At 38.2% G+C, this 1153433-nt stretch overlaps 1 protein-coding gene and 1 non-coding gene across 7 annotated transcripts; one reads left to right on the top strand and one right to left on the bottom strand.

The window, feature by feature from the left end:
- Positions 1–317201: 317201 nt before the first annotated feature.
- PDE4D (phosphodiesterase 4D) lies at positions 317202–1032054 on the top strand. 6 transcript variants are annotated; one of them, XM_068535365.1, is made up of 15 exons: positions 317202–317548; positions 813864–814055; positions 833423–833459; positions 841247–841320; positions 845646–845695; positions 977130–977242; positions 1015314–1015407; positions 1016781–1016953; positions 1017510–1017608; positions 1018458–1018622; positions 1019645–1019744; positions 1024292–1024446; positions 1025653–1025775; positions 1026268–1026450; positions 1027170–1032054. In XM_068535365.1, exons 1-15 carry the CDS (start codon positions 317283–317285, stop codon positions 1027587–1027589), a joined length of 2244 nt encoding a protein of 747 aa, XP_068391466.1. In that variant the 5' UTR covers positions 317202–317282; the 3' UTR covers positions 1027590–1032054. The 6 variants fall into 6 exon arrangements, with proteins under 6 accessions (XP_068391466.1, XP_068391469.1, XP_068391467.1 ...); XM_068535368.1 differs by lacking the exon at positions 317202–317548 and adding an exon at positions 477572–478828; XM_068535366.1 differs by lacking the exon at positions 317202–317548 and adding an exon at positions 622878–623005.
- TRNAG-CCC (transfer RNA glycine (anticodon CCC)) lies at positions 423282–423354 on the bottom strand. Its single transcript has one exon. It is a non-coding gene; the product is annotated as a tRNA-Gly (tRNA).
- Positions 1032055–1153433: the final 121379 nt, after the last annotated feature.

Genomic DNA, 1153433 nt, shown 5'->3' with positions numbered 1-1153433 from the left:
TAGTTCCATATTTTCAGTTTATAGTTGAATAAAGACCGATTTATAAAATGTTGACATGCCGTAGATGAGGTGGTTTAAAAACAGAAATTTCTTTTTCACAGTTCCTGAGACCTAAAGTCCGAGATTAGGGTGCTACCATGGTCAGGTTCTGGTGAGAGCTCTCTTCTTGGGTTCTGCCTTCTCACTGTGTCCTTACATGGCAGAGAGAGAGGGAGCTTGGATTCTTCTTCTTATAAGGACACTAATCCCATCATGAGAGCACCGTCTCCTGACCTCCTCTAAACCTAATTATCTCCCAAAGGCTCCACCTCCAAATAACATCACATTGGGTGTTACAGCTTCAACATGAATTTTGGAAGGACACAAATACTCCGTCTGTAACAGTTACTCTTTTTTAAATTTAATTCTGTTTTAATGTAGTGACATGTACAAAGGTTTTTGGTTTTTTCTTTTTTTATTGAAGTACAGTCAATTTATAATATTATATTGGTTTCAGTTGTACAGCATATTTGTATCATATTCTATAAAAATATAATTCTATTTTTATAGATTTTGCTCCATTAAAGGTTATCACAAAATAATGGCTATAATTCCCTGTGCTGGACCATATATCCTTGTTGCTTATCTGTTTTTTATACATAGTAGTTTGTATTTTTAACTCCATACCCCTATCTTGCCCCTCTCCCTTTCCCTTTCGCCACTGGTAACCACTGCTTTGTTTTCCGTATCTGTAAATCTGTTTTGCTATATACATTTGTTTGTTTTATTTATAGATTCCACATATAAGTATTATCATATAGTATTTGTCTTTCTGTGTCTGACATTTCACTAAGCATAATATTCTCTACCTACATCCACATTGCTGCAAATGGCAGAATTTCATTCTTTTTATGGCTGAGTAGTATTCCATTGTGTGTGTATGTGTGTGTGTGCGTGTGTGTTACATCTTCTTTATATGTTTGTCTGTTGATGAACACTTTGGTTGTTTCCATATCTTGGTTATTGTAAATAATGCTATTAGGAACATTGGGGTGCAGAATTAGTCTTTTCATTTTTTCCAGATATATACCCAGGATTGGAATCAATGGATCATATGGTAATTCTATTTTTAGTTTTTTGAGGAACATCCACAGTGACTGCATCAATTTATATTCCCACCAACAGTATACAAGGGCTCCCTTTTCTCCACATCCTCACCAACATTTGTTACTTGCAGACTTTTTGATGATAGCCATTCTGACAGGTGTGAAATGATTCTCATTGTTGTTTTGATTTGAATATTTCCAGTAATTAGCATCATTGAGCACCTTTTCATATGCCTGTTAGCCACCTATATGTCTTCTTTGGAAAAATATCTATACAGGTCTTCTGCCTGTTTTTTGACTGTGAGTTTTTTGTTATTGAATTGTATGAGCTGTTTCTATATTTTGGATATTAACCCCTTGTCTGTTATATCATTTGCAAGTATTTTCTCCCATTCAATAATTTGCCTTTTCACATTGTTGATTTTTTTTTTTTTCTGTGCAAAAGCTTTTAAGTTTAATTAGGTCCCATTTGTTTATTTTTGCTTTTATTTCTTTTGCCTTAGGAGACAGATCCAAAAACAATGTTGTTACAATTTATGTCAAAGAGTGTTCTGCCTGTGTTCTCTTCTAGAAGTTTTATGGTTTCTAGTCTTACATTTAGGTCTTTAATCCATTTTGGGTTTATTTTTGTATATGATGTGAGAGAATGTTCTATTCTTGTTTTACATGTAGCTGTCCAATTTTCCCAACACCAATTATTGAAGAGACTGTCTTTTTTCCATTGTATATTCTTGCCTCCTGTGTCATGGGTAAATTGATCATAGGTGCATGCGATTATTTCTGGGCTCTCTGTTCTGTTCCATTGGTCTATGTGTCTGTATTTGTGGATACTGTTTTGAGTACTGTGGCTTTGCAGTATAGTTGGAAATCAGGGAGGGTGATATTTCCAGCATGGTTGTTTTTTCTCAAGATTGCTTTGGCAATTTGGAGTCTTTTGTGGTTCCATATAAATTTTAGGATTATTTGATCCACTTCTGTGAAAAAATGTCACAGGTATTTTGATAGCTATCATATCAAATCTGTAGATTGCTGTGGGTAGTATGGACATTTTAACAATTTTACTTTTCCTAATCTGTGAACACAGGATAATCTTTCACCTTCTTGGTTAAGTTTATTCCTAGATATTTTATTCATTTTGATGCAATTTAAATCAGGATTTTTTTTTTACTTTCTTTGTCTGATAGTTCATTATTAGTGTATAGAAATGCAACAGATTTCTGTATGTTAATCTTGTATCCTGCAACTTTACTGAATTCATTATCAGTTGTAATAGTTTTTAGGTTAAGACTTTAGAGTTTTCTACATAAATTATCATGTCACCTGCAAATAGTCTGTTTTACTTTTTCCTTTCAATTTAGATGCTTTTTATTTCTTTTTCTTGTCTGATTACTGTGACTAGGACTTCCAATACTATGTTAAATAGAAATGGCTAGAGTGGGCATCTTTGTCTTGTTCCTGGATTTAGAGGAAAGGCTTTCAGCTTTTCACTGTTGTGCATGATATTATACACAAAATCATACACAAATATGGGTTTGTCAAAAATGGCCTTTGTTATGTTGAGATATAGTTCTCTCTGTACAAACTTTGATGAGAATTTTTATCATGAATGGATGTTGGGATTTTGTCAAATACTTTTTCTGTATCTGTTGAGTTGATCATGTGACTTTTCATCTTTCCTTTGTTAATGCGGCATATTACACTGATTGATTTGCAAATATTGGGCCATCCTTGCATCCTGGGAATAAATCCCACTAGATCATAGTACATGATTCTTTTTATATATTGTTGGATTCAGTTTGCTAATATTTTGTTAAGGATTTTTTATATCTATATTCATCAAAGATATTGGCCTGTAATTTTCTTTTTTTATAGTGTCTTTGTCTGGTTTTGGTATCAGGGTAATGGTCGTCTCATAGAATGAATTTGAGAGTGTTTCATCTGCTTCAATTTTTTAAAAAATAGTTTGAGAAGGATGTATATTAGCTTTTCTTTATATGTTTGGTAGAATTCACCTTTGAAGCTCTCCAGTCCTGGAAGCTTTTTTAATTACAAATTCAACTTCACTACCTGTGATTAGTTTGTTCAAATTGTCTGTTTCTTCTTGATTCACTCTTGGCAGGTTGTATCTTTCTAGAAATTTGTCCATTTCTTCTAGGTTGTCCAATTTGTGGGCATAAAACTGTTCATAGTATTCTCTTATGATTTTTTTTGGATCTCTGTGGTATCAGTTATTATTTTTCCTCTTTCATTTCTTATTGTGTTTACTTGGGTCCTCTCTCACATCTCCTGTGGTGAACCTGGCTAAGGTTTAGTAATTTTGTTTAATTTTTTTTTAAAATACGTCTTGGTTTCATTGATCTTTTGTTTTTTTGTTTGTTTTGTTTTTTTACTCTATATATTTCCTCTCTGATCTTTATTATTTTCTTCCTTCTGCTGAATTTGGGCTTTGTTTGTTCTTTTCCTAATTCCTTTAGGTGGTAGGTTAGGTTGTATATTTGAGATTTTTCTTGTTTCTTGAGGGAGACCTGTATCACTGTAAACTTCCCTCTGAGAGCTGCTTTTGCTGCATCACACAGATTTTGGAGAGTTTTGTTTCCATTTTCATTTGTCTTGAGGTATTTGCTGATTTTCTCTTTGATTTTTTCATTGACCCACTGGTTTTTTAGTAATATGTTGTTTAGTCTCCATGTGTTTGTTCTTTTCCCATTTTTCTTTCTGTAATTGATTTCTAGTTTCATATGGTTGTGGTCAGAAAAAAATGCCCTATTTAATTTCTATCCTCTTGAACTTGTTAAGACTTGTTTTATGGCCCAGCATGTGATCTATTCTGGAGAATGTTCCATGTGCACTTGAAAAGAATGTGTATTCTGCTGTTTTGGGATGTAATGTCCTGTATATCTCTATTAAGTCTAACTCGCCCATCATCATTTAAGGCCACTGTTGCCTTATTGATTTTATGTCTGGATGATCTGTTAATGATGTAAGTTGGTGTTAAAGTCTCCTGCTTTTATTGTATTATTCTCAGTTTTTCCCTTTATGTCTGTTAGTATCTGCTTTATATATTTAGGTGCTCCCGTATTGGGTGCACATATTCTTTTTTTTTAATGTATTTTTTTAAAGTCTTTATTGAATTTGTTACAATATTGCTTCTGTTTTGTTTTGGCTTTTTGGCCACAAGGCATGTGGGATCTTAGTTCCCTGACCAGGGATTGAACCCTTACTCCCTGCATTGGAAGGCAAGGTCTTAACCACTGGACCACCAGGGATGTCCCTAGGTGCATATATGTTAATGAATGTAATATTCTCTTCTTCTACTGATCCCATTATCATTATATAATGCCCTTCTTTTGCTTTTGTTATACAGTTTGTTTTAAAGTCTATTTTGTCTGATATGAGTATTGCTATCCCTACTTTCTTGTAATTTCTGTTTACATGAAATATCTATTTCTATCCCCTCATTTTCAGTCTGTGTGTGTCTTTTGCCCTGAAATGAGTCTCTTATAGGCAGCATATAGAAGGGTCTTGTTACCTCTATCCAGTCAGATACCCTATGTCTTTTGATTGGAGAGTTTAGTCCATTGACATCTTTAGTAATTATTGATAGGTATGTACTTATTTCCATTTTATTATTTGTTTTCCTATTGTTTTTCTAGTTCTTCTCTGTTTATTTTTTCTTTTTGTTTATTTCATTATGGTTTGATAATTTTCTTTAGTAGTATGCTTGTGTTCCTTTCTTCTTAGCTTTTGTATATGTATTGTAAGTTTTTGATTTGTTGTTACCAAGCGGTTCATGTATACTGACCTGGAATTGTATCTACTTATTTTAAACTGGTAGTCATTTAAGTTCAAACACATTCTAAAAGATGTACATTTTTACTCCCCTCCCCCATATTTTGTTTTTGATGTCATATTTTACATCTTTTTTATCTGTTAACTGTTTATTGTAGTTATATCTGCTTTTACAATTTTTTGTTTTTTAATCTTCATATTGGGTTATTTAAGTGGTTGATCCTCAATCATTAGTCATTATATTTGTATTTTTTAGTGGGCTCTTCCCTTTCCTATAGATTCTTCTTTTCCACTTAGATAAAACACTTTAACATTTCTTTTAGGGCAGGTTTAGTATTGATGAATTCTTTGAGTTTTTGTTTGACTGACAAGGTCTTTCTCTCTTCTTCAATATTAAATGATAATCTTGCTGGGAAGAGTGTCCTAGGTTGCAGGTTTTTCCCTTTCAGCACGTTGAATATATCATGCCACTCTTTTCTGGCCTGCAAAGTTTCTACAGAAAAATTAGCCGAGAGCCTTATGGGGATTCCTTTATATATGATTCTTTGTTTTTCTCTTGCTACCTTTAGAATTCTCTGTTTAACTTTTGCCACTTTATTTTTGGTATGTCTTGGTGTGTGTGAGCTCATCTTGTTTAGAACCCTCTCTGCTTACTATACCTGGATATCTGTTTCCTTTTTTAGGTTTCAGAAGTTTTCAGCCATAATTTCCTCAAATACATTTTCAATACCCTTCTCTCTCTCTTCTCCTTCTGGGACCCCTATAATGTGAATATTGGTATGCTTATGGTTATCCCATAGATCTCTTAAATAGCTTTCAGTTTAAAAAATTTTTCTTTTTGCTGTTCTGATTGGGTGATTTACTTTATTCTATCTTCCAGAGCACTTATGTGTTCTTCTGTATCACTTAGTTTGCTGTTCATTCCTTCTAGTATGTCTTTAATTTCAGATAATGAATTGTTCATTTCTGATTGGGTCCTTTTTATATTTTCTACTTCCTTGTTAAAATTTTCACTTTTTTTCATCTATTATTTTCCCCAATTCAGTTATTGTTTTTATTACCAATGCTTTGAATTTTTATCTGGTAAATTGTCTATTTCTCTTTCATTATTTATTTTTTCAGGGTTTTTCTTTTGTTCTTTCAGTTGAGAGCAGTTCCTCTGCCTTTTCAGTTTGCTTAACTTTTTCTGCCTCTAGGAAATTAGGTGAAACAGTTACCTGTTGCAGTCTTAAGAGTGTGTTCTTATGTGGGAGCATACCTGTAGAGACTGCATGTGCCCAGTGCCTTTTATGGGAGAGTTGGATTTGACATGGATGCAATTCACATCTTTCCTCAGGGTGTGCTGGCTGCTATCACCTTGGTTGGGGGTGGAGCTGGAGATGGAGGGGCTAGAGCTGGGCCAGGTGTGAAGTGGGACTTTCCCTCTACTCAGTGGCTGTCACCGCCTTATTGGTGACAGGGGTCTGATCCCAGGTTGCTGGAGCAGAAGCCCTGTGGGTCAGGCCTAAGCTGGTTCTGTTCCCTTTAAGTGTGTATTTTCCCCTCTCCCAGCACCGGGACCCTTGTGGGGAGTTTTGAAGCAGGTGGAGAGGGGGCTATGCAGGCTCTCCACTTGTATTGATTATAGGCAGAGGTCTGAGCTGCCTGTGTAGGTACCCACAGTTTTTTACCTCGCTCTGCTCAGACACAACCTTGGGTGCAAGTACCCTTTGTCCCTCTGAGCTGATCACTGCCCCCAGACTTCACCTCCCTCACCCTTTTGTGGAGCCACAGCACAGGACAGGCAGCGTTCACATTGACTCTTGGTGTATAATGGGCATGAGCTATTTTGGAGCATTTGCCATCAGAGTCATGGGCTGCTTTTGACATGTTGCTTGTGATGTGCTGTCTGAGTTAGCACCAACAATAGCAGCAGCTGCCCCACTCAGACTTCACCCCAGAATGTGGTCACCTCTGCTTCCCATGGCCAAATTTTCCCTCTGGTTGTGGCCACCCTCGATCCAGCGCTATGCTGTGACATGGAGTTAGCAGGGCTGGAGCACCTGTTTGGCTCAGGCCAAGGTACATGATGAGGCACAGGAAACCTGGCAGCTGCTAGAGAAATCCTCTCTTGACCCTCTCTGCCCTGCCTTGGGGGCAAACCAGCACACGTGCACTCCTCATGAGCAGAGTCCAAGCTTCCACAGCCCTCATGCTAGTCCCAGCAGAACTCCAGCCAGCCAAGGGGGTTCATCGCTCCTGTGTAGAACCCCAAGACTGGGGCACCCAATCTGTGGCTCTCACTGCTTACTCCCCAGGGTGGGTCTCCAACCATGTATTCTCCCTTTTCCTCTGAGTCCCCATTCAGGGGCACAGGTCCCAACCTGATTGCTTTTCTTTCCTTCCTACTCAGTTACATGTGAATCTTTCTTACAGCCTTGATTTTATAGGAGTCTTTCTGTCAGATTCCAGTTAGTTTTCATTGACACTTGTTCCACATGTAGATGTATTTTTAACATGTGACAGGTGAGCTCCACGTCCTGTTACTCTGCTATCTCTACTGATTTCCCCCATAACAGTTACTCTTAAATAATTCAATACTAAAACAAAACATAATATTAAGGTTAATTTAAAATTATATCACTGCTAAATTATAATTATTCAAAATTATTTATGAGTACGGTTAAGGGTTGGAAGGCAATATGATTGTTTTGTTAGGACTATGCAATTTTGAGTAATGTTAAATTATTTTTTTACTGAAACTACAACAATTTTGTGGAAAAACTCTTAAAAATATAGACAACATTTGTTCACACTTGTAGAAAGTTAGATGTTTTATTCAGGGCTCTCAGTTTCACATATTTTGATTGGGTTGCAAAGGGATTAACAAAAATACTGCTTGCTTTAACCATTCTGTGTAGGTTGCTATGCTCATTGACATGATAGATACAAACTGCTGTTCATTCACTTATAATATAGGAAGATATTTTTGCATTCCAGATGTCATTTCCTGTTGGCACTGAGTTTGCAATTTCTGAAGTATAAGAATTTAATTTTTTCCTGTTCTAATTTTTTATATCTTTAAGGTTCTTGATTTCTTTTATTTAGCAACAGCAAACAACTTTTCTCATAAAGAAATATCTCATTAACCCAATTATAGATAATCTACTAGTTTCTGCACTATTAGATATTTATAAAACTGACAGAATTTAAATACGTTTTCCTTGCTTCTCTCTACTGAGGACAATACGTTGGTCAAATTCCTTTATGGGTGACTTCAGAAAAAGTTGGGAGACTTCCAAAGGATTATATTGTGCTGATGGCATTGTGTGGTATTTGGGAGTGACACTAGGAATGAGGAGATTTCCCTCATTAACATCTTTTAGAAGCTCACAATTAACTGTGTAGAATTTTTATATGCTACTGCTGTGCCTGTAGAACTCTGTCTCAACCTTTTTGTCTGTGGGCAAAAGTTTACGTGTACAACACCAAGTGGGTTGGACACTGATGCTTATGGCTGCTGCAGCCTTAAGAGAGACTGTAGGTTATGTGTAATTCTTCAAGCTCCACCTATAATCCATCACTTGTCCTTTTAGAGGCCTGCATTGACACGTAGACCAGGGACTGTGAAGTAAAGAAGACCTATTCTTGAGATGTGTTAAAGATATATAGACCAAGAATTATGACAGGTGTTATCCTATATTAGTTTTGTCTTTTATTCATAAATATGTTATTCACTACAAAAAATAACCTCCAAGTTTAAATCTTCTATACTAAATTGTGATTATAGAGATAGGCACAGAGATATTTGGGCTATTCCCCTTTCTGCCATTAACATCACTTTGCCAGTAAACTGATCAATAATTCACTTATTTCATATCAGAAGAAACATTTCCCTTTATAAAAGTACTGAATACCATAGAGATGTTGATACTATAATATAATGGAATTATGTGAATCTGTTGTCCATGTTTCCAGATCTTAAGTGATTAAAGACCCTAAGATCTGGAAATATGAAGACAAAATACACAAGGAGTATTTTGCCAGGAATTTGAATTCCATTGATCTGGTTCTTTGATTTGGGTAGATTTTAGTTAAGTTGTATAAGCTCAGGCTCCTCACTGAGAAACAGAGGTAATATTTAATAATCATAGGGTTTTATTGTGAATTACATAAGATGTAAATGTGAAGTTCTTTGTTCTGTATCAGGTACATAGTAAGTGCTCAAAAATATTAACTTTTAATCATTATCATTATTTTGTATCTCCAATCACATTTTTACAGTCAATTATAATTAAATGTAATTCTTCATTCATAAGTGACACCACTGAGGTTGCTTCTACGTCCGATTTACTCAGAGACTGCCTCTTGGTGAGGAGGGAACGTGGTGGCAACTCTTACACCGGTGGTGATTCTGAATATGGCAGTGATTCCTAACCATTCCCATGTTGCCTACCAAGTTCCCTCCCTCCCTCCCTCCCTCCCTCCCTCCCTCCCTCCTTCCCTTCCTTCCTTCCTTCCTTCCTCTAATTATATATCCATATATACAAATATATATGTATACACACACACACACATATATATTAATACCTTTATCGGTCTCAAATATGGATTAAGAAAGTGATAGCTATATTGTATTTCTTACTGTTTCTAATCCACTGTGACATTCTATGTTATTTCAGTAGGATTTTAACGAGCAAACTGATGACAGATGTGAGTTTCTTTGCAGCCTAGTGAGATTTTTATCTCTATCAAAGCAAAGTGTTTTGGGGCAACATCAGGGATAAGTTTATGGAATTAATCATTTTTTTTCTTCAGTGCACTCCATGTACTAGATTCAGTAATTGTGTTCTCTGGTTCATCATACTCAGCATAATGTCTTGACCTCCAGATCTGAAACAACATATTTTCTGAGAGATGCTGATTGTGTTTCATGAAATTCTACAGGGCCAAGTAAATTGAGGATGTCTTTGTTCTGCATATGGCTAATCTAAATTATATAGTCTTAGCCATTAAAACATTAAAATGTACTTGATGGCCAGTTATAGATCACAGAATTTTTACAAATGTGCTTTATATTTTCTAAGCACCAGCACAGATATTTTTACATTTAAAACAACTGCTATACCACATCACTTATATTTTAAAAAACTAAGTTTCCATCTTATAAAAATAAATACATGGATGTAATCTACAAAAATCATAAATTAATAACTACTGTGAACTTCTATTATATACTGAGTCTGTGACATACTACTAGTTACTATGAGGATGTGGGATTTACTGAGTCAAGTAGAGCATCAAGTCCATTATTCTCGTGGACTACCCATTCCTTGCATCTTAGCTTCAGTTGTGTGAATTCATTTCAACAGACTTTTATCAAACATCTTCCACGTGTGAGGCACTGTTGTTGGTACTGGGGAAGGAGAACAGATGGTCTAAATGCTTCTACATACCAGTACAGACAGTCTTTGGACAGTCAGAGGTATCCTTGGAGTTTAACTACATGAGGGGGTTATTGGAGTTCTAAGCCTTCACCAGTAGACAGGGGAGTTTTAGATGGCCACTAGAGGTTATATAGTCAAGGGAGAATTTTCTTTTTGGTTAATACTGTGTATATGCTTAAATGCTTGTGCAAAAATGTCAGCTTAGAAGGAGAGGTTGAAGACATAAGAGAGAGTGAAGAACTGATAGTTTTGGCAAAGTCTCTGGGTAAGCAGAAGTGAATGGAACCTAGAGAAAAGGTTTAGGGACTGGCCTTGTATCAGTGGAGTGATGTCTCTTCCATTGTCTTGGAGGGAAGGTAGAGACTCAGGGAGGCTATTGCCGTGTATGCCCCAAGGGAACTGGAATACACAGTGAGCAAAAATGGTATTATGAAAGGAGGCATGTCTGGAAATGTCCAGCACCTATGCCTCTGCCTGACCCCTAGGCGAGGTGCTGCCATGATTCCTTCACAGGGAACAGCATTAAGACTAAGATAATGGCAATGTAATGTGTGGGACTAGCTGGGAGAAGGTATATCTGAAAGTTTCTTGAGGGGAGAGTCTATCTTATGTTCATCTTTGTTATCTTTGTTGCATCCATCCCAGTCTTGAGTATTGTTGGTACTAAATAAGTTTATGGGATTTGTTGTGTTCAAAAAGGATGGGCACATAGTTTGTTAAGAAGAGAGATGATGGCATGAAGGAGTGATAATGCAAACTTGACTCTTCCGCTTAGGACAGGATTTTAATTTGGTTGATACACATTTATAGTATTTAATGTGTAATTTGGAAGCGGCAGAAGCCCTGATGGTTGGAGCATATAATTAATATTTTTGTAGACGTTCACAAATACATGATTGGACCTTTTCATATACTAATTCAAAGCAAGTGCATAGGAAATCTCTCTTCAAATGTAGTTGACCTATGTCTCATCTTTTTGGATCGGATGGTCCAATCTCTATCACCATAAAGAAGTTTGCAGATGACGCAGGGAAAATAGAAGCAGGAACCTTATGAATCTACCCTCCTCTGGAGATTTGTGATGGAGGTATAAAATAAAGGGAAAAAAAGTTACCCTCCTCCATCTCCTAGCGTGAAGAATCCCAGAGTCATTCTTCTCTGTGGTTTCTACCTTTATCTTGTACAATGTAGACCATAGCCAGGTATTAAGAATTGTCAGTTGACTTGTACTCTGAAGTGGGTGTAAACACCCTTCCTGAGAGTATGGTTTTGAGAAAATAACCTAATCAGATGGTCTTATGACAAGACCAAAGTAATCTTTTTGACTTACTTCTTAGCTGTAAGCTTACTGTGAAGTTTTCCCTGAAATATAGTTTTCAAAATAATTAGATCAGGGATATGCTATTTTGACTAAGTAGAAAACACAGTAAAGGGACTCACTCAAGTTGTGACTGAAGGTTCGCATTGTCCTTATGGGATCAAGATGAGCAGGCAACATAAGAACAAATCAGAAGTCATACTGTTCACTATATTGTTTCATAAATTTGGGTGAACATAATTCCACAGAGTTCAGAACAGTACTGATTATTCACTCCATGGAGGAGATGTCAAATGTAAAAAGAACAATGCATATTATTGGTTATAATGTCTGAAACTGAGCACATAAGCATTCATTTTTATTAGTTAATAATGTTTCAGAATGGAAATAGACACAGTCTTTGGACAAGATCTTTATTTCAATAACATCAATCAGTATTAATAAAAAATCTAGAGAAATTTAATGACTGCCCTCCTCTTCTATTAGCCAAGTCTCCTTGAGGCAGCTGAATTGATCAGAGGTTTAACCAGGTTCATTTGGATACCGCATGCAAAATGTGAAGAAATTGACTGTGGGAGCAGTGATTTCCCAGAAGTTAGATTTTCTTTGAAGCCACACAATCAATATAGATGTCATAAAACTAAAATAAGGTAAAAAAGTTTTGTAATCAATTATTAAATTATCATTTAAAAAATTTAATTTAAATTTAATTTTTAGATTGAAGTATAACTAATTTACAATATTATATTAGTTTCGGGAGTACAACGTAGTGATTTAATATTTTTTATAGTTTATGCACCGTACAGAGTTATTAAACTTTTATTGACTATACTCCCTGTACCATACATTATATAACTGTGACCTATTTATTTTATAACTGGTAGTTTGTACCTCTTAGTCTGCTTCACCTATTTTGCCCAACCCCCACCCTCCCTCTTCACTTGTTTTTCTCTGCATCTATGAGTCTATTTCTGTTTTGCCATGTTTGTTATTTTGTTTTGTTTTTTAGTTTCTGTATATAAGTGAAATCATACAGTATTTGTCTTTTTTCCATCTGATTTACTTCACTTACCATAATACCCTCTAGGTCAATCTATGTTTTCACAAATAGCAAGATTTCATTCCTTTTTATGATTAACATTCCATTGTGTATATATACCACATCTTCTTTACCCTTTCATCTGTTAATGGACACTTAGGTTGCTTCCATATCTTGGCTATTGTAAAGAATGCTGCATATACCTTTTCAAGTTATTGTTTTCAATTTTTTTGAATTATACCCAGGAATGGAGTGCTGGATCATATGGTAGTTCTATTTTAGTTTTTTTGAGGAACATCCATAGTGTTTTCCATAGTAGCTGCACTACACATGTCTCTGATAAATAGTGATGTCAAGCATTTTTTCATGTGCCTGTTGGCCATCTGTGTACCTTTTGGGAAAATGTCTATTCAAGCCTTATACCCATTTTTTAAGCAGGTCGTTTGTTTTTTTGATATTGAGTTTTATGATATTGAGCTGTTTATGTATTTTGGATATTAACCCCTTATTGGTCATATCATTTGCAAATATTTTCTCCCATTCAGTAGGTTTCTTTTTATTTTGTTTTTCCTTTGCTGTACAAAAGCTTTTAAGTTTAACTATGTCCCATTTAAAAACTTTTGCTTTTGTTTCATTTATCTTAAGAAACAGATCCAAAAAATAATTGCTTCAATTTATTTTAAAGAGTGTTCTGCCTATGTCCTCTTCTAGGAGTTTTACGATTTCCAGTCATACATTTATGTCTTTAATCATTTTGAGTTTATTTTTGTATATGGTGTGAGAAAATGTTCTAATTTTATTCCTTTATATATAGCTCTCTGGTTTCCCAGCACCACTTATTGAAGAGACTGTCTTTTCTCCAATGTATATTCTTGTCTCCTTTGTCGTAGATTAATTAACCATAAGTGTGTGGTTTATTTCTGGGCTTTCTATTCTGTTCCATTGATCTTCACATCTGCTTTTGTTTCAATACCATACTGTTTTGATTACTGTAGCTTTGTAATATAGCCTGAGGTCAGGGACCATGAGAAATCTAGTTTTGTTCTTTTTTTAAAGATTGCTTTGGAATTCATGGTCTTTTGTGGTTCTACATAAATTTTAGGATTATTTATTCCACTTCTGTGAAAAAAGCCACAGGTATTTTGATAGGAATCACATTAAATCTGTAGATTGCTTTGGGTGGTATGGACATTTTAACAATATTACTTTTCCTAATCAGTTCACATGGGATATCTTTCCTTTTATTTGTATAATTTTTCAATTTCCTTCAATGTTTTATAGTTTTCAGGGTATAAGTCTTTCACCTTCTTGGTTAAGTTTACTTCTAGGCATTTTATTCTTTTTGATGTGATTTAAACAGGATTGTTTTCTTGTTTTCTCTTTTTGATAGTTCATTATTAGTGTTTAGAAAAGCAACAGATTTCTGTATACTAATCTTGTTTCCTGCAAATTTACTGAATTCATTTGTTAGTTATTAGTTTTTGGTGGAGACCTTAGGTTTTTCAACATAAAGTATCAGGTCATCTGCAAATAGTGACAGTTTTACTTCTTCTCTTCTAATCTGGATGCCTTTTATATCTTTTCCTTTTCTGATTGCTGTGGCTAGGACTTCCAATACTATGTTGAATAAAAGTGGTGAGAGTGGGCATCCTTGTCTTGCTCCTGATCTTTGAAGAAAAACTTTCAGCTTTTCACTGTTGTGTATGTTATCTGTGAGTTTGTCATTAATGGCCTTTATTATGTTGAGATATGTTCCCTCTATATCCACTTCGCTGAAAATTGTTATCATGAATGCTAAGGAGTTTTGTTAAAAGCCTTTTCTGTATCTAGTGAGATGATCATGTAATTTTTATCCTTTGTTTTGTTAATGTGGTGTATCACATTGGTTGATTTATGGGTATTGAACCATCCTTGCTTTCCTAGAGTAAATTTCATCTGATCATAATATATGATCCTTTTCATGTATTGTTGAATTTGGCTTGCTAATATTTTGTTGAGGATTTTTGCATATCTGTTCACCAGGGATATTAGTCTGTAATTTTCTTCTTTTGTAGTGTCTTTGTCTGGTTTTGGTATTAGGGTAATGCTGGCCTCATAGAATGAGTTTGAAAGCATTCCTTTCTCTTCAGTGTTTTTGGAATGGTTTAAGAAGGTTAATTACTAACTTTTTAAAAAATCCTTGGCAGAATTCCCCTGTGATCCTGTCTTGTCTTGGAAATTAGCATGCTGGCAGTTTTTTGATTACTGTTTCAATTTCATTACTAGTAATTGGTCTGTTCATATTGTCTATTTCTTCCTGATTCAGTCTTTAAAAATTGTATATTTCTAGGAATTTATCCATTTCTACTAGTTGTTTAATTTGTTGGCATATAATTGTTTGCAGTAATCTCTTATGATCCTTTGTATTTCTATGATGTCATTTGTAACTTCTCCTCTTTTACTTATGATTTTATTTATTTGGGCCCTCTCTTTTTTGCTTGACAAGTTGGCTAAAGGGTTATCAGTTTTGTTTATCTTTTCAAAAACCAGCTCTTAGTTTCATTGATCTTTACTATTCTTTTTTTAGTCTCTATTTCATTTGTTCCCACTCTGATTGTTATTATTTCTTTCCTTCTACTAACTTTAAGCTTTGTTCTTTTTTTCCAGTTCCTTTAGGTGTAATGTTAGGTTGTTTATATGAGATTTTTCTTGTTTCTTGAGGTGAGCCTGTATCATTATGAACATCCCTCTTAAAACAGCTTTTGCTGTGTCCTATAGATTTTAGAAAGTTATGTTTCCATTTCCATAGGTCTCAAATATTTTTTGATTTCCTCTTTGATTTCTTCATTGACCTATTTTTTTAGTATCATGTAGTTTAGTCTTCATGTGTTTGTGTTTTTTCCAGTTTTCTTCCTGTAGTTGATTTCTAGGTTCATACCATTGTGGTTGGAAAAGATGCTTGTTATGACTTCAGTCTTCTTAAATTTATTGAGACTTTTTTGTGGCCTAGCACATGAGAACATTCCATGTGCACCTATCTTGGAGAATGTTCCTTGAGTACTTAAAAAATTATGTATTCTGCTACTTTTGGATGGCAAGTTCTTAGGTATCTATTAAGTCCATCTTGTTTAATATGTCATTTAAGGACAATGTTTCCTTATTAAGTTTCTCTCTGCATGATCTGTCCATTGATGTAAGTGGGTTATTAAAGTCCCCTAATATTATTATATTAATGTCAATTTCTCTCTTTATTCCTATTAATATTTACTTTATATATTTATGTGCTCTTATGTAAAGTACATATATGTTTATGAATATTATATCCCCTTCCTGGATTTCCCTATTTCTAATTATGTAATGTCCTTCTTTGTCTTTTGTTATACTCTTTGCCTCAAAGTCTATTTTGTCTGATATAAGTATTGCTGCTCAGCTTTCTTTCCATTTTTATTTGCATCGGGTATTTTTATCCATCCCCTCACTTTCAGTCTATGTGTGTCTTTAGCTGTGAACTGAGTCTTTTGAAGGCAGTGCATAGATGGGTCTTTTTAAAAATCCATTCAGCCACCTTATATCTTTCAATTGGGGCATTAACTCATTTGCGTTTTAAGTGACTACTGATAAGCAAGGACTTACTGCCATTTTTTCACTGTTTTCTGGTCGTTTTTGTGGTTCTACTTGGTTCTTCTTTTAGTCTCTTCCCTTGTGGCTTGATGATTTTCTTTAGTGTTATGTTTGGATTCCTTTTCCTTTGTGTTTTGTGTATCTATTGTAGGTTTCTGGGTTTTGTTAACCATATAGTTTGTATACATTGACCTATATGTATTTGTTTTAAGCTGATGGTCATTTAAGTTCAATCACATTCTAAAAGCTCTACATTTTTTTACTCCTATCCACATTTTATGTTTTTAACATCATAGTTCACATCTTTTTCTATATCTCTTGACTACTTATTGTAGTTATAGTTGACTGTATAACTTTTGCCCTTTTAGCCTTGATACTTATTAAGTTGTTGATCCTCTGCCTTTACTATTTATTTGCCTTTTACTAGTGAGATTTTTTTCTTCATATATTTTCTTATATCTTGTTATGGCTTTTTCTTTTTCCCTTAAAGGTGGCTTTTTAACATTTCTTGTAAGGCTGGTTTAGTGGTGATGGACTCTTTTAGTTTTTGCTTGTCTTGGAACCTGTATCTTCCTTCAGTTCTGAATGGTAACCTTGCCAGGTACAGTATCCTTGGTTGTAGGTTTTTTCTTTTTAGCATTTTGAATATATCATGCTACTCTCTTTGGCCTGCAAAGTTTCTGCCAAAAAATCAGCTGATAGCCTTATGGGGGTTCCCTGCTTTTCTGACTTTAAAATTCTCTCTTTATCTTTTGTCATTTTAATTATGATATATCTTGGTGTGGATCAGTTTGGGTTCATCTTCTTTGGAACTCTCTGTGCTTCCTTGACCTGGATATCTGTTTCCATCCCCAGGTTGGGAAAGTTTTCAGCCATTATTTTATCAAATATATTTCTACCCTTTTCTCTTTCTCTCTCTTCTCCTTCTGGAACCCCTCTAATGCGAATGTTAGTATGCTTGGTGCTATCTCAGAGGTCCCTTAAACTATTCTTTTTATTAAAGACTTTTTTCTTTTTGCTCTTCTGATTAGGTGATTTTTTTTTCTATTCTGTCTTTCAGGTCACTTATGCATTCTTCTATATTACCTAATCTGCTGTTGATTCCCTCTAGTGTATATTTTATTTCAGTTTTTGTATTATTCAGCTGTAATTGGTTTTTTTTTTTTAATATTTTTAAATTATTTATTGAAGTTCTCATTGAGTTCCTCTATTCTTTTTCTCGGTTTGTTGAGTATTTTTGTGACCACTTCTTCAAACTCTTTATCAGGTAAATTACATATCTCCATTTCATTAGGGTTCCCTCCCCCCTCCCCCGGGGTTAACCTGCTCTTTATTTAGAACATATTCCTCTGTCTTCCTATTTTGTTTCATTTTCTATGTTTGTCTCTATGAATTGGGCAGAATAGTTACCTCTCCTGGTCTTGAAGGTGTGTCCTTGTGTGAAAGTGTCCCTATGCAGACTGCATGTGCCCAGTGACTTTAGCAAGAAGGCTGGAGCTGAAGTAGATGCAGACAGAGGCTTCTCTTGGGGCACAGCAAGGGCTGCCGCCTTGGCTGGAAGCTGCTGGAGCCTGAGCCTGGCATAGGCCAGGGCTTCTCCCAGGGCCCATCAAGGGCCACTGCCTTGGTGAGTGAGGCTGTAGCTGGAGCACAGCCCAAGCTGGGGGTTTCCTGGGACGTGCTGAGGGACAGAATCTTGCTTGGTCTGCAGGCTGGTGTTGGCAGGCTGGTTAGAGTGCCAGGTGCTTTTCAGTCTTCTGCCTCTGTGCTGGGACCCAGAGTGAGTAAGTTTTTGTGTACACCCTTTAAGATTGGAGTTTTGATTTCCTACAGCCCTCCAGCTCTCCCAGTCATAAGCCCTGCTGGTTTTTAAAACCCATTATGGGGGCTCATCTTCCTAGTACTGGTCCTCAGGTCTGGGGTGCCCAATGTGGGGATTGAACACTTCATTCATTAGGGAGGTCCTTTGAGTTTATGATATCCCCTTCAGCTTCTGGGTTGCCTATGGGTCCTGACTAGATAGCATCTCTGTCCCTCTTACCCATCTCAATGTGTTTTTTCCTTTGTATCCTTAATTGTAGAAGAGCTACTCTGCTAATCTTTAGGTTGTTCTCAGAGAGAGTTTTTCTTTATGTAGTTGTAGTTTTGGTGTGTCTGTGGGAGGAGATGAGCTCAAGGTCTAACTACTTTACCATCTTGATCCCCTCCACAAATTATCATTTAAATCATGAATTAAATCTAGATTTTTGGTAAAGAAAATCTTTATATATTATAAATCTTTATAATAGGATAGTCTAGGCATATCCTGGATTCATGCTGCAAACTTACCTCCTGTCATGAAGATATGAAAAATTTACTTTTCCTTTGGATAAAGGCAACTAGCAAACAGAGATGGTTATCCCAATTACAAGGTGAATTTAGGATGAACTATGTGTGGCAAATAGTGCTGTCAAGTCCTCTTACTTGAGGACTAGATATCATTTATCTTGAGAATATGTATGGAATGGGTTGTATCTGCTTGGCTACATAAAATGGTGAGATTTACTTTTGTCTTTGTAATCTCTTAATGGATTTCCTGGGATATGCATCATATTCTGGTTTAAAGCTCATTCAGTAATAAAACTGTTTCTTTCTCTATACAAAATAGTCTAAGCATAAAGCAATTATTTATTATTTCTATATCAGGTGGAAAAAAAAAAAAACTAACACTTTTCTTAATTTTAGCTTTTTTATTATATTAAATCGTATTACCATTTGTATTTACTTTATCACAAGATATATTTTTCTTTATCATATATCTTTATAGAAAACCTAGTAATATTCCTGTGTGACTGGTGGATTAATTTTAGATATATCAGTCTAGAAAAGTGAATGCCAGTGTAAGATATGAGTGAAATTTATAAAATACATATTGCAGTTCTTAGGCTAATTAATTAAATGCTAGGCAGGGCAGGGGTGTATTTTCTAGAACATTTTCTCTAACTAGAATCATTGAGTAAAACACATTACTATAGTGATGACTAATAAATACTTACCATCTTTAAAATTGTTTAAGCTCCCCAGTAATATTTCCAAATACAAGAATTACTAGGTAAGATGTTTAACAGATGCAGGCTACTTTTGTTTTCCAGCTGAATGCTCCAACTAATTTCCTGGCAATCATCACGTTCAGTGCTTACAATATCGTCAACATTATTGTTGATATTTAAAATATAACCAAAAATACCCTGGTCAGATAATTTTTATTTTCTTCAAATAATAGCCTTGTTGTTTGTTTTCCTCTCTTTCCCTTCCCAGAAAATCATCTAACCCTAATGAATAGATTTTTTAAAATTTACATTTGGATATTTATCTTGATTTTTTCCTATTCATATTTTGTAAGCCATGTTTTCTTTTAATTCAATGAGAAGGATAGATGGTATGCTTTACTCCAAATCACACTTCCCCTCTGATGATTAAGACTTGCTTTTAAGTAAAGTTCATTATACTTGTCTGTGTTTTGTCTTAGGTTTATTTCTTTCTGTGGAGCTTCTTATTCCCCTCCTACAAAATACACTTCTGGAGGGCCACCAAGTCACTGTATGTGTCCAGACCTGTATGAATTACAGAAATGGACAGGTTGGTTCAAGTTGGGGCCTAGCTACATATTCTTTTTTTTTTTTTTTTCTTTAACACCTTTATTGGAGTATAATTGCTGTACAATGGTGTGTTAGTTTCTGCTTTATAACAAAGTGAATCAGTTATACATATACACATGTCCCCATGTCTCTTCCCTCTTGCATCTCTCTCCCTCACACCCTCCCTATCCCACCCCTCTAGGTGGTCACAAAGCACAGAGCTGATCTCCCTGTGCTATGCGGTTGCTTCCCACTAGCTATCTATTTTACGTTTGGTAGTGTATATATGTCAACTCACCAGGAGGAAACAGCGAGTTCCAGGAACTCTGATTTAGGCGGGTGTCTGTTCTGTCATGCAGTGAGACAGCAATACTGACTGAATTATTTTTCTGGAAAGTGTTCTTCTAGGACCTGCAGTAGTCACAGTACCGCCCCGCAGGAGCTTATAAATTAATGAGAATCATGGTACAAGGACACTCTAAGAAATTCCTTCACTACAAACCCCTTTACTTCCTGGTGAATGATGTTTCTGTTCTATTATTTCTTCTTTACTAAACTGAAGATTACAAGTAGAAATGGAATCAAAGATGGAATTAGCAGGAGGACATTTTCCTTTTCCTGGTAGGACTGTAGAGCCGGGTATTCAGTTGGCTGTTTACAATGAATGTCCCTTCTAGTTGGTCATGGCCTTAATCCTCACTGGTCTGAGCACAAGCATATTGATTGTAAAATATATTGAATATGACCCCATGATTACAGACATTCCTGTTCTTAGTAATCCTTAGAGCTGAAGAAAGCCTTCTGTCTGTATTCTGTTCTGACATTCTGGGTCATCATCTCTCTCTTTTCTTTTTTGTTAGGTCTCTATCTGCCCTCCATCAGTGTGTCTGATAATGCTAACTACTGATAAACCAGTTCCATGGCTACTTCAGTCGTGGAGTCTTAAGATTCCTAGGAAGGGCGCCAGCCACATTAAAATGTAATCCTATCAATTCAGTTAAAGCACTGTTTGTGAAAGTGTAAGTGTCATTATGCAGCATTTTTCATCTCCCCACCCCAGTCTCCCTTCCACACTTCTTCTATCCCTTCCCACCCACTTTCATTACCAGCACTGGATAGCTAGTGGGATATTTGAAGGGTTTCTTCTCTACGGATTGAATTCAAAAGCCTTGATTTATAACCAGACTTCCACTGATTTACTTTGCTAGCAAATTAAAAACCATCTGGACTAGAAAGTCTGGTTAGATAATTTATAGTTTATTGTAATTCTAAAATTAATTATATTTTAGTTCTCTGATACCCTATCTAGATCAGATTTCTAAGATGAATGCCAGACACATCAGGATTCAGTAGCTCCAAACTCCGTTGAAATCTTCTCCTAATTTTCTTGGGCTGACTTGAGTATATTTTTTAAAAATTATTTACTTTCATGGTTTGGCAAGACCCAGACAGTAAGCAGCTTCAAGTGTCAGTGGCAGCCGGAAAGAATACTAATAAGTGTTAGTCATCCACAGTAAATTAAAAATATAGTAATAAAGAAAAATTAAACTGCAGTGTGTTTGGGTGTTTGCTCTATTACCATAAATTCACACTCTCATCTTCTATTCCCTGAAAAAGAGTGGGTGTGGCAGGAAGCATTTGTGAAATTCCATTAGCATTTTTAGAGAAAATTACTCTACTAAATGATTCAGGATTCAGCTCCCAGCTTCCAATGTTCAACTCAGCTGTGTGAAACATTTTATTTTGTATACAAATGATACCATAGAATTCTTACGACTTGGAAAGATTTGTTAGCAGCTAGCCCAAATCCTCTTAATTTTTAGGTGATGTAATGCTAACCATTAGCCCAGGTTCTCATACCTAGCTACTGATGGCGAAGAGGTAGAAATTCACCATTCCACCTTCAGGCTGGATGTTGATCAAAATACTTCAGAAACAATATTTTAGACTAGAATACAATGCCTTGCTCTTGGTATGTAAATGAACAAATATAAGATGTACCCTGAGATTCAGAATTGACCCTAAGAGGGTCTACATTATTAAAATTTGTTTTTCTCCTCACTTTATTAATAAATAAGTTCATTTGGAAATGAATAAATGCAGTGATACAACCAGATATTAAGTCAGATTTCCCAGGCTTTGAATTTTAGATATACATTCATTCCGTTTCTCTAGGAAATTTTCCTTTCTCTTTCTCTGCTTAGTTTTGATGCATAACAGATTCTGTTGCACTGGAGATTGTTAAGACTTCATCAAGTGAGGATTCCCTGACTTCTGCCTCCCTGCTGGACCACACAAGGAGCCAAACTAATTCATGTCACATCATTCTCAACCCCACAATGCAAGACTCTATGTAGATCTAACACTGCTATCGCCAGTGAGCCTAATTTCCTAGGAACATGGTCACTTGACAATTTGTACATTTGGTGTCTCTGCCAAACTCCAAATCACAGAAAGCTGTTAATTCCAAATCACCTTTTGCAAAATACATTTCAAAGTCTTCTCACAGATTGCTCAGAGTATATTCACTAGAAGGTTAATGTGCTTTTCTTTCTTTCTTTTTTGTTTTTTTTTTTTTTTTTTTTTTTTAGTACTCAAAAAAGCTTCCATTTTTAATTTAGCTTTCTGACTCTGCTTGTGCCCCCAACACTTTCACAATGATTTTCTGTTCCTCAATAAGGAAAGCATGCTTGATCCTGTCATGGACGCATTTAGCACACATGAAACCACCACATAATTTTAATTTTAGACCACCTCATAGGAACTTTACGTCTCACAGCACAAATGCCTCAGAGTTGGCCTGGGCACACACCACAAGCCCCAGCTTTGACTTAGAAAAACAACTCATGCTCCAGTGTGTATACGTGACCACATTTCCTAAGAGATAATATTTGCCCATGTTGTCCCGCTGTAGGGCAATAGGTAAATGATAAAAACCGTTTAGTGCATAAGCTCATATCACAGAATTTCAGTAGAATCAATAATTTAGTTAAAATTTAGGTATTGTCTTGTCTGAAAAAATGCAAGGTTGAAGAACCCTGAGAAGAGTAACAGTTCCTGAAGGCAGGAATAGGAGTTTCAGATATCTTCACTGTTGTTTCCAGTGTGGTGTCAAATGTGTTTCTGATTCATTGGTGCTATTTCTTATTGTGAAAGAAGAGTGGATGAGGGAAGTAAATGCCAGTGTAAATATTCTAGGTCCACTTACGGATTTGTGGCAAATTTATTCCTTCATTTATGTCTATTTAGTTTGTTCTTATTTCTACTAGAAATTTTTGATTCATTTTTATTGTTCTTTTTATCAACATTAGTACTAAAGGCTATGTATTTTCCTCTGAATGCTGTGTTAGCTACATAACATAGCCTATGATATATAGTATTTTTCATTATAGTTGTTTTCTGAAAAGTCTGCAATTACAACTTGTTTTTCTGCTTTGATCTAAAGATTATTTAATAGAGATCTTTAGAATTTCCAGGTGTAAAGGATTTTTGTTGTTATTGATCTCTGATTTTATTGTTTCTAGTTTTGGGATTGTGAATAAAGATTATTATCTTTATTAGATGTACTATTTTGGAATTATGGGGTTTCTTTGGGACCTAATATGTTATCAATTTTCATGAATATTCAAAGCACTTGAACAGCGGGAGTATTCTTTATTGTTCAAGTACATAATTTAATGTGCCAGTGTACGTCTATAATATCTACCTTATTGTTTATTTGGGGGTCTTCTATCACCTTATTTACTTTTTGATAATTGAGAGACATAAAGTTTCATATTAGTGTGTTTCTGACTATTCCTCCTTTAATCATTTGTCATTATGCTTTATGGGAATTGCTGCTGTTATTTTTCATATAGATGTTTATAAGTGTTAGTTCTTCATTGTGAATTATAGAATTCAGCATTATTTATTGTCCCATTTAATTTTTTCTCTAATATTCTACGTTGTCTGATGGTAAGATCACAACTTCTGGTTTCTTTTTTCATTTGTATGGTATATCTTTTGTCCGTTCTTTCATTTTTAATTTCTCTGAAGCACTTTAGTGTATCTCTTACATGTGGCATAGAGTTTGTAATCTGTAAAATTTTGTAGTCTAATCTGAAAATTTTTTATTGTAATAGGTGATTTAAGTCCTTTACATTTATTGATATGACAAATGTATTTGATCTTAGTTCTCTCACATTATTTTATGTTTTACACATTTACATCTTATTTATTTTTAAAAGTCTTCCATTTGTGGTGTATTTTCTTTGGTATTTTGTTGTTCTTTTAGAATATGCAAGTTTATTTCTAGTGATTCTTTTATATTTTGTGTTTATATGTCTCTCTTTAGATATAATCTATTTTATCTAAAAGAGCATTTGTAAAATTAATTTGTGACCTCTTCCTCATTCCTTTCCTTCTTCTCCTCTACCAACCAATATTAATTAATAGTGTATTTTGCCTAGTATTTACCTTTATACTCCTAAACTTTAAATGATATCTTTTAACTTCCAGTCATTATATGTGAAGCATATAATGAAGCATATATATATATGTGAAGCAGTCAGTAGTTAGTCTTCCTTCTCTCCTAGTTTTCCTTCTATTTTTCTTAGTTGAATTACTACCATGCTATCAGGGTATATTATATTTGTATGCTATTCTCTCAATCTTATCCTCACTTTTATTTTACAAATACATTAGATAAAATAGATTCAGTCAGTGCCCATCATTTACTTTTTTCTCCCCAAAGTTTCCCAGTTATCCTCTACTAGTTTTCTCAGCAATGGCTCATAGGAACAATATTCCTTAAGTTTGTGGGCATTCATAATTCTGTGTTCACAATTTTTATATTTGAAGAACATCTTTGCTTAAAATCTTGTTCCTTGAATGTCTTCTAGGTTTTGCTCCACTGTTTTCCGCTGTTAAAATTTTCTATTACAAAGTCTGGGGCAAAGCTCATTCTAGTTTTGTTTTTTGTTTTTTTTGTGTTTTTTTTGGTAATGACTAGATAGTTTTGCTTTTAAGCCCCAAAGATTCTTCCTTTATTTTTAATATTTAACATTTAGCAGGATATCTTAGTGTTTACCCTCTGGATCAATTTTCCTAGGTATGTAATGTGCCCTTAAAAATTTTGGGGGGGGGGATTTACATTATAGATAAGTATTTTTTTAATCATCTTTTTTTTCTTCTTCATTGACTCTATGTATATATCTCCTTTGTTGTCTATATATCACTTTCCTTTAAATACTCAAAAAATTCTTTCTTTATCCTATTGATTTTCTTTACTTTTTTCATTTTTTTCCCTCTTTGTCTAATGTGGTTTTCAGTATGTCTATCTTAACTTATAGTCATTGTAATGGAAACTTTTTTAAAGATGTCTTTTCATTCTTTCTCAATTTCTCCCCTGAATTCTGTTAGTTTTTTCTTCCTGTTGTTTGGGCATCTTTTAATCTCCTTTTGGCTGTCAAAATTTTCACTGAATTCTACGTTTTCAATTCTTTTAGATTTACAATTGCTTTGATAATTTTAAAACAGTTCACGGTAGAGTATCAGTTCGTACTTTCTCTCTACACTTCTGGAACATTTTCCTGATTTGTCTTTTTAATCTGCAGGGGACTTTTGCTGCTCTTTTTCTTTTTAATAGTATCTTGGGATGGATGTAATGATCTTATATTTTAAAATAAACCTTAGATTAGAATGAGTTGGATATTCCTGCACCACCAATTTGAGGAGGATAATGTGAAGAAGGGATGGGAGGCACCAGAGTAGCTTTTCTGACTTCTCAGATTAAGGGTCCCCTCCTGCTGCTCTCTGGTGCTTTGTGCAGCCAGGTTCACTTTGATCCTCAGCACCAGGACCCCTAGACATCCTCATTCTTTTCCACCACACCTAGAATGCTCATGGCTGCACTTTCTCCCCAACACGCCTGCAGTTTGGTTGGTTTGGGGTGTTTGGGCCCAGCCCATCCTTATAGGTAATTTAGTATTTGTGGGGGTTTTTTTCCCCTCTTTTTATTTTGCTAAAAAGGTATTGTGTGTGTGTGTTTGTGGGTGTGTGTTTATATGTATGTTCAAGTGTTGAGGGGGAAAGGGTGGTTTCTCACTCTATTGCTCTATTCAGTTTTAAAGAAAATAATAGGAGCTTAGCAACACTTCCTTAATGAAAAAGTGCTGAGAGATAAAGAAGGGAAAGAGCAAGACTCTCAATTCTCATTCCACTTCTGCCATCTCTTTTGTCAAGATAGACCATGTCTCTCCTCTCCTATACTAGAAAGACGTTCTCACATTTAAGGTCTGTAGCAACGTATGGATTCTATGATTCAATGAAGTTCCATATTATATTGGTTGTTAGTCCAGTTTCCTTCTTCTCGTGGAAGTTACTTTTGCTGAAGGCAAAGAAGAATTGGCCTGCTAATAGAGAAAAGTGGCACGCCACTACAATGAGAAAAAAACAGGAGCCCTGAATAGAAAAATCGGGCCTGGCTCTACCTAGGAGGGCTATTAGCATTCTACTCAGCTTTCCATTAATTATTCAAAGAACGATTATGCTCCCTTATGTTTGTTTGGTTTAGGCTCTGTGCTGATAATTTTACTAAGAGTTTGCCCAAAGCAAGAAGTAAATGGAAGTCAGTCTTAAATCAACATGTCTCGCTGTGACCTGTGATAAAAAATTTAATGGGACAGTTCAGTTTAGGTGAGGGCAACAGACATTCATTGGGTACAAGGTGCTAGAGATATATTTAGAGCTAAGTTAGAAATAGTTCCTGCTCTTTGAGTAAGTCAGTCATCTTCCTCAAGTAAGTAATCTCACTTCACATCCAGTGAAGTTGCAACTGACTAAGAGAGAGTTTTCTAGTCTCTTTTTATCCCCATTAGCCTACATAAGCAGGTGTATATTTGGTTTCCTTCTGGGTCTCAGGGTTCTGTAAACTTCAGAACAGAGATCCTTTCTGCCTTGTATATTACTGGATTCCTAAGGCCCATCACAGCACCTGATATAGCACACACACAGACACACACACACGTATGTGATATATTGAATGAATAAAGATATATATTAACAGACAAAGGAGTTGTTACTAACTGATCTCTAACATCATTTTATTGTTCTGATAATTGTGGATTTTTTGTGTCTTTGGAAGAAAGTAAGGTAACAATCATAAACTATACACAAATTTGCTATGTCATCTCAGACACTCAAATATAAAATATCCTATACCAAAATGGTAAGACTGAATTAACTTTAGTAATCAAAGTATACTCTGAACCCTATATAACCTAATTACCTTTTACTGAGAATAAGTTCAGAAAAACAGCTCATAGTTCTTTTTGCTTAAACTGTATATGTTGTATGTATAGTTTTCAGATATGAGTGGGATTTGGAATCAGAAAGACAAAGCTTCAAACTCCAGTTCCTCCACTTGGTCTCTCTTTATGCTTCAGCAAATAACTTGATCTTTACAAGCCTTCGTTTTCTCATTTGTAAATAAATATAAAACTACCTCATAGCATTCAATGACACAGTATGTAGTACATGGCCCTTATGAAGCACTGGTTTTCTTATCTCTCCTTCACTCTTCTCTCATTCTCATTTTCACTCTTTGCCATGCTCAGTACTTCATTCTCTGGCTATGGTTTTCCGGAGAAGAGTATTACTGGATCACTTTCATTCTTAACCTAACACATCACTTCCCATTTAGTTGAAATAAATATCAATTAGAGTTCACACTTCTGAAGCCCTGAAAATATATTATCTGTTCAAGTTCCAGTTGACTGGCACAGTAATCGTCTCGATAAATTTAGAAATGCCCATTTTAATGGTGTTTTCTGAGGCGTTAGCTGTTATTCTCAAAGAAGGAAGAGATTTTGTAAGGAGACTTGGGTATGAGGTAAAAGAACTAGCTGTTTCCTTATAAACTAATGTCCCAGAAGTCATGTAATTAAACACCATAGAGGCTCAGAATTTCATTATTCCCCGACGGAAACATCACAGTTGCCTCAGTCATTAGCTTTTAGGATTTCAGCCTTGACCAGCATATTTCTGGTCTCATTAAAATTATGCATTAGCATTCAGTGACTTGTAAAAATAAACTTCCTTTTAGATAGTTTCATGTGCCTGTACTATAAAGCACATCCAAATGAATATATAGCATGAGAAAGACCACAATTTAAAGGTGGCTTCTTTCATCCTCTATATTCTTGTTCATTCCAAAGCACAGTAAACTTGAGCCAGAGAACAAACAATTTGTCTTTACAAAATTTGAGGGTGTGTTTTCTCTTTTTGAAAGAAAATGAGCAGCTTATACAGAGATTCCCTCTGTGAAGAACTGGCCTAAATTATAATTTTAAAAAATTCTATTATATAGCGTTGTGTTTTCTTGTTTCCCCTGGTGAATTTTGCTTTCCATGAAGGTGAAGATAAGTGACTAGTGCTCATACAAAAATATAAGTATTTAGCAAAATTAAGTAACTGTATTAGTTTCCTGTGGCTGCTGTAACAAAGTACCACAGACTGAGTGGATTAAACAATAGAAATTGATTGTCTCACAGTTCTGGAGGCTAGTCTGAAATCAAAGTACTTGCTTCCAAGAGTTGGTTCCTTCTGAGGGCTATGAGAGAAGGATTTATTCAAGGTGTTTCTCCTTGTAGATGGCTGTAGATGGGTGGCTTCTGTCTACGTTCCTTGACAACATCTTCCCTCTACATGTCTCTGTATTCAAATTTCCCCTTGTTTTATAAGGACACCAGTCACTGGATTAAGTCCCATCCTAATGACCTTATTTTAACTGAGCTATCTCTGTAAAGACCTCATCTCCAAATAAGGTCACATTTTATGGTACTAGGGGTTAGGACTTCAACATATGAATGGGGGTTGTGGCACAGATTCAATCCATAACAATAGTCATTTAAATATGGGTGGGGTGTTCTTTTCCTTTAAGCTTGAAGTCCCACCTCAATGCTAACCAATGCCATCTTAGTGTGTACTCTTTAGAACCACATAAGAAGGATTTCCACATTTTTATTAACATTCAGGTTACCTTCAACTTTGTTTTCAGTGTTTTATAAACTGCCCCATCAGGAACTCCCTTTAATCACTCACTCTTCACCACCCATAGGTTACTCCCTGACATCCAGTGATGAGCACTTTGAGATGCATGAAGAGTGGAAACTCAGCTTTGCTAAAGTCATACAGTTAGCATGTGGCAGAGGCGAGATTCAAATATCTATCTGGTTGACTCTAAAGTTAGCGATACTTGTGTGGTCAACAATATTATATTTTAAAATGCTCATTTGCTATTTACCTTTTTAATAAAAATACTGATTTCTTTTCTGAATATAAATATAGCAGGTGGTTACTGAACAAAATTTAGGGGAGCCCCCCCAAATTACAGAAATGAACATTAAAATTACCCATGATTTCACCATCCAGAGATAATTATTATATATTAGCTTTCAGAACCTATGTGTACACATTTTAAAAATTCCATTTATATCTTTATGTCTGTAGAACTACATATATAATTTCACGTATCACCAAAAATTCTTTGCAGTAAAAGTTTTCAAATCTCAAATCATTTGCCCAATTAAAAATCACCCTAACATTACATGGTGAATTATTTTTTAAGTATGTGAAATAAGAGTTCTTTTTCATCTTACATTCTTCTGGAAAGACTAATGCACAAGCCTATAAAGGTGCACATGGAATTAACTTTCTCTTCATACTTTCTATGCTAGAGTCCTAAGGGAGGAGCTAAGACAGAGTGAGGGCAGGGCAACAGCCAACACTTTGTCTTTTTTTCACTCTTGGTTCATCTCTAAAGCCAGGACTTCTACCCAGGCATGAAGGTATTTGCATAAGTGGCCCTTTCTAGTCCCTTGTGCTGATATAAAACGGGGATTTTTGTCAGAGGAAAGGCCCCCGAAAAATCTGAGGTAGGAGCAAGGATAAACCTTTTGGTCATCCTCTTGAATATAAACGGAAGAGCCCAGAAGAGCATGGCATCCATGGCAACCATATCTAGATGTTACAGAATTTAGAGAACCCATTGAATCCTTTCAGAGGATGACCAGAGAACCTATGTCACGTCAGATATAGCACCTAGCACAGAACTAAGGGCAGGATCTGTGCTGAATATGTCCTTCATGTTTGATACAGTATCATTCCAAGGCCTCTCCAGGGAAATCCCACATCTGCCTCACCATTTCACTTATTTATATTATGTGACTTACACACTTACCCCTACAATGTCATCTCCTAAGCATATTAGATCTATCTGACACTTAACCACTTGTAATCTGTTGGTTTTACGTTTGACTCTGAAAGTTTTTGTGTGGAAAGGCTGGGATCAGTCCTGATGAAATGCTTGACTCCGGCAGGCTGTCTTTCATAGTGAGGCGGTCTGGCTCGCCTGGGCAGCTCCATGGTTGGTCACAACACTTTCCTTGCACACTTGGTTGTTTACAATAGCCCCAGCATGACCCAGACCCGTAGATCTTGCTCCAGGGCTTGTAAGTAAGCCTGGACCCTGTTCACATTAATAAGTCTGACCTTAGTTCCAGTTGGTGGTAAGATGAGCTTAATGATGCACTGTTAGCCCTCACTGGAGTAGAGTTAAAGGAACTTCACTGCCAGAAAGAGTGACATTTGTATGGTGGCTCTTCTGAGGTTTTCTAAGGTTGTTTGGAAGCGCAAAGGTCCTGACTGTTCCTAGTGCCCTCCCTGCACTCTTGAGTCAACAGTTGTGTGTACATTAGGCAGCAGATGGAATCACTACGACTCATTCACTTTATAACCATTTATCCTTATGCTACCTTATGATCTATTTTTTCAGATCATTGTGACAAGTTTTCTACTCTTATGGAAAATTCCTTTCATGGTTAAAGCTTTTGGTAAATGCTATGAAGCTTAATAATTCTCTCTACTGAATGGGAATAATTATGCAGTGGTTCATAAAATGCACTCATGGTCTCATTTAGTCATTAGAAAAACTAGAATATGATGCTTAAATGTGAAAAAATTCACAGGCTAAAGAGCCATAATATTGGACAATTGTTTTCTTTCTGAAGCTCCTTGGAGATGGAGTAACAAATCAGTTAATGTTCAAAGCAATTATTTGTTTTAGTTTTATCAGAAAGCCTACAGCTTCTTTTAAAAATAAAGCTTCCACATATTCTAACTTATTGCAAAAGCTATTTGAAAAATTCTACCTCAGCCTCCCTATTGAAATATTCAAGGTTTTCTTAATATACATTGTCCAAAATATGTGTTTATTCTCATAATCATTTAACTATTCAGTTTGTGTGTGTGTGTGTGTGTGTGTGTGTGTGTGTGTGTGTGTGTGTGTGTGTGTCTTTGCTATCAGAATAAAAGTCTGGCATTCCTAAACTGCAGGGTATTTTCAATGAGTGCAATAGGTAGCTTTCATGCCTTTTTATTGCTAAGTAATTAAAAATTATCAGAGCACATGCTTTTAAAAATAATCACAGATAGCTGTAAAATCTATTGTGTTCATATTGGCACGCTCTCTCTTCTATTTAGAATTTTGTGTCTTGTCATATGAATAATTGCATTATTTTCAGGTCCACTTTTTACATAGACATGATCTCTAACCTAATCTTCTAAACTAAGCAGAACTCTTCTGGTTGCAAGTGACAGAAATCCAACTCAAGTTAGCTTAGCTATTTAAATAATAAAAATAATAATGATGACAATGTATTAGTTATCTTAGCTGGAAGGATCTCTGAAGACTTATAAATAAGAGGAATAACTGTAGAGCCAGAGCCTCAGAGACTCACCTCACCATTAATGGAACTTTTTTTCTCCATCAATCTCCTACCACTTCTTGGCTTCATCTACACACAGGCTCTTTCCACCCGGAAAGAAAGATAATATGACTGGCTGTTCCTGGAAGCTGGGAAGTGAAAAGCAGGAGTAGGAGTCCTTCCAGACTCCTATGAAATGAGGGTGTGATTGTTTCCCAAAGCATGGGAGGCTAAGAAATAAAAAATACCTGGCTATACAACCTAAGGCTATTGTCCCTTTTCCTCACCCTTTGCCCTGATCTACCCGGAATCTGCTCTTCCCAAACTCCCTTTCCCTCTCAGTGTGCATTCCCACTGGAAAATTAACCTGTGAGTAACCTCTTCAGACTTCCATCCTTAAAAAGACAGGACAAAGGCAACAGCTCTGTTATATTTCCAATTTCAGTAAATTAAAGAAAGCCCCTAGTGTTTTTGTCCTTCCTTATTACTCTCAGGAAAAATTAAATGGATAAACTCAGGGGTTATATTAAGAACATTTTGTAACAACTACATAAGGCATGGGTACTAAACAGTCAGAACTGGTATCCATCTACATGTTGGCAATGCATCCTGGAGGCCCTGCTATAACTCAGGCTTTAGTTTCCAGTTGCTGGGTAGTGGCATGGTCCCAGGTATCCTGTGGGTTGTGGCAGGCTAATAGTTGGGTATTCAGGGCAGCTCAAAGCAGCAACTACTTACCAACTGCATAGAGACTATCATAATATTTTTGCAGTAATACGTAGCCACTGACTTAACAACCTGGGTTACAGTGTAAGTGTATAGGATTAAGAGCTACTTAAGAGAATTAATTCTGCACAACTGACTTTAAGAGAATTAAATGTTTGGGGTATCAACCAAAGGTGATATGCTTTTTAAGTAGTTGCTCTGTAGTGTGTTTCTTGTTTATTTTGTTTTGTTTTTCTTTTCCTGCATGTATTTATTTCAAATGGGTCACTGAAACTCTGGAAATTATATTCAAATTTTGGTGGATAAGCGGTATATGCATGATTTTTTTTTCCCCCTGAGGAGAAGACCAGGCACTTTTACCAGGTTCTCCAATGAGCCCATTCCACACACACACATACACGCAAAATGTTAAAAAATTCCGGTCATAAAATGTCATATATATAATTTCCGTAAGTGGGGAAGAATATATCAAGCTCATGTAAGAGTCATGTCAAATAATTAAGTTACAATTTTGAAAGGAGTAGGACCATAGCACATGCCTACAGTTTCTCACTGGAAATTTTTCTTCGATGTTTATCACACCTTTTTGTATGCTCACTCTTGTAGTCGAATTAATCATTAAATGAGGGATTTATTTTGTGTCCATTCAGCTTAGCCCATTGCCAGTTCTGGTTCACATGAACTCATGGGTTAAAAACTACCAATATTATATTAGTCCTCATGAATTTCTCCACAAAGTGATAAGGTATAAAACAAGGCTCAATATCAAAGATAATTGGGCCTAGAGCTTGTCTACTTTTATAGAACATTAGCTGAAAAAGTCTCAGTTTGCAATTTTAATGAAGAAAACTGCTCTAAACTTTAGTGCAAATGTCTAATAAGCCAAAAGGTTAAAAGCCAAATGGGGTCAGAGCTGTCTCTTTGATAAATGATAAATTCTGACCTTTGGCTCCAGCCAGGCCAGACCATGTCCTTAGAGTTACTACAGATAAACAATTGGCAAAGAACACACTCATTATTCAGACTGAAACTTAAACAGTTCTAGGAGTACTTCCTTAAACAGTTCTTTTTTATTTTGTTTTTTACTAATTTATTTATTTATCTTGGTTGCATTGGATCTTTGTTGCTGCACCCAGGCTTTCTCTAGTGGCGGCAAGCAGGTGCTACTCTTCATTGCGGTGCGCAGGCTTCTCACTGTGGTGGCTTCTCTTGTTGCGGAGCACGGGCTCTAGGTGCATGGGCTTCAGTAGTTGTGGCACATGAGCTCAGTAGTTGTGACTCATGGGCTCTAGAGCGCAGGCTCAGTAGTTGTGGTGCACAGACTTAGTTGTTCCGTGGCATGTGGCATCTTCCCGGACCAGGGATCGAACCCATGTCCCCTGCATTGGCAGGCAGATTCTTAACCACTGCACCACCAGGAAATTCCCCCTTAAACAGTTCTACGTGTGCTTTATTTATTAACTTTTTAGGAAAAGCTATATAATATGAAAAGATCCCTGAGGCCCAGGCAATAAGTGAGTGAGGACTATACAAATTGTGGCCAGTGATTCTATTTTGAAAAGTTAAGAAAAGGAAACTTCTCAGGTGGTACATTTGGTTATGAATGTCCAGGACTCCATTTTCCATAGTGTTTACATTCTTCCTTGCTTATTGCAGCTGATGACCAGGCTCAGATTTTCCCATAAAAATATATTGTATTGAGTTTGTTTTGAAAGAATATGAAATTCTGTAGTTTTACGTTATTAAACTTATAAACGGCTTCTTCCACTTTTCCTTTTTGCATGTTTCTGCTCTAGCCTAACCATTTTTTCCTTGTTGTTTGTTTTGTTTTGTTTTTGCCATTCAACATATTTTGTCAAATGTAGCACTATTTCCATATTTGGTGTCTAAAATTATAAAATGTATTTGGTGTGAGGCGAGGGAGAAATTTCTTTCTAACGGAACTTAAGCTGAAGTCCTAAAAAGTTCTGGGTTTATTCACTTTGTTAACAAATATTTATTGTACAATTGCAAGTTAGTCATCAGCTGTATTCACAGCAGTGAACAAAATGAACCTGGTCTCTTAGGGCATTTACAGTTAAATGTAGGAAACTGACATGAATTAATCAGGGGAACAAATAACTGTATAATTATAAGTGAACATGAGAGCTACAAAACAAATAAAAGATCACCAGAGAACTTTGAAAAAGTGATAGAAGGGGTTACCTCAGATGGAGAGAAGCAAGATGTTGTATTCTTTGGGAAGGAAATATTTTAGCTATGAGCTGAAGAAAGAGAAAGGGTCAGCAATTGTGGGAGAAGAAAAATCTAAGAGGAGGGAGCAGCATGTACAAAGATCAACTGAGAATCTGATGATGGAAGGTCAGTATGGCTACTGAGTTGGGGTGGGGTGGGGAATGGCATGAAATGAAGAAAGGGAGAGCTTCGTGGCAGCCCTAGTGCAGTTCATGTAACATTCTCCCTCTGTGCAGACGCAGGGTAGGATCCCACTTCCTGCTCCCTCGTGTTTGGGTGGGGGGAAGGGGTGGTGCATGCCGATAAATCTGGCCAGTGAGTTGTGAGTACAAGAGATGCCTATCACTTTCTGGCCAAGTCCTGAAATAAGGCTAGTTGTGGATAAGATCACCTCTGCAATGGAGTGGAACTTCCTAGCCATCAGCAAAATGGGGAGGAAAAATGGTGTTGGGCACCATATGAGGGGTACCACAGGTCAGGAAGAAGAGAGGAAGGGCTCTTTCAGAGGCAGAACTGAGGGGTAAAACCATTTTGTGCAATATTGTAGTAGGTTCTGCTATAGTGTGGGGTGGAGGGAGAGTGGGGAAAACCCTCCTTTAATCTGCAAAGAAGGAAGAAAATGGTGGGAAGTAGTGTCTAAGACCTTGATGATGTTACCTTTCTCATTCTCTAATTGCTTCATAGAAATAAAGAAATAAGCAAATAAACTCTACAGAAGTAAAGTATCAGTCACTTTTGTATGCTCTGAGAAAATCTCCAGAGGAGTGCAAGGCCAGTGAGGCCAGTGAGGTAGGCTGTTTATCAGGCCTGCCCGCCCAAAACTCAAGAACCGGTGACCCCGTCAAAATAGCAGGTGACACCATCTTTCAATACTTGTTAGACTCCACCTGGTGTGGAGCTGTGTCTGAGGCCTGCCTGCTGACTCGATACGGTACCTTCTCTCATTAATGTCTTCAGGAAGATTTAACACTTGGCAGTCCCTTACTAAGTCAAATCAGGGGCATTACGTGGAGCTGTGGTCTTTAAACTGGGCATGTGTAACTTGGGTTATGTGAAGGCCTTACAGAGATTACCTGATTGGGGGCCATTTTAAGAACATCATTTTTAAACCCTCAATTAACATGAGTTTTCTTTCCTAAAACAGATCTACCTGAGAATTAATTTGGATGGAGCCACAAGTTCTCCTTTTCCAGTCCCCTTTTTCATAATTGCCCCTCTCCCATTTTACAAAAAAAGAAGAAAATAAAAATTTGACTCTTCTCCACCCCTACTATCACTATGGTGCATTGCTATGAAAAATATCTAATTTTTTTCAGTAGAAATCAAAGGGACAATTTGACATACTGTCTTGGTAGCGGTATTAAAAAAGTGAATCACTCTAATGATTAACAATATTTTTTGTGCAGGAAAAGTGGTCATTAATTTTTTCCCTTTTAACAAAATTGAAGGAGGAGCTTTCAGGTCTAAAGCTGATAGAGAGTTGAGAATAATTTTTGATATTACATCATTTTGTTTTGGGGTGTATTTTCTTTTTTGGCATGTATCAGGATTTCAAGGGATTTAATGATATTTCCATAATAAAACTCCTCCCATTCCCACATACTTATTTATATGTAGCACTTACTATAGAATTAAAATATAGGAGTAGATTTCGTTCTGAACTTTGTCTCATTCTAACAGTGAGATATATTCACCCACAAATAAGTGAGCAAATTGAGAAATTCAAGACCATCTGTTTCATTGAGATGAATTTCCAATGAAATTTTAGTTTTTATATTAAACAGTTACTAAAACTTATAAGATGTTTTGAATAAGTATATACTATATGATTATAATGATAGCTCTACTCAGAAGAAAAATTTGGATGGTACCAAATTACTATGGCATTTAGATTTCTGTGAATACATTTTAAGAAAATTATTTAACAATTTTAGTGTAACATGTCAATTTTACTATTGGATAACCCATTCCTTGCAAATATTTACACTTATGATGAAAAAAATAGATTTGACTTGAAAATATATGGGGAAGTAAATAATTTATCAAAATTATTTTAGATAATAAATATAAAACTAAAAAATGTGAAGATCACTGGCATCGAATGTTTATTCCCAGATATGACCACCTATTCTAAAAATCCTTTTAGATTATTACCAACTATTGCATAGTGTACCCAGTTGGATCATTATGTATGACTGAAGATATATAGAAATTTGAGACATGGACTTGATGGCATGAAATGTTAGCAGGCAACAATAAGCCATAGAGAATTATAGTCCTGCTGAGAATTATCAACCTGTGGCCTTTTGAATTTCCTGGAAGTAGAATTTTGAAGAGATGTTCTTAAAAAGGTGAATGTGGGTGTCTGGAGGGGTACTAGCCACAAAAGTTTGGGGAGAAAGGGCTTCCTACCTTCCTGGTCGGAGTGAAGGCTCACTATTCTGAGGATAAGCCTGTGGAAAAATAGAAGGAAAGAAGAGGAGGACATAAAAAGTTAGATGCAAATGAAGCCAAAGGTTAGAAATAAAATTAAAGCAGATAAAATATTAAAAGAGTAGACTTATGTAGTGAAAATGAACATGTAAAGAAAGTTAAATTAAGAATTAAGAAAAGAAGCTTAGAACTAAAGGAAGTAAAAAATATCAAAGTAAGAAAATCTTTAAAAAATAATTAGTAAACTGTTGAAGGTGAAAGGGTGATAGAAAAAAATGGGTGGAGAGTTAAATTTCATGGTGCATGGTGACTTAGTGCCGGGTAAGCAGAGAGCAGTGGGTCCCCTTCTCTCTCTTCCTTCCAGTAAGACCTGGTAGCTTGCACCCCAAGGAACGGAGGTGTCCTTGTAAGGTTAGCCATGTTTCCTTAATGCAAATAGCTCAGGCAGGTGAGTGGCTGAGTTTGGCCCCCAAGAAAGCAATTACCCTATATTTTAACATTGTGTTGGAAAGACTAGAAGGGGAGATATCCCTGCCTAGATAAAGCAAATGATGGCTTACAGGATGGCGCAGAGAGACTGGGATGAGAGGAATTTGCATGCCCTCCACTCTGTACCTCTTTCACAGAGTCACATTTCCCTCTGGTAGGGCTGGTTGTCTCTGAAAGCTGATAGAGGGAAGTTTTGAGACAATAAAAGAAGAGGCTACACACAGAATAGAGCCTTGCTTCCTTCCTTCCAACCCTCACATAGAAGCAAATCTGTGCCTTCCAGCTTCTGATGCCCTTGACTGAAGAAGGGACCTCTAACAGCACTCTGTCCATTCAGTGCAGCACTGCAGTGAATGAGAGTCTGAATTCTAGACTAGTTCGGGGCCCAGAGTGTCCCCAAAATGTATGATGCCCAGCAAGGGAAAGGAAGCGCTGAGGACATCTTGCCAAGTATTTGGGGAAAGAAAGGGGCAATTGGATGAATGGGACTAACGTCATGTTTATGAGTCTCAACTCTTTTTTTTTTTTTTTTTTGATAAAACCAACTTCTTTTCTAGCCACCCTTAGCCATTTTCCATCTCCCAGTAGCCTGAGCCACACAGCTTCTCAAAGCACAGAGTTTCCCCCATTTTCCCGTACCTATATCCGCTCTGGGAACAGGAATCCTCTTCTCCCTTGCAGATGCTGCTATTATCAAAGGCCAGTGAGACCACTGTCTCTTCCTATTATGGTCTCTTGTCTAAGATGTTCAGTAGGGATGAAAAAAATTTAGTAAAAGCATGGATTGCATATGAAATAACCTGAAATCTTGACTCATTTACTTTAAAAAGTGACTCCAGGTGTGTCAAGGAATTTGGTGACACTGTTTTTAGTGAGTGTTTCTTAAGTGGGATACCTGGCAGGAATATGTTCAGATTCCTCCTATGCCTTTTCTCAGAAGTACCAGCCTTATGAGCACCACGTCACTTAGTATGTTCTTCTGGTAATTTTTCGTTCCTGGGAAGATCATTTTACCTTACGACATGTATTTCTAGAAGCAGAGAAATGTCTGATGAAACTAAACATTTTTGGAAGTTAAAATAGGATGTGTGCTTTTTGAGTAGCATGTCAGAGCTTTTCCTGAAAATATCAGGCAAAATTATCTGACATGGATAATGAAACAGTTTCTTCTGTAAAAATAGAATGAAGAAAAAGAAAGAAAAAGTCTTATTACTTTAGTATTACTATACTATCTCTATATTTCAGGCAGAACTTCAAAAAGTCCGTGTTACGATAAGCATGCTATAAAGAGCAGGCATTAATTTCTGTTGTAAAATGTCACTGCCTGAGTATGGATGTAACTAGCTCTCACAAAGACCCTCTACTCAACTCCATGCTGTATTTTGTCACCTATAGCATGAAGCAGAACTGTTTGTGCTCAGAGACTTTTTTTCAATGAATATAGTTACTTCATCATCTGACTATAACTCCTCTCTTCATTTGGGCTAAAAAACCAAACCATCGGGCTTCCCTGGTGGCGCAGTGGTTGAGAATCCGCCTGCCAATGCAGGGGACACAGGTTCGAGCCCTGGTCTGGGAAGATCCCACCTGCCGCGGAGCAGCTGGGCCCGTGAGCCACAACTACTGAGCCTGCGCGTCTGGAGCCTGTGCTCCGCAACAAGAGAGGCCGTGATAGTGAGAGGCCCGTGCACCACGATGAAGGGCGGCCCCCACTTGCCACAACTAGAGAAAGCCCTCGCACAGAAACGAAGACCCAACACAGCCATAAATAAATAAATAAATAAATAAATAAATAAATAAATAAATAAATAAATAAAAATTAAAATGGAGATTTCTTAAAAAAAAAAAAAAAAAAAAAAAACCAAACCATCAATTGTGAATAGGTATACAGGGGTGAATATTTTTTAAAAAGAAAGGTGGCAGATACCATTTCCCAAACCCCTGCTGTAGTCAGCTCAGGCTTTATTATACGATAATATACAATGGGTGGCTTTAAGGACAGAAACTTATTTTCTCCCAGTTTTGAAAGCTGGAAGTCTGAGATCATGGGGCCAGCATGGTCAGGTTTCTGCTGAGATCTCTCTGGCTTTCAGACACCTGCTTTCTTGCTGTGTTCTCCCATGGCAGAGAGAGAGGGCTCTGATGTCTCTTCCTCTTCTTATAAAGGCATTGACCCTTATGACACCAGTTAACCTTAATGTCTTCCTAAAGGCCCCATTTCCAAATATAGTAACATTGGGGGCTAGGGCTTCAATGTATGAGTTTTTTAAGGGGACACAATTCAGTCCACAGCACCTACTATTCTCTTGCCTCTTATTTCCCTCCCCTTAACACCACCAACTGCAAGTCCAAGGTATAAAACTCCTTCCTAGCTCACCTTCCAATGTAAAAGGGGCTGTGCAGATCAACTCAGGTAAAGAGGTGCTGCTATAGCAAACAGCCAAATTCCAAATTCCCTTTTGGGCACAGTTAGGACAACTAGGTATATAATCAGTATCACAGAAGTCACGCCTTCTCTGTGACATAGAGCAGTTAACCCTCATTCTGGAATATTTCCTCACCTGCCTCAGGAATTCCGCCTCTAACCAGTGCTGTGATACAGCTCTCTACTGTCTGGGGGAAGCCTCTATGGTTAGACTTAAGCCCAGTGATACACCCTGGAGTTGCAGAATGAATGAGCACAAGTTTGGGGGCCAGTCAGACCTGATTCTGAATATGAGCCATGTTATTTACTACCTGCCAGAACTCAGCAAGCTATTTAACCTCTCTAACACAGAGTTTCATTCTTTAGCAAAAGAGAATGAATGATACTTAGCTTGCAGAACTTTTGCAAATAGAGATAGTAATGTGAAGTGCATCCAGGATTATGCCGGGAACATGGATTAGTGCCTTGATATGTGATACTGAGAAGAAGGAAAGGAAAAAGGAGAAATCTACTTAAGGAGTACTTTGAAGTAATCAAGATGATCTTTTCATTCACTAAAAGAAACTACAGCGTTTATAGAAGGAGGACGTTGGGAAATCCATGCTGCTTAGTTAAATAGGCAGTAAGGCGCTGAAATTTTCAAAATGTCGCAAACGTGTGGTCCATCAAGACACAGTCGTATTCTAATGGACTTTCTCCTCTTGAACTCCATTAGATTGTCTAAATTTGGGGTATGTTCTTCATTTTTACAAATAATAACAATTCATTTATTATTTTAATTTCCTTATAACCAATTTATAAGGAAATTAAAGGAGAACCTTCACGTGTCTTCCTTCCATGATGTTCAAGAAAATAGACTGAGCTTTCTTCCCTGTCTCTTTCACTCCTAGTTTATATTTTCAAAGCCAAGTGCAGATACCCCTCTGGGCCCAACCAATCTTCTTTCCTACTGTCCTAGTCTATCATACAGAATCCCCTTAAAGAATGCATGATGCCCCTTAGTGGAGAGGCAAGCAGCTGGGCTTAACATCGAAGCATACAGGACAGCTCAGCGCTTTTTCCAGAGTTAAGAGGCTTCAGGAACATAAATCAGTGAAAGGTGGGCATATGTGAGTGAATACATCAGATGTCAGAGGACAGAATTTAGTTGTGTCAAAAGAGGGCAGAGAATGCTATGCTTTTATTGCTCTTGTTTTTGAAGTTTCTTTTTCCTTTTTCATTATTTTATTGTCTGTGATCATTGCAGAAACATCAGTAATTACAGAGAAGCAAAGTAGTTTCTCTGGAAAAATTATAGGTGGTGATGGATGACGATGTAATCGTGTGACAATAAAATGCTGTATTAAGTACTGAGCTCCCTGCCAGATTATGGAAAGAACACATGAGTAGATAAAAGCACGACAATTTTCTCTTTTTACTGTGTCTCAGGAGAAAACAATGCATGTCAGCATAGATGGAAGCAAATGAGATTAGTTAAAAGAAGGAACTTAAATAATGTAGACAAAGCCAGAGTAGTGATTATGAATGAGATGACTCATCTAATGAAAGCATAAATGAGGAAAATTGTGGTTTCATCTTAGATTTTCCTGGTCATTTTCCTGAGGTGATTTTATGCTTTAGGAAGGAGACACACAATAGAAAATGAGACAAAGACTTGATAATTATGTGGTTAGTTGAATTAAATGAGTCTAGACCCCAATGGAATATTTCACTTCTGTTTTCTAGGTCAACTGCCTACATTGTTCCAATGAAATGAGTTGGCTGTAAAAGCTCACTGTACTATCAAGAGATCATTCAGAAACATCTCCAGGTGTTAAATAGAACTATCATGGAAAAGTATGTTGTGTGCAGGGACATACAATATATTGCAAGGTATCAATAAAAAGTTTCAGATCATGTAAACTACTCACACACTTAATCACCATAAGATGTAATATAGAACATGCATGTAAAACATAAATTTCACACATGAAAAAAGAATAAGTCCTACACCCTCCCTTTTATCCCCACCTCGTACCCACTTACACTGTATCTGCAATAGCCTACCTGTTAAGGATTCAGGATCAAGCATAGATTCTATCTGACTTATCCAATTTCTTAGTAGCAGAATAAAGAGCTTCTTGGGAGAAAGAGGCTTATACTCAAAACCTGCTTTCTGAGTCCCTTTGAGTTGAGCAACAAAGGACACTAAAAAGGCCCAGAAGTCGCAATGGAAGGTGTGTATCCAAGGTTTATTAGGAATGATTTGCTACTTTATTTGGTTTTCTGTCCTACATGAGGGCATAGGCTTTGCCTAGAGGGTAAGAATTACCTGTAGTTCCTGCTCTTTTAGTAGTGCAGGCAGTGCAGAATGATGAATAAGGTGTATAGGACAGCAGTCTATTTGCCTGAGTTTTCGCCTTTGAAAACTCAGCCAAATAGATGGCGTCACATTTCATTATCTGACCCTGATGAGGCATGACATTTAGATTGGGCGCAGAAATGCCAATATAATTGAAGGGTTTGGAAATGGCCCTCTGAAGAAAGGTGATGAATTATCGTTGATTTAATCTAAGAAAAGAAGATGGAGAAACGATACAGGAGGGGGTAAATTTCATATGCAGCTTGTTCAGGAGACTGCATCTTAACCGATTTTGAATGACATGCACTCAGCTGTGCATGTGGCCTGGTGTTGGTAGAGAGAGTCAAATGAACAAGCTCGAAGGTCTTCATTGGATGTTATTAAAATTTTTAAGTGGACGGGTGGAAAATGAGAAGATTGCTAAGTGCCACAGAAGATTGCTGTGCCTGCCCTTAGTGCTGCCTGGATTTCCTCTAATTGAGAGCAGTATGAAGAGAACTCTGTTTGTCAAAGTCTTGCTCTTCTGTGAGAGGTAGTTATGGACAGAGGAATAAATGCTGGAAAGCTTGGTTTCAAATGATAATTCCTCTCCTTATTAGCTGTGTGACCTGGAATAAAGTATTTAACCTCTCTCTGTTCTCATTTTCCTCATTTGTAAAATAGGCACAACAATAAAGCTTACCTCACAGTTTTGTTTCAAATATGAAATGAATCAATATTTTGGGTATTTGGAACATTTTCTGGCACAAAGTAAGCCCTCCGTAGATGTTGTTTTCAATGGGCATTTTTTCCAAGATGAAAATAGCTTTATTATTTTTCACCTGATTATGAAAGTGATATGTGCTTATTATTTAAAAGATAGATTTTTAGAGAAAGATACCAAGATGAGAAAAAAAATCATTTGGAATCAATTTACTCTCAGATAACTACAGTTAACATCTAGATATTATCCTTCCAGACAGTTTCCTCTGTGTAAAACATACAAAAGGTATAAAATTATATCATGCACACGTCATGGAACCAATTCCCTATTGACTCCTGTTCCATCCCACCCCTAAAATAAGAACACATATTGAGCTGTGACACTGTCATCTGTCAGAATCCATTGCTCTACAAGACAATATCTTCTACAAACTTTTTCTTGACCAACTCACTCTGTTTTGAATCCCATTATTATTATTCTATGTGTGTATTCCATGGAGCCCTTAACATACTGCTTCTTCATCCAACCAATAATATTGAATACATTTTCTGTGTCAGGCACTGTGTGAGGTGTGGTTTTCCAGTGATGAGCAAAGAGGGGCAGGGTCCCCGCCTTGCTGGGACTTAAGTCGCAGGGAAGAAAAAATGCACGAATCAAATAATTGTACATATACATGTATAATTTACAAACAGTTGTAAACTTTTAGAAGGACTGTCCCAGAGTAATTGCTCTGTAATAAATTCATCCACAGGGTGAATTATAAACAATTATAGAAACTGTGTTTGTAGGGAGACAATACATGTTATAAACCTGGTCATTGTAAGAATAACAATTAGGAGAAGAGGGGGAGGATGGGAGGAAGGAATGAGAGGATAGAAGGAGAGAATGTGAAAATATTAAGACGCTCTTTTTTCTAAGAGGGGAGAGTGAGTTGTCTAAAATTAAATTGTTTGAAGAATAATCCTAATGCCTTCAAAGTTTTCATAATCTCTTTTCTTAATCCTAAAATCCAGTGTAATATCCTGTGGTTATATAAAGCTTAGCAATTGTATCTTCAAGTTATTTTCCTTCTGTTAACATTAGTTACAATCAAATTTAATAATTTTAAATAAAAATAATAAGTATATAATTCAAAGTTTTAGAAAAATATTTCTCTTATTTCTCTTTCTCTCTCTCCCCATCAATCTATTGATCATAATACATTCTTAGAAAGATGTCTGGAATCACGTTTGCCTAATGTTAATGTTTAATTTCTTGTGGTGAGATTATAAAACTGTTTGTTTTACTTTCATCATTTTTCTTTCCTTTATTTGTAACTTATTTGAGGTAAGTATATAACAGTTTTTTAAAAGGTGGTTTTCTTAAGAAAGAGAGATTGAGATGGAGGCAATTATGCCAAAATGATTGTAACAAAAGCTCCCTTGAAAGTTGTCTTCACAGTTAAAAATGATGTATGTAAGATGCTTGGCACAAAGCCTGAAATACAGTGATTGATAAATAAGGTAACTATAATTCAACTGTGGGTTATTATTTTTGATAGATAAAGAGGTAGGTGAGCCTTACATGAAAGTGGTAGCTGATACATTTTGGAACATTTAAGCCTGAACTGGGTAAGGGGAGGAAAGAAAAATAACATGTTGGGAAAAGCATGCTTTAAAGAATTTCCATAATCGTTGTTTGCACCACAGAGGGAAGGTAGGAGCCTACACTGCTTTGTCTTCAGTGATTTGCATACCATATTTTACTAATCTCCTCTATTAAAGAGGTCTTTAATCCAAGGTCGTGTAATATAATCTCTTATTTTTTTCTTTTAGTACTTTTATAGTTTTGGTTTTTTACATTTAAGTGTTAAATCCATCTGTACTTGTGATTATGATTTTGTCAAAAAGGATTATAACATTTTTGTTCGAAATGGATAACCAATTGTTCCATCACCGTATATTGGAATGACCATGGTTTTCTCATTTACTTGAAATTCCACCATTATTACGGTAAGATTTTTGTGTTATTGTTGTAAGTTTCCACATGTACATGGTCTGGTTTTGACCTCTTTCTGTTCCGTAATCAATTTTTCTAGTGCCTTGCCAATACTACCTTTGATTACTACAAATTTATATGAATCTACATAAAGCTAGTAAGAATGGAAAAGAGAAGAGAGATTGGAGTTTTTTAAAAAAGAAAGTAAAATTGGTGCAACTCAGTGGCTGTTTGCATGCGGACGTGAGTAAGAGAGAAGAGTGAAGGATGACTCCCAAATATCTAGGTTGTTTCTAGTTGGAAGGAAGAAGGAAACAGGAGGAAGCAAGGGAAAAAAAGACACAGGAGAAGTAAACAGGAGGAAGAGCAAGTCTGTGGGGGAGGATGATATGTCAGATTTGAACATGGTACATTTGAGGTTTCTGCAAGATATGTAGGTAGAGCAGACTTACAGGCCTTGAGGTAAGAGAGTTGCAAATGGAGATGCAAGTTCAGGAGTCATCAGATGTAGAATGAATGGAATGATTCCAGCAGTGTGGCCTGGAGGCAGTGGCTGCAGTGATCTTCAGTATGACCCTGGTGGGGCTTCCTCTTATAGTGAATGCAGTTTTCTTGCAGCAGCTGTGGATACTCCTGAGGTAGCCTCAGCTTATTGGTGTAACCTCTGCACATCGTCATAGATCTTTTCATTCTCCAGACTTGGCTCTGTAAGCCCTGGGAAATGTTCTTGTCTGGTATTTCTCTGACAGTAGTAGCTGGAAGTAGTAGTTGGATGTATGATCTCTTAGATGATCTTCCCTATTTCTTATGTTTCCTATTTTTTGTTTCTCTTTCAAAAAAAATTCTACTTTCTATGAACTTTTCTCACATTTGTATTCTAACCCTTCCACTGAATCTCTTATTTTAGCAATCCTGTTATTAACTTTTATTAGCTCTGTCTTGTTTTATGATTGCTACATTATCATGATACCTTGTTATATTGAAGCAATATTTTAAATCTCTCTTAGCATATAATTAGAATTATTAATTAAATTTCTCCAAACTATCTGTTTCATCCGAGGTCATTTTATTTTCTTTGCTTGTGTATATTGGGCTGTCTCCTTCAAGACACATTGCCTTCAGATGCTTGATGAGCCAGGATCATCTTGTTTTCTTTTATAAATTTATTTATTTATTTATATTTATTTATTTTTGGCTGTGTTGGGTCTTCGTTTCTGTGCGAGGGCAAGAGTTGTGGCAAGCGGGGGCCACTCTTCATCGCGGTGCGCGGGCCTCTCACTATCGCGGCCTCCCTTGTTGCGGAGTGCAGGCTCCAGACGCGCAGGCTCAGTAGTTGTGGCTCACGGGCTTAGTTGCTCCGCAGCATGTGGGATCTTCCCAGACCAGGGCTCGAACCCACGTACCCTGCATTGGCAGGCAGATTCTCAACCACTGCGCCACCAGGGAAGCCCCAGGATCATCTTTTTATTCAAGTTCAAGAGATGAAAAACTGAACGGACTCTGACTAGTAATTTGCTTTAGGGTGATGGAGCTGTGAATGGACAGTTTTATTGAGGGATCAGAACATGCCAGATTGTGGAGATCCTTTGTCTGGAGCTATTACTGTTTTCAGTTACTTACTTATTTTAGTGAACTTTTCGTTTCTAGTAAAGAGTCCTTAAATATTTCCCTATGGCAGAGTGGCCTGACTAGTGGGTATCTGCTTTCCTACAAGGATGGGTAGTGGCTACTTCTACACAGGGAGGCTTACAATTATTACTCCTATTGCCAGTTCCCCATTTCACTTCTGTTCTCTTTCCTGACTGCATTGTACTTGGTGGCTTGGAATTCTGAGCCATCTTGTTTGTGTAAATCAATCCCTCTCTCTTACTTATATCCCCTCAAGACACTCCAAGCTATGGTTTACTCTGTTTCATTAGTTATCACTTCTTTATCTGCTTTGACTTTTATAAGTTTGTCGAAATTTTCTGTTTTCAGATGACTCTCTTCCAATTCCTTACTACCATTATGGTTTTGTTTTGTACTTTTCTCTCCTTTATGACATCTGAGCTGGGGGAGGTAATAAATACATATGGCCATATTAGTCAGGGAAACAGAAGTAATTCTAGGAATTTCATACAAGACAGTATATAATACAAATAATTAAAAGCGTACACAGTCATTCCAAGAGCTTGAAGTTAGGGAATCAGGAAGCTGCTACTAGAGTTCAAGAAACCAGGTGGTGCAGAGGTCACAAACACATGCCACCAGTGCTCTCAGATGTCCACAGTGCAAAAGTAGGTATTCTTAGCAAAATTCCTAGTGTTTTACGGGTTTTTCCAAATGCCTGTCATGTGTGTACCATTACAGTATCATGCAGAGTACAGGAAGCACATTTTTGTTGCAATATATATATATTAGACAATGCCAAAATAGAATTTCTCATTTCATTGATGTTTCTAGTTTCCCAAAGAGGCTAGAAACAATGTATCAGTATAGGTGACACCACCTTATAAATGTATATATTTATACATAAAGGTTTGAGATAAGTAACTGTTCAGGGTTCAAGAACAATAAATAAATATGATTTGGGATTTATTTTCTTTCATAAAAATAAACAAGCAGGACTTTTATACTATGGCGTTACAATGTGGCATCTATCATATGGATGACAATATGCCTTATGCTTTTTTCTCTAAAATATTATTGGGAATGAGGTTAGCAATATAAACTCTTTTATTTTATTAACAGTAAACTTGCAGATGTTATTATGGGGGTTTCTAACTTTCATGATCTTTCTTTTATCAGTTCTCACTTAGCTTCAATCCATAAAAAAGCTTCTTGTAGAAATGCTTTTTAGCAGCCCTTAAGTTCATTCCATCTTCTCTTTCCTCAAGAGACAAGTTAAGAGTATAGACATTTTCTCTGGATATTACTTTCATTTATATGTTTTCTTTCTTTCACTTTTCATTGTTTTGGTTTTAGAGACCACTTGTAGAATATTTCTCTCAATATAAAATCAGCAGATCAAATACAAAAAAACAAGAAAGCCCAGAGTTTAGTACACTGCTCACTTTTATTATGTTCAGGTAGAGTTTTAATAATTTTATGAAGAGGCACGAGTGAGAATAATCAACATAGTTCAAAATGCTCAAAACTTTAGCTATACATTCAGGAGCCTTTAAAATCTCACCTTTTTTTTCAAGTTTCCTTTAGACATCAATTTTTGATGCCTTGCTTTTCCATGGGTTTGGTTAACCTGAGGGTCAATCACAGTGTATTTTCTTGTCTATTTTCTACACTTTAAGTAGAGGATTTAAAACCAACAAACTATAAAGAAACAGATTTGGAGAATCTTATTAAGTTTCTCTCTGGAACAGTCATACTTACACAAACATGTTATATACAGTTTTAGGGGCCTATCAACCCTTCTATATATAGCCAAAGTTAAGCTCTTCTTTCTATTAACACAATTGCAGTCAGTTGTAATATTGTGTTCCAGATCTAGAGACAGGAATTATATAACTTCTCTCTAAATATGACATCTATTTCCTTCAAGTGAAAAATGACTTCAGTCATAAGTACCTATATCCATATCCATTTAAATACACTTGACATTAATGAAACACTAGAGATTGCAATCCAGTATCATATTTATATTAATTAGTCAATATTTATGGAGTTTTTGACACTGTGCAATTCAAATAATACATATTCTCTGCCCTCAGTGATGTCACAGGTAGCTAATGAGGGAAGCCAGCATAGAAAAAAAAAAGAACAATACAATGTCCTAAGTATAACACAGAGATAGTACCACAGGGTTGGAAAGAACTAAAGGTGGTATGGAAGAGGAAGTGAATGAGGAACGGCTTCTGAGAGGAGGTGTTGCCAGAGCTGAATATTAAAAGATATGAAAGACTTTTTCACGTTGATATGGAAAAGATTAAAGAAGGGAGGCATGGGTTTTTCTGAGCAAAGAATGCATTTTGAAATCACAGACATATCAGCTAAGGTCAGGTACGTGGAGGAATCCAAGTACTTACTTTAGTGTTGTTAAAACAAAAGAAATATGAGTCATGGAGTAATGACAGATGAGACCGGAGGGATCGGCTGAGGGGCATCAGATCACACAGGAATAATCCCATATGTGATGCTAACAGTGGGATAGGAGAAAAGGCCTTGGAAGCTACTGACGTATTTTAAGCATGGGGGGGACATATTAATAGATTGATTTGTGTTCTTCAAAGATCGCTCTGTTGGCTGCATGAAGAATAGAGTTAAGAGGTAAAAGATTGACTAAAATGTTGTTTTCATAGCTAAGGGAAGAGATAAGACCCTCTATCGAGGTAGTAAGAATGGAGAGAAGATAAATTAGATTAAAAAAAATTAGAAAGTAAAAATCAGCACAACTGGGTGACTGTCGGATGCTGAGTGACAAAGAGAGAAGAGTCAGGAATGACTTCTATATTTCTAGCTTGTTTTCCTGGGTGTACCTAGGAAGACTAAATTTTGATAGACGGGTGAAAGAAGAGGGACCCTGCAGAATGTTCTGGTTGGAAAGAGCAAGAAAATACCCTGCTGGTATCTCAGGATCTATAGTCTCAGTTTCATTTTGTTGCCAAGTTCTATTGATTCCATATCATTCTTTTTTTTTAATTTTTTCATGGTTAAATGCCACTGGCATAAATTTAGGCCTCTAAGACATATACACCTTCAGATGCCTCATTGCAGAGGACCTATATGACTTTATGTGAAGGTGAGGATATCCTAACCCTTGTATTTTGTTACTTCTCAAGTTACAAATCTATGGATATTTGCTGGATTGATTACTGGTCTTTTTTCCATTTTACATAACATCTTCACTGATAATCCTGGCTTGCTATGAAAGCTTTTACCTTCATCATCTAAATGTCTCTTAGTTTCCAATTTCTTCTGTGTAAAGAGTTTGGTTTCATCAAATATAAGCTGACATTCAATTACCTATCTAAATCATAGGAGAACTTAACATTTTTATTCATCTTAAGATATGGCTGAAATCCCAGTTCTAAATCAATTGTTTATACATGTGAGAAAATTCTTTTCAGTTGGCATTATTAGACATTGAAATGAGTTTCCTAGTAAGATGTTAAATGTGCTATCCAAAGACGTTTTTAGGCTAGATAAGTACTGACTGTGAGTGAAATAGGTATAGTTCTATCTGGAGAGAGAAAGCCCTAATAATATCAAGCTGTGTATGTGTGTGTGTACATACACACACACAAACACATGCACACATGCTAGCTTGTATGTGCAAAGTGGTTTTCACCAAAGGTGGTTGTAAACGAAATGTCATAGATTATAAAAACTGAAAAGGATACTTTATTTTAAAGATATGGGAACTCAGGCCCAGAAAGATAAGGTAGGTTGCCCAAGATTGAGAGCAGAGCCCAGAACCTGAGCCTCTTAACTTCTCTTATAAAATATATCATTGTGCTTTCAAATTATAGATGTATAGACAAGAAGAAACTCTGTGATTATGCAGAGCTCATTTACAGCTCCCCAACCCTACCCCAAACAGTCTGCAGTCTCTCTTCCAGGGGAAATCCACTGAGCACAAAAAATGATCACTGTGTTTGGCCACAGTTTTTTGACAGATTATACTGCTACTGTTGTTTCCCTTCTTTCCCTGTCATTTACATTATGACAGACCTCTGAGCAGAGAGTCTCAGTATAAACTTCTGATTCTCAGCACACAAACCTCATTTGGAAAAGATGTTTAATACAGGCCAGTGGCCTTTCGTATTTTCAACTGAGATAGAAAATGCTGTGATGGGTTCATTCAAGGGAGACCCGATATCTTAAATACAATGAAGAAGTCAGGCAGTTTTCAGGAGTAGAAGTGAGAGGATGATTCATACGTAAATTTGTATTTTCTTTTATGAGTTTTTTTTGATGCGGCAGTTACCCAAGTTTTATGGTGAGATGAGATGAAAGGCAATGAGCAGCGACTGAAAGATTTCTCATCTCCCTACGATTTTATTAGGAAAAACTGTACAGCAAGGACACAGGTCATGCACTGCTTTCGTTTATTAGTATTTGTATATAAAAGTGAAGTCTTTCATCACTTTTCTTCCCTTCCTCACTTCTCCTTTCTTCTCCCCACCAATACCACCCGACCCCAGCCTTGGCTTCTCTGTTAAACTTTTCTTTCTTTCTTTTTATCCTTCCTTGTAAGTGATTTTGCTTCTTCGTGTTACCACCCTTTGTCCGTGGTCCCTCCACCCTATGGTGTGACATGAAGACTGTATTATAGAGGTTAACAGCTCCAGCTCTGTAGTCAGGCTGCCTGGCTTTGAATCCTGGTTCTGCCACTTACTAACTGGGTCACCTTGGGGAAGGCACTTAACTTCAAGCTGTTTCCATTTTCTTATCTCCTATTGAATAATAGTTTCTATCGCTAAGAGTTATTTTGTGGATGAGATGAGGTAATACATGAAGGTGCTTAGAAGAAGGCATGGCACCTGGCTATTTTTATAATACACAGTCATAGCTTCATATATATATATATATATATATATATATATATATATATATATATATGTATATATGTATATATGTATGTATGTATATATATGTCTGGCTGTGTATTATAAAATGTGTAATATATGTATAATTATTATATATAGTTATATAATAATTTATGTTATGTAACACATATAATAAATATTACATATTTATAATATATATAAACTATGCATAATAATTATATATAATATTTATTATATGTGTAATTTAGTCATTTAATATTAATGAGAAGAAGAATGAGTTGGGTTGTCCTAAACCAATTTTTATAATTTATTTATCTTTGGTTTGAAGAAAGATATGAGGTAATCAATCACAATCTGACATGTGCACACCTCAGAGACAGTAGCCACCCTGACTTGACCTTGTTCCTCCTCTGCCCAGACTCCTATGCAAATTTGTCATCACTGCTGCAAGTTTGGAGCTTATATGAGGCAGCAAAGGGAAGAACGTATGTGTCAACAGAGACGTCATTCATAAACTAATGAGGTGGTTTTCTCGGTGATTTTATACTATCCCTTTTCTCAGCTATTTAACTAAATTGAACAGATATTTGCCACCTGTAATACACACTGTAATATAATCCTGCTAAATGAAAAGGTGTGTAGTTTGGTCCCTGCCCTACAGGAGCTGCCAATCTGGGAAAGCTGGGTAATATGCAATGTAGAATATACGGCTGTATTTGTTGATGCCGTTGATCTTTGTGATGTCCTAAATGATTGAACTTTTTTTTGCTTTCTTAATCTTTGATAATGACTTCACATCTGTAATTACCTCTTTATACATATATTGAGTTGCTTCTTGTTATCTGTGAATATTGCAGCATTCTGGATGTTTTATGATCAGAGTTAAACTTTGGAGTTTCCCATGAACATGTTAGGTGTTCAACCTTATTCCTTCTCCCCACAGTTTTTGTTTTAATTTGTTTCGTTTGTTTCCTACAGGTAGACTTTTCCAGGCAAGAGAACAGCATTTGATATAGAGTAAAATGTGCTTCTTTAGGATAGAATAACTTAAACTGAAAAAGCTTATGGGGTCTTGATGAGTACCCTTTAGTTTAGAAGTCAGTTATTTTCAAATGTTACCATTAAAATTGACTAACATGTAATATGTCTTTAATATTTCCCTGCAGGGCATGAAAGGGTTTCTGGTTGCCTAAAGGAATTAATTATGCTTTCTCTATGTACGCTTGCTCTTAGAGGGTGACTGAGACATGACAAGGAGTGACCCATATTTTTCCCCTAGAGAAATGGAGGCTCTGGACAACAGTACCACAGGAATACAGTGCAGAACAATGATTATAGCTACAAAATTCTACGAAGAAATAAGCCAAACACAAGACCATGAACCAACATTTTCATTTTTCAACCAGTGGGATATAGATACCGTCTATAGATCTCATAATCCTACAGTTTTATTCATGGAGTGATTACTTCTCAGAATAAGAATTCAGAGCAGTTTGTGACTTCATCGTTGGTGTTTTTAAAAGAGCTGGTAATGATAGTTGATTCATAAAACTCAAGTGACTAATCAAAGTCAGTGAAACTTTCATAAGCTTTTATTTTAATCAGCTAAAATGATTGAAGTGTCCTACTTCAAAGTAGGAAGGGAATTTTTTTTTTCTTAACACAGTATGAGAGAATTCTAGGTTCACTTAATTGTAAGTAAGAATCTTAAAGAAGGAAAGAAAAACTCATTGTTTAAAATATTTCCTCAAAAGTCTTGAAGTAATTGGAACAAGAATACACAATTAGGGTGATGTGAGAGAGTTAAGGCCAGTGTTTATTATCTGACATACTACTTAGGGACTGACTGCGGCATTGTAGAGAAGTAGTTCATTATATTATAATGTAACATTAGTCTTGAATGCATACACCTATTATCACCTATACCAATAATGTATAAATGGATAGTTTGTTCTTTAAATAGTACCTCATTCCAAAAATGCCAATTTAAGTGGTTAAGCACATGGAAAAATTTTCCACAAAGTGTGAAACTTTGAGTAATGGTTGAGTTTAACCAAAATAGAAGTTGATTAACTTATTTGGCCAAAGTTACAGTGAAATAAATGACATGACTGTAGCCATACACAAATTTAACTAGGACCATGTCATTCTGTGTCCACAGGTGGGATCTCCACCCAACCAGCAGGTTCATCAGCATTTACCTTTTATTAACAGAGGAAATTGGTGAAAGAGTTGAGAGATGGGATAATAAAATCCCACTTCACTGGGGGAAAATCAAGCCTCAGTCACATCCTGCTCATGACGTGTTAGCACTATTGTCCTTCTGTACAATACGCTTGTACCCAAAAAGAGGCATGGCTTTTTTTGTGTGTGTGGTGAGCTATAAGTGTTTACATTAGAAAAATTCAAAAGAGAATTTTGCTTAGATCTTGATAAAATATGAACCTTGTGGCTGAGGGAAGCTATAGATAGATAAATGAGTCCAGTAGTCTTGGACTTGTGAAACTTAAAGAATTCACCTCAAGAAACAAAGACAACTAGACAACTTGAGAGAGGAAGTGTTTCCAGTTTGGTGGGTAGAGTCGATTTGGCATTCAAAATCTATGTGTTTAGAAACGAATGATAAAAGTATAGAACTTACAATATTTTCAGAGTTTATTTTCTACAGCAAGTATTATGTTCAAGAACGTCAAGTGGGGTGTCCTGAGCAGCCATTGTACTTCACCTGGCTCTGTTTATTTGTCATCATCCAAAAGAGAATGAAAGGAACCTCAATACAATAGCAGAAGTTCCTCCTTGTGGCTATTATAATTTTACTGCTGAGGAAAGGACATCTATGGGTTTTTGATTAGCCTAGAAAGCATCTTAAAATTCAGAAATTATAAATAAGTATTTTGGTGTGGGTTAAATTAAAAACACAGGATTACATGGTTTCAGGGCCACAGACATCTTAGACATAGGTAGTAAGAACTTTGTTTTATATGGGTTTTTTCAAAACAGAATATGACCTGCAAGAAAAAAAAAAAAAAGTAAGCAACTAATTTTTCCCAAATCTTAAGAATAATGGTGATATAAGCATATCATTTATATTTCATTTTGATTATATGATGTCTAATTTTTGATGTAAAATTTTATTTCAGATCAATTTGATAATAACCATAACACTAAAACAAAGTAGTTGTCTTAAGATCTTTTAGTGTTGTTCAAGAAATCACTTGAAGAATAAAAGCCATCAGAATAAAAGCTGGACAGCTATGTTCCATATTTCAATACTAGCTTTGGTTTCTTCAGCTGAAAAAAACTGTATATAAATGGGTTGGGAGTTATATGCTTTCATAATGTGTTGTACGTCTCCTTTGTAACACTCATTTTATTTAATTAATCTATTAGTTATTTTAGGGATCATTGTCCAATATATGTCTTCTCTGTTTTACTAGAAACTTCACGAGGGCAGAGAGAATTCTCCCTCTTGTTCAGCCTTGAAGTTTTGAGACATGGCATAGCCACTGGCACAGCATAGGTACTAATAAATATTAATAGGACCAATGAATGAGTAAATTAATGAATAAATGGGCCTGAAGTAGAAAAGATATGTTACAAGTGTTAGTAAGAGCCAATTATAAATTAATGCATTAATCTCTCATTTGAAACGGAAACAAATTAGGGACAACTCACGAACCTTAAAACTTTATGTGAACATCTACTGCCTATAAAATGAAAATAACAATGCTTGTCTTTTATTTCCCCATTGAAATGTTATAAAAATGGTTTGAGGAAATGTTCAAATGAGCTTTTTAGTTCTGTACTTTATACATCTATTAAAATTAGTTTTTAGGTGCTAAACATTTCAACTCATAATGCTTATAGTATACTCTGGTTCCCTCACCTTCAGAATTTTGTAATGGCTTCTTCTCTCTCCAGCCCTACCCAAAAGATAGTATTATTACGTATATATTCTTGCTTTGGTTTTGTGCTGTGATGGAGAACCATAAAATCCTATCTGAATTAACCTCGCATCTAGCTAATTGAAGTGCGTGGGATTCTTCTGGTCTCTGATAACATCTCATAATGAGTTCTCACCCTTGCAGCCAGAGATAATGTTAAGATTTATCATAAGATCAAATATTTAGAAATAGTATGCATTTGGGATTTTGCATGTATTTCATGTTTTCTCTCTCCTTCCCTTGCTCCCACCCTGCTGGGCATGAATGAAATTTTAAGACCATTTATAAACAAAGTACTGTTTGGTTTGAGTAAACCAAAGGACCCTGAAATGTCCAAGTCAGGGTTCATCGACCGGATTTACTTCATCCCCCCAGAGGTGGGCACCTAGGCCTGTAAGGACACAAGGGTAACTGGGGAACAGAAGCCCTTGTTAGGTCCTCTTGGTGGGGAGACGGCACTGACTCAGTGTCAGGTCATAAAGGAGACTCAGGATTTGTTCATTTCTTTTCCAAAATTCTGTGAATTTTATGACTTCTCCAACGTTCTTTTAAAAAAGATTTTGAAGGTATGAATATATATATGGCTTTTCGGATGTATTCACGGGCATTTGCAGAGAAAGTGGAATAAATCATTAGGTTAATGTTGTGTGTAAATTTACCAACACCTTTTTACTGTCTCATCAGCCACCTTGTTTGTTATTGTGATTCACTCTGCTGATGAGCTCATATCCTTTTTTTTTTTTTTAATGTAGGAATTACCATATGTCAGGGGACCAGATGTTACTGAAAATAAACAAAATTTCCTCCTTATTTTAACTTGAAGGCACTGATTGGTGGGTCCTCACACTGTTATGTTCTATACGAGGGTGTGTGCACACGTCATAGGACATTTGTGCCTGGATCCATTGATAACACGTTATTTGAAATATTTAGAGCCATGTTTATCTTATGAATTTGCAGTTGATTTCTCTTTTTTTAATAATTATTTTTTCAGAAAACTAACAAAAAATCCAACAGTTTCACATGAATAAATTCATTTGTTGCATATCAAACAAAAATGAATATGATATTTCCAAGCAATGATGAAAGATGATGACTGTAATATTTCCAGCTAAACTTTATTTTGAAACTCATCAGTTGGTGTCATATATTTGATGTCTGTTAAATTCTGTAGGCCCAAGCAAACTGAGAAGAGTATAATTAATTTTATTTGTTGTGTAATATTAAAAAAATCCACAGTTTGAATGTGCTGGGAATGTTACACTGGCACCAGTAGAATGGCCAATGGTAGAGATTTAAAGCACCAAAGACTTCCTTGTGTTAAGCCTCATACTTGGGAGGCACACATGATATCACTGAGATTCCTTTGGCAATGCAAACACTGGAATGAGCCTTACTGGCCCCCTCCCAAGAACTAGCTTGGTTATTTGATTTAATGATTGGACCCTCTCTGTTGGGGAGCAGAGGTGACCATGCTAACTTCTGTCATTAAAGAAGAACCCGCTATGTTATTTTCACAAATCTAATATGTAATTTATTATACGGACCATCGTTTTGGTTTGATGATCCTTAAGTATCTCTAGATAGTATTATTATTTTGGATTTTGGAATAAGACACAGTGTAACCTGATGGAAGGAAGAGGGGGTTTACAATCCCACAGAGTTTGGGTCCTGTTGTCATAGTGAGTCTCAGTATGAACAGGGGCAAGTTATTTAACTTCTCTGAGCCTTATTTTCTTCATCTGTAAAATGGAGATAACAGTCTCTCCCCAGGAAGGTTTAAGTAAGGATTAAATATGATAAAGTATGTAAAATACTTAGCAGTGGGCCTGCCTCCAATATGTGTGCAGTAAGCTACTATCAATTCGATCAGTAAGCTCACATAGCACAGCATGGAGTTCCTGACTGCTTTCCTAGGACCATGTGGAACTCTCTGGATCCAGCAGAGGAAGAGCTATGCAGAAGTGAGAGCTCCAGGACTATGTCTGGAATCCAATCTCATTGCTCAATGCCTTGATATATGTTTCTAAACATTTTAAATATTATCCTTAATCATTCCCATCTTTCAGAGAAAGAGAAATGGCTACATAATGCAGGTAAAGTACCTAGTGTAGTGACTACCACATCATAATGTTAGATATTATCATAATTTTTATTACCAGCTGTGGTAGGCTGCATAAGGGCCCCCAAAAACATTCACATCATAATCTCTGGAACCTGTGAGTATATGGCCTCACATGGCAAAAGAAACTTTGCAGATGTGATTAATTTAAGGATGTTGAGGTGGAGATATGCTCCTTAGTTATCCAGGTGGATCCTAAATATAATCATAAGAGGCCTTATAAGAGAGAGGCAAGAAGGTGAGAGATGTAAGAATGTAATGTGACAATAGAAGTAGAAATTGGTATGATGTGGCCACAAGCTGAGGAACGTTGGTAGCTTCTAGAAGCTGGGAGAGGAAAAGAATGGATTCCCGCCTGGTATCTCTAGAAGGAACCAAGCCTGCTAACACTAATTTTGGACTTCTGACCTCCAGAACTGTAAGAGAATAAATCTGTGCTGCTTTACACTTTTAAGTTTGTGGTAATTTCTTATAGAGACAGTGGGAAATTAATACACTCCCCACCCATAACCATATTTCTAAAAACCTTGAACTCTACCATCCCCTGAAACTATCCTTAATTTGCATGATTCTTACTTTTGTGTATATGCTCTTCCTATTCACTTCTCCCCACATTATTGCCCTTCTCACATCTTTTTTACCCAGGAAGTTCCTACTTATCTTCTGAGATAGTATGATATAGTCTACCAGCGAAGAAAGGAGTCTCAAGACTTCTTTGAAACTTTGTAGTCCTTTATCTATAGCTCATGAAAAGGACTCTGAGCCAACAATATATATTCTTTTTTATTTCATCCAAGAACCTACCCTAGAAATATTTTTACTGGAGAAAAAAAACTGGAAACAAACTCTGTGTCTTTTTCTCACATGCCTATTGCCAAATTCCTCTCTCTGCTCTGCTTTCATCACTGATTCTAGACATTGTATTGATGACTGTGATCTTACATGACCCTTTGACTTATCCAGATGGTGTGAAACTGCCCCTCTCCAAAAAGCCCACACCAGTTTTCAGCTTGCTAATGGGCAGAATCTCTAAGTGCTTAGGGTGTCATCAAGAATGATGGACACATCTGCCTGTCAGGTGGGCGAAATTAATACTGAGATTAATGGTTAGGCTAATGGCAATTACTTGACTTTATCAGATTTTATAGCTACCTAGTATCATTCACTCTATTTTTATTATAGTAAAAAAAAATGTACAACATAAAATGTACCATCTTATTCTTTTTGAGACTATATTTTTGAGTCCTGGAGTATAAAAGTGGTAGGATAACCAAGGCATCTACTTTCTTGTAGAACCATCAACACTGACTTTTGAAGAGAGGTTTGAATGTCTTGTCTTTGAAATTCCTATTGCAAAGCTCTTCAAAACCCAAAGCGATCATTTATGAGGTGGTTATCAGACATTCAAGATAAATTGCTGGGGATTTTTATGTTCTGGTTCTCAGTATACAACCAAAGGTAGAATATGGCAGTGAAAGGAAATTCTGCCAGTCTCTCAGGGAAAATTAGTGCTTTACCAAAAAACAGCACAGATGAAAGGTGAGGCACTTTGCCAGTGATACGTAGATCTCAGCGGGTAGAGACTCAATTGAAAGTATATTGGGAAAGAGACACTGTGTGCAGACGTGGATACAGACATTTGTTTTGCCAAATCTGGAGATGATCTCTTATCACAATGGCACTTTCAGGAGAGTCAGATGCTTGATACAGAGATGTTTTATTTGGTGATGATGACCATGGGTTATCCACAAAATGATGCCATATTAAGTTTTCTGCTGACCTGCCTGCAAAGACATAAAGATTTTTCAAGAAGGAGACCTGCAGTTCTTTGAAATATGCAATACAGATTTCAAAGATGGATGTAGTTTTTCTTTTTTGAGGAGCTCTGAACAGCAACAAAGTTTCACAAGCTTCTGCAATATCTCCTGCTTTACACTGTCACCTAAAAGGACCCATGAAAAAGTAGCAAAGAGGGAAAAATCATATATTTGAATGACAACTCTGTGGAAAGCTGTATGACAGGTGCTTTCATTTACTTTTCACAACTATCTTACCCAGTAAGTTATCCCAAACTGTACAGGAAGCAACTCCGAGAGGGTTAGTGATTTGCCTAGAAAGGGTAGGATTTGAACATGGGATTGTACTATTCCAAAGCCCACAATGTGTTTTATATGACACCAAGGTAACATATCGTGCGAATGAGCATCTTTCCTACTGAGAACAAATGACTCTCTGTAGACTGTCTTACCCTTTGAGATTATAGAATGGCTCAGAAAATACTGTTTTGAGGTCATGAAAGGGAAGTTTAAAATAATATTGTAATTCTACAGATAAATACATGAGAGAGAAATAGAAATGATGTAGTAAGTTTTGCCAAAGTAAAAAGCCTGATTTATTCAGTGTGACTATACACATTGATCAAATGAAATGGATAAATGTCAACTTAACCACGGTTTAAAGAGGAATAGACTTATGTTCTTCCCAATAAGTCACTAATTCTGTTGGTTACTATCTTCAAAAGAGTCATCATTTTTCTTAAATATAGCTCAATCTATAATAAGATTTTACTGTATTTCCCTGAATTACCAAATTCTTCTATTTCCAAGGCCCTATTAAAAAGACAATTTATCGTGTCTCTCACTAACCGATAGTAAAATATTGATGCTTCGTTATAGCCTCTAAAGGTAATAGCTAGTAAATAAAGCTGATTTTATTTTTCTTATAATTTGCTTCAACTTCACTGATAGTCTATTGTATATTTCCTATATATATATAATTACATCAGGTTTTGACCGTTTTGTCCCTGAGCTAAATAATTCCTTATTTTAACCTTTAGTGAATGATCAGTAGTTTCTCTCTGTCTCTCTTACTGTAAGACATACTATTTGCTTTTATCCATCCTCATTATAGATCCAGATTTGTCATAATTTGGATAGGTATTTTAGTACAGTAGTCCCCCTTTATTCACAGGGGATACATCCCAAGACCCCCAGTGGATGCTTGAAACTGTGGATAGTACTGAACCTATATATACTATGTTTTTTCCTATACATACGTACCTACGATCAAGATTAATTTATAAATTAGGCACAGTAAAAGGTTAATGACAATAACTAATAGTGAAATAGAACAATTACAGTAATATACTGTAATCAAAGTTATGTGAGTGTGGTCTCTCTCTCTCAAGCTATCTTATTTTACTTTACTCACCCTTCTTGTGATGATGCAAGATGACAAAATGCCTACGTGAAGAGATGAAGTGAAATGAATGAGGTAGGGATTGTTGTGTAGCTTTAGGCGACTATTGACCTTCTGGTAATATGTCAGAAGGAGGATCATCTGCTTTGGATGATCCTGAATCATTGAGCTATTATGCTATGGATGGTTGGAAATCCTGGGCAGGACAGAGTGGGACAGCACCAGATTTCATCACACTACTCTGAATGGCATGCAATTTAAAACTTATGAATTGTTTAATATTCCATTTAATATTTTTGGACCTCAGTTGACCACAGGCAACTGAAACTGCAGAAAGTGAAACCACAGATAAGAGAGATACTGCTGTTAAGTATTCTTACCTTAAATATCTTACAATTTTTTAATGTGGAATTTCAGTAAAAAGTGCTGGTTTAGCAGCAGGTAAAGAGTTAGATTGAAATTGTGTACATGAATTTTTTCTTTTTCCATTAGGCAGGATTAACTGATTGAAATCTACTTTGGTTTTGATTCAAACACAGATTTAAAGGGAGAATGTACATGTAAGTTATCTGTGGGTTTCTCACTGCTGCTGTTCTGAATGTTTGCAGCAGCCTGCAGACTTGCACCAATTTTTGGCCACTGTGATTTCCTGGCTTTTGTTTTGATTTGCTCCACAATGGCAGGATGTGATGGGAACTGATGTGGTAGTGAAATAAAGGAAAGCAAATAGCCCCTGCAATGTTTGATTTCCTGAAGATCTATTTGCCACATGAAAGACTTAAGTTTTTTGTTCATAATTAATGTTTGTTCAATCAAAAGACTTCTTCTGTATCAATGGAATAAAGCAGAGTTTCTTTAATTACGAGTAGTGATCTCCCATACCCCTTTTCTCATATACATTTCAAAAGATGCTAAAGACGTCAAAGAAGATACATATCTCTGAATATAAGGAAATATTCTCTTTTTAGAAAGAAAATGTGAACGGTTTGAATTGTCCACTACATTTTTATGTTCTACACCCATTTTCAACAAAGCATTGAATTTTAAGGTGCCACATTATCTATAAATAAAATATGATTGTGGAGTGTGTTTATTTTTTAAATTGTGTAGCTATTTAAGGTTTGGCTTATACTGGTTTCAAAACTTGACTATAGGTTTTTATTCTGAATATAGGAATGATTGTTTCATTGGAAGTATCTGGTTTACCGTTTTCAGCTCCACTGATCCTGGTTATTAAACAAATTTTTCAGCACAATTTGGGTCTTGGTTATTGAGGAGAAGTCTGTGTGATTGGGGCTTAAGGATAGGGGAATTAATTAGATCAATTGCTCTTGACTCCTACCCAATGCTTCAACCAAGCACTTTAGACATTAATGGGTGAAGATTGGAATGATTATATAACCTCCAGTTATGGTCTAAGAGCTCCTTGGTGCATTTACCTGGGTTGATTAAGGATTTTAGGTAGCCAAAATTGAGAATATAATTCACAGTATGACAGGTTTCCACATCACTGAGGATAGTGCTGGGGCTTCCATCCCACCACTATCACATGCACCACTCACCTTGTCTACCACATCCTTGCTGTTACCACCACCACAAACACTGTACTCTCATCCCAACTTCAACAGTTGCCTTCAGTTTAACTAGCTGGTGCTACAGAAGGATTCTTAATGGATTAGCCATAGTCCTAGCCATAAAGGAAATTTCAGTTTAGCGGGAAGGACTGATATGTACCCAATTAGTTATACTGGAAAGCAGAGTGTGCTTACTATACTGAAATAGAATTATCAAGTACAATAGATACCTAGAGAAGGGAGAGGGTACTCTGACTAAAGGGATTGGGGAAGATTTTATGGAGAAGTTGCCAAAGGCTTGACCTTGAAACAAAGACAGAGGTTTATTTACTCAACAAATCAACAGGTATTAGGTGTCCAGAATGCAGGGATCATGGGAAAGGGCACACTGGGCAGAGATAATATAGAGAGCAAAGATCAGAGGTTAAAAAAAAATAAAGTCTGTAGAATGTTGAGTCACGGAGAGTTATGAGTGCAAAGAATTGGAGGAGGACAGGGGGTGGTTGAGGGTTATCAATCAGGGGCATTTTATGGAGTGTGCTCATTTTTAAGAGATTGGGATTATTTTCTGCAGTCAGTGGCAACCATGGAAGATTTTGAGCTGGGGAGTAAAATGAATAGAGCTATGACTTGGGATGGATGGGTTGGAAGGAGGGAACAATTATACTAAGGAAAACCAATTATAAAAGTTTAACAATAGTTTAGGCAGGCAAGGAAGGACATCTGACCCAGGGTAGTGGCTGCAGAAACAAAGGACTGATTTGAAGAATTTTGCCAAGGTGCATGTTGAGGGGAGGGGAAGAAACACAGAAGATAGAGGAAAGAGGCAAAGAGAATTCCTCGAAGGCTACCAGCCTGACAGAGATAAGGAGCAGAGGAAGAGGGTCTGGCTCTGAGGAATAATGTTGTGTTTGGGCAGATAGAGCATGAGAGATGAGAGGAGTATTTAAGCGTCCTCTGCTTAGAAATGAATGACAGTTGAGGCCGTGAAAGAGCATGATATTATCAGGGATAGAATACAGAGCATAGATCCTCAGAATTTTCCAACTCATTCATGAACCCAGAATCACAGAGGAGATCAAAGTTTTAACCCAGGTTCTTTGGCGGCATACTTCAAAGTGCAACATTTCTTTAGTATCAGGTGTTTTATTTTTTTAAAAATATGTGTAGATTCTTCCTTCTACTCCATGATCTAGTCACACTTAAATTTCTTCCTGATTCATTCATTAATGGGCAAGATTATGCTGTACTGAGATTCATTTATTTAATCAACAATTCTTTACTGAATGCACTAGACACCATTTCAGGCACTAGGGGTATGCCTGTGACTGAAACAGGCAAAGCCCATCTTGGAGCTTACAGTCCGGTAAGAGGGAAAGCAACAATAGGCAAGAATTCAAAAAATGGACAGGATTGTTCAGAAAGTAAGTACTAGGATGGAAGCAAAACATAATGATGAACTCAGGAGTGGTGGGGGAGTGAGAGGGCATGGTCTAAGAAGCTTTTGAGTAACTAGGAGGTTACAGTTGAGCTAAGAGCTGGGGAACAAGTCATCTGGGCAAAAAAATCACACCTGTGAAGGCCTCCGGATGTGAGGAAGCTACTATGGAGAACAAAAGGAGGGTAGGGAATCATGGCACAGAATGAAGTTCGAAGAGTGAACAGGGGCTTGGCAGACCATGCCAAGAAGTGAATTTTATTTTCAATGCCCCAGCAAATACTGAGGACTTTAAGCAAGGGGATTAATGATCTGATTTAGATTTTTAAATGATTCCTCAGCCTGCTGTGTGGCAAATGAGTTGCATGGGGCCAGAAGTAAAAACTGAAGTAACAGCTGAAAGGAATGGCTGACGGATTCTTGTAGGTGTTGAGGGAAAGTAATGACTAAAAGATGAGTCCCTACGTTTTTATTCATTGAGTTGATCACTTTCATGTATAATAGGGCTAAATTAAAGGCAGCTAATCATGTATTTTGGGTTCAGCATATCTATACTTTTTCTTGTCTGTCTTGGAGTCACCTTATTCGAAGGAGGCAAATTCACAGATACGTATGGGTACTCAGAAAATCACTCTTAAAGACACGAGCTGTATATGAGGAGCAAGTCAGAATCACAAAAGGAAAGATGATGCCATGCTGTCAGGCTGCTCCTGACAAAAGTTTGAATGAGATCATCTACTTGTTGAGTCGATGGCTCACTTGTCTACTTGTCTAGTAGGAGACAAAGAGTCTCTGATCCACTGGTTAGTTTTTTTTACACTCCCATGAAAATATTCATAAAGGACATTTTCAACAAGGCAATATGAATAATGATCTTTGTTTTGTGACTAATGCTGTCTTTTTGTCACATGTAAATGACTGAGCCACAAATTATTCACCTTCTGATATCTCTTTTTAACTCTCAAACTTCTATTCCATGTTACAATTTGTCACACTCTGTAAAAACCATCACCATAATTTTACCTTGGAGTAGTTGAATCATGGGGTTCAAACGTTAGGGGGGAAATCTGCTAAAATAAACAATCCCATGTGACCTGCAATTTGTTAGAAGTGTGAACAATAAATTAACTCATAACATTTAGGGTTTTTGTTTGTTTTATCATAATGTCTTTGTTATTTGCATGAAAATAAACTAATGTATGACTGGATTAAAAAACTCTAACCATGAGTACTATTTTTTTCTTGAGTAAGAATGCACTTAGGTAGTATTGTAAGCTTTCTAAGTCTCTTCTCATTGTATTACAATTTTATCTAAAATGAAGAATATTAAAAATACTGTATTTTGCAAAATTATCCAGTTTTACTAAGTTGTTCAACAGCCTGAGAAAAATCAAGGAAAAAAAAAAGAAAACCTTTGAAGCTGTCTCTTGGTAAATGCAAATATTATAAGGATGAGCGTATGTCTGTTTTATTCAGCGTTGAATCCTAGCATAGTGGTTGGCATGGTAGGAGCTTAAAAATATTTTGGATGAAAGATTAAATCATTGGTTGCTGGCACAGTGAGGGGCATAATGTCTTTTGTGCATATTAGTGCTTCCAAAGGCTTCCTTAACATGGATTTGAGTCCAACATTTTTTTTCTAGTCAATATCACACTAACTAAATTGCTTATATTTTGTTGAAGATTTCTTCGCCAGTTCTACCTTCAAGTACTTTAGCAAATAACATGCCTCGACAGACTCCATTATAAGTGTAGATGACTAATAAAGTAGTTAGATCATTCGTATGTGAGTTTTCATCCTAATATTAGGTAAAAATCCAGTTTATCTTCAGGCTCTTGATTGTTCAACAATGGCTTGCCTTGTAAAAATACACATTGTCATCTTGGTTGCCTGTTTTTGAATCAAAACAGATTCAAGCACACCGTGCTCCACCAAACTGCCCTTGTCTCTGTAGTTCTGCCTCCTGCGGTGATTCTGAAACAAACCTTGATGATGCTTCATGCAATTTTTTTCTCTGCCTGTTTGATTGTGTTTTTGAAGCATTGCTCGCAGCCAAGATTTCTCTCTCTGAGCTTTTTAACTTTCAAACTGTTTTCAAAATTGGTTTAAATATTATATATTCAATGAGATGTTTTCAGGGAGTTATTTGTCAGGATTTTTCCATTCAGTGGACATCAAGACAGGCTTATTTGTATCTCCACAGTGACTGAAAACCTATGTTTTTAAAGGAGCATCAATACATACCTTCTAAATGTGTGGCCAACTGTGCTCACTTCAATTTATCTAGTTGTGGTTGGGGGCTGTGCTCTGTTATTTCGAGCCATCAAATTCCCTGTGACACACCCTCTGCTTTGAGATTGTTCTGCATTTCCTTTATCTTTTGCATTTTTGCCACTTACAACCTTTTGCTCCAACCATTACTGTTTTTGACCACCTCTCAATATTTCCAACTGAAACTATAATTTAGAATAAATATATTTTTGAAGCAATAAATAGAGAGTGACACTGAGTTTTCTAAAGTCTGAATCTCTAAACTTGTTGCTGTTTTCAGACTAACTTCAATGGGAAATGTAACTAAACAGAGTTTCATGTTTGTAAATAGGACATTTGTCCAAGTACAATTGTGGTAGCAAGTTTAATCAACTTGCGGGAGCCAAAGGCTTTGTGTGTGTTTGTGTGTGAGAGAGAGTGTGTGTGTATGTGTTCAATGTAAAATGAAATTAGGAAAACACACTGGTTTATTAAAAAAAAAAAAAGACAACAACAACTTGTTTTTTTTCAAAAACTGACCTGCTCTTCTAGAAAGGCACTTGTCATCCTATGTTCAGGGGCTTTGAGTGCCATCTGTGATCCTAACAGTGCGTTAGTTCACTGATCCGGTTACAGAGATAGTGACTCTTGGTTCTCCAACAGCTCTAGAGCACTGCACTTTCCAATCGCTCACTGCATGTATTTTCTATTGAGGGGGCTAAAAAATAAAATTTGCTGACCTGAAATAGAATTCTGCTTGCATCCAAGGGTGCTGTAGTCAAATATACTAATACAATGACTAATATTCGAGCATACCGTGTTCTTCTTGAGGCTGTAGATGTGCTTTTGCATACCACACAGCCTTGTAATGCATCCCAGCATGAGAGACAGAGATGCAGAGAGAGTAGATGTCAGGAAACACCTTGTCTTAGGAATGGAGGGAAGGAAAGGACCCCGAGAATCAGAGAAAAAAGTCTGGAAGGTGAGAGGAAAATCAGGAGCATCTGGAGTGATGCAAGTGAGGCAGGAAGACATGTTTAAAATGAAAGTGGTGGTCGATGGAGAAATGAGGGAAGATAAGAACTGGAATAGGCCCTTCTGAACTGCAGTCTAGGGAATTATTGGTGTGTGGGCTGCAGCTGAAGTTGCATAAATACAATATAAACCGCTCTTTTGAAAGAAGATTGGCATTGAAGTAATGAAGACAAAAAGCACTGATGCTTAAGAATGTGGAAGAGGGGCTTCCCTGGTGGCGCAGTGGTTGAGAATCTGCCTGCCAATGCAAGGGACACGGGTTCGCACCCTGGTCTGGGAAGATCCTACATGCCGCGGAGCAACTGGGCCCGTGAGCCACAACTACTGAGCCTGCGCGTCTGGAGCCTGTGCTCCACAACAAGAGAGGCCACGATAGTGAGAGGCCACGATAGTGAGAGGCCCGCGCACCACGATGAAGAGTGGCCCCCGCTTGTCGCAACTAGAGAAAGCCCTAGCACAGAAACGAAGACCCAACATAGCAATCAATCAATCAATAAATCTTTTAAAAAAAAAAAAAAAGAATGTGGAAGAATGAAGAAAACAGTTGAGGCAGAGAAAGGGTTTAAGGAAGATTGAAGGTAGTAATAGCTAACAATGTTTGGCTGCTTACTGTGTACCAGAGTTCTGAATGCTTTAAGTAATTCAATCTTCATAATACATCTATGAGATAAGTACTTCCTTTTTTTTTTTTATTCAAACAGAAAGTCACAAAAATTATAATCATCCTCATCAGTTCACTCAGTCCCATGTAATTAATTTTTTTTTTCATCTTGATCTTTTGTTAGCACTTTTATGAATTCATCAGTTTTCCATTAGAGTTCTGAAAATGCTTATTCATTCAGTTCAGCAGTACAGTTACCAGAAACCTGTACTTGTCAGAGTCTTTTCCATGAATTCCTTGAAGATGAAACCCTTTTATAGGAACATATTTGCAAAAGCATCAGAGTATACCCAGAACTGTCTGTAAATGACAAAAGACTTAAAAATGACCACGGTTAAAGATTTGATGAAAGTTCAAGGAAATTTAGTTATTTCTGAGATATACATTTTAAAGTAATAACTAGAATTATGACTTATAACATTATACCAGAACATATAAGATTTTTAGAAATTTCAAGTAATGTCTGAAACATTTATATTAACATATTTCCATACAAATAACCCAAAGAAAGTTTAGTATTACTTGTTTTTTGTTTGTTTGTTTGTCTGTTTGTTTATACTGCTGGTTCTTAATAGTCATCAATTTTATACACATCAGTGTATACATGTCAATCCCAATCGCCCAATTCAGCACACCACCATCTCCACCCCACCACGGTTTTCCCCCCTTGGTGTCCATACGTTTGTTCTCTACATCTGTGTCTCAACTTCTGCCCTGCAAACTGGTTCATCTGTACCATTTTTCTAGGTTCCACATACATGCGTTAATATACGATATTTGTTTTTCTCTTTCTGACTTACTTCACTCTGTATGACAGTCTCTAGATCCATCCACATCTCAACAAATGACTCAATTTCGTTCCTTTTTATGGCTGAGTAATATTCCATTGTATATATGTACCACAAATTCTTTTTCCATTCATCTGTCGATGGGCATTTAGGTTGCTTCCATGACCTGGCTATTGTAAGTAGTGCTGCAATGAACATTGGGGTGCATGTGTCTTTTTGAATTACGGTTTTCTCTGGGTATATGCCCAGTAGTGGGATTGCTAGATCATATGGTAATTCTATGTCTAGTTTTTTAAGGAACCTCCATACTGTTCTCCATAATGGCTGTATCAATTTACATTCCCACCAACAGTGCAAGAGGGTTCCCTTTTCTCTGCACCCTCTCCAGCATTTGTTGTTTGTAGATTTTCTGATGATGCCCATTCTAACTGGTGTGAGGTGATACCTCATTGTAGTTTTGATTTGCATGTCTCTAATAATTAGTGATGTTGAACAGCTTTTCATGTGCTTCTTGGCCATCTGTACGTCTTCTTTGGAGAAATGTCTATTTAGGTCTTCTGCCCACTTTTGGATTGGGTTGTTTGTTTCTTTAATATTGAGCTGCATGAGCTGTGAGATAAGTACTTCTAAGGCATGGGGAGGTTATGTTACTCGCCCAAACTCATACGAACAGGTGATGATGTCAGGATAGCAACTCAGAAGGTTTAACTCCGGAGGCTTGCTCTTAACCACTCCATCATATTACCTCTCTGTGCTAGAGAGAGAGAGATTCGATGGAGCATTAATGTCTCTTAGCTGGTCACAGTTAGGGATGAGAATACATGTGTGCTGAGGAATCGGCATCAGAAGGAGGAGGAGGAGGAATGAGATGAAGATGCAAGAGGACTTAGTGTTTTTGAAATAGAGAAGGGGGAGGATATGACAATTTAAGGGTTTCCACTTGGTACAAGAAAGAAATACCTTACGAGTTAGGGAACCAGGGAAATAAAAGAGGAGCTTAAGGAAAACAGTTGAATTGGAATCATCACTGTGGGGTATGTGATAGGGAGTCAACTGAGGCGGAAACAAGTGATTACTAAATAGCAGTTAGGGACCCACACAGGCACAGGGACATGTTTGTAGTGGGCGCTGTTAGCTTTGCAGCCATAGCAGAGGAGAAGGAAGATGGTGAGGTGTAACAGGGACCTGTGAGTTCTTAGAGCTGGGATACTTTCAAGAACTTCAGTTGTTATCTCTGTCTTTACTAGAAGGAGGTAAGTATGGCAAAAACTTGCAGCCATAATTGGTTTGCACATTTTTTTAGTGTATTATGATTAAAGGAAGACATTTTAAGACCTTACCAAAAATATTGTAAAATTCTTGAGTCTAGGCACGCTCCATATGGTCAATTAATTTCCCATTTCTCCTACTGCAATATTTCTCATGCTACAGAAATTCAGGAAATACAGTGACTTTATTGTTATTCAAAGGATTGGAGGGAACCTAGGGGAGGGGAGAGATGGCAGAGGAGTCCCTCTGAAGAATTTTTAAATTCCATCTTCTAAGTTAAGTCCATTTTGGAAAAGGAGCTCTTTTTAGGGAGAATGAAGCTGTCAGAACCACTCCCATGATGATTTTTCAAGCTGTTCTATCCAGGCTTCTAAACTGGAATCTTTGACAAAACCACAGTGGGAAGACAGCAGCCATTAATACAGTGCCAGGGGTAAAGAGAAGAAATGTTTGGTCCTATTAATTATACAAAAATATTCAATATTTACTGTCGAAATGTGCTTCTTGACAATGAACTTGAAGCAGTCCACCAGCAGAACACATTAAAGACAGAGTCTGTTCCTGTTTTTTTGGTGGGGTAAGGAGAGTCGAGGGGTAAGGAGGAAAAGCAATGTCTAGACTTACAGAAGGGTTAATAAAAAGTATGCTTGGTGTATTTAGTACTCTTACACCTAACACAGAGCCCCAGAAAATTGACTTGGAATTTGACTTCAGCCTTTCATTCAGTATGCTAATGAGAATATAAAATTTGCAGTCTTCACATAAATAAACATATCCTCAAATGTGTTATTTTTCTGCATTGGCAGATGGATCACATGCTCAAAATCACAGTGAATTATTATTCTGAGCAGCTTTGCACAGCACTCTGCATCCACTCTTGTTGTTTGCCACATGCTACAGCACTGCCTGTACCCTGAGCCTGGGTCTCAAGGTAGCTACAGTGTGATATTTTCCTAGAACAGAGATAGGCAGGCTTTAATTGACCTCATTATTCTTGGATCCTCAAAGGCTTCCGTGGCTGTGCCCATTCACTAATACTATTCTCTTGGGCTGTAAAGCTGTGTCCAATTATTCTTGTTGCATGTCATCGAGTGACTCGGTGACAACTGCAGCAGCCCTTCTCGCATTCCAATGACTCCATCCCTAATTTATTGTGACTTAAAGACTCTAGGGGCCAATAGAGTTTTGTGTAAGAGGGCTGAGCTTTTCCCCTTGCAGTATCTTTGTTTGGGCTTATACCCCTTTCTTATTTTTATAAATAGTCCTTTAAGTGAAGGCTGAAGCCATAAGGTGACCAAATAGTTGTGCTATCTATTAAAAATCCCCAAATGGTCATTATATAGAGGGAAACGTGATCCCAAATAATTGGTTTGAATGAAATTGGGTTTCACTGATTGGAGTTTAGCAAATTTCCAGTTATAGGCTGACCCTGGACTGTTCTCAGAGCTAAAACTCTGAGAGAGAGTAAGCTTATTTCTAAGATGGGTGGTTAGAAAAGAAGATGTTTTACTTACCTAACGCTATGTATTGAACCCCCAACTTAGTGGCTTAAAGTGATCTTTTTTTTTTTTCCTCAAGATTTGTTGGGTCAGACATTTGGGCAGGGATTGGGTGGGTGATTCTTCTACTTCACGTGGCATCAACTTGGCTGCATCTGATGAGTGGCTGGGCTGGGCTGGGAAGTCCCAGAAGCCTTTACTCACATATGTGCTGCTCATGGTTTCTCTGTATGGTGTCTCTTTGTCTGTAGTAGTCAGGGTTCTCCCAAGAAACAGAACTAACAGGATGTGTATACACACACATTTATTTTAAGTAATTGGCTCAAGTGATCATGGAAGATGGCAATCCAAAATCTGCAGGGTGGGCTGGCAGGCTGGAGAGCCAGGGAGAAGTTGATATTGCAACTCAGGTCTGAAGGCAGCCTACTGGAAGAGTTCCTTCTTTCCTGGGGACATTGTTCTTTTTCTTGAGGTTGTCAGCTGATTGGATGGGTCCCACACAATGGTAGAGAGTAATCGGCTTTACTCAGTGTCTGCTGATTAAATGTTAATCTCATCTGAAAACTGCCTTCAAATCAATATCCAGATGTGTTTGACCAAATATCTGGGTACGGTGGCCTAACCAAGTTGACACATAAGTTTCATCATCAAACTCTTCATGTGGTTTGTCATCATTCGGTAGTCTAGCCCAAGCTTCTTTACAGCATGACAGCTGGCTTCCCAGGGAGTGAAAGTAAAATCTGTCAGTCCTGGGCTCAAAAGCCCCAGGGCATCATTTCTGTTGCATTCTGTTGGTCAAAGTAAGTCACAGATCTAGCTCCTAGTCGAGGGGAGAAAAATAGAATCACTTTGTGGTGTGAAGAGCAGCACATGTGGACGGGGAGGAGCGGAATGGTTGGTGACCAGCATCACAGCAATTTCCTTTTTCTTCCCTGAAAGTTTCATCCCGTGACAGAATTAGTTCTCAGGCTCTAGGTCCAGGATCTTTTCATCTAAATCAGGTACATCTGAAGTTGAGCCTTTTCAGGTATAGCTTCTCTTGATCCAGAGACTTGATTTCTCAATAGATTAATATAATCTCTGTACATCCCTATCCACCAACACACAATGATGAGACAAGGATTATTGTATTTCTGGCAGTAGACCTGACCATTCAAAAGAAGGGAAATGGGAGGTACGTAGCAACCACTCTTTCTCAGCAATTCTGAAATCCAACTGGGAACATGTTATCCATTCCCTCAAATCTAGGGACAAAGAATGCTTCTTAAGAAGGGCCCAGTTCTCTGGGTGTGATTTTTCTATTCCATCGTTTTCAATGGCTCTTGGCTCTGTCCTCTAAATCATCCTCCTTTTCCATTAAAAAAAAAAAAAAAAAAAGGCCCATGTTTGTAGCTGAGTGGCTTTCTCAGCCTTGTTTCATGCCAGTAAAAGTCTAGAGGCCTCTTTTCATTTTGTCCAAGAAGGCACAGTTCCTTTTAAAACTTTGTGGTTTTCCCATGTATCCAATTATAGTCCTTTTCACTAAGTAAAAGCTGTTCCCACAAATTTCTTTAAGACAGACATTTCCTGACTTTAGGCTAGGAGTCAAGATGTTATGCAGCAATATCCTTAAGATTTTTAGAAGCCCTTATCTTCCAGCTGAGTGTACCTTACAAGGGTTTTAAGAGAGATCTTACTGCCCCATCCTTGATTTGCCATTTACTCTGAGACCACATTTTATCAGCAGCTCTCCGGATTTGATCAGAGACCGCTTCTTACTCTGAGAACCTTTCGCCATCTGGAGGGGCTGAGAATGAGAAATAATTCTATTTTCTAACCCAGCAAGTCCTGGGTTGGACTTTGTGGCTTAAAACAACGATTTATTATTTCTTGTGGGCAAGGCTTGCCTGACAAAGTCTTCTGCTCTAGGTGGTATTGATTAGGTCCCCCAGTTGGCTGCATTTTATAGGTAAGTGGTCTAGGCTGGAAGGTCCAAGAAAGCTTAAGTCACATACCTGGCACCTCTAAGCTCATCTACATGGCTTCTACATGTTAATAATTTGGGGCTTCCTTACAGCATGGAAGACCCAGACTGGTCAGACTTTTTATATGGTGGCTGGCTCCAAGAGCAGGTGTTTTAAATGAACAAGGCCTGTCCAGTATGTAAGTGCTTATCACGCTTTTGCTTGTGTCACGTTTGTCAGTGTCCTTTCACTAAAGCATGTCATGTAGCTAAGCCAGAATCAACATGGGAGAGACCACATAAGGTTAAAAATAACAAGAGGTAGCATTTATCGAAGGACATTCATGTAACAGTCTCCCACAGAGAATGATTTTACTGTCAGACAGAAATAGATCTGTCACTTTCTTCTACCTTTTATTAGTGGTGTGGCTTAGGGCAAATTGCTGTACTTTTGGGCTTCTCGTTTTCTGCTTGTAAAATGGAAAACATGATATAAACATTACTAGATTTTTGTGAGAATTGTACACACACACACACACACACACACACACAGAATACCCATAGTAGTACTCAACAAGTAGTTTTCACATTTTAGTAGTGTATTTGTCAGACCAGCAGTCAGATATTGAATGCACCAACTGTGGTTTGGTTTTGCCATATCAGGGCCAGTTTATAATCAGAAGCCAGGGCTTGCGTAAATCAATGTGATTGATTAATGGGAAAAACTTGGAAAAGCAGGTGGACTTAAGAGAAGATTAGGTCTTGGCCAAAGCTGTTGGTGTTGGTAGAGATGGGAATTTGAGCTCAGGGCTCAAAGTGGCATGAGAATGCACAGTGATGATGAGGATTGGAACGAAACGTTAAGTCAGTATTTTATGTGGTCCAAAAATGCAGGGTCAAGAAATTCTTATGGATCCAAACCAGATATAGAAGCTTAGGAAGTCAGATGGAAATCAGGGACCTAGGTCAGAAATAGGAAATCAAGAGCCAGAATACAAGCAATATGCTTAGGCAAATAGTTATGGGTCCCAGAAGCAAGAGAAAAAATTGATGATTTGCAAAGCTGTTGAGGTCAGACTCCAAACATTATTGTAGCCCAAAGTAGAAATGGGTCTTAGTTTGTGGGCAGATCTTGACCCATGGGTGGAAAATGACATCTGGTTAGAATGGGCTTGGAGCAGTTAGGTAGCTCCTAATGCTAGAACTCTTTTTCTAGTTATCCCTTCAATTATTTCAATGAGCTAGTCTTTATCTGCTTGAGAACATGATGTTTTCCTAAGGAGGGGCTTCCCATGAAGATGCTATCAGACTCTAAAGTTGTCTGAGGCATTTGTGGTACCCATATGCTCAAAAAATTGATGCTGTCTCTACCATCTTTTGTTCCAACTGAAGAATAGTCCATTCTTTGGTTACAGCAATTTTATTACTTGAATGTGTTCTCACCCACAGGGAAATTGGAATTACCAGTGCTACTGACTGAGGCTGAGTTGCAGAAGACAAGATTTTTCTGACTTCTTCTGAATATCTTACCTTTCCTCATGCTGATTATTATTTCAGTCTGAAAGCTTATGCTATCTTATAAAGTCACTGTGTACTTTCATTTTTCATTGAAATATTCAGAATAGAATAAAATAGAATCATTTAAAGTTATGTTTAGGCAAAGTAGGTTTTCTTGATTAAAAAGGGGAAATTTAGAGTGGCATTTTAAAGAAATAGATTAAAAAAAAAAGACAGAAGTGTGCATTTATGCAATTCTTTCTGGGGAGGGGAGTTTCTTTTCTTACCATTAGACCCATTGCAAAAATTCAGTTAGTTTTCTTTAAAGATTTTGATTATGTATGCATCTAAGGTATTGATGGGGGATTTTTTTAGATGTTATTTATTGTATATAATATCTATCATTACAGGCTTTCTGAGAATTCTTAGCAGTGCATCAGCACACCAGTATTTCTACCCAATAGTCAATTTTATATTAGTCCAGCATTCATGCACCATTGTCACAGTGATGACTCTTAGTGGTTCTAAGTATCAGTAGTCTGGATATCTATAGCATTCAAATGTGTAGGTTGAATTTTTAATGTCTATTAAAGCCTTTATTTTTCTACTACACATTTTTTTTGAACCCGGGGTCTGAGAAGACTCTGTTAACTAGAGTGACCCCTTGAAAAAATGCTGTAATTAATGTTTTGGATGATCAAGTCATCAGTTTGGAAGCAAGATGTCTACACTCTGTTCTGATGCTGCCTTATGTCCTAGACCAGGAGTCAGCACACTTTTTCTGTAACAAGCCTGAGAGTGAATATTTTCATCTTTGTGGGCCAGTCTCTGTTCCAAATAAATAACTCTGCCATGTGGTACAAAAGCAGAAAGAGTGCGTTCTACTGTTGTGTGGATCAGTGACCTATTCATAGACTCCCATTTTGAACGTCTGTATCTTATGAGGGGGAAAGACAGGACCAAATAAAAACTTTGTGTCATATGGTCTCTTAGGCATAAAATTTGAAAATGTATAAGAGTAAACATTATTGCAAAAACTTTTGGAAGGTTGCATCCCTTTTCCTGGCCCTCATGAATAACACCCCATTTGTAAAAGTGCTGTTTTCTTCAAGCATGACTTGTTCTCATACAGAAACAGTCTAGGACAGATGTCAGCAAGCTACAGCCCACAGGCCTTGTCTTTTCCTCTCAGGCCATGTGGATATTCAAAAGTGGAGCCTATGGAGATAGGTCGTTGACCCATGAGTCAGAGGAACATAAGTTTTCTGGAGTCTCACCCCCAGTGGTGCTGGCAGGTTGGGGGAGCTTCCACCCTCTTTTGTTTGGCATTCCCCATAAAAGATGGAATCTTTTGTGAAATGATTGCTGGAACTAATTGGACCTTTTGTATTTGCAGACCTGTTTCCCTCAGTGAAGCTAACAGGGGTGGTCAGGAATCAGAATTCGAATTTTATTCTCATTAGCACTGTGCTTACACTGTTGCACTCCTGAAACTCAAGTGCAGATTGAGATAAATTTCTCCTGTGAAATGATACACTTCACCTGGAAGCATCTGCCTTTTTTGTCATACAGAGCTCACTTTTTGCTGTTGTTGATGTAACTGAGATGGTATTAAGGGGTTTTAGGTTGAATTTATTTTAGGCAATACTAATAATTAGATGTTTTACTAGTGTTTACTATGAAGGTTTGAGAAACCATTACTACCTATAAAATTGAAGAAAGTAAAATAATTTAATACTAAAAGTTAACCTTAAAATTGCACATTAGCTAGCTGTACTATGCCGTAGAAAAACATTGTCTATGTCCTATTATTTAAGAAGAATATGACATCTCACCATATCTTTATAAATGCTTGATGCCAAATAAGAAAATTATATAGCTCTCACCAAATGGCCACTTTTTATCATGTCAAATCTACCTTTGCACAAATAAGGTTTTAGAAGTAAAAAAAAAAAAAAAAAATAGTGAGAATAAGTATGAGTTTAGGGCTTTAAAGCCTCCCAATATTTGATATTTCTGGTTCAAATCATTTATTAATATTTAGTCATGGCTGTTAAAGGTGTCTTTCAGTTTAAGACCTGGTGATTTTAAGCTGTTTGTGGATGCATTTATATTTAGGTAGAAAACAGTGGGATTTACCAAACGTTGAACACATTTAGAAGCATGAATTTAAGACTTTAAACCTAACACTGCCCTCAATTCTCCAGGCTCTAGACTGTAACATTTCACAGGACTCAAGACTGTAACTATCGTTCATCTTTCCTTCTTAATTACTTGTTGCAATGAAGTATACACATATAATTGTTCATTCATTTAAAATTTTGAAATAGGATGTTAAACAAGAAGAGTGTTGGGATCATCTGCAACTTACCAATAATGTCTAGAGGAAACCCCTTAACTTATTCATGGTATTATATTAAAATCGGATACAGGGAAACAAAATGGACTTTTTCCAAGGGTAATATATTCAGGTTAGAAAGGGTAGAATAAACATGGGAAATAAGTGAAGTTAAACTAGGTGAAGAAATCCATTCCCCCCCCCCCACCAAACCCTACCTGATGTGAATGAAATGGCATAGAAAGAACTTTTAGACGTGATCACTAGACCTCTGTAATTAATGCTATAGAGACAAGAACAAAATGCACAAAGAACCTAGTGATCCATGCAATAAGCTTTTCCAAGATGAAGCATGTGCTCAAAATGAGGCAAGAAGAAGTATATAAAATAAGTAGACCTCATGAACAGTACTATATGCCTCCGCAGTGAGCGGGTTCAGCTTTCTTGGTATATTTGCATTTGATTGCTCTTACTTTGTGAGAAAATAATGTGCTGAACCACCAAAATGCCCCTAGTATATTGGCATTAATCCCTCATTTATCAATTCTCTATGAATTTATTTGCATATAGAAACATGTAGCAGAATACATTGTGCTTATCATGTGCCAGACACTAGTATAAACCCCTTACAAATAAACCCGACTTGTCTCATGGAATCTTCACAAAAACTGCACAATGTGGGCTCTATTATCATGCCCATTTCAGTAACGAGGAGACAAAGACATAAGTAACTTATCAAAGTCTTTGAGGAAATACCTAACAGTATGTTAGAGGTAGGATTGAATAATCCTAATTTTCAGGAAGAAGAGGAAAGTGAATTCCCTCCAGTTATATCCTTAGGGAGTAGCACATTAATCTTATTTCCTTTAGTTCTTTTTGAAAATTTTCCTTTGGTACTTTCTCAGTGGACTTCCATGGATTCCTATCTAAAATTACCCCTCATTCCCACCCTCCAGATTTTCTATTTACCTTCCCTGCTTTATTTTCTCCTGAACACTTGACACTGTCTAATGTTGTATATAGTTCACTTATTTATATTGTTTACTTTGTCTTTCACCACACAAATGAAATTCTACAAAGGCAGGAATTTTTGTCTGTCACTACTGTATTTCTGGTGCCTAACACAGACACTCAGTGAATTGTTGAATGGATGAATGAATCAATTGATTGATCTTAGATAACGTTCTAAAGTGGATCTTTAAAAAAAAATTCTTGTGAGCCTTTAAAAGGAAAGTGGTAATCATGTGGAATTTGTATTAGGTTACTAATAGTGAAGTATATCAGATTAAGCTAATTTTCTTTTCCTACAGGACGAGTATATCAAAGGAGTGATATACGCATTACCTACCAGGATTTCAGCAAGCATTTGATCAAATCTTCCATAGTGATTACGATCTTCTTGTGATTAAGATGTAGAAAGGCAGTTGATGGTACCATTAGACAATGTCATAACTAAGTGGCTGTTTTCATGTGTCATTGTCTGTTTAGAGAGAAGCGTCTAGTAATTGACTAGAGGATTTGGTCTCTTTTTTAATATATATATATTTTTTAATTAATTTATTTATTTTTGGCTATGTTGGGTCTTCGTTTCTGTGCGAGGGCTTTCTCTAGTTGCGGCAAGCGGGGGCCACTCTTCATCGCGGTATGCAGGCCTCTCACTATCGCGGCCTCTCTTGTTGCAGAGCATAGGCTCCAGACGCGCAGGCTCAGTAGTTGTGGCTCATGGGCCCAGTTGCTCCGCGGCATGTGGGATCTTCCCAGACCAGGGCTCGAACCTGTGTCCCCTGCAGTGGCAGGCGGATTCTCAACCACTGCACCACCAGGGAAGCCCTCTTTTTTAATATTTTATTGGAGTGTAGTTGATTTACAAGGTTGTGTTAGTTTCAGGTGTACAGCAAAGTGATTCAGTTATACATATACATATATTCATTCTTTCTTAGATTATTTTCTCATATAGGTTATCACAGAATATTGGGTAGAGTTCTCTGTGCTATACAGCAGGTCCTATGTGGAATCTAATTTAAAAAAAAAAAAAAGATACACATGAGGATTTGGTCTTTAGATCTCTTCTGTTCACCATTTTTATTGTTAATTTTGGTAGTGGCATTAGTGGCATAAGGAGCTAATTCACAGATGAGGCAAAACTAGGGAGAACAGCTAGTATGGTTATTAACAAAATCAGCATACAAAAAGTACTTGACAGACTGAAGGGGAGAGGTAAATATAATAAGACAAAACATAAGAAATGAAAATATTAAAGGAGAGAAGTACTGATTGATGTTGTTTGAGAAGCAATAGGGGAAGAAAGAGGTGAGGACAGTTTAACAGCAATTGGAGATTTAGGTGATTGAAAATAGTTTGAATCAATAACATGATGTGATTCCCCTGCATCCCAAAGTATTCACTCATTCTTAGGTTTTATAAATAGAAATGAGTCTAAAACAGGAAAGGTAATAATTTGGCTCTGTATTTGTGTTGGTTTTCTGCATACCCAGAACTCTGATGTCAATCCTGATGATTCACTTTAAGCAGGACATTGAGAAGTTGGAGTAGATTAAAAACTTGCAAACGTGGAGAGAGAGGTTAAAACTATATCACATGAGTATCTAAAGTGGTAGCTCCAAACGTGTAGGCTTTAGATGTGTTTTATATGGCACACGCAGAGGTTTTAGAAATTTGAATTAGTAGTAGATGTTTCGAATTGAGTATATGTTTCAGTAAAATATAGGTTTCTGGGTTTTGCTCTTACATTCTTATATGGAAACGAACCATGGAGATGTAGCGATTCTACTTTTGTGCTCTTCTCAGCCCACTTTAAATTTGCTTTAAATTCCTGGTTCCTATAGTAATCTGAGTGCTTGACACCTGAAAGAAAAAGCCTGGGGAATGCATGGCCTGTAATACAAAGTTGGAAGTGCAAGAGATACAAATATATCTGGAGAGCTTTCATAGGGCAGAACAATTAGACCTAATCTGTGTGACCCCAGAGAGCTGAATGCTGGTGGTAATTATAGAGAAGAAAATTCTCATTAAATATATCATTTTCTCACAGTGACCTGAGACTTGCTATGTTTTTTTTTTTTTTTTTTTTTTTTTTTTTTTTTTTTTTTTAAAATTTATTTATTATTTATTTTTGGCTGTGTTGGGTCTTCGTTTCTGTGCGAGGGCTTTCTCTAGTTGCGGCAAGCGGGCGCCACTCTTCATCGCGGTGCGCGGGCCTCTCACTATCGCGGCCTCTCGTTGCGGAGCCCAGGCTTCAGACGCGCAGGCTCAGTAGTTGTGGCGCACGGGCCTAGTTGCTCCGCGGCATGTGGGATTTTCCCAGACCAGGGCTCGAACCCGTGTCCCCTGCATTGGCAGGCAGATTCTCAACCACTGCGCCACCAGGGAAGCCCGAGACTTGCTATGTTTTATTCATCTTTGGTTCATCAGTACTGAGAAGAATTTCTGACACATATTGGCACTCAGTGACTACTTATTAAATGAATGAAATACAACAGGTTGTGAGTGGTGAGTCCCATTCTAGGAGCTGCTGGAGTGTAAGCTTTTGGAGAAAAGAGATCATTGTTCATTTTATTTACAGCTCTGTACCTAAATCAGTGCAGCCACTTGGTAGGTGCTCGTTAAATATTTGCAGATTCCACGATCAGAGATAAAGGCAGGATCATGGTCTACTTGTCAGTTGTGTAGGAAAAATCAATTAGGTATACATGTGAGGGGTCATGGAATAAGGGGACTATTGAACTAGATGATATTTAAAGTCACTTCCAACCCTGAGAGTCTATCAGGCAAGTGACATGAAATGAGATTGTATTTTACATCAAATATTAAACACGGTAAAAGTAAAGTAGAATGTATACGATAGAAAATCTGGGAGGCAGAGCACCGAGCCAATTATTTATTTATGGTAAGGACAAGAAAATGATTTACTGAATATTTTAATTAAAATAACGAATTATTTAAGATTTTTCTAATAATGGACTATATTTTATACCCATATTGATGTCTGTGTTTACTCCACTATTCAGCTATTATTCCTATGTGATGAAAATACATTTTTGTCCCCTTATATTTGTAATCTAATTTATAAAAGCCACATTATCTTGAGGTTTGGAGTGATTTGTTATTTTATCCTTCAAGAAAGCCAATAATAAATCAAACCACTGGGAACTGGTTTCCATTTTCATTGTTTGGGGCGGTTACTGAAGGTGATGTTCTGAAAAATCATCTTATAACTAACCTAGAAAATAATATCTGGAGTCCAAAATGTGGCAAAGGAACAAAATTAAGTAACTGATTTTTAAATGCTTGTTGTAAAAATTCCATGCATCTTTTATTGTGAAGCTCTAGCCATTTTAATATTCTCAAAATCAAGAAAAAGGAGAAATATTGCTTTATAACCTCAAAGGACAGAAAAGTCTTAAAGCCCTGATTTTGAGTGCCAGGGATGAATGTATCTAGAATGCAGTCCTGAGAGGGGTGTAGGCTAACCATGAAAAGCAATGGCTTAGTAAATTCTGGAAAACTTTTAGTATATCTGAAAGGGATATGGGAATTGATTTTTGCTAAATGTTATTGATAAGGGATAATATTTTCCTCTGAGTGCTTAGCCCAGGACAAAGAAAAGAGCACATAATCGTATAAAGGTTAGTGGATACGTAATGGTGGGATTAGATCCATGAATCGTCATTTTTACAGTGCAGATAACGAACAATGCAGAAATTCCTGTCACAGAGTGGTATGCAAAACCTTAGAATCCTATATCATCGTCGTCATCACTATCATCATAATGTGTAGAATGGACACATCTGTCTCTGAGGAATACTTAGCAATTTATGAATTTGTTTTAGTTTTTACAGCTTCCTCATAGGGCTTGGAGCACATATAGCTTTAACCCTAGTCTCAGAGCCAGCTTTAGGTAAAATGATGATCTAAGCACTATTTTATTTCAGCGACTCTTCTGCTTGCTGGTATCCCCTCCTCCTTGCACAGCACAGCATCTTATTTTTCTTTCCTAGATTTAAAGGAGAAAATCCTTGAGTTTTTATATTTTAAAAAAGTATAATGGAAAATTTCAAACACATGCAAAAGTAGAGAGAATAGTATAATACATGCTAAAGACTCATCACCAAGCTTCAACAATTCTCAATACACAGACATTTCTTGTTTCACCTGTATCCCCACCCACATTTCCCTCTACTAGGATTGTTTTCAAGCAAATCTAATATATAACATTACTTCATTTGTAAGTATTTTAGTATGTGTCTAAAATTAGGCTTCTAAAAGATTACCTCAGAAACATTAAAACACCTGCAAATTTCTGAATATCTAATTCCTCTGATTTTTAAAATATTTTCTAATTTTTTGTTTGAAATTAGTTCCAAACAAGGTTAACAGATTCTAATTATTCTGTGTCTTAATTCTCTTTTAGACTATCAATTTCTCTTTTCTCTCTCTCTGCAATTTTTTGTTGACAAAACTGGGTCATATATGCCATAGAATTTCTCATGGGTTTGATTTTGCTGATTGCATCCCTATGGTATCATGCAATGTAGTCACCTGTCCCTTGAACTTTCTAAAATTAGTATTTAAATCTAAAGGCTTGATAAATGACTTACATTTCATTATTTGGGGAGAATAAATATATTATGAAATGTAGTTTTTACCTCAAACTTTCATTTACTAAAGATCTGAAATACTAACTATAAAAATTGTCAGTGCTTTTGTTTTCGTCGTTTTACCACATCTAATTCTTTCTTCATAGTCTCAATCTCTTCCCCTTAGACAACTTGAATTTGTACCCTTTCCTATGTCTCCTATTTCTACTTCCTCCCTCTCCTTGCACCTTTTCCTTCCTATTCGCCTCCACATTTCTTGCTAGTATTGCAAGTGGAGGGAGGTGAGGAGCAGAGTATCAATAACGGGACATGAAGGGTTGAGTGGGGATGGATGGTAAGTCAGGGAAGTGGTCAAATCTTTTGTCTCAGAATGCAGTGGTGTTCACTGGTCAGTTCTTTGGTTTCAAATTGTACATTACGTATAATTAGATTTGAATGTGGGTGATTTAAATAACCATAAGATAAAATCCTAAAGACAATTATTATGATGTATTTCCTTCTAGTCTGTTAGCAGTGTGTGTGCGTGTTACAGATTTTGAGAACATTCTGTATATGTCCTATTGGCTCCTGCTTTTTCCATTTGACAAAATGCTGTCTAAATTTCTTTAATAACTTCTTTTTAGTAGCTACTTTGTATTTATGATATAGATATATTTCTAAGGTCATTTGTTTTAGCTGGATGATTTTTGGTTGTCTCAAAGTTTTCACCCTTAATTTTGTTACAAATAACACCCTTATTCAAAATGTGGAGCTGCATTGCTGACAACCTTGTTAGGTTAATTTCCAGAGAAGTGGTATTACTAGGTTAAAGGACATGACTGTTTTAAGGTTCTTAGTGCACACTGTAAAGTGACTTTCCAGAAAGTTTCTTTCATATTTTATTACTCTAGTTGGTCATCTACGCTCTTGATTAATCATAGTACTATTATCATTAAAAAAGTTGTCAACATAATGAGTCAAAAATGGGGACATAATGATCTCATGGAATTTATTATTACTAGAAGGAGGACCCAGTTTTTTTCTGTGAATTATTATTTATGTTCTAAGCTAATTTTTCCATTGAGAGAAGAGTGTTTTCCTTACTAATTTGTAAAAGAATTTACATATTAAGGATATTTACCACTTGACATACCAGGTGCTAATATTTTTTCAGTTTATAATTTATCTGAAGTTTTATATATTTTTATAAATGAAAGTTTCCAATATTTAAAAAATTCATTTCATTTGTGATTTCTTACATTGTCATTATACTTATAAACACTTCCCCACCCCAAAGTCAATTAAATGTTTACTTATGTTTGATTTTTATGGCTTAATTCTTTGTGTTAAAAAAACACATAACATAATATTTACCACCTTAATGGCAATTTTTAAGTGTACAGTACAGTAGTGTTAACTATATGTACCGTGTTGTACAGCAGGTCTCTAGAATGTTTTATATTACAAAGCTGAAACTCCATACCCACAGAACGACAAATCTCTTCACCCTTTCCCCAATCCCTGGCAATCACCACTCTACTCTCTGTTTAAGAGTTTGACTACTTAAGATACTTCCTAAAAGTGAAATTATTCAGTATTTGACATTTTGTGACTGACTTATTTCACTTAGCATAATGTCGAGGTTCATCCATGTAATATTTGACAAGATAGTCTTTTTTAAAAGGCTGAATAGAATTCCATTGTATGTATAAATCACATTGTCTTTATCCATTAATCTGTTGATGGACATTTGGTTTGCTTTCACCTCTTGGCTATTTTGAATAGTGCTGCTCTGAACATCAGTGTACAAATATCTCCCTGCGATCTTGTTTTCAGTTCTTTTGGATATATACCAAGAAGCGGGGTTGCTAGTTATATTTATAGTTATATATATATAGTTATAATATATATAGTTATAATATATATAGTTATATATATATAGTTATAATATATATAGTTATATATATATAGTTATAATATATATAGTTATATATGTATAGTTATAATATATATAGTTATAATATATATAGTTATATATATATAGTTATAATATATATAGTTATATATATATAGTTATAATATATATAGTTATATATATATAGTTATAATATATATAGTTATATATATATAGTTATATATATATAGTTATAATATATATAGTTATGTATATATAGTTATAATATATATAGTTATATATATATAGTTATAATATATATAGTTATATATATATAGTTATAATATATATAGTTATATATATATAGTTATAATATATATAGTTATATATATATAGTTATAATATATATAGTTATATATATATAGTTATAATATATATAGTTATATATGTATAGTTATAATATATATAGTTATAATATATATAGTTATATATATATAGTTATAATATATATAGTTATATATATATAGTTATAATATATATAGTTATATATATATAGTTATAATATATATAGTTATATATATATAGTTATAATATATATAGTTATAATATATATAGTTATGTATATATAGTTATAATATATATAGTTATATATATATAGTTATAATATATATAGTTATATATATATAGTTATAATATATATAGTTATATATATATAGTTATAATATATATAGTTATATATATATAGTTATAATATATATAGTTATATATATATAGTTATAATATATATAGTTATATATATAGTTATAATATATATAGTTATATATATATAGTTATAATATATATAGTTATATATATATAGTTATAATATATATAGTTATATATATATAGTTATAATATATATAGTTATATATATATAGTTATAATATATATAGTTATATATATATAGTTATAATATATATAGTTATATATATATAGTTATAATATATATAGTTATATATATATAGTTATAATATATATAGTTATAATATATATAGTTATATATATATAGTTATAATATATATAGTTATATATATATAGTTATAATATATATAGTTATATATATATAGTTATATATATATAGTTATAATATATATAGTTATAATATATATAGTTATATATATATACTTATAATATATATAGTTATAATATATATAGTTATGTATATATAGTTATAATATATATAGTTATATATATATAGTTATAATATATATAGTTATATATATATACTTATAATATATATAGTTATATATACATAGTTATAATTAATATATATAGTTATATATACACAGTTATACTATATATAGTTATATATACACAGTTATACTATATATAGCTATATATATATAGTTATACTATATATAGCTATATATATATAGTTATACTATATATAGTTATATATATATAGTTATAATATATATAGTTATATATATATAGTTATAATATATATAGTTATATATATATAGTTATAATATATATAGTTATAATATATATAGTTATATATATAGTTATAATATATATAGTTATATATATATAGTTATAATATATATAGTTATATATATATAGTTATAATATATATAGTTATAATATATATAGTTATATATATATAGTTATAATATATATAGTTATATATATATAGTTATAATATATATAGTTATAATATATATAGTTATAATATATATAGTTATATATATATAGTTATAATATATATAGTTATAATATATATAGTTATATATATATAGTTATAATATATATAGTTATATATATATAGTTATAATATATATAGTTATAATATATATAGTTATATATATATAGTTATAATATATATAGTTATATATATATAGTTATAATATATATAGTTATATATATATAGTTATAATATATATAGTTATATATATATAGTTATAATATATATAGTTATATATATATAGTTATAATATATATAGTTATATATATATAGTTATAATATATATAGTTATATATATATAGTTATAATATATATAGTTATATATATATAGTTATAATATATAGTTATATTTATAATTTTTTGAAGAAGCTCCATACTATTTTCCAAAGCAGTTACACCATTTTACAGTCTCACCAACACTTCACAAGGGTTCCAATTTCTCCACATCCTTGCCAACACTTGTTATTTTGTCTCTTTGATAGTTAGCCATCCTAGTGTATGTGAGGTGATAGCTCATTGTGTGTGTTGTTATTTGTCTGTTTGTTTTTTACTCATTGTGGTTTTGATTTGCATTTTTCCCAATGACTGGTGATGTTGAGCATCTTTTCAGATGCTTATTAGCTGTTTGTTTATCATCTTTGGAAAAATGTCTATTCACGTCCTATGGCCATTTTTTAACTGAGTTATTTGATATTTTGTTGTTGAGTCTTAGGTGTTTTTCATATATTCTGGATATTTACCCTTTATCAGATATACTATTTGCACATATTTTCTCATTTTCCTTTGGGTACCTTCTATTGATATTTTCTTTGTGGTTACCATAGGGATTACACAAGATATTTTATAGTTATAACAATCTATTTTAAACTGACAATTTCAATCAGATACAAAAATGCTACTTCTTTACATCCCCCCACACATACTTTATGTTATCAATTTTATTTATTATATATTTTTATATTTTGTATGCAGTAACATAGTTTTATAGTTGTTTTCTTATGCTTTTATCTTTTAAATTGAATACCAGGATTTAAATTGATTTGTGTGCCACAGGATTCTGTATTTGTGTAAATATTTACCTTTACCAGAGAGCTTTATATTTCCATATGATTTTATGTTGCTGTCTAATGTCCTTTTGTTTCAACTTGAAGGACTCCCTTTAGCAATTCTTATGAGGCAGATCTAGTGGTGATGAACTCCCTCAAGCTTTTGTTTATCTGAGAAGATACTTATAGCTTCTTCATTTTGAAGGACAATTTTGGCAAATATAAAATTCTTGGTTGGCAGTTTTTTCTCTTTCAACATTTTGAATATATAATCCCACTCTCTTCTAGCCTGTAATGTTTTTGCTGAGAAAACCTTATGCGAGCTCCCTTTTCTCTTGCTGCTTTCAAGATATTCTCTTTGTGTTTGACTTTTGACAGTTTGATTATAGTGTGTTCAGTGTAGCCTTTTTTGAGTTTGACTTAGTTCAAGCCCTTTTTTTCTGGAATTTGGATGTCCAGTTCCTTCCTCAGGGTTGGGAAATTTTCAGCCATTATTTCCTCAAATAACTCTCTGTCCTTTTCTCTTTCTTCTCTTTCTGGGACTCCCATAATGTGTATATTAGTCTATTTTATCATATCCCATAGTCCCTTAGGATTTCTTCAATTTTCTTATGCTTTTTTATTTTTATTCCTTTGATGGTATAATTTCAAATGACCTGTCTTTGAGTTTGCTGATTCTTTCTTCTGCTTGATTAGGTCTGTTGTTGAATCCCTCTAGTGAAATTTTTCAACTAAGTTATCACATTCTTAATTCCAGAATTTCTGTTTGGTTCTTTTTTATAGTTTCTATCTCTTTGTTGATATTTTCATTTTGTTCATACACCATTTTCCTAATTTCATTTATTTGTCCATCTGTGCTCTCTTGTAGTACCTTGAGCTTCTTTAGGACAATTATTTTGAATCTTTTAGGTAATTCATAGATCCCCATTTCTTTAGGGTCAACTTCGGGAAATTTATTTTGTTCTTTTGAATGGGCCATGTTTCCCTGTGTCTTTGTGTATCTTACTTTTTGCTGTTGTTTGTGCATTTGAAAAAACAATACTTAGGTTTACAGAGAGTGTTTGTAGACAAGAGGAGGTCCTTCACCAGCTAGCATGTCTAGAAATTCTAGGGGCCTCTCGAAACTTTTCTGGGGATGCATCTTCCCTGGACTTGTGCATGTAATTTCTCAATTAGTGAGGTTTCCCTGTTTCTTTTTCAGGAGTTTATAATCTCTTGCTCCCTCTGGTGTCTGTCTGCAGTACTGAAGATTCTCTAGCACTGCAGAGCTCTCTTTTGTTCTCAGTGGCCCCCACACATCCCAAGTATTCTGACTCCCCATCAGTGCTCTGAATCAGGTGAGACAGAAACCAGTTCCTTGGACTGTTTCCCCCCACACACACAAAAGTTGTAACACTGAATGTATATTACACTCTTCTCTTCCTCCCCACCCCAAAAGCCATGAGTTGGGCTTTTTCTCCCATTTGCACCAAACTGTGCTGTCTTGGGAGATGGGCTATCACAGTTGAAATGAAATGGCTTTTCTTATCCATCAATGTGACTGGTCTTGGCTTTGAGTTTGCTTGGGTACTAAAATTTCTTAGCTGGTTTCTGGAAGATCTCATAAAGGCTCTTAGGACTATATGTTGTTGTTAAGTCAGTGTCTCTGTCAAGGAACAAGGTCTGGAGCTTCCTGTTCCACTATCTTGCTGATGTCACTCTATGGCTTACTATTTTGTTTTTAGTATTTTTAATATTTAACATTTTTATTCCTTCTTACATGGTCTACATAGCGATTTTCCCCAACACTGACATAATTGTTCCTCCCACATTTGTTGATAGTGTTTCCTTTAACACATATTAATTTCTTCTATAAGAAATATTTAGGAAAATTTAAGAAAATCCATCCATTAAACCAGGTTTTAATCAAATAATGATAACAATTTCTTCATCTTTCCTTTAGTTCTGTGCCTACTATTTCTGTTTCCCACATTAATGGATTGGCCAGAAGTTCTTGAAAAGTGTGGGCAATCATGCACTTGAGTTAACAATGGTGAGCTTTAGTGTCAGGTAAGCCTGGTCTTAAAACCTGGCTTGACCATTTACTAATAGTGTTACTCTAACCTCCCCAGTGTGGGAGGTAAGTGGCAAACTAACCCCTCTAAGCCTCATTTTCCGAATCTGTAAAATGGAAATAATAACTGTCCTTCCTGCAGTTTTTAACGAGGATCAAATAGCTACCTATGTACAACATGCAATGTAATAAATATTTGTTAATGATCCTAAATAAAAGAGGTATTGGGGCACATCCTTGTAGTATTCCTTATTTTAATAAGAATAAAAAATATGTTTCACCATTGACTATAACATTGAATGTAGACTTATATAATATTAGCATTCTTCTGATCCTTAGTTTATCAATGAAATCTTTAATAGTTAATTGAACATCAAAGCCAAGAGTGAAAGCTCTGCAGGCTCCTTCCATGTGAAGAGGGAATTTGGCATTACTTTGTCTCCCCTTTCCTCTTACACCTCAGTCTTGATTAGTTTATTCTACAGACTTACTTTATTATTATAAATATACCTTATCAAAAATGATTTTAGTTTTTGTTTTCATGTTTGTAAACATTTTTTAATTAATGTTGGTATTTAAGTATAACTTGAAAATGAAGACAATAGATCTTTGTGCTCCCTTTAATGTTGTGGTTTGGCACCTGATTACTCAAGTGATAGATTTTTCAAAACAGTCAGAGAATAAGCCAGCTAAATTTTATCGTGTTTTTCTAGGGAGACATAATTTTCAGGGGCCAGAAAAACAATGTTAGCTTCTTTTATGCTGATGTGCTTCTATTACTGTGTATATCGTTGTGAAGTAAATAATTGATAGAAATCATGTTTTTCTTTAAATTTTCTTTCTTTTCTCTGCCAACCAAATAGAATCCACTTCATTTTTCAAGGTCACTCAGGAAAGATACAATGCTATTTACATAAGGTTAAGTGAATCCTAGAGTTTCAGGCAGACTTTCTTCTTGATGAGAATATACAGTAGAATATTACTGAATGAGAAATTTTTCTATTCCTTTTTAGGAACTTTTTAGAAGTTCTGATGAGCGAATTATAGGAAATGGATTTAGAAGGACTTCAGTGATTTCTGTCTGTTCTAAGCAGTTTGAAATCACACCCTATATTTGGATTATGCTCTGTAGATGTATGAGAGCTATCTGCTATCTTTGTGTTAACCTGGGGTGGAAATTTTCATTTTCATACAGAATTCATTTTTTTTTAAACATCTTTATTGGAGTATAATTGCTTTTACAATGGTGTGTTAGTTTCTGCTTTATAACAAAGTGAATCAGTTATACATATACATATATCCCCATATCTCTTCCCTCTTATGTATCCCTCCCTCCCCCCCTCCCTATCCCACCCCTCTAGGTGGTCGCAAAGCACCGAGCTGATCTCCCTGTGCTATGCGGATGCTTCCCACTAGCTATCTATTTTATATTTGGTAGTGTATATATGTCCATGCCACTCTCTCACTTTGTCCCAGCTTACCCTTACCCCTCCCCATATCCTCAAGTCCATTTTCTAATAGGTCTGCGTATTTTATTTTTAACGTTTTTATTGGAGTATAATTGCTTTACAACGGTGTCTTAGCTTCCCCATATCTCTTCCCTCTTGCCTCTCCCTCCCTCCCACCCTCCCTATCCCACCCTTCTAGCTGGTCACCAAGCACCAAGCTGATCTCCCTGTGCTATGTGACTGCTTCCCAGTAGCTATCCATTTTACATTTGGTAGTGTAAATATGTCCATATATACACTACCACTCTCTCACTTTGTCCCAGATTACCCTTCCCCCTCCCCGTGTCCTCAAGTTCATTCTCTAGTAGTCTGCGTCTTTATTCCCGTTTTGCCCCTAGGTTCTTCATGACCTTTTTTTTTTTTTTTTTAGATTCCATATATATGTGTTAGCATACAGTATTTGTTTTTCTCTTTCTAACTTACTTCACTCTGTATGACAGACTCTAGGTCCATCCACCTCACCACAAATAACTCAATTTCCTTTCCTTTTATGGCTGAGTAATATTCCATTGCATATATGTGGCACATCTTCTTTATCCATTGATCTGTCGATGGACACTTAGGTTGCTTCCATGTCCTGGCTATTGTAAATAGAGCTGCAATGAACATTTTGGTACATGACTCTTTTTGAATTATGGTTTTCTCAGGGTATATACCCAGTAGTGGGATTGCTGGGTCATATGGTAGTTCTATTTTTAGTTTTTTAAGGAACCTCCATACTGTTCTCCATAGTGGCTGTATCAATTTACATTCCCACCAACAGTGCAGGAGGGTTCCCTTTTCTCCACAGCCTCTCCAGCATTTGTTGTTTGTACATTTTTTGATGATGGCCATTCTGACTGATGTGAGGTGATACCTCATTGTAGTTTTGATTTGCATTTCTCTAATGATTAATGATGTTGAGCATTCTTTCATGTGTTTGTTGGCAATCTGTATATCTTCTTGGGAGAAATGTCTCTTTAGGTCTTCTGCCCACTTTTGGATTGGGTTGTTTGTTTTTTTGATATTGAGCTGCACGAGCTGCTTATAAATTTTGGAGATTAATCCTTTGTCAGTTGCTTCATTTGCAAATAATTTCTCCCATTCTGAGGGTTTTCTTTTCATCTTATTTATGGTTTCCTTTGCTGTGCAAAAGCTTTTAAGTTTCATCAGGTCCCATTTGTTTATTTTTCTTTTTATTTCTATTTCTCTAGGAGGTGGGTCAAAAAGGATCTTGCTGTGATTTATGTCATGGAGTGTTCTGCCTATGTTTTCCTCTAAGAGTTTAATAGGGTCTGGCCTTACATTTAGGTCTTTAATCCATTTTGAGTTTATTTTTGTGTACGGTGTTAGGAAGTGTTCTAATTTCATTCCCTTACATGTAGCTGTCCAGGTTTCCCAGCACCATTTATTGAAGAGGCTGTCTTTTCTCCATTGTATATTCTTGCCTCCTTTATCAAAGATAAGATGACCATACATGTGTGGGTATATCTCTGGGCTTTCTATACTGTTCCATTGATCTATATTTCTGTTTTTGTGCAAGTAACATACTATCTTGATTACTGTAGCTTTGTAGTCTAGTCTGAAGTCAGGGAGCCTGATTCCTCCAGCTCTGATTTTCTTTCTCAAGATGGCTTTGGCTATTCGGGGTCTTTTGTGTTTCCATACAAATTGTGAGTTTTTTTGGTTCTAGTTCTGTGAAAAATGCCAGTGGTAGTTTGACAGGGATTGCATTGAATCTGTAGATTGCTTTGGGTAGTATAGTCTTTTTCACAGTGTTGATTCTTCCAATCCAAGAACATGGTATATCTCTCCATCTACTTGTATCATCTTTAATTTCTTTCATCAGTGTCTTATAATTTTCTGCATACAGGTCTTTTGTCTCCTTAGGGAGGTTTATTCCTAGATATTTTATTCTTTTTGTTGCAGTGGTAAATGGGAGTGTTTTCTTAATTTCACTTTCAAATTTTTCATCATTAGTGTATAGGAATGAAAGAGATTTCTGTGCATTAATTTTATATCCTGCTACTTTACCAAATTCATTGATTACCTCTTGTAGTTTTCTGGTAGCATCTTTAGGATTCTCTATGTATAGTATCATGTCATCTGCAAACGGTGACAGCTTTACTTCTTCTTTTCCGATTTGGATTCCTTTTATTTCTGTTTCTTCTCTGATTGCTGTGGCTAAAACTTCCAAAAGTATGTTGAATAATAGTTTTGAGAGTGGGCAACCTTGTCTTGTTCCTGATCTTAGTGGAAATGGTTTCAGGTTTTCACCATTGAGGACGATGTTGGCTGTGGGTTTGTCATATATGGCCTTTATTATGTTGAGGTAAGTTCCCTCTATGCCTACTTTCTGGAGCGTTTTTTATCCTAAATGGGTGTTGAATTTTGTCGAAAGCTTTCTCTGCATCTATTGAGATGATCATATGGTTTTTCTCCTTCAATTTGTTAATATCGAGTATCACATTGATTGATTTGCGTATATTGAAGAATCCTTGCATTCCTGGGATAAACCCCACTTGATCATGGTGTATGATCCTTTTAATGTGCTGTTGGATTCTGTTTGCTAGTATTTTGTTGAGGATTTTTGCATCTATGTTCATCAGTGATACTGGCCTGTAGTTTTCTTTCTTTGTGACATCTTTGTCTGGTTCTGGTATCAGGGTGATGGTGGCCTCGTAGAATGAGTTTGGGAGTGTTCCTCCCTCTGCTCTATTTTGGAAGAGTTTGAGAAGGATAGGTATTAGGTCTTCTCTAAATGTTTGATAGTATTCGCCTGTGAAGCCATGTGGTCCTGGGCTTTTGTTTGATGGAAGATTTTTAATCACAGTTTCAATTTTAGTGCTTGTGATTGGTCTGTTCATATTTTCTATTTCTTCCTGGTTCAGTCTTGCCAGGTTGTGCATTTCTAAAAATTTGTCCATTTCTTCCAGGTTGTCCTTTTTATTGGCATAGAGTTGCTTGTAGTAATCTCTCATGATCCTTTGTATTTCTGCAGTGTCAATTGTTACTTCTCCTTTTTCATTTCTAATTCTATTGATTTGAGTCTTCTCCCTTTTTTTCCTGATGAGTCTGGCTAATGGTTTATCAATTTTGTTTATCTTCTCAAAGAACCAGCTTTTAGTTCTATTGATCTTTGCTATCATTTCCTTCATTTCTTTTTCATTTATTTCTGATCTGATCTTTATAATTTCTTTCCTTCTGCTAACTTTGGGGGTTTCTTTGTTCTTCTTTCTCTAATTGCTTTAGGTGTAAGGTTAGGTTGTTTATTTGAGATGTTTCTTGTTTCTTAAAGTAGGATTGTACTGCTATAAACTTCCCTCTTAGAACTGCTTTTGCTGCATCCCACAGGTTCTGGGTCATCGTGTTTTCATTGTCATTTGTTTCTAGGTATTTTGTGATTTTCTCTTTGATTTCTTCAGTTATCTCTTGGTTATTAAGTAGTGTATTGTTCAGCCTCCATGTGTTTGTATTTTTTACAGATTTTTTCCTGTAATTGGTATCTAGTCTCATAGCGCTGTGGTTAGAAAACATACTTCATACGATTTCAATTTTCTTAAATTTACCAAGGCTGGATTTGTGACCCAAGATGTGATATATCCTGGAGAATGTTCCATGAGTACTTGAGAAGAACGTGGATTCTGGGTTTTTTTGCGTGGAATGTCCTATAAATATCAATGAAGTCCATCTTGTTTAATGTATCATTTAAAGCTTGTGTTTCCTTATTTATTTTCATTTTGAATGATCTGTCCATTGGTGAAAGTGGGGTGTTAAACTCCCCTACTATGAATGTGTTTCTGTCGATTTCCCCTTTTATGGCTGTTAGTATTCGCCTTATGTATTGAGGTGCTCTTATGTTGGGTGCATAAATATTTACAATTGTTATATCTTCTTCTTGGATTGATCCCTTGATCATTATGTAGTGTCCTTCTTTGTCTCTTTTAATAGTCTTTGTTTTAAAGTCTATTTTGTCTGATATGAGAATTGCTACTCCAGCTTTCTTTTGATTTCCATTTGCATGGAATATCTTTTTCCATCCCCTCACTTTCAGTCTGTATGTGTCCCTAGGTCTGAAGTGGGTCTCTTGTAGACAGCATATATACGGGTCTTGTTTTTGTATCCATTCAGCCGGTCTATGTCTTTTGGTGGGAGTATTTAATCCATTTACATTTAAGGTTATTATCGATATGTATGTTCCTATTACCATTTTCTTAATTGTTTTGGGTTTGTTATTGTAGATCTTTTCCTTCTGTTGTGTTTCCTGCCTAGAGAAGTTCCTTTAGCATTTGTTGTAAAGCTGGTTTGGTGGTGGTGAATTCTCTTAGCTTTTGCTTGTCTGTAAAGTTTTTAATTTCTCTGTCAAATATGAATGAGATCCTTGCTGAGTAGAGTAATCTTGGTTGTAGTTTTCTCCCCTTCATCACTTTAAATATGTTCTGCCACTCCCTTCTGGCTTGCAGAGTTTCTGCTGAAAGATCAGCTGTTAACCTTATGGGGATTCCCTTGTATGTTATTTGTTGTTTTTCCCTTGCTGCTTTTAATATTTTTTCTTTGTATTTAATTTTTGATAGTTTGATTAATATGTGTCTTGGCATGTTTCTCCTTGCATTTATCCTGTATGGGACTCTCTGTGCTTCCTGGACTTGATTAACTATTTCCTTTCCCATATTAGGGAAGTTTTTAACTATAATCTCTTCAAATATTTTCTCAGTCCCTTTCTTTTTCTCTTCTTCTTCTGTGACCCCTATAATTCGAATGTTGGTGTGTTTAATGTTGTCCCAGAGGTGTCTGAGACTGTCCGGAATTATTGTCTTCTTTTTTCTTTATTCTGTTCTGCAGTAGTTATTTCCCCTATTTTATCTTCCAGGTCACTTATCCGTTCTTCTGCCTCAGTTATTCTGCTATTGATCCCTTCTAGATAATTTTTAATTTCATTTATTGTGTTGTTCATCATTGTTTGTGTGCTCTTTAGTTCTTCTAGATCCTTGTTAAACATTTCTTGTATTTTCTCCATTCTATTTCCAAGATTTTGGATCATCTTTACTATCATTATTCTGAATTCTTTTTCAGGTAGACTGCCTATTTCCTCTTCATTTGTTAGGTCTGGTGAATTTTTACCTTGCTCCTTCATCTGCTGTGTGTTTCTCTGTCTTCTCATTTTGCTTAACTTACTGTGTTTGGGGTCTCCTTTTTGCAGGCTGCAAGTTTGTAGTTCATGTTGTTTTTGGTGTCTGCCCCCAGTGGCTAAGGTTGGTTCAGTGGGTTGTGTAGGCTTCCGGGTGGAGGGGACTAGTGCCTGTGTTCTGGTGGATGAGGCTGGATCTTGCCTTTCTGGTGGGCAGGTCCACGTCTGGTGGTGTGTTTTGGGGTGTTTGTGGCCTTATTATGATTTTAGGCAGCTTCTCTCTTAATGGGTGGGTTTGTATTCCTGTCTTGTAGTTGTTTGGCATAGGGTGTCCATCACTGGAGCTTGCTGGTCATTGAGTGGAAGTGGGTCTTGGCGTTGGGATGGAGATCTCTGGCAGATTTTCGCCATTTCGTATTATGTGGAGCTGGGATGTCTCTTGTGGACCAGTGTCCTGAACTTGGCTCTCCCACCTCAGAGGAACAGCCCTGACGCCTGGCTGGAGCACCGAGAGCCTGTCATCCACATGGCTCAGAATAAAGGGGAGAAAAAAAAGAAAGAAAGAAAGAAGAAAATAAAATAAAATTAAATTAAATTAAAAAGTTATTAAAATAAAAAATAATTATTAAAAACATTTTTTAAGTAATAAAAAAAAGAAAGAAAGAAATAAGAGAGCAACCAAACCAAAAAACAAATCCACAGATGATAACAAGTGCTAAAAACTATACTAAAAAAAACAAATAAACAAAAAAAAAATGAACAGACTGAACCCTAGGACAAATTGTAAAAGCAAAGCTATACAGAGAAAGTCACACACAGAAGCATACACATACACACTCAGAAAAAGAGAAAAAGGGAAAAATATATATATATATTGTTGCTACCAAAGTCTACCTCCTCAGTTTGGGATGATTCGTTGTCAGTTCAGGTATTCCAGAGATGCAGGCACATCAAGTTGATTGTGGAGATTTAATCTACTGCTCCTGAGGCTGCTGGGGGAGATTTCCCTTTCTCTTCTTTGTTCGTACAGCTCCCGGGGTTCAGCTTTGGATTTGCACCCGCCTCTGCGTGTAGGTCACCTGAGGGCGTCTGTTCCCTGCCCTGACAGGACGGGGTTAAAGGAGCAGCTGCTTCGGGGGCTCTGGCTCACTCAGGCCGGGGGGAGGGAGGGGTACGGATGTGGGGCGAGCCTGCGGCGGCAGAGGCCGGCGTGACGTTGCAGCAGCCTGTGGCGCGCCGTGCGTTCTCGCGGGGAAGTTGTCCCTGGATCACGGGACCCTGGCAGTGGCGGGCTGCACAGGCTCCCGGGAGGGGCGGTGTGGATAGTGACCTGTGCTCGCACACAGGCTTCTTGGTGGCGGCAGCAGCAGCCCTAGCATCTCATGCCCGTCTCTGGGCTCTGCGCTGATCACCGCGGCTCGCGCCCGTCTCTGGAGCTCCTTTAAGCCGCGCTCTGAATCCCCTCTCCTTGCGCACCAGGAAACAAAGAGGCAAGAAAAAGTCTCTTGCCTCTTCGGCAACTCCAGACCTTTTCCCAGACTGCCTCCCGGCTAGCTGTGGTGCACTAGCCCCCTTCAGGCTGTGTTCACGCCGCCAACCCCAGTCCTCTCCCTGCGATCCGACCTCCGAAGCCTGAGCCTCGGCTCCCAGCCCCCGCCCATCCCGGTGGGTGAGCAGACAAGCTTCTCGGGCTGGTGAGTGTTGCTCGGCACCGATCCTCTGTGCGGGAATCTCTCCGCTTTGCCCTCCGCACCCCTGTGGCTGTGCTCTCTTCCGCGGCTCTGAAGCTCCCCCCTCCGCCACCCGCTGTCTCCGCCCGTGAAGGGCCTTCCTAGTGTGTGGAAACCTTTCCTGCTTCACAGCTCCCTCCCCCTGGTGCAGGTCCTGTCCCTATTCTTTTGTCTCTGTTTTTCCTTTTTTCTTTTGCCCTACCCAGGTAGTGGGGAGTTTCTTGCCTTTTGGGAGGTCTGAGGTCTTCTGCCAGCGCTCAGTAGGTGTTCTGTAGGAGTTGTTCCACATGTAGATGTATTTCTGATGTGTTTGTGGAGAGGAAGGTGATCTCCATGTCTTACTCTCTGCCATCTTGAAGGTCCTCCCACTTAATCACTCTTATTCAATATAATACTGGCAGTGTTATTCATGTGGCTGTAGGTAGGAGGCCTCAGTTCCTTACCACATGGATCCCTCCTTAGGGCTGCTTGAGTGTCCTCATGACATGGCAACTGGCTTACTCCAGGATGAGTGATCCGGCACAAGGTGGCCATCCCTGATTTCACATCAACATGATCTCAGGCACAAAACTCCTTGTTTTTCCATTCTGTCTTTAAGTTACTTGTTGAAACAACTGGCCCGCGGTCCTCAGGACTTTCGCGGCTTCGGCTGGTGGGGCCCCTCCACAGCCGGCAGCCTCAGTGAGGCCGCCCTCCCCTCGGGCTCCGGGGCAGTTCAGTGACGGGGGAGGGAAGAGACCCCGAGCCAGGAGTTCCAGCTCTGTGGAAAGGCGGGCTCCATTCTGCCAGAATTCATTTTTATAAGAGTGCCTTTTCTATGTTGGTATACAAATATCCATTTGAGAATGGGTTGTGTTAGTTTAGTACAATGCTCTTTTCTGAATTAAAAGAACTTAGGTATTTATATTTATTGCCTTGACTTGTGAGTTCCCTATAAGATTATTTGAGCAACCTTAGCATTGGATTTTAAGTTAAAAAAAAATATATATATATATATATATAAAATGAGTAATGAGATAAGGGGATAATATTTGGCATAAGGCTGAGGAATCTTAAGGCAGATTTTCAATTATTGCTTTAGTATATTGTGAACAATTCATCAAGACATAACAGAATTTATGTATATATATATATATACACATGTACAATGTCTATGATATATATATACACACACATAATGTCTACCATTGTATATAGTTTTTTTAGATTATGAATATAACCTTCAATTCATTTCAGTATAACCTATTAAATTGTACCCTAGTTCTTAAAGAGTTGGTTCAATTTTCAAAAATTGTCTTGTTTATACTACAAATTCAGGCCCAGGGAAACTACTTTTTCAGAGTAAATTAGGAAACTAATTAGACAGCAGCAAGGATTGTAACATTGGAAGTTATAAAAACTAATCTTCAGCTTACTCTGTCTTCTTCCTGAAAATTCATGCAATATTTAACATGCTAACTTCTACAATGCTCTGCACAGAATAGGTACTCTGGAGCACTGAGTGCCTGAAATCTTTTATTATTTTTTTTAAAAATTAGGTGAAAATGCTTATCATAATGAATCTATATTTGAAAGAAGTTTCAAACATGGGAATAGACCAAAGCAATCTGAGTGGCTCAAATCCTGAAATTTTAAAAGAAATTCCTTGTTATGAGCTGCAACCTCTACCTAACTTACGTTAGTAGTTACAAACAGAACATTACTAGTAATACCAATATCTAATACTATTTCTCCATTTCCTGATTTCTTACAGTTGAGAAAATGGAGTCAAGTTTGTCTATTTTCTTCATTCATGCCTTCAGCAAGGTTTATTTTGCATGTGTTTTGTGTTTTTTGTGGTTTTTTTTTAACATCTTTATTGGAGTATAATTGCTTTACAATGGTGTGTCAGTTTCTGCTTTATAACAAAGTGAATCAGCTATACATATACATTGTCCCAGGCACTGGCTGAGTACTGGAGGTACAATAGTTGTTATGGCATGCTCCTCTCCTTCTAGATGTGTCCAAGCTAACAAACGGAATGACACAGGAATTAATCATTTCACTACAACTGGAAGGCTGAAAGCTGACTTGGGGTCATAAATAAAAAGGCAGAATTTATTTGTATTCATTGTCTTGGATAATATTTTCAACATGAGTGTATTAAAGGAGGTCATTGAGAGAATTTGACCACCAGTTGACCTGTGAGCTGGACCCAGGCAATCAGAAGCTGCTCACCCCCTCCCTGGTCCGTGGAATGTTCTGCCCACCATTCCCTTAGTAGGAGCAGTTTTCAAAGATGCAGGCTTGAGAGAACAATGTGTTGTTGAGATGATCTGGACAGTATACATAACTGAACCCAGTTAAGGCCTCTATATAACCTTTTCAGATTCTGGCAGCATATGCCGAGATCTAGTTGCCTTGCGGCCACCCAAGACAAACCTGTATGTAAGTTCCCTTCCTTATTAATTCTGTCACCTACTGATCTGGAGAGGCCTGCCTCTTTCTTTGGCCTCTCCTTGTCCTCGTGTACAGGGGCCACGTTCAGATTTCACCTGGGAAGCTCCTGAGGTTTCAAACCAATAGTGTGTAGGGTGAGAAGAGAAATGGTTGAGGATAGCTCCTTGGAGAGTGTCTAGATTCAAGAGACAGTTAACAGGGGATCCATCAATGAGACTAAACAGAACTGATTGGAGAAGTAGACAGGACCCAAAAAGAAATGCCTGATTTACAAGGTAGTCATACCACTTAGTTTGCCTGAGACAGTCCTAGTTTTCTCCTTTGGTTGATGTCACTTCTGGCTAGCACCCTCTTTCACTCACAAAAGCGTTCATCCTACTGATGCACTCCTAAAGAGCCCGAAGTCCTCTGTTACAGCTCTTATCACACATTGGTGAAGACCTATTATATTTATCTTTCTCCCCACATGAATAGTGAGTACTTAAGGAAAAAGGAAGTGTCTAATTCATCTGTATTTCTAGCACCCCACACACATTTGCAAGGTAGTAGATGCTCAATGAATATCTAATTAAGGAATTACCCAGAAAAGAATGATGTTATAATTAAGATAATTTGAACTCAAAGAGTAGAGATATGATTATATATGTAATACAGCACTAGCTGTAACAAGGAGACTCCAAATTTTAGTGGCTTTCCACAATGGAAAATTATTTGTGGCTCACGTAGCCCAAATTAAGCGTTCAAGTGGCTCTCCTCTGAACAGTGACTTAGAAACCATGATATCTCCCATCTTTTGTCTTCACCATTTTCAGTATTCAGTAAGGAGTTCCAGAGGGGGAGAGAAATGAGGGATTGTACTCACAGTTTTTATGGGACAGCTGTGAAAATGGCACATTTCCTTAGCCTGTAATCCTTTGCATATAAGGTAATGCCATTGATGTACCTATAACTACCTGCAAGGGAATCTGGAAATGTGGTCTAGCTGGTGCTCAGAAAGAAACATTTTCTGCTACAATGCCAATGTATATTCACATATATTTTAAAATAATTTCTCTATAGAAAATTTCATATATATGTATAAATATATAAAGTATTTATACATATATATGAAATAAATATCAAAACCCCCGAGATTATCAACAAGCACAGCAATTTATTTATAACCAGTTATATGTATGTGCCTGCACTAAAGGCCTTAAGTGGCTTGCAATCTATTTTGGGAGGGGTAAAAAAAGAGAACAAAGAAATTAATTAACTCTCCTTCATAGAAACTGAAGAAAACAGCAATAATAATGATTCCAACAACAACAACAACAACATATTTAACACTCATGCATTTGTTGTAACTCTTAATCATTGAGGGATTGCTTTCTTTAGGTATGTATTTCAGAGAGGCACTTGTCCCAACAGTGAAAAGAATTACTTTCAAGTTATTTTTCTGTCAACTATTCCAAGTAAGTTTGTTAGTTACCAAAGAGAATTTCATTTTATTACAAATTAACAGGTTTGCATTAAACTCATTCAAATAATTTAGTGTCGTTTTTTCTTTGGATATTGCATATCTTGAAGCTGAATGTGAGATATTTTTGAGTCCCATCAATAGCAAGTTCGATGTAGTTTCATTTTTTTATTATGACTTTTATTGTACTTTTAAACTCAAAATAGTACGAATTTATAGGGAATATAGAAACTAGTAATAAACAACAATATGAAAATCACCACGAACACCATCACCCAGAGAAAGCCATTTTAAAGAACTGGGATATAGCTTTCTAAAATTTTTCCATAAATATAATATGTTTTGGTGTTTGTTTTTGTTTTAGTGTTGTTTTACAAAAATTAGATCACATTGTAATCTGTTTTTCCCACTCGGCATTATGTCATGAACATAATCACATATTCTTCTGCATTATTTTAACAGCCTCATAGTATTTCATAATATGATATATCAAAATTTATTAAGCCAATCCCTCAGTACAATAATTAGATTATATCCGTTTATTCTTTATCATAAATAAGCTTCAGTGAACGTCTTTTTGTTATTGAGTCTTTGCCAAACCATCTTATTGGACCATGTCTAAAATGTCAAAACCATTAGTTCCCAAATTTAAGCATACATAGAACCATAGTGGAGACTTACTCAGACTCCCAGGCCCTAATAATAGAGATTCTGATTAGGCAGATCTGGAATAGGGCCTGGGAGTCTGAATTTTAGCAAGTACTTTCTGCGATTCTCATGCAGGAAGTTTGAGCATCACTTTTTGAGAAATAACGGCTTAGAGATGCTATAAATACTGTCTTTTCCCTCGACCCTTGTAAAAATGTCATTTTCCTACAATAACATGAAATACATATTGTCCTTGTGATCATTTTTACACTTCTTTCCAAAATAAGGGCATTTAACCTATCACCTTCTACCGGGTAAAGTTCTGTTTCTTTTTGAAATATCATTGATACACATTGATCTGGAATTTTTTAAAAGCCACTTGTTATGCTGTTTTTGAATGGAATGTTAGGATATAGACATCTATAGCTTTATCGTTTTTATTATCAAGATAAAAATGCTACACTTTATTTTTAATAGAGGTTGTTCTCTCAGAAGAAGTTACCTCTTGAGGTGGTTTTATCTAAAAGAGAATGTCACAAACCTTAAGTCTTTTATCACATGACCTGGGTTATAGAAAGCATTCCTTCAGTTACAATGCTATCTTTATAAAAAGATACTAACTTTGGCCAGCTATCTTTATAAAAAGATATTAACTTTGGCCAGCTACATTCAGTGTTTAGCTCTGCTAGACTCATCTTTTGTTCTTCTTTTCCACGTTTGTCCCAAAGAAGGATGTCTACACACTTAAGTCATTCATTAACTTCTCTTGAGAAATACGTGAGGCAAATTATGACCTGTTAGCAGTCCCAGAGTGTGGCTGTAGTTTGCAATTCTGTCCTTAAACGAACACACAGAACTTTGTAAGCACATAGAGGCTCACTTTCTCAAACTAAAAGCTAAGAATGGTACATGTGCACACGTTTTCCCTTTATTTTATATATTTGCCATCTCACTAAGCACTGATTTTACCACTGGCTATTATAAAATCAGAGTATTTCAGAACTGAAAGTAGCCTTAAGGTTCATTTTGTACAAGCTCTTGATTGTCTGTCTAAGGAAACTAAAGCCCAGAAAGGTTAAATGACTCAACACCACATAAGTAATTAGTGGCAGAGTCAGGCCGAGATCTCTGTCTCCTGACTTAATCAACAAGGATTCTCACTAATTTCCACTGTTTATGTAGGGCTCAATTCTGTTCATTTTTTTTTTAAATGTGAGGCATATTAAATTATGGTCAATTACTGTGTGTTCAATTCTTTTCTGGAAGTATGCACCTTGCCAGGGACCATACTTGTTAGAGGTAGTACAGAGTAGTTGTTATTAGTTTCAGGTTTAACTAAAATAGATTTGGGTTTGGATTTTGACTTGTAGGGTGATCAATCATCCTAGTTTGCTTGGGATTGGTGGGTTTCCCCAAACATGGGACTTGCCGTCCTAAAAGCAGAAAGGCCCAGGAAAACAGGAATGTTGGTTACCCTACTAACCACATGGCTGTGTGACCAGGGCATGTGATGATAAAGGTCTCTGTTTCTTTATGTGTGAAATGGGAAAAGTAATAGAACCTAACCCAGAGGACTTCAGTGAAAATTAAATGAAGTGGTATATGAAAAACACAGCACTCACTAAGTAAACCCAGCACTTGATAAGGACTCAATAAATATTAGTCATTATTATTAAAACTATTTTCTAGTTTTATTGAGATATAATTGACATACAGCAGTGTATAAGTTTACTGTATACAGCATAATGGTTTGACTTAATAATATTATAAAATGATGACCACAGGTTTAGTTAACATTCATCATCTTGTGTAGATACAAAAAAAAAGAAAAGAAAAGGAAAAAATACTTTTTTCCTTGTGATGAGAACTCTTAGGGTTTACTCTCTTAATAACTCTCATATATGCCATCCAGCCATGTCAACTGTAGTCATCACGCTATACATTACATCCCTAGTACTTATTTATTTTATAACTGGAAGTTTGTACCTTTTGACCACTTTCATTCAATTCCCCCTCTCCCACCCCCATTTCTGGTAACCACAAAGCTGATCTGATGAGTTTGGGTTTTTTTTTTAAGATTCCATGTATCAGTGTGCTCATACAGGGTTTATTTTTCTCTGTCTGACTTACTTCACTTAGCATAATTCCCTCAAGATCCATGCATGTTGTCTCAAGTGGCAGGATGTCCTGCTTTTTAAAGCCATTATTATGAATGTTGTTTTACAAAGCAAGTAGATTCCTCAAAGCACAGATTCCCAGAATCTAGATCTTCATATCTAGGACTTGAAATAAATGAACTTTGTGTTTAGCTTTGACGTCTTCTTTACCTTCCGGGTGCCTTCTTTTTTGTTTCTATTTATCCATGAAATCAGACAATAAAACCCAAAGCTGAATAGAAGCCATCATTGCATGTCCTTTCACATTTTTCAAGCTATAAATCAGAAAAAAGACAAATTTTCTGTTTTCGGGAAAAAATATGGATGAATGAAGTATCAAAGGCAGTATAGTGCTATGAAAAGATAAAGGGAATTAGCCTGGATTATAATAATAATAGCTGCCATTTTGTTGAGTGCAAACTGTGGGCCATCTATTAGTGCTTCATACACTTTGTATCTGTGATCCAGACAATGACCCTGAGAAGTAAATATTATTATTACCCTCAGTGTTCAAATGGAGAACCAATCTCAGTGAGCCTAAGTTATTTGCCCAAAGATGGTAGTATAGTAAGAAGTACAACAAAGGTTCTAAACTAGGTCTAGACTCTGCAAAGTCAATGCACTTTTAACTTATAACCAACAGGCTAATTTTGGAGAAAGTACTTTGCCCCTCTGGGTTAGTTTCTTCACTGGTACAACTCAGAAGGAAAGGAAATTGCCATGATTGCTTATCACATTGCAGGTAATGAGCTATGCACGTTACATTCATGATCTCATTTAATTCTTGTGGGTAGATATTATTTCCATTTTTGTGGTGGGGGGGGGATGGGTGGGTCATCCTCCATCCTGACAGGGAGTCACCCTTACCAATGGAAAGTTTTTTTAGGAAAGGGCAACTCCTAATTAGTTTCCAGAGCCCTTCCTTTCCACGTCTCAGGAAATAACCACTTCAAACAATATGCCAAAGAGACACAGCCGAGGGTGGCCAATTCTGCTCCCCTACACACTGGTCCATGGGAGAGACCTTGCCTGGCCACCCACCCAAAGAACAGAGTCACTCACCAAAGCCCTCCCTGAAACACCACCTTTGGCTCCTAAAGACCAAACAGGGTGTGGAGGATAGTGGTTTGGGACTTCAGAGGGGATAAAGGCCACTCACACGGAGATAGAAAAGCAAAGGTTTGGCCAACAAATGTGTGCTGCAGAGACAATGGATCTATTTCCATTTTTATGGTAAAGAAACAGAAGACTTAGAGAGATCAAACAACACTCTACAAACACAACTGGCAAAGTGGCAATGCAAGCATTCTAAAACTCAGTGTGTTATCTGATAACATTTGGTGGCTCTATCATTCTGTGTATATGGATATAATAAACGTTGCCAGACTAGACTTTCCAACCACTTGGAAATAATTATTACTTATGTAGCAGTATATTTTTTCAACTAGAATAAAAATATTAAATTTTCTATTCGCAAAATTCAGCTGTGATTTAAATATATTTCTACTTGGTACTCAGATGTTCATGTCTTTTTTTTCATTCCCCTCACAAAGTCTTATCATAAAACTTTGTAGAGAATATCTGAGTAACATGTGACATATGAAAATATGTTACAAATATGGTCCTAATTATGAAGAAAAAAAATAGGACTCATTTTCTTCCTCTTTCTTCATGTATTTATGGGTATGTAATATGTCAAGATTATATATATATATATATATATATATATATATACACACACACATACATATATATATACACACACACATATATATATGAAATTTCCGTAATTCATTTCATATTTGGTAGAAAAATGTTTTGATTTACCCTTGATTTCATAGAATTCATGCACAAAACTCATAAATTCTAAGATTATTGGAAATGTCAGTTAATTGTTAACAGCCAAGCCATATCTAAATATACTGGTGAACAACTGTACTATTTTTAAAATAACTCTAGATTTCAGTTATTAGTTGTAGTCTTTTCACCAAATATTGTTCTGTTAATATCATTGCTTTCTAGTTAACATTTTTCACGTATAATTTTCCTTCAATTTCTTTCTCCAAAAGTGTAAAGCCATCATGTAATGATAAATCATGGGACTTTTGTTGATTACTGTACTTTCTTGAACTTTTGTCTTAGGCCTCTGAGGAAACACTGCATTCCACTAATGAAGAGGAAGACCCTTTGCGAGGAATGGAACCCTATCTTGTACGGAGACTTTCTTGCCGCAGTGTCCAGCTTCCCCCTCTTGCCTTCAGACAGTTGGAACAAGCTGACTTGAAAAGTGAATTGGAGACCACTCAAAGACCAACCAGCCTCCCCCTGAAGATTCTACCCCTGATTGCTATCACTTCCGCAGACTCCAGTGGGTGAGTGACCTTGGCGACATTTCCCCATTTTATATTTTAGATGGTGATGGTTATCTGTGATCTTTTGAGTTTTGTGGCTCATTGCTTGATTTGAGCGGAAGGAAAATGGGGTTTCTAGAGCCAAAAGAAAGAAGGGTGATTTTTTTCTTAGGTAATGTTGCAGTCTCTGCAGGAGAAGACATTTTAGTCAAATTATTTTACAAGGAGGACTTGAAAAGGTATTGATGAATGATAATGAGTATCTGAAGAAGGGGACTTGGACTTGGAAATTGATATTGGTCATAGGTAATTTAATAGAAAATTTCTTAACAAATGAGAACTAATGGACAAATTACCATGTAGGCATACATATCTGGAAATGGTAGGCAATGTTCATTGACGCAAAGCAAATTTGGAATCAAGAATAGATTGTACTATAATTAGAATCAAAGGAAATATGCAATTATAGTCATGAGCCTAATAATTTGGCCTTTGACATTTTCAGGTGTTGCTTACCAGAATACTGTTTCAGTTCCCAGCACAAGGCAGTTTTATTCTGAGTTAGTATGTATAGAAGAATCAGATGCAATGAGGCCTCCAATTACAAATGTAATATTTCTAGTTCCTACTTTGCAGAGTATTTATGTTTTTATTCTTCTTCTGCTGTTTACAATGGAGTTTTTACTCTTTAGTAGCAATTCACCAGATAAAATATTGTCAAAGAAAGTGAGGATAGTGGGCACATCCGTTATTTGTTTCTTTGGCCAGCTCAGCTGCATTTTAAGAAGAGAGGAGGAAACCAGTGGAACATAGACAGACTCTTGAGCACTCACTAGGATTACAAGAACAGAGCAATTTGTTATGCTGAAAATGCGAATCTCCCTCATTCTCTGCCAAGTTCAAGGCATGTATGTCTAGAGAGGTACCTTTTGGATTTTCCTAAAAGTTGTTAGAAGAGTTGTGGTCAGAAAAAATTTCAGCAATAACTGTCATCTAAGATATTGAATTCAGCTGTTTGAATTGTTACAGACCAGTTCAAAGCACCTATCTTATTAAAAGTTATGAGGAAACCACTACTAGGTAAATAAGAAGACAACGAATTCTTACTTTGAAGTGATGGAAAGAGGAATTACATATGTGATGTGTTTGGGTTGGTTGTTTTTTTTTTTTTCCTTCGGATGAACCATGTATATAAAGAAGACTGTACACCTGTTAATCAGACACACTAAATCAGGTGGGAATTTTATATGGCAGCTTGATCTGAGCTTTGAAAAATACTGTCTCAGAAATCCAATTTCCCCTCGTCGGCATCAACACCACTTCATCTGTGTAGAGAACAGGATTCACTGCCAGGTGTGTCAGAGGTCACCAAGTCCACCCCTATGTTCATTAATTTGCTAGGAGAGCCCAGAATTCAGTAAATAGTTGTATTCATGACTGGGATGTATTACAGAAAAAGAATGCAAAGTAAAATCAGCAAAGAGGAAGGCACATGGGGTAAAATCTGGAGGAAACCAGATACAAGCATCCAAGAGTTCCTTCTCCCAGTAGAGTCAGACAGGATGCACTTAATTCCTCCAGTAATGAGTTGTGACAACACATGTGAAATGTGTTCACCAGGGAAGCTTATTAAAGACTCCGTGTGTGTATGAGGTATTTAAGAGTCAAACTCACAGAAACAGAGTAGAGTGGAGGTTGCCAGGGTTTGGGGGCAGGGGAAATGGGGAATTGCTATTCAACGGGCATATAGTTTCAATTACAAAATGAATAAGCTCCTGAGATCTGCTGTACAGCATTGTGGCTATAGTTGAAAACACTGTATTATGCACTTAAAATTTGGTCAGGAGAGTAGATCTCATGTTAAATGTTCTTACCACAATAAAAAAAATTTTAAACAAAAAATAAAAGATAGATTCAGTGCCCAGAATTTTTACTGGTGGGTGGTCACTGAGGCACCCTCTTCGTAGCATGTGCCTAAATTCCAGATTCCCAGAAGGAAAGCAGTTGTTCAGCATAAACCACATTTTTTGCACAACCAGTTTAGGCAGCTGGCCGCTCTTACCAGTTAGGGAATGGTGGGAACCCTCCTGAAATCCAAGTTCACAGATGCCAGCCAAGGGCTTACCTTTCCAACAGGCTTTTCTAATGATAACAGTTGCAGGCCTCATATAAACGCTTTTCTGCACAGCAGGTTTATCTTACAATCATTATCTTGCTTTCTCTACCTTTGAGGAAGAAGGGATTATAGTTATAATTAAAATTAAAATGAACTAATTTAAGCCTGTGTTGTATTCAATTAACTTTGGTAGCTCAAAAAATTTGGTGGCTAAACATGATTTCTCTTTCAAAGCTGGTGTTATATGATGTGCCCTTAAAAGAAACTGATGCAGTATATTTAATATGCCTCTGTGTAGTTAGGCAAGGCATATAATTAAAAATCTCAGGTAAAAGCTAAGCTTATTTAATTAAATTTGAATGTGTTGCTAAAAGCAAATAGCCTCCAAGTGCCAAAGAACTTAGAGGTTCGGAACTGTCTGTATGATAGTACTTCTGTTGGTTCAGAGTTTGTTTCCTTTTTAATCAAGGATCTAAGACTCAAGTATAAGCAAAACAGTGCTTACCATTTACAAATTTATTCAATATTTTGGAGGAAAGAATTTGTCTTTTAGAGAGAAGAAACAAGAGTGACTTGTCTGTATCGGAAGGCAGCCAGGAGAAACCATGGATGAGAGTGGCAGAAACAAAGACTAAGGATGTCCTAAAGGGATTCCTATTATCTTTTGAAGCAAAAATAACCTAGTGGCAGAGCAGGAATAGAGACACAGACATAGAGAACAGACTTGAGGACACGGCGGGGAAAGAGAGGCTGGGAAGAAGTTAGAGAGTAGCATTGACATATATACACTACCAACTGTAAAATAGCTAGCGGGAAGCTGATGCATAGAACAGGGAGATCAGCTCAGTGCTTTGTGATGACCTAGAGGGGTGGGATGGGGAGGGTGGGAGGGGGGCTTAAGAGGGAGGGGATATACGTATACATATAGCTGATTCACCTTGTTGTACAGCAGAAACTAACACAACACTGTAAAGCAATTATACTCCAATAAGGATGTAAAAAAAAAAAAAAGAAAGAACGAATGAATCAAGTGAATAAATAATTGATCATTTGGTCCAAAAAATATATATATTTGTCAACTGAGTATCTGAGAAATGTAAAAATCAGGAGTATAATTTTCTGGACTATCTAAGCTTTGGAAGGTAAGCAAATGGTAAAGTTAGGGAAGACATTCTGTAGCCATTCCAGTTAACCAAGAATACAAGGTTCCTTCACAACTATCAGAAAGGGCTCATGGGTAATTTAGACTATTTTAGCTAGGTTTTCTACAGCCCCATTTCCCATCATTAAAGGTTAGTAGGCCCCCAGGTTCCACTGTCAACTTACACTGAGACATTGGCAATTGTGAATCTCTGAGGGGAAAGGAGACTTTTCATGCCCTTTGGATTTGTTTATTTATTTTTGCTCTTTCTTCTGGGATATCAGCACATCAGACACTTGCTCTGTCGAGTATTACACAGTGGGTCTAGAGACTTGTGCTACCCCTTTAGAAAGCCATGATGTGGTTTCTTAAGGGAATGTTGGTGGGCAAAAATGAATGCTATGTATGGCAGCTATTAACTTCCTTATGAAGTGCCTGGGTCAAGAGCCTGAGTTCAGGAGGACTTTTTAAAATTAATACTTTCACAATTCTACTTGGATTTGTTTTAACCAGGCAATATGAATGTGTTCAAATGTCCACTATTTAACAGTTCTCTTTGAGTATGCCTAAGGTGTTAGCTTGTGTGTGTTGTGATTTAGCAACGTTTTGAAACTTTCAGTGATCACAAAACAGAATTGTAAGGCCCGGGATGCCCAGAACCTTGAATTCACCCACCAGTTAGTTTTCCATATAGAATAGGATAGGATGTTGCAGGCTTCGTGGCTGTTTATTGACTCTTACTGAAGTATGAGAGACATCTATTAATGTCTTGAAATGTTATGAACTTGGCAAGAACTTGGAATGTCATAGGTTTCTATATTTCTATCCTAAACAGTTTTCTATCCATTTACTTTCTTAAAAACTTTTTATATATGTATAATTTACATGCAGTAAAATACATAAATCTTAAGTATGCATCTGGATAAATTTTATATATTTGTATACTCATGTAATCACCATGTAATTTCCTATCTTCTGTCACTAAAGATTAGTTTTCCCTCTTCTTGGACATCATATAAATGGAATCAGATAGTAAATACTCTTTGTGTATGGCTTCTATCACTCAGAATGTTTTTTGATATTTATCGTGTTGGTGTATGTATCAATAGTTTGTTCTTTTTTATTGTGGTGTAGTATTCCATTGTATGAATATAACATAATTTATCTATGCGCTTTCATTGGTGGACATTTGGGGTATTTCTAGTTTAGAACTATTATGAATAAAGTTGCTACGCACATTTTTATACAAGTCTTTTTGTGCGCATATGCAATTATTTCTCTTGGTTATATTCCTAGGGGTACAATTTCTGAGTTGTAGGTAAGCATATATTTATTTTTACTACTGCCCAACAATTTTACAAAGTGATGTACTATTTTATCCTCCCACTAGCAATGTGTGGAAGTTCCAGTTGTTCTGCATCCTTACCAACACTTAGTATTCTCAGTCCTTTCATTTTAGCCATTCTAGTGAATGTGTAGCAGTATCTTACTGTGGTTTTAATTTACATTACCCTGATGAGTAGAAATAGTGTTTACCTTCTAATATGCTTATTGGCTATCTGGATATCTTCTTTTGTGCTATGCCTATTTAAATATTTATCCAGTTTTTTTTACCTTATTGATTTCTGGGGGGTGTTTCTATATTCTAAACATGAGTCTTTCGTTAGATATATGTATTATAAATGAATATTTTCTCTCACATCATGGCTTGCATTTTATTTTCTGTTTACTTTTAATATGGTGGTAATATTAATAACCTCTGAAATGTGTGTGTGTGTAGGGGAAAGTGTCACAGTGAACAGTCAGGGAAACAAGGATAAGTGAGATGGCAGTGGAATTAGGCTGGAGAAAAGAGAAACGAGGATGGGCAGATAACAGGGAAAAACAGTGAAAAGGAAAAGAGTGAAGTTTGCAGGGTGGAGAAGAAAATGGAAAGGGGGAAATGGAGGCAGCTTGATAAGGGCAAAGGAGGTAACAAGGATGACACTTAACCTGCAGGGCAATTGTACTGAGAGAAAAGGACAATTGATCCCTTGAATATTGAATGGTGGCAAATAGGACATCCAAGCATTAAGGGGGCAGACAGAAAAGTTGAGAATGAAAAGACAATATGTTCATGGTAGACAATGGCAGAGTAGTAAGTGGTTTAGAGTGGGGACTCCGGATAAGGTGGTCTGAATTTGAGTCTTGCATCACCACTTACGAGCTATCTGACCTTGGGAAAGTTCCTTACCACTCCAAGTTTGTAATTTCTAAAGGGCAAAAATAAAAATAATGAGAGTACCTACCTCATGGTTTTATTGTGAAGATAAAATACTTGTTACTCTTTTGGCATGTTATAGCTACTTACTGTATAACCACCACTGCTACTGCTACACTTATTTGCAAAAATATCAGAGCAAATCCTGTTTGTTTTTATCAGTTTCCTTGTTAGAATTGGCCTCAAAGATCCTCTATTAATAACTCTTGGGGTAGAGATGGGTGTTCTAGCAGATTTAGGAGGCAACCAGAAATTTGTTCCTGGTTCAGAAAGTTAAGATTGTTATGGACCTGTCACAATTGTGTTAAGAAGTCTAGGTCTTGCTTTTGGCATCAGTCCACAGACATGCCCTGCTTTCAAAGGTTATTCAATTATGTTTGGAATGAGATCAGAGGTCCTCTTCATTCCTTACTTCCTCCTTCTTTCACTTCTATAGCAACCCTTGCTGACTTCAACATAGTTCGCTGGTCAGAATCCTCTGGAAGAATTAGGAGCTCCCCTTGGCCCCAACTCTGGCACTGGCTTACTTTCCCTGGGTGATCCATGGACCCCCCAGATACTCTGAGGAGGGTTTAGCTTGCCACACATGGAACGCTTCTTGCACACAAGTAGGAGATTGTGGCAGCAGAGGGAGGGTAATGGGAGATAGTGCTAAATCTCTCTACCTGTGTTTTACTGCTGCATCAGCTGTAATAAAATAAAAGCCAAGGAGTAAGTTGTCCCCTTGTGACAGGATGACACACCTCTGGATGGATGTATATTCAGGGATACATGTGGGTGGAGAATATTACAAACACTTTCTCATCACTAGTGCCCCATTACCTGTCTGGAGAAGTACACTATGTGCATTTGTATTACTATGTCCTATTAAAAAAAAAGAAAATGAAAAGAAGTTAAAGGAAGAAATGGTCACTCTTGGGGAAAAAAATCAACTCCCCAACATAGGAGGAAGGATTACTTTAGTCAAATAAGGCTTCATATTATAAGGATCTTCCAGAAATATTTCCTTGAGTTATGTGCCATTCACAGAGGAGCTGGTCCCAGATGCCAGTTAGACTTTGGATTCTTTGATCAGCTGCCCATCATCTAATGTTCCTGAGTACACACAGTGCCTTAGTGTGAACATAAAAAAGCTAATTTTCAACATTTTGTTACCGAATCAAAATCCACACAAAATAAAATGAAGAGAAACAGAAGCTTGGTTAAAGCAAACATCTGATTTTTCAAATTTCATCCTTTTAACTTAAGAAGGTATTGACAGTGGGCATTTCAGATTTGAAGTATTGTGGATATAAGGATTTATGAAGCTAAAGAGTTATATTTCATGGTGAACCCGTGAGACTTGCACCTTCATATTGGATATGTGCTCAAGTTTCAAGATATTTATCTGATAAGTTCTTGCTTAAAGCGATGTGGAAGATCTATAACCCAGTAGCAACGATTTCTAAAATTGAAAATGGGCACACATGACGGTGATTATAAAATATCCCTTCAGAAATACGGCGTTCTTGAGCTGGATTTGGTTTTAAAAATAATCATTGCAAAGTAATAAGGAGGCAATGTTTGCAATAATCGTAAAGACACATGCTATATAAAAAAACAATAAAACAACTGGATTCCTTTGTCTTTGATTTTTTTTAATGCAATTTATTTGTATAGTGTTTGTCAAAACTTCTCAGAATATCCACAAAACATCACAAGACTCATTTCTATAGCATTTACTCTTATTTAATTGAATCAAGTTTTACTTTGCTTTGAAATTTTTGAGTTTCAAGAGTAACATAGACTCTAAGAGTGATGGAACACTTTGCTATATAATATCTTAGTAAATGACATCTTGAATCTAATCTAAGCTAAGATAAACAACTAAATAATGCTGACAGTTTTCCCTCACACATCACAGAAACTCTGAGTGTTTTATGGTACCTGTCACGCCCTAAATTTCCAGAAAGTAAAAAGATTTCCAATGAATGAAAAAGATTTCCAATAAATGACAATTTGGTTAAAATAAAGAATACGTTAATTATCAAACTCTCATTTCCTTTTTCAGACTACTGTAGTGCTTTTCATTCTCGTAGTACTCTCTGGCATCCTAATTAAGGTTACTCAAGTGGACTGATACCATACCACAGTATTTTGATCTCTATTTGTGTGTCAGTAAAGTAACATGTACTGGGGAGGGTTTACTTTTGTAATCAAAGGTTTCTATCTCACCAGGCTCCCATGTTCATAAAACCACTAAACAGAGTGGTGACTTGTGCGTTTAGCACACCAGAGCACCTGGTCCCTGTTTTCAAACCTTCCTATGTCAACTTTACTTGTTTGATAGTATAGATTGGTTAGAGATCCCATATTTTCTAAAAATGAACCTGGTGAAGCATTTAATTTACCATGAAAAGTGATCGAAGAACATGGTACTGTGGCAGGCAGAGTGCAGAGCTGAATAAAAACACTTTAATTATTTCCACCTGAGAATCATCATTTTTCAGCTCCTCCGATAGCTGCCTTTCCACAAACACTACCCTGTTTGACCATCCTTATATAATCACTGAAGTGTTTGGGGAGAGTTTCCAGTTCTTTCAAAGTCATGTTCTTCTGTCTTGCAATATCATGTTTGTGGGGAAAAAAAGTAGGTGAAAGCACTCTGATTGAATGGCCTTTGTTTAATTGTTATGTGCTCCATAAATGTATACATTAATTTACACTTAATATTGGCCAAAGGATATCAGTTCAAGAAGAATAAAACAAGAAAAATGCATTCAGTTGAAATTCAGGAAAAGATGAAGTTAGCAAACTCTTTCTCCCTACAAATGAGCACCACAAAATGGAAAAACGATTTCTTTAAAATAAAATTGTATACAGAAAAAGAACTATGAGAAAACTATATGACCTCTTGTGTTAAACACGCTTTTTTGTTATTGTTGGTTTTGCTGAAAATCCTGGCTAGTTGGTTAGAATTCTTTCTAGCAGCTTAGGATTTAGGTGTTATTTACTATACCAATTTATCTCATTCATTTAGAATCTTTTATCCACTTAAAAGGAATTTAAGTGGAGCTAAGCATTGTTAGACCTATTCCAAATCTGTGGAATTCAATCAAAATAGTGTGCCATTTAGTTGTTTGATGTCGTTTATTTAACATATCTGGATTGACTTGATTTGATGGGTTAACATCATTTACCCTAAAGTTGGTGGCTCTGAGCCTGGGAAAGGTGAGACCTTTGCCCGCGTTTCCAAATGGAATTTACCTCAGGGTGTTCTGATTTTTATTCCAACGTGATTCCTAAAAAAAATGTGACTAATGCTTAATGCCATAATAAATACACACACACAAACACACACACACACACCTCGTTGTATGGAAGCTATACATAGAAACTCAAAACTTTAGTATACATAAATAATAAACTTAAAATATATAATTTAAAATATACAAATAAGATTTAGAATACACATTTTAGAATGCAAAAATATACTTTACAATTGACTCTCTGGACCTTTTCCATTTTTTAGTCATATATTTTAGGAGTGTTCTCCTTCTTTCCTCCTCCACTAACTGTTCTGTGCCCCTGTTAACATGTGACTCTGGCCTTCTTATTTCTCCAATATTATTTAATTGAGATTAACTTTATTTCTTAAAGTTGTATGTTTCCACACATATTAGAAAATCAAGTGAAATTTTATAAATAAAAAAGAATAACTGCATGTTATATTGGTGAAAATGTTCATCTATTCCACCATGTATCAGTTATGTATTTATGTATTCATGTACACATGCATTCAACCATTAACTAGTGTCTATTTTTTCTACACACCGAGCTATGAACTGGAGATGGGAGGCTCAGCAAGACCAACACAGTCTCTTCTTTCATAGAGTTTAGAATTCAGTTGGGCACACAAACAAGAAAACAGACAACTACAATCCCATTTGTTAGGTATAATGCACATATATGACTGAAGACATGCAGAGTAATGCAGGATAACAGGGGAGCAAATTAGCATAGGCTTATGAGGAACTGACACCTAAGCTGAGACCTAAAGGAGATGGTATCAGGCAGAGAGAACAGCAAAGTCCAATGACCAAAGAAAGCGGGATATATGCATTCAGGTAACTAAAACTGTTTAGCGTGGCTAGAACAATAGGCCATGTTGTAGGTATGGTTGATAATCATTATCATTAATTTTTCAGGTAACCGATGTGTGAGGGTTTGGAATATTCTCCAGGAGTGCTGAGCACCCAAGGTATAGGCACTGAGAAAGCAAATAGTTCAATTGATTCAAAATTGGAAAGTGGGGTTGCAAGGTAAGAAAAACTGGGAAAGGGATTTGAGAGTTTGGCAAGATAGTGAAAGAAGTGATGAATCGTGGCACCTAAGCTGTGTATGGAACTGAGTGAATGTAAGAAGGTACAGATATAGAGAGGGTTGAGATCTCTAGCGGGCTCTATGATGTCGAAGAGGTGAGATTAGAATAACTGAACAAGCTGAAAAGTTAGGAGGTTGTATTTAAGGATAGGATGTTTGGGCCTTCTGATTTAAGTTAGGTCATTTAAGATGGTTTTCAAGATGTTAGCGGTTTTCCAGCGAAGAGAGTGACTGCAGTGGGAAAGAAGTAGTTGAAGAACTGAGAGTTTTGGGCATGAGGTAACCCTTCCACAACAACAGTGAAGCCACACAGGATAGCAGCAGGGATCAAGGTGTCAAAGTGCTAAAAAGGTGGACAGCTTTCAATAAATGAGACATAGAGAACAGGGAGACTGGCAGAAGTCAGTGATGAAGTAGAGTTGATTGGCATCAATGCCAAAAGAGAGGTTTTGCAAGAGGACAGAGGAGTAATGCCCAGTAAGTTAATGTGAGTAACTAGGAGAGCACCAACCCCATCTCAGGAAGAGGGTCAGGGCACTGAGAACAAGAGCAGCCTCCCCTCCAGTTCACTGCAGGGCCGTGATGTCCTCAGCAAAGGGCCATGTTTGAAGGAAGGTAGGATGTGGGTGACTCTTCAGAGGGGAAGTGAGGATGAAGGACAGTCTGTTTACCACAGGAAAACAAGGGTTCCAGAAGACCTAACTACGAAATTTGGAAGAACAAGAGAGGGGCTTTGGACAGAAAAGAGAAATCACAGAGCAATAGAGGGATAAGGAACAGAGGAGGAATTATCTATCTCAGGTAGTTCTCTGAATTAGAGCTGAATTTCAAAACATTTTCAAGAATTGGTCCAGCTGTCCTCTGACAGATTCAGGGAGGCAGAAGTGTAGCCTAATAAGTAAGTCTTTTACAAAGCCCACAGGGGTTCTTCTAGCCCAGATAAGTAGGTCCACAATGGTAGCCTTTGGTTCCTAGTACTTTCATCATCTGTAGGAAACAGCAGCAACTTCTGGTGTTTGGGAAGTTTTGCATCTTTCAAGCTACTCAGCTGTGTCCTAGATTTATTACAGTCTGTGGAATATGGGGAAGGATCTGATTTTTTAATGTCTGGAGGCTGAGAAGTCCAAGATCAAGGCACCAGTGTAGCTGTCTTCTGGTAAAGGCCCTCTTCCTGGTTCATAGCCAGTGCCTTCTCACTGTGTCCTCACATGGTAGAAGGGGCTAGGGAGCTCTGTGGGTCTCTTTTATAAGAGCACTAATCCCATTCATGAGGGCTTCACCCTCATGACCTAAGCACCTCCCAAAGACCCCACCTCCTAATACCGTCCCTTTGGTGATTAGAATTTCAACATATGAATTTGGGGGAGACATAAACATTCAGACCATAGCAAGAATGATATAGTAGAGAGGGAAAAATTGATGATGCAGGAAGTTGCTGGGTCCATGTCTTTGAGTAGCTAAGAGGGTATGGATCTAGAATACAAGAGGATGGCTGGCCTTGGCATCAGAGCAAAGACACTTTATCCATAGTAATATAAGAGAAAGACTATATGATGGATGCAGGTAAGTGGGTAGATGTGGTGGTTGAAAATTACAGAAGTTCTTTCCTAAGTGCTTTATTTTTTCTTAGCATGTGCAAAGGCCCTGAGGCAAAACAGAGCATGGTATAATTAAAGAATTAAAATAAGGGAAGTATAATTGAACTATAAAGTAGTTCTGTTATAAAGTATATAATTGAACTATAAAGTAGTTCTGGGTACTATTAGATTAGATTAGAAATTGGAACAAGAGTATCCATGGCGAGACTAGTGAGAAAGCTATTGCAGTAATTCAGTGGGGAACAATGGCCCAGTCTAGAGTAGAGGTAACGAGTAAAAAAAATGATCAGCTTTTGAGAAATATTTGCAGGCAGAATAGATAGACTTATCTCTCCTCTATTTGGGTGTAGAAAAGATTGCCTACATAAAGAAAAGAACGAATAGAGAATAGAGCATTGGAGTGGACATAAATGCTCTGGAAGGAGGATTGAGACCCTGGTTTAGGACATTGAGTGAGGAAGCTGGGCATTGTTGAAGAGGAGAGCCAGGCGTCACAACTGGCTAGTAGTCAAGACCTGGATCCACAAAATTATATGGTGTGGAAGGAGGGTACATTCTCCGTTAGGTTAGTCTGGCTGGGCCTAAATGCAAGTTACTTCTGATTTTTTTAAAAAATCATGAAATTATATTGACTAATTTTACTTTTAAGAAAAAATGTTAAATTTTTCATTTTCATAGTGAGACCAAAGTAAAGCTCAAAATCTTAAGGGGAAAAGAGTCAGAACTTAACAGGCAGATTGTTGGTTGACATGGTGTCAGGCTCTAGGCCCATCACATAGACTTTTCTTTGCTCTTTTGAAGTTTTTCTCACAGAAGCACTTGCATTTTAATTTCTGCATCCCTCCTAAGCAGGTGTAGAACACAGACTCTGTGATTAACCTTCTCTGTACATCTTGCAAATGCAAGTGGCCTGCAATATGCCTCCATCCTGAACCTTGCTAGATATTTCTGCGCATACGAAATTATAGCCCTGCAGACCCTGTTAAAGAGATTACTATTAGATGGAGTTATGAAATGATTATAGAAATAAAAGAAGAAGAATTGGTTTCAGGAACCAAGTCCTATTAGACCAGGAGAGTTGAAATCTTCAAGAGGTTTTTAAGCTAAAACCCCAACGCTTGGAACAAGTCATCCCCTCTGAATAAGACTGTGTTTCTCACCTGAGCAATAGGAAGAAGATATTATTTTTTAATAAAAGCCCACATTAAATTAGAGGAAAAGTCCATCTAACTATGAAGTATAACAGTGGAAAGATTAGAATAAAAATCCAAATAGGAAAATTTAAGGAATCTGATTTCACAATAGAGGTTTCTAAATTTGGGAGAGACTTATCTTTCTGATTCTAAAGTTAAATTATGATAAAGAATCTGCATGTTGGAAATCAGCCTGTTTTTATGTACCATTATTTTCCTGCTTTTGGTATGGCTTGACACCAGTATTTTCTAGTGAAAATTCCCTTCTCTAGGCTGCTAGGAGAGCAGAGCGGGGCATGTAAGTGCTGTGGGTGTGGGTGAGTACATAAAGGTGTGAGTGGACAGGTGTGAGGGGAGAGTGGTTACTCAGTCTTATTTCAAGCCTTGAAAACAGTCTTGGTTAAAATCTTCAAGTCTGTGAAATGAAGCTTTGGGGGACTTAGAATATTACTGAGATAAAGGAAATTAAATCTTGTTCCCACCTGTCTGAGATTTTTGGCCAAGATGGAGAATGAGAGCGTAATCTTTGGGTCTGGAGTGGAACATAGAAAGAGCTTCAATTGCCCATATGTTAATAAAAAAAGAAGGTAGAGAGGAAATATTGTATGACCTTTTGAGCCAATCATCTCTCTGCTATTCTTCAGTGCTTTTTCCCTCTTAAGAGAAGTGACTCTAATTCTGTCTCTTTCTTTAAGGCCTTGGCTTCTCTGGGTTCCAGAGGCCCTTATGTGCATGTTCCAGTCTCCTCCTTTCCAGTCTTTAGTCTCCTCTACCGAGCAGATGCAGGTTTGAGGGGAGAGGGCAGCTGAGGCCTGGCCCTGAAGCTACTTCAGTAATGGTGTCCTCCTTAAGAGCAAAAATAAGTATTTCTAGTATACTATAAATCAGGTCCAAAGTAGGTGCTGAAAATGAGAAAAGAAATCATGAGAAATTACAAACTCGAGTTGGCATATATCACAAATATCACAAAGTATTAAAAGTCATAATGTATTATTAACTGCCCAACATAATTCTATAATACCTTTTCCTTACACTTTTGGCTACATATTATTTGATTGTCTACTTTTTAAAATTTTATTGGAGTATAGTTGATTTACAATGTTGTGTTGGTTTCAGGTGTACAGCAAAGTGATTCAGGTATACCTATACATATAATTCTTTTTCAGATTCTTTTCTCACCTACCTCTGCTTCTCCTCTTTTCCCCCACATGTCCCACAAACACACACAGGTACACACACATATTGTTTCTTGTGTATTTCACTCTGTGTGTGTACTATAAGGTTACTGAAAACTTTTAAAACATCAATCTAAAATGAGGTCTCTGGTATGGTTAAGGTATAGCCCAGGCCACAACAAGACTAAGGCACTGGACCGACGGGCTCTAGGAGCTGGAGTCTTTGTGAGAAAAGGCAAGGGGGCAAGGGCTTTCTCCAAGTGGTCAGGGGCCCCAGAACTGTCCTGTGGACTGAAAGCTGTTGATTAATTGAACATAATGCTTGCTTGGGCCCACCCAGCACTCATTTACTCCTGTTGTATGTCTATGTCCTACTGATGTGGTGGCCTTCTGCTTTATTATTCAGGGTTTCCTGTCACCTAAGACCTGGTCCACTCACCAAAATTTAGGGCTCTTGCCTTTGTATCATTGTCCAATTCAAACTTGCGTCACTTGCCTTTCTACCTGTGTTTGTAGGGCCTAGAAGTGCAAGAGGTCTTAGAGGTGAGCTCTTATTTTTCTTTCCGGAAGAGTATCAGATAACTTTATCAGTGAGGAAGTGAAGCACAGCCTCCTCTGATTGCAACACAAAAGGTCTTAGGGAACAGAATACAAAGACATTCAATTACTCCTTTTAATAAGTAGCAGCAGTCCCACAAAGAGAACATGTAGACCTTATTTGGTGGTACATCTTCCCATGGAGAAGGGAGATCTGAATGAAAGGACCTTCAGGTAGTTGGGAGGGATGGTTGTAAAGGAAGGAGAGGTTCTGTGTACTAGAGGACTTTCCACTATGGGAGGATAAAAAGGATGGCTGCAGGAAGAAGAAAATAGGTATGAGAAATAGCCCAGCACCTGCCTGCTACAGAGAGGAGGTCCTCATAGCTGGCTCGTGTTATGATTAAAATGAGTGGGACAACATATTAAGCAGGACAACTCCCATATTGGGTGGAATTCTCAGGCTTGGCCGAAGAGGAGCTGAGTAATCCCTGCAGTGTACTGAAAGCTGGAAGACTGAGCAGAGCCAGGCCAATTGCTGTGATATCCCTAAGGGATTTCCTTCCTATTTTGAGCAGAATGGACTTGGATTGGGCAGCTTGTTCCTGCAAGTTGGCAGGCACCCACTGAACAGAATAACTGATTTGCTGCTCGGGTTGCATATGCCAGTTGCATTGCCAAGCAAACATTGCCTGGGAGAAATACCTGTTAAAATTGAAATGATCACTAGCTAGATGGATTGGACACTTAACCTTGTCAACTATTATTATACATAACATTTTTTTAAACAACTTTATTGGAGTATAATTGCTTTACAATGTTGTGTTAGTTTCTGCTATATAACAAAGTGAATCAGCTATACATATACGTATATCCCCATATCCCCTCCCTCTTGCGTCTCCCTCCCACCCTCCCTATCCCACCCCTCTAGGTGGTCACAAAGCATGGAGCTGATCTCCCTGTGCTATGCGGCTGCTTCCCACTAGCTATCTATTTTACGTTTGGTAGTGTATATATGTCCATGCCACTCTCTCACTTCATCCCAGATTACCCTTCCCCCTCCCCGTATCCTCAAGTCCATTCTCTAGGTCTGCATCTTTATTCCTGTCCTGCCCCTAGGTTCTTCAGAACCTTTTTTTTTTTTTTTTAGATTCCCATTTTTTTTTTTTTTAGATTCCATATATATATGTGTTAACATATGGTATTTGTTTTTCTCTTTCTAACTTACTTCACGCTGTATGACAGACTCTAGGTCCATCCACCTCACTACAAATAACTCAATTTCATTTCTTTTTATGGCTGAGTAATATTCCATTGTGTATATGTGCCACATCTTCTTTTTCCATTCATCTGTCGATGGACACTTAGGTTGCTTCAATGTCCTGGCTATTGTAAATTGTGCTGCAATGAACATTGTGGTACATGACTCTTTTGAATTATGGTTTTCTCAGGGTATATGCCCAGTAGTGGGATTGCTGGGTCGTATGGTAGTTCTATTTTCAGTTTTTTAAGGAACTCCATACTGTTCTCCATAGTGGCTGTATCAATTTACATTCCCACCAACAGTGCAAGAGGGTTACCTTTTCTCCACACCCTCTCCAGCATTTATTGTTTGTAGATTTTTTGATGATGGTCATTCTGACTGGTGTGAGGTGATACCTCATTGTAGTTTTGATTTGCATTTCTCTAATGATTAGTGATGTTGAGCATCCTTTCATGTGTTTGTTGGCAATCTGTCTATCTTCTTTGGAGAAATGTCAATTTAGGTCTTCTGCCCATTTTTGGATTGCGCTGTTTGTTTTTATCATATTTTGGAGATTATTTTGGAGATTAATCCTTTGTCAGTTGCTTTCTTTGCAAATATTTTATCCCATTCTGAGGGTTGTCTTTTCGTCTTGCTTATGGTTTCCTTTGCAGTGCAAAAGTTTTAAGTTTCATTAGGTCCATTTGTTTATTTTTGTTTTTATTTCGATTTCTCTAGGAGGTGGGTCAAAAAGGATCTTGCTGTGATTTATGTCATAGACTGTTCTGCCTATGTTTTCCTCTAAGAGATTTATAGTGACTGGCCTTACATTTAGATCTTTAATCCATTTTGAGTTTATTTTTGTGTATGGTGTTAGAGAGTGTTCTAATTTCATTCCTTTACATGTAGCTGTCAAGGTTTCCCAGCACCACTTATTGAAGAGGTTGTCTTTTCTCCATTGTATATTCTTGCCTCCTTTATCAAAGATAAGGTGACCATATGTGTGTGGGTTTATCTCTGGGCTTTCTATATCGTTCTATTGATCTATATTTCTGTTTTTGTGCCAGTACCGTACTGTCTTCATTACAGTAGCTTTGTAGTATAGTCTGAAATCCGGGAGCTTGATTCCTCCAGCTCCGTTTTTCTTTCTCAAGATTGCTTTGGCTATTCGGGGTCTTTTGTGTTTCCATACAAATTGTGAAATGTTTTGTTCTAGTTCTGTGAAAAAAGCCATTTGTAGTTTGATAGGGATTGCAATGAAACTGTAAATTGCTTTCAGTAGTATAGTCATTTTCACAGTGTTGATTCTTCCAATCCAAGAACATGGTATATCTCTCCATCTGTTTATATCATCTTTAATTTCTTTCATCAGTGTCTTATAGTTTTCTGCATACAGTTCTTTTGTCTCCTTAGGTAGGTTTATTCCTAGATATTTTATTCTTTTTGTTGCAATGGTAAATGGGAGTGTTTCCTTAATTTCTCTTTCTGATTTTTCGTTGTTAGTATATAGGAATGCAAGAGGTTTCTGTGCATTAATTTTGTATCCTGCTACTTTACCAAATTCATTGATTAGCTCCAGTGGTTTACTGGTGGCATCTTTAGGATTTTCTATGTATAGTATCTTGTCATCTGCGAACAGTGACAGTTTTACTTCTTCTTTTCCAATTTGTATTCCTTTTATTTCTCTTTCTTCTCTGATTGCCATGGCTAGGACTTCCAAAACTATGTTGAATAATATTGGCGAGAGTGGGCACCCTTGTATTGTTCCTGATCTTAGAGGAAATGCTTTCAGTTTTTCATCATTGCCAATGATGTTGGCTGTTGGTTTGTCCTATATGGCTTTTATTTTGTTGAGGTAGGTTCCCTCTATGCCCACTTTCTGGAGAGTTTTTATCATAAAGTGGTGTTGAATTTTGTCAGAAGGTTGTTCTGCATCTATTGAGATTATCATATGGTTTTTATCCTTCGCTTGTTAATATGGTGTATCACATTGATGATTTGCGTATATTGAAGAATCCTTGCATTCCTGGGATAAACCCCACTTGATCATGGTGTATGATCCTCTTAATGTGCTGTTGGATTCTGTTTGCTAGTATTTTGTTGAGGATTTTTGCATCTATGTTCATCAGTGATACTGGCCTGTAGTTTTCTTTTTTTGTGATATCTTTGTCTGGTTTTGGTATCAGGGTGATGGTGGCCTCGTAGAATGAGTTTGGGAGTGTTCCTCTGCTCTATTTTGGAAGAGTTTGAGAAGGATAGGTGTTAGCTCTTTTCTAAATGTTTGATAGTATTCGCCTGTGAAGCCATCTGGTCCTGGCCTTTTGTTTGTTGGAAGATTTTTAGTCACAGTCTCAATTTCAGTGCTTGTGATTGGTCTGTTCATATTTTCTATTTCTTCCTGGTTCAGTCTCGGAAGGTTGTGCTTTTCTAAGAATTTGTCCATTTCTTCCAGTTTGTCCATTTTACTGGCATATAGTTGCTTGTAGTAATCTCTCATGATCCTTTGTATTTCTGCAGTGTCAGATGTTACTTCTCCTTTTTCATTTCTAATTCTATTGATTTGAGTCTTCTCCCTTTTTTTCTTGATGAGTCTGGCTAATGGTTTATCAATTTAGTTTATCTCTTCAAAGAACAAGCCTTTAGTTTTATTGATCTTTACTATCATTTCCTTCATTTCTTTTTCACTTATTTCTGATCTGATCTTTATAATTTCTTTCCTTCTGCTAACGTTGGGGGTTTTTTTTGTTCTTCTTTCTCTAATTGCTTTAGGTGTAAGGTTAGATTGTTTATTTGAGATTTTTCTTGTTTCTTGAGGTAGGATTGTATTGCTACAAACTCCCCTCTTAACACTGCTTTTGCTGCATCCCATAGGTTTTGGGTCATCGTGCTTTCATTAACATTTGTTTCTAGGTATTTTGTGATTTCCTCTTTGATTTCTTCAGTGATCTCTTGGTTACTTAGTAGCATATTGTTTAGCCTCCATGTTTTTGTATTTTTTACAGTTTTTTTCCTGTAATTGATATCTAGTCTCATAGCATTGTGGTTGAAAAGATACTTGATACGATTTCAATTTTCTCAAATTTATCAAGGCTTGATTTGTGACCCAAGATATGATCTATCCTGGAGAATGTTCCATGAGCAGTTGAGAAGAATGTGTATTCTGTTGTTTTTGGATGGAATGTCCTATAAATATCAATTAAGTCCATCCTGTTTAATGTGTCATTTAAAGCTTGTGTTTCCATATTTATTTTCATTTTGGTTGATCTGTCCATTGGTGAAAGTGGGGTGTTAAAGTCCCCTATTCTGATTGTGTTACCTTTGATTTCCCCTTTTTTGGCTGTTAGCATTTGCCTTATGTATTGAGGTGCTCCTATGTTGGGTGCATAAATATTTACAATTGTTACATCTTCTTCTTGGATTGATCCCTTGATCATTATGTAGTGTCCTTCTTTGTCTCTTGTAATAGTCTTTGTTTTAAAGTCTATTTTGTCTGATATGAGAATTGCTACTCCAGCTTTCTTTTGATTTCCATTTGCATGGAATATCTTTTTCCATCCCCTCACTTTCAGTCTGTATGTGTCCCTAGGTCTGAAGTGGGTCTCTTGTAGACAGCATATATATGGGTCTTGTTTTTGTGTCCATTCAACCAGTCTATGGCTTTTGGTTGGAGTATTTAATCCATTTACATTTAAGGTAATTATTGATATGTTTATTCCTATTACCATTTTCTTAATTGCTTTGGATTTGTTATTGTAGGTCTTTTCCTTCTCTTGTGTTTCCTGCCTAGAGAAGTTCCTTTACCATTTGTTGTAGAGCTGGTCTGGTGGTGCTGAATTCTCATAGCTTCTGCTTGTCTGTAAAGGTTTTAATTTCTCTGTCAAATCTGAATGAGATCCTTGCTGGGGAGAGTAATCTTGGTTTTAGGTTTTTCCCTTTCATCACTTTAAATATGTTCTGCCACTCCCTTCTGGCTTGCAGAGTTTCTGCTGAAAGATCAGCTGTTAACCTTATGGGGATTCTCTTGTATTTTATTTGTTTCTTTTTGCTTGCTGCTTTTAATATTTTTTCTTTGTATTTAATTTTTGATAGTTTGATTAATATGTGTCTTGGCATGTTTCTCCTTGCATTTATCCTGTATGGGACTCTCTGTGCTTCCTGGACTTGATTGACCACTTCCTTTCCCATATTAGGGAAGTTTTCAACTATAATCTCTTCAAATATTTTCTCAAAACTTTTATTTTTCTCTTCTTCTTCTGGTACCCCTAAAATTCAAATGTTGGTGCGTTTAATGTTGTCCCAGAGGTCTCTGAGACTGCCCTCAATTCTTTTCATTCTTTTTTCTTTATTCTGCTCTGCAATAGTTATTTGCACTATTTTATCTTCCAGGTCACTTCTCCGTTCTTCTGCCTCAGTTATTCTGGTATTGATTCCTTCTAGAGAATTTTTAATTTCATTTATTTTGTTGTTCATCATTGTTTGTTTGCTCTTTAGTTCTTCTAGGTCCTTGTGAAAGGTTTCTTGTATTTTCTCCATTCTATTTCCAAGATTTTGGATCATCCTTACTATCATTACTCTGAATTCTTTTTCAGTATACTACCTGTTTCCTCTTCATTTGTTTGGTCTGGTGAGTTTTTACCTTGCTCCTTCATCTACTGTGTTTTTCTCTGTCTTCTCATTTTGCTTCACTGACTGTGTTTGGGGTCTCCTTTTTGCAGGCTGTAGGTCTGTAGTTCCCATTGTTTTTGGTGTCTTCCCCCAGTGGGTAAGTTTGTTTCAGTGGCTTGTGTAGGCTTCCTCATTGAGGGGACTGGTGCCTGTGTTCTGGTGGATGAGGCTAGAATTTTTCTTTCTGGTGGGCAAGACCATGTCTGGTGGTGTGTTTTGGGGTTTCTGTGAGCTTAGTATGATTTCAGGCAGCCTCTCTGCTAATGGGTGTGGTTGTGTTCCTGTCTTGCTAGTTGTTTGGCATGGGGTGTCCAGCACTGGAGCTTGCTGGTCGTTGAGTGGAGTTGGGTCTTAGCGTTGAGACAGAGATCTCTGGGAGAGCCATGGCCAATTGATATCATATGGGGCCAGGAGGTCTCTAGTGGTCCAGTGTCCAGAACTCAGCTCTCCCACCTCAGAGGCTCAGGCCTGACACCCAGCCAGAGCACCAAGACCCTGTCAGCCACATGGCCAGGTACATGGGGAGTTTCTTGCCATTTGGGAAGTCTGAGGTCTTCTGCCAGCATTCAGTAAGTGTTCTGTAGGAGTTGTTCCACATGTAGATTTATTTTTGATGTATTTGTGGGGAGGAAGGTGATCTCCACGTCTTACTCTTCTGCCATCTTGAAGGTCCTCTATACATAATGTTTTAATTTTGAAAAAATGTCATGTGCATGTGATAAAAATTCAAACAAGAAGATATATTAGAGTATCTTTTTCTTACCCCATGTTCTCCATTTTCCAGTCCCTCCCCTGAGGCACAACTACCCTAGTGTTTATGCATATACAAGCATATATAACTAACTTTCATATATTAAATACTGCCATGGATGATTTTAGAGTAGGCATATAAAAGACAATTTGATTGTACTCATTGCAATCACTTTAATGTATGTTTTTATTCCAGTATACTTGCTTTGTTTTAAATTTCAGCAATTGTAAACTTTATGCCAGTCTAGGGGAAAAAGTCTATAAATATTTATGTTATAATCTTAGAAATCAGTTATTTTTTAAAACAATTTATATAAGGTATGTTCACTGAAGAAAATTTGGAAAATATAGAAGAGTGTAAAAAAGAAAATTTAAAATAATTTTACTGTACTACTCAGGGAACACTACTACTAATATTTTGTATTCCTTTGTATATTATATGTATTTACATAATTTAATTATATGCAATAATATTTTAATATAAATTTATAATTTAAAAATTGAGATAATATTGTAACTTTTTTATATGTCACTGTTTTTCACTTAGTATTTTTTAACTTTATTGAGGTATAATTAACAAATAAAATTGTAATATATTTAAAGTGTACAGTGTGATAGTTTGATATATGTATACACTGTGAAATGAGTCTCACAGTCAAGTTAATTAATTTTCATTACCTCACTTAGTTACCTTTTTCTTTTATGAGAATGCTTAAGATCTACTTTCTTAGAAAATTGCAAGTATACAATACAGTATTAACTGTAGTCGCCTTACTGTACTGTAAATCCTCAGAACTTACTCATCTTGTAACTGAAAATTTGTACCCTTTTGCCAACCTCTCCCTATTTCCCCCAACCCCTGGTAAGAACCATTCTACTCTCTATTTTTATGACTTCAGCTTTTTTTTTTTAAAGGTTTCACATATAAATAATACCAAGTCATATTTGTCTTTCCCTATCTGGCTTATTTCACTTAGCATAATGCCTTTCGGGTTCATCAAATGATAGGATTTCCTTTTTTTAAAGGTTGAATAATATTCCACTGTATATATACCACATTTTCTTCATCCATTTGCCCATCAACGGACATTTAGGTTGTTTCCATAAGATGGCTATTGTAGATAATGCTGCTATAAACATGGAAGTACTCATATCTCTTTGGGATAATGATTTCATTTCTTTTGGATATACATCCACAGGTGGGATTGCTGGATCATATGGTAGTTTTAATTTTAATTTTTTGAGGAACCTCCATACTGTTTCCCACAGTGGCTGTACCAGTTTACATTTTCACCAGCATATAAGGCTTCCCTTATCTTCACATCCTCACCAGCATTTACCTCTTGTCTTTTTGATAATAGACATGTTAATAGGTGTGAGGTGATATCTCACACTTATTTTTGCATTTGCATATTTTGCATTTTCCTAATTAGTGATGCTGAGCACCTTTTCATGTACCTGTTGGCCATTTGTATGTCTTCTTTGGAAAAATGTCTGTTTATGTTCTTCACCCATTTTTTAATTAGGTTATTTAGTTTTGTCCTATTGAGTTGTATGAGTTCCTTATATATATTGGGTATTAACCCCTTATCAGATATCTGGTTTGCAAATATTTTCTCCCATTCCCTAGATTGCCTTTTCATTTTGTTTATGGTTTCCTTTGCTGTGTAGAAGCTTTTTAGTTTGATGTAGTCCCAACATGTTTATCTTTAGTTTTGTTGCCTTTCTTTTTGCTGTCAAATCCAAAGGACCATTGCCAAGACCAATGTCAAGGAGATTTTCCCTATGTTTCCTTTTAAGAGTTTTATGGCTTCAGTTCTTATGTTTAAGTCTTTAATCCCTTTTGAGTTGATTTTTGTTTATTGTGTAAGATAGGGGTCCAATTTAATTATTTTGCATGTGAATATACAGTTTTTCCAGGCCATTTTTTGAAAAGATGATCTTCTCCCTTTTGTGTATTTTTGGCAACTTTGTCAAAAATTGATTGACCATATATGCATGGGTTTATTTCTGGGCTCTCTATTCTATTCCATTGATCTATATGTCTGTTTTTAATGCCAATACCATACTATTTTGATTACTATAGCTATATTACAAAGCTAAAGCAATTCACTTAGTATTTTTATTTAACATTCTTAATGTGTTGTTTGGGATCATAAAAATTCTTCTAGATAATTAGTTTGCAGATTAATATTTTATTGCTTTAATTTCATTGCATTTGTAACATTATTTAAAAATTTTCACCATTACAAATACCTATGTACACAAAGTGTTCTGAACATTTCTGATTTCCAACTTGGGAAAAATGTCCAAATTCAGAGAATATATTCTTCTAGGTTTAATACAACTGTACATTATGAATCAGATACCTGTTACATAATTTCTGATAGAAGATTTAAACAAATATTTTTGTGCATCCCTTATATTCCAGGCATTGCCCTGTGTATCATTCACATGCATGAATTTACTTAATGCAGGTAATCACTAATCTTCACTATGGGAACCAAAAAGAAAAGGGCTTACAGCACATATATGTCATTCTTCTGAATCTGTCTGAAAAGTGATCTCTTACTAAGTACTGTAGTAAAATCTTGAAAGATAAGGAGGGTATCTTCAGGTCAGTAACTTCTTGCAACTGGGTCTTTGGGAATAAGAATGAATTCTTATTCAATATGTTAGTGCCACAGTCTGGGCTAAAATATCTTTAGATCTGCCATCTCTATTAATAACATCCATTTTTGACTTTTTAGTCTTTCCTGCTTTTTCACCACTACCTTTGAGTCTGAATCGCCCACCTGAACACATTGCTTCATGCTGAATGCTGCTCAGAAAACTGCCAAAATATTAGTTCAGTAATCCTTAACCAGGATGTTGGCTTAATATGCTAAAATAATTTGGAAGATACTTTCCTTTTTACAATGTCCAGTTCTTCTCAAAGATATGGCAGTAGTAATCCTTACTATATCATTTCTTGCTTTCCCCCTCCCTCTTTAAATAAGGATATTAAAACTTTCCAAGGAATTGAGCACTTAGTGAGGTCCACGTTTAGCATGACTGTTGAATAACTCTTCCTTTCCCTAAGGCTTGTCACATTTCTTCCCTTATTCTGAAATATGTACAGTTTAAATTGTATAGGTAAGGCAGATGGGAAAGTATTGCTACCTTTTTAGTTATCATTTATACAGATGTGTTATAGACTATTACAAATGTCCACAATATTCCTTGTAATTTATAGTACTGTGAGCAATATAAATAATTTGATAAGCACTGGGCCTGCTCAGTCTTGTAATATCTTGTCAAAAATAGATTGAGAACTGTGAAATGACGTTAGTAAATGCAAATTTCTAAGCTTACTGAAAAATATATTCTGCAACATTAAGGGTTGCTTTTATGATCGAATAACGTTCAGTTCTATTTCCAGTTTTATCAAGTGAATGTTAATGAGGACTTTAGTTGGCTCCAGCAAAGTTATTAGTTTATTTCTTGTGAAAAATATGAATTAAACTTAAGGCGATAGTCTAAATGCTTCACTGTTATGGTTTCAAAATTTTACAGAATATGAATATTTAACAAATAAATATTTTTGATGCATTTCATTAGCAAAATACAATTTGCAGTTGGAGTTTTTCTCCTCTGCATAACTAAAACATGATTCCAAATCTCATGTTTGTGATATAAACATTAAACCATTTCTTGAAGACTTGGAAATATTTCTATATAAATGGCTAGAACAAATATTGCCTTATAAAGGTATGAGACCAGGGACTTCCCTGGTGGCACAGTGGTTAAGAATCTGCCTGCCAGTGCAGGGGACATGGGTTCGAGCCCTGGTCTGGGAAGATCCCACATGTCACGGAGCAACTAAGCCCATGCACCACAATTACTGAGCCTGCACTCTAGAGCCCTCGAGCCACAACTACTGAGCCTGAGTGCCAAAACTACTGAGCCTGTGTGCCACAGCTACTGAAGCCCGAGTGCCTAGAGCCCATGCTCCGCAACAAGAGAAGCCACCGCAATGAGAAGCCCGCACACTGCAATGAAGAGTAGCCCCCGCTTGCCGCAACTAGAGAAAGCCCGCGTGCAGCAGGGAAGACCCAACACAGCCAAAAATAAATAATAAATAAATACATTAAAGAAATAAAAATAAAAATAAATGTATGAGACCAGAACTTATTTGGTGAATATTTTAGAAGCAGTTTAGCAAAGAAGGTGGTAAAACATTAATATGCCCCCTTTCTCCAAGGTGAAGATACAAGGAATGATAGATGGTCATGAGTTCCTTTCTAAAGGGATGTATTAGTTATCTACTTCTCCATACCAAAATACCTCAAAATTTAGTGATTTAAAACAATAATAATATTTTATTATTTATTTTATTATTATCTCATGGTTTCTGTAAGTTAGGAAATTGAACAAGGTAGAGTGGAGATGGCTGATTTCTGCCCTACCACATCTAAGGCCTCAGCTAACAACTCTAAAGGTTGGCAATTGTAATCATTTGAAAGGCCATTCACTCACATGTCTGTTGGTTGGTGCAGGTTGTAGACAAGAGGTTTCAGTTCTTCTCCACGTGTTCTCCCTCTCAGGGCTAGTCTGAGCTTCTTCACAGCATAGCGGCTGGGATCCTGGAGCAAGCATCCCCAGAGAGAAAGAGATAGGCTGTTAGAAGCGGAGTCCTCTTTATGACCCAGACTTGGAAACTACAGAGTGTCACTTAAATCATACTTTATTGGTTGGATCAGCCACAAGTTTTGTCTAGGATTTAAAGACAGAGAACATAGATCCCGCCTTTCTGGAAGGGGAATATCAGTCACAACATAAGAGAACATAAGATCTATAAATTTATCTTTGTATAATGCAATCTGCTATGGGTGGGTGCAGGTAGGTTAGCTAATGCAGCTTAGGGTTTCATTGAGTGGGACATAAAAGTTTAGGGCCAGAAGTGATGGGGCAGGGTTGGGGGCAGAGTAAGGATTTTATGGGCTGTGGATTTAAAGGGGCAGAGTGAGAGGAAAGGTGAGAATCTGGCATTCAGAGATGGACTTTGAGGGAAGAACAGAGATGTTTAAAAAGGGTATTCCTAATACACTTAGCCACTACTCTAAACTGTGATGTGTTTGGTAGAAAGCATTTCAATCTTTTTGCATTTGACATATTTTATTGATATTGGAAGTAAAAGGATAGTGTAAATTTATCGAAATACATGGAAAAATACATTATTTACTTCTTATATCCCAAAGGATCATTCTTTAGTCATTCTCTTCTTCTGTCTACTAACAATAGCTATTACTAAAGCTGAGACTACACAAAAATATAAAGAGCACAATATTATCTTTATTATCGTTTTCATATAGGTTTGTTGTAAGAATTGAGTAAATTAATACTTACAAAGAACTTAGAGTCATGCCTGGCACATAGTATGAACTCAATAAACGTTGCTGTTGATGATTTGAGAATGATTCTTTTGAAATTTCTCTTCCGCCTTACCACTCAACTGACATCATTGCTTAAGTGTTTTGGGCCAGACATGATGTTACTTTATTCAGACCCATGCTGGGTTAAATGTTGTTTCTTAAAAAATAACTGGTACAATTTTTTTCTTACCTATTTAATTTTAAATTACTCAGAAATGAAGCAAAAGAAAAAAAGAAGAAATAAAAACTATATCAATAATAAAATAAAACTAATTTCTTGGTAAGTCAAAAGGTAATGACAAAATAAACTTTAACTAAATACAGAACTTGATAGAGGAGGGATTTATCCACCAAAGGTCTAGGCTCAAACCGTCAAGAGAGAAGGCAGTCCAGGTTGTACTAACTGATATCCCAAGCTTTGCTTCTTCATTCCAATAGCATACCCTTAATCATGGTTAGATATTTATCTATTCATTCGTTCATTCATTCATTCAACAAAAATTGAGAATCTGTGTTCCAGAGACACAAAGACAAATAAGATATCTGCATCCAGTCTAGGAAAATCTAGCGTCTATTTCATAACAATCATAAATAAGGACCGAATTATAAAATAATTCAAATCATTTATAAAATATGTTTTCTTTGTATGAGTTTATATAACCACCTATATATAATAGCTGGAAGTTCCCTCTTATATTTTTATCTGCCCTCCCCTGAAAAAAGATGGAGTTAACTACCTATCTATGGGGCTGAAGATATTGAACCATACACCTTGGTGCATAGTCTGTTGGTAGCCTTAGATCAGAGATATGTGGCCTTTATCCAAAGATACTGTGAGATATACAGAGCAAAAAACAGAAAAGTATGACCTTTAAAATGAGTCATGAAGAAAGAACCAAAAATCTCAAGATTTCTTAATGAAAATAACATTTAGGGTAGATACAGTTAGAACAATGCAGTACTCTGCTTATACTATTTTGAAAATCTTACTCAAAGAAGCTTTAATTCTAATATTTGAAGTGACCCCCATATATTTAAATTAAAAACATATTTAAATGTTTATTAATCACATATAAATTAAACTATAATGTTTGTGCTATCATCATAAAGTAGGTTTAAATTAAATAGCGCCATGTTGCCCTTTAAAGTAATATAAAGCAATCAAAACACAAGCAGCCAATGTCTTATATATGAGGAATAATTGTAAGGTAACATGAACATTTCTCTAACTCAGGTCTATACAAAAACAGGTTTGTTGGATTAGTGAGTGGGTAATTTATGTCATCTCAAATATAAATCAGAGCAGGTGACTTTCTATGGGAAAGCTGTTTCTTAGTGTTAAGAGTAACGTATGTGTGCTTGACATAATCATGATGTATAGAATTGAACCAGAGAGTCAGGCCCACGTGGTCATGGCGGTATCAGGAATGGACTTTCTACTGGCACATGACTAAAAATACAACTATGTTATTCATCCCATAGTTCTCATTCCTTCTTCAGTAGTTCAGCCTGTAAGAACAGCCAGCCATTACAATCTTTGCACAAAATTAGAATTGCAGTGGCACGTGACATGAACAGAATCTCACTGTGTCTTATAGCTTGTCCAGATAGTTGGTAATTCATGATAAAATTCTTTTATCATGAATGAGAGCATATATCATGTAAAACAACCAGAAAAACCTATCAGATATTCTGACTTCTCTCTCCCTATCTCCCTCTCTCTCTTTCTCACTCTTTTTTATTCTCTGTCTCTCTCTGTCTCTCTCTCTCTCTCACACACACACACACACACACACACACACACACACACACACACACACAGAGCATTCTAATGAATACTGAGAATACGAGTTTGAATCCTCTGCCACATACTGGCAGTATAATCCTGGATGTTTTACTTAATCTTGTTTTGCTTTGGTTTCCTTATCAGTAAAAATGGGGACCAATAATTGAATATTACCTACTGCCTCGGGTGGTTTTGAGGATGAAGTGAGGAAATATGTGTAAGATGCCTGGCACCCCTAGTGAGCCTTCAATAAAAGTTGCCTTTAACTAGGTGGGAAGATTGAGGCCCAGGGAAATCATAACATGATCAAGGTCACTAAGGTTCAAGGCTAATCAGGATTAGGATCTATATAATGATTCCCAGCTCAGTGTTCTTTCTTTTATGCTAAGTTGTCTCATGAACTGGCAGTTAATGATATACTTTTTTTTTTAACTTTTTGTATTTGTGTGTCTTTTCTCCCCAACTAAATTATTAGTGTCCTAAAAGCCAAATGCATGGATTAATGACTTCTTTATCAACCACAGCCTCTAGTGGAGAGTTCTTGCTATTGGGAGCTCAGAGTGCATTTGTTAATTATGAGCTTTTGACACAATCTTCAACCTAAAACTATTTTATTCATCCCATAGTTCTCATTCCTTCTTCAGTAGTTCAACCGGTAAGAACAGCCAGCCATAACAATCTTCGCACAAAATTAGAATTGCACAGTGCACAACCACTGACTACTTCCTCTGTAACTCCCTAGATAAGAGCATGCAATTTCCTACTAGATTTCTGCAGTGTGAAGAAAATAATATAATTCATCTCTGCTTTTGCTTCTGCATATATAGAATTGTATACAGCATTACTCAATCACAAAAGAATTCCATTATAATTTAGCTTATTGTTATGTAAATTCAGGCATAACCCAGGCCACAGTATCATCCCAAGATTATAATAAGTACCAATAAGGAAAACCTGGTAGAATATCTCAAGAGTGGTGATTATTTTTAGCTTTGGATAACAACTTTTATACAAAGGAGCTCCGCTCACAATGCATTTATGGCACTATTAAGTACACTCACTAGTAAGGTAATATTTAAGGTATATTTTATACATCTCTATTAGAATGTACTAGTGTATGAAACATTGCAAATTACCACCGTGATTGCCTTTGGAGTTACTCTTAAGAGTCAACCATATCCTTGAAAATCAGTTTCCTAAACAAACTTCCTCTTAAATATGCCTTTGAAAGGTTTAAGCTCCTCTCGGTAATGGCATTTCACATTTCAAGAACTTATAAGCATTTGGCAGCAAGTATGTGTATCCTACAAGTTTCAGTCTTCTCTTGATCCTCAGGATGTAGTTAATATCCATGTGAGGGAGGAGCTCTCTGTAGGAAAGTGCTGGAAAGTTATATTCTCTTGTGAATAGGAACCCTTCAGACTACTTGAAAATAGCCAAATGTAGCAATATAACGACCAATTTCAAAGTTTGCTGGCATATGACACTCCTCTAGGAATTCTTGGTTTCCAGCTGATCTCATTAGCTACAAATAGAATCTACTAAGCTTTATCAGGATTCTGGCATTTTGTTTGAGAATCCAAACTTTTCTGTTTGAAAACTAGGGCAAAACTCATTTATATATCAACAGGGATGTGAGAGAAAGAGCATACAAGGAAAGTTATTGTATTATAAGTGTGTAGAACATAATAGTTTGAAGAGGAGAGACTTCCGATGAGCCCGAATAAATACCAGGATATAACACACAGCTGAAAAGAGCTTCAATTTACACAATGTAGCAATGGGCCCATTAGGATAGAAATCATAACTCATTAATTTAAATAAGAGCCCCTGATATGTGTGTAGTATTTCACCAATTAGAGGGTGCTTTCCATGAGTCACTTTTCACATTAGATGACTCAGGGCAAGTGAGGGCCTGGGTTTGATAACCTATTGGGCAAAATCAGCCCATCACTGTTGTATCCTGGTAAATGCTAATGAGTCTACAACTGGATGAAAATGGCTTCCATGTTTGAATAATTTTCTTTAAATAAAATTAGGGAAGATGGGTGTCCTTCTTCAGTGCCTACCATGTTAGAGATTCAAGATAGTTCAGAAAGTCTTTTGGTCCAACACTGACTTGTGAAAGTTTAATCTTGACAGACGATTAATCTTTTTCTTTGTTCACTAAGGCATAGTGGTATCAAACTCCTTTAGTTACATGGAGGCAAGAAGCTAATTCCCATCTTAGCTGTAATAATTGCTCAACATGAGAAGTTGTGGGGATGACCTCTAATTCCAACTACTTTATTAGATTCTACCATGGTCCCTGGTAGGTTGCTCACCCATCACTGTGCCAATATTATTACCTGTGACTTGAGGCTAGTAGAAGGGCCAGCTTATCTGAGTCTCAGCAGTGGGAAGACAGGGACAACAGAGATAGATGATTTGAGCAGAATGAGCAATATTAGCTAGACTGCTGCTCCCATGCCCACTTTGGGACCATCTACAGTGGGGAGGGCGGCTCAGACATGGGTCAGTTTGTGCAGGAGACCACACGTTAAAATCTGCTGCATTGTTCCTCATCATTTTCACTTGAAAAAAAAATAAAAGAGATGACTCTTTTGTGAGGCCATTAACTCCTTAACATCACTTTGTCACCTCTCCTCCTCATCACTTTATTGGCATCAGGCTTTGGATACAGTTCCCACACGGAAGATGCTTCTCTTTTATGTTTTTATCCAGGTCTCTATCATAGCCTATGGTGTGCAAATGTTAGAAAGGAGAATGAAAGCCATAACTGTGTAAAGAGATACTAAGAGTGGGAAGAAAAACAGGAAAGTGATCCTTCCACGCTCAATTTTAGCTGAATACAAGTCGTCCATATCTTTGTCTCAGTCACTGTTCAGAAGTGAAATATCCTAAGATTAAAGGATCCCAGATCTTCATTTAATCCTGCCTCTTAAGCTTGGTCTATGTGGAAAACAGCACAGACTCTAATTCAAGCTCTGTAATAAAAGGCTCCGCTGTGATCCAAAGTGTTTTCAATATTTTTCTGATAGACTTTTAGTGATTTTTCACAAAAAGCACTTGATTTAAATGTTATTATTTCATCTTTTAATGTTTTATCAACAGTAAATGATATTCTCTTCTGATACACTCCTTTCAAAGTGCTAGGAGAGCTTATGGCAAACTGCCATTTCAACCATTTATTCTGCTCCGGTAATGTGGTATTGAATACATAGAAACTGGGAAAAACTAACTAAACTACTTCTATACACTTTCAAAAGAAGCCACAGAAAAACCTGGCAAAGTAATAATGATGAAATTATATTGCTTTTCAATAGACTGATGTATTTGATAACATTCCAGAAAACTTTGCACTTTAACATTTTCATAGATCAGAGTGCGTATCTTAAAAGATAACCTTAAGGTCCAGGGTGGTTAGTCATACTTCATGTCATCTATATTTTGTGGGATTTGGAGTCAAACACATCTGGTTCATATTCTACGAACGCTTCAGAGAAAAGAAGGTTAAGGTGGTAGGAAGGAAGAAGATAAGGAGGAAGGGAATAAGAAGGGATGGAGGGAGAGGAAGAGAGAAGACAGTAGGAAGGAGAAAGGTAGGTGGGAGGGAGGAAGAAGAAATACCTGAAGTCCATGTAGGGTCATCTGACACATGGTGCTGAAGAGTATCTTCATCTCCAGTGAGTAAGGAGGGAATTGCAAGGTGATAAAATAAGAAGTACTCCTGGATAAAATCCCAATGCAAGACTTTCTTGAGACTAAACAATATTCAAAACTGGAAAAAGTAAGAGAGAGTTTTTGAAATCTATCCAAAGAGATTTAAAAATAGCTCAGGTAAGGATCTGTTAAAACAAGAAAGGGGACTCATGGCTCTTTCTCATCTTCCATACTTTACTCCCTTGCATTAAGTTAACACTTCTCTGGTCTCCCTCGAGATCAGCCAGATTCATTGGGAGGAAGGTACATGTTCCCTGGACTCTTTTACGGTGAGTCTGGGGACTGCTCCATGGATACTGTTTTCAAGATTTCTTCTACAGATATGACAGCATATTAGTGTGTTATTTGGCCCCAAGTGTCCTTCCCTCTTGCATTTCTTTATTTGCTTTTCATTCTCTTACTTCCCTCAGCCGCCATCATTGTCCCAGTGGTACAGCGTAAGTGCTTCTAGCAACTGTAACTGCACATTCGTTGTTACTGTATGATTAAGGTATCTGGCTATTATAAAATGCTAATACTTAGTATTTTGCAACATCATTCCTTTGGAGTGGAGGGCAATGAGAACACCTGAGAAAGGGTCAGAGTTCAGAACCAGATCCAGCGGTGTTCGGCTTTCATTTGGAGTGGTCCATTTTTCGGTGCTGCACACTTGAGCCAGCTGTACCCCTCAGATAGGAGAACAGGGCTCACCAAGTGATGACTGGGACTGCAGAGCATTTTGAGGACAGGCAGGGTTGGACTCCTTAGATGGGTCCCAAAGAGGAAATGATGCTTGCCAGATGGCGGTGGAAGTGGTTACAAATGGGACTAAGAGGATTGGAGCCTGAACTGTAGATGAAGGTTCTTCCCCAAATGATGTACTCAGCCTTAATAATAAGTTAATAACATGGTCCAGTAAAGAAAATGGGTTGGGGTAAAAGTAGGGCTTTCAGAAAGCAGGTAGGAGAAACATGCAATATTAGCTTAGTTGAAATTTCCATTGTTGATACAATTATTGTTGTCACCACAGCAAAAATATTAAGAGCTCCTTTAGCTACCTGGTCTAGAGTCAAATAGGCAAAGTGAGAATTGGGGTTCCACCATTCACTGACTTCCTCACCTGGGACAAAGCACAGAGGAGAATCTCAGTATCCTCCTCTGTATGAAAGGATAATAATAATTCTTACCCACAGAAAATTACACCTTTGTCTTCTGTACCTTCAGCCTCTTCCTCTCAACTAGATATTTTCCATGAGAATCAAAACCTATTCAACATCTTCTATGTTTAAAACAAGCAAACAAAAACACATAAAACAAAACAAAACACTTGTCTTCGCTCAATTTTTCCTCTTTGTTAAGGATTCTCTCGACCTTTGGGGCTGGATAATCCATTATTGTCAGGCTGTTCTGTGCGTGGTAGGATGTTTCACAGCATCTTAGGATGAGCACCCATGAGAGCACTCCCCCAAGTTGTGACAATCAAAGATGTCTGCAGACACTGCCAAATGTCCCATGGGGGGCACAACCTCCCCAAATTGAGAACCACGGCTCAATGTCTGCCCCACTCCTCTTCTCCCCTGCAAATCCACACTTTCCCACAGTTTTGCCTGTCTCACTGTCTTTATTCCCTTCCTTTCCTGTCACTCCTGAATCAATTCTACTCTGTCTCTTATCTCCATTTCACTAATAAAATGGTCCTTATTCAGATGAACAATAAACTTAGTACCTCCAAATATAATGAATCTTCCACTCCTTCTCTTATTTGATGTCTCAGCCGAATTCACTGCTTTTAGCATCCCTGCCTTGAAATGTTCTGTCCTTCTGGGTTTCCTAACACCACCCTCTCTTGGCCTAATCTGTGAGGTCTGGCATAGCTGGAGCCTCTCTCTCTGTGGACTCACCATCCCCCAGGACACTAGCTCAGCCTCATTCAAATAGTGGTAAAAGGATTCCCAGCATCAGGAGAGGGCAAGCTGCACAGAGCAAGCACTTAGCAAGCTTCTGCTTATATCACGTTTGCTAGCAACCTCCTCTTAGCCAATGCCCAGAATCAGTGGGGAGGGGCAACTCAAGATGGAGCCATAGGGAAAGGACCACCTTCTGGCGGACAGCTGGAGGGGCTCTGGTGACTAGTTTCATTCCCTGGGGAAACTGGTGAAACTTAAAAAACATTGTTTAAAGCCCTGGAAATGGTCCTAAGGACAAACTGCAAATGAAGAAACTTCTATCCAAGAACAGCTACAAAAATTCAGTAACAAAGGTGCAAGGCTGTGCTATTTGAACCAAGACTGCTCCCTCTCACGCCCTTCCCAGTTCAGTGAGGTGGAGGCTCCACCCCAGACTGGTACAGCCAAGAATGCGGGACTCCCTCTCCTCAACACCTCCCGGCCAGAGGGCTTTCTTCCCAGGAGGAGCAGGACTTCTGTATTTCTCATCCTGCCGCAGTGCCTGTTGCTAGGGTTAAGCCCTGGATGAGTGCAGTCAAGAGAGGGAGGGGCTCCCTCTTCCATCCTGTCCCAATTGTGGAATGGAGACACCACCTTGTGCACAGCATGTGAGGATGCTGAGGTCCTCATCCCCCTCCCCTGGGCTCCTGAGATGGTGGTTCTACACCAGGAGAGACAAGCCTAGAGGACATCAGGCTGCTGTCCCCAGGTCCCCACTAAGCTCAGCTTCCAGAGTGGGAACATCCCTCAGTCACACTGAGAGAAGCTTGTCACGGTCCCCACCCCCGTCTCCAGAACCCTGGTTTAGAGATTTTGCCTGGGAGGAGAAGCAGTCCATAAAATAACTAGTTCATAATCTCTTCCCAAAGGAACTGACTTAATTTGCAACAAAGCATGGAGAAATTCAAGCTTAAGAGCGCTCTCAAGAGCAATGGAGGCCATGGTGAAATTGGGAGAGTCAAGATACAGGCTAACTTGCAGGCTCATTTTTAGGAGAGAATTGGGCATTGGACAACTGGGAGGAGCCCTGCTGGGGTCATAACAAATACTGAACACTAACCTCAGAAACTATTCCTTCAAAGGGGCCATGATTTGGTTGTATTTGTTTGTAGAGCAATTTATGCTCCAGGCCCTCTCTCTACCACCACCACCAGTACTTTAGCCTAATCTGTCATCTCTTACCTGGACTACTACAAAATCCTCCTCACTGGCGCCCAAATAAAGAACACCCTCATAACTGATGTGCAACCCAATATCTACAGCATAGCCAGAAAAATCCTTTGCAATTCAAAATTAATCATGTTGTGTTCTCCCCCCTCTACAGAGACTGGAAAGAGACTTGGACCTTCAGTGATGTTTGATTTAGTACTGACAATCTCAAAGTCTCATTTCTTGCCATGCCTGTCACTCCCTTCAGCGCCATGATAAAGCTTCAGCCCCTCCTCTGTTTCCACCCACCCCCAAGCCCACACTCTTCCTGAACACCTCTTTTAAATTTTGTGCCAGACAGGTGATGCTGGAGGGAATTCTCCTCTATAAAATGCCTGTTCACTCTCTGCTCTCTCTCTCTCTGGTCTGGACCTCCTCCCAGAGAGCTGTCCTCTACCCCTTCACTTGGTGGAACTCCCCACCTGTGTGAGGAATACGTTTTTCTTTGATCCTATCAAAGGAAGAGTATCACAAGTTTTGACATCAGAATTTAACCTAGAGAGGGAGCTTCCCGTGTCACAGCAAGGTGCAGTGATCCCCCCTCCTTACCATCTTTAAATTCTTTCATGGCTTTCGTTTCATTTACTTTTATGATAAAGTCTAAAATCCTTGGCTTGGCCTACAAGGTATGGTCAGTCCCCATCTTGCTGATTTCTTTGCTTCTTTCACATTGGTCATGCTCCCCACTGCCCAGCTGTCCCCCACAGGACATGTATACCTGTTATACTCTCTGCCTGAAATGCTCTTCCCCCTCCTCACTCCTTCTGGTCTTTACCTGGTTTGCCCTTAATTAGTTTGCGTAACTCAGCTCAAAAATCACTTTTTCCATATATATGTGTTAGCATACGGTATTTGTTTTTCTCTTTCTGACTTACTTCACTCAGTATGACAGACTCTGGGTCCATCCACCTCACTACAAATAACTCAATTTCGTTTCTTTTTATGGCTGAGTAATATTCCATATATATATGGAATCTAAAAAAAAAAATGGTTCTGAAGAACCTAGGGGCAGGACAGGAATAAAGATGCAGACGTAGAGAATGGACTTGAGGACACGGGGAGGGGGAAGGGTAAGCTGGGACAAAGTGAGAGAGTGGCATGGACATATATACACTACCAAATGTAAAATAGATAGCTAGTGGGAAGCAGCTGCATAGCACAGGGAGATCAGCTCCGTGCTTTGTGACCACCTAGAGGGGTGGGATAGGGAGGGTGGGAGGGACATGCAAGAGGGAGGGGATATGGGGATATATGTATACTATAGCTGATTCACTTTGTTATACAGCAGCAACTAACGTAACAATGTAAAGCAATTATACTCCAATAAAGATGTTAAGAAAAAAAAAAAAAAATCACTTTCTCAGAAAGGCTTTCCTCCCAACTGCGGTCCTCCCAACTAAGTCAGATGTACTTTTTCTTCATAGCACTGATTTAACCTTAAACTTTGTGTTTATTTATGTAATTATTTGATGAACATTTACCTCCTTCATTAGATCATGACCACCATGAGGTCGGTGATATTATGTTTTTCTCACCATTGTACCCTTGGTGCCTAGGCCATTGTCTGGCCCACAGTAGATACTCTGATAAATATTTGTTGAGTATGGAATAAATGAAGACTCTTTGCAGCATAATATATGTATAATCTCAAAGCAGAAATACTATATTGGTTAGAATAAGCTAGGTTGTGCTGTAATAACACCCCTACCCACAAAGTCACATACATTCACAAATTTCAGAGGCTTAAAACAATGAAGGTTGACTTCTCACTCATGCTACATTCCCCTTGTGCTTTAGCAGGGTACTCTGTTCCATTTCATCTTTATTCTGGGACTCAGGTTGATGGAAGCTACCACTTGAAACACTGTCTATTTCAGTGACAATGGGAAGAGAGACAGGAATGTTTCCATACTGGTAATTAAATACCCCAGCAAGGCAGTGACATACTTCATCTCCATATGCAATCAGTTAACCAGAACTAGTCCTGTGGCCCTGCCCATCTGTAAGGGGACAGGGAAATGTAATCCTCTCATGTACTGAGAAGAAAGAACCAGATATGTGTGACCATTAGAAGTCTTCCCACTGGCGTATTAGTATAAAGCTGTGTGTGATGAAAGGTCAAATTGAATTTGAAGGATGAGAGAAAAACTCAAGAGGACATGATAATTGAACTGGGCTGAAGAATGAGATTTGGAGAGTCTGGGTGAGGAAGCATTGCCAGTAGAGGAAACACCGTGAACATAATCAAAATGTATATATGAGTATGTATCTAGGTCACGATAAAGAGTGATCAAGCTTGCTGAAGCAGAGAGCGTGTTTTGGGGGACCATGGGAAATGAGACTGGAGTGACAGATTTGACCGTAAGCATACCCATGCTCCTCTCTTAACATTTTTGTTTGTAACGTAAAAATATCCTCAGAGTAAGGAATTCAGTATATAGCATTGGACATATCTGTCACCTCGACTTGATTGTAATTTCTTCATTTCTAAAATTCCAGATTGTCAGCTACTCTCCCAGGCTCTTTCTGTTTGGCTCAGCAGTCCAGAAAGAGCTTCACCTGACTTAACCCCTCTTTTCAGCTCACTGTCAATTCATGAGCAGGTAAACACCAGTGCCACTGCTAGGTTATGAGTGGAGTGGCTTTAATCTCACCTTTAATTGGCACTTCTAGGGGCTTAACTGAGTGGAGAGACCCTTAAACAATGATACAAAGTGAAGGATAGTGTCGAATAATAGGTTTTATGAAAACCTGGATGCAATTGAAGGACATCATTCAATAAATCTGCCCCTAGAAGCCAGTAATATTCAGTCAATACAGTCTGACCTATTTTCTCCCACCTTACATTTGTTAGTTGTCCTGGCACTGGAAAAGAAAAAGAAAAGTCACACTGTCCCAGTTACACTAATAGGAAACAAATATTTGGGGGAAATTACATTTGAATAAAAGTATTTGTTAAGCAAAACATTTTCAACCATTAATGGAGAGAGCTATGTTTTGCTTAATATGCCCTCTGTTTGTTGACCCTCAGAGGGAGCATAGTCTAGTAGCTAAGTGTGGTCTCCAGAGCCAGCCTGCCATGAGTTAAATTGAAACTCCACCATTCATCACTGGGTGAATGTTATTTAATCATGACGTTGTTATTAAAAATCATGAACGTTACTTAATCGTGGTTATATGGTGATTCCGTACTGCTATGGACTGAGTTCTGTCCCCTTAATAATTCATATGTTGAAGTCCTAACCTGAATGTGACTGTATTTGGAGATAGGGCTTTTAGGAGATAATTAAGGTTAAATGAGATCATAAGGGTAAGGTCCTAATATGATAGGATTAGTGGTATTCATTATAAGAAGAGGAGAGGCCTCTTTTTCCTGATGTGCACACACCCAGGAAAGGCCTTGTGAGCACACAACAGAAGACAGCAGTCTATAAGCCAGGAAGAGTATTCTCACCTGAACCCAACCATGCTGGCACCCTGATCTCAGACTTCCAGACTCCAATACTGGGAGAAAATACATTTTTGCTGTTTAAATCACCTAGTCTACTGTATTTTCTTATGGCAGTCTGAGATGACTAATACACTCACCTATAAAATAAGAATAACAATCATGCCTATTTGATAGCATGTTTGTGGAGGATTGAATGTGTTAATATATGCTGAGCTCTTAAAATGATACTTGGCGTACAGTAAGTACTTAATAGACATTAACTAATATTATTGATATTTCCCTCCCTAATCCCTCATTTGATAGTATCATATTTAAGAATGCTACTTCTTTAGTCAGATCTGGGTTGGACTTGAGCTCTGCCTCTTATAAGCTGTATGACCTTGTTCAAGCTATTAACTTCTCTAAGTCTCAGTTTTATATCTGTACATGGGAATAATAGTAGTGCTGCCTGCCTTTTAGGGTTGTAGTAAGATTTAAAGGAGATATGCATGTAATTGCATCTGGCATTGAGTGGTAGATTTGAAAATGAAAATCCTGTCTTACAGCCTGGTTATTATCTCCTAATGTGAAGTAAGGAATCCATATATATATTGTGGAAGACAGGGGTCATGTATATCCTTATGCTGAGGTGTAGACAAAGGAGTATTATGCACAACACTGCTTCTTAGAATTTAATGAGTGAGTTGCCTGAGGAGCATGGTAAAATGCAGGTTTTGACTCAGGAAGTCTAGGATGGGACCTGGAATTCTGAGGCTGCTGGTCCCCAGGCTACTCTGAGTAGCAAAGATGTAGATGCTTTTAGCAGTAGTGACTTTGAAGATTTTTTGCTACTTTTTGTTTTGTTTGGGTGTCCATTTTTGTATTCATTCAAATGTACTCTGGATGCAAGAATTTTTTTTAATACAAATGGGAAAAAAATTAAAAGTCCACATGACAAAGACTCGAATTGGGTACATCTTAAATTTAAATGCTTCAATTTCTTTCTCCATATGTTATGTGTACCTAAGTCATTCACAATGGCTTTATTATCTACACTTTTTCCATCAAATGGGGAAGTAGTGCTCCTTGGAATTTATTCTAGTCTTTATCTTCCATGACCCACTTCATCACCCACCTCACCCTTCCTAAAAAGCTCATCTTGTTGTCTGACCTCTACTGTCTCGAGTTCTCAGTTCTCACCCCCTAAGTAAGGCTGGCATGAATTCTGTCCTCTGTCATCTCCTCATCTCTCTTGCTCTCTTCTTGGGAAGTCCCATCCATCCACTGCCACAGATTCAGTTGTTACTTCAGGCTTTTGGAATCACTCCCTGATCAACATCTTTTGTCTTGAAGGTTTTCCTAAGTTTTAGTCTTACACACTCAATGGATTTGATATTTATGACCTGCCAACCCTTTAAACTCAACATGGTGAAAACCAAAGTCTTCATACTTCTTACCTCTAGACCCCAAGCCAACAACAACCAGGTTATTTTACTCCCTTTATCAAAACTTTCAGTGGCCCTCTATTTACCATGGAATAAATCTCTAACTCCTTAGTCTGACATTGAAAACCCTCCTCTCTCTAACCTCAACTTTTTTTCTACCCATATCTTCCATTGCTCATCAATATGTGGCTGACTGAAGTTAGTCAACATCCTCCTGTTTCCAGAACATGCACTGACATTCTAGCCTTTATGCCATTTTTGTGCTGAGTTGAACACCCTTACACTAATCTTTGCTTATCCAAATGCTACGTATCTCTCAAAGCCTACATGAGATGCTACATCCTTTGTGGTATATTCTCAATTCCCTCCCCCCCCCGATAGGAATTCCTGCTCATCCTCTGTGCTGCTGTAACACATGTTCCATGCTGTTCAGATGGCACTTCCCACTATGCTCTGTATTATAGATCGAATCAAATGTCTGCCATCTGAAGTCCCAAGTCCTCCAGCTTTCTGGCCTCGTTACTTTCTTTAGCAGCTAAAGAATATGGCTCAAGCCCCATGCCTTGGAATGACAGACTCTGACTTCCTTCCTTCCCTTTTAGGTTCACATTCCTCTGCTACGTTTAGGGGAGGGGAGAGTTGTCATCTATCTGTTCCAAGCCAGTTCACTCTAGAACTCAATTCTCTTCACTTACCCAGGTCGTAGAGCTACTTCTAGCTCTGCCTTCAGACTCTGCTTTCTTCCTGGTGGCCACCGTCTAGAACGTCAGAACTCCACGTCTCCTCCGTTATTACCCCAACACCACCAACAGCAGGGTAAAACTTTTACTGAAAGCTTTGGGGTAATACAAGCTAATTATAGCACAAAGGAGTCAACTGGAATGTGAATGATGGAATAGAGCTCCTAGACTTCTATTAGACACTCCCTGAGCAAGTCTAGCTACAAACATGGGGCTCCCCGTCTTCCAGACTTTTCCTCTCTCATCTCCTCTCCCAGGGTCATAACTCTCCCATTATGCCAGAGTTCAACTCCTTTTACTTCTTCATTCAGAATGTTTCATCATTTCTGTTATTTAAAATTTGCCTGTTTAGATTATACTTAAGAGAGTCTCACCTTCCATAATCAAATAGGTTCTTAAGTGTTTTCCTAAACTTGATAGCAGTCTGTCCCTCAGAAGAATTCTACCGTCCTGAAATTGTCTTGGGTCAGCCACAACAAAGTCAATTAATTTTTATAACTACAGTACAATGAGACATGCAAAATTCTTATCCACTTACTTTTAGATGTGTCTCATTTTTTTCCATTTTGGTTGAAAACTTATTTAGGGAAGGAGCATATAACTCCAAACATTTGATTCATCGCAATATGAAAAAAAAGAGTTCAAATCCTTAATTCACCAGGTGTGAGGTTTATGACTTTGGACAACTAATTTTCCTTGGGGATGCTCAGTTTCCCAAGCTATAAAGTAAGTGTAATAATATCTGCCTCATATAAATGTAAGGATTTAGGTAATTTCTATAAAATCATTTAGAGTCCTGGCACACAGAAGGAGCCCTGTTCTTAGTACAAGTTTAAAATATTTGTTGAAAGTAAAAAGGTTACTCCAGTGAGCTCTAATAAACTTTGTGTTGGGTAGAATGTTTATTGCAGGATCCCAAAAGCTATTTGATACTCTTGATTTTCCTGTTTCAATCTCATCATGTTTACTGGGGAGTCAATTCCATAGAGTTCTATGCTTAATTGAAGAGACAGGAAATCACGACTTCAAAAGTTTCAGTGTTAAGAGTAAATGACACATTAGTTTAGAGACATATCAGTAATTATGGGAGTATCTTCTCAAATTATAATGCTTTCCTCTGCCTTACTGCTAGCAGTCAAAGCCACTGAATTAATCTGAGCAGGGTCAGGACTTTGGATCTGAGGAAAATCACTTAAATTTGAGGCATTATGTGTGCAGTACAGGATGTTCCAGCTGCAAATGCTCTGAATCCTGTTTAAAAGCAATGGTGCAGGGGACCAGAGACCCACCTCCAGACCTCTGAGTCCCATAAAGTTTGGGCAGGCCTCCAGAAATCTGATGCTGCTCCCAGAAGGAGGGGATTCTCGTAGCTTCTAGAAGGGTTAGCGGCTCTCTGGGGGTGAGAGATGGGGAGTGGAAATTCGGATGTGGAAATTTCCATTATGCCCTGAAATTGCACAAAACCCTCCTGCAGGAAGTGTTCACTAAAGGTTTCCCAATTTTGTCAACTAATCTCTCTAGCTGAAATGCTTTTTCCTCCATGTTGGAAATTTCTCCCTGTCTTTTAAAGTACAACAGAGAAGCAACTTGGTGCCCGTAGCCTTTCCAAATTCCCCCAAGTTGGAGTAAATCACCATTTCCTCCTTTATATTCTTAGAGCATAAAATAAAAGTACTTATCAGAATCTTTGATTACTGACGATGGTGGAAGGTCAGGATAGTGCCTTCAGGCTCCAACTGGAAAGTCAGATTTCCGCTTACCAGCTCTTAGGCCCTGGGCAGGTTATTTAACCCCATTCTTCATCAGTTTTCTCACTGTTATTTCAGATAAACTCCTGGAACATTAGGTAGAAAGCTCTTTGATAGCAGTGACCATATTTATATGGTCATGAAAGTCATAATGGTTATGCTTTTAATATGTGATTTACCTGAATGTGAATGGTTTCTAAAAATAAAGTAGCTTTTAATGGCACAACTTAGGATGTGTGACGAGATCAGAAAAGCATGTAAACCAAATTACTCAACCTATTTTTGAAATTCTTTTCGCTTTTTTATATAACAAAATTAGGCTAAATCAACTTTTTAAAAAACATGGAAATGATCATAAACATAATTTAAACTTTGTAATTGTCATATGTAAAGTTTTCCTTGCACAAACATGTCAGGAGGCAAAATGGGACAGATAAGTAAATAGTTTGCAGAATTCTCTCTTCTTGAAAAGTATTACAGAGATTAAAATGCATATTTCCCCAGGGATGTTTACTTTGTGAATGGCAAAATAAATATGGATCATTTCACCTCAGTGCAGTTTTTTGTTCTCCTCTGAAAACTTTAAAAAAAAAAGAAAGGACAAGAGTAAGAATTTCTGAAATATTAGAAATCTGTCAACATTTGTTATGGCAATCACTGTGATCCTGAATAAAGCTTTTTTCTTTTGTTTCTCTTGCTTGGAACCTAAAACTGCCAGTACTTTAACTTACAAATGAAAGTTCATTTAGCCCTATTTTTGCATATTGTTGTTCAAAACGGTCATTACTGTCAATGACTCTAAGTAAAATTTCTGCTTTTGCTTCTGAATACAGCATCGCTAGCACCCTCTCCTTGAGCAAACGTCCATCCACCCCACCTGGTTTTCTGCACCTTTCTCGGCATAGGTAACATTGGAAGAGTTCAGACCCCAGGATAAGATTGATTCCATATTAGTTTTCCAAGGCTGCCATAGCAACTTATCACAATATGGATGGCTTTAAACAACAGAAATTTATTCTCTGACAGTTCTGGAAATCAGAAGTCTGAAATCAAGTTGTCGGCAAGACTCGTTCATCCTGAAGGTTTTAGGGGAAATTCCATTTCTGGCCTCTCTCCTAGCTTCTGGCGGCTCCAGGTGTTCTTTGGCTTGTGGACGCATAACCAACATCTCTGTCATCATATGGCCTTTTTCTCTGAGTGTTTCTCCCCTTCTCTTCTCTTCTAAGGACATATAATTGGATTTAGGGTCCACCCTAATCCAGGATAATATCTCAGTATCTTTAACTTATTTGCATCTGCAAAGATCCTTTTTCCAAATAAGTTCACATTCACAGGCTCCAGGTGGATGTACCTTTCATGGGGTCAATTTTCAATCCACTACAGTTTCGTTTGGACTAAGGCTGTATTCTTGTCAAAGACGTACCATGCGCAAAGGCTGTATTTGCACCAAGCCAACATTCCTTCAGCACTATTTGACTGCACTGTTCAAGCTTACGTTATGACTTCCAAACAGAGATAGCTAGAGCTTCCTTATTCATTGACTTTGAAGAGAAGCATTTTCCAAGGGAAGGGGTATCCAATTCTTTTCTGGCCTTTTCTGTAAGATGGGCTTGGCTTGTGTAATAACTATGCTTAGAGTCAGGTCCACTGATAGTCCATCAGGATGGAGAAATTGTCTCCAAATATGATGGGAATAAATACGGATATCAAGATTTCATAGACAAATGCATTTGCATGTTATTAACCAAGTGCCCATGTGCTTGCCTAAATCTTTTCACATTTTTAGATACAACATATTGGGGAAAATAATGTTAAAGAGGATGTAATGTCTAATTTTTAGGATTCTGTGGGGCAGGGACCAATTTTGAATCAAGAAAATATTGTAAATAAAATATACTTAAACTGTTGAAAAGTTTTGTACCAAAGGCGATTTTTTTAAAGTTAATCAAAATGGAATGGGTACGAAGATGGTGTGTTTTGAGATGCAAAAGAATTGACCTAAAAAAGAAAAAAAAGTATGACTAAATGGGTATGGATGGGGTTCCTTTTCTCTAGATAGAAAAGGGTGTACATGAGATTCTTCAGGGATAGCTAAGACCAATATTATAATTTTTCTGAGGACTGGGGAGGTGCAGTAAAAATGTCTAAACTTTTTCAAGATTATACTTTTCTGGCCTGTAGTAAGCTAAGCTGATATGAGTAACATATAGTACGGGTATTAAAAGAAGATTAATTTTCATATGAATACATAAAAAATTAGTGCATTTTCAGATTGTAAAAAGTAAATACACACACACCTACAGAGAGGGAGAGAGAGAGTCTTTAAATACATCGATCTTTTCATGACCCAGGAAAGAATCTTTATTGAAACTCTTAACTGTAGCCAGAAATGTTAATGTCCACTAAATTTTTTGACTACTCTGCTTCAATTTGGGGATGGCAGTTGTAAAAATGAGCAAGGATATTTGATCTAATGAAAGACGTAGCATTTTAATGTCTAGACCTTTGGGGGTGTCAAATTTTATACTAAAAGATAAAAAGAGAGACGGAGGTAGTTCCAGGAATAGGATGGGAGATTTGTGGCCTGGTATCAAGCCCATATTTGTTCTGTTTCAACCTTTTACAGGACAAAATAAAGTCCCAAGGGGGTAGGAAAAGTGATCAACAAGCTTCTTCCATTATTTCCATCCTTTATCCCTCCCCACTATTTAAAAACTCAAAAGTCGTGAAATTCCCTCTCCATCAGATTCTGTATATCCAAAGAACTGTCTTGAAGGAGAATTTCATATTAGTCTTTTCATTTTTAATATCTGGTCTTGGTGCTTATTTACTAAGTCCCCTGGGTAGCCTCCTGGGTCAACTCAGGGTGTAGATCAGGTCAGGAAACCTGGTGCTGAGCCCTCCAAATCTTTGGTCAAACTCCATATTCACACAGTCATATTCACTAACACACTGCTCACATCATACAGCTCTGCAGCTTGTCACCCAATTCAAATCCACTGAGCATGATTCAGTCTGAAAATTTACTTTTATACCAAGCACATAAACAAAATGAAATACAATTTAAGAAATCAGCTCATAACATTTACAATTAAATTCATTAATCAAGGTGGTTTATGGAAATGCCACATGCAAACTGTAAACTTCATAAATATTCAAGCACCGAACAACTAGACAATCACATTTCTTAGTAATAAATGCTTCGTCTTGGCGGCTTTATTTCAGTATGAGACATGTGGGACATTCCCATCCACCAGCTCGCATTCTTATTTTGAAACTTTTTAAACCATGCATATCATCAAAAAGAACCTTTGTTTTGGTGACGTTTCTATTCCATATGTTCTCCATTTAACTTCCTCTCTAGATTTACATTCTTTGAGACTAATTAGCACCTGCACCTGATTTCAGGAAGCAGCACTTGAATCAAACCAAGTGTCTTTGAAGGAAAAAAAAATACCGAGTTCCAAGATTTCTAGTTAATAAATATGGACAATATACTTTGTTGATGTTCTCATTCACGTGTGTCTTCCTAAAGTATGAGAACTTATGTGTACTTTCTTTTGGTATATACAAATCTAACCGCACTGGTAGCTTCATACTATATACTGCAATGTACTTTGTCTGGCTGCCGGTTTACATTCTGTTACAAGAATTTCATTGACCAAATGCAGGATGGTATTTACCACATTCACATTGTAAGTTGATGAATTAGTTTCACTTACCAGGTTTGGGAGTAAAGAGAAGAGTAGCTCAAGGAGGCCCAGGCAGTCATGAGAGACTTTGCATTTGAGGAAACATTTAAACTGGATCTTGAAGCATGCTATAAGAGATCAAAGAAAGAAAGAAGATAGAGAAAAAGGTAGGAGCGAAAGAAAAAAATGTGTTGTGGAGTAGGGACAGAATATGGTGGGGAGGATAATTTTAGGCAGGGGGAACTACAGCTCAAATGCTCTCAAATGCAAAAGTGTCATCAAACTAACGAAATTCACTCATCCTTCAATTTCAAGTGTTAACCAGCTCTACATAAACTGAAGCCTCCTTCTTCTGTGCTGCCATATCTCAATTATGGCAGTCGCCTATGTATTTTCTAATTGTTGCAAATCTGTCTTCCACCCAGACAGTTGAAGGCAGAGTCTGTGGTTTTTCATGTTCCTCTCTGGAGTATGACCCACTCTCTAGTATCCCTCTACTGAAGGCCAGCCCACCTGGCTTTGAATACTTCCAATGACTCATTACTTCACAAGGCAGCCTTATCCCACAGTTAGAGGACATTGATTGTTATGCAGTCTTTCTTTATGTCTCATTCTTCTGCCTCTTGGTAGTGTTGACAATTGGTTGCTAGTACTTCTCTGGAGTAACAGTAGGCCTCTCTATTCCATCTGCTCTGCTCGTTAAGTCCCGTGAATACATAGAGGAGAAGCCATGATTCCTATTCCTGATAATTTCCTTCTTCAATATATCCATCCTTAATTTCTTCATCCTTTCCCTATTTTCTGCTCCTTTCCAAACTTCCTCTTTATTCATCCATCAAGTATTCATACAACAAACAAGCATTTTAGAGCCAGTAAACAGCAGACACAAGCACACATAGTTTTTATTATTCTTCCAAATATTGGTTTTGATATCTGGGCTGTCCGTAGTTTTCTGATATTAAAGAATAAATTAGAAATAAGCATGATAGTCCAGATACAATCTGACCAACACAGAGTACAGTGAAGTGCCTTTTCCCCACTGTGAGGATTCTTTTCCTTGAATGCCATCATGGCTTAACTATTAGTTTCAGCATGCTGCATCTTATATAAGTTAGTTCTCATAAAAGCTGCTTAAAGCCAGATCTCTCTCTTATTATAATTTTTTATTTTTCTTTGAAGTAAATGTAGAACTTTACAAGTATACATGTTGAATTTCAATTTTCTTGATTCCTTCAAAATTTCAAAATAGCTTTTAGTCTATAATATATTCTGTTCTGTTACCCACAGAATTGATAAACCAGCCTTCCTTATCTCCACCCAGGTCATTGATAAAAATATAGAATTGAAATCCTAGACTTTATTTGAATCGTGTTTCCAAGTTGCTCCCAAGCTATTTAGCAATACTCTGAATACAGTGTTCAGCCAGGAACCAGCGATTAATTCACCCAACGGCACCGGCATCCATACCACATTTCACCATTTATCCATAAGGATGTCGTGGAAGGCTGTCAGGATCATGCTGAAATCAATACCTCTTAAAGCTTCCTCGGAGCTAAAACTATATCAAAAAAGGAATTGAGGTTAGTTGAACACGACTTACTCTGAGTGTTATCTCAAGTGTTCACTGCATACTCTTTGAAATACTATCAGTGAGATGCTTAATACCTATGGTTTTTTTTCCCCTAGGAATCAATATCATATATTTAAGAGTATAGTTTCCAAATCTACCCTGTTTCGTTTTGTTGAAATTCACAAATTCATAACTTCAACTTTTAATTTTAAAAGTTGGGCCTTCTGTTTAATACGACTAAATACCACTATTAATATTATGAATACATAGTCATTATTATCTTTTTCCTTTTAGAGAAACTTCATATGTTTAAAAAATGCATTTTGTACCCAGATTATTTTGAACATGGGACAATATTTTGAGGTTTTTTTAAACATGAGATAATGTCTGTAATTTATAAAGATGATAAAATGTTTGGACTGTGGCTTTGGGAAAGTTTTCTGTAAGAGAAAATATATGTCAAATGTTTGAAGTTGTTTTCCTTAGTACAAAAAAAAATCACTAAAAATTACAAACTAATCTCAACTTAAACCTTGTTATCAATGTTATTAATCATTTCTCAACAGTGTATATTTCAGTGATTTCACCTCAAAACAGTCTAAAACAGATGCTACTGAGAGTTCACAGTGATGGTACATTGTATGCATTTTATGATTATAATGGAAAAAAAGTGCTCATAAATTCAGAAAGTGCAATTCTGTGGAACTTAGTATAACTTAATGTCCTTGAGGGCTTGAAGTTTTATTAATACTGATAGCTTGTCCATGAAATAGAATATACCTTTTTGGGAAGATAAAAGTAAGCTCTTATTGAAATCTTGGTTTTGATATTTCTCTCAAACATCTGGCAAAATGCTTTAAGGAGGATTATTTGAAAGTGTGGCTAGACAAAATTTAAATGCCCTTTTTGATTTTCTATGTGTTTTTTCTAGGTTCTCACACTTTCTTGTTTATCCATAGTTTCCTTCAGGAAATCAGTCTTCTCCCTGTCCATTGCCATTTTCTTTTCATCTTTAGTCTTGTTTTAGCTCATTTTCGTTTTTACTGTTTTGAGTTTTCCAGTATAGCTTCAATGCCATTCTCTAAAGATTAATGTTGAAATCACTTCTTAGGTTATCAAAAGAATTTTTTTTTTAAATTTTAGCAATTTCATGTATCTTTATTTATTTATTTTATTTATCTATGGCTGTGTTGGGTCTTCGTTTCTGTGCGAGGGCTTTCTCTAGTTGCGTCAAGTGGGGGCCACTCTTCATCGCGGTGCGCGGGCCTCTCATTATCGCGGCCTCTCTTGTTGCGGAGCACAGGCTCCCGGCGCGCAGGCTCAGGAATTGTGGCTCACGAACCTAGTTGCTCTGCGGCATGTGGGATCTTCCCAGACCAGGGCTCGAACCCGTGTCCCCTGCATTGGCAGGCAGATTCTCAACCACTGCACCACCAGGGAAGCCCTATCGAAAGAATGTTATTAGTCATCTTAAACCTTTATATCTTTAGTAACCATGATAATGGTAATGTTTCAATTGTTACATTTGATATGCTGCCCAGTTTGAAGTGTTGACGTCAGAGGGGAGTATGCATGAGATGGGCTATTAATAGCTAACATTTAGTGAAGGCTCTTTATGTGCCACACACTCTTCTTAACATTATATACCCATTACCACATTTCATGTTCGCACCAATTCTATGCCTTAGGCGCTCTAGTTATCCCTTTACAGATGAATAAACGGAAGCTTAGAGAAGTTAAATAACTCACCAAAAGGCACACAGCTAATAAGCGGCAGAGCCAGGATTCAAACCTTGGTAATCTGACTCCAGAGTCTGTGCCCTAAACCACCATTCCATAATGAAGTCGATTTCTAACTTACTCTAGATGTTACATATTACTAGTTCAAAGCCAGGGAGACAAAAACATCTTTATAGTTCAGCTGAATACAGTGTTCATATATATGTATTTAATTTTTATTGGAGTACAGTTGATTTACAATGTTGTGTTAGTTTCAGATGTACAGCAAAGTGGATCAGTTATACATATACATATATCCACTCATTTTTTTTAGATTCTTTTCCAATATAGGCCATTACAGAGTATTGAGTAGAGTTCCCTGTGCTATACAGCAGGTTCTTATTAGTTATCTATTTTATACATAGTACTGTGTATATGTCAATCCCAGTCTCCCAGTTTATCCCTCCCCACCTTATCCCCTGGTAAGCATAAGTTTGTTTTCTACATCTGTAACTCTACTTCTATTTTGTAATAGGTTCCTTTGTACCCCTTTTTTTTAGATTCCACATATAAGCAATATCATATGATATTTGTCTTTTTCTGTCTGACTTACTTCACTCAGTATAACAGTCTCTAGGCCCATTCATGTTGCTGCAAATGGCATTATTTTGTTCTTTTTTATGGCTGAGTAATTTGGGTAAAGAAGATGTGGTACATATATGCAACAGAATATTACTCAGCCAATATATATTTTACCTGCAAACATCAAATACCTCAACACAGCCCATTTACATTGAAGGAGAATTATATATCCAGCACTTCAGCATTTCCCTAGGATGGTAGAGTGGTATATAGGAACAAAAATAGTGATTGTGATAGATAGTTGTTCTTTCCTTTGAAGTATGGGCTTGGGAAATGGCAGAAATAAGAATTGCAAATTGATAATTATTAGCTTATCCATTTTGGTATTAGTTATTATCTAGGGCCATATAGGGTTATATAGGTTTTGAACCAGGGTAGGATATTGAAGCTGATGACAGGGTTTTATTTAGAAGAGAACCAATATACAAGAGGTATGTCTCTTCATGAGGCTCATCAATGCCCCAGCATAGGTTGTTTTCACTAGCTCAGTATTAAGGTTTTGTCTGAATTTTATTTATAGATTCAGTGCATGTGTTTAACATTTAAACAATAAAAGTTCATTTTATATAATCTTAGTTAAGTTGTTCTTCCCTGCATCTCTGGTTGTTAGAGAAAGTTAATTAAAATTTACTGTGTGCATTAAAGAAATATATATATAATATGCCTCATTTAATAAAGGGGAAATGTTATCAGAAATCATCTGCTCTATCACCAAAGAGACCAACACATTTACAAATTAATCTTTGCCAGGTTACCAACTGGATATTTGTGAGGTTAAAATGTGTGTGCATTTATGAGTAAAATCATTTTGAAAAATAAAAGTTCTTAAATATTCATTAAATGTCTACTATGTGCCAAGCCCTGAGATGAAAACAGAAGAAAAGTATGCAAGGTCTCTCCCTCAAGAAGGAAGAAGTAGAGCAGTAAATGCATGATTACCAGGTCCAGTGATTTGTATGGAGTATTCTTCAAGTACAGATGAAAAGTACCTAAATCAGACCAGATAGAAGAATTCCAGATATGGCTTTCAAAGGATGTACATCTGATCTGAAAGGCATTTATTAGTAAAGCACAGCTATAGTTAATGCAATTTGCTTGATAATCAGGAATTGGCACATTTGATGAAAGAAAGACTTTCTTGTAGAAAGTCCATGCAGATTGCATGGTGTGGATTTAATTGGTCCCTAGGAAAGACTTGGGTTAGAGGAGGGTAGGTGAGAATTGAGTAATATAGCTCTGCTCCAGGCTCAAGAATATTTCTATAGCCTTACTCCAAACACATATCCTAAAGCCAAGATGAAACTCTTAGATTGGAATTGGCAATTGGCTGTTTCATGGACATAAACTTAGCAGATTGTTGATGTTATCAACAAGCTTACGAAGTAGTTTGTGGAATCTATCCAGCTGTAAATTATTAGACAGCAAAATTTTTAAATTTGAATTCAACCAGTTTTCAAAAAAAGATGTTGTTGTTACTAAATTCTGCTGTTTTCTCCCCAAAAGACAGTTTGCTTATGTTTATGTGACTTGATGCATATATGTATGTGATTTTTGAGTCTGTCTGTGATATTTGTCAGAACGATTTCTCTTCCTCAAATATTCCATGTATTAGTTTTTTATTGCTGTGTAACAAATTACCGTAAATTTAGTGGCTTAAAGCACGTTTATTATCTTACAGTTTCTAAGAGTCGGGAGTCCAGGAATTGCTTAGGTGGATCCTTTGCAAGGTTGCAATCAAGGTGTCAGCCAGGGCTCAGTTCTCATCTGGAGACTTGACTGGAGCTGGATCCACTTCCTAATTCACTTATGTTTTGGCAGAATTAATTTCCTTGCAGCTATAAGACTGAGGGTCCTAGCTTCTTGGTGGCTGTCGCTTACAAGTCACTATCAGCTCCTAGAAGCTGTGCTCAGTTCATTTCTAGGTTGCCCTCTCTGTAGACCCTTTACAACACAGTAGCGCATTTCTTCAAAGAAAAATAGAAATAAAGCAAGTTTGCTAGCATGACTTAATTTCATATAACATAAAGTAAGGAGAGACAACCCATCACCTTTGCCATATTTTGTTTGTTAGAAGCAAGTCACAGTTTATACTCAGGATGAGGGAATTACACACAGCTGTGAATATCAAGGGGGCTACTTTAATGCCACATTCTAGAAAATAAAATCTATTCCAGTTCTAGGCATGTTTGAAAGTTTTCCAAGTAATCAGATAATCAACTTTAGATAATCAATTGTTTGAATGGCATTTAACTGTTGCATAAACAGGTGCCTCTTTATAAAATAATACGTGCACACGTGCACGCGCACACACACACACACACACACGTGTTTTAAAGTAGAGACAAAGTATACCAAGAACTGACTTGACTGTATGGTTTTTTTTCTAATATTATTTATATTCCAGACCATGTTGGAAACACATTTTCTTTCAAATGATGGTTATATTTCTGTCCATATTGTATGTAATGCTACTTTTCCCCCCAAATGTATCCCACCATTTTCCTCCTTTTTGTAGGACTGATGTATATCTATTATAAAATCATAGGTCATTAGATTATCATTTTAGAAAGTGATTAAATTTAGAAGACTGATTATACATTTTGATTTTCTACATAAGCATATTTTAATTACATTTACTGTTTATGGCAGTTTGTAAGAGGAGATGTGATTATGTAACATTTTGTCCTATATGATTTTAATAAATGTTATATTTTTATTTTTATATAACAAAACCTATATTGGCAAGTATATTAAGTTACATTAAATGTCTAAAAATGGTCATTTAGGTAAAATAACTTTCATTGGAATAGCGTGCTCCAGTCTTCCAAATTCATTCTAAATTTAGTCAGCAATACTTATTAAGCAAGCATTAACTATATTCTAGAATATAGAAACACAAGGGTGATCAAGTCACATTTTACTTGATGCTCTTAATTTTCAGGTTGAGGCTGGAAGAGTATTAATATAGAATAATTAGTGAATGAGGACATTAAAAGTCTGAGAGTTTAATTAACATATTTTAGGTCATAAATTTAGGGAACCTGGAATTGGAACTGGAACCTAGGTCTTCTATATCAAAGTTCAATGCCCTTTCACTGCCTCTTATGACTCCTAAGTAATGAATTGACTTCCATTTCTTAGAGAAGGTGATTAATGTACTCCTATGAGAAGGCTGAACCCTTTAAAATTGTTTCTTCAGAAGTAGTTAAAACTTTGTGTTGATCCATACAAATTATTTGACCTAGTCCCCACTGAGACCAGCTGAGCTGTGAGTCAGCTGGTGATGGTTAGAATTCAGATTAGAAACATGAAACAGAATGAGGTTAATTGACACATATCAAAATCAAACCTGTGACTGGCCTCTTGAGTACCATGCTAGCCAGTCATGCATGTCAACATAGAATTCAGTCTATATGCTGCTTTTTCCCTGTCTCCTTTGACCTTCACTCATTCTGTTTAACAGTATGTAATGAAAGACATCTTTAAGAAGTAATCTGTTTAGTTTCATAGGTTTGCAAAACATACTATATTGCCAGTCTGTTTGCACTGATTCTTAAAACTGTTTACTAAAAGTTGGTAATATCGAGAACCATCAAAAAAAATTTCAAACATAATATCAGTGTTAACAATCAGTGAAGCAACTATTTGATTAATGGTCCTTTAAGCAGGTTTTAAAGCTAAATTATATGTACCTTCAATTGACTTGCCAGATTCTAGTTATTAAATGCATTGATTTCATGCTGGGAAAACTCTTATTTCCCTACAGTTCTTTTGACAAGTGCAATTGGCACATATTATTTTGACCGGAGTTACTATATTTCTTATTGTTCATTGTATCTGTGCATCTGTCTCTTTTTAAGAAAATTTTTGCATAAACTTGGTTGCATGAGGTAAATTTTTCTCATATTAAGAAGACTTCAGGTAAAAATGTAATTAAAGGCAGAATAGCTCATTCTTTTACTTCAGTTGTTTATATGCATACTTTTGTTTTCTTGTTGTAGACATTGCCAAGCAGTATTTTTTGGTTGATATGTGAGCTTATTGCCTAGATTATTTTCCATTTAGCTCAAGTCTTGGTGTATCAGGTAGGATTTCTAGGAGAGGGCCCACTATTTTCCTTTTCTCCTCCAAATGTAAGAGTTTGGAATAAAGGTCTTTCATAGATTATACTTCGTGGTTGACTACCCATATTTAGGAAAGGAGCGTGTGAGGTGATGAGCAGAGGTAGAGAACAGAAAAAAACCTGGTTACTGAGAATTCTGGAGAGTAGATTAAAGAAAGAAGAAAAGGTCTGGGGAGAAATTATTTATATAGGTATATGTCAAAGAAATAAATATTATATGTTTCAGATTTAGATCAATGTGATCTTAAGGGATTATGTACAAGCAAACACCCCACTTTGTTTTTCTGGAGTGATAATATTCTTGATAATTCATGTCACCAAAAAAAGATAAGCATTTTTAAGAAGTGAAAATTACCTTCAGAGAAATATATGATTTACTCATATTTCCTATTAAGAATAAATTACACAAATATGAGGAGGAAATTGATACATTCCTAACATAATGCAATGCTATAGTCCCTAGTGAGGAAAAATGTATGAGAGGATGTTTAGTCTCACATAATTGGGAAAACAACAAGAACAATGCCAATTATTTGTATTACAATCCAGAAATAATATAAAATTGTGGTCTTCATGCCCAAACAAACTGTCCTAACACTAAGGCAAACCATACTCCTTTCCAAGGTCTACTGAAGCCTGCAGCTGCTAAAAAGCTTATTCCCAGTGTTCTCCAAGATGTAGGCTTATCAAGTTATTGAGTCCTCTTAAGCAACTACCTAATGTCAGTTACTGCCAATAAATTTCAAAATGATCTTATGTGTGATTGAACCATCCCTTCCCTTGGTTTCTAGGATAATTTCTATTTCTTATTCCTCTTTCTGTGCACTGTCCTTTCCCCAGGTTCCTCCTAATTTACCAAACTCAATTTGGTTCCTTGTAATTTACCAAACTCAGTCTTCAAACTTTCCCTTCACTCTCTGTAGTCCTGCCTTAGCTGGTTGCCCACTGACAACAACTCCTAAACCTATTTCTCTAGCCCCAACCACAAATGAGAGTCAATATGTCAATCCTAATACAGAATTTCTATAAGGAAATGTAAATATTATACCCATAGACAAACACAAGTACACTATTTTTTCTGCACTCTTCTTGAAGAACTAATAGATGTCTTAAGCCTAATCTGCCCTAAAACATACTCCGAATTTACAGTCTCCTAACCTGGGGCTCCCTCAGCACCCTAACCTCACTGAACAGCAGCATCATAATTCTAGTTGCTAACACCAAATGGTTTTGATTTCTTCTCTTTTTGACACACGACATCCATTCTGCAAACAAAATATAGCTAAACCTTGACTATTCTCACCATCTTCCCAACTACTTCTTCAAACCTGGTCAGTTAATTCTCAGATCAATTATTGAAATAGCTTCCTGTGTGTATCTCTACCTCCATACTTGCCACTCCATGATCTGTTCTTAACATGGCAGCCAGAGTGTGAGCCTCTTAATATGTAACTCAGACTGTGACATTTCTGTTCTCAAAACCTGCGAAGGGCTTCCATCTCATTCTGAGTCAAAGACAAAACCTCTCCCCACAAATACACACATACACAGCACCCGAGCTCAACTTTATCTCCCCTCGTCCCTCACTTGCTCAGCCCACTCCAGTCACACAGGCCTGCCTTTGCTGTCCTGCCCTGCCTCAGGGACTTTGCATTGACCATCCTCCCTACCTCTAATGCTTTTCCTTAGTGCCCCCCAGGTCTCAGCTCAAATACCACCTTATCGTAGAGGATTTTTCTGACCACATAAGACTGTACAGTTTCCTCTCCCGCATTCTTTATTCCCCATGTCTTTATTTTTCTCTACAGAACTTATCATCACCTGATAGAATTTGCTTATTGTCTCTTGTCTATTTCAAGGATGATAGGAACTTGGTTATTTTTATGCCATACTCCAGTATCCAGAATATGTAGTAATTATTCATATTACGTAAATGTCATTTAATTAAATCATTTTTACAACTGATTTGCACAAGTGGGATCATGTCAATTCTAATTCAGAATTTCTGTAGAGAAATGTATGTATGATACCCAAGGTAACCCACCCTATCCTTAAAATATATTTAAGAAATATAAATATAGTTTATTCTATTAGACATACATAGAGAAATAGAATAGAAATATAGAAATAGTATATAGATGTTATCTGATGGCTTGTTATCATATGGTTTTTAATATTGGATATAGCAAAGGATAAATGATGTCTCTCAAAAACTACAACTACATGCCAAAAAATTCTGACATTACTCTGATCGCACTTTAAGGCTATTACTATCCTTGATCCCAGTATTGGCATTTCATGTTTGTTCCACCAAGTTTTATTTTCTTTTTAAAATATTAAATACTTAAAGTATACAGAAGCTATTTTTACAACTGATTTGCACAAGTGGGAGTCAACATATCAATTGTAACTCCGAATTTCTATAGAGAAATATACATATTATACTCTAGGTAGACAAACACAAGTATGCTATATTTTCTATACTCTGAAAATTTATTATCTTTATTGTCACAGAAATTAATTACCTGAGTTGTTTCCGCAAAAGCCCTAATATTTATTATTAAGGTTCTGGACCACAGCCTTATTTTACTTTTTATATATTAAATTTTGTATATCTTTCTTTTTTCTGTCTTCAGTAGAAGTTTTATTAATGCAAATTTTAAACGTATTTGCCTGGCTCTCTCACACACATGAAAAGGAGTTGCATTTCCCTTTTCTACTCACAGAACATTATAACAACTGCCACATCTACAGACTCATGAGGCCAGAAATGGCAGGCTCTGGGAATTGTCTACCAAAGTACTTGAAAGATCCAGTGTTTCATAAAGAGTTCAATTGGGATTAATCAAACCATCTTGACCATAGAAATTTTGCAGTTTTTTTAAGTAGAAAATGCTCCTTGGCAGTTGTCTCATCTAACACCTTCCATATAACAATGGGAAAACTGAAATATTCCCCACGTGCTTGAATAGTTGCTGGCTTGATTTAATCTCATCTACAGTAACTTGGTATTTGTTCATTTGAACTGGCCAAGCCATTCTTTAAGGCTGCCATACTAGCCTACTTGTTCCCTCTGTAATGATTTCCTCCTGATGTTTGTATTTCTGGTTCCTCCTCCATGTCATTTGGATCTCAGCCTAAAAGTCACTTACTCAGAGAGGTCTTCCTTGGCAACCCAATCTAAAGCAGCCTTCAGTCACCTGCTAGTACATCCCTTATTTTAATTCTCAGAATAGCATGCCTCACCATTTTCTTTCTGGAGTGTTTGATTTTTATATATAATGTGTTTATTGTTCACCTCACTACATTAAATACAGACGGTAGCCAACCTGATTGTGTTGTTCACTGCTATATCCCCAGTGACTAGAACATTTCCTGACAGTTAGCTGGTGCTCAAAAATCATTTGTTTAATAAATGAATGATGTGATCTCTGTTACTTCTTATATTTGTATAAATGATTAAAAACCATTAGGGATCCAAAAGTGTAGAACTCACAAATGTGGACTCCCTTCCAGCCTCATCATGGGTCATTAACAAAGCACCAGATTAACTGACCTGATCTTCATAGGTCATCAGGGTAATGTGCCCAGGAGTTTTGATATTGTTAGGCTACTCTGTGATGAGCATATTGATCACAATATGTTTATTAGTTTGATGATGATATGCATCTCCCATTACCAAGAGCAGTCTTGCTTTCCTGCATCTAAAAGAAGAAAGGACTAATTTATTAACGTTTTTCCTTCCAAGAAATATTTTACTCAAGTATTTTAGATGAGTTAGATTAAAATATAGAAAAATCAGATTTAATACTTTTTTCTGATCAATAAAATGGGTTAATTATATTAATTCAGCAAATGATTTTTTAATACGCTACCATGTACCAGCTCTTCTCTCATTGAATTTTAGGGGGAAGAAGACAATAAATAAGTATATGGCAAGTGCAGTTTTCAACCCATTCATGTATTACTATATCCTTACTACAGTTCTTTCATGTAGAAATTATTATTCCTTTATTTTTAAACATCTTAGGGAAATTAACCTCAGAGGAGTAGACAACATATCCAGATTCATACTGATAGTGGCAGAGCTGGGTTTTGAACTAAATTTTTATTACTCCAAAGACTCCCCTTATACTTTGTCAATTGAAAAAAGGAAAATTCTGTGAAAATTTAAATAGCAATAATAATGAAATTATTGTGAGCCTTATAAAACATTAAAATAATTATAATTCATACAAAAAATAAAGTAGAGAATTTGACTGTATGTTTTGGTCATAGAAACTAAGGACATAGACATTGCTATAATGCATTACTTTAAATGTCTAAAAAAATGGATCATTGTATAAATTAGACCTCATCAAAAGACCATTTAGATGCAAAGTTTATCAGTTATTGTCCAAATATTCTCATTAGAATAGCTCAAATTGCTTTACAGTGTTTAATAGGGTGGACATTAGATTCTGGTAGACAGATAAGCCAGTCTTTCAGTCAACCAATGCTCCTTTGCTAATCCTTCAGCTAGCTTATTGTCTAGTCCCTGACAGACTGTAGTGTGGACCCTAGCCCTACATCATGTACTCAACTGCATTGTGAATGCTGACTTTGTGTTTTAGACATGGAATCCTTTGGAGGCAAGGAGATATTTGCGATTATAAGCATTATGGTTAAATGATACCAATAGGGAACGTGGGCTCTGTGATGATATGAGAGCCATACAACTAAATTACCAGCGTCTATTTGGGGTGTTGAGAGCAGTAACTGAGAAATGAGGCATTTTGTGATTATGTGACCGGCCACAATGATGCTTATAACTTCAAGCTCTACTTCACAGTTGAACCAGCCACCAAGATCTTCATATGATATTTGGACTAGAGTGTTAATGCTTCTATTGTTGGCATTTTGTCTGATTTGGGATTAATTCCATTGCCATGAATAGCTCTTTGGCAAATGAAAATGAGAGAAGTGTAAGCTAGTAAAATTAGGGAATCTCAATGCAGGATATGTGCAATTCCAAAAGAATCATCTCTATCAGCCAAATAATTGGTTAAGTCAATGGAGACTTAATCAATTTTTAATTTATTTGGTCATTTCAAAAATATTTATTCATTGTTTATAGGTATGCTTGCAGCACAGTTGGATACACAATATTCTCATCCTCAGAAATTTCACGATCAAAGTGTGAAAATGAGACACACATACTCATTAAAAATTACGACAATTCAAGAAGAGGCACAGGCAGTCTGTGATTAAGTGCCGTGTGAATAGTATGAACAATAAATGATATGAGCTCACAGAAAGGAAAGATCAAGGAAGGCACCATGGAAAAACTTGGACTTGCCTTGCTTTTGGATTGCATTGCAATTGGGTTGGAGTTGAAGTAAGTAGAAAGTGTTCCAAGCTGGAGGTGTGGGAGATTAAAAAAGAGGTGAATGCATGAAACTAGGAATTAGCTTGTCATCTTCGGGAGACAGTGGAGGACTACAAAAGTAGTTCCTGACTGTCTTGTGGGGGCCCTTGATTGCCAAGATGAGCCATTTGGACTTCATCCTGAGAATAATGGTAAATCATGGTAGAACCTCTACAGAGGAGTGGAAGGGCAAGGAGAGTGCATTAGAATGACGAATCTGATAGAAGTGCTCACACTTTCCTGAAACTAGGGAGAGATTAGAAAGGAAGAAAGCAGTTTGAACAGTGGTTCTTAAACTTGAATGTGCTTAAGAATCCACCTAGGTAGCTTATTAAAATTGCAGATTCCTGAGCCTTACTCCAGAGATTCTGATTAAGTCTGGAGAGGGCCTTTAATCTCCATCTAAACAAGGATCAATGTGATTCTGATTTAAGTGGTCTTCAAACCACAATTTTGAATAATACTAAATTAAAATGCTGTCACAATAATCCAAGAATGAAGGTTTATACTATAATTTTGGAAGTAGCGATGAAAAGGAAATGATGACTGTAAAATATACAGTTAAGGAAGAATTGATGACACTTAGAAATGTTTGGATATACAAAATCAAAGGGAAGACATAGTCTAAGATGATATTAATGTATTTAATTCAACATATTGGATAATTTTTGTTTTTACAACTAGATTTGCTAGTCAATTAATTCATCTAAAAGAGTCATGCATATAAAGATAATGCCCAAATGTGAACTAAGGAGAAAATATAATATGAAATAATGAATATGGTAATACACATAGATAAAAAAGAAATCCAGAAAAATTAATCTACCATTTTGTATTATATTCAAATATGTTCTAATGCTTATTTTTCCCATTATGGATTAACTCTAGTCAAGGTTCCTGAATTCCTTTCATCATTAGTTTTTGAAAATAGATGTAGAATTCTCAATTATCCACATCTTCCCCATTTAGCTAAGAGGGCAACTCTAGGGAATGTACTGGAACATCTCTGTAGTTATGGTTATCCTACATCCTCGGGTTGGGGAAATAATTATAATTAAAAGTCCTGGGAATGTAATGTACAGCATGGTGTCTCTAGTTAATAATACTGTACTGTATGTTTGAAAGTTGCTAAGAGAGTAGATCTTAAACGTTCTCATCACAAAGAAAAAAGATTACCTGTGTGGTGACGGATGGTAACTAGACTTATTTTAGTGATCATTTCATAAGGTACTCATATCGAATCATTATGTTGTACCACTGAAACTAATACAATGTTATATGTCAATTATATCTCAATATTTAAAAGTAATAATAGTTTCCTTTTCCTAGAGAATTATCTGACTATGAACCCCAGTTTTTTGGTTTGGACAATATAGTTACTGGAATTATAGTCCATAGTGGGTAAAATACACAATCTTAGACCTTATTCTCAGTTGTTTCCAAGACAAAGTCATAAGAAAATCTTGAGGAGATTATCACCGTTAGGTTCTAGCTTATGCCATTAAGCCATCAGGAATGGTAGTGATGAAAGGTACAAGAAAAATTGAATTTTAAGTAGAAATTATAATAATTATCAAAAATTTTTCAGTCTCAGGTTGATGCAAATTTTGGGGTCATGGTGCTTCCACTGAAACAGTAATCAATACTCAACACAAGTTTTCCAAAACCAGTTCCACCTTTTCTTTTCTAAAATTTTTGAGTTTCTTTATTTCATACCTTCCTTTACACACATAAACAAATTTCTTGGCCTTTCAGTTAATAACATCTGAGTATTTTTATAGATTACCTTTAGAGTTAGTGTGAGCTATAACGTGGTATTAGGGACTGGAAATGTTTCTTTCACACGCATATTGCCTAAAATTACTGAAATTTCAAAGTGCTTGGTTCCACCATCAGAAGGAAAATAAATAAATCCAAGTGCCTTGAGGAGGTAAAACGTTGTATATAAGTCAGTTTCAGTTAAGGGTAAATAATCATATTCCTTCATGCTTTAAAAGACCGTTTGATTGAAAGAGGTAAGGCTTTGACTTCTCAAAAGGGACGAAGGAAGACAGGTAAAGAGAGGACTTGAGAGAAGTTTCAGTTGAGGGGAAAAGGGAGTAGCAAGGAAAGGCTGCAGACAGAAGGTGAGCAGTCTTTATTTGTGCTGGGCAGCTGGGAATTGTGAAGAGGAGCTCTTCCTGTGGGGTGAACTACCTGAGTCAGAACTATTCATTGAGTTCACACCGCCTCATGCCCTGGGTCCCCTCTGGGGCTGACTTGAAGGCTGCCGAATATATCTTCTGTCTGGGACCTTGACACTCACTTTTGTCCCAACACGACAGGGATTATTTCCTCATAGAGAGAACATTGGTGGTTTGTTAGTGACAGAACTTATCAAATATTTTCTTATTCATTAGACGTTAGCAAACTGTTTCTCAATATAAAGACCTATAGAGTAAATATTTTAGACTTTGTGAGCTATACATATAGTCTCTGTTACGACTTCTGAACTCTGCCATTATAGTGTGAAAGCAGTTAAATGCTTAATCAGTAAATGAACAGATGTTGTTGTTTTCCAATAATACTTAATTTACAAAAACAGGTGGTAAGCTAGATTTGTCCCATGGCCATAGTTTGCCAACCCCTCTTTTACTGTAATATATGGTATTTCTATTGTGGACTAATAGACTGGCTTAGAAAGCTAACTACTTTTCCTAGCATAGTTTCCCTAAAGAAATGGTTCCAGGTTAAAAATAGATAGGAACCTGACCCAGTACTAGATTTGGTAAATTCCATAAATAAAGAAATGTAAAAGGCTTTGGAAGTACAAAAATAGTGTCTAGAAATTGGGTTGCAGTATTTTCTAGTTGTGTAAATTTTACACCTCTTTCTTATCTGTAAAGTAGGAATAATAATACCTACCTTATGAAAAGGTCATGGCCATCAATTGCCGTAACATAAGTAAATGCCCATTACAGCAACATCTGACATATAGTAGACCTTCAGTAAACGGTAGTTTTCTTCCTTCTTTTCCATATGCCAGAAAACACACATGGAGTAGAAATAAAAGTAGAAAAAAAAAGCAGAGTAGAAGGCATAACTAGCTTCACTTTTAAGGTACAACAGCTCTTTATTTCACTAAAGTAGTCATTGCTGGCTTAAAGGCATAGTCCTACTACTACTTAGACACAGCTCATAATTTTCAAGAGCTCTGCACCTAACATGATACTGTAGGGGTTATTGGTTCTCCGTTTCCCTCATTTCCTAAATTATATGTAATAAATGTATATATAGGCACATATATATAAAATAATATATATGGGTACCTTTGTATACATATACTACTTATGTGCCAGATACTGTACTAAGCTTTTTACATTTATCATCTCATTTAATCCTTACAGTATTTTACAAAGTTGTTCTCTTATCACCCCCATCTTATAGATGTGAAATTGATAAAGAGGTTAATGTAAACTACCTGCAGTCATACATGTAGAAACTCTCAGAGCTGGTACTGAAACTCAGGGCTTCAGGCTGTAGTGTCCATTTTCTTAATAATGATGAATGGTATACTTTTTAAAATAAAAATAATATTTAAATATAGTGAGACTACTGTTTTGACCATTTTGACTGAATACCTTCGTCCATTTATGGGTTATTTGCCCAGTGCTAATGAAGAACTGTGTTGAAAACCCAATGTGTGGTTTATAATTGGTCAATTCGTCCCTATCTTTGAACCTGCACAGAAGCCACTTGCAAATAAATCCAGATCTCCATTTGGCACACTCCACAAAGCCTTCTAAACAATTCAGTGTGTTCACATGATGAGATTTCCATTATTTATGCATGAAGAAAATCTGCCGTTTTCCATGCACTGAGCCGGGGGCAGGGAGGGGGGCGGAATTATTCAGCCTTAGTAATATTAGACCACGGCTCTTCCATTTATTTGAAAATGGTCGTGTCATACTGAGGAGAATAATAGTTCAGATCCTTCTCCTTCCTCCAAACATTATGTCAAAACTACATTGATCAAAATAAATAAAATCTTGTATCATTGTGTTAAGGCTGTAAGAAGATAGAGTAAGCCAGCACAAACGTTAAAAATGAGCATGTTGGAGAGTCTGCCTTGGACTGTGAATTCTATACATTTTTACCTCTCCCAAGGTTCTTGTTTTCTTCTATTCTACTTACCAAGCTACATGGAAATTTTACACTTCTATTGAAATAAACAGCACCTTTTCCCCATTTTTTTCAAAAGGTACTATTTCATTAAAAATTTTGCATTTACAAAGAAAGGGAATAACTGGGCTTCAATTCAAGTTAGTTTGTGATCTGAACTCTCAGATCAGGTACTGATCTGAATTCTCTTGTTTGGAGGGAGCATGTATTCCTTGAAGACAGATTAAGAATCTAGTCTTTCCTCAATGCCAGGACCCCCTGTGAAGTCATACTTACCTCAGTTCTTAACGACAAACTGTAGTACTGCTGAAAAGTAACATATTTGTTATCACTTGAGGAAAAGCCATTTGATATAATGAGCTAAGCTTATTCACCTTTCAATTAATATCAGCAATAGCTACAGTGAGATTTGAGTTTGGTGATCTTGGATACTTTTCTAACAATATTCAGAGACCACTACCCCACCTTGGAGGCTAATGATTTAAACTTGAACACTCAGTCCTAGAATGACATTATTCCTGTGAAATGGGAGAGAATTTCCCTATCTATCACAGGTTTCTAGTTTGGGCACCTGAAAGTTAGGTTCCTGTTGACGCGCTATTCAGTGTGTTTCCATACTTAATTGCTGTCTGATTCAGGGAGATACGAGAGGAAGAAAGCAACAAAAAGAAAATATTTGTCTTTTTATGTATATTATATGTACATGGTATGGCACAAGATCTGGAGTAGACCTGGGTTTAAATTTATAATCTCAGTTAATAATCATCATCATAGTTACAACAACAATAACAGCAAATTCTTACTGCGTGCATAAAATGGCAGGCGTCAAGTTAAATGCTTTCCATGAATTACTATATTTAATTCTCACAAAATCCTGTCATGTGTATTTTGTCACTATCCTCTTACAAATGAGAAAACTAAGGCTCAGCAAAGTTACAAAACTTGCCCCCAAATCACACAACTTCTGGGGATTCAAATTAGTTCTGTTTGGTCCCTATACCCATTATCTTAACTAGAACATTCCATTCCGTTCATGAGGAAATTAGGAACATCCATGCACACAAGATGTGCTAATAGAGGGGCAGGTACTGGAACTGCAGGGGCATCAGGGAACTAGAGGGAGAGCTCTGTGTGCCCTTTGACAAGTTATTACCTTCTCTGTGCCTCAGTTTTGTTATCTGTACAATGGGGATACTAATAAATTCTTGAAAAGCAGTTAGAACAATGCCTGCTTCAGAGTAAACTCCATAAATATTAGTTATCGTTGGAATTGAGACATCCTGACCTCTGTTGTCCTATACTGTTTACTCCTTAGAACAGATAGATATTAGATGAGTGTATGATTCAGAGATGTATCACAACTTTTTATACATCAGAACAGTTTGGAGAACCTGAGGTTATATTAAGATAACAATTTTTTTCTCTGTCACTATCCATATTCTATTTTAAATTATCTTAATTCTCCTCTCTTTTCTGCTAACCCCACTTCTTGATCCTTAGGCACGTATCTTGAGTTCTTGTTAGTTGCTTCAAATCCCTTCTGTGATGTTTGCTGATGGCTAAAATGTTAGATGATAAGGAACATTATATTTTAATGGCAGATATTTGAGAAATTAAAATGCTTCCTGATCCTAGGAAGGAAACTTTCTGCTGATCAAGGGGATGTAGGAGGTAAATATTTAGGGATATAGGAAGGGACAATCACAGCCAAAGAATGAAGCACACTTACCTTGCATTTGAAAGCTACAGATATCTTTTCACAAATTTTTTTATTGTTTCAGCATCAATTTAAAAGTTAAACTTTGAAAGAAAGATGAATTCTATTTTAAAGAAGTTTGCGATTATTTTTAGCTCAGAATGCTATTTGGATTTCCCACATTTTTTATGCTGCCACAGTTTTGAAAGTTTGTCCAGTGATTTACTTTGGGGAGTTTACAAATACAGCATGCTTACAACATAGCCTATAGCTATCTCTTCTAAATATGGAATATTTGGTTCCACACTGCCCACTGCTTATTCCTACCCTCCTCATTTTATCTGTTCTCTTGGTGATAATGTGGGTTCCCTGCCCTGTCGATGTTTGTGGGTTTTTATTATGCAGTATTCAATATGTATAAAATAATCTTTGTAACATGTATAGGTTATAGAGCATATCATTTTTGAGCTACAATATTGTCAATACCTCACATCTTCTTTCTCCCATTGACCATCTCTTTCTTCCCCACCAGGTAACAACCATCCTACATTTTATGAATTTCATAACCTTTCTACCTTTAAATTCTTCATAAAATATCACATATGTATGTATTCTTTAAAATCTTGCTGGGACTTCCCTGGAGATCCAGTGGTTAAGACTTTGCCTTCCAATGCAGAAGGTGCGGGTTTGATCCCTGGTCGGGGAGCTAAGATCCCACACGCCTCTCGGCCAAAAAACCACAACATAAAACAGAAGCAATATTGTAACAAATTCAATAAAGACTTTAAAAATGGTCCACATCAAAAAAATCTTTTAAAAAATCAAATCAAATCACATCAAATCTTGCTGCTTAAGTATGGTCCACAGATGGTGGGCCATACTTAAGCATTGGTGTCACCTGGGAGCTTATTAGAAATACAGAACCTCAGCCCCAGATCTATTGAATCAGAATCTGCATTTAATAAATAATCAATTCATATGCACATTAGTTTGAAGAGCACTGTGCCGAATATGTTATTTTGTTTTCCATGGAGTTTTTGCTTATTTTCTCATTTGTTTCTTGTGTTTGAACTTAAGAAGAAGGGTATAGTGTTCGTAGTCTTCTGCCACTAGCTTTGTTAACTTAACAAGGCATTTCTAAGATTCATCCAAGTTGTCTTGAGTAGTCATTTATGGCTGTGTGATGTACCATTTGTGTGAATACCCCAGAATTTATTTTTTCTTTTACTGATAGAAATTGAGGTTGTGTCCAGCATTTTGTTATAAAACATAATCCTACTCAGGTACATGTCTCCTGGTGTGTGTGTGTGTGTGTGTGTGTGTGTGTGTAAGAGACTCTCTATGCTAAGTACCCAGGAGTGGAATTGTAAGTAGTAGTCCATGTAAATGGTTACCTTTACCAGATAATGGTAAGTTTTTTCCCACCAGCACTGTATAAGAATAGCCATTGAATTCCCATCTTTACCAACACATAGTGTCATCAGCCTTCTTACTTCTTTGCCAACTGAGTGGACATTGCATGCCTTCTCACTGTGATCTGTACTTGCATTTCCCTTGATTACTAATAAGATTGATCACTTTTTCTTATGTTTAATGACCATACAGCTTTCCCCTTCTGTGAAATGCCTTGTCATGTATTTTGAATATTTTTCCATTTTTTTCTTGATTTCTAGGAGTACTTATTTGAAAATAATCCTTCGAGAATTACACGTATTGCAATATCTTCTCCCAGTTCATGATTTGTTCTCTCACTTTCTTAATGGAAGTTCTACATGTTAATGTAGTTTGCCTTTTCTTTCACTGTTAGTACTTTTTGTAACACAAAAAGGAGATCCTTCCTTGTATAAATATCATAATACTATTCTGCAATACTTCCTTCTAAATATTTAAAATTCTAAATATCTAAACACATGCTTCAAAAAATCTTTAATACAATTGGAATTGAATTCTGTTTATTATATGAGGTAGGAGTCAAGATTCATTTTCTATGCTATGGGTAACCAATAGTTCCAGCACTGTTTATTGAACAACTGCTCTTTTCCCAATAGGTGGACATGCCATCTCTCTCAAATAACAAGTTCTTACATATTATAAAGGTCTACATCTGGGATCTTTATTTTGCTTCATTAGACATTTTATTTATCCTGTGCTAATACTTTACTGTCTTTTTTAATACATATTTAAAATAAGCATTAATAGTTGGTTGGGAAAGTACTCTCACCTATTTCTTCCTCTTTGTTTTTCATATAAAATTTTTATAAGCGTGTAGATTCCTTGAAATATCCTGTTGGAATTTGGGAGAGAATATTATTGAATCTAATAGATCATTTTGTGAAAAATTTTCTTCTTTATCTGATTTCTTCTATTCATGAAAATGGTATATCTCTCTACTTACTCGGGTCCTTTAAAAAGTTTTTTAAAGTTTAAAAATTTTCTCCATAATGGTCTTACATATTGTTTATTATATTTATTCCTAGGAACTGTATATATGTACATATGTATGTATGTATATGTGTGTGTGTGTATATACAGCATTTATCTCTTGCTGGTAAATGGAAGAACAATTGATTCTTGTAAATTAGTCACCCTTCTAAACTCTCTTAACATTCTAATAATTTGTCTACAGATTCCTTTGTGTTTTATATGTGGATAATGATATTATCAGAGAATAATAAGTTTTGTTTCTTCCTTCCTTTTCAATCCATATATCTTCAATTTCTGTGTGTGTGTGTGTGTTTTGTCTTATTAAGCTATCTAGGATCTATAGTTTAATTTTTATTAGAAGTATTGATAATGAGCATTTGTATCTTGTCCCTCAGAAAAGATATTTCTAATATTTCAGCTAATATCTTTCCAGCTCTCCACTACAATATTAAACTACCCATCCACTGATATTATTAAACAACTCATCCGTTGACATTTTAATTTCAAAAGTTCTATGTTGAGTTTCTCCCTTTGTCATCCAGGCAAGATCACGCTTTTTCAACTCAGTTTGGCCAGGGCTCAAGTCCAGGCTTTGATGCTAAACAACTATCTGAACTTAGGCCAATGGTTGCCTTCCTGAGCTTCAGCTTCCTCATATGGAAGACGAAGTTAATACTAGAAATCCTCCATTTTAAGGAACCCATTCATTACAATATTCAACTCAATTTAATAGGAACTTTGTAAAATGCAAAATATCATCTTAAATTTAATTTTCTGAAACAAATGGAAAATGTGTACATTTTGCCATACCAGTGTCTACCGTGTTACTTTTCAACACCCCAAAGTGTAGGATTAAGTCTTCTTAACATATAAAGACTCTTAACTATTTTTGGTCTTTGCTAGTTAGGTCTAATTTCATAGTAACAGGCTACTTCTTGTAGTCTCTTTTTCATCTTTGAGATTGAGAATGACATTTCAAGGCATGGTGATTCATTTTTTAAATTTAACTATCAAACACTAGAAGTTTAGCATCCTCTCTTAAAAGTCAGCTGGATGCTTTGACAGATGGACATTTAGCACCTGAGTAATTATCCTTCGGGTCTCACAAATCAGTCACTTTGAAAGTTTTATGATATCTTCTGAGGGATAATATCTACTCATTTTAAGTGTATTGCTGCTGTATGATTGGCCATGATTTTGGAGTTATTTTAATGATAAAACAGTATATAACTTCAAGCACTTTGAATATATATATATATGTAGTCTCTCTCCCTGAAAGAAATATTTTCTTCACTAAGAGTAAAAGTTTGTCTCCCAGGCATATTTTCACATTTTTCTACATATAGAGTAACATCTCTTCAATTAGGCATAGTCTTTCAAAGACATTTTAAATGATTATTAGGTGTCTGAATATAATTTAAGTCTAAAATTCAACTATATGTTGCTCTATGAAACAAGTAACAAATCCAAAGTTCTTACCATGACCAGCATGGTCCTTCTTGATCTGTCCTCATTTCCAGATAGCCTCCAACTCACTTCACCCCAGGCCACTGGTCAGCTTAGTATTTCTCAAATATAACAGACTTGCTGCTATGTCAATGTCTTTCCACTTGCTTTTTCCATAACCTGGAGCACTGTCTCACTCCCTTACTTCCTTCAGGTTTTTACTTAAATTCTACCCTATCAGAGAAGGTTAGGATCTTCCTTGACCACCATCTCCAAAATACCACTCTCAAATACCATATTCTAAGTTTTTAATTTGCTTCAATTTGTTTTATAGCACTTAGCGATATCTGACCTATTTATATCTTTGTCTGGGTGTTTATTCTGTCTCTTCCAATTAGAACAGGAGAACAAGAACTTTTCTGTTTTCAATTCTTTTACTCCAGAACTTAGTGTTTGGCACATATTAAATTTTCAATAAATATTGGTTGAATGAAGTAATTAATGTTGAGACAATCAGGTGCACATGTGTTTTCTATGTAGAGTTAAGGTCAGCCAGGCTATACTCAACATCTGCAGGAGACTAGCACTGTCCTTTTAGTCTCCGTTGAAAGACTCATTATGATTTTCAAAATGTTAATGTGAAGAAAGAAGTGCCTTGTTAAAAAGATTAAATAAAATAATGCATGAGAAGTGTTTGGCAGAATGCCAAAAGTTAAATATTCAATAAATGCAATAAACTTATTTCCATCTGAATTCATCCTTTCCCATTTCTCTCCTGTCACAATGGAAGTGTTGGCTTTTGTCTAGTTTAAGGCAAAGGCTTCCATCTCTATCTTAGAGTTTAATCCACCCTTGCCTTCTCAGGGACAGCTCTCTTACCCTCCTTCTTCCTCTCATATCTTTGATTTATTCTCTTTTTGCATCCTACCCATCAACCGTAAAACCTGATCCACCCAGAAAGGGCCCCTTTTGATAATTGACACAAAGTCACCATATTGGCTTGAGGGGGCACTTCATAAGAGGTGATTCATCATCAGATGTTTGCATATGCCTACCTGCCCTCACAGATTTACAGAATCACTTGCCATTTTCTGAATGTCCAATGCCCCATAATTTCTCTCATCTCTAAGTTTTTGCCTATGTCAGTTTCTGCCCAGAATGCCTTTACCCTTTGACATTCCCCAAGGCACACACATACACAGTCACACAAATATATTCATACAAAATGAGATTAGCTAATTCCAATTTGTACATAAGATCTTGGTCTCAGCTTAGATACCACTCTCTCATCGTGAAGACTCATTGAGCCTTAAGAATTGAATATCCCTCTTGTGTTTCCACAGGAGACACTACATATCCCCATCAAAACTTCTCTCTCTCTCTCCCTCCCACTCCCTTCCCCCTGGCTTACAGCTACTTATGTATTTATTTCCCCTACAAAACACTAAGCTCCTTGAGGACAAGTATTTTTTCATGTTCATCCATGAAATACCAAAGTCTGCATGGCAATTAGCAGATAGTATATAAACTATATTTTCTAATTTGAATTGACAAATGGAGTGGTGTCACTAGAAAGTTACAAAATTGCTTTGTGGTAGTACTGAAACCTGTGGACCAACCAACAAGTTGCTACTGAATTAGCATCAATGTGCTAGTCAAAGGCAAATATGCTCAAGAGTAGCATATCTTACTTTGACATTTATTGCATATTGCTGTTTGTTTCATATCAGAGAAAAAATACTGAAAATGACTTAATATATTGGAAATAATGGGATAGAGACTTTAGTACTAGTATTTATAGTGGTAATATTGACAATATATACTATTTAATATGTGTATAGATTTTTACAATTTTCAGAGTCCTTTTATGGCTCAAGGAAATACTAAAAAACGTTGAAAACCTAGGGGAAATCTAAGACTGAATGCACCCTTTGGGTATTTCTAACCAGTCAGCAGATTAGCCTTATATAAGACAATATGGATGATTAAAATTTCCAACTTTATGCTGTTTGGCATTGAATTAATGCACCCTATCAAAATAACACATGTGTGTTCAAGTATACATAGGATATATGCCAAAAAAATGTTTCTTATAGAGAACAGTATGGAGGTTCCTTAAAAAACTAAAAATAGAGCTACCGTATGATCCAGCAATCCCACTCTGGGCATGTATCTGGAGAAAACCATAATTTGAAAAGATACATCCACTCCAATGTTCACAGCAGCACTATTTACAGTAGCCAGGACATGGAAGCAACCTAAATGTTCATCAACAGAGGAATGTATAAAGACAATGTGGTACATATATACAGTGGAATAGTACTCAGCCATAAAAAAGACTGAAATAATGCCATTTGCAGCAACGTGGATGGACCTAGGGATTATCATACTGACTGAAGTCAGACAGAGAAAGACAAATATCATATGATATCATTTATATGTGGTATCTAAAAAAAGGGTACAAATGAACTTATCTACAAAACAGAAATAGAGTTACAGACATAGAAAACAAACTTATGGTTAGCAGGGTTAAGAGATAGGGAGGAATAAACTGGGAGATTGAGATTGACATATACATACTACATATGTAAAATAGATAACTAACAAGGACCTACTGTATAGCACAGGGAACTCTACTCAGTAGTCTGTAATGGCTTATATGGGAAAATAATCTAAAAAATAGTGGATATATGTATATGTATTACTGATTCACTTTGCTGTACACCTGAAACTAACACAACATTGTAAATCAACTATACTTCAATAAAAATTAATTTTAAAAGCTTCATTGAAATCCTCCTCCCATCACCAAGTTAGAAATGGACTCTTAGTTATTGTAGTTTACCACTTGATTCTGTGTTCTGGATAGAAATGATGCCTAACTTTCGATTGACAACATTTCTGCCAGAACTCTCCATCATTATTGACAATAATGTTCTCCCTTGTTAAGTGCCCAGCAGCATGTTGAGTGATTGACTGGCTCTCTAGGGCAGATTGGAAAGGCGTTGGCAGAAAAGAGTGGTGGTAGTGTTGTATAATACTCTGTCTCATGGTAATGGCACCAACTAACTGCTTATTTAGGTTTATTCAGAAAAAGAAATACACTGATCATTTACCTGGACTTTATAATTATTGTGTTCATATGGGGAATCTTTGAAAGCTTTCACTACTCACCATCAGCATATCTGTATAAAAAGTGAAAAGTCCAGGTTGTAAACACACTTTTGGACTGTCCCATAAAACTCCAACATCTATGATCATTCAGTGGGGAAAATGGATAATTTATATGACATATAAGCACGGAAAACCAATGAGTCAACTGAATATTTCCATGTTTTGGTTGTTTCAAAGATGAGTAGGCACCCCCTAGATTAATGAGAAGAGTTTGTAAGTAGAAGATTTGGAGTGCTCATTTTTAACAGTATAAGACTTTCTTTTAACATAGAGACAACTAGAGTAATAGATAAAATATATATTTTCATGGGATCTGGGCTCTTAAACTGGTTTTTCCAGAAAGTGAGTCCCAAGGGGAAGTCAACAAAGAGCACCTGCAGTGTCTTTGCAACCACGTAATAAGGGAGTAGGTCTGGATCAGTAGTTATTGATATAGTGAAATCACCTAAGGAGTTTTTTTAAGTGCTCTTGTCTGGTTCCTCTTCTGAGAAATACTAATTTCACTTGTTGGGGCACAGGAATGATTTCAAAACTTTAGTCTGAACCAGAATCACCTGGCAAACTTGGTAACCATACAAAGCCCCAAGCGCTATCCTAATTCAAGGAACCTGGGCCTTTGGGTGCTTGATTTGCTCTCCAGGTGATTCTGATAACATCCCAGTTTGAAATCACTGGTCTAGCATTCAGCATCAGGCATTTTTCAAGTCCTCTCGGTGATACTCCCTAGGTGCAGCCAAGGCTGGGAACCAATGATGAAAATAATATTTAGCATTCTTCCAAGTCTGGCAGGAATAATGAAAATTGCTAGCTTTTATTAAACATTTATTTTATGTAATGTATTGTGCTAAGTATTATTTCACTAAATAATCAGCAGACTCTGGGAAGTAGGTAATAGTAGTACTACTTGCATTTAAGAGAAATGGAGGGTTCGTAATTTAGCTAAGGGCACATGGATAGGAAGTGGTAGACTGGAATCCAAGATGTCTTCGCTCAAAGGTCACACAGTAAACTACTACTATCAATAATTATAAGAGAAAATTATTATAAGAGAAATTATAAGGGAAATTGAAAACTCTCAAAGTTGGGAACATGTTAGAAGGTAGTATTTAAATGATTTTTTTACACGTAAAATATACTCGGCTTGTAATTATATAATAAAACAAAGAAATCATTTTTTTTAAATAAATGGAGAATATAAGAAAAGTTCACAAATTAAAAGGAAGTTGAAAACTGACAGTTTTAGAGAAGCAGGTTAGATTTGAATTATTCTATTTATTCCGGAAAGAAGATCATAAACTGCTTGTACTAGTAGTATTTGAGGAGTGAAAATAAGAATTATGGATAGAGATATTTTGTCATAGTTATACTGAGGAGCAAGGTGGCAAGCATTTCAGGGGAAAGAAGAAATTTGTACACTTCTCTGAAATGGTTCCAAACATTAACAACGCAATGAATTAAAAGAAAATAAGCAGTTTATACTCCATAACACTTCCTTTTCTCTCCTTTCGTGTTTGGAAAGATATCAGCTCAATGCCTTCCTAGGCATGGAAAATGCTTTGTCCACTGCCATTAGTCACACTTGTGTCTGTAAAGGGGAGAGAGAGTGCCTCAGTCAAGTATGTTTTCAGTCATATACGGAGGGAAGTGGTACTTGGGAGACTGCCCTGTTCCTCTCAAGACATAGCCTTTCTCAGATTTTGTGCACGGGCCACGTATGGCAGAGTGCCAATACTGAAATGTTGGAGGAAGGGGCATTTCCTACCATAAAAAGCAAGAAAAAAAGCCCATAAAGAGATGCCAAGGGTCTTTTTGCAAAGGATTAAATTTAATCCTCCCACTTAGAGAAGGGGACACTTGCACATTTTATAGACTGTTCTTACTAACAAGCCAAGTGAGCATTTATTTTCATTGATGTGATTTCCCAAATGGTGTTTACACTGATCATTCACTGTATGGAGAACACTGGATTTTCAGCACTCTGGAGAATCTGTGAGTTGGTTCTCGATTCTGGTACTTTAGTATTCACTATATGATATGCATAAAATGTACGTATTCAATTATGTGAAGATTGAGTGTGTGCAGAGAATGGAATAATTATGCTGCCAACAAGCTATTGTGAGCCCTAAATATATTTATATTTCAAATAATGGATGGTTCTGTGGTAACGCCCACAAAATCTAATTCTAGGATTATTTTAACAGTGAGTAAATGACATATGATCTTTAAGGAATGTGGTAATATAAAAAAGGTACAGGAAAAAGTATATATTGCTCTGAAATTCTCTTGGCTTCTCCAAAATATTCAACATGGCAGGAAAATACAAATTAAAGGAAGACAAATAAAAATTGCATTTGGATTTTAGTGTCAAATATGACTCTAATTTCTGTGGAATAATAATGATACGATATGTTTTTAAATGCTTTGGTACTAGAGCTGTGTTCTGTTGGAAGTGGCAGAAAGGCAAAATTGCAGGCAGGCGCTGATGGTGGAAACCACTGACGATAACCAGAGGTTTGTAATAGAAAAGGTACCCCATCCTTAACTGTGTTCAGCTAGCTCAGCCATGGCAACAGGCTCGCCTTGATTTCCAACTAGGACCACTGCTGGAGATCTTAATCACAGAAGCAGCAGCAATACAAGCTACCAGTTGGAGGAAGGTCTTCAAGAGGAAACATTGGGAATTCTCCCTGCTATGACCCACACAATACTTAATCCTATGTCAGGAACAGAGACTGAACTAATCCTAATATTGGATCTTCACCTAGATCCAATTTTTCGGCGACGTGCACACACACCATTCTGGGCAACTTTGCCAGGTCACATCCCTCTTCTCTGGAAGCTCCAGCATGGGGCTCTTCGTCAACAAGCTCTGAGAATCAGCCCGGAACCACCAGACTCCATTTCTCCAAGAGGATTGAGGCAAGCGGAGGTGAAGAGGAAACCTCAGGGGCAGTAGGGGCTGTCGGGGGAGGGAGGCGTGGGCACGGGGAGGGGAAGGATCAGGACGACAGGTCTGACTCCTGACTGGCTGGGGTGGTTTTGGAGAAAGTCACAGCTCGGGCTCACCACTCAGGAGCTGTCCAACTTTTCAGCAGCTCCGGGATCGGGGTTCGGGGGCCCTGGACCGAGGAGGCGGCTACTCGTGCCGCTAATGCGGCTGCTGCAGCTCCAGCTGCTAACAATTCCTGCTCTCGCCGCCGGCGCCCAAAGGAAGGAAGGCAAGAGGAAAGCGAGCAAGGAGGCACAGACCGCTGGGGAAGCCGCGCACCGCGCTCCTTAGTCTGGGTGACTCGGGGAGCCCAGGAGCGTGTCTCTGCCCAAACCACTGTGGAGGGAGCCCTGTCGCGTTTCGTGACCCCTCCCGCTGGCAGAGCCCCCTTTCGGTCGTCTGAAGCCTCTGGTGGCTTCAAGTGGGAAGCTGAGCCCAGCCTCTGCTCGGCTCCAGAAGCGGCGGCGGCGGCGGCGGCGGCAGCATCGGGGAGGCGCTCGGGGCAGCGCCGTGAACCGGGCTGGGCAGCAGGGCGCGGAGCCGCGAGCCGGGATGGAGGCAGAGGGCAGCAGCCCGCCGGCCAGGGCGGGCGGCGGCGAGGGCAGCGACGGCGCCGGCGGGGCCGCGCTCAAAGCCCCCAAGCACCTCTGGAGGCAAGAGCAGCACCACCAGTACCCGCTCCGGCAGCCCCAGTTCCGCCTCCTGCACCCCCATCACCACCTGCCCCCGCCGCCGCCGCCCTCGCCCCAGCCCCCGTGCCCCCTGCAGCCGCCGCCGCCCCCCCTGCCCCCGCCCCCGCCCCCGCCGCCCGGGGCCGCTCGCGGCCGTTACGCCTCGAGCGGGGCCACGGGCCGCGTCCGGCACCGCGGCTACTCGGACACCGAGCGCTACCTGTACTGCCGCGCCATGGACCGCACCTCCTACGCCGTGGAGACCGGCCACCGGCCCGGCCTGAAGAAATCCAGGATGTCCTGGCCCTCGTCGTTCCAGGGACTCAGGCGGTGAGTGGAGAGCGCCCCCTCCCCTGCTCAGGCAAGGGACCACCTCCCCGGGGTTCAGAATCTCCTCTGTGGTCTATTTATCACCGGCTTTCCCGGACCCAGGGCCACATTCTATTCTGGGGATCGCGGGAGGGCGAGCAGGGGCGTGTCTGTCCTTGCTGGAAAGGTTACGATTCAGGTGTGTGTAAGAGACCCCAGAAGTACGGCGTAAATGTTGAGTGTGCGTGTGAGTGTATGAGAGAGAGAGGGAGAGGGAGAGGGAGAGGGAGAGGTTCCCAGTCGTATATACCACCCACCGCTCCCTCCCCCCCCCCTTCCATCCCACCCTGGCGAGTGAGACTAAACAGGCGAATTCCCTTTTCTCCGGGTGGAAGAGGAGGAAGGGTGAAGGAAGGGAGGCGGGGGGTTTGAGCCAGGGAAACACCCAGTAATCTGTCTACAACCCCCAGAGTAAGAGGGGTTGGCGGGGCAGTTCTGATTGGGGCAGGGGGTGGGGGAATGGGTGAGAAAGCTTGGTCCCAGAATTGTGGCTAAAAGCCCGAGAACAACTCTAGTTTCTCTTTGTCAAGTCGCGAAGTAAATTGAACAGCGAAAGGGGGGAACAAACACGTGGGTGACCTGGAGAGTTTGGAGCAAAATGTTCAGCAATCCTTACGAGAGGGAGGGAGGGAGGGAGGGATGGAAGGAGGGAGGGAGAGAGGACGCTGTGGGAGTTACACTGTGGCGGTGTGTGGTGTGTGCAAGCATTTGTGTATCGAGCCGTCCCTGCAAAATCCCAGGAAGAAAGCACCTCGTTTTAGCAGAAGGCAAGGCGTCGAGATTTGATTACAGTGATTTTCCCCTTAACGTAAATTGCTCCGGGAGACAGGGCAGGGAAGTGGCATTTCACCCGGAGTTTTAATACCAATAGATGCCAACCGCTCCAACTCCAAGGAAATGACTAGTGTAAGAACAAATTACAGCTGCTCTGAGTAGTCAGCTCGATTCTCGACTCAGGCATGGTGGTGGAAGTCGGGCCGGCAATCGGTTCCTTTCCTGGCAACCCAGAAACAGCTCGTTTTTTACCCTGTCCCAGGCCCTCCAAGCCACGAAGCCCCTCCCCCGCGCGGACGCGAGCACACACAAATGTTTCAGGAGCTGCAGATCCTTGGCACGCCTAATGGCAAAGTAGGGCTGTCATCACTAATCTTAGACTTGGGCAGACATTGATGGACCACAAGTCCAAGTCACCTATCTGGATCATGGGTAATTGTAAATTGTAAATGGAGGCTGGGTGTGGAAACAGGAAAACCCGGGGCTGGGATTGTTTGTCCATGTCTAACTGACAGTAGGTTGGATTTATCAGAAAATCTTAATAGTGTTCAAATGTGTTTTTCTGAGTTTCTCTCTCACTCTCTCTCTCTCTCTCCTTCCTTCCTTCCATCCCTCCCTCCCTCCCTCCCTCCCTCCTTGCCTTCCCTTTCCTTCTCTTCTCTCTTTATGTTGTATATACTAAGCTCAAAGGGAATCCAGTCCAATAGAACATACCAACCCTGATGTGCACAGATGCTTCTCACACCCTTTCCCTTCCTCACACCCCCAGGTACATTGTTCCTGGTGATGTCACTGTACCTGTTAGGTATGAAGAGTGAGAATTGTAGTTAATATCAATTCAGATCAATTTAAACTCTGAAGATTGCTGTGATTTGCAGACATTCATAAAATTAATATGCAAGTTTCATTTTTATAGCCCACACCGCTAAAACCCACACGCAGTTTTACCCTTTGTTTGCACAGGTGGGTGTCCTCCACTTGGGCTGAACAGTATGTATGTGGGTCCCCAAAAGTGGAATAAAGGCAAGCATGGCACTTTGTATATTTGACCTATGAACAGAAAATTTTTGTGAGGCTGAGCCCTTAGTAAACATTAAATAAGAATAAGAGTTCTAGCTTACTCTGTGGGTTGATTGACTTTGTAGAGTCTCTTACTTAACTTCCTTTTTAAAAATAAAATAGAATATGTCTGAGAGGGTGGAGGGGGGGAAAATGAGCTAATTGGAATAGAGGTATTGCAACGCTGATTTGAATTTATTTTTTGCTGTGCTCTCTACACTGATTAATTGTTCTATTTGAAATTTGTTAGTTGAATGGTTTACAGAAAACTAAGATGTATAATATTTACACATAGCTTCCACTGTGGCTCATCTGATAAATCATTGTCATTCTATTTAAGGATCTTTACATCACTTATGTATTTTCTAAGCACTCGAACATTGCATGTCAAGATTTCCTTAATAGAGTTGCTTTTACAAATAAATGTGTTTTTCAAGGGGGCATGGATATTACTTGCATACTTTAAAGAGAATAGTAGCAATGCTTTAAAATTATCCCCCAAATCACATTAATTATTTGAACCTATTAGCAACACTGAGATGAAATGGCACTCTGTCCACTTTATAGATAGGAACACTGAGACCTAGAGGATGTGAGTGACTTGTTCAGCAACACATGGACTATGAGTGTCAGAGCCAAGACTGAACCCCAAGTCTCCTGACGCAACAAAGGCAATGGGTGCTGCTAAAATAAATGTGTGCAGAACCTGGGTGTGTTGACAGAATCAAGAAATACATAAAATGGAACATGAAGTTTATATTGATTGATACTACAGTTCATAAAGTCCAAATGGACCAAAAATGAGATATGGTTTACATCCACTTTTTAAAAAATTGACAGCATAGGCTACGGAAGTAGTGAGAGATTTTAACCCTTATTTTTAACTTTTGCAATCCTGGCCACGACACTGGTGTTGTTAATGATTACAGGAGAGGCAAACTAGTGTATTTGTTCACTTCGTATAATGCATATAATATCATAATAAATATGAAACAGTGAATTATCAAAGAATCAGATAATTAAATATAATCAGAACATTTCAGGTTGTTTTCAGTGATCTTCGAAAACGAAACAAACATGTGAGACATGCAAAGAGTCTGTGTGTGTGCACATGCCTGCGTGTGCCATCATTCAAGTGGAAGGCTAAAATTGTCTGTCAAGTTAATGTCTCTGAAAAGCCTCATGGATGGATGGATGAATGATTCCCTATGGGTTATCAAGAAAAATATGTCTTTTAAAAGGCTATTTTTAGCATGTATAGCAGCATTTCCAGATATTACCATCTTGACTGAAATTGTGAGAATTAGTTACAGTGCGAAAAGCACTGGGAAAGAGGTATATACTTGGTTTAATGAAGAAATTTGTATAAACAGGAAGGAGGCAATCCTCAGGCATTTCATGATCTGTTCTTTTGATTCCATGGAAAAATGTAGGTATGTTAAATAAATTTTTTATTAAATTGTATCTAACAAGGTAGATTCATTTTTTTAATCCCAATGTAGAAGTAATCTGAAATAATAAAATTACCGGAGGAATGAGTCTTTATGTTACCAAGAGAACCAAATGAAATATTAAAAAAATTTACACTCTTTAAAATATATATATATCAAGTTAATCATTTTAAGCTATAGTTCCTCAAAATGTAACAGCTGTTTAAACTGATAAATGACTTAATTATTTATTTGATTTCTTTTTACACAACAAAATATTTTCCTTGTCGGTAACATGCTTTTCTAAATCTACAGGAGCTGTACATTCTCAATAACAAATTAATGCTCTACATCATTAATCATCAGAAGAACGCAAATCAAAGCCACAATGAGTTACCACCTCACACCTGTTAGAAAGGCCATTATCAAAAAGACAAGAAAATAACAAGTGTTGGTGAGGGTGTGGAGAAAAGGGAACCCTCGTGCACTGTTGGTGGGAATGTAAATTGGTGCAGCCACTGTGGAAAACAGTATGGAGGTCCTCAAAAAATTAAAATAGAACTACCATATGATCCAGCAGTTCCACTCCTGGGTATTTATCCAACGAAAGGAAAACTCTAATTTGAAAATGTATACACACTCCTATGTTCGTTGCAGTATAATTTATAATAACCAAGATATGGAAACAGTCTAAGTGTACATCGATGGATGAATGCATAAAGAAATTGTGGTATATATAGATAAAGGAATATTATTCAGCCATACAAAAAGAATGAAATCTTGCCATTTGATAACCCGGATGGACCTTGAGGGCATTATGCTAAGTGAAATAAGTCAGAGAGAGAAAGACAAATACCAAATGATCTCTCTTATATGTGGAATCTAGAAAAATAAAAACTAAAACTAAAACAAAAAACAAGCTCACAGATACAAAGAACAGATCTGTGGTTGTTTGACGTGGGGGGTTGGGGTGGGAGAAATGGGTGAATTTTTTTTTTAATAAATTGAAAAAAAAATTAAGGTTAGAAATTCAAATACCATAGGTGACCCTTGGACATTATAAAAATATTCTAGGTGACAGAGATGTAAATATCAAAAAAGTAATATTTGATTTAGGTATTTTAGAGGGAAAGTAGCTAAGAACAATAATTGTGCTCATAAATCTCATGCATATTATAAAAGACTTGTTTGACATTAGGTTTTAAAATGTATTAACACAATATATTAAATGAAAGGAAAAATTAATTCTATTGTAATATTTAAATACTAAAAAAATTCAGGTTTTTACTTTTCTACTCTGGGTTATAAAGGATATTTCTCAATCAATCAATATGTTTGATTGATTTTTGTCAAAGTTTTGCAGTGTATTTTTTTCTCCATTAAGGGATGTCATGGTAATCTGAGTTCGTGATGCAAAATTTGGATTTCACATTATCAAAATAACTGATTGAAAACTTGATCATTTAAACTCTTTACATCAGTGTATCTAAGACTTTGGATTTTAGGAAACAGTAACTTTTAAAAAAATATTGGATAACTGACACAAAGTTTCATATTTAAATTTTAATATGTAAAGGCATTAAGGATATTATTTAAATATTTTGTTATTTAAACAACAAAGTAAGGCAAAATTCACGTTTTTCACATTTCCTACATATTGCCAAAACAGTGTTAGACTTTTTTTTTTTTTTAATTTATTTTTTTAAAAAAGCACTAATTTCAACATTTCTGTGTGTTCTGAGACTTTGGTGCATCAGAAGAAAAATATCATGAATCCATTACATTTTTTATTCTGAAATTGCATACCTTCCAAGTGGAGCGGGGAGTGGTGAGAGAGAGCAGGTAGAAGGGAAAGAGAGGTAAGAACCTGTCTGCCAAGCATGGAGTATACGTAAGCCCTTCTCTCGTTCTGATTGGACCATCTTGGTTCAGTTGCCCACTTATGGAGCAGTGATAGGGAAATATATAACCTGCAATATCCACAAGATACATTTCTCTAAAACTATGCTAACTCTATGGAATGTCAAGATGGGGAGGGACTTAAATGTAAACTAACCTGGCCTACCACTGCCCAGCTTTTACACTTGAAGAAACATGTGTCCTGTGGGGTTAAATTACTTTACAGAATAGTTTGCTGGCAGAATGAGAACTACAATTTATATCTCCCATATCTCCTGACAATTACTTTACATTTCTCATTGTGGCTATATTTTAACGGTGACTGTCCCCATCTCCCGGGCTATATAGCCTGAGATCAAAAGTTTGAAAATTACTCTTAAAAAGCATTTGTGAGTAAATGGAATCTTCAAATATTGGCATGAAAGATCACTTCAGAAAACAAAATATTCTTTCACTTTCCAACTTGGATACATTCATACACACACACACACACACATACACACACACACACACAAACACGTACATACAGTGATGAATTGGTCACTAATTTCTATCTCCAAACTTGAATGTGGTTTTGGAAAAGTATCTTGGGAAGAGTTCTTAAACATCATATAGAATAATAATGGAAAAAGACTAAACCCTGTTAGCAACTTTTGGTAGTTAATTCAAAGGCCTCAAATCTAACATTGGTATAATTATGTCCCTCTTACAGCTTACTATCCATCTACAAGTTTAAAAATACACAATATGTGAGTCTATAACTTGATTTCTGTTAGTCCTGGCTCATAGCAGGGATGTTGCTAAGGGATTATACCAAATAACACTCTATTATATTTCAAAAGATGTTGTGGTTAATTTTACCCTGAGGAACATTTTTCTACATTTAAAAATAGGAAATCTAAATTCTCCCAGAGAAGAGGGCATTTCACGTTATTTTTTTAAATTCATCAGCTAAATTGATTTGACCCCATATACTCACATACCACCATCACCACCTTAGCAAACCACTTTGGAAATTAAATAAGAAATAAGGTATGTTTTATCATCTATATAAGCATTTACATTTATTGATCTGTTTCAGTGTGTGTTATCACCGTTCATCCAGTGGTCTGAAGCCAGTGGTATCCTTAGGCTCTTCCTCTCCCTTAACTCCTGGATTTCAGAGACAACCAAGATCTTTTGATTCTACCTCAGAAATATCTCTTGTATTTTCCATTGTCATTTCCCTGGTTCAAGCCTTCATCATCTGTCCCCTAAACAGTTGCAATAGCCCCCTAAGTGGTCTCCAGGTCTAATCTCTCCTGACTGCAGTCTATTTTACACTCCAAGCCACCCAATATCATCCCCTTGTCTGAAATCCTTGTATGATTTCTTTTTGCCTGCAAGACTAAAATCTCAATATCTTAGTCTGACTTTTCAAAGTGTTAGCCCAGTCTCTTTCTCCCAAAAGTCTTGCTATTCATCCTCTTTTGTAAACCCTGTAAAATCACCACACTCAGCTTCTTGCCATGTGCTGAGCTCTCTATGCCTTTTTACATTTCTTTCTTTCTGAAGCTGTTTCTTGCTTCTCAACTGCTTTCCCTATGCCCTACACCACCTCCTCCTTATTACAAATTAAGTTTGAAAAGTTTGTAAAAACTCATGAAACTTTTCAAACTTAATTTGTATATTACCACTTCTGTGGATATTCCTACAAACAAGAATCTTTTTCTCTCCTGGGCTTTCACATTGCATTTTTGCGTATATCTATACTCTAGCAGCTACCAATTGCAGTTTTATTTCTGCCTCACCCATTAAGTACATCAGGATCTTTCACAGAGTATGGTTTATATAGGTCCTCGGCAAATGCTGAGGTTTTAAATGGGGAACTAATAATAATGAAACCTTGCCTTTTCAGTCTGTGCTCTCTCAGAGAGGATACATTTGATTTCCTTAATAATCTCTATGAAGTAAACAGAGCTGGTGGTATTTTGCTCATTTTATAGGTGATCAAAGGGAATGTCGATTCTCACAGAAATAGACACATGTACTTATTTAAAGACAGAAATCAGACTTGAGCCTTAAAACTCTTAGTCCAGTGATCTTTTCATCATACTGTGAGATATATATGGGTTGGTATTGGATGAGAAGCAGCCCATCATTTGACTAAGACTATGAAGGCAGAAATTATAATAATCATGAAGGGAGAGAATGCAACTTGTAAGAAAACAACATCAGAATGAAAATAACTCTGGTGGAATAATGTCTCCGTTTTTATTTAGAGAGATTCCTTTACAGAGTGAATTGTTAACTTTGGGTTCTTTGGCTCTAGAGGATCTATTACATTTGGGGGTAGGTACACATTTTGGGGAGAACATTCATCAAATTCTCAAGTCCGTGATCGACAAAATTTAAGGCACTGTGCTCTAAAGTGAACTAAGTCATTAGCTAATTCACTAAGGGAACAATTATAAGAACATCACATACCAATGGAGTAATAGTCTCACTGTAATGACTGAAAGGAATCCATTTGAAATGGGATTTTTAAAGAATGCAACACTTCAAACAGATAAAATCACAGGCTTATTTCAAATGACATATCCCCAGTGGGATTTTAGAGAAGTAATTGACTTAAAGTATGTGTAAAAATAGTAAAAAAACATTTTGAAAAAAATTAAAAGATGTTTTTCCTATAAGATATCGGAACATATCATATTGTCTTTTAATTCAAACAGTGTGATATTAATTTAGGAATAAAGCAACGGAACTGAATAAAGGGTCAAACATGAGACCTATGTATATGTGAAAATTTAAGATTTAGTAAGGGCAGCATTCCAATTCAGTGAAAACAGGATAAATTATATAGAATATGGTGTTTATTAGTTTGTTGAAATAAAAAAGATCCTTACCTCACACCACTAAAAACACTTAAAATCAATAATAAAAATATTAAAACTTAAAATTAAAAATAGACAAAGGACATGAGGCAATTCAAAAAGGAAGAAAGATTAATGACAGTATACATTTGAAAAGATTCTCTATCTTTTTTTTTTTTAAAGGAATTCCTTTATTTTTTTTATTGATTGATTGATTGATTGATTGATTTTTGGCTGTGTTGGGTCTTCGTTTTTGTGCAAGGGCTTTCTCTAGTTGCGGCAAGCGGGGGCCGCTCTTCATCGCGGTGCGCGGGCCTCTCACTATCGCGGCCTCTCTTGTTGCGGAGCACAGGCTCCAGACGCGCAGGCTCAGTAGTTGTGGCTCACGGGCCTAGTTGCTCCACAGCATGTGGGATCTTCCCAGACCAGGGCTCGAACCCGTGTCCCCTGCATTGGCAGGCAGATTCTCAACCACTGCGCCACCAGGGAAGCCCAAGATTCTCTATCTTGTGAACAGACAAAAATTAAAATATCAATGCTATTGAATTTTTCATCTATTTCGGAAAAAGATAAAAAGATTAATAATTCCAAAGAATTGGAGAAGGCGTGGAGAGGTAGGCACTTTCTAATATACATTAGTGGAGAGTATAAATTAAGAAAACCTTGGTGGGTAATCAAATAACATGTAGCAAAATTTTAAATGTGCATACCTTTGACCTAGTAATTTCATGCTTGGGAACTTGGCCTATACATATACATATACATATGTTCTCTCCAGGAGGAAAAAGCACTAATTGTTATAGATATGAGAAGAAAGGATGGTTAAGAGAGGTCTTTGATATTTTGTTTTATGTTCTTTTCTCTGATTTCCTTTAAAATGAGTATATGTTGCTTTTATAATAAGCAGAAGATATATTTTCTCCTTTTATAAAAAAAAACTAATATTTTCCATTTATTTAGGTTAACATATTTTATTTATATCTGACTTTTCTCTCTTCCCTCAAAAGCAAATGATTGTGTCACAAAACAACTTACTACTACAAGGTAAACTGAGGATGTCAAACAGAAGAAAGTATAAGTGCGTGAAAATAGTATGAAATAGGGAAGCGAAAATGCATGCCATTGATTCCTGAGTAACTGGTAGAAGTGAATCACAGATTTGGCTCTGAGCTTCCTATCAGCAAATCCAAGGAAGGAAACACTATCTGTTCAAGATTCACAGTACCAATAAGTTAAAAAATAATTAGTTGTATGGGAGAATGCCTTGGTGTTAACTCTGAGAATTAAAAGGACCATTTCCCTATGAATCTTGTAAAAAGGATACTTGTGAAATGGTGTGTAAGTTTTCAACAACTTTCCTACACTATATAAAGTATTAAGTATGAATGTGTTTGTAACTATGGCTATTATAAAACTACGTACTGATGGCCTGATGTCAAAAGGCATTTCATTGAAACTCCATCAGCTTTGGAGCCCCAATTAGCCTTCATACCAGTGCTTTCCCTTTAGTGCTGAATGCTGTGTGTGCTCTGCTAAACGTAGCTGCGTTCTCCAGTTTGGAGAATTCCTCTAGACTCCATCTCCTCTGTTCAATGTTCAGCCCCTTGTTCTCATTTGGTTACCCTATTTTGATTTGTATGCCTTAAGTGCTTGTTCCCTAGTCTTTAGGGAAACTACATTTTGGGTTTTTTTCCCCAATTTCTCCCTCAAATACTTCTTTCTGACTTGGTTGGTCCCTACAAATGCAGCCCTCAAGCAAGTCCAAGTTGATTAACCCCCAAGGTTGGCTCAGAATTCTGGGATACCTCAGCCCAAACTGGGTCCCACTTATTCGTGACATGAGAATAGAACCAAAGGAATAAGAAAATTCAGTCTTGGTATCCAGCTCTCTGATTTTCTGGCATGATCATCTACTTTAGTTGAATGCTCCAAGATAAGCTAGTTACCAGATGTAGCCTGATAAATACATGGATTGTCCCCTTAACAACTATGGACCAGTTAAATGGTAGAAGTTACCCAAAATGAGGTTGGTGTTTTACAGTAATTTACTTGCAACCCTTCTCTCTGAAAGTAATTAGAGAGGCACATTACTTGTCTATTGAGATTCCTCCAAATTCACAGCAGTACTGTGTTTGTTTTCGTATTGTTATTGTAGTTGTTGTTATTTACCTAGCAGGCAGGTATGCATCCAGCTCATCTGGAAGCAATTTAAAACCATTAGAATATAAAGTGAAAGTTTGGAGCCCTCTATATACATTTTTGTTTTACTACCACTCAGAATCATTCCCACCACCTGGGATCTTTCAGTTGCATTGAGGGTTAGGTTATTGTCTAATGACCAGTAGCCAGGGGTCTCTACTAAAATCATATAGCTACTCATCATGGAGGTTTACTACAGAGACTGAATAAAGATCATCAAATACTGAGAAATACCCATGTTGTTCTTAGCAGATTTTTTGAGAAGTAATAAATAGTATGAAGATGACCCTCATATAGAATGTGAGTATAAGAAATTCATGCTTATATTAACAACTAAGAAGCTATCATATGCATTAACTGAAATAGCCAATAAGTCAATAGATCCACAGCTTGTGGGAAATAGAAAGTTCTCTATGGTTTCAACAGACTAGACCAATCTTTGTGTCTATGTACCTTCCCACACAAGGGCCTCTGTACGTATTGTTTCCTTTGCCAGAGATGCCCTTTCTTCCCCATCCAGTAGCTTTGATAACACCTATTCATACTTCAGATCATAGCTCTAACATCGCTTTTCCAGTAAAGACTTCTCAAGTCTCCTAAACATACTGTAATACCTTATAGTTCTTTTTTACTGCATTCATCATATTTTAAAAATGCATGTTTCATTGTGTAATTTGATTAACTCCAATCTCTTCCACCGAACTATCACGCCCTGTGAAAGCAAGGAGCCTGTTAATTTTGTTCACATCCAAACACAGTACTTGCACACTGCTTGCACTTAAAGATTTGTTAAATAAATAACTGAGCCTCAGAGTTGGTAAGGTTATCAAATTTATAAAGCTAGGAATTTGTTATTAAAAGAGAGCAGAAAGCAGTTCCAATTTAGAGAATCTTCAACACATGCTTTTTCAGTTAAAGAGTTAAGAAATTACTATTTTCTTTATTCGATGAAAAGACACTTGAGTGTTAGCAGGTGTAAGTATCACTTCTGGAAAGAAGCCTACAGGACAGGAAGTCAGTAAAGAAATAGCATCACAGACTGCCAAGATTGTGATGTTGTAGAAGAATTATATTTAAGGGGCTAGCAAATAAAAATGAGAATAAAGTCATTAGATACTAATTTTAGTGCTACTTTATGATTTGTTTTCATAGTTACTTAATTCAGTGTTGGTGGTTTATACATTATTTAACCTTTATTAATAAGTTAAAAGTACCCTGCCTAAAACTCATTGTTTCTGTGAATCTGGTTCAAACAAATAAAAGTGTACATAACTTTTCAGCATCTAGTAGCTCTTTGACTATAAAATCCAAGAGTAAAAATAAATAGATTCCTTGCTCGAGAATGTAATTGCTAATCCAAAATGATCTAAGAACTTTAACAATCATAGGAAAAAGTAAGAGTATACACCATTATACTGACAAAATGACACTTTAATTTCATAAATGTTGTCCTTGTACTTTGTGTATTAATTTTACTTTTGGTGTAGGAAGGCATGGAAGCTGTTGGCTGAGTCATTATTTCTATTGACATGAAATATTTTGTAAACCAAAATCACAAAAAAGTTTACGGAAAAATCATTAATAACAGGTCACATAAACCCTTAATAATCACACTATTGCAATATTTCAGAAAAAATATATACTTAGGAAAAACAGTTTTGTGTTTGTTTGTTTTTAATGGCAGCTGTGACATGGGAACCCTAGACCAAACTGAATTATTATTTACTCTCTGGTGGATGCTATTCAATTTTCATTGAGTTCAAATATAATGATTATATATCTCATTAATTAGACACAAGATGGAGAAAATAATAGTATGCTTTCTGGTATATCATATATCAACAGTACTTTTTTTTAAAAAAACCCTACTTTCTTAGTAAGCTTTAAGACCTGACTATATGAGCAGTTGAAGTAACTAGACCGCTGAACTGGTTAATCAACTTGGCCAGCAAGTTCAATGTAATGTTTCCCCTGAGATTTTTTTTTTAACTGAATTGACCAAATTAGAGTACTGACTTGACAATACTAGATCATATACTCCTTTGAATGTCACAACATCTGTTGGAACTCATGAAACATTTCAGAAATGTTTGAACCCATCAAGAAGCTATTGAGGACATAGTGAGGGTCGGTGGAAAGGAATAACATAGACAGGCATTGGCCCTCAACCAGGCTGGCAGCCTGTTTATTGCTTTGGATGCTGCTTGTGTCTAAGCATTTGCTTTAAATATTTGATGTCGTTAATTAATGGGTATTTTGGATTGTCTATTATAAAAATCTGCTTATAAAAAATAAATGCAACAAATTACAAATGATAAAGGACCAAACTGAAATACAGTAATTTTCTCCTCAAATGTCCACTACCAGTTTGATTACCAGAATATTGCTGTCATCTGATTTTTATTAAATAATAGGAATTGTTAGGTAGATAGCTAAAGATTGTAGTATCTAATGGTTAGTATTTTCTAAGGCACCAACCTGAGAATAGTTCAATACACATGGAGTCAGGCTGACTAGGGTAGAGCTGGCAGGGAGAATGGGAAAAGGAGGAAATAAGGCTTTGCTAAAGGTTTCTCAACTTTCCTCTAAAGGTGTTAGAGAGGCCCTGATAGATTTTCAGCAGCAATATTGTGTGTTTAGCTTTGAATTTTTTAAAACTTTTTCTGGCAGATATGTGGAGCATGGAGTGGGAAGAAATTGGAGGTGCGATTTAAGAGTTTATTGCAGCAAAACAGATAAGGGATAAAACCATGATAGTCTGAAACTAAGGCTCTGGCAGTAAGAATGAAAAGGAAGAGATGAATTTAAGACAGATTTTATAAATGTGTATTATGTGACTTGTTGACTGACAATGCTCTTAGATAAAAGGATTTTTTAAGTTAAATGTGTTTCTGAAAAATATAATTAACCCATAATTTCTTAACTAGGAATCTGGTACAACAAACTTCCCCAATCTGATTTTCTAATCTCAGTTATTTCCATACCCATCCATTCCTTCAGCCACTGGTGTGTGTGTGTGTGTGTGTGTGTGTGTGTGTGTGTGTGTGTGCACGTGTGTTGTACAAAATTACCACTCTTTTTCTTCATGTTTTAAATCTTTTGAAAACTTGCTTAAGCTTTTCCTTGCTTTTCATCAATTGTATTTATTTTTTCATATTTACCATGAGCTTTTACCTCTAATAGTTAAGACTATTTGTATATAATTTGCTAACTTATACTGCCAAGCCTTTGCATTTGATATACCTCTCACAAACAAACAAACCAAACAGCAACAATAAACACCCCTTACTCTTTTTTTTGTTTTTATCTCTTTCTGAAAGCTCATTTTCTCTAGGAAATGGTCTATTTCCATATTCTTATAAATCATACCCAACATGGATAATTCCTTAACTTTTCATTTTCTTAGAATTTGGGTACTTTGTTACCACATTGAGTTGTTAGTGTAAGCAATGATATTTGCTTTCAAACCTTTTTTATTGTTATATTTTCATATATTTTGGTTCTATGTGCATATCTTTTGGCTCTATGTATATTTTCATACTACTATTAATGTATAAAACAGTATGTATTTATTTTCTTCTTTGTCATCTTTCTTATTTCCCTTCATCCTATCACTGAGTATTAAGGTATGTAAGTACGCAGCAACAATTATTTTCCCTTTCCAAGATACAAAAGCTTTTACATCTTTCTAAGATAATATTAAGAGCAGCCATGTATAAAGTTTTAAAGACTTTTTCATAATGGTTTAACATATACTGTCCCAATTGACCCTCGTATAGAAGGTTTTTAAGCTGAAGTGAAACATAATGTATTCTAGAAAGATTCCTCTGATAGTATCATAGAGGAAGATGAGGAACAGAGCAAAACTGGAGGTGAGGAGTCTAATTGAGATGTTATGACAAAAATCCAGGAGGAAAGGTGAGAAAGGCGTCAATTAGAGCAGCAGAAGAAGTAAGAATGATATTAACAGGCCAGGTTTGTCCATCCCTAGCATTCAGTTGGAAAAAGGTGGGCGGATGAGGAATAAAGAAGAAATGGAAATCTTCGGCTACATACTTGGTCATCTGGGTGGATGATGGTATCACTGACCAGGTCAGGTGAAGCAAGTTGATGAATTCAGTTTGAGTTTGCCTGTGAACATACACATAGAAATGTCTCGTCGATAAGTATCATCATCATCATCATCTCCTCGGCACAACCATTTATTGATTAATTCTCTAGGCCTGTTATTCCTAGGAGCTTTACAAAGACCATATTTTGTTTATTCCTTCCAACAGTCCCTGAGGTAAATACTATTGTTTCTATATACAGACTTGGAAAATGATATGTATCAAGGTTACTCAACTTGTAGATTCACCTAGCTCAAAGACAGAGTCCTCTGACTCCAAGTTCTGGTTCTTTCAATACTTCAGATTTCAGAGGTCAGAAGACTAGGAGAATGATGTAGATTGGTTCGGGAGTTATTAGCAAAATATAAATGGCATCAATAAGAGCACCCAAAGAAGGGATGTCAGTATAGAAGTGGCATAAGGATAGAGGCCAAGGCAACACCAACGTTTAAAGTACAAGTGGGAGAAGGGGAGCAAGGGTGGAACCTAAGGAGGAATCCTTGCCTTGTGCTTTTTCAAGCAAAACACAGATTCTTCACTGTGTTCATTCAAAGCATGAACCCTGGACAAAGGACAATTTGTTATCGTGGATGTATAAGAAAACAAGTCTACTGTCATGATTGGCATATCAGGAGAAGAGCTTAGGATCTGTGAACATTTCCTGGAGTTATGTATGTGGAATTCTTAATCATTAATATATGGAAAGAGAAGGTTACCAGGTACCAGGAGCCTTCTGTATTACCTGGTAAGGGAGGACATTTGTGGATTTTTATGCCCCAGGCACTTATCAGATTGGAACCCAAATGCTCTCCATAGAGTTACTCTTTAAAGAATCTGATTGTTTACTGGTCTAAGAAAATGAATCAAAGCTTCAGGTTAAAAACTTATAGTTGAAGTTGAGTCACATCACAGACAGGTGAATGTGCCATTTGCTTTACATGAGTTCTATCTACATGAGCAAGGGGGAGAGGGCCGCCAAGTCAGGTTAGAAAGTCTTGGGAGCAATTGAAGGTAGGGGAGGTCTACTGTGGATCTCGACAGAGTCAGAAGAAGAACCCAGTCTTGGCATCATATGTTTTCTTTGTGTGAGAAAAGAGTGTACTATTGCTGGTTACTTTTTACATAAAATATTACTTTGGATTCTCCAAATACTTTTAAAAATAGGTGAGAAATAGCCAGTAGAAACAAAAAAAAACACAGTTATTTTTCTTCCAAAAATATTATCACTCTTGGGTTATAACTCTATTATCTACAGTCTTTCCAATCACGTTAAGTGATTGTCTCTGCAATAAGAAGGCTTTTTTGGCAGCCGAGGTTTCCTTCTGGTGCATGTTAGAATTCTCCAGCCTTCATATTTCAATTTTCCTTCAAGGTGTGGGAAAGGAACTGATGTGATAAAATTTCCTGTAGTCTCATGGGAATAGACATGTTTGCGCAAAGAACCTGGAGATGCTGAGAGGTAGAGTGAAGGGACATTTTCTGAACACTAACATTTCACTGGAATCACCAACTCTGAATCTTACTTCTCATAAATGCAATTGTGAATAAAGGATCAAGGCTGTTTTGTATTAAATTACTTGATTTTTTAATTTCAACACCTCTTTTTGACTTAAGAACATTTTGTTAGAAGTCCTGGCATGTCACTGGTTTTCAAAAATACACAAAGCAGCCTTTAAAAGGAATGCAAAAGTCATGGGTCCTGATTATATTAGCAGGTGTTTTTCTACTTGAGTACGTTTATTAGTTTAGATATTTGTGGGTCATCAAACTGGTACTTTAAAGCCGATTCTCTCCTCTTTCCTTCTGCAATGTATTGGATGAACCATCTTTGTCGGTAAAAGTTGTCAAATATTGCCAGTTTCACATGGTTCAGCCTAATAGAACTTCAGGTCCTTTTAGGCCTTGGATGAGAGAACCCTTGTTGTATTTTCTTCTTCCTGATTTTTGGCTCAATCCAGGCTTCAGAATATTTGGCGTGGCAAATCCCACTCCTGCATCCGATGGGCTGTGCAGTTAGCAGCTCTGACACTTTCTTCACGGCTCAAACAACCACAGCCCAAAATGTGAGCATGGCCTTAAAAAAAGGCTGTTCCAGTGCGACCACCAGATTGCTTCACAATCTGCCCAGTCATCCCCTTGATTGTGCCATCCTTAAAAAATCTGTGTCATCTGGATATAGCGAATGAAAAGAATGTTCTCTTGCTGTCTGCTTACATTCTCAGAATTTTCCCTTCTAAACCACAAACTAGGGAATTGGGATTAGACTTCTTTAAGACTTGGGTCCAAGTAGTATGTTTTTTTTCCCCTGAGAATGTATATTCTGTAGACCTGGGAAGGGATAAGAAATGAAGGACAGGAACAAGTATTTCAGCCCCAGGTACCTTCGGCAAATCATATGTAGTGTAGCTGGTTAGACGTGACCACTTTGTTCTCAAGAATATTTGGGGATGGACAGATATAGTCTCCAAGTATTTCTTCACATCTGAGAATTGTAGAAATAGAGGTGGCATTTAAAAATCCTTCCATTTGCATTGAGGGGACCCAGATTCTATGTCATTTCATATCAGTCAGCAGGAGCTATTTCTATGATCTCTACTAACTCAATTGTCTGCATATAAAAATATTTCCTATTGACAGCATGGCCTTCTATTTCTCCTAACTTTGTTCATTAGCTGCTAGTAGATGTTAACTTTATTGCTCTCAGATGTACCCATTCCCTGAGATCAAGCTCACTCAGCAAGCTTTCATTCATTATTAAAGGACAGAATGAGTACTGTCTTCATGTCTTACCATTGGGCAAATGGGCGGAGAAGGAGCCAGAACTCAGTTTTATTGAACCATTATTATGCCAGGCCCTTACGGTAATTATTATTTCAGCTTCCAAATTCTGTTTGCCAAAAATTATGATTTTAACTAATCTATCCAAGGTCACAGAGTTAGTAAACAGCTTCCCCTCTCAAGAAAGTTGCTGATTCATGATAGACACTTCATTTTCAAATTAAAAATGATTTCCTGCAAGGGAAGACTATGCTGAGTTATGTTTTGTTTTTTGCCACTCTTCTGTTGGAAATCCTTCAATGGTTTGCCATTGCTTTTAGAATAACATTCAGTCTGTAAATGTATCCACGATCCACGAAACAAGGTCTGTAGATGTATCCACGATCTCCTATGCACATCTGGTGTCTCATCTCTTGCATTTTTCCCCATAACCTCACAGGCCAGTTCTATTCTTTGTACTTCCTGTCGTTCCTTGCCGTTGAGGATTCTGGAGAGCACATCCGCGATTGCAAGGGAGCGTGGGCTTGGGGGGTTGTGAGGAAGTTATGGACAGAGAGATCAGTTAGAAACCTTGTTTTTTCCAAAGAAGAGCTAGCAAGTGGCAGCGAGATAGAACTAAAGAATGTGATGAAAAAGGGTTAAAAAGAAGTAGTAGGACTTGGTGATAATCTGTTAGAAGTGATGTGGCGCAATGAATCATCAATGATGAGTCTTAAGTTTCTAGCTGGACCCCTAAATGAATGTATTTGTCTTTAAGATGAGTAGGAGAAAAGATGGGGCAAGTCTGGGGGTGATGGTAAAGAAAGCAAGTTTGCTTTTTCTCCCTTGATGACAGATTTAAGTGTTCGTGGGTGTGTACACATATTTATGTGTTCATTTGTGAACATTCATGGATTTTTCTTCCAATTCTACTGAAATTGTACTAGTTAAGCTACATATATGCTTTCAGCATGGTACCTTTTAAATCATTTTATCAATTTTTATAGCAGTATAGCAATTTACCACAAATGTAGCAACTTAAAACAGCACACATTTAGTATGTCATGGGATTTCATGGTCTGGAGGCTGGGCTTGGCTTAGCTGGATCCTCGGTTCAGTGTCTTGAAAGGCTTAAGTCAAGGTGTCAGCCAGGGCTGGAGTCCCATTAGAGGCTTCGGTTCACCTTTTAGGCTCATGTTGGGAACTTATTTCCTCACAGCTGTAAAATTCATGAAACTTGCTTATTCTAGGCCAGCAGGAGAAAGAATCTCTGACTTCTAGGCCCCTGTTTGAAGGGCTCACTTCTTAGGGCAGTTCCCTGTCCCACCACCCCCCAACCCCAGGATAATCTCCTCTTGGATTAATTTAAAGTTAACTGATTAAAGACCTTAATTCATCTGAAAAATCCTCCATGTTTGCCATGCATATTCCACTGGTTAAAAGCAAGTTACAGATTTTGACCATTCTCAAGGGAGAGAATAGTGCAAGGGCTAGGGTCATTGGGGACCATCTTAGAATTCTGTTTATGACAGTCATGTTCTATGTTTATGCTGGTATGTGTGGGTGTGTGTTTGCATGTGGAGATCATTTTACAAGTATCCAAAAACAGGTGGCAACTACGTACTTCTTTGTCTTCTTATTTGGGACTTTCTTCCCTGAAGTTTCTCCAGGGTCTTCTACTCCCATTGTTAGATGTCTCTTCTGCTATACTATCCTGACTTCACCTTTCTTAGACAAGAAAGCATTAAATTTGGCTCTGAAGTGTACATTTCAATACACGCTCCCTGTATTGGCAGCAATGGTGAGTAAATCATTAATGATCCAGAATGAGTTTCAGCAGTTTGGAGTGAGGCCATGGCCCATATGTTTGACGCCACCAGCCTGATTTTTATATGGAAACTATAGCAATAAGATAAATAGATAGTCTCTCTTTAAGCATGCATTATTACTTTTTATTGTATGTAATGTTCAGTCATTCTTGCGGTGGTGTAGATAGATGTTAACCCCTTCTTTGTCCCACCTACCCCAGCAAGGTTAAAAGAAAAGGTGATGGTAAGGAAATGGTCACAGTGGACTTATTTTTGAGCTCCTGTCAATATATTGGGTGAACTTTTGGGAATTAAAGGCATAGTTTTGTTTATATACACGTTCCATATGTCACTCCATAGAAAGATTAGAGATGGCGTGCAAGATAGATTTCATGTTGGTGTAATATAAGCAAAATATAATTGGAATGATGTAAAGAAGAGAAAGCACAAGCGTCATCATAGTTAATGCCACTGAATTTATTTTAACTGTGACAGTCACAGTGGGTCAGTGTGGCAATTTAATTTGTTCTCATTAATGCAAAAAAAGAAATGTATCAATTCCTTGGGGAAAACAATGTGTTTTGGGGTACTAAAGTCTAACATTGTTTTTTTCCACGTGAGACTTTATGGGAAACTCTAGATAACATAATAAACCTTGTCCTAATAGCATGTTGGCAACAAATCCAGATGCAACTATCATAGAATATTTTCCTGTAACAGCCTTTGTTAGAAGGTGAGGCTGAGATGTTGAAGCTGAACTCAGGACAGATGACTCAAGTGCTAAACTACTGTGGTCTCAGTGGACTATTCTGGTTATTAACTGATTCTTGGATAAAACTCTTAGAATCAGAGCATTGGAGAGACATTAGTACATTTCTTACATAATCATCCTGAAAATTTACTTCTCCCTGAAGCTTTTGCTAGCAACTTGGAAGAAAATTTCAAAGTAAAACTCTCTGTGTGGACCTAGAATGTTATATCACATGTTGCTGATTGAGATCAGGGAATATTCTTTGAACCTTATACAAGCAGATGGTAAGGTCCACTTTCAAATGAAAATCACAAGGATCCATTAGTCTGGATGCAAGGCCGCCTTCCCTTGCATCCAGTAAAACATACCAGTAAAACTCTAACAAGTGTCTGTAATAACTTTCAACAGCTTCCTGTTGCTCTCTGTATAAACACCGAAATCCTTCCCAGGGCATTCAAGACTCTCTGTGACCTGACCCCTGCCTCTGTTGATAGCTACATCTTGCATCACTCTTGGCACTGCTCTCTGTGCTTCAGCCACACTGACTTAACTTCAGCACCTGGGGCCTATTACATCCCTCCTGCCTCAGGGACTCTGCACATGCTGTTTCCACTCCAGGAAAGAACTCTTCCACCCCCACCCTCCCTGTCTATTAACTCCTACACTGCCTGCAGGGCTTAGCTGAAATCTCACTTCTTCTGAGACCATATTCCTGATTTCCCAAACCTTGGCAGGTGGCAGGCCCTGGAATATGCTCTCAGAGCTTACTTTAGTTTTATTTCATCAATGTTAGTCATTTATGACTTTTTGATTAATGCCTATCAGCCAGCTCCAGGAAGACAGGTTACAGGCTTGTTTTGCTCACCACTCTATTGCCTGCCCAGAGCACAGTAAATTAGCGTAATGCACATTCAATCAAAAGTTTGCTGAAAGGATAAATTACTGTTATTTATTGCCATGTTAATTACAACTTTTGTTAACCCCTTACAGGTTTCCTCTCTTAGATGCTACAATTCCCATCCTACAGAAATGGAGTGGTGTGAATACAATAGTGGTTTTAGGAAGAGTAGGGAAATAGTTTCCTATGTCTTAAATTAAAATATTAATATGTTGGAGCTAGATTCTTATTTTCCAAAAAGATAATCTTGTTTGGCCAGTGTTGGAAACTAGCTGGGCATAGAAGAGTATTTTGCTAAAATTACTCCATTGGAAAACTGAACTTGGTAGGCTGTTTCTCCTGGAATATTGCTTTTATCAGGCACTGTTGCCTTCTTTGAGCTTCATGAACCTGTGTTAGGACAGGCACACAATATTGCTAATGGAGTTAGACAGTTCTGGAAAGTGAACTCAGCTAAAGAAGGTGATTTATTTTTTCTACCATGGCAAGTCAGTTGTAATGTTCTGTTTTCAGTCTGACCAGGGAATCCCAATGCCTGATCCCCAAGATGCTTTTAGGGATTTCATGAGACCATAAATATTCTTATAATACCAACATGTCATTTGGCCTTTTCACTGTACATGTTCTTAGTGGAGTTCTCTAGAAGCTACATAATGTGACCCATGTCATGTTGCAACAGACTGAATACGGAAGCAGATATGGGAATCCAGCTGTCTTCTATTACACTGGACATTGCAAAAAAGGAAACACATCACTGTTCTTAGTAATTTTTTTGGAAAAACAATTATTTTTAGTAAAATGTGTTTTTGTTTTTTTAAAACAAACTGGTAAATAAATATTTTAAATAGTCTCAGTTTTAAGTTTTAACATAATAAATATTTCACATAAACAAAATTCTTTGGGTCTTCAGTAATTTCAGGACTTAAAAAGATCCTGAGACCAAGATGTTTGAGAACCACTTCTCTGAGCCATGTTATTAACACAATGTACCCACACTGACCTGACTTCGCAACCTGACTATTTTTAGGTAGCTTCTCCTTTCAAAGCCTCTTCTAAAAGATTGATTGATTAATCGGTTTGAATAGGTCCTACAAGCACATGAATAAAATCCTCTTCCGTACCAAAAGATTTTCGTGAAAAGTAAATCCCCTTGTCCCCTCAGTCTCTTGGTTTTCCAGTACCCTCTCCAGGTGACTTCCATTTGTGCATTTCCTGACAAAGACCTTTGATGTGTTTACCTAAATGCTAGGATATAATAGACCCCTATTCTGCCTCTTGCTTGTGTCCCTTAATGGTATAGCAAGGAGATTTATTCCTAACTGTGTGTGTAGATCTACCACATTACTTTTAACAGTTGCAGTGAAGCCCACTACATGGATGAGATATAATTAATTTCATCAATCTACTGGTGGATATTTAGATTGTTTCCATCTTTTGCCTTTACCCACAGTGTTCCAATGACTATCCTTTTACTTATTTGTGCATATAAAGTAAACATATCTGTATCATTAATATTTGGTGACAGAATTTCTAAGGCAGAAGAAATATGTATTTTTAAATTTGATAGGTATCACCGAATTGTCCTTCAAAAAAGTAACACCAAATTTACCGTCCCATGACTATTTGTACTTATTCTCAGTATATTTTATAATAGCACTATAAATGTTTAGTATTTGACACTTAGATAACTGAAAAATAATATCTAATTGTAGTTTTAATTTTAATTTTTCTTTTTTATGAATGAGGTTGATTTTTTTTAGCTGAAGGGAAATGGAACAATATGTTCTTCTCTTCTTTTTCAATGAAGCCCGTTAGCTTCCAAAACTAGGTCCTCATCTCATGTCCTCATCTCACACACTGTCTTTGCACTACACCAGGTCACAGCAATGCACTCTTTTTTTTTTTTTTTTTGTAGGCATTCTTTATTTATTCTTGACTTTAAGTCAAATAAGTATTTCAAAGGTATCACCAATTATAGTTGTTATACATTTTCTAGTAGTTAACTTTTATCAAGTTCAGCAAATTAACTTTTTAAAAGACTTTATTTTTTTAGAGCAGTTTTAAATTTACAGCAAAATTGAGAGGGAGACACAGAGATATACCCCACACATGCATAGCCTCCCCCGTTATCAACATCATTCACCAGAATGGTACATTTTTTTGTTTTTACCAACGATGGACTTACCTTGACACATCATAATCACCCAAAGTCCATAGTTTACCTTAGAATGCACTCTTGGTGTTGTACATTTTATGTGTTTGGACAAATGCATAGTGGCATATATTCATCATTATAATATTATACAGAGCATTTTCACTGCCTTAAAAATCCTCTGTGCTCTGGCTTTTCATCCCCATCCCCGACTGACAATCACTGATCTTTTCATCGCCATAGTTTTGACTCTGAGGAAATTAATTTTTATTTTCTGTTTTCTGAGGGTTTTTATGCTGAAAGGGTGTTGATTTTTACCAAAAGCTTTTCCTGCATTTCATCAAATTATTTTTCTGTTTGCTCTTATAGCATTAACAGACATTAAATACCTTTTTCTTTCTTGGATGCTAAACCATTCTTTCAGTTTTCAGATATACCACACTTGGTCATGAGGTAATACACAGATGGATTCATTTTGTAATATTTTATTTAGTGTTTATGTGTCATTTTCATAACTCAGTTTGGCTTATAATTGTTCATTTTCATTCTCTCCTTTTCTGCTTTTGATGTCAAAACTAAACTAGGCTCATTAGAGAATTGAATACTTTTTCTGGAACATTTATCTAAATTAGAGATTATATGTTCTTTGAAAGTTTGTTTTTTGAAATTTGGTTGAAGGAGTAGATTTTTAATTGTTTATTCAAGTTTTAAACAATAATTGTAGGGCTTGTCAGGTTTTCTGTTTCTCTGTGGGTGGTTTGAAGAGAATTTTCCCTAAATTTAATTTGATTAGCATAAAGCTCTCCTCTTTTGATGGTTAAAAATATTCTCACTAAAAAATGCATTTAATTACAATGGTGGGTACGTGTCATTATACATCTGTATAATGCAAAGGCATTCTGTATGATGAAAAAAGCCAAGCTTTGGAGAGAAGCAATGCACTCTTGAAGACCTTCTTCCCCAGCTCTGGGGCCCCATCTCCTGCTCCTTGCCTCAGACCTTTCTCTCTCTACACACCTCTGTTAAGTCAGCTTCCTGTCTTATTCTCTGAAATCAGAGAGTCCTTAGGATTCCAGACATAGGTGACCCAGCCATCTAGTTTGATATTTACTTGCAAATTACTTTCAAGGACTGAAGTCAGCCTTTACTCTCTACCTTATGAATTCATATGTACTTAGGAGGAAATTTTATTTTAAGAAAGGGAAACACTGCTTAGTTAGTCTCTAGGGGGGAATCATAATTAATGAAAGAACTGTCTGATGGAAACCTTAGTCTAACAAATCATCCTAAAACCTCATTAGATATCGTGTACTCTCTATGGACACTGTTGAAGAGACACTTGATTAAGCCAATCGTGACAACTTCAGTTTTGCCTGTCACGTGTGCCCCAGAGGCTCCTCAAAAATCAAGAAAGACTTTCAAAAGGAAAGAGTGGCTATTTATGTTTTACAGATACTATTGATACTAGAGCTTTGCTGTATTTTTGTGTACTTTCCTATGTAAATTTACATAAATGTTTGACACCTCCTTTATTCTGTTTTTGGGTTGTTTTTTTTTTTTCTGTGATGAAATAAGCAGTTTCTCCCTTGGTTCTGTTTATCCCAAGACGTTTCCGGAATTTGGAATCAAGAAGAAAAAGTGTTTCTTATCTGTGATGAAAATGCCAATGTGCCTTTTATTAGAGTGTGATATTTTGGATTCAACAATTATGCCTTAGCACCAAGGTGAAAATATTGCCTTAGATAAAGTAGGTGTGGGTGAAACCTTCAAGTATAATCAGAGAGAATTCAGATAATAAGATTTTCAGTGAACAAGCAAACAAATAGGAGGCAATAAATATGTGTCCTGCCTGCTGCAAATTTTTTAAATGGTTTACTGGCAAAATAGAGTTCAGTGTTATTGCTTAACTTTTTCAACTGCTTTAAACAAATGGCACAGATGATCAAGAAGACAGTGGAGACTGAAAGTAGGATTGTTGTTTTAATATTCTTTCTTACTCATAAACTTGCTGCGCAGTAAATTATTAGTAAATTACATTTTCATAGGATCTCAGAGTTAAAAAGCATATAATTGACCTCAGAGGAATCCAGGTGATCTCATAGCACCAGACACCATGTGCTCTAGTAGCAATCACGTGTCCCGATGACTGAGGTTAGTCTTTCTGTACCACACACTTACTAATTATGAAACTTCAGTGTTCCTTTGTTTCTCTGATTCTCAGTTTCCTCCTCTGGGATAATAGCAAAGCTTACCTTGCATTGGGAAGAGGAAGGCAGATAACGCACATGAAATCACATGCGTAAGTCAGCACTCAATAAATAAGAGTTTATCATTATTACTATAGTAAGTGGCTACCATCTAAAATTGGATATGAAAACAAAGTCAAATTACTAAATTCATGTAAGCATATTTGAATTTAGGTATAATTTAGACCTGACAATTTAGATATAATTTATTCACCGTGGTTCAAAATAAAGAGCCATTTATAAAGTTTTCGATAGAATACTGTGGATTGACATATATACAATAATTTGTATAAAATAGATACCTAATAAGAACCTGCTGTATAAAATAAAATAAAATTCAAAAAAAAAAACCAACAACACCACCACTGTGGTAACATTTCTTTTGGATTTGGCATTTAGCCACTGGGTGTGGAGGGAGAACCCAGTTCCTCCCCGCTTCACAAAAGCCTGCAACAACTGCCCTGAATAAACTGCAGGAAGAAACCCCAGTGGCACCTCTGCCTTTCAGTTAATAGGTTTTAGGTTAACTGGGATTTAATCCCCGGAGTCTTAATTGCATTTAGAGCCTTTAAATCATTGTGATTATTTACACTACATAGAAGAATCATAAAAAAATATCATTTATAAATAATTTAAAGATAGTTTTTTAGACAATAAAACCAACATCTAGGTAAATTCAGCTTGCTTTTATGCAAGTTTTCTCTACTGAAGAATTCTAAGAAAATGTTTTGCACATAAATTGCCCCCCTTCAGTTTTAAAGTCTACCTAGTTTGCGCACTGAGTGCTCACCACCTTCATTTTAAATATATCTTACAAATCACCCCCAGAAAGACATGCGGAGAATACGAGGCTATCTCACGGAAAGCCATAGCTCCCTGCCCTTTCCTGGTAACAAGGTAGTTATTATTCCTTGCAGAGCCTATCTCAGGAAGAGAGTGTGAGGTGACCTGGAGTGGGGCTTGCTAACTCCCAGGCCACTCAATGGCATTGTTTGCTGCTGCACTGGGCACTGCGGCAGCCTGCCAGCATCCTGCTCAGCATTGAATAGGGTCCACGGGAGAACCTAGTGGGAGTGAGGTCATGCATCAGCCTGTACCAGCCGGTCCTCTCTGCAGCCCCACATGTTGCCGGCCACACAAAGGAACAAGCCCTGCAGGGCGTGGCTGTAATCACTATCCTAAGGGCACACTCCACAGGCATCTAAGGGGGAAAGGTACCACCAGTCTGTTGCGTTTGTTATTCCCATTGAGCTACACAGGAAATAACACCACCAGAAATAACATGTTCAAACCCAGAGGGCAGTCTGCTGTCGGCATTCATAAGCACACATCACACAGTTCTATACGTCTGCATAGATGTTTACGAAGCACGTTGAAATACCCCCTTGCATTCCAATTAATTATTAGCCAACACTGAATAATCATTGTGAGAGGATAGAAGGGCAAGGGAAATATGAAGTGGCGCTAGTTTATTTTTAGAAAGGTATTTCTTTAAAGTGTTGATTGATGGGACAGGTGTTTAAAAGCGTTTGTCAGAGTCAATTCATAGGAAATCTCTTTCACGTGCAGGTTACAGCCAAAGAAGAAAAAAGCCTACACATTTTACAATTTCAATTGCAAAAAGTCATATTTTCGGACTCGTGTGGGTATTTGAAAGTATTAAAGGTTCTACCAGGTCCGGTTAAAGCTTTTAATGCTGTGAGATTTCAGACTCCCAGCAGACCGTCGCTCAGCATCCTGCACTCCACGGGCGTCATCTGAGACATCTGAGAACGTTCAGGTGCACGTCCCACCAAAGCCCGAGGCTGCCCTGCTTGAACCACGAGGTCACTGAACAGAAAACAAATCCTTTTCTGAAGAGCCTCCAAGAGGAGGATATTTCGGTTAATTTCAGCTCCCTGCCAGCTCAAAAGAATTCTCCGGTGCCCTGTGCTCTTCCCATGAATGCTTCACGCGGAGCACCGCTCAGTGACTCACCCTTCTAGGGAGCCAGTCATCCCTTCCATCTTTGAAGTTCTTTTGGATTTCATCAATGGCATGGAGGGATATTTTTAAAACAATGTAGATTTTTCAGGACTGGCAAAAGGCCTTCTCTAGTTGCAATGCTGACACGATCACAAACATAAATTATGATGGGGAAAAGAAAAGGATCCTAAGCTAAAAATTTTGGAACTAAAAGATACCTAACATGTGTTATCATTTCCAGAGCTCAGGTCAATGGACAGAGATCAGTACCAAAATAACATGCAAACTTCCGGGATAAATTCAGGGAAATGATGGAGGATGAACAACTATGCAAAAGTAACATAATACCTACAACAAAAAACTGGTCCAGTGGTTGTTTCAGTGAACTGATGGCCTTGATAGCAGCAAGTGTTTGTTCTTATCAAACTGAAGCCAAAGATATTAGACTCCTCAGCTAAAAGTTGCTTTTTAGTGGTATTTGGAGGAGTGATTTACAAGCCTTTAAGCCTATGGGAATATTTTCTATACTGAACACATAAAAAAATTCTTCTAAAATATTGTTTTAGGCCTAAATTAGAAAAAAAGCAAGATATTAATAAAACAAATGATATAGTATTGTTCAGACATATAAATGACAGGCCAGCATTATATCTGGCTTCGATAAGAGAAAATATACTTCTGGGATTCTCTTTTCAAAGTCTGGCAGATCATTTATGAGAACCTGACCAAACACTAGAATCTCACGTAATTGAGTATTAGAAATGCCAGTTTGGAGTATGTTCGATATCATTCTAGCAGGAAAATTAAAACAAGAGAGTAGACTTTTTAAATAGCTGATATAAAATTTAAAAATTACTGAATTTGGGTGCAAGAAGATCATCTACTGCCACAGTAATTCTAAACATTGCTCAGGTCACAGATCCCTTTGAGAATTTGATAAGAATGAGGGCTCTCTCCCCCCTAAGAAAAAAAATAGACTTAAAATTTTTCTTACGTAATTAAATCAGTGATTTGGAAGTTGATCTTAGTGTAGAAAATCATGGTAGCCCAAGAAAAGAAATGCCGAATTTATCTAAAATAACTAGTTCATAATTTTCCTTTGCGCTCTTTGGTCTAACAACACAGAAGCTCTAAAATAGCGTTTATCATTTGACTTTGTTTTGACCCCATGGGTTCCTCATATTACAGATAAGGAAATTGAGGCACAGAGAAGCTAAGAAACTTTGGCATGGTATTAAATCTGCTAAGGTAGAGCTGGGATACAAATCCAGGCAGCTGCCTCTAACACACTTCCCTTCCCACAGCACGTACTGTGGCTAAGAGTGCCCACATCTGTGCTCATAGCTACTCCATGACTTAGGTCTTATTAGCATCCCTCTTTTACAGATGTGGAGACTGAGGTACAGAGAGGTCAAGAAATTTGTCCAAGGTGACAGAGCCAGGATCCAAACTCAGCCAATCTGTCTGCAGAGGTGGGAGCTAAACCAAAAGACTGTATTACAGACACAGATGCACACACAGAGAGACTCACAGACACACAGACACACACACACACACACACACTGAACACATGAATACACATTATACGTGTTAGAGCAGTCAGGTAAATGGGGATGCTCAAGACCAGTCAGATTATGAATGACTTTTTCCTTCATTTTTCTGAGTTTCAAAATTATTCTGTTTTAAGCAAGAATTACTTTTGCATAGACATGTTCAATGTTATTAAAACTTAACAAACCTGTTGATAGCTTAAGATAGGTTTTCCAGTCAAAGCTGCTAGCCTTATGAGACATGATTTTGGTGGCCTAAGGATGTAAAGTCTTGGGCGCATCCCGGGGGACAGCTCATGATCACGTGTGGACATTAAGGGGTCGTCAGATGTTAGTAGGGTTGAGTGGTCCTCTGACGAGTGAGAAGAGAGGCCCCAGACCCCGGGCTGCACAAATCACAAGAGGGCAAGCCTGCTGCTCTAAGTAAACTCTTAAGATGAGCTGGGAGAGAAACTCTAAGTTTGGACTACTTCACAATTTTGCCTAAGGTTGGCTCTAGACAGGCCGTCACTCGCTATTCTCTCACTTCTTTTAAGCCCACAGTCGTCAGGAAAGCAGCCCTGATTTCATCAAGCTTTAAAAGAATTTTTTAAAATGCGGATTCAGAGCCCCGTACCCACTGTTTTCCTCCCCTAAGTTTGAGAATGTGCATCTTTGACAAGGATCCTCCCCAGGGAACCACAATGCAGAGGTACAAGAACAATGCTTTGCAAGGTGTCTTCACAGGGTGAGGTTAGTGACCAACACAAGGGAGATTTAAGATGAGGAAGAACATTAGCCATAGAACAAGAAAGCAGATGGTCTGAAAAATGGGACATTTAGCTACTCCTCCCTCGCTTTTTCGCTAAGCCATTGAAGAGCCACTCAAATTGATTACTTTGCCATTGGTTTGAATGGTTGCTTAATTTAATTTAGTGAACTGAACTTGAACTTTGGGGGGTGGGGGAGATTCTGTAACCTAATTGGGAAATAGATGTCTACTTACCATTTCAGCATTTTTATCTATTAACTGGTTAACAAACTGGTTTGGAAACTCTTCCAGCTAAGGCTACTTTAGGCTTTGTTTAAAAAAATTGGATAACTCTGTAAAATGTTGCTGGTCTTTAAAAATGAACTGGACTCCTTGTTTCTCAGATTTCCACTAAAAATACTGCTAAGTTAAATATAGGCTATTGTCTGAATTTAAAATAAATTTAGAGTGAAAAATAATACTCCAGTTTGGATTCCTAAGAGGACCCTGAGTTTGTTTCACTAGCAATAGTATTTATATTTGTTGTTTATGGTTACTTTGTTAGTAAAAGCTAGTTAAATGTGAATCTCAGATTTCATTTTTAGTTTTTGATTAGCATGTGGTCTTTTAGGGTTTAAACCTCTTTTCATTATGCAACTATATACTTTAAAAGTGATTCATTTGATGCTCTGTTCAGCAGTTAGCACAAATGTTGTAACTACATTAATTATTAATATGACTACAATAGTAACTATTAACTTCAATAAGTAAAATAATTGGTCCTTATTATATAGCATATTTAGTAAAAAATATGCCTCAGTGGGGTGTGTGTATATGGAACAAGATGAAGATTTCCTACCTTGTCACAGTATTTCTCAGTTAAGATGAAAGTGCTCTTAATGAAATCTCATTGCATTGTTTGCTTGAAGACAAATCAGTAACCAGTAAGTTATTTCAGTGTCTCGAGTTTTCAGGATTATGCATCCATCTACTTCATAATATCCCTTTCCATGGATCCCAAGCTCATCCCCATCAGTGCATCCTTTGCACAAGCTATCTGTTCTCACAGTAAAAAACCACCAGCCTTCATTTTTTTTTTCTTTTCTCAGATGGTTTTATTTTTTCATTACGAATTAATAATAAACTTTAATTAATTTAATGGGTTTTTTAAACATCTTTATTGGAGTATAATTGCTTCACAATGATGTGTTAGTTTCTGCTTTATATTCTTTTGGAAATGTGATGCGTTATCTCCAAATCACTGGGACCAACACAGTCCCCTCTTACTCTGGTCCCTGTGTCTAATGTCTCATTGGTTTCTCCTGTACCCTTCTTACTTGCATTATGCCTATCAAGTTGGAGTAACCCATGACTTCACAGGCTCCGGTTCAACCTATCAAACATCCCATCCTTGCAGAATGCTGTCGGGCTCAGGATTCTGGGGGCTTCTTCCAACTACAAGCCCTGCATGCCCATCTTTAGCAGTAGTCATCATACTTTCAGAATACCAACTTGTAAACTTGATTAGGCCTGAAGCTTAATCCATGTTGAAGTCTTCTGGGGACACAGACCCAACCCGATAAGCTCTTACGTACACACTCAGGACCTCATCCTCCTTGATCATCTTGGGCTTGAAGTACCATCTCCACTAGTGCCTTACTTGTGTGGAATCTCACCACAGTACTGCTAATCACACCATTTTTTTATCCAACAGTGGAAACACAAATAAATATTCTCTTAGCATGCACCAAAGTAGTTGGTTTCAGTTCATGTTTAGGAAATTTAGTTAAAACTTAACTTGGTTATTTATCATCCTGTTCTTTAAAAAAAATCATTAGACATACTTCTAAAAAATCAGAGAATAGTCTTGCCTTATAAAGACAAATGACATATTCTTGGTACTTTTTTTGAGAGTTGCTAAAGCAAGAATACCTGCTACTTTTTGAACAGCTTGGAATTACTTTTGAACCCCTCTCAACAGGGATTTTTGTCTGAAGTCTTGTCAGACAGAAAGGGATGGAGATGATAGAAATCATATGAGTTGATGCAGTGCATCCACTAGAAATTGCCTCCTCTTTATTCCTGCACTGCCTATGTTGACATCACACATAAAACTGCCCTTTAGGAAGCAGAAAAAGCAAAGCTGAGAAAATGAGACAGCTCTCATGTCTTTATAAAATGTATCTAGGTGGCAGTTACTGACAAATAGTTTCTTGTTTGTCATGTATTAGGTTGAAAGTTTGCTTGAATTTGTTCTCCCAGGAAATGAAAGATGTGTACTTCTTACCTGTTTGGGAAAAACAAGTTCTTACCAAAGATTATAATGACTATCAGTGCTTTCAGTTGTCTTCACAGGTAATGAGTGAATCTATAACAATTATTGCTTACCATCAAAACATAAATTCCAATATTGCTTTAGTACTGGTATAACATCTGTTCTATAGCTTCCATTCAATATTGACTAGCCTATAGTAGTCCCTCGGTGAGACCTTTGTAAAAAGAAAAATCATCCTTCTCATTGTTTCACCTGAGTATTTGGCAAAAAGATATAAGGTCCCACCGAGACTGATATCCATAGAGAAGTTGACTATTTTTGTTAGATTCCCTCACAAAGGCACCAAGAAAATATATCAATTAGCTGTTACTGTGGCTTAAACAACATTTTTTCTAACAAGTCTGAGGGCCAACTGGTGTTCAGTTGATCTATGATCAGTTGAACATGTGGATAGTTCTGTGAGTGTCAGCTAGACCTGACATTGATACAAGCTGGGAGTGGCTCTATTCCACCAACCTCTCACCTTCCTCCTAGGACCATGGGCTTGCCTGAGAGAGTTCTTCTTAAGGAGATGGAAAAGATAGAAGGATACAAGCCCAGTACACAAGCACTCTTTCAAACCTCTTTCCTTATATTTGCTAACATTCCAATGGCTGAGGGCAAAGTCAAGGGCGGGGGCAGGTTTTCCCACTCCTGCTGAGAGGGCTCAGCAAATTTACAGGGCAAAGAATGTGGATACAAGGAGTGGGGAATTGGGGCCAAATGATGCATCCTTCCACAGAGAGGTGGGACAGAGGGAAGTTCTAGGATTTCCAGTCCCTTTGTTTCAAATAACTAACAAAATTCAGAGTTCAACTATGAGGGCACCAAGAAGGGAGGCCAAGGTCAGCCTTAGCAGCTTCACAAATGTATAAGGAGAACATTCACCTCTCAGATACCCATCTATCTATGAAATGGACCTATTTCCTATCATGGGCCAAAGTAAAACTCAAAACTATTGAGATATTTGTCTTTGTATAGAAAAAAAGTTCCAAATAGAAATCAACTCCCCTTCCCTTCCTTCCTTCCTTCCTTCCTTCCTTCCTTCCTTCCTTCCTTCCTTCCTTCCTTCCTTCCTTCCTCTCTCCCTGCCTCCCTCCCTTCATTCCTTCATCTTTTTTAAATTCTGATCTTTTGCGTATCTAGTTAATGAGGTCTCATGTGATGCTTATAGGTCTTTCCCACCCGTGTCCCTTAGCATAAGTTTTAGGCATCTTAGAAGCAGAGTCTGGCTGATAGATTTATTGGTGCATCAAACCCATTGAGAAATGGCCTCAAGAGTTCCATCTTTTGCAATATTACTGATTCTAAAGTTAGTAGTTAATAGTTCACAAAAATCAATACTGATTCAGAAATGGGCTTGCTCATCAGGGAAATAAACCTGGTAGCTTTTAGTCATAATTTATTTAGAAACCCTCCCATGTTATATTCAGAGATGAACTTTGAATTGAAGAAAAATTCAAGTATTCTTTTTCATATATTTTGAAAATATAATAGCCTTTGATGTATTTTGTGAGCTAGAATCTTTAAAAGCAAAATAAAGAATGACTTCTGTGGAGTTAGGAAGGCCCCAGTAAATCACCCAAAAAAAACAAAAACTGATTAGACACAAATGTGATTTCCCAGAAAGCATAACAACAACAAACAAATTATTGTTCTTTGTACCAGACAGGATAGGAATGTTCCTTGCTCTAGGCAAATGCCTGATGTGTAAATCCACATTGGCCAAGGGCATAAGGCCAGATGTAGGTCTGCATCCTCAGCAATCATTCCAAAGGCAGTCATTTCTATTGGCTCTCAGCTCTTCGCTGACTTTGCACCTTTACTGGGCATTTCTTCGTTCTGAATTCTGGAATGAGATTTAGAATCTGATAGGTGACAAGGAGATTGTCTGGACAAACAGGGCTCTTGTATGTGATGGGAAGAATGCTGAAGTTCATTGCCTTGTTTCATTCCTCCTATTTCTGAATCCGTGATGCTAAGGAGCTCTTATGTAAAATGCAGCATTCCTGCCTTCTACCAAGTGGGTAGGTTGTAGAAAAATAGAAACCTTATTAAGACTCGTTTTCTTTGAAATCGACTTTTCTGGAAGAATATTTTTGAAAGAGGACTAAGCATTCAAGCTTTCTAACAGAAGTTTGAAAATAATGCAATTCTAGTACTCAGAAATGAACATTTTGAGACTTCATGTCAACTTTCCCTGTATTGGAATATATTTCTGGGGAGGCACTTGCTTCTGCATTTTTTTCCCCGTGATTTACTTCAGTTGAAATTTCAGCCAGATACATTCTTTTTCTTCTTTGGCACATGATGCAAATTAACAGCAAAATTCAGTGACAAGAGGTAAAGGTCTCTGTATTCAGCAGGTGCCACATCAGTAATAGAGTAAGGTAATTACAGAATTACTTGCAGCTACTATGACTGTGAATTCTCTACTATTCAGAGGAAAATCTTTTATGTGCTCATCACTACAAGGTTTATTCTTCCACTGATGTGTGGGAGATTGATGCATTTAACTGTCCTACTCATTGATGGGAGAAGCGCTCTCCTACAGAAATACATTTTTTTTTTACATTCATGTGACATTTAATCCTGACTTTATTTTTTTCTCCACTAAAATAATCTCTTGTAGACAGTCTTCTCTTCATCTGTATTATGACTATGAACATCAGAATGGCTCATTAGGCTGGAAGAGCAGACATATCTGTGCATAGAATTCCAATGCCAAAAGAAAAATATCATTTATTATTTTCTACTTTGGATAAATAAAAGCAATAACAAAGTCATTGTCAAGAAGAGGGGATGAATTAAATGATCTCTAAGTATTCTTTCAGCTAAAAAAAAATGTTACAATTCTCATTTATTACAGGGAAATAGTAGTACTGAACTGGAATTATGAGCTCTGTGTTCAGTCAAGTTCCCTCACTGGATTGCAGTCTCATTTTGGAGGGATAATTCCCATTTGATCCTTTAGTCTTAAGCTATAATATGTCCTACAGTTGTCATGTTTCAGTGAACAAACCAGAAAAAGAATGACTGAATCATATGTAACTCTTGTTCAATCCAAGGGCAATAGCTTAGAATACTTAACTCATAGTTTAAAATAATTATTTTTGTCAAGGTCAAATTAAGTCTTTTGTAGATATCATAATTATGGGAATCAAAAAAAATGTATTTGTGTGAAACAAATGCCCTTCCTTACCAGACTTGCTATTAAAAGATGTTAGTCTCCTCCTGAATGGTGATAATTTCTTCTTCTAGTCTCCTAAGAATACATTGAGAATGAAAGATTATAGGAATAGAATGTTCTCATTTCAAAGACATCCACAATAGGCATTGATCGTAGTAATAACTGTGAATGTTCCATATTTAAATAATGGGTGGATTATAAAATATAATCGAAATATTTCATCATCCCAGGTTTTTCTTTGGAACATAATTCTCTGTGAAAATCAATTTCTTCTGTAAAAATTAATTTGGGTGTTGGGACTTTCACAAGTTCCCTCAGAAAATGTGCTTGTAACTTTTCCTGTGGTATACACGCTTGGATTTTTTTCATCTGATTTTCTTTTTATCGCTCATTTTGACTTTCAGATTTTTAAAGTATTGTTACTATGTTTATCCTTGGGTGTAAAGGGGGGGCTTGAGAAAATTGATGTTTCAAGTTGGAACCTTGTTAGAAGGACAAGCACACATGTACTGATAGCAGCAAAATAAGGTTCAGATATAAAGTTTTAGAGAACTAACTATAAAAATGAAATCCACGGAAATCCAGAAGAAAATATCTTGAATACCTATATAATCTTGGATGTTTGAGGTAACCGCCTCCAAGCACAACTCAAAGGCAGAAATTATAAAGGAAAATATTGATATATTTAACTACATAAATGTTTTAACACTTAATTTACTTGAAAGAGGATAAAGATAACCGAAAAGGAAATCACAAATTGAAAAAAATTTGCATAGACAAAGGGTTAATACCTTTAATATATAAACAGCTCTTACAAGAGGACAAAAGGATGAACACAGCAATTTTAAATGTGTAGAAGACATTAATAGGTTGACATTCACTAATATAAATATGTCAAATAAACATGAAAAATTAACTTCACTACTCACGAAAGAAATGTAAATGAAAACAACCAAGGTACCATTTTCACCTATCAGAGTACTGTTAAAATGATAAAGTTCTCATACCCTGTGTTGTCACAGTGGAGGAGAAAATGGTCCCCTTTTCACTCTTTGGTCAACATATAAATATCTACAACATTTATTGAAAAGTTTTTTACTTTATCTATCAAATACTTACATTTATTTTTATATTTTTCAACCAATAATTATACTTTGGGGAATCTGTCCTAAAGAAACAATCTAAATTTGAAATGATACATGTTCAAAATTTTTATCAAAGACAATAACTTAAATCCACCACAATAACTCATCATAATTATATAAATTTATAAATATATAAATTGTGTCCAAATGACAAAATACTATGTACCCACTAAATATAAGACAATATTTTTATTGGAACCTAGTCTCAATATTTTGCTAACCAAAGAAGAGCAAGATAAACACAGTATGTATAATGTATTATCTTTGCAAAAACATACACATATGTTTATGTATTTTTAACATGTATATGTTAAAAATATATGTATATTTTTAAAGATTGAAAGGTAGTACACTAAAATCAAATGTTAATTCCTGAATAGTAGGGTTATTTTTCCTCAGGTTTTTTCCTGTTTCTGTCTCACTGCAGCATACTCTTATAGTTTAAAAATTATTAAGAGAAGCACTTAAACATAGCTTAAACACAATTTTAGTAGCACAGGGAAATTACTTTATTAATGCTAGTTAAGTGTAGATGAAAAATACAACATTTTAGTGGCAGGAATATTTCAGTTTTATAACATGTACAGAAAGCTGTTAAGAGTGTTTAGCTCTAAATATGGGGGTTATGAATTAACTTTATATCCTTTACTCTTTATTTCAAAACATTTACAGTAAGCATTTTAGATTTTTATAATCAAAAACAAATTACTTTTAAGACTTCCCTTCTAAACTTGTTTGCTTATTTTCATTCTCAAACTGTATGTCCGATATGGCTTCAACATTTCCAATCTATTTTCCAAACATTAAATTTGTCTTGAAATTCAGTTAAAAATTAGCAATGAGTTGAAGTTGTGGCATTTAAATTCCTCATGCCAAAATATAGTCCCTGTTCCCCAGTTCAAAGGAGTCCTTCATATTATAATTTCCACTGTGTGTAAGAGACGTGTGTTTCCACTTTGTCATCATCTGGTCCAAAAGGAACTTTATTCTATTTTGCTGCTCTTTTCTGTACAAGGCATAAAGAAAGGTGTTAAGGGAGTGTTAAAGGTAATGCAAGGTGTTAAGGAGAAGAGCCAGGGGAGAGAAGAACTCTTAATCTTTTCATCTGGTCCAGTTGTCAAAGTCTTTTGTCTTTAGCTATCATTTTTTTCATCAGTGACATGTAATCCACTTAACCATGGGAACAAGAATCACAGGTTTAGCCTGTGATTGTCTGCAAACCTCCCCTTAAATACTACTGAACATCTCTTTTTTCTTTCTTTCTCTTTTTCTTCTGTTGCAAACTGAACAGAGGCTCAGTCTTTAGAAACCATCCTTTACACCTCTTAATTAGCTATTTATTTCTGCATATGCCCCAAACTTAGCAACTTAAAACAACATAACGTTTTATTATGCCCACAGTTTTTTGGGGTCAGTAATTTGAGAGATGCTGAGCTGGGTGCTTCTAGCTCAGAATTTCTCATGATATTACAATCAAGATATCCATCAAGACTGCATTCATGTGAAGACTTGACTGGAGCTGGAAGATCCACTTCCAAGATGGCTCACCCACATGGCTGGCACATTGGTGCTGGCTCTTGGCAGGAAGCTTCAGTTCCTTGTCACGTGGTATTCTCTATAGGATTGCTTAAGTATTCTCATGGCATGGGAGCTGTTTCACAAAGTGTGAATGATCCACAAGAGATTAAGATGAAAGCTATAATACCTTTTAGGATGGAGCCTCAAAAGTCGTACAGTGTTAATTCTCAAATATCCTTTTGTTCACACAGACCAGCCCTGTTAAGTATGGGAGGGGACTACATGGGGGAGTGAACCGCAAGAGGTGAGGATCATTGGGTGACATTTTGGAGGCTGGCTCCTAGCAGAGGAGTCTGCCCTCTGACCCTCAATGATTCACATCCCTCTCACATGCTAAATACACTAACCCCCTTTGGTGGTCCCCCAAATTCTTATTCTATTATAACATCAGCTCAAAGTCCAAGATCTCATCATCTAAACCACGTGTATTAGCTTTCTCTTGCTGTGTAACAAATTAGACAAATATAACAGCTTAAAACACACCCATTTATTATCTTACAGTTCTGTAGGTGAGAAGCCTGAGCACGGAGTGGCTGGGTTCTTAGCTCAGGAGCTCACAAGGCTGAAATCAAAGTGTTATCCAGGGCTGCAGTCCTTATTTTGAGCTTGGGGTTTTCTTTCAAGCTCATTTACGTTGTTGGCAGAGTTCAGTTACTTGCCATTGATAGGCTGGGGTTCCTAGAGGCCACTGCCTTTCTCGGTCATGTAGCTCTCTCCACAATATAGCAGCTTGCTCCTTCAAGGCGAGCAGAAGAAGTCCCCTGCTGCTTATTCTGACTTCTTTGAGTCTGACCTTTAGATCCAGACTTAAAATTTGGGGTGCTCAGATCAGGCCTACCAGCAAAATCGCTATTTTCGTTAACTCAAAGTCAACTGATTAGCAATCTTAATTGTATCTGGAAAAATTCTTTTTGCCTTATAAAGTAACAGAATCAATGGAGTGGTATTCCGTCATACTCACAGATTCCATCAACACTCAAAGAGTGAAAAGTGCACAAAGAGATGGGAATCTTAGAATTTGCCTTCCATACCAGGTCTAGGTATAGGCAAGATAAATCTTTATTAGTTTTCTGTTATTCTGTAGTAAGTTACCCCCAAACTTAGCAGCATAAACAATAAGCATGACAAACAACGATGTAGCAATAAACATGATTAACTTCTCTCAGTTTGTATGGATCAGGAATTCAGAAAGACCTTAGTTGGGTGATTCTGGATTGAGGTCTTTCATGAAGTTGCAGTCAAGAAGTCAGCCAGGGTTACAAACATCTGAAAGCTTGACCGGAGCTGGAGGATGTTCTTCTAAGGTGACTGACTCACATGATTGTCAACTTGGTATTGGCTCTTGGTGGGGGTGGGATCTCATTTCCTCTGCAGACAGGCTGCTTCACCAGCTTCATGAATGTCTTCATGACATGGTGGCTGACTTCCAGTGGAGTGAGTGATCAAAGAGAACAAGGTGAAAGCAGTAATATCTTTTATGAACAAGCTTCAACGAGTTATAGACCATCACTTCTGTCAATTCTATTGGTCACATAGACCAATATGATATAATGTAGGAGGGGCCGTGAATACCAGTAGGCAAGTATCTTTGGGGCCATCTTTGAGGCTGACTACTCCAACCTCAGTTAACAACAACAACGAACTAAACAAACACACTTATATTGAGGAAAGAGATTTCTGAAATCTGTTCCTGTCTATTCAGGTTCTCATATCTCTCTCTCTCTCTCTCTCTCTCTCAGACCTCTGCAGTACCCTTATAACTTCTGTCCTTGTTTTCCAATGACAACCCTTTTAAAACTCTTCAAAATGGTCCTGCTATAAAGCATGGCACCTTCTACTTTCATAACCCTGTAGGCAAAGTTCTTAACAAGGCACTCTAGGCAGTAATCTGTGCCTACATCTCTTGCTTTCCTTTTTGCTCCTCTCACTCTCCAATTTTATTTTATGTTTCAGTCATGCTAAACCTCTTATTGTTTCCCCCAAAATACTAGGCTCTGTCATGTCTCTATTTGCCTTTGCTTATCCTGTTCTCCCTGCCAGAAATAAGAGTGACAAGTAGTAGTGACCATGCATTTCCTAAAAGCTAGGCAGCTACTGTGCTAAATCACATATTGAATAGTCCAGTTTCATTCTCACCACAATGTTATGCGGTTACTATTATTATCCTCATTCTACAAATGAGCACTACTAACCCTGTATGCATAGTGGTTAAAAACACAGACTCTAGCGAGGAATTTGGAAGTTCTACCATAAACTTCTTTGTTATTTCCATGCAAATAGATTGAAAATACCAAGTTTTATTATTCTAATTTACTAACCAATTTTAGGTGTACCCAACCAAATCAAGTTGAATTTTATTTTTTTTATATATGTGTATGAGTGTGTGTGTGTGTTGCAAGTGGAGAGTAGAGGGAGAAAGTGGCTGATCTGAATTTTGATTTTCCTTTCCTGTGACAAAGGAGGTCTGGGTATGTCAAATTGTTAAGTGATCAACACATTAATCTACTTAGATCTTCAGTATGGGTAGAGGTATATTTTGTCCACTTCTCTCTTTCCAAACTTTTTTCCCCAATGTCACAAGCAGCTTGCTTGCTTCACATTGCCAAGTAAATGTGTCAATTCCACATGTTTATAACCCAGACCATTAGAACACTGCCTAAATATTGTACTTTCAATATTGCTTGCTTTTAGCAATGAATCATAACACCCAGCCTAACTTAAAGAATTCAATGTTATTCAGCTTCAAATCATAACAAATTTGAGATTTACCAAAGAATTTTTAAACATTTTTTAAGCCCTGGACATTTCAGAAATGCTATGTTAAAAACAAAACAAAGTAAAAAAATTGACAAAAACACTATGAAACTTCAGGAACTACAGTGAGAACTCTCTTTTGTCTGGTTTAGAGCTCGCACAGAAACTTGAAAACTACATTCATTTCTGTTTCCTTTAGTACTGGTAAAACCTCACTGATTCTAATTCAGGAAATTTGACATTTAGGAAATCAGGCTGAAGCTCATCTTTTTACTATCTAAACCAAGTAAATTAATAATGTAAATAAGACAGATGAGTGCAGCTTGCAGGGACACTCATGCCTTTGAGCAGCACATGTATATATGTGTGTATATATATATATATATATATATATATATATATATATATATATATATATATGTATAAAACAATGAGTTTAATGAGCACAGTACATTCCTACATGAACTCTTTGACTTTACAAGTTATTCGTATTTTACTGGAGATATTAAACTTCATGTCTTTTTGTTGCTCTGGTACTTTTTAAATTTTATATTTTTATTATCAAAGTTATGCCTTAATAGCTTAAAATAGTATGAAACAAAACAGTTAAACCCCTGGTCCATACCACCCAATACTCTAGAGGTAATTTCTTTTTTTTTTTTTTTTTTATTTAATAAACATCTTTATTGAAGTATAATTGCCTTACAATGGTGTGTTAGCTTCTGCTTTATAACAAAGTGAATCAGTTATACATATACAGTATGTTCCCATTTCTCTTCCCTCTTGCATCTCCCTCCCTCCCACCCTCCCCATCCCACCCCTCTAGGTGGTCACAAAGCACCGAGCTGATCTCCCTGTGCTATGCGGCTGCTTCCCACTAGCTATCTATTTTACATTTGGTAGTGTATATATGTCCATGACACTCTCTTACCCTGTCACATCTCACCCCACCCCCTCCCCATATCCTCAAGTCCATTCTCTAGTAGGTCTGTGTCTTTATTCCCGTCTTGCCACTAGGTTCTTCGTGGCCTTTTTTTTTTTTTTCCCCTTAGATTCCGTATATATGTGTTAGCATACTGTATTTGTTTTTCTCTTTCTGACTTACTTCACTCTGTATGACAGACTCTAACTCCATCCACCTCATTACAAATACCTCCATTTCATTTCTTTTTATGGCTGAGTAATATTCCATTGTATATATGTGCCACATCTTCTTTATCCATTCATCTGTCGATGGACATTTAGGTTGCTTCCGTGTCCTGGCTATTGTAAATAGAGCTGCAATGAACATTTTGGTACGTGACTCTTTTTGACCTATGGTTTTCTCAGGGTATATGCCCAGTAGTGGGATTGCTGGGTCATATGGTAGTTCTATTTTTAGTTTTTTAGGGAAACTGCATAGTGGCTGCATAGTAGTTCTCCATAGTGGCTGTATCAATTTACATTCCCACCAACAGTGCAAGAGTGTTCCCTTTCCTCCACACCCTCTCCAGCATTTATTGTTTGCAGATTTTTTGATGATGGCCATTCTGACTGGTGTGAGATGATATCTCATTGTAGTTTTGATTTGCATTTCTCTAATGATTAATGATGTTGAGCATTCTTTCATGTGTCTGTAGGCCTTCTGTATATCTTCTTTGAAGAAATGTCTATTTAGGTCTTCTGCCCATTTTTGGATTGGGTTGTTCGTTTTTTTGTTATTGAGCTGTATGAGCTGCTTGTAAATCTTGGAGATTAATCCTTTGTCAGTTGCTTCATTTGCAAATATTTTCTCCCATTCTGAGGGTTGTCTTTTGGTCTTGTTTATGGTTTCCTTTGCTGTGCAAAAGCTTTGAAGTTTCATTAGGTCCCATTTGTTTATTTGTGTTCTTATTGCCATTTCTCTGGGAGCTGGGTCAAAAAGAATCTTGCTGTGATGTATCTCATAGAGTGTTCTGCCTATGTTTTCCTCTAAGAGTTTGATAGTGTCTGCCCTTACACTTAGGTCTTTAATCCATTTTGAGTTTATTTTTGTGCATGGTGTCAGGGAGTGTTCTAATTTCATACTTTTACATGTATCTGTCCAATTTTCCCAGCACCACTTATTGAAGAGGCTGTCTTTTCTCCACTGTATATGCTTGCCTCCTTTATCAAAGATAAGGTGACCATATGTGTGTGGGTTTATCTCTAGAGGTAATTTCTATTAAATAAAGAAAGATTGCTTTCTTGAGAAAGCAATCTATACTCTAATTTTTTTAATATTCTTGGAAGATCATTTACTATAATAGGCTTACGTTGATGAGTCTTTTACTTTTATCTTACTTTCCTCACCTGTCTTCTGTCAAAGGCATGAATTTAACACATTTTAGATTTTTAAATAGTTATGTAGCTTCTTCTTTAGAGATGATATTTGTATCATTGTCTTCTTTTAAAAACATTTTTGATAATAGCCATCCTAATGGATGTGAAGTAGTATCTCATTGTGGTTTTAATTTGCTTTATTCACTCTTAATCCCATCATTAACAGTTACTTATTTTTAACACTGGGATATATTTTCCATTTTTTATGCATAATTTTTTTTAATTGGGGTCATTGGATATATGTAGTTGTAGTTTGGCAATCTGCATTTAACAGCATTAGAAGAGTACTCTCCTATGCCATTAAAAATTCTTTGTGAACATTATTTTTAGTGGGTGTAAAATCTTACAATAGAGAAAGACATATTCAAATGTATGTGTGGGCCCATTTTAATTGAATATTGGCATACTGAAAAGAACAGACCTTAATGGAACTAGCAATCTTAATACAAAGCAGATTCTAGCCTCAGACAACAGGAGTGCTGTGGCTACAATGAAACAGGTGAGTTTTCCTAACACCTTCTGTCATTACATTAACTTCTTTAAACAGTACATTCACTTGATACTACAATAAACAAAGTTAAGAACAAGCATTAGGTAATTTAACCTATCAGATATCCCAAAGCAGTCATCTTTCACTGGAGGTTTATTCTTTGTGGAATTAGATGTCTTTTATTTTTTAAACAAAGGTTTTAAAATAAAACTCTTTAGGGATTAAACCAACCAGATTTTATCATTGAAAACATGTTCACAGTTCAGTTAAGCCTGGCTTTCCTCTGGATAATCACTCTTTAAAATGCTCACCAGTGGATCTTTAAAACTTCCTGTTGATGGTCTTCCCTGGTGACGCAGTGGTTAAGAATCCAGACACGGGTTCGATCCCTGATCCGGGAAGATCCCACATGCCGCGGAGCAGCTAAGCCCGTGTGCCACAACTACTGAGCCTGTGCTCTACAGCCCATGAGCCACAACTAATGAGCCCTCATTCCACAACTACTGAAGCCTGTGCGCCTAGAGCCCGTGCTCCACAAGAGAAGCCACTGCAATAAGAAGCACGCGCACTGCAAGGCAGAGTAGCCCCCGCTCACTGCAACTAGAGAAAGCCTGCGCACAGCAACGAAGACCCAACATGGCCAAAAATAATTAATAAAATAAATAAATTTTTTTTTTAAAAAATGATTGAGATCTTTATCAAGAGCCCAATGATATATTATGAAATAAAATGCACTTATAATGGAATAATTGAACCTTCCTGCCCCATACAAGAGATACATTTTTATATTTATGGTATTCACACTAAGAAGTGGTGCTGAATAGCCCAAAATATTATTTGATTTTACTGGTTTTGAGGCAGAGGAACTGGCACTGCCTTGATTTTGGTATAACTTGACACAAGCAAATGCTTTCAGGAGGGACTTTCAGAGCAGACTTCTATCAAATTTGCCATATGGAGTTACTGGGCTCAGGTTATAGAGGTTTTCCTGGTTGTTAGCCTGATTTAGGAATTATCAGTGCTCTCCAGGATTTTCTCCTAACACAGAGAGTTTGTAAGGGAAGAAATTCACACCTCAGGGAACCAGTAAAGTTTGATATTTGGGAGGTTTCAATGGTTCCCAACATTTCTGAGATACCATCTCATGAAGAGCTTCATTGGCAACAGCAAAGATGGTTCCTGTTAGCCCTTGAGCACAGCTAATAGTCTGACACTTAACCTTGTTTAATGATCCCAACTGCCCCTTTCCCCATGCTCATTGCCCCAGCACTCCCCAAAGCCCAAGACCATATCAGCTACAAGGCCAGCCTGAGGAATGAGGTTGAGTCCAGGGCAGACACAGAAATCTACTTTACTCAATAACATCTTAGTATATTGTAGATACAACCTTGAGTTTGCCTACTTCAGAGGACTGTGGGTGATGAAGTGTGGGATATTGTGGGAATGAAGATCTGAAAACCTTTTTCACTAGAAGAAGAGGAGGAAGAGGAGGGGGAGGGTACTTGTGCGGAGGAGGAAAGCGAAATCCCATTTTGAGAGTTTTCATGTTCTGAACACTAGAAAACACCTCCTTCTCATAACACTGAGTTCTGTGTGAAAGGCAGCCCCGTTCTCAACTGGCTTTCCTTGAGGAACGTCGTGTAGATGGATTTTCCTTCCTGTCTCTCACCTATGAAGTTCACGTTCATGTTCTCAGGTCACCATCACTGTCAATGATTTTTTAATGTTATGATGAATCATCCTAATGGATTAAGGCAGAGGTTGAAAATTGGCTCCCTTTGCATAATTATGGATTTTATTTTAAAAATCCATTGTTTTCAAAAAAATCAGAGGAACTTACATAAAAATCAGATTTTCTGTTTCTCTTGAAAACAAAGCCAGTCTGGCAAGACTCAGCTCATGTTCCCATCTCCCAAGTGTGGTGCACGTTGAAAAGTGGCTCTTGCTTGGAGCTCCCTCTCTGGAGCCCCAGTGGAGTCCCCACCTGCTTGCTTTATGCATTTGCATCCCTGCTTAATGCCTGAAGACATCTGAGTTTTCTACCCCTCATTTGGATTAGGGAATTTACCAGAAAGGGGACGCCACCCACCCCCCCCATACACTTTGAAGGGTCTTTTCTCATGCAGAGCAGAGGACACCAAGCAAACATATTCTGGTCGTAGGGGCAAGTCCTCTGAGAAGCAGTGAGGACAAATATCTTAGTGATTTACTCAATAATTCTGAAAAGTGGGAATTAAACCACCTATATCATAATCATCTCTGGAGTTTGTTTACAACACATATGCAGGGCCTCACCTCAAACCTAAGGGAATCAGAATTTCTGGGGGAAGAACCTGGCATCTGAACATTAAAGAAGTATCCCAGGTGATTCTCATGAAACATAAAGCTTGAGAATTATTGAATTCTTCCTGGAGCTGACAGCTCTTCTGCTTGGCAGATCCAATTAGAAGGAACCGATGGGCCTTAGGAAGTAATCTTAACTTGCCAGTCCAGCAATGCTGAAGATGCAGAATTTTTTCCTTATCAAAAGCCAATCGATCCTGACCGTTTTCAGTGAGTGTCGAGCATTAGATCAGGTACGAAAGTGAATAAGGTAGATAAATATGCAGTTTTGTATGTAACAGAAAGAGGGTTATTTTTTTTCCTCATCATAAACAACAGGGAATCATTGAGCCATGATGTTTATTTTAGCTGCATTATTATTTTAACCCCTATCTTTATTGTGGAGTTAAAATATCACACATCTGCTTGCTTTCATTTCTAATATGTGGAAAGTTTTCGGCTTGATGTAATTAGCAGGTAGACCGCTCTCCCTCCTGTAATCTCCCAGATGAGTCGCTCCACCACGCCAGCACAGAACTGATTCTAGGATCCTGTCTGCTAACCAGGCTTTGAAACCCAGAGGAAAAAACTTGTGTGTTTTCTTCAGAGGTAATAAATAAATGTGAAATTACCATAAATATGCAGTTTTATTCACTCTAACTAATTTTTACATAAAAACTGACAAAGCTGCACGCAAATTGGATCTAGATTCAGGTTCTGTATCTACACAGCTAATGCACACATGAATTATTCAGTGAAATTTGCTTCAGTGGGTTTTTCTGAGTCATCTCGATACGTGGCCAGTTTCAGATAATACATTAAACATTATGCATTATGGTCAAGTCACTATATATTGGTTCAAACTACATCCTGTGTTGGTAAATCTGTTCAAATTCAAGTTTGCATTGTGGTTCACGTACGTCATCTTTCCCTGGATGTCCCTATGTATTTTAGTCATCAAGCAAAGATTATCTTCACCTCCTTGAGCTTCAGTATTCACAGTCGTTCACTGTGTTGGGGACGTGCAGGTGAGAAAAGAGATCACTGCTATCCCCCCTGTGATTGCTGTGGATGGAGGAAGTACAAAGGACCCAGGACAATAAACAGGAAGGCCAGGGGAGGCTCCTTGAAGGAAGGGACCTCAGAGCTCAGAGCTGAAAGGTGAGCGGAAGTTACCGAAGGAAGAGAGAAAGGGAAGGCATCCATTTTCTGTTGTTGGAGGATCACTCCACTGCAGATTCCGTGACTTAAAACACCACTTACGATCTCACAGTTTTCCTGGGTCAGGAGTCTGGCTCAGTCTTAACTGGGTTTTATGTGCAGGGGCTCATTAAGCTGCAGTCAGGTGGTGACCAGGCACATTCATTTCTGGGGCTGAGGTCTTCTTCTCAAGCTCCTTCAGGTTGTTGGCAGAATTGAGTTCCCTGCAGTTTTAGGACTTAGGCCCCCCCGCTTTCTTGCTGGCTGTCGGCCAAGGCTGTTTTCAGGTGCTGTAGGCCGTTGGCACTTCCTCACCCTCTCACAGCCCTTCCTACAACACGGCAGCTCACCTCTTCAAGACCAGCAGGCCGACGTCTCGCTTCAGAAAGGGCCCACTTCCTCTTTTAAGAACTTGCTCCTGATTAAGTCAAGTCCACCTAAGATAATCAACAGATTTGGGACCCTGAATTCCGTTTGCAAAATCTTTTCACCTTCTCCAAATACCGTAACCTAACCATGGGAGTGACATCTCATGTTCATAGGTCTGGCCCACATTTGAGCGAAGGAGACTATATAGGACATGGATATAAAGAGATGGGACTCTTGGGGGCCATCTGATAATCGTGCCTACCACAGGGGAAGATATTCCTGGCAGAAAGAACCAAGTATATGAAAGGAACCTAAATGAAAGCATGGCATTTAACGGTGTCTGAGGGTAAGCCTGGAGTGCTGATCCCGGGAGCCCAAGCAGGTCAAGCTAAGAAATGTGGACTTTATCCTCAGAGTATAGAGAAACCACTGCTGGGTTTAACTTCCCATGCATGCATACGATAGTATGCAACCAGTGAATTACCTGTTTTCGAAGAGTATCTGAAATATTGTAATATGGAAAACTTTATACAATAAAAATTGAAAAATCAGGATATGTGTTTATATTACATAGTATCCATTTTGGAAATGTCTATGCATATTTTAAAAGACTAGAAGTAAATACAGCCATCTGTTAGCCATGGATCTGGGTGGGGAATTATGGATGTTAGCTATTTCTGGGTGGGGAATTATGAATGATTTAGAGATTCCTTGTCCTTTTTCTTATTTCTAAAATTCTCCACAATAAACACATATTTCTTTTATAATAATAATTAATTTAAAATCTACTTGCGGTACTTGCAAAAACAAATGAATCCGAACACAGTTCTCTTTGAAGTTGGTTGAGAATTTGGTGCTCCAGATGTTTTGATAGGTGGCAAAGCAAGGTCAGGAATTAGCGGCACATGAGCTGTGCAAAGCTGAGGACCAGCCAGTGGAAATGAAGTCCAGGCTCAGCCAAGGGTGACAAGTATACCAGACCTACCCAGGTTTGTCTCATGACTAAACAATGGGCAGGAAACTCCGTCTCTAAGTTGTGGGGGTATTGAAGCAAGCAACCTCCCTCTACCTCAGTTTCCTTACGTCTAAAAATGCAGGCGAGTGAGAGTCTATTCTTGTCCCAGGACTCCATTGCAAGTAATACACAAGTGGCCTGAACTTCACCTATCAATCAAGTCCCCTTCTTCCTGGAGGAGTTATTTAAACAGTTCTGCTTACCAAGCACCCACTGAACATGGATGAGCTCAGAGTCAGGGTGAGATGCTGGAGGTGTCAAGTGCTATTTTATAAATGGCATCACCTGTGTCATATTGCCAAGTCCATTCCAACTTTCAGAGGTGCTCATTTGGGAAGAGGAGGGAAGAGTCCTTTGAGAGCCAGATGGGAATTTGGAAATAAGTAACATTGACAACAAAATCCTTCAGACACATCTTCAAGTTTCAAGAGAGCAGTTAACAGAAAAGAAACATATATTTTTAGAAGTTGTTTGGGAGGTGAAAGGATTTTTCGTGGGTGGGGGAAGGAGAGCAGAGATTGGGTAGAAGAGATTGTTTTCCTTGGCACTGCAATATCTCAGGGATCTTTGAGTCAAAATATAATGAAATGAGACTTTGCACCGCTCTTGCTTCAAAAAAATGAAAAGCAAATACACTAGAAAATGAGTTGGTCACCGAATAGACCACATTTCTAATAGATGGCAAGATGGCTAAAATAAAAACTCTTAAAATACATATTTTAAAATTAGATTTCTGACCTTCGATAGGGCTTATCATGCTATTTATACTGTAGCAGAAGGAGCTGATTTTTCAGTAGTTGCCTCATCAAAGACATGACTCACATTTCCTTAAGCATTTACACCATATGTTTCCTGAGGTATTGAAAAAAAAAAAAAAACCTAAGATTTTTCTTTTTTCTATGCAATTAGTGAGATGTGAACAAAAAGTTAGAAGAAATCATTTAAAAAGTATACTTCCGGGGGCATGCAGTTTACAAATGTTGATTTCTAGAAATTGAAAGTATATTAACTCTTTGGTCAATGTAGCCATTTGGTAGATTTATGAATATAAATTAGAAGTAATCATTGTGATTCTAGTTTTACCACTAAGAAAAAAGACAGAATTCAGAGTTTAGCAATGAAACACAGATACTACTGAACCTCACTTAATATTCAGAAATGTGAATTGGAGGTAAGAAAGCCTTTGTTAAACAAACTGAAAAGAATCATTTTAACACTTAAAAAGAAAAATATTACTTTAATTCACATTTAGTGACATTTTTGCATGTGTACAAGCTGTGACTGTAAGATAATGGTTCATACTATTTTGTGGCCAGTGGAAATTAAAACGATTTTATTTTTGTAATTATTGACAACAGGGACCATTTTAATCAAATATCTTTGCACAATACAAAATAGTTGTTGTAAAACTCCTAGGAAATGTATATTTTATTTAAGAGATGCGGAAGTACGTATAGAGAAAATCATTAATATATGAAAATCAGGGTCCCAACTAAGGAATCCCTAGTTTCCCACTTGGTGCCCAAATCACTTGACATTTTATTCCATTACTTTTTTTTTTTTTTTTAAACGCTCTTTTTTTTATTAAATATATTTATTTTATTTTATTTATTTATTGTTTTTGGCTGCATTGGGTCTTCGCCGCTGTGCGCGGGCCCTCTCTAGTTGCGGCGAGCGGGGGCCACTCTTCACTGCGGCACGCGGGCCTCTCACTGCGGTGGCCTCTCCCGCTGCGGAGCACGGGCTCCAGGCGCATAGGTTCAGCAGTTGCAGCACACGGGCTCAGCAGCCGTGGCTCACGGGCTCCACAGCACAGGCTCAGCAGTTGTGGCACACGGGCCTAGGTGCTCCGCGGCACGTGGGATCTTCCCGGACCAGGGCCCGAACCCGTGTCCCCTGCATTGGCAGGCGGACTCCCAACCACTGCGCCACCAGGGAAGCCCTCCATTACTATTTTTTTAGGGCAGTAGATTTAGGAATAGAAAACAGTTTCTACACATGTAATAAATTTATGTCTTAAGGAGGTGCGATGTTTCCTGTAACCCTTACTTGCCCCTGGATTGCCCTGTCCTAGGCTGTTCCTACCTCTCACGTTACCTGGCTTTGGAAAGGTATTGCCATCCTTCCAGCCACCCAGGTCAGAAACCTGCCCATCACCCTTAACTCCTCCTTCTACTCTCTACCTAATCATCCCCCAAGTCCTTCGACTTCTACCTTCTCAGTATCTCACAGATATATTCTCTCTCTCTCTCTCAACTTTATTTTTTTTGAGCGGTTTTAGGTTGATAGCAAAATTGAGTGGGAGATACTGAGATTTCCCACATATCCCCTGCCCACCGACAGCATAGCTTCCACTATTATCAACCTCCCCTACCACAGTGGCCCATTTGTTATAACTGATGAACCTACATTAACACATCATCACCCAGAGTCTATAGTTTACATTAGGGTTCACTAATTACACCCTACGGGTTTGAACAAATGTATAATGACATGTGTCCACTATTACAGCGTCATATACAGAATAGTTTCACTGCCCTAAAAATTCTCTGTGCTCTTTTCATCCCTCTCTTCCCCCAAGCCACTGATCTTTTTACTGTCTCCATAGTTTTACCTTTCATAAAATGTCATATATTTGGAATAATACAGTGTGTAGCCTTTTCAGATTGGTTTCTTTCTCTTAGTAATGTGCACGTAAGGCTCCTTCATGTCCTTTCCTGGTTTGATAGTTCATTTCTTTTTAGCACTGAATAATTTTCCATTGCCTGGACATATCACAGTTAATTTATCCATTCACTTCCTGAAAGACATTTTGGTCGCTTCCAAGTTTGGGCAATTATGAATAAAGCTAGTGTAAACATCTGTGTGCAGGTTTTCGTGTGGACATAAGTCTTCAACTCCTTTGGGTAATCACAGATATTCCCTTAAATTCGACCCCATTATCTCTGCCTCCTCATTCACCTCCCTGGCTCCCGGTCTTGAACTGCCCTTACACCTCTCCCCACCAGTTGATGCCCCACCTTGCCACCAGGGGAATCTCTCTTAAATGCAAATCTGATTGGTCACTTTCTACTTTTGAAACTTCAGGAACTTTCTAGAACCTGTTCCTGGATACATTCTCAACACCTCACCTTGGCAAATAAGATCCTTTTCTTATTTGGCTTCTGCTCATCCCTCCAGACTCACCTTTTGGCACCTCCCCTAAGTCTTTCTGCAGCCCCCTTCTCACCACGCACGCACTGAGTTTTAGTCTTGCCAAACTATCTGCAGCTCCTTGAGTGGGCCTCCCTCTCTGCACAGCAGTCTCCTTCTGCCCAGAGATCCTTTCCCTTCCACCCCCGCCCCATCTGGGCAACCTCTACTCTTCACTTAAGACTCAGCTCTGAGTATACGTCTTCTCCTTTAGGATGTACTCTTTGTCCCTTTAGCATCTTAGAACTAGGGCTTCTCTGTTATCCTGGCATCCTGTGCATCCCTCTGTCGTAGCTTTTATTTCATTGAATTATAATCATGTATTCACCAGTATAGTCTTTGTTTTCTAGCAGAGTAGATTTTGTATGGCCAGGGACCCCAACGCACTGACCAGATCCTAGCGCTGTGTCCGGAACACGATAGTCATTTCACAATAGCTGACGGTTGAGTGAGTATATACAATGAAAACAACCACCTGCCTGAACATTAGGGAATATAAAATTAATATATTATTATGTAATATATTATATAAATAAATATATAATAATTATATATAGATAATTGAATATTAACATAAAATTAAGCTTAACTCTGACACTTTCTGTAATATCTCTGTGTCAGAAATGCTTTTGCCTGCAAGAAAACCCTACTAACAGTCTTTTAAACAAATAAGGAAGTCTGAAAAGAGCTGCTGGCCTTGGGTCAGTACAATGGTAGGGCCAGAATCTCTGTGCTTCTCTTGGCTTTTCGCTAATGATCACAAAATGGCTGCAGCTCCAGCCATCACATCCTCTTTCAATTCAAGAAGGAGAAAGGCAGCAATAACCACTTCTGTCTCCTTTATCAGGAAAGCAAAGTTATTCTGGAAATATCCACCATTCTTTCATTTATTTCTCTTTGGCTAGAACTATTTCAAGAGGTCAGCCCAACTATAAGAGAAGCTACGGAAATTAGTGTTTAGCATTTCCAACCTCAATATTGGAAATGAGTAAGAGATGATAGTTTGGGAATAGGTGTGGGATTAGGCAGCCAACAGTGTCCACTACACCTTGGGACAAACCATGATCCTTCTTTTACCCTTTGGTTCCTCTTTTCAGAGTGAAGAATTAAAATGAATGATCTTTCTTCCAAAATCAATTTTCTCTCATGCTACAATTCCTGTATATTGTCTTGTCCATCGTGGAATTACCTTCTACATCTGAGAGTTAATCCAAGTCTTTCCCTGATACTTTACATTTAGAGAAAGCCCTGTCTAAGGAAGAAGCCCATCCTTTTTCAAGAGCTCCTTTGTTATAATCTTTCCCTGAAAAAGGCTGGACGATACACACCAGATTTCCTGCCTCTGACCTCACCAGTCCCTTTGCTGTGTGGCAGCCCCTGAGACCGTTTATGACCGTTACCATGGATTCTCTGAATCTGCTCTTTCCCAGGTTAAAATTCTACTTGCTCCAATAGTTCTACAGATAATCCCATTTTGTACTCTCCCCACCCTGGTCAGCTGACACCAGACATACTCTCTTCATTTACTTATGATTCATTGAACAAATATTAATGAGTTTAAGCCATGTGCCAGCACTGTTCTGGAGACTGGTGATATAGCAGACAACAAAGCAAAGAAGGCCTCTCCTTTCATGGCGCTTACAGAGGAGTAGTAGAGGGAGGTAGAAGATAAACCGCGTGCGCGCACACACACACACACACACGCGCACGCACACGCAGCGCACACACATGCACACACACACATATGCACACACATGTGCACACACACTTATACACACATACACACGATCATTCAGATAATCAGTGCCAAGATAAAAATGACACAGGGATGAATGGGAAAGGGAGAAGGGGTGTGTGTGTGTGTGTGTGTGTGTGTGTGTGCATGTGCTTTATATTTGGTCACCAGGGAAGGCATCTCCAAGATCTGATTGAGGAGAAATAATCTGCAAGGAAAAGGAAGAGCTTTTGAAGCAGGGGAAACTGTAAGAGAAAAGTCCTGAGTGGAATGAACTAGACCTGATATAGGAACAAAGATACTCAGAGGAGGAGAGTTTGGGGAAAAAGCCAGATAAAGTATTATAGAGATCCCATCATACAAGATACTGAAGGCCAGGACATGAATTTAGAGCATATTCAATTGTATTTCAGTATCATCTTAAAATGTGTCTGGACAAAACTGAATACACAACAGCACGTACAGTCTGAAGGGAGCAGTCAAATGTACAACGTCTCCTTACGTGGGCACTGCATTTCTATTAGTGCAGGCCAGGATTCGGTGACTTTTTTGGAAGCCATTCTCATCCCCACTGTGATTTCCTGTGCACTCTTTGACGTCCACCGCTCACATGTCTGAATATTACTTGAACAAGAGAAGCTGTAGGTGTATGTGATGCAAGGAGTTATTAAAATGATTCATATCACACTTCCACCATATGAAAAATAATATAGAGTCAAAAGCAACCCAGCTTGGGGAAGCCTAAATCACATACTTGAAATTCAGTCAGTCATTGAAATGAGGTAATCTAGTCCTGAAAATGCATTTCTTGAGAGCTTTCCTCCTAAAGCAAAATTGAATGATAAGAACGAAATGAAGTCTAACCAAACAGAAGAGATTAAAAAATTGATAACTCCAACCAGCCAGGAACTGGGGGGAGGAAAAGAGTTATTGGTATTTAAGTTGACAGGAGCCAACTAAATGTTGGGTTTCCACCTTCAATGGAGGAGGGACCCCAATTGCCTCTCCTCCAGCAGCCTTGGGTTTCTCTCCGGACTATGCAAGTCAGGCCTCAGAGCTGACAGCTCTGGTGACTACGTGCTCCATTTTCCTGCCAAGCTGCAAGCATAGGTGCTCTCCAAGGCAGCCTGTGAGCCCCTTCCCTCCTCTGGCTCCACTCCTGCCCTGCACGCTGCATCTGCCATTCGGTAAATCGGGCAGCGGGGATGCTGAGGACTCTCCCCTCCCATATGGCACTGAGTTTCGTTTCATCCTTTTCCTCTTCCCTATCAGTAGGTATTCTGGAAGACAGTTTTATGATGACACTCACAGCCAGCATTAAAACCAGATAAAAATAAAACAGGATGTCAATAAAGAACTAATGATGTGTGTCTGTGTAAATGTATAATAATAATAATAAAAAGAAGAGATATCTGTTTGCAAAGGTACCATTTTAAAGTCATGGGGCTTTAAGTGATGCTGCTTTATAAATGGACCAACATATGTGAATGTTTGCCTACGTCTCTCAGCCATGAAAATCTCCCTGTAGACAGTGGGCTCTGAGGTGAAAGGCACGCTATGGATACTAATAGTTCACCAGAACACCTTCGCTAAGTGCTAACCTAACTACTTTCATGACAGAAGTTTCAGGAGGACAGCTGACAGCAATTTAGGGGGCATGGAAAGAAATTGTTAAACAGGCTGGTAATCTGGCATTTCCTAAAGTCTGGATTCAAAAACCAAGGGCAAACAACAAAGTCCTACTCTATAGCACAGGGAACTATATTCAGCATCCTGTGATAAACCATAATGGGAAAAAATATGAAAACTATACATATACTTTATATATATAAATAGATGTATATAACTCACTTTGCTGTACAGCACGAATTAACACAACATTGTAAATCAACTACAATAAAATTTTAAATTAAAAAAAAAATTTTTAATTAAAAAAAAAAGCAGGACTTCCCCTGTGGCGCAGTGGTTAAGAATCCGCCTGCCAATGCAGGGGACACGGGTTCGATCCCTGGTCCAGGAAGATCCCACATGCCAAGGAGCGACTAAGCTCGTGCGCCACAACTACTGAGCCTGCGCTCTAGAGCCCATGAACCACAACTACTGACCCCATGAGTCGCAACTACTGAGCCCACGAGCCTAGAGCCCGTGTTCCGCAACAAGAGAAGCCACCGCAATGAGAAGCCCGCGCGCCGCAATGAAGAGTAGCCCCCGCTCGCCAGAACTAGAGAAAGCCCGCGCACAGCAACTAAGACCCAACGGGGTCAAAAATAAAATTAAAAAAAAAAAAAGCAAGGGCAACTAGAAAGAGGAATCAATGCTAGCCTTGTAGGAAAGAAGTAGATGCCCAGCATGGAGATAGAGAAATGCCTGGAGGATTTAGGTGAGAATGGTGTTGTCAGTAATGACCTTGGTTTAGGGTCTGTACAGTGTGGTGGAAAGACCCTTGCACTGGAGGGCAGGAATCCCTCATGGCTCCTCTCCTGAGCAGCTGAATGATATTTCTTACCCTCTTTGAATCTCCTCTCTTCTGTGTTAGTAAGGGGCTAGTCCTGGTCAGGTGTAGTTCAAACTGTATGCTACATAATTTATGGGTTCTGCGGTGAAGGGTGGTGGGCTTTGGGATGGGGGGTGGTGAAGGGGAGGATGAGAAGGTGGGGCTTTGGACTCTCTCCCACTCTCCCCACCCCCCTTTTCAACCAGAACAACTCTACTTTTACCTCATTATACACTTTCTTTGTAAGATCCTAGTTTAAAAAAACAACTTTCAATACTTAAAAAAAATAAAATAAAGCTTGTAGATGTCTAGATATTGAGTAAGATTCCTTCCAACTCTAAAATATGATGCTTCTAACACTCTAATTAAAGTATGTAAATGATATACAACTATCTATGGATGTTAGCAAATTGTCAGTATTACTGAGCAGTGATAGTAACACTGAAGTAAGAGAATGGATCCTTGCAAGCAGAGCATCTCAATGAGCAATGCATATTGATAAGCTGTGGGTAATGTATAGCGCAGATAATGAGCACATTTATTATCTTTATTTTTCAACAAAAGATTGGTGGACATTCATCTGTCAGGAGCTATGGGGTTCTATCTGTGCTTGCCACAACTACATGGGAATTCTAGAATCTGCTGGTGTGTCCCTGAGTGCAAAAGCAATTTTTTTGAACTTTTCAAAGGCTGTTTTTTTTTTTTTTTTCCTGATGGTCTGGAAAAAAATCTCATAATTAATGTTAAACACTCAAATACTTAGGTATTGATTTTTATTTTATTTTATTTTATTTTACTGGAGTTTAATTGCTTCACAATGTTGTGTTCGTTTCTGCTGTACAATGAAGTGAATCAGCCATATGTATACCTATATCCCCTCCCTCTTGGACCTCCCTCCCACCCCTCCCCCCATCCCACCCATCTAGGTCGTCACAGAGCACTGAGCTGAGCTTCCTGTGCTTTATAACATGTTCCTACTAGCTAGTTATTTTACACATGGTAGTGTACATATGCCAATCCTAATCTTCCAGTTCGTCCCACCCTCCCTTCCCCGTCCCGTGTCCACAAGTCCGTTCTCTATATCTACATCTCTATTCCTGCCCTGCAAATAGGTTCATCTGTACCATTTTTCTAGATTCCACATATATGCATTAATATGCGATAGTTGTTTTTCTCTTTCTGGCTTACTTCACTCTGTATGACAGACTCTAGGTCCATCCACATCTCTACAAATGACCCCATTTCTTTCCTTTTTATGTCTGAGTAATATTCCACTGTATATATGTACCACATCTTCTTTATCCATTAATCTGTCATTGGATATTTAGGTTGTTTCCATGTCCTGGCTATTGTAAATAGTGCTGCAGTGAACATTGGGGTGCATGTGTCTTTTTGAATTATTGTTTTCTCAGGGTAGATGCCCAGCAGTGGGATTGCTGGGTCGTATGGTAGTTCTATGTTTAGTTTTTTAAGGAGCCTGCGTACTGTTCTCCATAGTGGCTGTATCAATTTACATTCCCACCAATAGTGCAAGAGGGTTCCCTTTTCTCCACACCCTCTCCAGCATTCATTGTTTGTAGACTTTTTCAACATGGCCATTCTGGCCGGTGTGAGGTGATACCTAGTTGTAGTTTTGATTTGCATTTCTCTAATGATTAGTGATGTGATTTCTCTAATAATTAGGTATTGATTTAAAGCCCATAATATGTGCTCAGATGTGGAAAGAGACTCATTCATCATTTAGCAAATGTTTCCTGAGTCCCTAGCATGGAATAGGCCTGTTCTCAGCACTTGGATTCATGATGAAACAAAACAGACAACACACCTCCCAGCCCAAGGGGAGCACCCATTCCAGATGGTAGGTTGAAGACATAGACACACGGGATATGTCTCTTTCTTGCAAGAAGCTTAGAGTCCAGTTGGGAAAATGAAATGTCAAGGCATACAACAATTAGAGACTGAAATAGGTGGTGTGGACCCCAAGTGCTACAGTAGTTTCAGAGGAGGCAGATAGTTGGACTTGGGTAGACCTTGGACAGGGAGTAGAATTAGATAGCCCTGGACTTAGTGCCTGGTACACAGTAGTACTTGCTCAAGTATTGTTAAGTAAATAAAAAACCAGAACTGACTGGCTAGGCGGTTCCCACATTGAGGTAGTAGGAAAGTAATCTGGGGGAGTTAGAATGAGCCTAGGTGAGGGAAGCCTTGAATCCCAGGTAAAGGTTTTGGAGTCATGTGTGGGGACAAAGGTTGAACATAACACATAGAAGCAAGAGTTTGAATCTGTCCCCAGAAAGCCTGTTGCAGGCAGGGGTTCTGGAAGCAGGGACACCTGTCAAGAGCTTTTCCTATAGGGCATCTGTGAGGACATGATGGCCTTGGCTTAGCGGAGGCAGATGGCAGAACAAGGGACAGAAGTGTGAAACAATCGTCTTGGGACATAGGGTATACTGAGAGGGAGAGGGAATGAAGAAGTGAGGTGGGAGTCTCAGGTTTTGGGGGTGAAGAAGCTACTTTCTGTTTGAGAGGAAATGATGCTCACAGGTCCCAGGTGTGAATCCTGGGGCTACCACTAGAAGTGTGTGACCTTCAGCAAACTACTTAACTTCTCAGTGCCTCAGTCTCCCCATCTGTAAGATGGGAATGATGACATAGCATCTATTTTAAAGCATAGGAGTTTGTAAGAAGTAAACGGGGCACTGAGGAGAATGTCCAGCAGAGGCCCAGAGGGGAAGAGAGGCAAAGATGGATTGAGAGGGCAGGGTCTCTTTCTGGGCCACCCCATTCCCCGCTCTGCACTGAGAGCGCATGTGAGGCCACTGAGTCACATCTGCCGCCCTGCAGTCAGGGCCAGTGTTCCTCTGGAGACTCCTGACTTTACGTGGAGGGCAAGGGTCTGCTGTTCCCACATCCAACTTGGTGCAGTGCCTTCCACACAGTAGATGCTAAGAAGGATGGCAGAGCCAGGATTCAAATATTTATCTAGTGAATAGTGCCAATGACAGGCATGGGGACAATGAGATAGTGTCCTGAGGACACTCCAGAGTTAGTAGAGAGTGGGAGTTTGAGTCTGGATTGAAACTCTGGTCTTCTGGATTCTGACACACTGCTGGGTTTCAAGTAGCTGCAACTTCGTGTTCTGTGACCGACAGATTTGCAAACTGCTGAGATGGTCGCTTGACTTGGGAGAAGGGTGGGAGCAGCGAAGGCAGTTCCCTTTGGAGGAGAGACTGTGATTCTGGGAGTGCGGTGCCCAGGAGCGTCTCCTCCTCATGTCCCCCATCCACTCTGACCTGGCGGGCCTGGGGCCTCCTTCCAAGCACAGGCCAAGGAGGCATGGCGGTTCTTGCAGCGGTCTCCACCTCAGGAAGGGAACAAAGCTTCCGGTGGGTTCTCCTGGGACACGGCTAGGGCTTCCCTTCACGGTCCAGGAAATCTGTCACTGCTTCTGGGCTCTGCTCCAGTCTCATTTTTTATGTGCTGTGCAAGAAATTGGATGTGTGCATTCCTGTGTCTACCTTCTATCCTTGCTGCTTTTTATCTAAAATACCTGTAACAGCCTGCCACCCCTGACCCCCACTCCCAGCCATCTCTCCCTTTGTGATTAAGGAAACCCCTGGGTGCTAATTCAGCACTTACACACTAATACATCTTAAAGCAGTCAGCAAGGTGCTTTTGTGAAGAGCATTTCATTTGGTTCTCACTGCAACCCTTCTAATTACTGAGGATTATTGTTCAATACTCATTGTGCATATTAAGAAAGTAAGCCCCACCCAAGGGGATTTCTAGAGTGATGTAAATGTTCTATGTCCTGCTAGGGGTATAGGTTACACTTATATGCGTATTTGTCAAATTTGATCAAACGGTACATTTAAGACCTATGCATTTCACTATGTGTAAATTACATCTCAATTTCTTCAAAAAAGTAAAGAAGTTATACCTGGAAAGATTCACTGAATTGCCAAATATCACGAAGCTAGAAATCAAGTTGAAAGAGTCTTTATTTGCAGCATCTGTGCGGACTTCTAAGGAGTGTGAACCTGACAAACAGGACACTTCTCTTTGCTTCCTGGAATGCCTCCTTAGTGGAAGAGTAAAATAGAAATTACAGATGATGGATGGTCCTTGAGGGTGTGTGTAGGGGGAAGATAGATGAGAGAGCCAAGGTGCCTCTGAGTGGGAGAGAAACTAAGGAGGAACCAGGGTGTACAATGGGAATTTTATCATGGATCTGTCCAATGTCACTCCTTTTCCCCATGTCAACAGAAAACACTTAGCACCATCTGGTTCAATCCTGTCTCTTCTCTCTCTCTCCCTCTCGCTCTCTCCCTCCCTCCCTGCCCCGCTTTCTGCCTATCTGTCTGTCTTTCCCTCCTTCTCCATAGATTCAGGGCAAGGTAAGAGTCAGACTTGAGACTTCAAACCAATTCTCCTGTTTACACTCTGCCTTTTAATCTGTTTATAATATGCTCTGACTCCCCATCCACATGTTCACATCCTTGGTAGAAGAGATTATTTCCTATACCTCTTTGTATTTACTTCTCAGCACCAAAATGATCTAAACCATTGTTTTCTAATTATACCTTCTATTTTTTTCTCACTTCAAAGAAATACATATTCCTTGCAGAAAACTGAGGAGATACTGATAAGCTAGGAAAACAATAATATCAGAAATGAGGGCTATCATTTAGAACACAGTCACATAAATCATAAATAATGTGCTCCGTGTTACAGCAGGGCCGCTGATGATTGTTGTAATGATGGTGATAATGATGATGATGGTGATGGTGATGACTAACACTTAGACCTGACTGTGTGCAAGGCCCTGTTCTAAGCATTTATGTATCTTAAATTGTAATCTTCACAACAGCCCCAAGAGGTATTATTATTTCCCCCTTCCTTTTTATTTTCTTTTATATTATTATATAGATGAGGAATCCAAGCAGAGATGTTAATTGTCCTGGTCATGGTCACATGACAGAAAGTGGCGAAGGTGGGATACGAGAGTTGGGCTCTAGCTTTAAGTGTACAACTAAATTTCAACTTTGTAGTAGCCCTAGGTGATAGAGACTGTCTTCCTTTATGTTTTTCTATTCTAGATTTCTTTCTAGAATAACTCAGATGGTTAGTGGCAGAATAGATTGCAAACTCAGTAGTATCTACTGTGAGCAGGAGCTCCTAACCACAAAGCTTGTAAACAGACCCCAGCAGATAATCACTGTTGACCTTTATATAAGCGATAAGCAACCTGCTTCTGCACCACCGCCCTGAGAAAGGTGGTCACCAGCTCCATCCCCACGGCATTGCTGCAGAGTATACTTGCTTCCAGGACCGTGACTTCTGTGGAGATACAGCCCCTCAGCAGAGGGTGATGGAGAAGGACAGCCCAGAACAGGAGGGGGAGAAGGATTTATTTTAGTAACATTTAAACTCCTGCTGTGCCTGCTGCCTGAAAGTGGCTATGGACTGTGTGTATTTCAAGGCAAGTGAATTAAGGAGTGTTTTGTGTTAACGAGCTTACTGTCTGTCTCCTTTGCCATGAAAAAGCATCTCTTTTAATTTGCAGGATTACAGGGGACAATGAAAATTCATAACTAGGTGACTTGTACTGTCAGTTAAGGAAGGACTAAATAACTCCTTTCTACGTCTTGAATATTATCAAATGTTCTTCAAAGACCTAACAGTATTACCAGACCCTATGCTGAGTGTTAGTTTGTAGTTCCTGAGATTTTAGTTAAAAACAAACCCCTTGTTCATTGTTTAAAAAAGGCAATAGAATGCTTCAGTGCAGCACCAGATGGAACATTTTGTGGTAAACAGGTTAGCCATTGTCTGCTGAGCTAATAGACCCTTCTAGAGAGCTAGCCGGCCCAGAAGCAGATCTGCAGGCCAGGTACCCTCCTTCTCTCCATCCACACAATGCTTTGTCCTCTGATCCCATGGCCAGTTGGAACTGGGATGGACATAAAGTCAAAATCTGCAAAGTCCTAGGTGAGATGCTAAAGATTCAAAATAGCTCTGATTAATGAATGGAGGCCCATTTCAGATCCATGACTGGAAAAAACAGAGGCATTATCCTGCTTGGAAAAGTGGAACAGAGTTTGCAATTGAAATGTTACTCATGCATTTGCTAAAGCTTTCAACAGAGGGTCATTCATTGTGATTCCAGCATTTGAATTCAGAAAAGCCAATTATCCAAACAAATGACTAGAGGAAACAATAGTACAAATGTATTTTAGAGGAAATTTCCTCTCCCCTAATCCTTCTTATTTGACATATAATTTTAGTTTTACGTGTTGAACTGAGGAGAGGGTATGGTGACGTCATTCCCCTCTGCAAGGTTAGTTTTACTGAGGCTCTCTCCAGACTCTGGCGTTCAACTGGTCGTTTGGGTGACAGAAAACCGACAGAGCCAAATGAGACAATAATTTCCCCTTTACCACATGTAAATGGAATCTGAATTCAAATGCTATTACGTGAGTGCCATCATTTCTCAACCTAATATTTTTCTTGTCATTAAAAACATTTTATTTTTACATCTGATTTATATGCCGTTGGGTGTTACATTTTTAAAAATATATAAACAGTAGTGACGAGGACCTTGCTGGAAGAAAAATAACATACAAGCCTTGATTTTCATCCTGTGACACCTGAGAGGATTTCTCCATATTATTTTCTCAGAGTTCGGTAGTGTACAAATTAGAGAAAGGGATGTGACTTGAAATGAGTCTGAGAATTGTTTTCAGCTGGTTCAAACTTGCTGGAGTTGTAGCAATCTTGAGTTTCCTAAAATTGGTAAATTTTACCTTGAAATCCTTGAAGTCTTAATTCCAATGAACTAATCATTGTTGGGGCAGGGGTTCCTGTGTGTGTGTGTGTGTGTGTGTGTGTGTGTGTGTGTGTGTGTGTGTGTGTGTGTGTGTGTGTATTTGTGTGTATATTCTTAGCAGGTAGCTAAAATTCTTTTATTTTCTCCTTTGCAGTATAATGTAAAGTAAGGGTATTCATATTCTCCCAGGAAGCAACACTTACCTGTGCAAAAGAGTTCATAGTACAAAGAATGTCAGTGGGTTTGCTCTTCAGAATTCTGTCTTTCTAAGTCAGCACTATTCACTCCCAAATCTGTACCACACCCAGGGAAACTGAATCAAGGCAAGTACTGGTCTCCACCTGGAAGAGCTTCAGCCCCTGGAGCATTCTGCCCACAGGCAGGACTACAAATGTTCCACTTTTCTCCATGAAGAAAAATGTTTTGTTACATTGTGGCCTCAGACTGAACAAACTGTATTCTTAATGGAGGGACTAATATACCAACTCACTCTGGCAAGATTTATTACTTTGTAAGGACAGACAGAGAATTCCTGGGTTAGGGATCGGGCCTGTTAAATTCATCATCTTAATTTATTGCTTTTCCTTCTACTCGTAAACACAGAGTGATAGCTAGGCCACTGCACTATTTGTTCCTCATGGAATCTTCTAGGCACACTAGGCAAGACTATGTCTGTGTTCCCTGGTTTATACACATCATCCATGTGCAGAATTATTCTGATAATTCAAGCTGGAAATAGCATGCCCCATAGAGTCTCAATAGTTCAAGCAAATTTATTATTATTTACTAATTATTACTATAATTTTATTATTATTGATTAATCCAACTTATTCCCTGAGTGTACATGCATGCATGCATGCACATGTGTGCAGTGACAACATACAAGCTGGAAAGAAGGTGCAAAAAATAGCTTTGAAAAAGTTAGTAATGATTGAACCATAGGCCCTGTGATAAGTAGCGTTCACACACACCATTTCCTTTAATCATTGTAAGCCCAGCTAGGTATCATTCTCATGCACCATAGTGCTGTTTGTACCCTGAATAAATGTGTCTGGCTGAGGGGGAGAGTGGGGCTCAAATCCAGGCTACACTCTTCTTGCTAATCCAGGTATCCAAGGGGATGCATCTACCCAGAGGGGAAGCCTTTTCTAATATGCACAAAGTCCCCAACTAAGTTAATGTTGTCCTGGAAATGATTATCCTCATTTTACAGAGGAGGAAATTAAAGATCCGAAAGATTGAGTTGTTTCTCAAGAACATGTATCCAGGAAATAGCAAAGCAAGGACTCAACCTAAACCAATAGAGCTCCAAAGACCTCACCCCGACCCCATCCCGCAAACCACTGCCACTTCCTTCAACTAAATTGCATTGATTCAATTACTGGAATAAGGCTTGGTGCTCCATTTAAAATGCAAGGACCATCTGGTTGTGTATTAGTATTTTTAGATCGTTTTCTGAAAGTGAGTTTTAATGGGGAGGTGGAAAGAGACAACCAGAAGATAGGTTTGAGGTGGTAGATGGGAAAACACTCAATAAATCCCCCCAAAAACTCTACCTCCCTTAGAGAATTTGAGAGGAGAACCCCAGCACATCTGCTGAAATTTCAAAGTGAACTATTTACCTAATAGGGTGTTCATTGATTACAAGCTATTAGTGACTATTAACCTATGAAATTGCGTTTACAGTTCACAAATATATTTGACTTTCACAAGCTTTCCTGAGGAACAATGATAAGTCAACACTCTTTGCCTAAAGGGTGTGATCACACAGCACGAAGCATGACAAATGAATATGCAGCCTCTGAATTTGGAGTTGACAAAGGACCATGTTTCACAGGTTGGCACACTGATCTTCGCCCTACTCCACACAGCCTCTGAATTCCATTTACAACTTTGCAGGATTGAATGTCAAATTAAAATACAATCATTCCATTTCAAATAGTTCCCTGTACAATGATCTCATTTTTAAACTTTCACTAATGTGGTTATTCTGGTGCGGTTATTATCATCAATATATGTATGTAAAAATGTCAATGCTGAACAGCAGATAATATCTTCTAATAACATGTAACAAGGCTGAGCTGCTTTCCCATAGAACCTCACACTTTTGGTGGATGACATGGAAAGTGGAGGTGGAGGAACATAGCATTAGCTGTTGAATATAAAGCAAGGACAATAGGCGTTCAGTCAGGTTGCCATTTTTTGGTATTTCTGCTGTAGTTTTGCTGTTCTTTTGGTTCTTTTTATAGTGGGTGGATTTGTTTATATGGAGAAAAGCGTATTTGTTTATAGAGAGAGGGAGGTTGAATGTGTATTTGGTTATTTCAGAGAAATGCAACTTGATATTATGAGCATTTAATTCTACAGGACAGTCTCCAGATCCCTTTGATGTAGAACTTTGTCGTGCAGATACTATTGATTCCCTCCCCCCACCAGTTATAAACACCTGCTGATTTCCTGTCAGTTAAGATCTTGACATAAAGGTATTTCAGACTTGCTGCCTTAGAGCTCTGTTGCCCATCTCTCTTGACTGTAATTATTGACTTGGCATATCAGTTGACATATAAAAGGGAAAATCAGATTGCCTATATTTATCATACATAATATTCATAACCTATATGTAAGGGCTGGGCACAGTAATTTTTGTAACCTTTCAAGTGATTTTCCAGAAGATTGCTTCTGCCCTTCTCTTCTACAGCTCTGCCAATCACACACACACATACACACACACACACACAGACACACACACCACACCACCACCACCACCACCCTGACTATTTGGAACAAAACTTCAGAACAGTAAAGTCTGAAATGACCCGTAAATCTCAAACTTGCTCCTGGACACAATGCCTGCAGTGGAAACACTGTAACTGCTCAATAATTCCAGAGGAAATTTCTCTTTACTCTAAAATCAGTAAACTTCTCTCTATGTCCCTAATGCCTTCTCAGAAAGTTCTCCCTGATCTTTCTTATTTGGAATTTGAAACTTACTTGAAACTTACCTTGACTCAACCTACCCGTCTCGCTCTAGGTGTCTATGGCCATTGCCGCTTCCTCTTTCAAATCCCAAGCACTTCAGGGGTGGGAGACAGAGTTGGGGGGGTGGTTCTTCTTTTTCCTCCTTTGTCATTTCCACATTATTCTTCCCTCTCTTCCTTGGAGGCTGACGCTAAGCTGACTGCCCTTTCTCACTCTGTGTGCTCTTTTTCACTGCCTTTCCAGAACCCTCCACGCTAGTCGGTCTCCCTTTCCACCTTAATTCATTCCACAGGCCAACCCATTGATGACTGGAGCCACGTGGCTTCCTGAGCCCTTCACAGGAAGAACCTTCTGTCCACCACAATGGCCAGCACACCCTCACCCTTCCATCACTGTCAAAATGCAAAACTGCTCCACTTCCACAATCACTAGCCCAGAAAGCCTGCTCTCCAGGTGCCACCCTTGCTTTCCAGTTGAACTATGCTGTTTCTCACTGAGAATTCTGGGAATTCCCCAGCGGTCCAGTGGTTAAGACTCTGCACTTCCACTGCAGGGGGTGCAGGTTCGATCCCTGGGCAGGCAAATAAGATCCAGCAAGCTGATCGGCATGGCAGAAAAAAGAAACTCACTGAGACTTCTGCTTCACAAGACCCTCACTGAGCCCTCCAGTGGGTCAGCCTCATCCTTACTTTCCTTCAGGCCCCCGCCTCTGCTTCAATAACAATGGATCCATTTTTATCTGTTCTGTATATTGGTATTCTATCCTGGTTTACTTGGAATTAACACTTCTTCTAACGAAAATACTCAGGCATCGCTCTCATTTTAGCAAGGAAAAAACAGAGGCACAGAGAAGTGAGGTGATCTCTTTCCAATATTATTTAGTGACAAAAGTTCCCTGATAGCCAATCCATATTCCTTTCACAGTAATACAAACGACCAAACTTTAAAAATAAGATAAGAAGCCATCTTTACATGAATGTTTAGGCTTTTGATATTTCAGGTCTGTTTTTGTAATATGCTAATTTTAAGAATTATTGTTAGCTTATTAAAAATCTCATTAATTACATATATATGCAATTATATGTTAATATATATGTAATTGTATAACACATATATGTATACAAAATCTCCTACACATATAGTTACACATATTCTATAGAAGCAATGGGGATTCATGCCTTTGAAAGGAATGACCACTGCTGATTTCGGCAGTATATGAACCTAGACACAGCGGGCGAAGCTGCTGACATCTTTAGATGCTTTTGATTCTTGCATCCTGATGTCATAAAAGAGCTTTTTTTTAAAGGGCATTTTAATCATGACTCATTTTCCAATTTCCTTCGTCCCTGATCCCAGCATCTTTTCCTGAAGCACACACTGTGCCTGGGTTTCCATGAGGAACCCAGGGCAGTGAGGCCAGGGAGTTGGAAGTGTGTCAGAATCAAGCAGAGGGGATCCTCGCCAAGGCGTCAGAACATCTTCTGTTGGGTCTGTGAGGGTTCAGGAGTTTCTCTTTCACTGAGAGCCACGGATGGCCAGAGCTGACCTCAGGCTTCTTCCTGGAACTTCTTCATGTTGTTTAATCTTTGGATGCCATACTTATCCCTTCCAGACCAGTGGTCTTTTCTAGCAGGAAACTCTCTGGGATAGGTTGGCTACCATTACTCTTTGAGCTGCTCCAGTGTTTACTTAAGTTGAAAGCCAGGTACATACATCTTTCTCTGTGAATTGTTGCTGTTGTTGCCATTTTGCTGTATCCATGTTTCTGTTTTTCATCAGTCTCTGGTTTTGTCTCACTTGTATCCTTTCCTGCACTTAGTTGCAGAGTCAGAAGCCTTCATAATCAATGTCCTCCTATTCATCTGATCTACTTCGCAGTTTGCTGCACTGTGTCAAACTCTACTAGGATGACTGTTCCCTTGAGACTAACTACGAGGCAACCTGCGCTTTCTTCTTGCTCTGCTTCTTAAGATTTCACTTTCATTTTAAGATGGTATATAGCTCACAGAATGCAGAGCCTTGAGAAGCCAATATGTAAAATAGATCCAAGAGCTTTAGAGTCAAAGCTGAGTTCACATTCAGGCTCTGACTCCAGGGTGTGACCAAGGTGGAGCTGTATAACCTCTCGAAGCCTCAGTTTTCTGTGACTTAAAAAGGGGATTGTAACACTTAACATTCTACCACTCCTCAGATCAATGCCTTGATTCATGAGATAATGCATGTAAAACCGTTGGTGCAGCGCCCGGTGCATTGAAACATTTAACATGTACAACCAACACAAATAACATGTGCTGTGTTATCATTATTAAAAATAACCAATTCTTTCAGATAATCTTGCCCTTGGCTTCCAAGCCTGGAAGGCAGTGGTTTTGTTCATCTCATTTTCCTAGTTTTACGATCACTGGAACAACCAGTCTGGCCTCAACTTGACCATTCTATCTGTACATACTACCTTTTAAACTCTATTGATACTGTGAGGGTTTTTTCCCCCAAAGCTGAAAAGTGGTTTTTCTGTTCTAGTGTTTTCTTGGCAGGAAACAATAATTTCTAAATAAAATGCCACTTCTAAACCAATCTCTTAGAAAAATAGATTATTTTTGTTTCTGACCTTTTCTTAATCCATTTCAGAAGCTAATTCTTTCTCCTTCTTTAAACAAGTTATAAAACCTTCTATATTTAATACGCTGAGGCTTCTAGTCAAACCATTGCTGTCCCAAAAGAAAAGTCCTTTTAGCACTTTTACAGCTTCTTGACGTGTGCCCTAGCAAATGGTGTTGCAGGGATGGTTTCTTAATCATTAAAATGACACTCGAAAATGCTTTTACTTTGAAGGATTACTAAGAGGTTTTAAACATTTCTAGTTAGAAAAAAAACTGTTTAGCTGCGATCTGAACCCACCGGAATAAGCAATTCTGGTGACTCTGTTTTGTAATTATTTATACATAAAAGGCTAATATGCTCTTTACCTTCTTGGTCATATGTTTGATGTTTTTCAATTTTCTATATGCTCTTTATTTCCTTGTCAGTGTGGAATATTCTAACTTGTTAATGCTCAAAGGGCAGCAGAGGGCTACTAATAAAATGTACAGAAGATGTTTGGTAAATGCTTTCTGAAGGTGATGATGATGGTGATAATGATGATGACCACAATGATATCTAATTTAAAGTAATCTTTACTCCCTAATCTTCCCCCAAAATGTCTCATACTGTTACCAACCTGGGTTCTTGGCCTCCTTAATTAATCAAAATTGATTAGAGGCCAGACCAGAAATTCAGGCAAGGCTTTACCGGGGCCCCTGCTATAGCAGGAGGGAACGAGAACTAGTAACAGGTTCCCTTGCTCGCTCACTCCCCGAGCTGGTTCCTTATATGCGGTGAGGGTAGGGGTGTGTCCAGGGGTCGGGCCAGAGGGTTGGCTTAGGTGGTCTGCCCACCCCTTTGGTGGTGCTGTGTGCAAGGGGCATGCTCAGTACCCTGCTTTTGCTGCTAGCTCTTCAGAAGTGGCGGTTGGGTTTTTGGTCATTTTGTATCTTGTTGTCCATAATTTGCCCCAGCTGTGCATGCGAGCAGTTATTTTTAGTTCCTTATAGTTTCTTTGTATTTTGTTGCTTGAGGAGACGTTTGTCCAGGTGCAAGCACTGCAGCAAAGAATTCCAAGTCCCAGGTCCCAGGCTGTCTCAATAGCAGATGAGTGTGTGTGTGTGTACTTTAAGCTGTAGACTTGACTTTATTGGATGATGATGGAAAGATCACTTTGAAATAAATAGATTAATTTTCCACGTTATTTTTCATGCTTGGTTCCTGGACTTTTTAGAAATTACTCATTTTAAAAATCTATGTTCACTCTTCGACCTTTTATTTTCTGAGTTTTATGTTTCTTTGTTTTAGGCTTACAAATAACACAGAAGTTGCAGAAAACCCAAAAGGTATGAGTCTTGTCACATCCTTTATGGATACTGCTTTAAGCGAGGGGCAGGAGGCTAACAAAGGAAGAGCTGGAACACCAGCAGGGGAGCGTCCCTCTCCTCTGGTCCTTTTCAGTCCAGTTACAGGTGAAAAGATGTTATCCTTCAGCCTGTCATTTGAATTGAAATATAGAAAAGATCTGTCAGTTCCCATTTATGTACTCCTTGCCAATATGAACGAGCCTCATGCTAGGTCTTGTACTGATGTTTCAGCTGAAGCTGGCTGTACTTATAAACAGAGCACTGGTCAGGGAACTAAATAAGGATGAGCACTCGTTAACAGTGTGAAACTGAGCATTTCAGATATATGTCCTCTTACCTTAGGATTTTCAAAAGAAACAAACACTAGAGGAGTTTTCTAAATTAAAAACAAAACCCACCTTTCCGGGGTGTTTCAAAGAGAGAGGATGGCAATGGAATATTACTCAGCCATAAAAAGAAATGAAATTGAGTTATTTGTAGTGAGGTGGATGGACCTAGAGTCTGTCATACAGAGTGAAGTAAGTCAGAAAGAGAAAAACAAATACCGTATGCTAACACATATATATGGAATCTAAGAAAAAAAAAAAAAAGTCATGAAGAACCTAAGGGTAAGACGGGAATAAAGACACAGACCTACTAGAGAATGGACTTGAGGATATGGGGAGGAGGAAAGGTAAGCTGTGACAAAGTGAGAGAGTGGCATGGACATATATACACTACCAAATGTAGAATAGATAGCTAGTGGGAAGCAGCCGCATAGCACAGGGAGATCAGCTCTGTGCTTTGTGACCACCTAGAGGGGTGGGATAGGGAGGGTGGGAGGGAGGGAGACGCAAGAGGGAAGAGATATGGGAACATATGTATATGTATAACTGATTCACTTTGTTATAAAGCAGAAACTAACACACCATTGTAAAGCAATTATACTCCAATAAAGATGTTAAAAAAAAAAAAAAGAGAGAGAGGATGAATTCTAATTGCACTTGTGTCCATATGTGACCTGCATGTGACCCAGGCTTACTAGTGGCCTCTTTTGCCCTCTTACCTTTTAATTAACAAGGAAAATACAAATAAGAAATTTAAAAAACTACTGAAATAGAATATTCAAAAGTTGAGCAGTTAAGAGATAATTGCATAATTAGGTTATTAAAGATAACCTGGAAGAAACAAGGGATGTAAAAGAAAAAATTTTTAAACACTTTTTATATGTTTCAATGACCTAGAGAAGGTGGACTTTTATTTTAATGAAGTATCCATGCCTTAAAAAAGATTATTATAGCAAATATGCGAAGGGCTTTGATATGTCTTAACATAAGCATTGACAAAATATTTGTGTCTATAACCAATCATTTTGAATTCTCTTTTTAATGAAATGTACATAAGACCATTCGTTTTTGTGGATAACCAGAAACTCAAGATCACTTGCAAATAGAGTTACTTTTCTTTCTTTGTGGCATCCTTGACAAACTGGAAGATTGTGCTCCTGGAATGTGGGGAAAACAGCTACGATGGATGATGTAACAGGAGCTCCCCCCACCCCCTACCCGGCAGCTGGCTTCAAAGATAATTCATTGTGACAAGAGTGAGGAAGTAACCCGCAAAATTGTGTCCATGGGAAGTAATTTACATAATTGGGCATAGATATAAATGGATCTTTTCCTACGTTATTCTTCTAATATAGAAAAATCTAATCTACCAACAGCTGACTATTCAATAAAGAACCTGATTTTTTTAACAAACCAAAAATTATATATTCTAATGTGTGCTGTTCTTCTAAATAATATGTTTCTGTGACTGTATCCTTCAACCCCTGTTACAATTGCTTGATGTATGTGTGTGTGTGTATAACATGTAGTGTATGTGTGTGTGTATTTATGTGTGACTAATGCTTAATCCCTAGCTACTGTCACTTTAGGCTCACTCCATGAACAACCTAAGAAAGTCTCTCTAATAGTCTTTGCATCAGAAGTGCCAAATATATCTTTTTATCAGGGGTAACAAATGTGTGTCAAATCCATATGACTTCTACTACTCTCACATTATAAATTTATTTATTCCAATATTTTTGGCCTCTGATCCGAGATAGCCTAGCAATCTTTCTGAAAGAAGTGTTCCAGACAGCCGCCATGGATGAATCAGAGCTGGCACTTGAAATGGAGCCTCTTTGCCAACCCTTTTATACACATAAGTTGCTTTTTACCCCACATGTGATACTCCGTGCTGTGCCTACTTGGTTCATGGGATCCTACCTTCATATAGTTCTGTTCCTTGGAATCTTTATTAGTGCTATATACTAGGATATAGGATAGGGTTAAGCCAACATTATTTGCCTCTTAAAAGGATTCTTGCTGAGGTTTGGCAATACCTGCCAATTGAAAGCTCCTCCAGCTTGATGACCAGGCTAGAAGTTTTGAAGCAGCAGCAAAAGAAAGAACTAAGCATATAAGAAAAATAACATAGCAGACTCTGAAGACAAATCTTTAAGAGGATCCACAAACTTTTTTAAGGCATGGATACTTCATTAAAATAAAAGTCCACCTTCTCTAAGTCATTGAAACATATAAAAAGTGTTTTAAAAATTTTTCTTTTGCATCCCTGTTTCTTCCAGGTTATCTTTAACAACTGATTATTTCCTGGATCCTTAGCTCTTTACAAAAATGAAAGAATGAAGTATTTTCTATAACATGTATCTGGAAGTTTTAACTGTAGATTTATAGTTTTACATTTTAATGCCGTTATTTTTCAAGTTTTATTTTGCTCTATTTCTGGATTCTTCCTTTTTTTCCTATCTATCTCTCTTTTCTTTTTGATTTTGAAATTATTTTAGATCTTTAAAAAGCCACTCCTCTTTTTATTAGGTCTCAAATTATTTCCTTTGCTCCATTTGTTTTTTCCTCTGCTATCAAGCAAGCATTCATATTTTCCATTAAGTACATAATTTCCCCTAATCTCTATAAACATTATGTGAAAGTAATATGTTAACAGATACATTAAGACCTCAATTAGCTGTCCTAATACAAGTGGAAATACAGAGATAATTCCAAGAGCCTAATTTTTATTTTAATGTGTTTTTCACATGTACATTTTAATGTGAGCTTTTATGATATTATTTTTCAGCCCCACTGTTTCAAGGAAAACAATGGAGGCCTTTTGTGAAGACCAAATTCAGGTTGAGGTATTTGGACATCCAGCTGCCCCAGTCTTTTCTGCAATGTCCCTACGGGAGCACCTAGCATCACCTGTCAGAATGAGACCGAGCCCTGTCCTGCCGCCCCTGTCTGTCCCTGGTCTTCTCTTTCTAAATCATCTTTTCCTGATGAACATTTTCTGTTTCTGATTTAACATCCTCTAGCTGGGCAGTAAAATTGAGTGAGGGTCATACAAAACTGTGAAATGTATAAACAGACACTGGATGGCTTAATGTATCAGCAATATGTTGCATAGTTGAACTTGAAAGTAAAACTAATAAAGATGACCGAAGTTGAATTTTAGTATTATGTGATCAGATAAAGACATGCTTTAGTGATGTTACGATGCTTAACCCTTTCAGGCTGCTGCAATAGAATACTTCTTCAGAGATCCTGAACTCATTCTTGTGAAATCAATTTTAAGAAAACCTGAGTGGTTGAATGCATCAGGAAATTTTGGCTCATAAACTACCTTTATCTGTTGATTCATACTTGTCCTTTTTACAGAATAAGTGTCTAGTTTTAAGTCAGGTGAATATGCAACTGGTCTTAACTACTACTGCTGACCTGGCCTTATCTTTTTACCAAGTATGCCTTAAGCCTTTCTCAGCAGAAACCGAACCATTTTTTTTAGAAGGCTAAAAATCATTTCAACCGCAGAGGCTCTCAAAACCTTTCATTTGACCATAAGCTCAAAGTTCAAATCAGGTAATTTACCTTAAACCTGGAAGGGGAACTAACTATATGCCCCAAAATTCAGATTCAACAACTTTCTAGATGTTTTTTGTCTGATCGTTCAGACTCATCCCCATTAATGTCCTTTGATATCCATTTCCAGAAGCTATTTCTGTTAAATCGTAATTGTTCTAAGTGTCATGTCAGGAAAAGCTCTTAAATGTCATAATAATCAGTCAGATTATTCAAATAATTTCTCCATTGTCTATTCCTATTTGGCACTAATTTGATAATAGGTCTTCCTTATATGGGTGTTTTCCCTTTACTGTCAAAAAGAAAAAAAAGCAGTATGTTCTACCTATTTTCCATTTTCCCAGCTTTTACTCCCTTGCTTGGAATTGACTTCCATGGAAAGTGCTATACAAACCTTAAGAAACTGGTCTTTATGATCCCTGAAATTTGGCTCTTGTGTGAAATTGTAAGAATTGAAATAGGCTCTTTGGTACTTGGTACTTTTCCAAAAAGTTCTCAATTTTCCAAACTTGACTATATTTCTGACTTCAGAGATCAGTAAGACCATGAATGAGATTAATTTTGCATGAATGTTTTTCATGTATACAACTTGGAGGTCTTCAGAGGAAAGAAGCAATATAAATCTCATATTCTATACATAATTTTTGCATTGCTCCCTACTGTAAACCTTGGTAAAGTCTAAAACGTAAAAAAAATTTGTATACAGTAAAAATTGAGGGTCAAAGATTGATTAGTCATTCATTTTTAATTCATTTATTCATCGAAATTTTTATTCCTTAAGTCTCGGCCCTCAGTTAATCGATAGGGACATGAAGATGAACAAATGCCTAGACTTTATGCAGTGAGGCATCTCCTGGAGAGAGAGACATGCTTACAAAATCTTAGTAGGCCCATGTTTTTAGCTCTCTTTCTTTGAAATTTGTAATAGAAATTGCCTCCACTCCTGAGTCACTCCTATCCATGGGGAAAAGATTGATTTATCAGACCGGTGAAGGAAAAATTCATTGGTTCAAGGATTCCTCTTGGTTTAAGTTGTGCTTGTGCATTAGAAGCCATGGGTCGTGAGAGTGATCTTGTTTGCTTTGTTCTCATTTCTCACGCTCATCACCACCCCTCCTAATGGACCAAGCCCTCCGCACAGGTGGCCTTGTTTTCTTTGTCCTCACTCTCCTAGCTCTCAGACGGGTGAGAGGAGAGCATCAATTTATTATATAAGAAATGAGTCCATGTCCTCTGCAAGCATCCTCCTTCAGCTGCTGTGTCTCAGGACTGAGACTTGAGAGGGAGTATTAGAAAGCCTGATTCTGCCCTGATACAGGGGTTGGTATAGATTCACATTGTCAAACTCACAAGACAAAACAGACTTCAACCGAATACTGTATTTGCTTAGCATAATAGAAGGATGCAAGACAAGAGATACATCAGGTAAAGCAGCTTCATGTCATCAGGTGGCCCAGCACCGACCCAGTACACAGCTTCTTTTGCTCTCATGGAGTGTGGATGGCTGCCACGGACAAGAGCTAGGTGCATGGGGTCACTTTAACACAGAGAAGCTGTGTCCTCTGTTTCCATCTAACCTTGAAGAACTGTTCTAGTTCCAGAAGCCCAGGTCTCCATGCCACTCCATAGCTCCCCTGCCCAGGTGACAAGGGGGACACAGTCTTCCACGTTTATCTACACTCTGTCGTTTCTGACAAAGAGCACCATGAGAAGGCAGACTCTGAGATGATTCTCCCAGGCAGTCCTGGATCAACCCAGACCTGATCTTAATCCTTTACTCATAATGTCCAACCCACGTTTACCAACAGTAAAGATGATACTTTGATCCTTACCTGATGCCTTTGTATATTTACCATTTTCTGACCAACGCATCACTGGGAGGTCTCTGAGGAGCCAGTTACACCCCTTTCCCTCTGAGTTCAGGACAGCTGAGACCATCAACTGCAACCATTGACGCACATGACCAGTGTATGTCAGACTTTTTCCATCTTGTCAGTCAGGTAAATTAATTGTCTTCCTGTGGCGAGGTCTAAAGTGTTACTCTAATACTGTTACCAACCCAGGAGTGGGATCAAGAGTCTCCTCACAGAAACTGAGATGAAGAAATAGGTCACCTCTACCTTAAGAGTAGGTTTAATGCTATGATAGAGGACCATCCAAAGTGTAAGTTGTGTCCAAGGATGCCTGGAGGAGACCCACTTCCCATAGAAGTGAGAATTTGAGTTAGGATGTGAGGAATGAGTAGAATTTTCTAGTGAGATGAACAGAGAGAAGGTATTTCATGTAAGGATTTAGTAGGTGCCGAGGGGGAGCTGAACAATATCATGGAGATCGTGGGGAACACAAAAAGACCAGGGGTCTTTCCCCCAAATCCATACTTATATTATGAAATCAATAGTTTTTCTCACTCAAGATAACTAATTGGTTTACTTCAATCATTTTAAGCCCTTGAAATTGTATGTAAAGATAGGTATTCAACCACGGTATGTATATACAATGGAATATTACTCAGCCATAAAAAAGAATGAAATAATGTCATTTGCAGCAACATGGATAGACCTAGAGGTTATAAACAGTAAGTGAAGTAAGTCAGACAGAGAAAGAAAAATATCCGATATAAATGAACTTATTTACAAAACAGAAACAGACTCACAGGTTTTGAAAACAAACTTATGGTTATCAAAGGGGAAATGTAGAGGGGGAATAAATTAAGAGCTTGGGATTAACATACACACACTACTATATATATAAAATAGATACCCAACAGGACCTACTATAAAGCACAGGGAACGCTACTCAATATTCTGTAATAACTGATATGGGAAAAGAATCTGAAAAAGAATGAAGATATGTATATGTATAACTGAATCACTTTGCTGTACACCTGAAGTTAACACAACATTGTAAACCAACCATACTCCAATACAATTTTTTTATAAAGATAGGCATTCAACGTTTACTCAGGAATTCCACAGAAATCTCAGAATTCTTTGAACTATTCACTCACTCACAAAATATTTCTTGAGTACCTACTATGTGTCGGGCACAGTTCTTTCTATAAACACAAGGAAGGCAGCAGTGAACAAGACAGGCAAGGTCCCTATTCACATGCAGCTTATGCTCTAGAGCTGAACTCTCCCATACAGCCACCATCAACCGCATGTGACTATTGAGCACTTGACATGTGGTTTGTCCCAGTGGAGATGGGCCAGAAGAGTAATGTTCACACTGAATTTCAAAGATTTTTGTATAAAAGGAAAGAAAGTAAAATATCTCATTAATATGTTTAATATTGATTACGTATTGAAATAATATCTTAGTTGTATTGAGTTAAAGTATACCATCAAAATGAATTCTGTTTATTTTGCTTTTATATTGTGGTTACTAAGAAATTTACAGGCACGTAGGTGGCTTGCCTTCCTGTTGGACAGTGATGCCCTTGAGAGAGAGGAGTCAAAATATAAACTCGTTCACAAATAAATGAACAAGACGATTTCTCATAGCGCTACGTGCTATAAAGAAAATAAAACTGGGCAGTGTGACGGAGAGCGGCAGAGACCATGTTAAATAAATCTGCCAAGGAAGGCTTTTCTGAAAAACAATTTTTGCTGACATATGGATAATATGCTGGAGCCACCCAGATGAATTTCTATGGGAAGAACAGCATTCTAGATAGAGAAATGGCAAAGATCCCAAGGAATGGCTTGTCATCCTCAACGAAAACAGAAGTCCAGTGGGGTTAAACAGTTTTGAGCCAGAGGGAGAGAGGTATAAGATGAGGTCAGAAAAATAGGCAGAAGCCACTTCCTTAAGGACTTGCAGACCTGGAAATGAGATGGGATTTATTCGAAGTGCAGTGGAAAAGCACAGAAGGGTTCCTAGCAGAATGGCAGGAACTGATGTACATTTTTAGAAAGACCTCTGTATCTGCTTTACAGAGAATCAAATGCAGACAGACAAGAAGGGAGGCACAGACACCAGAGACCATTTCAGTAGTGCTGGCAAAAGATACTGGTGGCTTGGATTGGGAATAGCAGGGGGTGACATAGAAGTGAACTGATACTCAAAACAGTTTCACCTTCCAACTTTCAGAATCTTGCCGATGGTTTGGATATGGAAGGGAAAGGATGGAGATAGATGAGCGGTTACTCCTCTTTATGATGTGAGCTGTAGGTGGTGGTGCCATTTACCGAGATGAGGAAATGAAGACAAGAACAGATTGGGGGATAGGTATTTTGTTTTGCCCATGTTAAGACTGAGATTCCTATTACAAAGTTAAGTTAGGAGTTGTCGATGTAAGTTTGGAGTTTGGTGGAGAAATCAAGGTAAAAGATGTAAATTTAGGAGGCAGCTTATGCTTCTTTAAGCCATCACCTTAATTTATGTTTCAGCATCTTGTGACTAAGGGACTAGATACTGATATTTTTCTGTATTATCAGCTTCTTACCAAAACATCGTTTCATCCAAGTCCAATTTGATTCCATAAACTTCTACCCAAAAGTTGCTAATGTTAATCTTTCCTGGAGTAAAAATAAATAACAGGATTATGATGTACAGTCAGAAAAGTGTGTTCAGAAAGTTCTAGTGTTGAATAGTGGACAGGAGTTCAAGAGTCTGCTTAAGGCTTTCAAAAGGGGCCTCTGGGGAAAATGAGGAACCTTCAAACCGGCCAGCTCCTCTCTAGGCTAAAGCTTTGCTGGACAAGCTTCTGTCCTTCCCTCCATTCTTGCTTTTTGCAAGCATCGGAGATACTCTAAAAGCATCATTGTTAATGTTTTTCAAAGAATGGGAAAAAAGGAAGCATTATAAGCAGAAAATCATAAAAGTGGGTGAAACTGCTTTATCACCTGGAGTCTCCAAATAAGAGAATTATACAGGAAGGCTTTAAACTAGGGGCGAGAGAGACATGAGTTTGATTTCATTAGTCTTTGCTAAGAGATGGAACTCTTTTTGAAAGCTCCAAGACCCTCTGGGGTCTGAGTCCATAAATGATGCCGCATAGAGCAGTACAACTCTGATGAAGCTTTAGCTAGTCTTGAAAAGAGTGGAGGACACAGCAGCTTTGGTGCTAAAGAAAAGCAAGCATGCTTTGTTAAAAACACTGATTTGTAAGGATGGTTGCCCATTCTGCAAACCCCAGGCACACCTCTTTTAGGTGACGAGGCCATTAGGAAAAATGATAATTAGATGAGCCAGGATTTTAGTAGTCATTCGCCAGGTGAGGAAAGCATTTTCCATCCCCACTGCTGAACAGCCACTTTGGGATCATGATGCCACCAGGAGAAGACCGTAGTCTGAGACAATTGTTAGTCCTTGACTGTGATACTTGCAACTGCCAAGTGGCCAACTGGCAAACATTCATCCAGGGCCTGCATAGTCTCAGCCCTGTAGTAGAAGCTGAAAGCACATGTGTGCACAAATTGGATTCTACTCACAGCCAGGTCAGCTATAGCTTTAGTGGTCCTTGTAAAATACCTTATTTGGGGGAAGTGTCTTCGAATAGGTGTGGCAACAGGTCAATCTGTTTAACAGCAACATTTTAAATATAACATTGGTTCAGTTGTTAAATATGGTAAAACTAAGCATTTTGTTCGCAGTCTACTCCTTTCCCCTCTAGTCTACTCTCAGTTTTTTAAAAAACATCTAAGATACCACATTAGTTTAAAAAGGGTGGGGGGAGGAGAGGTGGTATAAAATACAAACGAAATGAAATCTAACAAATTCTAATACAAGATTATAACCCTCAATACAAAGTGAGCCTATCTATCTATTTATCTATGTCTCTGTCATTTGTATAATGAATATACAAAAGAAAATTAGAAAATAAAATGCAATAGTTCTGCTCATCAAGATCATAAAAATGTTTGTTTCAATAGAGAGAGTTGTCTGCATTTACTTGAACCTTCACAAAACTGTGTTTCCCTATCTCTAATTTTTTAATATAAAGTTTAGTAATATATGCCCTTTCTAATAACATATAAATAATAAAAATAAGAGAATATTATGCTGTATATGAATGGACCAATTTCTCCCACTCAATATCAGATTGGATTAACAAACAAGCAAGCAAGTGCGTAAACCTCTCACTACAAAACACATACACACATCAATCGTTATAAATAATTTATGGGAAACATAGTTAAAATGTATTTATGTAGATTGAAAATAAATAGGCAAAGACATATAAAGCAAATGTGAACCAAAACAATGCAGGAGTAACAATATTAATATTAGATAAGGTGGAATGTAAAGTTTAAACATCAACAGGATAAAGAGAGAACTTATATGATAAGAAGATAAAATCCTTGGCACTGAGGAGTTGGCTGGTACCAGCTCATGAGAGCTGATTGTTAACATTTATTCCCAAGTCCATGTTTTATAACATCACATTGAAATTGGCCTTGGTGCGATTATTTACACCATGGAAATTGGCAAATGACACACATCAAGGCCTTCATCACCCCTCCTCCAGTTGTTAAATATTTACCTGCACATCCATGGATACAACTGATGAACTTAAAATTACCTGAAATGTGTATGTACTAAACAATATAGCAATTAAAACTATTTTTAAAAACTTATCAGAAATGTAAGAAAACTTTATTTAAAATACATAATCATATTGGCATATTTCAGTTTACTTCTTCAAAATTGTACAGATCCCCAAAAATTAAGTAATAACATAAAGGAATTTAATGACATAATCCATAAATTTGATAAATGAAATATATAATACTTATTATATGCAAGTGTGTAAATAGATGTCAGTTTAAAAGTGAGAAAATTTTAACAGTTAAATAAGGAAGCTATGTTTGGTTTGAAATACTATTGTCTTTTTAAGCATCACTATCTGATTTAGTAGGATATGAGAGTTAATCATGTCATTTTCCTGTTTAATTTTGTATTTTAGCCAAAGACTAATTTACATTTGCTAAAAAATTATATTTAGTACTGGTGAATGGTGGCTTAGATGTTCTTGACATATTTTATATATTACCATAAGCCCTAACCAAATTATAAGAGTATTTATCTCTCATTGAGACATTAAACACAAACTTTAACTTAATATTTCAATGTTAATTTAATACCTTAAATAAGATATAGATATATATTGGAGGTGAGTACTGCTGGGCCAGGAGGAAGAAACCCGTAAGAATGATTTTTCTTTCTTTCTTTCTCTTTTTTACAAAAGAACTACAGTGTCCTATTAAGACTTTTTCTGCATGTTCTTGTCAAAGGAAGGAAAGAATTTTTCACTGACACCCTTGATTGCTAGTTGGTCACATGATTACTCTTCAGGAAACACAAGAGACCCATCTGAAAGTGGGGTGGGAGGATTTAATGTAACGTCCTACTTAGAAACCGAGATTGCCTGTAACAAGCTCCATCTGATTCCTTCAACACTGCACCCAGACAGTTTCCTTTCTCTAAACGTCAGTAGGACAGAAATGAAAAGAAAATGTGAGAAGAGGTGTCTGAAGTTCAGAAAACATTATCCTTGTCTGAGATGACTTGTCATCGTTTGGGGATACACTGTGGAGAGTATCCATGTACCTAGCAGAGCGGCCCTTAATAACCACTTGAATAAATGAACAGATAGATAATAAATGACAGAAGTAGGCAGAGGGCCAAGGATACATGACCTAAGAAACAGTACCATTGTATTGGAGATTTCAGAAAGTGGGAAAAGGCAAGAGCATGAAATAGAAACACTGGAAAAGATATTTAAATATCGGATGATTTTTCACAGAGCAACTGTCCATAGCATCCTTACCATCCCTTATGGTATGCAGACATTCTTGTTGTCATTCTCCATACAGGGACATTGCCATTCTGACATGTCAACGGACTGTTCAAGGTCAAATAATTATTGAAGGGAAAACCACCAGCATGTGGCAGTAGCAGAAAATAAACACATCTCTTCGATTATAAATCCAATGCGCATTTCAAAACACCACTGTTGCCTCTAGGAAAATGACCTCAAACAGAAATCAACACATTCTATTGCAATTTTAATTTGAAAGCATTTGCCTTGAAACTGTCTAATTCCTGTTTCTTTTTTACCACCTCCATTCCCACCCTGATTTCATAGCTATTGAGGGGAAAGCAAACTACTGTCCAGATATTCTTGCTAAAGCACCTCACTTGAAAAAATCTTTTCCCCCCTCAGGTTTACATTTGACTCACAGTGTAATCATATTAGTAAGAAAGATTTTGTTTAGTCATACCTGGTGCCAGATTTTCCCCAAAAAAGCAAAATAAAATGATGTGTAGACTATCTGGTTTCCACAGAATAGCATAGTTGGTCCTCCATATCCTAGGGTTCCATATTCACAGGTTCAACCAACCTTGGATTGAAAATATTCGAAAAAAAAATCCAGAAATTTCCAAAAAGCAAAACTTGAATTTGCTGCACACAGGCAACTATTTATATAGCATTTACATTGTATTTACACCTATATACATAGCATTTGCATTGTATTAGGTATCATAAGTAATCTAGAGATGAGTTAAAATATACAGGAGGATTTGTTGTAGGTTATAAACAAGTACTGTGATATTTTATATAAGGGATTTGAGCATCCACAGATTTTGGTATCCTCGAGGACCCTGGAACCAATTCCCTACAGATACCAAGGGATGACTATATAAAAATCAAGGAGAACAACTCTGATAATGTAAGAATAAAGTCAGTATTTATGAGTAGCAGGCCTGTTTGACAAGCAGCGTTGCAGTATATAAAATTCCAATGACAACATATTAAAAATACAGTATTTGTCTAGAAGAATGAGAGAAATAAAGCAGAAGCCGATGGAAACTAGCGGATTTGGAGTCCTTTGGAAGAGAACGAGGAAATAGCTGCCTGAACACTGTCAGAGAGATACCTACTGACCACACTTGCACCCAGTTTTACCAGACATTGAGAAGGAAAAAATGCTCAAGAGGAAACAACATGCACAGCCGCTGTCCTTAGGAAACTTACGGTCTGACAGTTTCAAAACAATTTCACTTCACTTTATGTAATTATAAAAAATGTCCCCATCAAAGAAAAACCTAGGTGAAAACATTTTTCAATATTATTTACTCATTTTAATGCATTCTACCTTTGCACAGAAGTAATTTCTTTAAATATCTACCTATATGAGACAAGTATGGCTCCAAGCGGATGATGCCTGCCCACCGAATCCCTCTCTCCTGTTCCATTTGATTGCTTGTGTTAACAACAGAGTTCGTCTCCCCATATTCACCTCTGTCTTTTCAGTTCTCCTTCACTTCTGCTCCTCTCTTTCTTGTTTTCTCTTTTCTTGTTTTCCATCTGTTTTTCTCACTCTTCCTCAGGGGCACTTGAAGAAGCGTCTTCATCTTGCTAACAGTTTTTGGTTCTAGAAAGGATGTTTCGTCTGCACCCTGACCCATAAGGAATGAGACAGCCAACAGGCTCCCAGGTGTGTTCTGGTATCTGTAAGCAGAAATAATTTGTTCCATCAGGAGAAAGCCTTTGTCACTGATGGTTTTAAAATCTTGCAAAGGACTTTCCAGTTTATAACACATGGGCTTCATCACTGGTTTTTTCCCCTCTCGTGGAGCTGGTGGGTGGGAGGGACAGGCAAGCATAAGTAATTTCCCAGAGATGGTCAGGGCTGGGGTGCTCAGAGAAGATTTAATTGAAAGGTACCAATTCTGAAATTTCTTTTCTAATATTCGGTCTATGGCTTTCCAATAATAATAGTAGTAGTTGTTGTTGTTTTAATAGTAGAGATAGTAGTAGCAATCGTAGTTATATAATAGCTAGTGTTTATTGAGCACTGAATATGTGTCAGGCTTTGGGCCATATGCCTTAGATTTATTAACTCATTTAAACCTCCCAATAACCCAGTGAGGTAAAGATTATTATTATCCGCATTTCACAGTCCAGGGAACTGGGCTTGTCCAAGCTTACACAGCAAGGCAATTATCAGTTACACACCTCTCCTCCCTGCAAGAGAACAGTATATTTCCCCAAAACATTCTGACAGAGCAGGCTCATTTGCTTCTAAGGACGGGTCCTGTCATATCCTGATTGTTACCATTCTTAAACCTGAGGCGAGGGGCTGCCTTTGAATGAATCTTAGCTTCATTCAGCTCTCTGCTCAAAGTCCCCTCCTCAGAGGGCCTCCCTGACTGCCTCTTCATCATCTCTCTCTGTCCCTTTCCTCTGCTTGGTTTTAATTCTGAGCACTTATCACTACCTGAACTGTCTTAGTCTGCTCGGGCTGCCATAATAAAACACCACTGATGGATAACAAATGACAGACTTTTATTCTCTCACAGTTCTGGAGGCTGGAAGGCTAAGAGCAGGGTGCCGGCGTGGTCAGCTTCTGGTGAGGAACCTCTTCCTGGCTCTCAGACACCCGCCTTCTCGCTATGTGCTCACGTGGCCTTCCTCCGTGAGTGCACAGGGAGAGAGAGAAGGAACGCTCTCGTCCACTTCTTAAAAGGCCACCAATCCTATCAGACTAGGGCACCACCCTTATGACCTGAGAGGAGAGAACAGGTTCACAGTTGAGGGATGACTCATCCTTGAACATTTACCCCCCTTTAAGAGGAAATTTCCTCTGCCAATTAATGCTGGCTTCCCCTCCAGGGATGAAGCTTCCGTGTGCTCCTTGCTTGGCATGCTGTGGATCTAGGAACATCCGTGTGGAAATTCATTTCAAAATGTGCATGCTCAGGTTCTAATGACATGGAGGTTGCCTTCTCCCACCCACGGCACCTCTTGACACAGGCCTCCATGTGTGAAGAGAGTGTCTGGCAGAAAAACTGGGTATTCCTTAGGGAGGAACTCCGTCTAGGTTTCATGGAAATCCTAGGCTTCTTCCCTACCTCTTGAGTGTGAAGCAGGGCATCTACGCACATACTAGTGGTATTGCTGCCTATGATGTTGCCGTATGGCTTAGGTCACAGGGAAAACCTACATTGAATGTCCCCTGGAAGCCTGCAAAAGACTCATGGCCCATGTTTATGCTATTGGATATACTTTTCATAGCTTACATTTATATCTAAATATTAATATTAGTGTTAACTTAATATTAATAATTTTATCTTCCTGATCATAAAAGTTAGAAGTTCCATAAGGACAGGGATCTAATCTCATTTGTTTTCTCCCAAGAGCCTAGCACAAAGTAATAAATATTTATTGATTGGATGAATGGTCCTAAATCATGTTATGAAGTGATGGTATTTTACTGCGATTTTACAGATGAGAAAAAAACTAGTGAGTTTATTGAGTTTGTACGTAGTTTGTAGCCAGCCTTAAAATAGAACCAAGTTCTCCTGATCCATAGGAACTTCTGGTAAGCAAGAATCCCAGGATCCTGTCTGAATTTAAGTTCCACACATATATTAAATACTTAATAAATATTTGAATGAGTTGAAAGAATGAATAAGAAGTTTTAGTTTTCTTAACATGTACCTCATGTGACACGCTGCAATCCCTTCACTATGAGATCTCTCAGGCTTTATCTGAATATGTTCAGTAAGAGAGAAATCACTAGTGCCTTAGGCATGACATTTCTATATTTTGTCAGTTCTAAGTGTTGGAAGTTGTTTTTGTATGCTTGGAATATTTCCCAATATTTTACAATTTTCACAGTAAAATAATTTCAGGTCTTACGGATAAAAAATATTGAACAAGACAAGGCTAAGGACAATCATAAGACTTGAAATTAGAGAGGCTTCATCGAGCTAAAGTGAAATTATAGTTATGCAATCAGATATGGATCTGTTTTTCAGAGCTACCATTCAGACTACCTTTTCAGTTGGTCCTGAAACTCACCAACCTTTCAGTTCACAACCTTTTCAGCTGGTCCTTAGTTACAGCATGTGAGACTTTGTGAAATGTTCTGTCGGAATTCGATTTCATCCAGGTCTGTAGCATTCTCCTGGCCACTTGTCTGATTTGTATCAATAATAATAGCTGGTGGTTAACATAGCACCAATCTGAGCCCTGCTCTGTTCTTGGCCCTTTATGTATTTTAACTCATTTAGTCCTTACAACAACCCCATTTCCAGGGTGCTTTTATTATACCCATTTGACAACCCAAAAAATGAAGGAAGAGAGTAGTTAAGTAACTTGCCCAGGGTCACACAGCCAGGAAGTGGCAGAACCAACTCAGATCCCAGCAGTCTAGCCCCAGAGCCTATGTTCTTAACCACTGTGCTGCATAGCACACTGCATACTCATGAATCCTTGTGAATCATGCTGGCTCACCCTCTAGCGTTCAAAAACCATCTGCTAATTAGTCGGTTCTAAAATATCTTCAGGGACCAACACCAAAATCACCGGTGATATAGTTGGAGAGATGGATCCTTCCCTCGTCTGGAAAGATTAGGATTTTCCTGATTGGGGTCCCCTGTCAGGGCTCCTGGTCCCCACAGCCTGAGTCACCTGCTCAGCTTTTCTCAGTTCCCTGGAAGGCAACTTTCACCTATGATTTCTGTCCTTTTTTGCACACTCTAGCACACTCTCCCTGATGTTGAGAATTCTCCCTGGATGTCTCTTTTCTTGATGTGTACAGTGTTATTGGGCTAAATTCCCTCATTTGAGTTATTACTCAGAATCTGTGCAAAACTATGTAGACACACAAGACTATGTGTTGCTTTTAGTAATCTCCCTGCCCTTCTTCTTACTAGTGCATATCTCTTCAACACTTTTTGTTATTGTTGTTTTCTCTCTGCCTCAGAGCCCTTCATTTTTCCCATTTATCTTTTTATCCTCCTGACCACATATTCAGCTTTGCTGTGATCGGATTGGGAATTACATCTCTGAACAAATGCAGGCTTTCTGGCCTTGTAAAGGCAGCCTGTCCCCAGTGGAGAGCCTGAACCACCATGATTGTAGGCAAACTCCCATGGATGGGAAGAGATCTGGGTTTTTCTTTCACTGGTGCAACTTTCAACCGGAAGCAGAGATGAAAGCCCCCAAAGGTCCAGGTCCGATACTATATAGTCTCTGGATATATGTCTAAGGGTTCTTTGATTGACATCCTTTGTCTGCCTGTGACTCACTGGAACTGGCTGGCAGATGGTAATTTAATCATATTCTATGCATGGGTTTTCAGAAAGCGGCACCCCAGTGGTTGACCAGACACTTCGATACCACTATCACTTCTCTATCCCTGGTTGAAAAATGCTGTAGATCTAGGGAAGAAGTCAGTAAACTTACCCTGTAAAGAGCTGATGGTAAATATTTTAGGCTTCAAGGAACATAAGGGTCTCTGTAGCAACTACTCCATTCTAGGGCAGGATGAAAACAGCCATCGACAATGAGTAAACAAATGCGGTTGGCTGTGTTCCAATGCAACTTATTTACAAAGACAGACTGTAGGCGGGATTTGGCCCCGGGGTCCAAAATTTGCCCCTCCCCAGCATCAGGAAGGAAGGAGAAGGGAATAGGACAGACCTAGAGGAGGAGAAAATTGTCACTAACCACTTCTCCCAGTCTGGCATTAATTTTTTTCTGAGTCCAATAACTAAATAACCTGTTCCTGGGGGTGTGAATCTCTTACATAAATTTGGGGCCAGAATATCTAGTTTTATGTTATCTTGAGTTATTTTTCCATTTTGTTCTATTTCAGATTTTTAGAGGTAATTGTTAAATATTTCAGCTGTGATACATGAAGGGGCTGACAGTGCCCCTCTGAGGCCAAGATGATGGCTGCAGTCATAACTAGAGGAAAATATCTAGGAGTTAAGACTGGGAAGGACACATCACCTGGCCCAGACAGTGATATGCCAAGCATTGGCAACCTTGAAAGAGATACAATTTGATTTTATTGAAGAGTTTTCTTGCACAGGCCTGTGGTTTTTCTACATTGCTTTTGTAAGTACAGCATTTTCCCCCCTGCTAGATTCTTATCTAATGTTCTTACCATTGTACGGAAAAAAAGAAAGCTGAAAGTCTCAGAAATAATTTCTTACTGGCTTAGGAATTCTTTTCCTATTTGTCTGTTAACAGCAAACATATCTACCTTATTGAATTACTATTAAAGTAGAGTTTCATTCTTTGGGCAAAAAGTAACCAATGACAGGCACCTTTATTTATGTTTGTGTGTGTGTGTGTGTGTACACACATACGCGTGTGCAAGTTGGACAGCAAAAGGAAATTAGTTGGGGAGGAAAACAAAGTTAAGAGTGGTAGGTAGTCATTATCATCTAAAGTCTGTACACACAGACATAGGCCTTGACAGCCATATGGGAGGAGTTGGTGCCTCGATGATACTAACAGAGACGTCAACAGTTGTTGGTGCGTTAGTGCAGGAGAGGCCTGAACCAATACAAAGCTGACCCGCTTAGCAATCTTTGCCAAAACTCTATGATGGTTCAGAGCAAGACAAGAAGAATACGTTTGCTTAGCAATAGGAGCAAGAGCCCTTGGGCCAGAAGCAAATGTCCAGAAAATCGTCACTTATATATGGAGGTTAGGTGCTTGGAAACAAATCAGGGAAAATCTTAGCAGCAAACCTCATGAGTGTAGAGGAGATAAACTGTCCTGTCAGCATCAGAATTTAGGACTATTACTTCGTGTCCCATTTAAAGGGAACATAGAAGACTGACCTGGCAGAAACCAGGAAAATGGTTTAGCTTCTGTCCAGCCAGATTCAGCCTGGCCCTTTGCAGTCCCTTCTACTGTGTATATTATGGCCAGAGAGAGCGAGCCACTTGGGGCTGCTAACGAGAAGTCTGCAAAATAATATTGGCTTGTGATTCAGGCCAAAGATAACAGAAGGAAAGCTTAAAACATTCCCTTGTCTGTAGGAATACCTTTCTTGATAAACTAGATTCTTTAAAAATTTTTCTTTCACTTGTTAAATTTGAGGGTCTCCTAATGTCTTGAAATTGAGTCTGTGAATTTATAAACAGGCTGATGACCATCCTTCAGACATGCCTTCACATCACTCAGGAACAAGGGAAAACGTGTCTTGGGGTTGGAGACGTGGACTTGACATTCATCTCCAGGGTTGGGATGGTTACAGTGCAGAGGATCATCCGAGAATGTGCCTGTAGATGGAGAAGAGACTGCCCAGGAGAGGACCCTGGGGGCACTCAGGACCAAAGAGAAGAGGAAAGAGCCTGAAAACAAGAAAGGATGGATACAGAGAAGCTGTGGTGGGTGAGACACGGTAAGGGGTGAGGTCACAGATCCGCAGAGCCTGGACTAGGTCACTCCCATCACCCTGGCCCCAGCACTTGTGACGTGGAAAAGTTTTCTACTTTCTGGGCTTAAAGTTCTTCAGTTTTAAAGTTAACAGGTAGGGATCTGAGGGAATTTATTGCTAAATAGTGTGGAAAGTGCCTTCACAAATAACACATCAGCAAACCCCAAAACATCGCAGAGAGCAATTTCTACACATGGGAAAACAGAATCTTGGAAAATTTGAGTCTCATGCTCATAATTAATAGTGGAAACACTGGCATTCAAACCCAAACCTTCTGAGTCTAAAGCTGACACAGTTTTCATTCTGTTCTGTTACCTTTTGCAGCCAGACGGGAGGTTGGCCTGAGACAAAAGGAGGGTGTGCTATGAGGAAGAAGGGGTGTGGGTGATTGCTCCTGGGAGGTTTGAGCTCACGGAGAGTAGCTGTGGGCAGGAAAGCAGGTTGCAGAATCATCTGGTGGCCAGGGTGCAGGCCCAGCAGGTCAGGGGGCTTGAAAAGAGTGACAAGAGTTTTGAAACATTCACTGAGGTAACATGAGAGAGCATTCTCCAAGGGTGATTAAAATGACCACCTAGGACACAGCTGAAGTAAGACAGGATGTAGGAGGCTTGGGTATTTTGGGTGTGTGAGTCTCCAGCAGAAATCAACTGAACAGTAGTGGGAAAAGCGAGTTGGTCCCTAACTGGATAGAAGAGGAAAATGAGGAGACCAGAGCTTAGGAGGCTTTCTGATGAGTCTACAGTTCTCCAGGGGAAATCCTGCTTCTTTCCCTGGACGTCGTCCATATCCCATGTTCTGTGCGACAGCACCAATTTTCCAGGACATTCTAGAACACATTCAGACTTCCCTCTGCTCTGTCACTCCCATCCTTTCTCCTCTCTCCTCGGTTTCCTGCCCTGGCTCTTCAGTTTCACTCCACATCCTGCCCCTGCTCCTTTAACTTCTTTCTACTTTCCTCCGCATTCTTCCTAACTGATTATGCTACTTGCTCATGTCAACCTCTGCCCTATTATGTATTCAGGAAACCAGGCCCACAGGAACAGTGAGTCCATTTTCATTTTGAGCCAGGGATATCTGTCTCACAGCATTTGCTTAAGGTCAGTAAACATAGAAACCATTCTTGATTTTTCCACTGTTGCCCAAAACCACAAATATATACAAATGAAAAATGCACTGATTTTTTTTTTTAAGATATTTAGAATTACTTTTTTTTTTAAATTTATTTATTTATTTATTTATTTTTGTCTGTGTTGGGTCTTCGTTTCTGTGCGAGGGCTTTCTCTAGTTGCGGCGAGCGGGGGCCACTGTTCATCGCGGTGCGCGGGCCTCTCACTGTCGCGGCCTCTCTTGTTGCGGAGCACAGGCTCCACACGCGCGGGCTCAGTAGTTGTGGCTCACGGGCCTAGCCGCTCCGCGGCATGTGGGATCTTCCCAGACCAGGGCTCGAACCCGTGTCCCCTGCCTTGGCAAGCGGACTCTCAACCACTGCGCCACCACGGAAGCCCCCACTGATGTTTTTAAACGATGCAAATAACTATACTGAATTTCTCATTGTTTTATTCTTTAAATAAGACAGAAAGCCTGAGGATAATATGGAGGAAGGAGGGAAACGGTTAAAAGGCTGGAGGCTCTGCAGACCAGATGGTCTGAGACTGCAGTAGTCCTGAGGCTGGCAGGCGTGGATGGGGACAGGAGTGAGAAGTGGTGGGCTCCAGCTGGTGGGGACACAGCATGGATTGTGTGTCTAAAGGGCTGAGCTAGACCTTGGAGATGCCCCTAGAGGTGGCCCGTCTCTGTCAGGCCACCTTCTCATTGTAAGTTCCAGGTAGAAAGGTATCATCATTTTAAATTTGGTGCAGCACTGAACACACTAAGGAGGAATCAATATATGTTAATTTACTTATTGTACCTAAAAAAGAAATAAATTTAAATAAGTAATGAGCAGGAACCATTCTGTTCCACATCCTGCTTTATAATTCCCAGCAACCGTATACATTTGTGAGCATAACTGGCTCATGTACTTGATGGATAATTGTCTGTAACGCTGTAAAAGCCAAGTGACCTTTCTGTTGAAAGACATTTTTAAGCGAGACTGTTTTGGTTCCCTGTGGAATTGGTTTTTTACGCTCATGTTTGCTATTTCTAAGAAGTAAGCGCCACCTGCTGGCTAGTAAGAGGATTGTCGAGCAGCCAAACGGAGTAGCATGTATTTTTTGACCATTCTTAACCAGAAGGTAGAGTTTAAATTATCTTTCAGTTTCTAAAGCCTAATAATCCCTTAAGGATCCACGTGACTTTTGGGAAGTCCCCTTTTCTCCTTTCAAGCAGTATTTAATTTTTATTCCATGTTAATCACCTTCTCTAATGTGAACTATCTTGGTAATAATCAACCATACCCTAGCACAATTAGGGAGTTCCCATTCGTTCTCCAGGCAGAGGTGGGTCCCTGGCCCCAGGATACAGGCTGATAGTTTAAAGGATGTACTAACCCTGGTGCTCTAACTTGGAAACTAAGTCTGAGGTGGGACAGAGTTGTACACAGAGGCCTTCTTGATAGAAGTGGATTTTGTCCCTTCCTCCATAAGGGAAAAAAGTACAGTTCTCGTCAGTAGATTAATCACTAAAATTGGCCTTGATACAAAATCCAACATAGGCATCACCTGCACTTCTGGAAATGTACCTGTGAGATGCATGTTCAGCCTCTCAGCACATGCTTATAATCCAGGCAGGTAATACTGTATCCCCAAAGTGCTCCTCTTTGGTGACATGGAGAAAATAGGAATTACCTAGGGTAACTTTGACAAATGGTATCTGTAGTATTATCTTCATTCTCTCAGTTTTATTTTCTTCTTTCTTATGAAATCTGTACTTGAAAACTGCTCCAACAATTAAAAATTAGAGGGTCAGATTTTAGAAGTTCTTATACAACTAGCAAAATCATTTTCTAAATTGCCTAGAAACAATAAAGACTTTAAAATCCCAACTTACATGGGTCCATATCAGTTTCTTTGGCTTAATTTAGATGCGTTTTTTTTTCTTAATTTTGAAAATGATGGTGCTATCTACAAAATCGCTAGACTAGGAGCCACCTTGACAGTATTTAACTGATACAAGCATCTCGGTACCCCCTCCTTCTTAAGGGGGAGAATGGTGTCATTAGCAACGTCCAACTCGCTACTAAGTCACTGCACTTGAATTTCAGGTACAACTTTTCATCTCCCATGAACTACGTGTACGCGTTAAATTTCTAAATTACAGGGTGTGGACTACATATGTCACTAGAATGTTTTGTAATAATGCCAAGGGGAAAAATAAAACCACTTCTTGCAAACCAAGAAGGACCTCGGGGTTTAACAAAATTCTTCCCCCATCTAAAGCTCTAAAAAGCCATGTTGGTGCTGCCTGTCCTTAGCCATGAGACTTCTCTATGGAAGTTCTTGGGGTGCATTTTGGTGGGACGCCCCTCTGTGGGCAGCACTTACAGGTGTTCATGGAATGGGCAGAGTTGAAAAAGCTGGAATTATATTCACAACCAGTGTTTGCTTAATGCTGTAAAAATGCTACAGAAATGGCCAGAAAGTCTTTGGGTATCTGGGGAAAACCAGTCCTTTGAAATTTTTGATGTGTAAGCAGAATAATGAAAGCTCGTCTGTTTCCTGTACTTTTATCACACACATACATCATAGTCAGATTGGGATTTAATTGGTTGGAATGTGGCCCAGGCCTGGGAATTTTTTAAGGCTCCCCAGGTGATCATAATGCACTGCCAAAGTATTAACAGGCTCTATGCAAACAAGAACTGTTCCTCACATGGCAGGAGAGATCAAGCATCTCTGAGCTAGACCATTGTACGGTAAATGAAAATTCTAGGCTTCGAGGAGTAGAGACTGTTAGGGAGAGAAAATAGATATTGGGTCAAAGAATTAGACTCAGGAATCGGTAGGGAAGAACAGCCAACCTAAAAAGTGAGAGAATTCTATCGATGAGGAGGAAATGATCTGAACTTGGAGTGACCGCCGAGAGGACCATCACAGCTCCCACAAGATGTCTGTAGACTAAGAAAAATCAGAACGGAAGCCACAGGCCATGGGGCTCAGTAAACCTGTTTCCTGAACAGAGTGGAGTTGAACTTGGTATGTGCCTCCTATTCCAAAGTAATCTGTTCTCCTTCACCTGCTTTCACTGCTTGCAGATGGATTACTCAACACGACTTTGCTGACACGAGGACTTGGTATGAAAAATGAGAGCGGAGATAAGGGTCTAGGGCAGTGTTTGGCGAATAAATCATGGGTACGAGTCATCTGAGAGCTTGTTGAAATTCAAATGTACCAGCCCAGCCTGAGACAGTTTGTTTCAGCGGGTCTAGGGTGGGGCTTGGAGCAGGGCTACTTCTGTAATTTGTGAGGTTGTGAGATAAGAATGCAGATGGAGGGCTACACACCACGTGTCTAAATATTTAAAAGTTATAAATCACACTAACAAACTGTTAAATCAAGGAAGCTGGAGCCTCCTTCCTTGATAAATAAGCCTACATACCATGACCTGGAAGGTCAAGTTCAAATAGGGAGGCCTAATGTTTAGATTCTATCATCTCCCTTAGTGTCAAAAGTCTATCCTCCCACCTTGACAAATATGCCTTCATTATAGTCTGGAAGGCCAGGTTCAAATTTAGCATTTTTAAGTCTCTCAGTGTTGGGGGAAGCAGCCCATGGCCCACTCACTCTGCTCTATCCATCCGGCTCCACCTGGAACCATGAGGCACCTCTATGCACGTGTGGGGACGTGCCACGCCACACGCCCAAGTTCTGACACCAAACTTTGTATCCTTACCCCCCAAGCAGCAGCCTCTCAGGCCCAGGGGTGTGCACACTGGTGACATTTCTGCCCCCTAGAGGCCAGATGGGGGAATGGGACTGCATGGGCCCAGTGGGCGGGCTGGGCCATTTGGGTAGGCAATTCCAAGACCCATTTCCCAGGTCATGGTGTAAAAGGGGCACGCGGCCTCTGTGTGGGCTTGTTCCCAGGTCCCACCAATGCCCCCCAGGAGGCAGGGTTGGAGAAGGGGCAGTGCAGGCCCTCCCACGCCCCCAGGGCAAGGCTGCCCTTTGCCTGACCTGAGCAGGGCATTGAACCCAGGTGACTCAGATGCTTGAACCCTGGTCTTAGATGCAGTGATCTTAGGAGCACTGATCTTACAGAACCGGCAGCAAATGGTCTTGTTGGCTGCCATTAGGTCATTATCACTCCAGAGTCACTTGAGACAGTCAAGGCACCTGAGCTGGGAAATCCCTCTCTTTACTATTTCCCCTCCCATCTCCATAACTACTCCCACCAAAGAAAGTCAAGGACAAATCCTTTCCACCCCTACTCCAAATGGTATTTAAAACAGAAAGTAGCCATTTTAATAGATGTCCTTCTCACACTTAAGATACTTGAGTTTTCAGAAAACAGAAATAATAAACTTGAATCAAAGAGAGGATATAATTTCACCCTAATGCAATCTATCTGTTAAACTTTACACCTTATTGACTATCAGCTGAGAACTTTACACTTCATTGAAAATCCATTAGGACAATGACCACACCATTAGCTCTTCAGTAGATGCCTTCAAACCTTATATTTTTTCAAAGAAACAAGGCTTTCAGCAGGCAATCCTGAGTGTAAGTGGCAGTGTTACTCCAGTGTTGAGTCCCCAGGAGAAGGCCCAGGTGCATCTAGGGAAGCCTGTGACCACAGCCAGGTCAAGTTGGTCAACACTGCAGCTTTGGGGCAGCCCAGGGAACCAGAGCTCCATGGGGCCAGAAGACAAGAAGCTGAGTTCATCACTCCTTTCATTAAGTCCCTCAGGCTGCAGTAAGATCCAGATATGGCTTCAGGGAGAAAAGCTACATAAATGATGTTCTGTCAACTTTGTAATTTATTAAAGCACCCATGGTGGGGGGCATCTCCCGAGATTCCTGTGTAATTGTTCTGTGATGAGCCCAGATATCAGTGTTTTTATAAAACTTCCAAGGGATACTCGTATGTATGCAACCAGCGTTGGGGACCACTGGGTTAATGAACTGGCTAACATCAAAGATTCTGAGATAATGAGATGGAGAACAGGTAGGTCTTGATGAGAAGGGAGGAGAGAAGAAGGAGGAAAAGGGGCGTGGGGAGCAGTGGGAGGAGGGCACCAAGGAAGCCTTAACTCAAGACTGAGGGCGGGACTGGAGGTGGTGGCAGTGACTTCGTACAAGTGTGACCCTGACAGGCTGGGGGACAAACGTGCAGGCACAGACCACCAGGTGGTTATTTAGGGCACCGTCCATGACCTCATCTACTTCCCAGGATGCCTTGTCCTAACTTAGTCCACACTGAGGCCAGAATGAACTGCCCAGCACGACTGGAAACTGACCATTCCCATGGTCCTCTTTCAAATGTTTCGAGTCCAAGGACCACATGGTACTCTCCACTGGGCTTCGTCCACCGCAGTGGATGACGTGCCCCCACTTTCCCAACACTTACTGAGATCAGCACCCCAACATCCAACATCTTTAAAGGCCAAAGGGAAGGAGGACATCCTGACTTCAAATTCAAATGCAGCATGAATCCTATTCTTACATTTTTGTAAACTTTGTACGGAAGAACACATGAATACAAATGCATCAAATACAAGTGTAAAGGTCAGTAAATGAACACAAAAAGTGAACACACTGGTGTCACAAGCACCCAGGCCAAGAAACAGCCTCCCTGGAGCCTGCTTCCAGTTACTAATCCCCCAGATACTAATATTGGACTTATACTAACAATTTTTTTATTCGTTTCCTGTTTTGAAGCTTTGTGTAGATGAAGTCAGAATCTATATACTCTCGTGGCTGGCCATTATGTTTGTGAAATCTTTCCATGTTGTTGCATGAAATTATAGTTGGTTCACTCTTGCAGTTGTATAATATTTCTATTTTTTAATAAGGTGGAATATAGAGTTAGGGATTAAAGAGAAAGGGCGATATGGTCACGTCAGATGTCTAAAATATTATAAGCCTTATGCAAAATATGAGTTTGTAAATGTTTCTTAGTACCTGGAGTCAGCAAATTTGCATCGGCATCACTGTTTACTTAGTCCTGATGTTTTTTCAATAACTAGTTCTCTATTGTAAGACCTGAACTAAGACTGCTGTCCTCTTGAGTGGTTCTCAGCAAAAATGATCTTGTCAGTGTTGAAGCATCAATGAATATATGACCCTGTACGGGTATAATGTCTCTACTTCAGCAAACGTGATTGATGTAATGGTCAATTTCATATAATATCATTCCAAGGACATCCTAGCCCACAGAGAGAATTTTATTCTCAAGAAAAAAACCTTAAAACAGTGGTTCTCAAACTTCAACATGCACCAAAATCCCCTGGAGGCCCCAAATCACCTGGAGTGCTGGTAAAAACTCACTGCTGAGTCCCATCCCCAGGCTTCTGTTTTGCTGGTCTGTGGTGAAGCCCAGTGATGTGCCTTCCTAACAGGCTTCCAGGTGATACTGACACTGCAGGGCTGAGGGCCACATTCTGAGAACTAGTGCTTTAGAGCCTGCAAATAAAGTTATGTCTACATTCCTTTCCCATATCCCATATGTTCCCTCCTGCCATGCATTTGTTTTTTTCAATATCCTTGGAATCAGCCAGGTGGCAGTATTAATGTTGTTATCCTATTAACCCCCCTACATCATTAACATCCATTATTGCTCTGCCCTGCAATACAACTCTGCTTATAACTCATTTGGAGCCCGTGTTTCACTTGGAGCTTGTACTTCATTTTTTCTTGATTTGCTTGCATATCAGTGACCCTATTTGTCAGTTCCTTAAAGGCATCTGGCCATGTACTTGTCTGTACCCTGGCAGTCCCTAGCAGGGAATCCTGCGGGCACTACTGAACTCATTTTCTATATTCTCTGCTGGCCCATTGATTTAATCCACATCGCCCCTGCTTCTCACCTGCACGTGCTTTGTTCTTCTGCATACATACCTATAAAATGAAGCTTTGCTACTTGCTGTTATAAGAACAGGGAGGTTATAACAATAGTCTGTGGTCATATCATGACTGGTGCCAGAAAAAGGCATTACTTTCATGCTTTAAGATATGTATTTCTCAACTAAAGTGTTTCTCAAACCTGGTGCATATTGGCACCACCTAGATAACTTTAAAAAATGCAGATGTCTGGATCCCATCCCAGTGGTTCTCTTTTAATTGATGTGGACTGCAGTCTGGGCATAGAGATTGTGCAAAACTCCCAGGTGATTCTAATACATAGAGAAGTTGTAGAATTTCTCAAGTACCTTGTTTTTCTGATGAGTTTCAAGAGAGCCACATTTTTTTTCCAGAAGGTTATTTTCAGAAACACCTATCCTCCCTTTATTTCTGTGCCTCCTGTGGACGTTTTCCTTTTGAATCTTGCTTCCGTAAACAAGAAAATGTAATGAACTGCTATTTACATGTTGCACAAAGCATTAAATTCATTCCGAGTCTAGGATAAACTTGCTCTAAGCTAGAGATAAAAAATAACAAACTCTGTTGAGTTCTGTATTTCCTGTCGCAATTTAGCTAGTCCATAAGGCCTTGGCAGGAAAGATTTGTTGTTCCTGTAATTAATGACTAGAACAGGATTGTTTGGAGTAAATGATTCGTTTTGAAACAGTCCTCTAATTTCCAGGGACATTTTCTCATTGTAAAACAATTATACATAAAAACAAAAGTACCACTTAAATACCAAGATTTATAACATTGCCATGTCATTCCAAATGTCATGACCTTGTGTCTACTACCCCACTGGTTTGGAAAATAAGACAGATGGATTGCAGCCTAATGAAGCTCCTTGAAAACAGCTTAAATTTGATCAATCAGAAACTAGTTGTTTCCAACCTAAGTGATGCTGTAAAAAGAGTCAGCTGATTTCCAACCCATTCCCAAAGTTGATAGATAGATAGCTCTCACCAGATAGAAGACAGTCAGTTCCTAGAATAAACCTAGGAAATAGATCTTTCTCAAATAATGATGGTGTCAGTAGGTCTAATCTATTAAACCCCTTCTATTTGGTCCTTTTTAAAAGCTGGGCTCTTGTATCTCAGAATAATTAAACATGGGGCGAAATTTAATTATGGTTATTTATAGCTATTTCATAACTTAGAGCCATCAGTCTATATTACTTACTGAAACTGCTAAGAAAAATATTAATAACACAATAGGATTTCTAGAGTGATAAAATTTAGGACACAAGGTATGATAGTTGTTCTCAGTTCAGTCATTGATTCGATGTATAAACTTGACAAATAATGTCTTACCAACCTCCTCCTCACCTAGAGATTTTAAGACTCATAGTGGCTAATATTTATGTAGCATATTAGAATTTATAAAGTACACATATTTCATTATACTTTCTCCCAAACCCAGGGAGACTGAAGAGCAACAATTTACACATTGCATATTTTTAAAACATGAGTCTCAGAAAGGTTAAGTGAATTACCTAACGTCCAACCGACTGAAGTGTGTGGAACTAGGGAACCACCCAGATTTTCTGACTCAATTGAGTAATTCTATTGTACTGGCTATACCAGCTACCTACGGAACAGCTAATTGAGAAAGATGTGACTGATAGTGAAGAAAAAACACAATTCTCAGGATCATTGTATTTTGATCACTTTTATAAAGGATGTTTTATATTGTACAGTCAACTTGACATCAGTAGAAATGTCCCAGGGACTTCCCTGGTGGCACAGTGGTTAAGAATCCGCCTGCCAGTGCAGGGGACACGGGTTCGAGCCCTGGTCTGGGAAGACCCCACATGCCACGGAGCAACTAAGCCCGTGCGCCACAACTACTGAAGCCTGCGTGCTTAGAGCCCGTGCTCCGCAACAAGAGAGGCCACCGCAATGAGAGGCCCATGCACAGCAACAAAGAGTAGCCCCTGCTCGCCGCAACCAGAGAAAGCCGGCTCACAGCAACGAAAACCCAACGCAGCCAAAAAAAAAAAAAAAAAAAAAAAATCTCTTTGGGCTTCCCTGGTGGTGCAGTGGATGGGAGTCTGCCTGCCAGTGCAGGGGACACGGGTTCGATCCCTGGTCCGGGAGGATCCCACATGCCGCGGAGCAACGAAGCCCGTGTGCCACAACTGCTGAGCCTGCGCTCTGGAGCCCGTGAGCCGCAACTACTGAAGCCCGCGCGCCTAGAGCCCGTGCTCCGCAACAAGAGAAGCCACTGCAATGAGAGGCCCGCGCACCGCAGGGAAGGGTGGCCCCCGCTCTCCGCAACTGGAGAGGGCCCGCGTGCAGCAATGAAGACCCAGTGCAGCCAAAAATAAAAAAGTAAATAAATAAATAAAAATTAAAAAAAAAAAAGAAATGTCCCTGTTCTGGTGCTTTGTTTAGATTGTAAACAGCAAAACTATAGACATACATTTGGAACTACCGGCAACGTCATGTAGGTTAGATAATTAAGAACAGGCATGCTTGCCACTGTATCAGCATTTCCTATATGGAGTGATCAATTATTTTCCCTGGTACTAAAGGGAAATTAAACAGATCTTCTTTTCATTTTTTATCGCGTTTTCTTCGTTTTTCCTTATCACATTTCTTTCACAGTTATTTTTTCCACTTTCCCAGGTTTTGTAGTTCTTCCATAAGGCCACTAGAGGGTAGTCTTTAGTCAGTAATGTCACATACCCTCGGGTGGGACTGTTGATTCTGATTGGAAACATTGCATGAAGCTGTCCTCCCCTGGTGGGCACAGAGTTAAGGACTCGTTGATTTAAGGGTCTTCTTTTTGATTTTTAGTGACTAAACCTCTCTTGGTTCTATACAGACCCTTGCTTCCAGATACTATTTATCGAATAGTTCTTTCTTTCCCCATCCTGGCCTTATTTAAAGGATGAAATATTATATGTCCTGCCTTTGATGGTGGTTTGGTCTAAAGTCCTTCAAGGCAAAGCTGATTGCTCTGGACAGTGTGTTCTGGGGAAGCACAACAATAGGCTTAGAGACTTGTGCTGCCAGCTTGGGGAGCAACTGGGAATTTGTACCTAGAACTAAATTGCAGAATACCCCTGTACCACCTTTAGTATTCAAATGGTTTTCTGCTAATGATACCACATTGCCAAACCTTTACAGAGCTACTCTGGACAATCCAATCCAAGTCTTCCGTTTTATCTAGGCGGTCTGATTTCCCCAGCAAAACCAGAACAAACAAAAATTTAGTCACACATTCATTGTGTGATATGGCCCAAAGGTTTACTGTATTACATTTGTCATCAGTCACCCAAGCATAGAATCTAAAAGTCAGCTGTTTCCTGTGTTCTTCCCCAGTGACGGTTGATTCTTCCAATACCATGAGTTTCCTTTACAGACTCACTTTCATGACCAAACCTGTGTTTCAGGGTCTCATTCTTTACATACCCAATCAAAAATGAGATGTCATTCCTTCTTTTATTCGGTTAATCAAGTCCTTCTAATTCTCACGTTCTCCAGGAATTTTCTGTACAATCTTACTTCATGTTCCTACTTCCTTAAAGTTCTCTCACTGTTGAACATAAGCATTTATATGACACACCCTCATATAATCCTTCTTTGTAATCATTCTCTGCAATTAACAGAGCTCCAGGATGGAATCAGACCCCAAGGTTACCAACTGAACTGTTCATCTGCCCACTGCAGGGGTGGTGGTAGTTACTTGGGTGTATGAATATGAACTTTCAGTTGCTCAAGAACAACCGGAAGCTTGGTTTCTAGTTGCCCAAGTTAAACTTTAGTTGAGATTTTTATTGTTTGTGGTATATGGAAATTCTTCCTCATAGGAGTCAGCTGAGTTCACCCTGTTTCCTAAGATCTATTAGTTAAAACTGGCTCAAAACCCCATTGTGCAGCTTGTGAAAAGTCCCATATTCTCTCCAAAGCTTTTAAGAATTTCCAGGGGACTTAGAGCCTACCTCCCGATCATAGCAGGTCCCAAGTCTCTGCAACAGCAGAATAGTTCAGTTGAGGGAATAGCTCACAGGAGCCATCACTGAGCTCCCTTTTCACCACAGAGGCCAGTGGTAGAATTGCGTCTCTCTCTTCATTTTCCCAGACACCAGCCTTTTCTTTCCCCTGGACACAGGCCTCTTCTTTCTCCCATGAAAGGAAACTCATCCACACATATTTATCTATCAGACCTTATTGATGATTTGAGGAAATAAAAGCAATTTACATTCACAAATAATGTGAAGTGAATAGTATTTAGATATTCATAGTCTTGGACCTAGAGATTATCATACTAAGTGAAATAAGCCAGACAGAGAAAGACAAATATCATATCAGTTATATGTAGAATCTATAAATGAACTTATTTACAAAACGGAAACAGACTCACAGACATAGAAAACAAACTTATAGTTACCAAAGGGAAACGGGAGGAGGGACAAATTAGGAGCTTGGGATTAACACATACACACTCCTATATATAAAATAGGTAAGCAAGAAGAACCTACAGTATAGCACAGAGAACTATATTCAGTATCTTTTAATAACTTATAATGGAAAAGAATCTGAAAAAGAATATATATATATATATATATATATATATATATATATATAACTGAATCACTTTGCTGTACACTAGAAACTAACACAACATTGTAAATCAACTGTATTTCAATAAAAAAATAAAATAGATGTTCATAGTCTTATAAAGTAAGTTACCCAGTCATGTCTACCACTAAGGTGCTAGTTTTCTGCGATTTTGCTTGGCCCTTCTCTCCCTTCCTCGCCTTCTGTATCTCTCCTCATCCAAAAGCTACTCATAGGAGCTTCACGTTTTTCTCACTTAATGGGATTTAGCACTTTACCTCTCTCCTTGTGCTCCTCCATCTCTTAACTTCCAGACTTACCAAGGTGCTCAACAGAACAAAATGACCTTTCATTTATTAGTGCCTCCCTCATAGAAGATACCATTGGTTACAAATAGCTGGGGGGAGGGAGGGGTGTGCACATGCTTACATAGGGTAAGATGATCAAGTTGAATTGAGCCTTCAACTCATCTTTGATCTGGAAATTCCATACAGCCCATCTTAGCATTTATTCACTCAACAAATAATTGTTGAACACTTACTTGCAAAAAGAAATACAGTTCCAAATGTAAAATAGATAGTTAGTGGGAAGCAGCCGCATAGCACAGGGAGATCAGCTCGGTGCTTTGTGACCACCTAGAGGCGTGGGACAGGGAGGGTGGGAGGGAGGGAGACGCAAGAGGGAAGGGATATGGGGATATATGTATATGTATAACTGATTCACTTTGTTATAAAGCAGAAACTAACACACCATTGTAAAGCAATTATATTCCAATAAAGATGTTAAAAAAAAAAAAAAGAAATACAGTTCCTTCTCTGTTGAAGCTGACAGTAGAATGAGTAATCAAAAGTTACAAGTGTCCGTGACTAGTTCTAAACTCTAATAATCCCTGTATAGGAAGGTTATACAGTGCTTTGAGAAACTATAACAGGAAATGTCTTAGTCTTCTTGCACTGCCATAACAAAATACCACAGACAGATGGCTTAAACAAAAGACATTTATTTTGTCACATTTCTGGAGCCTGGAAATCTGAGATCAAGGTGCCAGCACGGTCAGTTTCTGGTAAGGGCTCAATTCCTGACTTTCAGACAGCTGCCTTCTTGCCATGGTGGAGAGAGAGGGAGCAAGCTCTGTGTTGTCTCTTCTTAGAAGGGCACTAATCCCATCATGAGGGCCTCATCCTCATGACCTCATCCAACCCTAATCACCTCACAAATAGAATCACGTTGGGGGTTAGGGCTTCAACATGTGAATTTGGCGGGGTGGGGGGTTGGGGGGTGGGTAACATTTAGTCCTTAACAGGAAAAATCAGGAAAAAGAGAAAATGGGGCTGTGGCTTCATGAGATTTACTTTAAAAGATCATTCTGGCTGTGGTGTGGGGAAGAAATGGCAGAGCTGGTGTGTAGATGTTGGGAGCCAGTTAAGCCACAGTTGCTGGAGCCCAAATGATGGTTGTTTAGACCTGAGTGGGGAGGTGGTGGCAGAGATGGTCCAGTCTATTAGCTCTGGCCTAATCAGTATCTCTTTGTCTTCTTCTCCCGTCCTTCTACCCATGCACATAGACTTAGTCTGTACACCTTATTTCCTTTTCACGTTCTAATACTTCCCCCCAACTTTCCTATGTGTAGGAATGGACCAGATATTCCTTTCCTTTCTCCTTTAAAGTCCTAGGATTCCATTTCTGGTAGGTTGGATAACTATCTACCACTCACAAATATTAGTCATATACTTTACAAAGGAAGTGGTAAATACTTAAAACATTAACAGAGAAAATAAATTAGTGAGTTTTTTTTTTTTTTTCTGGATGATAAAATACTTGTAATATGCTATATAAATTCTCTGTGGACACTTTAATGCTCTAAACAAGTAGCATTATGCTTTGGTGTCCACGCTATTATCCTTCAGTTAAAACTTCAGCTTTTGGCAAATTAAGGTGGCACTAAGATACCAGTTTCCGCTTAGTTGACTGACAGAAAGCTAAAAGTTTGGTAAGATATTCTGTTAGTGGGGCTGTGAGGAGTTTGCTGGTGGGCTTGTGAGGTGGGCAATTGACAACATCTATTGATGCCTGTCAATTACAAATGCATATACCTCTTGACTCCGCAATTCCACCTCTGCAAATTTATACCACATGTTACTTTCACATATTTGAAATGACTTATGTTCAAGGCTCTTCTTTGTAAAACAATTTGTAATAGTGAAAGCTTGCAACCAACACAGAGGCCCTTCAATAGGTGAGTGGTTCAATAAATTATATTCCATAAAATTGAATAATATGCTCTCTAAATAGACATGGAATTATCTCCACAAATGATAGGTGAAAAAAAAGGACGTTATAAAATGGTATGTATAGGAGGTTACATTTTTGTGTAAAAATTAGGGGAAGGCATAATAATTCATGCTTATATATGTGTGAAGATATTTCAAAAAAAATACAATAAGATAATAAGTATTTACCTGTAGAAAAAAGGGAAAACTCAAATGCAAAGCAGACATGATACATATAGAGCTTTCTCCGTGTGTATGATTATATATGTATATATGCATATATGTATATGTGTATCCACACATATATATGTATGTATTTATATGCATATATGTCATTTTTATTTTCAATCATGTTTAAGTATATTGCCCATAGAGTAGAATGCATTTTTAAGTGCCAGTGTTTGTTTTTCTATTTCAAATGATGTTCTCTCATAGCTAAATAGTTAAGACTCCAGGTGTTGGAGACAAAATTCATGCTTCTGAATTATGCCTCTGATACTTGCTAGCTGTGTGACCTTGGGCAAGTTACTTAACCTCTCTGTACCTCAGTTTTCTCTTACATAAAATGAGAATAACCACAGTTGTTGTTTAGTGGATTTAGAGTTCCAATTTGGCAAGATGAAAAAGTTCTGGAGCTCTGTTGCACAGCAATTGTGAATATACTTAACACTACAAAACTATACCCTTAAAAATGGTAAATTTTATGTTTTTTTTAACCACAATTAAAAACAATATATTTTTTTCATGAGGGTAATCATAGTACCTACCTGTAAATTTGTTAGGAGGATACATCAATCAATATGTGTGAGGCCCTTAGGGCAGAGCCTGACATTCTAGAAGCCTGGGGGGTTTTGAGATAATCCATGTTGGAATGCACAGACAGCAGGCTATGTATCTCCTCACCCTTGGAGCTTCCACAAGTGAATCTGTGTCAGTAGTGGTCCCTCTGTTTCTAGATGCAGCCTGTTTGTTTTCTCTGGGTGTATTATCAGACATTTATTCCAAGGTTCAAGTGTGATCCTCAGGAACATGGAGGGTTGATATATTTATATTGCTAAAATCCCCCATTTAAAAAAGCAATATAAAATTTTATGCTGAAAGGAAGGCGTAATAGCTCGAGCACAACACAATAGCCTCTCCAGAATATTTTCATTTGCCTGGAGAATCTAAATAGCTGGTCTCATGAACTGGCTCCTGAGATTTCATAGAGCAGAGCTACGCCATTCAGCAGATTGCCTTCTCTCTCCTTTGGCATGTCCATGACATGACCATGATACCAGCTGATCTAAATTCTAGATTTTCTCATAACAAATATTCTATTTCCCATAAGCAACAGGATCCCCCATTTCCCTGGGTAGAGAGGGTTTATCTCTTTTTACTTTTTTAGTAGCTTCTCAACTTCTGACTTGGTTGAGTTTTCAGACATTTTCTCTCCTGAATCTACTAAGCACTGTAATTTAGGTTTGGCCTAACAAATCAATACAACAAGTCAGATGTGTGTGACAAGGAACTTGAATTTCCATCCCTGCAACCAGCTCTGAACAATAACTGTTGAGAAGATAAGCTTGGTTTATTCACCCGTAGCTCGTTGTTATGACAGGAATGGTCCAAATCAGAGCCCAGCCACCTTGTTTTGAAATATTCCCAAGTCTATGAAAATAATGACTTTGTACATAAAATATTTTGTACTTTTCTGGGTAAGTAGATGGTTTAGTGGGCTATCCATATTCTTGAATAGGATCTTCACATTTGGTATCTAAGTCTTACATTTCTTTCTAAGGAATGAAATGCTCCAGAATAAGAGATCTGGAACAAATTACATACAAATAAAACATAAAGTAAGTGTCATCCAAATTGTTGAAAAGCAAACAAATAAAACTTTTTTGTTTTTAACTTTTGTTTTAACTTTTAGGTGTTTGCCTTTAAATACTTTAAAAATTGAAAGCAATGATCTGCCGTTAGTAATCATAACAATAGATAAAATTCAGTCAGTGTTCACCATAGGTGAAATGCCATCCTGAGTGCTTCAAATGCACCATCTCTAAGAGTCTGCACAACCCTCTTCTTGAGGAAATTGAAAATCAGTGAATGTCAGCAGCTTACTGAAGGTTACACACTGGGCAGATGGCAGAGATGAGACCCAAACCCAGGCAGTCTGACACCTGAGGCGGGGTTCTTAGTCGCAGTGCTCCACAGTCACTATAGCCATTTTTATTTTTCCAGTCATAAACACTGCTTAAATTTCTATGAATTGTAATTTGATTTTTTTTTCCCCTTCTCTGGACTATAAATTTGTGTGATTGGAATTTCTACGGACCCTTGCACTGAAGACAATATCTGAAGTGGATTTATTTTTCAGAGTTATGATGTTAAGTGACTCTCCTGTCATCTAAAAATTCCTCCCAAGAAACCAAACCCTCCCTCCTAGTCTGTTATTTGACTAAAATTCATCTAGCCAGCTGTATTAGTTTCCTAGGGCTGCCATAACAAAGTATCATAAAATGGATAGCATAAAACAACAGAAATGTATTGTCTCACATTTCTGCAAGACAGAAGTCTGAATTCAAGGGGTCAGCAGGGCCATGTTCCCTCTGAAAGTATTAGGGAAGGGATCTGTTCCAGGCCCCTCTCCTTGGTTGTAGGTGGCTGTCTTTTCCCTGTGTCTTAATCTCTTCTTATAGGGACACCAATCGTATTGGATTAGGACCCACCCTAATGACTTTACTTTAACTTGATTACCTCTAAAGACCCTTTTTCTAAAGACAGTCACGTTCTGAGGCTCTGGGGTGTTAGGGCTTCAGCATATCTTTTTTGGAGGATACAATCCAAGCTGTGACACCAGCTTCTGAATCAGAATAGTGTGTGGAGTAGAGGCCAGAATAGTGTGTGGATTTGAGGCCTTGTACTGACAGGGTCCTTACCCTGTGGCATGGCCTGAGGCAAGTTTCCCTTCTGTGGAATAGGAGATTGGATTGTCTGATCTCTACTCTAATTTTTTTTTTAACTGAAGTATAGTTGATTAACAATGTTGTGTTAGTTTCCGGTGTACAGCAAAGTGATTCAGTTTTATATATATATATGTTCTTTTTCATATTCTTTTCCATTATGGTTTATTATAGGTTATTGAACATAGTTCCCTGTGCTGTACAGTAGGACCTTGTTGTTTATCCATTCTATATATAATTGTTTATATCTGCTAATCCCAAACTCCCAATCCATCCCTCTCCCGCCCCACCTCCCCTTGGCAACAAGTCTGTTCTCTATGTCCGTGAGTCTGTTTCTGTTTTGTAGATAGGTTCATTTGTATCATATTTTTGTTTCCACATATAAGTGGTATCATTTGTCTTTCTCTGTCTGACTTACTTCACTTAGTATAATAATCTCTAGGTCCATCTATGTTGCTGCAAATGGCATTATTTCATTCTATTTTATGGCTATCTACTCTAATATTTTATGTCACAGTTGAGTTCTATTGTAACAGAACAGATGCAAATATTAAATCTATATTTAATAAGTTTCCTCACTGCAGTAATTTCATAAAAGTTTTTGGAAAGGGGGCTTCATCTTTCCTCTTCTACCCTTTAGCCGCAGAGATAAGTGCCTACCCTCACCCACCGAGGTCTTCTCTCAGTAGGACCAGCTTGGGGGCCACAGAGGAGAGGACGTACCCAGCATCTTGCTACTTTTCCCTCTCAGACCTTCTTATTTTCCCCATTGCTCTTCGCCCACAGAGAGAGACCAACAACCTCTTATTATCTTCACATGTGCAGGCTCTTCTAGGACAGATTTCCAGAGAAACCAAAAACTCTGTTAGATTTTGAAGGAGCTGCCTGTTGAACTGGGAGTGCCTCATCAGTGTTTATTGAGAAAGAAGGTTGACCTTTGACTTTAGCCTCTGTGACATCACCAGATAATTCCAATAGCAGACATTCTTGGAGAACAACCGGTAGCAGAGGCTTCCGTCGTTCTCACCCAATCTTCCCAACCCGCCCTAGGACATGAGACCTAGTGCTGCAGGTGAGGCAACTGAGTCTCCAAGACATACAGGAGCGCCTCTCAGTGGACGCAGTGGGTGTTAGGAGACGGGTCAGGTCAGCTCCGGTAGCCTCTCTCCAGGAAACCTCGGTCACTCAGGGATTCTGCTCCAGGCTGGGGAAGAGCCAGGCTGCCCACTGGACCAGCCTCTGTCTGATCTTTCGCCTCTACCCACCCAGTACTTTAATTCATTCTTAGATTTGTTGTTAGCACAATAAATCAGTAATTCAGTAATTTTTAAGATGTTATTACTGAGAGTTGTTTTAAATGCCTTAATTAACTATGTTTTGTTGGTTTTACTATGTACCTTACCAGAGGCTTTTGCTGTAAAGCATGGTGTTTGAAGACAAAATTAAAAAAAAAATAGAGACGGTCAAGAAGAGTGGTGAGCCATGTGTGAGGGGAAAATTGGTATAATTACAGTGAACATCTATGGGTCAGTGGAACATAAGCCCCGAGGGAAAGACTCCGAAAATGGGGCTCCGTGAACCAGGAGGGCAGGGGAAGCCCCGGGGGACTAGGTTGGCTGTGCCAGCAGCACAGATGGCATCTTGGTAAATGGTTGTTCTTTTGTCCCTTCTTTACAAACATCTTGAAGAGGCACATATACACCCCTTTTCTGCTGAAGAATTTTTCTCTCAGTGTGACTCGTTCCACTTCGTCCCCAGATACGATTATTCTTCAAGCATTCTGAAAAGGAAGATGAGGCCAGCTGCAGGGCTTGCTGAATTATCAGAGAGATGGCTAGTGGGGTGTGTGTGTGTGTGTGTGTGTGTGTGTGTGTGTGTGTGCAAGCACACAGGCAAAGTCCCACATTGGATACTACATGGAAACCTCCTGCACAACACTGGAGCTATTTACATTCCTATATTTTCATGAGGGTCCCCTGGAATAGAGATTAAATCAGATTTCACTGTGTATACCTAAGTAGTAGCATTTTAAAGATGTATTTGCTATCATGGCATGAATAAACCACTAAGGGGGAAAATCATACCAAAAAAGCCCCTTTGTTCATACTTCATTGCTGAACAGGCAGATGTTCTTCAGAAGGCATGGGTCCTCATTCCTCATGCAGTGAACAGGTCAAGTGGTTAATCATTTGACTAGAACTTTCCTTTGCCATTAAAGGTACTTAGACTACATTTCAAAACCCATTCCTTCCTTTTAGGTAATGAGCCATTAGGAATGAATCTTCATACCTTAAAAGGCTAGATGCTCAGGCTCAACTGTGTTGGCAGCTGACCTAAAACAATATGATTATGAACATATTTGGGTTCTTTTTTTTTGGACACATGTAACTGCCAGTGAAGTTCGAGATGGTAGGAGTTAGCTACTTCCTTATCATTTCCTTAGTTGGTTAGAAGGAAAGCAAACCTCAGATGAAATTCTGATTTATGTGAGGATATTTATTAACTAAACACTTATAATCAAGCAAGAATGAAATAAACATGTCAGAAGACCAATTCTGTCTGTCCCTCTAGGTGCTTGCCCACCATTTTCAAGCTTCACTGAAGGCAAAAAAACGAAATTCCAGTCAATATTTTGTCATTATCGTAGAAAAAAATTTTCAGTATTCACAGCTGGACACTGGGCATTTCCCAAGGGGTGGTTCTCCATCATTCTGTCTCTGAGTTTCTCTCTTCCATGGAAATCCTGCACACCCACAGCATGAACTGGGACTCCTACAGAGACTGTCTGTAATCAGACCCCTTGTCCTACTACAACTACCTTTTGGACATTGCATCTGACTGTCTTGTCATTTGAACTCTGTGTTTATCAGCAGGCTTCTCTTTCCTGCAAAATCAGCACCCTTCTGATGTCTCCATTCCTGCTAATGTAGCCATCACCCCTTCTGGGGCACCTGAGCTTGAAGCCTACATTCGTTTTTGAACAGATCCACCTCCTTCAACTCCCAATTCCAGTCACTCACTGAGCTGTCCCAACTCTTCCTTCCTAACTGTTCCTTTCCTTTGATCTCTACCCTCAGCCAGAGGCACATCACCATAGGTCAATAGCTTTTCTTTTCTCCATGTCTTCCCCATTAGTTTATTTTATGTGATGCCAAACCAGCCTTCTCCAAACCATCTCGATTAGATCATGCTCCTGTTTAAAGACTTTCCATGAGACTTTATTTCATAGTGGAAAATGTTCGAACTGCTTGACATCATACCCAGGTCCCAGTAGACCTTTACTGCTTTGTTTCTTCCTCCTTCACTATGTAAACCTCTATCCAGCTGGACTTTTGAGTCACAGCCCCTCAAATATGTCACAAGCAGTGGGCATTTCTTGTTAGGTTTTTTTTTCATGATGATCTTGCTTTCCTCATTTAATTCATGCCCATTCTCCCAAAACACACACACACACACACACACACACACACACACACAGAACCTCTTTTAGCTTCAAAGCTTTTTGCTAAGTATTTCAAGTGCCTGGACCTTGTAATTAAAAAATAAATGAGTTAACTGGTTTTAAAGGTAGATGTTGCCACTTACTGGTTCTGGTGTGGCCTTGGGCATGTTGTATAACATTTCTGAGCCTTGGTTTCCACACCCGTTACAATGGGACTAAGGCCTACCTGCACGTTGCTTGTCCTTAATTCATTTTAGTTCCCTTTCTCTACCACATTTTCTTCCCAGGAAACCACTTATGACCTCACTAGTCACAGGTTTCTCTCTCCTCTGAGCCCATAGCACACCCCTTTGGAAAATCATCATTTGCATCTTTGAGGAACCCCTTGATTCTTCTTCAGTGTCTCCTGGGACCACACACTGTGTCCTACACGAGGGTGTGTGAATTCCTTGGCTACAGTGCTCTGGTTTTGTGTGGTCATAGCACCCAGGGCACTTTGTCTCACGTTCTCTCATTTGTTCTCACAACATCTTAGGAGGAGGATGTCATCACTGTTTGGTAGAAGGGAAAGTGAGAGTTTAGAAGGCTGAAGTAAGTTGCCCAAGGTCACTCCGAGAGCAAGTGGCAGAAGTACTTGAATTCTAAGCCCGGAGCTATCTCCTCCCTCCCAAAGCTGTAGCCTTGGGGCAGGAACTTATTTTTTATTTCTTGTATTTCAGTATTTAATTTTGTAACCATTATAGGTCCCAGTCCTGACTAGAATTGAAATGGAATTCTATGAATATTTTTGAAGGAATAAATAAATGAATACTACAGACCACATATTAATAATTCAAGATAATCCCAGGAGTCTGAGGGCCAGTTCCCTGTATATAGGGTGGTGGGTGCCTTGTGCTTGGTCTCCCCGTCATTTACCCTGTTTCTCTGAGGGTTAACAGCACAATGTTCCCATTCTAAAACATCAAGTCATGAGGTGAAAGGAAGCATTCAATGCCATCAGCTGAGAAGACCCAGAATTCACATGCAGGTTCTCTAAAGTGGCTTTGTGTAGCTCAGAGCACTGTGAACTCCACCATTGTGTTCACAGTTTTTAATCCCTTGGCTAAGATCAAGTAGAGTGTTTGTTCCTGAGGCTTTTAACAGCTGACTTCTCCATCCAAGGATAACATTTTTAGACTGTATGTGCATTACAAAATATTAAGCTCCTTGAGACAGCAAATTTTAAACAAGAGATTGATTCGAATCCTCTTGGATGCCATTCTTCTATCGACATTGCTCCTGTGAAATGCCATAAGAGATCATTCTGTGATGCTGGTTCTACTCTGCGCCTGCATACCAGGAAGTATTCCTAAGACAGGGAGGGATAAGGAGCGTTTTCTTTCCCACAGAGTATTGACATTGCACTTTTGCCTCCCTGTCAGCAACACACACACACACACACACACACACGCACACACGCACACACACACACACATTCCAGGATAGGTGGAAGGTGGCTCCGAAGAACCAATGTAGCACACAAAGTAAAACGACCACCAAAGAAACAGATTGCACCTACCTGGGCGGAACATGAAGAACAGAAGTAGACAGACTTTTTCATGATACATAACAAATTTTCAATTACTTGAGTTTCATGTTAAGGTCAATTAAAGAAAAGATAAAAGAGGCAGATAAGAGGACAGAGAGTTTGGAAGGGGAGGAAACAGAACTGAGGCAGAGGGTGGAATGAAAAATGAGGACAAAGGGAGGAAGAGGAAAGAGAAAGAAAACGAAACATCACGTCAGCGGCTCCTGGGTTCTGAGGTGAGCTCGCCGGTCGTAGTTCAGCAGCTTTAGTCACACATCCTGTTATTCACTTTGGGCATCAGAGTACATTTTCACTACCCTTTGAAATTTCCATACTCTCTACAATGATCTTGTAGCAATCTTTCTTTACTGGGAAACTGCTTATCTGCTCTTATTTTCAATCTCTGACTTTTTTTTTTTTTTTTTTAAGGTTTTATTTCTGCACAAAGCCCAGACTGTTTTGAAGTGGATAAAATGATGCCTTTGGTCTTGACTCTTTCCCTTTTAATCTCAATTTTGGGCCACTAGAACAATTCCCAAATATAGTGGAACGGCTTTTTGATACAAGAATTGAAATACAACATTTAAAAATATTATCACTATTATCATTGTTTGGTTGTGTTTAGTCATTTGAAAGAGGACAAATTTTGGTTCAGCAGAGCTGTGTTTTAATCTGGGCTGTTCATTTGACTAAACTATGGTCACCTGTAAACCCCAGCTTTCTTGTCTACAGAATAGAGAGACCTCGTGCCTCTCCAGTTGGCATGAGGATGCCATGAGGCCCGGAGTGCCCCATCACAGATCTGGCATAAAGGAGACAGAAATGAGTCAGTTCCTCCCTCCCAACCCCCCCTCCAATGGCGCTCCCACCGACTGAAAAAAAAAGTACATAAAGAATTCTTCCTGCCTTTTAATTTCCACTGATCACACTGAATGGAATAATTACGTTAGCTCATAAAGCACAAAGTCATTTTCAGGGCTGCAGCTCTGTATACTCTAAGCTCAGAGCAATATAACTTTGGTTGTCCATGAAATTTTACCTGGATCTGATTCTGCTCCTAGAAGGATACTGACCACAAACTCCTGCTTTACAGAATCCTATATGACCAGGTAAGGATGCAGCCACTGGCTATAAAGTCCTCCTGGAATCCAGAACACTTATGGAACTAAATCAACGATTTCACCTTTACCTTTGATTAAAATATCACTTCTACCCACTCAGGGCATATTTTTCACCCCCATCAGGAATAGATTTTATACCTGTATAAAGGTTAAAATACAGTGACTAATTAAGTACACTGTGTGACTTCAGGGAAGCCAAGAAAATTACAATAATTCCAAGTAATACGGTTTTCAGCAGACAAAGCCCAGAGAATCTTGAATCTTAGCGCTGGAAGGAACATAGATGTCTTTTACATCTAATCACTTACCCAGGACAGAGACTGCCTTGATCACAGATCTGATAGCTCTTCCTGGGAACGTAGAATGACCTAACATGTATTGCCTTTCAAGGCAGCCTGATGTGTCATGAGATGGCTCTGGTCATTTAGAAACCCATCTTTATAAGGAGCTGTTTGTCTGCCTCTCTGCACTGCCCACCTCTTGCTCTTAATTCTGAGGAAGAGATTTCTGCTAATTTTTCTTCCTTGAAATGGCCTTCATTATTTGGAACAACTGGCATGTCCTCTCTCAGCGTCTTCTTTAGGTTTGACTTTCTGGTTTTGGAACGCTTCTCTCATGAAATATTTCAAGACTCATTGACACCCCCACTCCTACTAAAACTGTGGTTATCTACTTCAGGCAAACCCTAACCAAGCTGGGAGAACAGTGAAGTGATTGTCTCCTGTGAGAGTATTTTAACTGTGGAGGTCAAAGTTTATTTTGGATTTTTTTTGTTGCTTTTTTAATTTCACTTTTTTTTCTTTTTATAAAACCCACACCACTACGTATAATAAGCTCATGACAAGTGAACCTTCTAAATCTTTTTCTCCTGTACCTATATAATACATTTAAAAAAAAAGAATCTTCATCCTAAATGTTGCCAGACCTTACCAGCCTATGGCAACGAATGAGGTTATGTTAGCTTTAAAATTTTTAATTTCATTAGCTTTCCCCACGTTTGCTGAAGTAGCTCTCTATGCAACACATCTAATTATTTCAGGGAGTCCCCAAGGGTGTCTCAAAAGAACAAAGTCCCCATTTGTTGGAATTACCTCTCGTCCACCAGGCCGAGCATCTCTCTGCATCCCCAAGGCTCAGGGGGTCCTGCTGCTACCCAGCAAATCAGATGGACACCACAAGGCCATGCCTCTACTTTACAGCTGCTCCACTGACATTAAACCTTCTCCCTTTGTTCCTGATATTGCACAGAATTACATGCAACATCTCTTGACTTCCAGCTCTCTGCTCTCCCCAAGGTACAAAGATTTGTCCCTGGGAATGCATTCAAGTAGCAGGCGCCATGTTCCCTTCCAAATGGCTCTCCCATCTGAGAGCTAAGGCTTGTTATTGGGCTAAGCTCCCGGTACCCAACACCTCCCATTGTACAAGGAGCTCTCACCAAAGAAACCACTAACCCCCCTGCAAATAGTCTTTGATTAGATCTTTCAAACCATGTCCTTTATTCCTCTTGAAAGGAGTATTGTACCATGAACAGTTTTACTGGGCCATTAAACATTCTTCAAAGTAATCATTTTTAATTCCTCCATAATCTCCATCTAATGGACATACCATGCTAGAATATATTTACCCATTTTTCTATTGCTTAGAATATGGGGTCTTATACATGCATAGCTTATTGTTTTAAGCAAATATTGTGCTTTATTTTATTCTTATTATACTCTTTTTTTTTGTATTTTTATTTATTTATTTATTTATTATTTGGCTGTGTTGGGTCTTCGTTTCTGTGTGAGGGCTTTCTCTAGTTGCGGCGAGCGGGGGCCACTCTTCATCGCGGTGCGCGGGCCTCTCACTGTCGCGGCCTCTCTTGTTGCGGAGCACAGGCTCCAGACGCGCAGGCTCAGTAGCTGTGTGGCTCACGGGCCCAGTTGCTCCGCGGCATGTGGGATCTTCCCAGACCAGGGCTCGAACCGGTGTCCCCTGCGTTGGCAGGCAGATTCTCAAGCACTGCGCCACCAGGGAACTCCCCTTGTTATACTCTTAATTCAGCTTATTGTTTAGCAATTTGTAGATATGCATTTTTTTTTTTAGATATGCATTTTTAAGATGAGTCTATAATTTTTTTACCATCACACCAAATTTTAGTTGCTTATAGATCCAGATTTTATGTGTCAGCCTACGGAGCTTCCATAGCTTTTGAAGTGAGATCTCTGTATAAAAGAGAGACATGAATATGCCTTTTGAGTAAATCAAAATCTCACTTGTAATTTCAAATGTCACTGAATGTTAATGTCAGCTGCTAACTGTTATATTTCCTAGTAATCACTTCAAGCCCTTCTCATTAAAAATACATCATATAAAATGAATAATAAAAGAACCTGCAGATATGGTCTAGTTCAAGGACCTAATTTCAACAAGTCATTTATCACCCTCCTTTTATATCCTAGGGACAATACAAATATTTGGGATAAAATAGTAAACCCCAAACCCTATCTTTGTGATATGGGTGATTGATAGAGGAGTGAATAGAAGTGATAAAGGTGTGACTCGACTCTTTGGTAGGAGAAGGATGGATTCCCAAAGCAAGTAATACTTAAGCCACACCTTTAAAAAGAACAAAGATTTCAGCAAGTGATTATGTGGGTTGGGTAACAGACTTGAAAGGACATGGCATATCGGGTACTGAATTTCTGTAGCTACAGCAATGGAGTACACAATACCCTCCCTGGTACCCTGAAATGAAGTTGCAAAGATGTGAGTCCGGTAGTAAGAGCCTTGGTATAAGGAACATAAGAAATGTATATATTATCTACCATAAAACAGGAAAAAATGTCAAGGTTATTCCAGTAGGGGAATGACATGTTTTAGAAAGACATTTTTGATAAAATTATGGATAAAATTATATTTTTGATAAAATTATAGGCTGGGGGCAAGAGATAAGGCTTTTCTTTGTCAGTATGACAGACTATTTTATTAGTAAAGCACATAACTTATGATAGATTTGTGTGAGAGGAAACAGGTTCATCTCGACTTGTCCAAGGTTTTTGGGAAAATGGTAAGCTTTTTGATATTGCTTTGTTCATTTACATGTGAGCTGTATTAGACTGGCCCTCTGTGTCTCTTGATGAAATCTTTAAATAGAAAATAGAAAAAGGTGAAAAAGGGTATTGGAACCTCTGTTACCTGAGTTTTGGAAGATAATTGATCCAAACCTGTGAAACTCAACATCTCACCAATCCTGTATTTCATTTGGTTGAACGATGTGTCAAGAGAATGTGTCAGGCCTCCTTTGTCCATTAACAGGCCAGTTGTGAGTCACAGTCTAAACATGAGGACATGTTCATTTACTTTTTCATAGTCACGGCAATGAGACTTTTTTATGCCCAGAGTACCATCCTGGCCTAAAGTCTCTATGGGGAAGGTGATTTTCTGCCACAGGCAGGGAGCAGAATGTCAAAATACAATCTAAGAGCTCCGTCATCATTCTGCTAGCCGGAGGAAGCTGAGGTTTTACAGCTGCCTGGAACCCACATGCTTCATGTGATGTGAATAAGCACTGTTAATTAGCTGCTTTAGGATTCTCAATGCCCTGTGGCTTTAGAAACACTTGTTAACCAACAGTGGGAGGAGAAGAGCTGGAAGCAACTGGGCTACAGCCTGAATTTATTATAATTCAATTCAATAACCACCTTATCTTTATGAATCCCAGTTCAGAATCTGTTGAAAATTATGGTTGATTTCAAACATTCTCAGTGACGCATCCTGAGAGAAGAGGGAGAGTGCAGTTCAAGGTTTCTTGAAGCTACAGAAATGTGGAGAGCTGCAGAACTGATTGATGGTGCTCTCTGGACCCACGCAGGCACTTTTCCATAGGGTAGAAAAGGGATGCCAGGATGGGGAAGAGGGAATCCAGTTGACGTGGAAAGGCTCATGTAGAGCACCCAGGAGTCTGCATTTCTGATCTCCTGCCAAAAGAAACACTGCCAATGCCCACCCCTACCCCCTGCCATTCTCACTGCACAGAGCTGGCACTCAACAAACCTGTAATTCTTCTCCTTAATACAATTCCCCTGACATAACCTGACTAACTACTTGAAACCTAATCAAGAAAACAACTGTTGTCATTGGCAACAAATGCAGGAGTTGCATCACAAGTAAACCACATTCTTTACTCCACAGAGCAGAACGTTAGAGTAGAAACTGCAAAAACATGTTGCTACTCTGTGTCAAGTACATGATATCATCTAATTAAAAAAAGCCTCATAGGAAAGCCCATATCATATTTTTAAAAAGAAAACACATGCAAAGGTTAGCTGTGTTGACATCTTTCCCTTAAAGGCTACTACAAACTATTTCATCTAAAGATGGCTCTTAAAACAGTCACCTGTCTGTCTACTGAACTTGAATAACAGCAGCCCTTTCCCATCCTCATCCTCTTAAATAACACCAAGAAACTGAAAGGCACTTCAGTATCTCACCATCCTTGGCTGAAGCTTAAGGGGTCAGGTTCCCTTCTGGGTACCAGGAGAAGTCAGTGATCCAGTACTAATTATCTTTGCACCATTTTACATAGTATAAGCCTGGAAAATAGTAGGTGCTCAATAAATGTCTGCTGAATGAATGAATGGGTGAATCAATGAATAAAGGGCTAATTTTTAGGAATAATCTTCTGGTGAGCCTTTTACTAGGAGAAATCTGCTTGTAGTCACAAATAAAAACAAAATATACTCAAATTGGGGGATTATAAGCAGTCTTTCCATTCCCTGAACTATAGGCACTCTTATATGCTTCCTGTTGAGCTTTTGTAATGAGAGATTAAGAATTAAGTTGGAAACTAATATGCTAGTACATGATATTGCAAACTGTAAATATCATACTAATGTTTGAGACCAGAATGTCTTTGTAGGTCATAAAATTTCCCAAAATGTTGTGTCCATTTTAAAGTAGGCTAAGTTTAAGACAGTAATTTTGTACTAGAAAAATAATGTTTTTAAACATTGAGATTAATTAGCTTAACAAATAAAAAAGGTGATCCCCGGTTTACTACTATACAGATTTTTTAAGTGTATGTTTCAACCTGTTCCATGCTATGCCCTTCATTATAGCTCTCTGTTGGGGCCTGAAAAATTTTACTCTTTACTGTTTACTCTTTTCTTTCAGTCAAAAAGAACTGAGAGGATTTTGAGTCTCCTTTTGCACATTTAGAATATCATCTGGCTCTGACTTTGATCTTTGGTTCTTAATCCAAGAATACCTGAGGACTTTGATTTACAAGTATGTTAAAAAAACAATCCTTTTTTTTTTTTGGAAGTTGCTTCTCGGAATCACAGAAATGTACTTCCTTGTTCTCCTGGAGAGTTGTGGGTTGAGGGAGGGAAATCCTATTCCCTTCCCTGATTTGCTGTCACTTATCTCTCTTGTAGAAAAGTCCTGTTTAAATCCTGGGTTAGCTCTTGGTGAACTCAGGCAAGTTGTCTGGCACCTCTTGACTTACAGAATGTCACTTTTAAAATGGTTCTAGGGTCAATTAAATGCAACCACCTAACAAATTATGATTTGTAAGTAAATATATATGAATTGCATCCTGCTTCAATATAGTCAGAAACTGATATCTTCCGTTTCATAAAAAATGAATCTTTAGATCACAAATGAATTGAAGATTGGTATAGGAGCCTGACCAAGGAAGACTTAAGAGAGGGAAGACATGGGAGGAAAGCTAAGATTATATAGCTACGGAAGACAAGGATGTCCTAACATATCTTTGATTAATAGACAGTGCTTCTTCACAGAGGTAGAAAGCAGATGTTTAACTCAGGACGGAGTAGAATAAATGGCCTTAATTTATAGATGCAGGTGCTGTTTTGTACCAATATTTCTCAACCTGGGGTTACTCTCAAACTTGGCTGCACACTGGAATCACCTGAGGAACTTTAACAAATTGCTGATGCTTGGTCCCACCCCCAGAGATACTTACTTATTTGGTTTGGGGCCTGGCCTAGACGTTGAAATTAATAAAACTCTCTAGGTGATCCTCATACGCAACTAAGGCTGAGAACCACCATTCTATAGACTGAGAGATAGTAAAATTAGACCTCCTGGTGCCTGAGATTCTCCTTATTATAGTTTCTTCTATAGGTTTGGACATTGTTTCCAAAAGCTCCTGGCTAACATGACTTATATTGCTTTGGGTGGCATAATGCATTAACACATTTGTACTATCAATAGGTGTTACATAGTTTGGAAGGGGCCATGAATCAAAGGAAAGTTGGTGGAAGGAAGAAAAAAAGGAATAGGAAAAGTCCCAAAGTATTAGAAACCTTGCAGGAGGTGAAGGGGACAAATATAAACCCACGGAACAAAAAGGAGATGTTGGTCATCACATTCTGTTACACAAATTGAATTTAAAGTCCACTGTCTTTTATCCCTGGTTTTAATTACCACATGTCTCTAAATACATTGTCACAAAATTCTCAAGGATCGTTAGAATAAAATAGCTTATAATTCACTATTTCTTGAGTGAATGCATAAATTGTAGCCCTTGAGTGGAGAGGGTGCTGCAGATGTCCGAAATGTCAATGAGCATATTTGGTCCATGCCAAATGGTTTTGGACAGGACCAAATATCAAGGACCTTTTGGCATGGACCAAATGTCTTATGGACATTTGAGACAGGACAAATGTTTCTGCAAGTATCAAGGACCTCTTGGTGTGGACCAAAGGTCTTATGGACCAGATGTCTTATGGACCAGATGTCTTATGGACCAAATATCATATGAATGTTTTGGACAGAACCAAATATCCAAGACCTTTTGGTGTGAAACAAATGTCTTGTGAATGTTTTGGACAGGACCAAATGTCCTGCAAGGACATACTCAAAACTCATCATTTTCAAATTATTTTACTACATGTTGTTACTATCTATGCTCTTGAGGCTATTTGTCTATTGTATCTGTATGGTGGGAACACTACAGAGTCAGGAGCTACTGTTGGAAAGCTTCTCTTCCCAACTCCATGTTCAGTGATGACATGTTGGTAGCTTGAAATTGGCTGTGGTGGGGGTATTTATGTCATAGAAATAAGCAAATGCTACAAATTCGGGATTGTTTGTTTTGTTGCTTGTCTAGACTTAAGAGTAATGGAAAAAATGTTAACAATGGCAGTCAAAGTTGTGCGTCTGTAGACATTACATTGTAAAGAGCACAAAAAAATTGAGAAAACATTCTTCTAGAATTTTATAAATGTTATCTGATGCAGCAAAGAAATTGCCCAAGTCATTAGCAAATGAGTGGAATTCCAACATACATCTTTGTTGCTTCACTTTTGTCTTGTTAATGTAAACCAAAATATCGACCAATAGTCATATAGGAACTACACTCCTTTTTCAATTGCAACCTTAGTTTGGCTACATATACAAGAGTTCAGCAAAAATCAACGAATGCATTCTGTGAGAGTCAACTGGCTTTATGGAATTTACAATTAAAGACTATTACGCACTTTTTATTATTTGTAAATTGTGTACTTTATAAAGTTTACAATAATGTTAAATGTATAATTTTCCCCAGAAAGCTGGTTGTTAAACATTTACAACACCACTGCCAAAACTCCCATGAAAAATAGTTGTCACCACTACTCACTTGCAACATGTAATTAAAGTCAAAATACAATACAGTACTACTACTACACCTTTACCAGAATGGCTAAAATTGAAATGACTGAAAATATCAAGCGTGGACAAGAATATAGAGTATTTACGCTTGCACAGTGCTGGTAGGAGTTTAAGTTGGAAAGATCACTTTGGAGAACTGTTTGGCACTATCTACCAAAGGTAAACCTACACGTACCTATGATACATCCATCCACTCCTGGGCATCTATCCAACAAAATGAGTGCCAATGTCTGATAAAATAGATGAGCAAGAATGTTTATACCAGCTTTATTTATACTAGCCCAAACTGGATACGGTCTAAATGTCCATCATGGTAAAATGGATAGATAATATGCAATATATTCAAACAGTGGAATACTTCAGAACAATGACAGAGAAAAATATACTGTTATATACAATAGCAAGAATAATCTCACACTCATTATTTTGAATGAAAGAATGCAGACGCAAAATGGTACTTACTGTCAGTTTCTGGTTATATGAAGACAAGAATAGGCAAAACAAATTCATGGTGTGAGAGGTCAAAGTAGTGGTTTACCTCTGGGGGGAGTATTGACTGAGAACAGCATTTTCCATAATTTGATCTGGGTATTGGTGACATATGTAAGTACACATTAAAAAAAATCAAACTAGACACTTATGATTTTTGTACTTTATGTAAATTTAGGATATATGTCATTTAAAAAGTAAACATTTGCTTAAAAATGGCCCCCAAGGGCTTCCCTGGTGGCGCAGTGGTTGAGAATCTGCCCGCCAATGCAGGGGACACGGGTTCGAGCCCTGGTCTGGGAAGATCCCACATGCCGCGGAGCAACTGGGCCCGTGAGCCACAACTACTGAGCCTGCGCGTCTGGAGCCTGTGCTCCGCAACAAGAGAGGCCGCGACAGTGAGAGGCCCGCGCACCGCGATGAAGAGTGGCCCCCGCTTGCCGCAACTGGAGAAAGCCCTCGCACAGAAACGAAGACCCAACACAGCCATAAGTAAATAAATAAATAAATAAATAAATTTATAAAAAAAAAAAAAAAAAAAGTGGCCCCCAAGACTGACAGCAATTTCTCAGTGTAGTCATAGCATAGTAGGTTTTTACCACTTAGACATGAACTTGTGACTGTCCGCCTCTGGGGCTGTGCAAGGCACAGCTTGCAAACACACATGCTGCAGCCCTGACCACTGTAGTCGACATAATCTTCTGCACCTTTTATAACATTAGTGATTTCTCTTGATTCTGTGAGACGTTTGCAGTCAACTAATAGCCATGAATCTGAATTGCTGTTGATAATTTTACTTGAGCTACAAGATTTTACATTTATCCAAATTGATTTTAATGTTGTTAAAGTTTGATCTGCTCATCCACCCTGTGAAGATTTTCTTTTTCCTTTTCTTTTTAAAAAATATTTATTTGAAAATATTTATTCTTGGGGTTTGATTGTATCATCTAGGAAGGTGGTTTTCAAACTTGACTGATCATCAGAATTACTAGAGAAAGTTTCCTGGACCTCAGCTCTCTTGGTTCTGATTCAGTAGTTGTGGGTTTGAGTTCTGACTTCTGTTTTAACATCTCTCTTAGAAAATTGTAATGATCAATCTGGTTTGGGAAACTACTAACCTACCACTTTAGCCATCCTTCCAGCTTTGTGTAAGAGGCAGATCTGATAAACATGAGGTATGTATCTTAGAGTTTGTATCTTAACATACTTATAACCCTGTATATGATGGCAGTGACTGCTCTGCAGGATGATCTGGACTCTATTAGTCCACACCTTTTGGGAACAGTTGTCCAACTCTTATGACTCCACCTACCCATCCATGTAGCCCACTTTGCTCCATTGTACCTACAAGTATATTCTGAAAGATCCTGTCAAATGTCTTCATGAAAAGCAGATGCAACATGAGACAGATATTCATTCTCTGACCTTTAGCATAGTCACCTTCTCTGGAAGGGAAATGATATGAATTCTAAATAATAATTTGACTCCTGTATGCTACCTGCATCACAGAAGGTTCACGACTAATTGCTTAAATAATTTATTCAAGAGTTTGCCAGAGATTAGCATGAAAGTTACCAGTCTCTAATTTTTGGAGACCTTTGTCTGTTCCACCTTTTAACTATAAGGCTCTAAAACACTTCTGCAAGTTTCCAATACCTCTGCCTCTCTCTGCAATTCCTAAATCTTCCCCAAGCAGGTGGCCCTTACCATTGAAGAATGCGTAGAATGGCGTTGGGTCGAACAGTCCAGCAGGTAGAAATGCATAAACAGTATGTGCTCTTGCAGAGCATATGTACTTGACTTCACATATTAACGAGTGTTAACTGATTTTACATAAAACCATTCCTGATTACTTCTTTCTCTTAGTTCAAATACCCAATCTTTACAACTAATATTTACAGTATTGGGTGATCTATTCTAAGCAATAGTGAACTTTACCAGTGAAAGGGACCTCTGTGGTCATCTATTCCATCACCATCATTTTCAGATGAGAACACTGAGACCTAGAGAGTGGAGAGTTTGCCTCAGGCCCTAGGACCAGTAGTTGAAGAGTCAGGATTAGACTCCTGGTCACGTGCTCTTTCAATCACACAGAAGTATTTATCTAAGAACGCTGCAGCAACACTACTGCCAGACTAGGATCCAGGGAGTTTACAAATTCAGTCCTTATCTGGACCATTAATTTTGTTCAAGGAAACAGTTCCACAAAATAGTAATAGAGTCCCAGCCAGGCACTGAAAAATTCTATACTGATGTATAAAAGAAGAACTAGGCAAGAAGGATAAATGCTCAACACAATCTATCTTTATTATAGGAAAAGCAATTTAAAACATATTTTACTGAGTAGTGCTAGAACATTACTGAAAAAGAAAGTTAATTCTTTTTCCTTTGAAAAAGCCTTCTATAATGTGTAGATATTGTCATATTAGAGACACTCCTGGGAAATGCTTGGTCAACTAAGATTGTTAAAAAGCTAAAATTGAACATTGACTTGGAAGCAAAATGAAATATATCTTCCCACTTCTGTGCATTTTAATGGTAGCCATGGATGCCCTTCTTAATTTCTTCCACAATAAAAAATAGAAGGTATTATTGAGTGGGAAAAAAAAGCTTTGCCAGCTAGTGTAGGGAAATTGATGGCAACATCAGGCTGTTTGAAGAAAAAATGTTGGGAACTCAAACCCTGCTGGTGGGAGTGTAAATTGAATCAGCCACTTTGAAGAACAATTCGGCAGTTTCTATAAAAATGAAAAATGCTTTCTCTTGTCATTTAACAATCCTACTTCCAAGTATCTATTATTCTTAAAAAAGTGTCTTGGAATATGTGCCCAATGAGGAGTTTGCAAGGCTGTTCATTATGTGTCACAGTGAGTAACTGGACACCTGAATGTCCAGCAGTAGGCAAATGGCTACTTGAACTGAGAAAATAACCATACTATGGAATATTGTGCATTAGCTAAAAGTCACGAGGGACATCTTTGTTGAATGAAAAAAGCAAGTTGCTGAATAATCAGAATGGTTATTAGTATGAGACTATGCTTTAAAAAAGCCTCAGAAAACAGTAATATATGTTTCTATAAGCACATAATTATTCATGAAATCACATGGAGGTCTAGAATTTTGCTGCCCAGTATAACAGCCACTAGCCACAGAAAGCTATTGAAATTTAAATTAACACATATAAGTAAAAATAAAAATTCAGTTCCTCAGTTGCATTAGCAAGAATTGAATAGCCACATTTGGCTAGTGGCTACTATAATGAGGAGTAGAGGTCTAGAAAGATAAACACAACTGGTAATAGGGCTACCTGTGAGGGCCCTGAGTTTGGAGACGGTGGTCTATAGGTACTTTTGATTTCTGGGTGACTTTTAAAAATTTTACACATAGATTATATATGATCTGGATAATTTAAAAGTAATATGTTTGTAAAATTGAAAGTATGCCCAGCAATAAGATTTCTAAAACATTTCAAACTTTTACTCTGTAGATCAGTGCAAATTCATTAGGGCACACTGTCCTTTTAGCCAGTTAACTGTCTAAAAGCACACAAAAAATACTCAAACAAACTACACACACCATTTTTCCTTCCTTTAACAAGTGTCTGCTGAGTACTTCCTATATTCTAGGCATTTAAAGTATGTAGATGAAGAGTATTGCCTGCCATTATCAGTAAACAAAGGATGTTGCAGCCATCAAGCCATCAGTCACTGCAGCCATCCCATGGTGCACCCTGAGGGGATTCAGGATGGAGAAAATAGGATACTGGCCCTAGATAGTTAAGGTGTATAATCAAAGGAATGGTTTGAATGAGCCCAGACTCTTGCATCTTCTCATACTTAGAAAATTGCTAAATTCATTAACTCGAGGTGTCTGGTTTTTCTTTAATTAACAATAATCTTTTGATATTCCAACTACCTGGGTTTGTTGTTGTTGTTGTTGTTGTTTGCAAAAACCCTTATATATCCTGGCTCCTCCCTCACCTCTTTGCAAGAGTCACTCAGAGCCATCTGAGAGGCTGTCTTCCAGGCTTAAGTCCTCACTATGTCTGCCAAATAAAACAATTCTCAATTTTTAGGTTGTGCTTTTTTTTTTTTTCAGTCAACAAGTACAAGGATCTCGAGGCAGATGCTTCTTAAAAAAAGTGTATTCACCATGGGTTCAACAAGAGGATTTCTTTGTTATTCATTATTGTTCCTTTGTAACTGATTAAATAATTACTGGTTGGCTTTATGCAATGTTTATATAATTACAGAACATAAATGGTGGTTATTAGATTAGCTAGAATATAGGCTTTTATATTAGTGTAATACTTATTTTATTAGGGCTGAAAAGTAATTATTTTGGAAAAAAATCAGATGTGGTGGACATAATTTAGCAATCATTTGAGCACTTCAAGGTCAGGATAACTTCACTGAAAGCACCAGAAAGAATGCATATACCTGCTTACACAGTTATTATATGTAGATTTACTATGGGACTAGTTGTATTGAGCTGATGGAAGCTCAAACACTTTTTCGATTAATTTTTTAGATAGTAGGTCAATAGCATGGTAGTGAATCTTGATGAAGAGTGTTCTTGACAATGCTTCATATACAGTAAACAACACTGAAAGTCCCAGCTCACTCTGAACACAGTGAAGAATGAATCTTGTGTCCCCAGATACACAAAGATCAGCATCCTCATTATATTCATAGAACCTAATCATAGTATTTGTCCAATGAAATGCTTTCAGATTAATTAAATTATATCCTGGAAAGAGTCTATTAGTCTTAAATAAGGTTTTCCTTTTAATTTTAATGAATAATATAGAAACAGGCAAAGAATGCCACCACACTTGCAAAAGAATCTTTTTTTCAACTTCTGTCAAGTCTTTTTTCCTTCATCTTAAAACGTGGATCTAATATAGCAAAATTTGCTTTTAGAATTGAATCTTTTTGAATGTATGTGCTCATTTGAAACAAACAGTTTATAAAAGTTATTTAAAAAAATTCATTATTTATTAAAATATCAGCAACAAATTTAAGCACTACACGAATGGCTGAATATAAATTTAAAATACCACCACCTGGGTACAAGTTATTTGCTAGGAATCTCTACTTATTCTAGTAGCTGGATACTTATGGAGGGATCCATGAACCAGCATTTCTATCACCTGGGAGCTTTGGACATCCAAAATCTCAAGCCCCACACCCCAGACCTACTGAATCAGAATCTGTGTTTGGCATGGTCTCCAGGTGATTCTTAGGTACACTAAAGCTTGAAAAGTAATCATGTAGCTTTCAGTTGCCTTTGTGCATCTTCTCACCAACAGTGCCATCTAGATCAACCCTTCTCTGGCCCCTTAGCCTGTTCACAGCTTTTCAACTAGCATGCTCTCTATAGGGTTGTTATTTAGACTCACAACCCCAGCTATGTCATAGCCTCTTACAGCCTCTGTCTATCTCATAAAGACATCTCATAGCTATGTCATAGCCTCTGCTAAAGGTATGCCTTTTACAAGGGGACATAGATATGCAAATTCAAGAGGAGGACAGAATTAGCCTCAGAGCAGAAGCATAACAATTACCTTGAATCTAATAGAGGGTGGAACCAGGGCAGCACCTCGACTACTCATAGTTCTGTTGAAAGCATTCTGTTTGACTGCAGTTCAGTAGAAAAAAAAAAAGCAGCATAACAAAAGCCAAGGAAGGTTCATATTATCTATCAGCTACGTTCAAGAAGATGTTTGTAGTAAGTCCAGGTAAGGGTTCCTGGGAATACCCATCTCTGGACATGCCGGAAGATGCAGTGGATTCAGAGCCAAGCAAGTGTGCTTTCATAAATCATATTAGCGTATTAAAAGACTTAGAGATCTTATTGCGAGGAAATGGGAAACCTATTTAATTACATTCAACTCAGCCCCATGTATATATATATATATATATATATTTTAATCACAAAATGCTTTTTTTCCCCATGCAACACATTAAAATTGGCCCAAACTAGTCTTTGTGAAATGTGAGTGCACAAGTTTCTCTTATTGCCTAAAACGTGAGTTCAGCCCTGAAGTTTTAGAAAATCTAACATTATGTAACAGTGAATATACCTATCTTTGTAGTTTCACTATTTTAGAAGTAAAACAATGCTTTGATTCCAAATATTAAGTTAACTTAGGCATTGCTCTCCCACTCTGTCTCCCAAGCTGTGACTCAGATGTCAGAACAATTTTTTTTACCTAGTTAGGGAAGGAATTTTCTCAAGTTTCAGGGCCATAAAAGCATTAGTAAGGCACCTGGTTTGTGCAGCACACTCTTATCTTCCATCTTCAATTTCGTAAATATTAAATTTATCTTTTCCATTTCTCCTTTAAAAGCACCATCTATGGCACATACCATCACTACATGCAAATGGAAGAGGACATAGTGCCTCAGGATACACTTGATAACAGTTTTTCTTCAACGGCAAGTGAAACTTGCCACTGAAGACAGCATCTAATTTTCTTTTTGTGCATTATAAAACCCTAGTCAAGTTATAGGACTCTTAAGAAGACAACTAAGTTCCGGTGAAAGTGAATGAACTTGTTCAGGGTGACTTAGCTAGTTAATTACAGAACTGGGACCAAAACTCTGGTTTCTGTGATGCCTTTTGTACAGCATCCCAATGAATGACTAGGTCTCAGAAGGTTCCTTACAGTTAGACATGAAAAGTGTCATCCCTGAAAACACGATTTGCTTATGAAGGATCATTGTCTAAATATGTTAAACTTTAAAAAAACAAATTGCCAGCTACAATTATAAACCTCTGAATTATGGACTTTCAGTGAAATACACTACTTTGTCTCCTAAACACCATATCCAAAAAACAGAAGGACTGAAACAGATGTTATGTGTCAGGGTCAGAGGGAGGCTTTCTAGTTATATTATGCTAACTAGAGAAAGACTTTAAAAATCCTTTCCTGGGGCCATTGGGGGATGGGTACAGAGACTGAAAAACAGAGACGAGGAAATGTGTTCCCAGGTGTCGAGCTTTGAATAGATCACCGTTGTGTTACATTCCTCTGAGCTTAGGATACATGTTGGATTTTGTTCACTAACATGTCTATTATGTGCACAAAAACAGCAAAAGACTCTGAAAGTCTACCCACGTTCTTTTGTCCATTCAATGTCCATTGTTTGCAATACAATGGACAATTTTGGGGAGTTTGGAGATCTTTCGGTTATGAAGAAATATCTGTTAGAGCCTCAAAATACCATTACTAATGGGCATTGATTGGGGCTTGGAAATATTTTTACTTCAAAAACTGTTGTGATGTATATTTTGTAGAGATTAGGTTTGCACATATCAAGTTACTTGAATTCATTTTGCTAAGAGTTTCTTTATTAATTGGCTTGACTTTTATTTTTTAAAAACACAAAGGCAGTCTAGTGCAGTGGTTACATGCATGGGCTCTGGACTTGGACTATCTGCTTTAAAATCCCAACTCTATTACCTACTGAGTGTATGACCTTAAGGAAGTCATTAAATTTTGGCGCCTCAGTTTTCTCAACTTTAAAATGAAGGTAGTAGTACCTGCCTCATTAGAATGATTATGATGACCAAATTAAGTAACGATGCAAAGTGCTTGTGCTTAGGGTAGTTGGTTTTCCACTTAAATCTAGTGAATTGCTCACTCATTCAGTATGCTAGGGAATAATCCACTATAGATATAGTGGAATAGGGGATTTTTTTGTCTGCAAGTTGAAGGCAAAATGCCTGGCTATTCTTCTCACTGAAAGAAGACCCAGAAATATCACATATTTTGTTAAAATTTTAGTGGCCATCAAAGCCTATTGTCTTTATTGAAGTTTGACTAATGCTTAGAGAGAGCATTCTAGTGTTTCATTTTAGCAGAGTAATCAAGAGGAATTTCATTTTAGCAGAGTAATCAAGAGGAATTCTAGTATTGGAAGCTTTTTTAAGTGACCATATCAGGAGAAAAGGAGTCTTGAGTCTTGTGTCGCAGTTTTTTTCTCAGAAATAAAACAAACATGCTGTGTTTATGTTGCTGGTATAAATTGTGCCCTATAAAATGGTAACTTTTCTTTCAAATTAAATGTTAGCTTACTATTTCAATAGATAGATCCCTAACATTTAGCTTTAATCTAGGGGGGGAAAAAGCCCACTTAACTAGATTTAATCTAGTAACAAAACCCATTTAATCTTTTTATTAAAATGAATGGAGCTTGGAAGAAGACATTGTCTGCTCAAAATATAGCTCTAATATAAATCAAGCAGTTATATTTCTTTTGTTCAACAAACCCCAGGTCCTTTCTTTTCTGTTAACGGCCTTTTGATGATTAATTAGGTGAACCACACTTAATTAGATGGAATGTATAATTGATTAAGTTAAGAAAAATCTAATCTATTTTTGACTTCCATATTGACCTGAATGCTCATGTATAGCCAAGGAACAAATCCTTCGAATTCGTATGTGATTAGCTCCTATCTTTCCATTTCTACACAAATTTATATTGAAACAGAACTCTGACAATATGCAGTCTTCAGAATCATCCGTCCCCAAATTATAATACATATTGCCACCAAATTATTCTTATTTGAATCTCTCTGTATATTATTTAGCTACCTCCAAAATACATAAATTTTACTGATTTTCCATAGAAGTCTACAAATCCAACACCTCTCACCCCCGCTAGACTATTTACCCCCCCCCAAAATATCTTATTATTCTTTTTCCACATGTACTTTCTTTTTTTTTTTTAATTATTTTGCTTTTTTGGGCCTCTCACTATCGCGGCCCCTCTCGTTGCCGAGCACAGGCTCCAGATGCACAGGCTCAGTAATTGTGGCTCACGGGCCGAGTTGCTCCGCGGCATGTGGGATCTTCCCAGACCAGGGCTCGAACCTGCGTCCCCTGCATTGGCAGGCAGATTCTCAACCACTGCGCCACCAGGGAAGCCCCACATGTACTTTCTTTTAAGGCCTAATTTAAGTCCTGCTTCTTCTTTGAGTTATTTTCCACTGGTCTAGATATATATATGTTACTCGTTTAAATCTTTGAGGCACTGATTGTTTCTATTATTAGTTTGATATTTATCATTTACTTTCTCTGTTGGAGGGGTTGTATATATCTTTTATTTTCAAATAGATACTTTACTGTTTTTAATCTCTGCCAACCAGCTCAGTACCTAATAGATGTTCAATGATAATGATGATTTGAAAGCCCTACTCTACAATGTTCAGATGTGCTTTTAGATATGGGGATAATATAATTTTATCATCAGAATTTATAAGGCTATAAATTCAAAATAAAAAATAATCACATTGAAAATATAAAATAAAATAATTTTCAAGTATATAATTTTGTAAAGTGGAAAACTACCACGGAGTTTAATGAAAGCACCTTCATATCAAAGAAGTACAGGCATATAGATGAAGAAACACTCAGGAATTCCACATGAAGCTGCCCTCACTTGAATACCATGTCTTTGTAAGAATTTCATGACTTGGCAGGCTTCACAGGCTGTCACCATATATGTCCCAAGAGAAGCCAGAATTTAGTGTTAACTAAACCAAGAGCTTGGGCACTCAGATTTCTACTATTTTCCATAGAAATAGTCATCATTGATTTTAAATATTAAATCAGCTTTCCTTTCGGGGTGGTTTGATACAGAGTTGAAATAAGAGGCCCTGGGACTTCATAGACAAACCTCTGTTGTGCACTGTTGAACTAATGACTTTGGGTAAGTTACTTAACCTCCTTATGACCTCTTCAGTAAAACAGTGTTAATGAAATAACACCCTAAGTGTTATTGCAAGAATTAAATGAAAGAAAATGCAAAATACCTGGTACATAGTTGGTATCTACTACGTGTAAATAAATTTCTGTAAGTTCCTTGTATCAGTTAGTGGCAGGTTTCATTTACTGGGTGTTTATCCTGTACCATGCACTCTTCATATACTTGGTATCGTGGGTATTAACACATTAAATCTTTGCAGCATTCTTATGCAATAGCTATTATTCTCATTCTGTTTCACACATGAGGAACTAAGCCATAGACAAGTACACAGCTAGTAAGTATCATAGCTGGGGTTCAAAACATGCTTTTGGGTTCCATACATGCCCTCTTAACTGCTAGACAACATAATCTCTCCCACTATCAGATCATTTCCATGGACCACATCCTGTGGACAATTTAAAAAGCAGTGTCATTTTAACTCACTATTTACCTAACTAAAACATGGTTGGGAGAAACATACAATGCATTCCATAGTCAAGTATAACTCATTTTAATTTATCCATTCTTTTGAATTAGCTGCACCATTGCTCCCTTTCAGTTGTGAGAAATCCAGCCTTGCTTGATCTTACCTAAGCAAAGGCACACTTTTAAGTCATTGTCCCAGAACCTGTGCAAATCTTATTTCTTATTTGTTTTGCTGCTTATGAATAATTAATTAAATAAATGCTTTCAAGATTCCAAAGAAGCTAAAAAAACAGATTTTGAAAATCCACAAAAAGGTATCTAGGAAAACTTTTGTTAAATTAAGAGATGTTATCTGCTGTTCTAGGCCTGGGTGCTTTTATCAAAACATTTCTCCCACTTTCAATTTTCCACTCGTTAAAATCTAAGGCCTTATTTGGCTGTCACTTACAGTACTGTGTTTTTCGGAAAAGTTTCTGGCAGCTAGTTTTTAAAAGATTTTGTTAAAAAAAAAGAAAGAAAAAGCAAGCTGTGTAGTCCTCCTGTTGGAAGAATTCCTCTGACCTTCTGCATTATTATAAAGAGAATTGCCAATTTATCCAGGCCTCTCCCACCTGGTTATCTTCAGAACTTTACAATGTGTGCTTTTCCTAAGGCAGTTATTTTCAAGCATGATTTTGTAACACTGCAGGGTTTTTCAAGCTATTTCAAGGAGGTGGCAAAGAATTCTCAAAACCAAATTAATTTTATTTTCAAAAAGGAGCATGCATGCCATAAATCATTGGGGGGCCTTCAGGAGGGTAATTGTAGATGTCAGGAAATTGAACAAATAATGATAGAATATGGGCACCTGTACAGAGGTAGACAATTCTGCTTCTACAGTGGAACCCTTTAACATGCACCAAGCAACGGGAGATTTGCAGAACGCCTTTTTCAGTCTTAGTCCGCGTTTAACCACAACTCTCAATGATTTGTTAATAGAATAGTGTTGTATCTTCTATTTCAGCTTAGTTGCGATCATCCACAAAGTGCCCAATCTCTTTGAGCATCCACATGGCGTGCCAATTATGAGACGCTTAGCGTGTAAATATTTTACTCCTCTTAAGGGAAGGTCACTGTAAGCAAGAACTAGAACCTAGAATTCTCTGAACTCAGTGAATTTCCCAACATAGATCCTATATCATTCTCAGTCATATCAATCCCTTTATTTGGTCACTGAGAATCACTTTTCTCTACTTAGAGCCAGGCATTTAAATATCTTCAGCTTCCAGGCTCTCCTCTGGGTACCTGGGCTACACTTTGTCATGCCAATTGTTTTGCACTTTATCTGCACTACTGGATTATAAACTCCTAGAGGGCAGGGACAGCATGGGACTAACCTTTAAATATCCTAGAGCACTCCATATAGTGCCTAGCACAAAACAAATGCCCACAAGTGTTTGTTGAATGAAACTAAGTCTTTAGAAAGTGGGAAGTTTTTCTTTCTTTTTTTTGCCATGTCAGTTTACTGCCTACTGTTTTTTTCTCACTTTATCCTGTTATCTGAATTTTTTATTTCTACAAACCTGAACAGGGTTTATACCTACTGATTTCAATTTTTTTTTTCTTTTTGAACAAAACTTGCTCACTTCTTCTTTATTGGAACTGCACATTCTAATTCCTCATCTGGAGTACACTTCTTTCTTAATTTCCTTTCCATTAATTTTTTATCTTTCCCTTCTTCAAGCTTTACTGCAACTCAGCATTCCCTCTTTACTTATGTACACCATTCTCATTGTATTTTTCTGCCCCTGATAATTTCATTTTTTAGGTCTTCTGGTGTCTTTTTCTGAGCATAGTGTAGTCCTTTCCATTAAATTATAAACTCTTTGAGGGTAAGCAAGCTTACGCATACCTGTTTTGCACAACTCCTAATGTAATTGTCAGGCCCTCAGCCCATTTTACAGAAATTGGCTATTCATTTTAATTATTACTTAAGTGTGTGGGTGTATAAAACAAATTTTCTGATTAAGTCATGGTACATGTGTCTCATTAAATTATTATAGGTACACCAAGTGGTGACCCTGTGCTTCTGTGAACAGAACATCAGAGTATCCTTTTCTGTAACATTTTAAAGGCAAGAAATTAAAACTTAAGGTGGAACAACCAGGGAAGAAGGTAGGAGGAACTCTTAGAATTGACCTAATAGTAATTGTAGTAACAAAAAAAAAAATTCAGTCAGACTATTCTATTCTGCATTTCCTAACTCCTTCTTAAGTTACTGTGTTTCAAATTTTTAAAAAATATTTTCTTAGATCCTGAGATATGTGATTTGATTTCTATCCTGAGCTGTCTGTAGCATCACTAGGCTGCTGGGGGCATCTATAATCAAAGGTTTGGAGTCCCTTCCAAATTCAGTTCTAATGTTTACACTTCTGGTGTCCATATAATGAGATTTAACAGGCCTTATCATCTACTTACTTGAATTATTGTAATATTTACATTTTTTCTCCAGTAGCAAACTAAATAGGTAAGAAATAATATCTTCTCTTTTATTTTAAACCTCCTTTGGGTAAGTTTGTTGAAGCTATTCTGACCACGAATACAAATCTTACATTAAAAACATTTAAGGAAATAACTATGAAAAGCTAGATTTATTTCTTCTATAATTGAATAAAAATGTATATACCATAAGCAATAATTGAAACTCTAAAATCATTTTTAGTCCCCTATGAAAACAATCTGTTCCTCTGGAGGGTCATCAGTTTAAATGCAAAGAGATAACAAACACCATTCGTGTAGGTAAGTGTGTTGTTCCACGCTTTGAAAGGGCCTTCATTAGCAAGGCTAAACAACACAACACCACCCGTAATGTGTTCCATATGCGGTATTTTGAAACCTTTTGTTTGGTTTCTAACTAGAGAGAAAGAGGGAGGAAAAGAAAGAGTTCATTTTATTCTCTTGGGATTTGTTTTATAAGGTGCATCAGATCGAGTTTCGCCAACAGGGATGTATTTCTCCTTGTCTAGCTCATGTTTGTTTATTCTCTCCTTATAAAAACCAGGGACTAGCAATTTCTTTTATGAACGCGGACCGAAGGGAGATAAATAGACCTTGCGGGAGAGGAAGGTCAAGTTCTAAGTTTTTCTTTCCTTTGGATTCAGGAATAAGCAAATGGAAAGACTAGCCAAACAACCAGCAGCAGGCATCTGATGGTTAAGCCCTCCCCCCAGGACTTTTTATGTACATAAGCAGAAGTCACAGGAGCAGCTGCGGCGCATTAGTTCCAATAGTTTAACAGGCTGCCTTGTAGCGCTGACAAAAGCCTCGCTCGCCGTGGCTTCCCTCCATGTTCCTCTGCCCTGCGAGCTCGGCGGTGATCTTTGGCAGGGGATCGGCAGAGGAGGGGTGACGTTCAAGAGGCTTCCGCCGTGGCGTGCGCTCGCCTCCTCTACTCCCAGCCCAGTCTCCGCCGAGAGACTGAGGCAGGCGACCGAATGAACTAGCAGCGGCTCGATCCGACCTGCTTCCCCGGACGTCTCCCCGAGAGTCCGAGGAAGGCAATCACTGGAAAGAGGCCAGGGAACCACGTTGCCCTGGATCGTTGCCAACTGTACAAAGTTGACCGGGAAAATGGCTCAGCAGACGGCAAGCCAGGACACCTTAACAGTCCCTGAAATGGATAATCCGCATTGTCCAAACCCCTGGCTGAACGAGGATCTTGTGAAATCCTTGCGGGAAAACCTGTTGCAGTACGAGAAGTCCAAGACAGCAAAGAAATCGGTTTCTCCCAAGCTCTCACCGGTGATTTCGCCGAGAAACTCCCCCAGGCTCCTGCGCAGGATGCTTCTCAGTAGCAACATCCCCAAACAGCGGCGGTTCACAGTGGCACATACGTGGTAAGGTTTGCACGGATTATCAGACATGGTGGCCAGGTGCCCCTGGGTGATTTTTGCGCCTCCCGCCTTTCGCTTTAGGGGTAGGGAGGGGAGCGTCTTCGTCTTCACTCCTGACCCGTGATTTATCGGAAGTAATCTGCTTTAATAAATCCCACAGATGTCCAAGTCGGGGCAGGAATCCTTGAGATTGGTGATAGGAGCCTTTGAGGTGGGTGGTTCTCAAAGTTCAATTCCTATTGCAAGTTCCTACAAGAAAACTGAATTCCAGATGTCAAATAAGAATGCAGGGTTGTTTTTTTTTTTTTCCCCTCTACCGATGTGGTGGCGTTTCTTTGAATTCTTAAGCTAGTAATCCTGCCAGGTCCTGCAACAGCCTAGGAAAGAAAGGACCAGAAAGGACCAGAAAGGAGAGGAGGAAAATCATAGTTTGTTCTCTTTTCGGCATGATCCCCAATTAAACAGAGATGTGTATGGAGTGTGTGTGTGTGTGTGGGTGTGTGTATGTGTGTAATGCTGTGTCCAGGTAAAACCCCTCCTAACTACTGACTTTAATATATCTGTCATCTCAACGTGCCTTTTCAGTGGGTTTAGGAATGCCGTGCAGAAAGTTGCAGGCTGGTGCTAGGTAATACTGCCGTGTTCTTTGAATTTGAATTCTTTGACTATTTTGTCAATATTTTTATTTTCTTTATGAATGTTTTTATCTTCTATATAATAGGTGAATTTGTTTTATGTATGTGGTACCACGTAGGTTTCTAGACGATTCTTGATATTTTCATGCTCTTGTAAAAACAAATATTAAAATAAATCATTGTGTGAGCTTATTATGGTGTTTCTGCCTGAAAAGAGGCAATTTTAGGCTGTGATCAGAGAAAGAGGGGTCTGTGATACACAGTTGGCTAATTTTAGGCAGTAGTAGGTTCTATGCACTACTTCCACATTTTGGCAAAATGAATATTAATTATGATGAAGAAAACAGACATAACAGAAAAAAATAACGAGTATGTTAGTTGAGAAACTGACTGAATGATTTTTATACAGCTTTTCCATAGAACACGAAAGAGTATGCCAGGAATGGAAAAAACAAAAGAAAACAGAACCAAAACAAGCAAACAAACAAACAAAAATCCCCAAAAAACCAGAATCAAGACTTCTAGGAAAGAAGAAGCAAGAAATAGAATCAAAATCTAAACTTAAGCCACATGGCCCTACCCAGGAATGCATTCATGTCATAGATGAAAGTAGGCAACAAAGGAAATAAAAGGCATGACCCACCCAAAGAAATGTCTGACCTCAGAATTGTCATTTTAAATAGCTAGATCTCTGATAGAGGAAGTGTTCTTATTTTCCCCAAGATTTTAACTAAGTGGCATTTCTAAGTTTAGTTCTTATTTTCCCCAAGATTTTAACTAAGTGGCATTTCTAAGTTTAGTTAGATGCAATGCTTGTAAGAGGGGTAAGACAAACACTGATTTTTTTCAGTCTTAAAGAAATGATGGAAAAAGATGACTTCTCTCTGAGGAAGATACTGTTGAAAGAATTTGTCAGAGATAAGCAGTGAATGAAAGGCATAGATGAACACTAGGAGATGCCCTGAGGAGAGGGACGGCTTGAGACCGAGCATCAGGTGCCAGAGCAGGAAAGCTGGCTGGAGTTCAGACAGGGTCAGGGCCAGAATTTTGGTATGCAATGTCCCTTTTGGTTGAGATGCCTTTTTAATTATAGTTCCTAAATTGTACCTGTTGCTAAATGAGTAAGCCTCCACTCAGACGCCTGATTTCTATCTGAGCGAAGCAACCTCGAGTTCAACTGAAGGTTATCGGAACTATTTGGACATGTTGAGATGTAAGGAAGGCAGGAAATCTCATGAAAACAGGCTTTCTTCTGAAATTTCTGGCACTTCCTTTTCTGATGCTGTTTGGAGAAACTCCAAGGTCACAATTTCTGCCGATCTTTCATTGTGGTGTATCAGGTCTCCAGCAGATGAGGGAGGCATCAAAAGAGCAATGGACATGAAAAAGAAAAATCATGATACCAATTCTCAGTAACGAAGGGGAGACAATATCCCTCATGGATAAAAAAGCATCCAGCAAGGGAGTTGGAAAGAGTACCTCACATTTTCCTTACTGGTTCAACAAACCGCAAGACGTTCATAATATCCACAGGCGTCTTTCGACAAATAACGTTCCATCTGTGCTTTCATTACTTGGACTAAGCATGATCCAGAATTTTAAAAATTTATTCCAAATTGCGCTGCTTATATATATATATATTTTCCTATCTAAACTGCTGCTACTACCACAACTATAGTCAAATCCTCCCCTCCTCCTAAATTAAATGATCAGCCATTTAAATACACACCACGTGTGTTCCTGCCTCAGAATGTTGGTTCCTATACTTGATATTCCTTTCCATTCGATATGCATGTATTTAATACCTATTGAGTCCAAAGTGTTTAGCTTGTACCTACTGATCACAAAGTTGCACAAGAGCTGTTCCTTGGTTTCAAATTATTTACACTACAGTAGAAAAAATCATATTGGAAGGCATCTGATTAAGTTCAGGTAAACATTTTGCTCTACAACATACTCTCCAAATCTTAGTGGATTGACACAGTAAATGTTTATTTCTTGCTTCTGCTTCTCGTGGCAAGCTAGCCTGCCCTGGGGTAATTCAGGGACCCCGGGTTCTACCATCTTGCGGTTCTTCTATTGGTAACACATGGTTTCCAAGTTTGCCAGGCTCAGCTGAATCCAGGGAAAGAGCACAGAAGATGGCATTCATGAGTTTTTATGAGGCAGGTCTAGGAGTGCACACATTACTTATCCCAGTATTCCCCAGATAGAACTCAGTCCTGTGGCCACATATAACTGCAAAGGAGGCTGGGAAACCTATCTCAGCCATGTTGCCAGGAATAAGGTAAAACATCTGGTGAACAGCCCACCCATGTCAGTCACAATGCAGTAACAGCTACTGGTTCACCCTCTATACCATAGTTAAATTCATAGAGTAACATCTATGATGACTGGTCCTTTAACATCTCTGCATACCTCCTGGATGAGGATTTTACAGAGCAATTCTATTTTTTGACAAGTTTAGTGACTGGGAAGTCCTTGCTTACATACAGTTGAAATCTCCTTCCTTGTAATTGTCATCCTTGGTTCCTGGATCTGCTTTTTTTTTAAAATTTGTCTGCGTTGGGTCTTTGTTGCTGCACGTGTGCTTCCTCTAGTTGTGGCGAGCGGGGGCTACTCTTCGTTGCGATGCAAGGGCTTCTCCTTGCGGTGGCTTCTCTTGTTGCGGAGCACGGGCTCTAGGCGCACGGGCTTCAGTAGTTGTGGCGTGTGGGCTTCAGTAGTTGTGGCGCACGGGCTTAGTTGCTCTGTGACATGTGGGATCTTCCTGAACCAGGGCTCGAACCCTAAGTCCCCTGCATTGGCAGGTGGTTTCTTAACCACTGCACCACCAGGGAAGTCCCCCTGGATCTGTTTTGAAAACCCCACAGCTTGAATCTCTCTTGTCTTCCATAACTTAGCCCTTAACGCAAGAGGCTTGGAATAACCCATCAGAGAGCCAGAACCCTGCTCTATTCATCTTGGCACACCCGTTAATCAGTAATGTCAGTGTTATCATGTTTTTTAAAAATTATTCTCTTTTCTTAACTAAACATCCTAGGTTATTTCACGTTTATATGCTGTAGTTTCCAGGTTGATCCTGGTTGTTCTTAACCAGACTTCACTTGGATTTTCCCAACCCATTTAAAGAGTATTTTACTGAATTGATACAATACTCCAGGTGCTGTGTGACTCTTGGACAGAGAGCATCTGAGAAGAAGCCAGATTACTTTCGTTTAAATTTTGACTTCCCGTTTACTAGTGTGATTTTTGAACAAGTTGCTTAACATAGGCTTGTTTCTCTGTTACCCAATTTCCTGGGAATAGTAATCGTATCCACTTGGTGTTGTGGTTTTATTAAGTACAATTATGTGTAAATTAAAGTGTTTTGCACAGGGACAGACACTTAATGAGGATCATTATATAAGCTAATATTTTCTTTATTATGTGTCCATTAATCCAGTCTTGCTCAGCCTGAATCTTTAGGCTCATGTCTACATTTTTAAATGGTTACCCTGTCAGTTGTTTGTGGATGGGACAATGTTTTTAGGAATAATTATATCCCTAGCTAATGTTCATTGAACACTGGTGTTCCATCTGGTGCTGTGTGTTAGATTAGGACCCTCTTGTATTCATGCTTCTCACCACTTTGTTTTACCATTTTTACTTAATGTCTAGTACTTTGTAGTCTAGTGATTATAGACCAGACTCTGTTTTCATCAGAGTAGGGAATTCCCTCTGATGTCAACATGAACGTCAGCGGAATTTCTGGTTAAGAAAACTTTCAGTGTTAAGTTTATTTCCGGAAAATCAGTCAGGCAAATCTTTATATTTTTCAGTTTTTTTTCCTCACTTTACACTGGGTTCTGTGCACCAAATGAAGGAACGTGTTCTAGAGTGCATAAGTGATACTAGGCAATAGGATTTCTTCGGGCAAGATACTATCCAGGTAATACCACGTGTCTTATCTTTAAAATTTCTGTGTATGTGTGTATGTGTGTGTGTTTTTAATTACAACATATCCAAAAGTAGAAGAAGCGGTTAGTAACGTCCTTAAACAACAAAATAATTTCTTTAGGTGGATTTTTGAAAGGCATTTTTCAGGAGACGTTTAGAAAATCTTAAAGATTTTCAGGGAGCTAGCTAAGTGTTTTGGGCTATAATTTTTGTTTATTATAAATTTCTCTTTACTGGGCATTGGATATAAAATTGCTCATGTTTAAAAGTAAACATTTGCTTTCTTGAGCCATAATTTCTTCAGCAACTACAGTTGCTCTCATGGTTGTTGTTTAAGAGAGAAATACACTATAAATTTTCTTCAAGTTACAGAAGGATCCAGAAACCCTTTATCACCTATAAAGAAGAAATCCAGCCATTTAGAGAGTTTATAGGTCACACACAAACACACCTCCACACACACCCAAGTAGATTTTCAAAGCTATTATTTAGGTGTTCTATTTGAGACTCTTTCTTCTTTGTTCCAACTCTCCTACATTTGCCTGACTTAACTTTAAGGTTATCTTCTCTCTGCCCCTTATCGTGAGGATACCCAGAGAAGGGCATTGCTGGTGCTCTCCTAGGAGCTGGGAACCCAGAGGTAGGCTGTGGTTATACTGTGATATGAGGAGGTGGGGAGGAAGTTTCTGGGGGAAATTTTCTGGGACACACAACAGGAAGTAATGCCAGCAGGTTAGGTGGAGCCAGTTGGCTGAGTCTTTAGCTGTGTCTCTGGTGTAATTGGCTGTGTGTCTTCCCCAGGAATCTTGGGGCACTGCAAGTCAAGGGTGTCTGTAACTTTTGAAAAGCATGCTTAGCCTTTCCTAAAATCAGAAGACCCCAGGAAGATATTCATCTTAGAAACTTGTCAGTTGCCTTTATGGTATTTAAGAAATTACAAAATAAAAATGTGACAAATAGTTACTGAGGAAAATGAAAACAATGAAATAACATGGCAATTTATTACTCATATGTACTTTCTGTGACCTTTGACATTTATCTTAAAGAGAAAAGAGATTAAGTGTATCTGTACCAGCCAAAGTCAATTCTGTCAATACTAGTGGTGAAACTACTTCCAAGCAAAAGCACAGTCTTTTTTATAAACTTGGTAGAAATACTGAATGAGAAGAAAGTAAAAAATTGAATCTCAAAGTTCATTAAAGTAAGTTTTAAATCATAGCTTTAATTTTAAAAGTTATTCTTTATATAAATTTCTTTATAAATAACAAGCTCCTGTGAGGTTAGGTAATTAATTGAGCTTCAGAGCTTCAGCACTTTTTTTTTTTTTTCCTTAGACAGGAAGCTACCAAAATTGTTCTTCAAGTAGCAGTTTCAGGAAGAAGCTTTATTGTCAGCCGTGTGGCAAAGTTATGTCGTTGTTTTTTAATGGTTTTGCTTTTGAAAAAAATCATGTTTTTAAACTCTGAGGAGTTTAGCATAGTGGAAGCCATGTATTTCCAGCTCTGCTGACACTTAATATTTGACCTTAGTTACTCAACCTCTTTGAATTGTAGACTTTCTATTCATAAGTCATATGGCTATAGAGGCATTTGATATTTACAAGTAAGAAACTGACTAATGAAATTTACAAAGTGATAACAAACCACAGTACATTTAAGGTAAGTAATTAAAAAGAAGTTCCAACTTGCTGTTGTAAGCTACTGAGGTGTATGCCTCATGGGTAAAAACAGGGGACAGAGTGCTTTAATAATTCTGTGGCTCATAAAAAGGCTGCAGGACCTTCAAGATGAAAGCATTGGTGGTATTCACTCTAGGACACCATCTGGAAGCCATGATTTAGGGTAGGAAATGTGGAAATCTGTAGATAATAATAAAAATTCAAATTTTAAATTTTCTTTTACTGTATCTTCAATTATATACCATCTTAACACACCAATCTCTTCTACTATATATAAAAAACAGGAAAAAATCATTTCATATTCAATTTTAAGGACATAAATGCTGTCCAGCTATTTCAAATGAAGTACTTATTTTCAAAATGAGATCTTGAGCTGATATGAGACCAAATTGTTAGATTTCATTTTGGACTAAAAACTTTAGGTTCATAATAACATAACTTTATAATCTTAGACTTATTATAACATAGCCAATAATGATTTAGCTCCTGCTGTGTGTCAGATACTTTATGTACATTAACCTTTCAAAACAAACACACTTGAATTTAAGTATTATTAGCTGTATTTTACATATACATATGCCAAGGCCAGAGAAATTGGTACATAACCAAGATCATTCAACTCTGCAGCCATGAAGTGAGTTGACTTAAAACTTAAACTCAGGTTTGCCTAACTCTCCACCGTGTATTCTTTCAACATTACCTTCCTTTGGGCTAAGAATCACATTCACATTTATTTCCCTACCCAGCTTATATATCAAAGCTGCAACAGTGAATATTCAATGACTTTACAGAATGGTGGTTAGTTAACAGAAGGGTAGGAACAGAACCCTTTCTTAGTGTGGAATCTCAGTTTATTTGTTTAACACCTGTGGCTTGTATGAATGTAGACATTTTTTTTTTTTGACAAAAATATGTGTATGTGGAGGAGAAATATATGTCCTTGATGAAGGAAGGTTTTAAGGTCAACAGAAAACATTCTGTTTTAGAGTAGTTTTAGACTAAGACTGGCATCCAGACAAAACCAATCAGAGGGTAATTTTATTTTCAATGATTCAGGGAGAAAGGCATGAAAGGCTTGAGCTCTAAAGAAAAGATTAAGTCAGAAATCTATTAAGGTTCGGTTCCAGAAGAGCCAGCTGGAAATGATGGTCTGCAGGCTCAAGTCACTAAGCAACAGAGCAGCAAACTGCTTGGTAACCAGAGCTGGCTTGACTCACAGGCTGACTGCGAATGACCGGGTGGCCAGACAGGAGGACCACAGCCCATCTGACCTCAAAACACTCTCCTAGTCATCCGGCAGCTTTCCTGCCCAGTCCCCCCATTTTGGAATGGTCTCTTTGACTTAACAAGATGCCTGCTTTCAGAATGGAAATATCTCTGGGACCATAAGTACATGCTATCTGTCTTTCTTCTTTAAAAGGGCATTTCTGAGATTGCTTTCTTTGGGCCAGTATATCATAAATAAAATGTAAAGTTTAATGAGAGGAAAGAAAGTGAAAACATTGGGATTAATGGCTCGACTTTGGGTTTTCAGGAGCAAATGTGTACAGGGCCAAGTTGCCTACTTCGTTTGGTGAGATCTGTCCTTGAACTCTGAGAGCGCAGTGTTGCCATTTATTTAACACTTTCTGTCTTACGCTGTTTTCTTTTTCATGGGTGTGTTTTGACTGTGCAGCTGGACTGTAAGTTCCTAAAAAGTAGGAACCCTCACATACATCAATCTTTGCATCCATTGTGAGGGGCCAAGTGCCACCTGTATAACATATATTTAGTGAATACTTGTTGTTTAATTGATAAACATACCCTCAATTGCTGTGGCTCTTATGCTGAACACCTGGGGAGATCTATAGCCTTCCAGCCTAGAAGTCCTGGTGATGTCGTGTTTGATTGCCATAGTGGAAAGAAGTTTCAAACGCAATGATTAACCATTTGTTTGGACTTTGTCACCTGTGTGTATGAGTGTGTGTTCTGGGTTTACACACACCTAGACGGGTATGATTTGACTTTAGTATACATGAATGAATCGGTATATGATAGTGTCACTAATTTGTCAGATATACGCATTTTAATAATTTTTAGTTTATACTTTGAAAATAATTTATGCCTGTTGTATTTCTGAAAAAATATGTAAATATATTTATGATTCTTGGTAAATTGCTGAATAATTAGCTTGTTAAACTCTTATGACTAATTCTAATCTCTTAGAATTCATAGTGGTTCAATTATACACAAGACTTACGCTTATAAAAGAAATGCCAAGATTTTGAGGAGAAATTTGAAACAAACAAACAAAATCCCCAAAACACCCTGCACAGTTTTTTTTTGTTTGTGTTTTTAGTATGAAATTTGGAGAAATTTGAACTGGCAGAAACAAAGTACCACTTCTCCAAAGTACATCGTCAGAATAAGTAAAATCGAATAACAGAAAAAATTTTTGAAGAGATTTAGCAGGTTATTTTAATGTAAATATTTTGTCCATAGTTCATACCCATTTTTACCTTGCAGTAATTTCAAACCAACTGATTTCCTTTCCATTAGTCTTATGAGATAGCCCTCTGATCAAATTAGCTATCGTTAAAATAAAGTGGCTTCCTCTGTATATTATTATTAGGAGGGTACATGGGTTCTTTTTCATTTTCTTATATAGCTGATTTCACATTTATACTTACAAATGGTGAGTGTGTATTGTTGACCTTTTGAAGAAAGCAACTTTCTGCCTAATAAGGTTATTTGGATTATCATTTCTACTGTTTACCTTCTTTAGGTTTATAGTATTTGTTTTAATTTGCAGTGTGATTTTTTTTATGACTTTCTATTGAGTGTGTGCCAAATAGAACAGTGTATGATTTATGGGTAGTAATAACTAAAACTTAGATGAATTGGAGGTGGATGACACACAAGGTGGAATGCTATACAGCTCGCCTCTGAATAGAATCAGGCTTCTTTAATAAAGCCCTCTTATAATAGCAATAGCAGTGTCATTAACGGTGCACTTATTCCTGTATCACCTTCCCAGTTTAAGGTACATCTGTGGGTCATTTGTACAGTGTTGTATTTAATTTTTTTTTAGTTGATTTATATTTTTATTTAAAGGCCTATATGTTTAAAAATGAAGCTTTATATTCTTACTATAAATTGGAAACCAGTGTCATTTATCATACATGGAAGATAATTGAACAAAAATACAGTGAATAAAAGCTAAATAAATTCAAGTTTGACTGGATACTATGACCTGCTAGAGGGTCTGAGTCTGAGGTCTGCTCTCTCTTTGTTTAAAATGGCAGTTAGTAAGTAATGTAGAGATGTGAAAGACCAATTAAGTCCTTCTCCTTCAGGTAATAAGAATGACTGAAAGGATTTGGGAAGGAAATAACCTTCTCATTATTTAATTCAACATTTTAAATTTCAGTAAATGATATCCCTTATGCCTAAAACCATCTTGGTGCATCAGATTCTCTAATGTATCAACCCAGTGGTCCTGAACCACTGATACTTCCACTGTTGGAAGAAGGACCTCGGTTTTTGTAGGGGTTCTTTGGGTCTGAATCCCTTAGTTGGAGGTAAACGCACTGAACTTGGCTTGGGTAATTCCAATTACCCAATTGAAAGTCAGGTGTCGGTACCCCGTTTTTATCACCCTATAATTATTAATTTCCTACCTGGTAGCTACAGAGGTGCAAAGAAGCATAGAATTGCTCTATGGAAAACTGCTATACCTGCTAATGGCAGTTTCCAAGTTCTCCTTCCAAAGGGCACAAACATGGGCTTTTTAAAACTGTGAGGATCTCTGTGCAAATAGGTGAAAGCTAAGGGAAGCTAGGAGCCCAATTTTTCTACACCTCCGTAATCTTATGGAGAATTTACTTCCAGACTAGAACACCCATATGGGACCGGCTACCTAACTTGCAGGGTTCAGTGTGAAATGAAAATGCAGAAACTCTCATTCAAAAGAATATTAAGAATTCCATGAAGGCAACAGCAGAGCATTCAATCCCACACAGGGCACTTCTGAGAGTGAGGCCTGATACAACTGTCCAGGTCACATCTAGGAAGCCAGCTCTTCACCCACAGCAGATCTGAGGGGGGGGCCAGTTAAGAGCTGGATTTGGTCTACTGGTCATAGTTTGCCAATCCCTGGTCTACAGGATAAAATTCATACTCCTCAACTTGGTGTTTAAGTCTCTGTCATCAGCTGCAAACTCATCTCCACAACCTTCTCTGGTGTTATTTCCTATAGATTCTTCACAGTCAGTCATCCTGGAGCTGAATCCAGAGCAGAGGTTCTCAACCTCGATGGGCCAAGGCAATGCTTTGTCATGGGGGCTGTCCTGTGCATCGTAGGCTGTAAGGAGCACCCCTGGCCACTACACACTAGATGTCAGTCACACCCATCCTGTAGTAAAAATCAAGAATGTCTCCAAACATGGCCAAATGTCCACTGGGGGAAAAACTGTCCCTGGCTGAGAACCACTGATCTAGAGGACAAGCTTTCACTTTATTCACTAGTGTATTCCTAACACCTAGCATAGTCTTGTGATACAGAAAGAGGTCCCAAAATGTACTGTCTGGTCCAACTCTGCTACTCACTTACTGTGAGATCCCAGGGGCGTCATTTAAACTCCACAGGTCGCAATTAAGTGCATCCATAAAATTGAACTATTACTAATTCATTCCTTACTTCATGGAAGTATTTAAAAATTCAAATGATATACTTAATGAAAAGACTTTTTGAAAAGGATAAAGTACTATTCAAATATCATGAAAAAAGAGTCATGGAGGAACACTGAGGGTGGTCTGAACCCATTGATATCTAGAAGCTTAATTCACCTCCTGCTGTGTGTACTCTATGAAAATTGCTGTATGTGATGCTATCGGGGCATTGTTGTCTTTGCTCTCAAGGATTGTGATCAGGTGGGGATAAAATACGATTACTCAAATAACCATAAAGCAGTAGTTGCCATAACTAAGTACAAAGAGTGGTGGAGTTTATAGGAAAGTAGAGATTGTTTCTAATGATGGGAATCATGTAAGACTTGAGATGGAGTGTGAGATAGAGTAGTCGCAAAGAAGACCCATATTGAGCTTTTTCTTAGCTTATGTTATTTAATATTCATGGCAACTTAATTAGGTTTATGTTTAATTGTCACATTTTACAAAGAGAAAAATAGGGCCTAGAAAAGAATTTGATGTGAACATGAAGCATAGAGAATTTCAGTAGGAAGAGAACTGGAGTGAAGTATGGAAGGACCGGAAGTGGTAGGAGGTAAGTTCTTTTCAGTAAAGGAACAACATGAACCAATACGGAGATTACATGGGGTTTAGGTGAGATTGGGTACAGCATGGAGTATCTTTACGGAAAGCGACTGTAAAGGAAAGCTGGAATCAGGTTTCAAAGGTCAGCTAACATTCTGTCTCTCTCTCTCTCACACACACACACACCCACCCACCCCACAGAATTATATGCTTAAGTGAAACACAATCAATTTTATCTTTCTTAACGGCTTTACTCCAAATAAGAGGAAGTGACATTTTGAGTTATTACCCCATGCTAAGCTTGCTAAACCACAAGTGGATGCACTGAACACTCAATGGTTGGAATGTGAGATTTAGTTCAATTAGACCAGTGTATACCATCTTTCCGCTAGCTATGCCTTCTATGCCTTCTAAGATAATCCTTCAGAAATAGCAGAAAACACGGTTGTATTTCCATTCAAATGAGATGTGTTAATTCCACTGGTGGCACTTGTGTTCTGATGCGTAGAGCAGAGACATTATTTATGTGAGGATTGTATCTGCCTTTTCATTAAATTGCACGAGAATATAATGCTTAAAACACATCTAGCAGTTCTGATGGACTGTACCCAGAAAACCATGTCACTCTTAAGGTATTGATACTCTATTTCAAGACTGACTTACCAGGGTAAGAATCAGGAGCTAAATACCCTGTTATCCTTTCATCTATTCAAACAATAATTTCTGAGTGTCTACTCTGTATCTGTCACTCTTCTGAGGGTATAACACTGAGCAAAAAAGACAAAGTCCTGCCTCCATGGAGCATATATTCTAACAGAGAAGAAGACAATGTATAAATAAATATTCCAGTCGGTCAGAGAATAACAAGTACAATAAAGAAGAAGAAAGCAGGGTAAGGGGATAGAGTTTTATATACCTTTTGGGGGAGGACTCTCTATAAGGTGACTTTTGAATAGAGGTCTGAAGAAGGTGACTGATTACCTCGGGGAAGACCATTTCAGGCAGAAGAAGTAACAAGTGCAAAGGTCTGAGGGATGATGTGATTGGTGTGTTTGAGGGCAGGGGACGTTATAGAAAATGAGGTCCGAGACATAGAAAGGAGTCGGGTCATGTAGGGTTTTGAGGCTATAGTAGGATTGGGGATCTTTCTTGGTGATGACTATGATATTTTGAAGGGAGAAGTGTTAGCAGTGGGAGTGTCTGCCTCAGGAAGAAACACAGGCTGTCTTAAGTTTTGAAGAAATCATTCAGGCTCCTGTGTAGAAAATACAGATGTGGGGCCGAGGAGGAAACAGGGAGACCAATTTAGACGGTTGCAGTAATCCAGGTGAGATATAATGGTGGTTCAGAGGAGAGTAGTAAAAAGGAAGGTAGTTAAGAAATGGTCACGATTCTCTCTGGAAGCAGCAGAGGAAAGCGAGAAAGATACCTACTTGTCCTTTAGAGGAGGTGGTACAAAAACGTGGAGGGAAAGTAGCCACCGCATCAGAAAGCTGAAATAAACCAGCATCCTCAATGGGCAGCCATTAGTGTCAGAACAAGAATGTGCAAATTCACAATGGAGAGTTTGGAGGGGGGACTGGGGGAGGGCTGGGGGCTTACATCAGACTGGGGGATTTGCAGAGCCAGCTGGGGATGAGAGTCTGGTGATGAACGATGGCCTGGCAGTCTTGGGCTTCTTGTAGTGATGACTGTGTGTCAAAGACAAGGATCTCATTTGAGGCCATGGAGTTAGACAAGTACAACTCTTGGGCTAGGATGGCCAGTCTCTTGGGTCTACTTGTTTTTATTCACTCCAGGCACCCTAATTCAGCTGCAGTGCATTGATAGAAATGGAGGAGAGAGGCAATGAGAACCGGCTGGCCAGGCCTGCCAACATCTCTGTCTGGTAAAGCCATGTTCTTCCCATCTCTTTACCATACATTCGTGCTCCAGGGATGAGAAGTGTGACAGAAGATGCAGAAAGGTGATTGGAAAATCGCTAGTTTCCAGATGTATGGCCCTAGGGCAGATTTTCTAACATGAAATTACCATTTTTTTTCCCCTGCATTGGATACAAAATCTTGTTCTTAAGTGTGATGTTAAAAATAGATATTGAAAACTGAAAAAAATATTTCTGAAAAAATATATGTTGTACTTGCCACAATGGTTCATACATATAGTTGTTACAGTGATACCGCTTTTATTAAATAAATAGGTTTTATGTGTAGGCATAAATTATTTTTTGAAGAGAGCAAGACTGTGCCGCATTTTAACATTTGTTCAGGGATGTTTTCATGATCATACTTGTAAACAAAACAAATACGAAAATGGGTAGAACATAGCTTCCTGTTTGGAGTTTGAATTGGTGGTTTGTATCATGTGCCTGCAAATGGATATTAGGTGAACCTGGCTGCTATTAGGAAATACGATCTTCTGTGTCTTAAGAGGTTGACCTGCAAAGCAACGTGTGCAAACCTTTTTTTTTTTTTTGCCCTAAGGGAAAAGGGCGAGCCCTGGCACCTTTTCACCTGTAAAGGATTATGTTGCTTTTGCTGTGATTGATTGGTTGGCTTCTCTTCCAGAAATGCTCCCGGTATGTGTTTTATGTTCTGACAGAGCCATGGCTTTGTTGTTCAGCATGTCACCCCCATGAAGACGTGGGTAGGCTTTTGTGCATTAGCTCTTGTAGCCTGGGAAGCATATTTCAACACACCATCCAGAATTGGCTAGAACATGCCTGTCACTCCCAGCTGACTCTGATTGACGCTCTTGCCAATGTAGATTTACATCAACATGATTCTTTACTGGGAGAAGCTTGTTCGGAATATATAGGGTGGCCCATTTAAAAGAGGCATAGCATCAGTTTGAAGAGAACTGTATCTTAAGGGAAGCGCCGTAAGAAATACACTGTCAATTAAATGCTCCACAGAGCTCAGAATTGTAATCAGCTTCACTCAAGAAGATTTTCCCTTTAGAAATTGCATGTTACTCCAAGTTTTAGAGAGTGCCTTATCCTGCAAAGAGAACCCTTCTATTCTAGACTTTCCTTCTCAGCATGCCGAATTTCTAGCCTCTTCTTTCCCTATCTATGTAATTCTAACCTCGAAAGTATGAGATGCAGTATGATGTGACAGCATTGCTTGTTTACCTGCCTAAAATTCAGTTTGTCAATTCAATGGGTAAATAGATTTTACTCTTAGCATGAAACCCTTTGGCATATGTCTATCTTGTTTTTTGACTCATCTTCAATATCCTAATGAATGTTTGGGATAGGCATATTACTCAGATGCATGGGTCTATAGACAGGAAACCAGACACTCAAAAATAAAACCTGTTACCATAGCTATTCAGAAAAAAACACAAAACTGTCGTTGCTGTACAAAAGAAAAATTCAATATCAGTGACACATGACTTGTGATTACTATTATTATGACCCTACACTACTTACCCTTCATTTTCGTTATCCTAGTCTATTCTAGGTCATTACAGTAATGGATACACCTGAATGGGTTTGCAATTTTACCCCTTTCTCAGGACAACCAGCAGGATTTTCAGTGACACATGCTTTGATCTGTCTGCTTTTAAATCTCTTAAGCAGGGCAGCTCTCAGACAGCACCCTCTCAGAAGATTTTACAATCCTAATAGACCTCACCATGAGTTCTATATTTATGCTTGTTTAGACACATCAAAGTCAGGCTTTATATCAGGGGCCACCTAGAAAGTTAAGGTCGTCAGCTTCTTGTTGTAGCCATGGGGTTACTGTCATGCCTACTAATAATGAAGATCGACCTTGTAAAGTGATCAAGAGTTGTGGGCTGCAATATAGGAATATTAGAAAATGTTCTGCCATGCTGTTTCTTCTGCTGTATTTTGGCCAGAATTAATACTATGGTCACAATTAACTGCAAAGTGTTCTATGATGTCTGTATATAGTGCAGAGGGAAAGAAAAGATGTAGAAATGAGAGTCTTCCCCTGTGAATTAACATATGAAACATACACTTAATGCAGCAGAGCCAAGATGCAACACTTTAAAGAGATGAGTTGACAGGCCGATGAGATTGGTGGGAATTTGAATAGGCATAGAAGAGAATCACGAAAGAAAAACATTGGCAGTGCTTTTTCAAACATTGTGCATGAGAGAGGAACTGTTGGTTAATAGACTGCCATTAAACATTCAAATTATGTTAATAATCTTACTAATAGCCTTTTTAAAAATCTATCTATCTATCTATCTATCTATCTATCTATCTATCTATCTATCTAATCTATCATCTGTTTATCTCTGTCTTTTGTTCTGGTTCCCCTTTCACCAAGCAGTCTTCTGATTACAGTCTTCATTGTTCTATAGGACTTTCTACTGAGAGGGAGTGTATTGGGTCACATGGTTGAAGCATTATAATCAGAGCAATGATGTAGTGCTTAATGGAAAGAAGTTAATTGGCATTTGGATTCCGTTCCGCAGTTCCATGAGCTTGTGTGATATGGGTTTGCTCCTGAGAGGAGCGGTCTCTCTCATGTGCTGAGAGATTCCAGTTTTTGAATCTACAAAACTCAGTGCCAGATTCTAATCTTAATAGTTTCTCCAAGGTATTGCCAATCCCCAGGGCCTTTTGGGAGAAATATCTGCCAACCTTCTCAGGTGAAACTCTCCTCCACTGCCATGCCCTGAACATTTTCACTAAAAACCATGGCAGAACTAAATACACATTGAAGCTGTAATCACATTGAAAATGAGGAAAAGGTGCATTGTTTCATTTCCTTAATCGCATTCCTCAATGGCAGCTGTTTAGTGAGACAATCATGACTTCTGCTTTGAAATTCATTTTCTGATACATCTAACAATTAGCACAGGATTTGTTGGTTATATTTTTGTTTTTATGATGATACAATGTCTTAAAGAACTTGGTCAGCTGCTCTAGAAAACATGTTTAGTACTCAGATGCAGTGTTTGGAATTTTCTGGATCCTTTTCTTTCCCCTCTCAGATCCAGTGGCCTAGCGGGTTCCCTGAAATATTATAGTTTTCACTCCAGAAAGTTTTATCTTCTAGGGAGTTTCACATTTTAGTAGGTGTTTTTGAAGACAGAAAAGCCCCTGTGACCCACGTACATGGATCTCAGGTTGTAGAATCACAGATTTGTGGGATAGAGTTCAGATCAACCACATTAACAGTTGTAGCACTAACAGGAGGGATTATTACTCATAAGCACTGTACACCAAAGTTATGTCTTTTTCAACAATATTTACGATGTCATGGTGACATGTTGACTCTTAAGACTGTGACAGAAAAGGATGAGAGGAAGTGGTGTAAAAGTGAGGGTCAGTGTTGAAACAAATTGAAACATTTGTTCTCAGATGTCCTCCAGAGAAGGGCATCTGAATTAGTTTCCTAGGGCTGCCATTACAAATTACCACAAACTTGGTGGCTTAAAACAACTAAAATTTATTCACTCACAGTTCTCAGGACCAGAAGTCCAAAATCAATGTATTGGCAGGGCTACACTCTGTACAGAGGCTCTAGGGGAGAATCCGTTCCATTCTTCATCTGGCTTCTAGTGGTTACCGACTTCCTTGGTTTGTGGCTACGTCACTCCAATCTTTCCCACTGTCTTTATATGCCTTCTCTGTGTCAGTCTTCCCTTCTGTGTGTCTCTTAATAAGGATGCTTGTCATTGGACTTAGAGTTCCCCTGGATAATCTAGGATAATGTCCTCATCTCACAATCCTTAATTTAATACATTTAGAACCATTCACAGGTTCTGGAGTTTAGGATGTGGACCTAACTTTTTTTTTTTTTTTTTGAGCCACCATTCAGCCCATTACAGTGTCTAATGGTATACCTTGTTCTGGGAGTCCCTGGGAAAGCCATGTACATAGTATGAGGTCTGGGCCACACCCATATGGACAGTACTTTCTATTCCAACAGCTCTTAAGGATTCCAGGTTGACTAGCTAAGGCAACAAGGTTTCTTAGGGCGAGAAGCCAAGAACACTTGGATTCCTTTAAGTGGACAATTGTCATCCAGTCCTACTGTCTTGATGTTTCTTCTCAAAGGATCAGGAAAGGGATGAGAGAAAGAGAAATGGGGAAATGTTATTTATTTTGCATATAGAGCTCTTTTGAAAGAGGAAGAAAGGAAAACTGTAGGCAAAATGAGTTCAGAAAGGAGAATGATGAGTGTTTTTCCAATGTTTTATGAATGTTTGGTCCTGATCTCAGTGACTAAAATTAGCATTTTAAAACCATAAATGTAATACATGTTTATGGTAAAAATCCCTACAAAAGGTAATGGTGTGTGAGTCCCCATATGCCCTTTCTCAGCCCTCTCAGCTTTCCATTTGCTTTCACCAGAGTAAATACTATTAACATTGTCTGGTGTAACCTCCCAGAAATATTTTAATTATATTTAAGTAAATTTAATAAAAATATTGATAACACTTACTAAGTAATTTCTATGTATTAAGCACAGTGCTAGGTATTTTCAGGGATTACTTCATTTAATTCTCACTACAAACCTAAAAGATACATTTCTATCAAGTGATACATTTCTATCAAAAGATATGTTTCTATCAAGTGAAATCATTGGTCCAAAGACATTTTAAATATTAAAAGGTATTGGCAAATTTACTTCTAAAATTGTTTCATCATTTTACACACCTATAAACAGTATGCCAGCAGACCTTATTATCACTTTCACCATCACTGAATATGATCCACTTTGTTTTTCACCACTATTATGGATAAAAATAATATCATTTATTATTTACTATTCTGTTTTATGAGTGAGTTTAGCATCTTTTCATTATTTATTTGCTATTTCTTAGTCCACTGCCTGTTAATATATTTCATCATTAAAAAATTTGGGATAATAACCATTTTGTTCATTGATTTGTAATAACTGAGTGTATTTAGGAAATTAACTCACACTGTTTTGAATATTTTTCTCAGTCTATTTTTTTTCCTTTTGCTTTATAGTTTCTAAAAGTCATGTATAAATATTCTAATTTTTTATTGTGGTAAAAAACACATAAAATTTATCATTTTAACCATTTTTAAGTAATACAGTTCAGTAGTGTTACACATATTCACATTGCTGTGGAACAGATCTCCAGAACCATTTTGTCTTGCAAAACTGAAGCTATATACCCATTAAACAATAACTACCCTTTCCTCCTCCTCCCAACCCCGGTAGCCACCATTCTACTTTCTATGAATTTGACTACATTAGGTATCTCATATAAGTGGAATAATACAATACTTGTCTTTTTGTCACTGGCTTATCCCACTTAGCATAATGTCTTCTTAGTTCACTTGTGATGTAGCATGTGACAGGATTGCCTTTTTAAGACTGAATAATATTTCATTGTATGTAGATACCACATTTTGCTTACCTCTCTGACTGGCAGTGGATATTTGGGTTGCTTCCATCTGTTGGATATTGTAAATAGTGCAGCTATGAAAGACCCTGATTCAGTTCTTTTGGATATATATCCAGAAGTGGGATTGCTAGGTGATGTGGTAGTTCTATTCTTAATTTTTTGAAGACTCTTCACACTGTTTTCCATAGCACCTGTACCATTTCACAATCCTACCAACAGCGCACAAGAGTTTCAGTTTATCCACATCCTCATCAATACTTACTTTCTGTTTTTTTTTTTTTAATGTCACCATCCTAATGGGTGTGAAATTGTATCTCATTATGGTTTTATTGCATTTCTCTTATGATTAGTGATATTGAGCATCTTTTCATATGCTTGTTGGATTATTTTTCATCTTTGAAGAAAAGGCTATTCAAGTCATTTGGCCAGTTTTTAATCAGGTTACTTGATTTTTTGCCTCTAAGACTTTTTTTAATACAGCAAGGTTTAGCAAACTTTCCTCCATGTGCTGCTTTTATAACATGTTTAAGGAGTGTGCCACTCCATTTTAAAATCATCATATTGTTTTTCACCTTACTTTTATCCTAGTTCTTTAAAGATTTCTCTTTTTATATTTAATTTTTGATACATCCTCATTCGTTTTGATATGAGGAATAAGGAGAGGGTCCAGCTATTTTGGACCGCTTCCCCAACCCCAACTTATAAAATAATCACTGATCACATATTAACTTGTAAGATTTGGACATTTTAAGTAGGATTTCTTATCAAGTGCCACTTTTGCCACACCTACGACTGTAATGATTGTACTAAGTGCAATGGTATCTTGCTGCATTTTGTTTGCATTACTCTAAATGGTAAACGTTAGCTATTAATATAGGTTAAATACTTGGAAGATGGCCTTAAAAACACTTTATTATTTCCTTTCTTGAGCCCTATTTCCTGTCAAAATAAATATTAACTATGTTTCCCAGTAACATTCCTTTTGGGGGGAGTAAACCAGGAGAAGTGTTTTCAGTGACATGGGAGGTCAGTGTGAAAGAATGACTTTTACAATGTAGAAAGATTCTTCTTTCAAATGTGAAATGGTGACAGAGTTTCTATAAAAGAAGAAGAGATGTCTATTTCAGGACATCTATCTAAATGTACTTCTTGGGATAAATTTAGGATCCTGACATCTCCACATCTGAGAGGAAGATGTAAAACTCTTGTGACTACGTGAAATCAAACTTACAGTCTTAAGGTACAGATAGAAGAATAGGAGTTCTGGAATTGGTTTGTTTAAGGCCTGGCTTTACTATAAATTAGCTGTAAGATTGAATAAGACTCCTTATTCTTCTAAACATTGTTTTTCTAATTTGGTAAATAGGGATACATAACACACATGAAAATTTCTAAAGGGTGGTTTAAGCAATTAAACATGTTAATTTGTAGGATTTGTACTTTATACAACATGACATGCTAAAAAGTTGATGATGATAATTGTTATCAGTAACAACAACAATAATTATGGTGAGAGATGATCCTGCTGGTGCAACACACATTCTTCAGTCCATTCCCAACACGATCCGCACTCCTGAGACAGCAGGGCTAGGCTTCTAATCCCTACATTGTATAAAGACCCATTACATTTATGAATTCATTTGAAGCATCAAAACCTAAAAGGTTAATAGTAAACTATTAAACTTAGATGACATACTGTTAGAAAAAATTTCCCTAGCCAGTTTTTCTTATTCTAGTCTCTTCTTTATTACACTAACTGTGGAGGTTTATTAACTGCTCGAAATATGTAATTTCAAATTGCTTGAAAAGAAAGAAACTGGGTGTGTGAAGCTAGTTTTTTTGGGGGGGATAAAATTAGTCGCTTTTATGTGATGCTCCCATCTTTAAATTAGAAGCATCTTTTCTTCTCTGACTTGAAAGGAGGAAATTAGGTTCTGTGAAATGAAAATATATGAAATTTAAAACTAATATCCAACAGAAATATCTCAAGACAACTTTGTAGCCAGAGCTAGTTCTCTTTCAGTGAACTGTATTACTATGAAACACTGAAATGGTCATAGTACAATTAGAATTATTAAAAGCTCCTGTTATTAGGCACATCCACTGAAATTTTTTCTGCCATTAAATAGCAACTGTAGGAATGAATTTCTTTAGGGTGAGCTTATGGCCTGGATAAAGGGTTAAAAAGAAAAAAAAAAAGGAAGATAATGTCAGCTGTTTAGAGACATAGAGGAAAAGGGGACTTGGAGAAATCATCTTTGAGTTTTGCGATAATAACACGAGGTCCAGAGTGGTACAGAAAAGTGCTCAAGGGTACACATTAGGAGAATGTGAGATCTAGAAACCAGATTATTTGATACAGCCCATTGTTCTTTTCAGTCTGACCCAGAAGCCTTGGGGGATGGGACTGGAAGGAAAGTAGGGAGAAGTCATCATTAATGCATCACCTCTACTCAGTGGCCACTTGTTTTATTTTTTCCATAACTCTTGTTTAATTTTTCTCTTGTTTTGACCCTGGATTTGGAGTGCAACATCACATACCCGATTTCGACTTGCGCTAGGCGCCTTGAGTGCAAGAAGCAATTATGTAGAAATGAATTAACAGACCAATTTACTGTAAATCTAGAGACCTTTGTTGTTCCTTCTCTGCCACTAGCTAGTTGTGTGACCTCAGGCAAATGACTTAAATTCTCATAGGCTCCATTTCTTCAAATGTAAAAAGAGGGTGTGGGTAGTTCATCTCTAAAGTCCTTTGTGGTGCAAATGCCTTGCTCCTCCATGTCCATCCTTACCTGGATGATTCCATAGGTTGCTGAAGCAGCAGTAGTCACTAGGTTCTTAGCTACTGATTGCATATTTCCCTCAATCCACTATACTTCAATTAAAAAAAAAGAACAAATAAATGAGTGATGGTAACAGGAAGGAAAACCTCTTCCATCTAAGTTCTGCATAACTGTGCCACTAGTTATTGTTCTATACAAGTTATAAATAGGTCAAGAATTTAAAAGTTTGTGAGAATTGCCTATTGTCACAAAGTATACTGAAGACAGTGCTTATAAAATAATTCCACATCCTTTTCCCCTCACTCGTTTCTATGTTAGAATAAAAATGCCAGTAGGAAAAATAAATGGATGACTATTCCAGTAAATACACAGGAGTAGATTATTAGGTTATTATTAAAAATAGTTTAAATATGTGAGCACTTTATAAAACAAAGAATAAATGATAGAAGGTTTTTATGTATTTGGAAGGTCCAGACTGCTAGTAATTTTCTGTACTTAACCAAAAAAATGGGCAACAGACATGAAGGTACTAAATGATTTATGGATTAATTCATTATTCAGTTTCAGAATACCAACAGTAATATAGTATTTTCCACTTTTATAAATAGCTCATGTAGAATGTTTCTCTATAGGTCTACTAATTCTTATTTTTGAGGGTGTATAAAGAAGAAATATTTATAATGCAGTTGTATGGGGCCAGGATAATTAGGATTCAGACCTTCAGCCTCTAATCAGACTTTCTGTGCTTGTTTAAAATAGTATTTGAAAATCATAAAGCAAGATTCAAATTAAAATTTAAAACATTTAAAAAATTATTTCATATTTTCATATATTATTCTATGAACTTCCATAACATGATTTTATATTCCTACCCTTTATTCAAGCATTTTGAAAATGTTGGACATTTAACTGTTTTCAATGATCCTAAAATAAATATCTTTGAAGATCAGTCCTGAATTGTTGCTTTAGGATGGATTCTCAGAAAAGTGATGCATGGAGTTAAAGAAGATTTTAAGAGACACTGTGAACTGCTTTTCAGAAACTGTTACTAGTGTGTTGGTAGTATATCATACTGCCATATCCCTGCATTATTCCAAGTATTGACTATTCTACAGTTAATAAAGATTTGCTAAATTAGTGGGATGAAGAATAATATCTAATGTTTCAATTGGTTAATATTGAGGCTAAATTTTTTATATGTGCATAGGAATTATTTATTTCTTCTTTGTGAATTGCGTATGAGTGTTATTTGTCTATTGGGACATTAACCGTTTCTTTTTCTATCTTGTTTTTCACAGAAATATTTTTCTCAGTTTGTTATTTGCCATCTAATTATTTACATTGACTTTTGATGTAAAGGGATTTTTTTCAAACTGTAGGCAGAACAATTATTTTTCTTTTGAAGATTTTTTAATATAAATTATTTTATTTTATTTATTTATTTTTGGCTGCTCTGGGTCTTCGTTGCTGCACGCGGGCTCTCTCTAGTTGCAGCGAGTGGGGGCCACTCTTCGTTGCAGTGTGCGGGCTTCTCATTATGGTGGCTTCTCTTGTTGTGGGCTCTAGGCGTGCGGGCTTCCGTAGTTGTGGCATGCGGGCTCAGTAGTTGTGGCCCAGGGGCCTAGTTGCTCCGCGGCATGTGGGATCTTCCTGGACCAGGGCTCGACTGGTGTCCCCTGCATTGGCAGGCGGATTCCTAACCACTGTGCCACCAGGTAAGCCCTGAAAATTTTTATTTACTACTTTCATTCATAAAAAAGCTTTCTTCAACCCCAAATTAGATTAGAATCCAGTTTTCTTTTATAGTTTTTTTTTAACACTCTTTGTTTTTAATCACTCTGCAAATAACTAAAAGAAGATATTTAGTTGAAAATCTGGGTAAAATTAGACCATTTTGATAAAAATTGAAAAGGATAGAAGATTTTTTTAAAAGATTAATCTCTATCTAGTATTCATTTATTACACTACTGTCATCAAAGCCAGGAACTTAAATACATACCTAAAGACATTTTGTAAAATATCAGAAACTGTACAAAAGCAAGAATAGTCATAAAATAACATCTTAACATTTTTAAAAGCAGATTCTTCCAAATGCCATCTCCTCCAAGAGGACCACTTTGAAAGCCTAAGCTTTACGTTATGCTGTCAAAGTCATTGGATTGGAAAAAATAAAAAATAAGTCATTGGACTGAATTCTAAAATAGTGCTGTAATTAATGAAATGTTTTTACATAAATACAGAGTTAGTAAAAAGAACTTCAAAGAATATAACAATGCTAAATTGTTTTCTTGATAACTTCTAATTGGTATAAAAAACCTATAACCTAATACAATAATATTCATTTTTCATTGTATTATACATATATTATATTTAAAGTATTTTATTAACAGATATTTTTCTGATTACCAAAGTAATACATTTGTGCTAAATGTTTAAAGACTGCAAAAAATGTGCAAAGAAGAACCAGGTCTGAAATTTTTTAAAATGTGTGACCTTGGGCAAATTACCTAACCTCTCTATCATTGTCAACACCTATATAATGAAGGCATTGAAATGCACAATTTCTTAGTACTCTAACAGGTTACAGTATTGTGAAAAGCTAGTTATACATCTAAGAAATTAATAAAAATAATATTTCATAAAGTTTAATAACTTTTTGCAGTATGTCAAAGCATATTGCTAGTATTATCTATAAAATGTCAAATATCCAGTTAATAGACTTTTATCTGGAGCCCAACTTTATATATTTTCAAATATATGAATATTTTAAATTACATATATAAAATATAAAATATCTTGTTATTGACCCAATGTTGAACTCATTATCTGGGTTTTGCCATTTTTATAAATAATACAAATGAATGTGTAGATTTATGCATATATGAATCTATATAGATAGTAACTAGATATATACATAACATACTATATAGAATCAAATATTATGGCTTTCTTTTGCAAAGTCAGCATTAGACAGAACTGTATTTCTCAAAACACACTTTTTAAATAGAAAATATGCAGAGCCATATTTTTCTGCCAGTTGATATTATAAATTATAGATTTGTTTACTGCTACTGCTGCTGCTGATGGAATCCTTTAAAATTTAGTCAGTGAGAGATACTATTGCTATGACATATATTGCTTCAAATATCTACATATATCAAATCAAATATGCATAGGTTTTGGGGCCAAGATTATTTAAATAAAGGTCTCAATTTTGTGTAGATACAATGAGCCATACATGGGCATATGCTGACATTTTTGCTGGAAACATTTGTCACGTACTGTATTTTTTTGTTAGATTTGCAGAGTACAGGGAAATACATTATAAGAATGACAAATTTTGAATAAAAAAAAAAAAAAGGATTTTATTCCCCATGAATGGGAGAGCAAAAAGTGGTATGATAATATTTGCCTGTTACAATTAAATGTATTAGTAAAATATATAAAATACAGTCACAAAAAATGGCATTATTATTAATTTTCCGAAGTGGAAAAGAAGAAAATTTTAAAAACAATGATAATCCCACCTTTGAATAATTATTCTCTAAATGTTAAACATTTGAAATGCTTCCAGAGTTTTGCTGGTATAGGTAATACCTATACCAGCTGTTGTGAACATCTTTGTTTGCATACATCTTTTAACTTGTCTGGAACTGATTGCTTACTTCATGATTTCTGCTACATTTTGTCACATTGCTTTTAAAGAAATTTATATCAAGTTACAATGCCTCAGCAATATTGCGTCATTTTAACCATATTGAATACTATAATTTTCTTAAAATGTTTGCCTCTTCGGATGGCATAAAATACTATCTCAATATTGTTTTCAGTAAGGATCGGTGTTTTTCTGTTGATTTGTTTTCCTATTATAATTCCATTTGCCTGAACTCTGCTCAGAGGCTTTCAGCATCTACCTAGTGGATCAAATGATTGTTTATTTCTTACACATGTAATTAGTTCTTTGCTTTCCATAGTTCTTTTCTTTCCCCATAGGTTTGATTCTTTGTTTTATTTGAAACAACTGTTTCCAGGTCTTTTGCTTTTTATTTTAGTGTTTGAAATTTTATTGTAAAGAGGTTTTCTTTCTATAACATGTTCTACTTTATAGTATGTTTGCTTTTCATATTTAGAAAAACTAATTATAGCCCATTTGACTATAGTAAATAATGCAAGATATGTTACCTCAGTATTATTTATAAGATCTATCATTCTTACTTTCTTGTTTTGTAAAGCCTGTTTAATATCTGGGTTTAATATTTTGAGGGGTCCTATTGCCACTGACTTAAGAAATAGAGACACAAGGGTCCCCCTCAAGTGTTAATCTTAGAAATTGTTTGACATTATTTCAAGACATTAGCTGAATAGGTTAGAACCCACACTCTGGGGTGCAGATAACCTGAATACACTTAATAGAAAACAATGTATTTCATCCAAGCACCTTCCCTGACATTACTGCTCATTCCTTTACATTCGTCTCAAATCTAATCTCCTAGATCTGTGTGTCCAGATTCACAGCTTTAAGATTTATGTTTCATAATTGCAACATCAGTGTATGATGCATAGATGGGATTCGTACTCAACTATTTCATTGGTATTCAAATGAATAACTTCTTTCACCAAACTTTTCAGGAGACAAGGCCTGTTGAAGGGTATCACTTTTTTTTTTTTTTAATTTTTAATTTTTATTTATTTATTTATGGCTGTGTTGGGTCTTCGTTTCTGTGCCAGGGCTTTCTTTAGTTGCGGCGAGCTGGGGCCACTCTTCATCGCGGTGCGCGGGCCTCTCACTATCGCGGCCTCTCTTGTTGCGGAGCACAGGCTCCAGACGCACAGGCTCAGTAGTTGTGGCTCACGGGCCTAGTTGCTCCGTGGCATGTGGGATCCTCCCAGACCAGGGCTCGAACCCATGTCCCCTGCATTGGCAGGCAGGTTCTCAACCACTGCGCCACCAGGGAAGCCCCCCAAGGGTATCACTTTTAAACGAATACCCTGTGGGCAGTGGGTAAATCTGAGGTTTTTTTGAGTAGAAGGAGCTCAAAACCTCAATATAGGATTTATGGGGTTTAAGGGATTTTATAACACAGTGCTTATGAAAGTATGCAATTCCTATTAAGGATTTCATCCATGAGCATGACTGTGGGCACATCATGGGCCATGCTCTCCCTGGGAATCTGTAAAGCCGACTTGAGATTCAATCATAGACATTGCAGACAAGCTTTTGAACGTGATTGGACTACCTAGGTTAATCTCTGGGTCAGCTGCAGGGAGTTTTCTTCATCTCTTCCTCACATTATTTGCAAACCGTTCTTTTTTTCTCACTATGTTTTTAGCTGTGGCTTTCCTTTAGAAAAGAAAGAGAGGAAGAGGAGGAGAGGATGGGAAAGAAAGAGAGAGAAAAAGAGAGAAAGGGAGAGAGACAGAGACAGTCTGCAGTATACTCCATGGAATGGCAATGAATTAATATGTAAAATTATCCCAACATTTTTAATTCCTTCTTGAGAGTTCTCTTATCTCTATCTAGAAGGCGTCTGATAAAACAATGGACTTTGCTTTGTTGATGAGGTATTTGATCATTTTGTACATGTCCATGTTCCAAAATTGACAAGGAGACCACAGCAGACAAAATCAAAACATCTTCCTTTCCTTTCTGAGCCTATCTTAGTAATGCAGCACTTGTAATAACTTAAAGGAACTTAATTCTATTGTAAATCCTTAGGACAAATAGACACAACAAGGTAGAATAGTTGTATAATTTATAAATTGTATGTCATTTTCTGTATATGTTTGAAAAGTCCAAAATTAGATACAGTATGGATTCTATGCCATTGAGTCTGTTGTTGTGAATGCAGTAGACAATATTTTATGCTACTTGTTCTTTTCTTAAACCATAAACCATGGTTTGAGCATAGTTTAAGGGAAAAAAAAAAAGAAGTTGTAAATAAAACCATATATGTGTGTACGTGTGTGTGTGCGTGTGCGTGTGCGTGTATATGTATTTTGAGGATTATGGCTCTACCTCTGTCCCTGGGGGAATTTTTTTCCATCAGACCATAAAATGGAACAGAGGTTCAGATTATCTATTTCACTACATAAAAGTTTATAATTCCCTAATCTCTGGTTTATGAAAATCCATAAAAATTCCCTACTTAGATTAATACAGATTTAATCCTTAACCCTTTGGCTCAAAAGTCAAATTTACTCTTTCTATAATAGTCAAGAAGTTGTTGTCGATAATAGCCTCATTAAGAATTATTATTTCAGCATTTAAAAATTGATGAAATTGGTACTTTCTACTTTACGTGCTTAAGATTCTCTCATAAAGGTTAAATGGTGAAGGCATTAAGGACTGTGAATACGGAGGGAAGAAAGAGGAAGGAAAGGATGGGGTGATAATGGTGTCTTTTTCATTCACAGAGAGAAAATTATGGTTGAGGTAAGTCATCTGACGTTTCAATTTTTTGGCCATTAGTTAAAGGGTAGTCAGAATCACATACTCGGCAGATTACCTGCATTAAAGTGAGATCTCAGCTTTGTTCCATCATAGCAGATAATGTCCTAATCCATGTAATCATAAAGAGAAGCAGAAATAAATCTAATCCTAGAATTTTTCAGTCGTCCTTCCCTCTTCATAGAACATAATTCATGTATATCCATGTTCGGGTGGGGAGGCATTGAAACTGATTACACTACATCTCACTGATGTACTCTTCTCTCTCACCTGATAATATTTACTGTCTTCTCAAAAAAATCTAAACTCTTCAAGGAGTTCTTTAAAATCCTAGTTCCATTTTACCTGTTCAGGATTTTCTCTCCTTTTTGCATATATTCCAACTCAACAGTATTGCTTTAGGAACTTCCACTGCTCTTTGATTTTACCCTTCCCTGTGCTTGATAGCACCATTTATCAAAATCCATCCCTCAAGGCCTTACCCAAATAGTACCTCAAATTCTAGTTACTTATCATCTAATGTGAGGGTGACCTTTCCATTCTGTACAGAACTATTATTTCCTCCCTAAGGAGCTTACACATGAAAATAAAAAGTGTCTTACTTATCTTTAAATCTCCACTGTGCAATTTCTCACTCACTTTCTTATATAGAACTTTACTCATCATATTTAGAGGCTGAATAAATGATTAAGTGGATACCACCAGTGGGTCCATGGAATTGACTTGAGTGAAATTTGTATAAAAGGCACTTAATAAATATTAAATGCTGTCAGTTCTTAATTATTCATGGGTATATTATTCACATTATAGCTGTAATATGACTTGAAAGGTCATATTTACATAATGAATGATTCTGCCTGATGAAGCCTTTAGTTGACATAAATAGGTTCATACTTTGTGTCCATCTGACAGAGATTAGAAGTGAAACCTCTGTAAGTCACTTTTATTATTTAATTACCACCAATTCCCCTTTACCATTTTAGTCAAAGGCTTTTAGCTGCTTTGCCTAAATCTGAAAGCTGATACTGATCATTCCCAGTATTTAATGGGGGAGCATGGAAAAAGCTGATCCAGAGATTAGAATCCAAAAGGTCAGGAGTTTTCCATTCCTCCTTCCATCAGATCTTCATAGTGGAGTTTTGTTAATTTGTGAATTAAGTTGTTTGGTTAATTCAGAAAACTTCCTGATGAAAACAAAGGCCTTTTGGTAGGGGGAAGTTCTGCCTTTTTGTGTTCATTCTCTCTCTCTCTCTCTCTTTCTCTCTCCCCTGGTGTTTGAAATACACTGTGCAATTTACAATCAATAAAATCATAAAAATATGGTTTTCACTAAGGATATGAGCATAGATTACGATAGAGGATTTCAGAGAAGGATGGGTTTATTTTAAGCCTTAGATAAAACCACATACAGAAAGACGAGAGTAAATTTTATTGAAATTCACACTGCACAGTGAGTACAGAAAATTATAGGGAATGCAAGATATAATTTAATAATACATAGTTATTATTTTGAAATTAAGAAGGCAAATATAAAAGCATTAGTTTATCCACCAGGACCTGCGATGATGTTTGCCTAGCAGTGATCTATGTGGACAGATTTTGGAAATAGTCAGCAACTTTATTCAGTCTGTCAGCATTTGTAGTGGCAAGGATTGGGATTTACTTGATAAATTCATGCTAGATAAAACCTTTTGTGCATATTAGCATGACTACCAGTGTGCATAAAATACAATAGAAACTGCATTCAATTATAATGTATTTTACATCAAAAGAATTAATCGTTTAGGAAAGGAAGCAAGAAATGAATTAGATGACTTACAAATATTTCTGCTTTTTTTTTTGCAATTTCTAAGATAGGTAATTTCTGTATGTTTACTTGAAAAATGCCTAGTGCCTAGTAGGCAAAGACATGACTGAAGGAAACATTAACTCTAATAAAAGCTAAATGAATGTGTCCAAATATAATAACATTAGGAAGAAGGCAGTCACTTGAATTATTATAGCCCAGCACCAACTCTTTTAGAATGCTCATGTTTTAAAAGTATATGGCAGGTTTGCTAGGAAGTCTCTACTTAAAAAAGATTGAGTCTTTTTTATCAGGTGGGAATGCACTCAGCTGTAACAGAAAACTAACAGCAGTTTAACCATCTAAGGGTTTATTTGTCTTGGACAAAGGATGCTGGAGATAGCAGTCTAGGGCTAGCACTGTGGTCATGTGATATCTTCAAATACCTGGTTTCCTTTTATTCTTTCTTCTCAGCCATCCTTAGCATACCGTTTCATCCTCTGCTTGTCACCTCATGATCACATGCAGTGTGACTGCTGCTTTTCCAGCATTGGACCCTCATTCCGAGCAGAGTAAAGAGAAGACATAGATGGGAAGCAGGAAGAGGTGGTGTCTATATCAGGGAAGCCAGGGCTTCCTGGGAACCCTGGGCTTGTATCTCCTGGACAGGAATAATGCCACAGGACTGGCTTCAAGGGAAGCTGAGAGCTTGTGCTTTTAACTGGAAATATTTGGGGGTGAACAACATTGTGCTTGTATAAATGAGAATGAAGGGGAGACTGGATTTGGATATCCAGTCAGCAATACCTGCCATACTCTTGTAGTTCAGACGGAGCTAAAGTTGATGAGATTGGAAAAACAATTAGCTGATGAGATATGAAAAGCAATATACCCAAACCGCCAACTTACTAGGAAAAATAGATTTTCTTATCTAGTATCCAAGATTGGTGAGGAGAAAAATAAAATGAGTGTTTTCAAACAGAAAATCAGATGATATTACCTGTACACAATTATGTTAAGGATCTAATATAAAAAAAAATGAGCTAAATTTAGATTAGTGACAAGTTATTCATTTTCTGCACTATCAAAACCTCCTTTGTTTCCTAGACAAATGGTCTAGCGTAATTGGCACAAAGCCTCTGTAGCACAGGACTAAAATAATTGAACTGGAGCCTCTCTGATCTTTAATTCAAAGTGATCCTGCTTTATCAAGCAGTGTGGAGATCAAACTCTGAAAGCAGCAGAAATACCAAATGGACAGATTTGGTAGCAATTTATAGCTGATACAGAAATGAAAGGGGAAAATGAGGTAACTCTCTGATTAATGGCAGCCCCTATTCCCCTTGTGGTCTGAAATAGCTTGATAAATGAATCTTAAAGTTGGAGCTAGTTTAAATGATAAATGTTTCAACTCTCCACTCGTCTATGGACGTGTAAGTAAGTAGAGTCTGAAAATAAAGTTTGTAATCAGAGTAATTTCATTTTTAAAGCTTGAAAATTAGTATATCTACCTTAACCAATAGCTAATATTATTCAACAAAATCTCTGTATTCTATTTTTTTTAATTCCCCTGATCTGGAGGCAGAAATAGGATTTGTACAGAGCCAAAATGTTACCTCTCTTTATCTAGGTTTTCCCCAGTTCAGTGTCTCCCAACCATTGCACATATTAGAGCTTCACCCCTGCTTCTTCCTCTGCCTCTTTTCTTAGTGATAGAGATTTTAGCTTCTCTCCTCCCCAGTCTAGTTCGTTCATTCCTAGAGTTTTCTGATTGAGGACAAATTACACTACTTGGTCTGTAATGTCATTTGGATTGAGCAAGGTTCCCTCTGTGTTGACTGGCTTAGAAGCTGTTCATTCCATAGTCTGTGGAGTGCCTCTAACGTGTCAGGGCTGTCCTAAGTGTGAAGATGAAGGATTTTTGATTTTAGCCATCTGAGGGCTCACAGTCACGCTTCTATTTGGGGGCTTTAGCTGCAACTGTGTACAAAAGACTGCATTATGATGATATTTGACCTTTGAATAGGTCCCATGGGGCATGATGAATTGGTCTCATTGCAATGCCCCCATGCCCAGAGAAGTTAAGATTGGTATTTTACATTAATTTGTAGAGGGCATAAAATCCAATGTTTTATATCTTTCATCTGAAGTAAGTTTCTTGTCATTAACTTTGCTTCTGTTTATGCTTGCAAGGTAGCTATTCCTTTGTTCCTCCATTGAGAATCTGGCCGTTATTCCCCACCATATCTGAGAGGGTTCTTGCGTAGTTACTGGCCATTACCAGAGATAATTCCATTTTACTCATGGCAGGACATGAATAGTCTGGAATCTAGAGAAGTCTTGCAAAGCATCCCTTTGTAATTCTACTGGGTGGGGTTTGCATTCCAAAGAGAATCTCCTTTTTATTGTCTATCCCTAGCCCATGCTCTAACCCCATCCCTATTAAGAATGGAATAAATCTAAGACATAGTCTCCTCTGATAAAATTGATAGTTCATATTATTTTATGATAATAATGCATATCACATTAGTGCATTGTTTTTGCTAAGATATCCTTCACTTCTCCATCAGGGATAAAGAGGGTAAAGAAGACACAGAACTCTACCACACATAAAAACAATAATTAACCACTTATATTTTGAAGCTCCAAAATAGGGTCAGCTGATGCTTGCAACAGAAATATACAGTGGCTTCAACACAAGAGAGGATCAGGTCATGTCTTCTTCTTCCCAATCATTCAGGGACTAGTCTGGTAGAGACTTTTAATACATGGTTTCCAAGGTTGACCTTGGGGACATCACCATTCCAGATAGCCAGAAGGGAAAAAGCACAAAGGAGTCTGGATAAAAATCTATCATGTGATTATACCTAATTGCAAGGGAGGCTGGGAAATGAAATCTAGCACTTGTCCAAAAAGAGAAGGATTCTGATGAGCAGTTGGCAGTGTAATCCCTTTTACAGTGGCAAAGTAGCTAAAAATCAGATTAGAAGTGATTGTACTGGAACCTGATCTTTTGACAAGTCCATATTTTCATCTAAACCTGTAGATTGCTTAAGTGTAACAAGCCTCCCAGAATTTCAAATACTTACTAAGTAGGCCTGGCAAATGATGTTATTTATAAAACTGCTTTCTCCAAAGTTGAAGTTTTAGTCCAAAACCAGACCACAATAGAATGAGACAGATTATTCTAAGGTAACATTAGGAGATATATACAAATATTTTTCCAGGATCAGTGATGATATTCTTTTTCTGACAAAGAACGTTTCAGGAGGTAATGGCCTCTATGAGACATGCTGAGGACCTGGAAAATACTTGGTATTTTTAGGTGCAGTACTTTGTAAATGTAAGATCTGTTCTAAATCTTCTTAGATCTTATTTTCTTTCTCAAATTCTTTAGCTGCTTTCTAGATTTAGAAAAAGCATCACCATGCTATTGCATGGGAAATTTACCTCCTAGCAACTCATTTATTTCTTTTAGGGATTCATTTTTCTTTGTAGCTTTGTATTATAGCATAGCCTATATGTTATGTGAAAATTATACATATTGTAAGTATCCAGCAACATGAACTTCCTTGCTCATGTAACCAGATCCCAGATCAAGAAATAGAACATTGGAAGTCCCCACCTCTCATTCTAAGCTCCCTTTCTTCTCTCTTCCAGTTACTACCCCTTCCTTTCAAGGATGGTCACTATCCGCACTTCCCATAGAATAGACTACTTTGGCCTCTTCTCGTACTTTATACAGATGGAATCATGCAATATAGACTTTTTTGGTGTGACTACCTCCTTTTGTTCCACATTAGTTTGTACAATCATTCATATTCTATTGTGGAAATAGACTATAATTTATTTATTCATTCTGTTGATGAGCATTTGGGTAGTTTATAGGTTTGGGACTATTACAAATACTGCTGCTATAAACATTCTAGTTCATGCCCTTTGGATAAAATATGTACATATTTTTGTTGAGTATGTAACTAGGAGTTGAATTGCTGGTTTACAGGATATGGATAAATTCAACTTTAAAAAAATACTGCCAGTTTTCCATAGATGCTGTACCAATACACTTGGGGATTCATTTTTAATTAAAAAAAATAGAGGCTGAAATCTGCATTAAAATGGAGCTCAACTCTTATTTCCCCCTTTCAGGCATGTAACCTCTGTTCTCAGTGGGAACCTTCTCCCAGGGCATTGTAGACAGACCCCAAATAGGATGTGATGAGAACAACTAATTAATGATAGTTATGTGCTTTTTGCTTTCTAAGTATTCTGTTATATGTGTAGGCTTGAAATACAAATAATAATTTTATGTTGGTGATTTACTATATTCATTCTGAATATTGCACTAGCATCAAATAATGATCTAGCTCATGCTATTTTTTCCTTCAGTGCCGTCAGCAAATTGATAATGATCTGAAAATGCATTAATTAACCTTTGATGCCATATCTCCTTCCCAGATCTTTCATTATGTTTTTCTGTTTTCTGCAGACTTATCATTTTTCTAAGGCCTCTGTAAAATGCTAAATTATTAATTGAATCGTGACTCCCTTACTTTGAAGAATGGCTCCTTTTGTACTTTTCCTGTTAAAATCTTATCTGTGCAGTGTGATATATCTACAAAATTGTAAATGTCCAAATACTCCTCATTTCACTTTGATTATATAAGCTAGACTTATATAGGGAAAAAAAAACCAGTTCAGATATTAGACGTCCCTCTGAAGAATGTGAGATAAACATAGATGCACTGATATTGAATTTTCTAGATCTACTTTCATAGGTATTTTCCCAGTGTAAAAATAGAGGGGAAAAAATACTTAATTCGCGGTATTAGTGATTCTGCTAGTAAACGTATGTGATATAGACTTGTGATTCTTGACCTTTGCATTTTTAAATACTGATTTTAAAAATGCAGTGGCATATTAGGTTGCCTATTTCTGGTTTGCCAAGTGAGGTCATTTTCAAAAAAATCTTACCCTCCACTCTTATCATTTCATAAAATCACAAAATATTTTAAAATTTAAAAAGTGGTAACAATCATGTCAGAGTAAAAGATAGTACTTTACATGGGGTAACTATAGCTGAATGACAAATACTTGCAACTGTTGTTATTTCTCTCTTTTCCATGTGGACTGGTGAAAACTTTCTTAAGGAGAAGCTTTGGTGTTTAGAAACCACTGAAGTAGATGCTGTATTAAAGACTAAATGAAAGTAGATTTTTCCAGCTTTAAATTTTTGAAAAGCCAAGTGTGGTCGACAATGAACAGCATGAGTTGGAAAGGTCCATTGGTAAAACCACTCGGTCTATAAAGACCTGTATGTATCAGGCCAAGGTGCTTCCAGAATTAACCTTCTCAGAATGATCCTGCTCTCTTGCCCATTCTGTTACTCTCTTTCATTGAAAGACAGCATGTCAACAGTTTCTTCATAAATGTAAGACGATACAGTATGTCATTTGTGAAACTGATGGACACACATCTTGAGTTGTGTGAAGATAGAATAGCATTTTCAGAGGGAAATTCTCTAAACAACTTCATACTAATAAAATCTGGGAACCAAGAATATTATAAGCATAAGATGTGGATGTCTCATCTAGAAATAGAAAGTGTTTTCATGGTTTTTACATTTTTCATATAAATAACATATATACTTGTGACAGCTGAGATTCTACAAAAAAGTAAAAAGCAGCCATTCATTTGAAATCTTGCTCCACTCTTGGAGTGGGGGACCGAATTAAATGAAAATTAATTGTATTAGTTAGTTGTATTTTACTAATTATAGAGGATGTGCAGAAGACAAACATTCAAACCCAGCTTTATGTACTCTACTACGTTCGTCATGGGCAGTCATTTTCCCTCTAAGTGTTAATTATCTATCATTAATAATTGTCTGTGTATGATAACTGGGGGCCAAACCATTCAGAGAACCCAGCTACGTGGTGACATCAAAAGCGAGGTGCTAATCTGTGCTACCAAGTGCAGAAAGATCAGCCTGTTCGTGCCCCGCTAGGTTCAGTATAAAGTTTCTTATCACCGTGCATTTGAATACTTGGAAATGGGATAAAGGGAAAGAGAAATGCTGGAGTAGAAAATTTCCTTGTTTGAGCCTCCTGGGAGAAATGCTATAGGGAGATTTTTTTTTTCCTGGTATTTAAACATAAATTCCCCTGGAATTTGGTGTTTTTCTTTTTTAAAAATTTTTATTGGAGAATAGTTGCTCTACAATGTTTTGTTAAATTAATAATGTTGCTGTTGTTGTTTTTGGCCACGTGGCGCACTTGCGGGATCTTAGTTCCCCGACTAGGGATTGAACTCCGGCCCCGGCAGTGAAAGCGCTGAGCCCTAACCACTGGGATGCCTGGGAGTTCCCTAAGTTAATAACTTTGAAATCAAACCAAAAACTTTTTTTCAGGTTACATTGGTGGGGCATGGGTGGCAGAGGACGGGGGTGAGAGCGTATTAATTATAGTATGCTTTTATGTTGTATTATGCTTTTATATTATATTGATATTAACATGAAGTTTACAGTCACAGTTGATCTGGACTCAAGTTCTAACTTCATCTCTTCCAAACTGTGTGACCTAGAGCAAGGCACTTCATGTGTCTGTGCTTCAATTTCCCATCTATCAAATGAGGATAACAGAGTTATATGGATTAAGTGAAATAAGACCTGCAAAACCTGGTACCAGTATAAATTGACTCAATACTTAGCGCAAATGCTATTGTTATTTGCTTACATGTGTGAAGAGAAAGTAAAAGGAAGAAAATATACAAAAATTCTACTTCAGTAGAGCTAATGGTAGTCTTTTAAATGGCGGTTCCTTTTTCTCTTCTTTCCGCTGTATTATTATTACTATTAGCTACCAGATATTGAGAGCCTACTATATGTCAGACACATGGAATACATTGTTCTCTTGAATTCTCAACTCTGTGAATAGGTCTTATTTAGTTCCAGATTACTGATGAGTAAATGAGACTCAGAGAGGTTAAGAAGCTTTTCCGACATCCCATAACTAGTTGACATCAGAGCCAGGACTTTCAGCAGGCTGTGGGACTTTAAATCCATGCTCTACTTACTCAGAATTAATAGCTATTCCAGGATTCCATCCTGACTTCTTTACCTTTTTGTTTGTTTGTTTATGTTCTAACCACTAATTTGAAACAAGTTCTCTGACTTGGGTAGACTCAGGAATCTTTGCTCCTGAGGAATAAGGAATTGTACATGTCTCATTACAGTCTTTTTTTTTTTTTTTTTCTTTTTCCTTCAGGGATGTAATCAAACATCAGTGAATAAAACCAGCCCACACATTTTATTTTCCCTGAGGCATATTGCTGGGGGAGTCTATTTCAGATTTTAAGAAATCAACATACACTGAACCAACTGTCTATTTGCATTTAAATTGATAGGAGCTGAGAACTGTGAATTACGTTTCATTTTTCACTTCCATACATTATTGGTCTATTTGACCTTAGGGTAGAAAACTTTGTTCTGCTTTGGATGTCTCCTAAGTAAGTTTCCCTAAGCAAAAATGTCAGGGGAGGGGCTTCCCTGGTGGTGCAGTGGTTGAGAATCCACCTGCCAATGCAGGGGACACGGGTTCGATCCCTGGTCCAGGAAGATCCCACACGTCGCGGAGCAACTAAGCCCGTGCTCCACAACTACTGAGCCTGCGCTCTAGGGCCCGTGAGCCACAACTACTGAAGCCCGCGCGCCTAGAGCCCATGCTCTGCAGCAAGAGAAGCCACGACGATGAGAAGCCTGCTCACTGAAACGAAGAGTAGCCCCCGCTCACTGCAACTAGAGACAGCTTGTGTGTAGCAACGAAGACCCAACGCAGCCAAAAATAAATAAAAATGTCAGGGGACAATTTTTGGATTAATCTAGGAAAAGTCAGCAAAGATAATTTTAGGAAAAAACAGTTCTAAAGTTTTAGAACTGATTTTAATATTATATTAGTTATAATCTTGAACAATATATTACGGCATTTATTACGGTATTTATCATACCTTATTACTTGTCTTATGTCTTGTCTTTCTCTTTGACTGGGTGATGGATTCTATGGGGTTAAAAAGGTGTTTTGTTCATCTTTATTTACCAGTTATTGGTTCATTTCCTGGCACATAGCAGACACTCAATACATTTGTTGAATTAATTGATTAATGAATTGACATTATATAGTGATATAAATGATCTATAGTCAAAATTTATTTTATATATGTATGCAGTATGTATGTGTCTTTGTGAGTAAAGAGAATCTTATCTTCATATTATTGAAAAGTTGTATTATTTGTCATGCAGGTTTTATTCCTTTAGCTAAATTTACATCAACATTGAATTGAAAATAAAATGATGCTGTGTTGGTCCATAGGTAGGTTATGTGCTTATGACAATATAGTACCAAGCTACGATTCATATACAAATTAGATTAAAATATTTTACATGATTAATATGTTCACACATCATCTAATGCCTGAAATTTATTTAAAAAAATGAAAGCATTGGAAAAATATTACTTTCCCAAGAAGCATTTAATATTTAATAGCATTTAATTTACAAAATGTTTATTGAAAAACCATTAATTTTAGAGATAACATATTGTTGGAGGGCAGGTGTGGGTGGGAAAAAGGGAATGGCAGGCACTGTGCTAGGTGCCTTTTAATGAATTATTTCATTTAATCTTTGTAGCAGCCTTTAGGATGGTCTTATCAACCATTTTATGGAGATGCAGAGAAGTTTACTAACTTGGCCAGGGTCACATAGTAGGCTGAAAGTGAACTCTAATCAAAGTCTTCCTGTTTCCAAATAAAGAAGTCTTTTGGGGACTATCTGTTATTTGTGTGAAATAAAAAAAAAAAAAGCAGAAAACAACTAACCTTGATGTTTAATGGAATCAACAAATCTAATTGTTTCCTAAATCCAAAAGTTCCCAATGAAATTCAAGGCACTGTAACTCTTAATGATTTAAATTAAGCACTTAAAATGTAAATGCTAACTTCTTTCTCAAATAACATTTAGAATTAGATTTACTGTTAACATTTACAGAGAGCCAGGGCTGTACATCAATTTTATATACACTGGATTTCTTTGATCATCACTGTCATATTTGGAAGCTGACAAGAATTATTTCACTCCACTTCTCCCAAGTGATATGTCTCCTTTTTTGGGCAATGAATGAAACTCTTTTTACTGGTTTGCTTACTCTTGTTTCTTAACATTTCAAGGGTTCTTGATGTGTTTTAAAAAATATTCAACAAATTTTCAAGAGCATCTACAGGGTGTAGATGTGGTGGGCTTGGCCTATTCGTGACTAAGATGATGCTTCACAATATCGAGCAGCCCTTGTAGTCCAGGCGTGAACAAAACTCAGGGAAAGAAAGAAGTGATTGTTAAATAGAGTGGAGATCGCAAAAACGACAGGCTGTGTGCGATCTGACACTAGCACAAAGGGATGGCTGAGCAGCTTTGCCTGAAGAGGTGATGTGTAGATGGGTATTTATCCCCCCAGGCCAACCAGAATGAGAAGGAAAATTCCGGGAACAACATATGCAAAGGTGATGATGAGAAAGGAGGGGCAGAAGGGAAAGAGTCTTAGAGAGGTAGTCAGATTCTCAAAGTACCATTAAGATATTTCAAGATAATATTTCATTATTATCTCCACTTATATGAATGAGAAAATGAGGCTTAAAAATGTCCAATGTGACAAGAGTAATAGGAAGCAGTTGTCAGGGTTTGATGCAAGTTGTGTGACTCAGCTTTTAAACTCTACTTGATAAGAGGTATTATTTATCATATCATTATATATTTTTATTGCGCTTCAGCAAAAACATAAACAAAACCTCAAGTGCACTAAAGTTCCAGGAATATAGCCGTGTTTGTGAAGTTATTTCTAGCAGTTCTTGGCATTCAGACAAATTCTCCCCAACTTGAGAAACGTTGTGAGGTGCCTGGCACTTCCCTGTGTCACCACCTGATGGCGCACTCACATCCACTGCTGGGAAAAAGGGTTAGAGAACAGAGGACATCCACTCTCAAGCCAATGAGAGTATCTGTTATCCTCATGGCTTCAGAATATGCACTTTTAATTATGCATAACCAAAATGCAAATAAACAAAGACATTTACTATCTAACCAACATCCATTCTGTTTCCTGTCTTGTTTAAATCATCTATCCTCACTCTGTCAGAATAATTTGAAATCTTCTTGATGAAGTGATCCTGAGATTTTATATTCCATAGATTGAATTCCTGTGTCTAAATAATCCTCGAAGTAGCCATTGATGTTTGAGCTCTTCCGAATATAGAAACCTCCATACTTAGGGGATTGTAACACCCCAGCCTACTACCTCCAGACGTAATTAGCTGGGAAGCTCAGCCAACAGCCTACTCTGGAGCAGTCTTCAGGTAGGTCTTAGAAGCCTCAAGGGTAATCAAGTGTTGTCTCCTGTTGTCCCCATCCTGCAAGCTTTCCTTTTTCCAAGTAAGGACTAAAGGAGATTAAAAAGCATGGCTGGGTGGGCACCCCTTTAAGCCCATGACTTTCTGCTACATGAGGGGAAGGCAGAAAAGCAAAAAACCAAACCTGATAGAATGCTCTATGACCTGGATTTTAGCTCTTCTATCCCTTCTCTGTATGAACTTATTTAATGTAACTAACTGCAAGGAGAAAAGTTAATCAGTGGCTTCTGCTTTCCCTGAAAGCACTTTTCCAAACCTAGCTGCCATATCAAATGCCTGCAGTGTTATTTTGAGCAGTTACCTAAGTGGATCTCAAAAACGCATCTACAAAGGAAGTGTTCAAATATTTTCCACTGTGAAAACTCATGTAGGTATTTTTGTTACAGGCTATCTTCTGGGGTTCCAGCATAAAGTATATCGCCAAATACACTCAGGTCATTCCTGCAAAGAGCAGTGCCTCCACACCCATTTCCCCCCATACCTATTAATATGTAAATGATAAGTCTCACTCATCACAACTTTTATTTTCCTCCTTATGGGATTCCCACATCTATATTTATCCAAATTAGTAAAAGAGACATTCCCTAGGAATATAACAATGGTCCATATTTATCCAGCATTTATTCTGGGCTCAGCTCTGGGTTAAATGCTTTGTGTGCAATATCTCATTTAGTCTTCACAACATCCTATGAGGTATTTACTCTCCTTTTCTTGTAAGGGTAGGAAAACATGTTTAGCTATTTAAGTAATATGTCCACATTCACACAAGTGGTCATGGGAGGACCAGAGGACCCAGGAGATTTAAGCCCATGTTTTATTATTACTTCCCAGCTTCAATTCTGGAATTTGACTGCCCTAGGAAACCCCACATATGCTTGTGTTTTAAGATTTCCTGTCTATCACCTGAGAACATTAAAGATATATGCACCTCCTCTTTTCCCATTCATCCACTCAACTAGACCTTGATCTGTGGGATGGAAAATTGCTTTGGTTTTGACGTGACCTCAGTGCCCTCTGTATTTGACACAGTGCTGGGTCACTTCCTGATCAGCTTTGAAAACATAAAGATTATTAGTTTTTAAAGGAATCCAAACTGTGACTATATAACAGTGAGGCAACTGTGAAAAATAAAAACATTATTCACATTCTTTTCTTGAACTTCCAGAGTCGTAAAGCCACAGTAAAGGGTAAGGCCATTCATTCTGTTTGTGTATGTATTGAGTTGCTACTATGTGCTTTCAAAAGCGCGAGTGTATGAGCTCAATTAGATTCAAATACCTAGTAATATGCTGGGCAATAAGAAGCTTAAATATTCAATATGTAAAAGTATTTCTCATTATGAATCTTTCCTATACTGATTAATGATTATATAAGGGAGAATTGATGAACCCCAATAAGGCATATTTAATATATCCTGAGACAGATTTTTCTATTCTCCCTAGGTTTCTGGCAGATAGCAGCCAGAACCCAAAAACAATCTTTAGAGAAGCAGAATAAATAGAACTATTATGGAAACATGTATAGGGATAGAATTAAGGAAACAGCAGAACTGGAAAAAAACTATTGGAAAAAGGGAAATTTTTATAACAATGAGTATTATTAAGGTTCTAGAATATTTTAAATCAAGTTCAAAAAGATTAGACTTTTAGTTGCAGTGTCCTTTGACTTTTTTCAACCTAAATTATTCCTTTAAATTCAGGTTATTCATCCCCCAAGATGGATGTAATTTCGCACATCTTATATTAGAGACTTCTGCATTTCTCACTCATTGATATGATCAAAAACACTTTATTGATGTCAAAGAAGAGAAATGAAGACCATTTTTCTGGCATTGTCCTAGAGCCACATTTTCTTGCCTTATTAGCATTTTATTTCAAGTAATAGATTAAACAGAAATACTTGTGATTGAATGAAGATAAATTATAGCATATGGGAGTATTAGAATCTATTTCATTGTCCTGAATAGTGTCTTCTGCTGTTTTGTTATCCAAAAGGGAGTATTTGGGGAACAAAGATCCTGACACGTTAAGTAATCAAGATGCACACCCCGTCACTAGACTGTTAGAAGGCCGGGTTTGTCACAGATTTCAAGGGTGTGATGTATGATTGTCACCTCTGCTTCTCCCTTGGCTGCACCCCTCCTGATGTGTGACTTGCATTGGGAATGTGAAGGCGCACAGGACGTTTGTAATCCAGCGTCTACATAGGAGTCCGTGATGCATAGCTGGCAGGTACAGATTTCAGCATCTTCTACTGTAAAAATTCAGAATTTTTACAATGTTTCTGACTGCCTTAGAGTTTAGAGTGATACATATCTTTTATGAAAGATTCTACTTATTTAATAATTATTGTTACGGAATATAATTTTATCATAGCTTTCTTTATATATTCAGTGTTTAAACAGCATTTTTAGGGGAGTATAGGACGGAGAAGCAGTATAGCTTGGTAACAAAAGTCATGGGACCTGAAGCCAATCTACATTGGAAAATTACTAAGCCTCAGTTTTCTCATCTGTGAAGTAGAGCTAAATACTAGTATCTATCTCACAGGATTGTTGAGATGATTCAGTGAATTAATACACGTACAGTACTACCAATAGCGCCCAGCACATAATAAACACTCATTAAATGTTAGCTTTTATTATTATGTTCCTAATTGACACATATAAAAACCAGGATTAGGTACTGAGAGTTCATAGAACTAATTAATCTACAGATATTTTTTGTGTATCTGTGTGCCTATGCCTGAATCAGGCATCGTAAGGAATATAGTGAAAGGACCTACTCTTATAAGCTGGCATTAGAAGAAAAGGAATAACACATAGAACATAATTAATTGTTGTGTAATTCAAACTCCAAGTCCAATGACATATAAGAGGAAGAGGAGGTCACTCAGGGCTGTAATAATCAGATAAGATTCATTGAGTGTTGAACTTGAACTGAGCCAGGAAGATTTAGAAATTTTAGTTTAAAACAAGTCTGAAGGTGGCACAGCCCTTTATAAGAACGTTCTGTACCCCTTGCTCCTGTAGGAATTTCTCTTAAGTTAAAACTGCTGGCTTCTCAGCTCTTTGCCATTCTGCTAAATCAGAATCTTTCATACAAGAGGACAGTGCTTAGGGATTCTGCATTTGTATGAAGCCCAGGTAACTTTTATCCAGCAGTGAAGAGTCTATCTTAGAGAAGGCCAAGCTTATTCAGGCCCTTATTTAGGCCCTATGTAATTCATTTTCAGCCGGTCTTATCCTTGAATCTTGAGAAGAAGCAAAATGGAACAGCTTTCTTCAGCACCTGGCTTAGTCCTTACCTCTTTTTTTGAAGAAGTCTTCCCTTACTGATCAGTGTTTATCATTCTCTCTCTCTCTCTCTCTTTTTAAAAGACTTGGTGGTTGTTGTTGTTTGAGCAGTTTTAGGTTCACGGCAAAATTGAGAGGAAGGTACAGAGATTTCCCATATACCCGCTGCCACCACACAGGCACGGCCTCCTGCCCCATTATCAACGTCCCTCACCAGAGTGGCACATCTGTTACAATGGATGAACCGGTACCGCAACACCATTATCACCTGAAGTCCATAGTTTACCTTAGGTTTCACTCTTGATGTTGCATTCTATGGGTTGGGACAGATGTATAATTATATGTATCCACCATTATAGTATTTTACAGAGTGTCTTCATTGCCCTAAAAATCCTCTGTGCTTGGCCTATTCATCCCTTCTCGCCCACCCCCAACCCCTGGCAACCACTGATTTTTTTTTTTTTTTTAACTCTCTCCATAGTTTTGCCTTTTCCCAGATGCATGTATATGGAACCATACAGAATGCAGCCTTTTCACATTGGCTCCTTTCACTTAGTAATATGGATTTATGGTTTCTCCGTGTCTCTTCATGGCTTGATAGCTCATTTCTTCTTAGTGCTGTATAACGTTCCATCATCCGGATGTACCACAGTTTTATTTGTCCATTCACGTACTGAAGGTCATCTTGGTTGCTTCCAAGTTTTTAAAATTATGAGTAAAGCTTGTATAAACATTTGTGTGCAGGTTTTTATATAGACATAAGTTTTCAACTCTTTGGGTAAACATTAAGAAGCATGATTGCTCAATTGTATAGTAAAGGTATGTGTAGTTCTATAAGAAACCACCAAATGCTCTTCAAGGTAACTGTACCATTTTGCATAGCCATCACCCAGGAATGAGAGTTCTATTGCTTCACATTCTCACCACTATTTGGTGTTGTCAGTTTCTGGATTTTGGCCATTTTAATAGATGTGTAGTGGTATCTCATTTTTCTAGTTTGCATCTCCCTGATGACATAAGATGTGGAGCATCTTTTCATATGCTTATTTACCATCTGTATATCTTCTTCGGTAAGGTGTCTGTTAAGGTCTTTGGCCCATTTTTTTAATCAGGTTGGTTTCAGTTTTAAGATTTCTTTGTATATTTTGGATAACAGTCATTTATCAGATGTGTGTTTTGTAAATGTTTCTTCCCAGTCTGTGGCTTGTTTCATCATTCTCTCTTTTTTTTTTTTTTTAATTTTATTTATTTATTTATTTTTGGCTGTGTTGGGTCTTCATTGCTGCATGCGGGCTTTCTCCAGTTGTTGCGAGCGTGCGGGCTTCTCATTGCGGTGGCTTCTCTTGTTGCGGAGCACAGGCTCTAGGTGCGTGGGCTTCAGTAGTTGTGGCACGCGGGCTCAGTAGTTGTGGCTCGTGGGCTCTAGAGCGCAGGCTCAGTAGTGGCGCACGGGCTTAGTTGCTCCATGGCATGTGGGATCTTCCCGGACCAGGGCTCAAACCCGTGTCCCCTGCATTGGCAGGCGGACTCTTAACCACTGCGCCACCAGGGAAGTCCCCATCATTCTCTTTTTTTAATGCTGACGTTGAACACTTTTATACTGTAGCACTTAACTCACTGAGTTGTGACTGTTTACAGTTTTATATCGCTGAACTACTAGTGTTCTCTTAGTCTCACCTTAAAATGTAGTTACTGCTCAGGAAATCAGTTGATCTTGAAACTTGAGAAACCTACCATCCCCTGAGTTCCTTGTTTAAAAAGCAGATTTCTAGATTCCATTGCTCAGATATTCTGTAGTTGAAATGAGCATTTACAACAAGCATGTAAATAGTCCACCATTTTCTTTTAAAATAAAAACCCAACACTGAAAAATGCACATGAATGAATGTGTGACAGAGCTGAAGCGACAGCTTTAGAAGGGAGAATAAACATGGCATTTACAGAAGATAATGAGAAGACCAGTGCTTTGGCATGTCGGATACAGTGGCTAAGGAAAAAAATTGAGTTGGCTGGGTAAAATTCTGGGTGTCCCTGAGGAATACTCAAAGGAATTTTGAATTGAATGTGATCCCTTGAATGAAGTGGTAATTTTGGAGTAGGAGAATGAGGAAGGCTGGTACCCCCAGTAGACGTCTCCATGACTCTTAGGGGAAGTTGGATCAGATGATCTCTCAAGTTTCTCTTGACTCTGAAATTGTGTAGCACAATCATTCATAAAATCATGTAGATATTAAATTGTGTTAACAGTTTGTACTTAGGAGGTAACACTTTCTACTTAAATAAATTTTACTTAAATTTTATATAAATTAGAAATTTCGTTCATTAAATGGCTGTGTATAACAGTGGATCAGTATGTGGAAGGTTTACCTAAAGTTTGTAATAATAGGCTGGACCAGGTAGCACCAGCTCATGAGAGCCAACTGTTACATTTCCAGGGATTTTTGAAAGCCAGTTGTTTGGCACAGTCATTATTAAATTATATAAACCTGCAATTGAATAAATTATATAAAAAGCAGAAGTAATATATACTCAAAGCTCATTACTTACTAATTATTTTACTGCATATTACTATTACGTATGCTCTTGAGGTTGTCAGTGTATCTGTGTGGTGGAAATACTATATAAGGAAGTGATACTGCATATCTCTTTCCAACTCTACATTTAGTGGCGTCACATTGGAAATCAGACAAGGGAGAGGTATTTATACCATGGAAATTGCCAAAGCCTACATACAGATCAGGGCATTTTCCCCCTGGAGAGCCAATGGATAAACATATATTTACCAGCACACCGGGGGCTACATGTATAGAAAGATCCCATTGTTTTGGGTAGACATTCATTTTGGCCCATGACATAATTCAGAAGGTAGCCCATTCAGTCATGCCCCAGTTCAGCATGCGCCCCCTTTCCGCAGCTCCCCGTGTGAGACTAGGAACAAGAGGATTGTTTTTAAGATCCACAAGTGAACTGCTTTAGTTGTAAAACAGAGAGCAGGTGCCTTTTGGGTACTTCAATTTCACGTCTTTTCAAAAACATCTCAGAACCTTTTTCAAAAACTGTTTTCCTTCCAAAGTCTGATGACTGTGCCTCTATTTTATCATCATTGACAACTTTTGAAATTACTAGAATTTGAAGGACGTTTGCAATCTCTCTTGAAAGCCAGGGAGACTATAGCCATGGTTGCAGAAAACAATGGCTTATTCCACCATTCACTGTAGAAAACCATTCTTTATCTTTCTGGAAATAAGAAAATGAAATGTTTTGTGAGGTCAAGAACAATCTCAAGATTTTTCTGATAGCCTGTATTCTGACAATGTGGGTGTTACTCTAAGCTTATAGTTCTGCTATAGAAGTCCAAGAATCTTCCTCTTGCAAGGACCCTGAAAAAAGCAAATTGTGCTCATAAATGTTATTTTCTGTGCTTGTGCTGAAAGCTAAATGAATGGCTGAGTATTCTTTAGGAATTTTTTATTTCTCAGAAATACCTTTGAGGATTGTAATCCTTACTTAAGCAGACATCTGTTTAAGGAAGGATTCTGGAGAATTTTCCTTTCATGATTTTTCAAAAATTAAGAAAGGTGTTCACCAGTCTGTGACAGATTTGTCGTGAAAAGAGAAATGCGGCTTCTCAACGACAGTGCTATGACTTCCATTCAAGCAGACATAATTAAGGTGTAAACATATCAATTAGTTTGTTTTGATTAAACTTTAGATGGAGATAGAGAATCAAGTTCATTGAGGTCAAAATAAGTATTCTTACTCTGAAATGAATGGAAACAGAATGTCCAGAAACATAAAGACAAGGACCTAAACATCACCAGAGAGGCCTTGAAGGTAAATGGAAGTAGCCTTGGGAATTATTTAGTGTTTTCCAAGCTCGGTGCTCAGACCACTTGAAAATGGAGCTTATAACACTATATTTTTGGTTGTCTACACCTAACCAACTGTACTGTATCAGAGCAGGGTGTAGGGATGGTCAGAAAATTTGCAATTTTTTCACAAGGTCCTTGGAAGATTTTTATGTCCACTAAAGTTATAACACACTGATTTAGAAACCGTAACTGAGAATTTGCCTCAGTTTCTTCAACTGCTAAATGCAGATGGTAAAAGTAGGGTTGTTGGCAGATTGAATGAGTCAATATATGTAAAATGCTTAGAAGAGTATGCTATTTTAGAGTAAATGATATGTTATCAGCTATTATCACTACTGTTGTTATTACTTTTGTCAAGGGATTATCAGTGTTAGCTGGCATGGAAACAAACTAGAATGCTTCTAATCATTGCAACTATCAGAGGCCTTAAATCTTAATGAAGCCAACACACAGCCGAAGAGCTATCCTCAATTTAATAAATCCGGGATGTTGAATAGCCATCCTAATAATTTTCCATAGTTTCCTATTGAACGTGTAAATTTTTTGTTTAAGCACTGTATTCTTCTGGAAAGGTTTTATTCCTTTTTATTACTGCAGAAATGTTAGATGTCATTCTAGAATCATGGCTGTGTCTTTACCTTGCATGTGGAATTCAATTTTTATGTTCTTTACAAACAAAAGACATTTATAAAAGACAATGATGGGCTGACAGTGAGTCAGAAGATACGATGTTGATTTACATGGGTTCCCCCAGTGGCTCCGTTCTTCACTGGAGTCACCGGTCCCTGAGGCAGGGAAAGCATCCCTGAGTGGCCTTGCTCTGTGAATGAGGACACATCCTCTCCTGGACAGTGGGTACTTCTTCCAGGTGAAAGCCATGCTGATTGAGGTGCACTGAGGGTCATGAAGTGGATGAAGGCTTGATGCAGCAGGGCAACAAAATGATAAAATACCCTGGGGTCAATTAATGAGATTCAGCTGGGAGAGAATGATGGTGGGGAGCATTTCTTCTAGTTTTCCATCAGTGACACACCCATCGTTCCTGCTTGGCATTGAGCTTTTTTTAGTTTTAATTTTTTTTTTATTGAAGTATAGTTGATTTATAATGTGTTAGTTTCAGGTGTACAGAAAAGTGATTTAGATATATATATATTTGTATATATATATATTCTTTTTCAGGTTCTTTTCCCTTATGCGTTATTACAAAATACTGGGTAGAGTTCCCTGTGCTTTACAGTATGTCCTTGTTGTTTATCTATTTTATATATAGTAGTATCTGTTAATCCCAAACTCCTAATTTATCCCTCGGACCCCTTCCCCTTTGGTAACCACAAGTTTGTTTTCTATGTCTGTGGGTCTATTTCGTAATAAGTTCATTTGTATCATTTTTTGTATCACCCATCATTTATGCTTGGCAATGAGCGTAATGAGAAAAAATTTTTTATCAGTGCCTAGTAATAGATGCTTGACTCCATGACAGTGGAGAAACCAGTGCAGATTTAGAGCCAACCTGGTTGTGATTTTATGTAGTTTCTCGTATATGCTTAGTAGCCACACAGTTGTTTTTTTTTTTTATTCAGTTGTAAGTGTTCTTTTTTTTTTAACATCTTTATTGGAGTATAATTGCTGATTCACTTTGTTGTACAGCAGAAACTAACACAACGTTGGAAAGCCACACGGTTTTGAGTTACGTTGTATTTGAATAAATAACTTGTTTATTATTAGAGTTTTGTGTTTTGTATTAAGGGTGATGATCTGGAATTGCTGAATCAAATAGTTTTTCCTATATTCCAATGACATACTGAAGGTATTGAGACATTTATATTTTAAATAATTACTCCTCAGATCTATTGTAAGATTACGTAAACATTTGCATGTAAAGTGGATTCTGATGTGCTTTACATGACACAGAATGTTTTGTGATACAGCTCAAGAATTTTATAAAAGTGTATTGGGTTAGTTATTAAAAGATACGTAGGGGCAAATAGAATGTACCTCAATCTAAAGAACATGAAAATGGTTTCTGGATTAGCTTGTTTACGTATTTAACAAACAGCACAAATTTTGTGTCAGTATATGGCACATTGAAAGTACAATGTAAGTGCTTGATATAGCAAATAACAAAAAACCCTTTTAGATAGCTAATACTATTATTAGCCACATTTTACAGGTAAGGAATTGGTTGCACAGAAAGGTTAAGTACCTCTCCCAAAGTCACACAGCGTAGTAAGTATGATCCATATAGGTCTTTTATAGGAGTTTGTTAGAATCTAGGTAAATGGCTGTATAGCCCTGGTAAACAATCATCTAGTTGTGGTTCACTAGGTTAATTCAGTAAACTTATAGGCAGAGGTAAGGCTGAACCTTTAACACGCCCTTCTATTTCCATGGCTTTCAGAGATGTTAAATGCTAAGTGAAGCAGGATTCCCTGTGAACACCTAATGAGTCTTTTTCACTGTTCCCTTTTCAGTAGCACCTTTCTCATCATGTAGTTGTTGTTGTCTTTTTTTTTTTAATAAAAGAAAAGAAAATACTACTATGTATTACTAATTTGTATTTAGTTGATTTGATTGTGTAATAATTACTTAGTTGTTATAAATTTATCTTGGTTCATTATGCTCTTTGTACTGTAAGTTTTCAGTCACTCTGTAATAAACTGATTAGGTCATGTTATTGATAGAACCAATGTTTTTACAAATTTATCCTATAGGCATTTATAAAAATGTGCTTATGTACAATTATAAAAAAATAATTTTATGGGTACCATAGGCAGTTTTTAAAATTTATTTATTTATGTATTTATTTTTGGCTGTGTTGGGTCATCGTTTCTGTGCGAGGGTTTTCTTTAGTTGTGGCGAGCGGGGGCCACTCTTCATCGCGGTGTGCAGGCCTCTCACTGTCGCGGCCTCTCTTGTTGCGGAGCACAGGCTCCAGATGCGCAGCGCAGGCTCAGTAGTTGTGGCTCACGGGCCTAGTTGCTCCGCGGCATGTGGGATCTTCCCAGACCAGGGCTCGAACCCGTGTCCCTTGCATTGGCAGGCAGATTCTCAACCACTGCGCCACGAGGGAAGCCCCGGCAGTTTTTAAAATATTAAAAATATAGAAAATTCAAAGCTCAATATACTAAATACATGTGCAGACCAATTAGAATCAAATTTTTATTATCTTGTCATATTTATATTTTAAAAATTATAGATACAAATTAGAATCCTCTTATTCTGCACCCTCATCCCATTTCACCCTGTGCAGTCAAGCACTGTCATGCAGTTAATGTGTATATTACTTATTCATTTTTATGTTGCTTTTACATACATGCACACACACATATGCATCCATAATATTGTGTTACGTTTTATGTGGTTATAAATTTTACACAAATTACATATCTTGCAAGTAGCATTCTACAACGTGCTTTTTTCACTCAAGAGTGTTTTTTCCCTCCATTTTGTGACTGTACACTTCTTTATTTGCCTGTTACCTCATTGGTGGTTATTTAGATCCTTTTAAACTTTTTAGTATCAAAAACAGTACTGGAACATACCAATGAGGGCACGGAGAATTGTCTGTTTTAGTCCCAGAGATAATCCCAAGCAAATAAAACTGTGCACTCAATGAATATTTGTGAAATGAACAAATGAATGACTAAACACTGCAGTGAATATCAGTACCATGTTTGCTTGTGCACATTCGGAGAGCTTCTTTGAGGTACATAACCAGAAGTGGAATTGCTGGGTCTTAGGGTGAATAGGATTAACGATTTCCCTGAGTAATGCAGTTATTCTCTGAATGGTTGCAAGCCTACTCTCCGTAATCAGCATATGAGTGTTATCTGTCTATGGCATTGTCACCACCATTTTATCAGATTTAAAAATTGTTGTCTATTTGTTAGATATCTGTCATTATTGTTTTAATTATTTACTTTTGTCCTTATTGCTAGCAAAGTTGTATATCTTCTCAAATGTTCATTAACCATTTTTTCCTGTCAGTTTTTGCATCTAATTTAAACAAGACTATTATAACTTTATCATATGTTACTAAAACATATACTTATGTCACAGAAGATCTAAGGGTAGAATGACAATGTGTATGGCAGACCACTTACAATTTAAATTTATAGATGATAAATAACTTTAACCACTAAATATTCCACAGTGTATAGTAAAATATTAATGCTGAACTGTTCACTCACAAACTAGTAAAAAAAGTCATCTTTGTTTCCTTATCTATAATGAACATAGAGCATAAATCTTAGGCCCTTGCACGGAGCCTTTTTCTAGTTTCAGTAACTGTGAAATGAATTTTATGTACAGTTCTTTGAGAGTTAAACTTACTCTATAAAAAACCATATAGCAAATACATCATAGTCCTAGAATATTTTAAAAATAGCTTAAAGCTCATTGGACAGAATACATACCAGTTTTTATCAGTACTTCTTGGGCAGGATGAATTCTGTAGGCTGGTAATAAATCTTTGGTGACAGTAGTAGGGTTTTAATTGGCAACGTTAAAACTTTGGATTTTCATAAAAACAACTTACACGTGCAAAACTTAACAGTTATTTCTGTATTTGTATCATTGCGGTTCTCTGATATGTGAAGACTAAGTGAGAGAAAGAGAGAAAGATATTGAGAGAGACAGACAGAATGAAATCATTTAGACCGGAAAGGCAGAATAAGATTGTGAGATTATGGAAAGAGAATGAATATGGTAGAAATAGATGGAGCTGGAGATAATGAGGAATTATTGTTCTTTACTTATGAGTCTGCCCCAGGATGACTTAGTTTGATGCTATTTTAGCCATCTCATAGCAGTTTATACCCTAAAAGCTGTAGAAAAAAATGCTGAGTTTCTATACTATCTGAATGTTGTCAATGCAAGTCCAAGTATCGGAAGTCAAATTCAAAGTCACCGGGGAAACTTCTGAAAAACTCCTGAAAAAAAAAAAAGGTACTTGATTTTGATAATATAATTGACAAAGGAAATTGCAGTTAAATATGAGAGCTAATGAAAGACTGCATGGATAAGTAAAATCCACAAATTATCATAGATGTCATTTGACCATTTCCCCTTTTTTACCCAACAAGAAAATTTCATGAGAATTGCTATCAATAAAACTTCAGCATTACGTAAGCTTTATAAGCTTCCCCCTCAACTAGCCTCCCCAGTTGAGGCACCAACAACAAATAATGTGTCCATAATATACAGAAGAAGGAAGATGTATAATGAATGTATTGATAATATACTATCAATTAAAAATCCTGGAATAATTCAGCATTGAAGGTGATGAAGGCATGAGAACAAAGCTGTATGGATTAAAAAAACAACAACAAACAAACTGGGAACTGTGGGTCGGTTGTAGGAAATGACTTAACAATCCGTTCTGATTGTGATTCCCAACCAGCTTTTAGTCGGAGCCTTGGGCACAGCAGCTCAATCCTAGTGGGGAAAAAAAAAAAAAAAAAATGCAGACAATGTGAAGGGAGTGGAAAGAGCAGAACAAAGTATGATGAAAGACCTGAAATATTATGCAACAGAAGAGTATTTACAGCCTGGCTGAATAAATGAACATATTAGTTACTTTATTTTTAACAGAGAATAAATGCTTCAAGGGAAAGAGATTTAAGGGGTGATACTAAGGGCAATTATGAGAATTCCTGGGACAAAATAAAGATTTTTTTATCAAGAAAAATTCCTGGGCGTATGATCTGTCAGAATGCAGAAAACTTTCCAATGAAGTTATTAAGAGTTCCCCTAAGACATAAAGATGTTGGTAAGACACCCGTAGAAAACAGTGTGAGAAACAGCGGAGTGGAACTGTTGTAGCTTTTCATCTGTAAGTCCTCTTAGAGAAGGCATGAGAGCACTTTTTGAGAGGCACTAGATCAAATAGTTAATACATTTGGTTTTTGAGTCTCTGTCCCTTATTAGCTGTGAGCAAGGGCAAATTACTTCAACTTTCTACATTTCAGTTTTTCTTGTCTGTAAAATGTTCATAGATTTATGGCACCTTATTAGGCTATTGTTAATATCAATTATAAAACCATGTAAAATTTTTACCATACTCCGGTGGCTGTCAGTGCTCCATGTGGGTAGCGATTGGCTAACCCATTTCTTTGCTGTCTAATTGAAAGTAGGATATGTGACTTTTTTTTTTTTTTCTGAAATAGTGAGCTATTTATTGAAAAAAAAATGAAAAAGTTTTGGAGTCAGAAAGACCTAAATTTTTTTAATTAAAAGTTTTGTTTTTAGTTTTCTGCTCTTTTTTTTTTTTTTAAATTGAAGTCTAGTTATTTATAATGTTGTATTAGTTTCTGGTGTACAGCAGAGTGATTCAGATATTATATATGTTCAGATATATATGTATGTATATTTTTTCATATTCTTTTTCATTATGGTTTATTATAAGACATTAATATAGTTTCCTGTGTTATACAGGAACCTTGTTGTTTATCTAATTTATATATAGTAGTGTCTGCTAATCCCAAACTCCTAATTTATCCCTCCCCCAGCCTTCCCCTTTGGTAACCATAAGTTTGTTTTCTATGTCTGTGAGTCTGTTTCTGTTTTGTAAATATGTTCATTTGTATCATATTTTAGATTCCACCTATAATTGATATCATTTGTCTTTCTCAGATATGTGACTTTTAAATATCAAAATATGACATCTATAGGATTTATAGTAACAGTGCTGATATCAGTGAAATACAGTATTAGACTGGATCTTATTACTTCATTTTTAATGTTGACATTCAGTTAAATATTACTTTTGTTACTTGAGATTAGCCTTTTCTTTTCCCTTTTCTGAGAACAAGTACAATTATGTTACTAATGAGATTTTGAGAGATTAGGGTATAATAGACATTCTCATTGAATTATTAACATGCCGAATTCTAGAGTTCTGTCCTTTGCAAGAATTCCCACGTTTCATTTTAGATAAATAGTAAGTTCTCTGCAGCAGTGGAGGCTTCAGAAGCCTTTGTGGATTCTTTTGTCATTTTTTAAAAAAAATTAATTAATTAATTTATTTTTGGCTGTGTTGGGTCTTCGTTTCTGTGCGAGGGCTTTCTCTAGTTGCGGCGAGCGGGGGCCACTCTTCATCGCGGTGCGCGGGCCTCTCACTATCGCGGCCTCTCTTGTTGCGGGGCACAGGCTCCAGACGCGCAGGCTCAGTAGTTGTGGTTCACGGGCCTAGTTGCTTCGCGGCATGTGGTATCTTCCCAGACCAGGGCTCGAACCCGTGTCCCCTGCATTGGCAGGCAGATTCTCAACCACTGTGCGACCAGGGAAGCCCTCTTTTGTCATATTTTAAGTCGAGGTTTTCCTACTTCCCTGCCTGCCATCGAGTATAAGCCCCTTCTGCACTTTTCAGCGTAACCAGGTCCGATCTCAGCTGTAAAACTCATCTGACTTCTCCGTGTAATCGTTCTTGCCTCATCCCTGTCTCAGCCCCTGACTTGAATTCTTCCCACTTCCCTCCACACTGAACCAGCAGAGTACTGTTTAGTTGTGTAATTGTTTATATACTTGTGACGTGTTCTCATGCACATATTTACTCTGTCCCATTTAGAGTCAGAAAACTCTCAAGGATGTAAAGCACATCTTCTCTTTCCCTAATAATCCCCAAAGCCCTCGATGCCATGCTGTGCCCCCAGAAGGGAATCAGTAAACCTGATACAATGCATTGGAGCCTTCTCTTCGCCCCACATTTGCCTTAGGTGGTCTCCTGCAGAGCTCTGTGTAAAGTAATTGAGGCTTGGGATTTGTGCTCTCATGCTAATGGTTATTACTTCCTTTATTTTTGAAAAACCGGTTGTTGGGCTCTAAGCTAAACATGCTATTTTCTGCACCCAGCAATTCTCCATGAGAAGCTGCCTCTCAGTCTTAGGCTCTCCTAGGCCATCCTCCTCCCCCCCAGTAGGAGAAGGATAAGAGGAAGTTGCAATATTTACTCTGAGATGGAGAGCCTTGAGCACTTGCGCCCTGGGGCTGCCTCTGGACCAATGTTTCTGTTCAGGTTCTCCCAGGTTTTTCAGCAAGAGCTGTCAGAAACCAAGTTTGTGCCTGAAGAGCAACTTCATCTGTAATTTCCATTTCTTTCTACTCCCTGCTGTGTTTCTTGCTATCTGGAAACTTCTCGCAGAGTAGCAGGCTCTTGGCACCACTAATCCTTTTCCTCTCTCAAATGCCATATTCTTCCTTGGAATGTTAGTTTCTTTTTCAGAAAATTCTATCTTTGTAAAACTACCCAGAAATCAATGTTAGGCTTTCAGCTGTGAAATTACTTCAAAGAATGAGTTATAGCAAAAGAGGTGTCATTCTTTTGAAGAGCTTAGATTTTCTGTTTATAGAGAAGAGTTCCTGGGAATTTATGTGCTTAGCTGAAAGTATTAAACACTTTTTTCTTCAACATTAATTTTTCTTCCTGGGTTTACAGAGGAGAAGGTTACAAGTTAAGGGCTCTGATCATGGTTTATTCTCTAGCTTGGTCATTTGAGGCAAGTTCCTTTACATTCATGGACTTCTATTTTTCTCTTGTATTGATATAAAACGATGAGAAGTGTCAACTGAAAAAAAATACACAGCCTGAAAGTTGAGAATTATGTTTTATTTGGATTTGCTAAGGACTTAAGCCGGGGAGACAGCCTCTCAGACAGCTCTAAGGGACTGCTCCGAAGAGGTAAGAGATGAGCTAAGATATATAGGAGTTTTTGCAAACAAACAAAAAACAGGTAGTCAGAACATCAAAAAATTACTGTTAACTAAAGAAAAAGCAGACTTCTCAAGTTAATAAATTCAGCACTTTTCTATGGATGGAACATGCAAGAGTCTGGGCTCATTAAAATCATTCCTTTGATATGTGCCTTTACTATCTAGGGCCAGTATCCTGTTTTCTCCATCCTGAATGCCCTCAGGGTGCACCATAGGTGTAGCTGCAATGGCTGGTGGCTTGATGGCTGCAACATCCTTTGCTCACTGATATGGCAGGCGGCATTCTTCACCCACAGTAGAGTGACATACGAAAAAGATATTCTTTAAAGCACCTTTCAAATTTAAATGTTATTATTCTACCACCAAATTCCCCTTCTCAACACCAGATAAGACTTAGTATTAGTGTTGCTGAAAATACATTTGTTTTTTTTGTTTTTGTTTTTTTTTCCGTCTGCGCTGCTTGGCATGCGGGATCTTAGTTCCCTGACCAGGAATAGAATCTGTGCCCCCTGCAGTGGAAGCGTGGAGTCTTAACCACTGGACCACCAGAGAAGTCCCTATTGGGGGATAGTCTTTTTTTTTTTTTTTTTTTTAAATATTTATTTATTTATTTATTTTTGGCTGTGTTGGGTCTTCGTTTCTGTGCGAGGGCTTTCTCTAGTTGTGGCAAGCGGGGGCCACTCTTCATTGCGGTGCGCGGGCCTCTCACTATCGCGGTCTCTCTTGTTGCGGAGCACAGGCCCCAGACGCGCAGGCTCAGTAGTTGTGGCTCACGGGCCCAGCTGCTCCACAGCATGTGGGATCTTCCCAGACCAGGGCTCGAACCCGTGTCCCCTGCATTAGCAGGCAGATTCTCAACCACTGCGCCACCAGGGAAGCCCTGGGGGATAGTCTTGATTAAAAAAAAAAAAAAAAAAAAAAAGAAGAAGACAATCCACATGAAAAAGACAGAATTTTGAGCCAGTGCTCAAAACTTTAGTCAGGGTGACTTTCATGTCCTAATTTGAAGTAAGCAAGTGGAACATTCATTAATGGGAGGCTTAGGTAATCCCTCTTTTATCAAGATTAATCACTTATTTTTACATTAGTCATTGTGAATTAATATAGCAATTTGATCCTTCCTAGTTATCAGGTTCTTTTTGGTGACTGTCTTAGCCTACATTAATTAGAAGATAATAAAGTACATAGGTCTCCACTTCACAACCAAGCCATTAGGTATAACATAATAACAAAAGCAAATATTGGATTGAATTGTGATTTCCTCTGTCAACTGAAAAACATGCACAACCTCAAAGTTGAGAATTACGTTTTATTCAGTGGACATACTGAGGACTTAAACCGGGGAGACAGCCTCTCAGATACCTCTAAGGGACTGTTCTGAAGAGGTAAGGGAGCAGCCAGGATATATAGGAGTTTTTGCAGAAAAGAAAACCACACCAAAAAACCCAAGTAGTTGGAACATCAAAAGATTACTGTCAATTAAAGGAACACCAGACATCTCAAGTTAATGAATTTAGCCCTTTTCTTTGTGTGTGGGGTGGGATGGCTGCAGTGGCTGGTGGCTTGATGGCTGCAACATCCTTTGTTTACTGACTCGGCAGGTGGCATTCTTCATCTACACCCTGCAGGCTCTTGCTGTCGAGGAGGTACAAACTGCCATCCAGCCTGTTTTCCTAAACTCCGTAGACTTAGCAATCTGTCCTTTAGACATCCTGATAAGTGTCTTAATGAAAGATTTATGCCAGGCTGATGTGACAGTGTTCTTGGGGCAGGATTAGCTCCATCTCTAGTCAGAATTTGGTGACAGATTCCACTTAAGGCAACAGGACACAAGACCCAGTTGGAGCCCTAGGGGGAGGACACCATTTAGATTCCTGTATATCCCTGTTCATCAATGGTAAGGGTACAGTTTTTGAATCAAATGACATTTCTTGAATTCCACTCAGTTCACCTGTGAGAATGCTTTGAGTTACAGCTCAAGATAGCAATAGTTCATGCTCTTACGAATAGCCGTTTTTGGCCTCTCTCTCTCTCTGTCTCTCTCTGTCTCTGTCTCTCTGTCTCTCTGTCTCTCTGTCTCTCTCTCCGTCGTACACACACACACACACACACGCACACTACACTACTTGTGCTGAAATACTTTAAGATACATTATTTCAAACTGTATAACAACATAATAAAACTTTCTAGTAGTACCAAAGGATATGTCTTTGTTTGAGTACAAAACTATACGAATTTTGTGTAACTTTCTCAAAGTAGTCAATGAATATAAAAATATGTATGTGTAGATAAATCCTTCCCCCTTTTTTTACATAAATAAGAACATGCTATAAATACTGTATGTACCTTGGGTTTTTTTTTAAACATATAAATTCTCCTGGATATCTTTTTATAGCAGCATATATAATACAGCTCTATTTTCCAGTATATATATTGTGTGAATATATTTGTATAATTTATAAATTAATTTATATTTATCATTTATAAAGTAATCCATATTGGTTACATGTCCAACATTTTGTATTTTTCACTAGTCTCTGACTGAGTGATTGTAATTGTGAGCACTCCCAGTTTGAAAATATTAGGTCTAATTGAAATTGATAAGTTCTGTCATTCGTGAGACCATAGATTGGCAAACTTTTTTGAAAATGAAGAGCCAAGTTAATAAATATTTTAGGCTTTGGGGGGGCCATAAAGATTCTGTCTAAAATCTGTTCTCATAGCACAGAAGTAGCCCATGGCAATATGTAAACTAATGGGCATGGCTGTGTTAGAATAAAATCTTATTTCAAAACCAGGCTAGGGACTTGGTTTGGCCTGAGGGCCAGAGTTTGCTGGCCCCTGCAACTAGACCAGCAACTGGAAGTGACCAACTTGTGGATGAGTTTCCACAAGACCGCAAGCTCCATAAAGGCAAGGATCGTATATTTTCATGTCCAATGCCCCCCAGTGCCTAGGTAAACAGTGACTCAACAAATATTTTTTGAATTGAAGAATTCATTCACAGAAGAGGTATAGACTCAGCCCATTGTTTTACCATTTACTGTCTCTGAACATGAGCATATGTTGTTTTTAGCTGAAGATAAATGTATCACAGTCTCTGGTTAGCCCTCACATGTATAGCTAAGGAGATGCATAGGTTTTAAACATATGCTGTTACTAATCACAACAAAACAATTTCACCAAGAAATAGAAAAGAAGTTTTTAACAGAGCTGAGGTGCCTACTTCATGCTGTAAGTTCCTGCTGTCTTGGCTGATATTCTGCTATCAAACTTTACTGGATACTGTGTTTGTATTACTGGTTTCATTCAAAGCGTCTCATTATGATTGACCCAATTTGTTTTCTGTTGTCCATAACCAAAAACAATTGAGCATCACTGACACGCATACTCTCTTCTTTAAGTTTTGAGAAAACTACTCAGTAATATTTATTAGGAGCCATTATTTTTATCAAATATATATATATATATCAAATATATATATGTTTTATCAAATATATATATATTAAGGAGAGAGAGCTAGAAAAAGGATCTGTGTCTCACTGTGATACAATTCTGTGCTCTCCCTACTCCTACTTCTACCCTACTATATTGAAAATATCTATGTAAATGTGTCATGTCTCGTAAGCAAATGAGCATTGTAGAATTCATTTCTTCCTAAACCATGAAGCACCATCCATAAACAAGCTGAACTCCCTGAAGCCTCTGTAAGCCACACTGAGAGAAAAACCTAGGTCAGGTAGAGCTGTGTTCACATTCTGGGCTAGAGAGATAGTTCTGGGCCTGATAGCCTTATAACTTCAGCCCAGAATGTCAGGCTCCCATTACTTTGGCCCTTCGGTCCAATCACATTGTTTCTGATATCCTAGCCTTTAATCATTTGAATCCCCAGTCTTGCTCAGGAAGGTGAGCCTTTGCCAGGTTAGTCAGCCTTAAGCTAATGGCTGAAAGGATTGTCACTGGCCCCTGTATCCAACCCAGTTACTTCCTGATCTGAAGTAGCCAAACCAACTGGGGCACAAATAACCGTGAAATCCTCATGGCCACACTTTCCCCTGGCTCTGAGAGAAGCTTCAGGAAAAAGAACAGAAATGAACTTTTGTAAAGGGATTAGCTTGGGTGAAGAACATTATCCATAACCAAATAAATGGAACCTGGCGACTCACCAGGCTAGCCTTCAAGTCACCAGTGTCTCTGGGGATGTTAGGGTCTGTATTTCATTTCTGCAAGTTTAAAAACATCAGATAACTCTGGAAGGGTACCAGAGGTCAAGGTACAGGTCTACAGATGGATCAAGCAAACATATCAGACTTAATCTCCAGAATTATCCTCTGAGATTGGTAGTACTGTTTTCTTCATTTTGCCATTTGCCCAAATTCTTGCAAGGATTCAGATACAGACCATTGAACTCCAGAGCCCTGACTTTTAACATTGTGCTATAATCCACCATTTAGAGTAGTGGATCCCACAGAAAGGTAAGTAGGGATCACTGCACTGCTGTGATAAGCATTATCCTATCAAATTCTTGGGAAGAATAAATACCATAATGTATGTGGAGTGCTGTGTACAATTCCTGGCACCAAGTTAAGCACTGGATAAAATGTAGCCCTCAACATTAGCAACTCACATAGGCTCTGGGCAAATTAGCAGGAAAAGCCTTCTTAATTTTATTCAATACGGTGTTAAAATCATCTAACCAAGTGCACAACAAGATATATATACCATAATCTGGGAAAACTGTCTTGCTTTTTTTTTTTTTAAAGAATTGAATTCAGTGAGAAACAGCTTTTAATGGTTGAAAAGTGAGAAGTGTAGGGAATAAGAGACTCTTCCCTGTGTTTATATTTGAGGCTTGCCTTTCTTACTTTCAACTTTATCTTCATAACTGCCTCCCCTCTGGGTCTGTGTCTTCTTCAGTTTAAAGAAGGTGGCAAGACAAGTCCTAGAACATTTTGTTTGTGTGTAATTGACATGACAAATGATGGGCTCTTACCTAAGAGGCCCCAGATAAGAGGTTGGTTACTAATGCAGGGGAGGACCAGTGGGAGCAATTGTTTCTTGTCTCTCTTATCAAGCCCAGAACAATCTTTCATTTACTATATTCATGCCACAAGAGCACAGGCAATATTAAATTCCAAAAAAAAAGGAAAAACTCTCCCACAGAAACAGCTGTGTTCATTACACAGCCAGTTTACTACAGTGAATTGCTAGAAATGGAAAAGTTTCCATTTCTTTTTGTGTTTATCCTTGATAGTTGTCTTATAAAAACTGCCTTTTGTAAATAAGGGAAGGCTGGTTTTAAACAGCTTTGACTAATATCTGTAGTTGGAGTATTACGTTCTACAGAGTTTCAGAAAATTAAAATAAATCTGATAGAAAGACATGTATCTTTCAAAGAAAATATTTTGAAGCATCCTGGCCACAGAGTTCCACTTTTTCCCCATCTCACATGTAAATTGGATTGTGTTCCTTTTACGTCTACGTTGTCACTTAGTCTAAAACCTGAGAGATGTCATTTAACCTCAGAGTTGGACCCCACTGAAAGCTTGTTTGTGGACACTATGCTGTCTTTGTGTAAATGTTCATTGCTGATGCATACTACAATGGAAAAAAAATTAGTTTCTTGAACACCAGAAAATAACCACCTGTTAATCTCACTGGGTTGTAGCAAACAACCCAATGGATTGGTGGATTCTCTTGAGAGTAGGAACTTAACTGTGTTCTCTCCAGGTCTTATTCAGTTCCAAGCACAGTGCTGGTAATTCTTGAAGTTCTCAGTCAATGCTGAAGAACTGAAAAAGAATCCACAAAATTCAGATGACCAGATTAGCCTGATACGCCCTGATACAGAATTCTGTCCATGGCAGAAGTATTTGCTGATTAGGGAAATGGAGTAACTACTACAGGCAGCCAGAATCCCATTAAGCATGGTGCGTTAATTACAATAAATAAAAATTTGGTGCTTGAGAGAACGAGTTTTGCAAAGTATCCATATTAATATCAGGGAGTGGCCTAAGCCTTGGGGAGATGAGCGTCCTCTGCTTTTAGATTAATAAAGCTGGGCTTTTGTTTTGTTTTCTTGTTTGCATTGTAAAAGAAGACTTGTTAACTTGTCACCTACATACTATTGTGTGAGTGACTAAATAAAGGTAAAATCCCAGGTATATTCCATAGTGTTGACAATGACTGAATGTTCACTCTGATGGGAAATTTGTCAGTTGAGGGGGTTATCTCCTTCACACTCCTTAAAATCTTTTTCTTCATTCAGATTTTCCTAGCTAGTGTCCAAGTGTTAAATTTCCTGTTGTGTAATATAGACTGTCTCTGTTTCTGTCACTGTCTTTCCCTCCCCAGCTTGGCATCAGGGATATCTAACGAAGTTTGCTCAGTACCCTTGGTCCCTGTCACAATATCAGGCAAATGCTAGACGCTGAATCAGTGTTTAATGAATTTCTCTTGAATGGATGTTATCTTGCTTCAAGTCATTCATGCAAACATTGAAGAGGACAGACAGAGCTCTGCTGACCTCCTCTAGCAAACCACTCTCTAGTAGACCTCAACACGTCAGTCTGTACTCCTTGGTTACAGTTGTTCAACCAGTTACTAATCTAACTAATTGTAACCAGTTGAACAACTGAACCCAAAGGGTGCAAAGTGGAAACATTTCATTGGGAAGTCGGCTCTGGACAAAGGAAACACCACCAGACCCCCTTCAGTATGCAAAGGGGAAATTCCTTCTCAAGTAGAAGCTCCATGGTGCCTCTCTGAATTATCATTAATTTGTAATGCTGTGTGAGTCTATGTGTATCATCTGTTCTTTGGGTGAGGCTTATTTGAAGTGTAAGGTGCTGCCTCCATAGAGGGTGATACTAACCGAGTGTTAAATAACTGTTGTCTGAAAATAACCGATGATATGAACAATAAAAAGCTTTTAAAAATAAGACATGTTTCTTTTATTGACAGTTGTCCAGTCCATCAAGGTTGAAGTGAGATATGCAATGTGAGATGTAAAATCTGATGTGAAACAGACAATAATTTGTGGTTTATATGAGGGAGTGTATCCATGTACATTTATGCTTAAGAACAGGAGGCTTTTAGGTCATTATTCTAAAGTTTGTTTAGAGAATAAATTTACTTTTTATTTTCTTTAAAATAAATTTCTTTCTCTTGATATTGTACCGTATTCGCAAAACGTTATGATAAAGCTATTGCTCATTGTTTCACAATGTTTCCTCTGTGAGGACCCAGGGAACATTTCTACCTGATGCTTCAGTATCAAGAATAACCCCATGTTGTCTGAATAACTTCAAACTGTAAAAGATTATGTTCTCTTTTGGCTGCTAAGAAGCTCACTTTTCACCTATGGTACCTGTGGGATGCATTTTGAACAATAACTTGTTTTCTTATTTTTCCTTAGCACCACCAAATCTTTTTTTTTTTTTTAAGGCAGACTATAATTAATAAATGCATAGCAGACAAAAACCTGTTTTTAGATGAGATTGCTGTTGATATATGAATTCATCTATCATCCAGCTTCCCACCTTATTCTCTCCTGCCATATTTCTATTGACTAGGGCTCTCTTGTTCCATGAAGAATTGATTAACTTTTGCCATGACCTCCATGCCAAGGCCACACTTAACATCTTTATACTGCTCTCTGCCTTCAGACCTCTATATCCACCTGTAGGTGCTCTTTCTCCTGCGGGGCCTCAAACCTGAATGCAAAGCTGTCCAGTAGTTGAGCTGTTTTTCATGAGAAATCCAAGAACCTGTAGCATGGGTGAATTTGACAATTTGGCCAAAACCCTGAAGTGTTGTGAGGAAGATTCACATTGACCATGCACCATGCAGCCTTTTTTGTCTTGCTGGTCTCATCTCCTCACCTAGGCATTCCTCTTGGAGTCTTAGCTTTCTAAAATCAGCACTTCTATCCTCACCATGAGACCTGCCCTAATTGTGAAACTCCCTGGGTCTGTGTTAGAGGGCTTCATCCCCTACCCCATCCCTGAATTCTGAGGAATGACATTTTCTCTGCCTTGTTTACATTTTCTTTTTTTTTTTTTAACATCTTTATTGGAGTATAATTGCTTTACCATGGTGTGTTAGTTTCTGCTTTATAACAAAGTAAATCAGCTATCCATATACATATATCCCCATACATTTGCTTTTCAGTACTAATTATTCTAGATAAAGGCATTCACTCACTCACTCAATCATTCATTTAACAAATCTCTTAAATGTATCTACTGTGTTCTAGATACTGGAGAAACTAGCATAAATAAATAACACAAATAAAGCCCATCTCCCTAAAAGTTCAAATTGAAGGAGTTCAAATTGGGGGGGTTAGAGAGCAGAGATTTAAATAGATTAGAGGAAAAATACGTGGTGAGTGCCCTGATTAGCAATATGCACAGGGCTTTATGGGAGAGGGTCTCACGTGGAGTGGAAAGGTGTGATCTCAGGTGAGTCTTAAGGAGTGAGTGTGGGCTTGGGGGAGGGGAAGGTGGAGGCTCCAGGAGGAGGGGAGTAGCAGGAACAGAGATGTTGAGGCAAGGAATCACATGGCATGTTTGCTGGAGGGTCATTGACAAGATCTGAAGCTGGAAATAAACAGCGACTGATTTCTAGGGACCTTGTGTGCCAGGTTAAGGACTTTGAGTTTGTCCTGGAACCATGAAGTATTCCAAGTAGTGGGGGGAGGGGGCGAGGTCAGATCCTGGAGGCTGAATGGAGAATAAGAATGCAAGAACAAGATTGGAGGCCAGGAGTGTTAAAGGAGGTCACTGATGTGGCTTGGGCAAAACATCACAAGGGCATAAGCTAGGTGGGTAGTTCTAGAGATTGAGAGAAGGGCGTTAATTCCGTGGATGTGTAGTAGATATAATTGTCATGTTGTACGAGTGTACTTGGGAGGAGGGGACTGGTCATTTAATAAGTAGTTCTATCACTGGTGGATTGGTGATTTCCTCAGTTCTTGCCCTTTCAAGGTAAAGAATTCAGTTGAGAGGTGTAGAGCGTTTTTAAGTAGTAAGAGTTTTATTAAGCAAAAGCGGAAGTATGCTCTCGAGAAAGGATGAGAGCGGGCTGTCTGGAAACCAGAAACAGCCCTGCAATGGGGCAGGGATAGGTTTTTTAGAGTGGTGGTCCCTCCCTGTGTCCTGCGTCATTTGACTGACAAGCTGATTGACAGCTTTAGGTTATATAACTTTTCTCCTAGTGCGCAGACGCTTACCCGTAAGCACCCAAGCAAAAGCCACGGTGGCGGGGGTGGGAACTGCAATACTAATTTGTTACAAATGTGGCACAGTGAACCCCCGGGTACCTTGAGTCACCTTTTGGGTCTTGGTGCGCCCTTGCCAAGCTGTGCTGGCGGTTTTAATCTTGCTTGGTCCTGATATGGCTGGAAACCTAGCGGTGGTCCTTGGCCACAACAGGGAGGATCTCAGGGTGTGTTCTGGTCACCAGTGTCCAGGTGGGGGAGGGAAAGATGACTCCATCCAGGATGGGGCAGGGACCTGCTCATGTCTAACTACCTAACAGTTATTGGTCATGGGTAAATAAGATGCAGAAGAAGGTGAGGTTTGGGGGCAGGTAGAGTGAGTTTTGGAGGGAGGAAGGGGCTTGAAGTTCTATAGAACAGGAGGATGGGGAAATCTAGGAGGCAAATAAGTATAAATAAGTATCCAAACACCTCATGTATACATTTATATAAAACGTGGATAAATTTATTCTCCTTCTTTGCCCATTTATTGGGTATTTTATATAAATATAGTTGTTACACCTGGTAATTTTTTCCTCGCATATAATTTTTGGAATGCAATAATGTGAATCATGAAGAGATGACCATTTCTATTTAATCTCTGCAAAGTTGTATTCTTATCCTATTTTGATTCGTAATAAAATGCCTAAGTTGGTTTTTTCTAACCTGAGGCACATGATTTATAGAAGGAAAATAAAAATGTCGAAGGTATAATTGCCCAAACTTGGGATGTTGGTAAAGTGATATAATATCAAAAATGTTTTTTCTGGTTAGCTGACTACTGAAAAGTTATATTAGTTGTGTTTACAATTAACGGATGATTTCTCTTTAGGCCAGAACCAACAGAGATTGTAATCCCGCAGCACTGCAATTTTGAATGTTTTTGTTCTCCCTTTTGGAAGTTTTCTAGGTATTCTTAGTTGGCAACTGGAAACAGTTCAGTAATGGCTATGCAGCTTCCTCATGCATGGTATTGAAATTTGTGACCAGGGATCCCTGTAGAACTACTATTGAAATTTCAGCCCACTCTTAGATTAAATCTACCTGTACAAGCTCAAGGGGTCCTGCCTCGGCTGTCTGATCAATACTCTATAGCCCCTGTGCAGAAGAAACTACTAAGATTTTCTCAGAAGATAGACTGTTGAAATTGGATCTAAGTAGTAGACAGTGATTTAAATGAGGGATATACTGACACTTTGCATCAATCTAGACTTGGGAATAGTTTGAAAAAAGTAAATTGCCTTTTGTCTCAGCTTCAAAGGGATAGAGATGTTAAATATCCCTTGTTCTCTATTATTGCTTCTTAAGTATTTTTCAGGAAAGTGGTATAAGTCAGTCCATAGACAAGGCTCCACTGACCTTTGATCATCAAATCATCCTCCCCATCTTCCTCTTTGTTGCAGTCACTGCAATCATCACCACCACCACTACCACCATCATCATCGTCATCTCATTGTCATCACCACATCATCATCACAGATAGCTCCACTTCTTGGGTGCTCAGGTTTGCCTGTGTTTGAATTAGGCTTTATGGGTCCAAAGCCCATGTTCTTAATTTCTACTCCATACCTCTTTTCTAATAGCCCAGAGACTCCCGTGGGTGGGCAAAAGGTTGGTGCTGTGCTTTTAAAATGGATTTGAGATCTAGTAAGTTTTGTTTCTATTGGTGTCTTTTATATAATTTTGGAAGGTAATGTGAGAAGACTCAACCTTTTGAATTTTAAAACAAATTTTGAGATACTTGTAACCACCAGCTGTATAGCTATAATTTATTGCCACATTTAGTGTATTAAATTGTAACAGGTACTTCTGATTCTTACTCCCCACTTCTCCCTTAAAAAAAGCATTTGTTAATTTAGCATACCTCCTTCTGTCTGTTCCATGAAACTATAATTTCTTACAGACCTATGAGAGTAATACATTTCCCCAGTTCTCAGTAGAAATGAATGGGTTAAGAAATTCTGCTTCAAGATCTCAGGTGGTAAAAGCCATTGACACTGAAAGCTCTTCTGCTTCCTCTGATGGAGAATGTGGTAATGGAGAGGTACAAAGTGAACCGCATACCCAACAAGCTAATTGCCCACTTTGAGGCCTCTCTCAGGCCCAAGTGCCAATTGAAACCTCTGCTCTCAGGGAAATTAGGCAACTGACACAGAGATTGGGTTCCTTAGCCTTATCTAAATCTGTGATGCGCTGGTGATAGTCTGTGCTGATGAAGGTGATTCTTTGAATCAAATGCTTGTTGATGTGGGTCTTCTGAAGTGGAATGTTGATTTGATATTGCCATCCCTGTCACAAGAGCTGCATATGTAATTATGGTTTTGCTCTAAATAGATTTGCTTTGGACTCTAAAGCACGCCCCGTTACTTCATGTTCTTGCTATCTCCCAATCTCAAAAAAAAAAAAAAAGAAAAGACCAATAAATCCAAAATATCTTTCAGCACCATATGTGGGCTTGCATTCTTTTTACATTTAGTGTCATAACGTTTTCAAACAACAAATCAGTTTGTAGGTAAGGTTCCTCGTGATAGGATTTGAGCATGCATGCATGTGATGCTTCCTATCTCTGTCCTACCTGACCCCTCAGGTTGGTAATGGTTTTAAATGGCCCAGTGGGAGATGAAAGCACAAGTCAACCTTTCAAATATCCATACAGTGTAGAAAGTCAGGGACCAAGGTTATTAGCACGTGATCTGCTAAGAGGGGACAGGGCTATTTCCCTCCCCTCTAGTACATACCCAGACACACCTCAGCCAACCATTCACAGTTTGAAAAACATGATGGGCTTTCTCTGGTCCCTGTAGAGGATGCTGTTCTTTCTCCTTCCTTTCCCTAGCATGCTGCTGCCTTTCTCCAATCTCCAGGTCAAAGACCAGCTCCTCTCAAAAGCCTTCAGACAAAATAAGGAGCCTCTCAAAAGCCTTCAGGCAAAATAAGTCAGAAAGAGAAAGACAAATACCGTATGATATCACTCATATGTGAAATCTAAAATACGACGCAAATCAACAACTCACAGATACAGAGAACAGACTGTGGTTGCCAAGGGGGAGGTGGGGTGGGGGAAGGAAGGATTGGGAGGTTTGGGATTAGCAGAGGCGAACTATTATATATAGGATGGATAAACAACAAGGACCTACGGTAGAGCACAGGGAACTATATTCAATATCCTGTGATAAACTAAAATGGAAAAGAATATGAAAAAGAATGTAGATATGTATAACTGCGTTACTTTGCTGTACAGCAGAAATTAACACAACATTGTCAGTCAACTATAGTTCCAGAAAACTAAAAATAAAAATACGTAGACTGTTACTTGTTACAGTCAGTTGCCAGTCTGTGATTTGTAGGAGCAAATGATCATGGGGATGCAGAGTACCCTTTGGCCCTGCTTCTCAAAAAGTACTGTAGACACGTGGTCCCTCCCAAGCCTTTGACTTAGTTTGAAAGCTGCCTCCCTACTAATCCTGAGATCTCTATGCTGGATCTTTTACTTCAGACTGTGGCAAGAAGAGCGTGGACTGGTTGTGCATTCAACTCAGAAGTCCAGAAGCTCTCTTGATGGTTTCCCAGCCAGTTGCGGCATATTGCTGTAAGCCCACACAACAGCTGAAACATCTTTTTCTCATTTCTCTAGATTCCTATAGCATTTGATGTCTCTACCATGTAATTTACATTTAATTCTAAGTTGTTTTGCATCATTTTAGGTTATTTCAAGTATCAATGTCTTGCCTTCCTCAGAAGATTTTTTTAAAAATTCCTTTTAGAACAAGGGCTCCCTGCACAGTACCAGGTAGAGACGTGGAGTAAACCACGAATACTGACGTCACCTTAAAGTTACTTAACCTCTTCTCAGCAAAGAAGGCCAGTCTGGCATATAACTCATTCTTCTAACCTGTACCTACTTTACAGAGGAATAAATACACTGAGTTAGTGGGAGTTTGTGAATGAAGTGACCAGATTTTTAATAAGATAATGCAATTTTTTTTTAATTTAAAAAAAGCTGCTAAATGAGAAGTAGATTTGGAAGTGGAGACTGGGGTTGGGCAAGGGTAAAGAATTGTGCCACAACTTAGTGCTGGGAAAATGTCTGGCTTAATCTAGTGAATAAATATGACTGTCTTTGAAGTCTTCCATCCCTTCCCCACTCCCCAGTATCAATTCAGATGCTATCCATTTTGGAGTTACCCCTACTTATCTCCACACTTAAGGCAGCAAACTTTGATGTCTTATTTTCATATCCATTTATCTCTTAGAACTGATATTCAGAAGAACAAAGGTAGAATAGATTTATCTATGCCTAAATCCTATCCATAGAAGATTTCAGGCTTATTGTAGCTGAATCTTATTTAGGCTCTTTTCACTGAGAGATGGATGGTTCTCACCATCTCACTGAGAGATGGATGGTTACCTAGAACCTTTGATACTAAGGTGTGATAAACTACTTTGCTAGGAAGTAGATAAAGAAAAATCACTTTCCAGTTACTTAACAAGTACATCCCTTCATATCTTGTCTAACTTATGGGCCAATAACTGTACTCTGGGACCCTCTTCAGAGTCTTTACCAGAATGGAACCAAATGCATTTTTTAACGCCTTTTAATTAAAGTTTCATACCACTGAGTCCAATTATCTCTAAGGGTAAACAGTGAATCCACAATAAAAAGTTGCATTTGTTTCACTAAAATTTGTAGATACATGTGACATTTTAAAATATTAATTCAATTTGACCTTGAAACTAATGAACAAAACTTCTTAAAACATTTTTTATGGTTTATCACATTTCTATTTTTTGGGGGGGGGGGAGTTAACTTTAATAACCACATCTAGTATATAGCACAAATCTATGTGATGCTGAGAAAAACAGTGGAAAACATCCATAGGTATAAAGATTGTTCATATAAAAATTTTGAAATGAAGTGTTATTTGGTAAAGACTGTGGACATTTGTATGAAGCACCTCATGTTCCATTTGTTTATTTTACTATGTTACCAGCTTATGGAAATAGGGACTTAAATTTCTATAGGGCATTTTGCTCTTGGAGTTAATTATTGATGAAATTAAGTCTTTGTATATGTTTTGAGTAGTAAAATATGAGATAAATTGGTGGTTATTTCTTTGTGAATTTGAAGCCTCAAGCATTTCTTATGTTTGTTTTTCAATGTTCTTTCAAATAACCGATCCCCTTGTGTTCCTCACTTAAGCTACTTCTTTCTTTAACATTTTGTTATTAATCTGAATCTCTAAGAGAGTGACCAAAAACCTGAAGAAAACTGAACTGTTAAATGGCGTCTGCTAACTGTTTCTTGAACAGTTGAAGGATTTTACCTTTAGACTAATATGCCATTTGAAGATTTGGCAACTCCATCCTTTTCTTGTAGCTCCCCAGCCATTTGTTTCAGACAGGCCCCTTCTCTCTCTTACTTGAGAGCATCCAGTTCTCATCCCTAGGCAATCAGTAGAATAAAGCACTGGTGCCGGGCCATTTGCAGGAGGAAAGAAAGAACCTATACATTGGAGTGCTTTGTTATGCAAATATTTCTTGTGTTGAGATACAGCCTGAGTACATTTATTAAATATCAATAATATTCATTTGCTTATTATTTATTCATTCAACAAATGTTATTGAGCTATGCACTAGGCATTGTTCATTCTTCTAATTTTCAAAATTATAATCAATTCTATTTTTATAACCTATTATTTAACAAAGTACTAATACTAGGATCTTTCTTTCCAACTGGGTTTTGGATGTATAACATAAAGGTCATGAGATCGGGCTCTAGAATCAGAGAACTTATGAAAATCCCAGCTCCAACACTTTTTAGCGGTGTGACTTTGGACAAGTTAATGAAATTCTCTAAGCCTCACTTACTTCATCTTTACAATGGGGATAATAATAATACTTACCTCACCTCCATTTTCTGAAGAGTGAATGAGAAAATGCACGTAAAGTATATTACACTGGGCTTGGCAGGCAAGAAGGTACTCAACAGATATTTTTTGCTATTGTTATTAAATCATAGTGCTTGGCTACTTGATTGTTATAATCTTTCTCAACATTTATTGAGCATATACCTATGAAGTGTACTCAAAATAAACTTGGACAGTCAGAGAGACAGCACCATCTGGCCTGTTGTGTTATAAACAAAAGCCCTAAAACTGGATCTGGCAGTGGTGAGGGGAACAGATGCTCTGAATGCCTTCTAGAATTTGTTTTTCACTATATGTTTAAGCTGTGATGAATGTCATTAATGTCATCTCTCCTTTTATTTTAGGTAAGTACATCACCATTTTTGAAACTCTGTGCAGATGGGTAAGTCTTGCTGTTGGAGCTTTTCATGTTCATTTGCATACTTGGAGAATCTGGACCAGACAATGTGCTTATCACGGTCAGACAAATGCTTTCATTTTATTCAAGCAGCGATCTGGAAAGATAACAACATTTCCCACACACATTCCATCTCTGTTTCAAATCTTTGGCAGAAAAAAATGCATTCATTATTTTAAATTGGATAACATGTTATGTTTAATCTAAATAATTGAAGATTGAGGTTTTTACTCTGTCAGTAGAAGGCAGAGTATTTGAGACTTTAGGAAAGAAAAAATGATTTCCTTTCAATTAACAATCGTAAAAATCTCTCTGAAGTAAACATACAAACCTTTACTTTTCTGCTTGCAAATGAGGAATCTTCTTTTTTATTTTTTTTGGGTGAATAAAAGTCAGGTATTCCATGAGTAGATTATATTAATGAGACATAATTTTGTAGCAAATAGAAAATGTGGCTAATAGTCCTTCAAGATCATGTGTACAGAGCATTGTAGAGAGAATTACTGATATGAGTGAGAGTTTGCATAGTTAATTTAGTATTTCTATAGTTGGCTGTGATCTATCCCCATAGAAACTGAAGTGGAAGAAAAGACCTTAAAACAAGGGATTTAGTATAGACCTAAGTTGGATGTGAAAGATGATTAAGCTATGAAACAACTCACAAAAGGAAGTTATGAAGTCTTTGTCACTGGTGAACTTTAAGAACCACATGGACAGTTCTATTTGCATTAGGAAATTAAGATTTATCCTGCCTTGGGACAAAGTATTGAATTGACTAGTTGTCCTCAATGATAAAAATCAATTTGCTCCTCCAGATTTAATTTCCCCTACTTACTCCATGTATACTCTGTACTTTCTGTGTTAATCTTCTTCCAAGAAGCCAATGCTAGAGTGGGATTAGAAATGCAAGGATTTTAGGAAATGCTCATGTAAGAGAAAATAGAGAGGGAGCCAGATAAGGTTGAGTGAGAACTGAGATTATCATATAAATTTGACCGTAAGTGAAGAAGAGAGACATGTTGGGTGGAAGCATCCTAGATTGGGTTAGGTAACGTCTTAACATATGAAGTCCTTAAGCCAGAATCGGCCACCAGAGGAGTCCTGTGTTTCCTGGGAATGGGTCCGCCTCTGTATCTCCACGTGATCAGTCATGGCTGGGAGCAGGTCATGGGAGGAATGGTTGTAACTCAAATGCTGCTGTGGATGTCAGAGGCAGCAGCTGGGGACCCTTGGCCAATTATCGTCCCTATAGTTGGAGTCTGCAGTACATTCTTGTGGCCACCACACTTAGGCTCCTAGGTCTTTGTTCTTTCTGTTTCTTGTTCTCTATTATAATCCCTCTCCTACCATCATTTTTGATCCACATCCTGCTCCTTCTTCATCCTCAGATTAGTTAGCACTTTCTTAATGATGTGGGCAAGCAAGTGGCTGGTGGTTATAGCTCTTTTTTGGAATTTTATGATTCTATGTATTTTCCTATGGTATTCTTTGCCTTTTATTGTCCATTTGTTCAAAAATAATCATCGAGAGTTGTGCTTGTGCTAGACATCTTATTCTCTGGGGAGGGGGTCAGAAGAATTAAGGGCTGTGTAACATTTTGAAAAGCTCATGGTAGCCTAGTGGGAGAGACAATACTATAAGATACATTAAATTAAAACACAGTGTAAAAGAGATAGAAGTGTGAGCAAAGAGCTATGAGGAAACAGAGAAGGAAGAATTACATTTTGGGGGAGAAGGGAAGGTAGTGCTGAGAGAGGGAGGAAAAGCTTCATGCAAGAAGTGACACTGAAATTTGTCTTGAAGGATGATCCGGCAGCTAGGGGTTGCTGGTGGAGTGGGCACCATGTTCAAAGGAGTGGCGGCTCGAACCATCATAGAGAAGGTTGATGGTCCAGTGACTCTTACATGACGTATACGTACAATTGTATATAATTGTAATTCAAGTATCAGAAACAAACACTTAGCTCTATCAAGTGTGATACATTCTAATACTCTTTCTTTTATTGCAGCTCATTAAGAAAATTCTGGTCATATCCCACTAAATCGATTTCATAACTTACTAATAGATTGCAGCTCCCAGGTTGAAAAATGCTTATGTGGACAAAAATAGACATTTGTGTTGTTATTCAGAAATAAATCTATGAGAGCCATTTATTACAGTCGGGTCTGAAAAACAAAAGCCAGCCAAAGAGTCTAAGTACTTTCTCACTAACAAAGGTATTTATTTTAATTTTTAATTTGACGTAATTTCAGATTTACTGTAAAGTTGCAAGAATGGCACAAAAGATTCCTGGGTACCCTTCACCAAGAGTCCTCTACCGTTCTCATTTTCCGTCTTCTCTCTCTCTCTCATCTATCTATCTATCTATCATCTATCCATATACACACATGTATATACACAAATATATGTTTATTTTTATAGGTTTTTTCTTCTGAACTGTTTGAGTAAGTTGTAGATGTGATACCCTTTTACCTTTAAATACTTAAATATTTCATAAAACATGAAATTAGTTTACATACAGGTCAGTGATCAAAATTAGCAAATTAATAGTGTTACAATGCTATTATCTAATCTATAGACCTTGTTTCAAATTTCAATAGTTGTTCCAATAGTGTTCCGTATAGCAAAAGAAAATACAAATGAATGCTTTGCAATTAGTTGTCATGTCTTTTATTTTTTTTTTTATTTTTTAAATTTTTATTTTATTTATTATTTTATGGCTGTATTGGGTCTTCGTTTCTGTGTGAGGGCTTTCTTTAGTTGCGGCAAGTGGGGGCCACTCTTCATCGCGGTGCGCGGGCCTCTCATTACCACGGCCTCTCTTGTTGCAGAGCACAGGCTCCAGACGCGCAGGCTCAGTAGTTGTGGCTCACGGGCCCAGTTGCTTCGCGGCATGTGGGATCTTCCCAGACCAGGGCTCGAACCCGTGTCCCCTGCATTGGCGGGCAGATTCTCAACCACTGCGCCACCAGGGAAGCCCAGTTGTCATGTCTTTTAAATACCCTTTAAACTGGAACAGTTTCTGAGACTTTCATTGTTTTTCATGACAATGGTGCTTTCTGAAAAATATAGGCTGGTTGTTTTGTAGACTGTCCTTCAGTTTGAGTTTTACGTTTCCTTGTGATGAGATTCAGGTCATACCATTTTGGCAGGACTATTACAGGAGTGATGCTGAGTTCTTGTATCTGGAGGCACATGCTGTTGTTTAGTTGTTTCGTTCCATTACTACAGTTTTAACTTTGATCATTTGGTTAAAGTGATGTCTGCCATGTTTCTCCACTGTAAAGTTACCATTTTCCTCCTTTGTAATAAAGTGTAACTTGTAGAGTGTTACTTTGAGACTATGGAAATATCCTGGTATTTCTTAAATTTTTATCCAACAGTTAGAATTCATTGATGATTTCTGCCTGGATCAGTTATTATTATGATGGTTGCTAATGGCGATCATTTCTTCTTCATTTATTAGTTGCCATCTTATCATATGGAAGAGTGTTCCCCTCCTGTTTATTTGTTTGTTTCTGTATAGGTTTATGGATTCTTTGTTTAGCAGATTATAGTCCTTTATTATTGTTACTTAATATAATTATTTATCTTGATGCTCATACTGTCCCAGATTTGGACAGTGGGAGTTCCTTCTACTTGGCTCATTGCCATTTTGACACGTCCCTATCATTCCTTCAGTACTTTCTTATTTTTTGGCACAAGAGATCCAAGACTCTAGTACTTTCCCCTGCCTCAGCTTTGGAACCAGCTGCTTTTTTAAGGATCCTTTTTTCCTTTTAACAGAAAAAAAGATATTTAGAAACCAAAATTTGGAGAGAGGGTGTGCTCATTGCTATTGGGGAGTTTTTACTTCTAGGCTCTCTCAGCAGATAGATCTGGGGAAAAAGTATATGTGTATACATACTTATATACATAAATGTGTGCATAAATATACATACCGGTGCATATCTGTATCCATGTGTATATCCAGGTATCTCTATAGATTCAGTCTGTGATTGCACACTGATACTTCCAATTCCAGTCTAATACCACAGTATTCATTCTATCCTTCTCCATTTTCATCTGTGTAACTCCCTTACAACAGTAAAAAACCTGGCTCTCATTATTCACAATATATTGCATGTTTGCTTAATCCTAGAATGTAATTTACAAAATAGTTTCAGAATTGCTAACCCATGCCTCTGTGGAATAAAAAGGAGTACATGTGGAAAAAAAAAAAAAGATTGTAAGCCTTTAAATTAGATTTTTAGCATTCTTTTGGTCTCGTATACCTAATCCTGTATTCAAAAGTCACTTGGTTAGTTCTCCCTTCACCCGCATTCTCATCCCCCTTCAATGCAGTCGGGTTATTCATTCGAAATATGATTCAGTTGGTTTGTTTCAGTTTGTAAGTTTGTTTCCACCTAGGGCTGAATCCAACAATATGGGGATTGACATTTTCTATTTCTATATTTAAAATATGGTGCTAATAATCCCATTTCCACAATAATGAGAATTGCCTCACACCATTAAATACCCAGCCAAAGTAGGTACTATTTTTTCCTGGAGTATATAACTACGATTTAAGCCAGAGGATCTGCTGAACTTTGTCTTGGACTAAACTTCAGGATCACCTGGAAAAAATGTAGGAACAAATGTTAGTGCAGGAGTGTTTTCAAACATGTTTCTGAGTGAATTACAAATATATTTCTCGGTTTTGATAGCTGGTTATTTGTACCTCATCTTATTTTGATTAGTGTAGATGATTGAGATTAGGAAACAAAAGCAATCTTATTATTTATTTATGTATTTTTCATGCTTTTTAAAAAAAAAAAGGATTTAAAGCTATTCTAATTTAAAAAATGTACAAAGGGACTATGTAAAGCTTAGAAACACAAATGTAAAAGTATATTTCGTGTTTAGAGTTAAATTTAGATCTGAGTTTCCTCAAGACATAGTAAATAGGGAAACCTGATAATATTTATATCTTTAGCAGTAAAACTTCCATCCTGTAATTAATGCTAAGATTTTTCATTCGTATCTTTGTACAAAGCAGAGCAACAATGTCTTTAATGACAGTTTTATGTGAGTTACCTAAAAGCACATTATTCACTATTCATTGTGGGTAAATATAAGTATTCTTATACTTGATACAAGTCTAGTTATTGAACCATTATCCTATGTAGGAGTTTTGTAAGCGTTTAAGTCATTACAGGTCTGATGACTTGATATTTGGAAACAACTTAGTATACATATCAGAATGGCTTTTCAGCCTTGCCATTGGATTACCTTTGTCATATATCACTTGGCTCAACTTAACTTGACAGGAACTTGATTAGAGAAGCTAGATGGTGTTCACTTGACATTTAGCCCTTTGTTTGGAGTGTGAATAATCTGAGATTTCTATTGGAGTAAGTTCTAGAGGGTTTATATTACAGGATTATAGTTAGCAAAATTACCAAGAAATGTTTATGGATGCAAGATAACCACAAATATATCTGTTACCTATTTAGAGCACTTGCATTGGAATTTCTTAGTGTTTCTTATGTAGTTAAAAGCAATAAAATAAGATAAACTACAAAGTATTACGTTTTATTTTTTTCCTTTTTACAATGGAAAAGTAATCACTGTATCAAGATATAATCAGTTATGTTTCAATCAGTATGGAAAACACCCTTCCTTTAAGCCATTGTTCCTATGACACTTAAGTTCTCTAGTCTAGAAAATGTTTCCAGGCTCAGCAACTTTGGAATTAAAGTTTATTGCCCTTTCCCTATCCTATAGCTGTAGAAATAGGAACTGTATCATTACAAGAGAGACTGGCCATGTAATACATATTATGGGTTAAAAATAATTCTTGAATTCTTCTACTATTGTTGTCTTTTGCCAAAATAGAGAAACGAAATTGAGGGAATAATCTTGTCTCTGAGTCTTTGTTGAGATTTTACTGGAAACATTACAAACAGTGATACCTAGTGTGTTACATAAAGATGCTCATTAATGAGTTATTGATAATAGTCAAATGTTTGGGGTGAATATATATCAATAGCAGACTATTTAAAATTATGATGCTCCCATATATTTACAAAAATATGATAGGGATATTAACATTAAAATTTGTCACAAAACTATACATACTGCAGTTGGTTACACATTTTTAAATACTTATATTAAAATATGAAACCAGTTCTATCTGATAGAATTATAGATATTGTTTCCTTGTGTTTATAGTTAGACCTTAAATAAATTTTGAAATAATGTTATTACTTTTACAATGAAAAGTTATGACAGAATATTGCAATAAAAATAATCTAGCAAGAATTTTCTTTAACATCACACATTTCTTGAAAGCAAGCCAAGAATACTTTTTTTCATTCCTTTGATGATGAGTTTAAGGTATTTGAACAAGTCTTAGGGGACTAACCCTTCATCTTACTGCCTTAGAAGTTTATGCATGCACCTCAGTTTTAAGCAATGAGTAGATCATTCATTTACTTAATTCATCATTTATTGAGCACTTATTATATGCTTAATAGGACTTGAGAATACAAAGGTAAGTGAGGGTTTTGGCCCCCGGGAACTAAATGTTTAGTGGAGAGATGATCATAAACATACACAAATCCATGTTAGGCTGTGCCAGAGTGTGAACAATGTGGTTGGTGACAAATGACTCTTCTTGAAGACTCACAACCAGGAGGGGCTAGAGGGGACAAATGGCTGGGGAGTGGGGTGATCTGGATTCCTGGATTGTTGAGTTAGCTCAGGGCTAATTCAGAAAACCTTCCACTTCTAATTCTTCTATTAAACACCATTATAGTAACAGTGTCCATTCTGCTGTTATTAAGTTAGTCTTGGTCAATAACAGCCTTAGAGTAATGTAGATCTGCCATTCCAAGCATCAATTCTGTCTATGTATATGTAAAAGCAATTTGACTGAACTTTGTAATCTATAATTCTGAGAAATCCACAACTCCCATTGTTCTTTTTCAGAAGAACAATGATGAAGAACAATAGAAGAAAATTATTGCCAGTGTAACTTGATTTTCTGTGCGTCTCCATTGCTCATCTGTCCCAGATGGTTCAGGCTGATTGCTGTCTCTCTCTCTTAATGTGATAAGCGTCAATAAGATGATTACTTCAAAAAACCTTAAGCTTCTACTTAGAAAAGGCTAGATAAATGCTAAGTAGTGTGTTATTTAGGTGGACCAAGAGAGGCCAGATCACTAGAATACAGATAGCATATAAGTTAAATCACTGGTGTAAGACTGCTAAACAGTGAAGAAACATTTTAATATATTTCATCCAGAATATGCCTTTCTGCACATATGCGATAGCAAATAATGTCTATTCTAACTGTTACTTTGTGGGCATCTATACATATAGCTACTGATTTTAAAAATTATGTACTTTAAACTGTTTTTTCTTTCAATTGACAAGATTGGGGAATTTGGAGTTATAGCTATTCTTTTCTTTCACTTTTTTCCCTTTTAAAGCCATCCACATTTTCTTTCCTGCTGCTTTCTCACACAATAAAATATATACATACTTAAGTGTATGTATTTTATATCAATATATACTTTGTATAATGTCTTTATGAAACAGAATAGTTTGAGACTTAAAATAGATAAAATGATTCTTTACACTCTAAAAAATTATAAAGTCCTTCAGCTTTTAGCAGCCCTCAGCTGCCTTATTTATCACAAACTTCACACTGCATCTAGGTTTAATCTGTATTGTAAAACACAAGTAGATCATTTCCAAACCTGTGCTTGTCACAGAGAAGGCCTTTTATAAATATCGGTTGACTCAATGAAGTTATAAATAAATAAATGTTTTTAGCCCTTTGAAATATATGAAATGTGTCTAAAAATATCTGTTACTCAAAGTCAATGCTAAACATAAAATGAATTCCTAAGAAGGCTCTTCCAGGCGTACAACCATATGGATTAATGTTTCAAAACTAGTCATTAAAAACCTCTTTCAACTGATTTTATTTTCCTATTTCAAAAGACAAATGCAGTTTGTAGTGTCATTGCTTAGAGCTCCTGTTTTCTGTTTCACAAAAAGTGTGTACTTGTGTTATTGAATATACAACTTGATCCCTCATCTCAGTTAGCAAGCAAGCCCTCTCTAAATTTAAAATCATTGTAGATCACATTGTGATCTCTTAATATTAATTTTGTCACAAGCATGTTTCTTAACAGACACTTCAAAATTACTTTGAAAACTATTGCTCTCTTGAAAGTTCCGTGTGTGTCAAAATGAGAACTTTGGGTCACCAAGATCAGCAGAGAGCATCTCCATGAGAAAACTTAGTCTCAGAGAGGTGCAGTAACTGCTCAGACCACAAAGTAGAAGAGTCACACTTGCATCCAGGTCAGAAGGCTCTGAAGCCCTTTTAGTTTCCTTTACAAACACTGCTGATTTGTTCCCCAAAATATCCTGAGAGTTTGTATGTCCATTGTCATTTCATATCCTTCAAACAACTATAGGTCGGGAGGCTGTAGCCCACAGGCACATTTAATTATCTTAGGGACAAACAGCTGTGACTTTATGATTGAGAGTTGTATGGCTAAGCTGTAGGTATCTACGGACGTGTTGGTTAAAAACAAACAAACAGAAAAGCATTCCTTTCCACCCTGTGACAGCCTTTGCACTTTGAAAGTAGTAGTGTCATGGGAATTTTACTGTAGATTAAGGAATAATTACTGACTTGAATCCCAATTCAGCAACTAGAGAAATCCAAATCTCCTTTTTTTTGAATTTTACTCTAGAGAGAAATTAAATGTTTTGAAATATTTATGTGGTAAAGGGCATATCTGAATAGTCTCACTGAAATTCATCATACCCCATAGGGAAAACCTAGTTACAGTTAGTCGAAGTACAAGCATAGATACTATATAGTTGATGACGACGCATATATGCCATGATTTGCCTAAAACTGACTGGACAGTAAGAGTTGATTAAGGAAATTTCCTGTGGAGATGAAACGATGTATCAGGCATGTTCCTCGTCTCTGTGGAACTTTCCAGAGGGAAAAGACTGGGCCAAATCTGTCAGGACAGTATGAGCATCCTGGCAGGGCAGCATGAGGCAAGTGTACCTCACACTGTTTGTATCTTCATGACACCATGATTAGAGTAGAAGAGCAATCATGTGCTTTTTCCTGACAGTAAGGAACTCTTTTGGTTCCACGGTGAGTAATGTTTTATTCTTTAAGTAGTATGCCGTTTATTTCATCTAACTTTTTCCTCTGTGTTTTAAAATAGTTGACAGTTTAGTAGCATCCCAACAGGGTGTCTCTTAAAGCCAATAAAATGAGGCATTTTTAAGTAAATATATTTTACAGTGCAATGTTTGAAATTGTTTCAAAAGTTTCATTAGCTTCTAACGAGCCAAAGACATGGTTCATTGATATTAAATGTTCCACATAGAGACATCTATTTTGGAAACTATATGACTATAACAATGGTAGGTTGAAGTTAATATGTGACCCTAAAAAATCAAGTGACCCTAAGAGACTGGGAATGCCATGTTCATATAGTTATAACTCATGTTTTTAAAATAATGACTATTCAGAATGGTATACATAGCAAATAGCTAGGTAAAGTTCCTGCCCAAGGAATTTCTATTATATTTCTCTTCTTTCAGTTCTAATCTGTAGTCCAATTCCTCACTGTTAATACCGAGTTCAGAAAGAGAACGCGCAGATGTGATTTCTTATCTGATCGCTAGATGGCATCCTGCTCCCCCATAGAATGCAGCTGCTCGGGAATTTCCAAGCGCAGTTCACATAGAAGCCTAGAAGACGACGAGACAGTTGATTTTCCCATACGGTTTTGATTTATTAAAGTCATCAAAGCAACAAATAGCACGTGTTCCTTTGCAGTCAAAAGGAGGGTAATGATTGGGGTTGTAAACAGTATCAAGGAAACAGTCATTACTTAGGAAAAACGTGAAGTATGCTTTTAGGAGGTAATTCGGAAGGAGGTCTTTTACTTTCCAAAAACTCATCAGAAACAAGGAAACATCTTGTTCTTGCTTGGGAAACTGGTTCCTAGTCAGTGAGCCATGTATTAAAGAATGGAAATACTGGCGAATGTTGTAAAGTTTACACAGTCATTTTCTGCAAACCAACTAAAAGATAAATTGCATTCTGCGCAGTCATAGGCAAACAGTCATGGGCTATTTACTGTCCTACCCAAAAAGGCCATGCCAGATCCCTCAGAGCACAGGGATGTATCTAAAGTGTCCACTTAACCTTCCTGAGCAAAGATGTACACTTGTTAAAATGGAGTAGAAGACTTCTCTGTAGGAAGTACTATTCATGTCTATAAAATTGTAGACTTTTAGAAAATTGAGTTAAAATGATTCAGAGGAAGTCGTCTCAATGCCCTTATTTTAGAGAAAATATAGATGTAGCCATTTCATGTACTTAAGATATTAATGGACTAAATCACAATACATTTGTGACAGATTTTCACATTATAATTTCCAAACTGTTTGTCAATAAATATATAGGCTCAATGGTATAGTTTGGGAAGGTGAGATATTGCTAGCTCAGAATATTAAAAATCCTTTCCCTTCTCTTCTGGCACATGAAAAAATAACTATTCCGTAGAACTTTAGAGACTAAAAATCTGCACCAGTAAAATTTAAAATAGATTATGCAGAAAGAATTACTGATTACATGCAATGTTTTTCAGGATGGTGATTTTAATATGGTGTTGGTATTTTAAGGATATATGCAAAAAACCAATTATGTATTTGGCTACATTATTGTAATATATAGCTAACTACTGAGAAATTGGAAGGGGGTGATATTAGGTTATTATCAAATTTCAGAACTGGGTTTTCCTGCTTTGGTTCATTGACTGCATTGAATCTTTGTGTTGTGGGTGGTGTAAACGTTTCCTTCTCATTCCTTCTTTTAGGAATGGCTCTGGGGAATCATTAGGCAAATGCTTGTTGGTTTTCCATAATAATTATCTCTGAGCCTTAATGGTTTCTGGTTTTGGCCCCTCTTCACTTTCTCCAACTTTAGGCAGGAGTTCAGAATGGCTTCCAGTTGCGAAAAGAATTCTCAATACAACTTACCATGTAGTCTCTGTCTGTGTGGTCTTGGCCAACTCTTCAGGCCTGGCCAGGCATGATGTTGTTGGCAGAAATGAGGCTCTGCCTCAGCTTGGGCTCCAGCTCTGCCTTTTTGCCTGAAGACTTTCAAGATTTAGGGAGAGTCCGTGAATATGTGAAACATTTTCTCTCCAAGAGTGTGCCATAGACACATGGAACTCAGCCATCTTTTAAAGCTCCTGAGTTTAGGAGTACTATACTTCAATGCAAGTTCTCTTAGAATTAAAATTTTTAATCACTTAGAAAGTATCTGGGGAAAAGGAATTCCAGCATTTGCTGAATATTCCATGGGTAGTGCTTTTGATGTGGAAGGTATTTTTTTTAACAGGAAAATAATAAACCAATACTTGATTTCTCTTTACTTTTTGGAAAGATAACTAATTATCATGGTTGTTGTCATTGTCAACCCCTATATACCGTTTTGTATTTTCATCGCCTACCATTCACCCCAAACTTATTTTATAGTTGGAAAAGAATTGTGCTAGCCAAACAGGAGTTATCTTTCCATCAGGTAGAGGAGTTATTGCTCTTTCATGTGGTGATCTGTTTGCCTGATTTCTATTTGGATCTTTGGTTATTTCTTCCTTTGATCCCCCAACTCAAAGGAAGGTGGTCAAGGCCATGCTGTTAGCTTTAACCAGGGTGGGAACCTGACCTCAATTTATACATTGCCTCTTAGATTGATAATTTGAGGAGGTAATTATCAACCAGGACAGGATCACTGACTGTATTTAACTCTCCTGCAGTTGCCAGGCTAAATAGCCAGAACTTATACTTCATTTCTGCTCTATCTTCAGAAATACTCTGTACATGGAAACACGTGTTGAAAGTGTGTGGGTATTTGTTGGGTGTATGTACTTTAAAATTCTCCTTGGAATAGTAACTAAAAGAGCTATGCTGATCATTGCAGTGATTAGATCAAACAAAAATATTAACATTAATACCTGAAATAGAAGAGTTTTTTCCCCCATTTTCTTTATTACCTCTCTTCACAATTCCAGAATTAGTATATATATGCTCACCACATACATTGAAATAATGCAATCCTGTAATAATAATAACAAAAACAGTAAGAATAATAATAGCTGACACGAGGTATTTATGTGTCAGGTACTCTCTAAGCATTTTACAAACATGAACCCAATTTTTCACAAAAACTCAAGTTAGATGCATGATTGTTATTTCCAATTTTTAAATGAGAAAATGGAGAAGCAGGTACTCTGATCTGTGTTCTTTACCATAATGCTATGCTATTTTTCATCAACCTGCCACTGCCTTTTCTGCATTTGTTGATGGGAGTGCAGGGCTATAGAATTGACAAAGTAGAGCACAAATTAATTTTGCATAAGGTGAAAGTGAAACTCAAGGAACATTTAGGGAATGGACAATGTGCAGTGTTGTGGATCTATAACTTTAAAAGTAAGGGATTGAACTAGATGATCCCCCAAATTCTGGGTTTTAAATGGTGGCACTGACTGGTAAAATACAAACTTAAAATTATTTAATATTTTCACATTATGAACTAAAAGAGGATGAAAATGCATAAAAAGTTCTGAGACTGTGGGAGGGATCTGTAAGCTTGCAAAAAATTAAAAAAAAAAAAGAAAAACAGAAAAATTCTTATGGTCCATATTATGACATCAAAATATGGAATGAAAACTCTGGTTTTAGAAATTTCCCATGAAGTATTTTAAGTGTTGAAAAGCAATGTCCGAGACCAGGGCTCTCAGCAAGCCCATGGCATCCTATAGTGCCTAGCATGTCACAGCAACGGTCCAGAAATAGTTGAAATTTAACCATTTTGTGGAGTACGTTAGTGTGAAACCAGCTTTTTGAGGGATAGGCGGGTGACTTCAGCATGAGTCAAAGAGCAATTCAGCAATCAACATTTATATAAATATTTATTTTAAATTATGCACTTATATGGGGCATTTAAGTAATTATTTACATTCAAATAAAGGGAATTATCCATATGATCATAATATTACAACTATGTCTTTCTTTTCTTTCATACCCTATGTCCAGCAGTTTCTGATTCTATTATGGCTTCTGAATTAGCATCTATATTCCAAAAGAGTCAATGACCCTCAGTAGCCTGTTTTTAAGTAGCTAAATTAATTCTAAGGGAAATATCAGCATTGACCATAAAAGTGATAAACATAAGTAGAATCCCAGAAGGATGCCTTACAAGCATATATAGCATTAAAGAGGTTGTTGATAACACTTTCCATTATACATAGCCTATTAACCTTTACTCTTGCTTTACATATTCATCGTATTTAAAATTTTCATAATTTCAAGTATTTGCTCAATATCAGTTTAAAGATGCCAAAGAGGGGGCTTCCCTGGTGGAGCAGTGGTTGAGAATCCGCCTGCTAATGCAGGGGACACGGGTTCGAGCCCTGGTCCAGGAGGATCCCACATGCCACGGATCAACTAATCCCGTGCGCCACAACTACTGAGCCTGCGCTCTAGAACCCGTGAGCCACAACTACTGAAGGCCGCGTGCCTAGAGCCCCTGCTCCTCAACAAGAGAAGCCACCGCAATGAGAAGCCCACGCACCGCAATGAAGAGCAGCCCCCACCTCGCCGCAACTAGAGAAAAGCCCGCACGCTGCAACGAAGACCCAACGCAGCCAAAAATAAATAAATAAATAAATAAATTTACTTAAAAAAATGCCAAAGAGACTTAAACTGTTGTAGTCATCATACGTAGTCTAAGGATACACTTATTCTCAGCCTTTTAAGGTTTGATGATGGGTAGGATTTCTACAGAAGTAGGGAGAGCAGTTATAGACAGAGGAAAGAACACTGGACAAAGGCACAGAAACAGGAAGCATGGTGCAATTTGGGAAAAGAGCCAGTGGGCCAGTGAGCTCAAGTACAGGATGAAAAGAATTAGCAGGCAGATGCTGATGAAATGCCATAGGAAGATCCATCTGGAATGGTTTCATGGGAGCATAGACTGGGTGTGTGGTCTAAGAAACATTGACTGGTGGATTAGACTTGGTAAGAGGTAATGTGGCCTTAAGTTGGTGACAATGAAAAGACTCAGGGACAGATAGTACAGGTATTTCAAAGATATTATACCATATTACACAAATCAATATGGTCGTTGAGAAAGAGTGAGACACCCAAGGTGATTCTTGGGCTCAGGCCTGAATAACTGAGAGAGTGATGAGGCAGGAGCAGAAATTGGGAAATCAGGAGAAGATCCTGAATTGGGAGAAGATGTTGGGAGAGATTTGTTGAGTTTGAGTGTTAGCAGGCAATGCAAGTAGTTATGCCTAACTTGGAAGTGAAGTCAGGGTGGAGGTAGGAATTTAGAAAATGTTTATATAATTGGGCTATTCAAAGCCAGTGAAGTGGTTGAGAGAAACTTTAGAAAGCAAAGAGAAGAGGGCTTATGGTTAATCTTCAAAAAGGGAGTGGGAAGTAGATGCAAAGCTAGTGAAGAGATTTGAACCTGAGTAGATAAAGCAGCAGGAGGAGAACCAGAGTAGTTCGATGTCTTGGAAACTCTCTCAGAATTTCATAAAGGGGGATAAGCAATAGTTATCCAATCTTTAAAATCAACCTGAATGATAAATTGTGGCACTGTTATGAATCCCATGGGAGAAGAGGGATGATTTTAGAGACTCTTATCTTCTCTAACACTTATCTTTTAATTAAACACAGATGTGGACTTGATTGCGAATCACATTTAGTACTGTATATAATCTAAACTTGGCGACACCAGTGGTTGCCCCTTCACAACCTATTTCGTCTCTTATGTTGCCAAAGATACTAATTCGTCAGATGCCACTCTTCTCAGGGAAGGCAGTCTTATCCCCAGGTCAGGGTACGTTGGGTAGTCTACATTAATCAGGATGATCTCTTGTTCCCTAAAAGTGATTGTCTTAGTAATGGGCAGGTGACACAGTTCTGGAGCATGAGGTGTGAAGTAAGTTTGCTGGAGGGCTTCTTAACTATAGATGCTTAGGGGAAGCATTTATTCTGTGCTTTGCCATGTCTGCAAGTGATTTTAGTGCTATGGTAGTCATCTCGTGGCCACCAGAGGAATCCTGGCACTTGCAGGATGTGGAGGAGAAAGATGGAAAGGATGTGTTTCCCAGGATATTACCGTCATGCACGTAACCAAACCGGCAGTCACCTGAATTTTCTGGCAGCTGAAATTTGATATTTCCTCATTTTTAAAGCCAGCGGAGTCATAGTTTTCTATTACCTGAAGTCAAAAGCATGCCAACTGATATAAAATATAAAGTTTTCATTTTAACTTTATTGTCATCATCGCGGAATTGCCAAAGCCTCCATGTAAAGAAGCCCCCAGAGGAGGGCTTGATGAAAGAAATATTTTCTTCTGAACCATAATAAAAATTTCTGACAGGGAAGCTGAGCAAACCTAGTGAAGTTTCTCAGGCTAACTGGAAATGTGTGTGTTTTGCTAAACAGGCAACAGTTGGTAAATCAAATTTTTGAATTGGACTCCAAGTTGTATTGGAATGTAATATTCACTCACATTGTGCATTTCATGAAATTACCCTGTTTTTGTTTTTTATTTTGGCATTTTCTAAGCTGTAGTCTGACCCAAACACATTATTCATTGTACAGTACCTATGTCCTACCTTACACATGCTTAATACATACAGTGAAACTGAGTGTCTGCCACCTGGAAGAGGGTACTGCAGTCCATCTTGCAGAAAAGAGCTCGAGTATTAACAAAAAAACAGAGATTTCACTCTGACACCAATAGCATCTGTCATACCCCTAACATAGTCTAATTATAAGCCAACACTTTCATTCTTCTTGGAATCCAAAAATCGGGAGGGTTGAGGGGGCGAATTCTTAAGGGATTGTGAAATCTATCATTAGTAAGACTTTTTACAATTCAGTTGCTTACTCTTTTTAAAAATCTGCCATCCAGGAGTCTTTTTTGGTAACAGTAAGCCATGCTATGCATTCCTATGAATAAAATGTACAGTAACTGCATCCAAAAATCAGTGACTGAGCTGTTTGGCTCCTGCTTGGATATTTTTTTAAAAATCTGTTTAGGCAGAGACCCTTTATTGCTTGTTGAAAAATTCCAAAAGATTTGGGACTATGTTTAATAAATTGAAGTAACTATATAGGATTCCTGTAGTTTTTTCTAAAATAATGTTTTTGGAGATCTTGTTGTTGTTACAGTTACTTTGGGGGAAAGGCCCATTAAAGAATCCAGCAAATATTGGGAGAATTAGTCTTTTTGGCATTTATAGTAAATTAGGTCATTTCAGATAATCTGCACATTAAATTTTGCTACAATAATTGTGTGCTTGTGTACATAGTCCATATGTAAGCTATCCAATCATAAGACTTTGCTAGAGGGCCTGAGGAGGAATTCTTTTGAATGTAATGTTGTTAGCGTCTTTTTCCTTAGTTGTATTAGATTTCTTTTTGGATAGAAATTTTATGTTGGGAGAAGTAAGAGATTCAGTGACCTGAGGCAGAAAAAGTATATTCCCAAGAGGGTAAGATAATTACTCCATCAACTTGGAATTCTGTTTAGAATGTCAGCACCAGTAAGAGTCCTTGGAGCGTTGTGACTACTCCGGCAAGTGCACTAACATAAGAAGTCTGTCCGTTAGCATCGATCACAAGGTCATGGTTACTTTGTTTGCCAGAATGCCTGGAGGGAGCTCAAGGTACAAACTCACGTTTCGACCATGGAAAATTTACTTTCTTCACCCTAGGAAGACTCTGGGCAGACCACCAGTCTATATACCTTTGGTGACATTTCAACTTTATTTGTATGGTGTACGAGGTCCAATTTTAGGGAGACATATAGCTGTAGAGAGCAAGAGGTCATGATAATGAAAAGAAGTTACCTCATATTGGTGATTAGGTGTATGGCTCCACGAACATGTGTTTTCTTAGGCACTAGTAATATCCTTTTTGGAGATGGGATGGCATTCCAAAAATGTCTGTCCACAGGAAATTGGCAGTACCTAAAGATAATGATAATGAGGGGAATATGTTCATCTTAGTCTGATGTACAGAACTTTCTTTGCCATTTAAAAAATTCATTTCCCTGAAGTGTAAATAGGTTAGCTTTAATAAAGAGGAAAATGTTGTTATTGGCATCTGAACTTTCATCAGCTCTACAAATTTCTTGTCAAGATTTCGACTGTTCCTAAAATACATCAGAATGAAGAAAATGCCTTTAAAAATAGTCAAACCTTGGTTACTTTGGCTTCAATTTTAAAACAAAGTATAAATCTTTATTTACAGATAGTATATATATATTTTGCATGTTTTTTCTGCCCTTAAATCTTGATTTCTCAGAATTGGGTACCGAACCCTATATACCAAACTCCAATATAGAAAACAGATAAAACTGAACCATTATGGTTGAGTTAGGGCAGGGATGAGCCTGGAGATTCACTAGTTATCTTTCTCCTTCCATCTTTTCCCTCTCTACTACAGTTTCACTCAAACTTTTTACCGAAAGGTCTTTGTTTCTAATTCCCAAGTCTTGGCACCCATTTGATAGGTTTCTCCTTGAGTCTGAGCTCCATCAAACTGCGTAACCTCTACCCCAGCCTCAGTTTCCCTTGTCCCTCTCTCTCTTCACATTTAGTCAATCATTGCCATTTCATCACAGAAATGTGGATGCATCTCTCTTCTCTTTCCCTTATGTCTTAATTCAGGCCCCCCTTTTTTCTTCTTTGGACTGTTTCCCTAGGCCCCTCACTGATTTTCTGTTTCTGATTCATTTGTTAATAGTTTCTAATTTTTCTGATATCATATGTCATAAGACAAGGAAAAAAAAGATTGAATGTGAACTCCTAATATGTTTATCTAGGTAGGTATGAATTTATATGTTATATATATGTACTAATATGTAAAGTTTAAAAAGACAAATATCAAAATTAAATAGGATTTTACATTCACACACACAGACACACTTTTATATTTCTTCTCATACCCTGTGGATGGCTTGACTACCCTCTAGCGTACCCTCTAGTGAAGTGTGTACTCCACTTTGAAGACTATTGCTCTATGCATGACAGGGAATCTTTCTGAAATGAAACTACATACTTAAAGTCCTTGAATAGATCTCAGTGACTAGTAGATAAAGTCTAAGTTCTTAAACACAGAAGCAGGGCTGTTCATGAACTGACTGTTGACTGCTTCTCAAATCTAAAATAAAATAATACCTGTAAAAGCTTTTATTAAACAATTTACACTTGCCAAAATATTAAATGATTTGAACTTGTCAAAATAAGTATGTTAATACATAGCTTCTTGAACAGTCACAAATTTAGTTGTGTTGTAGGGTTGACTGGGCCAACATTACAGCCAGACTATGTGGCATGAAATATCTACTTGGCTCTCACAAAAATGTTAAAAAACGAAGAATGTTAAATTTTTGGAGGGTATTGGGGGATAAAATGCATATGTGGGGTTCTAGAGCATTTATATATATCAGTCCTTGGGAAATTAGTGAGTAAGCAAAATAAAATAAAATAAAATGTTGGTATTAGCATCAGAAATTTCATTGGCTCTACAAATTTCTTGTCAGTATTATGACTATTTCTAAAGTATATCAGAATGAAGGAAATTCTTTTAAAAACAGGCAAACATTTGTTACTTTGGCTTTAATTTTAAAACAAAGCTCCACATCTCTTTTGTTTCTTTGTTTTTGTTGAAGTGTAGTTGATTTACAGTGTTTCAGATGTACAGCCAAGTGATTTGTTTACATATATATGTATTTATTCTTTTTCAGATTCTTTTCCATTATAGGTTATTACAAGATATTGAATACAGGTTCCTGTGCTATACAGTAGGTCCTTGTTGTTTGTCTATTTTATATATATAGTGTGTATCTGTTGATCCCAAATTCCTAATTAATTCCCCCCCCCCTTTCCCCTTTGGTAACCATAAGTTTGTTTTCTATGTCTGTGAGTCTGTTTCTGTTTTGTAACTAAGTTCATTTGTATCACTTTTTAAGATTCCACATAGAAGTGATAGCATATGATAATTGTCTTTCTCTATCTGACTTACTTCACTTGGTGGAAAAAGAGGAGACATTTCCTGTACATGTGTTAAGATGAGATGAGCTTAAGAAAAAGAGCAGAGCTGAATGTTATGTTATCCTGCTAACCTTTGTCAGGCCCTTCTGCCTTGATATGGTTCAAATTTCTGCTGTATATTTTGATACTTTCTGTCTCCATAGCAGTTGCCCAGGAATATATTGCCAGAAATGACACTGAAAATGCAATTAATTTATAAATAGATCCTCCTGTTTCATAGAAGCCACTATTTAGGAAATTATGTGAGGTATTGTGGGAGACTGAACATATGGTGGAATAGTTCATTTGCTCAGAAAAATATAAATAGTTAGAAATACCAAAATATAACCAAGCAAGCATCAGACAGATTAAATTGAACGATTATTCAGTATTTCTTTCATATGGCAAAGAAAAGATTTAAAATTGATTTTCTATTTGAAAAATATCAGTGGAAATAAGCAAATGGGTAATTTCTAAACCTTATTTTCTATGTAAGTGATGAAGAAATAAATAACTTTGTTCTAGAAGTATTAGGGAGACACACGGCAAAGTTTAATATGAAGCGCTGACTCATAATAAATACTTTCTTTAAACCTAGTCGTAGAAAACTAGGGTTAATATTTTCCCACTTAAGATTTCATCATTGATGAAGAATCCTAGATGTCTGTTTGTACATACATTACTTATTCATAAAAGGGTTTGGGTAGAATTAGAAATGTCTGCAATATATAAACTATTTTGAAAGGAAGACAATTAATGATAAATAGCAGAAGTAAAAGTTATCTTTCTGGAATCTGGGAATCTCTCCCTTCTCTGCCTGTTTTCCATTGTTTGACATATGAAATATTATAAAATTAAAATATAAAACAGTGAGTATCTAACTGTTAAAGTTCTTTTCATGGAGGGTTATTTGCCTGGTTTCTTAGATGCAATTAAAAGGAGAGGGTAAATGTGGTTTCCTTAAAAGAGTGCTTTTCTTTCTTTTGAGTTTATGAAATTGCTTTAGGAATAGCAAACTCAGTGCACCAGTGGTGTTCAGTTCTCATGATTTTTCATTTCAAACCTTTTAAAAAGTAAACTCTATGAGTAATGTGATCAGATGCACGGGAAACTGAAATTAAAGCACTCAAACTGTTGTGACAAACAACAGATATTCAGGGTCAGTGCAAATAAGGCTACAGATAATCACTCTATCTGCTCTACTGTTGGCAAAGATGAAGCCCAGATGCTGCAGTGTACCTTGTCTTCCTCTTGTATCTTGGCCATTGACACATAGGATTTACAAAGGCAAATCTAAATTGCTCAGGCTTTCCCCTGAGATCATGTGAAAGAGTTCCTCTCCATCTAAAGTATTTTCTTGTTTTCCTGTTGATTCAATAGGTTGGGCCACTAGATCCATTAGAAGAAAGTGGAGAGAAGGCCTCAGTGAAACCTTCCTCAGGGTACAGCTGCTTGGGCCTATGGCCATTGAACTGCTGCTCTTTCTGTCACCAGGCCGCCAAGACACCCCTAACGGACTCTCAGCCTAATGCTCAAAAGAAATTAGATTTAGAGAGAAGCAGGCCTCTTATGCTATTTTCTTTTTCTTTTTCTTTTTCTTTCTAATAGATAATTACATAGCAGTCAGCACTGCTGTAGTGACAAGCAGCCCCACTCTCAGTGTCTTAAAATTCCAAGCCTGTAGTTCTTGCCTGTCTTACATGTAGGTGCTACTAGTCTGCAGCTCTGCGCTGTGTGTCTTCTCGTTTTGGGATTCAGGCTGAAGGAACAACTCCTATGTGGGACGTGCTGTTCTTACGGCAGAGGGAAAAGAGAAAGAGGCTAGTGGAAGCTCAAGAAGTTTCTTAGAGTTTTTGGTCTCAAATTACATACTGTCACTTCCACTCACTTTCCACTGACCCAAGCAAGTTTATGACCAACTAGACAATGAGGCAAAGCAATATATCCCCCCCTGCAAGAAGGCCTAGAAATTCACTGCAAATCTTCTTCTAGAGAAATGAGTGAATTGTTGAGAGCAATAATGCAACCCACCATGGTATACAGTGGGCAAAATGCCTACCCCCAAGGCACAGCTTTCTCCTACACTGCAGTGTTCCTTTGGTCATTTTTTCCTATCAAAAATGAACCACTCTCAATTCATCTTAACCTGATTTTTACACACCTATAAAGAAGGCAAGAGAGATACAGTGGGCTCAGAAATAAGTGAGAATATTGCCATATGTGTGATTTATTCTAGACTCTGTCCAGGTTCTGCTTCATTCCTGGATATCTTGTTATGGAAGATTAATAGATGCATGGTACACTCATTATGCACAAGTTTATTTACCTAACTTTAGCTCAGAGAGTACAAGCCAATTACTGACCACTTGAACATGCAGAAAGAAGTACATCTGCGTGTTGTTTATGCAAAAGTCCAGAGTCCTACTTGTCAATTTGCAAGCAGACAAAATGTGGGCTGCATGTGGGCTGGATATGTCAACACCTTGGTCACTTTACCTGTCATTAATTGTTGTCATATAAATTAGCATCCTAATGACACGCCCTCACTGCTTTTACTCTTTGTCCTCCCTAACCCCTTAACTTGGGGCAGGGAGTAGAGTTTTCAAACATTATTGGATAATTTTATCTCTTTAGAAAATAATACTAAGGCAAAGCTCTTTAATTTGAGCAAATTTTATCTGTTTACTTTTAACAAACATTTATATTACTTTAACAAACAAATATATTATTTATATTGTGAGAAATTTAAAAATTCTAATATGTTTATTAAAACTTGACTTCATAAAAGTAAAACATGCTAAGATCTTCAGGAAGATCATTGCAGGAGCTAGGTGACAAAAAAAAGGTAACAATATTGCTGTTAATGGCAGTGTTGGAAAACTACTCCTGTGGTTACAAGTGCATCAGTGAAATCACCCTTTCTCCTGTGTCTTTTTAGTACTAGCCATAGAGTAGACTGGCCAGTAGGGGTTACTCTATGCATTACGATCTCAGAGTGGTGAATTAGAGCTTGAAAAAAAATAATGACAGTATCTTTTAAAATAGCTATTCTCGTGGTGAATTTAGTTACAAGACTCAGGATTTGTGATAACTTGTTTTGAGTACTGTTTCAGCAGCTTTTATCCCATTCATATGACTTTGAGGTATATCTCAATAATTCATTCAGTCAGCCTTACTGATTGTCTGTCCTTTATTAAACAAAATCCAGAGATCAAAACTGCAAAGTAGCTCTATAATTCCAATTTAGCATCTTTTTTTTCCTTGGGTAGTATTCTCCATCCCTGAGGTTTGGATTCTAGACATCTTAGAACACAAAGTTTTGTATGAATGCAGTCACAATGCTAATTTTTAAAAAGGCAAATATACAACCACTTTCAGTGACCCTAGGACAGCACCTGCTCTCTGGTCGGGTGGCTCTTTAATTTCAGAAAATAAATTGCTTTTGAAATTTAGAGAGAAAATTGGAGAGTAAAAGGAGGGCAAAATAATTAATTCTCATGGTTGTTTGTCCTTGAGGAAGAGAAGATAAATGAAAGTAAGTGGTTTTAAATGCAGTTTCCATTAAAAAAAAAAAGAAAACTTGAAAAAGATAAGTTTCCTGTCTGAAGCCCGAATTGATAAAAATGAGTTCTGCTTTCCAAACATTGGACAGAAAAGACTTGATTAGAATAAAATACTATCACCTTTAAAATAAATAAAGAAAGAAATAAATAAGTATTATCAGAGGATTGAAATGCAAAAGTTATTAATTTGATGTATCTTTTAAAAACATTTTTATTGATATTTTATTGACATAATTCAACGTTTCTTTAAAAAAATCGAGTTTGTTACAAGATACTTGCAAGAGAGTGGGAGTCTTCTAACTGCCCATGTCTTGATGCATATGGAACCTAAGGATGCCCAGTGTGGTTCAGACCATGCCCTGTACACTGGAGCCGAAGGCTGGCCTTTTGATGGGTGAGAAAGAGTATGTTATAATAAATAACTTATTCAAATATGGTTAAAACTCTTCAGGCAGTTTGGGGTAGATGTTAGTGTAGCTGAACACCATGTCAGAGAAAGGGCACAGCTGCAACAAAGTACTAAATAAAAACAATATTTTTGAATAGACCATCCTTACCTGTTAAGGCTTCATCTCTTCTCTCATAGCATTATTACTGGAAAGGCCCAGAGGCTACACTTTGAAAAGAAAAGCACTTCTTAGTTGTGGTTTTAGTTTTCATCATAGTTTTCCCCACTCAGCTAGTTTGTAGAAGAAACCAAAATGCAATTAGTCGTTCCTCTGTACCAACAATCTGTCCCTAACTACCTAGGTTTAAAAGACTTTTCTTCCTGGTTTCTTCTACTTCTTGTGTGATGGAATCATTTTTAGGACTTTATTTCCCTTCTGTTCAAAGTTTTCTTCTAGTTCTTGGAAGGAAAGATTTACTCTATTTACCTTATGTTTGCCAATGAGGAACCAGTAGGTTTGTCCACCTCCCTAAGTGATTCACTCTAAGCAATTTCTCCCATCAGACATGTGGTTGAAACTTGCAAAAATTGCGTTTATTTACTGACTAAAACATATCCCTTCCTAGCATAGAGGTCTCCCTTGGAATTTGTAGCTTTAGATTATACAGTGAAAGCTTGGCCTTAAAATATTTAAGTTGCATCAAAATTTTCTAAAAAACATTATAAAGACATCTTTCAAACCATGCAGTAAAGGAGAATCTTTGGCACTGTCATTTATAATTATGGACCACTGGAGTCATTCAGGCAACATCAGACACCAGGTGGCCCATTTGAAAATCTAGCTGTCCAGCTCATAGGTAGTGGGTATAGAGTCAAGTCTCAAAGTTTGGGGTTTGAATTCAGCAGACCTGAGGATCCCAGTACCCAGGACTATCACTTGCTTTAGTAAGTATTTTTTCATGAGCTTCAGGTCTTTCTTCCTTTCTTTTTTTTAATCTGTAAGGTACAGTAATGATATCTCTCTCTTATAAATTTTTAAGGATTAAATGAGATAATATATTTAAAAACGGATTATCGCTCTACCAGGCATAGAGTAAACAAACAGTTAGTAGTTTTTTTATTTTTAATAAGTGGTATTTGTAATTATTCTTTTTATATGTTGATTCTAATTCAACAAACTAGGGTGAAACTTAACGTCCCCTTTCTCACCCATCAAAGGGCCAGCCTTCGGCTCCAGTGTACAGGGCATGGTCTGAACCACACTGGGCATCCTTGGGTTCCATATGCATCAAGACATGGGCAGTTAGAAGACTCTCACTCTCGTGCAAATAATAAAATTTCCCCTAAACCTATTTATAAGGATACTTAGGGGGTTTAAAGCCATTATGTATTTTTAGCTATTAATTCACATATTTCGATATCTGTGATCATAAGGGCTATATTAATTTGCCAAGAGGGGTAACATAAAACACTGATTAAATTCAGATTGCAAGATATTAAATAGTGATTATACAATGAAAGTGTAATTCAGAAAAAGACTTATTGTAACATACAAAGTGTATTAGCACTCTTTGGCATGAAGAGGATTTATATATCTTTGTATTTATTTTATACATCTGCTGTTAATGAGCTAATGACGTGTGTGTGCCAGTTTGAAGAAAGAAGATGGTTTTTTGAGTAACAGTCTGGATGAATCTAAATACCAATGGATTAACACACAAAATCTCAATCCTCCTCTTTACAAATAATTAGATGGTATATATATTTATATATATATATATGTATATATGGTATATATAGTTGGCATAAATATTGTAAGCTTATATGGAAACATATGGAGTTGCTGTTATTTTTTAGGAAGTAAGTGATGAAATGTATTTTTCACTAGAAATTTAACCTAAAACTTTCATTTGTTCAGTGGTCTCGATTCATTTTAAAGATTTGGAGATTAAGACACAGTTGCCTCCTTAGTTCGTTGGTGATAAAAGGTCCGCTCATTGGCAAAATGGGAAAAAAAATCATTAGTCTTGTATGGAATTGTTTGACTCCCCAGAGTTTCAATTCTGCTTGCAATTGTGAAAAATAAATTACTCTTTCTTTTTTTTTTTTTTTTTTTATAAATGTATTTACTTATTTATTTTTGGCTGCATTGGGTCTTCGTTGCTGCGCGTGGGCTTTCTCTAGTTGCGGCGAGCGGGGGCTACTCTTCATTGGGATGTACAGTCTTCTTGTTGTGGCGGCTTCTCTTGTTGCAGAGCATGGGCTCTAGGCACGCGGGCTTCAGTAGTTGTGGCGTGGGCTTCAGTAGTTGTGGCGCGTAGGCTCAGTAGTTGTGGCTCACGGGCTCTAGAGTGCAGGTTCAGTAGTTGTGGCACATGGTACTTAGTTGCTCTGTGGCATGTGGGATCTTCCTGGACCAGGGATCGAACCCGTGTCCCCTGCATTGGCAGGCAGATTCTTAGCCACTGCGCCACCAGGGAAGTCCAAATTACACTTCCTGAGACACTCTTCGTTTTAGCAATTATAGTAGCAAAGAATCATGATTATTCATAGAAGTTATTTGTAATGTAGCAAATGGTTATCATATTTCTTATAGAGATATTACTTTCAGATAGTCTGTTTTTAATTTTTTCTTTTCTAATTTGTCCTTTCAATATTTCAAAAAATTATGTTGTGACTACAATTCTAAGTATATATTTTTCAGGGATGAGAATAATTGTAATAGCAGCAGTAGATACCATTTATTGAATTCTTACCATGTGCTTAGTATTTAATGTGGAGTTTCTGCTCCTAGAACTTACAACAGCTGTAGGAGATAGGTTCTATTATTATCATAGTAAAGACACTGAGGTTTAGATACTCCTGAAGTTCTCACAACTGATGATGGTATTGTGGCTAAGGGCTTAGAAATACCAGAATCCTCTGCTGTTGCATCCTCCATACAGTTTAGGTTTCAGGCAGAGATGCCTAACTGTCCTCAAAGCCCAGATGCAAATCTTTGGCTCTGGTTGGTTTCTTGTCACCCACATGACACATGGACTTGAGAAGTGCTTTCTAGCAAGAGAGATGGCACACCTTGACTCTAGTTACCAGCCAGTCCTGGAGGAAGGAAGATTAAGAGAGAGCGCAGCATGTCCCCGTATCACACTGAGTCCCTTCCCTAGAGAACTTGACCCAATGCCTTGTAATCTGATGCATCAAATTCACAAACTTTTCTTCCCTTGTGTGTGAACATGTGTGTGTTGTTTGTATGTAGGTGTAGTGTGTATGTAATGTAGTGTGTATGTATGAGTACGTCCTGTGTGTTTGTGAGGTGTTTATGTGTGTGTGGGTGTATGTGAGCTGTGTCTATGCGAGTGTGTTCTTTGTGTCTGTGAGGTGAGTGTGTATGTGTGAGGTGTGTATATGTGTGCCTATGGTATGTGTGATATGTGTGTGTATGTGTGTTGTGTATGCATGTGTGTGAATTGAGTGTGTGGTTCAACTATTGTGTGTGGTGTAAGGGAGGTAGGATTGTAGAAAGGAAAGGCAAGAGAGTAGTGATTGGACAAAGGGACATAGCTGAGAGTTACCTTTTACTGGAATAGTTATAACTGAAAGTGCTCTAGACTTGAACTTTGGAGTCTTGGGGTCAAGTCCTACCCAGCTCTGTAACTAACTATTTAATATTTGAAAGCAGCCTAGCCGGTTTGATTTTAGTTTTCTCATCTCTGGAAGAAAAAGACTTTTAACTTAAATGCTATGTGGGTTAAGTGAGTAATTTTAGGCTGAAGTTGCTGATAAACTGGAAAATGCTACATAAATGTAAGGTATTGCCTATTTGTATTAGTAGTGGTGTTATTTTTCCAACATGTTTTATGTTGAAATTCCAGAACAACGATACAACATGCAAGGGATTGTAATAAGAAATTTATTACTATGTGCTTCTATCTTCAAGGAATTTTTAAAGTTAATCTTCATCGATAATACATGGTATGTTGTATCAAAAAGAAGAAAGACTTATGCTGTTATAATTCCATGTCTAGTGAATGTCTAGGATATTAAACACTTGACAATGTTAATTCATGGATTAATAAAGCCCATTTTAACTAGGAGCTTTGGTCTAAGATATAGAGCAGCAAACTCTACCATAATAGAAGAATTTAGCATTGACTTTTTCAGATCCTTATTTTTTAGATATATGAGAATGGATGAAAATGATATGGAACATAGCCATTCCTCAAATAGTTAAGCATAGAATTACCATGCGATCCAGCAATTCTGCTCCTATGTATATACCCCAAAGAATTGAAAACATATGTTCTCACAAAAACTAGTAAATGAATGTTCATAGCAGCATCATTCATAATAACCTAAAAGTAGAAACTCTCCAAATGTTCACTAACTGATGAATGGATAAATAAGTGTGGTGTATCCATACAATGGAATATTATTTGACAATAAAAAGTTATTCAGTACTAATTCACGCTATTACATGGATGAATCTTGAAAACATGCTAAGTGAAAGAAGCCAGAACAGTATATTACATGATTCCATTCATATGAAAGCTTCATAATAAACAAATCTGTAGAGACAGAAAATATATTATTACTCAAGGCTGGGGTGGGGGAGGGGCATGAGGGATTGGAGGTTGATGGCTAAGGGGTGAGAGATTTCTTTTGTGGGGTAATGAAAATATTTTAAAATTATGGTTGGGTGTACAACCCTGTGAATATACTAAAGCCATTGAATTGTATACTTTAACTGGATGAATTGTGTGGTATTTGAATTATATGTTGACAAAACTGTTAAAAAATATAGAACAATTTTCCTAAGAAGCGAACCCTGCCCATTTATTGTACCAATAGCTCTGGGAGGAGCCCATCCTGACCTTCCTTGTTACAAATCCACGAACACAGACAGGATAGGAAGCAGTTACACTAACAAGGCATTCCAGACCACAAAGTCTGCCTGTAAGCTGATGCCTTTATCAAGGGTGAATGTCCAGCAGTAGGGAATAGATGAGCAGCCCTCAGCTTTTTAATATCCAGCCGTATGTTCTACAAGCAGCAGACACTGAGGAATGCTGTGTGAAGAGTCATTCTCTTTTCTCCTCCTGTCCTCTCTCTTCTCACCCTACCCTTCCTCCTTCTCCTTTCGCCTCTCTCTCCCTCCCTCTCCTCTCTATTTTTTCCCCATAAATTGCTCTTGTGACTCATTCATTTAGAGTTATAGTTGAGTGTACATTTGAAGTAACTGTTTTCTTTGCTTCCATGGTTTTGAAGTACTTTCTTGGACAAGATTCGGGAAAGTACAGAGTTAGAGTGAATCTTCTGTGGCCTAATTGCTAATAGGAAGTCTTTCAGGTATGAATGCCCTCATTCTTTGCTCTTTCTGTGACTTCTAACTGCATCTCCAACCCTCCAGAGTAGTATGTTCTGCTTCTAGTCTTACATTTCCACCCCATTCCACTTCCACATACAAATATCACATTCACCCTGGTTTCAGATGATCTCTCAGGAGTAAAATGTATACTCCTATTACATTCTCACATATAATTACTGCCTTTTTAAAACCTTTTTTTTGCTTAACATTTAATTAAAGAATAGTCAGCTCAATATGCAGCTACGTGAATCTAGCCAATAGATGTATTTTATTAGCTTCAATTTTGAAAGGGGGGATAATATCTTTCACTTATAAAAACCGATATTTCTGTGAAGTGTCTTTTTTTGCATTGAAATGTTTCTGGAATGTGACAGTTCAGTTCTAATAACTATGATTAAATATCCATGAATTTGTTTTGAATAAGCACAGCCAGATAAGTGGTGTTTATGTACCTTGCAACACTATTTAAGATTGCTTCCTCAGCACGGAAATAATCACTGGCTTACCAAATAAGAGAATTCAGGATCTCTTGTGTGTCAGTTCCACGTTAACTGCATTTATAGCTCTGACAGTTTCCATGATGGAATTTGTAAAAAAGAAATGAGCATACAATCAGATCTGAATTGGTGTATTTAAATGAGTGTTTCCTGATCTCCAATTAATGGAAGTGTTGAGATTTAAAGAATGGTTTAGGAGTCAAGGTTTTATAATTGCTCTTCTGGGGAAAAAAATGGGTAGAGAGTAAAGTCCTGAAAGCTCTACTATCAGACAAATACACAATCATAAGGAAGTTAAAAAGCCACAGTGAAATGTACACATCCTAATTACGTTAACTTTGATATCTATTTTAAATAGATACCAGTATTAGCTGTAAGAGTTTCATATGTTTTGCAGGAGGGAGTTCTCTTAGTGTACTGAGTGTACTTATCACTGTTGTAAGCTTATACCCTGAGCTTACAACACAAACATTTTGTGCAAACAAAGAATCCAGGCTGGGATGTGTCAGTACTTATGTGGCCTGTCAGTGGAGATGCGCAGAATGGAAAATACGGAGAATTGGAAAGCCTTCTAGGGTTCATTTTTTTCAGTGGTTTTCAAAGTTAATAGCCAACTCTTATAAAGAATGAGTGGTCTGAGGCAGTGACTAACTCTATACCCGCGATGTTCTAAAACGATTGGTTCACAGACTCTGTGAAGCAGAGAAGCAGATTCTGAGAAAGAGAATTTTGGGACCACCACCTATGGAAGGGGAGGGAAGAAAGCAGATCTGGAGAAGAGGGAGAAGGAAAAGTTGTTCTTCAGTGCAGTCTCAAAAAAGGCCTCAGCAGACCCAGCAGAGAGTATGGAAGCTGGGATGGGCCTTCAGAGTTGTCCTAAACGACTCCTGAGCTGGGCCTTTATACCCTCTTGTTTACTTGATATTAGATCCTTGGACAAGGTGGCCCTCGTTAGCTGACACAATTCACAAAGAGGGCTGACAACTGAGAGCCCTTCCTACACCTAGGGAAGTGAGTCATTCATTCCTGAAGGGGTTATCATGACAGCATCCACTAGGAATTGTGAGTTATTTTAGAACCAGCAGGCACTGGGAAATGCCTTGTGGATAGACTCCTTGCTTCTTTCATTCCTTTGTTTCCTTCTTTCTCTCCCCCCACCCAGTGTTTTTCCAAAAATAAAGGACTAGGCTGTGAGTTATCATGTGGAAGGAAAAGAAATAATCATTTTTATGAGTCCAACTAATCTTTTAATGTCAAGACATGGATTAGTTATTATTGAACTCAACAATCATAAGTGTTTTCCATGGAAAGCTTAGCTCCATATATCTGATGACCCAAGTACCCCTTGTGACAGTTCCTATCTATGTGATGCTAGCATCCTGACAGCCAGATGGAATGTCAGGAGGAAGGTCCAGATAAAATTATTTTTTTCCTTTGTACTGAAGAAAAAAAGAAAGCATATTTATTGAGCGTCCCCTAAATGTGACATCAAAGATTTTTCTTATCTGGATTAGAAGTTGATAACAAATGAAACAGTACATTGATTTGAAAAGCTTTGTTCTCATTTTAACCACAATTTTTTATAAAATAAAAATTTACTAACCAATGTATAAAAATAGCATTTAATAAAACCTACGGCATATTTATTCGGGCTGCATTGTTGTTTGGACTATCTACGTTTATTTTTTGGACTTTTTTACCTATTGCATTGTTTTGAAGCACCACAAAATAGCAAATGGTGGAGAAGCTGGTAAATGGATATGCAAAATCAGTATATTGAATTGGCAACAGAATGATATTGTTTATTATGTGCTGATTTTTTTAGCAAGGCGTTAAAATAAGACAACCTTACCATCAAACATAGCATAGAAACTACTAGCTGGAAAACTTCTTAGGTCTTTAAAGTTGTTTTCAATGCTATTTGCTTTCAAGGCACTTAGAAGTGTCACCTAAATGGCCCTTAAGAATGGATATTGGCTAAAGGCTGTGAAGTCTTTTAAGATTTTCATGAATTTTTTTTTTTTTTTTAAAGATCACTCCTCAGTCAATTCAGGAGGGTTGTAATTGCTGGCTATACAGCACAGTGCAGATTCAGCCCTTGAAGACACACAAAGATAACTCAAGGAACTGATTTCTGCATCTTCAGCCACCTTATTCCATTAACTCTTAGAATTAATTCCCTCCAGACATAATTTGTATCAAGCAAAAGAATAGGAGTGGGGACTTCCCTAGCGGTCCAGTGGTTAAGAATTTGCCTTCCAAAGCAGGGGGTGCAGGTTTGATCCCTGGTCAGGGAGCTAAGATCCCACATGCCTCACAGCCAAAAAAACCAAAACATAAAAAAAAAAAAACCCAGAAGCAATATTGTAACAAATTCAATAAAAACTTTAAAAAATGGTCCACATCAAAAAAAAAAAAAAAATTAAGAGAAAAAAGAATAGGATAATTAGAACAGCCTCTGAGGCTTTTTGGTGACTGAAAGAGTGATTGCTTTATCAACAACCTTAAGTGTTAGATTTACCAGAAGGAAAAAGTGTCTTAAATTGAACCATTCTTCTAATCCGTGCATCTTAGTTCTGAAAACATGTGAGTAAATATCATGTTGCTGAATCTAATTTGAAAAAGTGAGGGAGGGAAAGTACTGGATTTTTTCCCTCTTAGAAATTACATGTTGTTTGCAGTGTTAGGTTGACTGTATTTTTCTTGTAAAACCTCCTGTACATCAAGAACGAATTCAAACTAAAAATAGAACTACCGTACGACCCAGCAATTCCACTACTGGGCATATACCCTGAGAAAACGATAATTCAAAAAGAGTCATGTACTACAATGTTCATTGCAGCTCTGTTTACAATAGCCAGGGCATGGAAGCAAACGAAGTGTCCATCAACAGATGAATGGATAAAGAAGATGTGGCACATATATACAATGGAATATTACTCAGCCATAAAAAGAAACAAAATTGAGTTATTTGTAGTGAGGTGGCTGGACCTAGAGTCTGTCATACAGAGTGAAGTAAGTCAGAAAGAGAAAAACAAATACCGTATGCTAACACATATATATGGAATCTAAAAAAAAAAAAAAAAAAGATCATGAAGAACCTAGGGGCAAGATGGGAATAAAGATGCAGACCTACTAGAGAATGGACTTGAGGACACAGGGAGGGGGAAGGGTAAGCTGGGACAAAGTGAGAGAGTGTCATGGACATATATACACTACCAAATGTAAAATAGATAGCTAGTGGGAGGCAGCCATATAGCACAGGGAGATCAGCTTGGTGTTTTGTGACCACCTAGAGGGGTGGGATAGGGAGGGTGGGAGGGAGGGAGACGCAAGAGGGAAGAGATATGGAGACATATGTATATGTATAACTGATTCACTTTGTTATAAAGCAGAAACTAACACACCATTGTAAAGCAATTATACGCCAATAATGATGTTAAAAAAAAAAAGAACGAATTCAAAGTAGTTTGTTTAGACCTGATTCACTTTGTTGTACAGCAGAAACTAACACAACATTGTAAAGCAATTATGCTCCAATTAAAAAAAAAAAAAGAATTGATGCTCTTCCTCAACTTGTAGGCAAAAGTCTAAGCAGTTCTTTAAAAGAAACTCTGTAGCATAAACTATCAACATTTTCTAATCTAATGGTCAACTTTGTTTCTCAAAGTGGTGGTTTTCAATGATTATTTTATATAAGAATAGAACTATGTTTTTCTTCAATTATGCAATAAACATTTCCTGACAGATGCCAAGCAGGTGGCACCCATGTGCCATTTCTGGTATCAACACTATAAAATGCCCAAACTTTAGTAAAGGCCTCAGTTTTGTTATTTCCAAACTGCCTTCCTCCATCTTCATGAAGGTATTACTCCTGATTCAGGAATAGGTCTATCCATACTTGTCTTTTGGTTTCCTGTCTCAATTCTGCAATCTCCTCTTTGGCCGTTACACTCTTGAATCATTTCAAAATCCTGCCTCCCAAGGTAATCTGTCTCGCTTTTCTAATCTTCTAACTTCCCATTACTCATCATTTCAATTCCTTCTACTGGCTCCCAATTGCTTTGCTAGCCAATTTTGAATTACTTATCCTTATCTCGAAGGCCATTCACCACTCTGCCCCTGCTGACGTCTTTTTCTTTATCACTGCTGAGTCCTCCTTTTGCCCACACTTCTACATGCAAATGCATTTCCAGAGCATGAGAATGCTTTGGACTTATATAATGCTTTTGCCTTGAAGAGCTTTAATCTTTTCCTCATATCTTCTTAGAGAAGAAGGTAATTGAGCTGTGGTTTAAAATTCATGAATGCATCTGGCAGTAAAATTCTGTATTTTGTGTACCACTTATTCTGTACTGACATCTCTAGTCTTTGGCCTCCCATGTAGCATTCACCGATTGCTATCTAAAGGCCATCTTTAGGTAGCTGCCCTATTATCAGGCTGTGGCAAGCTCTACAGTGGCAAACAATTATTCTTAATAAGTCATAGAACCACAGAATTTAAGTTAGAGACAGGGATTTCCCTACATACAAGAATCCAAATTCCCGTTCAGCTTAGAAATCCCTCTCAGAACATTCCTGATGCCTAAAATGGTCTTTTCAGGAGGGAAAGCCAACTTACAAGGACGAGCTCTTTCCTTGTTGCTCACGACTCATTTTGAGAAAAGTATTCTTTGTGCTGAAGAAGTCTGGTTTCCTACCACCTCCTGTTGGGTATCGCATGTCACTTGAGAGACACGAAATAATTCTAACGATCTCTCTTTGCCTTGAAGATACAACCGAGCACAGCCACCATCTCCTCCGTTAAATGAATCTGTTTGGGGTTAGATGTCCAAGTTGCTTCAATAATTCCTCTCGTGGCAGACTTTTTTTTATTTGGCTGCGCTGGGTCTTAGTCACGGCATGCAGGATCTTCAGTTGCAGCATGCAGACTCTTAGTGTGGCATGCATGCAGGATTTAGTTCCCTGACCAGGGATCGAACCCGGGCCCCCTGCATTGGGAATGCAGAGTCTTAACCACTGGACCACCAGGGAAGTCCCTTGTGGCAGACTTTTTGAGAAATTCCACGCTGTTGCCTCATCTCTTATATAGCAGACTTCACAATCAGGCTTGCTGTCAGTGTCAGGCCTAATGTTGCTGTCACTTACTATTCCAGTCATTAATATTGAAGGCAGTTTTTTATAACCTTAAAATAAATGAATAATTAATCATCCTCTTTGTCCTTTAATGAATTTGAAAGCTCATATTCATACTGTTTTGGTTACTGAAGTAACCTAGGCTCAAAGAGTATTTAAAATTGTCATGTCATGGTTCTGACAACATAGGGATAACATGTAGTCGTGTTTGAGACTGACTTGGAAAAAGACTCTGGTTTTTAATCTGATATTTTGAAGAATTATTGAGATGTCACTGAACAGCATTTTTAGAATTTTCACATTGCTCACACATGAGCACTTTGGGAATTGTTCAGTGAATATGTCTCCTGAGCACTTTGTTCCTTGACATTATCAAAATCTTGGAATTTATTTTTCTCCCTATCTTGTGATGCCTGGGTAGAACTGGGACATCACTATCACATTTAGAAATTCATTTCTTTTCTTTGTTCTTCCCCATGAAAATGCTCTATTCCAGTTGGAAAATAAAATAGATTAGGTTTATGTGTTTTACTCTTTTAGGGGTTCTGGAATCCTCTAAGTATCCAATGAGATCTAGCAACACTCTCTTGGAAACTAAATGTGTACTCATAATCACACGGAGAATTTGCCTTTAATTTTAGGGGTACAGGTGCCAGTGGGATCATATACATGTTACCGTTACAAGGTACTGATTCCAGGTTAAAAATCACTGATTTGGTTGTACCTCATTTTACATATATCTCTTCCTGAAAAGATATATAAAAATAAAATTGTATTAACAAGTTACGTGTTTAGTAGTTCCATTCAGTAACCTTTTAAGGCAAATTATTTCCTAAATTGATTTTAATTCAAATCTTTATAGAATATTGGGTTTCTTAATGTGAGCACATTTGTATAATCTTATGCTTCAGCTTTTTCTTCTGAATGCTTTCTTAAAATATGTTCATGATTAAAAGGATTAAAAATACTTTTTCGGGCTTCCCTGGTGGTGCAGTGGTTGAGAATCTGCCTGCCAATGCAGGGGACACGGGTTCGAGCCCTGGTCTGGGAGGATCCCACGTGCCGCGGAGCAGCTGGGCCCGTGAGCCACAATTACTGAGCCTGCGCATCTGGGGCCTGTGCTCCGCAACAAGAGAGGCCGCGATAGTGAGAGGCCCGCGCACCGCGATGAAGAGTGGCCCCCGCTTGCCGCAACTAGAGAAAGCCCTGGCACAGAAACGAAGACCCAACACAGCCAAAAATAAATAAATAAGTAAATAATTCTAAAAAAAAAAAACTTTTTCTCTGTAAACCCTCACCTCTGACCTTCTGCAGTCTTATTTGCAGTTATCGCCGGCACAAATAATTGATACGGTAGAAGATACATCTTAAGACAAATTTTAATTCTTTAAAGTGTGTCACAATACCTGCATATTTTACAGGTATATTTATACAGGTATAGGTGTATTTGAAATCACTGTTTTCCTTCTTTTTAAAAATAATTTAGATTCCCCAGCTTCAAAAATAAGATTTATAAATGTATATTTACAAATAACGTACAAGGAAAGGACAGGAAATAACAACATGACTCATACGTGTATTCAGCATATCTAAATTCATAGTTTTAAATATAATAATCCTATTCTTATTAGGTATAGATAAAGGTTTGATCAGTGTTTTTATAATATTAACCTTAGTTTACCAATATTAACCTATAAATTATTACACAAAAATGATCTGTAACACCAGCTCTATTGTAACAGTCTTTTGCAAAGCATGATTTATATAATTTGCTGAACCTGATGAAAACTTCCATCTCGGCCTGAAGGCTGTGGAGATGCTGAGCTGTGTGCAATCTGTAGGAAGGGCTATGGGGCTGACCAAGTACAACAGACGTGTGGAATATATCGTTTACAAGTTTTATCTCTTTTGGTAAGAAACGTACAAAGCCCATCACAGTGTTAATCCTAACTTATATATGCTTGTGAATATTTAACCAGAGGATTGTCAAAATACATTGCTATACATTGAGAACATAAACTTTGGTTTTATGTGTAACGATTTTTAAAATATACTTTGGGAGAACTATGCATTTACATCCAGCACTTGTAAGGCAAATTAAATTCAGAATGTATTATGAGGAATATAATATTTTTATTTCAGTGCAATCAAGAAAAGGGGGCAATCTTCTTAATTAATTTATTTTTAGCTTGGCAATAGGAGTAAGCCTATTATATTCCTGGATGACCACCAGAATCAGTCCCTAAAAATGCTGAATATCACAATTTGGTGTTTAACAAATAGATTCATATTCATTGTATTGTTTAGTCATAGTGTAAAGGAAGTTACCTCTTCATATCTCAGGGTGACTTTTGTGGTTGACAAGGGGTGGGTCCAGATTGTATGGCACCTGAGCCTTTATACAACTCCGGGAGCCCACTTTAACACAAATACAACATTAAGTAACAACTGAATACTTTAGACTAAAAAAGGAAATCATGACAAATTACAAATTTAAAAAAGCTGACAAATTCCACAGGCGTCAAAAAATCTATAAAATTATGATTTGGGGGGTGCTTTATAGTTTTTGGCTGGGTATTCTCTGATTGTCTCTTCATATGACCATGATTCTATAATGTTTTCTATGTAGAGAATGATAGGACAATGCAATTGTGGGACAGCTAGCAGTAACCTAAGGATACAGGGAAGAAACTAAGAGCCACCAAATAATCTCACCAAACCTGAACTAAATGCATCTCTAGTTCAACTTTTAATTAGCCAGATCTCAAAAAGGTCCACAGTCACTCCAGTGCCACCCAAGCTAAGGGGAAGCATCAGTGCATAGAAAAAAATCAGTGAGTAGACATTTTTAATGACTACAGTTAAAATATCTTACTTTTGCAAAATTCCCAAATCATCTGAATATGTCAACCCAGTATTTCCAGTGCCTTGGAAAGAGGCCTGAAACTTTGCCCTTCATGATGAACCCTCTTCTTTGGTGGACAGGAAAATATCTAGACCACAGCAAATTGCCTAAGGAAACAAAGAAGTTGGCCTTACAGTTATACAAAAGTAGTTCTATTTTTCCTAGAGTTTAGCCACCATTTCTCAGATATTTCAATGAAGTTCTTTTCATGCATTCTCCTCTAGAAGTTTTTTTTTTTTTAATTAATTAATTAATTTATTTTTGGCTGTGTTGGGTCTTTCGTTTCTGTGCGAGGGGTTCCTCTAGTTGCGGCGAGCGGGGGCCACTCTTCATCGCGGTGCGCGGGCCTCTCACTATCACGGACTCTCTTGTTGCGGAGCACGGGCTCCAGAGCGCAGGCTCAGTAGTTGTGGCTCACGGGCCCAGTTGCTCCGCGGCATGTGGGATCCTCCCAGACCAGGGCTCGAACCTGCGTCCCCTGCTCTGGCAGGCAGATTCCCAACCACTACGCCATCAGGGAAGCCCTCCTCTAGAAGTTTTTAATTTCACAGCTTATACTACTTTAATTCACCTCAGTCATTTAATAGCATAATCTTTTGAAGGGCAAAAATAGCTGGGCTCCAGTAAGCTTTAAATGTGCATTTGTTTCCCAGTATTATGACCTGCATAGAAAGAAGTAATACCTTTATGTGAAATGTTCCCCTTGGTTTATTTTAAAACGCCAAATGGTATTATGTGATAATAGGATGTAAACCTAATTCAGAGAGGAGAAAATGCTATTTATGATCTGGACTGTCCTTTAGGTTTTTTACTATAGTCCTCAAGAAGCTGAGAATTCACCATTGTCTGATTAAAACACACACACACACACACACACACACGTACATAAGAAATACAAATGCTATAAGCATACATATTGATGGACAGGGTAATTCATCTGAAAAACCTGAAATAAATGCTGATGAGAACCTCTGGACTAAGTTTCAGTGTAAACAAGTGGGTTATTTAAATTCTCTCTCAATATAGAAACTTCAAGTGAACAAGGCAGCCTGACTGTAGGACCATAATTCAGAAACAATCTGTAAGGCAAAATATAGAGGCACTAATTTTGTTGCATTTGCAGCCCACATACTGTAACACTGGGTTTATTCCTGTTATTCTGGCTAAAGATGAGTCAGGGACCTCTAATATAGCCATTCCGAAAAGATAGTAATTGATTCAGAATGTGAGACTGAGAGAAATCCTAGAAGTTTGACCTTCAGATCAGTTTAATTGTAGATCAATAATACATTACTTAGACCAATGCAGTATCCCAAATCCCCACAGTCGGCTGCAAGATAATATTATACCTCAAATAATTTGTTTGAGAGCAGTCAATATAGATAATTTTGTCCTGATGATAATTTGCTGATTCAGGGAACAAACATGCAACATCCAGCCCTTGATGTAGATATAGCTCAGGCCAGCCCCATAGAATATGGTCACCTGGTGTTCCCATTTTCCTATAAATGTCCTATTGGAAGAATAGCTCTTAATGTTCAGTGAAACAAAAGCTTGTTCTAAATTCCCTAGACTTTGCTTCATGAATGATTATACCTATCTTGTCATGAAATCCTTTCCCTCTTGGAGCTAATAACATTGATATATCTTTTAGAGTTGCTAGGCATCATCAGATCATCAGTATTATGGGGAGAAGAGGGTGGGCAAACTCTGGTCTATGGTTTTGTGTGTTATTAGTGAATTATGGTTTGTTAGAGTGATATGTCATGATTAAATAGTCGCATGTTAGGAAAACTTTGATCCAATAAAGAAAACCACCAAAATTTTACCAAATGTACAATAGATAGCTAGTGGGAAGCAGCCACATAGCACAGGGAGATCAGCTCGGTGCTTTGTGACCACCTAGAGGGGTGGGTTAGGGAGGATGGGAGGGGAGACACAAGAGGGAGGAGGTATGGGGATATATGTGTATGTATAGCTGATTCACTTGTTATAAAGCAGAAACTAACACACCATTGTAAAGCAATTATACCTCAATAAAGATGTTAAAAAAAATAAAGAATTTGCTACATCTGGATACAAATTATAGAGATGTTTTGGTAGCATCCTCACTTGCTTTCTTACAATGTATTGGGATAGCATGAAGAGATGTAAATGTAAATTGATGCTAAGTTGCATGGTGTATATGAAAAGAGTTCATTTTAGCAATATGCTACCCCAGCAGTCCATTTTAAATCACATTAATTTTTCTTTACAAAATTATTTTAAAAACTCCATTGAGATAAAACCATATACAATATACTGCATGTATTTAAAGCATACAGTGTGACAAATTTTGATGTATATATACGTCTGTGAGAAAATTACTAAAATCAATACAACAAACCTAGCTATTACCCCTAAAAGTTTCCTCTTGCCCCTTTGTTATCCCTGCCTCCTGCCCTTTGCTAGAAACCCCACCAACCCAGCTGATGGATGGTCAGCTGAAGACTGGAGGGGAGCCATTGGGGACGTCGAAATTCTCTGCCTGGGGGCCCCTCTGCCGCTCTGCTCAGCAAACTCCACCTGCCCTGACCTCCCCACGTTCCCAGCTCCATCGCCTCGATTTAACCAATTTGCTAACAAGCATTGATATTGCTCCTAACTTGTCGACATTGTTCACTTGTTTATTTCCTTAGTATTAATTTGTAGACAAGTTGCTAGATCAAAAATAATGTCCATTTAGTATTACAATAGTTCTAACCAAATTAGCCTCCAGAAATCTGTCCTTTTTTTCCATCGATATATTACTGTCTCCTTTCAAAAACCCTCTCCAACCTTTAGCATTTTTTTTTATCTTTGGGATCTTTGCCGAAAAGATCAACATAAATGAATACCTCTGTTATTTTAATTGTCATTTCTTTAATTATTAGTTCGATTTCAACTTGTTTTTCAGCCTTCTGGGGAGGAAGGGGGATTCTTTGCCTATGTACTTTGCCTAGTTTTATTATATATTGGCATGTTCATCTTATTTTCTAATTTGTAACAAATCTTCTTCAAGGTTCCTTTTTTCCCCTTGGATAATCTTGTCACATCGTAAAGGAATCTTGTTATATTTTTTATTAAAATAAAATTGAGTTTATAGAGAAGTTGGAGAGGGTTTGATGTCTGAATATGGTATGCCTACAGGGGTGTGGAGGAAAGAGGGATTCAGAAGGAACCTAAGGGAACTTTTAGGAATGATGGAAGTGTTCATTACCCTGCTTGTGGTTATGTTTTCATGGGGATATGCATATGGCAAAACTTGTCAACCTGTACACTTTAAATATGTGCAGCTCATTGTATCTCAGTCGCGGCTCAATAAAGCTGTTATTTTAAAAAGTGACACCAAGCATTCTACCCAAAATAAGAATCGAGTTTGAAAATAAGAATTGAGTTTGATCAGAATATTTTTGTGTGTCATCTTGGTTAGATTTCTCCTGTCACAGTTACAGTGGCTTTCTAAAATAAATGGGGAAGCCAAAGAAAGTCACTTTCACCTTCAAGATTAAAAAAAACTGAACCAATAAAATAAGTGGTTCTGAATCAGACTCAGTCTAAAAAAAACCCTGAATAAAAACGACTTCTGGGTGGCATTACATGGGAATCATAGTCTATAAATCTCTGGGAATGAAGAAGAGAAAGCAAGAGAGAGGTACAGGATGGCTTTAAGCCTCATCCATGTAGTTAAAGAACGATAATGGCCTTATAATAAATTTTTAGAGCTTTTTCAGTATTGAGAAAGAGGCAGACTTTAAAATCTTTCCTTTTAGTACAAGAAGTGACTATTTAATGATTCCAAAAAGCAGTATGAGCTTGAGTTGCACCCATACTTATCAGGCAGGATTTATGGAGTCGAAGGTCACTGAAGAGTACAAGAGAAGAACAGGTTACTAGGAAAGGGTTCCAAGTAATATCCACAGGGCTGTGAGTCAGCCAGGGCTTAACAGTTTGTCCCAGTGGGGCAGCAGGCTGAGTTTTCATAGGAACAGACTGAGAGTCTTGTGCATCGGCTCAGCTATGCAGTACAAAGGCAAGACTTTTATCAATTTTCATGAAATGACTTGAAAGTTTCCATGCCGTAAGAATGAGATAAACTTTGAATTAACAACTTAAAGTTTCATGATTAGGGGAAAGAGGAGAAAGAGAAAGTGGAGAAAGAGGCAGTAAAGAAAAAAATGATGCAGTTGAAAGATAGTGGGAAAAACTCTGCTGTTGGAGTCTGAAGGGCAGGGTTCAAGTCCCAACTTTGATATTTATCAGCTGTGAAACACAGAAAAATTATTTAGCTTTTCAGAACCTCAGTTTTCTCCAATCGGTAAATTTGTAATAAAAACATACACACCTTTTAAAGTTATGGTAAAAATGTCTTGATGCAAGTGTAAGTATTTTTCAAAATATAATTCTACCTTCCAACAATGTTTTTGGTTCCAGATGCACTCTGATTTTAAGTCTACAATTGTTTTCCTTCCTCAATCAGCATCCTCCATTGTGAGATCAAAGCTATTCTTTAAAGCTGAGGTGTTAATGTTTAAAAATAAAACCAAAAAAATCTGTTACATCAAATTCAGTAACTTTGGACAACAATAAAAAGAAACTTTGATGTGTAATCCCTATCCCACCACATACTCATTATATTTTTAAAATTTGAGGGGTGAAAGGAGAAGGTAATGGGAGCAAGCAGATGGGCACGTGATAGCAGAGTGAGTATTGTAAAATAAAACTAGATTTTATTGCTGTCGTCTTAGATGTATAGATCTGAGCAGGTCTCTGTCATAGGATCCTATTATAGCTCTACCTGTGCTCTGCCCATTGACTGTTTATACCAGGATGCCTTGAAGCCACCTCAAACACAGCATGTTCAATTTGGAACTCATTATTTTCTCCCCAGTGTTCAAGCTAGAAGCCTTCAGGCCACCCTTGACTCTTCTCTCTTCTGAAATCTCTCCTCTGCCCCATATGGATCAGTCTCCACATCCTGTCAATTCCACCTTCTAAATGTCTTTTCTGCTCTTATCACTTGTGCTTCTGTTGCCACTGCCTGAGTTTAGGTTATAGGCTTCTCAGTGTTTGGTCTCCTCTCTCGCCCAGTGGATCCATCCCCCAAATTGTCACCACCAAGAACTATCATTCTAAAATACAAACTATCTTTCCAGAACTCAAGACTCTCTCTCCTCTATAGGAATTTAACTTTAGGGTGTATTCAGATAAATGAGCCAAGATATCTGTTAAAAATATGTTCACCTCAATATTGTTTATAATAGGAAAAAGGGAAAGAACCCCAAAGAGGGGACCAGTTATACCAATGGTTCTTCCAATAGACTATAAAATAACATTAAAATGGTGCTATAGATCTGTAATGAATATTTTGAAAAATCATTAATGTTAATTATAAAAATCAAATTACTGAAAAAAGTTCATAAAATTGTAGAGAATATATTTTACTATAAAGAGAGATTTCTGGTGGTAGAATTCAGCAGGAATTTTTCTGGTCCCACTTCCCCCAAAACCAAAAGCAAAATGAAACTAAAACAGAACAAAAACCCTCCTATGTGGCTCTTTATAAAAAGTAATACTTTTGGTAAGAATTTCAGTGACCATCCCAACTCCCACAACTCAGCACAGCAAATGTGAAATGCCATAAAACAAATTCACTAATGCCTTAAAAGTTATGAAAACCAGGGACTTTGAGACATCCTGTATCTTCCCCATTTTTTTCACAAAAAATTTTTGTACAGTCTCTCACATAAAATACCACGTGGTGTCCTCAATACACTATGGTTTACTCCATCTATTCATAACTGTGTTTTCTATTTATATTTCTTTAAAAAATAACTGTGTTCATGTGTATCTTTGAAGGCCAAAGAAAAATAATGCTGTAAAGATTGGGGGAGAGAGGAAGGGGCAGACAAACCCTGTTGTTTCCTTGTTTGGTTCTATATTTGTCTCTCAACTAAGGCCCCTGATAGGAGTTAGTTATCCTCAAACACTTACATTGGCTGATTCATTGTTTCTTAAATGGCATTTATAATCAATTTTTCAAAACAGTAGTGGGATCTGGTGTTGCATTTAGCCTTGCTCTGTCAGAAGGCTTTGAGACTAAGGTGCCCGTGGGCACGTGTGCATGCGCTCGCGCGCACACACACACACACACACACACACACACACACACTGTAGCTTTGCAATTTGCGTATGTTTTGACACTGGTGGGACTATTCATTGTTTTTACAGAAATGCCGTTATTAAATTCTATGTAGTGTGGTATGTTAAAGATTTGTTTTTCATTTTTTAATAATCAGTTGCCTCATAGCATATATCTTAATCATTGTCAAGGAAAAAACTGATTAAACTTTAATCTCTTCTCAAATCACTTCACTTTCTATTGATATGATGTTTTCCATCTGCCCCTCTCCACACCCCCATTTCTCTTTTATATTATGAAATATAATAGAGATGAGTAATGACATTAAGTTAAGTAGTATCAACTATTTATTGGTGTAAATATCTACACACAAAGATTAATGGAGAATTCTGAAAAAGACAGCTAAATAGTTAATAGTGGCACTTTTGCTATTTCCATGGTGACTTACCATATATGAAAGATAGGTCTTTCAAATGTATAGAAGAATAGAATTGTAAAATACTCCATGGTAAATAGTCTTTAGTGCTTTGAACATAAATATTGATTTTTTCCTGTTATAGATAGCTGTATGTATTATATATATTACTCAAACTTTATTAGTTTTGCTTTAGAATTTTAAAAATTATCAATGTATGTTAAAATCTTTTTGACCAAAATCAAAAGTAAAGTAATTATCTCAATAGTAAAAAAAGCCAAACAAACAACAGCAAAAACCTCTTTTTTTAAGGGGATATGGTGAGATGAGAGGGATTGTGATTAAGAAAATAGGCTGTGGGGTGTGATCAGTCTGGGCTCAAACCCACTTTCTAGAATTAACTAGCTGGATAACTTTAGGCAACTCACCTAAACTATTAAAGCTCTTGTTTCCTCCTCTGCAAAGTGACAATAGTAATAGGACATAACTGATCATGTCATTATGAGATAAAATGAGGTAATGCCAGGTAAATTGATTGACAGTGTGCTTGGTACTCAAAAGGTATTGATATTTTAAAATAATTTTTAATATTTCTAAGAGCCATTATTTATAGATAGTAAAAATTATGCCTTTTGCTTGCATTGTACTTTACAGTTCACAAAGTACCATCACAAACATGATCTCATTTTATCCTCACCATAAACATGACATAGAGAAACTCTAAATGAATCTCAGGAAAGATCAATGACTCATCAAAGTTCTACAACAGGACTAGGACAAAGTACTTCCTGTGAAGGTCATACGGAAACTAATTGATATATCTATATCTATATCTAATCTATACCTATATCTATATCTACCTCCTAGATTATAGGTAGGCATATTTAGTATAGGCAGCAGTTGTATTTCTGTATGTTCATTTCTGGCGTTGGATGCTATTCCTTTTATAAAAGTTGTGACCTTGCCACTCATGGAACAGATGGCATTGCTTGATTAAAGTCAGGCCATATTTAGAACATTTCTAAAAAGCCTTTCTCATTTGGATGAACATTTCTGCCCACTGAAATGGTTTCTTTTCATCAACTGAGCAAACCAAATCATGGACCGTGTTCTCCTAAGACCTCTCTGCCGTCCATTCTCAGGAGGGCAAGTGTTGAGCTTATATTCTCAGAAGTGAACTTTTCATACTCTCCAGAAGAGAATGTCAAAGCTTCTTTGACAAAGGTGAGGTCTGTGAACGTGCACACTTGTTCATTAATAAGCAAATTATCTGTCCTCATGGAAATAAGACTTTGAACAATTTGTCATCTTCTGAAGCAAGTAATAAAAGAGTATCAACTCTTACACATGAAAGACAAAGGAAAGTAGTGGGGGAAAAGACTAAGAGAAGAAGACTGTGCATTTTACATAACGCTACTTAAATTTACCTAAAATATACAATAGGCTAAACATGTACTGTATGTATATGTATGTAATAGATGGATAGATATAGCTATATCCATACTCCAAAGACCAAGATTTATATATTATTAAGGCAATTAAATATAGAATTTGTTTTAAACAAAAAAGCCAAATAAGACATTTCTGCTAAGTTTTTAAATTTTATTTTAAGCAAAACACTATATTATAGCCATTATTATATAGGGTAATGTTATTTACAGACAAAATTAATTTTTTAGTTTGCATTGAAACAGATATGTGTGGAGTCAGGAAAAGATAAGTCAAACCAGTCAAAGAGAGCAATATCAAGAGGGCATTCGGGTGCAGCAGTCAGGCCAACTCAGATTTCCGTCTGGACTCTGCCACAGAACAGCAAAACTTCCTCAGTCAAATTACTTAATCTCTTTAAGCTGAATATCCTCCTCTGATGAATGAGGACCCCGACGCCTAACCCATAGGATAGCTTTGAGGATTAAAGGACATGCACAATTCACACAGCTTATCCATCTATGTCTACTTGTATTAGTTAGCTAGGACTGCTGTAACAAAATACCACAGATGGGATTGTTTAAACGACAGAAATTTATTGTCTCATTATTCTGGAAGCAAGAAGTCTGAGATCAAGGTGTTGGCAGGTTTGGTTCCTTCTGAGGGCTGTGAGGGGAGATCTCTTCCAGGCCCCTCTTTATCTGGTAGATGGTGTTCTCCCTGTGTTTTTGTCTTTCCTCTGTACCTCGTTCTGTGTCCAAATTTTTCTTTTTCATAAGGACACCAGTCATAATGGATTAGGGCCCACCATCCTCCAGTATGACCTCATCTTAACTAATTACATCTGCAACAACCCTAATTCCAAATAAGGTCACATTCTAAGGTACCAGAGGGAGAGGACTCCAGCATCTGAATTTCAACCCATTACACTGTTCAAAGGTTACTGTTTCAGAGAGATCTTGCTTGACCATCTTTTCTAAAAATGCTTTTAGCCCTTCCCAACACACTCATACTCTTGCCCTACATAAAATGTATAACTGTATAAAAGTAAATTATATAATTATTTTCTTATTTTTTTTCTCTCTCTCACACTAGCCTGGGACCTAGACCTTACCTGTTTAATAAATCATTCTGTCTTGGGACACAGTATGTGCCTGGTACAAAATAGTCCCTCAATAAATATTTGTGAAAACAAAGGTAAACTTTCTGGCTCAAGATCAGGACTCAATAAATGATAAGCGCTATAACTAAAACATAGGGTCATTTTCCATCCAAATTGGTAGTCACTAGCCACATGTGAAATAAACTAAATTTTTAATTTTGTTTTAATAGATTTAAATGTAAATAGCCACTTCTGTCTAGTGGTCATTGTATAATGGACAGTGCAGATATAGAACATCTTCATTATTGCAGAGCATCCTATTGGACATCGCCAGACATGGAGAGAGAACCATGGATGCATAGATGAGGGTATCAGAGAAAATGCAGAACTGAGCCAGTGCTGCCTGACAGAATCTGACCACACTGCCCTGCGTCGTAGCTCTCTCCTGTCACTGAATAGCTCCTCTTTTCTTTTTTCTTCCTTATGGTACAGGTATATTGCAAACATTCTTTTCTTCAGTTATTAAATCAAAGTATATAACTTGAAGTTTTAAAAAGCTCTAAAAGGATTGTCTTGAGAATCGCATTAACATCATTGCTGTGGATTGTGCCACAGCAATTTTTACTTTTAATTCCTTTCCTCTTTGCTATTCAAATGAGTAAGAGGTAAGTGTAGATAATTAATCTACAGACTCTGGCTTATGAAACTTACCAATGGCTCTTTGAGAAACAAAATCTTTAAGGACACAGAACAGAGCTATTTCTTTGCTTAACAAGCAAATGGATGCAGGTACAGGTGCGGCTAGCCAGGAGCCAGCAGGTGTCTGTGTGTGGGCTCAGTTCTTCCCGCAGCCCCAGGAAGTATGCAGGTTTTCACCACCCTTGTTCAGCCTCTGCTATGAATAACAATCTGGACCAAAAAGTTTTGTGAAAACTCTTTTGGCTTCATATAAAAGTCTGTCTGATACTTCAGGTCAGTAGCACACCTTCAAATACATTTCTGAATCCCAGACTATATTCCTTAAGGATGGATTCAGTGATGTTGCCTGTTAAAAGGATGGAGAGAGAGGGAGGGCATAATTAATGAAAAAATGCAAATTAGAAAGTAATAGAAAGCATATTGTTTATATAAAATGCAGTGCCTAGGTAAGAATAAAATATTAAATGTATATGACAATGAACTTAGAATATGCTCCTATTTGGAAAAAAAAATCCTAGATTTTAAAAATAATCTGTTTTTGTCATTTTAATCCTCATTTGAACAGTAGCAAAATATCCACGCCACCTGCTTGGTGGCTTTTCTGAAAAGAATAGGTGGTCTCAGCGTATTTCCTACTGTAATGGCATTGATCTGACCAAACTCATCACCATCCAGTTTAATTAATTACTTAATTCATGAGAAACGTTGCTTGCCTCATGAGAAACGTTGCTTGCCTCATGAGAAACGTTGCTTGCATTGATCTGACCAAACTCATCACCATCCAGTATAATTAATTACTTAATTCTTGAGAAACAGTTGCTTGCCTAAAGTGAGCCAGGCATATTTATCCTTGAGAATGAAAAATACTGCTGGAGGGGCTAGACTCTTAGTACGTAACTGAGTTTTTAATTACCTAAATGTGGTTGTAGAGCAGACTATTCTTAAGCAACTGAACAGGGGAAATGTGAAAAATTAAAGGCAAAGTATAAAACTTTATAATGGGTCTATTGGACTGTTTTTCAAAAGAAGCAGAAGCTTTACAATTTGTGGATTGTAGAACTAAAAAAAAAGCAAAGTTGGAAAATATTTATAAGGAATAATTCTTAAGATGTAGACTAAAGATCATATTTATGTTTTAGGAACAGGAAGCAATAGAAGCATATACTTCACAGGCTCTCAAAATGTCTCCACTCATCACTGCATTTTGGTATTTTAGTTCACTGCTCATTAAGGTTATTACCTTAATTTATTTAATCAGAATATTTATTCTCATGTTGCAAATGACTTGTGACAAGATTTGGTTCTTAATATGCTTTTACCAATGAAAGCTAAACAAAGTAATGCTCATCCTTTCATCATTAAAATACTAATGTTTTTATAGTGTTTTTATCTTAGTTTACAAGTTTCTTTTATAAAAAAGCTTTGTTTCTATGTTCGCAAACTACAGACTTTCAGTTTGTTTAACCAAAATTTATGTAATTAAAATCTCCAAATTAAGAAGCTAGTTAAGTCACCCATTTGTTCTGTAACATAACAGCCATTAAATAACAAAATCCATCATTCCCCATTACTGATTTGTTTTGCCCATCTAATTTTCTAATAGAAAATTATTTCTAATAGAAATTATTTATTTGAGTGTTTGAGATATGGAAGCTCATCCCATTGAATACTTCAGAATCCAACTGTGACTTTATAGAATTCAACAAACATTATTTTAATACAAATTAGGACACTAGCCATTAGTTAAATAAATTACCTTATTTTGGAATGTTCTAAGGAATCTATGACTAATATGGTAGTCTAAGTGATTTTTTTAAAGAGACTGTTGCCAAAATCCCTTTGTTTTCCAACTTAACCTGAAGTGAGACTTTATTTTAAAAGAAAATCTACAAATTAATGTTTCAAAGCTATGAGATACTCCTTCCTCTTGTCTATGGATACAAAAGATGCAGCAATACATTATCCAGATGCTTTTGGCTGTGTTTATTTTTCATTGCTGCATAATGAATTACCACAAACTTAGTAGCTTAAAACAACACCCATTTCCTTCTTTCTTTTTTATAACATCTCACAGTTCTTAGGTCAGAAATCCAGGTTGGCAAGGCTGGGTTATCTGCTCAGAGGCTCACAGGGCTGAAATTAAGGTGCTGGCTAGCTGTTTCTTATCTGGAGCTCAGGGTCACCTTCCAAACTCATTCCTGTCATTGGAAGAATTCAGTTCCTTGCAGTTGTAGGACTGAAGTCCCTCTTTTCTTGCTGTCTGTTGGCCGGGGATTCCTCTGGCCTTCTAGGGGCCACTCAGGCTCTTGCCCCATTGGTCATCTCCATCTCAGCACTGGAGAACCTCCCTCCTGTTGAATCCTTCACACATTTTTAATCTCTCTGACTTTCTCTATTTCTTCCAGCCAAAGAAAACTATCTCCTTTCAAAGATCTCACAAATTTAGACACTCTGGAAAATTTCTCTATCATAATGTCAACTGATTAGTACCTTTAATTACAGCCACAAAAATTTCTTTTTCCATGTAACTTAATATAATCATTGGGTAATACCAGGGCTGATGGTAATGGGGGCTATCTTGGAATTCTGCATCAAGATGTACAATTCTTGTCAGTTAATTTAAACAATAGAAAGAACATAAAATAGAGTGAATGTTGGAATGACTCATCACTTTATATTTAAATGCTAAGACAAATAATACAGCCATCAAATTTGGTCAAATGATGATCTCTTAGGAATTGAAATATAGGGATACGAACTGATACAGACAGAAATCAGATTGTAAGGGCTTAAAGGCGTGCTGAGAGTTTTATCATTTGAGAAATGAAGAACTACTAGGTAAAATGAAGAAATGCCCAGGTAATTGAAAAGTTATATGGAGTAATTCTTAACTTTAAGACACAGGCTAAATATCTTGATGGTTGGATCCAGAGGCAGAGGCCATATAATACCTCTATGCATCAATCTGTCTGGATATTTTAGTATGCTGCATATTAAAGCTGAATGCTACTATATTTGTGCCACAATACATCCATGGCTTCCTACCTCACCACTGCCTGGGGTCATGCTTTGCACTGTACCGCACTGCCCCGCCACAGTTTCACAAAGTTTGAAGGGGTAAGAAAGGAAAGGGAGGAGACTGGAGAAAAAATTAGGCAAATTTGAGAGAGGAATTTTTGGTTTTTAAGTGAGAATTTGTAGGTTGAGTGGAAAGACACTCTGTGAGTAGGGACAGAGGCATGTGAAGGAAGGGAGATAAATGAATGTGCCAAAGAAAGAGAAAGAGAAGGTGCTGAAGGATGAAAGTGTGGATGGAATCAAGAGAAAGATCCTCAAAGGTAGAATTAAGAGCATGCATGGATTGATTTACTTTGGAAAGGGGAAACCTTTTTTCTCCTTTACAGGAAAAGGAAAGAGGACGAGTAGTGGTTTCACATGAGCGACGTTAAGCCAGTTCATGTAAAGTATCTTCTATCCTTTCATTTTATTGAGACCATTTTATATATATTTCTTCTTCTCTAAAGTGACAAAAAATAGTAGGGCCAAAAGAACACAGCCCATATGAATATTAAACGATGTAACACATATATCATGCTTAGAATAGTACCTACCGCATTATAAATGTTTAGAAATGTTAGCTATTATTATTGTTATTACTTTCTACTGACAGTAGAGGAAAATGAGGTAAGGTTGGGGACTGAAAAATAATATAATGCTTTTTAATAAATTGTTGAATAATAGGACTCCTCTCCTGGCACTGAACTCTGGGTAAAAGTAAGTAGCATTATTCATGGAACATCCAGTTAATGTGGTTAATAATAATAATACTTAACAGCCTGAAACGTACAGAGAAAGCAATGGGCATCGAGGTTTATAAAAAGTCAGAGATAGGAGCTCTGGGGAATCTGGTTATTCTCATGAAGGTATATATCAAGTTCAGAGTGAGCTAGGAAGTTTAAGTAGGAAAATAACAGATTTCATTAGAGATGCAAATTGTGATAGTGTTTTAAGTCTTGGAGTTGGAGGGGGAACTGCAGAGCTTAAAGTATCGGAAGGCAGAGTTAGAGGTGACCATCTCCATGACTTTGGCTTTCCAAAGTGAGGTGGAGATGAATATGAAGAAATTGTCACCATGATTAAAATTGTATTGAGGGTAACAGTACAACTAGGGCAGAAGGATAAGAGTCTTATACAACTGGTGAAAGGAGGTCTGGCTATCAGGAAATAGAAGATGATATGGACTCCAAAGGAGGCCGGGTTAGTTGAAAGAAGCTGTTCGAATGGTAGACTAGAAGGGCAATGGAGAACCAGCAATTGTTAACCCCTCCTCAAGTTCCAGTAATGTGAGAAACACAAATAAAGTCCGTTTTTAAGAACTGCAGGAGAAGTAGTGCCCATTTAATGGAGCCTCAGGATGCTAGATCTGGGATTCTAGAACTGTGCTAACCAGTACAGTAGCCACTAGCCACATGTGGCCATTTACATGTTAAGTTAAAATAAAAGAAAAATATTTATTTCCTCAGTTACACTAGCCACATTTCAAATGTTTAATAGCCACATGTAGACAGCAGAGATTTTAGAACATATTGGACAGCAGAGATTTTAGAACATTTCTATCACTGTAGAAAATTCTAATGGATAGCACCGTATTGGAAGTACAGTGGAAGTGAGAGTCTAGTCTTACAGAAAATGCTGGAGCAGAAGAAAACTGCTGAATGAGGATATGAGCAAGGACATTCTGTATTTTGACCATTTGAAGTATTCTTTTATTATTATACCATTTGTGAAATCAGGATGAGTCATACAATCGATGTGCTCATTTAAGAAGGTAGGGTTTATTTTTTCTCCTGAAAAATACTGTTAACAAATTGATGATGCATCTCACAATCAGTGGCATCTTAATATCAATGGAATGCAGTAAGAACAGAGCCAAAGGCGTTTTCATCTGGGATAGTGATCACTGAGATAAAGCATCAGGATTAACAGGAAGATTGGAGAGTGATGGTGATCATGGGAAATGAGCTAAATTTAGTGAGTACTAGCCCCAAGGCACCATTTGGAACTTTGGAGTAATGGTGTATTGGCAACAGTTTAAAGTACTTTCTCAGGTTCTGGATTCTCAGATTCTGATTCTGGATTCTTAGACCTTCTGCTGACTGAGAATTGGGTTGATGGCGAGTCTCAGGCTAGTAACCCCAGTCATTCTAAAGTACCAAACCGCAGTGTTGAGCAAATACCTGGCTTTGACAACTACAACATGGCTTCCTTAAGATTGGGCATGGAAGAAGGAAGGGATGAAGAGTTACCCCTCTTCATTTGGATGAAAGGGAGAGAGCTAGAAGTGTGTCCAAAACAAAGGAAAAGCCATTGTGATAATTAAGATAACAACAGCCATACATCAAGGTAGCCAATATCTTCAGACTGGAGATCTGACCTTGAATGGAGATGGGCCACGAAGTACCCGGCTCAACAGAGAGGCATGTCAGATGGGAGCTGAATTTTGTTGTTGTTGTTGGTTTTGTTCTGCTTTTCGCTTGTTTTGTTTTTTGATGTCATAATAACTCTGGCATGCATTTTTACAGTAAATTAGAATTAAGGTTTTAAAAATTTGTCTCACATAGTTATTGACAGCTACCATAACACTTTTTTTTCCTGGAATTATGTTTGTTTTCTCTTAAAACATACATGTGTGCATTTACATATATTGTTATATATGTGTGTGTGTGTGTATACATATATATTTATATAAAAACAGTGTAGTAGAAGGAATTCTGTTCTCTGAGTCAAAATATCTGATTTTGAACTTGGAGTCTAGTGTGCCACTTAATTTCAGATTTAACTTCAGCCAAGTTTTATCTTTTGAAGCCATAGGTCAGTTTCTTTTCTTTTTTTTTTTTTTTTGTCACTATTTTTAAGACCAGTTTTAGATTTACAACAAATTGAGAGGGAAGTACAGAGATTTCCCACATACCTCCTGCCCCTACACGTGCACAGCCTGCCCGTTTATCAACACCACTAGCCAGAGTGGTACATTTTTCACCAAGGATGAACCTACATCCACACATTCTAATCTCCCAAAGTCCATACTTTACCTTAGTGATCACTCTTGGTGTTGTACATTCTGTGGATTTGGATAAATGTATAATGACACAGAGCCATCATTATAATATCATAGTATTTTCAATGCCCTAAAAATCCTCTGTGCTTCACCTATTCATACATCACTTTCTTTTAAAAGAGGCAATACTTGTCCCCATGGTTGTAAAGATCAGAAAAAATAAGATATATGAAAACATAAACTACAATATATAGATATTCTCAACTGTAAAGTGATACGCATTGAAGTCATGGTTGTTATTTATTGGAGTCCACCTCTCAAATGTTGCTTGTTTCTTGGGTACAGAAAATTGAGTTTGACTCTCAGTATTACGCAGCCTAATTTAGCAACATCTCTTTATTCTTTGGTGATATATTATGTAGGAAAAAAAATCAAGTAGAATTATTTAGATACCTGAATCTGAGGAACTCTTGATATAGTAAAAGCCAGACTTGCTAGGGACAATATTATGAGTGCTTTTGTTTATAACCATGATCTTTTTTCAACCGTAGACATCTCAGGGTAAAGTCCTGGGGCTCTGTCACTGCAGGAGGGAGAACAGGCAGTAGAAATGTCCCTCAGATTTAATCAGCTAGAAACTACGAGGAATTAGCCACAGTGCCAAGAATATCCAGTCATTATTTTGCTGTTTGGGGGAGCTGAAGCATCATTTATGGGCCTAGCAGATTTGCTTTCTTTTTTTTTTTTTTTTTTAATTTCTGAGATATACATTTTAAAGTAATAACTAGAATTATGACACATAACATTATACCAGAACATATAAGATTTTTAGAAATTTCATGTAATGTCTGAAACATTTATATTAACATATTTCCATACAAATAACCCAATGAAAGTTTAGTATTAGTTGTTTTCTTTGTTTGTTTGTTTTTATACTGCAGGTTCTTGTCAGTCATCAGTTTTATACACATCAGTGTATACATGTCAATCCCAATCGCCCAATTCAGCACACCACCATCCCCACTCCACCGCAGTTTTCCCCCCCTTGGTGTCCATATGTCTGTTCTCTACATCTGTGTCTCAACTTCTGCCCTGCAAACCGGCTCATCTGTACCATTTTTCTAGGTTCCACATACATGCGTTAATGTACGATATTTGTTTTTCTCTTTCTGACTTACTTCACTCTGTATGACAGTCTCTAGATCTATCCACATCTCAGCAAATGACTCAATTTCGTTCCTTTTTATGGCTGAGTAATATTCCATTGTATATATGTACCACATCTTCTTTAACCATTTGTGTGTCGATGGGCATTTAGGTTGCTTCCATGACATGGCTATTGTAAATAGTGCTGCAATGAATATTTGGGTGCATGTGTCCTTTTGAATTACGGTTTTCTCTGGGTATATGCCCAGTAGTGGGATTGCTGGGTCATATGGAAATTCTATTTTTACTTTTTAAAGGAACCTCCATACTGTTCTCCATAGTGGCTGTATCAATTTACATTCCAACCAACAGTGCAAGAGGGTTCCCTTTTCTCCACACCCTCTCCAGCATTTGTTGTTTGTAGATTTTCTGATGATGCCCATTCTAACTGGTGTGAGGTGATACCTCATTGTAGTTTTGATTTGCATTTCTCTAATAATTAGTGATGTTGAGCATCTTTTCATGTGTTTCTTGGCCATCTGTACGTCTTCTTTGGAGAAATGTCTATTTAGGTCTTCTGCCCATTTTTGGATTGGGTTGTTTGTTTCTTTAAAATTGAGCTGAATGAGCTGTTTATATATTTTGGAGATTAACCCTTTGTCCGTTGATTCGTTTGCAAATATTTTCTCCCATTCTGAGGGTTGTCTTTTCGTCTTGTTTATGGTTTCCTTTGCTGTGCAAAAGCTTTGAAGTTTCATTAGGTCCCTTTTGTTTATTTTTGTTTTTATTTCCATTACTCTAGGAGGTGGATCAAAAAGGATCTTGCTGTGATTGATGTCAAAGAGTGTTCTTCCTATGTTTTCCACTAAGAGTTTTATAGTGTCCGGTCTTACATTTAGGTCTCGAATCCATTTTGAGTTTATTTTTGTGTATGGTGTTAGGGAGTGTTCTCATTTCATTCTTTTACATGTAGCTGTCCAGTTTTCCCAGCACCACTTACTGAAGAGACTGTCTTTTCTCCATTGTATATCTTTGCCTCCTTTGTCATAGATTAGTTGACCATAGGTGCGTGGGTTTATCTCTGGGCTTTCTATCCTGTTCCACTGATCTATGTTTCTGTTTTTGGGCCAGTACCATATTGTCTTGGTTACTGTAGCTTTGTAGTATAGTCTGAAGTCAGGGAGTCTGATTCCTCCAGCTCCGTTTTTTTCCCTCAAGACTGCTTTGGCTATTCGGGGTCTTTTGTGTCTCCATACAAATTTTAAGATGATTTGTTCTAGTTCCATAAAAAATGCCATTGGTAATTTGATAGGGATTGCATTGAATCTGTAGATTGGTTTGGGTAGTATAGTCATTTTCACAATATTGATTCTTCCAATCCAAGAACATGGCGTATCTCTCCACCTGTTGACATGATCTTTAATTTCTTTCATCAGTGTCTTATAGTTTTCTGCATACAGGTCTTTTGTCTCCCTAAGTAGGTTTATTCCTAGATATTTTATTCTTTTTGTTGCAATGGTAAATGGGAGTGTTTCCATAATTTCTCTTTCAGATTTTTCATCATTAGCATATAGGAATGCAAGAGATTTCTGTGCATTAATTTTGTATCCTGCAACTTTACCAAATTCATTGATGAGCTCTAGTAGTTTTCTGGTGGCATTTTTAGGATTCTCAATGTATAGTATCATGTCATCTGCAAACAGTGACAGTTTTACTTCTTCTTTTCCAATTTGTATTCCTTTCATTTCTTTTTCTTCTCTGATTGCCATGGCTAGGACTTCCAAAACTATGTTGAATAATAGTGGTGAGAGTGGACATCCTTGTCTCGTTCCTGATCTTAGAGGAAATGCTTCCAGTTTTTCACCATTGAGAACGATGTTTGCTGTGGGTTTGTCGTATATGGCCTTTATTATGTTGAGAAAAGTTCCCTCTATGCCCACTTTCTGGAGAGTTTTTATCATAAATGGGTGTTGAATTTTGTCAAAAGCTTTTTCTGCATCTATTGAGATGATCATATGGTTTTTATTCTTCAGTTTGTTAATATGGTGTATCACATTGATTGATTTGGTATATTGAAGAATCCTTGCATCCCTGGGATAAATCCCACTTGATCATGGTGTATGATCCTTTTAATGTGTTGTTGGATTCTGTTTGCCAGTATTTTGTTGAGGATTTTTGCATCTATATTCATCAGTGATATTGGTCTGTAATTTTCTTTTTTTGTAGTATCTTTGTCTGGTTTTGGTATCAGGGTGATGGTGACCTCAAAGAATGAGTTTGGGAGTGTTCCTTCCTCTGCAATCTTTTGGAAGAGTTTGAGAAGGATGGGTGTTAGCTCTTCTTTAAATGTTTCATAGAATTCACCTGTGAAGCCATCTGGTCCTGGACTTTTGTTTGTTGGAAGATTTTTAATCACAGTTTCAATTTCATTACTTGTGATTGGTCTGTTCATATTTTCTGTTTCTTCCTGGTTCAGTCTTGGAAGGTTATACCTTTCTAAGAATTTGTCCATTTCTTCCAGGTTGTACATTTTATTGGCATAGAGTTGCTTGTAGTAGTCTCTTAGGATGTTTTGTATTTCTGCGGTGTCTGTTGTAACTTCTCCTTTTTCATTTCTAATTTTATTGATTTGAGTCCTCTCCCTCTTTTTCTTGATGAGTCTGGCTAATGGCTTATCAATTTTGTTTATCTTCTCAAAGAACCAGCTTTTAGTTTTATTGATCTTTGCTATTGTTTTCTTTGTTTCTATTTCATTTATTTCTTCTCTGATCTTTATGATTTCTTTCCTTCTGCTAACTTTGGGTTTTGTTTGTTCTTCTTTCTCTAGTTCCTTTAGGTGTAAGTTTAGATTGTTTACTTGAGATTTTTCTTGTTTCTTGAAGTAGGCTTGTATAGCTATAAACTTCCCTCTTAGAACTGCTTTTGCTGCATCCCATAGGTTTTGGATCGTTGTGTGTTCATTGTCATTTGTCTCTAGGTATTTTTTGATTTCCTCTTTGATGTCTTCAGTGATCTCTCGGTTATTTAGTAATGTATTGTTTAGCCTCTATGTGTTTGTGTTTTCTTACTTTTTTCCCCTATAATTGATTTCTAATCTCATAGCGTTGTGGTCAGAAAAGATGCTTGATATGATTTTGATTTTCTTAAATTTCCTGAGGCCTGATTTGTGACCCAAGATGTGATCTATCCTGGAGAATGTTCCATGCGCACTTGAGAAGAAAGTGTAATCTGCTGTTTTTGGATGGAATGTCCTATAAATATCAATTAAATCTATCTGGTCTATTGTGTTACTTAAAGCTTCTCTTTCCTTATTTATTTTCATTTTGGATGATCTGTCCATTGGTGTAAGTGAGGTGTTAAAGTCCCCCACTATTATTGTGTTACTGTCGATTTCCTCTTTTATAGCTGTTAGCAGTTGCCTTATGTATTGAGGTGCTCCTATGTTGGGTGCATTTATATTTATAATTGTTATATCTTCTTCTTCGATTGATCCCTTGATCATTATGTAGTGTCCTTCCTTGTCTCTTGTAGCATTCTTTATTTTAAAGTCTATTTTATGTGATATGAGTGTAGCTACTCCAGCTTTCTTTTGATTTCCATTTGCATGGAATATCTTTTTCCATTCCCTCACTTTCAGTCTGCATGTGTCCCTAGGTCTGAAGTGGGTCTCTTGTATACAGCATATATATGGGTCTTGTCTTTGTATCCATTCAGCAAGCCTGTGTCTTTTGGTTGGAGCATTTAATCCATTCACGTTTAAGGTAATTATCGATATGTATGTTCCTATGACCATTTTCTTAATTGTTTTGGGTTTGTTTTTGTAGGTGCTTTTCTTCTCTTGTGTTTCCCACTTAGAGAAGTTCCTTTAGCATTTGTTGTAGAGCTGGTTTGGTGGTGCTGAATTCTCTTAGCTTTTGTAAAGCTTTTGATTTCTCCATCGAATCTGAATGAGATCCTTGCCGGGTAGAGTAATCTTGGTTGCAGGTTCTTCCCTTTCATCACTTTAAGTATATCATGCCACTCCCTTCTGGCTTGTAGAGTTTCTGCTGAGAAATCAGCTGTTAACCTTATGGGAGTTCCCTTGTATGTTATTTGTCATTTTTCCCCTGCTGCTTTCAATAATTTTTCTTTGTCTTTAATTTTTGCCAATTTGATTGCTATGTGTCTCGGCGTGTTTCTCCTTGGGTTTATCCTGTATGGGACTCACTGCGCTTCCTGGACTTGGGTGGCTATTTCCTTTCCCATGTTAGGGAAGTTTTTGATTATAATCTCTTCAAATATTTTCTCTGGTCCTTTCTCTCTCTCTTCTCCTTCTGGGACCCCTATAATGCGAATGTTGTTGCGTTTAATGTTGTCCCAGAGGTCTCTTAGGCTGTCTTCATTTCTTTTCATTCTTTTTTCTTTATTCTGTTCCACAGCAGTGAATTCCACCATTCTGTCTTCCAGGTCACTTATCCGTTCTTCTGCCTCAGTTATTCTGCTATTGATTCCTTCTAGTGTAGTTTTCATTTCAGTTATTGTATTGTTCATCTCTGTTTGTTTGTTCTTTAATTCTTCTAGGTCTTTGTTAAACAGTTCTTGCATCTTCTCAATCTTTGCTTCCATTCTTATTCCGAGGTCCTGGATCATCTTCACTATCATTATTCTGAATTGTTTTTCTGGAAGGTTGCCTATCTCGACTTCATTCTGGAGTTTTATCTTGTTCCTTCATCTGGTATGTAGCCCTCTGCCTTTTCATCTTGTCTATCTTTCTGTGAATGTCCAGGTTTGCTTTCTGATCATATTTAAAACCTTCACCTGGGTGAACTTCTATGCAAACCTATAATTCCGGGATACTGAGGTCACCAATGTGGAATTCAGCGGGCTTCTTATTCATTGCATCCCAGATGGATGAAGGTGTGCTCTCCAGGAATCACTAAGAATATCTGCCAATTTTGAGCTTTTATTCATAAGACAAAGAGTAATGTTAATCCATAACCTCTGCAAGGGGTCTGATCAATTCTTTAATCTCTGGGGCTGGGTTGTGGTTGAAAAACTAGCAAGGGCAGGCCCCAGTCTAAGAAACTGAAGACACCAATCTGAAGTCGAGGATGGAAATTATTGCAGAGTTGAGTCTGGGAGTGTTCTCTAGGCCTGTATCTCTAACCTGGCCTGATTGAACTGTTAAAAAGAAAGTAGGGATATGTTTGAACTCCAAGTCTACAGGGAAAATAGAGGGAATGAGGGTTTTGAGTGTTTTTCTAGGTTCCTGTAAGAAAGAAGTCTGACAGCACAATCCTACTTTGATTTATCTTTTAATATTAACCACAGCATATTGAAGAGGGTTTGAAATTCTTTGTTGCTTCCCGTGCTGGCTATTTTGCCATTCCCTTCATCTCCCTTAATGTTTTCTTCAGTAAGAGTTCTAAAACAAAAAATATCCTTGTAATTTACCATCTTGAGTGACTCTGGAATCCAGTTAGACAAAACAGGCAGCAACTGAGCTCTGTGGTTCTCAACCTTTGTACCTTTAAAGAATATTCATGCTTTGGTCCTGTCCACAGAGATTCTGATTTCACCTGGGCCTGTGTGTTGAGAGTTTTTCTAGCTCCCCAAGTGATTCTAGTGTGCAACCAAGAATGAGAACCACAGCCTTATTCTCTAATCATCACTTTCCTCAGATCCATTGACTTTGACTTCAGTTCTACTCTGACCACTTAGCCCCATGGCCACTCTCAAACCTTGTGATCGTCCAGAACTGCTCCAACCAACCTTAAGATCTTAAAGATCCCACACCCTCAACGTAGCTTCCTTTCTGTCTAGCACCTCTTATTACATTGAAGACCCAGTAGTCTGATATTTCAACTGCTCTCTTGCTAAAGCCTTCACTGTTGTTCTGCTCTACCCAAATAAGAAGTTCAAAGTCAGGATTAATTTACCTGTGCACTCTCCCCATTTTTATCCCTAGTGTTTCCAGAGGAAATCACAATCACATACAGTGGTGCCACAGCAAAGTTATAGTCTCTAGTCTTAACTGGAGGGAGCCTCAATGCTACCAAAGCATCCATTTGTTTTCATAGTTAGCCTTGTCTCCGTTTCTCCACGCAAGGCCCCTTCCCTTCCCAGGAAAAACCCTACCCCCGTGCCTTGAATCCTACTCCCTCCGCCTCTTTAGTGGACTTGCTCTTTCACCTGTCACTCTTCTTGTATCACTGGCTTTCTCCATATATTGGTTCTTTAATATCAACCTCCATGACAACATGGATAAACCTGGAGTACATCATGCTAAGTGAAAAAAGCCAGATGCAGAAAGACAAGTACTACATGATCTCACTTACATGTGGAATCCGAAAAAAAAAAAAGGTAAAGGTTGAACTCATAGTAACAGAGGCTGGGGGTAGGGAAAGATGTTGATCAAAGGGTACAATCTTTTTCAGTTATAAGAAGAATTAATCGTGGAGACCTAATATGCAGTATGGTGACTGTAGTCAATAATAATGTACTGTAAACTCGAAATTTGCTAAGAGAGTATATCTCTTGCATTCTCACCACACACAAAAATGGTAAGCATGTGAGCTGTTGGATATGTTAATTAGCTTGATTATGGTAATCATTTCAGTGTTTACATGTATCAAAACATCACGTTGTACACCCTAAATATGTACCATTTTTATTTGTCAATTATACCTCAGTAAAGCTGGAAAAATTTAAAAGAGATGAGCAAGCTCAAAACACTCTCTTCAAAAAACAAAACAAAATGATGAAACAACAAAAACAATGAAAAAACAGACTTTCGTTGGCCTTCTTTTCCCCCTTTGCCTACTTCCTTCCTCCCTTTCACACCCAGAGGATTTTACATTCTGACTCCCATTTTTGCATTTTCCTCCACCAAAGATACTGAAATTTTTAGCGCTAAGTCCAGGGGTGTTCTCAGTCAGTATTTCACTCGGACACACTTCAAAACTATTAGTAGAGTGTTGACCCCTCTCTGTTCTTAAGCAGTCTCTTCCTGCATGCCCTCCCAGTTCTTTGCCTCAGTTTGTCAGTCTTCTCTGAGGTTTCTTCATCCTTTGTTCAGACCCCAGTGTTCTTCTGGTTTTTGTCCTCAGTCTATTCTGTCCTCACACCTTATCCCAGAGGTGCTCTGCAGTGGCCATGCATCCAAAACACCTGCAAAACCTGTGCAAACAGAGCAGCCCATTTCCTGTGCTAACTATCTGAATCAGTTCCTATGGGGTGGGGCCCAGGCACCTGCATTTTTCAGCAACTGCACAGATGGTTCTGATGTGCAGCCAGCCTTGACAACCAGCCTGAGCATGTCATTCTCACCCATGCCTCCACAGGCATCCAGCCTGTCTCCCAGTTTTTCATCTGGAGTTTTCCCTTGGGCCCGAGGCTTGTTTTCTAGATATGTCTACACAGGGTCTCCAAACTCAGTGTGTCTACGACTGCCTTCCTGCCTTTGACCCGTTCTGTTCACATCCAAATCTGCTCCTTCCCCTGTGTTGCTATCTTAGTGAATGATGCCAGACTTCACCAAATTTTACAAGCCAAAAATGTGGTCATTGCTTTTGAATTTTTTCTCTCCTTCATCCCCCATGTCTTGTCCACTGTTTTCCACACACATAGACACTACCTTAGGCTAAGCCACCATCATCTCTCTTCTGAATACTAAAACCACCCCCTAACCGTTCTCTCAGCTCTCACTTTGGCTTATTCCCACCCATCTATTCCTCACACAACACTCAGTATAGTTATTTCTTAAAGGTAAATATGATTCTATATGTTTTCCACTTAAAAGTGCTATGACTATCTGATGCCTTTAGAATCAAGTCGAAACTTTGTAACATGACATATATGACCTATCAGGATCTGACCCCTGCTGTCTTCTTCCGTCAGGGCCCCCTTGCATTCTGCACACAGTTTTTCCCTAAGCCTTTATTACTCCTTTTGTCTAGAGCGTCCTCTTTCCCTCGGCCTGGGTCTCCCACTTTCCACCCCTGCCTTGGTAACCCTTCTTACTCTTCTAGTTCATATATCACTTTCTAGAAGGATCTTTGCCTAACCCTGCATGATGGGCTTAGAAGAACTTCCTATATATCCTTATAGTTCAAGACTTCTATTCTTAGAGTGTAAGACTGTACTCCACTCATTGATTTACTTCTCTCTCCCACCTGACTTTAACTTTATGTTTCTTGAGAACAGAGACTCCTCTTATTCATCATAGAGTTCTTATTTTGTTTGTTTGTTTGTTTGCTTGTTTGCATGACACATAGCAAACTCTCAATGTCTATTGAAGGAATGAAATGAGAAGGAATATTCAGAAATGTTAGTAAAACAGTTCTCAGAAATGTTAGTAAAAAAACAATTCAGAAAGTAATGGGAGAGTGAGCTCTCCAGAGGAGCGGTCAACAGGTCAGAAGCTACAAGTAGAATGAACTGACTGGTCTTGAAAAGAGGTCACGCTTAGAGGAAAGCATCTCAATGGTGTGGTAGGGGTTGAAGCCAGAATGCAGGAAACTGAGGATGGGTGGTGTATTCGTTTACCAGGGCGGCTGTAACAAAGTACCACAGGCTGAGTAGTTTAAACAGCAGAAATGTATTGTTTCACAGTGCTTGCTGCGAGAAGTCCAAGCTCAAGGTGTCAGCAGGGACTGCCCCCTCTGAAGACACTGGGAAAGGACTCCTTCCTAGCTTTTGACACATAACTTCAGTCTTCCTGTGCATTCTCCCTGTTTGCACATCTGTCTCTTTACATGGCGTTCGTTTTATAAGAACACCAGGAATGTTGGATTGGGGGCCCACACTACTCCAGTATGTCCTCATCCTGATTACACCTGAAACGACACTATTCCAAATAATGTCACATCCTTAGGCACTGGAGAGGGGCTTTGGAATTCAACATATGAGTTTGGGGGAGATACAATTCAATTCATAACAAGTGGAAATTAATGAAGTGTTGTCAGACTCTTCACTTTACTCATGCGCTATCATTGTCAGATTCATGTAATAGGTCAGTACTAGCTTTTCATCTCTTATTTGAGTCCACATTATAATATAATGTTTATTGTGGTGACCGTGGAAGAGAAGTAAGTAAATAACTTTTATTATACAGGGCTGCAGCACTGGTTTCCAAATTGTGCTCTGCACAGTTGGAGATCCTCAGCCATAGCAACTCTCTCTGTATCCAATTTACCCAGAGAAAGGTTGGAAATCTACCTGTTGAAAATAAAAGTTTTAGAAATGTTGGAGGATAGATATATTTTTAGTTGTAATGTTGATAGCAAATAAGAAGACAATCTGTACCCTCAACAATTGGAAACAAGAAAATTGATGGATAGTTTAAAAAAAGAAAATGACAGAAAATATGAAATATTATGTCCCCGTATTATCAAATACTTTAAAATCTTGGATAGGTGTATCATTATTAGATCTAAGTAATACACTGATAAGTCAAACGCTTGATTATCCTTGTTGGAATATATATATACAAGAAGCCTTTCCCACATTAATTTTAGCTCTTGAAATGCATAGAGTAGAAAAAAAAGGAGAACTATAATCTCCACGGAAGCAGCTTTATACCAAAATCCACAGAAGCAATTCTGTGTGCAACTTGCCAGAATATTAAATTTTCGGTTAACTTCAGCGGTTTACTTTCATTTTCACGAATAAGATTTGAAAAGACAAGGGCCAGTGACCATTCTATGGTTTGGGAGAATTGCTAGTGAGCATTACACTATTGTAGAGACTCTGGTGACTTAGAAATAGGTTTTTTTTATAGGTGGCTCCTATTCTTAAATTCAATATGAGTTGCCAATTTGGAAAATTGCTATATTATATTTATCACACAGTTATAATTTCTAATGGTTTGAGGAGTCACAGATCTGACCACACCAATACTTGGCTCATTTTCAAAACGGAAAGAAAGTGCTGAAACACCACAATACTGTGCTGAATTCTTCAAAATGGATAAACAACTGGTTTGAATGTTAGGTAAAATAAGAATCAAATGGGTGGAAATGACTGCATTTTTGAAATTCCATTGTAAATTATAGTCTAAAATATTAAAAAAAAAAAACCCAGTATGTTAGCAAACATGTTTGACTTGCAGTGGAATTTAGAGGGCCTTATTGCTTGGTTTTGCTCTTCAGACAGATTGTGGACACTTACGTAAAATATACTTTTCGTAGGCCTTGGAAGGCCATTTTAAGGACTTCTGTGATAGTTTACTAAGTATATTGGAAACTTCCTATACTTTGCTAAAGACTGGGTTAAATGAGAGTGGTGTAAACTAGATCCTTTCTAAGGCCTTTCAAGTACTAATTCTCTCTCTTCATAAGATGGTTACACGCATAAGATATTTCACGATATCTCAGTCAAATTCTCAATTGATTCTGAATGGATCAAGCATAAATAAATAATTATTTTTCACTGAATATAGATTTGAGGAATCAGGGAGGAAAAAAGAACTTCATAAAAAGTTGGAGATATTTTACAAAGCTTTAAATATTTCGAGGAGAGAACCCAGTTTAATTCACAAGATAGTCCTCTTTTGGTATAAACTCATTTCTGTCTAGCTAACTAGCTAGTCAAGAGAGTAAGGTGGGCAGTCTAATGAATTTTAAACTTACTAGGGTCATGTTCAAAATAAGCCTACAGCAAAACCAGGATGTCAGATTATCTTGGGTCACGGAGACTGCAGCATGAACTGTGAAGTTTGAAGAGCTTCGCTTCCTCACAGTTGAAGGGAACAGGAAGACTGGTGAGGTTCAAGCAAACGTGGGCACTTTTGGTCACTTTTATCTTGTTTTGAATATGCTGGCTGAGTCCATGTCTTCTGAGTATCCTGAAGATATGGAGGGGTCAACAAAGCATATTTGACTCTTTGACAAAACACTTTCCCTACTGTGTCTCATAGCCTTGAGTTGTGTTGAATTTAATCCATGTGCTTATGATTCCTTTACACTAGACTCATCAAAATGTCATAGGGAGATATTGGATGTCCAAGAAACCTTAAAGTTTATGAGGCCATTTAAGGCATTTATCTCTGAACCAGAAAGTCGGGGTGTACCAGGAATACACAGAATTCAAACATAATGGGGGCACAATTTCATTTTGTCTAATACATCCTAGGAAACTTTGGAGTGGATTCAAAATTTCTACACTCCAAATGCTAGTCTAACATTTACATGACTAATGGCATCCCAATAACAAGTGCAGGGCTAGAACAAGAATATTCAACATTAAAAACATCTGAAAGCCACATTTTGAATAATTTAATTTGAGTATCTGCACAGTGGCCTGAGGACCTATAGATTTAAAGTTAAGTCCCTTCTAAGTAACAGAAAAACAATTGGTACTTTTTAAATTTTTACTCATTTAAAAGGAAGTTATTCCTATGTCAAAGGAATGCTTTGACATTCTTTAATATTCTGTCATTTAAAAAATGCTTTAAAATTTGTAATCTCATCTGATTATGTAAATAGGTCTGGTATTGCAATCTCCATTTTTCAAAAGGGAAGATGGAATTATATGTAACTTTGAAAGTTGTTGCTTTAGTTGCAATAATATGTACCTTGTGATAGCTCTGAGCTGTGATTGTGTTCACTAATAAAAGCAGGGCTGCATATATCCCATGTAGCTCTATTTTACCTTTACATTCATCTTTCCCACACTTGAAAGAAATCTTTGACTTGGATTGTAAGTAAAAACCAAACCAAACCAAACCGTTAATTCCTATTATAACACAAAACATGAATATTATAATTGCCATAAAATTCAGTTCTAGTTTTTCTCCAAAAATAAGATGCTTGCTCCAGCATGATTCTCTTCCTTCCTAATTCCACATATTTGCATTTTAAAATGGCCTTTTCCTATTGGGTAACATAAGCTCAGAGTGTTTTTTGAACTTAACGTATACCCCATGGTCAGGTCAATTCCATCAGGGCAGAAACTAAGTGGGCCAGAACTTATTTAAATTATGTAGTTGCCTGGAAATAAGTTTAACTTACACAAGTGTGCTGCAAAATGTGAGTGGAGAATATTTTTCTCCCTTAATAAACTGTAATTCAGATCATTCATTTTTTAAAAACTGAGCCAAAGATTAAGATAGTCTCCATTGTGTAACATTGTTAACATAATTTGATGGTGGTCTTAAGAGAGTTTAATTTTGGTGAACTGATTTATAATCAGTTAATCTTGCAGATTTCATAATTTCTGGCATTTCTTCCTTCCATTATTGTTTCTATTTCGTCAGCTGCTTGACTCCCCAAAATATGCAACTAAGTTAAATGGCCATCCAGATGAAAGTTTATTGGCATGTGAAGCCTGTGACCGAATAAAACTTACAAAGCAGATGTCTCCACACTGACGCTCAGGACCATTCAGAGAAGAAATACTTTCTTCACTAGGGTTTCAGGGCATCTCATCCTCCTGGTTTTCCTTTCTACTTTGGTTATTCATTCTCATTCTCCTTTGCTGCTTCCTCCCGAGCTCCTCAAATTGTTAGCGTTGATGTGTCTCAAGCTTAGCCTGTGGCCTCTTCTGTCCTCTTTCTACATATCTCCTACCTGATCTCATGTAATCATACAACTTTAATGTCTATATGCCATTGTCAAATTTCTACCACCCACCTGGACTTCTCCCCTGAATATAGACTTTAATATTCAACTGCCTACCCACCATTTCCACTCGGATGTCTACCATATATCTGCAACCTAACTCGCCCATAACCAAAGTCTTGTTCTTTCTTACCAAACCGGCTTCTGCTACACGCTTCCCATCTCAGGCCAAGCTTTGCAATGATCTCGGCCTCCTCTCTGTTTCTCACCACGCTCCCCCCATCCAGTCCAATCAGCAAATCCAGCCAGCTGTCCCGCAGAATAGAACCCAGAATCTGGCCACTTCTCACCACCTCCACCGCTCCCAGCGTGGTCCTGGCCATCAATCTTTGTCACCAGCCACCTCTGCACCTGCATCCCTACTTCCCCCGTGCCCACTTCAGTCTGCTCTCCACACATCAGTAGAGTGGCACTGCTGAACCTAGGTTGCGTCAGGTCATTCCCTCGCTCAGAACCTTTCAGTGACCTCTGATCTTTATCAAAATTAAAATCCTTATAACAGCCTATCACCCGTGGGTTTCTGTTACCTCTGATTCAGCCCCTACTCCTCCTGCTGTGATCCAGTCACACTGACTCCCTCCTATTCTTCCAACTCTCCAAGTACAGTCCTGCTTTGGGGGCTTTGTACTTTCCATTACTTCAGACCAGAACCTGTATCTTCCATTATCCCCTTGTTTTACTTCCTTACTTCTCTCGTTCTTTATGCAAATATCTTCTTAGTGAGGCCTTTCCTGTCCATCCTCTTTAATAATTATATCCATACAATCCATGTTCCTGGAACTCTCCATGCCACTTCCTTTTTAAAATTTTCTCCTTAGAACTTATCACCATATAAATAACTCTATAGATTTTGCTTATTCATTTTAATTTCTGCCTCTCCTGCCCCAAGTAGAAAGAAGGCCCTAGTCTATTTTATAGCTCACTGCTATATTCCCAGCTTCTAGAGTAGTTCTTAGAACATGGGGTAGTCAAGAACTATTGCTGAATTAAAGAAGAATGAATGATTTCTGCCCATCTTTCACTCCTTAAGTAGAAGCAGGAAATATAAAAATATGAATTATTAAATTATCAGACTTGCCCATATTCATATGTAAGTGTAATAATCCAACTTGGTTGTTGGGATATGTCAAAAAAAGTTATGAGAACATGCATTTTTAAAAGCTTGATCAAACACTGTTTTTTCTTCAAATCTAAGAAAAACCCACTGTCAGTCAAGAAACCAGAATTATATTGAATTAATTGTTTCTAGGTCATTAGTCAACTTGACTGTGCTGTTACTCTCAAAGCACTAAATTTAGCATGTATCGAACCAAAGGTCCTTCATGATCCTTGAAACTTCCTTGCATTTCTAAAGAAATACCCAGGCTTATGGGAAGAAGTTTTAATGAGACATTGTGCTGTTCAGGAAAGAGGAAATCATAGTTTCTGACCTCGGGAGCATTGATGAAATAATAGAGCAAAGGCTCTAGGGAAATTAGTTTTTAGGAAGTGGAATCCAGTGGCTCATCGCACATTCTAAATGGCATCAGAGTAAGAATGACAGTCTGGCTGATTGGGTTTAGTGATGTGGATAGATTTGGCTGCTGTATCATCCAAAGTAGATTGAAACCCCCAGATATCAATGAGACCTTACAAAGGTATAAGGACTATTGAGCAGCAATTCATTCTAGGACTCCATTTAAGTGAGAACAGCAGGTAGGCCAAGCGAGATCAGGACAATTTCAGTACTGGAATTATAATCAATGAAGATAGATAATCTTACATTTGTTCTTGTGCCTGTCCTGACTTGTTCAATCCACAGATATTTCTGACACATCTACTGTGTACTGGGCACTGTGTTAGAAAGTGTACACAGCAGTGACTATGACAGATACGATCCCTGCCCTCATGCAGCTTCTGTCCTAGTGAGGGAGACAGACACGTAGACAGACAAATGAGTATATAAGTGCAGATGGTGATGGGCGCTTGAAGGAAGAATAGAAGGGTGCTGGTGGGGAGAACAACAGGGCCACAGACCAGGTTGTCATGAAAAGCTACCCTGAAGGTTCAATTTCAGTCCATGAAGTGTTTGAGGAAGCCCTGTGTGCAAATCCTTTGTAAGGACGTTCAGATTTGTCCTCTAGTTCCACTTCTTCCTACTTTCTAAGACACCTTGTGCCTCCAGCCCCTTTCCTTCAGCCAGTGCTTTCCATTTTTCTCCACTATCTCCCCACCCTCTACATGATCAATTCTCTCCTATTTTGAAATAAAGCCATCACATTGGAATTCTTCTCTCCAGCCTTACTTACTTTATTTCCTCACCACTAAAAACCTCCCATAGTCCCCTCTTAACCCCTTGTTGATTTTGTTTCATTGAGGTGTATTTAAATAGGTTTCTGAGGCATAGGTCTATCCAAAAGACTGATGCACATATACTTAAAGTTTTAATTCAGCTGAACTACTAACATCTTTGCTTCAAGTACCATGTCATTTTTCATTAAATTATAAGCTACTACATCTTAAAATAATAACCATGTGATAGTGTTATTTTTGCAGTTTCTCACAATAGGTGCAGTTGAGGACAGATTAAACTGTTCTGGGCTAAAATGAAGCTCTTGCCAAAAGAATTTGAAATCCTTAAGCTGAGACTTGATCAAGGTAGAACCACATTTTGCCACATGACACAGTGCAGATGTGGAATGGGTTGTTGTAATAAGCAAATTAATAATAAACAAATAATAAAGTGATTGGTTTTTGTGGGGTATTTTTGGTGTTTAATCTCCCAGCAGATGGGCATAAATTAGGTCACATTAAAATGAATTTTCCAATTTTGGTAGCTCTATGCCAACCTGCCGGAGTGTGAATCCCAGTGACTTGCATAATCTCTCTTACTCAAGCATCTCTGAGACCCTGCGGAGCAGCTGACAATCGCCCCTGCATGGATCTGCCCAGGATGCTGCTTTGTACTGGCCTCTGCTCTACCAGTGGCCTCAACCCACATTCATCGGTCTCTAGAGCACCTGGCAGCAGACACCAGCAAGATCGTTCTAGCTATTAATGCTCTCTGTTCCATCTAGGGGGTGCCAGCACATTATTCTCTTGCCCAATAGAAAGGAGAATGCATCCGCCCTTCTAGTTCTCTCAAGGGAGCCCAACAGCAGTGCTTCTTCTTGAACTCTCAAGTTTTAAGAAATCAGTAAAAAAGTTCTTCCAGTTCTCACACTCAACCCTTTGTCTTTCCAGATTGTGACTGGGAGAGTTCATACGCCCATCACCACAATCTACTCAAAATCACTATACCTTCTGGAATCCCAGGCTTTATAGCTGAGTCTGGTTATTCATACTAGATTTCTTAGATTTTCTTAGTGTTAATTCCTACCCAGAGACTTACTTTCTGTTTTAGTGAGGATGGTCTAGATCATGCTACAAGAAAGAACTCCAAAATCTCAGCTGCTTAAAACAATATAAGTTTATTTCTCATTTATGCTGTGTGTTCATCATAGATTAGAAGTGGAGAGAGGAGGGTTCTGCTCTTTACTTAAGAACATGGCTAAAGGGAGACTCCACCATTTGGAAAGTTTCTGGTCATGGTGGCACAGGAGAGGGACACTACATACCGGTTCTTAGTGGTTTTCCCCTGGAAGTGGCATGTGTCACTTCTGCTCAAGTTACCTTGGCTAAAGTCAGTCAGCTGACCACACTTAACTTCAAGGGACCAAGGAAGTGCAGTCCTGCCATGTGCCTTGAAGGAGGTGAACTGGGAATGTTGGTAAACAGCACTAGTAATGATCACACCGCCTTCCTTGAAATTTTGCTTCCATAACCTTCTCCCTTTCCCTGCCCACTCCTGCCCCTTATGACATAGCTCTATTTGTATGACCTTCAGTCATGTAAATGGCTCAAGGTTCCTCCATATTAGTGAGTGGTTCTTGCTAAGGGTCTCTCTTGAGTTGTTGGCTTGGACTTCAGTCATCTCAAGGCTCATCTGCTTTTAAGGTCACTCATATAGTTGTCAGGCCTCAGTTCCTAGCCATGTGGGCCTCTCCATTAGGCTGCATTTAATATGATAGCTTGCATCCCCCAGACTGAGAGATGAGAGAGAAAGAGACATCCCAAGACAGGTAGAAGCCACAGTGTTTTTTAATCTTATCTTGAAAGTGACATGCTGTAACCTTTTGCCAGATGATGAACCCTGGTACTGTGTGGGAGAAGAGACAAAGATGTGCATACCAGGCGGTAGGTAATTGGGGACGATCTTGGAGTCTAGCTAGCACTGTCCTTCAAGAAGGCTCCTCACGCCCCATGTAAATCCATGGCTACAAATAAATGCTTTCTGAATCTCAGCTTCTGCCAAGCAGTGTACCCAACACAGAGCAAATATAATTTAGAATTTCTCTCTAGGGGGTCACTTCATTTAGACTAGTGTTGGTCTTCTTCTATGCAGTTAAATAGTCTTGTATCTTAATCATTTTCTATGTCCCATATCCAAGGAAGTACATTTACTCTTCCACAGAACATTTGCTTTATTTATGTTCTAAGTGCTATTTTTAAGTTACTTGTGTTTAGGTGGTGGTTGTACTTCAAATGTTAGCAGACATAATATATAGCAAATAAGAGCAAATAGATACTTGATATTTTTTCCTGCCCCTTTCTGTAGAAGGATGAGCTATGTGAGCTAAGTGTGACTTTAAATAGGACACTGGGAGGAATTAGAAATTGTGGCACGGTTGCAGAAACCCCACATTACGATCCATCCTTGTCAGCACTCTGTGATTCCATATACCAGTATTCCTTTTGGGTTAATCAAGAAATCGTTGAAAGATATTAGAGGGAAAATACAATTTTTTAAGGGGAAGGAAGTTCAAATTTGGAAGGAGGGATTATGCATGGTCGTTATAATAACAAATAGGGGAATGCATATGTGAATTTTTATGCACTCTTGATTTTATTGAGCAAAAGTAGGGCGATTCATTTTCCTTTCTTTGTTAATTGTTCATACAGAAATAAACCCTACTGTGCAGGAAACTAGGCACTCTTCCCTACCTTCTCCTGGTATTGAAAGTTTATTGAAATCCTCAAATCAGTTTCATACCATGGTACCAGTGATGTCTCTTAGATTAATTCAGTCAAACCATGCAGTGTGACCAATGCAGACAGTCTGTTAGAAGCACATGGATAGCTTGCCTTTTCTTCATTCTTTCTGCCTCTATTGTTTCTGCATTTTGTTTGCTTTTATCCTGCCATCTTGAATCTCTTGTACCCCAAATTATAGTATGCTCATTATATGCAAGGTTTCTCCTCCTACCTGCCCCCTCTTCCTTCCCCCAGTGACATCTCACTTCATTCCCAAGAAAAACATCCCTCTCCCCTCTCAGCCCGCTGTGTTTACATTTCTCTGCTCTTTTCCTCTCTCCCCCTGGCATGCTGGTTTAATCAATTTTACCAAATGACTTTCCTGGCAGCTGTAAAAAGAAAACTCAGAGCCAGTTAATAGCAATCTAATACAGTACTTTTTGTCATTTCTCTGAAATGTACAGAAATGTTTGGTCATTGGATTGATTTTTAATGATCTAAATGATCAGATGTCTCAACTCTGCACTGCAGCAGCCTGATAATGAATAGGAAAGGGGAGGGGCTTGGGCACTGGGTGCTCACTCAGTGCCACATAAATAATCCCCCAAATGCCAGCCAAAGAGACAATGTAAAATATGTCTTTGCCAAATCATATATTAGCATTTTTAAACAAAGACACCTAGCTCTTTTAATTTTGCATATGGAGGAACTAAAACAAGATGTTTTGGATGAGGGTTTAGAAAGTCATTGATGGGCTTAGCGATCAGACTGCAGCCTAATTCTATGCATATCTGTTGACATAAGCAGGACGTCAGCAAAGTGCTTCCCAACATCCCCAAATAGCATCCTGGCATCTCAAAGGTAGGGGGAAGCTTTGGCTATCTTTTATCTGAAAGGCAATAGAACTCTCAAACATATACGAAATCAGTAAACTGCAAAACAAGGCACTTGTTTTTTCTCTCTGTAAGAAATAAATTAAACAAAAATAAAGATAAGCATGGGGAAAAGAAACAGTGAAATATTATGAACTCCCCATAAGGCTTATTAACTAGCTGTGAAAGCTTGGGTGACTTGCTTAACTATTCTGGGCTTCGGTTTCCTCACTGCAAAATGGACAGACTAGTAGTACTTTTCTGGATGATTAAATGGAGAACAGCAAGTCAAGTGTTTAGCATTGTGTCTGGTACTTACTAGTCACACAGCTCATGATCGTTTTTACTATATCTACTCTTTCTGTAATTACCCCTCCCTACAGTCCTGTCCGGCCAGGTCTACATCCACAGGATGCGGCTGCTCTCACAGTACGGCGGGCAAAGTGGTTTTGGAGTCCAGTCGCAGCTCAGACACTTACTTTCTGGGTCCATGAGCAATAACCTAACCCCTTCTAGGCTCTTTAGCTTCCTCACCTATAAAGTGGGTGGTGTTAATACTAGCTTTATAGGGTTATTACAAACATTAAAAGAAATAACTTGTGTAAAACTCAGTGCACAAAACCTTTCCCCATCAAAGGGACTCAAAAATGTTAGCTTTATTTCATCCTTCTCCCCTCATTTCCAAAAGTTCTAAATGGTGTGTGGAAAGAAGCTAATTCGTTTCTTGTTCTAATGCTTCAATTAATATGATGTTCTTTTGAGAAGCTCAGCTCAATTTACATAGTCGGAGCTATACAGATACATCCTTTACACCAGGCTGATTTGGGGCTCACACTGATGAAAGGAGTTTTATATATGTTTTCTGTCAAAAGAGTATAGTTCTCCTTGAGAAAGAAGGCAGTGTTTCATTTTAAAGGCTAGATCTTAGTTATCAGTACAATAAAGTCACCAAGTTGGGCTGCCTACCAGTCTAATGAGTTTCTGTTGGATTAGTTCCATTTGCTCTGTTTCATGGCCTGGGTCAGACAGCTCACTAATGGATGCACTTAACGATGCCACTTTGGTCCAGGTGGTGTGACTGAAGAGGCTCAATTTCACTGCTGGTAAAAGTGACCCAGAGGCACTCTTTGCTGATGATATTAGGGGCATGGTCTTTGTATTTGAAAGACACCATCTCCCTCTCCCCATCCCATATTGCAAGAAAATTAGATTCTAATAGAAAGAACAGGGCCCAAGAGTTGTAGTAACAGGAGTTTATACCCTCATTTGAGAAATTTTGTATTCCTGGGGTAAATGAGATCAATTTTGGCTTATAATGAGAGTTCCTTATGTTTTTCAGATGTTGGAGAAACTGTGGCAACAAAGCAAAGCAAAACTTTGCAGTTACCATGGCGGGTGGGAGTGGAGATATAAAGCAAGAAAGACATAAAACAGAATTGAGTTTGATGGGTTGTTTTAATTTTCTGTAAATATGTTAGGTCTTTAGAAATAAATTTATAATCAAAATTATAAACATATTTTACAAAGGATTGGAAAGCTGAATATCAATTATATTGTAAAATGTTTCAAAATTTTTAAATGGATAGAAAAAATCTGTTTGGACTTAGGATCCCTAATTATTAAATATTTATTTTTAGCTCTGAAAACAGCAAATCACCTACATATTTTATAAATCTATATCATTGTCTTTATACATACTAAAAATGTCTCGATCATTTGTTAGTATTTTGTCTTTGTTAGTATACTTTTTTAAGCGTCTTCAACCCTATTAAATGTTTAGAGGCTTGGAAGTTACTAGGGAGGAGAGAGAAAGGTACAGCTTCTCCAAGAATTCAGCATCTGGTCAGAGAGATAGAAACAGGATTCTTTTATTACTGTCAACAGTTCCCAAATGAATATCCTTCTGTGTGTGTGTATTTGCACTAAAGGAATCATTTTTGTAGGATAGACGCCTGCAAATCAAAGTTATGTGATTTTACATTTTAAAAAGTCTACTCATTTGTACTCCAAGAAGGTCTTTCCAATCCATGTTTCCACCAAATGTTTTAGGTGTACCTGTTTCCCACCCCCTCACCATCATTGGATATTTTTAGTCTTTCATTTTTACCAATGTGATAGGCAAAATTTCTCATTGTAGTTTGAATTTATTCCTTTGGTTATCAGTGAGATAGAACATCTTTTCAAATGGCTATTGGCTATTTGCAGTTCTCCTTATGTGATGTTCATTTGCATCCATTTCCCATTTGTCTTTTGGGTTGTTGGTCTAATTCTAATTAATTTATAGGCTCTCCTTAAAGCAAATGATACAAAAATCGTACCATGGCTATGTTTATAGCCTACTCTGCTAACTCACTTTGCATTAGTCATCGCTGGAGAAGCCTATACTATTTAGCTTTTTCATATTTCTACAGTGTTGTTTTTCTTCTTCCCAAATGTAACATTCTCACCATTGAAGTCAGCAGGTTAGATGGCATACATTTGAGGAGGTCAAGGGCAACAAATATGTATTGATTTCTTGTACGTGTTAAGTGGTTAACCTATACCTTCCCATGTACAGTCATTGTACTATAGTAATCCCAAACAAACCTAAGAAATAGGTATCATTGTTGTTTTCCAGAGGAAAAAGATTAAGATTCAGAGAAGGTTGAGAAATGAGCCCAAGGTGAATGAAGTGATAAGAGACCTCAGGTCTGTCTAATCATACCAAACACCTGGGCTCCATCCACCAAACCACACCTCCTTCAGAAACACTTCTATTAACCTAGCAGGGCAAATTAGCTCGTTTGTACTCAGGGCTCCGAGAAGATGTAATACAGAAAGAGACAAAATTAGGACTTAGGTTTATCAATCTCAAGCTTTGGTTGGGGACTAGAGGCGGGAGGGCGAGGCTAATGATAAGAGGGATAAAGTCATCCTTGGATTAACTTGAGTAAAGGAAGAAAAAAACGGAAAAGGCAATCTCAACAGTACTGAGGATATAGGGTGCCCGTATCAGTGAGCTGGAGCTTGCAAACAAAGAGGAAAAAGGGAGAGACCATCCAAATAGAAATGTGCGTCCACTTCAGTGTTCATGAACCATCAAAGAAACAGCATCAACAGAACAGCGACAGCAGCATGGACTGGCGAACAGTTAAGACTAATGGTGCCTCATTATGGGATGCCATTCAGACAGTGGAGGTCAAAACAAAAAAAAAGCAGAACTTCATACTGCTGAAAGTTCTCCCAATAGGAAGCATGTCCAAATACCAGAGACTTAGTTTCATGGGAAGAGGATTAGTTATACCTTGGCCTGTTTATCCAAAAGCAAAGATGTGGGTAGCCAGTTTACTAGAAGTGTCTTCTTGGAGTATAAGGGACAATTATGATAGCTTAGGCCACTGGCTTTCAGTAAATTCCATCTTGTACTTTACAAAAGTTAGCTCATTATTCTGCTGTTCTTATGAATGTGTTAGTCTGCAAACATATCGTTGTCCCAAATTAGTCACCTAGTGTTTCTCTGAAAGTGATTTAAAATAAGCACACCCACGTCATAATATGGAATAGTAAAATAAGTCCTGGCTTGATCCTTTAAATGGAATTCAGCAGAAAGTATGATTCGCTTTCCAAGGGGTTTTTTGGCACACACATCATCTTCTGATTTCCTAACATTAGAATGTGATCCTTGCCCTGAGTATTGACAATATCATGTAATATAAAAAACCTCTTTAGTTTCCCCCGTGAACTCCAAGAGAGATCCAAGCCTACTGATAAATGATGGATTTGCAAATTGAACATAGCTTTTGTTTGTTTGTATTTACATCGGTTGTCACAGGTGTCATCAGTTGTCACAACTGTTGTTTCAGTTCAATAATAGCAATTGCAATTTTGAGAATTAAACATCTGATTTTAAAAGTGTTTTTTTGGCAGATGAGCTTACTCACCAGCTATTTAGAAAGAAAAAAAAAAATGTGAGAAACCATAAGCTTCCCTCTTCTAACTTGGTTACCTATTGAGAAGTGCCCTGGATTATAATCAGTGTTTCATGTTGAACCCTCTCAGGGAGGATGCCTTTGGTGCAAGTCTGGAGCTGCTAACTCAATAGCTTAACATAAACAAATAGGGAAGATGTGTTGTCTTATAACATGAAACTCCAAGGTAGAGCATTCCAGGGATGGTTTTTTTTTGTTTGTTTGTTTTATTTATTTGTATTATTTATTTGTTTATTTAGTTATTTTTCAGGGGTGGTAATTAAGAGGCTCAGGCACATCACCCAGGTTCTGCTTGCCTTCTTAGCATTGTTGTCTTTTTGCTCAGACTGACTCTCCTAATTATCACAAGATCAGGACCCCAGCCAGGCACAAGGTCCAAAGGTAGAAAATGAACCCTTTCTTCTTTGTGCTTCTCTTTTTAAGAAACGCTTCTCCCGGAAGTCATCTCAGCTGACTTCCTTTTATATCTCTTTGGCGAAGTTTGGTCTTAGGACATAAAGGAATTACTGGCCAGAAAATGGGATTAGACTGTTCAGGATTTACCCCTGAGCTGGGCAGGGAGTCACTTTCTCTGAGTACTTAGCTGCCTCAAAAAGTAAATTCCCGCAAAAATAATTGGGTTTCTGCCAGCAAGGAAGAGGGAGGGTGGACGCTGAGTGGTTTACCAGCAATGGTAAAGGAACCATGGTGTTAATCACATGGTAATAAATGTTAAAACCGAAGTTTCAACAAAGGCACTGAGGTACAATAGCCACATTCCAAAGTGTGGTGCCCGTCCTAGATTCCAAGTTTCAAAATAGGCGGACAAGAGTCAGTTTCATGACATTTGGGCCACTTACACCAGGGCCCTTAACTCAGATCAAGGCAATAACAGAGTTCAGAGAGGGGAAAGGAAGTGCAACTTATGAAAAGCTATTATTCATTTTTTATAGAAAGAGTTAACTGGGTGGTGCTATGAGCCCTACCCTCTCTTCCCTCAAAGGGGGCTGCAGTCATCTCATTGACATCAAGCCCAGAAAAAGAGGATTCGATGGTGGGAATTTTTCCCATGGACCGGGTGTACACCGCACGTGAGAGAGAGCTGGCCCTGAGCCAAAAGGCACTTGGACTTCAACAGCAAGGGTTTGGGTTTATAAGGATTGGATCCCTAGAAAACCGTGGGCTTGGTGGGGGGCTGAGGAACCAGCAGCACTCTGAACACAAGCTCTTCCTGGGTCCTAGGAGTTGTCGCCAGAGGGACCAGCGGGGATGCGGCTGATGAACCCACAAAAGTGCCCACGAGACAAAGAGGCAGCTTTCAACATCTGCCAGGTCCCCAGTGCAAGATGCCATCTTAGGACAGTGCCCGTTCAAAAAAAAACTCTTCTCCTTCCTTTCATCACCTCTCTGCGTGCTCTCCGACCCCAGAGGAGTCAGTACCAACAGCTGTGAAGTCAGGCTAGCAAGGAGGGGGGAGATAAACCTTACCACTGCCTCACCCACTCACCCTGTTGCAAGCAGCTAGTCTGCAGTGGGTCCAGCTGGGAGCTGGAAGATGTGAGTTAAATCAAGTTTGGAGTTTCAGATTACAGTTTGGAAGGGACATTCTATTTTTATTTTTATTTATCGATTTTAAAATATTTATTTATTTATTTGGCTGTGTCGGGTCTTAGTTGCGGCACACGGGATCTCCATTGCGGCTCACAGGCTCTTTGTTGTGGCACGTGGGCTTCTCTCTAGTTGTGGAGTGCAAGCTCCAGAGTGCGCAGGCTCAGTAGTTGCGGCACACGGGCTTAGTTGCCCTGCAGCGTGTGGGATCTTAGTTCCCCGATCAGGGATCGAACCTGAGTCCCCTGCATTGGAAGGTGGATTCTTAACCACTGGACCACCAGGGAAGTCCCTGGAAGGGCCATTCTAATATCTGAATAGAATCTGAGTTGATGGTTTAAAGAGAATATAAAGTTCTCTGTTGCCTAAGATTGCCCAGAAAAGTGACGAGACTTTCTCCATAAATTAAACTTAAAGGGGTAGTGAGAAACCAAAATAAAATGTGTTTTTAATACATATCACATGTCCTTATTTTCAATGACTTTGTTATAATATTAATACTCTTTAAAAACATTTTTTTAATATCCTGACAATATCACATCACATTTATATCTCTAGGTGCATGTTTCTCCTTTCAATCGTCCTCTAATATTTGAAAGGAAAATTATTTACACTGTCCAGCAAATATTCTGATTTTTAAAACACCTATGTGCCAGTGGAAGAATCTCAAAGAAGATCTGTGTTAAAGGTGTAAGAAGCAGTAAGTCATTGTGAAAAACAAGGGAAATGGGAAAGTTAGTATTAATGGTAGTGCCCTTCTGTCCCGTTCCACTGCCTTTCACTTGCCCTTGTCTTTATTCTCCTCTTCTTCCTTTCAGACTCCTTAGGACTGGGAGTTTAGGATTGTCACTTGCTCACAAAAGGTACAGCCCATGAGGAGAAGTCACCAGGGATTCTGGGTTGCAACAATGGCTTGATCCTTCTCCTTCAGGAACAAAAATATTCCAACCCTTGACACACTATGGTAGCCTCATCCAAATGGCCTGTGCCTCTAATCAGTGGGTATTTGTTGGGCAGATGGAGAAAGGTGACGAGTTTATTCATTAACTTTGTTCCTGCTTCCTGTGCAACTTTGATTCTTTTAAAAATAAAGCAGGCATTTCAAAAATCATGGAAGCTTGCTGAGAATCCTGGTGACAAAGGGTCAGATTCTCATCTACCTGTTCCATCAGCAATCTGAAGGGGAAGGGTCAGTGAGAAGAGTGGAGAAATCCTCAAAGTAAACTTACTATTTGATCAGCTTTGCTACTTCATTTTGTGGAAAAATTTAAAGTTCTTTTGTGTCTTTATCCATTTTACAAACCTCAGAACTAAAAACGGCAGATGAAATCATGTTACATTTCACATTGACTTCTTCCCTGCTCATATGACGTGCTTCCCATAGAGAAAAGTATAAGCTACATGGCTAGGCAATTAGATCACATATTAGTATTTTTCTTTTTCATTCAGTTTTGGACATGGTGTTTATGTTTGCCTGTTTGTATCTGTTAGGTGAGCTGTGTGGTCTGCAGTGATGTTTTTAGGGGTGGAGTATGCCAATTAGAGAGAGAGGCAGGCTAGTTGATAGTTTCAAGTGCCCAGCATTATGGATTCTCCTCCAAGTCAGAACATTAAGAAACACAGCAGAGCAGAAGGTATTGAATGCTAGGTGACGGAGGAGTTATCTGTCTACAATAGGCAACTAGGATTTAGTAATTAGCCTTGAATTTATTTTGCACTCAAATGCAAAGAATGTTTTAATTAATTATATCAAAATGACTTTAAAACAATTATTCTAAAATATTGACTTCTGGTTTCAATGTTTTAATATTTTTAAACTGTTACATGATTATTTTAAAATAATCATATGAATGCCCTTTTTTCTCCCTAAAAAGGAATTATGCCTTTCAAGTACTAAATTCTCTTCCTCCATAAAGCTAATAAAAATCACACTACTTTCCTCCTTCCTTAATCTCTCTCTCTCTCTTTCTGTCTTTTGCCTCCTTATCTGAAACAAATGAACATTCAGTGAATAAAATGATGAAAGAGGTTTGAGAAAAATAAGAAGCTAACATTTTGACTGGAACTGTAATAGATGTCAGTCAGAGAAAAAGGATGCTCTCTCTCTCCAGAATCCCTGGATGTGGATGTAGATGTAGATACGTTAATTGTTAATTCCTTTGTGTGTATGTATGTGTGTGTGTATGTGTGTTTTAATTTAAGCCCCTTGATCGAGTAACCCATCAATTCAATGTCAAGCTAATTCACTTGGCTAATTCACTATTACAATGTAGCCTTAATTTTAAATTGCTTTATTTTGGGGGAGAGGGAAAGGATTTATGAATAGCAACATAAAATTTCTTATATGGTGACTCGTCTAGTCAAGATTTTGATTGCAAGAAAAAGAAACTGACTTAGACTAGCTTCTGTGAAAAAGGAGGGAATATAGTTACTGGAAAGATACAGAAAATCACGGAAACAAAATGGAACTGGGTCTTGTTGGATTTGTAAAACTCAAGAATTGAGGCAACTCCTCTTTCTGTGGCTATATAATCATCCATTTCTGTTTGTCTCTGTGTTTCAGCTCTTTGCCTGCTTCTATCTGTAATTGCTACAATTTCCTTAGTCATTAGTTTGCACTTGACCCAAAATGCCTTCAGCCCCTAAGTCCACATAACATTTTGGTTCAAGCTCATCTGAAACTGATTAGATTCTCTATTTTCTTATGACCATTCACATTCTAAATATACGATATTAATGTTTTCTATCCAGTGAATGAATCAGGTGCTAGTGGGTCAAGTTTTCATACCTATTGCAGTCAGGTTTTATAAGGGTACTAAGGGTGTAGGGAAGGAAAGCTCTTTAGAAAGAGCTGTAGGCAGACAAAAATAATCATGTTTGGTATAGCGATTGATTCACTTATGATAATTATTCACTCAACTAATATTTCACTGAGCACTTATTATGCACCAGATGCTATTCTAGGCACTGGGGATACCACAGGGACAAAACCAACCAAAAAAATCCCAGTGCCCTGATGGAATTTCTCTTCTTATGATGATCAATAGCCCTCTATTTCAAAGATAACTGAAAAAAAAAATGGAGTAGCAATGTCCTCATACAGTAAATATGTGTTGAAATAACAATACATATGTATTGTGTCTTTATATGTATATGTAATATCTACATTATAAATATATACATATAATTTTTAAATATCATAGTCATAATTGCTTTTACTTAGTTAACTGTCAATGGTGTGTGAGTGGGAGCGTGTGTGTGTATTGGAAGCGGTAATTGAGGTCTTTGAATTTTAAATGACATGTGATTTGCAGATTTTGATGCAGCTTCTTTTAACTTCCTATGAAAATGGTTATGAAAATATACCCTCCCAAAATTACAATTAAAAAAGCCCTTAAACCCAGGACCAAGAGTGATTCATTGCCAGAATATTAAAGAACCAATAAATTAGATTGAAAATATAAATGGTAGACCATCCATCCTATTCCATTCTAAAAGTAGGTAAAAATAATTTCTTGGATTTACCTGGACCAGAAAACATATATACTGTATATTGGGTTGGCCAAAAATGTTTGTTCGTGTTTTTCCGTAAGTTGTTACGGAAAAACCCAAATGAACGTTTTTGGCCAACCCAATACTACTACTATAGTAGGTACGTAACTACCTTAAGTTTTTTAAAAGAAATATACCAGCAGATACAAAGTAGGATCAGAATTAAGGAGTTAGGAAATCTTCAGGTTTGCAGATACTTACATATTTGAGCTGGAGTAAAATAAACACATCCTGTTATCAAGATGTGCAATCAGATATTTCATTTTGCAAGTAGATATAGCTTTAATGTCGGTGGTTCCAACTCTGAATGAGTACTACTTCTGGCCCCAGTTACAGTGTTTGTATGGACGTGGAAAAAGAATAATCAGTTATTCGTTTCTCTTTTTAAGACTTGATATTGATTTAGCTAATGATGTTAGTGCAGTGTTTGAATTCTTGAATATATATTTTGAATTTAACTGTTTGGCTTTGAGGTTTGACGTTAGATATTTCAAGTCTACCAGAGATTCTATCTGACAAATATTAGAAACTTGGGTTTGATATTCCAATATATTGATATTAACTATAAATGACTATTCTTCCTTAGTAAATACTAGGTATATTTTTCTCTTCATTGGTGTCTCAGTTATGCAAATAATACATAGAAATATTCTCATTAAGAAGATTAATCAATTCAGAAATATGTAAAGTAAAAGGTGAGAATCCTTTTTTTAATGAGGCCTACTTTTACTTCCTTATCTCAGAGGTAATTAGCTTGTCAGTTGTTTGGTGTATATCCTTCTAGATCTTTTCCTCTACATTGGCATAAATATATATTTATATTCACATGCATATTTAAATTCATATTAAGTAATTCATATTAAAAATATTAGGCTGCAAACATGAGGGTTTTTTTTTTTTTTCACCTACCAATATTTCAGATATTTTTTCCAAGTCATTCTTAGAAATCTATACTATCCCAGAAACATGGGTATATATTGAAGCTGGGCCTTATCTTATTACATGAGAAATATTTTTACTCCTTTAAATTTCTGAAACAAATATGATACAAAGCTTTTAGAAAAGTTTAAGGTAGAAATGAAATACAATTTCATTTCAGAAGGGACTTCCAATACTATCTCATTGGTTTTTGTTTCCATTTTTTTTCCATTTTAATTTAAGTAAATTGCAGACCATGTGAAGAATCCATATTTTATTACACTTTCTAATGACTGAATTAAAAGTATATGTGAGCAACATTTAAGGAGCTCTCTTCATGTTACAAAGTGTTTTCTATAATTTACCCCAGAAATTTAAAAATTATAATGACCTATAAGTTTGCTATTATTTCTGTTACAATAAGGAAACTGAGCCTCACAGAGTTTTAGTGAGTTGTTCAAAATTACACAAAAAGTGAAAGGCAGAACCTGAAATTAAGGGCACACATCTTGAGACTCTAAGAAAGAATACAAATTCGAACTTTTCTTCTTCAAACTTGCTGTAGATTTTTTTCCACATTTGATTTTTGAGTAATCGATAGTAAGTGCTTTCTTTGTATCCTAGCATTAGTTATTCCAATACTTCTACTTTCAAAGATATTAATAGTGGAATTTAGCAAGCTTTCTAAATATCCCAGTTATGAAATGTATTGTGTTTGATGGTATGAGAATTTTGTCCTGTAAATGTGTTTATTTATCATTTAAGATGAGAAGATTTGTTTAGGCTATATGATCCAAAATGACTTGTTATATTAGTTAAATCATGAAAATTTCCATCAAAGCATCTGTTGGTTTTAGGTGATCAAAATGGGTGTTTAATGAATTTCTTTTTCACTTTTCTGTTGGTGGTTGTATTTTTGGTCATAAGAACATGTAGAAATTGAATGAACTAGCAACTTGCTGAAACATGACCCAGTTCCCTGATTCTTAGCGGTTGAAACCATGGCTTCATAAAGAGCTCCTCTTATTTCAGTTATAAAGGTGCTGAACAGTGTGCCTTCAGGCTTTGCTAGAATTTGCCAGAAGTGGGAAGTCATCACTATCAACATGGTCATTAGTTAACGTTTGTTTACTGAGTGCCAGCAACGTTTTTGATGTTATAAATACACAGAGAAAGACACTGTTGGGGTTGGGATTGGTTTTCTGCAGCGGTGCGAGAGAGGATTTGGTCTGGAATGTTCTTTTCCTACTCGGAGGTAGGGGTGGGGAATGTGCAGTCATCTTGGGTCTCATTCTGTGTACCGGGATGCTACTCTCACCTGTTTATTAATTGATGATATATATAATACATAGAACAAAAATATGTATATTTACACACACATGCACATGCATAAGCAAAAAGTACACATAAATTTCATTTTTATTAGACAATTTAAAAAATATTTTGCTTTTTTGGCTTTTGGTGAAAAAGTCATATCCCCCAAGATATCCAAGTGACTGTATCTTCTATTTATCTTCTATTTATAACATACTCATACTGCTAATATAGAGAACATGTTAAAAAATTATGCAGAGGTATTTGTATATATAAATATTTTTATGCAAAAGTTAACCAGCCTCTTTAAAGAATGGGAAGCTTCTCTAAAATATCTGAAATGACAATTAGGATTCCTAGAAGATTAATCACAGAATACTTTTTAGACCCTTGTCTGTATCTAAACCTACAGGAGTTTTAATTTTATTTCACCCAAGTTATTTAAGAGGCAATCATTGGTAGTAGCTATTGTTTATAGCAAAATGTGATGGTGACCGAAAGATACACCTTAACACTTGAAATTAAAATTTCATTCTGAAAGTGAAACTCGGGAAAATCAATGAGTTAAGTCATTACATCAGATAAGTGACTGTCAGATAAGTGACTAAAGAGTTTTAGGAAACACACAAGGTTTGGACTAGGGTGTGTCTTTATTATGCTATGCTTACGTTAGCATAAAGATATAACTTAATCATTTGTATTAAACTCATTGTGAAATTGAAGGGGTTTGAAGAGAATGGAGTCCTGAAACTGACAATACAGGGATAAGACTTTGCCTAAAAAGTGTTAATTTTGTATTCCTACTCTTATGTGTTTGTAAACATTTTTTAAAGAACTCCCCTTTTCAAACCAAACCTAGGTATAAAACAGGTAAAAGCAGAGGGGCTCTGGTTGAAACAGTACGAGGTAGTTGGCCTTCCCTTTGCCCTGAGTGGGCTTGAGGCAACTTTGCAAAACCACAGGACTCCCAGGAATTTAGTTTGAACACCATCACCCTTGGGAGCAAAACCCCCTAGCCACGGCAGAAAGAGACTTTAATTATAGGAAAAGGGCATGGGGACACTGGTTAGTTAATTCTTCTCTGACTTTGAGTACAGTAAACAGTCTTTCATGAAAATGTTAGAGTATTCAGTTTGCTCGGAGTTTGTAGTTTACACTTTATCAATAAAATGGCATCCTGTTTTTAAATTTTTTTCTTGTATCAGTCTCCTATGAGGATAGTTAATGTGAGTCCATCCTTGAAAGACCGAATACTCTCGTGCTTATCTTGGGATTAAATTTTTAAAAAGGAGAAGATGACTAGCCTTTGTGTTGTTAGACCTGAGTCTACACCATGGCTGTAGGAAGTTTGTGCCAATCTATGGTGTCCTGCTAATAATGAGAGCTCCTTTACTGATTGAAATGATGGGGCTGAGATCTACCATAAAAGTAATTTTTTATGCTTACTCCTATATTTCTTAGAAGTTCCATGAAAAGATGATTACCTTTTAGTAGAAAAGACAGATTTGTATTACCCTAGTCCATCAACATTATTCATCTTTGAGAACTTTTTTTTTCAAATTGCCAACCTATTAGTTCTGCCCAAATGTTGTTTCATGAAGACCACACATTTGTGAAATATTAAATAAGTCTTGTGAAGTATCAGTTTGTAAGATAGCGGTCGTAACTCTGAAGACCCTGTTTCTAATATACATGGAATAAAGATGCTGGAAATCAGCTATTTCTATTCTCTAAGCAAACCCATTCTTTTATATATGTTTGTTGCCTTGAGTTTTCAAAATACTCAGTTTAGGATTGCTTATTAATGTGTAGTCTTGTTTCCCTGAACTGTGAAGTAAATTACGTTTTTTTCTTTGTTGTCCCTCAGGCAGCAATTTGGCTTTTCTACTATTTATCATAGCTTCTCAGTTGTGTGTCCTTTCATTCTAATTTGTTATACCTTATTCTAGACAGTTGCATCTATACAAATAGAAACAAAAAGCCAAGAAAGGTGTACTTTAAAAATATTCAGTTGAACTCTCCTCTTAGTTTACATATATTTTAAGTTTACATTTCCTCTAGTAAGCCGATGACTAAATTATTTACATTTTTAAAATTTTTAAAGTGATTTATTATATCATTGCCCACAAATGGAAGCATAGCTAACAAATATTGAATGTTGAACTGTGTGGTAACTGAGAGACATTCAGAGATATTTTTGGTATTATTTCACCCATGGGTATCACTTTGGCATACAAACAGAGTGGAGTAGAATGAAGTAAAAAAATAAGGAAATTTCAAATAAATGTTTATTACAAGGGAAAATAAATTTCTATATCATTTAAAAAAATCTTTGTATTTGCTACTTTCCATGGAGACCTACTCTTTTATGTAGTGTGAGAACTAACTATTGGTTTTGAAATAGGTTAATATCCATCATTCTATCATCATCATCATCAAAGAACACTAACCTGTCAAATAATCATCAAATAATCTGAATTTTCTTCCACATCTACTACAAACATGATGTGTGATGATGAGCAAATACTATCATTTTGGAAATTCATCTCCAAAGTTGTCATAATAAATGTCCTACTCTCCTCAGCATGGTTCTGTGAGGCTAAAATAATACCTGTAAAAATAAAATTTTAGAAAGCATAGCACTAATGCAAGATGGTATTCTTATGTACAGAGGCACCAAAATATAGTGGTAATGCAGGCAGGCTTTGGAGACAGACTTTCTTGGTTCAAATTGCGACTCTTACTAGATGTTTGACCTTGAGCAAGCTGCTTAATCCTAGAGCACCACAATTTCCTCATCTGTAGATCAGGGCTAATAATAATCCATCCCTGATAGTGTTGTTGTGAGGATTAAATGAGATAATAACGTATAGAACTTTAGTACAGAGGCTGGGACATTGTAAGTGTTCCTTGCTCTTAAATAATAATATTTAAATATCTCATGTAATATCAAATTTTGAATTACTCAGTGATGCTCGGTTCAGGCATTCATAGCTTGTTAAAAACAATTCAGACTGAAGTCTTCTGGTTCAGATCACAAATGACTTTATGGAAGAGATTTATTCCCTTCAGCAAAAAGAGGTCGTGAGGACACTGCCTAGGCTACAGGAAATCCCAGGAAATATTCTCAAGTTCCTTTGCAGCTGTGGTACCATCTTTTTGAACCTACAAGTTCAAATTGCTTTTAAATGAATCACTCAGTTCTTCCTCCGGCCAGGAATACGTTCATTAGGATTATCGTTTGATCAAAATGAAAACTCCCCAAATCATGGCAGTTTTCACGAGCAAATTTCTTTATACCTGGTTTTGAATTTGTGGGAAATGCCACGCCCCACTCCCCCCACAGCTCTGTGTAATGTTTTCTGCTATGACAGGGCCTCACTGGGGAAATCCTAGCTGAAGATAATAGCATGATGTATTAAATGTTGCCAGTATTCCATTTAATAATAAGCAATTGCATAACAGGCTTTTTAAATACCTAAGTAAAAAGTGATACATTAATATTGAGTACACTGCTACTGTAAAATCCATTCTCCTCCTGATTTCCAACAAACACCATTTAACTGCCAACCTACTATTACAAGAGTTTACTATTTTATTCTTGCTCCAAAATGGCATCAACAGCGACGGGGTGCTTTCAGGGGATTGTTGAACAATTTTGCAACAAAGGGGGAAGCTTGAGGAAATGCAAAACAGCCACTGTAGGCATGGCAAGGCTTTATCTCAGCACGCCTCAAATCCACACACCCCTTAATCAAACGAGCAGCTTTATGGCATGCGCAATTGCAACTGAAATATAACCGACTTCCGCAGAACTGGCTTCCAGAGGATTTCCTGTCCAAAAATGACCGTGTGGTCATCTGTAGCTAAATGGTTACAGATCGTCAAGTCAGCAAGGCACCCCCTCCCCAGCATTTGTGTGTTTTAAAAACAAGAGAGTCGAAGTGACCAAACCCTGTCATTTGCAAATTCTCTCTCTGGACTTCTTTGATTTCCTTTTCATTGGGTAAAAAGGGGAAAAACAAAACCCAGCCAGCAAAAACCCTCCCTCCTTAATATCTGTTTGTTCAAGGTGTCATTTCCCTGGGAGGTTATTTACAGGTTTCTCGCTGCTTAGCTTGTCTTGCCTGGTGATCACTGACTGAAAGAAGAAATCTGCTTTTTTGGGGCAAGCTGTGCCTTTAACCCCTTTGGTCGGCTCTTCCTTGGAGGCGAGCGAGGCGCGCTGCAGTGTCTGGGAACCCACCTAGAGGGCCCCCTTGACGCCAGCACATCCCCTGTCGGGCAGCAGCCTCTGCAGCCGAGCGGGCTGCTGCAGAGTTAATGTACAGTACCACGGAGCCTGCAAGTGTCCTGAGCCGTTCAGAGCCGCCGGCAGGCACAGCCCAGGGCAGACGAGGCGGCTGCGACGATTCCAAAGGTTCTGCTGGGAATTCGGCGCTGGGGGACCCCAGTGGGAGCCTGTTGCCATTGTGTTTTAAAAGCATGCAAGGTCTGTATAGCTCGGGCGTGAGAATCTTTCAGAAGCTGTGAGAGCATCTGAGTAAATGACATCTACTGGGAAATTGAATTGGGGGTAAAAAGAGAGAGAAAAAAAGAGAAGAGAAAGACAGCGGGGGAAGAAATTCTTAGACAACGTCTGACTTGCAGCTGTGAAAATTCATTTTCTTTCCCAGGCAAAATATGAAAAGCCCGCACATGGGTTTGATAACAACAAATCAGAGGGGTTTCTGCAGGGAAAGGATCAATAGCTTAGTCATTTGACTGAAAGAGAGCAGACAGCCTTATTAAGGGGTTAGGCAGCAGAAATGAATTTCCTCCTGACAGCACCTTCTGAAGTCATGATGGGAGCTCATGGGGATCCTGTCCTGCAAAGCAGAAATTGCTCTTTGCCTTCCTACTTTTGCAGTTGAAAACCAGCAATTCTGAGACTGGGGAGAGAAGTTGGCTTTTGGTTATACATGGTTGCTAGCCCCTCTGCCCAGGTCTTTGTCCGACACGTCTCAGAAGGCAGCACTGCGTTAAAGTGACCACACATGAATATGTGCCTAAGAAAGAAGAAAAAGCAGTATTCATTTCTAAAGGACAGCATGGCAAAGCAACCTGAAGTTTCCCATTTCCCTTCTAACACTTCTTTAACAAGGATAACAAGAAACTGTCTTTTGACTCCTTTTTTCCCACATTCCGGAGTCGTTCCTGCAAGGATGCATTAATTTCCACTCTAGGCAGTTGGATTTTACTGGGACAATATTTGCCACCATTTAGGATTAGCGAATGAACTGGCTATTTTAGTGTGTTGACTAACTAGTGGAACCTAAATGGGTGGACTCATACCTGCAGTACTCTGTGATGTTTCTTTCTTCAAACCCTGGAAAGGCTTTTGTTGTTGCTCATTGTTTTTCGGGGGGGTGGGATTTTTGGGAATTCAATACTTGTTGCAATAATTGCCCATGATAGCTGCTCAAACAGGAGAGTTGGAATTCATCTTTGAAAATCACTACATGTAACATATGAGACAAGGAAAATATTAATGACAGAAGATCTGCCAACATGATGCACGTGAATAATTTCCCCTTTAGAAGGCATTCCTGGATATGGTGAGTAATCGATATCCCCTTCAGTTGGTAAAACTCAGAATTATAAAATTCCGTGACAGGTGCCAGAGGTGGGTTTGTCTTGAAAAAGAATATTGGTCTCAAATGAGGATGAAAAGTAAAACATGTTTAAAACCAAATGCTGCCTGATAAAGTAATGGTTATGCAAAAACAAATTTCTTGTTAATATAAAAGCATCCCAAATAAGAAGTTAGGTATGAGGGCATTAACAATTGCTAACTGATTTCATTGAGAGACAAAAACGAACAAAAAAAAGCAGCCACAGCAACTTTGAGAATGGCAACTATTTAATAAGTAAAAGAAAAAGGGAGGTTTGGGATTTGACTTTTGCTCTTTTGTCTTCTTTTATTTGAAAATTCCCTGGGAAAGGACACATATGCATTTCTGACATCTCATGCCAGTTTGCTTGGCCTTAGATCTTTGTAAATTTCCAAAAGAAGGTTAAGGGAAAACTTAGAATGTTGACTCAGTTTTAAAATGACATTAAGATGTGTTGGTGCCCCACACTAAAGGAATATTTTAACTATTCAAGAAATATTTCTACCAGAATGAACCAATTTCATAGAATTCTAACAGATGAATCATGAGGTGCTCAGACTCTCATAGAACTTGCTTAGTGCATTGATATTTGGTCATGTATTAAGGTTCAGAGTAATGAATTAAGGTCCCTGGGCATGTGACATCATGTACCATTTCTTGTTAGAGTTTATGACTAGACATTTATAGGAACTAGTTGCTGAGGGTAGTATAAGGGCAAAGCTCACTATTTAAAAATTGCTTGTTTCACCACACCTTTAGGGTTGACTGGATTCAATTTCCCATAGCAGAAACTTTGTGAATGCATGATAAAGGCACAGTTTCAGGCTTTGGGGCTATGAACATGGTTTGCTTTGGATACTGCAATGTATCTCATTTTGAAAGTATATTTCTCAGGTATATTTTTTGGCTGGCCTTAGGAGAAGTGATACACATCAAATACAGGTTTCTGAGGGTTTTCTAGTTGCTTTTATGGCAGTGTCTCAAATGAAAGTGTCCTGATATCTTGAGGCTCCACCAAAATCCCCTACTGATTTATTACAGACATTTTAACTTGTTAGCTGAAGCTCAGTTACAGAGAAGGGTGAGTGACCTCCTCGGTCACTGGGCAGGTACTCATTTTCTATCAATATCAGATACATCCAGAATCGACACTGTGGCATATCTTCCTTCTCTGCCGCCCAGAGCCACTGTCCCCAGTGTCTAACGTGCTTGGGAGGGAGTCTGGGTGACATGCCTGCAAACCTCAGTGGCCCACTTCCAAGTGCATCATCAGAGTTCCCGACTCAGGGGGAGCTTTGGTGCCATCGCTTTGCTGGACCTGATGGTGAGGGTCAGGCATCAGCAATGAGGTCTTTGTCATTCTTACTGATACAGTCACATAAATAGTCTTAAACCCTAAGATTAAAAGGTCCTGGAAACAGTCCCTGGCACATAGTAGGTATTTGTCAATTTGTTTTTTTTTTTTCGTCGATTTCTTATGCCTTCCTTCAAGGTTAATTTTGTACCTATTAAGATTTGTTTAGGGAAAAAAATTACCATTCTCATTTCTATAAAGTGTACTTTGCTATAGAGCAACAGTTTTTGTTCTGCCTAAGCCTTGCTGTTTGGGTCTATTTGTTTATGTTGCAATAGGAAGGATGCAAGGTACTCTTTGAATGCCTAACATTATAACCACCTTTTATTTTGTTGTTGTTGTTGCATTTACCTCACCTCTGCTTTTGACTAGAAAGAAACGAGCTAGTCAACTCTATAGTTTTTGAAAGAATGCAAATGTGCTTATTCATGCTCCTCTAGATCTGTAACATATATGTTTGAAAGCTTTACGGAGAAGTTGAGAGCCCTGGTGGTTTTCTTTTGTGCCTGAAGCTAGGTAACCCTTCATACATTTCACTGCATGAGGTGCCAATTTGTTGCTATTGTGGCCAAACAGATCCACGGTGGCATGTGAGTGTTCTGTGTATCTATTCTTGCCTGGGCCCTTTAGAAGGATTCATTAATAAGATGTTAAACTCAAAGGAAGAAGGTGGTGGCTTTTTCCAGTTGACCCAAATAATGTTGTGCTCAACTTCCCCAATTGTTGTTTCTTTCTTGTTTATAACCTCACCTTTCAATACCATGGTAAGAGATTCTAGGTGTTTGTTGACAGAAAACCTTCCTTCCCTTTGTCCTACTGTAAGAGTCCCCCCATTAAGAGTCCCCCCATTGGATTGGATTCCATGCTCATGAATGATACTGCTAAGAAAAAAGGATTTGGCAAGTTGTTCTCCTTTGCATCTCCAAAGTCTCTCTTTCCTCATTCTCACATGCAGGTCTTTTTTTTTTTTTTTTTCCCCACAAAGAGGGTAGGTCAGAAGTTGGCAACAGCTCAATGCCAGGGAGTAATAAACATTTTAAAGGAGATGTGTGCTTTGGGTTTCACAAGCTAATCTCTATGAAGGCTCTAAACCCTTTGGATAGGCAGGGTACAGAGGTGCACACTTATTTCTCTTCTGCTTTTTAAAGGAGCAAGAAGGAGGGAAATTTGAGATGCAGGAGAACCATGAGGAGTCCTCAAAAGTTCATCAGAGGTAATGGTTCCAATAGAAACCTAGGTGTAGAGTTCCTACTGTATCTCTCATCCTCCAGCCCTGGGGCTAGTGTGTTGATAATTGAGCAATAGTACGACAGATTCATCGTTTAATGGTTCCAAGTTACAGTTAATAAGTGGTCTTTTACTTGTCTTAATAGAACACTACCCTTTGAGAGCTAAAAGAGTCGTAAGAAGAATGTGCTTTCCCTGTTGAAAGCTACGTTAGAAAAATTTGCTGGAGGATTTTATTGCGAAGGCTTCTTTCCATTACACTTTTCAACCTTTTTACTGCCAAGCCAAACAAAGATAAGGGTTCACCTCACTAGGTAAATAAGTACCACATAGCCCTTATTTTTTATTCTGGCTACTTGTGAGAATATAGTGGTAGCCTGGCAATTCAGGAATGGGTCTTCTTGCATGGTTGGAAGAAGGGAAATGCAAGCCAGCTTTCTAGGAATTTAAATTTCATCTCGTAGCTATTAAGAGGACTCTTTAGAAGCATCATGACATGGAATCATTATGCAGGGATCTAATAAGAGGGACATAACATAGTTTGCCTAGCATGTGTTTGCAGCTTTTTGCCTTACTTAAAATATGTAACAACTCTGTATAATCTGATTTATAAAAACTCTGTAATTTCATGCCAGAAATGCCAGGGCCAAGTTGCATGCAATTGAATTTGACATTTATAAAATTTAGGAGGGCATTTTATTGAAATACCTTGGCATCCTTTTTATGATGGACTCCAAGGACTCAGAGAGAGGACTGTGGGAGATAGAAGCCAAAGGCCCCTGCTCGGGCAGACTGTCCTGTGGTGCTCTCTGTGGGCTCTTCTGAGGAAACCTGAGCAAGATTTGGGACTAGTGACCGTGGATGGTGATTAACTATTTCGCTTATTTGACACTTAGGATTTAACTTTTTAAAGCTCACACGTTTAAATACTTTTACCAAACTCTCTTTGTGACTCTGAGAGGTCACTTCCATCAAGAGGCAAAATGGGGTGATTATAGCACTTTGACTCAACATTGAGGCTTCTTTTTCCCTTTTCTAGACCCCTACATCCTTTCATTGGATTTGCCCTTTCCTGGTTCCTAATAAGATTTAATCTAGCAGGTCACAGTTCGGTTGTTCCTCTGTAAACCAAGGGTTCAACTCACATACCAACTCGTTTTGTTTTTTTTCTTTGACCTAATTCCTTTATGGAATGAATCATGATATAAATATATCAGTGATAGTGCATACACACACACACACACACACATACACACATATATAATTTCAACAGCAAATCCAGTGAGATCAGAGAAAGGCAAGATGGCCTGCTTCTTAATGAAAGGATAGTCCTTCTTATCTAGCCTGAGTCTCATCTTTAAGTTTTTCTTCTCTTTATATGTCAAGACTACAGGAACTCAACCCAGAATTGCATTTTCCAGAGTTTATGTTTTGGCCTGTACATATAATATTCTCACTTGTCTTATGAGAGCTTTAGTGGGTGGGAGAAGTGTTGCGTTCGATGACTGTATGCTTTGAAGGACAAAATGTATTAAGTCTCATGCAAGATAACAGAGCTCTGCTCATTTTGGTCAACCTAAAATTCTGCCAGTGTCTGCTTGTCTTCTAATGACATTTCAGGTCATGGCTGACCTTGCTTTAGTAGCATGTCTTCCTCTGGGTGACAGAACTACCCAGAAATTCCAGAATGCAAATATCAAACTCTCAGCTTGACTCTGAATCCCTTTTATGGCCACATACAATTTGTTTGTAAACACTTAAGGCCAGTAAAGTTTAGGTAGAGCTCATAATTACACAAGCTCATCTTGTTCACAGATCCCTAGGGCTCAATAGCAAAGTCAGCCACTGTTTAAGGTATAAGTTCAGGTTAAGATATAATACAGCAAAGATTTTCTTTTAGATGAAATATTCATCCTATTAAACGTATAATTTTTCTCTTGGCTTGCTATTTTACTGTCTTTTAGTGCCCCTAGCTATAGCCTCCTTAATTTCTGTTAGCAATACCTTATAATTTAAGCATGAGAATGAAAATTCATTTTTTACAGTTTTAAAAAAATTTGATTAAGGAATGGTATGACAGAGGAGGAAAGTTGCTATCAGTAATATCAGTGTACCCACAACTTATGAAAATTAAATATAATTTTCAGTTGCAGCAGACTTTCTGCTGTAGTAACATAGTTTGTGTACTTTAAACTGATGATAGGTTACATCCTCACTGGGCTAAGTGGGTGGCCCAGGACAGGGAAGTGTCAGACAATCCCTACAAAAGGAAGAAAGGGAGAAAGTATTCTCCATCCTATGAAAATGGTTAGCTGTGGATTTGGGATGTTTTGCTTCTATTAAATTCTTCACTTTCCACCACCTTGTTTCTGCACTCATTTTAGCTGACTGTTACTGAGTTACTTCCACTACTGCTGAGGTATCCAGGTTCCAAGAAAAACAGGCAAGTAAGGGAAGAAAGGAAGATAGTTCAGAATTCTGAGAGGAAGATCCCAAGGAGGGAACTTAACAACCAGTTTCCCACTTGCCTCAGGCCAGAAGTTTCTTTCTTTCTTTTTTGAACAATAGCTGCACTTCACCCCTTCCCCCTATGCCTTCAGTCGCCCCCCACAGACATTCGTGCTCACAAATACCCTGGCTAGCTATAGAATCATACCACTATTTTTTTTTTTTGCAATAGCTCCAAAGTGTCGCCAGGCCAAAGTTAACTTCTATAACTATTTACCACCACTTGATGGACTATTAGATGGTTCTTCTAGTTGTTACAGAAATACCAGCCTATAAACATACCCAAGACAACATATTTCAACTGGCGATTATATTGTGTAAAATTTGGGGATATATATTTGATTTCAAAGATGGATAATCCAGATTCTATATGTTAGGCTGTTGGCTGGAGAAAAACGAAACAAAACAAAACAAAAACCCTCCAGGTTTCTAACTCTAATTCTGGTTTTACTGCTTTGTGTGACCTTGTGAAAGCTCTCAGAGCTCTTTACCTGTTGAAAACAATTCAGTGGATATTTACCTGCTTCATTTTGAAGAGTAGACCATTAAAGGAACTTTCATAGCACATTGGTAAGAATCACTTATTAGACTGGCAAACATGACATGCTAAAGTCTTTCGGGTGAATTTCTTAAATATAGGTAACAAATATAACTACTGTGTATTTCATGGAAGAGATCAACACTGATTGAACCCAGGCCACATGTTTTCACATAAACGACATCCTTTAATGGCAATGATAACTTTCAGAGGTGAGTCTTACTTGAACCCCTATTTGCAGGTGAGGAAAGTAATGCTCATAGAGGGTAAAAAACTTGCTCAAGGTCACATGTCTATTACTTCGGAAAGCTGACCCACTGAAACCAGGTCTAGCCTCATTTTAAAACCCAGTGTCTTTGGATTCACCATATTGTTCTGTGGCAGATGCCTTAGCATTCGGTCTATGGACCTTCTGGAAAATAGATTGGCAGTAAGACCAGAGAAAATAAGCAGATTCCTTGTTAGTTAGCAAGTTGGGGAAGTACACGGGGTGCCTAGTGAATGTCAAAGACTTTCCCTGAGAAACCCTTCCTGTTCATGTTAGGACTATGACCTGTACTTCAGCCATGTCGGCAGATCTTTCTGTGTTTCCTTGAAATTTTACAGGGAATTTGAAGTGACCCCTGTTCCTGGGGCCACTCTGGCCTATGAGTTTTTTTTTTTCTGTGAATTAGGGAAAGGTGCTTCTTTGGGCGGACACACTTCAGGCAGATGAACTGAAAATGCAGACAGTGGCGCTTGGTGAATGGGCAGAGCCTCTGTGCAAAGCAAGAGGCACCCCTTCCTCTGTGCACAGCCTCAACCAACAGAGCAGAGATGAACTCAGCCTCACTCACCGAGCTCTTTCTTGGGCAGTGATCACACTGCACAGCCCTGGCCCTCCTTTGACCTGGGTTCCACCCCTACCTCAAAGGCGGTTGTGACGGTCAGATGAGAGTGCTTTGCTGCCAATAAAAATCATACAAGGTTTGGGTTTTGCTTTCGTCATTATTACTTTCTTCCCAATATTCTAATTACAGGTCTTTAGGATTTTTTTTTCTCTTGCACAGGTAAAGAATATTAACATTTTCTACAATCATAACTAATGCAAAACAGCCAAAGAAACATCTTAATCACAAAATAGCCTAATACCCGAGCTGCTGAAAAATGCCATTCTTAGTGAATTGGATTAGAACACGTGGATTAGAACATGCTGATTTATTTATGCATAGGGGATGCCCAGATAAATATGATAACTAACAGTCCTGCCCTGAAGATTACTCGTAGACTAGTGAGGAGAACACCCACAGAAATGAATGATTACAGAACAGTGGGGAACATGTTAATACAGGAATATACAAAATGTTATGGGAGTTTAAAGGAAGATGCACCTTCCTTTAAACTGGTTGGTCTAAATACCTTAAAGAAGTCTAGAAATGAGGGACTAAAAGTATATCTGATGGATTTGAGAGTTAGTAATTATTGGCAACACGTTGGAGAGTGGTTTAAGCGGGGGAGTTATACCTCGGGGCTTATAAAAGCACAGAAAAGTAGTGTACACTCCTTTCAAAATTTTGGACAAGAAGGACAGAAGGAGGAGAGCAGAGGAGAGAAGAGGGAAAAAGGGGAGGAAGACCCAGTAGTTAGTGAAGAACACCAGGTAATTTTAAGGATCTGGATCACGTTGCAAAGGAAGTATCCAGACATAGGCCCTGGACAACGTGTGAAGGACACGACTTCCTCCAAGATAGGAGGGGGGTGTGGAAGGACAGAGGCAGATCATGTAGAGATTAGGGAGGTAGCAGGGGAACTTGAGGCAGTTTGGTCTCATGCCCTCTGTTTTCTTTGGAAGGTAGAATTCAAGGTCAAGATCAGATCTCAGAGGGAGGGCCATGGAGAGGCAGGTGGAGGAGCTGAGTCAGGTTATGGGACAGTTTCTGTGGCATTGGAAAGGCTACCGAAGGGGGAGGTGTCAGAGGGTCCAGTGAGTTGGAAAGAGTCAGCGATGCTGAACGCATGTATAGAGTCAATGAAGGATATTTTACTCTGCTTTTAAAATTACTCACACAAGGTATTCTGTCAAGAAAACGGACAGCGGTGTGACAGGAATGAAACAATCCTTAACTACTAAATTAGGAACTGTTTTGCAATTACAGTTTCTCCTGTTGATTGTGTTTTAGGGATTCCAAAGAATGCAGAATTGATTTTATCGTTGTTGTCTTCTCCTTGGTAGTGTGGAAGTTGTTTTATGAACATGTTAATTAGACTGTAGTTCCAGTCTTGTGACCTGATTTGGGACCTGTGAGATTTCCTAAGCTGCAGGGAAATCACTCTGGGGTGACAAACAGAAGTTCTAAGGTTTTTGCCTTGAGTTTTACCTTCAAATGAATAAAAATCACAGTGAGAAGAGAAGGCAAAATGATTCAACTTTGCTCACTTTTTAATGGGCGCCTACCTTTCAGTGGTTTATGTTGTAATGTCACAAATCCATATATATGTAACCTGCTTTTACAAAGATTTCTTCAAAATCCTTCTGAAGTTGACTTGAAAGTGTCACCAGTCTCCGAGAAACTTACTGAAAGCAACAAAACATCATATGACTTTAACCAGAACTGGTATAACCTAGTTTAAATATTTATAAATTTAAATTCTCTTTTATGTTTCCATGATACCTCAGGGGGAAAAATAACAAACATAAGGTGTAAATTAAGGGAACATTTTAAATAGCCTTATAATTTTTTTAGGCCATAATTATAAACCCTATCGTGTACCATGAGTTTGGGAGATATTACGAATTCCTTTTCTCTCTTCTAATCACTAGAACGTTCTCCCAGGTCAGCAGAGCTTCCTCTTTAATATCCTTGGCGTCCCGTGCTCACGATTACTTTGTACAGGGCTTTCTGTCTGGGAATTCTGCTTCAGCTTCAAAGCTCTAAATAAGGTCCTGAGCAGTCCTAGTCACTTATAAGGAAACTTCATTCTGCCCTCCTTTTTAGTCCTCATGTTTTTCTTCTTAAATCTGAAGATGAGGAGGTTCAACTAAATGATCGCTGTGGTGCTATAAAAATACCTACAGTTCTAAAGATTACCTTATCAATGTACTCATTTCTGGCTTGTTTAGGCATAACTGTCCTTCAGTTAAAGGGAATGCTGAGAAATAATACATCGGTCCGCAGGCTACTCCGGGGCTGAACTCCAATGCTTTTCTGAAGTATTTGGCCCTTCCTGTAGACAACTCTTAGCCTCTCAGCCTTAGCTATTTAGCTTAATTCCTTCTACATGCAACTTTATTTTTTAATTAATTATTTTTTTAAATACATCTTTATTGGAGTATAATTGCTTCACGCAGGGAGATCAGCTTGGTGCTTTGCTACACACAACGTTAAATAGCAGCCTTGTTCATGGGTAAGATGGCAATTTTATGCTCATTAATGCTGATATCACCAGTAATTGAGAAAATGTATCTCACGTACCATTTATGTGTCCCTTATATCTTCCCAACTCTTCTCTGGGTCAAAAGTCTGAAGCTCATCCTTGTTCATCCAGCCTCCATCTAGTCTAAGGAAGTAACATGGGGCAAAGTTCTCAGTATCAGATCCGTAGTTGTTGGGTTGCTTTGTGTATGTGTGTTTGCTTAGTACATTTACAACAAATAATTGGCAACATTATAGAGAGGCCCTTGATGTCTTAGAGAAGAAACTTCAGCAAGTTGATAATGGGCAAATTGATAAGACCCCAGGATTACTGAGAGTAGTGGAAGAGACCTCTTGTAAGTCATAAAGTATGGCATTGGAGTCTTGGCAGTTTTGAGTTCTAAAAGAAGAAAATAGTTGTGGAAAAATCCCATTTTCTAGAAAGTAATCCAGACAAGTTTGATTTCTGAGAGAAGTGAAATGTTCTGGTGGATCAAGATGTCACCATTTTAAAGATTGGCCACGTTCGGCCTTCCTGCACATGTTGCTTCCAGGAACTTCCTGTGACCAAGCTAACCTGTGAGACTTCACAGTAACAAATGGCATTCCGTTCTCTTCATGAGACTAGCCACCTAGACCACTTTGTTCTACTTTCTATCCTCAGCTCCGGCACATTGCTACACCCACAAGTACTCTATAAATTTTTCCTCAATTAATGAGTATGTGCAAAGAAAAGAATGAGTAACAAAAAATTGTATGGTTGGGTATTATTTACTTCAATAACCTTTTGCATTATTCAAATAATGTTACTGTGCCACGTTTTGAGATGAAACAAGGGAACTTATGCTATTAAAATAATAAAGATAATAATAATATATATCACATTTGAGAGGTTATTAATGCCAAGTATAGACTAAACTTTCTATATACGTTATCTCATTTAATCCTCCCCCAAATCCATGAAAAGGGTGTGTTATCTACTTCTTAAGGTGTGTAACCTTGGGTAAATTATCTAACCTCTCTTTGTGTTTCAGTTTTCCCACTATTGAAATAGGGATAATCAATAGTGCTCACTTCTTTGGGTGGCCTGAAGATTAAATGAGAACACCTGTCACTCAGTAAGGAACCAATAAATGGGCTGTTGTTATCGTGCAGATTAGGAGAGTAGGCTGTGAAAGGTTAAACAGCTTGCCAAGGGTAATCTAGATGTCTAGCGGCAGGCCCCTTCCAACCTAGGCTCTAGATGGTTTGGAAGACTAAACTGCTTCTTTTGTATCATATTCTTGGAACTTTACGGCATGTACCAGAGACAACACCTTGGGTTGAGTTTGAATTATGGGGAATAATGCATTTCTTCTCATCTCTCTAACCTCGACAAGAATCACCAACCCTTAGAAAACTTCTAGAAATTTCCATAAAAATTTTCATCTTGAACATAAATATTTCCCACACATCTTGGTTTCTGATACTCAGGAGAGTTTAACCGAGTTTGCAGAGGCACCCAACTGCTGAATTGTGTTTATCTACGAAATCCAAATGCTATTATTCCAAATCACCTATCTAAGATACTCCTTATTTCTTTAAAACCAATAACCAGTTCATTCACTTTTATGTACAGGAATCTTTCTTTCCTTGAAGATGTCTATGTTTTCTCTTTCTGGCAAGACAGTATTGGGTAAATTAATCTGCAGCCAGTCCATATCTTTATTTATAACATATGTCCTTTTCTTCATTTATAACATTTATATTACATTTTAATTATTTTTTGACAACACATGATACAGTTCTCAGACATGGCCCAGCCTCCATGTATGGCTCTATCTCCTCTTTTCATACATCTTACGCTGTCAAGATAGGCTCTCAAAAAGTTGTCTCCTTCATATCTCTTCTTTTGCCTAGAGAGTGTATTGGCTCTGTGTTGTACACCACACAGCATAGGCCCTGCTCACCTGGCCTCTGCCTTTCTTGTCTAATGCATATGCGTCAGCTTCTGTTAGTATTAATGTTTCTTCCCTTCTTATTCCACTATACATATCCTTGTATATACCCTTAAATATATCCATCTTTAAGACTTTTCTTCTCAAATTATGAGGCATTTATTAAGAACACTGTGCTAAGCACACAGTATTTAGGCAATAGTTTCAATCCTTGAACATCTTACTTGAATATGACCCAACTCTCCATGTACAATTGTTTAGTTTTATTTTTTTAAATCAGAAAATGTGTTTTATCAGACATACTTCCCATGGATTATTTTTACACCCGTAAGTTGCTTGTTTTGGCAAATATACAAAGTCATGCAATAATTATCCCAGTTTCTTTTATGCCCCTCTCCCAGTTCCAGCCCCCAATAACCACTAATCTGATTTCTGTCTCTATAGTTTTGCTTTTTACCAAATATCACATAAATGAAATCCTATAGTTAAATATATATATATATATATATATATATACACACACACACATATGTATATATCCATCTTTAGTATAGAAGTTGCAAACATATTTTTAAGTCACAGAACCCTTTCTTCAAGCAAAAGCTTAGGCAGTGACTTAATATATAAAATAGATATGACAGGTGTTGGGGAGCAGCTTTATTTAAATGCTGCACTTTGGAAGAAGGGCTGGAGAAGATGGAGCCCAGCTAGTCATCAGCCCCCACCTTGACCCCCTCCACACCTTGCTCTAGCACCCTGGATGGAGCTCCATGGTATCCGAAGACACTGCCCTCCTCATGATGGGCCTGGTACTGGAACGCACTTCTGCCTTCTTGACTTTTGCCATGGCGAACTCCTGCTGATCCATCAGAACTTGGATCTTCCCTGACCTCCAGGTGGAGTAAGCCTTCCCTGACCTCCAGGTGGAGTAAGCCTTTCTTCCATTCTCCTAGAGGTCCCATACTTCCCTGACCTCCAGGTGGAGTAAGCCTTTCTTCCATTCTCCTAGAGGCCTTCCCTGACCTCCAGGTGGAGTAAGCCTTTCTTCCATTCTCCTAGAGGTCCCGTACTTCCTGCAGCACAGTTTGTGTCACATACAGTAATTTCCCTCCACGTGCAGAGAGACGGCTAACTTAGTGACGAAGAGCACTGACTCTGGATCCAGAGTGTCTGGTTCAAATCTGAACCCAAGCTTTTTAGCTGTGTGACCCTGGCAAGTTGTGTAACCTCCCTGTGCCTCGGTTTCCTCATCTGTAAAATGGAGTTCATAATAGTTTTCACCTCGTAGGCTGTTGTAAGGATGGAATGTTGTAACATATGTAAAGTGCTTGGAATGGGCCTGGTGTACAGGTGCTCCAGCGCGGTTAGTTGTTACTGGAGAAGTTGCGCATCCTGTCTGGTTGAGGTCCCTCAGAAGCAGGCCCCGAGAGAAGGACTTGAGTGCAAATGGTTTACTTGGGAGGTTTTTCCAGGAAACATTGCGGGGGGAGCGGGAAAATGAGACAGGAAAGGAGAGAAAGCGCATACAGGGTACGTGAGTTATCAAGAAACTGCAGTAGGCACCTGGGTCTCAGTCCTGCTGGGGACCTCTAGAAGATGATGTAGAACTTGCTTCAGAGTTGTCCTACCCAAGAGATGAGGACACTGCAGCATTTGTCCTCCAACTCCCATTCCTCATTGGCTGATGGCTACTCCTAGGGGTGAATTCCCAGTATTCCAGCCTGACCTGCATGCAGGCAAAGCCTTAGGCAGAGTATTGCACATGCTTAGACTAGGATTCCACTGGCATGTTATTGCTGAGGGGATATGGATAGGGCCCTGACAGCGATTGCTACAAGACTGTGAACAGAATTCTCCAGGGCTTTCTGTCTTATTCTGTTTTATTTTCCCTGGCCCATGTACTAGGCATCCATAGATCTTTATGGAGTGAGTGAATGATTGAACACATGGATTTTCTCTAACTGACCTTCAAAGGTTTTTGTAATTGTGTCTCACCCTATCTGTCTTTAATTCTCATGATTTCATTCTCATAAGCCCCAAACTATATTCCTCTTCTTTAATCATGTCAGTTTTCTCGCTGTTCTCAAATGCATCCATCTGACCTCCTTACATGGGCTGCTCTGCCCTCTGCTGTAACTCAGCTCTTACTCATTTTTCAAGTTCCCTCCTTTCTCCAACATTTCATCTCTTCCATGGAACCTTCTTTGAACTCAGCTCACTTCTCTGAAGTCCCATTGACATAAAAAGACTGCACAATTTAGTGTTTGATTATCTGCTGACTGGTGAGGTTCCATAATCAATGCGTGTTTCAAGGATAAATAAAAACATCCATGTCTTATATGCCTCTGGTCCTTTTCACAAACTTGGGCACATCATACGTAGTCAGCACTATTAAATACTGAGAAGCGGTAGTGCCTGGGATTTGGAGTTAGACAACCATGATTACATCCTTGCTCTTTCACTTATGAGCTGTATATGACCTTGGGCAACTGGGTAACTTACTTACATCTCTTTTTTCCTTCATCTAGAAAATATAGCTAATAGTGATCTTGCATCATATTGCTTAAGGATTAAATGAGATATTGTATGTAAAATGCTTAGCCCAGTTCTTCTCAAGAAGTAGGTGCTGAATCTACAGGATCTGACAGGTTCTTTTGATTCTGAAGTAATCAGTATCTTCTTAGACTTTTTGCATTATTCTTCTTTAGTTTTTCACTTTGCTATTTCTTTGATTTTTAGCTGTTTTCAAAAGACATTAAATGACATCTCAAGACAAAGTTTGATGTTTGAAATGTTGAAAATGTTAAAATTTTACATGAAAAATAATTTCTCAGTTGAACCTTTGCAGTGAAAATGCAGTATTTTTCATGTTTCATTTAAAGTATCAATCATATCTATTAGCTAAGATAATAATTGAAAACTTGAAATTCCTTTGCATAGTAGAGTAAAGTTTTGCTTTATCATGAAAGAACATCAAGGACTATTTTATATATTTATAATTTTTTGATCGGAGCATACGTTGAAAAATTAACTGCAACTTTAACATTTTAAGTTTCTAGAGCTGTGGTTCTCTGGTGGAAAAGGTGAGGGTTAGAAAAGGTGTCATTGGGGAAGATAATTGTATCATATATCAGAAATTCCTGCAAGAGTTTGTGCAAAAAAACATTCAGCCCTCATCTTATCATCCCAGTAACAAGGACTATCAGAATCTGGGGGTGGAGGGATGGGTGGGAAGAGGAGATGACATGTGCATTTTGACAAAGCATTCGAGAGGTCTCGTACCCACTCTCTTAGCAGGTAGTACTATGCAAGAGAAGGAACCCATTCTTTAAAGCCATATTGAATTGAGTTCAGATTCAACTCAGATAGTGACTGACTCATTTTGAGCAAATGATCTGACTTTTATGAGCATCACTTTTCTCATTCAAAAAAGAAAAATACAATAGTACCAATCATCCAGATTTGTTGACAGGATTCAGTGAGATAATATATTATTTATTTGTTGGTTTAAGCCTTGCCTTGTTTCAGGCAGCATTTAAGGCAGCAGCAAAGATGTATAACTATAACTTATAAGGGAGAATGGTGAGGAAAGGGCAAAGGGAAAAGAGATACGATATTAATACTCATATGCATTTGTAATGAGGTGAGGGAAATTATGTTACCTTCACAAATGGCACCAGAATCTTCTTGGGGAAGAGAAATGCCTTTGCTGGAAGAAATACTTTAAAGATGCCCTTGGGGTAAGGAGAGAGTCCTTGAGGATTTGGCTGCTGGTAGGTGCTCAAGTGATCTGGGGGAGAATTTGGTCCTGCAGAGCCAACTAGGATGGCAGAGAAGCGGAAGAGAGATTAGAAGAGAGGAGAGGAAGAGGAGAAGCCTAGGAAAGGCTGAGACCTATGTGCACTCAGTCCATATACAGACGCCTCCCTCCCCAGCAACAGGAGAAAAAAAAAAAAGACCACGAATATCTGTATGTCTGATTTCAAGCCTCAGGAGGGCTTGAAGTAAGTCATTTTAGTGGTGTTGATGGTATGCAAATCAAAAGGACTTGTGTTGTATTAACAAGAGAGGTCAATGAACCCCACCCCAAGAAATGATCACATGCCAAGGGTTGAGTTTGGGGACTTACTGGTCATGAAGTTGGGAAGTTCAACACAATTTTGTCAGATCTCAAGGGAGAAAGAGAGCTTTCCAGCTTCTAGGAGTTTAACAGACCATGAAGTCCAAGGGTATTCAGATAAAATATATAAAATTCTTGCAAAGCTTCCTAGGAGCTGATGTAAATCAGGAAGCTTTCGTACAAATCCCAGTGTCCATTAGATATAAACAACTCAGTGGTTCACGGGAAGCACACCTACTTCTGACACTAAGATTGAAAGGCAATTTGTCCTAAGGATATGGATAAAGGGGAATGAGATATATAAAAATCAGAGCACCTGATATTTTGATACTTAGGATGTTCAATGCATTTTAATTCCCCTCCTGTCCCTTGCCTTCCCCACAAGTTTCTGTGAAGATTGTAGTATATTTGAAAGCTCATGGGAAATTGTAAATACTGTTGTTAGTTAATAATCCAAAGAAAGTTATACACCAGATTTCATTAAAATTTCATTAAGTACTATTGAAAATATTGAGGTGTTCATAAAAAGATAACCTGAATAACAAAATGTGTTCTTTATGAAAAAAATACTATGTCTTTCCAAGTTACTATCTTGGAGTTAAAAACACTCTCCCATACTTTGAGACCTCTCATAGGCCATCATAGCACCAGGTTTTAGAATCCTGAGTCCTGCTCCATTTGTGATGGCAATAGGAGTGTAGGGAGATGCAGGCTTGTGTGACTCTTAAGGAGATCTGCAACTCAGAGGCAAATGTTCCTGAATCTGCACATGACTTTTGTTGTGTAAGAGCAAACATTTAAGTCAAACTTCTGAGTGAGGCCGCTCCCAGTTGGATCTGTCAATTCATGTCAATTCACAGGATTGCTTCCCTGTGCTTGAAATGTTTCAAGCATAAATTCATATGATTAGGAAAATGAGAACCATGAAAATGTTTATGAAAATGACAAGCAGCCTGGAAAGAAGATGTAGACAAATGCCAAGGCTTCTGGAGATTATGAAATCCTTTATATTTATGAGGCCAAGTCCAATAAGTTGTTTTTTCAAGAATGTGTGATATGACTGCCATTTATTTCCCCCCCAACACAATTTCTGTGGTAGTTAAAAAAAATTACTACATAAACCCCAAAAGAATGGAATTCTAGAATATAGGATATAAAGGCTCCATACATTGTTAGATTTCTTATCATTTCTTCATTGTTTTCCCACCTAGGCGAATTGGCTATTAAATGTTCACACCATGTATTTGATTCTAATACTAGAATAGTGTTTGAATTAGCCATGAGTAAAAGATCTTAGATTGACAGGTGAGTCCATTTGTATCAAACATCTTTACCTTAAGAAAAATCCACTCCTTTGAAAGCAATAACACATCAAAAGAATTTTGGAGATTATGGCCATTACCCCCCTTCCTCTCCTCAGAATCTGTTTGTTTTTTTTTTTAAATTTATTTTTGGCTGTGTTGGGTCTTCGTTTCTGTGCGAAGGCTTTCTCCAGTTGCGGCGAGTGGGGGCCACTCTTCATCGCGGTGCGCGGGCCTCTCACTGTCGTGGCCTCTCCCGTTGCGGAGCACAGGCTCCAGACACGCAGGCTCAGTAGTTGTGGCTCCCGGGCTTAGTTGCTCCACGGCATGTGGGGTCTTCCCGGACCAGGGCTCGAACCCGTGTCCCCTGCATTGGCAGGCAGATTCTCAACCACTGCGCCACCAGGGAAGCCCCAGAATCTGTTTTTATTCAGCCTCATCACGAGCATCTCCTTTGGGTAATCTGAGTTGCACGCTTTCCTCACTCCTTCTGTATCCTTAGTGTCTTCAAAGCTTCAGTCAAAACAGGCGAAAGATAAAAGAAAATAAAAAGATTTTATTTCCAGGGAAATGGCTTTTCAGGACCTGATTCTTCACGCCTATTCATCACTGCGAAGTGCTCCAAAACTGCTGAGTACAGTGTTCAGGAAGCAACTAGTACCTCAGTCTTCTGTCTATTCTTAAACTGAGGTCCCTGGTGCCTTTCACGTTGTGTTTTGTGCTTCAACAAAATGATGTGTGTAGAACCTTTATGTCTAATAAGGGTTAGAACCTTTATGTCTAATGTGGGAAAAAAAATCTCCTTCATTCTCATGTTACCTTAAAAAAACTCAATCTCAAATCAAAATACTTCAGGGAGAAGCAAATCGTTGTTTCATATATGCTATAGTGCATAAGAAGAGTGGACATGAGTACCTATTTCTTAGACATAAGTATGAATTAGTCTGTAAAAAAAAAAAACAAACAGCACCATTTCTCTTGTAAGGAACTAAAAATTAGATATCTTTATGGCTATCTTTTTCCTTTGCTAATTTATTCAAATGTAGTCTTGACTAATCTATTATTTTGTTAACATGTCTACTTGATTAATATGTTTTTCCTCTCCCCTGATTCTGATCTACAAATTCTACAGCCGTTAATTGTGTTATTTAATCTAAGTCCACTATAAATAAACTCCTTAAGATTAACGTTATTCATCTTTCTTGATTAAAGATACCAATAATATCACTAAGTAGCTTCTTTCAGATAGAAATTTGCCTGGCATTTGTTACTTGTTATTTTTTTTTTCTTGGAGATTTGTCATTTTGGGGGCATATTTATCAGTGTTGTGTATTCCTGAAAGCATTAATGTTTAAAATATCTGTATCTTGGTCAGTAGAATTGACAGAGCTGAATCAGATAGATCGATAACAGGACTTTAAGTGCATTTCAAGGAAATCTATCGCCTGCATTGTCCTTTTATTCCAACACAGTTTTCACAATTTGCAAATGAAATTTTATATACAATTTTATGTACTTTCTATAAAGATTAGAAAAATGTATTCTTTGGCATCTGAATTTTAAAGTGTTCTTGAAGAATTCATCGGTATTTTCTGTATGACATCATTATTTATTATCCAGGCAGTAATATTTCTCATGGGGATACATGTACTTTAAGATATCCAGAAAGTACCAAGAGATTAAATATGGAGATTAAAGAGTACTGTCTTCCTACTGTTATGTTCAGTTCTGATTTTATATCTGTGTAGCTAGAACGAACAAAGGAGATGTGGGGTTTTGTTTGTTTGTTTGTTTTTGGCTTTTTTGTTTATTTCTGAATAAGGGAAGGATGGACGGTGTGTCACCCGAGGGTACCTCTGGCTGTGTCATCACAGGAGGGCTGTGATACAGGAATACTCAGAGCCTGTAGGAGGCCAAGTATGATATTCACAGACAAATAATAATGTGCTAACCTCATTCACAGTAATCACAGATAATGTAGTATTTGTATCCACTATCCCGTTTTGAAGGTAAAATATGGAAGCTATTTTGGAGATTTCACATAACAATGTGGGTTACATTAATAGAACTAGAATGATCCAAAATAAAGAGGTAATGAGTGCACTCAACCCTGCATCATTCAGACCTCGGCTGGAGTATTGTGCTCACTTCTGGGCTGCAGACATACTGGAGAAGACTCAGAGGAGAGTGGCAAGGATGGAAGCAAATTCATACCTTGTCACATATAAAGTGATTGAAGGACTGCGATTGTTAAAGAGGATAAAGAAAATGATGCAGTAATTGAAGGACTGGTGCTTAGATGAGACTGTTTCTTTGTGGCTGCAAATCTGAAATGTAACTAGTTGGTACACCTACAGTAAGAGAGATTTAACCCCAGAATGGGTCTGGGCGTTCTCATAGTCAGAAGAAGCATTTTATGTGACGTAGCCTGGTCCAGATGGGGAAGTATAGGGATGGACAAATGGACATTGTTTGCTAGGGTCAAAAATCATGAGCAAGTGATAACATCTGATCAATTTGCTGAAATTTATCTTTTTTCTGGTTGGTTTAAAAAGTTGTATTTCTTCCCTAGTTTGCCCTCTGGTTTTTTTTGTGTGTCTTAGAACACTAAACCATTCTTGACTCTTTTCTCTGTCTTTTTGAAAGATACATCCATATGGATAATGCATATCTCCTTTTTAGTAAACTTTTCTTTAAATGAGTAGACTTACAGTAAACTTTTCTTTAAATGAGTCATATGTTTAGCAATTCCCTAACATTCTAACCTGTCTTTAATTGTTGATGTGTATTATGATCTAATATTTTCTAAAGAAATGTAAAGAAAGCAATTAATCATAGAGCTTAATATATGAAGAATACTATGTCTTTTTGTTTAAGAGAATTAAATGTTGGATTATATCAGTAAGAATAGATTTTACTATTTAATTCTACCAGTTTAAATTAAATTTATTGACTTGTAGGGTTTCTTTAAAATCAAGGCTTTTATTTTAAAACAGTTTTAGACTTATGGAAAAATTGCGAAGTTAGTACGTATACGGCACACCCACTTTCGTCTATTAACATCTTATAATTAATGAGCCAATACTAAAAGAGTATTATTAGCTAAAGTTCCTAGTTTATTCATATTTCCTTAGCTTTGCCTAATATTCTTTTTTCTATTCTAGGGTCCCATCCAGAATAGCACATTACATTTAGTTGTCATGTTTCCTGAGACTCCTCTTGGCTGAGACAGTTTCTCAGATTTTCTTTGTTTTGAAAATGACCTTGGCGGTTTGGAGGGTACTGGTCAGGTATTTTGTAGACTTCCCCTCAGTTGGGATTTTCTGGTATTTTTCTCATGATTATACTAAGGTTATGTGTTTTGAGGAAGAAGACCACAGAGGGTAAAGTGCCATTTTTATCACACTATCAAAATGACTTATTGCTATTCATGTTAGCCTTGATCACCTGAACGAGATGGTTTTGTCATGTTTTTTTTCCCACTGTATACTTATTTTTTTTAACCTTATTTTCATACTGTTGTCTTTGAAAGGAAGTCACTATGCACGGCCCACACTTAAGGAGGAGGAACTTATTCTCAACCTCCTTGTAGGCACAATCTACATAAGGTATTTGGAATTCTTCTCCATAGGAGATGTGTCTCTTCTCCTCCATTTATTTAACTGTTTATCCAATCATTTGTGTACATCGGTATGGACTCATGAATATTATTTTCTACTTTAGGTTATAATTTAATACTGTGTTGTGGCGCAAATTGTTCCAGCTGTAGCCATTGGGAGTTCTTCCAGTTGACTCTTGTTACTCTTTGACATGTCCCATCATTGTGGGATTTTTGTTTTCTTAGAATTTTCTTCCATTCTGTCATTACAAGATGCAGGCTCATCTTGTACATTTCCTTCCCCAGTCGTAGATTCAGCCATTTTCCCAAGGATCCCTGGTTTCTTTCATTGGAATTTGGTATTTAAAACCAAGATTTGGTGCTAAGTATTCTCGTTGCTGTTGGGTATCATTGCTTCTCGGTCCTCTTGGCTGACAAGGCAAAGAAATACATGTGTGTATACTGACCTGTGTAACTATCTGTATATATCGTTAGACAGAGAGATAGGTAAATAAAAAAGCATGACTTCATACTGGAGTTGCCACATGGATCGTTCTAGCTTCTTCCCCTTGCTTCTTTGTAACCTTCCATTCCAACAGTAAGAAACCTCACTCCCACCATCTACGATTGTTCAATTCCAGTGGAGTTGTTCCAGTTATCCTGGCTGAAGTTGAAATACATAAATAAAAGTTGTATTTTTCTAAAAGCCTTATAAAAATTCAGTATTACCTTTTTCCAAAAAAACTTTTTTTACCCCAAAAACTCATGACTTTAAAGTAGTGTCTGGGTTCCAGACATTTTTCTGTATGTAAAGATTGACAGAGTCAACTTTATATTGTTCACAGTAATTTGGGTTATAGATCATGTAAATTCTCAGATATTTCCACAATTTAAATTTATCTATTACTTTAACCTTCTTTTCTAACAAGCATACTCCCTACATGATAACTATGTCTGTAATAAGAAAATTGAATAATTTGAATTTTACCTTTTTTACGTATACATCTCCGCACTTCCTGGGGAGATGCCCAAGACCTGTATGTTGGCCATCTCCTGCAGGTAGCTCAAGGAGAGAAGAAACTTGTAGGACCCACTGTTAGCAACTGAACGTAGCCCCCCTCTGATTTACCGAGGGTCCTTGTAATCACAAAGGAAAGCAGGGATTTGGCTTCAGACATTAAATCAAGTCTTTTTGAGTGGCTAGATGATTAGAAACACACTGAAGAATGGATTTTCAATAAAAGCCATACTTTCAATGAGTGTCCTAAGGAAAATAATGTTAAGATCTTGCATAAAATAGTTAACATGCCTCCAATTTGCATTTAATTTTGTGTTAGGTTGAAAGCTAGCATAGAAACCTATAATATAAAAATTATGGAACTCAAGAACACTTGCCTCTCCTTGAACTCTAACAGAAGTATACTCCCCAGCAGTGCCTTTGTTTGTTGTAGTCTGAGATTTTAGGGAACTAAAAAAAAAAAAAAAAAAAAAAAAAAGCTAAATAAAATTTTAAATAGCCATATTTTCCCACTCAGTCCAGAAAGAAGAAACACAATGTGGACATAATACTTAGGATAGGAGAGTGGTCAATAGAGTAAGTTGATTTTGACACCTGTTTTCAGCTTCAGGTCCCTCAACCTCTTCCCACACCCTGATATCTCCCCATGCACACACATACTTATTTCCATTCACCATTCATATGTAGACATTGAGGGTAACATGGAGAGCAAAGTCAGACACTGTTCCTGTCGACATGCAATCATAGTCAAGTGGGGGCAAGGAAGCATTAATTGGATTATCACACACACACGTGCCTGAAACCGCACCTGGGGCAGATGCTACAGAAGAGAGGCACATGCTAAGAGAATGCTAAGAAAACAAAAATCCCACAATGATGGGACATGTCAAAGAGTAACAAGAGTTCAGAGAATCTACGAAGAGGTATTTGACCTCGTCCAGAGATCAGGAATGGCTTCCCTGAGGGAGGGTTGTTCACACTGTGATTTGAAGGATCACTAGGAATGAACCAGGAGAAGAAAGACAAGAGAGAGAACTTCTGAGGTGAATGAACAAGTGGCGGGTGGTGAACAAGGGCCAGAAGGGAGGTCAGCCCAGAGGGGGGAGATGAGGCTAAGCAGTGGGCAGGGGCCAGCCCAGCCAGGCCTGGTAGGCACGCTAAAGATGCTTTTGGTACCCTGAAAGTAATGGGCAACAACTGCATTTCAAGATCAAGAATGCACTTCTCATCTCTGTTCCTCTGAATGTCAAAATATGGCCCATATTTCGGAGGGGGAAAACCAAATGCCACCCATCCAAGCCTCTAACACATTTCTCAGGGTGTTAGAAAAGATCATTCTGGCTGAGAGGGGTGTCATTGTTTAATCCACATGAACATAGGCGTGTGTTTGTATTTATATATAAAATCTTATTTTTTCATTTCATTTTATTAGTGACGTTAGCAAAATCACTGCCCTCCTCCTCAAGTCTCTTTTTGAGTTTTGCTTTTCATCCCCTTCTCTCTCTTCATGGCCCCCTACTGTCTTGGCTGTCTCCCCTCCAGTTCCCAGCGGTGAGATGAGGGGCGGGATCCCAGAGGGCAGAGAAAGGAGACAGGATAGGAGAGGACAGGAGGGAGAAGACGATAGGAGGTGGGGAGCTGGAGTTCAATCCTGGGCATCTGGGGCCTCACCTTCCCAATCGTTTTGCCATCTTTACTTGAAGCTAAGGAGAGTCTGGTGCTTCACTCTTCCTCATGAAGTTGAGGCCATAGTCTATTCATTGAGTCCCTCTCCTTTTGTCATTTTTCGCTCCATGCAGTAACTTTCTGAACAGTGTACAGGCCTCAGTCTTGCCACCTGCCCCGCTCTCCTTGCCTCTTCCTCCACAGGGATCTCTCTAAAGGGCAAAGCTGAGCCCATCCCTCTCCTGCACATTCTTCTGTGAGCCTCTAGAATCTTTAGTACCTGATTTCTCAGCCTTGGGTTCCCCACCCCAACTGCACGCTGTTCGTGGGCAGTATCCTGCAACGCCTTAAACATATCCTCTTATTTCATTTGTCAGCCTTTGACCATGCGATTCCTTCTAATCAGGTCTCCCCTCCACCCACCCCAGTCTGCCTGGCCCCCTCCCTTTGGGACTCATCCGAAGGTTCCTCTCTTCTTAGAAGTCTTTCCCACCCCCTCCCCCTGTGTTGCATCCCAAATTTCCGTGCTTCCCCTGCAGCCTGTGCGTTGCTTTTTGGTTGGGTTTTTAATACCACCTCTCGAATAGAATTGTGCCTCCTCTTTTCTTGTCTGTCTCCCTCATGAGAATGAGTTTCCTGGGGGCTCCTGTCATTTCTGCCTCAGTCATTGTATACCTTACTCACACACAGCATGGTACGTGGCACCTGCTTGGTATCCGACAGATGCTTCTTTGATCAATGAATCAATCCCTATTTTCTGCCCTTCTGGTCAATAGTCTCAAGTTCTCCGTGCTCATTTGGACCAGTAGAGCTCTAACTGGTGAGTATCCTCCGGGCCCGCGGGTTTCACCACAAATAGAATGGGTGTTCCTTACTCAGGTGTCTCTAACTCTTTCCTACACTCATGGGTTTGCAAAAAGTACATAATACTTATTGGTCGGAATGACCAATAATGACCAATCTCCTAGTGACCATCCGAGGGAGCCTCTCACTTCCAAGCTCAAATCAGACACTTAACCCATCCAGTCTTCTTGAACTGAGCCGCCAGAAATTGTATTTTGGGCTTTTACAGATTCATTTCATGTGCTTTCCCCTTCACCTGAAATCCTCTTTCCATCTCCCCCCAGCTGGGTAACAATAAAAATATTCAGTGTTTACCTTGTGCCAGGCCAAGAACTGTACATAACAAAGTTTGCTCATCTTCATGAATCTCCTTTAAAATAAGTTTTACTATCCTTGCAGATAGGGAAACTAAAGCGTGACGAACTAGGTAACTTAGCCAAGCTCACACAGCTTGTAAGCGGCAGAGCTGGGATTTGAACCCAGGCCTCTCTGAGGTGAGCCCAGGCGTACACTCTCCTTCCATGCTACACTCTCCCCACTCCTACGTGGTCCCATCCAATTCAGGATCCACTTCTCAAGGTTTTTTCTTTGTTTGTTTTGTTGTTGTTGTTCTTTTATTCTTCTTCTCTTTTTTCTGTGGACCTGTTTCAACAACTGTGTCCTTGGCCCTCAGCACCTATCATTTTCTGTATTCTCATGTTCATTATCGTTTCATACATATAACTTGTCTCCTCTTGGAAGCAAAGAGTGGGAATTTTCTGCATTGTCATTTCCTCCCTGAGAGATGGTAGAGCTTGGGTTGTGAGGGAGGCGGGCTTCTTTATTCCGGCTCTCCTTGGGCAAGTTCCTTCACTTTTTAAGCCTCCGTTTCTGCATCTGTGCCATGAGGCAAGTCGTGATCCTTACCTCTGAGAGTGACTGTGAAGACGGACTGGGTTAATGCCCCCAGAGCACTTACAACCACGCCTGGCACATAATGACATTCCCTCACAGCCTGCGGGGTCCTTTGCACCCAGATGATGTCCCTCCATCTCAGTTGAGTGACTGGTACAGGATGTCTTCTTGCTGGTGGCTGTGGCTGCCGGGGACTGCATTTTTGTTGGAGAGTTCTGTTAACTACCGTGGGCTTTGATTTGCTTCTCTCTCTATCAAGGAGCCCTGCTGCTCCAATCCTGGGGAAATGAAACGTTGTGAAAAGCTTTTTTTGCTCAAATTTCTCAGACTCCAAGATTCCTCCAGGGTCGCTGCTGAGGGCTTCATGTGGCAGCCCCTGTCTCCTGTCCTCAGGCCTGCGGCGATCGTTTGCTCAGCGGTGTGTCCAGCACCTGCTGTCACCCCCCAACCCAATCCTCGCCACATCCTGAACAACCTGGCCATGCCCAGAGGGGCTACGCCCGCTTGGAGCCCTCTGGTAACACAGTTTGGAATCAGCAAACTGACAGCTCCTTTCTCCAAATTAGGCAACAGAATCACGTGCACTTTCATATTTATCGATAGTTAAATATCATTGGAAGATGAGAAAGAGCCTCCCGGTTAATCCCTATCTCTGATTTTACAAAATGATGAAGCCGCGTGTAAAATATCTCACAATAACACGCCCTGTTGTCCTGAAGATTCAGCTCCACTGAGATCCAGTTACCACGTGAGAGAGTGAGAAATAGATTTTCTTTCTCTCTCTAGTACACAGAAAATAGAAAATAGGACACTTTTCTTGGTCACCAACATCAGCTTCTTGTTAAGATTTTGCTTTGGTTAAAGTAGTATTGTTTTTATGAAATAAAATTAAAAAAAACTCTAAGGGGTTTTTCTAAAAAAAGACTCAAACCTAAGTAGATAAATATACTTTATTTCAAGTTTCACCCATTTGACATCACTATGAGTGACAGAGAGAAAAAAAAAATCATGGTTTCTTTTTTTTAAAAAAGAAAATCTAATATTCTAATGATTTCCACCCCAGTAGTTTATTTGGAAATGAATTTCCATCCATAACGTCTTCATTTGTCTTCTGATTTTCATGCAATTTGAAAGGGTTAGGTTCCTTACCCAAGGGATCATCCTGACCAAATCTCAGTGGATCAGCTGAGGCATTCTGATTTTACAGGCGAATTTATATCTTGTCATTTCAGGAAGTATTTCAGGAAATGTTTCCTTCACTACCATCTTCTAAGAAATATCTGATTTTTATAATATATGGACATAGTATAGTCCTCTCCTGAGACTTACTCCATGTAAAATTTTAGATGAGATAAATTATTTGATTTTCTAACCATAAGAATAAGCAGTTTTCCTTTTGATACTAATTTTAAATTCCTACTGGTACAGGAGATTTAAAAGCATTTCCAAAGAAGGACCTATCAATGAATTCTCCACTTTTTTTTTTAAGGAGATGTTTAGATGCATCTCTGAGAAAGAGGACTTCTGGCTTCCTCTGCATTCTCCAACATTTCTTAACACTTGTTGACATGTGGGATAGAGACAAATTGGTGCTGGGAAGCAGGCAGTAAGCAAGCAGAAAGTACAAAGAATAAAATGCATGTAAACAGGTACCATATTCACTTTTCGGAGCTAACCTATTCTTTTAAGGTATTGTAATACCGATACCATATTACTGATGTACTACTTCTTTCTGAAAGTTATTAAAGTAAATGCACACTTTCTTCTTTGTACTCTACATTTTTCAAATTTCTAAAACCACAAACTAATTGTAAGTAAATAAACAAGCAAAAGCTCTATTAGTTGCCACTTCTAAGATCTGGAAGGAGTGATTTGATTGACCAGTACAAGAAACTTACTTTGGACAGGTAAGCAGCTCTAAGAAGGAACATACTTGTTTCATTGAACAAATTACAAATCAGGGCTAATAGCTTGTTAATTAAATGATTATCACCCTTACTTGGGTAGGTGTATTAGTCAGGGTAGACGAAGTTATACCACAGTAACAGACAATCCCACTGGGAATCCAGGTGACCCTTCAGGCCAGCAATCTTCACATGATCACTTAGAGCAACACCTCCATATCAACCACAGGCATCTACACTCCCCACACCAGAAGAAAGAGTTAGAGATCCAAACAGTAGCAATTAAATTCTTCCACCACATAAAAAGGAATCCTATTTCATTTTTCAAAGCAACACAACTTTGTTAATTTCAAGGAGGCAGGGGTGCACAATTCTCCTATGGGGTCAGAAGGAGAAGAAAACTGGAAATTGGTGAATAGGTGAAAATGTCTGCCTTAGTTTACAAATGAGGATCATAGTATTATCCTACACCGTCATGTTTTTGTTTTTTGTTTTTTTTTACTATTCCTGCATTTTATTTATTTATTTATTTATTTTTTGGCTGTGTCGGGTCTTCGTTTCTGTGCGAGGGCTTTCTCTAGTTGCGGCAAGCGGGGGCCACTCTTCATCGCGGTGCGCGGGCCTCTTCACTACCGCGGCCTCTTCCGTTGCGGAGCACAGGCTCCAGTCGCGCAGGCTCAGTAGTTGTGGCTCACGGGCCTAGTTGCTCCGCGGCATGTGGGATCTTCCCAGACCAGGGCTCGAACCCGTGTCCCCTGCACCGGCAGGCAGATTCTCAACCACTGCGCCACCAGGGAAGCCCCACTGTCATGTTTTGCAAAATCATTTGATTAAAATTATTTAGTGACTTCCCAGAGCCCTGAAGATAAAACACAAAGTCTTTAGCTGGGCCTTTTGGCTGTCAGCAACCCAGCACCTGCCTCTCTCTCCATGTCCTATTTGTCATGTCCTATAAGACTCTCTCTAGGAACAATAAATGTATTGTTCTCTGTTTCCTGCTTACTTGTCTTACCTTTGCACAGTCTGTTTCACCTGCTGGGATCACCCTTCCCTAACTAGCCTTACCATCCATCTCCTTTGACAATTCTTCTTCCACAATGCCACCTACCTCCTCCAAGCCCCAGGCCTGAGGATGGGATTGTTGCTGTGGCTCCTCCTCTGAGTTTCCTCAGCATCCTGGGCAAACTATAACATAATTCTTACTGGGTTATAATAAGCTGTTTACCTGTCTGTCCTCCCTACTGAAGATTAAAAGTACTAGAGAACAAGAACCAGGTCCCTCAGACCTTGATATCACCAAAAGAGCATCTAACCCAGCAGAGGGGCTTAATATCTACTTGTTCAATAAATGAATGAATGAATGAATGGGTTTTACCTGCCTTACTCTAGCTGATTGTTCGTATTCTTCAGGGCAGTATGTTTTTCTTACGTCTTTGTACAGACAGGCATTTCATAGAGTGGTACACAAAAAATGTTTAAATGAATTGAGTTTACCTCATTTACTTTGAGTTCTATCACTAGGAATTGATTTCTGATCTCTATTACATTTAGACTTTATATGCTAGACTATGTTTAAAAACATGGAGTCACCCATAAACCACATCTGGGACTCATTTTCATGGATTTATTAAACTTCGCATTTAATCAGAGTATCCACTGCCAAGGCCTCTGGTGTCATATCTTAAACCAAATATTTAAGAAACATTGTCTGCAAAACAAGGCTGCCCTTGTGCTTCGGAAACTCTTTCAAATAACATGTCATTCCCTTAACGTTGAATCTATTAAAGACTTATAATTGCAGCAATTCACTGGACTGTATGTCAAGAAAATGTTATTTTGAAAGGATGGCATGTTTCTTCATCTGTATGTAAATTATTCCCATGTGCTCTGGATACAAAAATGGAAATTGTGGAAATGTACTTAGCCCTTAAAGAATGTGATTGATCCAGGAGGACGTCATTCCAGAAAATAAGAGCAAACAGACAAAGACTCTTCTTGAGTGCTGTATGCAACTTTTCAAAATATCCAGTATAATCCTAGGAAAAGTTTACATTTTTTTACCTTTCCTAATCAGAAAGTCTTCAAAGTGTATTTTAGCAATGTGTTCAGTATTGTGGAAATATGTTCTGTTCATGAGCTATGAGGTATAGATGACCTTTGATATCACAGATTAACTTTGAGAATGACTTCGTGAAATGTTTTCACACCAGGAAGTTTCATGTAGAACAGTCAGTTACACTCCTATCTACAATTTACGTCCAACAGGGCCGTTAGAGGCTTCGCTGCTTTGAAGTTAATAGCATGAAACTTCTCCAGAACAAACATTTAAATTTTTTTCTATTAATTTCCTTAAAGCTCATGTAATAAATGAAATCATCTCTTTTGAATGACATGGTAATGAATCACAGATATCAATGGGTCCAGAATTACTGGAAATCATAACATGGCTCATAAGAAGTAAGAATTACATTATTTTAAGATTTTCTTTTGATTTTAGAACTCTAATAATAAATAGCATAATGGGCACATATATGCAGACTTTTTTCTCAATGAATATCTTTCCTTAAAAGATAGAAACCATTACATGGTCTCATAAGATGAAGGGTGACAGGTGCCACGTTAGGAGTTTTACATGTATTATTGTTAGTATTTATGAACATTTAGTTACATGTATTATTGTTAGTATTCATTAACATTTAGTGAAGGAAGTAACTGAAGTTAAGCAGTTTCCTCATGACCCAGAGGACAGAGCTATGATTCTGTTTGAATATGGGGCATTGTGGGCTCATGCTCTTTCTCTTTCCCCCTATTGCCATCAGTCAAGGCCACACTTATTTTTTTTTTAGAAAAAGGTGACTAGCTTGCAGTTGTGAGGTTCACAACCCTTCCACTCTGCTCGTTGATTTTCCCCACCTATTTAGTGTGTCTTAGATCTATGGAAAAATCCATGTGTTTTGGGTACTGCTTCTGAGATTGGGGGCAGCACACATGTTGTGTTCATGACATCTTTGCCTATAGTATGAAATATAAGCACAGTGGACATTAGTAAGTAGGCTTGAATCTGCTGAACTCGCTCAACACCCTAACATGACTCCCCCAGCGGAGATGAGGATGTCTCTAATCTTCCACCAGTATTTTTCATGCCAGAAGAAATTGAACCTATGCGCCTGGTATCTGGACGAGTAGCCTGAAGTTATGGTGTCAAACACAATTTTTTTAATGCCTCCAGTTTTATTTTTAAAATCTATGTGTTCTGGACCTTTACCTTTCTCTGTTTTTTTCTTCAACATAAAAATAGGTTCTTTTTCTCCAAATTTTTGGCTTTGACTCTGCTTTTACTATTCCATCATCTGCATGTTGCTGCTTGAGAGGCACAGTCACACAGTATAGAAAATGCTTTTCCCCCAGCACATTTAGATTCAAATGAGGTAGTGGTTTGCTTTCCACCAGATATTTACATGGCTTGTTCCCTTCAAGTCTTCGCTCAGAAGTCACCTCATGTAGCATTTGCTAGACAACAGCTTGAGAGCTAGACTTCATTTCAACTCCCAGCATTGCTATATTTTTCCTTATCTTACCTACCACAATCTAATGTACTTCATAATTTATCTCTTCATCTTAATGTCCATATTCCTCCAACTAAAATGTGAACTGCATAAGAAAAGTTGTTCTGTTTTGTTTCCTGTTATATCCTCAGAGGCTAGAACAACACTTAATATATAGCAGATGCTCAATTCAGATTTGTAGGAAGAAAACAGATGAATTTCCCTTGCTGTAAATCTGCAAACAGTCATTGTTTAGAAGTATTCTTGAAGTTTATGGTTCCTGCACAACCAAGTATATTCCCTGTAGAGCCACCAATAACATTCCGTATTAAATGTACATTATTTTATAAAGAGGTAGAACTATAGTGACTGTTCACCCTGTCTCTAGCTCTTTCCAACTGAGCTGAAGTGAGGTACTGCTGGGTTCCTTCCTTCCATAAGTTCCCATTCCTTGCCTTGTCAGTTTACACTTTCCTCCCTTTAGCTGATTTCATTTGCAAATATAGCAGTGCTGATCTGTGCTTGGCATTGTGTGGCTTCAGTGTTTATTTTCTTTATGTCCACTTTGCTATTTTAGCTCCTTCTTTAGTTAAATAGAATGCCTTGTTCTCTCAGGATGTCAGCAACTAAAAGAAGGGTACACCAACCATAATGTTTAGTGTAAAATGCTTATATTAGCTCATAAGACATAAATAAATGGACATAAACCTACTGACGAAATTATTTTGGAAGTATATTCTATAAACCATCATTGCACTGTAAACATCTGACAAAATGACAAAAGCTGGCCACAGTCTTCAACTCTGCTCAGTGTCTCTGTGGCTTTTAAGACACCTAGGCAATTATCAAAGATGGCAGGACTGGTACGTAAAGATTCTCAGTCCCAAGATGCCAACAGGACCGGGAAATGATATTCACGGTGTGATATCATTGCAACAAGTATCTACCAGTGTAGGGGTTGAGGATGGATAACATAAATTGCAAATGGGTATAAAATCAGAGCACGTGATATTTTCAGTAGTTACTACATTTCTTAGAATGGCATAAAGGATCTTATGGATGAAAGCGTAAGTCACAGCTGTACAAAGTTTCATTTTACAATAGTCCATATTGTAAGACTAGATTTAGCAAAAAACCTTTTGGTTTAGGTTTACTCTTGGGAAACCTTGTGATGTAGTGAACAAAGAACATTAGATCAAAGACTTCTCTGCCTGAAAAAGTTTATGTATTTCAGCATTCTGCTCTTCTTCATTGTCTTATTTGACAAATCTTTATATAAAGGATTTCTAAAGATAGTGTTCTGTATAACATTTCATTAAGGTTTTATTTATTAGAAAACAAACCTCCCATTGTTTAAAAATACAAGTGACAGACATTTTATACGTTTACCTCCTTGATTCCTCCCTTCCTTCCTTCCTTTATTTTTTCCCTGCCTATTTATAAAAAGGACGTGCAGTATCTTACAAAAAGTATAAAGTCAATAAAGTCTTTTCTTAAATTAAGAACTTTAAAAATGGAAAATTGGATGAAGAGAAAGTGGATATTCCAGCAATAAGGGTCACTGTGTTTTCTTTAAAGGAGCTCAGAAATCTATGTCATAGATACGTGGTGGCCAGTCTTAGCAAAAAACAAGAAAAAAATGTTAGATGAGAAGAACACAACACCCATTTCTCAGGGAATACAGAGTTTTCCTTGTACCAAATCCTGAACTGTACTTCCTTGGGGCATACTATTTGGACAAAGAACAATGAGTGCTATAATAGCTTGTGTCTTTAACACCATTTCACAGCAGAGAAGAATTCCCAAGCCATGGAGATGGCCCTGTGCAAGTAACCTCTCTCCACCTCAGAGCTCTCTGCTCTCATATTTGGAAACCACAAGTATCTCCCTCGTAGGATTGTTGTGCTAGTTACAGGAGGGACTCTTCATCCAGTGGACACCTAGCATGAAATAAATATATAAAGAATGAGAGAGAATTTGTATACAAAGTCAAAATCAAAACATGATGACATGGGTTAGGAATTCAGTCCCGATTCTGCGAGGTGCTCTATCTCAGGTGTGCAGGACTCTTCTAGTGTCACGTGATGCTCACTGACCCTCAAGGGAGCTCAGCGTAGTCAGAAAAGTGAAGAAATAGCATTTACATTGGATTCTGTGAAAGCTTATTAAAAAAATATCATCAAGGTCAGGGTTCATAAACTCTGGAAAGCAGCCAGAAAGAACATAAAACATTAAAATAAGTTTAGAAGAACTAAGGAAACCTGAACTGTATATTCACCTGAAGTGGGACCATTCCACCTCCTCCAGCAAACAACTTGAGGTAACCAGGGTCCCATGGAGCACAGATTGCCCCATCTAATGAAGCTCCTGCTCTCCCATCACTAGCTGGAAACAAGGTCTGGGTGTTTGACCCCTTGACACAAGGAGTGAGGATCGTGGGGTATTCTCATTTGCCTTGGAATACCCTCATTACAGTTGGCATGTAAGTGGCAGAAAAGACAGGGATTTGCTTGCATACCCACCTCAGGATCTGAAAATGTCAGTGGCGCCAGTGGTGGACTCCTTTTGGTTCAGTCCCCAAAGGCTTGGGTTGAAAGAGAGTCCACAGAGGGTCAATAATCTTACAGATTTTCAACAAGTTGGGGATGCGGGGTAACGAGCAAGACGACCTTAAGAAAAGAATTATACTTGTTGCCAGGGGACCAGTGTATTCCTTTAGCTCTTTTCCCTATGCTTTTCCACAAATATATGTACTTTCACCTTGTGTGTTTCATCTTCTTACACTCTTACCCCCTCAGAAGTTTAGAATGAAAATACATTTATTCAGATGTTACATACCGTTTGTTTTTCTTATTTTTATGGCAGCATTCTGAATTACTGTGTTGAACATAAAAACAGGATCCTACAGTCTTTGTAGTCAAGCTTGACTGATGTCTTTTGGGAAAGTGAGACCTGCTTCTGACTTAGGTGTCGACATTGTTTCACAGTTAACCTTCATGACACAGTTTCAGTTGTTTCATTGTGTTCCTTCCTCAGTGGAGGCTCGGAAGAAATGATGTCTAAGGAAAACTTCCATCACAGAATTAGAAATCATAGCCTTCGCCTCCAAATGCTAATTTAATCGTATTTCTTTAGATTTTATAAAAATTGTTCCTCAAGTTCAGCCATCTTTCCTAGTGGAAATTTCTGAAAATATAGTAATTAAAAGCTTAGAGCTTGAATTAAATAGTCTGGGTGCATATTCTGGCCCTGTCACTAGCCAGCTATGTGACCTTGGGTGGGACAACTTCTCTTAAGTCATAAATTTCCTTCTCTATTAAGTCAGGGTTGGGGCAATCATGGTCCCTATTTTATAAGGTTGTTGTGAAGTTTCAAGAAGAAGATGATACAAGTAAGGCACTTAGAACAGTGCTTAGCATGTTGTAAGTAGCTTATAAGTTAGCCATTATGTATTCTCAGAAAGAACTTGAGTCAAACTTGAAACAGTGGTACAAGGTAAAGAGCATGAACTTGGGCCTTATTAATGGTTACTTTTTAGTTCCATGACCTTGGGATCTGAGACTCAGTTTCCTCATCTCCAAAATGGGAACAATAATAATTGGTCTGTAGGATGGTGATGAGAATGTAATGAGATGGTTCCTATGAAGAACTTGTTGCCCCTGGAGCCTGGCACCTAGGAAATGTAAGCTATGCCAGCTCTCCTCTGCTCTGCTCCTTATGGCTGGTTGTCATTTGCCCCAAGTGGTAGAGCTCGTGTGTATAACACCTAGCATTATGCCAAGTATGTGGCAAGTGCTCAAAAAACTATAGCTATTATTACCTTCCATACTTTGCTTCATTTGTTATCAACTCGGTAAATGACAGAGTGCTCCATGAGGGTCTGCTGGAGGGAAGGTTTATTCTAGAAGCTTTGTTTCCTCCAGGTTTTGCTTTGTAATGCTTGCCTTGTCTTTCATTTTTTTCAATCAATAGTTACTACACTGGTTCCTGAAATATTAGGTATAATTTATTGTGCTCTGTTAATCTTTCTCAGTTAGTGGCATAAAAGATATTTTAAATTTCTATTTGAAAACTAGCACTAAGCATTTATTTAAATGTTGCTCAAAATGTTATATAATATAAAAAATTACATGTTCTTTCTGAAATTAGTCCTGAAGAACTCCCTGGATCCTGAGCCAGGTAGTGAGAATGGAGACAAACAGCTGAGAAGTGTTTCTGTTATAAATCTTACTCCTGATTTTGAATTTCGTGAAACACCTATTAAATCACTTAGCAGCTAAATTATGAGGGGTGGGGAGGATGCCTGCTCACTCTTTCAAAGCTGGAAGTGGAAAATTACTCCCTGGTGATTAGGAAAAATGATCACAGAGGTGTGCACTGTTGGCATGGAGACCCATCTATGAGACAATGGTGTTTCTCTTGGGAGATGGTGAAAACTTGAGAGAGGATGCTTTATTTCTCACCTGCTAAAATGTCTTTCCCAGTTTTCCGTGGTGAGAGAAAAGGAGACACAGTCATGTCTAACAGTTGGTGAAACAGTTACATATGTATGTAACTATTTTATATATATATATATATATATATATAGAGAGAGAGAGAGAGAGAGAGAGAGAGAGACAGAGACAGAGAATGTATTTTATTAATTATATATAATAGAATGCTATTTACTAAAACTCTTGATTAAATGATGCCTTTCTGTAAAAATATATATTCGTGTGTGTGTATATATATATGTATATATGTGTAAAATTGACATAAGCTGAAGTATATAACCTTGATAAAGCAATGTCTGTTGGGAAAAAAATTGGAAAAGTTGCTTTTCCAAAAAAACAGCTCTGCAAAAGACATCAGAGAATTTCTTTGAAAGTGTTTACAAACACTTCACCAACTTTGAAGAATAAAGAGCTGGTATGTTATTTAAAATTTTCTAAAGTTTGTGAACAGAAAGTCAACTTTACATTTACTGTATGAACTAGACCTAACTGCAATAGAAAATCTCTAACCAATCTTAACATTAAAGAGATATAATCCTAAGTATAGTATTAGTAAATTGAATCCTGCATTTTGTTAAAAGATTCATGCTCATGTCAAATAAGAATGATTCTGTACATAAACATGGGGTTCATTGTGAGGGAGTCTGCCCACAGAATCTATCATATTAATAGGTTAAAAGAGAGCAAAAGGTTTGCAATGACAGAAGTCAGAATTTGACTAGCATTTAATACCCATTCATTGTTTTAAAAAGCAAAACTCAAGTGAAATAGCAGCAGAAGAATATAGTGTCTATCTCAACAGCCAAAAATATTTTAAGTGAGTCATTTCTATTAAAATAAGCTCAATTATAAGCTCTATCATGTAAAATTAATATTTTAATATTATGGAAAGTTCTAGATAGTACAATTATTTGAATCATAAAATATAAAACATAAAGTGAATTTACTGCTCTTTGGGTATATACATGGAAAAAAAATTAGTTGAAAGATTATTAGACATAATGCAGAGATTCAGTAAGGTGGCCAAATACAAAAATACATGGAAATCATTAGCTTTTCTATAAAAGAGTAATATCAGTTATAAATTTTAATGAAAAAACTAAAATACCTTTTAAATAACACAAGATTGCTGTCACAAAAACCTACTGTACCTATGAATGAAAATAATAAGAAATCAGAATTTTTAATCAAGAAACCAATAAATTGTAACTAAAAGAAAACTCAGAGACATAATACTGTCTCATACTAATTACGCATTTACATACCTTACACATTGCATATTAAATCATCTGTTAATTCTATACAATCCTATGAAGTAGCTAGTTGTTATTATCTTAATTTTACAAATTTGATAACTAAGATTCAGAGAAATTAAGCCACTTGTCCAAGATCATAGATCTGGTAAGAGCTAAAGCTAGGGTTTGAATCTATGCAGACTATTTCTGCACTTACTGTGTATGGGAAAACTTATTTAAGACCTTAAAAACATCATTTCTGGCCAATTAAATCTACACAATTTATTCAGTTATACTCAATACCACTGAGATATTATTTTTATTTTTATTAATTGTTTCAAAAGTTTACCCGAAAGGATAAATACATGAGAAAGCAAAAAAATTAAAAACTTGAAGTTTTTATTCACAGTGGGTGAAGGGTAGATAGATGGAGAACTCACCATTTCAGAAATTATAACATGTTATAAAACTATGAGAATTAGGACGGTGGTTTAGGTGAAGAATTAAAGATCATTTGAAAAGGCTGTAGATTCCAAATAAGACTCGTGTGTGTGTGTGTGTGTGTGTGTGTGTGTGTGTGTATCCATGCATATACACATATACACTTATTATGTGATTAGCATTTTATTCAATGAAAAAATAAAAGAGATAGTTTTCAATAAATGGTATTGAAGCAATAGCTAATTATTTGGGAAAATAATATAAACTTAGATTCCTTCCTTATACCTTACATAAAAATATATATTAGATAAGGTTTTAATGAAAATAAAATAATACTGTTAATATATAATTTTATTAATGTAACAGCTAAAATGTATTAAATTACTATAAAAATATAGGTGAATACTCATTTAATTTCAAAGTGGGAAAGTATTTCTAAGCCTGTCACCAGAGCTAGAAAACATTAAGAAAATGTTTTACAAATATCTGTACATTTAAAAAATCAAATATTTAGGCACATCAAAAAACACCATAAATAAAATGTAAAGGCACATGACAAACCAAGGAATCTGTTTCCAACATTGCTAAAGGGGCATTATCTTTAATGTATTAAAAAATCCTTGGAAGTCAACAAAAAAGGTAACCTTTCTTACAGAAAAATCAACGCACAGTCAATTCATAAAAAACGAAACACAATTTGCCAATAACATGAATAAAAGCCCAAACTTAAAGAAAAGTAAATTAAACAACAATGGAGAAATATTGGGTAGCCCAAAAAGTTCGTTTGGGTTTTTCCATACGATATTATGGAAAAAACCTGAATGAACTTTTTGCCCAACCCAATATGTTCTCTAATCAAAGTGTTAAAGATTAAAAAGCAAAGCCATATAATACCAAATACTGATTCAAGTTGGGACATTCTTATTTAATCGTAGTAAAAGTGAAAATTTGAACGGACTTTCTAGAAGGCAATTCAATAACAATTACCAAACACCTTAAAAAAAAACAACTCTGTGAACCAGCAATTTCTCTTCTAAGAATTTAACCTAAAAAAGTAATTAGGGACATATGAAAAGATTTACAACCATTATTGTTTACGGCAGCTGAAAATTGGAAATGAGTCAAATATGCAGCAATATCAAGATACATGCATATGATGGAATATTGATGTACAAGGATAATTTTAACATGGTAGATAGTCACGGTATGTTAAATAAAAAAGTATGTAAACAATACATAAAATGAGAGAGCGCTTTTAAATATGAGAACTATGCATATACAGCTATATGTATATACTAATTCATAGGAAAATACCTGGAAGGATATTCCAAAATACTAACAGTAGCTAAGGCTCAGGATATTATAGTTGATTTTTATATTCCTGGTGAAGTAACCTCTCTGAAACTTAGTCTCTTCACCTGTGAAATAAAAGTCATACTAGATTAATCCTAAAGTCTTTTCAGCAAACGTGTCTCATAATTCTAAGGACTAATGATAGTTAATAATCTTGAGAAAATGGTTAATGCTTTTTTTCCATTGAACTTTGGAGGTAGTAGAGTAAAACCAGGTTTATCCTGAGCTACCCCTTGTTTTAGTTAAAATTCAAAGCCCAATGTCCATTTATAAAGTGTGTGTATATGTTGTGCTTTCTTTTATGAATGTCTTTTTGGTGTGGTGTGAGGTGGAGTGGGTAGAGTTGCATTAAACTTAGGTACATTTCCCTACAGAATTCTTAGAAACACAAAGAAATCTTGTTAATATGTCATATACATTTTAGAGTTTCATCTGCCATTTGGAACCCTTCCAACCGTTCTTGTTTTTGGACAATTTTTTTAATCGAAATTCACATGGATAAACTATAAGAGATTCAATGCTTTTAAAAAGTCCTTTTGCTAAAGAGAGATTTGTGTGTGCTTTAAAAATTGCTGGAAAAATGATTGTTTTTATTATCTAATGAATATTGCTCTACTCTTATTTCTCACTAATAGTGGAATTGCCTGGAAATTGATAAGGACTAATATTTCAAGTGATTATTCAGAACCTCATTGTGCTAGTGAAATCAAAAACATACTCAGTTTTAATTTGCTGTTAAATACTCAGTATTCACAGTGGTTGTTTGGAGGCCACATACAATGGTAGCAAAGTGGCTTTTGAAAAATGCTTTGCCTCATTCTCGCTGAATCCAGGTTGTCAAGTGGTAAACCTGGCAGACGTCATGAAACTCCAAGAGGGAACATATTTTATTTGCCTTGCACCCCCAGAGGATTTGGCCAATTATTGCTATTTGTTTAATGTTGGTGTTGACATAGTGCCTTTGCCCTGAGGAGCCCCAGGTGCTTTATAAAATTAGTCAGCAATTCACATCACAGCCTTCACGCCAGAGAGCGTACACTGAAAATAATAATGATTCATGGAACCTACAGCCATCCCTAACTCCCTAACTCATATTTCTGTTTGCCCAGTGAAACAAAACAAATAGGCCAGTCCCCTCAGAGAGCCAGCAGTAAAAGGTTCTAGTGTGGAGGAGGGGGACATCAATGGGAGTTTCTCCCTTGTGTAAATAGGTGAACTCCTGTCAGGAAAATTTGCCCTACACCCTACCGGTGAGCCTGACTGTACTTTCTTTCAGGACCCATACCCTCCTCAATAAGGAACTCACTGTCTTTAGATCTTTGCTCAAATATCGCTTTCGTAATAATACCGTCCCTGACCATCTATTTAAAAAACAGCAGAACATAACAAAACAAAACCCATCATCAACCCAGACATTGTATATTCTCTTTCCTGCATTAGTGTTCTCTATAGCACATGTTGCTATCCAATATATTTACATGATCTATCTCTTTATTCATTCATTGTTGACTCCCTCCTACAGATGATAAATTTTATGAAAGTAGACCGTTTGTCAGTTTTGTTCAATTATGAATCTTCAGCGGGTGCCTGGCACAGAATAGGTCTGTGGTCAGCATTTGTTGAATGAATGAATGTACGAATGAATGAATGAATTTGCTGCAATAGTGCAGCAAGAAACAATTGGATTCTCTTATTGTCAATCAAATACAAAGGCAGTAAAGAGAGGGATAAGTAAGCAAGAGTGGACTTGCATCATATCAATAGAATATTTCTTAACATTGAAAAGATCCATGTGGTGAAGTGGTATATCAGTCAGACTGTTCTCCCCCATTAGTTGCAAGTAATAGAAACTAAATATTTAAACCAACAGAAAGGTGGCTTATGGAATCTTGAAACTGGGAAATCCAAGGAGTGCAGCTGATTTCCATGGGCACAAGGCTTGCTCATGTGCTCTTGCAACGTGATGAAGACGTTAGTCTGTCTTTCTCAATCTCTCTCCCCCTCTGCATTGCTGGCTTTCCCTATGTGGTGGCAAGGAAAGCTAAGGCAGCAAGTGGCATAACTCTGCCGGTAGTAATTCCAGTGGCGTAAGAGCATATATTTCCCAATGGCTCCAATGAAGACTCAGTCCTGACTCAAATGGGTGGACTTGGATGAAGTGCCAGCCATCAACAGTCATGTGACTAACCAGGCCTCTGTGTATCCCAGTCACAGACATCAGTTCCACCCTTTAGAGGTGGCTCTCCAACAAGAAATTTGTTTTATTTTATCAGAATAAGAAAGGAAAGATGCATGACAAGCATTCAGAGATGCAGTGTAACCAGAACAGTGTCATATTTAAAGCATTTCTCATTACAATGAGGCAGAATATAATTCCACATCTTCCAATGATCTAATTTTATAATATCCTATGACCATATATTTAATAGCCTAATTGTGCAAATTATATTTTTAGAGGGAAAAAATTAACTTCTGCTTTATTTTCAGTGGCAGGTCCTCTCTACTGGTTTACCTACATGACAGTGATTTATTATTCCTACCTTAGTGAAAAGGAGATAAAAATATGGGGAAAAAAGGCTAAGTTTTGGCTGTGCAATAAGGAAATGTTTATTTAAGGTCATTGTTACTTATTTTCTTCATATATAATTTAATAATTCTTATTATCTTATTTTGCCTTATTAGTCATATTTTATGTAGGAAACATGTTATATTCTAATTATTTTCTATATGTGTTTTAAAAAGAGACTACTTAGAATATACTAGATCAGACAGAGAAGGAAAAATACTGTATAATGTCACTTATATGTGGAATCTAAAAAATACAACAAACCAGTGAATATAACAAAAAAGAAGCAGACTCACAGATACAGAGAACAAACTGGTGGTTACCAATGGGGAGAGGGAAGAGGGGAGGGGCAATATAGGGGTAGGGGGTTAAGAGGTACAAACTATTAGGCATAAAATAAGCTACAAGGATATATTGTACAACATGGAGAATATAGCCAATATTTTACAATAACTATAAATGGTGTATAACCTTTAAAAATTATGAATCACTATATTAGCTCTGTAACTTATACAATATGGTACATCAACTATACTTCAATAAAAAAATAAAAAGAAAAAAAGAAGAATGTACTAGAAACCCTAACATTTTCAGTTCCAAGTACTGGAATTTAGATTGTTGATATACTAGTACTTCTCTTTCCTATAAAAATTTTATGGAAGTTCATGGATAGATACAATTCATAGATAATGCTAAAACTTCATTTCAACCATGACTTCTTGCCTCTTTCCGTACCAAGAAATACTTAACCAAGACTCCAAAACTGAAGGTATTTGATTTCCACTCCTCATTATTGCATTTGTGTCTGTTCCACAGACTAGTTAGAGCTAGAGGAATAATGAGATAGTATGCAGAAATCAACATCCTATTAATTCAGAGGGTAGCTGAGGCATCAAGGCATGCCCCGGTTGCCATAAAAACACAACGGCTGTGTGAACCAATGTTGTTAGTTATGCTGTACCATACGAGAAGGGCATTCCTGATATTAGCTGTGATACCAATACTAATTCAGTACTAACTCAGTAGTGTAATATGACTATCTACCAAAGTATCCACCTAGATTCAGGAAATTACTCAGTTGAACCAGCTAATTCAGTGTTAAAGCAAAAACGTTTTGTGGGTCAGCATTTCTAAATTAGTGTTTTTCTTAAGGCACAGTGTTCTAGTAGTTCATCTTCCTTCATTCCTCTGAAATTGTGATTATTTCTCAGTTGTTGCTTTCCAGGTAAAAGCAGAAAGGAAGGCTTTCTTAAGAAATCCTTTCTTTCATGGCCCAGTTGAATTGGATTTGTGGTTGATATTCATTGATGTGCTACCAATATCCAATCCAACTGATAAGAATTTTCAATGTTTTTTGTTTTTTTTTTGAGGGATTGGTTTTTGTGGTGGGAGAGAAGAAATAAAAGGCACACAACATTCATGTGTCCCTAACATCCCAACAAATAATAATTCCGTAGCAAATTTATAAAAATTAAAAATAGCCCAGCTCAAGGCTGTACCATGACTTTTGTGGGCCCTGCACACTTTGGGCTTTGTGGGCCTCTTTCTCCATTAAAAAAATACTAAAAATTACACTTTACAACCGCCTTGATAGAAAGAGAAATGTAATCTAAGATGGATTATAATCATTTCATTTCTGATTTTAAAAGAAATTAAAACATTTTCATGGACTCCTAAAAGTATTCTGGGCCCGGGGCAGGGTACCTACTGTGCTGTACCTACTGGCGGTAGGAGCTAAGCTGCCTCTGTTGTAGCTCAATTGGTTACATTTTAAGCCAAACAACTGTCTTCTGCCTATTGTTCTTTTTAGTTTAAATGTATTTTTATAATTAACATTAGTTGCTGCAAGTGGGGTGGGAGCAGGGGGAGTGAGGGTTTGGAATAAGCTGCTCTTAGGCTCCATCAGCAAAGTTACTCCTGAAAATCAGTCTCAGGTTTGGGGCCTGCAGTCTCTTTTCACAGGATTTAAAGCTATTTTACTTAGTTTGTCAATATCCGTGTTCTTCAAAGGTTTGCGTTTTTAAATGACCGATGCTGTGAAAGGAAATGCCATCATGATTATTATGTTTACATTATGCGTTTGTACAGGAAAGAAGAACTAGAATTTTTCATGCAGAGAGCACTTAGGGTTTTACTCAATATACTTTTTCGAAGTAAAATTGATGCTGGAATATTTCTCTTGTAATCCAGGTGAAAAGCCAGCCTCTAGTTGAACCAAGTAAATGCTCATTCATGTGTTTAATAAAAACCCTGCTCCTCCCATTGAGGCTGACTTTTATCTGAATCTTTAGTTTCCTCTTATTTTTGGTTTTTGGGAAACAGAGCTAACCTTGGATACATGAATTCTGTCAACAAGTATTTCTTGAGAACCTCTTGGTCGTTAACTATCTAGAATGAAATGGGTGAACTAATTCCAACACCCATTTTTCTGCCAAACATCAAATAAAATCTGACATTTTTTGCTTGCTAGGTGTTGCAATTGGACATTTCTGCATTGAAATCCGGTGTCGTTGCGCCTGGCTGTATGGCTTCAATTCATTCTTGACATTTCTGATTGTCTGCCAGATGCCAGTCACTGTTCAAGGCACTGAGGGTGAAAAGGTGAATAAGATGCAATCCCCACCTTTAAGGAAATCACATTTTACAAGGAAGACAGGTAAATGAAAAGCTTATGAAAAGAACAATGAAAAATGCAGGGGTAAAAGGAAGGTATCTGAGCATCTCTTAAATTAGGTTATCCCATCAAGCAAACCTTCTTGGAGGAAGTGATGTTTTGGTGCATCTCTTTACCACTGAGCCTCGTTTGCGCTATATGTAATTGGACAGTAACCTGCTAGGGTTAAAGATGAAAATGTATAAAATTATGTAGCATCAAGCCTGGGACATGCTTTTTGCACCATAGTTTGCACTTCCATCATTACTTATTTTCTTATAAAGGGCATGTGAAAAGGAAAAGATGGAAGAAATGACAAATCACCAATTAGATAATCAGTCCCTGAATGAAAGAGGTAAGAATATAGGGCTTCCCTGGTAGTGCAGTGGCTAAGAATCTGCCTGCCAATGCAGGGGACATGGGTTCGAGCCCTGGTCCGGGAAGATCCCACATGCCGCAGAGCAACTAAGCCCGTGCACCACAACAACTGAGCCTGCGGTCTACAGCCCGTGAGCCACAACTACTGAGCCCATCTGCCACAACTACTGAAGCCCGTGAGCCTAGAGCCCATGCTCCGCAACAAGAGAAGCCACGGCAACGAGAAGCCCGCACACTACAATGGAGTAGCCCCTGCTAGCCGCAACTAGAGAAAGCCAGAACACAGCAATGAAGACCCAGCACAGCCAAAAATAAGTAAAATAGATAATTTTTTAAAAAAAGAATATATATTGTTCATGTTTTATGAACTATGTATATTTGTGTTTCACTAAGAGAGTCTGTTAATACATTCATATGTATCACTTATCCCAGGTGGCTCTGTCTGTTCCAAAACAGTGATGACAAAAACAAAACAAAGCTCAAGCATTAATGATCAGAATTTTCTGTTTCCATTCATATATTTGGTTGTGATGTAGAGAGTGCTAGAAAATGAAATGCTTCATGTTAGAGGAATCGATCTATGTTTTTTCTGATTTTATTTTTTTATTGAAGTATAGATTTACGATGTGTTAGTTTCAGGTGTACAGCAAAATGATTCAGATATATATATTCTTTTTCAGATTCTTTTCCCTTATAGGTTATTACAAAATATTGAGTAGAGTTCCCTGTGCCATATAGTGGGTCCTTGTTGGTTATCTATTTTATACATAATAGTGTGTATATTAATCCCAAACTCCTAATTTATCCCCCTCCTTTCCCCTTTGGTAACCATAAGTTTATTTTCTATGTCTGTGGGTCTATTTCTGTTTTGCATATACGTTCATTTGTATCATTTAACATTTTTTATTTATTTTTATTTATTTTTAGATTCCACATATAAGCAATATAGAGTCAGTTTGTTGAAGGAAATAAACTAATACTTGGGAGGCATCATCATGCAATACTCACACCTAGAAATTGTGCCTCTGTTCTGTCTATAGGTTGCTGACTTGGACGGGAGTTACACTTAGGGCACCCAGTGACACTACAGATGACATTTGAAGAAGCACTTGTTAACCCAGCTTCCTAACAGATCACCTCCCCTAGTACCCACTGTGGAGATAGCTTTTACTTAATAGCTTAGGATCTCCCGGACTAACCAACCACTAATAGCACAGGCTACCATGTGGTGGTGGGAATCTCTCTCTGTTGCTCCGAATATAACTAATAGTGATGGGTTTCTTGTTTTTGTCCTTTCCTTTCTGTGTGGCCAGCAGCAAGGACTGTTTCTCATCAGTTTCACGTAGCCAAGTTAGGTTTATCTCTCATGCTGACAGATTTAAAGAGTCACATCTTGGGATCGTTGTCTCCTGTGTCCCTCTCTAAAATCCAAGTCAGAATAGGAACGCGCATGACCAAGGCTGGTGAGAAGCCCCTTTTCCAGCACTTCTCTATATAGCTCTCCTCTCTGTCCACACTAGGGACCAGAAAATTCTGCCTAAATCCAGAGCAACTGTGGCCTTTAGCAGTCTTGTAAGCGTTTGCCTTCTGGCATGGGTAGAACCAGCGTCACCTGGGTAATTCAATCCTTGAGCTCCTTCTTCCATGAATGAGAGAATCCAATAATTGGCTGCCTCTTCCTTGTGCCCAGTTTCCTTTGATGCAGGGTGCTGAATGGTGATGGTCCATTTTCGTACCCTCCCCGCTCCTGCCACTACAGGATTTATGGTCTGCATGCCCCAGTTGTGAAGCTGGCCTGTGGTATTTTGCTGCCGCAGGCCTGTGGATGTTTAGAATTGTGTGTTTATATTTCCAGGGCTACAGTTTGAAAGTCGAGGGAGCAAACAGATAGCAAAGAATTCACAGGTCAAGCTGCTACTGCTTCCTCCTTGGAGGGCTTGTTTTCTGCCTGTTATTTTCCATACCTAGATTTCTATGGAGCTTCTGGTTTTATGACTTTCATTTCTTTGGTTAGATGCTTTCACGTGGGTTTTTCTGTAAGAAATCCCCATAGAAGAGGTGTTTACGTGAAGTGATGGGAAAGTGGGGTTTGCCTGACACAAGGAACCTCGGAAACTTCCCCATAATGAAAAGGTCTAGCTTGTGGGTGGGCGCCCTTCCATCCAGACAGACGGGAATGTGACTTGGCAGCCAGAAGACACATGGACTTGTGACCACTGGGACAGGCACCTCACGAGAAAAATCCCGGCAGCTGGGCCTGTTCATCTCTTCTGAATGTACTGGCAGGCATTGGACTGCTTTAAATCTATACTAGATTCCTTTTATGCCATTGTAGTCATTATTTTCCTCCTCAAGAATTCCCTTATGTGGATGCCCTTAATAAAACCCTTTTTGCCTGCTCCCCTCTTGACCACGTGACTTAAATATGAACGTGAATTTCACTAATCGTGAAAGAAATCAACATGGCCTTGATGAGGCCATTTCCACTCCATTTGGTCCTTTCCTTCTAAGAATTCAAACAAGTCTTTGCACCTAAATGGATCCTTTTAGGCACTTAACAATTATCATGAACTCAGTATCCTTAGAACAGTTGCCAAAATATGCTCATAAAACTCAGGTTGTATGATTGCCCACCCCTCTCCCTGCTCCAGCTTTGGATGGATAAATTCACTGCATCACAGCCAGCACCTGAGTACAGAATCATTTATTTTGGTGTCACTTCATGACGAAAGCCCAGCTGGCATTAGCTCAAGTTATGCAGCTGGCTATTAATTGAAGAAAACTTCTCGCTGTCAGTCCTCAGTCAAACACAATCTGATTCAGCAGATCCTGTTCACTCGCCTCCCTTCTATTATACCAGAAGAACAAACGTAAATAACTCCCACTTGGCTCAGCTTCTCGTGGATTGTAAATTAGCTGGCAGCATGCAGACTGATTACATTAATGCTTTCTTGGCTGCTCTTCTTAATTGATTTTTATTTCTAGAAGAGGTTTGGACATCTCATTTCTTAGGCTTTAGCGTTGTCCAGTGGACAGAAATATTGTAGCCTGCCTTTGTTCTTATATCTGGCATAGTTAATTTTCAAAGTCATTTCAACAAAATTTAAAATTACATCACCTGTAGGGTAGGTGCTGGTCTTCTGTGAGTTGATGTTCTGTTTTTCTATCATATGTGACTGTGCTTGTGGTTGTATTTTAAACAGAACTTCAAGAGAGATTTGTTCAGGATTTTAGAAATATATAAACATGTGATATGTAGCACATGGTGTGCCGAACATTTTTGATGAGTGCATTTTGTACTTCTTAAAGTATGAAACTACTTGGTGTGAGGAGATGATATAATATGTTAAAAATCGTGGAACTTTTCCATAAAATAAAATTCTGTGCAGAAATGATGTAGGAGAATTCTTGCAGGAGTGCTAAAATAGTATATCAATTTGATCCTCCCTGGATATGAGAATTCACCAATTATATTCTTCTGTAGAAATATGTTTCAGCACCGAGGACCTCTTCAGTGCCCTCCCCCACCCCAATTTCTGTGCTTTGTACAATGTGCTTGTTGGGTGCTGAATGACTAGTCATTATTATACCCTGAGCCCTGAAAATGAACTTAGGACAGCAAAATTGTGCCTTTTAGGATTTAGGGTGTCAATAAAGGGCTCAATGGGATTTTAGGAACAGAGACTGAGAAAGAAATCAGAACTTGGCAGAAAAGAATAGAACTCTGGTACTAAGAGACCTGGGAGAACTGCCTGGTCCCTAGAAGCTGGTCTTGTGACTTATTAGAGGAACAGTATCCAAAGGGCATCAGAGAGCCTGGCTTGGGTTAGGCTGTCTTGGGTTACAGGAGATCCAAAGCTAGAACTGGAAGTAAAGCATCATGGTATGAAGCGCTCCTAATTTGAACGTCTGATGCAGGGTCTAGTGTCTATGAAGTAGACCTTAGAGGTTTGAGTAATCTGGGAAGAAGAGTAGATTATGCAGGAGCCAGAAGTCACAGCTGACCTCTAGATCCAGATCTGAGTGGCATGACCTAGTTGCAGCTGATGTTCTTGTAATGGATCCCTCCCTGGAAGGATTCTTTCGTGAATTCAGATAAGCTAAGGCTGCAGTGAGTGGATTCAGTTGAAGGGGCTATAAAGCTCTAGAAGCTGATATGACTGCAAAATGGAGAAGATGCTTTGAAGACACCACTGGTATTAAAAAGAAAGAAGGTATTAAAAAGACAAATCACATTTGTCTACTTAATAATTACATGCCCTTTCTACACAATTCTATATTCCCTCTATAAAGGGAGATATCTCATGGGGAATTCCTTTCCATTTATAAACTGGCAGACAATTTAAATGAAAAATGTTTTACTAGTTTGGGCATTTCTTGAGTATAAAACCAGGGATTTAGGTCCTGAAATGTAAATGTATATTTATGTTGTTGCCAGAAATCTGGGGATGGATATATTTGTAGACTGGGGGTTAGAGGAGGTTATATTCTAGTGAGATATCTTCTGATTTGTTTCCTTCATTTGTAGAAGCAACCTCTGTTTTGGTAACATTTAATTTATGAACTTTGGTATCATGTTACACTTCTTTAATTTTTATTGTGCATCACCTACAAAGCTTATAGTTAGAGCCAGTCAGGCAATAAATGTTACATATTGCATGCCTTCTATTTTGGGGGGGACTAATTTAAATTCTACAGATACAGCAATGAATTAGACAGAGTCCCCACTCTGAAAGAACCTTCAAAAAGTGGAAGCTTACATAGTACCTTGTAATGGTCACAGTAGGTGTGCCTGATTTCTTCAGAAGCGATTACTAAGGGCTTTCTTAGTAATCACTAAGAAATCACTTTCTTTAAATTCTGAGACTTGACTCAGCTGAAGCCAGAACTGATGAGAATTCAAACTCTCTAAGACATTGTATCTTTCTAAGAAGAAGATTGAAATAACAAATCTACAAGGCAAAAGTAACCCTCCTCCCAAGCCCAACTCAAGACAAGGTTTTCACCTTGCTCTTCTGAACACAATGATATGACAGACAAACCTAGAGGGAACAGAAGGCTTTGGAACAAAGCAATTCCATGAATGTCACTTTGTTGGTGGACTTCACGATTAGTTCTGCAGTGCTTAAAGAAGATGACTTCAAATTGCTGCTTTAAGTTAAGGCTATAAGTGGTTTAAATGGGGGAGGGTGTGACCGGATCGAACATCTCCCCCTTCCTTTGTGGCTCTGAGAATTCAGAATGAGCAGCAACCATTATGTATCAAGGAAAGAGAAGGAAGTAGGACTTGGAATGAGCCTCTGTGTGGGCCCTCATTGTTCCAGGGTTTACAAAGGACTACACTATCATCATATTAGACAAATGGCTTCTCCTCCTGTGCCAGCTTAATTGCCAGCTTGGCTCCTGAACAAAGAAATCTCAATTGAGGCAAAACATGTTTACCATTGAAGGTAACAATCTTAGAGCAAGCTTTGGGTTGTTTTTCCATTTAATTTTTTAAACTTGCAGAAGGAGACCTCTTTTTTTAAGAAAATGATGTACCCTTATGCTCTTACGTTTCAGTATTGAGTACATGCTCCACATATTAGGTGGCAAAACTGAGTTAGATACCAATGACCAACATGGTTAAAATAGTATGTTTTATATTATGTGGCTTTTACCACAATAAAAAAAATTTTTAAAAAGAAAAAACAAAAAAAATAAATAAACAGGAAGGGTGAGTGGGATAGGACATGTCAAAATGCCACGTTACTGGATTGGCCAAAAAGCTCGTTCGGGTTTTTCATAACATCTTACCAAAAACCCGAACGAACTTTTTGGCCAACCCAATATAACTACATCGACAGAGGCAGAATGTGCTTCTCTACCATAGGTTGCATGTATCAGTTACATTTCAAAGTGTGGTCCCTATTGATGCCACGAGAACTCCTTAGAAACGCAAATTCTTTGGTCCAGTTTCAGGCCTAATGAGTCAGAAACTCTGGAGGTGGGCCCAGAAACCTGCATTTTCAAACCCCTTCAGGAGATTCTGTTTGCCACAAGGCAAATGTAGAACAAAACTGGTTCAGCAAAATGGATTATGACAATATTTAGAAATTTGAAGAAAGGTATGTAAATCCATAGTGTTATTTTTTTCTTTTAATCAGAATTCTGTGTTTGGAAATATGGGTTAGAATTTCTTTCATCTGTTTTTTTTTTTATTATTTTTGAAATTAAGAAGTAAACGGGGAGGTACGATGAGGTATTTATGTCATTGTGTGGGATTAATGGAGTTTGTTCTAGTGGAAAAGGGTATCTCATGGAAAAACTTCAGTAATCTGTCTAGACACATATTCTTTTTAGAGGCAGGAAACACAAAAGAAAATTGGCTTCTTCATCTAGTTCAAGGAAATGGTGTTTTAATTCTGTAGAGAAGTAATTTCATTTTCTTGGAGAAATGGGTAGACCGATATTAGTAATTTAATTTTCTTAAGTATAATGATGGTTGCTACAATTCTTACCAATGCTGAAAGAAGTAGGGTCAAAACTAGCAAATGATTGAATTTTTTGGAGGGGGCAGTGATGAAACTGTATGGCAGGGAGTTAACGTTATAATAACCTATAGCTAGCAAATTATCCTGTGCTATTTCCTGTCGTACTTTGACCAGACAGCTAAGGGCAGAAACAGAAATCTGAACTCTGTGGTACATAACTCCATGTGGATTTGTTCATTTAACAAATATTTGTGGAATACCTACCATGGACTTAATATATTAGCATTGGACAAATGAGTAAGACAGTCACAGCCATGGTTCTTGTGAAGCCATAGGTCCAATGGTAAAGCTAGATGATTAAACAAGCAACTACAAATGAAGTGCCGTCACTTTCAGGATGAGGCAGAATATAGGATGCTGTCTATGAGAGCAACTCTCCTGGACTTGAGGGTATGGGCGTGGGTGGTCAGGAATGGTTCATGGAAAAGGCACTAGAACTTGCAAGGCTGAGCAGAAATTAGCCAGATGAAGCAGGGGCAGACTGAGAGGAGAGCATGTGCAAAGGCCAAAGGCAGTGACTTTTGGGCACCATCATGTGACTGAACATGGCTCCATCTGGTGGAGCTTGGAGGGCAGGTGGTGGCCGCACACGTTCTGGAGAGAGACGGGAGATGAAGCTGGAAACATTTAAAAAAAAAAAAAGCCTCGCCCACCATGCTAAGGATTCTGGACTTCATTCCAACAAAATGGAAAGCCTTTGAGGTTGTAGGATTTGGCCGCATTCTAGAGACTGGATTGGAGAAGCACAGTGCTGGAGGAAGGGAGGCCAGTGGAGACCCTGTTGCAATATTTCAGACAAGTATTCATCCCTTAGACCAGCAGCAAGGTGGGGATGAAGAGAAATGAAAAGATCTGGAAAATAGCCACTTAGGAAGTAGATTCAGTGGGACCTGGTGATTCATTAGGTGTGGGAACAACTGGTGCCATTCATTGAGCTAGTGCCACAGGAGGGATGGCAGGTATTAGGGTGAAGTGATATGTCCCATTTGGACATGCTGAGTCTGAGAATTCTGTGGTTGTCCAAGCAGAGATGACGAATGCACTGTTGGAAATGCAGCATAGGCCTGGAATACAAGTGATCTGGGCTCTTCTCTTAAGCCATTCTGCCCTCATAAATGTTTTCCATGCTTTATCATGCAGAAACCACAGCCAAGGAACTTTCTTTATGGTCCTTGATTACTCCCATAGCTATTGGGCACTACTTTTTTTTTTTTTTTTAATTGAAGTATAGTTGATTTACAATGTTGTGCTAATTTCTGCTGTACAGCAAAGTGACTCAGTTATATACATACCTACATTTGTTTTTTATATTCTTTTCTATTATGGTTTATCCCAGGAGATTGGATATCCCTGTATTGGGCACTATTCTTGATGCCAGTTTTAAGTGCTAAGTGAAACTTAAAGTCATAGAATTTTTCTGCAAGAAATCCTAGAAAGCAATTTGATTTCCTCATTGAAACATACTGACGAAGCACCTTTCAGTTGGTGTTTTATTTCAACAATGGAAAATACTAGAGAACTAGAATGATCTAACCCCAATTTAAATACTCTGATCTTCATTTACATTAGGGATTATTTCCCTGTACCAGTAAAATATAAATATATTTACTATAGATTTGTTGTTTGCTGAGAACAACACTAAAATATGAAGAGGTGAATATAATAGCTAAAGGGTAAAATAAGTATTCACATTTTGAGGAAGAAGAATTATGTTTATCACACAACTCTCCTTAATTTTACAGTAATGTTATAGCAGTATATTTTCAAATAAAATATTTAAATTAGAACTTTAGAAGTTTCTTTTGTCATATCTAAAAAAAGGTTGAGGGCATCCCATTTACTGAATAACTGCATACACAAGTGATGGTTGTCGAAAACTGAAGAAAAATCTCATATAAATCCTGAACCACTCTGTACATTTTTACCCAACATTCTCTCCATAATTTTGGAACATTTGAAGTTATTTTTAAGAAACCACAAGTTGTCAGAGGAATTAATATACAGACACATAAATTTCAACTAGCTTTCAGGAATAATGAGAGCAAGCATTGTCGTCAACAAAATTTAGAATGGTGAAATCCCATGAATGTCTGCAAGTTACCAAATTAGAAAAGTCAGGAAGCATGTATAATATATTTCTGATGATGCAGTCTTTTTAACTCACATTACTTTAGTCTGTTAAGTGAACGGTTAAGCCTACTTGCGTGATACACTACATGTAAACTTTTTCCGATGAATAATTGGGAGGCTTCTATTTGAAATACGAAATTCCTGCTCATACATAATGTAGATGAAAGCTGAACAGGTTAGGGGCTGATCAAAACTGTTAAAGCTTGTCTTCCAGAGTCTCATTTTCTTTTCCTGAGCTCTTTGTCCTAATTGAGATCATCAGAGCCCTTCTTCTCTCTAATAAATGCTTTATTCCAGCCAGTACAGTGTTCATCCTCACATCCAATCATGACTTTGTCTTAGCCATTCAGCAATGGCTGAATGTGTATACATATACACATGCATATTTAACTATCCAATAAACTGTGTTAAATCTGTAAATTTAGGATACGCCTGTTTAAATATGGGGTGGATTTTTTTATTTATCTATTTTTTTTAACATCTTTATTGGAGTATAATTGCTTTACAATGTTATGTTAGTTTCTGCTGTATAACAAAGTGAATCAGCTATATGCATAGCTCCCTCCCACCCTCCCTATCCCACCCCTCTAGGTGGTCACAAAGCACCGAGCTGATCTCCCTGTGCTATGCAGCTGCTTCCCACTAGCTATCTATTTTACATTTGGTAGTGCATGTAAGTCCATGCCACTGTCTCACTTCGTCCCAGCTTACCCTTCCCCCTCCCTGTGCCCTCAAGTCCATTCTCTACCTCTGCGTCTTTATTCCTGTCCTGCCCCTCGGTTCGTCAGAACCTTTTTTTTTTTTTTTTTTTTAGATTTGGGGTAGATCTTTACTGCAGCTTACCAAATGGTCCATAGACTATTTATTGGACATAATATATGGAACAGTATTATACTTAGAACTGAGGTCCTACTTTATGTAGGATGTCCCAAATTTATGGCAGTAAACAAATTAGATTAGCTCATTCACAAAGAATACAGAAATGCAGAATTATCTGTATTTTTCCATAATGTCATTTGCTGCAGTAGGTACACAATAAACATCATATTAAAGAGTAAAGAAAGTTCATTTTAAAAAACCTGCAAGGGGAAGTTGAATAAAGGCCTTAGACATATGCTGCCTAAGTTGAAATCGAAGAGATTGGGAGAAGTGGGAGGAGCTAAATCTCATAAGCACACAGAGCCGAGAAGTCTTAATTGGACCCTGACCTGGGTAGTGCCAACGTTTGTGTTGACAAACTTTAGAATAGGTAAAAGCTACCTCTCTAATCACACACTACAGATAGAACTTTACCTGTATTGTTACACTCCACATGTGTGTATCCAAAATTACTATGATCTGTGCTTTTGCTTTGTATCTTTATTATTTCAAAATAGAATCCACTGAGGTCTTTGTTTTGATATTTTCTCTTTTTTATATTTCTTATTTTTGACTCCCAACATTTTCTCTTCTTTTTTTCTAATAATTTGAAATATTATATTTATGTCAGTGCCCTAAAGAAATATATTCATCCTTTGTTCAGGCATTTTAATTATTTAAGAGCATGCTAGTTACATCTCTGCCCAGGTTTTCCTGCTTCTGAGTTTCAGTCACTGTTCCTTAAGGCTTGGTAGAGATCAATTTCTTCAGCACAACCCAACCCCAAACAATGTAACATTAGTATAATATATTAACACTACACACCCGTGCTGATGTCGTTCAGACATTTACAAAATCTTTCTTGACTATTAAGCATGTGCAAGGCAAAGTCAACTTGGGAATTTTAGGATTTATAGGATTTGTCATCTATAAGATTTTATGAATCAAAGTCAACCCGCCCAACGAGTGTTGACATCAGTTTGCATTTACAGCCCCTCTGATGCCTTTTAAAAAATATATCCATTCATTTTATGTCAATAAAAAGGATATATTTATTATTAGTTGTGATAGCTAGTGCTTATGAAAAGTTTATAGCTTCCATGTTAAAGATAAAAGTGAAGAAATTATGCTACTTTGGTGTGTTTCCCAGTGATTTTTTGTAAGGTTTATATACTCCCTACAGAAGAGTTTTGAAACACTGGTGCTGATAATAGGGCCCAAATAAATACCAGCTCAATGTACATATATTATCTTATTTGTTTTTGCATCATCCCTAGGGGGTAAATATGTCACGCTTTGGCATCATTAGCATCGCAACAGATTATTAGGCAAATCAACAGAATGGAAATTTAAAGCTACACTATCAAATTGAAAAAGCCTTCACTTATATTTTCAAGCCATTGTTTCCACTCACCTTAAATCACTTGGGGAACTTTTAAAAATCTGGTGCCCAGGTCAGACACTTGACCAATGACATTGGAATTCCTGGGGATAGTACCCAGGAGATGGTATATTGAACACCTTCCGTGACTCCATTGATTTAAAGGCTCACCGACCTCCCCTCATAGAACTGCTGGTTAAGAAATGCAGCCGCCACACCTGTTCTGCCTCCCAGTGATGCGGCTTTCCACCTGTGCCTATCATTTTGAAAAGTGATCATTTGAACCATCTCGATACATGAGAGGAGACCCCCCCCCTTCCTATCTAAGCATAAAAGCCTTATTTAGCCTTCAACAGTATGCATGGATAACTAATGCAAAAGAAGCATCACACCCAATATTAAGAAATGCTTAATAAGAGGTTCAAGGTTCTGCCTTGTTTCTCCCACCCCCGGCTGTCACATTCAAACCCACCTTAAGTGTCTCTCAAGTTCTTGCCTGCATCTCTGCCACCCCCGCTTTGACCCCCACCTTTCGTTAAGTTAGAAATTGCCAGAATTCCCTGACATGAGTCTCTGTGAGATTCAGTCCAGAGCTCCCACTTTTGCCAGAACCCATTTTCCTAACAAGAGATTGTGTTTTGTAAATCCACAGCCTAGAAACTCTCATTGGCTCTCCGCTGCCCACAAAGAAACTCAAACCCCTTAACTCAGGAAGTCTGGCGTCCTGCAGCTTCACGGCCTGCATGTTCATCCCAGTAGGTCCCTTCATGATGGGGTGCTCTTGTTTGTGCACTGTTTCTCTTACGGGAAAAATCTTGAATCCCATTCTGTACCCTGGAAACTCACCATCCAAGACCCAGCTCAACAGTCCCTCTCCTGAGACAATGCCCCTGGTTCTCCAGGAAGAATAAGCTGCCACATCCTCCAGCCTCTCCCAGAACTTTGGCAGGACCTTTACTCTAGCAATTATTATGTAGGTAAAATGATATTTTCAGTTATTAAAACTATAGACAATACGATAGATGTGTTTTGTGCATATTTGACTCAAAGGAAAATACCCATTTTTTTTTTTTAACTCTGGAAGTTTTAAAATCTAGTTGCATAGAAAAGAGTTTTGTTTATTTGTTTGGTTTTGCCTTTACATGTTTCCACCCCTAGGCTCTTTAATTTTTGTTGAGAGAGGAAATCTATCTCTGGAAAACACATCTAAAGTATGAGAAAAGAATTCCAATAAAATATTCCAGGTTTCTATTAATATCAAAAAAGCATTTCTTCATATGATATATAATGCTTATTTTGCATGAGTGATTTATGTAAACTGCAGAAGAATAAATGAGACTTTTATATTTGGTTGCAGGGGAGGCTCTATCCTGTATTCAGCTGATTCAGATATCCAGTTTTCAAAATAATCTGCCCACATACTTTTTAGATATAACTTAGTCCAAACAGCTAATTGTTGACTCCACTTTTCACCTTTTAACGAGCAATTGTGCTTTTCCATACGCAACATCAAACAAGAAGTAAGGCATTACATCTTAGAATAAGAAAATAAAAGTACATTCACTGTGACTTCAGCCAAGGAGTTCTCAGACCTTAGTGAGGTCTGAGTTCTCAGACCAACTTAAAAAGTGTAGTGTTAATATTTTACATTTCTTTAAGAATTTTCAAACCATTTCAGTGTAAATCATATTCACTCTAAACCACTCTGCAAGGTGGACAAAGTGATCACCTCATTTTTCAAATGACGACTAAAGATTATTTAATTAGAGGGATGCACTCCTCAAACGCAGCTAGTCGAAGCCTGTGTTCTAGCACCTGCACTTCAGATGTGGCTCATCATCAACCAAATCTGGCTTTCATTCATTCATTGAAAATATTTACTGAGTACATACTGTGCACCAGATGCTGTTCTAAGTGCTTAGGACACAACAAAACAAATGAAATTCCATGACCTCATGGAGCTTACATTTCCGTGAGGGGTATGTATGATAGGCAGAATCATGGTCCCCACAAAGATTTCACTGCCTAATCTACAGAACCTATAAGTATGCTATCTTAATGGAAAAGGGGGTTTTGTAGATGTGATTGAGACCTTGAGATGTAGCGATTGCCTTCGATTATCCAGGTGGGCCGAATCTAATCATGTGAATCCTTAAAAGCAGAGACTCTTTCCTGACTGCACAAGAGGGAGAAGTGATGACAAAAGATAGGTCAGAAAGATGCAACTTTGCTAGCTTTCAAGCTGGAGGAAGGGGGCCATGAGCCAACGAATGCAAGTGGCGTCTAGAAGCTGGCAATGAAGGGAAACACATTCTCCCCTAGAGCATCCAGAAAGGAATGCAGCCCTGCTATTACCTTGACTTTAGGTCCCTGAGACCTGCTTTAGACTTCCAACCTACAGAACTGTAAAATAATAAATTTTCATTGTTAAACCACTGTGTTTGTTGTAATTTGTTACACCAGCAATGGAAAACTAATGCAGGGGAAGATGGAAAAGAGTCAAGGAAAATAAGTAAAATATATTGTATGTTGGGTAGTGATAAGTGCTAAAGAGAAAAATAAGTCAAGAGTATCAAGATGAACTGCAATTTTAGATAGAGTTGGCTTCCACCTTGAGACTTGGGTAAAGACTTGAAGGAGGTGAGGGGTAAAACGTTTCAGAGAACAGGAGGCCAAAGTCTCTCGCTCAAGGATGATGACCCAGCATGTCTAGATCCTGAATATGAACATCAAGAGAACAATGACCATTCCAGAAGATCCTAGCTTCCCCCAACAACCATGTATGGTGATTGGGATAAAGGCTCAAAACTCAAAAGATGCCATTCTGATATTTCTATAAGGAAGTAAACATCCTCGTTTGAATAGCATCATTCATTTTTCCTATTTTCAGGAGAGTACATGAAAAAATGCACTATCATATAATTCATACCATATTTTTTTAAAAGATAACTTAAAACTTAGGCTAAAGCAAACACCTTAGGTACATTCAGACCTGAGTTCTTTGGGACCATTTTACCCAACATCATTATCAACCAACAGCTTATAGTACTGTAAAGGGATCTCAGATTATATCTGATCCTGTATCGTTGCTATAATGAATTGAGTGCCAGGGGAAAAAAAGCTGTTATAATTATTTTATTATCGGAGACTAACATACTATACATAAAAATATCAGACTGCTAATTCAGTGCACCATTGGCCATCAATCTTGATGGAATTATCCACTGATACTTCCAAGTTATCTGATTATGGAGGCCAAGTCAATGGTTTTATATAATCATTCTCTTAAGTAGCTAGAGGAAAAAACCTGGATGTTTGATTTTTATTGTGTTTTATTATAGCATATATTTTAATTTTCAGAAAAGTAAGAATACAAACCCTATGATCTGTGTCAGTAAAAATGTTAATATATAAAGCAAAGAAATCATTGGTGTAGTAATAAACATTCTGCAATGATGCTTCAAGGGACATATGCCTTACCTTGCTACTCAAAGTGTGGTCCATGAACCAGCAGCATGAACATCACTTGAGAACTTGGGAGAATGCACATTCTTGGACCCCACTCCAGACATACTGGGTCACAATCTGCAGTTTAACAAGATCCCAGGTGATTAATATGCACAGTAAGTGTAAAAAGCGTTGGATTGGGGCAGTATCTTGAACCCTCATTACAAATAATGCCACCAAGTATTTAATGTTCTCCAGATTCTGATAGGTCCACATGAACTCATATTATTCTGAATTTAGTGCTTTAGCATATAACGTTTGAGAAGCTATTGAGAAGGGAGTGCGGTATCTCATGCCTCAGAGGAGAGCTATGGGGAAGTAGGTAGTTGGTGTGATGCTTTTTGAGAGTCTAGCAAACCTTTGGGCCATATATTGTTTATATTTCAAAACCTTGAAGTGGTCAACATATTTTTTAAGATATAGTAGTTTAAGTTGAGGGGTGAGGGGTACAGAAGTTTAATTAGTTCAAAGGAAGGTACATTGAAAATACAGAGGAAGACAGAAAAGAGTACAAACTTCTTGCTGAAGCAGAATTTTCAAGTTGCAAGAAGACACCAGTGCCCTCTGGTTCAGAGCTAATGCAAGCTATGATTTGACCTTTCCAAGGCCAATGCTGACTGTCCTGTTGAGGCTCACACAGAGAACTCACCATTCTCCCAGCAGCTTTTATATTTTGTTGGCCAGCTCTGTGTTGTCGGCTTGTTCTTGCTTTCACTGAATCAACTTCTGCCTCGATGAGGCTTCCAAGTAGCATTGCTGCTACCTCTGAAGCTTGGAGACACACAAGGCAAGTGAAATTCCACTTTCACTTCAGACTCTTTCGTACCTTTAACCATTAGCTCTGCCCCCTATTTGTCCTATTTCTTATGGCGACTACCTGTATACTATGGCATCCATCTTTTCATATCCTGGTCACTCTCCTTTAGACTCATCCCTATCTCACAACATTCTTTTTTTAAATATGTGGCCGAGGAATGAGCAAGTTATTTCAAAGGTGATTCAAGTAGCCCAGAGCATCGGAGAGACTTTTTTTTTTTTTTACCTCATCCTGGACTTTGTCAATGAATGTGACTTGGAATCACATAGACTCTTTGGCTGTCCCATCCTCTTGTTGTCCCATACTGACACACGCTTCATGCTTGGCTTGGCCACCATCTCCTTTCCCCTTGGTAGCTGCTCAGTTAGATGTTTTTGTTCTAACCAAGGGGTGGGACTTCAGATGTGTCCCTATTTCATACCATCTTGTTAGATTCGGGCCATTAAGCTCTGTTTATATCCTGATTCTATCATCCATTCCAGTCGCTCTTCTTCCCAGCTTGAAGTCCCCAAACCACACCCCTTTCCTTAATAGTCTATCACTGCTTCCTTACTCTTTCTCAAACAAGCTTTATCATATGTCTGTGAGAAGCCCTGTAGCTGATGTTACTAAGTATGAATTTTTCTGGCACATGTGTATGTGTCCTTAAATGCCACTTAATCAGTTTTTCAGTTAGATTACAAACTCCTGTTATCAAGAATCTTCTGCTTCGTCTTCACAGTTTGGCTTTAAGTATACATAAATAATATTGACTTTGCATGATGACTGATGGTTAACTAATAAAGAAGAGTGAGTTGGGGATTTGCTGTTTCAGGCATAACAGAAGGATGCTGAGGAAATGCCTTTTAATGAACAAAACTCTAACTTTTGTTAGCAAAATAGGAGATTCAAATGAAGCTAGGGGTGCATCACAAAAGGCTATAATAGGTTTATTCTTTTCAGTCCCTAATCCATGGTGGTTGTATATTAGCCAAGTACCTTGCATTTGATTTTAAAACAAATCAGAAGTGGATGACTCAGAAATGGGTGACTCAGTCAAATTACAGGCAAATCCCTTGCTACAGTGATTCTTGTTAATTAAATATCTGTGACAGCAGAATCAAAACAGGGGGAATTGTATACAATTTAGAAGCAAGGCCGTAACATTATTCCTTTCAGCTGAAGACACCTTAACTCCTTAAGCACGTCACAGTTTTGAAGGAATAAGAATGGGCCTTATTCTACTTTGTAAAGGAGACTTGAATATTTGAAGTTAGCTTTCACTTTATCTCATGTAAATCAAGTACACTAAGCCTCATCTGTTCTGGTTTCTCTCAAACGTTAGAAGAATAATTTTCAAGTAAACTTTTTTTTTGCCTGCTGTAATATACTTTTCTTCAGTGACTGAAAAAATGTAAGCTTTGTGAACATATTGCTGGAAAATGGATATGGTTTTGGATACTTTAAAAGCCTCACAGGATTAAAATCTAGCATGTTATAAAAAGTACGTGCAATACCATCCAATGTTTACAAATTGATGCATTTGTTTATTTACATATATATATAAATTTGCAAGTTTACATATATGCTTATATTCGGAGAGTAAAGGATAAATGTATGAACACACTTGTACACACACACACACACACACACACACACACACCCCACCAGACCATTCAGTGATTATTTCAAAGTAGGGTTGTAGATACTTTTAAATATACACATTTTTGTTTTCCTGTATTTTCACTTATAAGTTTTCACTTTGGCATAAGAAGAAAAATGTAATGTTTTAAATTTAAAATTTCCTCAAAGCATTCTGCGTAGTAATGAAAAATGGAAATGAATAAAATATCTATTAATAGGGAAATGGGTACATAAACAAAAAAGGACCAATAAGAAATAATATTAAGCTATGGGAAAAGATCCTTGTGGCCATTTTCAAGGTTGATCAACATGCAGATTTCCTGTGGTGTTGGATAGCAAGATAAGCTAACTTCCTGAAACAGCAGTTGTTATAAATAATAACATATAAATGTTTTGCTTTCCCTGACTTTATCTAAAATAAAAGCGAAGAGAAAAAGTGCATTGCAGCAACATACGCTTAATTTTTTAAACAATAATTCTTAGTTTTAATGTTCTCTAGTCGAACCACCAATGGAATGGTGAGTAGCAGACATCAGTCTTTGTCTTCCCCTGCCCTGGTCCCTTTGCTGTCATTGATGCCAAGATGGAGATTCGCGGGCTTCAAAGAAACATGCTTTGATATTGAAAATGGTAGTAAGTTTCCCCTCATGGCCTCATTGTAGTTTTGTATCAGGCTGCAGCGTCTCCTTTTGTAGAGCTTTGTAGTTGGCTTCCGTGGGACTGTTTGCCCCGTGACGTTCCTGGAGCACGTTGATCTGTAGATGAGCCCCCAGTGGCCCCGGGAAGTGCAGCTGGTTCTACTCTGAGGCTCAGATCACAGAAAGCAAGGGGGGTGGCGCAGTTTTGCTCTACACTGTCTCTCATAATACTTAAAAAATGAAAATGTTTATGATTGCAAGAGTTGGTTTTTGATAAAGGGAAGTGTATCTTTTTGTTGTTGTTGTCATTTTTCATTTGTTTTTTTGTTTTTTTTTTTTACAGAGCAGCGTATTAAAGTTAGTAAGTAGTTTTCTTAGGGGCAGCCTTTTTCCCCAGATGTGCAAAATTCAAATGGAAACAGGCAGAGAAAACTCTATTCAGAGCTCATTTTGTATAAATATCCTAGGAATGTTTTCGTGGTTCAAAACTGATATTTGATAACTATATAAATATGTGTTAGATATCTATAAACATTTACAAGATATGTCTATAATCTTCAGGTAAAACAGTAGTATGCGTCTTAAAGTTCTGTGTTGACCACAGGTTTTGTGCTTTTGCAGGTACGCTTTGATTTACATCTTCTCAGTGGGAAAAAATGAGGGAGCGGTGTGTGTGTGTGTGTGTGTGTGTGTGTGTGTGTGAAATGTATGAATAAGGGAAAGGGAAAAAGAAGTGAGAAAGAGAGAGAACCACTGACAATGGTGTTGGTCAATTTCAAAAGACAACTACCCCAATTTAGAGAATTTACATTTATGACTAATTAAATTACAAGCTAATTGAGCAGGAATGGAGTTAAGCTTACTGATGGTGCTTCATAAATATTCATATTAACAGTGATAGAAGATGTTCTGTTCCATGGTTTCTGAACTGTATGCCTCGTGAATGTTGGGAAGTCAGTGTTGTTTTGCTCCTGACCTTCCCTGTCCCTTTTAAGAATAATTCTTACTCAGCTTAATGACATACAGACCTGCAGCAGTAGAAGCCCTCTGTAAACTAAGGAAGTTCTCCCATGCTGTGAAGATGGCAGGCACTTCAGAATCACATCCTGTAGATGGTTAACGTCAAATGGCATAAGCAACTTCCTTCGACCACAAGATTCTTTGCCTGGAATTCACACTTTAATAAGAACAAGTGTTAAAACTTGTTGGCGATTTCTCCAGCTCTTTTGGAAACAAAATGGTCTTCTCAAATTACAGCTTTGGTGCATTAAGAGTTACCCTGGTAGCCTAAGTGAGTGAGTTAATGTGCGGATTAAATATCTGACGCACACCCGGAAGTAACTCAGGACTGGGGAATCACCCTCCCTTGCTCCTTGATTGCCCTTTGCGAACAACAGTGCAGTGAAGCTGTTTGTGTGTGGCTATAGCAACAGTATCTAAGACTTGGGTTTATAGGAGAATAAAGTGCACTCCTGTTCCATGAGCACACATATATTGACCTTGATTCATAGGACTTGCTTTAAAACTACACACCAAATAAACCCGCTTTTAAATTTAATTTTTCTACATTTCTACATGGTTATTCTTAGTTCAAGAACAAAATATTTAAGTGCTCGCCATTCAATGACTATGCCAAGTAAATTTCAATTTTTTTTTTTCTCTAAGGAGCTGAATTGATTCTCAGATTTACTTTATATGAACTTAATTTTGGTTAAATTGTAATGCATTCATTTTTTAAATTTGTAAATGTGGGAGATTATACAGTGTTCTGTAATAATTCTAACCTGAGTTTTCTTTTAGTCTCAGTGAAAGATTATTCCTATTCATTCAACATTCTTTTTAAGATGTCTGAGTGCCAGCTGCATCTTATCTGAAATGTAAATTAATATAAAAACCTTTTGCATTGCCAATAAATGATCAGTTACTGTCTGCATATCTTCATGCTCCTCAATAGTCAACATTCAACCTTCAATGGTTAACAAACATTTAAGTGCTTACTATGGACCCTGCAGTTTTCTCCCTTCTGGGAAGACAGATGTAGAATTACAAGTGCATCAAATCTTATAACAGGGAGGTGGGAGGGGTGCCTCAGGATTAAATAAGAGGAGGAGGACTTCCCTGGTGGTGCAGTGGTTAAGAATCCGCCTGCCAATGCAGGGGACATGGGTTCGAGCCCCAGTCCAGGAAGATCCCACATGCCGCAGAGCAACTAAGCCCGTGCGCCACAACTAGCCTGCGCTCTAAAGCCCGTAAGCCACAACTACTGAGCCCACGTGCCACAACTACTGAAGCCCATGTGCCTAGAGCCTGTGCTCCACAACAAGAGAAGCCACCTCAATGAGAAGCCCGCGCACCGCAACGAAGAGTAGCCCCCACTCGCCACAACTAGAGAAAGCCCGCGCGCAGCAACGAAGACCCAACACAGCCAAAAATAAAATAAATAAAATAAAATAAAATTTAAAAAATAAAAAAAAAAAGGGGAGGATATAAATATAATTGTAGAGGTGGGTGGGGAAGAGGTGGGGGGATGGTGTTAGAATAGGTAACTTTTCTAGAACTTACCAGGAAGTTATGTAATGTGGGGTTTGGGGGGTAGAAAAAGGTGGGGATTGTTGGGAAATGAGGTACAGGCAGACGGTAGAGGATTTGGTATTTACTCGAGGAGAGTTTAGAGGTCATTATGGTTGGCTGGTGAAGAATGGAGTACAAAAGGGCAAGTGAAGATGTGCAAGGCTAATTAGGAAGTCACATCTGTAGCAAACTCAAGGGATGGGGATGACCTGGATTAGGAAACAAAAACCGTTCTATCTTTTACGTGTAAAATGATCATTGGCTCTGTCTCCCCTCCATGCCAGAGCCAGGTTCTCCATGTTACGGGCAAGAGATTGGACAGTCATGCATCTCTTTCTACTTTTATTCTAACTTGGTTGCTTTATGCAAGATGGGCCAAGTCTCCCTGATACGACATCAGGAATGTATTTATGTAAAGTCAGGACATCTTCTGCTCCCTCCAGCCAGCTTTCCTCCGTCCTGGTCCTCATGCCTCGGGTCCTCTCTCCCCATTCTCAGCTGCACATCATTCACTGTTGTTGTCCCTGTCCTGCCTTAGTTTCCCATTAGTTTTATTTTGCAGGGGAGATCTTTTTAGGAATGATCCCTTATTGTTCCTTTCGATTCCTTGAAATACACCTAGTTAACCGTGGTGAGCCTTCATGAGGCAGGCATATCTCTAAACCTCAGGAATATAAGGGTTTCTTGCACGTCTAAAGGACCCATTCCATGCCAATCTTTGAAACTGAAGTTTCGCATAAATTTCGTATTTCATTGGTTATGAACAGCTCTTTTTTATCTCTTAAAAGCAGCAAAATACTTAAAGTATTGACATTATTCAGTGAATTGGTAGTTGAAATTTAAGGATTTAAGAGACTTTTACTGGTTTATAAATAAAATCCGTGAAGTAAATCTTGAGCCCTTTTATATCTTTTTTTGAGTGAAAGTTCCCATGAAACTTGTCCTCCTTCCTGTCGTTTTAAATCTACTTTCCTCTTTTGCTTCTCTTAGTTCTCCTTCTTTCGTGTAAAATTCATGCTCAGATGAGCATCAGTTTCCCTGAGAGGCACTTGTCTCCCACACTCATGCCCCTTCTCCTCTTCTCACATGAATCTTCTTGTCCCAAATCCCTCCCGTGACCCTTCTTGCCTCTGTGCCTTTCATCATCCCCCTCGTTTGGGATTCAGTTCTACAAACCTTTTAAGCACCTTTGTCTGAAAGCACGCTTAGGCACTGTGGTCGGCACTAAGGATTACAGACGAGGAAGGTGTGATTGCTGGTCACTGCCAGCAGCCATGGCTTAAGGAGAATAGGCTAGAAAGACAAAAGTGCTGAAATAGAGATGATATATGAGAGAGGGAGATGAGTGGGTTCCCTTTGCCCCCAAAATCCAAATTGTCTGATTACTTCCAGTGCTTTCGCCCAGGACTAAATATTTGATCTGACTTAGACTGTTGCAGCACCCTCCTACCCAGTTTCCTTACCTGTGCTCTTGCCTCCCTCCAGTCTCTTCCCCAGACAGTGGAGTTATTCTACCAAAGCAATAATTAGGTTACATTGCATTGCTTTCCACTCAAAGCCGTCCAGTGGCTTCCCATACCATTTAGAGTCAAAGTTCAAGTTCTTGCTGTGTCTTTTAAAGGTCTGTGTGATCTGACCTCTGCCATCTACCTCCTAGGGATCTGACCTCTTCTCAAGACACTGTCCCCCTCACCCAGTCACGGCCACCACTCTGTCTTCATTACTGTTCCTTGAACAAACCAGGCTTGTTCTGCATCGTGGCCTTGGTACATACTGTTCCCACTGCCAGGGAACCTCTGTTTCTCACTATCTGCATGGCTGGTTCCATCCTGAGCTTCAGATCACTGCTCGTTTGTCACTAATCAGTGAATGTTTTTCTGTCCATGCTATTCCCACCACCGTGAAACCCCCTGCTCTGTTTTTCTTCATAGCAGCTGTGACCTACTATACCATTTCTTGTGTCTCTGTCTATTGACCATCTTCCTCCAACAAGAATATAAGCCCTGTGAGGGCAAGGGCTTTTGTCTGCTTCTTCACAGTTGCATCCCCTAGGCACCTACTGTGTGTCTAGAAGGGTACCCACTATATGCTCAGTAAATGTGCTCAGTAAATGTCTGCGGAAGGAAAGAAGGAAGGAAGGAAGGAAAGAAGGAAGGAAGGGGAAAGGGGGAAGGAAGGAGAGAAACGGAAGGAGAGAAGGAGGAAGGTTGGAAGAAAGAAAGGAAGGGAGAAAAGGAGGGAGGATGGTAGAGAGGAAGGAAGGACATGAAAAAGTCCACCTTAGTGTTACTAAATCTCCAATTTACATTAAACTTTTAAGTTTCACTTAGTGTTACAAAGTCTCTAACAGTTCTTAATGTCTGCTTAATATCTCTTTTAAAGAAAGGCAAAACTGACCTCTAGCCCAGACCCTTTGGAAAGTAGCATTCTCTGGATAGAAATTAGTGAGGTTGTTTCTGTTTGCATTGTATTTATTTTTAGATACCTTCTACTTTCTTATGGGAAGTGGTATTGACTTACCATTTATGGGAGTGTTATAAAGTTTCCCTTTAAATAAAAGCATTTAGGGTTTCCAAAGAGTATTCTACTTTGGAATTTTTAAATAAATAATGGTATGGGGAAATTCAAATACAACAAAAGTCATGAAGTTGAAGTGTAGATATGGCAAAATACGGACCTGGTAGTCTAAGGCCTGAAATTGGGGGTAACTGACTTAGGAAAAAAATCTAGTTTTCTTCATCCATTGTGATTCCCACTTCATCTATAAAACATTCCCTGACTGCTGCCTTCCTCACCTCCTTGTCTCTTATTTTTCATTTGACTCCTGAACACTATCATAGGTTGACCTAAAACTATTTGGTGTGGCTCATTGTTGCTTTGGGTCCTTTAATTCTGTCTCTTTAAATTGATTTGAGCTCCTTGATGTGAGTGATCATGTCCTGCTCTCTCTCCTCTTACACAAACCACATTGCACATCCTAGCGCTGACATAACAGACAGTTAATAACCTGCCTTTGTTATTTTCATCATGACTCACTTACACAAGGTGTAGGCTGGGCGTGGAGTTGGGAGTGTTCAGGCAGCAAAAATACCTAAGCAGGCCTTATGATTGCAAAACTAAGGAATGATTGTAAAGAACAACCATTATTTTGGCTTGCAAAACTGAAAACACTGTTTTGCCCCTAGTAAAAAATAATATTCATATTTATTCAATCTGGTAAGAGAAATTAATCACTAGGGCAAAATCATGAAATAATTGGGGCCAAATTCTAGCACATACAATCTGAATGCATGAGAATTAAAACCTGCTAAAATTGCTGATCAGAATAGAAGCTATTCATAAATATATTAGTCTGGCACATTTTAATGAAAGTGGGGAACAAAAGATAATACGTTTTTTTAAACTAATATATTTTGATATTCTGAGTGTCAGGGAAAATCTTTGTTGCACTGTCTTACTGATATAAATGGTGTTTGTTAGCATTATATTTTCACTGGAAACTTTTAAGTTGAAAATACTATCAAGAGCAAAAGCTATTTAGATTGTCTGAAATAACCATTGTTTTGGTGCTATTTTCTGCAGCATGATCTATTATTGTGTGAATAATGTGAATAATAATAGCTAACACTCATAGATCTCTTGCTGTGTACTAGGCCCTGCTCTAAGCACCTTGTGTTTTAACTCACATAACTGCCACAATTTAATGAGGTAGGTGCTCCTTCAGCCTCATTTTACTAGTGAGGAACCAAAGCTCAGAGATGCACAGTTACTTACCCAGGGCCACACAGCTAGTAAGTAGCTGAGCGGGGTGTTGACTACCAAGTCCGTACCCCTAAGTATGAGACCCTTGAATGCTGCTGAGTCCTTCACGAAAACCACCTTTGTGGTCCAAGTAGACAAAGCCACAAAGCCACAACAAATGGGTCCCAGGGCCTAATAGGAAGTTTGAAAGGTGGCTGTAAAAGTAAGCATTTGATTCTTAAAAATTAAGTGAATTTGACTTGTCTTTCTCAGTGGCATTTGCAATCAAAACATTTATTGTAATCTACATTAAAATTCCAATGTCCTTCTTTTACAAAAAAAAAGACTTTCAAGGAGTATGAATGCATTTTATACAAGGTTGAAGAATTTTTTAATGAAGGGCTGATCAAAAGGGGGTGAAATGCCTTTTCTGTAATACATTTTTAATTGATGTAGTATTAAAATATAAAAAATCATGTGGCCAAGCATTTTTTCTTTTCTTTATAAACAATATAATTATATTAAGTTAAGAAAGTTAGTTTTTATCATTTCTCAATAACAATTAAGTTCAAACATTGAAAAAAACATTTAACATTTTACATGAAGAATCCACAGGCAATAATTTTTAAGTGACTTAGAAAAGGTTTACCACATTTTAACCTTGAATGACTCTGTATGTGTGTATGTGTATGTGTGCATGTGACTATGTGTGTGTGTGTGTGCATGTGTGTAAAATTTAGTGATTCTCAATGAGTGAGATGTGTGGTCATGTGCAGTTTGTAAAAGTTAAGTGATTCTTTTTTGTCACACAGATATTTTTTTCAAACTAGTGGTAATAAAATGATACTAATTGTGGTATTAATGTTAATTTCTCTGTTAACTAACAAATTTGAGCATTTAAAAATATGATTATTAGACATTCTGCTAATAAAAAATCTGCCCAAGTGTTTTGCCCATTTTTCTCCTAGGCTGTCTTTTTTGCAATGATTTTTAGGAATTCTTTGTGTGTCATTATAATTCCTTGTTGATCATGAGTATTGGAAGTAGCTTCTCCCAGTAACTGTTGAAGCCTTTTGAGAAACAGAAGTGTTTTTTTTTCGCAGGAATTTCTTCTAAAAGTTTTTCAAGGTCTGCCTTTTACATCTAAGTCCTTTTACATATTGAGTTAAATGTTGTATACAGTGTGAGAAGTAATCCAGTTTTATGTATGTTTTCCACATGGCTAAGCACTGACTGACTTCTCCATCATTTCCTGCTGACTGGTAGTGCTACCTTGATAGGTGTTGAGTTTCTTAGTACTGTTGGTCTATTTCTGGGGTTTCTATTCTGTTCCATTTGTCTGTTCTTTCTATGTTCCAACCCCCATGGTGCTAATATCTATAGGATTTCAATACTGAATACCAGGTAAAAAATTCTTTCTGCCTGATCTCGTTCTTTTTCAGTTGTGTTGACTATTCTTCATGTTTATCACCTCCATAATTAAAAAAAAAAACAAAACAGCTTATTAAGTCCCTTGAAATAAACTATCATGGTATTGATGGAAATTCATTGAATCTGTAGATCAGTTTAAGAAAAATGGATGTATTCAGGATATTGTATTTCCATCTATAATTTATAAATGAATCTCAGTGTTTCTGAGATTTAAACCTATCTTTTCAGAGCTAACTTCAGAAAGTTGGAAGAGACTGTCATAACATATCATGAAATCCTATTTGTACACATCAAGGCACATTTATTTGTTATAACTCGTTGTTTGAGTCTTCAGGTTTCCCTGTCACATGGCCTTTCTTAAATTCATGTTTATTTGTTGACCTATTGGTAACAACTCAAGGAATTTTTTCTTTGATACAGATTATGATACAGAAGAAAATGCAGGAGACATTATCCTGTTCATGAAGAGTATGAACTGAATCTTAGAGATTTAGTTTCCTCATCCATGAAAGGAGTTTGAGCTAGGCAGTCTCTCATCTCTCTACCAGCTCTAATGTTAAAGGATCGTGTTCATCCTTACACAGTGTTTTCTCATTAAAATGCGACTATGCATAATTATCATCATGTTTCATTTTCTTAGGAGGTTGAGAAACCCATCACCTAGATGATGTGGTAGACTGATTTTTGTCAATATAAGTCTTGACTCTACTTTAAAAAGTCTCATTAATATGATTCATATGGTCTAGAGTGGCTAATTAGTTCCAAGCCTTAATCATTCTCTTGGGCATATTCCTGTAGACAATTTTGTAATGATAGATTTAGTAGAGAAAATACAATGATAATATTAAATTAAACCTAACAAAAGAGTAAATGTAACTAAATAGCCATACAGTCTCTGATTATTAAAAATATATGGGTGAAGGATATTAAGAGGTACAAACTTCTAATTACAAAATGAGTCACAGTGATGAACTGTACAGTGTGGGGAATATAGTCAATTTATCTTTTAAAAATTAAAAAAAAAAAAGATATGAGCATGAGAAACCTCTATATTTTTACCTCATTGTTTAAGGTGAATACTTGGCCCTTCACATTCATCATTGATTTTTTTAAAATCACATTTAGACTTTGGAAATTATATACAATGTGTTTGTATGACAGTGAGAAAAACAACCTAGACTGTACAGTCAAATAAACTGTCTGAATTTTATACTTTGACATGTTTTTCTTTTTAAGCTAGACATCCCTAATTTTTTCCAAACATAGAAGTAACTTTTTCTCTTTGTCTTTCGTACTGTTTCATACCTGTTTTTTCAGTGACATTGCTATTCTGTGATAAGATTTTATTAGAGAAAATGTCCCTACCTGTACTTGAACATTAACCTTTTTTCTTTTGTACAAATGCCCCTTGTTTTAACTTACATCAACTGCTTTCTGAATGAATACTATCTTTCCAACTTCCATCCCTTTAAAATGAGAAATCTAATGTTACACCCTTTAATAAAGATGAAGCCTACACCTGTGTATCTAGAATTTTGGTTTTACCAGTTCAGTGGAGTTGAACGTTTTTGAAATTGGAGAGACATTTCAAAAACGTTTACTTCATGTTCATTCATCTATTCATCTTCTCTTTAATTATATCTGGTTGAAAAATTATTTTCATTGATTGATGTGGCTTCCTGGAATATGTTTTTATAAAGATTAGGTTTCTGAGACTCAGCAGAAAAGAGTGTTTGGATAGATAAGTGATTCTGCAATAGACATACACACACTGAGTGGGATTTACTGACTCAGGGAGGAATATAGCTTTAATGGAGACAAAGGCAGACAAGAGATCTTTAGGTCATCTGACCTAGCCTGTTTTCTTCCAGGAAATACATTACCACTCATCCAAAAGGGAATTGTCTATAAATATTTTTAGAATCCCTTAAGATGTGTATTTTACAATCTGGTATTAAATAGCGGAAATTAATTTTTCTTTTTTTTCTCTCTTAACACTGAATCATTAAAATTTCAGATTTTATATGGCTATAAGCAGTTGAGCTTATAAACCAGATTTTAATACTGGATACAGTAAAAAATTTAGTCAGCCACATCCGTTTTATGTTTTGCTCATACTTCATTTTTTTAAAGTTGAAGCATAGTTGATTTACAATGTGTTAACTTCTGGCATACAACAAAGTGATTCAGTTATATTATATATATATATATTACTTTTCTGATTCTTTTCCATTATAGGTTATTACAAGATACTGACTATAGTTCCCTGTGCTGTCCTTGTGATTCACCTCTTTTATAAATAGTAGTGTGTATCTGTTAATCCTAAACTCCTAATTTATCCCCCATCCCCTTCTTTCCCCTTTGGTAACCATAAGTTTGTTTTCTATGTCTACGAGTTTCTGTTTTGTAAATAAGTTCATTTGTATCATTTTTTTAGATTCCATATATGTGATATCATATGCTATTTGTCTTTTTCTGTCTGACTTACTTCACTTAGTATGATAATCTCTAGGTCCATCCATGTTGCTGAAAATGGCATTATTTCATTCTTTTTTATGGCTGAGTAATGTTCCATTTTATATATATATATATATATCCCACATCTTCTTTATCCAATTCCTCTGTTGATGGACATTTAGGTTGCTTCCATGTCTTGGCTATTATAAATACTGCTGCTATTAACATTGGAGTGCAAGTACCTTTTCAAATTAGAGTTTTTATCTTTTTCAGATATTCCAGGAGTGGGATTGCTAGATCATATGGTAACTCTATTTGTAGTTTTTTAAGGAACCTCCGTACTGTTCTCTATAGTGGCTGCACCAGTTAACATGCCCACCAACAGTGTAGGAGGGTTCCCTTTTCTCTACACCCTCTTCAGCATTTATTATTTGTAGACTTTTTGATGATGACCATTCTGACTGGTGTGAGGTGATACCTCAATGTAGTTCATTTTTAAATTTCTATAATTCTATTATCCTTTCATTGTTATTGGTATCTGTTCTTACCATTATTTCCTTTCTTCTACTTTCTTTGGGTTTATTTTTCTCTTTTTTCTATGTTTTAAAGTAAATCACTTTGTGCATTAATTCTTAGCTTCCTTTATTTGCAATATGTTCATTTAATTTTACTGCTTTAGCTGCATCTTACATATTTGACACACAGTATATTTACTATTCAAAGTATTTCCTTAATTCTATTATGATTTCTTCTCTGACCCAAGTGCTACTTAGAAGTTCTTTAAATTTTTTTTCCAAAGGAAAGGGTAATAACCCTAGAAAATTTTCCCTGAATATTTAACATAGTAAAGGCTAAAATTAAACAATATTTTTCCCCTCCTCCTCAACAATACAAGAAAAAAGGATTTTAGTTTTCTTCGCATTTTAGACATTATTATCATAGTCCAGTAATAGTAAATATTCACAAAAATGGACAAATCCGTTTTTGTGAATATTTACTAGTACGTTTTCTATTTTCTTTGCTCCCCCACTGTTTTTTGGCATCTCAGACCTTCCTTGTTCTTTTTTAAGTACAACTTTTACAAGTTCCTCTAGTGCCCAATAGTAGAGAATTCTAATGTTTGATTTTCTTAAAATCTTATTTTGCACTTACACTTGAAAGCTAGTTTTGCTGTATCAGTATTTCTAGGTTGACACCTCTTTCTCTCAGCACTTTAAAGATACTATTAAATCATCTCTTAAGAAATCATCTTTCAGTTTGAGCAGTGTTCTTTTGATCTGTTTCTTCTGTGTGGTGCTTTTAAATTCTTCTTTTTATCTTTGCTGCACAGTTTCACTCTATTGGGTCCAGATGTTGATTTTTTTTAAAAAAAAAATTTGCCTTAAGATTCATTAGCCTTCCCATATGAATATCGGTATCTTTTGTTAATTTTGGACAATTCTTAGCTGTTATCATTTCAAATATTGTCTCATTACTATTTCTTTTATTTTTCCTATGAAACCCTAATAAGACTGATGTTGACCTTCTTACTCTATCGTTCACTTCTCTTAACCTCTCTTTCATATTTTCTGTCTCTTTTATTTCTCTATTACATTCTGAACGTTTCATTCATATATGTCTCTGGTTTGCTAATCCAACCTGCAACTGTGTCTAATTTGTTGCTTCATCTGTTTAGTTGGTTTCTAATTTCAACTACTGGGTGTTCAATTTTAAATGTTCTATTTGTTTTTATTTTAAATACGCCTGGCAATTTTTTAGTCATTTTTTAATCTTGCTCGTCTGCTAAATTTTCTATCGTTCCTTATATTTATTGAAATAGATTCAATATATTATTTTATTTTATTTATTTGGTAATTCCAATATCTATAATCTTTGTGGTCTATTTCTATAGTTCATTATTTCTGTCGAGTTTTTTTCGTGGGAGTTTACTTCTTCATGCATTCAGTGATTTTTCTGAGATGCTCCTTAGTATTTTATCTGTGGGAATGATTTGTGTTTACTGTATATTTTTTCCAGAGAAGATTTGCTTGCACCGAGAAACTGCATGATCTATCAACTATAGACCTACTTTAACTTAAGTGTTCAACTTCCGGGCCAGACAAATACCCAACCCTTTGAGTATGCACGTGTGATTAGAAATTTTCAAAATAAACTTTTAAAAAAATATGCTATCTGGAAGCAAGGCAAGTCTTATTCTGCATGAAAGGTTTTATCTAGAACTCTCTCTGGGTATTGACTTTTGGGTATAAGACTGCCGTGGAGTCTGAATGTGACTTCCTTCTCTGTTTAGGCTCAGCGCTTTGATTGTTTCCCCGGCACATGAAGCATTGGCAGAGGCCTTCAGGATAGACATCATCTCTAGTGCTTATCTCTGTGGAACTATACTTTCTTAATTTCAGGCCTCAAATTAGAGCTCCTAATTGAACACTTTAAAACAATCATCTAGTATAATATTTAGAGCAAATTTTGGTGAATTATATCATAGAGAAAAACACACAAGCCTAACTGTACAGCATGATGAATTTTCATGAAATGAACTTACGCATATAACCAGAAACTAGATCAAGAAGCAGAACATTGCCAAATTGCAGAAGCTGCCTTTGTGCCCCCTTTCAGATACTGCCTCCCAGGAGTAGCTGCTGCCCTGACTTCTAGCACCATAGATGCCATTATTCACCAAAGATAATGTACCCTTCAGTGTCTGGCTTCTCATGTACTGTTTAGGTTCTTTTTCTCAACATTATATTTGGAACACTCATCTGTCTTTATATATGTAGTTGTATTTCACTTTTATCCTTATACAAATATGCCGTAAATTATTTATCCATTTTCTTGTTGATAAACATTGGTTGTGTTTTTGTTTGAAATTATTACAAATCCTGCTGCTATGAATGTTATTATACCTATCTTTTTGTGCACATAAAGTATACATTTATGTTGGATATATAGTCAGAAGTGAAATTCCTTGGTCGCGAGGCATTAGTTTTTTTCAGTTTAAAAGATACTGCCAACAGTTTTCCCAAGTAGTTTTTCCAATTTAGATTTCAGCCTATACTGTCTCAGTTTTCTGTTTGCTCCACATTCTTGCCAGCACCTGTTATGTCTTTTTTCATTTTAACCACTCTGATGGGTATGTAGTGGATGTTGTTGTAGTTTTAAATTTGCATTTTTCCGATGTCCAGTGATTTTGTGCATATTAACATTTTTTGGTCTCAGCCATTTTTATCCAGCCTTTTGAAGTGTTCCCTCCTGAAAAGTGTTCCTCCCTGTAGGTAGTTCATCATATTGCTGGGAATTACTTCAGTCTGTATAAAATGCCGTCTAATAATTTCACTGGGCATCTCTGTTCTTAACTTCCTTTTTCTTCTCTTCAACACTCTCTTAAAATATTTTTTTCAGTACTCTTGAAGTCAGCCTTTAATTTGGCCAACCTGCCTTTGAGCTCCCTCTGCTGTTTTCCACTTAAATTATATACCTGTTTATTAGGCATAATTATCTTTAAAATGATGGATTCTTAGACAATAAGCTATTTTAAACAAAAACTTTTCCCAAAGAGAGGGTGTCAATCAATTTAGATACTAACTCAAGACAAAAGAAATTTAAAAGTAATACTTAAAAAACTAGTACTTTAAAATGTTATTTGTTATATCTAGCCATTTGTATTTATGTAATGAATTAACACTTCAAATTATTTAAAACTAGACAAACTACTGAGTCATATGTTATCTTCTCAGGTACACCATAAACACACTGAAGTCAACATCATGACTTATACCTCTTTCTCCTTCTTCACAGTTCCCAGAATATTTACTTGGATGTAATTCAGTCATTAACTATTGAAAAAATCTAAAGGCATTTATTCAATTGTCTTGCTACAACCAAATTCATGGTGTACATTTCTTTAGGGCAATGTAGCTAAAGTGAATAAAGCATACCCTACAGTGTTTATATGTATTTCATCAATCAACTGTGACAGATAATGGCTCCCTGCATTAGAGTATAATAAAGGTTCTCCTTCTCAAGCTTGCCAGTTGATTAGCTTCATAAAGGCCTATGCTACCTTAAAAAATGACCAGGAAGCAAGAAAATTCATAGCCTTATCAATGTAGATTTGAAGCCATATAATGAGTACATGAGTTATGAACTTTGGATGTGACTAAGTCTCAGTAATAGTATCTAATCTATAGGATTTTTATGATGATAAATGTAGTAATGTGTGTAAAATGCTTAGCACAGTACTTGGCACGTAGTAAATTCTAAACTGTATTTTAAACAGCTATCATGTTATGAATAAGCCCTAAATCGGCATTTTTCCTCTTGAGAATGTTCTGTTTGAACGTTGAAAATCTGATTTTCCCCTGTCCATGTTCATTTCCTGAACATTAGTTTTGGAAATGGTGCCACATACCCGTATATTAATGCACTGCAAGAGGCCAATCAAATGTAAGCATAAAAAGAGTAATTTCCTGCTCCTCTCAGCACTCTCTGCTAATAAAGCTGTTTGAACATATTCTAGAAAGACTGTTGATGCCAGAGCCAATTGAGAATTAGGCAAGTGGGTGGTTTTAACTTCTGCTAATAATAATACCACTTCCCTAGGTTCTTGCTGTATTAAAGCGGCAGTTCCCTTTGGCTAGCCTCTGAGTGGAGCCTGACTTATGTTAGCTTTTTTAAGAGGAACGGAGGAGGAGGACCAAGTAACCAAAGTCTAGGTGATTAGACCATTATAGCCATTGTGTGGGATTCAGATCAACTCCCACCCAATTTGGTTTGAATGTAGAGACTAATGATCACACACACACACACACACACACACACACACACATGCACGCACCAGGAGGTCATGAAACATTTATTACCTAGATAATTGAGACTTTTCTGGAGCCAGCAGGGCAAGGTGACTGGCTTGGGGATTTTAGGGCTTTTAGGACGTGAGGCCCAAGCTGAGAGAGTTGCTTGGTAGAGGCTTGCGGGGGTTGAAGCTCTCACCAGCCCCAAAGGAGAGAATACCTGGGCTTTCTTATCATTTTGCCCAAATGTGGGGCAGAGGTGAAGAGGGAGGTGTGAGTTGTGAGAGCTATCATCAAACATCAAAAAATGGAGTCAGACTCCTTATTACAGAGACCAAGATGTATGAGAACAGGGAAATGGACCACAATGATGAACAACCAATTTTGCCAGGGCTGAGAACTAGGGTCACTTCTTAAAAGCATGTGTTTCTATTGATTAACACACACTATTTAACCAAATTTTATTAAATGGGGTTGTTATACATAAGTTATACAAGTAGGGAGACTCCTGTTTGCTTGAAACTGCTTAAGATACTATTTCTTACAAATAAATGCAAAACGGATTGTTACTAAATATGCATATGTATATAACCAGTACTCAGTCCAGTTATATTATGAAATAATATAGTTTGTAACTTTCTTAAATAAACAGGATAATAAATAAGGTGACAAACCAGTATTGGGGTTCAAAGGGGCTTATATAACTGTATCTGCCATGGCATGATGTCAAGTCTGATACATGTGGTACCTGTCACATGTCATTACATTTATTGGTTGCTTATTTTTTATTCATTATTTCTTTTGTTCATTTGACATGTATTTTACTGTTCCCCTAACATGTCCCAGATTCAGTATACACAGTTAATATTTTGTCTTTGTCTTACAAAGTCCACAATCTTCTGGAGAAATAGGAATACAGAACAATAACAGATACGCAATATTATAATGTCTCTAGTTGAGAAGTATAATTAACATTCTGGATATATTGCTTTAGACTTCCAGAACTTTATAAATAAATACAGTTTAACAGAATAGATACATTGTGGTGGTGAAGAAAGTCTTCTATTCCTTATTTGTCCCTTGTTTCATCTTCCATCACATACTGTTTTGGCCCAAAGAAAGTGTTTATTCATATCAGGACCTATTGAACCTTCATCACTTTGCCACACTCTGTAAAATTACCTACGAGCTCCAAAGCATGAAATTAACACTCAGGAATATTGTAGTCTAACCTCAGTTTTTCCTACTTTGAATGATACTGAAATGAGAGGTCTTCCACAGCAGAACCCTCTTTAAATTATACTTTCAAATGTTATACACTTGTCTTTGGATCCTTCCGGATTCTTTTCTCCTAATAAAGGACTTACATCGTATTTAAATGATAGTTTAAATGACTGAGATCAACTCTTCAAAAACAATCAAATAAAAGAAGTACTCTCAGCAAAAAATTTTAAAAATTTAAAAATTAAGGCCTTTTACTCTCCTATAAAACATCCCATTAAAATATTATGATTTAGGATTAGAAATTGTGTGAAAGCAGATGTTAGCTTGTCCTTTCCACTCAATTTTCTCCATTTTTTGGTTTCTACATCAATGTAAGGAAAAATATTTCTTGCAATATTTCCTAACGCATGTCTTACAGTATTAAAAAAAAATAATAATAATAATAAAACAACCAAAAAAAAAAAAAAACCAAAAAACTCCCACCTTTAGGAATAAAGAAGTTATCTAAGTGGAAAATAATGATGCTTTCAATGTTCCTAATTGAGTTCAAAGAATTATCTGAGTTTAATTTGTCTTGTTCCCAAAGTGAACAAAATGTTTCTGTCTTTTCAATGTTCGCTCCAGGTTTTAATTAGGTGGAAATATATTGAGGAAGCTCCCATTGCTCAGAGCCCAAGTTTACAGTTTTCTGAATCTGAGTCACATTGCTTGAGATAGACTTGACTTGCAGAAGTTGTAGGTGATTAAACAGATATCTATTCTTTTAGGCAGCTACTTGGGTGGGTGTTAAAAGTCATGTCATGAAAGTCTGACCTCTTTCTCTTTGCTTTGGGTTCTAGTCTCAGATGGACTTCTCTATTAATGGAACATAAGCATGTAGGCATTTTGTTGTCCTCAGATATCCCATGTAAATTTAATCCAGTCGTTAGTTAGATGTCCTCCATGGACTGAAATGGTATTCTGTGCTACTAAGGACCTTTTAATTTAGTAAACATTTACTGAGTGATTGCTCTCTACTAAGAGTAACGCACCATACTAAGAAGTATGAGAGATATAGAAATGAAAAAAGCATAGTCTGAACCCTCAGAGAAGTTTTAATAAAGAGGGGAACACCGGTGCAAAGAGACAGATACATCAATAGAACAAGATAGCTTCTCTAGGTCTCCAGAGGCACTTTAAAATTTTATAAAACTTTTCAAGTTGCATGGGGAAACTTTGGGTAATTTCAGAATTTTAGCTGTCAAGAACATGTTCATGCTTCTTCAAGCTTTATCTCCATCCCCAAACTCTCCCTTAAAATTTAGACTCTTTCCTGTCTATTCCACTTGACATTCAGTTAGCAACTCAACCTCCACCTGTCAGAATCTGAACTCACATCACTTCCCTGACCTCTTGCTGCCCCAGTATTTCCCCGGTATAGTTAGCTAGTGCATCCAATGCTTCACCAAAATATGCTGTTTTCATATGCTAAATATTTCTCAAGTCCTTCCCTTCTTAATCAATTCTATTATGACTGCACTCACTGAAATCCTTACCAGCTCTCACTAGAACCTTATTACAGCTTTCTCACTGGTTTCCTTTCCTCTAATTTTCTCTCCACTTAAATTCATTGTTCACACAGAGAAATGAAGAAACTACTGGAGAAACCTATCAAAAACATAAATCAAGCCAGGCAACATATCTGCTTACACCTCTTCAAAGATTTCCAGAAACTACAAGATAGGGACCCCAAACTATAAGAAGGCTTACCATAGCTTTCCCAAACTAATTATTTTAGCTTTTTTCTTTGAATACCCTTAATAAGATTTAATTTATTGTTGAAACAGGCACCTTTTGAGAATCAATGAGAGAGCTATCAATTCTTGTGTTGGGAATGCAGGTTCAAAAGGTGATAGGACATGTGGTCACCCTACTCTTTGCTAGTGTCTAGCTGCTTCACTGTCTACAACACAACCTGCTGTTTTCTCTTCCTAGAACATCTACTTCCCTCTTTCTTCCCTAGATGCCGCTTTCTAAAGACTTTTTGAGATTCACCACAAACTGCATATACCTCTAGACACATCCCCTCAATTTCCTGCCTTCGGAGAGGCATTTAATACCTCCTTTGTGTTCCCATATGCTGATATATATCACTCATTGCACTTGTTATGTAATATTGAAATTTGCTTATGTGTTTATTTTCCCCCAAGGATTGCAGGTTCCTTAAGGTCAGGAGCTCTTCTTTTACATAGTCATGCTGCCTAGTGTATTTATGTTTAACAAATATTTGTTGAAATGACCACATTTGAACTTCAGATTTATCTACGTAATCTCCTTTTCCCAGTACAGGTAAAGGATAAGCTACTGATTTTTTGGGGGGGGGGTGGGGGCAATAAAAGTTTGACAGATTAGTCTACCCCCAAGTTTTTTAAACCATCAACTGTATGATCAAACATTATCAAAATTAGAAGGCAAACAGAGTGAGAAAAATATGTATTACAAGTATTCAAAGATATGACTTTGTTATTATTGGGAAGAACACTATAATGGAAAGACGGTTCGGGTTTCACAAGGTGGAACTTTGGAGGCCAAGGATGAGAGATTCAAGGGTGCTAATGTGAATATGGTTGGGAAATGGAATTCTGGAATCTAAGCTAAATAAGGAAGGAAGTAGTTGGTCCAGCACCTGAGGCTATAATATAGAAAAAATAGGAAAAGAATACTGTACTGGAAGTGCTAGTGGGGAAAGAGAGAATATCAGAAGGGATGAACTAAAGGAGAAATGGAAGGATTAGAATTTATGAACTTCATCATAAGAAGCGATGCAATAACCAATCAGGGTGGGAGAGGTGTCTGTACTTCTGAAGGATGGAAATGCAATGGAGATATGGAGGTGAGGATTTGTGATGAGGCTTGTAGATGTTTGATGATAAATTTCACCATGAAAGTTAGAAAAAGGGTCCAGAGGTTGATAAATACTGGACATGGAGTGAGGGGATACAAGTAAGTATGATGAACTTGCCAAAGGGAAGCCTTGTTGAAGAATGGAGATAGGCTAAGGGACCCCAAGAAGCATAACACACAAGGAAACCACTTCTGATAGAAAAAGCTTTGGAAGTCAGTGTCATCAGGAGAAAGCTCGATTTCAGTGTGGTCAAGGAGCTGAACAGGGCATCTTCAGAACTGACTGAGGATGTATCTGGGTTTGCTCACAATATCACAAAGGCCAGAGAAGACCCACAGAAGGCTTGTGGGGAGGTAACGGTTGGTGGAAGAAGTGCAGCTGAACTGGGCTGGGTAAGGCAGAAAGACCATACTGACAAAAATAACAGCCAGAGATTTCCGCCTTAGCTGGTAACTGCAGAGAGTTTTCTGAACGGGATTTGAACATAGGAGTCTGTGTTAGAGACTAGCTTTTTTATGACAGAAATGTAGAGAATGAATCCATTCATTCCAAGTGAGGCTCCAAGTGATAAATAAGGTTTGGGTTCACCTCCGAGTCTTCCTCAATCACTGAGTGATATTTTTTCTGGGCTTGGGGGAGGCAGACTGCTCGTGGGACTGCTTCAAAGTCCTAATGCAGGTGCATGGAGCCTGTTGCTAGACATTAAGAACTTTCCCTGGCCTTTTGGAAGATGGAGATGAGGGGTAGTTAATAATAATTTAAAAGACCATTGTGCAACCTTGGTCACATTTCTTTGCAATAATTAATGAAAGTCACTTAAAAATTTGCAAAAGCTGGAGCATAGAAGAATTTAAAGCATCCTAATGAAATGAAAGCTATGACTAACATTTCAACTTTCTCCTGATGTCTCACTTTGTAACCGTTAACATGGACCAAGAAAGAAGTTTCCAGGTTTTTAGCTTGGATTTACAGATCTGGTATTCATATCAAATGAGGACAGTGACCTTCCCTAATAGATATTCAGGAGCTGAATATGTATCCTAATTCTAGCTAGTATTTGTTTTTGAGATCTACAATCCATCATTATCCTAACATGGCAATGCCTCAGAAGTTTAATGGCTTATATAGCTTCTAGAAAGTGCCTTCATTGCCTGCCTGACACACTGTGATATCCATAAATGGAGCACAGACAACTCTGGCAGCTTAGATGTATTTTCCCTGCTTTGTTGGTCTGAACTCACTAGGTAGTAACACTTAGAGCATTACATTGCCTGTCACATTGGGCTGCACTGCTTCTTTGATATCATGCTGCAGGCGATTAAAGGAAATATTTCTCTAATCTTAATTGGGGTTGCAAGGGTCAAAGCCAAGTTTACAAAGCTCATGTTGTTTCTGATCTTCTTCCCTTGCCTGTATAGTAAACCATTTAATTTTTGAAGTCTTTATTATAACTAGGGAAAAAGACCTGTTTTGTAATGTGGTCACATGTGATCAGATCACTGTTTTTATGCCCAGATACATATGTTCCACCTTCTTCCATAATGCTTTAATATCCTGGTATGGTGCACATCCTTCTGGGATTGTGTGGCTTCGTGAATCTAACTTAAACAGTCGTGTGTTTTCACAAATATGTAGAATCAGTCTTCCTGCCTATTGTGATGGATCCTACAATACCCTGCCACATCCATCTCTAGTTAATCATTACATTTCTGTTATAGTAATTTACCTACACACTAAAACATTACAATTATATATTTAAATCACCAGGACATCTATCATTTGGAGTCTGTAACAAGAATTGTTTTTTTATTAGAAAAAAGCTGTTGAATTTTTATTTATAACTGGATGAGATTCTGGTCATTTAAAATGCAATTTAACTTGAGAATGAGAGAAGATGGGGAAATAAGAGCCCTTATCATGTTTCAACAACTTGTCCTTAATTTTTGAATCTTTACAAAGGATTTTAGCCACCTGCAAAAGAAAAAGTTTCTCTTTTCCTAGTTGCCTTTTTTTTTTTAATGTGTCTAATGCATATTTTGTAATTTCTGCCAAAATGCTTAAAATAAATTATTGAAGTAAAAAAAAAAATCATAGTTTGGAACCAATCAGTAAATTTTTTAATATTTTGTTTATTATATTTAAATATTCATTTATTGTTAAAATAAAATAATCAGGTAAAGTAAGAAATAAGGTATCTGAGTTCTTTTTTGGATCTACATGGATATACATACATTTAATCAGGGATATCGAAAGTGCTCTAAGTTTTTATTTCATCTTTCCAGAGAAATGTTGAGAAAAATATGTGAACTTTACATAAGCTAGTTATCAGTTACTGTACAAAATGAGAGTACAGAGGTTTGCTAAAAATTTTAAGTAAAATTTGCTTTCTATGTTATGTGATTTTCCTGCATAGTAGTTACTTAATTAATATTATATCAATCAATACTGACATTATTAACTTGCTTCCCTAGAAAGTCAAAGTTCAATCTTGTGACTGAAATTGGTGAGCCAGAAGGTGATGGTATATTGGAAAGAAAATAACTGTAAAAGTATAGGGGAACTAATATTTGAGAGGTACCTACTATGTGTTATCTACTTTATATATGATATCTGATTTAAAGTTCACCTCAGCCCTCCCTCCAGAAGTGGCTATTATCAATTGTCATGTTATTTATTTACCCATTTTACTCTTTTTTTTTTTCAAATGAGATACTTCAAACGTAGAGAAAACTGCAGAAAGCACTATAAAATCACATATGTAATTATTGCCCAGAAGTAACTAATGTTCAATACCTCATCGTAAGGCAAATTTGCTTCAGAAAATAGAAATAAATAAAATCTTATAGATACACTTGAAATACCTTGTAGCCCTTTCATGTTCAAGCTAAGGAAAGATAAGTTCAGAAAGAGATGAAGTAACTTGCGCAAATTCACTTGGCTAGCATGTAGACCCAAGATTGGATCCTCCATGAGGGGGACTCTGGATCTTGTGTTCTTTCCCTCCACTATGCAGACCTTCTCTGTGCTCCCTGATGGGCTCACAGCCCCAGTAGAGACATATTTTGTAGAGCTGCTTTATAGTGGGAGAAATGATTGAACCTTTTACTTTTGTGGTACCATATCAGTTGCCAGTTAATATTGGCACATAATACAGTATTCTATGTTCACCTGTTCAATTATTTTCTGTACCACGTCAAGAGAACAAGGTAATTTGGTTATAATAGCTTTATTTACTTCAATTTAATATTGTTAGTCATTCTCGTGCACAAATGCAGGTATATAATGGAAAAATGACAAAAAAAAATGACAAATGTAGAGTGTAGCAAATAAACAGTACTGCATTTCTAAGTGGTTTAAATTCTGTATCTGAGCATATATTACTGGAATAGAATTTTTTTAAAGAGAAGAAACTATTTTAGTTGGTTTTAGTTCTTTACCACATTTGTCATTTACCTCTCCCTCATTATCTATAAAGTGGGGATCATAATATGTCTTTCATGGGACTCATATAAATATGCTGTATGTGTAGACGATGTATATGAAGGCATTTGACAGAATGATTGTCATACGGGAACTATTCAATACTTATTTGTCATGGTCACTTGAAAACAGGTATTTTGCCCGTGGTGGTGTGGTTAGGAAAGAGCTAATATCTTACATATTTTAAAATAATTTTATTTAACTGAGTTCAACCAGCTGCTCTTTAAAAAATCATTTGGCAAGTAGAGAACTATTTTAAGAGGATACTTACTTCATAGCTGATTTAGAAAAGAGAGAAAAAAATCAATCTACCTTCTTGTAAGGGTATTTTATTTTTGTGGTTTATGAGAACTCGAAGAGATAAACAAATATTTGAGAAATGGTATTCTTGCTACACTGGCAGTAATACCAATTAAAGTGTTATTGTTATTTTATTAAGGCAATGCTCTTATAATAATTTCATTCTCTAGAGAAATACTAGGGATTTTATTAGACACATACTTTCAAAAAGTTGAAATCTTGGACAATATTATCATTACCATATATGTGAGAAAACAACTGCATTGGGAAAGAAGTGTTGATAGGTTATTAAAATATAAAGCAATAAGGAGAAAACTGAAAATTCCATGATAATAATTATCAAGGCTCCCTTGAGACTCAGCCATGAAACAATTCTTTTATTTTAAGATTTCTTTCTCATTGATGAGTCATTTTGAGCTCTTTTTTTATGTGGGCACAAGGAAATGAATAAGAATTCATCCCCATTGCTAAAGCACCCTGAATCTTATTAATTCAAATTTTGGGAGTATTGAAGCAATGAAGAAAAAACGAATACTGAAACTCCATATATCTGCTTTCATTAAAATAACAAATATCTCAGTTTCTTACACCAAACAACTCTGTATTTTCTAAGTGTGGGTTCCTTAAGATATGAATTTTAAACATTGTATGTGATTCTCCCTAAAAATATGGAGGTCTGAAAAACAAAGTAATTCCATTTATCAACTTAAATTGCATTTAATTAAAGAATAGTTCTGACATATCAAGAGAGAGGCTAATTAATATTTTCTAGAGACCTTTGGCTTTGTAAGAAACAAAAGAGCCGAAGTTAGTATAAGCCTCAGAAGGAGGATGGCATTGCAGAGTGAGGAGTAACAACAGTTCGTATTAATATTAAAATAAGAAATTGGCTTAGATTGGAAAACAGCCCAAAGCTTATTTGCCACAGAAGTTTGGCATTTTCCTCCTTTTTTTGACTCATCTCAATTGGAAAGCACAGATGTTCCTTACATCTGCCTCTCTCCCACTCACCCTTAAATTTTACTTTCCAGCTGAACCATCCATCCTAAAACACCCAAAAATATTTTATCATGCTAATAATTCAACTGTTGTATTTGAATACATACAAATTTCTTGAAACCATAGATCTTCCAACCATACTTTGAAAGTTCTCTGAAGACTCTTCAAAAAAAAAAAAAAAAGGTTGTCCCAATGGTTATATTTCATTAAAATGTTTATTGTTCTACCGAATATATACCTAGTTATTTTTTTAATATGAATGCATTTCTTGGCATTAAGTAACTGTTTGCTAAGCAGTGTGCAGAGCTATGCATACACTGATGCCATCACTACCAACTTTATTAAAAAGCCACAATGCAGGGGCTTCCCTGGTGGCGCAGTGGTTGAGAGTCTGCCTGTCAATGCAGGGGACACGGGTTCGAGCCCTGGCCTGGGAAGATACCACGTGCCGCGGAGCAGCTGGGCCCGTGAGCCACAATTACTGAGCCTGTGCTCTGTAACAAGGGAGGCCGTGATATTGAGAGGCCCGCGCACCGCGATGAAGAGTGGCCCCCGCTTGCCACAACTAGAGAAAGCCCTCGCACAGAAACGAAGACCCAACACAGCCATAAATAAATAAATAAACAAATACTTAAAAAAAAAAAGTAGAAGTCTATTAATTAAAAAAATAAACAAACAAACAAAAAACAAAAACAAACCAAAAAAAGCCACGATGCATAGCAAAGCGAAGAAGAGGTGTTCCCGGTAATGGTATTTCAAATGCGTATTTAAATAGCTTATCTACTCTCAATTCATTTCTGATAGATTAAATAGCTGTATTCCAAATTTTACAAGATGAACATCTCTTTGCTGTTTGGTTTTTTTTTTCTTTTCCTTCCTCAGCTTGCATCAGCTGAATAGCTCAAATTATTTGCTGCTAGTAAAGCATGAAAATGTGAGATAAAAAAGGAAATGAAAGCTATAGACTGAGTGGCCTACAGGCCTTAAATATTGTAGCACTTTTGAATCTTGTATGTTTATTTTGCTTCAACTGTTAAACTTTTTTTTTTTTTTTTTCCTCTTGCTGATGTCATAAGATCTATCTGGGTTGTGTGTTCACTGCTTCATGATGATCTGGCTAAAACCTGAGAGAACCAGGGGGCAACCAGAGTCAAATCTAAGTCATTAGCTAAAGAATCCTTCCCACGGAAGGGCAGGGCAGTGTGCGGTAAGAGTGAACGCTCACTGTGGTTACCCCACTGTGTGTCTGATGGAGAGAAGAAGAGAGCAGGGGGAAGTGGAGGGGCAGAAAGTGCTGTGGTAGTTCTCTAAAGAGACAGTCTTGATAGGCTCCCTTCCTTTCCAGCTCTTATACTATGTGCTGCTGTGTAGAGCAGAGGAGCCGAGAGGAAATTAGTATTTGTCACTTGCAGGATCTCCTTGATCTTAACAATGCTAGGAGGGAGATTCTTCTCTTCTTAAGTTGTGCAGCTCACCAGGTTTCCCTTGTTCAACGGTTGCTTTAAAGCTTAGAGTCAAGTTCATAACCAAGGCATACTTCTTTATGATTGGCCTTTTTGTATTAACCTCATTCGGGCTCTTTTTCATGTTCTTCCCCTTCCTGATCTACTTCTTAAAATGTTACCTTAACATATTTGGAGTTAGTATCCAAAAATATACAAAGAATTCATACAACTCAATATCAAAGAAACAATTCAATTAAAAAATGGGTAGAAAATCTGAATAGACATTTTTCCAAAGAAGGCGTACAGATGGCCAACAGGCACATGAAAAGATGCTCAACATCACTAATCATCAGGGAAATGCAAATCAAAACCACAATGAGATATCACCTCACACCTGTCAGATTGGCTCTCATCAAAAAGACAACAAATAACAAGGGTTGGTGAGAATGTAGAGAAAAGGGAACTCTTGGGAATTCTTGGTGGGAATGTAAATTGGTGCAGACACTATGGAAAAAAGTATGGGGGTTCCTCAAAAAATTAAAAATAGAATTACTGTATGAATCAACAATTCTACTTCTGGGTATTTATCTGGAAAAAACAAAAACACTCATTCAAAAAGATACATGCACCCACTGTGTTCATTGAAGCATTATTTACAATAGTCAAGTTATGGAAGCAACCTAAGTGCCCACCAATAGATGAATGGATAAAGAAGATGTGATATATGTATGTGTGTGTGTGTGTGTGTGTGTGTGTGTGTGTGTATTTACAATGGATTATTCAGCATACAAAAAGAATGGAATCTTGCCACTTGCAACACCATGGTTGGACCTAGAGGGTGTTATACTAAGCGAAGTAAGTCAGGCAGAGAAAGACAAACACCATATGATGTCACTTATATGTGAGATCTAAACAAAATGAACTAACAAACATAACAAGACAGAAACAGACTCATGGATACGGAGAACAAACAGGTTGTTGCCAGAGAGGACGGGGCTGGGGAGTGGGGCGGACTAGGTGAAGGGGATTAAGAGGTTCAAACTTCCAGTTACAAAATAAATAAGTCACAGGGATGTAACGTACAGCATAAGCAATGTGGTCAGTAATATTGTAGTAACGTCATGTGGTGACAGATGGTAACTAGACTTATGATGATGATCATTTCATAATGTATAAAAATATTGAATTACTGTGTTGTATACCTGAAACTAATGTGTTGTAAGTCAATTATACTTCACTTAAAAAAAGTTATCAAAAAAGGTTAGCTTAGGTAATTTTTAATTTTTATATAATTTTTAAAGTTTACTTTCCATTTACAGTTATTACAAGATATTGGCTGTATTCCCTGTGTTGTACAATACATCCTCGAGCGTATCTTATATCCAGTAGTTTGTATCTCCCACTGCCCTGTTTTAAATGATTTTTTCAGTCATTTCCATTTCTCTGCGTTTAACAATGTTATCTCGGCTTGAATTCCCCTCCCCCTTTTCACTCCCAGTAGTTCTACCCCGTTTTCCAAGAAGAGTTGGAAATACCTTCCCAGGAAGCCCCTTTTGTCCTGAAAGAATGTCATTTCTCCATCACTTATCAGACTCTGCTTTGTCTTCTATTATCAATATAGAAGTTTATTTCTTCCTTGTACCCATACTGGCTAGGATTTGTGTGTGTGTGTGTGTGTGTGTGTGTGTGTTTTTCATTTTTTTTTTTTTAAACATCTTTATTGAAGTATAATTGCTTCACAATGGTGTGTTACTTTCTGCTTTATAACAAAGTGAATCAGCTACACATATACACACGTTCCCATATCTCCTCCCTCCTGCATCTCCCTCCCTCCCACCCTCCCCATCCCACCCCCCCAGGCGGTCACAAAGCACTGAGCTGATCTCCCTGTGCTATGCGGCTGCTTCCCACTAGCTATCTATTTTACATTTGGTAGTGTATATATGTCCATGACACTCTCTCACCCTGTCACATCTCGCCCCTCCCCCTCCCCATATCCTCAAGTCCATTCTCTAGTAGGTCTGTGTCTTTATTCCCATCTTGCCACTAGGTTCTTCATGGCCTTTTTTTTTTTTTTTTCCTTAGATTCCATATATATGTGTTAGCATACTGTACTTGTTTTTCTCTTTCTGACTTACTTCACTCTGTATGACCTGGCTAGGATTTTGTTTATTTCTTTTCTTTTAATTTAAATCACAGGTACTAAAAAGATGGTCTTAAGATTTTAAATGGTGGACATATGATCCTTATTATTTTACTTCCTCTTCAAAACATTCCTGAATTAGACAGTTCTTGGTTTGGGAACTAAAACAAGAAGGTGCATTAACTATTTCTGTAAACTAAATTATATTTATAAAGTTCTCAATGTAGGTCAAACAGTTTATTATTTACTTTTTGTTTTCCTCTACAACACAAGTATTGACTTACAATAAATGTTTAATAATAACCTAGTGTTTTTAGGCAAGTGGCCAAGGCATTGTATATTTACTTCTTTAAAGGTATATAGATCATTTCTTTTATGTGCGTTCCATGCTCTGAAAATGAAACAATATATACTTACTAATGGCTAACAACATGGACATTTTAACCCGACTATACAACTATACGATTAAGCTTTCACCTTCGCTACGTGCAAGCTGTGTGACACTGGGCAAGTCACTTGACAGCTGTGGGCCTATATTTCTTCACCTATAAAAGGGGATAACCATGATACTATCTCCTAAAGGTGCTGTGAGGAGGGTTAACTGAAATATTCAATAATACATAATACAAATCATAGAGTGTAAGAGTATGGTAAATATTTTGTAAGTGTTAGCTTTTATCATCAATTTGTAAAAAATTAAAGATGGCACAGAAAAACATGTATGGGAACCAAGATGAAAGGTTTTTAGCTGTTGGTGGAGAAATAATTAGGATGATACTTCAAATATTTGAAAACCTTTTTCTGTTTCCGAAGAGCAACCATGGAAAATCTGTGTTGTGGCATTAGATAGTGATTTAGAGAAAATTCTCGGGGAGGTGAGGATGGGGGATGAGAGCTGGGGGAGCAAAAGAATCAAAACCATCATAAGGTTTCCTAGACAGTGCTGTTTGCAGAATCCCAGAGGTGCGAAGATCATTACAGAGTCTACAGCCAGGTCACATCCATGTACCTGTAGGAGGTAATTTTTAACAGGGTGCCATTTGTCTCGACTTTATTTATTTTTAATTTTTTACATTTTTATTTTTTAAAAATCCAAATTTATAGCAGTCACAGTTAAATTAACAGTTAAATTAACTCCTGTATACCCTTTACCTACATTCACTAATTCTTAACATTTTACACAATTGCTTTTTTTTTTTTTAACATCTTTATTGGAGTATAATTGCTTTACAATGGTGTGTTAGTTTCTGCTGTATAACAAAGTGAATCAGCTCTACATATACATATATCCCCATATCCCCTCCCTCTTGCGTCTTCCTTCCACCCTCCCTATCCCACCCCTCTAGGTGGTCACAAAGCACGGAGCTGATCTCCCTGTGCTATGCGGCTGCTTCCCACTAGCTATCTATTTTACATTTGCTGGTGTATATATGTCCATGCCACTCTCTCACTTCGTCTCAGCTTACCCTTCCCCCTCCCCACGTCTTCAAGTCCATTCTCTACGTCTGCGTCTTTATTCCTGTCCTGCCCCTAGGTTCTTCAGAAACATTTTTTTTTTTTTGATTCCATATATCTGTGTTAGCATATGGTATTTGTTTTTCTCTTTCTGACTTACTTCACTCTGTATGACAGACTCTAGGTCCATCCACCTCATTACAAATAACTCAATTTCGTTTCTTTTTATGGCTGAGTAATATTCCATTGTATATATGTGCCACATCTTCTTTATCCATTCATGTGTTGATGGACACTTAGGTTGCTTCCTTGTCCTGGCTATTGTAAATAGAGCTGCGGTGAACATTGTGGTACATGAATTGTCTCTACTTTAAATCAAACTATTTTATATCCTGATAGTGATCCTAATTGAAGGGAATAGAAAAGCGTTGATCATGTTCTACAGGCTTGCTGTTGGGTGGTGAAAGGCATTCAAATGAGCTTAAACTCTTTTGCCAGTATTTCAAGTAGCTTTGATGGCATTTAGATGGCAGCCTTATTTTAAAGAGAATTGGTTTCTCACAGAACCTGGGAGAATCAAGCAGCTGGCGTAGCCAGTTATCTGAATTTGATCTAAATTGACGTCAGGGAGCTGGGAATGCTCCAGGCAATCCTGCGTTCCTCCTCTTTGTGCACTATTTTGACAATAGTGAGAATGTCTCAGTGTTCATCGTTCTCTGACAGTGTTGGCTCTGATGTTATGCAAAAATGAAAGCATTTAGAAACTTTACCTTCTTACTCTTCCATGAGGGCATTTCTTCCAGAAAAACTATTCTGCAGTAACATTGTATATAGCTATACGATAAATATATGTACCTATATAATGTAAAAATATGTAACTGCAAAGTTTGGTAGAAGAAGTCTTGCTTCAGGACATCATTCTTGGGAAGAGTGGTTATTTTGTAAAACCTTATTGGGAGAGACTTAAAAAAAAAATTAAGCCAGACTTTTATATCCAAATATAAATGTTAATTTCCTAAGTATATCTTTTTTTAAAACTCGCAGTGTGGGTATATAAGCAGGGCCAGATGTCTCTGTCTTCATCATTCATGCTCTTTAATAAATAACAGTGACATACAGTCAAAATAAAGCCCAGATGGCTGACACATTGCACAGATCATTGGATGCTCTGTGTAGCCATTCGTTAGTTTCCTGAATACTAATAGATAGTACAGATCATCTTTTTATTTATTTGTCAATCAAATAAGTAATTACAGTATCTTCTATGAAATAAGCACTGGGCTAGTGAGTAGGCAGGTTATAAAAACACAGATACTACCATTTGCTTTTATTTCTATTTTCCTCAGGCTCTAGACTTCCCTAGGAGACTCAGGTTTCTTGGAATTTTTTTCAGGAGTGCTCCAAAAGCAGAGCTGAGTTTGCCGTGGTGGTTGCTTAACCAACTGGTTTCCTAGCTTGAGTCTCATGCATCATGGTGGATATTACTGGTTGTCAAAGAGTGGTTGATGAATCATAGAATCATAAAATTTTAGAATTCTCAGGGAAATTCAGAGCTGACTCAAGTTACATTTTATAGAAGAGATGATGTGAAACAAATGGCTAAGTGATTTCACCAGAGCCAGGCAACTAGTTAGTATGAAAACTGAGGCTTAAACTATAGACTGCTAACTTGTGATCTGATGTTCTTTCTAGTGTAACTGAATCACAGAAACGTATGGGATTAAAAGTGCCATCATGGGAATGAGGGTACGGTATCGTGGGTTTGCTCCTGACGTTGACTGAGGATGGGATGAAGGCAGAGCCACAGAACATCACCAGTGTGCCTACTGCGTTTATTTGTTCTGGAATGCTAGGGGGTGTGGGAAGTAAGAAAATTGGCTCTGGCTCCACAAAGCCTTAGCGGAGGCTCTGACTGGTCTAGGATTACCTAGACTTCCTCAAAGTACAGAACACCCTAGTCACAGAGTCTTGAATGACAGGGAGGTCATTTTCCTAGGTATGATATTTACAGGGCCAGTGTGGAAAATAAAGATATGCTAAGTGGTTGGCTTTAGACAACCATAGTCCAATACATGTTGGGCATACAAACACAAGCATTATTCATCAGATGCTAAGTTGCCAGTTATTACTGGTATTAGGATAAATCCATTTGGCGTGGAGCGTGCAGATGTGACGCTCCAGGAGAACCACAGCTTGGCTTGCCTTCCCCAGTGGAATTCCCCAGAGATGTCTTACTTCACTGGGATCCTCTGCAGTTGATGGTGTTGGGAAGAAGCGCAGAGCCAGGGGAGACAGCAGAGCTGTGAGTCAGGATTATCCCACAGGATGAAGACGCCCAAGTGAAAACCAGATGTGCCTGTTCCCAGCTCCCCATAAATTGCATCCTTCCTGTTGAAATGTAGTTATGTTGTCCCTCGAGCAGAAACCGTAATACTCTTTGCTACACTGGTTCACTTTCAGTGTTTATACTGCTGTTTGCCCACTTAGTTAATGATCATTAACGTTAGCCTTAATAAGGAAGAAAAGGGCATGCTTCTTTCTAGCAAACATAAGACCCAGTCTCAGAGGTAAAAGGAGGTGCAAGTGTGTTACCAAAAAACAAGAAGCATCCTGAGCCCAGCATGGGTGGAGGCCACTGTTGCCAGGCAACCAGCCTTACCAGGTCATACTTGCAGGTGAGCTTTACATGAGGTCATTTCAGCATCAACCAAAATGCCCTTTCCACTACCTCCTGCAGCCCCTCAAAATGAGCTACTCAAAACAAAGGGGCCAGGATGCTTATCCCATCAGCAACCCTGGAAGAACTCGCTGTGTCTTCTCTCAGAAAAATGGGGAAAAAAAATAAAATTTTACAGAGTATTGTTTTGTCTGCTCTAGGCAGGCCCTTGGAAATAGGAGACGATTTTAAAGATTATGAATATTTTTATCTATGGAATTTCAACAAGGGGATGGACTCAAGTTTATACATGTGAGATGCTTGCATATTTTCTTGTTTAAAGATCTTAAAATGTATTTCCAAGTTTATAGATTCACATGTAAAATAATGATTGAGCTCATATGGGATATAAGAAAATGTGGATTTTTATTAGAGAGGAACATAAGAAAGTGATTGTCATTAGAAAGACCTCTTTGCGATGACCATTGAACAGGCAATAAAGTTTGCCCTGTTATGATAATTTATGCACAGGGCGTCACAGTAACTTCTGTGGGTCTGTTTAAAAAGAGCAAGAGAGAATCAGGTTTTTTTCTTTCATTTCTTTGACTTATTTGGATTTTTTTATGAAAAATTTTGAATTTCTGAAAGCATAGTCTCTTATTACTACAGGGATGATTTTGTCTCAATATATTTGAAATGGCATTGCAAAATGGTCTCCTGTAGAGTTTATCACTGTAGCAGAGGTCATTTTAAAGACAGTATTTTAAAGAACAAAACCAAAATAAAAGGCTCCTGTGCCTGCCCTTGACACTCATTCCCTAGAAAGAAGAGGCCAAGAGACAGTGGTTGAACCAGCATGTTTCAATAAGCACATCATCGCTCAATTAACTGAAGCCATTTTCCAAAAATTATTTTTTAAATATGTAATTAAAAATCACAAATTTAAAGATTAACACATGCAATACTACAGAATACACAAAGCTTCAAATAAGTCCAACCATGAAGGAATGTCTGTCATTTGTTAGTTGACAACCTGGAGACAGTATGAGTAATAAGGGTATGTTGGAGACTAGAAGTTTACTCTTTTGAGTCTAATGCATGAGCTTAGAATGTGAAAGTTGAAAACTTTTTTTAGTGTGTGTGTTTCCTTTTTCTTAAGGAGGTGTGTTGTATGTGCACAAAGAGTGTAAAGAGAGAATTATGCCTACAAGCTGAGGAGTGGTTTCAACAGAGATGGCACGGCTACGAGTTGACAGTGATGGGAACACCACAGTACCCAAAGGGCCTTAGTTCCCAAAAAAGTCAAATCATAACATCTTAATGTTGGGAGAGACCATGGAAGTATTCTGGTCAAGGAGTTTTCAAACTGTGTCCTGGGTACAGCCTTTCCCCACTACCACCCGGAGGTACCTACAGAGCAGAGGAAAGGGGCCAGGACCTTTATGGAGATTTCCAAATGGTGGATTCACAGGCCTAATTCAATTCCCATTTTAGAAATGAGGCAGGTGTGTCCTAGAGGGGCTAAGATATATTCAGACACACAGCTAGTTGGTGCCAATCCCAGACAAGACTTCCTGAATCATATTTGTGTGTGTATGTTTGTTTTGTTTGGGGTTGTTGGTTTTTGCTGCTGTTGTTGTTTTTGTCTACATTATATTCCTTCTCAATCTATTAGAAAGAATAACTGCCGTGTTGAATACCTAGGATTCATGGAACACAGTCAGAAAGCATTGGTCTTTCCCTCCACTGCCCTTAAAGCCCAGTGGAGAGGTAAGACTCAGAATGATTGCAACTCTCCCAGCATAAATCCTCTCTCGAATTTCCTGTCTCTCCTTATTCAGTCCTCCTGGCCTCTTTTGAAAGCTGGATGTGGGAGGTCAACTAGGTCAGAAAAGCTGCACCTTTGCCAGTCCTACGAGATGGTCTAGCACCTCCAGGCTGTAGGATTATTTGCCTTGTATTGTTTTGTCTTTGGCCTTCTTAGGACCGCGGGTGAAATGAGAGGAAGAACCCCACGAACACCTTGGTACCCCAGCAGTCGTTGAGTTCAAGCACGCCATGTGCATGGCGTTGCCTGACCAGTGCTCTCCTGGTTACTCTGCAAACATTAAGCCTATAGGCCTTGACTTTAAATCCATTTCAAGGGAGGAGAATGACACATTATTTTAGTCAGGGCAGCTTGCTTATAAGGAAGTGGACTCCGTAAAGGCAGGGGCCACCCTGCCATGTTGATTAGTATTGACTGTCTGGCACACAGTAGGTACTCAATGAGTGAATGAGTGAACAGAAACTGCTTAAAATTAGCTCAAGTAAAAAGAGATTTGTTGGAAGGACACAAAATAATTTCAGTGGAATAAACACGCTGAAAATAATGCCTGCCTTCACAGGGTACCCCATCCTCACATGTTGGTTGATAGTGTCCCTGCTGATGAAGCTCAGTGACCCAGCATGGCTGTACACCAGGACGATGCGAATACAGTGCCCATCATGAATGAAGAGAAGTAGAAACGTTCTTGAGTAGCTTGGACTGGACCAGAAGCTGGGGGTTAGGTGACAGTGGGAAATAGGATAAGGGAGGTAATCTGTGGTAATCTGTGACACTGGCAGACAATGTTTTTTAAATTTTTTCCCTTTTCTCTTTTTCTTTTTCTTTTTTTGGCTGTGCTGCGTGGCTTGTGGGATCTTAATTCAGTATCTTAGTTCCCTGACCAGGGATCGAACCCACGCCCATAGCAATGAAAGCACGGAGTCTTAACCACTGGACTGCCAGGGAATTCCCTTTTTCTTTCTTTTTTTTTTTTTAATGGAAGTATAGTTGATTTACAATGTTGTGTTAGTTTCAGGTGTACAGCAAAGTGATTCAGTTATACATACATATATATCTATTTTTTTTCAGACTCTTTTCCCTTATAGGCTATTCCAAAGTATTAAGTATAGTTCCCTGTGCTATAGACAATGTTTTTGTTTTAATTTTAGACCATTCGGAGAACGTGGGGGAGCATTATGTCCACTGCTACACTCTACAGCCTTAAAAGATAGTTTTTCAAAGAGAAATACATACTTTCCATATACCCAGACGATGATATCGCCACAGGAAACATCATTTTCTCTTATGTAAATTATTCCACCCTTTTTGATAACTTGGCAAATTTTAAAATATCACTGAACAGTTGAGTAAAAAAAAAACTCATAAGCTTTCGAGTACTAGAATATCCTAATACTAAAATCTTGGAGAAATTTTCCAATAAGGAAGTTATTGAAGAGTTTACACTTATACAAATTTTCAGTATTGAGCAAACAGAATTAAAAAAATACAACTTCCAAAAATGTCTCCTGTGAGTAGGGTGACCAATTTGTATGGCACAAAATATTAGTAAAACAGTTAAAGGCAAGAAAGTTCTTAGGAGTGGAAATTAGAAATTAAATTGCACATCCTCCCTACCCCTATATGCATTTACAGGATATATACCATGGTTATTCTATTAGATGATATTTTTAGGAGTTTAGTACTACTTTGATTAATATCATGACTGGATAAACTCTTATTTTTTATGACATTATAGAGGCTTATCAGTCTTTTTTTTTTTTTTTTTTTGGTGTTGCATCTTTATTCTATGTCTGATCACAGCCAATCTCACACAGCCAGGCAGAGTGCCACGTGGCTACAGGCAGCTAGAGGAAAGGAAGACCGTCTATTCTGTTGCACGCAAACACTCTGGACGGAAAGCACAGCCAGTCTTCTGATAGTGAGAAAAAGATAAGGAGCTCAAACTGGCCAAAAGCCCAACAACCTACTGCAGAAACCATTTTACTTTACTACCTAGCACGTGTATTCACACACACACACGTATATTTAACTGAGACGAAAGTTTCACAAAGTTCTACTTACTCTTACTACATGTGATGAATCTAATCTATTCCATTAGTCATAAAACGTGTCACAACCCATGCCATTTGTTTCACAACCTTCCCGTTGGTCATGAGCCCACAGTTTGAAATACACTGACCCAAGATAAAACTGCAAATAGGGAATTTGAACATATCATCAAAGATGGAAGGGTTAATAAATAGAATGTTTGTATTATTTCACCTTGCTTTCCTCTGAGGACAGGTCAAAGGAAACGAAAATATAGTTAGATATTGATCAGGAATTGTTTAGACTTAACCATGGCTCGTAAAGGCAAAGTATGGTCTTAGTATAGTATCCGCCTAAGAATTGTTATGGTATGGGTCTTCCGATCCTAGCAGTGCTTTAGAGTCACCTGGGGAACATTAAAAACATATGGATGTCCAGGCCAATTGAATCAGAATCTCTGAGCACAGGCCCTGACCATCAGTATTTTTAGGACGCTCTCCAGGTAATTCTAAAATGCTGCTAAGGTTAAAATCCTTGCCAAAAACTCTCAGTCCATGTTTTTGTCTCGTGCACTGAATACTTTTGTCATTCTAACAATTCTTTTTTATGGGACGCTTCATGTGCGTCATCCAAAAGCAACAGATGTTACAAAATTAATGAGGTTAGATAGAGTAAACAAGTATACACATCATTAAACCTTACATTTTAAGATACTTATTGCTAAAGTATTATAGCTGTAATTTGTTTACGAAAAATCTTATGAAGAATCCATGGACAGGAGCAGGTACATGTTAAGTACTACTTTGCTAGTTGAGTGTGGCTTAGGAGAAACTAATTAACTAATTAAATCAAATGGGTAGTTTTGACTATTTATATTTATTCAAATAATACACTTAAATGATCCTCAGATTTTATCTATTATCTTTCAAAATCAAAAATGAATGCTATAATTTTGTCACGGATTTTAATTAAAATTGTTACAAACACACACACACACACACACACACTGTAGTTTTTTTTTTTAACATCTTTATTGTGTTAGTTTCTGCTGTATAACAAAGTGAATCAGCTATATGTATATATACATCCCCATATCCCCTCCCTCTTGCACCCTCCCTATCCCATCCCTCTAGGCGGTCACAAAGCGCTGAGCTGATCTCCCTGTGCTATGCAGCTGCTTCCCACTGTAGCTTTTAATCTCTGTGGTATGTAATGGTTGAATTGTTTTCCACAGTGTCTTGAATGTTTAGTAAACTAATTTAGAGTTTTAAAGTATTGACAAATAGAGAATTTTTCTGTACCCAATTTAAAGGAAGATAAAAGAATTTGTAGTTAGCGTATCCATTTTTCACATTTAAACAGAACTTAAGAAGTTCTTAAAAATGGGTTGTTCTTTTAGGTAATTTCAACATTTCTTCTGCAGTCTTATTTCCAAATTTAGTTCAAAATGTTCTTAATCTATCTGAAAGAAAGTGGTGTGGTTATAAACCTTAGGTCCATGCTTATATAGATTGTTACCATTTCTAATTAGATAATTCTCTGGCAAAAATTACTCATGCCTAAAAGAGAATAAGAGATGGATATTCCTGTATGACAATTTCTAAATGTTCTCAAAATCTGGTATTCTTAAATTTCCTGAGAGTTTGTTACTTGAACCTAACCAAATCTATTTCTTTTCATCTCATTAAATTATATACAGTTTTAGGCTTTACTGATTTTTTTAATCATAAGTGTACATATTTCTTCCTTAGTATCTATAAAATTAATAATCTGTCCCTTTGTTTTTGTTTTTAAAAAATAAAACATATTAAATAATATGAACTCCTTCATATGATTATTAGTAAAATCAATTTAGTGGCCATTGCTGCTCAGTGGAATAAGGAAGTTATAGAAATGTTTATCTTAATATCGCTATCAGGTTCTTTTTTTCTAAAACAGAATTAATATTCTCATTTTACTTTTCTGTAGGTGGTTTTTACATGTGGCTTAAAATATCCCCTGTCAATTGTGAAACGAAATTCAAATTCTTAAATGTGATAATGGTGTGGCTTCTGTGTTTCCTCATTTGTATTTATAGATAGATGGTCCTATTGTCCTTTTTTATGTGTTATTACAACCTCTGAATATTTGTCTGTAGATTGTTAAAAGGTATTATGAAATTTAAATTATTTACCTTCTAAAATGATCTATTGTTACGTGTTATAATGCTCTTAGGAAGTGTAGTTTGCTGCAGTATTTCAAAGCTTGGTCAATTTCAAACATAGCACAGGATATTTATTTTGTAATTATCAGCTACATAGATTCTGTATGAAATCTCCTCCTTTCCCCCCTCATGAAATTGATGCTGAGTTGACGTTGAGTTGACTTACGGGGGTGGGGGAAGATTTGACCACATGCAATGTGGTTTTCCAAAATTTGTAACCCAAAAACTATATTCAGAGCAAATGCAATGCTAAATGGGTGAGGCTTTGTACAAGACTGTGTTGTGTGTGAACTTGTCAGCCAGACAATCCCATCTCAGAGTAACACTTATATAAAAGTGTCAGAGGAGAATAATTCCAATGGGGGTAAATTTGAATGCATTCAAAATGGCTAAAAGTTAAGATTCTCAGAGAAAAATGTACGTTATGCTTGGATTTTGCAAATGATGTATTTCCAGGCATTCACCAGGCCTATTATAATCAGTTAACATTTTTTATTAATAAATGTTATTGAAATAAAGCCTGTGTACATGTAAGTATCCAATTATAAGTGTAGAGCTTGGTGAATGTCCAGGAAATGAACATATCTGTGTAACCATCATCCAGATCAAAAGATAGAACATTATCAAGTCTCCCAGAAACCCCTGGTACCATACTCCAACCACCCCTCTCCCCACCAAAGGTAACTGATATCCTTTGGTTTAGATTATGTTTTGTCTTTTTTTTTTTTTTTTTTTTGACCTTTATGTGTTCTTGGTGAGACTGTTGCTTTTTTGTAAGCTATTTCATCATAGTCAGAAGCAGAACTCAGGTAAATTTTAATTTCACCATTTTCTCTCCATATAATGGAGGGAAGGAAGGAAGGATAGGTTGCTGGAAAGAAATTCCTGCTTCTCATTCATTCTCTACCCTGTGACATATGTAACCAGGCTTTAAGAGTCTTGCTTTGTGTCTTTTGTGATACGCTTGGCAAAGCATTTGAAAGCATCTAGTTTTGGTTCTTTACACGTCATGTGTTGTATAATTTTATTTTGTATGGTTTTAATGATAAAATGGAAACAGTCAGAAATGTTGGAAGGAGAAGAGTGTCTTTAGAGGACCCACCTACCCTATAACTTCCTTTTGGGCTTGGGTGGCCAGTGGGAAGACCTGAGGAGCTTGGCGACACTGAGGCATATAGCAATCAGCAAGCCCAGCCCCAGAACAACTGAGTCAGGAAATCTTCGATTCTGACAGTCCAAAAGGCACTGTATCAACAAAAAGCACTGTGTAGGAGGCCAAGCCAAACTTTCATTCTTTATCTTTTTAGAGGGAGACACAAGTAGACTTAGGGACTGGGTAGAAAACTGATAAGCCTTGACCCCTCTAACACCTTTTCTGCAAATCCTTTGAAATCAGCTCTAGTTAACCTCCTGGTTAGAATTCAAGTTAGGGTTCCTGCTTTGCAAGACTAATTTGCAGCTTAAAGTGGCAGAAGTAAAAATTCTTGCCATGGCCACATTGATCTGAGGGTGAAAGTAAGGCTACAGATTTGCCATCCCCAAGAGTGGTGTAGAATCAAATTAAGATTATGGTTTATAATTTCTTCTTTAAGTAGGACCAATGTCTAGCCATGGTTCTTAACCTTATTTTGGATATGAGACCCCTTTGAGAATCTGATTAAAGCTATAGGCCTTCTTCTCTGAAAGTTGTACAGAGGTACCTGCAATTTAGCTACTTGCTTAGTCAGTTCGCAGACCCCCTTAAGCTAATTCATGAACCCCTTGGGGGATCCTTGAGCCTCATGCTAAAGTTCTCATTCTAAATTCTAAAAGTTAAAGTTCACCGGTGGAAACAATCTGGGAGTGATGGAAGTGTGTCCCTAATAATAGTTTTCTAGGGAAGGAGGTGGCACAGCCTTCATTATTTTCCCCAGTTTCATCCTCCTTCCTGATGATCTAAAAGATTTTCTTTTCTCTTATTTCCAAACCAAAATCGTCTTGCTTCAAGTTAGTTTTTTTTAATTAAACAGAAGTCTGTGTCTTTGGAAAAATTGTTAATACCTTTCCAGTGAGAAGACAAAGACACAGCCCTGTTTCTATACTTGAAGATAGTAAGTAAGTCAATCCTCAGTTGCTTTTCATTTTTGAACTTAAATACTGGGCATCATTAACCTTTTTTTTTTTTTTTTTGCATAAAACTCTTCATGACTTCAGTTAATAATATTTTTCTGTTTTGATGACTCATTGTACAAGTCGGATAGGCTAGACTATTCTGCATTAATCCAAAATCTCAATAGCTTGATACAACAATAGTTTATTTCTTACCCTTCCTACATATCCAAGATAGATGGGCAAGGAGGCTCTGCCCATTGTAGCCAATCTGGAACCCAGGGTTCTATATGGGAACTGTCAAAGGAACAATGACAGTGCTGCTCCAGTTTTTATTCAGCAGAACTGACTCCTGGTGTCCAACGTGGAGTGACATGTTGAGTGATGAGAAACTCAAATCTCCTTGGTCATTTTCCTCCAACAGTTTGCTTTAAGGCATCCTTATTGGTCGACACCTTCCTTTCAGCCTGACCATTTGCTTGAGGGTGATGAAGGGTGACGATGACAGGATGGATGAGCTCTAGATTCACAGATTTCTTAAACACATGTGAAATAAATGCAGATCCATTGTCAGGAATAATAACATCTGGAAATCTGGACATTGAGAAGCCCCCTTACAGAGCTGCTTTTGTTGAAGCAGAGGTATTTTGAGATGGTAGCAGCAGCAAGCACAAAATTCTGGTCTTTGCAAAATAAATAGGAATTCTGACCAAGTCTTCTTGACCATTCAATTTTAGAACATGAGAAGGAAAGGAGTCATTGGTGGATTATTTGGATTGCTCTGGCATTGGCTACAGTCTTCTAAGTATCACAATTAATTACAGGCTTTAGATATAATTGTTAGTATATAAATCTTCATTCAAAAATTTCTGAGTGAATTGCATATATTATTGCTGTAATAATATGGTAAATTATATGATGTCTTTCCTCTGGTCACTGGAAATCAAGGAGCAAAGACTTGGATTAGAAATTGAGGTCTGAACTGTATACTTGGGAGGTGTTAGCATAGTTAAAACTATGAGAGTAAATAGGCTCCCTGAGCTAGATCATGTAAGAAAACAAAAGATCTAGAACAATCTTGAAAATATCCTCAGCTAAGCTGAGGAACGAGAGATAGAGTAGATACAGAGATGAATTCAAAGTACACATCCCCAAAATAATGAAACAGAAGAATCATGTCTTACACTATCGGGAAGCATGAGTTATAAGGAAGTATCTTCAAACTATAAGAACAGTGAAATGACAAATGTTCTAAAGCAATAAACTCCAAATGATTGGCAAATAATCACTCGTCAGGGGAAAGGTTTAGCATGGGGTCTATATATTTCAGATTAGGGACTACATCCAGTTGCCTATAAGGAGTACTTCAAAGTGAAGTCAACTGCCTGTTGCTTCACAGATTTGTTTGATCAGGATCCAATCGTTAACACTGCAGGAATGATCAGGCTCTTTACAGAATTTGGTTCGTACTTAAAGAAACTAAAATTTTGCCCTTTGGACTATTTTTAGAGCAATTTTGGACTAATTTTGTACTTTGAACTAACTTTGCCCTTAATCACTGTAACAAATATAATTTATTCTGCACGTATCATATTCTAGACTTTCTTCTAGGTCATGCTTTATTTCTTCTATATTTTTAAATTTTTTCATGAGAAAATGGAGTGATTCTAACTAGATATAATTAAATTAAAAGTCATGAACCTAAATTTTTTTTTTTTAGAATCTTAAAAAAAAAAACAGCTTTATTGAGATACAATTCACAGATCATACAATTCATCCATTTAAGGTGTACAGTTCAGTGTTTTTTAAATACCTTTAAAAGGTTGTGAAACCATTACCACATTCGATTTTAGAACATTTGTATCATCCCAAGATGAAATCCTTTGCCCTTTGGTTATTGCCTCTATCTTCCTATCTCCCCAACCCCCAGCCCTAATAAACCACTAATCTACTTTCTGTCTCTATCAACTTTCCTATTCTGGATTTTCAAACGAATAGAATCACAGAGTATGTGGTCTTTTGTGATGGCTTCTGTCGCTTAGCATGATGCTTTCAAACTTCCTCCATGTATCAGTACTTCATTCTTTTTTGTGGCTGAATCATGTTCCACTGTATGGTAGACCATGTTTTGTTTATATGTTCATCCATGGCAGACTTTTGGGTTGTTTCCACCTTTTGGCTGTTATGAATTACGCTGCTATAAGCATTCATGTACAAGATTCTCTGTTGACATATTTTCATTTCTCTTGGGTGGATACCTAGGAGTACAGTTGCTGGGTCATATGACAATTCTCTGTTTAATCATTTAAGAAACTGCCAGATTGTTTTCCGAAGGAGCTACACCATTTTGTGCAAAAGAATGCCTTTTCTTTGCAAGTAGAAGGATTACGAAAACCCAACAAGAAGCATCCCCTCCGAGAGGATGGCTCAAAGGGATCTGGGGTAGGCACCAGGGGTAGCTGAATGTCTGGAAATGACTGAGGCTGAGTAACGACCCTGTTCTGCCCCGCAGGGGCAGGCATGCAAGAGGGTCAAGGCACCCAGGACCAGTTTTCAGCAAAAACAGAGACATCGAGGATAATGCAGGACCCTAACAATGAACGGGATCAGAACCAGAGAACTAAGGAGGGTGTGGGAGGGTGAGTCGTGGAGATGACTCCTCTTCAAGATTGAGTCTCACTGCATGGTGCACATCTCCATTCTATAGGCCCTGCTGGCAAGTCACCTGTGGGCACTGCAGGAGCTATCCGTAAGAGTCTAAGGAGGGTGTGGAGAAACAAGAACCTAGCTCTCTTTAACAAGAAAATCTACATATGGATGAGTCGCTTTGCTGTGCACCTGAAACTATCAAAACATTGTTAATTGGCTATACTCCAATATAAAATAAAAAGTTTAAAAAAAAAGAAAAAGAAAATCTACACTCTTGTTGCTAGAGTTGACTTACTCCTGTTTACAGTGTCTGGCGTGTGTGTGGGTTGAATGTAAAAGAAAGTAATCCTTCTCCTACAACCTGCTTCTAGTCTTTATTTTCCATGTATGTTGAAAGCATTTCTAGTCAGGGTTATTTTTTTTAAGCTGTCAGCAAGTAGTACTCAGTCGCCAGTAACTTTTTCTTTAGTTTGTGACATATTAGCCCATTAATTAGGCCTAGGGTAGCTAGCCAGCAGTCTTCAGTGTCGGCTGTAGGTAGGCATTAGTGTGATAGTATGGAACTGGTGTAAAGTCTTAATTTTAAAGCATATCGGAAGACAACTTTTATGAATTGTGTTGAGAGATTTATATGACCTGTCAAAACAATTCATAAAATTCCTATTTTGAAGGGGAAATTAAAAGTCAAGGTGATGGGGAGGTTATATTCATGCATTTGCAGGAGATGAACAACGTGGATAGGATGCCTTTGGAAGCTAATGAGAAAGCTGCTTGTCAGGCAAGCTGTTCAAGCGCAATGTCAGCAAGTGAAATGGGTTGTTACCTTTGGGGAAATGATTCATAGTGTCTGAAAACGATGAAAACCATCTTGGTTTAGGAGCTGGGTTGACCGTGGCACATCTCTCTCCTGACTTTTCGGGTCTCCCTCCCTTCCTGTTTCCAGCACAACATCAACTTTTTTTTTTTTTTTTTTTTAAATGTCAACATTACAGCTCTAAGGTGATCTCACCAGGTTCATGGTGTTGTTTTTTTTTTTTTTTTTTTAACTTTTTTTTTTTGGGGTTTATTTATTTTATTTATTTACTTATTTATGGCTGTGTTGGGTCTTCGTTTCTGTGCGAGGGCTTTCTCTAGTTGTGGCAAGTGGGGGCCACTCTTCATCGCGGTGCGCGGGCCTCTCACTATCGCGGCCTCTCCTGTTGCGGAGCACAGGCTCCAGACGCGCAGGCTCAGTAACCGTGGCTCACGGGCCTAGTTGCTCTGCGGCATGTGGGATCCTCCCAGACCAGGGCTCGAACCCGTGTCCCCTGCATTGGCAGGCAGGCAGACTCTCAACCACTGCGCCACCAGGGAAGCCCCACAACATCAACTTTTGCTTATGAAGAATGCTGTCCAAACTTACCTTCCACTCATGTGTGTTCTCTGTATGATTTTAAATAATGAGATTGACATTGGACACGTCAGGAAATAGGTGTATTTACTTTAGTTACTTTTGTATTGACCTACTCTTTGTATTAACTGGCTAACCTCCAACAAAGTCTGCTTAATTTGAGCCCTAATAAAGTGTTGTGCTTTCAAAGAGAGTATGTGGAATTAAAAGAATATGCAATTCCCGCCCCCCCCAAAAAAAAAAAAAGAATATGCAATTCCCCTTTGTGGAAAAAAAAAAAAATAACCTTTCCCTTTTCTTTTCCTGTGTTTTTCCTGTGTTTCCTGTGTTTTTCTCATCTCCCTGCTATCTGACCTGGTCCTGGCAGAGACCCTTATGTCATATCCCTAGTTCTTATGTATATGTATATTCTACCATTTTAATGTGGAATAAAGCAAGTTATAGTTTTTAACCTTTTTTTCATTAATACAAAAATAGAGTCTGTATTCTAAGCAAATGATCTTGAACACAGAGTAGCTCCTCTGGAATCTTGGCTACTTGGTGATAGGTGTGGGGTTATCATGTGCCATATATCACCTTAAAAATAAAGAAAATGGGACAGTACTCTCTGTGCTGCTAGAGAAAGGACACAGAGCCAAACTGCTTGTCACTTTATATCCGTCAGGCTTTTTCAACCATCTTCCTTTTGGATGATGCATTTTGTAGCTGTTGTCACTTGGGCAATTGGAAAGGGAAAGGAAACAAATAACGTGATTTGAAGGAGCATAGAGGGATGTGAGTCTTATGATGATCCTTAAGATTTACAGAAGCCTTTAAAGCTACTTGTGCTGCTTTGTGGTGCTTTGTGCCCCATGTCAGTTAATATTTCATCTTTACTCCATTTTTATGTTCTAAGAGGACCTGTTTTAAAAATCATTCTTTTGACCTCCTTTCCCAGTTCACCCCCAAGTCTTCCATCTTCTGGCCAACGCTATTACCTTCTTTGATTTAATCTTCACAGTCCTTTCACTTGGTCAAGCAACGCAAAATGAATGCATCTATGCCAAGACAGACACATAGAATATCTTTTAAAATGGCAATACAGGTTCACCTGCAAATATGAAACATGAAGGAATTTCCATTTAACCTCTGATGAGTGTTGAGTGTTAATACTGAGGTCAGTTCACAGTTGGCTGATATTATGACTAGTTTTTTTAAAGTTATATTTCACTTAGTAGTGGAGCACCTTAGTCTGGACAAAGCATCTCTTTTTATATAGTATGAAATTTGATATACTCCTGTAAAGCACTGTCTCATCCTTTTAAATATACCACAACATCCTGGAAGTGAAATCAAGATTTTAGAATGTCTAAAGCAAAGAAGTATTGGAATGTAATCAAAACATTTTCTGAAGAAAAGAAAACAACTTATTTTGCATTATTCAGACAGAAATAGCTCAAGGGCTAGCTAAGGCATAGTAATGAAAATGAAGGTCTGCTAGGTCAAGAGATGCTAGAATAATGATGCTAAAGTCCTCTCAAGTTCACGGGAGTTTGCACTAAAGAGATTTTGCTGTATACTCTGTAATGTTCAAAACTATTCCTTTGATCAATTCACTGATGAAATTGTGGGGGGTTTTGGTTTGTTTTGTTTGTTATATTTACCAACTGCCTGCAACAGAATGAACTAACAAGAAAATAGTGCCCTCCATGAGTGGGTGTGCAGAAAGCATCTTATTAGCAAGAATCAGTGTCTTGTAGGAATGGAAAACAGCATGTGGTGGCACAGGCCAATTAAAATAATACATCTTATGCTAGTTTACTTTTTTTAATCACTGGTTTGTTGAAGAAAAATAAAAGGGACATATTCCCTATCTCTGTTCCTGATGTTTTATTTAATTATGATCTTTCATTAAATTCGGACATAATGATTTAGCTCAGTCACCTCAAAGAATGACCTCTGACCAGCAGCACTTAAAAAAGTGAGAACCCACACCTTCTAGTGTGTGGTTCCTAAAGTGATATAAAATAATCATAAATTCTCCAGGGGTACTTATTTATTTATTTATTTATTTTTTGTTTTTGTTCGTTTTGTTTTTATCAGGTTTTTTTAAAACATCTTTTTTGGAGTATAATTGCTTTACAATGGCATGTTAGTTTCTGCTTTATAACAAAGTGAATCAGCTATACATATATATATATATATCACCATATCTCCTCTCTCTTGCATCTCCCTCCCACCCTCCCTATCCCACAGTAGCTATCTGTTTTACATTTGGTAGTGTATATATGTCCATGCCACTCTCTCACTTCATCCCAGCTCACCCTTCCCCCTCCCCGTGTCCTCAAGTCCATTCTCTATGTCTGCGTCTTTATTCCCGTCCTGCAGGTTTTTCAGAACCTTTTTTTTTTTTTTTAGATTCCATATATATGTGTTAGCATACAGTATTTGTTTTCTCTTTCTGACTTACTTCACTCTGTATGACAGACTCTAGGTCCATCCACTTCACTACAAATAACTCAATTTCATTTCTTTTTATGGCTGAGTAATATTCCATTGTATATATGTGCCACATCTTCTTTATCCATTCATCTGTTGATGGACACTTAGGTTGCTTCCATATCCTGGCTATTGTAAACAGAGCTGCAGTGAACATTGTGGTACATGACTCTTTTTGAATTATGGTTTTCTCAGGGTATATGCCCAGTAGTGGGATTGCTGGGTCGTATGGTAGTTCTATTTTTAGTTTTCTAAGGAACCTCCATACTGTTCTCCATAGTGGCTGTATCAATTTACATTCCCACCAGCAGTGCAAGAGGGTTCCCTTTTCTCCACACCCTCTCCAGCATTTATTGTTTGTAGATTTTTTGATGATGGCCATTCTGGCTGGTGTGAGGTGATACCTCATTGTAGTTTTGATTTGCATTTCTCTAATGATTAGTGATGTTGAGCATCCTTTCATGTGTTTCTTGGCAATCTGTATATTTTCTTTGGAGACATGTCTATTTAGGTCTTCTGCCCATTTTTGGATTGGGTTGTTTGTTTTTTTGATATTGAGCTGCATGAACTGCTTGTAAATTGTGTAGATTAGTCCTTTGTCAGTTGCTTCATCTGCAAATATTTTCTCCCATTCTGAGGGTTGTCTTTTCGTCTTGTTTATGGTTCCCTTTGCTGTGGAAAAGCTTTTAAGTTTCATTAGATCCCATCTGTTTATTTTTGTTTTTATTTCCATTTCTCAAGGAGATGGGTCAAAAAAGATCTTGCTGTGATCTGTGTCATAGAGTGTTCTGCCTGTGTTTTCCTCTAAGGGTTTGATAGTGTCTGGCCTTACATTTAGGTCTTTAATCCATTTTGAGTTTATTTTTGTGTATGGTATTAGGGAGTGTTCTAATTTCATTCTTTTACATGTAGCTGTCCAGTTTTCCCAGCACCACTTATTGAAGAGGCTGTCTTTTCTCCATTGTATACTCTTGCCTCCTTTATCAAAAATAAGGTGACCATAGGTGCGTGGGTTTATCTCTGGGCTTTCTATCCTGTTCCACTGATCTATGTTTCTGTTTTTGTGCCAGTACCATACTGTCTTGATTACTGTAGCTTTGTAGTATAGTCTGAAGTCTGGGAGCCTGATTCCTCCAGCTCCATTTTTTTTTTTCTCAAGATTGCTTTGGCTATCAGGGGTACTTATTTAAAATGGAAATTCCAAATCTTGCCTTCAGAGACACTCATTCAGTAGGTCTAAGTGGGTCCTGGGAATGTCATGATTTTTACCAAGCAGCCCAGGTGATTGTGACACACTGTGGGCTTAGAAAATGATGCCGTTTGCTGCCTCTGCCCCTGGCATTTCTGTCCTCATTGTAAATAGAGCTGTTCTACTCTTCTCTCAAAAGTTGCATTTTGTCTCGGGACTCTTTCTCTTGTTTGGCTCTTGCCTGTCAAGGATGGAATAGGAAAATCATTTCTTCTGAAGGAACTGTTCCTTTGGTTTTTGATAACTGAGGGACTGAACAAATTTCTTTACTTGGTATGCCCTGTACTTTTTACCACCCATTCCAGTACTGCCAGTCTGTAGTGCCATGCCCAGCACATTTCCTACCATCTCTGTGATCAGCATACTGTCCAAGACATCATACCTACATGCAGCTGACACCTTGATGAAAACCACAGATGTTTGCCATTTGTGGTTTCAGTGTAACTTCCCTTAAATGCATATAATCATTCCTATTCTCTGCTGTAGGCTACATCTGATTATGTGTGTTAGCTTTGATGTCGTCTATGTTAATCATGCCCCACTTCTCATAAAGTGGACCCTTCTGCTGACATTAGAATGGCTCATGGTAAAGGAAGCCCATGGCCTTATAGTCATGAGGATAACTGTTAGCAAAGCCTTTGTTTCTCTCATAACCTACCAGTGGCAGGCATGTCCCTGTCCTCTCTTCCTGATATTGGGAAGCATGACATTGTAGCTCTGATTTAGCAGAGATGTAAGGTCTAGAATCAAGGTCTTCTGGCTTAGAATGATGAAAGTGTTGTTATAGGCAGTTAACAAAACCTGTTGAAGTACAAAGAGAGATTATAAATTAGCCTCCCCAGGATGGAGTCAGCGATATTGTAAGTTGCTTGGAAAATTGAAATGAAAATAAAATCAAAATTTTGCTTAACCTATTCACTTAAAAAAAAATTAAAAAAGGACAACCCTTTGCTCTTTTAACTTTCAGAAGAGTGTACACCTTATACTTTCATTCCTTGCTGTTTCACCTGCTTTATTTGCTGGATGGTTCAGCGCCTTTAGATGCTTTAGGTGTTTTTATCCCCACCTCACTGCTTTGCCAAGCATTCAGGCCTGCCCACGAATTCACTTTAATCCTTCTCTTTTTGTGTTTTTTTTTTTAGGTAAGTACTTTTGGGTTTCCTCTTCCTTAATGCATAAAGAAAATGCACCTGGCTGATGTAGAACAAATGGCTTATAAACACAAAAAACAGAAGATAAAAAATAACGTCAGCAGTAAAGAATGACCTGCTACCTGCTACTGGTAAGAATGTTCAGTGGCATTTAAACACTCCTCTCTTTTCTAAGGAAGGGGACTAACAGTGAAGGAAGATGGGGTGTGGGATTGTTGCTCTGGGAGAAAGGAGAAGATCATAAGGAATGTTCATGAAATATTTATTTACACCTGCTTATTGGGCAAATGAACAGCTGATGGTTCTAAGCCAGTTTGCCATTTCCCAGATTGGAAATTAGTCACCTAAATGTAACGTTTAACCATTTTCTGAAAATCCCAAATGGAAATGGATGTGGGCAATACTGAGGAGTTTTTTGCCTGTCTGTCTGTTAGGTTGTTTCTAAAGTGGAGGTAAAAATAGAAAAAAAAAAATTCATATTTGATTTTCATTTGTATAGGTATGAAGCTATCTACTTAAATGCTTCAGTAACATCTGATCATGAATATATATACATATATGTATATACATATATATATATTTCATCCAGAAAAATCCTTAAAGCTTTTGATAAATATGTATAATCTGGATGATGAGAAAGAAATGCCATCAACTCAAACGTCATTTATTCCATGTATTGCAGGTATCTTCTCTTTCTCTTTTTACATGTGCCTCCCCCTGTACCTATGAAATAACATATAAAATGCAGTTGAATATTAATGCTTCCATGGTATTTTGCCAATACTTACAGTCATTCTTTATTTGGCTATGAGTTTTAAGGTTTAAACATGTATGGTAAATAGTATATGTTCATATCAATGTTGGTGTAGCCCTTTGAATAATAACACATTACGTTTAATGTAAATTGAAATTCTCTATCCAATATAAGTGAGTAAATACATTAATAGAAATACACTAACATTTAATATAAACAAATTGCAAAGGTTCAGGCTTCAAAGACTGCTGCCAATGACTAACTTATTTTCTCTATCGATTAGGATGTTTACCTCATTGAGTTTTCCGCTCTCCTAGAATATCACCTCTCTGGCTCTCCTTCACTTAGTTTTTGTCTGTGTTCAATTCTGACCTATGTCCTCCACAAAACCTTCTCAAGTACTCCAACATATAACCTCAACCCTAACCCTACCCTAACCCTTATCCATGCTTTAGTAGCGTCCCTGTATGTTTGCTAGGGCTGCCATAACAAAGTACCACAAACTGGTGGCTTAAACAATAGAATTTTATTTCCCCATTGTTCTGGAAACTAGAAGTTTGAGATCAAGGTGTTGGCTGGGTTGAGTTCTTCTGAGGCCTCTCTCCTTGGCTTTGTAGATGGCCATGTTCTCCCTGTGTCTTCACATGGTCTTCCCTCCTATGTGTCCTGATCTCTTCTTTTTAAAGGGCACCAGTTATATTGGAGTAGGGCTCACTATAAAGACTTAATTAACTTATTATCTCCTTAAAGATACTATCTCAAATATAGCCACATTTTGAGATACTGGGAAGTTAGGATTTCAACATATGAATTTAGGATGGAATGCAATTCAGCCCATAACCGTCCGTATTACAGTTTCTTAATTATTTTTCTAATCATTCCATGTAAATTAGTTCTATCTTCCCCAGTTAGAACAGAAGTCTCAAAGATAAGGACTGATCATATTTTAAGTTCTACTGACTATTCATAGTACCTAGAGGACCAAGCACATAATATTAAATAATATATGTATTTATTGTTTAGAAACGTTGGAAGGAATAGGGTAAGAGAACCAAGTGAGAGTCCTTTTGTCAATTCTTGCTGACTTCACCTCCCTTACCTTGCCAGAAAGAAGCCAGTACCATAGGTCTTGGGGTCAGGCAGTGGTCAAATGCATTGTCTACTTCATTCCTGGGAGCCCCATCAGCATTCCGGTCAGCAGAGGCAATCTCGTGGAATAAAATGCTGATCTCTGCAAATAGGTGAAAGTGTAAAGGACGATGAACGCAGGCACATACCACAGAAGACAATTTGGGCTAGTGGAAAATAATTACCTAATTAAGAATCGTCAGATCTAGAGGCAGGTTTTGGAAGGGTAAAACTGTGAACACATAAATGGCCCCAAGGTGGTAAATTAGGTGAAATCATGTTTCAAGTTCTGAAATCCTGCTTAGCTCTTTACTAGTAATTCTAAGCATATGCTCTCTAATTTTCATGTAAAGCGATCACCTCATTGAATTTCCAACACTAAAAAAGTGGGTTCAGTTTGTGACCTTTCTTCAGTTTTTGTTATATTCCATTTCCCACAATTTCTAGGGGCAGCATTCAAAAGTATTTTCAGTGCTTTAAAGTAAAGTCATCCCAAATTCAAATTATGCAAATGCCCATTTAATGCAGTTATAAACATGGCTCCACATTTCATAGAAAACCCTAAGAAAATACAAAACCCTCCAAACTTCAGCATAACCATGTTACTTTCTCTTCCCAGATGTGTGTTGTTAGATGAGTTACTAAGCCTCAAGTGAGTCTGAGGTTCTCCATCTCTAAAAAGGGAATAGAATACCTACTTTACTGGGTAGTTGCTGGTATTAATACGTGCAATCAGTTAGCCCAGTCCTTGTAAAACAGCTGAGTTCAACAAATGTTCCTTTCTTTTATTCCTCCTTCAGGTTGAATTTTGCTCAGTGGATTAACCATCTATATAGAAAAGAGACACAAATTTGATAGATTTGATTGATTCACTCATACTCTCATTTCATCAATATTTAAGTATTAGGATTCACTGTATCCTGGTTTCATGCTAGATGTTGGATAAATAACAATGAGAAGAAACAGAGTCCCAGCTTTCACGGAGAGATGGGCATTAATTAAAAGGTCCAAAAATATATGCAAAATTAAAGTAATGATAAGTGCTGTTCAGTGCTAGAAGATTTTGTAGCAGGGAGACCTGCCTTTTTTGAGGGCATGTGGAAGACATCAGGAAATATATCTCTTTGAATATAGCATGTGAGCTGAGTTTGAAGGTATGTGTGTTTCTGTGTGTGTGTGTGTGTGTGTGTGTGTGTATTTCAGTAAGAATAGTGGTTAGGGTGATGGTGGTAGCAGTGTTAATGGTGGTGGTGATGGAAAGGAGAAGCAGGAGGGTGAAATAGCAATAAATAAAAGACGGGTATACAGGGAGCAACATGTGTACAGTCCAGACCTGGGAAGCTGTATGGAGAGTACAGTTTCCCAAAAGAAGGCCAGTGAGTCTGGGATGCTGAGAGCAAAAAGGAAGACAGTAGCTTGAGAGGAGGGTAGGAACCAACTGAAGCAGAGCCTTATAGACTACTTGAAGGAGTTTGTCTCCTATCCTAAGAACAATAGGAAGCCAATAAAAGGCATTAGTGGGTGGGAAGGTGAGACCCAAACATATTCAAGTTTGTATTTTGAAAAGATTTTTTTGTCCTCCTATGCTTTTGCAAGAAGATAGAAATTCAGAGTATGTGTATTTACAGAAAACACACAGAAGTTTCCCATCTTACTGGTGTTTTAATTGCATTAATTTTGCACATGATCCCTGAATGACCTAAGAGTCTTTAAGGTCCCAATACGTTCGATTTTCTGAATCAGTGACACTTAAAAAGGAATGTTGATTTAAACTTCCAAGTACAGCTGCTATTTTGATCCAGTTAGCAGAAAAATTTTCTGACAAAATACCTCTCTGCTAATTTCACTGAGCAGTTGCTTGGTATAGCAATGGAAAATTCAAACAGTAGAATGATCGTCATAATTTCCCTTGGAGCACCTTTATTGTCAGAGATGAACCCTTGGCCACCTGGTTTTAGTAGAAAGATAATAAGGAGTATGTGATTCAGGGAGGGGACAACCACCCCTGTTGATTCTGGAAACATCCTGTGAACCAGGTTGGCACCAGTTGTAGATTTTAATAATGAGAAACTTTTGCTTTGTTTCACTGGCAAGAAATCTTATTTGGAGATTCTGTGTATGTGAACTTAACCTTGTTTTCCATTTCTTCTTAAAGCTTTCTATGGTAAACATATGAAACAAGAGATTAGTGTAATCAGTAAAGATTCATATCAAGTGTAGGAAATTGGAGGATTCCCACATAATACATGTTTTCACAACAAAGCTCATGTTTCAATATGATGTGAATGCATGTTCATCCTATCATTTCAACTGAGTCCTTCCTACACACCACCAATTTAAATAATACAACATTTTATCCAATTTGCAAGAAGAGGCCCTCATGTTAACCTTGAACTATGACAATGCCTACTGGACATGTAAGAAATTTAATTGAATTTCATGACTAACGAAAGAGACTTTAGTCATTACAACTTCTTAAACAATTATACGTAAAGCATACAGGAGTAAAGGATACAGGTATTTCTAAGTATGAAGTTTAAATACTTAGTGATGAAAGGAAAATGTGTCTGCAGATTGCTTGCAGTTGCCTTATGGAAAGTGATTTCCCCCATTTACTCATCCTGCTTCCTTTGTCGTTGGTGGTGGTAGCAGTGGGGTATTTTTTAAAAGTTACCAAACAAGCTAAAGAAAAAAAGTTATTTCTAATATTTGGTGCAAACAACACAAACCAGCTTGATCCAGTTTAACTGAGAAAAGGGGGATGACCGATCCACCTGAGTTCCTTCCAGAAGTCACTGCTTCCTTTGTTTTTAAAATACTGTTATGGCATCATATTAGCAACAATGGAATGTCAGAAAATAGGATGTTAATTCCACATACTAAAGATGCAGTTTGTTCTACTAACATCATTGAAAAGTTTATATCCAAAGACATATCCGTGGTGTACCAGTCCAGATTCCTCTTATTTGCTCTCTGCCCCATTTAGTAGATTTCATGCTAGCTATTGACCTAAACAAGTCAACCATGGCCAAAAGAAGTGCTGCTGGTTGTATACAGTTTGATGGTTAGGAAGAAAATGTATCAACAAGTCAACCATGGCCAAAAGAAGTGCTGCTGGTTGTATACGTTTGATGGTTAGGAAGAAAATGTATCTGTTTAACAAAGATTGACTTTTGTGTATGTGGGAAAAAAATGATGATAAGATAATATAGGATTGTACTCATCTGACTCACAAAATCCCAGGATGCTCGGAACTATTCTATTGTGCAGGAGGCGCTACTTAGGAAGGTAGAGGAACAGCCTGCACGTTGTTGGCTGATGTATGCACCCAACCAGGAAACACCTAGGGTGTCTTGGGACCATCTAGAGACACTAGCTAATCTTGCCAGGGTAAATGGAAGAATCCAAGGAAATTGTTTTGTCCCACACAATTGGCAGATGATATAATAATATAACTAAAACTAAAATAATTTGGGAAGGAGATATGGAGAAAATTAATTTAAGTTGTTCTACTTGCTCTTCTTGGAAGTGTTTACATTTTCTCTTCAGAAAAAAAGTTGACTGTTAAGTAATTGCCTTAACTAGTGTGGTAATTTTCTCATTCTAAACAATTTTATGAACGCTATGATATTTTTCTCTATTACTTAACCTGACCTTCACAGTATAGCTAACCTCTTAAGAAAGACAGCTTGCAAATACCAACCACATAGGCCAGTATGTTTTTTAATAAAATACTAGTAATTTTTGCCTTAAATTCCAAACACCTAATCTAGTTTTCCATTAAGAACTCTTAAAAAGGACAAGAAGTAGGGACCCAATACGATGATGAGTAGAAGATTCTACTGAGAGCCTCTGGAAAGGATCACCAGATTCCAGAAAAATCTGTCCAGTTTGCAAGATGACATATTCAGAAAACTAAATTGAGGCTCTGAAGAACAACCCTTTGAAAAAGTCTAGTTTTCTCTGAGGCAGGGATTACTTAAGGCCTACACAAATATACTTATTTTGACAGAGCTGAAAAAATCAGACAGATGGCCAATTCAGTGGAAAAAATATAAAGTTCAGTCTTTAAGTTGTTCACGTTTTTATCACTTTGCATTGTTCTTAGCTGAACTGAATGCAGGCAAAATGGTGAAAACATGTTGGCCTAGAAGGCAGCCAGAATGGTCTGGAGAGTAATTTCTTAATCACCAAATGACTCTATTTTATATTGTCCTTTAGGAAACTAAGTTTCAAAACTCTGTCTAAAAGAAGCCCAAGAAGTTTTAATTTTTGGTGTTTATTTTTTCTTGATTATAAAACTATTTTAATATTTTGGTAAAACATCGAAGCATTGCAGAAATATGAGATTTAGATTAAAACACATGTTTGCCACCTTCCCTCCCCTTAGGTAACTGTTTCTAAGACCTTTTGTATGCGTAGCTGGATGTTTTTGGTACATGTGAATATGTATACAATTTTTTTGCTGAAATGGAAATTTGCTACATGCTTTTCAACAAACTTTTTTATATACAATGTCTTAGCTATTTATCTAAGTCAATACACATTGCCGTATCTATGAAGTTGTACACAGAACAAAGCAGTTTATTCCCCAAGAAAAGCCTTCGATATTTGAGAGTATCCAAAAAGATTGGGTCACTTTGGACCTGGTTTTGCCTGAGAAAGCTAACATCCTCCCCGTCTCACCTTGAGGGCAAGTAGGTTCCTTCATGGTAGCCATGTGCCCTGGCAGAGCTCATGGACCACAGTTGCAGGCAGTATGAGTTAAGGACCAGGCTTCCAGTGGATCAAGGGTTGATAAGAACAGTAGAGGCTATAATCCCCCTGGCCCTGCATCATCCCTCTTTCTTGCTGTCCTATTTTTAGGGCAACTATAGAGAGGAACCTTGTCAATGGGGTTCTGACGAGTCTCATGGTTGCTGGACTATCTCAGTTTAGATGCCAGCTCGTTAGAGGAGTTGTCTAGCAAAGCCAGCTGCCCAGCCCTGGAGACCTAAGGAAGCATGGGAAGTCACAGCCTCTTCGGCCAGGAAAAGGTTAAGTGCCAGTCTCATGGGATGCTGAGTGTGGCGAGGCCTCTCCGGATGAGAGAAGGGAGAAGCTGCCAACAGCTAGTTCATTGTCTAATCAACCCAGTGTGAGCTATCAAGTCATTTTTGGACCACATCACCCATGATGTTCTCCTGGTTAAATCGTTATTCCTGGATAGGCTTGAACAGTAACAAACCTGACATCTTGGCATCACTTCTCGGTTTGGTAACCTCTGTTTAATTTTCTAACGCAGTCGGTTTCTGCAATACCTTCCTCTAAGTAATTTGGTGTTGTTTAATCCTGCCAAGTCTTCCACAAAGGCAAAAATAAAAACCATCCTTTTTTTTTTTTTTTTTAAGGGAACGCTGTTTATTTATTTATTTATTTATATATTTTTGTCTGTGTTGGGTCTTCGTTTCTGTGTGAGGGCTTTCTCCAGTTGCGGCGAGCGGGGGACACTCTTCATCACGGTGCGCGGGCCTCTCACTATCGCGGCCTCTCTTGTTGCGGAGCACAGGCTCCAGACACGCAGGCTCAGTAGTTGTGGCTCACGGGCCTAGTTTCTCCACGGCATGTGGGATCTTCCCAGACGAGGGCTCGAACCCGTGTCCCCTGCATTGGCAGGCAGATTCTCAACCACTGCGCCACCAGGGAAGCCCAAAACCATCCTTTTAATTAGCATAAAATTTGCGTATTATATTTTTATGGGAAATGCGTTATTTTATTAAAAGAATTTTACATTAAATGCTAATCCCCAAGAGAAGCCCTAGGTATTTGAGAGTATCCACAAAGGTTGGGTCAGTCCAATTTTCTTATGGATTTTATATTTTATATTCCTTTCCAATTCATATCTATATAACATGCATGTTTAATTAAAGGGTATATATAATTTTATCCTGTATTTTTTCACTTATGTTTATTTTCTAAATATTTATTTTCTAAATAAATATAAGTGAATTTTCTAAATACTTTTCTACATTATTTTCACGTGGTCATCATTTTCCCATTTAAGGCCTTCTTTATTCAAGCATTGAATATTATAAGGCAGCTCTAATTGTTAGAAAGTCTTCCTTATACTGATTTGAAGTTTACCTGATGGTAAGTCAGCTATTGTTCCTAGGGTTGTGCCTTAGAGGAATCAATGGCTGGCTTCACATGGTCTGGGGATGCTGAAATTGTACATAAACTTTTGTACAAATGTGCCGCCTTCTGGAGAGTGTGTCCTTAGCTTCATCAGATCGTCAGAGATCTATGAGCAGTTAAAAACCACACAGGGCTGAGTCAGCTCTCCTTCCACAGCTAAAAGAGTTGAATAGACTGAATAAGTTAACTGATGCCTAATAAAGGCTGTAAAGTTAATTAGATTTTTAGACTACTGAACTTAATAGCTACTTTTGGTATGGTTTCAGTATCATAGGATCATCTGACTAGCCAAGCTGTCTCAAATTCCTGTTAGATTGAAACCTTGACTGTACATTAGTTTCACCTGGGTAACATTAAAGATACTGATGCCTGGTCCCCACCTAGGAGATTTTTGATTCTCTTCAATATTAAATGGTTAGGATAGGGGTCAAGTCTGCAGCCAGAGATGAGAACCACTGGATCTGAAGCCTGAATGAATAGAACATGAGATAGTTAAGTGCTGTTGGAACTAGCAAGAGAAAAAAAAAAAAAAAAACAGGTACTCTCCTCTATTTCACCTCCGTAAGAATATTTTACCTACTAGAATGATACCAAACCCCCTCTAAATGAATACTTTTAAAAATTAACCTGGTCTTCTGAAACACCATTGTTTAAACTTTAACACAACTTTCTCCTCAGATTACTTAAGGATGAAGTAAGCAGTCTTTCTGCTTTGATAGCAGTGAAACGAAAATAAGAGAATCCAGCTTAGAGGGTCATTGGAGAACAGTTTTTATTCTAAAAGAACAAATTAAGCATTGACTTAATTCATGACATTCATTACAAATTTAGTCATGAAGGAAAATATACATTAATTATTTATATTAAGATAAATATAAACTATTATTAGCAAACAACTTTATAGTTAATTTTTCTAATTGACCACTTTCTGAATCTCTTGCAAATTATGCCTTTTCACATTACCAGTAAAATATAAGATTGGCGAAGGACACTGAGATCTCAATGAGAAGTTTCATGTAAATGAAAGAAATCAGATTTCACTGCAGATCAAGAGTATTAAAACAGGCAGAAATAAGTCAGTTAAACTTTCTGCATTTTTATGCATGCCATTTTATTTTGGCAGGGGAGAGATTAAGGATTTACCATGTCCACAAATAGTTATAGATTAACAAAGTACCAATCTGACTGGCTTTTCTTTCCCCAGCTTGATTAACTGTCCCCTATTTGACTGCTATGCCATTTTTTAAAGCTAAGCCTATTCTTCAGTTCCACGGGATACTTTCAGTCTTATCTCACCAATCAGGAAATAGGACACCTTAGGTTCAGTCACAAGACACTCTCTTTTATTATTATTATTTTATAAATGCATTTTTAATTTTTATAAACCTTTAAAATTAAACTGATTATTATTTTTAAACCTGTAAGACTCCATCAGTACAATGAAAAAAATAAAATCCAACAAAGCAGAAAATTTCAACCAAATTATTTTAGGAGTTGTCGGAACACCAAAAGAGTATATTGTCTTTACCAAACAGATTTACATTTTTTTGTGTGTTTAGAGTCAGCTCAGCCGTCTCTCAGGGTCTTTCTGAGATAATTAGACTTTGATAATGGCTTAAAATCATTCATTCATCAGTTGTGTAGTTATTTTCCAAAATGCAGGGGTTTTTTTTTAGCATGGAAAGCAGTTCAGCAACCATGGAAGGGGTAAGGGGCCCAGCCACAGACCGAGCCCAGAGAACATGCAAAGGAGAGTTTGAGTTCAGGATCAGGCAGTTAATTCCAACTTTGGTGATACATCCTCTGATGTTCAGTGTCTGTTGATTAATTCGTAGACCTCTTTCCAGTGAAGCTTCCGCATGAGTTCCTTACTGTCAGGGGCTGCCTTCCTGTGTCTTAAGCAGCTAGCATACCTTAAAAATTACTTATGCAATAACTCATTCACCAAATATGTATATCGGAGGCCTATTTTGCTTATTAAGTGCAAGGCATTAAAGCTTTGGTAATACAGCGATGAATACAATTGATAATTTCTTTCCTCACAGAGTTTTCAGTTTAGCCAAACTTACTAGATGCTCAGTCCATGTTTGTTGAGTGGCTAAAAGAGTGAGTAAAAGAATGACAAAAGTAATCATATTATCTGAATCACAACCACCAATGAATGGCCGCATGCTTTTCTCATCAGTGTATTCTTTTTTTTTTTTTTTAACATCTTTATTGGAGTATAATTGCTTTACAATGGTGTGTTAGTTTCTGCTGTACAACAAAGTGAATTAGCTATATATATACATATGTCCCCATATCCCCTCCCTCTTGTGTCTCCCTCCCACCCTCCCTATCCCACCCCTCTAGGTGGTCACAAAGCACCGAGCTGATCTCCATGTGCTATATGGCTGCTTCCCACTAGCTATCTATTTTACATTTGGTAATGTGTATATGTCCATGCCACTCTCTCACTTCATCCCAGCTTACCCTTCCCCCTCCCCATGTCCTCAAGTCCATTCTCTACGTCTGTGTCTTTATTCCTGTCCTGCCCCTAGGTTCTTCAGAACCATTTTTTTTTTCTTTTTAGATTCCGTATATATGTGTTAGCGTATGGTATTTGTTTTTCTCTTTCTGACTTACTTCATTCTGTATGACAGACTCTAGGTCCATCCACCTCACTAAAATAACTCAACTTCGTTTCTTTTTATGGCTGAGTAATATTCCATTGTATATATGTGCCACATCTTCTTTATCCATTCATCTGTTGATGGACACTTAGGTTGCTTCCATGTCCTGGCTATTGTAAATAGAGCTGCAGTGAACATTGTGGTACATGACTCTTCTTGAATTATGGTTTTTATCAGTGTATTCTGAGAAACATTATCAGAAAGCAAAATAATGCAAAGCAGCATACAAAGTCAGTATGACATAGTAACAAGAGTATGGACTCAGATAGACCAGACTCAAATTAAGGAGTCACCTCTTAGGACCCTGCATGGTGACTTTTCCTCTCTGGGCCTCAATCTTCTCATCTGAAAACAATGAACAATGGTATTATATTCCTTTGTTCATTCAGCCAATTTTTACTGAACGCCTCTCGAGTATTAATTATTTTACTAGAAAAGAAGGAAAGCCTGATACACCAGCTCCATCAGAATCCTTGCCTTCATGGACCTTGCAGTCTGTAACAGAAAAAAAATTTTAGTAAGTAATGATATGAAATGTAGTGAATGTTTTTGTGCTGCCCTTTGGCTTGTCTACTCTCAGATCCATTTCTTGCTCTTCTCTTCCTCTGCCCTTAGTCGTAGTAGGCTAACCCCTGAAGGCTGCAGTTCCCGGGCTGCCATGTCTGTTGACGGTTAGGTGGATTCGGTATGTTGGCGACAATGGATGAGCGTTTGGAGAGAGAGAGAAGCCAGGATGTTTCCCTCTCTCTGCCTGAGGCAGCGTCACGGGCAGTGGCTTGTCTCCTCCAGGGCACCAGCCTCAGCCAGGTGACCCCCAGCCCTGGAGGTATCGGCCCTCCTTTCTCGCTCCAGACCAGGGGTGGCGATAGCTTTTGCTGTTGGTACAACCTTCGGACTGCTTCACAGTCCGTATTTGGCATCTCACCTCTTTCATCACCTGAATGAATTACTATTAAATTCACTCCTTCTGTGTCTCTCTCTTCTTCGTTGAGTGCTGTTTAATAAAGTCTTGATAAGAACGATAAAGGGAGACCCTATGTTAGAAGTAGTCAAAAAAGGTTTACCTAAGAGAGTAAAATTTAGGCCAAAACCTCAAGAAGGAGTAGGCATCTATCAATGAAGAAGGGGAGAAATGTTCTAGATCATGTAGTGAGGGGAAAGAAAATGAGACACATTTCGGGAACTAAAAGCACGTGGATGACTGGAGTGTGACAGAGAGGGAGGAAGGGAAAGAATATTAAAGGCCTTTCAAGCTTTAAGGATTTTGAATGCGAGCCAATTAGTAGACATTGCAGTGGAATGATATGGGCATTTGTGTTTTCTAAAGTCCGTGGCTGCAGTATAGAATTGTTTGGAAAGGAGACAAAGTACCATCTATAAGACTGTTGCAGACAGCGGTGGCGTGGTAGAGTATATGATGGCACAGCAACAGAGGAAAATGAGCCCATTTGAGAAATGGAGATAAGAAGTGGAGACTGCGTGTCTTGGTAATTGATAGGCCCTGGAGACAAAGTAGAAGAAGGAGTTAGTATTGTGCCCAGGATTCAAAATGGGGTAACTGGGTGAATAAATGGGGCATGATATTCACTGCAAGAAGGAATACTGGGGAAGAATTTTGAGTGTGGTTGAGCTTGAAGTATATGTGGGAAATCTCCAGGTGGAGCTGCCCAGGAGCCAGGTATGATACATGTGTCGGGAACTCAGGAGACAGATCTGAACTAGAGAAATTGATTGGGGTCTGTCCATCCATAGATAGCCATGGAGGGCATTTGAGTCGACGAGATCAACCAGAGGGTATGCAAGATTAGGAGAACGAGAAAGCCAAGAAAAAAGGAGTGTTTCAGAAAGGAGGGAGTGACCAACAGTTTTGGAAATGTTCATTGGATGTAGTGAAATGTAGGTCAGATGGTGACCTGGTGAGAGAAATTTCCATAGTGGTGGGAGCAGAAACCAGATTGAGGTGGGTTGAGGTGAAAGTGTGAAAGGGGAATCAAAATAGTCTAAAGGAAATTCCTGCAAGAAATTTGGCTCAGAACGAAGAGGAGGTATGGAGGTAGCTGGATGAAGTAGGAATTGAGCGAGGTTTTATTTAAGATGGGAAATATTGATTCCATTTGAATTCTTATGGAAAGGATTTGGTCAAAAGGAAGAAAATAGGAGATAATGCATAGAGCTGGGCTTCCGAGGGTGTCAGAGGGACTGAGATCTGACTGAAGCACAGACGCTACCAAAGGTGGAAGTGTTTGCCTGAGCTGGTAACAGGAGGGAAAATGGAAATCATCGATGTGGGTGTGGATGAGTTTGTCAGCTGGGTGGCTGGACATGGAGAACATTCGTTTTTGATGGTTACTATTTTCTCTTCGAGGAGGAAAATCATCTGCTGTGTGTGGGAAGTGGGGAATCAAGTGTTTGAGAAGAAAAGAAGAAAGGACATTTGCTACAGTCCTTAGGGAAAATGAGAGAGAGAGCTGATTAGTAGTTGTTAGAATTTTTAAATGTATGTATGGTGCTTGGGTTGTAGTCGTTTAAGGAATATTAGCAGCCTTGCCTCTGCATTTTATTGTTGATGCTGCTAAACCTATGTCCGCAGTCCCTCTTTTGACCACTAGATGGTGCACTCTGCGCTGAAATGCTGACCTGCCATGTTCCTTTTGTTACCAGCCAATACTGACAAATTGGTAAAGTGAGAGGTTAACTTCTTGATAAGAATTGAGATGTTTTTCTTTAAAAAATATTTTCCTTAAAAAAATCTTAAGTAACACGTTCCTCAATTTTACATACAGTTTATGGGGCAGAGAATGACTGTGGCACCACAAAAGCCTTAGGAAGTACGTGATTTGACTTCATACTAAGTGTAACATGCAAAACATACCATCTCTTTCAAATTCTTTGCCTTAAAAATGCTAATCAGTTGGCACTAGGCGATCATTTGCATAGTCAAAATAGAGCTTTTGGCTTAGCATTTTATCTTAAAATAAAGCAGAAATTGCCTTGCTCTGTATGTCAGTATGGTACATATAGCCAGAATGCTGAAGAAATACTGCCAAATGGCAAACGCCACATAGAAACCGAATTCCATCAGTCAGCTACCATTTGGCAAATGTATGTGTGCTCCTGGGTGACTGAAATGTCAGATATTAGTCCAGATCTTTGTTTTTAAAAAGGTCTTTGTTTTTATTAAAGGTTTTTAATAGTGCCCTGTAAGTTGAAGTGATACAAGGAAATCAAGTCATTCTATGGAGTTTCCTCACTGCTTCATAACGAAGATTGGGAAAGGGGGTGACCGTGAAGCAGGTGGCCTTTTCCTGACACTGTCATTTTTTTAGGCATACCACCATCGCCTCAACATGAGATGTTAGACTGAAAAAACCTATACAATTTAACCAAGTAAAGAATATAGGCATTTTAAAAATACTGAAAACCAAGTTATTCTTTTGAATCCCAACCCCAATTATTTGACATATGTCCTTCTTCTTGCAAGGAATTTGTGACAGGTAAAAAAACAGAGGTAAGAGAAGGGAGTTCTATATGGATAATCAATGTAAAGTCTCCAAGATTAAGAAAGGGATACTTTTGTACAGTGGGTTCAAGATTTTGTTAGGGAGGGTATTTTTAAAGTTCTTTTTTAGCACAGTCGGGGGGTGGAGACCTGGGAAGAAAGCTGTATAAGCCTAATATGAGAGAGCGCTATGGAAAATTCCTGGCACAAACTTTTCTGGGCCTAAACACTTCTTGGTACTGAACCTAGATTTAGAGTGACCAAATAATTTGCTATCTAGGAGTAAAAGGGGAGCTATTGATAATTGTACAGGAATAGGAGTAAACCCAGGAACAGGTGCAAAGCAGGGCTGTCTTGGGCAGACTAGGAAGGCTCTAGGCAAAATGGAACACTGTTGGGGAAAGGGCATTAAAAGTCACTTGAGCACGTGACTGCAAATAGAATTAGTATTTGTAGGACCTGGTGCATCAAAAGTATAGTTACATGATCAGCCATCTTTCACACCTGTCAAGCAGGGCCTCTCAACCTCTCAACCTGGAATTAGGGACCAGAGACAACATGTGGGTGGGAGGTGGAGGGTTGTAACAGATTCCCCTGGGGAAAGATATTTTTATTTTTTATTATCATTATTTTTGTTCCCAAACTACAACAACTCTCCCTTTACTCTCTGTGTTGGCACAGGGGGAAAAAAACAAACACATTTGAGGATCCCCACTGTAAAGATTATTCTTTGAATTGTGCCTGCAGTTACTTCCGTTGTAAATTTCCGTGGATTATTGTTATAACGATACCGGGAATGATACCCTGGCGTGTTGAAAATTCAAGGAACTTCATTCCCCATTGAGCCAAGCACTACTTACTAGGCAAGTGCCTGAGGCACTTGGGAGAACAGAGCCCAGAGAAGAGAGGGAGGAACTAGGAAAAACCTTACCCTCAGTGTAGCTGACGGGGTGCTGAGGCGTGGCATAGAGACGCTTGCTCAAATGGCAGCAGAAGATCTTATTACGTTTATTGTCAAAAACATCAGGACAGAGGGCTTCCCTGGTGGCGCAGTGGTTGAGAATCTGCCTGCCAATGCAGGGCACACGGGTTCGAGCCCTGGTCTGGGAGGATCCCACATGCCGCGGAGCAACTAAGCCCGTGAGCCACGGCTACTGAGCCTGCGCGTCTGGAGCCTGTGCTCCGCAACAAGAGAGGCCGCGACAGTGAGAGGCCCGCGCACCGCGATGAAGAGTGGCCCCCACTTGCCGCAACTGGAGAAAGCCCTCGCACAGAAACGAAGACCCAACACAGCCATAAATAAATACATAAATAAAAATTAAAAAACAGGAGCTGTTGTAAAAAAAAAAACAAAAAAAAAAAACAAAAAAAAAACATCAGGACAAACTAGAGAAGGTACCATTTTATTTTGCCAAATGCCTTTGCCTTTACCAACTCAGACTCCCTTTTGTCAGCCCACCTTGTATAAAGAAAGTAAAAATGTCTGCCCGCTATCTACCCCTGACAACTGTGAGCTTATTCTTCGTTTCAGTCCTTTGAGACTAGCTATGCTGAGGTAACAAACCACTCTGATATTTCAGTGGCTACAACCACAGTTTTATTTCTTGCTCTTGTTACGTATTCTGAGCTGGTCGACGTTGCTCTGTTCCTTACCCTTTTCATTAAGGAACAGGCCACCCGCAGCCCATTCTGAGACCAGCCCCTCCTGAGATGGCAGAAAAGATGGGGAGGGACTTCCCAGGTGATGCAGTGGTTAAGAATCGGCCTGCCAATGCAGGGGACACGGGTTCGAGCCCCGGTCCGGGAAGATCCCACATGCTGCGGAGCAACTAAGCCCGTGCACCACAACTACTGAGCCTGCACTCTAGAGACCGCGAGCCACAGCTACTGAACCTGTGTGCCACAACTACTGAAATCTGTGCGCCTAGAGCCCGTGCTCTGCAACAAAGAGAAGCCACCGCAATGAGAAGCCCATGCACTGCAACGAAGAGTAGCCCCCGCTCGCCGCAACTAGAGAAAGCGTGGACGCAGCAACGAAGACCCAACGATGCCAAAAATAAATAAATTAATTAAAAAAAGAAAAGAAAAGAAAAGATTGGGAGATGGCAGGGCCATATAGTAATGGCTTTAAAAGCTCAGAAATGCCACCGATCTCTTCCACTCACAAGCCATGGGCCAAAGTAAGTCACAGGGTCAAGCTTGGCATCGAGGGGCAGGAAGTATAACCCTTACACAGGAGTGGGTTTGGAAAGTCAGTAAATATTTTGGCAATAACGTAATATATCACATTCTTGCAAGTTAACTGTAACTGTAAAATCTACTGTTACCAAGTTAACTGTAAAATCTACTTAAAGTTTTAACATCCTGTGTCCTGCCCCTCATGCTATCTCTAATGTTACTTTCTCGTGGTAACAAATTACTATTCTTTTTCTTCTTACAAATGCTTACAAACTCACACAGTCCAGTAGCACTTAACACACTTGTGCTTGGTTTCCTTGTCTCTCTCCTTTACTCTACTGTGGGCCTTTGAGAGCGGGAGTAATCTGTGAGTCCTTGGTGTGTGGTTGTCACATAAGAGAAACCCTAATAAGCATTTAGTGACTGCTAATGAATTAATAGATAAATGAGGGAGTGTTTGCCTTGCCTTCTCCATCTTCACACCTCACTCCCTTCCAACAAGCAATCTTGTAAAATGAATAGAGATCACAGTGGAATCTTGAGGAATGGCTAGGCATTCGCTAGATGGAAAAGCGTGAGGAGGCAAATCCAGGGAAAGAGACGTTGATGGATTCAGTTGCAGTCTTGTTGAGTGAAGGTAAAATTCTCAGATTTTGCATCCTGAATGTAAGAATCCGTACAACATCAAGCTTGGTCACTGCCAAGTCTGATGTATCCCATAGCAGTGGTGTAATAAACTGCCAGTGTAGGGCCCAGTCTGACAAGTCTGACCCTTATTAGATTCCCCTGCCCACCAAAATCTTTAATTCACCTGCACAGATGATGCAAAGTCATTGAAGGAATGTATAAATCAGTAATTATTTTTCAGGACTTCTGATGTGACATTTTATTAACTGCTTACTTATTAATTAAAATCTGCCCTACCATAAAGTCTAAATATAGCATAACATCTGACATTGACTCTGGAAATTACGCAGATTTTGCTTTACTATTTTTAAAACATATATGAAGAGAAAAAAGGGAGATGGATTGACAAGAACATACTAGCATTTATACTTCGACCAAATAGAGATTGAGACTTCCTAAATGATTCCTGTGGGAAGCTATCCACTTCTTCTAAGGATGTTGCCATTATTCAAATGTTTTGGGGATTCTCCTTTGGAACCTTCCTTCAGAGTCTGTGCTACACTGATTTTTAAATTCATTGATGACAAATCTCCATCTGCTGAAGGCGGGTCTGATTCTATGAACCTGCCAAAAGTCCTTTGGCATTAAGTCTTGATGATCAAAGTGGGTGATCCAGTTAGCTAATGCTATTTGGGTCAAATGGGAAGTGACTGTGAAATCGAGAAGCAGTTTTCTTATACACGCTGGGAGTTGCTGGTAATGATAATTCCCAAAGCGTTATGCCAAAAATGCCCTCAGCCCTCGTAGCGTTCACTCATTCAGCAAGCAAGCTCTATTTATTCACTGAAATAAGTCATTTAGGAAGTACTAATTTGAATTTGCGTATGGTGTACGTGTTTGAAAAATCACTCTCATTACTTTATAGGCAGTTGACTTAGTAATTACTTAAAATGCATATAAATAGAATGATAGATTATGATATCCATATAATATTTACATACATAAAGGATTATGTATAACATGTGTATACCACATATATATGTAGCACAATGAGCAAATTATTCTTCTTTATTGAAGTATAGTTGGCTTAGAATATTACATTAGTTTCAAGTGTACAACATAGTGAATTGTTTATGCATTATGCATCATACAGAGTTATTTCAATATCATTGACTATATTCCATGTGCTGTACATTACATCCCTGTGACTTGTTTATTTTATAAGTTATTCTTTTACAGTTCTTTTTAAAAATCCACATTATGCTTTTAAGCAAATGCATTTGTTATATCAGAAATATCAAACTGAAAAATAATACTAGGTAAATTACTTAATTATTGGGGATTCTATTTTTAAACTAATGGGTTTCCTTTATACCTAGTCAACACTCAGCTGTATATTACCACATGGGATAGTTAGTGACAAAAAGCTACTTTAAAATATACATTCTGTGCTATGTATCATACTTTCTCTTCTTTAACATTTCTAGCAATTGCAAATAAATTATATTGTGAGGCAGAGGGAGATACATTTTTCTAAGGTGATGTATGTCGTCTTTCCACAAATATGTAAATAAATAAATATACACACATATATAAGCAAGATAAATAGTATAATTCCAAAACTATGAAATTTTCTGCTAATCAATCTGAAGCACTTGAGTAAACAAATGGGACCTAATTAAACTTAAAAGCTTTTGCACAGCAAAGGAAACCATAAGCAAAATGAAAAGACAACCCACAGAATGGGAGAAAATATTTGCAGACCAAGCAACTGACAAGTGATTAAACTCCAACATATATAAACAGCTCATGCAGCTCAATATCAAAAAAACAACCCAATCAAAAAATGGGCAGAAGATCTAAATAGACACTTCTCCAAAGAAGACATACAGATGGCCAAGAGGCACACGAAAAGTTGCTCAACATCACTAATTATTAGAGAAATGCAAATCAATACTGCAATGAGGTATCACCTCACACAGTTCAGAATGGCCATCATCAAAAAATCTACAAACAATAAATACTGGAGAGGGTGTGGAGAAAAGGGAACCCTCCTACACTGTTGGTGGGAATGTAAATTGGTATAGCTACTATGAAGAACACTATGGACATTTCTTAAAAAACTAGAAATAGAGCTACCATATGATCCAGCAATCCCACTCCTGGGCATATATCTAGAGAAAAACATAATTTGAAAAGATACATCTACCCCAGTGTTCACTGCAGCACTATTTGCAATATCCAGGACATGGAAGCAACCTAAATGTCCATCAATGGAGGAATGGATAAAGAAGATGTGGTACATATATACAATGGAATATTACTCAGCCATAAAAAAGAATGAAATAATGCCATTTGCAGTGACATAGATGGACCTTGAGATTGTCATATTGAGTGAAGTAAGTCAGACAGAGAAAGACAAATATCATATGATATCACTTACATGTGGAATCTAAAAAAAATGGTACAAATGATCCTATTTACAAAATAGAAATAGAGTCACAGATGTAGAAAACAAACTTATAGTTACCAAGGGGGAAAGGGGTGGGGAGGGATAAATTGGGAGATTGGGATTGACATATACACACTACTATATATAAAATGGATAACTAATAAGAACCTACTGGAACCTACACAGGGAACTTTACTCATTGCTCTGTAATGACCTTTATGGGAAAAGAATCTAAAAAAGAGTGGTGATATATATATATAAAAAATATATTACATATATATAAATATATATAACATATATATAAAATACATATATAACATATATATGTAATATATATATAACATAACTGTTTCACTTTGCTGTACAGCAGAAACTAACACAACATAGTAAATCAACTATACTCCAATAAAAATTACTTAAAAAAGACTGGAGTGAAGCTATGCCTACGTGTTGTTTGAAAGTATTTGAAAAGTTACAATTTGTTCATTGTATTATTTTGCCTACATGATCTCAAATAATTTTGACTAAATCAATTGGTATTATTGAGGTCATGTAGATAGTCTTCTTAAATTCTCATTAAATAATTGACTGTCTTCACAATTTCACACAATTGCATCAGGAATCTATATATTCAGGCAGTTTAGTCTGCAATTTAATTGCATGTAAATGTTGAGAACAAAATTATTAGAAACTTCAGACATGTCACCATAAACCAGAACTGCAATACATGTCAGTCCCATTGAGAAAGTATTTGCAGGCATAAACTCGATATGTTTCTCGAGTACGTGAAAAATGTGCTATTGAATGATTCTTCCTTCACAAAAATTGACTATATTGATCTTGGTTTAAATATAGGTCTGTATTGGTAAACAAAAGCATTTTTTCACAGTACCGTAGTAAGTTGCTGTTACATACTAATGAGGCAATTCCAGAGCTACTGTGAAGCTTTGTAAAGAGTGCTTTGTAAAGAGTTGAAAATAGTTCCTGGAAATGGTAAATCACGTTAGGAAGGCCAGTACTTACTTTAGCTGAGTGCTAATGTTTTGATTAGAATTTGACCAGTTTATAGCAGATTTCCTTCTTTCCCAGCTCAAAGTTTCATTTGAAATGTCTTCAGGTCAAAAACTTACAGAAGCTAGGAGGAATGTATCTGAACTAGGTAGCTTGGCTGGGGATTGTGTCAAAATGAAGAATACCTGCGCCATGTAAAGGAGGTAGCTGATACTCTGCTTTAGTTTTAATTCAGCGTGTAGGAAGAGAGGGCTTCCGTGTTCTAGACCTTATAACTTTTCAAAAGAAGTCCAAATCTCAACTTTAGTGTAGACATTTCCTGTGTGCTTTAAATGTTGGATCAAAAGAAAATAAATTAACAGTGTATTGGTCAAACTCAGGTCTGTTAGCCGTGTGTGGTCCAAGCATGACCAATTCACCTACTCCTACTCCATCCTACATCTCTTTCCTGCCCACAGTGTTTCCTTTCGTTTCTCTTACATAGAATTGTAAATTTTATACTCCAGTTTGTCCACAGCTACGAGCAAGGCCAAAGGTCTATAGCCAAGCCTTGGATTTGTTTCTGATATCTTTAGAAAACCCCCAGAAGGATTCTTCTGTTTTTCTCACCATGTTCTAAGGATAAATGGCCCAAAACAAAAAGACACAGTACTCCAGATATTGTGAGCCTTTAAGAATCCAGGTCACTTGCTAAAATTGGAGTATGTTCTGTACGAACAGGATGTCATGAAAGAAAGGTATTAGAGTTTGGGATTAGGTACTGTCTTACTTGAACTCAACTAGTTTAATTCTTAGTGACTTGCTAAGAAAGATTGCTTCTTCAGTGTTACCCTGCTGTATCACCGAAGAAACCACGCATATTTTCTCATTTCTCTCTTGCTTTTTCTTTTCTTTCTTTCTTTCTTTTTCTTTTTTTCTTACCTCCCCAGGCTAAATCCTGGGATTTTTTTCCCCATTACCTGTTTTCTGTCATCTTTGTGTCCAGAAGGTCAAGTGAAAGAAAGGGGTACTTCTCAGTTGAATCGGGTTACCTCTTAGAACATCTGAGGGCAAAAACATAAGCAAGGGTTCAATGCCAAATGTATTCACTCAGCCAGTACACATTTGTGGTTTAAAAAGCACACTTCATTGAATAATTTAAAATATGTTTGTACCGTCTGCTCTCTTGGGGATTAACATTGTTCCTGATAGCAAAATAATCACATGTTAAATGAATTCTAGATACTGCATTCTATCATTCATAATAGCAATAATACTGGTAATTCAGATGACCTAGCCGTTTCTTTCTCCATGTAATTAAGATGACCTAGCCTTTTCTTTCTCCACGTAATTACACCGTTGATTTTCCCATATGGGAAAGAACAACTAAGTACATGCTTTTTTCTAAATGGAACATGCAGTTCAGGAATTCTGTCATTTCTTTTATGGAAATAAAAGAAGTACAAACATATGCCATCTTTGAAGGTAACGTTATGTAAGTGCTTGGGAATAATATCTGCTGTCTTTATCTACTGTTTTGTGTAAATTCATAAGAAAAATGATAAGATTGTCATATGCATATTTTAGAAACTATGCAATCAGTTTTATCCAGGGATTCTGTTGTCTGTCTAGAATGATATAGGGCAAGAGTCTCTGTGTAAACTGAATGAGTTTATTTCAGGGTGGAAATTGATTTTTTTTTTTCCCCCTGAGCTCTTACATTTCATGTTTGAGCCTCAGTATGGACTGTCTCATACTGACTGCAAATTTATCCATGTGTTTGAGCCTTTTTTTTTCCCAAAAATGTTGTAAGCTTTGTAAGGGTAGGGGCCATTTGGTTCTCCTTTTGTGTCTCTCAAAGTTTCCCACTCTGCTGGGCTTTTCCAAGGGCAAAATAAGTGATGAGTAAATGATTGATTTTTTAATGCTATAAAATAGGGAGAAAGGTTAAAAGAAAAAGAAAAAGTTGATTCTGGTAGCACATGTTCAAGATATTTGGGTCAATGATTTCTTTTACTCACACCTAATTCAGGTGTATAAACTGTCTGTCCTTAGCTTGGGCTCTTCCTATGTGAACCTCTATGACAGTAGAATATGGATGGAAGGGCCCCTGAGGACATTTCAAAAGTCTTCTAAACAAATACCCTGTGCTTAATAGCCATCTATTGTCAGATAACCTTCCCAAGTTGCTGCATTCTATTCCCCGTGATTCTCTTTAAAACCAAATCTTATTTCCTAAGAGAGGATGGAATGCAGTAGGCATCATTATTCTTTGCAGAAGGTCTCCAAGTCATGTCATTAAATCACCCTTGTCTTCTCATCTCTAAGCAAAATGGTACCAGTTTATTTAAACATTCTTTCTTAGTCCCAGTATATATTCTCCTACGAAAGTTCTGCGAGTATCACTCTTCAAGCTGAGTGAGGTCTCTCATTTGATCAAGGAGTCTATAAAAGGCAGATTGAGTTCAAAGACCCTGATGTTGCAATCTTTTTTGTCATCCCATTTGACCTTCTTGCCTTTGTCCTGAGCTGTTAACTTGCTGATTGGTCACTCAATTATCATGTTATGTATACTTGGTATTGGCGAATCAGAATTTCATTCCCCTTTTGTGTTCGCTATTTGGTGTTCCCCACAAGTTACACTGCCTTGGTCTCCATTAAATTGTTTTTTCATGTTACAAAGTCAACTTAATATCGGAATGATCTTCCAAGATACTGCGTATTATTTCTTTTACTTCTGTCTCACAAAGCTTTCAGTCTGATTGATAAAAATATCTAGTCCCAAAGCCCATCGTTATCATTTGCATTTGCCAATTCACATAGAATTAGTCATAGTCTCACTCTCACTTGTGTGGTAAATCAGACAAGTGCTGTAGAAATAGTGTATTTTTTTTTTTGTAAGGCACATGAAAAGGTCTCTTGTGGTATAACTGTAGATACAATGGATATGTGGGCTGGATGAAAATGCAGTTAAATAGATTTTTTTACTAGTTGAACAATGTAGATGAAGAGGACTGAATAACAAATAGAAGATTATTTATGCAATCAAATGTACAGAAAAATGGACTTGAAAGTGACAGGGAACACACTGGAATGCAGTCAGGATCAACAGTTATTTATGTTTGCTAATAAAAATGACTGCAATTGCAAGTTCACAATTAATCTGAATTGGATTATGGAATCCTAAGGAAGATAGTGCATTGATTAAGAGTATGGGGAGATTTCTGTCCTAAGCCTCATGTATATAATATTTATTTTTTATTTTAGTTTTTTATTGAAGTATAGTTGATTTACATTTAAGGTGTACAGCAAAGTGATTCAGTTTTCTACAGTAGGTTCTTGTTGTTTATCTATTTTATATATAGTAGTGTGTATCTGTTAATCCCAAATTCCTAATTTATCCCTCTCTCACCTTTCCCCTTTGGTAACCATAAGTTTTTTTTCTATGTCTGTGAGTCTACTTCTGTTTAATAAATAAGTTCATTTGTATCACTTTTTTTAGATTCCACATATAAGTGATATCATATTCTATTTGCCTTTCTCTGTCTGACTTACTTCACTTAGTATGATAATCTACAGGTCTATCCATGTTGCTGCAAATGGCATTATTTCATTCTTTTTTATGGCTGAGTAATATTCCACTGTATATATGTACCGCATCTTCTTTATCCATTCATCTGTTGATGGACATTTAGGTTGCTTCCATGTCTTGCCTATTGTGCATAGTGTTGCTATGAGCATTGGGGTGCATGTATCTTTTCAAATTAGAGTTTTTATAATGAACAGAGAAATGCAGATGATTGTCTCTCTCTGCCCCATAATAGTCATATCACACCTGGAGTGTTGTTTAATTTTGGATACAACAGTTTAAGAGGAATCAACAAGCAAGAATAAGTCCAGAAGTCTGTTGCCAGGATGGTGAAGCATCTGGAAATTATGACATATTTGGAACAATCAAAAGATCTGAAACTGTAGCCTAGAAAAGGGAGAGGGTGAAAAGAAAGTTCTCTTCGCAGGGTTGTCATAATAAAAAAGAATCGGGTTTGATTTTGAATGACTCCAGAGCTAGGATCAAGAGATAGTACATGTCGAAAGGTGAACTTTAGTTTGGTACAAAGAACTTTACAATATCTGGATCTGCTCAAAGCAGAGATGCTGCCCTGTGAAGCAGGGTGATTCTTATCCCAGGAGGGGCCTGAGCAGGACCAGATACTTGCTTCTCCCTAGAGAGTGTTCATGCATTAGGAGAAGAATACATTTCTAATTGCTTCTAATAAATCTTCCAATTATGATAACTTATTACATAAAAAGGTCTTAGCAGAGTGCCTTTCATAGACTCCTTGATCAAATACTCAGGAGGTATTAGCTGTAATTGTTATTGGTAGTGACTAATCCATGACTTTGTAACTGATTATTTGTCTCAAGGGAACAAGTAAAGGGAAGGTGTCTCTGTTTAAAATTTTAGCCTGCTTCTGTTGCTAAATAATTAAGGTACTTAACAAGGGCCTATGCTACTTGTAACTGATTTACTCTTAATTTATTACCACTTTATGTTTTCTGTAATTGCCTTTACATCCTATGTTACCTGGATTTGGGATTAATTTATCACATTTAACAGGAAAATTTTAAGCAGTTGCTAAATCACAGTTCCTTATATTAAATTGTCTAGTGACTAACAATAGCAAATAGTCCATCAACAAAGGATTAAGTCATGACAGAAAAACATGGATCTCTTTCATTAATTAAAAGGAATATTTCAGTTTAGGGACTTTTAGAATCTTAATAACAATTATGTTCTATGTCACGTTAGCTGCATTGGATTTTTTCTTGGGTGATGTATTTATCTTTCAGGATTGCAGGTAATATTTATTGAAGGCATTAATTCATTCACCCACTTATTCATTCAATAAATATTGTACCAAACACTGCCCGGGTCTGCATCTGCCTCCTCACCTCTGTATAGTCTCCATTTCCCTTTATCTCCACAGGAGTCAGGCACCACAGGAAAACTAGCCCCTGCACATCCCCACATCCCCCAGAGTCTACCACCAAGGGCTCCACGGCAGTGAGGCAATCCCCTTCCTTACCCCATTCATGAACTTCTTGTATCCCTTCCCTGCTGCATTTTTCTTTCTATCACTTATCACCTCTCTTATATATTTTGCTTAGTTATATGTCCATCTACCTACTTCTAGTGGAATGTCAGTTCCATGAAAGCAGACACATTTGTCTGTTTTGTTTGCTCCTGGATTCCCAACACCTAGAATAGTAACTTGACAAATATTAGCTGAATGAATGATTAAAACTTAAGTGCCCTGGAAACTGATACTAGAAAGGTGTCGTTAATCCTCCAGGGTTACCTAACCCATTTTTGGCAGCGCAGGGCTGTGAACCAAAGTCCCTTGGCTCCAAAACAGCATCCTCATTCTTGATCTCTCCCTCATTTACAAATAACTCCTGAATTTTGCTGAATGAACCCAGGAATCTAGAGGTATTTGACAATGGCAAAGATATTTCACTGCTGTATGGATTTGTGCACAGGGGGATAACTTTTGTATCATCTAAATTTAGGAGAACATCCAGGTCAATACTTACCTGCCTAATCCCTTGCTATGCAGATCACTCCTTTACATTTTGTTTCTTCTCTGAATTTATTCAGTTTGATTAACTCTATCCTGAGTTTTTCTATTATCCGTTATTGTTTCTTGGGTCATTGATGTAGACCCTAGAAGAAGCAGGGTGCAGTGATAGATTTGGAGAAGCAATTATGGGTAAGACTCAGTCTTTGCCTTTGAGTTGCTTTCAAGCTAGTGGCTGAGGCAGCCTTGTATATTTGCAGTTCCAGAGTCAGATGATAGCCAGATAATTTAAAATCCAAACAATGATACTTTTGAGAGTAAAAGGGGACACTATTTAATAATCATACTGGGACAATAGCTAGTTTAAAAAGTTAATGAATATAAAATATGAGTTCAAGTCCTTTTTAACAAATATTTACTGAGCACCTACAGCACATAGACCGACGTACTGGGCTCTGTGGATAACTCAAAGGTGAATATGCATGTATCTGCCCACCTTGTGGTTTGTAATCCACTTGAGGAGAGAGACCATTAACAACTCAATACAGGGAAGTAAACGATGGCATAAGCTGAATATAAACTTGTTGTGATGCTAGCCAACCACAAGGTTTCAAATAAGATCAACTGGTGTGGCAACTTTTCGTTTCTATCTCACAGTATGGTCGTTTGAAGTGAGTCCTGCCATGATGCACGAATTGGACATCAAATGGATTTATGACTGCTTTTCCTAGATAAGAGTTACAGCATTCACTTCTTTTGTGTATATATAGATGATGTTCAACTCATGCTGGCTGACTGGCTGGCTGGTTGGCTGGCTAACTGGCTGAGGTAGAAGAATGAGCTGATATATTTTTTTTAAAAGTCATCTAGCAACCGAATATGGAACAGTCTTTGCCAAAGACACCTCCTTTGTGCTTGACCAGCTAGTTGACAGAGTAAGAACCTGCAGCAAGATTATTTTTCATCTTCAGATTTTATAATGATAGAAGACATTTGGTTATTGGAAAAAAAGCTTAGAAGTGTTTTAATTCTTTCCACTGCTTCCTACTGTTGGAAATTCTTTTGCAGCTGAATACTGGCAACAGTTTGTCTTGGCAAGTAAACAGTGCTGTTTAAGGACGAAAGTGTAGGAAGTTAGTAGAGGACATCTGTTGAAGAAGTCATGTTGTCAAAGCCCATTATGTATATTAAACTCATTTGTTTCCATTTTCATACATTCTAAAGCAAAATGTCACTCCATTTAACATTCAGTTTATAAAGAGCTTGGAGACATAAATTGTGTGGGCCTACCTGAGACTTCAGTGAATGAGCATCATTTTATTCAGTTGATTTTATTGCTCATTTAACTCAGACTAAACTTTGGATATATAATAGGTTTGTTGAGATAAGATTATCAGTAGTCATGGGCCTTTGTTAGGTGTGAAAACTGAAACCAACAGAATTTCCTGTCCCAGTTAAATGATACTGGGTTCAGGCTACTTTCCCATCCCTGTGTTAAAGAAAACTGAGAACAAGCAAAAACAACTTAGCTGCTTGCTTCCCTGACTTCTTCTTATAGGGTGCTCTTAAGACCCTGTCTGAGTGGTCTTCTCCCTTACTGCAGTAGGTTTAATTAACTTTATGTGATTGACAGGTTTCTGCTGGGATTTTGAGAAAGTGACAGTTAACAGATACCATAAAGTTTTAAGAGAAATTCATCAGATGAATAAAATTTTCTAAGAAGATGAGAAGCTCTGGTTCATTTATTCCAAACTTGCCTTCTTATAAAATGAAGCAGTTGATTAATTTAAAGAAAAGTTACCCTCGCTATAAGGTTAGGCCTGCTGACTACGCTGACTGATTTATGGGGCTTTATGTTTTTTTAAGTTCTACAAGGCATGCCATTGAGTCTCTCATCAGTTTTCACAATCTGTGGAATTGAGTCATGCTAATAATTTTTCCAAGAGGCTAATTTATAAGTCAGAATGTTAACACTATCTCTTACAACTGAAGATATGACTGGTCTAAGAACACCAATTCCACATGACACCCATTTTCTAGGTAACTCTAATCAAGAAGCCAAATTCTAGATCAGAAAGTTATTCGTGAATATCAATCAGATTAAGGGGCTTCTTAAGGAGACAGCTGACTCTTTCATTTTTCACTGTATTTTACTTTATAAATTATTCTTTAAGGATTTTGTCATGTGACTAACAAACAAGTTATCTATTTTTAGAATACTCAATGCCTTTGTTACTATGAATGAATTCATTTTTTTCCAACCTCAGCATGACCAATGCCCCCTCTATTTGCATCCATAATAATCCTATTGTCCCCCTTCATTTTAGCATATTTTACAACATATTTTAGCTAAAGTTTACAGATTCATTTTTATTGAAATATGTTCCCTAATAAGGAAGCCCCTTGACTGCATAAGTTTTTGAAAACAGTTCTATGGTCTGTGAATCTCATCTTATTAGCTTTGGTCCCAAAGGATACCCAGATTTTAGGGCCTCCCTTATCCATAGGAACTATATTTTCTTTATGTTCTCTACTCAAGTCAGAGCAATTTTTTGTTAGTTCTCCAACCGTACCTGAAGACATGCCAAAGATGCTACAGACACCAAGTACAAAAAAAAGAAAAGTCATCAATATTTCTATTATTTTTTGCTATGTAATTTGCTAATTGATCACAATCAATAATTTCTCTCTAGTTGATGGAATCCAGATTTTGACATTTTAATAAAATTTCACTTGTTAAAATAGTACTTATTAAAATAGTAACACAAGAGACATTCTAAAATGCTTAGATAATATAGGTAGGGGAAAAGAAGAAAATTAAAATCATCTATTTCTTCCCATCCATGTATATTTTTATATTCTGATGTGTATTCTTTTTGTTCTCTTGTTTTTCAATATATATTTTTCCTTTGTTAAAAACAATACCATACTGTTATACTGTTTTATAACCTAGTTTTTGACTGTCAATATTTTATGAATTCTTCTCCATGTCATTAAGTATTATTTCAGAAACATAATTCCCACAATGTCACATAGGTTCCCATGGAGGGTGCCACATACTCTACCCATTTCTTATTCACAACTCGGAGCAAACATTAGCATAATAAGAACTCTGAGTACTCCTGCTCCTCCAAAACCACCTATCTAACTTTGTTTAATGGAGAATTTCCCAAGTGCATGTGGCTATGGAATTCATCTGTTTGTCTGTGTTTATGTGTTTAGGATGCCTATAAGCATATCTTAGTGTAGTCTGAGAAAAGGTTTTCAACACAATCATTTTAATGGGTTCATGATATTCGTACTGATTGGATATTCCATTTTTTTTCAAGCATTTGGACATTAAGGATATTTACATCCTTTTACTTATTTGGGAAACACTGTGATGACCTTCATGGTAGTTTAATATTCATACGGACTTGTGGTGTTTCCTTCTGTTTGAAACCATTTTGTACAAGACTGTGTGAAGTGTCCTATGTGGAGTGTTTCAGAAGCAGATTATCAGAAAAGCTAATGCTTAGTAGAAGAAGACTGATAAATTAATTCATTTGAAATTTGCCGGTTGTATTCTCAAAACGTAGAGCGTGACTAAATAAAGGCATAATCCCGTGATTAATCAGGTGGTTGAACAACTCCTTGGACAATTTTTACTTACTGAACTGAAACTGTCGGCCCAGGCAGACACATCTCCATCACCCCCCAGCTAAAACCCATGTATATTTCTCATTAGCTGTGAAGAGACTTTGTCCTCACATTATAGTGGGTGCTCTTTGGAAAATATTTCTGTTTGATAAAATATAGTGAATAGCTCGACTACTAATGTATTTTAGTAGTTAATAATTTTATTATTATTCTGGAGGAGTTACTGAGAACGAGGGATTCAGGAGAAAGTTAAGCAAGTCTTTGGGACATCCAGTGCCTTACAATTTCAGCTGCCTTATTTGACAAGCAAGTATGGTTCGATGTGCTCAAGTTGCAAGTCAAATAAGGCAGAATGTCTGCCCTCAAGAAACCCGAGTGCCACGGGGAGAGTTATAAATGTTTGAAGAGCTGTGAAACAATGCGCTAGAATCATAGGTGGGTGGGAAAAATAGATGAGCGGCATCTCAATAAAACTGAGGAATGGAGACCATGTTTTGGAAGAGATGACACTTCAAAGGAGTCAGCCAGCCAGAGAAGGGAGAGAAAAGTCTGCTGGTCAGAGGGCTTCTCATCTTTGACGACCCAGTGGCATGAAAGAGCCAGCCTTCTCAGGACATTACCAGGGTTACTCATGGCAGATACAGGAGAGGACATCAGAGTAACATCAGAGGGGATCTCTGTGCTAAGCTTTGGATCTTAACTTTTGAACTTTATCACTAAAGAAATGGGGAGTCATTCAATGACTATAAGCAAAAGAATCACACGTTCAGATTCCCATTTTCAAGTGACCCACATGACATGCAAGTGAAAGATGGAATTAAGGTGAAAAAGACTGGAGATATTAACCCTAGGTAAAAGATGAAAAAAATGGAAAATTATTTAATATAATTAAGGAAAACAAAATCTGCCGAGAGGAGTAACATAGTCTGATTTTGGGAGCCTGATTAACTGATTAACTGATGCCTGACTCTGATTCCACCACCTAACACTCTGTTTGACCTGGGGCATCTATCTCAATCCCTCTATGCCTTGTTTTCCTACAAAATGAGCATAATGCTAGTGCCCAATTCATAGAATTTTCTAAAGATTAAAAGAGCTAATTCCTACCAATAAGTGTCTAGCGCATAGAAATTGCCTGATCAAGGTTAGCTATCATCTATTGTTACTATTATTATCATTGCTAATCTAATATAATTATAATTATATAATATTATTATGTTATAATAATATAATATTATTATGTTATAATAATATATTATTTAATGTAATATATTATTTAACATTATTTATGTCTTTAGGATTCATGGCCTGATTAGAAGTGATTGTCGTGATTGGCTGAATGGTGAGAGGGCCAGAGAAAACAGGAAGAAATGTGTTTTGGGGGGGTAGGGAAAAAGAATTAATGTGAATTACATTATAAATGCTGGAACGAGGTAGCTGTGGGACTTCCAAATGGAATTTTCTTGTGAGCAGAAAGGTATGCACTCTGGAAGAAGATGTGGGATTGTTTTAGCACGTCATGGGCATTTGACGCCACTGGATTGGCTGCATTCACTGGAAAATACGTAGGTCAGAAAGTGAGAAAAGCTTGGACAGCTGAAGGTGGGTTTGAACCCCAGAAACATTGCTTGCCAGTCTGGGTGTGATAGAGAACACAGGGTCTGGGAGGGAGTCCTTCTAAACCACAAGTAAGGGAAAATGATTCAGCTGATTCTTGTGCTCTGATAGGGTTGTAAACAGATGATTTCCTGGTGTCCTGAAAGAATTCCTTCAGCTTAGCAAATTGCCAAACCCAGGCCAGGGTAGAGCTAACAGCTGAAAGAATCGTCTTTAATAAATAGTGGAATTATTAGAAGAAAAGTGCTCTTGCCTCAAACTGTTACTTGCTAGCAATTGCTTTTAATTGCTGTTAAGAACATTACCAGCGTTGAACTTCTAGTATACCGAAAAAATAAAAATGGTTTTCTAGATACCCTAATGTGATTTCTGCCCTTGTTTTAGAGTCATGGGGTTGATGAGTGAGATTTATGCTAGATTTCCATGCCTGTCTGCCATGGGCAGTATGCAAAAACAAACAAAATGTAAATAGATAAGCCTGGCCATTGCTTAGTGACATTTGAGCCCTATTTTATAAAATTAAGTTCTCCAGTGTGTTTGTATTTTCCATAATATAGAGTCCCAAGCCACCTCTACCAAGCCTCAGAGAAATGGAATTGTGGAAGATAGGAAGGTTTGATTTTGCCTCCGAGGCCACCCCTGCTAATTGGCCATCCATCATTCCCACAGATTCTAAATTCTTGGCAGGTTGGATTTAAGATGTAATCCCTTCTCATCTCAATTTAAGTACAAGTAATCCCCAGGAAACCCTGCCAGGCTCATGGTAAATCATTGCCGAGGACAAGCAAAAACCTAGGGGCAGGACAGGAATAAAGACGCAGACGTAAAGAATGGACTTGAGGACACAGGGAGGGGGAAGGGTAAGCTGGGACGAAGTGAGAGAGTGGCATGGACTTATATATACACTACCAAATGTAAAATCGATAGCTACTGGGAAGCAGCCACATAGCACAGGGAGATCAGCTCGGTGCTTTGTGACCACCTAGAGGGGTGGGATAGGGAGAGTGGGAGGGAGACGCAAGAGGGAGGAGATATGGGGATATATGTATATGTATAGATGACTCACTTTGTTATAAAGCAGAAACTAACACACCATTGTAAACCAATTATACTCCAACAAAGATGTTTAAAAAAAAAAAAAATGCCCCTGCTAAGAAAATCAAGGACTTTCACCTATCTATCGGTGGCTGTATATTTCCTCCCATGGAGGTTTATGACTTACCCTTCAGTTTTTTATTTCCACCTCTTTTAGGAAATTCTTATTGGAAGCAGATCTTATTCTCGAGTACTGGACAAAGACTCCTAAATCAGCTTACAGATAAAAATATTGTGCATTTGTTCTTAGGGCTCTAAGACGGGGCAGTAGGTCCAAAGGGCCTCTTAAATTTGAAAACTATAAATTATACACAGTTGTACCTCACAATTAGTTGGTAATCATTAGGCACTACCTCCATGTTGTAAAATTATATGTTTCCCCAATTATGAAATATTATTAAGGAAAATATACCAAAGAGTAGAAACATAGCAGGAACTCCGTCCATATTTTATCTCCCCTTCATTATGCAAATTAAGCAAAAAATTCCTTGCTACCTCTACTTTGCTTGGGTGTGTTCTCTCATGTTGATGAGGTTCCAGACTTCTGCCTGGTACAGCTCAGTTCAGGTAGGTTGCCCTTTCCTTCATAGGCACCTTAATAACAGTTTCATTTTTGCAAGGAACCGTATGCAATCACTGGGCATTTTGGAGAGCTGGCGACCTTATTTTTCTGCTATAAAGAAGCAGATTTGAATGTCAGTAGAGGGTGTTGTCGAGAGTATGGGCAAATAGACCTCTTCCGACATTTTAGGAGTATGGACTGCCATAGGCTATTAAAGGGAAAACTGCACAGGATTTGGGATCTAGCAACCCGCTTTCAGAAATAAAAGCACCAACCAGTAAGAATATATTAACAGATGTGTTTATTGTGTATAGAAGCCCGTTCATGCTATGGAGTCTTATGTAACTATTAAAAAGAACACACTGGATTTCTATGCATTGCCTGAAAAATTATCCATGATTTATCTCAAGTACAAAGGTACTTGCAGAAGATTATGTATAGTATAATCCCACTTTATAGAAACAGGATGGAGAAGCCCTGTATATGTGTCAGTGTGTGTGTGTATATGTATTATAGTGTGTGCATGTATGTATATGTCTGTATGTATATTGATAGATTGATAGAATTAGCGTAAAGAAAATGGGTGAGATTAATGCGTAGGAAAAGACAGTAAGGGTTTTATTTGTATGCCTTTGTATCATTTGACATGTTAAAATGACCATGTGTCATTTCGTAATAAAAAGGTACAAAAAGGAGAATCATTAGATAGGAAATGCTTATTGTCAAATGGGAAATTATCTTCCCTTTTGTACTAAAAAAATTCTGAATTTAAATGGTGTTATTTAAATCCAAACAGTGTTTGAATTTGGCCACTACAGAATAAAATATAGCTTTCTCTCGGCATACTTTGTGTTTGCCCAGGTCCCAGGACTCTTAAATAAATAGGTTGTGTTTATTCAAATCCTGGATAAGAAATTGTTTTTCAAACATAAAAATTACCCTGCACAGTACTCTGAACTCCTATCTTCAGACTACACACAAGGGCTGCAGTGGTTTTGTTGCTGTAACACTAGGAAATGAGGTGAGGACTAGTAAAAACTGTGGGCTCATGAAAGCTGTAACTTTTCTCTGAGATGCTGCAGCTGTAGGTAGAATTTTGGAATGATTTACACTTTGCCCAGTTTGTCTTTCGTTGTTATGAAAAGTTAACTTCCAATTAGTAAAGAATTTCCTATCAGTTTTTCGATAGGTCTTCATCCGAGGAGCAGCTAGAGGTTCCTCCTGAGAGAATATTTCTAATAAGAAAAAAAATCAGTTTCAAAGTCCAAGTTAGTATACAAAGGGCTTTGCTGACAATTTTTATGTTCCTGAGAGGCTAGTTCAGTTCTGTTGTGAACAGTAATTTATGAATGAGAACCCACAATTTTTGACCAGCAAATTGGAAAACCACCATAATCATTTCCATGTGCCCATCTCATTTTCTAAGGCTCTATAATCAGTTTAGCAAGCAGTTTTCCCCCTTTGAAAACATAACAAATACTTGATTATTTCCTCCCTACCAGAGGCATGTTTGGTGTATAGGTAAATAACCGATTTCCCAACCACTGTTACATTAGGTGGATGTTCTTTTAGACATCAGACATTTTTTATGGATTAAACCTTGCTACCTAGTCAAGAGATGTGGTTTGAGTGGAAATAGGTTTTTGTGGCGCTCTACAGAATTTCTACCTCATCTACTCAGCCAGTAATTGGTCAGAGCACTGACTCTGGTTAGAAATAAGCAACAAGCTTCCCGTATCCATGAAAAGAAAACAAGAGAGCGCGTGTAGCCTCCGAGAAACACGCATTTACTCTTGAAGCAAAGCAGCACCCAGCGACCAGAGAGCAGCATATGTCTGAAATCCATTCTCTGACATCTGACAGGTTCTTTCCAGCATTCCCAGGAATGCTGGTCTGACTACTAAGATTTGTTTTTACTTCCTGCCTTTTGGATAAAATGAGTTTGCCAACCAGCTGTGAGTTCCTAACACTGGGGAAGGTGGCTAGGTTCCGAAGCTCTGCTTTTGTTCATGGATCGCCTTATGCAACCAACAAGCCCATTGACATTAAGCCACAGAGGAGACGGTAACTGCTTTCCTTTCTCCTAGTTGTTTGTCTGTAAAAACGTGTTTTGTTACCCTTTGGTAGCTGCTTTGGAGATCTGCTGAGCTGGGAGGGTCAGGGTGAGAAGTTAGTTTTAAAATTCAGCATACTGGATAGTTAGAAAAAAATTAACCAAAGAGGAAATCTGGAAAATATTCTTGGCTTAGTTCGTTAGCAAAAGCTGATCCGGTTTCAGGGTCTGTAGGTTTTAAGAATTTGAGAGATTGCTAGTGCTTGTACTACCTTCAGAATCATCCATGATGAATATTTGAAAGAGGATTTGGCCAACTAATGGATATATTTATTAAGATCTCTTATTTCCAGATACCCAGTATCTCATAATATACGTATAAAGTTCCTTAATGCCAAAGTGCAAGAAATATGTTAAAATTCTTTAAAAAGCATTCATTTTCATGGAGGCCAGAATAGGGTTAGATATTTCTCCTCTGAAGAAGATGTCATTTCTAAGTCAGTGTTCCAGAATTCTGTGAACTCACAGTCTCCACAACCCGCCCCCCCCTCCCCCGCTTCACACACCCACTACCCAGGCAAACTCACTTTGTATAATTAAGAATTTCAAAGTTGAGCCCAGTGTTTTCATAACAAGAAAAGAGGGTGCGCAGTAAGGAAAGCCTTTCTATCCTCTAGCCTTTTTATTGCAGTGTCAGAATAGGGATGATATGTTTGACTAATGGGTCCAAAAAAATCATCCATCAATTTAGGTTTTATACAGTCATTTTATTCAGTTTTTCAGAATGAACTTCAGAAACTTTTTACAATGATATTCTGTTCTCTGTGAAAATGCCAGTTCTCCATAATTTTATGAATTCTTGAAATCAAAATCCAAAATTCTAAAAGCAACATAATTTACTGGAAGACTATCATTATCATCTTATGCTTCTACTTTTCCTTTTCTAATTACACATGCATAAACTCACACATAAAGCATACATTTTGCCAGATATGACCTTATTTGTAAACATAAAGGAACATTCAGACATTTAAGTGATTTTTTTCTAAAAGTTTCCAAACTTCAGAAATGCCTTAGGGTTAGTTTTTCAACTGTAAAAAAAAAAAAAAAATTGGTGTGATGGGAATGAACTTTTTTTTTTTAAAGTAGATTATATATTGTTCAAGAGAATTTTATCCATAGCTCTTTCATAAAGGTAAAATCAGAACTTTGAACTGTGATTTAATTCATTCAATACACACATGCACACACACATGTATATGTGCATATATAAAATTATTGAAATGATAATAAATCAGCTGTCAAGCTTTAAGTAATTTTAATAGATTATTGAATATTCTATTTTACTTGGCTAGGTAAAAATATTGTTAAACACATATAAAACTGAGAACCTTTAGTCCTATATATACATTAAAATATATCCTTGATTCCATCTTTGGCGGTTCACTGGAAGATGAAGAAAGCTTATGATAAAAAAAAATAGGAGAACATCTGAATTAAAATAAAAACTACAGATGTCCGAAGCATTATAAATTATACTTAAATTGCCAAACTTCAGGTGATCGGGAAACATATGGAACTGATTATGCTAATTATTCTGAGAAAGTTGAATAATTATCCACTTTAAACCTATTTGGAAATGCCACAGAGAAAAAATTTTAATGCTGTAAAAAATTAATTACATTTTTTAGAGAGAGATTTCAGGAAGAAGTATGACTCAAAGATATAAGAATGATACCATCAGATCTTTACTAATTTACTGTGGCATAAAGTCATGCCCAGTTATAGGGCAACTCTGGTTATACCTCCCTGAGAACTATCCATCAGTCATCAAGATTATATTAACTTATAATAAAATATATGCAGAGGAACTGTAGTATTTTAAAATATTTTCCTAAACTTACAGTAATACTATTTATGAAGCAAAAATAATAGTAATGCCATGGGGCAACCACTTTGGAAAGCATTTTGGTCTTAATCTTTTTTTTGTTGTTTTTTTACAGCAGGTTCTTATTAGTCATCAATTTTATAATTTTATCCACATCAGTGTATACATGTCAATCCCAATCGCCCAATTCATCACACCACCACCACCACCACCACCACCCCCGCCGCTTTCCCCCTTGGTGTCCATACGGTTTTTCTCTACATCTGTGTCTCAATTTCTGCCCTGCAAACCGGTTCATCTGTACCATTTTTCTAGGTTCCACATATATGTGTTAATATACGATATTTGTTTTTCTCTTTCTGACTTACTTCACTCTGTATGACAGTCTCTAGATCCATCCAGGTCTTAACAAATGACCCAAGTTGATTAGTTTTTCAACTGTAAAAAAAAAAAAAAAAAAAAAAAAAAAAATTGGTGTGATCGGAATGAACTTTTAAAAATTTTTGTGAGAGGAAATATTCGATTCTCTTCTCCAAGTACCACGGCTCTTCCTGTCGACCTCTAACACCATTTGAATTTATAACAGGCTGGCAACAACTAGCAACTATGTCCAAGTACATTTAGGAGAATGTGTCCTGAGACCCCTACACAGCTCAGTGTTTATCAGTCACCCAAATCCCTTCTGTAATCAGGGGTGCGACACCACAAAGGCACACAAGTTGCCAAATTGTTAATGTATAGTCATGAAAATGTAAAATTCTTCCATAATAGAAAATGTTGCATCTTGAAAGCCTAGTTGAAATGGATATGCCATACAGATAGATAGGATTATTGCCTATAATTTAGCTTTGACAAAGTTAGGTAATTTTTACTAATATCTCATTCATTGAGAAAGACATAGTGGTTATGGCATTGGCTTGAAACCAGTTAAAGAGGGTTCGATTCCTTACTTTTTTATTTTACATTTACAGAAGTAAGCTCTTCAAATGTGGCAATGCTATGTCCCTATTCACATTACCTTACTTTTTTCTCCACTTAAAAGTAATCAACTTTCTGTGTAAGTCAGTGGAATCATGTGTTTATGTAAGCTGATGAATATATGCATGTAGTGTGGACTCTTAGCATACTGTATTATACTCAGGCAATTTCAGACTTACCTCCAATCAGTTTTTACATCGGGCATCACAGCATATTTTGCAAGCAAATATTCTTGCAAGGCGTTTGGCAATTACCAGTATTTTGTAGTATAGACCTCAAATTTGTAAAAATATCAGGTCCAGCTTGTCCTTTAGTACAATACATTGCTTATATATAGCAAGTAAATGGCCTTTTGTTTAAAAGATGTGTAGTCATTAAGTCATTATTTCTAGAGCTTATATCCCATAGAAGTATAACTATGGGAACAAATTTGTAATGATGACGGTTGAAGGGGGTGGATGAATGGATGAAGGAAGATCCAAATCGTAGACAATGTCTTTTTATTCTGTAAATCATTTTTTAAAGTTGTAAATTTCCTTTATTTGAACTTCTTTTTATCTGCTGAGAAAACAATACATCTGGAACTGTGGTAGCTCTTTGTCCTAGATGCACTGAACTTGACCCCAAATTAAATGGTGAAGTTCCAGGATGCTTGCTGGGACTCATCTAAGATTTGTCTAAAACAGCATGTTTAAGTTTATTTTCATGTAGTTACAGTTGTGCTCTTTGGCAGAAAGGATATTGTTTTGATAATTACTAAGAGGGAGGGAAGGAAGGAGGGAGGAAGCAAGGAAAACATCTAAAGAAGAGGAGCTGTATGTTGATGTTTTAACCTAGTCAATGAAGAGTAATATTGAGGTGGCAAAAGAGATCTGGCTTTTCACTAAATGGAGAGAATAAAGTAGGAAATCTAATCAAATATGCAAAATACAGCTCCGACTTCCCTGGTGGTGCAGTGGTTAAGAATCCGCCTGCAATGCAGGGGACACGGGTTCGAGCCCTGGTCCAGGAAGATCCCACATGCCGTGGAGCAGCTAAGCCCGTGCGCCACAACTACTGAGCCTGTGCTCTAGAGCCCGCATGCCACAACTACTGAAGCCCACGCGCCTAGAGCCTGTGCTCTGCAACAAAAAGAAGCCACCGCAGTAAGAAGCCCATGCACCGCAATGAAGAGTAGCCCCCGCTCACTGCAACTAGAGAAAGCCCATGCACAGCAATGAAGACCCAGTGCAACGAAAAATAAATAAATAAAAATAAAACAAAATATAGCTCAATTTGAATCCAAATATATCCTTATAAAATAATGACTTCTTGAAAGAACAGCATGTTGTCTTAGAACACAGGGGAAATAATTTGCATATTGAAAATTAGCAGTATTGGAAGCGTGACCACATGGTCATTTGATAGTTCTGAATTCTTGTTTCAAAAGCAGCAATGAAGAGATTAACAAAGCAGCTAACAGTCCTAAATCTTAATTAATCTCAGTGTTGAAGAGAATGACAGTCCTATCATCTGTGATCCTTATAATTTTCTATATTCATGATTTTAAAAAATTTTCCCTTTAATATTTTGTAGCCTCCACAAGCTCTAGGACTCTGTATTTACTCTTGCAAGAAAAATAACTTCCTTTAAATGCTATAATACTTTGAAGTCTCAATTTTAATCCATAGAGAAAAAAGTAACCAGATTTAATCTGGTTCTTCTACTCCATCCTCACCCAATCAGGCTGCAGGGTTTTTGAGTGTGTGGATCACGTCTTGCTCATTGTTCCATCCTTGGTGCCCAGAATAGAGGCAGGCACAGATCAGACAATAAATGCTTGTTTAATAAATGATGAGAAAGTGACGTTACCCATCTTGGCATAGGTGTATATATCACTTCTCTGGGTGCCACCACATGGAGTCTTTGGCAAGACTTTTGCCTCTGCTATTCTCCTGGATCAGCTGAGTTCCCTTCCTCATTTCCCTATAGAATCTGCATACAGCACTGATTGACTCCAGACCCCTGGCTTAAGTGGTTGGGATCATGGCTTTTGTTTTTATCAGGTCAGCAAAGCGTATGTATTTTTTTTTGCTTCATCAAATATAACCATATAGTAAAAAGGAAAAGAAACAGTCACCGTGAGAGGGGACAGAGGAAAGTTCCTAGAGGAAAAAGATATTGCAACTGTCAGAAATGTGATAGAAGCACAAAAGTTTATAAAATCAGTTACAAAAATTGCGAACTGTAAGCCCTAGTTTTGTTTGTCCTGCAATAATGTAAAACTCAGAAAAACATTTTTTTTAGCAAAATAGAAAACAAAAATTGGGAGCAGTGAAAGAGGCGGGTCAGGACTCACCAGCACCCTAAGGTACAGAAAGCACCTGTGCTCCTGGGCAGTACTTCTCACAACCCAGCACAGGTCTGCATCTCTTCCCGGCACCTCTGGGGGCTCACACATCTCAGCGGCTCTGCCCCGTGTCTCTGGCTGGCGGGGCTCTGTCCTGTGCCCTGCTCTGAGGTCCCTCTTGCTTCCCACCTTCTTCTCTCATCCCCTCTAGCCTGTCCTCCTAAATCCTATAGGTATGCTTATCGTCCCTATAATCTCTGGGATCAGGAAAAAGCACAGCACAAGAGAGCCAGAAAATAGGAATGAACACCAGGAGTCTGAGTATACCTTAATCAGCCTGTTTTCTCCTTGAGGAAAGATTACAAAATTGCACACTTAGATTTCTAACCAATCATCAAGATTTCATTTACTCAGATTATTACTTTTAGTTCATTAGTAGTATTATTCTTAGTACATTTTTATTAGTATGAGTTTGCTAGGGCTACCATAACAAAATACTACAGGCTGAATGGCTTAAACAACAGAGATTTATTTTCTCATAGTGCTGGAGGCTAGAAGTCCAAGATCAAAGTGTTGTCAGGTTTGGTTTCTCCTGAGGCCTCTCTCCTTGGCCTGCAGATGGCTGGCTTCTCACTGTGTCCTCACATGGTCTTTCCTCTGTGCCTGCACCCCTGGTGTCTCTGTGAGTCCAAATTTCTTCTTCTGATAACAACACTAATCAGATTGGATAAGGGGCTCATTCATCACCTCTTTAAAGACTCTGTCTCCAGATACAGTCACATTCTGAAGTACTGGGGGTTAGGCTTCAACATATGAATTTTGGAGTGACACAGTTTAGCGCATAGCAAATTGTGTTCGTAGAAATGCTTTGCTAGTCATGACTGTGGAAGGAGATAGGAATTGGACTATGATTCCTCAATAATTGATGACCTCCTGTTCATAAAAATATGTTCAGTCAAGGAGTCTGAACTTGCACAAGTGAGGCACTGCGGAGTATAGATGAATACTTCCCACTTTCTGTACCAAAGGAAAACCATTCCACGTTGTGAACAGTCAATCTTTATCAAATATAACCTCTTTAACCTGGAGTCTAGAATCATTCAGACAGGACCCAAGCCAACATTTGCTCTTCTACAGCCCTTTTTGAAAAGTGGATATTAAATTTATTGTCAGTGTAGCCAGTAGTTTTCAACTGGGGCAGTTTTACCCCCAGGGAACATTTGGCAATGTATAGGGACATTTTTGATTGTCACAAGTTGGGGGGTGGCTAATTGTATCAAGTAGGTAGATGAACAGGATGCTGTTAAACATTCTCGTATACACAGGGCAGCCCCTACAGCAAAGAATTATTCTTAAAAAAAAAAATGATACAATTGAACTTATTTACAAAACAGAAATAGACTCACAGACATAGAAAACAAACTTAACGGTTACCAAAGGGGAAAGAGGGGGAGGGATAAATTAGGAATTTGGGATTAACATATACATACTACTGTATATAAAATAGATAACCAACAAGGACCTACCATATAGCACAGGGAACTCTACTCAATATTTTGTAATACCCTATAAGGGAAAAACTGTGAAAAAAATATATGTATGTATAACTGAATCACCTTGCTGTACACCTGAAACTAACACAACATTGTATATCAACTATACTTCACCTAAAAAAAAAAAAAAAATCTTAAAAATAAAAAGAAGTATTCGACCCAAAATCCCAAAATCCCAATCGTGCTGAGATTGGGAAAGTCTTGTATAAACAAATTGGATTGGGGAGTGCTTTGAAGCTCTTTGAAGGCCTGTATTTGTATCCAGATAATTGATATCTTTTATTTATTCATGAAAACACCTTCATTTTTCTCGTGGTAGCTACTAGATAATGCTCTCTTAGCCTGGTTAAAAATAGACAACTGCCACACTTTTTAAATGGTCTAAAATATTCAGTGATTCAAACAGCTTTATTGCATTGTCAGGGCCTATTATTATTTCAGCAGAGCTACGACGAAGATTTCATTACAGAAAGCTGAACAAATGATCTAATACATTCTTGTCGCTCCAGGCTAGGTGCTAAACATTGATCTGCTTTTCAAGGTGAAGTGAAAAATCCTAGGTAAAATTACACAGAAGATAATGAACATCGAGTGACCATCCCACTGGCCTGGTGTAGTGAAGCTCTGCTGGGCTCTTGTCCCCTGTCCCCATGCCTGTGTGCGTGGGCACATGTTTTGGGAATGTGTGAACCAAAGGTGGGTTTCATCATAGCCAGCTTAGCTCACCCTAGCAGCAAAGAGCAGATTTCCTAAGGGGAAAATTCTGGGGGAAAAGGAAGTACTTCCTCTGGGAAGAGGCCCTTCTTTCCACTAACTAAAACTTCTAATTATCGTCAAGATTTCTTCTAACCCTCCTTTCATCTGGATAAAAATGATTGGTGGTAACAGTTTGAACTAGACTGTGTATTACCAGTTCCTCATTCTCTCCTCAAATCCAAAGCAGTATTACAACTGTCTGCTAGCTGAGGGTTCTCCAGACAACTCAAACTCAACATATTCGAAATTAAAATTACTCAGGGTCTCTCACCATCTTCCATTTCCTCCGTGATCCAGGGCACTTACCAAAAAGTCATCCTAAATGCTTCCTCTCCCTCAGCCTGCCCCCCCCCATCACTACCTGGCATCAGGTGCATGCTTTCTCCTTCCTTTTGCTGCCATCCCCAGCACGCCATCCTAGCTCAAGCCCTCATCCTCTTTTGCCTGAAAGACTCCTAGCCTCATAATTGTTCTCTTTATTCTCCTATCATCCTCTTTCTGATTGTCATTCTCCAAAATTTCATCATGATGCTTCCATGCTTACGCCAGTAGCTTTTCATTGCGTACAAAAAAGGCTCGATTCCAAATGTTCCTGGTCTACTTCCTCCATACCCTCTACCCTTGTAAATGCCCCTCATCACCCACATATACTCTGCATTGTAGGTGTAAAGAGCTACTGACTATACCTATTTTTAGCCTGTAGTTCTCCTCTCCCCCCTTTAGTGATGAACCCCAACTCATCCTGCAGATATTTTTCATTAATCCTTTCCTAATTCCCTAGTTCCAAAAGGAAGTTTCTCCTTTAGCTAGCTGTTGTTTCTTTTCTTATATGTTTATCACAGCATTATCATATAAACCTCAGTTATTTATATACTGTCTTTCCTGCCATTTAATAGTGGCATGATGGAAACAGCTGTTTTAGGAAGAAGAATAATTTGGCAATATCTCGCAGCATAAACTGAAATGGAAAAGACTGGAGCCATATCCTGATTGAAGTAAGGAGAGTAAAATCCTGGCAGGAACAATTTCATTACAATTACAAAATACATAAATATGTGATTACAGTTGTGAGAACGGCTAAAAAGGAGACAAGGGCCCAATAAAAGTATATAAATACATACCTAACATAGTCTGAGCATTTGGAAAATGTTTCCCTGGGGATGAGGAGGCCTGAAGATGAGTAACATGTTCTGCAGAGAACTGTATGAGGGAGGCCCTGATATTAATGTTAAAGAAACTAAAAGGATAAGGTGTCTGGGCTATAGCAAGGGAGGGCGGAGAGTGGCAAAAAAAAGTGAGGGAGATTGCTCTTAAAAGTAAATGGACAAAATAATTCTTAATTTCTTTTTGGAGAGAAACATTAAATGATTTTTTAATGTAATTCTTTCATTGGAAATGCAATTTTAAAACATATCCTTTGTGTCTTATTTATCACTGAGGATTTTAAAACACTGAAGTAAACAGTAGGTAATATTTTCCAACTGAAGTTAGAAAAAAACGGTCTCTTTTCCTATCTATTGCCAACTGCTAGAGATTAATAAAACCAGTCATAAATATTCACCTTTGTCCCTCTGCACCAGTTCAGCGTTCACCCATCACCTAACCATACAGCCTCTCCTTTGCCGAACGGAGTGAAATGAGACTATTTAGAATACTTAGAATGTTTACTGCCATGAAGTACAGGAGATTCTACACAATCACAGTGACCTTCATGTATTAGTCACAGGACACGGGGAGGGGTCAGGGTAAGCTGGGATGAAGTGAGAGAGTGGCATGGACATATATACACTACCAAATGTAAAATAGATAGCTAGTGGGAAGCAGCTGCATAGCACAGGGAGATCAGCTCGGTGCTTTGTGACCACCTAGAGGGGTGGGATAGGGAGGGTGGGAGGGAGACGCAAGAGGGAGGAGATATGGGGATATATGTATATGTATAGCTGATTCACTTTGTTATAAAGCAGAAACTAACACACCATTGTAAAGCAATTATACTCCAATAAAGATGTTAAAAAAAAAATAAAGACATCAAATTACCCACCCTTTGAAACTTCTTTCAGTAATTTTCCTTTTTTGTTGTTTTAGTTTTTTTTCTTTCCTTTGGATTTTTCTCTTGCATTAGATAAGATTATTACATAGATAAACTCATGCTACAAAGAGAAAGCTTTTATTATCACCTTTATTTTACTTTGTTAACTGCATAAATGAAATAGTGAATTCTGACAAGCATTCCAGGCTTAGCGTAGCACCTTGCTATCAAGCAGATTATATATTGATGTAGAAGGTCTGAAAGAAGCAAAGACCAAAAAAAAAAAAAAAAAAAAAAGGGATGGGCAGTTAATCCACTGACAGACTTTAAACTAAGATTGATGACCTTGGACTTGATCCCTAATGCCATGTTTTCTACAGCCCCAAGAGGAGGGCTGCTCCAGCAAAGAAGATAGTTTTGCCAGTGGTGATACCCTGGAAAGAAGAAGTTTGTTGAGAAGGAAGTTTCAGGTGTCCAAGGGAAAGCTAATCAGCTTCCCAGACAAGATGGAATGTGTTCTAAATTTCAAAAGATGGTCAAGGCTTCATTCATGTGGTTTTCAGTAGCTCATGGTGTCACTCATCCTTCAGGCCGTATTATCCCCAGGGAAACATTCCCTAAACACTCAGACTCTGTTAAGTACCTATTTATATACTCTTATCGCACCGTTATCTTCTTTTTAGCAGTTCTCACAGTTGCAATCCCATATTTACGTATTTAATTGGCCTCAGAGCCTCCTTCCATAGTCAATTATGGGACCATGGGAATAGGGTCTAAGCCTGTGTTTTAAACCACAGTGTGTCCAGTGCTTTGTACAGGTCCTGGAACATAATAGGCATTCAGTTAATTCTTATGAAATGTATTATTCTAACTGGGAATAAGAAAATCATCAGAGACAGTAAATAAACATGTACCTCTTGGAGAAACATATTGCATTCAATCTAGCAACTTCCAAACTTGTATCTCAAGGCCTGACCGCTCTTCCCATTTACTTGTATCATTCTCACTGCCTTAAATTATTATCAGAGTGTTCTCATGGCCAACATTGAACTCATTGTTTTACCTTAAGATTTGTTCCTCTTCTTCTATTCCTTGATTAGAAGGTCTAATGGATTACTCCCCAGTTACCCAAGCTAGAAATATGGGAGTCACTGTAGTCACCTCCCTTTATTTCAACTTGCTCCCTCATCACCAGGTTCTCTTTTACCTACTCTTAAATTCTTATGTCACACACTTCCACTCTGTCTTTACTAATACTGCCCATTAATGTGATCTGTTATTAGAACCTCTTAAATGATTTGTGCATCATTGGTTTCTGTATAATCCACCCAGAATGGCTTTGTGTGTGTGTGTTGGGTTGTTTTCATTGCTATAGTGATATTTCCTTTTTTGCAAGACTAGTAAATTATACCAAAACCCTTTGGGTGGTAGATACTCAGTTCCGAAGCTTTATGATGATCCCAAGTATAAAAAATACAAAATTCTACCTTTGTGGTGTTTTTTCCTGAGCAATGGCTGAGTCAGAAAACAATGAATTTGCCTAATTTGCATGATAAAGACATTTAAAATTCCTCTAAGATGTCTTGAAATCTGAGCTGATGATTGTACAAGAATTGACAGTAAACCATCTCACAAAACAGGTAGCCTTCAGTTTATCATAATACATGAGGGATTAGTGGCATTTAGTTATTGATTTTTAATCCAGGCAAAAGTCAGAAAAATATATATACATATAGCTACAGAAGTCTCCAAGTCTGTTGAGTAGTCAAAATTATTCAGCTTGCCCTTGTGATAGGCATACAGTTTTTCTAAATTTGCAGTTGTCCTTCTGGCCCCTGCCACCTTGATGGAAAGTATGTGCTCTTGTCTGTGCTGTTATTTCTGAACAGTGTATACTGGTATCTGATGTAAGATGAGTCAAGTGGTACCGGCGTTACCATGGTAATTCCTCATGTAATAACAAGAACATCAAGAATACCAGCAGCTTGCTGTTCCCTTTGAGTTTCTATTTTCTTTCCTCTCTCTCTCTCTCTCTCTCTCTCTCCTACTTTAGGAAACCAGTGGCTGTAACATCATGAGTAACACAAATTTTCCCTTTCTGTAGTTTGTTGGTAGAATTCATACTCTGCTAGCAAAGGAATTCTTGGACATTTTGACTTGTAAGAGAGTTTGTTCTCCTTGATATTTCTTTTTGTCAGTATAGTTTTCTTCCTTCCAGAGGAAAAATCATTTGAATCCTAAGGCTGATACATGCCAGAAATCCATCATGATAAACTCTGTGAAACCAGAACATTCCAGCCCTGGGGTTGCCATTGTCTCTGACTTCAGTATATGTTCAGAATCACCTCAGAACAGAGTTAGAAAATGAAAGTTAGCCTTCACATCACTAGCAATTTTTAACATACCACACTAGGCTCTCCATGTCAGACTTGGAAGTAAGGTACTACAGGGATGATTGGGGTTAAGTTACTCAGGACCTAATGATGTTTATAAAGATCCATTCATCTTTACAGGCTATTGAAAGAAATTTCCTGTGCTGTGACTAAGGAGATACTGTAAAAGAGCAATTCAGTAGAAGTGCACTGTCCTAACACTTAATAATGCAAATTCAAATATACATACTAAGCCAAGCAGGAGAGATAAAGGAGAGAGAAATACCAATTTAAATAGACAATTCCGCTTTCTCCACCTGCTACCACATTGAATGGATCTATGCCCTCTAGTAAGTGTGAGGTAGGAGATGTGAGTCTCCTGCTCTCTCCCCATCTCAGTTCCCCCAGGCCTGCCATAGCATGAACATCTTGACTTACATTTGGGTGATTTAAGGGATTCTCCATGGCGATATATTTTCGCGCCAAGGGCTGATGTTAGAACGTAACCTAAGTAAGATCTCACCCCACTGAAGTTTGTATTACTGTACCATCAAAAGATGTATCTATGCTTATAGACATTCTTATATTCGATTTGAGAAGGAACTCCAGTGTTGATAGTAAATATAATTAGCCTCATTCGCAGAGTTAAACAGATATTAAGATTGCATGCACACCAGGAAAAAAAAAAAACTGTCACACAGGAAAGTTCTATATGAAGGAGCATTTCAACTCATGATCCAGCTGAGCTACATTTTTCTATTCAACTTTCTGTAAGTATTCGTTCTATATCATGCATATGGAGCTATGTGGATACAAAGGTGGATCACCCAAGGAACCTCTACTCATGGAGCTTATAGTCTAATGAGAGAACACAAGTACTAAACATAAATAACTGATTCACAAGATCCAGATATCAGTAAATTCATTTATTTATTTATTCGTTCACTCATGTATTCACTCATTCAATGAACATTTACTGAACAGGAATTGAGTTCAGAGCTTTCCACTATGATTGTGAAACTGGGTAAGACAAATTTCCAGCCTTCAAAAAGATTGCAGTCTACCTGCTTTGGCAAAAATTTAAATTAAAAAATTGAATTATAACCACATAAAGACTTTAATTGATCCTCTAGGGACACATAGGGCCAAACACCACCACCTGTTCAGGGAAGGTCTTACAAATTAAGTCATGAAAGAGAATGAGCCATTCTCTTTAAAGGCAGTGCCTAAAAGGGAACACCTGGCAGAGAATGAACTCCCAATATATAGCACTTTGTAGTTTACAAAGTAGATTTCCATATATCATCACCTTTGGTTCTCACATCAACTGATAAGAAAACTGAGGGTTCAAGGGTCTTGCTCACAGCCATAGAGTTACTTAAATGGTAGAATTGGTACTTGAGTCCCCGTCATCTCTCTCTACATTTTGTACTGTGTAGCCCTAGGAAAAGCAGAAGCAAAACACTTTGGCAGCTCTGAGAAGGCAGAGTTTACTTCCAACTAGGGATGCCATAGCATGCTTCATGGGCAAAATGACATTTGGTCTTGAAATTTGCACTTAGTTTTGTGGAGTTGAGAATCTGGCAAAGGTATGGTTATGGGAAGGTAAGTGAACATTTATTGGGAAAAAAATAAGTGTGGCCAAAACTTAATGAACTTGAGAAGCAATCATGGGAAATAATATTGGAAAGAGTGAGACTGTATTTTTAGGGTCATGAAAACCAAGCTAAGGAATTTTTTCGAAGCTAAGGTGAGCTATTGAAGATTTTGAGCAGAGGAATTCTATGATCTTAGCCTCTGCTTAATGAAGAATCAAATGGCACCAGTGAGGACATCGTTTGGAGCAGCAGAAGATAGAGTAAGGAGACCAGTGGGAAGGGTTATAGCAATAATCTACTCTAGAGGTAATAATAATACTCCATACAAGATGATGGCTCAAAGTATTAATTTATGTCATTCTTTTTGTATGTTTTACATTTTCTACAATGACTGTATAAACATTTATGAGGAAAAGTAAGGTTGTCTCTTTTAAAGAGAGCATATAATTAGGGCCTAACATGAAGTGGTACATGTAGTAATAAAATTGATAGGAGGGAGACATGGAGGAAGGATCAGAGAGACTTGAAAATTTTTGTGAGAAAGAAAAAGAGGATGCCGTTTCCATGATGATACCTGGACATCACAACTATTCCTGAATTTCTGGCAAAAAGAATTGTACAGTTAACAGAAATAGGGACTAAGAAGAGGAGCATCAGGTTTGAGAGTAAAAATAATGACTTATTGATGAATAAACTGATTTTGAGAATTTGTCGGGACAAGTAGATGGAGAAGAGCAAACAAATATCAAAGAAAGAGTGAAAAGAAGTCAACGTTGGAGATATGAAAACTGAAGGGGGCCAAGCGAAGGTCTTTGGGGAACATCTACATTTGTGAGTTAGACTTAGATTTAGCAAAGCTTAATTTTTTGTCAGAGTCAATCACTTTTTTGTTTATTCGTTTCCAATTCAGAACCTGACTTTCACCCTGCAATATATTGTGCAGACCTCTGAATGCATCTTGAATAGAAGATAAATAATGTTCAGAAACATCCAAAATACATTAGACTTTGTCCCTAAATATTTTATTGCTGAGGTGACTCAGATGTTGGCTGAACTGTAAGATTGTAAGGCTTTGTAAAATGGCATTTATTTTTAAACTGACCATGAATTTCAAATCAAATTGTCATAGTGAATCCTGAATCTTTTTGTAACCAACAAATGCTTTCACAAAGTAAATATTAACAAGACGATCCAGTACTGATCTGTTCTACTATTATTTTCTCAGAAATAAATATTAAATGAGAATGTTGAAGTGGCACAATTGCCAGAAATCAACCAAAAATGGCCTAATGGTTAGGGATGTGTTGACTACGGATAGAACTACATAATTTTGTAATTATAGAGGACAGCAGAGAAGCAACCAACAAAAAATAACATGCTGTGACCCAGTCACTGGAGAGAAGTACGTTCATAGCTGCACAGTGAGAATTAGCTATGAGACTGTGTTTTGTCCTTTTCTATTGTGTTGCTTGTGAAAAACAATGTTAAAATAGACTCTTCCTTTTAAGCAAACATTTCTTACTGGAAATTCAGTAGGCACACCTTTGTCTTGTTTGGCCAGATGTGGGTATTTGTCTTACTCCCTTTTAGTAGTTCTGAAAGCACTTTTATTAGTAGTTAGATACAGTCCTTTCCCAGGAGCTTGGGTGTTTTATTGAGGCTGTTTCAAATGCATTTAATGTCCTCTCTAACGGATTTGTTTATCTGTTTCCCAAAGCCCTCTTTTCTCTTGGCCAGAGAAGTTACTTTTCATGTGCCTTATAGTATGAGGACCTCATTGCTATAACCTATAGTTTATGGCACTTTGGTATTTCATACATACTTTTAATATGATATATATCATATATAACTTGTAAGTAAAAATTTATAGAGAATTTATTGCTTATGATCTCCTTATAGAGAATTGTTATAAACAATGAATAGTCAATACTTGAAAATAATAATTAAAATTTTAAAAGGAGTGAAGTAGATCAGTTTATCTTTTGCACTGAGACTTCATATACAATAGTCTCAAAAATTGGAATATATCTTGCAGGTTGAAATATTTCATACAGATATCATATAAATGTGGAAGTATAATTTTATAATTTTATCCTATGGGGTGGGATGACATGGGCTACATTTTCTGCACCAAGAACATTCTCTAACCTGCACGAAAGTTTTTATGAAACCTAAAAACCAAAGGAGGATTTAGTAGTAAGTTAAGAACAGAGTGCTTAATTGAATAAAGGCCAGGAAACACGCACATTCTTATAATGGCATTTGGCTATGAATTCACTGACCTGAAGTATTCTGTGGGTAGATTCTAAGTATGTCAAGGCGGCTGGCATAGAGAGTGGAAAAAATACTACTCCCCTTAGCTTGCAAGTAGATGTGAATTTCCGACATCTGACTTTGGTCATTCTGGGATGAATCAAGTGTTTACTCTGACCAATTTAAAACATCTGGATAATTCCAATTTGGGGGACATATTTTTCAGATACACTGAATCCTGAAAATTGGTAGAATTTTACATTTCTTCTCTTGATAAATGACATTGCCTTAATTTTTGTCATACCCAAAGATTCACAAGTCCCTAGCTCTTGAACTTTTTTTTCCATTAGTTAAAATCTTCTACCTTCTATCTATTACACATATAACTCTCAGAAGAGCAAATGTCTGGATTATTATCAATAGTTCTCAAACACACCAAGGTTTCACTATCAGACCATTAAAAAAAAATCCAGGCATACAAGGCTATACTTTGTTATTGAATAACTCCTAGTTTTCTAGTTACTATTTTCCTAGAACAGCTCTGAGCAGTTCTTGGTGGGGGTCTCCTCTGGGGTTCTTTGATAAATCAGTTCTAGATTGAGATTGACATGAAGATACAGCTTGAGATGAAAGATAGAAAACAGCTGTGAGCAAAGTAGTTCACCTTTGAAAGGTAAACAAATACAAGACATACCAAGAAAAGGTAGTTGGAGTTGTTGTTTTCCCTGAAAATGGTGAAAGAGTTGACCAATATAAAAGAGTGGGGAGATTAACAATCAGTCACATCCAGGGCTCATCGTCCCATTGAATTAAGACAATTTCTATATTCTCTACAGATGTTGTCAAAAATAGTCATCCAGAATGGAAAAAGAAATAATCTGTGTTCCCTTAACTATGTCATTTGTCTTGTCATGCAGTTGACCTCTCATTTATTTATTTCTCAGTACTTAGACCTACAGTAGCCAATAGAAATACTATGCAAAACACATTTGTAATTGAAAATGTTCTGGTACCACATTTAAAAAATAAAAAGAAAGAGATAAAATTAATTTCAAAATATTATAATCAATAATTATTATTGTAAGCAATATATAAAATTATTAATGAAATATTTAAAATCTTTCCTCATTCTGGGCCTTTGAAATCCTGTCTGTGTTTTATACATTGATTTAGATGCTAACTTTCCATCAATCTTGCTAGATCTAAATTTAGATTTCATAAAATTTACAAAGAAATGTAGATTCATTTACTTAAGTTTCAGATTTCCAATAACTGAATCAGCTATCAGTTTTATAATTTAAATATTAATTACTAAAAATTAAATTTAGTTCTTCAATCACACTAGCTCCCTTTTAAGTCTCTATAGCCCTGTGTGACTGGTGGCTGCCATATTGGACAGTCCATATTTAGATTGTCTAGGTTTGAGCTCAGGCTCTGCCACTCACTTAACGGTGTTATCATGGGAAAGTTGATTTCTCTTTTTGTGCCTTAGTTTCCTCATCTCTCAAATGGAGACAATAATAATACCTGCATCTGATGGTTATTATGAGAATTAAATGAAATAATGCCAATTATACATATAAAACACTTAACACAGTGCCTGGTATGTAATGAGCTCTCAACAAATATTAGCCTTTATTATTACTATTGTTTTGATTGTTATCATGTATTTGCTCTTATGATTTATAACATTATCAATTCTAAGTATCTGGCAGAAGTAAACGTCTCATCTTTGGGGTTTGTAAAGCAGATAGATGCTGGACCAAATGCAAAAATGTAAGCTCTTTTTGCTCCAGATCTGTATCTCTAACTGCCTAGATATCCTACTGTCCAAGTGTCAGCCTGGCTAACCTGAGCTCACCTTTGTTCTTGAATCAGTTCTCCTGAATAGGACTCACATATTCCTCTTCAGGACAATGCTATTTTCCCATTTACGTAAACTCAAAACCTTAGAGTCATCACTGAATCCTCCTCTCTCTCATCTGACCCTCATCAGTCAGTCATTGTCAAGTCCCTCAAGATTTTCAGTGTAAAAACTCACGCTTCCCTGCCTTTTCATTTCCTCTGCCACTACCATTCCTCTCGCTGGAGAGCTGCACTGATCTTCTATTTAATGAATAGGAGTCTCAGTTTGCAGTCTCTAACCATCGTATTGTGCCCGTTGGATGCTATTGAATTAATCTTCTGAAAATGGTATTTTCATCATATAATTCCACTGTTCGAATCCTTTCTTCATTGCCCATCACTTCCAGAATAAATTCATCTCCTCTATGAAGCCTTTCTCAACAATTCCTGTGCCCGTGATAGGGGACCCAAATGATGACCCCCTTGCTGTGTCACTATGACTATCACTCAGACTTCTGCCACAGCCCCAGAGCATTATTCCATGTACTGGGGCAAGTGGACCTGTAGCCCTAGAAAGACAAAGCCTATTTCGTTGCCAGGTTTGTTTTTTGGGTTCTTTGTTTGTTTGTTTATTTCTTTTACGTCTTGATACTTCCACAGTGCAGCACAGTGGTTCCTCAATAAACTCATTTGTTTTATGAGCTATCGAATGACACTCCTGTGTCTGGCATTCAAGGCCTCTAAAATTAGCCCCAATCTACTATTCCGGTCTTATCTCTGGCTTCTCAGCCGCATCATTTATCTCTAAAGAAATTGGTTTGTAGCTGTCTCACAGATCTGCCTTCTCTCTTTCCAGCTCCATGTCTCGGCTCACCATCCCCTCTCCTGAAGTATCCCTCTCTCCTCTTGACCTGCCCAAATTCTACCCTTTTTTCAAGATTCAGCTCATCTTTCTGACATGGTAACATGCACAGAGCATCGTGCACTCCACCATGTTTCAGAGTCAGGATTGCATGGCCTCAAGGAAAGTGACCAGGCTTGGGGTCCGAGTGGATCTATTTGTTTTCCTGACCAAGCTGCCTACCTTCTCTGAGCCTCGCATTCTTCCTCTGTGTAATTAGAGTAGCAAAGCCTAAGTTTCAGGGCTGTCTTGAATATTATGACTAATGTATATACTGGCATGCAGTGAGGGTTCAGACAGAATATGTGAGTTCTCTTATTTTCATTTCGATCATAGGGCATCTAATCATGCAGCTTTTACAATCTAATCACGATTAGGGCATCTAATCATGCTGCTCCTTTTCCGTGAGATTTCGCTGTCATTTGGATCACTCTACAATACACGCTTTATTCCCAACTAGACTACAAGTTTCTGGGCTAAACTAGCACTTAGTTGAATTGTGGGCACACATACACAAACAAATATATGTGTATATATTTATAGACAATAAAAGAGAGAAGGATGTGTATTGACTTTCATATATATTGACTTTAATCTTCCCAAGAAAGCGCCATTTTACGAGGAAGTTGATAATGTCCCTATTTTATTCATGAAGAACTGAGACTTGGAGAGTTTGAGTCCCTCCCAAATCAATCCAGATCATGGTGATAGAAGCAGGAAATTCAAACAATGCTGACATGTCTTTCCTAAATCTATTTGATTTTATTCTTTTCCACATTTCACATCTGCGAGGTCCTCTGCCTAGATCAATATATATGCTCACCCCCTGTCTATTTTGATCTGTGTGCACTTGCAGCCAGGTTCAGGGGTTGTGGAGGGAGGTGGATAGCTGTAGGAAGGATACTGCGTAGCGTGGGAGGCAAATGAAGGACCCCTTCAACGAGACAACCATGGCAGTTTTCGTTAGGCCACTCAGCATTGCTGTCAGAAATGACAAATGATGCTTGGGTTCCTTTTTTCCTGAAAAAGAGTAAAAACGGTCTATTGGTAAATACAATGAATACATATACACGTAATATATAACGAGGCTTTGCTGCAGACAATGGTTTTCTGATTGGAAAATCCTAAAATTTAGTTTATTTTTATCCAAATGCTCTCTAGTATCAGCAAAGTTTAAGGTTGGCTTAATTTCACATCTGGACCATGATGCAGCACCAGTCATGCCAAAATAGAAAATTTTCTATGAAAGATATAGAATAAAGAAGACCCTGTATAAATTATCATCTTAAGGTTAATCTTACACACATAGAAAATCCCCTATAGCCAATGGAGGGGGAGGGAGATATATGCACAGAATATTCTAGAGATAACAGGTGATGATTTCTCATCGAGGGATCCCAGATTAAACCAAAATCGGTCCTCAAGGACTGGGATAGCTTACTAGTAAGTGAAATGATCATTTACGTATTGCCTCATAATCATTCTGCACGCACGTTGTATAGATGGTCAAGGCAAAGATCAGCAGTGCAAAGTAACAACCTCTCATTGCTTAAGTTCAGGTTAATCATTAATATTTTTCCATGGATCAATACCCCTTAGAAGCAAGAGATGTAGCCATGCTCTTCAACTCCATGTGTTTGCCAAGTGTGAAAAGCCATGGGCCAGACTTGTTGGAGCTTTGTCATATGCTACTTTGTCACAAGCTCTTCTTAGCTCTTCTCTGTGAATGGTTCTTCCCCCGCCCCAGTCCTCCTCAACCTGTCCTGAGAGAGTAGATGTGGGTGTGTAACTATGGGGTGGGGGGGGAAGTCCTTTTAATGCTGCTCAATTCTTAACTTTCCTCTTCAATTGAAAGTTGAGTTGTTATATTCCCTGAAATGAAATGGTGTAAGGAGAAGTAAGATAAGACAACCCTTCTAAGTGTGTGACTTCTGAGTAACAAAAGTGATTTTTTTAAAGTGTGAAACATTACATTTTATGTAAAAGATGAGATATGTTAGTATCCCCTTGGAAACATTCTGTCAAGTTTTTTCAAAAGAATCACCATTAAGGAGTTAATAAATATTTTAATTTTTAAAGCATTCTATAAAAATGCATCCCAGAAATATAAAGCCTCCTGCTCTTATCCCTCTCAGTGAAACCCTCTTGTATTCATAGATTGGGTCTGACTTACCTTTGTATCCCTTGTGCTGCTAAACCAGAAACCTTATGAAAATAGATGCCCATTAATTGTTATTTAATAAGTGAGTGAATGAATTAATGAATATATATATTCTTTTTTCTATTCTTTTCCATTGTAGGTTATAGCAAGTTATTGAATATAGTTCCCTGTGCTATACAGCAAATCCTTGTTGTTTATTTTATATATGGTAGTGTGTATCTGTTAATCCCATACTCTTAATTAATCCCTCTCCCCTTTCCCCTTTGATACCCATAAGTTTGTTTTCTATGTCTGTGCGTCTGTTTCTGTTTAGGATACAGGATATTTTCAAGATGCTTGGAGTAGTGTTAAGAATTTTTTAAAAAGTTTTTAAACATACCTTTGTTATGGGCTGAATTTTGTCCCCTCACATTTCATATGTTGAAGTCCTAATCCCCAGCACCTCAAAAAGTAACTGTATTTGGAGATAAGATCTTTAAAGATGATTAAGTTAAACGATTACGTTAAAAGCGATTAAGCTAAAAGTTTAGAGTGAGCCCTAATCCAATATGACTTGTGTCCTTATAAGAAGAGAAAATTTGAAAACACAAACAGAAACGCCAGACATATGGACACACAGAGGGAAGACCAGGTGAACACACAGCAAGAAGGCAGCCATCTGTAAGTCAAGGAGAGAGGCCTCAGAAGAAACCAAACCTGCTGACACTTTGATCTTGGATTTCTAGCCTCCAGAACTGTGAGAAAATAAATCTCTGTTTAAACCACCCAGTCTGTGGTGTATGCTATGGCAGCAGGAGGAAACTATACAACCGTCTTAAGCTGCAAACTTTGAAAATCCTCTCGTAAAATGATGCTAAGGGAATAGAAGAGTATAAATCCCCAAGAATAGAGGGATGAGGAAAGAGACAACTGGACATGAGAGAGGAGTATTTTAGAGGTGGAAAGTAGAGAACTGGAATTAGCAAGGTTGAGAACGCTAATTACAAAATGCCCACAGAGGAGGGTATCAGGAGAGGCAAGCAACTCCCTTTGTGGAAATCTGGAAAGACTTGGGACTTGAGGAACCAAGTGTGCTTAAAAACAGGTGAAGATTGTTGGAAAATCTGCATATGAAGTGGATGCTTCCACAGCCCTCCTCTCACCCTGCGTAGCTAAGAGACCAATTCCATTCCATTCTCATCAGAACATTGGAAATTTATTCTATGAAAAAATTAAACAAGAGGGGTTCAGACTTGGAGGTACCAGTTACAGTGGAAGGTGAGCGATTAAATAAAAGTCTATCAAATGAATACCAAAGCCCTGGCTTCCCTAGTAGCATTTTAGGACAAGAAGTCTGCCAGTTAGTCTTAAAATGCCATGGCAGGAGATTGAAGAATCCTTCTCTAGAAAAATGGAGTCACCACTCACAGAAAAGACCTACAGACACTGGAATTACACGGTTGCCAATGAAAAAGGCAAGGTTCTTTATTTCCCAGTTAACCTACAGTGAATCCCAAGAATCCACAAGCCCACTTAGGACATGCTGAGCTTCTAGTCAGCATTTTAGCGCCTCCCTCTTTAAAATGAATGGACTGCCAAGGCTCCACAAACCTTTAAGGAAACTCCCCCCAAATAAAGTATAAAACAAATGAAAATAATAAAGCAATAGACAATTTAAGAAACAAATAGAAGTTTCAGGAAAAAATACGATATTCTCAAGAGGCAAAAACTTACTACATTCATTAAACAAGATGATAACACACAAAATTAACAAGTAAGAGCAAAAAAGAGTTATTAAAATTTAAGACAATGATAGATAAAATTAAAAATTTAATGGAAGAGCTGAAAAATAAAGTTTTAGAAACCTACCAACAAAAAGGCAAAAAGATGGACAACAGAAGTTAAGAAAATTGGAAAAACATTTCTGTGACTAAGCTGTAACTACTAGGAGTTTGAGAAAGAAAAACAGAGAGAGAAAAAAAAAAAAACAAAGGAAATGAGCTCATCAAAGAAATAACACAAACATTTCCTCAAATTGAAGAACATATTTTTTTTTTTCATTTAAAAGGCCCATAAGTGCCTAGAACAATGAAGGAAACAGACCCATACAAAAGATATATCTTGCCATTTCTGATAGGGGTTCATGAAATACTGATTTTATCCTCTAAAAAGCACATTGATGCCTAGGAGACAATGGAGCAATGCATTCTAAATACTATGTGAAAATGATTTGCAACCTGGAATTCTAAACCCAGCTAAATCATCAATCAAGTGTGAGGGAACTGATAAAATAATTGATATGCTCTACCCAGGCAGAAAATATATTACAAAGAGCTTTTGAAAATTACTTTGGAGAGTTCTGGAATAATTAGTGATAATGCCACATAAAATGAAGCAAATAAAAAGGAGGCAATTTATAACTCCAGAAAAAACAAAAGGTTATTCAATAAGTGAAACATAATCATGGTACACTATTTGGCTTATCAGTAAACATTACTTCCCAGGGATAAAAAGATAAAGCCTGAATATCCATTTAACTATCGATTGTTATGTAACTACATTGGGAGGATAGAAGGAACTAAGTGAGGAATTGAGATGGTGAAAGTGTGAAATGCTCTTTGTCTGTAATGGGAAGCCAGAGGTATGGAGTTACATAGCAGAAGAAAGGACTAAAAGAGTTTCAGAGAGAGTGAGAGGGATGGGACAAAGGACACCTGTTTCTAGTTCTAAGCTAGTATAGTACAATTTTGGGGGGAAATGGGTTAAATAATTCTTTTGAAAATTTAAAAGGAACCAAAGCAACCAAATTTCCAAATATGATAAATGTCCTATGTTTATTGGCATGATCACAGTTAAATGTCTTGGGTTGGGGTTGTACAATATTAGAGTGGGCTATTCCATTTCCCCTTTAATACTTGGTAGGTTTAATAGCATTACTAGCTGTAGAGAAGGGACTGATGGTGCTTTTTATTGGCAGAAGTGAGGCTGGCTTCCCCTAACCTTTCAGGAGAGAGAAGTCATGAACCAGTCAGACTAGCAGATTCAGTGCTGGTTGATGAGTGAGGTTTCAGACATTGAAGGCAGTGTGTCGTTCAGGTGTTACATTATCTTACTGATGCTGGTAGCTTGGCCTCTGTGCACCGGTGCCGAATCAAATCTCGGAGACAGTTTTAGGTGAAGTAGAAAAGAATAGCTTTATTGCTTTGCCAGGCAAAGGGGGACACAGTGGGCTCCTGCCCTCGAAAACTGTGTGTCCCGTTTCAGGAGGATTTGATGAGGAGTTTTATAGCAACTGTTCAAGGGTGGGGTTGCTGATAAGATTAGGGTGTATGCAGGGCCTGCACTCCTCTGATCGGGTCTCAGGTAAACTTCTTAATGAGCTTCTCTGGTTCCTGGCTTCAGGTGTTCTTCTCTGGCATGAAGAATGCTGACATCTTCCATTTGTGGGGTTTTAATTCTATAAATAGCTTAAAGACATTGTTATGTATATCCCTTGAGGCAGAACCGGGACCCTGCCCCAAGGCTGCACTATTGTTTCTTGGCTGCCCCTCCCTTGTCTTGCTTTGCATTGCTTCCCGGATTAGCGACTGTTTGAATCTGCCCTTTGGAACTCAGGGAAGTCCCTGAAGGCTGGAGTAAAGAAATGGGGGACAGAAAGGCTTCCTTGCCCAGGAGCCCCACAGGGTTCTAGCTCAGTTTCACTACTACAGCTCTCTAAAGATGATTTATAAATGATGCTTTGCATTTCCAGTCTTTTCACTTCTCATGTAAAATAATCAGGATAAAAAGAAGTCGCTATATCACTATGAGTTATTGCATTCACACTTAGAGGAGGTTACCCTCCTTACAAAGAATGAAATAAGCATAAGCAAGTTGGTTTTCTGTGCAGGGCTTTGCAGAATACATCTGACTTGTTTACAGTCACACTTTCACTCTCAGAATTACCATGACCCAAGCTGTTCCTTGCAGGTTTGGAATTCCCTTTGCCTCAAAAGCATCTAGAAAAAATTGTTTGACCTTCACCATGGTTGGCAGAACATATGCTGTGAGGGCTCCTTGATTTGACAGAAAAGTCCAGTGCTTTCCAGCACACATTCATTTGGCTTGTTGGACTGCCAGGCTCCCTGAAAGACTGGTGTGTTGGAAGTAGAGTAGACAGAATCTCACAATGTCAGACTTTTCCCTCTAGAACAGCACAATTCTGTTGCTGAAAGGCAACGACCAATGCCGTCACGCTGTTCCCTCTGTCTTTTCTGTTAACTTGGAAACCCAATAGCTGCAAGAATGACATCAGCAGAGCTAAATGTAAGTGGAGTCAATAGAGAGAGACAAAGAGCCCAGGAGAAGCTTGTGTATTTCAACGTGATGCCGCAGAGTTCCACACTGTAGGCCTGGTGTTCTGGAGCTCATCTCTCACTTGCCCCCCTCACTTGCACGCTGGCATTATTCATGTACACATCTCTCTCCACCATGGGATCACAAGTTCCTGTGAAGGTGGGGCCTGTATATTACCTCCACCTTGCATTTCACCCACTACTTAGTGTACAGCTTTGCACATAGTGAGCCCTCGAAAAACAGATGTTAAAGGCATTCTCCAATGGACATCATATGTTGTAAAACACAGTTCCCTCGGTGTTAATTACTTGTGGTCACAACCTGTCTCACTTACACCTGCGTTTCCAGAATGCGCTGTCTATGGCCTAGCACGCTGGTGAAGGGGCCAGGCTTTGGACTCAGTATCTAAGTTAAAAGCCCAAGCCCTCATTTATTAGCTGTTTGTCCTTGGGTTCTTAGAGTTTCATCATCTCTAAAACCAAGATGGTAATGTTAACCTCTGTGAAGGCTAAATGAGATGATATCTGCATTGCAGATATTAATATGCTGACACATATTAAACTCACAGTGTTAGCTGTTATTACTATTACTGGCATTATCTATTATTACTGTTATTAATTTCCTCATTTCTAAATGAAAACAATAAAAATAATAATGCCAATCTTACAGGGCTATTGTGAGAATTAAAATAGTTTATATGAATATATATTTATATATATGTATATACTGTCTATCTGTATATGCATATATATTCATACACATGTATATGTGTATATACATACATATACATATATGCACACATACACATATATATGTATAATAGTAACTAACACATAATAACCACTCATGTTAGTTTTTATTGCTGTTAGTATTACTATGAGTAATAACTATTATTATAGTTTTCTCTTATATCTAAAATGAGGTTGGTAATGCTAAGCTTATAAGGTTGTGGAAAAGATTTTAAAGTTAATTTTAAGGTCTTGGAACTGTTCCTTGTTGATGGCGAGCACTATAAAAGTGTTTACTTTTGTTATTTTTACTGGTAATACGAAAAAAAGATGATTATATAGTAAACATGTTAAGATACCATATGCTCAATAAGTTGTTAACTCACTTTGGTATTCATTTCCTGGTACACTGATAGCACTAATGGAATGACTATAAATGGCAACACATGCTTTAACGGTAATATTAATTATCTTTCTACATACTGGGAAAAAAAATTCCAGGATGGCAAAACATCTTGGTCCAGAATTCTGCCTTCGGCAAAACATTAAGATGTGAGTGAGGAAAATGTGCCTAGAGGAATTGTGAGGGTGGCATTTTGCCTGCTATGAATAGTGATTTGCCAATTTCCCTCTCACCAACTATGACAGTGACACTGAGGCTAGTGGAACAACCTGCATAATGCTCCAGGGGCACATCCCTTCTCTGAGGCTGCAGGCTCGCAGAGGAGACAGGATGCATGCTTGATTCCACCTGCTGTCGTTTATCTGCCAGTACAGATAGCAGACATCTCTGGGGGCTAACAGACTATCTTCTAGCAACTCAAAGGAAACCCCCTCAGAGTATTACAGGTGGAAAACATCTTATGATCCCTTCAATCCAAAGAAATGAGTATCCAAAATTTGAAACATTAGACTCCAAAGGCAATGGCCCCTTAATAACAGAATAAAAAAGAAAACTTCCAACTTTATAGACTGAACTTGTTTTTTAAAGAGTCTGGAGAAGACTTTTATCAATTTATGTTCCACTTTTAATGAAAGTACCTGTTTTCTAGAATGACAGAACTTTGGTTTTAATCAAGTTTTAGAGGAAGGGCAAAGAAAGGAGGCCACCTGTTATATTCTTAGTGCTGTCCTTGGTGCTGCCCTATGTTGAAGAAGATGAATTTTATACGGCATTTGAATTAAAAATAACCAGTCTTTTTTTAAATTAATATTCTACAAGCCAGCAGATAGAACTACTTTCTCTTTACTCAGAGATTTCCACAGATTATATATATGGTCTGGACATAGAAAGTCAGGAAAGGAAAAGGAGGGAACCCATTCAAATATTCATGGTGCCATTTATAATTTGTGTTCACTAGAATGAGATTATCTTAGATTCAGAATGGAGAGGGAAGGGACACACATGGAGTGTGGAAGCAGCCAGTTTCAACACACTGCATCATGAGCACTTGTGTTTGAGTAGGTGTGTGTCCTTCAGATGGGGGGAGAGAGGATTTTTGTCTTCACATCTCATTCCAACCACTTGACCTATAGTTGAGAATCTTCTCTTCCATACCCTATTTGTATCCCTTATTCTATATATTCTGTTCTTGAGATGGTCTTCATCATAATGTGCCTTTTCATAGGTGGTATATAAACACGATGCCAAATTGAATCCTCATCTCTGACATTGATCTCAAAGTCCTTTTTCATTATCGAATACCTTTGAATCTGTGTCTTCAAACTCAACTTATATTCATCAAGATCAGTATATTTCTTTCCACATGTAGGTCTTCTGATCTCTTAAGTTGACTCTTTCCCAAGTTCTCTTAGAACATGGGGAATTACCATTCTCTTAATCAACTACTATAGAAATATCAGTCATCATTACTCTTTCTTTTCCTTCGTTTCCAATATCCAACCCATTCTTAAGTTCTATTAATCCTTCCTTCAAGCTCTGCTTCCTCAGCATGTGAACCTGCCACAGTCCTCGTTGTTTGTACCTGGACTTGGACAAAAGATACTGGAATGTCTGCATCTAGTATCGTTACATCCGTCCTACTCACTACTCCCAGGTGACGTGGTGAAAGTTCTTATTTGATCCTCTCACTCTCCATTCAGGGCTCTCTCAGCAGAGGTCACACATCAACGGGGGTCAGGCAGTTGGAGAAGGCAGGTGATGATTCTGACCCAAGGGAAAGTGCACCCTCCTCTGCCTGCACAGCTGCTTCTAAGCTCCTAACAGTTGTTGCATGTGAAAGCACAAGCCAGTGTTGGCAGAATTTCTGATTTTTCAGGAGAACAAAGAAATCAAGACTTTAAAAAGATGTTTATTCAATAGATATCTATTGTAGGCATACTAAGTTCCAAGCTTTATTCTATGTGTTGGAGGAGATACAGCAATGAACAAAAATTGTACCCTCTTGATGGTTATATTCTTGTTGGGGGAAAAGATAAGAAAATAATAGAGAGAGAGAAAGAGAGAGGGAGAGAGCGAGTGATTTTTGTGATCAATGCTATGAAGAAAAATGTATCAAGAAAGAAGTTAATGAGTGTGTGTGTGTGTGTGTGTGTGTGTGTGTTTGTGGTGGAATTTTCAGTAGGATGGTTAGGAAAGATCTTATTGAAAAGGTGGAATTTCAGCACACACATGAAGGAGGTGGGTATATGAGGGAAGAGTGTCCTAGGCAGAAGGAAAATAAGGAGTCTTGCTGCCATGATTGAGGAACAGTCAGGAAGCCCTGAGGGCTGGGGTGAAGTAGCAAAGTGGAGCACAAGAGGAGACAAAGTTGGAGATGAAACATAAGTGGGTAAAGGGGGTAAGGGTGGGGGCAGATAAGTGGCAATTCTTGAAGACCTTTGTGGACCTTCCTAGTGACTTTGGTCTTAATTCTGAGTGAAACAATAAGCCAGCAGGGAGCTTTGAACAGGTTTTAACAAGATCACTCTGACTACTAATTTCAAATAAACTTTAGGAGGTTAAAGGAAGAAGCAGAGAGTCTAGGGGGGACATTCATCATGAGAAATGATGGTGGTTGACCACGGTTCTGGGCTGAGCAACTGGAAGGATGGAGTTGCCAAAAACTCAGATGGGACAAGACATCAGAAAAAAAGAAGGCTTGGAGAGGGAAGATTAGAAGCTCTGTTATGAACATATTAAATTGAAATGTTTATAAGGGGATATTGAGTAGACAGTCTGACTTGTAAATTTGGGGTTCAAGGTTGAAATGGAGGAAAATTCTGAATTTGGAGAGAGACAGCTAGACCACATGCCTCAACTCTCTTTCTCCTAAGATGAACCCTTTTCCCTGAGGTCTTTCTGATTTTTGTTTTCAGTATCATCATCTTTTGATGAGGCAGAGACTGCTCCTGTTAACCCAATTTGTCCAAATATGGGGAAAAAACAAAAAAGCCCTCCGTTTTTCGGTGTCAACAACTGAGACAAAGTAGACATTTTTAAACAAGACTTTACTGACAAAAGGAAACATGTAAAATCAAAACAGCATGAGACTAGATAATTTGACTTATTATAGGAGCTATTTTACTCCAATTCAGCCCCTTATGAAAAACCTTCCCTCTAGCTCTCACTCCACACCAGGCAGCAGAGACCTTACCACAAAGATAAATTCTTCTCTCAAGAGAGGGAGAAGCATGACAGAGAAGCTTAATCTCCTCTTATGCTTACAGCTCACCTCCTTCATTCTGATTTTCTATCCAAGTACCTTTCTCTTCCTTTGGTGATTGTATACTGGGATTTAGTACAACATTTAGGAAAGAACCACCTACCCTCAAAATATCCAAATATAGCACCACAGTTCCAATGCTTTAATAAGAGGCACATGCATATATCATTAAGTTAGAGGGATTATTTAATCACAGCATGAATCATACTATGTCCTCAGTAAACATTAATTACCTTTCCTTCCCCGTGGAATGGCTTTCAACGCTCTATAACTCACCCAGCCTTAACTGCAGGGAAGCCATTTTCTTGCATGCCATGACCACATCATGCCAAGCTTTTTCTTGTGATATTTGCCCTTTGTGGAATATTTCCCCTTACCTTCCTCTCATACAAACCTTGCAGTTCTTTATAGGTCGAACCAACCTCACAAGGTCTTTTATCTAATTGAATCCCACGTTGATGTCTCCTCTTCTTTGTACACCTATAATTTGTCTATACCAATCAATTTTTCATGTAAATATACTATGAAATGTTTTGGTATGGAAATTTTGTCTTCCCTGAAGGATAAAAACCATGATTTGCTTTTTAAACTTTAACTCCTTTTTTAAAAAAATTCATCAGCATGCATAGTACAGGGCTGTGTATGTAGGAGACAAATAACAATGTGGTAATAATGTAGTAAATAATCTGTAAATGTCTGCAATATCTGTTCATTAATCCATTCACTAGAAAAACATTAACACTTTGTCAGGCATTGCTAGATATTCAAGCACAGAAATAAAACAATGTTGGAGAACCATTTATTGTGAATATGAGATTTTTAGATGAAGAAAAGATGTTAGAAATAGCTTTTAAGAAGCTGGTTTGGTAAACTCGTATATCCAAGATTATAGAGAGCCATCTTGTGGGCAATTCAGTTTCTCACTCAAATAAGATCTTTAAATAAAGTTTATGTATATAAACTTTATATAATTAAGTATATTTTAACCAGTTCCCATAAACTACTTGTAGTCTTTACAGTGTTTTTTAAATTTCTTAAATATCTAAAAATAAAGGTCCCAGCAAAGAAATTACTAAATGTCATAAATATGGCTTATGACACTTTCCATAAAACATAAAGTGTGATCAGAAGATAAAGAGCATCCTTAGAGATTATCTCCTCAAATGATCTATCACTTTTTGGAGGGTTAAAAGTGCTTTGAAAATTTGATTAAATCTGTGATTCTGCTTCCTTGAGAAATGCAAATATGCATACAATTTTGCATATAATGTCAGGTTCTTCAGCAACCCTCCTGCCATTTACTCATGAACCTGTTCATGGACGTCATATTTTAAAATCCTGTATTTTACATAACACACAGGAAGGTCTAGCAGATTTGGGTGAAAAGAAAGATTTGATCCCATTATTTCTTCATCCCCAGAAGCTCATGGTCATACATCAGCTGAATAAAATCATGATGAAATATTTTTGCCATATTTGTGGCAAAAATATTTGTGTCTCTCAGCTAAATCTTAATATTTATAGTGTTTAGTTTCTTAAATTTCTAGACATCAACAAAGACAATGTTTTAATATTAGGTCGTGTCATTCATGGTGTGTCAAAATATTTGATGTTTCTTTTCTCTAAAATATAAGATATATTTTGGAATTACATCTTAGCCTTGAACCCACATTCATAGGTAAATGAAGCCCTGGCAGTATGAGGTTGATACATTTGAGCAAAAGGTCCTGAACCATATGCTACCCTACACGTATACATACAATCAGACTGTTCTCTGTTTCCTCTTCCTTTCTCACTGAGAAACCAGGTGCATTCACAAAAATCACCTCTTTTGGTCAGGACCATTGGATCCCTTTTTTTTTCTTTTAATACAATACTTATGATAGTTTATGTTTTCTTCATCTCTTGCTATTAAGAACTCTAGTAGCCTAAGTCAGTATGTCCTAAAGTAAGTTCTGTGGAATACTAGTTCCATATAATATCAATAGGTGCTACAAGCAAAACGATTCTATGGTCAAATAAGCTGTGATTCACAAAATTAAACTGATGTATAACTGTAAGACTCCTAAAGTCTTTAACAGACTAAATAAATATTTTAAATCTCCAGGAAAGAGATACCATATGCAGAATATTCCAAACTTTATTAAATATGGAACTTTTTCATTTCTTTATTTTCAGAGTATCTAATGGGTTTGGTGCTCCATAGAGAACATTTTGGCCCAAGCTAAACTAGAGATACAAAGATAGATTTAAAAATACACAGGGATTTCTTGAACAAATTTCAGGATGGTGAGAAACTGACTTATAGTGTAGAATATTCTGGGCAAGGAAATTTTACATTAAATGATCATAATTCAAATATTATAACTAATTTTAATTTAGCAGACAATTTGATCTAATAGATAAAAGCACTCACCTGAAAGTGAGTTACCATGTTTTGTTCCTCAGTACAGTCATACTGTTTTTCAAGTGATTAGCAATTCATTTTACCTCTCCAGTTAAGTTAAAACAATTCTTGTAGGAGTAATAGAAACACTATGATTCATATAAAACTCAGTTTGATGCCTTGTGCACCAATTCCCAAGTAGTATTCTGAAAGATGACTTACTCTGATATTAACTGATGTCCAGGGGGAATGGTTTAATTTTTCTGCAAAAGTTCTCCACCTTCTAGAATAGCCTCATTCCAATTATTATATCCAAAGCTCTTAGAAGTCCTGCAATGAAAAAAATGTTTTTCTTCAAAATTGTCAAGCCAATATCTTCCCCATTGTTTATATTTGACTCCCCAAAATATGTTTTTTAATTCACAGATTTCCTGGGTCCAGGGAATCATTTAAGTTTTTGGTCTAAAACTCATCTACTAGGTTCAGACTGTATATGGAAAAGGACTCTATTCATAGAGAGAATTGGCCTTTAGAGAATCTCACTGCCAGCCCTACTGGCATCTACAAGAACTAGAAAGCATTATTTACAGAGAATAATCCACACGGTGATAATTAAGGATTAGCTATGCTTATGATGACAATTTTGTCTAATTTACTGAAGAAAGAAGAATTAAAATGCACTCTGATTTGAGATTTACTGATCTTTTTCTTTTCTCTTGCAGGTAAGTTTGGAAATAATTTATTTTGCTTATGGAATAGAGGTATGGTGTCACTTTTTTAAAAATTTTAATTGCTTTTAACATTGGGCATGACAGATGATACGTTTCACCATGCATTTTGTTGCTGCTGTTGTTGCCAGTATTTGAAAGGTAACATTGCGGGTTTATTTGATTCAGAGTTTTCAGTATGTGATTCCATAAAGTAAGTCTGTGCAGGGTTTGTATTTGCGTTTGTGTTTAAATGATTTCTGTGTCAGATACAAGGATGGAGATTGTAGTAGGAGGGTGAGGGAAATATAAGAAGAGTAGATAATATGAAATCAGTGAGAAACTGTAAGGCTGAGAAGGGCAGCAACCTTCAGTTCCAGGTGTGTAATCTATGACGACCATGAATGCGTATCACAAAAATAAGATGCCTTTTCATTAGCAGAGGTAATCAACCAGAAACTGTTTCATTCACTTTTCTAAACCCGTGGTTTTGTGTTTTCTTCTGTTATTGTACAAAATTTCTGGCCAGGGTATTGTTGATGTATATCTTTGAAAAAGGAATGGCTATAACCATTGTGAATCAGAAGTCAAATTTTAAGTTAGAAAGCAATAAAATAGGTCCACTCCCTGAAAACCATATGGAAAAAAAAAAGAAAAACTCTAATGAACTACAATTAACCATTTCCGATAAGAAGAAGGAAGTTTCAGTAAATCTTCTAGATACTCAAATGAGAAGATAAAATATCAGAGGGGCTTAGGAAGAAGTGGGATTTGTCCTAGGGAAGGAAGGTAGCCTGTTAAGTTGCCCACATAGGACTATGGCCTTCTTATTGTACATTATACTTTCATTCATATATGAAAGAAGTGATTGTCTGAGATTTGAATCAAGCATGAAACTGAAGTAAGCTACATGTTAATTATAAATAATATGTTTACTTTATTCTAGAAAGACTGTATGAGTTTGTAAAAGCAATTGCAAGCTTTAGTATTTATTAAATGTATAAAAATAGAGAACTTGTTAGTCTGAGTTCTACCTAATCAATAAAAGATGATGTAGCTCAGGAGGCAAGAGAGTTCTTGGGCCCTTGGTCTTGATGGGTAAAGAACTTTAATCTTGTTCTGTTTTCACTGATATAATCCTATCAATACCAAAGTCATCAAGAAGGAGTCAATATTATCACCCTGAGTAGGCGTGTAAACGTTTTCACTGAGAAAATACGAATTTGGTACTTGAACCACAAAGCTAATTGACATGGCTACTACTCTTTGTTTGAACTAGTATTCCAGTGTTTGATGGAAAGGAATGGAATTAAAGGACATTGTAAAATGTCACGACATCGTTAGGAAAATACATGTGTTTTATTCCTCTTCCAATCTAAGTATCAGAGAGATTCTTTAACCCAAGGATAAATCAGTAAAATTTTTCTGTGAAGAGGTAGATAGTAAATATTTTAGACTTTGTAGGACATAAGGTCTCTGTGGTACAACTCTGCCTTGTAGAACAAACGTAGCTACCCATAGACAAAATGTAATGAATGAGCATGGTGTATTCCAATAATGCTTTATTTACAAAAACAGGTGGTGGGTGGGATTTGCCCTGTGGTAGGTTTCAAATGAAATGAAATGAAGAATTTTAAGTAATAGTAATCTTTAAAATTTTTGGAACAGTGTATATGTTGGCCACCTTTTGCTGTAGAGAAACCCTGGTATAAGTAAGAATGAAATGGTGTTCAGCTCTAGTTTACAAATAAGTTATAAACTTCTCAAAAGGTTGGATGAATTTAAACACTAGAGGGCACAAAAGGATATTTTTAAGTCAAGGACCTTTTCTAAACAGAACTCTACAATTATGAAACACTGTCTCAAGTCAAGTGTTGTGACCTCAATGTACTTAATTTGTCAGGGATGTGGGCCTGCAGTTCCAGTAACCTCGCCAGCCACAAGAACTTGAAGTAGTTGAACAACTCTGTGTTGCTATAGTAATAGCCATATGTCTTTTTTTTTTTTTTTTTGCTTGCTTGTTTTTGGCTTTTTCATAAAATGTGGCCAAAATTAAGGATTTTTATGGCAGAATTTTTTCCGTCTTATAAGAGAAGAATCATTTTTTGATTGCTCTAGGTTCTGACTAATTTTCATGTGGTGAGAGTCTCTTTGTAGTAAATAACAAGTTATTTTCAATTATCTTTTGTTTTACTAATCCTTAGAAAAGTCATAATAAAATCATGCATATAAATATAGTTTTACTTTGATTTTTGAACTCACTTGAGGGTTTTATTTCATAAAAATGATTAAAAATCATTAGGAGCCTCAAGCCTCAAAAATACTGCTACGCTTTAATCTAGTAATTCTACTTGTAGGTATTTGGATTAGGAAAGTAATCTGAGATATTAAAAAGATTTATGTTCAAAGATATTCACCATGAAAGTACTTACAATATTGAAAACCTACATATACTGTAACTCTGCCACATAAACTAATGTTTAAATAAATTTTCATATTAGACAGAAGAATCTTATCAACCATTAAAAATATTTTCAAAGACCTTTAGGATATGGGAAATTGCTTATGGTATAACATTAAAGGCAAAGCAGAATCCAAAATCTTATACACTAAAATCTCAATTGAATGTTAAAATTAGATGCATATATATAGAGATATGTATATACCTATAAAAATAAGGAAAAAATGAGCCACAAGACTTACAACCGTTACCTCTGGTGTACTTGCTCTTTCTTTTTTTCTTTTTACTTTTCTGCATTTTCCAACTTTTCTGTAAGGAATAGTCATCATTCATATAGTCATGAAAAATAAATGTTACTCAAACAGAAAACTATTTCAGCATTCTCACAGCACTTTTTTTGGGTGTGATTTTTAGGTCAATGCTGGTAAAAGTCAGCAAGGTTATAAGAAAAGTCTATTATTTTATGCATCAGAAAATCCATTTAAATGAATTATTGATTGTTAGGCAGACCCACCAACAGAGTCACCTTTTTAGGCCTGTAGGACAGACTTCTGTGATGTGGTTGAGTTGCCAGTGCACTTGGCAGTAAGAGGGGCACAGAGGCGGGGGAAAGAAGACCAGTGAAGCAAGAGCCTTCTGGAAAGGCCTGGCGTGCTGAGTTTTAGCACAAAACTCCCCTGTAAGCTCCCTAGACTGCGGTTAATCAGGACGTTTGCAACAGGCTTGCGTGCGTGTGCACACACACACGCACACACGCGCGCGCACACACACCTGTTGGAATCATTCTTCCTCCCTTCACAATCTGTCTGGTGCCCTGGCCTTTCCTTGCTAATGAACTTCACAGTGTTTATGGAGAGGGGCTAGAGATAGAAATGGGGGAGACTGAAGGATGCTAAATTGGACTTTGCCTTGAACACAGAATTCCTGGGAAATGACTGCATAGAATATCAAAGGAAATCTCATAAATAATATTGGCAAAAATACCACAATCATGTGGAACAAAGCAAAATATTGTCGCTAGTGTCAGCTGAGCTTTTCCTCGAGACATTTTTAGTAGTATGAATTATTTACTAAAAATGTAGTTTTATCTTTTTTACTTTATAAAAAGATAGCTGGTTGTAACATCGTGACTACAGTTAATAATACTGGAAAGGGTGAACATAGCATGAGCATAGGCACACAGGTTGAGCTACATGGAAAAACTGCTTTCTTCATTCACTGTGGATTTTGTAAGTTTCCTTGGAGCTTTTAATCCCTAGTACCTAGGAGATTGAGAACCATGTCTACATGTTTACCTGGCAAATAATTTGATGAACTGAGTGAAAAGGTGTAATTGAGACTACCTAATGCCATCAAAGAACCCTTAGGACTTAATTTTCTCTATATATAATTTTCCCTTCATTTTTAACTTTTGAACCAAATTGTCTTGTAACATAAATTGATAGAATCAGTCATTTGGAATTTTTCACAAAGTTATGTCAGACATTCTGAAGTTTAAATACGGAACTTTTTAAGTTTATATTCTCAAATGATACTGGCTTATATATATATATGGTATGTATATGTATTGTTCTCAAACATATCAAGGTCAAATCAAGCTGTGAACATTTAAGCACTAGCTGTTGTCCACTGGGTAGTGAGGAAATGGATGACTTGGTTTATCTAAACTAATTGCCAAAGGAAATAGAGAAGCCGTTAGTCCTTTCTTGAACAAAGCAGAATTAAATATTCATGACAAGAAGGAATAGTAGAATTTAGAGCAAAATAACGAAATGTCCCTGGAGCCTGACTTCTACGAGGTTTGAGGGGTTCACTGAACATACATTTATTTAGCTCCTACTGTGCCAGGCAGTCCCAAGGTTATGTGGCCCCAGGAAGTTCACGGCCGAGTAGAACACTGAGCGCATAGCACTCCTTTTCTTGACAACACAGTTTCAGAGAAAGGATGCCTGCAATATGCATTATGTCCTAGAAGAGGAACAAATTAAAGTGAAGAATGCTTCCAGTCACTACAGATGCCTTCAACATGTTTATCCCCGTGCACTCAAACCTATAGCTCACCAGCTAACTCACAGCACATTTCTCTCCAACCTTATCTTTTTTCACTACCTTATTTATTAGTTCTCAGATAACCTGAGGAGAATGAATCTGAGTTTTTCACACCTGTAGTAGGTTCGCTTTCCATTCCAGAGAAACCATAGACAGACCTTTTCTCAGCTAAAGTATGTTAGTTAACATAAGCAGTATGGACACAGAGATTCCTAACTGAGCATTGTAAAACATGGAATAATACAGTTGTCTAAAAACTGTGTTGGAAGGATGAATGAGTTCTAGAGAGCAGCTGTATAATATAGTGCCTATGGTTTACAATGTGGTATTGTGCACTTAAAATTTTGTTAAGAGGGTAGATCTCATATTAAGTGTCATTAACACACACACACACACACACAAATCCAAAAACCAGAGAGACACAAGGAAACTTTTGGAGGTGAGTAATATGTTTCTTACCTTGATTATGGTGATGGTTTTACAGGTGTATGTGTATGTCCAAGCTCATCAAATTGTATACACTAAATATATACAGGGTTTTGTATATCAATTATACCTGAATAAAGCTGTTTTTTTAAACTATATTGATTATATATGCTAATGTCTTGGATATTGAGATAAATGAGGATTTGAGGGGGAAAAATTCATGACATTTGTCTCCCTGGCTCCAGTCTTCCCTGCTCAAATCCTCGTGGAATAGAATCAAGCATCAATTGTTCTAAAATTCTGCTTTCATTATTTTACTCCCTTGTTCAGAAACTTTTGATGATTTTTCACTTTTAAATGGAACAAAGGTACCACTCCTAACAAAACATTCAAAGTTTTGCACAGTCCAATCTAAACCTTTCCTTCCTACCTTTTCCTGACAACCACTGTTCATAATAATCTCCCCTCTGAACTCCAGTGGTTCACCACGCATGGGATACAGCTTGTCTCCTCATGCACCGGATACATTATGCTTCTGAAGAGCAGCAGCTGCTTTTATAAATTTGTCATAGGACAGTGCCAGTCACAGTGTTTAGTAAATATTTGATTAATAACTATCAGTATTTATCTCATATGGCTATCAGACCAGTGAATTCATCCACTTAGCAGATATATATTGAACGCCTACCACTAACAGACCCTATTCTAGTTGATGGTAAACAGCAGTGAACAAAGCAGAGTCTCTGTTCTAATGAAACTTGATTTTTGTGCGTGGGGGGTGGAGATAGACAATGTAAAATACACAAACATGTACAAAATATACAGTATGTCATGATGATAAGTTCTATGAAGAAAAATAATGTGGAGTAAAGAAATAGAGTGACGGCAGTGCTATTTTAGATATAGTCAGAATAAGTAGCCCTGTCTATTAAACTGACATTTGGATCTTAACAGAGTGAAAGGACTGTGCCAATGTCTGAAGCAAGAGAATTTCCGGAAGAGGAAACAGCAAAGTGCACAGGTCCTGAGGCAGGAGCAGGCACATTGTGTTAAAGGAACAGGAAAAGGACCAGTATGGGTCAGACCAAGTAAGCAAGGGGGAGAAGAGAAGGAAAAAAGGACAGGAGATAGTAAAGGGCTTTTGTAAGCCATGGTAAGGAGTTTGGATTTTGAATTGGGAAACTAGAAGAGGGTTTTGAGCACAGAAGTGACGTACATGTGCAAAGGATCACTCTGAGTATTCTGAGAAGAATAGACTTGGAATGAGGCCGGAAACAGTAAAAATAGTTAAGAAGCCACTTCAGTAGTCTGGGCAAGAAACAATGGTGACCTGGACCAGGGTGGTGACAGTGGAAGTGGTGAAGAGTGACCAGATTCTGGCTCCAACTTGAAAACACAGCTGACAGTATGTGATGATGGATTTTCACACGGAAAAAGAGAAAAAGAAATGAGTCAAAGATGATTCAAGGCTTTGGGCCTGAAAATATTAAAAACTTGTGTTTTCATTTGCTGAGTTGAGGAAGGACGAGGGAAACGTAGATTTAGTGGTAGGGTGCTGGAACATGAACCTAAAATTCAGCGTGGCACCTTAAGTCTGAGAGGCCTATTTGTGGCAGAGATTTCAGGCCCTGCCCCATTTCCCCTGGAATCACCCCAGATGCCACCTGCCCCTGTGGGCAGATCCTGTGTGCTCAGTAGACTTCTCATTTGGGCAGCTGGGTACTTTCTCTGTTCAAAGGAGCTTGCTAGACGGGGTGTGGGCTGCCCAGAGGGCAATCCTCAGACATTGAAAGACCAGAGTATGCTTACACGCCCATGTTTCACATGCCTCAGTGGGATGAGCCCTAGACGTGTGTGTACGGTCACTCAAAGGGGTCCCCAAGAAGGTTGAGTTCCATGTGCTCAATGAGTGGTTACCTGCTCACTAATGCACACTTCACTGATTCTCGTCTCTCCCTGCCTTACTTCCCCAACCCCTAACTTCCTACAATCACCTCCCTGCCTCCTCTCCAAATAAGGTACCCACGCCAAGATTTTGCAGCATCTGCCTGGGAGCAATTCAACCTAAGACTATTATACGTCCAAAGGTCAATGTTCAAGAAGGAGGAAAATATGCTATTTTGAAAAGAGGGGAAATGTCAGGGGTGGAGTATAGCTGGGAGGTGTTAGTCTTTAACAAGCCTATGTGAAAGCACAAGGTGTAAATATGGGTTGGTTCGTACACATGTTTGTTCCTTTCTTCTCTGCCGCATGGTCATTTTTCCGTGTGAATACAATGGTGCTCACTAATGAACAGTCTGAGCTTTCCGCAGAGGCCACAGCAGAATTTCTAGAGAGTAGTAGCCTGAGGAGTGATGACAATTTGATTGGAAAGAAGGGGGTCTTGGGAACTTGTCTTAAATCTGCATTTGCATAGGAAGGCCATTGTTTTTACTTTTCTTCTATGTTTGTTGGGGTGGTTTTGAAGAAACTGGAGATTATAGAAGGCCATGCCAAGCCACCCTTTGGTGTTGTCTTTACTTTTTCCTACTAGTTTATGCTCAGCCATACTATTTCTCTTGCCTGGCTCAGAAGCATGTTTTGTATGCCAGTTTGAGGAGGAAAGTGAGTAGCGATGAATGAGATCCTCATTAACTAGGTAGGATAGCCAGTCACAGGCAAAGCAAAGACCGTTCTTACTTCCAATCAATTGTTCAACTGAATGTGAAAACAAATCATTTTCTCTTGTTTTGAATGAGAATATCAGATAAAACACAATTCTCCTTGCCATACATTGTATCACATTCCAGAGTAATTTCAATTTCACCTTTGCAGGAAGCATCCAGAATTTAATGTTTTCTGCTGAGCAGTTATCCAGATCATTGTAAACCAGTGGAATCATTTACATGAATAAGATTTTTCTTCTAATTAAAGAGCTAATTCAAGCGTAGAAAAATGTTCCTAGTTCTCACATGACTAAAATGGTAATATTTTTATCAGTCGTTATCATGTAAAGTTTCAGGTGACTAATACATTTCCAAATGGCCCTCATAACCATGCTAACATTTTATAATTAAATGGTTCTCTGTTTTTAAGATGAATGGACAATATTTGATTTTTAATATATTGTCCAATTTTCAATATTCAATTGCCTTTTGTCAAATGGAGAGACAGTATTCATCAGAGCAAGAGAGCAAGTTTCTGAAGTAATGGGGGCAAACAGGGATGCTGATTTCCTATACTGGGAAAGTTCTTTTTAAAACATTAAACATTAAGAAACACAACCACGTGGAATATTTATGTACACATTTAATAACAGAGAAGTAAGTTACCAAGTCTGGGTATTGCCCATACCCACGTATGCATCCTCCGTAAGGTCCGTAAGTCAGTTCCCAGATGATGAAGACTAAGCAAATGCCCTGTAGGTCTAGTTGAAGCTCTGGGCTCTTTCTTTGGGCGAAGGTACAGTCCTGAAAACCTCTCTTCACAAGGGGGAGCTGTGCATACATCTAGCTCTTTTCATAGAATTTCCTCACAGACTGGCATGAAGTGGGTCTCTAAATGTACAAAGAGCTTGGTCTCTCTTTTTGCTTATTTTCTGGCCATGGTTTGTTTACCTCGAGGAGGCAGACTGCTCTGTCTTCTCTACTTAAATGTCTACAGATGGCATCACGCTGCCTCCAATTTCATTTTAAATCAGATCTTCCTAGGCGTTAAACGAGGTGTATGCTTTCTGGCTTCCCTGCACTTCTCTCTCTGACCCCTTAACGTCTTAGCAACGTGTAAACTATGAGACGTGTTTAATTTAACATGGATTCAAAAGTTTTTGTTCATGACCTTTGGTTGAAATTAAATCAAACTAAAAACCTAACACTCCTAGTGGGAAAAAAGAAATTGGATTATTCAAGGTTTTTAGTAACACATATTTAGTTTTACCTAATTATAGAAATAATCCCTATGCGTGGTAGAAAATTTGAAGATTACAGAAAAGAATGTTTAAAAAGGCCTATGATCCTAATACCCAGACATAACACTGTCAATATTTTGGTGTATATTTTTAGTAATTAGATTTAATTGATAAATGCTTTTCACGAGTAACTAGATTCTACTTAGTAATTTATAATGTACCTCTATTATGTCACATAATTAATAATTCTTTTGTGTGGTGGGAATAGTTAAGATCTAGTCTCTTAGCAAGTTCAATGTTTATAATACAATATTGTTGTCTATAATCACTATACTGTGCATTAGATCTCTTGCAAATTTGTACCCTTAAACAAAATCCTTCCTGTTCCCCAAGCCCCCACTGCCCCAGCTTCTGGTAACCACCATTTTACTCTCTGTTTTCAACGAGTTCAACTTTTTTGGATTCCACATGTGAGTGATATCATACAGTATTTGCCTTTCTCTGTCTGACTTATTTCACTTAGCAGAATATGCTCAGGGCCCATCTATGTTGTCACAAATGGCAGAATTTCCTTCTTTCTCACAGCTGAATAATATTCCATTATGTGTGTGGGTATTTTATATAAGTATGTGTGTGTGTTTATACACCTTATGATGCACTTTTTAACAAGATATTAACACTAACATCTTGAAAATGCCACTCTATGCTTTTTTTTTGCTATATTTGCCATTTTCACTGAACTGCTATGATAAGTTACTACTAGAGTTGCAAATACACATCCTTCAATGTACCTGAAGAGACATTCCTCTGAATCTGAGATGCTCCCACAGTCCTGGGAGCACCTGAGAGCCAAGGCTTCTGACATGACTCTACAGTACTTACTCCTTCTTGATTGGATTTAAGTACCCAACTCCAAACATGGGCTGAGAGTGTTTAGTAATTATCTGTATGAGTTCTTTAGTTTCATGGAGACTAAAATTAGGTTTCCTCTGTCACTCTTGTGATGTCATTTGACCTTGACCTGCATCTCAAATTGCTGAGAAGGTAGCAAGCTTTCTCCCTAAGCACATCAGAAATAGTAGGTGAGGGGGGACCTTCAAGATGGTGGAGGAGTAAGACGTGGAGATCACCTTCCTCCCCACAAATACATCAGAAATACGTCTACATGTGGAACATCTCCTACAGAACACCTACTGAACGCTGGCAGAAGACCTCACACCTCCCAAAAGTCAAGAGACTCCCCACGTACCTGGGTAGGGCAAAAGAAAAAAGAAAAAACAGAGACAAAAGAATAGGGATGGGACCTGCACCAGTGGGAGGGAGCCGTGAAGGAGGAAAGGTTTCCACACACTAGGAAGCCCCTTCGCGGGCGGAGACTGTGGGTGGCGGAGGGGGGAAGCTTCGGAGCCACAGAGGAGAGCGCAGCCACAGGGGTGCAGAGGGCAAAGCGGAGAGATTCCCGCACGAAGGATCGGTGCTGAGTAGCACTCACCAGCCCGAGAGGCTTGTCTGCTCACCCGCCAGGGCGGGCAGGGGCTGGGAGCTGAGGCTCCGGCTTTGGAGGTCGGATCCCAGGGAGAAGACTGGGGTTGGCTGCATGAACACAGCCTGAAGGGGGCTAGTGCACCACAGCTAGCTGGGAGGGCATCTGGGGAAAAGTCTGGACCTGCCTAAGAGGCAAGAGACCATTGTTTCCGGGTGCGCGAGGAGAGGGGATTCAGAGCACCACCTAAATGAGTTCCAGAGACGGTGTGAGCCGCGGCTATCAACGCGAACCCCAGAGACAGCATGAGACACCAAGGCTGCTGCTGCCGCCACCAAGAAGCCTCTGTGCGAGCACAGGTCACTCTCCACACCTCCCCTCCTGGGAGCCTGTGCAGCCCGCCACGGCCAGGGCCCCATGATCCAGGGACAACTTCCCTGGGAGAACACACGGCGCGCCTCATGCTGTTGCAACGTCACGCTAGCCTCTGCCGCCGCAGGCTTGCCCCGCACTCCGTACCCCTCCCTCCCCCTGGGCTGAGTAAGCCAGAGCCCCCTAATCAGCTGCTCCTTTAACCCCATCCTGTCTAAGCGAAGAACAGACGCCCTCCGGCGACCTAAATGCAGAGGCGGGGCCAAATCCAAAGCTGAACCCCAGGAGCTGTGCGAACAAAGAAGAGAAAGGGAAATCTCTCCCAGCAGCCTCAGGAGCAGCGGATTAAATCTCCACAATCAACTTGGTGTACCCTGCATCTGTGCAATACCTGAGTAGACAATGAATCATCCCAAATTGAGGTGGTGGACTGCGGGAGCAACTGTAGACTTGGGGTTTGCTTTCTGCATCTAATTTGTTTCTGGTTTTATGTTTATCTTAGTTTAGTATTTAGAGTTTATTATTATTGGTAGATTTGTTTATTGATTTGGTTGCTCTTTTCCCTTTTTTTTCTTTTTCTATATATATATATATTCCTTTTTCTCTTTTTGTGAGTGTGTATGTGTATGCTTCTTTGGTGATTTTGTCTGGGTAGCTTTGCTTTTACCATTTGTCCTAGGGTTCTGTCTGTCCGTTATTTATTTTTATTTTATTTTTTTTAGTATAGTTTTTAGTGCTTGCTATCATTGGTAGATTTATTTTTTGGTTTGGTTGCTCTCTTTTTTCTTTCCTTTTTCTTTTTTTATTACTTAAAATTTTTTTTATTTTTAATAATTCTTTTATATTTTATTTTAATTATTTTATTTTATTTTTTCTTTCTTTCTTTTTTCTCCCTTTTCTTCTGAGCTGTGTAGCTGACAGGGACTTGGTGCTCTGTACAGGTGTCAGGGCTGTGCCTCTGAGGTGGGAGAGCCAAGTTCAGGACATTGGTCCACCAGAGACCTCCCAGCTCCATGTAATATCAAGCGGTGAAAGCTCTCCCAGAGATCTCCATCTCAACACTAAGAACCAGCTCCACTCAACAACCAGCAAGCTACAGTGCTGGACACCCTATACCAAAAAACTAGCAAGACAGGAACTCAACACCACCCATTAGCAGAGAGGCTGCCTAAAATCATAATAAGGTCTAAGACACCCCCAAAACACACCACTAGACGAGGTCCTTCCCACCAGAAAGACAAGATCCAGCCTCATCCACCAGAACACAGACACCAGTCCCCTCTACCAGGAAGCCTACACAACCCACTGAACCAACCTTAGCCACTGGGGGCAGCCACCAAAGACAACGGGAACTACGAACCTGCAGGCTGCAAAAAGGAGACCCCAAACACAGAAAGTAAAGCAAAATGAGAAGACAGAGAAACACACAGCAGATGAAGGAGCAAGGTAAAAACCCACCAGACCAAACAAATGAAGAGGAAATAGGCAGTCTACCTGAAAAAGAATTCAGAGTAATGATAGTGAAGATGATCCAAAATCTTGGAAATAGAATGGAGAAAATACAAGAAACGTTTAACAAGGACCTAGAAGAACTAAAGAGCAAACATACAGTGATGAACAATACAATAAATGAAATTAAAAATTCTCTAGAAGGAATCAATAGCAAAATAACTGAGGCAGAAGAACGGACAAGTAACATGGAAGATAAAATAGTGGAAATAACTACCACAGAGCAGAGTAAAGAAAACAGAAAGAAAAGAATTGAGGACAGTCTCAGAGACCTCTGGGACAACATTAAACGCATCAACATTCTAATTATAGGAGTCCCAGAAGAGGAAGAGTAAAAGAAAGGGACTGAGAAAATATTTGAAGAGATTATAGTTTAAAACTTCCCTAATATGGGAAAGGAAATAGTCAATCAAGGCCAGGAAGTGCAGAGAGTTCCATACAGGATAAATCCAAGGAGAAACACACCAAGACACATATTAATTGAACTATCGAAAATTAAATACAAAGAAAAAATATTAAAAGCAGCAAGGGAAAAACAACAAATAGCATACAAGAGAATCCCCATAAGGTTAACAGCTGACCTTTCAGCAGAAACTCTGCAAGCCAGAAGGGATGAAAGGGAAACACCTACAACCAATATTACTCTACCCAGCAAGGATCTCATTTAGATTCGACAGAGAAATTAAAACCTTTACAAACAAACAAAACCTTACCAGCTTTACAACAAATGCTAAGGAACTTCTCTAGGCAGGAAATAAAAGAGAAGGAAAAGACCTACAATACCAAACCCAAAACAGTTAAGAAAGTGGTAATAGGAACATACCTATCGATAACTACCTTAAATTTAAATGGATTAAATGCTCCAACCAAAAGACATAGACTGGCTAAATGGATACAAAAACAAGACCCATATATATGCTGTCTACAAGAGACCCACTTCAGACCTAGGGACACATACAGACTGAAAGTGAGGGGATGGAAAAAGATATTCCATGCAAATGGGAATCAAAAGAAAGCTGGAGTAGCAATTCTCATATCAGACAAAATAGACTTTAAAATAAAGACTATTACAAGAGACAAAGAAGGACAGTATATACTGATCAAGGGATCGATCCAAGAAGAAGATATAACAATTGTAAATATTTATGCACCCAACATAGGAGCACCTCAATACATAAGGCAAATGCTAACAGCCATAAAAGGGGAAATCGATAGTAACACAATCATAGTAGGGGACTTTAACACCCCACTTTCACCAATGGACAGATCATCCAAAATGAAAATAAATAAGGAAACACAAACTTTAAATGATACATTAAACAAGATGGACTTAATTGATATTTATAGGACATTCCATCCAAAAACAACCGAATACACTTTCTTCTCAAGTGCTCATGGAACATTCTCCAGGATAGATCATATCTTGGGTCACAAATCAAGTCTTGGTAAATTTTAGAAAATTGAAATCATATCAAGTATCTTTTCCAACCACAGCACTATGAGACTAGATATCAATTACAGGAAAAATTCTGTAAAAAATACAAACACATGGAGGCTAAATAATACACTACTAAATAACCAAGAAATCACTGAAGAAATCAAATAGGAAATCAAAAAATTCCTAGAAACAAATGACCATGAAAACACAATGACCCAAAACCTATGGGATGCAGCAAAAGCAATTCTAAGAGGAAAGTTTATGGCAATACAATCCTACCTCAAGAAACAAGAAACATCTCAAATACACAACCTAACCTTACACCTAAAGCAATTAGAGAAAGAAGAACAAAAAACCCCCAAAGTTAGCAGAAGGAAAGAAATCATAAAGATCAGATCAAAAATAAATGAAAAAGAATGAAGAAGACAACAGCAAAGATCAATAAAACTAAAAGCTGGTTCTTTGAGAAGATAAACAAAGTTGATAAACCATTAGCCAGACTCATCAAGAAAAGGAGAAAACTCAAATCAATAGAATTAGAAATGAAAAAGGAGAAGGAACACCTGACACTGCAGAAATACAAAGGATCATGAGAGATTACTACAAGCAACTCTATGCCAATAAAATGGACAACCTGGAAGAAATGGACAAATTCTTAGAAAAGCACAACCTTCTGAGACTGAAACAGGAAGAAATAGAGAATATAAACAGACTAATCACAAGCACTGTAATTTAGACTGTGATTAAAAATCTTCCAATAAACAAAAGTCCAGGACCAGATGGCCTCACAGGCGAATTCTATCAAACATTTAGAGAAGAGCTAACACCTATCCTTCTCAAACTCTTACAAAATATAGCAGAAGGAGAAACACTCCCAAACTCATTCTATGAGGCCACCATCACCCTGATACCAAAACCAGACAAAGATACTACAAAAAAAGAAAATTACAGATCAATATCACTGATGAACATAGATGCAAAAATCCTCAACAAAAAACTAGCAAACAGAATCCAACAGCACATTAAAAGGATCATACACCATGATCATGTGGGGTTTATCCCAGGAATGCAAGGATTCTTCAGTATATACAAATCAATGAATGCTATAAACCATATTAACAAATTGAAGAATAAAAACCATATGATCATCTGAATAGATGCAGAAAAAGCTTTCAACAAAATTCAACACCCAGTTATGATAAAAACCATCCAGAGAGTAGGCATAGGGGGAACTTACTCAACTTAATAAAGGCCATATATGACAAACCCACAGCCAACATCGTTCTCAGTGGTGAAAAACTGAAACCATTTCCTCTAAGATCAGGAAGAAGACAAAGTTGTCCATTCTCACCACTATTATTCAACATGGTTTTGGAAGTTTTAGCCACAGCAATCAGAGAAGAAAAAGAAATAAAAGGAATCCAAATCGGAAAAAAAGAAGTAAAGCTGTCTCTGTTTGCAGATGACATGATACTATACAAAGAGAATCCTAAAGATGCTACCAGAAAACTACTAAAGCTAATCAATGAATTTGGTAAAGTAGCAGGATACAAAATTAATGCACAGAAATCTCTTGCATTCCTATACACTAATGATGAAAAATCTGAAAGAGAAATTAAGGAAACACTCCCATTTACCATTGCAACAAAAATAATAAAATACCTAGGAATAAACCTACCTAAGGAGACAGAAGACCTGTATGCAGAAAACTATAAGACACTGATGCAGGAAATTAAAGATGATACAAACAGGTGGAGAGACATACCATGTTCTTGGAATGGAAAAATCAACATTGTGAAAATGGCTATACTACCCAAAGCAATCTACAGATTCAGTGCAATCCCTATCAAACTACCAATCGCATTTGTCACAGAACTAGAACAAAAAATTTCACGATTTGTATGGAAACACAAAAGACCCCGAATAGCCAAAGCAATCGTGAGAAAGAAAAACGGACCTGGAGGAATCAGGCTCCTAGACTTCAGACTATACTACAAAGCTACAGTAATCAAGACAGTATGGTACTGGCACAAAAACAGAAATATAGATCAATGGAACAGGATAGAAAGCCCAGAGATAAACCCACACACATATGGTCACCTTATTTTTGATAAAGGAGGCAAGAATATACAATGGAGAAAAGACAACGTCTTCAATAAGTGGTGCTGGGAAAACTGGACAGCTACATGTAAAAGAATGAAATTAGAACACTCCTTAATACCATATACAAAATTAAACTCAAAATGGATTAAAGACCTAAATGTAAGGCCAGACACTATAAAACACTTAGAGGAAAGTATAGGCACAACACTCTATGACATAAATCACAGCAAGATCATTTTTGACCCACCTCCTAGAGAAATGGAAATAAAAACAAAAATAAACAGATGGGACCTAATGAAACTTAAAAGCTTTTGCACAGCAAAGGAAAACATAAACACAATGAAAAGACAACCCTCAGAATGGGAGAAAATATTTGCAAATGAAGCAACTGACAAAGGTTTAATCTCCAAAACTTACAAGCAGCTCATGCAGCTCAATATCAAAAAAAAAGCAAACAACCCAATCCAAAACTGAGCAGAAGACCTAAATAGACATTTCTCCCAAGAAGATACACAGATTGCCAACAAACACATGAAAGGATGCTCAACATCATTAATCATTAGAGAAATGGAAATCAAAACTACAATGAGGTATCACCTCATACCAGTCAGAATGGCCATCATCAAAAAATCTACAGACAATTAGGGCTGGAGAGGGTGTGGAGAGAATGGAACCCTCTTGCACTGTTGGTGGGAATGTAAATTGATACAGCCACTATGGAGAACAGTATGGAGGTTCCTTAAAAAACTAAAAATAGAACTACTATATGACCCAGCAATCCCACTACTGGGCATATACCCTGAGAAAACCATAATTCATAAAGAGTCATGTACCACAATGTTCATTGCAGCTCTATAGCCAGGACATGGAAGCAACGTAAGTGTTCATCAACAGATGAATGGATTAAGAAGATGTGGCACGTATATACAATGGAATATTACTCAGCCATAAAAAGAAATGAAATTGAGTATTTGTAGTGAGGTGATGGACCTCGAGTCTGTGTAACAGAGTGAAGTCAGAAAGAGAAAAACAAATACCGTATGCTAACACATATATATGGAATCTAAAAAAAAAAAAAAAAAAAAAAAGGTTCTGAAGAACCTAGGGGCAGGACAGGAATAAAGATGCAGATGTAGAGAATGGACTTGAGGACACAGGGAGGGGGAAGGGTAAGCTGGGACGAAGTGAGAGAGTGGCATGGACATATATACACTACCAAATGTAAAATGGATAGCTAGTGGGAAGCAGCCGCATAGCACAGGGAGATCAGCTCTGTGCTTTGTGACCACCTAGAAGGGTGGGAGAGGGAGGGTGGGAGGGAGACACAAGAGGGAGGGTATATGGGGATATATGTATATGTATAGCAGATTCACTTTGTTATAAAGCAGAAACTAACACACCATTGTAAAGCAATTACACTCCAATAAAGATGTTAAAAAAAAAATAGTAGGTTAAAAATAGATTCACTGATATTGGGATTTTTTTTTTTTAACAAAACAGTCTCTTTCTTGTCCATAACACACTAGGCCTAACACTGATATAATACTCGTTTAAAAATATAACAAAAGGAAACACAAAATAAAACCCAGAGAAAAACCAAAGTTCCCATTTTTTAAAACAGCTCCTGATTCATAGATTTTATAGGGTATTTTGTACAATATCAGAAACTGTCTAATATGCTCAATCATCCCATTTCTAATCACCTGACTGAAGTCATAATTTACGAAGAATTACGCTGTATGAAACAATCCAGAAAACGTATTACATAGGACTAATGTGGAATAAGAGCTCATGATTGACAGCTTTTATCACCTAAATGGATATTGACTTTGATAATTCATAATCTTTAGCAGATCTTTAAGATTTACTGTGTAGTCATTAATTTGCTTTTGTTAGTGAGATTTAGGAATTCAAATACACTATGGTGTTTACATTACATTTAACAAATACGTTGTCTTTGCCTATACAAAGTCCACACTTTACAATAGACTCAGTATGAAAGCATAGAGACTTAAACGTAGGTCAACATCATGTACAAGCCATGCGTATTGTTCAGATGAATCTCACCGTAACAGTGTAGTTCTCATTGCTCAAGTCCAATATGATAATCACCTGTTAAGAAGCAAGCTCTTAAATGTCACAGGCAGAACCTAAGTGGTGGTTGCACAGCTTAGGTAAGAATTCACTGTAGAATTCTTTCAACTTTTCTAAATTTTTGAAAATTTTCATAATACTATTTTGGAAGAAAGTCTCTTTTTGATATGGCAAGAACCATAGTCTACATTTTTTTCTGAAACAAGTTTTATATGGCTCATCAAGTTTGTGTTTCCGCCATCTGTAATTCAACTCATTCTAGAATATTCCAGAACTGAGTGCCCTATGTACGGCATTCTTTTTTGTCCCCCTTTCTCTGTAAAAGAAAAATGCCAAGGGACAGTTAGTCAGTTTTAATGTTGTGAGCAATATTGATACATTTTACTGAGGAAATGCTGACCACCATTAGGTCACAGAGATGTTTTTATGAGGTGAGATGTTTTCTCAGTCACAATCCTCTATAAAGAGGGACCATTTTTCTTTTGTATCCTTAGCCACTTAGCACCGACTTACACCCACACCCACTCTCCCTCATTCATTCCTTAGCTCACTTATTGTCTAGGCATATACTGGTTAACAACCTAGGTTTTACAACTGTTGAGTCCTCAATTTTAACCTCAGATTTGCCACTCATTGGCTGTGTGATCCTAGGGGCAAATGACTTTAACTTTTTAAGCCTCCATTTCCTTAGCTAGAAAACACAATAAATATAAGGTAAGCTTATCGGTATATTATTGTGAGGATAATATAAGTTATGTTAAGCTCTTATCACACTGTAAATACCAAATAAGTAGTTGATATTGTCATAGTAAAATAAGGAATTAAAAAAGTACCCCGACCTTATGGTGATGTTTACTTCACAGAATCAGTCAGTGCATGGAGAGTGGCAGGGTGAGGAAAGCGTCCTGGGGTTGTCAGATCAGCAATAAGTGCCCAGGAATGGGAAAGTTTGTGAATATTGGCTCCAATAAATGGATATCCAGATTTAGCAAGATATTGAACACTGTCATGGAAAAAATTCCTATTGCCAAAGTTGAAAGCATGGGATTGTTGTTATTTAGAGATTCATGGTATTTGGGGACTTTTTGCTTTCTCCCGAGGGAGTAGTTTTGTTTCTTAGCCTGATAACTCCATCACTGCCTTTCTTGTTTGTTAACATAATTCTAAAAAACTGAAAGAGGCCATTTCTGCCCTTATTTGGTGTGTGGTCAACAAGGAGAGCAGCATGAGTTGGAATCAGTGCTGCGCTGCAGATGCTTTCCCAATTAAACACCTTGTCTTCAGGATCCCATAAGTTTTCAAAAAATAAATGGTAATGTTTCTATATTTAGGTGAAGCCCAGGATTTTGAAGAATTGAGAAAAATTCCATCAGCTAACTTTAGTATCCCTTGCCACTTAATTTTTTTTTTTTTTTTTAGTTTTTTAAACAGAACCAGTAGAGGATTTTCAACCTGCAAATAAACATTAAAGTTTTGCTATGAGATTAACCTTTAAACGTAACAGCTTGATATTCTGTCCTTACACACTTAGGATAAAAAATTTCAAATGGGGGAAAAAAGGACAGTCAAAACTGAAGACTGTTACCCTTCTGAAACTGGTTAAATGATATGCCAACTTACCATGCTCATGAAGTGACCGTTTTAGAGGACAATTCTTAAAACTAGAAATGTTTCTAACAGTATGGAAAATAGTTTATCTAGTTCTCCAAAAGGCTTACCAACATTAGTAGCAGTGCCTAAAATCTGGGGTGACATTTCCTAAATGCTTTTATGTAAAGTAGTCCATTCATCTCAAAAACTCTGCAATGGTTCTCTTTTGGATAAGACACTAAACTCAGCAAGGTCAGGCAACAGTGCTCAAGGTCATATGACAAGTTCATAGCATAACTGTGGCTCTAATCTCCCTTACTGGGGCTGCCCTGAATACTTGCCCAATGGTGTTTCATCAAAAATCAGACAAACAAACAATTCTGGGGACAGGCCTGTATTCATTTGGTCATAACAATGACAATGGTTTTCCTGGTTTTGTTATTTTATTTTATTTTAATTGATTGATTGCTACAGTTGTGGCTTTGTCAGAAGGTGCATCTAAGGAAAGAGAAAATAGGTAAGTCCCACCTAAATTACCCATGGTGAAATTTTTTGCCCCTATTTAGGAACAGAAAAGAACATAATGTAGATGATGCATCTTATTTTCAAGAAGTCCTGAGATGATTGGTTTACTGATCCATTAAACAGAATTATTGTGACTTGTTTATTTTGCTAGGCACAGAGGATGCAGTAGGAAAGCAGACAGTTTATGTCCTCATGACGTTTAGGTCTGTCAGGGAAGCCAGACATTGAAAAAGTAATTGCAAATGTGCTGACAGTGACAAAGATTAAAGTGCAGAGTGCTGTGGAGACATCCCTTGGTCTGAGAAAGCAGGGAAGGCTTCCTGGAGGAAGTGGCTTTGAAGAGGAAGTTCTGTATCTGCCCTTTCACTCACCAGTCAATAACTAAGGAGGATTTTTTTCAGTCTTCAATCATGAGTACAATATTGAAAATAAAATTTTTCTGACTTTTAAAATCTTCATATACAGAAATTTAGACAAACACTTACTAACCCCAGAAGACTTTTACACACATTTTAAAACATCATGTTTAGTTCTTTATTTCAAGTGATTAGCCTATACTAATTTCAAATTTTAAAGAATTTGACTCTAGAAATATCTCCTGTTGACTACTTAAAAAAATCTCCTAGGACTTTGTCAGTCACTTACTAGACACTTAAGAAACATAAAATGTCTTTCTCTTCCCTCTCATTTCTTCCTCCCTGTTTTTTTCCCTACAACCCTCATTTACCCAAGTGTTTAAATAGAACTCAGTGCCTTACTGCTAGAAAGGGCTTGACCTAATTATCTTTCAAATTGCTAAAACATTCCTAAAACATGTAGATAGAAACCTTGAGTGTATAACAAAGAATTTTGATTCACAATCCAGTTTTATTTTATCTTTTATTCTTATATTTAATCATGCCTCATCATTTGTTTTATTCTATGTCTTAATAATTTTAGCTCTTTTCAAATAACAATTGCTGGCGAGGGTGTGGAGAAAGGGAACCCTCCTGCACTGTTGGTGGGAATGTAAGTTGGTGTAGCCCACTGTGGAAAACAGTATGGGGGTTCCTCAAAAAACTAAAAATAGAGTTACCATATGATCCAGCAATTCCACTCCTGGGCATATATCCAGACAAAACTACAATTCAAAAAGATACATGCACCCCTATGTTCAAAGTAGCACTGTTCACAATAGCCAAGACATGGAAACAACCTGAATGTCCAAAGATAAATGGATAAAGAAGATGTGGTACATATATACAATGGAATACTACTCAGCCATAAAAAAGAATGAAATAATGCCATTTGCAGCAACATGGATGGACCTAGAGATTATCATACTGAGTGAAGTCAGACAGACTAAGACAAATATATGATATCACTTATATGTGGAATCTAAAGTATGACACAAATGAACCTATCTACAAAACAGAAATAGTCTCACAGGCAAAGGGAACAGACTGGTGGTTGCCAAGGGGGACGAGTGGTGGGAGAGGGATGGATTGAGAGTTTAAGTTTAGCAGATGCAAACTATTATATATAGAATGGATAAACAACAAGGTCCTACTGTATAGCGCAGGGAACTATATTTGGTATCCTGTGATAAACCATAATGCAAAAGAATATAAAAAAGAATGTATACATATGAGTACACATGTATAACTTAATCACTTTGCTGTATAGCAGAAACTAGCACGACATTGTAAATCAACTATACATCAATAAAAAAAAAAACTTTAAAAAATTTTGTAACAAAATAAAATAGTAATAATAATAATTTTAGCTCTTTAATTACATTTTATTCCTGTTTGTGTCCCAGAATATATATGAATAAAGGATGCATTTGAAGCAGATTAATATGCAGAGTATGCTTTCCTAATGCTCTTAAGACTATGGGGTACCTTCAATTCTGTTAGCCCTCCCCTGGGTTACAGCTCATAAAAAACAGTTTCCGAAGTTTCCTTCATTTCAGAACATGGAATAATTCACCTCTAAATCAAGTAGACACATATAAGGTTTAGAATGACTATTTGAAAGCAATTCAAAGAAAATGTTAACGTTATTTTGCAGCATTTCCATTTGGAGTAATAATTGATAGTTGATTATGATACTCTATTAATGTAATAAGAGGGCTTGTTTAAACCACAATTACTTACATGGAATGAATAAGGTTTCAGAAGTGCACAAGTCTGCTTGTTAAATTTCCTTTCGGCACACTCTTTTGCAACGGATCACCCTGAAAATCGAATTGTTATGATGAAACGATTATCAGAGGTAGCTGATAACATGAAAACGAAATGCAATTGCTTGATTCCACATTAACTTCTGCTGCCTTTGAGTCTGCAACCAGCAGCTATTTCAAAATACTGCATTATCCTGAACCCATATCTCTGCCTGCTCTGGTTTCCTGAGGCAATGTATTTCAACACCACACAAGCCCATTAATTTAACTGTCTGTTTCTCCGAAGTTTAGCTCAAAACTTCTCCTTCCACCTATCAGACAGTGGCTTGGTGTGTAAATAAATGCTTATGTGGCTTATGTTTAAATTCTCCTACTTTTAAATTTGGGATTTTCAGATTTGATTCATAGTAGCCATCTCCTATAAAGGAAATTCTGAATCTCTGTGTCAAATATCAAACCCCAAACTTGCATTTTAACATCTGGAATCTTGGAACCAAAATCCCAGAAATGTTCAAGAGGCAAAAATGCCTTATTTAGAGCCCTGCAAAACATAAGATCTATGTTATTGGCAGGAGGCAGGCATTTTCTTGAGATTTTGGAGAGATTAGGAATTATGTGAATAACAGTTGGGTGAACGCAAAGTTAAGATTTCAGAACCTGGTTTTCCCTGCCATATAAGTTTAGTTTCCAACTTGTAAAAGAAGAGTTTGTCTCAGGGGTGGAACATCTCTCCCTGACATTCAATCATGCTTTTCCTAAAACAACTTCTGGGAAATAAATGCTTACTAATATGACAAATTAAAATATTCAAAAGATTCTACTTCATTTCCTTCTCTATCCTTTAGTACATGTGAAGTGAAAGTTATAAACAGCTGTTTGAAATACAAATGACAGCACGGGTTCATCCTATCAAACATCTTATTTAATTTTCTTATTGTTTCCAATTGCCTAAAATTCTCATGTCTGTGAAGTACTAGCCAGTCCCTCAAAATAATATTAATGTTTATACTTGAAATCAGGGCTTAACTTTGCTCATAATTAATCTCAGAAATAACTAGTTTATTTCCGTGACCTTGCTGAGACCTGGTCACCTAAGGGGGATTATGCCTAACTGTACAGAAGAAATGGGATGGAGGTGGTGAGTAATTATTTTTAAGGAGAAAATAACATTAACATTGGCAGATACTTCTTGTATCTTTATCTAATGTCACATTAGGAAAAAGGACCAAAGTTTCCATTTTCCTGCTCATCATTTCACATTTATAGTTCCATTGTTTTGATCTTGCTTAACTGTTCTAGATGTCTGCTTTCAAGAAGCAGAGGGGGAAAAGAAGAAACGTTACGGCAATAATGAAAAAGACAACTTTGCATCTCCTTCAATTTCTTTTAGAAGAAGGTAGACATTCTATAAAACCTTCATTGTGCATTATTATTATGCCCTTATACTTCATCGATTAGATATCAATTAACAGAACATTCTTTTCAAAATGTAAATTGGTATGAACAAAGACAAGCATCGGTCAAAATGCCTGTTGCTGGCTTTAGCCTGGTTGGGAAGACAGGGTCCATCTTGCCATGACAAGTGCGTTTGGGCTAACAATGTAAACAATATTTTTCTGCTTCCAATGTTGTATATATGGACTGCAGCTTTCATATTTAAAAACCAGTCATGCTATTTGTCCTACAAAATTTGAAATGCCACTGGATAAAATGAGAGCTTTGTATTGCATGGAAGGTGAATGAAGGAACTCTTTGCCGGTACCTTCCCTCCTATTCTCTTACTTGTTCTGTGTCCACCCCCCTCCCTCCCTTCATGCCAATCCACCTCCCACTCCACCAGTTTTCAGAGACATGCCCCCTCTTCACCCAGACTCCCAGTTTTCTTCCACTGTCTGGCTTCAGTCTCAGATGAAGCCATTCTGTTCAACCCCGACTTGTTCAGCTCTGTGTCAGCTCTGCCAGGAATGTTTGCACTTCTTAAGAGCTGTCCTGACGTGGGAATTAAATAGAATACGGGAATAAAGTGCTAACGGTGGAATTTCATACACCAGAAGGGCAGGCTGGCGTAGGTATGGACACTTTCTCTGTCCTTTCAAAGGATACCAGGAAGGTGACCACCAATCTTGCTCCTGTGAAATGGGGATCCACATGCAAAAGCAAAAGGGTGTAGTTTGTGAAGCATTAAAATATTGCGAGTTGATTCGGCGAGAATGTGTTTATTTTTGAACTTTTGGCTCCTCCAAGGTCGCCGCTGTTCAGTCAGCTATCACTCACCCTCTTTTAGCCCATCTGTCAGATAACCGTAAAAACGTTTTCTATTACTCATTCCCGAGGCTGATATGGAACCTGTAGTGTTCTCAGGAACCCCTGGTGTGCTGGATGCTGTCGTGAAAATAAGTGTCATGTTTACTGACTTGAGCTTTTACAGAAACTACAGGAATAGTTTGGACCCCTTGGGTATATAAGAAGAGATAGTTTGGCTACAGGGGGTCTCAAAATTTGGCAGACGTGGTGATGCTCACCAAGCTCAACTATTGGTTATACTTGTCCAGTCCAGAGGGAGTTAAGTCACTGCTGGGCACTCCACGCCTCTCTAATCTTATCCCAGAGAAGTGGAGTTCTGCCTTGGTTTATAGTTGAGGTCACAGGCGGGGCACTGTTTGGACAGGGACTGGGGGAATTATGCCACATTGTTAGCATTCAATAGCACTTGGTGGTGAGGACCTATGACAGCACTGGGGTCCTTTGCCTCCTGAAGCATACTCTCTTGAAATAGATGCCTCACTGAGATGTGCTAGAGTCGTAAAACATGTGAAGGGCTCTATGTGGCTTCCATCATTTATTTAATTTGAAAGAAGTTTGTTTTAAGAGACATCAGACAGTTAAGAAATGTTTCTAGGGAATAGAAAATGAGCAAGAAAATTGATCTCTGTTGTCAAAGTCACGCATTATAACTCACTTTCCAAGGTGACACAGTATCTCCTTGAGGGAAAAGCTGCCAAAAGCGCTGAAAGTGATCTGCCTGCTTTCTTCTCAAGCTGACTTGCAGGGAGGCGCTGGTCTTTCAAGACCATTAAATCCTTGTGTGAGGTTTGCTAATAACTATGTTCATCCCTGTTTCTAAGAGAAGTTGAAATAAGGAAAATGATATTTGGCAGCTCGTTGTGTGAAAGTTAGTAAATCTCTGTTGAATTTCCCAGTCATGGGCATGTATTTACCTTTTCAAAGTTCCTCTGTTTACTTTTTTTTCTTAAACTTCACACTTCAATCATGCCTTTCACAGTGTGTGTGTGTGTGTGTGTGTGTGTGTGTGTGTGTGTGTGTGAGAGAGTGCGTGTTGTGCTTTCCAGGAGTGGCATGTGACTGTGCTGTTTAATCAGGGCTATATTTAAAAACACATTTGCAAGGGAGCGTTTCTCACGTTATTAACGAGATAAAGTCGGAGTGAAGCAAGCTCTGTCGCAAAGGGCGAGTGTCACGCAGCAGGAAGTCCCAGCCACCTCTTCCAGTCCTGCTTCAGCCACCCGCCACCTCCCTGGCCACACAGAGCACCCCACAGAGGAAATGCCCTCCCTTGGCCACAAGTGCCTCCTGCTCCTCCAGGGGCCATCCGGCCCCAGGGCCCCGCATCCACTCTGACTTGCCAGCGATCCTGCCAACTCCTTTACACATGGCTTTTGTTTGGGATCTTCGGGGAGTCACAGTGCCAGGACCCTCCACAAGAGTCAAATCAAGATTGCGTTTCTCAAAGTCGTACAGGTATTGCTCTTTCTTTTTGTGGCTGGGAAGAGTTTTTTTTTTTTTCATCAGCCTCTGTAGCTTTAGGCCCCCTGCAAAGAAGTCTTTGCCCTGTGTTGATCTGTTTAATTTCTATTTCCTATACTGCATTAAATTGGCAGGATGAATTGATAGTATACAGAATAGGAGCTAAGAAGATGTGCACCTTAACATAGTCAGGGGTATTTGGGAACCCACAGAAGTAGAAGGAAATTGACTAACTCTAAAAGCTGATTTTGAGAGTTAAATGGTGAACTTATCAAAGCATTCCTGTGACTGGCATCTGGAAAACAAGTGTGTTAGCCAGCCGAACGGACTTAATGTAGCCAGAATTGGTCATACTAACCTTCAGTTAATCCTTTAAATGTAAGGAAAGGGTTCTAGTTTGATTCAGCAAGCAAACAAGCAACAACAACAAAACACTGCTGTGTTGTTTATAAGTGTTTCAGGTCACATTCACATGGAAAAGTGGAAACTATCTCTGTGGTTTAGGTTGTAGTTCAGAGTTTTAATGTTGCCCAGGAGAAATAGAAACTATGAAATTGAAGTAAATATGTTATTAATGTGTTATGTCTAAAGATTTCTGTAGAAATCATATGAAAAATCTTGACCTCATGACCTCAATAAATTGTCAGTTACAGCTTTGCTTTACATCCAAGTTAGCTTATTTTGATCAAATAACTAGGAAAAACAGAAGACACAGAAAAATCTGTGATTTCCTTCTTTGCTCTAGTGTTTTAGATATTTACAAGAAAAAGATTGATTCTTCACACAGTTTTTGTTTCTGATTGGTTAGTCTGTAGCACTGCAAGCTATTTCACCAATAGCAAATGGAGGTGAAATTGTCTGCAAAATCTCAAGAATAGGTCTTCCTTCTTTAGACCAAATGTAACATATGTAGAAACTACCAGGCCTTTATAAAAGTATGCGTTGAATTTGGATTAAAATGTGTTCTGATTTACTCGCATAGAAAATATTCAAAGTTTAGATTAAAATAATTCACAAGAATTATTTATTTGTTTTAGACAGTGTGAAAGATAGTACCCTTGGAATATTTTAGGGAGCTATAAAATCAGAGGAATCAAATTACAAAATTCCCTAGTAAAAATGCGTAAGCAAACTTTGAAAGGGATAAATAAAAATTGGCAGTTAAAGGTGTAAGTAGTACTTCCTTACTACTAGATGTACATCTACTTTTACTTCAAAACAAAATAAATACCATTTATTTTTATTAATTATGTTAATTTGTTACAGTTAAGACTGCTTCAACATTAGAAATTATATGCCTACTCTATGCTTTACTTTCTACTGAATGCACTTCTCATGTTTATTATTTGCATCTCATGCTTATTATGTGCTAAGATGTATGCTCATCAAAGATTTGTAAGCATTACTGTGCATATTTCCAATAGATGGTAGTTTCTAGACACTTCTTATCGTTGAGATCTGATAACAAGTTTCTAAATACCATAAATATCAAATTGCTGGGTAAGGCGAAAACAATAGCGTGTTGGACTAAAGAATTTCAGAAATCTCAGGAAATGCAGAGTTTAAGCTCTACCATATGATTTGTAGATATATTATGAAATTTGCCTTCTTGGTATGCCAAAGATATTTTCCTTTTCCTTGGTCAATTTGATCCTTTCAGAAATACAACAAGCACTGGAATGTCTAAGGATGAGTTTTCTATGTATTTAAAGGCCCTGTGTTTGTAGTTCTAACAAGTTTCTTTCATAATGAGTTTAAGAGGTGAGGGTGACATCCAGAATAGCCATCATGGGCCAATCTCCTTTGAAACCTGAGAGACTTTGTCCCTCACATATTTGCTTTTAATTTGAATATTAATTGCCCATAAAATAATTAATTTTTTATATATACTGTCTTCATTGTTCTGTGGATCCTATTTTCTCTCTCCCTTTGGACTATAAATTCCTTGAGGCCAGAGGCTCCCTTACATGCGAGGAGAATGCCATTAATGCGTGTTCAATGCAGCATCTTGCTACACTCTCTTAGTTGGTGTCACCCTTTTATTTGTAAAATCAACTTGGTGATATGATCAGAGCCTACCATAGGCCAGGAGTCCAGTGGAAGGTTAAGGAGCTAGGACAGCAGTTGGACACTCTCATGTCACATTTTCAGAGATCTCTCAGTGCTTAAAAAAAAGAGAGTATGCATTCAATCACAGCAATATACTGACAATAATGAAAAAAAGATGCTTATTGTACAGCTTTAAACTTTTAACAGACCACACCACCTCAAATGCACCATGAGTCAAAGTATTTATGTATGTGTACACCCACACACACACACACACACACACACACACACACATACACACTCTACATTTATTTCTGAATGGCACAATTTCATTTCACAGCATTCCTGGAGTCAAAAGTGTTAAGCTATTTGATGTAAACATTTAAACTATCCCACAATTTTGCAACCCAGTTTTTGTATTTCTTCATTTCTTTTTTCATATAGGAGATCTTTAAAACATGGAAGTAACTTAAGCTTATCTTGACCTTTGAGAGGCTTTAGACATAATTCCACTATTGAAGCAACTGAAATAACTAGGTGTTAACCAACATTTCTTTGTTGAGTTTCTCCTTTACAAGTTTGTTTGTTTAATAAAAAAATTTTGTATTTTGTAAAATCCCCACACGTGTCTGGTAGAGTGTTATTTTTTTCTTTGAAGATTTAATGGATATTACGCATGATACTGGTGATGCATTTGGGTTTAAGCTGGAATATTTGTCTCTGGCATTGTTTTCACCCCCTGGTGGCATTCAGGATGAAGGAAAGCCAAGTCTGTAAAGAGTCTGATTTTTTAAAGTAACAGTAAATCATATGTATTTGATGAGTGTTGATCCCTGAGAAATACAACCTTGGGCAGTTATGCTTAAAATAGATTTGAAAGTCGTTTTTCAGTGGTGACGAGTTTTTGCCTTTTATGGATAAAATGTACTTACAGAGAAAGCCAAATATAATTAATATGTAGCTTATTAAGCTAAATTTGACTTGATGCAGAAACAGAGAGAGTCAGAGACAGACAGAGAGAGAAAGAGGATTACATCCTAAGGAGGCTAATTTTCCTCTGTGGACCTGGAATAAGAATCAATCATTACTTTAGAGCCACACCTCTCATGTCTGTCTTAGAGGAGAGAGAGAGGGGAATGATGTGCTTATGTTAGATTTGAGAAAATAATGTCAGTGAGTGAACTCATGTTGAAGGTTTGAATATAGTACCTCAAAAAATTGGGAAGAAAATGATATGGGAAGCGAAGAACGAACAAGGAGCTAGGACTTAGCAGATTGGTGGGCTCTGACAACTCCCCAGGGGAACACTAGGACATTTTGTTTTTTAAAAATGTTATTGTTTAAAGTTATAGTAACAGTCAAGGAAACTTGAAATAGCAAGTTACTCTTCTAGAGATGGTCTTGTCTTCCAACCAGAACAAATCACAAAACTTTCTGCTTTCTGTCTTCTCAAAAAGGAATGTTAAGAGGAACATATTATATGGGGACTGTGGAGTGAGTATTGTACAAATAGAGGAGAACACCATCCAAGGTACCTTGAAGTTCAGGGTAGAGGTGATTTCACTAACATCCCACAGACCAGAAACAAAGTATGCTCTAGTTTTCCTGCCCGTTACACTAATAGGCATCATGGAATATACTACATTATTGACTATTTGCTGAAACAAACAACCCTAGATAAACTTAAATCACCTCCTGTGCAAACCTTGGACAGTTATGCTCAAATCCACAACTTTGATCTGGAGATTTTTAAGTAGCAGTTATTTGCAGGGACAATTGGAAAATGCTGTCTCTTAGCTACTCTTTGTTCCTACTGAAACTGAAGTGTAGCACATCAATGGCTGTCAAATTAAACTCAGTTTGCCCACTAGAAAATGCTGGCTAGAGCCCAAGTCTTAGAAAGAGAAAGGAATGCCACCCACAAATCAGTAAGCTGGGATGTAACTTTCTAAGTATCACATTAGCACCTCCTGTTGTATGGCATTAAAAAACATTTTTTTGTAAAGCATTTCAGATGTAACAGATGTTAATAACTGCTCTTTTTAGTGTTCTGTTCCGTAGCTCATCTCATTCAATTTTTTAGGGTAAGTGAAGAGGATGGGTATAATTACCACCAAATAAGAGAAGAATTGCAGGTTCAGGGATCAGAGGCTACACAACACACATGTGGTCAGAAGTCCAGAGTAAGAGTAATAAGTTTTAAATTGTATTGGGAACTTATTATGTGCCAGACAGTGTTCCCAGGGCTTACATACATTATCTCATTTCATCCCACAAAACAACCCCACAAGGGGGACTGGCATTGCCTTTTTCTTACAGATAAGGAAACTGGGCAGAGAGAGTTTAAGAAACTTGCCCAAGTTTGAACCTTGGCAGGCTGTCCTAGAGGCTAGACTTCTAGTCACTTTGCCACCTCCCGTTTCCTGATCACATCTTCTCATCACCGCACAAGGAGAAGCTCCAAAATGAGAGGTGTCATTCTAATAGACTTAACTAGCCTCATTGAACTCAACTCAGAATCTTCTTCTGAAGAAAGAACACTTGTAAATTTGGTTTAGAACAGGGCTTAGTGATGGGTCAAAATATAAAGTTATCAAATAATATCTGAACAGATAGCCTCATCCACCAGAGGGCAGACAGCAGAAGCAAGAAGAACTACAATCCTGCAGGCTGTGGAACACAAACCACATTCACAGAAAGATAGACAAGATGAAAAGGCAGAGAGCTATGTACCAGATGAAGGGACAAGATAAAACCCCAGAAAAACAACTAAATGAAGTGGAGATAGGCAGCCTTCCAGAAAAAGAATTCAGAAAAATGATAGTGAAGATGATCCAGGACCTCAGAAAAACAATGGAGGCAAAGATCGAGAAGATGCAGGAAGTGTTTAACAGAGACCTAGAAGAATTAAAGAACAAAAAAACAGAGATGAACAATACAATAACTGAAATGAAAACTACACTAGAAGGAATCAATAGCAGAATAACTGAGGCAGAAGAACGGATAAGTGACCTGGAAGACAGAATGGTGGAATTCACTGCTGCAGAACACAAAAAAGAAAAAAGAATGAAAAGAAAAGAAGACAGCCTAAGAGACCTCTGGGACAACATTAAATACCACAACATTCGCGTTATAGGGGTCCCAGAAGGACTAGAGAGAGAGAAAGGACCCAAGAAAATATTTGAAGAGATTATAGTCGAAAAACTCCCTGACATGGGAAAGGAAATAGCCACCCAAGTCCAGGAAGTGCAGCGAGTCCCATACAGGATAAACCCAAGGAGAAACACGCCGAGACACATAGTAATCAAATTGGCAAAAATTAAAGAAAAAGAAAAATTATTGAAAGCAGCAAGGGAAAAAACACAAATAACATACAAGGGAACTCCCATAAGGTTAACAGCTGACTGCCCAGCAGAAACGCTACAAGCCAGAAGGGAGTGGCATGATATACTTAAAGTGATGAAAGTGAAGAACCTACAACCAAGATTACTCTACCCGGCAAGGATCTCATTCAGATTCGATGGAGAAATCAAAGCTTTACAGACAAGCAAAAGCTAAGAGAATTCAGCACCACCAAACCAGCTCTACAACAAATGCTAAAGGAACTTCTCTAAGTGGGAAACACAAGAGAAGAAAAGGAGCTACAAAAACAACACAAAACAATTCAGAAAATGGTCATAGGAACATACATATCAATAATTACCTTAAACGTGAATGGATTAAATGCTCCAACCAAAAGACACAGGCTTGCTGAATGGATACAAAGACAAGACCCATATATATGCTGTCTACAAGAGACCCACTTCAGACCTAGGGACACATACAGACTGAAAGTGAGGGGATGGAAAAAGATATTCCATGCAAATGGAAATCAAAAGAAGGCTGGAGTAGCAATACTCATATCAGATAAAATAGAGTTTAAAATAAAGAATGTTACAAGAGACAAGGAAGGACACTACATAATGATCAAGGGATCAATCCAAGAAGAAGATATAACAATTATAAATATATATGCACCCAACATAGGAGCACCTCAATACATGAGGCAACTGCTAACAGCTGTAAAAGAGGAAATCAACAGTAACACAATGATAGTGGGGGACTTTAACACCTCACTTACACCAATGGACAGATCATCCAAAATGAAACTAAATAAGGAAACAGAAGCTTTAAATGACACAATAGACCAGATAGATTTAATTGATATTTATAGGACATTCCATCCAAAAACAGCAGATTACACTTTCTTCTCAAGTGCACATGGAACATTCTCCAGGAAAGATCACATCTTGAGTCACAAATCAAGCCTCAGTAAATTTAAGAAAATTGAAATCATATCAAGCATCTTTTCTGACCACAACGCTATGAGATTAGAAATGAATTACAGGGGAAAAAAACGTAAAAAACACAAACACATGGAAGCTAAAAACTATGTTACTAAATAACCAAGAGATCACTGAAAAAATCGAAGAGGAAATTAAAAAATACCTAGAGACAAATGACAATGAAAACACGACAATCCAAAACCTATGGGATGCAGCAAAAGCAGTTCTAAGAGGGAAGTTTATAGCTATACAAGCCTACCTCAAGAAACAAGAAAAATCTCAAATAAACACTCTAACCTTACACCTAAAGGAACAAGGGAAAGAAGAACAAACAAAACCCAAAGTTAGCAGAAGGAAAGAAATCATAAAAATCAGAGCAGAAATAAATGAAATAGAAACAAAGAAAACAATAGCAAAGATCAATAAAACTAAAAGCTGGTTCCTTGAGAAGATAAACAAAATTGATAAACCATTAGCCAGACTCATCAAGAAAAAGAGGGAGAGGACTCAAATCAATAAAATTAGAAACGAAAAAGGAGGAATTACAACAGACACCACAGAAATACAAAGCATCCTAAGAGACTACTACAAGCAACTCTATGCCAATAAAATGGACAACCTGGAAGAAATGGACAAATTCTTAGAAAGGTATAACCTTCCAAGACTGAACCAGGAAGAAATAGAAAATATGAACAGACCAATCACAAGTAATGAAATTGAAACTGTGATTAAAAAATCTTCCAACAAACAAAAGTCCAGGACCAGATGGCTTCACAGGTGAATTCTATCAAACATTTAGAGAAGAGCTAACACCCATCCTTCTCAAACTCTTCCAAAAAATTGCAGAGGAAGGAACACTCCCCAACTCATTCTCTGAGGCCACCATCACCCTGATACCAAAACCAGACAAAGATACTACACAAAAAGAAAATTACAGACCAGTATCACTGATGAATATAGATGCAAAACTCCTCAACCAAATACTAGCAAACAGAATCCAACAACACATTAAAAGGATCATACACCATGATCAAGTGGGATTTATCCCAGGGATGCAAGGATTCTTCAATATACGCAAATCAATCAATGTGATATACCATATTAACGAACTGAAGAATAAAAACCATATGATCATCTCAATAGCTGCAGAAAAAGCTTTTGACAAAATTCAACACCCATTTATGATAAAAACTCTCCAGAAAGTGGGCATAGAGGGAACCTACCTCAACGTGATAAAGGCCATATACAACAAACCCACAGCAAACATCATTGTCAATGGTGAAAAACTGAAAGCATTTCCTCTAAGATCAGGAACAGGACAAGGATGTCCACTCTCACCACTGTTATTCAACATAGTTTTGGAAGTCCTAGCCTTGGCAATCAGAGAAGAAAAAGAAATAAAAGGAATACAAATTGGAAAAGAAGAAGTAAAACTGTCACTGTTTGCAGATGACATGATACCATACATAGAGAATCCTGAAGATGCCACTAGAAAACCACTAGAGCTAATCAATGAATTTGGTAAAGTTGCAGGATGCAAAATTAATGCACAGAAATCTCTTACATTCCTATATGCTAATGATGAAAAACCTGAAAGTGAAATTAAGTAAACACTCCCATTTACCATTGCAAAAAGAGAATAAAATACCTAGGAATAAACCTACCTAGGGAGACAAAAGACCTGTATGCAGAAAACTATAGGACACTGCTGAAAGAAATTAAAGATGATACAAACAGATGGAGAGTTATACCATATTCTTGGGTTCGAAGAATCAATGTTGTGAAAATGACTATACTTCCCAAAGCAATCTACAGATTCAATGCAATCCTTATCAAATTACCAATGGCATTTTTTATGGAACTAGAACAAAAAATCTTAAAATTTGTATGGAGACACAAAAGACCCCAAATAGCCAAAGCAGTCTTGAGGGAAAAAAACATTCCTGGAGGAATCAGACTCCCTGACTTCAGACTATACTATAAAGCTACAGTAATCAAGACAATATGGTACTGGCACAAAAACGGAAACATAGATCAATGGAACAAGATAGAAAGCCCAGAGGGAAACCCACGCACCTATGGTCAACTAATCTATGACAAAGGGGGCAAGGATATACAATGGAGAAAAGACAGCCTCTTCAACAAGTGGTGCTGGGAAAACTGGACAGCTACATGTAAAAGAATGAAATTAGAACACTCCCTAACACCATACACCAAAATAAACTCAAAGTGGATTAGAGACCTAAATGTAAGACCGGATACTATAAAACTCTTAGTGGAAAACATAGGAAGAACACTCTTTGACATCAATCACAGCAAGATCTGTTTTGATCCACCTCCTAGAGAAATGGAAATAAAAACAAAAATAAACAAATGGGACCTAATGAAACTTAAAGTCTTTTGCACAGCAAAGGAAACCATAAAGAAGACGAAAAGACAACCCTCAGAATGGGAGAAAATATTTGCAAATGAATCAACGGACAAAGGATTAATCTCCCAAATATATAAACAGGTCATGCAGCTCAATACTAAAAAAAGAAACAACCCAAACCAAAAATGGGCAGAAGACCTTAATAGACATTTCTCCAAAGAAGACATACAGATGGCCAAGAAGCTCATGAAAAGCTGCTCAACATCACCAATTATTAGAGAAATGCAAATCAAAACTACAATGAGGTATCACCTCACACCAGTTAGAATGGGCTTCATCAGAAAATCTACAAAGAACAAATGCTGGAGAGGGTGTGGAGAAAAGGGAACCCTCTTGCACTGTTGGTGGAATGTAAACTGATACAGCCACTACGGAGAACAGTATGGAGGTTCCTTAAGAAACTAAAAATAGAATTACCATATGATTTAGCAATCCCACTACTGGGCATATACCCAGAGAAAACCGTAATTCAAAAAGACACATGCACCCCAATGTTCTTTGCAGCACTATTTACAATAGCCAGGTCATGGAAGCAACCTAAATGCCCATTGACAGATGAATGGATAAAGAAGATGTGGTACATATATACGATGGAATATTACTCAGCCATAAAAAGGAACGAAATTGGGTCATTTGTTGATATGTGGATGGATCTAGAGACTGTCATACAGAGTGAAGTAAGTGTAAGTCAGAAAGAGAAAAACAAATATCGTATATTAACGCATATATGTGGAACCTAGAAAAATGGTACAGATGAACCGGTTTGCAGGGCAGAAATTGAGACACAGATGTAGAGAACAAACGTATGGACACGAAGGGGGGGAAAGCCGCAGGGTGGTGGTGGTGGTGGTGGTGTGATGAATTGGGCTATTGGAATTGACATGTATACACTGACGTGTATAAAATTGATGACTAATAAGAACCTGCTGTATAAAAATTTAAAAAAAAAAAATAATAATATCTGAACAGTCTTCTAACCTAATTGAGATTGGCTTAAAGTAGTGTTAAGCAAACGCATCAAAATATGTGTTTCTTATGGAAAAAAAAAGGAAACTAATCAGTGGTTTTATGTGCTTCTCTCCTCTCCCTGGGTTTTGCTTCATTAGCTTCCATCTGGTCTACTTCTTGTGGCCAAAAACACTGGTCATGTGGTCGTATTTTACTGCCAAAATGTTGCTCCTTGGCCAGCTGTTCAGAGGAGCCAGAAGATTCTCTGAGGTACAGAGGTCAACTTCATCCCGTCTCATGCCTATTTATTCCATTGGCATTGTCTTGAATGTAGAAACATCATTCTTAGTGATATTCCAAATCGTGAGTAATATTACCTAAATTGAAGATGAGTAAAATAGTGTCCTTATAGGCAACACAACAGTCATTATGAGAATAACATCATGGTTAACGACCATTGCACATTGTGGGAGGGGGCAGGGTATAGGAGGGAGACTTTGGCTTTAGAGCCAAACAGACCAAGCTTGAATGCCAGCTCTGCTGCTTTCTTAACTGGGTAATTCCCTAACCTCCATTAGCATATTCCCAGTCTGTAAGTGGAAAATAAAAATGTCTGCTTTAATGGGCCAGTGTGCCCTTAAATGAAATATGTACATAAAAGTTGGCCTGCCTACCATCTCTTTAATAGCATTTTCTACATTTCCCTTAGGGTTTCACCAATTCTTTGATGCTTCTCTTGTAAATTACATAGTGGTTAACTGTTATCATTGGAACCACTCTTGGTTAACAGAATAGCACAATACAGCTCTCCTATAAACAATTATCTTATAAGCAACTTGCACATAGAAAAATAGCCTCACCTTGACAAGGTGCCGGGTACAGTGATTAAGAGCTGGTTGGCTCTCCAGCTGCACTGCTGAGGTTGAAACGTCAACACTTTTACAGCTCCGAGACATTGGTCAAGCTACTTCACTTCAGACTGCCTTAGTTTTCTCATCTGTTAAATGGGAGGGTGTGAGGATTAAGTGTGTTAGCCATAGGTCATGCCTGACACATAGACAACACTAAAATTAATTTTACTTAGTAGTAATACATACTAGAATGTAAGCTCCATGTGGCAGCAATTTTTGTCTTTTTTTCCACCTCTGCATTGCCAGTGCCTGGAAGGGTGTGTGGCATATAGTAGATGCCTGGTGTATACGTATTGAATGAATGAACCGATCAGCCAATGTTTTTAGGCCCCTGACAAGAGTAAGGACACTCTGCTTTCTTTCCCTGTATCATGGCACAGAGAGTTAAAGCTGAAGAGACGTCAGAGTTCGTCAGCTCAAACCCATCACCCAGCATTGAAAAGCCTGAAGACCTCTCTAGCTCTTAAGTAGGTGAAGTCAATCTAATGCAAAAGACAGACATTCCAAGAGCAACAAATGTGTAAGCGACATTCCAAAAAGAAAGCCTGGGAGAGAACCTGAGAAAGAGGAACTTTGTGCTGGGCTAGAGGAACACACTCTGTAAGAACTAATGTGACCATGAATAAAACACTCGAATGCATTCATTCAGAGACTGTTTGTTAAATGCCAATGATAAGCCTGGTCAGTGGCATGCTGGTAAATGTTAACTGCCAGTTCTCTGTGAAGACACCAAAAAAGCTTATTTGTAGTATTTGCTGATTTCTGTGACAAAAATTCTCCCACCAGCCCATTTCAAGCCACAGAGGTCACTAAATATGCAGTTGGCGAGAGATGCAGAATGGCACATATAGGTACAATAGACGTAAATGACCTCAAGAACATAGATAATAGTAAAGTGTAGTCAAATTATTAAGTGATGAGTTTTGAATATTTAATACCATTTTTTTAACATAATTTATTTAATTGTAAGTTTAAATAATTTAATTTTTATAGTCACTAGGTATAACAACTGACTTAGAAATACTCCTGAAAATTTAACAGTTCGCTTTTGCCAACTAGTGTGGATGGTTCCAACACAGCCTTGTGCCTGGTGCTTTATTAGCCACGTAAAAATATTTACCTTATATTGGGGATAAAATGAAGAGGAAAGTGGTTGGGGGATGGGTCTTTGCTCTCATAAAGCTTACTTTCTAGTGGAGGAAGGCAGAAAATAAACAACAAAATGAAATAAAATAGGGACTGCAGTGGGAGATTCTGCTTGGGGAACTCAAGGGAGCCTTCATGGAGAAAATGTCAATATGTAAGTTGAAACATTTTCATTCCATACATCCGTGGGTACATTTGCAGTCCTAGGCAGACAAGGCATAACTTAGATTGCATCAAGTTGATGAAACTATATGGGTATTGACCTCATTACTGACTGTGTTCTTGGTCAGATCAGACTCCAATCTCTTGAGTGAATTTGCCTTTGCTTCACCTTTATTGTAAAAATACACGGAAATACAAGAAGGAGATCAAAGAGAAGGAGCGATTTACACAATCCAAGAACCTATACTAGATTCACACACAAAAAAGAAAAAGGAATCCAAACATAACAACAAAGATAGTCATCAAATCACAAGAGAACAAAAGAAGAAGAAAGGAACAAAAAAGACCTACAAAAACAACCCCAAAACAATTTACAAAATGGCAATAAGAACATGCATTCATTAACCACTTTAAATGTAAATGGACTAAATACCCAATCAAAAGACATTAAGTGGCTGAATGGAGAGAGTGTATTTTGAATTACATTTTTTCATCTAATCCTCAAAAGGTTTCATATGTAGAGGATATTGAAGCAAAAAAATTGCAAGTTAAAAATTGATAACAGTAATATGTCATATACTAATACTTTTTTTTCTTCATGTGGCTGTCCACGTCTGTCCCCAAAACATGGATGTCATAAGCTAAGAGTAATTATGTGATGAATTTTTTTTTAATATTTGTTTATTTTATTTATTTATTTATTTTTGGCTGCATTGGATCTTAGTTGCAGCATGCAGGATCTTCATTGCAGCACGCGGGCTCTTCATTGAGGCGCAGGCTCTCTAGTTGTGGCGTGTGGGCTCCAGAGCACGTGGGCTCTGTAGTTTGTGACATGCGAGCTCTCTAGTTGAGGCGTGCGGGCTTAGTTGCCCTGTGGCATGTGGGATCTTAGTTCCCCGACCAGGGATCGAACCCACGTGCCCTGCATTGGAAGGCAGATTCGTAACCACTGGACCACCAGGGAAGTCTCAGTGTGATGAATTTTTGATCTTCAAAACTAATCATACAAATGTAAAATCTTGGATTAGAAGGAAGGCTAGCCAAACCAAACTTTTCTCTAACACATACATTTTTTGGATGGTACCTTTAAGTATTAGGCTTCTAATGCTTGTTGCTTGATCCCTTTTGGCAATTAACTTGTCTTTAATTGATTTGTGGATTATCTACTGAAAATTGTTATGAGTAACGGAATGTAATGGCAGAATTTGTTTATATAGGATAACAAAGTAGATTGGCTGGGAGGAGAGGTTTAACTCTGTAAAATATCCTTGGTTTTCAGAGATTTTTCTTTTTACATATGGCAGTGTTTAGATAGAGAATGAAAAACTAGCTGAATCTGGTTAGTGTTCTCATCCAAAGGGAAGATTGATGTCCTATTTAAGAATCACATTAGCTTGATGACGTAAATACATTCTCTAGTGAAAGGGTGGTCCCTTTAGGGGAGAGAAAAACATAACAAGAAAATCCGTCTGCCATCTTTGGTTTGTACTTTACAAAAAGCTCTCATCTGTGGGTTCCACAAAGTATCACTGCCCTGATATCAGATGAACTACAAGAGGAAAACATTTCATCACTCACATAACTATTTTATTTTTATAATATTACTGTTTCCTAGAAAATGACTAGATATTTCCCTGCCATAGCTTTCCTTAGCTCTTTGTCATAAACTTCAAAATGTCTTGAGCAAAGGTGGTTGCCTGTTGCCAGTGGTACTGCTGCCAGTGGGCATGGTTTTGCCCTGTCTTCCCTTGTCAAGGATAAGAATGACCCTCACAACTTCTGTTGTATGTACTGCTTTCCTAAGCCTTGGCTGAGATACTTGAGAAACATCCTGGTTTCTGAGAAACGTCAGAACCTGAGAACCTGAGAAACATCAGGTTTCTCCTGCTAAAGAAGTCCATGTGAGCTGAGGCAACAGAAACATCAGGGACATAGGACTTGCAGAAATGCCAAGAAAGGGGAAGAAGAAGTTATTGGCTGGGGAGGCAATATCTTGTGTTTCGGAATGAACTTAAGAAGCTTAATGTTTACGTTAGCCCTCTATGACTTAAAAAAAAAAAAGTATCTTGCCTTCCCAGTGTTGGTTAAAAAGGGAGAGGCTCTCTTTCTCTGTCCAGTTATTTCTGTGTAACCCTTAGCACTCTGTGAGATTCTAATTGGTTATTATAGGTGTGAATGTGCTACTAGGTGAGAAAAAAAAAATGCTTAACCATTTTTACTCATATAACCAGTAGTCAGCTGCCAAGGATACCCCTTCATGCTACCCTTCAGTCACTCTAATTCCAAAGATAACCACTATATTAACTTCCAAGAGCATAGATTTGTTTTGCCAGTTTTGTGCTTTTATGAATGGAATTATACAATACAAGCTCTTCTGTTTTGGCTTCTTTTGGTCAACAATGTGATAGTGAGATTCATCCATATTCTTTTGTGTGGTTATAGATTGTTCATTCTCATTGTGATAGTATTGCATTGAGTAAATTTACTGCAAATTACTATTGTTGGTGGATACTTGGGTATTCCAGTTTGAGGCAACTATGAATAGAGCTGCTCTGAACATTTTAGGATATGTCACTTGTTAAACAAATTTGCATGTAGTATGTGTAAGTTTGTGTGCATACACATAAGTTCAGCATATCTCAAGGAGTAGAATTTTGGGGTTGTAGGTTAGGGGTTATGTTCTCAGATATTGCCAAATAGATTTCCAAAGTGACTGTACCATTCATATAATCCCCAAAGCAGTGTTCCAGTTTTCCACATCATCACCAATGAGGTATTCCACTTTCAGTGACAGCATCTTAATAAATGATTACTTAGTAATAGCAATGTTGTCAGATACCTTTTATTTACAGAGATGGATCTTCTGATTGATTGGACCCGTTTTTCCAGGAATAATATGGGTAATAGTGAGATATTCATACTGTATTTCTCCTCCTGAAGAATAACACATAACTGTGAAATAACTGACTATAGTAGGAAATTTGGCCTGTTGTGCAGAAATAGAACTTTCCCTCTCTTTGACCCATATTTAGTTTAAGTCTATGATCTTATTCTTACATTTCATCCATATTCATTTGTCAACCCAATAATAATCATTGTTATCAAAATCGATTAGTGATCTTTTATTCTATTTTAAAATTTCCGTCTCCTATTTTTTATTTCTAGTTATATATCTTGTGCTGAGTTTAAGTCAGGTTTTCTCTCCCATAAATTATTTCTTGGAAAAGTTGTCTTGGACGTTTCCTAAGTCAACTTAACCTGTTTAAACATGTTAGTACATAGGCAATGTAAGTCAAGATACAATAAATGTGTATTGCTTTTTTCAAAGATTTTTTTCAACTCATGCACTTAAAGCAGTTTTTTTCTTTTGTTCTCTTTCCTCTTTCTTTGTCATTATTATTTTTTTTTAATGTCAAGATTCTGCTGACATATAAAATCCTGTTTTGTATGTCATTGCCTCTAAAGTTCATCATAAACTGATTGATGATATCAGTCTTACTTCTAGTTTATCAAGTAAGCAAGCTGACCCAGGTTCAGTTTGTACCATGTCAAAATGTAATCATTAATTTCTCAAGGATGATTGGAGAAATGTAGCGTGTGTAATAACTGTGGGTCCTATTTCTTGAAGCTTTCAAAATCCAGTCCTAACGTCCTCTAATTGGTGGCATATTAGGTAGAATAAAAAGGAAAGTTATGGCAGTATAAATGTATTCTAGGGGTTTCATGACATGAAATAATATATACTTTATTACCAGACAGATACTTGAAATCATGAATTTTGAAAAGTTAGTGTCAGAAATTGGGAAAGGAATTCAGGATTTATAATGTTCTCTTTTAAAATTTAGTCTCTGCCTTAGTGGCTTCTGGATGTTGTTATATTTGAAATTTACTTTTAGATTCCTCAGAAATGATGTTTTCCTAAAAATATAATCCTTAGAACCAACTTTTCTCAGTGCCTAAGTAACTCCCTGGGTCTGGCTAGAAGTTGTATTAATTTTTTCAGTTCACTAAGATATTGTTTCCAATACAAACCAAATAGCTTCTTCAAATGGCTAATTGTTTGACCAGTGATAAATTAAAATTTATTATGTGGCATGATAAAGTCCACAGGATTCATTTGACCCAATATTTCAACCTATCACACATTTCAGCCAAACTACTAAAGAAAAGCAAAACGACTAATCTTGGTTTTCAACTCCCTGTTGTCCTGTCTGCTGCCAGGGTGATAACAAGATACAAAATATCCAAATTCAGACAGAAAGAGGATCGCTAGGGACAAGGATCATCCTCTAAGTAGATAATCAGCCCCATATTCATTGAATACCGATTGATCCACCTGGCATGATGGAGTTCAACCTCCACTGGAGGAACTTATTCTGAGAAGGTGCCTTATGGAGGACTCTGACAGCAAAATAAACCTGGGAAAATAAACAAAGGACGTGCTCTGTTTTTCAGGGCTTATTTTTACCTTGGAAATGTTTTTTCTTTCTTTTTTTTTCAATCATTTTACTATATTTGAATAAATATCTAGCTTAGGCCCAGCACCAGAAACTGCAGGGGGACTTAGACTTTTGCTGAAAAGAACAAGGCAACTTATAATCAAATACTAAATTCTGTGGCTTAGGCCAGGGCCTCTCAAAACTGAATGTACACACTTAATTCCTGGGGATCTTGTTAAAATGCCTGTTCTGGCTGAGTAGGTCTAGGGTAGGGCCTGACACTGCATCTCTGACAAGCTCCAGGATGGTGTCGATGCTACTAATCCAGTTTGAGTAGAAAGGGTTTTTAGGATGTAGATGTTAGAGTAAATCATTTTCAGATGAAGTAAATTTTGCACATAAAATACAGATATCTTGCTCCATGTGAAATCAGTATAAAAAAGTCATGCTTTTAGTAGAATCCAAAAGTAATCCTAATTCTTATTAGCGTAGAAGAGATTTCATAATATAATAAACAGATGCACAAACAAAATATTTAGACACTGGAAATAAATCATGGGGACTTCTGTAAATACTTAAAATAAATACATATCTACAGCATTTAATGATTTACTCCTGCTTGACAGAAGCAGTCTTAACATGACACCATTGAGAGGAAACATTGAAAATGTAAGCTATTTTTTTTTAAATGTTCAAAATGAGGTTGCCAAGGCATCTGATTTTGCATCAAAAAGTTAGTTAATGAATCTTCATTTTCTGTGACTGATTTAAGCCACTGAAAAAGAGTCCCGAGATATAGCTAAAGTAAGAATTAGAGAGGCTGAGAAATCTGACCCCATCCACCCGTATCATTTCCATTCTCTGAGAGGAATTTGTCATGCTTCTGAGAATGCTGTCATCCTACGCCATTAGAAATATCAGGAAGTCTATGTTACAAACTTAATGATCACTGGCCACTTTTCAAGCATTTTATTTATCCTTTACTATTGGTGACAGTCAGTGAACTAAGAGGAGAAGGGAAGGCATGGGCCAGTGCCTCTTTCAGTTTTCCTTGTTTGGCAATGAAAACTAAGTAATGACTGAATAAGTAGAAAGTTATTTTTTATTGTAACACACTCAGCAAAAAAGTCCTTCCCATAACCCATTCTGTATATTGTATGAAGACATAATATAGTGTTTAATACTCAAATCCAATCTCAGACTTCAATTATCTACCATTTATTATATATTTCACCATGCAAAATATAATTTCTTATTTTTACTATAAATTTTCTTTATTATCATTGTGATGAAGTCCCAACACACAGTGTTTCTTTAGGTTACATTTATATGATGATCAAAATATGAACTATATCAGTTTTTGCGTGGAAGACTGGCAACCAGCTGAACTAGATTTCCATTCTTATCTTGGCTTATTATATATCAGGTAAGTTACTTCTCTGAGTCTTAGCCTTCTCATGTGAAATTGAGTATATAGACTGTATAATTACTATGTCCCTCTAAGTTTATAGAAATAGCATTATGGAGGTGTAAGAAAACTATAAATGACCCTGGATATATGCCCAAATATTTCTCCATACATCAAGCATGCATTCATTAAATCAACACCAAGCCTGGGAAAGATCAAAGAGCAGTTCAATGTCCTTCTGAACTTATGTTCAATTCCATCATTCACTGAACAAATGTCTATTGAGAACATATAATCTGCTACATGTATGAAGTCTCAAAATGTATGCTTTCAACTCTGGTATCTGTTGTTTAAATCGGGGGTTGGCAGACTTTCAAAAGTGACTCTGTTGCTAACATTACTCTTCTGAATAATAATAACTATTAACAATAACTACTACTCAGAAGAAGAAGAATTATTCTTCTGAGTATAAGCAGGAAGTATGTATAGTATAAGCAGGAAGTAAGTATAAGCAGGAAGATGGATATGAAGATGAAGACTAATTCTTACCTTATGATGTGTGTTCTGGGGTTCCAAGAAAGATACCTCCCTAATGTCCACTCTCAAATGGATTAATGTGAAATTAATGGGCTGTTTACTTGCCCAGTTGGTTCAACTGGTTTATGTGCAACTATTAACAATTTAAACCCTGCCACATTGTCAAAATAAAAATTTAGGTACTATTAAGGTAAACTTGTTCATTCTAAAGTTTCAATTTAATAAATGAGAGAAATAAAAAGGCTTAGTAAAAATTATATGAAGAAGCAAGTCCAAATATGGTAATTTACAATTCAAAGGAGAAAGGTATTTGTCATTTCTCAAGAGCCACTAGACCACAAAACGTCATCATTAAAGATGAATGCAAGCACTGGGAGAAATGACACAGATAAGAGACGCCATATGTTTTAGATTCTGGAATTCTTCAGAGATAAGGAATGAAGCTGAGCCTTTTCCTGGATGGATCTCGATAAAATAAAATGAGAGGTAATGCTAAGTATAAAACTATGTGTTTACAAAATTCTTTCCCACTAAGATCTCAGAAATATTTAAATTCATAAGAAATATCCATATTGTTTTTAAGTACCTGTTAGACAACAAACTGTTACCTAGAAAGAGAGTGTGTAGAACATCACGCATTGAAAGTGAGTAGTTTAGCTTTATGGTTGAACAGAGATTCCTTTGTTCAAATTGTGGCTTTCCCATTTGCAAGTGTATGACATTTATTAAATTTCTTAAATATACTCTGTTTCAGTTGCCTCTGCACCTACGTCATTAACTGCCATGAGTATTAAGAGAGATAAGGGAAGTATAGCCCTTAGACCAGTGCTTGGCATATAGTAAGCAATCAGCTTGTGCTAGTCATCGTTATTCACAAGAGTAGGCTACAGATTTCTTTCCATCAAAGGTAAATTTAAGTGTGAATAGGAAGCTTGTTTATGAGACAAGACTGATTCTCTGTTTTTTTATCTATGGTGCCCATTATTTTAAAAAAAGAAGATGAAATAACAATCACCAACCACTGACCCTTTTAGAATGGGTGGAACTTATGCTATGCATGTGTACATGCATATGTGCAAATATGCGTATATTTGGATATATATGTGTGTGTTTGTGTGTGTACATACATACATACCACTGCCAGGAAAGTTGGATTTCTAGTATCAAGTAACTATTCTGAAATGTCTTCATATCTAGTAACTATTCCGAAATGTCTGTCGAGACCCAGCCAAGTGTCGTGTATGCAATTGGTGTTCAACATATATTTGCAGAATTTAACTTTTTAAAAAATTTCAGATCACTATTATTGCTTTTTCTACTTGTAAAACAATTACAATAACCCCTTGGCTTCTGTGATTTGAGCTATTATGTGGAACTCTGGGGCTTCATGACACGTAGTAATTTGATCCCTAGTACAACCAAGCTCTTCTGTGGATTTAAGTTACTTAACTATGGAATGAGCCAGTATCCACATCACAATATGGTTTCCTCATTCTCCATTCTTCCTTGCCAATGCAATAACTGTGAAGTGATAAACACATTGTATCTGTAGAATAATGGCCCCCAGAAGAAAGCTGACTGTTGATCTAGACCTGGGCTATCCAACAAGATAGCCAGTAGCCACGGAACCCTTGAACTGTGGCTAACCCAAGGGAGAGGTGCTGTAAGTGTAAAATGCACAGAAGATTTCACATACTTAGTATGAACACAAGTGAAAACTCTCTCACTAGTAATTTTTATATTGATTACAGGTATAAATAGTAAATTTTGCACATTTTGGGTTAAATAAAATATATTATTAAAATTAACTTTGCCTGGTTTTTCAAAAATCTTTTTTGTCATGTGGCTTTTAGAACATTTAAAATTATATGTTTGGCTCTCTTTTGTGGTTTATATTGTATTTCTATTGGACAGCCCTGATTTAGACAGAAGTGACAAGAAAGAAAACAGCTAAGAAAATGATAATTCTTAGAAAAATGATAAAAATTATGAAATTTAAAATGATTAATGAGAGCACATTCTATGAACCAGTCCCCCATAGTCCACCATATGTTTGTTTTCAGAAAAAAAAATATTGGGGGATTTTTCATAGAGCATTCCAGTCAGTGTAAAATTGCTCATCCAGGGAGAATTAAAACTTTAGCAAACCAGTGCTGTTAATGGAAGTGAGATTCTAGGAAAGGCAAGAAGGCTGAAAACATTTCCATAAAGTAACAAGTGGTAAAAGCACCAGTGAGAGTATTTATTTATTTTACTAAACTTTCTAAGGGAAAATTATACCCTATAGTGATATTAGTAAATTTGGAGGTTTGTGAAGATGCATTTGAATGTCAAGGATATAATGCAGTTTTCCCCAGTATTTTTAAATTTAATGATCTTTTGTTAACCTCAAGACACCGAGGCTTAGAGCAGTTCAGCAACTCTCTCAAGGCTGCACAGCAATTCTGAGCTGTAACAGGAACTCAGATCTGAGTGACTCCCAAGCTCATGTGACAAAGTGTACCCATGAGATCTTGGTTTCTGGAACCACTCTGCAAAATAATGCTCGTATGCTCAAATAGTTTTAAGAAAAGCTGCCTATTCTGTTTCCTTCTCAAACACTATCCATTCATTAGCATATTAAAGGTACTGGTAAGTACTGAAAAACTTTGCTATATTTTTTTCTCAAACTTATTTTATCACATAACATCTGTTCCCCTTCATATGCATCTGTATATCATATATCACCTATGTATTCTAGAACTAACCTAGAGAACACTATTTGGAAATGCTAAAATATATTCAGCTGCCTCCTATCATCTTTCATTATTGATTACTAGGGAAAATGAGAAGATCTAAAATAGTCAGGAAAATATATACTTTAATGTTCTGGTGGCTCACTTCTAACTTGATCAGAGAATCAAACCTAAGATTTAAAAATATACTTAGACATATTTCCTGGTTATTCTTACATCCATAGTGTGTGATCTAGAGAGATTGAAAGAAAGCTCTCTTTAGACTGATCACCTGTCTAGGAGTCTGTTTGCACTGGACAAACTGTAGGACTTACATGCAATGAAGCTACACTTCTGAGTAAGAACTTCCTGGGATTTGGAAAAGCATTGGCAAGATAACAAATACATCATCACCATCAAAAATGTAAACTGTTGCACAACTGGTGCTGGTTACATGCTGGACAGAAGTTTCATAGTGTATCTCTTATTTTACATTATTTTTTAATTTTCTGACTTTTTTTCCTATAAATTGTGCTAAAAACGCCATCAGGGATCATGAAAATAGACTGTCATTAATAGTTGCTATAGCAGTGATACATTTGTAAGAGTTTAAGTCAAAAATAAAACCTTGTTGTTATTTAGCTATTCTGTATGCTGAAATTAAGCATTTCTCAGGGGCACCTCTGCCCTCAGTCTGTCCCCTGGTGCCTTGGACACTGCATACTTACACTGGGGTTTCCAAGTAGTATCGTAATCATACTACTTTTATGTCCACCATACTCTGATTATCTTGGATTCAAAATATGACCCTCTACCTTCTATACAGAAAGAAACAATTTAGGAACGTGAGCTCCATGGTAACAAGTTTCAAGAGCTAATGGTGTGCATTCTCTCAGCCCTGCTTCGCCAGACACTTTTGAGATAACCAGCTCGTTTAGATTTGACACTTGAATGGATCCTAAAATAAACAAAGATATGAGATTGTTGGGCCTTGATTTCCTTGTGCAGAATTTAGTTCATTGAGAGGACTGTTTTCACCAAGTCATATGCTAAGACTATAACAGAAGACCTTTGCACTGATGTAAGTTATTACTGATGGGAATTGTGGACCTAGATGCTAGCTTTAGGTTCTGTTTTGACTGTGCCACATACCTTGGATCCCTATCTTTGCCTCTGTAGCATAGGGCTGTTTTTCTCTTTCCTACTCATCTCACAAGTGTGCCATGTGGTTCAAATTAGATCATGCTTGCGAAATAACATAGGGATGTGTAGTATCATCATGGGATGCAACATTTGCTGGTGGGCATCGTACATGAATGGAACCTTATAGAATCCTTGCTTGAGAGACTGTCTGAAAGATTCACACGAAATCATATATGAGACCAGTGGTTCTTGTGATTTTTAACCTATGAACTTTCCCGAGTCTCTTCCCACAACATCCCTCCCCACTACCAAAGAAATGCAGTTTACAGCCATGTGTTTTGTAACATGAATGAAGATGGGAATGAAGGTGGTTGGAAAGAGGGTCCACAAGATGGAGAAAGATCCCCATGCCATTCCTAGCTTTGAGCTAATGCCCCTATGACCTCTTAAAATTTCTCCATGCCCCCTCAAAATTCCCCAAGAATACGTTGGAGGCAGAAAAATTGACGTTATGAAATCATTCTGAATGTTTTAGTGGAACTGTGTGCAAGTCCTCTTGAGTTCAACTGCTCATCCAAGGGAGGCAAAGTCCTGGTCTCTGAAGTCAGACCAGGTCAGTCTACTGCCTCCTAGCTGATTCTAACACTTACCAGTTGTGTTCCCTCTCTCTGCCCCAGCGTCCTAATCTGTAAGTGGAAATAGTAATAGTATCCAACTCACAAGGTTTCTGTGGGAATTAGTAAGATAATCTTGTAAAGTGCTTAGTATAGTACCTGGCACTTGGTAAGTACCCCATAAATGTTAGATGTTTACTACTGTTGCTGCTGCAGCTGCTGCTATTTGCAACCATCGTCATCAAAGAGGGCTATTTATGAATGCCTTTCACATGCACTCATGCCTTTAAAAATATACTAATAGTGCCATTAAGAGAATACAAAAGGGATAATAATGGCAAACTACAATAGGTTCCTGGCTACCAAATTCTGTTCTGGCAAAACTGCAACTTGTTTTAAGTGGTTCTTTGTTTTAAAAAATAAATATAGAATGCATAAATGCTATGACCCCTTTCTTTGGCAAGCAAACACTTCTGTATTTGGGGTTAAGAGAAGTTTATATAGATGTTAGCTTTTCAAGATACTGTTTAGGAAACAAAACAATTAGCTTTAGCTAAACAAAACAATTAGCTTTAGCTAAACTCAAGATAACTAATTCCCAAGTATGTGATTGTACTTGAAGAGAGTAATGTAGATTCTGAAGGTCTTAAATCTCTTTTATGTTTTCTTTTTATTCAAAGAATAGTGATCAACCATAACCTCTGGAGTCGTTCTCAATACACATCTATGAACAAATGAAATTCATGCTTTCCTCTTTACTTCTCAGAATACTAAGATTAATTTTCTTGATGATTAAAAGTTCACTTTTAATGGCATTTTAAGCTTTAAAATTTTTTTAAACGTTTTGTTCAATAACACAATTGTTTGAATACTTAGTTTTAACAAATAAAATTCCTATAGAATATATTAAGTATAGTCAGTCCATATCAGAAGAATATTCAGCATAAGTAATGCAAAACTTAACATAGATTATATGCCCAGTTCAAACATATAACAAAGATTAGCTACATTTTAATGATGGTGAAGATGAGGCTCTTAGAATCTGTAAACCTCAACAAATCAAGAAGTCATTGATCTGCTTGGCCACATATAGGTGTAATGTTGTCCAACCCACGTCTGTGTGCCCAATGCACAGTGAGACCAAACCAACCAAAATGTCAGAGTTTGGAGCAGAGAAAGGTTATTGCAGGGACAATCAAGAAGAACAGGTGGCTCATGCGCAAAAAACCTGAACTCCCCAGTGGCTTTCAAGGAAGGGTTTTTAAAGGCAACATTTAAGGTGAGGGCTGTAGGGTGCACGACTTTCTTCTGATTGGTTGGTGGTAGGTACCAGGGTGGTGTTTCGGGAATCTTAATCATCACCCTTCAGGCTCCCCGTGGCCTGGGGTCTACCTGTTGGTACTCAGCAAGTAGTCACCATCCTCCACCTGAGTGGGGGGTCTTAGTTCCTGCAGAACAACTCAAAGATGTGCATCAGATTGTTATGTGTATCCATTGCGGGGCTAGGACTCTGTTTTATCACTGAACTGTCGTTTCTTGACTGCTTTTCCTTTGTTTCGGCATTCCCTCACAGCCCTAACTAGTAACTGCTTGAATCTACTCTGTGGAACTCAGGGAAGGCCTAGGAAACTAAAGCCTTTTTCTACAAACAAGAAACAGGGGACACAGAGGGGTTTTTGTATCCAGGAGGATCCCGCAGGGTCCTGCGTGGTTTCAATAACTTACTCTAATGATACGAGAGGTAACTATCAACTAATACGCTTTGCTTTTAACAGAAGGGAAAACATTGCACATTAGCAGCATTTTTCTGAGTAATATCTCAGTGTAGGGCATTCTAGACTCCCACTTTGTATAAGCTGCTGGATATTTAAAAATAAGATACTTACTGTTTTACTTACAGCTATGTATTTGAAATATCCAACTTACTGCCCCCATTTCACATTTTTAATTTTTAATATAGCTGCCCATAGACCAAATACAATGTAAAAACACCCATGTGTGAATTGAAGTTTCAAAGAATCCCGTAAATAAGAGCTTTGGATAATAGGTCAGATTACTATGACAGGCAAGATGAGGATTAATGTGGGGTTGATTGTTTGTAAAACATCCCTGTGAAAACAAATATTAGACCTAAACATTTTGGCTGTAAAACATGAAAAGCTAGGAGTACACAATTTAAGAGGCACACAGGCTTGATTCACCAAAGAGTTGGGCAGAGTCAGGGTGAGCTAGTTCAGTTGAGTGACTGAGGGCAGGTAGCTTGTCTTTTGAGATCTTCTTCCTTCATCCTTCTCCTCTTTCTGTGTCCCCCTTTCTTCTCAAAGGCAAAGCCCTTGCTCATTCTGTATTCTCCTTAATAGAATCTGCTCACAGTAAATTGTAAAAAATGAAGAAGTGTAACTAAATAATTAGACATGAATTAATGCTTTTTTTCCCCTTGGGAACTTCTGCATTCTCACATGAGCTGAGCATCGAGTAAACAGACTGAATCCTTAATGGGGCTACATCCTGTGTCAGCCACACAGAGCTTCCCAGTGGGCAGCAGACTTATCAGGCAGTCCAGGTGGTCATCTGCTAGGAAGGCTCATACACTGAAGATGGAGAAGAGGAGGAGGAAGAATAAAAGGCCAGAAAAGAGGAAAGGAATGAGATTTTGATACATTAAGGCCAGATTATAGGCCTGACCTTGTGCTGGCCATTTTCAGTGGTCATTTGGTTAATCCTCACCACCTCCAAAAGGTGGGCATTATCATTACACACGTGCCCACTTTTGTCAATAGCTGTGAAAACAGAAGTCCTGTGGGCAGCGGCTTGCTGAAGGTCATATTGCTAGTAAGTAGGTAGTACACTGAGTTTTGAACCCTGGGCTGCCTAGCTCAGCAGCTAAACTTTTTTTAAAACTATACCTGCTTCTAACATCAATAACCAAAAGTACATTTCCAAATATGTGATAATAGTCATAAATAGGAATAAAGAGAAGTCATACAAGAATAGCTCAGTTGAGGTCACGGATGGATAGGAAAAAGGAAATAAATGCAAATTCTTTTCTACAGGGTTTCCTCTGAGGATCACTTTCCCTGGCTGTCTGGCCTCGTGAAATTATACCTTCCCTGATGGCTTGGAGCTGAGCGTGCCCTTCTGTCTGTCAAGGGCAGCTTGAAGTTCATGGAATAGTTTATTTGAAGCTTGTGGGTACCAATTCCAGGCAGCAAGATACTACTTTCAGAGACTAAATTAGCTTTCTTCAGAGTCACTGACAAAAAGAGATACAATTAAATTGATTCCTTTAAAGTGCCTTCTCAGTTTTTTTTATTGCTTCTTGAGCCAATTTGTTCTCTCAGCGGTGTCACTGTTGCAGAAGTTAGTCTATTCTGTATTCTCATTTTATGAATAGGAATCATCTGAATATAGCCATAGACATCTAGTCTAGACCATTTTTCTCAGAATTACAAAGATGGGGAAAATTCCAAACTGTACTTGTTCCAAATGGTGGGGAGTGGCTTAAGAAGTTATTTCTGTAATCTTTTGAACTATTTATATTATTTATATGAATACTGCCATTGGTTGTAAGCATGCTTATATCTAGTCATTGATAAGGCCTTGGGAAGTTTTGATGAAACCAAGGCAGTCTGCTGCCACCTAGCTTTTTCTGTTTCCATCTTCAGGAGTTCCCCCCAGGGTTTTACAGAAAGATATTTTTTAAAAAGCAGTGCTTCTTTCATCGCTGAGAGGGAGACACTTGTAATGGTACCGCACAATCTCTTTAAAAAAAAAAAAAAATCTTTATTTTACTTGTGTCTTTTTTTTAAGTTGATCCTCGAGTAAAAATGATGAATGTTCTAAATCCATTACAATAACTAAGCACCAACCTCCCTTCCAAAAGGGGCAAAATATATATATTTTTTGGTAGCAAAGATTTTTTTTTTTTTTTTTTTTAAATTTTATTTAATTTATTTATTATTTTTGGCTGTGTTGGGTCTTCATTGCTGCATGCGGGCTTTCTCTAGTTGCGGTGAGCGGGGACTACTCTTTGTTGCGGTGCGCGGGCTTCTCATTGCAGTGGCTTCTCTTGTTGCGGAGCACAGGCTCTAGGCACCAGGCTTCACTAGTTGTGGCGCATAGCCTCAGTTGCTCCACGGCATGTGGGATCTTCCCGGACCAGGGCTCGAACCAGTGTCCCCTGCATTGGCAGGTGGATTCTTAACCACTGCGCCACCAGGGAAGCCCGGTAGCAAAGATTAATAGCCATCACCATGACCCTTGGCAACACTGTGAAACAGATGCAGTTCTTTTTTGCCATCTTCCTTTTTTTCCAGAGTCTGAGCACTTCCCAATCTTTGCAGCACTCTCCTCTGCAAAATGGGCATTTTGCAGAATGGAAACTCCTACTGTTGCTATTCTTCAGGGCCTGATTCCCATGCTCTGAACCCAGGAAGGCAATGTGAGCTCTACTGCCCGATACATTTATTGAGCTCATATATCATCCTGTCCTAGACTGTGCTCCGCTCTGAGGAAACAGAGGTGAATAAAACAGACATGGTTCCTGTCCTGGAGAGTCTGACAAACCTTAAACAAGTCATCCCCAAATGAAATGCATAATTAGATGAAGTGCACTGAAGGAGAAGTAAAGATTCCAAGAACATATTATACAGGGGAGAACCAATTAATTTGGGGGTGGGAAATCAAAGCTCCTGGGACGAAATATGTAAGCTGAGAAACTAAGTGTAAACAGGAATTAGCCAAGTGCAAAACAGAGATAGAATATTTAGATGGGGGAAAAATACGTACCAGTTACATTTCAAAAAAAGGTGGGGAAAGCCAGGTGACTTATATCATTTTTCCTAATGAGTGACTGACTAATTGGTTTATCTCTTCTGTGGATGGTGTGTATACAGTGTAATTAATTACTCGGCTGTGAGAAGAAATTTATTTCCAGGAATGGGGAGGTAAGGAGAAGCCCTGGTTAATGTTATGTGCCCATGTTAATATAGTTCTGCTTTGCCTGTAAACCTCAGTAAAACAACAGTGGTACCAAGGGGTGGATGGGAGGCATTCGTTTTCTTAGCATACTCCCAACTAACATAAAATCTAAATCTCATGTAACCAGTGTGCTTACCGAGCAAACACAGCATCAAGAGAAGTCCTCCAGATCACCTCCTCCAGCTTGTTTCCCCTAATTCTTTCCCATTGAGCTGCTTTTGTCAATCCTACAAAGGCTATCAGACCTGTGCAAAAAGGACACTATTAATTTGGAACCTTTTAGAGATGTAGTGATCCTGTGCGTTTTGTGTGTAAGCTTTGTATCTAAAAGAGAGCCCTATAACTTAGCATTAATAAACAAGTAAGGAAGGGTACCTATTGTTCAGACAAGCAGTAATATTATTCTATTTAAAGACTTTGCAGCTTTGGATCAACAGAAACAAAACCTTCAGGTTTAAAAACTTACATATATTACCTGTATTATATACAATTTTGTATGTGCTTCATGAGATTACTGTCCTGGGGTTTCAGGATGTGTATAAAATACAATTAAGGCATTAAAATCAAATATAAATTGTCCCCACCAGAAATAATCCTAAACTGGTTATTTATTGAAGAATCTTGAATCTAGCAGATCAAGGGGAACTCCCCAGGGAGACTTTAATTAGAACTCTTTAGGACTTGGCTGACCTGGAACCAAAATCCCCCCGTAAAAATGAATAATGCCTCAGGCTATGTCACTTATAAAACCTGAAGCCCTACAACATTACAGCATTGCACCAGCTGATTTTAATTGCTCTGATAATAAGCTGGAGGGAGGTACAATTAGCTTCCTGAATTTATGTTAGAAATAAATGGGATTCTTGCCAACTGGGGATCACAGTTATGAGGTATTCTGCACAAGGAATGTAAAACATTTTTAATTAAAAAAACAGGTGGGCAACAAGCATTCGATGCCATTCTATGCCTTCTTCACTCATGGAGAAGGAGATTACAGTAATGTTTATGTGAAGGCTATCAGTGGATTTCTCACTTAGGTCCCTCCTTTCCGTCTAATTTTTAATTTAACATTTTCCCTTCCTTGAGAAATTGTTAATAATAATACCTGAGGGAAAAGAAAGAGGGTAACAGAGATTCTCTTACTGATGAGTGATTTATGTCAAAACAGCCAACTCACTCTCCCTTGCTTCCTTTTTTTAAAATTAATGTGTTTTTTATTTTATATATATTTTTCATTGAAGTATAGTTGATTTGCAATGTTATGGTTGTTTCAGGTGTACAGCACAGTGATTCAGTTATATATGTGTGTGTGTGTATATATATATACACACATATATATATTCTTTTTCAGATTCTTTTCCGTTATAGGTTACTACAAAATACTGAGTATAGTTCCCTGTGCTATACAGTAGGTCCTTGCTGGCCCCTTGCTTCCTTTTGACCTAGGGAACTGGATTTGTGGGTTTGTAACTAGATTTTGATTAGGGAGCACATCCTAGGGGCCATAGGGGCCAAAGAAAAGGTTTTCTTTGTGGAAAACTCAAACTGTCAACTTTGGTGTATTAGTTTTGAATGCTTTCAGCTGTAAGTAACAAGAAACCTGGACCAAAAATGGCTTGAACAAATATGGGTTACTTTGAAATAAGTGGCCACTAGAGCCATTTGAGCTGCTGTATGATGTTATGACCATTTGCAGAAGGCCAGCATCTATACGATTTTCTTGGCCTTTCCCTCATGATGGCAAGATGGCTGCTGCAGCTTTAGACATCATATCTGTGTTACCTGCAGTGAGGGGCAGAGGGGAGGGGAGAGGTGGAGGCGGAGCAGCTCTAGTCATATCTACCCAGTTACCAGAAACACAAAAGCCTTCCCCAAAGCCTTCAAAAGACTTCTGCTTATAGCTCATTAGCCAGTACTATGCCTTATGGCCATCTCTAGTGGGAAGGAGACTAGAAAGTTAATATTTGCTTTCTAGGCTCTATAATACATGCAGCAAAGATGAAGGGAGTTGGAAAAAGCTATGAACTAGACTCTGAAAAATTTGGCCACTTACGGCCTATATTAATTTATTGTTTTCAGAGACTTAAGGTAACTTATTAAGATTTCTGTAGGACAAGAGGATAGGGGAGAACTAAGATCTTTGTGCCAAATGCAGAGTAAACCTTGGAAAGAGTAAAGTAGAAGGGAAAATAAATTATAATTGACCTAAAAGTGCCTTGAAGACAGAGCTTACAAAATTTTTGGCAAACCAGTCACGAAAAATAAACTCTAAGGTTCTTTAATTCATAATGTAGATAATAAGAACATTTCTACTAGTTTTCACAAAAGTCACCAAAAAATTTTGGTTAAAAAAAAGTGTGTGTATATGTATATGTATATGTATATGTATACGAAGATTAGCAATCTATAATTGTTTAAAATAAAAAAAAAATTTGTTATTTGGGGGAGAAAAATAATCAACCAAAATAATCATTATTGACTCTTGAGTCATCAAGCCGTGGTTTATGCCGTGTCTATAAGCTGAACAAAAGAATAAATAATAATTGATAATTGTTTGAGATATTTTAATCATATTGACACCTGAAACAATTGATGTCAAGTAGACTGGCTTTAATCAACTCAATAAATGGTTTATTCAGTACCCATGATGCTATGAGCCCTCTGTTAAAGGGGTACTTAGGATTTAGGGAGTGAGGAAACCAGCAGAGAAAGATAAAATAAGAGAGGTTCAGGTAAATGGGCTATGGCTCGGGACCCAGGAACCACAGTTATTTGGAAGGATGTAGAAGAGAATGAAGAAAAGTGATGCTAAAGTAAACTAACATTTGCTTAGTGCTTTGAAAGATGATGCCATTCTTAGAAAAATATAAATGGAAGCAACGGAAGTACAATATAGAGGTCTGCGTTTGAGTAATCCAGAGCAACTGTGTTTTATTAGAATCGTAGGAAAGGAAACTTGAAAATGGAAATTTGGATTATAGAGGGGCTTGAATGAGAGAATGAGGAAATTAACATGGCACAGTGGGGCGTTGGATTCTGAAGAGAGCGCGTTTGTTTAATGAAGTGTCTGTGGCTGTGGAACACCGTTTTTCTAAAGACAATCAAAATAATTCTGGGGAAAAATATTATGACATTCTGAGATGAGAGCGTGTGCCATAGGAAAAACATGAGTGCTGTAGACTGAATTGTGTCCTGCCAAAATTCCTATGTTGAAGTCCTAACTTCAGTACCTCGGAATGTACTTGGAGATGGGGCCTTTAAAGAGGTGACTAAGGTAAAATGAGGTCATATGGGTGGGCCCCAACCCAATCTGACTGATGCCCCAATAAAAAGAGGAAATTGGGACACAGACAGGCACAGAAAGACCATGTGAAGACAAAGGGAGAAGGTGGTCACCTACAGGTCAAGGAGAGAGGTCTCCAAAAGAAACCAATCCTGCCCACACCTTGATCTTGGATTTCTAGCCTCCAGAACTGTAAGAAAATAAATTTCTGTTATTTAAGCACCCCCCCCCCCAGTCTGTGGTATTTGTTATGGCAGTCCTAGCAAACTAATATAATGAGTAAATATTATTTTTGTTAAAAAAAAAAGAGCAATGAGACAATAAACTAAATTCATGTATGTGGAAATAGAAAGAAGGTAGTTTCTGGAAACATTGTATAGGTATAACATCATTGAAATTTGCAACGAATGCAGTGGGGTGTGGAGATGAAAAGTCAGTCATGACTGAACTCTCAAGACTGGGAAATGGGAAAGTCTAGAAGGACAATGGGTTGGTAGAAGAAAAGGATGAATATGGTCTCAGCCATGTTCTCATTGAGGGGGGCTGGGTCCTCATAGCAGAGGCACCCGTCAAGAAGTCAGAAATGTGTGTGAGACACTGACGAGATGGCTGAGGAAGCCAGTGTAGAGTATAAACAGAGAAGCACCACAACCTGAACAACCAATGAATCAATTGTGCAGTGCTTTTTAAGTCGCTGAAACAGCGCGATCAAATTTGTCAATTTAGTTTGTATATGTACTTTCAGTAACAGGCACATTTCTTTTTTTTTTTTTTTTTAATTTTACTCTTTATTTATTTATTTTTGGCTTTGTTGGGTCTTCGTTTCTGTGGTAGGGCTTTCTCCAGTTGCGGCAAGCAGGGGCCACTCTTCATCGCGGTGCGCGGGCCTCTCACTATCGCGGCCTCTCTTGTTGCGGAGCACAGGCTCCAGACGCGCAGGCTCAGTAATTGTGGCACACGGGCCCAGTTGCTCCGCGGCATGTGGGATCTTCCCAGACCAGGGCTCGAACCCGTGTCCCCTGCATTGGCAGGCAGATTCTCAACCACTGTGCCACCAGGGAAGCCCCATTTCTTTCATCTTAAAACCAAATAAGCAGACTAAGAGACCATATCTTCCTGATGCCCAATGCTTACAATTTCTTTTGAAAAGGAAAAAAAAAGTTTTTGTGTTTTGGCCTTTTTACACAGAGGTGAGGCCAAAAAGGCACATACCTCATAAAAAGGTAAAATAATGGTTTGAATTCATACAAGTATGAATATCTGAGATTAGATTCTTTCCCAAGAACAGATTTTTATTGGCATTAGCGGGGAGTGGGAGAATCTCAGGACATGCTTCCCACCCCCTCCCTCACAGGAGAGCATTTTGTGGGCGGAAGTGATATGAGTGCCACAAAGAACAGGTCACCTGGGGCCAGTTTGCCGACAGCATCCAAAGCATCTCCCAATAGTGAAAGGAAGGATCGTGTTTTCCCTACCAAGGGAAAGTTGACTTCAATTACACATTCCACTTCTGTGCCAGATTTTGCTTAAATGCTACCCTCTGGGAAAATCAAGAAATTTAGAATCAGTTTTCCAAATCAAGAGAGTACTCCCTGCTTTTAGCTCTTGTTCCTGAAATGTCCTACTGGTCCTCAAGAGTAATGCTTGGCTGACATGCTTGCACGAATTGTTTATATTGTTCATTACTTAATGTGACGAACATATTAAAAACAGGACTCCCAGTTTTCATCCTGAAGTCGTGCACATAATAGCAACAACCTTTAGCCAAGTACTGCATTATTTATTTATAGAATGGCTTTGACTCATTGAATAATGCTCCGTAATTCATTTGTAGATTACTTTTTGACTTTGCACAATTATAATTTAGCATTATGTTCCTACAGAGGAAAACATTTTTGTTGTTGTTGTTTAGTATTGATCAATTTCTCTTAATGTGTTCAAGACTATTCTGTCTATAGATAAATGTAAATATTAGTGTGGTTAAAATGACCCAAACTTTGCAGATATTCATTTATTTCCTAACTATTTTGAATATCTACACTGTTTCAGGCAATGCTGCAGGTGTTGGGGGATGATATTGCATAAGCAGAGCCTGCCATTGCTTGTTTTATATTCTTTTACATTCTTGCTCAACCCTTAAAGTTTAAGTTCAAATTGTAGGAGAACAAAAGATGATGAGAGAATTTTTAAAACCATCTTGTTTTATCCTAGAGTGAATACAGATGTGCTCAATTTTATACATTTAATACCTAAAGTCTTATCATGGTTGTTAATCCAAATCATGACCTTCAGATATTACACTAACCTTAATAATAAAAGATTAACCTGTGTTTGGTATATTCCATTGTCATAATGTATTTAAGGATTTCAATAAGTATTTAGACGAAAGAGAGCAACTTGATCAGGCAGTGTAATTTCTGAGGAGGGGTTCTTTCTGAATCAGGCATGCTGATTAGATTTAACTGGGGTCTTACAAATGGTATATGTCAATGCTTTTCTCTAGGGGGTTTTCCTAGCAAATGCCTCCCTAAAAACATTTGCATGGAACTCTCATCTCTGCCACATTTGTCTGATCTTGGGTGTCTAAATCAACAATGCTGATGTAGCAGATGGTCAAATTAGATAAGAAACAGATCAAGACTTTCCTGTCCAGTAGGTGTAGTCTCATGGAAAATCACTACTGAGTCCAACAAATAGAATGATACAGCTAGTCATAGCCTATGGGAAAATCCTAGTGGAAGTCCCCAACTAGCCGTCTCCTTTCCTTCCTCACATTCTTGGACTTGGTGAAGCAACCAAAATGACTTTCCTCTCAAGGAAGATGCAGTCAATGATTCACTTACTGACAGATAGCTGTTTGTGGAAGACATGACCCGGCCGCAGTCCAGGGCCTGAGCGGTCCGCTGAGCTGATGAATTGCCCCTCTGGATCCTTCTAGGCTTGCAGTTAGCTCAGATGAAAAACCCAGGCTTAAGAGCTGCCAAAAAGTATTTGGCAAAGAGCCCACCTTTTTTTTCTCAAGTGCAAGTATTCAGTTGACTTGATTCCTCAAAGAGTTATGTGAGAGTGAAAGTAAGTTCATTGTTGACCTTTCACAGTCCTGAACTTTTAAAGAGGTAATGGATGTGAAAGTGATTTTTAAAATCACAATGCAAATACAAGACACTTCTGGGCGTTATTTCAATACCTGAAAAAAAAAAATAAGTAAAAATAAAGAAGACCTCAAATTTTATCAAGGTCCCACGTGAGTGTACTTTGTTTCACTATGTATTTCAGCCCTCTAAAAAGTGTGGGCTCATCTAGGCTGTCGTTTTGTGAATTATGTACTGAAGTTGCTTTTGTTTGTTCTCCTAGCATGCGTTTGGGGTACTTCCAAAATGTGCATGTGAGAAATCTATGCTCTTTTTCAAGCAATGTGAAACAAATGCTAGCCAAGAGTTACCCTAGAGTTTAAAGAAAGCATCATAGAATGAACACCTAAACAACAGCTACACTAATATAATGCTTATATGTGCCAGCCCCATTCTAATGTTTTATATGTATTAATTCATTCCTCACAATAAGCCTATGAGGCATGTATTATTATTATCCCCATTCTACAGATGTGAAAAGTAAAGAATAGACAGATAAAGGGATCTGTTTCGAATCACACAGCTAGTATATGATAGAGTCAGAACTCAGATCCTACTAGTTTGTCTCCAGGGTCTGTACAATTAACCATTACATCATATTCTTTTAAATATTAGTTTTATGAATATTGTGCTATTTCTAATAGGAGACATAATATTTTTGTTATATACGTTTCTTCTTTGTCTTCTCCTTTGGATCTAGGATGACATGTTATATGACCAGATTTTAGCTCGTAAGAGACGTCTGTGATGATTATGTATGAAATAGTTTACATTTATACATTGTTAAATGTTTTCCCTTACCAATATCTCATTTGATCCCCTCACTAACCTTTAAATACATAGGACTTTATCCTTATTTTTCAGATGAAGAAAGAGGTCAGAAAGATTAAACAGTTTGTTCAATTTCACATCACAAGTGCATAGTAGCTCTCAGGAATCAAACTTACTGTTGGTCTCCAGCGCTCTTCCCAATTTACCAGACTGTTTCCTCATTTCTTTCTCTTCGAGTTTGGAAGAAAACTGAAAAGAAGTTTAAGAATCCCAGTAAAATTGGAAAAGCACTTTTTAGAAACATTTAGAATAATTTGAGAATACTCTTCACTAAAGCAGAAGGTGAAAATGCATCCTGTGAACAGTGAACTTGGTTAAGTAAGTGCATACAGCTAGGTTCCGGCTTAGTAATTTTCAATGTCTCATTTCTCAGCCTGCCCTATGTGAACATTTTGACAGGACGAGTCTCAAGTGCTCTCTTGCTTTATGCTACTGCTTTTTTAAGGCAGCTCATTTGTATTTGTTCATCATGCTCTTCACTCAATCCCAGAAGCTGTGTTGCTAATTATTGACCCAGGAAAGCCTCAAAAAGGACAAAGGCAGCTAAAATTGGAGAGCTCTTGACATAGAAGCACAATGCAATTTACATTTTTCAGAAAGAGCAAGGCATTTTTAGCTGTAGGGTTCAGAGACCATTCAGTTATATGGACACGAGTTTCTGCTAAAGAACTGCAACTCCGTTTTTAAAAAAAAACCCACTTTTTTTGGTATTTCATTCACAGCCAGGTTCTTGGTGTGTGTGTGTGTGTGTGTGTGTGTGTGTGTGTGTGTGTATGTGTGAGAGAGAGAGACAGAGACAGAGACAGAGAGAGAATTTTTTTTCTTTCTGAATCAACGTGTAAGACAGGGAAGAATAATATTCATTAGTCCCATAAATATTTCTTGAAGATTTGCCAAGAGTAAAGAGTAGTACTAAATACAGTGGGAGTTATTTAGATGTCCAATTACCTAATCACAGGACCTGACACATGATAGATGCTCCAGAAATATTACTTAAACTGAAATGAGCTATCCCATGAACTTGGAACCTATTCGGGAAATTATGAAGTCATTAAATATTTGAGAATTGGAAAGGAATTCAGGAATCATCTCAAGCAGCCCTTTTGTTTTAGAGGTGAAGCAATCAAGACTCAGACAGTTTCTATGAATTTTCCAAGAACACACATCTATTTAGAAGGAGTATCCTTTTTCATCATAATGTGTTTCAGAGATTATACATATGTCAATGTGTACAATGCAGGGCATCATGTGAGAGGATCTGATGAATGTTCTTGAACAGTGCTACCTAATGGAAATATCATGCATACCACATATGTAATTTAAACAATTTTAATAGCCACATTTAAATTTCTTTAAAACTCAATTTTAAGAATGTACTTTAATTCAATATATCCAAAATATAAGCTCAATATGTAATCAATATATAAATTATTAATGAGTTATCTTATATTCTTTTTTCATACTAGTGTTCAAAATCCAGCGTGTCTATTATACTTTTGACACATCTCAATTTGGACTAGCCATGTTTTAAGTACTTAATAGCTACATGTGGCTTGGGGCTACTCTATTGGATAGTATAGCTCTAGAATCATCGGGGGAAAATAATTATGCATTTTTAAAGCTGTAGGATTTTTATCATTGCTTATTTTTACAGTTTGATTTTGATGTAAACCCACAAAAATAAAACAACCCAAACCGACTCAATGAGATATAAACAAACTGGAATAGACTTATAACCAGTAGAGAATTGAGTCAATAGTTACAAGTTTAATATCTCCCAAAATGAGTAAATAAACCAACCATCAAAAATATTGACTCAGATGGTTTCATACTTCTAACAAGAGTTCAAGGAAGAGGTAACTTCTACCTTATACAACTTGTCTTGTTTTACAAGTCACTGTCCACAGGTACACGATCAGTTCTATTTGCAGCACTAATAGAAACTTAAATTGTTAACCAGTTTTTGAAACATATGATCAAACAATAATCTGGTTCCAATAATACGGAGCAATACCCAAATTCATTACCTTATGAAAATGAAGAATTGGTTCTATTTTGATAAATGGCAGGCAGCTGCTATTTAATAACCAGCTGCCTCTGTCCTCCCTGCCATCTACTTAATATTAAATGCATAAAAATGAAGGTAGGAAGAAACTTCCTATCATAGGAGTCTAAGCTCACCAATTTTGTTTAGGCCAAAAATAGAGGAGTTTTCTTTCTTGTTATTCTCCACATTCCTGTTTTTAACAAGAAATTCTGCCGAAGCAGAAAGACTACTGCATTGTTCAATGTTCAAATCCACAAAAGGTTAATGTGACTGTGGGTTTGAATATCACCTTGGCCTTTTCTTGGATCTTTGTTCAGAGCCTAGGTGAATATGTTGGTGGGATTTTCCCCTTTTAGGTTCTTCAGCTTTTGAAGTAAAACCAGGGCTGGCATGAGAAAGAAAGGGGAAGGCAAGGGGCTAAATAAAATTAGGTCACATTTCTGGAGGCTTCTGAATTTGGTACAATTCCTGTGGTCACTTTATACCCAGCTTTTTAAAGGACTATTACAAGTTCATTTTATTCTCTGGCCCAGAGAATAAATCATCAGTAGATTTCTACAGCATTTTCTGTGAAAGCTGATTCTGATTCTCTCTATAGTACCACATTAATAATAATTTTCCTTATTGATTACCATAAAGCCATGCAGCCTTCTAAGATGTTTTCTTTAAATTCTTAGTCCTTTTACAGTTCTTATTTACAAGCGTAAATTCTTATTCATATCAGTACAGTAAGGAAGATAGACAAGTGTGTAAGTCAGAATGCTTGTAGCTGTAACAGAAAACTTGAACTCAACTGACTTAGACCATAAGCAGTCCTGGACGGGGAGGCGGGGCGCAGCTCAAGTCACTCAGTAACTCAGTGACGTAATCAAAGGCCTGAGAGTCTTTTCCATCTTTGTTTTTTGCCTTCCTCAAGTGTTGGTGGTTTTTCTGGGTTGTTCCCCCATGATCTTAAGATGTCTGTCACAGTTCTAGCTATCAAAGGCAGATATCCATGACTAGTGAAAAGAGAAGGATCTTTTCTTTATGTCTTCTTTTAAGAGAGAGAAAAATTCTTCCCAGACAGACTCCCCTAACTTCTCTTCAATGTCTCATTGGTCAGAAGTGCATCACATGCCAGTGTCTTAATCACTATTGCAGAAGTAGTACCTTCATGATTAGCTGAGACAATCAGGGTTCCTTCATGGGAGCTGAGGCTGAGGCCCACCTTCCCATAGGTGCATGGCTACAAAGGTGTGTAGATATTTGAATTACCCTAAGGTTCTAGCTGGAAGATGAAATGGCTCCTGGTTAGGCCAGCTATAGAGTCAGCTGCAAACTAATTAGAAATTGCAGTGTAGGATAATAAGTGCTACAGGGAAACATGTAAGCCCAGGATGCTGTAGAAACACACAAGAGGGGCACTTTCCGGGCCTATCAGAGGAAGGGGGAAAGGAAAGAGTCAGAGTGGTCTTCTGAAGAAAGTGTTATCTGACCTAAGACCTAAAGGACAAGAAGAGAGAACCAAGGGAAGGGTCGTGAGAGGAGAAAGAGGGTATCAGATGGACAGAACAACATGTGTAAATGACTGGGAATAAGAGAGAACATAATGGGTTTTGGGAGATGCAGAAAATTCAGTTTGCCTAAGATAGAGAACACAAGGTGGGCATTAATCAGAAATAGGCTACAGAACTATACTGAGGTAGATAACAAAAGGTCTAATAAGTCAAATAGAAATTTGCACTTCATCCTGCTGCAGTGGGGAGCCGATCAAAGATTTTAAGGTCAAATGACATAATCAGATATGAACTTTAAAAAATCTCTTTGGCTGCTATGGGAAATTGGTTTGCAAATGGTTAAGACTGGAGGTAGGTGGCACAGGTGAGAATTAATTACAATAATCCTGTGGGGAAATGGTGATGGGGCGGCAGAGAAGTGGATAGATTTGATTGAGATCCAAAAATCCTAAATAGGAGTTTTGATGAAGCAGGACTTGGTTAATAGGTGAGAGGAGTAGAGATCAATTATCACTCAGATTTCTGGCTTGGGCAACTAGGAAAATGGAGAAGACATTTATTGAGTTAAGGTCTATAAAGGAGAAGCAGATATGAAGGGGAAGTGGATTGATTTAAATTGTACCTGATTATTTGAGGGGCCTATTCTTTTTGAAATTCGAGAGACATATTCCTGTTCTTAAAGTTCTTTTAGATGCTAAAGGATATATTAACCAATAAGTGATACAGGAGAATACTAGAGGTACTATAATTTGTTGCGGAAGGTGATATGCAAGAGAAGAGAGGGATACAGTTTAGAGAAGGAAGTGCTTCTTCCTTAGGGATAAGAGAGTGGAAGAATCTGAAATTTCTTACGAAAGATAAAAATTTTAGTTGAATTTCACGTGTAAAAATTGGACAAATGGGAATTGTAGAGGGATGGGAGCATTGCATTCTTTATCAGGCAGATTTGAGGAACGGTATTGGCTGGATTTCTAGGGCAATAAAGTCTGTGGACTGAATTGGCCAGAACTCTTGGGATCCCAAGAGAAAATAATTATACATATTAACTATATTGGTCTTTCATTGCAAGGTGTGGTAGGTAGCTGTTGATACAGTAATGCTACATAGCAACCAACCACAAAATACCAGTAGCCTATAAGAATAGGTGTTTGTTACTTGCTCACCAGTCTGCTCATAGGTGGGCTGGCATGGTGCTGCTTCATGCTGCAGATTGCCTTCTTGTTTGTTCTCATGCTTCTTCTTCTTCTTGGACCAGTCAGTTTCTTGGACCTGTTCTTGTCCTGGCATTGTTGGCAACTCCCAGAGTGGCAGGAGGAATCACTTTGTAACTTGTGAAGTCTCAGCTTGGAAGAGGCATATATCATTTGAGCCCACATTCTGTTGGTCAACCCACATAATATGGCCAAGCTCAGTATCGTTCGGGGGTAGAAGGACGAGGAAGGCAGTGAATATTCGATGAATAACAACCTAATTTATGACACACAGGTAAACAGAAACCTGAGATATCATGGAATTTGACCCATCAGCCACAAAACTGCTGGAAAACCAAGGTTCTCGACTGTGGAGTGCCCGACGGGCTTCTTAAACAAACGCAGGAGAGCAAGCCAGTTTGAGCGACCTCCTTCTTTGCCCTGTGCTTCTGCTTTGCAAAGAAATGTCATGGGCTCATGAGCTGCTCATTGAGCCGATTAAGTATTGGTCAGAATCAGAGCCAGATGCTCGTGACCCTCCTTGGTCATGATGAGTTTCCTTTGGTCTCATGTAACAGTAACAGTCCCTTTTTCTAGGACTAGTTAGAGGTTGATACTACCTCACTCACCACACTAATGAGTGAGTGATCAGAACTAAAGCAATAAAGAAAAAGATTGTATTATTTTCCTTAACCTGTATTTTTTGGACTTCTCCCAAAAATCCAGCACATTTATGAAAGCGAGCTAAGGCATCGTGCTGGTTATTAGCCAATAACGTGTCTTAACTTAACTATCTCTAAGAAAATACGCGGCCCATGGGAGTGACATAATTTTCCCCTCATTGCAGAGCTGCATTGTATACCTCAGACTTGAAGACATCCTCAAACTATGTCATCTCCAAATCTCTACTTAACTGCTGCATAAGCAAGAGATTTTAAACGTTTTTTTGAGTTCCCGAATTGAAGATATAGGACAATTGCATTCATTGATCTATAAATTCTCAAGCCCAAATAGTCCCATGGTGCTTGAGTAGAACCTGTAGTGTGTGTGTGTGTGTGTGTGTGTGTGTGTGTCCTGTTTTTCGAAGATCTTTTAATATGAATACTGGTGATATGGTCAGATAATACGCCAAGGGAGCTCACTTCCTGCTTTTCTATACTTCCCAAATTCTACTCAGCACTTTTCTCATTTCATTCCGTGGCTTCTGTGCTGCTAGCAATGACCAGTGACTCAAGAAGGCTGCATGCAGTGAAAAAAGATTTCCTTTCCAGGCACAGTTGTTCCATGAGGTTCCTTTTCCCACCACCAAGATGAAAATGTGTTACTGCTCCTCTTCTCTCCATCCCATACACATTTCAGAGCAAAGCTCTGGCTTCTCTTTTATTATTACTTTTCCACTGCAGACTCTCTTTAATGCTGAAGTAGGCCTTTGAGAGAGAGGAAAGAAGAGCAGGGGCAACATGAAGACAAAAAGATGAGTGAGAGGCCAGATTTAGGAAATATACTCGTGTTTAATCCTTTACAAATTAAATCCTACCGAGGCTTAAATATTCATTGTCACAGGGATACCGGGATCGTGCTTGAAAGTCTGATTCCAACCCTGAGCATAAGTATCTTATCCAGGCAGAGCTGTACATCTAAGGATTCATTACTGCACCTGTCATTGGAGTTAGGTCTCAGTCAAGGCCAGTTTCAAGGAGTGGCCTCCCAGGGAGCAAGGAAGACATAGTCTAGGTACCACAGCAGGTGCATTGTGAGAACCCATGAGGGTGCCAAGTTGAAGGAATAAGAGTAGAAGCAAAGTCAGAGGGAGGGCTTGAAAGCCCAATAGACATAATAAATTGAGACTGAACAAGGTACAGATAGAGTCAGGTCAAGTTTAATATGAATATTGTGAGACCCTGTGTTCTATCCCTGGGTTAAGTACTTTCCTGCTGGGATGAGTCCTTAGAGCAACAGACTTTGGAAATTGAATAACTTTAAATTCTCTATTTGCTACAAATGCATTTACCAATTGAAAAAAATAGTAGACTACTTAACTGGTTTGCCTTAATGAAAAAAACAACAAAAGCCTTCAACAAATCATTGTTGTTTGGCTGATGGGTTGAAAGAATGAACAAAAATTAAGGGAGAGAGGGAGGAAAGAAGGTATGGAAGGAAGGAGAGAAGGGAAGAAAAAAAGGAGAAAAAGAGGCAAATGAAAGAGGGAGGAAAGGAAGTGAAGGAGGGAGATCAGCGAGAGAAACATGTCCTGTAATTTCACTAGTTTTAAAAGCCAGTGTTTATTATTAATAAATTATGTACCCTCTCAATCAAATCTTATACTCCTTTTTTTCCAATCTTCACAACTCAGATTTGTCATATCTCAATGTAGTATGTTCATAAAACGGTTTTTTGGATTTTTAAAGAGATGGTTAACAATGTTAGCAGCTCAGAGGTTTTTTTGCTGGAGACAAAATAGGATAACAAATTGTATCAAATAAGTATAATTACAAGTCAATGCTTCTAAGTTTAAATTCAGTAAGTTGTTATGGTTAAAAACATTTCACTCTATTTTCTCCCTGTATAAAGGCTTCTTATCTGTGAAATAGATAGCTAGTGGGAAGCAGCCGCATAGCACAGGGAGATCAGCTCCGTGCTTTGTGACCACCTAGAGGGGTGAGATAGGGAGGGTGGGAGGGAGGGAGACGCAAGAGGGGAGAGATACGGGGACATCTGTATATGTATAACTGATTCACTTTGTTATACAGCAGAAACTAACACACCATTGTAAAGCAATTATACTCCAATCAAGATGTTAAAATAATAATAATAGCTTATACTTACAGAGTGTCCATAAAGTCTGGAAATATAGATAATGTTTTATATTTTAATAGGCCAAAGATATCCTTTTTGATATTATGTGTTGTCACACATGTTTCCAGACTAAGTTCCAGGCACTGTTCTAAGTGATTTACATGTATTGATTCATTTAGACTGCTTCGTTAGTATTTTTCTCACCTTATCACCACCTCACCCCTAGCAAGTGAGTTTGCCGCCCCCCCCCACCACACATCTTTGCAGTTGGAGTTCTGGCTCTCATGGAGTTCTAGAACATGAGAGCACAAGATTGGCCACAGAGACTCAGAAGAGTGTGTCTGGGGATGTGACCAGCACTACCCTAGCATTTATGGGTGTGGGCCGGGTGGCCGCTCCACTCACCCTTGACTGTGGTTTTGCTTCCTTGCTTTGGAAGTGGTGTGGAGAGTTTTATTTTACTTTTTGGTGTTTCTCTTGGTTCCTGTAGCACTGGCTCAAGGTTTAGAAGGTATCCTCCCACCTGCATTTGGAAAAATACATTTTGAAAACTTTTCCTGGTAATGGAAATTTTCAAGTCATTGAAAAACTTGCGCGATAGCATTTGTTGAAACAATTTCATGACAGAGTACTTTATTGCTTTTCCCAGCAGAATTTTAGTTGTACGTAATGCAAAAAGTACATAGTCAATAAATCTCAGAGACAAAACTATATCAGATATTGCAACTATAGGTCACCTCAAAAATATTGGTGACATCTTTTTATGCAGACTTTGTTGATATTTTACCCACTCACCCAAAAGAAAAAATGCAGAATCATGGCTGGAGTTTATATAGGGCCAGTCTAAAGCCAGCCATAGCCACGTATAATTTCCATGATTTTCTCGCCATCCATGGAAAATTACTGTCAGCTGAGCTGGGGTCTACAGACTGTGAGCAAATGTCTGTTTTCTTTGCACAACTGAGTGTTTGAAACTTTTTTCAATCTGTAAAATTACCATTAAAGGTCAGAGGTTAGTTTTTCATACATGATTAATTCCATTTGCTTTAAAAGTATTATACCAGGAGAGTAGATTTTTTTTTTCTTACTTTAAAACCAAATTAGAATTCAAATATTCACAGTTTTGAGTCAACCCCAAACCATTTCCTTCTGTTTATTTTCCCTTGGCAAAATGGTACTTTTTAAAAATGCGGATGAAAGACTTCTGAAAGAAATATGTATGTATGTATGTATGTATGTATGTTCTCCCGTATTTGAAATTAGCATGCAGTCTAAAGATACTGAGCACCAACTCTATGGTTGAGTTTAACTTGTCTTTCATTAGATTCTAACTACTTTGAAAGCAGGGACTTTGTTGTTTAAATAAATACCCTTCGTAATTGATAACCTGTTTTTTTTTTTTTCTTGTCTTAACTAATGACTGCACAAAATAAACATAAAGGCTATGTTCTTCCTTCTTAAGGAAAAATTTTCCAACTCTATGATTGGAGATAAAAGGTCTTAAAAATTAATCTGCATGTAGATTGAGCTAAAGTGCTATGACATCAGCAGCCATCTTGTGCAGAAAGAGGCTGGGCTTCCATAATTTATCTCTTTAACACATTGCTGTTAATTACAAAAAAATAATACATCCAGAAGTTGTGGAACAAGAAGTAAAAAAAATCTCACCTAATATTCTACCACAATAACACAATTATATTTTAACATTTTTTCATATTTCTTTACACATTTTCTCTTTCCATAAATTGCAGTCAATCTGTAAATGTACTTTCGTGCTCTGCTTCACTGACTACAAGAGAATAGTTTCCCTCTTTCAGAACCTTTATTTTCCTTTTTAATGACTTCTTTGGTGTGTTTGAAGCAATTTCAGCTTAACTTATTGCATGTACAGATCTTTCTCCACTTAGGATGGGGTTACGGCCCAATAAACCCATCGTAAGTTGAAAATATGGGAAATCAAAAATGCATTGAATACAGCTAACCTACGGAACATCACAGCTTAGCCTAGCCTACGTTACACACTATTAGAATATTTACATTAGCATACAGTTGGGCAAAATCATCTAACACAAAGCCTATTTTATAATAAAGTGTTGAATGTCTCATGTAATTTATTGAATACTGTACTGAGATTGAAAACCAGAAAGGTTGTGTGGGTACAGAATGGTTGTAAGTGTACTGGCTGTTTATCCTCATGGTCGGATGGCTGACTGGGGGCCATGGCCCAGCATCATGAGAGAGTATCATACCACATATTGCTAGCTCAGGAAAAAGATCAAAATTCAAAATTCCAAGTACGGTTTCTACTGAATGTGTATTGCTTTTGCACCACTGTAAGGTCGAAAAATCTTAAGTCATACCTTGTAAGACCTTGTAAGTTGGGAACCTTCTATTCTGTAAGCAGCTGCCCCTCAGGGAATACACAGGTTTTTCTTTCAAATATCAAGGAGAATGCAGAGAATTTTATGATTTTAATTAATTACTTCTTGTCAAAAAATTTAGTCTCACATTCTTACCCCTGAAGAGGTATGTGTCCCTAGCTGTGTGGCCTAAGCAAGTTATTCAACTGTGCTGCACCTCAATTTTCTCATCCGTAAATGAGGATAACATACAAAGTAGGACTAAATGCTATATTTGTTATTGTTAGTATTATTTTTAGCCTAAAACGTCCTCTAATTCGCCAGAAAAGATACATTCAAAACAATTCACTAGGTTTGTAATCAACTATGTGACAGTTATTTAAATGCCTTCAGTGTATCCCACACCAGAAGAAACTGGGACTTAGACTCAAATGTTGATTAGGTATTCTTTCTAAAGGTACCTGCCATTAGTTAATTTAGAAATGCTTCCTATTCTCTGTCATTTGTCAAAGCTCTATTACTCCTGGCTTATTTTACATAAAAAGGAGAACCGTCTGTCAAGGAGGAAGTAAGATGGGTGACAACCAAAATTCCATATGTGCTTTAATCTTGCTGCCTTCTGAGAGGTTAAGATCAGACACATCTGCTTTGGTTTGAGGAATAACTGGGTACCCAGTCCACTGTCATCACAGAGAGACTGGAAATATCAGAAGGTAGAATGAGTAGTTTACGGTGAGCCTGTCTGCTCTCAGCTCTGAGAATATCCAGCTGCATAACCTCAAGGGAACTACATGGAAAAAATGAAGGAAATGCTTTGAGTTGGAGAGCTTTGCATTTCCTATGAGCAACGCATCTTCCGCCCTTCTCTCGCCCGCATCCCCATTATCCTCACATCACGTCTTCCTGCACATTCACTGCCTGGACCTGGTGAGCCAGAGCCTTAAGATGTTTATGAATAAAAAAAACAGATTAAGTCAGACTGAAGTTGACTGTGCCTGCCGGGACGATGGCCGGTAATTTGGGGTGTTATGTTGCGCTTCAGAGACTGAAAGTGGGATGGACCTAAAATATGTCTCCTTAATGAAAAGGCTGTTGGGAAAGCCTGCTGGTCCCCTCACTGGGTGCTGCTGTCTAAGTGTGGCAATGTGCTGATTGAGTTCAATGAAGAGCTGAAAAAAAAAATCATTAACTGGCCTCCCTCCCACTGACTGATGAAGGCAGATAACACATGCGCACTTGCCCTGTTTGGCCCCTCTAGGGAGAGGTATGAATGCAGCTGCTTCTGGGGGGCCAGAACGGGGTCTTCTCAAAACCTTCCTTGGCTGAGGTTCTTCCTTCGTGCCAATTGCTCCCTACCAAGCCAGTGGGTGCTCTCAAAGTCTAGGCAAGTGCCAGAAACATCTTGGTTGACTGAGATGTGCACTGGCCTGCTAAAGGCAGCCAGTATGTGAAGAGGGAATGTCCCCCAGCTCCTCAGTCTCAAATTATCAGCCTGCTTTGACAGCTGAGCAGGTGGTGCATGCCTGTCCTCTGGCACTGAGGCCATGACCAATGTTTGTGGAGTGACCACAGTCTCAATCCCTAAAGTAGACTTGGAAATATTCCACTGAGACCGGAAGGTAGCACTTGAACCTGGCATCAGGTTTTGGAGTTGTGTCTAAAAATGGGCTTTCTCGTTCCTCTACCTCTGCCCATGTGTAAGGCAGCAAATATTTTCATAGAGGTGAGAAAGACGGGTATTTCTTGTGGTATCTGTTTATCTCAGACCAATCACCATGCCAAGTTCACAGCCATCATCAGTTAAGTTTGGTGAAGATTACCTCCTCCATCCACAACGGAAATGACACTAACCAATTCTAGAATTCATTATGCAGAGCTGTTCTGTGGATACGTTAATAGGTAGTTTAAAAAATTAACTGGATATAACCTTTCCTCTTCCATGTAAGTCAAGCTGATTTCTCCACTTCTCCTGTGCCCATCTGCGTATAGTTTGTATACAAATCAGAGGCAAGATGGAAATTTACTCTGAGCTTTATGGGGTTTTAACCTGCTGAAGTATCTAATTCTTTATACATTTTCTTCTTCTCCATTTCTAACCCAAAGCACACCTGCACTTGTTTGTTCTAGAACACGATCATCTATTTGGAGCTATACTGACAAACCAACATTGTATATATTTAAGGTTACAACAAATTGGCTTGATATACATATACATTCTGAAATGATTGCCACAGTCAAGTTAAGGTGCACTTCTATCACCTCATAGTTACCATTTTCTTGGTGTGTGTGGTAAGATCACTTAAAATCTATTCTCTCAGCGAATGTCTATATACAATACAGCATTTTCAATAGTCACCATGCTGTACCTTAGATCTCCAGAACTCATTTATCTTATAACTGAAAGTTTGTACCCTTTGACCAACATCTCCCCATGTTCCCCACTCCCCAGCCCCTGGTAACTACAGTTCTACTTTCTGCTTCTATGAGTTTGGCTTTTTTAGATTCCACATATAAGCAAGACTACACACTGTTTGTCTTTTTCTCTCTGGTTTATTTCACTTCCCATAATGCCCTTCAGGTTCATCAACATTGTCTCAAATGGCAGGATTTTCTTCTTTCTTATAGCTGAATAATATTCCCTTGCGTATATGTACCCCATTTTCTTTATCCATTCATCAGTTGATGGGCACTTATGTTGTTTCCATACCTTAGCTATTGTGATTAATGCTCCAGTGAACGTGGGAGTGCAGATATATCTTCAAGATAGTGATTTCATTTCCTTTGGATATATACCCAGCAGTGGGATTGCTGAGTCATATGATGGTTCTATTTTTTGAGGAACCTCCATACTGTTTTCCATAATGGCTCCACCAATTTACATTCCCACCAACAGTACACAAAGGTTTCCTTTTCTCCAAACCCTTGCCAACACTTTTTTTTTTGACTTTTTGATAAACGTCATGCTAACAGGTGTGAAGTGATGTCTCATTGTGGTTTTGATTTGCATTTCCCTGATGATTAGTGATGTTGAATACCTCTTTATGTACCTATTTATGTATGTCTTCTTTGGAGAAATGTCTGTTTAGGTTCTCTGCCCTATTTTTAATCAGATTATTTGGGTCCTTTCTTTTGTTTTTTGTTTTTTTTTTTTTTGCTATTGAGTTGCCTGAGTTCCTTATATTAAATATTTTGGATATTAACCCCTTATCAGATATGTGGTTTGCAAATATTTTCTCTCATTTTGTAGGTTACCTTTTCATTTTGTTGATGGTTTCCTTTGCTGTGCAGAAGCTTTTTAGTTTGATGTAGTCTCACTTATCTATTTTTGCTTTTGTTGCCTGTACTTTGAATGCCATATTCAAGAAAATCATTGCCAGGACCACTGTCAAGAAGGTTTTTCCCTATCATCAGCTGCTTAAGCTATCTCTATAACATTAAAAAAATACATTTAATGTTCAAAGAAGGAGTCCAGGTAATATCTTTTAAAAGAAATAGTTTTACAGAAATATGTGAAGAAAAAAGTTGCTTTCATAAACTTTGTGATTATGCTGGTTCCAGATCTCCAATATGTCTTTATGATTGCAACACCCTATAGCTCTGAAACTACAAGCATTCATAATGTGGAAGTTCGGGCAATTATTTTTATTTATCTTTTGATCAAATATTTAAATGATTGTGAAAAGTCTGGAAACTTTTTACCCTTCTTTGTTCTCTCATTTCTTTCTCATTCTTTCTTTCTCTCTTTCTCTCTCTTTTTAACATTTAAAACACCTCTAAATTCCTTCCTGTTCCTACTCAGCAAAATGGAGATCAAAATCACACTGAAATGTCTATTCCCTGCCCCCCCGCCCCTGCCTCACCATTTCACAGTGGGCTTTCTCCTTCCTAAGCATTTATGGAGGGAAATAGTCGAAAAGGTCCTCTACTGGCCTCAGACATCTGAAGAAAATCCGTCCTTTTTCTCTCCCCAAGTTAAAATACTTGCTATAAATAATTGGAGATTTTGGGGCCATTCTGACACATCTGGCTTTTTAATAGTGTTGACTAATATGAACCTATGGTGGCTCCAGGCTTGTTGTTTTTGGTTTGTTTTGTTGTTTTTTTTTTCTTAAGACAGTTAAACCTTGTTAAGGTTTATCATTGATTGATTTTCAGTATCTTTAGTGTGCTCATTTTATAAAGGGATATGTCAGGTGCACACACGTGTATGTGTGTATATGTGTGTGTTGGTTCACACCATCAGAAAATATACTGATTTCAGAGTAACACTGATTTAGGTCCAGGCAAATAAATTCACATTGCCATTTCTTCCAGAAATAACATTTGCCTGGCAACATATGATATATTCATAATGACTCCCTAGCACACACACAAATGGTAAAGTATGTTTTGGTTCATGTAGTAAACACTCTTAAGCTGTAAGCATTTTTTTTTTAAAATTTCAATGTTTCTTATTGACCTACCCCTGTGGCATCCCGTTTCATGTGTGTATGTGCCAGGGGCTGAAAAAGTCAAATGGCAAAGAAAAGCAAGGATGTAAAGAAAAAAAGGAGGAACTTGAGAAAGGTTGTATTAAAGTAAAATGGTAGCATTTCAGTGTTTGAGAAAGAACGGACAAACATAACAATCTCACTTTAATCCCCTTTTATTTATAGTTTCCAAGTCCTAATCAAAACTCTTCTTTGGTGTCACAAAATAATGGAAGAGGCGTGTACTGGTCTAGGTTTCCCCAGAAGTAAACCCTGAGACAAGAAGTACCACTAGTTTGTCTAGAAAGTCCACAAAACATAAGTAAAGGAGTGAGGAAGTGAGACAGGGAATGGAAGGACACAAATGCATCATCAAGCCCAGTTACCCCAGTGGGAAAGTGAAGCCGAGTCCCACTGGGCACACTCTGCACGACAGTGTGTGTGGGATACTCCTCAGAGTTACCCCATCCATGGGATGAGGAAGCTGGAGTACTTATCCACCAACTCCCCCATCCATCACCTGTTTCTGGGGGTCATTAACAACCCACCACCCTGGTTTACTTATCCATGGGTCAAGCATGTTAACTATGGCCAGAAAAATAGCCCTTAGGCAAAGACTCGCAGGTATTTAAAAAACAAAACAACACAAGCAAACAAACGAAAAACCTCCAGGTGGGGAGCTGCAGATTTTTGGAGGATTCAGCTTTGAGAGGTAGGTGTTCAGAGGATATAGGCGCCAATACCTGCCTCTATGTAGGTCATAGACACTGAGTTAATTTCATCTGCATGTGTATACAAGTATTTTCAATTAAGGCTTCTCTTTATTCTGTGTGTTTGGAAAATTTAAACAAAACTATTATTGTTTTTATATTAGTGTCTTGGCATTTGAATATATGACACCAGAGATGATTTAATAAATATAAAGCAAATCCATTGAATTTCTCACACCATCAGATGTACGGTCATATATTTACTTGAAGTCCTCTGTAGACTACCATTTGAAAGAAGAGCTTCCATAGGGTGTGATTTAAAGACATTTTTCTACAAGCTGTTTAATTAGAATGGGCTTTAAAAATACTTTATCATATCATAAACCTTCAAAACAAAATGATTAATCGTCTTCTGAAAGCCATAGAAAATGTTTCTTAAATGTCATTCTCAAATACCACTTCTAGAGCAAAGGTAAAACAATTGTTTCCCCACCAGCTGAAATGTGGTTTCGCCAAATACAAGATGAAATAACTCTGGTGGTTAATTGAGCTTTCTCTTGATTTAGGAAGATAAAGGCAACATTTTAGTTACGATTCACTCAAGGAATTTAAGAAGTTCTCTTAAATTATGTTGAGCAACAAAGCAAAAACAGAGGCCTGGAATCCCGGTGTTTGAGGGAACCTTTGAAAGTTCTACCTACTCCTCAGGGCCTGACTGCCCATTCTCACATTTTCGCTGTGTTTTTCTTCTACCCAAAGCTCCAATACGTCTCCTCACAGAAATCGCCTCTTCCAGCAACCCCAAGGGAGCCTATTCTATTTTTGTTAAAACGTTCTTCTTCATGTAATTCCAAGTCTCTTCATCAAGATTTCCTGGTGGCATAACACTTCACATCGCTGTAGGCACCTGTCAGGTCTTGCCCGTCCTTTTTGTCTCTGTCATTCCTCACAAAGGAATGGTCTTCTCTTTTCTACCAGCTTTCAAGACCCAATCCAGGATCCTCTTTCCTTGACATCTTCTCTGACTATCCATCCCACAAGGATTTTTTTCCTTCTCTACTTTCTTATCATAGCATTCCTGATCTGTGTCATTCATTCATTTGTTGATTTGCCCAATGTCTGTTGAGTGCTTCCTATGGTCCAGGCACCGTTCCAGTTACTGGAGATATAGGAGGGTGTAAAGCAGGCAATTCCTGTGCTCATAGAAGTTCTGTTCTAGGAAGTAAGATCACAGTGAAGAACACAACAATTTCAGATATGATAAGACCTAGGAAGTGAATAAAATACAATAATGTGGTGCTTTTCATGGGTGTGTGTCTCTTACCAACCATCCTCTCTTTTTATTATAAACTCCCTGAAGCAAATACTACCTCTTTATATTTATTTGTATTTATTATAGTGACCCCAAAATACTTACTGACTCATCTTCATAAGTATGTGATACTATTCTAAATAGATAGTATTTAATCATTTGGGATTTATGTGAAGTTGGATTAAGTTGGTAATGTCTTAATTAGAGTTGATACTGCTTGGAAAAACACATTTGACACTTGTGGAAGCCTTAACAGATGTCAGAATGTTGGTAGGTTCCCTTACACGATGTTAACTCTGAAGCTGTCCTGGAAATGTATGAACTAGTTTCACTTTCAACTCTCTACCCTTGACTCCCTGTGAAATCAAGACAGATTTTGCTATCCCTTAGCTTTCCCCTAACTTCTGTTGACCCCTCCCACTCCAACCCCATCAGGCCCCCACTTCTCCTTTAGAAAAATCTGAAAGGTTAAGTCACCTACTTACATTTAATTACAAGCCCAACCCTGTTTTGATTTTTGTGATGAATATAAGGAACTATGAGATCCCAGTTAATGTATACACTGTATACAGTGCCTAACAATGAAATATGATGACTCAAATTAAGATGAAAAAGGTTCTATTTATCAGCACAGAATTATTCCCTTTGAATTATCATACAGCAGCTGACCCTGTCTAACCTCGTGAACTTAACCTTGTTTTTAAATTATCATACAGCAGCTGACCCTGTCTAACCTCGTGAACTTAACCTTGTTTTTGGTGTGTGTGTGTGTGTGTGTGTGTGTGTGTGTGTGTGTGTTTTACTGATTGCCAGTGGTACCAGATCCTGAATTAGTACTTGGCAACATCAACATTCATAGCATAAAAGAAGTGCATGGTCCAAAGGAGTTAGGCTTGACCTTTCCAAACATCAACTTACAGCTACAAAATAATGAATAATTGCAACTCCTTAAGGGGTTGTTTTAAATATTGGAAGAAAAAACATAGAAAAAGAACCAAGTGGATAGTAGGTGTTAAACCAATACTAGTTTCCTCTACCTTCTCTGAGTTACCAAATTACTCATTCAGCTCGTCACTCAGACTTTGGTTAATGATTAGCTAAAGAGTAACAGTGAAGATTTTTATTTTTTTAATTGAGTCTACTAGGGTTGGTTTCATGTATGGATGGAATAAGCACTTGCCGTTTCTTCACAAGTAATTCTCCAAAAATTTTTTATTAAAGGCCTGAAATGTTTACCATTGGAAATTAATTCCACTGGGTTAAGTTATTGTTATTTACTATACCTACTCTTAAAATATAAATAACTGATATTAACCCACTGTTGCATTAGCCAGTCTACATAAAGGAGTTTCTTTGAGATTAGTAAAACGGTAAGTCAGTAAATCCTCAACGATGGTTAAAAGGAAATCTGGTAACACAGCCAGCATTCCCCACATCAAATTTATTTTGTTTGGCTTTACAGTGTTTGCCAGACAGTATTTTATAAATTTTGAGTTAGCACCACTATTTTAAAAGGAAAGATCTCTCATATAATTTCAAATTTCTGTTTATAAGCAAAAAACGTTGGTCACGTTGGGGTCTCATTCCTGGTGGATGAGCCATTCTTTAGGAAAGAGTGGCTTTTTATGGACATCTGATTACCCCAATAAAAATCTTCAAATGGTTCAATGACCTTTGGTCATCGTCTTTTCATCTTCTCCAAAAGCATGCTGTTAAACTGTTCCTAGTACTCCGCTTTAAAGGGCACACAGAAAATGTTTCCTCTGGAGCCGTAAATACTCTTGAGGCCAAATTATTATCATACAGCTATGATTATTTTTTCATTCATTCCAGAATCTTAACAATTGAAAAAAAGGGAGATACTGTCTTCTTTAATAGTAAGAGTTAACATTTATTGAGTCTCTGACTACATGCTGAGCACTGTTCTAAGCATTTTACCTACATCATCTAATATACTTCTCCCAACCACCTCAATTACACCCATTTTACAATAGAACAGACTAAGGCATAGAAAGGTAAAGCCACGTGACTCGGGTAAGGAGCCAGGTTGGGATTTATATGTTGTCCCTCTGACTCGCGGTCTTCCTAACCACTGTCTGATACCACTTTCTCTGTATTGCCCGGTGTGTTAGCCTCAGTGCTTCAACTGGAGCCTTTGGAATCTATTTGAAGATGAAAAACACAGTTGTATTTTCTCATCATTTGAGAAACAGAAAGATAGGACTGCCATGTTGCAGGACTCAAAAGGCACAATTCACATCATGGGTTGTGTACATGGTACCCCCTGGAGTTGTGCAAAGTACAGTTTGCACAGACATATGCAGTGGCCCTGCTAACAGGATCCTGCCCACAAAAGGGGACTTTTACTCTTTGTTCCTTTAAAGATTTTTAGTGAGCCACCCCCCAAACAGCTTCTTCTTAGGTCTCTCCTCATGCTAGGAATCAAAGATCACCATTGTTTCCACAATTAGTTCTTTCACATAATCTAAAGACTGCCAGGCAGTTCTTTAGGGTGAATTGAAATTCTCTGTAGCCGTTTCTAATGCTCCCGGTCATGTCAAGCAGTAGTTGAAGACATATGTTCTCAGAAATAATCTCTAAGGAGTTGGAGCCAGGTTGCTCACAGGTTATTTCCCCAGGATAAGCAAGCGTGGTGTTGGCTCTTCTGTGCTGTTGCAGAGCTTGGTGTGCAATGGTGACTCACCATCCTCCCACAGAACATGCAGTAACCCTGCAGCCAGATTGTGCCCCGTGGTATGTGACTCCCATTGAGTCAGGAGAGTCGCTCAAGCATTAAAATTTGACCTCGTGGCCTACCTGCCGGTTATGAAAGGGCAAGAATTCCTCAGCATTACTGAAGCCATATCACTTTCATTGTAGGACCTATTTAGGTAACAGCAACAGCAATGAAGAAAAAGCATTTGGTTATTCAGGCCCCTGTTGAATATCTTGTGCTGTTTCAAAAGAACACATTCCATTTATCCTTAAAAAACAAAAAGTTCATTTCAGAGGAAAAATACCAATTGTACTCACTGAGCAATGGAGTAGAATAAGAGTCAAAGTTAACTCAGATATGCCTGTTTCACTGTGGGCTGAAATCTTCTCTTCTTGTTTCTCATTTCTCTAATTGGAGTGGAAATCTAACCCCATTTCAAAACACTATCCCCTGGGCCTGAATAAAAATAAAGTTGGCCTCATAAGGACTCTCATCTGTCCTCTTGCACTATGGCAGAATGCTGGGTCCCCAGCAATTATCTTAGTGCCTAAGTCACTAGGCAGGCGTTTTAAAGGACAATTTAACCAATGATTTTGGTACAACCAGACAATAATATTACTGGTTTAGTTTGGTCACTCGAGTACCCAAACCCTGAATTCATTATCTCACAAGCACATGTGTTCAGTTATTAAAGAGAAATTCTAACCTTAAGGAGAATAGTATTTTTTCTTCCCAGCTAAACTATTAGGTACTCCAGGGCGGCAACCACATCTTGTGCTTTTTTATCGTCCATGGGATCTAGAATGAGTAAGTCATGAAGGCTGGATGCCTTACTTCACCTCTTAGCAAAGTAAAGTATAACTCATAATTATCAATGTAGTGCAGGAAATAGCACACTATCTGGAAAGGTTAAATATGTCTCCTTGCATGAATCACTTCTTACCAGAATTCTCTTTCCTCCCAGATCCCAGCACCAGGGTTCTGTTTTCCACGGCATGTACTCTAGTCCTCAGTGTCTAGAGCCTGTGAACTTTTTATGGGCCTTTGAAGATATTTGAGAACTGAAAAGTAAAGTAATTGACTCCAAAATACAAAAAGAAAACTGCAAAATCCTGGTTGAAGTTTAATTAAACGTTCAAAAGTGTAACATTATGTCAACTTCGATAATTGCCAACTAAGTATTTATAAAAACTTTATTATATTTGGAAAAAAATGCTTGTGGGCTGAGTTTTTTTTTTTTTTCATTTCACAAGAATTCTTAAGTGTGTTGGATGATTGCAGAGAAATCAGGGTTAGTCGTTAGCTAAATGAGTTTAGTAGCAAATAATTTCAAAAGCAAAATTATAAAGATCCTGTCTAGATTTTCATAACAAAAATATTGTATAATGTGGGAAGTGGATCCATTTTAATGTACTGGATGTAATGTGTAGTAGGGCTTACTTACTGTCCATTTGCAAGATTGTGTACTGGATGTAATGTGTAGTAGGGCTTACTTACTGTCCATTTGCAAGATTGTGTACTGGATGTAATGTGTAGTAGGGCTTACTTACTGTCCATTTGCAAGATTATTTTTAAAGTAACTTGTTTTTTTATTTATTATTTTTTAAAAAATAAAACCAAGCTGTCATTGTCATCTGGAGTTCCTATAAGGTAACTCTTAAGAAAAAGGTTAACTATCTGCAGAGAAGTCTGAATGTTAACCAGGGACTAACTTAGTCCTGGGGGAAACTAACTCATGGAAGGACTGTCAGCTGAATGAAGGCTTAAATTTCATGGACTTGGAGGGAGAGCTTTTTCACATTCTCTTCCCATATGGAATAAGAATCTGCTCTGAAAGTGGAGAGTATTTTGCATTATCTCTTCTAGCTCCTTTGCTTTCGACTTTCCATAAAGCAACTTCTGCCAATTACCATCTTTAAGACTCAACTTTTTTGCAGAATTGTCAAAGTACTCTCTTTGAGAACACACTAAAGTAGTTCCTCTGAAAATCACAGTTCTGTGCTGTGTACAACTATTTTTTTAGAGTTCACTGCCTGCCTGGAATGAACAGGCTGTCTTTCTCCCCAGAAGAGCACAGACTGATACACAAGGTCAAGTTAAACAGTATCTAAGTTTGCTTTCCTATCCCTTATACAGGAATTATCTGTTCTAAAAGCAAAATTTAACTGTAAATATAATATACATATAGAAATTGTTCCTGAGTTCAAAAGGAAAATTAGTCTTCATTTTGAAAAAGAATCAACATAATAAAATAAAAGTGTGTATTTTTTTTTTCCAAAAGTTATTGTTGACTACTACATTTATATATACACCTGCAATCTGGTATCTACATACTTGAAATATTTATAAGTTTTAATTCCTAGAATGAAAATAATGGTTAATTCCTAACGATTTTGATGTTGTGTCCACAAAAATCACTGTGACCAGGAGTGAAAGTTTATCCATCCCATCATCTTTATCTTAGGATTGCTTTCAAAAGTTAAAAAATAAAAAACTCTCCTGCTGAGATGCTATTTGTGATGCTATTTGTTTAGTTCTTGAGGTCTAAGTCCTACCCTAAGGCCTTGAGAATGCCTCTTAGGCGCCTCCAGACCTCAGTTTCCTCAACCATTTGAGGAGGAAACTATAGTACTTAGCTCATGAGTTTGTGTGTTTTCTTATTTTTTAAATTTATTTTATTCAAGTATAGTTGATTCACAATGTTGTGTTAAATTCTGCTGTCCAGCAAAGTGATTCAGTTATACATATATATTCTTTTTCATATTCTTTTCCATTATGGTTTATCTCAAGATGTTGAATATATCAAGTTCTCTGTGCTATACAGTAGGACCTTGTCGTTTACATGAGTTTATTTTTTTATTTTTTTTAAATGTATTTATTTTTGGCTGTGTTGGGTCTTCGTTTCTGTGCGTGGGCTTCCTCTAGTTGCGTTGAGTGGGGGCCACTCTTCATCGCGGTGCGCGGGCCTCTCACTATCGTGGCCTCTCCCGTTGAGGAGCACAGGCTCCAGACGGGCAGGCTCAGTAGTTGTGGCTCACGGGCCCAGCTGCTCCGCGGCATGTGGGATCCTCCCAGACCAGGGCCCGAACCCACGTCCCCTGCATTGGCAGGCGGACTTTCAACCACTGCGCTACCAGGAAAGCCCTATATGAGTTTATTTTAAATATTAATGAGATGACATGTGTGAGCACCTCACCCCGTGCCTGGCACATGGTGAGGCTGAGTTCTAGCCACTTCTTCCACTCAACTCTCTGGGGAAGCACTCTCTGGACTTCAGTTCCCTCACCTGATAAATGGGTACGTAAAGGCTTCACGTGGCTGATGTAGAAGTTAAGTGTGCTAATAACGTCAAACACTCAGTGACTCCAAACAAGTTCTTTGAGCTCTGGCCGGAGCAGACTTCCCATCCAGAGGCACGGCTCTCTCATTCACAGGCCGATGGGTGGTTGGCTTCGGCAGATTTTATGGGTCTCCACAAGCACCCTCTCATTTTCCTGCCAATATGTGGTGAAACTCTTCCCGGAAAAGTCATTTCTTTGAATTGAGCTTGAAAATATCCCTGTTAGAATTGAAGTAGTTTATCTGGATTTATAGCACATGACATAATAGCTTCTCCTAAACACTTAAGAAAGAATCTTTTCCTCCTTAAAAATGATGCTGGGGTCAGCTCACTGACTGCCCAAGCCTTCTCCCAGTGTGTTTCTTACCCAGTTCCTTTTTCTTTGGGAAAAAATTTTTACTGTAAGGATGTGGGAACTCTGTCTCAGCAAAGAAGGTGTCAAAAGTAGCTTTCAGAGATAGAGGGTTATGAAAAAGAATTCAGGCAAGACTCAATTTTTGAATTCTAATTCCAGCCATGAAGCAAATGCCACAAAAGGGCACAGGAAGAAAATCTGTAAAAGGCCTATCTGCCATGGTTAACCAAAAATGTACTCTGTTGTTAAGCTGACACCCTGGGAGCCAGATATTGTGCTAGGTACTGGGAATACAGAGATGAATAAACCACATTCCTGCTTTCAAGGGGCTCACAACATCGTGGGAAAGCCCACATGTCTGTTTAGGGCCAGACACTGGGGATACAGGGATGGGAAGCCGCGATCCCTTCCCCTTCACCAGATAAGGAGAGGGTCACACTGTGTTCGTAAGCACTCCGGTTGGAATTAGCACTGGAATCTGGAATTTGCTTAGCCCAGGGCAGACTGAAAAGCTGTGGGACTAGAGGAGCTGACCCCTGAGTTAATTCCTGACCAAAAAAAAAAAGAGAGAGAGAGAGTCAGAGAGATAAAAGGGAAGAATAATAATGCTGCCAGAGAAGCCTGTGCAAAGATCTGAAAGTGGTAGAGAAGGAAACCTTGCAGGTGGGCAACATGTTGTCTCCTTCCATCCCAGAACAACCCTGGGAAGAAGGTAAGTGTGTTACCTCATAGAAGACAAGTGGAACCTTAGGAGATTAAGTTGTTTTCAAAGGTCACAGTCAAAATCAGTTGGCTGAACAGTAGCTGTGGAACTCTGCTGTCCCTGTAATTGCTATTGCATGCTGCTGAGCATTGTAAATATATTACAAACAAGTAAAAAATATACATATATAATAGTAGTAATCAAAATTAACCCAAGATGTTCACAAAATTGAATGGAGCCAAGGAGACTGAACTTCTGAGTTTGTCTTGCACTTAGCTGGCCTTTACTGCTGCTTGTGTTAGATCTTGAAGGGCGATGGGGGAGAAGGTGAAAGGCTTACCAGGCAGGGGAAATGGCATGGGCAGATTTGGGGCAAGGCGTGTACCATGTGTATGGCTGTCATCATAGGAGAAGGCTGTAATTGATTCGGTAGGGAAGAGGAGGCTATTGAAGGTTTTTAAGCAGGGAATTTAACATTTTAAGTTTTGTCTTTGAAAGATAACCCAAAGACAATACAGAGATTAAACCTTAGATGTGTAAGATGGGAGGCAAGAGAACTATTCACAGTCTATTATGTAAAGGGAGTCAGGGGATCAGGGTCAAAACTAAGATGGAAACATAAAACAATGATTTTATCTTTTTAAAAATTTTTTAATTGAAGTATAGTTGATTCACAATGTTTTAGTTTCAGGTGTACAGCAAAGTGATTCAGTTTTATGTGTGTGTGTATATATATATTCTTTTCCCTTATAGGTTATTACAAAATATTGAAAAATATTGAGTAGAGTTCCCTGTGCTCTACAGTAGGTCCTTGTTGGGTATCTATTTTATATATAGTATTTGTGTATCCGTTAATCCCAAACTCAATTCATCCCTCCACCAACCCCCCTTCCCCTTTGGTAACCATAAGTTTGTGTTCTATGTCTGTGGGTCTATTTCTGTTTTGTAAATAAGTTCATTTGTATCATTTTTTTAGATTCCACATATAGGCGATATCATATGATAAAGTGATTTTAAATCAAAGTATTATAATAGTAACATCGTATACTTTAAAGTTTTAAAACCGCTCTCCCTCATATTTATTGAATTCTCTTTTAAAACTTATTTTTAAGAGAAGGTATCGTGTATTGAGCCCTTACTATATGCCAAACACTTTGGCAAGATTTTACGTGTCTCATTTAATCCTCACAAACCCTATTTTATCTCCATTTTATAGCCTAGGAATCAGGCTTAGAGAAGGTTAAGTAACTTATTCAAGGTCAAACAACTAGTCAGTAGTGGTGTTTGGATTTGCACCCAGGCAATCTGACCTCAAAGGCTACTTTTTAACCCTCTTTAATTAACAGACATTGTCTCAAAAAGCAGACTTTTTTACATTAAATAGAACTTATTTGTAATGTGTGGTCAAGGGGAAATTACTTGAGTTGCCTGGATTATTTTACCATTACTTTTAACACCGGCAAGGAGAAATGTTATCAAACAAATGTAAATTAAATGAGTCCACTGAAACTTTGCCTTCTAGTAAATCAATTTCCTTCATTGTCTATTGCATCAGGTATTAAATTATCAATAAAGGACATTCTATGTGCATTTATATTTGACACCTTTTTTTCCAAATCCTATTTTAATGAAAACCTCCAGTTGTCTCACAATGTTAGAAACAAGGGCTTCTGTTGGCAATGTGATTTTTCCACTTGTATGATGTCTTTCAAAAAATCTTTTAAAAATTATTTTTATTAATTTAATTCAATTTTAGAATATAGCATTGTCCCTTGAGATAGGTAAATAGCATTAGGAACCACTTGATTAAAAGTGGTTGATTATAGGGTCTAGTATGAATCTGAAAGCAGAACTAAAGATATAATATGAGCTATAATTTGGATACATGCTGATAACATTTATGTACATTTAAACAAACTACCAGCTAAAGAGATGATTTAAAAGAAAACAGACGTTGGTCAAGGCAATATTTTTGCTCTTGACTGTGTCTATGTAACAGCAAGCAACACTTTATAAAATAGAGTCAGTGATGAATAAAGCAAGTACATTGATTTCTCAAGGTGAGAATCCGTGTCTTAAACCTTTTATTTCTAATGCTTTGCTTTGCTCTTTAGGAACGAGACATCTAGAACAAGACTGGCTATCAGTTCCTGAATGTACCATTAAAATTTAATCTTTTTGATTCCACTTACATCAGTACTTAAATTCATGGAGACAGAAAGCAGAATGGTGGTTGTCTGGGTTCAGGAGGAGAGGGGAATGGGTGATATTGTTTAACGGGTATTACATAGTTACACTTTGAGAAAATGAAAAAGTTCGGAGACGGATGGTGGTGATGGTTGCCCAACAATGTGAATGTACTTAATGCCATTGAGCTGTACACTAAAAAAGGTTAAAGTGGTACATTTCATGTTATGTCTGTTTTACCACAGTAAAAAAAAATACTTAATCTTGACGTATGCTTGTAGAAGGGTCCAAATATAGTTAGCCATTTGATAAAGAGAATAGCTAATTCCTTCATTTTAAAGTAAAATCTATAGATTTCTAGCTTCAAAATGGTGGACAGACGACCTCCCTACCCCACTTTTCTCTAAAAACATCACCCAAATCAATAACATGAGTGAACTCTGAAAATAGGGATCGTCCAGAGGTGTGTCTAGTGTACACCCATCCACAAGCCCTCACTCTCAGTATAGTCAACGCACCCTCCCCATGGAAGACAGAGATCCTGGAATAACAGGCAGAGAGAGCAGGAGGAATAGCTGTGCAGACAAGAGGATGAAACAAAAATCTGCAAATTGATCAGGAAGACCTCCACTTCCCTTCTGTTGCGCACATCGGAACGCTAGCAGGCAGATTTACACCCATCCCTAGAAAACACAAACTACCTCGGAGGAAACCGTCTTACAGTGACATTTAGGGTCACTGTTTCAAATAAACAGTGAATTTGAATATTTTGAATATTTTGAATATTTGAATATTTTTATTCAAATAAAATACCTGCTGGGCACTGGCCACACTATAGCCACCCCCCCCCCCCCCCCAATGCACAAGCCCTCCCCAGGCACCCACAGCCACCATCATCCTTCTAGGCCTCAGCCTCATCTATGAACCAGAGTCAGGGATCCAGGCAGGAGTTGGAGGATCCTACTCTCACCACCGTCTGATGAGCTATTTGAATGAATCTCTTTAATGCCATTTAAATATTTAATTAAAATGAGGTTACATTTACAAAGATACATGTAATTTGAGAATTAAGAAGACCATGAAGAGTGAAAGAAGGAGAAGAGGGGGTTAGAATATAAAGGAAATACAATAGCACTTATGAAACTTTAAACAACTTACTTGATCCATACAATGTGGGTTTTGGGTTTTTTTTGATCCAGTATTTTGAATTAGTGCAAAGTTCTCAAAGCCAATTATAAAGTGCATATCCTGTCAACATTACTGATCCCAGGCAAAAATGTTGATACTAGTTTTAAGAACTAGTTTTCTGCACCTTTTAACTGACAATATAATTTGTTGACAAATGTTGAAATCTATACCTTATCAGAGGTCTCACATATTGTTACCTTTTAAAATGATCATTTGTTAGCCAGTATTACTTAATGAGGCAATCAAAATGCCATGTGTTGTGTAGGTAACAGCAAACCACCCTTACCCATGCTAGGAGTATGACTAAAGACCTTATCCCACTTTACAGCTAACAGGCTCGTGATCTTGTCATATATACCCTGATTATGAATCTAAAAATTAGAAAAAAGGACAGTGAACTTAGATTGTTTAATCCTGGATATCTTGAAAATCTAGAGTTTACTGGCTGTTAAATATGTCCATTGTTATGCCAGTAACATGCACACATACACCATTTACAATGGATATTTATTTATTGCTGCTGTCCAGCTGAAGAGGGTGGATGTCTTAAAAACAATTCCCAAAAACATAATAGCAACTTTTAATCTCCCTCTCTTCTCCCTCCCCAACCCACTCCCCTTTCTCATAACTAAACACACACACACACACACGCGCGCGCGTGCGCGCGCGCACACACACAGCAGATACATCTGGATCCAATTACTTTTTCTACCACCAGTGATGTGACTTTGAACAAATCACTAGCTTTCTTTATTCATAAAATTATCACCCCTAATTTGCAGGGTAGCTGTGATGAATAAATAAGAAAGTATATAATGTACTTATTAGGTAATTAGTAAATAGTAGTAATTATTATTATTTTTTAATTTATGACAGCTTTATTGTTTTAAATTAATTTTTCAATGCAGACTCAATTTCTAATCAGTGTAGAATGATTTAGTTTTTCCATTTGTTTTGTCAATTTTGTTGGTTGTGTTTTTCAAGGAATTTTTCCATGTTGCTTAAATTTTCAAATTTATTGGCATAAAGCTGTTCATAATACATTTTCATTAATTTTTTATGTCTATAGAACTGACACTGATAATTCGTGTTTTCTCAGATCAGTTCTTTATCAGCATTACTAGGTGTTCGTCAATTTATTATTCTTTACAAGGAACCAGCTTTCGGCTTCGATGATTTTCTTTTTTATGTCATTGTTTTATACTCTTATCTTTATTTTTTATTTTATTTTTCTTTTATTCTACTGTTAAAGTATAATTAGCTGTTATCTTTCTAGCTTCTTGATATTATATTTTATAAAATATTGTCAATCTTTCTTCTTTTCTTTTTTCCCCCCAGCTTTATTGAGGTATAATTGGCAAATAAAATTATGTGTATTTAAAGTGTACAACATGATGATTTAATATTTGTATATATTGTGAAATGATTACCACAATCAGGTTAATGAACACATCTATCACCTTACATAGTTACCATTTTTTGTGGTGATAATACTTAAGACCTACTCTTTTAGAAAACTGCAAGTTTACAATACAGTGTTAACTATAGTCACTGTGTGGTATGTTAGATTCACTGAACTTATTCTTCTTATAACTGAAGGTTTGTACACTTTGACCAGCATCTCTCCATTCTCCCCTCACCCATATTACCATTCTACACTCTGTTTCTACGATTTTGACTTTTTTTTTTTTTTCTTTTAGATTCCACATATAAGTGAGATCATACAGTGTTTGTCTTTCTCTGGCTTATTCACTTAGCATAATGTCCTCTGGGTTCATCCATGTTGTCACAAATGGCAGGATTTCCTTCTTTCTCATGGCTGATTAATATTGCATTTTACATATCTATAAATATATAAATATATATATACACACACTACATATATATGATATATATACTATATGATCTATGATATATATATCATATAATCTTTACTCATCCACTGGGGGACACTTAGGTTGCTTCCAAATCCTGGCTATTGTGAATAATGCTGCAATGAACATGGAAGTGCAGATATCTCCTTGAGAAACTGGTTTCTTTCCTTTGGATAAATACCTAGAAGTGGAATTGCTGGATCACATAGTAGTTCTATTTTTGATTTTTTTGAGGAACTCCATGCTGTTTTTCATAATGGCTGCACCGATTTACATTCCTACCAAGAGTGTACAAGGGTTCCCTTTTCTACACATCTTTACTAGCATTTGTTATCGCTCGTCTTTTTGATTTAAAAAATCTCAATAGGTGTGAGGTTCTTTCTTATTGTAGTTTTGATTTGCAATTCCCTGATGATTAATCATGTTGAACATCTTTTTATGTACCTATTAGTCATTTGTATGTCTGCTTAGGTCCTTTGCCCATTTATTAATCATATTATTTGGGTTCTTTTGCTATTGAGTTGTATGAGTTTCATATGTATTTTAAATACTAACACTTTATCAGATATGTGGTTTGCAAATATCTTCTCCCATTCCATAGGTTACATTTTCACTTTTGTGATATTGTGATTTATAAGAAATATATATTTGGTCATTCAGCTGACCAAAATCTCTTTCTAATATATATTAGGTCTTTTTCCACTCGTTCCTGGTTGACACCTCTTAAAACCGTTGGAATTTCCTGTGGTAAGGGCCATAAAGGCGTCTTTTGTTTTGCTAATGAGGTAACTTAAGGAAGGGGACTGGTTGGTAGGTGAACCCACCAATCCTTTAGAGGGTTGGAACTTTCAGTTTCACCCAGACCTCTGGGAGGGAGAGGGGCTAGAGGCTGAATCAGTCCTGAAAGGCCAGTGATTTAATTAGTCTTACCTGTAACAAGGAAGCCTCCATAAAAACTGGAAAGAATGGGGTTCAGAGAGCTTCGGGATTGGTGAATATGGGGAGATGAGGGCCAAGTGGTGCTCTAGAAGAAAGAGTGTGGAAGCTTTGTTTCCTTTCCCCGTACCATGTATGCATCTTTTCCATCTGCCTGTTCCTGAGTTATATCCTTTTATAATAAACCAGTAATCTAGTGAGTAAATGAATTTCCTAAATTCTTGTTAGCAGCTCTAGCAAATTAATCAGATCCAAGGAGGGGGTCTTGGGAACCTCTGATTTATAACCAGTTTTTCAGAAGCACAAGTAACAACCTGCGCTTGCAACTGACATCTGTAGAGGGCAGGAGGCTGTCTTGTGGGACTGAGCCCTTAACCTGTGGAATCTGATATTATCTCCAGGTGGACGGTGTCAGTATTGAGTTGAATTCTCAGACACCCTGCTGGTGTCAGAGAATTGCTTGTTGGTATGGGAAAGGCTTCCCCACACCCACACACTTTACAATTGGGTGCAGAACTCAAAAGAATTTCGTTGATGATTTCATTTGCTGTGCAGAAGCATTTTAGCTTGATGTAAAGATTCAATGCAATACCTGTAAAAATTCCAATGGCATTTTTCACATAAATAAAAAAGACAATTCTACCATTCCCATGGAACTACAAAAGACCATTAATAGCCAAAACAATTTTGAAACAGAAGGACAAAGCTGGGGGCATCACATTTCCTGATTTCCGGCTATACTGCAAAGCTATAGTAATCAAAACAGTATGATACTGACATAAAAACAGACCCATAGATCAATGGAACAGAATAGAGACCCCAGAAATTTACCCATGCATTTTTGGTCAATTAATTTTCAATAAAGGAGCCAAGAACATACATTGGGGAAAGGATAATCTCTTCAATAAATGGTGTTGGGAAAACTGGATAACCACATGCAAAAGAATGAAACTGGACCCCTATCTTACACCATTCACAAACCTTTACTTGAAATGGATTAAAGACTTAAATAGAAGACCTGAAACTGTAAAATTTCTAGAAGAAAATAGGGAAAAACTCCTTGACATTGGTCTTGGCAATGATTTTTTAGATAGGACACCAAAAGCACAGGCAACAAAAGCAAAATAAAACAAGTGGGATTACATCAAATCATGATAATTATTGTTCTAACCTGACATTTTACAAAAGAGGTAGGAAACCTGAAGGTCAGAAGCCTTCAAAATATAATACTTTGAGCTTTTCCTCGGGAGTTAAGGAATTTAGCTCCAAAGACATTTATGCTTATAGAAAAGTCCTTGAATCCAAATGTATACTTAGTGAGTGTAGTAAGATAATAGAAACAGCTCAAAATCTGCTCCAGATTCCCCTCCAGATAAAGGAAATACCACATTATTCCTCAATAAGGAGGAAATGCTGCAAGAGTTCAAAATGTCTTGTTTTTATAATATTAGAGTACAATGTAGAATGCCAGGAAACTGTAATCAAAAACAAAAAACAAACAAAAAAAACCCCTGCAGATCCATGGTCATTTTTTTCCTAAAAAGTTAGTTGACATATATATAGTCCTGAATTTAAGTACACTTAACAGGCCTGCATATTTTGTTAGATCATAGCATGGTTCTCAAAAATCTGCCCATGACAGATCTGTTGTAATCTGAAAATAAGAGTTTACTCAGAGAAGATTTGAAAGTGGGCAGAGTATTTCAAAGTAATAATATCTGAAAAAACTTGGACTGTATAGTAAAATCATTCCTTAACGGTTCATTCAGTTGGTTTCAGTTACTGTTTTATGTTTAACTCTTGGCTTTTGGTAAATGTCCTTAGTCCTGTAAGTCGTGCTTACCATTGAATAAGAGGAGGGGAATCATGTTTTAGGGTGCACACAGTCTACTTGCATGCAACTGATGCTTTCCACAGGAGTGTTGCCCATATTGCCTTGTGACACCAATTAGTATGAGAGAGATTTTCGGTGATAGTTAGACCTTTTTTTTTTTTTTTTCCTATTAATACTTGTATTGGGGGTAAAATGTAATCAGCATATCAAACCCATTTATCAAATAAAGTTATCATTTAAATTTATGTTAAGTTAAAAAAAGTGAGTCAATGAAGAAAAATATCTAGTGAGTAATGGTATAGATGGTATAGATGCCAATATGGCAGAGTTGTAGAGGTTGTGTCCAGATGCCTGAAGTTTAGGAAACATCATACTGCACAGTGGTTTGATTCAACCAAATGTATACGGTTGGATGACCTCAGTGAACATAAACATCTGTGGTACAGTCCTTTGAAATGTTGTGGTGACAATAGTCAAACAGAGGTTTATACAACACTATACAATTTAGCGCATCAGGGAAATGCTAGAAATCATAGCAGCTTCTAGATTAAATGCATGCACTTCAAAGCCATCCAGACAAGTGCCTCATGGTTCCTAAAGTCCACTCTCCTGAGATTCAGGCATCCACGTTAGCCATCTTATACACTATCATATATTTGTATACTAACAGGAATGTTTGGCTTTGGGGGCAGTGCTATATCCCTCCATTCTGAGAAGCTTTTCAGAGGAAAATTATGTGATAGTCAACATGTGAAACATTATTTAAGAAATTTCCCTGTGAAAAAATTGCTTTAGGATGGAGAAAACACTGTAATGTTGAGCAAATATAATTAGGGTTTTAAAAAATTATTATTATTTTGTCACTACCTTTTTTTAAGCACTTTTAAAATATTTATTAAATTAATTAATTAATTAATTAATTATTTTTGGCTGCGTCAGTTCTTAGTTGCCACACGCGGGATCTTCGTTGAGGCATGTGGGCTCTTCTGTTGCAGTACTCGGGTTCTTCATTGCAGCGTACGGGCTTCTCTCTAGTTGTGGTGCCAGAGCGCGTGGGTTCTGTAGTTTGCGGCACACGGGCTCTCTAGTTGAGGCGCACAGGCACAGTAGTTGTGGCACGCGAGCTTAGTTGCCCCTTGGCATGTGGGATCTTAGTTCCCCAACCAGGGATCGAACCCGCGTCTCCTGCATTGGAAGTCAGATTCTTTACCCCTGGACCACCAGGGAAGTCCCCTGTCACTACCTTAAATGTTAGGGGTAAGAGCAAAAGTAAAAATTTAAATCTCCATGGCCTGGTACTATTGTGTATCTGTCTTTTTCTGTAATGGCAACCTTGAAGTAGGGATCCAAGAAGCTTTGAATCTTCTGGTTAGTCTCATATGTTGTCAGATTCCCCACTACTTAATCTCAGTTTCTTTGGGGACAGGGATGGTATATTAGTCGTTATGGGACTGTTACACAGTGTTTAGGAGATACCCAACAAATGGGCTAGGATTTTCAGAGATAGATTCTTGGAATACGTGTAACATTGAGCAGCACACAGGACAGCACTAACCTAAAGAGGTTAAAGATGTGTTTGTGACAGGGAAGGGAGTGCCGGTGAGCTAAGTAATCTCACTGGGATAGAGAGCCTTCTGGGGGGTGGTGGAACACAGGACTGACTATTTCAGGAGAGTTTAACACACAACATTCAGACATTACATTTTGTGATCACTGTCATTTTCTTTCTGAAATGGCAATTAGAAGATATTTGCTGGACCTTACATGATAGAGAACAGTGCTTCAAATAAGTAATAGTAGTTGGTTACTTTTACTCAGTCTGGGTTTTTTTCTTCCCCACATTAAAATTCCAAGAAAAAAAGATAAACCTCTTTTTGTAAGCCCCCTCGCTCCGAAAAATGAGTAGTTCCCTCAGATTTCTTTTGAATTTCTAAAAGTATGTGATTGGTTAACCTGCCTTAAAGTGGCAGCAACATGTTAAACATGGAACAGAGCCAAGAATCCATGAAGGTCCCTGAATAGTCATAGGAAAACTGAAAAGCTTAAGGAGATAACTATATGTCAAGCAATTTATTGGTATTTACCTGAAGAGGCCTGAGGGTCACTCAGAGGAGACTAAATAATAAATGCACCTTGAAGTGTGACCAGGGGACGAGCTGAAATGTTTGTTGTAATGAGCAGCCAGAGGTCTGGCGGGATGCCTTACTACATTAATTTTCCAAGTCCTTTGGGTGGGTCACAATTGCGCTAAAACATCCTGCCTGCAAATGCTAAATAAATACCAAGTTCACGTCAGACTAGAGAACCAACGTACTAACTAATGTCATTTAAGAAATCAGAATGCTTAAATTATTTTTCACTTGATAGTTCACATCCAAAATAACTGAAGTTGGCAGACCCAGAGAAATATATATCCTTGGTGCAAATGTTTAGAGGGATGGGGAGGGAGGTCAAATCCTCTTCTCTTAGAAGCAATTTGAATTGTTTTGTGTTTTGTGTGTTCTTTAAAATTTTATTGGAGTATAGTTGATTTGCAATGTCATGCTAGTTTCAGGTGTACAGCAAAGTGATTCAGTTATACATATACATATATTTATTCTTTTTCAGATTCTTTTCCCATATAAGTTATTACAGCATATTGAGTAGAGTTCCCTGTGCTATACAGTAGGTCCTTGTTGGTTATCTATTTATATACAGTAGTGTGTATATGTTAATCCCAAGCTCCTAATTTATCCCTCCCCCCAACGTTTCCACTTTGGTAACTATAAGTTTGTTTTCAAAATGCGTAGGTTTAATTATGTTTACTATAATAGAAAAGTTTTTATTTCAGATGTAGGAGGTGGGGCAGGGATTGGTCTTCACAATAAGAGATGTTGAGGTGATATGATATAAGCTTCATTCCTTACTGAAGAGCTGTCAGGAATTTGCAAACCCAGAGTCTTGGTATATATAAATCAATGAAATTTGCTTATGATTTTCAAAATGAAATAAGGTTTAGAAAACATTGTGCAAAGAAACAGCCTCAGTACATGTAGCCACTTGTCCAGCAACGATTCATTAGATTTTTCAGTTTAAACATCGCAGCATGACCTGATGCAACGTTGCCTGCTACATTCTGTTGGATTCTTAAGAGGCAGTTTGTGTCTCTACAACCAGACCCAAAGCGTGACATTTCATTAAATGTGCTCAAAATGAACAGCTGCTAAGTTCCCCAAGTCCTCTCAACTTTGCTTTTGACTAGAAATTTTAGTTTTCAGGGCCGGACTTTGAGAAAATGATTTTTGTTTGTTTGTTTGTTTTTGAGGGAGGATAAACAAGTCTGTGGAAAAGGGGTGTGTTCCTTCTGAAGGTGCTCAGGGAATCTTACCCTGAATAACACAGACTCCTCATTTCCCGGAGGAGGAAATGGTTTTATACGTTTTGAGATGTCTTCTGCCTGCTTGGCTGGTTCACACTCCAGGTCTCTGGTGCTGATCTGCAGCGAAGCTTTGTAAGTTTCAGCAATTGAAGAGGCTGGCTGGGCGCCAGGTCTTTTTTTTTTTTTTTTTTCTCTCTCACTTCCCTGCGATGTTTTGAACTGCCTTCCTACAGACGTCATACAGCCCTTGAGGAATAGTTTCTGCCTGGTGAGATTGAATGATAGTTCTCATTCACAAAGGCTTGGAGTCAGATTCTAAGCAGGGGACACAACGGAAATTACGTTCACAGGTACAGCAGTGAGCCCAACTCAAGTGTGGAGAGCTTTGTTCCCTCCATGACTTCTTGGCTCCCCCCGGAGAAGAGTGCTTTCCTGTGGTCGCCCTGAAATGGAACTTCACTGACAGCTCTGCGGTGTTACTGTACCTCGCGGTCATTTTCGTTTCCTTTCTCTCTACCTGAGCACTTTTAGAGTGTCAGAAACCTTTAAACCTTTTATTGCGGAATTGCAAAAAGGATGCGATCAAGTGGCTCTTTCACTGTGTTGGTTGCCCTTGTGACCAGATGAAGAATAGATTCAAAATCCAGTTCCTCCCCTGGCCATGCAAAACAGAAAACAGACTGTCACTTAAGAACAGCCGGTGCTGGAGGAAATTCAGTATGAAAGAGGAAAAAGCTCCTATGTCTTAGAAACCTCCCTCTGTTCCGGACTGGGGGCAGGAGTTGGACTCCGGGAAATTTGGATTTCTTCAAACAACCTCCTTTGGAAATGGAATATATTTCAAGTCATCTTTGTCAAAACACAGCTGAAATGTATTAATCAGAATACTTGAAGAAGATTTTTTCTTTCTTCTTTTTTTCTCCAAAATGAGCATTATTATGAAGCCAAGATCCCGGTCTACAAGTTCCCTGAGGACTTCGGAGGGAGTGTGGTAACGTGCTTTTCTCTCCTGCTTCTCCCCTTCTTTCCTTTTAAGATTGACTTAATAGTGGAGTAGTTAGTAATTGCTGAGGAGGTTCAAGAGTTAAGTGTGATGTTAAGGCTTTGTAAGAAAGAGTACGCTGTTGGTGACACTTTCATTCTCTATTTTGTGCCTGATTTTGTCTGTTTTAAAAACAGTGGTGCTCACACTTTTTTTTTTAACTCCACGTGGACCATAGCAATTCATCTGGTGACAATTTTTAGAAGAGGAAGGAAACGTGCAGAAAACGTTGGGAGTTTAGAAAATGAAAACTTGTCATTTTTCACTGCCTGATCAGGCTGTGTGTTTTCTTATCTTTCTTGCCTGATGCAAGCAGGCTGGTAGTTGACAGTCTTTGCCATGGTCTTTAAAAGTAGTACCTTGGCTTTTAGCACATGTGTGTTAGCGTAATTAATAACGTCATGTATTTTTAATCATATGAACCAACTTGAATTTAAGTAAGACTAAATGTATATCAAGTTGCTTATCATTCAGGAATCTCCTATGTTTTATTTTGTTAATATAGTATTCCCTGATAATTACGTTTTTTGGTAATTTTAGTGTTTTCATCCTAACAAAAAGTATGTTAATTTCAATTTATTGCAATATTTAATTCTACTATTTCCTTAATATTGTTTGATGTGGTCATACACACATGGTCCTTAAGGAATAGTTTCTCAATCAAGTAATTTTTGTGTCTAAAATAGTTATTTACAAAAATATTTTTATGGCTGTTTCAGAGGTTAATTTTACTTTATCTTAGTGATTGTAAATAAGTAAATAAGCTTACCTTTTTGAAATGGAAATACTCCTTCAGACAGGAGAATTAAAAGCAATGATTGAAGGCAGGTGTTGGGGATAGGATGGAAGCAGGCAGGTAAAATGTATTACATAGAATTATGTGAGCAGGCAAATACACAAATACTTACATTATTTGCATAAGGAATTCAGCCCACATTTATGTGATTGGGTTATCATTTGCTGTTATTGTACTAGTGTTTTATAGGGGACTAGAATCAAGAGTTGTCCCTTCAGTGGTATTTCTGTGAGTTTTAATAAACTATAGATGCAGATTTCATCTCATATCACTTGTGATTTTTTAAATAAATATGTGCAATAAATTCCTCCTTGAGTTTATTTAAAGAAAAGGTTGCATCTGCAAACAAAGTTGTATGGCTCTTTTATGCCAAGTAATAAATACTGGGAAATACTTAGAAACCTTCTATTAGTTACCATAGCTAATATAAATCTCTAATATAAATGGGTGATCAGAATTTATAAAATTCACTTGTGATTTCTATCCTCTTATACGTGAATAAATAGTATTTAACCAACCTATTTCTTATTTTTGCCTAAAATGCCGGGAGACATTTCCAAATTCAGGGTTCAATCAATCAGCAACAGTTAGTTCATTTCAGGAGTCTAGGACCATTGACATCCTTTACTCTTCCGAGAGTGTCATGGTCTGTTTTTATCCACACCTATTCTATTTTATTAATTATTCTAAATTATAAAATGTATCGTCATAGATAAATAGGGCCACAATTCAAAGTATATTTTTAAAAATATTGATTTATGAATGTGTATATTGTTCCATTTAATTTTAAATAGTTTGCGTAGTGTTTGGGTCAGAATGGTGTTATGTAAGAAATAAATGTCTCTCTTTATGCTGATGATTCCTAATGGCACACTACAGAAACTCCCAGTTATTAATCTTACATCTGTCTTATTAATAATATAACTGTTTAGGTATATCACTGCTACCTCTAAATCATTTGACCTGAGATTGTAATTGTTGTAATTAGTTTAACTGTTTTATTATCCCTTTTATCATTCAAATTCTATGCACACATTTATTTAGTTATAGTTATTTTTTTAAATAGTAGAATCTACATAGATTATACATCAGGTGTATAGAGGAAATATACATGTGTATGTGTATACGTATACATCTGATTAGGAGATTACATGGCAAACTCCTAATGATATTATATACCCTTCCTCTTAATTCATCTACTTAAAAAACACGGCTTACTTATAGTTAAAATTCTATTAATTTCCCAAAATAAGATTAAAATAATCTTGAAATTAATCTGTTTCCTGATTATATGATATTGTAAATATATATAAATTTAAAGTATTATATAACAAGAATATATACTGGGTAGCTTTTAGCACATCTTTTTTTTTTTTTTAAACACCTTTATTGGAGTATAATTGCTTTACAATGCTGTGTTAGTTTCTGCTTTATAACAAAGTGAATCAGCTATACATATGCATATATCCCCATATCTCTTCCCTCTTGTGTCTCCTTCCCACCCTCCCTATCCCACTCCTCTAGGTGGTCACAAAGCACCGAGCTGATCTCCCTGTAGCACATCTTTATATGTGTAGATGTCTGTATATCTGGTAAACAACAATTTGCTCAGTGTCTAAAGTATGGCAAATAAGCATTTCAATACTGTACAGATGTGATTTTCTGAATAATGTTGCTTCTCAGATCAATAAATGATTTCTCTTTTCTATTAACTCTCTCCTCCTAAGGTTATAAAAGTTCGGGCTGGCTGAGAATTCTTATTTTGGCCTCATGATCATAGTAAGGGTATTTGAGTAGACTAAAACTACTAGTTTTCTAATTGAGAATAAAAAGATGTAGCAACAATAATATTTTGGAGGGAAAATTACTTATAACCCCCACTATCCCATCCTCAACTATTCTCATTTTTCACTTAACTTACATATCTTGAACAGTTGTAAATTCTGTGCTCTGCTTCTTCATTTACATGTCAGCATGTACTTTTGTAATAATAATACTTCTAGCTTTCATTTTATTGAGTATCTCTTGTGAATGTGGACTCCGTAGAGAATTTTACATACAGTATCTTGTTTAGTCCTTATAACAAAATTGAAAGGAAGGAGTTGTTAACCCATATTTTACAGATGAAGAAATGAACCTAAGAGGTAAAATAACTTGAACAAGGCCCTTTAACTGCCAGGGAGGGCTGGGATCAAACCCAAGTCAGTCTACTTCAGAAGCAGTGCTCTTTTTATTTCAGCATGTTGCCTCCCTCTGCTGTCTATCTAACTATCATTTTTAATGACTGTAAAATTATTCATCTTGTGACTATATCTAAATGCATTAAAATATTTGGTTAGATATTGGCCTATTGAAGAAATAAATTGGAAGTTGTCTTTTTATAGGTTTGATAGCCTACAAAGTTTAAGGCTGATGTTGGGCATTGAAAAATGACTATTTGAAAAACTTTTGTAATTATTTTCTACTGGTAGCAAATAAGGTTCTCTATTCCCTATTAAAGAGAAGTAAGAAGCAAAAGTCAGTGCTTCTCAGTTCTGAATAAATAGATCACCTTTCCAATTACATTAGCAAGTTTTACTTTGTTCTCTGCAAGCTCGGTAAGGCTTCAGGTAAGAAACAAGTACTATGTCTCAGACTTCGTATGAAGTTTCATACTGTTTTAAGTCAGCTTTGAAAAAGGTACAGAATCTTCCTTTTTACATCTTTTATCTTACAGGCTTTTGTAAATGCGAAAACAAATGGAATTTGCATACTTTCTGCTTGTTCAGTATATGCTGACTTGGCTTAGGGAAGTGACTATTTTCAAGGTTGGTTCAGAGTTTTGAAGCTGCAATAAACTTTTTTGATCCTAAGTTTGTATCATATCTGGTATATAATACACCTAGAGATAAACAGCTTTGAAGAGAAGTGGTTAAGATACCTTGAATATTATTTAAAACATAAAAAATGTTTTAATGCCAGGGAAGCACAGAGTGGATCACAGATAGGTTTACTCTTTAAAGTCATGAATTGTGAAATTCTCTGAGAAAGCCATTTGTCCACTCTTTGTCTAACTTGCTTTGTGTCCCTGGAGAAGCCACCTGGTCCCTCTATAGCCAGGTTTACTCACCTGTCAAATAAAGGCAATGAGCTAGATCAGTGAATTTCAAACATGTATTTTCAATGAACACTTTTTACAAATGATATGCTAATATAAATAAGGAAATGTGTACAAAACGTTTAAAATTATGTTTCTATTTGGTATATAGAGATAAATTTTTAACAAAGTATATATGTATGATATATATAACTAAAAATCTATAGACATACATAAAACAGTAAAACAGCCACTGAGTTAGCGCCTTTACTCCCCACCCTTGCAGTACCTTTAAAGAGCTTTTTTGAAAACCACTTTGCTAGTAAACTACTGTGATCCTTTATAGTTCTACTTTCTGTAGTGCTACACTGCCACTGGAGAGTCATTTGTGTTTTCCGTATCCCTTTGTGGACTGGGATAAACTTGCTGGTAATTAAACTTCCTGGGAAGTTCAAATAACAACAGTTCAAAGACTTGAGAGACTTTAACATTAGGGGAAAATTCTCATTTCTGGGAAATCACAGAAGAGTTATAGTTAAGATCCATTCATTTTTTTTAGCATCTTCTTATTTTTTACAAGTTTATTTTAAACTTGTTTTGGGTGGGAAAATCATTGTTTATTACATATACAGATAGTGGACGTCAGGAATACAGCATGGCAGTTGATAAATGCTGAATTGGTATTGAATTCTTTAGAAGAAAGGTGTTTCTTGAGTTTGGGTATTGACAAAATGGGGTTTTCAGCCACTTTTTCTATCATGTCACTGGTGACTAAAGGTCATAGGTTCAGTTGCCCTGTGCAACACTCTCCTTAGCTACACTGCAATCTATAGACTCCACGTGAATAGAACTGGCTGTGGTTATGTGTGCAGCAACACTTATTCCGACCTGTAACTCTACTCTTTTCTTCCCCAACCCCATGGTGTTGGCCCCATCACTAAAACCTGCCTTTCAGCCTAGGTTTTTACCTAATAAGGTCTTATTAGTCCCTCTGTCGGTCATTCCAATCATGTAGCGAATTTTATCAGAAGGAGTGAAGATATGAACGTAATCATGGGTATAGGAGTAGTTAGTCATGGATCCATCCAACTGTTACTAGCAAGATTGAGAAAAGTAGATTCTAAGATGAACCCGAAGAGGTTCAAGGAGATTTTCCTTAGGGAAAGATGCCTGGAGAGATATGTATAAATATTCTGAATAATAGTAATACTAAACATATAGAATTGCGAGAGCCTGGATAAAGGTAACAAGAATGGGACCTGGTTGCCATTAACTAGGTTGGTGAAGAATATAGTCAGAAAGAAAGCACAGTCTTAATGAAAAGCCAACGTAGATTTTTAAAGGAGCTCCTCCAGAGATGATCCAACTTCTCAAGAGATAAAACAGCGGTGTTTTATCTCTTGAGAAGATATATTAGAAAATGGATAGTAGAAGTAAAGGATGCTCTCGCCAAAAGCACCAAGTATCTCCAGGGGTCCGAGCCTACAGGAAGCCTGGGGTATCACAGAGGCACAAAGACTAAAGACAGTGAGCCTGGATAAGGTACTATTAAGTGTAACCACATAAACATAACTAATGGGAGGCCATGCCTGTGATGTGTCTCAGCTCTCTAAATGCCTTGCTCTGTGGTCAAGTTTGGCCTAAACTCGGAAGTCCATCAGAAGGATGGAGAATAGGGAGAAGTCCGGAACCTATGGATGCAGCTCTTAGCATAACAGGGGAGGTATGAATGATATGTGTTTATTATCTACCTTCAGCCTTCCTTGGGGTTTGGCTCTCCCAGGAGCATCCTGGGTGATGCGTGAGGATGTGAATTGGGGAAGCTAAGCTAAGTTGCTCTTCAGAAAAAAGTGAGAAACAATAAGGGAAAGATTGTGGGAAAGAGCTGAAGAAATGGTTAGAGAAGTAAGAGGGACGGTCAGAGGGGAGGCCGGAAGAACTCCAGCCCATTTTTGAACCAGACATCCACCATCTGGCACCCTGCCCTGTTTAATTACACTGCCACCTCTGGCAAAAGCTCCGATAATGAACTCGACTGTGGTAGTGGGTTTTTTTGTTTGTTTGTTTGTTTTTTTGGTTTTTTTCTCCCCCTCATCTCGGCACTAAGAACTTCTGCCAAAGGATAAAGAAAGTCAACTTCAAGTCTTTCCATTTCTCTGTTAGGTGAGGGAAAACAAGAAATTAAAAAACTAGAAACTAGGCGTAGAATATATGCACACCAGGATTACAGCTTCCAAAGCTTCCTTACTGGAAAAGTGCTGATGTTTTACAACCTGCACAGTTCAGACGTTTTGTTTATATCTAATACTAATCTCCCTTGCTTAAATTTTAACCTATTTCTTCCTAGTTATCAGGGGTAGTGAATCAGTAGATAAGTAGATTCTCCTTTATGATATTTGAAAACTGCTAGTAAGTGACTTCATGGTCTTTTTTCATTTTATATTGCAAAATATTCATTCTGAATTGCAAAATATTCATTCTGAATTGTAGAGATGGCACCAGTGTGACTTAAAAGAAAGGTTTCATAAAACATAGTTTCAATATGTAATTGTTTTCAAGCCTCACATAGAAGAGTGTTCCCATTGTGCCTAATTCTCTATCCTGTTTAAAATACATTCAAGATAAGAAATTCAACTTTCTAAAATGAATATGTGTGAAATATTCATGTATATATACAGTACAGAAAATAATAATTCCTAACATCCACGATTTCATTCCACTGCAGTGTGGTACAGAATTTCTTCTTTGTGTCAAGGGATTTATATGACCGATACTATTTTAGTTAGGATAAATTCCTGCAGAATGTGTCAACTTTTAACCAATGGCATGCTGGCATACAGACAACCACTGCTGTAATGGTTCGTCTGATACAGCTTTGTCATGGAACAGCAGGTAACTGATTGGCAGCTAGATCACCAGCTAGCTAGGACAGCAGCTCCTAAGTCTATGGTGGTAATCGGAGTGGTGACCATTGTAATGAGGACAGCTGTACAATATTGAGCACCTACTGTTTGTCAGACACTGGACTTGGTGCTGTACATGATGTAGCTCATTATGTCTTCATAACAACTATATGAGATAAAACTTGTATTTAAATCGCAGTGCTGAAGGAAACATGGTCTAATTCTAAATCCCACATTTGTTGTTGTTGTTCTTCTTGTTTTATTTGCTTTTCCCCACTATCTCCACTGCTTTGGCCGCCCATGTTTCTGCCTCCTGACATTCCAAAAGTGGTCAGTAGGCTGCTGCTTTCTACCTTTCCTTCCTGTGCTAGATTGTTCAAGTTTCTCCTTTTTACCATGTGCAACTCAATAACAAATATCTTTTGTATTTGTCTGCCTTCTTTCTCAAGATTTGCACACCAGCCTTCCACCATGGACCACAGAGATGGATGGAGAAGTAGAAAGTGGACTTGGACCCAGATTCCTTCTCTAGAGATCTAGCTAGTTCCTGATGCATTCAGTTTATTGACCCTCTCCCCCTGGTCAGACTATAAATTGCACTTTCTTCTTCTTCTCTGGCATTTGACCAGTGAGTAGAACCATAAAATCTTGGAAATGAATGGGACTCCAGAGAATAACCTATAATCTAATTCTCCCCACCCCTGACCATATTTCGGAAGTAGACAAGTTTGGCTTAACATTTCTAGTCAAGTAGGGTCAAGAAAAATGGTTAGAAACAATGTCAGTGATTTTGTGGCACCAGATTTTGTTGGAGAAATATTTTTTTAAAAACCAACATGAAGTTTGAGTTGAAATAGAGAGCTAAAACTTTGTCAGCCAAATGTGTGAAAGCATTTCTATTTATAATTTGTATGGGATTTTAATGTAATTCTTAAACTTACATTGGTGAAGTTAGCTAACACCATGATAATTCTGTCATAACTTCTCAAAAAATTGGATTGGAGGAATATGTACGGAGAGGTATGGCAGATGAGACCTCAGCGATCTCCTGAAGGAAATTTAAGGCAGTGCTTTGACCAAAGTCCTGCCCAGATAACTGAACTCTGATCACTACATTTTTTGGAAGTCACATAGCTAATTAAGTTGCTAAAATCCCTGTCTTGAAATTGTAACTTCACTCCTCTCTGTTCTCCTAATATAGTCTTCACAGAAATAAAAATCGTGGTAATTGTTATTTACTAAGCGCTTCTGTGTGGCAGGTACCAGGCTGTGCATTTGACAAGAATTATCCCATGAAGTCCCCATCATAAATCCTGTGAGGCACCCATTCTTATCATTCCTCATTTTATAGGTCAGTGAGGCAAACTTGCTTGCCCAATGTTGCGTGGCAAGTAAGAGAATTTCATGGATTCACATGCTTTTTAAAATTATTAAATGTTACCTTTAGTAATGATGTATATGTTAATATGTCAAATGGTTAATTAACTCAATTAAAATTAATTAAAGTCCTTAGCACAGTAGCTGATTCCTTGTGAGTACCAGGAAATGTTAGCTTGTATTACGCATTTTTCAAGTTTGTATATTAGTGGTACTTTTTAAATAGTCAAGAACTATAAATGTGAAACTGATTCAGTCTATAAGGGCTTCTTTTCCATAAGGCAGTCTTCTTGGGCACACCTCAAACGGAGCACTTATACAGAAGCTAGGTGTTCTGGATAAATCACATTCACACTGTGATTCAAAGATTTATTTCTATTCAGGTGGGTGGATCAAAGAAGTAAACTACATAGAGAAGGTGGCAGAATAAGAAGTAATCAACTGAAAGCTAAAATGCCTCTGATCTAGTTATTTAAAAATTGGTCAGAATCCTCTAGGGCAGCAGTCCAGGCAGGGGGTTCATCTCACAGGAATGGCTGGGAGCCTGGACTTTATCCATAGATGCATCTGTGTAAAGACTTTCTCCATGTAACCTTCCTACTTGGGGCCTCCTGGTGGTTCTGTGTTCCTCTATCTCACTGCCAGGCCTTCCCTACCTCTCTAGATCCCCTGCTCCTCTTGTCCTGACATGCATTCTGGGTTGTGTAATTCAGAGATTGTTATCTCCTAATTCACAGATTGTTATCTCTGTAGTCTGTGTCTACTCCTCCTTAATTTTATTTATTTATTTATGGCTGTGTTGGGTCTTCGTTTCTGTGCAAGGGCTTTCTCTTGTTGCGGCAGGCGGGGGCCACTCTTCATCGCGGTGCGCGAGCCTCTCACTATCGCGGCCTCTCTTGTTGCGGAGCACAGGCTCCAGACGCGCAGGCTCAGTAGTTGTGGCTCACGGGCCTAGTTGCTCCGCGGCATGTGGGATCTTCCCAGACCAGGGCTCGAACTCGTGTCCCCTGCATTGGCAGGCAGATTCTCAACCACTGCGCCACCAGGGAAGCCCCTACTCCTCCTTAAGCAGATCCCAGACTGGGTAGGACTCCTATTTAGTTTATCCTGCCGTCCTAGCATAGCAAAAAAGGTCTTGAGCCTCTTTCTCCATCTGTTTCTAGAAAGACAACAGGCAAAAAAGGGGATATGTTTAGAAGATCTGTTTCTATGGCCCAGAGTATGATTCCTTCAGGATGAGCTGAAGAGAATAGAGGCTAGAAATGTAGTGAATCCAGTGGTTACATGAGAGCAGTTAATTAGTATTCCATTGTCTCTGGTATCTACTTATTTTATTATGAGTAGTTACCAATAAAAATGTGTAAAAGTATTACTTTGTTATAATTAACAACTATAACTAATTAATTATAATTAATTGTATAATTAATTAATGTACATTGGGTTAAAGAGTGTGCTTGAGGGTGGAGTTAACCACCTTGAGGGAAAAACACTGGGTCACTAAAGATTCCCTGAATCTCTGCTTGGAAAAAATATTCCCAATTGTTTATCTGAGTCCTTTTGTTAAAATTGCATCTAATTGTATATGAATCAGTAAGTGTTTCCATGGTAATGTAAAAGACAGAAAGCAGCAAACTTGCTGTTAGCAAACATGCCTTTATAAAGGTGTGATTATAATTGGGAAAATCATTTTACATACATAGGGGTGAAATTATACCCTCACCTAGAAATACATTGAAATTTGTCCTTAACTGTAACGTCTTTCTCATGTAAATCACAAAAGAATTAGACAGTCCTCATTGTTTAAAAGCAAGGTGGCTTATCATTTTCATCTGTGGTCGGTTAGTAGTAGCCACATGGAATAAAGTACTGGGAGCTGCAGTGGGACTCAGAAAAAGTGCTGCCATCAATTGGTGATGCCACCAGAGAGACGAGGAGCGTAGTGTGGCTGTTTGCCATTTAAGTGGCCCTGGTGACCTCATAAATCTTTATATCTGAACTCTGCCATTAAATTTGCATGCAAATGAAGTTGTATCAAAAGCAGGATTTGTACATCCATACAAATATGTGTCTATACTTTTTAAGAAATTTTTGACATGTTTTTGGTCATTTGTCACCTATGAAAAACATGTGTGCATATCCTAAACCATAGCAACTCTTTCTGGATGTTGCAAACCAGAAAAAGAAAGAAAGAAAAATTAGTAATTCTAATTATCAGTGGCTACCCTTATAATCACCATCCAGATTAAAAATAATGCTACCAGTAACCCTACAGGCACGTCTGTGCGTCTTTCAGCCACTGCCCATCAGCACCAGGTATAACAACTATCCTGATATCAAAAATCACAGAATACTGTTTTCTACTTTTGAATGTTACGTAAAAGGAGTAATACAATTTGTAATACTATTTTGTGGCTGGTTGGGTTTTTTTCCCCGCAAATAGATGTTTGAGAGTTTATCCCACGTTGATGTAGTTGTATGTAGTTCATTCATTCTCACTAATGTATAGTTAATTAAGCAAACTTTTGTTTGAAATATAAATTCAGGGCAAAAATTATTTATGCTAATTGCTTAGATCACAGTTTGGTATATAGGACTATATGAGCATTTTAAACTGTTTTCAATTTACCATAATCATTTGAATACAATTTCATGTGCAAACTCTGTTGCTTAGATTCACCCTCAATGGACGTTTCTTCTGGGAAGCCTTCCTAGCCTCCCCATTCAGAATGAAAATGCCCTTCTACGTGTTCTCAGGAGACTGGGTCCATTTCTCTAGCACAGCTCTTGAAGCATTGCAACAATGGTCAGCTTTCTTGCCTGCCTGTCCTCTGGGACTGTGAATGGGTTGTAGGGTAGACTGGGTTTATTCATCTTTGTACCTGTGTGCCCAGCACCGTGCTTGTCCCATCAGCAGCATTCCGTATCTGTCTGGTACATGCAGAGAGAACAGAGAGTGGTTTTACATCACCAAGAAAAAACGTTCCAGTCTGTTTTTATGTTTAATTTTCTTTTAATAGATGGCACTCTGCTAGGGATTGTACTAAGTGAGTTGTGGAGACAGAATTTACTCTCTGGGGCAAGGAATTGTAAAGTATTAGATCGGGGAGGATGTTTGCCTGTTTTCTGTGGGCTTCACCCTTAGTTTCCAACCTTCACTAGTAATTCCACCCTCAGCACCCTTTCCTCATTCCCTCATGAAGTCTCCTTTTCTAGAATCTACACTTCCCAGTTTTCCTCAACATCTTCTCCTTGCCTGAGTGACTCATCTCAGGACCATCAACTAGTCGTGAATGGCTCGTACAGATGCTGATGTGTGTTGCACACGTTAATTAGTCAGTTGACGTGGCTGACCTTCTCTGACTCTATCAATGCAGTGGTCTCTCAGTCTGAGAGATCTGCTGGGGGTGAGGACCATGACCACCACTTCAGGCTCATCCCAGCTTCATTGTCAGCCTTTTGAAGCCAAACACAGCTGTCCCATCAGACAGATTCCGTAGCTGGGATGCTGAGTCAGAGACCCAAGTGTGGCCTAGAGCCCTAACAAATGGAGTTGAACTCTGACCTCCAAAGTCAGGGTTAGCGTTCCTGCCTGGATTATGCACTTTTCCCACTATTAATTTGCTTTTAGCTTTACCACACTTCTAGATTTAAATTTTGTGGAATGCTAAGAAATTAAGGCCTAATCCTTAGTAATTGAGAAAGTGATTTGTTTTTAGTGTCAGACAAGATCATTTTCTAGCCACTCGACCATGTAATCTGATTCTATAGCTTAAAATGTATAGTCCTTAAAGAAAAGTTTTGTTTCTGTAGCTCTTTTATTAGTTGCAAAAGTAAACGTGCATTTTTCTTTTTTTTTAATACTTTATTTTTCTTAATTAATTAATTTTATTCTTTTGGGCTGCATTGGGTCTGTTGCTGCGCGTGGGCTTTCTCTAGTTGCAGCGAGCAGGGGCTACTCTTCGTTGTGGTGCATGGGCTTCTCATTGCGATGGCCTCTCTTGTTGCAGAGCACGGGCTCTAGGCGCACGGGCTTCAGTAGTTGTGGCTTGCGGGCTCTAGAGCTCAGGCTCAGTATTTGTGGTGCACGGGCTTAGTTGCTCCGCAGCATGTGAGGTCTTCCCGGACCAGGGCTCAAACCCATGTCCCCTGCATTGGCAGGCGAATTCTTAACCACTGCGCCACCAAGGAAGTCCATCGTGCATTTTTCATTGCTTCACTTAACAATGTTTATTAACTCAGTTCTAACCCAGGCACCCTGATGGCTCTTAGAAAGACACTGATGAAGTATTAGCCCTCACCTTCATAAAATTTCCAATCCAGTGACTTTCTAAACTATTCCTGTGGGGCAGAGGATTTCTACTTTAACATTTTTCTATATCCCTGGGATATTTTTTACTTTCATGATAAAAGTACATTTATAGTTTAAAAGTGGCTCAGTTGCTGTCAAAAATCCCGTGGTGAACAGAATAATTTAAAAACCTCACTGCTTTAATTTGGGGTGGGGTTATATGAAATAAATCTGGAATATTTGATTTTTTTTAAACCAAATATTTTCCCTGGGCTAGAAGGATATTTTCATTCTAGGTAAATTGTTTATTCAATCACTTCCTAACAAGGCCATGTCAGCCAAGTTAAATATTTAAGTTCATTTTATTTAAATAAGTTTTAAAACCAACAGATTTCTTTCATATTTAGATGAATTTAGCTTTTAATTTTTCAAACAGAAAATATATAAACTAGGGAATTTTAATGTATAGAGGAAGAGAACATGAGAAGGGAGCATCAGAAAAATAGGAAGAAATGAAGTTTAAACAAAAATAACTCAGATTGACATTTGGCATAGTTTAACTTATTGCCAAAATGTGTGTCTTCACAGATAATCTCCAGGAGACTTTAGTTTTTATAGGTCCTAGTTAAGTTTTGAAAAATGTTTGAGGGCTCTATTTCACTAATAAGGGAAATAAACTTATCCTTTCCACAAATGACTGCTACTAGCTTCTTTGCCAGCTCTGTAAATAAACTCATTTTACTATTACCATGGTTGAGTGCAGTTATATTCCTTTAAACATCTTGCATAATCCGTGGCTTCAACTGCATTAATCTAACTAAGGTCATGTCATCAAATAGGGATCTGATAGGAGCTTTGTAAAGAACTGTCAAAGACCAGATTCCATGTAGAAGTCAGAAGAAAATGCCATTCATGTCCCACTGTAGTTCAGTGTAAAGGATTTGCCCTTAGCGATTACAGCTGCCATACAAGGGGACCACACAACAATGGAAAACCTGTTTGCCAACAAAGTATCAAATTATTATCAGACTTTCACAGTGAACCATATTATTACATGATTCCCATCAAAAATCTGGACTTCTGGTATTTTTGTGCAATTATAACAGCTCCGGCTGTATATTAACTAGTTTTGAACTCAGTCTGACATTAGAACCTACCCCATTTAGTATACCGTAACTTTTCAGTACATATTGTGGGCAATTCCGTAAATAACTTTTATAAACTTTAGCCAGTAGTCAGAAAAATTATAAGATTTTGTTTATAAACTTTATAAAGTTTATTTATAAGATTTTAATTAAATTACAAATTAATTTCTCACTTGAATCTCCTACTTCTCCCAGCATTATACCTTTGGTCACACCTTCTTAAATGACTAGTTTTGAAATTGTTTTTTTTTTTTTTTTTCTACTTCTAGTTTTGTTCTGTTGGTGATTTGACTTTCTTTGTAAACTGTTGGTAATTTCATGTATAAAGCACAGACGTTCATTCTTTTAAATTTCACCCATGTGTCGTACCCTAATAGTCATAAATTTCCAATACACAGAGCAACATTTTAGATAATTTACTTCAATAAACTAGATAATTTGTTCAAAGCACCAAACCTGTTTGCTTCCATGATTCATGCCATTTTTATGTTAGTGAATGTATACACAAGAAATAGGTAAAGTATGAATACAGACCTATACATGCAAGCCTGGACTTCACCAAATTTTTAAAGTACTAAATTCCCTTGGTGCCAATCGCTCAAGGCATTTCATGTTCGCTCAGTTGCTTCCTGAATATTGCATAGGTATAACCAACCCTGTAAATTTCAAATTCACATAAAGAAGCTCTAGCCTTCAAGGCAAGACTTAATTGAATACCAAATGAATACCTATTGTTTTCTGAAATATTTCTGAATAAAAATTGCTTTTTATGTCTTCTTTGACTTTCTGTATTCTTTTTAAAAATATTTATTTATTTATTTATTCATCAATTTGTTATTTTTGGCTGCGTCGCAGGCTTCTCTCTAGTTGTGGCATGCGGGCTCCAGAGCTCCAGAGCGCGAGGGCTCAGTAGCTGCAGTGCACGGGCTTAGTTGCCCCGTGGCATGTGGGATCTTAGTTCCCCGACCAGGGATCAAACCCGCGTCCCCTGCGTTGGAAGGTGGATTCTTAACCACTGGACCGCCAGTCCCTGACTTTCTGTATTCTTTAGTGCCCAAATTGGAATGTCACCCTATTTGAAGAGAGAAAAAAAAAAAAAAAAAATCTCTCAGGACAATCTTTTTAAATGGGTGACAGTCTCTTCTGGCTAAGAGAGAGTACATTCAGGTAGTCTGATAAAAGCAAAGGTAGTGCCTTGCATATCAACTCATGTTGGAACTTGTGATTTCCTATAAAGTTTGTTGGGAAAGGAAGTTAAATCCATGAAAACTTCTATAGTGTTTGGTCTCAATCCTAGCAATTTCTGATTCAGGATAGCATCCTGAATAAATTCATTCATACTGGTGGGGAGAAAGAAATATTCCTTGTAAAATATGAGTTGTGAGTAAGAGGAGTAATCGTTAGAAAATAAGGGCCGGTCCCTCAAAATAATTCTGATGACCTAAGACGGATTTGGAGAGGGACTTTGAGTAACTTTGAGTTGCTTTTACTGGTAGGTGGGTAGGTGGAAAGTTATGCTGCATATAAAGATATTTAATCTGGAATCTTTGAGAGAAAGTCAGTTCTTTTTTTCTCAGCTATCGAAGAAACCCTTTATCCATTTTACAAAAAGAAATCAAAAGCACTTAGAAAGTTTGACGTAGCCTGTTTAAGCTTCCTGCGCGAGGAGTAGACCAGATGGTCATGTTTTTTATGGCTTTATAGATACTCTTTTTTGTTCCATGTAAAAGTTAATGGCTAGTTTTAAACCTTGAGATCACTTAGATGTGAGACCTTATCTGCTTTACTTCATTCAAAGTATTTCTATTTCTTTAGACCCTAGGAAAACACAGGATATGGCATCATAGAACTGAAACTCGAGGAAGTTTGGAATTGCCAACAATAGGTCATGGGGAGATGGGGAGGGTCCTGAAGTCAGGTCAGGTTCAAAACTAGGTTCCTCCAATTACAAGCTGGGTGATCTTGGACACAGGGAAAAACAATCCTTGGAGTTCCTAGAAAGACTGAATGAAAGATTTCATAGAAAGTGCTTGCTTGACACAAAGCTGGGCACACAACAAACCAAATAAGTGTTAGCCAGCTTATTATGATTAGGAGGGAAAAACTCCTAATAATGTTTTCTTGTTTATGTTTTTTTTTTTTTTAAATTAATTAATTAATTTATTTTTGGCTGTGTTGGGTCTTAGTTTCTGTGTGAGGGCTTTCTCTAGTTGCGGCGAGCGGGGGCCACTCTTCATCGCGGTGCGCGGGCCTCTCACTGTCGCGGCCTCTCTTGTTGCGGAGCACAGGCTCCAGACGCGCAGGCTCAGTAGGTGTGGCTCACGGGCCTAGTTGCTCCACGGCACGTGGGATCTTCCCAGACCAGGGCTCGAACCCGTGTCGCCTGCATTAGTAGGCAGACTCTCAACCACTGCGCCACCAGGGAAGCCCTCTTGTTTATGTTTTAATCTTAGTTTTCATGTTAGTTTACACTCAAGTTACTCTTTGATACAAGTTATTATTTGAGGATGTAAGAATTTTGGCCATTTAACAAAATGGTATAAGATATGACGTGTATATGATCTTTCACAAGTGAAATGATAATGGAAATTTTATTGAAAAAAATGTCATAACAGCTCTAGGTAAAATCTAATTATTGTTTAATATGAAGATTAATACATGTAAATCTTGGCTTGATCTAAACATTATTGTTTTTTTTTTTTAAATAAATGTATTTATTTATTTATTTATTTATTTATTTTTGGCTGTGTTGGGTCTTCGTTTCTGTGCGAGGGCTTTCTCTAGTTGCGGCGAGCGGGGGCCACTCTCTTCATCATGGTGCGCGGGCCTCTCACTGTCGCGGCCTCTCTTGTTGCGGAGCACAGGCTCCAGACACGCAGGCTCAGTAGTTGTGGCTCACGGGCCTAGTTGCTCCGCTGCATGTGGGATCTTCCCGGACCGGGGCACGAACCCGTGTCCCCTGCATTGGCAGGCGGATTCCTAACCACTGCACCACCAGGGAAGCCCCTAAACTTATTATTCTATTAAATAAATTTACATGAATATGGAGTAAATCAGCCTCACTTCCAGCTAAATCTAGCCTGAAGCCTTCTTTGACATAGCCCTCTTAAAAAGATATTATTTTCTAAATATTACAGTATTTAGAAGTATGTTACCTTGTTCTGTTCTTAAACATATGTAAGTTACATTTTAATAGTAGTCTACAATGATGCCACAAGAAGATAGAGATATAAAATGCTTTTTTATGAGAAATAGTTCAACCAGGCTTTTTGTTTAGGACAGTTTGCTATAGTTTTGTGTAGGGTAGTTTCTATATATTTCTATACAGACAAATACATATTTGGTCTCTTCTATGTGCCAGGCGCTGGGGATACATTGGTACCTCCCTCCCTTCATGGATCTTACTGAGTAAAAATAATTATTTTTAATTATGTTTAATTAACAAATAAAATGATTCCCAATATGGTAAGTGCAGTGAAGAGAATACTACACAGAGGACTAAATTAATGTTTGTGTGTGTGCGTGTGTGTGTGCATGTGTGTGTGTGTGTGTGTCCTGGAGATGTACTTTAGTTGGGCGGTTGGGGAAGCTGAGAACTGAAGGAACCCGTCAAGTAAAACAAGGAGAGAAGAGGATTACCTCATTTATATGGACCTCACATTCAGATTTCCAGTGAAAGTTGGAAATCTGGAAATGATGGGTTCCCCACTGTCAATCCTTGGTTTTGGTCTTTGACTGGGTCGTTTTCTAGCACCAGCCTAACCTCAGGTGCTAGAATGTTCTTGAGAGTCCTGGTGGGCTGAGGTCAGAGAAAGTGAACATCACTTAGGGATGGAAGGAGAGCTTTCTGGAGTAAAGGTGCCCCAGGATGATATGCAGCTACACATTTCTCCTCTTAATACAAAGTTTAAGAGCCTCCCAAGAGTTGACTTGCTAGGATTGGAAAGCATTTTTTATTAGGCTTAAGATTTTCATTGACTTGCAATGCCTCTCCCAGCCACTGAAACTGTAGAAATTCCAGAAATCACTAAGAACTACTTAGCCCTGTGATCACACTTAAAACATAACATTAGCATCTGTGTTTCCTTATGGCAGATTTACCTCTATTTTAGGTAACAAGTCACTGTTGAATTTTCTCTTGCTGTGAGTATGTAGATTTCAGTGTTCTAATACCTCTATGGGCTAAATTTAAAGTCTGAATTCAAATCGTAATTGGTAAATGGATATATGTGTGTAAAAACACGGTTCTAGCAACTGGTTAGAGTAATTTTCCCAAAGGATATAATGTTGGCCTTCAGCTGATAGGAGGGTGAGTCCACCGTGACAACATGAATAGTGCAAAAGACAGAAGTTCTAACTGGTAAGACTGCTCGAGACATAAGTCGTATTCTTTTCCCTGCCACCCTTAAGTACTTCATGAATGGGTTCTGACAGCTTCAGACGACGAGTACACTGAAACCCGTCACAAATCATCACCACGGTCATCATCCTGTGTTCATCCTCCAAGTTCTCGAGTACTTTCTGGATCAAAAAAACAACAAAATAATGACAAAGGCAACAATAACCAAAAATAAGTAAATTAAGGTTTTAGTGTGAAATATTAGCATATTGCATTCTAATTCTTTTGACAACCTAACGTTTATTAAAGGTATATGTATAACTCTCTGTTACTCTGGCAACCATAAGAGTTTGTTAGTTCGTATCTACTATTCCTTGACCATAGTGGATAACAGTTTCCTTTGCCCAGCTATGTCTATTTAAATAGAGATGATAATGCAGCTAAGAAGAACCACTCAAAAACAACTCCAAAATGAGCCAGAGAGAGTGGAAGGAAAAAAAGGGGAGAATGCATCCAAACATAGCCCTGAGTTCCATGGACACTCAGTAATATCTCTTTGCACCATCAAAACTCCACACACTTAAATTTTACCACGTTTTCTGCTGCCCTGATGCTTTCCATTTTTTTGATGATTGTTTTGCCTTCTTAGAATTCAAATAGTCGAATCGGGTCTTGACAGTTGATGTTTATCTTCATTGAAACTGAGATTTTCTTCATCCTTTTGCTCTGAGACTCCTACTTTGAGGCTGAAAGGTCACTTGAAATGTGCACAGCATTTGGGAAACCACATAATGAATTGAAATAAATTCATGCCTATTAAAAGGAGGCCTCTCTTGCTCAAGTTCCAGAGCTTATGTAGAATAAACCATTTGGGTTTTGTCTGAATTTATTTTCAAAGGAGCTTATTGTGCTTCTTCTTTAATGCTCTCATGACAGAAAATGGGAAAATTCTAAATTTTCATTTAATCTTTTTCAGAAAAATGCATTTTGCTCAGCGATTATGATTAAACTCTGAGTTTTTACAGCTGCTACAGCTGTCAACAAATTTAAGAGGTATTCTTTGGTTACATTATTTAAGGATTTCTTTATATTGTGTATCTTTAGTGACTCCACTTGAAAAAATTTTTCTCTATCCATATGCTTGTGTATAAGTGCAAAAATATATGTATAAAAATGTTCTGCAGCAGTTTTTATAATAGAAAACTAGGAACAGCCTAACTGTCAATCAGTATAGGGCTAATTCAACAATTTTGTACAACAGTAATGAAATACTTTGTAGCTGTGAGGAAGGTCTCTTATGTACTGGTATGGAGCTATCTTCAGGCAATGTTTACTGTTATTATTACTGTGATAATTCGGAAAGATGGTACTCATATTCAGAGGTCTCCACTCTCATTAGTTTTCTTTGTGTATCCCTTAGAGTTTATGTAAAAGCAAACAATGAGACTATAGGTTCTATTCACTCCCCCTTTTTACACAAAAAGAAGCATAGTCTATACTTTCACTGTCCTGCAACTTCCATTTTTCACTTGACAATGTGTTGGTATTTGAAGAGGCTTCTTGCTTTTTTTTTTTTTTTAGGAGATTTATTGAGATATAATTCACATACCATATTATTCACTCATTGAAAGTATACAGTTATTTAATTATTAGTATATTCACCCAGTTTTGCAACCATACCACAATCAATTTCAGTACATTTTATCTCCCTGGAAGAAACCCAGTACCCTGTAGCTGCCACCTTCCAATTCTCATGTCACCTGCTCTACTCCTAGCCCTAAGCAACTATTAATCTACTTTTTGGCTCTATAGATTTGCCTGTTCTGAATCCTTCATTTAAATAGAATCATGTAATATATAGTCTTTCCTGACTGACTTCTTTCGCTTAGCATAACATTTTCAAGGCTCATCTATGTTGTAGTGTGTATCAATCAGTATTTCATTTCTTTTTATGGACAAATACTTTTCCATCGTATAGATATACAACCTTTAGTTTATTCATTCGTTGGTTGATAGAGATGTGGGTTGTTTTCACCTTTTGGTTATCATGAGTTATGCTGCTATGAACATTTATGTAAAAGTTTTCTTGTGGAAAAATATTTTTACTTCTCATGGGTATGTAGCTAGTAGAAGAATGCTGGGTCCAATGATATGTCTATGTTTAACTTTTTTTTTTTTTTTACTATTTTCCAAAGTGGCTGTATTCTCTTTTTTTTACAGCAGAAAGTTATGCTATGGAATAACTGCATCATTATTAATTTAATTGTCTAGGTACATTTTTAAATGAAAAAGTCAAAGTACAATGTTCCCAGTTTTGTAAATATACAAAGACTCTCAACCCACATGAATATGTTTTCACCCGCCGGCGTATTTCTGCGTGTGCACTCAAGGCAATGGCAATAGCTGCCAGCTTTAGAGAAGAGATGGCTGCTCTGGGCATCTGAGGTGGAAGGGGGCTGAGTACTCACCATTCTGAATTAGAGGGATTTTTACTATGTGCACGGATTAATTTTTCAAATGAAAATGTGATTCATTACGTAAAAAGAAGAGATATATTTTCTTGGTACTCTTCTAACAAATGTTGGTCGGGCTAGAGACTTCTTTATCTGTGCTTTGCATCAGTCTTCCTGCACTAGGAGGGGTCAGTGCTACACAACCCGTCTTCTGCCCAGTCTGGTGTCGGTTTTAGTTGTTAGGGCAAAAATGTAATGTCTGCTGTTCTATCTTTAAAAGCCAAGGTGTCATTTCAAAAATGAGATATTGTTTAGCTCTTACTCTAAAATAGTGTTTCCGAAGTGTTTTATACAAACCAATCCACATCAAAGGCAAAAAAAAAAAAAAAGCTAGGGTGAGCATCTGGGTGAACCCTGGGATTGAGAAACAAGAGGAAGGTGGGTGAAATAAACATGAAAAGTGTGGTAGGCGCCGAAAGCAGGGCTGGTTAGTCTGAAGTCCTTCAGTTTCCTGTACAGTCTATCCAAGTACTGTGTGTTGGTGACTGAAAGAGGGAATCCTTACTTCCTGCACGGCATCCGGCATGTAGCTCTGAAACGGTTCTTTGCTTGCTTTCATCTGTGCTTGAAAATCAGATTTTTTTTTTAGTGTGAGTTTTTCTAATTATGTAAGAAAGAACCTATAGTGTTTTTTTTTTCTATTTAATCTACTGGTGGTTAAACACAGTAGATTCTGGTTTCTGTCTTTGGTTAAATGAGCTTGTCTTATTGAATGATAGAAACATGTCTGCCTGCATTTGCTTGTTGATTCGTTCATTCTTGAGTTCACTCATTTATTCATTAAGCATTTATTTCTTCAGCACTGCTGTGACACGGCACCTTAGTGAGCGATGGTTCCTTCTGTGGTGCTGGGAAGGCATGATTTGCAGCTGGAGAAGAATAATTTCGCATCCTTTAATGGTCAAAATCCTTAACTATTTTTTTTTTTTACATATACTAACAAAACCTAATTTTGAAAACTACATGACTTTGGTTCACTTAGTTCTATAAAATGAAAAAGATCATGGCAGTGATCAGTATTGATTAGCTTAAAAATATGTCAAGAAAGATAGAAAGAAGAGATTCTATAAAAATAAGTCTTTAGGAGTAATGTAAAATAATTTGATTTTATCAGAAATTTATAAAACAGATGTTCCTGAGGGCTAAAAAGTCTTTTTCAAAGGAATAAAACCATGGGTGAATAAATGAATACATTTTTCTTCAGTCATTGTCTACATCCTGCTGTGGAGCTGAGGAATATGCTGTGTCTGGGGATGGAGAGGGGTTGAGTGATGGAATTAACAAAGATGCCACCAGAACAAACATTACATCCAGTTGACTTGCCTATTAACAATCTATTCCTGAAGAGTTCATTTTTGAAGATGACTGTAACTAAAGAGAAGTCTTACTATATTTCATTTTATTTAAATATCGAGCTCTCTTATTTCGCAAAATTTATTCCTTTCCAGTCATGATGCATTTTGCCTTTGGCAGGACTATTGTTTATTTTTAGAGAAGATGCTGATTAATCACAGTATTTTTTCAGAAATAAATAGGGATTTTTCTGCCATGAGGCAACTAGTAATTCATTTACCAAATGTCAACAGAGTTAACAAAGAATGTTGTATCATAAAAACCTCACAGTTGCCTACTTTTCTCTCTCATATTTAAAAAAAAGCAAGATTCTTTCACATTTTTATGTGTAATGTGACAAGAGAATGTGATTCTACTGTTGATCATGATCTAATTGCAGTTGCTAAGGACCGTGGCTGAGCTGGCACTGGGTTATATACATTGTTTTGCAAGCACCCAGTGAAGAAAGCCATGGTGAGGGTATCACTGGTTATTTATTTATTTATGGATCTCTTTCTATCCATTCCTTACTGTTGCTTCTCCATTTACAGTTTAGATGACATGAATAATCATATGAAGCCATCATTCAGTTATTAGAAAATGGGGTTGATAAGGCACCTGTATAGGGGAAACAGTGATAGTATCTGGTTAGTCGGGTGAAGCTTGCAGAGGTAGGGTCACCTGTGTACTGTCCCTGTGCTCTACGTGGTGGAGTGAAAACTCCCACCCAGGCTGCTGGACACCCAAGCCCACACCCTTGACCGCTCTGCTGCACTGTCTTTCCGACAACTTGCCTTATGGGAAACTGCCTTAATACAACTTTTAAAAATAAAGCATAGCACAGTCGTGGCTTGCCCCCAAGTCAAATATGAAAGGTGTAATATTTCACAGATTCTAACCATGTTCAGTTGTTGAGGACTCCTTTATATTTTACTCAAATAGGAAATCGTTACTAATTTAAATTTTCTTGCCTATAATCTGCAAAATATTTACAATCAAGGCACACTAACCCTCACATATTTTCTTTTATTAAAATAAATTTTATTATAAAAGCAATTCATGTGTGCTCTAGGATCTTTTGAAAATATAGGAAAATGCAAATACAAATTACTCATAAACTTACCACTCCCCAAAATGACCACTGTGAATTCTTAGGTATTTTCTTCCAGTATTTTTCTAAGCAAACATGGTACTAATAGCAGTCATATGACTCATGTACTTTTACTTCAGTTTTTTAAAAATTTAACATTTTATCATGAACATTTTCCCATATCATTTAATATTATTTGAAACACTATTTATATGCATGCACATATTCTACCTTAATATATTTCATAATTTAAATATTTGCCTATTGTTGGACATTTAAGCTGTTTCTAATTTTTCCCAAAATTAAAAATATTAGCCATTCTTTGAATTTTCTATTTGCCTATTAGTTGTTTTTCTCTTGTGGTCATATAGTTGTTCTTGTTGGTTGTAAAAGTTCTTTACATATTAGTTATGTGAGTCATTTTCACCCCACATTTGTGGTAATTATATATTACAGTTTTTAGTTCTTTTTTACTTCTGTTTATGGTGTTTTATATAGTCAAATCTATTGTTTTTTTTTTTCTTTTATAACTTCTTTCTTTGCTTTAACAGTATGACTGTTTTTTCCTCTACTAAGAGCAGATAACTATTTAGCCATGTTTTCTTTGTTTGTGAATTCATTTTTTACCTAATTCTTTAATCAGTTTGGAATTTATTTTAATATAAGGATCCAAGTTTACCTTATTTCCAAATAGTTAATCATATGTTCCAGGACCATTTGTTAAATACCCCCTACTTTACTTATTTTTTTGTATCACATATAAAATTTTCTGTGTCATCTATCATGTGTACACTTGTCAGTTATAAAATTACATTTTACAGTTAACATCTTAAAAGAAACCAGTAGTAATCTTAAAAGCCTATGCAGTTCATTGATAGAAACATACTATATTAAACTATTATAATTGTCTAACTGTTTTTACATTTACCCTCAAAAACTTTTTATTGCTTGTGTCCATTTGCTCACATTTGTAGAAACCTTTATCCTTTCTTATCTCACAGACTTGATAAGTTAATTACATTAGTATAAGGCAAAATGAGAGAGATTGGAAGCTAGAATGAGCCCTTTCATTAGGATAAAGCAGAGATTGGTGGGACCTGGTGGTAGGTGGGTGGAGGAGGTAGATGAAAGCAAGAGCACTGGACCACCCAGGGGGGCTGGGGAATTCCATCTGGCAGGCATGATGGCAATATCATCTACCAACTGCTGTTTGGGGACAAAACATACTAGTGTCCTAACAAGTGGCTCAGAGCAGGTGATTCTTAGAAATATATGCCCAGAGTGTGGACAAGACAACTTAGTGGAATGTGGAAAGAAAATGGTATATTTTTTTCTCATCCTCTCAGAATTTATCTTTGTAGTATATTTCATAAAGTAGATAATATTTTGGTATAGTAATGCAAGAATATAACATAACTTATTAAAAATAAACACCAAATGGAGGTGCTTGCATTTAGAAATGTGCTATCCCATAAGATTGGAGATCACTGGTCTAGATCATGTGACCCCAGGGAGGTCTGTAAACCAGCTTACGTTTCAGGGATAGAATAGGAACAGAACAAGCCAAGCCTACATCTGGACGTCATATGAACTGAAGTCTCAGAAAAGGAAGACAGGCACACGGAACCAAGGAGGAAGCCAGCAATGAGATGAGGCATATATTCGAAGTGACCGTGGCAATGGTGGTGTGATGCCATCTCCCAGAGTGATGCTGAAGGGCTCCTAAATTTGCTCCTGCTTAAAATCAAAATTATTCCTAGAGAACAGGTAGAAGCAGAGCAACAGATGAGGTTCAAGTGACCTCAGGTTGCAGAACCTGTGATCCAGGTCACCCTTCAGCAAGTTTCCATTTTTCAAGCAAGTTTCTAATATATAATAGATGGTATCTTTGATCAATAATGTAGCCTAGGACTACATTCCATTTCTATTTAAAAAACATCCACCAATAAAACGTTGTACAGCAGATTTTATCCATGTAAAAAGCCATTGTATTCAATCTGGGCAAACCACCCCAACCTACTCTTCCTGGAGTGTTCATTGTGGAGACTCTGGGAAGCTGAGATTGCCCTTTGCCTTGAGTGAATATGGGCAGGACCTCTTGTTTCTGTTTTACTCAGTAAACGTAGGCTTCTTCTGCATGATGGTGCCCACAGACTTTGAAAATACTAACCCAGCTCCTGAAAATCAGCACTCTACTCTGTTTTCACAAGAATCATGCCCAATATATGTCCTGTTTTTAGAAGATAACCATCAGGGAGAGTATACTCTCTAGGGTGCTTGTTTAGCTGTTGGTTGAGGGACTTTGTTTTTTTTCCCATTTTGATCTTGTATCAATTAAGGGTAGACTTTAAGCTATACAATAATATATTACAGGAAAAATAAGGTATAAATCATCTTTAAAATAAAGAATCACATTTCCTGCTTACTTAGAGTTTAACTAACTTCTGAAATAATTGATCATTATTGCAGATTAATTGTTAGTAGGAAGTAGATGAAGACTTCAGCCTTCACTCTAAAGTCTTCTAATTTCTCTCTTGAAGTAGCCCATGATTCAAACTAGAGTCACCACAATATACATGCATAGTGTACAGATCATGAGAACAGCTCTTTAAGAGAACTCTGTGACAAAGTATAAAACCCACAATTTTCACACTTTGAAAACTGCTTTTGCTTTGCATAACCATAAAGGGAAAATTAATATTTTTAGCTAAAATACTGAATAAATGAACATTAGTTTTTTCTTTTTCTAGATTTTAGCCACATAAATATTTTACTATAAGAAGGTATTTATTTATACGTTCGTCTTTATTCATTAAAACTATTTTTTTTAAAGTTTTGTTTTTTTTGTTTTTTTTTTTTAAGGTTGACTACATTTTTTTTTTAATTTTTATTTATTTATTTATTCATTCATTCATTCATTTATGGCTGTGTTGGGTCTTCGTTTCTGTGCGAGGGCTTTCTCTAGTTGCGGCGAGCGGGGGCCACTCTTCATCGCGGTGCGCGGGCCTCTCACTGTAGCGGCCTCTCTTGTTGCGGAGCACAGGCTCCAGACGCGCAGGCTCAGCGATTGTGGCTCACGGGCCTAGTTGCTCCGCGGCATGTGGGATCCTCCCAGACCAGGGCTCGAATCCGTGTCCCCTGCATTGGCAGGCAGATTCTCAACCACTGCGCCACCACGGAAGCCCTGTTGTTTTTTTTTTTTTTAAACGCATTTTAAACTTATTTTTGACTGTGTTGGGTCTTCGTCTCTGCGCGAGGGCCCCTTCCAGTTGCGGCGAGCGGGGGCCACTCCGCATCGCGGTGCGCGGGCCTCCCACCGCCGCGGCCCCTCCCGTTGCGGAGCACAGGCTCCAGACGCGCAGGCCCAGCAATTGCGGCTCACGGGCCCAGCCGCTCCGCGGCATGTGGGATCCTCCCAGACCAGGGCTCGAACCCGTGTCCCCTGCAGTGGCAGGCAGACTCTCTCAACCACTGCGCCACCAGGGAAGCCCCATTAAAACTATTTATTGAACAAATGCTGTGTGCTAATGTGACCTGTGTTCTGTTTAAAAGTAGGAGAGATGATCTGCTCATCTATATTATGTATCTGAGTGAAATATTTAACCTATCACGATGTTGCCCTTTAAAGGGATTGTTTACTGTGTGCCTTTTAATGGGAGAGCATTCACTAATTTAACAAGGGTTTCAGGACACATGTCATTAATTAGCTCAGCTAGCATGGCTGTGGGGTAGATAGTCCTGTAAATCAACTGCTCTTACAGTCACTAATTAACTGACTTAGTTTCATGACAGAGGCATGTATTTCAATTAGACTGTGGTTCCTGTTATGATCAAATGAAGTCAAGTATACACAATAATGTGAAAAGTGGGGACACCAAAGGGGGAAAGTGGCGGGGGTGGTGGTAGTGGTGGGATGAATTGGGAGAGTGGGATTGACATGTATACACTAATATGTGTAAAATAGATAACTAATAAGAACCTGCTGTATAAAAAATAAATAAAATAAAATTCAAAAATTCAAAAAAAATAAAATTGAGGTGTAATTGACATCTAACACTATATTATTAGTTGAAGGTGTGCAAAAAAAAAGTAATGTAAAAAGCCATATTATAATGGTGCATGGATGTGTATGTATGTGAGTGTAGGTGGTTTTACAGGCAAAATGTGTAATATAAGCACTACGGCTTGTAACTGAAATAAAGTTTACAAACTTAATTGGATTCTCATCCCATAACATATGCATACGTGTATGCGCACACACACACACACACACACATGCACTGTGATAGAGTATTTATCGATGTATTTGAATGATATAAATATTTAATTTTTGGAGTTCTGACAAAGAAATAAAATAGTCGCACTTTATCTGGGTGAAGATCAGCATCTGGAACTATAAAAATGAGCATTCCAGATTGTTGACTAATTTCATTGCTTTTATTAGTATGTTGACTTCATGTAGATCCAGCCTTCCTTTCAAGGGGGAACAAACATGTAGAATACTTCCATAAATGGTCTCTCTTCTCTCAATAAGAGCAGCCATATACAAATCATAGAACGTTTAGTCATCATGGTTGAAAATATCACATAATGTTAATATAGTCCCCATCTGGTGATATATTTTAAAATCGGATTTATTAACATCAGAGTTGGTTTTGACTAGGGCTGTGACATTAACCACTGTTATTTAATACGAGATATAAGGCCTAATGGATAATTGTCTATTTCTTTTCGGACATTTATGTGTTTTTATTAGGACAATGAATAATGAGTACAGAATTATCAGCATCATTCCGTGTAGTTTTTCTGTTTGTTTTTAAATAATATCTGTAATGTCAAGCTCATTTTTATTGCATAACCTAAGCACACACAGAGCCTACAGTGAAGCAAAACAGAAGTTGAAACATATTCATTGCCATTGGCTTTTAAAGAAACCTCTGAGAAGTTTGTCTCAATATTTAAAAGGAAAAAAGATGGGTACCTTTCTGAATAGATGCCATTGTGTTGCTCCAACAAAGCTGACTCTGTAGAAGAGAGATGGATTGTTTTGCCTTTGACCAATGAGCACTGTCACCTGAACAGAACTCACTAGGGACAATAAAGGATTTTCAAAGGTTTAGTTGTTGTTTAAACAGATATTAGTTATTATTCCAGTCTTAGAGATATCTAAAATATCTATATATCTACATCTATATCTATATCTATATGTCTCATCACACACACACACACAAACACACACACACACACACATTTGACTACATCCCTTTATTCCTTGAAATGCTTTGAGAGGCCTGAAATCATCTTTCGGTCGCCGAGAGGAGACTGGGTTCAAGTTCACTTGTATTCAGTCTTTGCTGTGTGCCTGGCTTTGTGCTCCATCCTTGATTCTCATTTTTTCACCCAACCTCCCAGGACCCTGTGTGGCATCAGACTGTCTATATTTACAGATTACAAAACCACGATGCAGAGAGGCTAAGAAATCTGCCCAAAGGCACAAAGCTATTGGCAGAGCCAGGATTTGAGGCCAAGTCAAGGTTCTAATACACACGTACCTAAGTATGAACTCAAACTCAGTTGAAAATAAAGTGTTAATGAGGCTAAGTGTGACAACTCCATGATAAGAAGTTTAGGTTTGTTAAGATCTTTCAAGAACTCAGAGGGTTTATTGCCAGTTTTACTCTTCTCTTAAAGAAGGGTTTTCTCCCATTGCTGGCATATGCAGTTATAAAAATAAATTAGAGGTAAACAGATAACAGTTTCCTGGCTGCCTTCATGTCTGTGAGCCTGACACAGATCCCAGAAGGAAAAATATGCTGCAAGGAGGCTTATGTGATGTTGCTTATTTAGGGATCCTTTGATCACTTATTTACAATATCCAGTTACGGCCACGTTACTTTCCTTTTTGGGCAAAAGCACACACTCACTTGACCATTCTTCTGGCGGAAGCTGACATTGACTACCACTTCCAATATGTCCTTGTGTGCCCAAGCTCATAATTGGCGACATTTGAGTTCGGAGCTCCCCTGACAGCACAATTACCACCAAATTCACCGCTGTTGGGAACATTGGTGAGGCCTGACTCAGAGGCCTCGTTGTTAGCCAGGAACATGCAGACATGCTTCATTTTGCATCATAAAGGTATTTCCAAAAGGAGTTTCTCATTGAATTATTTTGTAATATCATATTTTTCTAAGTATAAAATAAACACATGTTCCTTGTGGAAAAATTGAGAACTACAGAAAATACATGTTATAATATATAAATAACCTGCAACAGCAGCATGCAGGGAAAGGCATCATATACAAACAGGTTGGTTTATTTCCTGCATAACGTTTTTTTTTATAACATCTTTATTGGAGTGTAATTGCTCTACAATGGTGTGTTAGTTTCTGCTTTATAACAAAGTGAATCAGCTATACATATACATATATCTCCATATCTCTTCCCTCTTGGGTCTCCCTCCTCCCAACACCCCCCATCCCACCCCTCTAGGTGGTCACAAAGCACCAAGCTGATCTCCCTGTGCTGTGGCTGCTTCCCACTAGCTATCGATTTTACATTTGGTAGTGTATATATGTCAGTGCCACTCTCTCATTTTCTCCCAGCTTACACTTCCCCCTCCCCGTGTCCTCAAGTCCATTCTCTAGTAGGTCTGCGTCTTTATTCCCATCCTGCCCCTAGGTTCTTCATGACCATTTTTTTTTTCTTAGATTCTATATGTATGTGTTAGCATATGGTATTTGTTTTTCTCTTTCTGACTTACTTCACTCTGTATGACAGACTCTAGGTCCATCCACCTCACTACAAATAACTCAGTTTCGTTTCTTTTTATGGCTGAGTAATATTCCATTGTATATATGTGCCACATCTTCTTTATCCATTCATCTGTCAGTGGACGCTTAGGTTGCTTCTATGTCCTGGCTATTGTAAACAGAGCTGCAATGAACATTGTGGTACATGACTCTTTTTGAATTATGGTTTTCTCAGGGTGTATGCCCAGTAGTGGGATTTCTGGGTTGTATGGTAGTTCTATTTTTAGTTTTTAAGGAACCTCCATACTGTTCTCCATAGTGGCTGTATCAATTTACATTCCCACCAACAGTGCAAGAGGGTTCCCTTTTCTCCACACCGTCTCCAGCATTTACTGTTTGTAGATTTTTTTGATGATGGCCATTCTGACTGGTGTGAGGTAATATCTCATTGTAGTTTTGATTTGCATTTCTCTAATGATTAATGATGTTGAGCATTCTTTCATGTGTTTGTTGGCAATCTGTATGTCTTCTTTGGAGAAATGTCTATTTAGGTCTTCTGCCCATTTTTGGATTAGGTTGTTTATTTTTTTGATATTGAGCTGCATGAGCTGCTTGTAAATTTTGGAGATTAATCCTTTGTCAGTTGCTTCATTTGCAAATATTTTCTCCCGTCCTGAGGGTTGTCTTTTCATCTTGTTTATGGTTTCCTTTGCCGTGAAAAAGCTTTTAAGTTTCATTAGGTCCCATTTGTTTATTTTTGGTTTTATTTCTATTTCTCTAGGAGGTGGGTCAAAAAGGATCTTGCTGTGATTTATGTCATAGAGTGTTCTGCCTATGTTTTCCACTAAAACTTTGATAGTGTCTGGCCTTACATTTAGGTCTTTAATCCATTTTGAGTTTATTTTTGTGTATGGTGTTAGGGAGTGTTCTAATTTCATTCTTTTACATGTAGCTGTCCAGTTTTCCCAGCACCACTTATTGAAGAGGCTGTCTTTTCTCCATTGTATATTCTTGCCTCCTTTATCAAAAATAAGGTGACCATATGTGTGTGGGTTTATCTCTGGGCTTTCTATCCTGTTCCATTGATCTATATTTCTGTTTTTGTGCCAGTACCATACTGTCTTGATTACTGTAGCTTTGTAGTGTAGTCTGAACTCAGGGAACCTGATTTCTCCAGCTCCATTTTTCTTTCTCAAGATTGCTTTGGCTATTCGGGGTCTTTTGTGTTTCCATACAAATTGTGAATTTTTTTGTTCTAGTTCTGTGAAAAATGCCAGTGGTAGTTTGATAGGGATTGCATTGAATCTGTAGATTGCTTTAGGTAGTATAGTCATTTTCACAGTGTTGATTCTTCCAATCCAAGAACATGGTATATCTCTCCATCTGTTTGTATCATCTTTAATTTCTTTCATCAGTGTCTTATAGTTCTCTGCATACAGGTCTTTTGTCTCCTTGGGTACATTTATTCCTAGGTATTTTATTCTTTTTGTTACAATGGTAAATGGGAGTGTTTTCTTAATTTCACTTTCAGATTTTTCATCATTAGTGTATAGGAATGCAAGAGATTTCTATGCATTAATTTTGTATCCTGCAACTTTACCAAATTCATTGAATAGCTCTAGTAGTTTTCTCGTAGCATCTTTAGGATTCTCTATGTATAGTATCATGTCATCTGCAAACAGTGACAGCTTTACTTCTTCTTTTCTAATTTGGATTCCTTTTATTTCTTTTTCTTCTCTGACTGCTGTGGCTAAAACTCCCAAAACAATGTTGAATAATAGTGGTGAGAGTGGGCAACCTTGTCTTCTTCCTGATCCTAGTGGAAATGGTTTCAGTTTTTCACCACTGGGGACGATGTTGGCTGTGGGTTTGTCATATATGGCCTTTATTATGTTGAGGAAAGTTCCCTCTATGTCCACTTTCTGGAAGGTTTTTATCATAAATGGGTGTTAAATTTTGTCGAAAGCTTTTTCTGCATCTATTGAGATGATCATATGGTTTTTATTCTTCAATTTGTTAATATGGTGTATCACATTGATTGATTTGCATATACTGAAGAATCCTTGCAATCCTGGGATAACTCCCACTTGATCATGGTGTATGATCCTTTTAATGTGCTGTTGGATTCTGTTTGCTAGTATTTTGTTGAGGATTTTTGCATCTATGTTCATCAGTGATATTGGCCTGTAGTTTTCTTTCTTTGTGACATCTTTGTCTGGTTTTGGTATCAGGGTGATGGTGGCCTTGTAGAATGAGTTTGGGAGTGTTCCTCCCTCTGCTATATTTTGGAAGAGTTTGAGAAGGATAAGTGTTAACTCTTCTCTAAATGTTTGATAGAATTCGCCTGTGAAGCCATCTGTTCCTGGGCTTTTGTTTGTTGGAAGATTTTAATCACAGTTTCAATTTCAGTGCTTGTGATCGGTCTGTTTATATTTTCTATTTCTTCCTCGTTCAGTCTCAGAAGGTTGTGCTTTTCTAAGAATTTGTCCATTTCTTCCAGGTTGTCCATTTTATTGACATATAGTTGCTGGTAGTAATCTCTCACCTGCATAACTTTTTAAAGTATACATACACACACACATACACACACGCACACACACATAGATACACAAACATATTCTAACACATACACATATATGTATATGTAAATAGAGAATGGACAAAAAAATTAGGTCACAGAGATTGAACATCTGAAACATGTTTATTGCTATATAAATCCTACTGTTGTGTACCAAATGACTGTCAGGACTATATATATCATTTTTTTCATTCTGCATTTCTCACTTTACCTTTGAAATAAGTATTTTCCCATATCATTTAGTATTCTAGGAAAACCTGATATTCTGATGGTGGCATGGAATCCATTTTACATAAAATAAAATGATTTATTTGGCTGTTCTTTCAATTGTTGGGCATTTAAGCTTTCTACCTTTTTCTCTATTATAAATAATGGTTCATTGAACATCTTTGTTATAGAAATCTTAATCTTTATCTATGATTAATTAGGCAAAATTCTTGGAAGTACCATTACTGGGCCAGTGAGCTTAAATGTTTATTAATCCCTCAATACACACTATATTGCCAGGTTATTTTTCTTTTCTTTTCTTTTCTTTTCTTTTTTTCCTTGATTTTTTTCATTTTTTTATTGCCAGGTATTTTAAGAAACATATTTCAACCCTACTTAAAGAAAATTGCTTTTTCAAAAATATTATAGTGAATTCTCTTTTTTTTAAGGACAATCATTTGTAATTGGTATTTAATAAAATCTAAATTTTCATAATATTTTATCTAGTCAGACACTTTTGTTTTACAGATGGGAAATTAATGCTCAAGTTCCAAACAGAAGACAGAGTAGCACAAAAATCTGTCTTCCAAGCCTGGTCAAAAGCAGTTACATTTGTGTTATCAATTCAGTAGAGAAACAGTTTGGGTTTCAATGGTTGAGACAATTTTTGGTGGGAGGGAATATTTCAGTGTTTCATTTAAGTGTGGTGATGTGTTTTGACTCTTATAAGTAGGGCCTCTATGGTAAAATGAGAATCATTTTATTGTCTGGTTCATGTAGCAATAGTATTCTATGAAATTCATGCTGCATAGAAAAATATGGTGTGCTTAAGAAATACTGTGTGTGTATGTTTTTAAATGTGGAGTCTTTGTTTTCATCCTTAAGACTGATTCAGTAGCTCTGAATAAGACTTAGAACTATTCTTTTTAACAAGCAACCAGTTAATTCTGGGGCAGATGGTCTAAGGCCACACTGTGAGAAATACTGGTATGACGATGAAAAAGTCTGTTTGACCTTGGTGCTTTTACTGTAGCTCTAATCTGTCTGTAATTGACTTAACTTCTCTCTGCCTCAGTTTTCTTTTCTATAGAGGGGAGAGAAATACTAGTTTTCTCCATCTACGATTGTTGTGAGGATTTAGTAAAATAAGCCATGCAAAAGGATTTAGCACAATTCTCAATAAACACATCCTCAATAAACACTAATTTATTGCCATTGTTTTCATTGGCATCATGTCTATGTCATTATTCCTGCACTGGCAAATTGAAATGGATACTTTTAAGTGGTTGGTATTGTTGGTGAATTATTGATTGTGATTTGTCCTGTTGTCCCTTCTGACATGGCTAAATTCTGTTTACTTAGATATTTCCCTTTTTTTTTTTCTATTGTCTCCATCCATACACGCCACTATGGTTGAAACTGAATTGAGGTCACAGGCAGCAAGACCTACCCAGAGAGTCTGGTAGGACCAGTTGAAAAAGTATCGGTGAGTCTTGCTGCAGATAAAATAGTGATTCTGCTGCTCATATGCTGAGAGACCCCATTAGGAAGTGTCAGTTCTCCCGCATGCTGTTGAGCTACAATTTGCACATCATATCAGCCATGGCATGTGTTTGCATAGTTAATTCCCCCTCAGCTGGTCCAGCAATAAAACCTGTGTTAAACAGAGAGATTCCTTTAAGTGGTTGTTGAAGTCTAGGTATAGCATACACATTCAATAAATAGTTATTAATTTCCTATGCATGGTGTCAGAACTGTGTTTGGTGCTGGGGATACAGAAATGAATATATTAAAGTAATTTAATTCCGTTGTTTTCTGGGATCATCTTTCTGAACAAAACAATATGATACAGAACCGTCAGGCACTATTCAATTCATGGCTACTTCCTACTAAAGGTGAATTTATCTGAAATTGCTGGCTGCTAGATATTCCAAGCATTTCAAATAGTACTAATTTAGCTAAAGAGTCTACTTGGACGAAAATAGGACACCTTAAAGCACAAGTCAAAGTCTTAAGAGAAAATAACATCACACCAGCAAAATCTCTGTATAATTCCTAAAGAAATGTCCTCTCAAAGGCCTACTTATTTCAGGTCATATTTAGTTAAACTAAATAACTTAGGCATTCCCTTGAGTGTCAGTAGAATTTCTTCCGGCGCTATGAATTTGTCAAGCCAAGTTACTCTCTCTCCCGATCCATGGAAAGAGACAACATTTATTGAGAGGTTATTGTATGTCAGTCCTTAAAGTGGGTACTTGCGTGTCCTCTCATTAAAACCTTCTAACAGCCCTTTCTTATACCCGGGACCTTGTAAAGACTATGTCAGGAACAGAACAATAGCGTTGTAAGGTTCAGGCAGCCAAGAAGCTGTTTTGCTCAAGTGCAGAGAGAAGCCATTGCTGCCAAGATCTTGTGGCTGGTACAGGCTGGTGTTCCTTGGAAAGAACAGGGGGCTGTGGCTGGACCCATTGTCCTGCCTGCTCAGGGCCAGGCAGGTAGCAGACCTAGTTGTTTAATGCCCTTTCATTGATTTTTTTTTTTTTTCATTGACATTTTTACTTTAATAGGACCTTGTTGCTTTCATGGTAGGTGGATTGTCCTTAGCTGGTTTTAACTCTTTCCCCATTTCATAGCAGAAATTCTGAACCTGGAATCCACAAAGAGGCTTTAAGGACCTGTAACTCCCTTAAAATAATAACAATAAAAATTTACAAAGCACTCAATGTCCCATTTCACATTATTTATCTTATTTAAACCTCATCATGGCCCCGTCAGATAGGTGCCGTTTTTATTTCCATTTTGAACATGAGGAAAATGTAAAGAGGTTAAATATATTGCAGAAAGTCTATAACTATATAGCAGCAGAGTAAGGGTTTTAATTCAGGCTATCTGGATCCAGGCTAAAACTCGTAGGCCTAACCACTAGGCCATACTAAACTTTCTGGAATTATATCCAAAGGGGTGTGTGTGTGTGTGTGTGTGTGTGTGATTTTTATTCTGAAGACCTACATTTCTGAAGATTTGCAAGTCATTTGATTCTTAAAGGGATCTCTCTTTTTTTAATTGAACTATAGTTAATTTACAATGTCTTGTTAGTTTCAGGTGTACAGCACAGTGATTCAGCTATAGATATAGATAAAGACATAGATATTCATTTTCAGATTCTTTTCCCATATAGGTTATTACAAAATATTGAGTATAGTTCCGGGTGCTATACAGTAGGTCCTTGTTGCTATCTCTGAGCTCTAAAATTTGAAACCCTCTGCTACAGAGTTGCTATTACGTATGAACATTTATTAGAATGATCTGAGTGGAAACAATCTGTTCCATACCTTTGGGGAGTCTATACTTGTGTTATCAGTTGAACCACTTGGTTCATTCACCAGGAAGGTCTGCAGGTCTTGAGCTGAGAGCCCAGCGCTTCCCAGACCTGCATCATTCCTTCCTTCTGCCCTCTGACCACATCTCTCCTTGGAGCACAACACCAGGTTTTATTTCGAAATAAAACCTATGCCACTCATGAGGTATCTGAAAAACTAGGAAAGCTGCAGGAAACTAAGAAGCCGGTGAGCTCAGGGGCAAAGAAATCCTAAATTTATAACCTTCCATTTAGCTTTATCATATCTTGCTAAAACTGGCATGTTAACCTAGGCGTGGATTGGAATATGCTATTCAATAGTAAGGAATTTTCAACTACTTTATTGTAGTGAAATTTGCTTTTCTTGGAACCAGGATTAAAGTCACATCCTTTCTCTGCTCTAACAAAGCACAGCCACATAAAAGGAAAGTCTTAGAGTCCAAGTAATAACAAGATTTTGTTATGATAGAAACTGTAAATATACCAACACCTCTCTTAAAAATGTAATTGGACCCCCTGAACCGAGGAGGCTATATGTTGGCCATTAGTTTCAGTCACTGGAAGGGTTGCAAATAATAATTTCATTTGTGTTTCACTGGCCTCAATATGCATGCAGTGAGTCAAATTACAACCATCTTAAAAAGGGAATTAACATTTATTGAACACTTACCACCTTCAAAACACTGTCTTGGGTGCTTTAATGTTCATTAGCCCATTTTGGTTTTCTACATGTGAGTGCTTTATAATCCCTTTTCAACAAGCGTGGAAGCTCGGGCTTAGAGAGCTTTGCTTAAGGTCCCAGAGCTGGCAGGGAACAGAGCCTCTTCAGATGCAGATCTGATTCCAAAGTCCATGTTGTTTCTACTAAGATATGATACTTGGGGGAGCTAAATGGCATTGGGGGACCTAGTTTTCATTAACTGCATCAGTATTTTTTAATGCTGGATCCTAGAGTAGCAATGATGTATAATAGATAAAAACTTGAACTTCAGCCAAGTTACTTCTCTGAGCACCATTTCTTTATCCAGCATAGTAATAAAAATCAAATGAGACAATGGATCTAAAATGCTGAGAATACTCTATTCTCTATTTTGTCTATTGTTATTATTGTGTTATCCTTAAAAGGCCTATAGAACAGGGGCAGTAAGGTCCCCACGGACAGTGAATCTCCCACTTGAGGACTGTCTGGGAGGGCTTGCCTTTGGGAGCTGCTAGGACATCAGCTCTAATTCTGTCAGGGATGCAGTGGTAGAGAACAGGGTTAAGAAAAGCTTGACAGATAGTCAGGTCTTCAGTGTGGGAGACATGTCATCAGAGTAATCAGTGTTATCAGCTTTGAAAGATGTTGAAGACCACACTGTCTTCTAGGGACATCAGCCAAAGTTTGAAGCATCCAGGAGAAAGTATCAGTAGAGCAACACATAACAGTTACAGCACTGATGGTAGATTTAATACTGGGCTCCCAAAATTGTTTGCCTATTTTACTTTACCAAACAGAACTCCAGCAAGGATGGCAAAACCCTACTTCTGTGGTTCCTCTCTCTTGTTTGCTGTTGCTTAAGCAGTGTTTATTTTGGTAACAGGAATACCTGGCCTTCCGGAAGCAACTTAATCTTCACCGTTCCAAAGATTATCTCTGTGCAATAAATAGCGCAGGTTTCTTGTGGTTCCCAAGGACACAGATCTCACATTACTTACCATCTTATAGTCAAAAATATCTTTGCTCTTCCTTCCCACTATATACAAGGCTGGAGAATGGAAGAGATGATTATATCCTGCTTGATATATTTTGGCATTACCGGTAGCGTGTACTTTTATTATTACAATTTTTAACTATGGTGAAACATGTCTGAGATTTTTCAGGTGAAATAGAGACTGTGACATAGTGTTCAAAGGGAATAACTCTGATTCCGGGAAACACTTTCTAAAGCATGGCACCCTTTTTGTCCTTTCAGTTCTTTCTGTTTGGTGGTGGGGCAGGGAAAAAAGAGGTAGATTCAGTCATGTCAGATGAGAGCATCAAAGGAAGTAACTGGAGCTGTTCCACGAAGGTCAAAGGACTTTTCTTCCTACTCCATTCATAAATCCATGAGAACGGATATCTCATTGTGTTTAAATACAAAATGCACACTCCCATTTCTTTTTTCTATAGATACGTGAGTTCTCAAGTGTTGTCCAGATGCTCATCTAATTACCATTATCTACTAATCCAAATAGAAATGACAAGGTTACAGTGTTCCTTCTGTTCCTGTTTTACAGGAGTTACCAATACATTTGGTTGAGAAGCACAAAGGCCAAGTATTCTCTGCTTGTGATTAGCATAGTGCCTCCCAACACAGGAAAGAGCCAGCAATTACATAGTACTGAGCACATGCCAGCTACTATGCTAAATGCTATTTTTTCCATTTCATGGAAGAGGAAAGTGAGGCATGGAGAGGTTGAGTAACAGCCAAGCTCGCATGGCTAATAAGAGAGAGAGTCAGGTGTTGAACCCAGACAGCTTAGATCATGTGTTCTTTATTTTTTAATTAAATTAAATTAAATTTAATTATTTTTTTATTGAAGTATAGTTGATTTACAATGTTGTGCTAGTTTCCAGTGTACAGCAAAGTGATTCAGATTCTTTTTTCTGAATCAGATTCTTTTCCCTTATAGGTTATTACAAAATACTGAGTAGAGTTCCCTGTGCTATATAGTAAGTCCTTGTTGGTTATCTATTTGATATGTAGTAGTATTTATCTGTTAATCCCAAACTCCTAATTTATCCTTCCCCCGTCCATTTCCCCTTTGGTAACCATAAGCTTGTTTTCTGTGTCTGTGGGTCTATGTCTGTTTTGTATATAAGTTCATATGTATCATATGTTTAGACTCCTCATATAAATGATATCATATGATATTTGTCTTTGTCTGGCTTACTTCACTTAGTATGATAATTAATCTCTAGGTCCATCCATGTTGCTGCAAGTGGTATTATTTCGTTCTTTTTTATGGTTGACTAATATTCCATTGTGTATATATATGCCACATGTGTTCTTAACCACCAGGATGTAGTGCCTTTTTATGTTTTTCCCTGAAGATGAGAGGTTAAATTCTCAGGAACAAACATACCCACCACAGGTAGACATGTGCACAGAACTCAGGCACAACCAACAGAGTGACTGCCTCTCACACAGAGTGAAAAGCCAGCATATAATGAATACTTGCTCTGTGCATTCTGTGCGTGCACTGGAAGGGTGCATTTACAAATTTTATATGATGGAACTCACACACACACACACACACACACACACACACACACAGTATTATTTCTTCATGCGATAGATGAGGAAAGAGAAGCTCAGGCAGATTAAGTTGTTCAACGTTGTCCAACCAGCAAGTGGTGAATTCAAGATACAAACAGGCTTCTCTGTCATCAAAGACAATTATTTTCCCACTGTGCCATGATGCCTCCTGTCCCCTGTCATTCATGCACTCAATCATTTAATATGCATTTACTAAGTACCTGCTATTTGCTAATGCCTTGGTAGGCAGTATAGGGGAAGCACAAGATTTAAGTTCACAGGATCTAGATTCAAATCTCAGCTCTGTCATTAATCAGCAAGTTATTAAATTTTTCTGAGCTGCAGTTTCATCATCTATAAAATAGGGAGTGACAATAATATGTATCTCATAGAAGTGTTATCAACAGCAAATGAAATAATAGATATAAAAAGCGTTTGGTAAAAAATAAAGCACCATGTAAATCTTATTTTTATTATGATAATTAAAGGAAGTGGTATGTAGGTAGCCTCCCAACCTCAAATAGCTGGGGAGGGGCAGCTGATAAGTGGAAAGATGTTTCTGAAGCCTGTTGCAGTACTCCAAAATGATGCTTTATTGAGGACCTGAGTAAGTTGTTTGGAATTGCAGGAGCAAGAATTGGAGGCATATTAGACATTGGTTAGTCCATGTGGAGCTTTGAAGAATAAGAAAGATTGCATGGGTAGAAATAGGTGGGGCTCCCATAAAACTTCATCATCAGTAAAAGGTACTCTGGATATTGAGTACAGCATGAGCAAAAGTATCTTTGGAGGGACCAGAGATGAGGTTTGGGAGGGAGTTGGGACCAGATTTTAAAGTAATTCAAATGCCATGACAAAGAATTTTAATCTAGATTTATAGGCAAGAGTGGTTATCCAAGGAAGTAACATAATCACATTTTCCCACCACACCACGTTATCTCTGGCCCCCCTCTTTCCCTCCCTCCTTCCTTCTCTACCCCGCTTCCCTTCTTCCCTTCTTTCTTCCTTTCATTCAACTATGCACAAAATCCCAACAGCAGTGTAGAGAATGGAGTAACACAGCAGACCCGTGGGCAGGACACCACCTAGGAAGCTGATATGACAGTTGGGTTGAGAACAGCACTGGCTCTGGATACCCTGCCTCACGAGTGAGGGTGGAGTCCAGGAATACAAGCTGAGTTCAGTGCTGTGCAGCTGAAATCAGGAATGTTAAAGCTGGAAGAGGTCTTGGAGACAAATCTGGTCTTCCTAACTTGCCAAGACATCAAATCGCCTGGACAGCTTTTTAAAAATACATATTTCTGGGTCCAACCCTAGATCTACTGACTCAGAGTATCCAGAAGGAGACCTAAGCATCTTGTATGATTAGAAGTCTTTCCGAAGTGGTATGCAGACCAATAGTTGAGAGTGACTGGTAGTCAACCTTTTTATTTTATTGATAAAATTACTAAATCCCAGAAAAGTCAAGTGGTTTGCCAATGTCACAACTAGTCAGTAACAGTGTTAGAACTCAAACTTGGGGTTCCCAATTCTCAACCCAGTACTGTAGCCCAGGGTCAGTTCTTACCTTTATGCTAGAGAGAAATACATTTCTTTTTTGTCATATACTCCTGCTAGTATGAAATTAGAACCCCTTTGTCTTGCAAAACTGGTCTGTATTGTATTTAATTAATTTTAACCACATGGTTGTTTGCTATGTCTTCCCCCAATTATTATTAAACATTTACCAAACATTCAAGGCATTACAATGTGGTCAGGGTGATTAGCAAAGTTACCAGAGTGGAGGACCCTTACTTTAATTCCTTTCAAGTTTTTGTCATACTATTATTTAGAGACATGTAAACATATCCATTCATTTCAGCAAAATGTTATGTTCTACACAAAGATTTTGAAGGTTATGCTCAAGGCAGCTAGATAATATCTCAAATAGGGGACAATAAAATAAGAATTTGTCTATGTTTCAAGCTTTATGAAATTAAAACAAATCCAGTGGTACAATCCTCCATTTAAATCTTTAGTCCAAAGATCAGAGTATTTTGTTTTAAGTCATAATCCAGTCACTGAAATCAATGAGACTCCGAATAAACCATTGCCCTCCTTCCTGAGCCTCAGTTTTCTTTTCGCAAATGAGGATAAACATCCACAGCCCTCACCCCCACTGCCATTGCCCGGGGTCACTGTGTGAATTCCACTGAACCCTGACAGTGAAAGGGCTTTAGAAAACAATGTGGGACTACAGAGGAGAGGCACAGTTAGGGAGGGGCCTTTGGGAGAAATTCTTTTGTTTCCCCAGGAAGGGTCATCATAGTACAGGTCATCAAGAGCCACAGATGGAGCTCAGGGCCATGGCAAATGGCTAAAGCATCTGTGGCATCCTGAGAGATTATTTCCATGTGGCCTGGGGGCCCAAGTACGTTAGTGGGATTAGTGGCAAACATAGTATTCAAACTCATAATTACATTGCAAGTTTAAAGGACAGGTGTGTACAAGGAAACCAAGAACAGAATAAGCATAGATGTGGTATGGATTTTTTTCCTCTTCTCAAATTTAATTTCTAGGTCTAAACTTTACAGGAAAAGAAAAAGAAGTATAAAAAATCACATGTTAAGATTTTTTTAAGTTCGAAAGGTAGGGAAAAAAGCAAAAAAATAAAATAAAATAAAAAATAATAATAAAAAAACAAAAAACCCTCAACTGAATGAATGCTTATAAAAACTCCGATTTGGATTTCGAGAAGTATAGGCATCTCTAGGCCTATTTTCAAAATTTGGTCAAAATTAAATTTTAAAGATCAGCAAAGTATGTAATCACGTTTGGGTTTTTTCTTCCAACATAAGTTGAAACAACTGACATCTGTTCTTTTTTAGACTCTCTTAGTAGCTTGACATATGCAAAAGAATAGGATTTATTTTATAAGATATCTATTCTGTGAAGGTAAACGCATTTTAAATTAGATTATCTACCAGTGGTACTGATTTTGTATAGGCAGGCTGGAGATTAAGGTTTATTTACATATTTACACAATGGTGGTACAATGAAGTACTAAATATTTTACATGCCGGGAATCAAAACAATTACAGTTCCTATTAGGAAATAATATATCTGAGGATTCTGGCATGACCATCTATAGCCAGTTAGAGAAACTTTTGCTAGATTGAAAGGTTGTCCCATTACAAATGGCCTTGTTTACACTGTACTTAGAGCTCCATGTACCATTTTGGACTCATTAAAAAAGCATAAATCATTTTTTAAAAGGAATATAAATTCTACCAAAAAGGAAAAAGAAAGACTAAATATACACAGTTGAATATCAGAATCCATCCAGAAAAGAGGCCAGTTGGCACAAATGGATGATTATATCTAAATATTTGGGATCTATCATTGCATAAAAATGAAAGGAATTTTTATGGCTAAAGAAGTAAAACTTGACTTTTTAAAAAAACATAGTTAATGTCAAAGCAAAGGAGGTCGGCAGTGACAGCCATGCATTTTTCTTAGCTATGGACTTGGCAAGTCAATAGGACTTATGAACAGTCTCACTAGGAGTTTGGTTGTCCTGAAGGAAAAAAGTCTCAATTTAGGAGCAGAAATTCAGTGCACCTACTACAGTCCTTATGCCTTCTCAGAGCACTCCATTTCTTCCGTGGTATCTAGCAGTACTAGGCGGTTGATGAATATCTGCGGAATCAATAGACTCGTTTCTGTACCTACTTCATCACCTTTGGTATGTATTGATCACTTGAGTTTGATCTCTAGGGTGACAATGAAATATTTTTCATACCAGAAATACATTGACACTCAGTGAAGGGAAGGAAGCCCAAACTAGACAGTACTCCATTAGTTTAGAAGCCATACAGCCCAGAGAATGTCCCAGGTAACTTCCTTTCCTCCTTCTAGAAAAACCTATCTGGCTCTAGAAGGGCATTTAGTCTATGAGTTCAGAACAGGAAGGATGGCTTTAGGCATCTGATTCAACTTACATCATCATTCCCAGTCTGAAGAATCAACTCAGATCTGATTCTATTTCAAATGAGGTAGAAAACAGTGAAGAGTGGTTCTATTCTAGATTTGGCTAAGCTATGAAATATTTCTAGAATTTTTTTGTAGTCTCTGGCTGTACTCTTCAAAATGTACACATTCAGAATGTCATTTTGGTCTGGAATCCCATTCTAAGCAAGGCAAGCCTAGTTTGAGCCGGTGTTTCTGAGACCTCATTGACTCCAGTGGAGCATGGATCCAAATCCCGGGGAAAGGCAACTCCTTGTCCTGTATCTCTTCTGTGAGCCGGAGACAAACTCATGTTCCGCTGGTCCTTTCTAGCTTTCCTGATTGTCATCAAGGAAGAAGAGAACCAGGCTGGCTTTCACTCTTTACAGAACAGCCACCACTGTGTGTAATGGTTACAAACTTATTCTCTAACACTACTTCAGCACTGGATGATAAGAAATGTCTTCATGAAAATAAGTGCGATCAACGAAGATGGCGGGGTGTGGGGGGAAGCTCAACCAAGTGTGAAGACGGTCGAATTAAAGAGGCAGTGGGTTTCACTTGGGCCTCTATGGGGCACTTTTTTTTTTTTTTTTAGTCCAGAGGTAGATAGCATGTGAATGTTGACAGTTTAATACGCTTTCAGTACTGCCAACTTAGTTTGGTGTAATGTAGTGCGTTAGATGTTATTGTGAAAACAAATAAACCCCCCAAAACGGAGTGTTTTTTAAAAAGTGAGTTCATTTTTCATCGAGTAACTATCTAGGGTGGTGTTCAGGAAGACAGAGCAGCTCTCCTCCTTGTTGTCAGTTGGGGACCAGGATCCTTCCATCTTGCATCTTGTGTTCCCACCATCCTTCGTGGCTGCAGAACCTTCGGCATCCAGCTGTCAGAAGGAGAAAGAGCACACAGCCAGGCATGTGGGAGGAGTTATGAGCCAGTCCTGGAAGTGGCGTGCGGGATTTCTGCTCACATCCAGTTATGTGACCACATCTAATTGCAAGAGAAGCCTAGAAACCAGCACTTCTTGTCTGCCTAGGAGTAAGCAGAGAATGGAATTTGGAAGACGGCAAGCATAAGTTGCCACATTCACGATCCTGATTATGGAATTCTGTGCTTTTCCAAGATCGTTTTGTCTTTAGTCAGGATTACATATAAAACCATTTCAAGGAAATATAAAAAAATATCTTTACTCTTCAAAATCATTACTGAAGTGGGTCGACCCCACAGCTCTTCGACAGTCCATCCCAATGTCTTAAAACATTTGAAGGATCATTTGCAAGCACATCCAGTATAAGAAATCACAAAGGAAAGCAAATATCAATGGTCCTATAACAGAATGATACGTAGGCAGTTTGGTGTGGGCATTTACATCTTTGTTCTTATTCTCTGTGGTTTATTTTTAAAGAATCGTGAAAGAGTGTTTTTGTTTATGACCATCATAGGACAATATTCCTACAATTGCTTTACCCTGGTAGAATTGAAGAAATGGTATCTAATTCAGGCCACACTGCTCTCTGAAGCCCTTCTCTGTTTGTTCCACTTCCATTAAAATGGAAAAACCCATCTGTTTGGATCACTGAGGTTGGAAACTGAGTGATATCATTTCTCCAAAATAGATTTAATACTATGGCTTGGTGAATTGTTTCCTGACCTGTTTGAGGGAGAGTCCACACCTAGAGAAAAACATGGTGTATAAGTTTTCATATTCAGTAGTGGAAAAGAATCAGATTTAGATTACATACTTTTTTTAATTAATTAATTAATTTATTTATTTTTGGCTGTGTTGGGTCTTCACTGCTGCACGCGAGCTTTCTCTAGTTGCGGCGAGCAGGGACTACTCTTCGTTGCAGTGCAGGGGCTTCTCATTGCGGGTCTCTTGCTGTGGAGCACGGGCTCTAGGCACGCACACTTCAGTAGTTGTGGCACGCAGGATCTAGAGTGCAGGCTCAGTAGTTGTGGCGCACGGGCTTCGTTGCTCCACGGCATGTGGGATCTTCCTAGACCAGGGCTCGAACCCATGTGCCCTGCATTGGCAGGCTGACTCTTAACCACTGCGCCACGAGGGAAGTCCTAGGTTATATATATATATAATTTTTAATTTAATTTTATTTATTTTTTTATACAGCAGGTTCTTATTAGTCATCAATTTTATACACATCAGTGTATACGTGTCAATCCCAATCTCCCAATTCATCCCACCACCACCCCCACTGCCCCGCAGCTTTCCCCCCTTGGTGTCCATACGTTTGTTCTCTACCTCTGTGTCTCAACTTCTGCCCTGCAAGCCGGTTCATCTGTACCATTTTTCTAGGTTCCACATACATGCATTAATATACGATATTTGTTTTCTCTTTCTGACTTACTTCACTCTGTATGACAGTCTCTAGATCCATCCACGTCTCAACAAATGACCCAATTTCGTTCCTTTTTATGGCTGAGTAATATTCCATTGTATATGTGTACCACAACTTCTTTATCCATTCATCTGTCGATGGGCATTTAGGTTGCTTCCATGACCTGGCTGTTGTAAATAGTGCTGCAACATTGGGGTGCATGTGTCTTTTTGAATTATGGTTTTCTCTGGGTATATGCCCAGTAGTGGGATTGCTGGATCATATGGTAATTCTATTTCTAGTTTTTTAAGGAACCTCCATTCTATTCTCCATAGTGGCTGTATCAGTTTACATTCCCACCAACAGTGCAAGAGGGTTTCCTTTTCTCCACAGCCTCTCCAGCATTTGTTGTTTGTAGATTTTCTGATGATGCCCATTCTAACTGGTGTGAGGTGATACCTCACTGTAGTTTTGATTTGCATTTCTCTAATAATTAGTGATGTTGAGCAGCTTTTCATGTGTTTCTTGGCCATCTGTATGTCTTCTTTGGAGAAATGTCTATTTAAGTCTTCTGCCCATTTTTGGATTGGATTGTTTGTTTCTTTAATATTGAGCTGCATGAGCTGTGTATATATTTTGGAGATTATACCTTTGTCCGTTGATTCGTTTGCAAATATTTTCTCCCATTCTGAGGGTTGTCTTTTCGTCTTGTTTATGGTTTCCTTTGCTGTGCAAAAGCTTTTAAGTTTCATTAGGTCCTATTTGTTTATTTTTGTTTTTATTTCCATTACTCTAGGAGGTGGATCAAAAAAGGGCTTGCTGTGCTTTATGTCAAAGAGTGTTCTTCCTATGTTTTCCTCTAAGAGTTCTATAGTGTCCGGTCTTACATTTAGGTCTTGAATCCATTTTGAGCTTATTTTTCTGTATGGTGTTAGGAAGTGTTCTAATTTCATTCTTTTACATGTAGCTGTCCAGTTTTCCCAGCACCACTTATTGAAGAGGCTGTCTTTTCTCCATTGTATATCCTTGCCTCCTTTGTCATAGATTAGTTGACCATAGGTGCGTGGGTTTATCTCTGGGCTTTCTATCTTGTTCCATTGATCTATATTTCTGTTTTTGTACCAGTACCATATTGTCTTGATTACTGTAGCTTTGTAGTATAGTCTGAAGTCAGGGAGTCTGATTCCTCCAGCTCAGTTTTTTTTCCCTCAAGACTGCTTTGGCTATTCGGGGTCTTTTGTGTCTCCATACACATTTTAAGATTTTTTGTTGTAGTTCTGTAAAAAATGCCATTGGTAATTTGATAGTGATTGCATTGAATCTGTAGATTGCTTTGGGTAGTATAGTCATTTTCACAATATTGATTCTTTCAATCCAAGAACATGGTATATCTCTCCATCTGTGTCATCTTTGATTTCTTTCATCAGTGTCTTACAGTTTTATGAGTACAGGTCTTTTACCTCCTTAGGTAGGTGTATTCCTGGTATTTTATTCTTTTTGTTGCAATGGTAAATGGGAGTGTTTCCTAAATTTCTCCTTCTGATCTTTCGTTGTTAGTGTATAGGAGTGCAAGAGATTTCTGTGCATTAATTTTGTATCCTGCAACTTTACCAAATTCATTGATTAGCTCTAATAATTTTCTGGTGGCATTTTTAGGATTCTCTATGTATAGTATAATGTCATCTGCAAACAGTGACAGTTTTACTTCTTCTTTTCCAATTTGTATTCCTTTTATTTCTTTTTCTTCTCTGATTGCCAAGGCTAGGACTTCCAAAACTATGTTGAATAACAGTGGTGAGAGTGGACATCCTTGTCTTGTTCCTGGTCTTAGAGGAAATGCTTTCAGTTTTTCACCATTGACAATGATGTTTGCTGTGGGTTTGTCGTATATGGCCTTTATTATGTGGAGGAAAGTTCCCTCTATGCCCACTTTCTGGAGAGTTTTTATCATAAATGGGTGTTGAATGTTGTCAAAAGCTTTTTCTGCATCTATTGAGATGATCATATGGTTTTTATCCTTCAGTTTGTTAATATGGTGTATCACATTGATTGATTTGCATATATTGAAGAATCCTTGCATCCCTGGGATAAATCCCACTTGATCATGGTGTATGATCCTTTTAATGTGTTGCTGGATACTGTTTGCTAGTATTTTGTTGCGGATTTTTGCATCTATATTCATCAGTGATATTGATCTGTAGTTTTCTTTTTTTTTGTAGTATCTTTGTCTGGTTTTGGTATCAGGGTGATGGTGGCCTCATAGAATGAGTTTGGGAGTGTTCCTTCCTCTGCAATTTTTTTGGAAGAGTTTGAGAAGGATGGGTGTTAGCTCTTCTCTAAATGTTTGATAGAATTCACCTGTAAAGCCATCTGGTCCTGGACTTTTGTTTGTTGGAAGATTTTTAATCACAGTTTCAATTTCATTACTTGTGATTGGTCTGTTCATATTTTCTATTTCTTCCTGGTTCAGTCTTGGAAGGTTATACCTTTCTAAGGATTTGTCTATTTCTTCCAGGTTGTCCATTTTATTGGCATAGAGTTGCTTGTAGTAGTCTCTTCGGATGCTCTGTATTTCTGCGGTGTCTGTTGTAACTTCTCCTTTTTCATTTCTAATTTTATTGATTTGAGTCCTCTCCCTCTTTTTCTTGATGAGTCTGGCTAATGGTTTATCAATTTTGTTTATCTTCTCAAGGAACCAGCTTTTAGTTTTATTGATCTTTGCTATTGTTTTCTTTGTTCCTATTTCATTTATTTCTGCTCTGATCTTTATGATTTATTTCCTTCTGACAACTTTGGGTTTTGTTTAATCTTCTTTCTCTAGTTCCTTTAGGTGTAAGGTTAGATTGTTTATTTGAGATGTTTCTTGTTTCTTGAGGTAGGCTTGTATAGCTATAAACTTCACTCTTAGAACTGCTTTTGCTGCATCCCATAGGTTTTGGATCGTTGGGTTTTCATTGTCATTTGTCTCTAGTTATTTTTTGATTTCCTCTTTGATTTCTTCAGTGATCTCTTGGTTATTTAGTAACGCATTGTTTAGCCTCCATGTGTTTGTGTTTTTTACGTTTTTTTCCCTGTAATTCATTTCTAATTTCATAGCGTTGTGGTCAGAAAAGATGCTTGATATGATTTCAATTTTCTTAAATTTACTGAGGCTTGATTTGTGACCCAAGATGTGATCTATCCTGGAGAATGTTCCATGCGCACTTGAGAAGAAAGTGTAATCTGCTGTTTTTGGATGGAATGTCGTATAAATATCAATTAAATCTATCTGGTGCATTGTGTCATTTAAAGCTTCTGTTTCCTTATTTATTTTCATTTTGGATGATCTGTCCAATTGGTGTAAGTGAGGTGTTAAAGTCTCCCACTATTATTGTGTTACTGTCGATTTCCTCTTTTATAGCTGTTAGCAGTTGCCTTATGTATGGAGGTGCTCCTATGTTGGGTGCATATATATTTATAATTGTTATATCTTCTTCTTGGATTGATCCCTTGACCATTATGTAGTGTCCTTCCTTGTCTCTTGTAACATTCTTTATTTTAAAGTCTATTTTATCTGATATGAGTATTGCTACTCCAGCTTTCTTTTGATTTCCATTTGCATGGAATATCTTTTTCCATCCCCTCACTTTCAGTCTGTATGTGTCCCTAGGTCTGAAGTGGGTCTCTTGTATACAGCATATATATGGGTCTTGTTTTTGTATCCATTCAGCAAGCTTGTGTCTTTTGGTTGGAGCATTTAATCCATTCACGTTTAAGGTAATTATCGATATGTACGTTCCTATGACCATTTTCTGAATTGTTTTGGGTTTGTTTTTGTAGGTCCTTTTCTTCTCTTGTGTTTCCCCCTTAGAGAAGTTCCTTTAGCATTTGTTGTAGAGCTGGTTTGGTGGTGCTGAACTCTCTTAGCTTTTGCTTGTCTGTAAAGCTTTGATTTCTCCATCGAATCTGAATGAGATCCTTGCCGGTAGAGTAATCTTGGTTGTAGGTTCTTCCCTTTCATCACTTTAAATATATCATGCCACTCCCTTCTGGCTTGTAGCGTTTCTGCTGAGAAATCAGCTGTTAACCTTATGGGAGGTCCCTTGTATGTTGTCATTTTTCCCTTTCTGCTTTCAATAATTTTTCTTTGTCTTTAATTTTTGCCAGTTTGATTACTATGTGTCTCGGCGTGTTTCTCCTTGGGTTTATCCTGTATGGGACTTGCTGCGCTTCCTGGACTTGGGTGGCTGTTTCCTTTCCCATGTCCAGGAAGTTTTTGGCTATAATCTCTTCAGTTATTTTCTCTGGTCCTTTCTCTCTCTCTTCTCCTTCTGGGACTCCTATAATGCGAATGTTGTTGCATTTAGTTTTGTCTCAAAGGTCTCTTAGGCTGTCTTCGTTTCTTTTCATTCTTTTTTCTTTATTCTGTTCCGCGGCAGTGAATTCCACCATTCTGTCTTCCAGGTCTCTTATCCGTTCTTCTGCCTCAGTTATTCTGCTATTGATTCCTTCTAGCGTAGTTTTCATTTCAGTTATTGTATTGTTCATCTCTGTTTGTTTGTTCTTTATTTCTTCTAGGTTTTTGTTAAACATTTCTTGCATCTTTTCGATCTTTGCCTCCATTCTTTTTCAGAGGTTATGGATCATCTTCACTGTCATTATTCTGAATTCTTTTTCTGGAAGGTTGCCTATCTCCACTTCATTTAGCTGTTTTTCTGGGGTTTTATCTGTTCCTTCATCTGGTACATAGCCCTCTACCTTTTCATCTTGTCTGTCTTTCTGTGAATGTGGTTTTTGTTCCACAGGCTGCAGTATTGTAGTTCTTCTTGCTTCTGCTGTCTGCCCTCTGGTGGATGAGGCTATCTAATAGGCTTGTGCAAGTTTCCTGATGGGAGGGACTGGTGGTGAGTAAAGCTGACTGTTGCTCTGGTGGGCAGACCTCAGTAAAACTTTAATCTGCTGGACTGCTTATGGGTGGGGCTGGGTTCCCTCCCTGTTGGTTGTTTGGCCTGAGGCAAGCCAACACTGGAGCCTACCTGGGCTCTTTGGTGGGGCTAATGACAGACTCTGGGAGGGCTCGTGCCAAGGAGTACTTCCCAGAACTTCTGCTGCCAGTGTCCTTGTCCCCACAGTGAGCCACAGCCACCCCCCGCCTCTGCAGGAGACCCTCCAACACTAGCAGCTAGGTCTGGTTCAGTCTCCACTGGGGTCATTGATCCTTCTCCTGGGTCCCAATGCGCACACTACTTTGTGTGTGCCCTCCAAGAGTGGATTCTCTGTTTCCCCCAGTCCTGTCAAAGTCCTGCAATCAAATCCCACTAGGCTTCAAAGTCTGATTCTCTAGGAATTCCTCCTCCCGTTGCTGGACCCCCAGGTTGGGAAGCCTGACCTGGGGCTTAGAACCTTCACTCCATGGGGTGGACTTCTGTGGTATAAGTGTTCTCCAGTCTGTGAGTCACCCACCCAGCAGTTATGGGATTTGATATCACTGTGATTGCGCCCCTCCTACGGTCTCATTGTGGCTTCTCCTTTGTCTTTGGATGTCGGGTATCTTTTTTGGTGAGTTCCAGTGTCTTCCTGTCGATGATTGTGCAGCAGCTAGTTGTGATTCTGGTGTTCTCACAAGAAAGAGTGAGAGCACATCCTACTCCACCATCTTCTCATTGTCACTTTCTATTTCTGTACCCTAGGTTATATTTTTAAAGGCAATTTTGGTAGAACTATTACAGTGTTTGTTTTCAGTTATTTTAAACTTATCTAGACATTAATCTACTTAATATATGATATTTAAATGGTATTTTCCCCATTTAAATAATAAAAGGATTTATTATTTGATAATTCTTATTCATCCAATTAAGCCATTTGAAAATTAATTCTTAATAAGTCTAAATACATGAATAGCCAGGAACGAGATTGAGAACCACATTTTAAAAACCCACCTCTCAAACAGAAAATCATTATCTCTATGGAGACATATGGTTTAAAGCATATCCATCTCAGACCTTCAAGTGATTCTAGTATCCTACCTGGTGGATACTCCAGTATCCTACCTGGTGGATACTCCACTCATCTGGAAGAATGAGCATGTGCAAATAGCAAGAAAAGTTATGAAAAATATGAATATGCTTTGGAAATTTTGGCTATCAGAAAAAATAAAGAAAAAAAAGAATGAGGAAAAACCTAATCTGAAATAATAAGATACCTTTTAGGAAAAAATACGGCACCACATTCCCATTTTCAGCCATTCCATTGTTTTTCTGTCCTTTCCTGTTCTATCACAGCCTCAAATGCAAATTTATTGTGAAACTAATGACGATCAAGCTTAGAGCCTTCCATTGTCTGGGGCCCATTCTAAGTTCTAGAAAGGAGGCTTACTAGCCGCTGTACATAGTTATACATTTTGTAAAATTTGCAAAAGTAGGAATTTGGGGGGTATTATTTTTCTCAAAACAGACTCTCAAAATTATATAACCTTCACGTGCCATGAAACCAGGATCCCACCCCTGATTCCATGGCTGACTGGTGGGCAGACAGGAGGATGTTCAAGATAAATTCTATTAAAATGTCTTTTAACAGCCCAGCATTCTATGCGCTTTTCCAGATGATTTCTTCAAATGAACTAATCAAACTTCATTAGTTCTTTCTTTTAAAAAGTGACTGATTCCTGGCTGAAATAAAATAATAATAATAATAAAGTTCATTTGAAGTAGAACCACACAGGTAACCATGGTAAATAATAACCAGGCTATAGTAACTAGTGTTGCATGTAAAGATGTTAATGTATTCATAATACAAGTATTTATTGAGTACTATGTACCAGGCACTAGTCTAGGTGCTGGGCATATGTTAATGAACAAAGTGGATAAAAATCCCTACACTTATAGAGATACATACTAATGAGCAGAGTACGATAAACAAAATAAGTAAATGAATGCTATGGAGAAAAACAAAAAGAAAAGGAGGCTAGAAAAGGCTAGGAAACTAGGACGGAAATTTTAATTTAGTTATTTTTTTATTGAAACTTTGTTTTTTTCCAGTTTTACTGAGATGTCATTGTCATAAAACATTGTATAAGTTTAAGATGTACAGTGTAATGATTTTATATATGTATATATTGCAAAATGATTACCACAATAAGGTTTTAACACATCCATCACCTCACATAGTGACAGCTTTCTGTGTGTGTGTGGTGAGAACTTTAAAAATGTACTCTCTTGGGGGCTTCCCTGGTGGCGCAGTGGTTAAGAATCTGCCTGCCAATGCAGGGGACATGGGTTCGAGCCCTGGTCTGGGAAGATCCCACATGCCGCAGAGCAACTAAGCCCGTGTGCCACAACTACTGAGCCTGCCCTCTAGAGCCTGTGAGCCACAACTACTGAGCCCATGTGCCACAACTACTGAAGCCCACACGTCTAAAGCCCATGCTCCACAACAAGAGAAGCCACCGCAATGAGAAGCCCAAGCACTGCAAGGAAGAGTAGCCCCCGCTCAATGCGACTGAGAAAGCCTGTGCGCAGCAACAAAGACCCAACACAGCCATAAACAAATGAATAAATAAATAAATATCCTTAAAAAAAAAAAAAATATATATATATATATACTCTCTGAGCAACGTTCAAATATACGGTATTGTTAACTATAGTCACCATGTTGTATGTTATATCCCTGAACTTAATCATCTTATCGCTGGAAGTTTCTACCCTGTAACCACCTTTACCTGTTTCTCTCACCCCCTACTCCCCAACCCCTGGCAACCACTGATCTATTCTCTGTATCTATGAGGTATTTTTTGTTTTGTTTTTTTTTTAGATTACGTATATAAGTGAGATCATACAGTATTTGTCTTTCTCTTTCTGACTTACTGAACTTAGTGTGATTGCCCTCAAGGGTCATCCATGTTATTACAAGCAGCAGGATTTCCTTCTTTTTTATAGCTGAATAATATCCATTCCATATGTACCGTATTTTCTTTATCCATTCATTGGTCAGTGGACACTTAGGTTGTTTCCATGTCTTGGCTGTTGTAAATAATGCTGCAATGAACATGCGGGTACAGATACCTCTTCCAGACAGTGATTTCATTTCCTTTGGATATTATATACCCAGAAGTGGAATTGCTGGATCATGTGGTAGTTCTATTCTTAATTTCTTGAGGAACCTCCACACTGCTTTCCATAGTGGCTGTACCAATTTACATTCCCACCAACAATGTACAAGAGTTTCTCTCACTAGGAAGCTAGGAAAGGCTAGGAGATTAGGGTGGCAATTTTAAATAGAGTAGCCTGGGAATATCTCACCGTGAAGGTGACATTGAGCTGATACCGGGGTAAAGAATATTCCAGCAGAGGGAACTACAAATGCAAAGGCCCTGAGGAGGAAGCGCTCACATGTGTTCAAGGAGCAGCCAGGGGACGAAGAGACCGAGGCAGAGTGAGCCAGAGGGAGAGAGGTACAGGGTGGGATCAGAGAGGCCTCAGGGGCCCAAATCCACTGAGTAGGGCCTTAAGCCCCAGTGAGGACAGAGTATTTATTCTGAGTGCAATAGAAAGCATTGGAGGATGCTGAGCCAGGACTCCTAGGGATCTGATTAACATTTTAGTGGGATCACTCAGTCTGCGATATAAAGAATAAAGAAGATGGGGGCACACCATTAATTACCAGTGTTCCAGTGTGGGCTTATCAGAGCAATCTTAGTTGCTCTGTGTCACAGAAGAAATAAATATACACAGAAACATCTGCACCTCCACCTTGTTAAGACGCTCTTCCTCTCTTGGGCTTTAGCTTGATGAAGCCAAGGTTTGATGAAAACTGCATTTTGGAAATAAAAGAGCTCAGACGTGGTCTCAGAGAGCAAAAGCCTGGTGGTAAGGTTGGTAGTTTCCTTGCACACAAAGAAAATAAAACCAGGGGAAACCTTGCAGGACTGCATCTGATGCGCACGTCCAGCCCAGCCGGGAGACCTATGCTTTACTCTTCCCGTCCCCTCCATACTCTTAGTTTGAGATCAGCACCTGAAAACTGGATGTCAAGGAAAGGAACATATGCTTACTTATTTTATTCTCAATCACAGTGAAGCCTGGACGAAATTTTCAGAAATATTAAGGTCTACCAACAACTATGAAAATAGACACTTTCATTGTCAACATATATACGGGTTAAATATATGACTTGAACCGTTCATTATTTTTAGAGATTTACTGCAAGTATGGACCTCACTTTGCCACTGCAGGCTTTGCCTCTAACTCCCAACACCGCGGCCCCCTGTTAGGACCCGTTTGAGAACCTTTGTTAACAGATTTTCAGCCGTAAAAGAGAATGAAATAATGCCATTTGCAGCAACATGGATGGCACTAGAGGTTATCATACTAAGTGAAGTAAGTCTCAAAGAGAAAGACAAATACCATATGATGTCACTTATAAGTGGAATCTAAAAAGTGACACAAATGAACCTATCTATGAAACAGAAACAGAATCATGGACATAGAGAACAGACTTGTGGTTGCCAAGGGGGAGGGTATTGGGGGAGGGATGGAGAATGGGAGGTTGGGGTTAGCAGATGTAAGCTTTTATGTATAGAATGGATAAACAACAAGGTCTTAATGTATAGAACAGGGAACTATATTCAGTATTCTATGATAAACCATAATGGAAAAGTATTTTAAAAAAGAATGTATATATGTATAATTGAATCACTTTGCTGTATAGCAGAAATTAACACATCGTAAATCAACTATACTTCAATAAAAATAAATTTTTAAAAGAAATAATCTATAAACCTCAAGTAAAACAATTCTGAGTTTGAGCTTTTTAAATTTTAGATCGAATCTTTTAGAAAAATCAGCCTTTTGCCATCTCGTTTGGCAAAAACCTACTAATTAAGTCCAGCTTGTTCCTTCTGGCCTCCAGTCCAAACATCAAACTCACACCGTCGTTTTCATCTTGAATCTCTTTATTGGCCTCTGTGACTTGAGAGTGTCATGGACATGTCAGAAACAAATGTTGTGTGTTCCCTGAGATCATCTGATATTTTTACTCATAAGTAGGCATATGCCTTTACCCTTTGTGCCAGGCTTTTGTTTATAAAAACCATCTGTGAAAACAAAGGGTAAAATTACATTCTCCATGCAAATATACGTATTATGCAAGATAACATGCACGCTGTCACTTACATCTATAATCCACTAATGTGCTAAATACCATGCCCTCTCACGGTATCCTATTCAAATTTGAGATGCAGTTTTGGGATTGATTGGAAAAAATTGTCATTTATGCATATCACTGTAAAATGCATTTTTCTACAGTCATCTCTATAGATAATCTAAACAAAGTAAATATTAAAATGGGGAATTGGAAGAAGCAGTATTTATTTTCTTTACTCCAGAGAAGGTATTTGATCTTGCAGGAAAACCTTGAATGTTAAATATCACTGGCGTTGATTAGAAACAGGTTTCATAACCTCGTGGTATTGATAACAATGGTAAAATACTTATTATAGAGAGAAAAAATATTTTTGAAATCATTTTCCAACTCTGCTTACACTTCATTAAGCTTGAGGGCGAACCATCCCCCTCGTCCTGAGTGGTAAAGCACCAAAATGGATTCCATCATACAGCCAACAGCATGGGCTACCATATACACCGAAGAGTCAGGTATAGGAGAATAAACAGCACTGTCATTGTGTCTCAAGTACAGGTACCAAGCTAGACCCAGTGGCTGGAGGCCTGAGGTCAGGACTGTTTCTGCCCATTCTATTCCGCCGGAGCCCCACCCAGGTTGCTGGGATCTCCATGCCTTCCATGTTCCTAGCAGGAAATTGTTCTTTCTCCTCGGTGAGGAATATCTAGAGAAAAATCAACAGTCTCTACTCTCTCCCCGGATGTTATCACACTGTAATGATGGAGTGGAGTGGAGACAGCAACTAAGTTGTAAAAGCAGCTCAAACCATAAGAGCAATCTGGCTCCAGCACCTGTCACCTCATTGATTGCCAAGGTTGATTCTGGTGGTTTGGCTGACCAGCCCTCAGTTCCCTCTCTCTCGCATCTCTCCCTGTAGGTTCTTCCCAAGGCAGTGTGCTCAGGAACAATCTGGATGGAAAGTCTCCCTCAAAGAAAAGGGGTAATAATAGTAAAAGTAACAATAGCTGCTAAGTATATGGAATGTGCTAGCTGCCAGGCAGTGTGCTAAATGCTTTCCAAATATTATATAGGGCCTTATAATTGCCCTAGAACTAGATACTGTAATCATCCTTATCAGCGAATGGGGGCTTAGAACGGTACAGTAACTGCCCAAGAGCATGCAACTAGAAGGTGGCAGAACCAAGATATGAAATTTAGACCACGTTTTCTAATTCCCAAGTGAATGTCTTTGGAATATTTTTGGTATCTAGCCATCTCCCAACGGGAAGATCTCTGTTGTCAATGCACTATTGTTAATACACAGCAACGGAAGCAGCTCTCAGATGCTCCTGACGTGAATAGAGCCTTCCAGGGTCCCCTCCAGCGTTCAGCAGCTGCTCGTTCTCTCCAGGGTCTTCCCCGTGGGAGCTCTTCACAGATGCTCTGGTAATGGGACCTCTGTTGATCGGGGCTTCCCGCAGCTGCTCCACTGGAGTCCTCAAGTGTCTCACCTTCATCAGGCTCCACACTGGGGGTCAATGTTGAGTGTAAGGTCCTGATGGCCAGGTGACATGACATGAGCTGTTCACCCAGGAGAGTAGCAGGACCATGGCTCAGGAGAGAGTCCACATCGTGGGCAAGAAGAGATGCCAAATGTGTAAGCCAGAGAAGCAGGGTCTAGCATCAGAACAAAAAAATGAGAAATGATCCTAAGCGGACAGATGATTACAAGGTCAGTAGACACAAAGTGTGGGAGCAGTGGAGGAGGCTGAATGGAAGGTGGATCACGGCAGGTAGTCCAGTAATTCTACTGATTTGGAACAGTGGAGAGAGCTGGGGAGCAGTTTGGTTGGTTGGTCAGCTTGCTTGTTTTCTCTTTGGTTTTTTAAAGGGTCCTGAGTGGAGTGAATGGTCCTGAGTAGTGCTAGATGCACACAGCCTTCAGTAGTTCTAATTGCAACAGGCTGGCGGGGCCATTGCTCTTTACCGCCCCCCACTGGGGACCATGCACAGTTGCATTGCTGCTTTTCCACTAATGCCTTCTTGGTAAAAGCCAGCTCTGTCAGGGAACATGTACATCATTGAACTGCATTAAGGACAGCAAACATGTGGGACAATGGAACATCTCGCTTAGTTTCATTTGCTAAGACCTTCTGCAGACTCACCATCCCTCCTTATTCCAAATGAACTCTGAAACTCTGTAAGGAAACCCACCAAAAGGGTTTCAACAGAGACTCTTTTGCACCTTACTGTTGTATTCAAAACTGGAAAAACAGAGGATTTGGAAAATTCCAAAATTTGGGGTCATATAAAAAGCGAGTCCCAGAATTAGCCTTGGCAAACCTGATCCATAAACTGTTCAGAATGTTAACATTTGAAGTTCTATCCTGGTGAGGAAGCTAAGAGATGTTTCCCTATTTTTATAATGAATAAGGGGAGGCTTTGCAATAGAGACAGAAACACAGGGGCCATTCTCCCAGGCTCTGGAATCAGACAGTTTGAGTTTAAAACCCACTTACAAACTGTATGGCCTTGAACATGTGACTTAACATAGAGCCACTTCTTTATGACTCAGATTCCTCATTGGTCAAATAGAAAATATAGTGACTACTTCAAAGGGTTATTGTGGGGATTCAGTGAGATAACGTACATAAAGCACACAGCACAATTCCTAGCTCTTGGAGTGTTCCAAATGCTTTATTATCATTATTATCATCATTATGATTAATTGTTCTCACCATCATCATTAGACTCAGACATTCTTACTCTCCCCAAATCTATACTTACTTTCCCAAACTTCTGCTAAGCTTATACTTGGGCTTCATCTAATTGGCAGTGAGTCAAAAGAGGATTCATTATATCAAAGTGTTTGCCAAAGAATGTTTTTGGCAAATTCACAACTGATCTCTTTGGTACCAACATCTAAGGTTAGGGTTACCCCTCATCATCTTCTTGTCTTGTTAATAATACCATGACATTGACTGTTTATAAAGTTATGTTTCAAAAATGAGCAGCTTATTTGAATCCATCCATATTTTCAGGCTAAATAAAGTCTCAGTTAATTTACTATCCACTGAATGAAGTACTGCCTTGATGTGTTCCCAACCTAATCTCTCCCAAGAGGAGATCCTTAGTTCTAATATTTGAACAAAAGAGCTCATTTTTTTAAGTAAGCGTAAATGTCTAATAACAAATCAGTGACCATTTTTTAGATCATTCTCAATCTGTTTGTAAAGCTAATACTAATATTTCTTAGGCTAATATATTTTCATCAATATTTGGTAATCACTTCCTGTAAATTTTGAGGTTTTATTTTTTGGATAATATTTAAGAGGTTGTTTTCATGAGTCTTTAAGAAATAGATAGTTTTGGCCTTTATTTACAATAGATTTTCCTCAAGAAAATGATCTCCATCCAGTGGACAAATTGTTATATTACAACCTGCAAAGAAAAGTATCAAAGCCCATATACTCCCATATCAAGCATTTTATGACCTACTAATAAATGTTTGGTTTTAATAGGTAATAATACCACAAAAAATGTTAAATATTTTAAGATACTTATCATTATTTGTTCCAAAACTGATAGTGGAGAATTTTTTTTGTTAAGTCAAGACTTGCTTAATTTAATTGGAAAGATTATAATAATAAAAAAATGCAAATTTCTGATTTGGGGGTAATATTGGTATTTCCTCAATTGAACTGAGAAAAACTAAGCCAAAAATCGTACTCCTGTATCTCCTATATTTCTGTTTCTGCATAGCATGAAAAGGATACCATATTTTATTTTTTAAAACAGTAAGAACATTTTGATATTGAAGGAGAATCAACATAAACACTTTTTATGTGTTCACATTAAGACCTCCTCATGCTGAAGAGCGGCCATGACTATCTCCTTAGAGCAGAAATCACCCCTATCCTCTCCCTATGCAGAGGTCTTTTATGTGTTTCAACTGTATACTGAATGCCTTCAAAAGCCCTCTTTAAATACTACTTTTCCATGAAGATTTCTCAGATATCCCAGCTTGGATTAATGTCATCTCCTTTATTTTTGTACCTCAATGTGCTTACGGTAGGTACTTAATAAATGCTTATTGAGTTAAGCATATCCAAGAGAGCCTGCCAGAGATCCTGAATAAGTCTCTTTAATGATTAGAGATCCCTTCCCTTTGGCCTTCCTCAGGATTGTTAAAGTCCCAGATGCATGAAGTGTCTGTCCGCACGAAACAGATGTCCCTGTTTGGGTGTCACAGTTGCTAACACACTTTTGTGGTTTACAGGATTATGCATTACAGCTGGGAGAACTTCAGGAATAGTAGATAATTAAATCCAGGTAGCTCAGTAACTTTGGTCAATTAACCTTTCTAGGAGCTGGTATCCTTGTCTGTAAAATGAATCTGTTCAAGTAGATAATCTCTCAATGTCCTTTAAGGACCAAATGAATATATCTGTAAAGTGACAAAATTCTAAGAAAATTTTAAATTGAAAAACATGTTTATGACTGGCTAAGCTAGATTATGAGTTTTTCCTTTTCTTTTCTACTAGACGGATTAATTTGGAGTCAATGTTCTACTTTGGTCATAGATTCATAGGTGATTCATGAAACATCAAGCCCCTGGATAATTCTTCCAGTTTGGCCTCCAATCTTTGGGTCATAACACTATTTATTAATAACTCCAGTAGAAAAAGTAAAAGAATATTTTAAAATTAGCTAGTTAATAGTTTGGATAAAGGTTCTAATGGGGAAAACGTTGTTAACAGCTGAACTTGAATTCATTTGTTTACTTATTCATTCAACAAGTTTTTAAACCACATACTTGCTGAACTCTCCTGAGCTATCACCCTCCTCTTATAAGAACACATGAGAGTTGACTTTATTTTACTACTGGTTGATGCTAGACTAGAAAAGCTCTTTGTAGAAAGCTTATCTAGATTATAAAGACTGTGATGTTAAGAATGGCATGTATGGTTCTTTTTTTCCCCCAGACTCTAAAATCTGTATTGCCAAGCATCATGCCTTTCATTCATTCGATCATTAATTCAAACCACTTAGTAAAAATTTTCTGAAGTGCCACCATGAAGTGCTTAGAACACCCAGAATCTCCATTCTCAGAGAGCTCACAGTCTAGGAATGGAGATCAAGTGGTAATTATTTCCAGCTCATTGTAAACGCTATCAGTGGGGAGTGGGAAAGAGTCTTGGGAAACCAGAGAAAGGGCATCTCATGAAGCTCTGGGGTATCAGGGCAGCATTTCAGATGAAGGCTAAGTCCTCAAGGATAAATAACAATTAGGCAGGAGATTGGAGTGTTGAGAAATTGGGGAGCAAAAGGTTAGGTGGTGAGAGCCTGATACAAGTAGGTGGTGGTTCAATATGAGGGGAGCGTGAAGTTCCCGATGGAAGAGTGTTGCATATCGAGGTTGGGAAAAGGGTTCGTTGTCACTGAGAACAGATGCTTAGGACTCTGTCAGTTCAGCCAAGAAATGTGAACCTTATCTTGAGGACAACAGTGAGCCACTGAAAGGTTTTGAACTGATGAATTACACAGTCAGGTTTACATTTTAAGAAGAATCATACAAGGTGGAAAATGGATTCAAGAGACTAATTTAAAGGCTCTTATAATAATGTAGGTGACAGTTGACGGAATCCTGAACTTAATATACTGGCAGTGGGGATGGAGGGAAGTGGCCACAATAGAAATTAGTGATTGGGTAGGTGTACATGGGAGTGGAGAAGCCCAGGTTTGGGGAATCAAGGATATTAGGCATGTAATGGGCACTTGTTGAACTGAACCCAAATATTTAGTGAATTACTATGTAAAAGGAATTCTGTACTTAGGAGAGCTAGTCTTTGCAGAATGGCTCCCTTTAAACTGAAATTGAGTTCAGAGAGACCTATATATTTTGTAGTTGGTCAGTTAACAGAGGTACTCAAAGGTGTAGGAAGACAAGTATATGAAGTCGGTGTGTTTTTTTTCTTTTGTGTATTTTGGTATTACCATTTTTTTTGACAGCAGGAATCAGCTGTAAGTTTTCCTATTGTCAGTTCCTAAACTGAAGTCTCCCTTTACTAAACTATTAACATACAATTCACAGCAATGTCATTCTTTCTCCTTAATTGACAGCTTCGATGTGGACAATGGCACATCTTCTGGACGGAGTCCCTTGGATCCCATGACCAGCCCGGGATCTGGGCTAATTCTCCAAGCAAACTTTGTCCACAGTCAACGCCGGGAGTCCTTTCTGTATCGATCCGACAGCGATTATGACCTCTCACCAAAGTCTATGTCCCGGAACTCCTCCATTGCCAGTGACATGTAAGTGTGAGGGGGAGCAAAGAGAAGAGGGCGTGCTTAGAGAAAAATCAAGTAAATTTCCCTCTAGAGTTGATAAAACCAATGATATTTGTTCAACTGCATCATTCTCTAATTTAAAAAGGATGGTGGCTAAAATTATACAAGTTGAAGGTAAATGGTAGATTGAATCTGTCACTCTTGTTAAGAAACATTTATTTTCCCAGAGAATACATTGTCTGGGAAAAGAGAGAATTAAATTTGCAATGGAGACATTTACACTTAAAACTTTAGCTTATATTCATGTAGGACCTGAGTTTAGCTACCCAACCATGTGAATATTTTCCAATATTTTGACAGGCTTTAAACTCAGTTTGCAAGTCCCTGTGATATTAGCACGAATAGCCCTTTGAATGTATCTCCATTGACGTACTGTGCAGATGTTAGCCCTCGTTTGCCAGTTCATTTGAAATCTTTGTGAAGGTTTGTCTAAGTTAAACCATTTTTGGAATATTAATCACTGGAGGCAAGTACAGAAATCGTTAGACAGACTTGAATATCATTTTAGACATGCCACAGCTTGGAAAGTAATTAAAACTGATAAGCAGATTCGAGGATCATGTACCATCATTAGCCCATTTTCTTGTGCTTACTGTAGTGTTCATTAGTTTCCTAGTTTCTGGAGGCTTCTAAATAGGATCTAACTCTCACTCAATATCTGCACTGTCATTGGTGGTCACTCTGCCTCTGTGTAGAGTTAGTGTCTACTTTCCTCCTCTGCATCTAGGCATTTGTCTGATAACATCACCATCTTCTCATGGCACCATCTCAAAAACTCAGCACAGGTTGCAGTACATCTTAGAGGAACTGTATGGGGTCCCCAAGGGTCTAGTGTGATTCTTGGTATTCTGACAGATCATCAAGGTATCTTAATAGGTCTCTATTGGATTCTAGAAATGAAATTATGCTTTACTCACTTCCCAACCTATGGCTCTTGGTTGCCATTTATGAATGGTTGTAAAATGACAACACTCTCTTCTCCCTAGGAATGAGCAACTAAAGTACAATCACTTTGATTCAAATTCTGAATTATGAAATTCACATTGTGTAACTGTCTTTGTTTGAGAACTGCAGGAGATAGAAGAAAACTCTAAGACAGAGTTCTTGTCTCAGATAACTAATAATCTTATGAAATGACAGGTTTTAGATCAAATAGTTAGTGAGAAAGACAGTATGTAAGTCCTAATTTCTGTCCTTGTGGTCTACAGGTAAAAGCATCTCATCACCTACCTCTATGCACAGGTCTCCACCATCTTTCAAAAACTACCCAATCTACTCTCCTTTTTTGTCTGTTGTTTTTTGGCAATAAAACTTCTCCATAATCATATCTCTGCCCATCCTTCCAACCCCACCCCAAGATCTACATCTATTCTCTATATTTCCTTATATGTTGTTGTTACCTTAATATTCTGAAATCTATCTTCGACTCATACTGACCTCTGAAAATCCATTAATTCAAGTAATGTTTGTTGGCCACCCATAAAGCAGAAGTCGTGGTGCCAGTTATTAAAGGAAATACAAGGTGCATTTCATCTCCTAGCTGCCATCACTGTTGTGTGCTCTCTTCCCTACTGCTCACAGACCTCTTCTTCACCAGCTCCTCTTATCACCCCTTAACATATTTCCCCAAAGTATAGCCCCTGACCCTCTGGGCTCTGCTTTAGAAAACTCTTTTTTATATATGTTCGACTATCAGCCTTCATCAGATGACTTACTGCTCAGTATCTCTGGCCCTGCAACCTCAGTTGAGCTCCAGATCTATAGCCCCTAATTGCCTTCTGGAAGTTTAGACTTTCCTGTTCAACTGTTCCTTCACACTCACTAATTAATACATATTCATCATTAATTCATTGTATTGATGGCGTCCACTCTCCTTCACTACAAAAAGACTTCCTTTTCCCTTTGGCTTTATTCCTATGTTATTTTTATCCCATTTTCTTAGGTTTGAAAATTAAGACATTTGTTTATTCATTCATACGTAATAAAAATACTTACTGAACAACTCTGGTGTGTTTAAAGCTCCTCGTCTGCATGGGGGTGGGGGGAGAGGCAGGGCAAAAGGGCTGACATTTTAGACCTTTGGAATAAAATCTGGTGAGCACCATCCTTGAGGCATTTATGAGAGAAAAGGAGAAGAGAAGGAGAGTTTGCCAGCCAGGGATGGTCAGGCGAAGGGGGCAACATTTAGATAATGTGGGGCGAGGGAAATCATGGCTCAATTAAGGAATGACTGGTTGGTGTGAGTAGGGAAATGTGGCAGGAGAAAAAGAAGGTTGGAATACAGTCTATGGGACCTCAGAGCCACAGGTTTTTAGCTGGGACCACGTGATCGCATTCTTGGTTTTATTGCTTCTGATTACTCTATTGTTGACTGATTGCATAGAATGAAGTGATTACAGGGAAACAGATCATGTTGAAATTCATAGAAGCAAAGCAGGCTAAATATGATGGAGGCCCAGGTCAAGGGAGTGGGGGTAGGATGAGGTTAGTCCAGATGCAAGAAGCAATAGGCTTACAGAATGGTGTGTGTGTGTGTGCGTGCGCGCGTGTGCATGTGTGTGCGTGCACGTGCACGTGTGCATGTTGGGAGACAGCCAGTGGGCAAGGAGAATCAGAGAGAATGTTGACGTCTTGACCCCGAACAAGTAAATGAATGGTGATGTTGACATGGGAACACAGGATAGAGTGGATGACATAATGACATAATGAATTTGGCTTTTACACGTTGAGGCCAGAACTCTAGGAGAAACAAGACAACAATTATAGGACAAGGACAGAGAGCAGAAACAACAGTGCAGAGGGTGAGGGGAAATTAGAAGAACCAATTAGCTTCTGTAATGACTAGGTTTGGGATGACCACTGGGAGAAGCATCTTAGTGGGGTAATAGAAGAATTAGTGAAGGAGTGAATTGAAAGTGGAGATATCAGCAAGTACAGGCATCTCTTTAAAAGGTTAATAAGTTAAAGGGGAAAAGAAAAACTAAAGCTGCTTGAGGGAGAATTAGGTTCAAGGGAAATTTTTTTGAATTCAGAACACTTAAGCTGAGGGATGCAGAGGTTAAGTATGGAGTTGTAGCTGCTGATGAAAATATGATCATGAGCCTTAAGGGACTAACCCTGAAAAAGTAGTAGAGACAAGTACTGCATTCTTTAGAACAATGAAAACAAAGAAGTGAAAGGGGGAGATATAAATTTGGAGATGGATGGCTGAAATGGTTTAGAGAATTGATGGCTTATGATCTCTACTTTTTCATGCAAGTAGAAAGTATTAAAAAAAAAAAGAACGTGTATATGTGGATAACTGAGTCACTTTGCTGTACAGAAGACATTGGCACAGCATTGTAAATCAACTACACTTCAATTAAAACAAAAAAGAAGAAAAAGAAAGTATAGCCGTCGATGACTAAAGGAAAGAGTGATGAGGCAGCTTGAGAACGGGGAAAAAGCTTAAAAGAGCCACACTGCAATTATAGAAAGAGAACAGAATAGGGGTGAGTAGAAAAGAAAAATGCTGAAAAGCCCTATAGATAATTATATATAATGTTGAATGGATGAATGACCAGGTTGAAAGTCATCTCCTCCAACTTCATCAAAGGTGAAATAACTGGGCTTTTGATAGAGGCCAGGGACAAACTCACGGTGACTTAGTAGACTCTGTTTTACATAGTTATGTATTCTACTGATATTTTCTACAATTATAGGAAATTGATTTTTGGATACCAGTGTGTATCCGTGCATTTTATGAAAAGGCTACAATATTTAACATCTAAATAGTGCTTTTCTTTCCAAAGTAAACTTACGAGGATGACCTCATTTTTCCCTGTACCTATTCAGGAGTTCCTTTATCTGACTGGACTCACGTAAGAGTGACAAATCTAATTAGACCGTGATGCAACTCTATATTTTGTTGAAAAATAGTGTCTTGACATGTTCAGCTTTCTCATTCCCCCTGGGTATTTATATTGCAGCAATAAGGTTTTCCTTTGACACTAACTGACTCCTGAAAAGCATTCTTTCTACTAGGGAGATGAAGTTTCTATGAGAAGCAAGGTGAATAGAATAAATAACTACCATTTCAGTCTTCAATCTGATACTACACATTCCATCTACAGATAAAGTGTTATCCTTTCTCTTCATTTGACTTCACATGTGGCCATATGTAAACCTCCATTTTCTTACCTAGTTCATGATAATGCTGGGAAGATTGTTCGGTGTCTATAATTCAACTGCACTTTATAGAGAATGACATTATTATATATTTTAATCACTTTTGATGATTTTATACTTAACTGTTCTACTTAAGCTTTCCTATTGAGAAAGTCCCTTAGAAATTTCAAATACAAACAGTAGCAATGAAGGTTTGTGAATACCTATTTGAATGAAGTGTTTTGGAAAACCATTAAATGCTCTTTAAGTTGAAATATAATTGTTTAATTTGTTGGTAAAGAGAGAAGGAAGATAATTACCTCCTATAAGACAGGATGGCATTATCTTATCTTCTATAAATAGATACTGATTAAATAGCTGAGGCACAAGAAGAAAATAAGACTAATAATGGTAGTAATAATAATCACAGCATACGTTGCATGTGTACATCACTCTTCATTCTTCTAAGTATTTCACATCTGTAATCTCATTTGATATTTTCCACAGTCCTATGCAGAGGGACATTATTATGCTGTTTTACAGGTGAGAGACCCAAGGTCCTGAGAGCTTAAACTTCTTGAAAAACACAACACACATTTCGATCATTTCTACGAGAACATTATTTGCAAATGCCATAAAGTGCTATGAACTATTGTGGCAAAACTGCTGAGAAACAGAAGTACCTGTTCACCAAATCCAATTGACCAAATGAATGACTTGGCACTATGAAAATTTAGTTTCCATTTATAGTTTAAGAATAAAAGAAGATACAAGCTCAAATTTCAGAGAAGTAATGAAGAAAATATGCAACTGACTCTTGGAAAATATGCAACTGACTCAAGTCTATAGAACTAGGCTAAACTCAGCATCTAAAAAAATTAGCTTATACAAGGCAGGAGAGAAGTTCCTGGCAGCCTCTGCTCAGAAGGCTGTCACATAGTTTGTTAAATGTAATCCCCAGTAGCAACTTAATTCTTAAGGATAATAAGAAAGAGAAAAAATGTTAATGATTAGCATGAGTACAGTAAAGAAATAAATACATGAAAAGTAAACTTAAACTATCATTAAGAGTAAAAAAGTATTTTATAAGAGTAAAAACAACTAGATAACAGAAGGTTGCCCAAGTGCTGTCATGAAGAAACATGAAGAAAATTACAGAATAGATGGATAATTACATTAAATATGTGCAGTTTTTTTTTCCCTCTTAAACTCTTCAGAATGCATTTAAAACTATTTTCACTTCTGGATAACAGTTACTTCTGTTGCTGCACTTCATTCAATAATATGTTATTTGTATTTACAAATACATAGATACGAGTCCCTGGAAAAATTAACAGGAGAATTATCAGTAACAAAACAAATAGAATTTAATCATAAAACTATGAGTTTATTGAATACAAACTGCCTGTCAAACCACATCAGTTAAAAACACGTTTCAATTCATCTGGATAATGGACCTCTAGTCTCCATCTTCTGCTGAATAAACACTAACACAGAGAATCCAAAGATGATCCAAGTTGCTCTTTACTCATATCTACATACTGATACATACGGGGGAGGGCATGGAAGGGGCAATGAAGAGGAAGTGAGCGGACCCATTGTACCATAAAAAGCTGGGGCACACTTGGCAGTCTAGCTAATTAGTCCCCGTCACCATACAGAAGTATAGGACCTCATTTATCAAGGCTTTGGGGTGCCCCATGTGGGCATTCTTTCAGGTAGGAAACACTATCCCCCATCCCCAACTCAAATTTCTACCCTTTCTTTAGCAGTTAGGAAGTCCCTCACCACCTCTTGAGCCTTTGTGAGTTTTCAGTTGTAGCTCTTCCTGGCCTCTTCCTATGACTATGGGGTAGAAGGTGGTATTGCCTCTAGTCCTGAGTTTGAAAAAGGAAGAATGATTGCTTATATACCTATTCATCAATTCTATTACAGGTTACATTATTCTTCATTAGTCTTACTAAGGTATCTCCGAAAATAAAAATAAAAAGAAATGTTGCTCTACAAGGGTTCTAGTCCTCACTGGATCTACATGAAAAGTCTGTAACCCCACCTAACTATATTTTTAGATCTTATTAGCACTGATGAGCATCTGTCTCTTTTCTAACCTTGATCTGCCATTTGAAAGTCCTCGACCATCATGGAAACACAGAAATGTGCTGTGGTCAAATAATTCCTTCCTCAATTCCTGAGTTTTCCCTACTGGGGGAGTGTCCTCACCCCTCACTCAATGGTTTAAGAGTAATGAAACTAGGGCCAGGGCATGTGCTGAGGTACCCTGGACCACCACAGGGAACTCACACGGGTGCCAGAGGTATTTTAAATTTTCAAGGGAAACGCAGAAACATCTGTCAGTCACCTGGAGAACTAACAGCTTAAAATAGTTCCCAGTTTCAACTTTAGATCATTCCTTTTCTTTCCATGACATCATATCTTTGCAAAACTGGGTTATTGACAATTGCTGTGATAAGAAGCAAGCACTGCACAAAAATCAGCGTGAACCAGGAAGTGAGGGAGGCAGAACATCCAAGCTCATTCCGGAGTGAGAAGTTGTGCAGGACTCAACGAGCGCTCAATTGTGGAGGCAAAACCTTATTAAATCGTTTGAACTAAATTCTTAAGAATTGCCACTGGTAGTTATTTCTTTTGGCCAGTGGGGTGCTGTAAAAAAACTACTGAGGTGCTAAGAGTATCATGAATTGAAAAAGTTTGAGAACCTCTGGCTTAGGGTGTTTGTGTCCTTAGGATTGGAGCTAAATCAAATCTTTGTGTGAAGAGAAATTTTGTTAAGAGAAAGAAAAAATTCAGCAGATTTTTAAAGCCATGAACTTCCGGATGAGCTCTAGAATTGAGAATTTATCCTATCCTTAATTCTGTTAGGACCCCAGGTAGACAAATAATTCATTATTATCAAGAGCGATATCATTTTGGTAGTGAGCCAGATAAACTAAGATTTTTCTTCCACTCCTTGAGGGTTGGCAAGTTACTACTACTATTATTATTAAGTATTGATACAGACACTAAACTTACACTAGCCATTAAATCCCAAGAAGTCTATTGACAGAATATTCTAAGGTCATTGGCTACTAGGGTACTACTACTAGTTGTGCTATCTTTTTTCATCTTTCTGTTGTTTTAAAAATTCCACTTCTCTGTTCAGTCCCTGGGGTCGTTTTATTTCTAGCTCAAAAAACAGGAGGTCCATAAATGGTAAAATAATACTTATAAATTAGGTAAACATGCTTATTCAATTTTTGAAATAAGGATTAAAAATAGCAGCTGAATACACATTTTATATTTCTAATCTCATACTTAAAAAATCATAAAAAGGAAGCTCTAATATTCTGACATTTTGAATGACCATGATTGTTAATGACACAAGGTAAAAATAGTCCATTTTAATGCATTACCACAGCATTTGTTTAGTATCACTGCGCTATGCTCCAGTCTTTTAAAACAAGAAATCATGTGTTCTAATATCCCTTGCTTATCACTGCCAAAGTGATATATCCTGAGGTCTTAGGGGACATGAAGAGATAAATATTAGTTATGAAAAGTTCTTAAGGCAGAGGGAAAAAGAAATTAAGATTGACAAAACTTACCAGTAATTCATTATTTTCATGCTAAGGTTACTAAAATGCTATTATGTCTTTAGGAGAGTTTGCCCTAATATTTAGCATCCAATTTTCTTTTCTGAATTTCCTTCATACCCAGTATACTCCTCAGTGTTTGGACTCTAGTTTTAATTGTGAAAAAAGAAAAAAAAACAGAAAAATAGTCACCTGAGTGTTCCTCAACTCCTGTAACTTTAGGAAAAAAGGCACTGTGAAGATAAACTATTTAAACTTGTAAATGATTCACTATGCAGTTATGCTTTTACCTCAGACTTAATACTTTACACAGGGTAACATCTACTTTTTTAAAAAATGTGGGAGAATGGTAGCTTAATAATAAAAGTGATTACTCCATAATTTTATGAGATCAAATCCCTGCTAGAGAGCAAACTCATATCAACCTTGGTCAAGGAAGAGCTGGCTTATTATGCAGTGTATACAAAGAACATAATCTCTAAGAGCAAAGTATGAATAAAATTAACTACGCAACTAAAATTAGGAACATTTGAAAACCATCTTCAATGAAAAAAGCACAGTAACCTGCATAGTGCTCTCAGTGCAGTGTGACCCTAGATGAATGAACCAAGTTGAAAATTATGAGCTCTCCCTGCTTCTTGTAATGGACAAATGGCCATTACACAAGAGGATCTAGTTCTGTCAGTTATAGATACTGTGCCTGGGACTCTCACTTGCTTTTTTATCCCAACACTCTTTCCTCCATGTACTAAAGAAGACTAAAGTCAAAACCATGTTCTAGTGTTATAAAATGAAAATTTTCTGAACTTTAAATCTTGATAGTGGGTGGTGGGAATGGAGCGGATGGTGATAGGTCAGGAGAAAGGAGAAAGCTGATTTCCAATGGACGTAATCTGTGTCTTCTACCACATTCTAAATAAGTGTATTAATTGGCTGCATTTTTGAATGAGAGTGTCATGCTTTCACTCATTCAGCAAATATTGACAGTACCTACTCCATGTCTGGGCATCATTTGAAGACACCATAGACCCATGACAACAAGACAAAAATTGTGTTTGGATCATGCATTCCTGTCATTAAAAAAAAAAATCTAGATACTTACCCAGATAGAAAAGGACATTTACGCAGTCAATATTGATATTCCTATGTAAATCCCTGTTTCCACTGACACATCAATCACTTTAGCTATTGATTTTGTTTGACAGTCTTAGATCCTTAGTGAATTTTTCTCAGTGTCTCCTGTACAGTTGTATGAGCCATATAAGGAAAAATAATCACACTACTGGAACATTTATGTGATGTGCTTCTTGAGATAAGATATACCAGGGATTGTTAGTAAATCATCCTCACTAAATCCCTGTAAGATGAAAATTTAAAGACATGCTATTACAAATATGAAGAAAGAGAGTCTTCAACCATGCCTGTGGTTTTTCTTCAGAAAAAGACAAGTCAAGAATATCAAACACTGGGCTTTGCTATCAGATTCTTGGCACTTTGTGGCATGGTTGAGGTGAGATTCACTGAAGAAATATCCCCAATTATTCCATCTGCCTATTGCTTTTTCTCTCAAGCTTTGTGTCAGCTTCCCATTCATTGTCTTGAGACTTCAGGGTTTTCTTAATCTTGGATGAAGAAAAATTTGTTGTCACTGACTACTGGATAGTTATGTCTATACATATGTAAGACCTTAACTCCTACAACCTGTCAATGGAAGTAGAGGAATTAAAAGCAGAAAAAGAGCTGCATGAGCTGTTTGTATATTTTGGAGATTAATCCCTTGTCAGCAGCTTCATTTGCAAACATTTTCTCCCATTCTGAGGGTTGTCTTTTTGTTTTGTTTATGGTTTCCTTTGCCGTGTAAAAGCTTTTAAGTTTAATTAGATCCCATTTGTTTATTTTTGTTTTAATTTTCATTACCCTGGGTGGTGGATCATAAAAGATCTTGCTGCGATGTATGTCAAAGAGTGTTCTGCCTCTATTTTCCTCTAAGAGTTTTATAGTGCCCAGCCTTACATTTAGGTCTTTGATCCATTTTGAGTTTATTTTTGTGTATGGTGTTAGGGAGTGTTGTAATTTCATTCTTTTACATGTAGCTGTCCAGTTTTCCCAGCACCACTTGTTGAAGAGGCTGTCTTTTCTCCATTGTATATTCTTGCCTCCTTTGTCATAGATTAGGTGACCATAGGTGCGTGGGTTTATCTCTGGGCTTTCTATCCTGTTCCATTGATCTATATTTCTGTTTTGTGCCAGTCCCATACTGTCCTGATTACTGTAGCTTTGTAGTATAGTCTGAAGTCAGAGAACGTGATTCCTCCAGCTCTGTTTTTCTTTCTCAAGACTGCTTTGGCTATTCAGGGTCTTTTGTGTTTCCATACAAATTGTAAAAATTTTTGTTCTAATTCTGTGAAAAATGCCACTGGTAATTTGATAGGGATTGCATTGAATCTGTAGATTGCTTTGGGAATATAGTCATTTTCACAATAGTGATTCTTCCAATCCAAGAACATGGTATATCTCTCCATCTGTGCTGTCTTTGATTTCTTTCATCAGTATCTTATAGTTTTCTGAGTACAGGTTTTTGCCTCCTTAGGTAGGTTTATTCCTAGGTATTTTCAAAAAAAACCAAATAAGCCAATCAAAAAACGGGGGGAACATCTAAATAGACATTTCTCCAAAGAAGACATACAGATGTCCAATAAACACATGAAAAGATGCTCAACATCACTAATTATTGGAGAAATGCAAATCAAAACTACAATGAGATATCACCTCACACCAGTCAGAATGGCCATCATCAAAAAATCTACAAACAATAAATGCTAGAGAGGGTTTGGAGAAAAGGGAACCCTCCTACTCTGTTTGTGGGAATGTAAATTGGTACAGCCACTATGGAGAACAGTATGGAGGTTCCTCAAAAAACTAAAAATAGAACTACCATATGATCCAGCAATCCCACTCCTAGGCTTATACATGGAGAAAACCATAATTCAAAAAGATACATGCACCCCAATGTTCATTGCAGCAGTATTTACAATAGCCAAGACATGGAAGCAACCTAAATGTCCGTCAACAGAGGAATAGATAAAGAAGATGTGGTACATATATGCAATGGAATATTACTCAGCCATAAAAAGGAACAAAATAGTGCCATTTGCAGAGACGTGGATAGACCTAGAGACTGTCATACAGAGTGAAGTAAGTCAGAAAGAGAAAAATAAATATCGTATAATATCGCTTATATGTGGAATCCAGAAAAATGGTACAGATAAACTTATTTGCAAAGCAGAAATAGAGACACAGATGTAGACAACAAACTTATGGATACCGAGGGGGTGGGATGAATTGGGAGACTGGGATTGACATTTATACACTACTATGTATAAAATAGATAACTAATGAGAACCTACTGTATAGCACAGGGAACTCAACTCAATGCTCTTTGGTGACCTAAATGGGAAGGAAATCTAAAAAAAGAGGGGATATATGTATACGTATAACTGATTCACTTTGCTGTACAGCAGAAACTAACACAACATTGTAAACCAACTATATACTCCAATAAAAATTAATTTTGAAAAAAGCAGAAAAAGAAAAAGGACATCTGTTTACATCTCGGCAAATGTGAGAGTCTACACTGTGACAGAAAATCATTTAAGCAGTTCAGTGCATGATGTCGCCTGCTAGTAAATGTTATGAATGATCCCAAGACCAAGCCCTTTTAGCTCCTAGTTTTCCTTCCAGGGAGAACAGGGCTGCATGCAGATCTCATGTTTCCGTGTCTCAACATCGATTCCTCCTTTGGGACTTAGAGAACTCCAGACTGAATTTGTTCTATCCACCAGGGCCAGTTTTGTTTGTTTGGCTGGTTATTTTTTGTTCCTTTGTTTGATTTTTGGGTTTTTTGCCAGGAAAATCAGAAAACAAGCATTATGATTTATGTGTTATCTAAAGGTTCCTGTGGTGATTTTTTTAAAAGTGCAATAAAGCAAAAAAAAAAAAAGTGCAATAAAACTTTCATTCAATCACTGTTATTTTCAATTATGAGTACATTTTTACAGAAGCTAAAAAAGAAGGCAGTTGGTAAAAACAACTCTTTTGCATCAAATCACGGAGTTAATTCCATGTGTTGACAGCACACTTTTGTTTTATGTCTTTTCATGCTCATTATTTATCTTCAATACGTTGAGTTTCCATTCATTTTTCCCACCTACTATAGAGATTAGGTAAAATTTCCTACGTGTTTCACTATTTCTTGGTGGGTTTTGTTTGTTTGTTTGTTTGTTTGTTTGTTTTACATTTGTTTAAAGGTAGCCCATCTTGTACTATATTTATCCAGGAAAGGAACCTGATGTTTCCCAGACAGACAGCTTGTCTATAACCCAGGACTCCAAACAGCGAAGCACTTTGAAAGTGGTGAAAGGATGTCTTAAAGGTTCATGAACAAACCTCGAAGACATCAGTTCAAGTTTGGGATATTTACAAGGTCCACCATGTTTTGCCCTTTGTGGCTCTAAGTTTCGGTGCACTCTTTGGGAAGTGATGTATATAGAAAGGAATACATTCTTAAAATTGCCTGATGTCTGTATAATCTTTATAGCTGATGTAGAATTCTCCTCTAAAGTTTAACACTTGATCCTCAAAACAATCATGTAAGGAAACAATGGAAAATATTAACTCAGTTTCAGAAATCACAAAATTCTGCTCAAAAATGTGTCTTGCATGTGCACACACATGCACGCCATGAATTAGAATCCAAGTATCTTGACCCTGAACATAGTGATTTCGATCAGCAACTGCTGCTAGACTACACCTTTTGGCATTTGCTGGCAGGCACAGTAGCCTCTAGGTGAGAATATAATAAGCAAAGCAATTAAACTAAAATCTTTTTTTCCCTTTCATGGGTGGAGAATCTTGATGGCCATTTGGGCAAATCTTTCCACTTAGGGTCTTTGCCAAACAATCAAGTATTTTTGTTATGTTAATATATCAATGCTCTTTTGCCCCCAAGCTTAGAGTAGATTTTTTTTTCCCCTTATATAAAACATTGTCTTCCCTTGGAAAACTTAAAACTGAAGTTTTGTAAAGATTGCTCAAGAGCTGCACTGGTCAAGATGATAGCCACTACCACAGGTGACTTTCTCTTAATTTAAATTAATTAAAATTAAATAAAAGTGGCATTCAGTTCCTCACTTGCACTAGCCACATTTTCAGTGCTAAGTAGTAACGGTGGCTAGTGGATACTGTATTAGACAGCACAGAGAGAGAACATTTCCATCACAGCAAAAACTTTTGTTTGACCGTGATGTTCTAGAGTCTAGAATATGTACTTTTATGGGGCTTCAGAATGGTCTGAATCCATTTGTGCATGCAGAAGGCAGCATGATGCAGTAGAAGCGAAACGGTATTTAAAGCCTGGGTTTAAATCCAGCTCCACTGCTCATTTTCATGCCTTGGGATTTCATGACTCACTAAGACTTCAAAAACCATCTGGGGGACTGACCCAGGGTTACTAAATGCTTACTTTGCCAGATAAATGACTTTATTTATTTAACAAGGAAATTCCCCTCGATATACACAATCATTTTATTTTCCAAAGGCATTTCACTAGAATTTTTTACAAAGGGAGTGGCACATATTCTCAGAATAAAGGAGAGTTTTCCAAAGGAATACGGTTAGCTTTTTTTTTTAATACGACTTTTTAAAAAACCTTACTCCATGGTTCATGTTTATTCTCACCTTCACAGGGACCAATGAACATTCTCTTGGGCCAGTACCAGGTCTCAGCCTGGCATTTGGAAACCACTGAAGTCTGCTACTTGCCAAGGGCATGACCACCGATGAGTTACTTAAGTTCTCAGAAACCAGTTCCTTATCTTAGGATGGGAATATGAGCATCCATTTAATGCAGAGGCATCAGAATTAAATACCGTGTGTTAGTAGAGCAGGGTCTGGTAATAGTAGGCATGCAGAACACATACTGCCCTCACTCCTCTCCATTTGATCACACCCTTCCTTTTAATCTCCTGCATCATTTTACCTCATGCAGATCTTAAAAAATTGTTGTTCTAGCTACCCATAAATCTTTTCCCTGGGAACCCATCCTAGAGAAAAACCAAGAAGGCAGAGCCGCTGACGTTAAGAACAGGCCCGTCAAATAAGATAAACTAGAAAGGAAGAAACTGTTCCTACAACAGAGTGAGGGCACTTGTGAAAGATTGCTGTGTACTCGGTCCTTTCCCTGTCCTCCTTCCCCCTCCCCCCAATGGAGGTCAGTCATCAAAGTTCCGTGACAACAATTTGTGACATCAACACGCCTAGAAGGACCGCTTTATTGTATTAGCTTTTATTAAACAGAATAAGTAGGCTTAGCAAGTGTCTCTCCATGTGCAAAACACTTTTAACTTCTTACAACTGGAAAATCTTTTGCTGAATAATTCTGAAAGCAGACGATCTTTCATGCCATCATTTAACTAACAAATTTGAGGCCATTTATTGGCATCGTGTACATTCTCTAATGAAGCCTAAATTTTTGTTTTATGACAAATAAAGATGAGATTACACTTCAGACTAGAGAATTTTTGCTTATGTTGCATTAGCTCCAATTTCATTTACTTTCTCATCAGTGCATGTGATATGAGCACACATGGGCCTAAAACTGAGGGTTTTATTTTTAGAATGTTTTTGGTCAAATATCAGGCCAAGGCCTTAATTCTTAAAAATGTGAATAAGAAGTGAGCAAATGATTTAAAATTCAGAAGACTAACTTCCAAGGTCACATCCCTTTCTAAAGTTATATGATATATTTTTGTCTTTTTAATTTTTTAAGACTTCAGACAGCATTTCTAGTTTCACAGCAAAATTAAGAGGAAGGTATAGAGATTTCCCATATACTTTCTGCCCCCATACCAGAAAGGCTCATCCGTTATAATTGATGAACTTGCGTTGACACGTGATTTTTTTTTTAGATTTTTATTTTTTTGATGTGGACCATTTTTAAGATCTTTATTGAATTTGTTACAATATTGCTTCTGTTTTATGTTTTGGTTTTTTGGCTGCGAGGCATGAGGGATCCTAGCTCCCCGACCAGGGATCTAACCTGCACCCCCTGCATTGGAAGGCGAAGTCTTAACCACTGCACCACCAGGGAAGTCCCCACATGATATGTTTTTAATCTTAGGAAGTATACCTTAAGATGTAATATTCGCAGAGCAGATGGTCTTTGAAGGGTTTTTATATTCAGTAGTACAGGCAAAATAATATAGTAAATTTTCTCTATGCGGATAAGTATGGTGGTGGATACAGTACCTTTATCTCCCCCCCGACCCCATTTGAAATACAGAGGCAGAAAATCAAAATGCTTTCCCTAGAATGACACTCACATGCACACACAATATATACATAAATACATTTATATGTAGATGTTTACAGATACATATATATATGCACATAAATGCCATCTCCAGAGGCCTTTGTTACATATGATATGCATGTAATCTTGCTACACTCTGAATATGGACATATGATATTAAACTCTCAGCCAGAATTATCACCTCAGTAGGAAACCAAAAATTATTTTATTTCATTTTATTATTTTAGTTTAGGGTAGAAGGACATGAAAATCAGCAGGTGGGTAGAGATTGTTTTGTTTTGTAAGTCATTTTAGTAATTTTTTTGTTTTGATTTTTTTGCATTTATATGTTAACTCTTCCATTTGTTGTATTTATGGTACATATCATCTTTATGAAATGGAAGATGCCTAGAGATTAGGTGTTGTTTGGGATGTGCTTTTGGCATTGATAAATGCCATTACTGGTACAGAATTGCAGTGTTTTAGCACAGACCCACCAGAGTCACATTGCCTACCTTTGAATCCTGACCCCATCACGCCCTGGGCATGGTGATTTTTTTGTCCTTCTTGGGCCTTCCATTCCTCAGGTACAAAAAAAAATTTAATAGGAGATAATCAGTGAAATGTGCTTTGCACAGTTCCTGGCACAGAGTAACCATTTGATAAATATTGGTTATCGTTATTTTATAAAAATTATAACTGTTTGAAAGTAATACCATTATTATTTATCAGTTTGTTGGATATTTGTACTCTGACTTTTTAAAATAATTATATTGAAAGCCCATTTAAGAAATAAAAAATACTGGGAACATATTAAAAGGGCCCCCAGAGCTGAAATCAACAAAACATTACAACAGTTATCTTTGGATGGCTCTTAAAGTTTTTCTGTATTTCCCAAAGTTTCTACAGTTAATATGTGTTTTATATTCAGTATATGTATAAATGTTAGCTTTTACAAGATCAAGTACATTGTGTATGTATTTGTTTATTTTCTATGTCTGTACTTCTGTGAACATGGGAGTAAAGAGTGGTGAGTAGGAAAGTTCCTCCTGTGGCTAATTCCTGGGTGTTGTCAAACAGGGCTCCCAGAAGCATTTTTATGCTTCTAAATGCATTTTTTATGTTGGGCTCCCAGTAGCATTTTTATGTGCATATTAAAAATAAGAACATACTTGTTCTCTAATGACCCTCTAATTTTAAAAGAGGTGGATCAAAGATGGTGATGAATGGGTGATAGTTTTGAGCCTAAGGGAAGAAAGACACCAGGATTTCAAAATACCACTCTCTGTATGTTTATCATTTCCCTAATCCTACTGACAAACTCCAGAGGAGAATGTCTTTCTGGTTTTATAGCCAGAGAGAGTGAAGCACAGAAGATCAAAAAGTTTGCACAACATTCAGGAAGTAAGCCTCAGACCATGGCCCCTCTTCAAAGCACTAGTTCATCCAGCCACCTACCATCCTGAAATCTGCAATGCGTGATATTCAGAAGCAGCAGATACTTTGTGGCCTCTAATGCTTTTCACAGCTTCATAGGATTAGAAATCTTCTCTCAATAAAGTATAAACTTTCTTGTAATTAACTGCTGGTTTGGTAATAATAAAGCGTGGAAAGGCCCTTTTCCTTCTGGTTTGGTAATAATAAAGCGTGGAAAGGTCGTTGCCTCGTGTGTTTCAAACACAGTCTTGAAATGAACTAGGTTACAAAACTGTATTTCCAGGTGCTGCTGTTGGTTGAGCTTACTTTGCAAGAGGGCAAGGAGCTTTTCCCCATTTAAGTGCTTAAACAGTTTCTGGATCCCGGTGAGGTGTCTGTGAGGGTTTGCTTTTTGATTTCTCTCTTTCAGTTTTTTGCCAGTGTTTCTGGCTTCTTATTACAGAAAGTATGAGGGTAGAAATGAAAGCACTGTGGTAAATAATACAAAAGTAGCGGAAGGATGGCCAGAGGCATAGGGAGTAGTTCTTGACTCTATTGTCATCCCTCCCTGGAAGAACAGGGAGTTCAGTGGTGCGCTGCTGAGACGCCTATCCCCACCTCCAGGGGCCAGCAGTGCAGGCTCAGAACTCAGCAAGCTTCTCTTTGAGGGAGGGGAGAGGCTGCCCCCGCCCCAGGGGCCAGAGTGGGTGGCTCCAGTTCAGCCCATGGTCTCGAGGGCAGGCTACCGACAAAGACTTGGACAAAGATTCTGTCATTATACATTCGGTATATATTCAGAGATAATGTATTTTTTTCTGATAAATTTATTTATTTATGTATGTAGTTTGGCTGCGTCGGGTCTTGGTCGCTGCGTGCGGGCTTCCTCTAGTTGCGGCGACTCGTTGCAGTGCGTGGGCTTCTCATGGCACGGGCTCTAGGCGCGTGGGCTTCAGTATTTGTGGCTCGCAGGCTACGTAGTTGTGACGCACGGGCTTAGCTGCTCCATGGCATGTGGGATCTTCCCGGACCAGGGCTCGAACCTGTGTCCCCTGCTTTGGCAGGCGGATTCTTAACCTCTGTGCCACCAGGGAAGTCCCTATTCAGCGATAATTTAAACCCTACATAATTTTGAAAAGGATAGGCTATTTATTGAGGACATTTGCCACTGAATTGCTAGAAATAATCCTACTGTGACTAAAATGAGACGGTCTTGAGATATTTGGCAAAAACAATTTCTGGGCAAGTCAAGAGTGAAATATTTCCATCACTAAAATTATAACTAATTTTCTTTATGCTTTGACACGGAAAGAAAGCAAGACTGATAAATTACCCTAAATATTGTATATTCTAAATAAATATTTTATAGTGCTTGGGAATGAGATACAACCAAAGATAGAATTAAGTGTTTTAATACACATGCACATGCTTTTCAGTTTAGAGTGATTCCAATCCAGTGTAATTCATGTGAAAAATTAAAAGACTTATTTCCAGGGATTGATTTCAGAATGATAACTGTGCCTTGGCCAAGATGACTAAGTTCTTAGAAAATAAACTTTGTAGTCGGGAAATTATAAAGAATAAAATGGAAGAAAAGACTGTACCTTGGGAAAATATCTAGATTTTGTGTTAGTTAAATTTTGGCTCTCTGAATAATCTCTCCAAAGAGCAGTGCCCCTCAAAAGGTGTAATTGCGGAACAAAGAGGGTGCAAAATAACACACGTTTCCTTTAAAGTGTGTTCCACCCCGTTTCTGCTTTATTTTCCCCACACTTTGAATTTCAAGATCTCTGTGTAATTTGATGATGACCGTAACAACTGGTCTAATTATCGGCAGCAATCCATTTACTAACGTCACCCATACGCTGCTTGTGCCGAAGCATATTTCATGAGGGCTGTTTTAGGTCACTCAAGCCCTTTCCAGAATTGTTCATGAGTGAGTGAACCATTTAGTTGCAGTGTTCTCAGTTGGGGTCATGTCCGGAAGCTTTCTGTGTAGAATGATTCCATTCCCTTTTGATTAAAGAGTTCCAGCTAGCTAGATCAAGAAGTATCCCGTGGAGATTTTGGAAATCCTTCTCATGAACTATTCATACTAAGAAACACCACGAAAGAAGTCTGGGCCTGGGTTTCTTACTTTCTTCCAAGCAGAATGTTCACAACTTTCCTTGACTCTCCCTGTGCCTCCAAGACACGTCATGCTGACACCTTGCTCCTGCATCCTCGGCACAGTGTCACTGAGGTTGCTGTAGCAACAGCACACACGGGGTAACATTCCCCCGTAACTACGGCGGCTGGGACGTGAGTCAGTTGAAAAGTTGCACTGGTTTTTATTAGAGTATGACGCAGTCTTACGTCATCCACAGTTACGAGCCCATCCAAGGCTCACACATGGTGATGCAGAGCACCTGATGCTCATCACCTTCCAACGTTAGATGGTCCGGGGACCTCTCACCAGAGCCATTGCCGTTGCTGGCTCCTTCCACAGCGCCCCTCAGTAATACTTACCATAAGCAGCAAAGAGTAAAACTCAGGCCCCGCTGCTGGAACTCCGCTTCTACTGTTATATATCCTGTGCGCTTAATAAGTGCCAGTGACCTTTGTTGATGATCAAGAAGCCCCTCTTTTCACCCAGGGAACTGGACAATGGTTAACATCCCAGAAGACACATCTTCACGCCCGTGACTGAGAAGAACATGTGTTGAAGAATAAGGATGGAATTACTGTAATTCTCTGTGGGGATTTATGAATGAGAAACTTACTATTTAATATTGCTCAGAAGTGGTCCTAGAGTGATCAGTGCCATCTAACGTGGGCTTTGGTTTGTTTTTCAGACATGGAGATGACCTGATTGTGACTCCCTTTGCACAGGTAAGCCCAGCTTGCTGAATGGACAGGTTTCTCACTCATCTGAAATTTTAATTGCGGGGGTTAGTTCGGGTTCTTAATTTCATTCTAAATCAAACACAAGTACAAATACAAATTCTGTGGTTCATTCCAGTAATTTAAAAGCCATGCTAGAGAATGTGACCTTGGCCATATTGGTCTGTTTCCTATAAACCCATAGACCCAATGAGTATCTTTGCTTCAAATTACAAATTACCCAAGTGACATACTTAAATGGGACCACATTTCCTTAACTGACATAAGCACTAAAAGAGGAAAGCTATATCATGGATTAAGTTACATTTAGTATAATTAGGTGCATGATCAGTGCTTGAAATTCCGTATTCCACTTCAACTTGATGCTTTATTTACTCTTTTTTTAAACACGTTATTTGTCCAGAGATTTAACTGAGTGGCATATTTATGTTTATTTGTTCCTTTTAGGTATACAAATCATGAAAATACTTTAACCACATGACAGAAATGCTAGAAGGTGAAAAAACCATCTAAAGAATTTTGGAATATATATAAAGTGGTTGATAACCCGATATTCTTTGTATAGACCAGTGCTTCTCAACTCTAGCTATGCATTAGAATCAGCTAGAAAGATTTTATCGCATGCTGCACCTCTGATCAATTGAATCCAAAGATCTGGGGGTTGGACCCAAACACCTGTAATTTTTAAAGGCCCCGGTATTTTCTCAGGAAGAGTTGAGAGCCACTGGTACGGACAGACTACGGATAGAATGGGATAAAACTGATTCAACCTGGGACACGAAGCATGTTTAAAGCCAACACTGACTGTTAATAGGAAATGTTAAATATTGGAATACAGGTGATCTAGAGGGTTATAAAAATCATAATCAAGGCTACATCAAAACTAGCTCTACTGCCTTGGGCAACTCACTTAACTTGCCTAAGACTTCTTTTTTCCAGTTGGTAAAACTGGGGACTCAGCTGGATTAAGATAGTCAGGGCCCAGTCAAAGCCCATCATCTACTCTTGCTAAATGAATGAACTTGGGCAACTGACTGAACTTGGGCAAGCCTGGTGTCCTCCTCTGTGAAATGACACTTACAAGACTACTCACCTCATAACGTTGTCAAGAGATTGAAATAGTACCAAGCTTGTAAGACGCTCAGCACAATTTCTAGAAAATAAAATACTTAATGAATTTTGTGTTGTTATCAGTAAGGGTTCTTTCATCTCCAAAACGTCATAATACGCATTGTTTTTAAAAAATGCATAATGACAGTGTTTGGATAGCAGTATTATGTATGATTCTTCCACTTTTTCAAATTTCCTGAAATTTTTTAATTGCTATAATTTAGACCAAAAATTTAATGAGTCAGTAAATTGCAAAGTATATAGTGATCTTTTTCATTGATGCAGACAATTAAAGATAGAATGCAACCACCATCCTTTTAGAAGGTTAATGTCTCATTTGCTTCAAGTTTTGCTGGATATCATTAGTTCTTTCTAATATCTATATTTCTATGTTCAAAACATTTACAATCATATGTTTTCATAATATTTTGTGATAACAAATCTTACAAAGCTAAGGACTTTTAATTGGTTGCTATTGAGTACCCATAACTTTATATCTAAGAGCTCAGAGCTCTTAGATATAGAGCTCTCAGTAGACAGAGTAAATCAGGCAAAATAATATATAAATAACCATCACCAAATGTAGAAACAATCATTCCAACTTGAGTTTATTTAGGTTATTATTCTTGCTTCTAACTAAAATCTCTAGGTATTGTAAGAAAAATATACATGAATATATAGTAAAATATGGAAAAAAATAATCTGTATATGATACCTTATCATCTTACTTCAGGTAGTATGTATGAATCTCCAGCTAACTGGTCAATAAATTTGACTTGAACCTTGCTATTAGCACTCTTAAATTCTAAGGAAACCTAGTCTTTTACATAATTAGACATTTTTTTTAGTGTACTTACAATCTCCAAAAAACTAATAGAATTTCAGTATACTGAGAAATATATATATGTAAAATATCATTTAGTCTGTGTTAGTGAACTGTTTAAATAAATAAGATATATACTTAATGCCCTTGAAATTGGAACTTTGAATAAAACACGCTCTGTGTAATTTTTAAGCATATATGATGCCTGAAAATAATCCTGGAATCTATTTAGGAAAGTTTGCTTATGATTAGCTTAATGACTCATGACACCTTATAGAAGGTGGTTATTGCCCCAGAGGCTGCAGATTCATTTTCAGTGACTTCATCACAGTTTTCACAAATGGCCTTTTACTAGGGTGTATGATCTGGAAAGCTCTACTAGAATTTTTTTCAAAAGCCTGTTTAACCCTGTTCAGTTTTGATAGAGCATCTTTGGGGAAGCAGGTAAGAAAGAAGGCCCAGTTAGTGGCAGTTGTCTATGGCCTTCTCCTCAGCCCGATTGGGCACCACTAACTTATTTCGTTGACCTAACCAATAAATAACTCCTCAAATTTTTAATACAGGCTGGAGTATTCACCATTTAATGCTAAATATTATAATGCTTAAGCTGTAAGATGTTTATGTCACTTGAATTGATACCAACATTATTTGGTCAAATATACCAATGGACAGAAGACAGTGGACATTAGACAGGTCACTCAGGGAAGTGTTCAAATAGGCCATAGAATTCCCCCCTTTCCCCAGCATGCTTTGGGGTTTGAAACTTCACACTAGATTATTCTGGTGAAAAAAGCCATACTGCTTTCAAAATAAAATCTTTTACATAGAAAAGAAATATAAGCAAAAGGAAGAAAAAGAAAATTTCCTATAATTCCAAACCCCAAAATAACTACTATTGACATTTTACTTTCTACCCCTTTCGGTTTATTTTTCTGTGCCTACTTTCCTTAATTTCCCATAATTCTTGAAAATGGGCCTCCCACTCTAAACTGGTCAAAGTCTGTTCCCAAGCCCATCTTATCTTCTGCCTCCTCTTGACAACTCATTTCTTTATGCTTGCCTTCATCTCCAAAACACGAAAAGATCCCTCCCTGTTGTTTCCCAGTCACAGTTTACTGTGAAGCTAAGAGAATAAAATCTTAAGTTACGAGAGAATTTAGGAAGACGTGTAAGGTCATATTCCACTTTGATGGATAGGGCTGAAGCATCGTGCACAGACGTAATCTTCAGCAAAGATCCTACAATACCCCTCCATATTCTATTCCCAAGTCTAAAACACTGTCAGGGTTAGAAATTCTTGCTGGTGTTCAACCTAAACACTTTTCCACTTCCAATTTCTTATGTTTTCCCCTCTAAGCTCAGAATCCTTTTGATCCCCAGGAAAATAAATATTTTATTGGTTTCCATTTTGAAATATTCTCCTGTGTTTGGGTCAAAATCTTTTGGTTTGGGTATTCCCTTAGGGTAGGTGTTGACAGGAATGATGCAGTGTCACCTGATGCCAGTCGGCAGGTGGCCTTTTCCTCCCAAGGGTGTAGTCACAATTTGGCCAGAGTTCTTGAGGGGACCAAGGAACACCAAGGAGGCACAACACTGATGAAATGTAGGGAACCCTGCTTTGTAGTCAGTTGCCTCCAGCCCCACCTCCCATTATTTGTGTTGCATCGTTTGTGACTACCTTGTAAAACTCTAAGTCAACTAGAATCCTCCTCTGGAGGTGTGCAGTATTAAAAGAAGTGGAATCTTTGGTTAAGGAAAAGATAGGAAATGTCCAAGTATTATCCTGGATCCTTGGAGAGACCCTCATGTCATTCAGACTGAGCAGATATGCCTGATTTAAAAATACAGGGTAGGAACAAGCAAGTCATTTCACCTTTACTCTTACCAAAATACAGCACGTGGGATAATTTTAGGGAAAATGCAGTGGTTATTAACCCTGTAGAACATTACTGTTCCTTGGTAATTGGACATTGTCAATTTTATAAAAATGCCCTTGCGTGTCTCTTCCCCATTTCACTCAGAAACAGTAATCTGGTGATCTCATCATTGAATCCAACAGGCTCTCCCTGCCTGGCTAAGAAAGAAGAAAATCATCACATTTCAGTTGCTTATACCTGTTAGGTTTTTTTATCCTTCATTAAAATAAATTTCAGTAGCATGTTCTAGGAATCTAAGTACTTTTGGGGTTGAACTATATAAAACTATCAATATTCAACCTTTGCTGACATACAAAAACAGCAAGTTCATATGGTTTAACCAAAACGTAACTTGGAAAGAGGTTTTCTATCAAAATGACCTCTTTGTCTTGTAAATAATCATAATTTGGCTCCAGGTTTTTCTGGAGCTAAAACCCAGGCAAGGAGTTCTTTCTCCCTCCTCGGCCCCTCCCACCCCACCCAACCCAAGGCCTGTGGCAACTCATGGTCTTTGTTTTATTGCCATCTAGTGGCATAAAGTATATTTGGAATCAAAAACAATCCTCAAAACAATTTTTTGTTTGTTTGTTTTTGGTTTTTTTGGTTATTTTTTAAGCAGGAGTTTTTTTTAACACGGATGTTATTGCCACATCTTTTTTTTTTTTTTAAAGCAATCTCCTCTTCAAACCTTTATAAGAAATTATTATTATATAAGTACACATTTCTTTTAGGCTAGTGTGTTCAGATGTTTAACTTTTTAATGAAGTCCACATTTTCCTGCCATTTTCAGTGAATCTTATTGGTTAATAGATGTTTAGAAATACCTAAGAAAGTCTGAGATTAGTGTGTGCAAATAGCATTTAATCCCTCTCACAGACCAGTACAACTCTGTGCAAAAGTTTTCCATAACACTCATCATTTCTTTCTTAAAGTGTATTATTTCTCCTCATTCCCAATGTATTTTGACCTTGACTGATTATACTTTTGCTTGGAGGGGCAGAAGAGAAAGAAATGACCTTAATTTTCTAACCGTTGAGCTGTGTGGGAGAAAACCTCAGGGACCGTTTTGGGTAGCAAGCATTAAAGAGTGAAGAAAATTACAGAAGCATCAGAGCCCTGACTATAGCTCTTAGAGGGTTGAATTCAAGAAGGGTGAGAGCTGCCCTGTAACAAAAGCGAAGAAAGATTGAACCCTAACTAAGGGGCCTGTGTAAAACTGTTTCTAGTTCTTCCCCACAGCCTGTAGTAGCAGATGTCTCACTCTTTGTGTCCTGCAATGCAGGCGAGAACAGAAAAGACTAACCCAGTGCTTTTGGGATGTGGTCACCCAGGATCACTCGACCCGGCCTAGGGCAACACCCCCTTATAACATTTGGTTGAGACTTTTATTTACACTTTTTGCCAGTATCATGTGTCATAGTGCAGGCGAGAATAGTTAATACTTAACATAACATGTGTAAAATATTATTTGTCCTACCACAAAAACAATAATGTAATACTTGCACACATAGGGAATGATGCAGCGACAAGGTTATTTACTGCAGCCGTGTTTGTAAAAGTGAAATTTAGGAGACAATCTAAAAGTCAATGAGGAGAGGGCACAGGCAGCTGAATGGAGAAGGGGCTGAAAGGGAAATTTCTTTCTTCACTTTCTATTTTGAAATATTTCATCCATATAAGAGAAGCTATCTAGGGACTTTCTAAAATATAAAGAATAGCACTAAAATCAACAGTTTAAGAAATAGAACAGTGCCAAGATTTTAATGCCCTGAGTGTCCTTCCCGGATTTCATCTATCTGCCTCCTATCAGAAATAACAATAATTTTGCTTTTTGTCTTTGTTATTGAGAAAGAGACAATCTACTTTTGCTTAAATTCTGTACCATGTGGGGATAGAGATTATGCAAAAATAAATATAAAATTTAAAAATTAAATTTAAAGTAAAAACCAAAATAAAATCATCTAATTTAATATCTTTATTATAACAGAGGCAAAAACCTGTATACAGAAAAACAAGTGGAGTAGATCTTTCATGAAGTAATGCTTCCTTTCAAATGAGCATAAAACATGAATTACCTGCGCTACTATTTCTATTTGCCCAGCTGTCAGATGCAGTGCACTTACTATAATGTATTAAAATAAAGTTCTCTGAATTCTGAGGTTAAATTTTTGCCTAGAATAAGGATCGATCAGGGGGTACAATAATCTTATTTAAAATGCTTTATTAGTGTATTTGATATTCAATTCTTAAAGCATAAATTCAGCCTGCATGATTTTTCAGATTTCTTTCTGCATCACTCAAGATTTCATGCCTAATAAAAGACATCATGGTTTGATGTCAGCAGTTGGCTATTTGAATACTCCGTCATAGGCAGCGTGACCTTTCGGCAGTGTGAGTTGTTTATCTGTGATAATGAGCCAGATTTTTCCAGTGACTGAGTTAATCATGGTTGGCACCTTAGGAATCACCATTAACTCCTTCAGGGGATAATGCTGTAGGTCACTGCCCCAGGGCATAAACAGTATCCCAGTGACTTAGAAGAATTAATGCCAGTTTCAAAAATGTCTGAGACATTTCATCTTAAAACAAAATTTAGACTGACTTTAGTCTAGGTCAGCGCCAAATGACAAAATTCTGGAAACAGCTCTGGAACCCTTGGAGCAATTATAAAAAATGTGCCCTGCTCCCACTGCCACCGGCATATTGTCAGTTATAGGCATTAAGTAAATTCCCTGTGCACACGCCAAATCATTAAATGGAATGTTGCCATAATGGGCTAATATTCACTGAGTGCCTTGTGTTTGCCAGGCACTGTTCTTGGCACCTAAACTGTCATTTCATCTCATTTTCACAGCAACCCTGTGAGGTAGATGTCACTATCCTGGTGTACAGATGAGAAACTAAGGGTCAGAGAGATGATGCAACTTGTCTAAGTTCACACGATGGCTATATAACAGAAGTAGGCAGTCTGGGGTGTTATTGGTACCTAATAAGACATCTGAAATCTATGTTTTAGGGAAACTTAACATTGTGATTGTCACCCAGATGACCCATAACCTCACCTAATACAGGCTCCGCCCTGGGGGAGACTTGTGCATTCTAGGAGGAAGTGAGGGGGGTAGAAGGAGACAGTGCTCTTGTCACTTTTCTCTCCTAGTCTTTCGATTCTTTTGCCACTTTATAGTTTCACTAGAATTAGAAAAAAGGAGGGGCTATCAGAGATAGTGGGACCTATTGGTCCAGCCTTGTGTATGTGGATATGTTGTGTCTATGTATTCATTTATACAACAAATTTTTCTTGAGTGTCCTCTGTGGGCCAGGCACTGTGCACATGGACAGTCTCATTTTACCTGAGACCATATAATTCATGATTCAGATAACCTTAACGAAGAAAAGAAGCTCTGTTTACCAGCTAGAATAACCACGTGGCAAAGGTGAAAAAACAATTTAAAATTTACTTTGTTTGCCAATTTCAAGATTACGGCATTCTTGGTGAACGTTTGAAGAGAACTTGGGGGTAATTTTGTTTGACATTTTGCCCCTAAAGTGAGACTTTATTAATATTTTATATTATGCTATTTCAAATATGCATAAAATGCAACAACATGCTATCCATATTGCCTGGGATACTGTTTTAGTGGCTGGGGAATCCAGGAATACTGTGGAAACTGCTGCTATTGTCACCATATTCATAGACGATAAGGAGAAATATCTGGAAAATCCTTAAGTCTGGCCTCTCTGGCTTTCAAATGGATCCATGTAAACTTTACCAGGTGCTGGGAGATTCTTCAGTACTATATGAAACTAAGTTGCAAGCAATATCAAATTTTCACTTAACAAACCATTTTTAAAAATCACCAGACCACTTCATATTGCATTAAAGAGGGCCTTATTTCAAGAAGTTTAAAGAATCATTTTTGTTGTAGGTCTTGGCCAGCCTGCGAACTGTACGGAACAACTTTGCTGCATTGACTAATTTGCAAGACCGAGCACCTAGCAAGTAAGTTATTCATTTTTCCCCCCTCCTTCTGGCTGAACTTTTATACAGTGTTTTTTCCATTTGATTGAACTCAAGGCAGTATATTAGATTTCTCTGAATCATTGCCATGCTGTCTAACCATTTACACTAAGTCATATGAAGTCCTGTTAATTTTCTGTAAATACTTTGTAGTGATGGTTCTCCTATCAGAAATGAATCAGGATGGCAAATAAATATGGTGATTCCATCTGTCAGAAATCACCTGGCAGGATCAGTCCTCTGCCCAGTTATTTACACTCAGGGTAACTTCATAGGTTTGGCTTAATTCATAAATTTACCATGGGCAAATAACGTCATCAAGCTTTGAAGTCAACCCAAAGTTATCCTCTTACTTCTAAGACAACCATTACTTGGAGAAGTGTCATATCATAGGGAAGATCTCTAATTCTCTTGCCGTTACTGACTCAGGTCAGCAACAGCATGGAAGTGTTAACACAATGGGGATTTATGGGATCACAGGGGAAGCATTTGAGAGAGAAAGCTGAGATGGAAAGTAACTATAATTTGGGGGTCCTAATAAAGATGGAAAATGAAAAAAAGAAAATTAATTTTCTAAGATTAAATGGAAAACTGATTATTCAAATGCCATAATTTTGACAATCTATTATGAATAATACAGTATTATCATTAAAATATCAACTCTGAAGAATTTTCCAGAAAAAAAAACCATTTCTTTAAGTCAATATTAAGAGGACAGTGAATGGAAATTTATTTGAACTTATGTAAGCATATAAAATTTTGTTGTAATCACTACTTCTTAAAGAACACATGAAAAAAATCTAAACTTTCCATCCCATAATAATAGAATCTACCTCCCAAATTCACATTTTCCATGATTAAGAAAAGCTCTGGCCATTATGCACATACTTCTTGTGATAGAACAAGGTTTTTTTTTTAAAAAAAAAAAAAAATCAATATAAATGCCACAATGCAAACAATTGGAATGGAACCCAGAGGTGTCAGTTGACTGTCGTGTGTTGCAGGTAATGAAATTTTGCAGTCCTGTTCCCTTAGCCTGAGCATTTCTCACCTTCTTCTTCCCCTCCTCATCCACTGGGCTAATTGTAATTCATTCTTTAGGTTACAGCTTAAATATAATTTCATTTGGGGCACTGTCTCTGACTAACACCCAACATGCATGCACACCCACAGGCCCCAACCTGGGTGGTATGCTTTTCCATTGCCATCTGATTGCATCCTGTCCTTAACCCCTGCTTTAGCGTGTTTCTCTCAGTGTCCAGTTGCCTATCTGCTTGTCTTGAGAATGTCAGTTCCCAGAGAGCAGAGGTCGTATCTCGTCCACGTTCGAATTCCCGGTGCCTAGTGTAATACCCAGCACAGTGTCATCACTCTGCACGTGCAGCAAACTGGCTGGAAGGGTGACGCCAGGATGCAGAATGGGAAACCTGAGGGTGGGCTTCAAGCTGTTTGTTTATTACCAAACACATCTTCCACGTTCAATCACCCCTTTGGGGCTTTTGGCATTTGGTAGCTCCTAGGTATAGTCACCTCCTCTTTGGAAAGTCTCAACCCTGCAAGAGAAATGAAATTACTGGTGTCCCTTACAAACTTTTCTGGCCTCAACTTTTGTCCAGGAAATTGAGATTTTTGTCTTTGAAAGGTGAACAAAACTTTATAACGAATTCCTTTTATGCTTCCTTCAGACTTGGTCACTTGTGTAGCAGTATCTCTACCTGTGGCGGACACATAGTTGTTCAACAGGTGTGAAGGCATCAGGCTGGCCTTTCTGTCCCCAAAGAGATGATCTGAGGCCCATTCTATATGAGACAGAGGTTTTCAGCTGACTTACGGGGACAAAACAGATTAAAATGGAAAAGAGCATCTAGAGGAGGGTAGAAAATCATACTTTATGCCTGCACTTGACCTGCTTTATAATGCCCTGGGTGAAACCTAACCAAACAGTGCGATCTGGCAGACCCTAAGTAAAGGTGTTTGTGGTCTCTCTTTTGGTCGGTACAGATTTGTACCTCCTTTACTGATTCAAACCCGATCAGCCTTTTCAGGTATCAGAATAGTAGGACTCAGTCTACACACAGATAAACTCTCTTCTGTTCAGTGATAGCAAACTAGTGCATCATCACGTGATGAGTCGAGGGAGCCAGAATTCCCCCGCAGGGTACTCACAGTGCCACTAGAACACTCCCAAGCTCACCGCTGGATTTTGTGGAAGGCATGTGCTAGCTTGCATGATCCACCTTTACTATTTACTACAAGAAAGGAGCCTAGAAGCATGCCTCTGAAGCCCTGACCCCTGAAGGTCCTCACTTGCACGTGGCTGACTTTTGCTAACTCGCTGCTGGTTCCTGTGCCCTTGCTCTTCCTTGTCCTTGAGATTTTCCATTCCAGAAGTGAGTTCTGGCTCATTCTTCATTAAATGATTTATCACTGTAGCCATGGATCAAATGATTGATATTTTCTGCTTGTCGTTAGTTGTTGAAATATCAAGTTCCCAAGTGCCAGTTGTAGGATTGAAATCAAAAGAAGATAATAAGAAACAAGTCCATGATGTGGTTTCCAAAACTATAGAAAAGCTTAAAAATATTTCTTTGATGCCTTTCCTAGACAAAATAAATGCTCTCTAAGTTTTCACAGAGCAAGGACTAAAAAGGAGTAATCATTATATAAATGATTTGAATAATAAACTCTCAGCAAGTAGATATCTGTTAGTATATAGACCAAAACTATTTCAGAGTAGCAGTTTTAAACATTAACCTTTCTTTTTTATAAAGCATTAGTTGAGTTTCAAATTCCCCCATTTTATTTCATAATAAAGACTAAAATAACTCAGAAGTAAATGTTGGTGCATTTTCAATCAAATGCAAATTTTCAATCCCAAACTGATATCAATAAATTTAAGAGCAATAAGACAGAGCCAGATGCTGACTGGAACCAAGGCAGTGGGAATTTAAAAAGTACCAGACTGCTTTCCCCATGTATCTTCCAGCCCTGCTAAGAGATTCATCATCTCAGGAAGGCAGATTGGACCAGGGCTCTGCAGGAACCTGCCATCTGCACAGGTTCCACGAAAGCAGCCTAAAAATAAGGCAACATAGCAGAGTGCAGGCCCTAGAATCACATTGCTTTAGTTCAAATCTCAGCTTTCTTACTTTGAAGAAGTGATTTAAATTTCCAAAGCTTGTGTTTTCCTCATTGGTAAAATGGGAACCATGAGTCTGCCTGCCTTAAGGTTTCTTATGAGGGATTAAATGAGATAATTCATCTAAAGTGCTCCTTTAGCGCAGCGTCCAACACGCAATAAGTCCGTATTAAGCGTTAGCCACTACTAGAAGTACCAAAACAAACAACCCCCAGAAATGAAAACAGACATTTTTCAGACACCCTTGAATGTATCTATTTTCTAAAATTTTCTTAAAGATCACTAATTTTAAGAGCTTTCAATTGTAAGTAACAACTTTATAAGGTTACATTTCAAAAAAATTAATGGAGATTCCATAAATGATATTTTCTTCAACATAATCGATTAAGCAGTGGATACATTGTGCTGGGCTCTGCAGGGAATACAAGTTAATCAAATAGCATGGGGTTTTGTTTTTGTTTTTGTTTTTTACCCCAAGGGGTTTATAATCATCGTGTGAAACTTCGCCAACATCTGAAAAATTAGAGAATACAAAATAGAATTGATTTAAGTACCTTTAGTTTATAGTGTTTCTAAAGTCTCTGTAGCATCTATTTGGACCCATCGTTAATATACCTCTCTAACAAATGGAGCAGAGGTGTTTCTTAATATAAGGAAATAGAAAGGAAAAAGTTGAAGTGTAATAGCTTCTCAAAGTGCAATATAGTTTACAAGGGGTCATTCACTTCTGATAATGTATAGGCAATCATGAGAATTTATGCCAAAAATAAAAGTTTCTTAACACTGTATTAGAGAAACCAATTGTAGACTGACTGCTTTTTCAAGTTCAGAAAGTCTGTGTTTGCTCTGTAAGCCCTGGCTTAATTGAATACGGTCAATCAATAAGGACTTCCTCTTCTCTCTTGTCTCTGTGACATTTACATCAGCTTTATTTACCCCAAAGTCTATCACCATGTGATTTAGCTTTTTTTTTTTGACACATGATCTGAACTATAGTACAAAGGGTACCTAGGAACTTGACTGGCTAGTCTGAAAGAAATCTTCATTTGCATGTCCTAACTTAAAAATAATCCTTAAATTTAAATGGCATATCTGAAATGACTCAGAGAGTCCTCAGACCAACAAAGTATCATATATTTACAGCTCTGTATTTTTCTCTCTTTGTCAGAAGATCACCCATGTGCAACCAACCGTCCATCAACAAAGCCACCCTAACAGGTAAGAAGGACCTGGGTGATTATTCTTCTCACATCTAGGAAAAAAGCATATTTTCCAAGATTCAACCTTATTAGCACCAATTGTTTCTGCAATTCTAAAATCTTTAAGAAATTAATCCTTTCTTCTCTATATTATCATTTCTCTCACTGATCTCACAAGCTGTCCATTTAACCTATTGGAAAAACTTAACTGATGTGCCATTTTTTTTAAACAAGTTAAATTTTTACTCTTACTCGGTTGAGTGTTGGTTGCTCTGGGCATTTGTATTTTGAGAGATAGCATTACCTTCGAAATGCTGACCATGTTTCCGAGCTTGTGTTATCAGCATGATGTTAATATACGGTAGCTTGGTTTAATGAAAGTCAAAGCATAAATAAAAGGTACCTTCTTGGTTAATGAATTTCCCGGTTGTGTGTAGGAAGGAACACCATTCCAGTACTCCTGATTTGGACCCAGAGAGTTGAGATTAAATTCAGTCTGGGAGAGGAGAGAAGAAGTAATTTTACAATACAGAAAAGTTCAATGAGATCAAAAGAACAGATGTTTGGGGAAGAGAAGTGGATGGAAGGATGAGGGGCGTAGAGGTCAGAAGAATAAAATTACTCCGATTCCTATTAGTCTATTTTAGACATGGGGCTTGACCTCAGCCGAGCCAAAAACAGAACAGATGATCTCATTTTGCTAAACCTGAAACCGAATTGAACTCATTTGATCATTTCTTGAAACCCCAATTGATTCATTAAAATAATTGCCTGGAGAAGAAAACCCATGTTTTCTAAAATTATTACCAGAAGACAATTAACATATTCTCCAAACTAGACCAATAGTTCACTTGATTCAAGTGTCTTCTTTGGACTCCAGCTCATGATATGCAGAGGAGCTCATTATTACATTATTAGTGACTCTACTTTGCTGGAAAGTTAACTTCATCATGTCCAGTCAGGACCTTTCAACTGGGCTCCTTTGTGGTCACCACATCAAAGTGATTCCGGGACAGTCGTTAATGTTGGTCTTTCCTGAATGCCTTTCAAATGGGACTTGTGTTCCACTGACTATTACATTATTGGTTCTCTTTTCCACGTGTATCTTTCAAGATCTTATTGGTGATGATTTTCAACTGGCATTTCATAGTCTTATGTCTGGTTTACCCATTTTCTTCTTGGCATTGGTCAAGAGATGAACAATAATTGAAATTCCTACAGATTAAAGTAAGTTCTTTGAGTAACAGATTTCTTCTTCAGAAACCCCAATTTAATATGAAAGAGCCCAAGTCTACCTGGGGCCTCTAATGAGAGCGACCGCATGGAACCTGGTCCCCAGCCCTGCTCCCAGCACTAGACCTGACCCATATAAAGAGGGAGACCGTCACCCCCTTTATCTTTGCAATAAGTAAGACTCCTCTGACCTCACAGTCTGTGCAGAACTCAGTGCTATTTTGGTCCCTGAAAGCTTGTAGCCTGAGGTCACATATGAGCCAGCCCCACAGAGCATCCTTCCGGAAGAGCAGCTGCAGGTACCAGTGGAGGCTGCTGTCCACCAAGAGGTTGTGTGTGCTCCGTGGTCAGGGCAGCTGCCCGGCCACCCTGGCCAACGTCTGGCACTGATTAAAGAAGGAGTAGCTGCACTCAGAGGGCACAGACTTGGTCTTGAACACATATGAGAGACCCCATCGAAGCTCCCAGAAATTCCACGTAGTGCTGAGGCCCGGAAGCAATACCAGAGGGGACTGTGGGCCACGGAAATCTGGGCTAATATGGCCTCATTTGTACCCACATGATCTTGACCTGAGGCCTGGGGACGGTGGGGCTCTAGAAATATCTTATTTAGGAAGGGAAACTAATTAACTGTCATCAAGGGCTTTGTGCGGCTGTGTTCATCCCAAAGCACAACAGGAAATTAAATGACTAGTGAATGGAAGCCTTCTTCCTTGCCCAAGAATAGCAAACCAAGGTGAAAAAGTCAGATGAGGGGGTGAGGGAATGAGGGCAACAGCAAGGGACATTCCTCTCTCTGAGCTCATTCTGAAAAAGTATGCCCTTAAAACCATAAATCACGAAAACAGTAGCAGTTGAGACTTCGATGGAAGACTTCAGACACACAGAAAAGGTGGTGCTTGTGAATTCCTGCCCCCAGCAGCTGACAGCTCAGGATGTAACTCCAAGTTCGCTCCCTGGCAAGTGAGTGAAGTGGAGAAGAGTGTTAAAAAGAGTCAGTGGGGCACGCTGGAAGAGGAACTTGGCCTTCTTAGAAATTTTTCTTAGGTTCTAGAGGAACAGTGTAGTATACAGGTAAGTTCATGGTTGGTCCAAAAGGCCGCTGTGGTGGACAGGCGCCTCTGGAGGGTAGCTCCATAGAACATCACTGACAGGGCGCCCCTGGAATTGGGGGGCAGGGGGGCGGGAAGCTGCTCTGCATGTCCAGAATCCAAGCCATGTTCTATCATGGTAGCTGTGTGGCTCTGGGCAGGTTACATAGCCTACCCCTGCCTGTTTTCCCATTTACAAAACAGCGATCATACGTCATGCAGTTATTGCTAAATAAATGAGTTCATCTGTACAATGCTCTTAGCATAGAGTATGCACTCAGTGCATCATTTTATTTTGCTTTGTTGTTGTTTTTATTGGTTTTTGTTTTTAGGATTCATGCCGTATGTAACTAGGGGTGATGGAAAGAACAGGCCAGAGAGATGAGAAAAGGAAAGGGAAGAGTGAAAGACAAACTGGCAACGTCATAGGAGTAAAAGTTATGGATCCCCCCACAAAATGGTCAAAATGCACACACTTCCTTTGTGCCTGTTATAAGTGGGGCCTCTAATTGCTCCCAGCGCTGTATCCCGACCTCTCATCACAGCCACAGGCATTGGTGCCTTTGTGGTGTGGATGATAAACTATTGTTCAGGATTATTTTCAAAGTTGAAGAACTTATTTTTGAGTCACAGAACTTTGAAGACAGAAAATTAACTCTCCGTAAGTCAACTTCTTGAGTTTTATAAAAGGAGAGTTGAGAACTTTAACTCTCTCTCTCTGTCACACTACGCCTTCTAAACTTGCTCCCGTAGAATTTAGACTACTCTTTTCCCCCTTGGAGGTTATTCCATTTGACACGTGTTAAAGCCAGGAAAGTTTGATTTTATCTCATTAGGGCTAAAGCATGTTAGTTGGTTGCCAGATTTTATTTCTATACATAATAGGTAAATACATAGCTCTACAACGATTTAACAATTTTTCAAAAAATAAAGCTTCCAAATGTGCATTTAGAAAAGAGCCTTCCTGCTAAATGGCTCTTTGTTCTTTAGTGTGATATAACAAAAAGACTGGTGTGTGGCATTTGGGGGCCTGAGTGTAAACCCTGTCTCTCTCATTCGCTTTATTCCCTCATTTGAAGAATGGAGATAGGAGTTCCTCTCAGTGCTGTTGCAGGAATTCAAGGAGGTAGGTTAGACGAGGAACAGAAACCTGTCATGAGTAACTCACCAAGTGTTTTCTTCCTACAACCCTCCTCCATGCCTGACATTTTGTTGTTGTTCCTAAAGCTATTTTAAACACGGGTAGCGTAGAGGAGGAGGACCTTGGTGATGTGTCAGCTTTACTCGTGCACTTCATTTATGATTTGGTTTGCAGACAGTAACGATGGGACATTTTTAGGAATCCCTACACTTAGTGCAAGGCTCACGTGCATAGGTCCTTAGCGGATGGTGAGTAGCAGAACTAAAGAGTGTGTTGAAACATGAGAGGGCAGCAAAGAGTCAGAGCTGCCCAAGCCATACCTGCGTTGTGACATCGAGCCCGGGTTTTGGTGTAGAGCCATGTCTTTGGGGGCACAATTGGTTCTCTTGAGCATTTCATTTTCAAATGATGTTCACTCAAGAAAAGAGTTCTGTGGCCATCTCATGAGACCTTGTCACGTCTCCACGATATCACTTTACAATGTTTGTTATTTCCATATTTTCTGTCCCTTTATTTAATCATATTTAAACTGAGGATTTTCATGTGAGAATGTAACTGAGAGAAAATTTATTTAAACTTTCTTTTAAACTTTTAAAGATGAGAAAACTGAGACCTAGTGAGAGAAAATGCTACTTAGAGGCAGAGCCAGGAATAAATGCAGGACTCCTTTTTGCCAAGTTTAGGATCCTTCGTATACATAACCCTATAAAATTATCCATCAAGTGAGGGTAGCCTTCAGACCCACCACGGAAGTATATGTTTTGGAGAAAGTAAAAGAAATCTTACAGGATATTGATTTCTGGGTAATAGATATAACATTGGATTTTCTTTGTATATGGACCCCAAAATTTGAAAATATCCTGTGCCGATTTCTCACTGGACAGGTCTTTGTATTTAGAGCTATTTTTATTATATCCACAGCTTATATCTTAGAGGCCCTCAGATAAGTAAAGATTGGCAGACTAAGGAGAAAATACAACTTCTATCCGTGCAATAAAACTAGTACAATTGCCCACTCTTTACCTGTAGAGGGAGTGCAGGGACAAGCGTAAAATAACGCAAAAGTAGTTTTAGTCCAAAAAAAATTTTAGGTATATCTCCACTCATATTTTTTACCCTGAATATTCCTAACTCCTTAAAAAAAAAAAAAAAAAAAAGAGTGCATTTTCAATAGAATTTAATCAGTTGGTAAGCAGAGGATTTAAAAAGTAAACTATCCAAATATACTAGTTAGTCAAAATACAATAAGACACTTACTCTTGTTTGTTTATTGTTCTTCTAAAGCACAAAGCAGTTTCTAAGATCCATTGAAGAAAAAAAAACAGCAAAGATTTTTAGCCGGAACAGTTATTTTGTTATTACCGGGACTAATCATTTAACACTTTGCGCCACTAAAGAAAGGAAACTAAACAACTACTTTATGTGACAATAGCAATGCTAGTGACTTATGTAGGTTTGCCTTTTAAATCTGAGCGTGCGCGCGCGTGTGTGTGTGTGTGTAATAAAAACAACTAGTGTACATAACGTGAAAGGAAATTATATATATATATAAAACAGATAGTAGTTGGAAGCACAAGGCACTAAAGAAGGCAAAAGAGACCTCAGTGAGAGCAATACGTAAGGGCTGAGGGGACATCGAACTAAAAATGTATGTTAGGGCAGCGAGTGTGGGGGGAGGACGAAGACCCAGCCGTTGCCCTGGACGTCTCACCCTCCTCATCAGCCACTAGCAGGCACTAGCTTCATCATGCAGCTCTTCTTCTCCTTTCTTTTAACAAGAGCAAAGATTGTGGCGACGCTTTAATGATTGCAGAGAATGAGTGCGCAGTAAGCTGTTTTAGGAATGTGATTGAAGAATGCTGAGTACACATTATGCTTAATAGCTTTAATAAAAAATTAATAAAAATTGTGTATGTGAGTGTTAGACATTGGCTTTTGTGGGGAGCTTTTTGCTTGTTTTACTTTTATATTCAATACATCTGATGAATGTGGAGTATTCTAAATTTTTTGAGCCAGAGGAGTTTACTTTTACAAAAATCCCCACGTTAAAAAGACCTCTCCGGGAAAAACATTGAACTAAAAGATTTGCTTAAGTGCATGGAGTATGACTGCTTGTTACTTAAATTTATGATCTTTTAGAGGGGTCAAAGCCTGTTTTCTTCCTTATAGGCTAAGTTGTTTTGCCTTCTTATACTTTCACTAAATAAGTAGAGTTATCTCTACTAATCTGTAAAAAAACCAGGTCTGACAATCACTTTTTGACCAGGAATTGATTAAAGTTATATTTGGTTTTCTAAACAGTAAGAAAGCAAGTGAATGGCACAATCATGGGAAAATATAATTTAATTGTAACTGTATTGCCTGAATATCTGCTCTGGGTATTTTGTTATAACTTTAATTGAAACAGTTAAACAAAACTGCATATTCATTGAGTCAGAACAGCAAAAAGGTTATGAGTGAAACCATATAGATTGAAAACCCAACTTTCCTCTTACTAGCTATGTAATCTTGGTCAATTTACTTATATTCTCTAAGCTTTCATTTTCTAATCAGTAAATTCTAAGTCAGTGATTAGCATAGTGCTTGGTACCCAGAATGTACTCAACAAATGTTAACTTTGTTAACATTTGGCATGCAATAAGGTAGGTGTTGGAAATAAAAAGATGAGTAGAAGGTGACTACTGGCTTCATGGAAGTCACATGGGGACACCGAACGGAACCATGAATAATTAACAAGCTAAGTGCCACGACTGAAGCAAATTCAAATACATATATGTATTTGAAGGAGAGGGCAAGTGATTCTACCTAGGGGAAGCTCCCTGCTGAACTTAGAAGAAGGTGGAGTTCTCCATATGGTTAGAAGGAGAACACCTCATGCCAAGGGACCAAAAACAGTGAGTGCTGGTTCAGCTCAGGGGACTGGGGACAGTAAAGGACAGAAAGAGTTGAAAGTGTATGGGAGCAACAGAACATGGTCTCCAAGAGTAGATTAAGGCAGTAGCATGAAGAGCATTAGAAGTCAGTGTAAATAACAGTGGACTATATTTTACGGGCAATGGGAAATCATCAGTCATTTCTAAGCAGAGGAACAAGTACATATGTTAGAATGACGATGTTGGAAGCTGCATAGAAAACAGATCGAAAGGAAGAGAGACTAGCGGCAGCCTCATACTCATCCAAAGGCCGTTACAGGCCAAGTACCCACTGAAGATCATGTGGATCTGAACTGGGGTGTTGGTGTTGGGGGTGGAGATGAGGAAATGAATTCACAAGTCTTTTCAGAGAGTTGAGAAAGCTTGGTGGGTGATTAGATTGAGAAGTGAGGGAAAAGAAGAGAAAAATGAAGTCATACACACAGGTGTTCATCACAGCATTGTGCATTTGTACAAGAGACTGAAAACAACCCAAGTGCTAAATAATATGTGAGTTCTATTTAAGTATCAAAAATTCCATAATAAAAAAATTTAAATAACTTATTCATGAGAAAAATTTTATAATGTAGAAAAATGCACCTAATTTAAAGAATATATGTTACAAAGTTCTAAGTAAGCAATAGGCACACATTTCATGTATTTTAATTATGTTTATTGTATTTAATTTAAGACATTTTTGGATGTTGACTGGTAACTAGCAAAGGCCAATTTTACATAGAATCTGGTGACAAACTTGTAAGTATCTCTCAGATCAGTTTTCTGTTTGCCTCTCCTCACTAGAAAAGGTACTAATGAGACACTGCCAAATGATCTTTCAATATTATTGTGCCCCAGTGAGCATTCACTGTATTTTCAGATAATAATATGCCTTGGATAGGGCAGCACTCATGGTGGTTATTGAGCTTATGACAAGACAGTTCTATTATCCTCCAATCGATCAGAAAAGCTACCATGAAAATAGAGGCATTAAAGTCACCAAAGTCCCCTTCAGCCTGTATCCCTTCCTCACCACCTCGAGTTAGAAAAATGCAACATTTCCCAAACCTGCCTGATCTAAGGAACCCCCAAGGGATCCTTGAAAAACAACACGAAAAAACAGATTCCAAGACAGTGCAGAACAAAATCTTTGGGATAAGGCTCAGGATCTATATTCTTAACAAGTGCTCCAAATTAACGAATCAGCCAAATTTGGGAGAATAATCGGATACTGAATGAAGTAGGCAAGAGTGCTGCTCTGGACAGTGTTGACATTGCGTTGCTGGAAAGTTGTTGGAAAATCATTGTCTTTCTGGAAAATGTATATAGTGACACCCACACCCCCCATCCAACAAACAACGCAGCCTAGGATAAGCAAGATAATATGTGTGGAGTGCTTTGCGATTAGCAAAGGAAATACAAGGTGACGTTATTATCTGTGCCATCCTCGTCATCATGGTCATCATCATCTGAACCATCATCCCTGTTATCTCTCCAAATGTATACAAATTTTAATTAGGCCAGCTTGCCCCTCTCCTAGAAGAAAATGAAGTATCATGTCCATGTTTGCGTATGAGGGTGGGAGTGAGTTCGGGAAATGTTATGTTTAGTAACTGTATTCTTTTTGTCTTCTCACACACTGTACCAAGTCTCCTTTAAAAAAAAGAAAGAAAGAAAGAGAGAGAGAGAAAGAAACAACAAAAGCTGCATTCTTAAGTCACTCCCTTTATCCACAAAGGGCTTCCCACCCATGTGTGCCTTAAAAAGTATTCCCCTAGGCACACTCAAATACAAGACTGTGGTAGGGCAAAACAATGAAAATTCCTTTGGGTCTAATTTCCCAAATTTTCCTAGTTGAGTGTTACACTGAATTATTTAACTCTATGAATAAATGAGGATTTCACTCACAGCATTCTTTCTTTCACCATCTCAGAAAATGCTTTTTTAAAAATTGGATCTATTATTAATACTAATATTAATAAAAATTAACATTGACATTTGATATCTATTAAAGACTCTACATGCATAATCTCTTTTAAATCTTATGATAATTCAATATATAGCTTGAAATGACAAAGTGTAGATTAAGTATGACTCAAAGGCAGAACCTAGAGGCTTCCCTCCCTTAAAATGTATTGATCCATGCACAGAAACACACACAACCTACTGTCATCTTCTCCCCAAAGTTATTCTTTCCTTTCTTTCTTCTCTTTCTTTCTTTTTTTCAAAGAAGAGACAGCAGAAAATGAACCTACGTTGTCTATTACGGAACATGTATGAATGGAGGGTAGGACGGAGGATGGATTAGATCTGTGGATACAGAGCAACCCTTTGGGAAACCCTAAGGAGTCAGTTTTATAAGCTAAGGAAAGGATTTTTGCTTGTGGGGTAGAATTCCCTAAGCCTTCAATTCTCACAGTTCTTTTCCTGACTCCTCTGAAGTGCCTGTGTGACAACGCCCAGGGCAGGAGCGTCAGCAAGGAAAGGACCCCACAGTGTGTGGGAGCAGTGAGGATGTCAGACGGTTCGGGATAGGGCAGTGCTTGAGCCTCTGCACTCACCTTGCTTCTAGGACCAGTCACTGTTAGCCCCTGAGATAACAGTTTCAACCATGGGGTGATATTCATCTTCTCTTTGTGTGTAGACTCACCGTAGGCTCTTCATCTCCATTATCATTTGCTTGGGTACCAGTTCTAGTCATGACATTCCCCAGCTCTCTGTGCCCCAAACGCACTTCCTCTAGATATTTCTGATGTCTACATATCCAGTGCTTTTTAGTGTGCTGTCTTCTCTTTTGTGGTTCTTTTTCGGCCCTGTTGGCCCTCTGAAAGCATTTCTAATTCACTGGACTGTTTTCTTCTACCTGCCTAGCAAAACAAATGGATGCTCACGTCTTTTTTTTTTTTTTTTTCCGGGTATGTTTCTGGTATTTGCACATTGCACACTGAATTGTCCACGTGGGGAACTTCATTAATGGGTTTGCTCCTTCACTCATTCCGTCACTTGGATGTGAAAGACTGTGCTTGGGCTCTCAGGACCCAATGAGGTATAAGATACCTCCACCGAGCTTGACGACTATTATCCTAGAGGTTTGTGGAATTTAGAAAGATAAAATGTGTTCTGTTGAATGACGGAGAGCACTAAGTAAATAGAAAACAAAGGATTTGTAAATGAGTGGATAAATGAGTTGATAAAATAAGGAAAGTAGGAAGAAAGGGAGGAAGGAGGAAATTGATCAGGCTGAGATCGTTTTCCGAGACAGCCAGGAGGCCGTCTACAGTGTGAGTTAGCTTAGAGACTGGAAAAAGTCTGGGAGACCACTTGAGGAACTTAGGGAAAACTTAGCAACACAAGAATGTAGAGGAGTGAGAGTAGTAAAAGAAAGGTTTTCTGAATCACCAAGGAGGAAAATAGCAAACGATGGGTCGGGGAACTGAGACCTCAGTTGAGGAAGATGTGACGGACGGTCTCTAAGATGTGCACTGACTGTGCTCTTTTAAATTGTTTATGTAGAAAGAGATCTAGGTTTTCTCTTCCAGCAGGTTTTAATTTTGTAAAAAAATGCAAAATGTTGTATGTTTTGTTTGCTTATTTGATGTACAAGTCAGAACGTACATAGAGGAATAAGAGCAGGGCTCAGAAGTCAGGAGGTCTGGGTTTCATTGCTGGCTCTCCTGCTCACCCACTTTGTGACCTTAGAAAAGTTACTCAAACACCATGAGTCTTTTCTGATAAAAGTGTTGAATAATAACAACAACAACAACAATAATAATTGTGATAACACTTTCCTGATTTTTAAAAATTATTTATTTATTTATTTATTTATCTATGGCTGTGTTGGGTCTTCGTTTCTGCGCGAGGGCTTTCTCTAGTTGCGGCAAGCGGGGGCCGCTCTTCATCGCGGTGCGCGGGCCTCTCACTATCGCGGCCTCTCTTGTTCCGGAGCACAGGCTCCAGACGCGCAGGCTCAGCGATTGTGGCTCACGGGCCTAGTTGCTCCGCGGCATGTGGGATCCTCCCAGACCAGGGCTCGAACCCGTGTCCCCTGCATTGGCAGGCAGATTCTCAACCACTGCGCCACCAGGGAAGCCCTACTTTCCTGATTGTGAGGAACATACAAGACAATCCATGTAAATATTTTGTCACAGTGTCTGGTTGTGTCATTCATGTGGATCCTCAAAGTCGTCATCTTTGTACACCGTACACTTTTTTCGCCCTGCTGCCGTTGATAAAAGCATTTGGGGAATGGCTTTAGAGACAGTTTACAGGCCATACAAGAAAAAGCCATCTTATTGGTTTACCGTCATGCTTCACTTTTGACCAAAAATACCATTTCCAGTATGATTACCAACCTTAGTCACCAAATAAGATATCAGATTAGCCTGGATGAGGCTAATTCTAAAAATGTAGCTACTCCAAGGGATGAGACAATTTTGAGGCATTTGAGAGAAGTATAATGTGGACTCTGAAAGCAATTCCAAGACAGAGTGTCACATCGTTAGAGTGATGGCAATATATGGAATAAGCATACACACACACACACACACACACACACACACACACACACACACATATGTTTTCCCAGTTGATACTTTGAAAGAGATAACTTCCTTTGAATTCTATGGGGTGGAAATGGTCTCCTCTCTAGGAGTCCTTTTTACTTTTCAGCCACACCTCCTAGAGTCTGTGTTTCTCCAGAGCCTCACAGCCAGGTTCCACTCACTGGAAACTGCTGAAGGTGCCACAGATAAAGCGGAGGGCTGGTGTGTCCCAGCCCACTGGCCAGGGAGGGCTTCACCCCTCATCATTTCCACAGAACGGGCAGCAGAGGAAACGAGCCTGGCACTTGTCACACTATTATTTCTCACTGCCTCTATTCAGTTATTATTGGGCACCTATAGAGCTTCAGTATCCTATTCTTTCAGGATTCCATACAGTTCTCTCCTAGGCTGGCTTATAACCCCGCCTTCGATAACAGTGTATCAGCAGTGATCCTCTGGTTGCAAGATGAAAACCAACTCCGCTCACTTAAGCAAAATGGGATTTAGTGGAAGAATATTGGGAGAATTCCCAATTCCCTAAGAATTAGCAGGGAGGCTAGAGGATCAGAGTTGAAGGAATCAGTACATCTTCAGAGTAGTAGAAAGCCAGAAGGTAAGGGAAAAATCTCATGGCAGGATCAGTCAAGTGAGATCCCTGCAACTGCTTTTAGTTTCTTTGTTACTCTGTTTAAGAGTCAAATTCCAGTGAAGGGGTCCAGTGGGTCTAGTTTGGGTCTTGGGCCTTGGCTAAAGGAGAACAGGGCATCAGGCTATTTCACCAGACCGCGTAATAGGATGTAGGGGTGAGAGCCTAAGTGATGGGGCCAGATTACGTGGATTCGTGTTCTAGTTCTGCCACTTCCAGATGTTTCTCCTCAAGCGATTCATTTAACCTCCCACAGCCTCAAATTCCTCGTTTTTGAAGTGGGCAGAATAATAGTAATTATCTCCTAGGGAGTTCGTGAAAATTATTTGAGATGATATTAAAGAAAAACTAAGCACAATGCATGGGCGCATAGTGGGCACTTGATCATTGTGGGCTGTTTTATAGTTAGGATTATCTAATGGAAATGCCAAGTAATTTCCTGAAAGAAATTAGGGTGCTGTTAGAAAGGGGAAATAAATAAGTGCTGGCGGGCCAAAAATAATTATGGATTATAGTGGAATAAGAGGGTTGGCCTCAATCCACTGTTTATTTTACTAATGTATTTCTCAGTAACCTGCTCTTCATGATATTACGGTTCTTAGGGATGCAGGATGGTACCTGTTCGTTAATGTATCCCTGGGAACTCAGTTCCTCTGAAGGCACAAAAGTCATGTGACTTCCTGATCATTTGATCCACACGCATATATTGATGCCTCCTTTATGCTTAGATCTAGACAGGATGCCATGGTCTGTGGCTTCTGGTTTACTCACAAGTGTAGGAATCAAAGTAAGGAATAATTTGCCTTCCTCTGATCTTTGTTTAATAGTCATCTAAATGGACTGTTGTCTAATAAGTCACCACCTAATTAGGTTTACTTTAAGGGATACAGGATTATAGAGAGAGAAGGATTATTTTTTAAGCCTCTCCACTTCCTGAGAACAACATTGAAGTAGGCCCCAGCGTATGAAGGAGCTGGCATTCTAAATTCATCCGAAGGTTCATTGTTTGAACTTTAGAAAAGAGTATCCACACACTGGCACTCATCAAAGGCCCCTGAGAACCAGCCTATATATCTCCATTCCAGGAAAGTGCAGGTTTTCCAAGGAGAGAGAATCTGAAGGAGAATTTGAGGTCCCTGAGAAAAGGCATTTAGGTCCATCAGTGGGATGAGATGGGCTGCAATCTCTGAAGACCAATGGAAGGTCACTGTGGACCACTGCACAGCCTACCCACTTGGAAAGTCAGAGCCATTGTGAGGAGGAGAGCCCAAGCCCAGGCTTTGGGAAGCTAGATAGAGTGTCATGCGCCAGGACAGAATCAGTCAGGCCACACCCCACTGCCCCATGGCTGCTGCCTCCGAAGCCATGGAGGTGCTGACCGCTGACTAGATGCTGCCACCTGCCCGCCACAGCCCTCCACCTCACACTCTGACGGAGCTTCTGAAGCCACCCAGCCTGCAGCAGGCCCTGGCCTCTGTCTCCAGCATCTCAGCCCTGACCGCCGTCTCCATTACCCCTCACCCAGGACCAGTCATGCCTTCCTCACTACACCTTTTCCAGCATCCAGCCTTCCCCAGACCTGACCAACTCTGGTCTCTCCTCCAACCTCACCACACCATGTCACCCAACACCAGAAAGGCATGACAGAATTGAAACCGGAAATGGAGCCACCCTGAGTGTTAGTTTCTTACAAAGGTATATATCTTCTTCCAGGGGTGTAGCTAGGCATTGTAAGAGGGTGGGCTTTGGATTCCTTGAATCAATACAGAGCATTCTAGCTATGCCACTTCTTAACCATTTGACTTTGGGCAAGTTATTCTGTAAGCCTCAACTTTCTAATCTATAAAATGTAGGTAATAACAAACCTACCTCAGAGGGTTACAATAAGGACTAAATGAGATGTATAAGCACCAAGCCTAGTATCTGGCACATAAGAGAAACTAAAAATGAAATGCTAATTCTTGAATAAACTTTTCTTTTTTCTTGAGTGTACTGTGACACTTCCATCAGTGAGTTTCAGAGGCAAATGAATCCTCTTTAGACCTGGAAGCTTGACACAAGGAAGAATGAAGTAAAGAAAACAACTGAATTTCTCTTAAAAGCATTTTCCTTTACTAACTTTTCTTCTATTGTCTGTGTTCATAAGAAACAAGCTATGCCTGCAAAAATGTCTGCCTGTTTCCTGTTCTACGTGTTTAAATTCCTAATTGTGCACACAATCTTAGTCACTGTATTTTCATGTGCAAGCAATTAAGACTCATTTAACAGCCTTCCCTCTGGAAGGTTTTGTTCTCCATCTGCCACAAATCAGATTCCTTAGGAACATGTTTGATTTTGAAACAATGTGAAAGTACTGTTCATTTTGTTCAAATTTCATTTATGTACCATTTTTTAAAGTGATGTAAATGGACAGCCACAAAAAGCTCAGCAGCTGGTCAAAACAAGACTTCAAAGAAACCATTGAAATGGGGCAAAAAAAAATTTTTTTTAAACTAATATCCTAGGACAAAGCCAAATAAAAACCATAGTATGATAAACAGTCCTCAGACATATTTCACTCATAACAAATATTTACTTTACAACAGATTTCAAATACAGGAAAATGGGAATGCACCCCAGTTCCCATTCTGAATCTTGGAAGTCTTGAGCTCACAGCAATGAATGTGAGGAAAAAGGGTAGAAGAAGCCAGGAAAGGGGAAAACAGGAAAAGATTAGATTTCTCAGGTTTTTTGGAGAAACACGGTACAAAGACACACATTTCAATAATATTAACCAGAAGAATCAAACAGATTTATATGACTCTTTGTTGCTGTACACCTGAAACTAACACAACATTGTAAATCAACTATACTTCAATTTTTTAAAAAATCAATTAGATAACTAATTTCTCCCTCACCACAGGTGAAGTCCATTTTTGTTAATTTGTTCAATAGGTTTCCTTACTTTAGAACATCAAATAGAGGCTAACGCTTGGTCAAATTAAAGGAAAAAAAAAATTGTTAGGTTCTGAACACAAATAAGTGTCTGTGAATTGGTAACAAAAATTCAGCAAACATTTAAAAAGGATTAGATTTTCTAGAAGAGTCTCAAAATTAGATATCGCCATTTGAAGGCAGCTTGGGAAAAATATTAGTTTTCGCTACTTAAATTTCCCGTTGTTTCGGGACTTGAAACAAAAAACCAGCAGTTAATGCAGCCAATCCCTATATATATATTAGCTGGATATTTTGTCCACCATCTTCCTGAGGCTTTACGAGCTGAATTGTTTTGATATCATTCAAGGAAACGTTCCGTAAATGTTCAAAGTATTGCTGTTATTTTGGGCAGTCACACCTGCACGTTTAAAATGCCTTTTGTGCAGAATGTAGCCCAATTTGCTTTCAAATCAGACCTTCAAAGAAGGGTAGATTTATACCTGTGACAGATCCCCTGAGGTGCTTCCCTACAAGGAAAAGTTAAAGCTAAGAGAGCCACTCCCACCCACCATCTTTGTGTCTTTGTGCTTAAGCATCAAATGGCATCTCTAAAAGAAGAGCAGAGAAAACGTGAGTACCTCTCTGCTGGAGATCCAAAGCAAGATACAGGTCTTCTGGAAGAAATGGCACCTAAGAATTTTCAAGTAGTTGGTAAATAAATAGAAGGAGAAGGTGAAAATGGAGGAGGCCGTACCTTTCACGAACAGTGAATATTTATTAAAAGGCAACTATTTTATAAGAGCAGCTAAGCTCAGAAATCAGAGACATCTAATGTCTGCCGTTAAAGGAGTTAGTTCTACTGTAGGGTGTAATTAAGAGTCAAATGAATGGTGTGCTAAGCATTTAGGATAGTGGTTCACAAACTTATCTCTTCATTAGAATCACCTGGGAATCTTTTAAAAGTTCCAGAAAGTGAAGGAAGAAAATATCAACTGGTTTGGAGACCAGTTGGAGGCCAAAAACACTGTTCAAGAATAAAGTCCAATAAAGGCCCTACACCAGCAAAGTAGCTGGATATCAGGAATATAAAGGAAGAGGAAGAGATAGTTGTAAAAGATGAAAGAAGGACCCATGTGTAGGATTTAGTAACTACCAATTGTATGATTTTATTGAGTGGACGTAAAATGATTCTGAAATATATGAAGATTTATAATCTTATATATGGGATATATAGGATTATATATAGGATAAAAATAGGTTGATACTTGGATTCCAATGTAGAATTGAAGCCTGATTTATCTCAGTGCCTAGATTACCTCCATTTCATTTAGGAGAAAATGTTCTCTATGTCAAATATTCTAGAAAACCAAGGATCATAATCTTACATTAACTATTTGGAATAAAAATCTTTAAAAGGTGTTATGTTCCTTCTTAATCCCTTAAAGGCGTGTACTGAATGTACTTAAATCATTTTTAGTGGCTCTGGTCATCATTACGCACATCTGCTTTTATACTTCTCTGTCATTCACAGATGCCCTTAATGATCTGTGGACATTCCCCCCCTACTGTAGAGGTCCCCAAACTTGGCTGCACTTTAATTTTTCATCTCCTGCTCCCAATGGTCATTTCTTGATGTTGGTACTGAACTGGCCTTAGTGCCATCTTTTCTGATCTGCCGCTCCTTTCTCCTTGACAAACCAGTTTACCAAGCCGTTGCATTGAGCCTAAAATAAGAGCAAATGAACTCAAAATAAAAATGGGGTTTGGGGGCAATCCATTTCAGAGGAAAGGCTTTAGGATATTTAATGCATATAACAAATATGTCTTTAAATTCATTTAACTAGTATTCTGGAGTTCATTTCACCTACTTAACTGGTGTTGAATAGTATAAATTTCTGCATAATTAATCTCTGGACAAGTAAGTTGTTACTATACTCCTAGAGCTAATGAAGTTAATACTGGTTTATCTTTAACCAGTCCACAAAAACATGTTTAATTCTGTGCTCTGGGCTTCAGGGAAACAGAAATGAATAAGATGTAGTCTCACCACCCCCAAGGACTTGGCAAGATATAATTGTACATAGGTACATGAAAAGGTACCATGAATCTTAGTCCCAGGACTGTGCCACAGAGAGTAAGTGTCATAAGAATTCAGAAGAGCCAAAGATCAAATTCAGACAATAAGCAATGATGGACCTTGAACATTTCCCAAATACTTTAGAATTAGTGAAGTGTCCCACCTGGCCAGACTTTTATAATGGGAGTGTTAACGGATGATCACTACCTAACCACAGAGATTTAGGACTGCTTCCAGCATCCCAGCAAAACAGCCCTTTTCACCCAGGACCATTTGCTATTACAAGAGAGAGGTGATGGCTTGTGATTTATTAACATTCCTTCATTTTGCATCTGACACTGGGCTTGTGAAACTTGTGGAAAGATCAATGACCTCAGGGTTTAGGGAGCAGAGCTATAATTCCAACTCCGCCACCAGCTTCCTGTTTAACATTTGGTCAGTAATTTAACCTGGCTATTCTTCAATAAGAGAGGATATTAGGTTAGATAATATCTAAGGACCCACCTAGCTCTTTTTATAGTGTTTTACTATTTAAAAAAATGCGTGCTTCTGATTAATTGCCTTTATTTTCTTTAGTTCTATTTCCCTAAGACGGGAATATAAGATGCACTAAATCAATGTATGAATTCTGATTTTCCCAATAGACAGAGGCTATCCTTGACACCATTTGCTGTTTTGAGTTTTCAACAAAGAGTTAAAAGAAAATTCTGGCTCCCCTGGCTAGTCATCCTCTCCAGTTGGCAAAAGTCTTCATGCAGACTTGATGGTTGCCTAGAGCAACAAAATATTAGGGACAGAAACATGTTCAGGGACTCGATTGTATAAGTGACTCAGAGCTGAGAGACCTTTCCCAGCTTGAAGGGAGCCCATACTTAGCTAGAGTGGGTATTTGTCTATGCCTGTCTGCACTACTCTTCTGACTTAGAGGTGACTATAATTTTGCTTACTAAAATATAGACACCAGCCTTGAAACCTGCAGAGAGGAGTTATATGGTCAGAGGGCAATCTTCTTCATTCAGCATGTCTCACACATGAAAGATCATTAGGACGAGTGAGTATACACAAGATGAGGAGACCAGTCGGGCTTTTGAAGAGCACATACCAAGAACATTATGAGAACTCAATAAAAATTCACTGTCAGAGCCACTTTTCAAAGCCAATTATCTCTTTTTCTTTTTTAACATCTTTATTGGAATATAATTGCTTTACAGTGTTGTGTTAGTTTCTGCTGTATAACAAAGTGAATCAGCTGTACGTATACATATATCCCCATATCCCCTCCCCCTTGCGTCTCCCTCCCACCCTCCCTATCCCACCCCTCTAGGTGGTCACAAAGCACCAAGCTGATCTCCCTGTGCTATGCAGCTGCTTCCCACTAGCTATCGATTTTACATTCTGTAGTGTATATATGTCAATGCTACTGTCTCACTTCGTCCCAGCTTACCCTTCCCCCTCCCCATGTCCTCAAGTCCATTCTCTATGTCTGCGTCTTTGTTCCTGTCCTGCCCCTAGGTTCATCAGAACCATTTTTTGTTTTTTTTTAGATTCCATTTGTTAGGAGAACCCAGTGGAGGAGCTACTCCTGAAAATTCAATACCCTTTTCCTTCCCTCTGTTGGAGCCAGACATCTCTAACTATGCTCTGAACTAAAATGTGAATTTTAAAAGAGTTTTTCTGTTCCGACACTCCTTAAAGCTGAGGTCATCCCCTCTCTGTTCCATCAGTCTGTCTCCATGATACCAATTACTCAAGCTTGTTAAGGGAGTTATTAGCATCCGGGAGTCATGTCTTTTGCTTCTAGTCAGTGTTACCTGGAGCAAGAATTAGAAGAGGATTAGCCAAGTCTCCGTACCTGAAGTCCTTTCTCTTTAGCTGCTTAACGAGGTTTCATTTTAATTATGTGTTTGGTTGGCGTTGTTTCTCTACCCATTACACATTCTTCCCACTTGCACTTGAACAAGTTCATTATGATAATAATCACAATTATCAACTATTACTTTTTATCCTGATTGAATACTTGTTGAGTGTCATTATGATCAGAAACTGGACTTCTTGGTTTGGACCTTGTGATTTGTAATGAATATTCTTTTTGAGTGATTGGAAACATAATCCTAAATTCAAATGGTTTACAATAGTAACCCTTACCCGAATAACCATAGCAGCTGTTTGGAAACATGGCTTCAGATCAGTTGTTTGCAAATGTCTTTTTCCGTACAATCCTGCGTGGAGTGGAACCCATATACGTTACTTGACATGTGAAACACATGTGGCCCAGGCAGATGATTCGGCTGACCTTAAAAACTACAGCTGCTAGTGACTTTAAAAACAACGCAATACAAGTGATTTACTAGGCTTGGGCTTAAACCATTTTATGCTGACTGATGGGAATTGTGACCCTTCGGGGAGGGGATAAAAAAAGTATAAGACAATGGAAATGTGTCATCCTGGGTGTTAATGTTGTCATTCATTTTAATACATCTCTTTACAAAAAGTGCAAAGAAGACTGCCTAGTGTTACAAGCAAAAAAACCCAGTAATATCCATGTGGCTTTATTTTGCTTTATTTTATAAAAATATAATGAAGTCCAAGTTTTAACTTTGTTTCCTCTCCATCCAAATCAAGAGCAGTCTATAATCTTCTAAAAAGAGCAACGCTTCTTTACTCACTTCCCTGCTTAGGGATTACATTGTGACGCATTAACATTCTCTCCCAAGCTGGCCTTATATGTGGTCCAGTTGCTATATATACACGCTATTTTAGCTAGAATTTTGTTCAGCTAGAGTGAAAGAGACCTGAAAGATTATGCTTTAATCAAGACAGAAGTTTATATCTCTTTCCTATAAAAGAGACCAAGAGTGGGGAGTCCAGAGCTGGTGTGGATGGTCTAAGACTGTCAGGGACCTATGGTTCTTTCAGAGAATTCCTCCATCGTCCCTAGATTATGGGCTTTACATCCATGGTCCAGAATGATTTCCAGAGCTTGAGCCATCACATCTAAATTGCTAACAGCAAGATGGAGGAAGAACAGCACACACACCTTCCTTTTGAAGAGACTTCCCAGAAATCCCACGTAATGCTTCTATTTACATCTCCTCAACTCAAATTCCATCACATACCACATCCAGCTGCAAAGGAGACTGGGAAATAAAGTATTTTTTTTTCTGGCAATCCCCTAATTTGAGGATTTCAATCTCCCTCGAGTACATGAGCCCTCACCCAACCTCTCCTTCTTGTCTACCCAGTCTCTCTCAACTACCTTGCGATCCTGTTCTTCTTATACCTCTTGGGAGAAACCCATCCCTCTGTCAGTTTCACAATCTGCCTTCTCCACTTCCTTACCTGAACTCCTGGGGGGAAAAAAATCCCATGTTACAATACTTTAAACTGGAATTCCGATTAAGTCAAGAGCGCTCACCTCGGCTGGATCCTGAGATTCACTTGACATTTTAATCCTTGCTCTGTTCCCTCTCTCAGCCACCTTGATGCTTATTCCAAACCTGCTCCCCATTCTCAAGCCTCCTGAGCCAGCAGCTGCTCATCACCGTTCAGCAAACTATTTTATTCGTTGCTCAATGAAGAAACTCATTGTCAAGACCGGAACTTCCTCAGCCCTTACATCCTCTTCCTGCCATCCAGACCCATCCTTGTCTCCCTCCTTCCCGTCTCAGCAGAAGATGTGTCCCTTTTCCCGCTTTAAGTCAGCCCCTGCTTCCGTGCTCCTGATTGTCTCTCCTCCCAGAACCTCCAGGTCCTTGCTCCATCTCTTTCCTTTCTTTTTCTCGCATCTTCAATTTCTCCTTTTCTTCTGGCTCTTTCCCTATTCGTGTCTCTCTCAACCTTAAAAACAATACAAAACCAAACAATAGCAAAGTCTAGGAACAGACCCTTTTTTGATCCTGTAGCAAGTTCTCGGCAGTCAGGTGGCTCCACATCCTCACGGCCCATGAATTCCTCAACCCATTGTAGTGGGACTTTCTCACACACGCTCTGCTTCAACTGCTTTGCCTTCTCCTTGCTTGTCTTAGAGGCCTTCCTCTGAAACTCTCTCCTCCTTCATTTACTCAGTAAGTATTTATTCGACACCTTTTTATGGGAGCCATTCTCTCCCAGGTGATGCCACTCTCTTCTTGCTGCTCTGCTACTCTTTCTCACCATCCTCCATGATCGGTCTTCCTCCCCTCGTCCCCGCCCTTAAACATGAGTCTTCTGGATGTGACTCATTGCTTTTCTCATTCTGTGCATTCTCTAGATGTTTTCATGTACTTCAGTAGTTTTATTGCCCATCCTGTGAAGGTGATTCCCAAAACTCTTTCTCTACTCAGACCTCTTCCCTGATTTTCAGACTCCTATATACAATACAAAAGCCCAATGCCCGATGTTATTCTAATATTTTCAAAACTGGATTCATCCATTTCTTTGCAGATCAGTTTCTCCTGTCTGCATCAGAAGCACTTTTATCCTGGAGTGAAACTTGGAAACCACACACCCATCTATGAACTATATTTTTATTTTACTTTCTAAATATCTCTCAAATCTGTCCTCTCCTCTCCAACTCACTAATACTTCTCGAGTCCAGGACTCACTAGCTCTCCCCTGGATTACAGTAGGAGTGCCCCAAATAGTGTTTTTATAACTGTTGGTTGCATGTAGCATTTTATAAAAAATATTATATAGAATTGAATTGAAAATAATGGAATAGCAAACCACATCTATAATATCAAGGATAAGTATTGTTTTATGAAAATGCTGAGATATACACACACACACACACACACACACACAGCCATTTTGCCATGAAAATATATTTCTTACTATAAATCAAAAAATTTGAGAACCACTTTCTTAAATAGTCTGTCTCTGGTATACTCTCCTCAGCTCTGCCTTCCTCAGTGCAACCAAACTGATGTAGCTGAAAAATGAGACATTCTGAAACGTCATAAAACCCTTATTAGTCACAAGATGAAATCTAATCTCCTTGGCATTGGTACACGAGGCCCCTGCCCAGCTGTACACCATACCTCCTCTCCAGGCAGTCCCTGCCACCTGACGCTTTCCACCCACACACGGTGTCTCACAGCTCACTGCGTTTGCTTGTTCTCTTCTTCCCATCTAGAACTCACTTTTATCTCTTAAATGCCTGGTTCACTTCACCTCATTCTTTGGGTGAGGTGACACCTGACATCTAAGTCCTATTCCCTTCCTCAGGTTGGGTCAGGCCCTTGTCCTCTGTGTTTCCATGGCCCCGTACCTACCTCTAGTGTAACTCTAATGAAATTGTTCTAAAATTGTAGTCTATGCCTCTGTATTCTCAAACAGCCTGCCCAGTGCAACGCCAATTCTTTGCTGTCTTCACTGTACAGTGTGCGGTACTAGGACACCACTATGCTCAACTTGTGTGTGTCCAATAGACCTGAGCTCCGGAAAGTTCTCAGCTTATATTTCTTCTCAGAACTTCCTAAAATGACAATTAATGAGACTACAGAAGCAAAACATAGGGCAGTAGACGCCAACAAGGAAAACATTTTTTTCTCCTGCACAGCAAGGAAAAGTGGGATGAAACTGTGCTTCTTGAACCCTTTGATAGAAGGAAATACCTTGAAAGAAGTGGGTGAAGGATAGTCTTCTCCATAGTGTCACACTTCTGAATCAGAATGTGAGAAGCCATGCCATTACTGGCCTATTGTTTCATTCGCCAGTATGTTAAATAACTCAGGTGGTTCCGGAAAAGGACAGGTTTTTGTGAAAAGGATAAAACTCCTTTTGCTTTATTCTGAATGGCATTTAAGAGTAGCCTTACTCATGGTCAGTGAGGGTTGGGCTCTCACCCCCTGGTCACTGGTGAGTCTATGAGCGCACTATTTATTCAGCTTTGTGGAAATGCTATCGCGGAATGTCTGTGATCTGCCAGCGTGCAGCTCTGTGCCAAGTGCACCTTGGAGCATTTCTGTGATGAACGTAATGAGTTTTTTCCTTCTGATTTGGTCTGTAGTTTCATCCCTCCTCCCCAGTGTCTAGTCCCCAGACTAAACCTCTTTGATATCTCTTTTCATACTTTGGCTACCCTACCCCTCCACTTTTCCTTCTCCTTTTCTTGAGAGGGGAAGACCAACTCCGTAGAGCCTTCCTTTTGTGCTTCGGGCCAGTTCTGTTGAGTCGTTTTATGGTCTTGGACTTAGAGCTGCCTCAGCACTCAACACTAGCCCCTGGGCTGTGAGACTAATGAGAAAAGCAAAATGACCTCAAGTAAAAGGAAGTGGTTTGTGTTGTGGAGAGAAACTTGGAAAGATACACCACCAAGAACACTAGGGGCTCTGTTTTCCCTACTGTCTACCACTGGGTTAACACATTTCAAAATATCCAGTCAATTTAGTTAATTCCATCAAATGGCTAGTCAACACAGTCAAAAGGAAGGGAAGATAAACAAGTGGTTTTTTGGATGACTGGTTTAAGCTTTGTGTAGCTTTAATCTTACTCATTTCCAGGGAATAATTTTAACTCTTAAGGAAATGCAGACTACTACAGGTTAGTTCAATACAAAAATACATTTTAAAAGGTATTCATATTCAACACACATGTGGTTTTCCCGAGGATCGTTAAAACAGGTAGAAATGAGATAGTGGGCATAGAAACTTGGATGATAATATGGGGAAAATAAGGTTAAAATCATTAGCAGAAATTTACATCTTTTTCATTCTTCCACTGTCTGAATATCTGTCCTCCCTACTTCCTTCATTTCGTTCTTTCCTTTGTTCTTCTGTTCCTCCTCTTTAAACCTCGGTAACGGTGACACAAACTCTGTGCCAAGCATGGTGTTAAGATTTGACATACATGATCACATTTAATTCTCACAACAACCCACTGAGGTAGGTAGAAGGATTACATCATTCTACAGAAAAGGAAACTGAGGCTCAGGGAATTTAAGGATATTTCCCTCAGTTGGAAATTCTGGAAAGTTGTAGAGCTCGGATTCAAACCTTGGCAGTTGTATTTCAGATTCCACACCCTGAACAAAATTCTACTGTCCCTCTCATTTCATTGAAGTTCACTTTAGTTTTCTCCATATTCTCCTCTTTTCTTATCTTCTGCACTATACTCTCTTCCCATTTCCCTTTCATTATATCCTCTGCTTCTTCTTTTTCCAGTCTTATCTCTCACTTTGCCCCCTGTTTCTCTGGGACCTCCCATTCCTTATCTAACATCTCTTTCCTTACCTTCTTCTCAACTCCCTAATCCTGCATGACACTCCCCTCAGGATGTCCCCTCATTGCTCACTGCAGTCTCTCCCAGGTCCAGACCCTGCCCCATCTGTCATTTTTCCGCCTCTGCTTTCCTAACATCTCTCTCTCTAAGTTAGAAGTGGTGCCCAGTTTTAAGCACAAGACAAAGCATGGTTATGTTCAAGAGCCTGTGTCCCTTTGCTCCCATACACAAGGAGTACTGTCTGTGACTATCAAGTGATATAAAAAGGAATTTCATTCCTGCCAGAGATCTCACGAATTAGGTTTTTGTTGAACTCCAGATGGTCTCTAGTGACTAGAATGCCTCTCGCTCTGATCACTACCAGGAAGTGAGCTCCAGGCAACAGATAGAAACCAACCCCAGAACTGTGAGATCCGAGACGAGTAAAATTCCTATGTATAATTCAGTTTCAGTAAACGCAGAGGGGAACATCGTGATGTAGTACTTTGAACAAAATTATATTTTACTCAAGTGACCATATTTTCAACCAGTTAGTACAGGACAGAAGAGTTTCATTTCCTTGAATCAAAGCTGTTTGGTGACTTTTCCTGGAAATACTCTAAGAGTTCCAAGAAAGGACTCCAGATTCCCAAGCTGCTGGCAAAGAGCAGGCATCTTCTCTTCACACAGTAATTCACAAAAGTCCTTCATCAGCATATGGTAACATTACGATCAGATTGGCTTGGTTATCAGAAATAACTAGGTCAAAATAAAAGTCATTCTTACATGAATGAGGGTGTTAAAGTTTTGAGGAATCATCACATTCTAGAGACCTTCAACTTTCTCTTTTGCTTGTACGACATATAGTATCTTTCTTGAGACTCTGCCGTTTGTTTGTTTGCTTGCACGTCCAGTGTGTTTTCTTTTTGTGGACTCACTTCTACTCTTCATCCTCTGTTCTTTTGTTGTCTCAGCTTTCACATGGTTTGCCAAAGCTTCCCCAGCCCCAGTTTTACTTCAGACCACCTACAGATGCATTTTTTTTTTGACACCTCCTAACACCAATTACCTTACTTGCAATTTCTCATTTATAGTTACAAGTAAACAGAACCTACAAATTTACAAATACAATAGGACAATTTTTCATTCTCCTTGTATATTATAGGCCACTGGTTACTAGTGAGCCCGTGAATTGCCTGCCTTTGGGTTAGATCTCCAGACCTGGTCTATTCAACAATTTGGACAACATTCTCTTAACAAATAATTTCTTGATAGTCTCCCATGTGCCAGACCTAAGCAAGGCTCTTGGGATCCAATGATGAGCCAAAGAGGCTTTATCCTTGGTCTTAGTCCCTATAATTGGGAGCCAGGAGAAGGGCCAGTATTAATCAAATAATCACAGTACTGAAAATAAAATTCCAAACTAAAGTATGTGATATGAAGGAAAATTTCTATGAGAGCGGCAGACTAGAAGAAGCCCAGTCTGCCCGTGCTCCTGGCATCTCCTGCAAAAATAAATACTTATGTCCAGCAAACTGGGTGTTCTGAGAAGATTCCAGAGGCATGTCACCCAATCAAGAAGAATGAGCAAATTTAGCCCAAAAGCCATTTCTTCTGTTTGTGATGATCCTACTTCAGAGCTTCCCTCCCTCCCTCCGGCTGTCCCACCCAGAAAAAGTCTCTTTCTTTGAAAGGCGGGCACTGGCTCCTCTTCCTCCATCAAAACAACTGGAACATCTTCCTTTCAGCTCGAAGGCTCTGAATTTGGACCTCCCACGTGGTAGGACTCTAGACTAATCCCTTAAGCCTGCTAGATTTCCAAAACATTCATTCAGATTTGGAATGCCTGGGGCCTCTTGTGTAGCCCTGGCTGTGCTACTTTCTGCACTTGTATTTTAAACCCTTAGAGTCAGGATTTCACCTAAAGACTTCCAAGTAGTTGCTTAGATGGCACCAAAAAGATATCCAGGTTAAAAAAAAAAAAAATTCTATACGAATGAGTCTGTTGGGTTTGTCTTGCAAGATGCAATGATGGGGGAGGGACAGGCTTCCTTTTGGACAACTCTGCCAAAGCCATTCTGAGTTGTAGTCATGCTTGATCCCAAATCTATTGACAAGAAAAATTCAAGGAGCTGGGGAAAGACGAAGTTTACTTTTGTCTTTTAACTAACGGGTACAGCCACAGAAAACCAGCCCTAGGAACCTGACATGAAAATCTTAAGGACTGTTTTTTCAGACTCTGAAATTCTCCTAAATCCCCATCCCAATATCACTCAAGGTCTTAAAACCTTTGTTTGTCCCTAAACTGTAACTTGTGCCTGGAATTCCTACTCTAGGGTTCCCTGGTAATTTTAATAGTGTGGTTTGATGCTGCAGCCAGCTTCTCCATGGTTTGGGAGTTAAATGGAATGCACTAATTTGGTGTGCTCTAATAGCTCTTGGAGGAATGTTAGGACAAATTAAATTCCAAATAAGGTAGCACCTGAAAGGACCCAGTCGCTTAGTGAAAGGACTTAATACTACAGAAAGGAGGGCTTAGCAATTTCTGTTGACCCCTAAATGATTGAGGAAGTACTTAATATTGATCGAACTGAATTTGGAATTGACTTTGGACCCAAATGCAGACCATTCACTTAGATTCACTGATCATTTGTGCATCTAGTTCTTCTGTTTGCTTTTCTGCCTAGTTAAGCCTGAGGATGTGTGTTAAAGAGAAAGTGGTATTCTTAAACTAAGGGGTACCCTTACAGAAAAGGGGGAGGGCAATAATTCACACCTATGCTCAAAGCACCAAGTTCTGTGAGCTGATGATGGCCCAGTTTAGGCAATGATTACTGCCATTACTACTCAAATAGGTCTGGCATTTCTTACACATAATCTTGATGCCCAGGTCCATGCTGAGCAAAATCATTACAGGATTTCACAGCCTGATGTTGGGCAGCTTTTCTTTTGAACAATAGTTAAACATCATTGGTGCGTTTGGGTGGTGTATGGTTTTAGAGTAATAGAAATATTTTTCCTACTATTTAGAACAAACCAACTTTAAAAAACATATATATATATATATACATATACTTTATATACTATATATTTTTATACATTATAATATACATGTGCATATGTATTTTGGTAACTAGTTTTATTTCCAGTAGATCTTTACTATAGGTCAACTGAATAACCTATTATCTATGGAGTTCCTTTTAAAAAGTCTTCACTGGGGATGGATTTATTCCAGGGAGAACAGGTTACATGTAAAATACAACGAATACCTAATTAAAATAATGACAAATAACTTGTATTCTGAGCTTCCTATGCAGGTGCCGGGCTAAGCTCTCTACCTGCGTTGTTAATTCTCACTTTCATCCATGTGAGGTTCAGGTCTGTCGTTATTATCTCCATGAAACAAATGAGACACAGAAGCTTAGGGAAGAGGAATAACTTGAGGGTTTAGACAGTATTTGAGGAGTTACAGTAAAAAGAAAACAGAAAAGTCTCCTTCAGTTTTTGTAAATGTGCTTCTTGCCCCACTTGTCAAATATAATTTTTCTCCTCTCCCCTCAAGTGAAATGAGGGCACATGGCCTGTACGTTATAGGACCAGGGCTCTAAAGTCACTGCCACCAAAATCCCAACAAAGTAAAAGTCAGCAATTTAGGAAAACACATTTTTTTTTCTAATTGAGGATACCTCCATTTGACATGACTAAATTACCAAGTTAAGATTATTGGCTTGAGTACCAAATCATCTCTCTGCTAAGAAAAACAGGAAATAAGTCAGATACGAATGATGCAAGTGACCGCTGAGTTAGGAAGACATTCGAAAATCCCCTCATGCCAATAAATTACACATTGGTGGCCCAATGTAATTTAGTGTGGGCGATATTCGTAACTGGCTCTCTTATTTGAAAGATTACAGAGACTAGAGAATGGGAAGGCCAAGAAAAAACTCTTCAAATAATGGAATTTTATGGGAAAAAATAAATACCGCATCTCACTGGACATTGTTGTAGAGAAGCATGGAAATTTTGGCAAAAGAAACCAACGATAAGAAATAGAGTTACTAAGTTAAATCTCTTGAGTTTAGTTTATAAATATTTATAGAGCCAATTAGAATTGTGGAGACAAAAACAGGACTTTAAGAAATTCTAAATGCCATTTATTTAGAGAATCATTAAAGGACTAGAGATTTAAACAGTGTCAAAACTTGTGATCTTCAGGGGTCACACTCAAGGTGAGATTGTAGACCAGTAACACTGTGTTCCAATTTAGCCAATTTGGTCTTCATACCACTGCCCAACTCATTGAAAAATGTAGGCAGCTTGGACAAGCAATTAATTTTATCAGTATTCAAAACTGACTCCATCTTAGGAATAACTTGAAGATTTAGACAATATTTGAGTTTTTAAAAGTCTCCCCCAGTCCAACTGAAAACTCTTGATAAGTGTTTCTTTTCTACTGCTCAAAATAATTTTTGTCCTCTAGTCTCAGCCGTACCATAAGAATTTATCTTTTGTTGTGTTGTAAAGGATATTTAAAACAGAAGTATCAAAGACACTCGATTTTTAAAATTTTACCTGCAACTGTTGACATCATGGCCAGAGATGTGAGAGCATTGTGCAAGGGGAATATAATTCTAACCCGAGTATATCCTTTATGACATTTCTATTGATTTTATTAAGGTAACTTTCTTACTCAGGAAATAAAGCTGTGGGCAATTGTTTTCTGCAGTTTTCCTGTAGAAAGCCTTATCTAATTATATTATCAATTTAAGTTCTACTGCTCTGCTCTCAACAGAATCTGGATAAGGAGAAACTCTCCAAATCCAGTTTGGAAATAAAAGTATCAAAACTCAACAGTTTGCGCTGGACTGAATTATTTGATCTTATTTGATTTGGAAGAAAGTGAGTCAAGCCATTTCCATTTCTTTTTTTAAAATTTATTTTTGGCTATGTTGGGTCTTCATTGTTGCACGCGGGCTTTCTCTAGTTACGGCAAGCGGGGGCTACTCTTCGTTACGGTGCGTGGGCTTCTCATCGTGGTGGCTTCTCTTTGTTTCGGAGCACAGGCTCTAGGCATGTGAGCTTCAGTGGTTGTGGCACGTGGGCTCAGTAGTTGTGGCTCAAGGGCTGTAGAGCGCAGGCTCAGTAGTTGTGGACACGGGCTCAGTTGCTTCGCGGCATGTGGGATCTTCCCAGACCAGGGCTCGAACCAGTGTCCGCTGCATTGGCAGGCGGATTCTTAACCATTGCACCACCAGGGAAGTCCCCATTTCCATTTCTTGATGAAACAACTAACTCATTTACTTGCTTTAAAGAAATGACTCTCTTCAGTGGCTTTGAACATGTTACATTTCTATCCTACACTACCTGTAGTAATTAGCCCTCACAGTTAGAACTGTTTTTCTTTTTATAACTGAAAATAGATAATATATGCTCATGCTTCAAAATTCAAAACGTGTTCTAGCAAGGATCAAATGTTAACAGTATCTTGTGTATTATATAAATACATTTTATGCATATACAAGTAAAAAATACATATTCTCTAGAAACCTTTTAAAAACATAATAGGAAAGTGTTTAACCTTATTAAGTTAGTATTTTGAAAAGGTATCATTAGGGGGAAGAAAAGCTTCCTGCAGTTTTTTTTTTTCAGTATTATTTTTTAAAATAAGAACAGGATTTTGCTTTTTTTAAAAAGCCTATTAAAACTGTCTTCAGACACATATTTTAAGTTTTTCTTAAAATATATTTATATTCATTAGACACTCTGCATAATTTGCCTGGACATGGAATTGTGTGAATGCAATCAGCGATTTTCATTTAGGACTTAATATCATTAGACAGAAGATATCTTTCTTTCCCCCTTTGCATCTCTGGCATAATGTTTTTCTTGCTTAATTCAGTAGATTTCTTATACCTCTAGGAATGGCTTGTACCTAGTACATTCTTTGCTGGAGAATGTAAAATTGCATTTAAAATTCATTCATTGGGAATCTGATTTTCTAAAAATCATCCTGGGAAGGTGGATGTACATTTTTAGTAACCCAAGCTGGTCAGTAAATCTCATAGTATTATTTTCTCATAATCTCTGTCCATAAGATGTGAACCGGGACTCCCCACTCTGCCCCCAGCTACCTCGCCCTAAGCCCAATTCCAGACAAGCACTGAGAATGAGAGGAAGCATGAAAGAGTAGGAAGAGCATGAACTTGGGAGCCTGCCAAACCTGGGTTTAATTCCACCTCCCCAGTTTATTTACTGGGTGAATTCAGGAAAATCACTGGCCATCCATGAGCCTCATTTCTATCATCTGTCACATAGTATGGTGATAATACCATGTGTTATTACAAAGATTAAATGAGACCATATGGAGAATGCCTAAGACAACTTTGTACTTGAAAATGGTCATTCGATTAAATCCACCCTTTGTTTCCTTTAAGATTAAAATATTTTTTTTTCTGCATTTTCCAACTTCCTATCTTTCATGGTATATGTATTCTCTAATAAAAAACCACACATTTTAACATCTCTTTAAAAGAGCAAGGAGCATCTATAAAATAACAACAACAAAAAGTAACTTCTGGATAGGAATCTTTAATTGTTAAAGGGGGAGAGTCTCTAGCAGGGAAATCTGAAGACCTATGTTAAACATATAAACTACTTATGTCATAACCCTAAGTTAGTCAGCCTAACTAGGCTGATCATTTGTTTTGATGTGATTTATATGTCACCTTTTAAACAATATATATTAAATCTGCATTTTTCTTACCTGTCTACTTGATTGCATGCCACTGCAGGATAGACTTTATTGAAGCCAAACTTTGTCAAAGTCCAGGACACCTAGATATAAACTTTATACACTGTCAGTGCTCAAAAATGCTTGCTTAAGACACAAATCCCTGTTATATGCAGCCAATTAATTATGAAGCTAATTTTAACAGCTGAAATATTGTGAAGATTAACATTCAAAACACCACTCATCTTTTTTTCTCATTGAACAATCTAATGAATAACGTTCATTGATTTTTTATTTTTATTTTTTGGTCTCGTTCCATCTTCTATGAGTATACCATTTACAGCCTTCTAGTTCATCTGGAAAAGTCACTTGGTGTGAAATAACGGGCTGTTAGGGCAGGGAAGGACCTCACTGATCATTGATGCAAGGTCCAGCTTAGAGACTAGGCAAGTGACTCATCTCAATAGTCAGTGGTCACAGCTGGTCAGTGGCCAAAACTCACATTTCTTGACCCACAGCACACTTGGATTTCTACACAACTGGCCATCTTGGTTAAGGATAAGAGAAGAATTATTTTCTCTTTACCAAAAGAAAATTAGACTAATAAAGTCATTAAAAAGATGTTTCCTTTTTATAAACCATAGAGAAGTTCCTAATGGTTCCTTTTTTTGGATTTGTGATCTTCAAGACATGCAGCGAACCTCTATAATTGGATTAAAGGGAAAGCACGTGATCATGAGGAAATTGAAGTACCTTTGCCTAATTCTCCTTTGCTAGCCAGCTTCAGGGATGGAAGCACACATTGTGACAAGCAGTGAACCAACATTAACCCTGTGCAATTCTTGAGACACAGTTGCACCTTCCCAAGTTCAAAGCCTACCAATTCATTATTTTTTTTAATCATTTTTGAATTTTATTTTATTTATTTTTTATACAGCAAGTTCTTATTAGTTATCCATTTTATACATATTAGTGTATATATGTCAATCCCAATCTCCCAATTCATCACACCACCCACCCCCACCCCCACCGTATTCCCCCCTTGGTGTCCATACGTTTGTTCTCTACATCTGTGTCTCAATTTCTGCCCTGCAAACCGGTTCATCTGTACCATATTTCTAGATTCCACATATATGCATTAATATATGATATTTGTTTTTCTCTCTCTGACTTACTTCACTCTGTATGACAGTCTCTAGATTCATCCACGTCTCTACAAATGACCCAATTTCTCTCCTTTTTATGGCTGAGTAATATTCCATCATATATATGTACCACACTTCTTTATCCATTCATCTTTTGATGGGCATTTAGGTTGCTTCCATGACCTGGCTATTGTAAGTAGTGCTGCAATGAACATTGGGGTGCATGTGTCTTTTTGAATTATGGTTTTCTCTGGGTATATGCCCAGTAGTGGGATTGCTGGGTCATATGGTAATTCTATTTTTAGTTTTTGAAGGCACCTGCATACTGTTCTCCATAGTGGCTGTGTCAATTTACATTCCCACCAACAGTGCAAAAGGGTTCCCTTTTCTCCACACCCTCTCCAGCATTTGTTGTTTGTAGATTTTCTGATGATGCCATTCTAACTGGTGTGAGATGATATCTCATTGTACTTTTGATTTGCATTTCTCTAATAATTAGTGATGTTGAGCAGCTTTTCATGTACATCTTGGCCATCTGTGTGCCTTCTTTGGAGAAATGTCTATTTAGGTCTTCTGCCCATATTTTGATTGGGTTGTTTGTTTTTTTAATATTGAGCTGCATGAGCTGTTTATATATTTTGGAGATTAATCCTTTGTCTGTTGATTCATTTGCAAATATTTTCTCCCATTCTGAGGGTTGTCTTTTTGTCTTGTTTGTAGTTTCCTTAGCTTTGCAAAAGCTTTTAACTTTCATTAGGTCCCATTTGTTTATTTTTGTTTTTATTTCCCTTACTCTAGGAGGTGGATCAAAAAAGATCTTGCTGTGATTTATGTCAAAGAGCATTCTTCCTATGTTTCCCTCTAAGAGTTTTATAGTATCCGATCTTACATTTAGGTCTCTAATCCATTTTGAGTTTATTTTTGTGTATAGTGTTAAGGAGTGTTCTAATTTCATTCTTTTACATGTAGCTGTCCAGTTTTCCCAGCACCACTTATTGAAGAGACTGTCTTTTCTCCATTGTATATCCTTGCCTCCTTTGTCATAGATTAGTTGACCATAGGTGCGTGGGTTTATCTCTGGGCTTTCTATCCTGTTCCATTGATCTATATTTCTGTTTTTGTGCCAGTACCATATTGTCTTGATTACTGTAGCTTTGTAGTATAGTCGAAGTCAGGGAGTCTGATTCCTCCAGCTCCGTTCTTTTCCCTCAAGGCTGCTTTGGCCATTCAGGGTCTTTTGTGTCTCCATACAAATTTTAAGATGTTTTGTTCTAGTTCTGTAAAAAAATGCCAGTGGTAATTTGATAGGGATTGCATTGAATCTGTAGATTGCTTTGGGTAGTATAGTCATTTTCACAATATTGATTCTTCCAATCCAAAAACATGGTATATCTCTCCATCTGTTTGTATCATCTTTAATTTCTTTCATCAGTGTCTTATAGTTTTCTGCATACAGGTCTTTTGTCTCCCTAGGTAGGTCCATTCCTAGGTATTTCACTCCCTCTGTTGCAATGGCAAATGAGAGTGCCTCCCTAACTTCTTTTTCAGATCCTTCATCATTAGTGTATAGGAATGCAAGAGATCTCTATGCATCAGTTTTGCATCCTGCAACTCCACCAAATTCATTGACTAGCTCTAGTAGTTCTCTGGTAGCATGCCTAGGACTCTCCATGCACAGTATCACGTCATCTGCAAACAGTGACAGTCTCACCTCTTCTTTTCCAATTTGTATTCCTTTTATCCCTCCTTCCTCTCTGATTGCCACGGCCAGGACCCCCAAAACCATGCTGAATAATAGTGGTGAGGGTGGACATCCCCGCCCTGCTCCCGATCCCAGAGGAAATGCCCCCAGCCCTTCACCATTGAGAATGATGCTTGCTGTGGGTGTGTCGCACATGGCCTCCATTATGTTGAGGTAGGTTCCCTCCATGCCCACTCGCCGGAGAGCCTCCATCATAAATGGGTGTTGAATTTTGTCGAAAGCCCTCTCTGCATCCATTGAGATGACCATATGGTTTCCAGTCTTCAGTTTGTCAATATGGTGCATCACATTGGTTGATTTGCATATAGTGAAGAATCCTTGCATCCCTGGGACAAATCCCACCCAATCATGGTGCATGATCCTTTTAATGTGTTGTTGCATTCTGTTTGCTAATATGTTGTTGTGGATTCTTGCATCCATATTCATCAGTGACATTGGTCTGCAATTTTCTTTTTTTGTAGTATCTTTGTCTGGTTTTGGTATCAGGGTGATGGTGGCCTCATAGAATGAGTTTGGGAGTATTCCCTCCTCTGCAACCCTCTGGAAGAGTCTGAGAAGGACGGGTGCTAGCTCCTCTCCAAACGACAGAATTCACCGGTGAAGCCACCCAGTCCTGGACCCCTGCCCGTTGCAAGATCTTCAATCACAGTTTCAACCCCACCGCTTGTGATCAGTCTGTTCACACTTTCCACTTCCTCCTGGTTCAGTCTCGGAAGGCTACACCCCTCCAAGAATGTCCATCTCTTCCAGGCTGTCCATTCCACTGGCATAGAGTTGATTGTAGTAGTCTCCCAGGATGCCCTGTATTTCTGTGGTATCTGTTGTAACTTCTCCTTTTTCATTTCTAATTTTATTGATTTGAGTCCTCTCCCTCTTTTTCTTGATGAGTCTGGCTGAAGGTTTATCAATTTTGTTCATCTTCTCAAAAAACCAGCTTTTAGTTTTATTGATCTTTGCTATTGTCTTCTTTGTTTCTATTTCATTTATTTCTGCTCTGATCTTCATGATTTCTTTCCTTCTGCTAACTTTGGGTTTTGTTTGTTCTTCTTTCTCTAGTTTCTTTAGGTGTAAGGTTAGATTGTTTATTTGAGATGTTTCTTGTTTCTTGAGGTAGGCTTGTATAGCTATAAACTTCCCTCTTAGAACTGCTTTTGCTGCATCCCATAGGTTTTGGATTGTCGGGTTTTCATTGTCATTTGTCTCTAGGTATTTTTTGATTTCCTCTGATTTCTTCAGTGATCTCTTGGTTATTTAGTAACGCATTGTTTAGCCTCCATGTGTTTGTGTTTTTTACGTTTTTTCCCCCTGTAATTCATTTCTAATCTCATAGCGTTGTGGTCAGAAAAGATGCTCGATGTGATTTCAATTTTCTTAAATTTACTGAGCCTTGATTTGTGAACCAAGATGTGATCTATCCTGGAGAATGTTCTGTGCGCACTTGAGAAGAAAGTGTAATCTGCTGGTTTTGGATGGAATGTCCTATAAATATCAATTAAATCTATCTGGTCTATTGTGTCATTTAAAGCATGTGTTTCCTTATTAATTTTCTGTTTGGATGATCTGTCCATTGGTGTGAGCGAGGTGTTAAAGTCCCCCACTATTATTGTTTTACTGTCAATTTCCTCTTTTATAGCTGTTAGCAGTTGCCTTATGTATCGAGGTGCTCCTATGTTGGGTGCATATATATTTATAACTGTTATATCTTCTTCTTGGATTGATCCCTAATCATTATGCAGTGTCCTTCCTTGTCTCTTGTAACATTCTTTATTTTAAAGTCTATTTTATCTGATATGAGTATTGCTACTCCAGCTTTCTTTTGATTTCCATTTGCATGGAATATCTTTTTCCATCCCTTCACTTTCAGTCTGTATGTGTCCCTAGGTCTGAAGTGGTCTCTTGTATACAGCATATATATGGGTCTTGTTTTTGTATCCATTCAGCAAGCCTGTGTCTTTTGGTTGGAGCATTTAATACATTCACGTTTAAGGTAATTATTGATATGTATGTTCCTATGACCATTTCCTTAATTGTTCTGAGCTTGTTTTTGTAGGTCCTTTTCTTTGCTTGTGTTTCCCACTTAGAGAAGCTCCTTTAGCATTTGTTGTAGAGCTGGTTTGGTGGTGCTGAACTCTCTTAGCTTTTGCTTGTCTGTAAAGCTTTGATTTCTCCATCGAATCTGAATGAGATCCTTGCCGGTAGAGTAACCTTGGTTGTAGGTTCTTCCCTTTCATCACTTTAAATATATCATGCCACTCCCTTCTGGCTTGTAGAGTTTCTGCTGAGAAATCAGCTGTTAACCTTATGGGAGTTCCCTTGTATGTTATTTGTCATTTTTCCCTTGCTGCTTTCAATAATTTTTCTTTGTCTTCAATTTTTCCCAATTTGATTACTCTGTGTCTCGGCGTGTTTCTCCTTGGGTTTATCCTGTATGGGACTCGCTGCACTTCCTGGACTTGGGTGGCTATTTCCTTTCCCATGTCAGGGAAGTTTTTGACTATAATCTCTTCAAATATTTTCTTGGGTCTTTCTCTCTCTCTTCTCCTTCTGGGACCCCTATAAGGTTAATGTTGTTGCATTTAATGTTATCCCAGAAGTCTCTTAGGCTGTCTTCATTTCTTTTCATTCTTTTTTCTTTATTCTGTTCCACAGCAGTGAATTCCACTGTTCTGTCTTCCAGGTCACTTATCCGTTCTTCTGCCTCAGTTATTCTGCTATTGATTCCTTCTAGTGTATTTTTCATTTCAGTTATTGTATTGTTCATCTCTGTTTGTTTGTTCTTTAATTCTTCTAGGTGTTTGTTAAACATTTCTTGCATCTTCTTGATCTTTTCCTCAATTCTTTTTCCGAGGTCCGGAATCATCTTCACTATCATTATTCTGAAATCTTTTTCTGGAAGGTTGCCTATCTCCACTTCATTTAGTTGTTTTTCTGGGGTTTTATCTTGTTCCTTCATCTGGTACATAGCCCTCTGCCTTTTCATCTTGTCTTTCTTTCTGTGAATGTGGTTTTTGTTCCACAGGCTGCAGGACTGTAGTTCTTCTTGCTTCTGCTCCCAATTCATTATTGATACTAAGATCTAACTTGGCAGGAGCATCCAATAGTTTTTACAAAATTATCTCACTTGAGTGAGATAATTGTAAAACACAGTAGAAACACATGAATTAAATTATTGCATACTCATTTGCATAATTAGGTAGAATACTAGAGAGTCCTTTGCTTTATTACTTTGCAATGATATGAATAGTATAAGATATTATAATGTTAACACTATGTTAATTATATTTATTGAGTACTTACTATGTTCCAGGCATATCTGAGCTTTTTATGAACACATTATCATTTAATCTTCACAATTACACTTGGAGATGGATAGTGTTATCCCCATTGTTCGTAGGAGGATGTGTAGTTTAACTCTCTCAAGGACATACATGGTGGAGCTGGAGTCCAGACTGCATCTGGCTGACTCAATAACCTCTTAATCCCTATGCTAAATCAATTTCTCTGCCCATGCTATACATCTCCTTGATTCTTTAGTTGATTTATTGATGGTGACATTTAAATTTAGTTTTCTTCAAAGTGGAACCCTTTTACCCTTACTGTAAAAGCAAATCAAATTGACTGGAGTTTGAATTTGGATAAATGTTTGGAGATAACTGAGCATTTACGGGTTCTAGGAAGGATGAGGGACGGAGAAAAAGAGAGAGGGTGGGAAGGGGAAGAAAGGAAGGGGTGAGGGAAAAGAAAGGGAAGGAAAAGTAACTTAGTGCCTCTTTAGGCACTAAGTTTTTTTTATGAATATAAATTTTAGGACATGTTTCCCAATCCTACTTTCTATTCCCATGTAACCCCCAAATAATCCATTACTTACAGATCATTCTTTATAATCGTTATTAAATCCCATTTTAGTGGGGAAAATTTCTTTCATATTCCCCAAGCAAATACCTTCAGGAAAGATTTCTGAAAAATGGAGACACTAACTTTAAAAAGTCTTATTCTATGGAAGATCTTTTAATTGCGATGATCTCTGGGAAAGAGATTTTGGTCTTCGTGATGGGAGAAGCATAATTTTTAAAGATACTTATTGAAGTGAAAATATACATTAGAAAAGTGTTAATAGAAAACTTTTCTCAGACCCCCACCCAGCTTGAGAGCCACTAATTGGTGTGGTTTCTACCCTTTGTGTGCTTGTATAAAGGGCCCACCTTTAGGCAAAACTTAGCAAGAAAACAAATCATTTAGTCACTAATTGCCTGAGGTCAGGTATCCGCCTCCCCACCCCCCCCCCCACCCCCGCCCCACAATGAAAGTGTGAAAAGGACTTTAAATTTGAAGAGTACAACCTGGAGTTTGCTTTGAGATGGAAATACTACATAATGTCTGGGACTGTTAAGCCTTCTTGACCTAATTTGCAATTAGAATTGAAAGAGGAAGGAAAGTGAGGTTGGAGAGCTTGGAGGTTGGGAGAAAGAAAACTAAATTTAGACTCTCCTTATAGGTAGGAAAAGATGAAATGTAGCTCAGGAATAAAATAGTAAACAAAAGAAGAGAGAAAGCAATCATAAAAATTTCTAAGAAGACTAGTGGAAAATGAGGTTGAACTCATTTACCTTCCTAACATATCAAGAATGCTATGACCTTGTCATTTCATCATTGTTACATTTGCTACCTCTTATCTCTTTCCCTGCAGTTATTATCAACCCAATATTCAGTCAGTCAGTCACATGAGTTTCAAGGCTTGTGCAGAAACAAAAGGGTGGGTCCAGTTTAGGAGATTGTGTCCCTAACTTGAAAGTAGGTGTGTCACAAAAAAGTCAGGACTGGCCTTAAGAGACACTAGCTAACCACATCCCATGGGTCTGTGGAAGAAAACAAGGAGATAATTAGAAAATCATCTGAGGTCAGAAGGGATCCCCTGGAGGTATAACTACAAGAACCTCCAGACCCTATAACAATGAGGCCCCAAGACACCAGGTTAGATTCTGGGGAAAAATCCAAGATGAGTAAGACAGAGTTCTGGCCTTCTGGAACATGTAGAGTGCCCGCAGATGTCGGGACATCTTCTCTTCCACATGCCCAATCTATCAGCAAGGTCCTGCATGTACTCATTTAAAAATTTCATTTAGCAGAAGATGTCTTCCTTCAAATCAATGTTATTCAGAAAGAAGCCCGGTATATAACTCTGTGTAACACAGCAGACCTGCTTGAGATGAGGTGCGGCCGGGGGCCACCAGCCCCACCTGGTTGCCTCTTTACCTCATTTACTTTCCAGGACAGGGCCCTCAGGAACTGCCTCAGGACCAACAAAACATCCAAAAACAAGATCCTGAAGTTGACCATAATCTTGATTTTGTTGATAACAGATTATGGCTTTGTGACCTTGAAAAAATTGTTTTACCTCTCTGGGCCTCATCAGTGAATTACAGGTGTAGCCGAAACTACTTTTTTTTTTTTTTAATTCACGGTCTTTTATTTATTTATTTATTTATTTATTTATTTATTTATTTATTTATTTATGACTGTGTTGAGTCTTCGTTTCTGTGCGAGGGCTTTCTCTAGTTGCGGCAAGTGGGGACCACTCTTCATCGCGGTGCGCGGGCCTCTCACCATCGCGGCCTCTCTCGTTGCAGAACACAGGCTCCAGACGCGCAGGCTCAGTAATTGTGGCTCACGGGCCCAGTTGCTCCGTGGCATGTGGGATCTTCCCAGACCAGGGCTCGAACCCGTGTCCCCTGCATTGGAAGGCAGATTCTCAACCACTGCGCCACCAAGGAAGCCCCGAAACTATTTTTTAAAGATGGTTTTAGGTGTGAACTTCCTGAAAATTGCTGTCAGAATCATTTGGGCAAGTAGGTTAGCTGCAGAAAAGGAACTGAAAGATTATTTAGACTGTGGTATAATTTACTTTGAGGGATATTTCTATTTTGTAGGTACAGAGAAATGATTATCTAATTGTGAGTTTTCAAGTAACAGTGTTTGTAGGAAATGTTTTTTATTAGGCGTTTAAAGATCACCAGACTGGTTGCCATTTTACCAGTTATATTGCATTTTTTTACTACCTGTAGATCCTGAAACCTCTGGAACTTTCTTTCTGCCACACAAGTAAAATACCCACTTACAGTATGTATAAACTACTTATAGTTTATAGATGGAGGATTCTTTCTGATTTTACAAGTAGAATACGTATGCATAGGTATAATTTTTACCTTCAAAGGAACAAAGTTTCCCTTCAAAGGAACACTGATGATTCCTGAATCTAGCCAGACTTTTGCAACCTTCAAAGAATGACTATCTCCTTGACTCTGAGATGTAAATCTGGTAAAGGTTTTAACCTTTTATGACAGAATCACGTCAAGGAATATTACTACTTCTTTAGTTCCCGTATCTTGATGATAAGAATATTTGCTTGCCATCTCAAAATCTTGACCCTCTGGTGCAAACACTTTTACCTACTATAAAGTACAGAGGTCTGTGTACATCTTATATGTATACAACAGAACATGTATTTCTGAACAAGATCAAGCCGCAAAATTTTCACTGAAAAATGTTTTTCTAATTCTTTCAAAAGCAATTTCTAGCCTTCTGGACTAGAGCTTATGACAAAGCAGTCTTTAAGAACAACACTCTGATTTTTGGTTTACCTCCTTCATTTGTGCAAAATGAATGTATATCTGAAAAAGATATATTTCCAATCCAAAGAGGCATTATAATGCTGTCAAATTTTTAATTCAAGAAGTAAATTAACTTTGCCAGCCCTGAGTGTAGATCCCAATCCACTCCCCTCTCCTATTCCTGAGCTCTTTAACTAGACCTAATTTGCAGGACATGACTTGATGGAAATTTATAGCTACACTGAGACATACTGCTAAAGAAAGCTCTTAGGCCAGCCATCACCTCAAACTTCTAAAGTAGTAGGATCACTTAACAGGAGTATAATAACCCTTGGCATTAATTACATCAGGGCAAGTTGCAACTGCTTCATCTTTTTCCAATGTCTCCAGCTGTTGCCCTTAAGAAGAATGGATGTCTTCTGCCAGCCTGGCCATCTATATGGGACTGTATCTGTATGCATTTTGTGTTTCTCAATTTTGGAAATTTATCATTATTTAGCCCTCTAGCCCCTCCCCCAACCCCGCTCCCCTCTAAGATGGACCAGAGTTTCCAGGATCCAACTTCATCAGTTTTGTAACTTACATTTCACACTTGCATGTTTCTAAACATAAATGCAAGAATGACAAATCAAGTCCTAAGAAATCCTCAACTTTTCTGTACGAGCCACGAGATGCTGACCTTTGTTGCAAAAAAAAAAAAAAGAAAGAAAGAAAGAAAAAAAATTGTTTCTCTGTCCTCCTGGGAAAGCTCCCTCCCAGTTTTCCCTGGCTTCAGTTCCCCCTCCTGAATGTAACTGTCGGAGTAATTTTTTTCTGAAATGCAGTTCTAATCATATCTCTCTCCTGCTGATACCCGTCAGAGCCCTCAGTGCCTTCAGGGGAAAGCTTAGGCTTCTTTACCTGTCAGTGTCCTGTAATAAAATGACCAGGGGCTTTGGTATTAGATACACCTGACCTCAAATTGTGGGTCAGCCCAGGTGTATAACCTTTCTCATCTTCTGTTTCCTCATCTGCATGATGGAGTAACAGACGTTGTTAGGAGGTTATTGGAATAATCACACGAGATACCAAATATAAAAAGTCTGGTACAAAATGAAGTCTCAGTTAATGAGTGCCCTTTCTTCCCCCTTCCCCTCACTGTCTGCTCTCACTTAAACCAGTTCAAGTTCCTTCCTTCCATCCTGTGGCCCCCTGGATTCCAGTCCACAGTTTGTAGTTTCCTGATCAAGCTCTGCTCTCCCACACCTCTGTAGCTTCTGCTTATACTGTTCTGCCACCCTTGGAAGTCTTCCCCACCCTCATCTCTTACAGAAACTGGAGGGTCCCTCCTTGCCCCTTAAAATGGCGATTTCTGACTTCTTCCTGAGTTTAAGCTTTCCTCTTCTATATGTCCATAAAATCAAGCACACACCTCTTTCATCTTACAATGTCCTAGTATTAGTTGTCTTGTCTTTTTTCCCTCATGTACCATTACCTCCTGGGACTGAAATCTGTGTCTTCCTCATCTGTGAAATTCCAGCACCCACCCCCTAGCAAATATTAGTTAAAGGATTGCATGGCTTTGAAGAAGTGGCAGAGGCTGCTGAGGTATCAATGCAAAAAGCAACACGCCCACCCACTAAAGGGCAAAAGTGTTGAAGGCCGGAGACTAGATAGCTTGTAAATCACAGTGAGGATTTCTTTCTGTAGGAAATCTTAGAAAATGCAACCAAGCTGAAAGGGCTTCAGCTTTCCTTCAGTAAATGGTTACTGCGGGGACGGGACATACACGAGAGGAATACCAACATTGTCATGAGAAACACATGCACTGAATAGCTATGCTTCTGATGCCCTTGTTCCCAAATCGGAAACATTACCCGCTTTCAGGGACCAAAGGGAAGTAACATGTGTCCCCAGTGTTTGGCTTCCCTCTTGCCATGGACACTGTAAACAATGAGATTCCCAGGGACTTCTCCTTAAACCTTGTTAGGGTTGATGAGGGCGATCGCGTGCACACACCACGGCACCTGCCACTGGGGATAATTTAAGTCTTCTGCTGTTAGTTACTCCCTCCAGAGTGTCCTGGGTCATATAGACAGTGCCAGAAGAAGCATCTACAGTGTTAATTACATCCAGTGGTTCCTAAGGGTTGGTGTGTTTTGTTTGGAGAGTTTGCCCCTAAGATGCCCCCCATTTTTATTTCACTTAATTTCATAGATATCAGTTCACTTTTTCTGATGAATATGGGTTTATCCCTTCCCATCCATACCATGAAGTTTTTTGTCACCTTGAAAACCTCTTTGGCTTTATTATTCCCAGACCTACAAATAACTTTTTTTCCCCCTCAGATCCAAATTCCTTCCCTCCCAGTCCTTTCACAATAGCTTCTTTTTTGCTGGAAAGCTGTATACAAACTCCAGGAAACCCCCGGTTTTAGATCCTAATCCCAAAGGTGACATCACCAAAGCAAACTTGAAATCCTTGCACCAAAGGATAGAGGTGGAATTCTGGGATAGGGAAAAGTGTGTGGACCCTTTGACATATAGGTAGAGGTACAGGGAAGCTGGAATGTGGGCAGGAAAGATAGTATGTCAGCTTCTCCTATGCCTTCAGTAAATGCATAAGTCTCTGTAGTAACTTCAGGGTTGGCTAGGGAGACCAGCAGTTCCACGTGGCCTGGGACTGAATAGCTTCCGGCATGTGGGACATTCAGGACTAAAACTAGGAAAGTCCTGGGCAAATTGGGATGAGTTGATTCCCCTACCTACCCTTTGTTACTATGCTTCTCTCTCTCTGTCTCTCTCTCTCGGCCCTCTTTAAGTCCTCATTCCTTTGAAAACATGTATTGATCTTCATTTCTTCCTGATTCAAGCTGTACGCAAATCTTCAAAGATCTTGGACCAGCACATCCTTCAGAGAGAGCCCACTTACAGTAAACGTTATCACATGAGAGAGCAGGAAAGCATATAGGTGTCCCTTGTACCAATTCTAATTGATGGGTCATGACGGTCTAGAGTAAAGTGTTACTGGTTTCTTGCATATCCTTCCAGAGAGCACTACACATACTATTCTGCACCATGCTCTTTTTAATTTAACAGTATATCTTTGGGCTCTTCTGTATGTGTTTATATAAATAATGATCTACATCTTATTACCTGACACATGGTATTTCCCTATGTATGTGCAATAATCCATTTAATGCTATTGATAGACCTGTAGATCATTTCCAGTTTTTTACTACTACAAATAACACTGCGAGCTTCCTTCTACCTGAACATTTCTGTGTCCTTTTATATGTTCATTGAATAAGTGTTTAGCAGTGAAATTGCATCTAAAAATTTCATGGACATTGCCAGGCTGTCTTCCAAAAAGACTACTTCAAGTTAGAATCCCATGATCAGCATAAGATATTGTTGTATTCCCACGCCCACTGACTCTGGGATTCACAAACAGAATATTTTGCCAATCTAATTTAATCATAAATGAGGTTGGTCATATTTTCGTATGTTTATTGGTCACCTTTTTCCCACTTTTTAAAATGAATGTAAAAGATTCTTTAAAACAGTTATCCTTTTGGGAGTTTTGTATATATTTTTTTATCAACATGTTAATGTTTTGTTAAGAAAATGAGCCTTGTATGCAAACATTTTGTTTTCTTTATTCTAATTCAACTTTGTTTAGGGTGCTCTTTACCACTTAGGCTTTTAAAATATTTCTGTAGCCAGAGTCATTTTTTCATATGATCTCTAGATGCCTCAGTATTTTTTATCCTTTTTTTCCTGGCACTTGGTGTGACATCTATTACATGGTAGACCTTTCGTAAATTTTTTTTTTTTTTTTTTGTCTGCATTGGGTCTTCATTGCTGCGTGCTGGCATTCTCTAGTTGTGGCGAGCGGGGGCTACTCTTCATTGTGGTGCACAGGCTTCTCATTGCGGTGGCTTCTCTTGTTGCGGAGCATGGGCGCTAGGCACGTGGGCTTCAGTAGTTGTGGCACACGGGCTCAGTAGTTGTGGCTTGAGGGCTCTAGAGCGCAGGCTCAGTAGTTGTGGCGCACGGGCTTAGTTGCTCCACGGCATGTGGGATCTTGCCCGACCAGAGCTCGAACCCGTGTCCCCTGCACTGGCAGGAGGGTTCTTAACCACTGCGCCACCAGGGAAGTCCCCAGTAAATGTTTCTTGAATGAATGGATAAAAACAATCTGTGAATAAATTGATGTTATTTGCTTCTTCTTATTCATCCTTTGGTACACAGGGACTTGGAAAATGAATGCTAAAACCTCTATTTCAACAGGGTGTTACGGTGGGTCGTCATAGGGCAGGGATCTTGCTCGACATGTCATCCCTGTCACATGTGTCACAGTGCCTGGCACACAGACGATATTATATGTGTTGAAAGAATGAATGAACTATCAGAATAATGAGATAAATAAAACTTGGAAGGACTTTATCCTCCTATACCAATGACAGGCCTTTCTGGAAAATGAGCCCAGACCAGAGAGGGTTATACTTCCTGGCCCAGAATTTCAACTTATCTTAATATTGCTGGAGTTTCACACTTCTTTCCTTGGTTCCAAGTAAATTAAATGGAGTGGCAAGAAAAAGAAAAAGGGTTCTAACCATCATCCTGGGACCAGGGACCACGTTTAACTGAATTTATAATGCCTATAACATCTCTGCTGTCTTTGAAAGATTAGAAATTTCCTAGAGAAAACAACTATTCCTACTGCCCGCCAAAGTACTCATAAAATGGCCTGATTGCTAAGAACAGAAAACAAACCAAACCAATATAAAATGAACCAAATAGCAACAGAAATAAATGTGCTTTAGTGTAGTTAGATGATTACCAGATCTGTTCTCCACAGACCACCATCCTTCAAAGTAAGGTCATGTCCTTCAGGATAAGTGCATCCTGGTCAGGGGATGTTTAATGAGGTGCAGTCCCTTCTGTGCGTCAGTTTCCTGGGTCATTTGGGGTCTTAGGAAAATCCTCTTGTTAGTGCACTGAACTGCACATGCATTATGTAACTCATTGCAACCCAATAGCTGAGCCCATGGTTTCATAGCTCTTAAAATATGCCACAGACCAAACCACCTGTGAGGCGCCAACTCAGCAAATGTGCCTATGTGAAAAACAGTCGTAAAAAATACAGAAAATGAGGATGAAAGAAGACTGAATAACAAGCGAAAGCTCATATATTTGATGTCATGAAGCATGAGAGGAAAAGTGCTCCATGTAAGTTGAAGGAAGATGGCAGCCATGGGTACTGGAGTTGAAGACCATTGTCACTATGTGAAAGGGTCATACAGTGTGGCATGAATCAGACTGACCACTGTGGGTCCCCTGTTGGAAAAACTGCAATTATGGATAATTATGTGCCAGCACTAGGAGAAATGCCAGCCGTTAGAATCTATGTTTAATGTGAAAACTGCATTTCGTTTTTTGTGGAACCTCAATATATAGCTTACTCTATAAAATGCGGGCATATTTCTGAAGGAAAGAAAAATGCCAGAGTTGCATTTTAACATCCTGTTACATTTTAGTTAAATACAAAGGAACATGGCTTTTCAAAGAGAAAAATCTCTCAATATCTCTCTCCTTCTCTCTCTCTCTCTCTCTCTCTCCTGCAAGACAGCATTAAGTGATTCCAAACACCTTATCTTGGTTTATAAGTTAAACTAGACTCTATGGAAGAAAAGGAATGATGGGTTGTCCTCAAAATCCTCTTGTTCTACTGACTGGATCAGTTATTCTCTGTTAATAAGGTGGGAATGTGGCCTTAAGAGCTTCTACTGTTGAGGGAATCCAAGGAATTATAGATAAGTTGAATTGGTGAATTGATGAATTATGAATTTTCTCTCTCTCATTCTTGTACTGTAGTTGCCTCGTTTTTCCTAAACCTCAGTCTTACCCCAGATTCTCTTAGAGATAGCTTACATGCTAACGTTTTATGGGAGAGGGAGAGTCATGTATCTCAAGGAAGCAAGAACAGAGTGGGGTTGAAGGGAGTAGCAGGAGGGGAGAAGAGAAGTAAATACAAAGTAATGTGTTACCAAGCTTGTCACATCTTTACAAGAAATGCCACAGCTAGTTGCTAAGTTACAAAAAATGTTGCTTATGAGGTTGTATAGAACCTCATTTCCACTTGTGGGAAGAGGGGTGAGCAGATTTTCTGCCCAAACACCTTTTGTCTCTCATTGGTCAGTTTGCTCTACAGAAGCTTGACTCCCTGGACCCTCCAGAAGTCCCTGGGGAAGCCACAGGTTCCACATGTCTTACGTGGAGCCAGATGGTCCCTGTCAAGTCAGAGACTGTTGCTCAGGCCAGGTCCTCCAGAAAAAGGATGGGGAAGCAGAAAAGATGAGGCAATTGCAGTGATGGCCAAGACCTTACTGGGACTGCCCCAGTCAGGAAGCTGGGAAAGTAGCCTGTGCCCAAGGGGTCAGTTGGGGAGAGCTAACCTGGGAAGGCCATAAAGGGGGCCCAGTACACTTACCTACAGTTTACTGTCAGAATTAGAATGGATCAGACCAGAGGTTTATTAAATTAAGCTTCTCTGCTCTCCTGATATAGTGCACTGTAGTTTAGTGCTGTATCTCCTGTTGTCTGAGTGCCTCATTTGTATCAGGTGTTGTGCTAAATGCTTCAAGTAAATTATCTTCCTGAACTTCCACAACTCTGTGAAATCTATTTTACAGATGAGAAAACTGAGACCGAAAGCGGTTAAGTAAGTTGTCTGTGTTCGCATAGCTAGGAAGGGGCAGAGCTGGAATTTGAACCCAAGTCTTTCTAATTCTAAAGCTGCTGATCTCCTACACCATAGAATGAGTAACCATTTTACTATTCCTACTAGAGAAGTATGAATTCTAGCTATGAGTCACAGTGAGGAGGGGCATTCTCTTCTGCTTCATGCTATCAAAATCCTCACCTTTTTCTTTTTGTGTTTCATGGACATGGCAAGATTATCATAGATTGTGTGAGAGAGAGACAGAGAAAGAGAGAAAGAGGTAAATTTTTCAGGTGAATTTTCCAATTCTCCAAATAATACGAGAATGGAAAAACAGTGATGGGCAGAATGTTTGATGCCAATGTGTTCTTGGACATAGAGTGATCACGATGCTAATTTCAGCCAAAGGAATAAAGAAATTCCTGCTGCAATAGGAAGATCTCCCTTCACTAGAACAGTGAAATTGTCAAATTTTGTTAAATCAGGCTGAACATGTGTAACAACATGATCATTTTTCCAGCTCGTGGGGTTTGACTCACACGGACATTTCTAATATATCATCTTGAAATCAGGTATTAACTCCAAAGCAGAGCTAAAAACCAATGCCACTTCCCACAATCAAATGGAAATGTTAATCACATCAACATGCCAGTAAATGCCGTGAGGTCCCATGCTGTATATGTAACAGGAATAGCAATAGGAACTTTTTTAAAAGAGAGGATAAGGCTAGTGTTATCTTCATTTGTTCATTATTGTATGCTTCGCTCTATTACCTGTTTTTAAAAGCTATAGCTGAAATATAAAATTTGAAATCTTATTCCATTGAATAAGGTCATCTGAATAGTTTCGAGTTGTAGTATTCTCAGTTTCAACTTACATGTACATTGAATCATGTAAAGGTCATTTAGGTCAGTGCTTTCCAAATGGCACATTTGGAATTAGATTTCTAGTGAAGGCTAAGTATATTTCTAGTGAATGCTAGAGTAAGTGAGGAATGTGGCTTGTGTTCAGTCTCCCACGTGTTTGCCTCGAAATCTGAGAGAAATCACTATCTTGGCTCAATTTTGATCCCTAACCCTTGGCACACTATTAGGAGGTCTAATGTATGTAAAGAAAACTTAGTCTACCTTACCTTTAAAGGTTATACCTTTAATTATTCCAGTGGACTGTGGGTGAGTGTATCAGACCCATCTTTATAAGGTATATAATTGGAATTTTTAAATAACTTCTCTTAAAGTGAAATAAACTATGTAATAGATTTGGAAGGCCTAAAGTGGGGACAATCATTATGCAGAATTGCACATTGAAAATAATAAAGTTAGGAAATAGTATGGTTGTAGGGAGCATCAGAAAAGTCAAAATATAAGGATAGGGAAGTAAAAGAAGGAAGGGTTGTAAGCTGGAGCCACGCACAATTAGAAACAAAGACGTGCATCACAAAAATCCTCATCTGTGTTCCGATGGGAAAATTCTGCGAAGTCAATGGTTCCCAGACTTTGGAATTTCAAAATAAAAAATTAAGAGGTCCAGTATAGGATTATCAACTCATCAACTCTTTTTTTAGCCAAATAAAGCTATTTTCAACAGAACAACTGCCATATATGAGAACCATGATTTTATATGAGGATATTTATATCCTACATCCCACATATATGTAATATCAAAAAATAGGAAAGGACAAAAAGAGCAGTCATTCCCCAAAAGGAGACTTTTGAAACCTTTCATTAATGTATGTGTGCGTGCGTGCGTGTGTGTGTGTAACTATGTTACATTGACCTTACTTTTTGTTTTAATCATTTCACCAAATGCCCATAATGTTTGGGTATGACCATGATAAAGTCATTCACGAGGGTATGGAATTATTTCATATCCTCTCAAAAATAACTTCTAGTGAGAAATATAGCAACTCTTGAACATGACATAACAACCCAACTTTATATGACAAATTTTTATAGACCAACTACTTGTATATCAGGCACTATAATAGGATTTGGGGATATGTAGGCGACCTATATAGTCACAATTCCTACCTTACAGTCTAGTAGGGCACAGAAAAAAATTTAAAAATACGTGACAAATACCTTGAAGGCAAAATATCAATACAAATTGCTGTGAGAGTATATAGTCACATCAGCATTAAACTGTCCCTGACAGGACTGCCCCTGTGCCTTTTGTATATTTAAGTCATATTTTGTGTATTTTTTATTTTTTTTATTTTTTTATTTTTTTGTGTGTGTGTATTTTTAAAAGGCACCATCTGTAGGCAGATAGATTACAAAAGGGCCATCCCCTTGGATGGATGAATTAGAAAGTGACTCTCTTTCCTCAGGTTTATACAGGCCTGCCCGCTGGGAGCATGGCTAGATGGATGGAACGTCTCTAGTGAAGGGTTTTAGGGGAGGGAAGAACATGATCAAATTTACATTTTAACTTATTAGTTTGGAGTAGTTAGAGGTGACTAAACCCTTTCCATTTGCTTGAGTGAAGTGGAAGCAATAACAAACATTCACAGTTGGCTAAAATATCGATTGGGTAGAAAACTTTTATCAGGTTGGTGGGTAAGACCTGAGGATTCGTTTAGAAAGACGAGTGCTTTTTCTCTAGTCCCCCAGGCAGAGTTGATTGATTCCGGGCTAACTCACCAAGATGGACACCCTTTTCTGAATCACACACAGGTCTTTTGACATCTAAGTTTCCTTGATTCACGTCCAACCTAGAATTTACTCAGATCACTCCGGTTTTGCTTATGAAATTTAGGTGAGTCACCTTATACAGGCGTGGCTGTAATTTGTTTCTGAGTTAAATGCTATTATCGTTTTATGTTAGATTATTGATTTCTCCAAAGAGAAAGCATTTAAATTTTGATACATTTTGATGTTAATTAAATGAACTAAGTTTTGCAGTAACATGGTATACAGTGAAAATAGGCTTTATGGGAAGCTGTGGCTCAGCTTACAAATGGACAGCTAGGCTTCCCAAAGCCCTTGCGCTTTTCCTGTGGGTTTGCCTTGAAGTTTAAGGGATTACTTAGGCTTCTTATCTCGGTGTTCACAAAGCTAACTTATTGCCTAGATGAGTACTGGCAGTTTGTCTCAGAGAGAGGAGAACCAGAAAGTGTCTCAGCCCCTAAGCACTTACCTTTAAAGTCTCTCTCACAGACCAGTTTCAAAATAATCCTTGAAGAATTTTTAAGAACACAATTAGATTTTGTAGCTACTTGACATTCAATTGCAATTAAACGCTCAGTGCAAAATGCATTTTATAGAAACTTATCATGTGAGACTATGCTCATATATTTGGTTTGGATAATTTGTTTTTCACTAGAATTCTTTAAAGGAATATACCCTTCTAGTTTTAGTGGTCCTTCTCAGCTCTAACTCTGGTCACAAGGGGGAAAATACTCTCTGTCCTCTGTCTACTGTTTGTGCTACTTTATTAGTCCTTACCAATTTTATGATTCTCCCCATTTATTTTTTTGATCATCATTTGTATCATTATCCTTTAATGAAGTTTCTCTTATGTGCTAGGCATTGTGATAGGAGCTTAGTAAACATCATCTCTAAGCCTTTCAGTAGCCCTGTAAGGTAGGAATTATTATTCCTATTTTACAGATAAGGAAACTGAGGCTCAGACAGGTTAAGACATGCCCTAAATTTTTATAGTAGCAAGTGGTTAAGCCAGACTTCCAATTCAGGTGTGTCTGACTCAGAAGCCATCGTCTTTCAGCTCTGTCTCATCTCTTCTCCTTCATTCTGGGCCAGAATGTGATACATATCTGTCAAAAAGAAAGTGCCAAAAGGTGACTTAAAAAAGTAGTCAAAGTTCTCTGTGGAGAAGGCAAAACTAATATGGAGAGTGCTGGGAGGAGGGGCGGCATGAAGAAGGGGTCTCTAAAGATCTTATGTAGGAGTGAGGAAACAGTAATCCAATGGCTTGAATCAGGGAACGAATGAATTACATTAGGATTACAACATTACAATCAGATGGCTGGAAGTTAGGTAGTAAATGAGGCAGAATGATGGCCGGGTGCAGGGGGCTCACATATTTGGAACCCAGATAAATCTTTGCTCTTTCTTCCCAGACTCTATCATTACTTTTTTAAAAACCACCTGAATTTCATGGATATATTATTTTGTTCCATTCTATTTAATCATCTTGTCATGGGACTTCCCTGGCAAGTTCAGTGGTTGGGACTCCACACTTCCACTGCAGGGGGCATGTGTTCGATCCTGATCCCAGGCAGGGAAATAAGATCCCACATGCCTCAGGGTGTGGCAAAAAAAAATAATAATAATAAATAATCTTGTCACTAGTTGTGGAACTTACTGAAAACAAAAAAGAAATTTCATAGAACTCTGTTCATCCAAAAATTCCTGAAAACACACTTTAATAAAGAAATTCAGAATTATTCTTCAAGTTTGTATGAAAAATGGGAAGGTCCTAGGCAAATGGGTTTGGGCTTTTAAATAATCAGGAGCCCAGTGTTGTACTAGAAAGAACGTACCATTTTGCGTGGGATAGTTTGAGTTTATCAGTCCTGACACTTAATAGTTGTGTGACTATGAATAAATCATGAACAACCTCTGAGCCTAGTTTCCCCACATGAAGCTGGAAGGGTTAAACCAGATGTAAACAGGTGCCCTTTCACTTTGTGATTCTAAATAGTTCTAGTTGGAATTAATGATTGTGCATTTCATATGTTGCTAAATGGCTTCTTTCCAGTACAGTCGCTCCTAATAAGTTTATTATGGGTGGCTCAGTAATCTTCAAGAGGAACCATTGTTATTTGGACACCAAGACCGTTTTGATTTGTCCCTGTCAAAGACTGGGAAGATGAAACTTGCCTAGATGTGTACCATTCTGTCATCATGTTAAATGACCTTGAGTCTTTGAACATCTAGATTTGAACTGGAGACATTTCCAAAATGTCTGGGGGTACATTTGGACCATAATAAACTCCACTGCAAATGAAAGTTTCATTGTCATCATAACATCTTCCCCCAAACTTCTGGGTGGGAAATGAATGATGATTTTTAGCATCTAGGCTACCTTATCACATCAGCCTTTGAGATCAGGCCTCTTTTAAGTCAGGAGTATTTAGAGGAAAATGTTAAATTCTCAATGATGCTTTTTTCACACTCAGCTATTATTATTGCTATTACTGTTGTTGTTCAACTGTGATTCCTTCCCCTCTCTGCTCAACCTCCTAATGTTTTCCTTATAATAAAAAGAGGAGAGGAGTGCTTGCTGCAACCTGGAGAAGTGAAAATGGGCTTGCTTTTTGGACCTGGGCTCAAGTTCTGACCTAGAGAGTAAGCTAGGTGCACTTAACCGAGTGGGTCTTGTCCATGGCACGTTATAGGGGGAATCATCAAAGGCTTTAGCAAAACCTAAAGAATAATCAGAAGTAGGTCAACCAGTCTTGCCTAGGTGGAGGTACACACACACACACACACACACACACACACACACACACACACACACACACACACACGGGCAGGTCTCTGAAAGCTAGGACACAGAGAAGGCCCTGTAATCCACTTAGTCCTCTCCTCCCCTTTGGGGTCTTTGCAGGGGAGACCACTAAGGAACAGCCTTAAGTGGCAAGCTGCCATCCAGAAGAAGAGGCTGTCTGGCTGAGCGCTTGCTAGGAAAGAGGAGTGAGTCCCCTTCATTGCAGAAATCCATTCCACGTTTTACCAAGAGCCCAGACTCGTTGAATAAGAGGCGCCTCTGAGGGCCGGTTTCTGATGTCGCACTAGGCACGATAAGAATGCCATTGACGTCAGCAGAGTCATCATCAGGGAGAATGGCACCCCAGCTCTTGAAACCACACCAAGCAATTGCAGTGCTTTTGAAAATTAAAAGCCGGTGCTTGGGGGGAGGGGGGAGGAGGGGAGGAAGGGAAACAAGCAAAGACGGGGGAGTGCTGGCTCCCGCTGAACTCTTTTCTTTCTTTTGTGCATTTCCTGTAGTTTCAAAAGACAGGCACTCGGGCGCTCCTGGGGTCCAGCACACAGACCCTTGCCTCCGCTCGGCCTCAGTGGGCACTTTAACCTGAGTTGGTGGGGGAGGGGCGGGGGGAGAGGATGGGAGAAGGAGGTGGGGGGGACTGGAGAGAGAAGAATTTAATTTGGTTAACATTTCTGAATTCAGAGAAGACAAACCGTGCCACCCAGGTGCTGGACAGAGGCCCTGAACCACAGGAGAAAATATACACAAGCCTCGGGAATGAAATGGTTGAGCTAAAACTGATATGCTTGAAATGCCTGTTGATGAATAGATTACAAAGGAGGAATTAAACACTTCAAAAGAGCTGCTACAAAGCAGCCTCCCTTCCCCACCCCCACCCCAGCATCACTGTGGGCTCGTGAGTGTTTGTGCATCTGCCTGAGAAAATGACAAAGTCGTGGGTTTGCAAAGGGAACGCTATGGGCAGGTTGTGATTGCAGCTTTCAGAGGCCGCGCCAAGGACGGCACCTCCAGCTGCAATTCAAAGGGTCCCTCCGCTGGAAAACGTCTTGGAGGTTAGGAAGTCTTTGAAAACAATTCTTTAGTGTAAATGGTCCCCACTTTCAAATTCCACCATTAATCTAACCCTTTCATTCTCTTTCCCTCTCCCAACTGTTTTGCCAGCTTCACCCTCACTCCAGCGCCACCCGGCCCCTCCCCTCCCCGCGCAGCTATGTTAAAACCCCATAGAGTAGACTTGATGGCATCGGTGCACAACGTGCTTTATTTTACAGCATTGACTGGCGGCTTCCCAAAGCCATAACATCTTTTGCTGATCTGATTTTAATATCCATATCCTTCAGCTATACCAGAAAGAATGGTTTCCGAGTTGGGGAAATGTTAGAAGGGAAACAAAAGAACGTATGCACATAAAGCGGAATCTGGCAGAAAACGTGGATTTCATAAATTGCATTATTTGAAGCTCCTATTTTAAAGGGACTGTTAAGAAAGGAGCATGAGGGAGAAGCACAGTAACGGATCTTTCTTTTCAAAGACCTGTTTCTTTTTGAAAAGGAAGAAACGGCCAGCAGCACTCCTTTCAAATACACAAATAGTACTTGGGGTGGAACCCTCTTCTCCCTCCCATTTGTTCTTGAAAATTGTACAGGTTACATTAAGATGGGCTTCCTCCTTTCATGTGACCGAGTAAATACAGGAAGAAGGAGTTTAGCACAGCACATTTACTATGTACACTTAGTGCATCCATGCGGTACTGTCGGTTGCGCCCTCTGACAGGTCCCACGTACAACATCGTAACCTGGCTCATATTGGCTATTTTTGTTTTGTTTTGTTTTCATTTTTGTTTTGTAACAGACAGCGCCTTATAAATGGAGTCTTTCTTTTCTTCCTCCCTCTCTACGTTTCTTCCTTCCTCCCTCCCTTCCACCCTCCTTTCCTTCTTTCCTTTCTTTTTAAAAATACTGAGTACTTTTTTTTTTAACATCAAAGAAAGAAAGAATTCTGAACCTGCAGTCCCAGCATCTTACAGGGGCCTGAGGAGAATCAGAGCCCCCTCTCCAGCTGCAAGAGGCTGAGTATGTGAAGGTGCACCAGATGATGGGGTGAGGGTGGGGTGAGGATGAGGAAGCAGGGACCACAGCCTTCTCACATGGCTTTGTCCACAAAACGGTTAGAAGTACTGACTTTGATGTTAAGCCTGTTAACACAACGCAGACCAACGGTTTCCATTCTCTTCACCTTTTCTGCTCCATTGCCTTGATTACAAGCATTCTGACCTGTCTCCCCAAGTCGTTCCCGTTCCTCTCGGTGTGTCTGTCATCCCCCCATCCTGCCCCACCCCTCCCCTTCTATGATTATCCGTTATTCTCTGTCCAGGTCATTTCCTCCAGCAAAAAATGGCAAACGGCTTTCTCCCTCCCTCCTACCTAGAGATTCCTTTTGTCTCTTGCTATATACCTTTCTCATGGCTGGAACACTCCCAGACCCCTGTGATCCACCATTTCCTGGCGATGCTTAGGTGCGCTTTGCACCAGGCACCCTAGCAGGAAGCTCAGAAGCCACCCCCCCCCACCCCCCCCCCCCCCCGAGTCTGGGTGTGTTTCAGAGATGTCAGGCTCAAATTCACTGAGCACTAATTTGCAACAGGAAGTCCTAGTGAGCCTGATGAGGGATGGGAATTAGCAAAATAGGGTTGGCAGTCAATTGACAGAGGAAGCTTAAGGAAGGGGCTCATTTAGAAAGGAAAAAGAATTTAATCCTTTTCAGGTGTGTTAATTTCCTTTATGGGCAGAATTACCATGGACTTGGGGTATTTTTTAGTCTTTCTTTTCCCTAAGGTCTGGCCTCATTTCATAGGAAGGAGGAAGGATAAATGCAGTGAATTTGATTATGGACACTAGCCTAACCCTGGCTTAATGAGCCATGGAAACGAAATAGCTCCATCTCCCATAACTTCTGTAATCCAAAACTAGAAGCCCTGAGAGCAGTGTGGCTTTGGTTACACATATTTGTAGTGTAAGCCTTGCCCCAGCATTTGAAATGTTCATCAAGAGATCTGAAATGTCTTAGTTCTTTGAGTAGCAGGTATAAATATTTTTAGAATTAGTTTAGAAAAAAAATACCAGAAATGAAGAGATCTAAAAGAAAAAAAAAATCCACAACTTAGAATTAACAAATATTAATACTTGTCATAGCTGCCTTTGATTTTTTTAAATAAAAGAAATAAAACAATAGAGATAAATTTGCAGATCCTATGTCCCCACCACCAGCAGCAGCCCCATTTCCCTTCCTTCTCCACAACAACCTCTGCCATAAATTTGGGAAATTGTCCCAAAGTTTCATCTTTTTACTATAAATATTTTATTCATAAATAATATACTATAATGTTAAAAACTACCAATAACTTGCAGCTTAAAAAGTTTTATCCAACATTGTGTGTGTTGGATTGTTTTTTCTCTTTTCCTTTTCACTATGTAATTCCCATTAATTAACTGGTTGCAATAGATCAGCAGCAGAGTAAGTGATATGAGAAGGTTAGTAGAATTACCACTTTCAGAAGGGATCTCAGATGGGGGGGCTAGTTAGGCTGCAGAATGATCAGGACAAAATTCAGCGAAGTGGCTTCAGGTCAGGCTGAGCTGCGATAAATGAGGAGAGGGAGAAAGGAGATCATGGTCGAGTCAAGGGGAAATCAAACTTGCTGGGGACCAGCTTAGGATGGGCTGGTTTTACAGCACGCTTTTCTGTGTGACGTTGAGCAAACCACTGAGCATGATGGCCTCTCTCTACTCCTTGGTGGTCCTCAAGTTTAAAATGCAATCCCGGAATCCCAGAGTGCAAGTAATAGAACTCTTCCCCCACCCTCCCTGAGTCAATAACCAAGGAATTGAAGACCTAGAAAGGTGTTATGATTCGTATATACCCATCAGAGTGAAATCGGAAGCTGGCCTCTGAGTAGGAAAAGTTATTCCTCTTTGAGTACATTTCCAAAAGTTATACCTTTTCAGCAGTTTCCAAGGTAATAAGTGGATTGACTTGACAGTTGGTCAAATACTGAAAGTGGTGTAAAGGCAAGGACTGTCCATTAAGCAATGCTGCCTTACTACCGTGTACAGCTGATGCTCAGACGATTTAAGCAACGTGTTGAGGGTTGCATAGCTTATAAATGGTAGAGCAAGATTTGGCCCCAAGTCTGTCCACCTTTCACAAACATGTTTTGAACTGCTGTGCCACAGCATGCTGCCCCAGTACAAGCTCCTTTCAAAATGCACTTACTTCCATACATCTCTGCCACTTAAGCTGCCCCACCCAGAAGGTTTCAGATTTACAAGGACATACATATTTCCTGTCTATAAGTATTAGGGCACAGGGTGTCTGGAATAGAACCTCAGAAGGAGGGTGAAAGATGCTGGTATTAAAAACTTCAATGTCAAGAGAAGGAACCTTGGCAACTAATATTTTCAATGAACTGGAGAGGTCACAGGTTTTGGAATCAAATGTTTTGATGGCAAAACAACAGTGTAAGAACCAAGGATTGGAAGTGTTTAGAAAAAGTAAGAAGGAAGAGGATTTGTAAACCACAGACTATGGAAGAGAAACCAAGATTACCTGGAAAGAGTTTTGCTTTCTTAATCAACTAAGTTACCTGAGTTGGCAGTAAAAGTAAATATCAAAGCATTTACTGATAGAATTGCTGATAGAAAATAAAACAAAGAAGATGCAGTGGAGAAAGCTTTAGAATAAGCTGAACTGTTGCTTATGGCTGAAGACAGAAAGAAGATTGTGTGGGCTTTAGACACGAAGTGCTGAGGCACAGGGGATAAATCAACACACAGATCTGTGAATTCTTCACGTTGATTGAGCTTTAGAAACTGTGTCATAATACTATCAATACAACAGTGCCTTAGCTACTGGCCCGAAGGAAACATCTACAGGCTTTGGGAAATGAGAATCTGGAGAATTGACCAAGACTGAAAACAAAACAAAGGAACAAAATGAAGTATGCCATTTTAAAAATCCTAATATAGAAGACTGATTCTGATTTTAAAAGGCTCTTTGAAGCAGTATTTGCTCTCAATGTCATTATTTAAGTTAGAGTGATTATTGACATAGAAGAGTTTTTCCAAAATGTGTTTTTAAATGAAGGCTTCCCACACGTTGAAATTTAAAGTGGTCTTGGAGGAAGAAACTGCTTTATAAATCAGAGATTTTATTGGAATGATAGAAATCTTTGAAACTAGATAGAGATGGTGATTGCACAATGTTGTGAAAGTGCTAAATGCCACTTTAAATTTCTAAATTTTATATTATGTGAATTTCACCTCACTAAATTGTACTGAGAGAGAGAGAATTTAGCACTACAGCTTTATGAATTAAAAAAAAAAAAAAAGTGATCTTGACCACCATAAGCCTGTGTTCTTGAGGGTTTACTTTACGTCTTATTGACAATGGAATTCGCAGTACTCAGAGTGCCTGGCACATAGATGGGATTCATATGTGTTAGATCAATGAATGAATGAATGGATGATCCTGACCTGGTCATAGCCAGTGAAGTCCACTTCATGGGGTGATCACTTGACTCTATTTTGTGGGATATATTAAAGGAAAATTGGACACAACAAAATGAAAGTTACTTTCAACTTTTTTCTTAGGTTGGTTGGTGGAAGAATAATATTTTCAGATTTTAGAGTGTTGTTGGTTTGATCTGGTTTTGCATTTTTCTCCATCAGTCTCTGTGGAACCATAGATCACAAGTAAGATTTTCTTCTGTCCTGCTTCTCTGTCTCAGACCCTTCATATCCATTTCTCTGAATATGAACAGTTGGAAAGGTAGTGGAATTGAAATGAATCACAAGACGTTTCCACCCTATCCTTCTTGGAACATGGTTGAACAACTAATGTCAAGACATACAGCAGAGCTCCACGATTGAAAACTAGTGATACTGAAATGAAAATCACTGTATTCTAAGTTTTCTTTATTATAGGCTTCTGTTATTTTCTTTGTCATATTAGCACCATTGAAAAATACAAGTTGGAGGTGGGATGGAAAAAAGTAATGACAGTCCAGTGTTTTATAAACAGTAAAAAATTCAGGCTTCATAAAATTCATCTATATCTTCTGCTCTGGTGTTCAAAACTTTCTGCCTGAACTCTCTCAAGAATTATTTCAACTCCCCAAATAATATACTTCTGCAGATAGAGCCCACATGTTGACAGCCCCTACATTCTTTTCTTTTTTTTCACACACACACACACACACACACACACTGTATTTTATTTTTACAAGAGATAAACTGACACCAAGCATTGTAAATGGATGACCACAACAAAAGCAACAATGATTGCAATTACCAAACACGAAACACACTCATATTATGTCATAATATTGACATTCAGTCCAGTAATCCTCCACTGTAACAGCTCCTTTACTTTGCAGTGAAAATTGATTTGTATACTTTTTGCCTCTGAGTCCTTGTGGGATTTTTTTTTTTTTTTATTCAAACAGAAAGTCACAAAAATTATAATCATCCTCATCAGTTCACTCAGTCCCATGTAATTAATTTTTTTTTTCATCTTGATCTTTTGTTAGCACTTTGATGAATTCATCAGTTTTCCATTAGAGTTCTGAAAATGCTTATTCATTCAGTTCAGCAGTATAGTCAGTTTACCAGAAACCTGTACTTGTCAGAGTCTTTTCCATGAATTCCTTGAAGATGAAACCCTTTTATAGGAATATTTTTGCAAAAGCATCAGAGTACACCCAGAACTGCCTGTAAATGACAAAAGACTTAAAAATGACCACGGTTAAAGATTTGATAAAAGTTCATAATAATGCAGTTGACAAGGAAATTTAGTTATTTCTGAGATATACATTTTAAAGTAATAATTAGAATTATGACTTATAACATTATACCAGAACATATAAGATTTTTAGAAATTTCATGTAATGTCTGAAACATTTATATTAACATATTTCCATACAAATAACCCAAAGAAAGTTTAGTATTAGTTGTTTTTTTTTTGGTTTGTTTGTTTGTTTGTTTATACTGCAGGTTCTTATTAGTCATCAATTTCATACACATCAGTGTGTACATGTCAATCCCAATCGCCCAATTCAGCACACCACCATCCCCACCCCCACCGCAGTTTTCCCCCCTTGGTGTCCATATGTTTGTTCTCTACATCTGTGTCTCAAATTCTGCCCTGCAAACCGGTTCATCTGTACCATTTTTCTAGGTTCCACATACATGCGTTAATATACGATATTTGTTTTTCTCTTTCTGACTTACTTCACTCTGTATGACAGTCTCTAGATCCATCCACATCTCAACAAATGACTCAATTTCGTTCCTTTTTATGGCTGAGTAATATTCCATTGTATATATGTACCACACTTCTTTATCCATTCGTCTGTCGATGGGCATTTAGGTTGCTTCCATGACCTGGCTATTGTAAGTAGTGCTGCAATGAACATTGGGGTGCATGTGTCTTTTTGAATGACGGTTTTCTCTGGGTATATGCCTAGTAGTGGGATTGCTGGGTCATATGGTAATTCTATTTTTAGTTTTTTAAGGCACCTCCATACTGTTCTCCATAGTGGCTGTATCAATTTACATTCCCACCAACAGTGCAAGAGGGTTCCCTTTTCTCCACACCCTCTCCAGCATTTGTTGTTTGTAGATTTTCTGATGATGCCCATTCTAACTGGTGTGAGGTGATACCTCATTGTAGTTTTGTTTTGCATTTCTCTAATAATTAGTGATGTTGAGCAGCTTTTCATGTGCTTCTTGGCCATCTGTATGTCTTCTTTGGAGAAATGTCTATTTAGGTCTTCTGCCCATTTTTGGATTGGGTTGTTTGTTTCTTTAATATTGAGCTGCATGAGCTGTTTATATATTTTGGAGATTAATCCTTTGTCCGTTGATTCGTTTGCAAATATTTTCTCCCATTCTGAGGGTTGTCTCCTCGTCTTGTTTATGGTTTCCTTTGCTGTGCAAAAGCTTTGAAGTTTCATTAGGTCCCATTTGTTTATTTTTGTTTTTATTTCCATCACTCTAGGAGGTGGATCAAAAAAGATCTTGCTGTGATTTATGTCACAGAGTGTTCTTCCTATGTTTTCCTCTAAGAGTTTTATAGTGTCCTGTCTTACATTTAGGTCTCTAATCCATTTTGAGTTTATTTTTGTGTATGGTGTTAGGGAGTGTTCTAATTTCATTCTTTTACATGTAGCTGTCCAGTTTTCCCAGCGCCACTTATTGAAGAGACTGTCTTTTCTCCATTGTACATCTTTGCCTCCTTTGTCATAGATTAGTTGACCATAGGTGCATGGGTTTATCTCTGACAGCCCCTATATTCTATATAGAGGGCATAACTTTCCTCTACTCTCTTGATATTTAATAGTAATTAGGATTTTTCTAAAAGCATTTTATTTTTATTTTGCTTGCCCATTGTTAGAAGGAGTTCTGGATCTATGAAACAAAGATAAGATTTTGACAATTTACAGAGAAACTCACTTCTATGAATAGGGTAACATCAGCTATCTTCCTTAAAGAAGGAGGCAGGCAGTAAATTTGAATTAAGAATTTTAGAGTATTGCTACCTTATTTGGTTCTCAAAAAAACTTTTTTAAAAAATTTCATTCTTTCCACCCCAGTTTATACAATTCTCTTATGCTTTACTTCACTCTAGTATCGTTTCCCCTTTCTTCCTTAATGCCTTAACTCCCCCAAGTCCTGTGGCCTGTTTTTCATTTGTTAAGGTATTAAGCATAGAACAATAGAACGACAGTGAAGACTTCCCAGGGATAAACAAGGTATCATTTGGATTGTGGTGCATCTACCATGGATGCTGAAGAAGAGGAGAAAGAGGACAGGTGCATGTGCACAAGAAAGGACATCCAAACTAGAAGACAAAACCATGATCCTGAAGAGATAGGAGAATGCTGTCAGGCACACTGGATGGTGCATACAAAGAAAGCAGTGCTGGGAGTACTCATTGAGATGTGAATAAACTCTCTCTTTGAAATTCATGTCCTGATGGTTACTTTGCATATTTAAAAAACAGTGTAGCAAAGTCACTGAGGCCTGTTCCTTAGAGTCATCAACACTGTGAACAAGTGCCAAAGCAGACCTACCTTATATAAATGGCTCTATTCATTTATCTGAATTGCTGTATTCCCTGTCAACAAATATTTATTGGAGCACCTTCTATGTGCCAGGCATCTCAGACCTGGGGAAAAGATAGGATTTATCATTTACACAGCTTGCTGTGTAGTGGAGAGATAGACAGATCAACAGACAATGAAAATACAATGTGTTTAAAGTGGAGTTATTAAAGTCACAAAGGCCACTCAGTGGAGGTAGGGCTTCAATGGCTTGGGCCAGCCAAACTGGGAAAGTGGCCTGTGGAAAGTTACAAACTTAAGAAATACCTAAGATGTTTGGGAAACAGCTCCAAGGTTCTAAGGCTAGAAGTGAAAGGGCAATGTGGAGCCCTGGAAACTGAAGCTAGAAAGGTAGAATGATCTGCTTTTCATTATATACTGTGCTGGGTGCCATAAAGAATACAAAATATAGAGGAGATATAGCTAGCTACTATGGAGTCTACAGTTCAATTTTGATCCATGGATATATGTCCATGTTGGAATTTAATTCCTTGGGAGGTCATGGATTACTTAGTCCTGGAAGTATTTAAATTTATATTGGCTCTCTATAATAGGGAATTGACACAATATTTTAATTGTAGTAAGGAGAGTTAGACTGGAGAGTCTGTTGCAGTGGTGTGCTGGTAGACCAGTTCTCTCCTTTTCCCCTTTTCCCACCAAAAAGCAATCAAGCAAACACAACAAAACCTGATTGCAGTGTTGGCCTATTGCCATCGTTTAAATACTCCCACCATGGCTGATTTCAAGCTACCACTGGTTTAACAGTCCTTTTGCAAAATTCTTGAGTAGTTAACAATTGACAACAGTCAGCCCCAGAATATCACTGCAACAGTAATTCTGTAATTCTTAAGGTCAAATAAATAATAGAACCAATAAATCATATAGATATGAAGAAAAAGAGGAAGAGGAAGAAGAGGAGATCTTTGAGAGCTAGATTAGTCAGGATATGCTCCATGGAGGAAGCAAGGCTTGAGTTGGGTCTTATGGATCAAGTATTTAAATAGATAGAGAGGAACAGCCTCCCAAATGAGATGGACAGATGTTGAATCAGGGATGTATGTGACAAAGTGACAGTCTTGTAGCAGAAGTCCAGATGAGTGAGGTTAGAAGGGATTTAGGTTGTGAAAGCCTTGGCCAGTCAAACTATGATGTTTTGGACATTAACCTAAAGTTAGTAGAGAGTCATTAATGGTTTTTGGACACAGATGGGCATAGCAATATTTTGACCAAAACAATATTTTAGAAAAATTTATCTGACAATAAAATGAATAACTGATAGCAGTGAGACCCCAGAATAGAGTAATATGCCAATGAGAGCTACCTGGTGCAAATGAGAGTAATTCAGCTCAGCTGCAATCTTGGAATTTTGTAACAACTCCCATGTTGAGAAATTGTAGCCTAGAGTGTTGGGTAAAGCCACTGTGAAGGCAGTGAAATAATAGTGACTAAGTGTAGAGAAACTGAATTCAGATGGAGCTGGCACACAAACCCACGGCATATGTAAAGTATTTTTATTGGTATTAGTCTTGCCATTATTGTTGCTAATGATGATATTGAATAATTATCAACTGTTGTTAATTATTTAAAACCAGGTGCCTAAAGCAAGCTCTCATCTTGCAGAAAGTTGTCTTTCTTTGAACTTTTAAAACAACTTGTTTGAAACATGGAAACTTAGAATAGGAGGTCTACCCCAGCAGCACATCTGCAACCTGTCTCATTCCTGTTGTCTTTTCTGCCCTTTCATCTTACACTCCTGCCCCCATCCTTCTCCGGGCCAATGCAGCTTTCCAAGCTTTCCAATCCTTCTCCCACCTCTTGCCTGGCTTCACAATCATCATTCAAACAGCTCTGGGTCTGTATCTCCTTTCATCAGAATTCCTGCAGCCGTGGAGTACATGCAGAGCATCTTTCTTTGGACTCTCTTAAAAACTCTGAGGGTGTTTTCTGACACACATTGCTTTGTAATTCAGTAACAGCACAGTTGTGGCTTTTTTTTTTTTTTTTTTTTTTGGCTGCGTTGGGTCTTCATTGCTGCGCACGGCTTTTCTCTAGTTGTGGTGAGCGGGGGCTACTCTTTGTCGCGGTGCACCGGCTTCACATTGCGGTGGCTTCTCTTGTTGCAGAGCACGGGCTCTAGGTGCGCGGGCTCAATAGTTGTGGCACGCGGGCTCAGTAGTTGTGGCTTGCGGGCTCTAGAGCGCAGGCTAGTTGTGGCGCACGGGCTTAGTTGCTCCATGGCATGTGGGATCTTCCCAGACCAGGGCTGGAACCCGTGTCCCCTGCATTGGCAGATGGATTCTTAACCACTGAGCCACCAGGGAAGCCCTGTGTGGCTTTTTAAATTGCAGTTATGCTGATTTTTAGAAGCACTCAGAGTGAGAAAGAAAGGAAAGATAGTAAGACACGTGTACGTAGATGCTCACTGAGCACGTTTGCACATGCTCTTGGCAAATGTTATTTTCAAAACCTGTCTGAGCAGGTCTGAGCTGTATAAATTTGGTAAATCAGGGTCAGAGGGCAAAAATTTTGCTTGTGTCCTCACTGTAGAATGTAAATTACACATCTCATGTACATTATAAAGAAATCCAAGGGATGAGCTTTCTGAAATTCATTCCTTCTTGTTTACTCTAATTATACAATGGGGAATTATATGCTTTATGCCATTTTAATTTCTTGAATATATTTGCTCAAGAAAAGTACATTATAATACAGCTTAGTACCACACATGCTGAAAACAGGTTGATAATGAATTTGGGCAAAGATTCCCATTTCATTTCCTGAACTTTACACAGTTTTTGGCTATATATTTATTAGTTAGGACTCCAGCAAGCATTAAGGCACCAACTCTCTGAGATAAGAGGTGTGTTTTCCAATAATAATTATAAATCTGCCAGAATATTGTAGAAGTTACACTGTTGGGTATTTAAACAGAACCAAAATCATTGCAAATTTATTTTAAAACTGTTGTTAATCATTTATGTAATCATAGATGATGGCTTACAGAAGATGCTGATGAGATCTTTCCACAAACTAGCTATGTAAGTTTTGTAGAAGGGCAGTAACTCTTGATAAATAAGCTCAGAGTATTCCATCAGCCTTTTCTCTATATACACACTATGTTTTGGTAAACATGATATATACATATACCTCAATTATTGACAGCAATATACGTTCTGACTATTAAGAATTCAGCTCCCCAGCCCTCACAGCACCCCTTTTCTCCTATAATAGAGATCAGCACCAAGAAGGAAGCAACACAGGTCTCTGAGTACCCAAAATAGATGTTCGCAACTTCACCCGGTAAAGATAACGCACTTCATTAGCAAGAGAAATGTATACCCATGTTTTAGTGATGATTCATACACACTTGGTTATGTGGTTCCAAGCCTTCCATAATCGGATGAGCAAATTAGAAAAAGGGTGGGTATGAGATTCCAGGGAAAACCACAACTCATAGTAGTCAAGTGACAGATGATGGCCTGAAAACAAAAGAAGAAGGAGAAAGTCTGTCAAAATCAACCAAAAAAGCACAGCTGTCTGGAGCCTTTTGGAAAGGGACAGTAAGGTCCACCTGTTTTGAGAAACAGTAACAGCATCTCTATCTGGACAGCCGAGTGTAACAATTGATGTTCACATTGATGACACCAAGTCATCAAAAAAAAGGCTAACTTATATTCTGCTCAATCTGTATTGATTTTCTATGTAATATGATAGAGAGATTTCTATTTTATGCACTTAATAATAAGGGGGAATACTCCAAACCTAAACCTGTCCCCTTCAATATTTCCCCTGGCTATTGCTCCATCCATCATATTCTCTCTTTGACCTACTCTCTAAGGTTTCTTCTTCCTCAGACTGGTTGAGTTCCTCCCTTCCTAAGGGAAAAAACTCCCTTCTCCTTTGATTCTGTGTCAACCATACCTCTATTGATTTTCTCACACACACTTTTAGAAAGAGAGTTTGTACTCACTACCTCCATTTTCTTTCCCTCCCTTTTATTCCTCAACCCATCTGCAGTCAGCTTGCAGCCCCACCACTCTATTGCAACTATGGTTCCTCTGATCTAACTGCCAAAACAAACACTTTTCAGCTCATTTCTTACTAGGTTTCTCTAAGGCAGTTGTCTGTCTGTCCTCCTGGCTTGAGGTCTTGCATTCTTTCTGTCTCCCTCCTTGATTTCAATTCCTCTTCCTCCACACTTCCTTTGACCTTGGTGTTTCCAGGATCCTGTTCTCAGTGAGCTCTCCTCACTCTTCATGTTCCCCAGGATTCACTCATGCATTCTTGTTATTTTAACTACCACCTCTATGCTGGTAACTCCTAAATTCACATCCAAGTCTATCTTAGCCTCTTCCGTAAAGCTTGAAAACTCAACTATTTCTTGGAATTTCCCACCTGAGTATCTCACAGGTTTACCAAATTCTTTATATCCAAGGTCAAATTTAGCTTTTCCCCTAAATTTCTTCCTTTTTATGTATCTCAGTTGGTCACACTACTCAGTCATCTGAGCACTTCACTCATGTTCAGAAAATGAAATAAAAATGAGTCACAAAAAACATTAAAACCTCTACAGACCTAGACATGCAGAGATAACCACTGTTACTATTTGCTATATAGCCTTCCAAATGTTTGTGTACTTCTGCATATTTTTAATGAAATCATAATATTTGACCATTTACTACTGCAGCAGTTTTTTCATTTAACAAAAAAATCTTTTTTTTAATTTATTCTTTAAATTGAAGTATAGTTGATTTATAATGTTGTATTAGTTTCAGGTGTACAGCAAAGTGATTCATATATATATGAATCTTTTTAAGATTCTTTTCACATACAGGTTATTACAAAATATATTAAGTATAGTTCCCTGTGCCATACAGTAGGTCCTTGTTGTTTATCTATTTTGTATATAATATTGTGTATATGTTACTCTCAAATTCCTAACTTATCCCTCCACCATCCCCACCTTTCCCCTTTGGTAACCATAAGTTTGTTTTCTATGTCTGACAAAAAAATCTTGAACACTTTTCTGCTTCAAAATATACTTCTTCAAAATTATTTTTGAAGTTGTTTGCGTTCAAGCCAATAGTGTTATTTAACCAACAGTATTGAGCATTTATATCATCTTTCTCAACTTTCTTTCCCTCCTTGCTTTTTCCTTAAGAAAGAAATGATTGCAAATGAGAAAGAAAAAAAGGCCTATAACATCAAATATGAAAATAAGCTCCTGCGAAGGGAGGAGAGAATTCCTTGGTGGATGGTAGTAGCAGTAAGATTAGCCTAATTACACTCAATAAGTAATGCCATCAATTGAGTGCTTTCTGTGTGCCCCACTGTTCTAAGGACTTTGCATAATCCTCACCATAAATCTGTGAGGTTGGATAAATTATTGTTCTTATTTTATAGTTGTGGAAACTGAGACACAGAGAGGTTAAATAACTAGCCCAGGGACACATAGGTAATACAAAACAGAGTCTGGAATCAAACTTGGGCAGTCAGTTCCAAAGATCAGTCTCCTGACAACAATGCTGATCTGCCTTTTGTTGTACCCTAGGGCATCCTTTCTACTAGAATGTACTGCTTAGCAGTCAATTTCATAGAATAAAACCAATAAATAATGTAGTTAGTTGAATTCTTGAAATCTTTAATGGATAGTGGAGAGAGAAACAAAAAAGATGCCACTTCTATGAGATAGTAATGAATGTTTCATTCATATCAGTGGTTATTCTGGTTGGTTAGTTTTTGATAATATGGTGGGCAAAAAAATGTGCCAACCACTTAACAATGGAACCCTAATTTCAGGTTTACCATAATTTTCTAAGTAGAATCGATATGGAAGTTTTGCTACATTTTCCAAATTATGGTTAAAAAATTGTGACTTCCTCAAATCTGTTAATATCGGGAGCTAAATTTTTAAGAGGTGAGTGATAGAATGCAGGAGGTGCCCTGCCATCAATTCATCACTGCCTCATTCTGTCATTCACATTCTGTTTGCTGGTGAGATGCATTGAGTCTGTTGTATCTCAAGGTATAATGTCTGGCATTTGTAGATGTGCATGGAAAGAAGGAAATAAGGAAGAGTGGGGTGGAAGGAATAAAAGAAGGATGGAGGGAAGGAAGGGAGGAAGGAGGAAAGGAAAGAAAGAAGGGGAGGGGAGGGGAGGGAAGGGCTGATCTCCAGATATTCCCAACCTCTTCCCAATTTGCTCTAATCATATCTTCCCCATCTCTCTTGCTCAGACCAAAGTTTGGGGATATGCTTTGTGTGTCTTCTTTCTTTTCTTTTCTTTTCTTTTTTTTTCCCACTATTTATCTATTTATTTGGTTGCACTGGGTCTAGTTCCATCTTCTAGTTCCAGCCTCATGCTCGCTCAGTCGTAGGTTGGAAGGAGCCAAATTGAAACAAATTAAAAATATGCAGGAACCATCCCCTGTGAGATCACAGAAAAGCCAGAAGGAGAAAAGATGGGATTATGGGTAGGAAGCTGAGCAGAAGTAGCTCCGATTTGGGTGAAGCATTGGTGAACCCAGAGGAGAAAACATCAAAGTCCTGTGTGACACCAAGAAAGGTGCGTAGATCATCAAAGCATACAGGTAGAGGTCCTTTGTTCTCCCTTCTCCCTTCAAAGAAAACAAACTTCACAAGCTAGGGTTTGGAAACGAAGGCACTTCTAGACAATCCTCGTTGGTGCATTGGCATCAGCAGGAGGCAACATCCTATAGTATTGGTCCAAGGTGCCAGCTCTGGAGTCACACTGCTCTGAATCCCAGCCCTGTCATCACTACTCTTGACACCTCTTGCCTCCTAACCTCAGTTTCCATCGCCGAAAAAGAGGAATAATAATAGCAGCGCCCTTAGTAGGAGGATTAAACGAGATACTCCACGCAGCGCTCGGCACAATGCCTGGTACACGGGCAGCGTTCAGCAGAAGGTAGTGTGCTGCAAAGCTGCTGGAGCTACTACCCCTGTAGAAATTTTACATGAAAAATGGTGTGTGTGTTGGGGGTGGAGGATTATCTAGGGTTATTGCCTGGGGAGGGACAGTTGGCCACCCAGACAGATCCTTACAGGGTAGTATTTTCCTTGGTGAATTAACTATATTCCAGGGTTTGCCTGTCAACCATGCAGTCTTAGAAAGGTGATCTTGTGCTTCTCAGGAATGCTGACTGCCACTTTCAAAGCCCAGAAGATTTAATTTATTTTATTTTATTTTTTTAATTTAATTTAATTTTTTTATATAGCATGTTCTTATTAGTTATCTATTTTATACATATTCATGTATATATGTCAATCCCAATCTCCCAATTCATTCCACCACCACCCCTACCCCCCGCCACTTTCCCCCCTTGGTGTCCATACCCAGAGGAGCCTTAAAGCTAGAATATCAGTTGATTAGTGCACACATTCTCCCTCTACAGGTAAGTCCCGAAGGCCAAGCGCCTACACAGTATGGATTTAGAATAAGCAGAGTCACACATGATCAGAAGGTTTACTGTCTCCTGGTTTTGAGGACCTAGGACATCCAGGTGAGCAGGAAGGACAGTCTTTTTCAGGAGGACAGGCTCACTCCCTGGGTCCACACAGGCACCCCCTCTTCCCAAGGGCAGCACAAGTCAAGTCGCCTTTTTCTCCAATTTACTTGCTAGCCACCCTCCCTTTAATGGGAGCATTCTTTCTCCAGATATGTCAACACCTCGACCAGTTACTGTCTGGGTTCAACTTGGGTGTCTCCTGCAGATGATTTTGCATAACTCTGGATCAATCTCATAACTCCATCCTGAAATATGGTAGATGATTTTATTTCATCCATTTCTGGACTCTAAGAGGAATACTTCAATGTTGCCCCCTTGCACTCTTTTCTCCAGACCCAGCGACAGGCCAAGAATTGACAAAATGCTGAATAAAAGCTGGGCCCAACAAGCTAAAGGCATGTGCCAGCACCGCACCCAGCTTTAGGACGGGATAGAGCTTCAGCCCGGCCGAGGCCCCCCTTGGCTCTTCCATCACCTCCTGCTCTCCTCCTCTGCTAGCCCTTGGCAGGCCAGAAAGTCTGGAAATGCTCTGTCTAAAGACTGACCTCTGTTGCTTTGGACTTGCCCTAACGTGGCATCCATGAACAAATCCACTTCCACACTCCACAGTCAGTGGAGTCTCCTTATGGCTTTTTACGGTACCCATACTTTTCCTTCCCAGCATTTATCACAAATGAAATGAAATCATCCTTTGTGCATATTTTGTTGTTGTTACTGTTTAATGATTAATTTACCCATGAAAGAAGAAGCTATGCTTGTTTTTTTTTTTAAATTTTTTATTTATTATTTATTTATTATTATTTTTTATTTTTGGCTGTGTTGGGTCTTCGTTTCTGTGCGAGGGCTTTCTCCAGTTGCGGCAAGTGGGGGCCACTCTTCATCGCGGCACGCGGGCCTCTCACTATCGTGGCCTCTCTTGTTGCGGAGCACAGGCTCCAGACGCTCAGGCTCAGTAGTTGTGGTTCACGGGCCCAGTTGCTCCGCGGCATGTGGGATCTTCCCAGACCAGGGCTCGAACCCGTGTCCCCTGCATTGGCAGGCGGATTCTCAACCACTGCACCACCAGGGAAGCCCGCTATGTTTGTTTTTTTTACTGCTGTACCCAAGAGTTAAAACAATGCATGGAACATATAGGGTTTAATGAATGTATATTGATTGATTAATGATTCTTAGGACAACTGTCTTTCAAACTGAGGGGCATAATCTACTTATGCATTATGAAATCAGTTTAGTGGGTCACAACCAGCAAGAAGAAAAGAAGAAATGGAATAGAATAGAAAAGATGATCATGTGTCACACATAAGGAATTCTTTACTTATTCCATGTGACTATGTCTAGACAACACAACACATACACACATGCACAAATGCACACATATTCTGTAATCTGAATAAGGTGCTATTGTCTAGGAGGGGCAGAAGGAGGGGTGATGCAGGGAGTGTTGTTTGAAAAAGCCTGCTCACTTTTATAATAATTTTTATTTGTAAAAAAGAAAAAAAATCCTAGAATTTTGTGCACTCAGCTCTAATAATAAGGTTCAAAACCAGTTTTGTCTAGTGTGTGTAGAAGGACAGGGCTAAATCTGAATCTCCAGGTAGGTGTATAGTTTTATATTCATCAAAAGAAGGTGCCGATTTAAAATATTGATATATGCTCTGTTTCAGTTTTCTATGGCTGCATAACAAACTCTTCCAAAGAGTGGTGTCCTAAAAAGCAACCATTGTATTCTGCAGTCGGCCCTGGGCTCAACTGGGCAGTTCTTCTGGTCTTCTTGTAGTCCTGAATGTGGCTGCATTCAATTGGCCGGTTGACTAGAGGCTGGGGGCTCAGCTGAGATGACCTTACCTCCGTGAAGCTGTCTCTCTTCACTGAGTCTCGGGTCCTTCCTCTCTCTCCAGGGCCTGGAGGCCCTGTGGTCTCTCCAGCAAGGTGTTCAGACTTCCTTACCTGGCAGCTCAGGGTTCCCAGGACTTCTTAATGCGCAAGCCCAGAACTGGCACCTGGCCAATTTTGCCACCTTCTGTAGGATAAAGCCAGTCCCAGGCCCAGTCCTGATTCAAGGAGAGGAGACTATACAAGTAGTAATATTATGACAAATGTAATAGCATATCATACTCTCCTTGGTCCAAACTGCATATTCCTCCCACCCCACCTCTGTAATGTTTTGCTAACGTGAGCCCCATTTCCTGCAATGCCTTTCCTTGACTTCTCCATTTATTGAAATCCTATTCATTCTTCCGGGTCCGGCTCAAAGCTACTTCTGCGTCTGTTTCCTTGACACATCCCCTTATCTCATGCTGGAAAGAATCATGCCCTTATCAGTATTCTCAGTACCCAGTACTCTCATGGCGTCATGTCTGTATTTCATATCATGCCCTGACATAGAGTTTTACAAACAACGCACACAGGTGTAGCTCCCTTTCTAGATTCTATGCTGCTTATCTAAGATTAAGTGATCAATAGCTTTTGGAAAAATAAACTGGTTCTCTGTGCCTTTTCCGTGATAACCCTACGTATTTATAATTTCTCGCTAGTATAAGGAGACAGGTAGTGAGATGCTTAAAGCTATTGGAGTAAAAAACCCATACGAAGCACCAGCATAAAACAACAATTACCTTTTACATCTTCAGAAATCCCTTTTCTAAACAGTAATTTTCATACCTGGATTTTTTTGTCTTGTGTTTTTCCAAACCAGTATATACTTAATTTCTTTATATGGTGATTTCCCTTTGCCTGTCACAAAGAAGCTTGGTGTCTTACGTTGGAAAAATATACATTTCCACCAATTTATATTTTATGGAAATGATTGAAGAACCATCAGCCTTTATACAATAGTATCATCGATCAAATACATAGCAGATTTGAAGTTACCCTCTATTACTGTTAAAACTATGGATTTTTCCCCTGCCCCAACTGTGTACATTGGTAGTCTTAATTTGTGATCCGTGGGCCCCGTAGTGGCTTATGCCATTCAGAAGGAAGTTCAGTGAACCTTCTGAAATTATACATATAAATGTGGGTACACATTCATATCTGCAGTTTTCTGCGGAGTTAGTCCAGTCATCATGTTTTTAAAGTTTAAGCACCCCAATTATATATTGATTGTAAATCTGCTTACCCTCTTAGAATTCCTCTCTTACTAATCCAGAAATAAGATTATTTTTCTACTTCATATGCAATCAGTTTCTTCTGGAGAAATTGAACATTTACATAAACGCTTCACTCTGTCTTTCGTCTTTGCATTATACTTCTAGTTAACACTAACCTTATGCTACAAACTCTCTTACCCGAGATTCCCTGTCTTCTCTCTGGAAACTTCACCGACATGAGCTTTCTTAAACTGGTGGAGTTGCTACGCCTCGTGTGAACCCTGGACCACCAGTGTGAGCATCTGCTGGGCACTCGTGAGAAACTCGAAAATGCAGACCTGTTAAATCAGAACCTGGGGACTTCCCTGGCGGTCCAGTGGTTAAGACTTCCCCTTCCAGTGCAGGGACTGTGGGTTCGATCCCTGGTCGGGGAGCTAAGATCCCACATGCCTCAGGACCAAAAAAACCAAAACATAAAAAAAACAGGAGCAATACTGTAACAAATTCAACAACAACAACAAAATCTTAAAAAAAAAAAAAAAAAATCAGAACCTGCATTTTAACAAGATCCCTGGGAGATTCCTAAGGACATTAAAGCTTAAGAAACCTAGAACTGGTGCATCTAATATCTCATTTTCCTGTTTTTCAAACTTTAAGGATTTGTGTTTTAAATTTTCTATAATTCCATTAACAATTATCATAGGATTTATATTTTAATATCACCTAACAGTTTTGATTAAATCTCTTAACTTCAGAATTTGCAAGGGGCTAGGAGTGGGAGAGTGAGTCAATTAGTTGGTCTGAGTATTAAACAGCACTACTCTTCAGGACATATGTATAGTTTCTGTGATTCCCAACAGAATTTATGGTACCTACAGCCTCTACTGTTTGTTTTAGTGTCTGTGCTTCTCTACTGTATTTAAAAACATTTACAGGGAGAGGCCAGAAAATTAATTATTTTAAGATGAATATTATGGAAGAAATAACTTTACTAAAAATCGAAAATGCAGTGCTTATGCTGAATTACATTGGAAAAATCCAGTTTATAATCTGAAAATTTTCTAAGGCAGAATTTTCTGTCCCAGTTTCTCATAGTAAATCTAGCAGTACCAAGTTAGACATCTTTTCTGCTCTATGGTGTGTGTACCAAACACTCTTTCTCTCCAACATTTGACTTTCATCTCTAAGAGTTTAGGGAATTTATGGCTTGGTGCATTTGATGTGGCACCGTTCCACATGTGAGGCATGGTAATTTGGATAGCATGATAGAAGTGTGTGCCAAGAATAATTGGCTTCTGTATTGCGGAACAACTCAAATACCATGTGTATCACAGCATGTAATTTGGGTGTACAAGATGCCTGTAGTTCAAAGTGCTTTACTCCTTTGCAGTGGCAAGCCGGGCTTCCTGTTGGCTGGCTCCTTGTCTTTGCATTCAACAGTCTGGGTGCAGTTAGAAAGAAAGAATCCATCTAGAAAGTGCATTCTCATAATCCTGCAAATGGATAGACCTTAGCTCCAAGATTCTTTCCCTCCCTCCTTCTCTCCCCTCCTTCCTTCCATTAAGAATAATACAAAGCAGTTCATTCTCTGCTTACTTTGACTCTTTGTCAGCTTTCTCAAGCAGTGTTTCCTTGCTATTATTAAGAATTAGCTGAGGCTCTGATACAACATGCAGATTCCCAGGCTACTCCTCTTCAAATCTGATTGAGTAGCTTGGGAAGGAATAGAAGAACTTGCATTTTTAACTAGTGTCCCAAGTTTATGACCAAGCTAGTTTGAGAAGCACTAAAGTTCTCATATGGAAAGGCTTTGGAGTAAAATGGACCCTGGTTATCAACACCTGCTGTATGACTTTGGGTAAATTACCTAAACTTTTTGAGCCCTGGTTTTTAATGTGTAAGAGAGGGGTAATGCTAACTCATAGTGTTGCCATAAGGGGACAGTCTGTATAAAGCACCCAACATAGTGCATAGTTTATAGTCACTAATGTTAATCCCTTTATCTCATTGCGGAGTAAGGCTTTTGAAGGGTTAATTTTGAATTTTCCCCGAACGTTCATCTGTGTTAGGTATAATTTCTAAAGTAAAACACAGGTAATGAAACACATCCAAATTTTAATTCAGCAAAGGTTTTTGGGGGTCTGTGGTATGTCGTGAATTTGAACATACAATTATCTAATTTAATCATAACAATAAACCCTATATGTGGTAGATATAGTCATTCCCATATAACAGATATATCAACTGAGGCTCAGGGATAACTTTACACTTAGTTAAGTGGCAGAAGCACATCTAGATATTAGAGGCCCAGTCCAGTAGTCTTTCTCCTCTATCACGACAACCTTTGCCCTCGATATGTTGTCTGTTTTTAAAATAACTAACGTCTACACCCTTGTCCACATATTTACACAAATAGCTATGAAGGTACAAAATAAAGTTAATTTTCTGAGTGATTTTTTTTCAAATCATCTCAATTATTTATTTCATGAAAATTATTTATATGGATCAGTGGTCCTCAAGCTTAAATGCATGAAGGGTCGGGCGGGTAATGTAAAAGGACGAGCTGGGCAGCTATCAGACAAGAAGGAGTGGTAGGGACTATGGCAAACTAGAGGGAATAGCCCATCTAAAGGAAGCAATTTCTGTTCAGCTCCAGGCTCTTGTTGAAAGGCCAGGATGTGGGTTCCCTAATGTCAAATCTTTAGCTTTTTTAAGACAGGAAGAATTCCAGAATTTTATGTAAAATTTCCCAATTTTTAAACAATGTGTGTGGGCCAAACCACATCTGTGGACCACATCTGGCCGGAAGACTGCCAGTTTGCAGTCTTGACCCAGCTGCCCTTAATTCTCCACTTCTCTTGACCTGGTAAATAGTCCATTTGAATAGCTTGGATACATAGTGAGCCCTTCTCGGTAGTGTCTTCACAATATACATAAATTTCAGGACTGACCTTTAGTTTCCCAGGTTCAGAATTTTTATTTTCTCAGAACCCACTTAGATTGAGTGCTCTTACTGATATTCAGAACTCAAGAACTTCATGCAAAAACAAGGACACTAATTAAGTAATTTACAGTGAGAAATATATTGCTGAGTAGATAGGATACTATATTAGCCTGATCAGTTAATTCTTTCCTTGTAATTCATCCACCTGGGAAGCAGACTCCTAATCAGAAGCTGCTTTCATGCATAGGGAGTCAGAACCCAGAAACTGACGGACTTGAAAGAAGTACCTCCCTGTAGTGGGTCTTAAAATCTTCCTCTCCTTGTGGGAGCCTTGCCAGTGGGTTGAAATGTTAGGACTCTGCCCCCACCCCGACTCAGATATGCCAAATACACACTGACCAAGTGCCTCCTTTACTACTATAGGACTAGTTCTCAAACTCATGCCCAGAGATTTTATTAAAACACAGATTGCGGGGCTTTATACCCCAAGGATTATGATTCAATACTTCTGAGGTCAGACCTGAGAATTTTGCATTTCTAACAAGTTCTCAAGTGTTGCAGATGCTGATGGGCTGCTAGATGGGGAACTCCCTTTGAGAACTATTGGGTTGGCCAAAAAGTTCATTTGGGTTTTTCCACAAGGTGTTATGGAAAACGCAAACGAACTTTTTGGCCAACCTGATACTTCGCTCCAATTCATCTTCACCTACTGCTCTTGTCTGTGTCTCTGCTATGCTAAGATAGTCACATCCTAATGCTGGGGTTGGAACCCGGATGTTTGGACAATTTTTAGGTTGTCATTTTTACCTTTTAAAGTATTTCACTTAAGCGAAAATATTTGATTAATTACTTTAGTTTGTCAAATCCAAAATGCCATTGATTGTAAAACACACCTGGAGTTTAGAGACATTAAAATTGTGAAAAAATGAATGCACTTTTTTTAGGGTCACTGCAGTTCAGTAAATTAAGCCTCACTTTGGGGTAATCTCCCTGGATTATGTTATATAAAGCTCAACTGGGTGGATACACTTGAAGAAAGGACTATGTATGAACAAACACAAGATGAATTTTAAGCTTACCTTTCCCAATTCTTTTTTTTTTAAATTTTTATTGGAGTATAGTTGATTTACACTGTTGTGTTAGTTTCAGGTGTTCAACAAAGTGAATCAGTTATACATATGCATATATCAACTCTTTTTTTTTTTAATTCTTTTTCCATATAGCCACCTTTCCCAGTCCTTAGTAGAAAAGACACTGCTGGCACAGTGATCTATGGCTGACTTTGTCATCTAATTGAAATTTATTGTTATTGTATTTGTCCTCTGCTGCTCCAGTCTGACCCTGGAATGCCAGATCTTCACTATGGAATGAATCTCTTTTTGCCTTACTAGATTGGTAAGGCCATGCACCTTTTTTAAATGGTTGATTATCAGACTCACTGTTTCCTTGGCCATGCAGGAAAGGACAATTAGGACAGGGTTGTTAAAGGGTTGCTCAACTGTCCTAATCCTGCCTTGTCTTTATGGTCATAAATTACTGGTCCTACGAAAAAAGGACTTGCAAAAAATGACTGTTAACTTCAGTAAGCATCTTCATGCATATGTAAGAGGATGACTTGAGAGGCAGAAATTCTGACTCTATGCTTGCACTTCTCAGTCTATTATTGGAAACCTCTTGGGGGTTCATTTATTTGTTTTTGAAAAAAATCACTAAGTGAAGTCCCTTAGTTATGTAAATATTAGGCCAGGCATCTCTTTCTTCAGAGAAAGAGTGTGAAAAGAGCTCCCCCTTTTCATTAAAACCTGCCCCTCTCCTTGGCAATATTTAAAGAGAGAGTAGACCGATTTACCTAAGAATTTGGGAGTGTACTAGGAGAAAAAGAGACTGAACCCTCAACTTTCTCTCTGAAATGAGAAGTAAGGGAAACACATTAAATGGGTCAAGGTGGCGTCACACGGTCTGTGGTCAGGAGAGAATGTTGATACAACAGGCCTTGAAGGGGTTAACACATCAGGATGAAGGGGAAGCCTGAGCTGCCTGCTCGAGGCAATGACCTAAGGTTGATGATGAGTGCTGATTTTTGTCTAAATAAGCGAGAGTGATCAAAGAGCTACAGTCTTGGAGTTTGAGGCTGGTCCCTCCTAGCAGCCAGGGGAGTCCTGAACCAGCAGGACATAGAACTTTACAGGACCAGTGTTCAGCTGTGATACCACATGGCGACGGCAGAAGCCTTCATGCTAATTGGCAGTCCTCTCTCCACCTGAAGTTTAGAAGCAAGCCTCTACTTTAGACTGAATACCAAGAAGGGGGAGTTTTCAAGGAGGCTGAGACTGGATTTCCTACTGAAAGGCTCCAGTGATTAACTGGAAAAACAAAAGAGATGTGACAATATTTACATCTAAGTATTATGCAAGCCTCTGTGGATATAGAATCAAGTGAGACAAGATCTATTATGACAAGCAGGTAGACTCGAAAGAAAAGTATTCAAGGCTAGTTAGGGAAACTGACAGTTATTCATTTAGCAGACTATTGAGTATCTCCTGTGTGTCAGAACTGGGACCCACAGAGAGATGAAATAACACAACCTCTACACTCAGAGGCTTTTCCAAACTCAATAGAATAGCTGTAATACTGGAAGTGCTTGTAAAGATATACTCAAGTTTGCTGTCCAAGCTTCCCTGTCTTCTAGAAAAGGCTGGATATACATACTGTAGATAGTAATTAACTTACACCTTAGAGGCCATTTGGAACCTCTCCATAAATAAAAGAAAGAAGGGCATTTCAGACAGGGAGCAGCATTATAAAGTCACAGACATGTGAAAAAAGAGATGATTATTTCTGAGTAGCTAGTAGTATATAGGGTACAAACAGATGGAATGGAAAGGAATAAGATTAGGTATGAATGCAGGTGGAGGCCACCTTCTAAATTTTTTAACTTATATTTACAGATTTGGTGCACCACCAAATATAAGTATAGCTTGATTTTTGAGACATCACTTAGGTGACCTAGGTGGAACAGGCAGTGAATGAGACTGAGAAAAAAGGATCAGTGAAGCCCCTGGAAACAGGGAGGAAGACCAGTTTGGGAGAGCATTAAAACGTTCTAAGCATGACATTGTGAAAGAAAATTGGAATCTGTACCATATGCTGAGTGTTATGGACAATAAAGATGGTATAGACCCTGCTCTCAACATGCTTAAGCCATAAAACAAGTAAAACATGAGAGCAGGAGCCTATGTAGTTCAAAGCGCTGAAGAAAGTATACAGTAATGACTTACCATCGTGGTTATATTTGGTTGAGAATGCTGCTGGGAGGAGAGTGTGAGGAAGTGATTGATGACTGTAGTGGAGGAAGAGATAAGAGGATTAGAAGCAATGGTTTGAAAGAAAAAAGGCTTCAAAACATTCAAACCTCCTTTGTGTAATGGTGGACACTATTTTGAGAATGTCAGTTTCAGGAGACACCATAATAATGTGTTTGTGTGTGTGCTTAAAAAACCACCACCATAAAAGATCTGGAGTCAACTCCTAAAGTTCAAGTACCAATTTTTGCCCGTGAATGTGGAACATTCTGCTTTCCTACAAACATAACTGTCACATTATAAGGCATAGCTCTCATTTTCTTGGTAATTTAGTGACAATATAAACACGTATATGACTTGTGGTAAATATGGTGATTCTCACTTTATAACCAAAGAGGGGGGATGTTACAGCTTGTGAGCAGTTATGACCGTAAAGCGTGCAGTGTGAGTCACCAGGTTGGCCCAGGAATTAAGATGTGTTATTATTCATGCTGGTTAGCTGAAGTTCCTGAACTAACCTCGTTGGAGTTTGCATTGTTGGCAAAGGACAAGATCTTTACTGATAGATCAAGTGTGTGAATTCTGCTCCTAGTTCTTTGGCTAACTGGTTCTGTAGTTTGGGGAAAACTTTTTAATCTTTCTGTTCTCAGTTTCTCTATCTGTAAGCAAGGGATCAGACCAAATTCCACCCAATATTGAGAAATCAGCGATTCTATGGTATGGCAGAGACTGCTAATGATGACTAAATATCCTCAACAGATTTGTTCAGTTGGTGACCAGTATAATGATGGTTACAAAGTGAATCTTAATTATATTGGGTGGCATCTGCCAAGCCAAAAGACAACATTTCTTAGCCTCCCTTAGAAATAGGTGTAGCTGATGAAATGTAAGCAGAGGGAGCTCCTGCCCAGAAGCACTCCCTTTTACCCTTGCTCCTCTTCCTGTAGTATTGACTTGGGATTGTTCATGTGATGACTGGACCACCAGTGGCCATCTTGCAACCTGAATGGTCTTAAGAATACAAGGCATATCTTAAGGATGGTGGAGCAGAAAGATAATAGGAGCCTGGTTCTCTGCTGAAAATAGTGTCATCATTCAGCCTTGGCCTACCTCTGGATTTTCTTCATATGAGACAAAAATAAACCTCTCTCATTGAAGCCACTACTAGCCACCTAATTCAATTTCTAACTAATGTATTGGTATCAGGTTACCTTTATATAATTTTACATCACTAGGTTCCCTCTTTGCAATTTTGGAGACAATAGTTTATAATAAATCTGGAAGTCTTTGGTGCTATGAGGCGCAACATAATTCACCAAATATCTAAAATTAATTAATGAATGAATTTATGAAAACACAGCCACAATATGTAAAGAATTGCCAATGTTTGGTACAAACTGGGAGGGAGAAAATCAAGGGAAGTTTATTAATCAAGGAAACCACAGAATTTTTAAAATATTGGAGGTTGTTGGGATTTGGGGAGCTAAAAGTACTTTTGATCTTAGTTTGTAGCAAGTTCACATTTTAACAGAATGGAAACCTCTAGTTTTCAGTACACCTGTGCTTTGATCTCCTTGTCTGTCATTGCAATGTGATTATGAGGATTACTGGGTCATTCTCAGACTAAGTTGTTTTTGTGATTTAATTTTCTGGGAGAGGAAGGGGATCATTAAAGGATATCATTAAAAGGAGAGACATGAGGCTTGTAATTGACCTTCCTTGAAAGTAGTCCCATCTGGAAGATTTTATCGGTAAACATTTATCAGTGCATTTGGCTTTTAAGCAGATTCTTCTCCTCTATGCTTTAAAATAAGCAGGCAAAGTCTAAAAAGAAACCACAGGAGTGCCCATAGGTTGCTTTTGTGCATACTCATTGGGAAGAAAATTTATATGTAAGAAAAAAATTCTCTCCTAAGATAATTATACGATTCTGTTTTTAAGTTTTGCTTCAGTGACTCTCTTTCTCAGATTATAATTTGCAGGTAATAGTGTTCTTCAATGACAGTGCTTTGTTGTGATTTGTTTTCATGTATGTTCAGAGTGGAGGTGTTAGGAGGGATGGGATATTTGTGAAATCTAGTGTGCAGGTGTTTTGAAAATCTGTTAAAGCTCTGTTAAGCCCAGCACTAGTCTGAAACTTCATATTGTACTTCTCTAAAGTACCGGAACTGTTTTTTAGGAGGACAGACGTTGCTGTGGTTTAAATAAAAGTACCAACATGACGTTATCACTTACCAGTCAGAAGACATAACCCAGGCAGTCTCGTAAAGTTGTGTTTTGGGGGTATCAGAAGAGTTGCTTCCCTTTTCACATATCTTAAAGTTTTCCTGTTTGGTTGGTTTTGCTTGTTGACTTGTGTGTGTCAATAATCACAACCTTTGTCATTTTCCAGTTCCACATCCACTTTCAGAGAGAGAAAATTTCTTTTTTAAAAATCTATTTTGAAGTTTTACATTTACTGAAATACTTCCCCTCATTGATAGCCAACTCTGTTTCTTCCATTCCCTTGAGCATACTCTCTAGTCAATTTAAAAAGCAACATCGACATATCACACACCCATAAGCAGTTGTTACACACTTGTTTTCACACTCAGTAAAATGTCCTGGCTGCATTTCTCCTACATGTTGTATATTGATGACTTCATCTCTCCACTTAATGGGGTTCCATGAGGTTTTAGGTAAAGTATGGGTACCATTTGGATTAGACTTGTTTATGAGGCTTAGTGTATGGGTCCTATTATCAGAACTCTCTCCATTTTTGGCTTCAACCCCAGTTTCCATACACCTGGGGACAGCACCAATGTCAGAATCCTAGAAGTGTATCTTTGCAGGTTTTTCATCCAACAACAAAAAAAGAGCTTCTCTCTCTAGTAGCTCCCATACAATAAGGTTGTAGACACTACAACCGATCACAGTGACCCCACCTAACAGTGAGGAGGTCCCCTGAAGGGAATCAGGGTATTGTTTTCCAAGGAAAGGAAAACCGAATGCTGGGCATCCGTAACGACCAATTGTTCACTAGCGATACAGGCCTATTTCTTCATGAGATAGCAACTTCTCATTGTGTATGGACTTCATGACAGATCAATCACAGCTAACTAGTAAATTCTGAAGTCTTACTGCATGTCTGAACTCTAGGCTAGTTACGTCTGTTTATAGCTCAGAAAGACTGCCACAGCAAAGGGAGCAGGGCAAACAAACCACATTACACTAATTATCAAGTTAACTATCGCTAGGGCCCGCCTTTGTTCACAACTTAATGCCCCTACAACGGACTGCCACACAGATCACGTATCTCCGTCTTGAAGGAAAACACTAGATGTTTTCATCCTTTTACTTTTCTCTGCAGTAACCAGCACAGTGCTTTGTACATGATACACAATTAAGTAACATTTGTGAAATGAATAAAGAACATTTGAGGGAAATAAAAAGCAATCATTCCTCATCAGGAATGAGTTGAGAACCACTGGCATAGCCTGTTTGACAGCTTGGACTGGATTCTGTTTCAGGTTTGGTTTTTGGAAACTCTCCTTATTTTAAGTAGGAATGATTATTAAAATGATTTCATACTTATTAATCTATTAATCTTAATCTTATTAATCTATTATTAGCCAATTATAAAAATGGCATGGAAAATTAGGGGGGAAAAACTTGAATGTTATAAACAGTTGAGCATATTATATACATAGTGAAGAAAATATTTTCTTCATTTTTTTTTTTTTTTTCTGGTAGCTGAGGTAATACCAGAAGAACTCAAGAGTAGACTTGAAGTGATATCAGAAGAAGGTGGTTACCCAAGTTTACTGACTGCTGGTAGGTGGCCAGAAATAATGAGAGGATACAATAGATATGTTCAGTTTTCTTGGCACACATAGCTATTTAATTATCTCATTTCTGAAAGAACTATAGCTCCACTGTTACCTAAGTTTATCCTTTAGCCGCTTAATATAGTAATACCCCTAGTGTAAAAGAGGGAATCAATTACTGTGATAACCTGGATCCTTTGTAAAAGAATACTAGCATACCAAGGAGGGTTTTGGTTTTTTGTCTTAGTTTATTTTTTGTCCCATTCCTTTTTAGGTAAGAATTAGCATCTAAAAACACCACATTATGGGATTGTAAATACAATGTTTCCGTTGTAACTTAATAAGCATAAAAATAAACAGTCACTTCTCCACTTTTGCCATACAAGAGAGCTGAATGCTGGGTCATTAGTTACTAGCAAAAGTCCTTCTTTTTTATTTTTTTAATGACTTGCAAAATTTGCTGGTAATATACAAAGTCTAAGCAAAACTGACTTCAGAATGAGTATTGGGCTTTCATTGTTTACTGCATATTGCTCACTGACCCCTCTTTTCAGAGGTATCAGCTGTATGAAGATAATAGTGCACTTTTGCAGAAGCACAAAGTCGGTCAGAGTTCATCACTTTGCTCAGCCTCTGGAGACCCTGACCCAATGATGTTAGCAAAAAAGAAATTGTCTCAGGACTCCAGAGTCTCAGAGAAGTGCTAAGAGTACCCATCATTCATTCTTGTGTTTCTACATTTAGTTTCAAAGTTGAGGATAAAACCTAGCTTCTGAGATTCCCTCTTGGGGCGTATTTTGTGTCTACTTGGGTTCCAACAGTCCTTCATTTGAACCCTCAGGCATCTCAGGCATGGTTTAACTGTAATTGAATTGTAAGTTACAAATATATTTTCTCAACATTTTGCAAGCACCCTTCCATTGTTTTCTAACATTGGTGACATCCCATTGTCTATTCAAAACCTATTTTTCTTTGTAAAAAAATTTTATGAACTTCTCTTCATCCCTGATATCTCTACATTTCTTGATCAATTGTCTTGGTCTGGGTGTTCATCCGCTGTCCTGGGCGCACACTAGATCTTTTCACTCCAGACATACGGGTCCTTTAATTCTGGATTTGTTTTCTTTTCTTAGTTTATCGATAATTTTACCTTTTCCATTTTCTCTGTTTTCTCTTCCTGGGATTTGTTAGTTGAATGTTGGCCCTCCTAGATCAGATCCTTTAATCTCCTCACTTTTTTCTTCTTCTTTTTCATCTCTTTGGTGTTTTGTTATACCTTATAGAAATTTCTTCAAATTTATCTTCCAACCTTTCTATTAAAATTTTCATTTTGGCCATTTTTTTTTTCAATTTCAGTACTTTCTTGTCCTCTGCTGTTGCCTTTTTAACAGCATCTATTCTTATGTCAGGAATGCATTATCTTTGTACACAAATGATAGTTCTTTAGAGGTTTTCCTCTGTCTGTTTCCTGTGGATTTCTTTATTCAGTTGATGTGGTCTGCTTATACTAGTCTCTCTTCTTTATTCTGGATAATTTCCTCAAGAGGCTGTCCATTCGTATTTAAAGATCTCACACCACACACACACACACACACACAAACACAAAGACAACCAAACAACAACGATGATGACAACCACAAATATACCACCAAAGTTCTTTGAACGTGGATGGGGCTTGTCAACTGCAGAGTTTCACTATAGCATGATTGGTTGTTCAGTTGCGTTATTCTTTGGGAATTCTGAGGTGTCATCATGACAAGATTCTTCAATTTCTGCCTGGAAGATACGCAACTGAGGGCATATACCTGACTGCTAGTGTTTGGGGAACATGGCTTATAGGGAGGTTGTATGTCTTACTGGGAACTCCGCAGTTAAGCATCTGTTTTTCAACCTTGGGTGTTACCTTGTTTGCCACAGTGCCTGATGTCCTTAGTTTGATGTCTCTCTAGCTTATTTTCTCCAAAAAAGGTAAGATTTAGTCTCCAACAGGAGAGGGAAATAGTTGGGATCCAAAGTCTCCATATAATTTTAAGGTACTTTTAGCCTCTCACTAAACTCCTGCCTTCCTTAGTGTATGCTGCCTCTAAGCTCTGCATCTCTGGGTTGGGCAGAACGTGTTGGTTCACTTTCCCTTGGAATTTGCTCTCTGTAATCATCTTCTCAATTGTGCTAAGGCAGTTTCTACTTCTCATCCACTCTCTCCTTTCTAAAAATCGTTGAAGTTTCTCCTTTGATGATCTCTCCTCCCTCATTATCTATGCCTTTGTGGATTTGTGTGTTTTTATTCCCTTACTTTCATTTTAGTGAGGTGTCAGAAAGAGAAGATAAGCATGTATAGTTTCCCCATCTTTGCTAGAAATCCAGGGAAACTATAGCTGAGGAGGAAGGTGGCTTGGAAGAGGACTTAGAAAAAAAGTGATCAAACAAGTTGGATGAAAGATCAGCAAGATTCTAGAAGGTCCTGCTGCTGCTGATAGCTAACATTTATTGAGTGCTCATTATGTGCTTGGAGTTTTGCAAAAAGTTCTTTACGCAGGACATTTATTTTTGTCCTTGTAAGAACACCAGGAGGTAGGCACTGAGGCATAGAGAGGTAATATGACTTGTCTAAGTTAGTAAATGGTAGAGCTGGGATTTAAATCCAAGTCTGACTCCAGAGACCATCCTCTCAACCACTAAACTATCTTGCCTCCTGTAAATTGCTTAAACAGGGATTTTAAATGAAATTGTATCAGAAAAAAATATTTTTCATGTCTATGATTTAGGAGACTTTCTTTTCTACCAAAATTATTAATTGGCCTATTTAATAATGTTTTAAGACTAGAAAATTCTTTCAGGTTTGAAAAGTAGTAAGAGAACTTTCTTCAGATGAATAGATACTATCTGTAGGACTTTATGAGACTTAGGTATTCATCATTTTACAAACCTATAGACCATCTATTTGAATTCTGTCCTCTTACCATTTTGTAAAATAAATATGCTCTTTACAACTGTGGTTTTTTAAAAAATATTCATTGGCATATAGTTGCTTTACGATATTGTGTTAGTTTATACTGTACAGCAAAGTGAATCAGCTATATGTATACATATATCTCTTCTTTTTTGGATTTCCTTCTCATTTAGGTCACAGCAGAGCACTGAGTAGAGTTCCCTGTGCTATACAGTAGGTTCTCATTAGTTATCTATTTTATGCATAGTATCAATAGTGTATATATGTCAGTACCAATCTCCCAATTCAGCCCACCCCACCAACTGTGTTTTAAATCATATGTAGAGAGATGGAGGTTGCATCTGTACAACACCAAACATCTGGAAGAAAAGAATCCCCCACCAAAGCTTGTTAAAAGAGATTCATAAGCAAAGCATGCTTTTGAATTATGAAAACAGATTCATGTCCAACATCTTGAAGAACTCTCACACGTATGTTTATGTTTCAAATATAGCTTAGAGATCATTAAGATTAAAATTCAATTGTGTGCTCTGTTGTCTTTGCCATCAATTTCAGTTAAACCAGACTTGCTTGGCAGTTTTGGAGAGAAAAGTCTTCAGTGCTTTCCCTTTTGCAATTTTGACTTCAGGGTTTTTTTCTTCCACAAGTACATATTATTTAAGGAGACTCTTTATGTTAAACCTCTAAATCATTCACCAGGTGGTCTTCATCAGCACTTATACAGATGAAATAGAACTAAAGGTTTCCACAAATTAATCTTTTTTAGGCTTTGTAAAATTTTTGTGAACTTCCAGGAAGCCACATGTGTTCAGGTTTTTGTCTTTTGTTTTTATTTTTTGTTTTTTAAATAGACTTTATTTTTTAGAGCAGTTTTAGGTTGACAGCAGAATTGAGTGGAAGAGATTTCCCACGTACCCCCTACCCCCATACATGCATAGCCTCCCTATTATCAACCCACCCCCACCAGAGTGGTACATTTGTTACAACTGATGAACCTACACTGATACATCATTATCACCCAAAGTCCACAGTTTACATTAGGGCTCACTCTTGGGTTGGGAGAAATGTATAATGACGTGTATCCACCATTATACTTTCATACACAGTATTCTCACTGCCCTAAAAATCCTCTGTGTTCCACCTGTGATGCCTTCCTCCCCTCCCTTCCCCCACTGACAACCACTGATCTTTTTAATGCTGTCTCTATAGTTTTTGTCTTTTCCAGAACGTCATATAGCTGGAATCATACAGCATGTAACCTTTTCAGTTTGGCTTCTTTCACTTAGTAATATATATTTAAGGTTCCTCCATGTTTTTCCATGGCTTGAGAGCTCATTTCTTTTTAGCGCTGAATAATACTCCATTGTCTGGATGTACCACAGTTTATTGATCCACTCACCTACTGAAGGATAGCTTAGTGCTTCCAAGTTTTGGCAATTATGAATAAGGCTGCAATAAACATATATGTACAGATTTTTGTGTGGACATGAGTTTTCAGTGTTTGGGGGATAACTACCAAGTAGTGCTATGGCTGGACCACATGGTAAAAGTATGTTTAGTTTTGTAAGAAACTGCCACACTGTCTTCCAAAGTGGCCAAACCATTTTGCATTTCCACCAGCAATGAATGAGAGTTCCTGTTGCTTCTCCACCTCCTCACCAGCATTTGGCGTTGACAGAGTTACAGACTTTGGCCATTCTAATAGGTGTGTAGTGCTATCTCATTGTTTTAACTTGCATTCCCCTGATGACATATTTGGAGCCACTTTTCATATGCTTACGAAATGTGCCTCTTAAGGAATTCACCTATTTTTTAATCAACTTACTTGTTCTCTTACTGTTGAGTTTTAAGATTTCTTTGTATATTCTGAATGACGGTTCTTTATCAGATATGTCATTTGCAAATATTTTCTCCCCAGTCTGTGGCTTGTCTTCTCATTCTCTTAACATTGTCTTTCACAGAAGAGAAATTTTAAATTTTAATGAAGTCTAGATTATCGATTATTTCTCTCATGGATTATGCCTTTAGTGTTGTATCTAAAAAGTCATGATGAAACGCAAGGTCATGTTTTTCTCCTATGTTCTGTTCTAGGAATTTTATAGTTTGTGTTTTACATTTAGGTCTGTTACCCATTTTGAGTTAATTTTTGTGAAGTTAATTTTATAAGGTCTGTGTCTAGATGATTATTATTTTTATTTTTTTGCAATGTCTAGTTGTTCCAGTGCCATTTATTGAAAATAACATCTTTCCTCCATTGTATTGCCTTTGTTGAAGATCATGCTTCTTTGTCAAAGATCAGTTGCCTGTATTTATATGGATCTATTTGGGAGCTGTCTCTTCTGTTCCATTGATCTATTTGTTCCTTCTCCAATACCACACGCCTTGATTACCATAGCTGCATAGTATCTTTGTAACTTTTTAAATCATGAACTATAACAAACATTTATAAAAGTACATAAAACATAAGTGTTAAGTTTAACCAATAATTTTAAAGTAAACACCTATTTTAAACATCCCTCTGAAGCACCCTATTTCTGTTTCCTATCTCCAAAGAGATAACTACTGTCCTAATTTTTTCTTTTCCTGCTTGTCTTTATGGTATGGTTTACCACTTATGCATCCATCCCAAAACAAAGGAGTTCAATTTAGTTTGTTTTTGTATTTTATGTAAATAGGCTCATCTTGTGGATACTTTTATGTTTTGCTTCTTTTACACCATGTTATACTGGTAATATTCATCAATATTGCATGTAGCTGAGGACCACACATTTTCATGACTATATCGTGTTCTGTTGTATAAAGTAACCACAATTTATTTGTCCAATCTTCTCTTGTTAGGAAGTTGGGCAGTTTCCAGTTGGAAAATATTATGAATAAAGATATTATGAATTTTCATTTACACCTATCTTAGTGCTTATTAACATGCATTTCTGTGGGGGAATATACCAAGAAATGGAATCTTGGGCCATGCATGTCTTTAACCTTGCTATGTAAGGGGAAAGTATTTGATAAAGTGCATAAAAAGTGTATGAGAATTCCTGTAGCTCCACATCTTAGCCAAAAAACACATTGTATTGTCAGACTTTCTAATTTGTTTCAAATATGGAGATTTTATAATGAGATCATTGCATTTCCCTGATTACTAAAGAGGGTGAGTGTTCTTTCATATGTTTAGTGGATATTTGAACTTTCTTTTTGTTGTTGTTATGCTTCTTCATGACAAGTGTTTTCTAAAAGGCATGTTCAAGCACCTTTTAGGAAACCAAAGGCCCCGTAGATACAATATGTGCCACAACCTGTCAATGAGAAAGGCTAATAATACTCTAGAGGACTCAATGATGGAAACTTCTGCGAATCTGTAGTATATAGAATGCAAATATTAGTTTGGATTCAGTGTCATTGTTGTTGTTTCCTATCCTATAATATTTTGCATCCCGTCTCAACATTTTTATAATTTGGGACTGCCTTTGAGATATTTTTCCTTATTGTTGCTCTTGTGTACAAAATAGATGGTAGTAGTGCTTCTCAGGCCAGTATGTCTGTGTATGGCTTATCTTGTAAAGAGTTTAAAGAACTTTACATTGTCTTACCAATCTTCAGAACATCCTTTTGAGATAGAGAGGTGACCAGGGCGTTAACATGCTCCTTGTCACTGGAGGAGACAGATCTCCCCAGAGGGAGATGGCTGCTTCTTTATTGACATGGACCCAAGCTGTGCACAGAACTCAGGTTTTTTAACTCCTAGGCTAATGCCAAATGCATTAGACATGGCACCAATTGTTCTATGCATAAAACATGAGCAGTGTTCATCACCCGATTGCTAATACCAATTACCTAGAACATGAATTTTTTAAAAGAAAGATATATAATGAAACTATATATGATTTTACAGATGTTTCTGATAATTTTTAACAATTTGACTGTATTTTTATAGTTTAACTCCTTCTCTAAACCCCTTTAACTCTGCTTATCCTATAGTAATTGTTAACGTTCTTAAACTGATCAAGAAAATAATTTATATTCCTCTCTAAATAAATAGCCAGGCTTCCTACCTTCTTGCTTCCTACTCTCCTCCCATCAAATCTCTCCCTTGGGTTTAGCAATAAAACATGTAGCTTAATATGTTTAGTGGGAGCTTAAACATTCCATGCTGGTGTCTCACCTCATCTCTGCCTTCATGTGGACTTTTCTCGAAGACTCTTTTTTTTCAGACTCTTTAAAATGATTTAATGTACTGTAAAAAATAAAATCCTTGAATTTATGACACTTTTCAGTTTATAAAAGACTATGTAAAGGCTTCTCCTCATAGGCTGTAAGGAGTGCAAGGACACTGAAACCCAAATAATCAAATGACATCCTTAAATTTACTTCACTATTATTTATATGGTGAATTCAAGATTAAAGACCTGGTTTTGTAACAATCCATCCAGTACTGCTTTTATAGGCAGCACAGTACAATTGTAAAAAGTACAGATTATCTGTGCTTAAATTCCAGCTCCACGCTAACTAGCTGAGTTACCCTGGGAAAATCACTAAGGCTCTCTATGTCTCAGTTTCTCCAGCAATAAAATGGGTATAATAAGAGTTGTGGTGAGGATTCAGTGAATTAATACCTATAAAGGTGCTAAAAACTGAGCTTATCCAATATAAGTTCTCAATAAATGTTAGCTCTGTTGCGATCTTTTCTGATTATTTACTCTTAAAGAGCAATAACATGTTACCAGAAATAAGAGGTAGAGCTGCCAGAGCTAAAAGTGATTTTTGTAATCATACCTATCAGCCTAGATTAATAGCTTTGATTTCTTCATCTATAAATATAGAATAATTAATCCCTAAAAAATCCCTAAACATTGTAAAACTAATACATAATGTTGACTAGAACTCAGTACAGATTAGTCTATTTATCTTGATGAAACCATATCACCCTCAGAGCTAAGCTGATAACCTGAAATCATGCACAGCCTCTGTTTCTTTTCTGAACTCATAATTCCATCCTCCAGCCCACTTAGTACATTTACGCCAGAAAATCTATAAGTTGCCACAATTGCTTGAAGTATGACACTCGGGGTTTCCACGCAGCAGGGTCTTCTGATGTAAGTATACATTAATAGGCATCGCCTAAAGGCAAAATAAGGCTATTCCACAAATATGGATTGAATTTCTACAATGGTCTAAGAACTGTGAGGAGCAGAGAAGATATTATGATGAGTTCTTGCTATTCTTTTGAGGCTAAGCCCTACATGACTAAATGATTAGAGAAAAAAAATATGCTCTATAGGGGCCAGGATGATGTCTAATTCATCTTTGTGTTCACTCACACTAACAAATAAATGATTATTAGTGAATGAATGAATGAAATGCAGTAGAAAAAAGAAAGATAAATACAGATAGAGGTCATTGGTCCATTTAACAAACACGTATTGAGTGCATTGGAATTGTCAAGGTGTGTAACTTCTAGCTACAAAATTTCTCATATAGGCAGCATAAGCCTCTGAGAGTTGTAAAGTGTACTTAGAAATCTGTGACCTCTTAAATTTGAGAAATGCTGATATGGAGACAGAATCAGGGTGAATAGGGGAAAGACAGGCACCAGGAAAACTGCAATCATCACACACGAAACAAAGAGGACTTGAACTAAGGGAATTCAGAAGAGAAGAAATAAATCCAATAGTTATTTATGAGGTAAAACAGTCAGAACTTAGTGATGTCCAGGGGTTTGGGCTTGAGAGAGAGAGGACTCAAGGAGCATGCTTGGATTTCTGGCTTCAATAACTGGGTGAGTGATTGTGGCATCTCAGTAAGAAGTCTCTCCATAGCAAGGTAGCAGACAGAGTAAGTACCAGTGTTGGAAATACGGAGTGTGAGGTGTCTGTGCACATTCAGGTGGAGATTTCTGGAATGTGGAAGAGCAATTTAAACTGTAGTTTTCAGAACATAAGTAGGTAGGTATTGCAGTTTTGGGGGTAATTTACTCACAGGGGCCATGAGTAGGGCGAGAAAAGAAGTGTAGAGAAAGATGAATCCAATAAAGAGATTGAAAAAGAGTGACTGAGAAGTAGGCAGAAAATCAGGAGAGTGGTTCCCAAATCCAAGGTAGGAGAGAATTCCAAGAAGGTCTGAATTGTTGGAAAACCTGTGTGGAGAAGGTAATTGAACTGGGTATGGAAAAACAAACGGAAGAGGTAGGGCAGAAAGAAAGGAAGAGGTATAGATTCTGGGTTGGGAGACATTATAAGCAGAGTCTTCTAAGAGATGTAAAATGTGTACAGGAGGGTTGGCTGGAGTAGGCAGGACAGCACAGGGCTAAAAGATGGGCTCTGAAACCGAACTCCTTAGGTTCAAATCCCAGCTCCCCACTTTTAGCTATGTGATCCTCAACAAGTTATATAACCTCTGAGCCTCAGTTTTCTCACGTGTAAAATGGGGACAATAAGAGTTCATTCTTCATTAACTTGTTTATTTTTTACTCTCCTGTATAGATGCCCTTGCAAAAGTCAGAATGATTTTATATATACAAGATTGTTTTTAACTATCTCTTAATATTTTATTCTTTGTTCTCCTACCATCCCAGCCCCATTTATATTTTCCCATTTATGGATACTTTATTTTAATAAACAGATGTTTTAAACTGTTTATATATAGCCTATATATAAATATATTAAAGTATATAGATATATTTTATATATCCTTAGCAAGTCTTTTCCTACCCCAATATACATACCTGTGTTTTACTTTAGTCCTTTATGGATTTAATTACATGTTTAAATTTTTAATAATTATGGAATATATTTTATTGTAAGTCAGGGCTCTGATAGTCTTTACCTAGGTTTCCTAGATTTTCAGAACACTATTTATTAAATAATCCATAGTTTCCTTATTGGCTTGAGATGTCGCTTCTATATTTTACTAATTTTAAGGATGGCTGGTTCTGTTTTTAATCTTTATAGCCTGTTCCTATATAAAAAGCACCATGGTATAATTAGTATGTATAAAAAATACATTTTAGTATCTGGGAGAACATGTGCCCTCTTAATTAATCTTATTTTTCACAATTTTCCAGTTATTCCCACTTGGTCTTGCTAATTTATAAATATTACTTTAAAAATTATAAAAATTAATTTTATAATCAATTTGTGAAGCCCTCCCAAAAAAATCCTACTAGAATTTTGATTGAAATTGCATTAAGTTGCTAATTAAGCAGTTTACAAGTGGTACACAACTACTTATGAAACTCCTGAGAAACTCCTAGTTCTTAAATTATAAATATTCACAGTCAACAAAGGATCACGAGACATTTGAAGAAAACCAATAGCAAGAACAAAACGAAACTAATGAGTGAACAAAACAAATGTATTTTTCTAAAGAAAATTTGTCTTCTGTTTCCAGAAGAAACAGAGATGATAAAAGGTATAGGAAAAAACCCTTAAAATATTAAATTTTCAGAGAGATTAGAGGAAGAGTACATTCATTAAGTATGCTCAGGTTTCTGTGAAATAGGAGCAGGATGCTGAAAAAAATAGGAAGATTGGATAAAAGACTGAGTGTGCTTGCAGACTGAATTAGTCAAACAAAATCTCACAGAATATAGAACAAAAAGAGAGGGATACAAAATATGGTAGAAAAGAGATAGGAAGAGTGAGATGGAAGTAGGGAAGTGAGAAGAAACAGGAAAAAAAATAATTGGAAAAAACAAACAAACAAACAAACAAAAACCCCTTGACATGAAGAGTGATTCAAGTCCTCAGATTGAAAGGTTCATCCAATGCCTGACAGGGGAAAAAAAACAAACTGAGACACATGCTGATAAAATTTTGGAATTCCAAGGATGAGAAATTGATCCTAAAAGGTTCTAGAGAACAACAAAGGATCTTTCAAAGGTATCAGACTTCTCATCAGCAAAGCTGGAAGCGGGGACAGACTAGGCAATGTTTCAAAGTTCTGAGGTAGATTAAGCAGAGCCCTAAGTTGATAGCCAAACTATCAAGTGTTGGGACAAACTAAAGATGCATTTAGACATATATGGGCTTTACACTCCAATAAAGATGTTTAAAAAAAAAAAAAAAAGAAATTACAACTGAAAAAAAAAAAACATATATGGGCTCAAGTTTACAAGTTTACTTCCTATAGATCCTTCCTAATGAAAAAATATATATATTGCTAAAAGATATATTCAAGCACAACAAAACAACAAGAATTCTACACAGTTCACCTAGGATACAAAGGGCACTGGAACCAACCCAGCTGTCTTACGAAAATAAATCCCAGGATGACAACAGTGAAATAGGCCTAGAAAGCAGGCAGCCTAAATTAGAAAGAGTTGCCACAGAGTTCCAAGAAAAATGTCTTCAAGAAGAAAGTAGGTATCATAAATCAAATTGCATAGTTAAGAACCTTTTAACATTTAAAGCAAAGTTAATTGCCTTAAAGTTATAGATTAATCTGTCTTTATAATATTGAGTCCTCCCATCCAGGAAATTAGGTATATGTATATTTTTCTCGTTTTTTTTAATGTCCTTCAGTGAAGTTTTATAGTTTTATTTATACAAGACTTTAATATCTTTTATTAAATTTATTTCTAGATATTTTGTATGTTTTATGCTATTGTAAATGGGATACTTTCTCTATTTTCTAACTGGTTATTGTTGGTATATAGAAAGCCTATCGTGTACTATATGCATTTTGTAATGTTCTGCCTTTCTTATAAATCAAAATGTTCTGCCTTTCTTATATATTTTAGTTGGTTGTCCTGAAATTTTGAGTTACAGAATTATCATCTGAAAATATAATTTTGTACCCTCCTTTCAATCATTTTGTACTTCGTATTTGGTTTTCTTATTTAATTACCTAGGTTAGAATTTTCTGAGCAGCATTAAATAATTGGAGACAGTGGGTAGCCTTGGCTTGTTTCTGATTTGCTTCATTGTTAATTATAGGTATTGAATGAAAGCTATTCACTAGCATAATAAGGAACCCTTCTTCTATTCCTGTTGTACTAGGAGTCTTATTTTACTGTCAACTTTTTAATAAGCTGCTGGGATGCATCATGGACATTGTTGAATGGTAGGAAAAAGATCGTGGATTCAATTTTATACTAAGGGGACCATTGTAGAATAATTTGAATGTGAGGAAAAGATATATAAAACTGTTTAGTAATTCAGCCGTCCAGTGATAATTGTATAACCATATGGACAAAGGTAGAGGAAGTACATACAAGAGGATTGAATTTAACAGATAGGTCAGATAAATAAATCCAATTCTCTTACCTGATTTCTTTTTGCCCAAAAGACTCAGAATATTGATAGCAAAACAATTTGAAATTGATGTTGAATAAAATTTATACACGACTGCTAAAAACAGACCTATTTTTCTGCTTCTTATCATGTATACATACGTATACAAAGCAAAACTGAACAGCAGGAAATTATTATTCCTTAAAGATAGGACAGCATTCAACTTTCCCTTCTGACATAGGGAACACCAATGACTGATACTCTAGTCATTTTTCTCAACAATTTCCTAGTTGTTATAAAATATTGTTTAAGCCATAATTGGCTCCCACCATCTATTTTGATGACTTAAATTTTTTTTCAAATAAAACATAAATGAGTTTTCATATTATGGATAACCTGGCAGCATTTGAAAACATGAATTATCCTTGGAGATGGTAGGACTATGCTTTCTCCTCATTTTTCTATAAACAGTAAAGTTTCAATAAAAATAATCAATAATTTGAGTATTAATATTTACTTGAAATTAATCTATCACTGTTTCATTAAAAATGTCTAGCACATAAACTTCTTTGGATGTTGATGAAAACTTTTGTTATTCTGCCCCTTCAAAATGACAGATAGTATCAGGCTATAATTTTATTTTTAAGATTTTACGTAATTATATTGGGGGTAAGATTATACATTTATATACCATCTCCTTCATATTAATAGTACAGATCTTGAATTATAATGAGTTTCATGACTGTATTATAAGATGAAACATAACATTGGAGAAGCTTCACATTTCCTCTTCGTGAATCTGACTTCCATGCCTGTCAAGATTGGTATAGATTCAAGTTTGTTTTCAATAAACTTCAAAGAAGATCAAAACCAGGGATCATCTGTATCATTGCTCTCACATGATAGCTGTCTGGGACCCCTGTTTTGCCCCTGTTTTTCCTAAGGAGAAAGCCACATTTTCAGGTGACTACTCGCTTTTACAGGGTTGTGTTTTTTTTGTTTGTTTGTTTTTGTTTTTAACAGCTTTAGGTAATGAATTGCAAAAAGCAATACGAAAATGTTGGTAGATGGAGAGATACACTCCTTCACCATCTGGTAAGCATCCTAGAGAATGGAGACAAATCCCACACCATGAAGGAGTGAAGTCATTTTTGCAGGAAGTTCAGCTTTGAGGATTAGTTTAAGAACTCAGAGCAGGCTATATTGTGGTGGACAGTTCCGCATGATTCTTTGTGGTTTTTAGTAAATTACACACTGTTTACACTGGAAGGGACTGTAGAGATCAGTTTAGAGATGAGGAAACTGAGGCCCACAGAGGTCCAGTGGAGCGTCCATAACATTGACTTGAACCACGTATCAGAATCCACATTCCAAAATGTGCAACTGCTGTCTTATTAAGGAATTTACAATGACACATTCTGAGGTCATGCAGGAAATGGACTGAAACGCTAGGAATTAGGTCAGTAGCTTGAGACAATGCAGTCTTCCAGGCAGTCTTCCGCTTCCCTAACCCAACTGGGATGGGGAACATAGAAAACACGTGTGTATGTGTGTGTGTGTGTGTGACTATAGCACCATCTATGCATCATGTTTTCAGCTGAGCTTTAAGTTGTACAGAAAGAAGCCACAGCCTACTTTAGTGAACAGTTCCTAATGCTGCTTCTTTACAGAAATCAACTTTATTCAGCATTTCAAACATTTTAGAATATCAGGTCAATGAGATGAGACCCAGTTATGCTTAAAAATTTACTGTGTGCATATATGTATAGAAAAAATATTAACTTTGAACAGTAATGAACATTGGGTTGTAGAAGTATACGTGCTTTTTCTTTATTTTCTCTACTTCTTCTGTATTTCCTAATATTTCTACCATGAGATTGTCTTTTAATGTATAGTTTTATTACATAAGTATTAAATAAGTACTTTTATGTCATAAAATACTTAAAACGTTGTGGAATATGGGAAAGTCCTCCTCCATGCTCCTTTAGGCTTGCTTTCCTTGAAGGAACCACTTAACGATGGATACAATTTGGTGTATAACCTTCCAGAATTTTTAGCTGAATATTCAGTTATTTGAATTGTGGAGATGTTTAAAATCAAAAGTGGTATACTACACATGCTTTTCTAAGACTGACTTCTGTATTTGATATGTTTTGGAGAACATGTAGTATTACATTCCAGTACATATAAATCTATACCAGTATTCTTAAATCACCACGTACCATGTATGTCAAATTTCTTATTTAATTATTTTCCTATTGACGGACGTTTCTTGTATTACAGGCAGTACGTACTGCAGTGAGCATTGTTGTGCACGCTTGTTTGTTGCGTTGATTTTTAAATCTGTGACCTAGTTATAAAGATGGAAAGAAAGACGACAAGCAGGGAGATGGACGTGAGAAGAAGAGGTTAAAGGAGATAGAATCAGATATTGTTGGAGGACAGAATATTCATCCCCTAGGTCTCATCAAACTCCACAGAAGATTCAGATGCTCACTCAGGAAACAGCAACTCTGCTTCAGAATACTTTTTGGAATTCAGGGCTCCTAAGAAGTTTGGGTAAAAACCCGCACTACCAAGATGGTTTTGGGCTTTGCTCTTCTTGTGCAAGAAAGAGCACCTCCTCTCACCTACAGGCGGAACGTGGCTGCCTCCGGGTGGGGGAGGGGCAGGTGTCTGATGGGTGGAAGGGCAGGCTCTTGGCCCTTGCCATCCCCGAGTCTCCTGTCCTAGCCCTGAGGCAGTATCCTAGTGCAACTGACTGATCCTAGGCACATGGTAGCCCTCAGGTGTGTCTGAGACAATAAATTACTGAGAATTCTTGCCAAATCTTGAAAATCAGCTGTCGGACTTACGCATGTACAGTATGGCGTAACTGCTCCAGCTGCCTACAACTCTCTTGTACAAATCAAAACAAATGGGAGAAAAATGGGGGAAATTTTTCCCCCAGAAAAGCAAAGTGACAAAAAAGAATTGTTAAAAATCATGGTTGCATTGAATGCACCTTAAGGACAACTCCTTCATTTATTTAAAACTTCAGTTCTCTAACAGCTAGCCAGTATTAGTTACCGTTTTGTTAACTGTTAGCTTTATGTAGACATTATGCTAAGAGTTTTGTATATAATGCCTTTTTAATACTCAGAAGAGCCCTATAAAAACTATCACAACTTTACAAATAAGAAACCTGAGACGTTAAATAACTTGACCAATAGTCATGCAGTTTTGAACCCAATTTTTATTATATTTAAAATTCTAGCTCTTAACACCAGATTGGAAATAAACCTATATTTAGTTGTTAGCATGTTTTCATATTGGTGGCAACTCCAGCAATAATAGTATGTTTCACCTAATACATATGTTGTAGATTAGTACTTTGGGTTATATTATCGCTTCAAATTATGGTATCTTTTGTAAAATATAGAAATGCTGCGTTGTAGATAAGACCATATAGCAGTAAGAAAGATATGACTTTGGCTTTTATTTGTGTCAGTCATACTATCTTGTTTGAGCTTTAGAAGAGGGAAATGACAGGGTGGGGAGAAACAGAGCTGATTAGCTGGTATGTATGATTCTAAAATCTGAGTTACTTGGCATTTTTAAGGCGAAGCACTGATTCAGTTTTACAAGCATAAGTTGGCAAGAAAATTAATACCATATGCTCAATAACAATTCTTTGCTCCTAGGAAAGAGTATTTGTTTCAACTTGAGAGTCATAATCATATTTATCAAACTTGCTGATTGTGTGAACTGTATGTAAATTGTCAGACTCGTAAAGGTATGCATTTATGGTCACCAGGTGCTCCTTAGGTTCCATATTTGCATTGTTGGGGGAGTTAGCTTATTTTTTTCTGTGTCTCTTATTGTCACTGAAGACTTTAAACAGTCTAGCTGGTATTTTCTGCGATGATATAGGAATATTCGCAAACCTAATTGCTTACACAGAGTACAAATAAGAGACTTTTTCTGTTAGATTTTTAAGGTACTTGTTCTCTAGATTTAAACTCCAGTGTTTTACTAATGGGAATAAGTTTTTCTTTTATTTGCCAAGAAGCTCCACTTACAGCTGGAGAAATGTGTTGTTTTCCTATTTATAAAAGTGTGAAGCATGTACTGTGTAGAATAGAAATTACTGTTGTGAAGTGGCCATTTTAGTTTACATTGATTGTGAAAGTGAGCCAGGGGATTCTGTTTGATTAACTTTAGGGAAGCTATAGTTTTCTTTTGTCTCTTTAGCCTTCCTTCTGGTTTACGCCAAGAATTTTCAGCAGGTTGCTCCAGAGCTCCAAAGGAAAGTACGATTCTTGGAAAGTTCTTTCTGGAAGGATCTGCAATGGCATTTAGGACTGCCAAGCATCAGGAAATAGAAAAATGGAGAAATAAATTACCTCATTTACAGAGAATGTCATTTTAGGTTAAATCACACAGAAAAAAATGGTATGGGTCTTTAAAGACTACAGACAGATATTTATAACTGAAAAATATGGATAAAAAAATAGGTTGTGGGAAATGTTTAGAAAAAATAAAATAGTATTCTAAAAGGTAACTTTTATGTCTTCCTAATGTTCATCTTAGAAAAATGGTGAGAATCTCTTGTATGCTCTATATTTGTAAGAAGTAATAATAGATTTTGAAATAATTCCATATGATAGAAAATTTTTTTCTTTGTACCTGATTCCAAATAAGCAAATGTTTGAAGAAAATCTGTGATTTTTTTATTTATAAGAAATGCAGTATATTAATAAATACCTAATTACTTAAGTCAGAAGATAAACAAAATCTGACAGAATGAGTTTCCTTTGCAACAAATGTACATACCCACAATTTGAAAGTTTTAAAAAATAACACTTTCTATTTGAAAGCAATCAAGGTGATTAAAGAATAGTTTTGCATAATCTCATAGTGAATAGTAAGCCCATCCACTGTCCCAAAGAGCAAACTAAAACAAGAAATGAGTTGAAAAGGGAGAGGTTTCAGGTAATCTAACCCAACATTTAATGACTTTTTCAAAAGAATAAATTTGATAAGATAAACTAAGCCAAAATGAGATTAGTCATAAATTATATGTGGTGTACTCTTTTCTTTCTTATTTTCCATTTCTTGTTCCCCATTACATCGTTCCTATACATGGAAAATAATTGTGTGGCATTTCCCTCATCCTGTACCCATCATAGATATACATAATTAAGAAATCGTGCTATTTCTGTAGACCTCAGAATCCTTCTCAACAAAGCATTACAAAGGACCCACTGGCAATAGATTAGAATTGTATGCTAATTGTGACTCCTAGATCTTCTGATCAGTTCTTTTTATACTTGCTCTCAGGAAAATAATCTGTATCTACAATGAGACGTAAGGAACTGTGTGATATGATAAAAAAAATGCCTAAAAAATATCAGAACATAATGTCCTAGTCCTGTTTCTGTCACTGAGAGGAGAATCTTGGCAACTTGTAACTTCTCTAGGACTGATTTCCAGTCTGTAAAAGTAAGGGGGTTAGGCTAGACTCTCTTTCTAAAATCCTGTCTAGTGTCAACTTGTTATATTCTATACCTTCAACCACCCCCCAAAGACTTCTCACCATTCCCTAAATACACAATGTTTTACATCTGTGACATTGTGCACATTCTCTTATTTCAGCCTGGGAAGGCTTTTGTCACCTTTGCAGCCTGGCAAAACCACCACTCATCTTTCAAGATCCACCTCTTTAGCGCCAAAGTCTTCCCCAGTTTCCCTCAACTAACAGATCAAGGGAGTTGTCCTCAGCTTTGTGCTTCTGATATACATGAGCCTTCATTGCTTTATAATTATTTATTGATCTGTCTTCTCCTGAAAAATCCTGCAAGGAAGGGACTCAGACCCTTGAAATTTATACTCTCCAGGATGTGGTGCTTCATACATCCCAAATGTTCCATGAAATTGTATTGAATTAATACAGTTAAAGGTCAATATTTGCCTGTTACAAGGGTAAAGCCTAGTGATAGAAGGTTATTCTTTATATGATTTTACAAACATGTATTTTGGTGAAATATTCATAGTAAGTTTCATTACATCTGTTCCATCTAAGCAATACATGACCTGTGTACGTTCTAAACCACAGGTACCACAGATAATTCAATGAGCTTTGAGATCAGTTGAACTAAAGATATTAGAGGTCAGGGGTTAATACAGTAACAAAGAGCTCATGCAAATAAGTAAGGAAAACACAAAAGCTTTGATGTTAAATCATCAGAGACGTGTTCAGACAATTCACAAAAGAAAATATATAAATGACAAGTTAGAATAGTAAAAAAAAAAAAAGAAATTGGGATGTCTGGATAAAGATAGAGCAGTTAACACATTCTTTTAACACCTCTACCTTCTGAAAACCATAGGCATAAACCACAATGACAAAGAAAGTGGGAAAGGAGTAACAACAACAAAATTTTGTAAGCTCAGAACAAATGGTCGAGTGGTAACTGCCTTAGTAAACAGTTAAAGCTGAATCCTATGCTAGCATTGGGGAAAGCAGAAAAAGCAATCCCACTAATAGTGCCAAACAACAAAAAGACAAAACTCAGCCATACCCAGTACCTAAGAAAGTGGTGTAAAGTCTAAAACTGTTTAAGAAGCAGTTAGACGTGCGGATCCCATCATACGTTCTATGGAGTGGTGTGACCGTGCCTCATTCACCCCAGCAAAATATTGGACATTTATTCTCAGAAGGGTAAAAGCCCCAGTCCTCATAACAGAGAAAGTTATTTATTGAGACAGTGCCAGATCAGGTTAATGGTGCCAAGAGTGGAATCTGGATGAAGGCTAACCTAACAAGGCCATCTGGAAGTGTGAGTCACTCCAGCACCATGGACCAGAAGCTTGTGCAAGTGTGCCCTGTGTTGCAGTGACTGCTGTTTTCATGATTGCCCAGGAATTTCCCAGGGAAGAAGGAGAGGGCTTCCCCGTTGGATAAAAAAATGAACTTCCTGTCTTGGAACAGAATCCACAAATAGTATATGTGATAAGGGATGGGTTTTTATTAAGGTAGAAAATAATGATTAGGATGATGGTAGAAGCACCACTGAAATATTCCTGGACCAATTTTTGGTCTTTTAATTGCATATTCTGGACCTGCTGGAGCATCCAAACTCTCACATGGAATGTGTTTGCTGTTAACTTTTCTTTCTCTGTTTTATCCAATGCTGTAAAATCTGCTAATCTTGATATACCAAGTCTCTTAACAGTGGGTTATTATAAAAGAAGTCTGTGTTTCAGTGGTGTGGGGAATGGAGAAGAGATAAGGAGAAAGAAGGATTTAAGTTAGTTTTTAGAATGCTTTCCTTTGTTCATCAGTTGAAAGAAGAGGTAGAAAGGCAGTTACTTATATAACATTATGCTCCAACTGCACTGATCAGCCATCCATTTCTCCAAGAAACCATTTTAATTCCAGCCACTCGAATTTGCACTTTGTTCCTTCTCTCTAGAACACACTAACAACCTTTTTCTGTCTGATAAACTTTACTTACTCTTCCAGACCAAGTTGAAATGTTCCGTCCAGTGTGAAAACTTCCATAACTCCAGAAAATAACCATCATAATAACTGCAAATTAACGAGCCACCTGGCCCTTTAGCCGATTCTTATCTATCAGATAAGCAAGGTGGTTTCCTTCTTTACAGAGAAGGTAACTAAGGCTGAGAAGACTTGAGTAAGTGGCTCAAGAGCAGAGACAGTTGTCCCTCAGTATCTGCAGGTGATTGGTACCAGGACACCCCTCAGCAAAATGTGTGGATGCTCAATTCCCTTATATAAAATCGTGTAGTATTTGCATATAACCTAACATCCTCCCTACACTTTAAATCATCTCTAGATTACTTATAATAACTAATGCAATCTAAATGCTATGTAAATAGCTGCCAGTGTGAAGCAAATTCAAGTTTTGCTCTTTGGAACTTTCTGGACATTTTTGGGTGAATACTTTTGATCCACAGTTGACTGAATCCAGGAATGTGAAAACTGTGGATACTGAGGACAGACTATAGTGAGATTTGAAATCCAAAGCCTAAAGCCCATTCTCTTTGAAATCTGCATCACTTACCGATCATTTTGTTTTATATTTGTTAACATGCTTGTCTCCCTCACCGGACTGAGTCTTTATTCCTTCATGGAAAATAAATTGTCTTGGGGGGTGGTATTTTTACATATAACATTAATCAGATTTAAATTTTTCATTTATTGTTGACATTCCTTGTTTGACTCTACAGTCCACAGGGCAAGATGTTTAAACCAGATATGTTTTATTCATTATTGAATCCAACACCTGTCACAGTGTCTGCCACAGAAAGTGCTCAATATATATTTTTGAGTGAATAAATGAATTAACTAACAACTGAATGAACAGATGAATGAAGCAGAAGGACTGAAATTCAGCTCCTAGCAAAATAATACTTTTTTTTTTTTTTTTTTTACTTTCATTGTCCCCATTTTCTGAATAGGCAGTGATTTCTTAAACTAATGTGAAATATACCATCAACGTCAACAATCATGTTAACCCAGATGAAATCGGTACCCTAACAGAATCTCAGCATGCTGGCAGTGTGGGTTAGGGGCAAGTTTTACTTTCTTATAAACAAAGAGACTGAGACTTCAGAATACTCAGCCATAGAGATGTTGGATTTTGTATTTCATACATATAGGCTGTTTTTTTTTTTTAAGGAAGACAAAACTAATATACTTTATTTTTTTATTGCAAGACATACAAAGACATTTGGATTTTTTTTCTTTTTAAAAATTTTTTATTTTATATTGGAATATAGTTGATTCATAATGTTGTGTTAGTTTCAGGTGGACAGCAAAGTGATTTAGTTACACATATTTATGTATCTATTCTTTTTCAGATTCTTTTCCCATATAGGTTATTGCAGAGTTAGGCTGTTTTTAATCTAGAACTCAAGTAGGCAGTTTTAAGCTCTGGACGTCAAGCCAGTGTGGTTCATGTTTTGTCACTATAGGCTCTACAGTAGAACTTTATTTTAGTAGTCTTATGAAGTTTTCTTAAATTTTGAGTTATTAAAAACTGACCACAAAGAGTATTATAAAAGATTGCACCAATTACAAGATACTTGGCCTCTAGGTACTAACTTACAATTTACTCAGAGTAAATTAAGAAATATATGTTTACTTGGAAAGTTCTTAAAGTCTAAAAATAGTGTGTTTTTTGTAAAGAAAGCCCACGTCCTGTTTTTCTTTTTAAAAAAGTTAAAGCCCATTAGAAATAAGAGATAGCAAAAGGTATTAAATTATTTCTTCCATAAATGCACAATCCCACATCAGATTTTAAATATTAATACAAAAGAATAGGCAAAAGGATAATGGCATGGACTTCAGTTCTTACCAAAATAAGGCAGGAAATTTAGTGAAATCAATTTTCCTCTAATCTTATGTGGGAAAAAAAAGTGTCATATAGCAAACCCATGTGATTCCAATCTGCTGGGCTTATTCATCCCTGCAGTGACATTCAGACTCCAGAAACTATATCAGAAACGTAGTCAATATTTCAACACCATCATGCAGGCTAGAAATGTGGGTAAGGTATGTGATAACTTACTGCATTTCAAAAAAAAGTGTCCTTGGGCTTCCCTGGTGGTGCAGTGGTTAAGAATCCACCTGCCAATGCAGTGGACACGGGTTCGAGCCCTGGTCTGGGAAGATCCCACATGCTGTGGAGCAACTAAGCCTGCGCACCACAACTACTGAGCCTGCGCTCTAGAGCCCGCAAGCCACAACTACTGAGCCCACACGCTACAACTACTGAAGCCTGCGCACCTAGAGCCCATGCTCTGCAACAAGAGGAGCCACTGCAGTGGGAAGGCCGCACACCGCAGCAAAGAGTAGCCCCCGCTCACCACAACTAGAGAAAGCCCACACGCAGCAACGAAGACCCAATGCAGCAAAAAATAAAATAAATTTATATGTATAAAAAAAAGTGTCCTGATTGGGACAAGATGTTAATCATATATCTTCTTCTCTCTTCAGAAACTTACAACTGTTTTCTTCCTTGCAACTCATTCTCCGTAAAGGCATGTTTTCTCTTCTTTTCTCCATAGAATGAAAAAGAAAAAGAAGAAGGATCAGTATCTTAAAAATAAGCTTTCCTACCACTTGGGGAGATGACCAGCTTCCTTTACTAGTCACTCATTTTGCATGATCCTCTCCTGCCTCAACTTACAATGTTCTCCCACATGTGCACCCTCTCCTATAACAAATGCACCGTTCTCATGACTTTACACATTTGTCCATGTTATTCTCTTTGTCTGGGACCCCTCCTCACCTACCCACTCCTTCCCCAGTTCCACCCTTGCTCCTCTTCCCTGCACCTAATTCCTCCTGCTTTTTGATGTATCAAGAATCAGCTCCTCTAGGAAGTCCCCCAAGAATAAGTTAGTTGCCTCTGTGTTCTGAGTGTGCTGTCGGAACCCTCCCCAGTGGTCTACTAGGATTGTTTGTTAGCTCTCCTCACTTCTTGACCAGACTGAATTTCTTAAGGGCAAGAACTTATCTGTTCATTTTTGCATGCCCAGCATCTTATCCAGTGTTTAGTATATATTACGTGTTCAGTAAATGTTTGTTGAATGAATCAGTGAATCAGTGGTTTTCCATTAGGAGAGTGAAGAAGGTATATTTCTTAGAACAGAATCCGAAAAGCACACAGGAAGAATTGGGACATTTTTGGTTGAGGTAAAAGTACTTTGACAGGGACCACCTTTGAAACTCCATCTACTCGGGCCTCTTGTAGTCTCTGTGAGATAGGAGTATTTAATTATCAGATCCTATCAAAGGAGATCTAGTTATTAAGGGACAAAGCAAATTGGTATAAAATCGAATTTCTTATAAGAGAGTCTCAAATCATATATCCTAAAGACAATATTATAATGAAATGTCTCAGTAGCTTCCAAATACTAATACATGTAATATCATAAGACTGAAACAGTATGAGTCAAAGGAAGGAACAGGATGTCTAGGTTTTCAGATTACCTGGTATTCCTTAACAGAATATTTTATTAGTGTATAGTCTCTTGACAGTTATTTCCTGATCTTATTTCCCAAGGAAACTTTAGACTTAAGATGTTTATTCTGCAAAGATAGGTGTGTGATATTTTATTTTCATTATAGATATAACAAGTAGAATGCATTTATCCTTTGTGGCCAGGGAATAAGAGGAGCCCTATGTGTAGAAAGCAGTGAAATCTCCAAAATATGAAAATTGGGTGTGGGTGAACTTGAAGTCAGTGTGTAAGGCAAGCATAGAATCTTCTGACTTTCTTTTCTTTAGTAAAACTTAATTATTTATTTATTGTTAAGGAAAGTCGGAGACCCCGTGGACATTTCTACACCTGAAATACTCCTTACACTTGGAAGTCAGGCTATTTGTTGGAAGGATGGAAAAAAAGCTAATGCCTAAAAAAAAACTAAGCTTGGACAAGGGATCATCGCTAATGGATATATTAATCCATGGATTGCTGACTCTCTCTGATTAAATACTTTTTTAAAAAAGTTATTTGGTGAATGAATAAAAACAGATGGTTTATTGACATTTTAGAGAGGAGTAACAAACTCTAGTTAAAAAGAGTCCCAATCTGAATTAACAAATCACCATGTTGTGCAGGATGTTGAAAATCCACTGCCAGTAGATTCATGGCCTGTTCTGAGTATTTCGTTCCCATTTGGCTCATTGTGATAAAGTACTGGGGCACGGGTAGTCTTTAGGACCTGACAGCAGACTCCACTTTAGCAGGACCAGCATCAGGGCTGTGTGGTTTCTTTTAGGAGGCAATGTAGTCTACCTAGCCCCAAATGCACCAATGAGAGCTTGGCTAGGACTTGCTTACGGTAGCCCATAGAACTCACCTGAAAGAGTACCAAGGATGCAAATGTCACCTCGGCCAATTGGCCTATCAGTTGACTGAAAAAATAAAACACATTTCTAATGTATTTTAGCAAAATATGATATTTTGAAAGGGGTTTGAAATATAACAGGGCTCTTAAAGCTGGATTTTTGTTTCTTTCCAGACTTTGTCTCTTTGTCTGTCAGTCAGTCTCTCTTTCCGTCTCCTTCCTCTTGTGAACTGGTAGGTAACAAGAGAAAACAGATGTCTCATGTTTCTTTATTAATAACAACAACCAAACACTTGAATTCTGGCCACCATCCACGTCAGATTTTTAATTTAAATGGTCTCTTCCTTGGAGTTACCTTGGAAATAGGTTCTTATTCCCTCTCTGTCTCTTTTGTATTTCTGAAAGATATTCATCAATTTAAAATAAGAATTCCAATTTCATTCTAGAGAACTAATACTATCCGATTCTCACTCATTTTTAAATTTCTTTTTCATTCCCCATACCTCTGCCACTGCCAAATAAACTGATTATCTCAATTTTTATCTTCTCTTTTATATTTTTAAGGCAATAGCTGAAATTGGCTTGCTCCAAGGCAGGTACTCTAGGTGACAGGATAACTTGAGGCAAAAATGGTTTGAATCAATTTATGGGTAGTTTTGATCACATCTATCAGTTTTATGACCTGCCATTCATAATAGATCACTTCCTAACCTGACCCTGGCCCTGGCCCTGGCCCTGGCCCTGGCCCAGTTTAGAAAACTACTAGCATAGTTACTGGTTGACACTTAAATGCATATCTTCAAGTTTAGTAATCTGAAGGAAAATTTCCAGAGGCATGATAATAAGGAAATTTAATTAAGAGCTCATGTTGACTCAGGAATATTATGTACAGCATTGATCCATAGTATAGCTAATACATTCATTATGCTGCAGGTTTCAAGTGATTTCTTAGTACATTGGCCAATCGGAGTGGAACCTGTCTCAACAGGAACGTTGAAAGAGGCAAGGCAATGAAACTTTCATCTTCACTGGGAGTGAACTAACTTGCCAAATCTGGGCCATCAATCATAGTGAATATGTTCAAAACAAATCATACATCTTCCACAGTTCATTGTATTCATCAGCGCTTTTGAAGTCAGCAGTCCAAAGTAGTCACTTTTGGCCAAGTTTTCCATAGCCTGTGGTTTAGGCAATATGCCTCAGCTGTCTTTTTCAAGGCTATGGTTCTCAGATAGTTGTACTCCATGGGCCAGAGTCAGCGAAATCTGAAAGGACAAAAGGGTGGCCTCGTTTATAAGGAAGGTCATTACATTGTATCTTTGAAAATGCTGTCTTAAAAATCAAGTCATTGTCTAAAAAGTCTTGGAATCACTCAGAGCTTGAATGCATGAATAGATTGGAAGACTGAGTTTCCCACTCATGTACTGTGCTAGCGCTCACTGTATAGGCAAAAAGGTGCAGTATGAAGTGTCTATACATGGGGGGGTGGGCAGGAGAGTGTTCAAATATGAAATAATTTATTGTCACTGTTCTGATTGCCTCTTTAAAAAAATGTTTTATTTGGAAGTCATATCAGATATAATAGAAAGCTTTGTGAAGAGTACAGAGAACCCATATGTATTCCTCACCCAGATTGACCCATTGTCAACATTCTGCCCCATGCGCTGTATCACTGTCTTTCTCTTTGTGTACACACACACACACACAAACTACTTTTCTTCTTAGAAGCCCTTGAGAGAAAGCTGCACACATCATGGCCCTCCATCCTCCAGCTCCCCAATCTATATCTCCCAAGAACAAGGATACTTTTCTAAACAACTATAATATAGTATCAAATACCTGATTGCCTTCGAATATTTCAGCATGACTTGTTTTTATACCTTTTTACCTCAAATTCTAACCCAGATACTGAAACTGGTAGAAAGAATAACTCAACTATCTAAAAAAAGTCATAGCGCTCACGTTTTAAATTTTGCCAACAAACATGGTGTGTCAGTATGTGGGAAATGACTCAATGTTGGTTTTAGGAAAAATGCATGTGTTAATACTAATAGAGATTTCCCTTAATAAAGAAATCTTATCTGTTTAGGGATGCGTCTTATCAGTGGCACTACAGTTAGCTAGCATTCATGAGGACGGACAGAACATCTTGTTTTTCTGTATTTTTGACCCTGTTTTTCCTCTTGTGATCAGATAACCCCAGGTTTTGAAAGATTTCAGTAGTTTCTACTTAGTCAGTGCCCTTGCCTTTCTCCCTGACAGTCAGCGGCAGAGAAGTGGACGGGGCATTGGCAATGCCAGTGGGTTCTGGAGAGATCAGGGGTCCTGTGGTCATTATCCTGACACTACACCACAGCCACTCCTTCACTGAGACAGTCCCAAAATGGTTCTCGTAGCTGTTTTTATCTCCTATCTTATTTTTTTGAATGCAGGTTTACACTGCTGTGAATAAATAGAACTGAGATTTATGTTTAATAACCTATGTAGCTGATTTTGATAACGCATATCTGACAGTTGCAATTTTTTTCCCAAAGGGCCTTGAGCTGGTATATCCCTCCCCACCCCAGTGTATCCAACAATATGCCTATGTATTGGGGGATCCAATTGAGAACAACAGTGCTTCAGGGATTTAGAATGGGCAGCAAGATTTTCTGTAGGAGGAAGTTGTGATGCTGCAGCAATTTATGAAAAACAGGTCCCTTGGTAACTATGGTGGACACTATAGTGGTACAATCCTGCAAAGTCGTCCAGGAGGTTGTGTGTTCATCCAGTGACAATGTACACACAGAGGTGGGTCTCAAGTATGTGCAAACAACAAGTTTACTACCCTGAACAGATTCTTCATTTATTCATTTAACGGATTTACACTGAAAGGGAATGTTCCAGGAGCTGGGGATTTGGTAGTAAATAAGACAGCCATGGTCTATAACCTCACGGAGCTTATACATAAGCTGTTTGGCTTTAAAATATTATACATTAAGAAGTATTTGTTCTCTGACCATATGACCACCGTATGTCATTCTATAAACCTTTCAGACATGACTTGGATCCACAAGAATTTAGTGTTAAAGCTGTTGGATCTGCAGGAGGAGAGAACATTGGCTTTGAATGACAAATCATAGAAAGAAATAATTTTGAAAAAGATCCTCCAGGTTGTAACGATATAACAAGAGCAGCGTGCTCAGAGACTACTGAGTCAGAAAAAATATGTAAGCATCCATGTGTTCAAGTGTATAAATGAGTGGGGTGGGAGTCCAGGGGGAGAACCTTCTCAGAATGAGGACAGTACTCTTCTTCATGGTGGGGAAACCATTTTTTAGTTCGTCACTTCCAGGCTCCCATCAGCTTCCAGGCTGGAATGGCTTTCAAATTAGGCTGGAAAGGCAAATATCTGAATCCTAGGGGAAGCTCCGGGGGTTCTTGCAGGGTTTTGTTTGGCCTATTTTCTCAAAGTTATTTTCAGATAGTTCCAGAGCAAGCTCTTAATTCACAATCTATCACTGCACAATATCTTTGAATTAGAGTAAACCGGAAACCAGTCATCCATTATCTAAATTTCAGCCTGGCCTATGTCAACACACTTCTTGTTGACAAGACTAAGCTATAGTCCTAGATCATAGGTGAATAGGAGTTTTATTAATGGTGTTTGTATTAGTTGGGATTGTATTTGGCTGTGAATATAGACATTTAAAATAGAAGTGGTTTAAACAAGGTAGATGTTTATTTCTGCATCATGTTAAAATCGGAAGGTAGGTAGTCCAGAGCTCATGGGGCAGCACTCCTATTCCATAAAGTCTTCAAGGACACATGCTCCTTCCATTATGTTGCTATTAGACGTGGCCTCAATGTGTGAATTCAACCCATGACCCGATACGGCAACCCCAGCTCCATCCATCAACTTCATATTCTAGCCAGTAGAAAAGAGAAGGGAATGGAGAAGGACACATAAAAGATATATGAGAGATGTCTTTTAATCAGAGTTCCTGAAACTTCCATATAACACTTCTACTTCCAACCCATTCACTAGGACTTAGTCGTATGGTAACACTAGGACTCTGGGAATTTTCTGTTTTGAGTATCCATTTGCTTAGGTAAGAATTGGGATTCTAATAGAGACCTGATGAAGAAAAGCACCAGTATTAGGGACCAGCCAGCAGTCTCTGCCACAATGTTGCCTATTAATAATGTTGCATGTGTTTTAAATATTTGATATCAGTGTGCAGAAGTGTATTTGCAATGTCATTTGTAGTATGATCTTATACAGTATGAGCTTAGTAGCTGCAGTTTTCAGGAAAGTCGTGTTAGGATCTGCTAGAATATTTTACCTACCCTGGCTAAGGGTCTAAAGATTACATGTGCTAGCCTAATGACTAATTTGAATAGTCTGTGGAAATAGATTCCCTACCTCAAAGCTGGTGTGTTCACCTAGAATTGGGGAAAGGAGAAACTGGTAGCCCAGAACAAAAGTAGTTTGGGCTCTTAAAACTGTTTGAGGCTCTTCATGTTCTTACCAACTCATACCCTCATCTAAATTTGAATCACAGGTACATTTTGAACTTACAGTACAGTCCTAAAGTCCCACACAAGGATTACTCTGCTTGTTCTAACAAGATTGTGTCCCAGCAGGCATGCCACAATTTGAGGGTTACAAATAGGGAGGTCTGAAAAGAGAGGGGCGGAGGGGGTAATTTCTCTTAACTCTACTGCAGTGTCTTGGATTAAGGTAGACAATGGTTCCCATTTTGCTGACATGAGGCAGCTATGTCACTAAATAGGGAGAATGAACAGTCACAGAGCTGATTTAATTTCCAGCGGGGTTTATGGAAGCACTGAAACATGCTGTAGCCAAATGTTCCTAAAAGTATGAAGTAATCTAATTCATTCCATCATTACAAGAAATTAAAGCCAAGAACAATTACACCCCAGTAGTAAAAAGAATCAGTTCAAGTGCCATTGTTATTGACTGAATGAAGTGAGCTTTCTGATTACCTTGACCAGCCAACATTTTAATTTTTGTCTGTCCATTTATTCCAAATCGCATTAGAGGGGCTTAAACTGATTTTGACCAAAGAAGCTACATTATTAAGGTGCAGTTTAATCTAAGAAGCTTAATTACTAGATGAGAGTTTTCGAATGGACGTGTCTTCTAGATTTCAGTAACTGGGGATGTAATTGTTAGTGATTCTTTGTTTCTTAGTGTTCCTAAGTGGTTCAAGATGAAAGAAAGACTTAAATTTAGAGAACTGATTTTTTCCTGTTGTCTCACCAAGAGTGTCTCTGAACAGAGATGCCTGTTCTTCCAGCAGTAGGCTCAAAGCTCCTGTATGCTTTGGTGATTTGAGAGAATTGCTTCCATAGAGGAAAGCCTTGGGCCGGTGTGGTACCCAGACTTCCGGAAGAGGCAGGGCTGGACAGCTAAATGATGTGTGATGAACTCTCCCGTAGTGTCCATATGATTTAGCATCCACACCAGGACACTTTTGAGAATGAAATGCAATGCTATTCATATTTATGCTGGGATAGCAAACATAAACCTGGTAAATTCAAGGCCAATTAGAATATATGAAACCCCTACCCATATGGAACACAGGGCAATAGATATCTAAACAAACAAATGAAATGGGTTGTTTAGGCACCCAGAGAATAAGCCATTCTGTAGGACATTAGGAGGGGAAACTGAAGATAAGGTTCACTATGCCAGGGATTTCTCTTTGCAGCAGAGTTACTCTAATCACGCAATATCTCAGAGCGTGAGGCTTACTAGCCCCTGAACCATGTTAATATTCCTCTAACAGTCTAGTTGTTGATTCTCAGAGGTGTGAGAAGCTCTGGAAACATCACAGAAAGATAGCCTTAATAAAGGGACTGTTTCATGCTTTTTCAGTTCAATTCAACAAAAATATTGGATATCTGGTATGTGACAAACCAGTGTTTTGCACCAGAGATAGAAAAATGTATTGATATGGTCCCAACCCTGGAGAAATTCATTCTAGTAGTAAACAAATCATGGCAATAGATTATTTAATGATTTAATTACTTGAAAAGTTGGCTTTCATGCATCAAATATGATATCTGCCAGTCTCTGTCTTTAGAGGAAACTCCTGCTGGGTGGTCACCTGGGTTTTTCTAGACCCCCTACTCATGCTAGACACTATGGTAAATAAAAGGGGTGAGTGGGTTGTCATAGTGACGCTGTTTTTACTCAGAGGTCTTTGTTTTCCAGACTGTTAATTTACTTTTTTCCACCTGGAAAGCCCTTCCCAACCATCTGAGCTGTTCTGACCAAATCAGCAGAGACAAGCTACAGAGATTCAGGATGTCTGGGTTAAAAAGGTTTGCTTGTTTAATTAGATAAACAATTTGAGAGTACTCTCCAGGATTACTCTTCTTAGTCACATCGATAAAGGCTGGGAAGACCCTCTCAGTCAGTCAGTGAATAATAGAATCTGGGAGAAGAGTGAAACACTGGAAGGGGCTGGAAATAATTCAGAAAATCCTAACATACTCCATGTGCCTGCATCTAAAATTCCTCACCATCATGCTTTTCTGAGCACTGACTTTCACACACACGCAATCCAATTAATCTTCAAAATCACCCTGTGATGTAGGTCCTGCTCTCGGCATTTTTCAAATTAGAGAACAAGCTTAAACAAGCGAATTAGCTTATATGAGGGTCTCAGGCTAGTCAGTGGCAAAACTCAGGCTGGGAAACAAGGACTGACTTACTCCAAGCACTGTTCTCTTGAATTTTCAGTCCCTCTGTGGCGCAGAATAAACCAGCATATAGTCCACTCAGAGATTAAGAGGAGCCGGGGCCCACCCAGCCTCGTTTCTAAGTAAAGGAATAAGGGGGTGGCGGCAGCTCAGAGCTCCAGTAGGGGCTTTACTCCTGTAGAAGAAGCACCTTCGTTCTGCAGCCAGCCAGACAGGTTCAATTCAAGTGCCAGTCTCACCCTGAAGGACAATTACGTTATCAATGGTTACTTGCCCTGATGAATTCATTTCTAAACTTTCAATCCCCACAAAGAGAGCAGGACTCTGGGGCCCCAGGGACCAACTCATGGGGAGGAGGACGGGGCAGGCAGAAGGGGCAGCAAATGGGGAATTCAAGCTGCAAAATTTAAATTCTCAAAGGGATTGGATTTTTTCCACCCTTTTCCACTTATCTGCCAGCCCCAGCTTTTCTCCTCTGCCCCCCACAGTTTCCTTGTCCTTTTCACATAAACATTGTCTTCTTCATGTTCTCAGCTTCCAGTTGGCTGGATTTCTCCACTTTTAGAGACCCATGCCTACCCTTTCCTCCTTTGCCCCAGTGCCTGTAGCTCTCTGCCTCCTTTTCTCTCTCACTCCTAGGCTTCCGCTGAAGAGAATTTGGAGAGTTGGAGAAGGAAAAGACTGTTTTTGTGTCTGGTGTGCCTGAAGCCTAGTGCCACGAGCTGGTTCTTGCCCCATCTGAGCCCCCAGGCCCACTCTTGCTGTTCCCTAAATCCCAACCCAGTTTGCAAACTCTGATCATGAGTTAGCAGGTGGAGGAGGGCTTGGACATTGTCTCCAGGAAGACTGGCATGCTTCTGCCTTAGCACGCATGAATTTCATTTTCTTTTTTTTTAATTTTTATTTTATATTGGAGTAGAGTTGATTTACAATGTTGTGTTAGTTTCAGGTGTACAGCAGAGTGATTCAGTTATACATATACATGTATGTATTCGTTTTCAAATTCTTTTCCCATTTAGGTTATTACAGAATGTTGGGCAGAGTTCCCTGTGCTATACAGGAGATCCTTGTTGGTTATCTATTTTAAATATAGTAGTTTGTATATGTCAGCTGTTTGAAATCACTGTGACCGTTCATTTTGGGATGAGCACCTCTAGACTGGGGGCTCCCTGAAGCCAGAGATCTGAATTCAGCTCTGTACGTTAGCACCTCTTAGAGTATGAGATACCCCCTAACAGATGTCCAACAGATATTTGTTGAGTAATGAGTCGAACCAAAGTTTAAGTAGACAAGAATGAATCAATGTCAATAAAATCAATAAAACAATGTCTAGTTTCCCAACTTTGTCCATCAAAAGGACTTACCCCCTGGTAAAACCAAAACAGACAAAGTATATGGATTCCCTCCAGCTCCAGAACCCGTCATCCTAAATCTTCTCCTGAGTGTCCCCCTCCCTGGGTGATCTCAGGATCACTGCTCCCCAGACTTTCCTGCTGCTTCTAGGGAGAGCTTGTCATCTGCTTCTATGCAGAGCTTCCTTTGGAAGAACTTTTGCATGAAGGAAGTGGCCTGGGAAAGGCAGGAATGGAGTAGATGGAAGAAGAGAGGGAAGGAAGGATAGGATGAGCAAGGGGTAAATATGACCAAATGTGCAGATGTGGGACTCTGGGGGGACTTGCTGACAGGAGGTGGGGACTGTAGGCGGGGTCAACCACAAGGGATGGTGAGGACAGATGGGTCTAGTGAGGTGGGTTTTAGAGGACATCCCAGGAGTCTAACTGAAGTTTAGATACAAACCTATATGCATTAGAATCCAGAATATGGTCTTGCATAAGGAGAGATATTATTATTATTATTATTATTATTATTATTATTATTATTATTATTATTATGACAGAAGAGGTGCTTTGGGAACATAAGATTATGTAGGAGGGATTGAAAGAGGAAAAGACCCCTAGAAACTGAGGCAAGAGCTAGGTTTTCTGGGAATTTCTTTGTAAGAGTTAAAAATGTGGGCCAAATGGAAAGATTTATTTTTCCTATTCATTTGCCAATGAAAGGCATAGGATGTGTGGCAGTTTTTGGGAAACAGTGCTCCCTGTTTGGTTGGGTCATTAGTAATTTTTAGGTCATTGGAGTCAGATGATTTTGGTCAGGCCAAGTTCCTCACAGCACATCTCATAGGGGTCCAGTTGGTGCGTGAACAGCTGAGATCATTTGGCCAAGACCGTCCCTGAGTAATTATTGGAACCTGGTAAGGAATCTCTGTCTTTTGACTCCAAATCAAATAGTCTTTGTGACCCTACATTAGCCTTCCGGATTCCAGAAACATTTAACTTAATTTTTCTACCTTGAAATTAGAATATCCTTATAGGCTTGTCTCAAACACTACTCTCAGGAAGACTTCTGTCACCTGTGCTAATAAGCACTGCAGATATTAGACGTTGCAATCTGGCCACTAAGGGTTATGACTTTTTTTTTGTTCCGTCCTTAAAATGTTTAACTTTTTAAAACTAGTTGCCAAAACTTTAAAAACAGATTTTGCATATAAAAACTCCAAATGTGGGGATTCTTTTGAAAAATCTGAAAATCTGGCAACAGTTGGCCATCATTCCCACATGTGCCCTCTGAAGTCTCCACCTACTTCCCCCTCAGTACCCCCAACCACGTCATTCATCCATTCACTCATATGATCTGGCTCCTATAAGGCTTGTTAGTGAGTGATCTATGCTTTATGTGTTCAACTGGTAAGCCTCTAGTGTCCTAAGGAACCTCACACATGTATGGAGAAATGACTTATGAAGTATCTGCATGTTAGACAGCTCATACCATAAAGAACCCTGTGTTCTACTTACATCTCCCTTGCAGTAGAAAAGTAGAGGGAGAGTTTTTATTACAAAGTGGGAAGAAGAAACAAGAGGGAGACAAAGCTAACAATTATTAAGCTAGATGATTCCTTACCTCCGTGTTTTCAAACTTATTGGTAGATTGCAAAATCAGTTTCATGGATCACAATCAATATTCTTAAATAGAATAGAAAACATCAGAGTGAATCATACATGGTAAGAGTAAATATTTCATGTAAGTTCTATTTCAGTTCTTTATATACTGGATCAAATATGTGTCCTGTGTGTGTGTGTGTTTCAATTATGTACAGATTTCCTTTATATGGTGTGTATATCATTCTTTCACTTTCACTTAAATGCATAGTTTGTTAAACAAAAACTATAAACAAATTTTGCCATGACTATTATATATAACACACGAAAGTTGCTTTTAATAGGAGTTCACTCCCTCCTACCTTTTTTTTTTTTTCAGTAGTGTGTATGTGTTAGTCCCAAACTTCTAATTTATCCCCACACCTTTCCCCTTTGGTAACCATAATTTTGTTTTCTACGTCTGTGAGTCTCTTTCTGTTTTGTAAATAAGTTCATTTGTAATTTTGTTTTGGATTCCACATATAAGTGATATCACATGATATTTGTCTTTCTCTAACTTACTTCACTTTGTATGATAGTCTCTAGGTCCATACATGTTGCTGCAAATGACATTATTTCATTCTTTTTTATGGCTGAGTAGTATTCCATTATATATATATATATATATATGGTTATATATATATATATATATATGGTTATATATATGTGTATATATATATATATATATATGGTTATATATATATGTGTGTGTGTATGTATGTATATATAAAACCACATCTTCTTTATCTATTCATCTGTCAATGGACATTTAGGTTGCTTCCATGTCTTGGCTATTGTAAATAGTGCTGCTATGAATATTGGGGTGCATGTATCTTTTCAAATTAGGGTTTGCATCTTTTCTGGGTATATGCCCAGGAGTGGGATTGCTGGATCATATGGTAGCTCTATTTTTAGTTTTTTAAGGCACCTCCATATAGTTCTCCATAGTGGCTGCACCAATTTACATTCCCACCAATTGTGTAGGAGGGTTTCCTTTTCTCCAACCCCTTACCTTTTTAAACCAAAGAGGTATCAAAACCTTCCTGTATGTATTTTTTATATTAGGAGTCAGCACCCACACTTCTTCAAAAAATGAGCACAATTAACAATAGTATTCATTGTACTTCCTACTTTAAACAAGTATACTGGTCATAGTATAAAATGTGTTTCTTACTGTGGTTCACTGTCAAAAATGTTTAAAAGCCACTTCCTTATCTGATATAATCTTCCCCCAAAACTCTGTATGGGTAGAGTCTGAGCCTTTAAGAAAATGACAGTCTCTACAGGAGTTGAAGTTCCCCATAATTTTTACTTGTTGGAAGGTCTCAGAGAATGCCAAAAAGGAATTAGCTGGGGCCTTGAAGCTGATGAATAAAGGGAACTTTCACGCTGGGAAGCCATGATTATTAGGTCACCAGGACAAATTATGAAAACAAAATAAACAGACTGAAATTAGAATGTGGACCTAAATATCCAGAAGCTTCTCCATTGGTTATTTTGCCACAAAATATTATATGAATGAAATAAATAATGCCAATGAAATGGTAGATGCTCTGAGAATAGTGGTGTTAGCAAAATGGCAAAATTCATGAAACTTAAAAGTTGTACTTCAAGGGTTAAGGTATGTAATGCCATTTAAAAATATAAAGTAAAAAATATAAAGTTAAAATATAAAGTCACCAGAAGGACACACCACAGCAACTTATTTTAATGGATCTCAAACTTGTCTTTAAATCTAAACCCTTAATGAACTCAATGCGAAATGTCCACACATTAAATAAATAATTCTAGCTGGTAAATATATCCTGGAGATTTATAAAAATATTTATAATATATGTGTAGTCATTATGTTTTCAGACAATAGGAAGAAAATTGCTATTCAACTTTTTTTTCCTCTAATCAAGGAGCTGTAATTTATGCATAAACCTGTAATACTCAAAATAAAATATGGTTTTGCAAGATCAGAGGATGGCAAGAAGTGTCCAAATTGTTTTGAAATAATATATATTTTCAAAAGCTAATCTTAAGAATGAAATAAAACATGAATGGCATGCTTTAAGCATCTAGCTTAATAAAACGACTACAGTTTTTTGTTGTTTTTATTGGAGTATAATTGCTTCACAATGTTGTGTTAGTTTCTGCTGTACAATGAAGTGAATCAGCTCTATGTATACATATATCCCCTCCCTCTTGGACCTCCCTCCCACCCCTCAGGTCATCACAGAGCACGGAGCTGAGCTTCCTGTTCTTTACAGCATGTTCCCACTAGCTATCTGTTTTACCCATGGTAGTGTATATATGTCAGTCCTAATCTCCCAATTCATCCCACCCTACTCTTCCCCCCTGTGTCCACATGTCCATTCTTTACGTCTAAATGGTTTAAAGTAACAGGTACATGAATACTCTTGCTTATTGTGTTCGTTTTCAGAGAGATGCAGGGGCTAACTACTACTAGTATCAAAAATATGTACAGAATTGTTTTTTTATTTATTTTTATTTTTGGCTGTGTTGGGTCTTCGTTTCTGTGCGAGGGCTTTCTCTAATTGCGGCGAGCGGGGGCCACTCTTCATCGCGGTGCGCGGGCCTCTCACTATCGCGGCCTCTCCCGTTGCGGAGCACAGGCTCCAGACACGCAGGCTCAGCAGTTGTGGCTCACGGGCCCAGCTGCTCCGCGGCATGTGGGACCTTCCCAGACCAGGGCTCGAACCCGTGTCCCCTGCATTAGCAGGCAGATTCTCAACCACTGCGCCACCAGAATTGTTTTGATAACTGTGTTTGAAGAAGAGATGAGGAGGAAATGGATGCAGTTAAAATCAGCTGTTACGTGTTACATGTAACAAACTTGATAAATATTTATAATTTTTTAAACAAATCATGCATTTAAGTTGAAAGGAAACCAACAAAACGAAATAGGCATATGGTTATGTGATTCTTTTAAGTTAGTCTTAAATTCAAATGAAATATGGAACATGGTCTGGGGTTCAACCTTCTGTGGGGTGTATTTTTAGCTCTATTTACACATGAAAAAACTGATAGATGGAAAAGTTCAATAATGCACCCAGCTTTGCCGCATGGTTGCTAAGTTGCAGAGGCAACATTTGAGCCTAGGTCTCTGTCCCCAGTGTCGTGCTCTTTCTATTGCTCATGACTGTCATCGGAGGCCACTAACATAGATGCCTCTAGAAACCTTGGTTTATTGCTCACTGTGCATCTGGACTCCTGCAGTGGATTCTTTTATTTATTTATTTATTTTTAATTTTTATTTTTGGCTGAATTGGGTCTTCGTTGCTGCGTGTGGGCTTTTCTCTGGTTGTGGCGAGCGGGGGCTACTCTTTGTTGTGGTGCGTAGGCTTCTCATTGCAGTGGCTTCTCTTGTTGTGGAGCACAGGCTCTAGAGGGCAGCCTCAGTAGTTGTGGCGCACGGGCTTAGTTGCTCCGCGGCATGTGGGATCTTCCCAGACCAGGGCTCGAACCCACGTCCCCTGCACTGGCAGGTGGATTCTTAACCACTGCGCCACCAGGGAAGTCCCGCAATGGATTCTTAATCTACCTCCTCCCTTGCTCATTTTATCCTCCTGGGCCACAAGCACACTTCTGCAATTCCCTCAATATCCATTAGCTCAAGGCCACACATTGAAGTATCCCACTCTGTTTCCCTCCTGCTCCCTGGAAGGAGTCTACTCCATCCGGGCTATTTTCCACCCACACATGGAACCTTTATTCAGGCTTCAGATGTTTCTTCTACCTGCAAAGAATGCCAGTTGACTCCCTCCTCCCACCCACAGCCATTCAAACCACAGACTGCGCCAAAGACCTCCATCCAGGTTCACCTTCTTCCTGGAACCCTGCACACCTAGCTGCCGTCCATACCTCCTGCTCCCTGCCCTGAGCCACAGTAGCACTTCCAAGCTGATGATTTCCATGCCACCTTCCACTGTCTCTAGGCAGCAACTGGTCATGTGTCTGATTTTCTCAGCAGGGTATTATAAGTTCCTTCCCAGGCCCAGGCCACTGAATCTTTCATGTTCTTGTATTTCACAGCAACCAGCACAGCAGAGAGGCTCAATAAATATGTATGGATTGTTGGACTGCTCTCTTTCTGGGATAAGAGAGAGAAAGGGGAAGGAAGGGGACGAGGAAGATTACTCTGGCCATTTCTCAACAGTACATGAGGGCATGAGGAGGGGAAAGAAGATGTCCTTGGTGGAGATTTCAAATATATGGGAACCTACAGAACATATGTATTGTGCTTATGTTTTCAGACTCACCTGACATGATATAGAGCAAAGTTTTCCAAAGTATGCTTCAAGACATTATAGTTGTTGCACTCCAAGATCAAATATGTTTTAATAATACTTGTTAAATGACATTAAATAGGTCTCTTTGCTGTAGAGCTTCTAGCTTTTGGTAGGTTCATCTCCATTAAAATCACTGCTCCTTAAAATCATATATAACATTTCCCAGTGTTGTTTGCCCACAGAATTCTCTTAGTGAGGAGACTCTCATAGGAATTTTGTTCATTTAAACATTCTTTGGGAAATGTTGGAGTGATATCTCCCAGTAACTACATAGTAAGTGGTGTTCTGTCATTAACCACTGACATAATTGTACGTATTTTTAAATACTAGTGACTTTGTGTGATTTGGTGTGGTCTTGTGAAGGCCATTCTAGATCTTAGATTCTTCACTCATGTTCAGCCCAGAACTGGTTAATAATTGAAGGATGATGGTAAGAAAATAGTAATTGGCTTAGGATAGAGAACCTGTGAGAGTGGAAGTAATCCTTTATGTAAGAAATGCTTTATTGTAGATTAATTTATTTAAACAACCTTATAAGTTGGGTCAGAATAATAGTTACTATTGATTGAGTACCTGCTATAAGTCAGATATACGTGCATTACATGCGTTTTCACATGCATTTCTCATAAAAATTAATTCCCAATTTATAGAATGGGCTCAGGTATTTAAACGACTAATTTAAGATAACATGATGACTAGAACAATGGCAAAGCTGGAATTCAAATTCTGGGTGACTTAAAAATATATGCTCTTTCCGATCTGTCATACTGCTTCCCATGGGGAACTCTACGGGTTGTGGGTCTTTGCATGTGTGTGTAAGAGCTTTCTTATCCAAATCTAAACCTCCCCAGATACTCTTGTACAATTAGAAAACTAATTTCTTTTACTTAAGCTTGTGTGTGGTGCCAGTTTATGCACAAGTAGACCATCCATGTATATATGATATAATCTTGAGTGCTGAAGCTTGCTCTATAATGTATACACATTTAACAAATGCAGGTTTACCAGTAGGCTGACGTGGCTTCTCACTCATATGTTCTACTTACAGCACAAGTAGTGAGTATAAAAATGGGACATAAGAAGTTACCCTTCTCAAACCTATTCATAGCCTATTTGAAAGAGCCTAGTCTTTCTTTGGACACCTTTTGTATAGATATATTTTTCTTAGCTCAGACTTCAGTTCCCTTAAGTGGAATGAATGTCTCTTTGGCATTACTTCTCTTTAGGTATCCCTAGTGAAGGGGAGTAAGGAAACAAAGAAGGCAGCAGAGGTACCAATTCGGAGTAAAACATTCTGGAGCAGTTTTGATTAAAACAATTCTTTTCTTTTCTCCATTCAGGAAGGAATTCTCCACCTGGAGTCCTTGGGGACTTCAGGGAAGCCAGTGAACACTTTTAAAATAAAAACTCTGATTATATGAACTTATGTCCAGTTTTCTGGAGAGGTTTGCTTTAGATTCTCCAAAGGTTTATTAGACTTCCAAAAAGGTTTACAAGCATTGTGCCTTTTGAAGTACAGGGAATCAAAATATACCTACCACCAATGTCTCCTTTATGGGCAATCACTTAAGGGAGTTTTCCTTCCATGTGAAAAGTCAGAACAAAGATTGGGAGATAAGGATGATGGAGTGTACAAGATAGAGTAGTGAGCAATGAATCAAGTATAGGTAATGGTGAAAAGAAATACATGATATAATGTGACCATGAATTATAAAGATTGAGAAAGGATTCTTAAGACAGAAAAGTCATATTCTAAGGAAAATCTAAATAAAAGTCTGGAATTAAAAAAATCTAAATTATTTTTTAAAGCATAACACCAACAGAGTATGTATGTGTGGGGTGTAGGAATGGGGAAACAGATGGGGATGGGGTGGATGGGGGGGAGATGAAGTAGTGAAAACACAGAATAATCTAATGGGGAGGCCATAGACAGTATTTAAGTTTATTACATTGAGGGAGAAATATAGATTTAAATATGGCTGTTAGAAAATAACACGAGCACTACAGATTGGCTAAACTCAGAGCAGCAAGAATAGGTAAGTAGGTAGGAGATCCAGTTATTCTCCCAATTTTGATTTCCATGGGGAACCCATTCTCTTGATCTTGGTAGGATGGACGGCACACAGCCTTTAGTTCATTCACTTGTTCCCTTCAAACTTCATACCTGCATATTGATGGAATCTTTCAAAATTTTGCCTGATTTTATAAAGTTCATTCTCTGTATTTATCATAATACCTATCATTTCAGTATAATATTAATATATCTTCCAAAAGACACCGTGATGCATCAACCATTCCAAAGTTCTGGCAATGTTAGTTCCTGATACTCTTTAACAACAGACAACACAGTTCGAAAGCAAGAGATGTAGCATAAGAGATAGATGAAGATGGATACATCTAGAGAGGCATACCCAGGACATGATGACTACTTAAATCTTACTTGGAAAGAAATATCCTTATTTGCTATAAAGCATGCCTACTTATTGGTTATTTGCTCACAAATACTTGTTGAGTGCCTGTAAATGTCAGCAACTGTCCTAGGCACTTGTAGAAAAGCCTAGACACACACATAAAAGTGACATAAACACAGTCATAGAGGCAGAAGCCAGCAAATTGTATCTAGGTGGAAGGATTGGCTGAGAATGGCAGCCTTAGATGGGATGGTGAATAAGAGGAGCTGGAATGGTGTGGAAAAGCCCACTGGAAAAAAAAAAAAAAAAGCCTTCTGTGAACTCAAGAAGTATGGCATTCATAGAATAAGAAGGAGGGAGTTTGTGCAGCTGAATTTTGAGTGAGGAACTTACACATTAAAAACAGAGCTTAAGGAAGATTATTCTGACTTTATAAACAGGGCTGTGGTGAGAAAAACTGCACCCAGGGAGATCCAGTAGTCCGCTGTTACACGAATCTAGAAATATATAGATGAGGATTTGACTGAAGGTGGCAGTTGTAGAAATTAAGAAGAAATTGGTAAATCAATTGGCAAAGTATTAGATGGGAATATGGTTGGGGGCAGGGGTAGAGGGTATAAATATACAGCAGAGAAAGCAAGACTTTATATTTATCAATAACTTTCTTTCTCAAAATATCTCAATTTCATATGTAAAACATCCATACCTGGTATACAGTTCAGCTAAACTCACAGAGTTCCAGAATCATGGTATTGGATGGGACCTTTGAAGACATCTGGTCAATTCTGGAATGCCCTCTATAGTAATACCTGACCCCACATAGGTTAATCAGTCATGAACAACTTCAAAACCAACACCTCACCCAGATTAACATAGTGTCAGAAGTTATAAAATAAGCAAGTAACCAGAGCTGGGTAGGAAGTAGAGATCACCTAAGCAAACTCCTTACTTGCTATAAGGAATGCTTTGTGCAAGAACTGACAGAGATAAAGATGACTGTGTCATCCCTGAAGGTTGATGGAAACACAGATACCCTCCTACAAGCCCCCTCCCCACGGGAATCAAAATGACTCCTAAGGTTGTAACAGGAGTATGAAAATAACATACATAGTTCTAATAGGTTTTTTTTTTTTCAGCCTTTTTGCAAAATGTTTGTTGTTCTTTTATTGAAACAAATTCCCAGAGAGAAGCTTCCTCACTAGCATTTCTAATCTTTGTTGGTGAAATATAAATTGGGAATGAAAATCATCTTACCTCACACCGGTGGGTGTATATGGTCTGTTTTGGATATCAGTGGCTATGCCTTGATACTCTCTCCTTTGAAATTCTTTTTCTTTGCTCCTGAGAGGTTCTCTCCCTACCTTTCTGGCAGCTTCTCCTCTCACACTAGGCCTCCTAACTGGTCTTGTCTTTCTCCAACCCTCCTTTCACACTTCCCAGAGTAATCTTTCTGAAAAGCAAATCTGACCATGTGACATTCTTGCTTAGATTTTTCGTGGCTCCTTCGGGAAAAAACCCTAAACTCTTGGAATAGTATACTAAATCCTCCATAACTGCCTCTCCACCTTTATCTTTGTCCATTGCTGGACCCCAAACTTAGCATTCTTCTCTGCTTGTAGCTACCTGAATGGCCTATGTTCTCTAACTGGCAGTGACACGTTACTCTCTATCTTAGATGTCACCTCCCATTTCTCACCTGGTTCACTCTTCAGTTCATCCTTGGAGACTCAAGGCTGGCATTCCCTCTTTCAGAAAGTTTTCCCAGATCTCTCCTGAGATGTGGTAGTTGGCACCTTCCCTGTCCCCCATCTCTGCCTTGTGCTGACTTTGCTGTACCTACTGCCTGGTTTTGGTGGAAACTTACATACATATCTCCAATAATTGCCTTCCTCATTGGACTATGAGCTTCTTTAAACCCAAAGTTATTTCCTTCCATTTGGTGTACCCAGCGCCTGGGACCTAGCAGGTGTTCAATATATGTTTATTCAGGTGAAAAGAAAATTATTATAACCAGTAGAATGTAAACTCCTTGAGAGTAGGCAGGAACTTTTAACTACCTTGTTCATTGCTAAATCTCCATCATTTGGTGCAGTGCCTGGAAAAGAATCTAGTAGGTAAGCAACACAAGGTTATTTAACTCACGGTCTCTCACTTAAAATAATCTACAAGGTTCTTGTTATTATCCCCAATCTACAGATGAGGAAATTAAGGTCCAAGAAAGATTAGGTGATGTGCCAGGGATTATGGCTTGTATGTAGTGGACTGGAGATGGGAACCACCTCCTACTCTTCTAGTTTTCATCAAGGAGTAATATTACTTACAGTCGTTCACATGTCACATAAAGTCCGCAATCCAGATGTCTGATTAAGCTTGGCTCAAACTCCAATTCCTTGGACAAAATTCCTTCCTGCTCTTACACTGAGTTCCAAAAGCTCCCTCCTCTTTCTCTGTCTCTTCTCAGTGTCAGCTCAGGCTGACATTTCAGTTTGAGCCAATCTGGCCTCCAAGCTCAGATTAAACAAAACAAAATCTCTTTATCTCAGCATTTTGTACCTTCAGTAACTTTATTAAAGACTGGGGGGAGTCAGTCTATTTATCTCTTGTAAAAATAAAATACAGTGTGTGTGTGTGAAAAAAAAAAAAAAAAAAAAAAGACTGGGGGGAGTGGGAGATTTATAGGGTGAAATTGTCCTGTAAACAAAACTGACTCCTTTCTGTTACACACACAGACACACACACACACACACACACACACCACATATATTCCCACTGGAGCAACAAGCATATTCTTCCCCTTTCCTATGTGGAAGAGACCACAGGTTAGTTCCGCCCAAACCAGTACTCCTTAAAGTCCCATCTTCTGTAATAAGTAGCCTTGTCAAGCACTTTCTTGCACTCTCCCTGAAAGAAATTCTGGTGAATAGAGTTAATGATGAATACAATATGATGACAATTTCAGAAGACTGTAGTTTTTAAGAGCAAGAAGTCTATTCCTTCAGAAGTCCCACTGAGCAGTCCTTCTATTCATGCCTGACATGTCATGAGAGCAAATGCTTATGTCAAATTTTAATACTGAGATTGTCTTAGATAAGAATAATCATCAGAAAAGCAAATATTCTGTAAATTATTTATTTTATTCTACCAATAACATGGCTGAAGATAATGGTCTCACTGACTTCAGCCTTGCCTCCTTCAATCCCATTTACTGCAGAGTCCTAGAATTTTCCATCTTAATAAAACCAGATCCCCTATCAAGCAGTACTCCAAATCACTCAGTGGCTCCTCCTTTTGAAGATTCAGTCCAAAGCCCCTACACATGCCTGACAAGACTTCCATGACCAGTGTCTGTGGATTTCTCCAGCCTCTTTCCCCCTGAGCAAGGTCCTACTCATGGGAGTTCCTTTCCCTACATACACATATCCATACATCTTTTGAACTCAGGCCCATGTGCTTGTTCATATTATTTTCCCTTAAAAACCCTTCCCACCCCCTTCACTTACCTCCTGTTTCATTCTTTAAGCCTCAGCCTTCTCCCACTCCACCTCTGATTTAAATTGCCTTCTGTTATTCTCCCGTAGCCTCCATGCTTCCTTCTTTCAGAATGCTTTCTATAACATAGTATGCTGAAACCATCTCCACCCCTGGACTCTAAGCTTTCCTTGGATAAGGGGCACATTCTTTCATTCATCTTGTTTTTGCAGACTCTAATAAAGTGTGTGACACATACTTGGTGCTAAATAAATGTTTGTTGAATTTCTGATGGTACTAGAAGTCAGTGAAATCCAATCTTGTATTTATTTCATTAAAAAAATTCTACTAGAACCTTAGGCAGACCCAGAAAAAAAATCATAGATAGTGGGAAGGCACAAAAAAACTCACAAAATTATGTACACCTTCTCCTTGGAGGTTTTTTTGAAGTACTAAGTGAAATTTTATATTTTTCATAAGATTTCAAAACAAGAACTTGATGCCAGAAATACACTTGGAAATGAGAACAGCTTGCCACTGGCAAGCTCTGCTTAAACCTGTTACATGTACACATTGAAAGTGTATCCAACTCCTTCATGTATTTCCCATCAGATAAAATGTAGAGACAAAAAAAAAGTCAGCAAAAGTTAGAGCTAAATTGCATCAATCTTTTACTGTAGCAAATTCAGGGAGTGACTAGCTTGAAGCAATACATGGTGAAGTGGAAATCATTTTTCTCCAGTTCTACCTGCTTTAGACACTATCGATTCCATCCTTAGGAACAAAGAGGGAATTTGGGTGGGAATTAGGAAAGGAGAAGCTGGAATTGCTTAGGAAGATATACATTTAATTACTTGCTCTTACGAGATGTTTAGTGAAGGGCTTTTTTTTTTTTTTTTTTTTAATTTATTTATTCATTTATTTATGGCTGTGCTGGGTCTTCGTTTCTGTGCGAGGGCTTTCTCTAGTTGCGGCGAGCGGGGGCCGCTCTTCATCGCGGTGCGCGGGCCTCTCACTGTCGCGGCCTCTCCCGTTGCGGAGCACAGGCTCCAGACGCGCAGGCTCAGTAGTTGTGGCTCACGGGCCTAGCCGCTCCGCGGCACGTGGGATCTTCCCAGACCAGGGCTCGAACCCGTGTCCCCTGCATCGGCAGGCAGATTCTCAACCACTGCGCCACCAGGGAAGCCCCCAAGGGCTTTTTTTTTTTTTTTTTTTAATTTTTAAGAACAATCTGAATCAGCCGTTACAGTTTGTATTTATTTTTTTTAATTAAGGGAAAGCAAATGGTGTCCAAGGTAAAGTGATTTTTTTGGACTTGTTCTCTTCATTTACACCAGTAGGCCTGTCTAGGAGTTATGACAAATTTATACAGACCTTTAATCAGTCAACAGTTGGCAAAGAAACTTACATCCATAGAGTCACACATTACGTAGAACGGATCCTTTTACCTCAATGGTCAACATCGCTGTAAGTTGTGGGTAAGAGGAAGCGGCTGAACATTTCACAAGAAAATGACCTCAACCTCTAGCTCACTGCTGTGGCTCGGAGGCAATTCGTTGTTTCCTTTTCAAAAGGAAGCTGCTGCTTCAGCATCTTCTCCTGGAGCTCCTGGCACCATTTCAGGCCATGTGTCAGGGGACCCTTGATCACATCACAATGACGGAAGCCAAGTGCTGGCCTGCAAGAATTGAGGACTGTTTGTTCACAGCAGATCCTGAGCAGAAACACGGGTGTCACATAGTTCAAGGGGGCCTTGAAGGAAACTGATTCTGCTGTAGGAGGGGACTTACAAAGGCTCAAGTTATTTCTCAGTTGCTGTTCCAGAGCCCTCTCCTGGCTTCTATGGAGTTTGGCCAAGAGTTGTTGCTTAGGCAGTTTTTCCCTGTAGTTCTTTGACTTAGCAAGATTTTGGACGGGAAAATAGAAGAGTTTTTCTTATATTTTCAAGTAGTGCCACAGTGACTGCTACTCTCTGGGGAGAAAAGTATTTTATTAATGAATGCAGTATGTGTTCTTGGTAAAACCCCAAATTAAACTAGCTGACTGTTTTTGTCCTGCGAAATGTTGGTGACATTTAGGTGTGTTGTTTGGTGTGCTGACTCAGTTTCCTGGAGGAGAGCTGGCAACTCCACATTGAGGCTTTTTTAGTGGGGATGAAAAAGTCAGTTACTTGATGTTTTAGAACATTTGGGGTTAAAATTCCTAAAAGTTCAGCTTTAACACTGATCCTGAAAAACTGTGGCTGACCATATTGCCTATAAACCTAGGAATTTGGAAAAAGTAGTATTCTCAGCTCTATGCTAATATCAACAGTAATTCTTTATTTGAGCAACAGTTTTATAGAACAAACTGTTCTTTGCTCTGTTGTTAGTAATTATTTTCTTACTTATTGGTATGTAGGTGTGCTCTGGTCATTTTTTTTTTTTTTTCTTTTTTCATTCTCCAGATTTATACAGTGCATGCAGAAGTAGTTAGAACTTAAAATACATACACAATAAAGGTGTTTTAAACAAATAAAAATAATAAAATAAAATACATACACAGGCCACATTCTTACTGTACTCAAATGCTGATTGTCAAAATGACTAATCTGTGATTGGGACTTAAAGTAGATTTTCTGAAACAAGCTGTCCCTCTTGTCGCTGTACTGCCTTCTTAAGAGCAAGTCCTTTATTTAAGTACATAATGTCTTGAGGCATTGAAACTTTACTGAATTACTTCTTCACTATTACAATTAAAAATTAAACACTGAAGTGTAATACGTGGTGCCACATCCTGCTAGGTCCAAGGCCTATATTTCTGAAAAGCTTTGAGGAGTTGGTGAAGATGGGAGGGGGACTGGGAGGTCCCCCTGGGGCTCAGACTTTGGAAAAGTTGGAGAGCAGGGGAGAGGAACACGGAACACCAAGCCTTTGAGGTGTGGAGAGGGGATTCCTGGCTTCCAGATATAACCAGTGACTGGAAAGATGGCAGTGAACAAATCCTAGATACAATCAGTGGTCATGCATCTTTAATCCATTGGATGTGCTAACTATGGATAGCCCAAATCAAATCACCTAAAATAAGTTAATTTCCTCTTAAAATTCCTACATCCTTATTTTATACCTTGGAAGAAAAAAGCCAAAATAAAACCATATGGTACATGTACTGCCATCACAACTAGGCAATGCTATAGTTGCATATGGGAGATATTAAGTAAAATGAAAATGTGTTATGGTCATAGGCTTAATTATTATTTGTGATCTTTAGGGTATGGGATTACAAGGAACTTTCTGCATTACATCTTTGTGTAATGTTTCAAATTTTATAACAATCATGTTATATTTTTATATACTTAATCAGGGAAAGGCTATACAGATAAAATACCTTATACTTACGATTTAAGATTATCTTTAAGGCGTTTCCTTTTGTTGGGGGAAAAGCTCCAATCACACTTTAATTCACCTGGCAAGGTTAGGTAGTTGTTGTTCCCCAAAAGTATATATTTACAGAGATTGGTGCAGGAAAAAAAAAAAGTGGAATAAAAGAGGCAATTTTTAACCTAGAGTTCCCAAAGTGAATAGCAAACAGTTCAAGAATCCCTGATAATAATAAGCCACATGGCCCATGTAACAAATACTTTGAAAGTTATTATAACTTTTACAAATGGTATATAAAAACCTATCTGGAAAATCCCAGGAGCCCGAGATTCAGTCCATGAAATTTTTTGTTGTGCCACTCATCATTTATGGAGTCTAAATTTCAAGGGCAGAATTTCTTCTCCAATACCTGTAGATTCGAAGACCAAGGAAAAGGATCTCACCAACTTCATGTAAGCTTTTCAGTGTATTCTTTCTAATTGACAGTAACAAAGTTTCGTAAGATGGGCTCTTGGGAGTTTGGATGTTTTCCCTCCTCTAAAAGGTTCGCTTACCTGCACGCTAATATAGTGAAGTTCTCTGCAATTGATCCCTTACTGTAGAGCTCCCCCAGGGTCAAATTTTTTAACTAGAACCTGCTTCCATACGCTGTCTTTGGATGTGGTCTTTCCATTTTCTCACGTTTGTAGTTTTTTCTGTGCACGGTGGGTAGAAACACTCTTCCAGACTCTTCCCATTGGCATCGAAATACCATCCCGGTCCCTGATTTGCAATTCCACTGACAAGGAAGCATGTATGCAGGACAGGCGTAAATTGCCCGTACGGCGTGCTGCATTCACATTGCTCTTCCTTTACGGTAACTCTTAGACAATTCTGAACGTGAAAACACAACATATTGCCAAATCTGTGAATTCTAAGGCGTTCTGACCCACAACATTGTTTTTGTTTGCTTGCTTATGTCCACCCCGAAATTTAGACGTATGGTTGTTAGCAGAGGCTGGGCTGGGAACTGAGGGTCTGGTCTTAATAGAAATACTTTTGATTGCACAACCACCCTGTCCTCTTGAAGTAGGTAAATCCTAAACCCTCAGAAACGAAGCCTCAGAAACACTAAAACCCAAACCCACACAAACGGTTGCGCGGGTCCTAAATAACCCAGCTTGTGCCGCCCGTCGGGCTCTCCCGCGAAAGCTCGCAGGAAGCACGGGACGGTGGAGACGCGGAGGCTCGGGCCGTCTGGGCAACCGGGAGGGCCTCGGCTCGGCTGGGCGCGCGGGGTCCCCGCGGGGCAGGTGCGCCGTCGCGCGCGCGTGCGCCCCAGGTCCCGCCTGAGCCCCGCGGCGGGCGCGACCCTGGGCGGCGGGCGAGCCGGCGGCGGGCGCTCCACGCCGGGTTTTCCGCCGCTCCCCTCGCCCCGGCCCCCGGCAGCAGCACGGACACACACTCAAGCGCCCGCGCCTCCCCAGCCGGGCTTCGGAGCGAGCGGCGCGGGGCCGCGCGGGGTGATGCTGCGGCGAGGCGGTGGGGCGGCGGGGGCCCCTGGCGGGCCGTGGCCCCGGGCGATCTCGGTGTGAGAGAGCCGAGGAGGAGCCGGGCGGCGCCAAGGGCCGTGCGGGGCGCGAGGGGGAGTGTTCCCGGAAAGCCGCGGCGATGGAGCCGCGCTGCGCCCGCCGCCGGAGGAGTTGAGAAAGAAAACAGGAAACGTGGTGGCTGCGCACCCGGCCGCGGCTGATTCATTCGCTTTGAGTGAAGGCTCGGCAGGAGGGGCGGGCGCGGGGCCGGGCGCCGCGCAGATCGCGCCGTGGACCAGACGCTCCCTCCGCGGGGCGGGCTCCCGGGCGCGCGCGCCATCCCCTCCGCCGTCCTCCGGCACCAGGACTTCTTCAAAGTCGCATCTTGAGGGTTTTGGTCCGTGTAGAAGTTGACTTGCCGCACTTGGCGCGCCCTTCCTGGACGCCGAACAGAGACGCCAAGCTGGAGAGGGCGTGCGTTCCCGAGGCCGGCCGCACCGCTAGCAGAGCCCCGGCCCCCCTCGCGTTGCCCGGCTCGTCAATATGAAGGAGCAGCCCTCATGTGCGGGCACCGGGCATCCGAGCATGACGGGGTACGGCAGGATGGCCCCCTTTGAACTCGCCGGCGGCCCTGTGAAGCGCTTGAGAACTGAGTGCCCCTTTCCCTATCTCTTCGCAGAGGAGGCCTACCAGAAACTGGCCAGCGAGACCCTGGAGGAGCTGGACTGGTGTCTGGACCAGCTAGAGACCCTGCAGACCAGGCACTCCGTCAGTGAGATGGCCTCCAACAAGGTAAGCCCCGGCTCGGCTCTCACCGAGGCTGCTAGGCTGCTGATTCCCACGCTGGTGAAGCCACCGGTCCCCGTGGCCCGGGGAAATACATACAGGGGTTTGTCACACTCACTGCATTTTGGCTCCCTTGGAAGGAGGTTCCTGATGCCGTGCCTTCCCTCTCTCTTCTATTCACTCCAGAGAAATTAAACATTTTGCAAAAGCAACTTTGACATAGTTTGACTGCAGTACCCCCAAGACACTGTGTGTGTGTGTGTGTGTGTGTGTGTGTGTGTGTGTGTGTGTTTGGAGGGGTACTTCTAAGTGACTCTTTGCCCTTGCAGCAGAAACCGAGTCTGGTCTACAGGCAATCCATGGTTTAGGGTATTCTTGGGATTCCCAGTGGAAAATAAGAATTACTAGAGGTCAGTGCAATCCCTTGGATGTCACCACCTACTGAACTCAAACGCAGAAGAGTTCACTGAACTTGGAACCTTAACCCCCATTTATCTAAGTGTCAGGGTACCCTGTAAGAACTGAGCCTTTATCTTTTTGCTTGGCCAGATGTGTCCACAGGGGACGTCAAAGTTAAGGTTCATTGTGATCACTGCCTTTGTTTCCGTGAGTCTTGGAGAGAGAGTTCAGTTTTCTGAGGTTATTTAGTTACAGTGATGCTTCAATGGGGCATTTGTGCCGTATGCCAAGGTGCTGGTCTTGGTGGATAGTGGAGGTTTGAGGGCTGAGAATCAACCCTTAGCCGGGCACAGCCTTAAAAGCAAGGTAGAGTGTTGTCCGTTTTGGTGTATTTTTTGGAATTCCTTGTTTGTTTTTTTTTTTAAACAATCTTCAGTTATGTAAGGAAATAATTGGGATTATGTATGTTTTTTTGGTTTTGTTTTGTTTTTTGGGGGGATTATGTATGTTTTTAATGATTGTTTGGCTCAGGGGATAGGAAAGGAGGCATGGGCATGTTGGATGCAGGTGGCTGAGGGATTTAGCCAGTAAGGACTGGTAACTGTGTGTGGCAATTAATAACAGTTGCCCCCTAAAGATATTTAAATATCTTTGGCCACCTATTTACAAGGTCAGGAAGGTATACCATTTTACTGTTTATCTACATGCACATATTTTTCAGAGAGCTATGCTTTTTTTTTTTTTTTTTAGTTTACTATAGTTTTTATACCACCTGTTTTTTTCTCATGCAGTTTTAAAAAATATCATAGCATATCACCCACTTGATTGTCTTATCTGTTGACAATGCTTATACAGACAGCTTGGTTCTTAAGTAAAAAGTTAGCTTCAAATAAACAAGATAAGAAGGACCCCCCCAGTCACTATCTGCGGGCACTAATCTACCCGTAAGCACACTGACCTACCCATATGCACACTGATGATCAAATCTGTATTTTTTTTTTTTGTCATTTAAGCCCCATTTCTAAATTTGGTATGGCTCCACATCAAAATGATGGGTTCTTACTCTCTTACTCCCTGCCGTGGCATCAGGTGCCATTGTTCTCATCTGGCTAACAAATTCTTAGTTCATTGATTCATTTTATAACATATAGATTGTTCTTTCATAAGTTGGTTCATAATAGCAGTAGACATACGCTGAGTATCTCCAGTGTCCTAAACGCCGAATGGGACCATTCTGCAGTGGACCTGAGTTCTTATTCTCTTGTCTGGTTAATTCTATGTAGTAAAAGGAAAAACCAGAAGGCACCAAAAGATGTGCAAGCCTTTGCTTATATTTTCAAGATGATTTGACAGTACTTTTTCAGCACAATGAACCTCAGCAGCTACAATTACTTTCCCCCTAATCCATGCTCTTAATGATGAGACCTCTATTTGAATTTAAAAATTAACATGAAATCTAATCATGTATTGTAAATGACTTCAACTGTCAAGTATTAATTTATCTATACTTTAAGATGAAAAAATAAAACTTGAGGTCACAATGATTGGTCAAAATGATTTCTTTCTTTTTAGGGCATTTCTTTCTTTTAAAATCCCTGTCTTTTAAAGACAGGGATTATTTTTTTTAATCTTTATTGTGAAGGCCCCTCAGACTTTAGGTTAATTTACAGGTTTAGTGTAGGAGGTGAATTTATTTGCTTGAAGTGAAGTCTAGGTTAAGTGAGAAAAGACTTTTTCAAAATAGTCGTAGCTGTGTTTATGTCTTGTAAGATTATTGACATGACACTTATTTTTAACATTAAAAAATTCAACTCAGCTGAAGCTGTTGATTAAACTTTTTATGTCTAATTCATTCATTTCTTTTTTTTCTTAAACCCATTCATTTCTAAATGAGTGCTAAGCTCCTGTGACTTTTTATAGATGAAAACGGATTAGCATAGAAGGAAAAAGAGCTCTTGGTAAAGGTTGTAAAGTTACCCTTCAGCCAGATAACAAGGGCACAGATAAGTCACATCCACATGAGCTGTAAACTGAGTTGGAGCAGCTGATCTAAAGGTCCCCAGGAGTGATGCCGAACCTAAGTCTGAACTGGAAATGTGACAACTTGCGTCATGTGTCCGCTAGGTTGTCGAGCATCTCTTGAGTGTGGAAGAATAAGTCTGAAACATTGCTTTTGGTTATTAGTCTTATTGCCATCCATTCTTTTCACATGTACTTGTTCGAACCAAACCGGTGTTTCCCTTGAAAAGTCATGAAGTTTTTCTTTGTTTTCTTCTCTTTTTCAGGCTTTAAAAAAAAGTACTCTAATAGATTAAAATGACACAATAAAATACTAGTAAGAAATCAGGATTTTTAAGTGATTATGTAGAAAAAAATATTTATTATGGAGGTGGATTTGGGTGTTAGGAAGAAGGAAATTGATTCCTCAAACTCATTTAACAAATTGGGTTAATGAATTCTTCATATTTTAAAAAATCTTAATAGAAGGAATCTGAACTATTAGCAGTTTTTAAATGACGCTTTAGAAGCAACTAGATGTATTTCATGATTGGGATTGTAATGTGCATAATGCTTATTGATGGTATTGAGACAGGAAAATTATTGAATCTTTGGTCACTGCCAACGTTGGCTGTAATACATGTAGGATGCTTGTACCAAGTAGGGTAAGAGACTCCAGATGGCATTTAGTTTGAGAGGTTAAATCTACAGCATTTAGCCTCATAAGCCCATTAATCTGCCCAAGATTTGTACAGATTTCCTTTGAAACCTCACTGCTAGAGTTGAGAGAGGTTTTGGGGAGGTCTCAAAGCTTTGGAGGCAGACAGACCTGGAAGTTGAATCATGGGTTTGTTCCTTACTAGCTGAGTTACATTAGAGAAATGACAAACTTTTTTTAGCTTCGGTTTCCTTAGCATAAGATGAGCTCAATGATATCTATTTTGAAAGGTCAATGTAAGAATTTGAAAGAATATGTGTAAAATAGTTAGCTAATAAATAGTGTCTGACAGGCACTACACCTGCCATTATTGGTATTATTATTGAAGGTTTAGGTTAAACTTGATTGGTTGCCTACTTGGCTAAAATATTTTTTTTACCATTCAGTTGTAATTTATACTTGATGTTTTAAGTTTCATGGATTTTTATAATACAATTCTTAATAACTGTCTTTAGTGCACAGTTCTGTATTGTAAAAAATGCTTAAATTATATTTATACTTTTTTTAGTAGAATATAGACACAAACATTTTGAAGTTCTAATTAGAAGCTTAATCTTTTCTTAAATTTCAGCTGCAGAATTCCAGACAGCTAAATACTTTTTCTCTTTTATTCTAAAACTGAAAAGACAGCACTGATTAATTTTTAGAAAATATTAAACATAATGTGGGATTGGTAGGTGTATTTCCATCCTTTTGTACAGATTTTGCAAAGCTAAAGTAACTTTTTAGACTGTTTTTAAGGCAGAATAGCTTCACAGTGTTTTTGGTTACCTTTCTCTCATAGAAAGTAAACTGAGGATGTGAGGAGGGCAGGCCAGGATCTAAGCCTCAAGGGTTATGCTGTGGAACCCTGTAACTTTATTCTCTTGTGACCTAATAATGCACATTTCACCACATCTTCAACGTAAGTGTGGCGATGTTTGAAGGAGAAAAAATCATCTTGATTTTCCCCCAAAATATACTACTATAAAAATGTATTGTTTCTTCTCTCTAAATTTGGGGCAGTTCCGAGGCTTGGCATTGCTGGAACCTACCATGCTTCAAGCTGAAAGTCTGCCTTGAAGTTAGGATTCAGGCATCCTTCTAAGAGACTTAAGGTTTTTCTTTAGTTCTTTCTAGACGTACGTAGGCCAGCTTTGCAAATGTGAACATGACTTCTATATGGAATTTATTTTGTCTGTTTGGTTTTTAACAAAGATCTCTATCATGTTTCTGTTGCCTATAAATTAAATTGCTTTTCTGGGGTGCTTTTTCTTAGTGTTTTTGAGCTCTGCTCCCCCTGCTGCTTTTTAATAGTCAATGCATACGTAACATATACTACAGCTTTCTGTGACTGCTGATATATTTTCTTCTGGGCAAGAGTGGTCCTGGAGTGAATATAGAATGTTCATAGAAGTGGCTGAATCTTAAGATTTTTCAGCATGACACGATTATAAGATAGCTCAGAACAGAAATAAATGTTTAATTTTGCTGAGAAGGAAGGTGAAACTAGTTGGAAAAGGCATTTTAATTTTATGAAGAGCAAATAGCAAATAACAGTCATTTACTTCAAAATATTAAAACTTATTGACATAGTCATACAGAGTTGTTAAGAGTTAATCAGCATACCTAAAGGAAAACTCTAAATTTTAAAAGAAAATATCGTTCGTAAATATAGAAATTCAGCTTACTGATGTTTTGAGTTTGCTATCTGCTTTTTCACCTACTTTATAAAAGTAGATTTACCAAAGATTTATGTTGTTTACATATAGAGCCTTAAAGTTAATGACAGATTGGGCATGCTTATTTTTATGATCACTGTTTAAAAAAAATACTTTCTTTGCTTTTATTTTAAGTAATTATATAGAAAGAGGGAAGCACTTTTAACAGATATTTTTATGTTTCATTGAATAGTGAAGCCCTTGACTTTGACTTAATAAAACAGTAAAGATTAAGGCAGATCTTTTTTTATCTCTACTGTCATCAGCTCAGTTTCTGTATCAGTATTTAGTGGCAGTAAGCTTAAATATCCTTAACATTTAATTATCAAAAACTTCTTTTTTTGAGATTCAGTAAATTAGTCATTACTTGAGAAATTGCTTTCAGTTACTGCATTTTGATTTAATTATAGGAAAGTGGTAACTTCTGTCTCAGAGTGTTATGAACTATGTCTTTTTTTTTTTCCGAAACAAAAGGCTTGGCCAAGATAAAATAGCACTTTTCCCAGTGTATGAATAGATTAAGCACATTTTTTCCCCAAATAGCAAGGATGATAGGTAATGATTTTGTTCAATTTAAGAAGATTCCTATGATAGTCATAGATTGTAACTATTCCATAAGATACATATAATTATGGCAGATGTGAAATGCTGATAATGATTTTCAGTTGATCCATAAAATACTATGTAGAATCTGATTTTCTCTTTTTCAGAAAGAAACCAATCCTTTTCAACTGCAAATAGCTGGAGTTTATTTTGTGACAGCATAGCTCTGCCAGGGCTAGCTCTGTACCTGGCTAGTTGTGATAGTTGAATTGGCACTTTTAGCCTGAGATCTTTCTAGGAAATAGAGCGTGGGTAGCCCTTTATTTTGCTGTTCACATTAGTTTTAAAAGACATTTTAAGAAGGCATTTTCTTTTATTTACTCTAAGAGGGATTAGGATGGGGAGGGGTGAGCCTTCCTATTTGCTTAAACAACAAACACTTCTGTTTTGTTCATTGGGAAATTCGTTAAATTGGATTACCAACTGCAGTGATAATAGCTTTATTATCCTTTACACTTAGAGAATACTTTATCTTTAAAGAAGTATTTTTCTTTGTTATTATTGTTTAATATTCTGTGTTTTTTTGTGCCTGTTTTGCTGTATTTTGTGTGTGATGAGGATGAATGGTATTTACTCTTTCTCCTGACATATACACCAATGCTTATGGCAGCTTTGTAGAGTGGAAAGGACATAGATGTTTTTTGTCAGGTGGACTTGATTTCAAATTCTAGCTCTGCTGCTTCCTACCTAATGTTTTGGGGAACATGCCTCACTTCTCTGAATCTCAATTTCTTCATTTCTAAATGGACATAATAAAAGGGGAAAATAAAATTGAAGGTTGTTAGGAGAATTAGATATAATATATAGAAAGCTCACTTTACTGAACAGCATATACTGGGTGCTCAATAAATTACGTGCAGTTTATTCTATCCTTAGACTGTATTGGAAAGGAGAGATTAAGAAAAACCATGTGTCATATACTCCTGGTAATATAAGAACATCATATTTTTCAGAAGAAAAATGTGACCTTTATTCTATAATAAATAACGAGTCAAAATTAGTGTTCTCAGACTTCCTGTGTATATTCATAACTACTGTATGTTAAATGCTTTTATTTAAAGCATTTATTTTTTAAAGTTAAATGTCCACCTGAGTGCCTCATCTTAAGCAAGGAATTACATGAAATCATGGATTTGATGTTCTAGTTATTTTTTATTATAATATTATTATATTAAAATATGTTATTTTTTAATATAATGTTCTAATTTTTTTAACATACATTGAAATTAATTTGTAACACAATGAGAAAATACTCATCCGCACCACCTTAAAGCATTTTACTTACCACTCACAGACAGTGGGCGTACTTTTCATTATACTAGTCTAAATTGGCAGTAAGAACCATCTGGGGAGTCATTTTTGGTTAGAAAGGTATGTCTGTTTTAAACAACCTATGGTTTTTCTTCTCTGCCATTAATGGGATTTCCCCACTAGAGGAGAAAATGCCAACTATCATCAGCAGAAGTCTCCCATTCATTAGGCATTCATTCCTCAGGCAGAATGGTCTATGGATTTAGAGCACTCTCCTGTAGCCAGATTGCCTGCGTTGGATTCACTCTCCGCCTTTTACTAAATATAAATGGGACAATTTACCTTCTGTGCTTCAGCTTCCTCTTCTGTTAAAGAGTTACTGTGATAATTTAATGAATTAAAAGATGGAAATTGTCTAGACAGAGTCAGGAACATAGTGGGTGCTCAGTAATGTTAAGTCCTTTATATCCATCTATAAAGGAATATCATCTTTCTTTTCTTATTTTGTGGGGTGAGAGTTAGAGAAGGTGTTTGTTTGCCATCCTGATACTTATGCTTCCAGTGACCTTTTAAGAGAGAATGGTGGCCTCATGATGTTGATGTGAACCAAATAGGACTCTTGGAATGTTTCATTTGCTCTTCTCCCCATCAATGACTTTTCATGGAGTTTACCTTTTGTTTCTTTGTGTAATTTTATGGTATAGTCCATCAAACTGGCCTGAGGTTTTCTCAGAATATCTAAAACTCTCTAAGCTATTTCTAGCAGAAATACCTAAATAGTGGAGAATAGTCCAGTGACTTTTTTTTCATAAATGAATGCACCCTGTTATTCCTCTGAATGAGACTGAAAGTAACCCAGGCACAGAATCTCTTATTAATACTTAATGTTAAGAAAACTGTATTCAGGACATAGCCTTCCATGGCACTTCTCAGCAACTTTACCATCTAGTATATGCAAACATTTCCTTGGCTCAGTCAGCTGAGAGAACCTAAAGCAATGACGCCCCAGTAGCACTGAACACATCTAGCACCCTCATCTTGGTTTCTAATACCATTCTCCAATAAAAGGAACCAGGACTCCTTGAAGTAGCTGATTCTGGAACTGGGGCAGGAAATGAGGCTGGAGCCATGTTGCAGTTCCAGAAAGTAAGGAAGTGCCCAAACAAATGTTGATGGGAACATATCAGAGGGACACAAGAGCAAACTGAAAGAGCTCCCAGTTCCCAGCTGGGACTGTTTGATCAAGAAAATAAACTAGTGTTGAAATACAACTCAAGGTATAAAACAAATAGCCATGAGTTCAACTGATACAATTTATTGAATGAATAATTAAATGGGGGAGAAGAGACAAATCCCTTGTGCTGAAGAATTCCAAATAATTTATGTATATACTCTGCTCTCAAGGAAGGAAAGTATAACTCTCCACTCCTTAAGTGTGGGCTGTGCATATTGACTTCCTTCCAAAAAGGACAATGTGAAAAGAGGGAAAGAGTACCTCTACTGTGGACAAACCTGATAAACACACACTACCTCAGCCAGTGATCAAAGTCGACATCAACGGTGATAAGTCAAGTTGTAGTAGGTACCCTTGATGTGATCTGATGAAAATGGTACTGACATCTGAGTTTTCTTCCAAAAACATATAACCCCACTCTAATCATGAGAATAACATCAGATAGTTCCTAGTTGAGAGACATTCTACAAAATACCTGACCAGTACTCCTCAAGACTATGAAGGTCATCAAAAACAAGGAAAATCTGAGAAACTGTCACAGTCAAAAGGAGCCTAAGGAGACATGATGACTAAATGTAGTGTATCCTGGATGGAATCCTGGAACAGAAAAGAACATTCGGTAAAAACTAAGGAAATCTGAATAAAGCGTGGGCTTTAGTTAATAATAATGTATCAATATTGGTTCAATAATTGGGACAAATGTATCCTATACTAAAGTAAGATATTAATAATAGGGGAAACTGGGTGTGGGGCATATGGGAACTCTCTGTACTTACTTTCACAATTTTTCTGTAAAACTGAAGCTTTTTTAAAATAAAAAGTTTATCAGACAAATCTTAACCATCCTTTAGGGTCTACCTGCAATGCTACCTCTCCTGTGAAGCCTCTTCTGTCCTGTCTTCTCCCATGTCTCCCATCCCAGCCTCCCCTAATTGGGTGTAATGTCTTTCTCCTTTGACCTTCTACAGGACTTTATTTGTAGTTCTCTTAACTCTCCGTACAATATTTGTTTCTTTGTTTTATTCCTGTCACATTTACACTAGGTCATTAGTCTTACTCATTTGCCAGCCCCCATCACATGGGACACAAGGCCATGTTGAATAGGTGCTCAATAAACATTGGGTGAATTGTATGAATGCTATTGTGATTCTGGAAAAGCACCATTCAATGGTTCTGATCTCAGTGCTGTAGGAATCATCACTGATCAATCTCAGGGACTAAGTTGATTTTTACTCATCTAAGCCCTAAGGCTTAGAAGATAAAAATTCTTCCTTTATGGGTAATAGCTTCAACTTTACTCTTTGTCAGACCCTTTGCAAAGGAGTTACTGAACATTAGGTCAAATAATTGAAGAAATTTATCCTAATTTTTCTGTCTAATTATCACTTGAGTGGAATTAATAGAAATTAGTAAAATGAAAATATACTCTGTTTCTGCCTACCATTTAGTTCTTTGGTAGTTTTGGTAGTATTTCACATGATCAGTATTTCAAAGCATCATTGTTACTGTTACCCATTATTCATCTCAGACTCAAGCCTTATGTGTTAGAACTAAAGGGAGCAGAAGTGATCATTTGTCTGACTTATGTAATCTCAGTTGGAAAATGAGGCCCAAAACTTGTCCACGTCCACCTATAGTTAGATATCTCCTGACTTCTTACATAGCAGTTCATTTTCTAGAGGGTCTCTTCACCAGTTGGGGTTTTGTATGCAGCCTTTATCTCCACTCATATTCATAAATTGCGGGAGGGAGATACACTTTTTATCTTTGAATGTGTTAATGGAATACAAGCCATGTTTCTGATAAGTATATGGATTCAATAACTGTTCAAGTACATAATTCCTAGTGGCTGAATTTTCTACCCAGCCACTAGGAATACTGATGACTCCTCCTACATGGCTTCTAGCCCAAACCCAGTGAGTGTCAATATATCATTTTGTAGTCGGTCATATAAATTAGTACTGGATGCATGGTGTTGGTTAAAGTAAATGCCATTTTTCACCTTGGATTGGTAGACAGGATCTGTACATGATAGTTGATATCTTGCAAGCAAGTGGCTTTTCTGTTATTGACAAGAACCCTGATCATTTCACACTTAAAAATCTCTTTCCTGCTTATAGATGCTCATCAGAAATTTTAGCATAGTTTATGCTGAGTTTAGTTTCATCTCATTTAAATTAAAAGTTTGTATTATACAGACAAAAACCATACAAGTCCTATTGATGGCCTTAAGCTGTTCTCTCTCCACTGTACCTGTTTTAGCAATAACATTCTTATTATAGGTTTGTTCCCAGTAAAAATGACATATCTGAATACTTTCCCTGCTAGCCTGGGAAGAAAAGGTGTGCCTGTTGGGTTTTGCCTGTTACGGAGTATTCTGTGCAGTTTTACCCAGGTCGTGCTTGGGTTCCTGGCAGCACCTCTGGTCTGCTGCACTGTAATCCCTATCGTGGCAGCCTCTGGCATTTATTGCTGGCAAGCGGTGTGCTTGCAGACATAGGCACCATAATAGGAAACACCTCGGCCTGTCATAAACAGGTCTGGAGAGTAGAAAGCAAGGCCTGACGGGGATGTGTCCATAGCAGACAGGCAAAGATGAGGCTGACGTTGTGGAGTAAGTCCAGGCTGACGTCTGTCTTCTTCATTTCAGAAAATAACCAGCTGATTTTTAAGGCTGCTTTCCATTGTTGGCATAGCAGTGTTTTGGTTGCTTTGTTTTTGTTTTAGACCGAAATATGAATGAAGACATCTTATATAATACTCTCCGAAATATTTTGAGAGGATACATCAAAATGTTTTCCTTTTGCTAGTCTCCTTCTAATTCTACCTGATCATTCCAATCCATACCCATTAGGGAGAAAGAACAGCTATTTCATTACAGTGGAAAGTTACTTTTTAAAAAAGAATCATATAGAAATAAAATTATCATGTGTATATTTAAAGAATTATAAATTATACTGAATTATAAAGAAATGAGCATTTCTTAGGTGACGTTTTTATGCCTTTACATCAAGTTCAAATTTTAGAAAAGGAGTACATTCTTTGACCAAGAAAGGTTCTATTTTATATTCGCTAGGTTGTTTTTTCAAGCCTCAGAAAAATAATGAGCTACAACTTTAACAATGATGAGCTTTGTCATAAGAATTTAGGAAGAAGATAAATTTCAAAACTGAAAGGACTTTTAACAGTTTTTAATAAACAGATAGAAATGCTTTCATGGATGCTTTAAATATATATGTGTCATTTTATTATTTGCTAGGAACCTTATTTCACAAAAGAGGTTCAAGACTGCACAGGATGAAAAAGCTGTAATTTTGCTAAAAAGAGCATATAAAAATTTAGATAGACACAGGTGAAAGTCTTGAACCTTTTTTTTTTTTTAGATTAGGTGTTAGGTGGCTATTTGCTGACCTGCCCCTTCCCTTTTTTTTTTAGTAAGCACCAATCTTCTTGTACTTTTTTATTTTGAATATTTCAAGTCAGTTTCAACAATATGCTCTGATAAGAATGAAACTAATTAATATTATCTTTGATACACACGTTGATTTTCTGGTCTTTGTTTTCTTAACCTTATATTCTCAGTATGGTCTCTTAGATCTCCATAAGGGTAAGTGATAGTTGGGTTTCAAGAAATCATAGGAATTTTTATTTACTAGAAACAGTCTTATTTCTTTAATATGCATCAGGAAAGATTAGTTTACTTTCTCCTGGTAGATACTGTTTGGGCCTACATCTTAATTTTTCTAGATAGTGTTAAAAAGCAGTAAAATAATAAAGGGTACCTAGTCGAAGAGCCAAAAGAGGGCTTGCATCATTACAGGCTGAATGTTCAGTCCCTGTATGAGAGGCATTTGTTCTCTCCAAAGTAGAATTCAGTGGAAAAATTACTTGTTGCCCTTTAGCCTTATTTTCAAACATTTTAGCGTTATCCATTTGATACATATGAGCAGTCTTTGACTACACTGAACAGGAGATATCAGTATGTGCCTTACTTTCTAATGTGAGATATGATCCTGATGTTTACTCATACCTCAAACCTTACATTTCTAACTTAGTTCCAGAAACAGTACACTACACACCAAAACAGTTTGTCCCATTTTTTAAAGATGAAAAACTGAGGCTCAGTTAAACTTGTCCAAGATCCATATGCTTCTTAATAGATGTAAAGATAATTCTTCTTCTGAATGTAGCATCTGGGGGAAGGACTGGGAGATAGGGAAACAAGTGTTTGTTCTCAGGCTGCATTTTCAAAATATGTGCTAATTTATTTACTTAGTGAGTACTAGATTCCAAAATAGCAAGAGCCATTTTAGCAAAATATCATCCATAGAGGGAATCCTGTTGTGCAGCTGATTCTGCCTTTCTTATTCTCTGTGTCATGTCAGGATGGGCACAGAGAGGACCTTCCTAGCTCCTAGCTCCTAGGAAGAGTATGATGGTGGGATGGATGGCTTGTTAGGTTGGGAGTCAGCCTAGCAGGCAGGTAGTAAACAGGGCACAGATGTAAAATGAAGGATAATAGGGTCAGTGGATGAGAAGACCAAGTGACTAAAGCAGATCTGAAATTCTGAGCTGGCAGAGGATTTGAGGTGGAGGCAGATAGAATTGGATGGGATGAAGCTTAATAGTGGGGAGGGCGGCAGCAGATAGAGAAGGTATAGAATGAACTCAGGGAAGGTGTAAGCAGGTATTGGGATTTTTAAAATGACCTATTACTATGGAGTTGCCTTGGAGGTTTGTTTTCTTACTGGGGCAAAATGGGAAAGGAAGCTGGGTTCGTGGATAGAGTGAAGAGTGAAGATTGAAGGAAAGAAAAGTAGGAAGGCATATTAGACAGTGAGAGGAGGAAGGGGGGTGGCAGAAGGACTCTGGCTGGGCTGACCTAGGAGCAGGGCTGCCCTTGGCTGGAGACAGGCTGACCGATTCGTGTTCCTGCCCCCCTCCCACCTCAGGAATGCTGAAATCTGGTTGGAATAAACCTTTGGGACAGTCTCAGAGGAAAAAAGAAATCCCAGAGGGGTCACGTGCAAGTGTGAATGTTTAAGAGAGGACAGTCAGCTTTGGGGGTGTGGGGGAGGGAGAGAACCAGCTGGAGAGGGGAGATTTATAGACATAGGGTATTTCACGTGGCGTGAGTCTTTTTTAGCACCGATAGCTGGCATCACCTTCTTCACCTGTTGGCTCCGTGAGTCACGGCCCAGTAGCAGCATGGGTGGGTTGTCACATCCAAGTGCTGGGCCATCCCCTAAGGACCTGTTGCCTGGGAGTGAGGACGTGGGACAGCAAAGCACAAGCTGGAACAGGGTGAGGAGAGACTGAGGTGGATTCACTAATAGTGATTAATTATTAGATGCCAAGAGAAAAGTGAAACAGAATAGCCGATGACAAATGTGAACCTTTATCTTGATTCTGCTTTAAATCTCCTAAATTCCAATGAGCTTAGCAATTCCTCTTCTGGATATGAATGCATCCCACTAGAGTTGTGACCTTGGATACTTAAATTGCTTCAACTTCTCTGAGCCTCTGCTTTCTCGGTAAATCGGGATTAACAAAAATCTATCTCACAGGATGGTTATGGGAATTCAAATGAAAACTTATGTCAAGTGCAGAATATGGGGCACACCTCTAAGAGGTACTGTGGTCTATCTTTAGTTGGGAAGGGAACTAATTTTAAACTTAAAAGGTGAACTTTATATACTGCCATATAGGTAACCCAATGCAACTGGAGCTTGAATCAACAGGCCTGGGCAAATGAGCTCAGAGTATGCATTTGAAATCTTGATCCCCATCGTGGTGATTTATGAGCCCTCGCCAGCTTGCATATGGGATGGCCCACTGAAGTTGTTTACTTTAGTTTTAGCTCGTTACCTAGCATTCGTGGATAGCATATTTTTCTTTACGCTCTCACTGACCACTTAACCATGATTACTTTGAAATAATATGTATGAAGTCAGCCACGAAAGAAACATTAGAGTGGTGAGGGCCTCATGTGGACCTTCTGTCCAGTTTGTCTAAAAATTGGCACGTTACTTAGACTTTGCTTTTCCCTCACCCTGGATGACCTCAAAGCCCCCTCCAAATAATTTTTCTGATTCTGTGAAATATTGAGATTTTGATTATTAACAAAAGTGTCAAATATCAATCGATATCAGGTTACTAGATGTCTATTCTTGGGGAAAGAAGAAACAGGAACCAAAAATAGAACTCTTTAATCATTGCACAGATTTAAAACGACAGTTAAGCTGAGAAACAGAGGAATGGATGAAATGACCTTGAACGTAGTTCCAGCCCAGAAGGGCTAGTTCCAGTCTGAGTCATGGGTCTGACACTAGCCGTAGCCAGAGGGAGAAGAAATTCCCCAGCCATGTAGTTGTTCTGAGTTGAAAATGAATAGGTGATTGATCCCTTTCCATTTTCCACTTGCCGTCAGCCATTTTGCAGAGAAATCAAACTTTGGTATGCTCAATAAAAAAAGTTCTTTTCTTTTTTAATTCCACAAATCCTTAGAGGTGGAAGAGATTTATGAGATCAACCTGTTCACTTGCTTCATTACAGATGAGGTATAAAGGCACAGGAAAGTTAAAGTGACACGCAGCAAAACAGTCCTGTCTTACTTCTGTCAAGGCTTTTATCTTGCGGGAAATAAAAAATTTTTGTTGTTAGACAAAACCCTGATTTCAGTCTTTATTGACATTATCACTTTCTAATGAAATTTTTAGTTCTGTTTTTAGCCAGATACGACTTTCATGTGAGAAATAAAACAGGAGGTTTTTTATTATTGTTGTTTTGCACCTTTTGACTTCAGATGACCTCAGTCCAGTAGTTAGGCTTTCACTAAGGAATTTTTGTTTTTGCCTGGTTAATGTAGGGCATAAGATACGACTTTCATGTGAGAAATAAAACAGGAGGTTTTTTATTATTGTTGTTTTGCACCTTTTGACTTCAGATGACCTCAGTCCAGTAGTTAGGCTTTCACTAAGGAATTTTTGTTTTTGCCTGGTTAATGTAGGGCATATATCTGCTCCAAAGGCTTTCGTAGACAAGATGAGCCTTTTACATATGTGCGTTTGTATTCAAATACATAGAGAGAGAGAGAGACACGTTCATACATACGTGAAAACAAAGGCATATAGACATATACATTGAAAATATAGATAGCCATATTAGTAAGCCTGTTGCATGTTAGAGAGTAATTCATGGTGTTCTGGTCCTGTAGGGGAGTTCAGGGTGTGTTCAACACTAAGGCCGAGAGTGATTGGGAAGCATCCCAGAAAAAGTGCCACTTAGGCTAGATCTTGAACATAAAATTTCATATAGGTTGCCATCGAGGGAGAAGATGATACTCCAGGGGCTGGGTGAGGCAGGGTAGGATGGGACACTCTTGGGCATTTACCTTATTGTTTGTGGGCGTGGGTGAGGAGTGGGTGTCCTGTATGAGTGAGCCTTCCTGGAACAGAAAATCTGGTTATAGGAACACAGGCAGGTGTAAAAAATGTAGATTGGGTTCCTACAGTGTAGAGCACCTTAAGTGTCAGACTAAGCCGTTTGCACATTACCCTGTAAGCTCTGAAGAACCGTCGCATTTTATTATCAGGAAGATATTACAAGGAAAGTAACAAAACGATTTTAGAAAGATAAGTCTGATGGTAGTATGCAGGATGGATCATATTGAGGAGAAATAGTGAAAGCAAAACAAATCCGTTAGGGAATTAGGCATATAAGTAAGGAGGGCCTGAAATACGATGGGAAGGAGAAGAAAGGAATGGTTAGGAGAAAGACTGCAGGAAAGGTGGCAGGATATACCAGACTTTCGGGGAAAGGCACTGCAGCCAGAGGAAAGTATGAAATTCTCAACCCAAGTAATAATAGAACGATGGTTGGAAAATCAGGAAGAGAAGGTTATTTGGAGAGAGTGGGGTGGAAAATATGGCAGTTAAATTTTTAGACATGAAATTGGAGTGAAATTATATATCTAAGTAGAAATATCCTATAGGCCTTCAATTGTCATGACTGGATTTCTGGTGAAAAGACAGGCAACCTGGGAGTTGCCTGTACCGAATTGATGGTTAAGACCTTAAGGCTCATCTGTAAAATAGGGATAATAATAGTCCTCATAGGATAGGTGTTAGATTGGTATAGATAGGTATTAGATAGGTAATAGGATTGGTATTAGAAATAAATGAGATGATGCCAGGCAAGTATTCAGCACTATTCCTGACACATAGTAGACAATAAATAAATATTTATCAATATCAATCAATAAATATTAGCCATTACTATTTTTTACTATGCGTTTTAGGGACCCATATAATATGAATTATTAGAACTGGTATCGTGGAAGCTCTTTTAAAGCCATCTGTTCGGTGAGTTTTCTTAATATCCCAAATGGAAGTTCATATGTTCTGATTCACATGTTTGCTTCCCTAGCTGTTAAGGGAAAGTGACAGCCCCAGCTGTAATTGCTCATGTTTAACTGTTGATCACTGTTTATAAGACCTAGAGTGTTTTTTTTGTTTTCTGGTTTTGGTTTTTTTTTTTTTTTAAACATCTTTATTGGAGTATAATTGCTTACAATGGTGTGTTAGTTTCTGCTTTATAACAAAGTGAATCAGTTATACATATACAGATGTCCCCATATCTCTTCCCTCTTGCGTCTCCCTCCCTCCCACCCTCCCTATCCCACCCCTCTAGGTGGTCACAAAGCACGGAGCTGATCTCCCGGAGCTGATCTCCCTGTGCTGTGCGGCTGCTTCCCACTAGCTGTCTATTTCACCTTTGGTAGTGTATATATGTCCATGCCACTCTCTCACTTCGTCCCAGCTTACCCTTCCCCCTCCCCATCTCCTCAAGTCCATTCCCTAGTAGGTCTGTGTCTTTATTCCCATCTTGCCCCTAGGTTCTTCATGATTATTATTATTTTTTAGAGTCCATATATATGTGTTAGCATACGGTATTTGTTTTTCTCTTTCTGACTTACTTCAGTCTGTATGACAGTCTCTAGGTCCATCCACCTCACTACAAATAACTCCATTTCGTTTCTTTTTATGGCTGAGTAATATTCCATTGTATATATGTGCCACATCTTCTTTATCCATTCATCTGTTTATAGACGCTTAGGTTGCTTCCATGTCCTGGCTATTGTAAATAGAGCTGCGTTGAAGATTTTGGTACGTGACTCTTTTTGAATTATGGTTTTCTCAGGGTATATGCCCAATAGTGGGATTGCTGGGTCGTATGGTAGTTCTATTTTTAGTTTTTTAAGGAACTTCCATACTGTTCTCCATAGTGGCTGTATCAATTTACATTCCCACTAACAGTGCAAGAGGGTTCCCTTTTCTCCACACCCTCTCCAGCATTTATTGTTTGTAGATTTTTTGATGATGGCCATTCTGACCGGTGCGAGATGATATCTCATTGTAGTTTTGATTTGCATTTCTCTAATGATTAAAGATGTTGAATATTCTTTCATGTGTTTGTTGGCAATCTGTATGTCTTCTTTGGAGGAATGTCTATTTAGGTCTTCTGCCCAGTTTTGGATTGGGTTGTTTGGGGTTTTTTTTATGTGACTAGTTAAGGATGTGAACTACTCTTCTGTTTGTTGCAACTTCTGTAATAGAATCCCTGAGCCGTATTATTTTTCACCTGCTGCGTCCAGAGTCAAATCAACTTTGAGGGGTTTATAAAGAACTTTTGAAGAATGGTATTAGCTCAATGTAAGCAAATGATCATTAGCTCAATATCATCTCAACATTTTAAAACTCCATTCATTCACCCAAAGTGGAATGGACTTACACGAGAGTAGAAGAAATCCAGGAGAGGTGGACCTTAATTATGAAGAGCTGTAGGACTCCTGTCTGGGTAGAAGGTTGGACTAGACGTCTTCAGAGGGGCTTTCCAACATGGACGTATTCCACAGAATCCAACCACTGCCCTATGTTTGATGGGCCTGCCTCACCTCATGTGTATGGTTGACATGCTATTTCACAGGGCGTTAGATTCACATTTGGAAGGTCAAGTAAAACAGACTTTGTTGTCTGGTTTTAGTTGTATTATTTTATTTTGTTTTTCCCTACTGTCTTTACTCCCAGAGGCAAAAATTTTCATGTTCTCCCCTCCGAAGGATACAAATATAGACAGGTATTTTAGAAGAATAAATGTCATGGTGGTTAATACCAATTTTTATTGAAGTATGAATAAAAATAGATTAAATTATTTTTTTTAACCAGGTTTTCAGGTCTAAGTTCTTTGTTAGAAGGAATATATAGGTGCATCTTAGTTTATGGGCAATTAGAAACATTGAATTTGTTTTTCAGATATTTTAGTGACAGTAATTTACTCTCAAGATTTAAGAATAATCATGTTTAATTTTTAAAATTGTTTAAAAGCAGTATTTTGAATAAAAATGACTGCTATAGTATTAATGACAATTATCTAACCTTACACTGTATTTTATAGATAAAATACAGTACACTTAAAATATGACAAGACTTCCTTTTCCAGCAAAATGGCAACATGTATCTAATTTGAATTCCAGGAGAGAATAAAGAGAATGAGGAGGAGGAAATATTCTAGAAGTTCAGTGAATTCCAAGCAGGAAATTTTTTTAAAAGAAACTCACATCCAGAGAAATCACAGAAACAAATAGATCCCAACACAGCCAGAGAGAAGAGGCAGATTATCTACAAAGAAATAACAATTAGATTGACAGCTGTTTAATTTGTGGGAAGGAGCAGGGGTTCTTCTGATTGGAAGAAATTAAATCACATCTGAAACTTTAGCAGCAAGGGCGTTGAGGAGATGGATTTTTCACATGTCCAGCCTCTGGAAGGCTCATAAAACGAATGTGGGGGGCTTCTCTGGTGGCGCAGTGGTTAAGAATCCGCCTGCCAATGCAGCGGACATGGGTTCGAGCCCTGGTCCGGGAAGATCGCACATGCCACAGAGCAACTAAGCCCGTGCGCCACAACTACTGAGCCTGCCCTCTAGAACCCGCGAGCCACAACTACTGAGCCCGTGTGCCACAACTACTGAAGCCCGCATGCCTAGAGCCCGTGCTCCACAACAGGAGAAGCCACCACAACAAGAAACCCGTGCACCGCAACGATGAGTAGCCCCCGCTCACCACAACTAGAGAAAGCCCACGTGCAGCAACGAAGACCCAACTCGGCCAAAAATAAAATAAGTAATATAAATAAATTTATATAAAAAAAAAAGGAAGGTGGGATGGCTGCTGTGCACACCTGTTTACCTTCTGAATCCCACACACTACTAAGTAAGCTACTTCAGAGCACTTTGCTGACTGACCTTTCCTTAGTACCTGGAACTGTAGCTAACACATAGTTGGTGCTAATTAAATATTTGCTGATTGAAAGGATTAGCATCTTAAATCCTCATTGGTACTGGGCTTGATCTCCTTGATTCAAAGGCACCTGTAAAGTTGTACCTACCTTTTCCTCTGGAGATTGGAATTTGGTCCTGAAACCTGAAGGGATGTCCTTACAATTTGTCAGGCCAGTGCATCCTGAGAAAATTATCCCTGTTTGTTTGATATCTCCAAAAGCATTTTCCACTGCTCTCAGTGATTCTAATAGTTTTCAGACAAACCATTGATTGCATAAGCAATTGGGTAGATATTACTGTAGGAATCTTCATACAGCTGTTTTAACCAGATTGTTTTCCTTATGACAAGTTTCAGTGTTTCTGGTCCCAATGTAATAACTTATCGCGCTCCTGACATCTACTTAACACACTGTCCTAGATGACTTTCATTAACTCCAATTCTCCACACAACCCAGAGACCTTAAATAGCTTGCTGTGTATTATTGTGCTCATAAGAGGCCGGGTCAAGATTAGAACTCAGGTGAAGCCAGCTAGAGAAACCATCGCCCTATACTATCGTATTTCTCATCATTCTCATACTCTACTCTTCTGTCACTGTTGCAAAAAAAAAAAAAAAATTCCCATTATTGCACAATTTTTAATTGTGTTTATGATTGCCTGTAGTAAAGTCTTCCTTCCAAAAATGCCTAAAGAAGACATATCACTTTAATAAAACTATTGCCAGCTATGAGTGCTAGATTCTAATTTTGGTTATGTTGTGTGACCTTGCTTAGGCTTTCACATTAATAATTTGCTATGAGGAGGGGATTTTTAAAAATAGATTATCCGTTGATGCCCCTTCTTTTGGGCTATTCTAAAAACATGTTAAAAGATTTGGATGAACGTGGTCTATCCTAATGTAATGTCATTAGAGTATTTGAAAGTAGCTACATATTCACCACTCCACCATGTGATAGCTTTTCTCATCCACAACTCTGTGAAGAGCTTCAAAGCACTCTTCTTTCTCCTTCTTTATCCTCCTCCAAATCTTTACCTCCCCCAGGTTTCTCCCTCAGCAAAGGGCACAAATATCCATTCAAGGCAGGGAGTCTAGGAATTGATTCTTCTTATTTCTTCACTTCCAGTGTTCAAGTCTTATCAACTCTTCCTCCATGCTTCTTCCTCTTCTGTCGGCTTTTGCCTCTCTATGAGCCATCCTCTACAGAGGCAACTTTTTAAAATGTAAATCATGTCATGTCACTCCCTGCTCAGAACCTTCTGGTGGTACCCCACCCGCTCTGGAAGGCTTGCAAGGACCGCATGATCTTGCCCTGACCCATCTCTAATCTCATTCCGCATTCCTCCATCATGCTGGCTATGTTTTTCTAGCCCTTGCTCAGAGTGCTTTGGTCCAAATCTTTCAGCTCTTTCTAGTCATCAGTATTTCATCTCAGATATTACCTTCCTGACTATTGAATAGTCTACCATCACAGTATCATGTTACCCCCTTTTCTTCTATCCAGCATGTTTGTCACTCATTTTTTTTTTTTGTCTGCTTGTTTTTTGTCTTTTTGCCCCAGGAGTCCAAGGCTTACATGAGCAGAGAACTCTTCTGTCTTGTTCAGTACTATATCCCTCATGCTGGCACATAGTAGCCATTTAGTAAATATTTGTTGAGTAAGTGAATAACCATTCTAAAAATTTTTATTACTTGATATCTAAAGACCATTACTTTCCACAAGAACTTTCAATGAAATCCTGGTATTTTTGTTCGTTTTTGCTTGTTAATAAATGTGAAGGGAGCAGAATTAAGTACTGGAATAATTTTGAGAAATACTAAGTTAAACAAAATAAAACAAAGTTACGTAGTATGGGTCTTGGCAGAGCCTTTAATATGCTAAAGTACACAACTTCCAAGAAGGTTAGCACTATGTCAGAAGTTTGACACTGGATGTCTTCTTTGAGAATTATCACGTGGCACTACTGTTCTTTACAGCACGTTCTGGGAAATGCTGCCTTAGACAAAAACCCGTCATAATGGAAAGGGGAAAGGGACGCTATATTGAGTATAAGGAGGCAGATATATGGACCATAGGAGAACAGGCTGACAACCAAGGACTCAGAAAAAACTAAAACCCGTGAAAAAATCACAGAAGGACTCAAAAAGAATACAGCAATGGGACTCTTCAGTTTTCTGCAGGCTACTCTACCCACTTTACTGGATTTTTCTATCTCTAGCAGCTGGCACAGTGCTTGGACTAGAATGAGCATACAATGAACATGTGTTGACTTTTCAGAGATGAGTGAATAACGGTGGCCCAGGGTCACCATAAAATAATTAAATTAAGATCAGTTTGGTTTGTTTAAGAAAGCAGGAAAATACCTAAAGTATTTTAGGGAATATGCCATTCTAAAGGATTAAGATTAAAATGTTATTAGTACGTATGAGAATACTTTATCGGTTATTATATTGCGTAAAGGCTTTGCGTAACTAGGAATTTACTATGTATTGTTTTATTCAAAGCTGGCACAGATTTTAGACGAACATATGCATGTTAGACTGGAATATAATGGTGGCTCTCTTTAGAAGGGTAAAAATCTTATTTTACCATATGTAACTATGGTTCAGATTTTTATTTTTCGTTCTTCTTTAGGCAAAGTTAAGCAAATTTGGAATTAAATAATTTGATAACATCACCTAACATTTTTTAAAGTCAGGTAAAATTTACAGATTGATACGATGTACTTTTTAAAGATATAGTTGAATGTTTTTTGACAAATTATACAATTGTAAAACTACCACAATAATCTAGATATAAAATATTTCCCTCGTCCAAAAAGTTTTCTCTTGCTCCTTTGTAGTCATTCCCCTCCGCTACTCCCAATGACTGGAAACCAGTGATATGACTGTCCCTATAGTTTTGCCTTTCCAGAATGTCATGAATGAAATCATACAGTGTGTGTGTGTGTGTGTGTGTGTGTGTGTGTATAGCCTTTTGTTAATGGCTTCTTTCACTTTTCATAATGCTTTTGAGATTCATCCATTAATAACTTGTTGCATGTATTATTAATTTGTTTCTTTTTATTGCTTTCTAATATTTCATTTTATGGGTGTACCACAATTTGTTTATCCATCCACCAGTCGATTGACATCTGGGCTTTTTGCAGGTTTCTGCTATCAATAGAATTTCTAGAAACATTTATATATAGCTCTTTGGACACATGTTTTCATTTCTCTTGGGTAAATAACTAGAGGTGGGATTTTGGGATCATATAGTCGGTGTTCTTGTTGACTTTATAAGAAAGTGCCACACTGTTTTCCAAAGTTGCTACACCGTTTCGCATTCCCACCAGCAATGTGTGAGAGTTCCATTTTCCCTGCATCCTGGCCAAATTTTATGACGTAAATTACTATAAGATTCACATCTAAAAGTGATGTTCATAAAAGATTAAATATGGATTTACAGAAATATGCCTGTTTGCATTTTTTATTATTGCTTTAGAAGACAGGTATTCTCTGTTTAAATTGTTTTCACAAAGCATACCATGAGGTACAGAGGGGTACCTAAGTATTTTGTGGTGATTATAGTAGTCATCATAAATATGGAGAATTGGTATTAGGACAGTTTAAGTGAATTAGGGGTCCTAATTTTCTCTGTAAGTAGGAAGTTCCCTTTCATGCAAGATTATTTCTGTGGACACTTGCTTTATGTGAGGTTTGTATACCCATTCATTGCCTTAATTATTCTTCAGTGAAACAAAAGTCCTTGGTAGGTATGATGATGATAATGGCGGTGGTGGTTTCAGCTAGATTTACTAATTAGTTATGAACAGAGAACACTATGTATCTACTCTGTATGATTCAAACTGTATTAACAATTATAGGATACTATGCTAACATTTAATGAGAGCTAGCCCATGTGGAAGAGAAATTTAAATAAAGGTATTATTTATTTCAGCTTTAAGGAACCTTTCAACAAAAATAAGGTTTCTTATATTAGAATTTCTTTCTCAGTAAATGTTACAGGTTTTTCCTGTTTTCAATAAAACTATTTTTTGGTGAAAATTTTCAAACCAGGTTAATTAAAGAATGATTCTTAGCTTTTCAGATGATTTTTAGGTTTCAAAAAATCAACCTGAAAAAAAAACCCTGAAAAAAACCCAAATCAATCAGGAGTTCCTCTTAATCTCAAGCCTCCAAAATATTTATAAAACATGTTATTGTTTTCTGAAATGTGATGGCTCTTCAAGAACAGAGCTGTTCTTTAAATCGCATTTGGATCCCTTATCACTAGAGGGCAGTAAACACAAACAGATTTAGTGGATTTACTTGTGTTAAGGTTGTTTTTGTACTATTAGCATTAATCAAAGAAAGTGTAGTTTTTATAATGTAAAAATAGATTTTAAATTCTGTTATTTGAAATACAGGTTGTCAATTAATTCTAGATCATTGTCTGCCTCCAAAACTACTTTTAAGGCATTTGAAAGCAAAAGAACACTCAGTGATTTCAGAGATACTGGTATGCCGTCATTATTGTATTTAATATCTGAAGTTTAACCTTACCTCAGAATTCTTCCAGGGTCTTTTAGCAATTAGATTTGCATATGTTAAGCCGAGCAGTATTGGATATGTGAGAGCCTACTTTATACAGATTTGCTTCTTGATTAATAACAACTCCCAGAACTTTGATCCTAAGTAGAAAGGTGTAAAATAAATATAACTGATTATAGGATAAACTATTTTCAGATGTAAATTCTACCAAAAGCACTGCTGTTGCCAGGCTGGAGAAATCTAAGAGTTAATAACACTTATTTTAACTAATTTTTAAATATTTCAAGGACAATAATAGATTGTATAGCTTAGAATTTATTATGTTAATAGACATATTGTTTACAGACTCTAGGGTAAATGCAGATTAATGCCTGAAATACTTTTTTGGCAATTCGGAGTACTCTGAAGCCAGGCAGCCTGCGTTCAAATCCCATCACTGCTACTTTGGCTTTGTGACCTTAACTAAAACACTTGACCTTCTGAGCCTCAGTTTCCTCACAGTTTGGTTTATTTCTTTTTCTTTTTCCCTATTCAAAAATGTTTATCTCTCTTGACCTCTGTTGCAAAGGCAGTGATGCCAGCATGTGTTAGTATATCAAAGACTCAACTCCATCAGCAGATTTTTATATATCCTGAAATAGTCCACAAAGGTTGTTGATTGCTTGGGGTATCGCTTAAGGACCAATGAAATGAAGAATAAAATAGGAGTGACATCTAGAGATCCTGAAGATTATTATTAGGAAAAGAGAACTGAATGCTACAGAAAATTATGTATTTTTTCTATTTTGGTACATGCACACACATTCATATGTGAAATCATTTGGATGTTTGAGAGGAAACTCAGGAAACCTGAGTTCTCCCTGTGTGTGAGGGCATCTGTGTCTTGTTCACGTCGTACCCGCACACACAAGTAGGTCTCACTGTCAGGTGAAGCTGCCTGTGTCTCTCTGGGCACCAGCTTCCTGACTGCACTAGTTAGTAGGTGGAGTCAGCACAAGGATTAAGAATAAGTGAGTCCGCTCCTAAATTCATACCATTTATCACAGAGTTTGAATCAGCCTAATTATATGACGAGCTATTCATCCACCAGGAAGAGCAAAGACTAAAAGAGACCTGGACTCGCATCTCAGCCCTGCCACGTCCAGGGCACGTTATTGACTATTTAAGAGTGTCTGTCTTTCCATTCTTTAAAATGGGGATGATATCTATCTACCCAGGATGTTGCAAAGATTAGAGATAAGGTATAAATATAAAGCACTTGGTGCAAAGTAGGTGCCTAATAAATGCTGTAAAACTCCTGTTACGGTCTCCTCATTAAAATTGTCCGAAGCCAAGTCTGTCTATAAACACTGTATCTCTCTGGCTCCATCCATATTTCTCTTCTGGGTTGTCTAGATTTCTTTCTGCAGGCTCTACAACTGTGGCAATGGGAAGGAGCTTCTAGTCTGCTTCTTATGATGGGAATAATTAAATGAATTTTAATTTGGCTCAGAGCTTTAAAAAAAAAGATTCCTTATTCCCTAGAAATATGGAAACCTTCCTTGGTACTTTTTACTTGATATTATTATTACTACTACAACTACTACTACTACTGCTACTCTGCTCTTACTACTATCTCCCCTGCTACAGCAAATTAGGGATTTACAGTTGAATCTCTTTGTGCCTGTGGCTCACTAACTACTTTGGGAAATATAAAGAAAGAATATCTTTCTTGACTCAAGCATCCACCCTGGTTGAGGAGACAAAGTTCAAGGCAGTTGTAGCAACTAGGACAGTGTTACTTAACACTGGGGAACATTGAGGAAATTTCAGGTACACTGACTGAAGTGTACTCCTGGCATTTCATGGACAGAGCCAGGGAGGCCCAACGTCCTAGAATACATGGGGTAGTCCTTCACCAGGGAGTGTTTCTCTGTGTCAGCAACCATTCACGTAGGTTGAAAAATTCACTCACGATTGTCTGAGCCTAGAACACAACTACTTTTTACATATAAATGCAAAATGTTTTTTTGCATGGTTTTAATACACACTAAGTTTTTGAGTAATGCAACCATAGTATATAGTGAGGGGGGATGGCACTTCGTTACATTTGAAAACCTTTCCAAGAGCCATTCACCACTTTGGAAAAAGATCATCCCTCCGATACAGCACTCCTGTAGTTATTTCCATTTTGCTTTCACATTCATGGTAATTTCTTCACATCAGAGGAATCAGAGCAAACACTTACATAGCACGTGGTGTGCTGAGTCCTTTATGTGTATGTACTGACTAAAACTCACAACAACCTGTAAGGAAGATGCTATTATTATTCTCATTTTCCAGATGAGTAAACTGAAGCATGGAAAGTTTAAGTAACTTTCTCAAGGTTACACAGCTAGTAAGTGATAGTAAAATATAAGCTTTTGACTATTTTATTATTTTTTAAATGTAGTTTTGTACAAGTGTTTATATTTTGCAGTGTTTAATATAAATTACTCTTCTTCACCATTATGTTACTGATAAGCCATTATACTAGGTTTTGTTTTTTTTTTTAAGTATCTATATAAGGATTTACTTAGTATGTATGTATGTATTTAGTAAAGTGTGTATGCAGGAAGAGCATTTAGGAATTTCATTTCAGGATAAAAGTATTTGTTACAAAGAAGTCACTTAGTTTGAAGTTCATCAAAGAATAAAATAGATTGATGGATGGATACAAAAAGGGAGCAGTAGGTCTGATATGGCTGAGAACCCCCATAAAGCATAGTTAGGATTTAAATGATTGTATGACCTACCTTGCTCTGCGGGAGCTCACAAGGCCTGCTCCTGCCTCAGGGCCTTTGCCCTTGGCAAACCCGACACGACTCCCTCTCCTTCCAGATATCCACGTGACTTGCTCCCTCTCTTTCTTCAGGTCTCAGTGTGTGTCACCTCATCAAAGAGGCTTTCCCTGATCGTCTTATAAGAGAGGAATCTTTATCCCTAACACTACGTACCCTCCTTATCGTTTCTTTTTCTCTATTGCACCTACCATCACATGACATATTATATATTTACTGACTTAGTTGTTGAACGTAAGCTCCAGGTGAAAAACCTTTGTTCACTGCTATGTCCCCAGTATCCAGGACAGTGTCTGGAATATAATAGGAGAATAACAAGTAATCATTAAATAAAGGAGTGAGTGTAGAATAGTTAGAGTTTGGAGAAGGGCTGGAATATTTGGTTTTGATATGTACTTTGAATGATTTAAATCTGACTTTGAAAGACCAGCTTGAGGTAGATGGAATAAAAGAAGCAGAGTACTCAAGGCAGTGAATTCACTGTGAGTAGAGATAGGAAAATGGGACCATCTGCTATATTGTAGGGATGGGTGGAATAGTAGCCTGTTGGGAATGGAGCAAGGGTGTAAAGAGCTGTTGAAGGTGGGCTTGGAGTTGGGGATTAAGGTCAGAGGTGGTCAGGCTGGAGTTCCCAGAGGAGTCTGGAAGGTGAAGCAGGTGATGCCGAGTTGTCAGTGACTGGCTTTGGAGTGGCAGGCTGAGGCTGGATTTGAGGAAAACTGGCCTGGCAGTGGAGATCAGTAAGGGGTTGGAAGGAGAAAAGCCAAAGGAGATGAGCTAAGAAGCAATTATAGTGTTTTGGGTCTGAGACATGGAACGATGTGACGCAGTTGGAAGGAAACATGGTATGTTTTTTTAGAAAAAGGATAAGCCTGGGAGTTAAAGTATGTAGGCACCTGCATGGAATAGTTATGATGATGATGATGACCATCATCACCTAATACCTGTTTATCACTATGTATCAGATGTTGGGTTTTTTTGGGGGGTTGGGGTTTATTTTTGGTTTTTTGTTTGTTTGGCCACGCATCCCACGCAGCGTGGGGGATCTTAGTTCCCCGACCAGGGATTGAACCCGTGCCCCCTGCAGTGGAAGCATGGAGTCCTTAACCACTGGACCCCCAGGGAAGTCCTCAGATGATGTTTTAAGTGCTTTGTATATAACATCTCATTTATCCTCATAATAATTGTTCTGGTTATTTCTTGCTATATAACAAATCACTTCAAACTTAGTGGCTTGAATTATCAATTTTGTATTACTTTTCATTGTGTTGCGGGTCGGTTGGGCTTGGCTCAGCATTCTCACTTGGAGTCCCTTATGTGGTTGCAGTCTGATGGTGGCAAGGGCTGGAGTCATCTAAAGGGGCGACTACCTGGACGACTGAGATGGATTCTTCACTCTCAGGTCTGGCTCTGGGCTGGCACGGCTGGCAGAGCTGGAGACGGGCCACGTGCGCATGTACACTGGCTCATACTCTCTCTCTCCTCTTCCTCCGCATCTCTTTCTCTCTGTCCCTCTCCCAGCAGCCTCTCCATAAAGCTAGCATGGGCTTCCTCCTAGCATGGCAGCCTCAGGATCGTTGGACTTTCTCACAAGGGGGCTCAGGGCGCCCGACAGCATGTTCACGGAGACCAGGGTGAGAGCGGCCGCACTTCCTGTGCCAGCCTCCACAGTCAGGCAGTATCCCTTGCTGGTTACACAAGCCAGCTCAGATCCAGTGTAGGGCAGTGTGGCTCTTTAGGAGGCATCTTTGGAGAGCAGCTACCACGGTAAACAATTTTACAGATGAGGAAACTGACACACTAAGAAGTGGGAATAAAGGATTTGAACTCAGAGTCTGGTTCTTAGTACCTGGGTGAACTTGGGAAAATCATTGTCTCTCTAGGTATCCCGTTATATGGAAATGAGGAAATTGGAGGAGATGATGTTGAATGTACTTCCATTTCTCTCAGCCTTTAAGCCTTTGGATTTAGATGATGGACGTGGGAATGGAAAGGAACAGACTAAGTGAAAAGGCATTCTGTAGAAGATAGCACTTTTTTAAAAAAAAATTAATTAATTAATTATTTTGGCTGTGTTGGGTCTTCGTTTCTGTGTGAGGGCTTCCTCTAGTTGCGGCGAGTGGGGGCCACTCTTCATCGCGGTGCACGGGCCTCTCACTGTCACGGCCTCTCTTGTAGCGGAGCACAAGCTCCAGACGCACAGGCTCAGTAGTTGTGGCTCATGGGCCTAGTTGCTCCACAGCATGTGGGATCTTCCCAGAGCAGGGCTCGAACCCGTGTCCCCTGCATTAGCAGGCAGATTCTCAACCACTGCGCCACCAGGGCAGCCCCCGGAAGACAGCACTTTGAAACAGTGTTGGTGGAGGGAAGGTACATGGTGGATGGGGAACACGTAAGGGTTACTCAAGGATTCAGTTGGATTATTGTATTAAACTTCTAACACGTGGTCAACGCACATGGAACAGCTATTGAACAGCAGGAAAGAGTCATAGATTTCAGTCTGGGACACTGGAATATGGGCCCACTGAAGGAGATGGGAGTAGTCATAATAAGAACTGCTTTAAATAGAAAAATGGATCCACCAATTTTGAAAAAGTTTGAGATGACTAGCAGGGCATTCCAACGGGAAGAATATCTTTTAGTCATTTGGAAATAAGGTGCTAAAATTCAGGTTAGAAGTGGTCGTTAGAGAGTGTTGGCCCTCCGAGAGAGTCTTTGTGGATATCCCAAATTAGAGGATGAAGAGAAGGCGGCAACAAAGGTATGGTCAGAGCAGTGGGAAGAAAACCTTCGTAAAGAAGCTGCAGGTCTTGGGAGTGAGGGAGAGGGGAGAGGGTGGTCAAACAGTGTTGAACGCTTCGGAGAAGTTGAGGAGAATGAGAGACTAGTGAAAGGGGAGCACCTCTGTATTCTTCCAGAAGCAGTTTTAGTGGAGTATTGGGGGTTTAGCATCTTTCTTTTGTAGAGGAATTTAGGAAATGAACACAGTGGGTGTGAACTGCAGCTGAGGACTTTGGCAGCAAAGGACCAATAGAAGCTCAAAGAGGCAGGGCTTACCTGGCAGTTTCTGATGAGGGTGTGCTGTCTGAGACGGCCATACCTGACGCAGGAAGGCTGAGCAGTCACCCGGTCAGCAAGTCATAGGCGTGCCAAGCAGTAGGTACAAACTGAGATGGAGGGGAGGTAGAATGGACAGAACTTCATGCTGAAAAAGAGTAAAAGCTAGAGTCCCCTCATTTCTTATCCGTAAGACCTCTTTAGTATAAAAGTTACGGAATAATGCTGTCCCAAACCAAATAAGAAAGATCATTTTTTCCCAAAGGAATTTAGATTTCTTATTTAGCTCCTCTTGTAAAAGGCCTGATTACTCTTGAGCTCAATTCTGTATTCTTAAGAGCCACTTTATACCTTTACACAATCATAAAAATGTTCTCTTCTGATCAAAATATAGATCCCGAAATCTGTACACAGGACACTGCATTCTTTAACCATACACAGTGCATTAGCTTTCAGGTTTTTTTTTTTTTCCCCACAATCAGATTTATAATACATCATCCCCACCCTTAGATTTTTAAGATTGTGGAGCTCAACCATACATAACAATAGAAACAAAAGGAGCCGAGAAGAGCAGTGCCACACAGGTGAGGAAATGCGTCACTTCCATTAATGAATTCTGGGCATAAATCGTATTTTATAATTACAGTATGCTGTTAGGTTGGACTGAGGAAGAACTTCAGCTATATCTGTGTTACCGGGGAAACCACTTGGTTTGGATTTGACAGAGGGAGACAATTAAAATGCCTGATTGCCATTTTTAGAGCAGCTTTTATTTTATTTATTTATTTATTGTTTAATTTTTACAGCAGCTTTTATTTTGAAGAGAAGTCAGAGAATATTAAAATTCATAGAAATGACTCTGAAAGGATTGGCAGTTCTTATTTAAGAATGAACTATGAATTCTGTAGAGTTTTATGGTGGTTATTCATCACTGTGAGAGGGGAAGCCCATTCATCTTTTCACGCGGCAGCCTCAGCTATAGGGATACCATTACTAAATGGCGTTTACCAGAGGTGAGGAGGAAAATCTCCTCCCCAGAGGTTTGCCCTTGCCAACCAATCGCAGAGCAACCTGGGCCTAGTCCACACCCCCTGCCCTGTTAGACCCAGGGACGCAGTGTGATTGGTGCATAGTTGGGGTTTTATGGGAGGGGTTTCTTGTCACTCTTCCTGGCTTCCCTGCAGTTCCTTATTTGGTAGCTTTTGACAGAACTAGTCTTTCTTGCAGCTAAGCATCTTGACATACATTATTCATTAAGCCCTGGAGCTCAGGGAGAGAAAGATGCAGACCCTTAGATCTTTAGATGTTTCTTTATCACATGAATTGTCTTTATTCAGAATAGTGGTTGAATTCTGTTGCATTCCATTCTGGAGTTTTACAAATGGCATGCGTTCAATGGGAAACCAACTGGATGGGATCTAATGCGAGGCTTTCTTATGTGTACTTAATTACCAAAAATCTTTAAAAACCTACCTACTCTGTGCTTGTGGAGATTGTTAAAGTATCAAGGTTTTGAAGACACACATATTTTAGAATTTATTGTCTCTCTATATAATCAATCAAAAATGCCTGAAGCAAACTATTTACTGTCAGTATCTTGGGGCTACATAAAGGTAAGATTTATTTAGCTTTTGTAAACTCCTGATTACTCTGATTACATTTTTCCTTAGATATAAACTACAGAAGAAATGTGGGTTTTTAGTGGTCAAGATAAGGAGAAATTGTAGAACTTTTATGAGTTATAATTTGCATGTTAAAATAGCTTTTTAATGTTCAGCGTTTCTTCTATTTTGTCATGTGGTATAAATTTGAGTTATTCTTTTAAGTATCAAGGTAATTAAATAAATTCATTGGAAATAAATAATTGGGCTAAATTATAATTGGTACATGGGCTTTAATTAGTATGTAGCACTCAAAGTTTATAAAAATTAATTTGTGGCTCTTTCTAAAAATCTGTACTGCTTTTACCTGATGAAGAGTATGGTTTTTTTCACCTTTGGATATAAAGCTCTAGATGACATTAAAGTTGACATTGCTTGACTTTTCAGGTGGTATCTTATTAAAACGAACACTTGATCATCTATTTGTAAAACTGGAAGATGTAAATTTATATGATACTGCTATTTTTGTTAATCTCAAAAAATGAATTAGTACACTGCATTTAATAAGATTGTGTTCCTGCTTGGCAAGCTTCTTACACGTGCTCTGTGGTAATGCTAACCTGGCGATCCTAGCTGTTTAATAGAAACCTGAAGTAGAAAAACCTTTTTCAGTCCTAAAGGAGGCATCACTTCAGAAATTGGAATTTATTCTGGAATATTTGAACAAATCACAATACACATTTTTAAAGAATCCTTTTCCGTTACTTTAAGGACGCTCAGATTGTAATATTTTGCATTTTCTTTGTTTCTTCTTAAAGGAGAATTTCCTCTTTCCTGTGAGATTTACTCGCATTCTAAGAAAACTTATTTCAGTTTTAGTTGTCTGAATAGTAATGATTTTCCACCTCCCTTTAAATCTAGATGGTCCAGATTTTTGTAATTTTCATTATTTGAATTTTGCTAGCCATTTCTTAGTTTAAAATGTTTTTTAAATATAGAAAAATGTAGAGAATAATAAAGACGCCCCCTCCCTCCAGTCTCCCTAGAAGTCATTTCCTAGCTTTTAGACAGTTCATATTTGATAGCTTTTTAAAGGGCTTCACGTTTGTGTTATAATTATGAATAATACCTTCAGGAATCTAAACACAGAATTTTAGTGCTTTTTGAGAAAATTTTTGCTGGAAAGCTTTATGCTTTTAATACCATATTGCTAAAAACACTTAGGAAGGACCAATATAAATGTATTTAGTCTTATTATGTATTTTGAAAGATTTATTTTTATACAGCTGATACAGTATTTATTTTAGCTTTTAATGCTGATATCCACCAAAGTTGTAGTGTATCACAGTGCAGCATATTCAAATGATTTTTAGCAGAATGTTGTGGGGAAAAATAAGCATTTACTTAATATTTAAACTTTACCACTTTCTTAATTATATACTAGAGGATATATTATGTACCCAGTAGCACATTGGCATGAGGGGGAAGTACAGGGATTAAATTTAAGAATACTTTAATTTTGTTTTATTATTTAATCTTGTTTCATGCACAGTCTTAAATATAGAGCATAAGTTGGAAAACTGGAGTTTAAAAAGCAATATACAGTATTCAATTCAACTGCACTTTCACTTTTATGCTTTAAATTTGCAGCATACAGACATTCTGATGCATAATGAGAACAAAGGATGAAAGCATTCACTTAGAGACCTTCCTCTGTTTTTCTTTGTTGCAACAATAATTCTACATATTATTTCAGGCTATTTAGACCAGAAACAATCAGAATAACTCATCAGCCAAAAATATTTAGAGGTCACTTTTAAAGATATCTAAATGCTCAATTAAATTGCTCTGCATTTTGCAACCAGTTCTTTTGAAAAGCAGTTCTGTATTTTGTCACTTCCAAATCTATGAATTGAGAACCCATAACAGTGTTCCTGAAAAAGCACATTTTATTACCTTTTCTAATCATTTTCCCCCTCATGGCAATTATATATCATTATCTTAATAAATGGTATGTAGTTATCTTAAAATGAGAGAAATTCCACTTACATTTTAAAATGATTGTTGAATGGTTAAGTTTATTGTTCTTTAGCACATCCTGCTGTGCACTCCAAGACCAAACTGTAAGAGCAACTACCAGTTGAGAAAACTCTGATGGTAATTTTTGTGGTTATTATGGACTGTATGTTTTATATCAATGGTTATTGTGGTTATTGTGGACTGTATGTTTTATATCAATAGCAAAAAAAGGAAGCAATATTAATTCCTCTTAGAAAGTGCCCTTGCGTTATGACTTAATTGACTCTCTGGAAATTGTCTTTAGGAAATCTCCCATACTCTTGGGAAGAAAGAGGACTGCTTAAAATATTGTGTCATCTAATTATGTTGAAAGGAAATGTTGACTTCCTTGGAGCACCTCACAAGTGGGAGGGAGATAAGTGTGCCATGAAAGGTTTCTCCACCCATGCTTTTGAGTTTGGAACAAAGGCAGAAGGGTAGTCTGGGAATATATGTATATGATGCAGAAATAATCAGTAGAATATAATCTGTCATTTATCAGTCTGTACAATAGAATCCTTTCACTGGCATTTTTTTTGCCTCAGTTACCTGTACCAATTGGCTATTTTGATGAGTTGTATAATCAAACTGACAGGAAAATACACCTCGTTCTTCATATTCTGCCAGATAAATCCAATAATTTGTGTGGCATATCTGCAGATACCATGAAGTTTTTCTGCTTGGGCGTATGGCAGCATATTCCTCATACCAGGTTGCTTACAAGTTAGAAGGTGTCTCTATAGAAAAACTGGGCTCCTATCTAACTTTTCCAGGGGCCAACTCCCCCACGCCCCACCGAGGTTGCATCGTGTTTTAGTTACATTGAGAGAAATTCACGGAGGGCAGGTGGACAGTGGTTTCTGTATAACACACTGTAGAAATGCCAGGAGTGGCTGATAGCCTTACCTATTCCCCCAGCTTTTGAGAAAGGACTTTGTCATGACCAGGCAGTTCTTAATAGCAACTTTTATCTCATAGCGCAGACAATTTCAGGTCAAAGAAATATTTCATCAAATATATGTTTAAGAGGTTTAGCAGACTCTCTTGAATATATTTTGCCCAAAGAGTAGATTTTTTCCAAGAGTAAAATTTCATTCATTAAACAGGATTTACTTACCTTTGGGCCTTATGCGTGGTATTATTGTTATATTTTTGAAGCATGGTGACCATTTCTTATATGAATAATACCCTAAATTATTTTTTGGAATTGGTAAGGGAGCTAGATATTTAGATACATATTTTGTGTGAGCATAACTATAGTTAGATCTTCCATCCATTTGCCCTGCAAAGATAAAAATCAGCTATCACTATAAAAGGGCCCAGGAAACTGGGAGATAGAAAGAACTCAGTGTTGAGCACCCACTATGTGCCAGTGCGAGTTAAATAATCTAATACATTCCTAGTTGATAGCCTATGATTTACTTAAGAAAATATAACTTTATAAAAAGATCAGCAGAAAATTTTTTGAACACTATTGGAAATGTCTTCAGGAACATTCTTGGAAGGTTCCAAATTTTATTTTTTCCCCAGCGGATCATAATATATAATGCTCAGTGAAAATAAGCAGCAACCCATGTTTCGTAGACTACATGACGCCAGTTTTAAAAATATATATACATCCTTGTGACTTATTTATTTTATAACTGGTTGTTTGTACCTCTTAATCCCCTTCTCCTATTTTGCCTATCCCTTACCCTGCCCCCCACTCTGGCAACCACTAGTTTTTCTGTATATGTGAGTCTGTTTCTGTTTTGTTATATTTGATCGTTTGTTTTGTTTTTTAGTTTCCACATATAAGTGAAAACATACAGTATTTGTCTTTCTCTGACTTCCTTCATTTAACATAGCACCCTCCAGGTCCATCCATGTTGTCACAGATGGCAAGATTCCATTCTTTTTTATGGTTGAGTAATATTCCACCGGGTATGTGTGTCTATATATATATATATATGGAGAGAGAGACACACACACACATATATATATCATAAGATGTAATGTACAGCACAGAGAATATAGACAATAAAATTACAATAACTTTGTATGGTACAGAATCTATAAAATGTTCAGTCACTCTGTTGTGTATCTGAAACTCATATGATACTTTTAAGTCAACTGTACTTCAAGAAATATATATATATACAAATGAAAAAAAAGGCATAGAAGGAAATATAGCTATTTATATATGGTTATTAGCAGTGGGACACTGGGGATGTACATGAGTTCTAATTTTTTCTATATAGCTTTCTAGATTTTCTATACCCATATGCATTTTATAATCAGAGCAAGTTATAAAAAAAAATACACAAAGAAAGTGAACTTTGTGTTCCTGAGTTTGAGAATAACCTCTCTCAACATGTAAATTAACAACCAGAGGCATTTCTATTGTTTGTAGCCAGTTCTTCAGTTTTGACTGCAGGAGAATGCTAATATGCATTTCTTGTATCCAAAAGTCTGTTGAAATTTTTTTTTTTAATTTTATTTATTTATTTATGGCTGTGTTGGGTCTTCGTTTCTGTGTGAGGGCTTTCTCTAGTTGCAGCGAGCGGGGGCCACTCTTCATTGCGGTGCGCGGGCCTCTCACTATCGTGGCCTCTCTTGTTGCGGAGCAGAGGCTCCAGATGCGCAGGTTCAGTAATTGTGGCTCACGGGCCTAGTTGCTCCACGGCATGTGGGATCTTCCCAGATCAGGGCTCGAACCCGTGTCCCCTGCATTGGCAGGCAGATTCTCAACCACTGCGCCACCAGGGAAGCCCCTGTTGAAATTTTTTATTGATCTCTCTCAGTACTTTACAGGGATAAATTCTTGTACCTAATCTAGGTGGTCAATTAGATTAACTCTGGAAGCTATTTGCCAAATTATCTTGAATTAGAACACCTTGGTATGAATTATGCAGAGAATCAAGATTTTTTTTTAAATTCTAATAAACTAATTAAATACTGAGTTAGAATTACATTTCAGACATTACTAAATAATGAACTCACTACTCTCTTCTTCCAGACTTAAATGAGGATTTATGGTGAAATTCAGAATTTTAAAGGCTACTAAATATTAGAGTAAAATGTGACTTTTTTGGATCAAGTATCTAATAGTTGCTGTATGTTAATGTATGTTAAGAGAAATATTAAGGTATATTAAAAGGTCTCTTTGGGTTATTTTGGAAGTCAAAGGAAGATACATTAAGAAGCAGTTGAAGTAGTTGAGAAAACCATAATTCAAAAAGAGTCATGTACCACAATGTTCATTGCAGCTCTGTTTACAATAGCCAGGACATGGAAGCAACCTAAGTGTCCATGGACAGATGAATTGATAATGAAGATGTGGCACATATATACAATGGAATATTACTCAGCCATAAAAAGAAATGAAGTTGAGTTATTCGTAGTGAGGTGGATGGACCTAGAGTCTGTCATACAGAGTGAAGTAAGTCAGAAAGAGAAAAACAAATACCGTATGCTAACACATATATATGGAATCTAAAAAAAAAAAAAAAAAAATGGTTCTGAAGAACCTAGGAGCAGGACAGGAATAAAGACACAGACGTACAGACGTAGAGAATGGACTTGAGGACACGGGGAGGGGGAAGGGTAAGCTGAGACAAAGCGAGAGAGTGGCATGGACATACATACACTACCAAATGTAAAATAGATAGCTAGTGGGAAGCAGCCGCATAGCACAGGGAGATCAGCTCGGTGCTTTGTGACCACCTAGAGGGGTGGGATAGGGAGTGTGGGAGGGAGGGAGACGCAAGAGGGAAGAGATATGGGGATATATGTATATGTATAGCTGATTCACTTTGTTATAAAGCAGAAACTAACACACCGTTGTAAAGCAATTATACTCCAATAAAGATGTTAAAGAAAAAAAAAAAGAAGCAGTTGATGGATGGAAAAGCATAACATCATTGAGAATTCTGGATTTTGATAATGCCATGTAGTGGTGGTAGATAAATTCCAGGTGGTAGATAAATTTCTTTGGATAAAATAGGCACCGGAGCACCAGTAAAATAAATTGTGAAGCAGTGAAGTTTCAAATGAACAGGTCAATTTTCAATTGTTTTTATGGGACTTAGGAAGATAGATTGGTAAATTCTGTGAATGTTTGAGAACCAATAAATCCCTACTTAGAAAAAACTTTACAAAGGAAATATCATATAGTATCTATTCAAATATTTTCTCCATAGTTCTGGGAGAGTACTCAAATAAATCTATTCAGTTTTGCTTTGGGGGAAAAGACTACATTTTAACCTCTGACCAGTATACTTATTCATTTCTGCTAATGACAAATTAATTGATAAAAACATACCATGTTTTATTGTGTGGCAACCCTTTTGTATGTTTATAAATTAGTTTTTTTCTCTTCTCTAAATACTAATAATGCATGTTATTTTTTTATGCCTTTTTTCCCCTTAATTAATGTCGTCCTTGAGCGTCTCAATCTGTGCTGTCCAATATGGTAGCCCCTAGCTACATGTGACTATTGAAGTTTAAATTAATTAAAATGAAATAAAATCCAGAGTTCAGCTCCTCATTTGCACTAGCCACATTTCAAGTGCTTGATAGCCACATATGGCTAGTGGCTCCTGTAATGGATAGCGGAGATTATAGAATTTTTTCATCATTGTAGGAAGTTCTATTGGATGGGACTGATCTAAAGAGTCAGGACAGGTTAAAAATTCTTTGGCATATTTTCTGTATCTTAACATATGCTTATGTTATTTCACTTCAATTTTCCTCTTCTGTTATTTCATTTTATCTTTCTGTTTTTCAGTTTAAAAGGATGCTTAATCGAGAACTCACCCATCTCTCTGAAATGAGTCGGTCTGGAAATCAAGTGTCAGAGTATATATCAAACACATTCTTAGGTGAGAATAACAATTTAAATGCGATTTTTAAAAGTTTTTTGCATTGTTTGTTTTTGGAAGCAGACTGGGGTGCAAACTTGTTTTGGAAACAAGTGTTAGGAATTCCATTTGTTTTCATTCATCATATTAATAATTTGAGCCTCTAAGCTTTAGAACCTAAGGTGACAAAGTATGTTTTTTTTATCTTTTCGTTTTATTCAGGACTTCAGGGATTCTCTGAATTAAAGTTGTATATTGCCCGTTTTTCCAAAGTGCTCAACTGTAAAATGTATTTTATAGAGAGATCTATTCATGCATTCAACAAATTCTTGTTAAATGCCAGTCATTGCTGGGCACTAGGTATTTAATGATCAATTAGAAATGGTCCCTAAACTCAATGAGTTGATAGTCTAATGGGCACCATGCCTGGTAGACTGGAGAGACAGATAAATATAACACAATAGCTAAAAAAAAGCTTGCTGATAATAGCTGACAGTATGGTGTACTGGGACACCACTACCCCACCCTCCATCCACAGAAAGAAAATGCAGTAAGGGAAAACCAATAACTTGAACACATCCTTGATCTGAATTTACTTTCAAAACAAAACTGTCGTAATAGCTAATTAGCACATTCACTAAACAGACATTTATTGAACACACACTCTGTGCAAGGACAAGTTAAAGGAGCTCACTGCCTTGAAATAGTGAATGAGTGTACTGAAGACATCTGATGTCTTATTTGAAAACAACAATTAGCTTTCGTGAATCTGATATTTAGTTATCAGATAATATTGGAGGTACTCTGTGCTCTCCATAAAACCTTATTGCATTATTCCCCCATCTCACTATCGTATAGAAGATGTAAGCTAGCAGTAGCAATCTAAGTCCTTCACATACGCTGTGTATGCTCCCACGGACTGACCCATTTCAGTACGCTATTAGGTTCACACAGTGCTGTTTTTATATTTGTGCACGAAGTTTCTGCCATTTCAAAGTAGGTGTTGAAACTGGCGTTCTTAATTGGCAAGAGCAGTGTTCTCACCACTAAGTGAATTTTAAATAGGAATGAAATCGATGAGCAGCGGAAATAACCAGTGTCTTTTGCCTTTTCCAAGTCTCCTATCATAAGTTTCTCAAAAGACGTAATCCCTGAATACATTTGATGTTAATTATTTTGCAGTGGAATTTATTTGCTTAATTTTGTGTTTGAGAGTATCAAATTAAGTCCACATCAAATTATAAACACTCAACTTCTTTAAAAGGAGTTTTACTTGGAGATATTTCCTAGAATATATACTGATCAATTAAAATGTGCCATTATGCATGTTATAATAAAAAAAAACCCAGGTAGAATTAATAGTAAATGAAGAATTTTTTTTTTTAATTTTTAAGATAAGCAACATGAAGTGGAAATTCCTTCTCCGACTCAGAAGGAAAAGGAGAAAAAGAAAAGGCCAATGTCTCAGATCAGTGGGGTCAAGAAATTGATGCACAGCTCCAGTTTGACTAATTCAAGCATCCCAAGGTTTGGGGTCAAAACTGAACAAGAAGACATCCTTGCCAAGGTAAGACGATTTCAAGTATCCTGATCAGAAATATGCAGTGAACTTTGATACCTTCTCTTTTAAATAAATGGAAAAGTTTATTAATTCGTGGGAGGTTTTTTTGGAAGATGGGAAAGCCCTTTATAAAGCTCTTTCTAAATCACTTGGGTTTTATTAATATGTGGATTTAGACAGGCAGTTTGGTGTTCTTTATTTTTGCATCTATATTTGACTCTTTGACCTTAAACAATTGAAAAGTCTCTTAGGAGAATAATTAAGGTTTTCGAGAGTAGGTTTTAGCTATTGGAGAAATACTTTGAGATCGATATTTCAAGTATGTAAATATGTTGTATTTTCAGAAACATAAGGTTAAGCAACGCCATTCAGTTTCTAGTATGTTTAAGCGGATTTGCCTAAAGTTTGCCATGTACTTACATGGTGAATCATTACATTTAAAATGAATTTTTTTTTAATTTAATGATCTTTTCATTGAAGTCAGTAATTTTTAAATGATTGTGTTCATTGTTTCATGTTCTACTTCTGCAATCAGATTTGTTCTATCTTTCGTTAACCCCAGGAACTAGAAGATGTGAACAAATGGGGTCTTCACGTTTTCAGAATAGCAGAGTTGTCTGGGAACCGGCCTTTGACTGTTATCATGCACACCATTTTTCAGGTAATGCAGTTAAGTTCTATCACCTCTCTTTTATTTGGTGACATAACGTCCAGTCTGTGAATTGTGCATGCGTTTTATCTTCTTCACTACTTACCCTCTTTTACTTATTTTGATACTTTTTTCAAAATAAGGATACAGAAAGGTTGGCATATGGGTAAAACACAAATCAGTTGTGTTATTTGTTCCATTGAAGAAAAAGATGTGAGGGGGACAAATTAAAGCAATTCATTAAAATAATAGTTTAAAAATCATCCACGTGATCCTGACTTGCATAGAGGATGGAGTGCTAACTTTACAAATTGAATCAGCCCTTTGCTGACTAATCTTAGTATGTAATTTCTTCAGTCACTGTCTTGTGGACTGCTCTCTTCTTCACATCGCTTTCTCATTCTTGTCAAGTTTTTGCCCCAGTTCAGTGTTAGGATTTATATGAGAAGTTGCGGCTATAGATACCCTGGGACTTGGAAGGGCAGCTCCAACCCTCGAGGGGATATTGTGTCTCACTTGTTTTGATCCAGTAGCCTTGTCAATGGTGTTGGACTGCAGCTGCCTTCAAGATCCCGGGACACAGATACTTTGATAGTTGGCAGCTCATTCCTGACGCCGTATAACTTGAGAAAAGCATTGCTGGGCTCCAGAAGGACAACTCGACTCTGGTTTTGTCCCTGAAGTCCCTGGATCATCCCAAGGGTTTTCATTGTCCTCACTAGACATTGAGCGAGTGCTACTCCCATTTCTGGGTTATCCATAGGCGACACCGGGGGTGATTTTTCGTTGTTGTTGTTAACATACTGTATGGAAAATCTTTTCTATAAGGACAAAATGTTAAGAGAATTTCTTCTCCCGCAGGAACGGGATTTATTAAAAACATTTAAAATTCCAGTGGACACTTTAATTACATACCTAATGACCCTGGAAGATCATTACCACGCTGATGTGGCCTACCACAATAATATTCACGCTGCAGACGTCGTCCAGTCAACACACGTGCTGTTATCTACACCTGCTTTGGAGGTAAACCTGGTTTCTAAACCTTTGAAAACACTGACTTGCCCCTCATAATGGTTTCTTCAACTTTTATACTGAAGGGTGCACAGGGCAAACAATAATCGACTTCACTAGAAATATTATTGAGTTATGGGGGCGAAATGTCATTGTGGTAACTAAACAGTTGAGTCTTTGATGAATTTTGTCTGTGATAATTGATCAGAGATTTAGGGATTCATGTGTTTTATGATACTGCTTCTTTGAAATGATCTAGTGGAGAAAGCAAATCTGCCTTACTCAGTTTCAGTTAGTGTGGGGTTTTTTGGGAATTTAGCCTGAGGACTTTTTCATTTATAGTTCAAAGGTGATTATTTTATAAAATATCAATACTAGCAATGCATTGGTATTTTTCATAGAACTTATTAGAAGGAAACACATCTTTAATGTTACCAGATCCTATGAAGTTGTTCCATTAAGTGTTTAGTAAAGCAATTTGATTTCCATCATTGTTTGGCAGAGTGATTCTCTTTTGCTAATATATTTTATAGTTCAGATTGTTTCATTATAAAACTGTGTTAATACGTCATCGTTTGAGTGAGGAGTTCTCAACTGGGGGTGATTTCCCCTTTTACTCCTACTCCTCCCTTCCCCCAGGGACATTTGGCAATATTTGTAGACATTTTTAGCTGTCACAACTCGGGGGTACATGCTACTGGCATCTCATGGGTAGAGGCCAGGGATCCTACTAAAAATCCTGTAATTCACAGGATGTTCTCCCATAACGAACAATTATCCGGCCCCGAATGTCAGTTTTGCTGAGATTGAGAGTTCCTGTTTTGAATGGAAGAAAAGAAAATAATTGCTCATGCTATTAATTTTATGCACATTTTCAGAATATCCTTAAACATCTTAAATACTTTTAAAATAAGCTATTATTTTCTATAAAAAATTTGTAGACGCTCCTTTTTTAATATTTTAAAAAATATAACCAATGGAAAAGGTTTGATCATGAGTTATAATAAAATCAGATATTGTCTGGATTTTTTCAGGCTGTGTTTACAGATTTAGAGATTCTTGCAGCAATTTTTGCCAGTGCAATACATGATGTAGATCATCCTGGTGTGTCCAATCAGTTTCTGATCAATACAAGTAAGTAAAGCATACTTATTTTTGCAGAAAAAATTTTCCTTTGTACATTTTAGAATGTCTGAGAGTCTTTATAAACTTGGGGTGTTTCCAGAGCCATAATGTTCTCTTGAGATGTGCACATAGGCGTTTCAGTGATAGCATATGTTAATGTAGTGTAGCTCTAAAAATTATTTTCATATCCCATGAGGCATATGATGTTTGAAAAACATGCATTCCAGTACTTCTCTAGAAATAATATATTACCATATTAGTAGACAAGGGCAATCAAAAGTGAAAGTTTGCCGAAAGATGTAGATAGTTAGATTGCCCCTAAAGTTTCAAATAAAAGAACTTATCAGAATAAATGTTAAATTCGTCATTTTCTGTAGGTTGTCATTTAATCCTCTCCAGAGGCTGTAACTCCTCTTTCCCCCTCCACCACCATGCCCTGCCCTGTTCTTTCCTTTTTATTTGTTTAATAGAAATTTCTCCTTTATTTAATTTTTTTTTAATTTTTTTTTTTTAAATTTCTCGGTGCAGCATGCGGGATCTTAGTTCCCTGACCAGGGATTGAACCCCTGCCCCCTACCAGTGGAAGCATGGCGTCTTAACCACTGGACCACCAGGGAAGTCCCTGTTCTTTCCTTTTTAAATCTCCTGCTGAGGGCAGTAGGAACTTCTCTTTTGACTGACTATCTCTTTTTATTTAATATTTTTTAACCATTAATTTTTTCTCACTGGTGACATTTCATAAGATAAGTCATCACTGAATTTGGAAATATAAAGAATAGTAGACTGTTCAGCGTGCGACACCTCTGACACAGCTGCACAGAAAACCTCTGTAGGGAATGTTAGTGGTGCTTGAGCTAGGCTTTTGCAAAGAGGTTAAGCTTTACAGAAATTCTGTTCTTTCTGTACTTGAAGTTAACTGGTAAATAATTTACGTGTACCATTCATTATTAAATTCCCTCACACCATGGTAGATTAACATTATAAAGTCAGTTTTATATGTGAAAAAATAAAGTTCAAAGTTGTTAATTTTTTTTCATATCTGTTAAAAGTTTGCCTTTCCTCTTTGCCGTGAGTTGTGGATAATAGTCTCCTCGTGCCCCATAGCAATCTAGCTCTAGTAGCGTCTGTGCCTTCACCATTCATTCACAACACTTTGCTGCAGCCAGATTTAAAGAGAGAATTTAAGTATAGCCTTGTTTTGAGAGCTTTAACTCAGATCTTTTGGATTATTTACCTATTTGTATATTTTTAATAGCCTCTGGACTGCCCTGTAACAAAATGCACTTTAGTAACTGACTCATGTATAGGAGGATTGAAAGTCATGGATTTCCAAAAATGTGTGGATAGTCAGTACATTTTAGAAGTCTGGTTTATGAACTTATTTATCTAGGATTAGACAGGATAACATTTCATGTTTCAGCCACCTTATGAGAACCTATAATGGGGTGCTTTCAGGAGTCACCAAAACATTACTATATATTGACACATAAATATTAATATACATTAGAGGCAGCTACATGAGTTTACATGGTATCATTGGTTAGGGTCGACTGTGTCTTTTCTGTAAAGAACAGGAAGGTCATATAGTAAAAGGTACACTGGCAATTTTTTATTATCCTGGCTTGATTCATTTTTTTGATTCTTATGTATGTCTTGATATGTTCTTAATTTTATAGAGTTTTAACAAATACATATAAATTTTGTTTTAATTTTTGCCATTAAGAAAGGTATGCATTTTTTCTTTATATTAGTAATACCAAAATCAGACCTATGTGTTTTCTTTGCATCCTATTATATATAATATTGTATGTTCCCATATCATAACATTAGAATTAAGAATAGAGAACAAATTAAAACAACTGATAATAAAGTCACTGTCTTCCAAGTACTCTGATAAATTTTTCAAGAAAAATGAGGACCAACTCTATTATTCTTTCTTGTGGACCCTCTAAGGGCAAATGGGCTTAGGCTGGCATCAGAGTACCCGTGGAGTCTGCAGTTTAAGCTAGCAAGGCCTCAGTCCACAGATGAATCAGATGCCCTTTAAAGTTTGAGAGCCACTGAGAATAGATAATGGAGACACGTAGGGGGTAATTATGCATACAGGACAGTGGCCAAGGGTGTCTGTTTAAGGTCATTCTGCTGATGACCTGCGTGAGGTGGAAGGATAACTGACCATGTTTCTGGAAGTATTTTGTTCTTCAGTGATGTTGTGCAGATCTCCTTTCCGTGGGGGCTCAGCAACACAGGGTAGCCAGCAGCTTTGGATTGCTGATGTTTTCTTGACGGTGGGGTGTGATGAGGCTGTGTTACACCTGACAGAATGAATGAGCACCGTCACCTGGTAGACGAAAGTTATCCCAGGGTTGATCAGAGCCCCGGGGCATTGTGAGAATTACTGCCTTAGTTAGCTGTTAACTAGGGATCAAGCCAGCAATCATTTTATTTCAGGACTCAGAAGAGGCTTAGTAGCCAGTAACACAAGTAAGTTTTAGCTTCACAGCATACTCTAAGGGAGTCCCTCTAATAACTTGCAAACTTGTAATAAATAGCTTTATGAAATACTCTTATCAGAATTATGTGATTATTTTTAGCTTACAGTAAACCCTTTTGGATAGACGTTAAATTTGTGCTTTCTCTTTCTTTTGGGGATTGTTTGAGCATCAGTGGCTCAGGCTAGCACACTCTCGGCTCTTAGCCTGGAGCTGGCGCTGCCAACCTGTCCAAAGCCAAAGGCTGGATCTGTGTTTCTCGTAATAAAGACTTGGAATCGTCAGATCAGACTTCCTGCAGATGGGAGGTCACCTGTCCTATTTTAAGGGAGGCTGCATGGCTCGCTGTGGTGGAGGGGCACCGGGGCTCACCTGGCTGATTCCCAGGCCAGAGACACCTCTGCTTCTTAGCTGTGGTGACAGTTTTCATTAATCATTCCGCTGGTATTAGTTTTAGGCACCAAATGATTTGCTGTTAATGACACGTACACTCCTTGTAAACCTGATGCAGGTTTTGAGTCAGTTAAGCTTTTATACACGATGTAGGGGAATGGGGGACTCTGAATAGGATGTAAAGAAGTGGAAATTCCAGGTGAGAAGCTGCATAAGTCTTTTTCAAGGACAGTACTATGTAAATAAATCCATAAAATGTAAATAGCATCATGAAATATTGAATAGAACACGTTAGGGGATATTTATCTTAAAAAAAGCATTTCACATAACAGCATTATTTTCTGAAACAGTGAAGCAGCCTCAGAACATATATAGCAGTAAATTTTACTTGGAAAACGAATACTTTCTGTTTATAGCAAAGATGCCTGAGTTTGGGGGGAAAAGATCTCCTCACACATTGGAACACATTAGTCGTGTTCAAAGCATATGACTTTTGAGGTTCAAGAGCAGAGACATTTCACTGTATGAAGGTGGAGCTGGACCTAGCAACAGTACACACACTTTATTTCACTGATCTCATTTTAAACTAAGCTTTCCACAGCTATATTTGTAGCTTATAAATAGAATGTTATTTTTCTGTATAAACCTAAAATCATAGGATTTCAGTCAAAATATTCTTGAACCCCTCTCCTCCTCCCTAGCTTCTTTAAAATAGTCATTGAATAGTATTGGCTATTTCTTTATTAGAAAAGAAAGAATGTATATTTTCCACACATGAGTCAGAAGAAAGATCAAATACATATGCTTTTAGTCTTTACAGTGACTTAAGTGGCAACAGAATGAAGCACCAGTCAATTCTTTTTTAATGACTACCTTATAGGTCTGAGTTTGCTATTTATAGGAACTAGGAAAGAGGCAGGATTTGTCACTGCCTGAAATAGGTCCAGGACAATTGTGGGGGAATGGCAGAATCTTCACTCTGGAGAAATGTAGGCAGCTAAACACCCGTCTCTGTGTGAAGCCCTGAGCATGCAGCTGGGACGGGCAATATACATGTGTATAGTGACTGCCAAGATACTTGGAAAAGGAAATGGAAAAATGAATAAAGCTTTGCCTTTCAAAGCTACACTATGAACAAAATAAGCACAAGCATGAACAGATCTGATATTGTTCATGTGTTCCAAGCTGTTCTTGTACCTTCTCAGAGTACAAATAATCCTAAGTCACATGATCTTTACATCATATACAACGTTGGGTAGGTGGTCCACAGTTGTCAGGAATACAACATTTTATGCTCTGGACAAGTTGTAAATGTTAGGGATAATGTCTTCTTCTGCTGAGCTTATGGAGCTGCCTCTGGCAGATCCGGAGAGGAGGTCCAAGGTAATCTGGCCTAACTCTTCTTTCCCTTTATAGCAGAGGAAGCTGAAACCACAGAGTGAACTGACTTGCCGTGTGCCAAGAGCATTAGAATACACTCCCAAGATTCCAGGGATCTTTCTGTGGCTGCATTAACTAGCAGACTTTCTTCTAGGTGTTGTCATGTAATGGGAATGCGAGCAGACACGTTTAGGGGAAATTGCTTCCTAAACCCAAAATACCTCAGAATATGAAGAATAAGATAACCTTAGCATAAATGGCTTTGCTAACCTTCTGTCTCTTTCTTTCAAGACTCTGAACTTGCCTTGATGTACAATGATTCTTCTGTCCTGGAGAACCATCATTTGGCCGTGGGCTTTAAGTTGCTTCAGGAAGAAAACTGTGACATTTTCCAGAATTTGACCAAGAAGCAAAGACAATCATTAAGGAAGATGGTCATTGATATTGTAAGTAACTGATAAAAGCAAGAAGAGAACTGTGAGGCATGGTGTTTAAAAAAAAAAAAAAGAATGAGATGACTATCAGGTGAAAGTATCATGTATATTTCAAGATAATGCTGCCTTTTTTGTCCCAGAGGCTGGCCCTGCTGCAGGCAATGATGCTCTACTGCTAACAGTCTGGAGCTAAGAATAATGACAGCTTACCCTCGTTCTAGGTTTATTTTCTCAACTCCTCCGCTCTGGTGGCAGACAGAGCTGACTAACAAAAGCACAGGGAGCTGGCTAAAAAATGGATTTTTTCCATTCAAAAACTGGAAAAAAAATCTCTGTCAGCGGAAGTGCCATGTAGAAACATCCATGACATTAGTCTTTTCTCTATACATGTTTTCCACAGTGATTATGAGACACAGGAATATCTCTGGTTGTCAAAAACTTCATCTGTTAAGCTTTGTACATACAGAGAAAGGCAGGGATTATCTGGTTTGGATAAGCAGAAGATTGACCAGAATATTGTTTCTGAAGTACTCTGTGAGCAGCCTTGACTCACTCCATCATAGTCCAGTCACCACATTCTAGCACAAGGAATAGAAAAACTTCAGAACGTGCGATGATGTCTTATCTATGGAAATATCCCTTTCTATCACCATGAAAGTGGCTGCCAGTGCCTACTGGCAATGTATATTGCACACATTTATCTGGGCTTCCAGGGAAAGTGATAGCGAAGGGGAGAAGATTCTGCCCCAAGAAGCAGTAAAGGATTCCCACACACAGCTATTAGACAACAGAGTGGTTCTCCATTTCTTCTCACGTTCTCCATGATATTTTTCTGTGCAAATTCTGACTTTTTTCCCCCTGGACGTTTTTTACTTATTAAAATACTCTTTGTCGGGACATCCCTGGCGGTCCAGTGGTTAAGACTTCGCGCTTCCACTACAGGACACACGGGTTCGATCCCTGGTCAGGGAACTAAGATCCCACATGCCAAGAGGTGTGGCTAAAAAAAAGAAAAGAAAAATATCTCTCCTGTGTAGCACGGAGAACTCTACTCCCAATGCTCCATAATGACCTGTATGGGAAAAGAATCTAAAAAAAAAAGAGTGGATATATGTATATGTATAACTGATTTACTTTGCTGTACATGCGAAACTGACACAACACTGTAAATCAACTATACTGCAATAAAAATTTTTTTAAAATACTCTGTCTTTTAAGGTACTTGCAACAGACATGTCAAAGCACATGAATCTACTGGCTGATTTGAAAACTATGGTTGAAACTAAGAAAGTGACAAGTTCTGGAGTTCTTCTTCTTGATAATTATTCTGATAGGATTCAGGTAAAGCATTCGAATTTGCTATGTCTGCGTGTGTGTGTGTGTGTTTGTGTACACGTGTCTGTGTGTCTAGCTTAGATAAGATTTATGTCTCCTTTTTTCCAACTTATAATTATAGTAGCTGTAAGCAGGATTTTTATCCAAATTCTTAATCTTGAGAATTAACCAGATAAAATCCTGTTGGCCTTTTCAAGTGGAAATGTGTTAAAAAAAATAAAAAAAGTAACATCCTACAAAACCAGCCACTTAATAAGCAGCTCTGAATTTAATCAACCATGCACATGAACAGTTTCTCTTATGATACTTAGATGCAGTAGAAGTGGCATAATTTGGGACTATTAATACAGGTGTGAACTTCACACAGACACACCATGGTCGAGCTGTCTGGAACGACTCTTAACACTACATGTATTTTTAAGTGTCACAGTCATCTGATGTGAATTTCTAGTAAAAAAGGAGCAGGTGCTAAATAGAGAAGGCATTGATCTGTTTTAGGTCCTTCAGAACATGGTGCATTGTGCCGACCTGAGCAACCCAACCAAGCCTCTCCAGCTATACCGCCAGTGGACGGACCGCATCATGGAGGAGTTCTTCCGCCAAGGGGACCGAGAGAGGGAGCGGGGCATGGAGATAAGCCCCATGTGTGACAAGCACAATGCCTCTGTGGAAAAATCACAGGTGATGCCTTAAGCATAAAGCTTTCAGAGAGAACACAACTACACGGAACATTTGGTTACACCGTATGCATGTCACACAGTATTTTATTGGGTTTTCTTAATTACTTTCTTTTGTCAAGCTCAATGTCCACCTTAGTGTTTGCAAGCCAAAAAATTCTTTGATTCTTAGAATTTATATTCATATGGTCATATATACGTTCATAGGACAGTATATTCATTCATCGTGACTCTATGCATATAGTATATTCATATGTGTAGAATTATTTCAGCTATCTCAATTCGTAAGCGAATAAAGTTATATGAATCCATATAGAGTACATGGCATTATTTCAGCTCTCTGGATTTACCTATGAATGGGCTATTCTAAAGTCCCAGCCTCAAGCCAAGTCCTGCCATGTAAACAACTGGAGGTTTTTTTACATCGCAAACAGACTCTTGGACTCAGAGTTCCAGAAGCTAGTTTTTACCAGCTAGTAACAACATTTTTTTAATTGGTCTGCTACCTAAAATAGTGACTGTTTTACCAAACTAAGGTTAGTAGTCTTCAGTTCAGCGTTATATTTTCAGAGCATAGTCTATTTTATATATTTTTCTGTAAATTCTATATATCATATATAAAAATTTAATTCAACATATCAATTAGATACATTGGAGGGGGCTCGTTAACCTTTTCCATTGTTTCTTAGTCCCAATCAGATTTTTTTTTTTTTTTTTAATCAGGTGGGCTTCATAGACTACATTGTTCATCCTCTCTGGGAGACGTGGGCAGACCTGGTCCATCCCGACGCCCAGGACATTTTGGACACTTTGGAGGACAATCGTGAGTGGTACCAGAGCACAATTCCTCAGAGCCCCTCCCCGGCGCCGGATGACCAGGAGGAGGGCCGGCAGGGTCAAACTGAGAAGTTCCAGTTTGAACTGACTTTAGAGGAGGACGGCGAGTCAGACACCGAAAAGGACAGTGGGAGTCAAGTGGAAGAAGACACGAGCTGCAGTGACTCCAAGACGCTCTGCACTCAAGACTCGGAGTCCACCGAAATCCCCCTGGATGAGCAGGCGGAAGAGGAAGCCGTGGGGGAGGAGGAGGAGGAGAGCCAGCCCGAGGCCTGTGCCATCGGAGACCACTCGCCCGACACATAACAGGGCAGAGACTTCCATGCCTTTTGTTTGCGTTTTTTGTTTTTTTAAGTAGAAACATTGTTTCCAAAGTGCATGTCACATGCCACAACTACGGTCACACCTCACTGTCATCTGCCAGGACGTTTGCGGAACAAAACTGACCTTGACGACTCAGTCTAGTGCTCAGGAATATCGTCACCAGTTTTTTTCACCTCCATGTCATCAGAACGAGGGGGACATCTTCACGAACAGCAGTGTCACAAGATTGCAGCTCGGTCGAGCTAAAGAAGCAGAGAAAAATCAACTCCAAAGTGTTTTCTAGGGAGTGTGGCTCATCAGGCAGCCCAAAAGTTGAGATGATTTGGGGGTTCTTTTCCTTTTTATTTGTTTGCAATATTTTCAGCAGCAAGAAGGCATTACATGGACGGAGCGAAGCAACAAGTGGGTCAGGAACAGGACACGTTGTGAAGCTGTTACCAGGAAGAAGATGAGCCACAGAAATTGCATAATTTTCTAATTTCAAGTCTTCCTGATACCTGACTGAATAGTGTGGTTCAGTGAGCTGCACTGACCTCTACATTTTGTATGATATGTAAAACAGATTTTTTGTAGAGCTTACTTTTATTATTAAATGTATTGAGGTATTATATTTAAAAAACTACGTTCAGAACTTCATCTGCCACTGGTTATTTTTTTTCTAAGGAGTAACTTGCAAGTTTTCAGTACAAATCTGTGCTACACTGGATAAACCTAATTTACAAATTTTACTTGCACCTTAGACGTCATAGCAATTAACTGATTTGTAGTGACCCATTGTTTTATATACCAATGACTTCCATGTTTTAAAAACAAAAATTGACTTTATGTTGCAGGAAACCCTTTTTGTAGGTCTTCGTTTACTGGCTTTTCGTTTCACTCTTTTCAGACACGCAGAGTTGCTCCCCACTTACATTTCTCTTCACCGTGTGCAAAGTGAATACTTGTTCCACAATACTTTGATGTGCATTCTGTCTAATGTGTCTCAAGCCTCATGGACACTCAGTCATCAGTTGGTGTTGTCTGAAGCAAGTGAGAGATATATAAATACCCAGTAGCTAAAATGGTCAGTCTTTTTTAGATATTTTCCTACTTAGTGTCTTCTGAGAACATTTTGCTGTGGCGATAGACCCTCATTTCACAAGTGCATGTCTTTGTAATAACCCACACATTTCATGCTCATTTTTGTTTTCACAGTCATAGTAAGAACTTTTCCCCCTTGTGCTGCTTCATTATCAGTGTGTGTTTGAACCTCTGTCCACATTCACTGCGTGGTGTCTTATCAGATATATCACCACCATGCTGACTGATGCAAAGAACAGGTAGTCAAGTTAGAGTTAGCTTTCTTTTCTGCCATGAGGTCATATATAATGACTAGCTTTTACTTTTGATTTACGAAGAAACGTTAATAGCTAGCTAGGTAATTTTTTAACAATATTAGCAGAATATATTAATGAAGACCAGTACAATGAATGCTCTTTTGTTTCTCTGATTTCACTGTGGGATTAAGAACTGTATGAGGAATATTCCTGAGAAGTGATTTTAAGTGTAGCAATGACTCTTCCTTAAAGGACAGCCATGTAACACGTGGCACTTGATTTATCAGTTATCTTTGATCCATAAGTATGTCTTGTGGAGAAGAACTTCCTTAAATACACTGACAGAAAGAAGTTGGTGATGCCCTTGGCACCAGAGATTTGGCAATATAATGCCGTTTTAAAATACTGGGCTGGGTAAGAAGATTCTGCCTAAGTCAAACATTAGAGATCACGGTTGGCTAAATTTAGCATCAAGAAATGTATTACAATTTTAGAGATTGATTCCCAGTATTTACCTTCAATTGGCATCTTGGGGCATTTATTTAGTTTGGACTTCCTTCCCACTTCAGCTCTTAATAAAGTGTTTACCTTCTCCGTGAAGAGTTTGGAGCCCAAATAATCATTTTTTAGAGTGATATCCAAGAACCCAAGTAGAGGCTAAAGGAGTATCAGACCAAATGGAAAATAAATAAAACAGTAAATAAAATTGTAACCCTGAAAAACATTTATATTGGGGATGTCAAAAGAAGCCATCTGGGGAACTAATCACTAAGTCAGCAGCCAGGGAAATGACCCAAGCTGAAGACACTATTTTAATCCCCTGAGATCCACTGATGCTTAGAAATTTGGATAGAAAAATTATGTAGCTCCGATCTTTCACACAGAGCACAGGATAGGAGTTTACCAATTAATTATCAGATTTCCACCCTCCTTCCCCTGTAAAAATCAGACTTTCAAAGAAAGTCTTATGTTTGGCAAGTAAACTTCACAAGAATATTTGGAAACTTGTTTCCATTTTTATTTGTCCCTGATGGAGGTTTAGAGGAAAAGGCAAAGAATCTAGTGTTTATTCCTTTCTCAAAATATTCTCATTCCTTCCCCTCCCTAATGCTTGGTATTTCCCCCACAGAGTGCCTAGAATCTTAATAATGAAAAAAAAAAAAAATTTTAAACAGCAATATGTCACAAACAAATCCAGACCTGAAAAGATTTATAACTGCACTAAAAAAGAGAGGCTTTTTCTTTTGCAATTTGTTGGTTTTTAATGGTCACATGTTGTAAAGATATCCACTGATGGACAATCAAATTGTAGAAGAGACATAATATCCAAAGGACAGGGACTAGTGCACTATACACTCTACTTCTCCTCTCCCTTCTCTTTCGCCAAAGTGTGCTTCAGAATTATACACTGCTTTAAAAAGAATATCCTTTTACAAGTGACTTTATGTTTCCTAAAATGCCATAAGAAAATGCAATATCTGGGTACTGTACGGGGAAGAAAATGTCCAAGTTTGCATAAAACCAGTACATTTCAGCTTGCAAGTTACTAAACACAATAATGCTGTTTTAATTTTCTTTTACGTCACTTAAAATTCACAAGAAAATAATGTAGATAGAACAAATTGCAGACAAGGAAAAAAAACTTGAATGAAGTGGATTTTACAGAAAGCTTTATGATACTCTTTGAATGCATTATTTATTTTTTGTGCCATGCATTTTTTTTCTCACCAAATGACCTTACCGGTAATACAGTCTTGTTTGTCTGTTTACAACCATGTATTTATTGTAATGTACATACTGTAATGTTAATTGTAAATTATCAGTTCTTATTAAAACATCATCCCGCAATGGGATGGTGTTGCTATATTTGGAAACTCTTGGTGAGAGAATGAATGGTGTGTATACATACTCCTTGTACATTTTCTTTTCTTCTATAAAATAGTCTTGTCACCTTAGAGCTTGTTTATGGAAGATTCAAGAAAACTATAAAATACATAAAGGTATATAAAATTAAGAAAACATAGCTGCAGGTCTTTGGTCCCAGGGCTGTGCCTTAACTTTAATCAATATTTTCTTCTGTTTTGCTGCATTTGAAAGTTAGGTAATGGTGGGGCTAGGGCTGGGCATTTTACATCTGAGCTTTGAATCTGTTGGATTTCTGGCAACAGCTGGATTTTACAGAAACACAGACAACCTCTGGAGCATTCTGAGACCCTTTTGAGAGACAAGCCCTTAAGTACTTTTTGCCATGAAGCAGCATGGCATATATGATGGTGATTTTTCCCTATCGGATACTAACTGAGCTACTTTAGTTAGTTACATTTGATTTTTTATTTTCAAACACTACTGGGAAGATATATTCTTGTCCAGTGATTATAAAAAGTCTTTTTAGACTTTAGAAGTCTTCTAGAGCACGTGGGCAAATGAATTTGATTTGAAACTAGAGCCGTAGGTCACGTGTGTCAGTAATTTATTCCTTGGCTTCCTGTCATGTTAAGGAAATATATAATATGAAAAAGGTCATTTTTTTAACCCTTCAACTAAGATGAGCCAAATTTCCTTATGTATGTAAATCCATATATTTAAACACAAAGTTTTATATGATGCCAATTCACACGGCATAATGGATTCACCATTCTCTAGAATCTGTTTCAGCAAAACTTACATTGCTTTAGAGTTTTTAAATTCAACCTTGCACAGCTCCTAAAAGCTATGAAAAATTCCCAGTGGCCCAGCCCTCAGGATGTGTGACTTAGTGAAAGGAGAGATTCTTCTTCTAGAAAAAATGAGCCTCCTTTTCTTTTCTTTCTTTCTGTCTTTTCTTTTATTTTTTTTTTTTGACACAAACTGTAGATTTTAGCAGCCCTGGCCCAAAGGAATTTGATTACTTTTGTTTTAAACAGTACAACGGGGACAGTATAATTACAAAAAAACATCCTTACTGATTTTAGTTGTTTTTAATTTGATTTCTTTGGATATGTTTTCAGAGTGGTAAATTGTGTGTGAGCATTACAAATGATGATTCTTTTAGTGGTTTCTTAGCCTCTCTTACAGCCCATGGGGATAGTACTGTACATCAATACCTTCATATGAAATTTTTATATGCAATGGAAATAAAAGCATGGGTTGATTCTGCCTATTTATGACTCGATCTTTTACGAATAAAAGGTTATTCATTTTAACTTGTAGTTCAGTCAGCACAGGTTTCCGAGGGCCATGAAGATTGTTAAGGTGGAATAGAGGAGGTTAGTGACGTCATACATTAATACTGATATTCACAGTCCAATGAAACCAAATTATGTAGATTAATCTTGCTACAGAAAAAAAATGCCAAAATTATGTAAATGGCCTGTAACATTAAGCACAGTGTTTTGTAAGCAACCTTGGGAAGGGGACTTCTCTAATTGAGTATTCTGGCATACTGAAAGTTATTCAGATACTCAGCAGTTATTTGTTGGGTCCCTACTCTGCAGACTACAAGGTTGTAAGGATTCAGCAGTGAACAAGGCAGAATTTCTGCTTTTGTGAGCTTACGGTCTAGAAGAGACAAAGGTATTAAAGCATCCCATACACAGCACTGTAAGTGTCCTCAGTACAGCAAAGAAGCTCAGGTGCTGTAATTGAGCAGGAACCTGACCTTGGTCTCTTCTGGAGGGCCGGAGAAGGCTTTCTTCAGGAAGCGATTTGGGGCTGAGCTCTGAAGGATCGTGAGAGGTAACTTGGCAAAAAGGAAGCGCTGACACAAAGAGGAGGAGGATCCAGACTGCAGAAGTCCTGAGGTGCAAATGAGCTCCAGACCTCTGGAGAAATGGAGGGAAAACACTCCTGCTCCATCGCTCTTTACTCCCTCACCCTGCTGTCTTTCCTTTATAACACTTATCACAAATTGACATATGCATCTGTCTGTTTATTGTCCATCTCTCCCACCAGAACATAGCTTCAGGAGAGTAGTCGTTGCTCACCGGTGTATCCCTCACACCTAAAACGATGCCTGGTACACAGTAGGTGTTTAATATTCGTTGAATAGGGACTTCCCTGGTGGTGCAGTGGTTAAGAATCTGCCAGCCAATGCAGGGGACATGGGTTTGAGCCCCGGTCCGGGAAGATCCCACATGCCACGGAGCAACTAAGCCCATGCGCCACAACTACTGAGCCTGTGCTCTACAGCCTGTGAGCCACAACTACTGAAGCCCGTGCGCCTAGAGCCCGTGCTCTGCAACAAGAAAAGCCATCGCAATGAGAAGCCCGTGCACTGCAACGAAGAGTAGCCCCCGCTCACTGCAACTAGAGAAAGCCTATGCGCAGCAACAAAGACCCAACACAGCCAAATAAATAAATAAATAAATAAAATATTTGTTGAATATAGCCACCAAACTGATATTGGATATAATTCAGTCTGGTGATCCAGACATTAGGGTTGATACCATAAAAATATTCTGGTTGTTTTTTTTATTTTTGAGCTTGTCAAGATCCTGGATAAAGAGAGTTTACCGTTTTCTACCCTGTTGCCAACTGAAGACTCTGCCTCTTCCTCACAATTTCTCCTTTTTTTCCCTGAATGGCAGAAAATCAGTTTTCATGATGAGGAGAGTAAAGAAATCAGCAAAAGTTTAATCCCTAACTCGTAACTAGAATAAAGTTAATTCAACAGAAAGGCTGTGCTTAGCCTCTGCACCATTTCCTCCCCACACCGCAGAGAACGACAGAGACTAGAGCCTAAAGATGACCAAATCGTCCCATCCAGGAAGGCTTGAGTAAGCCCAAGTCCCCTTCCTCGGTTTACGTCCCCAAAGTGAGACTCTGGGACAAAGGAACAAGCTGCCTTCTTTTCCCCACTCATTCCCCCATGCTGATTTAGGCCAATCTGGGTGTGCTGAGCCCACCTGAGTTTAGGTCTTTGACTGGAAACATCTCCTCAGGTACACAGCTTTGAACCCACAACAGTAAAACATTCCACAGACGGAAAGAAAACCGTCTTCCCTGTCGTCAGAGAGCACCACACTCAGCAGGGATGCACTTACTTACAGAGCCTTGTTTTAGTGGAATTCCACCTGTGCATTCCCAGCTTTCTGATTTGGGGGCTGTTTCTTTCATAGCTATTCTCATATCTCCAAATATGCAATGTCAGACTCAGTGTAATGGGTATAAATCTCAGCCCATGCACTCAAGTGTGCAGGATACCCTGCTTGCTTTATTTACATCAATTAACATGGGCTTTACGTCCCCATCCTACTACAGTCTTGGGAGTTTCCATCTCTTATTAGCACATCCCCTCTCTCTCCCAACATAAAAGGGCTCTCACCTGCAGCTGAACAGAAGCACGGCTCCTGGGTGTTGTCAAGGCTGCAGTGGTTCCTTACAGTTTCTGGGCTCTTTACTTCCTTCTCATGCACGTGGTGCCTGCTGAGGCTGGGAACCCCGGTTTGGGGGTCCTACGTCCTTACGCCCACCACGGATGCAAAGGATACCACCCTCCCAAGATCCAGAGCCACTCCCCAAGATAGTCCAAAAAAAAAAGACAGACCTAGACAATTCCTCTGAGAGCTGGCCACGGTCAGTAGGCCCCAAGCCACAAATGAAGTACATCCCATTTCCTGTCCGGCCATATACGAGCTGCAAACGGAGTGCAATCCACATTTCTGTCGGGCCGTATTTTGGGGCCCCCAACTGGATGGTTGAGCTGCCTGCACAAGTAAGAACTGACAACCTGTGTGCCCCAGGCAGGCAGAAAGTCACGCCAAGTTGGCAGGACACAAAATGAGACAAACAAGGAGGCAACGGCTGTTCCTGGGAGAGAAAGGATCCACAACCAAGGGCTCAGGCTTCGGAAAGGAAGGGAAAACTTGAAATTTTACCTTTCTCAACGGGGCACTACAGAGATCCGAGCGAGCTGATGCTGGTAAGAATTCTCACCCTTCCTTGGCTTCTGCTGGTTTTCCTAGGATCCCATCTGCAGGCTCCAGATTGAGTAGGGTTTCAAGTAGAGAGTGTAGCCCTGTGTCTGTGAGAACGTGACAAGACTTTTCATTAATTTTAATTTTAGCTTCTCCTGGGCTGTTGAAGGCAATAACTGATAACAGTTGACTGGAGAATCTCTGCGAGTCTGGTCAACCCTGGAAGGGGCCCTCTTTCGAGGGTAGAGATGGGGGCATTCGAGTTGCCGTGGAAGGATTTGACAAAACCTTTTTTCCAGTGTCCTAAGTGAATGCCAATGAGACGATTTGTTTTGCCAATGGACCCCAGGAGGGTGCAATGGAGGAGGCCCAGGTGTTGCAGGTTTCTGGCTTTAAAGCTGTTGCAGCTATAAGGTAACTGACTTGGTGGGCTTTTAGTTACGGCCTTGGGGTCTCTTCAGAGTGGAAAAGCAATTCAGTGCAGGCTTAGTGAGTACTCAGGTAACGGAGGGTACAGGTGTCAGTAGGAATCACCTCTTTGGTCTTTAATTTTTCATTAGCCTTTTTTTTTTTTTTAAACTGTTCTTAAATTTATTTATTTTTGGCTGTGTTGGGTCTTCGTTTCTGTGCGAGGGCTTTCTTTGGTTGTGGCGAGCGGGGGCCACTCTTCATCGCGGTGCGCGGGCCTCTCACTGTCGCGGCCTCTCTTGTTGCCGGAGCACAGGCTCCAGACGCGCAGGCTCAGTAGTTGTGGCTCACGGGCCCAGTTGCTCCACGGCATGTGGGATCTTCCCAGACCAGGGCTCGAACCCGTGTCCCCTGCATTGGCAGGCAGATTCTCAACCACTGCGCCACCAGGGAAGCCCTCATTAGCCTTTTACAATGAGTCTTTCAATGATGCTTTTATTGGAATCTTGAAGCTTTTGGAGGCTTCTGCATGCCAATTAAAATAGATATCCTATTCTGTTTGTTGATTTGGGAACCCTTGCTTTCAGGTGCACTTCTTAAATGAACAATCTTACCTAATTGGAAAGTTCCCCATGACGGCCATTGTAATTCTAGGTTGTCTTAGTAAGATTTTGCCATTTTTGTAGATATCTATGGCTTCCTGGACCACAGTTCTTAGACTTAAAATAAGCAGGTGTGCCGGGAGGTGGCACACTCAGGTCTTTGAAACGTGAGGATCCCGTTACTTTAGCTAAGCCTTGGGTCTCTAGGAGACAAATTAATACCTAATGGGGATGTGCTGCCGGGCTAGGGCTTTTGTGGTGTTTCACAAAACTTGCCAAAAACTGTTTAAAAACGATGAAAGAAGATAATTTGGATGGTACGAATGGAGAACTGCCAAAGGGAGCAGAAAGCAAGAAGCTTTTATAGGTTAAAGAATAAAGAACAAGGAAGAGACAAATAGAAAATATCTGCTTGGCTGGGGACAAATAGTCAACCTTGTTTGGGGCAAGAAGCCAGAGGTGGTCTGGTGTTTGGGGATTGGCTGACTGGATATACTGTGTTTCTGATCAAGAGAAGCATTTACAGGAACACAAAAGTTATGTAAGTTTTGGTTTGTTGATGTGGCATCTCAGGCAGGAGCCGCTCCATCTTGGGCCTAGAAATTTATTTCAACAGTATTTTGTACATATTCCTAGATTAGAGATGTACATACCCCTCACTAGATTGTGAGATTTTGCAGGAAATGTGCTCCTTTTGGTCTGGCTAGTAAAGATTTAAGTCAAGACACCAATATTTGCCTATTCCTTCTCCTCTAATACCAGCACTCCTCAAATGTGGTCCTTGCACTGACATCAGAATCAACTAGATTCTTGTTAGAAATGCAAATGATCAAGCCCCAACTCAGATCTTGGGAATAAGAATCCCTAGGGGTGGGTCCCAGAATCTGTCTTTTAACCAGTCGTCCTGTTATTCTTATGGGCCATAAAGTTTGAGAAACTCTGTTCCAGACCTCTTGGAGTTGTTTCTTCCTCTTTCGGTTTTGCAGAAAAGCAGAATAATCTCAACCCCCTTTCTAATTCACTGCATTTACTCAAAGGGATGCGTGTTACAGCAGGAGTTTCAACAGGTGTCGTGGTGAAGGCTAATGGCAATTGGAGGAACAGTAGAAACACGTGTTTAACCAGCCGGTTTCCATCAAGCAGGGAAGGAATATTGAAGCCAGCTATTGGCTCTCTTCAGTAACAGAGGAAACCTCAGGTTGGCTGTTACCATCAGGACAGTTATTGATATCATTACGGGTTCTGGACCCAATTTCAATGTGGAGGATTGGAGTGGGTTCTTCACACCAACAAGGAATTGGCTTACACCAGCTGGGGGTCCTACAATTCAACTTAATTCTGGCACTATCCACCAGGAGATAGTATTGGATTCCACAAGGGCTACAAGACTCAGTACTAGAAGACACCCACCCTCACCCCTCCATCCCCGCCTCCTCCACTTCAGAGGCCAGTGGCAAACTCAGGTCGTTACCTGCACTTCTGACCTACTAGCTATAAATCGGGGGTTCCAGCGACACCCCCGTCTTGGGTTCCATTAATTTGCTAGAGTGGCTCATAGAAATATTTTACTTACTAGATCACTGTATTATTATAAAGACGTATCACTCAGGAATATCCAGATGGAAGATATACATAGAGCAAGGTATGGGGAAAGGACAGAAGTTTCCATGCCCTCTCCAAGCACATCACTCTCCCCAAATCTACAGTTTTCACCAGCCTGGAATCTCTTCGAACCCCAATCTTTTGGCTTTTTTAATGGAGGTTTCATTACATAGGTATGATTGAGTAAATCATTGGCCATAGGAGATTGAGTCAAAACTCCAGCCCCTCTCCCTGGAGGTCAGGGGGTGAGATTGAAAGTTCCAACCCTCTTATCACGTGGTTGGTCCCCCTGACAATCAGCATCCTTAGGTGTTTTCCAAGCCACTATTAACATAATAAAGGACAACTTTATCACTCTCAACACTTGGGAAATTCCGAGGGTGCTCAGAGCTTTATGCCAGAAACTGGGAAGAAGACCAAATATATATTTTTATTGTAAGTTACAATATTACATATCACAGTTGGCATGGGCTAAAGGGTGTAAGATTAAAATATCATTCAAAGAAGAGATGAAACAAAGGAGAGAAGATCCCGCCCATATTATCCCTGCAGGGCCATTAGTGTAATAGATGGGGACTGAGCGCCTTCACCCAGGCTTCAGTTGCCCCATTCTGGCTGTCAGTCACAGAGCACGTGCCCCTCTACTTTTGTAATTGGGTGAAATTCCACAGCACAGGGCTTGGAATCTGGCATCACAAGGGGCCGCCAAAGGGGCCACATGACACACCCAGAAGTTCAGAGGGTTAACTTTGACCATTGGGAATCCAGAGATAGGAGGAAGTCAGGCCGGTTAATTTCTTTTCCTTCTCTCTCTGCGGGCTACTCTGAGGCAAGGTTTCCCCTTGAGGCCACGGGGACAATCCCTGTATTCCTATCCAGTGGAAGCCCCTCCGAAGCTGCCTGCAGTGTCTCAGCTGTACCTTGTGAGGCAGTAGCCAGCGTAGAAACATCACAACACACTGCTTCCCATCTTTCCTGCTTCCCTTTTCCTTCCTTCCTTGCTTCTTTCAGCCTTAATCCTTTTTTTCTCACCCCACTGCCCAAGGGTTCGCACCTCCCAAGTAAACTCCCATCACTTTGATCTGTGCCTCCCGCTCTGTTTCCTAGAGACCGGGGGCTCCGTGCCATGCTTTACATTCAGAACAGCAGATGCCAAATTTGAGTATATGTGTGTGTGCATTGCGTGTAAAATAAGACCTTTGGATATTATAAGCTGAGACTGTGCCTTCTTCGTCTTTGTTTTCCTATAGCTTAGTTCAGCTTCTGTCATATAGCAGGTGTTCATTAAACAGGAAAAGAATGACTAGTGGGTGAGTAACTGCCTGAAAGAATGAGGTTGATGGTGAAGAATGGATGGAGAGGGTGTGAACTGGCTTAGAATGGATAAACAGGAACTGACACAGTTAAGGGGCCAAAGGCAGCTAGAGGAGAATATGGAAGCAACCCAAGTAGAAGTTGAAGGGATTAGTCCTTCTAACTAGAAACAAAGGACATGGGAAGAGAGGTACTGTGGCGCCCTTCACCTTCTGGGAATTCTTATTCGTACCCACTGTAAAGGGACACTCTTGCTTGCCTACTCTATTATTACCACCCCTCCACTCCAACTTGCTTCCTGGGGAATGGAAGTTGGAATTAGTTTGGGTCTTGTGAAGCCACAGAATTCTGGAGAAATTCGGCCCCTCCTCAGTCCCACAGGCTGATTCTGAACCCTTTATGGAATTCCTCTGCCTTTGCCAGTGATTAGGATAGGACAGGCTTGCAGGGCCTCAATTCTACACAATGAGATACAGGTGACTCTGGGAAAGTATCCCGCACCCTTACACAGGGAGAAAAGGAAAGGACTGGGCTTTGGAAATGGTTCCTGAGGCTGCCATGGTTGGACTGTTATCTTGAGACCATGAGAGGAATTATCTGAAGATACAAAGAACATACGAAGGATGACAGAGTTGATGACAGAACCGGAGTCTTTGAAGATGTTTTTGAGCTGCTGAAATAATCAACTTGACTTCTAAGCTAATTATGTAAGATAATGACCAGTTTTTCATTATAATGTAAGCCATTTCAGGTGGACCTTCTGTTACTTGCCCCTGAAAGAATCGTGACTAACACCTCCACTATCTATTCCAACAACATGCCAGGGAGTCTGGCATGTTGGGAGGCATGCCTGGCACAGTGGAAATGTGGGGCTTTGGCCCCAATTAGCTGAGTGACTGTAGGCATGTTAATTGATATTTGAACCCTACTTTTTCTCATTTTAAATATGGTAATTATGATATTAGAATCTACTCTAATTCTTCACAGTGTTATGAAAGCAAAGGAATTAATGTTAATCTCACTGTAAACTTTATTTTTTTAATTTAAATTTTTTATACAGCAGGTTCTTATTAGTTATCTCTTTTATGCCTATTAGTGTATATATGTCAATCCCAATCTCCCAATTCATCCCACCACCACCTGCCCCCCCCACCCCCAATCTCCCCCCCTTGATGTCTATACGTTTGTTCTCTACATCTGTGTCTCTATTTCTGCCTTACAAATCGGTTCGTCTGTACCATTTTTCTAGATTCCACATATATGCATTAATATATGATATCTGTTTTTCTGTTTCTGACTTACTTCACTCTGTATGACAGTCTCTAGGTCCATCCACGTCTCTACAAATGACCCAATTTCATTCCTTTTTATGGCTGAGTAATATTCCATTGTATATATGTACCACATCTTCTTTATCCATTCATCTGTCGTTGGGCATTTAGGTTGCTTCCATGGCCTGGCTATTGTAAATAGTGCTGCAATGAACATTGGGGTGCATGTGTCTTTTTGAATTATGGTTTTCTCAGGGTACAAGCCCAATAATGGGATTGCTGGGTCATATGGTAGTTCTATTTTTAGTTTATTAAGGAACCTCCATACTGTTCTCCATAGTGGTTGTATCAATTTACATTCCCACCAACAGTGCAAGAGGGTTCCCTTTTCTCCACACCCTCTCCAGCATTTGTTGTTTGTAGATTTTCTGATGATGCCCATTCTAACTGGTGTGGGATGATACCTCATTGTAGTTTTGATTTGCATTTCTCTAATAATTAGTGATGTTGAGCAACTTTTCACGTGCCTCTTGGCCATCTGTATGTCTTCTTTGGAGAAATGTCTATTTAGGTCTTCTGCCCATTTTTGGATTGGGTTGTTTGTTTCTTTAATATTGAGGTGAATGAGCTGTTTATATATTTTGGAGATTAATCCTTTGTCCATTGATTCATTTGCAAATATTTTCTCCCATTCTGAAGGCTGTCTTTTCATCTTGTTTACAGTTTCCTTTGCTGTGCAAAAGCTTTGAAGTTTCATTAGGTCCCATTTGTTTAGTTTTGTTTTTATTTCCCTTACTCTAGGAGGTGGATCAAAAAAGATCTTGCTGTGATTTATGTCAAAGAGCATTCTTCCTATGTTTCCCTCTAAGAGTTTTATAGTATCCGATCTTACATTTAGGTCTCTAATCCATTTTGAGTTTATTTTTGTGCATGGTGTCAGGGAGTGTTCTAATTTCATACTTTTACATGTATCTGTCCAATTTTCCCAGCAACACTTATTGAAGAGGCTGTCTTTTCTCCACTGTATATGCTTGCCTCCTTTATCAAAGATAAGGTGACCATATGTGCGTGGGTTTATCTCTGGGCTTTCTATCCTGTTCCATTGATCTATATTTCTGTTTTTGTGCCAGTACCATATTGTCTTGATTACTGTAGCTTTGTAATATAGTATGAAGTCAGGGAGTCTGATTCCTCCAGCTCTGTTTTTTTTTCCCTCAAGTTTGCTTTGGCTATTCAGGGTCTTTTGTGTCTCCATACAAATTTTAAGGTATTTTGTTCCAGTTCTGTAAAAAACTGCCATTGGTAATTTGACAGAGATTGCATTGAATCTGTAGATTGCTTTGCATAGTATAGTCATTTTCACAATATTGATTCTTCCAATCCAAGAACATGGTATATCTCTCCATCAGTTTGTGTCATCTTTGATTTCTTTCATCATTGTCTTACAGTTGTCTGAGTACAGGTCTTTTACCTCCTTAGGTAGGTTTATTCCTAGGTATTTTATTCTTTTTGTTGTGATGGTGAATGGGATTGTTTCCTTAATTTCTCTTTCTGATCTTTCGTTGTTAGTGTATAGGAATGCAAGAGATTTCTGTGCATTAATTTTGTATCCTGAAATTTTGCCAAATTCAATGATAAGCTCTAGTAGTTTTCTGGTGGCATCTTTAGGATTATCTATGTATTTGTCCATTTCTTCCAGGTTGTCCATTTTATTGGCATAGAGTTGCTTGTAGCAGTCTCTTATGATGCTTTGTATTTCTGCGGTGTCCGTTGTAACTTCTCCTTTTTCATTTCTAATTTTATTGATTTGAGTCCTCTCCCTCTTTTTCTTGATGAGTCTGGCTAAAGGTTTTTCAATTTTATCTTCTCAAAGAACCAGCTTTTAGTTTTATTGATCTTTGCTGTTGTTTTCTTTGTTTCTATTTCATTTATTTCTGCTCTGATCTTTATGATTTCTTTCCTTCTAGTAACTTTGGATTTTGTTTGTTTTTTTTTCTCTAGTTCCTTTAGGTGTAAGGTTAGATTGTATATTTCAGATTTTTCTTGGTTCTTGAGGTAAGATTGTATTACTATAAACTTTCCTCTTAGAACTGCTTTTGCTGCATCCCATAGGTTTTGGATCATCGTGTTTTTGTTGTCATTTGTCTCTAGGTATTTTTTGATTTCCTCTTTGATGTCTTCAGTGATCTCTCGGTTATTTAGTAATGTATTATTTAGCCTCTATGTGTTTGTGTTTTCTTACTTTTTTCCCCTGTAATTTATTTCTAATCTCATAGCATTGTGGTTGGAAAACATGCTTGATATGATTTCAATTTTCTTGAATTTACTGAGGCTTGATTTGTGACCCAAGATGTGATCTATCCTGGAGAATGTTCTGTGCGCACTTGAGAAGAAAGTGTAATCTGCTGTTTTCGGATGGAATGTCCTATAAATATCAGTTAAATCTATCTGGTCTATTGTGTCATTTAAAGCTGTGTTTCTTTATTAATTTTCTGTCTGGTTGATCTGTCCACTGGTGTAAGTGAGGTGTTAAAGTCCCCCACTATTACTGTGTTACTGTCGATTTCCTCTTTTATAGTTGTTAGCAGTTGCCTTATGTATTGAGGTGCTCCTATGTTGGGTGCATATATATTTATAATTGTTATATCTTCTTCTTGGATTGACCCCTTGATCATTATGTAGTATCCTTCCTTGTCTCTTGTAACATTCTTTATTTTAAAGTCTATTTTATCTATATGAGTATTGCTACTCCAGCTTTCTTTTGATTTCCATTTGCATGGAATATTTTTTTCCATCCCCTCACTTTCAGTCTGTATGTGTCCCTAGGTCTGAAGTGGGTCTCTTGAAGACAGCATATATATGGGTCTTGTTTTTGTATCCATTCAGCAAGCCTGTGTCTTTTGGTTGGAGCATTTAGTCCATTCACGTTTAAGGTAATTATCGATATGCATGTTCCTATGACCATTTTCTTCATTGTTTTGGGTTTGTTTTTGTAGGTCCTTCCCTCTCTTGTGTTTCCCACTTAGAGAAGTTCCTTTAGTGTTTGTTGCAGAGTTGGTTTGGTGGTGCTGAACTCTCTTAGCTTTTGCTTGTCTGTAAAGCTTTTGATTTCTCCATCGAATCTGAATGAGATCCTTGCCGGGTAGAGTAATCTTGGTTGTAGGTTCTTCCCTTTCATCACTTTAAATATGTCATGCCACTCCCTTCCGGCTTGTAGAGTTTCTGCTGAGAAATCAGCTGTTAACCTTATGGGAGTTCCCTTGTATGTTATTTATAATTTTTCCCTTGTTGATTTTAATAATTTTTCTTTGTCTTTAATTTTTGTCAGTCTGATTACTATGCATCTCAGCATTTTTCTCCTTGGGTTTATCTTGCCTGGGACTCTCTGCGCGTCCTGGACTTGGGTGGCTATTTCCTTTCCCATGTTAGGGAAGTTTTCGACTCTAATCTCTTCAAATATTTTCTCTGGTCCTTTCTCTCTCTCTTTTCCTTCTGGGACCCCTATAATGTGAATGTTGGTGTTTTTAATGTTGTCCCAGAGGTCTCTTAGGCTGTCTTCATTTCTTTCATTCTTTTTTCTTTATTCTGTTCTGCGAGAGTGAATTCCACCATTCTGTCTTCCAGGTCACTTATCCATTCTTCTGCCTCAGTTACTCTGCTATTGATTCCTTCTAGTGTATTTTTCATTTCAGTTATTGTATTGTTCATCTCTGTTTGTTCTTTAATTCTTCTGGGTGTTTGTTCTTTAATTCTTCTAGGTCTTTGTTAAACATTTCTTGCATCTTCTCCATCTTTGCCTCCATTCTTTTTCTGAGGTCCTGGATCATCTTCACCATCATTATTCTGAATTCTTTTTCTGGAAGGTTGCCTATCTCCACTTCATTTAGTTGTTTTTCTGGGGTTTTATCTTGTTCCTTCATCTGGTACATAGCACTCTGCCTTTTCATCTTGTCTATCTTTCTTTGAATGTGGTTTTTGTTCTACAGGCTGCAGGATTGTAGTTCTTCTTGCTTCTGCTGTCTGCCCTCTCATGGATGAGGCTATCTAAGAGGCTTGTGCAAGCTTCCTGATGGGAGGGACTGGTGGTGGGTAGAGCCGGGTGTTGCTCTGGTGGGAAGAGCTTAGTAAAACTTTAATCCACTTGTCTGCTGATGGGTGGGGCTGCGTTCCCTCCCTCTTGGTTGTTTGGCCTGAGGCGACCTAGCACTGGAGGCTACAGGCTCTTTAGTGGGGCTAATGGCGGACTCTGGGAGGGCTCACGCCAAGGGGTACTTCCCAAAATTTCTGTTGTCAGTGTCCTTGTCCCTGCAGTGAGCCACAGCCAACCCCCGCCTCTGCAGGAGACTCTCCAACACTAGCAGGTAGGTCTGGTTCAGTCTCCTATGGGGTCACTTCTCCTTCCCCCTGGGTCCTGATGCACACACTACTTTGCGTGCCCTCCAAGAGTGGAGTCTCTGTTTCCCCCAGTCCTGTCGAAGTCCTGCAATCAAATCCCACTAGCATTCAAAGTCTGATTCTCTGGGAATTCCTCCTCCCATTGCTAGACCTCCAGGTTGGGAAGCCTGACGTGGGACTCAGAACCTTCACTCCAGTCGGTGGACTCTGTGGTATAAGTGTTCTCCAGTCTGTGAGTCACCCACCCAGCAGTTATGGGATTTGATTTTATTGTGATTGTGCTCCTCCTACCATCTCACTGGGGCTTCTCCTTTGTCTTTGGATGTGGGGTATCTTTTTTGGTGAGTTTCAGTGTCTTCTTGTCAATGATTGTTCAGCAGTTAGTTGTGATTCCAGTGCTCTCTCAAGAGGGAGTGAGTGCACGTCCTTCTATTCCACCATCTTCTCTCACTGTAAACTTTAGACAGTACTTTCCAGCTGCAGCTTGTGAGCCATTAATGGATTGTGAATTTCAAAGGTGGTTGCATCGAGTACTAAAAATTAAAAGAACTAAAGTGGAACAGAAAATATTGCTGTTGCCACACATAGTAAGTTTAGTCTTCTGCAATTATTGTTTCATTCACGTGTGTAGTTGTACATGCATGCATGTGTATGTGTGCATAGCTATCAGGTTAAATATATTTCTTGCTTTAGGTCATGCACAAAAAAGTTTATGAAGCATGGATTTAGAACAAGCTCAACACCTGAGATGACTAGAGGAACCTGGGTCTCTCTCACCAACCTCCACCCCTGCCAATTTACTTTCCTTCCAGAATTCCAGAATGATTTCTAAAGATAAATTAAAAATGGAGTCCTAATGTGCAACATAATAGGTAGCCACTGCTGGTTTTAGGGCAGTATAATGGAGCAGTGTTTGGGAAAAGAGCCCAACAGTGATATTTCAGATTGTGTGGAGAGGAAAATAGAGAGACAAAGTGATTTCCAGGTGTATTAGTCAGGGTTCTCCAGAGAAACAGAACCAATAGGATGGATAAGTAGATAGATAGATAGAGAGATAGATAGATAGATAGGTAGATAGATAAGTACAAGCAGAAATTTATTATAGAAATTAGTTCACACAATTATCAAAGCCAAAAACCCCATGATCTGCTATTTGCAGACTGGTAGACCAGGAAAGCTGGCACTGTAATTCAGTCCAAGTCCAAGGGCCCAAGAACCAGGGAGCCAACTGTGAGTCCTGGTCCAAGTTTGAAGGCCTGAGAACCAGAAGCACCAATGTTTGAGGGGAGGTGAAGATGGATATCCCAGCTGGAGCAAAGAGAGCAAATTTGCCCTTCCTCTGCCTTTTTGTTCTATGCAGGCCCTCAAAGGATTGGATGATGCCCAACCAGATGAGTGAGGGCTACTGATTCAAATACTAATCTCTTTCAGAAGCACGTAGACACACATCCAGAAATCTGGGCATCCCTTAGCTCAGTCAAGTCGATACATAAAATTACCCACCACATTTGGCTTTTGAGAATCTGTGGTTTCCAGAGCCTTATTCTAAAAGACTGAAGACATAGCATGCCAGCTCAGCTGTGTGAGAGGACAAAGGCAATGCCACACTTGGGAATACTAGTGTGAAGTCTCAGCTGAAAATCAGCTACTGGACTATACATCCCTTGAGGGTTAGGTATGTAGCTTAGACTTGCCTGGGTCTCAAATTTCACCTGGTCTAGTGCTGGGTAGATGTAAGCCATTCATATTTGAGCCATCATCCACTGCAAAATTTTCAAACTAATATACATTTCCTTTCCCTCGTTTTGATCCTCTGCTGGATGTTGGGGTAGTCTTCAGGTGAATTGTGGTGATGTGCAGTGTCTCCTGGGAAGAGACAGAGAACAATGGAATGTACCCAGAACCAATAGGATACCCCACACCTCATGGGAAAGTTGGCTGCTTTGGGGGACAGGTAGCTTTACTCTGTTTTGTGAACATAGGGTAGTGCTTAATTTTATGCTCCCTTATCACCAACATACATCCTAGAGGGTTATGGGCTAAAGAAAAGAGGAGAATGAATTTTGCAATTCTTCTTACTGCCTAGACACAAATAGGAGACACCTGAGTGGAGGTGGGGCTTGCTCACCATGACCTTTAATCACCATGGGGCTCAAGTGTGTGCACAAGGCAAGAAAAGCAAAAATTACTCCAGCACAAAGGAAAGAATAAAATCAAATCCTTTCAAAATGCAGGTTCTGCCCTGGATTGTTTTTCTTCTTTTAATGAGCAAGTAGAGAAGATTAGACAAGATTATTTTTTAGATCATTCACACTTATCTGGGAGAGGGATAGGGCCTTGAACCATGAAGAGAGAATGGCAAATTCAAAATCAACTGAGTGATAACTGCCTCTCTGTGGACCACTGTGTCAGGTGCCTTAAAGGACTGGTTTTTTTTTTTTTTTAAGGACTGGTGTTTGACTCTTGCTTTTGAGGAGCTTTCAGTTTGGTTGGAAAAGGATTGGGGAAAAGGTAGGAATCAGGGAGGAGTGTAGTGAGCACTGAGGCCACATCACACCTGTGCATTTTCATTTCAAGTTGACAGGAACACAATGTTCCCTCTATTTTACAGAGAAGTCAAAGGAGGCTGAGAAAGATAAGGTTGCTCATTCAAAATGTCAGAGCTGATATTTTAACATAAGCCTGTTTGTCTCTCAAGTCACCTCTATCCCCTGGAAAGGGAAATCTTTAACCTGATTGTTGCTTAAGTTCCTTATTTCTTTTGCTTAAGTTCTTTACCTTGTCAGCTGTGAGTATCCAAGTTATTATTTATGGGATTTCTTTTTCTTATCTCAAATTTCCATCTTCTTTAATAACTACCATCAATATTATTAAAGTAATTAACATGTTGGGAATGTGGGTATTTTGCTCTACATTGAGCAAATACTTAACATACATTATTACCAGATCTCATTGCAAAAGTTGGTGATCACCACCTCCCCCTCCCCCTCCCTCTTCCTCTTCTCATTTTAGAAATTAGAAATACAAGTGAAATACAAAAAAGTTAAAAACAAACAGACAACCTTGTGTCCTCAGTATATGGCAGAGCAGGATTTCTAACCTATGCTGGCTGACTTTTCACTAAACCTCTAACATGTACACATATATGTACGTGTGTGTATTTAGAACATTTTCATTCCCATGTTTGAGGCCAAGCAAATAAGAGTGAACACAGAAAATCCTAGCAATTCATTCTCTGTATTCTGGGCCCTTCTCAAATGCTCTGCAGATGCCTCTTTGTAGCAGCCAGTCTCATCCATTTTCTTAAAGCTGATGAAGGTCAGTGTGTTCAGTGCTCATGCAATGATTCTCACAATGATGAGTATTTTTTACCAAGAGTTGAATTGCAGCGTAGTGAAATATACCACCATGTTTGCCAACCTTGGAACTCAGAAAGAGGAAGAGGGCCACAAGTTTTGGTTCCTACCAACATCCTCCATTTTTCTCTAATTTATACATATGCTAACAAGCAGCTGGGCTCAAAACATGGACTCACTTTGCCAGGAAGGCCCTCCGAGACTCGACCCCACTGTTGGGACCTTTTCTTCTCTCTCCCTGGATAGCCTTAGGGAGAAAGGGGAAGTTCCCCAAGAGCATTTTGTAATTTCATCCCTTCCCTGGTTTTACTCAGGTTCATAGCACTGTGACCTATGTGAACTCTTTTTCTTTAATACGAGAAATAAAAATGTTTCTTCCATCAATGCAGGCCTCAAGAGGACTTCTGAGTTCAGGTCTCCCAGTACAAGGGCCATGTCTTTCTGCCAGAATCACTCCCAGGGCGGCCCTTGAGCTGGGGAGTGGTGTTCAAAAGTATGCTGATGAGATCTGAAGAAATGAAGAGTTGACATACTTAACTGTCCTACCCCAACCTGCAGAGCTTTGTAACCAAGATGGTAGCTGAACGGTGATAGTAGCCTAAGGGAGAAGGATGCAGAGGGCATTTTCCTCCAGGGCAGTCCAAGCTATTGTTCTGAGCAGTCAGGGTCCAGTGCTGCCAACACGAAGGGGCTGAGGTCTTTGTGGGGTCCCTTGGACCCCAGGAGAAACTTGGAGATCTCTGGGCCCAGGGAGTGTGATACACCTGGCTTCAGATTGTCACCCTGAGCATATTCTTCAACTAATCTGAGCTCCAGTTTTCTTTCCTATAGGATCTGTTTCACATGGTTCTTATATTTATTAATAATTTTTAAAATTTTTATAGAAGTAATACAGGTACATTATTTTAAAAGTCCAATTTTTACATGACTCATTACCATGTATTAGTTTACTCAGACTGCCATAACACAGTACCACGGACAGTGTGGCTTAAACAATGGAAATTTATTTTCTCACAGTTTTGGAGGCTGAAAGCCCAAGATCAATGTGTCAGCAGGTTTGATGTCTCCTGAGGCCTCCCTTCTTAGCTTGAAGACGGCTGCCTTCTCCCTGTGCCCTCACATGGTCTTCCCTCTGTGTGCACATCCGTGGTGTCTCTGTGGGTCCAAATCTCCTCTTATGAAGACACCAGTCAGATTGGATTAGGGCCACCCATAGGACCTCATTTAACTTTACTCACCTCTTTAAATACCCTATCTCCAAATACAGTCACATTCTGAGGTGTGGGAAGGAGGCGGAGTTAGGGCTTCAGCATGTAGATTTGAGGGGGGCACAATTCAGCCCATAACAACCAACAAAAGGAAACCCTGTACCTATCCCTGCACACCCTGATTTCCACTTTCTGAGAGCCTAGCCCTCCTTTTCCTTTTTCTTCCTGTATTTACTACCATATTTATAAATGACTTGTTTGTACTGCTATTTCTTGCTTTTCTGATTTTAGCTCTAATCTGATTTTATTATCAGAGATGAGGATATACCCTCAGTTCCCATCCCCACATGCATTCTTAAAGTCTTCTACTAGAAGTGTGTCATGCTTTTGGTTACATTATAATTAAAAGTTTGCATTGTTATAGTTATGTAAAAAATTATTTACAGCCAATCCATGTATATATAGTTTGTTATAATTACATTTACATTTTTCTGTAGTGCCTTTCCTGAAGATAATAATTATTTCCATTTTTATTACCTTCGTTTTCAACCTCCTTATCACTGTTCATCCCATGCTCTCCACTGAAGCGAATCTCCTTTCATTGTCGTGGACACATCAGGGAGTTCTGGCTTTCACTGGCACACCTGCTCCATCCGGGATGGTCATTTTCGAAGCCTGTGGCTTTGAGATCTTGTTTGGACTACTGTCCTTGGATCTTTGTTCAGCATCCTCCTGGAGAATCCCTTCCCCTCTTGCTATATTGGATCTTCTGTTTCCTGGATCTTAGAGTTTTTGGTTTTCTTGGCTTATTTCTTATTTTACTTACTTTGATGTAGCTCATGCCCTAGTAGCTTCCTGAGAAAGAGTGCATAGTAAGTAAATTCGGTAAGACTTTGAGTATGAGAATGTTTTTATTTTACCCTGCTATTTTCATCATAGTTAAGTAGAGAACTCTGGGTTGGAAATACATTTTCTCTCAGATCTTTGCAGACGTGCTAATTTCCTGCATTGTCACTGAGAAATCTACTGACTCTCTGATTCTTATGTATATCACCTAGTTTTCCTTTGTTGCTGTTTTTCTTCATTTTCTTGATGCTTTTAAGATCTCTTTGTCCTATTTCCAACCAGCCCTCCTGTTTGCGGAACCCACTTGTGCCCTCATTTCCACAGGTCCCTGGATTCTTCAGTTTCTGAGCCTTTCTGGGATTCTGCAGAGCAAATTGCTTATTGATGGGCATCCCTTGCTCTGGGCTGGGGTTTTTTCTAATTCTGCTCCCAAGTCACCTCTCCATCTGCTTCCAGCTTCTACCGTGTGGTTGTGACATCTTCTTTTCCATTCTCTTCATCCTTGTGGGTTTATGCCTTTAAAGAAAATCCTTTTACTGTCATCTTTGTGGAAAAATATACAAATATGCATATTCAACCCCACTTGTTTAACTGAAAGTTCCTCACAGAATTATCATAAAAATTAGAAATTCTCTATATATTTATACTTAAAACCACTTATCATATATAGCACCTGTTACATAGCAGGCACTGAAAAAATAATATTTATGTATATATGTGTAACAGAGGGCTAACAGGGATTTAAACACACTGAGGATCATATGATGGCCTGGAAGCAATCTTTGCATGAAGACTTACAAACATCTTAAGAAAAAGATGGAGCCTGGCATGATTCAGTAAAACCATAGTCAGAGGGAGAAGTACTTCTGAACATAGGACAGTATTTTCTGTAACTAGACTCTGCCTCTCCCAGCCCCATGGATTCACCCCTATGCCCTTGATAGAGAAAAAACTCTAAAAAGGAATGCAGCAGTCTTTGGTTTTAGGTCAGTATTTATCCATAATCTGCTGTTCTGCTTCAGCCTTCAGAAAGCCCACTTCATTATTTCTGGCATCTGTGTATCAGTGATGATATAGTTACATATCAAATCAGCATCAGATACATGAACAAGGCATGTAATTAAAGGTATTGTTAATATCTCTACACTGTCTTTCAGATCCAACTTTAGAGACGAAATCTACAATGTGTGAGAGGAGAGTTGCGCTTAATGAGGGCTATAGAAAGATTTTGAATATTAGTTCACCTTGCTGAAAGGACACTCAGAGAAGGTGCTGCATGAGTCTGGAGGCACTGGGTAAAGAGTTAGACAAGTCAATTTGCCACTCACATTCATAAGAGTTGGTGATTAAAACTACAAGAATTCTGAAATATCTAGGAGTTGCTGCACTGAAAGTAAAGAATTAAAGGGAAAATGCCAAAAGGTAATGAGAAAAGAATCAGCAAAGGGGAAATTTTCAATTAATCAACCCAGAATATTTCTTGAGCATATTTTGTGTCAAGATCCTAAAGAAGTGGCCAGAGAGATTAGGAGGAAAGGAAAAGGAGGTCATCCTACCCTGGAGTCCCATGTCTGTTGGATAACAAGGTAGTATTTTATGCATGACAAATCTGGGCAGAAACCAAGAAGAACAACAGTGGGGAAATGGGATTTGAATTTGGTCGTGGTCAGAGATGTGGGTAAATTCAATGATTTTCAATCAGGTGGGAAAGATGCCCCCCAAATCTAGCTATTCAAAAATTTACAAACACGTGGTTAATAACAAGCATACTTAAAAGCTAATGGCAGAAAGTGACAACAAAGGTGACCTGAGGGTCACAAGTGAACTGGATTTCCTGAATAGCTGGGCAAACAGGTTGCATTTGGGGAAAGCACCAGGTAAGCGTAAATGGAGGGATTCTCCTTTTCATTCTCCTGAGAGACTTCACCTTGGAAAATGATGGCATTATTGCTGCCTTTTTGGAAGGCAAAAACCAAAGGATCCTGTTGGGTTGGAATGACTTTGAGCTTGTATCCAAATGTGGCCAGCCCCTTTGCAGACAGCTTGTTTACCTGATCGTTTCCCCTCGTATCTGGAGTCCCATCTCCCACCTCTCTGACTCTATTAGCTCCAGTTCCTCTCAAATGACAGCTGAAAGCATTTATTTTTCTCTGTTACCCATACCCCTTAATTTGCAGCTTCATTGGCTTTTGCTTAGTATTAGTAATCCTTGGTGATCGTTTCCACATTGGTGATTGTTGCGGCATTGGCAATTGTATGAAGTGTTTGGTGATATTGTTGTTTGGGGGAAGCTGGGGGAGTGAGGGAAGCGTTATCGTCAGAACTCAGTGGCCTTTAAATCCAGTTTGGTGCCAGTGCACTGGTGGATTCTCTGACACTCGTGGGAGTATTTCATTCTTACATACTAGGAACGACCCAAGAGATACGCCCCAGTGCATCATTCACAATAGAGCCTGCCTTTTAAATAGCTTTTCATTTGGTTGAAAGAACAGATTCCCACACAGTTTTTAGAATGCATGGAAAAGCCCCTATCATTTTCCTGCCTCGACACCCTCTTCACATGCAACCACACAGTTCTTTGCTCTATGAGAGAGAGAGAGAGAGATGGAGGGAGAGAGAGAGATGGAGGGAGAGAGAGAGATGGAGGGAGAGAAAAAGAGGGAGAGAGAGAGGAGAGAGAGAGAGAGAGATGGAGGGAGAGAGATGGAGAGAGAGAGACAGAGAGAGAGATGGAGGGAGAGAAAGAGAGGGAGAGAGAGAGAGAGAGGAGGGAGAGAGAGAGATGGAGGGAGAGAGAGAGAGAGATGGAGGGAGGGAGAATGAGAGTGGTCACGGATGACTCTCTGGGCTCTACAATGACCTTTCCTTCTTAACTGTTCTGTATAAGGTATATGCCTTCACTAGGCGGTGTGCAGAAATAATGAGTGGGCAGGAGCTTTATTCTATGCTAGTATCACCACTGCCACTACCCACACGGACACATAACTGCACTCTACAATCGCTTCCTTTTGTTTCCATGAAACACTTCTGACTATGAAAGGAATTATAAAAGGAATATGTACGTGCTCATTGTTGAAAACTTGGATAGAAACAAAAAGCATACAAGGTACAAGAGCAGAAAACAAACAAACAGACTCGGAATACCACTCTCAGAGCCAACTACTTAATACTTTGTGGTATTACAAATCAAGGATTTATTTAATAATGTATCAAAGATTTACTGAGTGCTTACAACATACCAGGCATTATGCTAGTTGCTGCAAATACAGAGGCAAACAAATGAGGTCCTTACTCTTGTGAAAATGTGCCAGTGTTAATGTAAGTCCTGTCTGAGACGTTTCCTGACCTTCTAGCTCCTGCACAATGTGTTCTGCAGTCATAAAAGGCCCACTTCCTAGGGGCTCTCTAGGCTGGGTTAGCTGATCCCTTTCCTGTCTTTATACAAGGTTCTTCTTGGCTTATCATGCAAGATGATGGGCATCCTGCTCTGAAGTAGGGAAGGTGTGAACATTTGTCCTGCTGAACATCTGGCCAACCACTACATCCTCTGGGGACTGACAAAGATTTATGGAAGCGCCCATGCTGACAAATTGAGGGATTTTTGTCATCATCATCGTTGTTGTTTTTTCTTTCAAGCAAGCAAACTACTGGACTGGTCCTTAGGTTGCTGCAAGCACCCCAGCCAAGTTTGCTGGTGTAGCCGTGGACTCTGTTCACCTGTTTATTTATTTACTTCACAAACTTTTACGGAGTACCAGTCACTGTGCTAGACACTGGGATTGCAGAGAGAAAAAACAGCGGAGAAACTCACTGTCTAGTTGAGGGGAGATGCCCTATAGACAATTACAGTGCAGTGTGCTAAGCACTCCAACAGGCTGGGAGGAGAACCAAAGGATGGTCACCCAACCTTACTGCAGTCTGGGGACAGGTCGTTCAAGGAAGTCTTTCTGGAGGGGAGATCTGAGCTATATCTTGAAGTTTGAATAGAAGAAGCGGATGAAAGGTGGGGTAGCAATTAAAGGAGAAACAGCATGTGCAAATGCCAGTGAGCATTAAAGAGCCTGGTGCAGTGGAGAGACAACCAGTAATTCACTGTGGCTGGTTCAGTTTGCAGGCGTACAGGGTGAACAATGAAGCTGGTCAAGTGGGATTGATGCCAGATTTTGACGGGCTTGTTTCTACTATGCTTGAAGGTTTAGACTTTGTCTTGAAGTTATCCAATAGCTATCTAAAGTTTTTTTTTAAAGCAGTGGCAGAATCAGTGCATAGTATGAAGAGGACAGGGAAGAGGATGTTTTTATAATTCAGGTGAGAGAAATAGGCCTAGCAGAGATGGAGAAAAGAGAAAAGAGTTGAGAGATGTTAAGGAAGGAGAAGCAACAGAAGCTGATGGCTGGCTGAGTGCTGGAGGGTGAGGGTTGGGATGACTCCCTGGTTTCTGATTGGGCAACCCAGTGGGTAGTGAAGTCCTCCACTGAGACAGGTGATACTGATGGAGGGGCTCACCTAAGAGATGGGTATTCAAAAAGGAAGAGGGACTGTGGAGGAAGGTGAAAAACCAGCAAACAAGCACATTAACAAACAAAAAAGCCAACCGGAAAGAAGAAAAACCAGGAACTAGGAGATCACATGTGAGCTAGTCAAGAATGATTTCCTTGGTATAGTAGGGGCCAGGGAGAGATTACAGTGGGTTAGGGGGTACGTGAGAGGTGAGAGGGAAGGAACAGCCATGGCAGGCTGCTGTGCTGTTGAGCTGGGAGGAGGGGGAGGGGACTGTGCACCAGCCCGAGGAGGACTTAGTGATAGGTTGGGGTGGGACTGCCTTCATTATGGCACCGAATTGAGGAAAAATAGCAAGTAGAGAAGGTGAGGTTGAAGGTTAAAAATGAAGGGCTAACTGATGAAGCAGACTCCCTGAAGAGAGATCCAGAACGCAGACCAGTAGTTGTGCAACCACACAAGGGTGATGGCTCTGGCGGGAAGCACCTTGGAAACGTGTGGGTTATCGAAGTGCTTTGGGGCTGTTAAGGCATCAAATGCGCAGAGCCCAGGCATGTTCTGTGTCCTGCACTGGCTGATATAGTGAAGAAAGTCTCCACGTTCCAACAGCTTTCAAATGACCTACCAGTCAGGAAGGTGAGAACCCTATTTAGCATTATCTGAGCCTGGAACCTAGCACTGTTTTTCATAGAGACAAAAAGTAATTTTTATGTAGCTTTAATATAGACTAAATTTTCCAAAGTTTCAACCACAGTATAAATCAAGGGAAGACTGTACTGTGTTTTACTGGGACTTATAAAGCATTGCTTGTCATTTTGGAGTGGCATTTTTCTCCTACTATTTGAGTTCCAATATTAAATACCTGTATCTGTCTACACATTCATAATTCCCACACAGCGATTCTACATCTAGATGTAAGGCTTTGTCTACCTAATTATGTATTCAGTATAATAGTACGTGAGCTTTTACATATTGAAAAGCATATTACTTTCCTTTACTTTTCCTTTTATTTTAGAATTATGCTATTAAATCAATTGAAGTATAATCTAGGTAGGTTATATTCATTTCTCAATATTAAAGGGAAGGAGGTTACAAGATATTTTATTTTTATAAAAAGAGCATTGGATCTGATTCAGCTGAGAATCACCGGCAAAAATAGAAGCATTTAGCAGGAGAAGCTATTAAACACTGCCCTAGAGAAGGCAGTAAGGATGGATGAGACTCACAGAAGTCAAAGGAGGGGGGACATGGAGTTGAAGGAATCATCCTGTCCTTTATCCTCTGTCAAGTAGGAGGTTAAGATGTGTTCAGAGTGAACTTGAAAGAAAGTGAACTTGAAGAAAGTGCCGTAAAAGAGAGAGAGAGGAAAGTCAGTGGTGGATGAGTGCTGTCTTCAGACACTTGGAAGATCACCGGGCAGTGTTAAAAGCCCAGCTGAGGTTGGAGACCATAAATCTGTCAAGAGCCTCAATCAACACAGCTATCGCCTTTGCCAGAAGAGCTCAGTAGGAGCGCTTCTCCAGGGGAGCAGAGAAGGCTGGCTGGATTCATCCGGGGTTGGAGTTTCCCTAAGCAAGAGTAGCAGAAGAATAAAAGGTCAGGTCACGGAGAACACTGACTACCAGACTGAGCAGCTTAGCAGTGAACCATGATTAGGGCCAGAGGTGACACCTAGGAGACTGTTACATCATAAAGGTCCCTGGTCAACCTCAGGGGCCCTCAGTGGTAGTACATCCTTCCTCTTTCTATCCCAAGAATGGAACCAGCTTTGTCCCCTGCCTGGAGAACAGGTGAAGCTCCTGTTAGTTGGTGAAGCTCTTTTAAAAGATTTTCCTTTATTTAGCTGCATGAATTTTTTTGCTCTGACTTACATGGGCTGACATTCTCCCAGGACTCTGTAAAGAAAAAGTGCAGCTTCCTGGCCTCCTGATGTAAATGGAGGCAGGCCCCAAATCCAGAGGGAGGGTGGCTTTTAAAGGGGAGAGTCAGTACAAACTAAGCTGAAAATATGAGGTATAGCCAGTGGAAACCCCTTGGTTTAAAAGAAAAGAAATGCTCTGTAACTTCCCACATGTCCTCTGAAGAGTCAGACTTTGTAGAATCAGGTGGGACCTTACAAGTTTCTTATCTAAATTTCCATCCTAGTTTCCATTTCCAAGTGTTGGAATCTTAAGTGGTAGCCTCTGGCCACACAATCCGAATCCCGTCCTGTTCCCCTCTTCTCCTTAACGGCAGTGGAAGCAAAAGGGGCACCAAGAAAGGAAGAGGGTCGCCATCAGATGGCCACATTCAGATGTGGGGACTAAAACATAGAAAGGGAGGGAGGGGCGAGTTGGTTCACCGGTGGAGTTGCTGGAAGCTGAGGACACTTGGCAGCTCAGAGACACTGGGAATGTCGAGGGCATGCCTGGGCTTGGGGCAGGGGTGCACAGTCATGTGGGACTTGGATATGGGTGGCAGACCTAATGTAGAAACTGATATAAAATGCTGTGAGGTCTCGATGAATAAGGTGCTGAGAATATCTTCCTTGAAAGATCATGAATAGAAGTGACTAAAACCAACATGAATTCATATCAAGGATATACAAGAAGTAAGAAAAGGGTATGATGAAGGGAAAACCCAAATGGCTAATTGTTCATAAGTATATGAACAATCACACAAACACTAATAATCATAGAACTGCAAATAAAAATGGGGCACTGGAGATCGGGAAAAAAATGGAAACTTAAATAACAAAGCATTGGCAAGGAGGCAGAGGAATAGGAGTCCTCAAGCATTGCTGATGGAGTTGCAGACTGTTAAAGCCATTCTGGAAAGTGATTTGGCAGTACTTAATGGAATTAAACATGAGAATACTCTGTGACTGGCTGTCGTTCTTGTCTACTTATACCCAAGAGAAATTCTTTCAAAAATTCCTAAGGGATATCACAGGGCTATCGTCATGGTGGTGTTTGTGGTAGTGGGAAGTTGGAAGTAATCTGGGCGTCTATCACTAGGGGAGTATGTAGGAAAAGTACGGTAGAGGGACACAGTGGTCCGCTCTGCAGCACTTAGAAGTAAGAACTAGATGTGCTCATGGTAGCAAGGATAGAGTTTTTAAAATAGTGCTGAGTGAAAAACCTAAGAAACAGGACGATACCATTTAAAATGGGAAACACATGCAGACATATTAAATGCCCTACACATTTTGCAAAGATGCTGTATTTATTTAGGAAATTGGATCAATGGCTGTAACAGAAGCACTCAAAATAATGATTAAACTGGATAGAATTTTTTCTCCTGTAAAAATTCAGGTAGGTGATACAGAGGGGGTTCAACATCATCAGGGACCCAACTGTTTCTGTCATTTTACTTTCCCACCTTCAACTCATGACTTTTATCTCAGGGTCCTATGTGGCTACCTGATCTCCTAGCACGCAATCAGAATCTGCTCAGTGGGAAGAGGGAAAGGAAAGGAAAGGACACATTTCTGCCTACAGGGCAACCTAGAAGTTGACCCATCACTTTTGCTCATATTCCATTGGCTAACATGAAATAGTGTAGTCACGCCTGGCAGCCAGCTACGAATTCTGTTAGGAGGTAAGGAGGACGAGGAGCAGTGCCTACTGCAGACATGTACGCATGCAAGTAACACAAATCAGGTGCCTTAGGTTGGGGGCCTGAGGAGGGAGGAATGGGGGTCAGGATGAAAGGGGAAGAATGACATTTATACAAAATAAGAAAGAGTCTTTGTGTGGATTCATGATGAGAGTGTATCATAAACTGAGACCTATGATTACAGCACTCCTCTGTACCTAGGGTTCATGGAAGGAAGGAAGGGAGGGAGCGAAGGAGGAGAGAGGAAGGAAAGAAGGAAGAGAGGGAAGAAAAAGAAGAAAGAAGGAAAGAAAAATGGCAGAGGTTATGGTCACATGAGAGTCCTCGGGAGAGAAGCGTGGGGAGACATAACACAAGTAGGTGAGTGCGAGGTGTGCCAGGATGGGAGGGAAATTTTCCCAATAGTCTCATGAAACCACCAAAAAGAAGCAGAGTTGGTCTCTGGTGTCATAGGTCAGCTTGGCTACTGGTTTCCCTCCTGGTCACTGGACTGGTCACAGATATTCCAATTGCTCAAGTGCACAGAGTCAATTACATGGAAGATCAAGGGCAGGGTTTTCCAAGGCCGAGTATTTTGTGAGTCAGTGAGCTCTCCACATTCTCTTTTGCAGACACTAGGGAAAACAGAGGGGTGGGTACTGGGGTAGAGCTCCCAAGCCACCATGCTCTGGGGAGGAAATAAAGAGGAGGATTAAGCAGGCTTATCAGTCTGAAGACTTTGCTGGAAAGCACTGACTTAGGTTCAGAGTTTAGCAAGTCTCATTTGACTTAATGCAAAGGAGAATGAAGTCTCAAAAATGATTATGCTATAGTTAATTCTGAACGGCTACATGAGTATCTTTAATTGACTGGCTAATATCTATGTATTCTAATAATCAGTTACTTTGCATTTATCCATTAGCAGTATCTGTGATTGAATAGAAAGAGAATAGCTTAGAAATGATACAGATGCAAGTTCACATTCTTGCTTTAGTACTTGTAGATGTAAAGTCTTGGGCAAGTCGCTTAACCTTTCAAAGCCTCCCTACATTGGTAAAATGAACATAACAGCAGTTACCTAGCAGAGTTACTTAGGATACTGTAGGTGAGAAAAAGTATCTGCAGTGCCTGTTACAAAGGTGTCTAACAAATATTAACCTTATCTGCTAAATATCAGAATAGGTCTTTTCCCATATTATTTTTAGTTGGTCATTTGGCTAATGCAGAAGTTCACTATATTTCTAGTTAATAAGTGCATGTGTGAAGAGAAAGTGAGAGCATTAACACTGATCAACCTATTTCATTTACATATAAAATTCTCATCTTTTTTTATTTTATTCAAGTATAGTTGATTTACAATGTTGTGTTAATTTCTGCTGTACAGCAAAGTGATTCAGTTATACGTATATATACATTCTTTTTTATATTCTTTTCCGTTATGATTTATCACAGGATATTGACTATAATTCCCTGTACTATACAGTAGGAGCTTGTTGTTTATTCATTCTATATATAATAGTTTGCATCTCCTAACCCCAAACTCCCAGTCCTTTCCTCCTCCCACCCCCTTCCCCTTTGGCAACCAAAAATCTGTTCTCTATGTCTGTGAGTCTGTTTCTGTTTCGTGGATAAGTTCATTTGTGTCATATTTAGATTCCACATATAAGTGATATCATATGGTATTTGTCTTTCTTTTTCTGACTTACTTCGCTTAGTATGATAATCTCTGGGTCCATCCATGTTGCTGCAAGTGGCATTATTTCATTCTTTTTTATGGCTGAGTAGTATTCCATTGTATATATGTACCACATCTTCTTTATCTATTCATCTGTCGATGGACACAGAAGTTGTTTCCATATCTTGGCAATTGTAAATAGTGCTGCTATGAAAATAGGGGTACATGTATCTTTTAAAATTATAGTTTAGTCTGGATATATGCCCAGAAGTGGGATTGCTGGATCATATGGCAACTCTGTTCTTAATTTTTTGAGGAACTTCCATACTGTTCTCCATAGTGGCTGCACCAACTTACATCCCCACCAACAGTGTAGGAGGGTTCCTTTTTCTCCACACCCTCTCCAGCCTTTGTTATCTGTAGACTTTTTAATGATGGCCATTCTGACTGGTGTGAGGTGGTACCTCATTGTAGTTTTGATTTGCATAAAATTCTCATCTTTAATGTTGTCAATCCTTTTAGACCTACAGGTCAGTCATTTCTCCCATTGTTGAAACAGTTGATTCTGGGACACATATCCCACGAAGAGCATGGCGGCAGGAGGGGGGAACACATGAGACCAAGTGACATGATGAGAGGGCTCTCTTTTGACCAGAAATTGGGCAGCATTCACATCTTCGGTTATGACATTAAAAAAGAAATGCCACGAAGAACTTTTGAAACTGTTGAAGGAAAAACAGTCAATGGAACAAAGTCTTGAACTTAGAGAAACCTTAGCTGTCCAAGAGAACAGTCCTGCTGTTTTCTGGGAACACACACAAAAGTAGAATCAAGGGTCGCATGCCAGTTCATTCAGCATCCAGCTTTGCACTAAGGGAGAGCCAGAATGAAGCTTCACCTAGCTTAAGGACCAGATGAATCACCACAGAGCTCAGATTTCAAACACACTGATGGAGAAATGAGTAATTTTCAGTAAATGATATCAGCATATACTTATATCTTAAACGAAAAGAAATCGAATAATAGCAAGGAGACTCCTCCACTAGCTGGGGTTTTCATGAGATAATTACACACCTGGAGGATTAAAGCTCTCATCTTTGTTTTTGGCTCTGTAAGACTATGGAACTGATTGTCTTTCAGTTACCACCCCCTGCTCTGTCTCTGGCTCCAAGACCTGACGGTAGGTAAGGGAGAATATATTTGTGTGTAAAATCATGGGTATGTTTTATCTGGCTTAGCTATCACATACCCTGTGTTTCTTAAGGATAGCATAATAATCGTAGAAATCAGGGAATCCATTTGCAGACTTTAAACTGAACCTCCTTTCAGCCCAATAAGTTTGAAAGAAATTATACCCACAGCCATACATACACACACACACCCACACACCTAAAGGAGGACATTTATAATCACCATTTTCTCAAAAAGAATCTTCATAGGTTAATGGGATTAAAAACTTCTCTAGCTCACTTCCAGGAAAAAATTTTAACTTTAGATGAGTTTGTATGTGTATGCAATGAAAATATAGTAGATTATTTCTCTTTTCGCCTTATCTTTTAATTGCAACAGTTCCTTCTATGCGGGTGCCTTGTAATAGCTACTCCTTTATCTCTTTTATAGAATCTCTGTTTGGTTCCTTAATCCTTAATTGTCCTATTTTACATAATGTTTAATTTTATGAGATGCCTGGAATATTTCTGGAAACCTAGATGTTTTTAAATCAGTTGAATAAACCCTCCTTTCCTTGAATAGAAGGAGGTAAATTCCCTTAAATATTCCCTTGCCAGATTCAGAATTCTGCCACGGTCTTCAGAACCTCTCTTGTTCATGTGTTCAAGTTGCTTCTTTCTCTGCAAACTATTCTGTCCCCTTAACCTTCACCATCCTGTCCTAACTCAAGTAGTGGCTTTATCATGCCTAGATTACACACACAGGGTCCACCCTGGCACCCTCTCCAGCCAAATTTCCCCTCCATTTAATCCCCAAAGTGATGCCAAGTCAGCCTTTTTATAGACAACTCAGGGTCTCCTAGGTCACTGACTGTTGTGGCTAAAAGCTAAGGTTATGTCCATTCAGCCCCAAACTTTAATCGTCAGTGAGCATCTAAGCCCCAAGGTTGATGTGATCAGCTTCCCAGACCCTTATGCCTAACCAGGAGACTATGTTGTTTTCTTCTGGAATGATTAGGACTTATCCTCTTGAGATCAAATAGAGATGATGGAGTTTTTACTCCCAAGGATTGTTTTCTTGTCCCACAAGTCTGAAACACAGGGCAGAGGCTCCAGGAGTTGGCATGTTTATTATTGGACAAGGTGACAACCTTTGATGCTTCAGGTCTGTTTGACTTGAAACAGGGATTACAAACTCCCCCAAGGACCAATGAAGGAGAAGCATCTTCAGCTAAAAAACAGTAAAAGCATTTCTCTGTAGCACATGCTCTTTACCTGGTGCTCCTGAAGTTCCCTGGGATCTGTACAAGTTTACCTCTACACACTGGCCAGCTCAGGGTGACGATTAACAAGCTAATTTTGTTTGGTGTGCTCATCTTTCAGGGCTGCTGTAAAAAAGTACCAGAAACTGGGTGGCTTCAAATGACATAAATCTATTCTCGCAGAGTTCTAGAGTCTAGAAATCTGAAAGTAAAGTGTAGGCAGGGCCATGCTCTCTCTGAGGCTTCAGAGGAGAATTCTTCCTCACCTCTTTCTAGCTTCTAGCGGTTCTCAGCAATCCTTGGCATTCCTTGGTTTGCAGACGCATCACTCCTGGCTCTGCCTTTGTCCAGCCCGCAGCCATCTTCTCCTTATGTGTTTGTGTCTCTTCACGTTATAGCCTCCCCTCTAAGGATACCAATCATACTGGATTAAGGGTCCACCCTACTCCAATCCAACTTTATCTTAACTAATTACCCCTGCAAAGACATATTTCCAAATGAAAGGTCACATTCTGAAGAACTAGGGGTTAGGACTTCAGTGTATCCTTCAGGGGGGACATGATTCAACCAGTAAAATTTGGGATAAATTTAGCTGAACGCCTCCCAGATACCCTTATATCCTGCAGGAAAGCACTTGTCCTTAAGGTGAAGGGTGCACAGTTGGGGGTGGGTGTTGGAGAAAGCACAGGTCCTCACCTCTCCAGCGCTCAGAAGGAAGAAATCAGCCTTCGCTCTTCTTCTGAGGGCCTCCGTCTCTGTCCGCCAGTTGGCACACACTGTAGCCAGTGTCCTGACAAAGGTTCTGTCTGCGTTTGCAGAGCGAGCAATCAAAACTACATCTGTGCTGTGAAAACGCTCGCAAATCTGCCAGGAACATGAATAACAGGCATTTTCCACAAAAGTTCCTCTTCCTCAGTCAAGCCAGGAACCGTTTTCTGAAAGCACCACAGAGGCAGTCAGTTTTCTGGTTGTAAATCTCTTTGTATGGAGCCAGAACAAGTGCCAGCTTCCTCTGCCCAAGTTTCCTGTGCTCTGGCCCCGAGGCTGGCCTTAAGGGAGAAGCTGGGAATGTGCTTCTGCCTGGGGACCACAGGCAAGGTCATCCTTGGGACATCGATGGGGGATGAGGAGGAAGCAGAGGGCGCCGGGGAGGGCTCAGGTCTGCCTTTGGCTTCCTAATGAGGAGCTAGTGGGCTGAGGGTGTGGGCGCACAAGGGTGCTGGCTGTGCTGGGAGCAGCTGGCCTCCCTCCCAGTCCCCCAGCTGCCCCCCTCCCTGGTGGCAGCTGCCTGGGTACTCCTTTGATGCAGCGAGAGCACTCAGAAGGGGCTCTGTGGGGCTAGCCCAGGGCAGAGCTGTGAGAGACAAAGTGTGTCAGGGCTGCCGTGCCACACATGCTCCCTTCCAGCACCTCAGCCCATTCCATGCCTCTGCCCATCTCAGCCAAGCTTGCCTCTCACTTGGCTGGCTCCGGCCCTTTATGTTAAGAGGCAGACAGACCCGAAGTCGATCTGGGCCTTTTTGCTCCATCAACACCTATCTCAAAAGAAATAAAATCCAACAAGAAAGCCTTGAAAACACCATCTTTCCTGATATCTTAAATAAGGTGGCAAAATGGGTAGCAGGCAACATTCTGCCATAAAACAATAAAATATAGAAAACCTGATCTTAAAGATTCTCCCCCCAACATGATTACCGCATGTTCTCTCTTCTCTTCTCTCTCCTCCTCCAGGTTTTTAAACCAGTGTTTCTGCACATGTAAAGTGATCTTCTTCTTCTGCCTTTCTTAATTCTGCTTCTGGACTCTTTGTTTTTTGTCGTCAAAACAAAGGCAACAAAGCACTGTGAACGAAAACTCTTCCCATAGAAACCTGGTAGAGGAAATACTGAACCAGTAATAATTTTGGTCCATATTACACTCTCCCCAAAACTTGAAAATCTTTTATTCCTTAATGCACTAAAAAGTGAAGCTTTAATTGGAATTTTAGGTGCAAAGTCGGGGGATTACTACTGGTAGGGGGAGGAGGGGAGCAAGTGGAGAGGCTGGTGGAGAAGGGATTACCCATCTCCTCCTAGGATAGCTCTGGTGCCCAGTGATGGCTCCGCCCTCTATGGAAGTTTCTGGTGAAGGCCCTAACTCCCTGCCCTTCTACACCCTGGGCACAGGGCTGACTCAAAGCACCCAGGTTCAGGCTGGGTTGTATGCCTCAAGAGATCCAAATTGGTGTTGGCTGTAGCTTCATGCACAATGCTACCAGGCTAGGGTGTAACCATAGATCATCATCTCCCCAAAATACCCTATTTTAATTATATTTAGTTTCATCTCCAGGTGATGCAAATGAATCATTGAAAAGTTGTGCTTTTAGCTCTTTGTTACAGCCCCAAGGAGGTAAATCCCCTAAAGTGAATTTTTTCTTCCATACTTATTTAGGAGCTAGCTTTACCTCAGAGTTCAAGACTGTCCCACTCCTACACATCCTGCCATGAGTTTGTAAATCCTCAAATTATTTAAAAGGCTCAGCATCTCTGGTTCTAATCCACGGCTTTGAGACAGTGGAGTGGGCTGAGGGGGAGGGGGGAGTAGGGGGATGGGGCGGGGGTTGAGTGGGTGGGGATGACAGGAGAGAAGATTGTAGTCATGAGCACACCATGTCACCAGCCCCCAAACTCACCTCAACGCTGTGAAGTCTCAACACAAAACTGAAAGAGCTCATACCCAGGACACTGAGACTTCCTCTGAGACATTCTTACGAGTTCATATTTGACTAGCAAGCTCTGGAAGGGAAGCTAGGCCCTCCAGTGACAGCATGGGTGAAGGAAAGGGGTTATAAACTGGGGCAAAGAGTGTAGTTTGCTAGTGGTTCTTCCTATTCATAGTAGTTATTTCTATTTTGTGCCATTTTCCTTTCATCCTAACTCATTTTTGTTAGTAAAGCTTGTTGTTCCTGACTCAGTGATGAGATACCTAAGGAGGTTCTTATCCTAAATTACTGATTTGTACTAACATCCATAACCTCTAGCCTCCTTCATTTATCTAAGAAAGGCTTTCCTGAAAGACGATGTTGATGTTGAGGTGAGCTGGCCAGTGACTCGTTAAAAGACCTTTTACACACAAATGGGCTGGTAAGCAAGGGAAGGGCTAGACAAGCAGTTCCTGGAGTTCAGAAGCAGCTATAGTTACAGATCTCTCCAGGCTGCTGGAACCATAGCCGAGGTCTCCTGGGCTGTCCTCCAGACACAACCAAAGCTACCCTGGCTCTACTGCCTGGCTACCAGGTGGCCCATGCAATGTGTCCACCCACACCATGGCTTTGCTAAGAGTACTGTGGCAGGGCTACTATCTTCAAGGCCGATTAGGGCAGATCCAACCCTCATTGGGTATACCCTCCGACCCACACTTGGAAGACCGGTAACTTGGAAGACAGAGAGCAAAGAGAGTATGATTGAAAACAAAAACCTTTTGCCCCAAATTCTCCTTTCTTATATTGTATTTTTTTAACGGGTAAGACTGCCCAAATGGTTCCTTTTTCAGCAAACCTAAAATATTATTTTTCTAAAAAGATTGAAGGGAATACAGACAACATCATTTAGATTATGATCCTATAAATTATACTGCCTTGGTCCAAAATTATCTAGCTGGTCAATTTCAGATAACTATCAAAGAAGAGAAGCTGAAGCATGGCATTTGCATGGTTAGCTCTAAAAGAAAGGATGAGATGGTCAGATATGGAGAAAATCTCTGCATCAGTTAGATCACTGGCTAATTATGCCAGGCTTGCAAATAAAAATCTCCCTTAGACTTCCCAGCTTCACTCAGAGAAAAACTCTATTCTATAGCTAGATTTTACCCCAATATCAGCAAGTCATCCCACTAACTGCTGGTCAGGAAAATGTGCAAACAGCAAAACGTGGGAAGTTCAACCAACACATCCTCACGACTGTGTAGACAGGATCAACTGAGGAGGGAATGGAGGAGTCATTTCCGAATAGCAGTGGCATGTCTGGAACTGTGCATATGTGCATATACAATATGTGTTTATGTCTCACATACATAGTCAAGACAGTTCCAGCTCTAACTAGTACATCGTGAGCTGGTCGAGCAGCTATCACCCGATTTCCTTTTATGGGCTTGGCACTTCACACACCATTCATTTAATATGAGACACTTTAAATTAAAGAAATTAAAAAAAGAATTTGCTGATGTCTGACTCAGAGAAAAAGAATGGAAAGCTAAAAACAAGACACAACTCCAACTGAAATAAATTTGAATACTCACCATGCTCTATATTCTCAATACTCATGTCTTAGGCTGAAAGCTCTCAATTGTTCGATGAACTCAGTAATACCAGTGACTGCAATTGCTGTCCAGATGACATGAGTTCACAAGATAAAGATAAAAACATTTAATTCAGTGTTCCAGGAAAATAAAAGTGTTCATCTGGTTGAGAGGAGGAAGACACTAACAATTACATTCTAGAAAATTCTATGGCTATAAATGTCTGATTCTTTTTTTTTAATTTATTTTTTATTGAATAAAAGATTCTTTAACTTCTATAGTGCTCTACTATTTTCAAAAGTTTCACACAGATGATTTTATATAATCCCATAATAACCCCTATTTTCCCCAAAACCCCTATATTGCCCATCTCCCTTCCCTCTCCCCACTGATAACCACTAGTTTATTCTCTATATCTGTGAGTCTGCTTCTTTTCCGTTTTTTTTTTCACTAGTTTGTTGTATTTTTTAGATTCCACATACAAGTGATACCATGCAGTATTTGTCTTTCTCCGTTTGACTTATTTCACCTAGCATAATGTCCCTCAAGTCCATCCATGTTGCTGCAAATGGCAGAATTTCATTCTTTTTTTATGGCTGAGTAATATTTGTGTGTGTGTACACACATATATATATATATATATATATATATATATATATATATATATATATATGTATGTATATATATATATATATGTACACACACAACATATTCTTTCTGCATTCATCTCTTTATGGACATTTGGATTGCTTCCATACATTGGCAATTGTAAATAATGCTGCTGTCAACACTGGGGAGCATGTATCTTTTCAAATTAGTGTTTTTGGTTTTTTTGGACACATACCCTGGAATGGAATTGCTGGGTCATATGGTAGTGATATTTTTAGTCTTTTGAGAAACCTCCATACCATCTTCCACAGTGGCTGCAAAAATTTACATTCCCACCAACAGTGTAGGTGGGTTCCCTTTATTCTACATCCTTGCCAATTGTTATTTGTGTTCTTTTTGATGATAGCCATTCTGACCAGTGTAAGGTGATATCTCAGAAATGAAAAAGAAGCTACAACTGACACCACAGAAATACAAAGGAACATAAGAGACTACTACAAACAACTATATGCCAATAAAATGGACAACCAAGAAGAAATGGACAAATTCTTAGAAAGATACAATCTCTCAAGAATGAACCAGGAAGAAGTAGAAAATATGAACAGATCAATTACCAGGAATTAAGTTGAATCAGTAATTTAAAAACTCCCAACAAACAAAAGTCTAGGACCAAATGGCTTCACAGGTGAATTCTACCAAACACTTAGAGAAGAGTTAGCACCCAGACTTCTGAAACTATTCCAAAAAATTGAAGAGGAAGGGACATTTCCAAACTCATTCTATGAGGCCAGCATCACCCTCATACCAAAACCAAACAAAGATATCACCAAAAAAAGAAAATTACTGGCCAATATCACTGATGAACATAGATACAAAAATCCTCAACAAAATATTAGCAAACCTGGGGCTTCCCTGGTGGCGCAGTGGTTGAGAATCTGCCTGCCAGTGCAGGGGACACAGGTTCGAGCCCTGGTCTGGGAAGATTCCACATGCCGCGGAGCAACTAGGCCCGTGAGCCACAATTACTGAGTCTGTGCATCTGGAGCCTGTGCTCCGCAACAAGAGGCCGCGATAGTGAGAGGCCCACGCACTGCGATGAAGAGTGGCCCCCACTTGTCGCAACTAGAGAAAAGCCCTCGCACAGAAATGAAGACCCAACACAGCCATGAATAAAATAAATAAATAAATAATTAATTAATTTTAAAAAAAAAGAAGAAGAAAAAAAAATATTAGCAAACCTGAATCCAACAATATATTAAAAGGATCATACACCATGATCAAGTGGGATTTGTCCCACGGATGCAAGGATTTTTCAATATCCACAAATCAATCAATGTGATACACCACATTAACAAATTAAAGAAAAAAAATATGATCATCTCAATAGATGCAGAAAAAATTTTTTTGATAAAGTTCAACATCTATTTATGATAAAAACTCTCCAGAAAGTGGGCATAGAGGGAACATACCTCAACATAATAAAGGCCATATGTGACAAACCCACAGCTAACATCATACTCAATGGTGAAAAGATGACAGCATTTTCTCTAAGATCAGGAAGAAGACAAGGATGTCCACTCTTGCCACTTTTATTCAACATAGATTTGGAAGTCCTAGCCACAGCAATCAGAGAATAAAAAGAAACAAAAGGAATCTAAATTGGAAAGGAAGAAGTAAAACTGCCACTGTTTGCAGATGACATGATACTATACATAGAGAATCCTAAAGATGCCACCAGAAAACTACTAGAGCTCATCAATGAATTCAGTAAAGTTGCAGGATACAAAATTAATATGCAGAAATCTGTTGCATCTCTGTATGCTAACAATGAGCTATTAGGAATAGAAATTAAGGAAACGATCCAACTTACCATCACATCAAAAAGAATAAAATACTTAGGAGTAAACCTACCTGAGGAGGTAAAAGACCTGTACTTGGAAAACTATAAGATACTGAGGAAAGAAATCAAAGATGACACAAACACATGGAAGGATATACCATGTTCTTGGAAGAATCACTGTTGGTTAAAATGACCATGAAAGGCAATGTACAGATTCAATGCAATCCCTATCAAAATGTTAACAGCATTTTTCACAGCACTAGAACAAATAATTTTAAATTTGTATGGGGAACTTCCCTGGTGGCACAGTGATTGAGAGCCTGCCTGCCGGTGCGGGGGACATGGGTTAGGGCCATGGTCTGGGAGGATCCCACATGCCTCTGAGCGACTGGGCCTGTGAGCCACAACTACTCAGCCTGTGCTCTAGAGTCTGAGAGCCACAACTACTGAGCCTGTGTACCACAACTACTGAAGCCTGTGTGCCTAGAACCCATGCTCCACAACAAGAGAAGCCACTGCAATGAGAAGCCTGTGCACTGCAATGAAGAGTAGCCCCCACTCACCGCAACTAGAGAAAGCCCGTGTGCAGCAACGAAGACCCAATGCAGCCAAAAATAAATATAAAAAAAAATTAATAAAAAAAAATTAGAAACAAAAAAGATCTGGAATAACCAAATCTATCTTGACAAAGAAGAATAGAACTGGAGGAAACATGCTCCCTGACTTCACACTATACTACAAAGCTACAGTAATCAAAACAGTATGGTACTGGCACAAAAATGGATACAAAGATCAAGGGAACAGAATAGAGAGCCCAGAAATAAACCCACACACTTATGGTCAATTAACCTATGACAAAGGAGGCAAGAATATACAGTGGAGGAAAGACAGTCCCTTCAATAAGTGGTGCTGGGAAAATTGGATAGCTACATGTTAAAAGAATGAAATTAGAACATTTTCTAATACCATATACAAAAATAAACTCAAAATGGATTAAAGTCCTAAACGTAAGACCAGATACTATAAAACTCCTCAAGGAAAACATAGGCAGAACACTCTTTGACATAAATTGCAGCAGTGTATTTTTGGATCCACCTCCTAGAGTAATAAAAATAAAAACAAAAATTAAAAAATGAGACCTAATTAAACTTAAAAGCTTTTGTACAGCAAAGGAAGCCATCGACAAAATGAAAAGACAACCTACTGAATGGGAGAAGATATTTGCAGATGATATGAATGATAAGGGGCTAAAGTTCAACATATATAAACAGTTCATACCACTCAACATAAAAAAAAACAAACAACCCCATTAAAAAATGGGCAGAAGAACTGAGTAGACATTTTTTTCCCAAAGAATACATACAGATGGCCAACATGCACATGAGAAGATGCTGAACATCGCTAATCATCAGGGAAATGTCCGTGATCCATGACTGAACTCTGCCTCTGCAAATGTGCCAGGGAGCTGCCATCCTTCCACTTCAGGCCTGGCCCCAGGCCTCTGCCTGAACCCACAGCAAGCCCCCACCTGGATCGCAGGCCAGTTGTTCACATGTGGAGCTGCTTGCCTGTAAGGTGTCAACCTGAGCCTGACAGGCAAAGATGGTTTCCCACATTTACCCTTGGTGTTTCCCGGATCGAACTTCAGACTCTCTGTTGACTTCATTAATAATTAAGAAGGAAAGAGAGGCTATTCTGTTGTGAAGTAGAATGATGCCGATGAGTTTTATTTTTACACCTCAGGATTTCTGTTTCCTCCATCATTCAGGAAAGCTGTTAGATAACTCTGGATGATGTCACTGCAGACCTCCTCCCTGTCTCCTGATACTAGATATGGGCAGTTTGAAGTAGGCTTTAAGGGATCAGCTCAGAGCAGGGAGCCAAGTTTCCACCCATAGTCATGTGGCGACCGAGTGACAGCGCGGAGGAGAGGAAGGGGGCTGTGTGCCTGGAGCGGGGGAGGGGATGCTGGGACCTGAGCTCCATCCTCCAGTTAGGACTCTAGCTGAGTAGCTTCCCAGCTCACGGGTCTATGACACGAAAAGCCAAAAATCCCATCTTGGAAGTCACTGCAGACCGCCTTACCACACCAGTTCAACTAGTCTAGATTCTGGGGTTCAAAGCCTTGTAATTTATAGAGCAAAGGTCCCCTAAAGTCAGTGTGGGAAACTGCAGATTGGGAAGCCAATAAAAACCAGGGGATAGAAGCCACTGGCATTTAAAAATGCTTTGATAAGATTGATTGAAATATCCCAGGGACCAAAATAGGCTATTTTTAATACCCGGCACCTTGTCAGCGTTCAAAGGACATTCACCTTAGTTGGAGTGGAGTGAGGGGGTGGGGGGACTTTAACGTTTTCTTTCTGAAGGTCAGAGTGTCCTGAGGGTGTGTGGGTGATGTCTGTTTCACCACTGTCATGGGAGGTTTTGTTACTGTGGCCCACATTTAGCATAGCCAGAACCGCAATGTTTCTTAATGACGTTTAGCTGATGTAAAAAGGCACATAATAACAGCAGCAAAAATCTCTTCTACTGTAGTTTTTATTTTCCCATCCAGGACCACCGAAGGTACCTCTCTTCCATCACACCCTGCTGAGGGGATCTGAACACCAAAGCACTGGGCTTCACCTCAACCCAGTGACCTACATAGTGAGCACTCAGCCATCCAGGCTCCTGCAGGCAGCGGACTGTGTTTCAGCATCTCTCCATGGGGTGCTACTGCCATCTGGGGGGAGGGGGAAGCGGGGGGAGTGGGAAGCCGGGGGAGGGGAGAGCTGGGGTTAGGCCTGGGCAAGTCATTGCATAGGGCCGCCTCTTACGATGAGGAATAGTAGCATGTCTGTTCCCCTGCCCCACATTCAATGCCGGCAAATCCCTTCCCTAATACACATTTTCAAATGTCCCTATGGGAAAGAGAAATGTGGTTAAGAAACTTTATATAAAAAGAAGTAAGTGAGTCATAAAAATTCAAGCCTCTTGCATAGCTGCGTATGAAGAGTTGAAGAGTTTGGACACCACGTGGCCAGTCTGCATGGAGACATCTTCTAAGGAGGCATTATTGTGAGCCCAGGAGTTTTGTACCCCATAGTTTCCCACACGTGATCTTATCTGTGATCTCAGAGAAAAAGAGACAAGTAGGTGAGCAGAGAGAAGTGGCAATGAGATAAGGTTCAGGCAAGAGATTGATGCGTGTCCCTGGCTCCCGATGTTGCCCCAGTCCCTCCCTCCACAAGTGTCTCATGAGACCTGCTGCACTTCCCACTCTTAGATCCGTGGGATTGTCCACAACCTTAAAATAAATCTCCTTCCCCCTTTGTTTCTGGCTTAAGTTAGTTTCAGGTATTTCAGTTATTTTTAACAAGAAAAACTTGACTCAGAACTTATAATTGAAAGGATAATTTTTAATGCCTGATGCTCATAAAACAAGCCATAAACACAGCAAGATCATGGAGGAAATGTCATACATATGGTGACCAGGTTTGCCTGTAAGTCTTAGTTTGTATGATTGTCCCCCTTTCATGTCCAGTGTCCCAGTTTGCCAGTAAATTATATGGTCACCCTAGCCAGAGGATCCAAAATGAACAACCAAGTTTTCGTGAAGAAAGTTGACCTTAACAGAAGAAGAACTTCAGATAAAAGGAAGAGGAAATATTTTGCCTCAAAGAGTCTCCTTTAGCTGTAGATGCACCTGAGCATGGTATAAGATGAAAAATAGCTGGCCCTCAAGCAATCGGGCTGTGGATAAATAAAAAAGGGAAAGAGTAAGATTACCCTATTCTGTTTACCTTCACTGACAAACTCATATATTAAAATCTGTTACAGTGACCCATGGAAGTAACTAATTCTGGTTTGGTAGACAGAATGGCTAGTGTTTTAGGTGTATAATCCATTAAGAGGAATATTACCTAATCAAAGTGCTTAGATGACCCCATCTAATTGGAGTCCTTTCTTGTTGCAAGAGGAGCAAAGCAGCAAAGGGATTCTCTACTTTATGAGAGCAATGGTGATTTCCAAGGTTAAGGGACATATGAAGAGAAGGTCTATGTGAAAGTCCAGGGGCCACACTTAAGCAGCACTTGGCAAAAGCCACTGTACCTCTGGCACCAGCCAATCGGTTGTTTCCCTTTTGGGGTTCTTTTTGCTGGGGTAATGGCACTCTCTTATAGAGTCGAAAGTCAGAAATTGCTTTTTTTTTGCTTTTGCTTTTTAATCTTATCTCATTAATTTTGGATACGTGGGTAGTGTTTTGAACACTTAATGTCTGATCCTTTTTCTTGCAGAAATTCATTTTATTTTATTTTATTTTATTTATTTATGGCTGCGTTGGGTCTTTGTTTCTGTGCGAGGGCTTTCTCTAGTTGCGGCAAGTGGGGGCCACTCTTCATCGCGGTGCGTGGGCCTCTCATTATCGCGGCCTCTCTTGTTGCGGAGCACAGGCTCCAGACGCGCAGGCTCAGTAATTGTGGCTCACGGGCCTCGTTGCTCCGCGGCATGCGGGATCCTCCCAGACCAGGGCTCGAACTCACGTCCCCCGCACTGGCAGGCAGATTCTCAACCACTGCGCCACCAGGGAAGCCCCTGAGCAGCAATTCATTATATCAGCAAGACTTTAGTCGTGTGGTTGTGCTCATCACTGGGGCCAAGTTGCTCTGATCAAAGAGGTCTACTCCCTTCAGCAAAAAGTTCTTTTCTACTCTGTGTGTGTGTCAGTTTTCTGTTTTACGTTTCTATGTCTAGGAAGAGAGCGAAGGAAAATAAAGATTGGACTACTTTCTGCCATTTTAATCTTTGGTGGAGAGGCAGTATATCAATTAATTAATTAAACCATGGGACTAATGTTGAACATAACCTGTGTTGTAAACTGCTTGCTATGAGTTTCTGAGTACCCCTGTGATGGTTAATTTTATGTGTTAACTTGACTGGGCTAAGGGATGCCCAGGTACCTGATAAAATATTATTTCTGGGTGTGCCTGTGAGGTTGTTTCTGGAAGGGATTATTATTTAAATTGGTGAACTGAGTAAAGCAGACGGCCCTCCCCAACGTGGGTGGGCGTCACCCAATTTCCTGAGGGCTCTAACAGCACAAAAAGGTGGAGGAAACGTGAAATCTCTCTGTTTGAGCTGAGGCATCCATCTTCTCCTGTCCCCAGACACCAGTGCCTCTGTTTCTTGGGCTTTTGGATTCAGATCAAGAGTTACACCATCAGTCCCCTATCACCACCACCACTAATTCTCAGGCCTTAGGACTTGGACTGAATTACACCACCAGTTTTCCTTGTTCTCAGGCTTACAGATGGCAGACTGTAGGACTCTTTGGCCTCCATGACTACATGCGCCAATTCCTGTGATAAATCTCCTCTTGTGTATGTCTACATATATCTTATTGGTTCTGCTGCTCTGGAAAAACCTGACTAATACAACCCCTCAAAGAGCTTCCACTCACTTTTTTTTTTTTCTTTTGGGCTTTGCATCTGCACAAATAGTAGGACTTCGATTTGTGACTATTGAGGATGCTTTCTGTTATTTGTGGATTTTATTTTTTTATTTTTTTATTGAAGTGTATTTGATTTACAATGTTGTGTTAGTTTCTGGTGTACAGCGAAGTGATTCAGTTATATATATGTATACGCAGGAGATTAAAATCCACAAATAACTAAAGAAATATATATATATAATCTTTTTCGTATTCATTTCCATTATGGTTTATTACAGGCTATTGAATATGATTCCCTGTGCTATACAGTAGGACCTGGTTGTTTATCTATTTTATATATAGTAGTTTGTATCTGCTACTACCAAACTCCTAATTTATCCTTCCCCTACCCCCTTTCCCCTTTGGTAACCATAAATCTGTGAGTCTATTTCTGTTTCATAAATAAGTTTATTTGTGTCATATTTTAGATTCCATACATAAGTGATATCACATGGTATTTGTCTTTCTCTGTCTGACTTACTTCACTTAGTATGATAATCTCTAGGTGCATCCATGTTGCTGCAAATGGCATTATTTCATTCTTTTTTATGGCTGAGTAATATTCCATTATATATATATACACACACACACACACACACATACCACATCTTTATCCATTCATCTATCAATGAACATTTAGGTTGCTTCTATATCTTGGCTATTGTGAATTGTGCTGCTATGAACATTGGGGTGCATGTATCTTTTCAAATTAGAGTTTTCCTTGGAGATATGCCCAGGAATGAGATTGCTGGATTATATGGCAATGCTATTTTTAGTTATTTGTGGACTTCAATCTCCTGCCTTTCTTTTCTGAATTCATAGACTACTGTTTTTTTTTTTGCTGTACTCACCTTCTCTGTTGTCTTTATCCATCTTCTTCCCCCGCTCCTGTCCAATCCCATTTCCCCTTTTTACTTTGCTATATTTACAGATCCATTGTATTCAATGTATGTACCTATAGAAGGCTCTAAAGTAGATCAGTACATTCATCAAAACCAAGGCCACTCTCTACCAAGGCTGGAATTCGCCTGCTCTCCTGTTTCCCAACCTGTTATGTCTGGTTGCTTTCTCCATCAGAGCCTCAAATGATCTGCTAAGAAAGTAAATGGAAATATTGATATCAAAAGCATAAAGCTGCTCTAACACTAAGGCTCTGGCCACGTGGACATGCCCTGAATTTGAATACCAATATCATCACTTGGTCAAATTCTTTTTTTTTCTTCTGGTTTTATTGAGTTGTAATTGACATATAACACTGTAATAGTTTAAGCATAATGGTTTGATTTACATACATCATGAAGTGGTTATCACAATAAGTTTAGTGAACATCCATCATCGCACACAGGTACAAAATTAAAGAAATAAAAGGCAAAAAATATTTTTCTTGTAATGAGAACGCTTAGGATTTATTCTCTTAACAAGTTTCATATATAACATATAACAGTGTTAATTATGTTTATCATGTTGTACATTACATCCCTAGTATTTTTTTAGCATATAAATGGAAGTTTGTTCCTTTTGACTGTCTTCATCCAATTCCCCCTCCCCTCGCCTCTGGCAACCACAAATCTGATCTCATTTTCTATGAGTTTGTTTGTTTGTTTCTGAAGTATAATTGACCTACAACCCTATGTTAGTATCTATTACACAACATAGTGATTTGATATTTCTATGCATTTCAAACTAATCCCCACAATAAGCCTAGTTAGGCTATGCCCACGACATCAAATTCCTAAGGTAAAGTCCAAGTATTACTCGGTAAAATCCAATTCAAAAAAGTCTTAAAATTCAAACTCAAATCTCCCTTTAATGAGTTGAAAAGTCTAAAGTCCAAAATTCTTAAGTTAATGTCCAAAAACCAACTTCAAAGTTTCTTATTCTTTTCGGTTTTGTCAGAACCCCAGTGGTTTCCGAGTGATGGAGAAAAAACAAAGGAAGATTTTTTGATTTGTCTCCTTATGTTGTTGGTCAGTGAACGCTAGTTGTCCAGAACCCATGACTTGTAAACTTCAGTGCAAAGGGGAGAAATATTTTTGGCATTAGACATTGCTTTGTATTAGAAAATTCGTCTACGTACACCCTCCACTCTCTGAAAGTGGCTTTTGAGATACTGCTGTCTTCTTTCAGAGTCCAGAAACGTGCAATAGAAGCAGCCCTTCTAAGTCACCCCTTCTCATTTGGCTTGCCTTTCTTCCCTATCCAGCATAATCAGAATCTCTTAATTTTTATTTCTTCTTTGAGCCCCATGTTCCTGTCTCCTCTCTGACCCTCCAACTCCCACCCTGTGTTGTATGAGGATGGGACTTTGTCTAGTCTCCTTGCCTTTACTATCTCTTATAGAATAGGCATTTTCTATTCTTTGCTAAATACAGGTGGTGCTTCTTATCCGTGGGTTCTGCACCCGCAGATTCAACCATCCACAGGTCAAATTTGCAGTTAGCTGAATCCATGGAGACAGAAACCGCAGATATAGGATCCACTGTAAATGACTTGAGCATGTGGGGATTTTGGTATCCACGGGAGTTCCTGAAGCCAATCCCCTGCAGATACCGAGGGAAGACTGTATCTTTTTTGCATGCCTTCTTGCTGTGAAATTGCTTAGGTCTGAAAACCTGTCACCTGGAGGAGGTTCTCCCTTCTCCCCATATTTGTTGTTTTTGGAGAATCACATTGAACAGATTCCCGAACAAAACTGTTGTTGATGCTTCTGAAGCGTGTGTCCCTGGGGCGTAGAGACCAGCAACGTTTCTGCTGAGCACACCTCCAGATGCAGTCTTTCTCTGCTCTTGGATATTCCAGACCCTGAGTAGCATTTTCTCTGCAGCCTCTTTTGCTGCAGTCCTGGCTTTGCCTCTCGTGTTTTATCTTCCCCTTCCCTGCTGCTCCTCTTCTTTGGGGAAGGTTCAACTGACCTCTAACTTTTGACTCTGTTTCTCAAGCTGGTTTCCTGCTTTCCCAAATTGTTTGCTGGAATTAAGAGCCTGCCTTCCTTTCACATCTTCTTTGCCTTCTGGCTCAGTCATTTGTTCTCAATTTGTGTCCTGTAATGAAAAATATCAAATCAACCGATGCATGGGTAAACATTCATTTAACTGTGTTGTGTCCAGCAGTAACAAGGAAGGAACTATTGATCCACCCCAAACAGAAGGGTGTCAGGTGCACTACGCTAAGTGCAAGAAACCAGACTTAAAAGGTGACATACTGTGTGATTCCATTTATATGGAAATCTGGAGAGTTATTATATGGACATTCTGGAACTGTCAGAAACATCCTTATTTTTAAATAAATCTTATCAAACTTCTCCTGCTTGACTGGGGTAATCCCTCCTGGGAGATAGTCTCCCATCAGAATAGAATGTAGCTCAGGCCTGACTGGTCTCAGTCTATACTCACCTTTCCTGGTTCTCCTTTCATCTTTGCAATACTTTCTTTCAGAATCTTAATTCTGCAGATTTCTTGGTCATGCTCCCTTGTGGTACAGGCAGTGGTCCAAGGACTGTAAACTTTTAATCAATCAAGTTGTGCTTTGAGTATTTTATATGACTCTTTTTGGCCTTCCCACTCAAATCTGTCCAGATCCACTGAATAGAGTTTACAAAATCTTTACACAGCTCTCTTACTATGGCTTTCCACCTAAAAACACCCTCATAGAAACACTCATAAAAATGTTTGACTCTCTGGGTACCCATGGTCCAATCAATCTGGCACATAGGCTAATCATCGTCACTAATATTCTGGAATCAGACAGTGGTGACGGTTGCACACATTGTGAATATACTAAAAACCACTGAATTGTACACATTAAAATTAGGTTAAAAATGTGAATTTTATGTTATGTGATTTTTATCTCAATTTAAAAAAGTTAAAACCACAGGAAATACCACTACATATGTATGTATGTGTGTATATATATAAATATATATGTATATATATGTGCACATATATATTTAAAGAGACAGAGATACACATGTATATAAACTTATATATATGCATAAGAATTGACAATACCCAGTGCTAGCAGAGATACAGAGTAAGTATAATTCTTGTACATTGCTGTTGGAAATGAAAAATGATACAGTCATTTTGGAAAACGTTTGGTAGTTTCTTAAAAAAATAACCATACACTTAACTTAAGACTCGGGTATTCCACTCCTAGGTAATTACCCAAGAGAAATGAAAACGTATATTCACATAAAAACAGTATGTGACTGTTGATAACATCCTTATTTTAGTCTCCCTACCTCCTACATGGAAACAACCCAACTGTGCCTCAATGGATGAATGGATAAGCAGCCTGTGTTGTGCTGGGCAGTAACAAGGCAGGAACTATTGATGCACCCCAAACAGAAGGATGTCACATGCACTATACCACGTGCAAGAAGCCGAACTCAAAAGGCAACATACTTCATGGTTCCACTTATAAGGAAATCTGGGGAATTATAATGTGGACATTCTGGAAGAGGCAGAACTATAGGGACGGAAAACAGAGCAGTGGTTTCCAGGTTCTAGGGGTAAGGATAGGGGTTGACTACAAAGAGGTGAGGGGGGATTTGGGGGCTAATGAAACTGTTCTATATCTTCACTGTGGTGATGGTTACACAACTTATGTATTTGTCAAAACTCCTAGATTTACATGGTAAAAAAAAGTCTAAGTTTTATTGTACGTAAATATCTTAATTTTTTAAAATGGGGGAAACGCATATACATATCCTTGGTACAGCATCGGACATAGAGTCAGGGACTCAATAAATGTTAAACGTGATCTTTTATGTTTTAAAGGGTTGAATGATACGAACACCTAAAACAAAAGCTAAACTTTAATTTGTTGTAGGTTATTGAAACTTTTCCTGGCAGCCCTATTGAGATAATGAGAAATCCCCAAGGGTATTAAAACATAGAGTTGGTAATGGTTGATTTAAAGTTTCCATGACCTTTGGACATCCTTTATCTGGGGCAGGTATTTCATTTGCCCTTGATTTATGTTATGCCAGAAGGAGTCCAGCTCTCTTCAATTTGTATGGAAAGGAGGACGCTTAAAGGGGCTCGAGTCTCAAATTGTGGTAGTTTAAGAGTTACTCTTAAGAGTACTTAAGAGTACTGATGTGAGGTAAAATGAAAAAGGTAAGCATAAAGTAATGAGTTTTCCCTAGAACTAGATCTATTCAGCTTAAAAGACTGCCCTTTATTCTGAGATCATGTCCTTTCTTCTTTGTTTGATACTCAAATGGCTTTTGTTTATGAAATAGTGGTTATGGTGGATAATTTTTTGATATTTTGTTGTTTTTCAAATGTTACAAGAAGAGTCTACCATGCTATTTCAGTCATTCTCTGTTCTCTCTCTGTCTCTTTGTTTCTTTGTCTGTCTGTCTCTCTCTCTCACATCTATCATTACCAGTCAGTGAAATCCAAGAATCTGTCTGGTAAATACCAGTTAAGATCTGAGTTGAGCATGTTGTATGGGGGTCATGAACCTGGCCATGCCCGGCTGGACCCCCTGTGGCCATGGCTTTCCTTCTTCACCATCCCCAATCTCTGCCCAGGCTCTTGTGCCCAGTTGACTTCAACAAAGGCAGCAGCTTAATGCGTCTCAGAAATGTTTTGAAAATTTAGGAGGCATTTTCTAAGTTCCAAGGACTTGCTCAGAAATGTTGGATTGAAATGATCAAAATCTAGGCTTTGCAGGTCACATGATTTGCCCCATGAAGGGTGGAATTCACACCTCTTTGTGTACTTCGCTGTTTCACCCTGTCTGCCTGGAAAACAAACAAAACAGCCCTGGTTCCATCAAGGCTGGGTTTGGATCATGCCTTTCACCCTGCTCTCAAACAGGATCCCACTGTGAGCACAAATTTTCATAGATGCTGCCACTCTCGGTTTGTAGACTTCACCTGCCGTGGAGAGGTCTTTTCACTGGCCTGTAAGAACATGTCTTTTAAAGGCATTCTCTGAGCTGAGTATCATTCCACTGTTAACTCTACTGAGAGTCATGTTTATTTTTGCAACCCCATTGAGATTTAACTAGGCTGCCATGCTGTGCGACAGGCTCCAGGAGCCCAGAGTCCAAACTCAGGGGTAGTAAACAACCCTCACTGACTGGCGGTGGCCAGCACTTTAGGATCAATCTAAATTTGTCTTGACAAATTACAGTACCTTATAATAGTTACACTCATTAACAGTTTATATGATTCTTTGCATATGTGGTTTTCTTTACAGATATTTTTATTAATCATTCCTTATAACAAGCCCATGAAACCAATTGTTCTTTTCCTGGGAGGCCATCATTTCTCTCCCTTTTCGCATCTTCCCATCTCCCAAACTTGGAGTGATAGTGTGAAATGAAAGTCTGGCCCCCTTGCCTCAAGGCGGGGCTAACGTTGTGGTGCAAACTCTGCATAGGGTCAGACTGAAGTTAGTCTCTGGCTGAAACCATATGTGGCTCCATTTTTTCCCTCCCTCTTCTGCTTCTCTCACCACCCCCTTATCCTGACAGCAACCCCCAATCAATAATTTGAACAAGAATCTCTGTCTCAGGCTCTGCTTCTAGGGAACCCTATCAAGACTGGCATGACCCCAAAGTCGCCACAGATGGTACAGATGTGGAAAAGTCCAGCTGCCTTTGAGATAATTTGTCAAGAGCACGTCCCACTAGGGATAGTCCGTATTACGTGGCAACAAACCAACCCAGCCTTATCTTCTCTTTGAGGAGAAAGTGGGCCGCTGCATTTCAGGTTATTTTCCCGAAAAGAGGGGAAGAAACATTGTTGAGATTCAATAAAGCATATGACACGTCATAATGCTGGATACTCTGGGACTCAAAGGCATAAATGGTATTGAGGAGTGTATAAATTTCTTGTGGCTACTGGAACAAATTACCACGAACTTGGTGGCATAAAATAAATTTATTCTCTCACAGTTTTGGAGTCCAGGTGTCCAAAACCAGTATCACTAGGTCGAAATCAAGGTATCAGCAGTAGGGCTATGTTCCCTCTGGAGCCTCCAGGGGAGAATCTGTTCCTTGCTTCTCCCAGCTCCTGGTGATAGCCAGCACTTCTTGGTCTGTGGCTGCATTACTCTAATCTCTGCCTCTGTGGTCACAGTGCCTTCTCTTCCGTCTGTGCCGTATCTCCCTCTGCCTCCCATTTATAAGGATATACGTGATTGCATTTAGGGCCCACCCTGATAGACCAGGATCATCTCCTCATCTCAGGATCCTTAACTTCATCTCATATGGAATGATCTTATTTCTGTGTAAAGTACCATTCACAGGTTCCAGGGATTAGAATATGGTGTCTTTGGGGCGACCATTTTTCTACCTAACACAAGGAGGCAATTGCAGTTCTACTCTATATTCCTGTGTTCCTTGTAAACCTCTATCACCAAAGGTGAACCAAAAGCTTTTGCTTTACTTGTTTTATGCTTACCACAATATATACTATGGAGGATACAGAAAAGTGAAATCACAGTCTTGCTCTCAAGATCTTGCCATCTATTTCAGGAGAAGTACCCCATGCTCAAATTAACATAACTTATTACCACTGACACAGGAGTCTTTTTTTTTTTTTTTTTTTTACTAAATTTATCTATTTTATTTATTTATTTTTGGCTGTGTTGGGTCTTCGTTGCTGCACGCGGGCTTTCTCTAGTTGCGGTGAGTGGGGGCTACTCTTCGTTGCAATGCACAGGCTTCTTATTGCAGTGGCTTCTCTTGTTGCAGAGCACGGGCTGTAGGCGCATGGGCTTCAATAGTTGAGGCACTCAGGCTCAGTAGTTGTAGCTAACAGGCTTAGTTGCTCCTCGGCATGTGGGATCTTCCCGGACCAGGGCTCGAACCCGTGTCCCCTGCATTGGCAGGCGGATTCTTAACCACTACACCACCAGGGAAGCCCGACACTGGATTCTTGTAGGCCTTGTATTCCAAGAAGAGATAGAGAAAGCCAGTGGGCTGGAGTGGTGAAGGGAAGCTTTAGAGAGAGGTAAGACTTAAACCAAATCTTGACATTTTGTTGAAGTTGGCCAAGCAGAGGAGAAGAGGGTTGTCTTCATTCGTTCTGGCTGCTGTGACAAAATACCACAGACTGGGTGGCTTATAAACAGCAAAAATTTATTTCTCACAGTCCTGGAGGCTTGAAAGTGCAAGATCATGACATCAGCATGGTAGGGTGAGGGTTATCTTTCAGATTGCAAGATTCTCATTATACCCTCACAAGGTAGAAGGGGCTAGGGAGCCCTGTGGGGTCTCTTTATTAGAGTACTAATCCCATTCACGAGGGCTCTACCCTCATAACCATCACATTGAGCATTAGGTTTCAACATGTGAATTTGGGGGAGACACAAATATTCAGACCATAGCAAGAGTTCAATTTATTTCCTCATTTGATTTTTACAATTGCCCTTGAGGGTTGTTTCTTTGAAACATTTTTTGGCCCAACTCATATTAAGAAATATATTTTATATTATGACTTAGTGTATAAAATGTACTTAATGAAATAAAAGTTTCATAAGATAATATTTATTTTTAACACTTCCAATCAGTTCTGATTTTTTAAAAAAATTGTATCCTGTTCTATTCCATTCCATGTTATTTCATTAAAAAAATGCTGGTTGAGGCTCACTAGCTCACTAAATTAGATCATGACCACCAGAATGGATTGAGATACAGATATTTGAAAAATACCACTTCAATGCAAATACTCTCTATCATGATTTCTGACCATATTGGTTTATTAATTATCTATTGCTGTGCATGACAAATTATCCACAAACTTCCTAGCTTAGAACAATACCCATTTATGATCTCAGAGTTTCTGAGGGTCAGGAATCTAGGCATTGTTTAGCTAGGTGCTTCTACCTCAAGGTTCTCTCACAAGGCTGCAATCAAAGTGTTAGTCAGAGCTGTGGTGTCATCTGAAGACTTGACTGGGGAATAGAAGGATTCACTTCCAAACTCATTCATATGCTTGTTGGAAGGATTCAGTTCCTTGTGGACTTTGAGAGTCTCCGTTATTTGCTTGCTGTTGGCTGGAGGCCTTCCTCAATTCATTTCCATGTGGACCTCTCCACAGGGCACCTAGCGACATGATAGCTGGCTTCATTAGAGTGAGTAAAAGAGAGAACAAGAAGGAGTGAGCAAGACACAATCACAATCTTTTCATAATGTAGTCTCAGAAGTGATATTCTACCACTTCTGCTGTATTCTCTTTGTTAGAAGTGAGCCACTAGGCCAAGCCCACACCTAAAGGGAGAGAATTATGCAGTGGAGGTGGGGAGTCACTGGAGACCATCTTATTGGCTGCCTACCACACTGGAAAATCTGGTATCAGCAAGAGAAGATATTAGTGGTTCTTGAGGGAATTGAGCATAATGTGAAGTCTAACTTGCTTAATCCTTTAGTGAGCCATCTTGACTTGTGATAGTATATCCAGAGTGTGACTGTTGTCTACAGGTATGACCTTGAGGAACAAAATACTGAAGAGCATGGCTTTAAGGCAAATAGGGAAGCAAGAGTATTGCCTTAATTTGACATTCAATGAAAATGAGCTGTGATGGATGACTTGCTCGTGCTCATATTGTGAGTTAGTGATAATACTGTAGTTACCACCCAGTTTTGGCTAGAGAGATTAGTAACTTGACCAAGGTTGCCCAGTTCTCCTGACTTGATAATTTATTAACTTGACCATGGTTACACAGTTAGATGTTAACACAATACTATACTCTCTTGTACCAGGCTAGAAGTTTGAATAAGAAGAACTGATGCTCTCTTTCATGTTAAATTAGCCAAATTTAGTAATTTTTTACTTTCTCTGAGGCAAGGAGGATAGTATAACTCTTATGGAGGAAGGCAGACCCTTTTAATTTTTTCAGATTTTATCTCAAGAAGTAGGCATTCTTCTCTTACACCTAACTGCAGTCCATTCTTCATTGGGAACAAGAAATTCTAACAGTCTTTAGAAACTTGATAATGATTAAAGAAAAACATTGAAGAGTCTTAAGAACAGGATGCTATGTCACACAAAGTTAAGGTCTTGCTACCTTTTATTTATTTATTTGAGGGATTGAAAGATTGGCATTTGGGAGATACATTTCAAGTTCTTTCTTTTTTTATTTTTTTTATTTCAAGTTCTTAGACTCGTATTTCTCCTAGGGCTCCAAGTTAGACCTATATAATGTTTTAGGAATGCTCAGATGATTAGCCAGTGAGTCACTGATAGACAGTTGGTCCTCTGAATCTGTGAGTTCTGCATCCACAGATTCAACCAACCACGGATTGAACAATTTACATAGCATTTATATTGCATTTACAGCTATTTACACAGCATTTATATTGCATTAAGTTTATAAGTAATCTAGAGATGATTTAAAGTATGTGGGAGGGGAATTCCCTGGCGGTCCAGTGGTTAGGACTCCGCACTCTCACTGCTGAGGGTCCAGTTTCAATCCCTGGTCAGGGAACTAAAATCCCACAAGCCACATGGTGTGGCAAATATATATATATTTATATTTATATAAAGTATATGGGAGGATATGCATAGGTCATATGCAAATACTATGCTATTTATATAAGGGATTTGAGTGCCTGTGGATTTTGGTACCTACAGGGGTCCTGGAACCAATCCCCTGCAGACTGAGAGATGACTGTATCTATTTTATATATATACAATTTTCCAGTTTGTTGAATGCAGTCTAAATACTAGGAGGAAGGGGGTGACTTCCAGTAGCAAGAGGTGGTGAGAGATCTAGCAGGATGTAGAAGAGGATAAGTTTGAACACTCAAGGCCCTTTCTGTAGCATCACCCCAGGAGGGAACAGTAACACTGTTCTTCTTTACCCTGCTCTTGTTGCCGTGGTGATCGCTACACTCACAGCAGCCAGAGACAATTGTGCTGAGACTCATCTCCTCCAAGATCCCCTCCTCGTGATAAACCACTAGAGAGATTTCAATGACAATGCTCACCTATGATGCAGGCTGCATTCAAATGATGGCCTTAAAGACTTTGACTAGCAGGAGGAGTGGTCATGGAGTGACCCAAAAAAGGAATTTTGTAAAGAACTTTCTTCTGAACTAGGAATAACCTTGGGGTTTGAGAGAATTTTCTAACCTTTCATTCTGTCTTCACTGTAATCATACCCCCGAGGTTCTGAAAAGAAATCTGCCATGAGCTTCCACTTTGGGGATGGATTAAGTGGGAAAGAGGGTTGAGGCATGAAATTAAATGAATATTTCTTTCTTTTCCTGTTTCTCAGAATTTTAACCAGAGATGGTGGGGAAAGGAAGATGGAGATGGTGTTTTTTATCTGAGAGATCTTTCTTCTCTCCGGATGCTAAGATATAGCAAAATAGAATAAAATTGATCTGTGAGTTCAAAAAAGGAGACTGAGAAGGCCAAAGGAGGATTTGGATACCTTGAAATTAATGATGAAAATTATTTAAAATATAATGAAAATATTTTCGGATGATTAAAAAATTAATAATATACACTTATCTTTTGATTCTTTGTTTTCAATAACTGCTGATCATTTTTAGCAAGGGGTCTCTGGAATGCAAGGGTCTTGCCTGACAGAGATGTTGGTAGAACTTCTACTCATGAACAAGTTCTTAAACTACTCGAGTTTTCCATTCAGGGCCTGTATCCCTGTCTGTTTTCTTTCTTCTCTCCCTCCAGTCTTCTCTTCCTGTCTTCCTGTGTTCTAGTTGGTTAAGCATTTGATCTCTTTGGTTAACATGCACTGGGGAGTGGAGACTCACGTGCTGCCAATGGGAATCTCAGCTGATAGCTGGGTCTTAAGGAAACTTAGGAAGAGTTGACTCATCAGGCTCCACAGAGGGAGCAAGAGGCTGGGAAAGCCTGGCCTCACAAAACCCAGGAGGGGTCAGGACGGCTGTTTGGAACGCCAGCCCCCTTCACACACACACATTTCCAAACACACCAGCAGCAGGACTCAACGTCTCTTGGCCCGGTGCTCTGCCTTTCCTGTGGTTCTGCTACACTCAGCTTCTGCTTGTCTTGGCATCTTCTTGCTTTTTTCCTCACGGCTGATTCTCTCCACATTTTCCACTTCCAATTCTGAGGAAAGGTCTGGCTGGCCACCTAACTGTCATCATGTCTCTTTTCACAGAGCTCTTTGTGCAAGATCACATCATGGGTCCCAGGCCCATGGGAATTGGTAGTTTTTGTGCCAGAGCAGATCACGTAGCCTGAACATTGCCAACCCTACTGGAATTATTGCTTGGGAGCTCCTTTCCCCAGTGAGGCAGTTTTTCTCAATGGGACTAGGAGGTCTCACACAGTGACTGTCTGCCAGGAACACTCTTTTCCACTAAAACACCCATGGCTTCAACAACATCTTGTCCCACATGTTTTAATCTGACTTAAAAATGACTGCTCATTTACTTTGTAATACTCCCTTGAAGGAAATTTGCAGGTGGGCTGGGCAAGATCTTCTTTCTTTACTCACAAAGGAATGCCATTACAGGTAAGAGTACACCAGTGAGATTTTAGAAAGTGTAGATGAAACCTCCTCTAATCTTGCTTTAGATTGCCCATGACATTCTGCTAACCTCTTCCTTGGTGTGTGAGTGGACATTGAACAGGAGACTGACCGGAGCTTATGCATGGACACCGCCACCATCTGTCCAGTCCATCAGATCAGCCAAACCATCCATCTAAAATGGATTAAATGATAATGACCTCAGACTGTGGATTAATCTGTTTCCCTACCAGTGTTTCTCATTCTGGGTCAATTGGCTCTCATCTTCCTTGCACCACGTGGCCAAGAGTCAGCGCAACGTGGAAGATGCAGACACGGAAGGCTGGGCGGTGCAAAGGTGGGTCATACATGGCTGGCTTGGGTTTTGTTTCTCTATTTCTTCGTGCCTGACTGCTTACATGTCTTGTTTGGGGTCGGGAAGGATACCATTTGGGAATACATGCTTTCCTTTTGAAAAGGACTGATATGGGTAATGTTTGAAAAGTCAGCCATTTCAGGAGGTTTACCAGAGTTTCCTCCTTGACCTAGTTTCCAAGTCTGCTGCTGTGTTTCCTATTTCAGCCCTGAAGATTGAGGTTGCTATGAAATGCCTTCAGTTCAGTTTGCTCCAGAGGCCAATGCTCCAGCATCTGGTCCACAGCAAGTGACAGAAAGTCACTAAGTTGCTCAAGGTGTCCTCAGTGTAACCAATAGCCCACCTCCCACTAAGGCAACCAGCTTGGAGCCTTGCGTTCTAAATGTGAGCTCATCTTTATACAGTGAGAGAGAGAATGAATTTCTGTGAACCTGCGTTCTACACCTCTATTTATACATCCACATGTTTTCTGCTTCCCTTTAAGATAACAAAAATCTGTAACTGAAACCACAAATTGCGTAAATGACCTCGTTTAATCTGCTTACTTCTTCCTCTTCAAGATTGTATTTAAAGAGTTAAAAAAAAAAAAGGGACAGGAGGATATGCAGGTGTAAATTTCAGATTTGCTGTTGAAAATGCAAAACAGTGAAAAACTACCTGGGCAGAGAACTTACTGAGCATAACAAATGATGGCGAAATGCCTGAGGTTGTCTTATGAATCATTTTATATTGATTCATATTTTTGAGTTCTGGTTTAAAATTCACCGTCAATGTCTTACGTGGGAGCTTCTTACAATGCAGAATCTCAGGTCCCAGCTCACAGCTGCTGAGTCCAAATCTGCATCTTCACAAGTTCCCCAGGTGATTCTCAGGCACTTTAAAGTTGGAGAAGCACTGGCCTAAATACTTTGTTGGTTGTTGTCATGACAACCTGGTCACTTCGATTCCAGTTGAATTGTTTTATTTTTAATCCAGCCCAATTGCTCCCCGCTCAGTGGTCTGCAAGTCTTCCCCATTGCCTGGCAAACTGAGCTCAATTGTTCGGGGGGGCGTAAAGGCTGGACACAATATCTACAACCTACATTTCTAGCCTCGTTTCTTCTTAATCCCCCCTACACACATGTATCTCCATTCACATTAGGACACTTCGTTCATCGTGCGAAGGTGTGTGACTTGACATTTCTTATGCTGTTCTTTCTGTCTGATGCACCCTCTTTTCCTTTCCTCCCTGTATGCTGAGATCCTGTCAGGTCTACAAGACCATATCAAATGGTCTATCCTTTGAGAAGCCTTTCCACAAACGGACAGGATTCCTCTGTCTTTTTACTCCTGTAGCACTCGGTTTATAGCTCTTTTATGGTGTTCTTCTGAGGATGGTTCATTTTACTCCCAGAGTGTTCATCTGAGCTTCTCCTACCTCTCCCAGCCCTACTCCGTATTGTAAGCTCTTTGAAACAGTGGCCACATCTTAACTCATAATTGTCCTCCCAAAGTCATGGCCTCAGTACCTTGCACATAGTGGACAGTCAGTAAATTAAATTCCTAGGCAATATAATTGGTGAATACAAAATCATCATATGGTAGGCTTCACATATAGGGTGGTGCTGTACACATCATGAGAAGGATTTTTAGTGGATGAAGAACACGCTCTTGCTCAGTTCTCTTTTTGAGTACTTGCTTCAGTGGCAAAGGACAAGAATGAACTCTTTGGCCTTAGAACATGGTGAAGCAAATTGGTCCCAGGATGCATTGAATCTGTGGTTTGCCCACATTCATGTGGGGTACCCACCAGGATGACGAGCTCGAGGTGTGAATCTTGGTTCTTTGACTTCCTAGATTTATCCCCTTGAGCAGGTAATTTGAGCTCTCTAAGCCTCAATGTTTCACATAATTAAATGAGACACAAGACATTTATCACTGTGCCTGGCACACAGAAAGCACTTAATAAACAGTAACTATTTTGATAATTTCAAAGATAATGATGAGAATTGTGATGAAATTAATAGGACCATCTTTTTTATTATTCTAAGAAAACATTTAAACAACCAGATCTTCAGATGATATCTAACCTGGAGTGTTCAGTGCTGGTCTTCTATGGCAGACAGTAGTGGACAGATCAGAGCCCGCACGAGACACTTCTCATTTGTCATTGGACAGCGTTATCTCCAAATGATAAAGTGCTATTAACTCAATCATGGAAAAATAGTATTTTCCTCTCTTTTTCTCTCACACCATTTAAAAAATTTCTCTGCATAAGTTATTATTTTTAAATCAAATCCTACACAGAATAGCACCTACGGTTTCTAGCAACTTTAAAGTAAGAATAATCCATGGGGAATAAAGTAAATAAAGAAAATCTGTTATCATCCTGAACAAGTAATGAAGGTAGAGGGGAAAAATAATTAGATCATGACATTATCAACATCTCCGTTTTCCATTTGTGATATTGCCATGGTGATGGAGGAACCAGTTAGTGGAACAAAATCTTTTCCTTGTTTGGCTTATTTTGTCACCTGTCATATTGGAAAAAGTAGCATATTGATAGCTCAACAGTTTTTTTTTGCTTTTTGTTTTTAAATTGTGAGAATGGGTACCATTATTTGTTTTTTAATTATTTATTTATTTATTTATTTATTTATGGCTGTGTTGGGTCTTCGTTTCTGTGCGAGGGCTTTCTCTAGTTGTGGCAAGCAGGGGCCACTCTTCATCACGGTGCACGGGCCTCTCACTGTCGCGGCCTCTCTTGTTGTGGAGCACAGGCTCCAGATGCGCAGGCTCAGTAATTGTGGCTCACGGGCCTAGTTGCTCCGCAGCATGTGGGATCTTCCCAGACCAGGGCTCGAACCCGTGTCCCCTGCATTGGCAGCCAGACTCTCAACCACTGCACCACCAGGGAAGCCCATAGCTCAACAGTTTTAACATAGAAATCTTGATTAAGTTGATGGATTTCTGCTTTCTTGAAACATCCATCATTGACTAGCTCTTCCTTTTCTGGCATTGCAATTTTCAAAATAATTTCCCTTTCCTTTCCATCCTCCAACTTTGCTCATTCTCTTTGGCCTCAGATTTTTATTAAACGAAATCATATTCTCATCTTTCATACTTGTTACTTTCTTATTAAATTTCCAACTATTTCAGTGCATTATTTAATATTTCCCATGACATCAATGACTCCACTGCCCTTTGGACTTTCTTCAATTTGTTTCTTATGTTAAAGTATGTGAAACTGAAAGGAGGATTCCAGACATTTTTTTACTAGCAGTTCTCATTAAGAAGGGTCTCAGATGATCACTATCATTGGAGAGGCCTAGAAATTTGTAGGAAAAAATGAAGCCAGTGGGATCGTACTGAGTCAAATAGAAAGGATTAGAAAATTCTGTGGGCTATAGAGACCTATTTTTTCCCCTGCCTACTATCCTGTTCTTCCTTTGATAGCAGCATCTCATTTTCCTTTGGGGGGTGCTCCTCTCCCACTCTTAGACCAGATGATCAGGTCGGGCCGACCTCATCCCCTCTTGAGAGGCTGGCACATGGCCCAGACCTGGTCAATAAGGTCCCCGGCCAGAACTTTCTCTGGATTCAGTGTGAAAGGCATTTTTCCAGCTAAGGTGGCGAAGTAGGTAAGATGTAAGCTGGACCTGCTATTGCCTGTCTTTGTCACCAGGGCAGAGCTCACCTTTGGATGAAGCCATGGAGAGAGAAGCAAAGCTGAGATGAAGCGAGAGTGACTAAGGACCCACTAGGCTCAAAATCAGAGCTTTTGGTTACATGAGCTATTGAAGCTCCTAGCTTAAGCCAGCCTGGGTTGTATTTCTGTTACTATGAGCTGAATTAGTCTGACACAAGTAGCCTTGATTCATTCTTAGCTATCTGTGGCATGGAACGTTAAGGAGGAAATAGAGTGCTTCTGAATTTCCGTGTGGGTTTTATCACGTAAGGACTTAGGAGAATCTGGCTTTACCCTGTCTACATAGACTTGGAGGCAGCTGAGCACAGTGGTGAGAGCAAGAGCTTTGGGAACAAAAAATACTTGGCTTCAGATTCTACTCTTGCAGCTCTGTGGCCTTGGGCTCTTTGCTTAAGCTCTTTGACCCCCAGTAGGATAGCATGTGGACAAGCCTGGGGGGTGGGGGTGTGCAGGGTGACATTTTGGGAGGGTGTGAAAGGAAACTCAGTGTCTCATGATGGTAAAGCACCTGCAGCCTCGCAGGACAGGAGCAGCCGTTGTGGCGACCTCACCTCAGCGTCCTGTGTACAATCCTGGGTCTCATCCACTGTGTGCTCTGTAGAAACCCATGACTTTGTAAACCAAGCACCTGAATCCAGCCATGTCACTGCCATTTTTAAAATCCCTCAATAGCTACTCATTGTCCAGTCTTCCGAACTTATACATAAAAAAGATAGATGGTACTTGGTGCAAATTGCATAAAGGTATGCAGGGAGAGGTTGAGTTACAAAAAGGCCCTTTCCTGGGTGGATGCAGGAACGTTATGTGGTGTGCAAACAGCACAACCTTTTATGGGAGGGCCTGCCTCACCTCCACCTGGCACTTTTGCCTCTTTTCTTAGGCAGGGTAGCACCATCCTACCTTCTGGCCATAGAGAATTTCTTCCACCTCTTTAAAGGCCTAGCAGCTTTCCTCCCTCTGGCCCTGTTATCAAAAATCTGTTTTCTCAGTCTGGAAGCTTTCTCACTTCCTTGATACCTGGAGAACACCTACCTTTGAGGCAGGTGTGAGCAATTCTCCCAGAAGCCTTCCCTGATCACATCTAGGCTAAGGGTGACCTTAGTATCCCATACTTAGCCTTTCCATGACACTTGTCAAATGTTATTTTTATTATGATTGCTTGTTGAATTGTCTGACTTCAGACCATTGGGTCTTAGTACTTGAAGGCATCACAGTCACTTAGGGATCCCATTTAAAGTGTAAAATTTCGGGGATCCAATCCCAGAGATTCTCCTCCAGTTACTCTGGGCACTGGGATTCGATCTTTTTAAGGTAGGTTTAGGGTGTAAGTACTGAGCCCAAACTTCCAGATTTAAGTCATGGCTCTGTTGTTCCCTAATGGTGTGACCTTTGGCAAAGTAATTCACTTTTTTGTCTCAGTTTTCTAGTCTGTAAAATGGGGATAATAATAATAGGTCAAATATAGTGTTGGTCTGAGAATGAAATTACACTACATGTAAAGCACTTAGTTTAGTGGCTGGCCATACCATGCCCTTAATACATGGTAGCTGTTACCGCTAGTGATGATTCTGAGGCAGATGTTCACCAGACCACACCTTGAGAGGCACCGCATTAGATGCTGAGCATTCCAAGGTCAGCAAGGAGGTCTGTCTTGCTCACTTGAGCCCTCAGAACTGAGCACTGTGCCTGGCACATAGTAGTCACTCAAACAACCCTCTTTTGCTTTTTTGAGTAGTTGGTATCCACACCAGTCATTTGGCACCTTTCCTTATATTAGTGTGTATTATATATTACTCACTGCTTTCTGGCCTTTACCTTGTCTATCACCCAAATCAGAGGTATCACAAGGGCAGAGGGTGTGTCTGACACCCCTTGTATTTCCACCCAGCAGGACTTTCCCACGTTTCTTCATGGAAACAGAGCTGAGCTCATCACCCTGCTTGCAGTCATCACACATCTGACCCTTCTGGAGGGCAGAAGCCTGCAGCACCCAGCATGGTTCCCCATATCATGTGGAACATTCAATTCTCTATCCTTTTCCTCTCCCACACGTCAGGAGACAGATATACCTCATTAACCTTAGTAACATGAATCCTTACTGTAGCGATCTTCCAAGGTGGGTGGTGGCAGTGGTATACTGTTAAATGTTCAAAAATAAGCTCTCTGGAGTCAGGGATGGGGAGACCCCTGGTTTATTGTGGTTACCAATTTCCATGGTATAAATATTTCCACCATGCCTGATTTCAAGCTACCAATGAGATGCAGCTGGATGTAGAGTTGGAAAGAAATGTGTACAACCTGCTCCTGTGAGCTGGTCAGATGTGTGATGACTCCAGCACATCATTAGTCCGTGGGTAAGTAGGTATTATAATTTCTGGAGGGGTGGGAAACCTATATAGTGTGCCACTGAAAGGCTCCCCAGAAGATTCTGAGAAGTTCCTTTAAGGGGGAGCTCTGCCCTCCTTTTCTATCACCCAGAATTACCTTTGTAGATAAACATCAAATTCAGGAAGCTGCTGGGATTTGGGGGAGGGGTATAAGGAACTTGGATGCTGATTTTTCAAGTTTTGTCCAGGTACTCTGGGTCAGGGGCAAGGATATTAAGAGAAGCTCGGGTGTTAGAGTATATGTTTAGCAGTAATGCTCCTGATGATGTTAACTGCAACCATTGTAGCAAGTGTTCCTCCTCCTGTTGCTGGTACTGAGAATTTCTTTCTCAGATGAGTTTTCAGAAATTGGAGAGTTTCATTGTTAGGTGGTTTCACATTTTATCTGTGTTTATTGATGAATGCATGAATCAAACTACCCAGAATTTTTTTCTACTGCCTTCCAGCACAAACTCTCCATTGTAGCTGGTTTGGGATTTTCATTGTTTTCCAAAGCCTACGCTCACTCTTGCTTCTATACCTTTGCATTTTCCTGTTGTCCTTCTTGTTGGTACTACTCTTTCTCCCATGGTGGAGCCTAGGGCATGGGAGATGAGGAAAGGAACTGGACGTAAATGTACCCTCTCTTCTTGGCTAGATCAGAGTCAGGAAGAACTGCGTATGTGTGTGCGGGTGGGTTTGTGTGTTTAGAGTCTGTTATGTAATAATGGCCAAGAATCGTTGAGTCTTTACTACATATCAGGTACCATGAAAATGCGTTAGTTCATTTCATCCTCAGAACAACTCTGTGAGGTAGGTACTGTTATTATCCCTTTTATAGAGGAGGAAATGGAGGCGTAGGAAGGGAAAGCAAATTGCTCAGATCACACAGGTGGTTGATGGGAGAGCTGGGATTTGAACCTAGGCCTGGGCTAGATACATAGGGCTGTGAAGGGCTCCACTAGGTTCTCACCCCAAGCTGTGGATTGGGTGGCGGTTGGGTGGGAGCAGTGTGGTGGTTACCACACTGCTTACCTTGCATTCTTTCATCCACCTTTACCTAATCCCATAGGATGGGACCGTGTATGCCAGTAACTATGATGTCTTTTAAGGAGGCATTGGCTATTAGTTGTCCACACTCCAGGGAAGATCCCCTTGGTCAACCTCATCCAGCGAGACAGTAGCAATCTTTCCCTGAGAACTCCCCCACAGCCTAGTCAAGAGGGGCACGCTAAGAGGGGCAGAGAGCTCTGGCTCTCCTCCAATATTCTTTCTTCCCTTCTCTACATAGAAACAGAGGTTCTAGCTGGGTAAATGCCAGTGATGGCCATAATTCCCAGGTTCCTTAGCAGCTTGATGTGGCCAGTTGACCGCTTTCTGGCAAACTGGATAGGAGAGAGAGTGAAACATCCAATGTCGAGGTTACGGCCCTAAAGGGAAGAGTGTACCTTCACTTCCCATTTCCTTCTTCTTCTTGGACAAGATGGCGGCAGCCATGAGTCCCATTGAAGCCTGGACTCCTGACAACTTTGAGGAACAGAGTTTTACTATCAGCTTGGATTTTTATGGGAAAGAAACTATGAAGTATTTAAACCACTTTTGTTTTCGCTCTCTGCTATATTACCTCAATCTAACTAAGGCAGCAAGAGATAGTCAACATTTGTAAATCACAGCAGTTACCTCCACTTCCTTACAAAAATCTTATTTTCTGCTTACATAGGCCCTTTCATGCTCCTGTTACCAAAGAGCACTCATACCCTCACTTGTCCCCATGGAGAGTGTCCTTCTTCCAATTCTCCATATCGTCCACTTCCCAGAGCCCCACTCCCTTTATGTCTCTCGCTGAGGCCAAGCCCACATATATTAAGGAGATGCGGAGTGAGCTGGGATTCAGGCAAAGTCTGGGGATGATGCTGAGAGTAAGACAGGGGATAGGATAAAAGCCAAACGTCAGGTGAGGCAGTGAATCAAGTATCTGCTTGCGGGGAGGAACCAGGGAACAGGAAGAAATGGAGGTCAATACAGAAATGAGTTCAAAAGGCAGGCAGGTACGTAAGACCAGAGGACAAAGAAGAATTCGGAGGTTAAAATACAGCCGTGGGTGAAAGTCCGATGTGCATTTGGGAGAGGAAAAATAGACACATCCAAAAAAAAAAAAGCAAGGAACCTTTGGAAGTTAGGTGACCCTGCCTCAGATAAAAAGACTCTTAGAGCTTGCCTGCTGTCGCAGGAGCTCAGGGCTGACTCAGGCTGAGATCCACCGAGAGCCCGGGGTAGCAGCTCACAGTTCCTGACTGGCCTCCTGGCCTTGTTCACGCAAGAGCTCAAGGCGTGCATGAACCTTTCTCGTCTAGTAGACACTGTGGTGGCGTGGTGCATCCTATGGGCTGGCTCAGTCAATAGCCCTTCCAACCTCTTGTCCCTTCTCCACATTAGAGTCAGGAGAGTTAAAGGGTCCTTGAAGCCTGGTTATAGATGTAGCCTCAGTTCTGCTGAGCAGATGCAGCCCTATGCTGCCGGGAAGGGGGATGTGACCTGTGTGCTTAGCTCTCCTTGCAAGCATGGTGGCCGAGCTATGTTCCCCAGGCATCTCTAGCAGAGTTTGCGCTCTCTGGTCCCTCGTGTCATTGGTGCTGAGTGGCAGACGGTCATACCACTGATTTCCAACGGAGTAGTCCTTGGGTGGTTGGTTACTTCCTCTGGCTGCCGCTTAGCCTCTAATCCTGGCTTACTGGTCCTGCAAGAGATTCTATAAGCCACCTAAGAAATTTCTTTTTGCTTAAAATAGTAAGAGTGGGTTGTTTGCAAATTAAGTGTTCTGGTGGCTACATGCATATTGCTTAACATTGTCTTTAGATCTTTTATATCTATTGCTATATCTTGCCTCCACAGCTATAGCATAAGCAACTTGTAGATAGAGAACATGTTTTAGTCCTTTATTTACTCATGTTTTGTTCCTTCCATAGTGCTGAGTACATAGTAAAAGCTCAAAAATTACTTCTTTTTAACTTGAAATGTGGCTCTTTTTGAGGAAGGAAATATGAACTATTCAGTGATCTCTGTGGGAGATGCATAAAATGAGCCATTGTTGTGCAAGAAGAAAATATTAGAATAGAAACTTAAAATTTTATCTGAACGTAATTTTTTTATCATTTTACTAATATTTAATATAGATTGATAATAGTACATATACATGGACAAACAAATGTGGGTGTGCACTGCCAAAAAGTTGTTACTTATATGGGTGAGAAATTTTAAAAAATATTGGAGGCCCCTGGACTAAGTGACCCCTCATGATGCTTTCCAGTGACTTTTTTAAAAAACCACTCAGATTTCTCATCAGAGCCAAGAGACGGGCAGAGAGCTTAGTAGAGTGCCATCTGGTGGTGAGTCCTTCAACCTGCAGGGTCGATCCCATTGTTTTTCCAGCAAGCTCTGTCTTGGCAGGCCTGCAGGCATAGGGGACAGTTCGTAGGAAGGAGAGAGTGAAACTCATCTGGCCCGAAGGAAGCGAAAGGGTGGAGAAGGCATAGAAGCACAGGACAGAGGACACAGAGCAGAGGGAGACAGGTGGGTACAGACAGAGACTAAAATAAAAATCGGTACTTAAAAGACACAATGTGACTAAGACAGAAACATGTTGCAAAAAGGATCGATCGTGCCTCCGGGGGTCTACTTATCCACGTTCATCATCAAAAACCAAAAGGCCAGGATGGAGGGCGCCTGAGCGCTCCTCTCTCCCTGGGGCCAGGTGTCATCGCAGAGCAAAGAGAGCTGCAGGCTAAACTTTACTTCCCCGAGGGAGAAATTATCTTTCAAAAACAAACACGTGGTACCTAACCACAAAGGGCAGAGCCTGAAATTCTCTCCTCTACCAGATGAATGACGTCATGTTTCCTGCTCTGGATCCTTGTTCTCCTTGACTCAACCGCCCCTCTGGGGGAGTTCTGGTCATAAGCACGTTAGAACGGACACTGCGTTTTTCTTGGGCATCACAAGGTCACTGGCTGTAGCGTCAGAGGAGGCTGCTCTTTGGGAAAATGGAAGCAAACAATGACAATTATGCTTCCCAACAGATGCCCGCGTCCTTAATCTGCCCGCCGTGGAGTGAAATGGCAAAGGAGACATTTGAATCATCCCGGGACGAGGTGTCAGGACTGTCCAGTTTTGAGGAGGAGGCACTGGGGAACAGGGAGCTGATGTCTTCTCACCACAAGTGTCCCCTCTCTTTTATGCACAGGGGGATAAAATAAATCAAGAGGAACAGGCAAAGGAGCGCAGGCAGGGGAAGGAGGGAAATGATGTCTGAGAGAGGGAGGGAGGTTGGGAGGGAGGGGATGGAGGGAACCGCACAACGGGAGTTCCCTGTTCTTCTGGGCAGAGAATTTCATCAGGATAGCACGTAGGGGTGAGGAGGGGGGAGAGGGCTGGAAGGAGGGCCCGGCAGAAACAGTCACCTTCAGAACAAAGAGAGAACAAAGATCTTGGGAACTCAGGCTTCCGTGACCGCGCTGTGGGAGTTTGCAGGAAAGCGGAGGCTGCGCGTTGGCAGTTTGGTCTAAAAAAAGGAGAAGGAGCTGGTCAGGAGCAGATGCTGGGGGTTTCCTAGCTGGAGTGTCACAGGGAAGATTCTTCAGTGACTCAACTTATGGGAGTCACTGAAGGAGGTGGGTTAAATCTGCGTGAAATGTGCAGCAGAGCCTCCTATGTGCCGCGTGAGGGAGCGTCCCCGGCTCTGCTGAGAGTGGGCAGAAGGCAGGACAGGGTCAAGGTGACCTCAAGGGTCTGCTCACTGAGCTTTACCGTGGTCAATGGAAGACAGTGGTGTGGGGAAAGGGGTTCGGGGGACCACTTCCTCTGTCCTTAGGTTCATGACCCTGTATGTGTCTCATATCTTCTCGAGCCTTATTTCTTTATCTACAAAGTAGGTAGACTCGTCCTTGTTTAATCATTCATTCGTTCCTGATAGAGTTATTGAGCAGCAAAGAAATGCCCACAACTCTGCTCCGTGCTAGGACTGTAAAATGAATCAGCCTTGCCCTGCATCCAGGGCTTACCCAGCCCCAGGCACTTTATCTATTTATTTTTTACATGGAAATTTTTATTTTATTTTTTTATTGAAGTATAGTTGATTTACAATGTTGTGTTAGTTTCAGGTGTACAGCGAAGTGGTTCAGTTATGTATATGTGTGTGTGTGTATACTATTATTTATATTATTTTTTAGATTCCCTTCCTTTATAGGTTATTACAAAGTATTACAAAGTATTGAGTATAGTTCCCTATGCTATGCAGTAGGTCCTTGTTGGTTACTTGTTTTATGTATAGTAGTGTGTGTCTGTTAATTACAAACTCCTAATTTATCCTTCCCTCCTTTTCCCCTTTGGTAACCATAAGTTTGTTTTCTATGTCTGTGGATCTATTTCTATTTTGTATATAATTTCATTTGTGTGTTTTTTTTTCTAGATTCCACATATAAGCAATATCATACGATATTTGTCTTTCTCTGTCTGACTTAGTTCACTTAGTGTGATGATCTCTAGGTCCATCCATGTTGCTGCAAATGGCATTATTTCATTCTTTTTTTGTGGTGAATGATATTCCATTGTATGTATATACCACATCTTCTGTATCCATTCTTCTATCGATGGACACTTAAGTTGCTTCCACATCTTGGCTATTGTAAATAGTGCTGCAGTAGTGAACATTGGGGTGCATGTATCTTTTAAAATTATGGTTTTCTCCAGATATATGCACGGGAATGGGATTGCAGGAGCGTATGGTAGCTTTATTTTTAGTTGTTTAAGGAACTTCCTTAAATGTATCAACTCACTACCACTACCCTCAGAGGGCAATGCTTTCATTATCTCCATTTTACAAGTGAAGAAGCTGAGCACAGATTAAATACCACACCAAGGGTACACAGCAGCCCGGAATTGGAGAGTCCGAATTTGAACCCAGGCAGCCAGCACCAGAGGCCAAGTTCCCACCCTCTGCTCTGCTTCGGGGTAACCACAGGCTTGTCGTTTTGTCTGGAAGATGGAGGAGCTTGACTGCATATTCTCCGAGGTTGCTTCCATGCCTAGGTTTAAGGAGCCAACCATGTGGTATCTCAGGGTTAGAAAGAACTGCCTGCAGCCGGGCTTACTCCACGCGCCCTTGTTCCACGCAGAATGTGGGAGCAGACACCCTCCCCAGTTCCCCGCCACTCCCCAGGCTCTCAGCCCGTCCCCCTCTGGCGTGGCCAGAAGTGGACGCACAAATGTCATCTATTTGAGCAGAGACGTGAGTCACCGTAGCTTTTCTGAGAAGAAAAGAGGGAACACTGGATGTTAGGGCTACCTAGGAGAATATCTCATACTTTTTTCTAATATGCACGATTTTATCTCATTTACTAAAACTGTGGTTAACAGGCTGACAAAATTATATGCTCTGGATGCCCTGATATCCATGACAATAAACTACTACTTGAGGTAAAAATGATAATGTCCACTTTGCTCAGTGTTTGTTTTTTGCACAGCTAGTTAAACCAGCGTTAAAAAGAAGCTTATTTTTCTTCTATCCCAACCCTGCTGGGCTCCTGGTCTCCACGTGTACATCCCAGAGGGGCCAGGAATGAGGGTAGAGTTGGGGGTGGGTGATGGAGGGGTTTTCAGACAAATGAAACAAAAGCCAGTGCTGGCTGACCTTCGGGGGGCATACCCAAGACGGCAGGGCCTGAGTGGTATGGTTTTTGAAGGAGGGAAAAGGATGTATGTTTGAAAAACAACCAACCAACCAACAGTACTCCCATCTCAAGAAGCAGTTGTAGGTTCCAATATTTTTAAAACATTACAGGCAGAGGACCCCTCAGGGGAAGACGATGGTTGCCTTCTCCATGCATTTCTACTCCACACATTTCCACACGTTTCTGCTACAAACCCCCACGGAGGGGTGTGAGGAGGGGGCTCTGTGACTGGAGAGCGGGCACCCTAATCAGGGACACTCGTGACTTGGGGGGAATCCTTGTCGGAGCGTTAATGGGCTTTTTAAAAACTCATTTTTCTGTGTCCAAGAGAGGCTGGATAGGTCTGTGGGTCCAGCAAGAGGAGCTGGGGGCCACCCAGTGTTGGATGCCAGGGGACAAACAGGGGAGAGGAGATGGAAGACACACAGGAAGGCCAAGTGACACAGAGCCCAGAGGACCAGCACCAAGTTGAGGAGGCCAACGGCTGCCCAGACAGTGTTTGCACCCAAAAGCCAAAGACTTGGGACGTGAGGCCGGCAGGGAAATAGTTCAGTCACTCCAGAAGACGAAGGTCTGCCCTGGGATGAGAGAATGGAAAACGCCAGTTGGCCTGGGGGTGACTCTTCTTCCCCACGGCAAGGCCTGAACCCTCGCAGGGAAAACTGGCAACAGACGGGCTCTGTCAGGGGATCCTGAGTGCTCGGAGCCTGACTGGGAGTGGACCTGTGACCTCCCCCAGTGCCCACCCCGCGATTCAGAAGTGTTTGCTACGGGCATGAAACCAGCTGAGGACGGGAGGGCAGTGACAGGATGTGCTGGAGAACAGGATGTCTGGGGAGTCTTCAGTGAAGACACTCCCCATAGTTTTGCCCTTGGAAATCCACAGAAGCAATCAACAAGAGCCTTGCCTGGGAGGAAGCGTCCGTCTGATGGGGAGGGCTGTTCTGGGCTTGGGTAACACCTGGCATCACTTTAAGATGCTGGGAGTTGGTAGTAGAAAGCAGACAGGATACAGAAAGCGTCTTAAGTCAAAAATTACAGCTGAGTTAAAACAGAAATGCTTCTGGAAGAGTTAATGATGCCCTGAAATCAAGCTGAGGAGTAAAAGACCGAATCTTTCCCAACATTGGGGGGATCAGAGACGGGGAGGAGAGGGATTACAAAACCAGACGCCACGCCTGGGAGGGGCTTGGGGGCGGACTCTGGCGGAGTGGGCGGAGGACGCACACCAGGGCCAGGGGGATCACCCCCTTCAGTCTTGGTCCCGGGGGCCTCTCTTGCCTCACCTTCGAGAACATACATATTCTGCCTAAACTGAACCTATACAGGCTGCAGACTCCGCCTTTCTGAGGTGCTGTGCCATTTGGAGATGAGTACTGCTCTCACTGCCCCAGCCCCGGGTCCTGAACTTCCGAAACACAGAAGGCGGGAAGTTGCCCTGTGTTTGCGTGCTCCCAGAAATGCCCTCCTTTTCTGTGCCTCTTAGGAATGCAGAGACGTGTTGATATTATAAAGTGGTAAATGTGATTCAACTGTTCTCTGAGACACACACACACACACGCACACGCACACACACACACAGTCTCCTTCATATTAAACTATCTCAGTGTATTATCAGTAACACTCTTCACAATCGAGTCCAGAACAGTAAAGAACTACAGCTTCAGGCAACTTGAAAACAAGAGACAATTCAGTGACAAATTCCAGCCACCTTCCCACGGAAACCTCAGCCCAAGATGGCCATCTGATCTACAAGTCCCATGGGTCTCAGCCTTAGGGTTTTGGTCCTCTCTCAGGCACGTGTTTTTCTGGTCCCCAGTGAGAATGCTGCTCAGGCCACCAGCCTGCACCGTTCCGGTCTGACCGGAGAGCTCCCTCTAGTGGCTGTCTGGATCAGGTTCTTTTAATTTCCAACCCACCAAATTTAGAAATACATAATTCTAAAGGCAACTGTGGAGTTCTTAAATCTCTTAATTCTTTTGTTGATAATGATAATTGCTAACTTTTTTGAACACTTAATACCTACCAGATCCTAGATGTATTAATTCTCACAATTGTCTCCTGTTTTACAAATGAGGAAATGGAGTCACAGAGAATTTACCTAATATGTCAAGATCATGCAGATGAGTCGTGGAGCGGGGTGACTTTGAACAGCCATATTCTAGAGCCCAGGCCCCAGCACTGCCCTCTTCTCTCTTCCTAAGCCGTGTATAAGGCCCAGAATGCCAGGGTCACCACGTCGGTCTCTAGGCCTTAAACAGAAGGGCACTCAACAGATTCGGTAATTAGCACTTGGATTTCTTTGTGAATCATCACTTTAGACAAACTTGTAGCTTCATTTACTGTCAAAAGATGGTTCACTTTACAAGGTAAGCTCCCTGAACAAGGTTCTGGGCTTGATTTTGCTACCATAGCAAAAAGCATTTAAAGCTTAAAGTATCTTCTATTCTTCAATTGCCTCATATCTAAAATGTAAATAACACATTATTCCTACTTTTTTTCCTTACAGATCCTAAGTTCTGTAGACAAATTTAATAGATCTTTGGGTTTTTGAAAGCTACTGTCTTCCTGTTATTTGGAGAGTTAGATTCCTGAGGTTTAGAGGACATTGGTTTTGAAGCCAAAAAGAATCAGGATTGCATCTGGCTCTGCTTTTCAGCAACGGGTTGACCCAGGCAAGCATTTAACATGTCTGGATTCCAGTTTCCTTACCTGTGAAATGGAGGAATTTGACCAGATGAATTTTAAGCCTCCTGCTAGTTGGAATATTAAGTATTGGTAGGTTATGAGAGGAAAAATATAAAAAATACCCTCGTGATTAAAAGGTGTTAATTTGGTTCATACAATTGTGTACCACATGCTCTACCTTCTAGATCTGGATAAGTTAAGCTCATTATTATCTAAATTCCTATGTGAAATGGGCTGGCTGACTTGGGATCCTCAATTAGGAATCTCAAGGTGAAAATGAAATGCCCCATCCAGTCTCTGAGTGGTTCGTATGAACTAAAATAAATTAGGATACATTTTCCAATCTTGTGTTAAAATACTGATATGCACATGGCCACACACTTTCTTCTATTATCTGTGTACCATGGAAACCCATGGCATATTCGTAGTAATATAGGTGACCCATGCTATTTAAAAGGAGTATTCTCCTTTTTCTTAATTTGAGTCACAATCAGCCTCCTCTGAAAAGCAACCAAGCCCAGGCTCAGATGCATGTGGCTGTCCATGATTAACCTTTACAGAGTGTGAGTGAGTGCAAGAAGTCAGGAGTAGAGTTTTTCTTGAAACCACTAAAGAGCAGGGTCAGGCCTGAGTTGAAGAGAGGAAGAGGAAGATATTTGGATCTGAGCTTCCTGCAGACCACGTAGTAAGCAACTCTCTTTTCCTGATCTGCAAGTGATCAGCTTTTACACGGATTATTTTTTAAGCCAAGTTATAGCAGATCAATTTTAATGACTGGAATCAAAGGAAGGAAGCATTTTCTGGTGCACGAACAGGAAGCATAAAGTCAGACTTAAACTGTGGTTGGAAGATGAGAGAGAATCAGCCAGGCATCAAGTGTTCCGGTGTCCAGGAGAGGGCGGCATCACTCAGGGTTTTCAGTTGCCAACAACAGAATCCACCTCTGGCTTGGTTAAGCAGGGGATTCTCAGAATCCTTGAAAGGGTTGAAAACCTAGGCTTTGAACCTAGACAGCCAGGAACAGGTCTTGCCTGCAGGCTTCCTTCCCCAAATGATTCCACACAGCTCATTCTTTTGCTTTCCCAGTTTCAGATTCAAGCTCTTGCATGGATGCACCCAACTTGTGGAGCTCAGGTCACATGCCTCTACCCCAGCTGCAAAGGAAGCTGGGAAAGTGAGCTTTGTGCTTCTGTTAAAAAAGCTATCTCTTTCTCCTAAGGGGTGGGGAATTCTCGAAACCAAATATATTAGTCAGATTCTTGGCACTGTCAGCCGGGATGATTCAAGAGTTTCATGAAAAATTACTCTAATTATAAAGGTGGGGACAGCAATAAGGAAAACCAACAAGTTCCCCAGGGCCAACAACAGAACAGAAGTCGTTACCACGTCCAGACCTGAAAGGATAGGGAGCTATCAGTGCAAGGTAGTAAAGCCTGTAGCTATAGCAGTTGTGGCCCCATAAAGAGGAAGGCCGCCACTATCAACCTGTATACTGGCACCAGACACAGGTTGCCAGGGGAACCTGAGTTGGGGAAATAAATACCCTGCTTCCTCTCTCCCCACTTTTCAATCTCCTGCTGGTGCCTCCCATTAACTGAACACAATTGGAAGCTAGCAGTCCAGGGAACTCATGATGCCGTCCTTGGAGGTTGGCCTTTCAGGCACAGAGCCAGATGAAGAAAGGTAAAGATTGGAAATGAAGGGCCAAATGGAGACTATCCAACACCTAGGAAGGGAAATCAAAGGTGGGGGCTGCCTCACCATCATAAAAAATATTCTCTACAAAGTTGAGGGAAAGGGACCCAAAATAGAAAGCCACATGGTGCTGTTGCCAGCAAACAGAAATGACTTCACTTCTTCCTTTCCAGTTTGGATGCCCCTAATTCTAATTCTTGCCTGATTCCTGTGGCTAGGACTTCCAGTACTGTGCTGAATAGAAGTGGGGAGAGTGGGCATCCTTTTCGTGTTCCTGATATTAAAGAAGAGGCTTTTTACTTTTTACCATTGAGTATGATATTAGCTGTGAGCTTTTCACATATGAGCTTTATTATGTTGAGGTACATTCTTTCTATATCTAATTTGTTGAGAGTTTTTATCATGAAAAGATACTGAACTTTGTCAAATGTTTTTATGCATCCATTGAAAATACCAAATGATTTTTATCCTTCATTCTGTTAATGTAGTATATCACATTTATTGATTTGCATATGTTGAACCATCCTTGCATCCCAGGGATAAATTTCATTTGGGCATGCCATTGGATCCTTTTAATGTGCTCTTGAATTCAGTTGCTAGTATTTTGTTGAGGATATTTGTGTCTATGTTTATCAGGGATATTGACCTATAATTTTATTTTTTTATGGTGTCCTTGTCTGACTTTGGTATCAGGGTAATACTGGCCTCTTTAAATTGAGTTTACAAGTGTTTCTTCCTCTTCAGTTTTTTGGAAGAGTTTGAAAAGTATTGGTATTAATTCTTTGAATGTTTTGCAGAATTCACCAGCGAGGCTACCTGGTCCTGAGCATTTATTTGTTGGGAGATTTTTTTTTATTACTGATTCAATCTCCTTGTTCATTATTGGTCTGTTCAGATTTATTACCCCATGGTTCAGTCTTGGTATGGTGCATGTTTCTAGGATATTATCCATTTCTTCTAAGTTATCTAATTTATATGATTGTTCATAGTAGTCTCTTATGATCTTAAGTATTTTTGTGGTATCAGCTGTAATGTCTCCTCTTTCATTTATACTTTTGAGTCTGCTCTCTTTTTTTCTTAGTCTCAATAAAGTTGTGTCAATTTTGTTTATCTCTTCAAAAAAACAACTAAATTTCATTGATCTTTTCTGTTGTCTTTCTCATCTCTATTTCATTTATTTCTGCTCTAATCTGTTATTTCTTTCCTCCTGCTAACTTTGGGCTTAGTTTGTTCTTTTTTTTTCTAGTTCCTTAAGGCATAAAGTTAGGTTGTTATTTGAGATCTTTCTTTCCTCTTAATGTAAGTGTTTATCACTAAACTTTTGCCTTAGAACTGCTTTTGCTGCATCCCATAAGTTTGGTATGTTGTATTTCCATTTTTGATTGTCTGAAGATCTTTTTTAAATTTCCCTTTTGATTACTTTGATGACCCACTGGTTGTTCAGGAGTGTGTTGTTTGATTTCCACATTTTGGTGAATTTTCCTACTCTCCTCCTGTTATTTATTTCTAGTTTCATACCATTGTGTTTGGAAAAGATACTTGATATTATTTCAATCTTCTTAAATTTGTTAGGATGTATTTTATGAACTAACATATTATTTATCCTGCAGAATATTCTGTGTGGTATTTGAGAAGCAGGTATATAGTGCTGTTGGGTGGAATAGTCTATATATGTCTATTAGGTCCATTTGGTATAAAGTGTAGTTCAAGTCCATTATTTACTTATTGATTTCTGTCTGGATGGTCTATCCATTGTTGAAAGTGGGGTATTGAAGTCCTCTACTATTATTGCTTTGCTGTCTATCTGCCTTCAATTCTGTTGACTTTGAATACCTGGGAGAGAGCTCCAGAGTCAGTTCTGAGCCCTGAGGATGTATGAGTTGGAAAGGGATGCTACCATAAGATGCTTTGAAAGGAGAATTCATTATCTTGGGTGGAGCTGGGTGTCAGTACAGAGCCATCCCAGATATCCTAATGACAAGTAAATGAGACCTAGATCAAGGAAGCAACAATGAAAATGGAATGAAGGGCTGGATTTAAAAGCTATGGATTTACGGTCGCCAGTCATAGGTGCTACAGTCTTTAGCAAATAATAACTTAGCAGGGAAAGGGTCAGAAAAAATTTAAGATGCCTGAGCCCTCAATATTTTGTGGCTAGGAGAATTTTGATGTCATTAATAGAAGGAGAGAAGTCAAGAAGAAAAACTAGTTAGGAAAAAGATGTACTGATAGTTATTGTTGAGGTTACAAATGTAATCTTCTGCAGAAAGCTGCATAATTCCTGCTTTTAGGAGAGATGAGGTACATACATACATAACTGGGCAAAAATTTGGAGATGGTAAGTGCCATACGAATGGTACCCAAAAAGGTGCTATGGGAATCTAGAGGAGACTACAGCTGGGAGAGTCAAGGAGGGCTGCACTGAGAAGGTGGAATTCAAGCTGGGCCTTGAAAAATGGGCAGGATGTTGATAGATACTTAAAAGATGACAAGTATCTTTAGATACTTAAAAGATAGATATTTAAAAGATGACATAGGAGAGCCAATTGGTCATATGTAGTAAAATTGAAAATTACATGTAGTCAACAATCTGTAATTCTACCTACAATTGTACACCTTAAAGAAAATGTAACTTTTATATATAAGGATACATACACAGGAAAATGTAATGAGTAAAACTGAAATCTCTCTAAATTTCCATCTACAGGAGAATTGATAAAAGATGGTGTTTCATGCAATAGAATTCTATATACCTATTAAATTAAATGAAGTAGTGCTACATGTATCAACATGGGTATATCATAAAAATATTAGTAATGAGAGAAAAGAGTATATGTGCCAGGGTCCCATTAGAAAACATGGTACTCTGATGTTTGATGGAGTTTAACTGAAGATAATTCAATGAAGAGACTATATTCAGAGGTGTGGATGAGTAGATGGAATCAGAGGGTTGGTAAAATACTTGGGAACTAGTAACAAAGGGAAGTTTTCACCACTTCTAGACTTGAAGTGATAAAAGGGAGGGATTGGGGTTAATGGAACCTGGTTAGAGATGAAGCCATAAAAGAGAGGCTGCTGGAAGGGAGTTACTGTCAAAAATGAAGCCACTGACAGAAATGCAGCTAGACAGGGAGATAGCAGAGGGGATGAATATCTTATACGTATGAGATTCCTATATCTGCTATAACAAATTACCAGAAACTTAACGGCATAAAATTTAACATTTATTATGTTAATGATTATGGAGGTCAGACATCCAAATTGGGTTTTACCAGGCTAAAATCAAGGCATCAGCAGGACTGCATTCTTGCTAGAAGTTCTAGAGGACACTATATTCTCTTGCCTTTTTTCAGCTTCTAGAAACTGCTTGCATTCCTTGACCTGTGGTCCTTTCTTCCATCTTCAAAGCCAGAAGTGTAGCTATCTTCCACTCTCTCTCTCTCTCTCTCTCTCTCTCTCTGACCCCTCTGCCTACCTCTTATAAGGACCCTTGTAGTTACATTGCACTCATCGAAAGAATCCAAGATAATCTTCTCATATCAAGATCCTTAACTAATCACATCTGTCCCCTTTGCCACATAAAGTAACATATTCACAGGTCCCGAGGAATAGTACATGGACACCTGTGGGGGGTCATTATTCTGCCCATCGTTTCATACTTTCTCTTCTGCCACTCTACAATCTCCTGCTGTTGCTTTCCAATGGACAAATCCAACCAGCAGCAGAGAGCAAGGAAGCCCAAGGATGCAATCCATGAAGGTCACTTTTTTGGGGACAGTTGCAGAGAAGAACAGAGAATAGAATTGGGGTGGTGCATTGGCAACTAACCACTGAAAAAAGCTAGTTATATAATGAAATGTATAGTATGATATCAGTTATACAAGCTGGAAAACCTATAGAACATTTAGAATAATGCTACATGCTGTTAATGGTTATACAGAGGTGGTAATAATATTTTTAAGATAATCTTTTTATGGTAGAATAAATTTAGATTTACAAAAAATTATGAGAACAGTACAGCTAGTTCCCATATAACTATACCCAGTTTCCCCTATTATTAACATCTTACATAATGTGGTACATTTGTCACAAATAATGAATGGTTGTGGATGCATTATTATTAACTAAAGTCCATGGTTTACTGAGATTTCTTTGTTTTTCCCTAATGTACATTTCCTGCTTCAGGATTTATCTAGGATGTCACGTTACATTTAGTCATGTCTTCTTAGGCTCCTCTTTGCTGTGACAGTATCTTAGACTTTTCTTGTTCTTGATCAATAATAGTGTTTTAAAAGTGTAAGGAAATCACAAGCACCAGTTCCAGGACATCTGTTACCTCTGGGGAGGTTGTGAGGGCCATAGGTTCAGGAGCAGAGACATGGGGGCTTCATATACATCTGTAACGTGTGATCTCTTTAAAGAGATGTAAAGTAGGTGTGACAAAATATTTAGAATTGATAGCATTGGGTGGGGTTAAGTTTATTATTCTGTTATATTTTTTATTTGTTTGAGATATTTCAGAGTCAAAGGATTTGACGGGTCGAGAAGAAAAATGCCAGGTAGATGGAGGAGAGTGAGAAAAGCAGAGAGAAGGGGCCGCAGTCTAAGGAGGAATGGGCTGTGGTTAGACGGAGCTGGAGCACAGGGTCCTCAAATGCTGTTTGAGGGATGTGTGGCTGGAAACACAGGCTCTGGACCTACTGTGGATGCCGCTGATGGAGGACGAATCAAGCTGCTTCATCATCTGAGGGCCGCTGACAATGTTGGAGCAGCTGAGTGGGATTAGCACGGTTCATCTTTGGAATGTGTGGAAGTTGCTTTGGAGGAGAATTAAGGAGTCAGCTCAGCTAGGAGAATGGTACAGAGGTGCAGGTGTGCAGTGATAAGGCCTACATTTAAAGGGCAGCAAACACTTATTGTTGACCCTTCTAGTGCTCTGCGTTTTATTTGATTTCATTCTCACAACAGCGCATTGAGGTAAGTAGTATTATTACCACCTGTCTTTTGCAGATGAGGAAACTGAGCTACAGAGAGGTTAAAAAACTTCCTGATGGGGCTTCCCTGGTGACGCAGTGGTTAAGAATCCGCCTGCCAATGCAGGGGACATGGGTTCGAGCCCTGGTCCCGTAAGATCCCACATGCCGCGGAGCAACTAAGCCTGTGTGCCACAACTACTGAGCCTGTGCTCTAGATCCCGCGAGCCACAACTACTGAGCCCACGTGCCACAACTACTGAAGCCCGTGCACCTAGAGCCCATGCTCTGCAACAAGAGAAGCCACCACAATGAGTGGCCCACGCACCGCAACGAAGAGTAGCCCCCACTCGCCGCAACTAGAGAAAGTCCATGCGCAGCAATGAAGACCCAACACAGCCATAAATAGATAGATAGATAGAGAAATAAAACAAACTTCCTAATGTTCATAAATCTGGGAGCTAGGGGTTGGGGATGCAGCCAGGCTCGCTCCTGCAGACATGCACCCAATGCTCCTGCTCTGATCCCACCCTAGGCTGATAGCACTGGGAGAAGTGAGGGGATCCAGGCGTTAAGGATAAGGAAGAAGTGGGTGTAGGGGAATTAATGGTTTCAAGCCTGGGTGACCAGAGGATATCGTTACCCCAGAGAGAAACTTTAAGTATTAGGAGGAAGAGCTGGATTGAGGAGTTGGCTAATAAGAAAAGTTGTGTTTGGGGGGCTGAGGAAATGTCGAGCAGGCAGCTGTAGAAGTGGGTTCCAGCTGCTTTGGAGCATGAGAGGTAAAGCTATGTGACTGAGCCAGAATGTTTTCTTTAGGGAGGAAAGGAAGAGAGAAAAGTGAAAGGCAGGAAGCTATAAAACTGTAAAGAAAGAAACGGTTTTATAAACTTGGCTCATGAAATATTTAGCAGGCTTTTTACTTAGCTATGCTATTTCCTCCCACCTTGGTTTTGGGCGAGCTTGAGTGAGAGGTAGTTTGTCCTTTCTTTTTTACAACTTCTTCCACTCACAGAAGGGGTTCTTGGCTTGGTGCGGTTTCTAGAAGGATGAAATAGCATCCCTTTGCCCCAATTTATTCTCATATTATTTATATTATTCTTTCCAGTTTAGCCAAGTTCTTTCCACTTTCATTTAAAGAGAATAATATCCCCTTTCTTTTCAACATTTTTAGTTTATGCGAACTATGCCTCTTTCAAGGTAAGATAACAAATAGGAGTTGAAATAACCAACTTAAAAATGTAGAGTGTGTGGGCAGAACATTGTTGACTTTTTAAAAATCCGTCTTTGATGTTAGAGTGAAATTCAGGTTTTATGTGCTTTTTTTCTTTTGTCGCAATGAGGCGGTATTGGGGACGGGACTCTGTAGCTTCTTGTCCTACAGTGGTTCAGAGTTGAGTGTTACTGAGACCCACTTTAAAACACACTGAGGAATGAATACCTTTTAAAATGTTTGACTGCAAATTGGTAAATCTAAGCATTCATAATACGTCAGATGACTGTAAAACATGAACTATCTGCTGAAGTATGTTATAAAATATGCATTTATTGCAAGACTGCACTAGGGGCTATGAAATGCAAGTCAGAATCAGGTAGGAGTCTTTTTCTTCAGGAATTTCTGAAGAAATCTAAAAAGAGTTAGGGGAGGAAAGTGTTGATATAAACTTGAACTTTTTGTTGTTATTCTCATAGAAAAGAAGATTTGTAGAATGTCCTTTATTAGTCAAATCGCTTACATATGGTATATAGAATTGCATGGAATAAACGAGAGGGGAAGCCAGGAATGGAAGGAATGTTAAAACAGGAGTCAGGAGATTTGGTACCATCCCTAAATTTCTATAATCCTGGACAAACCAGGATTTTCTCCCACCCTCAGAGATACCATTATCATTGATCTGGGGGTGAGGTTAACGTTTGGTATGTTTAAAAGCACTTCCCAGGTGATTCTGCTGGGCACCCAGCATTGAGAGCCATTGCATAGCACAACAGTTTGGTATCACCTGTCCACTGCCCTTTGATAGGAGAGGAGAGATGGGACAGCCAGTGATCATTTTAGGAGAGACTGAAGCAGAGTTGGAGGGGAACATAGCGGACATTTAATTGACTTTCAATATCCATCTCACTCAAATCCTTCGCCTAAGCCAACTAGGGGGCCCTCATTCTCCTGGCTGGTAATGGGTTCAAGGTGGAGCACATGATCCAGTTGTGGTTGATGAGACATAAGAAGTTGTCTGCTGCTGCTAGCTAGGTGTTGGGGGTGTCATTCCGGGAAAGGTTTCTCTCACCTGAGAGAAAGTCCCAGAAGGAGATATTCTCTCTTGCTTCTCGTGACATTTTGTCTGGATGTGATGCTTGTTTCCACCAAAGCTATCTGGCTACCTGCCTATAGAGGGAATAAACACCAAAGCTCAGAAGACCCTGGGTCTTGATGACATTGTTAAGCCACTATATCAACTTGCCTTGGAGCCCATCCTACTTCTGAGATGTTATAAAATAGATATTTAAAGACACTTTGATTTAGATTTTATTTGTAGGCAAACACACCCTAAATGATGTAGTGAAAGATAGTTCATTCCGGACGTAAAGGCAAAGGAGAGTTTTCTGATGGTGGACCTCTCTGGAACCATGGCAGTCTTTGCGTGGCTTGGGTGAAGGCCAAGTCTGAGTTCTGGAATCATAGAATGATAGACTTAGAGAGCCATATTATTCCAACTCCCTATTTTTGCTGAATAGGTAAGAACCAGAGAAGTAATATGACCTTCTAAGGTCACACAGCAAGTTGGTGATGTGGTTATGTCTAGAAAACCCAACTCAGTTAGAAAGACTACACCACACCATACTTCTAATATACAACTAGGTCTTTTATATTCTCCATGTGTACAGTGATACCACGTCCTCAGTATACACAGTGATACCAAGAATGTTTCTTACCAAACTTAGAACTTGTGAAATATGGTGTTTGAGTTTTCAAATCATTATGGGGTCTTGCTCTATCAGAAAGGTTTCATTCTGAACAATACAGATTTGCCAATCAAGAGAAATTAGGTAATTGACCAAATTCATTTTGTTCCATATCATAAGCCATCAGACCTGGTTGAACCTGTGCTTTACCCTGGAGCAAAGTGGGTGTCAACCTCCTTCACATGACTTTTCAGAAATGTGAACAATTCACTTGCCCTTCCATGTCTTCCCGTCACAGACATTACACTCTGAATTTAGGATTCCTTCCTTCCGTCTATGGCTCTTTCTGGTATTAAAATGAGAATCGGTCTGGGAGGGGTAATACTCAAATCCATGCTTCTTAAGCAGAGGTAAGGGGACCCCTGTGCAGCCTCCCAAGGTGAGGGCAAAGGGGAAATAGGGCACACCTTCCTAGAGAACAGACTTAATCTGATGGTAAAAAAGAAAAAGGTATAGGAGAAATCCAATTTCATGGGGGATCTATTCACTTATTTCTGGGGAACTTTGGGTGGAACAGTTTACAAGAACCGATAAGTTGCTTTGCCTCAGTTTGGATGGATTTTTTCTCTAGAACATTCACTGAATGTTAGCTGAGCCTAAAAGTGGAGCTGGCTATGGTCAGAGTTCCACTTAGCATGATTGTGTGGCACATTATATCAAAACTCAGTGGTGTCAAACAAACGACAAATTGTTATGAGCATGGATTTTGTGGGACAGGAATTTGGACAGGGTACAGCAAGGCTGGGGCCTTATTTGGAAAGCTCGCTCTCAAGCTTGAAGGCTGGAAGGGTTGTTCACTTACATTCTGGGGGTGAAAGCTGGCTGTTGGCCGGAGCTTCAGTCCTCTCACGTGGGCTAACTTGGGCTTCCTCATCGTGTCCACACAAGTGTCCTAAAAGACAGAGCCAGGCAAAAGTTGTATCCTTTTTAGATGACTCAGCCTTGGAAGTCACTTAGCATCGCTTATGCCATATTCTATTGATGGGAGCACTCAAAAACCTGCCCGGAATCAAGGGGAGGGGACACAGACCCCACCTCTTGGGTGAGTGGCAAGGTCCTGGGAAAGCAAGTGGGACTGGAAACACTACTGTGGCTTTTTGAGAAAATAAAATCTGCCACGGTTAGCTTACCATGGTCATGGGGATTTCATCTTCTTTTGAGTCTATCTTCTATGGCTATAGAGAAATCCCTCCCTTTGTCTATATCTCATTCAGTTGAAAAGTTGTTTTAATAAAAACCTATGAAGATTATGGATGGATCAGTCTAAACCTGTTAGTAGTGCTTGAAAAGTAATTCCAAATGAAGGCCCTTCAGGAACATCTTTACAAACAATGAAAAGTACATTAAATCTGCCTCTGAAGAATATTGTTGTCAAGGTAATTAAGCAGCAGATACTCAGAAATGAGCTGGATCCTGATGTTGTCTTAGACCTTCTGAATTTAAATTTCCTCACTCTGAAAGGTAAGCCCTGGCTCTGTCCACGTCAGAAATTTGCAAGACAGTGTTGTGTGGTGGGAAGATTGGGAGTTAGAGGGTTTGGAATCAAACCTTGACTCACTGCCCAACTCTGGTCTTGAACAACTACATCATTTTTAAAAGCCTTTGTTCCTCATCTACAGTCTAGAATAAGGACCCTAATAGAACCTACCTCCTGAGAATGCCTTTAAGTAAGCAATACAGGTAGGGACCTAATGTTATAGTTGTCTCATAAGGCCAGCTGTGATGCAGATTCAGTGGCAAAATGCAGGTTAAGTCATTTTGCACACTGTAAACCCTGTGGAGAATTTGGTATTATTGTTATTATACCCAATTTGCTAGCTCTAACCTAGCTGAGAAGTTCTGAAATCTGGTGCTGATGAGATTTACCCAATAAAATAATTTAAAATATGGATTCTTGCCAACCAGTTTGAGAGATTTTACTCAGTGGGTCTGAGGTTGAATCTGTGAATGTGTAATACCCCTGCCCCAGGTGATTCTGATGCATCGGATGAATTCAAGGTGGGCATTTGGGATCTACTAAGAAGATCCCTAGGGAACCTGAGCCCTTGAGCAGCAAAGGCCATGGAATGGAGTTCTGCTTCATAACAGGCAGTTGGGGGAGCTCCTGCTACAAAAAGTCTGCAGGCATCGGAGGATGTCACGATGCTTGCACACCTGGGAGGGGTACTGGGAGGAGGGAGGGGAGACTGCCAGATGGAAGGTCTGTCTCGATGGGAGTCTATTAGCCTCATCATTGCCCTGGGTTTAGTGGGTATGAGGGTTTGTCTATAGTATCGATTAAGGAAAGGCAATTTTAGCTAATAAAGTAGGAAAATTACCCAGGACTCAATTTTTGTTTGAAAGATCAGATAATTAAGGAGCAAACCACACTTTGCAGAGGACCAATTTACATGTCAAGCATCAGTAAAATAAGCTGCTGATTCCTTTCGCCCCATGGTGGATTTGGTATTTCTGACAGAGATCTGCAGCAGTAAGCTGGCGGTCGATACATCCGGCCCATAGTCCTCTCTGCCTTTCTGGAGGAAATGTACGCACTAATTTCAAGGACTTGCCGCTGAGTGAGACACTGACAAGAAGTCAAAAGTGTTTTATCTTATTTTCTTTGGGAAGCGTATTCCTGGGGCAGTCTTGGAGAACTCAGAATGGTTATTTTTAAGGAACAACTTTCAATCTGTAACATAGTTTTGCCTGCCTCCTTCCTTCCAGCATACTCTTTCTTCTGTGATTTTTAAAATTTTAACATTTTTTGGTAAAACATTTGCCACTTGCATGGTTTAACAGAAAAAGTTGTATCAATTGAATGATTTTTCCATATCCCCATTTCTTCTCTTTACCCATACATCATAGTCTAAAATAATTTTAAGGATATTGCTGATTATCTTTCCAACTTAAAAAAAATCCTCATAATTACTTTATATTTGTCCTCACTACCAAAATTTCCTGTTTTGAAAGTATTCATATAATTGAATATATATGGAATGTAAATTGAATTTATGGGAAGTAAAATAATATTCAGTTTATTATTCTTCATGTATTTCTTTTTTCATGTTTCTGTTTCTTTTTAAGCCTTTTGTAGCCTCCTCTCAGGATCTAAGGATTAGTAAGTGGTATCTAAGTTATGTATTCATATCCCATTCTAGTTTCCCTTATCAGAATTGACATAGAAAAAGACACAATAATTCTTACTCTGCCCTCTGGTGGAGACAATTGAGTACACATTTCCTTTCTAGCCTTGTCTACTCTGCAGCATGTAAATAATCATACCTACCACACATTACGCATTACATTAAGCATTGTGGCAGGCACTGCATCCATCGTTTAAGTCTGACAACAATTGAGGATGATATTATAAGGAAATTGATGATCGCAGAAGTCAGAAACTAACACACAGAGGCAAAATTCAAATCCAAGGATGTCTAAATACAAAGCTTTGCTCATGCCTTTATGCCATGCTGCCTCCTATCCAATATCTTCAAAAAAGAAAATAGCCTAATAAAACTATGCATTGGGTCTCTGATAACTATATGCAGGTTTGCAGGATTTCATGTCAGAAAGACCTGGCTTTAAGATCCATTCCTTCCACTTTCTGTCTCTGTCTCCTTGGTCACCTTATTTAATATCTTTAAACCTCTGTAGTCTCATGTATGATTCTTGATGAGGTTCATGGTGGCCACATTTCAGAGGTGTTTGTTGAGAATTAAACAACAAAAAGAAATCCATAAACACACAAGGAAAGCAACCAACGCATGGTTGGTCTGATGACCATAATCTTGTTGAAAAGTATTGTGCATGCCCCAAACTCAAGTTTGTTGGGCACACTTTCTTTCGGTTCTTGCCTTTTATGACTTCTTCATAAATTTTAAATGCAATTTTCCTGGTAAAAAGGGACTTTGAGTCTTTTGACATCTCTTGGATATACCTTGGGGACTGCCTTTTCCTCCTCAGTGGGTCTAGTTTATGAGGCAGTTGCCTTTGTTTTCCTAGGAAGGGGCAGGTACTCAGGCTCAAATGAGAATATGGTCCCTGGACCTTTGCTTCTTGTATATAATTCTTTTTTTTTACATTTATTTATTTTATTTTATTTATTTTTGGCTGCATTTGGTCTTCGTTGCTGTGCACGGGCTTTCTCTAGTTGTGGCGATCAGGGGCTACTCTGCGGTGTGCGGGCTTCTCATTGTGGTGGCTTCTCTTGTTGCGGAGCACGGGCTCTAGGCGTGTAGGCTTCGGTAGTTGTGGCACGTGGGCTCAGTAGTTGTAGCTCACGGGCTCTAGAACACAGGTCAGTAGTTGTGGCGCACGGGCTGAGTTGCTCTGTGGCATGTGGGATCTTCCGGGACCAGGGCTCGAACCTGTGTCCCCTGCATTGGCAGGCGGATTCTCAACCACTGTGCCACCAGGGAAGCCCCTTGTATATAATTCTATTCAAAGTCATTTAGGAATTCATCTCTTAATAAGAAAAATGTATGAATTTATTAATTTAATGGTTTACTTATGATTTGGTCACTAATTTCTCTCTGGTGCCAAATCTTGCTAACTAAAGGGCCTCACCGTGCTTGAAAAAGAAGTCATCTTCCAATGAAAATATTTTCAGTGAAGGAAACAGAATGGTGTGGGGTGGTTGAAGGATGGTAAAGTTCTTTTTAAACTCAAGCCTCAGAAACTCATGAAAAAATAAATAGCACAATTTTAAAAATCCACAATGCTTGCAAGAATGTGGTGAGACAGGAATTTTTATGTCAGTGAGTATATAAGCTGGCATAGTGTTTTTGGACAGTAATTTGGTAATTTGTAGTAACAGGTTTGAAGATGTTCATGAACACTGAATTTTCACTTTCAGAAATCTGCCCTAAAGAGCAAAGCAAGCAAATCTTTAGCTAAAGAGATGTTCATCATAGTATTACTGATGACCAAAAGTTAGAAGTGACCAAAGTGTGAATAATAGAGGATAACTTATATAATTTATTGTATTTATAGTACAGTGAACTACAGTATATCTATTAAAAATATTGGTATGGGGGCTTCCCTGGTGGTGCAGTGGTTGAGAGTCTGCCTGCCAATGCAGGGTACACGGGTTTGAGCCCTGGTCTGGGAAGATACCACATGCCGCGGATCAACTAGGCCCGTGAGCCACAACTCCTGTGCGTCTGGAGCCTGTGCTCCACAACAAGAGAGGCCGCGATAGTGAGAGGCCCGCGCACCGCGATCAAGAGTGGCCCCCGCTCGCCGCACCTAGAGAAAACCCTCGCATAGAAACGAAGACCCAACACAGCCATAAATAAATAAATAAATAAATAAATAAATAAATAAATAAATAAATAAATAAATAAATAAATAAATAAATTTTAAAAATATTGGTATGGGAGATGACTTGGGAAACTACAACACAGTGACAGTTGGAAAAAGAAAACCAAAATACTGAACTATCTATACTATAAACTATGTATGTATGTATGTATCTATGTGTCTATCTTCAAATTATATACATATGCATCCCATTATAAATGCACTATTTCCTTCCTATTCCATTCTCCCTCTTCCTAATCTAACAGAATTTTCTGTGACACTCCAGAGCTACTTCTTGCCTCCAGTAGGTCATATAATCAAGAATGGATTGTACTGAATCAAACATCTCCACTGCTGTTAGAAATTGTTGTGTTCACATTTTTGTTTTTGCCTATCACGGGTTGTTGAATAAGGAAGAGATCTGACAAACAACAGGGGTATGGATTCGGAAATTATGGTTGGCTGTTTATTTCTAATGTGTAATTGATATAATAACATCATTATTTTCTGGATTTTTTTTTTTTTTGGTCTGTTTAACAAAAAAGCCAGTTCTATAGCTGGCTTTAATTTGCACATTGTTCAAAAGAGCCAGATATCCCTTCAATAATAAATCATAGCATTTTAATTCTATTATGTATCTTTTGCATCTTCAGCTCTGGTGAATTATATAATTGACATGTAATAAACACATATTTAAAGTGTATAATGTGATAAATTTTGACATATGTACAAACCTGTGGTATTAGTTATCTTGTTGTGTTACAAATTACCCCCCAAATTAGTGGCTTAAAACAATAAGCATTTGTTATCCCACAGTTTCTGTGGATCAGGAATTTAGGAGCTCAGCTTTTGGGATAATGTTCAGGACCTCTCGTGTGGCTCCAGCCAGGATGTTCCAAGGGCTGCAAACGTCTGAAGGTTTGACTGAGGCCAGAGGATCTGCTTCTAAGATGGCACACTCTCATGCCCATTGGCTGGAAGCCTCAGTTTTTTGCTTGCTGTTGACAGGATGCCTTAGGTTACTTAACTGTCCTCACAATGACAACTAACTTCCCCCAGAGTAAGTGATCCAAGAGAGAACAAGCAAGAGAAAACTGCAGTGCTTTACGACGTGGGCTCTGAAGGCTATCATCACTTAATCTGTATTATACCTGTTAGAAGCAAGTCACTAAGTGCAGCCCTTACTCAGGGAAGGAAGCTTAGGCTCCACTCCTTGAAGGGAGGAGTATCAGAGAATCTGTGAACATATTTTAAAACCAGCACATCTATGAAATTAGCAACACAATCAAGATAATGAATATATACCATATTAATCAGATTCTAAGCCAAATTAAATGTTATTGTGTTTAACAATATTTTAATTTCGGTGAAGTTACTAAATTGCACAAAGTATTTTTGCAAATACCACTGTTCCCTTGTATTCACAGAGCACCTTTCAGACTGAATTATGTTTTAAATGTTTTCAGAATTTTTCTTAGAGTAGTCAGCACATCTTTTATGCATGAATCTGGTGAACATCCAGCAATTTCTGGCCAGAAATAGAAAAATTCCTTATTTGGGGGATAAAGAAAGGGGAAAGGATGCAGCAGAGGATAAATAAGAACATGTACATAAATTATATTTCCTTATGTCAGGCCTTTGACTTCCTCATGGCCTCACCGGAACAGATTATTTGGAACTCCTAAAGAAAGATGTTTTTCTGATAAATGCTGAAAATGTGTTCTTACTTCTAGTATGCTCACCCAGCATCTCTTCAACAAGCACATGGAGAGCACGTTTTCTAGCTCCTGAGTTTTTCTGAGAGCAAAGGGTTTTCTCTGTCGTTGCTGCTGACACAGCAAGCACCTATGTGATGACCACAGCAACACAAGTACCATCACCACCTTCCACATAGTGTGCACTTTGTATGTGTATCAGGCACTGTGCTGTCTGTTGCACACACATTAGCTCATTTCTTTCTTACTCTAGCCCTGTAAGAGAAGGGTACTATTCTCATTTTTTTTTTCTGTTAAGAAAATTGGTGAAATTAAGACAGTTGCCTATGGTCATTCATTCAGTAATTTGCTCACCCTTCATTCAACAAATATTTTTTGAGCACTAGCTCCGTGCCTGGCAGTTTAGGTGCTGGGGATTTTGAAGGAACAAAAGAGAATTCTCTACCTTCAGAACTACATGAAGGAGGTGAGATTTAAACACAGATTGTTCAAAGTCTGCACCCCTAACCACCATATCAGTGGTTCTCAAACGTCTATGGGAATAAACATCACCTGAGAATCTTCTTAATAAGGCACATTTACTCGTTATTGGAGGTTTTAATTCAGAAGGCCCAAGAATCTGCAATTTAATCAGCCATCATAGGTGATTCTAATATAAGTAGTCCTAGGACCACACTTTGAGAAACACTGCTTCAACTACCAAAGAGAGGGCACACTTTTCTTCGTTGTGCCCAGTTATAATGTATCCTCAGTACTTTCCCCCCTATTTATATGCTATTTAAATCAGTCTCCTTGAATCCAGAGTTTATATGTCCCAAGTTCATAATAATGTAGGTTTCTCTTATCTGGATTCTACTTCTCTATTTTGGAAATATATTGTTCTAAGCAAACTATAAGGGCTAAACCAGGGCTAAAAGTGTGTTTGAAATACTGATACTTTTTGTTCCACATCTAAATATACCCAGTTTCTACATTGTTAACAAACATTTTTCCCCTTTTCCACAATAATAGATCTTAGGGACTTCTAGCTGAAGACCTCTTCCTGCAAATGGAGAGGAATAAAGTACCCCCAGGTTTAGGAAAGCTCAGGAAGAGAGTCACTGGGCATGTTAGTTATCTATTGCTGCATAATAAATTATTCTAGAATTTAGCAGCTTTAAACAAGCATTATCTCAGTTTCTGTAGGTCAGGAACCTGAGAGTGGCTTAGCTGGTTATTTCAAGGTCAGGTTCTCTCAAGGATGCGATCAAGAGGATGGATGGACCTACAGCTGTCTCAAGGCTCCACTCAAGGTAGATGTGCTTCCAAACTCATTCATTTGGCTGTTGCCAGACCTAAGAAAATCTGCTTCTGCTTCCAAGCTGAATCCCGGGGACATCTCCACTATAGGTCTGCCTCACAACATGGCAGCTGGCCTCCCCAGAGTGGGTGATCAAGAAAGAGTGAGAGAGAGTGCCCCAGGATGGAAGCTGCAGTCTTTACTAATTTAATCTTGGAAATGATGTCTCCTAACCTCTGTTGCATTCTATTTGCTAAATCCATTTCCCACTTAAGGAGAGGGAATTATATACAGGCATGTGGTAGGCACACTAATGGCCCCTCCTAAAGATGTTCACTCCTTAATCCCTGGAACCTGTGGAGATGTTATATTACATGGCAGAGGGGTTTGCAGGTGTGATTAAGTTTATTGACCCTAAGGTGGAGAGTATTCTGGATTATCCAGGTGGGGCCAATGTAATCACATGATCTCTTAAAAGCAGAAGAAGAACGTGAAGGGGTGTGGCCGAAAGGGAAGTCAGAGAGATTTTAAGGGTGAAAGGTGTTTGAGGTGCAGGTTCTGAGACGTAAAGGTCATGTGCGGTGACTGGAGAGAGGCTTCTAGGAGCTTATCCAAAGCAAGTAAGATACATAGAGGCTCCAGCAAAAACTGGAGCAAAGACTGGTCCCGGGTGACAATCAGTAAGGAACTGAGGACTTCAATCCTACAACCAAAGGAACTGAATTCGGCCGCAACCTAAAAGAGCATGGAAGCGGGTTCATCCTCAGAGCCTCTGGTAAGCAGTGTGTCTCTGCTGATACATTAATTTTTAGGCTGGTGAGACTAGTAGGACTTCTGCCTACAGAACTGTGAAATAATATTTGGGTTGCTTGTTTTAAGCTGCTAAATTTGTTGCAATTTGTTTTGGCCACGTAACAAAGCATGATACCACCAGGAGATGGGATCCTTAGGGGGCCGCCTACCATACTGAGCATGTGCAGAGGTTGAATGAGTTTCTTATAGAAGCAGAGGGAGCAAATTCTGCAGCGCCTAGGTTTACCTGGGACTAAAGAGGTGCTTCTGCCAGTACCACCAATGGCAAAGGTGTTGTAATGTCCCTGCACTGTTGCAAGAGGAATGGGCAAACTCGTTTTCATGGGTCACGACCAGAAAGTAGAAATGGCTTGAAAAGAAAAGGAGATAAAAGGGGAATTAATCCTATAGGGGCCATTCATTGTTGGTGGGTTTGTTTGGTGGGTTGTTTGTCATAATGTTGTCATGGATTCAATAGCACGGACCAGGGCTCCGTTTGCATGCTCAGATGTTGACCCTACTGGTAATAAGGCAGCTGCTACTCTTGGACTTAATAATTCCTGGTTGGATGAAGAATAGGGAACAGGTGGAAGGGCAACTGTAATGGCCCTTGAATAGCTGGATAACCCTTGATGGCAAAGAAAGCTCTATTTTGCTCTGTATTTTGGGAAAGCTGTACCAAACTGGTATCTCCTGTTGGGTTTTTTTATGCTTCATAAAACTGGACCACATGAAAAACACCTGAGGAGCTTTTAAAAAATACTTAATCCTGGGTCTCAGCACCAGAAAATCTGATTAAATTAGTCAAGGTGGAGTTAGAGAATCAAGTTGACAAGCCCTTCTCTCTGGGCTCAGAGGATAATAAATTACCCCAGAGGATAATAAATTCAACGTATGTGTCTGACACATAAAAGCTCTTTATATAACATTTATTAAATGCATAGATGAATAAAATAATGCACACTGCCCCCAGAAGATTGAAAACACTGTAAAACTGTACTTGGTTTTAATGATCAGATCATGCAGTGACTTGAGGGTGGTCTTAATACTGAATAATTTACATTGAAAGTCCAAGGGTTCTTTCCAATTAAATCACTGTATTTGAGGATGGCCTGGGGTCAAATGGAAATGATAAAAAGAAATTCCAAAAAGCTATTATACTTTTCAATATCGTAATGCTCTTTGAAGAGTTTTTTTTTTCCTTTCTACTGACAGTACAAGGGAAATGTTCTAGGTCTTTACCATTTAAGAGCAGGCAGACAGAGAAATATTGAAATGTCTTTTATAGAGAGTCACAGTAACCTTAGGAGAGCACCAGCAATTGTGTAGTATGTGTTCATAGCAACTGCATTTTAAACTACAGAAAGGGAAAAAGATTTTTCTGGATGTCCTCTTAAGGTCCCATTCAGTTTTTGATAATATATAAAAATTGTGAGTATTTTTGTGAAAACCCTACTTTCAGCTCTAAGATTGGAATTCATGGCACCTAAGAATCTAATCTATTTTCCAAGACCTTTTTTTTAAACTAGCTTTTGATTTCTTGCTTATACTGTCAAACCTCCATAAGAAATTCTCCCTCCCCTCCCGCTTCCCATTGCAAATCCTGACTGCATTTTAGCTCAAGTATCAACAAATGGCCTTTTGTGAATGCCATCATTTTCCTTGCTAAGCCTATGTTATGTGTCAGTTTCCAGGATTTCTACTACCAACACCACTCCTCCCTCCAAAGTTCTATTCTTAAATGTCCTTTTAATTTTGACTTGCTCTCCATTAGCCTACCCCTGTCTTTTGCCTTTTCTGTTCTATGAATAGAGGCAAGGGCAAAAAGATGCTGAGGAATATGCTAATTTATACTTGATCTGAAGTGATGTCAACCACAGAGAATGCATCACACCTGGTGTATCCCAATGAGAAAAAAAGTATAAAGGAGCAGCTGCCAGCTTTTCAGAAATATCACCTTCCCTTCTCTTGCAAATGGTTTTGTGATTTGGTGGAAAAACAGCAATTTAAAACCTTAGCTCAGTTGGGCTTGTCACCCACTTAACGAATGGTTTCTGGTTTCTTCGACATTAAAAATGTAGTCATCACTGTTAAGATGAGGTAATGCTTTTCTTGGTTAAAAATTTGTTTTTAATAATATTCAATGTCTGTTTCAGTAAGAACCTTAAAAAGATAGTTGTTTTTCATCTCACCGTAAGTAGTTGTTGGAAGCTCCATGCCCTACAGATTAGTAAAAATATTAGGAAAGGACAAAAGCAATTCGTTTGAGATGGTTGTATAGAAAATAAAGTGCATAGAGAGGGAGCAGAGGAGAGAGAAACAGGAGTACAAATGGGAGAATAAGACTTGGATGGAGAGAATATCAATTTTTGCTTATATTTTTGAATTCTGTTGGCTCTCTTTAACATTAAATGATATGTAAGCATCTCATTTTGGGAAATAAAACCCTCTTTAGACTATCCTCATTCAATAATGCTCATTGGTATCTTCAAAGTACCTGAAAGAATAGTGTCTTATCTTCATCATTACCATTTGATTCTCTGCCCATTGCAATCTTTCTCCTCCATTGCTATTCTAAAACTGCCCCTGTCAACGTGACTGGCAATCCTGATTTTTCTTCACATAATCTGAAAATGTGGACCACTTCTATCTCAAAACTCTCTCCTCTCGTGGCTTCTTGTATCCCACTCTCATCCCATTCTCCATCCATCCCTTCTTTTAATTTAAGTATAGTTAATTTACAATGTTGTTTTAATTACTGCTGTACAGCAAAGTGACTCAGTTATATATATATATATAAATATATATATATATATATATATATAAATATATATATATATATATATATATATAAATATATATATATATATATATATATATATATATATATATATATATATATATATATATATAAATACACATTCTTTTTCATATTCTTTTCCATTATGGTTTATCACAGGATATTGAATATAGTTCCCTGTGCTATATGGTAGGACCTTATTGTTTATCCATTCTATATATACCAGTTTGTATATGCTAATCCAAAACTCCGAATCCAGCCCTCTCCCAGGCCCCTCCCCCTTGGCAACCACCAGTCTATTCTTTATGTCTCTGATCTTTTTCTGTTTCATAGATAGGTTCGTTTGTGTCATATTTTAGATTCTACATATAAGTGATATCATATGGTATTTGTCTTTCTCTTTCTGACTTACTTCACGTAGTATGATAATCTCTAGTTCCATCCATGTTGCTGCCGATGGCATTATTTCATTCTTTTTAATGGCTAAGTAGTATTCCATTGTATATACATACCACATCTTCTTTATCCATTCATCTGTCGATGGACATTTAGGTCGTTTCCATGTCTTGGCTGTTGTGAATAGCGCTGCTATGAACATAGGGGTGCATGTATCTTTTTGAATTATAGTTTTGTCTCGATATATGCCCAGGAATGGGATTGCTGGATCATATGGTAATTCTATTTTTAGTTTTCTGAGGAACCTCCATACTGTTTTCCACAGTGGCTGCACCAACTTACATTCCCATCAACAGTGCAGGAGGGTTCCCTTTTCTCCACACCCTCTCCAACATTTGTTATTTGTAGACTTCTTCATGTCCATCCATCTATTTAGCCTCTCCTTTTTCAAGTCTTTTTTGTGAGCTTGCCTTCCTTGGTTGCCTGTAGATGTAATGTATCCTAGTTCCCAGTTTACTCTTCTGATATGTGACATTCTCCTGCATTTTGTTTTCTCTGCTACTCAGAGTTTTGGTTATTGTACCTGTTTTTTTTAAATTGAGTATATTTGACATACAACCTTGTATAAATTTAACGTACACAGCATGTTACTTCGGTACTTACATATTGTAATATAATTTTGTAGCTATATTTATAACATCACATAGTTATAGTACAATATTGTCTAAAGTCATTATACTGTGTGTTAGATCTCTATGGCTTGTGTGCTACTCGTTGCATATTTGCACCCTTAAACAACATCAGTCTTATCCCCCACCCCATTCCCTGGAAACCATCATTTTACTATTTTTTATGAGTTTGACTTTTTTATATTTCACATATAAGTGTTATCATACTTGACTTTCTCCATCTGTCTTATCTCACTTAGCATAATGTACTCAAGGTCTATCCATGTTATTGCAAATGGCAAGATATCCTTCTTTCTCATGGCTGAATAATATTCCACATCTTTTATTTATTTATTTATTTATTTATTTTAACATCTTTATTGGAGTAAATTGCTTTACAATGGTGTGTTAGTTTCTGCTTTATAACAAAGTGAATCAGTTATACACATACATATGTTCCCATATCTCTTCCCTCTTGCATCTCCCTCCCTCCCACCCTCCCTATCCCACCCCTCTAGGTGGTCACAAAGCACCGAGCTGATCTCCCTGTGCTATGTGGCTGCTTCCCACTCTATCTATTTTATGTTTGGTAGTGTATATATGTCCATGCCACTCTCTCACTTTGTCACAGCTTACCCTTCCCCCTCCCCATATCCTCAAGTCCATTCTCTAGTAGGTCTGTGTCTTTATTCCCGTCTTACCACTAGGTTCTTCATGACCTTTTTTTTTTCCCCTTAGATTCCATATATATGTATATGTGTTAGCATACTGTATTTGTTTTTCTCTTTCTGACTTACTTCACTCTGTATGACAGACTCTAACTCCATCCACCTCACTACAAATAACTCCATTTCGTTTCTTTTTATAGCTGAGTAATATTCTATTGTATATATGTGCCACATCTTCTTTATCCATTCATCTGACGATGGACACTTAGGTTGCTTTCATGTCCTGGCTATTGTAAATAGAGTTGTGATGAAGATTTGGTACATGACTCTTTTTGAATTATGGTTTTCTCAGGGTATATGCCCAGTAGTGGGATTGCTGGGTCATATGGTAGTTCTCTTTGTAGCTTTTTAAGGAACCTCCATACTGTTCTCCATAGTGGCTGTATCAATTTACATTCCCACCAACAGTGCAAGAGTGTTCCCTTTTCTCCACACCCTCTCCAGCATTTATTGCTTGTAGATTTTTTGATGATGGCCATTCTGACCGGTGTGAGATGATATCTCATTGTAGTTTTGATTTGCATTTCTCTAATGATTAATGATGTTGAGGATTCTTTCATGTGTTTGTTGGCAATCTGTATATCTTCTTCAGAGAAATGTCTATTTAGGTCTTCTGCCCATTTTTGGATTGGGTTGTTTGTTTTTTTGATATTGAGCTGCATGCGCTGCTTGTAAATTTTGGAGATTAATCCTTTGTCAGTTGCTTCATTTGCAAATATTTTCTCCCATTCTGAGGGTTGTCATTTGGTCTTGTTTATGGTTTCCTTTGCTGTGCAAAAGCTTTTCAGTTTCATTAGGTCCCATTTGTTTATTTTTGTTTTTATTTCCATTTCTCTAGGAGCTGGGTCATAAAGGATCTTGCTGTGATTTATGTCATAGAGTGCTCTGCCTATGTTTTCCTCTAAGAGTTTGATAGTGTCTGGCCTTACATTTAGGTCTTTAATCCATTTTGAGTTTATTTTTGTGTATGGTGTTAGGGAGTGTTCTAATTTCATACTTTTACATGTATCTGTCCAGTTTTCCCAGCACCACTTATTGAAGAGGCTGTCTTTTCTCCACTGTATATGCTTGCCTCCTTTATCAAAGATAAGGTGACCATATGTGCGTGGGTTTATCTCTGGGCTTTCTATCCTGTTCCATTGATCTATATTTCTGTTTTTGTGACAGTACCATACTGTCTTGATTACTGTAGCTTTGTAGTATAGTCTGAAGTCAGGGAGTCTGATTCCTCCAGCTCTGTTTTTCTTTCTCAAGATTGCTTTGGCTATTTGGGGTCTTTTGTGTTTCCATACAAATTGTGAAATTTTTTGTTCTAGTTCTTCCACATCTTTTTATCCATTCATCCACTGATGAATATTCATGTTATTTGCATGTCTTGGCTATTGTGAATAACACTACAATGGGAGTGCATACATCTCTTCAAAGTCCTGTTTTCTTTTCCTTTGGCAATGTAATGGAAAAATGCAGTTTTCCTCCTTCCATTGTAGGAAAAAAAACAGTTCTTCCCTACTATGAGTTTCCTCCCTGTGAGTTTCCTTTACTACTCATAAAAAACACTTCACTTTTGGTCACCAAATATGTAGAAGTTTTTCCCCACACCAAGCAATTCTCTGTGACACCAGCTGGGTGTCCTATAATTTAGCTCAATTCTAAAAGTATCTACCTGGATAGTGTCAGATCCCATAAGTTAAGGGCTCAGTCCTACAGGACTTCCTTCCAACAACTTTCCATGTTGTCACCTCGGCTTTTTGACAAAATGGCTGTTGGTTGGATGTTACGACAACCCCTTCCTCATGTTCAATTTGCTAGAAAAATTCACAGAATTCAGATATGTTTTACTTTTCTACCCGGATATGCTGAAGGATATAGTAGAACATCCAGATGAAAGACAAGCGTAGGGCAAGATCTGTGGGAAGGAATGCAGAGCTTCCATGCCCTCTCTGGGTATGTCACTCTCCTAGCACCTCCACCTGTTCTCCAACCTGGAAGATCTCCAAACCCTGTACTCTTTGGATTTTTCAGAGGCTTCCTCACCTAGGCATGATCAATTATTAACTCCATTTCTAGCTCTTCTCCCCTCTCTGGAAGATGTGGGGTGGGGTTGAAAATTCCAAACTTCTAATCATGGCCTGGTGTTTCTGTTGACCAGCCTCCATCCAAGAGCCCACTCAGAGTCACCTCCATATAACAAATAAGAGCCCTAGGGGGTATTATCACTTAAGAAATTCTAAGAGTTTAGGAGATTGCACGAGATGGTGGAGTAGAAAGACCCTGAGCTCACTTCCTCTCACAGGCACACGAAAATCACAACTTTTTGCACAACAACCATCAGTGAAAAAGACTGGAACCTACAAGAAAAGATCTACAAATGAGATGAGGAGGGACAGAGTTGTGATACAGTGAAATCCCCTACCCCCAGGTAGGTGATTCACAAACGAGAATAATTACAATTGCAGAGGTTCTCCCAAAGGAGTGAGAGGTCTAAGCCCCGTGTCAGGCTCCGCAGCCTGGGAGTCCTGCACTGGAAAGATGAGCCCCCAGAGCATTTGGCTTTGAAGGCCAGAGGGGCTTACTTTTGGGAGAGCCAGAGGACTGTGGGAAATAGAGACGTTACTCTAAAAGGGTGCACAAAATATCTCACATGTTCTGGAACCCAGTGCAGAAGCAGTAATTTGATAGGAGTCTGGGTCAGATCTACCTGCTGATACTAGATAGTATCCTGGAGAGGCAGTAGGCAACTGCATCCTACCCCTGGGGACATAGAACTGGTAGCAGACATTATTGGGAGTTCGTTCTTCCACTTGGATACTGGTGTTAGCAAGCACCATTTTGGAAACTTCCCTCTAGCTTATTAGCCCAGGACCCGACCCTGCCCTGGTCCAATCATCTGTAGGTCCCAGTTCTGGGACATTTCAGGCCAAGCAACTAACTGGGAATGGACATAGCCCCACCCACCAGCAGACAGGCTGCCTTAAGAATCTCTAAGCCCACAGCCACCTCTGGACATTGCCCTGCCTGCCAGAGTGTCCAGGACCCAGCCCCGTGCATCAGTGTGCAGGCAGTAAACATAAGACCCCCCAGGGCCCTCCATCCCGAGACTGCAGACCCAGCTCCACCACCAGTGGGCAGACACCAGGCCCAGAATCACTAGGACCCCAGCCCTACCCACCAGTGAGCCAGCTCCAAGATTTACCCACCAGCCAATGGACACCAGCTGTAAGAAAACCATAGCACCACAGTCTGCAAACCTGGCCCATCCACTAGCAGGCCAGATTCTGCCCTGGGACCAACTGGGCTCGGGCCCCACCCACTAGCAGGCCAACACAAGCTTCAAGATACCCTGCTCCCACAGCCAAGTGCATCAGGAACCAGTCCCACCCACCAGCAGCCCAACACCTGCTCTAGGACCCATGGACCCTGCAACCAGACCCCAGGACCCAGCTCTGCCCACCAGAAGAGCAACACTAGCCCCAGGACCTGACTTCACACACTAGAGGGTGGGCAACAGCTCCAGAGTCACCTGGACCCTGACCCTGGCTTACCCCAGTAATCCAGCACTAGCCCCAGGGACCCTGGGGTTCTTCAGCCAGCCAGCTGCCTTGTGACTCAGTCCCTCCAACAAGCAGCTGGCAGCCTCCACACAAGGCAGGACCTGGCAACCAAACAGACCAGGGGCCAACAAAGCCTACAAGATCACCCACATAGTCAGCCCACCACAACAGAAAGACCCATGCAGCCCTCATAAGGGGAACACCTAGAGCATATTGCTTTGGTGAAGAGAGGGAAGTGCACTGCTGGGATGCATAGGACATCTCCTACAAAAGGCCACTTCTTCAAGATCAGGAGATGTAACCACCTTACCATAAAAATTAAAAAAGCAAGTTAGGCAAAATGAGGTGACAGAAGAACATGTTAAAATGAAGAAACAAGATAAAACCCCAGAAAACAACTAAGCATGACATGGAGATAGGCAATCTACCCAAGAAGGAATTCAGGGTAGTGATCATAAAGATGGTTGGAGAACTCAGGGGAAGAATGGATGCACAGAGTTAGATGTTAGAAGTTTTATAACAAAGAGTTAGAAAATATAAAGAACAACCAAACAGATGTAGAATACAATAATTGAAATGAAAAATACACTAGAAGGAATCAACAGTACATTAAATGATATGGAGGAATGGATTAGTGAGCTGGAAGACAAGAGTAGTGGAAATCACTGATGCTGAACAGGAAAAAAAAAAAAGAAAGAAAGGAGGACAGTTTAAGAGACATCTGTGACAGCATCAAGCACTAATATTCACATTATAGTGGTCCCAGAATGAGAAGAGAGAGAGAAAGGAGAGAAGACATAATTGAAGACATGGTAGCTGAACACTTCCCTAATCTGGGAAAGGCGACAGACATTCAAGTCCAGGAAGTGCAGAGATTCCCTTACAGCAGGGGTCCCCAACCCCTGGGCCATGGACCAGTACTGGTCCGTGACCTGTTAGGAGCTGGGCTGCACAGCAGGAGGTGAGTGGTGGGCAGGCAAGCAAAGCTTCATCTGTCGCTCCCCATTACTCCCCATTGATCGCATTACCGCCTGAACCATCACTCCACCCCACCCCCATCTGTGGAAAAATTGTCTTCCACAAAACTGGTCCCTGGTGCCAAAAAGGTTGAGGACTGCTGCCTTACAGGATTAGCCCAAAGAGGACCACACCAAGACACACTGTAATTAATATGGCAAAAATTAAAGAGAGAATATTAAAAGTAACAAGGGAAAAGCAACAAATAACATATAAGAGAACTCCTATAAGGCTATGAACTGACTTTTCAGCAGACACTCTGCAGGCCAGAAGGGAGTGGGATGATATATTTAAAGTCATGAAAGAGAAAAACCTACAACCAAGAATCTTCAACCTGGCGAGGTTCTCGTTCAGATTTGATGGAGAGATCCAAAGCTTCAAGACAAGCAAAAGTTAAGAGTTCAGCACCACTAACCAGCTTTACAAGAAATGTCAAAGGAACTTCTCAAAGTAAAAAAGAAAAGGAAACAATGAGAAACATGAAAAAAAGGGAGAAGCTCACTGGTAAAGGCAAACATATAATAAAGGTAGAAAATCATCCACACACAAACTAGTAAGAAGGTTAAAAGACAAAAGTAGTAAAAATCATCTATATCCACAATAAGCAGTTAAGGGATGCACAAAACAATTAGATGTAAAATATGATATCAAAAATCATAATCATGAAGGGAGGAGAGTACAAATACAGGGTTAAAATGCATTTGAAATTACAATCAGCAACTTAAAACAGTCATGTGTATGTGTGTATGTATATATGTATATGTGTATATATATATATACACATACATATATGTATGTGTATATATATATCTATATCTATGATGGATACACAAACCAAATATCTATAACAGATACATAAAAAAAGAAAAAGGAATCCAAACATAACACTAAAGAATCATCAAATCAAAAAAGAAGAGGAACAAAAGAAGAACAAAAAGACCTACAAAACAAACCCAAAACAATTAGCAAAATGGTAATAAGAACATACATATCAATAATTACTTTAAGTGTACTAAATGCTCCAATCAAAAGACATAGACTGTCTTTTTTTTTTTAAAAACATCTTTATTGAAGTATAATTGCTTTACAATGGTGTGTTAGTTTCTGCTTTATAACAAAGTGAATCAGTTGTACATATACATATGTTCCCATATCTCTTCCCTCTTGCATCTCCCTCCCTCCCACCCTCCCTATCCCACCCCTCTAGGTGGTCACAAAGCACTGAGCTGATCTCCCTGTGCTATGTGGCTGCTTCCCACTAGCTATCTATTTTCCATTTGGTAGTGTATATATGTCCATGACATTCTCTCACCCTGTCACATCTCACCCCTCCCCCTCCCCATATCCTCAAGTCCATTCTCTAGTAGGTCTGTGTCTTTATTCCCATCTTGCCACTAGGTTCTTCATGACCTTTTTTTTTTTTTTTCTTAGATTCCATATATATGTGTTAGCATACTGTATTTGTTTTTCTCTTTCTGACTTACTTCACTCTGTATGACAGACTCTAACTCCATCCACCTCACTACAAATACCTCCATTTCATTTCTTTTTATGGCTGAGTAATATTCCATTGTATATATGTGCCACATCTTTATCCATTCATCTGATGATGGACACTTAGGTTGCTTCCATGTCCTGGTTATTGTAAATAGAACTGCAATGAACATTTTGGTACATGACTCTTTTTGAATTATGGTTTTCTCAGGGTATATGCCCAGTAGTGGGATTGCTGGGTCATATGGTAGTTCTATTTTTAGTTTTTTAAGGAACCTCCATACTGTTCTCCATAGTGGCTGTATCAATTTACATTCCCACCAACAGTGCAAGAGTGTTCCCTTTTCTCCACACCCTCTCCAGCATTTACTGTTTCTAGATTTTTTGATGATGGCCATTCTGACTGGTGTGAGATGATACCTCATTGTAGTTTTGATTTGCATTTCTCTAATGAATAATGATGTTGAGCATTCTTTCATGTGTCTGTTGGCAATCTATATATCTTCTTTGGCATAGACTGTCTTAATGGATACCAAAAGAAGACCCATATATATGCTGCCTGTAAGAGACTTACTTCAGATCTAAACACACAGACAGACTGAAAGTGAGGGCATGGGAAAAGGTATAACTTACAAATGGGAATCAAAAGAAAGTCAGGGTACCACTACTTAGAACAGACTTTAAAATAAAGACTGCTATAAGAGACAAAGAAGGACATTACATAATGATCAAGGAATCAATCCAAGAAGAAGATAAAACAATTATAAATATATATGCACTCAACATAGGAGCACCTAAATACATGAAGCAAATAAAGGAAGAAATTGACAAGAGCACAATAATAGTAGGGAACTGTAATACCCCACTTACATCAATGGACTGAACATCCAGACAGAAAATCATGAAACACTGTCTTAAATGACACATTAGACCAGACGGACTTAAAATATATATATGTGTGTGTGTGTGTGTGTGTGTGTGTGTGTGTGTGTATATATATATATATATATATATATATATGGAATGTTTTATATACAGAACATTCCATCCTAAGGCAGACAAATACACATTCTTTTCAAGCACACATGGAACATTCTCCAGGATAGATCACATGCTAGGCCATAAAACAAACCTTGGTAAATTTAAGAAAATTGAAATCATATCAGGTATCTTTTCCAACCACAATGCTATGAGACTAGAAATCAACTATAAGAATAAAACTGCAAAAAACCACAAACACGTTAAGGTTAAACAAAATGCTACTAAACAACCAATGGATCACTGAAGAAATCAAAGAGGAAATAGAAAAATACCTGGAAACAAATGAAAATAAAAACACAATGATCTTGAGAAAGAACAACAGAACTGGAGAAATCATGCTCCCTGGACTTCAGACTATAATACAAAGCTACAGTAATCAAAATATCATGGTACTGGCACAGAAATAGACACATAGATCAATGGAAGAGAATGGAAAGCCCAGAAATAAACTCACACTTATGGTCAATTAATTTATGGCAAAGAAGGCAAGAATATACAATGTAGAAAAGACAGTCCCTTCAGTAAGTGGTTGGGAAAATTGGACAGCTACATGTAAAAGAATGAAATTAGAAGATTCTCTAACACCACATACATAAATAAACTCCAAAAGGGTTAAAGACCTAAATGTAAGACTGGAAGCTATAAAACTCCTAGAAGAAAATATAGGCGAGACAGTCTTTGACATAGGTCTAAAAAAAATATTGCTATGATTTGTCTCCTAAAGTAAAGGAAATAAAAACAAAAATAAACTAATGAGACTTAATTAGGCTTGAATGCTTTTGCACCACAAAGAAAACCATTGACAAAACAAAAAGACAACACACCGAATTAGGGAAAATATTTGCAAATAATATAACTGATAAGTGATTAATATCCACAATATATAAACAGCTCATACAACTCAATATCAAACAACACAATTAAAAAATGGGCAGAATACCTAAATAGACATTTTTCCAAAGAAGACATACAGATGGCCAACAGGCACATGAAAAGACACTCAACATCATTAATCATCAGAGAAATGCAAATCAAAGCCACAATGAGCTATCACCTCACACCTGTCAGAATGGCTATCATCAAAAAGACCACAAATAACAAATGTTGGCAAGGATGTGGAGGAAAGGGCACCCTTGTACACTGTTGGTGGGAATGTAAATTGGTGCAGTCACAGTAGAAAACAGTATGGAGGTTCCTCATAAAACTAAAAATAGAACTACAATATGATCCAGGAATTCTACTCCTGGCTATATATCTGAAAAAAATGAAAACGCTAATTCAAAAAGATACATGCACCATAATGTTCATAGCAGCATTATTTACAAGAGCCAAGATATGGAAGCAATATGTGCCCATCAACAGATGAATGGACCAAGAAGGTGTGATACACACATGCCCACACACACACTGGAATACTACTCAGCCTTAAAAATGCAATATTGCGATTTGAAACACCATGGATGGACTTGATTATGCTAAGGGTATTATGCTAAATGAAATAAGAGAAAGACAAATATTGTATGATATCACTTACATGTAGAATTTAAAAATAAAACTAGTTAATATAACAAAAAAGAAACAGACTCAAAGATAAAGAGGACAAGTGAGTGGTTTCCAATGAGGAGAGGGAACATGGGAGAGCCAAATTAGGGGTATGAAATTGAGATACAAACAACTATGTATAAAACAGGTAAGCAAAAAAGATATATTGTCTAGCATAGGGAATTATAGCCCATACCTTGTAATAACTTTTAATGGAGTATAATCTGTATAAGTACTGATTTACTATGCTGTACACCTGACACTAATATAACATTGTAAATCAACTATACTTCAATTAAAATTTTGGGGAACAAAAAACAGTTTAAGGAGCTCTGTGCCAGGAAGAAGGGGCAGAATCTATATCTATATCTATCTATCTATCTATCTATCTATCTATCTATCTATCTATCTATCTATCTATATTTTTTTCTATTATTCCACATGGTATATACCCAGAATTGGAATTGCAAGATCTTATAGTATTTCTATTTTTAATTTTTTGAGGAACTTCCATATTAATTTCCATAGTGGTTGGACCGATTTGCATTCCCACACTTTTCACCATACCTTTGCCAGCCTCTGTTGTCTCTTGATTTCTTGATAATAGCCATTCTAACAGATGTGAGGTGATATCTCATTGTGGTTTTGATTTGCACCCTTCTGATGATTATAGATGTTGAGCATCTTTTCGTATATCCATTGGCCATTTTGATGTACTCTTTGGGAAAATGTCTCTTTAGTTGTTCTGTCCATTTAGAAAATTGGATTGTCTTTTTGTTATTTTATGAGTTATTTATATATTTTGAATATTAACCTCTTAATCAATATATGGTTTGTAAAAATCTCCTATTATGTAGAATGTCTTTTCATTTTATTAATTGTTTATCTATTTATTTATTTTGCTTTTTGTTGTTTGTGATTTTGGCATCATGTCCAAACAATCATTGTCAAGACCAATATTAAGGAGTTTTCCCCCTATGTTTGCTTCTAGTAGTTTTATGGTATCAGGTTTTACGTTTAAGTCTTTGACCCATTTCAAGGTTAATTATTGTGAGTGGCATGAGATAGGGGTCCAGTTTAATTGTTCTGCTCATGTTTCTCCCTTTCTCCCAGCACCATTCATTGAAAAGATTGTTCTTTCCCCATTGAGTGTTCTTGGCTCCCTTGTCAAATATTAGTTGAACATATATGCCGGAATTTAATTCTGTGCTCTGGATTGTGTTCTGTTGGTTTATGCATCTATTTTTTGTGACTGTGCCATTCTTTGTAGTATAGCTTGACATCAAGAAGCATGGTACCTCTGACTTTCTTTTTTCTCTGGACTGCCTTGGCTATTTGCGGTCTTTTGTGGTTCTACATAAATTCTAGAATTGTTTCTTCTATTTTTGTGAAGAATAATTTTGGTATTCTGATGGGGTTTGTATGAATCTGTAAATGGTTTTGGGTAACATGGACATTTTAACAGTAGTAGTTTTCTTGTAGCATCTTTAGGATTTTCTATGTATAGTATCATGCCATCTGCAAACAGTGACAATATTACTTCTTCTTTTCCAATATGGATTCCTTTAATTTCCTTTTCTTCTCTGATTGTTGTGTCTAGGACTACCAAAACTATGTTGAATAAAAGCGGCAAGAGTGGACATCCTTGTCTTATTCCTGATCTTAGAGGAAATGTTTTCAGCTTTTCACCATTTAGTATGTTGTTAGCTGTATGTTTGTCATATATAGCCCTTATTATGGTGAGGTACATTCCCTCTATGCCCACTTGCTGTACAGTTTTTTATCATAAATCATTGTTGAATTTTGTCAAAAGATTTTTCTGCCTTTATTGAGATGATCATATGGGTTTTATTCTTCAATTTGTTAATGTGGTGTATCACACTGATTTGCGCATATTGACAAATCCTTGCATCCCTGTGTAAATCCCACTTGATCATAGTATATGATCGTTTTAATATATTGTTGGATTTGATTTGCTAGTATTTTACCGAGGACTTTTGCATCTATGTTCATCAGTGATATTGGCCTGTAATTTTCTTTCTTTGTAGTATCTTTGTCTGGTTTTGTTATCAGGGTGATGGTGGCCTCATAGAATGAGTTTGGGAGCATTCCTTCCTCTGCAATTTTTTGGAATAGTTTCAGAAGGATAGGTGTAAACTCTCCTCTAAATGTTTCATAGAATTCACCTGTGAAGCCATCTGGTCATGGACTTTTGTTTGTTGGGAGGTGTTAAATCACAGTTTCAGTGCTTGTGATTGGTTTGTTCATGTTTTCTATTTCTTCCTAGTTCAATCTCGGGAGATTGTATTTTTCTAAGAATTTGTCCATTGCTTCTAGGTTTTCCATTTTATTGGTATATAGTTGCTTGTAGTAGTCTCTTATGATTCTTTGTATTTCTGTGGTGTCCATTGTAACTTCTCCTTTTTTATTTCTAATTTTATTGATTTGAGCCCTCTCTCTTTTGTACCTGATGAATCTGGCTAAAGGTTTATCAATTTTGTTTATCTTTTCAAAGAACCAGCTTTTAGTTTCATTGATTTTTTTATATTGTTTTCTTTATCTCTATTTCATTTATTTCTGCTCTGATTTTATGATTTCTTTCCTTCTACTAACTTTGGGTTTTGTTTGTTCTTCTTTCTCTAGTTGCTTTAGATGTAAGGTTAGGTTGTTTGTTTGGGATTTTTCTTGTTTCCTGAGATAAGATTGTATTGCTATAAACTTCCCTTTTAGAACTCCTTTTGCTGCATCCCATAGGTTTTGGATGATCATGCTTTCATTTTCATTTGTCTCTTAGGTATTTTTTGACTGCCTCTTTGATTTCTACAGAGATCCATTGGTTGTTTAGTAGCATATTGTTTAGCTTCCACATGTTTGTGTTTTTTATAGTTTTTATTTTCTTGTAGTTGAACGCTAATCTCATAGTGATGTGGTTGGAAAAGATGTTTGATATGATTCCAATTTTCTTAAATTTACTGAGGCTTGTCTTATGGCTTAGCATGTGATCTGTCTTGGAGAATGTTGCATGTGCACTTGAAAAGAATGTGTATTTGCCTGCCTTTGGTTGGAATGTTCTTTATATATCTATTAAGTATATCTGGTCTAATGTGTCATTTAAGACAGTGTTGGTTTTCTGTCTAGATGATCTCTCCATTGATGTAAGTGGGGTGTTAAAATCCCCCGCTATTATTGTGTTACTGTCAATTTCTCCTTTTATGGCTGTTAGCATTTGCCTCATATATTGAGCTGCTCTTATTTTGGGTGCATATATATTTACAATTGTTATATCTTCTTCTTGGATTGATCCCTTGATCATTATTAATGTTCTTCATTGTCTCTTGTAACAGTATTTATTTTGAAGTCTACTTTGTCTGATATGAGTATTATTACTCCAGCTTTCTTTTGATTTCCATTTATATGGAATACTTTTTTCCATCCCTGACTGTCAGTCTTTATATGTCCCTAGATCTGAAGTGGGTCTCTTGTAGACAGCATATATACAGGTCTTGTTTTTGTATCCATTCAGCCAGTCTATGTCTTTTGGTTAGAGCATTTATCCATTTACATTTAAGGTAATTACTGATATGTATGTTCTTATTGCCATTTGGTTAATTGTTTTGGATATGTTTTTGTAGGTCTTTTTTCTTCCCTTCCTCTTTTGTTCTCTTGTGATTTGATGACTGTCTTTTGTGTTGAGTTTGGATTCCTTTTTCTTTTTTTGTGTGTGTATCTATTGTAGATTTTTGGTTTGCAGTTACCATGAGGTTTTGATACAGAAGTCTATATATATGTATATACAAGATTGTTTTAAATTGCTGGTCTCTTAATTTCAAATGCATTTCCAACATCCTGCATTTGTATTCTCTTCTCATGATTGCTGGTTTTGATATCATATTTGCATTTGGGGGATTTCCTACATTTACTGTATGTTTGCTTTTACCATTGAGCTTTCCCATTCATAATTTTCTTGTTTCTGGTTTTGGCCTTTTTCTTTTTTTCCACCTAGAGAAGTTCCTTTAGCATTTGTTGTAGAGCTGGTTTTCTAGTGCTAAATTCTCTTAGCTTTTGCTTGTCCGTAAAGCTTTTGAGTTCTCCACTGAATCTGAATGTGAGCCTTGCTGGGTAGAGTATTCTTACTTGTAGGTTTTTCCCTTTCATCACTTTAAATATATCATGTCACTGCTTTCTGGCCTGCAGAGTTTCTGCTGAAAAATCAGCTCATATCCTTATGGGGTTTCCCTTGTGTGTAATTTGTTGCTTTTCCCTTGTTGCTTTTAATATTTTTTCTTTGTGTTTAATTTTTGTCAGTTTGATTCACACATTACTGACCAGGAGATTTTTGCAGAAACTAACGCCTGTGCCCAGTGATTTCTTATGTAAGTGAATATTGAAACACCCACATGTGTGTAAATATCAACAACTTTTTTTGCACTTAATGTATTTATTTGAAACTTTTATGTGTCTTACTAAAGCATTCTAATATTTTGTTAGACTGTGATAGGCAGTATAGCAGACACCTCTGTGCAGGGGAACAGAATATCTATTACAAATGTACCATGTTTCACTGCACTTTCCCCTTGAAGAGCAGACTCTACACTTTCTGGAGGTTTTTTTTTGTCCTGTCGGTATTATTTCCTCTAGATTATGTTCTTTTATTTTACCTGATCATCAACAAGGTGGATCTTTGCAGGGGGCTCTTTTAGAAACACCACAAGAAGGACCAGGTGTGGAACTACCACTACATTCACAAGAATGGTCAGTTACCTATTCTCTAGCTATTGCTAACAAAAATTGCTTGTAAGTCATTTTATTCTGTGCCTTAACGCTACAATAAAATTTAAACACATTGAATAAACTGCAATTACTCAAATAGACACCCACTTTCTTATACCATTTTCGAGTTTTCTGGAGGATATTGAAGTTTGCTGGATATTGATCAGATCAATCAATTACTTTCATATATTTATTATACTCTAACATACAAGTGGACTTAGTTATCTCATGGCCAGTCCTCCTGTCTTCCTTACCTACAGATGCTATGGAGGCAACATGAATAGTTGTCACCATGCCGGCTAGCTTCTTGTCTTTCCATATAAGAAGAATCACTTCTCCCTTCCATAAGAATGTCATTTCTCCCCTCTGTAGATTTTTAGATTTCTCCTTTAATTGGTTTAGTAGACCATGATTCTCTCTTATAGTCCCACAAACTCTGGTTTTATTCTTCAACAATATTTCAGATGTGGACACATTGTTGTAATAATTGTCTTGGTAAATATGGTACCATGAACCAAGATAAGGTTGTAGGACTGATAATATAGTTTCTTGCAGTTTCTTTCCTTTACCCTTCTAAATCTCAAGGTTGCATATACATCCAGTTTCACTTTCACTAACCATCCTGACCAAAATTTCATATTTTGTAAGTTTTCCAGAATTACAGGTTTTGAATGGGAGTCATCCTCTCCATTTTTTCATTGCCTCATCAAGTGATAGCGTTTGTTTGGGTATATAGATCGATTGAAATTTTGGTAGAAAATAATCCAAAAAAAGTTTAACTTTTGAAATTCTGTCTGCACGAAGTGGAGCTTCCAAGTTGTCATGAAGAAATGTCATTATTTGTTTGAACCTTCTTCTCGTCATAATCTTTGTAAAGATTGGTGTTTCAAGTAAGGGATCAGTTGGCCAGTATTCTTTCCAGTGTGACTTTCTTATTTGTCCCATCAAAATTATTAATCCAAGAAACTTCTTCATGTCACTATTGGTTACATCAGTCCATTATAAAGCCTTGTCATACTTTTTATATGATTTTTCATTCTGTTGCCAATACAAGATTTTTGAGAAGTGACCAACTAGAAAAAGTCGTTATCAAAAATTGTTATTTCACTGACATTTTGCAGGTTATTACATTCAATAGTTACCCCTGGCACACCTGTAAAGTCTTCTAATTTTCATTAAATATTGTCTCAATCCACTCTTCTGTAGAAACAAAGGAGCATTCTCCAGCACCATGAGTTTCATTTTCACTTTCCATATCAGAATCAATCACTAAAGATTTTTGTCTGTTTGTTGGTCTAATATTCACATTTTCTGAATCAGAACTATATTCTGAAGAACTATCATCTTCTGAGACACTAGTATATATGTCACTCAGACAATCAGAGAAAGTATATGCATAAAATTCACTGAAAAATTCTTCTTCACTCAAAATTTTCTGATGTGTCATTTTTGAAAATTTTATAGTAATAAACTTGCATTTGTAATATACACAAAGTTGGAACAAAAACCTGATGGAGCAAAATGTGAATGATAACAACAATCATAAGTTGTATAATGAACCCTTGATCAATTTTAAGCTCTAACACTTCACATGGTGATGTTAATTATATCACTCTCTAAAAACGTATTGATACATTTCCGGTCAGTAATGTTTGGGTAACAAAAGACTTATTAATACATCTCCGGTCAATAATGTGTTAAAATGTGTCTTGGCACATTCTTCCTTGGGTTTATCCTGTATGCAACTCTCTGCACTTCCTGGACTTGAGTGTTTCTTTTCCCATGTTGGGGAAGTTTTTGGTTATTATCTCTTCAAATATTTTCTCAGGCCCTTTCTCTCTCTTTTCTCCTCCTCAGAACCCTATAATGTTGGTATGTTTAATATTGTCCTGAGGTCTCTTAAACTGTCCTCATTCCTTTTCATTCTTTTTTCTTTGTTCTGTTCTGTGGCAGTGATTTCCATCATTCTGTCTTCCAGCTCACTTATCGTTCTTCCTCCTCATTTATGCTGCTATTGATTCCTTCTAGTGTTTTTTTCATTTCAGTTATTGTATTGTTCAACTCTGTTTGTTCCTTATATCTTCCAGCTCTCTGTTAATCATTTCTTGTATCTTCTCGATCTGTTCCTCCATTCTTTTTCTGATATCTTGGACCATCTTTACTATCATTACTCTGAATTCTTGTTCAGGTAGATTGCCTATCTCCACTTTAATTAGTTGTTCTTCTGGGGTTATATTTTGTTGCTTCATCTGGAACATATTCCTCTGACCTCTCATTTTGTCTAACTTTCTCTGTTTAAAGTCTTCATTCTGCATGCTGCAGGATTGTAGTTCCTCTTGCATCTAGAGTCTGACCCCTGGTGGGTGAGGCTGGTCTAAGAGGCACGTGCAGGCTTCCTGGTGGGAGGGACTGGGTCTTGTCCCTCTGGTGGGCAGGGCTGTGTCAAGGGATATGTATAGAGGTGGCTGTGAGCTCAGGAAGACTTTAGGCAGCCTGGCTGCTGATGGGTGGGGCTGTGCTCCCATCCTGTTTGTTGTTTGGCCTGATGTGTCCCAACACTGGAGCCTACAGGCTGTTGGGTGGGGCTGGGTATTGATGACAAAATGGCAGCCTCTAGGAGAGTTCATGCTAATGAGTACTCCCCAGTATCTCTGCCACCAGTGTTCTTGTCCCCACAGTGAACCACAGCTGCTACCCCCACCTCCCCAGGAGACCCTCCAAGACAAGCAGGTAGGTCTGGGCTACGATCCTATGAAGTCACTCCTTTTTCCCTCAGTCCTGGTGTGCATGATACCTTGTGTGTGCCTCCAAGTGTGGAGTTTGTTTCCCCTAGTCCTGTGGAGTTCGAAGCCCCACTGGCCTTCAAAGCCAAATGATCAGGGAGCTCCTCCTCCCATTTCCATACCCCCAGGCTGGGGACCCTGAGGTGGGGCTCAGAACTCTCACTCCTGTGTGAGAACTTCTGCAATATAATTATTTTCCAGTTTGTGTTTTGCCCACCCGACGGGTATAGGGTTTGATTGTATTGCAAATGCACTCCTCCTACTGTCTCATTGTGGTTTCTTCTTTGTCTTTGGATGTAGAATATCCTTTTTGGTAGGTTCCAGTCTTTTTTGTCAATGGTTGTTCAGCAGTTAGTTGTGATTTTAGTGTTTTTGTGAGAGGAGTTGAACTCAAGTCCTACTAGGCCATCTTGTCTCCAGCACCTTCTGGTTTCTCACTGTGGTGGATAGAGACACAGTGGGCTTGATGATGCTAAAAAGGGATGGGGATTCTTTCCTCTTTTACCCAGTCTTTATGTTGCTTTCAGTGTTACTGAGTGTGGTTGTTTGTGACCTTGGGCAGGTTGCTCACTCTTTTCTGGTCTTCTTTTTCCCATATATATATGTATTTTTTTTCCTTTGTGCTTTCTCTAGTTTCACTTATTCATATGGTGCCATGTGCAGAGACCTTGTCCCCAGGCACTTCAGACAAGAGTTCCTAGTGTGAAACTGCTGTGTTGACACTGCAGCTCAGGGGACCGTGTGCCCGTTTTCTTTTTGATAATAGCCATTCTAACAGGTGTGAGGTAATATCTCATTGTGGTTTTGATTTACATTTCCCTGATGATTAGTGATGCTGAGCGTCTTTTCATGTACCTCTTGTTCATCTGTATCTCTTCTTTGGAAACATGTCTATTCAGATCTTCTGCCCATTTTTTTTTTTTTATTAGCACCTTTAATTATTTATTTATTTATTTATTTATTTATTTATTTATTTATTTGGCTGTGTTGGGTCTTCGTTTCTGTGCGAGGGCTTCCTCTAGCTGCGGCAAGCGGGGGCCACTCTTCTTCGCGGTGCGTGGGCCTCTCACTATCGTGGCCTCTCTTGTTGTGGAGCACAGGCTCCAGACGCGCAGGCTCAGTAGTTGTGGCTCTCGGGCCTAATTGCTCCGTGGCATGTGGGATCTTCCCAGACCAGGGCTCGAACCCGTGTCCCCTGTATTAGCAGGCAGATTCTCAACCACTGCACCACCAGGGAAGTCGCTGCTATCCTTTAAAAGTTTGAAAAAACCATACTGTTAGGTATGGAGGCATGAATTAGCAGTTCTTGCATCCTTTTTGGTAAATGAGAAGATCTAGTCTTCTGTTACTAGATTTACAATCTAATTTTTTTAAACTAAATTTACAGTACAAGGGCCCTAAAATGATTTTGGGGTTTAATGATAGGAGTAATACAGGTAACAGGTGGAGGGTTATGAGGGCATTTTCTTGTGCAAATGATGGTTTGATATTGTTGATATGATGTGTATATTTGTCTCATTGTGTTATGGTTAACATATATAGGGAGTATAGGGCAGTAATTACTATATTAATTCCTATTAAGATAATGGTAATGTTTGATCATGAAATAATATGTAATATTACTACAAATAACTCTGATTAAGGGGTAGAGCTAAGTTTGTTAGGCTTGCTAATAGTCATCATGTTGAAATTAATGGGAGAAATGTCTGTAGGCCTCGGGCTAGAATTATTGTTTGGCTGTGGATAATTTCATAATTTGAATTTGCTAAGCAGAATAGTGTAGATGATGTGAGGCTGTGAGCTTTTATTAGAGTGGTAGCTCCTATAGAGCTTCAAGGTGTTGGATAAGAATAGCTACAATAACTAAAGCTATATAACTAACAGAGGAATAGTGATTTTAGGTCTGTTTAGCATTAAGCAAATCAAACTGGTTATAATTATTCCTCATAAAGAGAGTATGAGGGACGGATATGCTATAAAGTCCGTTAATGGATTTAATATTTTTGTAACTAGCAATATACCATAACCTCTGAGTTTTAGCAGTATGGCTGCAAGGACTATAGACCCTGCAATGGGGGCTTCTACATGTGCTTTAGGTAATCAAAGGTGGAGACCATATAGGGGTATTTTTACTATAAAGGCTATTATGCATGCTAATCATATGAAAATGTTGGATCAGGTGTTGGATATTGCTTGAGTTCAATATTGGATTATTAGAAAATTAATGAGCCTGTGATATTCTGAATATATACTAATGCTACTAAGAGTGAGAGGGACCCTACTAGTGTATAAAATAAGAAATAAAGTCCTGCATTAAGTTGTTCTGTTTGATTGCCCTATCGGGTAATGAAGATAAGTGTTGGGACTAGTGTTGCTTCAAATAAAATGTAAAATAAGATTAGTTCTGTGTCAGTAAATGTTATAATTAGGAATATTTGTAATATTACTAGCATAGTAATATATAATTTTTTTCCAGGTTAATGATTCTTTGAATAGGTGAAATTGGCTGGCTATTAGTATTAATGGTAAGAGTCATGTTAAAATTAATAATGGTGCTAATAAGAAGTTGAAGGAAAAACTAGTGAAAAGTTAAGATTTTTGTCGTTGAATTGGTTTAGGAGAAAAAGGCTTATGAAACTAATTAATAGGCCATGTACTGTAGTGTTAATTCAGATTATGTTACTTTTTGATAGTCATGCTGGTGGTATTAATATAATTGTAGGGATAATAATTTTTAACATTGGAGATGGTTAAGGTTTTGTACTTAATCAGTGCCATATGTGTTTGTTACTATTACTAGTAGGGATAGTCTGAGTGCAGCTTTGCAGGCAGAGAAGACTAGCAGAACAATTGGTATTATGCTGGCCAAGGTAAAATTTGTGTTTAGGATTATTAGGGTTGCTATAATAAATAGTGATAATATTATACCTTTTAGGCATAGTAGTGAGGATATTAGGTGAGATTGATATATTAATAACCCTATGAGAGATACTATAAATACTATAACAATATTTATATATACTAAAGACATTTGGTAATTATGAACTTAATCATATTCTAATGAGTCAAAATAATTTATTTTATTTTAAACTAATTACCATATTCAGTTCATTCTAGTCCTTTTTGGATTCATTTGTAGTCTAGGCTTATTGCTAGTAATAAGATTAGGAATAGTGCTATAATGAGTATTGTTTTTAGATTGTTTGAGATGCTTATGGTAGGGGTAAAAGAAGATCGATTTCTAAGTCGAAAAGGAGAAATGTAATAGCTACTAGGAAAAATTTTATGGAAAAGAGTAGATGGGCTGATCCTATGGGGGTCAAATCCGCACTCATAGGGACTTGCGTTTTCTGTATAAATATTTAATTGAGGGAGTCAAAATGTGACAAATACAAGAAATGAGGCTAGTGCTATATTTGTAATTAATGTCAGTATCAGGTTTACTATTCTTTTTCAGATTATACCAAAACTAATTGATTGGAAGTCAATTGTACTATTTAATACTAAAAGAATAAGGTCCTCACCAAAAAATAGATACATAAAGGAATAGTCATAGTACATCTACAAAATGTCAGTATCAGGCAGTGGCTTTGAAGCCTAAATGATGATTAGATGTAAAATGATGTTTTAATTGACATAAGAAGCAGACAGTAAGGAAGGTAGAGCCAATAATTACATGTAGTCTGTGAAATCCTATAGCTATGAAGAAAGTTGATCCATACACTCTATCTGAGATTGTAAAAGATATTTCATAATATTCTGAGGCTTGTAGAAGTGTAAAAAAACACCTAAAGCAATTGCAAGAAAAAGAGCTTAAATTATGTGTTTGCGGTTTCCTTCCATGAGGCTGTAGTGGACTCAGGTAACGGATACCCCAGAGACTAATAGTACAGAGGTATTGACGAGTTGTACTTCTAGTGGATTTAGGGGACAGATGCCTGTTGGTGGTCAGCGTCCTCCTAGCTCAGGTGTGGAGGCAAGGCTTGAGTGGTTAAAAAACTTAGAAAAAGCCAGTAAAAAAAGAGGACTTATGAAATAATAGGATTATTCCATATCAAAGTCCTTTTTGAACAATTGGTATATGATGGCATTGGAAAGTGCTTTCTTGGATGGTGTCTCATCATCATTGATATATTATTAAGGTATTTGTTAGTGGGCCTGGTGACAATAATGTTGAATTAAAGTGAAATCACATAATTAAGCCTGATGTTATTAGGAGGGCTGAAAGAGCTCCTGTGAAGGGCCAGGGACTGGGGTTTACTATATGATATGCATGGGTTTGGTGGGTCATTATGTATTATCGTGTAAGTAAAGGCTTACTAGTAGGATAAACATGTAGGCTTGAATGATGTCAACAGCAAATTCGAGAATGGTGAGGAAGATAAGGATAATAAATGTAATTAGGGCTGTGGCAGTGCTAATATTTAGTAATGCCAGAGTTGCTCCTCCAATTAAATGAATCAACAGGTGTCCTGCTGTGATGTTAGCTGTCAAGTGTACAGCCAGGGTTATTGATTGAATAAATAAACTGATAGTTTCAATGATAACTAGTATGGAAATAAGAGGAACTGGTGTTCCTTGTGGTAGAAAGTGAGCTAGGGATGTTTTTACTTTGTGACGAAAGTCTGTAATTACAGTCCCTGCCCATAGGGGAACTGCCATGCCTAGATCTACTGAAAGTTGTATAGTAGGTGTAAATGAATGTGGTAATAGTCCTAGTAGATTTGTTGATCTGATAAATGAGTGATATTAGTATTAGTGTTCAGGTTTGTACTTTGTGATTGTGAATAGCTGTTATTTGTTTTGATGTTATTTGAACGAATCATTTTTGAATAGAAATTATATGCTTGATTAGTCAATTAAGTGTAGGAAATAGAATGCTTGGAAATATGATAATTAAGATAACAATAGGAAGCCCTGTTATTGTTAGGATAATGAAAGAGGCAAATAAATTATCATTCATTTTGTTTCTCAAGGAGTGGGTTGTTTTAGTGTTTTGGTAAATGTTGATTCTGGGTTTGAATAGTAAATATATTTTGAAATTTTTAGTTGAAATATAATGAATAGGACTAGAATTATTGATAGGATAGTAATAAATCATGTTGATATAACTAGTTGTGGCATATCATTAAGGGGAGGATTAACTCCCAAGATTTAACTTAAAAGGTTAACGTTATTTAGCTTCTTAACGTATTTATAGTATTGATGCAGATCATTTCTCAAAGTATTTTAGTGGTACTAATTCAAGGACGATGGGCATAAAGCTATGATTTGACGCACAAATTTCTGAGCATTGTCCGTAATATAAACCTGGTCATGCTGATATAAGAGTTGTTTGATTTAAGTATCCTGGAATGACATCTGTTTTTAGGCCTAGTGAAGGTATAGCTCATGAGTGTAAAACGTCTTCTGAGGAGATTAGTATTTGGATTGTTATTTCTATAGGTACAACTACTCCGTTATCTAACAGTCGTAATTCTCCTGGTTTTAGATCTGATGTAAGAATTATATAGGAGTCAAAGTTTAAGTCTTCATAGTCTGTATATTCATATCTTCAGTATCACTGGTGTCCTATGGTTTTTAGTTAGAGAGGGATTATTAATTTCATCCATCATGTAAAGAATTCATAATGATGGTAAAGCAATTAAAATTATGATAATAGCTGGTAAAATTGTTCAGATAGTTTGTACTTCTTGTGCATCTATTGTACTTGTATGTGTTAATTTAGTAGTTAGTATAAGAGAAATAATGTAAAGAACAAGAGAGTTAATTAAAAATATGATTATTAAAGTATGATCATGAAAGTGTAGAAGTTCTTCTATAATGGGTGATGTTGCATCTTTAAATCCTAGTTGGAGGGACTATGCCATGGAGATATATAGGACTTTCACTTATAATTTAACTTTGACAAATTTATGTAAAATTTTACTAATGCCTCATTTATTGAAAAAGACATAATGGTTATGCTGTTGGCTTGAAACCAGTAGAAGAAGGTTCGATTCCATCCTTTCTTCACTATTTTAAATTGACATAAGTGGGTTCTTCAAATGTGTGGTATGGTGGAGGGCATCAAGTTTAGTTACTCTAAATTTGTAGTAGTTAATCCTACTGTTAAGACTTCTTGTTTTGATGCAAATGCCTCTCAAATTATGAAAATTATTAATATTACTGCTATTAGTGAAATAAAGGAACCTATTGATAAAATAGTATTTCATGCTGTGTAGGCATCAGGGTAGTCAGAATATTGTCGTGGTATTCCAGATAGACCTAGGAAATGTGGGAAGAAGGTTATATTTACACCTACAAATATAATTACAAAGTGACCTTTTGCTCATGACTCATTGAGTTTATAACCTGAAAATAGTGGGATTAAATGTACGAAGCCTCCTATAATAGTGAATACTGCTTCTGTTGATAATACATAGTGGAAGTGTGCAACTACATAATATGTATTGTGAAGGATATTTAGGGTTGAATTAGCTTAAACAATTCCTGTTAGTCCTTCTACTGTGAAAAGGAAAATGAAGCCAAGAGCTCATATTATGACAGGGGATCATTTGATATTACCTCCGTGAAGTGTTACTAGTCAGCTAAATATTTTACTCATGTAGTAATGGCAATAATTATAGTAGCTGATGTAAAATATGCTTGTGTATCAACATCTATTCCTACTGTAAACATATGGTGGGCTCCCATGGAAAACCCTAAGAAGCTGATTGACATTAAGGCTCAAACTATACCTATATACCCAAAAGGTTCTTTTTTCCCTGACAATATGTGGAATTATTCCAATCCAGGTAAAATAAGAATATAAACTTCAGGGTGTCCGAAGAATCAACATAGTGTTGATATAAGATTGGATCACCTCTCCCTGAGGGATCAAAAAATGTTGTGTCTAGGTTTTGGTCTGTTAATTGTATAGTAATTCTGGCTGCTAAAACTGGTAGTGATAGTAATACAGCTGTAATTAGAACAGATCATACAAATAGTGGTGTTTGCTATTGGGACAGAGTGGGTGATTTTATATTAATAATTGTAGTAATAAAATTAATAGCACCTAAGATTGAGGAAACACCTCCTAAATGTAGGGAAAAAATGGTAAGGTCAACGGAAGCTCCTGTGTGGGCTAGGTTTCCAGCTAAATGTGGATATATGGTTCAGCCTGTACCGGTGCCAGGTTCAACTATTGATGATGCGAGTAATAGTATGAAAGAAGATGGTAGGTATCAGAAGCTTATATTATTTATGCAGGGGAAGGCTATATGGGGTGCTCCAATTATGAATGCGACTAGTCAATCTCCCAAACCGCCAGTTATAATAGGTATAACTACAAAAAAGATTATTACAAATGTGTGGGCTGTTAAAACTACATTGTAAATTTGATCATCTCCAAGTAATGTTCCGGGTTGACCTAATTCAGCATAAATTAATAGGCTTAGAGTAGTGCCTGCTATTCCAGCTCAAGCACCAAATAATAAATATGAAATACCAATATCTTTGTGGTTGGTTGAGAATAATCAGCGGTTTATGAGCACAGGTAACATGGCTGAGTAAGCATTAGACTGTAAATCTAAAGACAGAGGTTAAGTCCTCTTTTTGCTATGTCCTGTGGCCAATCTAACATACTGAATTGCAAAGAAGCAGCTTCAATTCTGCCTGGACTTCTTCCGCCTGTTTTTCTCTGACTGTGGGGGAAGTAGATTGAAGCCAGTTGACTAGGGTATTTAGCATTAACTAAAATTTCCTGGGAAATGTGAGCCCACCAATCTAGTGAGGATTTAGCTTAATTATAGTGTTTGATTTGCATTCAATTGATATAAGATATAGTCTTGCAATCCTTATTAAACAAGAATTAAGTAAATTATACTTATTTAGGGCTTTGAAGGCTTTTGGTCTATACTAACCTAAATTCCTAGTCCATTACTGAAAAGACTGGTGTAAGTGGTAATAGCATTGTGGATATAATGATTGCTGTTGGTAGGAAGATCTTTTGTTTTGTGAAATCAAATTGTCATTTTATTTTTATGTTGTTGGTGGAGGGGAATATAGTCGGTGCTGTGGAGTATGTGAGTCATATGAAGAAATATAGATTAAGTAACGTCGTAATACCTATTAATGTAGGTAAAATAATGTTATTATTTTTTGTTCTTTCTTGAATGATTACTTCGGTATAAATCCTGATAGTGGTGGAAGACCTCCTGCTGATAATAGGGTGATTAGAATAAAGGTTGTGAATGGGCATTTTATTTCATGTCTGTGATAGTGATAGTGTAGTGGTGGCTGAGCTATAAATAAATAGTATAAATATGGTAAATGTTATTATGATATAGATTAGTAGATTTAGGATTGTTATAGTTGGATTATACAATATAATAGCTTATTATAGTTATTCACCTTATATGGGTGATTGATGAGTAGGCTATGATTTTTCATAATTGGGTTTGTTTAGTCTGCCTCAATCTCCAATTATAATTGATAATATAGATACAGATAGTATTAAATTTAGGTTAATGGATGGTGAAATTTGGTATAATACTGATAGGGGTGCGAGTTTTGTCATGTTAATAAAATTAAGCCTGCTATTAATGAGATGCCTTGTGCAACTTCAGATACTCAGAAGTGGAATGGAGATAGCCCTAGTTTTATGATTAGGGCTATTGTTATTACTATTGATGCTGCTGAGTTAAAGATTTTTGTAATAGTTCATTGGCTGGAATATAATAGGTTAATTATAACCACTATTCTAAGTAATAATGATGCGGTGGCTTGTATCAGAAAATGTTTAGTAGATGCTTCCATGACTCGTGGGTTGAATTTTTTATTTTAATGGGAATAATGGCTAGTATACTTATTTCAAATCTGATTCAGATAAGTATTCAGTGTTAACTGGTAATTACAGTTATGTTATTCCTGAGATAATGGTTGTTATGATGATAATAAGAATAACAGGATTTACTAGTAGGGGAAGGATATAAACCAACATTTTTGGGGTAGAGTCGATCATATCAGAATCAAGGATAGAATGCTCAAATTCATAAGCAGGAAATTGTTGATAGTAGTGTTTTGATAATGAAGTTGGTTGTGTATAGTTCTGATGTGTGGAGGTTGTGCAGGGCTCCTAGAAATAGGATTGTTGGGAAAATATTTGTTATGATGATGTTGGCATATTCTGCTAAGAAAAATATAGTGAATGAGCCTGCTGTCATATTCTACATTGAAGCCCAGTATGAGTTCAGATTCTCCTGTTAGGTTGAAGGGGGCTTGATTGGTTTCTGCTAGGGTAGAAATAAATCATATTATGGCCAGTGGTCATGCTGAGAAGATTATTTATAAATGTTCTCGTGTTGTGATGAGGGTTGAGAGGGTAAAGGATCCATTTATTTGAAGGATTGACAGGAGAATGCTTGCAGATGTTACTTCATATGAGATTGTTTGTGCTACTGCTCATAGGGCTCCAATTAGTGCATGTTTTGAATTGGAAGCTCATCCAGATCATAGGATGGAGTAGACAGCTAGGCTTGGCGTAGCTAGTATAAATAATACCCCTAAGTTTATATTAGTAAGGAGGTAGGGTATGGGTAGGGGAATTCATATGCTTAGGGCTAAAGTTAAGGCTAGAATGGCTGTGATAATAAAAATGGAAATAGAAGATGTAGCTGGTTGTAGTGGCTCTTTGATGAATAATTTGATTGCATCAGAGATAAGTTATAGTAGGCCATATGTTCCAAAGATATTTGGTCCTTTTCGAAGTTGCATAGCCTAGAATTTTTCATTCAGTTAATGTTAGGAATGCTACAGCTAGAAGAATAAGGATAATGAGTATAAAGATATTAATTATAAACTTTTTTTTAGGGAGAGGATTTGAACCTCTGGGTATAAATTTTTAAGTTTTCTGCAATTACTAGACTCCACCACCCTAACAAACCCTGTTCTTGGGTAATGTTTTCTATATGTTAAGATTATATCATTAACTGATTTTATGGTGCTTTTAAAAGGTAGGCCTCATTTCTCTTGTCCTTTTGTACTAGGAGAAATATGTAATAGATAGAAACTGACCTGGATTGCTCTGGTCTGAACTCAGATGACATAGGACTTTAATTGTTGAACAAATGAAACTTTAATAGCAGTTACACCATTGGGGTATCCTGACCCAACATCGAGGTCGCAAACCCTATTGTCAACATGAACTCTAGAATAGGATTGTGCCGTTATCCCTAGGGTAACTTGTTCCATTGATCAAAATATTTGGATCAATAAGTGATAATGTGTTTTGACTAGTAGGTCTAGATTTTAATCATTAGGAAGCTTTTTTGTTCTCCAAAGTCACCTCAACCAAAATTGTCAACCCTCGTGAAAATTATATTATTCCTCCGTGGTTGAGTTATATTTATTTGGGTTAATTAATTAAAGCTCCATAGGGTCTTCTCGTCTTATTTTTTTACTCCTACCTCTTCACAGGAAGGTCGATTTCACTGATTGAAAGTAAGAGACAGTAAAACCTTTGTGTGGCCATTTATACAAGTCCTTATTTAGAGAACAAATGATTATGCTGCCTTTGCAGGGGCAGGATACCACAGCTGCTTAACAGTTATCACTGAGCAGGCAGTGCCTCTAGTTATGCTAGAGGTGATGTTTTTGGTAAACAGGCGGGGTTTATGTTTGCTGAGTTCCTTTTACTTTTTTAAATCTTTCCTTGGGTGCATGCCTGTGTTGGGTTAACAGTGTACTTAATAAATAATTTAGTGTTGAATTGCGTTTATTTGCTGTTAACTATCAGTATATTATCAGTTACCTTTGTTTTGGGTATTAAATCCAAAAAATAATCACAAAGACTGATGTTAAGGAGATTGCCACCTTTGTTTACTTCTAGGAGTTTTATGGTTTCAGGTCTTATATTTAAGTTTTTAAGCCAATGTGAGTTAATTTTTGTAAATGGTGTAAGATAGGCGTCCAGTTTTATTATTTTGCATGTGGCTGTCCAATTTTCCCAGCATCATTTATTGAAGGGACTGTGGTCTTCCCACTGTAGATGCTTAGTTCTTTGGTTGTAAATTAATTGACCACATATGTGTGCACTTAACTGCTGGGCTCTCTGTACTGTTCCACTGAGCTATGTGTTTGTTTTTATGCCAACATCATACTTTTTTGATTACTATAACTTCACAGTCTAGTTTGAAATCAGAGAGCATGATGCCTCCAGCTTTGCTCTTGCTCAAGATTGCTTTGGACATTTGGGGGTCTTCTGTGGTTCTATACCACTTTTATGATATTTTTCTATTTCTGTGAAAAATGCCACTGGAATTTTTATAGGGATTGCAATGTCTCTATAGATTTCTTGGGGTAGTATGGACATTTTAACCATATTAATTCTTCAAATCCATGAGCGTAGAATATCTTTTTATTTATTTGTATTTTCTTCCATTTTTTTCATCGATGTTTT

Source organism: Eschrichtius robustus, chromosome 2 (genome assembly GCF_028021215.1).
Source record: "Eschrichtius robustus isolate mEscRob2 chromosome 2, mEscRob2.pri, whole genome shotgun sequence".
Taxonomy (NCBI): Eukaryota; Metazoa; Chordata; class Mammalia; order Artiodactyla; family Eschrichtiidae; genus Eschrichtius; species Eschrichtius robustus.
This window is presented reverse-complemented; position numbering and strand designations above follow the sequence as displayed.

Bases quoted from the DNA above. Each gene is read 5' to 3' on its own strand.
- PDE4D (XM_068535365.1), top strand. From the start codon at position 317,283: ATGGCTCAGCAGACGGCAAGCCAGGACACCTTAACAGTCCCTGAAATG. The intron at 814,056-833,422 runs GTAAGTGTGAGG...TTTGTTTTTCAG, and splicing joins TCCTCCATTGCCAGTGACAT to ACATGGAGATGACCTGATTG. The intron at 1,026,451-1,027,169 runs GTGATGCCTTAA...TTTTTTAATCAG, and splicing joins CCTCTGTGGAAAAATCACAG to GTGGGCTTCATAGACTACAT.